The following is a 1,107,504-nucleotide window of genomic DNA, read 5'->3' on the forward strand; positions in this document are numbered from 1 at the left end:
CCCCTCGGTTCCAGAATGGTCTGAGAGCGGTGGCAAGCTGGTTGAATGCCAACTCCCTCCAGCTCAACGCGAAGAAGACTGAGGTTATGGTGGTAGGGAGGGATAAGGAACTCTGGGGGGAGAGATGGTGGCCTCCGGAACTTGGGCCGTCTCCAACTCCGGTTACGGAGTTGCGAAATCTGGGAGTGTGGTTGGACTCCTCTTTGAGCTTCGCTGGGCATACCAAGAAAACTGCAGCCTGTTGCTTCGGGGTCCTTCGGGGTTTAAGACCTATCCTGAAGTTTTTTGACCCCCCTACCAGGCAGCTGGTGGTTCAGGCAACAGTTATATCTCGTCTGGACTATGCCACCGCGCTCCTGATTGGGACAAACCAGGCAGAAATCATCCGCCTTCAGCGAGTTCAAAATGCCGCAGCAAGAGCCGTAGTTGGCTTGCCTAGATCCTGCTCGGTCTCAAGCACTCTTCGATCGCTACACTGGTTGCCGGTCAAATCTAGAATCCAATTTAAAGTCTTATGCCTTGCATTTAAGATTATGAGGGGATTAGCCCCCCAGATCCTCTCGAGTCTTTTAACCTGTTATACTCCGACCCGTTCTTTAAGATCAATGGGCCAAGCGCTGGCTGTAGTTCCAAGATTTAAGCTCAGTCGAGTTGGTGGTCGAGCCTTTAGGGTAAAAGCAGCGGTGCTCTGGAACTCGCTCCCGCTTGAGATTCGTATGTTGGATGATCTCTTCCTGTTTCGGAAAGCTATAAAAACGCTCTTGTTTTAAATACCCCTTTTTCGGCTCTATCTCTACTTTCTGTTCAGTGTTAGTTGTGTTTTGCCGGTCATGCGACAGGACGCCCCTTAGCTGGGGCAGCTGTGCGCAATATAAAAGCTCCTAACATAACATATCATAACATAACATAACATAACATAACATAACATAACAATGCAACCATTTCAACACATATACACTTACATCACATGATTTTACAATGCATTCCATCACAACCCTTGAGAAGTACAATGCATGCTTTTACAACGCATTGGTAAGCATTGTATGGTAAGTGTTTGTTTTCCATTTTGATATTGAAATATTTAAATATTTGTATTAAAGTTATTAATACTTAGGTATTAATATTGTTATTAAATAGTTTATATTTATTATACTAATTATTTTATGGAATAGGTATATTTTTGGTAAATTAATACTCAGGCATGAATATTAATACAAAGGGGCCTATTATCATGGCAGGCAGATCGCCACCGCATAACCGGCAGTGGCGATCTGCCCGCCAAAACTCCATGCTGGACGGCCATTTACCCCCCGTCACATTAGCATGGCGGGGGTACCGCTGCGAACGGACAGACGGTCCACCGATTTTCCGCGGCAGGCAATCCTCACGATTGTCTGCTGGGCGTAAAAGGCCCATAATATGGTGGTGGTGCCTTGCAGGCACCACCATCCATATTATAATGTGTAGAGTGTGCATGCATTTCCATGGCAGAGACTCCGCCATGGAAAAGTATGCGGAGTTCACTTTCGGGGCCCGTGCGGGCCCCCGGGGAGTGGAGGGGTGGGAGGCTGCACTTGAGGGTGCCTATGGTACCCCCTACATTGGCATTCACAAGGTAGCCGGCACCGCACAGTGCCTGTCACGTTGTGATGCAATGTCAAGAATGCAGAATGCGCCCACCAGTGTGGCGGGCGCATCCTAATCTCCCCAACGAGACCGCCGCACTTATGGCGGGTGGTCCCTTTTTACGTCAGGATCCTAATGATGCCCTAAATGTTTATGATAATGATACTAATTATTTCATGGAATGGGTATATTTTTGGGTAAATTAATACTCAGGTATTAATATCAATTGTAAGTTGATATTTATTAGGTAAAATTTTATAGAAACTATTATTTTGATTTTTAAAATAATATGCAATACTCAGGTAATAATATTGATGTTACAATTTTTAATTCTTAAATGAAAAGTTTATATTTAATAATTTATATTTAATATTATTTTATATTTAATATGTAATGGAAATTGTTTGTTATTGTGTAATTAAATTTTTAAGTAAACACTTAATATTTGCTAATGTATGAGGTAATTATGTTATTTTTTAATTTTATACTCGGGTAATAATATTAATATTTACATATTAAAATTATTGCAAACATAAGTAAGTAGTAATAAAAAATAAGTATTGTGATGTTCAAATATTATGATGGTTAGGATTTTAATGGGGAAAAGTTATAAATATAATCTAATGTGAAGTACATGTAAATCAATAATTATTAATGTTTAAAATATAAATATTTAAATGTGCAAATTACCCAAAAAATATTGAACATTTATATATTTTGGGGACATAAATAAACATGTATAAACAAATACAAGACATGTAGGTGCCGATTCCGATCCTGTAAAACCCGGGTACAAATGGTCGTACGGAGCGTTTTCTCCGTCCGACTCGTACCCGGGAAAAACACCTTACAAACTCGCAAGTACGATTCGCACAGAAATACCATTTCCGTACGAGTCGTACAAAAGACCGACCGGCAAAAAAATACATACAAATCTGATTCTGGACGGCGCATACGCGACGTCCGGACGGAGTCAGGCAGCGTTTTACGGACCAGCAAGTATGATTCGTGCCTACGTCACTCCGCACGTAGCATTTTTTACGGGAGCCAAAAACTGCTGGGAATTGAGGACGACGCGAAGAAGGAACACTGGTACGCGACTGACAGCGATGTACCCCAACCTATGCGTCATCCCGGCCCTCATAGCCTACGACCTCGTGTTCAGAAACCGACGCAGATGCCGCAGAAGATCAGAACAACCCCCAGGGGCAAAGGGGGGGGTGCAAGGGGCATGAAACATAACCCACACCCCACAAAAAACTAATATATCCTGCACAATAATTACCTCCATGGTCTGGTCACTTCGGGGGGCGTGTCCACCAATCCCACGTCCCGCCACAACGGAAGTGGACGTGGATGCGTACCCGTCACCACCACAATGGTGGTGCGGGACGTACCCACGCCCCCCAGAGCGTGGGTACGGTCCGTACACGCATACCCCTACATCACCACTACAATGGTGGTACGGACCGTACCCACGCCCCCCAGAGCGTTGGTAAGGGTCGTACCACGCATACCCCTAAGTCACCGCCACAATGGTGGTACTGGCCATACCACGCGTACCCCTACGTCACCGCCACAATGGTGGTACGGCCCGTACCCACGCCCCCCAGAGCGTGGGTACGGGCCGTACCACGCGTACCCCTAAGTCACCGCCACAATGGTGGTACGGATTGTACCCACGCCCCCCAGAGCGTGGGTACGGGCCATACCACGCGTACCCCTACGTCACCGCCACTATGGTGGTACGGCCCGTACCCACGCCCCCAGAGCATGGGTACGTGCCGTACCACGCGTACCCCTACATCCCCATTACATGACCGATACAAGGCGTACACACGCCACAGATGTAGGTGTACGGCTTGGTGCAGCACATCAGCTGTAAATTGGGGGTGGTGTATGCCCAGGACAGCAGTGTACCACAGCAAGGGCGCAAGTGGGTGGGTGGGTGGGTGCAGAGGAATACCAGCAGTGGACAGGGACATGTGAGAGGTGGGTGCCCATCACTCCCAGCAGTGGACAGAGACATGGGGGTGGGTGCAGAGGACTCCCAGCAGTGGACAGAGACATGGGGTGGGTGCAGAGGAATACCAGCAGTGGACAGGGACATGTGAGGGGTGGGTGCCCATCACTCCCAGCAGTGGACAGAGACATGTGGGTGGGTGCAGAGGACTCCCAGCAGTGGACAGAGACATGGGGGTGGGTGCAGAGGAATACCAGCAGTGGACAGGGACATGTGAGGGGTGGGTGCCCATCACTCCCAGCAGTGGACAGAGACATGGGGGTGGGTGCAGAGGACTCCCAGCAGTGGACAGAGACGGGGGGTGGGTGCATATCAACTCCAGCAGTGGACAGAGACATGGGGGTGGGTGCAGAGGACTCCCAGCAGTGGACAGATACATGGGGGTGGGTGCAGAGGACTCCCAGCAGTGGACAGAGACATGGGGCTGGGTGCAGAGGAATACCAGCAGTGGACAGAGCCATGGGGGTGGGTGCAGAGGAATACCAGCAGTGGACAGGGACATGTGAGGGGTGGGTGCCCATCACTCCCAGCAGTGGACAGAGACATGGGGTGGGTGCAGAGGACTCCCAGCAGTGGACAGAGACATGGGGGTGGGTGCAGAGGAATACCAGCAGTGGACAGGGACATGTGAGGGGTGGGTGCCCATCACTCCCAGCAGTGGAAAGAGACATGGGGGTGGGTGCAGAGGACTCCCAGCAGTGGACAGAGACATGGGGGTGGGTGCATATCAACTCTAGCAGTGGACAGAGACATGGGGGTGGGTGCAGAGGACTCCCAGCAGTGGACAGAGACATGGGGGTGGGTGCAGAGGACTCCCAGCAGTGGACAGAGACATGGAGGTGGGTGCAGAGGAATACCAGCAGTGGACAGGGACATGTGAGGGGTGGGTGCCCATCACTCCCAGCAGTGGACAGAGACATTGGGGGGTGTACATCATTATCAGATGACCACAACTCCATGGGTGTATGTACGTATCCCTAACTTTGGACAATGATGATAGTGCCATAACAACACATCACTGACAGCAGTGTCCCACTCCCAGGAGGATGGATGTCTTTCCCCCACTGCATGACACACCACATGTGGGTGTGAGGACAAATAACACATGCATACCCACCCCTGGCAGATGCAGCACAATGCACACACTGAGATCATGCCACAACACTGTATAGTCATGTCACTGCCTAATAAACTAAGAGAGCCAAAGAGAACACACACTGCCACGCACATCCCAGGACTGATAGGAATGTTCAGGTGCTGGGCCAGTCACCAAGATGTTGTCTGTCATGAAAGGAATAGAGTGGAGTTCCCACAGATACAATGCCCACAATTGTGAGTCAGGTGTTCAAATACCCAGCAGAACAAGTACCATATGTGTACTAGGCTGGGATTACACACATGCATTGTGCGGAAAAGGGACAATTTATCCATGAAGGCATGGCAAAATACTCTATACACAAGTACAGTGAGTACCAAGGATGGCACAGACGATGCAGCCGGAGACATTGCTGAGCAGGCATGGCCAAAGTTGAAGGGATCCATCACCAACAAAGGAAATGTAGACACAGGGCAACACAACAATTGTGCAACCCTCTGCAGGGGAGATGTCAGGTGCCACAGAGGAAGGAACACTCCTAGGGACTTGGGGCCCGATTCACAGAACTAACTTAAGACAAAATCCTAAACTTACTACTTTTGGTATTCACAGAAGTTAGGATTTTGTCTTAAGTTTATCTTAAGACAAACTTAAGACAAACTTAAGACAAACTTAAGACAGACTTAAGACAGACTTAAGACAGACTTAAGACAAACTTAAGACAGACTTAAGACAGACTTAAGTTAGGATTTTGTCTTAAGTTTGTCTTAAGTTTGTCTTAAGTCTGTCTTAAGTTTGTCTTAAGTTTGTCTTAAGTCTGTCTTAAGTCTGTCTTAAGTCTGTCTTAAGTCTGTCTTAAGTTTGTCTTAAGTTTGTCTTAAGTTTGTCTTAAGTCTGTCTTAAGTTTGTCTTAAGTCAAACTTAGGACAAAATCCTAACTTCTGTGAATACCAAAAGTAGTAAGTTTAGGATTTTGTCTTAAGTTAGTTCTGTGAATCGGGCCCAATGTCTCCAAACACAAAGAGCAGACACGACCAAAGATTCTTTGCAGAGACCTTGTGAGGGCACGCAGATACCAGGTTCCACCCCATGAGATGCAGACTACAACATGTCCATGAAACATAACACATTCCCACAACCCCAACTCCTGGAGCCTCAGCATCAACATCAATACATGAAATGCAAGACTTTCAAAACGGAAACAAAATGCTTTATTCAGCATGAAAAAATAAGATGTAGTAAAGAACACTATGTACAAAGGCCAATGGCCAGTCCAGATATGAAGTCTTTGGGGGGGACACATGGCCACGTGTCTCCCCTAGCTTGCCTGCACATACTAAACCTCTGGTTCAGCGACTGGGAGGGGGGGCATCATGTGGGGAAGGACCAGGCACCGCAGGGACAGGAGGGGGAAGGGTAGGTGTGGTGGGTGCAGGGACGGATGACTCCACCACAGGGGGTGGGGCAGCGCCAAAGGTGGAGGCGAGCTCAGCGCTGCAGACTTCTGCCAGTTCTTCAAGCGTCTCCCCTGCACCCAGAGAAACAACAGGCCCCAAGGAGGGGGGGGGTCGGAGGGATGGGTTGCAGCGCTACTGGGGGAGGTGGTGGACAGGCTGGGGGACTTAACTCCCCTACCCGTGGAGTGCCTTGACCGTTTCCGGCCAGGTGGACTAGTGGGGCTGAGGCCCAGCCCAGCCCAGCAAAGTAGGCCTCCTTCTCCGAATCTGGGGCAGGGGAGCCAAGGGGAGTGACATCGGAGGGACTGGGGAGTGAGTCATGTGGACGAGGACTGTGGCTGCGTGCCTGCCTATGTGCCCCAGACCCAGTGGGTGTGCCTGCTTCCCCCTGAGTGTGCATGTCAGGAGGTGTGCACTTGCCCTTACGTGGTGGTGTGCTGCTTGTGTCTGTCAGTCAGTCAGTCAAAATACTCTTTATTCGATTTTTGTTAAAATCATAAAAGGCGTACAACAAACACAAATACAGTATTTAAAAACATCACTTAATCTCATTACAAAAAGGGTTTTCTGCGTAATGATTACATTTCATCAGATTATTGCATGCGAAAGTACAAGTCTATTTACAAATATTAAAAGTATTCCTTTAAAAACAAGTTTGAGTTAAAACAGGTCAATCTGGGGTAGTCTTTTCTTCCTAGATCTAAATGCAGCGGTTAGATAGCAAGCAACACTAAACATGGTGTAAGTATCTGCTAACGTTTGGAGGAAGATTAAGGCTGGCCTTATTTGAGTAAAGCCCGCCGCTTTCAAGACAGGGAATAGATATTTCCTCCTTTCACTGCTGTAAAAATCACAAAAAAATATAAAATGGAGGGTATCTTGAATTGAAAAATTATCACATCCGCATGGCGGCCCATCATCAGGTTTTGACCACACCGGAAAATTTCCTAAAGAATAATGGATTAAATTCATCCTGAATTTAGTCAGTAGGAGTCTATGAAGAGGGTTAGTCACAGTTTTTAGGTAGAGTTCCATGGTGGGCGAAGTAGTTAAAACGATATGTGCCCTCACCATGGGTTTCCTCAATTCCAAATCTTCTCTATCCATACGAACCCTCTCCAGAAACATCTGCTTAATCCATCTGACATCCTCCCTCCTGATGTTAGATGGGTCATTAAAAAGTTCCGGTCTCCCTAGCATTAGTAAAGTAGATTTAATAAATTTTAGCCAGGGAATTCTCATGGCGTTATCCCTTGCAATGACGTCCTTGAGGATGGCATGGTTTAGCGTCAGCTCGGGATTCAACCACGTTTTGACCCAAAAAAGGAGGGGAGCTAATTTTAATTTATCAGAGATGTATGCTAAGCCTATTTCCTCATGGATAGAGAAGGTGGGTGTGGAATCTGGGACAGATAAAATATTCCTGATGATACCGTTTTCTACCCTCTGTATTTTTGCCGTCTCTGCATAGCCCCAAATCGCAGATCCATACATAGCGATTGGAACGCACTTACTGTTGTATATTTTAATCACAGCCTCCATTGGTTTAGCTCCCAGTCTTTTTGTAAAGGCCAGCAAGGCTGATGAAGATCGTGCTAGGCTAAGACTTTTAGCTTTAACCTGGGAGACCCAGGACCCTCTTTGGTCAAAAAGGACTCCCAGGTAAGGAAAGACTGGGACCCTAGAAAGAATCTCCCCTTTGCAAATAAACGATTTTTTCTGTAACATATTTACTTTACGACCAATAATCATGGTGTGGGACTTGGAGACATTGATTTTCAAGTCTAGATTCTCCATAAAGGAACCAAAACGGTCCAGAAGAATCTGTAGGCTAATCCCTGTTCGTGCTATCAGGACGGCATCGTCCGCGTATAGGAGGGCTGGGATCTGAGCTCCGCCTACACGGGGAACATCTGCCAATCCTGTTTCTAGGTGTTTCCCCAGACCATTTATATAAATAGTAAAAAGAAGGGGGGCCAGGATACAACCCCGGCGCACCCCTTTTTCAGATTTAAAACTTTCCGTGCACCTTCCGTCCCTGGTGACTCTTATTTTTGCCTTGAGATCTTGATGTAACCTTGCCATAAAAGCCACCAAGGGCTCCTCTATGCCTAGCTCTAGTAGGATAGTCCATAGCTTACTTCTATTCACCAGATCGAAGGCCGAGGAGAGGTCCATGAAGGCCAGGTAAACTGTCCCCTCCCCGGCCACCGTATACCTGGAGACTAGAAGGTGGAGGTTAGAACATTGTTCCAATGTCCCCCTATTCTCACGAAAGCCGTATTGGATATTCGAGAGTCCCCCATTCAGTTCTATATTTTCCCTTAGTTGATTCAAAAGGACTCTACCTAAGATTTTGAAAGTAGAGTCGATGAGGGAAATTGGGCGATAGCACCCGGGGTCCTCCCGATTTCCCTTCTTAAAAATGGGGACTATTATGGATGTTGCCCAAGATTGAGGTAGGCATCCTTCGGCTGCTGCTCTGAATACTCTGGTCAAAACTTTACTCCAGAGTACTGGGCAATATTTAAAAAAGTCTGCCGGGACACCGTCCGGGCCTGGAGCCTTATTTATTGTGGTATCCCTAATGGCTTTAAGGACCTGCTCTTCCGTAAATACCACTGTGGCTGCACCATAAGCCACCTCAGTGGTACTTGGGCAGACTAATGGTTCGCCCCCATAAATCTTGCTAAAATGCTGTACCCATCTCTCATCGGGAATTACACAATCTGTATTCAGGTTGTTCTCCCCTGTAAAAAAGGAGTGGTTGATGATTTCCCAGAACTGTTTACTATTTTTTAAAACATCTACATTGAGAAGATCGGTCCAAGCATTGTTCTTAATTTCATTTTTCCTTGCCCTCGCATTGGCTTTATAGGCCCGTCTTAGATGAGAGATTAGTTCTTTATCCCTTTTCTTGGCCTTAAGAGCCAGTTTCAGTTCTCTATGTGCCCTTGAGCATTTGCTATCAAACCATTTGTGGGGCTTTGGGGGGTACTTAGATTTAGGTTTTGTAAGATCCCTGACGGTTTGTGCACAGATACAATTAAAAGCTGCGACAACCTGAAGGTTCGAGGCAGTGTGATCTAGACAAGTTTCTATCGGTCCCTCAATTTTGGGAAGTAGGGTTTCCATAAACCGTTCCTCCATGGCCATACCCCATCTAAGTCGTCTGCCTTGATCACTGGGCACCGTCAAGGCGCAAACCCGGGGCTGATCCACCTGCCTGCGCCATAAGTCACTCCAGTGTATTGCAGCTGACAGAGGGTTATGATCACTATGGTGTGAGACCGTAACTTTATAGTCACTTGTCTTTGAAATTAAGCCTACAGACATAAATATGTAATCAATTATCGTCCCCTTAGTTGTACCTTTGTACGTGGGGACCTTCTCATTAATAGCAGTTTTAAATGATTCATATAAATTAAAATTGGCACACAATAAGTCAAGTGACTCCCCCATTTTGGTGTGTTCAAAGTGAGGAATGCAGGCTCCGGCAGGAGAATCTGCATCTAATGATTGACAAGGCAATTGACATTTGTGGCTGTTAAAATCGCCCATTAAAAATATTTCGAAGGGAGTATGTGAATTTTGACTGTGTTTATTTATCAAGTTCGCCAAACAATGCACATGTTCGAATTCATTTGGTCCACCCCAGGCATTGTAAAAATTAATTACTAATATGATACAGCTTGGGGAGACTGTCCATTCTATAGCTAGAATGTTTGGGGAACCTGAATTCAGTAGGTTAAAAGTTCCTACTAGATCTAATGAAAAAAATGTAATAAGCCCCCCTTTTGCTCTCCCCGCGTTACTGGGACTAGCGGGTATTGTAAAACTTAGGAAACCATCTAAGTTAAAGGAAAGTGAAGTGTCCCACGTTTCTTGCAGAGCTATGACCTTATGTTTAGAAATGTATTGGGTCCAAGTAAGGTCTGATCTTTTAGCTCTTATTCCTGCAACGTTCCAGGTCATAAATGTACATGGTAGGGAATTTACCCTCTCAGGCATGGCTATTATAGGTGATGTTAGGCGTAAAGGTAGTCAATCGTTGGTGTTCAAATCACTTAAAGGATTAAAACGATTAACCAAATCCATAATAGGACCTGTGTTATGGTACGTTGGTGGGTTTCGGCTCACTTTCCTAATTACAGTTTGCCACCCATTCACTGGTGGGACCGTAATTGAGGGGGGCATCCTATGTGAGTTAAAATGGGGCTGTGGGGGATAAAAGAAGCCTAAAGGGACTGCCCTGAGGCTATCACTTTCCTTAATATCTGATCCATCCCAGAACAGAGTACTCGGGCAATGGTCGTTATTAAAGTTTATCACCACACAATCACCTTTCACATTTTTAGCCCGTTTTCCCACCCATCCTACCCTTCTTGAGGCTATGATGCTAGAGGATGTATTTGAATCACCACTGCTTAAATCATCACACCATTTTTTTGCTTTTCCAATAAGTGCGGAAGTTGACTCCTCCTCGCCTTCCCTTAGCGGGGTCACCCCTAGGAAAACAGCTACGTAGGGTACTACCGCAGGGGGCAGATTTAAATGAATCTTGCTTCCCAAGTAATTAGTTTCCCCTGCTGTTAAGGGGACCACCTGTTGGGTAATAGGTATGGGTGGTTGGGGAGCCTGTAAACCTACTATATCTGATTCCATGGGCTCGGAGGTGGCCTCAGGTAGTGGTAGAGGTAGGTGTTGTGCTCTGTGACAATCTACGACCTTTTTATCACCAAGATGCAAGCTATCAATTTTTTTTGCTATATCATCTATCAGGACACATTTTTTTAACAAGCCTTCGAGACATGTGTTCATAGTGTCTACTATGTCCTTTGCAATTCCCACTAAAAGGGGTTCAATCCGTTCCTCGAAAAGAGCCTCAATAAGGTCCTTTAGAGACTCCTCCATCCCATGAGTAGCTCGAGGGGGGGCCTCCCTCTTATTACGTTTTTTCGAGGATGATTTTAAAGTTCCCAAAGGGTCCGGATTTACAGTGGGAAGCAAAGTTTGGAATGCACAAGCTTGAGGTAGAGTGGAAACAGTGGCAGTTGTGGGTTTTGTTATGATGACGTCAGGCTCTAAAGGGATGGCTTGTGCTTCAGGTGATATAACTGAGGAGGGAGACTTAGCTATTAAACCCAGTTCTTGCTGTGCTGTAGCAATTTCTTTAGTTAAAGCCCCCACCGCAGAAGTAAGATAGGACAAAATGGAGTCAGATTGTTTTGCCACTTTAGCCTTTTTTCCACCATCGTCTGTGGTAGCACCGCTTTTCCGCTTACCCATATTTGCAGGAGATGTACGATAGGTGGCCCAGCCCTGCCTGGTCTTGCCGTGGACTGCCGTAGACTGTCCCGCCCTTGTCCCGGGCTTCTCCCGGCGCCGACCGCGCGCGTCCCGCGGTGCGTGGGGCCCCGCGGCAGAAGTAGGCAGCGGCTGGCGCTTGTAGCGCGTCACCCTCGGCGACCTCCCGGTGCTTCTGGGGGATGTAGTTTCCCCTGGCCGTTTCCCTCACGGCGGCGATGTTCTTCTGTTCCGTGTAGCCGTTTCCCTCACGGCCCCGAAACTGCCTGCAGCAATGCACCCCGTAACAGGAGTGCTCCCTTTAGCATCAAGGCTGCCCGCTCTGCAAGGGTGTCCCGCGGTGCGTGGGGCCCCGCGGCAGAAGTAGGCAGCGGCTGGCGCTTGTAGCGCGTCACCCTCGGCGACCTCCCGGTGCTTCTGGGGGATGTAGTTTCCCCTGGCCGTTTCCCTCACGGCGGCGATGTTCTTCTGTTCCGTGTAGCCGTTTCCCTCACGGCCCCGAAACTGCCTGCAGCAATGCACCCCGTAACAGGAGTGCTCCCTTTAGCATCAATGCTGCCCGCTCTGCAAGGGTGTCCCGCGGTGCGTGGGGCCCCGCGGCAGAAGTAGGCAGCGGCTGGCGCTTGTAGCGCGTCACCCTCGGCGACCTCCCGGTGCTTCTGGGGGATGTAGTTTCCCCTGGCCGTTTCCCTCACGGCGGCGATGTTCTTCTGTTCCGTGTAGCCGTTTCCCTCACGGCCCCGAAACTGCCTGCAGCAATGCACCCCGTAACAGGAGTGCTCCCTTTAGCATCAATGCTGCCCGCTCTGCAAGGGTGTCTGGTGGGGTGCGTGTGTGTGGATGTCTTGGTGTGCTTGGGACAGGCATGGGTGTGGGACTTGTGGATGGGGCAGGGGTAGGGGGGGGACGAAGCGCTGCAGGTGACTCACTACTGCCATCAGTGACGAGTCCAGGGACCTCAGCAACATCCGTTGGTCAGACATCGCTGATGGCATGCCCTCCATGTACGACACCATCTGGGTCAGCAGTCTAGTGTGGCCATGGAGGACAGTCAGGATCGATGTCTGCCCAACTTGCAACTGCTGCTGAATGTCCACAGACTCGGCAGTGAGGGCAGCAGGGGGGACAGGGGCAGGGGGTGCGGTACCTGGCACGAAGGAGACACGGTGTGGCCTAGCACGGACATAAGGGACCCGAGCAAGTGGGAGGGCGGTGATGGGAATGGAGGGGGCGGCGAGAGATGTACTGCTGCTTTCAGCTGTGGGAGCAGCCTCCGCCCCCTCTGGGAGCTCAGCCTCGGACCCGTCTGCCTCGTAGTCAGTGTTGGTACTGGGCAGGTCCTCCGCCTCACTCCCCTCGCCCTCCGTGCCACTAGATTCCACCGACTCCTCAGCAGTGGTGGCACCACTGCTCGATCCCTCCTCCACGTCCGTGCCGGTGTCTCCCTCGGTGTCCTCCGATGATGCTGTGGGCAAGGTGAAGAGACAGGAAAAAGCAGTCACCTGTATACATCTGACACATGAGTCCAAACAAAATAGGCAACAGTGCATATAAGGAAAGGCATCATGAGTAACATCTAGGATACTCCCCACATATGTAAGCCCTGCACTCCCCAGTTGGTTGACCCACCATGTCCCTTGGAAACAATGAAAATTAGGACACAACAGCAAATAACTTGAAATCACAAGATCATGATAAGCTAGTGTCTGGGATCAGTTGAGCACAGCAAGACTATGAAGGCATGCCACCTCTTTTTCACTGTGAACCAAACAGTATTGTCGCACCCAAGGCCAAATACCACATGCCAATGCAGAAGGTGTCCCCACACTCAGAGACCTGTGAGTACTTTTGACACCCCAAAGAAATACATTGTGACTCCTGGAGAATCACAACCCTTTACACAATGGACATGTCTAGCATGTGTGAATGTGGCACTCTGTGAACACAACACACATGTGTCTGTTTAGCAGAAGTCACACAAGGAGGTGCACACCAAACTACATGTACACAGTCATTGTCTGAGCTGCCAGACTCATTCAAATCAGCCACTGTTAGGCAGAAATGGCGTATCAGTAAGTACATATACATGGCACCACGGTGGTCTGGATGACTTGACACTCGTAAGTTCGTATCAGCAACAACCAAGGACTAACCCAAATGCTACCACACTGTGGGAACATGTATATGTATGAACTCCAAACAAGTTTTGTTCAAACTGTGCCTTACTTTAAAATGTGCCAGCGTGTCCCTGGAAAGTGTAAAGGTGGTGTCTCTAGTGCACTTCCTTGGGAGACATCTGTCATGCAGGCACATCATTGTCCTTCACAACAAAACAACAAGGTCAAGCATATGAAACATTGAGACATGTTGACAGGTGTAGTGAGTGCCAATGGACATTTTCTCTGGGTAACAACTTGAATAATGTCATTTGTCACATGGCTATCCGTCACCTCATCACACAGTTGGCTACACATATGACCTACTGACTGTCATCTGGAGTGGCACACATGTCCACACCCAGGACAATGCATAAGCTAATGGGCCTGCAATTGTTTAGCAAAAAATCCTAGCTGTACTGTGGGTTCCCCCTCATGGCAAGCCAGAATGTACCCACAGATGTCAGCACACAAAGTCACAACTGTATAGCATCTGAACCACACACAGGTGCCAAAAATGTACAAGCAGGATACAGGATTGTCAAAAACTGACACAGGCAATGAAGCACGAACATTAAGCACTGGCCAACATCACGGGGGCACTGCACGATGACTTTCTGTACTGCGAATCATCACACACAAGTCAGAACTGGCAATGAAACATCAGGGTTGAACATGTACGCCCCTCCTGCACACACCCACCCATACCTGAGTCAATGTGACTGATACCGATCAAGAAGTGACACCTGTTATTCAGGGTTACAATAACTGTGCTTGAAAACTAGCTTCATTAACACGACATCACCTTGTAGGGCTGCCAAAACATATTGGTCACAAACAAACATCAACAGATTGTTGTGAATAGCCACACAGGCACTGCCCAGTGTGAGTATGCACAAGCAAACTGGTGTATCCCTGTCCAGTGGGCACATGTATCACACAGGTGAAAAATACTACCTAGGCCAGGGAACAATGCCTCAGAGGCAGAGCCATGCTGAACCCACAGTGAATGTGCACAGTGTTGGATGACACACATGAGTAGGAGGGCAGGCTGTGTCAGGGGACTGTAGTGGGCACACTGCTCCATGGTCCTGGAATGAGCTGTCTGTTACAGAAGCAACCGTCCCGGCACTATGCATATATCCCACTCATGCACATCATGTCTGAGGCCACAACATTGGTAATGCATGCTGCAAGTCTGTTCATTTGAACCATCACACTCCTGTGTGGAGACTCAGCATCAGTGCCAACAATTATGCACCCCCAAATGACTGAACAGGACAGGGCACAGGCAGACCCCCCCCCACACATGATGCTGAAAGCAGGGTGCACCTTGATAAAATGGCAGCCTAGATGTCCATGTGCAATAGTGATAACACACAGACCAGGTAACACATGTCAAGGAGGGGAAGGGAGGAAGAACAGCACAGGTTGACTTGGGGGAACAGGATATGCACTGCACATATATAGCCTGGCAGTGTATCCAGGTAATGAGCAGCTACAAAAGCTGGCGACACACAACAAACACACATGTACCTACCCCCTTCCTGCTGCTGTAACTCCTGTATCCGCCTATCCAGGTCAGGGAAGACCACCGCCAGGACACGCTTCATCTGGTGGGTCAGGCGCCGGCGCCCGCCATGCTTGCGAGGAGCCTCCTCCTTCAGCATGACCCGGGCGATCCTCCGGGTCCAGCACCGGATGTCCTGCCATCTCTTCCTCACTTGTGGCAGGCGCCGACTGCGACCCTCCACCGATTGCATGGCCTTGATGGCATCCTTCCAGATCCTCCCCTTGTGGTAGGCGTTTACCTGTGTGGATGACAAAGTGGGACAACATCACTACACCTGCACCATGTCACAGAGACACACATTTGAACATCTTAGATTTGTTGAACAGGGCATAGTATGCTGGCAAGTAATAGCACCTTAGTCATAGGGACTTTTTCCACTGGGGACGCACTAATGCACTACATGGCATAGTAAGTACACAGGTGGCATGAGGGGTGCAAAACAATCCCTGATCATGGCACACACTGTGCATCCCAAGCAACACAAGGCTGATGGACAGCACCGCAAAGCAGTCACATGCCCCAGGCCACTGACGAAACTTTAGCAGAGTACACAGACACACACAGGCACACATCAATCACCTGCCATTGGCAACAGCGGATGCAAACCTCACTCTGCACATGTGCCACTTGCCGGGGGGGTCACAGGTGTGGGGCTAGCTCAGCAAGTCAGACACACAGCACGGCTTACTTCACACATCAGATGGATTGAGCAGTTGCCTCCTCCATGCAGCTGTGGTGCAACACTCCACATAGACACTCACCCACATGACAAGAAACATTCACACACATCAATGTCCAGGGGGCGTACACATCATTTGGACACTCTCACCACTCTCACCACAGCTCTACTCAACTCTCACACACATCTGTGGGTGCAGTCACCTGTCACACCGGGGTGACCACTGAATCACCGCAGGACAAGAGAACAAGAAGAGGATTAGGCTGGCTGAATGTGCCATGCACTATGCAGTGAATGTCACAGTAAGCACAATGCAAGTGAGGAGTGCACACATGAACTACATCAAGCCCTGCATGAGAGACATAAGCCATCCACCACCCCCTGGGACGCACTCCAACCAACATTGCATGTTTGTCACACGGCACGTACTCACGCATGTACGGGCCGTACATGCGTGAGTACGTACCGTATCAATCAGACCTACAGTAACACAAGTATAGTGATAGGCACGTACTCACGCATGTACGGCAGGTACTCACACGTGAGTACGGGCCGTACACACGCCCTCAGAGCGTGTGTACTGCGTTTCACAGCTTACACTGGTGATAGGAGGCGCACACGAAAGGAATGGAGGTGTCAGACTCGCACAAGGCTCTACATCAAGTCATTGTCAGTGCAGTCCTTCATGTGCAGGGCCTAGGTGTGTCAGGCAGTGATGTGGCACATGTCTCCTCATGTTGTGGCACAATAGATGTGTGATGAGCTGTTTACACATGTCATGTGTGATGGGGCACTACGTGGCACACTTCCCCTTCACACTTTGCACATGTGTGCATGTACGACACACGTGTCAAGCACTGCATCACTGGTATGGCACAGTCAGCAACACCCGCAACTGTCCCCTGATGCCAGGTACACGGATAATTACACCTGACATGTGACTCCCAGCGTGCCACGATGTGACTACGTCATGTGTGTGTCATGTGTTCCCATGAGCTTTCCGTTGGTGTTCCGTCAACTCCATCTGCTGTTGCAGCATCCAACATGTGTCTGTGTGCATATGTGCATGATACACATATACGCACATCATGCCACATGTGACTCACACGTTACATGTGTCATGATGGCTCGAAGATGACTTCCTGACATGAGGCAATATCTGCGTTCTCTCAATGTCTGTGTCATCAGTTTTTGACATGTACCCCTTCATAGAAATGTGTGTTATCTGTCCTTTTTCAGATGACATGTGACCTGTGCGTCTAGACTCCCGCCAGCTGTCTGTATGAGATGACATCCTTCAAATGCTGATATGTGGATGTCTGTCACTCATGTAATGTGTCTGGCTTGTCACTTACACTGGCCCACAGCTATTTTAACCCCTTGAGTGCCCCGCCCTTAACCCGCCCTGTGCCGGCCCTTTCATTAGCGGGCGGGGTTCATGACGAGATAGTCTCGTCATGGGCACAGCGCAACCGCGGCCCATGACGAGACCATCTCGTCATGGGCACTCAAGAGGTTAATGGCATGTCATGTCAACATTGCCATGCATTTATTGTGGCTGGCTCTTCGTAGGAGTATCACCTGGCTGCCTACGTGTCCTGGATGTATTGCACAGCACAGACTCTGTATTAAGCAGATGTGTATTAGCTGTTGAACATGTGCTCACCTCAGTGACATTGGTGTGGTAATGTACTCACTCTTCGTTATTCCTTCCAAATCTCTGCAGGGCACCGCCTCTCCCCAGATGAATGCCAGACCTGGATGCCATGCGTGAACATGACTGCATACGCAGATACCGCTTCTCGCAAGAGATGATAGAGGACTTGACCCGCCGGCTTGCACCACACCTCCAACCACAACACAGGTATCCTACAGCTCTGACCCCCAAGATGAAGGTGATGGCAGCCCTACATTTTTTTGCCACTGGCACGTTTCAATTGCCCATAGCTGATGTCGGTGGCATGTCCCAGACAATGTTCAGCCGTGTCCTGCATGATGTTTTAGAAGCCATGCTGATGCACCTGGATGAATTCATCCATTTTCCCACTCGTGAGCAGTTGACAGGTGTCAAGGGTGAGTTCTATGCCCTGGGAGGGATGCCTCATGTAATTGGGGCCATTGATGGGACACATGTGGCTTTGGTACCACCACAGGCACAGGAGGTAGCCTATAGAAACAGAAAACATTACCACTCCATTAATGCCCGTGTGGTGTGTCTTGCTAACATGCTGATTTCCCATGTCTGTTCCCATTTTCCAGGGTCCGCACACGATGCATACATCATGAGGCATAGCAGGGTGCCAGAAATGATGCTGCAGCTGCACGCGGAACGAGCATGTCTTGTTGGTGGGTATACTCTGTAGTTTAGCGCTATCTTTGTATCTTACGGCATCTCCTGACCCACTTCTTCACATGATGTTTCCATGTAGGGGACTCTGGCTATCCCAACATGCCATGGCTGATGACGCCTCTCCGCAACCCCAGAACAGCCGCAGAACACCGGTACAACGACACCCATGGGCAGACGAGGCGCGTGATTGAGAGGACGTTTGGACTCTTGAAGAGCAGATTCCGGTGCCTCCACAAGACCGGCGGCGCCATCCCATATGGCCCGGTGAAGGTCTGCAAAATCTTCATTGTGTGCTGCATGCTGCACAACATGGCAGTGGAGAAGGCCGTGCCACTCATCCTTGATCTGGATGAGCAGGATCATCCACCCGTGGAGGATGAAGGGCTCGGGCACGGGGCAAGTGAGGATGAGGATGAGGACATCCGGAGTCAGCTTATCCACAACTTCTTCTCATGATGGTGAGTCCCTGTGTCTGAGTGTGCACGCTTTGAGCCTTGTGTGGCATGTGTTGCAATGTGTGTGTCGAGCTGACTGTGTGCTAAGTGACTTGGAGGTGTGTTCTGATGTGTCATTCAAGTGATGATGTCATTCCACACATTTTAGCTGGGACACTAAATTTATTAAGGGCATGGTGACAACATCATTCCTGTAGAGTACATGTACATGTCTGCGGATTACTAGCTCTTCGCTGACTTGTTGTGTGTCTGGCCTCCCCAGGTTCTTGCGGCTGTCGTCTGCTCATGTCATCATTGCCCTTCTGCTATTCCTCATGAGTATTGCAACGTGTGCTGGATCAGAGTTACATGCACAGACATGGTGAAAAGTCATTTGGGTTAAGGAGTGCAGCAAGGCATTTTGTGGGTGGTACATGTTTGTGATATGTGGGGACTGCTCCTGTGAATGTTGTGTTACCATGCATACATGTCGACTCACCATGGGCCACATGACGTGTTGCATGGCTCCCATGAATTGATAGTCACCCTTCCTGACAGTCATCTGTAATGGTTTGTGGATTCTGATGAAGGCATCAATGTGTGTATAACGTTCCTCAGGAACATACGGGATGCTAATGGTGGACATAGTGTGGGACATCCCCATATGAGGCTCAATGGGGAATTGTAGACTCTCCGTGTGCAGCAAGGGGTGTTAGGCTCAACCCCTTCACTTGTGTGCCAGCTCAGTAGGATTTACCACATCTGTGTGTTGAAGGGGGTGTCCAGTGTAGGTCACACATGGTCAGCCAAATGACCTGTGAGTCTGTTCCAATTGATGCATTTCCCTTAGTGTGAGGCTGAGTAATAAAGGTGTTCCTCACACTCCAAGGTGCCTCATCTCTGTCAATGCAGGTCTCTTGCCACTTTGCATGCGGCATATCTGGCATAGTTGTGGAAGATTATGCATAGGAGTCCATGAGTAGTTTAGCAACATGCATGCAGTTGCTCATGGATTAGGCTCCCTATTCGGCATGAAGTACATGGTCGTGTATGTCTTTTGGCATGTTGGTCCACACAATGGGCCATTAACAGCTGCTGAGGGTGTGTCTCCTGTGCGCAGGTCGGCCTTCAGTTACCTGATCCGGTGTCATGCTTCTTTGGTGATTGTGCATGCATTGTCTCTGGGTGTGCCATGTGACACTGGACACTCCTTACTTTACACACGCGCCTGTTGCAGTTGTCCTTCTGACATCCTAGTCTTTGTGTGCGAATTCTGTCATTTTGCAAGGAGATGCCGCCTGCTGCTGCGGCCCCTGCAGCAAGGGCCCACAGAGTATCCAGATTTTGCAACACACACGCCTCCAAGATGCTCCTCACTTCCTCCCTCCACCCATTCATTTGGCTGTCCTCAGCTTGTCTTTGCCACTGTTGCCGCCACGCGGTGCCAAAGGCTGGACCATCAGCACATGCAAGGTGCACATTGCACCACCATCCTGTCCTTGCATAACCCACATCACACTACAGTCTGATGTAGCAGCCACACTCCGAGCTATGTCCATCCGCACATCTAACGCCTGCTGTCAGACATACCCTGGGCACACACACGACACCTTTGCATGCTGAGTGTGCAACTCCAACTGCCTACACTGCACTGCCCCGCCTTCCAGGCCCTGTCACACCAACCAGGTCACGTCCCTAATACTCCCCACCGGCTCTGTAGCCCAGCAAGGGCATGGGAGTGGGACTCAAGGCTTCAGCATGTAGTATGGTGTCATCGTCTGGGACATGGCACAGGTATCATCTCTCAGCATGTCAATCTACAGAGTGTCCAGGACCCCCCTCTCCACCATCACATGCGCACAGCACCTCATCATCAGCTCGTATGCCTTTGACAGCCAGGTGCTCCTCACCCTCAACAAAGACACAGACATTCGCAGTTCCATCATTCAAGTATGCATGAGATCCATTGATGAATGGCTGAACACGAGCCACCTGAGGCTGGACTTGTACAGGACTAAGGTGATCATCTGAGGATTGTCCCCTTCCAGCTGGGTCAAGTGCATGTGTCCCACCCGCAAGAGCCCTGCACAAGCACCCAGTGGCCACACACACAAGATGGTGTGCATCATGTTTGGCTCGCTCACATTTGCCATGCTAGTCCACAGCATCTGTACCTCATGCTGCAATGCCCTCTGCATTATGCACATGATCCACAGATAGATCCACTCCAAGAAAAGACAGACCATCCCCCAGGTCCATGACAACATCCGTGTCAAATACTGCCCTGCCCTCTACGGAGCAAGTACATCCAAACTCCCAGGAAACTTGTCCACATCCAGGGTGCATCTGCACACCTCAGCTTCAACACCCTGCGCCCCAGCCACCTCACCGTCCACCATAGATAGCTGCAATGGATCACTGTCTGCTGCAGGATGACCTCCACACTCCCCACCCACACTCAGGAGGCAGTCCACAACCCCGACCCCAAACCAACCTTGTACGTCTGTCATCCTAGATCCCGTTGGGCCATCTCCGTGCATCCAACCATGCCCTGGCCACCGTTCTTCACATCCACCGTACTCCAACATATAGGACATTGTTCTCCCACCTGGCCACACATACCTGGGACTCCCTCCCTGGGAACCTCCACATGAGCCATGACCTCTACGCCTTGATGATAATCTCCCAAATAGGTCTCTCCGCACAGTTTAGCAAGCACCCCCTCAGCAGCCAGAGGCCATCACAGGTGAGTGTTGTGCTCCATGCCTACATTGAATGATACCTTGTGACCCATGTGTGTCCTGTACCAGACTCTGATCCCAGGGTATGGATGGCTGGAGTTAGTTCAACACTCAGGCATAGTTTGACATTTCCACACGCTTATTTAGTTGAATAATGCAAAATGGCAGGAACGTCTCATGACCAAAGTAATATATTTATTTGCGGTGGGGTACGTGTTTTGGTAGATGAAATTAGGTGCTCTACCGGGGGAATAGAATCCAAAGTTCACAGGGGGAGATGGTATCCTTGGCATTGGAAGTCATCAGAGTCCAGGGCACAGTGTTGGTCATCATTGGTCAGACTGTGACCAGCAAGTCCATGTGGCAGAGAATGTACTTGGATGAGGTGCTGCTGTTGCGCCAGAGGGCCAGGTGCCAGGCCAGGTGACCTGGGAGATGTGGATGGTCCGCTGCTTCTCACGGTCTTTTCCATGGACGACCCACCTTCCTCCGGGGACCCTCAGATGCAGACCTTGATGATGTTTGGGACGCTCCGTCAGACAAATCCTTCTCCTCCCTCCCTGTGTCTGGTGCTGGTCTACGCCTGGTGGCACAGGGAGGGTTGCCCATGCTTTGGGAGATCTGACGGAGTGATTGGCTCATGTCCCTGTGCCCTGCCAGGAGCTCAGCCAGTCTTGCCTCCATCCGTCCTTGGTGTTGTTGATGACTGGCATGATGCTCGACCTGCAGGTTCTTTATCTCATCGAGGGTCCCCTGCATCTCTGAGAGTCTCGACACAACCTTGTTGATGCCTCTGGTGTCACGCCGATATGAGTCCAGGATGTTGCGTATGTGTGACATACCGGAGTCCTGAGCTGGCTGGTCAGGTTCGCGCCTCCTCCTGCCTCCACTCCCACCACCCCAGCCCACTTGAGCCTGGCCTGCCCTTGTGGGCACATCGGGTCTACGGGACCCCTAAGGGATGGGATTTGCAGGGTTGCCTGCCTCCTCCTGGGTGCCCGGAGCACCTTGTCCCTCCTGGTCAGACTGGCTCTGTTGTTCAGTGCGAGCAGGGCTCCTGGGTGTGTCCTGGGATGTGGCAGGAATGGGGGGGGTGGTTGGCACAGATGTACCTGACGCAGGTGCTGCAGGGGCTTGGACACCAGAGGGTCCAGGTTGGTCGGGGTCATCCACGGAGTGGTGAGAGTCGTCGCTGCCGGTGGGATCATCTTCACATGGAGCCTGGGACTGTGATTCTTCCCCCCCAGTGTTGGGGGGAGATCGACGACGTTGCCCTGTGTGTGAGAGAGAGACAATGTTAATGGTGTTTCATGCGACATCTATGTTTCATACATAATCAAGTTGACACAGTTCCTCCAGGAAGTTGGATGTGCGTAGCATTCCTCTCAATGTCCACTTGGGGATGGGTATGTTGCGGGGGACAGATTGGGATGTTCTCCTGAGTGTTTGACCTGTAGATTGTTGGCTATGATGCTTATTTGGCTATGGATTGGTCTTGTTGTGGCACATGTCCATTGTGGGAGTGAGTAAATCCGTTGCCTGCCCCGGGGGTGTGTGCTTGTGTTAGGGGGGTGGTGTTGTGACCGGGCCTGCTGCTGTGTGTAGTGTGAGTTGTCATTGGGTCTCCCAGGTGATGTGTCTGTCCCCTCATGGTGCATGCTGGCATGACAGTGAGTGTGAGTTCCTGTGCTAGATACCTGTACTTGTGGAGTTGGTGTTTGAGTGTACAGTGGTCCCAGGAGGGCCTTGTGCTGCATACAGCAGGGCCAAGTGTCAGCTACCTTGTCAGTACTTTGCCAGTCCCTGTGCATTGTGCATGGGTATGTACCTATGCCATATGGGCATTGGTGTCTGCCTCTCATTTTCACAATGTGTTGTGTGGGGCCCACCCTCCCAGCCTCCCGGACACCCAGTCTTGTGTTTGTTGTAGCCTTGGACATGGCCTTGCCTTGATTTGTGAAGGGTGCATGGAGACGTTAGTGGCATGAGCGTGGTTTTTGAGTGTGGTTGTGTGCGGTGTGTGCTTGGGGGAAGTTGCGTGCATTTGGTGTATATGTGGTGTGGACCCCATTGCCCCCATGTTACGTAAGTTGTTTGTGTACTCACCAGGCTCTGCGACTCCTTCGACTCCATGTACTCCTACCGGCGGTAGCAGGGCCATCACCTTCTCCTCCCAGGGATGGTAGTGTACGGGTCTGCGGGGCGGCCCACCTCCAGTGATGTTACTCTGGGCATATTCTTCGTTCATTTTCCTCTTGACCGCCCTGCGCAGATCGTACCACCTGGCTTGGCCTTCATGCCTGGTCCTTCGGATGGGCGCAACAGCATTCACCTTGTCGACAATCCTCTGCCACATGGCAGATTTTTCAGCTATGCTGGTCTGTCTGACCAATGTTCCAAACAGCTGTGGCTCGACTCTGATGACTTCGTTGACAAGGAAGTCCAGCTCTGCCGTTGTGAACTTTGGATTCTTGTCTGTGGGCATGGTGTGGGGTGTGGGTGTGGGTGTGGATGGTTGTGGGTGAGTGGGTGTGAATGTGACAGTGTGTCTGTGAATGTGAAGAGGGGGATGTTTGTGGAGGAGGTTGTGTGAAGGTGTGAGTGAAGGTGTAGTGAAGGTATGAGTAATGTGGAGTTGTTTCTCTGTGGGGTCTGGCAGCAGTGGGTCTGTTGCAAAGGATCATGGGTTGTGTGTGTGGGCCCTTTTTATTGGTCCATTTTTGGGTGTGGCTGTGTTTGAATTTTGGTGGGTGTGTTATAAGAGGTGGTTGTGATTTGGGGCCTCTGTTTGCCTGTTTGGATGTGCCAGGTCAGTCATTAAGATGTATTTTGTCATGTAGACGTGTTTTGTGGTGTTGTGCGAGTCAAATTGACCCTCCTTGTGCTGTTTTACAATGCCCTGGTTCTGTAAGAGTCTTTTTCGCGTAGGTACGATCCGTACATACACGATGCTGGGTGAAGGTGCTGGGGTACGGTGTTGGAGTGTGGCGCGTACATGCGGTGGGGGTACGGTGCGTACACGTGTGGCCCTGGAGTAGGGCGCGTACATGCGGAGGTACGGCGCGTACATGGGGGGGTAAGGCGCATACATGCGGTGGGGGTACGGTGCGTACACGTGCGGGCCTGGGGTACGGCGTGTACATGCGGAGGTACGGCACGTACATGGGGGTGTAAGGTGCGTACATGGGGGGGAGGGCGCGTACATGTGGTGGGGGTACAGTGCGTACATGTGCGGCCCTGGGGTACTGCGCGTACATGCGGAGGTACAGCGCGTACATGCGGGGGTAAGGCGCGTACATGGGGGTACGGCACGTACAGGTGCGGGGCTGGGGTACGGTGCAGACAGGGGGGGTAAGGCGCATACATGGGGGGGTACAGCACGTACATGGGGGAATACGGCGCGTACAGTTGCGAGGCTGGGGTACAGTGCGGACAGGGTGGTGTACGGTGCTGACATATTTGGGGGTGGGGGGCTGTACGGCTCGTACACGGGCATAAGTTTACCCGTGTACATGTGTGCTACTGCGTTGGCTCCGTACGGGCCATTTTACATGCAATTGTGTATTCGGACGGACGGTCGGGATCGTACTTGCGCGCTCGGACTTGTGTTTTACGATTTGCACGGAAAAATGTCCGGCTCACTCTCGTACACTTTTCCCGACGATATTCGGACGTAAAAACTTCCCGACGCACTCTCGTAGACTCTTCCCGACGCTATTCGTAGTTATTTTTCACGTACGAATCGTACTTGGCCGTTTGTACGGTACTTGTACGGCTCGTATGTAAAAAAATACGGATACGGGTCGCACGCAAATTATTTTTAACGGATCGGAATCGGCACCGTAATGTATTTATAACAATTTTCTATTAATAAATGTACACATTTTTAATTATTGAAATAAATCCAAAAAAATGAAAAAATAGTGTAGACATATACATATTTTATAAAAATATTTTTGCATTTTATTATTTACAGTAACATTTTTTAATACATTTTTGTAAAATTTTCTCACGCTTTGCCATTGTATTCAATGAGCGAAAATTTCCTTTTTTTATCTTTACAAAAAGAAATGACTTTCGACGCGTTACCGTAACTTCATCAGTATGAAGTTCGTCTCGGGAGAGAATAGAAGCAAGGAAGAGCTGCATTAAGGTAAGACAAATTTACATTATTAAAATACATGGGGGTCTATTACAATGGCGGGTGGACAAATTGCATCGTGTAATGGGACCGCCCGCTATGTGTGCGGCGGTCCCGCATACACAATTAGGATGCGCCCGCAACATCCCGCATTTTTTACATTGCGGCGGGCGGTGCTGTCAGCAGCACCCGCAGCAATGCAAAAAAGGCATTTGTGAATTTGCATGCACAACGTGGCAGGCACCATGCGGTGCCTGCCATGTTGTGCATGAAAAATGCAGGGGGGTACCATCGGTACCCCTGATGTGCCCCCTCCACCCGCCCCAACATCCTGGGGGCCCGCAACGGGCCCCCTACTGCAAAACCGCATGCCTTTCACGGAAAGGCTGCTTTCTGCATTCATAGTAATATGGATGGCGGTGTCTAGCAGACACCGCCACCATATTAAACCCTCTTCCGCCTGGTCGACTCATCGACCGGGCCGAAAAGCGGCGGACAGTCTTCACGTCTGCTGCGGTACCCCTGCCATCATAATGTGGTGGGGGGAAAATGGGAGGCAGGCGGGAGATCGGCCCGACATTATAATAGACCCCGTAGTGTAGTGGTAATGTTTACCGTAAGGTGAGACGAGGGAGGTAGATAGATGTAGCAAATGTGTTTTAGGTAATTTTGATGTGTGTTTACCAACTAATTTCCGCCATTGCATGCTGCAGTAGTACGCCCACTTCGGGTCTATTTTTTTCACAAACTATTTTTGTTTCATAAAGTGGTTAATGATATATATTTTAAACACTTTGGTGCCGATTCCAATCGGGTAAATAAATTCCCGTACGACTCGTATCCGTATATTTTTACGTACGAATCGTACAAGTCCCGTACAACCGGTGAAGTACGATTCGTACGTGAAAAATACATACGAATCGCTTCGGGAAAAGGTGTACCAGAGGGAGCCGGACAGTTTTACATACAAATGGTAAAACTGAAGTCCGAGCGCGCAAGTACGATCCGTACCGACCTTCCGAATACACAAGCGCATGGAAAACGCCCCGTACGGAACGAACGCAGTACCACCGTGCCCCACCATGTCCGCATTGTACCCCATCCCAATACGCGTATGCGCTGTACGCCACCACCGTAGCCCAGCCCCGTACTTGTACGCACCCTACCCCAACACCATACCCCAGCCCCGTACTTGGACGCACCGTACCCCAGCACCATACCCCAACAACATACCCCCGTGCCGTACTTGTACACACTGTACCCCAGCACGTACCCCAACACCGTACCCCAGCCCCGTACTTGGATGCACCGTACCCCAACACCATACCCCAGCCCCGTACATGTACGCACCGTACCCCAACACCGTACCCCAGCCCCATACATGCATGCACCGTACACCACCACCGTACCCCAGCCCCGTACTTGGACGCACCGTACCCCAGCCCCATACCCCAACACCATACCCCAGCCCCGTACTTGTATGCACCGTACCCCAGCCCCATACTTGTACGCACCATACCCCAGCGCCATACCCAAGCCCCGTACTTGTACGCACCGTACCCCAGCACCATACCCCAACACCGTACCCCAGCCCCGTACTTGGACGCACCATCCCCCAACACCGTACCCCAGCCCCGTACATGTACGCACCGTACACCACCACCGTACCCCAGCCCCGTACTTGGACACACCGTACCCCAGCACCGTACCCCAACACCGTACCCCAGCCCCGTACTTGTACGCACCGTACCCCAGCCCTGTACTTGTACGCACCGTACCCCAGCACCGTACCCCAGCCCCGTACTTGGACGCGCCGTCCCCCAACACCGTACCCCAGCCCCGTACATGTACGCACCGTACCCCACCACCGCCCCCAGCATCGCGTATGTACGAACCATACAACAACATTGCATAAGTGAGCACTGTACAACAACATCGCATATGTACGCACCTTACATACGTGAAAACGACTCGTACAGAACCAGGACACTGTCAAACAGCACAAGGAGGGTCAATTCGACTCGCACAACACCACAAAACACGTCTACAGTAGAAAATACGTCTAAATGACTGACCTGGCACATCCAAACAGGCAAACAGAGGCCCAAACTCACAACCACCTCTTATAACACACCCACCAAAATTTCAAACCCAGCCACACCCACAAATGGACCAATAAAAAGGGCCCACACAAACCATGAGCCTTTGCAACAGACCCACTGCTGAAAGACACCACACACAAACAACTGCACCCATACACCTTAACTTACACACCTTCACACAACCTCCTTCACACAGACCCCCTCTTCACATTCAGACCCACACCGTCACATTCACACCCACACACCCACAACCATCCACACCCACACCCCACACCATGCCCACAGACAAGAATCCAAAGTTCACAAGGGAGGAGCTGGACATCCTTGTCAACAAAGTCATCAGAGCCGAGCCACAGCTCTTTGGAACATTGGTCAGACAGACCAGCATAGCAGAAAAATCACGCATGTGGCAGAGGATCGTCGATAGGGTGAATGCTGTTGCGCCCATCAGAAGGACCAGGAATGAATTAAAAGCCAGGTGGTATGATCTGAGGAGGGCAGTCAAGCGCAAAATGAACAAGGACTACGCCCAGAGCAACATCACTGGAGGTGGGCTGCCCCGCAGCCCGGTACATTACCATCCCTGGGAGGAGACGGTGATGGCCCTGCTTCCACCGGTGGGAGTACACGGAGTCGAAGGAATGGCACAGCCTGGTGAGTACACAAACAACTTACATAACATGGGGTAATGGCATCAACACCCCAACTACACCAAATGCACGCAACTATCCCCAAGCCCTCACCGGACACAACCACACTAAAAAACAACGCTCATGCCACTAAAATGTCCATGCCCCATTCACAAAGCAAGGCCATGCCATGTCCCAGGCTACACGAACCACGAGACTGGATGTCCATTATGCTGGGAGGGTGGGGCTCACAAAACGCATTGTTCAACTCAGAAGCAGACACCATTGCCCTCAGCCCATATGGCCCAGGTACATAACCATGCACCATGCTCAATGCGCAGGGACTGTCTAGGTACTGACAATGTAGCTGACACTTGGCCCTGCTGTAGGCAGCACAAGGCTCTCCTGTGACCACTGTACACTCAAACACCAACACCACAAGCTCAGATATCTAGCACAGGAACTCACACTCACTGTCATGCCAGCATGCTCCATGAGGGGACAGACACATCACCTGGGAGACCCAATGCCAAATCACACTACACCCAACAGCAGGCCCTGTCACACACACCCCTTACACAAGCACACACCCCCGGGGCAGCCAATGGATTTACCCACTCTCACAATGGACATGTGACACAACAGGATCAATCCATAGCCAAATAAGCATCCAAGCCAAAAATCTACATGTCAAACACTCAGGAGAACAAATCAATCTGTCCCCCGCAACATACCCATCCACAAGTGAACATTGAGAGGAATGCTAGGCACATCCAACTACCTGGAGGAACTGTGCCAACTTGAATATGTATGAAACATGGATGTCGCATGAAACAGCATTAACATTGTCTCTATCTCACACACAGGGCAATGTCATGGATCTCCCCCCAACAATGGGGGGGAAGAATCACAGTCCCAGGCTCGGCGGGAAGCTGATCCCACCAGCAGCGATGACTCTCAACACTCCGTGGATGACCCCAACCCACCTGGACCCTCTGGTGCCCAAGCCCCTGCAGCACCTGCTTCAGGTACATCTGTGCCAACCACCACCCCCATTCCTGCCACATCCCAGGAGACACCCAGGAGCCCTGCCCGCACAGAACAACTGAGCCAGTCTGACTTGGAGGGACAAGGTTCTCCGGGCACCCAGGAGGAGGCAGACAACCCCGCAAATGTCATCCCTCAGGGGTCCCGTAGACCCGATGTGCCCACAACGGCAGGCCAGGCTCGTGTGGGCAGGGGTGGTGGGAGTGGAGGTAGGCGGAGGCGAGAACCTGACCAGCCAGCTGAAGGAACCGGTATGTCACACATACGCCACATCCTGGACACATACCGGCGTGACACCAGGGGCATCAGCCAGGTAGTGGAGACCCTCACAGAGATTAAGAACCAGCAGGCCAAGCAACACGCCAGTCAACAACACCAAGGACGGATGGAGGCAAAACTAGCTGAGCTCCTGGCGGTGCAAACGGACATAAGCCGTTCACTCCGTCGGATCACCGACAACATGGGCAACCCTCACTGTGCCCCCAGGCAAAGACCACCACCAGCCACAGGGAGGGAGGAGGAGGAGGATTCATCTGACGGAGCGTCACAAACATCGTCAAGGCCTGCATCTGAGGGTCCCCCGAGGAAGGTGGGTCGTCCACGGAAATGACCGTGAGAGGCAGCGGAGCATCCACATCTCCCAGGTCACCTGGCCTGGCACCTGGCCCTCATGCGCAACAGCAGCACCTCATCCAATTACATTCTCTGCCACATGAACTTGCTGGTCACAGTCTGACCAATGATGACAAACACTGTGGTCTGGACTCTGATGACTTCAAATGCCAAGGATCCCATCTCCCCCTGTGAACTTTGGATTCTATGCACACTGTATAGCAACTATTTGTCCACACTAAACACGCCCCTCACCGAGAATAAATATAAATTTCTTTAATTAGATGTTGCAGTCATTTTGCATGAGTACCCAACCTACGTGTGGGGAAATGTCAAACTATGCCTGAGTGTTGAACTAACTCCAGCCATCCATACCCTGGGATCTGAGTCTGGTACAGGACACACATGGGTCACAATGTATCATCCAATACAGACATGGAGCACAATACTCACCCGTGATGGCCTCAAGCTGCTGAGGGTGGGCTTGCAATACTGTGCGAACAGACCAATTTTGAAGAGTATCATTAAGGCGTAGAGGTCATGGCTCATGTGGATGTTCCCGGGGAGGGAGTACCAGGTATGTTTGGCCAGGTGGGAGAACTATGTCCTGCATGCTGGAGTACGGTGGATGTGTAGAATGGTGGCCAGGGCAAGGTTGGATGCATGGAGTTGGCCCAACGGGGTCTCGGATGACAGACGTCCAAGGTTGGTTTGAGGTCTGGGGTTGTGGACTGCCTCCTGAGTGTGGGTGAGGAGTCTGAAGGTCATCCTGCAGCAGACAGTGATCCATTGCAGCTATCTCTGGTGGACGTTGATGTGGCTGGGGCGCGGGATGTTGAAGCTGAGGTGTGCAGATGCACCCTGGATGTGGACAAGTTTCCTGTGAGTTTGGATGTACTTGCTCCGTAGAGGGCGGGGCAGTAGTTGACACTGCTGTTGTCCTGGACCTAGGGGATGGTCTGTCTTTCCTTGGAGTGGATCTATCTGTGGGTCATGTGCATCATGCAGAGGGTGTTGCAGCATGAGGTACAGATGCTGGTGATTTGCATAGCAAATGTGAGCGACAAATCCATGATGCACACCATCTTGTGTGCGTGGCCACTGGGTGCTTGTGCAGCGCCCTGGCGGGTGGGACACAAGGAGTTGACCCAGCTGTAAGGGGACAATCCTAAGATGATTACCTCAGTCCTGTACAGGTCCAGCCTCAGGTGGCTGATGTTCAGCCATTCATCAATGGACCTCATGCCTTCTTGAATGTTGGAACTGGCAATGGCTGCGTCTTTGGTGAGGGTGAGGAGCACCTGGCTGTCAACGGCATACGAGCTGATGATGAGGTTGTGTGTGCATGTGATGGTGGAGAGGGGGGTCCTGGACACATTGAAGATTGACACGCTGAGAGATGATCCCTGGGCCATGTGCCAGATGATGCCACTATACTACATGCTGAAGGCTTGAGTCCCACTCCCATGGCCTTGCTGGTGTACGGAGCTGGTGTGGAGTAGGAGGGACATGACCTGGTTGGTGTGACAGGGCAAGGAAGGTGGGGCAGTGCTGTGTAGGCAGTTGGAGTTGCACACTCAGCATGCAACGGTGTCATGTGTGCACTTAGGGTATGCCTGAGAGAAGGCAGTTGATTTTCGGATGGACATTGCTTGGAGGGTGGCTGCAACATCAAACTGTAGTGTAATGTGGGTCATGCAAGGACATGAGGTTCGTGCAATGTGCACGTTGCATGCGCTGACGGTCCTGCCTTTGGCACCGCGTGGCCGCAACAGTGGCACAGACAAGCTGATGACAGCCAAATGAATGGGTGGAGGGGGGAAGGGAGGAGCATCTTTGAGGCGTGTGTGTTGCCGAATCCGGCAACTCTGTGGGCCCTTGCTGCAGGGGCCGCAGCAGCAGGCAGCATGTCCTGGAAACTATGCCAAAAGTAGCGCACAAAGACAAGGATGTCAGAAAGGACAACTGCAACAGGCGAATGTAAAGGAAGGAGTGTCCGGTTACCCATGGCACACCCAAAGAAAATGGATGCACAATCACTGACTCAGGATCAGGAAACAGAAGGCCGAGCTGCGCACAGGAGACACACCCTCAGCAGGCGTTGACGGCCCGTTGTGGGGACCAACATGCCCCAATACATACACAACCATGGACTTCATGCACAATAGAGATTCTAATCCATGAAGAACTGCATGCATGTTGCAAAACTACACATAGACTCATATGCACAATCTTTGACAACTATGCCAGAGATGCCGCATGCAAAGTGGCAAGAGACCTGCATTGACAGAGATGAGGCACCTTGGAGGGTGAGGAACACCTTTATTACTCAGGCTCACACTAAGGGAAATGCATCAATATGAACAGACTCACTGGTCATTTGGCTGAACATGTGGGACCTGCACTGGACACCCCCTTCACAACACAGATGTTGTAAATCCAAATGAACTGGCACACAAGTTAAGGGGGTGAGCCAAAAACCCCCTGCTGCACACGGAGAGGCTGCAATTCCCCATTGAGCCTCTTAAGGGGATGTCCCACACTATGTCCACCCGTAGCATCCCGTATGTTTCAGAGAGAAGTTTTACACACATTGATGCCTTCATCAGAATCCACAAACCATTACAGATGACTGTCACAAAGGGTGACTATCAATTCATGGGAGTCATGCTACATGTCATGTGCCCCATGGTGAGTCGACATGTATGCATGGTAACACAACATGCACAGGAGCAGTCCCCACACATTCCAAACACGTACCACCCCCAAAATGCCTTGCTGCAATCCTTACCCAAAATGACTTTTCACCATGTCCGTGCATGGAACGCTGATTCAGCACACGTTGCAATACTCATGAGGAATAGCAGGAGGCCAACGATGACACGAGCAGACAATTTGCGCAAGAACCTGAGGATGACAGACACACAAGAAGTCAGCGAAAATATTGTTATCCGCATACATGGTCATTTACTCTACAGGAATAATGTTGTCACCATGCTAATTTAAAATTTTGTGTCTCAGCTAAAATGTGAGGGATGACATCATCACTCGAGTGACACATCAGAACACACCTCTAAGTCACTTAGCATACAGTCAGCTGGACACACACATTGCAACACATGCCACACAAGGCTCCAAGCGTGCACACTCAGACCCAGTGACTCACCATTATGAGAAGAAGTTGCGTATGAGCTGACTCTGGATGTCTTCCTCCTCCTCCTCCTCCTCCTCCTCACTTGCCTCGTGACCAAGCCCTTCATCCTCAACGGGTGGATGTTCCTGCTCATCCTGCTCCAGGATGAGTGGTACTGCCTTCTCCACTGCCATGTTGTGCAGCATGCAGCACACGAGGAAGATTTTGCAGACCTTCGCCGGTGCATATGAGAGGGACCCGCCTGTCTTGTGAAGGCACCGGAATCGGCTCTTCAGGAGGCCAAACGTCCTCTCAATCACTCGCCTGGTCTGCCCATGTACATTGTTGTAACGGTGATCTGCAGCTGATCTTGGGTTGCGGAAAGGCGTCATCAGCCATGGCATGTTGGGATAGCCAGAGTCCCCTACATGGAAACATCATGTAAATAAGTGGGTCAGGAGATGCTGTAAGATACAAAGATACCGCTAAACACAGGACAAACAGAGTATACCCACCAACAAGACATGCTTGTTTGTTGTGCAGCCGCAGCATCATTTGTGGCACCCTGCTACCCCTCATGATGTAGGCATCGTGTGCTGACCCTGGAAAACGTGCACAGACATGGGAAATCAGCATGTTAGCAAGACATGGTCTGGTCTGTGCAATACATCCAGGACACGTATGCCAGCGAGGTGATACTCCTACGAAAAGCCAGCTACACCTGTTGATTGGCAAGTCTACATGACATGCCCTGAAACGAGCTGTGGGCCAGTGTAAGTGAACAGCCAGAGACATCACAGGAGTGACATACATCCACATATCTGCATTTGAAGGATGTCATCTCATACAGACAGCCTGCGGCAAGCTAGACGCACAGGTCACATGGAATGTCAAATGTACAGATCACACACATTGCGATGAAGGGGTACACGTGAAAACGGAAAACACAGACATTGAGACGATGTAGATATGTCCTCATGTCAAAATATCATGTTCGATGCATACAGACACACGTTACGTGGGAATCCACATGTGGCATGGTGTGCGTAGATGTGTGCCATGCCCATCTACACACAGACACATGTTGGATGCAGCAACAGCAGATGCAGTTGTCGGAACACCAACAGCAAGCTCATGGGAACACATGACACACACATGACATAGTCACATCGGGGCACGCTGGTCGTTAAATGTCAGTTGTTAGTGTCCCTGTCCCTGGCATCAGGGGACAGTTGCGGGTGTTGGTGACTGTGCCATACCAGTGATGCTGTGCTCGACATGTTTGTACTACATGCACACATGTGCAAAGTGTGAAGGGGAAGTGTGCCACATAGTGCCCCAATCACACATGACATGTGTACACAGGTCATCACACATCAATTGTGCTAATACATGAGGAGACATATGCAATATCACTGCCTGACACACCTAGGCCCTGCACATGAAGGACTGCAATGGCAATGACTTGATGTACAGCCTTGTGCGAGTCGGAGACCTCCATTCCTTTCGTGTGCGCCTCCTATCACCAGTGTAAGCATGTGAAACGCACCGTACACACGCTCTGAGGGCGTGTGTACGGTCTGTATCACTATAGTTGTGTTGCCGTAGGAGTATGCGTGTGTGTACGGACCGTACACACGTGTGTACGGTCCGTACACACACGCGTACTCCTACGGCATCACTACTATAGTGATATGGACCATACACACGCCCTCAGAGCGTGTGTACGGTGCGTTTCACATGCTTACACTGGTGATAGGAGGCGCACACGAAAGGAATGGAGGTCTCTGAGGGCGTGTGTACGGGCCGTATCACTATAGTAGTGGTGCCGTATGAGCATGCGTGGTACGGACCATACACACGTACGTGTACAAGTACATGTACGCACTGGTAGTACACGTACGTGTACTAAGGTAGTCCACATACGTGTACTACCAGTGCGTACATGTACTTTTACACGTACATTAGTACACGTATGTGTACTACCAGTGCATACACGTACTTGTGCACGTACGTGTACTAAGGTAGTACACGTACGTGTACTACCAGTGCGTACACATACTTGTACACGTACGTGTACAAGTACGTGTACTAAGGTAGTACACGTATGTGTACAACTAGTGCGTACACGTACTTGTACACGTACGTGTACTACCTTAGTACACGTACGTGTTCTACCAGTGCATACACGTACTTGTACACATATGTGTACTAAGGTAGTACACGTACGTGTACAAGTACGTGTATGCACTAGTTGTACACGTACGTGTACAAGTACGTTTACTAATGTAGTACACGTACGTGTACAACTATTGCGTACACATACTTGTACACGTACGTGTACTAAGGTAGTACACTTATGTGTACTACCAGTGCATACACGTACTTGTACACATACGTGTACAAGTACGTGTACTAAGGTAGTACACATATGTGTACAACTAGTGCGTACACGTACTTGTACACATACGTGTACTACCTTAGTACATGTACGTGTACAAGTACGTGTACGCACTAGTTGTACACATACGTGTACTACCTTAGTACCCGTACGTGTACTACCAGTGCGTACACATACTTGTACACGTACTTGTACTACTTTCGTACACGTACGTGTACAAGTACGTGTACGCACTAGTTGTACACGTACGTGTACTACCTTAGTACACATACGTGTACTACCAGTGCGTACACGTACGTGTCAAACGCACTGTGCAACTGGTGCCGTAGGGGTACGTGTGAAACGCACCGTACCTGTGTGGGGATTTGAAAATTACATAGGGGACACATAAGGGACAAGTATTATGCCCTAAATGCATACTGGTTGTCATGGATACCGAGTTTTCAGCTCAAATTTTTCCATCAGGTGTCCTGGAAAAGTCAGTTGGCCACAAAATACAATGTTGCAAAGTGGTTGTTGACTTGACATGATGCTCAAAATTTGAACGATGCAAATGCTGTCACTGGTGTATGTTTAAAGGGATTGGAGGAAACGTAGGATGCAAATGAGTCTGACCAATCACTTTGTACTCCTGTAAATGAAAGACTCCAGCATGGCAGATATAAGTCAGCCAGAACCCATGAGAGGGCACTTGCCTGCACAATCTTCCTGTCGACAACACTGCTGCTGTTTGTGCTTCCTCTGGCACCATGTCAAGGTCTGTGGAGAGGGCCCAGCCATTCACCCAGGAGGAGAATGAGGCATTGCTGGATGTCATCCTCCCACAGTACCCCAGCCTGTATGGGAGACCAGGGGAGCAGGTGAGTGCTGACTCCACTACCTTTGACTGTGCACCTTTTTTGTGACTGTCACTTCTGGCATTGTGTCCAGGTGTGACAGACATGCAATGTTGTTTAGAGTGGGTCCCGGGGGGGGGGGGAATGGCTTATGTCTCTCATGCAGAGCATGATGTAGTTCATGTGTGCACTCCTCACTTGTATTGTGCTTACTGTGACATTCACTGCATAGTGCATGACACATTCAGCCTGGCTAATCCTTTGTGGCATTTTTGGTCTATAGTCCTGAGGTGATTCAGTGGTCCCCCCGGTGTGACAGGTGACTGTACCCACAGATGTGTGTGAGTTGAGTGGAGCTGTGGTGAGAGTGTCCAAGTGATGTGTACGCCCCCTGGACATTGATGTGTGTGAATGTTCCTTGTCATGTGGGTGAGTGTCTATGTGAAGTGTTGCACCACAGCTGCATGGAGGCGGCAACAGCTCTACCCATCTAATGTGAGAAGTAAGCCGTGCTGTGTGTCTTACTTGCTGAGCTAGCCCCACACCTGTGACACCCCACAGGCAAGTGGCACATGTGCAGAGTGAGGTTTGTATCCGCTGTTGCCAATGGCAGGTGTTGGACTTGGCCCTTCTGGCAGGTTCACCCCCGAGACTTTTTGCTTTTTATTGGTAACTTGGTGTAGTGATTTTGGGTTTTTGCGCACTTTACCGCTGTGTCCCAGGGTAAAGTGCGTGCGTGTTGTGAGGTTGGCCTGCCCTCCCATAGGAATGCATGGGGGAATGTATGTGTCCTGGTAGTTCCTGATGCGTGGGGGGTGCAGGCCCGAGTTTGGTATGTGCGGACTCGTGTGATTGAATGCTGCGCGATGATGTGTGCGGCGTGCATGTACCTAGTGTGGAAGTGCCACTTCTAGAAGTGGGCACTTCAGTGTGCAGTATGAAATGTGTGGCTTGTCTGGCGATTGGCTGGTGGAGGTCATGTGACGGGCTAGGGATTCCCCAGAGTCAGGAGGAGTCACCCAGTGGCAGGGGCGGTGGGTGAGATTTTCAATTGGTGGGGCGCAAACGAATTAGCATCCAGCACCGTAGCGAGCGAGCGCAGCGAGCGAGCCCGAACCCCAACAGGGGGGTTTGGTGGGATTTCCCCCCCCAAGAAAATTTTGAAAAAAAAGAAGAAAAATCGTGCATTTTCAAGCAAATTTGAGAAAGCAGGAAGGTTAATAAAGCAATTGTGAAAGTGCAGTTATTACATTAATAGATGGCATAACATAGGTAGCTGCTTATTCAGTATTACCACAGAGCTTCATACATTCTGTCCTATTATGCTCAGGTGCTGAATTCAGACTATAAGACTCATGGAAATCTCAGCTCTAAGAGTAAAATACGTTTGACACAAGGCCGCCAAATCCCTTAAGATGTCCATGAACCAAGCAACCATTCCCATTGTAAACCGTTGCTTAAGAGCAGTGTGGGCAGTCCCTAGATAAGACACCCCAGGTACCTGAACATTTGAGATATGTTGAGTGACCGAGGTGGCCTCCACTGCTCTCGCTATCTCAGCGCATCACCTTTACACCCAAATGAGCCGTCTCCAACTACACGCACAGTAGATCACATGCACGCGAACTTTGAACTGTCATGGACAAGGTTATTTCTCAGCACTCAGTGCGTCCCCGGCACGGCTGCCCCACCACTCGGAGGCCCATCCAGCTCACTCGCTGCTCCCCATGAAAATGATGCTTGTAACCGCTGCTCTGCATCAGGGCTGCCCAACTTAACACGCATCTGCATACAACGAACCTCAGTGGACTTGATCAACATGTTCATGGGTTATTCTGAAAAATCACGCTGAAACGTCCCTCCTGAAACCACTTTGGACACCCTTGCCTAGAACTCTAATCTCATCCTACTACTCGGTAGCGGCTTCCTATAAAGAATGAATATAAAAAAATAAACAGTACACACCCGTAAGACTACACTCTCTCTCCTGGGCCCAAATGTACTAAGGTTTTGCGTAGGCGTTCTTTGAAGAAAAGCAGTGCAAACGGGCGCTGTCGTCGACTATATGCTTTAAAGCCCTGTGGGCGCTCGTGCAAAACTATGCAAATGTGGGCCGTAGTGTCAACTCTTGGAGCTGCTGCAGGCCAACATCTGCCAACCTCTTTACCATTCCAGGAATGCAGAAAGTTGCATGCGTATGGGAAGCGCGGGGAACATTTTCATCTACAGCATTCCCCGTACAGTGTTTTTACCGACTCGTCTTTAACATACATGGAATAATATTGCTATCTATGGAGCACGCACGCTAGTTTTGAAAGACAATTTACTTCTTTAAAAAAAATCCGGAGATTACAGCGTAGAGCGGAGGGAATATAAGCAGCATTAAGGTGAGTGCTTTCAGTCGGGTGCGGTGAGGTGTCTGTTGGATTTCACCTGGGATTTTTTCATGCACACACTGACAAAAACACAACACACTCTCTCTCATCTATGTTTTGGAAGTCCTAAAAAATTTTGATTTTACAAAATATTATGTTTCTCTCACTTAGCACTCATACCAATCAGCAATCCTCTCCCTTTCCTCTGACCCATATCCCCATCTCATGCAGCCTGCTTGTCCTATAATGTATTTTAACATTATATGACAGCGTGATTGTCGGGAAATCTGAAGCTCCCCCCCTTCTTCCCTCCACACGCCCGAAACCCCCCATTTCTTACTGGCCAAGCTATGCCCTTGGTTGTGAGACATTGCTCAATCTATTATTTCGTATGTCAAGGCCTCATAGTGCATTATTTGAAACGTTAAACAATATACTTCCTGGTCTTTCTTGTCAAATTGATTTGGCAGGAATTTGGGGGACTTTCTCAAAAAGGCGCTGCTGCTAAATGGTCAGAAGCACAGTCAGCCACATGGCCAGTCCATGCTTCTAATAGGAGTGGGGGAGGGTTGACCTCATTATAAGGCTGCAACTGCAGGGGTGGTGAGTGGTGACTCTACCCCTGCCCTGCTGGCTTTACAGAGTTGTCATGTTATCTGATTCTACTTTAGGTCCTGCCAGAAACCACGTGTTATTTGGTCAGAAATACTATGACACTACAGGCGCGGCTTGAATGATAAAGGGGATTCTCGTCCATACACGTTACACGCTCAGCATCACATACTAATCACAGACCCTCTACTTCACCTGTATGTGGGGGGCGCTGACACCAATCAGTTACACACTTTCTCCCGTGTCACGCGTAGGATGTATGCCTGTTATTTTAAACTACGTGCATCCTTTCAATGTCGTCAAGGAAAATACGGTCATTCAGAAACACATGAGCGTGTAATGGAAATGTGTCCCGAATATGTGTATTTTCCGTAAACTTCATAAAGAGCGGCTCTGTGGCTCGGGAGCTCCCCGCTGGCCCCACACTCTGACGGCAGGTTATAGTGCCGTCAGTGTATGGGCCGCCTCGCACCAACGCTGCGGCCGCTCCTGTAAAAACCATCGTGAAAGGCCTACACTGTTCCCGCGCGATTGACTCTCACACCTCCTGCCACCATTTGGACAAGCCTCCCTTGGAAACTTTTAATTAAACAGTGTGTTAGTGACAGGCGGAGTGCAGTCACTGGCAAATGGTGTGCAGTGGAAGGGTGAGTGGAAGGGGGGCTAAGAAAAACTGTGCTGGGGGAAAGGTTGCTTCAGTAACTTGTCCTTTGCCAAAACCATAGCCATATAAATATTGACAGCAGATCTTCATGCGGTGGTGGATATACAACACTGTGCACTTTGGAATCAGACGTCGCAGTTGCGACTCGTGGGGTGTCGCGGGGGGGTGTATCGCGGAGGTGGGGGGGGGAGTTTTGAAATAAAATTTAAAAATCCTACCTGAGCAGGTCGGTCCGCTGCCTCGGGTGACGGGTCCGTTGGCGCAATGGTGCCTACACTCGGGAACAGCCACGCACACATCACTGACTGCCTGCAAGTGGGCGTGCAAAACCCTCTCAGCCAATCCTGCCGCTGCTGGCAGCGCCAGGATTGGCTGGGGGCACGTTTTACACTCCGCCCGCCTGCCCATTAGGAGACGGAGGTTTGAGCCTTTGCTCAACCCTCGCTCTCCTAATGGGCATGCGCCAGAACTGCAAACACAAGTGCGCATGACCAGGCACGGTGCGAAAATTTGTCCTCCGTCCCCACTCATGCGCACTTGTGCATTGTGCTGCTCCATGCCCCTGGTGACGATCTGACTGCTTGTCAGTCAACATGACGCCGGACCGCCCACGGGTGGTCTGACGTCATGCTGACTGACATAATTGTCAGTTGTTCTCAGCCGCGGGTCCAAGCTCTTGCTGCGCATTCACGACGATAGGGCTGGCTGGTGGGGCTACGCCCCTACGCCCCAATGGACGCACCGCGGCTGCTACAGGGACCAAGCTATAGACCGCCATGTTGTTGCACTTCAGCAGATACCAATCCTGATACCGTAGTAGGAAGAATATTAGGCAACAGAGTGTCAAAAGTCAATATCTGTCCAGAGATGTTGGAAAAGGCCTTGGGTCCCCCCAGGACAAAGCTGATTTCCTTGAAAATGTCAGAGCTCGACATGCATATCATGCACCACACCTTGCCTGCCATTAGAGATGAACTAAAGCCAAATCATGGGATAAAGGATGACATGCCCTGAATTGACCTGCAAGACCATGTTACATTTGACTTGCAAATAAAGCACAGCATGTAAAAGCATACAAAAAATGTAATGAGACATTTGCATATTGCCCCTCACACCCCCGTTTCTTTACAGCTCTATGATACCACGTACGCTGACTCCAACAGGCCCACCTTCTACTTGCACAATACTACCATCAATGCACACCCCAACAACACCAGTGCCCCTGCAGCACCACCTACCACCCACCCTACTCCAACATCCACAAGAGGATGTATCCCGAATATTAAATTACTGAGTGATAACACCTGTTGCTTACTGGGCTTGGAAATGGACGATATGGTATGAAGGGCCATACAAAAACGTTTTTAGTTAAAGCTATTTCGGAAAACATTTGAGAGCTCTAAAATGCTTCTGAAGTAATTGTGTCTTGTTTCACCTGTTTTGAGTTAATATTTATAAAGAGAAAAATACTGACTGTCCCTGCTCTACATAATCGTTTACCATGTTCAACATAAAAATACCGCTGGTTTAATAACCCTCCTACCCACCCACTTTGCCTGACCATAAGCTTTGAAGGGGGCAGCGACCTGAAAACACTTTACTTGGTTAGGGCCGACACAAAAAGGTTTCAAAATCTCTTCTCTAGATGCTGAGAGAGGAGGGAGGCCCGCTTTGAGTAAGTCTGGTGAATTCTATCTGCTTTCGGCCGGTGCCGTTTCCAATGAAGCCAATTGCAAAATGTAGGTCTCGGCTTTTGGGTAGGTAGAAGATGCCAGTGATACAGGTCATACGCTCAAGGCACCTCGCAGGTTGTGGACTCCAACCCGCAGCCCATCCTCAACCAACATGCAGTTGATCGAGGGAACTGTGCCCCAGATGTAAGATCAGCCAGATAGAGAATGATGGATGTATTGAATGGTAGATGGAAGTGTAGAAAATCATGTTTGCACAGGTGCAGCCACCCATCCGACGGAAAAAATCAACCCTGCTCAGCATCTGCCATGCTAAACATAGAATTTAAAAAGTACACAAATCTGTTTGTTCATATTTTTGTCTGGCTCTGCTAAATACAATATGGACACCTTTTCAGTAATGTATATCTCTCTCCTTCTCAATATCTGATTTTTAGGGCAGTCTCAGATGCCGGAGACTTATTAGCTCAGAGGGGGTCACGAAGAGTGAAAGGTGTTTGTGGCTGGAAAGGTTATCTCTGAACGCTGGGGGCCATAGGTGAAATTGGTTAACATAAGTGCCGGAAGAGACAGAGAAGAGGAAAGACAGGAGAAAGGAGGTAGTGGTACTAGAAAGAAAGTATGAAAAGACAGAGTAGGTGGTGATGTATTATAGACTGGCAGTCTTGGCAAAGAAAACGACTTTGAAACTGAAGAACAAACTTGTGTTCCTTCTGCACGGCGAAATGCAAACTGTGTCCCCCAAAGCTCACCCTGTGCTTGGGGACATGCGAGCAGCAAGGGCTCTAGTGAGGCGGATGCTGGGCAAAGTTCCTGCATTACGCCTCCCTGCCTTACTCCGCTGCCGCCCTCTTTTAGCCCTCCGCTCATGGAATTCGCCATCGCAATTATTGGGAATGCCAAGAAACCACACTTGGCAATCGTACATGTCTCTGAACTTCATGGACACGTCTCTGAACTTCACCTAACACGAGCCCACAAATGTGTGCCACAAGGCCCACCGGGCCGGCCCAGGCTGCTTCCACTCTCTCTCTACTCTGGGCCAGGGAAACTGCTGCACTGGCAGCGCTGAAAAAATCAACAAACGGGGTTTACTATCTATGATGAATGATACATAAATGATGTGTTTGTTTCAGTTGTGTAACGGTTAACCTAAACCAGTTTAGGTTAGCCATTACATGACTTCACTGAAACAGAAACACATCATTTATGTATCATCATTCACGCATTTACACTGCGAGTGCGGATCCTTACTTTTTTCACATGTAGACGTCTGAGTGAGTCTGGCGGCAGTGGCGGCAAACACGTGAGGGAGTCATCCACATCGAGTCGGCCTGCTGCTGCACTGCGAGCCTCAGCCTGAGCCTGGATGTGGCGTCACCACCCAAAAATGGCCAATCACTGCATGGCTTCACATGAAGTCACACAGTGATTGGCCATACATAAGTGCGGCTGCGGCAGCGCCACCACCCCGCGGCGCGGCACCCAATAAAAGGATTGCCTCATTTCTGCGTGGTGGACCAGCCAATCCTGGCGCTGCATGCAGCGCCAGGATTGGCTAGGGGGGCACAGTTACTCTTCGCCCATAATGAGACCCGGGGGCTGCGGCCCTGGCGCTGCTGTATGAAGCAGCACCCCCTTGGGTCCCTGACTCCTCTTCAGGGAAAAAAGATTGTTGCGCGCATGTACGGGCTCGTCCTAGCCCAAAAATGCACATGCACGCACTGTCTCTACTGCTGCAGGCAGCTGAGTCTGGACTGTCACTCAGGCTCAGCTGCTGCAGCCCAGCCCCTGCTGCCCCACCCCCTGGCTTCATCAGCGCATTGTTTTCAGTCTGGCCGCGGGCGTGTCCCAGTACTCATAGGTACCGGGACATGCGTATATTTATAATAATATTCTCAGCGAGAGCGAGATAATGATTGCGGGCAGCGGATCACATTGCGCTTGAGTGAAGGTGCGTCCATGTGGCTTAGTGGGGCTACGCCCCAACGCCCCAATGGACGCACCGCGCCTGCCCAGTGGTGAATGGGAGCTTAGCATACTGATGGCTGGGGAGGAGTACACCTGGGTCCTGAATAATACAGGGCTTTCCCCACACAATGCTGGCTCCGGCCCCTGTGGTGCGTCTAATGACCCTAGCCCTGCCAGTGAATAGGGAGAGGGGCTGAGCAAAACAAAGTGCTCAGGAACCTGTAGTAACTGGTTCGCCCCTTCCCTGCACCTTCAGACAAAGACTTTTACTGTATAAAAAGGGGCTGTGTCCCCTTACAATTTGCTCTCTTGCAGGATCATCTGGAGGGGGCCTGCTGCTGGGCGCCAGGAGAGACCGCCACTGGGGACTGCCTCCCTGCTGGAGGGCCCTGTGAGCTGGCCCCTGGGCCCAGTCTTTGCCCCCCTGCCTTTTGAAGACTTTTTGTTGCTGGACTTTTGCTGGCAGCGCCTGGGAGCGCTTGGATCTGCTGTATAGCGCTAGGAGTGCTTGATTTGGTGGCCTGGCACTTGTAGCGCGCTCCTGTGTATCCTCGGTGCAAACGAGGGAATCCCCGGCGTAGGGATTCCCCCCCTCGTGTGCCAGGTCAGGCGGGAGCCCACCCCTCATTGTGGTGTGCTGGCGGGTGCCCACCCCGCTTGATTGACTAGTTAGTTGGCGGGTGCCCACCCCGCTTATTTGTGGTATTTACGGAGGGAGCTCACCCCTCTTGTGACGGGGAGAATCACCGCTGCGGCCCGGTTCGTAACCGGAAGTCAGGCGGCCCGTGTTGGGACGTGGGCGGGACGTGACAAAGCAGGAAGCGGGCGGGAGCCTACCCCGCGCTCCTGCACTGAAGCCGGAAATCCTTGTTGACTGACGCGGGGCTCCCGTGAGGTCGAGGGAAGCCCCGCGCCGAGAAGAGGAAGCAGCGCCGTGACCGCCCCAGCCTCGCCGCGAGGGAAGTGCTGACGAGTGCGGCCGGACCCGGAACCGAGAGAACAGAGGCGACACGGGAGTCACCAAGCACCGGCCCGGTGAGTGAGGAAGGGCTGGGGTGGGACTCCGTGTGCACACTGGCTGGGAGCGCTAGTGCGCTCCAAAGACGAGGCCCGCATCCCTCCCTTGAAAGAGTCCCCCGTGTGGGACTCCGACATCCAGTGGGCATTTTCCTTTGTTTCTTGAGCCCCAGGAGGGCTCCACCGGCGGCGGGGGCATTCTGGTGGTTTCTGAGCGCGAGGCGCTCCAACGTGGTGGCAGTGTTTTGTCGAGCCCCGTGAGGCTCCCACGATTGTCCAAGTATTTGTTTAGAGCGCAGTGCACGCTCCAACAGACGGGGGCATTATTCTCTTCGAGCCCAGTGAGGCTCCAACGTTGCGGGGACTTGTTGTGCAGAGCCACAAAGGCTCGAGGGGGCATTTTGGGTGGACGGAGCCCAGAGAGGGCTCCAGAGGCACGCCGGTGCCTGAGTTCGTTCCACAGCTTCCCAGCACTTAGTGGGCAGCTGCCACGTTTAGGTTGTGGCACTCTGAGTTTTGGACTGTGCCTCCTGCGCAGTCTTGCCCCTGACTTTGCTGAACACAGGGCGTCCTAGCCCCTACCAGGCCAGTTGGCCCAGGGACTGCCACAGGTGGTGGCTCATGGGGAGTTTTGCGCTGTTGTTCCTTCCTTGCACCTCTGAATGTGTTTTTATACATCATGTGCCATTGCTTTACACCTCTGAATGTGTTTTTATGCATCATGTGTTTTCCTTCCCTACACCTCTGAATGTGATGCATCATGTGTAACGTTCTATTACCCCTACAGGTATTGTGATACTTAGGTGGTTGTTTGCTTTCTCCTAGTACAGGTGGTGCTAGTGAGATTCTAGTTCCCTGCGTGACATTCTCCTAAGGTGGTTAGGGTTGCGTAGGTGGTACTTACCTGATACCAGTAAGTACTGGTTGTGTGCTATACATGTTATTTTTGTGCTACAGTAACTTTATATTTTTGTGCTAAGTTCTAAAAGTGCTAATTCCTGACAGTGGTCCAGGTGGCCCTGTCTTGTACAGATCCCTTGTAAATTCTGCCTGTGCCTGTTGGCACATTGTAAAGTGTGTATTTTTATCTAATGTGTTGTGTATAATACAAAGGCTATTTTTATAGAATACCTTGTGTGGAGTTTCCTTTGTGGTGGGCCTTGGGTGTTGTTGCTGGGTGCGCGCTTACGCTTTACACATCGCCTCAGAGATAAGCCTGACTGCTCGTGCCAAGCTACCAAGGGGGTGAGCAGGGGTTGTCTTTGGAGTGTAACTTCCTTGCCCTGACTAGAGTGGTGGTTTCTGCCTGACTTTGGCGCAAGCCTTAGCCAACCAGAAATCGCCAGTTCTAACAGCAGGTGATTGATCTGTGCCTGTGTGTGTCTGTGTACTCGGCTGAGGTTGCGTCAGTGGCCTGGGGCATGTAACTGCTTTGAGGTGCTGCCCATCAGCCTGGTGTTGCTTGTGATGCACAGTGTGTGCCATGATCAGGGAGTGTGTCACACCCCTCATGCCACCTGTGTACTTTCAATGCCATGTAGTGCATTGGGGCTTCCACAGAGGCCAATGTCCATATGACAAAGATGCTATTCCTTGGCAGCATCCTATGCCCTGTTCAACATATCAAAGATGTTGAAATGTGTGTCTCTGTGACATGGAGCAGGTGTAGTGATGTTCTCTCACTTTGTCATCCTCACAGGTAACTGCCTACGAGAAGGGGGAGATCTGGAAGCGGGCTGTCAGGGCCGTGAGATCGGCGGAGGGTCGCAGTCGGCGCCTAGCCCAAGTCCGAAAACGGTGGCAGGACATCCGGTGCTGGACACAGAGGATTGCCCGGGTCCAGCTGGGGCTCTCACCTCCACGCCCCCATGGCAGGCGCCGATGCCTGACCCACCAGATGAGGCGTGTCCTGGCGGTGGTCTTCCCTGACATGGATAGGCAGTTCCAGGAGAGACAGCAGCAAGGAGGGGGTAGGTACATGTGTGTTTGTTGTGTGTCACCAGCTTATGGAAGTGCTCTGTCGCCTGGATACACTGCCAGGGTTTATATGTGCAGTGCATATCCTGTTCCCCAAAGTCAACTGGTGCTCTTATCCCTCCCTTCCCCTCCTTGACATGTGTTCCCTGGTCTGTGCGTAATCACTATTGCACATGGTCATCTAGGCTGCCAGTTAATCCAAGTGCACATTGCTTTCTGCATCATGTGTGGGGGGGTCTGTGACATGTGTTGGTACTTTGCCTGTGCCCTATCCTGTTCAGTCCTTTGGGGGGGGGGTCCATATTTGTTGGCACTGATGCTGAGTCTCAACATAGGAGTGTGAGGTTTCAAATGAACACACTTGCAGCATGCATGACCGATGTTGTGGCCTCAGACATGATGTGCATGAGTGGGAGATATGCATAGTGCCAGGACGGTTGCTCATGTTACAGTCAGATCATTCCAGGACCATGGAGCAGTGTGCCCACTACAGTCCCCTGAGATACCCTTGCCTCGTAATCATGTGTGTCATCCAACACTGTGCCCATTCTTTGTGTGTGCATCATAGGTTGGCCTCTGTGGCATTGTTCCCTCGCCTCATTTGTATTTATCTAAAGTGTGCTACATGTGTCCACTGGACAGGGAGACCCCATTTGGCTGTGCATACTCACACTGGGCAGTGCCTGTGTGTCTATTCACAACTATCTGTTGATGGTTGTTTGTCACAAATATGTGTTGGCAGCCTCACGAGGTGATGTGGAGTACATTTGGGAATTCTTGCTGCACATTTTGGTAAACCCTGATTAAGAGGTGTCACATCTTGATCTGTCTCAATCACATTGTCTCAGGTATGGGGGTTTGTGCGGGCAAGGCCTAAATGGCCAAACCTTATGTCTCCTTGCCAGGTCTGGCCTGTGTGTGATAATTGGCTGGACAGAGACTCAACATGCAGTGACCCAGTCATGTTGTGCAGGGTTTAATGTTTGTGCTTTGCAGCATGTGTCAATGGTTTAAATACATGATTCCTGCTCATACATTTTTGGCACCAGTGTGTGGTCCAGATGCTATGTAGTTTTGTCTTTGTGTGCTGACATCTGTGTGTACATTCTGGCTTGCCATGAGGGTGTCTCGTCAGTGCAGGTATGCCTTTTTCCAACACAATTGCAGGCCCATTAGCTTATGCATAGGCCTGTGTTTGGACATGTGTGCCACTCCACATGACAGGCAGTGGGTCAGATGTGTTGCCAACTGTATCATCATGGTACGGATGGCCATGTGACAAGTGCCATAATTCAAGTTGTTAGTCAAAAAGTATTGTACCTTGGCACTCACTACACTTGGCAACATGTCTTCATGTTTTCAATGCTTGAGTTTGATGTTTTGTTGTGCAGGACAAAAATGTGCCTGCATGACAGATGTCTCCCAAGGAAGTGCACAAGAAAGCACCTTTACACTTTCAGGGAACACGCTGGCACATTATAAGGAAAGGCACAGTTCGAATAAGACTGTTTTTCAGATTATACATATCCATGTTCCCACAGTGTGGTGGAATTTGGGTAAGTCCTTGGTTGTTGGTGATACCAACTTACGAGTGTCAAGTCATCCAGACCGCCGTGGTCCCATGTATATGTATAGGCTTTCCTGTTTTCAGTTTCTATTCTTGGGAAATTCTGGTGGGGTTTTTTCAGTGTTTTCAATACCTTAAAAAAACAGTGGTTATCAGTGGTTACACACTGTCGAGCAATTAAAAACAGAAACACTGTTTTTCCAGTGTTTATGGAATGTTTCACTTTTAATTATTGCTTGCTTTCTGCACTGAATATGCAGGTGTATAGACAGTGTGTGTACAGGGTATATAAGCTCCAAATACATGTTTTACAAATCAAACTTATTTTAGTACACCATACAATACTTCTTTAGTGAGTCTTTGGTCATGTACGCTTGCTCTGTCCTTCCGATGTGAACGTTTATCTGGGAAAATGCCCTCTCGACATTGGCACTTGATGCGGGCAATGCCAAAACAGCCAGTACACAATGACTTAGCTTTCCATGCCAATACTGGTACACTGAAGAATGTGATTCTCTAGGACATGTTCTGCAACATATGCATTGAATTGGGCGCATTTGCCCTCAGTTATTGAAGCAGTCAAAAATGAAGTAGTACTTTTCAAAGCCTGGAGAACATTCTGAAGGGATCTAGAACTTGTGCAGAGTACCCCAGTGACGCTTCATTACCTTCAAATGCCATGGTTGGTGAAGGGACATTTTTTTACATCATTGCAAACCATTTCCTATAGCCTGTAAAATACAATTTCCTGAATTGCACCTCAACATTTCTTTGCTAACCAAGTGGAAAGAATTCTAGCATGTTGCAGTGCCAAAGTCACTAAAAGTGTCGCCCAGCCTACTCTCAAGGAGATATTTCACATCTACATCATTTACCTTGAACACTTGGTAGACAAGGGTGTTTTCAGACTCTAGTATTTTGATTATGTCCACTACAGCAGTCATATTTTCTTGTAAAAACCTAAGCATGCAGTAGACTGTACCTTTTCACATCACTATTAATATGTGACCAAAGATCATCACATTTCTTGACTTTGGCATCATCACTAAGCAAAAATTCTGTAAACGCTTGCCACATGGATAATATTGCATTCACAGCCTCTAGGACTGAGAACCACAGGATAAATGACACAGTTAGAATGACTCACTCTTTGATGCCACACATAGCACAAAATGAGAAATATTAGCATTTTAGTTCCTGGACATTAAGAAATAGTGCACCAGAATGGACTACAAAGACAATAGTATTCTTCATTAACTCTGAAGATTGTAAAGCTGCTTTCAGCATACCAAGTGACAAGGATCTTTTACAGGGAAGCACTTCAGCTTAGGTATCGATTTTGACAGGTCATCATACAACTTTTTCATATAAGTAGCTGAATTACTGCAAATACAAACAATATAATTTCAATCTTTATTGAACTTGGTAGGAACGTTTTGCAGCTGCATTCCAAGTGACACTGCTTTCTATGTTTACCAAACATCTGGTGTCATGTTTTTACCACTATCTCAGATGCAGGGTGACAACACTCTTTTCACATATACCTTTCACTACGCCTTGCATTGAATGTTTAAAGCTTGGGATGTTTGGCAATTGACCTACAATCAATACTGACTCGCTAAAAAAGGGGGCGGATGTATCAAAGGATTACACCCATTCTCTGTCTGTGGGTAAATGTGATGGTACATATTGGGAGAGATTCTTATGAAACCAGCCATTTTACCGATCAGTGAAATCAAATGTAGACAAAATATCAAATATGATTTTGATATTTCCTGATTTTCAACAGTTTGTGAAATAATTAACAAGACCTAAAACATGCTTCTAAACACTGCATCTTTAGACCAAACACCAGAAAACTGAAAAAAGCAGAAGAAGAAACAATAATGTTGTGACATCCCTAAATAACAAAACTCAAGCAGAAAGGTAGCCATGTCTTTCTTGCTGCTGCCTTGTATAACAAAATTACATTGCATTGGCCTCTTCAGATAGAAATAAAAATGGTTCTTTCACTCACCTTTTTCTTTGTTTGAATATCACTTAGTTTGTGGTTGTGAAGGTGTTTTTTCAGTGTTTATATGTTTACACTGGTGATAGCTATTTTCCTTTCGGTAGGGTTTTATCAGTTATTATAGGTTTAAACCTAAAACCAGATAGCCTATATATGTACTTTCTGAAACACCATTTCTTTCTAACAGTGGCTTCTTTAAATAAGGCTGGCAGCTTATACAATGACTGGGTAAATGTAATTTTGTGTACACCTCCTTGTGAGACTTCTTTTATACAGGCACATGTGTGTTCTGTTCACAAAGTGGCACATTCACACATTCTAAACATGTCGATTGTGTAAAGTGGTGTGATTCCCAAGGGATCAAAATGTATTTCGTTTGGGTTTCCAAAGTACTTACAGGTCTCTGAGTGTGGGGACACCTTTAGCATTGAGGTCTGTTATTTTGCCTTGGGTGCACCAATACTGTTTCTTTCCCAGTAAACAAGAGGTGGCATGTATTCATAGTATTGCTGTGCTCAACTGTTCCCAGACACTAGCTTCTCAGTATATTTCTCATTCAAGTTTTTGGCTGGTGTGTCCTATTTTTCCTTGTTTCCAAGTGGCATGGTGGGTCAACAAACTGGGGAGTACAGGGTTTGCATATGTGCGGAGTAATCCAGATGTTACTCATGATGCATTGCCTGATATGCACTGTGACCTATTTTGTTTGGACTCATGTGTCAGATGTATACAGGTGACTGATTATTTTCTGTATCTTCACCTTGCCCACAGCATCATCGGAGGAAACCGAGGGAGACACCTGCACGGACCTGGAGGAGGGATCCAGCACCGGTGCCACCAGTGCTGGTGAGTCTGCGGGAGCAAGTGGCACGGAGGGCGAGGGGAGTCAGTCGGAGGACCTGTCTGGTGGCGAGACCAACTACGACGCTGACGGGTCCGAGGCTGACCTCATCGAGGGGGCGGAGGCTGCTACAACACCTGGCAGCAGCCCAACATCTGTCCCCGCCTCCTCCATTCCCATCACCGCCCTCCCAGTTGCTCCGGTCCCTTCTGTCCGTGCAGGGCACCACCATGTCTCCTTCGTGCCAGGCACTGCACCCCTTGCCCCTGTCACCCCTGCTGCCCTCACTGCAGAGTCTGTGGACATTCAGCGGCAGTTGCAGGTTGGGCAGACATCGATGCTGAATGTCCTCCATGGCCACACCAGACTGCTGAAACAGATGGTGTCATTCATGGAGGGCATGTCAGCAACGATGTCTGACCAACGGATGTTGCTGTGGTCCATAGACTCTTCACTGACGGCAGCAGTGAGTCTCCTGCAGCGCTTCGTCCCCCCCCTACCCTAGCCCCATCCACACTTCCCACTCCCATACCTATCCCATGCACACCCAGACATTCCCAAGCACGCACCCCACCAGACACAGGCAGCACACCACCAAGTAAGGGCAAGCACACACCTCCTGGCACGCACACTCAGGGGGATAAAGGCACACCCACTGGGTCTGGGGCACACAGACATACACGCAGCCACAGTCTGAGTCCGCATGCCTCACAACCCAGGCCCTCCAAAAGCATTCCCCTTGGCTCCCCTGCCACACAGTCAGACAAGGAAAGCTACATGTCTGTGCTGGCACTCAGCCCCACTGTGTCACCACCCCGCAAGCGGGTGAGGGACACCATGGGCAGGGGAGTTGAGTCCCCCCCATGTCCACACCCTCCCCCAGAAGCACTGCACCCCATCCCTCGGACCCCCCCTCCTTTGTGCCTGTGGCTTCTTCTGGTGCAGGGGATACTCTGGACAACCTGGCAGAAGTGTGCAGCACCGAGCTCGCCTCCACCTTTGGTGCTGCCCCACCCCCTGTGGTGGAGGCGTCCAGCCCTGCACCCACCATACCTACCCATACACCTCCTGTCCCTGCGGTGCCTGGTCCTTCCCCACATGATGCCCCCCCCCCGGTCGACCAACCTGAGGGTTCCACTGTGCAGGCAAGCTAGGGGAGACGCGTGCCCATGTGTCCCCCCAAGGACTTCTATTCTGGACTGGCCATTGGCCTTTGTATATAGCGTTCTTTCCAAAATGTTGTTTTATGTTGAATAAAGCATTTTCTTTTTACTTAGAACACTATTGCATTTCAGGTATTGATGTTGGTGCTGATGCTCCAGGAGTTTGGGTTGTGGTAATGTGTTATGTTTCTGGGAAATGTTCTAGTCTGATGGTCATGAGGTGGACCATGGTATCTGCGTGCCATCACAAGGTCTCTGCAAAGAATCTTTGGTCGTGTGTGTTATTTGTGTTTTGAGACATTGTACCAAGGAGTGTTCCTTCCTCTGGGGCACCTGACATCTTCCCTGCAGAGAGTTGCACAATTGTTGTGCTGACCTGTGTCTACATTTCCTTTGTTGGTGACGGATCCCTTCAACTATGGCCATGCCTGCTCAGCAATGTCTCCGGCTGCATCGTCTGTGCCATCCTTGCTAGTCACTGTACTTGTGTATTGAGTATGTTGAAATGCCTTCATGGCGAAATTCTCCCTTTTCAGAACTATGCATGTGTGTAATCCTAGCCTAGCACACATATGGTACTTGTTCGGCAGGGTATTCGGGCACCTGACTCACAATTGTGGGCATTGTATCTGTGGGAACTCCACCCTATTCCTTCCATGAGAGACAACATCTTGGTGGCTGTCCCAGCACCTGTACATTCCTATCAGTCCTGGGATGTGCGTGACAGTGTGTGTTCCCTTTGGCTCTCTTAGTTTAGTAGGCATTGAAATGACTATACAGTCTTGTGGCATGATCTCAGTGTGTGTATTGTGCTGCATCCGCCAGGGGTGGCTATGCATGTGTCATTTGTCCTCACACCGACATGTGGTGTGTCATGCAGTGGGGGAAAGACATCCATGCTCATGGGAGTGGGACATGGCACTATCAACACAGTCGAAAATTAGGGATGCGTACATACACCCATATAGTTGTGGTCATCTGATAATGATGTACACACCCCCATGTCTCTGTCCACTGCTGGTATTCCTCTGCACCCAACCCCATGTCTCTGTCCACTGCTGGGAGTGATAGGCACCCACCCCTCACATGACTCTGTCCACTGCTGGTATTCCTCTGCACCCACCCCTCACTTGTCTCTGTCCACTGCTGATATTCCTCTGCACCCAACCCCATGTCTCTGTCCACTGCTGGGAGTGATAGGCACCCACCCCTCACATGTCTCTGTCCACTGCTGGTATTCCTCTGCACCCAACCCCATGTCTCTGTCCACTGCTGGGAGTGATAGGCACCCACCCCCATGTCTCTGTCCACTGCTGGGAGTGATAGGCACCCACCCCTCATATGTCTCTGTCCACTGCTGGGAGTGATAGGCACCCACCCCTCACAAGTCTCTGTCCACTGCTGGTATTCCTCTGCACCCACCCCCATGTCTCTGTCCACTGCTGGGAGTGATAGGCACCCACCCCTCACAAGTCTCTGTCCACTGCTGGTATTCCTCTGCACCCACCCCCATGTCTCTGTCCACTGCTGGGAGTGATAGGCACCCACCCCTCACATGACTCTGTCCACTGCTGGTATTCCTCTGCACCCACCCCTCACATGTCTCTGTCCACTAAGGTATTCCTCTGCACCCAACCCCATGTCTCTGTCCACTGCTGTGAGTGATAAGCACCCACCCCTCACATGTCTCTGTCCACTGCTGGTATTCCTCTGCACCCAACCCCATAACTCTGTCCACTGCTGGGAGTGATAGGCACCCACCCCCATGTCTATGTCCACTGCTGGGAGTGATAGGCACCCACCCCCATGTCTCTGTCCACTGATGGGAGTGATAGGCACCCACCCCTCACAAGTCTCTGTCCACTGCTGGTATTCCTCTGCACCCACCCCCATGTCTCTGTCCACTGCTGGGAGTGATAGGCACCCACCCCTCACATGTCTCTGTCCACTGCTGGTATTCCTCTGCACCCACCCCTCACATGTCTGTCCACTGCTGGAAATCCTAGGCAGCCACCCACCCACCCACCCGCACCCTTGGTGCAGTACACTGCTGTCCTGGGCATACACACACCCCAATATACTGGTAATATGCTGCACCAGGTCGTAAGCCAACATTCGTGGCGTGTGTACGCCTTGTATCCAAATTGTACTGGTGCCGTAGGGGTACGCGTGGTACGGACCGTACCCACACCCTCAGAGCGTGGGTACGGTCCGTAGCACTATATTAGTGGTGACGTAGGGGTACGCGTGGTACGGACCGTACCCACGCCCTCAGATCGTGGGTACGGTCCGTAGCACTATATTAGTGGTGACGTAGGGGCACGCGTGGTACGGACTGTACCCACGCCCTCAAAGCGTGGGCACGGTCCGTAGCACTATATTAGTGGTGACTAGGGGTACGCGTGGTACGGACCGTACACATGCCCTCAGAGCGTTGGTACGGTCCGTAGCACTATATTAGTGGTGACGTAGGGGTACGCGTGGTACGGACCGTACACACACCCTCAGAGCGTGGGTACGGTCCGTACCACCATTGTAGTGGTGATGTAGGGGTACGCGTGGTACGGACCGTACCCACGCCCTCAGAGCGTGGGTACGGTCCATACCACGCGTACCCCCATGGCACCACTAATATAGTGCTACGGACTGTACCCACGCTATGTATGTGTGAGTACGGTGCGTATCACTATTGTAGTGTTGCCATAGGGGTATGCGTACACGTCCACTTCCATTGTTGCGGTGCAGGGATTGGTGAACATGCCCCCCGAAGTGACCAGACCCTGGAGGTAATGTATGTCCTCAATATTGTAGGTTTTAATTTGGGTAGGGGGTATGTTCCTGCCCCTCACCCCCCCTTGACCCCTGGGTGTTGTTCTTCTCACCTTCTGTGGCGTGTGCGTCGGGTTCGGTGCACCAGTTCATAGGCTAAGAGGGCCGGGATGACACGTAGGATGGGGTCCATGTCTGTCCATCGCGTACCCGGGCTCCTTTTATGTGTCGGACTCAGGTTTCCGGCTTTTTTTAGCTGCCGTAAAAAAACAGCTGTGCGGAATGACATAGGGACGAATCGTACTTGCTGGTACGTAAAACGCTGCCCGACTCCATGCGGACGTTGGGTACGCGCTGTCCAGGATCAGAATAGTAGGTATTTTTTAGCCGGTCGGTGTTTTTTACGATTCGTACGGAAATGGTATTTCTGTACGAATCGTACTTGCTTTTTTGTAAGGTGGATTTCCCGGGTACGAGTCGTACGGAGAATACGCTCCGTACGACCATTCATACCCGGGTTTTACAGGATTGGAATCGGCACCGTTATGAAACAAAAGTGTTTTGAAAGGTGTGCTTTTAAGGTCTCGCTGAGCCCAGCGCATGCGCTGGCTCGAAGAGACATTTTGTATGTGGGCATTTCAAAGTGCTGCTGGCTGGCCTAACGCTTGCGTTCACGCGATCGTGCACGCGCGCAGCCGGCCGCCAGCAGCACTTTGAAAACTCGTGCGTCATCGCGTTCGCGATCACTTTCACTTTCAGAGCGATCGCGATCACGATGACGCATGCGCACACACAATTCCCGCTTCTCCCCCTCCCCCACCACATATTGCGTCTCCAGCCGCTCGCGCCACGATTATACCCAAAGTTAATAAATATAATAAACATCTATTTTGTTAACTTTTGGTATAATCGCGGCACCCGCGCTTTACTTTTAACGTTATAAGTAAAGCGCGGGTGCCGCGGCTGCCTGGCGAGTGCTTGTTTCTCCTGGACCTTCATACTCGCTTCCATGGGAGTCTTTTCTCTCTTTCTCTTTTGTGCCCCTCTTTGGGACTTAGGATGAGCTTAAAACTGCGAAATAACTCCATACAAACAACAATCATGCAGCATCATGACATGAAACAAATCCGCGCATAAATCTGCTAGATGGGGGGTGTGGCAGCCTGGCAGGGAATTACCGACCCGCCTTACCTGAGTTCTCTGTTTTCTCAAAGACCGACATCCCTGCATTCCCCGCTCCGGCTGTTCTGCTCACTGCCTGCTGCCCCCCTACACCGGGTCACGGTGTTCTCCCTCGCACCGGCCGTGCAGGTACCGAGAGCGGACAGCGCTTCTCTCACTGATAACCAGTTTGACCCAGCGGGATCCCAGCTGTGGCTCTTCAAAGACCGCTCATCCGAGCACTTTCTGCAATTCCTGCCACCCCTTTACCAAACGATTCTCCTGCACCTTTACCGCTTCTTCTCTCCCTCCCTTCACGCTCCCTCCTATCCCCTTACTACCCCCCTTTCTCCACCCCATCTCATTCCCCTCCTCCTGGTCCCTACCTTGTACTGTCTATCCTCCTGTCTCCCCTATCCGACCTTTTCTGTCTTCACGCCCGAAGTCATTCACTCTCCCCCCTCCCCCCGCCCCACCGTTTTAAACAGAGAGCGTCCATGGGGCGTGCATGGCACTTCCTATATCACTTGTTATCCTTTGTCTGCCCTTACTAACAACCCTCCACATTTTTTTTGTAGCACTTTTATATAGTGTGCACTCGACCCGAAGTTTTCAGAGCGCTTGATATGAGCACCAGTTGAAATACAGACTGACACGTCCATTCTATCATTTTTATGCACAGGGAGATTATTAAGGGATTGCCCAGAATCTCAGGATGTTTGAGCCTCCCGCCAGACTCGAACCTGGCTCCCCAGCTTCAAATTCGGCCGCTCTGGCCTGACTAACAGCCCTCCTCTGCCCGTGAACTCCCCTGAACGCCCCAACACACCTGCTCTGTCCCTAAAGCCCCGTGTCATAAGGGTGACCCCCCCAACTTGTCTTCTCTTAGTCAGCAGTGAAAGGCGCGCAACAACCACTTTTCCAGTTATCTGTTTTGTCATTAAAATTTTGCCGTACAGCTGACTTGCGAGAACGATAGTTGGGTCCGAGTGCAGTGTGTAATAAACGTGTTGTCCAAGAGATGACGTTGCAACCACAAAACATCGAAAACTGTGCGTGAAGTCGAGTGACGGTCGTGCTGGCCTGGATGCGGCAGTAATCACAGAGTGGCCTCAAACGGCCTTGAGTTGTCTTTTTGCAAATTGGACGAGGCTGTAATCACTGAGTACGCCGAAGAAAAGCTGCTCACGTAATTGGTTTCGGACCAGATATCTTCTGATGCATGTTTGGCTGCAGTTTAACTTAATTATGGGAGGCCTAGATAGAGACGAGCCCATATAAGACCGTCCAGCAGTTAGATCCCAGCCGGCAGCCGAGCTGGGCCCAGCCGTTAACAAGTTGTGCGTTTCCTATCCAGAGCCAGCAGGTCTATAGTTACACTGCTCCTCAATGCACATAGTGCTCAATTTGCACAGTGGTGGGCCTTGGCGCTCATCATGGGGGACCAAAACTTATTTTTCAGCATAGGCTTTTGTTTGACCCAGAACAAGAGAGAGAGAAAAGCAGAAAGGGAGAATTAAGGAGGAAGGCAAACATAGGAACATTGATGCTGGAACAGTTTTCAGAGTGGGGGTGCTGCCATCGGTGTTATGTCACTGAATTCATAGGGATTGTGAAAATCCAAGCTTGGCCCAAAGAACAAGTGAGAGGATGTGGTCCGTCGGCTAGATTGCCAACTTTTGAGCTGGGAAACCAAGGTTCTGGGCAAATCACTTAATCTCCCCATGCCTACCAAAACAAGCATTGGCATAGCCAATAGGTCTCACCTTTGGGACCTTAGAAGTGTCTAGCCATGCAACAGTTAATGCTGTTGCAGTAAGGATATTGTGCTGCATAACTAAATACTTATAAGGTCCCAAAGGCGAGACCTATTGGCTATGCCAATGCTTGTTTAGTTTAGTGACACGCTTTAAAAAATATATATATACTTTGATCTTCATCGCGGTTAGATATATTTATAATGTCATTTGAAGTTATAGATTTTGGATGAGCTAATCTTTATTTTTAAACAGTATTTTTTGGCCAGATTGATTGAATACTTGGAAGTTGTAGCGTTTTTTGACATAATAATTTTTAATTTCGGGATTTTTTTCTTGAGTGTTTTCATTTCGGATTTCTACATATATCGACATGGCATTGTCTTTAGATCAGAATTGGATTGCAACATTGGAATTTGTTGCGTTTTTAACAATATCTTTTTGTTCGGGATTTTTTTATTGGGTGTGTTTTTTCAGATATGCACTGTCTTTAGTGTGCATATTAATATTTTTTTTATCAGTTTATGGATTTTTCAATTGGATTCCTTGTTATTTACTATGAATTTTACAAAAATTAAAGGACTCTTGGTGAAGTAATGGATGGAATGTAAGTCCAAGAGTTGAAGAAAGAAAACGTCTGAAGGTAAGGAGACCCGACTTTTATTATTAAGTTAAAAAAAATTGGGAAATAATCAATTGAATTAGTAGTAGTTGTTTTCGGGCAAAACAGACAAGTAAAAATATTGTGTGTGTTAGAAATGCAGGATGTGTGCAAGATTATCAAGGTAGTAAACTGTTGAATTACGCCCAATAGTCTTTCGGACATTTCCTTGGTTCTGGTAGAAATACGTGGGTTCAAACTACCTGTTAATGATTGCGACATTCTCATTTCTTGGAAACTTTGCTCCTTCCTAATATTCAAGAAATGATAGATACAATAGAAATTAAGATGAGGTTTGCCTATTGATTTGTTGAAGGAGTTGTGCCATCCCTCTATGGCATTGTTTGTTTTTGCTCCTCCCCCTAAGCAGGTCGAGTAACAATTCCACCACTCCACATGGAAACGTGTCTCCTCCTGTGGCCCGACCTGCTTAGATGGCCAATCCATGTGTCTTCAAAATAATTTAGTATAGGTGCCAATTTATCTTCATTTGTTGTAAAATATTCTGATTCTGTAATTGAAGTGTAGTACTCGTATACACTGTCAGGAGGAACAAAGCAAAGGGCAGTTAGGTTTTTTTAGTTCATGCTGGATCCAGCGGTACGCTTGGCCTGGGCTTGCCTTTGCCCCTCCAAACCCTGTTTACCAGGTGTACCCCCTACAGTGCCCTTATTTCCCTGCTTCACAGGGCTCTGGATGGGATTTGAGGTTGTGGGTGAATCCCCCTTGGAGCTCTTTTTATGTGTACTCTTAGCAAGCACCAGCTCTCAGCGGGCACGGCAACTGTCTGCTTGTCTTTGCGAGACACTTTTGTTACAGGAGAGTCCTTGGCTGGGGATGCCTCGGAGGCATGTGAGCCTGAGGCCTGCTTCTTGGCTTCATGGCACTGGGTGTCGCCTAAAGGGCTTTTTTCTTTGCGCTCTGGGGTGGCTTTAGTTTTCTGTGGGGATGGTGTCTGCGCACTGGACTGCTTGAGCTTCTGCTGTTCTGTGCTGCGTGTGCTGTATCTTGCCCTTGAGGTCCATAGAGTGTGGTCACTATTGTCAGATGTAGCCGCTGGCAGGGGGTAGCCAAAGGGACTGGAGTTGGACTCTGAGATTGTGCCAGTTGAATGGCTGCCGTCACTGCGGAGGACAAAGACTGGACAGTCCGGTGTAGCCCACCCACGTCTGAAGGAATGCCCTCCATGAAAGCAACTACCTATGCCAACTTTTTGTCGTGGTCTAGGAAGGCATTGATGAGAGTTGTTTGGCCCACACACAGCTGGCACAAAAGGTCCACAGACTCAGCACTGATGGCAGCAGGGGAGACAGGGCCACTGGCAGCGGTGCCTGGGGTGAAGGACACTCTTCCCTTCTTACTGGTGTGAACACGAGCAGCACTAGTGGAAGTAGGTGGGAGGGTGGTCACTGGACGCTGTGTGGTGGAAGAGGAGGCACGGTTCCAGCTCCCTGTGCCTGCCAACATAGATGCGTCACTGCTGGCATCAGATGACATTGAGGTTGGTGTCTCTGGCTGTGATTCCTCAAGCAGACTCCTGTCCCCTTCGGAGGCGTTGGTCACATCAGTGTCACTGTGCTCGTGTGTAGCAGTCGTGCTTGATGCCTCACCACTGGTGTCCTTCCCCTGTTCTTCCATGCCCACGGGAGATGCTGCAAGAGATAGAGACGTAGGGTCACTTCAGTGACATCAACACAACCATCATATGCAAGCAAAGCGCTAAACAAGATGATGATATCCCCATGTTGCACACCACCTTGTGAAGTAACATTGTGCATCCTCATTTCAAACCTCGAATTTTGCATGTCATCATTCAAACGTGGCATAAGTGAGCCATGTGATGATGACACAGCCAAATAGCCTGCGGTGGCTCAGTTTAACCAGACACACAAATCCCTCTGAGCACACCTAGGGCCCTGAGGGCGGCAAAGATGTGCCTTCAAAAATGTTGCCACTGTCACATCTGGAGAGAGCAGAAAGGGACAACACAGATACAGACTCCAACTTGACAGTCCACAATGGCCATGAGCTCATGCCATCCATCATGTCGTTCTTGGGTCACAACTACAGTTGCACATTGGTGTCAGATGTCTAGTCCTCACAATTCTAACGTCAGGCAATGCACACATTGATGAAAGCACACTCAGATGATGCACACTGTCATGGATGTCCCTGACTACCCCAATGCAGACAATGCCAGAAGGCCACAACTCTGAATGCAATGTCATGGGGCATTACTCCAATGACATGAGAAAGTACAGGTAGGGCAAATGCATGAAAGCTGCACACAACACAGAGGCCACTTACAAGCCACTGCAGCACACTTCCAACATCAAAGAGCCCAGCGCTGGCAAGGCTGTGAACACGTGCAGCCACTCACAAATAAAGTCACCCTTCCCAGAATACTCACCCCCAACTTGCTGCTGATGCTCCTTCAAACGTGTGTCACAGCTAAGATGCGGGCCATTAGTGGTGTCATGCTCCTGCGCGCCAACCTGCCAGTCCGAGGAAGCATCATCTCTGCCACGTTTTTGCTCAGCTGGCAGATGTCTTCCCACCTCTTGTGACAGTGTATGTGCCGTTGGTTGGAGACACCCAGAGCCTGCACCTTGCGTGCAATGGCCCTCCACACGACCTTACGCTAGTGGACTTTGAGCTGCTGGCATGGGAGACAAGAGGGGGAAAAAGTGACACAGTGTTATGTAACACTATCTCTCAGTACAGGGGCATGATACTATCTCAACCCATCTTCACTAATATGTCAAGCAGAGACAATTCTGCATCTCACATGGCACATTAGCATGGGAGAATCATACGAAAATGCATGCAGGTATGAGGGTGGACACAATACCTGCCCATCTCATACACATGCAGGTTGCCAGCACAGAAAGCTATGTGTAGGCTGCCCACATCTACTATACAGTTTGAGGGTGAGCAAGATATACATTTCATTTCAATATATGTTTAGGGGCAGACTCACTGTGTCCAACACTGCGCGGCCAACAATGTCCTTGCCCTGTGAATGGCTCACTGTATCATGGAGGTCACACCGAGGGACATGATCTTTCAATCCCACACCCTTATCACAAGGCCTGTCATGTGCAATCTACAGGGCTGAGATGGCCCTTTGATGGAGAGTTCAGCAAACCACACACATGTTACACCCTGTACATTCAGTGATGTGTCTTTTTCAGATTGGGCAGTGACTGTGCAGGCCAGGTGGGATCACACTGTGGTCCAACGTGGGGCATCAGAAATGACACATGAAGGGACAATTTGAGAGCAGAAAAAGTGCCCGCACATGCCAGTCAGTACACATGCTGGTGGAAATGGAAGAGGCTGTGAACAAAAGTACAACAATCTGCTGTGTCATAGGTGAATGATCACCAAGAGTGTCACCCTCTGGTATAGAAGTCCTGAGCATAGTGCTGAGCAATGGATGATGCAAATTTTGAGTCAGACACAATTCCATCACAACCCCCTGAACGTAAAACCTTGCTAAGGCTAAGGCTGACTCCTGCATTACCAACTTGCTGCGTCACTGTATGGCTGACAAAACAATACCTGTCCCTCCAATCTTGATGTGCAGGCAGGGAAACGTGTGAAAGAGGCTACACACCCCTTTTCCCTGAAGACAGAATGCTAGGCAGTGCATGACACAACTCTACACTCTAAAGGCACATACTGCAGCAGATCAACTTCATGTGTGCCCCCCCTGCACTCTCACTTCCACTCTGAAAGACTTACCACGACATTTGGAGCACCATATAGCCTCGCATACTGTGTGAGCACCTCATCCAGCAGGACCTCCAGCTCCCCGGTGGTGAAGGAATTGGCCCGGATCATCTCAGTCCTTGCCATCACTGTGTCCAGGAGACAGGAGCAGCAGCAGCTGGTGGTGAAGGGTGGCAGGCAGCAGGCCCTGGAGACAGTAGAAGCAGCAGTTGGTGGTGAGGGGTGGCAGGCAGCAGGCCCTGGAGACAGGAGCAGCAGCAGTTGGTGGTGAGGGGTGGCAGGCAGCAGGCCCTGGAGACAGGAGCAGCAGCAGTTGGTGGTAAGGGGTGGAAGGCAGCCGGCTCTGGAGTCAGGAGAAGCAGCAGTTGGCGGTGAGGGGTGGCAGGCAGCAGGCCCTGGAGATAGCAGAAGCAGCAGCTGGTGTTGAGGGGTAGCAGGCAGCAGGCCCTGGAGACAGCAGCAGAAGCAGTTGGTGGTGAGGGGTGGCAGGCAGCAGGCCATGGAGACAGCAGCAGTTGATGTTGAGGGGTGGCGGGCAGCAGGCTCTGTGAACTGTGGAAATGTGAGGCTCTCTCCCACACATATATAGCACCCTGGGCTAGTTTCAGTGGTTCTACGCTGCTGCAACTAGTGTTCCAGGTCAGCCTTTTACAAATGCATCCAATGACTTGCTCCGCGGTGGCGCAGCATGCCTACCGTGATTTTCCAAATTTCATTAGTCTACAGCGATTGCGGTTCCCATTGGCTGTAAGGGCATGGGCCATACAGTGACACACCACAGGGGCCAGGCGGTAGCTACCGCGATATGTGTGCCATACATTGCTATGAATGACCGTGATTTGGGTGGGGGAGCATACCAACTGCCATTTGACCATGTGTATATGCCTATCACTACTGCAATTGTATTTTGGACATTGGCGGTGACACACCGCAGGGGCCAGGCAGTAGTTACCGTGATATGTGTGCCATACATTGCTATGAATGATCATGATTTGGGTGGCATAGCATGCCAACCGCCATTTGACCATGTGTATATGCCTACCACTTCCGCTATTGCGTTTTGGGCATTGGTAGCGACACACCGCAGTGGCCAGGCTGTTGCTACCGCGATATGTGTGCCATACATTGCTATGAATGACCGTGATTTGGGTGGCAGATCACCTTAACAGCACCTATGGACACGTCATGCAGTGTGAATGGCCAATGGCCAGTTCGTTACAGTGCAATGTAGACACATGATTCATGGCACAAGATTGTGCACTCAATGCCAATTTAACCTTTACCCCACTTCTGACTACACATGCCATGTTGTTGTAAATGATTAGAAACAATGGCATGTACTCACTCACATGTCATTTGGGACTTAGCTGGGCATGTACGCAGAGCAGTGTTGTGATGAACTCTTCAATGGGTACACATGTCAATGTGTGAAAGGGCTATGCAACTCACAGTGATTAATGTATTATTACACAATGTGCAGATTTGACTGTCTACTTTTGTTGGCTCAGGCTCATTGTGTGGTTGATGTGTGCCCTGTGTGACTTACGCAAGAAGGTGTGGCAGGTACAGCAGCTAGGTAGGAGACAGTAGTGTACCAGTTTCACACGTATGCTGTTGGTACTACTCTTAGGGCTGCGCTTGCAAGATGTGGCCATATCCCTTTGGGCATTCACATAGTCGGATGTTGTTTGTGGGATGCTAGCTGTGTGAAAAGTAGACAGGTGTATGTATGGTGTAGCTGAAGATGTCCCTACAAGTAAGTTGTGTTGTAAGCTGGACAATGATGCTAGTCATGATTGCCGTTGTGTCAGTCAAAACGTAAAATTCCGGCCACATCTCCTGGTGGATTGCATTGATCTGTGTTCGCTTTCATCTCACCTAGGAGGAGACAAAATGTGCATCGTCCCTACACAGTGCTGGTAGACATGGAGGAAGTCATACGGAAATTCCGTCTGGATCGAGCCACCCTACAAGACCTATGTGCTATGTTGGATCCCCACCTGCAGCTTTGCAGAGCATATCTGACGGCTTCCATGCCAATGTCTAAGGTTATGGTGACCATGCATTTCTTTGCTACTGGATCTTTCCAGCACACGGTGTCCAGAGCAGTAGGGAAGTCTCAACCTATGTTCAGCATGGTGCTACGTGATGTCCTGTCTGCTAGGAGGGTCTACAAGGACAGATATATCCATTTCCACAGGACGCATGAATTGGCAGGTGTGAATGGAGATTTTTATGCCCTTGGACACATCCCCAATGTTGTTGGTGCCATTGACTGCACACATGTTGGCCTGTTTCCACACCAGGCACGTGAGCACATCTACAGGAACTTGAAGCATTTCCATTCCATCAATGTGCAAGTGGTGTACCAGGTGGATATGATCATCTCAGATGTCTGTGCCAAAGTCCCTGGCTCGGCCCATGACTCGTACATCATGCGTAACAGCATTGCACCACGACTGATGGATAATCTGCTTCTGGAGCATGCATGGTCTGTGGGTGAGTACGAAGAGTCCAGTAGCGTGCGGTGTGTATGCATGCTGTCCTTTGCCACAGTTACATTACAAGGTTTCTCTGTGTTTCTCACACCTAGGTGATTCAGCATATCCCAACCGTCCTTGGTTGCTGAGCCCACTGCAGAATCCCAGAACACCAGCTGAAGTCCGCTACAATGATGCCCATGGGAGGACACGTCGTGTGGTGGAGCGTACTTTCGGTCTCCTGAAGTCACGATTCCGTTGCCTGGACAAGACCGGAGGTGCACTGATGCACTCACCCAAGAAGGTGTGTCAGATTTTAGTTGCATAGTGCATGCTCCACAACCTGGCCTTGCGCAAGGAGATCCCACCGCTCCTGCATGCTGATGAGCAGCCAAGGCCCCGGCCTGCAAACCAACCCATGTCCAGTGACGAGGATAGTGGAGAGGAGGAAGGTGTTGACCTGCGTCAACAGCTCATCAACCGCTACTTCACTTGAAGGTGAGTGACAATGTACAACGGACCCATTGTCTGATGATGTCGCTGTTGTTCGCAAGGTGTATGTTAGCTTTGTGACTGCAGCCAGTTGTTGACTCAGTGATGGCTGCCGATGTTTCTGGGACAGGGTAGTTTGGCACATCTACAGGATGTTTATGTTGGCACTGTTGCTTGTTGTAATGTGTACAGATTGGAGTACCTTGATGACAAGTGTTGTGTGATGGCTGTGATTCCAACACCTGACTAGTGAATATTGTTCTGTTGTGTTTTCCTAGGTCCCGTCAGCCTCTCCTTGCCTACATGCATTCTATACTCCAGGAACATTGTAATCATGGTGAAGACTGCACTTCCTGGAATAAACACGGAGCAGACACAACGACGTGTGTGTAAGGAGTGTTTATTTACAATGGGGACATGTGAGGGGGTGAATATTTACAAGAAGGTGATTAGTGAAGCATTGAGTTGTCAGTTATGGTACATGAGACAATCGAGTAGTCACCACATTGACGTGGTGACCCAGTCCAACAGACAGATGCCATTCACAAGGCAGTGTGGGTAAGGATAGTCCAAAAAGTCAATGCAGTATTGAAGAGTGTTGCCATCATGGCTGGCTCCGTGACTGGTGTTTGGCAGGTGCTTTGCCACTCCCTTCGATTTCTTGGGATGGCCCCTTGGTCGTTTTGCGGGGTGAGCCTCTGCTGCAGGGCCAGTGGGGTCTGAGGACTCATCCCTCTCTGTGTCCGCAGGGGAGGATGGTGAACTGTCATCCTGCAGCCCACCAGAGGGAGGTGGAGGTGTTGGTCGTGGCGCATGCCTGTCCCTCAGTACAGCCACTAGCTGGCCCAAGAGGTCCACAATTAGGCCCATACGGGTGTCCAAGGACCTCATCAGCAGGAGGAGCTTGCATGAATATTCCTCAGCTCGGCCCCTTCTTCCCTGGGCCCGTTCCCCCAAGGACTCTGTTGATGTTGTCCAGGGCTTAGGGCCCAGTGTCTGGATGTCATTGACAGACCCTTGCCCTCCCTCCTGCTCTGCTGCCACGGACATGTTGCCTCACCACTGTTGGCACCCACATCCTTTCCCTGCCCTCCTCAGTTGTTGGTGTGGGGTGGTCATCCTCTGGGGCAGGGAGGTTGTAGCAGGCAGTACTGATGGTGGTGGTGATGAAGGACAGACAGGCTGTTACAGCAAGGGTCTGCGGAGAAGTTGGTGTTGCTGCAGATGTGGTGGGGGGACAATGGAGTCCATGTTCCGGGGGGGGGGGGTGAGACTGGCTCTGCAGGTTGCTGTTGTTGTACTCTGCAGTCAGTTTTTGGTCACCTGTGGGACAGAGGGGAAATGGTCATTGAAGTGCACCCCTCAAGCTTGGTGCTAGATGTATCTTATTGACAGGTTATACACCACAAAGTTTACTAGTTGTCACATTTTTTGTCTGCACTCTACTGTGCATCCTGACATGATGTTGCGGGATATGCATTACTTGTCCATGGCATGACATGTCAATACATACCATGGGCCACGTGCATATTTTGTGATTACAAGGAAATGTTGTCATCTAAAGACCAGCGCCAAGACGATTTTATGTGAAGCATCTTTGTTGATTACTCTGCCTGGTAGACGTTACATCTGAGCATGAACTAGCCATTGTTACCTCATGCATACCTTGGTCATGTCATGTGCAAATCTCAATTTGTACTACTGACCATGCTTGCTTTGTTTTCATTTGGTCCTTGATGCTCTGGCCCCATGACACTTACACATGGCATTCAGTGCTGTGCATGATTGTGCACAGACTTTCTTCAACATGTGAATTGGTGAGTCACACTTTGGTTGCTGTAACAGTTACATTTGCTTATCTGTCTGCACACTGTACGTGGCAATAGGATGTGTGTCAATGTTTGTGGGATGAGAGGGCTGGTGTTGTCATATGGCACCGTGCTTTTTGAGAGGAATGGCTGGGTGCATGTACTGTCTACTTACCTGTTCTTTTGTCATATTTGTTTGGAATCTGTGACACATCTCTCTGTGTGAGAGGTGGAAGGCTCCATCCTGCTCAATGTTGGGACAAGAGAGTAAAGATGGCTACCTACCTGTAAAGGTGTGCAATGCAATGGCTGCCACATGCATCTGGGTGTGGGGGAGTGCTCCATCCTGCTCAGGGGTAGGACAAGGGGGCCTGGCGGGAGATGTGGTGCAGGTCTCCCACCCTTAAACAGCCCTCCCCGGGAGGATGGCTGCCTACCTGCTAGTTTGAAGTGTACAATGTAATGGCTGACACATGCATCTGGGTGGGAGGGAGTGCTCCATCTTGATGAGCTGGGGAACAAGGGGGCATGGTGGGAGTAGTAGTTCAGGCTTCCCACACACAAACTGAACAACCTTGGAAAATGGCTGCCTACCTGTTAGTTTGAAGTGTACAATGCAATGGCTGACATATATATCTGGGTGGGAGGGAGTGCTCCATCTTGATGAGCTGGGAAACAAGGGGGCATGGTGGGAGTATTAGTGCAGGCCTCCCACACACAAACAGAACAACCTTGGTAAATGGATGCCTACCTGTTAGTTTGAAGTGTGCAATGCAATGGCTGACACATGCATCTGGGTGGGAGGGAGTGCTCCATCTTGATGAGCTGGGGAACAAGGGGGCATGATGGGAGTAGTGGTGCAGACCTCCCACCCACAAACAGAACAACCTTGGAAAATGGCTGTCCACCTGTAAGTTTGGTTGGTGTACTATGATGGCTGCCACATGCCTCATGGTGGGGGGTGAGTGCCACATCCTGCTCAGGTGTGTGACAGGGTTGCCTGGTGGGAGTTGTTGTGCAGGACTCCCTCCCCCAGACAGCCTTCCCTGGGAAGATGGCTACCTACCTGTTAGTTTGTTTTTAGTGATACAATGGCTGCCAACTGCTTCTGGGTGGGTGTGGAGTGCTACATCCTGCTCAGGGGTGGGACAGGGGGCCTGGTGTGAGTTGTTGTGCAGGCCTCCCACCCCCAAACAGCCCTCCCTGGGAAGATGGCTACCTACCTGTTAGGTGAGGGTTTACCATATAATAGCTGACACATGCTTCTGGGTGGAGGGGAGTGCTACATCCTGCTCAGGGGTGGGACAGGGGGCCTGGTGGGAGTTGTAGTGCTGGTTGCCTGGACACATACAACCCTATAAATGTTGGCTACCTTTGGGGTGATTCAGATGGAGTGAATGTTACATCTGTGAGACCTGTGTTGGGTATTGGGGTGCAGATGAATGTACTTGGGCCTCAGAGATGTAGCTTTGTAGTTGTGCAAGACAGTACATAGCAGTGTATTGGTATACATTTGTTGGTACTTACCAGCCTGAACTCCCCCGGCTATTCCTGTGAGACTCTCTGGATGCAGTATGGCAAGAACCTTCGCCTCCCATGCAGTGAATGTTCTTGGTGGAATGGGAGGGCCACAGCCAGTCCTCTGAGCCAGCTCATGGTTCTTGTTCCTCTTCTTTTTACTATCACTCTTCAGGTGATGTCACCGCTTCATGATTTCCGGTTTGATGTGCGGGATGGTCCCTACTGTGTTGACCTTGTCAACTATCCTTACCCACATTTGATTTCTGGTGGCTAATGGTGTCTGTTGGACCAGGTTACCAAACAATTGTGGTTCTACTGTGATTATATCATCTACCATGACTGACAACTAACTCTCTGTGAATTTGGGCATTTTCTGTGGTGCCATGGTGTGTGATGTGCTAATGTTTTGGGGTGCAGTTGTGAGGGTGGTGTAAGTGGTGTGTGAATGTGTTGTTGTGCTGGTGTGATGTGTGCAGGTTTGCCTTTCCTTTGTGCTCATGTTGGGCCCTTAAGTTGTGGAGTATTGCAAAGGATTCTGGTCAGGGAAGGGGTTGGTTTTATGCTCAGCTATGTGGGTGTGTCAAGATAGAGTATTGCTGTCAGGTGTGTTGTGTGGGTTGTCCTGGGATTGGTACTTTTTTAATTTGCCATGGGAGTGTGTCTTTGGGATGTGTTAGGTGTTTTTGGGGGCAGGGCTAGTTTGCTGTGTGCACTTGGTGGCCTTGTTGTGGTTTATTTTATTCGGCCGCCTTTTTTTTCACAGAGCGTCCGCAGCAATGGCTATGCTACAGCCCTTCCGCCAGATCCCCAATTCATCACTGTTTGCGACCGCGACGGAAACAGCGGAATTTACCGTGGTCACATCAGGGATATCCTAATTTTCTGTGCGGTGTCTCCACTGTCCTGGCGGCGGTTTGGTGTGTTCCTGCTGCGAATCCGACCGCCGCGGACGGATTTTTGCCTTCTCCGCCCCTACGGGTGGTCTTTGGTGGCCTCGTTCCGCCGCAGTTGGATTTTTTGGGCGGTTGATCCTAATCGGACCGCCGGTTTTGCCACGGTACCAGCGGGAGGTTGATTTCCGCTACCATGGCGGTCTTGGTGGTTTTCCGACCGCCATCCTATTAGACCCCTAAGTGATTTATGCAAATCTAAATGTTTAATAAATGTGATTATTCATAAAACTGACATAAATCATACGACTGATACGGACGATAAGATACAACCCCCAAAGAAAGTAGAAAAGCCTTCTGCAAACTGAACGTTGTAATGGTAAAGGGAAGTGTCATTAGTTTGCCACATAGCGGCAAAGAAAATGACCCTCAAGGAGGCCCCCCAAAAGGAAGCCCAGAAAGCCAACAGCCCCCTAGTGGATCTTCCTTCAATAAAAGATAGAAGAGGAGTGTGAGACAATCCATAGTTTAAGATTATGGTGGACTTAATCCATCTAAACAGTGTTGATGTGGACAGGGGCGTAACACAGGCCCCTGCAGCCCCCGCGGTGCGGGGGGGCCCCCACCTTCCAGGGGCCCCCTCACTCTCAGCGGAGGGAGATGGCTGCGCCTGCAAGCAAGCCTCTTCAGCCTCCCCAAGTTCCCATAAATTAAACTGTGCGCACACGCCACGGTGACGGCATCTAAGCCTCCGAGTCTTCCCTCTCTTTCTGACTCACTCCTCAGTTAGTTAAAACCGAGACTTCAAGAAACGGGTATTACCCTCTCTTTCCTCCTCTTGTTTATTTGCTCCCCTGTGAAATGGATCCAAAAAAGAATAACATTTTTGCTGGAAATGTTTTCTTTTTCTGACACAAGTGCAGCCTCGGGGTGGAGAGAAATAAAACATTCCAAATGTGAAAAATAAATAACTAATTAAAGCAAGACAGAGTGGTTGCAAGGTGTCCAGATTGATTTATTCACACCTAAACATATTAGCGCCACTTCACAGTGTTTGCCAGTGAAGTGATACTTTTGTTTTCTCCTCTCTCTTTGAACAACATTTTTTTCCCTGTGTGGGAAAGTGCACCTTGCCTGGAGGTACTGAAATACCTGCTTGATGGGTGAATTGGAAAACAAAATGTGTACAGCGACTGTGTGTTTACAAATGTGGTCTTTTTAAACCATACTGCCTATGTTTTGAAAGGATATAAGCAATGGGCACTGAAACGGGTCCCTTCCGGGGTCCTGTAGTCATGGCCTTACCTTTTCATGCAAAAGCACTCAATAATTTCTAAATAATGAGAGTAAAAAGAAAAAGGTAACCATGTTGTTCCTGCTTACATATCACATGCTTTACTTAATCTTGCATTCCCTATGAGTGTTTGCTTTTTCTATTATGTTGTTAATTTTGTTTAGGCAGTATATTGCTCTTGTCTAGTGCGTAATTAGAATTGAGTCACATCCAGGTGTTTATAGCGGGTCAGTGCAGTGCAAGTTTCTCTAAGTGTGGCAGTATGGTGTTCAGTGGGGGAGTGGATGTGGCGCTATGGTCTGAGCTGCTGAAGTGGAACTGGTGAACCAGGTTCAGCCTTAATGACCAGGCTCCCAGACCACTCTCCTGAGGGAGCACATTCCTGTGCTACACCTTAGAAGGCACCGCAAGATCTTAAAAGCCCTGGTGTCTTAGCACCAGCAGGTGGACCCTAGCGGTGGCAAGTGTGGATTAACCTTGAAGGCCTGTCCACCACTATCCATGAAGTTCACCTCCAGTCTTGGGGACAGACCTATGAAGCAGCACACCATAGAGTGGCAGTGACTGTCACTGAGGTCAAAGGACCCTTGAGCAGGGTGGTTCTAGGGCAGTGCGACCGCATCGGGCGCTAACTTCAGGTGGGGGCATCGTGTTTGTAAGTATATTATGGTTTTAAAAGCACTTGCTGCCTCCTTCCTGGCCTCCAACATTTTTGGGAAACAATAAAAATGTCTTGATAACTCCAGTGATTAATGTTCTTAGTAGAGAGAGATGGTGTTTTGTCTAGTGGAAGGTTTGACTCACGAAAAGGAATGGCAGAGGTGTAATGTGCATGCTGCTAAGAACATGTGCCATGCAGATAACAAAGTGCACATAATGTGAATAGGTCAGTGGGTTACTGCTTTTGTCAGAGAGACCCTATTGTTACTTGCAGTTAATAAGTTAAAATCCTAACATAGAACAGTGAGCTATTAACTGTCATGTAAGAGCTGCATGCAAACTCCAAGGTATAAATTAGTGCGTTATGTTTTCTTCCCCAGTCTTCGATTATCCTAATGTTGCAAAAAAGCGTTCACTTGGGTAGAAATCAATTCTGATTATTAAAGAGAACCCCTAACCATGGTATTATGTTTTTAATTCTGAGTTTGTGTTTCTGCAGACCAATGACTATTAAACTATGCTGCCTACTAGTATGGTTGTGATGTGACTCCTACACCTTGTAGTCCTTTGTCTTATGTAAAAGTTCCTACACAGTGATTTACACACATAAGAATGATTGTCTCTGTGTAATACGTGTGATGTAAAGCGCTCTGATACCCTACACTGGTATTAGTGGTGCTGTAAATTTTCTGATACTTTATTATTTTGAAATTTTTACACATGATAACAGTGTTTGCAAATATTTTTCCTTATTAGTACTAGTGGAACATATAACTGCAGCAATGAGAAAGGTGACCAGTCAACCTTTGCAAAGGGCCCTCCACTTCACGGCAGCACAAGTCACATTTTTTAGTAACTTTTGATGTGTTTGAGCTATAAACAATTTATTAGTTAAAATCGTCAGATTATGCAGCAGATGATGTATTATGTTGCAAATATGGCAAAGCCATAGTTATGTGGAAAACATTTGCAAACTAGGATATTTTGCCATTCATGTTTGAACTCTCTCTCTAGGCATCTTGAAGCTGGAAAACTCCTGCATCCATCCCAAACTGGGTTTCGCCCCTCTTAAGGGACTGAAACAGCCTTACTGGCAGTCGCGGAAGACTCTAGAAGGATTCTTGATGCAGGTGGTTCTCTAGCCGTGATATTGTTAGTTTATCACGTATCCTAATTCATAAAGTCAAAGATCTGGGTGTGACAGGAACAGCCCTGAATAGGCTGTGTTCTTTCCTCGAGATCCTTCTAGGTCTTCGAGGGCAAGGCCATTTCAAGCCCTAGACCCCTTTATTGTGGAGTGCCTCAGGGGACGTCCCTGAGTCCCACTCTCTTTAATGTTTACATGGCTTCTCTCGCGGACATTGTTCTACCCTTTGGGGTGCATATAATTACATATGCTGACGACACTCAATTAGTGGTGGCATTTAACTACAAAAGCAGTTCCCCTACTTGTCTTGGCCCATGCCTCGAGGAGGTGATGAGGTGGATGTGCCATTCCCATCTAAAACTGAACGGTGATAAGACCGAGCTTATGTTGCTCGGTAATCCCTCCCCCCTCGAGGTTTCCTCTATCTGGCCAGCATATATGGGCCCTGTGTCTGTCCCCAAATCCGAAATAAAGAGTTTAGGTTTCTGGCTTGATTCTGAGCTTACCTTTAAAACCCAAGTAAGGAAAGTTGTTGCCTCCTACTTCGGTATTTTAAGACTGCTGCGTAAAGTGTTGCCTTTGCTACCCCCTCAAGCAAGAAAGCTTGCGGTCCAGGCACTTGTCTTATCCCGCCTGGACTATGGCAACGCTCTTTATCTCGGTGCTCCCTGTGCGGTCTTTAAGAAACTTCAAATCATGCAAAATTGTGCCGCAAGGATTCTTGAGGGTACTCCAAGCCGCCAGTCAGCCAAAGCGGCACTTAGGTCTTTACATTGGCTTTCTATTCAAGAAAGAGTCCACTTTAAAGCCCTCTGCACCACCCATAAGATTCTAGGGGGTGTGGGACCGGCTATTAATTCTTCCTTTGTCCAGCCCTACCAAGCCAACAGGCGGTTATGTTCAAATGACCTCCACCTGGTGTCTGTTCCCAGAATCAAGAGGTCCAGAAGTGGCGGCCGGCTCTTCTCTTACAACGCCGCTAAACACTGGAACTCCTTGCCGCTTCAGCTACGTAAAGAGCCACACCACACCTTCTTCCGCAGGAGGCTCAAAACCTGGCTTTTCCTTCATTGATTGCCACAGCTTAGTGCGGTTTCTGCCCTAGCGCTGAGATGCCTTTGGGTAACCATGTGCTTTATAAATGCTATTTCATTCATTTAATTTCATTTCATTTCAACTGTTCTTGTGGAAAAAGGGAGGAGAAGTGCTGATGACAGAAACTCCATGGCTGGGAGACAAATGGCTTGTGATTCCACTTTTAAGGATATTTGGGACATTCCGTGATTGGAAATGTATCCCACTTTGTGAATGTATTTTAATGTTAATAACACATATTTAACCTTAAATAAACATGTGTATCTATTTGTTAAATTACATAATGTAATAAGCTGTAACCGGTTAGTGAAATGGGAAACGAATACTAAAAACTGGGATATTTTGCTCTTTCTGCCACACCTCTCACTCCGCCCACTGACCCAATCCATTGGTTATTCCCGCCCTCTGATGATCCTCCCACAGTTCCCCTACTTTTTTCCCCCACTTCAACCACTGCCTGGCACTAACATGCATTAGAGACAACTGTGGGCTTTTACCACTGAGTCTCTTTGAGAACGACACCTCAGGTCCATACACGGGGCTACACACAGCACATTTCTGGGTTCTCCGCATAACGTGTTTGCTATTTGACGCAAGACTTCTGCAGCTTGGTTTGAGGAAATTAAACATCCCCTTGTGCTTGTATAAAACATAGCTGCCAAGTGGCTTTGGCACCATGTCGTGTCCATTTGTAGCTTTTATCCAACAAAACTTTGCATGCTGGAATGTTTAACCCCTTACTTAGATGGTCACAGCACAACTCCCAGAATGCAAGGCGCTGTTGGCTTAAAATCCAGGCCTGGCTGGCGGTGTCACACGTGACGATAGAGCCATTTGGAGGCAATGGTGAATCTGTAATTTAGCAGGCGTGTCTATACTCTTAGTAAATTGTAAATACCGCCAGTGTTGACACACTGAGGTCTGAGGCCTCTGTTTGTTATGAAGTAAGGTCCAGTCTGGTGCTTCAGGTCAGTCCTTGTTAGGGAAGCTGTTGGACTTGTTTTTACCATGCACTTTGAAAGTATTTTCACCTTGATGCAAGAAGAAAGTTGGATTGCTTTACAAAACATGCTTGATTTGTGTATATTGCTTGACTGGTGATTGCTTTATTTTGCACTTTGAAAGTATTTGCACTTTTTCTTTTGCTTTACCAACTACAGTTTGTATAGATTGTCATTAGGTACTTGCTGATATGGTTTGTTTTTATTCTACATGCAGTGTTATTTATGGTGTTGCTTGCACTTGTCTGTAATACGTGGACCTTAAATCTTGTATTTAGCCTTGTTTACACTACAGAAATGATAAATTAAAACAGACAAACATCTGCATCAATGTTCTGAAGCATCCAAACAGTTTTCTTCCTCAACCTTGTTTGCCTGCCTGTTTTGCAATGCTTACTAATAAAGACATTATGATTGAAATTGCTTCCTCAGTTCACGTTATTATCATGCACAACCCTTGACAGTCGCTAGTGTGTGGCTGCAGATAATTCACCAGTCTATTTCTCTTGACTTTCGCAGGATACGGAGTTATAGCTTGTGTACTGCTCATGTATATTGTCAGTCGAGTTTTTATGGAATTGCAGGTTTGGGTTGGTCTTTCAAAGTTTCAAGGTATTGTCAATTCTATTTCAGACCCTTCATAGTTGTTCTTTGTTCTTCAGCCATAGGCAGTTCCTGAGACAATAGGACCGCTCTTTGGCATTGTTCTGATTGCTGCCTCAGTTAAATAATGTGCTTTTGACAGTATTGTTACAAATGGCATCGCTTGTATGTTAAGAGTGTTTCCCACTCTCTCATTAGAACTTTGAGAAAGACAATATAGAGGCATTTCATTTAAATGTTGGAGGTTTCAAATCAAAATATGCTAGATTACTGGGTGTAAGGGAAAGTGGTAGATGGTGGGCCGTGCCGCCGGGGGAGGAGGGGTCCCTCCATGTGCTTTGCACGGGGGACCTCTCAAGTTTCGTTATGCCACTGGATGTGGAAGGAAGAGAACCCTTATTTGGTAAACAAAAGATAACAAACAATGTATACACTTTCCGAAATGGGGCTGTCCTGACCCAATAGACAGATAGTCCCCTATGCTAGTCCAAATTATGAAGAGCCTCTTCCCCAGGGGATAATGGCTCAGGAAGAAACACAGGAAAAACTTCAGAACAATGAAAGGAGGATGGGACCATATGCATAAAAGAAGAGGTAGGATGCAGGACCACATTGTCTAGGAAAAAACTAATGAATGGGAAACTGAAATTAATGCACCCAAGTCTCTAAACTATCGTCCTAAAAATGGCCACCAAAAAAACCACATATAGGGGCCGATGGCCGATTCCGAAAGCCGGTCGGACAGCTGTCCGTAGCCGTACCGTGCGACCGACACGTACCCATAGCCGGTCCGTCCTGTAGAGTAACTACGATGCGCACAACTGCCAAAAACCCGACTGACACGTAGGCTGTGATTCAAGCTCCATTCTCCGTCTGAGCTGTAACCCCTAACGCTGAACCGAGTCGCCCGGAAGAAGAATCCATAGCAGTTTCCGGCATGACAAGTACGATGCGTACTTCCTACGCGCCGGACGGCTCTCCACGTACGGCACGTCACAGCATCCGGAAAACAAGCATATCAGCTACGATTCGCGCCACAACTCAATACACGGCTACGAGATGGACCAGCTTGCAGCGGGTACGAGACGGAGCAACAAGCAGCGTGTACAACACGAACACATCATGAATCCCATCGCGCAGGTCATACCAGTACTCTACATCTATGACCGGCTCAGAAACCGACGCCGACGGCGCAGGTGGTAAGTCAGACACCTACTACATAAACAAACGACACGTACCCGCAAAATGGCGCACACACACAGGGGATCCACATCCTGGCCACTAACAACAGCCCACCATAGGGGTTGCATGGCCAGCACCACTAACACCCCCACCCATAGGGCTGATGTTGCCCATCACCCCTGGCACCCCCACCCATAGGGCTTATGTTGCCCATCACTACTGCCACCCCCACTCAAAGGGGTCTTGTTGCCCATCACCCCTGCCACCCCCACTCACAGGGGACCTGTTGCCCATCACCCCTGCCACCCACAGCCATAGGGCTTATGTTGCCCATCACTACTGCCACCCCCACTCACAGGGGACCTTTTGCCCATCACCCCTGCCACCCCAGCCATAGGGCTGATGTTGCCCATCACCCCTGCCATCCCCTCTCACAGGGGACCTGTTGCCCATCACCCCTGCCATCCCCACTCACAAGGGACCTGTTGCCCATCACCCCGGCCACCCCACTCACAGGGGACCTGTTGCCCATCATCCCTGCCACCCCCACTCACAGGGGACCTGTTGCCCATCACCCCTGCCACCCCCAGCCATAGGGCTTATGTTGCCCATCACTACTGCCACCCCCACTCACAGGGGACCTGTTGCCCATCACCCCTGCCACCCCCAGCCATAGGGCTTATGTTGCCCATCACTACTGCCACCCCCACTCACAGGGGACCTTCTGCCCATCACCCCTGCCACCCCCAGCCATAGGGCTGATGTTGCCCATCACCCCTGCCACCCCCACCCATAGGGCTTATGTTGCCCATCACCCCTGCCACCCCCACTCACAGGGACCTGTTGCCCATCACCCCTGCCACCCCCACTCACAGGGTACCTGTTGCCCATCACCCCTGCCACCCCCAGCCATAGGGCTTATGTTTCCCATCACTACTGCCACCCCCACTCACAGGGGACCTGTTGCCCATCACCCCTGCCACCCCTACTCACAGTGGACGTGTTGCCCATCACCCCTGCCACCCTCAGCCATAGGGCTTATGTTGCCCATCACTACTGCCACCCCCACTCACAGGGGACCTGTTGCCCATCACCCCTGCCACCCCCAGCCATAGGGCTTATGTTTCCCATCACTACTGCCACCCCCACTCACAGGGGACCTGTTGCCCATCACCCCTGCCACCCCTACTCACAGTGGATGTGTTGCCCATCACCCCTGCCACCCCCAGCCATAGGGCTTATGTTGCCCATCACTACTGCCACCCCCACTCACAGGGGACCTTCTGACCATCACCCCTGCCACCCCCAGCCATAGGGCTGATGTTGCCCATCACCCCTGCCACCCCCACCCATAGGGCTTATGTTGCCCATCACCCCTGCCACCCCCACTCACAGGGGACCTGTTGCCCATCACCCCTGCCACCCCCACTCACAGGGGACCTGTTGCCCATCACCCCTGCCACCCCCACTCACAGGGTACCTGTTGCCCATCACCCCTGCCACCCCCAGCCATAGGGCTTATGTTTCCCATCACTACTGCCACCCCCACTCACAGGGGACCTGTTGCCCATCACCCCTGCCACCCCTACTCACAGTGGACGTGTTGCCCATCACCTCTGCCACCCCCACTCACAGGGGACCTGTTGCCCATCACCCCTGCCACCCCCAGCCATAGGGCTTATGTTGCTCATCACTACTGCCACCCCCACTCACTGGGGACCTGTTGCCCATCACCCCTGCCACCCCCACTCACAGGGGACATGTTGCCCACCACCCCTGCCACCCCCAGCCATAGGGATTATGTTGCCCATCACTACTGCCACCCCCACTTACAGGGGACCTGTTGCCCATCACCCCTGCCACCCCCACTCACAGGGGACCTGTTGCCCATCACCCCTGCCACCCTCAGCCATAGGGCTTATGTTGCCCATCTCTACTGCCACCATCACTCACAGGGAACCTGTTGCCCATCACCCCTGCCACCCCCACTCACAGGGGACCTTTTGCCCATCACCCCTGCCACCCCCACCCATAGGGCTTATGTTGCCCATCACCCCTGCCACCCCACTCACAGGGGACCTGTTGCCCATCACCCCTGCCACCCCCACTCACAGGGGACCTGTTGCCCATCACCCCAGCCACCTCCAGCCATAGGGCTTATGTTTCCCATCACTACTGCCACCCCCACTCACAGGGGACCTGTTGCCCATCACCCCTGCCACCCCCACTCACAGTGGACGTGTTGCCCATCACCCTTGCCACCCCCACTCACAGGGGACCTGTTGCCCATCACCCCTGCCACCCCCAGCCATAGGACTTATGTTGCCCATCACTACTGCCACCCCCACTCACAGGGGACCTGTTGCCCATCACCCCTGCCACCCCCATTCACAGGGGACCTGTTGCCCATCACCCCTGCCACCCCCAGCCATAGGGCTTATGTTGCTCATCACTACAGCCACCCCCACTCACTGGGGACCTGTTGCCCATCACCCCTGCCACCCCCACTCAAAGGGGACCTGTTGCCCACCACCCCTGCCACTCGCAGCCATAGGGATTATGTTGCCCATCACTACTGCCACCCCCACTCACAGGGGACCTGTTGCCTATCACCCCTGCCACCCCACTCACAGGGGACCTGTTGCCCATCACCCCTGCCACCCCCAGCCATAGGGCTTATGTTGCTCATCACTACTGCCACCCCCACTCCCTGGGGACCTGTTGCCCATCACCCCTGCCACCCCCACTCACAGGGGACCTGTTGCCCATCACCCCTGCCACCCCCATTCGCAGGGGACCTATTTCCCACCACCCCTGCCACCCTCAGCCATAGGGATTATGTTGCCCATCACTACTGCCACCCCCACTCACAGGGGACCTGTTGCCCATCACCCCTGCCACCCCCACTCACAGGGGACCTGTTGCCCATAACCCCTGCCACCCTCAGCCATAGGGCTTATGTTGCCCATCACTACTGCCACCATCCCTCACAGGGGACCTGTTGCCCATCACCCCTGCCACCCCCACTCACAGGGGACCTGTTGCCCATCGCCCCTGCCACCCCCAGCCATAGGGCTTATGTTGCCCATCACTACTGCCACCCCCACTCACAGGGGACCTTTTGCCCATCCCCCCTGCCACCCCCAACCATAGGGCTGATGTTGCCCATCACCCCTGCCACCCCAACCCATAGGGCTTATGTTGCCCATCACCCCTGCTGCCCCCACTTACAGGGGACCTGTTGCCCATCACCCCAGCCACCCCCACTCACAGGGGACCTGTTGCCCATCACCCCTGCCATCCCCAGCCATAGGGCTTATGTTTTCCATCATCCCTGCCACCCCCACTCACAGGTGACCTGTTGCCCATCACCTGTGCCACCCCTACTCACAGGGGACCTGTTGCCCATCACCCCTGCCACCCCCACTCACAGGGGACCTGTTGCCCATCACCCCTGCCACCCCCAGCCATAGGGCATATGTTGCCCATCACTACTGCCACCCCCACTCACAGGGGACCTATTGCCCATCACCCCTGCCACCCCCACTCACAGGGGACCTGTTGCCCATCACCCCTGCCACCCCCAGCCATAGGGCTTATGTTGCCCATCACTACTGCCACCCCCACTCACAGGGGACCTGTTGCCCATCACCCCTGCCACCCCCAGCCATAGGGCTTATGTTTCCCATCACTACTGCCACCCCCACTCACAGGGGACCTGTTGCCCATCACCCCTGCCACCCCTACTCACAGTGGACGTGTTGCCCATCACCTCTGCCACCCCCACTCACAGGGGACCTGTTGCCCATCACCCCTGCCACCCCCAGCCATAGGGCTTATGTTGCTCATCACTACTGCCACCCCCACTCACTGGGGACCTGTTGCCCATCACCCCTGCCACCCCCACTCACAGGGGACATGTTGCCCACCACCCCTGCCACCCCCAGCCATAGGGATTATGTTGCCCATCACTACTGCCACCCCCACTTACAGGGGACCTGTTGCCCATCACCCCTGCCACCCCCACTCACAGGGGACCTGTTGCCCATCACCCCTGCCACCCTCAGCCATAGGGCTTATGTTGCCCATCTCTACTGCCACCATCACTCACAGGGAACCTGTTGCCCATCACCCCTGCCACCCCCACTCACAGGGGACCTTTTGCCCATCACCCCTGCCACCCCCACCCATAGGGCTTATGTTGCCCATCACCCCTGCCACCCCACTCACAGGGGACCTGTTGCCCATCACCCCTGCCACCCCCACTCACAGGGGACCTGTTGCCCATCACCCCTGCCACCTCCAGCCATAGGGCTTATGTTTCCCATCACTACTGCCACCCCCACTCACAGGGGACCTGTTGCCCATCACCCCTGCCACCCCCACTCACAGTGGACGTGTTGCCCATCACCCTTGCCACCCCCACTCACAGGGGACCTGTTGCCCATCACCCCTGCCACCCCCAGCCATAGGACTTATGTTGCCCATCACTACTGCCACCCCCACTCACAGGGGACCTGTTGCCCATCACCCCTGCCACCCCCACTCACAGGGGACCTGTTGCCCATCACCCCTGCCACCCCCAGCCATAGGGCTTATGTTGCTCATCACTACAGCCACCCCCACTCACTGGGGACCTGTTGCCCATCACCCCTGCCACCCCCACTCAAAGGGGACCTGTTGCCCACCACCCCTGCCACTCGCAGCCATAGGGATTATGTTGCCCATCACTACTGCCACCCCCACTCACAGGGGACCTGTTGCCTATCACCCCTGCCACCCCACTCACAGGGGACCTGTTGCCCATCACCCCTGCCACCCCCAGCCATAGGGCTTATGTTGCTCATCACTACTGCCACCCCCACTCCCTGGGGACCTGTTGCCCATCACCCCTGCCACCCCCACTCACAGGGGACCTGTTGCCCATCACCCCTGCCACCCCCATTCGCAGGGGACCTATTTTCCACCACCCCTGCCACCCTCAGCCATAGGGATTATGTTGCCCATCACTACTGCCACCCCCACTCACAGGGGACCTGTTGCCCATCACCCCTGCCACCCCCACTCACAGGGGACCTGTTGCCCATAACCCCTGCCACCCTCAGCCATAGGGCTTATGTTGCCCATCACTACTGCCACCATCCCTCACAGGGGACCTGTTGCCCATCACCCCTGCCACCCCCACTCACAGGGGACCTGTTGCCCATCGCCCCTGCCACCCCCAGCCATAGGGCTTATGTTGCCCATCACTACTGCCACCCCCACTCACAGGGGACCTTTTGCCCATCACCCCTGCCACCCCCAACCATAGGGCTGATGTTGCCCATCACCCCTGCCACCCCAACCCATAGGGCTTATGTTGCCCATCACCCCTGCTGCCCCCACTTACAGGGGACCTGTTGCCCATCACCCCAGCCACCCCCACTCACAGGGGACCTGTTGCCCATCACCCCTGCCATCCCCAGCCATAGGGCTTATGTTTTCCATCATCCCTGCCACCCCCACTCACAGGTGACCTGTTGCCCATCACCTGTGCCACCCCTACTCACAGGGGACCTGTTGCCCATCACCCCTGCCACCCCCACTCACAGGGGACCTGTTGCCCATCACCCCTGCCACCCCCAGCCATAGGGCATATGTTGCCCATCACTACTGCCACCCCCACTCACAGGGGACCTATTGCCCATCACCCCTGCCACCCCCACTCACAGGGGACCTGTTGCCCATCACCCCTGCCACCCCCAGCCATAGGGCTTATGTTGCCCATCACTACTGCCACCCCCACTCACAGGGGACCTGTTGCCCATCACCCCTGCCGCCCCCAGCCATAGGATGGGTGTTGTGCAACACATCCAGCATGTTCCAACATCAGGTATGTCCGCAAAATGCATCCCCCATAACATCATGTCAACAGTGTGTAGTCTGTGACAAATGCCCACAACAGTGATTATGGCTACAAACATACAATGTAAGTAACAGCACATGTGTGACCAACACATGAGTGTGACATACACAAGGCAAGCATCACCATAGCACTGTGGCAATGTGAAAAGAACACCCCCTCACTGTGTAGAACAGAAGTTAAGTGTGGGCTTCCAAAATGCAGCAGATGTTGAGCATTGTGGTGATGGGGACTAAACCCCCCCTCATCACAGTGACCAAAAGGTAAGTGTCATCATGGTCAAAGCTGAAAATAAAAAACAGCATGTATGATCCCTGCTCCCAACACATTAAACACTACTGGGGCAAACTAGTGGTTGTGTCCCATACACACAGAGATGTGGTGAGGCTAACAGTGCTGTGAAAACATAACACACTCTCGGCCATGTGCAGAAAAGCACCACACATGGGGGCTAACAATGCATACAGTGTACATTGACACAAGAGCAGAAGTGACTATCACCAAGCATGCACACATCTCGAAAATATACACACCAATCAAAACAACATGTGGAGACTGTAGGTGTCAGCTCACAAACTCACATTCCATGCCAGCAATGGCACCTAACAACCAGGATGAATGTGCACAATGATGTGATATGACTCACAGGGACAGCATGCAAAATCACAGAAACAGCATCCAGACAAAGGCCCACATCAGCAATACCAATGCACTGGTGCAGATGCACAAACACAAACAGGCAAACTCACACTGCACATCTGACACAGCATGTGTGTGTGTGTGTGTCACAGTATCCCCAGGAAACTACACAACACATGAGGGGGGCTGAACCAAAGTGACACAGATGTGGACACAGTGCCATACAAAAGTAAACCATCACTGGGACACCCTCAGTGGGCAATCAGGCATTGGGAGATGAGAGGGAGCACAACAGACACATGTGACACAAGCTGGAATGAGCACCAACTAACACAGCAAGAGACTGACACACAACAGCACTACCCCCAGGGACCAGACATTGGGGTGACACAAGCAATCATGACACCTCCACTGTGATGACAAAGGCAGATGTCGTACAAACTGGGAAACCAAGACATGTGTCCTGTTCCACAAATGTACATTACACATACACAAACACAAATCACTCAGCATGGCCCCTCATCCATGGACAAACGGGAGCTAGGGGACCATCCTTGCAAACATTCACATCAGTCCACCCTCAACACCACACACCCTGAACTGCAACAATATGTATCTGTGAAGCCCACATGGACAGGTGACATTGCACATGCACCCATGACAAACACAGGAATGTTGGGAGGAACTAAGGTGCACAGACACATCACACAAGGACAGTTTACAACCCTGGGGAATGACAGACATACTGCACAGTAAGCGGTACATGGCCATGACCTCAAAGCTCACGTAACCTCCAGAATCCCTGCCACGGTCCCAGGACAATGCAGAAGCCAAGGAGAACCACAAGGCACACATGCTGACACCTGCCAGCATCGCAGACATGAACCCGACAAGTGGGAGCAGTCACACACACATACAAATGTCTCAATCACTGAAAACTACCACCTAGGGACAACTACATGATTTAGCAAATAAACAGGTGCCCTGAGGAACCCTGACTGTGTCTGACAGCATCATCACCACTCAGAACTGACAAATCTCAATGATGATACACCAATTAACAGTAGTGTGTCATGCACCCACACATCTGGTTGCCCATTGGAAAAGTAGTGGGATGAACCCAGTACCACTCAGCAAGCATCAACAACAGGAACATATCAAGGGAACACTGTCTGTGTCTGAACAGGGATGTGGACACACACACATGCTCATACAACACACACCATGGGCCCAGGCCATGTCACTGGACAACACGCTTACTTGAGGGGACCCAACTCCTGTGGAGGCCCAGCTGTGCCAAACATATTCACCGCAAGTCTCACTCATGTCTGCAGAACACTTGGTCAGTCAGCCATCAGTTACCACACAATAAAGGCTCTGGTCACAACAGCCTGGGTACGTGAGTCTCCCTTAAGTCATCTGCATATACCCAAAACATATGTCTAGCAAGTTGCACAGAGGACCCAGTTGCTCCTATTACAATGATGACCACACCTGTAGGTCCAGTGTTGATGAGCACAAAGTATGTTGAAGTGACAAATTGGACAATGGGAAGCACATCATATGTGCATGGGTGCAAGCCAGAGATGTGACCATATAAATGAAATGCTCATAGAGAGATATCCACAAATAGTTGATCCTGACACACCCAGGTAGCTGCAAAGGATGACATGGATACCCACCAGAATAGGATACATATCTCATGGACCACAGGGAGTACCTTACAGCAACACATCAGTATTCGACATTGTAAACAAAGCATCACAGGTGCAAGGGCATGTTAAAAATCATCAACATAATGTACAGCTAAATCTAGTTCACGGGGAGAAAGAAAAAAGCTTTATTCAGCATTTTAAAAGTTAAACGTCTGTGCAAACAAAAGGCCAATGGCCTGTCCATATCCAAATGCCAAGGAGTGAAGTAGAGGGACAACTGTCACATCTTGCTTGCATGCACTGCTAAGGACCGGGGTCATCCCCTCGGAGGGGCATACATGGGGGCAGGTCAGGCACCGCAGGGACAGGATCAGGGCACAGTAGAAGGAGGCAGTGAAGAGGTGGTGGAAAAACATGCCCCCGTGTTAGACCCGGGCTTGTGGCATGGCCATCCCTGACCCCTAGCCACACACCCTGACCCGTGCACCTCATTCAGCCCCCGAGTACACGGCCTAGCCGGTCCTTCCCGCCAGAACCCACACACACCCGACCCGGACTTCCCCGTCCGTGCCCTCCATCTTCCCAGCACCACAGGGCCCGCATGCCCACTTCATGCACCTACGATGGCCGCCCGGCTCCAGCGCAACCCAGGCCTAGAGGCGCCGCCCCGGCTGGAGGACATCGCGCTCTCACGGAGTGAGAGAGGGAGGAGCAGTTTCCATCGCACCTCTGACCTCCCCTTGGGAGATGGGTTTCGATCGGCCCTCCGGCCTCCCTGAGGGCTGGCTCCATGCCTGCTGTGTGTCTGGGACTCCTCCCTACCCGGCCCTGAAAGGATCAAAGGACGACATGGCAGGAAACTCCAAAAAGCGACCCCCAGGTGCTAAGACCCCTGCCTACACAGACTCCGGACATCAAAGAGGAGTTGACCTATAACAAGGGGTGCTCTGGGACTATCTGGCAGATTCGACTCTGGAACGACGAGAGCCCTGCTGATGTGGTCGCATCTCCCTTGCAACCTTGGAACACCTGAGCCCTGCTGAGTGACTCGCGGCTCCCCTGAAGATCGTAAGACCTCCGACCTTGTGCTTGAGCCCTGCTGAGTGACTCGCGGCTCCCCTGAAGATCGTAAGACCTCCGACCTTGTGCTTGAGCCCTGCTGAGTGACTCGCGGCTCCTAAAGACTCCCTCGGTCCGGCTGGACCCCAATGACCACAGCGTATCCCCCAGCTCGAGGATTGTGAGCTGTGCGCCGGGTACGTCCCTGCATTGATCCGGATCCCCAAAGACTGTCCCGCTACCCCCTATCCCTACCGAGACTCTTTGAGCCCGTGCTCTATTTGTACATATCCACCTTGTTGATCATAAAGATCCTATGAAGCTGATTAGATAAAGATCTGTTCCCAAGAACATACAGTGTGGTGTCTCTATGTCGTGTGGCGCAGTGTGTACGATCCTAGATACGAGACTCTTCCCCTGAGGAGTCTCCCGCCAGTGCCCGGCTACGATACCCCGAGGGTAGGTCTCAGGGTGCTCAGGTACCCCCCCTGTCTCCTCTGAGGTCGCCTTCTAACATTGGTGGCAAGCGACAGTGTTCGGGCCCATAATCTAGAGATCGTACCGTAAACGGCTGATGCACTACCGGCAAAGACGGCAGAAGAAAACTCCATGAGTCTCACAGAAACCGACGCGAGTACTGTGTTCCAGGCGGAACAACTGGAAGAGTACACGCACAAAGAACTGAAGCAATTCTGCAAAGAACTAAAAATTGCTACCACTGGTCTCAACACCAAAGAAGATATGCAGAAGGCACTGAAAGCTTGGGTGGAATCCGGAGCCCCCCGCCCAGAAGCAGCGGTGGAGCTCCACGACGAAGCTGGACTCTCCCAAAGAGAAAGCAGCAGCAACCAGGTACGAAGCTTCGTACCAGACGGGGGTCTATCCCCGGAAGAACTCGCAGACAGAGAGAGAAGTCGTAATCACGAACTCGAACTGGCCAAACTGAAAATCGAGGGCGAGTTGAAATTAGCTGAGAAGAAACTAGCAGTGGAACAGATGCGAGTACAAGGCGAACTAGAAGAGAAGAAACTCCAACGGGAGCACGAAGGAAGAAGACTTCAACTGGAGCACGAACGCAGCTTGAAAGAAATCGAGCTCAAAGCAAGGAGCGAAGAAGCTCGACCCCCGGAGAACCGAGAGGCGGCCCCCCCGGCGGAACAGAAGGTCCACATCCCCAAAGATGTGGTCAAGGAATATTACAAAAATGATGACATCCAACAATGGTTCAAGGCCTACGAGGTCGCCATGACCTCACACCGAGTCCCGCAGAAGGATTGGGGGGCCGGGTTGTGGGGCCGATTTTTGAGCGAGGGGAGAGACACCCTGCTCGACCTACCATCCTCCATGCAGACCTCCTACAGCCACATGAAGGAGGCCCTCCTCACAAGGTACGGCCTCACCCTGGAGATGTACGGCCAGCAGTTCCGGGACTGCACGAAGATCCCTGGCACCACGTGGGTGGAGTATGTGAACTTTTTCAGCTGTGCATTCGACGGGTGGATTAAGGGCAGCAAAGTAACCACCCTGGACGAACTAACCAACCTCATGTTATGGGAACACCTGGCCGCGAACTGCTTTGTGGAACTACGCCAGCATCTGCTCGACAGCAAGCTCACGGATCTGAGGAAGCTGGCTGTCGAGGCGGATCGCTGGACCAACACCCGGGTCTCCCGGGGGCCCTGTAGGAGAATACCCCCGAGCCAGTCAGGGACCACCCCGCCAGAGAGGGGGGGAACCAGGGAGGGCAGAAAGAATCCCAGTCCGGTCCTCCGAAAAACTAACCTCCGCACTTCCTGGCACCCCCACCAGCTGTATCCGGACCACCCGTGAGACGGGGGCACCGGGTGACCATCACTTGTTTCCGTTGCCAGAAGCCCGGGCATTACGCCAATGGACCCGAATGCCCCATGGCCCTGCGCATCCCCGCTACAGCCCCCCCAGCCAGACATATAGCCAATGTAGCCCTAGGGGAGGAGATTGAGGAGACCGTAGAGTGGGAACCCTGCCGCCATGGCCTTAGTATCATTAGGAGACAGAGAAATGGTCCCTGGGAGCCTCCTGCCCTCCAACACGAAGAAATACGGGCAGCTAGTGACGATCAATGGCCAACAGGTAGAGGCCCTTCGCGACACCGGGGCGAGCATCACCGGTGTCCTCAGCCACTTAGTCCACGAAGACCAGGTCCTCCCCAATATATTTTGCCCTGTAATTGCAGCTGACAACACTGAGAGCCTCTGTAAGGTAGCCCTGGTGCCTTTTGAATGGGGAGGAGTGGTCGGTAAATTGAAAGTAGCAGTAAGAACCTCCCAGCCGGTCGACTGTCTCCTGGGGAACGACCTGGAAAGTTCCCCCTGGAAGCAAGTCGAGCGCAAGACCCACCTAGGGATGATGGGTCTCCCCGAGTGGGTGTGCGCCACCACCCGATCCATGGCGGCCCGACTGCCACCCCTTGGGGAAGTCGAGGACGCACCTGCCAACGAGGACAGGATTGTCCCAGCTGAGGTCCCCCACATCTCCCCATGAGGAGAATCTGTCGCCAGCGACGAACCCCTACCTTCCGACCCCGCACAGATCACAGAGTTAGGCGATCTGCCCGAGTTGGCCCAGTGGCGCCACGAGGGGGGCCCCTGCTGAGAGGAGTTCTGCCAGGAACAAGCTACCTGTCCTTACCTGGTCGGACCCCGGCAGCAAGCAGAGGCCCAAGCCGCGGGCGACCAATCTGGAACACACCGGTTATATTGGGAAAATGGCCTTTTGTACAGCGAGCAGAAGTCGGTGGAGCTAGGATCAGCCCGGGTGCTGGTGGTACCCCTACGCTTCCGAGACTTCCTCCTGGGCTTGGCCCACGATGTCCCCCTCGCAGGCCACTTGGACCAAGACAAAACCTACAGTCGCCTAGTGACTCACTTTTACTGGCCTAAAATGAAAGCAGATGTAGAAACCCACTGCAAGTCCTGTCCCACGTGCCAGGCTAGTGGGAAAAGTGGAGGAAAGCGCAAGGCTCCCCTCCAACCCTTCCCTGTCATCAGTACCCCTTTTGAACGGGTCGGGATAGACATCGTGGGGCCCCTGGACCCCCCAACCTCACAAGGTCACCGCTTCATCCTCGTCCTAGTGGACCATGCCACCCGATTCCCTGAGGCCATTCTCCTACGCACCATCACAGCCCCCGTGGTGGGCCGGGCGTTGATGGGGATCTTTTCCCGTGTGGGTTTTCCCCACGAGGTCGTAAGCGATCGCGGGACGAACTTTATCTCCAAATACATGACGTCCCTGTGGCAACAATGTGGAGTGTCCTATAAGCTCACCACCCCGTACCATCCCCAAGGAAATGGCCTAGTAGAGCGGTTTAACCGGACTCTGAAGGGGATGATCGCGGGCCTGGAAGAGCCCCTCCGGCGCAAGTGGGACGTCCTGCTCCCCTGCCTTTTGTTCACCTACCGGGAAGTTCCCCAGAAATCCTTGGGGTTCAGCCCGTTTGAGTTACTCTACAGGCATCCCGTCCGGGGGCCCCTCAGCCTGGTCAAGGAAGGGTGGGAGGCGGCGCCCCGAGACCCCCCTGAGATATGTTCCGATACGTTCTGACCCTCCGAAACCAGACTAGGAAGTTTCGAGAACTGGCCGAGGCCAACATGGAGGCGAGCCAGGAAGAAATGAGGCGCTGGTACGACCAGAATGAAACTCTGGTCGAGTTCCAGCCGGGCCAGCAGGTATGGGTCATGGCCCCAGTGAAACCTTGCGCCCTCCAGGATAAATGGACTGGACCCTTCAAAGTCGTTGAGCGGAAGAGCCAGGTCACGTACTTGGTGGACGTCCAGTCTCCTCGGGACCCCCTTTGGGTCATTCACGTGAACCGCCTCAAGCCTCACTTCGTGCGGACGGAGCTGAGTCTACTACTGGCCACCGATGACGGGGCCGAAGAGGAGTCAGATCCCCTCCCTGACCTCCTGTGTACCAAGGAGAAGGATGGCTCCGTGGAAGGAGTGAACCTCTCTCCATCCCTCACTCCCCAGCAACGCGAGGACTGCCGCCAGCTCTTAGGGCAGTTCCCCGACTTATTCTCTCTTGTCCCCCAAGTCACCGACTGGTGTGTCCATGACGTGGACTCCGGAGACAGCCCGCCGGTGAAGCACCGAGCCTACCGAGTCCCTGATCGACCCTGGACGAACTAACCGACCTCATGTTATGGGAACACCTGGCCGCGAACTGCTTTGTGGAACTACGCCAGCATCTGCTCGACAGCAAGCTCACGGATCCGAGGAAGCTGGCTGTCGAGGCGGATCGCTGGACCAACACCCGGGTCTCCCGGGGGCCCTGTAGGAGAATACCCCCGAGCCAGTCAGGGACCACCCCGCCAGAGAGGGGGGGGAACCAGGGAGGGCAGAAAGAATCCCAGTCCGGTCCTCCGAAAAACCAACCTCCGCACTTCCCGGCACCCCCACCAGCTGTATCCGGTCCACCCGTGAGACGGGGGCACCGGGTGACCATCACTTGTTTCAGTTGCCAGAAGCCCGGGCATTACGCCAATGACCCCGAATGCCCCATGGCCCTGCGCATCCCCGCTACAGCCCCCCAGCCAGACAGATAGCCAATGTAGCCCTAGGGGAGGAGATTGAGGAGACCGTAGAGTGGGAACCCTGCCGCCATGGCCTTAGTATCATTAGGAGACAGAGAAATGGTCCCTGGGAGCCTCCTGCCCTCCAACACGAAGAAATACGGGCAGCTAGTGACGATCAATGGCCAACAGGTAGAGGCCCTTCGTGACACCGGGGCGAGCATCACCGGTGTCCTCAGCCACTTAGTCCACGAAGACCAGGTGCTCCCCAATATATTTTGCCCTGTAATTGCAGCTGACAACACTGAGAGCCTCTGTAAGGTAGCCCTGGTGCCTTTTGAATGGGGAGGAGTGGTCGGTAAATTGAAAGTAGCAGTAAGAACCTCCCAGCCGGTCGACTGTCTCTTGGGGAACGACCTGGAAAGTTCCCCCTGGAAGCAAGTCGAGCGCAAGACCCACCTAGGGATGATGGGTCTCCCCGAGTGGGTGTGCGCCACCACCCGATCCATGGCGGCCTGACTGCCACCCCTTGGGGAAGTCGAGGACGCACCTGCCAACGAGGACAGGATTGTCCCAGCCAAGGTCCCCCACATCTCCCCACGAGGAGAATCTGTCACCAGCGACGAACCCCTACCTTCCGACCCCGCACAGATCACAGAGTTAGGCGATCTGCCCGAGTTGGCCCAGTGGCGCCACGAGGGGGGCCCCTCCCGAGAGGAGTTCTGCCAGGAACAAGCTAACTGTCCTTACCTGGTCGGACCCCGGCAGCAAGCAGAGGCCCAAGCCGCAGGCGACCAATCTGGAACACACCGGTTATATTGGGAAAATGACCTTTTGTACAGCGAGCAGAAGTCGGTGGAGCTAGGATCAGCCCGGGTGCTGGTGGTACCCCTACGCTTCCGAGACTTCCTCCTGGGCTTGGCCCACGATGTCCCCCTCGCAGGCCACTTGGACCAAGACAAAACCTACAGTCGCCTAGTGACTCACTTTTACTGGCCTAAAATGAAAGCAGATGTAGAAACCCACTGCAAGTCCTGTCCCACGTGCCAGGCTAGTGGGAAAAGTGGAGGAAAGCGCAAGGCTCCCCTCCAACCCTTCCCTGTCGTCAGTACCCCTTTTGAACGGGTCGGGATAGACATCGTGGGGCCCCTGGACCCCCCAACCTCACAAGGTCACCGCTTCATCCTCGTCCTAGTGGACCATGCCACCCGATTCCCTTAGGCCATTCCCCTACGCACCATCACAGCCCCCGTGGTGGGCCGGACGTTGATGGGGATCTTTTCCCGTGTGGGTTTTCCCCACGAGGTCGTAAGCGATCGCGGGACAAACTTTATCTCCAAATACATGACGTCCCTGTGGCAACAATGTGGAGTGTCCTATAAGTTCACCACCCCGTACCATCCCCAAGGAAATGGCCTAGTAGAGCGGTTTAACCGAACTCTGAAGGGGATGATCGCGGGCCTGGAAGAGCCCCTCCGGCGCAAGTGGGACATCCTGCTCCCCTGCCTTTTGTTCACCTACCGGGAAGTTCCCCAGAAATCCTTGGGGTTCAGCCCGTTTGAGTTACTCTACAGGCATCCCGTCCGGGGGCCCCTCAGCCTGGTCAAGGAAGGGTGGGAGGCGGCGCCCCGAGACCCCCCTGAGATGTGTTCCGATACGTTCTGACCCTCCAAAACCAGACTAGGAAGTTTCGAGAACTGGCCGAGGCCAACATGGAGGCGAGCCAGGAAGAAATGAGGCGCTGGTACGACCAGAATGCCACTCTGGTCGAGTTCCAGCCGGGCCAGCAGGTATGGGTCATGGCCCCAGTGAAACCTTGCGCCCTCCAGGATAAATGGACTGGGCCCTTCAAAGTCGTTGAGCGGAAGAGCCAGGTCACGTACTTGGTGGACGTCCAGTCACCTCGGGACCCCCTTCGGGTCATTCACGTGAACCGCCTCAAGCCTCACTTCGTGCGGACGGAGCTGAGTCTACTACTGGCCACCGATGACGGGGCCGAAGAGGAGTCAGATCCCCTCCCTGACCTCCTGTGTACCAAGGAGAAGGATGGCTCCGTGGAAGGAGTGAACCTCTCTCCATCCCTCACTCCCCAGCAACGCGAGAACTGCCGCCAGCTCTTAGGGCAGTTCCCCGACTTATTCTCTCTTGTCACCCAAGTCACCGACTGGTGTGTCCATGACGTGGACACCGGAGACAGCCCGCCGGTGAAGCACCGAGCCTACGGAGTCCCTGATCGAGTCCGGTCCTGCATTCAGGCCGAGGTCTCGAAGATGTTGACCTTGGGGGTGATCGAACCCTCAGACAGCCCCTGGGCCATCCCCGTGGTACTGGTCCCGAAAGCAGCTGCCCCCGGTGTCGCCCCAGAACTCCGATTCTGTGTGGACTACCGGGGACTCAACGAAGTCCCCCGAGCCGACGCTCACCCCATTCCCCGAGCAGACGAGCTCATTGACCGTCTCGGGTCTGCTCATTTCCTCAGCACATTCGATCTAACCTGCGTGTACTGGCAAATTGCGCTCACCGAAGGAGCCAAGGAGCGGTCCGCCTTCTCCACCCCGGATGAGCACTATCGCTTTCGCGTGATGCCCTTTGGGATGAAAAATGCCCCGGCCACCTTCCAGCGACTGGTAAATAGAGTCCTGGCCGGGCTGGAAAAGTTCAGCGCCGCATATCTAGACGATATCGCGGTTTTCAGTTCCGAATGGAGTGAGCACCTCCAGCACCTCTGGAGGGTGCTAACGGCCCTGCGCCAGGCAGGCCTCACAGTAAAAGCCAGCAAGTGTCAGATTGGGCAAGGTTCGGTGGTCTACCTAGGGCACCGGGTCGGAAGCGGGCAGGTCGCCCCTCTGCAGCCTAATATCGACGCCATCCTAGCCTGGGAACCACCCACTACCCAAACGGAGGTCTGAGCCTTTCTGGGCCTCACCGGCTACTACCGGAGATTCATCCGGGGGTACAGAAGCCTTGTCGGTCCCCTCACGGAACTCACGTCCAAGAAACAGCCCAAGAAAGTGCAGTGGACCTCTGCCTGCCAGGAGGCATTCGATGCCCTGAAAGCGGCCATGTGTACTGCCCCCGTGCTCCAGGCCCCCGACTACTCCAAGGAGTTTGTGGTGCAAACTGATGCCTCCGAGCATGGCATTGGGGCAGTCCTGTCACAGGTGAATGACCAAGGCCTAGACCAGCCCGTAGCCTTCCTCAGCCGAAGGCTGTTACCCAGAGAACAGAAATGGAGCACCATTGAGCGCGAGGCGTTCGCCGTAGTCTGGGCCCTCAAGAAATTACGACCTTATCTGTTCGGCACCCATTTCAAAGTCCAAACCGACCATCGCCTACTGCGGTGGTCAATCTCCCTCCAGGGGATGGATTTCACCGTAGAGCATCGCCCTGGTACTGACCACGCCAACGCTGACGGCCTCTCCCGGTTCTTCCGCCTCAGCGAAGAGAGCCCCCAAGAGGATGGGTAGTTCTCTCCGGCTTTCATCTGGGGGGGACGTGTGTTAGACCCGGCCTTGTGGCATGGCCATCCCTGACCCCGAGCCACATACCCTGACCCGTGCACCTCATTCAGCCCCCGAGTACACGGCCTAGCCGGTCCTTCCCGCCAGAACCCACACACACCTGACCCAGACTTCCCCGTCCGTGCCCTCCATCTTCCCAGCACCACAGGGCCCGCGTGCCCACTTCATGCACCTACGATAGCCGCCCGGCTCCAGCGCAACCCAGGCCTAGAGGCGCCGCCCCGGCTGGAGGACATTGCGCTCCCAAGGAGTGAGAGAGGGAGGAGCAGTTTCCATCGCACCTCTGACCTGCCCTTGGGAGATGGGTTTTGATCGGCCCTACGGCCTCCCTGAGGGCTGGCTCCACGCCTGCTGTGTGTCTGGTACTCCTCCCGACCCGGCCCTGAAAGGATCAAAGGACGACATGGCAGGAAACTCCAACAAGCGACCCCCAGGTGCTAAGACCCCTGCCTACACAGACTCCGGACATCAAAGAGGAGTTGATCTATAACAAGGGGTGCTCTGGAACTATCTGGCAGATTCGACTCTGGAACGCCGAGAGCCCTGCTGACGTGGTCGCGGCTCCCTTGCAAGCTTGGAACACCTGAGCCTTGCTGAGTGACTCGCGGCTCCCCTGAAGATCGTAAGACCTCCGACCTTGTGCTTGAGCCCTGCTGAGTGACTCGCGGCTCCCCTGAAGATCGTAAGACCTCCGACCTTGTGCTTGAGCCCTGCTGAGTGACTTGCGGCTCCCCTGAAGATCGTAAGACCTCCGACCTTGTGCTTGAGCCCTGCTGAGTGACTCGCGGCTCCCCTGAAGATCGTAAGACCTCCGACCTTGTGCTTGAGCCCTGCTGAGTGACTCGCGGCTCCTAAAGACTCCCTCGGTCCGGCTGGACCCCAATGACCACAGCGTATCCCCCAGCTCGAGGATTGTGAGCTGTGCGCTGGGTACGTCCCTGCATTGATCCGGATCCCCAAAGACTGTCCCGCTACCCCCTATCCCTACCGAGACTCTTTGAGCCCGTGCTCTATTTGTACATATCCACCTTGTTGATCATAAAGATCCTACGAAGCTGATTAGATAAAGATCTGTTCCCAAGAACATACAGTGTGGTGTCTCTTTGTCGTGTGGCGCAGTGTGTACGATCCTAGATACGAGACTCTTCCCCTGAGGAGTCTCCCGCCAGTGCCCGGCTACGATACCCCGAGGGTAGGTCTCAGGGTGCTCAGGTACCCTCCCTGTCTCCTCTGAGGTCGCCTTCTAACACCCCTTATCGCTGCCCCCTTTGTAACGAGAGGCGGGCCTCGTTGGAGCGGCCCGCTGCCACGTGGGGCCGCTGGGGAATCAATACAGCCAGGAGCCACCCCGAGCCCTCTCCTTACTGGGCTCCCGGGTGCTCCTCGGGTCTCCTCTTCACCCGGTCTCTCTTCTGGGACCGGGGCTTTCACCAGCGCCGCACATCTCGCTCTTCCCCCGGGGCTTCCGAGGCTCCCAGCCGCTCAAGGGAGCCCCGCTGGGACGCGAGGCAACTTCCGGCTACCAGGTTAGCTTCACCCGGTCCATCACTGCCCTTCACCTGGGTCCTCTCCTAGGGCCCAGGACTTCTTCTTGCTTTGCCCGGTCCGCTCTCTCAGGACCGGGGCTTCTCCGTGGGTGGGCTCCGGATGTCTTCCTGCTTATGTCTGTGGAGCCCTGCCCACAGTCAGGCAGATGGGCCTACTTTCAGTTCGCGGCCCAGGGCCGCGGCAGTGATTTCTCAAGGGCAGAACGCGGGTGGGCACCCGCAGGCAAAAACAAAGTCAAGGTGGACAATGAGGGATAGGCTCCCTCCCTAATTAAAATATGTGGCGGGGTGAGCACCCACAAAGCTCTATGAAGGGAAGGCCCAGCCCCATTCAGGTCCCAGGTGCAACTCCTCCCTCCCATCTACATGCAGATCTCTCCATTCACCACAGGGCAGACTCACCCTGGCTCCTGGAATTCCCCAGCCCTCTCAGCTCCTGTCAATCACAAGCCAGACATGCAATTCACATCACACAGCACACAGAATGGCCAACTTCTAGAAGTGGCACTTCTCCACCAGTCACAATAAACTGCGCACACCATTGCGCAGCATTTATTCTCACAAGTTCGCACATACCAAACTTGCCCCTGCGCTCCTCTCACATCAGGAACTACCATGAACACACATATCCCCCATGCAATCCTATGGGAGGGCAGGCCAGTCTCACTAAATGTAACACAGAGCACACGCACTTTACACTGGGACAAAGTGCTAAAGTGCCTAGAGGCTTAAAACTACTAATACTACATAGGGAAAAAGGCCAAGATAAATGCAAAAAGTTTAGGGGTGAACCTTCCAAAAGGGCCAGGTCCAACACTCAGTAGCTGGGGTTTGGTGGCTGCTGACACCCGCCTCCACAAGGGAGTCATCCTCAAAGCTGCTGTGGCCCTCAGCTGGGGGTGATGGTGGTAACTACTCCTCTGTGTGGCTCCACTCACCTTCCGTGCCACTGGGTCCACCCGACTCCTCTCCTTCTGTCCCTGTCAGGCTCTGTGGCTCCTCCTGGTCCATGGAGCTGTCCCCTCCTGTGGCCGTGGATGTATCTGGATAGGAATAGGAAGTAATAGAGCAACATCAGTCACCTGCACCGACTGCACACACCACAGTGAGTACATCACATCACACGGCAAGCCCTGGCATCATCAGCTGAACACAGCTCAAAGTGCCAACACTATTTTGAATAAGACAATTGTCATTCTCAACATCAAACATGGCAAACATATCCCTCCTTGACTTTCTCACACATGTCCATTGGATGTTGGATGCTAACACCACAATGTGCCAACATGCACCACCCACACATTAGTTGTACATGCAAGTGAACATGTAGGAGTATGTCACTATACACACAGCACATCTCTTGCTACTGACTCAGTACAGGTGTCCGGATGAAGGGATGGGCATGTGATGCATGCCGGCAACACACACTATGATGTACCCATGTCCTGATGGGCAATGCCACAATGGGATGCATGGTGCACACTTGAACCTAATGCAGGATCACTCATAGCAAGTTTAATGCCATGGCACTGGGATGCCCTGAAATTCAGTCAACACTGTCTCCTGTCACAGGGGCAGGGCATCCAGACAACAACAATATGCACTGACTCAAACTCCCAGCTCAGGGGTAAAGCTAACTCTGCAGATGACCGGAGCACTTTCCCATCCCATGCAAACAACATATCCAGGACCCAGAAGACCCCATGCAATCTTGAACACAATGCAGGATCACTCATAGCAAGTTCAATGCCATGGCACTGGGATGCCCTGAAAGTCAGTCAACACTGTCTCCTGTAAGGGGCAGGGCATCCAGACAACAACAATATGCACTGACTCACAATCCTAGCTCAGGGGTAAAGCTAACTCTGCAGATGACCGGAGCACTTGCCCATCCCATGCAAACAACATATCCAGGACCCAGAAGACCTCACATCATGCAAATCATACATATGAGGACAATCCGTGAAAAACATGGCAGACGAAGCCAAAAAAACACAATAAGGCAAAAAAGTGCACACAGCAAACTAGCCATGCCCCCATACACAAAACACACCCCAATGACACAACCACATGGCAACAAGAAAAATACATCTCCCAGGACAACACACACACCACACCTGACAGCAATACCCCATTTGGACACACCCATATAGCTGATTACAAAACCAGCCCCTTCCCTGACCACAATCCTTTGCAATACTCCAGGACAGAAGGGACAACCCCCCCAGCTTAAAGGAGAGGCAAAGAACACAACATCACTAGCCACACCACATACAGCACCACCACCACTTCCACACCTGCACCACTAACCCCCCTGCACATCACACACCATACACATCACAACCACATCCACCACTCACACCCCTGCACCCACAACAACTTTGCACACCACACACCATGGCAACACAGAAAATGCCCAAATTCACTGAGAGTGAGTTGAAGGTTATGGTAAATGAGATAGTCAGAGTGGAACCACAACTGTTTGGTACCCTGCTCCAACAGATACCATTAGCCACAAGGGCACAAATGTGGGCAAGGATAGTCCAAAGGGTCAATGCAGTAGGGACCACCCCAAGATACAAAAAGGAGATCATGAAGCGGTGGGAAGATCTGAAGAGGGTTGTCAAAGAGAGGAGAAGCAAGAACCGTGAGCTGGCTCAGAGGACTGGCGGGGGCCTTCCCATTCCACCAAAACCATTCACACCATGGGAGGAGAAGGTGCTTGCCATACTGCATCCAGAGAGTCTCACAGGAGTAGCCGGGGGAGTGGAGGCTGGTAAGTACAAACAAATGACTATCACCACACTGATATGTATTGACTTGCACAACTACAAAGCTACACCACCTAGGACAAATCCCATCCACCTGCACCACACACTCACAAAAACATGTCTCACAGATCCAACAATCACCCACTCCCATTCACCCTAAACGTAGTTAACAACATTACCATGGGGGCATGTGTACAGGCAGACAGCACTACAACTCCCAACAGGCCCCCTTGTCCCACAGCATCAGTAAGTTGGAGCCCTCCCCCCAGAAGCAAGTGTCAGCCATTACATTACCCTCATCAAACTTACAGGTATGCAGCCATCTCCCCTGGGAGGGTGTTTGTGGGTGGGAGGCCTGTACCACTGCTGGAGCCGGTTTATTTTAGAAAATGTGTATACCCTCTCCATTTTGCATGTTTATATTAATAAGAATAATTAACTAATAGTAATTGTACTAATTGGTTTGCTGTGGAAACTCACCAACCTTACTAATATATTAAATACACGTGGGAATTACATTTGCATGGCCTAATTAATACGTAAACTAAAATGTGTACGCATATTAATCATGGATAATTAGAATTTGCATGTTATATGTTGCTTTTGTGACGTATTTGTGATTTGTGCTCTATAAAGTGAGTATAACCCGCAATGAGTGTTGCTTTTTGCTAGATAAATACACACACATATGGGTATTAGCGAGGGAATAACATTTTATTAGTCATTTCTATGTATTAATTACGTTTTGTGTTTCTTTTGCTTAAGTTGACCATTCGGGCCTTCTAAAAGATGGCCGCCTTCTTAATCAACGCATTCGACATCACTCCACGAGTTTCTGGGTGAAGTGCGCCTGCGCTAAGATGAGCAACAATGGCCTCATCCTGACCCCAGGCAAGCTGTACCCGTCAAGGTCGCACTGGGAAAAGTGCCAACCTTACAGACAAAAGACTTCCTTAAAAACCAGAACTGACAAGTATTATGACACCATGGACTAAAACCTTATGGGAACCAGGAAGGACGACCCCTGTTCGACCAATCAGAACTGTTTAAAACTCATTCTCGTTACAATTTGACATTGAATTTATTATAAAAACCAATAGAATAGAGAGGTTGTATGTCGTTTTCCAATTTCCGGACGTTATGCTGAAGGAGAGGACGGTGACACTGCAGGACAGCTGTTTCCCTGAATCTTTGACGGACTGATCAGATGCCCAATTTCCTGATGAACTGAATAATTGCTTCCCATGGGCATAGAGAGACTAATCGACTGAATTTGACTTAGAGGACGACATTTAGCCAGAATAGGTAAATATGATGGTCAGCTGCTTAATCGATTAATGAATTTGCTTGCATTATTTAGATACATTCCATTTGATTAATTACACAATTGTGTTGGGTTGTTTATTTCGAGAAAATGTATTGATGTAAAGTAATTATAGAATTAGAAATCACTCAAACCTGCAACTAGTTGATCCATGGCCTATCCATGGGAGGAATACTAAAGGTGATGTTCAGGTCTTAATGAGATAGAGAAGGTTAGGTGGATCTATCGCTCATTAGGGTCAAACGGGTATTTCCTTCCATTACAGTGAATGGAACAATCACCTCCTTAGAAATACAGACCAATAGTGAATGAATGTTGGTGTTATGGGCCCCACCAGTGAATGAAGTGATTGAGTGTGTCTGTGAAGATCTATGGTTTGTGACGAAGGGAGGGAGTTTGTATTCCACACTGCATCACCACTACTCCCACCATGCCCCCTGGCCCACACCTCAGCAGGAGAGAGTCCTCCCCTACCCCACCCAGAAGCAGTTGGAAGCCATTGAAGTACATCAAACAAACTTACAGGTAGGTAGCCATCTTCCCTGGGAGGATGTCTGTGGGTGGGAGGCCTGCACTACCACTCCCACCATGCCCTCTCTCCCAAACCTGAGAAGGATGGATCCCTCCCCCACCCCACCCAGAAGCATTTGGAAGCCATTGCAGTACACCAAACAAACTTACAGGTAGGTAGCCATCTTCACATTGAGGGTGTTTGAGGGTGAGAGGCCTGTACCACTACTCCCAACATGCCCCCTGGCCCACACCTCAGCATGAGGGAGCCCTCCCTCACCCCACCCAGAAGCAGTTGGGAGCCAATGCAGTACACCAAACAAACTTACAGGTAGGTAGCCATCTTCACAGTGAGGTGTGTCTGTGGGTGGGAGGCCTGCACTACCACTTTCACCATGCCCCCTGTCCCATACATGCGCAGGATGGAGCCCTCCCCCACCCCACCCAGAATAATTTGGAAGCCATTGTAGTACACCAAACAAACTTACAGGTAGGTAGCCATCTTCACATTGAGGGTGTTTGTGGGTGGGAGGCCTATACCACTACTCCCACCATGCCCCCTGGCCCACACCTCAGCAGGAGGGAGACCTGCCCCACCCCGAAGCTGTTGGAAGCCATTGCAGTACATCAAACAAACTTACAGTTAGGCAGCCATCTTTCTTGGGAGGGTGTCTGTGGGTGGGAGGCCTACACTACCACTCCCACCATGCCCCCTGTCCCACACCTGAGCAGGATGGAGCCTTCCCCCACCCCACCCAGAAGCATTTGGAAGCCATTGCAGTACACCAAACAAACTTACAGGTAGGTAGCCATCTTCACATTGAGGGTGTTTGTGTGTGGGAGGCCCATACCACTACTCCCACCATGCACCCTGTCCCACACCTCAGCAGGATGGAGCCCTCCCCCACCCCACCCAGAAGCAGTTGGAAGCCAATGCAGTACACCAAACAAACTTACAGGTAGGTAGCCATCTTCACATTGAGGGTGTTTGTGGGTGGGAGGCCTATACCACTGCTCCCACCATGCACCCTGGCCCACACCTCAGCAAGAGGGAGCCCTCCCCCACCCAAACCAGAAGCAGTTGGAAGCCATTGCAGTACATCAAACAAACTTACAGGTAGGTAGCCATCTTCCCTGGGAGGGTATCTGTGGGTGGGAGGCCTGCACTACCACTCCCACCATGCCCCTTCTCCCAAACCTGAGAAGGATGGATCCCTCCCCCACCCCACCCAGAAGCATTTGGAAGCCATTGCAGTACACCAAACAAACTTACAGGTAGGTAGCCATCTTCACATTGAGGGTGTTTGAGGGTGGGAGGCCTGTACCACTACTCCCAACATGCCCCCTGGCCCACACCTCAGCATGAGGGAGCCCTCCCCCACCCCACCCAGAAGCAGTTGGGAGCCAATGCAGTACACCAAACAAACTTACAGGTAGGTAGCCATCTTCACAGTGAGGGTGTCTGTGGGTGGGAGGCCTGCACTACCACTCCCACCATGCCCCCTGTCCCATACATGCGCAGGATGGAGCCCTCCCCCACCCCACCCAGAATAATTTGGAAGCCATTGTAGTACACCAAACAAACTTACAGGTAGGTAGCCATCTTCACATTGAGGGTGTTTGTGGGTGGGAGGCCTGTACCACTACTCTAACCATGCCCCCTGGCCCACACCTCAGCAGGAGGGAGCCCTCCATCACCTCAACCAGAAGCATTTGGAAGCCAATGCAGTACACCAAATAAACTTACAGGTAGGTAGCCATCTTCCCTGGGAGGGTGTATGTGGGTGGGAGGTCTGTACCAATACTCCCACCATGCCCCCTGGCCCACAGCCCAGCAGGAGGGAGCCCTCCCCCACCCCACCCAGAAGCATTTGGAAGCCAATGCAGTACACCAAACAAATTTACAGGTAGGTAGCCATCTTCACAGTGAGGGTATTTGTTTGTGGGAGGCCTGTACCACTACTCCCACCATGCCCCCTGGCCCACACCTCAGCAGGAGGGAGCCCTCCCCCACCCCACCCAGAAGCATTTGGAAGCCATTGCAGTACACCAAACAAACTTACAGGTAGGAAGACATTATTCTGTCTTGTGACCCCACTGAGCAGCACGTAAGCCTCCACCAAGCACACACAGATGTGTCACATAACAAAGCCAAATGTGCGCACATTACAGGTAAGTAGCCAGTACGTGCACCCACACATTTGTTACAAAATAAATGGTGCCATATGACAACACCAGCCCTCCCATTGCACAAATATGCACACCTACCCCATTGCCATGCACAGTGTGCACACAGGTAAGCTAAGGAAACTGTCATAGCTACCAAAGTGTGACACACTAATGCACATGTAGAATAAAGTCTGGGCACAATCATGCACAGCACCTATTGACACGTGCATCGCCATGGGGCAAGTGCAACAAGGACCGTTCGAAAAACACAAAAGCATGTGTGGTGGTACAAATCAAGATAAGCACATGACAGGACAAAGGTATGCAAGAGAAGACAATGGCCAGTCCATGGCCAGATGTGACGCCTGCCAGGTCAGACAAATCAACAAAGAGTCCTCAATGAAAAACATGTTTTGCCAGTCCCTAGATGGCAACAGGTCCCTGTAATCATGAATTATGCACGGCTCGCATGGTATGTCTTGACACCTCACACCATGGACAAGTAATGCATGTACCACTGCATCATGTCAGGAAGCACAGTTGTGCACATAGTAAACAATGTGATGATCAGTCAATTGTACAGTGTACAAATGTGAATGACACACAGCTAACACAAAGCTTGTGTGGTGCATTGCAATGACCATTTTCCCATCTGATCCACAGAAGACCAAGAACTCACTGTAGAGGACAACACTAGCAACCTGCAGAGCCAGTCTCCACCCCCAGGACATGGACTCTCGGATGTTGACTCCCAGGAGTCTCTGGACAATCAGCCCAAAGCCGGCCCATCTGGTGTGCCAGGGGGCCACAGGTCCAGGACCCCATCGTCCCCCCCACCACATCTGCGGCAATAACAACTTTGCTGCAGACCCCTGCTGTTACGGCCTGTGTGGCCAGCGCCACCACGACTATCACTACCACCAATGCTGCCTGCAACACCCTCCCTGTCCCAGAGGATGACCACCCCACACCACGGACCGTGGAGGGCAGGGAGAGGATGCGGGTGCCCACAGTGGTGAGGCAACAGGTCTGTGGAAGAAGGGCAGGTGGAATGGGCAGGGTCACTCACAGACACCAGGAGGCTGAGAACCAATCACTGGAACACATCACCAGAGTCCTTGGTGCATACAAACAGGCCCAGGGATGAACAGGCCAGTCTGATGAACTGTTGCACGAGCTCATCCTGCTGATGAGGTCCATCGACACCCGCATGGGACAAATTGTGGACCTCTTGGGCCAGCAAGTGGCGGCACTGAGGGACAGATCTGTGCCACAAACAACACCTCCACCTCCCTCTGGTGGGCCACAGGATGACAGTTCACCATCCTCCCCGCGCCCACAGAGAGGGTTGAGTCCTCAGGCCCCACTGGCCCTGCAGCAGGGCCCCCCCTGCCAAACAACAAAGGGGCCATCCTAAGAAGACCCTGGGAGTATCTGGAGGTCAAGCACCTGCCAGACACCAGTCACGGAGCCAGTCATAATGGCAACCCTGTTCACCACTGCATTGACTTTTTGGATTGTCCTTCCCCACACTGCCTTGTGAATGGCATTTGTCTGTTGGACTGGGTCACCACATCAATGTGGTGACTACTCGATTATCTCATTTACCATTACTGTCAACTCACTGCTCCACCATCACCTCAATGGAAATGTACACCCCCCTCACATGTCACCATTGAAAATAAAATATCCTTACACACATTTTGTTGTATCTGGATGCACAGCCTTCAACATGATCACAATGTACCAGGAGTATGGGCTGTATGTAGGCAAGGAGAAGTCGAAGGCACCTAGGGAAACACAACTGAACAACATTCACTGGTCTGGGTGTGGCATCACAGACATCACACAACACCTACCATGAGGATAACCCAACATGCACACGTCACAATGGGCAGCAAGTGTCAACATACACGTCCTGGAGATGTTCCCAAATGACCTGTCCCAGAAACATTGCCAACCACTGCTGAGTCTACAACTGGCTGCTGTTACAATTCTCACATACCCCTTCACGACAACAGCAATATCAGCAGACAATGGGTATGTTGTACAAGTCACCCACCGTCAAGTGAAGTAGCTGGTGATGAGCTGTTCATGCAGGTCAACTCCTTCCTCATCTCCACTGTCCTCATCACTGGACACGGGTTGGTTTGCAGGCTGGGGCCTTGGGTCCTCACCATCATCCTGGAGCAAGGGAATCTCCTTGCGAATGACTAGGTTGTGGAGCATGCAGCATGCCACTACAATCTGATACACCTTCCCGGATGAGTATGCCAGTGCACCTCCGGTCCTGTCTAGGCAGCGGAAACGTGACTTGAGCAGACCAAAAGTACACTCCACCACACGACGTGTCCTCCCATGTGACTCATTGTAGTGGACTTCAGCGGGGGTCCTGGGATTCCACAGTGGGCTCAGCAACCAGGGACGGTTGGGATATGCAGAGTCATCAAGGGATGACAAACACAACTACACATTGCAATGTCGCTGAGGCCGAGGGCAGCAGATCACACACCCAGCACGCCATACGACTAGGCATACTCACCCACAATCCATGCACTAGCCATCAGCTGGTGCACAATGCTGTTCCGCAGGATGTAGGAGTCATGGGCCGAGCCTGGGAATTTGGCACACACGTGGGAGATGATCATATCTGCCAGGCACACCACTTGCACATTTATGGAGTGGTAATGTTTGCGATTCCTGTAAATGTGCTCATTTGCCTGTGGTGGCACAAGACCGACATGGGTGCAATCAATGGCACCATCAACATTGGGGATGTGTCCAAGGGGATAGAAGTCTCCCTTCACAGCTTGCAATTCAGCATCCCTGGGGAAATGGATGTATCTGTCCTTGTATATCATCATGACGGACAGTACATCACGCAGCACCACGCTGAACATCGGTTGTGAAATCCCACCAGCGCTGGCCACTGTCTCCTGGAATGATCCAGTGGCAAACAAATGCAGGGCCACCATGACCTTGTAAGTAGGGGTGAAAGCTGTTGGATATGCCCTGCGAGGCTGCAGGTGGGGCTCCAACAGGTCACAAAGGGTTTTCAGGGGGACTCTATCCAGCCAGCACCGTCAAGTGACTAATCAGATTTGGCCTCCTCCTATTTGAGATGAAAGTGGACACATGTCAATGCAATACATCATGAGATGGCCACAGCATCTCACGTTCTCGATGACACAACGACAACAATGACTGCCATCAAAATTGAGTTACAGACCAGCTTACATGTAGGGACACCTTCAGCTACACAAAGGGCACACCTGTCAACTTACACACAGCAAGTAGCTCGAATAGCACCTTGGTCAATGTGAATGGACATAGGGATATGGCCACATTTCACATGGGTACGCCTGGAAGTATAGCATCCAGCACATGTGTAACAAATCAACCCCACTGTCTCCTACATAGCTGCTGTACCTGTCACACCTTCATGTGTCATCTCAACATGGCACACATCCACTACACAATGACCACAGTTGGCGCAGAAATGTCAAATGTGTGCATGAGCAGACAGAAGAGGCCATGCAAAAAGGATCATCATACATTGAGCCAAGCATTGCTGTGATTGTCAATGCACCTCAACACTTTGACATGTGTACACATTGTAGAGCCCAGGACAACACTGTCCTGCCTACCTGACCATTAAATCCATAAGTGACATGTGATGGAGTACAGGCCAATACACAAATGCACATACACAAACATGGCATGCGTAGTCACCAGTGGTGTAAATGGAACATTGGCATCGTGTGCACAATGATGAGCCATTGACCATGTGGGCACTGTGCACTGTTGATGTTTGTCAGATGGCCATTGCCATTGTAAGCCATCCATATCGTGGTAGCTACCGCCTGGCCCCGGCTGTGTGTCACCAGCACCCCCCATTCACACAAGCACAGTAGTGATAGGCTTGGAGACATGGGTAAATGGCGGGTGGCATGCTCCGCCATCCATATCGCAGTAGCTACCGCCTGGCCCCGGCGGTGTGTCACCGCCATGGAGCTTGCCCTAGAGCCAATGGGAACCTTGATAGCGGTGGCATGATGCAATTTTGAAGTTCGCGGTAGGCGTGCTCCGCCACCGCAGAGGCGGTCATTGGATGCATTTGAAAGATGCACCGTTGCTGTAGCGCACACCGGGCCGCAACGGTGTGTCACCACCATGGAGCTTGCCCTAGAGCCAATGGGAACTTTGATAGCGGTGGCATTATGCAATTTTAAAGATCGCGGTAGGCGTGCTCTGCCACTGCGGAGACGGCCATTGGATGCATTTGAAAGAGGCAGACTTGGACCACCAATTACTGTAGCTTGGCACCTTAGAAATGATCCCAGGGGGCTATATATGTGTGGGAGTGAGCCTCACATTTCCACTGCTCCCAGAGCCTGCTGCCAGAGACCCCTCACCTGCTGCTGCCTCCAGGGACTGCTGCCAGAGACCCCTCACATGCTGCTGCCTCCTGGGACTGCTGCCTGCGACCCCTCACCTGCTGCTGCCTCCTGGGACTGCTGCCAGAGACCCCTCACCAGCTGCTGCCTCCAGGGACTGCTGCCTGAGACCCCTCACCTGCTGCTGCTTCCTGGGACTGCTGCCTGAGACCCCTCACCTGCTGCTGCCACCTCCAGGGACTGCTGCCTGAGACACCTCACCTGCTGCTGCCTCCAGGGACTGCTGCCAGAGACCCCTCACCTGCTGATGCCTCCAGGGTCTGCTGCCAGAGACCCCTCACCACCCAATTCTGCCGCTGTTGTCTGATGTCCACAGTGATGGCAAGGACAGAGAAGATCCGTGCCAGTCCCTTTGCGAGCGAGGAGCTGGAGGTCCTGGTGGGTGAAGTGCTCACACAGTACCCAAGGCTATATGGTGCCCCAAATGTCATGGTAAGTCATCAACAGTGGGGGGTAGGGGGGGCATGCATGTAGTTGGACTGATGCAGTATGTGCCTGGGAGTGTGGGGTTGTGTCATGCACTGCCTGACATGCTGTCTCCAGGGAGAAGGTGTGTGTACCCAATGCCACAGGTTAGCCTGCCTGCACATGGATGTATGAGTGACCTGTGTTGTGTTGTCAGCCAATCTGAGACGCAAAGCACCACATCATCTGATGCCAGCAGGGATACATCCATGTTGGAGGGCACTGGGAACGGGGACTCTGCATCGTCTTCCACCACACAGCGGCCAGTGCCCACCCTCCCAGTCACTTCCTCTGGTGCTGCCCGTGTTCACCTCAGTAAGAGGGGAAGAGTGTCCTTCACCCCTGGCACCACTGCCCCTGTCTCCCCTGCTGCCATCAGTGCTGAGTCTGTGAACCCTTTGCGCCAGCTGTGTGTAGGCCAGACAGCTCTCCTCAATGCCTTCATTGACCACAACAAGAAATTGGCCCAGGTGGTTGCTTTCATGGAGGGCATACATTCAGACGTGGGTGGGCTGCACCGGACAGTCCAGGCTTTGTCATCAACAGTAACGTCTGTCCTTCAACAGGCACATACTCACAGTCTGTTGGACCTGGCCCTTTTTGAAGGGTCATCCCTAAACTTTTTGCCTTCCTCCTGTATTTTTTCTGACCTGGTGTTGGCTGATTTATGACTCTGGGCACCTTACCACTGCTGATCAGTGCTAAGGTGCATATGCTCTCCCTATGGTAAAATGTATACATTGATTGGTGTCCATGATTGGTTCATTTGGTTTACTGTCAGCCCCTAGTAAAGTGCACCAGGAGTGCCAGGGCTTGTAAATACAAATACCGCTGGTGGGCCTGCAGCACTGGTTGTGCCACCCACAGAAGCGGCCTAGTAAAATGTGTCTAGGATCTGCCACTGCAGAACCTGCGCGCGGTCTGGTACCGTCGCGCTGACTGCGCAAGTGCACCCACTTGCCAGTCCCTAAACCTTCCCTTAACTACATATTAGTCACCCCTCTGGTAGGCCCAAGGGCAGGGTGCATTGTAGGCATAAGTTAGGACATGCCCTGATGTGTGTGGCATGTCTTAATAGTGAATTACAGCCATTTTCGTTTTTCACTATTGAAGGCTACCTGCTCTCCATAGGACAGAATGGGCTGCTGGAGTCACTACACGCTGTGACCCCAGTGGACTCATAGAGCATGGTAGAAAGTTATATTTAGTATGCCTGAACTCAGAATAATAAAATACTTCTTTTAGTAAAGTTTATTTTAATATCCTGCATTTGTAAATACTACTTTTAGAAAGTTAGTATTTACTGACCTGGCCATTTCAGTCCGCCTCTGCGGTGTGTGTGTGTTCTGCCTAGCAACAGTAAGGAGCAGGGTTGGAGAATCCCCAGAGACAGGCTGGCTGCCAGGTGGTGGGTAGAGAGATTACACCAGGATGGGTGGGAGGAGTTCACCCTTGATTCTGAATAGACCTGTGCTCTGACAGCACAAAGCCGGCTCCGCCCCCTGTGGAGCGGCTGATGTCTCTGTCCTGCTGCTGAAAGGAAAGAGCAGAGTCACCACAACAAAGTGCTCAAAAACTGGACTGAGCCAGGCCCAGGCCCCCTGGCGCTAAAGAACAAAAGAATCGCACTATAAAAGTAGGAGCCTGGCTCCTAAGAAATCAGATCCTGTTTACGCAACGACGAACCTCTGCCTGAAGGAGAAGGACCTGGAGAAGCTGAAGGAGGAATACTGTCTCTCTGCCTGAGAGACTGGCCTGCAGTGGGTGCCTGTCTGCTGGAAGGAGAGGAAAAGACTGAAGGAAAAGACTTAGAATCAACTTGTGCTGAACAATCTCCAAGGGCTTGCTTGTGAACTTGCCCCCTGATCTGCGCCCCAGGAACAGTGGGTGCAACCTACCCCCAGAAGAGGAGAAGTAGCTGAACGCAATTCCGTGACGCTGATCCCCAGAGAACCTGTGTGCCTCTCCCCCTTTCTCTACACCGCGACATCTGCCACCTGGGACTACCACGAGCACCGCAAGGACCTGCCTACCTGGTCCAAGCACCGCAAGTACCAGTCCCTCCGAGCCGTAGCTCGCAACGCGGAGAAAGGCACCTGAAGGCCTGCGCGCCGAGCCCTGGCGACCCTGTGCCGTCAAGATCACCGCGAGGCCCTGTGCACACTTGTGATCCCCTGAAAAGCTGATCGCGCTACAACAGCGCTGTGGATTGCCCGGAGCTGCTTCCCCCTCCTCTGCCCTTGGTCGTGTGACTGAGACCTTCTTCGGGTGCCCCACGAAGCACCGCCGCCCTCTGACTGCGAGGGACGACACCGCGACGTGGGACACCGCTCCGTCGAAACCCGAGGCCGCCGGGACCATCCCCGTGCAGAACAAATGTATTTTGGACGATCGCGCTGAAATTACGGTCCATACGTGCCTTTGTACGGACCGTCCTTGTCCCCAAAGTGCCGTGGTCTGAATCGTACTACCTGTGAAAATAATCCTGTGCGCACCGTACTGCTTCGTACTGAATCGTACTGCCTGTGAAAATATTCTTGTGTGCACCGTACTGCTTCGTACTGAATCGTACTGCCTTGGAAAATAGTCTTGTGTGCACCGTACTGCTTCGTACTGAAGCGTACTACCTTTGAAGATATCCTTGTTCGCACTGTACTGCCTTTAACAATCATTGTGCCCTGGGCCTAGTTCGACCCGTACTGCCAGGACCGTAGTCCGACTCGCACCTGTTTTTATAATATTCTGGGTGACATTGTACGGCCCTTGTCCGAGTCGTACTGATTGCAATCCTTGCCGCTTTTGAAACGTACTGCCTGGCCTTGGTTCGAACCGTACTGATCTCGGTTTGAACCGTACTGGCCTCTGGAGCAGTGTAGTTCGAACCGTACCTGCTCCGGACCGTACCCGCATTGAAAACCATTGCCGGTGCTCACGCGAGAAGCGTGGTACTCGGCAAGCGTACTCCGGCTCACGCGGGAAGCGTGAGAAACGGCAAGGTCCTGTCAAAACCTTGCCCCGAGCACCCCAAAGGCGCTACGAAGTGCCCCGAAGACCTAAATATGCAACCTGCCTGAAAGAAAACCCTTTTATATAAAGACTTCTACTTTTGATAAATACAGCCTGTGTCTTTTGTGTGGTGGGGTGGTGATTATTGTGTGGGACAACTTGAACGCTTAACCTAATGCCCTCTGGAATCTAGCCTGACTGCTCGCGCCACGTTACCTACAGGGTGAGCAGGGGTTATTTTTAAAGAGGTGATCCTACGCCCTGACTTAGATGAAAAGGGTCCCTGCTTGTCGCAAGTGCATACCTGCGCCAACCAGAGACCCCGGATTCTAACACAGTCCACCTCCGGTCCCTTTGTCCACCCCCCTGGCAGTGGCCACGTCTGACGATAGTGACCACAGTCCACATACATCCAAGTCACGATACAGCACAAGAAGCACACAGCAGCAACAACCCAAGCGGTCCCGGGTGCAGACACCACCCCACAGAAGGCCAAAGCCACCCCAGAGCGCAGAGAGAAAAGCCCATCAGGTGACACCAGTGGACTAAAAGTAAAGCAGCAGACCTCAGGCACACATGCCTCAGAGGCGTCCCCAACCAAGGACTCTCCTGCCCCTAAAGCATCAGGCAAAGAGAAGCAAACAGTGTCTATGCCCACCAAGGAGGTGGTGCATGCCAAGGGTACACCTAGGAAGGGCTCCAAGGCAGATTCACCCACCACCTCGACTCCCATTCCAAGCCCTGTGAAGCAGGGGCCAGAGGGCATTGTAGGGGTGACACCTAGTAAACAGGGGAAGGGGGCAGAGGCGAAGCCAGGCAAAGCGTTCCGCTGGGTCCAGCACATTACCAGAGGGGGTGCCAGAGCCTGCACCTGATGCAGCTTTGGTGGTGAGTGTGCCTGTTGTGCCGACACCACTTCCCATTGATCCACAGTCAGGCAAGCCATTTAGAATTCCCAAGAAGTGGAAAGGTACCCCTCCAAAATATCCCAAACACACCGTGTCTCCAGTCTGCATGACTCCACCTCCACGTGCCACTACACCACCAGGTCCAAGGAGCCCTCTGGCTTGCCAAACCACTGATAGCTCTACCTCAGCTGTTCGCTCTCTCCCCGGTGCCCCGACAGTCCCTGAGACACAGCCAGCTCCCAGTCCGCCTGACAGCCAAGTCTGAGTGTTCGTCACCCTCACACACCTGTCTCTCACACAGGTGGGCCTGTACTGCACATTGTTGCCCCCTGACTGTGTTGCTGACCATGGAAAGGTACAGTCGCATACATTCCCTGTGTAGCCTCCCCTGGACATACTCTGCACTTCGATTTTGCCACTGGCCTTGTTGCTCTTTGCTGTGTTCAAGTATTCCCTGTGCAGCTTCCATGGACATACTCTGCACCCTGAACTGGCCACTGGCCTTGCTGTTTTGCCCTTGCCTGTACAGCTTCTCATGGACATACTCTGCACTTGCCCTGCCAACTGGCCTTGTCATACACTGCTGTGTGCCCCTTGCCTGTGCAGCTTTGCATGGACATACTCTGCACTTCGTTTTTGACACTGGCCTTGTTGCTCTTTGCTGTGTTCAAGTATTCCCTGTGCAGCTTCTCATGGACATACTCAGCACCCTGAACTGGCCACTGGCCTTGCTGTTTTACCCTTGCCTGTGCAGCTTCTCATGGACATACTCTGCACTTTGCCCTGCCAACTGGCCTTGTCATTCACTGCTGTGTGCCCCTTGCCTGTGCAGCTTCTCATGGACATAGTCTGCACTTTGTGCCTTGCTCTTCTCTTCTCATGGTGCCTATCTGTCCAATATGTGAATAAAGACAGTTGCTTAAATTGTCTATTTTGTCAGTGTCCTTACTGAATAATGTTATTTTGCTGAGCGTATATGGTTTACTGTGCCACATGGTCTGCGTGCCACTTCAACATAGTCAATGTTTGGGCTCACTTACTCTTTTTTTTCAGGGCTGGCAGGGTCTTCAGTTCTTCCTGACCCAGATACTTGTGGTGGCAATGGTGGCAATTTACAATGGTTAGCAGTAGTCATTTGCTTACTTAGTTCATGTTGGCTATATTGTACACATGTCAGGTTGGGGTGCACTGCCAGCACAGAGTGGGTTCCTGCACACAGTATCGCAGGCAGGCTGGCCAGGGTCATCATGTATGTGTGTTCTTCCTTTATGTGTGCCCATTGGTGTATGGTCATCTTGTGATGGCCAGTCATCCTAGTCCCATGGCTTACTTTCCATGTGTGCTCTTGGATGGTCAGGTAGTGTGCAGTGTGAAGGGGGTGAGTTCGTGGGGAGTGTTGATGTGTGCATGCCCCTGCATTGTCAACTACACACATGTGTCACCCAGGAGTTGTGTGCCTGTTTTGATTGTTCAGGATTGTGGATATGGTTGTATGCACGTGTGAGTTGTATGTTGTGCACTGTGCAGTATGTGTGTGTGTCCTTGCAGTTCTGTCTGACTCCTACTTGTTGTTTTTGTCACTTGTGAGTATGCAGAGTGTGTGACTGGCACGTCAGTGTTGTGTTTTGTTGCATATCCATGTGTCTTGTTGCTGTTTGTGGAGACTGTGCAGACCTGCTGTTCCACACTGCCATTGTGGTTGTGTTTTCTCATGCATTGCTGTCACATGTTGCCTTCTTGCCTCCAGTGTGACATGTTGTGTGTGTTGACATCCCATCCCCTAGCTGTGCTTCAGGTGCCTACCCATTGTGGGTCTGCACTCCCTCTCTTTGTGTATGGTACACTCCTGCCATGTCCCCTACTGACATTCAGTACACTTCACTTCGGAGTCAGCTGTCCCCTTGGTTTACATGTGTGTGTGCGCCTCCCCATCACTTCATTTGTGACACTGTGCTTTCTGGTACAGTTCGTTGGCCAAGGTCAATGTGTCACTCAGGGCATTTCACCAATGGGTTGTATGTGATGTCCTGATGCTGTTTGTCAGTCATGGTTGCTCCTATGCAGTTCAAATGTGTGTGCTGCCCAGTCCTCAGGTCAAGTTGATTCTACCTTTGTGTCCTAGACTTGTGCATCTGTTGGTGTTGTGTTGGATGTGTGTGTGTTGGCTGTGTTCATGCTTCACTTCCTGGGTGTGCTGTTGTCTTTGTGCTGTGCTGATTGGTGTTGTGTGGGTTGCTGTTCTGTCACTGATGTCTGTGTGTGGCTGGTAGGCTTGGTGTGCACACACTGCTTGTTGTGCATGCAGTGCTGTGTGTGTATGTTGGCTTGTCATTGCCTGGTGTGCATCCCCCTGATGTCCAGCTGTGTTTGCTATGTGATTTTTCTGCCTGTGCATCTGTTGTTTGTTTGATGTGGCTGTGTTCTTCTGTGATGGTGCACTTCTTGTGTGTGTTGTGATATGTTGTCTGTGCGTTGTTACTGAGTGATGAGGTTGTGCACTTCTGTTGTGTCTGTGCTCCCATTGTCTTTCCACAGTTTAGCTGCACAGGGCATGTCTGTTGTTGTTGTGGTTCTGAGTGTGTTTCTGTTGAGTTATGTGTTTGTGTGATGTTTTTGTGCAGACATTTGTTGTGGCATCCCTGTGTGTGTGTGTGTGTGATGTTTGTAGCTACCCTCCAGGGTGTGTGGATGTTTTTGTGTGTATTGACTGGCAAGTATTGCCAGCCTTCAGTGTGTTTGGCACTGATGTTGTGTGCTGCTGGTGTGAGGGGGGTATGTGTGTAGATTCCTACTGGTGTTTGTCAGTCATGGAGTGTGTCAATGGGCCCTGTGGGTAGTTCTGCTGGTGTACTCCTGTGAAGTAGTTGTATTGATGTGTGGCTGTTCACAGTTTGACTTCAGGGTCTTCCCTTCATCCTTGTGCCTATACGTGGTTTGCTTTGCTGTCTCCCTGGGTTGTTGCACTAAGCTGTCTGTGGTTTGGGTTCACTCACTGTGCCAGCCATGTGTGCTTTGATGGTGTGAGGGTGTTATTCTCTGTTCCTTGTCTTGCATGTGATGTACACATGCTTGTTGTGTGTCTCCATGGCCTTCCATTTGTGTGCAGCACACTTTGGTTTCCCTATTTGTTGTTCTCCATTGCTGCTGGCAGGTGGGGTGTGTATGTGTCTCTGTGTCAGTCTGTGGTATGTATGTGTGACTGTGCAGGCTGTGTGTCCATTTGGATGTTAATTCCTTGTATGTGTTCATTTGGTGCTTGTCCTCATGTTTGTTTCCCTGATTGTGGTGGTGTGGTGGTGTGTGTGATTCCCTGGCCCTGTGCTACTATGCTGTGTGTTCCTGTGCAGCCACTCCTGCAGTGCATGTCTCCATGATTGCTTGTTGGGTGGTGCAGGGTGTGTATTGACCTGGTTGTTGTTGTGCATGGGGTGCACAGGAGGGGGACATGGCATGTGCCTTCAGGGGTGTGCTAGTGTGTGGTGGGAGGGTGTGTGGCCCTATGGTCTTTGTGCCCTGTCCATTCCTGGCGCTGGCCCTGCCTTCTGCATTGTGCGCATGTGTTCCCTTGTGTTCGCCGCAGCTGTGACGTGACTGGGACATTGCTGCATGGTGGCGGTAGCTGTGTGCCCAGGATGCAGAGGGGTGACTTGGCAGCAGGTGGGTGATGTGTGGGTGCCCTTATGAATGTGTCCCTGTCCCCACCAGGGTGTCTGATGTGAATTTTGACCTTGTGTCTGCCCGTGTGTTGTGTGTTGTGTTATTGCGTACCTGTGGCGGTGTCCGCGGCGGTCCATTAGTTCCCGGTGATGTAGCAGGTACAGAACCCGAAATACGTGTAGAGCAGGATCCATGGTGGTCATGACCGGGTGGTGTGGACCAGGACTCTTGTTTCGCGCTCTGCTTTCATGCTTCTGCCGTCTCTGGTTGGGCGGTATCTCCGCTGCGGTGCGTCTGCTTGTTTGGGTCATCCTAATTTGTGGAGGGGGACGGACGTCATGCTACACGGTAGAGGGTCTCCATTGGCTCCCACCACCGCAGGGGCAGGCGCACTTTGATGGCGGTGTGCGTCGAGGCGGTCGGGAAATGGGCCAAGTTTGGCCATACTAATATGGCAGACGTGAGGACCGCTGCTCACGGGCAGAAAAAGGCATTTTTCTGCACTGCCAGCGCCGCGATGGTGCCACCGCCCGACATCCTAATGGACCCCATAATGTATTGGTAATGTTTATTGTAAGGAGAGACGAGGGAGATAGATAGATGTAGCAAATGCATTTTAGGTACTTTTGATGTGTGTTTACCAACTAATTTCTGCCGTTACATGTTGCAGTGGTAGGCCCACGTCGGGTCTCTTTTTTTCACAAACTATTTTGCTTCATAAAGTGGTTAATGATATATATATTAAACACTTTATAAATTAAAACATTTTTGAAAGGATAGTGTCATTTAAAGTTATAGATTTTGGAAGAGCTCATCATTATTTTTAAACAGTATTTTTGGGCCAGATGGATTGAATACTTGGAATTTGTAGCTTTTTTTTTACATTAAAAAAATTATTTTCAGGTTTTTTTTCTTGGGTGTTTTCATTTTGAATTTCTACAGATATCGACATGGCATTGTATTTTGATCAGAATTGGATTACAACATTGGAATTTGCTGCATTTTTTTATCAATATTTTTTTTTGTTGGGATTTTTGTATTTGGTGCGTTTTTTGAGATATGCTCTGTTTTTAGTGTGCATATTCATATTTTTTTATCAGTTTATGGATTTTTCAATTTGATTCTTTGTTATTTACTATGGATTTTACATAAAATAAAGGACTCTTGGTGAAGTAATGGATGGAATGTAAGTCCATGAGTTAAAGAAAGAAAACATTTGAAGGTAAGGAGACCCGACTTTTATTATTAATTTAAAAAGGTTTTGAAATAATCAATTGAATTAGTAGTAGTTGTTTTAGGCAAAACAGACAAGTAAAAATATTTGTGTGTGTTAGAAATGCAGGATGTATGCAAGATTATCAAGGTAGTCTGAAGCCACTGTCAACGTAAACTGTTGAATTACGCCCAATAGTCTTTCAGACATTTCGTTGGTTCTGGTAGAAATACATGGGTTCAAACTACCTGTTAATGATTGTGACATTCTCATTTCTTGGAAAATTTGCTCCTTCTTCAAAATTTCCAAGAAATGATAGAAATTAGGATGAGGTTTGCCTATTGATTTGGTGAAGGAGTTGTGCCATCCCTCTATGGCATTGTTTGTTTTTGCTCCTCCCTCTAAGAAGGTCGAGTAACAGTTCCACCACTCCACATAGAAACGAGGTCTCCTCCTGTGACCGAACCTGCTTAGATGGCCGATCCATGTGTCTTCAAAATAATTTAGTATAGGCGCCAATTGATCTTCATTTGTAGTAAAATATTTTGATTCTGTCATTGAAGTGTAGTACTCATCTACACTGTCAGGAGGCACAAAGCAAAGGGCAGGTAGTTTTTTTTTAGTTCAAACTGTAGTTTGCTATCTGATATATAATCCACAATTACGGATGTTTTTTGCAGTTTTCACCAATATGCCTGAGAAAAGTGAAAGAAACATCCTTGAATTTGGGTATCTGGGTATGCTTTGGTAATTGTATTAATCATAGTTAATTCAAAGTCAGTTATTACTTTTTTCGGACTTTTGTTGGATGTTTTAGATTTTATCACTGACAATTATTCAGAGTATTTTGAGGATTGTGTATCAGGGAGTAAACTGTAAACTAAGGAACTACTGTATTGTTAATGTATGCGTGAATACTGTATATTTGGGTGAATGGATGGGGTGTGCTTTTAAATGTTCCATCCATCTTCCAAATATCACTGTTTTCTAACCTTACTAGATTATGGGGTGTGCTAAAGATTAGTATTCTCTTTTGAAGGTTTTGGTTGTCATGCATAAGGAAAGGTTCATTAGAAACCGTAACAGAGAGTTCAGGTTGAATTATTATGTCAGAGTAGGTTTGGGGTGTTACTCTTTGTGGGTTACTTGTGTGTTTTTGACTTTGATAAATTCTTCAAAAATTAGGTATGGTGGGCATACTGCTTGCAACATGTGGGGGAATGTGTTGGGATACCTTACTTAAAACTGTACCACAGGGTTAATTGGAAGTGGATGCAATATCTTTAATTTCATTAATTCTTTCTCTAACTTCAATCTCCATTGCAGAGGCAGAGTGATTATGGTCTGTGGTTCTTAAAACAGTGTCACCAAAAGTAATTGCTCTGCCTGTGCATAGGGTTGAATAGTATTGCACACACCTCCAATGACACCTGGGCTCAGATAGTCTCTCTTTACAATAACCATACCCACTATGGTTCAGCAGTCTGTTCTCCCTTTTTGATGTGATGTATTTGGCTTCTTTGGAAGGGGTAGACAGTTTCTGTTCTGAAAAGAGAAAAAAGATGAGAAATAATGTTATTTTTCAAAATATTTGTACTCTATACCTGTTTAGATGGAAAATTATAGTATATTTTATGTAATCAATTTAGCAGTTTACAATTTATGCATTTTCAAGTTCTGTTTAATGTTTTTAAAGTGTTGTATTTCTATATTTGTTGGCTTTTTACAAAAACAAACATGCTTTATTGGGAGAAAAAAAAGTTATTTTGTTTTATTGAATAATATTTGAGTTTTTCTTACCTTTGAATTAGATGTTGCTTGATAATTTTTCTTTGGAAAATTGATTTATCCAAAGAAAAATTTATTTATGAGAGGCAAGATGGCGCCTGAGCAGTGGTAACCCGATACAGCTTCCCGGCCGGCCCTTACGTATTATAATGATTATTGCATCGCCGTAATCGCTATCTGGACTAAAAATACTTGCATGAAGATTCCTCCCCCTACCGCATGAATATTACTCTGAGCTCGAGGCAGCACCGGGATCGGTTTGGACGACGAGCGGCGTCGCGTCTGACACATGGAGCTGGAAATCCGGTAGCACCTGAATCCTCGCTTCACGCAGCCCTGCGGCTGCTCTCCACGGCGCGTTACACCACGCTATCGGCGATCTCGAAATTCCTGCTGACAGCCCTGGGAGAAGCGCAACGAGGAAGTCACCGCCCTATGATACAACAGTGGATACTTTGTCTCCAGCTAACTAGCAGCTCCAGAGGAAACCAAGTAAGGATGTCGGGGCGAGGAGGGAAGGCAGTGAAAGCAAAAAATAATCAAACATTGGTAACTAAATCCACACAGCCTCGTAAATTGTAAGGGCCACTGAGACACCCAGAAACACGGGGGCTAAAAAGTAGAGAGCAAAGTGAACAAAACTATCGAAATGAGCACTCATTAGTCGATGACAATGTTAAACAGAGCAAGAAACCGCAAACCAACCCAACAGAGCAAATGGGAACTGTACATATTTCACAACCATTGATTTCCAACATGTTTAGCCCATTAGAGGTGGGGAGACAGGGTAACAGAGATGTGGATGGGACGGCAGCTGGAGATCAGGTGGAGATAACTGTGTCAGGATCAGATGAAGCGGTAAATCAAAGTTATATTTGTTCCTCTTTAGAAACCTCTAACAGGGAGGGCGTACACCCTGCCTCATCTCCTACTAATATGGAAACGGCCAGAGAACCAGCAGATAATACTGGGAAAGTTCAACAGTCCGGTAATTGCTTGGTGGATGTGTCGCCCGTGGGTACATGAATTTTAGGTCTGGAGCTACATGCAAAGAATAACCTGCAAGGAAATACCGAACACCCTGAATCCCCTGACATTCAAGAAAAACTTTGTTTAATGACAGACGACTCAGAAATGTATGAAAACGGGATTTCAACATCTAGTGAAGAGGGAAACGAAGGAGGAAAACATGAATGGGGCGGAAGCCCAGACTCAGATTCCGAGTCGCTATGGCAAAAGGCTTCTTCGTTAAAAAAAAAAAAAAACAAGAAAAGAAAAGGGGAAAAAAATACGCAAAAATGATAAAACCGGCGACTCCACGGACCAGGGTAGCAACTCCGAACTTAGATGGGATTCCTCTTCCTCCCAATTCGCGACACCATCAGATTGCACTGTACGGACAGGTCATATTAATTCTGTATCTACAAATCCGAGTGGGAGCTCCAGAAATATGGAAGAACCTACCCTTACGGAAGTGCTACAGTCGATTAAGGGCTTCCAAAAAGAAGTCAAACAAGATCATCGCAAAAACCGGCAAGCCACGCAAAAACTCCAAGGCGCCATCAGAAAAGTGGGGCGAACTTGCACTGAAATTGCAGAAAGGATGACATCAATTGAAATTCGAGCTGAGAATCTAGAAAAGGACGTTTCTGTATTGAAAGAACAAGGGGATGCACATGATGCTATAGTGAAAGACCTAATGGGGAAGATCGAGGAAGAGGAAAATAGAATACGACGCAACAACTTACGCATTCTTGGGATACCGGAGGGGGTGGAAGGAAATTATCCCAGGGCGAATATAGTACCACTCTTCAAAGGCGCATTTCCTGAAATGTAATCTTGGGACTGGGAAAAGGAAATACAACAAGCACATCGATTCCCCTTGACACCCTCGAAACGACCCCCGTCACAAGAACAATATCCCCATGCCATTTTAGTGTATTTTGGAAATTTTCTTTTGCGTCAGGCTCTTTTCGACAGTGCTAGACCTACAAATAAAAAGCAATTCATAATCCATTTCTTCAAGATTATCAACACCTCTAATCTCTTAATTTGTTCAGAACTACAAGAAACCCCTGTTATAAACGTAATTGCAAATGCATGATCTCATGTGTAGATCACCAGAGCTGAACAGGAAGTACAGCCCACTCCAAGTCTACACAAGGGATTGTGTGTTCGACTACCGTAAGCGTCTTTCGAGATCGTAAAAAGATTATTGATTTATATATTCAATGGAACAAATCATGATAAATTTTCCTAATATAATCAACTTCTGTAATCTGTTACTTTGCTCACAATTACAGGAAAATACTGTTCTTAACTTATTCTCATATGTACAATCTCGTGAGAGGATCACAAGAGCTGACCAGGAAGTACATCGCCCTGGGAGTAAACAAAGGGGATTGTGCATTTGTTTTTGCACTGCTATTCACTATTTTGCCTTTCTGTCAACAATTGTATAGACATTGAACACTGCAGCCAAAAGGTGTTTCCCGCATATCTGTGGTATGAATATTAATTTGATCTATGCTACCTTAGTGTATGCTATAGGTGTAATGTTCTATATAATGCTTGTTTTCAACATCTAAGTGAGTTGTTTGTGTGGGGGCAGTAGTAATGGGTGATTTTCTCCTGAGCTATTTTGTACTTACTCACAAGCCTCTGTTATACTAATATGTACAGCAATGTGTGAAAGAGAAGTTTGGATGATGTCATCAGTGGTCATCAATGATGTCCTTTGAAATGTCATTAGTGATGTAATAAAATATGTCACAGACAATGTCATGAGTGATGTCACATGTGAAGTCACAAGCAGTGCATGGCGCAAGTTATAGTTAGTGCTACTATCACTGTTGAATTTCAGTGTTTTTGTTTAGTTCAAAATGGTAATGTTGTCAATGAGAAATCCTCCTAACCATACTGTTACTTTAACCTGAGTGATATTAGGGTTTCGAAGTGGGTGATGGCATGAGTATTTTTATGGTTTAGGGGGTGGGTAAGGGTATTGGGTGGTAAGGGTATTTTTAGGGTTTAGGGTTGGGTAGGGCTATTGGGTGGTAAAGGCATTTCTAGGGTTTAGGGGTGGGTAAGAGTATTGGGTGGTAAGGATATTTTTAGGGCTTGGGGTGGATAACGGTATTTAGTGGTATGTGTTTTTAAGGTTATGGGGAGGTATGGGTATAGGGTAGTATGGGTGTATTTAGGATTTAGGGGTTGGTAAGGATATTCAGTGGCAGGGGTGTTTTATGGTAAAGGGGTGGTACGGGTGTTTTGTATGGTTTAGGGGTGGGTAAAGGTATTGGGTAGTAAGTGTGGTCTTAGGTTTTTTGGGTGGGTTAGGGTATTGGGTGGTATGGGTATTTTATGGTTTAGGGGTGGGTAAGGGTATTGCTTGGTAAGGACATTTTTAGGGTTATGGGGTGGTTGGGACTATTGGGTGGTAGGGGTACTTTTTGGGTTATGGGGTGGGTAAGGGTATTGGATTGTAAGAGTATTTTTGGTGTTGGGGTGGATAAGGGTATTGGGTGGTATGAGTGTTTTTAGGGTTTTGGGTTGGGTAAAGGTATTGGGTAGTAAGGATGTTTTAAGGGTTTACAGGTGGATACGCGCATTGGTGGTGTCTACAAATTTAGGGTTAAGGAGGTGTTGAGTGTAGGGGTTGATAAGGAAATGTATATATATTTATATATTACCTACTGATGGTCACCAGTACGTAGCTATAGGTAGGATCATGGTACCATAAGAAAATAGTTTTTTGACTTTCTTATAACTTTGGCACAATTTGAAAAATCTTCATGAACAGTTCCCCAAAAAGTATTCCAATGTTTCTAGTTGTGCATGGAAAATTTTGGGGGTATTCATGAAGCGGAGGCTGGAAAAAAGGTGGTGGGGGTGTCTTTCCAATTTGAATTCCCATAGGGGTTTTGTACACGACTACAGTCTGAACTGCTGCACCACCTCCCTGGGACTTTATTTAAATATTTGATGGGAGGTCAGCCCAGGACCCACCACCTCCCTGGGCCATGTGAGTCCCCCCTAGGGGATTCGACATGCCCAGGGGACCACAACCTCCCTGGGGTAACATTGATTACAATGCTGGGGAACCCCTACACACTGGGGACCACCACCTCCCTGGGACAAATACAATGTTAGAAACAGAGACGTGGCCATTTTGCCCCTTCCCGGGCCATATACAGTACTTGGGACCACCCCCTACCCAGGGCAGGCCAGTTAAAGTGAAAGGAGGAGGGCCGCACAGTCAATGAAGGCCCTGGGGACGCCACCCCCGGAACATACCTGTTTTCTCTGACTTGGTGGGAGCTGTGGCAGCTCCCACCAAGGCACTATCAGGCACACAGGGAAGCATATGAAAGATTGCTCCTGCATGCAGGGAGCTGCATATTCAGCAGCTCCCTGCATGTGGGAACAATTCCAGCTCCCGCAGGACACGGGAAACCAGCTGGGATGGCAGGGGCCTCGAAGCTCCCCCTGCAGTCCCCATCATTGCATACTGCTTGCCCTGGGTGGGCTCTAGAGCACCCAGAGAGCTATGGCTGGGGAACCCAGGGCCGAAATTGGCCTGGGGAGAGGGCGTTGTGTGGCCTCCCTCCCCTAATAAGGTTTGCACTGGCCCCAGGAGATAGGGTCCTCGGGCCGTGATCATCCCAGGGGCAGGACCCTGCTCCATTCAATTGTGGCTGGGCCTCTTGTGATGGGGTCCAAGGGGCTGCTCTGGCCCAGATGCTCATTTCACAGAGATAAAATATCAACCACATTCACTTACAAATATAAACACAGCTGGTGCCCCAGGTGAAGCTCCATTTCTGTAAAGTACAAATGATCCTAACTCCTGACCTTGGCAAAGGCAAAGCAAGTGTGCTTTCTCAGCAGTTCAATATTGAGCAACGATTTGAAATGCTTTGTGGAGGTGAATGCATTGTTGATCTATTGGAGCGCAATCTGTAGTGACTGTGCAGTTGGTTCTTTCTTGTCCTTACATGGTGAGAGCAGAGTGCTTGGTTTTTCCTTTACTTTTGTAAGAGTTTTCAAATGTAGAAATCACTTGGAAGTTTTACCGCTTGGCCGCGCCCACCTTAGTAGTATGCTATGGTCTTCCCATCTTTTGCCAGGATGGTAAACAGCTTAACAAGCAGCCCCCACAGAGAGTTTCCTTCCGATTTTGGTGAGGCGTTGTTGATGCCGAGAAATATGAGAACATCTCCACCAAATAAAGTAGCACTTACTTCATATAGTTAAGTAGAAAGACCCTTGTTTGGTGGAGATTTACTACTTTGTAGTCTTGTTCTCTTCTCTATAGGAGGATTTATGTTATTGCATATTTCTGGATAAAGACGTACCAGGAACAATTAGATTTCCAAAGTGCACACAAAGTCACTGCTGACATTTCCTCATGCTCCATTACACAGCTGTAATGTTGAATATGTACCGGACATTTTCCCAAGGAGGTAGCACTTAGTAATTAACCAGTAGAAAGTACTCCACTTTGGTAGATATTTTGTGGAAAACTGTGGACTCTTGTTAGACAAAGGGGCAAGTGAGGTTCCTTTGTGGCCCAGTCATTCACACAGCTACTGACATACCCATAGACACTTAGACACTCACTCACACACTCAGGCTCTCACACACCCACTGACAGACCCACTCAGCCAACGATATGCCCAGTCACAGATCCACTCAGATACTCACAGACCCCCTCACACACCCACTCGCAGACCTACTCACACACTCTCACATGCACTCATACATCCATTCAGACACAAATGCACGCACTCACAGATACATTCAAACACTCACACAAACTTAAAATACTCTCAGGCACTCATGCGTCCACTCACAGAACCACTCAGACACACTCACGGCCATTCACAGACCCATTCAGATACTCATACACCCAATCACAGAACCACTGAGAGACTCCTCTGCAACTCACTGACCCACTCATGCACTCACTCACAGTCGGAGTCACACACTCATGGAGGCACTTTCAAACCCACTCAGACACTCACTCACTCACTCCAACACCAACTCACACACCCATCCACAGACCCACTCAGGCACAAACTCCCACACTCAGTGAGACAATATGCAGCCACTCCTATACCCACTCACACACCTACTGGCAGACCCTCCGAGACACGCCTGCACTCACTCACACACTCACTCTCAAAGGTTACATTTAAATAAATATACATATATATATTTTTTAAACCTTAGAAATTCACTTAATAAACTAAAGGTTATAGGGAGGTTGTAGTTAGGAAACAGAATTGTAAAAACTTTAGAAATTCACTGAAAAAACAAAGATTAAAAGGACGTTGTAGTCAGGCTCAGATTTCACTCATGCAAAACCATGAAATTCAGCAGTCATAGTGACCTGAGCAAACTATAACTTACGCTCTCGCAATGCACTGCTTATGAGCTCACATATTACATCACTCATGACATGGTCAGTGACATCACTTATGACCACTGATGACATCTAAAATGAAAATACTGATGACAACATCCACAGAACCACTCACAGGCCCATACAACATCGCATGCACCCACTCACACACCATCGCTCACAGACTACATGTATCTGCCGCAGCCACAGCGGAGGATGCTCATTCTCTCACCTCACCACCAAGGCATGGAACAACCTCCCTCTCTACCTGCTCCCCTTACCTTTGCTTGACATCTTCAGAAAGGGATCAAGACCTGGCTATTCGATTAACGCCTGCAGGAGAGTACCTGGATACCCCCCAGTGTGAAAAGCAGTGCTCTACAAATACTTGATTGATTGATTTACTCCCAAATAAGCATACAAACACTCACACACCCACTCACTGATCTATAGAGCCACCCACACATCCTCTGACCCATACAGCCACTCATACAACCAGTAACTCAGCCATACAACCACTCCTGCACCCACTCACTCACCAATACAGCAACTCGCACATCCAGATACATACACACCCACTCACTCACTGAGTCAGTCACCCGTACAGCTGCTCACACACCTACTCACTCACTCATACAGTCATTCAAAGAGCTACACACTCACCTATACATTTACTCACACACCCACTCACTTACTCATACATATATCAACACATATACTCACTCCCCTATACAGTCACTGACACACTCACTCACCCATAAAGCCACTTTCACACTTACTCACTCACCCATACAGTCAGTCACTCACCCACACAGACAGTCACTCACCCATACAGTCACTCAAACTCAAATATAGCCATTCACTCACCCGTACAACCACTCACACACCTCAGACACCTACTCACACATGAATACACACAGTCACACAGCCACTCACATGATGTGTGCTACAAATAGTATCACTCATTAGTAGTATACAAAGTTTACTAATTTAAAATTTCTAGTCCTTACTATGCATCTTTAACACTAAGAAACTTTTAGAAAACACTCACAATCAGTGGATGATGTGATCAGTGATGCCATTTGAGATGTTATCAGTGATGTCACTGACTATGTCATGAGTAATGGTATTTGTGAGGTCATAAGCAGTTCATTGCGGGGGCGTAAGTTATAGTTAGCTCAGGTAACTATAACTGCTAAGTAAGACTACAGCCACAACCGCTGGATGGAGTACAGCAAATTTGGAAGAAAGGTAGCTCTTGGTCCAGAAAGCAAACTATTTGTTATTTTGTGAAAATCCATTCAGTTGTTTTTGAGATATTTAAAGAAAAACATATTTGTATATCTAGAGGTGTGAATCCGCCCTGAATCCTTTGCGGTGCTTCGTGAATTCTCATGCCAATGGGAATGCAGTGATTGGGTGGTCAAAACCTGATTATAAAGTTGTGGCTGCCATTTTTTATGATGGGACACAGTCCTGGGGTGTTGAAAGCTGTAGAAGGAGTCAGGGTATAGGTGGGTGGAATATATAGGGGTCTCTGATGGACCCCTTATGTGGACAAAACACCCCAAATTATTTATTTCCATGTGCAGAAATTCATTAATCGATTGCGAGCCTCTGTGAGGCCCCCATGTAACTTCAAGGTGGATTTGCAAATTTAGTCAAAAAATGTTTAAATATCTATCTATCTATCTATCTATCTATCTATCTATCTATCTATCTATCTATCTATCTATCTATCTATCTATCTATCTATCTATCTATCTATCTATCTATCTATCTATCTATCTATCTATCTATCTATATATATATATATATATATATATATATATATATATATATATGTCACAAGGAATCGCCTCGACAATAGCACAACCTGTATGCGCAAGAGACGAACACGGACCCAGAGATAAGTGCTAGTGGTTTTTATTTAATCCAAAACCCAAATAGCCGCCATGACGCGTTTCGGCCTACCAGAGGCCTTGATCACATAATATATATATATCCACAGAAAAACCTCCGAGTAGGGAGCCACCAACCCTGCAGGGCGACCTCTTCAAGACAGGCACGGAGAAGCCCGACAATTCCATATAGCATGAAGAAACACACAAGAGGCCCACTTCAGTAAACAGAGAGCCTTTAATTCGAGATTACAGCACAGCGTTCCTGCAGTCCCAACTAGTTTCGGTAATTCAACCTTGTTCATGGGCAGGAAGTCTCACTTGGTGCATCTGTGCCCGCATATTTATAATGTCTCTAGTCACATGACTGATTATAGCATAAAATTCCCAGAGAGCATCTTTCCATACAGGTAATTGTTATTTGAAAAGTTCTCATTTTTGCTGTCAGTAGATAATACACTGCTCAGCTCCCTGATGCACTCGTTCTTAAAAAAATCCAAGTGGAAGTCACTCAGCTGACTCGTGATAGCGTAATGCTGGGTGTCACATCTTCTCAATTTGCAAGCTTCTGTCCACTGAACGATTGGAAGGGGAATCATCCCAGCCAAATCCCTTCCAGCACTGACGTTATTTTCACCGTAATGGCATCTCCTTAGTAGGTTTGGCGGCAGCGTGTGGCCATGCTCCCTTACTTAACATCCACAGAAAAACCTCCGAGTAGGGAGCCACCGACCCTGCAGGGCGGCCTCTTCAAGACGCGCACAGAGAAGCCTGACAATTCCATACAGCATGAAAAAACACACAAGAGGCCCGCTTCAGGAGACAGAGAGCCTTTAATTCGAGATTATATAGATATATATACACATATATATACATATATATACATGTCGTGATCAAGGTTCAAGCGAGCCAAAACGCGTAATGGCGACGTGTGAGGAATAAAAACTTTGCACCTATTCTTTGGGTCCGTGTCTGTCTTTTGGGAAATCCCTGTCAAGCAACGGAAGAAAACCCGTGATATTCATATATATGTATATATACTGCCTTTTTGCGAGGCAGTAATCAACTATCACAGTATTTTCAGCTGAACCCGACTGCAGTACTTACCAGAACAATGCATTATGGGATGTGAAGTTGTTCATTAAGCCTCTGTCCCGTGGGAGTGCCTGAGGATATTTAAAGGAGGGAGCAGGTAATAGCGAGAAATCAGCATCATCTGAGGAAGACGCGAGTCAAAATGCATTATGCAAATGCTGAATACCAGTGAATAAAAGCTTCCACAGAATCCCTGCTGTGTCCCTGGATTTCTTTGCACCAAGGAGGTCGTTTTCGTGATATATAAATATATATATACATTATCTACTGGCGGTCGCAGGTAGATAGTTATAGTTAGGATCGTGTTTCCATAGGAAATCCGCAACATTCTATTTGGAATAACTTTGGCGCCGATTGACGAATCCTCGCGAAATTTTCAAAATAGGTGGGGTGCTCCGCTCCGCTCCTTCCCTGAAAATCTCGGGGGGATTCGTCAAGCGGGGGCTGAGAAAAAGGGGGGGTCCCAAAACACGTTTTCCCCATGCATTTTTCCATAGGACCTTTAGTCCAAGCTACAGCCCGAACGGCTGAACAGAATTACTTGAAATTTGGCAGAGAGGTAGTCCTCAGGTCAGGGATGTGCCTTTTGCAGGTCTGGTGTAAATCTGTTCAGTATTTCCTGAGAAAATAGCATTTAAAAGCATATATATATCTATAAGCGCGAGCGTGATTCTGATTGGTTGTTAGATCTTAGTAAACATTCGAATCGGTCGAAACCAGGAAGTGTCAGCCGCCATTTTGTCTCTCGCAGTCTGAGGGGGTGAAAAACAAAGGTGGAGAACGTGAAAAGGGGGCAGGGTGGACAGTTCCTGACCCCCTAGCCTTAGTCAGGGGGTCCCAGAAGGACCCCCAAGGGCCAAAATTTCCTTTATTTTTTTTGCCAAAAATCGCGGAGTACGCGTAGCGTGCGCGTACGGTAGAAACGGAAAAGTTCCATGAACTGCGTAACGTGGGCGTGACCATGTCATGAGTGATGTAATATGTGACGTCATCAGCAGTGCATTGCGGGGGCGCGAGTTATAGTTAGCTGAACTAACTATAACAGGGGAATTTCTAGGGTTTTGTACGAGGGAAATGTCCAGCTAACTATAATGGCCCTGAAACCTATGGTTTTTTCAGTGAATTTCTAAGGTTTTTTAAATGCCAATTCCTAACTATAACTATAACGCCCCTGAAACCTTTGTTTTTTTCAGTGAATTTCAAAGGTTTTTTAAATGCTATTTTCTAACTATGCCTACAGAGATAGGACATGTGAAGAAAGAAGGAAAAACGCACAGAAAGAAAAAAAAGAAATGCAGAAAGAAGCAACAGAAGTCCTCAAAGATGAAGAAAAGTGCAGGAAGAAATATAACATGCAGAAAGAACAAACAGAAGAGCAGAAAGAAGCCTTGTTGCAAAATCATCCTGTACCCTCAACTTTTTCAGACGGATACTGGTGGTAACTGAGTCTGCCTAAGCAGTCCTAGAGCCAATGCTATGTTAAAAGGCACTCAGAATGCAGTGAAAACACCTACATACACTAGGGCACACTATGCGTTGGGGTCCCCCTGTGATTAGCATGACCTCCTCTGTAAGCCCCTGGTATATATTAGGGCAGGGGATTAAAACTACCTCTTAAAATGCACCACAGGGCGTGTTTGAACACGTCACCTCTTGCCCCGTCCCCTCCCTTCCCCACTGTGTAAACACACCCTGTAGCCATTTTAAGTTGGGAGATTAAGTCCCCTTGAATCCTGAGGGTCCCTAGGGTCCAACTAGACCACTAGGTACCTCCAGTAAGCGCCACAGAGCTGCGTTGCAGAGAGGTGTAAAAAGTGGCACGGCCTGCACCACCTCTCTGTAACGCAGAGCAGTGGTGCTTACTGGAAGCACCTGGTGGGCTAGTTTCAGGATTGAAAGGGAATTATTTCCCCAACTTAAAAACGTGCCACAGGGCGTGTTTGCACACGTCACCTCAGGCCCCGTCCCCTCCCTTCACCACTGTGTAAACGCGCCCTGTGGCCGTTCTGAGTTGAGAGATTAAGTCCCCTTGAATCCTAAGGGTCCCTAGGGTCAAACTAGCCCACTAGGTACCTCCAGTAAGCGCCACAGAGCTGCGTTGCATGGAGGTGTAAAAAGTGGCGTGGCCTCAGAACACCTGTCTGCAACGCAGCTCCCTGGCGCATACTGGAGATACCTGTTGGGCTAGTTGGCCCTCAGGGACCCTCAGTATTGAAGGGGAATTAATTCCTCAACTTACAACTGGCCAGGGGGCGCGTTTGCAGAGTGCTGCAAGAAGGGGGCATGGCCTCCGGCGCGATGCCGGTCTTTTATTTATTTATTTTTAAGAAGGAGGGCTGTGTGGCCCCCTTTCTTTTTCTAATTTATTAGCCCTGGGGACCCCATCCCCCAGGGCCTGCACCCTAATTTTTTTTGTTGAAAAAAATTTAGTTGGCCCTCCCAAGGCCTTAATCGGCCCCGGGGACCCCAACCCCCGGGTCATGGCCTTTTTTTTTATTTTTATTTTTTTATTCTTTAGGAGGGGGGCTGTGTTGCTGGACAAACCGTATGTACCTATCACCATGACGATTTGCGTGATATTCATTAAAAGGCGACTATGCATACAATGAATCCACATAGAATGTATTCACACCGCTAGTGAAGCTCTGACATGTCTGACACCCTACCGTGCCTAATCCCGGCGCCCCCGCTGGTGGGTACTCTCCAGGTAGACACCCTTGTCGTTTATTTATACAAACATGGGTAGCTATTGACGGGCACATTTAATACACATGCACACCAAGCCATTCAAAGGGGATTCGACAAAAATTCGACCAAACTATGCAAGAAACCCCCTCACGGTTAATAAAACACACATCCACCGCCGGATGTGTAATACCTTTTATTTTACTCTCTGGAAAGGAGACAAACCTCACTTGAGAGTCACAGCGTGCTCCTGGCTGAGCCCAATGCTGTGTTACACCCACCATTGCCTGCCGAGTGCCACACACCTGTGTGTTGTATTCCACCATCTAGTGCTTATGCTATGACACTCTCTAGCCCATGTGCACTGTAACACCACCCCGTGAATATGTCACGCCACACTTGCCTTCGCACGGGTTATATTGCCCATCTAACGTGCCTTCCTCGATGCCTATGTTATAAAGCACAGCGCTATGCCATACTTATTACAATCTGGGATCCATATCTTTGTCACAGTGCATATGCAATGTAACACTGCCCAGCACATATTTTATATTACAACTTTAGAGACTACTTAGGTTACACAACACTGCTCTGTGCATATTACACTCCAAGGCGCATATCACATAGCAAGCGCTAGTGCCTGTGCTATCTCGCGCTCTCCAATGAATCTGTCATTGCGCACAATGTATTGCATATTATATTTCACGCCCCGGTTCATCTTATATCACACTTTTTGGTGCATAGTTTATACCATATACTATATCTAGTTTTCATTTTCAATCGTGCTCTCAGGACTATGTTCAATATAACACTGCGTCCACCTACCCTTTTCACTGACATTACATTTTGCGATGGGGGGTGGAGGGTCAGGGGGTGTTTCTGCCAAGTGAGCCCGGAGTCACAGTCCCAAACGTCCTCTTCTTCCTGAATAAAAGTGAGATTATGCTGCATACTTGTTCATATTTTAAGTAGTTCGCACAGACACACATTTTAAAAACAATAAAGTTCCTAATACCCACCTTCTATGAACAGTTAGCTTGCTGCCCCATCCACCTCCTCCCTATCCTCTGTTGTCTGAATCCATGGACTAGCCTCCTCCCTCCTGCCATGCATGGTCTGATGTGCTGCCACTGCCCTCCATTTAGCATGATGTACCAGTCCACTCCTCCTGCCCTCCATTGCCCAATCCTATGGGCAATCATTGACCTCCTGCTTAGCCTCTGTGCTTAGCTTGCTGCCCCTATTCTCCTTCCCCCTGCCCTCCGATGTCTTTGTGCATGCCCCTGCTCCATCCTTTTGACCACCATGTTCCATGGACCTGCCACTCCTATCTACTCTGAGTGTTCTGTTGAGCTGCCACTCCCCTCCCACCTGCCTAGCATTGTCAGATGACTGTAACCTGTCCCTGCCACGTCCACCATGCCTGTCCACATGCCATGCCCCTATCCCCTTCCTCCTGTCCTTCATGGTCCATTTTACTGCCACACCCTTCTGCCCTCCCTGGTTTGTTGTGCTGCAACTGCTCCTCCTGCCTGCCCCGCGCGGTCTGTTGTGAGGCCCCTTCCCCTGAACTCTCTTGTCTATGGCCAGGTCCTGACCCTCCCTTCTATCCTCCATGGTCCTTTGTGCATGCCCCTGCACCCTCCTTCTTGCCCATCATAGCCATTATGCTGCCACTAACCCTCCTGCTTGCCATGCATGGTTTTCTGTGCTGCCATGGCCCCTCCCACCTTCCCTGTGTGGTCAGCTAGCTACTCCTGACCCCCTCCCACCTTCCCTCCATGGTCTGTGTGTATGCCATCAGTCTCACTGTTGCTCTCCATGGTGTGTCTTGTTTCTAGTGCCCATCCTGCCTGACCTCCATGGTCATCTTGCTGCTCCTGCCCTGCCCCCTTGCCCCCAGCCCTCTGTTTCCATGTGCAGACCTCTATTCCCTCCTTCCTGGCTTGTCGGTTCCATTGTAATGCCCCTGATCCGTCCCTCCTGCACTTTATAGTCTGTTATGCTGCAGCTTTCTCTCCTGTCTGTCCATTATGGTCAGCTAGTGTTGGACCCGGCCTCGTGGCGTGGTCCTTACCCCCGTGGATTGTGCCCGTTCCCCGCCCTGGCCTTCACGGGCCACCCTTCTGAACTGCACCGAGGCCCTTCATCCTGAGCTGCACGAGGTCGCATACCCCTCGTGGCTCCGCCATCTTGTTGGCACCCACGTGACTCTGTGCACCAGCCAGCGCGACCCCGCTCAACCCGGCCTCGACCCCAGCGAAGCCCCGACATCGAGGCACCACGAACTGGCCAGGGGGTGCCGCAGGAACCATTCATCGCCCCCGGCGGAGGACAGTATCGATGGGACCCCCAACTGTCCTCCCCTCTCGAGGTGTGATCGCCCTGCAACTCCCCTGGGCCTGGCGCCTCTCCTGCTGGGCGTCTGGCCACCTCCACCCGGCCTCTCCGCCCCCACCGGGCGCCTGGGTCCGGACATCAAAGGGCTCCAGACCTATATCTGGGGCAACCCCGCCACAGATCGGCAGTTGTATCCCGGAGTCGAGAGCCCTGCTGATTGAATCGCGGCTGACCCTACGGAGAAGAACTCTTGTCGGAACCGTCACGAGCCCTGCTGACTGCGTCGCGGCTCCTTCTTGTGAACACTTTGAAGCCACCTGGAACATCGGAGCCCTGCTGACGCTGTCGCGGCCCAACCTTGCTGAAACCTCCCTCGGAGCCCTGCTGACGACGTCGCGGCTCGAGCTGAGCAGAAACCATCTGGAGAGCCCTGCTGATTGGATCGCGGCTCTCCCCGAACTGTACGCCAGAGCCCTGCTGACGCCGTCGCGGCTCGACCCCTCCGTGATCCGGAGGTCCTCCAGCTTGAGGATAAGAACTGGGCCCCAGGTACCCTCGTACCGCACTCCTGCCAAAGACTGTCCCGCTACCCCTACCCTTCCAAAGAGACACTGAGACTTTTGGTGGATCCCTCGATCCCTTCGTGTAAATATTGACCTCGTAACCTTTTTATTGCTGATAAAGAATTGCTTGTCTTGAGACAACCGCCTTGAGTCCTGTGTGGTGGTGTTACTGTGCTAGTACGTGATAGGAGAAGGATCTCTCAGGAGACTTCTCGGCAGCGCTCGGCTACTTCGTACAGTGTGAGGGCCCCCCTTGGTGGTCTCGCCGACTCCTCGGGGTCCGCCTTCCAACATTTGGTGGCCAGCGACAGGATCCGAGCCGAACGCAGTACGTACCAGCCAGTACCCACTAGCTACCCATCCAAACGGACAGTAATCATGAGCAGCCAGGAAAACAACGCGACAATGGAGTTCCAGCCCGAACGGCTGGAAGAATATACGCACAAAGAGTTAAAACAGTTCTGCAAAGACAAAGGCATTGCAACCACCGGCCTAGGTACCAAAGAGGACATGCAGAAAGCTCTGAGGACATGGCTGGAGGCCGGGGCAGGCCCCTCCCAGGAGGAAGGTCCCTTGCCCCTGACTGAGACCACATCAACCGCACTGACTCCGGCAACCGGAGGAAGAAAGAGCCTAGAAACCGGCCTCTCCGAAGAAGAAATACGAGAACGGGAGAAGGTCCGGAACCACGAGCTAGAGCTCGCACGACTGCGGCTGGACGGCGAACTCCAGCTGGCGGAAAAGAAACTGGCCCTAGAGCAGCTACGACTTCAAGAGGAGATAGAGGAGAAGAGGCGACACCGGGAGTTGGAGGAAAAGAAACTGACCTTTGAGCACGAGCGCAGCCTCAAGGAGCTCGAAATCAAGGCCAAGAACGGAGGGACCAACGCCCCCAGTACTAGAGACACTCTACCGCCTGCCGAGACCAAGGTACATATCCCGAAAGAGGTCGTCAAGGAGTACTACAAGAATGACGACATCCAACAATGGTTCAAGGCCTACGAGGTGGCCATGACCTCTCATCGGGTGCCCCGAAAAGACTGGGGCGCGGGCCTGTGGGGGCGGTTCCTGAGTGAGGGTCGAGACACACTGCTCCAGCTGCCGGAGGAGGTGATGACCTCCTACGATCACATGAAGGAGGCTCTGCTCACCCGCTACGGGCTAACCGCAGAAATGTACCGCCAGCGGTTCAGAGACTGCAAGAAAATCCCGGGCACCACCTGGGTGGAATATGTGGACTTTTTCAGTCGGGCCCTAGAAGGGTGGATCAGAGGTAGCAAAGTAACCACCTACGGGCAGCTGGTCGACCTCATTGTGTGGGAACATCTCTCCAACAATTGCTTCGTGGAACTGAGACAGCACCTCCTCGACAGCAAAATGACCGACCCGCGAAAACTCGCCGTCGAGGCCGATCGATGGGTCAACTCCCGGGTCCCCCGGAACTCAATGGGGGAGTACCAGAGGAACCCCACCGGACCCCCCCGCCAACGCGGTAGAGGGGGAGGGCCGAACAGGAACCGAGACCCTCCCGCCGGGGCCCCCAGGAGCCCCCCTCGAGGGCCACCGCAGCAACAACTCTCCCCGAGCCTAGCCCGAAGGGGGGCACCCCCGGCCAGACCTGGACCACGGCCACCAGTAACGTGCTACGGCTGCCAACAAACCGGACACTATGCCAGCGATCCGGTCTGCCCCCTGAACCGAAGAAACGGGGCCGGCGGGCCCCCGCCCCGACAGCTGGCGGCCGCCGCCCTGGGAGAAGGAGAAGAGGAAGAGGAGACCCTCGACCGAGGGACCACTGAATGGGAGCCGGCAGCCATGTCCCTGGTCTGCCTGGGTAGCCGAGAAATGGTACCCTGCACCCCCATCCCAAGCAACACCCAGAAGTACCGGCAGCAGGTCACGGTCAATGGACAACGGGCCGAAGCCCTTCGTGACACCGGCGCTAGTGTCACCGCTGTCCGCTGCCACCTGGTGACCCCCGAACAGATCCTACCGAATGTGCTGTGTCCCGTCCGGACGGCCGACAACAGCGAAAGCCTGTGCCAGATGGCCCTGGTCCCCTTCGAGTGGGGAGGGGTGACGGGCCTGCTGAAGGTGACGGTACGCGACGACGCCCCCGTCGACTGCCTCCTGGGGAACGACTTGGAGAGTTCCCCCTGGGCTCAAGTACAGCGACGAGAGCACCTCCGAATGCTGGGACTATCTGACTGGGCCTGTGCCATCACCCGGTCCATGACCACCCGGGCTTCCCGCTCATCCTCGGCCTCCGGGACCGCCCAGCCCGAGGGGCTCGCACCACCTCCCGCCAGCAGCGAGGGGGAGGCGGACACCGACCCTGGACCTAGTGAATCCTCCCCCGAAGAGATGGCTTCCCCGTGCGCCCTACCGGAGCTGACACAATGGCGACATGAAGGGGGCCCCACCCGGGAACAGTTCCAACAAGAGCAGCAGTCCTGCCCCACTCTCGAAGGGGTCCGCCAACAAGCGTCCGCCCAAACCAACGGGGACCAGACCGGCACCCACTGGGTCTACTGGGCCGAGGGCCTGCTATACAGTGAGCAGAAAGTGGCAGAACTCGTGGCCAGCCGAGTGTTGGTGGTCCCCCTCCGCTTCCGGGAGTTCCTGCTCAACCTGGCACATGATGTGCCCCTCGCCGGACACTTGGGGCAAGACAAAACGTACAGCCGTCTGGTGACCCACTTCTACTGGCCCCGGATGCGGAGAGACGTGGACAACCACTGCCGGTCCTGCCAGACCTGCCAAGCCAGCGGGAAGACGGGGGGTCGGGTCAAGGCCCCCCTCCAACCCTTTCCAGCCGTCAGCACCCCGTTCGAACGGGTCGGAATCGATATCGTGGGGCCCCTGGACCCCCAGACCGCCCTGGGCCACCACTTCATCCTGGTCCTCGTGGATCACGCCACCAGGTACCCGGAGGCGGTCCCGCTAAGAACTATAACGGCCCCCGTGGTAGGCCGGGCCTTAATGGGGATCTTCTCCCGAGTGGGATTTCCCCGCGAAGTGGTGAGCGACAGAGGCACAAACTTTATTTCCAGATACATGCGGTCCCTGTGGCAGCAGTGCGGGGTCACATACAAGTTCACGACCCCCTATCACTCTCAGGGGAACGGACTGGTTGAGCGGTTCAACAGAACATTAAAGGGAATGATCCAGGGCCTAGAAGAGCCCCTCAGGCGGAGATGGGATGTCCTGCTGCCGTGCCTCCTGTTTGTCTATCGGGAGGTCCCGCAGAAGTCCCTGGGGTTCAGCCCGTTTGAACTATTGTACGGACACCCGGTCCGCGGACCGCTCAGCCTGGTCAAAGAGAGCTGGGAGACGAAGCTCCAAGGCGCCCCTCCTGACGTCTACCGATACCTCCTGACCCTCCGAAACCAGACCCGCAAGTTCCGAGCCATGGCCGAGGCCAATCTCGAGGCCAGCCAAGAGGACATGAAGCGGTGGTACGATCGAAACTCCTCTACCATAGAATTCGAGCCAGGTCAGAAGGTATGGGTCATGGCCCCGGTTGAACCCGGCGCCCTCCAGGACAAGTGGACCGGGCCCTTCAAGGTAGTGGAGAAGAAAAGTCCCGTCACCTACCTGGTCGACCTGGAGTCCCCCCGGAACCCCCTCCGGGTCCTACATGCTAACAGGCTAAAACCCCACTTTGCCCGGACCGAACTGAGCCTGCTACTGGCGACCGACGAGGGGGGCGAGGACGACTCCGAGCCCCTGCCCGACCTTTTGCAGTCCAACGTCCATGATGGAACCATCGAGGGTGTCCAACTCGCCTCTTCCCTGACTCCGGAACAGCGCAACGACTGCCAGCAACTGCTGCAGGACTACGCAGCCCTCTTCTCCCTCACCCCGGGGGTGACCCACTGGTGCGTCCACGACGTCGACACCGGGGAGAGCCCCCCCGTGCGACACAGAGCCTACCGGGTACCCGACCGAGTGCGGGCATGCATCCAGGCCGAAGTAACGAAGATGCTGGCCCTGGGGGTCATCGAACCCTCCGACAGCCCGTGGGCCAGGCCTGTCGTCCTGGTGCCAAAGGCCGCAGCTCCCGGCCACCCCCCGGAGTTGCGATTCTGCGTGGACTACCGAGCCCTGAATGCTGTGACCAAGACGGACGCCCACCCCATACCCAGGGCCGACGAACTCATCGACCGCTTAGGGGCCGCTCGCTACTTGAGCACGCTGGACCTCACCGCCGGGTACTGGCAGATCCAGCTCACCCCCGGCGCCCAAGAAAGATCCGCCTTTTCGACCCCGGATGGGCATTACCACTTTCGGGTGATGCCCTTCGGAATGAAGAACGCCCCGGCCACTTTTCAAAGACTGGTGAACAAGGTTTTGGCCGGGCTTGAGGCCTTCAGCGCGGCCTACCTAGATGACATTGCCGTGTACAGCAACCACTGGGCAGAGCACCTCCTTCACCTTAAAGCCGTCCTGGCCGCCCTCCAGCGGGCCGGGCTCACAATCAAGGCTAGCAAATGCCAGATCGGCCACGGATCCGTGACCTACCTGGGCCATCAAGTGGGGAGCGGGCAGGTGGCCCCTCTCCAACCGAAAATAAATGCCATCCAGGCCTGGGAACCCCCCACTACCCAGACCGCTGTCCGGGCCTTCCTGGGTCTCACTGGATACTACCGGCGGTTTATCCAGGACTATGGGAGCATTGTTGGCCCCCTCACAGAGCTAACGTCCAAAAAGCAGCCCAAGAAAGTGCACTGGACACCCCGCTGCCAAGCAGCCTTCGACACCCTAAAGACCGCAATGTGTACTGCCCCGGTGCTACAGGCCCCGGACTACAATAAGGAGTTCGTGGTGCAAACGGACGCCTCCGAGTATGGGATCGGGGCCGTCCTGTCCCAGGCCGATGAAAAGGGGCTCGACCGACCAGTGGCCTTCATCAGCCGACGGCTACTGCCCCGGGAGCAACGATGGAGCACCATCGAGCGTGAGGCCTTCGCTGTGGTGTGGGCCCTTAAGAAACTCCGGCCCTACCTCTTCGGTACCCACTTCCGGGTCCAGACCGACCACCGGCCCCTGCGGTGGTTAATGCAAATGCGGGGCGAGAACCCCAAGCTGCTGCGGTGGTCCATCTCGCTACAAGGGATGGACTTTGACATTGAACACCGGCCCGGCAATGACCACGCCAACGCCGACGGCCTGTCCCGCTTCTTCCGCCTTGATGAGGAGAATCCCCAAGGAGATGGGTGACTCTCCATGCCTTCGGCTGGGGGGGACGCCTGTTGGACCCGGCCTCGTGGCGTGGTCCTTACCCCCGTGGATTGTGCCCGTTCCCCGCCCCGGCCTTCACGGGCCACCCTTCTGAACTGCACCGAGGCCCTTCATCCTGAGCTGCACGAGGTCGCATACCCCTCGTGGCTCCGCCATCTTGTTGGCACCCACGTGACTCTGTGCACCAGCCAGCGCGACCCCGCTCAACCCGGCCTCGACCCCAGCGAAGCCCCGACATCGAGGCACCACGAACTGGCCAGGGGGTGCCGCAGGAACCATTCATCGCCCCCGGCGGAGGACAGTATCGATAGGACCCCCAACTGTCCTCCCCTCTCGAGGTGTGATCGCCCTGTAACTCCCCTGGGCCTGGCGCCTCTCCTGCTGGGCGTCTGGCCACCTCCACCCGGCCTCTCCACCCCCACCGGGTGCCTGGGTCCGGACATCAAAGGGCTCCAGACCTATATCTGGGGCAACCCCGCCACAGATCGGCAGTTGTATCCCGGAGTCGAGAGCCCTGCTGATTGAATCGCGGCTGACCCTACGGAGAAGAACTCTTGTCGGAACCGTCACGAGCCCTGCTGACTGCGTCGCGGCTCCTTCTTGTGAACACTTTGAAGCCACCTGGAACATCGGAGCCCTGCTGACGCTGTCGCGGCCCAACCTCGCTGAAACCTCCCTCGGAGCCCTGCTGACGACGTCGCGGCTCGAGCTGAGCAGAAACCATCTGGAGAGCCCTGCTGATTGGATCGCGGCTCTCCCCGAACTGTACGCCAGAGCCCTGCTGACGCCGTCGCGGCTCGACCCCTCCGAGATCCGGAGGTCCTCCAGCTTGAGGATAAGAACTGGGCCCCAGGTACCCTCGTACCGCACTCCTGCCAAAGACTGTCCCGCTACCCCTACCCTTCCAAAGAGACACTGAGACTTTTGGTGGATCCCTCGATCCCTTCGTGTAAATATTGACCTCGTAACCTTTTTATTGCTGATAAAGAATTGCTTGTCTTGAGACAACCGCCTTGAGTCCTGTGTGGTGGTGTTACTGTGCTAGTACGTGATAGGAGAAGGATCTCTCAGGAGACTTCTCGGCAGCGCTCGGCTACTTCGTACAGTGTGAGGGCCCCCCTTGGTGGTCTCGCCGACTCCTCGGGGTCCACCTTCCAACAGCTAGCTACTATTGCCTCTTTCCCCTCTGTTGTCTGTTGTCCATATGCATGGTACTGTCCCCTCCCTATTGCTTTCTATGGATTGTTGTGCTGCACTCCCGTCCCGCATGCCCTGTGTGGTGTATTGTGCTGCTGCAAACCCTGATGCCTGCCCTGTCGGGTCAGTTTGGTGCACCTCTCAATGTCCCTTCTGTCCTCTGTTATCCGAGTCCATGTCCCTACCCCAATTCATCCTGCCAACCATGATACAATGTACCATACTTGCGAACATTTTGAACTTGGTAAGAGGGAGATTTTGAAATAAATCTGGGGTATTGATTTTCCCCTTTGAGTTACATTGAAAAAGAGAAGATTGTAGACAGGAACCAGATCAAGTAAATCCCATTTGAGCTTAAAAACATTGGACGTTTCCTGGCTGAAACGGGTCTGTTGGCATGTATGGTTGTATGACCACTGCCTCTTCCTTCTGCCCACAATGGTCTATTACATCACCACAGCCTCTCTTGCCAGTCCTGTATTGTTGGTTTGTAGCCCCTGCCCCCCTTTCCACTGCCCGCCATAGTCTGTTGTGCTGCCACTGCCCTTCCTGCCTGCCTAGTGTGGTCAAATTGTTGCCTCTGTACTCTCCTACCTGCCTTCAATTTTCAGAGTCCGTGCCCCTGGCCTCTGCCTCTCAACAGTATCCCAATGAACAACTAGATTGCTAACATTCTATATTTATTACAAAAGTGTGGAACGCCTGACGTCATCTTGATGTAATCAAAACTGTAATGCCTAGAGCATTTCCTTTAGAAATTACATATATGAGATGGTCTTATTTGCATCAAAATTATTGTTAGTGCTCTAAAGAACTAAAATGAGGACATATTTTCTGAGTTTTCAAATAGCGACAAAGAACTTTAAAATTATTTGTAATCTTAGTTTTTTTATCCAGTTGACCACTTGATTAAATGTTGCATCCAAGGGGAGAGGGTGTGGTGTTACTTCCAGAGCTGCAGACTTTGCAACTGGGGAACCAGGTTGGAGTTTCTGCTTCAGCACAACATTCTGTGATTCTGGTCAAATCACTTAATCTCCCCATGTCTACAACCAAAATGAATTTGATCTTGTGTGATGTAACCAATGCTCATGTAAAGCACTCCAATACCTGACAAGTCTGCACTATATAAAACTGCAAATACTCAAAAAATAAGTGTTTTGCACACTTCTGTCATTGGGCTACATTTGGGCTACATTTGGGTGATATTTGGGCTACATTTGGGGTACATTTGGGCTCTTTTGTCTCTGGTGGCCATTTTAGGAGATTTATTTGTTATGAAGTTTCCTCATTTACTGCAGTCTCCTCAGTAGGAAATGCTTTCATTTTTTACTTTGATTCCATCAAGAAGGTATTCAGATATGTTACACATTTGCCATAAATTCTGAATGTTAGCACTCTAGTTGCTCATTAGATCACTGTAGTAAAGCTACTGCTCACCACGGAAGTCTGCTGCTAGTATTAGAAGTGCATGTTTCAGTCTGCATATCAGAATTTTTTAATGAAATAGAAGAGGATTTGAGAAGTCACTCAAAATATTCCCTAATTTTTCTTTCTTCAGCACTAATCATAATTTCTATGGCAAAATGAACCCCCTCATTGTGTTCCTTTTTAAATTAAATGTTTTAAGTGTAACCAGTTTATTCCAATCAAGATGGCTTCAGGTATGCCATACTTTTGTCATAAGTAAGACAGTAAGCGCTCTAGTTGATCTTAAGAACACTCTGGGACGTTCTGTCATTGGGCTACATTTGGGCTACATCTGGGTGATATTTGGGCTACATTTGGGCTCTTTTGTCTCTGGTGGCCATCTTGGGAGATTTATTTGTTCTGAAGTTTCCTCATTTACTGCAGTCTCCTCAGTAGGAAATACTTTCAGTTTTTTACTTTGATTCCATCAAGAATGCATTCAGATGTGTCACACATTTTCCATAAATTCTGAATGTTAGCACTCTAGTTGCTCATTAGATCACTGTAGTAAAGCTACTGCTCACCAGGCAAATCTGCTGCTGGTATTGAAAGTGCATGTTTCAGTCTGCATGTCAGAATTTTTTTATGAAATAAAAGAGGATTTCAGAAGTCAAAATGTGTTTTTCTTTCTGCAGCACTAATCATAATTTATATGGCAAAATGAACCCCCTCATTTTGTTCCTTTGTAAATTAAATGTTTTAAGTGTTACCACTTTATTCCAATCAAGATGGCTTCAGGTGTGCCATACTTTTGTCATAAGTAAGACTGTTAGCGCTCTAGTTGTTCTTTAGAACACTCTGGGAAGCTGCAGTAGAACACAAAGGAATCAACTGACAGTCTCTGCCCTTGTTGGATGTACATGTTTTACTGAGAATGTCAGACTTCATTCTTCCATGACTGAGAAAGATAATGTGAATTTACAGAAAATATGCTCTCAGTTTAGCTTATAGATCACCTTCCAAACCTCTGTGGGAAAAGCATGAGAAAATAGTTTTCTCTCAAACATGATTCATGATATCACAGCAGAAGGCTTTTTCACATGGTAAAATCACCTTAGAACACACCACAATTCCTTAAATGAGTATGGTACCATCAACAAATGATTTATAATGTAACTAAAGTCTTAAAACCTTCTATTAATTGCAATGCTTTTTAATGAGGTGCTATCATGTATATTGGTCCCAAGATGGCTGCCAACACTTCTTGGATGAAGTGCTGACAGCCAATCAGATCTCAGGATGAGATGTGTGGTTAGGCTCAGCCCAGATATATATATGATTTTACTTTTGATTTTCTCAGGAACTACTGAACAGATTGACTCCATATATGCAAAAGGCACATCCCTGAGCTGAGGACTACCTCTTTGCCAAATTTCAAGTAATTCTGTTCAGCCGTTCGGGCTGAACCTTGGACTAAAGGTCCCTATGGAAAATTGCATGGGGAAAACACGTTTTGGGACCCCCCTTTTTTCTCAGCCTCTGCTTGGCGAATCCCCCCAAGACTTTCAGGGTAGGAGCGGAGTGGAGCGCCCCACCTATTTTGAAAATTTCGCGAGGATTCGTCAACCGGCGCCAAAGTTATTCCAAATAGAATGTTGCGGATTTCCTATGGAAACACGGTCCTAACTATAACTATCTACTGGCGACCGCCAGTAGATAATATATATATATATATGTATCTATATATATAGATATATATATAGATACATATATATATATATATATCTCATCAGAAAAGATGGTTCCTCCTGGGATTGAGCCAGTAGTCAGGTGGTGCGCGGTGCCGGCAGAACCACAGCCGGACAATCGTATCCAAAGCAAAGTTCAATAGAGCGCACACTCAAACGATCTTCTGCTTGTGCAAATTAACTTTATGCCTCAGTTGCAACGCGTTTCGTCAGTAAACTGCCTTGCTCACACAGTTTTCTGCCGAAACGCGTTGCAAGTTGAACTTAGCTTTGGATATTTATATATATATTTATTTAAACTACGACTGTGAAGTGCACCACAATGAAAAGTTTCCACAATTACTTAACCCATTCTGTCAATATTGTGTCCAAAATATTCTTTAATCTTCATAGGAATATCATAAAAGCAGCCAACGCATTTCGTAAATCACCTGTGGACATCATCAGAGCTGTGAAATATACAAAAACATATAGTGCATAATACAACATACATGTAAAAATTACAATACAACATATATATAAAAAAATATATAAAGACAGCAAAAGCACAATTATAAAAACCCAAAAGGGACAGTATCAGTTTACCAACAAATTACAAATGGGGACAATATACATAAATCAAACTAACATGATGACAAAAGAAAAGTACAAAAGCAGAGAGGGTTATTAAATAAAAAAACAAAGGTATGAAAGGACCCACATTAAATTTGATAGACCTGAGAAGGCAGTAAAAAGAACCTATCTATTAGAACCAACAATTGATGTGTTTTCAATATCAGAGAGATCAAGGCTGTCACCTGATTAAGGGGCATATGCATCAACCAAACTAATACCGATTCCTTAATAGCGAAAAATAAGGAATCGCCATTAAGGAATCGGTAATTGGCATGCATCAACAGATTCGGTGAAATTTAGCGATTCCTTAAAAATCGCTAAATTTACCGATTCCTTAATAGCGGGGCACGCAAACGGCCCCACTAGCAAATAGCGAGTTCGGTAATACCGATTTGGCAAATAGCGAGTTCGGTAATACCGAATTAGCAATTACCGAATCGGTAATAGCGAAATCGCAAATTGCCGCGTCGCTCCGGGAACAGGCTGATGACATCACCAACCAGGAAATACTGCTGCCCCACCCACATAGCCTCGACAGAGGAGCAGACAGGAGCTGGAAAGAAGGACAGGCTGTGCAGAGTGAGGCCACACAGATTCTGCCATTCACAGCACACATCCATCATGTCGCAGGAAGTGCCATCCAGCGCTGAATCTGCACGCAAGCGCAAGAAGAAGTTCTCAGACAGGGAGCTGGAGTACCTCATCGAGGGAGTGTCCAGCAAACACGACCGCCTCTTTGGCAAGCTGTCCCTCAAGGTGCCTGAGACCGAGAAGCGGCGCATCTGGCAGCGCATCCGTGAGAGGGTCAATGCGGTTGGCGTCACTAGCCGCAGCATCGACGACCTTAAAAAAAGGTGGTATGACCTCCGGAAGCGCGCAAAAGAGAGGATTGCTGAGAGGCTCCGGGAGGCAAGAAGGACTGGAGGCGGAACAAGCACTGCACCATCCAACACAGCCCTGGAGGACCTTGTGGAAGGGACGATAGAGCGGGAAGCCGTCGTGGGGGTGATCCAGATGGACACGTCCGGCGCAGCCACAAGTGCCCAAGGTAAGATGCATGCCTGTGCCACACCCAGCATAGCGTAAATCCATACCCATGCCCCCAGCCCAATCTCACTGTGTCTGCAGCTCTGGCACAGACAGTTCCACACATGACACTACTGCATCTTGGGAGTTGTAGTCTAGTCAGCCCAGAGTGCAGGTACAGGCGTAAATCCTCACACAACACATATTTTGTACATGGCTGTAGACTGTTCATTTGTTGGACCACAGAGGGACATTGATGGGTACAACACTATGTAGGTGTAATCATCCCACTAATCATGCACTGTTTCACACACAGATGCATCACCTGGGGACTCTGACGACAGCGACCAGCTGATCATATCTGAGACACCCGTGGAGTCAGACCAGGAGACTGCGCAGGATGCGCACGCACCGCCAACACCTGCCACCCCACCAGCACCACCTCCACCAGCGCCACAATCAACGGCACCAGCACCTGTGCCACAAGCCAAGGCACCTGCGCCACAAGCCAAGGCACCACCACCTGCGCCACAAGCAACGGCACCAGCAAGCCAGCCTGCAGCCAGTACAGCCACAATACCGCAGAGGCACAGGCACCAAGTTGTGCCCTTGCAGGAGATGGCAACCCCCCCCCCGCAATTGGCACCCACGCAGCGCACATCCACACCACCTGCTGCACCACATGGAGGCTCAAGACACGCACGGCGTCACAGGGCCCGTCGCAGTTCCGTCTCCTCAGCTGACCAGGATGTCCCAACAACCTCTGCAATTGAGGAGAGGATGCTGCGCACACAGAACCTGCAGGGAAGACATGTGGCTAGCATCAGCTGCAACATCGTGCGCCTAGCGAGGGAGATGCGCGCCATGACTGCAGCAGTCACCGACATGGGCTCCGCGGTCAGGGACATGGGCACGGCGGTCAGGGACCAGACCACTGCGGTTGCTGATGGCAATGCTCAGCTCAGGGAGGAGGTACGTGAGCTCACCCGTGCCATCAGGGAGGGCCATGAGTCCCAGAGGAGGAGTAACCGGCAGCTAATGTTGCGTTCTGCCGCCGCTACCAAGGCCATACAACGGCACAGCAACTGCACCGCTGTGTTGGCACGCCGCACAGTCTCCCTGCAGGTGGACCTTGGGCACTTCTGCGGTGATGTTGCCAAGTCACTGGGACACATCACCACTGCTGTGGAACAACTTCAGAGCAGCACATGCAGTGCTGCAGCATTGGGAGGGGATGACACCAGTGAGGCTGCCTCCAGTGTCAGCAGCGTGTCACTGGCAGAGGCCAGCACCAGGCGCCGAAGTTCGCGTGCCTCCACGGGGACAGGCCGTGGTGAGGGTTTGGATGCACCTGAGCGGAGGCTTGGTGTACGTGGCAAGCGCCACTAGAAATTTGGACATGCTGCAGGTCCATGGTGGAGCAACCATGGCCATCCAATTATTCTGTTTGCACAGGCCTGACTTTAAGGAACCTTTTATTTACATTTATGCAATCGGAGCATGATTCACAATGCTAGTTCTGTTGCACAATCCTCCGTGCTACTGTGCATTAAACAGTTGCACCCAACACCAACTTGTAATGTCTCATTTTACCCAGGGTCAAAAATGATTTTGCGTTATGTCTGTCCGCCTCCTATGGCCCTCTGCTGTGTTTGGGATGTGTGCCGGTCGTCGTTGGGCGGGTGGTTGGTCAGCCTGGGGGTCGTCATCCCTGTCCACCTCCATGGGTATCCCCCTTCTGGTGGCAATGTTGTGCAGCATTGCACATACAGCAATTATTCGACAGCATGTGTCTGGTTGGTATAGCATTGCGCCGCCAGTCTTGTGGAGGATACGGAAGCGGCTCTTGAGAATCCCAAAAGTCCGCTCTATCACATTCCTCGTGCTGATGTGTGCAGCGTTGTAGCGATGTTCCTGCGGGGTTGCTGGATTTAGGTATGGGGTTAGTATGTATTCCCGCAGGGCGTAAGCACTGTCACCTAGAAGATAGAAGCATAGACTTAGCATTGGTGATGTACATACATGTGTGGTGTTGGTGTGGGGAAGCGTAGTTCTACTTACCTAACAGGAGTCCCTCTCCAAATTCGCCATTGAGTAGTCGCCTGTGCATTCCACTGTTGCGGAAGATGTATGAGTCGTGTGTGCTCCCTGGGAATTGTGCCACTAGGTCCGTTATGATGTTGTTGGCATCGCACACAACCTGCACGTTGATCGAGTGGTATGACTTGCGGTTCCTGAAAAGGTACTCATTTGCTGACGGAGGGCATATGGCGATATGCGTGCAGTCGATGCATCCAATCACATGTGGGAATTGTGCCACCTGGTAGAAAGCCTGTTTGGTGCGGTCCAACTGCTGTGGGGTTGTGGGGAAGCTGATGTGTGTGTGTAGCATTGTCAGCATGGCATCTAGATATTTTTTGAAGAAGCGTGACAGTGCGCTTTGCGACACACCTCCGGCAACCGCAATTACCCCCTGGAAACTCCCTGAGGCCAGTAGGTGCCGGCTGCATAGGACCTGAACGTGCGCAGGGATTGCATTGGTCCGGTGTGTCTGGTGCTGCAGTAATGGTTCCAGGTCTGCAATCAGGCGCATGATCATAGCGCGATTGAGGCGATATTTCTGGTACACCTCGTCCTCATTCTGGCCGAGCAGGGTTATGCGCAGTCTGAACACTCGCTCCTGGACCCTTCTCCTGCGCTGTCCTGCTGCATTTAGCCGCATCCTCCTTGCAAGCACGTAGAGGGCAGCCATTTTGTGGGAGCCAACAGGGTCTCCTGGGCCAAATTTAAGGGTTTAGTGATTGCCTCAATCATTTGCACATGTAGGATTTTTTTTTTTTTTTTTTTTTTTTTTTTTTTTGTGACTTTACCTCCAGGTTTTGATTCCCCTTATTTAGCTCTGGCAAAATAGCGATTTTTGGAATTTTCGTTATTAGCGAGTTTTGTTGCATTGGGGTGCGATTCGTTATTTGCTATTGGCAATTTCCGGGAGCTAATAGTGATTTCGGTAATTGCGAATTCGGTATTTAGCGAATCGGTAAATTAGCATTTTGGGTATTAGCGATTCGGTATGTTCGAGGTTATTTATTTAGCGATTCGTTATTTGCTCGGGTTTTGGGTTGATGCATTGGGATTGGGTATTTTTCACACATTACCGGGAGCTATTACCGAATCGGTATTTTACCGACTGGATTTTGGCTTGATGCATAAGGGTGTAAGTCCATAAAGCAGACCGTAATTATTTGTTGTTTACCACAATGTGACTAGAGTCATCAACTCCAACCCTGCACTATTCTAGTCGGTTGTGCTTCCATATATATTCCTAGTCCGTTATATTTCCAGGGCCAGCTAGGATAATTTATGCAAATATTTAGGTCAATGCAGCGATGGTGCCTGAAAGTAATGGAGATCTTAATATTAAAAGCTATGTTATTAGCCCACTATGCAATAATATTTTATCCTAGGGAAAATAATATAGAAACTAATGACATTAATACTAAAAACCAATCAAATATCACAACGGGAATATTTAATATAATTAATATTACTTGATGTGTTCATTTAAAAATAGGACGCGCACTACTATGAGTGAGGGTCACACGTTTCATTGTGAATCAGGTCACGGTCAGCTGGGAAGGACCCCTTATCCTAATGCATTGTACACAGTTTTATAAGATGTTAACTTCTGGCCTTATAAGTGCCTTTACAAATTATTATTTTGAACTTTTACACCAATTCTATCAGACCCACTCAGACACTCACGCACTCACTCATAGACCCATTTAGAAACTCATGCACCCACTCATTAATTCTCATTTGAGATGTCATCGTTGATGTAACTTACCATGTCATCAGTGATGTAATCTGTGAGGTCATAAGTAATGCATTGCGAGGGGTGTAAGTTATAGTTAGCTCAGGTGGTAACTATAACATGCTGAATAATGGCATGCCTGGTTCCGTGATACATCTTTGTGTGATTGCAGCTTGAGGGATATGCCTATGTGAGGACAGCATTGTGAATGTGTGGTCCCTGCATGTTATGTCATTGTGCCTGCGCTTTACAAGGGTCAAACCTTTTGGCTTTGGTAACACCTTTAAGGGTTATATCTTTGAGTATCAAAAATGCAGTGCACGGAGTTAAAATACAATAAATAGCATGTGCAGAAGAATGGTAGTGAGTTCTTATATGGCACATGCAGACTCAGTTGAAGGAGGTTGAGGAGTGCCACAGGCCGCTGACAGACTGAGATATAACTCTAGTGAGGGGACTCACTATGTTTGGTTCCACTAAAGCCCATGGCAACCTAGCTACGCCACTGGTATCATCCCCTGCCCAGGCACTCTAGCAAAGCTGCCTGCATGTCACACAGCGTTAAACCATGGTGCAGAATTTGAAGGTGTGCTGGTGCACATAGGATTTGTACCGGAGACGCATCCTTCAATACTACACACATTCCTATGCGTGCACAGTTCTGAAAGTTGCCATGCATTGGATGAGGGCCCAGTTCTATAGGGTGGGCCAGGCCCACCCGAGCAATACCCTGGCCCACCTAAGGCCGGTCAGAACTGAAAATCAAGCGTTTTTTGCCTTAATATTTCACAGGGTCATGCAGCCCTCTGGGCTCTCCCTTATCGTTTATTTTAATGATTAACACCATTAACATAGGCTATTTTCAAGTCTGGGAAGAGGTGTGAAGTCAGCAGAGTTCATTAGCTGGCATGATGCACAAATGACCAGCATAGATATCCTAAAAACTGAATTATGATTCTGGGCTTATTGCATTGTATTTTTAAACTTCAATGATTTGCAAAGTAAACAGCTGCCCAAAAAAATGTAAACATGAAAAACTGTTGCTGTATATGGCAGCAGACACATTTCTTCCAATGCAAATGGCCAGGAGCATGCTTCAGCCTTAAAGTTCTGCATCTTAAAGATTTGACAAGCAGCGTCCCTCCCCTTCTCCAAAGCCAGAAGCACATCAAAGAAAGGGAAGTATGTAGCTCTTCGGGTGCTGAATATTTTGTCAAAAATGTTAAACTCAGACAGATGCCAATACCTAAAATATCAGCTTGATTAAATACTTTGTTGTTTTGGCCAATACCCACTCACCTTCATTGCCCACCCAGTCTTCTTTACGGCCCAGCCAAAGAAAAAATTGTAGAGCCGGGACTGATTGGGTGAATGCTGAGTACTTTTGCACATGCACAATACTTCTTTTTAGGTCAAACCTGTAGCGGCAGCGAACATGCGCTGCTCGCTTTGCGAGGCATGCAGTTATCAAGTATGGAGTAGAAGCTGCATGAAAGCTCTGCCCACTCTCCGCCCATGTTTTTAATTGGCTTATGTCATTGTCTTTCGTAAATGCTGCCGTCTGATTGATTATGAGGCTTGTTAGTCCCTCCTTATTATGGCCATATCGTCATTTGTATCCTTCCATGGTAACTGGCTCCTTTACTTCGAGTGTTTCACAGTATGTGTTATTTCCATTGTGAGCACTACTTTGTACCTGCCTTCTTGCCCCCTTCTCCCCCTGCCATGGCCACACTCCCGTTGTTCGTGCTTCCACCCTCCCATTGTCCGTGATGCAATGCAATAGGTCTCGCGTAATTGCGAGTCCTATTGCATTGCAAATGCTTTTTTTCCCTGCAAGGTCCGGAAAGATTTTTCCCTATTTTTTAAAACAAACCACACAGGTCTGTCGGGGGCGTGAAGACCCTCCTTGCGCACGCCAGCCACAGGTCCCTGTTTTTAGGCGAGAGAAGGAGCAGAGCGCGAGGCTGCTGAAGCAAAACATGAGAGCATGCTCCAAGCCCAGCACTTGCACCAGGAGAGAGACGCCGTTCATGTGTGAGTCTACCCCTCTCACTTGCCTGAAGGGGAGCGGCTCGCAAGGATGAGGAATGCTGGCAGGCCCTCTCGAAGGGTGGTTTACCTCCTGCACCTTTCATCCCTCCTCCTGAGCAACTCAGTGGGTGCTAAACTGTGAAAACGTAGTGTCGATTTCAATGGAGAATCTGCGGCCTTTAAATGACAGGAAGCTGCCACACCAGGCTTTAGTAATGTATTTGACCAGCTGCTCTAAAATGCAACCCCAGCTGCCTACTACCCTCTTAGCACTCTCCTGTGAATGGACGTGATACTTGTTCTTTGTGTGACCCTCAGCTGTTTCAGAATCCCTGTTACTTTAGTGATGTAACACTGATAGCGGCGCCCTCAGTCTAATAATTGTTCCTGCACCACAGAGTATGCCGGAAGATCCTCCACAGTGCCCAAGGCCTTCCTGCTTTCCCCACATAGCTGGGGATTTTCCGTCACCGCCCAGCTAAGTCGGATCCATAATCTTGTATTGGACGGAGTTTGCCAGGTGAACTCTAGTCTGGCTTCGTTGGCCCTGCTAGCTTGGACCTACATTATTTGTGTGCCGTCCAAGCCATGAACCAAACCCACTCTCAGGGGAAGTCTGTGTTTAAAGGGACCGGAGGGTTTTAAAGGGCCTGGGGCATCTCTTCCGTTGAGAGCAGCGTGTAAACCTCCTCTTGCACCCGAGCAGTTGCGACCAGGCTGTGGCCTTAGAGACAAGGGGGGGGGGGCTCCTGGCCTCCTCAGGTGCTGCTCTGCTTTTATGCAAATCTTAATCTGTTAAAATTATTAACACAGGGGCCCAGAGCCATTCTCAGGAACCTGGCTCTGGTCAGTAGCGGCTCCTGGAGGGAGTGCTGCGGGCGGTGGGGTGGGGCGGGGCAGGGCGGTGGAGGAGCAGCATGGGGGTAGTAAACGACGCCATATGGCCGAACAGAGGATGCCATCTAAATCAGGACCCAGCTGCACCATAAGAACCACTGGGGAATGGTCAGATGGACCCCGTTGGAGCATCTCCACCACCCTCACCCTCCCGACTGCTCTTAAAGGCACAAAGAAATAATCAAGACGGGAGTTCGAGTCATGGGAGGGCAAATATTATGTGTAACCGAGTTCCGTTCCATGCAACCCCCACCAAACATCCACCCATCCCAATCCCGTTGCTAAGGAGTTCCGTTTTGTGCTGTGATGGACGGCGGCATAGCCCTCTGATCTCCATCTGTCAACAGCCAAGTCCATTACATCGTTCCATTCTCCCTCTATTATTGCCAACCCCTTCGGCATGTCAGCCCACATAGTCGTGAGGTGTTCGACCAAGGCCCATTGTAAAGGCGGGGTGCATACACACAACCCAACACTACCAGTTCCTCATATATGGTACACTCAATGAATACATATCCCCCCAGTGGATCCGTTCGTGTCTTAATATGTTTGTAAGGGATTCTGCTATGCAGCAAAATCACGACGCCTCGCAGACCCCCTGGTGAACCCAAAATTAAATACCTGGACGTAACCATAGGGGAGGAGGCACGGTGCTTTAGTACCCAGTAGAGGTGTCTCTTGGAGCATCAGAACATCCGCTCGGTATGGTTTGGCCTGGTGAAGTATAGCTCCTCTCTTGACCTTATCTAAGGCCCCTCTGACATTCCAGCTTACTATTCGAAGGTCTCCTGCACGGAGTCGCACACTATCCAAAAGATTCACCATCAAGGGGTCTCTGGGCCTTGAAGTGTGGGACAGCCTTAAGCCAGCACACAAATAAGAAGTGTGTGTCCCAAAAACATAGTGCAAACATAAAGGAAATATTCCCCAATGTCCCCCAACCCCACCGTTTTTTGCACAACATTTGAGATGACAAAGTAGTCCTTTCTTATTGTTTACACTTTCTGATGCACCATATGTATATGGTAGAAACAAATGTTTACTGAACCGTGAGAAAGGAGCGGCTCCTCCAAAACACGTCGGGTGTTGTTTGCCAGATAGAAAAATAAAACCACGCTTTCAAACAAATTTTGAGCTCGGCACAATCAGTGTATTTTCACGAAGGATTGGTGTGTGTATTGGAGGTTCGTAACCTTGCCGGTAGCCCGCCACCGTGGAACGGGAAGAGGTGTATATGAACTCTTGGGATATATATATATATTTGTTTTTTTCACACACTCAGTCAGACACTAATACACTCAATCACCGGCCATCTCAGAGACCCATGCACCTATTCACAGACACACTCAGACACTCATGCACCCACTCAGAGACTCACACACCCACTCACACACCCACTCACAGAGCCATTCTGATATTTACATACACACTCACAGGCCCACTCAGACACGCATGCACCCACTCACAGACCCAATCAGAGACTCATGCACCCACTCACTGATGTCATTTGAGATGTGATCAGTGATGTCACTGACCATGTCATCAGTGATGTAATATGTGAGGTCATAAGGAGTGCATTGCGGGGTTGTAAGTTATAGTTAGCTCAAGTAACTATAATTGCTGAATTTCTATGGTTTTGTATGAGTGAAATCTGACCCTAACTATAAGGTCCCTGTAACATTTGGTGTTTTAGTAAACTATATATATATATATACATATATATATATATCCTTTCACCTCTGGCCCGTTTTTTTTTACACCTGGGCGCTCTTGATGGTGCGTGTGCGATACGACGGAGCCAAGTCGTTTACAAATCCAAAAAAGCGTCTCCGATTAGAAACAGGTTCGCTCGCACTCAGAAATGATCACAGCCGAATGCTATGTTTCTCTTGGCAAGGTTGCAATTTAATTCAGCATTCCAGTAAACTTTCCTCTACGCGTTTCAATCTTAACAAAGATCTTGTTCACGAGGATCAGTTGTTACAATTCTGACATATTTTTTTCATTATTTAAACTCATTTCCTCATATGTCATTACATCACTTCCTGCTTTTTGCATTGCATTCTGGTTATTGTAGTTCCATCATTTTACTGTTACTCAGTTACTATATACATAATCACCCTGGTGTGTATTATTAACCAATCATTTTTCTTCCTTCTAATATAGGCATTTCATTCTATCGATTTATTTACGAGGGAAGTTTGTGTTTAGAATGGGCCACACATTGTCTATTGTTGCCATTCACCTAAGTTTCAATTTAAGGTATAGTCGCATGTCGTTGGAATTTTACATTTTCATGTAGGTTAATCCTTAAAGTTTATACCTTTACTACCCTCCAGTGGGTTAGCGATTGCGACCTGCTTTTTCTAAATATACAAATCAATTTAAGCCCGTTAAATCTTCTTTCCCATTGTTTGCTTTGTAGAATGCAATAGAAGTTCTCCTTAATTTTCCTTTTTCATATTTTACCCATGTACTTTTTACGACCCACTATTACACTACTACTCATAACCTCTCTATCTACTTGCATTAAAATCATCAAACAATTATTTACAAATTTACAACGGAGGCACAGAAAGATCTAGCAGATCATTGACTTTACAGGTGCGAGTGCATCTCTTCATCTTGATTCAATCCGTTCGGAGTCAGAGTTCGAAAGTTAAGGATGTGTCTTGATTCCTTCTGGCGAAGAATCTTTTCTCTATTGCCACCTCTTATATGTTTTGCTACTGCTTCCACTGCATAAAAGGATAGCTTCTTCCAATCTCCCCCATGTTTTTGTTCCATGTGCTTTGCTACTGCATCGCATCTGTCATTATTGACTGTCCCACGTACATGCTCTAAAATGCGTTTTTTTAGTTCACATTTGGTACTTCCAACAAATTTTAGTGGGCAGGGGCATTCAATAATGTAAATTACATATTGGCTCTTACAGTTGATGAGTTGTTGTATTTTCCATTTTTTATTATCGGCTGTTTTGATTTCTTTCATATTTTTTGCTATGGTGCATACTTTACAGTTTGTACATTTGAAGAACCCTTGTGGTTTCAGCCATGAATCTTGCTTTTTCATAGGTAAGAAATGACTGAGTCAGCTGGTCTTTGAGATTTATCGTCCTTCGATATGTAATGTTAGGATGGTCTCCTATTATGCTAGCCACTGTTGGGTCAAGTTGTAGAATGTGCCAGTTTTTCCTCATTATCTTTGTAATTTGTTTATTTTCAGTGGAATGCGTAGTTATTAGGCGAATCTCTTGATCTTTTTTTTATCCTTTTCTGACATTGGTGGGGTTTTTTCTTTCAAAAGTTCAGGTCTTGATATTTTTGTTGTTTTCTCAAGTGCTGATGCCACAATTTTGGGGTTGTATTTTCTTTTTTTGAATCTTTCCCCTGCTTTCTGACAGTTCACTTTCCATTCCTCCTCCTGTGAGCAGATTCTCTTAATTCTGAGAAATTCTCCGTATGGAATATTGTTGATCAGGCTTGTTTGGTGAAAGCTTTCAGCATGGAGAACAGCGTTAGTTACATCGAACATCGAAAAAGCACAGCAACTAACGCTGTTCTCCATGCTGAAAGCTTTCACCAAACAAGCCTGATTTCTCAGACTGAGATAAAACTCTAGTGAGGGGGCCCACTTTAATTTGGTTCCACTAAAGCCCATGGCAACCTAGCTACGCCACTGGTATCGTCCTCTGCCTTGGCGCTCTAGCAATGCTGCCTGTATGTCACACAGCCTTAAACCATGGTGCAGAATTTTAGCATGTGCTATTGCGCATAGAATTTGTAGTGGAGTCATACCTTTCAATGCTACACAAATTCCAGTGTAGACAGTTCTGAAGATTGCCGTGCACCGGGTGTTTGCTGAGCACTGTCACACATGCAGCACAATGCGTCTTTTTTCTTGAGATTACCACATTTCCCTTTCTTTGCGCCTGCTTCAAGTACTCATTGGTTTGTTATGCAATGCCAGGTCTGTCTATCTTAGTGGCATGGCTGTCAAGCATAAGCCATTGGTGTTTGAGTTGATCCTCCAATTGATGTAAAGTGACTCACAACCAGTGCTTAATTTGTGCCAGTGCTTTCGGGTGCTTAGCAGGTGCACGTAATTGATTTATACGGCACAGGGTTACTGTTAAACTCAAGTGTTTAACACCTACTTCTCATCCAGAGACACTGTCTGCCAATATGACTTCCTTCACTTCTTTAAGACACCCCACTCATTCTCAAGAGCCGAGGTTTGAATCCCCTGCTGCACAAAATCCCCTTCATGCGTCCTAAGGCACTTGCCAACCCTCTCTATGCGGCTGAGCGCCGGGGGCTGGTGGTTCAAAGAACAGGCCGGGGCAGACACTTGAGAAATAGAGGCACGCAAGGTGAGGGGTCTCTGGGAATGTAAGGAGTGGAACCATGTGGGAGGGGAGGGGTCGACCTCTGCGCCCTCCTCTTGACGCGGGAACATCTGGACCAAGAAGCATGCATTTTTTTTTTTTACGACAGAAAGGCACTTCATGAGAAATCATTAGTGGCAACTGGAACACGCATGCAAACATTAACCTGGACATGCATAACACACTCATACAGGCAGACCACACAGATACATAAATGCCCACACCCCAGACACAAATACTTCCATACACAGTCCTAAAAACTCCCACCCAAACTTAAATACTCGCGCACACACAAAGACACAACAGGCAGGCACGCACTCAAAGACATATAGATAGAACCACGCACACTTACAAACACGCAAAAAACATACACACACTCATACAGACCCACACATATGTGCACTTTATGCAAACACACGGAAACACACATTTGAGCACTGTCGTGCTCATACATGCACAAGCTCACACAGAACCAAGGCATGCAGACATACATAAAAATAGGCGGGCAGATATACAGTCATTGAAACAGGACACGCCAAACACAAAGATATGCCACGCACACAGATGTACAAACCCACGCAAGTACAGTCACACACCCCAAACACACAGACAAAAAGAGAGATGGATACACGCCCAGAGCAATGTTAAGTTCTCAATTATCAGATTCTTTCTGATCTCACGGACTGCTCACGGCTCGAATGTTGAAGCAGAGCAATGTCGCCGCCGGCCCAGTGGGCAGGACACTGAGTTGGGCAGGGCTGGATTTTGGTTCTCTGCGGGGGTTTTGGCAGTGCGCGGCAGCGTGCTTAGATTTTTTTAGATTGTGGATTGCGCACGCGTTCGCCTCATTGCCACGCCCCAGCATACCCGCCCCACGGCCGCTCCTAGTCATCATGGTTGAGGCTCGTTCAACGGCCGTTCACAGTACTCGCTGGCTCAATTAAGTACTGAGCGACGCGACCCGGCCGGAAGACTTTGGCCGGCGTTGAGCCTTGAGTTATCCAGTACTGTTCTGGCAACAGCTGCACCAGGTGAGACAGGGCCTCCTGGCAGGCCTAAGCCCTAATCAATCAGTTAATAAAGCTGTGCAGCAGCCTTCAGTGCACAGAGAGAGTCCCAGTTATGAGTCTCACGGCCACCCTTGTCCCACTCAACTGGTCTCCGTCACTGTCCCCGGCCGTCCTGTCCCATCCCCATGTCCACTCCCAGCACGAAGTTTGTTGCGGGCGCGCTCGTGAGCCTCAGCCTGACCTGTCCTGGCTGAGCCAAGAGGAGACAGAGATTCATGAATGATGAATGAATCTCCAGGCAGGCCTAATACTGCAATCAGTTAATAAAACTGCGCAACAGCCGGCAGTGCAGAGTCTCGAGTCCCATGGCCATGTGACACGCCCCACTCAATGTACTGCTCTGTCCCAGTCACTGCTGTCCCCTTCCCATCTCATCCAGTCCACTCCCAGTGCGAAGTGTGTTGCGGGCGAACCTGTAAGCCTCAGCCTGATCTGTCCTGGCTGAGCCAAGAGGATTCATGAACATGAATGATTATGAATGTCGTCAAATCTCAATATATTCTTTCATTTTTCTGACTGATATCTATGTTGATCATTGATGGCGTGGCGGGCCTTAGTTCGGTGTTGCCGGCCTGGGCTCAGGCTGGAAGGATTCTACAAATCGGTGTGGCCCGGAGGGGGTGGGGGGCTGGGTTGGGGCTGTGCGCGGCAGCGTGCGTGCGCTGATCTTTTCCAGATTGCGATTTCTCCACATTGCGTGTTGCCATTATGCAGGGACGTACCTCACCACCGAGTCATCGTGGTTCAAATGGCTGTTCAACGGTTGAAGAACCGAGAGTGCCTGCCCTCACTGCGACCCGGACTACTTTGCATTGATGAGTAGCCGCTGCCACACTGTACTAGTGGCATCACTGATGCAATGCAACAGTCAGCACCAGGTGACTTGAGGCAGGGCCTGGCAGGCCTAATCAGTTAAACTGCTGTGCAGCAGCCTAAGGCAGTGCAGTGCACTGAAGTGTATCCCGGCCACCGGCCCACCACGAAGGAACCAACCCAGGAACAGTAATTTAAGAAAACAAAACAGTACTGATTTTTTGAGGAAGTTAAATTAGTTAAGTAGCGTAGCCGCCATGCCCAGCACTGGTCATGCCAATCCATGCCACCATAATCTTGAATCTGCCACCCGTGCAGTGAGTGGCTTGCGTGGCCTGCCCATGCCAAACCAACCAATGCTGTTTTTTGTTTGGAAGCGAGGCGAGCGTGCCTCATCCATCAGACAAAACACATACCCTGAGCCTGACCAAACTCCTGTGTGAAGTGTGAACGTGGAATTGAATCTTATATGGGGGTTCCCGATGCAGCCAGGTCCGGACAAGATGCAGGCAGCTGCATTTCTCTGGGTTGCTTGCTTCATGTGACAGACTGGCTGGAATCAACGCGGTTACGTGCCCTTCAAGGTCACAAGAAGTAACTTCTCTCATAACAGAAGAGAAAACATTGTGTGTTGTTTATTTTAGAATGAAACAAAGCGAATTTAGGGGCATATCAACAAGCAGGCGATAAAAAATTATCGCCGCTTTTGCGGCCGTTTTCGAAAAGCGGCGATAATTTTATCGCCTAATCAGCATGGTCACGCTGACGCGTGAAACCTTGCTTTAGCGTCAGGATTCCTAACGCCCAGCTTTGCATCTCTAATGAGATGCAAAGTGGGCGTTCCTGACCTGGCATGACAGGAGAAATGTCGCTAAGCGACACTTCTCCTATCAGCAAGCCTAACGCTATGAAGCATAGCGTCAGGAAAAGTAGCGATAACCCCTGTTATCGCTACTTTCCTTACGCCTGCTTCAGGACTGACTTAGCCATGATATCCTATGGAAGGTGGATATCATGGCTAAGTTTGTGAGTCCCTATCAACTAGCTAACGTGAGATTATCGCTGGGTTTCCAGCGATAATCTCACGTTAGCCAGTTAGCGCCAGGATATTTATCGCTGATGAGATAAGCGTTGCTAATAGCACGCTATCTCAGCGATAAAAATCGTCGCTAGCCAGCGATAATTATCCTGGCGCTAAGTGCGCTCAGCGATAATTATCGCCGGTTGTTGTTGATATGCCCCTAAGTAACCTTTTGTGAAGGGAGGCATAATGTGCAGTGTGGTGGTGGCATGACGGTCGCAGCAGGTCACATCACCCGGTCGCCGTGTAGTAGCATGAATGGAATGATGTGCAGTACTGATGAGGAGATGCACTGACTGGTGGCTGACTAGTACTAGCAGCCGCCGGTCATACACAGCACACTGACTGTAGTACACACAGGTTTTTTACTGAAAACGAGCTGGAAGTGAAATCCCAGCTGGCAATGCGCTGAGAGAGACTGCTGCTACTGATGATAGCTGGCCCAGCTCGGGGTCTATACAGCCTGCCGCTATGAAGTTTGCTACACGAGATGAGGGTCATGGACATCTGCATGATCAAAACCTTACTATGAGGAAGGCAGAATACTTTGCACAAATTCATTTGACTTTTCACAGTGCCAGTTGACGATGTGGGTGGAGCTAATAGAGGAAGTGGGTGGAGCCAGTGGAGGAAGTGGGTGGAGCCAACAAACAGTAGGTGTCGCCTCCAACAATGATTTGAGCACCTGCGCTTCAAATTTTACAAATCAAGCACTGCTCACTGTAGTGTCGCTAGGTGGACCCTTCCACTGTCGTGGGGGTCCCTGGCTGAAGTGAAAGCATGCCCCCCTGTGAACGTGCCTCCGGTGGACGAGCCTGACGTCCAGGGAGGAGACACGTGGTGTGAAGTAATAAAGAGCCCGGAGCACCGGGCGTGGCAAGCAGTGTTCTAGCCACCAGTTGCAAACACGTGTGTTGTGCCCCCCTGATTTCTAGGCCCGAGGCCCCAACACTACACTGGCGACGAGGTGGTCTCGCCACCCCATCGCGTGCATCGCCGCGTTGCGCTCTTGCCCAAGGAACGGCTTTGATTTCCCCACCTCGTGAGGAGTTGTGCCCCCAGCGTGGCCCCCAGCTGCCTCCGGACCGCCTACCTGGTGCCCAGCCATGCTGCGCCCATCCTTTGCCCAGCCAGGCCCTCCGCTTCCCCCTCGGCCTCCAGCGCCTGCCTCCTGGCTGCCCGAGAAGCTTCTGGGCCCGCAGAGCCTGCACACGCGGAACACCGGACCCGCCTGCCGTTTCTAACGCATCTCGCGTGCACCGGGCGATCCAGCCTTGCCGTTTCTCACGCATCTCGCGTGAGATGCGTTTTTGCCCGTTCTGAAATCCAGAATTGCCCCTCCTGCCTCCCAGGACGCCCCTGGACACCGGGAAGGCCCCCGAGGATCAGTACACGACGCCTGGAAGACTAGTGAGCCGGCCCCGAAAGGGTGAAGGTGAGCCTACCCCCGCTGCTGCGCCTGCCCACGACAACCATGGCCAATGTAACCCCCTGGAGCCGTTTGCAGTCACTGGCACACCCCCGTCGCAGGCGGCACGGTGGAGGAAGTGGGTGGAACGGCTCTAGAACTACTTTGTGGCGGCGGAAATCGCGGCAGAGCGACGGCGCGCCATGCTGCTACACTTAGGAGGTGAAGCAATCCACGACATATCGAAGGACGTGACGGAGGCTGGCCCGCCCAGGACGTATGCCATGCTGCGCGACTCTATCACTGGATACTTTGAGCCCTTTGCGAGTGCCGACTATGAGCGATTCTTACTGCGCCAAACCCGCCAACTCCCGGAGGAGTCAGTGGACGTCTTTTACGCCAGACTAAAGAAGCTAGCCAGCACATGCACCCTCCCCGACGTGGACGACGAGATCCGCGACCAATTCATCCAAGGTTGCGCGTCATCAAAGTTGCGCGAGAGGGTGTTAGAAACAGACAACATGCCCATGCGGGACATCCTCGCGCTCGGGCGGTCAAAGGAGTTGTCTAAAGCACGTGCCGCGCACATGGAGCCAAAGCCGATGGTCGCAATCAAGACAGAGCCAGTGTGCGCCCTCAAGACCGATGCCGGCGAGAACAACTCAAAGCAGCTTCGGCGGAGAAACCCAAGACCGGCGCAAGCCCCCCCCGGCCGCGCTTGCGCGTGGTGCGGAGGAGCGACGCCCCACAGAGGAGCGTGCCCAGCACATGGCAAAGTATGCAGCGCATGCGGAAAAGCCAACCACTTTGCGAGTGTATGTCTGTCGGCACCCAGGAAGAAACAGAGTGGCCCGCCCAGGAGGGTAAAGCAGGTAGAGCCGCTACCTAGCACATCCACCAGCAGCGACATGGATGACGATGAAGCGGACGTGGCCTCCGTCCATGTCGTGAGAGTTCTACACACCCTGGTGGCATCTCCATCCGCAGAACCCATATGCACAGTAAACGTACGGGACCAAGCCGTGGCGGCACTGATCGACACAGGCGCATCAATCAACCTGATGTCTGCCAGCGTATACCGGACGTTAGAAAATGCCCCGGCGCTCCATCCCACGAGGGTACAAGTGTACGCCTACGGCACCAGTCGCCCACTCCGCCTGTGCGGGATGTTCCGGACGGACCTGTCCCACGACACCACTTGCTTACAAACCAAGATCTACGTGTCGCAAGAGGGATCAGGATTCCTACTTGGTTGTCGAACAGCCCAAGACCTCGGGCTGATCCATTTCGCACTCACCGTCCAAGCCAGAAGCCTCGACCACCTAGTTCAGAACCACACATCTCTATTCGAAGGGATAGGCTGCCTGAAAGGACCTGCTATTCACCTCCACATAGACAAGTCGGTCGCCCCGGTGGCCCTCCGGCACCGACGCATTGCATTCCACCTGCGACCCAAGGTGGAAGCAGAACTGAGAGTACTTGAGCGGGCTGGCATCATCGAGAGAGTAAGCGGGCCCACCCCGTGGGTGTCACCCATCGTGGTGGCAAAGAAGCCGAAGCAGCCGGACGCGGTGCGAATTTGCGTGGACATGCGCATTCCCAACCTCGCTATCAAGCGCGAACACCACCTGACGCCAACTATTGATGAAATAGTCGGGGAGCTGTCCGGCTCAAAGTGGTTCTCCAAGATGGACTTGAGGTCAGGATACCACCAGATTCCCCTGCACCCTGATTCGCGCCCGATCACCACCTTCTCCACGCATGCGGGCCTCTGGCGCTACACCCGGCTCAACTTTGGAATCTCGAGTGCCGCGGAGGTGTTTCAAAACATCATCCAGAACGTACAACAGGGACTCGAGGGAGTTCTGAATGTCAGTGATGACATTTTGGCCCACGCACCGACTTTGGACGAGCACATCCAACGCCTCCAGGCAGTGTTCACCCGACTCAAAGAGCAAGGGCTGACCCTCCACCGAGAGAAATGCGACTTCCTACGCAAGGACATCAGTTTCTTTGGCTACCGGTTCTCGGACCACGGAATTGGGCCGGACCCAGAAAAGGTCAAGGATATCCACGCTGCTCCAGCCCCCACGTCGGTGACCGCGGTCCGCAGTTTCCTGGGGATGGTCACCTACTGCGTGAGGTTTACCAAGGACCTGTCCGACCTCACCGGTCCCCTCCGGAAGGATGCCTCCTGAGAGGGCCCCGTCTGGTACTACCTAGCTGCCTCACCCAACAGGCAGCCCTTCTGGAGCACGGCGCGCACCAAGGCATCGTGAAATCGAAGAACCGCCTCCGGAGCAAGCTCTGGTTCCCCGGCCTCGACAGGGTGGTGGAGACAATAGTCCAGCGGTGTCCCGTGTGTCTAGCGACCAGCCTACCCAACCCTCCAGCACCTATAATCACTGAGGAAGGCCCAACGGCTCCATGGGAGCGAGCCAGCGCAGACTTCGGCAGCCTCCCCGGAGGGAAGTACATGCTGGTAGTGGTGGACGATTTCTCGCGATACCCCGAAGTGGAGCTCCTGACCTCGACAGCCGCTGCGGAAGTGGTTCCCAAGTTGGAAAAGATACTTGCCACCCATGGCCTCATCGGGGAGCTGCGCACGGACAATGGCCCCCCATTCAACGGTACCGAGCTGGCAGAGTACCTGCAGTCACACGGCATCAAACACCGACGCATAACCCCAAGGTGGCCGCAAGCTAATGGAGAAGTCGAGAGACTAATGAGAACTTTAAACAAGACAATTCAAATCGCACTGGCAGACGGCCAGAGCATAGAACTAGCCCTCTATCAATTTCTACGGGAATACCGAGTGACGCCCCACTGCACCACGGGGATTTCTCCAAGCCGCCTCTGTTTTGGCAGAACAGTCACCGACACTATTCCACACCATCCCCGGTGGGCGTCAGCACCAACCCCGCCCAACCGGTCCATGGAACACAGGACAAAAACTAATTGCGAAGCATCGCGGAAAAGGAGAGCGGCCGACCGCCCCATCCAAGTGGGTGACCGGGTGCTGGTGAAAGACCGCCACCCCGGGGGAAAGTTCCGCCTGCCCTTCGAGCTGGACCCTTGGACAGTCACGCGAATCAGCGGAACCCTGGTCACGGCGGTCAGGAATGGTGAAGAGGTCACAAGAAACGTATCGTTCTTCAAGAAGGTCCCGGACGGTGGAGAGGAAGAGTGTCCCGAGCAGGAAGATGACTGGCCAATGGCGCACCCGAGCCCCAGGAGGGCCACGGAACAAGAGACAGCGGCAGCAGGAGTGACTCCCCGCAGCGCCGAAGAAGAGGTGAGCGCCTCGACCGCCTCAGCCCAAGGAGGTCGGGAGTCGCAAGAGACACAGAACCACCCCCCACGGAGCAGGCGCAGACTGTTCGGAGGACATGCGTCTTACCCCTCCCGAAGGGCGCAGCCAGAGCAGGTACCACCTACGCCCATGCCCGCAGCCATCCCAGAGATACCGAGACTTTGTGGCCCGCTGTCATCTCCCGAAGCCGAAGTGAGCTGCGCCAAGACCAAGTAAGACTGTTCTTTGTTTATGTTGTGTCTGGAAACCTGCAGAGACTGTGCTAGAGACTCTAAAAGAAATGTGTGACCGTGGTCGCTATGGTTATTGTTGTTTTCAGGTTTTTGTATTTGTGGGTAAAGGAGGAATGTAGTGTCGCCAGGTGGACCCTTCCACTGTCGTGGGGGTCCCTGGCTGAAGTGAAAGCATGCCCCCCTGTGAACGTGCCTCCGGTGGACGAGCCTGACGTCCAGGGAGGAGACACGTGGTGTGAAGTAATAAAGAGTCCGGAGCACCGGGCGTGGCAAGCAGTGTTCTAGCCACCAGTTGCAAACACGTGTGTTGTGCCCCCCTGATTTCTAGGCCCGAGGCCCCAACACTACACTCACAACGGTTTTTGTGCTGAGAAAAGTTCTCCCTTCACACAAAAAAATCCCTTTTGCGCTGGATCATGAGTGACTGGCATGCGCCGCTTCGCGCCATTTTGCGTTTCACTGCGCCGAGAAAAAGCCGAAGTAGATCCGGCACGGTGACATAAAGGCATGCACAGGTGATACAATGGTCCTTAAACGCATTGACGTTACCGTTTACTTGAAACGCAGAAAGTCCTGTCATACGCATGAAGAACGGAAACAGCTGTAATACGCACCAATAGTGAACTCAGTTGCAGCGCGCGTTGCGTAAATTTGATGTTATCATTAACACCATTCCTTGCAGAGGGGGAATGAATCACACACATTTGCAACACGATTTCTCTTTTCGACATTTCCTTCCTTCCAAGAAACGTTCCTCCTATTGCGATGTTCTTTTTCTGGAGGCCCCTGCCCCCCTCCCCAGGGTGCGCGCTCACTTGCAAGATGAGAGGTATTTATTGTTTATCTGCATCAGACTTCCATCCCTTGACAACGCCGGGCTTCAGTGCGCTTCATCCTTCGACAAAGAGGCGCTAGATTCCCTCGGACGGACTGTACTTCGAGTTGGCTGATCAGGTACATGTCGCCATTTTAGAACTACCATCACTCGAGTGTGTTTATGTGATTCTGTCTCCTGAACGTCTCTTACTGAGAGGGAAGACGGTTTAACCAAGGCCAGGGCGCTCACAGCAACGCCCCTCACCCCGCTGATTATCGCGACGTTTCGCTGCAGAATCAAGGTGCGATGAGACCTTAGCTTTGGGTATGTTGTCGGTGATTTGGGAAGGGTGGTGTCAACTTCGGGGTCTGCAAACCCACGACCTGAGGATAGCATATGTTCCAGGTGTAAATAGTTTTTTAGACTCAGTTTCTAGAGGTGTAAAGTCCTATACAGATCCATAAAATGAAAAACAACAAGGCTTGAAGTGAACAACAAAGGAAACCTGTGCAAGTTAAATAGTAACAGTTTACACATTTTCAATAATTTACACTCTAGCCGTCTGGCACTGCTAAGGAAATCTGATACCACCTGGGATCATAGCTGGTATTCTAAGATACCGAGTAGAAAGTCACACTAAGGATGTCGTTTCACACTGACAAGATACTCAAAAACAGTCAAAAGGGCCATTTCCTTGTTTCCAGGGCCCCTGGGATCCTTGCTGCGCTTCTGCGTTCACACTGGGACCCCACAACCCTTGGAAGACACGTCTGGAAGAAGCTCACATTGCTGAGACCTCGAGTCCTAAGAAGGCGCTTCTCGGAGAGATGAGAAGCTCACACTGATGGGAGCTTCTAGTGATGAGAAGGTGCTGCAAGATGAAGCTGTCACTAGAGCATTCCTCACCGCAGCCATCTTTATTTTCACCCTCCAAGCTGCTTTAAACAGCTGTGAGCTATGTTACCTTCCTTCTGTGTCTGCCGTCTGTGTCGCTAGGGTCCTTGATTCTGCTAAATCCTGTCATGCCTTGGGGTGGTTGTGTGGACTTTGCAGAACACTTGGCGGTGCTTTCTGGTGCTGCTGGGCGTGCATGATTAAGGGTCTTCTCCCTCCTTGTTCTAGATGATAGCACCTCTGAGATCTGTTGTTGAGCCGGCTTGCGTCAGTGGAAGGTCACCAGGGTGTCTGTAGACCCGGCCACACAGGCTAAAGGCTGGTGACAAGCCCTGAAATGCAGGACATCTCCCTTGCCCAGGGCTTCACTGTCCTCTGCTCCCCTTCCACCTTTCTTAGGTGAGCATCAGGAGAGGAGTGGCGCAACGGCCAGGGCAGCTGACTTCCAAGCACAGGGCTCACTGCAGCTCAGCTCAGCACCATGTGACTCTGGGCAATAGCTTACTTAATTTCCACAAGGCTTCAGCGCCTTGAGACCCGTAAGGGTGAGTAGCTCGTGCTTTACAAATACGGATTTATTATTTATTTATTTAACATCAGGGCCTGGAAATGCTGGCTTAACCAGTCTGGATAAACTGTTGAGACGGGAATGGTTTTGTGTCCAGGGGTTTCTTTCTGACTGAGTCGCCCTCTAGTGACTGGGCGACGCCAGGACTCCATTCTGGGTATGTTAGTGGCATCTTTTAGCCACAGCGCCTAGAAGGTCCATGTCCGAGATGTGTGTCCTAAGTATCATTGATCTATTCTTCGCTGCACCCTGTAGCACTTGGAGCGATGGATCTACTCTTAGAACTCATATGAACACTGCTAGCCAATAGCAGCTGCAGGAGAGAGATCGGTTTTTAGGGGTACACAAACCCAAAAAGTCTTGTAGGCCTTTTGCCCCCTGCTTCTTCCTCTAAGGCTCCACTCTCGCCTATTAATGGACAAATGTACTCTGCCCAGTTAACAAACTCTCTCTTCGTCCTCGCTTTGAAACAGATTATTTGTTTCAAGGGCTGTAAAACCACACTTAGTTCACTATATCCGAAACGACGCCTTATATACCAGACAGTTGGAATTACTCTTAGTTTTCTTGAGAGGTCTTAATTTGCCGGCACATAAAGATCCTTTGATATAGTCCCGAATGTTTCTCCTTCGAGGGCTTTAATGCGCCACAGCCCTGCGAGCTCCTACAAAGGGCACTACAGCGCTATAGAAACCTCTGCTAACGTAACATAACAGGCGGACTTTGATAGTAGTGGTCTGTAAACTACCGCCACCGAATAGCACCATGCAAGCGAGCTCTTGGGGGTTGGGGAGTGACCCCAAATATGTAGTCACAAAGGAAATTGTACAATCCTGACCATTATGGTTCCCAGGAGTGTGTCAGGTTCGCCTGACTGAGGACGTTTTTGAAAGAATGGTGCCAGTAATGCAAGCTAAAAAACACCACAACCTCAATATAAAAAAGAAAACGCATTCATTAGATTTACAATGAAAACTGCATAAACATGCAGCCGGTCAACTCAGCTATCCATCCCTCTGAGGCCAGTATATTCAATACCATTACGTTAAGTAACAGGAACACCTGCAATTTTTAGTGCTCAGAAACTGCAGATTATGTAGTAATGCGCTATGTAAAAGCAATTTATTACTATTGTATAATGTATCATCTACCGACGCATAGGGGAGTGAAGAACTATGGAGATCATGGCAGTGCCTCAGTGCGATGTTATACATTTTCCTTGCGGAGCCCCAATCGCATACTGAATTGCTTCTAGGCGCTGTAACATTTTTGGCAGATAACTGAAGTGGGATAACAACAGGGCATAATTGGCCTAAGATTCTACAAACAGGGAAGTGAAGATTTCAAGCTCCTACAGTTGAGAAGTTTGCAATGTAGCGGGTAGAAGTTCGGTTTCCCCAAGAGACTTACTCAAGAATTGTTTAATGCCCACACTCAGCCTATCATGCTTGTTGCATAACTCGTGAACGTTTCTTAAATTAAGTTTTAGCTACAAGGAGTAAAGCCTGGCCTTTGTCTGTGTTCCGTCTCAATTTATAAAAATCTCACACAATACACAATTCCAAAACAGAGAAGTTTCAACATTTCTGAAACAATGTGTCTGTATTCTAAAAACACCCATTAGTCACCATACAGTTTAATGCAGGCTTCCCCAACGAGTAGCTCCTGTGCTTCCCGCAGCTCTCCTGCTACCTACAGAGATCTCTCCTGTGTGCAGCCCAGGCTGATAACAAATTGTGTGTGTATTCAAGATGAAAATCCAATCTGTATATTTTCAAATCTCGCCAGCCGATGTTAAGAGAAAGCCAAAATATGACTAAAGCTGATATGTGAGTGATAAATCATGTGGAGACTTATTACTAATAGTGTTACCTTAATGCCAGGGGCATTGCAGCTATGACTGTTATGTGTTACCCATGCAGAGCCATTGGAAACTCAAAAAGCCTTTTTACATTACGGTTGGAAGCATGGCTGATGCACTGGGTTGTTGGCCACTTGCAATCTGGCATATGGTGGTCGCTAAGGCAGTCTGGTCTGATGTGGCCACTATAATAACACTAGTAATATTAGTAGCTCCGAATGATTTTTATTAATCATAAGTAGCACATATTACAGGAAAGGTTGAAGAATCCCTGGTGTGATGAAATTGACCCAAATTTTTCAGGTGAAGTTCATTAAGGGGCAGATTTACGAGTTCTGGCGCATCTCTGCAAATCAGTAGGGATGCGACAGAAAAGATGTGACATGCAATTCCCTCCCTGCGTCACAACGAATGCGTCGCATTTACAATGCAGCGCACCGTGGCGCAAGGATAGAGCGATGCGTGTCGCATACTGTGGCTTAAGGGCGGTACATTGCTGGAGTCGTGTCGCAAGCGCAACACGGCTCCAGCAATGCTCAGGGGCGCCCTATGCCTAACATGCTGCGTCACTCCTTACTGCCTGCTTCAAGCAGGCGCAGGGTTTTGACGTAGCATGGACGTAAAAGTGACTCAGTGAAATCTTGCAGATTTCACTGCGTCACTTTTACGAGGTGTTCCTGCGCCGGAACGCCCACCCTGCGCCGGAACGCCCACATGAAACCTAACGCAGGTTTCATGTGGCGCAGGGCTTTACAATGTGATGCATCTCCCTAGATAGGTAAGTAGGTAGGTAATTTATTATGCCTGATTAATTAAAACCATTGCATACATTGAATACTCATTAAAAATAGGACTCCTTGCTCAAATACAATGAATTAAAATAATGTTAGGAGCATCCACGTTATTTTACACAAAAGTCAAGTTAAAAAAGCTTTTCACATAATTTTTTTTTCCGATCGAGCCACTTAGTGCATAACCAATTAAAACTTGCGTCCATGAACACTAAACAATTAGACTGTCATCCCTCCAGAAAGTTCTTTTCAAGCCTTCCTCGTGGGTATATTAATAGACTGGGATACCTGTCGGACTTGCTGTTTGCTGCTGGCTTTTCCTTGGACCCTCCACCACTCCTTGCGGAACCCGCTTCGCGGGTCCCGCTGCGGCGTGAGAGCCGCTTATGCAAAACCTGCGGACAGTTTCAGTGAGGGACTGGGCGAGTGTAGGGCTGCGAGCGGCGGGACAGGACTACGTCTCCCAGCAGTCCTGTTAACCCGCGTCTCCTGTCACCTGGCCGCTCTCCCTTCAAGCCCCGCCCCACTTACAGCTTAACTCTCCTCCTATAAATTCAAACAGCTACTCCCGCGTCGCGGGAGCGCGCGGGAGCGCCCGGGGATAAGCCCGGGACAAGGGCGGGACCGTCTGTGGCCGTCAGGGGCCGCAGGAGGCTGGGCTGGGCCCACTCTTTTTCACCTGCATTTCCTTGATCCTATGTGGTTTGTGAAATAGGTTCTGGCTATGCCATCATCGGCCCTAGGTGGAACACCAGCGAAGGAGGGGGGAGGCAACACCGGGACTCTGGACAATTACTTTAAATCGGTAAAGGGTGATGGGGGAAACGAAACCTCTCTGGAGATGCGTAGGGCAGAGCGTCGTCGCTCGATTGAACACATGAAAAATAGGCCCCTCAGTGACATAACTCCCTATCCTATCTCCCAAGAGGAAGGTTCCCTTAATGGCAGCCAGGATCTTTCATCCCAAGAAGACGTTCCCCTATTACTTCGGGATAGTTCTCCCATTCCTGGCCCACCTCCTAAACAAACTACGGACACCACTCCACTACTAGTTGCCAGTAGTTCGGTAGTTGACTTACTCACCCAAACACACACCAGAACTAAAATCAAGATTAACAAGCCAAAGCAAACTGTGGTGGCAGAGGTGCATGACCTACCACCAAATAAGCGCAGAAGGAAGATGAGGGGTGGTCAGGGGAAGACAAAGATCCCCCACTCTGATTTTGGAAAGTCACTCAAGTCCGTACCTATGTTGGATAGGCCTTTAGTTAATGTGCATAAGGCTACTCCCCCCAAGGGTACTAACATTATTACCACTGCTTCCATTAGCGACAAAGGGAAGAGCCCACTTAACATATTACTTTCCGGCAGCTCTTTGGGGAGCATTGAATCTCTAATTAGATCACTTTTGTTGCCCATTAGCGAGAGCTTGCAGAAAATAGAACTCAGGCTGACCACTCTGGAGGCAACCTTAACCACCCTGAAAATTTCGGACAACAAACAGAGTAGAACCACTGAGTCCAATCTACCAATAGGAACCTTCCCCAATATACAAAACCCACCGATCAACACGGGGCCTCCCTTGGGCACCACTGCCGCTCCCCTTTTACAGCCACTTATGGCTATCCCAGTTCCAATTCCACCTAGCAATCCTAACATCCTACCACCACAGACAGATGGCCCAGCTCTCCAACGTATAGTCACTAGCACAAATCTTCGGGTCCTACCTAATGCTGGTATTGCTCCCCTACTCCCTGGTAAGCCTGCCCCTAGACCACGGGGACCCGACTTACCACCAGAGGCTAACAGCCTCATGGTGGTTTTGGCTGGTGTTCCCTCTCTAGAATTGGGTGAAAATGAGAACTATCACTCACTCAAGAGGAAAACCATTAAATGGTTGAATTGGAACAGACCTCTTCCAGCCCACCTCAACAATGAGATCATTATGGTAAGAAGGGTACCATGGTTGGGGAAGTCGGGGAAATCAATAGCAGGGGACTGTATCATTGTGTCTTTTCGAGACCCTGGAACAGTACTATACATTTGTGCTGGGTCAAATAGATCACTGGATTCTACTATACAGACTTTGCCAGTTTCTTTCTTTTTCCCTCCCATTCGTATGCACCATGATTTGTCACAAGGTAACTGGACAAGGGTGGAACGAAGATCTAGATACAGGGGATATGCTCCACGTCCAGTTTATCGACCTTCGGAGACTCCCTTTTTGGACCACAATCGTTTTAACTGTCTGAACGGTCTGGATGGTGTGGACTGACTGCCCCCAAACCCGGACTCAAATCCTGTGACCTTGGATAACGGTCCCAGTAAACTTCCTGATCCGGCTGATCCCACCTCTGAAAATGACCCTGTTAGAGCAATTGGTGTAGTTTCTGGCTCTGGTACTGGCTCTTCCCCCCACTCCACCTCTGCAATCTGTTCTGTGGCTTCTCCAGCGCACATGAGACTAATTTGGTGGAATGTGGCTGGCTTAGCCAGCAAACTGGGCACCCAAGATTGGATAACTTACATTGAGTCCGGGGATGTTTGCATGTTCCAAGAGACTTGGGCAAGGGAAGATTACAACCATCAAGGTTACGAGTCATTTTCCATCCCGGCTAGGTGGGAGGGTAAGGGCCGCCCCTCTGGTGGACTCACAACTTGGGTGGCATCCCACTTAGGATGCCAGGCTTCACGCCTACCGGTGCCATCAGATGATATCCTAGTGGTTTTATTAGCCTGGCCGAACCTAGCGAAACTTGCCCTGATAAATATTTACTCCAGGCCAGTGGGAGCTTCGCGTGAATCTCCCACTATAGAGGAGCTTTCAGTATATTTAGCGGAAATGCCAAGAGATATCCCTTACATAGTGGGAGGGGATCTAAATTCCCATTTCGAGCCGCTGGTCGGCCTCGTAGAGGGATTTCCCATGGAAGAAGAGTTCAGGTGGTCAGTACCCTCTGTTGTAGCACCTTCCCCAAAGGCATGGACGCCTGTGGCATTGCAGATTACTGCCCTCACCCTAAAGCATGGAATTAGAGCCTGCAATGGACGTATTAAGTCTGATGTACCAAGCAAAACCACGGACAACAGAGTGGGAAGAGAGTCCCGCTTGGACTATGCCCTTGTACAGATAGTGAACTGGTCTTCTATCCTGGACTTTAGGGTTGTGGAGAGACTGGATAGTGACCATAACGCCCTTGAACTCGATCTTAGACATCCAGGGCCAAAGGCCTCCATAACAACCATGGAGGAGTTCAAACCTGAACTACTATTAGATAATAACAGGAGAAGAATCAGGTGGGATAAACTAGCTACGAGCCAAGTGAAACTTTCGAAGCTCTACGCAGGTTTAATCCCTATTTTGGAAAAAGTGGGAGAGCTAGCCAACGATGTGGGCAATATAGTCCACCATGAGAAATTATATCAGGCTCATGAGGACCTTATAAAGGGAGCGGCCTCTGAGCTTTTTACCAGGGTCCAGAATCAGAGGAGGATCCAGCAACATAAGTCCTTATGGTACAATGCAGCCTGCAGGAAGGCAAAGGGAGAACTCCTCAGAAGCATCAAGGAGGGAACAGGCAGAGAGAAGCTGAGAGAAAGTAGACGGGCTTATAAAAAACTGGTCATCCATGCTAAAACCGAATGGGAGGAGAACCAGTGGGAGGAGCTCACCACTTCCCTCGCAACAAGAGACCACCGAATGTTTTGGAGAGTAGTAAACAGGGGGTCGGGGAACCTCCATTCGGCAATAGAGCCTAATATTGCAGCAGGGGTGTGGCAGGCACACTTCCAGTCTCTCTACAGTTCTGAGCTGGGAGAAACTAAGATTGACTTCGGTACTGGACTGGCAGAGTATGGCGGGGATCTGATAACAGTGGGGGAGGTGAAGGTAGCATTAATGGGACTTAAAGGTGGAAAGGCGCCAGGACTGGATGGCCTGCCCGGGGACCTGTTCAAGCAGGAGCCCGGTGTTTGGGCCCCCTATCTGGCTGCTGTGTTTAATGGAGTTTTGTGTGGCATGGAAATTCCGAGTACTTGGCTGGGGGCAGAGGTGGTTCCTATATTTAAAAAGGGCTTGCCCCTGCTCCCAGCCAACTACAGACCAATCAGTTTAATTGACGTGTCACAGAAGCTGTTTGGCAGGATACTGCTGAATCGGCTTCAGGACTGGGTGGAGGAAACGGGCGCCCTCAGTCCGTACCAGGCGGGATTTAGAAAGGGAGTTTCTACAGTGGACCAGGTTTTTCGTCTGAACGTTATCTATTGGAGGGCAGCAATATTGGAAGGGGGTAGTTTATACACTATATTTGTGGACCTGAGGGCTGCGTTTGACCTCGTGCCCAGAGGGAAACTCTGGAGTGTTCTGGCTGAGATGGGGGTCCCCCCAGACATCCTGATAATTTTAAAGAGATTGCACCATAATAACTATGCCCGGGTCAGGTGCGGGAAACTTGGGGAATTAACGGACAGATTCCCCGTTGACAGGGGGGTTAGACAGGGCTGTGTACTGGCACCGACCCTGTTCTGCCTCTTCGTCAACGGGGTAATCGCCCATCTCAATGGAACTGAATACACTGATGCCCCAAAATTGAATGGCAGCAGGGTGCCTGCAATCATGTTTGCAGATGACACCCTGCTGCTGTCCAAAACCCCCATGGGGATACAGAGGATCCTTGATTCTTTTGTGGCTTTCTGCACAGATAGGGGGTTAGAAATCAATGCTAACAAAACCAAGTTTATGGTCCTGAACCCAACCCCAAGATCACGCCCGAACCCCTTACTGGGAGCATCACGTTTAGAGAGAGTCTCCACCTTTGAATATCTAGGTGTAACGTTGAATGAAACCATGTCTTGGGGAACTCACCAGACTAGGGTTAATCTCAAATTAGTGCAGACCACTGGCGGCATTGCTCGGTTGATGAAAAGCTCCACATATCGACCGCTGGGGCCGCTTATCCAGATATACAAGGCACAGGCTAGAGGAGCTCTGATGTATGGGCGGAATTGTGGGGTCACACAGCTTCCTGCAGCTTGTCTAGAACTGAGAACAACTTCATTAGACAGATAGTAGCACTCCCGTCCAGTACCCCGCTCCTCCCCCTGAGGATGGACCTGGGTCTGAGACCAATAGCAGACGAACTAGGTCTCAGACCCATAGTCTTCTGGCGAAGGCTATGGAGCAGCGAAGAACTTTCTTCTTATAGGGCAGAACTGAGGGAGTTTCTAACCCACCCCAAAGCTCTACAGATCCCGTGGATAAAATATATAAAAAAGTCCTGTATGGGATTGGGGCTTCCTGACCTGTGGTCGGATCCAGCTAACGCCTCACTAAGGATCCCACGAAGAGCTTTGGTCAGTGCTTACCACGAGCAGAAATTAGCTATGGCCCTAGACTGCAAGAATGAGGGGTCATTAACATTTCTATTCGCGCAAAGCAAGGACTCATACCGGCTGGAGAGGGTTCTGGACGCTATGTCTCCTGTGTTGGCCAGGAAGCTATTTCTCCAATGGAGATATGGCACATTGCCTCTGCGATCTTACACCTGCTCCTGGTCAACACTGCCATCTACCAAGCTATGTCCGACATGTGTGGGAGCAGAGGAAAGCGATCTGCATGTGGTCTTGTTTTGTCCAACTTACAAGGCCGCCAGGAAATATTGGCTCCTACCACTTATTAGAAACCTTGGTTTTAGGGAGTACCTCAAGGTGTATAGAATTTTAAAAACTGACGTTTCAGGTCCAATTGTGTTTGCACTAGCCAAATTTCTTACTAATGTCTGGTATATTCGTACCCGTATTCTAAAGTCGCAGACTCCCACCTAATTTTAAGTTCTAATTTTAATTGTATGGTCTTTTATCTGATGTGTTTCCTGATTATTTTTCTTTGACGGTTTTACATGTTCATATGTGTTTCTTGTGTATATCTTTTATGGCCAAATTGGCCGAAATAAAGATTAAAATAAAAAAAATAAAAATAAAAAAAAATAGACTGTGACCACACGGTTTATCCTTGACTACAATTAACATCTTCAGTACATGCCTGGTCTTAATGTCTTAGTGCCATCTTCAAAAGGACTAATTACATTTTACAAGACTGTTCAAATACTACTCTAGTTTTTTGTTTGAGGAGTGATTCCTATCCAAAGGAGAAATACATTTCAGTCTCTGTGCTGTAATATCGAGACATTTTATAAAACGGCAGTTTAACTGCACTAACGCTGGATCAAAGCACAGCATTACTGCCTGTCTGCGTGACCTGACTCCTTGCTGGTTAAAAAGAGGTTTTAATAGAGAACTCCTCGTATCCTAGATGCGTCACGTTGTAAATAAGGCACAACTTGGCACACTGTTTATGCCGCCGCTGCGTCAGAGAAGTGATGCAACGGCGGCGTAAATGTGGTGCATGGGGTTTGTTAATCTGCCCCTATGTTTTTTGTTGTTTCTCACATTCAGAACACCATCGAGCTATTGTTCACTAAAAGCTGCACTATTCTGATAATCGTTGGACACTAGGGGTGGGCGGAATTTGCGTAATTGCGTTACGCAAATCTCCGCGAAACGGTAAAAAATCTCCGCGAACACGCAGAAATTCCGCGAACACGCGGAATTGCTTGTTCGCGATGCTTTTTTCCTCTTCACAATTGCTGTTTGCGTGCTCGGGGAGAAATATCTCGCGAACACGCATTTTGAGAACGCGAACAAGCAAAAATTTCGTGAAATCGCGGAAAGCAGACTCTAGAGCAATTTCGCGTTCTCCGCGGAACGCGAAATTACGCAAATTCCGCAAATTCCGCGAGCGGAACGGAATTTACCGCCCAGGCCTATTGGACACACAAAAATGAAGTACCTTGCTTCTGTTTGCCCTGAGACACCTCTGAGCAACAATAGGCCTTCCAGAGGCAGGAGCCCAGACTTTCTTACTGTTATTGGCAATGGTAGCTGGCACAAAACTCAAGTGGGGATGATTAGCGAAATTTATAATAAAAACAAAAAACTACCTGTCCTTCCGCTGGCGCTGCCAGCCATCAGTGCTCCTTTTCTCTCCTGCTCCTGATGGTGTCCCAGCCATCCCTGGGACACCTACACAGACTCCCCACCCAATCCCGGCGCTGCTCTCAATAGCATGACAGCAACACCAGGATTGGTCTAAGCAGCCTAGTTTGCAGCTCAGACAGTGCCTTGAAGTCTGTGCTATTGCTCCAACCCAGCTGTGCAACACACCTGGGTTGGAGAAACCTAAGTGCGCATGTCTGTTTTGCCTGTTGAAGACGGACGTCCAAACACACATGCACACTTTACAGTGCAGTGCAACTACTACTTCTCCTTCCTGCCATGGCCCGGTCCCACCCAAGACTCCCTGGTTCAGACAGCGGAAGAAAAATGATAATAATATTTAATTCTCATTTTATTTTTCGCTGACTGACTCAGTAGGGCGATGCTCCTCTCCATTACGCAGGAGCTGCCCCTCATTACTGCACAGTGAAAAGGAAGAAACCAAATGATACCATGTTGGCTGCTTAGTACCTTGTCTGTTCCCAACTCTTTCCCTCCAAACATAAAAAGTTGCAGCAAAGAGTCATATTTATTCCACCCTCTCCCAATCCTATGCCCATGATTTTCTGCTGTGTTCATCAAACCAGTCCAGTTGGAAAGCCAGGACAACAACTCCTGAAAGGAGAGACATTCTTTAGCGGCTCGGTCCGCAGCGGTGAAACGCAGGGTGGGCTCCTGCTCTGTAACCAAAAAGTCGAAGCGGGGTGGGCACCCGCAATTACCACAGACATAAGCGGGGTGGGCACCCGTAACTCAGATAATCGCGGCATCCAAGCGGGGTAGGCTCCCGTAATTTAAATACGCAAAAGCAGGGTGGGCACCCGCGTTTCTGAACAATTCATAAGCGGGGTGGGCTCCCGCTTGATACATAAAGAATGCAGGGTGGGCTCCTGCCTCAGCCGCATCACGGGGGAAACCCTCACACCGGGATTCCCTTTATCTCCATGTGCAGCACCACGCTGCAACAGCCCACGCTCTCCTCTCCTTTCAAAATCAAATGCTCACAAGGCGCTTGAAGCAGGCAAAGGTCCTGCAGCACAAAGAATCAGCCCTTAGAGATGAAAAGGGCAGTGCAGAGCCCAGGGAGGCAAGCCCTCATGGTAGCACCCCCTGGGCCCCAGTAGCAGCACGCCCTGGAAGGAGCAGAACTGCAGAACTGAACCATTTTATGGGGACACAGCCCCTATATTTATACAACATTTTCCCATTGTGACACAGCACAGGGTTGGGGGAAAAACCAGATGCAACTGGTTTGGGGGAGCTTTGGAGCAGATGCAACTGGTTTGGGGGAGCTTTGGAGCAGGTGGGGGCTGAAACGGTGATTCCGGAGGCTCTGCTGAAGGACAGAGTGCAGCATGCCAGATCCAAACCTCGGATTGACAGTGATGCGTCGATCCCGATGTAGCGGCAGGTGATACGTCAGTGTCCAATCATCACAGAGATGTCGAAGTGCAGATTCCGGCATATCTAGCACTTTAAACTCACATCCAAGGGCCCTGGAATGGATTGGCACCACTTGGCAGAGCAAGACTCACAGCAAGTAAAGTCCAGGCGCTGGGATGAAGGTGAAATGTGAAGTCTTGGACAGCCCTGAGACTTCAGCAACAGGTGGCAAGCCAAAAAGTCCTTGGAGAAACTTAAGTCATTAGGATGTAGAAAGGAGGTCCAGTGCTTCTCACTTTCACGCAAGAAGCAGCAGGCAGCAGGCCAACACAGCAAATCAGGTAACAAAGTGACAGTCCCTCCTACAACACAGCAATCTGCAGGTAGCAGGCCAATACAGCAAAGGAGTTAGCATAGTTACAGTCCCTCCTACAGCCCAGCATCTCTTCTTCCTGGCAGAATGTCCTTAGTTCTAGCAGTGTTATGAGTACATGGTGTCAAAGGTCCAGTACTTGTGCCCATTTTAGCCTTTGAAGTAGGGAAACTTCAAAGAAAGGTCTTTATAGTATACAAGACCCTGCCCTAGCTCCAGACTCAGTACAGGAGGGAATGCAGCCTGACTAGACATAGCCCGTTCTGGTAAAAGTGACAACTTCTTCCCCTAACCCTGCTCAGGCAGACCCATCAACATGCACTTGACCACTCAGGAATACCTACCCTATGTGTGTGGCTGGCTAGAGGGAATGCAGGAAGCCAGCTACGACCCATCTCAGGTGTGTATTCCAGAGACAGGCAGAATGCACCAAACGATTTAAGTAAGAAAATGCCAACTTTCTAAAAGTAAAACCAAAGGGAATGATGGACAGAGTGTTGAACATTGCAAGCACTCACCCCCAATCAACTGATCTGGGTTTAATACATCATCATTCTTTAGTTCACTCCGCCACCCCAGTTCAGACATGGCCATATGCAAATCAGTCTGACCCTGTGCGTCATGGGAACAGTCCAGCCCAAACTGCCGAGCCATGTCTTCCCTGGACTGGAAACAATCATCCTGGGACCGGTTTCTGGCTAATCAGCCGTCATCAGCTAGGCTAGCTTGACTCCAGTGGCAAAGTGAGCAAGGAACCCACGTCTGGGCATACCCTGCCAACTTAGGGCGAACAAAGCAAAACCAAAGGGGATGATGGACGTAGTGTTGAACATTGCAAGCACTCACCCCCAGTCAACTGATCTGGGTTTAATCCATCATCATTCTTTAGCTCACTCCGCCACCCCAGTTCAGACATGGCCATATGCAAATCAGTCTGACCCTCTGCCTCATGGGAACAGTCCAGTCCAAATTTCCAAGCCATGTCTTCCCTGGACCGGAAACAAGCATCCTGGGACCGGTTTCTGGCTAATCAGCCATCATCAGGGTGAGTGCTTGCAATGTTCAACACTCCGTCCATCATCCTCTTTGGTTTTGCTTTGTTTGCCTTAAGTTGGCAGGGTATGCCCAGACATGGGTCCCTTGCTCACTTTGCCACTGGATTCAAGCTAGCCTGGCTGATGATGGCTGATTAATGGGCTACTTATGTGGTTAGCAGAATCTGTGCTGCTAGTCCACCAGTGTTGACCCTGGGCACATGTAGTGCACCGTACTAGGGATTTATGGGTAAATCAAATATGCAAATCAGGGATAAACCAATTGATTTTAGATACAGAGCACATGCACTTTAACAATGGTCAGCAGTGAAAATGTGCACAGAGTTCTACAAGCATAAACGAAGTTCAGCAAAACAGTCAAAAACAGGAGGTGAGAAGGCAAAAGGTTAGGGCAAACCACACCAAAGATCCCAGGTCATCTCATAGTCTTAGCCTCTATGCATCAGTACATTTCTTTATAGATTTAAAATTAGTGAAACCCTTTCAAACATTCAGCCCTTATTATCTAGAGCAGCAGTCCTCAACTAGGTGCTTGGCACATACTGGTAGCTCACCAGCACCCACGAAATAGCTCTCAGAGGTGAAGCCGAACCCAGTACCTCAATCAGGGAGTTTGTGTGTGTTAAAGAAGGCATCACTGTTCATCTTAAGACCCTTAGAGTGACAGACAGCAAAACCAATGGCTATTCACAGGTAACAATTAAACCCATGCTGTGTCAGCCTATGGGGTCTGCTATATGACCATCTGCCTCCACTCTAACTGTAGCTAAGCCACAAGAAAATTGGTCATGTTGAAGGCCCTTCTGTATCAATTGCATGATGTGGGAAGAATGGGCCAAGAAAGAAGAGTGCCAGCAATAACCTGAGCAGTAACCAGAGCTGATCACCAAAGTGTGGGTACCAAAGTGTGAGACTGTGGAAGGCAGAGTGAAAATGTGTTGAATGTGTGCATGATCAGCCCAAGAGCTGAGGGCAGCAGGATAGGGATCCAGAGCTAAAACAATGAACAATGTCATATGCATACATCTGCGAGTGTGTATGCATCTGGGTAGATTTATGCGTTTGTCTGTAAGTATGTGACATTGTGTCTCTCCCTAATAAATAGTGTAGCTTCCTGGAAGCTATGCCTGGTGTCAAGAACCACCAAAGAATATGCTACCCCCATCATATCGGATTATTCTCTGGCACACTTTTGTCTGCTCATGCCATAATAATGGCAATCATATACTAATGGTCATCTTCCAGTTTTTTAGTATTCGCATACAATAGTTATGGTTGACATACAGTAGGCACCCTAGGTGTTATGGTGTACAATCAAGGTGAATACTTATAATACCTGGACATTTGAAAGATAATCTGCCCATGTGAGGCACTGTACTTGTGAGAACTCAATAAAAATGAAAAGCTGATTTGTGGAGATTATATTTCCTTAAAAAGGAAAAGTAATTTTTTGAAGATAAAAATTATGTTTTTAGAGAAAATGATTTTCTTCTGGACAATTGAGTTTGTTCAAAATGGAAAGTAGTATTTGATTTAAAAAAAAGTGCATTTTCAGGCACTTCATATGTTAACAAAGACAAAAGACTGCAATTCCTAAACACATTTAAATTTGATTGTAGAATTATAATTTAATATGAGATGGAGTCCCCATTTCAGTGCATGCAGTGTAAAGTTGTTTTTAAGGGTCACAAAACGGATCACATATGAAGGGTGATAACAGATTTTAGTCAAAATATAAATCATTTGTTGGTGGTAACATACTAATGTTAAGAATTAATAAAAGTGATTTTACCCTGTGAAAAATGCTAGTCCTCTGCTGGGATTTGATATACCAAGTTTGAAACAAAACTGTTTCCTCTCATGAATTTTGCATATGGGTTATGATGGGGCTCTAGAAGATAAAATGAAACTACATTTTCTGTAAGTTCACACTGAATTTCTAAACCAAAAGAGAAAAAAGTCTGATATTTTGAGTAAAACATATACTTACAACAGTAGCAGCAGCCTCTCCGTTGATTCCCCAGTGTTCTACTGTAGATTCCCATATGGATTATGAACAACTAGAGCGCCAACATTGTGCATTTATGACAAAATTGTAGCATACAATTAGCCCTCTTGATGGAATCAAAGAAATGAGGGGGCTAATTTTTTCATGGAAATTATTGTAAGTGCTCTAAAAAGGTAAAATGAACTCCCCATGAGTTCTCAAATATCTTCTTCATACTCTTCAGTAAAACATTCTGGAATGCAGAGCCAGACATGTACTTCCAACACCAGCAGCAGTCTGTCCTGTAACTCCATAGTAATCAACTGAAGCGTCACCACAGAACTATAATTTAAAACTGGAGAACGTACATTTTGTGTTTAAGATAAAAGTGAGGCACTCCTGACTGCCATTTTGTTGAACTAGGAGTTGTTATATTGTAAGCCTTTCCTGAAGAGCAGATGAAGTAAATGAGCATTCGGATGTCGGGACCAACCGTCCAGATATTGTTGTCATTTTCAGGTCTTGGCGTAGTTCGTGGAGTTTTGCTATGCAAAACACTGCGAAGTGACAAAAAAGCTCTGCGGAGTTCCGCAAGTGCCGGAGAACAGTGCAAACTGCTGTTTGCAATAGTCTTCCTGCCGCTCGGGTAGGAATTCTACCTGAACGGCAGCTTGTGCTTGCGAACATACGGTTTGCGAGCGGGGAAAAAAAAAAACTGCTGCACTAGTGTGGAGTGGAGTTTTCTGCACTCCGTGAGCTCCGTGGTGTGCGAAGTGCAGAAAACTCTGCAAAGTCCGTGAATGGAGCTGAGTTTACCGCCCAGGCTTAGTAATTTAAATCCATTCATGACCACCCAAGCATCTCTTTAAAAGTTAATTTCTCGAAAATTGTTCTATGACTTTCTCCAAAATAATGAAAAACACGCTTTAAGAGTAAAGTTTGACGTTTCTGTCAAATGTGGTGTAATAACATCTAAAAACAATGTATTGGTACCAACCCCTTCTCTTGGTCCCTGCTTGATGAATCATCCTTGATGGACCAGCTTTCCAGGAATGAGCTGAGGGGGGTGAGATTTTTGGGGGAAGAGTAATCAAACAGCACCAAATTTATTAGGAAAACAAGAAAACGCTATTCTTATGTACGGGAATTCTGATCTAACAATAACTACACAGTGGTGACCGCCACTGTTTAATAGATAGTTATATGTTGTTAGACCTGTTAGCATTAGGGTGCTTTCCCCCAAGCTTTTTGCCTTCTCCCCTCCTGTTCTGTTGAATTTATTTTTGTTGGCATCAGGACTCTGTGCATTTTACCACTTCTAAGCAGGGCTAACGTGCCTGTGCTCACTCCCAAAACCATGGCAGAATTGGCTTACACCTGATTGATATATTTAATTTACTTAAAAGTCGCTAGTAAAGTGGTATACCTACACCTAGCGCTGGTAAATTAAATGCTATTAGTGGGCCTGCAGCACTTATAGTGCCACCCACTTAAGTAGCCCTTATAAACATGTTTCAGGCCTGTCTTTGCAGCCGGTGTGCAGTTTAAAACTGCCAATTCAACTTGGCACAATAAACCTTTTGCCAAACCTACAAAATCCCTCGTTGATACATATGTCACCCTTAGGGCAGGCCCTAAATGGCCCATAGGGCAGTCTGCATTGTATTTAAAAAGTTGGATATGTACTTTTAAGGTTTACATATCTTGGTAGTAAAAAAATCTCAAATTAGTTTTTCACTATTGCAAGACTTTCCTCTCCTATAGGATAACATTGGGTTACCTTATTCCTTCGAGTAGGAGCACAGTCATATGGATGTATAGCGGCCGGGTCTGGCCGCGACGGCACCTCACTGCCGATGGAGCAGGTCCGCTACGCCCGTGATTGGTAAGGCGCAGATGGAGCGGCGTAGTCCGTGGTGGCAGGTTTTGTAAATAGCAGGTTGTGGAACATTGTTCTTTGCTGCAAGCCCACTGTGGTTTTAAAGATCGACAAAGCAAAAGAAAAAAACTGAGGCATATTTAAAGTAAATGAACCCCAAGTACCAGAATGCACTGGCCCACAAGGGCAGGACTTATAAATACTTGCTGCGAGTGCGGCGTTACTGTGTGCTTCCTGTTTTGCCAAAAGCCAGTGATCAAGGGCTAGAGTGCCCGGAATGTGTGTGGTGGTAATTTGGTGAATTGTATGCCGCATTCCAATTGTTTGACACCCTGTGGTCTTGTTCAGTAAAAGGACAACTCTACGCCCAGGTGTGGTGCCTTCAAATGGGAGCACAGTCATATGGATGTATAGCGGCCGGGTCTGGCCGCAACGGCACCTCACTGCCGATGGAGCAGGTCCGCTACGCCCGTGATTGGTAAGGCGCAGATGGAGCGGCGTAGTCCGTGGTGGCAGGTTTTGTAAATAGCAGGTTGTGGAACATTGTTCTTTGCTGCAAGCCCACTGTGGTTTTAAAGATCGACAAAGCAAAAGAAAAAAACTGAGGCATATTTAAAGTAAATGAACCCCAAGTACCAAAATGCACTGGCCCACAAGGGCAGGACTTATAAATACTTGCCGCGAGTGCGGCGTTACTGTGTGCTTCCTGTTTTGCCAAAGCCAGTGATCAAGGGCTGGAGTGCCCACAACGTGTGTGGTGATAATTTGGTGAATTGCATGCCGCATTGCAATATCTCAATAAAAGGACGACTCTACGCCCGGGTGTGGTGCCTTCAAGTGGGAGCACAGTCCTATGTGTGTATATATATATATATATATATTACCTACTGGCGGTCGCCAGTAGGTAGTTATAGTTAGGACCACGTTTCCATAGGAAAACCTCAACATTCTATTTTGAATAACTTTGGCGCCGGTCGACGAATCCTCGCGAATTTCTCAAAATAGGTGGGGCGCTACGCTCCGCTCCTACCCTGAAAGTCTCGGGGGGATCCGTCAAGCGGGGGCTGAGATAAAAGGGGGGTCCCAAAACGCGTTTTTCCCATGCATTTTTCCATAGGACCTTTAGAACGAGCTACAGCCCGAACGGCTGAACAGAATTACTCAAAATTTGGCAGAGAGGTAGTCCCTAGGTCAAGGAAGTGCCTTTTGTAGGTTTGGTGTAAATCTGTTCAGTAGATTCTGAGAAAATAGCCTTTAAATCAATATATATATCTGAGCCCGCTTACGGTACGCTTACCGTACGCTTACGGTAAGCGTACGGTGGCGTGCGCGAGCGCGATTCTGATTGGCTCTTAGATCTTAGTAAACATTTGAATCGGCCGAAACCAGGAAGCGGCGGCCGCCATTTTGTGTATTTCACTCTGAAAAAAAAGAGTGAAAACAAGGAAAGGGGGCAATGAGGAGAGTTACAGACCCCCTAACATTTGTGAGGGGGTCAAAGAAGGACTGTAAAGTACAAAGAAAACATTTATTGATTTTAAAAAAAATCACGGGGTACGCGTACGGTAAGCTTACGGTAAGCGTACGGTAGAAAAAAAAAAAAAAAAAATGAAAAGCAGATTTAAGAGTTTAGATATTAGGGAGCTCTAAAAAGAGCCGTTGTGTTTATGAAATGATTTTTTAGTGGTACCTACAAGTAAGTACCGATGCAGAGTCTAAGGTTCAAGAGGAAGACTCTGTTCCCTTCATCATTGAAGTGCACACCATCTCCTCTATAAATGTCTTGCATGTCATAACGCAAGTTGTTGTGGTAAATGGCACCCATACCATAGTCACGGAGGAAAGCAGAAACAGATTTGTTGACGTGCTTTCTTGCTTTGTCATCGCACCGCGTGCCCACCGTGCGTGCACGGCACTAACTGCGTAAAGTGGGCGCACGGTGCGCGAAGCGCACCGCGTGCTCACTGTGCGCGCACCGTGCGCGCACGGAACGCGCACGGAACGAACTGCGTTAAGTGGGCGCGCACGCCACGAATGGCGTAAAGTAACTTAGCATTTAAAAAACCGTACAAATTCACTGAAAAAACCATAGGTTTCACACACGTTATAGTTAGGAATTAGCATTTAAAAAACCTTGCAAATTCACTGAAAAAACCATAGGTTTCACACATGTTATAGTTAGCGGAAATTTTACTGATAAAAAACCAATGAAATTCCCCCGTTATAATTAGTGCAGGCAAGTATAACTCACGCGACCGCAATCTTCTGCTGATGACATATGTGTCTTTATGAAAAAAAAATATTTGTAATATATGTATAGCTAAAAATGTATGGAAGAAGACATGGGCAAATAAGTGTCTAAATACAGTATTAGCATCAGCAGAGGATTGCGGTCGCGTGAGTTATAGTTGCCTGCACTAACTATAACGGGGGAATTTCATTGGTTTTTTATCAGTAAAATTTCCGCTAACTATAACATGTGTGAAACCTATGGTTTTTTCAGTGAATTTATATATATATATATATATATATATATATATATAATATATATATATATATAATATATACTATAATAGGTCCTATACTATAATACCTATTGGCGGTCGCCAGTAGGTAGTTATAGTTAGGACCTAGTTACTATAGGAAAATGGCAACATTCTATTCACAATAACCTTTGCGCCGATTGATGAATCTTCATGAAATTTTCAAAACTAATTCTTTGTTGAGATCAGCTCCTATGTCGAAAGTTTGGGGGTGATTTGTCAAGGGGGGGCAGAGAAAAAAGGGGGGTCCCAAAAACGTATTTTTTTCAATGTTAATAGGAAACTTTAGACAAGGCTACAGGTCGAACGGGTGAACGGAATTACCCCAAATTTGGCTAGGAGAAGGGTCTTGGTCTAGAAAGCACGCTTTTGTTTATTTGGTGTAAATCTGTTTAGTTGTTTTTGAGAAGTATCGAAATTTACAGATATCGATATTTTGGAATTCTGCCATCTGATTGGCTGAGGCATTACGAGCACGGGCTTGCTGCTGATTGGCTGCGAGCGCTGTGAGCGTTTGCAACTAGGAAGTGTTGGCTGCCATTTTGTGATTCCGTTGAAGCGAGTAAGGGGGAAAAAGGGCAAAAAATGTGGGAAAGAGGAGGGTAGGAGCACTGTAACCTTTGTGGGGTGTTTAGGGTGTGCTATAGAGGGGGTGCGAAGTGAACTAATCATACCTACTGGTGTGAAAGTTCTAGGCTATTAAAATTAAGTGAGGTATTGGCTAGTGTGTGAAGTTTCTAAGGTGAGCTTGTGCGCGACTCGAGGATTAAAGCGTGAGCCCACCCTGTGTGTCTTATGCTGTGAAGTCATGTGCCCTGACCGCTGCAGTACAGTTGTGGAAGTAGTGTCAGTATGTGTTCATACCTACTAAGATGAACTACTGACCCGTAGTGGTGTGAAAGTCCTGGGTACGGAAAATATGTGAGGTATTGTCTAGAGTCTCATGGAAGGAGGAAGTGTTGGTCGCCATTTTGTTATTTCGTTGAAGCGAGTAAGGGGAAAAAAGGGTGAAAAAAGTGGGAAATAGGAGGGTAGGAGCACTGTATCTTCTGTGGGGTCTTTAGGGTGTACTATAGAGGGGATGCGATGTGAACTAATCATACCTACCGCTGTGAAAGTGCTAGGCTACGAAAATTAAGTGAGGTATTGCCTAGAGTGTGATGCTGCTAAGGTGAGGTGGTGCGGGACTCAGGGATTAGAGCGTGAGTCTAAATTGTGTGTCTTATGCTGTGAAGTCATGTGCCGTGGTCGCTGCAGTACAGCTGTGGAAGTAGTATCAGCGTGTGTTTATAACTACTAGGACGAACTACTGACCCGTATTGGTCTGAAAGTTCTGGGGTACGGAAAATATGTGAGGTAGTTTGTAGAGTCTCATGCTGCTAAGCTGAGCTGCTGCCGTACTCGGGATGAAAGCGTGAGCCCAAACTGTGTGTCATACCTGGGAAGTCATGTGCTCTGGCTGCTGTGCTACATCTGTGCAAGTAGTGTCAGCATGTAGTTATAGCTACTTGGAAGAATTTTTGTTTCGAACATTGTAACTTGTGTATGGTGCTTAGGGGGTGTTATATAGGGAGTGCAAAGGTAAATTTGTGTGTATGAAATGAATTTGGTATTTGGAAATTGGAAAGCACTGACTCCTATGGGTCTGATGGCACTGGGGCGTAAGGTGAGGTGCTGCTGGAATTGGGAATAAAGCTGATGAACTACTGACCCCTATTGTGAACTCTTAACGTGCATGTGCCATTGAATGTTCGATAAAATGTTGCAAAAGTATATTGTTGGGTTAAAAAAAAATGATGAACTTTTAACCTGCAGGTGTCGTAGAAGGTTCCAGAAAGTGTAATGATAAAATAGGTTGAAATTGTGACCTGTATGTGGCGCGGAATAATAAGTAGCTTTTCGGAAGTAATATTCAAAATTAACCAATGGAGGTAAGTTTTGGAATGTCGTTGAAGGAATGAAGTATTCTGATTTGTTCTTTTCATGTATTTATGTGTGGAGCGACAGAGAAATTGTGCCATTATTGGTTTCATTCTTGATGAAGTCGGAGCTTTACATGTACTGTGTGAGAAAGAGAGAATTGTATGCGTGTGTCATTTGAAATCTGGATAACAACTACAAAGGTGAGTTAGAAATGAACAAGGTGTGTTATGTGTTTTATAGTATTGATTAAGTATTTGAGGTGATGTTTGTAATTTTGAAAGTATTTTTTATTTCAAAGTAATATAGTGTTAGTAAAGTGTGGGTGGTGTTTGATATTGGTTATGAAATGTGCAGAAAATTTGAGCTGTTATATAAGTATTTTATATATGTTTAGGAATTTTTCACAGAGAAGAAGTATAGTTTGTCATCTTTATAGGACTGTATTGTTTTGAAAATGAGGTACATCGTTAATTTGAGTTTGTAATGTATTTGGGGAGATAGAGAAAATGTCGCACGTTTGCAACTGATACTTTTTGTGGAAATAGTGGGGTGGTGGTGGTAGGAGACGTATGTGTTACTAAGTTAAAAGCGAGAAAACGAAATGCAGAAATGTTATGTGGGCAGGTTGTGGTCTTATTTTTGACACTGAAAGGTAGGTTTGAATGTAAGTCAGGGTAGGTTGTTGTACAGTGGGGCCGTGTACAGTGTTTGGAGATTACATGGAGAGGAGATGGAGATAGGAAAAGTGATACGTTCCTTTTATATGTACGCATAGTTTGAATCATGTGATCCTAAGTTGAGATAAAATAAGAATATGGTTTCTGGTTTGCATTTGGGTATAGTTAATAGTTTTTGTAGTTTCTGACTTGTGAATAATAAAAAGGTAGATATACTAAAATATATGGTAGTAAACGTATTAATTTTTGTCTGTTCGTATGGAATAGAAGTAGTTGGGGAGTGCTTCTTTAGAAGAGATGTTTTATAAATGTGTGAGAGATAAAAAAAGTATGACTTTGCTGACATTAGAGAACTACATGTGATTATAAGTGATACTATTTGTCAGGTTGTGTCGCTGTGGCAGATATATGTAGGTGTTGAAGTGGTTCGTGTTTTACTGATGGTGAGCTTCACTATCCCTTTTGAGACACTCATCAATTTATTCATTCCATTTAATGTCTTTAACATAAATACAGTAAAGGGACTGTATATCAAAAGTTTGGGAATTAGAACTTTGTTTACTCTCCCCATGCCCTGCTATACACTCTACAGAGTGTTTAAACGACTTTCGTAACATATAGATGTCTAGCTAATAAAGGTGGTGTAGTTCGACTGGGCCCATTTATAAACCGTGCTATGGGATGGTTTATGTTTTACCAGCCAATTTGTATGTTTGAATACTTTTTGTTGAAAAGTGTTCCGGCAGACACTTGTTAAAATTAAGCCTGTGTATTGGTATAGTGGCGCTACTAGGAATGGGGGTTTCTGTTTGATTTCGTACTGTTAACCAAGGGCAAGGGTGGGTGTGGGTGAGGTAAATATGTTGCTGTTTGAAATACAGAATATAGTAATGTGGAGATGTGGAGCTACCAAAGGTGATGTAGTACCACTGGGAGCACTTATAAAGCGCCCTATGGCATGGTATATGTTTTACCCGCAGATTTGCATGTTTTATTACGGTTTGCTGATGAGCTTTCCAGGAGACACCTGTTGAAGTTAAGACTGTGTATGGCTATAGTAGCGCTTCTACGTTTGCTTGGGCTCTTTCTGTTATTGCGTAAAGTTAAGGAAGGGTGGGTGTTGAGGTGGTGTAGTGGTACTGTAACTATTTATAAACCGTCTTATGGTATGGTGTATGTTTGAGTTGCAAAATTGTAAGTTTCAATAGCTTTTGCTGATGAGCGTTCCGGCAGACACCTGTTGACATTAAGTCTATCTATGGCTATAGTGGCGGTAACGGGAGTGCAGGGGCTCGTTGTTTGATTTCGTAAGGTTAAGCATGGTATGGGTAGGGGTGGGGGATGTGCGTATGTTGCTAATTATAAGACAGACATTTGTAACGTGGGCATGTTTTGTTAGTAAAGGTAATTCAGTTTCACTGGACCCATTTATTAACCGTGCTATGGTATTGTTTATGTTTTTCCCACAAATTTGCATGTTTGAATACTTTTTGTTGATAAGTGTTCCGGCACACACCTGTTAAAATGAAGCCTGTGTATGGGTATAGTGGCGCTACTAGGAATGGTGGGGGTTTCCTTTTTATTTTGTACAGTTAAGGAAGGGCGTGGGTGGTATTGGGTGTGGGGAGGTGGGTATGTTTCTGATTAAAACACAGAATATATTAACGTGCAGATGTCGAGCTAATAAAGGTGATGTAGTAGCACTGGGAGCACTTATAAAGTGCCCTATGGCCTGGTATATGTTTACTCGCAAATTTGCATGTTTTAATACGCTTTCCTTATGCCCGTTTCAGAATGTGGGGGTGCTCTAAAAGGGGGCGGCAAAGCTCTTAAACGGGTGTGGGCTATAGAAGTTGGGCCGTGGTCTAAATCAAGATAAGTATCATTGTGTGCTTCAGAAAATCCACTCCAATTATCCTACGTTTGGAAAAAAACATTCTTTAAAGGATTTCCCTTCCTTCTACAATGTGGTTAACGTAGCGTGATGTCTCCAGTTCTCCGTAGTGAGCAAAATAAGCATGCGTACATCGATGTGCATGCTCTCACTGGAGTGCAATAAAAAAAAAAATTGACTATGTTTTCGAGGCCGAAAATAAAATTGACTACGTTTGCAAGGGCTGAAAATAGAGCCTGATAGAGACCCTTTTGGAGGCTCCTTGAAAATAAGGGCTGGTCCTCATACCCGGCCCAATTAAAGCCCAGCATTCATCTATCCTAAGCACTGCGTCATCCAACCATCTTTTAATTGATGCATACATTCCTACTTATATACATACATACATCTGTTCCTGTCCCATAACCAATCCTAAGCATCTATCAGTCCACCAGTCTATCGTAAGTACTGGTCCCTGTATTCATTTATCCTTCCATTCATACATTGATACATCCATCTATGTATATATGCATTGATGCATCTGGCTATGCATCTACTCGCCTTTTATTCAACTATATGTTCTTATTTTCGAGCATTGTCCGCCCCGATCCTAAATAGGACGTATTATACTCATCCATCCAGCCTGTTAACGGGTCGAAAAGATTTACGAAAAGCATTGACAGGCAGATCATTTTATAAAAAATAACAAAGCTTTGAGTTGCTCTTTGTGGAGCATACTTCACCATCCTTCTCTGGTGATGTTTTAAAGAAAGGTACATATAGCGAAAGAAATGTAAAGGAGCTTTTAAGTGTAAGACGTTAATTTAGAAACATAACATTTTGTCGAGTTGTATATAGGTACACTGTTTAAATGTGGCCGTGACTGACAAATACTGAATACCTGTATTTCTTACATTTGAGAAAGTATACCAGAGAGGTAATTTGGAGTGGTGTGAACCTATATGATTTTTATATTTCCATGTGAAGTACAGTATAGGAATATAAGAATAAGTGGAAAGCTTTTATGTTCATATTAAAGAGGGGGTGTGAGAACTAAGTGAGGCAGGCAAAGTGTGTGTTTTCGTAGCCCTAAAACAAGAGAATGTGTAAGGTCAGAGCAGGTTCGTGCTGGAGTTGCTTGCTTGTGGTCGTTTCAAGAGGCGCAAGCAGAGCAAAATTACGGGGGAGCCTAATTTTTTCAGCAATAGGCAGAGTGGGGATGTAGGGGCTGTAAAAAGGGGTGAAAAAGAACAGAGTCTTCTTTACTAAAAAATGATCTTTTGAAAACCTGTGAAGTACTCGAGTGCAGCTGTGTGTGTGCGCTCGGGAAGCTGTTTGAGAGAGTCCGGGGCAATGGGCGATGCGCGCCTGGTGGTGTGTTTGCTAATTACCCCACGATGATGTTGCTCCTGTGTTGCAAAATGAGAAGGGAAATTCTGAGAGAAAAAGTGTCTTTTTTAAGGATTTCCCTTCTCCTACAGTGCGAGTCACCTGGTATGATGTCTGCACTTCTAAGTAGTGAGTAATGTGCATGCTCTCACAGTCTCACTGCAGTGCAATAAAGAAAAAAAAAAGGGATGAGGTTTACGAGGCCCGAAAGTAGACCCCCATAAAGACCTGTTTCGAGGCCACCTAAAATAAAGTGCTGTTGCTCAGACACCCCCCAGCTCTTAAAACCGGGGGGGGGGGGAGTGTTATGTTTGGAAAGTAGTACATAAAATTGTAGGCTAATAATGGTAATTTTTGTGTGTGCTTTTTGGTTGATAATATCATCTTAAGTACATAGATTACATTTTTTTTTAAATACTATCTATAAAGTTGTCTGTGGTGGGTTGCAGAGAGAGTGGTGTGGGGTGGTGGGGTGCGGCGGAGAGGTGAAAAGTACGAGGTAGTGCAGTTACATATAAATTGTAATGGTGTTTGTAAATAATTAAATCAATACTTGCTGTATGTTCTATGGCACTACTTGTCATGTTAGTGCTGCTCTGTTGTGTTCAATCACGTTGCAGCACTGGGTGTGGAAGTCGTTAGTGGAAGTTTTGTAATTGTATGTTATAATTTTAACATAGTGAACAAATGTGAAAAATAATTGAATCTATTTTTTTGTTCAGAAAAATATTTTATTTGGATTAAAATTTGGAAAGGCCAAGAAGAAGTAAAAAAAAAAAAAAGAAAAGAGAAGAAAAATATATATTTGTGCAAAAGGCAAAAGTTTGTATTTGGAAAAAATGGGAGTAGTACAGAAAATCTTTGTTCTACTATAAGTACAAGATGAAAAAAGGATCACACAAGAGGAAAAATAGGAATTTTTCAAGTAAGGTGAAGCAGAGTTCAATTTCAAATACCAGGAAAAGGAAAGATGATAAAGAAATAGTATCTGTTACTCGGAGACAAAAGGAGTTTCATGAAAATCGTCAGAGACTTTTTTGATCTAGAGTGATTCAGAATTCAATGAAAGAATGCTTCAAATATAAAAGGAATGTTTTTGAATTGAAAGAGAAACAGCGTATTGAAAGTATAATGGATAGTGCTTTCAATTTAAAACAGAAGTTATTCATTGTGATTTTGAAGAGAAAGTATTAAACAGAACGTTAAGTTGTTACAAGGACTAGATCTCTGTCACGTAAGAAAATATACTGAGAAGTATGGGCATTCTCTGGCTTGTCTTTGAAGAAAAGTTTGTAAAAGTGTTTTTTATCAGTTGAAGATGTTAGCAGTATGTTATTCAGAAATGCGGAAGTTTGTGAGGAAAGTGTACTAATGTAAAAAGTTCTGCATTATTTTCAAATGAACTGAGTACAAGTCTTTTATATGCTTCTTTATTAGTTGTTCAAAAAAGGTGTGATGAGATTGAAATGCGATATTTTGGTTCAGAGGAGCAGTTCATAGAGCGTGAAAGTTTGACAATTACAGATGTTGGAGGAGATGGGAAAGTGATTAGCACTGATCAGTTTGAAGAAGAAATTGGAAAGTTTAATGTAGTGTGGTGTGAAATACGGGACTATGTTTGTGTTTGTTCTCGACGTACTGATTATAAAAGTCAAAGTAAGAATGTTGATTTGTATTTGAAAAGTGAAAAGGAGAACAATGGTAAGTGGGTAGAATTTCCAATTTACTTGTTGGTGGAAAGTCAATTTGAGTTAGGTAGTGATAAACGCATATGTGAATATTGTTATAACAAATTAGAAGAGAACAAAATGCCTTTTAGAGCAGTACATAATAACTTAAAATTAGTAGCTATTCTGGAGGAATTGGCAGAATTGAATAGATATGAGTCTGTTCTAATTCAATGTGTTAATTCTTTTCAAACTATAATTCGGATGGAGCCTAAAACATGTAAACTGTCACCAACAGACTTGTAAAGAGGTTTGAAGGAAGAGTGGTGTACTTACCTTTGGATTTTAAGAAAAATATTGAAACTATTGCTGGAGTGAAAGAGGAAAATTAGGCAGTAGTCATTCTAGTAAATGTTGTAGTAACAAAAAGACGGAAAATATGGAAAGATTTTGTGGGTGTTAATAAAGTTGAAAAGGCTACCTTATATCTTATAGAGAACAACATTTATTGCAAAACTGTAAATGTGGGTGAACAGGTAATAAGTTTAGAAGATGCATCTTGTTGATCGATATTCTGAAGCTGCAATCGATACAGGTGGATCATTATACCGTCCACCTTCTCCTGTAGGAAACGGCTGTGGAAAATAATGACCTTTCAAGGTTTTCTCCCATACACTTATTGGAGTTCCCTGTGCTTTTTTCATTTCAAATAACTCAATGCTGCTTCCTATTACTTCTTTTGAATGCAAAGGACATATTGTGTAATGTTCATAAATATCTTCAGTACTTGACTTGTCCACTTTCTTCATTTGACCACTTGAAATTTCAGATTATTTTCTGAAGATCCTAGATTTCGACAGTGCATTGTATACATATTTCACCTTTTTGTTTGAAGTGAGCTGTCTTCTTTGTCGTATGCAGTGAACCCCATACTTAAAACTAAAGTTCATCAATAAGATTCTTCGAAAGAATTTGTGGAGAAACTTCAAGAAAGAGATGAAAATTTAGAAGGACACTTAATTAGGGGTGGGCGACAATTTCCGTTCCGCTCCCGGAAATTGCGACAATTCGACATTTCCGCGTTCCGACCGGAACGCGGAAATGCCGAATTGTCGCAATTTCCGGGAGGGAACGGAAATTGTTGCCTGCCAACCACAACAGGAAGCACTTACAGATATAAATAAAGCAGGGGCCCGAGTGGAAGCTCAAATTCAGTAACGTGGCGACTCCTTACCTGATGTGCAGCCATGACTTTCTCGAGCGCAATCCCCGTGTAGTTCCTGACACCAGGAGGTTCTGTCTCCTCGTCTGCTGCTCTGATCGGTCTCTGGCCCGCGGCATGTGAACTGCATGGAAGCCCCGCCCCACACACCAGCGGTGGGCAACGTCTTCCGCCCTTTCCCCCACTACGATGGACAGCTGACTCGAGGGACCCCAGGGACGTCGGCGCCGTGGCAAGTACGCACACAAACTGTAGCGGGCGGCAGCGGCAGGCCAGAAGCACCAATTTCCGGGATCACGGAAATATCGCGTGATCGCGGAAATTGCGTGCATTCTCGCGAGAATTGGCGGAAGTGCCTTCCGCCAATTCCGCCCACCCCTACACTTAATCAATTTGATGGCATGTCAACGTGGAACAAATGAGTATTGGTATTGTCGTCATGAAGAACTCAAGTGTATGTTACGGAACGTAGGTACAAGAACATGGTTTGTCTCACTAAGGCTGTGCAGAGTATGCATGGGAAGATTTGCTTGACTTTCTAAGAGAAGCGAATTCCAATATAAAAAATGTTGAAATTATGACTTGTGGTGAACTGTGTTCATTGGATCCTGTATATGTGTGCAGATATTGTAATGATAGGTTTCAACCTATAATGTATTTTATCTGCAATAAAAAGAATACAGCTCTTGGAGAGGTTACCGATTTCTTTTGGAGAAAGGAGTATCAAGCAAGAGGTGCACCTCATATACATATAATACTATGGGTCAAGGATGAACCTAAATTTGGAAATGATTCTGATGAAACAGTATTGTCTTTCATTGAATAGTATGTGACATGTGAGATACCAAGAGAAGAAGGAGATAGAAGCTTGAGATAGCAAGTTTTACGTTTCCAAAGTCACAGTTGTTGAAAGTATTGCAGAAGAAACTACAACTTTAAAGGAAAATTTTACACCAGATGTCGGTTTGGTTTCTCCTGTCCAGTCATTTGTAAAGTAAGAGTAAATTATTTTTTTTCTTCTGTAAGGCACACAATAACTCAGAAATCTCAAAAGAATAACCACAAGTTAAAAAGAAGAGAAGTGTCAAAGTATATCAATGATTACAATCCAGACATTTTAAAAATGTGGAATGCGAACATGGACATTCAGTATGTTGCAGTTAACTCAATTGCTGTTGCATGTTACGTTACATCGTACATAACAAGATCAGAAAAAATAGAGATGAAAGAACTGTAGGAAGAAATTACACAAGAGAAAAACCTTAGAAAAGAATTGTACAGCTTTACTTTGAAAATGCTTTCCCACCGAGTAATTGGATTGTATAGATGTTCAGACTGATTGTGCTCTTCAAGTTTAAATTCAAAGTCACGAGGAATCATTTGGGTAAGTTTAGGTCTTGCCTGCAAACGAGATGGAGTCTTCAAATGATTTGAAGAAATTGAATAATTAGCAGTAAATGAAGCAGACAGTACAGACAACCTTAAAACTAATATGTTGGACACGTACTAACCGAAATGAAGTCAACATCTGGAACAGCTATGTCTGTATGAAGTACTTCAACATTACAGCTTGAAATGTTAAAGAGAATGTAAAAGAAGGAAAATATGCAGTAGTTGGATGTCATGGTTGTTTAGTAAAACATGCAAAGAGTAATCTCATAAACCACAAGAAAGTTAGTTGTGAAAGTTTAGATAAGGGAGAATTTTACTATTTAGCACTTCTGCAACTGTTTAATTCATGGTGAGGTGAAAGTGAATTATTTGGATACTTTGACTGTTACGAAGATTCTTGTAATGCATGTAAAAGTAGTGTTGCATGTACAATATTTGCTATATATTTAAAAATGTTGAATGATGAAGTTGAACAGAAAAAGACTATTACAGCTGAAATTAGTAATGAAAGTTCTCAAGATAGTGAAACTAGTGGTCCATGTAGTCACGATCTTCATGGACGAGCAGTACTGGAAAATGAAGAAGCCATTGCTATGCATGAAGTTGAAATTGCAATGCGGTACAGCAGGTCCGAACAGTGAAACGGGGTCTTGATTCTATGATTGAGGATGTCAGAAGTTAAAGTCTGTGATAATTTCTGTGTACCCCCTCTAACCAGATGCAATCAGCTCTAGGTCCCAACAGTGGAATGGCGTATTGATCCCACAATGGATGATGTTACAACTGCATCTGAGAGTGGAGATGAAGGTACTCCCTTCGACCAGGTGCAACTGACTCTAGGTCCCAACAGTGGAACGGTGTCTTGATTCCACCATGGATGATGTCCGATATTACCTGCTGCTTGTTTTGCGCAGAACTCACTCTGTTGAGGTGCATCAGACTCTGTGCTTCCGTAGCTAACTGCTGTACAGGATTATTGGGGTTGGTTGAGTGTAGTCACTGGAGTACACAGCGGTACAGCAGGTCCAAATACTGAAACGGGGTCTTGATTCTATTATTGAGGATGTCAGAAGTTAAAGTCTGTGTTTATTTCTGTGTACCACCTTCGACCAGGTGCAACCAGCTCCAGGTCCTCATAGTGAAACGGTGTCTTGATCCCAGAATGGAAGATGCCTAATATTACTTGTTGCTTGGTTTTCATAGAACTTCCTCCGTTGAGGTGCATCAGACACTGTGCTTCCGTAGTTAACTGTTGCACATGCTTATTGTGCTTCGTTGACACCAGTCAGTGGAGTACACCGTGGTGCAGCAGGTCCGAACTGTGAAACAGGATCTTGATTCTGTGATTAAGGATGTGAGAAGTTAAAGTGTGTGATGATTTTGTGTACCCCCTCTGATCAGGTGCAATGAACTGTAGGTTCCAACAGTGGAATGGTCTTTTGATCTCACAATGGAGGATGTTAGAACTGCATCTCAGAGTGGAGATGAAGGTACTCTGTTCGACCAGGTGCAACCACCTCTAGGTCCCAATAGTGGAATGGTGTCTTCATCCTAGAATGGACGATGTCCAATATAACGTGCAGGTGAATTTTCAGAGGTCCTTGTGTTGAGGTGCATCAGACTTTGTGCTTCCGTAGTTAACTGCTGCACATGATTAATGGCCTTGGTTGACTGTAGTTGGTGGAGTACACCACGGTGCAGCAGGTCCGAACAGTGGAACGGGGTCTTGATTTTATGATTGAGGATGTCAGAAGTTACAGTTTGTGATGATTTGTGGTACCCCCTCCGATGAGGTGCATCAAACTCTAGGTCCCAACAGTGGAACGGTGTCTTGATCTGACAATGGAGGATGTTAGAACTTCATCTGAGAGTGGAGATGAAGGTACTCCCTTTGACCAGGTGCAAGTAACTGTAGGTCCCAACAGTGGAATGGTGTCTTGATTCCACAATGGAAGATGTCCGATATTACTTGTTGCTTGGTTTTCATAGGACTCCCTCCTTTGAGGTGCATCAAACTCGGTGTTTCCGTAGCTAACTGTTGCACATTATTATTGTGCTTGGTTGACACTAGTAGGTGGAGTATATTGTGGTACAGCAGGTCTGAACAGTGAAATGGGGTCTTGATTGTATGATTGAGGATGTCAGAAGTTGAAGTTTGATATTATTTCTGTGTACCCCTTCTGATCTGCTGCAAGCAAGTCCATGCTTTCGAATTGAACGGTACATGGCTGTCAGGTGTTAATGAATAGTGAGTCAGACCTACAATGCAGACAGAAGTAATCACAATTCAGATCGAGTGCTGATTGTTTCATTATAGAATCCAGTAGTCAAGTAACTACAACGTCTATTGAAATATACATATTATGTTTTTGGTGTACTTCTTTGAAGACATTTTTTGAAATGACTTATAGGTTTAGTACAATGACCAAATTTAATTTGCAATTGCAAAGGAATACTGAATAGTCTACACTGTAGACAGAAGAAATGGTATTTGAATTGTTTTGTTTTATTTATTGCAGATTTTTCTGCAATTGATGTTGTTGTCTTTTGTTAAGAGGAAGTGACAGAAAGTATTCATGAATGTCTGTGTGAATACTGTTTACAATTAATACTGCAGATAGCAGTGTTCACAATTCGGATCAAGTTGGTCTTGTAGATGATGCAGTTCTGTAGGAAAAGACATTGCTCCAGTGCGCTCTGCCTACACCATAAATACATATTATTACAGGCTCCAGACACGCTTTTGTTGCTTCACGTATGACAAACTGTGTAGCTGAATTCCACCTTACGTCGCTGTGGGCCATTGCTGACCGCTCTCTCTGGCCTACACTGTAGACAGCAGTGTTCACAATTTAGATTGAGTGGCTATTGCTGATGATGTTCTGTTGATGGCAACAGATATTACTCCAAGTACGGCTTGCCCGTCTACAGCCCACATCATTGCTGGTTGTTGACATGCTGAATGATTTTGATGTGGCTTTCTGAGTGCACTAAAACTGATGGAACCTTTATGATAAAATCTTTTTGTGTATTATTTCTGATCTATTAATTGTGTCTCAGTAGACCATAAGTTGTGTTTCTTTTACGATAGAATATTTTTCTGTATTACTTCACATCTACTGTCCCTACCTTACTGCAGTACAAACTATTGATTCTTTTATTATTGAATGTCTGTGTGTGATCCAATGATTACTGTTGTAGTGGATGATAGCAGCAACTATTCCTTGAGGAATGGTTTATGCTGACTCCACACGCATCCACCACAGACGTTACTGGATATGTGACCCTGGTAATAAAAAGGTGTCGAGCGCATGTGCTCATACCCACTCCAACTATCTATCTGTGTCCGTGTGTTCATTATCTATGGCATGATAGTGCCCCTGGGTCGTATGATATTACATTTGCTGTGGGCAGTGTATGTTACTACGTTACCTCTGGTAGTGGGGAAAACTTTGGTTATGTAACTTGTAGGTGTATGGCTATCACAGGTGGAAGGCTACTTTACAGACCATGAATATTGATGAAGATGATGGTTGCATGTTGTGTGTAGTGTAAGATATGTGTACATTGCAAAAAGTTTAGAAAAAAGCTCTCTAAGCAGAAGAGGTGTGTCTCATCAAATGCAGTACAGAGATTGACTAAAATGTTTGGCGCTTTCCAACTGTTACAATGGGAAATGTTATGAACTAATGAAGTGATTTTTTTTATGGTCACATGGCAATCGCGCACCTAGTGTGCAAGGAGACCGCACTCGATGTGATTTTGCGAAAATATAATTGCTAAAATATAAGTTTATTACAGTTAGAAATATATAAATGTTTAAAATATGTTAGATTATCGCTTGCTCTCATATACACTTTAAAGTTATTTTGAGACAAAAATAAAATGAGGGAATGGCGTACTCGGCGCAACACCGTACGTTTATGATGTAACACAGGGTGTGGCAGCGTGCACTCGTCGCATTCGCAATGCACAGTGAGCATGACCCCATACGTACATGTCGTAATGCATGGCTTGGTAGTACGTACCTGTGCCATGCTAAAGTAGCAGCTGGCGCGACCTCATACATACATGGTGTTATGTGGGACGTGGTGTCACAAACCTGTCGGATACAAAATGCGCATCATTTAAATGTGGTGGATAGGATTCGCGTGCTGATCGAGGTTGATAGAGTACCGGTACGGGACTGTAGTTTTCTTTAAAAAACAAAAAGTTAGATATGCATATTTTTTGGGGAAGATATAAAACCTTACATAATTTTTAAAGTTAAAAAAAAGGATAATAGAGCTGCCGAATATTAAAAAACAATTAGAAACAATATAGGTTTTAATAATATTAAAATATGAAATTAACATTTAAAAAACCTTTGAAATTCACGGAAAAAAACATAGGTTTTACAGACATTATAGTTAGGAATTTGCATTTAAAAAACCTTAGAAATTCACTGAAAAAACCATAGGTTTCAGGGACGTTATAGTTAGTTGGACATTTGACTCATATAAAACCAGAGAAATTCGCCAGTTATAGTTAGTTGAGCTAACTGTAACTCACGCGCCCACAATGCACTGCTGATGACGTCACATATTACATCACTCATACCATGGTCAGTGACATCACTCATGACATCCCTGATGACATCTCAAATGACATCACTGATGACATCACCCACATGACAATCATGCACATACTGATGCTCTAATATAAACTTTGATACACCCATTGTAAAATGCTGACTACTATTTTTGAAACCATATACAGAAGAATGCCATATACTACATAGCACACACTATTTCCTAGGTGTACACACACATCCAGTCACTTATTCATGTAGTTACTCATCAATAGAGGACTATAATATGCACTCATACATCTATACATGCCGTCACACGCTGCCAATCATCCATAGAGTTACTCACACGCCTAGTCAGTAATGCAAAGAATGAATCACATACCCATTTAATCATGTATACAGTTATACACACCAACTTTGTTATTTTTAGACATACCATATCACTTATTTATACAGCTACTAACACATATTTACTGTCTTATACAATCACTGATAGAAGCAGACACTTATTTATACAACCACTCTTGAAATAACTTAGTCTCACGTATACTCATTTATATACTCCAACACTCACATAGTGGCTTAAAACATATGTAGTTAGTCACAGTTATACCACTGAGACAATTATTCACTCACCAACACACCCATAGACACACTAAGTCACCCATACAGCCCTTTCCAGATGCACCTTTTAATCCATACAACCACTGAATCACCCACTCAGACATCTATGCACCCACCCACCCACACAGACACTCAGGGACCCATACAGATACTCAGACAACAAAATCAATAACCTATATAGACACTCATGTGGGTATTCAGCAACCCATGCAGTTGCTTACACACCAATGGAGAGACCAATACAGACTTTTGCACAGTTTAGTCACTAACCCATGCATTCAGTAAGACACGTTCAATCACTCACTAATACAGTCAGTCACACTCACACGAAATAATTCCTTTTGGCACTTGTAAATGCATTCATTCTTCAATACACTTTGGCATATATATATAAAACCTATTTACATTTTATAGAAACACACATTCACTGGATGATGTCATGAGTGATGTCATCAGTGATGTCATTTGAGATGTCATCAGTGTTGTCATCAGTGATGTCACTGACCATGTCATGAGTGATGTAATATGTGGCGTCATCAGCAGTGCATTGCGGGCGCAAGAGTTATAGTTAGCTCAACCAACTATAACTGGCGAATTTCTCTGGTTTTATATGAGTCAAATGTCCAACTAACTATAACGTCCCTGAAACCTATGGTTTTTTCAGTGAATTTCTAAGGTTTTTTAAATGCTAATTCCTTCCTAACTATAATGTCTGTAAAACCTATGGTTTTTTTCAGTGAATATATATATATATATATATATATATATATATATATATATATATATATATATATATATATATATATATGTATATATCTAAACAACAAGTTCCCAAAGGAGACTAGAACACACACCACAGCAGCTGCTCTGAAGAACCTTTATTCGGAGGATAAAACAACTTGCGGGCACAGTACTTTCACGCCGACCGGTTTCGGAGCCACTCGCTCCTTCTTCACGGGTTTTTACTGAAGCTCTGCAGTTTCCAAGCATCACTCGGCATGCCTTTAAACCTTTCGCTTGATGAGGAATTCCTAATAGGTGTTACTTGACTCTCTCTGGTGGGTTGCATGCTGGGTTTTGTAGTGTGCTTACTATTTTTGCCCTCTGGTGGGTGCTGCATTGTTCCTGGAATTATGATACTAATAAAAACCCTCTGGTGGGCTCAGTGTCCGCAATGTTGAGTTTAGTTTCAATGCTGTTGTGCTGCTTGCAGGCTGACAATCCACTGCCTAGCAGTCTCATCGTTTTTGGACGGCGGTGAAGTTCCTCGCGGCTTTGGGGGCCGCAATAATTATAAACAACAAGTTCCCAAAGGAGACTAGAACGCACACCAGAGCAGCTGCTCTGAAGAACCTTTATTCGGAGGATAAAACAACTTGCGGGCACAGAACTTTCACGCCGACCGGTTTCGGAGCCTTCTGCTCTTTCTTCACGGGTGTTTACTGAAGCTCTGCAGTTTCCAAGCATCACTCGGCATGCCTTTAAACCTTTCGCCTGATTGGGCATTCCTAATAAGTATTACTTGACTCTCTCTGGTGGGTTGCATGCTGGGTTTTGTAGTGTGCATATTATTTTTAACCTCTAGTAGGTGCTGCATTGTTCCAGCAATTATGATACCAATAAAAACCCTCTGGTGGGCTCCGTGCCCGCAATGTTGAGTTTAGTTTCAATGCTGTTGTGCTGCTCGCGGGCTGACAATCCATGCCCTAGCAGTCTTGTTGTATCTATAGATACACCAAATAAAATATAGTGCCTTAAACATACTACAAATTCTAATAGTGTTGAGATCTGTAATTATAATGTGTTTAAAGAAACACACCATCATAGTTCTAGGTAATTTAAATAAAAATGAACCTTCACATTAATCACTACACTTCACTCAGGAACTAAAAGGGACAATCTAGCCTGTGTTTAAGAAATAAATATCAGTCAGACAGAATTAAACATTCATTTTCAACATGTACCTGTTACTCAGGTGAGTTATAGAGCTGGCTGTACAGGGACAGGACCTCTGTTCACAATGTGAGCAAATAGTTCATATATCCATAACAGTTGTCATACATTTTAGACAATCTTTAAAGCAAGTGATTGTATCATCTATGCTACTTATTGGTGTGGCTCACTAAGAAAAGAAAAGACAAGTATTTTTCATACGAGGTGAGACAAGAAAACTATCTATATGTCTAAAAACTTGTGTTTCCAACACCCAAACGTGGTGAAAAAAGTGTGAGAGGGAGTGTTGGTGCCTCACGGTAGCAACACCACGGAGGATTAAGCAGGATGGTACTCGCCTGCTACCTCAAGATCTCATCATCAGCTACCAACACTCCAAAAACAGGGAATATGTGTGGGAAGAAATGAATAACTGTTGACCCAAAACAAAACAAGTGCTAGGGTGTGTGGTAAAAGAGGAAAGAACTGTGCAGTGATATGTGCACCACGTTAAGCCCACAATGATACACAGATTTGAGCTAAATCACACTGGCTTGCGTTTTTTATTCTATGCTGTGTGATTGCTCATATTTAAAATGCCGACATGTTTCATTGCCTTCTGGGTAAACTCACGGCAACTTCTTCAGGGCGTGGGGTATTTTCATTCCACCCTGCACCACTATTTTGTCAATTAAAAACAATTCTGTTGGAGACAAAGAATAGACAAAACAACACAGGACAAACTTGGTTGGCAACCGGTTTACAAAGGGACTAATACCCTATGTGTTGCATTCCGAATCACACCATATTTACCGGGATATTGCCCACCATGGGCATACCTTTACCCTCGAGTCCTTGTGGCTGTGTATACGCATTCAAGGCTCAGCTATTCAACTCCTGTCGTGAGTCTGTAATACACAATAAGAGTCGTGAGACTGCCAGTATCAGATACCTGCCCCTGGTTGTATCATAGATAATTATTACTCATGTGTCTCAGTCCTATTGGGTGTCTACCCTTCAATTGTGTACTTCCTTAAATCTTCCTCGTGCTCTGCATCAGGTTAGGTAAGCTCTGTCCCCTTACAATGGCATACCTTTTATCGAGTTCGTACATACCCAATTAGCATTGAAACCTAGCTTCCCGCTCAAGTTAAGCTGGCCCGGGTTCCTATCTATTTTTTGCCGAGTGCCCTAAGTCAAACTTCATAGATCGGGACTCATCGTAGAAGCGTCTGTAACTGGCGTTAACTCAGCCCAGCAACAACGCGGCTGTTGTGTTTCGTGGTTAAGAACGTGATCACGTTCACCACGTGACCGGACTTCAATGGTCCCACCCTCCTCAGGGAATTCGCGGGTCTCGTAGTGTAAAAGAGGCTGCCATGTTGGAATGGTGAGCTCCTTACTATACTCCACGGTGATTGAAATTGCCCCGCACATATGGGTATATCCACCAAGTGGCTACCGAAGGTACATTACAACATGTGTTTTATACAACCATCTGGTGGATTTTGTCGCATGTGCTGGTAAATCGACCCATTTGTAACATTTGGAGCCAGCACATAGGTCTTTCAACAAGTACCCCTTCAAATGCGTTTCAATTTATTATTTTTTCCCCGAAAGTAGCAAAGTGGTTGATGAAAATATGCTGCCATACACAGTCCCTTCTACAAAAGTAAAGGTTGTTACATTAGCTCTCATATTCTCAAAAGATGTCAATGAGGAGTGAGACATGTTATAATACACTCTCTAGGTTATCTACTTGCTAAATGTATGGACCTATTTGATGTAGAGTTCCCAACTTTTTTACTGTCTATGATCTTTAATAACATGTGTGCTGATAAACCTATATCGGTGTAAGCACTAGGATGAATGATTTATGTGTTAACCTCATTCCACTCAATAAAGTCGTTCAATCCATTTTGATCTGCACCCTCCTGGTAAATCCAACGTGCTTCCCTACTGCTCAATCTGGATTCTATGTTGAACTGATCGCCTGTCACCCTTTCCAAAACTACCCAGCACAAATCTTTAGAGGTGTGTTTATGAGTCTGGAAATGTTGCACCAATTTAGTGCTCAATTTACCTGCGCGTAGCGTACTAAGATGTTCTTGTATCCTTATTTTTACCTTCCTGGTGGTGAGGCCGATATAGTGGAGCTCACAGGGGCACGTCAATCTATAGATGACATTAGACGTGTTGCAGTTACTAAATTTATTTAGAAACCACATTTTTTTATTTACAAGGGTGACACTTTTAGTAGGTGATGTAAATGCACACACAGAGCAGCTCCCGCATGGGTAATGCCCCGGAGGGATGTTGGTCTCTCGTGGATCCGTTTTGGGTCTGGTATGAACTAGCCGATCACGGATGTTCGCCGATCGTTTAAATGCAAAACGGGGTGGGGACATTTGCATGTTGGTAGTGCTAAGCAAATGCCAATGTCTGCGGATGATCTGCCTGATTTTGGTAGAGAGTGGACCAAAAGTAGTAACCACTGGAATGCATTCTCCTTTTTTCTTGGAGGTTTTTTCCAAAAGGGCCGCACGGGGCGTGTTGTAGGCTCGTTTTTTTGCCTGTCTTATTACCTTTTTGGGGTATGCTCGATTTTCTAACTTAGTGGCCAATACATTAGATTGTTCAGAGTATTCTTGTAAGGTGGAACAGTTACGGCGATATCTTAAAAACTGTCCCACAGGCAAGTTGTCCCGGAGAGCTCTAGGATGGTATGATCTGTAATGCAGTAGGGAATTTTTATCGGTTGATTTGTGATGCACCCTAGTCACAAGCTTGTCATCTTCAGCCTGAATGTCAAGGTCTAGATATACTGCAGATGTTCTACTCATCGCCCAGGTGAACTTTAAACAGCTATCTAGGCCATTCAGCCAAGTTAGAAAATCACTGAGTCTCTCTTCCGTGCCTTCCCATATGCACAGTACATCGTCTATATATCTCTTCCAGAGGACGATATTCCTCTGGAAGAGATTGGTGTCAGAATGGATGTGATACGCTTCGAACTGGCCTACATAAATGCAGGCCAGACTTGGGGCAAAGGTAGCCCCCATCGAAGTACCAGACACCTGGAGGTATATCTGATCCTTGCATGAGAAGAAGTTTTGGGTCAATGCGATCTCTATGCATTGTAAGACAAAGGTTTGCGGACAGTCATAGAACCATTCAGAATCCCTCAGGGTACGTGCTGCTGCCACCAGCGTCGCCTCCTGAGGGATACTGGTGTACAATGATTCTATGTCTATAGTGACTAGAAATTGGTTGGCAGGATTGTATGGTACATTCTCCAGTATTCTCAAAACATCGGTGGTGTCCTGGACGTATGAGGGTTGGGTGATGACACATTCCCTTAGAAAAAAGTCCGCAAACTGTGACAGTGGTTCTAATAGTGATTGAATGCCCGAGACTATTGGACGTCCCGGGGGAGGTTGTTGTTTCTTATGAATTTTGGGTACGATATAGAACGCCGGAATTCTCGGTTTCATGTTAATCAAAAATTCGGCTTCTCTGTATGTTACCCATTTCTTTTCTTTAGCCTCCGTCACCAGTTGGATGATGGTCGCCTGTAATTCGTTAGTGGGGTCCCGCGCCAAAGGTCTGTAATTGCAGCGGTTGCCCAAAAGCCTGGCCACTTTGGTGTCGTAATCGAGGGTATCCATCACTACCACCGCCCCGCCCTTATCGGCTGGCTTGATGGTGATAGTTTGGTTATTTTTTAGACTTTTCAATGCCTGCCAATCTCTAGAGCTCATATTGCTATGGCCCACAGTGTGCATATTATGTTCTATCTGGCTGATATCCTGTAAGACCTTCTGTTCAAAGACCACAGTTTCAGAACCTACTGCATTCACGGGAGGACAGAACTGGGAAGGACAACGTAAGTTTGTAGAGAAATTTGATACATTCTCCTGTTCCTTCCCTTCAAAAAACTTTTTAAGTTTGATCTTCCTCATGAGACCGTAGAGTTCAGCCCGGAGTTGGAACCCATCATGCCGGGGGGTGGGGACAAACCCTAACCCTTTATTGAGTACTTCAATTTCCATATCCATAAGTCGATGTTTTGAGAGGTTGACCACTATGTTGTTGTCATTTGCAGTTATAGGGGTGTTCTGCCTCTGCTGCGTGTGATCCTCGGGGAGAAGGATTGCCAAGTTGAGTTCGGATTCTGACGAGCCCGACCCCTTCCCCGGCCTCTGTAATTGGTCCCCCTTTGATCTGCAGTGCTGTGAGTCTGTTGGCCTAAAAAAACCCTAAACATTGCTCCCAAATCCTCGTTGGTTCTGTCCTGGGGATTGAATCTAACCTTTTGGTTAGAAGTAGATGCTTGGGCAGTAGTCTCATCATCTTCACTGCTTGTATTATCAAATGTCCAATTGTTGGGTGTCCTTCTACTCTGTCGACGGCCTCCTCTCCCACCAGGTGGAAACATTGGTTGTGGTTGAGACTGCTGATAGTACTGGTCTTCAACATAGGGAAAAGCCCATTCATGGCTAAATCTATCTAAATTACGCCTGAGCCCTTTTATCTTTTGATTGACCATATATGCTTGATATTCACTAAGGTCATCTTGAATTCTGGCTAGTTGTTCTTTCGTGTCAGTGATGGTGGTGTCTGCCTTAAGAGTTTCCTCTATCTCCAGAATTTCTTTTAGGAGTTCATCACTGAGCCTCTTAGCTGTATTAATTATCAAGACAAGCCAATCCCGGGTGCACTTGTTCGCAATGTAGCTCCAGTCCACCCGGAATCTCTTGTCTTCCAAAAAGATCTTGGGCTCAATGCGTACTAGGAGACTGGCAGGCGCCGCGCCTGCCCTGAGGTATTCAGTCATGAGCGCTCCATGGAGTGCAATTCTTACTTGTCGTTTCCTAGTATTAGACAGTTTTTCCCATTCATCACGGGCTGAAGGTGTCCCGTTGAGAGGAGCATTGGGTAGGAGGGAGGGGCCTGATAGTATTGATGCTATGTGTTCGTCAGTAAAGGCTAAACAGAACTTGTCCATCCTCCCACCGTTATGATCCAGGCTGATGGTGTTATGAGCACCCAACGATATAGGAAGTATATGGAAAAATGAGTGTATTCTAACATGCAATGAAAATCTTCCAACCGGTAAACCAACCAAGTGGGAATGCTCTGTGTTGTACCTCGTATTAAAATGAAAATCTAAAAAAGCTCTCACGGCTAAGCTGCCATTCTCAAGACCAATCTACAATAAGGAGCTGAAGGGGCAGAGAACAGGTCATCCCCCACTCAATGAACTGTGTACAAAAAGGACCTGTTCACAATGTGAGCAAATAATTCATATATCCATAACGGTTGTCATACATTTTAGACAATCTTTAAAGCAAGTGATTGTATCATCTATGCTACTTATTGGTGTGGCTCACTAAGAAAAGAAAAGATTTTCATTTTAATACGAGGTACAACACAGAGCATTCCCACTTGGTTGGTTTACCGGTTGGAAGATTTTCATTGCATGTTAGAATACACTCATTTTTCCATATACTTCCTATATCGTTGGGTGCTCATAACACCATCAGCCTGGATCATAACGGTGGGAGGATGGACAAGTTCTGTTTAGCCTTTACTGACGAACACATAGCATCAATACTATAAGGCCCCTCCCTCCTACCCAATGCTCCTCTCAACGGGACACCTTCAGCCCGTGATGAATGGGAAAAACTGTCTAATACTAGGAAACGACAAGTAAGAATTGCACTCCATGGAGCGCTCATGACTGAATACCTCAGGGCAGGCGCGGCGCCTGCCAGTCTCCTAGTACGCATTGAGCCCAAGATCTTTTTGGACGACAAGAGATTCCGGGTGGACTGGAGCTACATTGCGAACAAGTGCACCCGGGATTGGCTTGTCTTGATAATTAATACAGCTAAGAGGCTCAGTGATGAACTCCTAAAAGAAATTCTGGAGATAGAGGAAACTCTTAAGGCAGACACCACCATCACTGACACGAAAGAACAACTAGCCAGAATTCAAGATGACCTTAGTGAACATCAAGCATATATGGTCAATCAAAAGATAAAAGGGCTCAGGCGTAATTTAGATAGATTTAGCCATGAATGGGCTTTTCCCTATGTTGAAGACCAGTACTATCAGCAGTCTCAACCACAACCAATGTTTCCACCTGGTGGGAGAGGAGGCCGTCGACAGGGTAGAAGGACACCCAACAATTGGACATTTGATAATACAAGCAGTGAAGATGATGAGACTACTGCCCAAGCATCTACTTCTAACCAAAAGGTTAGATTCAATCCCCAGGACAGAACCAACGAGGATTTGGGAGCAATGTTTAGGGTTTTTTTAGGCCAACAGACTCACAGCACTGCAGATCAAAGGGGGACCAATCACAGAGGCCGGGGAAGGGGTCGGGCTCGTCAGAATCCGAACTCAACTTGGCAATCCTTCTCCCCGAGGATCACACGCAGCAGAGGCAGAACACCCCTATAACTGCAAATGACAACAACATAGTGGTCAACCTCTCAAAACATCGACTTACGGATATGGAAATTGAAGTACTTAATAAAGGGTTAGGGTTTGTCCCCACCACCCGGCATGATGGGTTCCAACTCCGGGCTGAACTCTACGGTCTCATGAGGAAGATCAAACTTAAAAAGTTTTTTGAAGGGATTTTGTCGCATGTGCTGGTAAATCGACCCATTTGTAACATTTGGAGCCAGCACATAGGTCTTTCCACAAGTACCCCTTCAAATGCTGTTGGCCTAAAAAAACCCTAAACATTGCTCCCAAATCCTCGTTGGTTCTGTCCTGGGGATTGAATCTAACCTTTTGGTTAGAAGTAGATGCTTGGGCAGTAGTCTCATCATCTTCACTGCTTGTATTATCAAATGTCCAATTGTTGGGTGTCCTTCTACTCTGTCGACGGCCTCCTCTCCCACCAGGTGGAAACATTGGTTGTGGTTGAGACTGCTGATAGTACTGGTCTTCAACATAGGGAAAAGCCCATTCATGGCTAAATCTATCTAAATTACGCCTGAGCCCTTTTATCTTTTGATTGACCATATATGCTTGATATTCACTAAGGTCATCTTGAATTCTGGCTAGTTGTTCTTTCGTGTCAGTGATGGTGGTGTCTGCCTTAAGAGTTTCCTCTATCTCCAGAATTTCTTTTAGGAGTTCATCACTGAGCCTCTTAGCTGTATTAATTATCAAGACAAGCCAATCCCGGGTGCACTTGTTCGCAATGTAGCTCCAGTCCACCCGGAATCTCTTGTCTTCCAAAAAGATCTTGGGCTCAATGCGTACTAGGAGACTGGCAGGCGCCGCGCCTGCCCTGAGGTATTCAGTCATGAGCGCTCCATGGAGTGCAATTCTTACTTGTCGTTTCCTAGTATTAGACAGTTTTTCCCATTCATCACGGGCTGAAGGTGTCCCGTTGAGAGGAGCATTGGGTAGGAGGGAGGGGCCTGATAGTATTGATGCTATGTGTTCGTCAGTAAAGGCTAAACAGAACTTGTCCATCCTCCCACCGTTATGATCCAGGCTGATGGTGTTATGAGCACCCAACGATATAGGAAGTATATGGAAAAATGAGTGTATTCTAACATGCAATGAAAATCTTCCAACCGGTAAACCAACCAAGTGGGAATGCTCTGTGTTGTACCTCGTATTAAAATGAAAATCTAAAAAAGCTCTCACGGCTAAGCTGCCATTCTCAAGACCAATCTACAATAAGGAGCTGAAGGGGCAGAGAACAGGTCATCCCCCACTCAATGAACTGTGTACAAAAAGGACCTGTTCACAATGTGAGCAAATAATTCATATATCCATAACGGTTGTCATACATTTTAGACAATCTTTAAAGCAAGTGATTGTATCATCTATGCTACTTATTGGTGTGGCTCACTAAGAAAAGAAAAGATTTTCATTTTAATACGAGGTACAACACAGAGCATTCCCACTTGGTTGGTTTACCGGTTGGAAGATTTTCATTGCATGTTAGAATACACTCATTTTTCCATATACTTCCTATATCGTTGGGTGCTCATAACACCATCAGCCTGGATCATAACGGTGGGAGGATGGACAAGTTCTGTTTAGCCTTTACTGACGAACACATAGCATCAATACTATAAGGCCCCTCCCTCCTACCCAATGCTCCTCTCAACGGGACACCTTCAGCCCGTGATGAATGGGAAAAACTGTCTAATACTAGGAAACGACAAGTAAGAATTGCACTCCATGGAGCGCTCATGACTGAATACCTCAGGGCAGGCGCGGCGCCTGCCAGTCTCCTAGTACGCATTGAGCCCAAGATCTTTTTGGACGACAAGAGATTCCGGGTGGACTGGAGCTACATTGCGAACAAGTGCACCCGGGATTGGCTTGTCTTGATAATTAATACAGCTAAGAGGCTCAGTGATGAACTCCTAAAAGAAATTCTGGAGATAGAGGAAACTCTTAAGGCAGACACCACCATCACTGACACGAAAGAACAACTAGCCAGAATTCAAGATGACCTTAGTGAACATCAAGCATATATGGTCAATCAAAAGATAAAAGGGCTCAGGCGTAATTTAGATAGATTTAGCCATGAATGGGCTTTTCCCTATGTTGAAGACCAGTACTATCAGCAGTCTCAACCACAACCAATGTTTCCACCTGGTGGGAGAGGAGGCCGTCGACAGGGTAGAAGGACACCCAACAATTGGACATTTGATAATACAAGCAGTGAAGATGATGAGACTACTGCCCAAGCATCTACTTCTAACCAAAAGGTTAGATTCAATCCCCAGGACAGAACCAACGAGGATTTGGGAGCAATGTTTAGGGTTTTTTTAGGCCAACAGACTCACAGCACTGCAGATCAAAGGGGGACCAATCACAGAGGCCGGGGAAGGGGTCGGGCTCGTCAGAATCCGAACTCAACTTGGCAATCCTTCTCCCCGAGGATCACACGCAGCAGAGGCAGAACACCCCTATAACTGCAAATGACAACAACATAGTGGTCAACCTCTCAAAACATCGACTTACGGATATGGAAATTGAAGTACTTAATAAAGGGTTAGGGTTTGTCCCCACCACCCGGCATGATGGGTTCCAACTCCGGGCTGAACTCTACGGTCTCATGAGGAAGATCAAACTTAAAAAGTTTTTTGAAGGGAAGGAACAGGCGAATGTATCAAATTTCTCTACAAACTTACGTTGTCCTTCCCAGTTCTGTCCTCCCGTGAATGCAGTAGGCCCTGAAACTGTGGTCTTTGAACAGAAGGTCTTACAGGATATCAGCCAGATAGAACATAATATGCACACTGTGGGCCATAGCAATATGAGCTCTAGAGATTGGCAGGCATTGAAAAGTCTACAAAATAACCAAACTATCACTATCAAGCCAGCCGATAAGGGCGGGGCGGTGGTAGTGATGGATACCCTCGATTACGACACCGAAGTGGCCAGGCTTTTGGGCAACCGCTGCAATTACAGACCTTTGGCGCGGGACCCCACTAGCGAATTACAGGCGACCAACATCCAACTGGTGACGGAGGCTAAAGAAAAGAAATGGGTAATATACAGAGAAGCCGAATTTTTGATTAACATGAAACCGAGAATTCCGGCGTTCTATATCGTACCCACAATTCATAAGAAACAACAACCTCCCCCGGGACGTCCAATAGTCTCGGGTATTCAATCACTATTAGAACCACTGTCACAGTTTGCGGACTTTTTTCTAAAGGAATGTGTCATCACCCAACCCTCATACGTCCAGGACACCACCGATGTTTTGAGAATACTGGAGAATGTACCATACAATCCTGCCAACCAATTTCTAGTCACTATAGACATAGAATCATTGTACACCAGTATCCCTCAGGAGGCGACGCTGGTGGCAGCAGCACGTACCCTGAGGGATTCTGAATGGTTCTATGACTGTCCGCAAACCTTTGTCTTACAATGCATAGAGATCGCATTGACCCAAAACTTCTTCTCATGCAAGGATCAGATATACCTCCAGGTGTCTGGTACTTCGATGGGGGCTACCTTTGCCCCAAGTCTGGCCTGCATTTATGTAGGCCAGTTCGAAGCGTACCACATCCATTCTGACACCAATCTCTTCCAGAGGAATATCGTCCTCTGGAAGAGATATATAGACGATGTACTGTGCATGTGGGAAGGCACGGAAGAGAGACTCAGTGATTTTCTAACTTGGCTGAATGGCCTAGATAGCTGTTTAAAGTTCACCTGGGCGATGAGTAGAACATCTGCAGTATATCTAGACCTTGACATTCAGGCTGAAGATGACAAGCTTGTGACTAGGGTGCATCACAAATCAACCGATAAAAATTCCCTACTGCATTACAGATCATACCATCCTAGAGCTCTCCGGGACAACTTGCCTGTGGGACAGTTTTTAAGATATCGCCGTAACTGTTCCACCTTACAAGAATACTCTGAACAATCTAATGTATTGGCCACTAAGTTAGAAAATCGAGCATACCCCAAAAAGGTGATAAGACAGGCAAAAAAACGAGCCTACAACACGCCCCGTGCGGCCCTTTTGGAAAAAACCTCCAAGAAAAAAGGAGAATGCATTCCAGTGGTTACTACTTTTGGTCCACTCTCTACCAAAATCAGGCAGATCATCCGCAGACATTGGCATTTGCTTAGCACTACCAACATGCAAATGCCCCCACCCCGTTTTGCATTTAAACGATCGGCGAACATCTGTGATCGGCTAGTTCATACTAAACCCAAAACGGATCCACGAGAGACCAACATCCCTCCGGGGCATTACCCATGCGGGAGCTGCTCTGTGTGTGCATTTACATCACCTACTAAAAGTGTCACCCTTGTAAATAAAAAAATGTGGTTTCTAAATAAATTTAGTAACTGCAACACGTCTAATGTCATCTATAGATTGACGTGCCCCTGTGAGCTCCACTATATCGGCCTCACCACCAGGAAGGTAAAAATAAGGATACAAGAACATCTTAGTACACTACGCGCAGGTAAATTGAGCACTAAATTGGTGCAACATTTCCAGACTCATAAACACACCTCTAAAGATTTGCGCTGGGTAGTTTTGGAAAGGGTGACAGGCGATCAGTTCAACATAGAATCCAGATTGAGCAGTAGGGAAGCACGTTGGATTTACCAGGAGGGTGCAGATCAAAATGGATTGAACGACTTTATTGAGTGGAATAAGGTTAACACATAAATCATTCATCCTAGTGCTTACACCGATATAGGTTTATCAGCACACATGTTATTAAAGATCATAGACAGTAAAAAAGTTGGGAACTCTACATCAAATAGGTCCATACATTTAGCAAGTAGATAACCTAGAGAGTGTATTATAACATGTCTCACTCCTCATTGACATCGTTTGAGAATATGAGAGCTAATGTAACAACCTTTACTTTTGTAGAAGGGACTGTGTATGGCAGCATATTTTCATCAACCACTTTGCTACTTTCGGGGAAAAAATAATAAATTGAAACGCATTTGAAGGGGTACTTGTGGAAAGACCTATGTGCTGGCTCCAAATGTTACAAATGGGTCGATTTACCAGCACATGCGACAAAATCCACCAGATGGTTGTATAAAACACATGTTGTAATGTACCTTCGGTAGCCACTTGGTGGATATACCCATATGTGCGGGGCAATTTCAATCACCGTGGAGTATAGTAAGGAGCTCACCATTCCAACATGGCAGCCTCTTTTACACTACGAGACCCGCGAATTTCCTGAGGAGGGCGGGACCATTGAAGTCCGGTCACGTGGTGAACATGATCACGTTCTTAACCACGAAACACAACAGCCGCGTTGTTGCTGGGCTGAGTTAACGCCAGTTACAGACGCTTCTACGGTGAGTCCCGATCTATGAAGTTTGACTTAGGGCACTCGGCAAAAAATAGATAGGAACCCGGGCCAGCTTAACTTGAGCGGGAAGCTAGGTTTCAATGCTAATTGGGTATGTACGAACTCGATAAAAGGTATGCCATTGTAAGGGGACAGAGCTTACCTAACCTGATGCAGAGCACGAGCAAGATTTAAGGAAGTACACAATTGAAGGGTAGACACCCAATAGGACGAGACACATGAGTAATAATTATCTATGATACAACCAGGGGCAGGTATCTGATACTGGCAGTCTCACGACTCTTATTGTGTATTACAGACTCACGACAGGAGTTGAATAGCTGAGCCTTGAATGCGTATACACAGCCACAAGGACTCGAGGGTAAAGGTATGCCCATGTTGGGCAATATCCCGGTAAATATGGTGTGATTCGGAATGCAACACATAGGGTATTAGTCCCTTTGTAAACCGGTTGCCAACCAAGTTTGTCCTGTGTTGTTTTGTCTATTCTTTGTCTCCAACAGAATTGTTTTTAATTGACAAAATAGTGGTGCAGGGTGGAATGAAAATACCCCACACCCTGAAGAAGTTGCCGTGAGTTTACCCAGAAGGCAATGAAACATGTCGGCATTTTAAATATGAGCAATCACACAGCATAGAATAAAAAACGCAAGCCAGTGTGATTTAGCTCAAATCTGTGTATCATTGTGGGGCTTAACGTGGTGCACATATCACTGCACAGTTCTTTCCTCTTTTACCACACACCCTAGCACTTGTTTTGTTTTGGGTCAACAGTTATTCATTTCTTCCTACACATATTCCCTGTTTTTGGAGTGTTGGTAGCTGATGATGAGATCTTGAGGTAGCAGGCGAGTACCATCCTGCTTAATCCTCCGTGGTGTTGCTACCGTGAGGCACCAACACTCCCTCTCACACTTTTTTCACCACGTTTGGGTGTTGGAAACACAAATTTTTAGACATATAGATAGTTTTCTTGTCTCACCTCGTATGAAAAATACTTGTCTTTTCTTTTCTTAGTGAGCCACACCAATAAGTAGCATAGATGATACAATCACTTGCTTTAAAGATTGTCTAAAATGTATGACAACCGTTATAGATATATGAACTATTTGCTCACATTGTGAACAGGTCCTTTTTGTACACAGTTCATTGAGTGGGGGATGACCTGTTCTCTGCCGCTTCAGCTCCTTATTGTAGACAGGACCTCTGTTGCCAGCAACTCCAGCTCCTCCAGTGAGAAGGTTAGAGCCCTGTCATCTACTTTACCGGCATCATGGCTCCCACAGGTCACAAACCGCAGCAAAAGTTGAGGAGTTCTCGCTGTCTGCAGTGTTAGGAGACAAGTGAGCTTTTTTGGAAATGTTGCATATATGTACATGATGTACACGATCATCAACAAGGACAGGAACCGCCATTGGCTTTTGTACGTTGATATCACACAGAGCCTATGGATGTGTCCATTGTGAAGTATGACATCCACTACCCGGTCAACTTCTGTTGCAGCTGTCTGATAGCAAATGTTGTGCTGACAAGGTCAGGTGCCCACCATTTCAGATTGTTTAAATGTGTGTTTGTGTAGATAAGGTGCGTCAACCCCACTTAAAATAGTGGGTAGTTTGTTTACAAATGTAACATGCTAATGTAACTCATTATTTAAAAACAAATCAGTATTATGTAGTGCGTTACTGTGGTAAAATTTGATAGTTGTGCACTTTTGTTTATACTGATGTTGACTTTTTTTAGATAAAAACAAATGTGTACATTTAAAATGTATTATTTACACATTTAAATGTATTATTCACACATTTCCTGACAAAAACAATATTTTCACAAAAAAAAGTAAGACATTTTGTGTACAGATATATTAAGTATTCAGTTACTTTTTAAATATACATGACATTTGTGTTAGATCTAGAAAAAGTGTTTGTAAAATATATTTAATTATTAATTTCTTTTTTAATGCAGACATATGAATTCAGGAAGAAAGGTCAGATGACAACCTCAAGTTTTTAGACTATTTTCAGACCTTGCCAATATGAAGGGATGGTATCTGATCAAAAAGTTCAGATTGAAGGGGCAAACAATTATTGATATGTGTCATCAGCTGGAGTCAGATCTTCTGCCTCACAATAGGATTCTCACAGTTATAACACTTTAGTCATAATCGTGGCAGTACTTCATTTTGTGGCCACAGGATCATTCCAATACACTGTGGTAGGATTTTTTCAATGTGAAGGGAGAATTTTATGCTTTTGATGAACTACTACATGTGGTTGAAGCTACTGATGGCACACATATTGCCTTAGTTTCACCACACGCCAGGGAAAAACCGCTGCAATTAGAAGAACTTCCATTCAATCAATGTGAAAGTTGTCTGCTTACCTTTTTTATACAGCACAAGCGTGTGAGCCCTTTTTCCAGGATCAACATATGATTCCTTTTTACTACAGAACAGCAGCATACCCCTGCAAATGACACAAATTGAACCTGAGAGGGCCTGGCTTGTTGCAAGTGCAATCTGTCAATATATTGTTTGGTTAATTTCAAGTTTCATGATCTATAATAGTAATACATTGTTTGGCTCTTTTTTTGTCATATAGGAGACTAAGCTTATCCTCACTGACCATGGTTGTCTCTGAGAATTCTAGCAATGCCGGGGAAGTTTCTCTTCAATTAGGCTCAGGTAACAATACGGAGACCAGTGGAGCAGGCTTCTTTACTCTTGAAGGCCAAATGTTGCTGTCTGTATAGGACCAGTGGAACACTCCTCTACTCACCCAATAAGGTTTGCCAAATCCCCATGGCCTGCTGCATGTTGCACAATATAGCCGTGTAATGGAACATCCCATACATCGCACAGGATGGAGACCATGAAGAGCCACCGGGTGAGTATGTTGAAATGCCAAAAGAAGATGACAGTGGTGGAGAGGAAGGACTAGACATACGTCAAGATGTTATTGACAACTTCTTCACATGAGTGTAAGTATATATATACATATTACAAGTCACAAGGCTGTGCAGGAATTTTTTTTGGACAGGGCAAGTTAAGGAAGATTCAGGGCAAAGATGTTTGTTGATTAAAGTTTTGACACATTGACTACTGTGTACATCTACATTGTTAATCTTTGATTGTTCTTAGGGAACGTGTCCTCAAAAGTATTCATTGTAATGTGGCTATTCTGTAATGTTATTAAAACATGTATTTTCTTTTAATCAGTTTTAGGTTCCTTCACCATGCCATCGTCATTTGAAAGTTGTGAAATTTTCTGTTACGTGCTGCTCTTGCAAAGGACAAAGGGAACATGGGTTGAGCCTGTGAAACATACACACAGACTTGGGTGTGCATATCGTATACAAAGTCAACTTGCACAGTGATTGAATTGGAGTTTTTAAGATTTTATGAGAGTTGTTTTCTGTTGTATGTTGCCACCAAGTCAATATTTGCTGCTTAAATTGCTCTATGCAAGTGTGGTAGTGGAGCCAAAGCATAGTAATCTCACTTCACTTTAGCAAAAATCACATTTTATGGTAGATTCATGAAGCTGTTTATTCATCTCATCATTGTAGTAAGAACCTCTTGCAGTACACCACTTCAAGTTGTTTGTGATATTGCTTCAGATACTGCAACAGAGTACTGGAATGATCCTGTGGCCACAAAAAAGAGTGCTGCCATTATTTTGACTATTGGTGTTATTGATGTAGGATTCCTATTTCGAGGCAAAAGATCTTGCTTCAGATGAGGACATAAATCAATATTAGTTTGCCTATTGAATATAATGTTCTGCTATATAAACCATTCTTCCTTGGTGGCAAGGTCTGTAGCTGTTAATGTAATAATGGCAATGGGTATTTGGGTTGTAATTGTTTAAAAAATCCATTACTAACACATCTTTATAATTATTTATTAGATTACAAGTTGTTTATTTGTGGGATTTGTTATATTTTGTCATTACAGACATATGTGAGACACATTACCAACATAGAATGTATTTATGTATGGACAATCATTTTCATTACTAATGTTTTGAAATGTATGATGAAATGAAAACTAATAAACACATTGAACAAATAAACACAGAACCAGTGTTTTACTTTGTTAGTTTTGCTTTTTGTCAGCAAAAATAAAATTTACTTAAATGAATGCAAACAAAGATTTTTTTGGGGGGGTGAATTAAAGTATTATTGAAAAGCCAACATTGTTTGAAGTCCAATGTCCAAAATTCAGCTAGCATCAGAAAATAATGTGACCAGAAAATAGTCCAAAGAGTGAATGTTATAGCCGCACAGTAGGACATTATATTTGACGTTTCTTGCTGGGGATGATGGAGGTCTTGCCATCCTCTAATGGTATTCTGGATGAACGTCCACTCCTGAGGCGGGGTGGGGGGATCCACAGTTGCTGGGACTACGGTGGGTGCAGCTGGTTCCTCTTGTGACAGGGCCTCCCTCTCTGCGACTGAGGCAGATGTGCTAGGCCAGATGTTGTAGGGCCACAGAAAGGCATATATGGTGCTGGAAAATGTCTTCCAGAACCCTAGTCCGGGAGCCCAAACAGGAGTTCAGATTCTCGATCTGCATATTGTGTTCCTTCTGCAATGGCTTTATTTCCCAGGACCTGGCTCATCATGACTTGGGACTGATGGAGGGAACCCAAGACTTGGTCAATGGTAGCATGGGTGACAGTGAACACAGTGTCCTCACTTTGCTGGCTCACAGATTCCCTCCCACAAACCCTACCACCACAACCTGTTCCCTTCACCTAGTGTGCCCTATCCCACTGGTTCCTAGTCTGAACTGGATGTGGTGGTGTATAAACAGCAGCCAGGACTAGGGGCCACAAGACTGGGGTGATGTTGGTTTGGACACATGAAGTGGAGCTATCGATAGGCTGGCATGTGGTTACAGCTGGGGTGGGAGGTGTTGGTGTGGGCCGAGTGAGGCTCACTGGAACCATCTGCCCAGGTAAACCAGATCGACCAGGCAGCTCCTTTTTATCCCAAGTCTCAGGAGGGGAGTCCTCCCTGAAGCCTTGATCCTGGTCTGGAGTGGAGGTCTCCTCAGTGGTTGATGGGTGGCCACATGCTCTGGATGTTGGATCTATGATGAATTGCGTGAAATAAAAATTGTAAAAGTGTGGATTCTACATCAAATTATTTTGATGCTAAAAAAGAATCAACCGTAACGGAAGAAGGACACGAATTCAATGACCATACCTTTCTGTGGTGTTATAATGGAATAAACAAACAGTTTCAATTACACACAAACCTACTGCAATAAAGCAGGTAAGAAGATGTCCTGACCTGAAAATAAATAATTAGGAACTATATATGTAAAACTCCAAACAACCTACACAACACAGCAGAGATGAGAAATGTGAAATGAACAATTCCAAGGCCTAGCAGACTATAAATATTACAAATACAGAATTTAGAAGGATGTTTAGCATTAGTTATCATGTAAACATTGCAAAGTTAGGTTTTATACAAAACAGTTATATTCAGCATATAAAATTACAAAACCTGAAACATTTTAGGTCAACAAACTTTGTAAAACGCATAACATTAATTCTATTACTATAAAAGTAAAGAACAACATGCAAAATTAAACAGCAAAAGAATTTCTGTAGAGAGCATTACATGAAGATTGACAAATACATGACACTTTAACATGTGTGAAAATCTGAGAGAAAATAGAGAATTAGCAAAATGACAGAGCAATATTTTGTTCTCAAAACAGAAACAAAGCATCATGGTAGTTCCAGTCATTTCAATAAAAAATGTACAGACTTGTAAATGTATAAGTTGAACATACCTAGTGAAGATGTGCTGAAAAAAGAATTGACATTTACAATATGAAAAACACACATGTGAAATATGTTTTTGGTGTACAAACACTTACAAGCACCATTACATCATGTGAAATGTAATGGAGTTTGAAACCTGTCATATTAGATACTACAAAATACTTCCACACAAACAAGGCAAAAAATATTTATCAAACATATATATATGATCCTATGTTTTAAAATAGATGTAAAACATACTGCCAACAGCTACATTAAATGCGAACACAACATGTAGATTTAGTGAGACATTCAAAACTGTAACTTACCAGTCTCCACTCCACAAGGAATTCCTGTGACTTCAGGATGTAGGATCGGCAAGACCTTCACCTCAGTGGGTAAAAGTTGTATGGGGGCTGTTAGAACCACCACCAGTCCTCTGGACCTCCGGGTGATGCTTGGTGGCCAGGGAACACTTTCTCCCCCGCAGGCCATTGTACCTCTTCTGATTTCCTCCTCTGTGCGTAGGTTGTTTGCTACAGCACTAACTCTGATAACTATTCTGCTCCACATTTGCCTTTTCTGTGCTATGGCTGCATTCTGTACTTGAGCTCCAAATAATTGTGGCTCTACTCTAATAATTTCATCCACCATGACTGACAACTCTCCCTCAGTAAAACGTGAATTTCTCCTCCATGCCATTATTAACTAATTAACTTAAAGAAATTTGCAAATCCAAAAGATAAAAAAAGCACACAAAAAACAAATTTGATAAGAAACGGAGAGAGCAAAAAAATATAACCTGACTTCACTGACAGATCTCTCAGAGACAATGTGGTGCTGCAGTGGAATGGCAAAGGATCATGGTCTGCAATGGAGTGTGTTTTATAGTGTGGTATGCAGGTGTACACAATTGTCATAAACACATCAGGTGTGAGATGCTAGCAACCATCAAATGACCACAGGAATGGTACATTGTTGAATGCGTCCCGCGACGGAATTCCTCTCATCTGCCGCTGTGGGCAACACCAGCACAACTATAAAATCTAAATAGGCTCTGTGCAATCCCACCACCCTAATGGCAACGGAGTTGTCTTTGCCAGCAGAAGAGTCTGTTGCATCGGCAGTGGTGATCCACGTACAAGATGGTAAACACTCTGTTGACGCGGATGAAGATTCAGCCAGCACCCATCTAAATATCCCGAGCGGAATTCCAAAGCATTGATGGAGTACTTGTTTACTCCGCCCCAGAGGGACGACAGGAATACCGCTAAGATATATATCTGGCTCTAAGTCAAAAACATACAAATCTTTACCAGTACTTCACCTAGCAGCTCCCTAACAACGACATCTCCTCTTTGGACACCACAGGCTGCCTTGCTCCTCTGAACTTTACTTCTTAGGATATTTGTTTATAAAATTTCTTACAAGTCGAAAGGTAAGGAGAAACCAGGCCCCATCTACTTCTTGTATTTAAACCGTGCTCCATCACGATCAGACATAGGTTTCGACTCAGCACCAGGTTCATGCGTCTAGATGTCTGTGGTTGGCTCATTGATCTTTGGAGCGCTGGTTTGTCTTAAAAACTTTAAAAATTATAAATCTGGTTCTACTGATTGGATTTCTATCATTGTAGTGTCAAATCATTTATTAAATTGTTTGGGAATTTTTCTTCTGTTGTGTTTTTACTTTATTACTGTGTGAGCGCTGCAAAAGTACATTGCCTCCAAGTTAAGCCTGACTGCTTTTCTTCCAAACTACCAGACAGAGGGGTGAGCACAGGCTAATTTTGTGCCTTTTGTTGTTCACACAGTTCAACATTATTGCTGTTGCTTAAGAAGGGCTCACACACCCTCAACCAACAACCATATTTCTCACATTGCTGTTCAGTGGTGGGATTCAGTACTTTTATTTGTGCAGTGCTACTCAGTGATTTTGTGTAACACTAAAATCCCATTATACATAGTTTGATACCAGATTCAACCTCCTCTTAAATTCTACTTGGTTTGGTTGGCTGTTTCTGCTTTTTTCACATTCACTCCCATTCTACCTGACTCCATGTGCCTGTGACTCTATCTGTAAGTACAGAGTTTGAGTTCAACAATCTGGAGAGCTATACCGTAGCTGAGCTGAAAGCATTCTGGCAGGAGAGGGGGCTTCCGGAAAGAGCTGCTCCAAGAAGATGGTGCTCTAGAAGGACCTCAAGGCCTCGGAGTATTCCCACCAATTACATGGCTCAGCATAGGCCAAGGAGAAGCAGAAGGAGGACCTGGGCATGGATCCTAAGCTTCTGCCCTCAGAGGAGAAGGAGGACATCTCATCCTCAGGTGTGGAGTCCCTTGTCAGGGCAGTAAACAGGGTGCAGCGTGTCTTCCCGCAGACTGTCCCCAGAGGATCTCAAGGATAGAAAAGCTGAGAGGAAGTTCAAGCTGCAGCTAGACACACTAAGATTGGAGGCTGCAAAGGAGAAGACTCCTGCCTAGAAGGCAGAAGAGGAGGCCACCCAAGTCCTTGAGGAAAAAATGCTGGACATGGAAGAAAAGAGAATGGCTTATCAGATGAGTCTTGAGGAACTGGACAACCGAGCCAAGCAAGTAGAGTCCAGCAGCAATGGTGGCAAAGTACATTTAACATCCTCTAGAGAGGTTAGAGTCTACATACCACAAGATACATGCCAATGGGGTAGCCCTTAGAATGCACAATGTATCGGATGAGGATTGGGAAGCAAGCTTGTGGAAAAAACATACCCCCAGTGGATACGGACACCCTTCTGACACTATAGATGGGGAATGCGATAAATCATGTTCCCATGGAAGCCATTTTACTTGCCAAGTTTCGGCTGACCCCTAGGAAGTACCCCATTAGGTTCAGGGAGAGCCAGAAACGGTCATACCAATCTTGGGTGGATTTCTTAGACTATTCCAGCAAAGTACTGAGTCGTTGGGTGAGGGTCAGCAGGATGAATGATTTTACTGGGCTGTACAACCTGATTTTGAGACAGCATATGCTCTGTACCTGTTTTACAGAGCTGCACCAACACCTGATAGATAGTAAGCTCACTTATCCCCCAGGGGCCTTACAAACCAGGCAGACCTTTGGGTCAGCACCCAGAAAAAAGGGGTGGTGCGAGTAACATAAAAACAAAGATCTCTCAATGACCAAAAATTGTTCTTAGGAGGAGACCCATCCTCAATCTGACCTAAAGAAAAATGGCTTCTTTGGTAAGTCAGTTAAGTTTGTCCCCAAGAGCCAGGAGTGCTACAGGTATTGCCACATGAAGGTGGATGCCAAGTGTCTCAAGAGGGTGCAGCCCCCTACTGGTGGGCAGGCCCAGGGGTTAGTCAGTGTAGCACTTGGGGAGAAGATTGCTTCCATTAATGTGAAAGAGATAGCAGAGGTTACCATAGAGTCCTTAGGTAACAAAAAGATAGTGCCCAAACCCCACATGCTTTACCATACCTCCAGATACAGGCAGTGGGTCACCATCAATGAGCAGAGGCAGGAGGCTCTGAGGGACACGGGAGCCAGTATCAATACTGTAAAGTGTCATCTGGTTACTCAGAGCAAGTAATTCCCAATACATTCTACAAGGTTGTAGTGGCAAACAATGGGGAAAGTCACACTGGATCCCTTTAGGAATGGAGGGGGTGGTCTCAGGTTCTCTAACAGTTGTAAAGTAGCTGCCATGTGTGAAGAGTGTCTGTTAGTCAATTGTTAGGCGCGTCAGCATTAGGGTGGTCTTCCCTCAAACATTTTACCTTACTCCTCTTGTTTTTACTGATTTAAAATCTTGTTGGCTTTAGGATTCTGTACACTTTGCCACTGATAACCAGTGCTACGCTACAGTGCTTGTGCTTTCTCCTTTAAACATGGTGAAATTGGCTTACACCTGATTGGCTCATTTATTTTGCTTGTAAGTCTCTAATAAGGTGGTACACAGGCCCTGTTTATTAAAGGCCACCATTGGGGCTGCAGCACTGAATGTGCCACCCACTTACCTTTCAAAATATCTCAGGCTTTTTATTGCAATGTGTGTGTGCAGTTTTACACTGCAATTTCGACCTGACACAAAAAAACTTTTGCCTGGCTTAAAACTTCCTCTAGGGTAGGCCCTAAACAACCCATAGGGCATGGTGCATTGTATTAAAAAAGTTGGCCATGTACTTTTAAGTTTCACATGTCCTGGTAGTGAAAAACACTCACATTTGTGTTTCAGTATTGTAAGGCCTACCTCTCCCAAAGGCTAACACTGGGTTACCTTATCACATTTACCAAGTGATAAAATGTGATCTGAGGAATTGTGATTTAAAACCCTCTTTTATGGTGAAGTTGGATTTTCAGTCACATTTCTAAAAATGCATTTAGAAAGTTGCCATTTTCTTCTGCTAACCACTGGTCTACAGCTTGTTCCTGGGGCACATGACAAGGTGCATTACGGACGCTAGGCATGGGCAGAGTGGGCAGCTGCCTAGGGCCTCATCTTGTGCCACTTGCAAGGAGACGCATTTTGTCGTGCATTTAGGCCTCCTGCCTACCTGCACATTGAGAGACACTGCAGAACACCCATTGTCAGCACTTTACTGTCTCTCAAGCTATTCTCACACCTTCATCCCAATATGAGCTGTGAAAGAGGTGCTTGTAGGTGACAGAGAGGGGAGATGCGGCCCAGGAGGAGTTTGCACAAAGCAGCTTCCAGGAGCTCTGTAGGTGTCACTTATGTAAATTAGAGGGGCCTCGCACATTCCCCTTCGACCGGGGCCCCAAAAATCTGGGACCGGCCCTGACCAGGTGTAGTTGGCAGTTGACCTTTGTGTATGCCTCCCAGACAGCATCATAATAGTGGGTTTGGGTGTTGACGCGATAGGCCATACTGGTACAATGAGTAGATGGAGCTGTCACCTACTACACTTCCACTTCACAGGGAATCTGGCCAAGCACACTCACAAAGGACCACACACTAGTCTACTGTGCTCCCAGACAGACTGAGACCAGGGCAGGGAGGCAGGAAATTCCAGAGACATTGAAAGGTGGCAACTCCAAATGCTTCTCCAGCTTCGAAGTGGGCACCAAATATAACAAGCATTTGCAATGCAAAAGGTCTCGCATCTGGTGGAGTTGGAGCTATTGGCATTGTAAATAGCAATGTGTTTTATTTTTTTGTTTGTAATAAAGTGATTATTTATAGAGAAAAAAAGTGCACAAGTCTGCCTCACCACCCCAAGGGCAATTACCAGAACAAAGGGTGAAACACATCAGATGCAATACAAAGGAACTACTCAAATATATCTAAAAAGTAGTCACCTAGGGGCATATGTATCAAACGATTTTTTAATCGCAAACGCTGCGATTCGCAAAATAACAGCGTTTGCGATTAAAAAATCGGTAATCGGGATGTATGAGGCAAATTCCATCGCAAAATTAAGGAATTGCTAATTTAGCGATTTCTTAATTTTGCGTAAGCATTTAAGAAATCGCAAATTGCGATTTCTTAAATGATATGTAAAAAGCACCCAAGTTGTGCGAATTATCCTTAAGAAATCGCAAATTACCACCAACTTCCAGTTGGTGGTAATTTGCGATTTCCTTTCAAAAAGCACTTATTTGAATTTTACAAAGTGCCACGTGGCGCTCATACATGCCCTTAGGGCATGTATGTGCGCCATATGCACACACATGCTAATTTCAGGGGTGCATCAGGGTGTCATCATGACACCCTTGCACCTTTGAAATTATTCTCAAATTGCGATTAGCAAATTGCGATTCGCTATTTGAGAATTACTTCCCAATCATTCCTATGGGTCTCCTGGCCCATAGAAATGAATGGGCAGGTATTCCTTAATTGCGATTTCGCAATTTGCTAATCGCAATTAAGGAATTTTAAGAAATCGCAAAAAGTTTGCAATATTTTAAATACATCCCGTTTTGCAATTCTCAAATAGCGATTCTTTAAAAATCGCTATTTGAGAATCGCAAATGGTGATGTTGATACATATGCCCCCTAGTCAAATCCTTTTCCATTTGTGCCAAGACCCCTGTGTGAGGACAGAAATATCTTCATTAAAACAACCCACGATGGAGCAATCGCTGCAGCATTCCTTTTGTTTTAAAGCCTCATTTTACTGCATATCCATTTAAATTTAGTGTTTCTGGCAGGCGTTTGTTTCACTGTGTCTTCTTCTAATCAACACAGCTATGGAACATTTAAGAAGCACCTGAAATCACTGCAGGGGAGTTAGGAAAAAACACAGAGGCACACCACAAACTGATTAATCTTAAAATGACTGGGTTTTGTGCTTCCTTTTTACCGTTGCGAAATAAACAAGCCTTAAAAAGAGGAAATCAACTTGTTTATTAATTGCCTTGTGAACATGTGGAGAGTCCCTGAGTGGAGCTCGCCAGGAATATGCAATAGGTTTGCTCCTCACCAAGAACAAGAGCATCATCTTTCCTGGACAGGGCTTGGATAACCTTTGGTAGTTTTTCTATTGGCAGCTCGCAACATATGCCGACATGCAGTACAATTGAAAACAAAACGTGTCTGTTTAAACAATTTACAACCTTAACAGGCCAGAAGATCCAATAACCATCTGCTCTGCATTCATATGTAAATCTCGCTCTCCTGCACCCTGGAAAGATGAGGCAAAAGAAAAACAGACGGGGAATTTAATCTGCGGCAAGATCGAAATCAGACATCACTTTAGCATGAAAGACTTATACAAAGTACTTAATTTGTGTCAATGGTTTCTGGTGGATCTGGTGAGCTCGGAGTACCTGCACTTTAAGTTATGCAAACTCTGGAGCTGAGGCAATAAATAATTCAAGCAGTCACTGTGCAAACAACAGAGAAAAAAAACATGAGGCAGGAAACAATTAAAATAGATTCTAAAAAGCAGGCACCCTGCTAAAATATAAAGTGTGGTTCCTGTGCACATTTAAAGTATGTGCATGGCAGCCAGCGAAGAGGGTGCCATGGTGATGAAAAAAAAACATGAAAACGAGCCACAATATAAAATAAATGATGTGACAAAACTGTAGTTGGTTGGTGCTTCTTGCAATACAACGTAAGTGATGTATCAGGAGCACCAACTAATAAAGAAGTAAAGAAGACTGATGCAGGAGTTAGCCTATGGTAAGCAGCAAGTGGGATTACACACCGTATACTGACTACAACAGGTCTTGCAGGCAGCACATGCGCGCTTATGCTTGACCTAAAAATGGGATCCTGTGACCCATTATCCAGATTACTTTTAGACCTATAGGAGACTCGGATGAAATACAGCTCTGCTGCCCTGCTGCTCTGCTTCAAGAAGGATGGCCAGTTGCTCTGCTGCCTGTCTGCTCTGCCTGCCTGAAAGACTGCCCTGCTGGTCTACTAACCTGAGCTAGAGGGACACAACATAGTCTCCTCTGCACTGATGCACATCAATGCAGGACTGTGCATCACAGCTTATTTTCAGTGGCTTGGCAAGAACTGTGTTGTACTTTACTTTCTGGGACTGCGTAGGGGACAGGGCCCTACCCCTGTCTATCTTGGTATTAGCGAACCGCAAATGGTAAATGCGGCATGTACGAGTGCTTTACTTATCGTTCTAGCTATGAATGCACTGTGTACACGTTATTCTGCTCCTCTACGCGGGTTCCATTTTGGAAGCAGTGGCCATCTTGTCATTGCCCTCACATAGGCTATAATGGAGCAAATACGGGCCTCACAGTACATGGGCTTCCCTTCTGACTTCTCTGTGACCTGGGCAGCTGGCCCTGCTGCCCCGGGTCAAACTGGTCTCACGAGCTCCCCTTCCTCCGTCCACCTGTGATTAGCATCAGGGCTTGACCCATCATAAAACCCTTTTTCATCCTACACAAGCCCCTGGCTAATCTCTTTCGCACCTGGCTGTTCCTGCTTTATGACTTGTTTCCCAAAACAGGAGATGCTCATGTTTATTGGGGGGTCTGTTTACATCTGATGTGGGATCTGAACCTTACTGTGTAAATCATTGTGGGCTGGCCGAACTGGAATGTGGGATGGTCATCATGACTCTGCCTTTTCTTTGTAATGTACACTCATATATGGCCGTATCATAAAACCCAGGAATGTATGCTTGAGGCCAGAAAAGGCCTATTTAAAGTGAAGTCCGTTTCCATGATTTTCAGCAGTCTCCTGAGAACATACACGCTGTTGTACTTCTAGGATACCTGTAATTGGTCTGCAGCCAATAAACGATTCTTTGACTTCACCCAGAAGACTCTGTGTTTCTGTAGGTCCGGAACAGGGTGAAACCCAGAAGTCATAGGGTGTGTGCCCCTGCACCGCTGGGTCTAAAATACCCAGTACTTCAACTGACCCAGAACAATGCATCTGGATTCTGATAACTGGCCCCACTTGACGCATCTCAACTCAGTGTGATTCATCTCGACACACATTTTCATAGCACCAGTGGCTTCAGCAATGCAGCACATGCAGCTAAGCACAATGCACCGCAACACCTACATCGCAAATCCTGATCAATGACTTCATCAGCACCAATGCAGCGTGATGCATCTCGATGCAGGACCTTGCACTGCAAGCTCCTGTCATCGGCTCCTCGACATCCGTACAGGGCAAGCCAACGTTAGAACTACCCATCTCGACAGTGGACTGAAATCGGTCCTGTATCTGTCCTGCTCTCGATCTTTGTGTCTTGGACCCAGTCCACCATGGCACAATAACCACAATTGCCACTTCCTGCTTCTAAGCACTAGGTTTCTTCAAAAATTCCATAGCTCTGTTTCTACTGATTAGATATTTGTCATTTTGGACTTAAATCTTTTATTAAAGTTGATCTATTTTTTGAGGGAATGGTGCAGGATTTTTCTTGTGCTGTGTTTTCACTTTATTACTGTTTGAAGCGTCGCATACATACTTTACAAATTGCCTCTAAATTAAGCCTGACCTCTTTTGGGCCAAGCTACCAGAGGGCCAAGGTTAATTTAGTGACTTTTTGTGGTTCCCACTGACAATCATTAAGGTTGTTGCTTGACTAGGGTTTCCACCCCCTCAATTAACAACCTGATTTCTCACCACATTGGTGGCAGCGGTGGGATTCTGTACCTGTGTTTGTGCTGTGTCAACAGTGATTTTGTGTAACAATAAAGTCCCAGATAAGTAACTTGAAACCATTCTGCCTGACTCTTTGTGCTAGTCACCATACCTGAAAGAAGAGAATTTGGTCTCATCAATCTGGAGAGCTACTCAGTGGCTCAGCTCAAGGAGTTCTGTAAGGATATGCGGTTTTCCACGAAGAGCATGAGAAATATTGGAGCTCCAGAAGGCTTCAAGGTCCTGAGTGTAGGCTCACCAGTTGCTGGCAACAACAGAGGACCTGGATGAGAAGGAGAGTATAGAAGGGCAAGAGGAGGGCCTGGGCACATGTTCCACACTGCAGAGGAGAAGGACAACTTGTATCTTGGAGTGGAGCTCAGGGCCGCAGGGCATTGTGTGCTCTCAAGGCCTGTCCCTAGAGGACCTGACATATAGGAAGGTGGAGAGGGAATTTTCGTTGCAGATAGCCAAACTTAAAATGGAGGAAAAGAATCTGCCATGGAGGCAGAGGAGAGAAAAATAGCTATTGAAAGGAGCCTTGGAGAGCTGAATATCAGAGTCAGGCAAACAGAGTCCAACAACAATGGTGGCAGCGATACCACAGTGTCCTATAGGGACAAAAAGATACACATACCTAAAGACCAGGAGCTTAGCTATTTTGTGGGGGATGATGTCTTGAAATGGTTCTCAGGTCAAGAGGTAGCCCTGAAGATGGAAAGGGCCTCAGAGGAGATTGGCTGCCGAGTGTCTGGAATCATATGCCTACAATGAAGTGGGAAGCCTTGCTTACAAGAAGTAGTGGACCAGATGAGGCATGCCCCTATGAAAGCCATTTTTGTTCCTAAATTTGGGCTCACCCAGAGAAGTACCACATGATATTTAGAAACAGTCAGGAATTGCCAAACCAGCCTTCGGTGGATTTTCCTGATTACTCCAGCAAGGCCCTTAGACTGTGCTTGTTTTTGTCTCTTTCATTTTTGCAGTGGATTTACAGATCCACCTGCAATTTCACAGCAAAATTAAAAACAAAATGTTTTTAACCCTGGCAGGATCCCTGTGGGACCCCACCACTGGACCTAGAGTTAGGGTACTCCTTCCCTGCCCCCTTTTCTTTATTTTGAATGTTTTTTGGGGTGACTTGGCTGAATCCGAGCACCAATATGGCTGCCAATGCTTACTGGTTGAAGTGTTTGCAGCCAATCATATATCAGCATGGAGACTGTCAGATCCGTGGAGGAGTCAGGGAACCTAGAAATACAAATTTGTTTTTCAGTTAATATTTTGAAAATTTACACCAAATCACAAAAGACACACTTTCTGGACCAAGACCTAGCTTTCTGGAAAAGGTGATGTGATTCCGTCCAGCGCATCGGGCTGTAGTCATGTTAAACATTTCTCTGGGAATTAACATGGGGAAAAAATGTTTTGGGCCCCCCTTTTTCTCAGCCCTTGCTTGACGGATCAACCCCAAACTTTCAACTCTACAGCTGAACTGTGCGTCATATTGTTTTTGAGAATTTTGCAAATATACCTCAAACGGCACCAAAAATATTGGCAAAACAAAGAAAGTTCTTCCTATGATAAGTAGGTCCTCACTATAACCACCTACTGTCGACTGCCAGTAGGTAATTATCTATCTATCTATCTATCTATCTATCTATCTATCTATCTATCTATCTATCTATCTATCTATCTATCTATCTATCTATCTATCTATCTATCCATGTGTGTGTGTATACAATATGCACACACACATACATATATATTATAATGTGTATGGAGGTTACCCCGTGTAATGTGTAAAGGCACACTGTATGACATGCGTTGCAAAGGCATGTGTGTAGTGGCATAGCAAGGGAGGTTGGAGGTATTGGTCTGCCCAGAGCAGCATGAGATTTCAAGGCAGCGGCCTCCAGATTCCCCCTTGCTATTTCATGTGGCTGCTGGGTGGCAAAAGCAGTGACTGCCACAGGCAGCAAAAGGGCTAGCTACGCCACTGCATGTGTGCTAACGACTGATATTTAATGATGTTATCAGATGGTCACGAACCTCTGTACAAGTGGTGATTTAAGTGGTTTAAGTGGTGATTGGACCTTCATGTTGCTTTGAAAGGAGTCACTTCACTATCCAGCATGCTAGCCCAATGTGCCGAGTATCAGGGTGTACAAGAACGTGGCCATTACATAATATACTGATATTTCTACTCCACAATGTACAAATCATACAATTTGGCAATCCATTTTGCTTCACCATGTAACCGAATGTTGGAAGAGTGAGCATTCATATAAACAAGCAGTATGCAAACACCAAAAAGCACATGCCAAAGGAATTTATAAGGCCTCTCATAGTGCATACCTTGCATTTGTCTTATTAAATGTATATCCTGTATCCAATTTTGCTCCAGGAGGGCTAGCCCATGCCATCTTTTCAGAGTATAAGCCAGGTATTAATGTATGTGCAGTCTAAGTAAATGTGGTTATCCTTAAATTGTGGAATCAGCATGGTATAAATGGACCAATATTGGACACCCCTGATTTATATTTTTATGGAGAAATGGTTGAGTCAAACAATTAGTGAAGTGTCTGATCTAAAGTGCATCTCATTTTCTATGGTCTATTTGTTGTTTTATTTACTTTTTGTTATCTTTTAGAGCTGTCCAGCAAAATGATGGGCCTTTAACTTAAGTATTCGTCAGACAAGTATTTCCAGAAGAACTTTATTGAACAGCTACGCATTTTATTAATCAAAATGGACTACAAGCAGGGAGCATTCTTGTCCACACTTCTACAAGGTACCTAATTATCACACTTCAGCAGATTTTGAGATTTCCATTTCTATGCAGTGAACAACAGATATGATCTAATGTTTAGATCTTGCCTACTTTTAGCTGTTTCTGTGCAGCAAACAACTGATATGAACTTATGTTTAGATCTTGCCTACTACTAGCTGTTAGCTGTCGGTTGTTGTAAGAACAATGCCAATATTTACATTGAGCTGTGGGCGACCTCTTTGCTTAGCGGTGAGTGGCACGCCATGGGAGTGCGTGCATTTTCTTGCTCTCTTCCATCTGTGCTGTTTCCTACCTCAAACACCCACCCCATATGCTCCGTGTTGCTCCTCCCACCCCCTCCCCACCTCTCCATCCCCCTCCCACCTCTCCATCCCCCCACTCGTCCAGTGCTTCTCCAATCCCTTCTGCCGTTTTTTTGGCTCCGATATTTTTATTCTCCTGGCTCACGTTCCTTTGTTGTTTTCCCAGCCCACATTCTCCATTACTACCCCATGTGTACTTATCTCTCCACATGGCCCTCTATTGCTCCTATGCCTCTCCAGGTGTAATCTGTTTTTTTTTTGGAAGGTCCTGGTGGCTGCAATTTGCTGCCAGTTTGCTCCTTTTATAAAATGTGTTTCTGTTCAAACTTAAGTCATTTTTTTAGGTCGAGCCAAGGCAGCAGTCATGCACTGTCCGTAAGACCTGCTGTATTCGATAAAGGATTTTGCTCCCACCTGATAACATCTCATTGGTTTATTGCAGTGTTGCTCTTCTTTGCAGCTTTCTAACTGGTTCCCGCAGTGGCATGGCACTTCCATTTTTTCACCAAGGAGCACTGCCTAAGTTCCGTTTTCTTCCACTTTCATTGTTTATCCGTTCTTTCTGGTGACTCTTTTTTCAATATTGTTGTAGCAATGTTAAAATATTGCAGCCGCGTGGCAGAGCACCAAGCAAGAGCCAAGTTGCTCAGTTTACTTTCTACTTCTACACCTTTATGTGTATCAAAAACTAAGCGTTTACATGTTTAACTATAAAAATGTTGCTCTGTAAAAGAGGGCTTTACAGAGTGTAAACTGGGACTCAGGGGAAGGGCATCTATGTCATCGTGAGGTAGTGCCGCCTGCAGCAAGCACAAGCATTCATGTTAAAACGTGCATTTTATTTCCAGGGAGAATGCACCTCTGGACAAAGGCCGTTGTTCAGAGCTATGTTTGCTTTGTGTATTTTTGTCTTTCTCCTTCAGCTCTCTCGCCTCCAGGGACATGCTTTTGGACGTTATCACCCATGTTATTGTGGATGCTGCAGCTGAAGAGATGTGCGGGGCAGGGTGAAGCCCACAACATTAATAATCCTCCACTTCTTCATCTGGGTTCTGGACCCGGTGCTTCCATTGGCCAACTAATTAATGAGCATGAGTTCCTTTTTCGTGAACTTCAAGTACATTCAACTCAGTGTCCCTCCGTGCAAGGAGTACTGGCATAGGGGATAGCTCCTGACGCTCGCTTACTCCTATGAACGGGAGCCTGGCTACCAGGCTCCCCCAGCTGAGACACTGTACTTGCGCATTGCACCTACACAGAAGAGGGCTATGGCATCTGCCAAGCTACCATCAGCCCCTGCAACAAGAGGTGCAGCAGCCACCGCCACCCCCACCATTACTACAGCAGAGCCACTTCCTGCCTGCCGGGAAGTAGCAGCAACCCCTGCCACAGCCCATACAGCAGCACTGTGAGCACCTGCTGCCCTAGGAACCCCCCTCTACCCTGCCTAACCTGACCCTGCTACCGAAGTGCAAGGGCAAGGAGTGTGGTGTTGTGGGTCCCCGGCACACATGCTAGATAAATAACACACACAGAGGCATGCTTAGTGTGTTGGTAACTAGCCACGAGCACGTGCACCCGGGCCCTTTTATTGACAGGCTCACGTCACTTGTGACGCCTGTGAGGGATGCATGTGGGGGATGCGCCTGAAGTCTCTATTAGGCTGTCTTGCGGTGTCCGGTGACCTGTCGCTGTCGGGTGGGCAATGTCTCTTCCCGCTCTCCCGCCTTGGTAGGCCCTTCATCGGGCTTGCCACGGGACTGCTAGTAGGCTGCAATGGGGCTGCGTGTGTGCCGGGCCGCTGTACTTCACCAATCCGGCCGATGCCTCTGGCTAGCCAGGTGAGAGCCAGTAAGGCAGGGGGTTCTCAGCAGGCTGTACCACGCCCTGCTCCGAAGTAGCAGGATGACACTGCCTGTCGCCCGACAGCGAGGGTCGTAGGGCTTCTCGATTGTGGCATTACCTGCCTTGTTTGCATAGCAGGGGCGCTCTCGCTCTCACCGAAGTCGATCGTTGCTGCGCTATGGTTGGTGCCTTATGGGGAGTGCATCTCCCCTCCTATTTCTGCCAGAACCGAAGGGCAGCACGGTGGAGGATGTCGCATCATCTTGTTTATTTCCTCCCCTAAGGGACGATGGAGTACCTTGCAGTGGGCATGCGGGGTCAGACCCGCCTCATCACCATTGTGGTGTTGTGGGCCCCCGGCGCACATGCTAGATAAATAACACACACAGAGGCATGCTTAGTGTGTTGGTAACTAGCCACGAGCACGTGCACCTGGGCCCTTTTATTGACAGGCTCACGTCACTTGTGATGCCTGTGAGGGATGCGTGTGGGGGATGCGCCTGGAGTCTCTATTAGGCTGTCTTGCGGTGTCCGGTGACCTGTCGCTGTCGGGTGGGCAATGTCTCTTCCCGCTCTCCCGCCTTGGGAGGCCCTTCATCGGGCTTGCCACGGGACTGCTGGTAGGCTGCAATGGGGCTGCGTGTGTGCCGGGCCGCTGTACTTCACCAATCCGGCCGATGCCTCTGGCTAGCCAGGTGAGAGCCAGTAATTCAGGGGGTTCTCAGCAGGCTGTACCACGCCCTGCTCCAAAGTAGCAGGATGACACTGCCTGTCGCCCGACAGCGAGGGTCGTAGGGCTTCTCGATTGTGGCATTACCTACCTTGTTGGCATAGCAGGGGCGCTCTCGCTCTCACCGAAGTCGATCATTGCTGCGCTATGGTTGGTGCTTTATGGGGAGTGCATCTCCCCTCCTATTTCTGCCAGAACCGAAGGGCAGCACGGTGGAGGATGTCGCATCATCTTGTTTATTTCCTCCCCTAAGGGACGATGGAGTACCTTGCAGTGGGCATGCGGGGTCAGACCCGCCTCATCACCATTGTGGTGTTGTGGGCCCCCGGCGCACATGCTCGATAAATAACACACACAGAGGCATGCTCAGTGTGTTGGTAACTAGCCACGAGCACGTGCACCTGGGCCTTTTTATTGACAGGCTCACGTCACTCGTGATGCCTGTGAGGGATGCGTGTGGGGGTGCAAGTGTGCCCACTCCCATAGGGGAGTGGCTCTAAACTCTTTGCCTGTCGAGACACTAGAACGTGTCTCGCAGGACATAACAAAGGAGCAGGCAGTGGTGTACCGGTGCAAGAACAAAATGCATGTTCACACAGGTAAGTGAGCCCCTCTGCTGGACCAATGTGATCCCTGCCGGGAAGCTAAACCCCCGACCTAGCCCACCCTGTGCCCAAACCCACTACACCCTAACTTCCTGGGTGTGTTCTACTAAAACATTGCGTTTTATACCTACTACTGGAAAACTTTAACCTTCAAAGGCATGCCAGTGGTAGGAAGTGGTTAAAAACCATGATGCTATTGAAACAAGCACTGAGAGGCAGCTCGGTTAACCTGGCTTCCTCATAGTACCCCCAGGGGCAACCCGCTGTCCCCCCTACCCCATAATAGGTTACCCAAATGACACACACAAGACAGTTGGTGTTGGGTAACACAATGCTGAAGGTTTATTACATAATTCCAGTATATGTAATGGGTGGGTTATCTTACGGGCGATCCAAGGGCAGGCAACCAACTGGGTCGCCTGCCCGCCTGATGAGCCGGGCAGCGCGGGAGCGTTGCCCGCCGTTGCTGCCCCCCGGGTGATTCTTTCTACGATCACGTGCCGTTGGTAATTCTACTCACGCCCCCCCTCTCGGGGCGGAGCGTCGCATAGCAAACCCCCTGTTGTTCAGGCCCACAACCGCCCGCAGGACTAGCGGGGCGCCGACACGGCTTCCGGGACCTCCCTTGAGGCTCCTCGGTTTTGGCTCAGGCACCCCCTATGGTGCCGCGCAGAGGTACCCTTTGTACCGGCCTGCTTCCAGATCGCCCTGTAACTCCGCCTGCAACGAAAAAAGAAAACATTACAACACTCAGAAAACCCCCCCCACCCAACGCCTACGCCGGGTAAGCGGTAGGGAGGGAAAAGGCGAAGCGGGCGACAAAGAGGTCGCCAGGAAGTGGGGTAAGGCTAAATAGCCTCCCCCTCACCCCAGGGCCAGGAAGTGACACGCCTTGCGCGTCACTTCCGGCCATCCCAAGGAGGGGGGCTCCGGACTGCGACCCCGCCCCCCCCGGTGAGGAGGGGAGGGGTGACCGGTGCCCCGGGGGCACTAAGGAGCCGACCGCCGATTGGCCCCCTGCGGGGGCCGCGGTCAGCGGCATAGTACCCCCAGGGGCAACCCGCTGTCCCCCCTCCCCCATAATAGGTTACCCAAATGACACACACAAGACAGTTGGTGTTGGGTAACACAATGCTGCAGGTTTATTACATAATTCCAGTATATGTAATGGGTGGGTTATCTTACGGGCGATCCAAGGGCAGGCAACCAACTGGGTCGCCTGCCCGCCTGATGAGCCGGGCAGCGCGGGAGCGTTGCCCGCCGTTGCTGCCCCCCAGGTGATTCTTTCTACGATCACGTGCCGTTGGTAATTCTACTCACGCCCCCCCTCTCGGGGCGGAGCGTCGCATAGCAAACCCCCGGTTGTTCAGGCCCACAACCGCCCGCAGGACTAGCGGGGCGCCGACACGGCTTCCGGGACCTCCCTTGAGGCTCCTCGGTTTTGGCTCAGGCACCCCCTATGGTGCCGCGCAGAGGTATCCTTTGTACCGGCCTGCTTCCAGATCGCCCTGTAACTCCGCCACAGCCCTGGAGGCGGCTAACCGTCGCAGCCAGGGCCCCCCACCAACCCGCTATAGTCTTACCTGCAACCTCTCCTATCTGGGGAAGAGGAGTTTGAAATTTTGCCACCTTATGACACTTTGACAGCGTTTGCGGGACTCGAACCCTTGTCCTGTGAGACCCTTTACAACCGTAGGCACAAGACTTACCATTGAGCTATAGCTCCTGGTCATGACAGTGTGACCGCGCTAGGGACCCAAACCCTGTGAGATCCCCTATATCCACAGGCCCAAAGCCCAAGACGCCATCCCAATCGGATAGGGTCTGCTGAAATAAAGGACCCGATGGGCCTGCGAGGATGTGCCAAGAACTATTCGCCCTCCCAGCGGAAAGTTACACCTCTTAACAATTCTGGGCCTGCCCTCTTTGGCTATTAAGGCGAGAAGGGTTTTACTTAATCTTCGGCCAATCCCCCCCGATTGCTAAACCTGAGTGCTCCTAGCTGCCCGCGCGTGACCATGGGCAAGGGGTGACTCTTGCCCCTGCCCACCATCCCTTATGGGAGTTACGCCCCTACAGATCCCTCAGTGATGAAACCCCCCTAGGCCTACCAGCTTCGGGAATCTGTCTGACCTAAGCATTGTGCGCTGTCTGTAAAGTTCAGGCATTGAGGGATGACTACGTCCTACTTCGCCCCTCCATCATGCTTCCTAGTACTAGGGTGGCAGGGGGGGGGGGTGCCCCCCCACAAACCCAGAGTATCCTCAGCGGTGCCAAATTCCTGCTCCGTTGAAGTAGAGATTGAATGCACCCTGGGCGTGGCAAGTGTTCTATTGACATAATGTCCCCTTGTGTTTGCCCCGCTGACACCCCAGTTATTGGGACAGCAGCACCATATGTAGGTTGGCAGCACTCCCCGAGCGCGGTAAAGTGTCCGTAAACCAGGATCCCAGTCTCCTGCAGCTGCAGTACGCGACCAGTGATTCCGTTGGGGGATACCCCCAACTGCAATGGTCCTCTAGACACGAAGAAACCCCCTTTTTCCTGGGCCTATCTCTAATGATGGCGGTTTCACCCATCTATGGAACCTCTTTACTTGATTTGCTACTCGGCCCCCCTATGGGTGGGCCTCAGAGTTAGGGCAACGCGCGTGCTCCCAGGGCACGGTGCTGCTGGAGAGCAGATGTCTGTTACCTACACGCTGATACTTCATCTGTTGCTAAATGCCCTACCGCTGGAAGTTACCCGTGATTTAGGCCCTAGTGATGCGCTATGTGGTGACCACTTATTCTTTTGCCGCTATGTCAGTGCGACCCCGTATTCAATGTGATTGGGGCACTGAGCTGCACCCATATCTACACCCATCTAGTGGCTCACTCCAGACTTCCTTTAGCATTAGATAATAACTACCATTCTATCCCGGTTGCGTAGCCCTGTCCGACTGGCACCCCCCGGGTGTCTAGGTTACAGTTAGATATGTGAGATTTCCCCATATCAGTGACCGTTGAAGGCGGCCCACATAAGCATGTTGGCGGGGCCGAGTTGCGGGCTTAAGCATACCTCTTCTAGACTGTCGGCAGCGACCCGTGTTTAACTGTTACTAACATGGCAATGACCGTTCTACGTTGGGATTATCCCCACACTGGTCCGCCCTGCCCAAGGACTGATGCACTTGGGAGCACGAGGACGTAAGCAATGGGAGTGGGTGTCAGGACAACGACAACAATGACAAACGACCCAAGCCCCCTTCCAGCAAAAGGTCGGAGACGAGCGACACGTGGTCACGTGTGGTCAGGATCGGACTACGCCGTATTTACATTACCTCTTCACGCAGGGGGTGCTTACGACAATCTTACCATATTACCTGCTCCCCAAGCCGGATCGCGCGAGTATCGCACGAGATTCCCCATTGAGGTGCGGGGGGTTTATTAATGCCCGTAATCGCGTATGTGAAAATTGCATGCACTTGTATCATTTATCTGCCTTATAGGAAGCCAGCAATACATGTTGCATAATTATATAGCGCGATCTGAAGGTGTTGGAGCGCTTTACCTGAGCACCTTATTTACATTACACATTCAAGCACGGGGAGCTTACAAGATTCGTACCATACTAAACGATCCCCATGCCAGGTCCATTGCGCCTGCCGCACGCAGCCCACTGCATGCCCCCCCCCCTCAACGGCAGCGTAGCTGACGGGAGGGGGGCGATAACCTTTACCAGGGAGCGCCACAGGTGATGCACCGTCCGCGATCAGCGGGGACCCACGCAGCTCCCAGCCTTGCAGTGCTGGTGTATTGGGGCCGTGAACCCACGCTAGTCTCCTCCTGGCTCCCACGGCACAGGGTATGCGGCTTCTTAGCCGGCCGCACCCCCTTTTAATTTACTTTGCTCGCGAGGCCCACCGCCATTGCGAAGTATGACCTGCGGGCGAAAAGCCGACGGACACGCGATCACTAACATGTGTGCTCTGCCGGACCCAACGAAAGGTACGCCCACCGATACAGAATCAATGTAACTTGAACCTGCGACCTTGCGTCCCAGGGCCGAGGACCCACGCACGCTCATGTCCGGTCCCACCGTGCGCCGGGTGCACGGCTTATTGGCCGGCCGCTCCCATACCAACTAACGTGCGCGAGGTCAACCGCCCTCAAGCAATACACCCCAGGACCTTAATGGAGCTTTCAAGAATCAATGGGACTTAAGGGATGGCCCCGGCTGGCAAGGGTTCCATTCCCTCATTCAAAACCGGGGATAAAACACATATCACAGGCGACATCGGGAGAGCACGCCTAGGGTTCCCGCATCGCTCCAACCCGTGAAGATACATAGTTCAGGTCCTGCCCTTCCCTGTGACACGCTAACAGAAGTGTTCTAATTGTGCATGTTTCAACAGCGCAAAGGTATAGGTAATTTGCCCCCTGCGCCACTTACACCCTTGTCCAGTGACAAGCGGGTCCCGTCGGACAACCGGACACCAAGCACGATCTAGGAGAGCGAAAGGAGAGGTGAGTATAATTTTTTTTTTTTTTAAATTAATAATTGAATAGATGCGCCACCCGGGCGCAATTGAAACAAGGTATAGGAAGCGCTCGACCTGGTTCTCTGGCAAGCATGTCCAGATGGCCGTGCAACATACTCTCAGTACCCCCTCTTGCCTGCCCATGTATTGTGGCGCCGTCAGGGTCCCGAGGCGGAAGGCAGGTGACGTAATGTCCCGGGGACCTAATACGCCTTGTACGACAATGGCTACCTGAGAGAAGAGTTTGTACTTTTAGGCAACATATGACACTTCGACACCATACAAGTTCGAACCATGCATCCCCAACTTGCAGGAATTGGCGGCACTCTCATGGGCCCATACGATTTATGCAATGCGCATTCGTCAGGAAACAATCGCTATAGATTTTGCCCGTCAGAGATGACCTTGCCTCCACTGCTGGGGATTGAACCCTTGCCTCTTAGGGACCTGCAACACCAAAGGCTGACAACAGTGCCTCTGAGCTACGGCTCCTGCTTTTCCTTAACGCGTCACGCAATGACTGGGGAATTGGAACGCTTTATGCGTTCCATTAAAATTCTGTGTGTATCATAGCATGCGGGACCCGACGTTATTGGAGCACCTGCCATAACACCGTATTTACATTACACATTCAGGCCCGGTGAAGTTAATTGATTTGCCCTGAATCACAGCATGTGGACACGACCACGAGGCTTGAACCTTTAGACCGAAGATTTATATAGCGCGGGTATTAGAGCGCTTTACATGAGCACCGATACCAATCATGCCCGGGGAGATTAAGTGATTCTACCCGAAACCCATGATGTGGAGTCGATCCCGAGGCTCGAACCCTGGTTTCCTGCACCAAATTTGGCCGTCAGACCACAATCGCTCCCCCACGAGTAGAACGAGTGGTTGGCCTATCACCGCGCGATGTGGAAGCGGTCCCGCGACTCGAAAAGACCGCACCCGGATTGCCTATACTCTTTATGTTGCGAGAAAGGACCGAAAGGTATTATAGCGCGTAGTACCGTATTTATATGAATATTTTATGCGCGGGGAGATTAAGTGATTTGCCCCGACTCACCAAATGCGGACGCGGCCCCGAGACTCGAAAACACCCACCAGCTTTTGGTTGAGGACCTGCGTCTCGACCCATGCATATGATTTCCTCTGTATGCCTAAATGGTTCCTCCATCGGGAACTCGACTCGAAGGTATTGGGGCGCGCAGCACCGTAATTACAAAGCTCTTTAGGCACGGGGGATCAAGTGGTTTGCCCCGAGATCATACTGCGGACTCGGCCCCGGGACTCGCAAACATCAACCAGTTTGCGATTGAGGCCCCACGCCTCGGTCCTTGCATATGGTTACCTCTTTATGGTTATCTGCTTATGTAGCGGGAGCGCGACCCGAAGGTATAGGAGCGCACAGCATCCGTATGTACAAAACTATTTAGGCACGGGGAGATCCAGTGGTTTGCCCCGAAACCATAATGCGTATGCAAACAGATTGCGATTGAGGACCTGAGCCTCGGTCCTAGCATATCATGTCCTCTTTATGCCTCTATGCTTATGTATCGGGGGCGCGACCCGAAGGTATAGGAGCGCGCAGCATCTGTATTTACAATAAAATTTAAGCACGTGGAATGCGGAAGCGACCCCGAGACTATAAAATCCCAACCCGATTGAGTGAGGACCTGAGCCTCGGTCCTTGCCTCTGATTTGCTCTTTGTGCCGATATGCTTTGTCTAGCGGGAAATGGACCCACACTCCCCCGCGCACCCAGGGCCAGGATCTACTCTGGTACCGGTAATGGTGCACATGCACCGTTGCGCTCGCCTTTCTACATAGCGTTAGACCCACTTAATTACATCATTCACTCCCGTGTGACGTATGTAGCCTCGCTGTGGGAGGAAGGGGGGGAAGGTGGTGGCGCCCAACCACGGCTCTAGCGCAGGCCCCTGGGACCGGGAGGTTACATGTATTTACATGCGATCGGTGTGCCTGGCTCGCGTGAGCACGCACGCAACCTACCCCATCCTTCCGCATAACTGGGACCGGCTGACCAAACACGGGGGGGGCCTACCTCCCCCTGTGATAACCCGTGCTCGTGCCCGCCGCCCATCCCTTGTGGTGATCTGTATCGATGTCGGGGGCAAGCGCCATTCAAATGTCATTTATTTAATGTAAATTATATCGCGCGGGTATTAGACCGCTTTACCTGAGCACCGATGACATTCAGGCACGTTACCTGGGCATCGTATTCACCGTACAAAAGGGCGCAGTGCGAGCGCCTTCATTAGCATCGCATTTTCATTTCCCAAGCCCCTGGAAGCCCCCGGGGCAGGTTGTTCGATTCTTTGTGCCTATTCATATAACATGTACTCGCCCCGAAGGTTATTGGGACTCTTCTGACCCTGTGTTTAAACCCATACAGGCACGGGGAGATTAAGTGATTTGCCCAGGACACAAGATGTGGCACGACCTCAAAGCTCGATTAAATACACGCGAACCGGGTATGAACCAGCGACCCGGGATATATATATATATATATATATATATATATATATATATATATATATTATTTTTTTTTTAAATGAGCGAGCGCGAACTCGCCGCAAAGGTGTCGGAGCGTTGTACTTGAGCACCTGTTGCGCACAAACTGCCATTCATTAAGTGAGGCACAAGGTCCGACACCCAGGTTGTGGCCACGGCCGCGAGGCTCAACCCCCCCGCCTGGCCGCACCCGCGTGGCCGACGGACCCCATTCGCACTGTGCCTCGAAGCCCTGCCGTCCCTCACACTTGGGTGCTGCATTAGTGCAGGTCGCGCTGTCCTTGTGCAGTGTTTTTAAAAGTACCAGTTTTGTATTTTCGTTTTTTTCTTGGATTCCCCCTGTTTTTACTGTTCTTCTGCCTGGGTACTCGTCCCCTCACTTGCATTTAAAATCTGGAAAGCGCACCGCCGTTTGGCGGGTCCGGGTCCCGGGGTTGGACTCTTGTGGGCGCCATTTTGGCTTGGGTTGGTGGAGATTTAGGCGGGCGCCATCTTGGAGCGTCCCCACGCTCGAGCTCTTTATTGCGACGCCTACTTAAGGCGGACTCGCTGGTCTTTCATTTAGATTGGGTGCTGCATTAGTGCAGGTCGCGCTGTCATTGTGCAGTGTTTTTAAAAGTACCAGTTTTGTATTTTTGTTTTTTTCTTGGATTCCCCCTGTTTTTACTGTTCTTCTGCCTGGGTACTCGTCCCCTCACTTGCATTTAAAATCTGGAAAGCGCACCGCCGTTTGGCGGGTCCGGGTCCCGGGGTTGGACTCTTGTGGGCGCCATTTTGGCTTGGGTTGGTGGAGATTTAGGCGGGCGCCGTCTTGGAGCGTCCCCACGCTCGAGCTCTTTATTGCGACGCCTACTTAAGGCGGACTCGCTGGTCTTTCATTTAGATTGGGTGCTGCATTAGTGCAGGTCGCGCTGTCATTGTGCAGTGTTTTTAAAAGTACCAGTTTTGTATTTTCGTTTTTTTCTTGGATTCCCCCTGTTTTTACTGTTCTTCTGCCTGGGTACTCGTCCCCTCACTTGCATTTAAAATCTGGAAAGCGCACCGCCGTTTGGCGGGTCCGGGTCCCGGGGTTGGACTCTTGTGGGCGCCATTTTGGCTTGGGTTGGTGGAGATTTAGGCGGGCGCCATCTTGGAGCGTCCCCACACTCGAGCTCTTTATTGCGACGCCTACTTAAAGTCGTCCTCTCCCGCGCAGCGGTACCGCGCAGTGGGACGCCGTCGCTTAGCCGGAGTCGTGCCAGAGTCCTGCCCGTCTGCGCTCGTCCGAGTCGAGGAAGCGTGAGCGGGGCCTGGACTCTGGCAGTTAGTCATCGTACCATTGTAGCATCATGCAGAATACCTTGACGCTCAGGTACAATTGTGCCGCTTTGCTTTCTATTAGAGAGAGACTTACGGTGTGTGCTCAAGACTCTGTGCACCCGTTGTAGGGTCCCTATGACTGTGCCTGTGGCAGTTTGTCACTTGATACCTCGTCTGGGGTGCGCGCTGTAGAAAGGAATGCCCCTAATACACGTACTAATATCTCTGAGCGTGTACTTCGCATCTGGAGTCTGAACGTGAGATCGTTGGTCAAGCACCATCAGTGCTTACGTGACATCATCGAAAAGGACTCTCCTGACCTTATCTTTCTCACTGAGACTTGGCTTCAGGATGCGGATACTGCAATAATCAATCTGGCATTCCCTTCTAATTATACAGTGTTCACTCTTAATCGCACTTCTAGAGGGGGTGGCATAGCTATGGTGATAAAATCCTGCTTCCCGGCTGAATGGAAAGCTCTTGATTTACCAGCGTGTGAGAGCGCTTCTTTTAAGGTAGCTTTCAGTCATCAGTTTACACTTAGTGGTATGCTTATATATCGTCCGCCAGGGAATGACACTGTCTTCAAGGCCGCTCTTACTGACGTGGTCAGCTCTTTAGCTCCGAGATGTGCCAATTTTAACATCGTAGGTGACCTCAATATCCATTTTGATCAGAGGTCATCAACACCTATTAATACCTTGCTAGCGGACCTTGAAGCCATGCAAATGACCCAGCTAGTTACCTCCCCTACCCACATTGGAGGTCATATCCTTGACTCCTTCTTTACCACACTGGAGCGGGTTAGGTTCTCTGACCCGATGGTGGTAGGTTGGTCGGACCATCTGCTGGTTAAAGTTTCATGCCCTATAGATGACCCTCAATTTATACCTGTGGATAGACTGATCCTTAAAAGAAATTGGCACAAGCTCAAACTGGAGGAGTTTTATAAGATCTTGGAGGCGCAGCCCCTGGGCAATCTGCTGAACGTGGAACAAGGATACGAGCAGTTTTGTAACTGGGTCCTAGCCGCCCTTGACTCTCTTATACCGATGCGCTGGTCGAAATGCCATGCTAAAGTTCCCAGCCCATGGTAAAATGATACTCTTGCCGAGCTTAAGAGAACGTGCCGGCAAGCTGAGAGGGCGTGGCGGAAATCCTTTGATCCCACCCTGAAATCTTCGTATTTTGCCCAGCTTAAGATTTATCATAGGGCAATCTGTCAAACCCGGGCCGCATACTATGCTTTTGAGTTTCAGAATAGCCCCAACCCGTCTAAATTAATTTTTAAGGTTCTTAAAGACCTTATGGGGAAACGGGCCACCTCGGTGGAAATCTGCACCGACTCTCACTGTGAAAGTTTGGCATCCTTTTTCGTGGAGAAAGTCCAGGCGATCTACCGAGGATTTACGTCATCTGTGCCCGGTGCTGAGCAAACTGGTGTGATGGCTACGGTTCACGAAACCTTGTCCTTCCTGCCAGTAATGTCTGATGAGGTTTTCGACACTCTGAGCCTCAAAATTAAATCCGGTTCTCCATTAGATCCGCTGAAGCCAGAGCTATTCAGACTTCTTCCTCCTCTATGTCGTGAGCCTTTACTGGATTTGATCAATCTATCGCTCACATCGGGCGTGGTCCCTTCTTACTGGAAGCAGGCAGTGGTCAGCCCTATTTTAAAGAAGCCTAACCTTGACCCCCTATTGCCAGAAAACTACCGTCCCATCTCCCTCCTGCCCTGGACCGCCAAGGTTACTGAGGCACACGTGAACTCCATCTTGTCTGCCCACCTTTCTCGAAATAACATTCTTGACCAGAGCCAGAATGGTTTTCGTGCACAACACAGCACCGAAACTGCACTGCTCTTTATGACCGAGCACTTGCGAACGGTGCTGGATGCTGGGCAGACAGCGGCGAACCTCCTGTTAGATCTGAGCGCCGCGTTTGACACGGTGTCTCACGGCATTCTGATCCGGCGTTTGGAGGGAGTGGGAATTGAGGGGACTGCTCTCCAATGGTTTCGCTCTTTCCTTTCGGACTGGTTTTTTAAAGTGGCTATTCCACCTTGTCAGTCCTCTTTCCATCCACTGGGGCTGGGGGTTCCGCAGGGCTCTGCATTGAGCCCCACTTTATTCAACCTATATGTGAAACCGCTGGCTGCTGTCGTCAGACAATGTGGCCTAACCATGACATCGTATGCTGACGACACGCAGCTGGCGGTGACACTCAGCGGTGCCCCCGAGGTGAACGCTCCCAGATTTCGTGCAGGACTTATAGCCGTGGCAAATTGGATGCGAACCAACTGTTTGCAGTTAAATGCCAAAAAAAACGAGGTCCTGATCTTAGGTAAGCAGGCGGAGCTCTGGGGAGACCAGTGGTGGCCTCCAGAATTGGGGGTGACTCCCATCCCAGCTGCCGAAGTTAAGAACTTGGGGGTTTGGCTGGATCCTACACTCTCTTTTACCAGCCACACGAAGAAGGTTGCAGCTACCTGTTATGGTATTCTGCGAGGACTGAGACCGGTCCTCAAATTCTTCGACCCCCCTACTCGGCAACTGGTGGTCCAAGCCTCCATTCTTTCTCGGCTGGACTATGGGAGTGCGCTGCTGCTCGGAGTGAATCAGGCGGAGGCTACTAGATTGCAAAGGGTGCAGAATGCCGCGGCGCGTGCCATTGTTGGCCTCCCTAGACAGTGCTCTGTCTCTGCAGTTTTGACCTCCCTTCACTGGCTGCCGGTCAGACAGAGAATTAAATTTAAGGCTCTTTGCCTGACATTTAAAATCTTGAAGCTTTCCTCTCCTCCAGCCCTCGCTAAGCTTGTTTCCTCCTATGTTCCTACGCGGTCTCTTAGATCGGAATTTCTCCATCTGGCGGTCAATACACGGTTTAGACTGAGTAGGATGGGAGGGCGCTCCTTTCGAGTATTAGCAGCAGGATTATGGAATTCTCTTCCTGTCCATATACGAGCCCTGAACAGTCTTATTTCCTTTAGGTGCACCATAAAAACTTTTTTGTTCCCAATCGCTGACTGATTCCCTCCTTTTCCCTTACTAGTATCGATTTGTTGTGTTGTGGTACCTGATCAGGCGCCGGGACGCCCCTTGGCTGGGGCAGCTGTGACACCCTGGCACCCTTGAAGTTGCATGAGCAATTTGCGATTCGCTAATTGAGAATCGCAAATTGAGAATGTCTTCCCATTCATTCCTATGGGCCTCTAGGCCCATAGGAATGAATGGGGAGGTATTCCTTAATTGCGACTCGCAATTTGCGAGTCGCAATTAAGGAATGTTTAGAAATCGCTATTTTGTAAGCGATTTCTACATGCATAGCCTTTTGCTATTCCTTATTAGCGAATACTTATTTTTCGCTAATAAGGAATCGCAAATGGCATTGTTGATGCATGTGCCAGATAGTGCTTATAACACTAAAATAACAGGTATTGTGTAAGAATGAAGTAAAGGGGCCAGTAACCATGGGAGGATACAAATGACTACATGGCCGTACTAAGGAGGGACTAATAAGCCTATTGAGGAATCAGATGCCAGCATTTACGAAGGACAAGGACACAAGCCAATGAAAAATATGGGCGGGGCTTTTCCTTCTTACTCTACACACAACAGATCACCAGAGCAGCACTTGAACGCTGGCTCAGGCTCAAGCCAAAAAATGGTGTCTTGCTGCACGTGGTGCATGTGTAGTAATGCATACACATGCATAGCTGAGCTGCAGTAGTTTCAAGATGCATATGTATGCAGGAGCGATGCATATGCATGCATGCGTGATGATGTCTGCCTACGTACTTGTCACTGCGCTGTTTTTTCTTTTTTCCTAATACTGCACAGTATTGGTAAAAAGTAAAATAGCAAAGCCAACCAGTCTGCACTGGTAACAAAATAGCAAGACTCGTGCAGGTTATCGTTCATTGTTACTTTGTATTTTGTTTTACACAATTACAATTGGGGCAGGGGAGCATCTCTTAATTGATTTTGCCGTTGTCTCCAGTTCTTCCTTTCATACCGTGTTGGTAGAAGTTGTAAACGTTTTTTGTCACTCCCTCATTTGTCAGCAGAGCACTTCAATAAATACACATGTACTGCGTAGTCAGTCAGTCAATGTAGTTTATTTAGGATAAAAATCGACCATATAGACAAATATTTATAGGCTTGATACAATAATATGAACCATCATAAAACAACAACCAATCCCAATAAATTCATCAAAAAACGTACATAACATTCACCAATATCAGCCCTAATCTTGACAGCAAGATGCAAAAAACATCCCACAACATAGGTGGGGGACAATAGTAGCTGCAAGTATACGAAATCAGATCTACAACTTGTGAAGCCACAGCTTCTCAACTATGGTACAAAGTGCACATGTTCTGCGAGTTTGGACACTTCTAAAGTCACTTAGAAAAAAGCTCAAGGTTTCATGAAGTGCAAAGCTTTTTGAAAACAACAACTTATAAAGAGAAATGCTTGTTCGAAACCTAGTTAGTAAACAATGCTCATAAGTATCAAATACCAGGCACAGATAAGAATCCATTCACTCAGTACATTTCAGGATCAGATAGGATCTCCCTTTGGGTAGGTCAACTTGGTAGAATAGATAATAAACACAGTTGATGAAAAACATTTTCTCTATACCCATTTTCTCTCTTTTTTCCCATTAACCCAATGAGTCTTAAACAATTCTGGCCTCCCCAATTCAAAGCAATTATCAATGACATATTGGACGACTGCGACATCTAAACTCCATTTCATAGCACCGGCTTGGTAAGGTCATCTCAGGCTTTTCCTCTAACCATCATCTTGTGGTTTTCAACTTATTTTGTTGTTGTCTCAGAGTTTATTGTAGGATTCTGTTAGTTAAGGAACAAGAATGGTTTATTTTAAATTAGGGGATTTAGGAGTGAAATTCTCATTACAAATATTTATAATGAATAGCCGAACATAATTTCTAAATGCAAGAACATGTGTATGGCTGTCTGATGATCTGTATCTATGATGCTGATGCTACTCTACAAAGGGTGGGCCTCCTGAATATCGAAGATGCAATATCGAGATATAGGCATACCAAGGACAAATGCGTACCCCAAGGGGGGACTGGGCAGGGACCCTTTGAATGGTTTTGTAGAATCCATGGGGTTGACTGATATGGTGCGAGAATAATCCCACACAGTGGCAATATACATACTATTCCTCCTCCCACAACACTTATGTAAGACTGGATTATATTTTTACATTATAAGCACACGCAGGTCTCTTCTGCTCGGTTACCCATCGAGGTACGGATGCAGGAGCCTCGGCGGGACAACAAGCTCCCCCTGAAATTAGATGCATGGGAATTCAAGGACACAAACTTCATGCAGAAGGTGTGGGAGCAATACCTTAGAGAAAATAAAGGGTCAGTTACATTGGCTGACACGCTGTCGGAAGCATATAAGGCAGTAATACGGGGGCAGGTGCAGGGAATGATAGGTGGGAAACGGAAAGAGAGGCAGTTAAAATACGAAGAGCTCGAGAAAGAAATTGCAGAACTAGAAGCCCAGGCATTGACTAACAGCGTTGAAGCAGCAATCTATGTTCACCGGGCATGGGTTAAGCAGAAATAGCTGAGAGACCTGGTGGAGAATAGTGCCAGGGCCCGGGCTCTGACTATTCAGAGGAAACTCTATGATGTGGGGACAAGGCCAGCAAAATGTAAGCGTGGCTTGTGCGGAGGTACCAGGGAGAAACTGTGTGCAGGAAGTGAGAACGTCAGATGGAACACTATACAGGCAGGGATGGAAATAGTGGGAGCCTTCGCAGACTACTATGAACAACTGTATGCTCCAGTCTCAACGCGGATCGCAGAGGTCTGTGTGGAGCTCCTGCGAGAAATAACACTTCCGGCACTGTCCGGAGAGAACAAACAGATGCTAGAGCAGGACCTAACTGAGGGGGAGAGAGTAGGGGCTACATAGGACCTACAGACCCCAAGCCGGAATGGCTTGCCAATCGAACTCTGTAAAGGAGTGGCAAGCATAGTGGTGAAGTATATGCTCAAAATGTTTCTAGCGGCTAAAGACAAGAGGTATTTGGCAGAGGATCAGCGTGCTGCTTCAATAATAACTATTCCCAAGCAGGGGGAACCCCCGGAGCTATGTAGCTCGTATCGGCCTATTTCCCTACTCAATCTGGAGGTAAAAGTTCTGGCAAAGGTCCTGGCATCTAGGCTGTTCGCAGTGATTTAATCGGTGGTACATCCAGACCAGTCAGGCTTTATACCACAGAGAAGCACCAAATTAAACCTCAGGCACTTATATGGTGTCCTACATATGACCAACGATAGACGCTGTCCTAATATCGTTAGACACCAGAATGGCACCTGACAGCATTGAATGGCCATATCTATTTGCAGTACTTGATCAGTTGGGATTTGGGCAGGGGTTCATCAGTTGGGCCAGACTACAGACTCAAAGGCGAGAGTTTGTGTAAATGGAGTGGTGTCCAGAACCTTCACATCAAGACGGTGCCTGATATCCCTGATGCGCTAGCGCTGCAACCGCTAGCAGCATGGGTGATGGCGGATCACATGGTGAGAAGCATGGGCGGCATAGGGGGGTGGGAAGAATGAATCTCGCTATATGCAGATGATATTCTTTTATTTGCCACCAGACCATACAGCACGGTGGCCAGACTTCTCCATATATTTTGGTTTTTTGACAGCTACTCCAGCTACCAGTAACTGGGAAAAATCCCTCTTGCTCCCTCCCTAGGTTGGCTAGACATATGCCCCTATGAGTGTGGACTAGCTTTAAGTAACTTGGTATACAGATCACCAGGGACTCACAGGATTTTCTAAAAGATAATCTTCTTCCATTGATTGAGAGGCTCGGGACAGACATGACACACTGGAGAGGCCTCCTACTGTCCCTGATGGGTAGACAGGCCCTCTTTAAAATAATGGCCCTACCCCGCTTTCTCAACGTTCTGCAAAATACCCCTGGTAGAGTTCCTCCTGTACTCTTTCAGAAGATAGACAGAGTGTTACGCGGCCTCCTCTGGAGTGGGGGTAGCTCTAGATTTGCCCTTACCAAACTACAGGGGGGATTTACAAAGGGGGGCTAGCAGTCCTGGATATCGATAAGTTTGGGCAGCGCAGTTGAGTACGAATAACGCATGGATGTATGTGGATAGGGAAGAACCAGCATATAGAATAGACCGACAAGCACAGAAAAAGGGATTGAGACAACTTCTGTTGCGCACCCAGACAGTGACCCAAGTGTGGCACAAGGTAAATAAATACCTGAAATGTGCAACTACCCTGACAGAAAGAACTCCTCTATGGGATAGCAATTTGCTAAGGAAAGTAGGTAGACTGGAAGAATTGCACAAACGAAAGCTATTGGGGATAGAATCACTGGGGGATGTGTGGAGGGGCAAAGTGTTGATCACAGTTCAGGAACTGCAAGAAGAATATAGTATGGCAAGTATGGAAGGGTTTCACTATCTGCAACTGGAGCATGCAATTAGGACAAACATTCAGAAAGGAGATAGCATACACGCCCCTGGAAGATAGACTCCTGTTGGACCCTATGCAGTTCAAGGCAGTCTCGCTGATATATAGGACAATTCTTAACAACTCTCCCGGACCTGTTGGTCCAGCTGCGGGAGGCATGGGAAGAGGAAGTGGGTAACTTAGAGGACAATGATTGGGCTATGCGCTACAAGGACCAAGGGACGAGACCATACGATCGCGATTCAGATTAGTACAGCTACGGATACTACATAGATCATATTTCTCTAGCTATAGGCTGGGAAGAACGGAATCAGACAAGTGTAGCAGAGGTTGTGGGGAAGTGGGATCGCATTTCCATATTTTATGGGAATGCCAAAGTATCCGGGGCTACTGGACAGAGGTCACAAAAATGATGTCAAAAGTGCTGGATAAGACGGTCCCCCTGGAACCGAGGGGGGTTATATGATGTGTTTCAGGGGAGGAGCCATGGCCCAAATACCAGAAAGTGTGGCTTATTATGGCGGCAGCAGTGGTCAAGAGAAATGTGGTAAGGGAATGGGGCTCCCCCCGAGGCAGGAGGCATGGGAACTAGATTTAGACTGGTGAAGTCAGGCCGAAAAGGTCATCTATCAAAGCAGGGGCTGCCAGGGGAACTGGAAGAAGGTCTGGGGTGGGTAGAAAAGATACAGAGGACACAGTAGAGACACACCACCATCCTCAGCAGGATGAGTGAAATGATATAGGGCTCAAAAAGATGGACCACTGGAGCAGTGTCAGACATCAGTGGTCCATTCCTATTCGAAGGGCATGGTGAGGAAAGAAAGAATGAGGGAATAATACCTGTGTTTATCAGATTGTATAAAATAAGTGTATTGTATTTGAGTAACTGGTTAATAAACATTTTTTTTTTTTTAAATAAAAAATTGGATAGGATTAGAACCTTGCAATTCCACCGCCAATCCATATATGTGCAGATTATTGCTCCTGTTACAATTTTCAAGATTTTCTTTTATTTATTTTTTTATTATGCACATATCCAGGAAAATACAAATACAAACAGATACATTACATCAAGCAGATGACAGTTTACAGAGGAAAAAAAAAAAGTATTTCCAAAATTATCAATTATAATGCATACCGAAGCACAACTAATTCATCCTCGCATCTCTACACCAATCGGTGATATACGCCCAGATCTTCCTGCCCCCAATTTTTGCCTGTCTGCCTCTACAGGCATATATAGAAATCTCTTGTTTATATATCTCAAGGAGCCTAGCGAGCCACATATGAAAGGTTAGTGAGTCCTGATCTTTCCATCTTGTGGCCAATAATAACCTGTAGACTGCTGCCCCAAGGAACATACCATATTTTTGTTCGGTATTAAGACCCAGCGTACTGTCATGGCCAAGAATCAGCAAGGTCGGAGTTAATTTTGGTCTAAAACCAAACGATAATTCCCAGAAACCCGACAAGCCTTCTTTAAGTAGGGCTAGTTTGTCGCAACTATAAAACATATGTACCAAGGTGGCGGGTCCAGCCCCACATCTAGGACATTTGTCGTTAGCCCTCATCCCCCATTGATAAAGTTTAGCAGGGGTAAAGTATAAATTAAATATCGTTTTATATATTTGAGCTTTTAAATTCGATTTTAAAAAAATGTCAGCTGTTAAGGAAAGGCTCATGTAGATATCCACATTGGAGTTACTAAGATTAGATGTCCAAGTTGCTTCAGTTTTTTCCAGGTCATCAGGGCTTTTATCGATGAGTATTTTATAAAAATCCCTGAGTCTACTCATTTCCCTGGTTACCATTTCTAATAGCGGAATCTCCTCCAATTTAATCTTTGGCTTCCATGTAATAAGGACGTTCTTAATCTGGAGAAATTTTAAATATTGGTTATCAAGAACACCAAACACCCGCTGTATTCTAGGGAATTGAGCCTCTTGGACCTCTTGGACCCCCCCACAGAAGTCACCTATTGTGCGTATCCCATATGTTTCCCACTTTTTCCCCATATCATCGTTCGCCAAGTGGGCAGCAGTGATGAACGCCATAGAGGGGTGTATCTAGAGAATCTTGGAATACCCATAGCCTTAGAGACCTGCTTCCAAATTTTCCATGAGCCAAAAATTACTTTGAACCGCACCTTTTTAAAATAGCTAGGTTCCTGTTGTCTCAATAACAACCCGGAGGCTTCCTTCCCCATCGAGAGTTCATAAAATGTAGGTATATTTGGGCCCTGTGCTGATTCCTTATTGTTATTCACCGATAAGAGAGTGGTCATCTGGAATAAAAGGGATGCCCAATAATAGTTCATAATATTAGGAAGTGCTAGGCCTCCCCTTTCCTGGGGCAGTGTTAAATATTTGAGGCTTCTTCTAATCTTCCCGTATTGCCATATGAACTTAGAGAAAGTTGTTTCCAATGTCTTCAATAAGTTATCGTAAACTGCCAGTGGTATAGAACGAAACAGATACAATATTTTCTGCAATATAGTCATTTTTAAATAGTTCCCCCTCCCAATGATAGATAGGTGCAGCCCGTTAACCCTCCTTAAGTCATTCTCGATATTTGTAATCAAAGGTATAAAATTGATTTTTCTAATTTCATCTACCTTGGCGCTTATTTGAACTCCAAGGTAGACTGCTGAAGTTGCTCTCCTGAAGTCGATAAAATCGAGGTTGTCTGTACATACTACTATTGTTTTCCCAGAATTTAAGGCGTGGCCAGAAAATCGTCCAAAGGCCTCAGCAATCTCCCCAATTACCTCAATCGCCTCAACAGGATCGGGAGTGAGGACCGCAATGTCGTCGGCGTATGCCAAAACTTTTGTCTCGAATCCACCTGTAATTATTGGTGCAATAAGTCTGGACTGCAGCAATTTATCAACTAATGGGTTGATATATAGGGCAAATAAAATTGGGGAACAGGGACAACCCTTTCTAGTCCCTCTTGATATTTTGATATTGCCTGATACCCCCCCCCAGTAGTTGTAATTGAGCTATTGGCTGGTGATACATTGCCTTAATAGCCTTTACTAGGTGCGGACCAATACCGTTCTGTTCTAGCATCAACCATAAGAACTCCCACGACACCCGATCGAAGGTCTTTTCGCCATCAAGAAGGATCATAGCCATCTGGCCCCCCATCCCGGACATAATGTCGAAAAGAGAAACAACTCTACGAGTGTGGTCCGTTGTTCCTTTGCCAGGGATAAACCCATACTGCCATGGGGAGACCAGATGTTCTATGACCCTCCCTAGCCTAATGGCCAAGATTTTTGAATAGATTTTAATATCTGAGTTTATCAACGAGATCGGGCGGTAGGATGATGGATTATCCAACGGTTTCCCTTTCTTAGGAAAGATGACAATAGTGGTCTCTTTCCAAGACTCGGGGGGGCTCCACTATATTGTACCCCCTTAAACAGGTCTAAAAGCAGAGGTGTAATGGATGATCCCAAGATTTTATAAACCTCAAGGGGTATACAATCGGGGCCTGCCGTCTTTCCTGATGCCAGCGTTGACAATGCACGTTGAACTTCTTTAACTGTAATTTCCGCCTCTAGCTCCACTCGCATGGGTCCGGCCATCCTTTCGCCAAGAATGGTGCCTGGGAACAACCCTGCCATACCTTGGGAGACCTCTTCTCGAGTTTTTTAAACAATCCAGCTCGCTTAAAAGTGATTTTTGATGGCCAAACAAGGTTTTTTATGTCTGAAATAAAGGCCAAAGAGTACCTGGATGGACTACCCAGCTAAAGATCGTAGATAAAATTAATGGGAAAAAGTAATCTACAATTGTAGTCTCAGTTTGTAGTATTTGTTTGGGAGCACTATGGCGAGGGATTAAAGAGCTGGGAATTTTGGCTGAAGCAGCGTTTATCTACAGTTTCTAGAATAAGGGCCCTAGAACTCAGCCGTGCAGCATATCCATCACGCTCAGACTCAGGATTGAGTCTGTTTGCCCTAATTGGGGAGGAGGGGGAGCTGGGGGGGGAACTAAATGGGGGGGAGAAGGTGGAGGGGTAAAAGGGGGGGAAGCATATCCAAAAATCATTATAAAACATGGGGACAAATAAGAGGGATAATTCACTGGTGTAAGGGGATGCAAGTGCTTAATAATGGAATGAGGTTGAGAAGGTTTTGCAGAGAACTTCAGGATCATGGCTCTAATCTAAGATGGGGAAGATAACTATCTGTTCATGGAATATTGCAGGGTTGAACGACCGGGCTAAGAGGGCAAGATATGCTGAACTTATTAGACTGAACCCTACTGATATAATATGTTTACAGGAGACACACATTCCGTGGGGGAAAAGAGAAGTTCTAAGAATAACAGGATATAATCTGTTGGCATGTACTACCCAGACATCTAATATACGGGAGGTGGCTATTCTAGCAAAAACTACTATGGGAATGGCTAAACGGAAATTAGTGGATACACTGGGTAGATGGGCAATTATTGAACTAGCTATGGGCGGCATGCTCTGTGCAGTCTATGGCTCTAACCAGGATGATCCTCATATATTTGAGGAGCTAGAAGTGGAGCTTGCTACCTGGCCAACTTCTTGTGAACAGTGAATATATCACTCATATGAAAAAGTGGGCACAGGAATTTTTTGATATAAATAGGTTTAGTGCTAGTAGGGGGGTGGTATGGGACACCTTTAATGCTGCCCTTTGTGGCGAGACCATCTCTTTCGCTACTAGGTCTAGAAAGCTGCAGGAATTAAAAAAACAACAAATGATGCAAGACCTAGCTAGGGCTGAAGAAGAGCACACTACGCAGATAGCACAGGGACTGGAGGGAGATCTAACTCAGTATCGAATTATCGCACTGAAAGCAGAGGTTACCAATTGGCTAAATCAGAAATTAGCTGAGGAATATCAGTTGCACCGTCATAACGTTAACGAAACCGGAGAACAGGTCGGTCGGAGGTTAGCGCTACACACTAGGCAGAAGACAGCATTAAGTGCCATATCGTTGATTAAAATCGAGGGTCAAGCCTATACTGATCCGGAAGACATAATTAGGGAGTTTCAAAAATACTATCAGGCTCTCTATCAAGATGACATTAATTATCAAGATTTTCAATTTGTTTTTTAAGTTGAGAGCTTTTCATTTGCATAGAGGGAACTTTGACTCACCATAGCTTGAAAGGAGTCTACACGGTGTTCCATTTTTACAACTTTTTTCTCAATACTGTACCATTTGTCATCAAGAATTTGAAGACATGTATCTATTTCCTCCATGTATGGTCTAAGAACCTGGATCTCCTCATGGAGTGACTCTATGGAAATTGGTGGAGGAGATATAGTAGGAGATCGTGGGTCTGTTTTTGAATATGTTTGCCAGATGAAAGTGTAGGGGAAGCAACCAATTTAAATGCATGTTTAGTGGTTGGGAGCGAAATATTTGATGAGCATGCTGGTGCTCCCAAAATAGGAGGTAATGCACCATGTTCTGAGTCCTCCATGTCGTAATGAAGAATAGCGACAAATAGATTTCATTTTCCGCGTAAAACCAAATCAACAAAGTCTCATATGTTGAGGGAAATACAGCCATAAATGAGAATTATTCAAGAAATAATTTTATAATAGGCAACTCCCAAAAAACAAAAAAGAGAACCAATGAGGAGCAGGGACAATAGAATAGCTCCAAACCACTCAATATCATTGAGTAAGGACAAGGTGATTGAGAGGCAAAATTGATGCTCCAATAAAACAGGGATAAATAAACCCAAGGCTTAAATATAATATGCCTGTACTAACATGGGAGCCAAAAATAAGAAAAATATGCTGCCATTCAAGAAAATAAGTGGCACAAATTAGTTAACCCCTTCAGTGCCACGCCCTTTCCCCCTCCTGTGCCGGGCGTTTTATTAGTGGGTGGGGTTCATGACGAGATAGTCTCGTCATGGGCACAGCGCAACCGTGCTCCATGACGAGACTATCTCGTCATGGGCACTGAAGAGGTTAAAAACAGGCATTTGCAATGCAGTAGGTCTCGCATTTATCAGAGTTTGAGCTATTGGCATTGTAAATGACAATGCCTTTTATTTATGTGTTGTTTTTATAACAGATAAATAAAGGGCATTGTCATTTACAATACCAATAGCTTAAACTCTTGCAAATGCGAGACCTATTGCATTGCAAATGCGTTCTGCGCCCATGCTATAACATTTTTTTTTAAAGTGTTAGGAGAGAGCATGTCCTGCCTGCAACAGCAGGCAGGAGAAAACTATTTCAGAAAATGGTGATCAGAGGCTGTAATTAAAGCCTACCGAGTAACAACACACGTAACAGAGGGTGTCGCCATGAGAGGTTACAAAATGAGACAAGGTAGTACTAAGGTGGCGACTTCTAAACCTATTGACCAATGAACAGTTACAATTTACACTGAACAATAACACAAGCCAATGAAAATTATCCATGGATTATGGATGTATGAATACAGCAGGCCTTACAGAGCAGTGCAAGCGCTGCCCAGGCTCACCATAACAAGGCTTCAGCACCCCAAATCCAACAAGGTGGGGAGTGAGCCCAATTGAGGTACATTCGAAGGGCCAAAACTTGGGGTCACAGAGAGCAAAACAGATTACTGCTGGTGGTACAATACTGTCTTCTAGGGGTACCCTAGAGTGACTGCAGTGTAGCCCCCAAGTAAACAAGCATGGGCTAACAGCACTATTGCAATTAAAAGAGAAGCGTCCATGTCCAGATGCCTTTCTTATCCAGTGTTAAAGGCAGGCATTCAAACTCAAACCATGGGGTTGAGGACACAACCATTAGGATAATTTACACCATTTTATTCTAAAGATTTTGTTTTGTATCTTGGTTTCAGTCCTCGTAGCTGAGGAGTGATCAGTGTGTTGGTTGCTATTTAGTCCAGACCACTGGAAATAACGCCTGTCTGTAGCTGCAAGGTTTCTGGCATAATTGTCACCACACGTTTCACATGATTCAACATCTGCTACATAATTTGCAATTTCATCAGTAAAATGTTTAGTGCAAAGAGGTAAAAAAAACTAGTAAAACAAATATAGCAATGCATGTGGTACTGTGCAGTGTTTGATCTATGCAAAAATTAACTGGTCAAATATTAGATGCCGACTACTGTATACATGAAAAAACTAAGCACTACTTTGAGGTACTTTAGTGGATGCTGTATTGTCCGTGAGATGTGCTATCTCGTCAAAAGACATGGTAGGTGCAAAAATATAGCTGTGTGGGGCTGAAAGTAACTGAAAAAGTGGAAAGACCACAGCTGGAATGCACTCAGTTTGATTATGGGAATCTGACAACAAATTTTAAACAATAAACTCACGTTAATGGAATTTAGTGTGCACCTGAAGAGGAGGTCCAACCCACCCCCTACTTGAAAAGTGAAAAAACTAAGACGATTGTCATAGTCTTCAAGTGCACTACTTTGAGGTACTCCGAAGGAGTATATTGCATATTGCTCTAAGGATAAACAGATATCTCCAGTAAACACAAGTATAAGAGCATGAATACTAAACCAAAATTTCAACAATGAACAGAATTAAAATACAACAAAGATAGTTGATGGCTCAACAAAAATCTTCTTCTTGTATTTCCATAGTTGATTCCTCCATAGCCGCATAATTGCAGTGGTGGTGCTGTAAATTGCCATTTATCATTATTTTAAGGGGTTCCATTTACTGTCAGCTACTTTGGATTTCTGCTGGTTCATTTTACTGGATTGTTAACACCATTCCACAACCTTTGAGGTGTTATATCCAATCTTCTGTATCACAAGAGCTAAAAGACTCATTTGGGCAGAACAATGCCTAGCTCCTGATAGAAGTTATTTTTGTCTAAACAAGAAAGCCATATATTTGCTCAAATCAGCAGACTGAGCAAAAATTATATTATGTGGCAAACCTCCAATTTGGTCTGTTACCCATGGTGGTGCGTAGTTCCAGGAGCCAGGCAACACGTAAACCATCACCATTGTTGTGTGGTGAGAGGGGTGTGGGGCAGGCCTAAGGATGCGGGTGCAAATAACCATACACACACACAATACCATGTTTGGTGGACTAATGACCACAAGTGGTCATACCCTGCTTTACTTATACGCCTGGCCCGAGGGTGCGGGTGTGACACTTCCGGCCTCACGCTGGGAGAACATCAGGACTGCTAACCTGTCACATCCCATCTCAACTCAGTCTCTTTTCCTTATCTTAGGACAGTGTCTCATGGTGTGGCATGCAAAATCTCTCAGCTGAGAGCTTGGGTGGGGATTTTCTTGCAGGCGGTACCTGGGATGCTGCCCTCGGCTGTCTCTGCCCTCTGCTGCCTCAGGGTCCCTCATTCCCGGCATTGGGGTAGCCTCAACCAATGTGGGGATTGACCACCTACCTGTTCATCTCGCCGGCTGCTTTCATCAACCCCTGGTTCTCCTTTACTCATTGTTGTGTCATCTTATCTAGCTGGAGTCAACAGCTCTCCTTCCACTTCTTTGAACCAGGGGACATTCCTGGTCACCGTTTCTCCATCTTTTTCCGCTGTCACCATGGTCCAGTTTTCATCTCTCACAGTCCAGTGACCGGGTTTGTTTGGAGTTCAGAATTTCCCCCCGGCCTCCTGTCCTTGATGATCACTCGATACCCTGGCTGCAATCTGCAGTGTCTGGCTCTTCTCTTGTGGCTGGCTGCCCGATTGTGCCAATCTCGCTGCTCTTGGGCTTCCCCTTTGTTATACATTGGGGGTGTCCAGCTTGGGCACATGGGGATGGTATCCCTCCGTGAACATGAGCATCCAGGGCATCTGTTTTGTGGTGCTGTGCCGCGTGTTTCGGTAATCCCGCAGAAGCAGCTGTATTTGGTGATCAGGGTCTGTGCATTCAGCGACTGCAATCTGCAGTATCTTATTGAGTGTCCGCATGAACCTTTCCATTTCTCCATTTGCTTGCGGCCACTGGGGGGTTAAACTTTTGAACCTCCCCTCCTTGAAAAGGGGGGTCCATTGTCGCTCTTGACTTCATCCGGGCATCCGAACATTGCAAACACCTTTTACAACATAGGGCTACTCGGGTGAATGCAGTGGAGCTGATGACTTCAACCACAGTGTATTTTGAATAACTGTCACTTAAAGCTATCATTGTCCTGCCATCCGGAAAGCTCCCAAAATCTATGCTTATTTTCTCACATGGAGTTTTCACAGGCTCTTCTGTCTGGATGAGTGCCGGGCGTTCTGGAGCGCTGGTCAGTTGGCATGCTGGACACGTCTCACCATCTCTTCCACTTGTTCCTCCGGTCCGGGGAGCCAACCCTTTTTCTCTCATATTGGCTTTTATCCTCATGGCCCCTTGGTGTCCTCTGTGAGCCAGTTGGGTGGCGTGATAATGTAGGGTTGCTGAGACTACAATGCGTGAACCCCACAGTAGGATTCCCTCCTGAGTTACACTTAGCTCATTCCGTATCCTCCACATCTTGATGAGCTGTTCTTTCTCCTGTCCTGACCAGTCATTAGCATCCCTTAGGAAGTGTTGCCACTCTCCCCCTTGGACAGGGTTGCACACCTTGTTGATACTGGGTCAGCTTCTACTGCTTGTACAATATCTGCTGTGGTTAGGGCTTTCGGGCATGCAGCCGCAGAGACCATGTTGATGTGTGCCTCCATTGCTTTGATTTCCAGTAGCCCTTCTGGGTCCTCCTGGGGCGCTGGGTGTCGGGAGAGGAAGTCTGCCGGGTTCTTAGCACCTGGTCGATAGATCACTTCCATCTGGACCTGCTGTAGACCGATGGCCCATTGTTCGAATCGAGGGGGTGGATGAGGTGCTGATCCTCTGAAGAGGGGTACCAGCATCTGGTGGTCGGTGATGGCCTTGAAGGGTTGTCCGCAGATATAAAGGTGGAAGTGCCTACACGCCTACTTTATGGCTAGAGCTTCCCTCTCTATCTAGGTGTAGAGTGCTTCGGTGAGTGCGAGAGACTTGCTGGTAAACGCCAGGGCGGCTGTTGTCGAGGTTTCTTTGCGATGACCATGGAGGACACCCAGGGGGTCGGCCCCAACACTTTTTTGATTACTCCTTGGTCTTCAAGCTTCTGTAATTCCTGCTCCACCAGTGGCTGGATGTAGAACGGGACTCATCTGTGGTGGAGCGCTGTCGGTGCCACCGAGGGGTCAATATGTAGCTTTACCAGAGGTCGTTTGATGCACCCTGGGCCCTTTAAGGGGCTTGCAAATTGTTTTGTTAGCTCATCTGTTTGGTCAACTTGCACCCTTCTTGCGAACATTGCCAGACCTAGGTCTTCTGCTGCATGACTGCTGAGTGTAGTGTGTCAGCCTACTGGTTGATAACATGGATGGTTGCGACAATCTTGTGGTCTTCTGACTGGATCGGTACAGTCATCTGCCCTCACATGGGCAGAGGTGATTGACTGCCATAGGCAAAGACTTTTCTCTTGGAGGGTACTAGCATGGGTCTGGGGTATAGTCTGTTGTATTGATGGACCGCCATGACGTTTATGGAAGTCCCTATGTCGATGACAGCCTTCACGTCTGACACCGCTATCTTCACCGTGCACGTGGGCTGGGGCCTTCTCCGCTCCTTCAGCCCCTGGGTGAAGGAGACCAGGAATGTTTCACCTTTGTCTTTGTCCTCTGTCGATGTGTCTTCGACTCTATATAAGGCCTGTATGTTTCCCTACGCATTGCTCGCTGGCGTGAGCGTGTTGTTTGACAGGTGGCGCACCATTTACCTCATGGGCTTGTCACTTCCATTGTCTTTCCTTTGATTCTTCTTTTGGACACTGATGCGAAATGGTTTGGGATCACAGTGGGCGCATGTGCAGCCTTGTGCTTGAGACTCTTTGATGGGGTGTTCTTCTCTCCCGCAATACCCACACCTCCTTTTCGTGCCTTGAGCTGGACAGCCTCTCTGTACGCTTTCTTGGTCTCGTGTCCACACAGCGTCTGCCCGCTCCGTCTTGATGGCCACGCTGTTCTCTAGTGCTCGTGTCAGGGCTAAGTCCATCTCATCTACCCTTGATGTAGAGAGGTCATGTGTCCCGGCTATGGCCAGTATTTCATCCAGGGCTCTGTTCGGTTGGCTCAGAATCAGCCCCCGTAGTGTCTTGCTATGGCACCCCTGTATTATGTGGACACGAATTTCTTCTTTGGCTCTTTCATCGGTTGCATATGTGCACTCTCAGTCGCATGTAAAATGCATCAAATCACTCTCCTTGTCTCTGTCGGGCCTGTTGTGGTTTGAATCTCTCGAAATCCGGGTTCAGCTGTGGATCGAAGTGTGCGTAGAGTGCTGCTATGGATATCATAATCAGTGGGTGCTCCTGTGTTTGGGAGATGTTTGAACAGGAGGTACACTTCTTCTCCAGCATAGTGGAGGAGACCGCTCCTTCCGTCTCCCTTGTCGCTATGAAGTAATTCTCAAGGCGTTCTAACCACGTCTTCCACCGTGGTGACGCTGTGGTGGCGTCAGCAAGCTCACTAAATGGGTGTAGTATACAAGTAAGGGCATGCTGCATTACGATGAGGCTGGGTTGCAGGGCTGCATTGTCTTCCTCCCCCATGTCATTGGAGTGTGGACCTTTGTGGGCGGTAGCACCCTCCCTTGAAGTTTGTGTGCATTATTTATTTGTTCCGTTCTGTCCCCTGCCTTTGAATGCTTTTCTCATGATTTTGCAAGATTTTTACTTTTTTTTTCAAGCCTTTGGGGGCTTATGCACACCCTTCTCCTTTCACCCCTTTAGGCTTTTTCCTTGTGTTTTTGTTTTTGTTTTGTTCATTTGGTGGAATCTCTGCACTTGCACTGTCCAATGCTTGCTTGTTCTTTCTTTTTTTCTCTTTTGTCAGTGTAGGCCACTTCTGCCTCTTACAAGCGCTGGGCCTCTTCTCTACACGAGGCCTGGGAATATAGGACTTACAATGCAAACAATTACAACGCACGCTTTTACAATGCAGTTTTTACATGGCAACTACCATTACATCGCATGATTTTACAACGCATTTTTAAAAACTACCATTACAATGCATTCCATTGCAACGCATCCCATTACAACGCATCCCATAACAACTCATAATACTTTTAGGAAAACAGTAGGGTAAGTGTTGGATAGTCTAGGGGTAAAAGTTTCTATTGCCACTCCAGTGAGTGCAACAGTAGGGAAAGTGTTGGATAGTGTAGGGGTAAAAATTACTATTCCCATCTACCCCAAAACCCATATCCACCCTGAAACTAAAAAAGCTCTATTACTTACCTTATAATGCGTTGTAATGGCATGCATTGTAATGGTATGCGTTGTAATGGCATGCGTTGTATTGACATGCGTTGTAATGCCATGCGTTATAATGGCATGCGATGTAAAGGCAGTTGTGTTGTCACAGCTGTGTTGTAAAAGCAGTGCGATGTAATGACTGCATTGTCATGGATGTTTCTCGGGCCTGGCAGCGCCTCTTATTCAGCCGCGTATGGGGGGCGTGGCACTCTGCCAGGTGTCTCGGCTCGTGCTAGGCTAGTAATAGGGCCGGATTCTTGTCTAACTACTTATCTTCAAGAACCCTTTCAGGTCGCCAGGATCTTTTTATTTGCCGGATAGCGTAGGGGGAATAAACACAATTATCAAATCATATGTACCGCGACTGGACATCGTAAATAAATGGAAGACTCAGAATCTAAGGGTTTGACCTTTTATTACCAACAAAAACATCTGAATATATAGGCACCTCAATACAAGGCACAAAAGATATATGGGCACTAACATAAAAGCTAGCCTACGAAGAATCCGCATTCGACTAAAAATAAAGAGAATTACAGCTTCTAAAAGCATCAGGTAAAGAATTTCTATAGTAACATCAAATTTCGAATTCATTAATTAAAGCATTTCTGTCCCTACCCTATTCTAGAGTGGCATCCCAACTTAACGTTCCCTTCCAACCGAGAAAAGCATATAGAGGTATCAGAAGTGAAACTTCCTGAGAAGTCTTCACTCAGTGACCGCTTGATCTATGATGCTCCTTCTAACTTCCCGCCTAAGTCTCGTCTGCTCCACCCTCGGGGCACTGTCCCTAATACAAACCCCAAAATTGTCAAACACGCCCTTCGGCACACCTCTTCAGCCAGGTCTTCCTTCTGTAAATTTCCATCCATCGCTTTCCATCTTCCTTCGTCCGTTAGCTTGACCTTGGGTCCCAGACACCATTCGTACTAGGAGTTACAATTTCACATTCCAATTCACTCCCTCCAGTCTGCTCCTCATATCTCAACTCCTACAACAAAGACTTATTCTAACTAATGAGCTAAATGCAATCCGTGCAACTGATGACACTGCGGAACACGGGCTACCATGCCCCCTGGGTGATATATATTGCGGTGAGGACAATTTAAATATACCCTGCTCTGCAGATCGCCCGATTATTTATATATCAACAGACTATGACTAGGGGTGGGCGTAATTCGCGTAATTGCGTTACGCAAATCTCCGCCAAATGGTAAAAAATCTCCGCGAACACGCAGAAATTCCGCGAACACGCGGAATTGCTTGTTTGCGATGCTTTTTTCCTGTTCACAATTGCTGTTTGCGTGCTCGGGGAGAAATATCTCGCGAACACGCATTTTGAGAACGCGAACAAGCAAAAATTTCACGAAATCGCGGAAAGCAGACTTTTGAGCAATTTCGCGTTCTCCGCGGAACGCGAAATTCCGCAAATTCCGCAAATTCCGCGAGCGGAACGGATTTTACCGCCCAGGCCTAATGACTATGGACCACCACGATATTTTGATAAAAATCATCGATATCTGAAGCCCTGAAGAAGTCTCTATGTAGGAGACGAAACGCGTTGGCTATTATTCAGCACGAGGAAATATGAAATAAAGAAAATAATTTTTCTTAAAAGAATTTCTCATTTAAGTCTTGGATATTTGTTTACAATTTTTAACTACTTTGTGAATGGTGCTGAACCCATTTGTGTTGTATTTAATGAGCTAAATGTCTGTTTACCTGCAACAGAAACATGGGAACGGAAAAACCCACTTCACATCGTGAGGTTTTACATTTCTCTACAATTTAAGCCTTATTAAGAAATCCCTGTCAGCCTAAAATACAGCTAATATAAGAAATGAACAGGCCTCCTTCTCCTACATATGCACTTTAGGCCTTGCAAAATTAAACACACTACAATTATATTCTATGCATTAATTCGACCTAATCATCTTATAGCTAAGCATGAATAACCTTCATTTCTAACTCTTAACATTGCCTATGATTTAACTAATGCCATAACATGTACGAAACTACTTCATTAAACTTATTACAAATACATTTCACAATAACTAATGGCGTTAATTTCTCTTAAGACATTAATATATTTCTAACACTTCTTCATTAAATGAATTCAGCCAATGCATTTCCATGACACTTCTAAACATACATTGATTATATGCGGGTGCTGTCTAACAGTGAATATGGTGCACCCCTACAAATCTCAAAACATGTAACGCTCTATCAGTTCCCCCCTTTGATGACAATTGTCATCACCATCACAACCTCCTTTCCATCCAAGAAAGAACCAACCTAAACAGTGGTGGTAGCCATTCTGCCCTGTCGGAAGCCCTCCATCCTTTTAAGATTCTGATATTGACTATCCTGCATTTTCGCCATTCGTCTCTCGTTTGCTCTGAGGGTTCTCTCAATCCTATTTCCCCTGTACCACGTGAAGGCTCTTATGATTCCCCACAGACAGATCACGCAGACCACCACAATGATTAATGGCTTCAACACAAATCCGAGGAACCCTTTTCCCAAGTCTGCAAACCAAGTCCCCATTCGACCAAATCCCTTGCCAATCTTTTCCCACACATTCTCTTCCGTCAAATCTGCAATCTCTTGATGAATCGTGGTAATGTTGGCTATATACTTCTCCAGATCCTTGCTATTGTCTGGAATGTACGTGCAGCATTCCTGAACTCTCAACAATTTACAGACTCCGCCCTCTTTTGCCAATAATTCATCTAATTCAAGAAGATTTTGCAAAACCATAGTTCTTATCGATAACATCTCTCCATCAACCAACAACAATGACTTTGTCGTATTCATTGACAATTCATCAACCACAGTCACCAACCTTCTTATTTTCACGTCATTCAAAACCACTCCCAAACTGGGTATCATTGCTCCAAAGATATCACCAATCACCGCTCCTGCACTCACAGATCTTCGCACTTTAGAGTGACGTCCGGTCTCTAGCAAGTTCAAATCTTCTGCGTGGTAAATCTTCGGAAAAATGATAGCCAAGTAGCATGTACCATACCAATTCGCAGGCAATCTCACTTAGGCATTCTTTCCGCATACATAATACACCGTTGGAATCACTTGTATAGTACCTTGTAAAAAGTTCTTAGCAGAATCTTCCATGGTAAAGGTATGGTCACACGGAGACCTTGTCCTTATCGGTCTGTGGACGTCCCATACACAAATTTCCCCTCTGTACTTGATCTAATGCTATAGGTCCATAACTTCCCTTTGATTTGTGTAATTTCTCCTCATCAGTCCAATCTACTGAACTGCCTCCTGCATCTCGTTTCTGGGTTAGTTTTCTATACCTATCCTCAATTTGACCAATAAACTTCTTTTCAGTTTCTGACAATAAACATGTCAAATTATGTCTATGCGCATAAGCTGTATCTAGACTTGTAGTCGGTATGAAATAAGTCCGAAGTCTATCTTCTGACTTATAATAATCATACTTATTCAAATGCTTAAATGCAGGAACTTCATGAAGCACCGTATCATAATTAGAAAAAAAATACTCGAAATGTTTCCTTTCATAAAACAGACTAAGCAATAAGCTGCAAGAAATCCCATATGTTATTGGAAGGTGATGATATCTAATACCCTCATCCACTGAAGCAGGCAACTGCATACACACATAGCAATCCTTCGCATCCATCGCATCAACATACTCATACAGCAGCTTCGCATAAGCATTAAGTTTGAAGTCACCCCTTGATAAATCTATATGAAACATACGACTTTCTTCAGGTGTCAAAACTCCTCGAGCTCCTATAGTAACCCCTTTTTGTCTGGAAGTGGTAGGTGTAGGTGTCCCTTGAACCTCCCCCTCCTGCTCGTGTGACACTATATATGAGGCTACAACTGTCGCAAATATAGCAACTATCACTACCCCTAGCAGTGTACCTATCACTAATTTTGCTCTACGGTTAGTATTTCCAGCTTCCGCCTTCTTCACACGGTGCTCGAAATTCAGTTCAATGGCAATCGGTAAAAGTCTCTTTCTCATGCAGAGTTTCTTATCAACTCAGTTCAATCGCCCTCTTGAAGCTGGGAAACCCCTAGCGAAGTTCAGTTCCTTATTTACATTGTCCAGAAAAGACTTCCCTAGCCCTTTTCGTTTTCCTAAACAGAAAGGTCCCTAATTTTATTCTTCTTCCACTCAGGCCTAGGTTATCTTCTTTTCAGACTTACATACAATAAAGTTCACCATTAGTCCAGATTAACAGCCGGTCCCAACAGTTCTAGGACCCCCTGCAAGATTTCAATTTTGAGGTTTTTCAACTCTGGGGAGCTGGTATGACAGCAAAAGTCGGGAAACTAGGGTGTCCAAGATCAATCCACGGATGTTACTCAGAAGCGGTGGACTCTGGGTGTTGATGGTCAATATCCCCTCGATCTCCAGTCCTGGAATCTTCAGCAGCACTTCCACCTTTGGATTCGGAGAACTGCTGACCAGTGTCAACGATTTCAGCCTCCCCGTACTCAGTAAACCTGGCATCAGTCACAGCATATGTCCACTCTGGTGAGGCGTACTTTTGACACGGCACTCTTGCTCTCCTTGACCTTCTCAGGCCTCCTTGAGCTTGTTCTTTGTCACTCTGCTCCGAGTCAGATGCTTCGGATACTGGTGCAAGATCTCTTCTCGGTGCCAATCGCAAGTTTATCCGTCTCTGACTCACGGGCCAAACCCTTTCCGCTTCCGTGGCACCTCTGCTCTCCCTTCTGGTCCCCTGAGCACTGCCTTCTTCTTCGGCAAAATTTGGCTCTATGCCGCCCACAGCAACTCTTCCTTCTTCGAAGTCTAATTCTGGGCTACTCTCACTTCCCCTTTCAGCTCGGTCCAGTGCACAACCAGCTGCATCAGCAACCCCTACAGCTTGACTTGCCCTCTCAGATAGCTCTGCCACCTCAGCTGGGTTTTCATTCTCGAGAGGGGCTGTATCTTCCAAGGGTGCTGGGACTCTACGGGTATGGTAGGCATGCACCCAGTTCGGCAATCCCCCACACTTCACTGCTGTATTCGTAACCAGGATGATCTGGTACGGCCCACGCCAGCGAGCATCCAGGCAACTCTTCCTCACGTGTTTGTGCACAAGTACCCAATCCCCTGGGCACAAGTCGTGGCACAGGTCACTTGCGGCTGGAACAGCTGCTGCCTGCACCTGCTGGGATACAGAACGGACCACTTCAGCCAGGCCTTTACAGTAGTCGAGAATCAAATCATCAGTGATGTTAATCAAAGCAGTGGCAGGTATCGCGGGCAAACGCATCGCTCTCCCCATGAGGATCTCATGGGGTGACAATCCAGTCCTCCTATCAGGCACACTACGAAGACTCATGAGAACCAAGGGCAATGCGTCTGGCCATTTCAAAGATGTTAAAGAGCACACTTTTGCCATTCGGGCTTTCAATGTCCCATTAACTTGTTCCACAATCCCAGAAGCCTCTGGTCGGTAACTGCAGTGCAACCTTTGGTCTACATTCAAGGCAGAACAAAGAAATTTCATGATCTCACTATGGAAATGCAATCCTCTGTCTGATTCAAAAGAGGTCGGAAAACCGAACCTCGGGATGAGCTCTCTCAGTAGCAACTTGGCTACGGTGAGTGTGTCACATCTACGTGTTGGGTAAGCCTCCACCCATTTAGAAAAGACACATACTACAACTAATATGTACCTCAACCCATTGCACTTTGGCATCTCAATGAAATCTAACTGCATTCTGTTCAAAGGCCAACCTGACCTCCCTATATGACTCAACATCACAGCTGTCCTCTTCCCTACATTCATTTGTTGGCACGTGACACATCTCTGGCACACCGCTTCGGCCACTGCCCGAAACTTTGGATTGTACCAGGTTTGCCGAAACACTCGCACCATCGAATCTCTGCCAAGATGCACAGCACCATGTATCAGTCTCGCCATTGGGTTCAACAAACATTCTGGTAATACAGCTCTTCCATCATTTGAACCCCACACATCCACATCTCCCTTTTCACATCCAGCTCGCACCCAACTATCCCGTTCTTGGTTGGAACCTTCGTCCTGTAACTGTTTCAGTTCTTCCCATGTATCAGCCATGGCTAGCATCACGCTGAAATCGGTTCTCTCTTGGCTTCCATCAACATGTCTTTCAGTAAAGTTACATCCCTGTTCTGCACAAAATCTAGCAACTTCATCAGCATAATTATTACCTAATGACACAAAATCACTTCCCTTGGTGTGTGCAGAACACTTTACAACTGCAATTTCATCTGGGCATTGCAATGCTTCCAACAATTGCCTCACATAATCCCCATTCCTGATGGGCGAACCAGAAGATGTCATAAACCCTCTCTGTGACCATAGCTGTCCGAAGTCATGAACGACACCAAACCCATACTGACTATCCGTATAAATCGTTATACGGATCTTATCAGCTGCCAAACAGGCGCGAGTCAAAGCAATAAGCTCAGCCACCTGTGCGGAGTATACTCCTTCTAAACAAGCGGCTTCAACCGCTCCTGTGATTGTACATACAGCAAACGCTGCTTTCAATCGACCTACACCGTCTCTTAAACATGAACCATCCACAAAGAAGATTTCATCTGACTCTGGAAGCGGTTCATCGACAATGTCAGGTCTCGGTTTGGTGCACAATTCAGTCACATCGAGACAATCATGATCCTCACAGTCTGCATCGTCTACATTCGGGATAGGCAACAGCGTGGCAGGATTTAAAACAGAACACCTCTTCAACGTCATGTTATCTGCAGCAAGGATGACTTGTTCATAACGTGTCAACCTATTGTTCGTGAGGTGCTGTGTTTTAGTCCTGGTCATCGACAGTTCAACAGAATGTGGTACATGCACAGTAAGCGGATGACCCATTACAATGCTCTCACATCTTTCGATACTGACACCTGGTACAGCAACAGATCTGAGACATCCGGGCAACGCAGAAGCTACTGGATCTAAAGAAGCTGAAAAGTAGGCAACTGGTCTACGGACATTCCCATGAATCTGAATTAAGACTGCCAATGCACAACCTTCCCTTTCACAGCAAAATAGTGCGAATGCCTTGTTATAGTCAGGCATCCCCTGAGCTGGAGCGCAACACAAGGCCTCTCTCAGTATCAGAAATGACCTTAGACAGTCTTCATCCCATGGTATCGAATCACTCACATCCTTGCGCGTCAGCCGCTGTAAAGGCTTCGCTTCAAAGGAAAAGTTTGGGATCCATTGGTGACAGTAACCAACCATTCCCAAAAACATCCGAACTGCTCTCTGGGTAGTTGGAACAGGCATTTTCAGAATAGCCTCAATGCGATCTGGTAACACCTTCCTTCTACCCTTCTCAATCCGATGACCCAAATACTGTACTTCACTAAGACAGTACTGTAGCTTGTTCGGGGACACCTTATGCCCATTCTCCGCTAGGTAATTCAACTGCGCTACAGTATCGATCCTGCAGGCGTCTTCAGTTTTTGACGCCACATGCAGATCGTCAATGTACTGCACAAGGACAGAGTCCTGTGGCAGCACAAGACCTTCGAGGTTTTTCTTCAAGATCTGATTGAAAATAGACAGGCTCTCTGTATATCCCTGTGGGATACGACACCACGTTAACACACGGTTTTCCAGCCGAAAAGCAAAAAGAAATTGGCTCTCCTCGTGCAGAGGGATCGAGAAAAAAGCTTGACACAAGTCAACCACTGTGAACCATTCAGCTTCACATGGGATCTGGAACAAGATCACAGAAGGATTCGGTACCAGGGGACAACATGGAACTACTATCTCATTAACTTTTCGCAGGTCTTGTACGATCCAGAATTTCCCACTCGGTTTCTGTAGTCCCATAAAAGGCGAATTGCATGGGCTACCCATGATCTCCCTCAGAATTCCTTGTTTAATCATAGACTCAATTACAGGTTTAATCCCTACAATAGTTTTGGGTGATAACTTATACTGGGGCGTCCTCGGGTACTCTACATTTGGTTTAATCTGGATTTTCACTGGATCTACTCCCTTGACTAGTCCGATCTCCTCTCCACTGAGATCCCATACATCAATTGACATGGAATCCCTCAAATCAAGCGGGAGTTCATCCACTGTCAGTGCTGGGTAAATTTCCACACAAAAACGCTAGTTTGCAACCTTAAATGTTGCATCGTCATCACTCGTCTGCACTTCCACTCCCTTTGGGGTACAGTAGATGGTGCAGTTAAGCTTGCACAAAGAGATCTCTTCCTAGCAAGCAAACTGGACTAGAATCACACACCACAAACTGGTGTCGATCGCTGAAATTTCCTATCCTAATAGGTATTGGCTCAGTCAGCGGGCTAGTCAATTTCTTATTTGCCACGCCAATGACTTGGATCGATTGTCCCGAAAGGGGTAGGTCCGGGACCACTGCAGATCTCACAGTCGATCGCGTAGCACCCGTATCAACTAAAAAGGTCGTAGGGTGACCGTCAATGTCTGCTTCCACAAAGGGTCCCCTCTGATCTACCGCTAGGACCGCTCCAAGCGCACAATCATTTTCTCTCCTTGAGCAGGGTCGTGCCACTGAGTCTGAATCATCTTCTCCACTTACTTCAAACAAAGGCATCTGCAAATATGTCCGAGCTCCCTGCTGTATATTCGGTGTGAGAAGTTGGCCTGATATGTAGTGCTCACTATTCTAGTGATCACTGTGTCTCATTCCAAACGACCCTTATTGATGATTGGTTGTAAGTCAACCTTTTAGACCAGCTATCCTAGTAGCGTGGATACGAGCAGTCTTAGGCTAAACTCTAGAGGGCGTGTTAAGCCAGCTGTTTACCATCACATATACCCCTTGAACACCAAGTGAAAGGACACCACACAAGTTGTTATGAAAATAAAAGGGTATTTATTTATAACAAGACTACCCTGGCTCTTTATGAGTCAGGGAGCTAAGCACACTACAAAACTCTTAGGAAAATACTTCAGTTGCACAATTTACACAAATGCCCGAGGGGCACGAGAAACCATCTACACTAACAGTGAAATGCGAATGGTTAAAGTCTGGAGGTACTGATTCCGGAGTGTTCCGATCAGTGGGACTAAACGAAAAAGGAACTGGACACTTGTAGAGCGAACCTGCGATGGAGCACCGAGATGCTCGATTTACCTAGCCCGGAGGCTGCGGCTGCGTGAAGTTCGTCAAGATGTCGGGAGTCCTCGTGTAGTCTCAGGAGCCTGAAAGAAGAAGTTGCTGGCAGGCGACCAGTGACGATGTTCAGAGCGATCCTAAGCCTGGATCGGTGATGAAGGAAAACCTGAAAGCAGAGGGGACTCAGTTCTCAACCGCTAGCCAGCGATCGTGTGGGTACCAGGAGGGTACCGGCTGAAGTCACCTCGACCAGGTGAGTGGGTGACGCCGGACTCGGCTGTTCCTCGGACCAGGAGGCGCGGCGGCGACCAGGATGGAGGGCGAGCTGTCCCACGAAGGTGTCTGCTGTTGATGATGCTGGGCCCAGGAAGGGGCAGCGGATCTTGGCAGTGGCCACCCAAGCGGGGGAGTCAAGATGGCGTCGGGAGTGGACCAGGAGGGTCCGGGGTACTCCTCTGTTGAAGGGGAGCAAGTGCCAGTCTGGAGCAACCAGACTAGTGAAAAAATAATCTTGGAGCGTCGTGAAGAGGGCCACAAGCCGGTCGGCAAGTGGTCGGACAACGCGGTGAACAGCAAGGAGCGGAAGGGCCCCCACGCAGATCTCGTGGATGCTGGGGAGGCAGACTTCGGTGCTGGAGCTGCTCAGGGTTAGGGCTTCTCAAACCCTAGGTGCACTCACTCGAGGGTCCCTCGGTGGGCGTGCTAGATAAGCGTCGTGCAGGTTCTGAAGATAGCCGGTCCCGCAGGTCTCGTCACACCTACGACTCTCAGCTGAGCTGATGAGGGAGGTAAAAGGTCAGAGATGGCAGGGAACTCGGGTCTCGTCGAGCTGGGCAGTCTGGATCCGTAGGAGAGACTTACAGCAAACCGCAAGCGCTTAGTTGGTGCCTGCTGGTGCAGGGTGGCTACTCCTTAGCCACAAGGGAGAGTCTTCAGAAATAGTCAAGAGTTCCTTTCGTGGAAAGTGGTTCGTGATTCGGAGGTATCCGATTATCTGATTATCCAATTTGGGAAGGGGACTCGCTCCCACCTTTATTCTAAGAAAAAGGGGTTGGCCCGTGACTAGGTTCTACCTATGGGTGGAGCCAGGAGGGGGTGGTTACACCCCTATCCTTTGTCCGGCTTCGCGCCAGCTCAGGGGCTGGTGTGCCCCCGAAACTGGTTTGAGCCGGGCTATGCACAGTGAGCACCGGGGTGCCACTGGCAATCACCTTCCTTTCAGCCCTGCCTACCTGGGATACACAAACCCTGTCTGGGACGGTGGTAACACCGCCCTCGACAGGAAACCCTTTGTCCAAACTCCCTTCGCTGGAAGGTCCCCCAGCAGCAGGAGGTCAGACTTGTGTCTGGTGGCAGCATCCATTTTGTGATGCTGAGGCTTGAGTCAACTTTAACCGGGGTTCAGGGTTGCTTCCATGTCGTGCCCCTCTAGAAGGGGGGAATGCTAACCCCGTCGCCAGAACTAGCGAGGGGTTCGTATTCCAATTCGTATGACACCTTACTCGACATGTGTAGGTGATGCGATGCCAAAGTTAGCAAATAGTTGGCCCGCGTCACCATGGAACGGCTATTAGGACTTGGTTCCGCAAGCCGTCGACGGGCTCGGCTCGTGCCAGAGCACCATCCCACATGACTCCCCGCACTCTGCCTTCAGGATTGATAAGGCCTGCCATAGGAGTGACTGATAGGAATCCATGTGTCCATTTTAGGGTTAGGTGTAGGAATACTACACCTACAGCAACGGGTGATTACACCACGTGGCCCCAGCTGTCGTGCAGCCAGTTGTGTCAGATTTGGGCGGCCATTCCAGGGGTGGCATAATACATGCTGCAGCCCCTGGTAGGCCCTGGGTACACCGATGCCCTGGATACCTGTGGTATGCTGAGACAGGGACTGACAAGGCGGCCCAGTTCCAATTAGTGGATGCACCTAATGTACATGTGTGTTAATTTCGAGAGAGAACAGCTAGGCTGTGGGTCTGATTGGCAGGCCCACAGCCGGAGAAAGTCGTAAACCAATGAAGCAAAAGCAAAAAATCTGGGTGATCATAGGATTGCAGACCCTACTCTCCTACATGACCCCCCCCCAAACTTTGGGACAATAAGCTAACCTTGACCAGGTGAGTCTTCTTGCTCTAAGTGGAAATACCTGGAGAGCCCATCTGCATTGCCATGATCAGTGCCAGGTCTATGCTCCACTGTGAAGTCCATCCCCTGTAGGGAAATGGACCACCTAAGTAGTTTGGGGTTTTCACCCTTCATTTGATTTAGCCACAAGAGGGGCTTATGGTCGGTCTGAATCTTGAAGTGAGTGCCAAACAAGTATGGCCTCAACTTCTTCAGGGCCCAAACCACAGCAAAGGCCTCCCTCTCAATAGCTGACCAATTCTTCTCTCTGGGGGTCAGCCTCCTGCGAATAAAAGCTATGGGCTGGTCATGACCATCAAAATTCAGTTGCGATAGAACAGCTCCCACACCCAGCTCCGAAGCGTCTGTTTGGACAATGAATGGTTTGGAGTAGTCTGGACTCTTTAGGATAGGTGCTGTGCACATGGCCTGCTTTAGGTCATCGAATGCCTTCTGACAGCTTGCTGTCCACTGAACTTTTTTTGGCATCTTTTTACTTGTCAGGTCGTTTAGCGGGGTCACAATGGATCCATAATTTCTGACAAATTTCCGGTAATAACCAGTCAGGCCCAAGAAAGCTCGAACCTGAGTCTGGGTGGTTGGAGGAGCCCAGTCCTGTATGGCCTGTATTTTGCTCTCCAACGGTTGAACCTGACCCCCTCCTACAAGGTGGCCCAGGTATACAACCTGTGTCTGCCCTATCTGGCACTTGGTGGCCTTGATAGTGAGGCCTGCCTTCTGCAGGGCCTCTAACACTTTCCTCAGGTGGACCAGGTGATCCTCCCAGGTGGAGCTAAAGACAGCGATATCGTCCAGATACGCCGCACAGAAGTCGTCCAACCCAGTGAGAACTTGATTCACCAGCCGTTGGAAGGTGGCAGGTGCATTTTTCAAACCAAAGGGCATTACCACGAACTGATAATGCCCACCCGGGGTAGAAAATGCTGTTTTGGGCTTGGCCTCCTCAGCTAACCTGATTTGCCAATACCCCGCTGTCAGGTCAAACGTACTTAAGTAGTTGGCCGAGGCCAACCGGTCGATAAGTTCGTCTGCTCTTGGTATCGGGTGGGCGTCAGTCTTAGTGACTGCATTGAGACCTCTGTAGTCCACGCAGAACCTCATCTCTTTCTTACCGCCCTGGGTGTGAGGTTTCGGCACGAGCACTACGGGACTAGCCCAGGGGCTGTCCGAGGGTTCAATGACTCCCAGCTCCAACATTTTCTGCACCTCTGTCTTGATGCAGTCTCGGACGTGATCAGGTTGCCGATAGATTTTACTCTTTACGGGTAGACTGTCCCCAGTGTCGACCTCGTGGGTACACCAATTGGTCTGACTGGGTGTCAGAGAGAACATATGTCGAAAGGATTGAAGAACCTGTTTACAATCCTTTTGTTGATGCCCAGAGAGGCTGCCACAAAAGACAACACCATCTACTGATCCATCGTCAGGGTTCTGAGAGAGCAGGTCCGGGAGAGGGTCACTCTCCTCCTCCTGTCCCTCATCTGTGGCCATGAGCAAGCCCATGCCCTCCCTGTCGACATATGCCTTGAGCCTGTTTACATGGAGCACCCTGTGGGGGCTCCGGGGAGTTCCCAGGTCTACCAGGTAGGTGACCTCTCCCTTTTGCTCAATGATCGTGTGGGGCCCAGACCATTTGTCTTTGAGTGCTGCTGGGGCCACTGGCTCCAGCACCCACACCTTCTGTCCAGGCTGGTACACAGTCAGGACAGCCTTTTGGTCGTGCCAATCTTTCTGTAATTCTTGGCTCGCCTCAAGGTTTTTAGACGCCTTTTCCATGTACTCCGCCATCCGCGAGCGGAGACCGAGCACATAGTCCACAATGTTTGATGCCGGCTTTCTGAGAGGTCTCTCCCATCCTTCCTTTACCAAACAAAGGGGTCCCCTTACAGGATGTCCGAACAGAAGCTCGAAAGGGCTGTAGCCAACCCCCTTCTGCGGGACCTCTCTGTAGGCGAACAAGAGGCAGGGTATCAGGACATCCCATCTCCGCCGAAGCTTTTCAGGTAGTCCGTGAATCATCCCTTTTAGGGTCCGGTTGAATCTCTCAACCAGCCCATTGCATTGTGGGTGATAGGGGGTGGTGAACTTGTAGTTGACACCACATTCCTTCCACATAGCAGTCAGATATCCCGACATGAAGTTTGCACCTCTGTCTGAGACGACCTCCTTAGGGAAGCCCACTCTGGAGAACACTCCAAGTAGGGCCCGTGCCACCACAGGTGCTGTAGTGGTCCTAAGGGGAATAGCTTCAGGATACCTGGTGGCGTGGTCCACCACCACCAGTATAAACTTGTGCCCTGATGCTGTCTGGGGTTCCATTGGTCCGACAATGTCGATCCCCACTCGCTCAAAGGGTACCCCCACCACTGGTAGTGGTATGAGGGGGGCTTTTGTCGTGCCACCTGACTTACCACTGGCTTGGCAAGTGACACAGGAGCGGCAAAACTCCTTCGTATCCTCGGACATGTGGGGCCAGTGAAAGTGTGGAACAATTCTGTCCCAAGTCTTATTCTGGCCTAAGTGACCTGCAAGGGGAATCTCGTGGGCCAAGGTGAGAAGGAAACCTCTCAGAGACAAGGGGATGACCAGCCTCCTGGTCGCACCAGGTTTGGGGTCTCTTGCCTCAGAGTACAGGAGTCCATCGTCCCAGTACACTTTGTGGGTACCTGCGGCGTTCCCTGCAGCCTCAGCAGCAGCCTGCTGTCTGAGGGGTTCAAGTGAGGGGCAGTCTAACTGTGCCTTCCCCAGGTCTTCCCTGGAGGGTCCCCCTGAGCCCAGAAACTCAACCTGACCAGGTTCAAGCTCTTGCGGCTCAGTTTCCCTCAGTTCCTTAAGGTCAGCCTCCTCGGAGACTTGATCCACAACCTGGGGCAAGGGGGAAGGCGAAGCCTTACCCTTACTGCTCCTTTTCTTGGAAGGTGTCTGGTCCGTTCTTCCAGGATCCAGCACCTGTTCAGTGGGGCATCTTTTGGCCTGTGACCTGGTCACAGCAAGGACATGTGCTGGCAAGCCTAACATCTCCATGTGAGTCCTCTGCTCCACTTCTGACCATTGTGACGTTTCCAAATCATTGCCCAACAGACATTCTACGGGGAGGTCTGAACTAACCACAACCTTTTTCGGGCCACTTACCCCTCCCCAGGAGAAATCAACAACTGCCATACTGTGATTGGTAGTGACGTTGCTGGCATTGGTCACTAGGTAACTGGTACCTAGCATGATCTGTCCAGGGTCCACGAAGTTAGGCGTCACCATGGTGACACTGGCACACGTGTCCCTGTAGGCCTGAGCCACTTTTCCATTGATCAAAGGTGTCTGTCTGTATTTGCCCAAAGTATTGGGACTGGCATCAGGGGACATATCCATATCCCCTGTACAGACAAGGACGGCCTGAGTGAGCGTGCCGACTAAGTCGTCACTCCCCTCGGTTCCCAAGGTTAACCCAACTAATGCCTTGGGAGGCGCACTACCACTGCTGACTGTGCTAGGGGGCGCAGGTGCCTTAGGGGCTGCAGTGGTAGGAGTTTGCCCTCCTTTCTTGGTGCACTCACTAAACCAGTGAGTCTTACTTTTACAGTACTGGCACCACCTTTTTGACTGGCCTTCTTGAGTCTTCTTCTTCTGTGAAGCCTGACCCCCACCCTCTTTGGTTTGTTGGGGACCTGTCGAAGACTTCTGGTCATTTTGTTCGTTCTTGTTACCCTTTTGGTCTGCTTTCTTCTGACCACCCTGGTTCTGATTCTGGTTCTGCTTGACCCTTGTTCTGACCCATCTGTCTGCCTTCTTTCCCAATTCTTGGGGAGAGGTCAGATCCGAGTCGACAAGGTGCTGATGCAACAATTGGTTCTGACAGTTGTTTAAAATCTGTTCTCGCATGATAAGATTGTACAATCCTGTGTAATCAGTAACCTTGCTACCCAGCAACCAGCCTTCCAAAGCCTTAGTGGCACAATCGACAAAGTCAGTCCAATCCTGAGACTGAATTTTCTGGGTGTCCCGGAACAGCACCCGGTATTGTTCCGTGGTTAAGCCGAACCCATCAATCAGTGTGTTCTTCAGGACTTGGTAGTTGTTAGCATCCTCAGCTCTAGTAGTGAGGAGCTTGTCCCTTCCTTTACCTTCAAAGGAAAGCCACAGTATAGCTGCCCACTGACTTGGGGGGACGCACTGGACAGTGCAGGCCCTCTCCAAAGCAGTTATCCACTTGTGGATGTCGTCCCCTTGTTTAAAGGGGGGCACTATTTTACTCAGGTGTCTAGTGTCTATACCCCTGTCTTTCTCTCTATTGAGACTGCTGCCACCAGTGGGATCTAACCCACTTAATTTCTGCTCTCGGGCCAGGGCAAGTCTTTCTTTGGCGAGGGCAAGTTCTTCCCGCTCGATCCTCAGATTGACTTCCCGCATCTTTGCTTCATGCTCCCTCCTCTGAGGGGAAGTCATTCCTCTCTGAGAGGATGCCTGAGAGACATGTGTATGAACCGATCTGCCGGAGCCTCTGGAGAGAGACCTAGCTCGTCCGTTCCCAAGGTTAAGCCTGCTTGAGCGTGGGCCCGGGGCTCCCCCAGTTCCATTCTCATGCCTGCTTAAGTTGGTCCTTGTAAGCCTGCCGACTACCGCTGGACCTTTGTCTGCCTCGTCTCCCGATAACTCGTCCTCGTCCTCCTCCTCTGTGTGGAGGTCGAGGTCGGGGTCACCGAGGGTTCCCTCTAAGGGAGGCATGTTCCCATCTGCACTGGGGGGACCTGTGTTAGAGGACCTCCTAGCATCGTACGCCTCTAAGAGACCTATCAGAATTGCGATGGTAGGGTTAGAACCCTGGTTTAGCTTCCTGGAGGCACATAGTTGTCGCATCTCCTTGAAGCTAAGGGTTGCATATCGTGACACGACCTGTGGAGGGTCACTGACCACTAAGGGAGTCTGCGAGGACTCTCCGTGGACCGACATGCTTGTCTAGTGCGGTGTAAGTGTTGCACCTACCTACACTATGTGTTTACCTACTGATCCCTTGCTAGGAGTTGTAGTCAGGGTGTGCTAAGCCCTGTTACACTACAACAGCCGGTTCAGTAGAACTCGGAGTATTCTAAGTTAAGTTATATGTACCTGGGTACTTATGTGATCTTTCACTGCGATATTCTTAGGATACGTGTGTGGTAAAACAACAGCAAGCTCAAATCCCAACCGCTGCTCACCAATGTGAGAAGTTGGCCTGATATGTAGTGCTCACTATTCTAGTGATCACTGTGTCTCATTCCAAACGACCCTTATTGATGATTGGTTGTAAGTCAACCTTTTAGACCAGCTATCCTAGTAGCGTGGATACGAGCAGTCTTAGGCTAAACTCTAGAGGGCGTGTTAAGCCAGCTGTTTACCATCACATATACCCCTTGAACACCAAGTGAAAGGACACCACACAAGTTGTTATGAAAATAAAAGGGTATTTATTTATAACAAGACTACCCTGGCTCTTTATGAGTCAGGGAGCTAAGCACACTACAAAACTCTTAGGAAAATACTTCAGTTGCACAATTTACACAAATGCCCGAGGGGCACGAGAAACCATCTACACTAACAGTGAAATGCGAATGGTTAAAGTCTGGAGGTACTGATTCCGGAGTGTTCCGATCAGTGGGACTAAACGAAAAAGGAACTGGACACTTGTAGAGCGAACCTGCGATGGAGCACCGAGATGCTCGATTTACCTAGCCCGGAGGCTGCGGCTGCGTGAAGTTCGTCAAGATGTCGGGAGTCCTCGTGTAGTCTCAGGAGCCTGAAAGAAGAAGTTGCTGGCAGGCGACCAGTGACGATGTTCAGAGCGATCCTAAGCCTGGATCGGTGATGAAGGAAAACCTGAAAGCAGAGGGGACTCAGTTCTCAACCGCTAGCCAGCGATCGTGTGGGTACCAGGAGGGTACCGGCTGAAGTCACCTCGACCAGGTGAGTGGGTGACGCCGGACTCGGCTGTTCCTCGGACCAGGAGGCGCGGCGGCGACCAGGATGGAGGGCGAGCTGTCCCACGAAGGTGTCTGCTGTTGATGATGCTGGGCCCAGGAAGGGGCAGCGGATCTTGGCAGTGGCCACCCAAGCGGGGGAGTCAAGATGGCGTCGGGAGTGGACCAGGAGGGTCCGGGGTACTCCTCTGTTGAAGGGGAGCAAGTGCCAGTCTGGAGCAACCAGACTAGTGAAAAAATAATCTTGGAGCGTCGTGAAGAGGGCCACAAGCCGGTCGGCAAGTGGTCGGACAACGCGGTGAACAGCAAGGAGCGGAAGGGCCCCCACGCAGATCTCGTGGATGCTGGGGAGGCAGACTTCGGTGCTGGAGCTGCTCAGGGTTAGGGCTTCTCAAACCCTAGGTGCACTCACTCGAGGGTCCCTCGGTGGGCGTGCTAGATAAGCGTCGTGCAGGTTCTGAAGATAGCCGGTCCCGCAGGTCTCGTCACACCTACGACTCTCAGCTGAGCTGATGAGGGAGGTAAAAGGTCAGAGATGGCAGGGAACTCGGGTCTCGTCGAGCTGGGCAGTCTGGATCCGTAGGAGAGACTTACAGCAAACCGCAAGCGCTTAGTTGGTGCCTGCTGGTGCAGGGTGGCTACTCCTTAGCCACAAGGGAGAGTCTTCAGAAATAGTCAAGAGTTCCTTTCGTGGAAAGTGGTTCGTGATTCGGAGGTATCCGATTATCTGATTATCCAATTTGGGAAGGGGACTCGCTCCCACCTTTATTCTAAGAAAAAGGGGTTGGCCCGTGACTAGGTTCTACCTATGGGTGGAGCCAGGAGGGGGTGGTTACACCCCTATCCTTTGTCCGGCTTCGCGCCAGCTCAGGGGCTGGTGTGCCCCCGAAACTGGTTTGAGCCGGGCTATGCACAGTGAGCACCGGGGTGCCACTGGCAATCACCTTCCTTTCAGCCCTGCCTACCTGGGATACACAAACCCTGTCTGGGACGGTGCTAACACCGCCCTCGACAGGAAACCCTTTGTCCAAACTCCCTTCGCTGGAAGGTCCCCCAGCAGCAGGAGGTCAGACTTGTGTCTGGTGGCAGCATCCATTTTGTGATGCTGAGGCTTGAGTCAACTTTAACCGGGGTTCAGGGTTGCTTCCATGTCGTGCCCCTCTAGAAGGGGGGAATGCTAACCCCGTCGCCAGAACTAGCGAGGGGTTCGTATTCCAATTCGTATGACACCTTACTCGACATGTGTAGGTGATGCGATGCCAAAGTTAGCAAATAGTTGGCCCGCGTCACCATGGAACGGCTATTAGGACTTGGTTCCGCAAGCCGTCGACGGGCTCGGCTCGTGCCAGAGCACCATCCCACATGACTCCCCGCACTCTGCCTTCAGGATTGATAAGGCCTGCCATAGGAGTGACTGATAGGAATCCATGTGTCCATTTTAGGGTTAGGTGTAGGAATACTACACCTACAGCAACGGGTGATTACACCACGTGGCCCCAGCTGTCGTGCAGCCAGTTGTGTCAGATTTGGGCGGCCATTCCAGGGGTGGCATAATACATGCTGCAGCCCCTGGTAGGCCCTGGGTACACCGATGCCCTGGATACCTGTGGTATGCTGAGACAGGGACTGACAAGGCGGCCCAGTTCCAATTAGTGGATGCACCTAATGTACATGTGTGTTAATTTCGAGAGAGAACAGCTAGGCTGTGGGTCTGATTGGCAGGCCCACAGCCGGAGAAAGTCGTAAACCAATGAAGCAAAAGCAAAAAATCTGGGTGATCATAGGATTGCAGACCCTACTCTCCTACATTCGGTATCTTGGGTGGTTGTGGAACCTGCATCTGCGGAACACCTTTCCCCCCTTTGACCATTCGAGGTCTAGTCACTGTAGGGACCGTGTCCGCCACAGGAACCTGCACTATCTCTCCTTCCTGCTGCATTTGGTTCAACGGGTTCAAAGGACACTCGCGTCTCCAGTGCCCAATCTGGTGACAAAGATAACATGCTGTAGTCTTTTTCAATGTCGCCACATCCATTCCTGTCTTAGTGTCTATTCCCATTGGCCCTTCCTGACCCTGAGTATTCGGTTTTCCTCCTTGATTATTACCCTGTCTCCTTCCCAATGTTCCTCCATTAGGCTGTCCCTGAGCTGTTTGCATCTGCACCAGCAGCAAATTATCTTTCAACTTCCTGTGCTTGGATTCTATCTCATCACTACAGTATCTAGCGTACCGTAGAATTTCATCCACGGGCTTGTTCTGCCAACAAATCAGATGCTGTTGAATCATGAGACTAACCTCTGGCCTCAATCCCAACACAAACTTAGAAACAAACTGTCCCATGTCTTTGGTGTACAACACATCTAGGCCACTGTACTGTTTAAAAGCCTGCAAAAGACTCGTAAAACTCGTGCACTGTCTCCTTAGGCTCTTGCACTGTTCTATCTATCTTCACCCAATCAATGTCCTGCGGTGATATTTTCGACTTCAACCACGTAATCACCTGCTCAAACATTTTCATCACTATCGGCGATGGACCATTTGAGATCGGGTTCCCGTCAGGCTCCGAAGCCGGCCACTCAACAGCAATTTTACATTGCGACCACAAGTCGCTCGGGACCACAATGTCAAACAAGGTGTTCAGATCGATACACAATACTTTTGAAATATTGACAAAGCGGTCAACTTGCTTATACCACTCCACAGGCTTCTCCCTCAGGCGGGGGAAGTCATTTGTGAAGGCAGCCGAATCACCCCTACTCCAAGGTACATGCACGTATCCTCCATTCTGCACTTCCCATAAAGGGTAGTTCCCTATCTCCGTTGTCCCTCCACCCGGGGGTGGCGTCTCTCCTATTACTCTCCTGGAGCTTTTCTTCTTCGATCATCTTTCCTCCCACTGATCAAGCATAATCCATGCACGCATTGCTATGATTAAATCTTTGATATGGGTTCTCAATCCCATGACTCTTTTCTCCTCTAATTCCTGGTCACTGTACTGCAACCTATGACTTCCTTGCAATGCTTTGGTTTTAGACAAATCCACCTCATATCTCTTGGCTAGATCGGACAACTTCTCATGCGCAGTTCGTGCCTTGCGAGTCACATCCTTTGCTACAAACAGTAGTTCATCCTGTTCGTATATCAACATTCTCTCAAGAGGTAAATATCCACTTATTATCTCATCTACCTCTGCCTTTAATCTTACAACATCTAACATTCTCCCTCTCAGGGCTCCCTTCAGTACTTCTCGGCAACCTGCACCATCCTTTTCATTGTACTCACATTCTCGTTCCTGTGACCTACTCTCTTCTGACATACTCGTAGGAATGGAACGGTTCATTATTGTGCCTCGTGGACTCTCTGCTGTTATCACGCTCTGGCTCTGGTTTCTCGCTGGTGGTGTCCACATTCGCAAGTCTGATTTCGACTCCACCAAAGACCTCGGTCTCACTAACCTCGACTCTCCCTGTCCCCTTGAGGAGTCTGCTGTGGCTGACAATGGTGTACTCCATTCCACAGGCTTCGGAGTCTGCTCCATTCCACCCACTGACTCACCTCTCTCGACCACGCTCCTCACCCCTACCTCTGACTGCACTGAACTTCCTTCCTTCTCTTGATCTGTGTCATACACTGAAACAATAGGTCCAATAGTGACCGGTATTTTCAGCGCATCCGGTAACCTCACACCTCTCCCAACGTTTACGCTAGCCCCAGGATGATTCTTCGTACCCTCAGCTCCTGTCGAGATTTTTCCTTCTACTCTCACATCTGGTTGAGTTAGTGCTCCCCTAGTCTCTTCTATCTGAGCTGAATTCTCTTCCGGGGCATCTGGGTTGTATGGAGGTGGTCTCTCGGATAATAACCTCTCTAATAGGCTATCATCAGTGTCACTGTTATCCTCCTCATCTGCTGCCTTTTCTTTTGTTCCATCAGTCTCATCTGCTGCCTTTTCTTTTGTTCCATCAGTCTTTACCAATAAGGGATACAGTCTATGTCCTTCTGTTGCCTGTACTCTCCAACTTTTCTCCTCTGAATCCCATCCGGCATCCTGAAAAGCTGTGATCGACTTTTTCATCCTTTCCTGATTTCTATCTCTTGTCCTATCATGCGCTGCTCTAATCCACGCATGCAGTGCTTCAAATTGTGTTGGCCTTGGCAAAGGTCGTAAAGCCGCCATCACAGACTTCAACTGGTACAACACTTCTAGCCTGAATGAACCATATCTTGGGAAGGCTAATTCTCCTTCACCTTGGGTCAATTTATGCCAATTCTCAAGCCAAATAATAGTATGCAACCCCACATTTCTTGCCATGTAATGTGCTGGGGTATCCTCGGAAGGGGCTTATTCTCCCCCACGAGTAACCACATGTTTGTCACCTCTACACAATTCTCTGAAAACTTTAAAGCATTTCATAATGACCAAATTTATGAGCACACACAATATTTTTGTTTACTTCCTAGTATCAATCCACCAATGACAGCGCGACCCACACCAACCGACCTATCAAAGCGCGACTCCCTCTGACGTCACTTTTCTCCACTCGCAGCAGTTCCCCTCCTTCACAACTCACATATTACCCTTGCATTCGTCCCATTCATACGCTGAAATAACCGTTTGTCCCAAACAAGTTACTTCTCTGACTGTCCGTCCACAGTCTCTCGAAGTTGTCGACCTCGGTTGGCAACTGTCTGTCTCCGTCCGGCCAGACAAATCGCCTCTGATAGGTTACAAATACTCGAATTCACATACAACAACCCACGGCCAGCGTCGGTTTACATGCACTCACTCAATCGCTCCCCCTGTCTCGGTCCAGGTGATCGATGGCGCCTCACGATCCCCTTCGGGTGGTCAACAAAATCTACCGCGGGTGTATTCTACACCCAATCGCTTAAGCTACTCGTCGAGCCTAAGACTTTGCCGGGCTGTGCGCGCTCACAGCCTGATCTCACAATCACTCAACACTCACTCCAACTCCGCAAGACTTCACACAACACATCAACACCGCAATCTACAACATCTCACCCTATTCATACTCACTCCTCGGACTGTTGCTTTCTGCTGCACTGATACTCGCCGTCAATGTCCATCAACCGTCATCGTCTGCTCTGCGCCTTCTGATGATTCACCATCACTTAACGTTTATGGGCCTCAAGGATCACTTATCCTAGTCTAAATCTTCCCTCGCTATCGGAAATAACCATCCATCTGTGCTACCAACTGATAGGGCCGGATTCTTGTCTAACTACTTCAAGAACCCTTTCAGGTCGCCAGGATCTTTTTATTTGCCGGATAGCGGAGGGGGAATAAACACAATTATCAAATCATATGTACCGCGACTGGACATCGTAAATAAATGGAAGACTCAGAATCTAAGGGTTTGACCTTTTATTACCAACAAAAACATCTGAATATATAGGCACCTCAATACAAGGCACAAAAGATAGATGGGCACTAACATAAAAGCTAGCCTACGAAGAATCCGCATTTGACTAAAAAAAAAGAGAATTACAGCTTCTAAAAGCATCAGGTAAAGAATTGCTATAGTAACATCAAATTTCGAATTCATTAATTAAAGCATTTCTGTCCCTACTCTATTCTAGAGGGGCACCCCAACCGAGAAAAGCATATAGAGGTGTCAGAAGTGAAACTTCCTGAGAAGTCTTCACTCAGTGAGAGCTCGATCTATGATGCTCCTTCTAACTTCCCACCTAAGTCTCGTCTGCTCCACCCTCGGGGCACTGTCCCTAATACAAACCCCAAAATTGTCAAACACGCCCTTCGGCACACCTGTTCAGCCAGGTCTTCCTTCTGTAAATTTCCATCCATCGCTTTCCATCTTCCTTCGTCCGTTAGGTTGACCTTGGGTCCCAGACACCATCCATACTAGGAGTTACAATTTCACATTCCAATTCACTCCCTCCAGTCTGCTCCTCATATCTCAACTCCTACAACAAAGATTTATTCTAACTAACGAGCTAAATGTCCTTGCACCTGCAACAGAAACATGGGAACGGCAAGAGCTATGGGCCCTTACAGAACATCACACCTGTGAAACAACACATACCATAAACTACCCACATCACTGTGGCTGGGGAACGAAATACAGAGTAGAATTCTGCTGGAGAAACCACAAATGCAGGTCGAGGTCTTTAGAGTGCAACCACAGGCAAAGTCTCGGCCACTTCTTCACCCTTTTTTAAAAAACTTTCTTAAGCTGGGCAAACAAATATTTCCATGTGGCACCCGAGACGAAGACGACCTCGCCCCTGCCCTGAACCCCAAAAAACATTACATAAACGCCACGTTTACTGGCAACGCATGCGGCAGAGTAAGAAGCATACATTCCCATTAGAGTTTATTTTAGTCCACTGCAGGCAATACTTGGTTATTTTAAGACAACGTGCGTATCTTAACCACATTAACTCTGAAATAGGATTAGTGAGCTCTAACAGAGGCCAGATGCTGACTCATCTGTTAGTCAGCCGGCTACCCGAGACCGGGATTCTGATATCATTGGAATACTGCTTCCCTCACTCAGTCTTTACTCTGGGCTCTCCACCAATATAGCATTTATGTGCAGGGGTTCGAAGTCTGTCTGGCCCACAAAAGGGCGGTGGGCAGGAGTTTTCACTCCGCCAATCATAGATGAATGCTGGGTCTCGACGTAATCACTATTTTGTATGCCAGGAAGCTATAATGCAACGCAGACACATTTCCTACGCAGTGCACTACAACACCCCCTCAATGAATAAAACTAAGCAATGGTACAATAATTCAAATAGCCTGCATACACTTCGAATAGCATTTCAAGCGCTCCATATGTTAATCGAATCAGGAGCAGTTCAATTGCAAACGGAATACATAATTACAAAGCAGTGGTATCTCACTTCGAGCTCAAGCACCGGAAGCTCGCTTTAAGGCTCACAGCTGCAGTTAACATGTTATCGATCACCAATAAGAGGCCTGGTATTTATAAAGCATGGTGGGGCAGGCGTCCACGCACCACCTGCGCGCTGAATTTAAACAAAGCACGTTGTCGTGCCTCAGGTAGGACAAACTCAATAAAGAATATAGTGCTTACCGTGTAAGAACCGAAGTAAAGGGGACAGTAACCATGGGAGGATACAAATGATGACATGGCCGTACTAAGGAGGGACTAACAAGCCTATTAAGGAATCAGACGCCAGCATTTACAAAGGACAAAGTCACAAGCCAATGAAAAATATGGGCGGGTAGTGGGCAGGGCTTCTCCTCTGTACTCTACCTACAACAGATCGCCAGAGCAGCGCTTGCACACTGGCTCAGGTGCGACCTAAAAAGAAGATGGGCACCATTTGCTGCAATAGCATACTATGTGCTGTTGAGAGGAGAATCTGAGCAGCGATAAAACAAAAGGTGGGCGCGAATCCCGTGAGGGATACGCACCCGCAAAAGCAAGCTCAGACATTTTGCTCACCAGCACTAAACCAACGCCATATTTGGAGTTAGGAGTCCCTCATAAAGGAAAGTACTCTGCTCCCGAAGGTGTAGAGGTGCTGTGTCAGCAAGGAGGGAGAGGACCCTCCCGAGCTGCCACGGAGCTCTGTTAGAAGGCAGCCAACTTCACTGGCATCACACAACGCCATCACCTTGGCACTATTCCTAAACAGCACTAATGTGCACCCAGTTATGCTGAGATGCTGTTTTATATCAGCCTGTAGTGAACCTCCCGGACACTCTAGGCAGCCCGGTGACCCAGATATATAGAAGGCATGATGATAAGGTCCGGGTCAGGGAGGCGAAGCCGGACTCAATAGAGGCCCGGGCTAAACGCTGTCCGGAGGCGGGAGGCCCGCCCCCATTCCCCACATTAGCATGCTGGCTAGTCCGGCGGGGACTAGGATTGGCCCCCTGAAACAAAGGGAAGCCCCTCCAATCAGGGGGCGGCCAGTCAAGCGAAGGGGGGGGGATAAAAGGGGGCAGAAGGCCCCAAGAATTCACACTCATCCCCCCCACTCGGAGGTGAAAGAAGAATTGGCGAAACTGACCTGGATCGGGAGGACAGCAGCCGGTTTCACGACATTTTCACAGCCAGATCGAAGCACAGGAGCGGGATCGACAACCGGAGCCTTGCCCTCACCGGCTACCAGGACGAAACACTAACGCCCTAATCAGGACGGCCTGGGTCCAACAGTAAGCGCTGTGGAAGACGATCAGAGGCTCCACTGAGAAAGGGGCGGGGCGACCGACTGAACCGCGGCGAGGAGGGCGCTGGTCCGTTGTTCACAATCCGGTCCATCCAGATTGGCAGCAGCGTGTACAAGCCGCCATCCCACCCGCGCAGCGATCATCACCCGGGGGAATACGGCAACAATTTCCGGGCAGCAGATTTGTCCTCGCAGCGTGGGGAGCGAAGGAAGAAGCGTTGCGGACACCAGCACACACCCGGGTGCCGCGGCGGAAAAACGGGGGGCAGTGTATGCAAGAGCCGCCAACCCGCCGTCCATCCCCAAGCCCGGGCACCGCCGCACAGGAAGCACGGTAAGAGCGTACAAAGGGGCGGGGCGCTCCCAACTACGGTGGCGCGCACGGCATAAGTGCTGCCCGAACAGACTCACGCACCATAGTACCACCGCTGCGGGGGTTTCACGGAGCACTGCCTCGCTCCTCTCTGGGCCCAAAATAGGCAGCACCACTGCTGTGCATGCCAGTTGTTGTGAGCCACTCGCTCCTTAAAGGCGCAGGAGCACAAATAACAAAGGCTCTCCTTAAAGGCACAGGCACGTGAGACAGCGGGGAGCAGCACTCTGGGCAGAGAAACAAATAACATAGGGAATGAGCCTCAACAACTGCTTGGATTGACAACGTGGGAGAGTTTCCCTTTGCAGCCAGGGCAACGGAGGCTGCACAGGACACAGACAGCACCTGAGGGAACACAGATAACACAAAGATGGCCAGCAAGAAGGGGGCAACCGGAAGAAAAAATCAGCTCCCGGCCAGGTTCAGAGAACCACAGGAGGCACCATAGCACCAACGATGGGAAGGAAAAGGTACAGCGAGGGTTCAGGCCCAGACCTGGACGAAGACCTCCAGGTCATGCTGGAACAAGCCAGGGCCCTGGTAGAGCTGAAAGGGTGCAGCTGGATGGAGCAACAACTCAAGGAGGGGGCAAAAAAGAGTAGCAAAAGACAGTGCTGAGCATCACCAACACAACAGCCGACTACGAAGACAGCAAAGGAGAGGTACTGCAGCCAAAACGGCGGCCCCACCTAAGAGCAGAGCGGAGCCAGTCAAGAAGAAGTCTGGCAAGAAGAAGGCCAAAGACAAAGTCACAGCGGCACCAGTGCAGGTGGCCAGCTCCGAGTCGGAAGTCAGCAGCGACGATGAGGGGTCTGTGGCCGGCTCGGCGGCCCCTCAAGAGAGACAAAGGGACAAAGCTCATGGTAAGCATAATGCGCCTAACAGAGGGCGGGGGCGCACGAAGGGGCAGGGGGCCCATGACAAGCCGGGGCAGAACGTTAGCGTAAGGACCCCAATAGAGGGAAACAATTTGGCAGTACAAGGGGCATGGCCCATGCACCCTACGTGGCAAACAGGAGTAGGGCACGGGAGGTCAGATTTCCGAGGGGAAGCCTGGTTAGAGGGACCCATACAACCACCACCATGGATGCCCTGGTGGCAATGGCCAGGGAAGGGGGCCCAGTTCCAAGGACACGCACCATGGGGCACAGGGGGCCAGGGGCACAACACGGCAGAAGGAAAAACGTCAGAAGCAGGGGCGCCAGCGGGAAAGGCAACGAACAAAGAGCCTAGCCGGGCAAGCCAGGCAGGGCAAAGCGCGACAGCAGACAGCGATCCAGCCACACAAGAGAACAGTCGAGATACCAAACACAGCCAGAGCGGATGAGGGGCAAGGCATTAATGGGACGCCAGAGAGCGAGTACTTGCGCCCCTCCCCAAGTGAGTCTCCCACAACAACCAAGATGCTGGGGCTGGCCAATCTTATCCTACTCACGATGAAGGAGAGGATTTGGAGGAAGGAGTTTGTAAACATTTTCTCACTGCTTGAGGTGAGACAGGCAGGTCTAGACCTCACAACACAGGATAAGAAAGATGAGGACAGGAGGGCCCCGAGGAAACCCAGGGTGGAGAGATCTATAGAGAACTGGCTAAAAGCTTTCAGGACACTGGCATGTGTTTTCATTGAGAAATTCCCACAGAGCGCAGCGGTACTAATCCTTTACAAGCAAAAAGTGCATGAGGCGCGGCAGCAGTATCAAGGGGAGGCATGGCTGCACTATGACGAAGGCTTTAGGGAAAAAATGCAAGTATGGCCTTCAATAGGATGGGACTGTCAAGACATGGAGGGATATTCTAGACACATGGTGGCAGCCAGGGAAGGAGTTAGCGCAAAGGAAAGTAATTTTCGCCCCTGCGGGAGTAAGGGCAAGTTCGAGGGGCAAGGAAAAGATTTCAAAGGGAAAGGCCAAACAGGTAGAAAATCAAGCAAAGCATGCTAGAAATTTGACAAAGACGAGTGTAAGTGGGGAGCATCATGCAAGTTCAAACACGCTTGTGGGTCATGCGAGGGACACCACCCTACCATACGTTGCAGGCGAGCCGCAGGGCCAGGGACAGACATACCAAAGACAGGCCCCAAGAAATGAAGTGGCGACCCCAGTAGCCAGGGTCAGGGGGAGAGGTGGTGGTGGACAGACGCTACCAACACCCATAAAAACAGGCAGGCTACTGCAGTTGCTAGAAAACTACCACAGACCAACAGACCGTCAGCTGCTAGTGGAGGGATTTACACAAGGGTTTCTAATCCCCTAAAAGGGCCCCAGGAACGCACAAGAGAGCAAGAACCTAAAATCAGTCATAGACAACCCTGAGGTAGCATTACAAAAAGTGTGAAAGGAGGTATCACTGGGCCGGGTGGCAGGCCCCTACCCCATCCCCGTTGAGGGACTTAATAGTATCACCGCTTGGCATTGTGCCCAAAAAAGAGCTGGGAAAATTCAGACTGATACACCATCTCTCATACCCTGAGGGAGGGTCGGTCAACGATTGGCTGGAGCAGGGGGCATGCACGGTGGCCTACGCGTTAGTTGACGATGCGGTGGACCTCATTAGGCAGGAAGGCAAAGGGGCATTGATGGCCAAATCGGACATAGAATCAGCATTCAGACTGTTACCAGTACACCCAAACAGCTACTATTACGACAAGTGCCTGCCAATGGGGTGCACGATATCATGCGCACACTTCGAAGCGTTCAGTAGTTTTCTAGAATGGGAAATAGGAAAACGCACACCGAGGGGGGGGGGGGTGAGTACACTACCTAGATGACTTCCTGTTCATTGGAAGAGCAGGGAAGGAAGACTGCAGCAATCTCCTAAGCAAGTTCATAGCAATGACACAGGAGCTGGGCATCCCATTAGCCAAAAAGAAAAAAGAAGGTCCCACAACGAAGCTGACGTTCCTGGGAATAGATTGGACTTAATGGCCGGTACATGCAGGTTGCCACCAAGAAAAGTTGCCAACCTGCTGAGCGAGGTAAAGAGACTAGGGCGGCAGAAGAAAGCCACGCTGGGGGAAATACAACAGCTGCTAGGAAAACTGAACTTTGACACTCGAGTAATCCCCACAGGGCGCACCTTCGCCAAACGTCAGCATGGCTAACAATTGGCATGTCACTGAAGCATCACACAAGGGGTGAAGGAGGACCTGGGACAATGGGAGAGCTTTTTAACGGATTTTAACGGCACCCTGATATGGCGGGAACCCTGGGTTCAGGCAAGCGAGCTAGAGCTCTACCCCGACGCGGCAGGGGGGTATGGCTTTGGCACAATACTAGGGACCGCATGGTCAGCAGGGGAGTGGCCGGTGGCAAAGCACAATTCCGGGCTGACCTCAAACATATCATTGGTGGAGTTGTTCCCCATAGTATTAGCATTCCACATCTGGGCTCCACAGCTAGCGAACAGACAAATCACGCTGTAGTCTGACAATCACGCGGTTGTACAGGCGATTAACACGGGAGCTGCGCATTGCCCAGCGGTATCGACCCTGCTGCGGAAGCTGGTGGGATGCCAATTAAAAGGCAACATCGCACTTAGGGCAAGACACATACCGGGAGTAGAGAATTTAGTCGCGGATTCCATTTCTTGTTTCCAGTGGGAGAAATTCAGGCAACTGGCGCCAGATGCAAACAGAACGATGACCACAATGCCAGAGGAGGCTTGGGCATGGGTGGATCCAGGTTGAGGGTATTACTGGACAACGCATTGGCCCCAAAGACGAACACCCACTACAGTAAGTGCTGGGAAACATTCAAGGCCAGGACAGGGGTGACGGGACGCCATGGGGTCACGCAGAGGGAGGTCCTAGAGTTCATTGAAGGGGCATTCTTGGAGGGTAAGCTAAAGTCATGGGCCCAAGCACACCTAAGCTCAGTTGTGTATGAAACTGGCAAGACAAGAAGACTCAACAAAAGCATTTGAATGTAGAATGGCCATGAAAGGATGGGGCAGGATCCAGGGGGCAAGAGAGGACACAAGGCACCCGATCCACTTCGACATACTGCAAGGGATGCTGGGAGCACTGGCAGGGATCTGCTCTTCCAGACACAAATTAACCTTGTTCAGTGCTGCATTCGCAATGGCATTCTTTGGGGCATACAGGATCAGTGAACTAGTGGCCCCAGCAGTGGTAGACCCAGGAACAGCGTGCATACACAGGGGAGATGTAAAAGTACAAAAGGGCTACATAGACATACGGCTACGAAGGTCCAAGACAGACCAGGCAGGCAAGGGAATATGGACTAGGTTACACTGGACCAAGGATGCGAATCACTGCCCGGTGTGCCTGCTGAAGGAACACCTGGGGCACGGGCAGGGATCGACAGGGCCACTTTTCAAGCACAAGGACGGGTCATTTCTCAGCCGCTTTCAGCTCATAGCGGTGATGCGAAGAACTTTAACAGCAATGGGGCTCCCCGCGCGCGAATATGGGTCACCACGGCGGCAGGGCTTGGGCTGGACAATGGGGCGATCAAGGGGATGGGGCGATCAAGAGGATAGAGCACTGGGCGTCTGGCGCATTCAGGCGCTACATATGCCAGAAGTTGTACTAAGCCAGCCTTCTCCCTCCTCCTCCCCTGACCCCCCCCCCTTCCAGGTCCGAACTCCTCGCCGAAGAAGGTGTGGATCATGGGGCACTCCTATGTTGCGCGGGCCCAAAGATGGGCTGCAGCCAGACACAACTTCGGCAGAATCTGGTTGCAGAGGTTGAGCATAGAATGTCGGGGTCGCTCGGGAATGAGATGGGAACACCTGCTACCCGCAGTGCAAGAAGCTCTGCAACAAGGTGACAGACCAGATGCGGTAGTGGTACATCTGGGTGGCAATGACTTGGCAGCAATGGGGCGGGGAGCACTCCTGGTAGAAATGCAGAAAGGCCTCACGGCAGTGGCTGGCCTAATACGCCCCGCGGAAGTTATTTTTTTGAAATTATAGTGAGGAAAGCCTGGCGGGGAGCAAGGGACCCGGGGGCGGTCGAAAAATCCAGAAGAAAACTTAACATTACCATGGCCAAGGTTTGCAGGGCCAATGGCTGGGGGTTCGTGAGGCATGGTTTCATAAACCTCAGATCCCCGGGGTACCACCTGGACGACGGGGTACACCTCACGGGGTGGGAATGGACATGTTCCTGCTAAATATCGTGGGGGTACTAGAACAGAGGGGCTTCCAGTAACGGTAGGACATAGCAAAGGGGCAGTAAGGGGGGAGCTCCCTCCGATCGGGAAACCGTAGGTAGCGTGGCAGAGCAAACTCAGTAAAATTAGCAATAAAGAGAAGAACTCACTAGACGGTAGATAGAAGGCTCTCATAGTGTCCTTGGGATGCCACACGGCAGGGGCACTGAGGGAGCCAAAGGGCGACATACCGCCATAAAAGATTAGAAGTAATGCTCCCACAGGACCCTTGGGATGCCTCACGGCAGGGGTTTCGGAGGGAGCAAGGACCCAGCTGCAAGAAAGTAGGGTAGAGGCTCAAGAAAGGTCCTTGGGATGCCACCCGGCAGGGACCTCTGGGAGAAGGGAAGGCCCACGAAAGGTTTCAGGGCGAGCGGGATGGCACTTGCGACCCGGACTGGTCCAAACGGACACCATCCACTTTGGTAGCAAGTTGAAGCCTAGACCCAAAAATCGGAAGACAAATAGGGTCCCTCCACTCCTGGGTCAGTGAGAAGGCTGGGTCCATAATGCAGAATGCTGAAGAAGGAAATGTATGTAAAATCATGAACATGTGAAATGTATATATTGAGAGTTGACGAATAAAAACTGCGACCTTTTCAGGCACCCAAGAACAACGTTGTCATTGGTGATTTAAGGCGAAAGCGCGCAGTTGGCGTCAAAGGGCAGGGAGGGAGCGGGGACGAGAAACTCGCCACCTGGAAAGGGTTATCATCCAGGAAAGGGGAAGAGACAATCAGCCGAAATATATAATGGTTTGAGAAGGTGGAAAAACCTCGCCAGCCGAGTCAGGAAGAAGAGTCCCCAGAGGGTGGAGTCCATCAGTGGCAGAAGACCCCTAGGATCAGCCACAGAGTAGTGGAATATAGAGGAAACAATCAACAGTAGAAGAGAGGCAAGGTGAGTCTCAAGACGTTGGCAACTGAGAAAGAGGCTCAGACCCAACACTAGTTATATGATCTGCGTCCACACCCCAAGCCGAATCTAAGAATTCAAGGACTTTGATGAGTACCATTCCTCATTAAAGTTCAGCACCAAGTGGGGGAGGGATGTAGCGAGCCACCCGGATACTCCAGGGGCAGCCCACTGAACTGTATATGTACACCATACATCTTATAACCGGCGCGGCCAGAGGCTATAAACAAAAGGGGCTCAGACTGCACGTGGTCTTTTGCCCGCACTTTCAGCCAGGTGTCCGGTGCATTATTTACAGTGAGGTTTCTGCCGTGAAGGCCTCACCTGCTGAAGGCCTTGCACACCTTCACACAGCCTATCAATTTTATCTGCACAAGTAATATTCTGAATTATGCTCTCCCAGCCAAGTTCTCTTAGTTAACGCATTACAGTTCTAGATTCCTCTGTTCAGCTCCGACTCTTACCTTGGCCTTAAAGGCAGTTTGATCTGCGGTTCTCACTGCATTCCATGTCGCTGCACAGGGTACATTACTACCACGTCCTTCGCAGTCCCTGCCCAATCTCTGTAGGAAGAACAGTTCAATGCTTTCCCATTTATCCCTTGCCCAAACTCTCTAGCAAGGGCAGTTCTACACTGTTCAGTTCCTTTTCTTTGGGCATAGACTGCTGTCCTCATGTTGTTATTTTAGAAGACACCACTTCCTTTTGCAGAACCACACAAATAGCACTGATTTGAAAAAAACACCATTTACTTTCTTTTAGAATTCGCCGTCTCCTTTTACAGAACCAGGTTTACTCTTGAAATTGTTGCATAAAATATGCTTCTTTTGGTGAAATATGTAAGTTAAACAATATGACTAATTGGATACAGATGGCAGAGAGTTATTGGCATAGTCCATGCTTTCAGGCAGCTGGGAGTGGAAAGCGGCCAGAAAGTGCCACGAGAAAAGCAGCTCCACCCACCTACCATTGCACACCAAATACTACCACCAGCACCGCCCCAAACACACATGCATTCCCACAGCTGGCTTGGCCACACTGATGGTCCAACACGAAGTCTGCCCACAATTTCCTCTGTTCCCAGGACTCGAAAGTTCAACAAACAGGAGATGCAGGAAGAGCTATTTTCTAAAGTCAGAAACAACCTCCCACTCTCTCCCCTACTGCCCAGTAAGTACCGGATATGCCAGCATGCTCCTGATTTCTTTAATAAAGTCATACAGGCGGGATGGGGGTCTCATAAATCACTATTTGTGTGGTTGGGGTTCACTCTGAACGACATCTGAACAGGCCCGGCTGCCATCTGGAGCTTCACCTGCCTTCATTCAAAGGGCCATATTTACAACAGAATGGAGAACAGTAGCGTTAAGAAAACATAGCTAATGCCATGCTTCACCATACTGAAAACACAGGGATGTGCTGTATTCACAAGAATGGGGTGCACCTCAGCATTTCCCCTAGGGTTGGCGCTGAGTTCAGCTGCTTAGTGCCAATGCAGGTGTCTGCATTGGAGGAAATGATTGTTTATGTGCAGGAAGGTCTACCTTCCTGCACATAAGCAATCATTCTTGGTGTTTTGAAACTTCTCCTTGTGCTGCTTAATGCAGCACACATAGAAGTTGCAAAACATCTTATTTGTTTTTGATTGGTTATGTGCAGGAAGGATCACCTTTATGGACATAAACAATTGTAGGTAATTTGCTGTTTTTATGTGTGCTGTACAAGGCATCACAGATGGAATCAGCAAAAACGAGGAGAAATAAAGCATCTCTGCTCGTTTCGCCTGTTTAATAAGAAATTTTCACTGGTCTTAATTTTGGTGCTGCCTCCTATTTACACCTCCCTTGTAAATAGAGGCAGCACCAAAATCAATGGGTGCTGCGATGGAACACCCACCGCAACACCCATTCCCCTTCCCTTTCACGCTAAGGGGTCGAATCCGATCCGAGTCGGACAGCTCTCTGAGAGCTGTTTGTAGCCTTACCTTGCGACCGACACGTTCTGGGAGCCGATGCGTCCGGGCAATGAAGTATGATGCGCATAACTGACACAATTCCGACCGACACGTAGGCTGCGATTCAAGCTGCATTTCCTGTACGAGCCGTACCTCCGATCGCCGATTCGAGTCGCCCGGAAGCAGTTCCCATAGCAGTATCCGGCCGGACAAGTACGATGCGCAAATCATACGCGCCGGACGAGTCGCCATGTACAGCAGGTAACAGAATCAGGGAAAGCAGCATATCAGGTACGATTCGCACCAGAACACAATCCACGGCTATGAGACGGACCAGCTAGCAACGGGTATGAGATGGAGCAACAAGCAGCGTGTACGAGACGTACACATCATGAATCCCATCCCTCAGGCCATACCAGTACTGTACATCTATAACCGGATCAGGAACAGACGCGGACGGCGCAGACGGTAAGTCAGAAACCTACCACACAAACAACACATACCCGCCAAATGTCACACACACCCAGGGGATCCATATCCTGTCTACTAGCAACATGCCACCATAGGGGTTGCACAGCTATCACTACTGCCACCCCCACTCATAGGGAACTTGTTGCCTATCGCTACTGCCACCTCCACTCATAGGGGGTATGTTGCCTATCACTACTGCCACCCCCACTCATAGGGGACTTGTAGCCTATCACTACTGCCACCCCACTCATAGGAGACTTGTAGCCTATCACTACTGCCACCCCCACTCATAGGGGACCTGTTGCCCATCACTACTGCCACCTCCACTCATAGGGGGTATGTTGCCTATCACTACCGCCACCTCCACTCATAGGGGACCTGTTTCCCATGAATTCTGCCACCTCCACCCATACGGGGTATGTTGTCCATCACTACTGCCACCCCCACTCATAGGGGACCTGTTGCCTATCACTACTGCCACCCCACTCATAGGAGACTTGTAGCCTATCACTACTGCCACCCCCACTCATAGGGGACCTGTTGCCCATCACTACTGCCACCCCACTCATAGGGGACCTCTTGCCCATGAATACTGCCACCTCCACCCATAGGGGGTATGTTGCCCATCACTACTGTCACCTCTACTCATAGGGGGTATGTTGCCTATCACTACTGCCACCCCCACTCATAGGGGACCTGTTGCCCATCACTACTGCCATCCCCACTCATAGGGGACTTGTTGCCCATCACTACTGCCACCCCCACTCATAGGGGGTATGTTCGCTATCACTACTGCCACCCCCACTCATAGGGGACCTGTTGCCCATCACAACTGCCACCCCCACTCATAGGGGACTTGTTGCCCATCACTACTGCCACCCCCACTCATAGGGTGCTGTGTGACTATCAATATCAACACCCACACCCATACGATGGGAGATGCGCCACACATCCATCATACACCAACATTAGGTATGTCAGAAAAATACATCCCCCCTAACATCATGACAACAGTGTGTAGTCTGTGACAAATGCCCACAACAGTGAATATGACTTCGAACATACAATGTAACTCCCATCACATGTGTGACCAAAAACTGAGTGTGGCCTACACAAGTCAAGCATCACAATAGCACTGTGTCAATCAGCACTAACCCCCCTCACTGTGAAGAACAAAAGTTAAGTGTGGGGTTCCAAACTGCAGCAAATGTTGAGCATTGTGATAATGGAGTCTAAATCTACCATCATCACAGTGACCAAAAGGTAAATGTCATCATGGTAAAAGCTGCAAATGCCAAACAGCATGTATGATCCTGGTCCCAACACATGAAACACCCTTTGTTTCAAAGTAGTGGTTGTGTCCCATACCCACAGAAATGTGGTGTGGCAAACAGTGCTGTGAAAATCTAACATACTCTCGGCCATGTTCAGACAAGCACCACCCATGGGGGCTGACACTGCATACAGTGTACAATGACACAAAAGCAGAAGTGACCATCATAATGCATACTCACATCTTGAAAATAGACACACAAATCAAAACATCCTGTGTAGACTGTAGGTTTCAGGTCACAAACTCCCATTCCATGGCAGCAATGGAACCTAACAACCAGGATGAATGTGCAGAATGATGTGATAGGACTCACAGGGACAGCATGCAAAATCACCCAAACAACATTCAGCCAATGGCCCATAACAGCAATACCAATGCACTGGTGCAGATGCACAAACACAAAAAGGCAACCTCACACTGCACATCTGACACAACATGTGTGTGTGTGTCTCAGTATCCCCAGGCAACTACACAACACATGAGGGGGGCTGAACCGCAATGACACAGATGTGGACACAGTACCATACAAAAGTAACTCATCAATTGGGCACCCCTTAGTGGGCAATCGGGCATTGTGAGATGATTGGGATCCCAACAGACACATGTGACACAAGCTGGAATGAACAGCAACTAAAACAGCAAGACACTGACACACAACAGCACTACCCCCAGGGACCATACATTGGGGTGACACAAGCATGCATGATACGTCCACTGTGATGACAAAGGTAGATGTCGTACAAACTGTAAAACTCAGACATGTGTCCTGTGCCACAAACGTACATCACACCTACACAAACACAAATCACTCAGCATGGCCCGTCATCCAGGGACAAACGTGAGGTAGGCGCCGAGACATGCAAACATTCACCTCTGTCTACCCTCAACACCACACACCCTGAACTGCACCAATGTGCATCAGTGAAGCCCACATGGACATGTGACATTGCACATGCACACATGACAAACACAGTAATGTTGGGAGGATCTAGGGTGCACAGACTCATCACACAAGGACAGTCTACAACCCTGGTCAATGACAGACATACTGCACAGTATGCGATACATGGCCATGACGTCAAAGCCCCCGTAACCTTCGGAGTCCCTGCCACAGTCCCAGGACAATGCAGAAGCCAAGGAGAACCACAAGGCACACATGCTGACACCTGCCAACATTGCAGCTCTGAACTTGATGAGTGGGAGCAGTCACACACATATACACATGTCTCAATCACCGCAAGGTACCACCTAGGGACAACTACATGATATTGCAAACAAACAAGTGCCATGGGGACCCCTGACTGTGTCCCATCTGCGTCTGACCACATCATCACCACTCAGAAATGACAAATCCCAATGATGACACACCAATGAACAGTAGTGTGTAATGCACCCACATATCTGGCAGTCCAGGACAAAGATGTGGGATGAACACAGGACAACTCAGCAAGCATCAACAACAGGAACATATCAAGGGAACACAACATGTGTAGAAAAAGGGATGTGGACACAAACATACATGCTCACACAACACACAACATGGGCCCAGGCAATGTCACGGAACAACATACTTACTTGAGGAGACTCAACTCCTGTGGAAGCTCAGCTGTGCCAAACATAGTCCCAGCAGGTCTCAGTTATGTCAGCAGAACACTTGGTCAGTCAGCTATCAGTTACCACCCAATGAAGGCTCTGGTCACATCAGCCTCGGTACAGGAGTGTCCCTTAAGTCATCTGCACATACTCAATACATATGTCTAGCAAGTTGCACAGAGGACCCAGTTGCTCCTACACCAATGAGGCCCACACCTGCATGTCCAGTGGAGATGGGCCCACAGTCAGGGAAATAGACAAATTGGACAATGGGAAGCCCATCATATGTGCATGGGTGCAAGCCACAGATGTGTCCATGCAAATGAAATGTTTACAGAAATGTTCACAAATTGTTTATCATGACACACCCAGTTTGCTGCAAAGGATGACATGGATACCAACCAGAATAGGATACATATATCATGGACCACATGGAGTACATCACATCAACACCTCAGTATTCAACATTGAAAATCCAGCATTATAACAGCAAGGTCATGGTAAACATCATCAACATAATGTACAGCTAAATCAAATTCACAAGGATAACTACAAATGCTTTATTCAGCAAATTTGAAATGCAAATTCAAAGTCCTTTCAAAACAAAGGCCAATGGCCAGTCCATATCTGTTAGACCTGGCATCTTTGGCGTGGTTTCCCCTGACTTTTTGCCTCTACCTCCTGTATTTTTGACCCTATGCTGCATTTCGTGTTTGCAGGTTTAGATGCTTTGGGCACTTTGCCACTGCTGATCAGTGTCAAAGTGCAAGTGCTCCCTAGGTATATTGTTATATTGATTGGTTATCCATGATTGGTATATTTGTTTCACCTGTCAGCCCCTAGTAAAGTGCACTGAGTGTGCCAGGGCTGGTGATTCAAATGCTACTAGTGGGCTGCAGCACTGATTGTGCCACCCACAGGAGTAGCTCTAAAATGATGTCTTAGGCCTGCTTGCAGTGCCTATGTGCAGTCCAGGACTCCCATGTCGACCTGGCCAGTGCAACCACTGACCAGGCCTTATCCGTCCCTTTCTGTACATGTCAGGCATCCCTATGGTGGCCCTAGGTACCCCCCTGGGCTGGGTGCAGTGTATCTGAAAGGTAGGGCATGTACTGAGGTGTGTAACATGCCCTTGTAGTGAATTACAGCCATTTTCGTTTTTCACTGCTGAGAGGCTATTTTGCCCATAGGACAGAATGGGGGAGGCTGTTTACATGCCTATCTTCCCCTAAAGGCAAGATAGAAAATCCAAGTTTGGTATCTTTGTGTTCAGAATTTAATCATACATCTTTTTAGCAAGATGGGTTTTAAATTCACTGTGTGAGAATAGCACTTTTTAGAAAGTAGCTATTCTCCTGTTTAACCTTCCTGTGTGCCTGTGTGCAGATTGGCTGACTGGTGTCATGTGATGGGCCAGGTGGCTCCAGGAGTCTGGATGAGTCAGCAGCAGGGTGAATAGGGAGATCTGCTCTAGATGAGTGGGAGGAGTAGCCCCTGGGCTGCCTCTGCCAGCACAATGCTGGCTCCACCCCCTGCTGGCCAGGCTGAGGACTCTGCCTCTGCCAGCACAAAGAAGGCTCCACCTCCTGCTGAGCGTCTAACGACCCTACCCCTCACTCTGAAAGGAACCAGGTGCTCCAGGGCAGAGCACACCCAGGAACCGGTTTGAGCAGGGGAATCCCCCCACTGAAACAAAGAGAGACAAAGACTTGGAGGGGTATAAGAAGAGGACCCCAGACACCTAAACTTTAGATCACTGTGGAACTAAGAAGGAACCTCTGCCAAGGAGAAAGCTGGAAGGAACTGAAGAGGAGAAGACTGCCTGCTTGCTGTTTTGCTTTGCTGCCAAGGAGAGGCGAAGGACTTTGCTGTGTCCCCTTCATTTGATTCTGATCTCCAAGGGCCTGAGGAGAGCTGGCTCCCTGTTAAGAAGTCCCAGGAACAAAAGGACTTCACCACCAGCTCCCCTGGAACTCTGCTGAGGGAGTTCTGACCTGCCTTGGAGTGCTTGCCTAGTCTTGGGGCCTCAGGAGGTCGTTTTGCTGTGTTTGGGAGCTAGAAAGCAGAAGCGTGAAAAAGAGTAACTGGTGCCCAACGCATCATCCGATTGCGAGTCGCAAGAACGAGAGTGCGAGGAGAATTTCATTGTGGCGTCATCGCAGCACCCGGAGTCCCCACATCGCCGAGTGCGTCGAGCATCGTTCCGGTGCATGAAGATTCCTGACGCTGCGAGGGTCGTCGCAGAACCAGTTTGCGGGCCGCACCACTGCCGGTGCATGAATGTATCCAGTTGCTGCGTGTGTCGATGCAGAGTCCCGTGACGCATCGAAGGTTGCGGCGCCAGAAGTCAACGACGCGCCCCACACCACGACGCATCGAGGGTTGCAGCGCCAGAAGTCAGTGCTGCGCCGCGCATCGCGCCGCATCGAAGATCGTCACATCGTACCTGTGCGTGAAGCTTCCCCCTGAGAAACCTACGCAATGAAAGCCAAAGTCATCGCATCCTCCCCCTACAGATCGGAGCCGGCGCATCCACCTCTGCTGCGTGAAGCAGGACTGCTGCAAAGCCTCCCCAAGATCTCAGGAGTATCGCATCGCCTTTGCCATCTTCCTTGTTATAGCTTTTGGGAACCTTAACGCAACTACAGGTACTGTTGGGCACGAGAGTGTCGCATTTTGTGCATTGAGAGTCGCATTGTGCAGGACACTGATTTTTACATCCTGGAATACTTTCTGCAAACTCTTGAACTATCTTTAAAGTAACCTTTTTAATTGTATGTTGGTTTTTCTGTAGTATTTGGTCTTGTGAAGTTTTTAGTAAAGATACCTTATTTTTCTAAAACTGGTGTGGAGTAAATCTGTGGTGTTTTCACTGTGTTACTGTGAGTGTTGGTACAAATACTTTACACATTGCCTTTGATAGCCTAGACTGCTCAGGCCAAGCTACCTAGAGGGTGAGCAGGGGTTATCTTAACAGTGTATCCCCCTTTCCCTGACTAGAAGCAAGGGTCCCTACTTGGACAGTGGTACCTACCCTGCCAACTAGAGAACCCCAGATTTAACATTGGTGGTCAGCGGTGAGGGTTGAACTTGTATTTGTACTTGACCCACAGTAATTGGTGTACATCACTAGTTTAAGTGCAGACCACTTCACAACCCCATACTGTATTTTTCGTTCTTTTTTTGAGTAACTCTTCAAGAGCATCATGTCTCAGGTGGCAACAAGTGAGAAGGCAGAATTGGAGTTTTCCATTGCAGATCTGTATTCGTACAAAGTTGAGGAGCTCAAGCAATTCTGCAAAGACCTTGGTTGCCCTGTGAAAAGCGGGTCTAGAAAGGATGTGCTACAAAGAGTCTTGAAGGCCTGGTGGGAGGCCCAAGAGGAAGATGATGCAGATGAAGAGAATGGTTTTGTTCCCCAAGATCTGCCCGTGGGCAGACCAGTCTCAAGGGCTGACAGCTCCCATTCCAGTAGGGGTCTCACTCCAGAGGAGTTGGAGGAGAATCAAAGGGTAAGAAACCATGAATTGGAAATAATGAGAATGAAAATGAGGCAATTAGAAGTAGAGCAAGAAAAGGTGGTGGAGGAGAAGAAATTGCTTCTGGCTCATGAGTTGAGCATGAGAGAACTGGATATCAAGGCCAAGCAGGCAGGGTCCGGTTCCAATGGTGGCAGCGCACAGCCAGTGCAGGGGGGTAAAGTATATATCCCCAAGGATTTGGTACAGAATTATAATAGGAGTGAGGATATCTATGCCTGGTTTACCTCGTATGAAATTGCGTTGAGAATGAATGGTGTGCCTGAACAGCATTGGGGCGCGGGCCTGTGGAAACATTTTGAGGCTTCTGGGAGGAGTGCTCTAGAGCCCTTGGAATTAGCAGGTACCATGACCTATCCAAATATGAAGGAGGCCCTATGTCTCAGGTATGGACTTACTCCAGAACAGTATAGACTGCAGTTTAGGAACTCCAAGAAGAAAGAGTCTGAGACTTGGATGGAGTGTGTGAATCTGTACTCGCGGGCACTGGAAGGTTGGATGAAGGGCAGCAAAGTAACTGATTATAAGGGGTTGTTACATTTAATTAGTTGGGAGCACTTGAGTAGTCTATGTGTTCCAGAGCTGCGCCAGCATCTTTTAGATAGCAAGCTGACGGACCCCATTGAGCTTGCTAAGGAGGCGGACCGCTGGACCAGTACCAGGGTCCACAGAGGAATTGTGGGTACCATAGCCAAAGGTGGGCAGGGTCCCCAGCAAAAGAGTGGGGGGGACAAGGGTAACCAAAAGGAGTTCTCTCAAGGGCCCTAAAACAGTTCCCAGGGAACAGAGTCCCAACTCCCCAAGCCCAAACCGACCTGGCCCCCTAGGAGCAGGCGGGATCCCAGGGGCCCACCTACCTGCTGTCACTGCAATGAGGTGGGACACATCACCCCTAAGTACCCCAAGAAACCTCCAGCACCCACTGGTGCTCCTAAACCGGGTTTAGTGAGTGTAGCTTTGGGGGAGGATTACATTTCTAGTGAAGGGGCAGAACCAACAGTTATGACCCTTGTCTCTTTAGGAGACCAAGAGATGGTCCAGGAAACCTACCTGCCCGATAACACTAAGAAATAAGGGCAGTGGGTGACCATCAATGGGAGGAGGGTGGAGGCTCTGAGAGACACAGGAGCCAGCGTGACATCCGTGAGGTGTCAGTGGGTGTCTGAAGAGCAGGTCATTCCCAATGTGCTTCACCCAGTAGTTGCAGCTGACAACTCAGTGCGCCTCTGTAAGGTGGCACAAGTTCCCTTTGAGTGGAGGGGGGTCTCAGGTCTCTTGAAGGTTGTTGTGAGTCCATCCATGCCTGTAGACTGTCTGCTAGGTAATGACCTGGAGAGTTCCCCATGGAAGGAGGTGGAACGCCAGGCTCACATGGAGATGTTGGGTTTGCCTGAGTGGATCTGTGTGACCACTCGGTCTATGGCAGCCAGTAGGGGTGATTCAGCAGACCTGGAGCCTGAAACAGTGGCCCAGGAACCTGCCCAGAGAGGAAGGAGCAGAGGGCGTGGGAAACCAGCACCCACCGTTCCAACGGTCCAGGAAGGAGCAGAACCTGAGGGGGATGCCCTGGAACCTACAGGGGAGCAGGTGGCCGAACTGGGGGAGCTACCTGAGCTGACCCATTGGCAGCAAGAGGGTGGACCCTCCAGGGAGGAGTTTTGCAAGGCGCAGAAGGAATGCCCTTTTCTCATTGGTATGCGGCAGCAGGCTGCAGACCGGGCAGCAGGTGGAGAGTCCAAGGATCATCTAATTTACTGGGAGGATGAGTTGCTTTATAGTGAGCCTGAGGTTGCTGAGCCCGGTGCAGCCCGTGTGCTGGTGGTACCCGAGCGCTTCAGGACCTTCCTAATGGGTCTGGCTCATGACGTGCCTCTCGCAGGACATCTGGGGCAAGACAAGACCTTCCAAAGGCTTGTCACCCACTTCTTCTGGCCCCAGATGAGGAAGCACGTTGGTACATTCTGCAGGACTTGCCACACTTGTCAGGCAAGTGGTAAGAGCGGAGGAAAGTGCAAGGCACCCCTCCAACCCTTTCCTGTGGTGAGCACCCCTTTCGAGCGGGTGGGCATCGACATTGTGGGGCCACTGGACCCCAAGACAGCCTTAGGCAACAGGTTCATCCTGGTCTTGGTGGACCATGCCACCCGGTACCCGGAAGCTGTCCCTCTCAGGACAATCACAGCACCCGTGGTGGGCCGTGCATTGATGGGGATCTTTTCCCATGTGGGGTTCCCCAGAGAGGTGGTCTCCGACCGGGGTACCAACTTCATCTCTAGGTACATGAAGTCTCTGTGGGAGGAGTGTGGGGTAACTTATAAGTTCACCAGTCCTTACCACCCTCAAGGAAACGGGTTGGTTGAAAGGTTCAACCGAACTCTGAAAGGCATGATTATGGGCCTAGCGGAGCCCATGAGATGAAAGTGGGACGTCTTTTTACCATGCCTGTTGTTTGCCTACAGGGAGGTGCCTCAGAAGTCCTTAGGGTTCAGTCCCTTTGAGCTCCTGTATAGCCACCCTGTTAGAGGACCTCTCGCTCTGGTGAAGGAGGGGTGGGAGAAATCCCCCGGGAAAACCCCCCAGGATGTGTTCAGCTATATGCTGGCCTTCCGCAACCAAACACTGCTCTTCAGGAAGCTCACCCAAGAGAACCTTGAAACCAGCCAGGAAGAAATGAAAAGATGGTACGACCAGAATACCACTCTGGTCGAATTTCAACCTGGGCAGAAAGTGTGGGTGATGGCGCCAGTGGAGCCTTGTGCGCTCCAAGACAAGTGGACTGGGCCATATGAGGGGGTGGAGTGCAAGAGCGAAGTAACCTACCTGATTAACATGCAGACTCCCAGGCAGCCCCTGAGGGTCTTGCATGTGAACCGCCTCAAACCCCACTTCGAGAGGTCTGATGTAACCATGCTCCTGGCTACAGATGCTGGAATGGAAGAGGACAGTGACCCTCTTCCTGACCTCCTGGCAGCCAAGGAGCAAGACGGGTCAGTGGATGGTGTGGTCCTCTCGCCCACCCTGACCCTAGAGCAGCAGAGGGACTGTCGCCAGGTGTTGGGGCAGTTTTCCTCCCTGTTCTCCCTGACCCCAGGTGTCACCAACTGGTGCGTCCATGATGTGGACATTGGAGATAGTCTACCTGTAAAGCAGAAATTCTACAGGGTAGCTGACAAGGTCAGGGTCAGCATCAAGGAAGAGGTTTCCAAGATGTTGGCGCTAGGGGTAATTGAGCCCTCCAGCAGCCCCTGGGCTAGCCCAGTGGTCTTAGTTCCAAAAGCTGCTGCGCCCGGTGCCACCCCAGAACTCCGGTTTTGTGTGGACTACCGCGGGCTCAATGCGGTCACCAAGACTGACGCACACCCCATCCCCAGAGCTGATGAGCTCGTGGATCGGTTGGGAGCTGCCCAGTACCTCAGTATGTTTGATTTAACATCTGGGTACTGGCAGATTGCCCTAACTGAGGGGGCCAAAGAGAGGTCTGCGTTTTCAACACCAGAGGGGCATTTCCAGTTCCGAGTTATGCCCTTTGGGTTGTAGAACGCCCCTGCCACATTCCAGAGACTGGTCAACCAGGTACTGTCTGGGCTGGAGGAATTCAGCGCCACATACCTGGATGACATTGCTGTGTTCAGCTCCACGTGGGAGGAACACTTGCAGCACCTCTGTGAAGTGTTGAAGGTGCTGCAAAGGGCAGGCCTCACTATCAAGGCCAGTAAGTGCCAGATAGGGCAGGGTTCTGTGGTGTACTTGGGACACCAGGTAGGGAGCGCCAGGTGGCGCCCCTCCAAGTGAAGATTGATACCATCCTGGCTTGGGAGCCCCCCAAGACCCAGAGAGCATTCCTAGGACTCACCGGGTATTATCACCGATTTGTCAAGGGATATGGCACCATTGTTGCCCCCTTGACGGAGCTGACTTCAAGGAAGCAGCCCAGGAGAGTGAATTGGACCGATGCCTGTCAAACTGCTTTTGATGCCCAGAAAATTGCCATGTGCACGGCACCGGTGCTCAAGGCGCCTGATTTCTCCAGTGAGTTTGTAGTGCAGACAGATGCTTCAGAGCATGGTGTGGGAGCAGTACTCTCACAGATCAACGACGAGGGCTTGGACCAACCTGTAGCTTTCATTAGTAGGAGGCCACTTCCCAGGGAACAGAGGTGGAGTGCGATTGAAAGGGAGGCTTTTGCTGTGGTCTGGGCTCTGAAGAAGCTGAGGCCCTACTTGTTTGGGACTCACTTCCGGGTTCAGACAGACCACAGGCCCCTCAGATGGTTAATGCAGATGAGGGGTGAAAACCCAAAACTGTTGAGGTGGTCCATCTCCCTACAGGGAATGGACTTTACGGTGGAACACCGTCCCGGTACAGAACACGCCAACGCTGATGGTCTGTCCAGGTTTTTCTGCCTTAGCGAGGAGAACTCCCAAGAGGGTGGGAAGTTCTCCCCACTTTCAGCTGGAGGGGACACGTGTTAGACCTGGCATCTTTGGCATGGTTTCCCCTGACTTTTTGCCTCTACCTCCTGTATTTTTGACGCTATGCTGCATTTCGTTTTTGCTGGTTTAGATGCTTTGGGCACTTTGCCACTGCTGATCAGTGTCAAAGTGCAAGTGCTCCCTAGGTAAATTGTTATATTGATTGGTTATCCATGATTGGTATATTTGTTTCACCTGTCAGCCCCTAGTAAAGTGCACTGAGTGTGCCAGGGCTGGTGATTCAAATGCTACTAGTGGGCTGCAGCACTGATTGTGCCACCCACAGGAGTAGCTCTAAAATGATGTCTTAGGCCTGCTTGCAGTGCCTATGTGCAGTCCAGGACTGCCATGTCGACCTGGCCAGTGCAACCACTGACCAGGCCTTATCCTTCCCTTTCTGTACATGTCAGGCATCCCTATGGTGGCCCTAGGTACCCCCCTGGGCTGGGTGCAGTGTATCTGAAAGGTAGGGCATATACTGAGGTGTGTAACAAGGCCTGGTAGTGAATTACAGCCATTTTCGTTTTTCACTGCGGAGAGGCTATCTTGCCCATAGGACAGAATGGGGGAGGCTGTTTACATGCCTATCTTCCCCTAAAGGCAAGATAGAAAATTCAAGTTTGGTATCTTTGTGTTCAGAATTTAATTATACATCTTTTTAGCAAGATGGTTTTAAAATTCACTGTGTGAGAATAGCACTTTTTAGAAAGTAGCTATTCTCCTGTTTAACCTTCCTGTGTGCCTGTGTGCAGATTGGCTGACTGGTGTCATGTGATGGGCCAGGTGGCTCCAGGAGTCTGGATGAGTCAGCAGCAGGGTGAATAGGGAGATCTGCTCTAGATGGGTGGGAGGAGTAGCCCCTGGGTTTGAGTAGGGCTGCCTCTGCCAGCACAATGCTGGCTCCACCCCCTGCTGGCCAGGCTGAGGACTCTGCCTCTGTCAGCACAAAGAAGGCTCCACCTCCTGCTGAGCGTCTAACGACCCTGCCCCTCACTCTGAAAGGAACCAGGTGCTCCAGGGCAGAGCACACCCAGGAACCGGTTTGAGAAGGGTAATCCCCCACTGAAACAAAGAGAGACAAAGACTTGGAGGGGTATAAGAAGTGGACCCCAGACACCTAAACTTTAGATCACTGTGGAACTAAGAAGGAACCTCTGCCAAGGAGAAAGCTGGAAGGAACTGAAGAGGAGAAGCCTGCCTGCTTGCTGTTTTGCTTTGCTGCCAAGGAGAGGGGAAGGACTTTGCTGTGTCCCCTTCTTTTGATTCTGATCTCCAAGGGCCTGAGGAGAGCTGGCTCCCTGTTAAGAAGTCCCAGGAACAAAAGGACTTCACCACCAGCTCCCCTGGAACTCCGCTGAGGGAGTTCTGACCTGCCTTGGAGTGCTTGCCTAGTCTTGGGGCCACAGGAGGTCGTTTTGCTGTGTTTGGGAGCTGGAAAGCAGAAGCGTGAAAAAGATTAACTGGTACCCAACGCATCATCCGATTGCGAGTCGCAAGAACGAGAGTGCGAGGAGAATTTCATTGCGGCGTCATCGCAGCACCCGGAGTTCCCGCATCGCCGAGTGCGTCGAGCATCGTTCCGGTGCGTGAAGATTCCTGACGCTGCGAGGGTCGTCTCAGAACCAGTTTGCGGGCCGCACCACTGCCGGTGCGTGAAAGTATCCAGTCGCTGCGTGTGTCGACGCAGAGTCCCGTCCCATGACGCATCGAAGGTTGCGGCGCCAGAAGTCAACGACGCGCCGCGCACCGCGACGCATCGAGGGTTGCAGCGCCAGAAGTCAGCGCTGCGCCGCGCATCGCGCCGCATTGAAGATCGTCGCATCATACCTGTGCGTGAAGCTTCCCCCTGAGAAACCTACGCAACGAAAGCCAAAGTCATCGCATCCTCCCCCTACAGATCGGAGCCGGCACATCCACCTCTGCTGCGTGAAGCAGGGCTGCTGCAAAGCCTCCCCAAGATCTCAGGAGTATCGCATCGTCTTTGTCATCTTCCTTGTTATAGCTTATGGGAACCTTAACGCAACTACAGGTACTGTTGGGCACGAGAGTGTCGCATTTTGTGCATTGAGAGTCGCATTGTGCAGGACACTGATTTTTACATCCTGGAGTACTTTCTGTAAACTCTTGAACTATCTTTAAAGTAACCTTTTTAATTGTATGTTGGTTTTCCTGTAGTATTTGGTCTTGTGAAGTTTTTAGTAAAGATACCTTATTTTTCTAAAACTGGTGTGGAGTAAATCTGTGGTGTTTTCACTGTGTTACTGTGAGTGTTGGTACAAATACTTTACACATTGCCTTTGATAGCCTAGACTGCTCAGGCCAAGCTACCTAGAGAGTGACCAGGGGTTATCTGAACAGTGTATCCCCCTTTCCCTGACTAGAAGCAAGGGTCCCTACTTGGACAGTGGTACCTACCCTGCCAACTAGAGACTCCAAGATCTAACAATATCCAAAGTCAAAATAGGGTGTGAGTGACAGCTGTCACAAGTTGCTTGCCTGCACTGCTAAGGACAGGGGACATCCACTCAGAGGGGCATACATGGGGGCAGGCCAGGCACCGCTGGGACAGGATCGGGGCTCAGCAGAAGGAGGCAGTGAAGGGGTGGTGGGTGCAGGAGAGTCACTGGCAACTGCAGTGGAGGTGTCTGACATAGTGGGTGCAGTTACAACTGTGGGGAACAAGTCAGATGGAGTGGGTGCCGGCACAACTGCAGTGGGCAGGTAAGATGGAGTGGACTGGGTCCCCACTGCAGTGCCCAAGTCAGACGGGGTGGTCGTGTACTCCACTGCAGTGCCCAACTCCATGGGAGCAGAATGGGGTTCAGGTGAGGTTGGCAGGACAGAGGGGGGCACGGTCCCCACACCAGTGGCACAAACAGTCTGACGGGTGTGGGGGTGGAAGAGCAAGTGGTAGGGAGTAGGGCCTGAGCATTTTGGGGATGGTGTATCTGTGGGTGAGGGGACCTCGGGCAGGGTGTGGCGGGGGAACCAGTGGAGTGGTGGCCTGGGGGATGGAGGACGGAGAGTGTGTCGTGGAGCTGTGGGGCGGGGTTGGGGTCTTGCTCTTCTGGGTCTGGGGGGACTTGCGGGTGGGGTTCTCAGTTTGACTGTGCCTGGGGGAGGGTGCCCGGGTGTGAGGGGCACTCCCCTCTGTGTGTGGGGACTTCCTCTTCCCCTTGTACGCTGGATCTGCTGGATCGGTGGGGAAGAAGCCAAGGTCACAGCGGAGGAGCTTCTTGGGAGATGGGGTTGCAGGTGAGGCAAGGGAAGGGGTCTTGAAGGGAGAGGTATCAGAGGACTGCGGAGTGGTTGTGGATGCCTGTGTGTGTGTTTGCAAACCATCCCCTGTGAGTGTGGTATCAGTCCCCTGAGGTTGCTTGCGTGCACGTATAGTCCTTGGTTTGGGTGTTTGTGTGCTGCCTGTGTCTGTGGATTTGGGTGAATGTGTTGGTGTGTGTGTGTGCTTGGGACAGATAGGGTGCTAGGAATTGTGGATGAGGCAGGGGTAGGAGGGGTGAGGGACTGTTGGAGGAGGGACACTGCTGCCGTCAGGGAGAAGGCCATGGACTGATTGGACCTCTGTAGGGCAGACATGCCCGATGACATGCCCTCCATGAACGACACCAGTTGTGTCAACAGACTGGTGTGTGCATGGAGGACACTCAGCATTGAAGTCTGCCCTACATGGATCTGTCGAAGCAAGTCCACAGACTCCACACTCAGGGCAGCAGGGGATACAGGGGCAAGGGGTGCGGTGTCTGGCACAAAGGAGACATGCTCCCGAACACGGGAGCCTGCATGGACCTCTGGGATGGGAGCCGATGGGAGGGTGGTGATGGTCGTGATGGTGGCGGGGACAGCCTCACTAGCTGGGGTTTGTTGGCTGCCGACACCCGCCTCCACAAGGGAGTCATCCTCCGAGCTGCTGTGGTCCTAAGCTGGGGTGGATGGTGCTGAGGACTCCTCAGGGTGGCTCCACTCGCCCTCTGTGCCACTGGGTCCCTCCAACTCCTCGCTTTCTGTACCAGTCTGGCTCTGCGGCTCCTCCTAGTCCGTGGCGCTGTCCCCTCCTGTGGCTGTGGATGTATCTGAATAGAATTAGGAAAAACAGAACATCATCAGTCACCTGCACTGACCGCACACACCACAGTGAGTACAGCACATCACAGGGCAAGCCCTGGCATCATCATCTGAACACTTCTCAAAGTGCTCACACTGTTTAGAATAAGCCAATTGTCAGTCTGACCATCAACCATGGCACTCATATCCCTCATGGACTTGCACCCATATGTCTGTTGCATGTTGGATGCTAATACCCCAATGTGCAGACATGTACCACCTAAACAGTTGTTGGACATGCAAGTGAACATGTAGAAGTTTGTCACTATACACACATCACATCTCTTGCCACTGACTCAGTACAGGTGTCAGGATGAAGGGATGGACAGAGTCTCATTTCACATGCTTGTGATGCATGCCAGCAACACACACTATGATGTCCTCATATCCTGATAGTCAATTCCACAATGGGGTGCATGGAGCGCATTTGACTCCAATGCAGGATCCTTCATAGCAAGTCAAATGTCATGGCACAGGCATGCCTGGAAAGTCAGTCATCACTGTCTCCTTTCACAGGAGCAGGGCATCCAGACAACAACAGTATGTACTGTGTCATAATCATAGGTCATGGGTAAAGCAAACTCTGCAGCTGACAAGTGCACTTGTCCATCCCCTGCAAACAACATATCCTGGACTCAGATGACCCCACATCATACAAATCAGACATATGAGTGACTGCGAACACAACTCCCTGAACATGAGCACTCACAGTCTGCTGTGCATTAAACACAGCTGCCTGAACTTCACAGTTGCATACACTATTGTGCACTGTCAAGTGATCACACACCTATATGTCACACAGTTCTTGTCTCCTATGGTCACATCTCAGATGTCCTGCTGACCCTCAAACTCATGAAAACCCCAGATGTCCTGAAACTTAAGCCACACCACAATGACCCAGAGGCAAACACCTGAAGGCACATGTCACTAAGCACAATCTGTAAGTTGATACACAGGAGTGGGAGTACAGAGTGTTTTTAAATGCCCTGGAGTAGGCATGACTGCCCAGGTCTACGTGAAACAGTATATAGCCCTGGACAGTAGGCAGATGGCTAAGCAAGTGTGACACACTTGATATACATACTCCTGAGGCCCAAAATGTGGAGTCACCTGCTGCATGGGTGTGTTTGAAATACCCCAGGCACATGTGGCGCATCAGACCAGCAATTGGAACACATATCAAGGGCACACACAGATCACATATCAGATCTCAGGCATTGTGTAAACAATTGACCCACCCACGAAACACACAACAGAGTCCCTGTAACAGATGCTGTCCGGAACCTTAAGCATAGCTGACTGCAGGGACACAGTGCCCTAGTTTAACAAGCCCCAGACTGTAGGGGCCACACCTGTGGATCAGATGAGGAGGGTGCATTACACAATTGAGGGACATGAGTCCTGGACTACAAGACCGACGTAATGTGGACATGTAACCAGGCCTAAAGACTGCAAATAACATGTCATACATAGTTCACAGATTAGGCATTGACTTACCCCCTCCTTGCTGCTGTCTGGCCTTCAGCTGACCATCCAGGTCCGGGAAGACCACCGCCAGAATCCTGAGCATGTGGGAGGTCGGGGTCCAGTGTCCGTCCCTCCTGCGAGGAGGCAACAGCTTCAGCTGGACCCTTGCGATCCTCCAGGTCCAGCCCCCAAGGTCCTGCCACCTCTTCTGGCAGTTGCGGATCCGGCGCTTGTAGACCCCCACTGATCTAACCGCCCGGGCGATAGTCAGCCAGATCTAGTGCTTCTGGTGGGCATCAAACTGTGAGGATGACAAAGTGAAAAGGCCATTACCACACATGCCACATATTTGTGCTGCACACAGTTGGATATACATGTAGTCATCACAAAGGTAAATGAGGTACACAGGTAGTGCACCCATGGAAATGGACAATTGCCCTGTATGTCTGACATGTTAATATTGCCTGGGAAGTTAAAGCTTGCACAAATGCACTTTTGCTGCAGAACACCTGTTCATCACATGTACCTACACATGTTGGGGGTTAGAAGTACTCAGTGAGTACGCTTGCCACTGGTATACACGCTGTTAGTACTGCTAGTCAGACAACATGCACAATTAGGAAGGTAGTGGACTGCACACTCACCTGCTCCCCTGGATTCCCATACAGCTTGCAGTACTGTGGAAGAAGCCCGTCCAGCAGGGCCTGGTTCTACTCCTCAGTGAAGGCTGGGGCTCTCTCCAGAGTATGTGCCATAGTAGTAGCCAGAGGATGCAGAGACAGCAGCAGTGGTAGCAGAGATGTGGTCCAGTAGCATGTAGTGCAGGCAAGTGAGCTCCCTGGGGGCCAGCCAGCCTTATATCTGTGCTGCAGAGGCAGAATCTGTGCCATGTGTCCTAAGTGATAGGTCCAACACAGTTGCATCCTATGAATCTGGCCAATCCATGGAATTGTACGACTAGTACACATCTTCCGCATCGTTTAAATTTTCACCTTCATGACACCCTAGAAATTGCAACATTGTTGTAGGCAGGCAACTGAATTTCGAGAGCACGACTTGTGAGACCGGCCTCGTGGCGTGGGCCCTCCCGACCAGAAAGTTACCCTGCAACCACGCCGAACCTCGTTGATACAGCCTTCCGGCTCCCGTGGGCCAACATCCCGAGGGCCGACCAGATCCCCAAAACGCATGCCCGGCCGAGGGAGAGCGAAATTCCCCCAAACCAGACCGAGAGGCGCCGATCCTGTCACACCTCTGGTCTCTCCCCCGAGGGAGGTTTCGATCGACCCCCAGGCCCCCGGGGAGCAGGCGCCTCGGCCGCTGGGTGTCTGGAGTCCCTCCTGGACCCACCTGAACAGATCAAAGGGCCGAGCGAAAGGAAACCCCGACACACCGCCCCCCAGGCACCAGACCCCTCTCCGCGAGGACTCCGGACTTCAAAGAGGAGGGGGAGTATAACAAGGGGTGCTGAAGGGACGAGAGCAGAGAAGACCTGGACTGACGAGAGCCTGCTGACCTGGTCGCGGCTCGATCGCTCCCCGAACCGAAGAACGCTACCCGAACTCTGAACCATCTGAGCCCTGCTGACGCTGTCGCGGCTCCCCGAACTCTGAACCATCTGAGCCCTGCTGACGCTGTCGCGGCTCCCCGAACTCTGAACCATCTGAGCCCTGCGGACGCTGTCGCGGCTCCCCGAACTCTGAACCATCTGAGCCCTGCTGACGCCGTCGCGGCTCCCCGAACTACGAACCTCCGGTGCCTGCTGAGTGACTCGCGGCCCGCTCGTCCAAGAGAAACGGCAGAAATTGCCGAGAGAAGCAACATCCCCTCAGCTCGAGGATTGAGAGCTGTGCGCCGGATACCTCGCAGAGACACTGATTCAAAGACTGTCCCGCTACCCCTTTTCCCTCATCCCGAGATCGCTGCCGCTTGTGGCATTAATTCAGCACCTGCCTGCCGGATCATAAAGATCCCTAACAACTACCGATAAAAGCATATTGTCTTACAACGAATTACTGTGTGGTGTCCCTCTATCCGAAGAGAGAGTAAGCGCAGCGTATGCGATCCTAGGTACGAGACCCTTCCAGGAAGGGCCTCCCCGCTCTTGCTCGGCCTAACTCTGGGAAAGGTGGGCCTCCGGGTGGTCGGGAACGCATTCCGTAGCCTCCCCGGGGAACGCCTTCCAACACGACTCTTACAAGTTTTGAATCCGCGTCTGTCTCCATGACAGTCCATAGCCAATGAGTGCGCACAGCTCGGTCAACTAACTGTACAACGCGTAGTTTGAAAATCCACACGCACCCGTCTCCATACGATTCAATGGCCAAGGCCTGCGCACGGCTTGGTCCATGCCTGCACGACGCGCATGCATAAAAGTCACCAGCATCAGTTCACATTGCAGTCAATGGCCAAGACGTGCGCATGGCTCGGTCCATGCCTGCACGACGCGTATGCATAATAGTCACCCACATCGGTTCTCATTGCAGTCAATGGCCAAGGCGTGTGCACGGCTTGGTCCATGCCTGCATGACGCGTATGCATAATAGTCACCCGTATCGGTTCACATTGCAGTCAATGGCCAAGGCGTGCGCACGGCTCAGTCCATGCCTGCACGATGTGTATGCATAAAAGTTACCTGCATCAGTTCACATTGCAGTCAATGGCCAAGGCGTGCGCATGGCTCGGTCCAGAACTGTGCAATGCGTCTCTGTAGGAGTCACCCACGTCGGTTGACATTGGTGTGACTTCTTAACAGATTCCACACAAATTACTTGCCAGGGACTCAGGTGCACACCTACCACACCACAGAATGTGCAACACTGTATCCCATGACACGTAAGGCTGCATTACCTGTGTGTGCAGGGGGGCAACATTTGGTTTGTTGTGTGGAACTTTGGTGCAGCCACTCCCAGGCTGTGCATGGGTTCATGGGGACAGAATCCTTTGTGTGTTGTGCACATTACCACTGTGATGTGCAACTGTACAGTTATGGGCATGAGTCATGGACACAGTTGCAGGTTGGATATGTTTAGGACATATCACATACACCCTGAGTCCTGGGTGGGATGGTATGTACGTCACAGTGAGACCCATAGCCACAATTCTGATGTACACCCACAGTCTGTGTGCATGTTGTGTCTCAGATGTGTCTGATCCCATGTGCCCAATGGGAGACAGTCTCCACATCCATGTGGTTTGTGCATCAACATTGATGTTGTGTATGTGTCTCAGAGACGTCCATGTATGGCCTACAGAGACAACAGGGGCCACTACCTGTGGGACTCATGGTTGTTTTGTGGTGTGTACATGATACGCCATGTCATGCCAGTGTCCACATGGCAATACAGGGATCCTGGGTATCTGCCTGTCAAAGATCTGTGATGCCTGGGAGACATCAGTCCTCACTTGTCACTGTGGTGTGTGTTTGGAACGTGACAGCAGTACATAGGTACTGTGACACAGCCTAATGATTGGCCATTGCACTACATGTAACTAATTGTAGACATGTGGACTTGAGATCTGAGATGATGGGCATTTAGGTGACATAGGTGTCCATACCCAACAGCACACACCTCAGCACATTGTGTGTTGTCATGATGTATCATGTGATATTTTGCTTGGTCAAAGCCACATGGGTGGATGAATCGACAATCTTCCTTTGTTCACCTCTGTACTGCAGGGCACCAGCTGTCCATAGACCGTTCCCAGACCTTGAAACCATGCAGGAACGCGACTGCATCCGATGGTACCGCTTCACCAGGCCACTGATTGAGGAGTTGGCGGAGCAGTTGGCGCCACATCTGCTACCTGGCCAGACATATCCAACAGCACTGACCCCAGAGGTGAAGGTGATGGCAGCCCTGAACTTCTTTGCTACCGGTACCTTCCAGTACACTGAGGCTACTGCTGGTGGTATGTCGCAAACTATGTTCAGCCGTGTGCTATGTGATGTCTTGGAGGGGATGTTGCATTTCCTTGACCTATACATCAAGTTTCCTAGCCCAGGTCAACTCACTGACATAAAGGCTGCTTTTTATACACTGGGGAGGATGCCGAACGTCATCGGATCTATTGATGGTACACATGTGGCCCTGGTACCACCACGGGCACATGAGCAGACATACCGGAAAAGGAAACATTTCCACTCCATCAATGCTCTGGTGGTATGTCTAGCGGACATGTGTATCACACATGTGTGTGCATGTTTTCCCGGTTCTTCGCACAATGCCTACATCATGAGGAGTAGTCGCATTGCAACGATAATTTCACAGATGCCAAACCAGCGTGCCTGGCTTGTCGTGTGTACTGAATGTTTACCATTCGGTGTGTTTGGCAATGTTGTATTCCACCCTCTTTCAAAACTCAGCTAATTGTTCAATTGTTTGTATGTAGGTGACTCCGGATACCCCAACATGCCATGGTTGCTGACACCCCTCAGGAACCCTGTGACACCAGCCAAGATGCGCTACAATGAGGCACATGGTCGGACCAGGAGGGTGATTGAGCAGATTTTTGGTCTCCTGAAAAGCCGCTTCCGCTGCCTGGACAAGACCGGAGAGGCCCTCCAATATGACCCAGCAAAGGTGTGCAAAATTATCCTTGTATGCTGCATGCTACACAACATGGCAGTGCGGAAGAAGTTGCCTCTCATCCAGGATGACGATGACCTACATCCGCCACCTGTGGAGGATCCAGGTCTGAGCCACGAAGCCAGTGATGATGATGATGAGGGTGATGTCTGCACAAAGCTCATCAACAACTTCTTCACCAGAATGTGAGTTTACAGGGTTGTTATGTCAATGTATTGAGTTAGCCTGAAATGTGTTGGGGCTGCTCTGTTGCTGTTTGAGCAGTCATCTGCTACATTAGACCAACATAAACCCTCCATGTCATGTTGGCGAGTTGGGTTATATACGACAAGGTGAACGGTTTGCACAAATAGAACATTTTCCAGAACAGGTTTTGTGTCCCTGGGGGATGTGCATGGCCATCTGTGTCTGTCTTGTCCTTCTTCGTACGACCCCTCTTCTTCTTCGGGGGAGATCCTCAGGTGCAGGCGTCTGAAGTGCAGAGGACTCTCCACCAGAGTCATCCTCCCTCCCTGTGGCATTAGCCGATCTAGCGGCAACAGATGTTGTGGGCACACAGGGAGGTGTGGACATGTTGGTGCTTATCTAGTGTAGGCATGTCAGTATGTCCCTATGCACCGGAGTAAGTGCATCCCACTTGGACTCCATGCGAGCATGATGGGCAGCTTGCTCCTGTTTAATGTACTTGAGGATCCCCACTACCTGGCTGAATCCTCCGGTGCAATCCTGGTACGCATCTACGATGCGTGCCAGTTGGGGGTCATCATGCAGTCGAGACCCCTCTGCAAGCCGTGACCTCTGCCTACCACCCCTCCCACCGCCCCTAGCCACACGGCAGGACCTGTGGTGGCATGCAGAGGTGACCCTGGGCCCCCTTGGGTGTTGTTACTGGTGGTGTTGTCCGTAGCTTCCTGGGTGACCTGTGTTCCTGTGCTGTCGGAATTCTGTATCGTTAGTCTCTTCGTGTTGGTGGGGGTGTTCTGTCTGTTGCCAGATGTTGAAGGCGTGGGTGCAGGGGGTGCAGATGTTTGTGCTGCTGGTGCTGCATGATGACTCACACCAGAGGTGCCAGGTAGTTCTTCATCATCCAAAGAGGACAGAGACTGTTCCACACCAGAGAGCTGAGGGTCCACTGGAGTCTGGGACAGGGACTCCTCTTCATTTGCTGCTGTGTGTCCCCAGCACCACATGTGTTTGGAAGACACACAAAATGTAAGTTATGTTTCTACAGGCATCAATGGTTCACATACATGATATTTGCAACTGTACGTCAGGATGCGTGCTGGTACACTGCATTGTCCAACGTTGTCACGGACAGAGATTGATATTGTTGTAGCACATTGTCCAGCCAACATGAAGCATTTCAATGTGCATGGCGAAGTGTCTGCATGACCAGCTCATGTATAGATTTGACTGTACATGGCCATTGCTACTCAAGAGCCATCACGTGGCTGACACAGGTGTGTCATCCCTGTCCACATTTGACCTTTAACGAGCACATATGTGCAATTCCACTTAGGGTATATTGTAAGATTGGGGCATGTGTGGTAGCAGTTTTTGCTAATCTTTGTGCATCACATTGGTGTGTTGGTACCACATGGTCACAGTCCGGTATGCCTGTGATTTCTTGGGAGAAAGTGCTTTTTTCCTGTGTTCCTAGTTCCTATCTGATTTCATACAAGTGATGATGTCACCGTAGCTAATGAGTCTGGTGCTTTTGTACATGCATATGTGATTTGACTTGTCAATGTTCTCCATGGTGATATGGATTGGGCAAGGCAGCTCTCTGGCTTTTCCATGCTCATGACAGTGATAGCCAGTGTTGTGTGTGTTGCAGTTTTGATGCTGTGAGTAGCATGTCTCCTCCAATGCAGTCCAGGTTAGACCTTGTGTCTACAGTGTCTATTACAGTGAGTGGTGTGTTGTGTGAAAGATGCATATGTTTTAGAATGATGTAGGAGTGGAATTCAGCTCACAACAGCACCTAGTGTGAATGAGACCATTCTACGGTGTCAGTTATATTGGTGTGTCGATTCCATTCACTGTCAGATGTCCCCTGTCAATGATGTATTTGTGAGTTCCTGGGTGTTTTGTGCAATGTACTATATATGGATCTCCACACTTGTCATCTGCAAGACACACCTCACCAGCCAGGCCAGGGTGCACCCCTGGACACTGCATCCCCATACAGTGAGTTTGAACATACGGTTGCAATGGCTGTGTGTGCGAACGTGTTTGGGTTGGCCAGTGCATGTGTGTGATTTGCAGCCACATCATTTATCAGGCCCATGTGTCAGCCATCTTGCCCGGGCATTTACTCTGTGAGTGACTGGTACCACGTGTGCAATGTGTTTTAGCAGAGAAGGTGTGTGTATGGCCAGCATCGGTGTTATTTGTTTTCAAGTCAGGACCTCCTTCTCCCCCAGGCCCGTTATCTCATCATGAAGTGTGCTACCATTGCAGTGGGTGCAGGTTAACTTTCAGGATATCAGTCAGTGCAGTCCTGTTGTTTGTTGGTGCCCACTTCCCAGCATGGCCTTGTGCTCCCCACAACAGAGCCCAGTGTCAGACATCTTGTCAGTCCATTTCAACTCCCTGTGAGGTGAGCATGGTGCAGTGTGAGCTTACTGGGCCATGTAGGTGGGTGGGGATTGTCTGTGACTGCAACTCCCATCATGCTCTTGGCTACACCCCCCTTCCCAGCATGCCCATACTTCCTTCCTTTTGACTCTGCTTCCCTGTGAGGGAGTGTGACAGCAATGGCACGATGGCTGACTGTGCAGTCCTGGTGTTTGTTGGTGCCCAGTTCCCAACAGGGCCTTGTGCTCCCCAAAACAGAGCCCAGTGTCAGTCATCTTGTCAGTCCATTTCAACTCCCTGTGAGGGGAGCATGGTTCAGTGTGAGCTTGCTGGGCCATGTAGGTGGGTGGGGATTGTCTGTGACTGCAACTCCCATCATGCTCTTGGGTACACCCCTTCCCAGAATGCCCATACTTCCTTCGTTTTGACTCTGCTTCCCTGTGAGGGAGTGTGACAGCAATGGCAAGATGGCTGACTGTTCAGTCCTGGTGTTTGTTTGGCTACAAGTCCAAAGAGGCCCCTGTACTTCACACAGCAGAACCCAGAGTGGTGTATCTTTGGGTGATATTTCACTACAGTGTGAGTCAATGCATTATCCCAGGTGAGTTGTGTGGAGTTTGTGTTGAGGGGTGTGTGTGTTGAAACATGCTGGTAAGTATGGTCAGAGCTGTCAGTCCTCCTTCCCACCCAGTCAGACATCCCACCATGAAACGTGCTTACGTTGCAGGGCATGCAAGTTGGCTTTCAGGGTGTCAGGCAGTGGTGTCCTGCTTCTGATTTGAGCACAACCCCTACCAGGGCCTTGTGCTCCCCACAGCAGGAACCAGTGTCAGCCATCTTGTCAGTTATTTTCCACTCCCTGTGATGTGAGCATGGTTCAGAGAGGTCTTGATGGGCCAATTGGGAGGGGAGCATTATCTGTGACTACAACCCCATCATGCTTTTGGATACACTCACTTCACCAGCATACCCACTATTCCTTCCTGTCAGTCAGCTGCACTGTGAGGTAGTGTGTTTGTGGTGGCAAAATGTCTGACAGTGTTTATTTAAATTTATGCCACTGCCTTGCTCTATTTGTTGGTAGGTTTGTACATGTCATGACACAGTTACAAGTCACTATGAGATGGCAGGTATTGTGTTTGTCTGACTAGCATACACATCTTGGGATGATTATCTATTGTTTACTGTGGCTTTGCTAACGGTGCATGGTTTCACTGTCCCCTTGACAGTGATGTGTGTGTATTGCCACACAATATTGAGTATATTGGTAGTGTACTCACCAGGCTCTGGTATGTCTGATAGACCATGGACGCTCTCTGGTGGTAGGATGTCCCGCACCTTCTCCTCCCAGGACCTGAAGTATACTGGTTTAGAAGGAGGGCCACCACCAGTGCGCTGACTCAAGGCGTGATCCATCTCGATGAGCTTCTTGACCCTCCTGCGCACATCATACCACCTGTTCTGGATGTCATCCTTTGTGCGCAACACGGGTGCTTGTGGTTTCACCTTGTCCACAATCCTCGCCCACATCTTTGTTTTCTGTGACATGGGTGTCTTTTGGACCAATGTACCAAACAAATGTGGCTCTAATCTGATGATTTCATCTACCAGGACTTCTAACTCACTATTTGTGAACTTTGGATTCTTCTTTGGGGGCATGGTGATGGGTGGTGGTGGTGGTGAGTGATGTGTGTGTGAGGGTGCAAGTGAGGGTGGGTGAGTGTCAGTTTTGCTAGGTGTATGTGTGAGTGCTTTTGGAGAGGTGCTAATGGTGTGAAGGTTGTGTGATGGGTGAGTTGTGAGTGTGTCTGTGGTTGCTGTCTGATGGTGTTCTCTGCTGGCTGTTCTCTTGAATTTGCAAAGGATCATGGTAGTGATTTGTGGCCTTTATATAGGTGGAGTTGTGGGTGCGTCTTTGTTCCAAGTTTTTTTTTTATATTTATTGACTTTGTCATTGCTTGTTTGATCCTTTTTTTGGTATTTTTTCCTTTGGGTTTTTTAGGCATGAAGGAGAAGTTCTTCTGACCGAGACGGACGCTGATGTTGGCTCGTGCGGGCTTCTCCGGGTCTTTCACACTGACTTTCTTCTGTGTTTCATACGCGTCGGTCGCGGAGATCTCTATTGCTTCAGGTCCCTGTTTTTTGTGCGTGTCGGTCATGCGGCTTGGACTCCGTGCGAGTCGGTCTGGTTTTACACGCATTGCATTGTACTGCGCGGGTCGGACATCGCGGGTATGTGTTGGTCGGGTTCATTCCTGGTGCGTGTCGGTCAGTGCGAATCGGCCGAATCACTGGTTTCCCTACAGCTCGGTCGTACGGCTTGTATTCCGTATGTGTCAGTTGTAATTCACATGCATTGCATCGTATTGCACAGGTCGTACGGCGCCGGTCCGTGTCAGTTGGTACGTTTTATGGCCGCATTCGGAATTGGCCCCTAAGTGTAGTGTGAAAGGGGGCCTTATTTACAAGGCAGTGTTAAGCACATTAAGTCGCTTAACCCTGCCTTGTAACTAAGGCAAAGCCCATATTGCCAACACAACGTCACTAAAAGTGACGTTGTGTTTGCGATAAGGCCTTGTAACTATGCCCCAAAGTTTATTGTGACCACTTCAGTTAAGGGGGAAAAGGTCTCTTGTAAGTACATTTTCAGGGCTGGGCGCTGTCAGCTCTCTGTTTCAGTCTGTAATACGTGTAAAAGTTTGTACACGTTATGTCACGATGCTGAGGTGAGGTTACTTCTCTGGTAATTGTTGGGGCCGGGGACCACGTTTGTGTGCAGTGTTTCTGCTCAGCACTAGCAGGGCGGAACTGGGAATCCAAAGCTGCCCTGGAAATTTCCTCAGACGAGCCCCTGGGTAAGCATTTTCTGGCCCCAGGAGGATGGAAATGCTAGCTTGCTGCTTGTGTTACTGGGGACCAATAATTCAGTACTGCTGCAAAACTGACCCCTACCTCTAGAAAACCACCCCTACCCTTCCAGCCTCCCAGAGAAACGCCTGATTCCCGTTACTGCCTGTCCAATCCTGATTAACAGCCTTTAGGGTGAGGTGATGACCCATGAGCTTGGCTCTTCTTTCTCTGGGTGGCTACTACATGCACCCTGACTGACAGAACACTTTCAAAGCATCTTGGGTGGCTCAGTGAGTTTAAGCTTGCTGCTGACTACTAAAGGGACCTTAAGGTCACAAGTTCCCTGGAGACGTTTTTGATTGTGGTCCCTCTGGATTTCAGTGGAGCTTCACTGCTGTCATCGCCATCTTCTGGTGTAGTCACTCCCCATTTGTTTTGTATCTGTAGGTATGTTTTTCATTCAACTTTTGTATGACTTGTACTGTCTCTTTGTTCTTTACCTTCTTCCTTTTCTTTTTGTTTTCTCCGACATGTTTACTTTTTTTACTTTTCTTATCCACCTCTTTCATCGCTCGTGTCCTTTTTTCTACAACAATTACCCTTTCCTTTCCTTCTTCCTTTCTTACATATTTTCTATAAATTTTAATTTCTGTTTCTGTAAGCATAATGCCTGTTCATACTTGTCTTATTAAGTTACATTTAAGGTCACTAACTGGAATATTAAAGGATTAAACAATCCTATTAAAAGGCAACGGGTGCTTTCTCACCTAGCTAAACTAAAAACAGATATTGCTTTACTCCAAGAATCTCATATTACTGAAGATGAAGCATCAAAACTGAAGAGATGTTGGGTGGGACATGTGTATAATTCTCTGGCAATGGGTAAGAAAAACGGAGTCTTGATTTTATGTCACAAAAAACTGATGTTTCCATTGTTCAACAAGAAGCTGATACTGAGGGTCGCTGGGTTATTGTTAAACTTCTTATAGATAAGAATATGCCCCTATTTTGGGCGATAAGGTTTTTTGGACTAATGTATCTGAGAAATTAATTACCTATGATGATGATTACATTATATTTGGTGGTGATTGTAATTAAGTTTTTTATCCTATTTTAGATAGACATTCCAGAATTAAGTTCCTTCCCTCTAAAATGCACTCACAATTTACTTCACATTTCGCCGTACAGTGTTGGTGGACATTTGGAGACTATGTCACCCTGACCTTAGAGAGTAAAGCTTTTATTCGGACCCATATCACTCACAATCCCGTATTGATTATCTTTTCCTGAGTAGATCCCTAGCTCAACATGCCATTCAATCTCAAATTGGTTCTATCTTAATCTCAGACCATGCCCCTGTACTCGTAGATATTGACCTACGTCCTTTTTCTCCTCATCCAGGAAGATGGCGTTTTAATAATTCCCAACTCCTTGATCCTATTTTTTGTCAAAGATTCAATTCCTTTGCCTCTGAGCTTTTTACTATCAACAATACCCCAGATTCTCCCTTTGTTATGGTATGGGATTCCTTTAAGTCTGCTGCCAGAGTTTTTATCATAAATTTTGTTTCACAAAAGAAAAAATCTGAAGAAACCCAATCTATTCAATTACTTAATAAAATTAAACAATTAGAATGTACTTATTATCATTCGAACAATGAGTCCTCTTTGACAAATCTCATTCACACTAAACTTACCTTTAATAAACTATCTACTGATGCTGCTTCTAATTACTCATTGAAAAGTAGTTCTCACTATTACGGGGGTCAAAACAAAATGGGGAAATAACTGGCCAATAATTTAAAAGTGAGAAAAGAAAGAACAAAAATAGAGTCTCTACAAGGTCCTGCTATCTTCAAAGATAAAGACATTTTAAATGAATTTGTATCATTTTATAAGGACTTATGCACTCCTGAAACACCAACAGAACAGTCTGTTTTTCTTTCCTATTTTCAATCCATTCCCTCTCCTCCATCAAGTCACATTGATTTTGGGTCTTTGGAAACTGATGTTACTTTAGCAGACATTTGTCATTCTGTTTCGGTATTGTGTCGGGGGGGAAGCACCTGGCCCTGATGGCTTCACCATTGAATTTCACAATCGATTTGCGAAAATCCTATTACCAAATCTTTTACTTCATTTTCAATCTTTTTCTGTGAATGGTTATTCCCGGGGCACCTTTCAGGAGGCATTGATTTGCTTAATTCCTAAGGACGATAAGGATCATTCTCTTTGTAAGAACTATCGGCCATTTTCTTTGGTCAACACAGATTATATGATTTTTGCAAAGATTCTAGCACTTTGTATTGATCCTATTCTACCCGATCTCATTGTCCCTGAGCAATCAGGTTTCGTTAAAGTGAGACTTGCATCTGACAACTCACAAGTTCTTTTTAATGTTTTAAGCAAAGCTTCTTCCTTGGAACACCCTATTGCTGCGATTACCTTAGATGCTGACAAGGCCTTTGATAGGATTCGTTGGGATTTTATGTTTCATGCTTTAAAATGGGCTGGTTTTCCTTCTTAATTAATTGCTTTTAATTTCTATATTATACTAAGGTCTCCAAGCTTCAATATTTGTCAACGGTATGACTTCTGTCTATTTCTCACTGCATAGAGGAGTGTGACAGGGTTGTCCCTTATCTCCTTTATTATTTGTTATAGCTTTGGAACCCTTTTTAACTAAAATCAGACAGGATGATCGTATTGCTGGTTTTCATTTTGGTTCCCACCAGGTTAAAATGTCATTTTATGCTGACGATATTCTTTTATACTGTTCTAATCCCGAATCCTCTCTTACTCCTTTTTTTCAACAGGTAACTGTTTTCTCTAAGGTCTCTGGTTATCACCTTAACGCTGACAAATGCGAAATTCTACACTTAAATGGCCTATGTCAAAAGCCTCTTTTTGAGCATACCGGTTTCTCTTGGCAACCACATAAAATCAAATATCTGGGTTTATGGTTCACTCCTTTATTATCTGATATGTTAAAACTAAATTTTGATTATATTATAAAAAAATTGAATGACTCTATTACTCGCTGGCACCCCCTCTTTTTATCGTGGTAGGGGCGTCTCAACTCAATTAAGATGATGCTCTCTCCTCACGTATTATAGATCATTTCCATGATTCCTATTCGAATCCCTGAATATTACTTTAAGAAAATTGATTCTACTTTAATAAAATTCTTATGGAAGGGTAAATCTTCTTGTATAGCCTTGTCCTCTTTAAAAAAGGATAGACCTAATGGAGGTCGTAGGTTTCCTGACTTTAAAACATACCATACCACTTTTTCTTTAAAACAAGCTACTCGATGGATTTCTGCAGATCTTCCTTTATATCCACCACTTTGGTTAAAAATTGAGAACTCCTTTATTGCTCCTTTTGACTTTCAGGAGATATTAACTTTCACTTCCAACATTGCTTCTCTCAGTTCTCCCATCATTTCCCATTCTCGTAAACTTTTGGTCCCTATACTATCTTCATCATACTCCTCTAATAGTTCTCTTCATAAACAACCTATTTGGCATAATAAATCATTACGAATTCTTAATCGTTCTATATACTGGAAATCTTGGCATTCTAGAGGTTTACGTTGGATTTCCCAGCTTATATCCGATAACCAACCCCTTACTTTTTCTGATCTCCAAGCTTAATTTTCCCTACCTCCATCTTCTAGATCACAATACACTCTCCTATATCCTTCTCTCATTCAATATCTCAAAAATCTACCTAGCACTAAAAATCTTCCTATTTTCTATAGAAACTTATTCTCAATATTGGACAATTCTCCCTCAGCATCTACTATATATAAATCTTTGCGCCTTCCCCCAGACAGACACAAAACAATGGTTCAACTGGCATGGCAAAAGGATTTTTCACAAGAATGGCCATTTACTACTTGGGATAAAGTATGGTCTAAAATTCATAAAACCTCTCGGGCTGCAAACACCATTAGAACCCTTTTTTTCATTTATCGTCGAGTACTATTTTCCCCAATGTCTTTGGCATCTTTCTCATCAGAAACACCCCCTATTTGCTGATCCTGCCTGTATCCGACTGCTGATTTAAAACATATGTTGTTTGAATGTCCTCCAATTCAACAATTTTGGAAACTAGTTTGGTCCAAAATTCAAATACTTTTTAGAGTCCAAATCCCTTTATCTTACATGCATATTTTCCTTGGTACTCTCTCCTCCCAATGACCTTAATCACCACTGAGTTTTAAGCTTTTAGATTTACTGCTAGCTATTGCATTTAATTTAATAATTGGAAACAAGTTGATAATGTCACTTTCAGATCTTGGTGGAATGAAGTCTGTTTTCACAATCCTCTGGATACTAATTATGTCTCCCCCATATCTCTAGCAATTAAAGGGGAACTTCTATGGCTCCCTCTGACAACTTATTTATCCCTTACTGTCTCTTTAAATGTTACGTCTAAGAACAGATCAGATGAAAACACCTTCATTTCTCCCTTTACCTCCTCATTTTCAGATGATTAGTTAGTCTCTCATTATTGAATGCTTATTATTCGTTTTTCCTATTTTTATCTCATCTATTGTTATGCTTACAACCCTACTTATTTATATAGAATGCCTGTTATCTTCAATGGTTCTACAGTAATTGCATTTTGCCTTATCTCCCCTTTTCCTCTTTTCCCCTTTTCTTTATATGATGCATTTTATTTTTTGTTTACAGTGTGAGAATTGTACTATCATATATTTCTACTTTATCTATTCAGTTCCGTAAAATAGGTTTCGTTATATCATAATATTGCTGTTTCTTCCTTTTTGTGTTTCTTCTTTAATAAAATCAAACTTAAAAAAGTTCCCTGGAGAGAGCACTTGGCATTCTTTCCTCTTGAGCTAGGCAAACTAAGTAGAATAAATTGGGTAATGCGCAGAATGTGTTATTTTTAGCTCTGATAATCCTAGAAGTACAGCATTAGGCACCATATACAAAAAGTTATTAGAAGCAGACACGTTTAACAGAGGAGGTTGTGCATGTCTGTGAGCTTGATTTATATATCTGGGTGTCTGCTTCGTGGGCTACATTAACTCTTGGTGTCCCTGCGTTCTGTCTGTGGGTTCATACTATTTGTTAGTCTCTGCTTTTCCTCTCCGTTGGCTTACATAGTTCATGCGTGTGTGTTTGTGCTTTATTCCCATGGTCAACGCACACTATTTGTGGATGCTTTTTCCTAACTGTGTGCTCACACGGTCTGTGGGGGTTGGTTTTTCCTGCCAGTTGCTCATACAATCTGTGGGTAAAAAAACATTGACTAAGCCAATACATCTTGCATGGGCGACACCAATTGGCTTTGCCAATGCTTGTTTGAACTGAAAGCTGATGCCAACAGTGAGCAGTCTCATTGCACATGTGTGTGAGTGTTGTAGTATAATATGGTGAGCTAACCACAGCTACATTCTCTCTTCTTCCTTTTGTAGTGATTTTTTGCCAGCTGGTCCACATGCAGTGGTCATTCTCTGTGCCAGGTGAGATCACAGCGCTCGAGGGCTCCTGCGTGGTGATCCCCTGCACGTTCACCGGTTCAATTCTTAGATTGGATAGACCTCTGGCATTCACCTGGTCTCGGTACGACTATGGCTGGTACCACGTGGTTCACAACGAGGATCCAACAAACATTTTACCTGAGTATAAAGGACGCGCTCTTCTCGTTGGTGATTTGGAAGATCATAACTGCACCCTACAGATAAACAACATGACTAAAAAAGATGGTGATCACTATTACCCAATAATTGAAAGGAGGTACAAGAAGTACGTTTCCATTCAAGTCTCAGGTAAGTGTTCTGCAGCCGGCAAGAGTGAAAACTGGAATGTTTGAAACAGAAATTTTGCAGGACTTGATCCCTAGCTCAGATCATGGAAATTATTCACAAAAAGGTGTAGATTTACACACTTACACAGTAGCGTACCTAGGATGGTGTGTGTCCTGCTGCAAGCAAGTAAAACAGGCCCTCATTCACTACTTGGGTAGGAAAAAGAAGCCTTAATTGGGGTTTACTGGGACCCTAAAGCCTCTGGCCCTGGTGCCACATGACCTGCTGAACAAGTAATAGCTACGATTCTGCCCATACACATCCTTTTATTGATTTATTTTATTTATATATAATTTGTGAAGCGCAACTAATGCCGTTAGGTGTCTTGGCGCTATAGGAACTGAAAAAGTTGCTGTATTAGATGACCTCATCAAGTTTAGCTTGGGCCGGGTATGAATACCAGGCAGATGTAAATGGAACTTTATCACCCGTAAACAGATTTAAGTCCTACATAGCTTTATGAATTGGGCAACTTGCTGCTGCCTTCTAGTATGAGTGGTGCTATGACACAAGCAACCATCTACAGAAAGAATTGCTAATTAAGAGAGCTTGAGAACAAACAAGAGCCAGAAACTAAGTTATGGTGTGTGATATGCATCAGGCAGGGAGTTGGCATATCTGATCTCATGTAGAAATCTATTTTACTAGCAGCCAAAACTGTACAATTTCGAAAGCACAAATTCGTGTAGGGTCCATGCAACTGATTTAGGGATGTTTGTGTTGAATCAGAAAAAATATGTATTGTGGTGGAAATATTCCTTGCATGGCTGAAAGGGGTGTGTAGATTGTGTCTCTTCACAGACTAGAATCATGCATGTCTGCTGAGGGCCTTTGACAATGGACCGAAATCCAGAACATAACTTTGTGGTCTGAAGGGGCATATCAAGTGCCCTCCTCTTTTCATTGGTACTGACTAAGGTCCTTTCACACAACTAGGAAATACTGGCAGTGGTGGCAGCAGGTCGCTATAATAGCAGGTGTAGAAAGGCTCTTTTTGCAGAATCACCCCCCATTATTTACTGCCCCACTTTTTGCTGGGTGTAGTGCTGGTTTACTGACTCTGAATACTTCTGCGATGACGTACAGCACCCAGTGAATGTTTTCTCACCCCTAATGTATCTGTGCATTTGACTACTACCTGATTGCCACATTTAAGTTACCTGAAAGTCCATAGTATATACTACTCTGTGTATTCAGGGCCGGTAAGTTAAATCTACTAGTTGAATGAAGCACTGATTGTACCACCACTACAGTGACCAAGTGAAAACCTGCCAGTGCAGCCTAGAAAGTCATTTTAAAACTACCTATTCGACCTGCCAAACTAACCCCTTTAATCGGCCTAAACCTGTAGTGTCTTGACAGTTAGAGTTGACGGGACCCTTTTGGTTCCTGACCGGCTCCGTAGAACAGCAAAGTAAGTGCCTCGGATTGGTTGATAGAATTCATGATGTAGAAGGTTCAGTCAACAGTTACACGCTGAGGACTAAAGACGTATAATACCAAGCTTTGTGTGAGGTGTAATCTTTTGCATACTCCGAGGCTGGGGAGGACGCTACAACTGGCGATCCCGAAGAATCAACAGTGCTCTCCCAGAGAGTTTGCCGCGGTCCAGTAAACGACTAGTGCATGCCACACACGCCTCAGTCGAAGTGAAGATTGATGGTAGGTGTATGTAGAGTCAAAGCGCTACTCCAGCCAGTGCCAAGCTTTCGAAGAAGACGAAGGCTTACATAGAAAATTGTGTATTATCAGCCAGAAACCTGCTAGTAAGGCCGTGAAAGAGGGTCTATGTCACAACACAGCACAGAGCCATAAGCCATATGGAACGATAATACTAAAGGCAGGGGCAACCAGGTACAGAGAAACTCTAATGGCAGCGACAACCAGGTACAGAAAAGCTCTAAAAGCAGTGATAGCCAGGTGCAAAGAAGTGCTAACAGAGAGAATAGTCAAATACAGAGTACAATTTTACTTACCTGAACCTGGATAAAGAGAGCCATATAACCTCAGCAGCAGGCCAAGTGACCCAAGTGATAGCAGTGGGGTTGTGCTTACAGAGCCGTTGGTCCTTAAAGCGACACCACAGAAGGCACTGGGTGCGTTCCGCACAATTCAAAGGTCATCAAGAAGCGAAAAGGCTCCAGTGGCTGCACAAAATCAGATCAGCCACGACGACTCAAATGTCATCACACAGTGAACAGACATAATATCGAGTTGGAAATATCGAGTAGCAGTAATATCGAGTCATTGTCAAGAATATCAAGTTGAAGGTAAGTAATATCATTTTTCAAAATATCGAAGTAATTAATATCGTTGTTAAAAAAATCGTTGTTAAAAATATCGTTGTTTGATTTAGTGTTATGTATTTTAGTGTGCATTTTACATGTATGTGTTACATTTTTAGAAGTTATTAATAATTTTTAAGTACATTTTTTGCGTTTTAGTTCCTTATTGGGTTGTGGGTTTATAGGGGAATAGGGTGGGAAGTAATTTAATTTTAATACATTTAATAATAATTTTTAGAAGTTATTAATTTATTTTAATTACATTTTGCGTTTTTGTTCCATAGCGGCTTGGGGGTTTATAGGGGAATAGGGTGGGAAGTAATTTAATTATAATTAATTAATTTGATTAAATATTATTTATGTATTTAATATTTAATATTGTCAATTGTGGTAATTAAATAGTTATTAATTAGTTATTAATTTGTTGTTAATTATTAATAATTATTTGGTAAATATCTTAATTGTGTTATTTTTTTAGGAATGGGTTGTGGGTATATAAGAGAATAGGGTGGGAAGTATTTCAATTATAATGAATTAATTAATATTTTTTATCAATTAATATCTATGTATTTAATATTTTATATTATTAATTGTGGTAATACATTTATTATTAATTAGTTAGTAATTGGTTGTTGATTATTAATAATTAATTGGTAAATATCTTAATTGTGTTATATTTTTAGGAGCGGGTTTTGGGTTTATAGGGGAATAGGGTGGGAAGTAATTTAATTATAGTTAATTAATTTATATTCTTAACCCCTTCCATGCGGGGCGGATTCCCCCGCTGTGCTGAGCGCTGCTTGCGCGGGCGTGGTCATGACGGAACGGTTCCGTCATGAGCACAGCTCAACCGACGCTCATGACGGAACCGTTCAGTCATGAGCGCCGAAGGGGTTAATTATTTGATATTTATGTATTTAAATGTTATACTGTTAATTGTGATACATTCTGTATTGTTTATTATTTATTAATTGGTTATTAATAATTATTAATTAATTATTCATTATGTTATTTGTGTCATTTTTTAGGAGTGGGTTGTGGGTTGATAGGGGAGTAGGCTGGGAAGTAATTTACTTTTAATATATTTTTTTAAATGTTTTATTAATTAATAATGTTAATAGTGTTATGTTTTAAAATATTGGTTGTGTCATTTATTGGGGAATATGGTAGGAGGTAAAAAAAAAGAAAAATTGTTTGTTAATTAATTTTAAATATTTTGCTTGAGTGGGAATAGTAAATGATTCCCCTATGCAATCCAATACTTTCCCTACTGTTGCACTCACTGGAGTGTGAATAGTAAATTATTCCTCTCCATTATCAACAAACTTTCCCTACTGTTGCACTTGCTGTAGTGGGAATAGGAATTTTATCCCCTCCGCTATCCAACACTTTCATTACTGTTGTACTCGCTTGTGAGGGAATAGTAAATTATTCTGCCTTCACTATCCAAAACTTTCCCTACTGTTGCACTCCCTGGAGTGGGAATAGTTAATTATTCCCCTCCGCTATTCTTCACTTTCCTTACTGTTGTACTCCCTGGAGTGGGAATAGTAAATTATTCCCCTTTGCTATCCGACACTTTCCCTACTGTAGCATTTGCTGGAGTTGGAATAGTAATTTTATCCACTCCGCTATATAACACTTTCACTACTGTTGCACTCTCTGGAGTGCGAACAGTACATTTTATCCCCTCTGCTATCCAAGACTTTCCCTACTGTTGCACTACCTGCAGTGGGAATAGTAAATTATTCCCCTCCGCTATCCAACACTTTCCCTACTGTTCTACCTGCTGCAGTGAGAATAGTAAATTATTCCCTTCCGCTATCCAACACTTTCTTTACTGTTGTACTCGCTGGAGTGGAAATAGTAAGTTATTCCCCTCTGCTATCCAAAACTTTCCCTACTGTTGCACTTGCTGGAGTGGGAATATTAATTGTTACCCCTCCACTATTCATCACTTTCCCTACTGTGGCACTCTTTGGAGTGGGAATAGCAAATTATTCCACTCCGCTATCCAACACTTTCCCTACAGTTCTACCTGCTGCAGTGAGAATAGTAAATTATTCCCTTCCGCTATCCAACACTTTCTTTACTGTTGTACTCGCTGGAGTGGAAATAGTAAGTTATTCCCCTCTGCTATCCAACACTTTCCCTACTGTTGCACTCGCTGGAGTGGGAATAGTAATTTTATCCACTCCGCTATCCAACACTTCCCCACTGTTGCACTCTCTGGAGTGGGAATAGTAATTTGTACCCCTATGCTATCCAACACTTTCCCTACTATTGCTATCCCTGGAGTGGAAATATTAATATTTACCCCTACGCTAGCCACCACTTTCCTTAATGTTGCACTCCCTGAAGTGGGAATAGTAAATTATTCCCCTACGCTATTCAACACGTTCCGTACTATTGTACTTGCTGGAGTGGAAATAGTAAACTATTCCCCTCTGCTATCCAACACTTTCCCTACTGTTGCACTCCCTGGAGTGGGAATAGAAATTTTACCTCCCAGCTATCCAACATTTTCTCTACTGTTGCTTGTTAATGTATTGTCAAATGTAATTGTAAAAGATTAAAAATATTTTAATATTTTAAGTTATTATATATATATTTTATTTTTATTTTAACTGGTATATGTATATATATATTTACGAGCAGCCAACACTCCTAAACAAGCTACACTGCTGTTAAAGCCATATTAGTCAGCAAGTTTGGGTTGACTAATGAAAAGTATAGGCAAAGGTTCAGGGCCAGCTACAAACTCTCCACACAGACATGGGTGGAATTATTGGATTATGCCAATAAGGCACTGAAGGAGTGGGTGAGGAGCAGCAAAGTTGATGATTATCTAAGGCTGTGCAACTTGTTTCTAAAGGAGCATATGATTGATATTTGTATTCCATTGCTACCCCAACAACTGGTTGATAGTAAGCTTTCTGACCCAGTCAGCTTGCCAAGAAGGCGGACATCTGGGTCAGCACCAACGTGTCCAAGAAAGTATATGGGGCGGTCTCCCAAAAGGGTGGTCAGGGTTCCCACTAGAAGAAGGAGAGGAGGAGATAAAAAGACAGGGTTCTCTAAAGGCCCCAAAACAACTCTCAGGGGACAGGGTCTGGTTCTTAATCCCAACCTGACCACCAGAAGAAAAGCTACCCAGACACGACTCAGCAGCCCAAGCCCATCAAGGGCTAAGAGTATGGACACTACAAGGGGGATGCCCAGGGTCCAAAAGCACACCTCCCCCTGGAGGAAAGGTTCCAGGAGTGTAGTGGTGAGGGTGGAGTTTGTCCCAGTTAATGGGGGTTTGGGGAGTTTAGTGAGGTTACCCTTGTGTCCCTGGGTACCAGGAGATACTTCCTAAAATCCATGTGCCACCAAATAGTATACTGCAAATTATAGGCAATGGGCTACCATCAATGGTCACGGTGTTGAGGATCTGAGGGGTACAGTTGTGGAATGACTATAGTAAGGAGTCAGCTGATGTCCCCAGAGCAGGTGATTCCCAATACATTTCACCAGGTTGTGGTGACTGACAACATAGAGGTTCACTATCAAGTGGTCCTTGTTCTAGTTGAGCGGGGTGTTCTGGTCTTCTGAAAGTTGCATTAAACCCTGCCATGCCTGTGGACTGTTTGCTTGCTAATGGCCCTGAGCACACTACATGGAGCAATTGGAGCTCAAGGCTCATGTGGAGATGTTGGGGTTTCCTGATTAGATATGTGCAATGACAAGGTCCATGGCAGCTCAGGATAGGAGTAAAAAAACGGTGGAGTCTGGAAAAATGGCCCAAACAGCTGCTAAGAACGGGAAAAGAAGAGGGCATGGGAAGCCAGTCCTGAGTGTTTTCCCAGTTATGCGCATGTGGCCCTTGCTTTGGCAACCTGAAGCCTAGTGAGGAGGACATTGCTCCCTTTGTTGACCTGTCAGAGCTTGCAGATGGCATGTGGAAGGAGGTCCCACCAAGGAAGAGTTCTGTATGGCACAGAAGGAATGTCCCACCCTTGAGGACATGAGGTTTAGCCTGGTCTTGGTAGATCATGCCACGAGGTACCCAGAGGGAATCCCTTGGAGGACAATGACTTAATCCGCAGTGTCAAAGGCTCTGATGGGGATTTTTACTTCAGTGGGTTTCCTCAAGAATGTTGTGTCTGACAGGGGCACAAACTGCATGTCTGCTTACAATTACATGCAATCAGTGTAGAAGGAGTGTGGGGAAACCAACAAATTCCCCACTCCCTACCATCCACAATCAAATGGGCTTGTTGAGACATTCAAAAAGACCCTGAAAGGCATGTTCAGAGCCCTACCTGAGGCCTTCAGGAATAAGTGGGATATCCTCTTTCCATTCCTTCTCTTTGCATACAGAGAGAAGCTAAAGAAGGGAATGAGATTCAGCCCCTTTTAACTTCTGCTTGGACACCCAGTCAGAGAACCTCTGGGTTTGGTCAAGTAGTGGTGGGAGCAAGCTGCCAGGATGGTTCCCCAGGATGTATTGAGCTACATGCTGGCCTTCAGGAACCAAATGGCTAATTTGTAGGAGCAAGCTTCAGACAACTTATAAGCCAGCCCAGCTGTAATGAAAGAGTCGTATGACCAAAACCCTACCACTGTGGACATTCAGCCTGGGCAGAAAGTATGGGCTATGGATCCTATGGAACCCAGGGCCCTCCAGGACCGTTGGACTGGGCCTTATGAGGTGATTTAGAGAAAGGGTGAGGCTACGTTCCTGGTGGACCTCAAGACCCCTATGTAAACCCACAGGGTGATGCATGTCAATCGCCTCAAACCCCACTTTGAGAGATCTGAGCTTACCATGCTGTTGGTGACAGACAGAGAAGAGACAGATGGAGAAGAGGGAGAGGAGATGGCACTTCTCCCTGACCTCTTAGACTCCGAGGAGAAGGATGGATTTGTGGAGGGAGTGATTCTCTCCTCCAGTCTGACTCCTGAACAGCAGAGGGGCTTCCATCAAGTGTTGGGACAGTATTCTTCTCTATTTTACCTTATCTCTGAGACTACCCACCTGTGCACCTATGATGTGGACACAGGAGACAACCTCTCTGTCAGGAATTATTCTTATTGGTTGTCTGATATGGTGAGGACCACCATTAAGGAACACATTTCCAAAATGCTGGAATTGGGCATGATAGAACCCTCCAGTAGGCCCTGGCCCAGTCCGTAGTACTGGTACCAAAAGCTGCCCCAACGGGTACCATACCTGAACTCAGGTTCGGTGTGGATTACAGAGAGCTAAACTCAGTAACAAAGACAGATTATCATACATCCCCCTGGCTGAGCTATTAACAGATTAAGGACTGCCTAGCACTTAAGTAACTTTGATCTTACATCAGGGGGCTGGCAGATCGCCATAACAGAAGGAGCAAAGGAGAGGTCAGCCTTCTCCACTCTAGAGGGCCACTATCAGTTTAGAGTGATGGCCTTTGGACTAAAAAATGCCAATGCTACCTTCCAAAGGCTGGTGAACCAGGTACGTTCTGGTATGGAGGCCTCCAGTGCTGCCTAGCTGGATGACATAGCTGTCTTCAGTAGCAGCTGAAGGACCACTTTTTCACCACCAGGAAGTGCTTCAGGCTTTGCAACAAGCAGGACTAACTACCAAGGCCAGTAGGTGCTGGATAGGGAAAGGGTCAGTGGAGTACTTGGAACACCTGGTAGGCAGGGGTAAGATGCAAAATGGAAACTATCATGGCGTGGGAGACCCCCAAATAACAGACTGAGATCAGAGCATTCTTGAGCCTCTCTGGGTACTACAGGAGGTTTGTCAAGGGGATATGGCACAATTGTTGCCCCTAGACAGAGCTGACTTCAAAGAAGTAGCCCAGAAATGTGAGTTGGACAGAGGCATGCCAAACTGCATATGACTCCTTAAAGCAAGCCACGTGCACAGCGCCTGTGCTCAAGCCCCCTGACTTCTCCCAGGATTTTATCATTCAAACAGGTGCCTAAGAACATGGAAAAGGGGCAGTACTTTCACAACTTAATGAAGAGGGCCTAGGCCAACCTGTAGGCTTGATCTCCAGAAGATTCCCTCCCCCCTGAATACTGATGGAGTGCTATAGAAAGAGAAACTTTTGCTGTGGTCGGGGTACTGAAGAAGTTGAGGCCATACCTGTGGAGCACTCACTTCCTGATTCAGACTGACCACTGGCCCCTCAGTATGCTCATGTAAATGAGGGTGAGAATCCAAAACCTTTGAGGTGTTCCATTTCCCTACAGGATATGGACTTCAGGGTGATCAGTGAATAGGGGTAGACCACGCCAATGCTGATGGTCTACTTAGGTTTTTCTGCATTAGTGATGAGAACTCCCTAGAGGTTGGTTAGATCTCCCTACATTCAGCTGTGGGGAACAATGTTAGACCTAGCATCCTTAGGGTGGCCTTGCCTAAACTTTTCCTTTCACCTCCTCCGTTTTGCTGAAGCTTTTTGTTGGCCTTATGACTCTGAACACTTTACCACTGCTAACCAGTGCTAAGGGGCATGTGCTTTTCCTCTAAACATGGTAACACTGGTGTATACTGAATTCACATATTTAGTTTACTTGTAAATCCATTAGAAAGTGGTATACCATATAACCAGGGTCCGTAAATTGAATGCTACTCAGGGACCTGCAACACTGACTGTGCCACCTACACAAGTAGCCTTTCAAACCTGTCTCAGGCCTGCCACTGCAGAGCCTGTGTGCCCAGTTTCACTGCCCCTTTGACATGGTATTTAAACCCCTTTTAAAGCCTTAAATTCCCCTTTTATTACACACAAGACACCTTTAAGGTAGACCCTAGGTAACCCAAAGAGCAGGGTGCTGTGTAAATAAAAGGTAGGACATGTACTTTTATGTTTTTCATGTCCTCCCAAACTTGTTGTTGACTACTGTAAAGCCTACTCCTCTTATAGGTTAACATTGAGAATTCTTTAATAAACGTTTAAGCTGTAATTCCTGATTAGAAAGAAAGGAGTAGCTTTTTTTATGTTTCATATCTTTGGAATGGTAATGATAAATCCTCTTTGGGAGTAAAGTCAAACCTACTCTTATTATTTTAGAAATGCCACTTTTAGAAAGTGGACATTTCTCTGCACTTACAGCTCTGTGTGCCTGCAGGAAGGCTAAGTGTGTCTCAGATGCATTCTGATAGCTCTTCCTGAGCAGGAACGGAGGGAGGGGCACACACTTGTACCTGAATAGGTGGTGCCCTGCCGCCACAAAAAGAGCTGATTTACCCCCCACAGATATTCTACAGCCAGGACAGGGAAGAAAGGGCTTCCGTGAATTTCAAAGACCCTTCTTTAATGTCCCCTCCACTTCAAAGGCACAACTGGCTATATGAATTGTGTCTCTGACCCCCTCAAATCACATTGACGCAGCACTAAGACTGCCGCTTCTCTGCCACTGCAGTTTGCAGTGATCGGTGCATCGTTTTGACTGCGTGGAGAAACCCAGCGCATTGGCTTCAGCATCAACACATAGCAGCTTCAATGTTTGCCTTTGGAAAACCAATTCACCGCCAGCAACGAGTGAGTGAAATCAATGCATCCTCTTGACTGCGATGCATCAACTCTCACATCCTGTGTTTGCGACCAGGATGAAGTAACTCTGTTCACTGGTCCTGCATGGCTCCTCTACCCCACCCGCGCTTCATCAAGGTCAGCTCAAACTGTTGACTTTGCCCTGGTCCATTGCAACCTCAAGTATCCCCGGTCCCTCTAGTTCTACACTTATTCATTAAAAACCCATATCTCAACTTGTTTTGTTTAGAATATAAAATCTATTTTTCTAAGCCTGTGTGGAGTCTTTTTGTGTTTTTGTTACTGTCCCAAGTGTGTTATCTGAGTTACCCTGACTCGGACTGTGGTTCCTGCTTGTACAGGGTGCATACTCTTACAACCAGAAAACCAATTTCTAACAGTAGCATGTTCTCTTACATGTATTTGCATTGCTTGATGAAATCCCAAATTTCATGCATTGAATGAAATTAAAATGATCAACTAATTAATATTTTGGTCATGTGTATTTATTTATTTAAAAAATGTATAAAGCGCACTGTGACAATACTGGTATCCTGCACTAGTAGAGACTTACCGGGCACAAGGGAAGGGATGGAATGAAAAGAAAAGATTTAACATTTTCAGGACATTTCCAAATTACAGAAGATCCACCAAGGATCTGATCAGGGCAGGAAGCTGATTCCAGATTTGGACTTCTCTAACCATAACAACACGTCCACCATGAATGGTCTTCCTGAAATTTGGAATGCAACCAAGGTTGGCAGTGGCAGGGTAAAGACACCTCCCATGGGAGTATCCAATTAGAGTGTTTTGTTGGGGTAACCCTACAAAACAACCCAGAAGGGCTTTAAGACAATAGAAAGTGATTTAAAAATTTACGCTGTTGCAGTCAGTGCAGATCTTTCAAAATAGAAACTATCATGGCCTGGGAATCCCTCAAAACCTAGAGTGTAGTCAGAGCATTCAGGGCCTCACTAGGTACTACAGGTTTGTCAAGGGATGTGGCACCATTGTTACCCCCTTGGCAGAGTTGACTTTAAAGAGGAAGCCCAGAAATGTGATTTGTACAGAGACATGCCAAACTACATTTGACTACTTGAAGTAAACCATGTGCACAGCTCCTGTGCTCAATTCCCCTGACTTCTCCCAGGAGTTTATCAATCAAGCAGAGGATATTCTGGGTCTATTTAAAGCCAATGTATATATAATGTAAACATTAAACTAAAGTAATTACTGAATGTGTTGCATGCAAGGTCTTCTGATTTTTAAAATATGATTGTAGTGGTCTATCCTCCCATGTTATATGGACCCACCCCTTCCATCTTCGGACTAAGCATACCACTTATTAGCAAGGTTTCCTCAGAATGGTTTCTTTTCCTTCCACAAAAGACTTTTTTTATATCAGATTGAGGCATATGGTGAAGGCCTATCTCTTTAAAAAGGGCCACATCTTTGATATGACTAAGAAAGGAACGCTCTCAAACACTTAGGGAGGTATTCAAAAGTTGGTTTTTACTCCTTCCTTTCACATCTTACTTGAACATGCTAAGGATGGAACGATTCCTTGGGCCCCACAAGTACGTAACACTCCTGTAATTTTCATTAAGGGCCCGATTTATCACAAAGATTATAGCTGCATTGGCATTAAATGCAGCCGTGATTTAATGGTCTTTTCGAAAGAGACTGCTCAGAGAAATTGCAAAAAAAGAACTAGAAGAAATTTTAAGATTAGAGATTGAGAAGAGAAAAGTAAATGCTGGGTGAAAGCAAGGTCATTCTTTAGAAAATTGATAAAGAACTTGATGACTTTAAAGAATTCACTGTGAATCAGAAACTGATCAAATTTGATAAGGATTAAAAGAACTTAAATTTAGAGACAGTGTACCCATAATTAAAGAACGATATCTATTCTCCCCCAGAAGCTTGGTGGGACTTTCCACAATACTAAGGAAGATCCAAACAATGGTTCATCAAGTTTTTTGACTCTTCATCTGCTAGGTCTGGGAGGGAGCAAGACATAGGTGAAAGGACTTCAAATCTACAGTTTCCATCATATCGATATTAAAAGTCTTTTTTAGGAAGAGGCCAACGCAGAAGCTGATTCAAGTAGTCCAACAAGCCTTGGGAAATGTGTACGAGATGACAAACTTACAGGGGCCCATAGGATCCCCCATTATCAATTTGTTAGATGTTGTTTTAACTAAATAACAGATTAATGTGCTTGAAAGGAGACTTTCTTTTGTGGCATCTTCTAAAACTGATCTTGTTAGGCTGAAAAGCGAGGCTGTTCAATTCTTTAGAATGATTGGACTGCATATCTTTTTTGCCAACATAGAATTGTAAATAAATAGTGAAACATCTGGCCTTCGCAAAAAATCTAATTTTTGCTCCCCTCTAATAATAATATGCCTGTGGAGGTGGTTACTTTTGAACAACTGGTACTTTCAGCTATTACTCAACTTAAAGACAAACATAGGCAATTTTAAAAAGTAACTTTTCACATGCTCATATGCAGGCACTAAATGATCTAAGAAGCAAAACTCAATAATTATGAGACAGGCTGGCAAAGGCAGGACTATAGTTGTTTGGGCCACAAATCTGGACAGACCAGAGAAACTGGATCAAAAACACAATCAAAAACGAACCATACTGCGAGATCTAATTTCCGGTAATTGAAGCATGGTGACTTCTACACCCATGACCGGTATTATACTCTTACTTAATTTCTGCATAACATCAATACTCTGAGTGATTATTTTTTAACAAGCCCCAATGTCAATCAATCAATCAATCAGGGGAATTGTAAGCGCACAACTCACCCATGAGGGTCTCAAGGCGCTGGAGGGGGAGGGTAGCAGCTCAGTTCAGTCGAAGAGCCAGGTCTTGAGTGTCCTCTTGACGATGTTCAGGGAAGAAGTGCGTCTGATGTCGAGCGAGAGCTTGTTCCAGGTCTTGGCTGTGATGTAAGAGAAGACTCTTCCACCTGTTTTGGTTCTGCGGAAGCGCAGTGTTTCGGCGAGGGAGAGGTCGGCCAATCAGAGGTTTCTTTTGGGTTGGTGGAAGGAGATTCTTTCGTTGAGGTATTGGGTTCAGTGTTGTGGAGGCATTTGTAGGCATGGGTGAGTATCTTGAAGGTGACTCTCTCCTCGACAGGGAGCCAGTGGAGGTTTCATAGGTGATGGGTGATATGTTTGTGTCGGGGGATGCCGAGTACAAGTTGGCTGAGGTGTTCTGTACGGTCTGAAGCTTGCAGAGCAGAGACTTTTTGATCCTGGCATGGAGGGTGTTGCTTTTGTTGAGTCTACTGTTTATGAGTGCGTGGGTGACAGGGGGATCCATTCGAAGGTCTTTCGGAGGATGCAGAGGGTGTTGAAACGGATGGAATGTTATATTTCATATTGGTACCCTAATATAGGTCCAGGGAACATCGTACACTTTCCCTACATCAGTTCCCGTTATTTCCTATGAACTATCCTTATATGAACATAACTTCAAATAAGGACAGAATGCCTTATAGGGACATCACGCTTTATTAGGACTGCAGACTTTTATGGACTAAACCTTTCACCTAGTTCCATGCCGAGGGTGGGTTTTTCCCAATCGATATTGCTAAGACGTCATCCTTAGCACATATGAATAATTTATGAGTACACTCTCCAGAGGGTATACTTCACTTCTCCCATCGAAACACAAGGTTTAATCCCCAACGTCATCCTCATACTGAACAATGGGTAACACACGTACATAGACTGTATAAATACAGCACCTCTTGCTATCAGAAAGCAGGAGGGAACCGAGACTTCAAGACCGACACACTGACCAGAGATGTTGCAGCTCCGGCATGCCATCGCTCCAGCTGACAGTGGTCTGACGATCCCTTGCGGGGTGTCCAGCTCAAGTCCAGGACGAAGTCACACACTCTCACTATTTAGGTATGGGGTTCCGAGTTCCGACTAAAGCCTAGTGGGATTCTTGGCTCTTAGGCTCTTAGGCTTAGGCTCTGTAGCACCTACTCACATGCTAGGTACACTTAGATACATCTAGTCAGCCATCTTAGGAATATGCACTTTATTTTATTTCTCTGCTACTGTGTTACAGTTGTAACAGCGCACTTACTTTACATTAGAAGAACTACGGTACAATAAATTCTTATTGTAAAAATATTCGACTGTTTCTTCTCTGTATCCCTCTGAGGACAAAAACAAGCATGCACAAGTGACTGGGTGAAAAGTAGTATATTGTTTTCACGAGTCTGAGGTTATTGTGTTCTAAGGTTGCCAAAAACTAATCTCTCTGATAACAGGAGATTCTAGTGGCACTGCGAGCTAGCTAATGCAAACCATAGGTTAACATATGCGGCGGGATGTACGGAGAAAGTCTGCCACCAGACCCACAGTATATGTTATCCGTAAACAGCATAGGTCCTGCATGACAGGGTACTATTAGGACTATACCACAGGTACAGGAGAAGACTGAGTTAACCTGTTGGGTCATGGAGTGGGAGGAGTCGAGAATGATGCAGATGTTCTGGGCATGATCGGTGGGGGTGGGCAGACTGCTGAGGGTAGTGGGACACAAGGTGTTGTCCCTTGCAGTGGGGGAGGGTCTGAGGACTAGGGCCTCTATCTTCTCCAAGTTGAGCTTCAGGCAGCTGTTGCTAATCCAGGATGCTACATCCTTCATTCCTTCCTGGAAGTTGAGTCTGGTGGTAGTGGAGCCCTTGGTGAGGGAGAGGGTGAGCTGAGTGACGTCAGCATAGGATACTATGCTGAGTCCGTGCTGCCTGACGATGGCAGTGAGGGGGGCCATGTAGATATTGAAGAGCGTGGGGCTGAGCGATGATCCTTGGGGTACTCCTTAGTTGATTTCCGTGGGTTTGGAGAGGAAGGAAGGTAGTCTGATTCTTTGGATTCTTCTGGTGAGGAATGAGCGGATCCAGTCGAGGGCTGTACCTTGTATGCCGACGTCGTGGAGTCTGGTGATGAGTAAGTGGTGGGATACCGTGTTGAATGCTGCCGAGAGGTCGAGTAGTATCAGGGCTGCAGTGTGTCCTTGGTTGAGTAGGTTGCGGATGTCATCTGTGGCGGCGAGTAGAGTGGCCTCAGTGCTGTGGTTGCTGCAGAATCCCAATTGGGAGGGATCTCGGATGAAATTTTCTTTGATGAATTTGGTTAGTTAAGCGTTGACAGTCTTCTCTGTGACTTGGGTTGCAATGGGAGGAGAGAGATGGGGCGGTAGTTCTTGAGGTCCGTTGAGGGCTTCTTGGCAGAGGTCTGACTTCTGTGCATTTCCAGTCGTCGGTAAAGATGCCTGTCTTGAAGTTTGCATTGATGGTGCATCGTAGATTTGAAGAGATGGTGGTGATGGCTCTGTGAAAGGTGTGTGGTGGGCAGGTGTTCAGGGGAGCCCCTGAGTGGATGCCTTTCATGGTTGAAGCGGTGTCTTTGGTGGTGACTGGGGTCCAGGAAGAGATGGTGGTCTGCCTGGCGTTGCTGGAAGGGGTAGTGGATTCTGAGTTGAGTGTCTGGTCCTTGAAATCATCACAGATGTACCCCTATGCTATCCAACACTTTCCATACTATTGCTATCCCTGGAGTGGGAATAGTAATATTTACCCCTACGCTATCCACCACTTTCCTTAATGTTGCACTCCCTGAAGTGGGAATAGTAAATGATTCCCCTACGCTATCCAACACTTTCCGTACTATTGTACTTGCTGGAGTGGAAATACTAAACTATTCCCCTCTGCTATCCAACACTTTCCTTACTGTTGCACTCCCTGGTGTAGAAATAGTAAATTATTCCCCTCCGCTATCCAACACTTTCCCTACTGTTGCACTCCCTGGAGTGGGAATAGAAATTTTACCTCCCAGCTATCCAACATTTTCTCTACTGTTGCTTGTTAATGTATTGTCAAATGTAATTGTAAAAGATTAAAAATATTTTAAGTTATTATATATATATATTATTTTTATTTTAACTGGTATATGTATATATATATTTACGAGCAGCCAACACTCCTAAACAAGCTACTTTGCTGTTAAAGCCATATTAGTCAGCAAGTTTGGGTTGACTAATGAAAAGTATAGGCAAAGGTTCAGGGCCAGCTACAAACTCTCCACACAGACATGGGTGGATTTATTGGATTATGCCAATAAGGCACTGAAGGAGTGGGTGAGGAGCAGCAAAGTTGATGATTATCTAAGGCTGTGCAACTTTTTTCTAAAGGAGCATATGATTGATATTTGTATTCCATTGCTACCCCAACAACTGGTTGATAGTAAGCTTTCTGACCCATTCAGCTTGCTAAGAAGGCGGACATCTGGGTCAGCACCAACGTGTCCAAGAAAGTATATGGGGCGGTCTCCCAAAAGGGTGGTCAGGGTTCCCACTAGAAGAAGGAGAGGAGGAGATAAAAAGACAGGGTTCTCTAAAGGCCCCAAAACAACTCTCAGGGGACAGGGTCTGGTTCTTAATCCCAACCTGACCACCAGAAGAAAAGCTACCCAGACACGACTCAGCAGTCCAAGCCCATCAAGGGCTAAGAGTATGGACACTACAAGGGGGATGCCCAGTGTCCAAAAGCACACCTCCCCCTGGAGGAAAGGTTCCAGGAGTGTAGTGCTGAGGGTGGAGTTTGTCCCAGTTAATGGGGGTTTGGGGAGTTTAGTGAGGTTACCCTTGTGTCCCTGGGTACCAGGAGATACTTCCTAAAATCCATGTGCCACCAAATAGTATACTGCAAATTATAGGCAATGGGCTACCATCAATGGTCACGGTGTTGAGGATCTGAGGGGTACAGGTGTGGAATGACTATAGTAAGGAGTCAGCTGATGTCCCCAGAGCAGGTGATTCCCAATACATTTCACCAGGTTGTGTTGACTGACAACATAGAGGTTCACTATCAAGTGGTCCTTGTTCTAGTTGAGCGGGGTGTTCTGGTCTTCTGAAAGTTGCATTAAGCCCTGCCATGCCTGTGGACTGTTTGCTTGCTAATGGCCCTGAGCACACTACATGGAGCAATTGGAGCTCAAGGCTCATGTGGAGATGTTGGGGTTACTTGATTAGATATGTGCAATGATAAGGTCCATGGCAGCTCAAGATAGGAGTAAAAAAACGGTGGAGTCTGGAAAAATGGCCCAAACAGCTGCTAAGAACGGGAAAAGAAGAGGGCATGGGAAGCCAGCCCTGAGTGTTTTCCCAGTGATGCGCATGTGGCCCTTGCTTTGGCAACCTGAAGCCTAGTGAGGAGGACATTGCTCCCTTTGTTGACCTGTCAGAGCTTGCAGATGGCATGTGGAAGGAGGTCCCACCAAGGAAGAGTTCTGTATGGCACAGAAGGAATGTCCCACCCTTGAGGACATGAGGTTTAGCCTGGTCTTGGTAGATCATGCCACTAGGTACCCAGAGGGAATCCCTTAGAGGACCATGACTTAATCCGCAGTGTCAAAGGCTCTGATGGAGATTTTTACTTCAGTGGGTTTCCTCAAGAACGTTGTGTCTGACAGGGGCACAAACTTCATCTCTGCTTACAATGACATGCAATCCGTGTGGAAGGAGTGTGGGGAAACCAACAAATTCTCCACTCCCTACTATCCACAATCAAATGGGCTTGTTGAGAGATTCAACAAGACCCTGAAAGGCATGTTCAGAGCCCTACCTGAGGCCTTGAGGAATAAGTGGGATATCATCTTTACATTCCTTCTGTTTGCATACAGAGAGAAGCCAAAGAAGGGAATGAGATTCAGCCCCTTTTAACTTCTGCTTGGACACCCAGTCAGAGAACCTCTGGGTTTGGTCAAGTAGTGGTGGGAGCTAGCTGCCAGGATGATTCCCCGGGATGTATTGAGCTACATGCTGGCCTTCAGGAACCAAATGGCTAATTTGTAGGAGCAAGCTTCAGACAAGTTATAAGCCAACTCAGCTGTAATGAAAGAGTCGTATGACCAAAACCCTACCACTGTGGACATTAAGCCTGGGCAGAAAGTATGGGCTATGGATCCTATGGAACCCAGGGCCCTCCAGGACCGTTGGACTGGGCCTTATGAGGTGATTTAGAGAAAGGGTGAGGCTACGTTCCTAGTGGACCTCAAGACCCCTATGTAACCCCACAGGGTGATGCATGTCAATCGCCTCAAACCCCACTTTGAGAGATCTGAGCTTACCATGCTGTTGGTGACAGACAGAGAAGAGACAGATGGAGAAGAGGGAGAGGAGATGGCACTTCTCCCTGACCTCTTAGACTCCGAGGAGAAGGATGGATTTGTGGAGGGAGTGATTCTCTCCTCCAGTCTGACTCCTGAACAGCAGAGGGGCTTCCATCAAGTGTTGGGACAGTATTCTTCTCTATTTTACCTTATCTCTGGGACTACCCACCTGTGCACCTATGATGTGGACACAGGAGACAATCTCCCTGTCAGGAATTATTCTTATTGGTTGTCTGATATGGTGAGGACCACCATTAAGGAACACGTTTCCAAAATGCTGGAATTGGGCATGATAGAACCCTCCAGTAGGCCCTGGCCCAGTCCGTAGTACTGGTACCAAAAGCTGCCCCAACGGGTACCATACCTGAACTCAGGTTCTGTGTGGATTACAGAGAGCTAAACTCAGTAACAAAGACAGATTATCATACATCCCCCTGCCTGAGCTATTAACAGATTAAGGACTGCCTAGTACTTAAGTAACTTTGATCTTACATCAGGAGGCTGGCAGATCGCCCTAACAGAAGGAGCAAAGGAGAGGTCAGCCTTCTCCACTCTAGAGGGCCACTATCAGTTTAGAGTGATGGCCTTTGGACTCAAAAATGCCAATGCTACCTTCCAAAGGCTGGTGAACCAGGTACGTTCTGGTATGGAGGCCTCCAGTGCTGCCTAGCTGGATGACATAGCTGTCTTCAGTAGCAGCTGAAGGACCACTTTTTCACCACCAGGAAGTGCTTCAGGCTTTGCAACAAGCAGGACTGACTACCATGGCCAGTAGGTGCTGGATAGGGAAAGGGTCAGTGGAGTACTTGGAACACCTGGTAGGCAGGGGTAAGATGCAAAATGGAAACTATCATGGCGTGGGAGACCCCCAAATAACAGACTGAGATCAGAGCATTATTGAGCCTCTCTGGGTACTACAGGAGGTTTGTCAAAGGGATATGGCACAATTGTTGCCCCTAGACAGAGCTGACTTCAAAGAAGTAGCCCAGAAATGTGAGTTGGACAGAGGCATGCCAAACTGCATATGACTCCTTAAAGCAAGCCACGTGCACAGCTCCTGTGCTCAAGTCCCCTGACTTCTCCCAGGATTTTATCATTCAAACAGGTGGCTAAGAACATGGAAAAGGGGCAGTACTTTCACAACTTAATGAAGAGGGCCTAGGCCAACCTGTAGGCTTGATCTCCAGAAGATTCCCTCCCCCCTGAACACTGATGGAGTGCTGTAGAAAGAGAAACTTTTGCTGTGGTCGGGGTACTGAAGAAGTTGAGGCCATACCTGTGGAGCACTCACTTCCTGATTCAGACTGACCACAGGCCCCTCAGTATGCTCATGTAAATGAGGGTGAGAATCCAAAACCTTTGAGGTGTTCCATTTCCCTACAGGATATGGACTTCAGGGTGAACAGGGAATAGGGGTAGACCACACCAATGCTGATGGTCTACTTAGGTTTTTCTGCCTTAGTGATGAGAACTCCCTAGAGGTTGGTTAGATCTCCCTATATTCAGCTGGGGGAACAATGTTAGACCTAGCATCCTTAGGGTGGCCTTGCCTAAACTTTTCCTTTCACATCCTCCGTTTTGCTGAAGCTTTTTGTTGGCCTTATGACTCTGAACACTTTACCACTGCTAACCAGTGCTAAGGGGCATGTGCTTTTCCTCTAAACATGGTAACACTGGTGTATACTGAATTCACATATTTAGTTTACTTGTAAATCCATTAGAAAGTGGTATACCATATAACCAGGGTCCGTAAATTGAATGCTACTCAGGGGCCTGCAACACTGATTGTGCCACCTACACAAGTAGCCTTTCAAACCTGTCTCAGGCCTGCCACTGCAGAGCCTGTGTGCCCAGTTTCACTGCTCCTTTGACATGGTATTTAAACCCCTTTTTCAAGCCTTAAAATCCCCTTTTCTTACACACAAGACACCTTTAAGGTAGACCCTAGGTAACCCAAAGAGCAGGGTGCTCTGTAAATAAAAGGTAGGACATGTACTTTTATGTTTTTCATGTCCTCCCAAACTTGTTTTTGACTACTGTAAAGCCTACACCTCTTATAGGTTAACATTGAGAATTCTTTAATAAACGTTTAAACTGTTATTCCTGATTAGAAAGAAAGGAGCAGCTTTTTTTATGTTTCATATCTTTGGAAAGGTAATGATAAAACCTCTTTGGGAGTAAAGTCAAACCTACTCTTATTACTTTAGAAATGCCACTTTTAGAAAGTGGACATTTCTCTGCTCTTACAGCTCTGTGTGCCTGCAGGAAGGCTAAGTGTGTCTGAGATGCATTCTGATAGCTCTTCCTGAGCAGGAACGGAGGGAGGGGCACACACTTGTACCTGAATAGGTGGTACCCTGCCCCCACAAAAAGAGCTGATTTAGCCCCCACAAATATTCTACAGCCAGGACAGGGAAGAAAGGGCTTCCGTGAATTTCAAAGACCCTTCTTTAATGTCCCCTCCACTTCAAAGGCACAACTGGCTATATGAATTGTGTCTCTGACCCCCTCAAATCACATTGACGCAGCACTAAAGACTGCCGCTTCTCTGACACTGCAGTCTGCGGTGATCGGTACATCCTTTCAACTGCGTGGAGAAACCCAGCGCATTGGCTTCAGCATCAACACATAGCAGCTTCAATGTTTGCCTTTGGAAAACCAATTCACCGCCAGCAATGAGTGAGTGAAATCAATGCATCCTCTTGACTGCGATGCATCAACTCTCACATCCCGTGTTTGCGACCAGGATGAAGTAACTCTGTTCACTGGTCCTGCATGGCTCCTCTACCCCACCCGCGCTTCATCAAGGTCAGCTCAAGCTGTTGACTTTGCCCTGGTCCATTGCAACCTCAAGTATCCCCGGTCCCTCACGACAGAAAGTAACCCCGTAAGCGATATTTGCTTCTAAGCACTAGTTCTACACTTATTCATTAAAAACCCATATCTCAACTTGTTTTGTTTAGAATATAAAATCTATTTTTCTAAGCCTGTGTGGAGTCTTTTTGTGTTTTTGTTACTGTCCCAAGTGTGTTATCTGAGTTACCCTGACTCGGACTGTGGTTCCTGCTTGTACAGGGTGCATACTCTTACAACCAGAAAACCAATTTCTAACAGTAGCATGTTCTCTTACATGTATTTGCATTGCTTGATGAAATCCCGAATTTCATGCATTGAATGAACTTAAAATGATCAACTAATTAATATTTTGGTCATGTGTATTTATTTATTTAAAAAATGTATAAAGCGCACTGTGACAATACTGGTATCCTGCACTAGTAGAGACTTAACGGGCACAAGGGAAGGGATGGAATGAAAAGAAAAGAAAAAAAAATTTCAGGACATTTCCAAATTACAGAAGATCCACCAAGGATCTGATGAGGGCAGGAAGCTGATTCCAGATTTGGACTTCTCTAACCATAAAAACACGTCCACCATGAATGGTCTTCCTGAAATTTGGAATGCAACCAAGGTTGGCAGTGGCAGGGTAAAGACACCTCCCATGGGAGTATCCAATTAGTGTGTTTTGTTGGGGCAACCCTACAAAACAACCCAAAAGGGCTTTAAAACAATAGAAAGTGATTTAAAAATGTACGCTGTTGCAGTCAGTGCAGATCTTTCAAGATAGAAACTATCATGGCCTGGGAATCCCTCAAAACCTAGAGTGTGGTCAGAGCATTCAGGGCCTCACTAGGTACTACAGGTTTGTCAAGGGATGTGGCACCATTGTTACCCCCTTGGCAGAGTTGACTTTAAAGAGGAAGCCCAGAAATTTGATTTGTACAGAGACATGCCAAACTACATTTGACTACTTAAAGTAAACCATGTGCACAGCTCCTGTGCTCAATTCCCCTGACTTCTCCCAGGAGTTTATCAATCAAACAGAGGATTTTCTGGGTCTATTTAAAACCAATGTATATATAATGTATGTGTATCTATAGTAATTAAACATTAAACTAAAGTAATTACTGAATGTGTTGCATGCAAGGTCTTCTGATTTTTAAAATATGATTGTAGTGGTCTATCCTCCCATGTAATATGGACACACCCCTTCCATCTTCGGACTAAGCATACCACTTATTAGCAAGGTTTCCTCAGAATGGTTTCTTTTCCTTCCACAAAATACTTTTTTTATATCTGATTGAGGCATATGGTGAAGGCCTATCTCTTTAAAAAGGGCCACATCTTTGATATGACTAAGAAAGGCACGCTCTCAAACACCTAGGGAGGTTTTCAAAAGTTGGTTTTTACTCCTTCCTTTCATATCTTAATTGAACATTCTAAGGATGGAACGATCCCTTGGGCCTCACAAGTACGTAACACTCCTGTAATTTTCATTAAGGGCCCGATTTATCACAAAGATTATAGCTGCATTGGCATTAAATGCAGCCGTGATTTAATGGTCTTTTCGAAAGAGACTGCTCAGAGAAATTGCAAAAAAAGAACTAGAAGAAATTTTAAGATTAGAGATTGAGAAGAGAAAAGTAAATGCTGGGTGAAAGCAAGGTCATTCTTTAGAAAATTGATAAAGAACTTGATGACTTTAAAGAATTCACTGTGAATCAGAAACTGATCAATTTTGATAAGGATTAAAAGAACTTAAATCTACAGACAGTGTACCCATAATTAAAGAACGATATCTATTCTCCCCCAGAAGCTCGGTGGGACTTTCCACAATACTAAGGAAGATCCAAACAATGGTTCATCAAATTTTTTGACTCTTCATCTGCTAGGTCTGGGAGGGAGCAATACATAGGTGAAAGGACTTCAAATCTACAGTTTCCATCATATCGATATTAAAAGTCTTTTTTAGGAAGAGGCCAACGCAGAAGCTGATTCAAGTAGTCCAACAAGCCATGGGAAATGTGTACGAGATGACAGACTTACAGGAGCCCATAGGATCCCACATTATCAATTTGTTAGATGTTGTTTTAACTAAGTAACAGATTAATGTGCTTGAAAGGAGACTTTCTTTTGTGGCATCTTCTAAAACTGATTTTGTTAGGCTGAAAAGCGAGGCTGTTCAATTCTTTAGAATGATTGGACTGCACATCTTTTTTGCCAACAAAGAATTGTAAATAAATATTGAAACATCTGGCCTTCGCAAAAAATCTAATTTTTGCTTCCCTCTAATAATAATATGCCTGTGGAGGTGGTTACTTTTGAACAACTGGTACTTTCAGCTATTAATCAACTTAAAGACAAACATAAGCAATTATAAAAAGTAACTTTTCACATGCTCATATGCAGGCACTAAATGATCTGAGAAGCAAAACTCAATAATTATGAGACAGGCTGGTAAAGGCAGGACTATAGTTGTTTGGGACACAAATCTGGACAGACCAGAGAAACTGGATCAAAAACACAATCAAAAACGAACCATACTGCGAGATCTAATTTACGGTAATGCCTTGATTGAAGCATGGTGACTTCTACACCCATGACCGGTATTATACTTTTACTTAATACTCTGAGTGATTATTTTGTAACAAGCCCCAACGTCAATCAATCAATCAATCAGGGGAATTGTAAGCGCACAACTCACCCATGAGGGTCTCAAGGCGCTGGAGGGGGAGGGTAGCAGCTCAGTTCAGTCGAAGAGCCAGGTATTGAGTGTCCTCTTGACTATGTTCAGGGAAGGGGTGCGTCTGATGTCGAGCGAGAGCTCGTTCCAGGTCTTGGCTGTGATGTAAGAGAAGACTCTTCCACCTGTTCTGGTTCTGCGGAACCGCAGGGTTTCGGCGAGGGAGAGGTCGGCCAATCAGAGGTTTCTTTTGGGTTGGTGGAAGGAGATTCTTTCGTTGAGGTATTGGGTTCAGTGTTGTGGAGGCATTTGTAGGCATGGGTGAGTATCTTGAAGGTGACTCTCTCCTCGACAGGGAGCCAGTGGAGGTTTCATAGGTGATGGGTGATGTGTTTGTGTCGGGGGATGCCGAGTACAAGTTGGCTGAGGTGTTCTGTACGGTCTGAAGCTCGCAGAGCAGAGACTTTTTGATCCTGGTGTAGAGAGTGTTGCTTTTGTTGAGTCTACCGGTTATGAGTGCGTGGGTGACAGGGGGATCCATTCGAAGGTCTTTCGGAGGATGCAAAGGGTGTTGAAACGGATGGAATGTTATATTTCATATTGGTACCCTAATATAGGTCCAGGGAACATCGTACACTTTCCCTACATCAGTTCCCATTATTTCCTATGAACTATCCTTATATGAACATAACTTCAAATAAGGACAGAATGCCTTATAGGGACATCACGCTTTATTAGGACTGCAGACTTTTATGGACTAAACTTTTCACCTAGTTCCATGCCGAGGGTGGGTTTTTCCCAATCGATATTGCTAAAACGTCATCCTTAGCACATATGAATAATTTATGAGTACACTCTCCAGGGGGTATACTTCACTTCTCCCATCGAAACACAAGGTTTAATCCCCAACGTCATCCTCATACTGAACAATGGGTAACACACGTACATAGACTGTATAAATACAGCACCTCTTGCTATCAGAAAGCAGGAGGGAACCGAGACTTCAAGACCGACACACTGACCAGAGATGTTGCAGCTCCGGTATGCCATCGCTCCAGCTGACAGTGGTCTGACGATCCCTTGCGGGGTGTCCAGCTCAAGTCCAGGATGAAGTCACACACTCTCAAAATTCAGGTATGGGGTTCCAACTAAAGCCTAGTGGGATTCTTGGCTCTTAGGCTCTTAGTCTTAGGCTCTGTAGCACCTACTCACATGCTAGGTACACTTAGATACATCTAGTCAGCCATCTTAGGAATATGCACTTTATTTTATTTCTCTGCTACTGTGTTACAGTTGTAACAGCGCACTTACTTTACATTAGAAGAACTACGGTACAATAAATTCTTATTGTAAAAATATTCGACTGTTTCTTCTCTGTATCCCTCTGAGGACAAAAACAAGCATGCACAAGTGACTGGGTGAAAAGTAGTATATTGTTTTCACGAGTCTGAGGTTATTGTGTTCTAAGATTGCCAAAAACTTATCTCTCTGATAACAGGAGATTCTAGTGGCACTGCGAGCTAGCTAATGCAAACCATAGGTTAACATATGCGGCGGGATGTACGGAGTCAGTCTGCCACCAGACCCACAGTATATGTTATCCGTAAACAGCATAGGTCCTGCATGACAGGGTACTATTAGGACTATACCACAGGTACAGGAGAAGACTGAGTTAACCTGTTGGGTCATGGAGTGGGAAGAGTCGAGAATGATGCAGATGTTCTGGGCATGATCGGTGGGGGTGGGCAGACTGCTGAGGGCAGTGGGACACCAGGTGTTGTCCCATGCAGTGGGGGAGGGTCTGAGGACTAGGGCCTCTATCTTCTCCAAGTTGAGCTTCAGGCAGCTGTTGCTAATCCAGGATGCTACGTCCTTCATTCCTTCCTGGAAGTTGAGTCTGGTGGTAGTGGAGCCCTTGGTGAGCGAGAGGATGAGCTGAGTGTCGTCAGCATAGGATACTATGCTGAGTCCGTGCTGTCTGACGATGGCAGTGAGGGGGGCCATGTAGATATTGAAGAGCGTGGGGCTGAGCGATGATCCTTGGGGTACTCCTCAGTTGATTTCCGTGGGTTTGGAGAGGAAGGAAGGTAGTCTGATTCTTTGGATTCTTCTGGTGAGGAATGAGCGGATCCAGTCGAGGGCTGTACCTTGTATGCCGACGTCATGGAGTCTGGTGATGAGTGAGTGGTGGGATACCGAGTTGAATGCTGCCGAGAGGTCGAGTAGTAGTATCAGGGCTGCAGTGTGTCCTTGGTTGAGTAAGTTGCGGATGTCATCTGTGGCGGCGAGTAGAGTGGCCTCAGTGCTGTGGTTGCTGCAGAACCCCAATTGGGAGGGATCTCGGATAGAATATTCTTTGATGAATTTGGTTAGTTAAGCGTTGACAGTCTTCTCTGTGACTTGGGTTGCAATGGGAGGAGGGAGATGGGGCGGTAGTTCTTGAGGTCCGTTGAGGGCTTCTTGGCAGAGGTCTGACTTCTGTGCATTTCCAGTCGTCGGTAAAGATGCCTGTCTTAAAGTTTGCATTGATGGTGCATCGTAGATTTGAAGAGATGGTGGTGATGGCTCTGTGGAAGATGTGTGGTGGGCAGTGTTAGTTCTTTGTTTGTAAGATCGTTTTCAAGATTAATATGGCTAGTTTCAAATGATATATTATCGTGTGGAGGCACGTTGAGACTAGTTTTGAGCTAAATATTTGGTTGAGAAGTATATAACATGATGACAGTACTTACTTTGAGCTCAATACTTATTTGAGATATACACACATGAGGATAAGGATTATCTGATTGTGATGCGTTAACACTGCTGACGCTGTAAATAGGTCTAGGTCTAGACTACTGCAGACATGAAGTTGCCTTATCGGGTTGTAGGCTTTGTGGTCTTTCAGAGGCAACGTGATCGCCTCGTCTCAGTAAGATTCATGTGGCGCCTTAGTTACTTATGGCAGATGTGGTTGATTATAGTCTTACTTTACCACTCCTTTGTTCTACCACGTTATTTGCCAGGCCACATTGAAGGCTGTTTCTACTGTGGCAGTTTTTAAGAACAAGATGCCATTATTCATTTTCATTTTTATAACTTTAAGTTGGCCGTGCTGTCAGAGGCACGTGTAGTGTACATAGACTGATTACAATTGATTAGGGTAGTAGACTTCTCTTGAGCACATAATGTAACTTTAAATCACGCCTAGTGCTCACTTAGTGAGAATTCATTTATGTAGTTTTCTCACTTCTGTTTCAGAGCGGTGCCTCATGTCCTGAGCTGTTGCCAGGTGAGGTGTTACTTTTTCTACACAGGTTGACTTATACACATGAACCATCTCCTCGTGATCTAGTGTGGTATAGGTTGTATTGTTCCACTTAAATTTGGTTACATTCATTTTCTTTTGAGCACACGCAGTAGCAATTTACATCGAGGTCCTGAAGAAAGCTAGACACTGTTAGGGTCATGATAGCTGAAACATGTAGACCACATTTGCGGTTATATTGTTAAAACTGCTATTTTGCACTGTTTTTAGTCCTGTCATCATGAGACAATTATTAAATGGCTTTGTGTCAGTTTTAATTCACATTAGCACATTTATTGCCCCCTTTTTTTGCACTGCGCGCATCACTCACTTTGCGTTACAACAGCTTCTCAATTCTGGGCATTAGGAACCCATAGGATAGTGATACACATTTTAAAACATCCCTGTGCTCCTCCTTCTTAGTGAACGGGTTGTAGCCCTCAGCTGTACTAGGTTTTACAGCTGAGAGGAGGACCCAGATGATGAAGCATGTCACCTCGGTGAGTGATGGGTTTCCGTCCTTAAAGATAGGACTTCCTGTGTAGGTTTAGTTCCATACTGTACGTACTGACACTTAGGCCACCATCGTTTTTAGGTGTCTTTTTCAGACCATTGGACGTGTTTGTGTTGTAATAGTAGATTGGGGATTTAGTCTAAGTTGGTCTTTAAATATTTTCCCTTTGGCCCTTCCCACCCTTTGGTATATCATCATCAGGAAATTTGTTGACGTTACAGAAAGTAAAGACACACAACCTTTAACATGAAATACAACATGCTTAGGGCCTTATTTATGAGGCCCCTATGCCGGTATTCCATCCCTTTTGTGTGATGCTGCGGCAGCATAAAAGATTTGCAAGATTTTACAGTGAAGCCAAAAATAAATGAAAGGTTGCCTTCAAGGGATTTTGTTTTAAAGCTTACTTTAAAGGTTATTTCTAGAAAATTACTTTTATGTGCAACCCTGATTAGTGATGAACTAATGATTATTCAAACATTGAAAAAGAAATTACATTTTAAGACACACAGTTGTCCACAAAGCATAGATTGAATAGCACGGGGTAGACTTTTCTTCAAAAGAACATATATTTAATATATTCACAAGTAAGAGCAGTGGAAAGAACATTGGAATCAACCAAACATAGTTCAAGAGGTGTCACCAGTAAACCTGCAAATAAATTATGAAAAAATCCATACCTAAGACTAACTAAGGAAAACGATATGACAAATCAAACAGTGATTCCTTTAGGTCAACAAATGCGTAAGGAAATGGACGTTGCAGTCGACGTTTTGGTCTCTGTTGGCGATGAGACCGTCAGACCATCTTCAGGACAGTAGGTTGATTTTAAAACCAAAGAATATATATCCCTGTATACACAATATACAAAAATATTTAAACATTGTCAGCGGAAAGTATTAATTCAATATGCAAGAAAGAAAAAGACGCACCAGTGTAGAAAAAGTGTAAGGCCATTCTGTATATAAGGCCAAGCAACAATCAAAGATCAACCTAAAACACCAGCTGTGAATAGGGAAAGAACAAAAGTCACCATTTAAAAAGTAACAATTATTTTGTGAATAAGAGAAAGAAGAACAATGGCTTCTATCATACAGTCGAGATTCGTGTATGCAACATTGCTTACTTGTGTAATTTCTTTGTAAGGAAAATGATTCTGGAATACCAAAATACTTAAACTCGTGCACCATCCGATTTAGAGGGTATCTAGTAGAAAAAGGGTAGGTATAGTATTTAATTGATATTGAAGATAGACTCATCAATGATGGAATTGCACAATTGGCAGTGAATTAATGAAAATAATATAATACTCAAGGGCTGTTTTCACTTTTACTTCACCATAGCAAAATAGAAATCCCTTATCTTACCAGGTTGAGGCATGCTATTTATAAAGTGCAGGTTTACACTCACCCATAAATTTGCTGAAAAAATCAATATTTTATGTGCACTCGCCTTATTTTCCAACCGAAAGGGCTGACTATTATAATTGTCCATGAATGTCATGAAATAACTCTCTATTTTGGATATGCAATCAATATCTAATCAATTAAATGTATGGGTCGTAATATTTACAACATGACTCACACTATGGAAGAAATAACTGTAAAATGACTCGAAATTGCAAGACATTTTCTAATGTGGTAGAAACTAATGTTTAAAGCATACGGCGACTGAGAAATGGAAAGCCTGAAAAGGACATAGATTCAAAAATGCGAGGCAAACCATCATGCGTATAACATTACGTATCTCAAACAGAATAATAAACACCGGGCGAGATGTTATAAAACATCTTGTGTTAAAGGGAAACTAGCGAATGAAACATGTTAGCGTCAAGCTTACCAACATTCAATTTAAGTAGGGTGACCAACCGTCCGTAAATTTCACGGACAGTCCGTCATTTCGGCCGTCTGTCCGTTGTCCGTGAAGGATTCTTTAACGGACGCCATTTGTCCGTAATTTTAACCGGGCACCGGTCGCACCACCCTAAAGCCGGCACAGCTTCCACCCACCTCCCTTCTTGACTCCGATGCTGCACCAAAGCTCCGATACCAGCAGCATCGGAGAGGCACAGCGGATGGCAACCCTCACACCTTCAGCCCTTGATGAGCTGTTAAGAGGTTTTGAAGGTGACCGAGAGGGAGGGGCTGCAACTTCAGGCGCAGGGGCATCTATTCAGATGCAACCAGCCCTGAATGCTTCATGTTTCTGCAATTTAGAGGGGCCTCACACATTCCCTTTCTGCCCAGGGCCCCAAACATCCTAGAACCGGCCCTGATTACACTGAGCCAGCACGTGGTTCTCTTCACAGAGCTTAATTACTGTCACTAAATTGTAAGCAAACCTCGGTTCTTCAAACATGCAGTCTATAATGTAATAAAATAAAGAAATGGCACAATCGCACCCACACTGATTAACAAAGTATGGAGGACAATTCGTTAAATCATTTCTCTTGGAGTATCTCCTGTAAGTACTGTACATCAGTGTGGGGGATGGCAAAACGAACATTTTAGAAAGAGAGCCCGTCTTCTCGTTGTCTTGTCCAGGAGGGAACCCTACCCCCACCCTGGAAGGGCCAAGATGATACCTGAATACTGCATGCCCGCCCCTGTGCCCACCCTGGTGGATCCTATTCCCCCCCCAGTGATGGCTCCTGTCCTCCCATGTGGTGGCTCCTGTCCCCCCCCCCCCCGCCCCTCCCTGTCTGTGAAGGCTCCTGTCCCCCTGTGGTGGATCCGGTCTCCGCCCTGGGTGGCTTCTGCCCCAGTCCTGGAATGGCTCCTGCAGTGAGGGTGAAGTTCTTGATGGGCCTCTTCTCAAAAAGGATCAGCTCAAAATTAATATGGAAAGGTGGGCGAGTGAGTAAGTGAAGGGATGGGTGGATGGCTGGATGAATTAGTGAAAGGGTGAATGGGTGAATTAAAGATTGAATAGATGGAGAATGAGAGAGGATGGATGGATGGATTGATGAGTGAGTGGAAGGATGGATGAAAGAAAAGGTAAATAGCTGGATGTATGGGTTGAAGGGTAGCTGGATGGGTAAAAGGTGGATGGATGAGTGAAAGGATGGATGAGTGAAAGGATGGATGAGTGAAAAGGTGGATGATGAGTGAGTGGATGGATGAGTGAAATGATGGCTGGATTGATGAATTGATAAGTGCAAGGGTGAATGGATGGACGGATGAGTGAAAGGGTGGATGTAAGGATGGATGAGTGAGTGAAAGGGAGGGTAGATGGACAAAAGGATGAATAGATGAGTGAAGGAGTGAAAGGATAGATGGATGAGAGAAAGGATGGATGAGTGATAGGGTCAATGGATGGATTCATGAGTGGATGAGTAGATGGATGGGTGGGTGGATGTATGGAAGGAAGGAAGAAAGGATGGCTAAGTGAAAGGGTCGATGGAGAGAGAAAGGGAGGATGGATGGATGACTGAAAGGGTGGATGGGTGGGTGGAAGGATGAGTGACTGGGTGACTGGATGAGTAAGTGAAAGGATGGCTGGATGGGTAAAAGGCTGGATGGATGAGTGAATGGATGGATGGGTAGAAGAGTGGATGGATGAGTGTACAGATGGATAGGGTGGATGGATGATGGATGGATGAGTGAGTGAAAGGATGGATGGATGAGTGAAATGATAGATGGAAGGATACATGATGGATAGGTTTGCAAATGGTTGAATATGTGGTCTTACTTATATACTATTGCGCGACCTCCTCTGATGTGTCTGTGAAACTTATCTATCGTCCTGAAGATTTGTCCTGAATTTTGACCTCCTGTCCTGAATTTGTGTCCTGAATTTTGACCCTTTGTCCTGAATTTTTACACTCACCGTCCTGAATTTGCACCAATGCCAGTTGGTCACCCTAAATTTAAGTGTACTTGGTTCATGGGTCCATGTGAGCGGCAGCTAACGTCTAAGGCGGCTTTGATCAGTGTGATTGAAACTCCTAAACGTCATGAAAAAATGTATCAACATAAATATAGGATAGAGGACGAGTGGGGGCATTTAAAATATGAGCTCTCTAAAGTGCATTGTCCGTCAGGCACTCATACTCAGAATCCTGTGCTGGCGTGCAAAATGCAGTCCCCATCAGTGTGGAGCTGGAAGTGTATAAACTGCCATTAGTCGAGTATTTCAAGGCTCGTCACTCCCAAGATGCAATAATTAGACGATGGACTCGAATAAATGAGTCATGATGTTTAAATGAAAAAACGTCGGCCATCTTTAAATGTAGTATAGTGAAGCCTGTCAAATGAAACTAATTGCAGTAGCTCATTTTAAGTAATTTTTAATAAAATAATAGTCAATGCAGGCAACTGATTTTTTTTTTTAAATTGCCACAATATATCTTTATAGATTGGACTAGAGTGAATCATGGCGCTTTGAAGAGTCGTGACACTTTGGTGAAAAAGTGTCGGACATTTTTTAAAGCATCCTATTGAAATCTGTCGATTGATGCAGTATGCAGTAACTTCTTTGAGTACTTTTGTTAAAATAAAAGAATTAATAATAAATACAGGCAAATAAATTCTTTGAATTGCCACAATATATCTTTACAGATTGGACTAGAGTGAATCATGGCGCTTTGAAGAGCCGTGACACTTTGGTGAAAAAGTGTCGGGCATTTTTGAATGCATCCTATTGAAATCTGTTTATTGATGCAGTATGCAGTAACTCCTATGAGTACTTTTGTTAAAATGAAATAATTAATAATAAATACAGGCAACTAAATTCTTTGAATTGCCACAATATATCTTAACAGTGTTGACCTAGTATCAGGACTAACATCAATTTATAAACTATATATAGACAAGTAGTTGTATAAATGAATCAGAAAAAAGAATAGAACCCAACATACATATACAAGTGATGAAAAATAAAAATAAATCAAAGTGATTGGTGAAAAATCCACTGGTATGAGATTAAATTGACATCCATAAATATGGGGAGCATGTATATATACACAAACATTATCATGGTGTTACAATGCTTATAAGGGAAAATGCGTTAATTGTAAACATTAAAAAATTCTTACAAAAAGAACTGATGAAAAGATGGTTGCATCGTTTAACATGTAACTTTTGAGGTATTATTCACTACTGAATATAGATTAACAGTATTTCAAATACAAATATGTACAATTGTGTTAACTCATGAAATATGAGCTAAATGGTGATTCAAACAAAGATACATTTTACACGCCATGTAGAATAAACAACTAATACAACAGTTTCCTAAATCTGGAACTGAGCCATCTTTGAAAGAAAACCACATTAACTGATGAATATATCACTACATGGAAGAGTGTCCATGTAGTCTATTCAACAGAAACATTCATTGATGTTATATTCAGATAAAGATACCCACATATTCATTCGGCACCTTCGAAATGTTGCCACATGGAGATATTAAACCAAAGCAGGCAAGATGATATTCAGTACATATTTTGTGTCAAATTACCAAACAGAATTTCCAGCCAGTTGGTTTGATCGTAGAGAGGCATGGAAAAGAGCAGATTGTGATCATCATAAACAAGCTAAAGTATGCCACTCACTGGCCAAATTGAGACCCTTATTGATACTGTCAGTACGACAGATCCACTAGTTCTCCTTCAAAGTCAACAAATGATCAACATTAGCATGCCTAATTGTAGGTTTAACCACTGTGATGACCCACCAATGCATATCTTTCTCTGAGTGTTTGGGCTGGCTAAAGTGGTCAACCATAGGGGCATTTTCAACTTTACACCGAATCCGAGACTGGTGTTGAAGGATTCTTTTTTTGATCATTTGTGTGAGCAGAAAAAGCTCATAGAAGTGTTGCAGTGAAATCTATGATATTTCACTGCAACACTTCTACGACCTCACTGTGCCAAATCCTTATCCATAAGGGGTGACACAGGCCTTTTCACATGGGGATTACCCCATGTGAAATGACAAATTGCTGGAGGTGCGTCTGTTTCAAGATACACTCCAGCACGGCAGCATTTTTGTGCAGACAGAAAAATCCTGACGTATCTGTCAATCCTTGCGACATGGAACACCATACAGTAAACACGGCGCATCCATGGTGTCGCAAGGAGGGCGCACTGAAAAGTGTTGCATTCCTGTTTTACCACAGCGATGTAACACTGTTCATAAATGAGGCCTTAAGTTTCCAAAGAAATGATAATAACATCAAAATAACTTTAAAATGTTTAACATAACCCTAAAACATCTCATGGTTTACAAAGAAGACAGCGCAGCTCTCTGGTGTGTTCAAAGCAGCACCCGTGTTACTTGAACAGGTCTGTAGGAGAACTTCACCATGGATAGCATTATTTCCTGTTGCCTCCATCGCTCACAGGAACTGTTCTACATACCAAATCTCTGAACAGAACATTTAAAGTTCACGTTCTAGCTCTCCTCTTCAGGTGAGAGGCTGTTATGAGTGAGAAGTCGACCAAAACCTCAAACACGGGAGTCTCACTCGCAATGAGTGAGACATGAGGGCTCTGCTGTCCTGCATTGTCTCCAAAATTGAATGACTCAACTAGCCACCTCTCTTCTAATGTCTCATCTCTCCCAGTGTAATGGTGACACTGCAGTCCACATTCTCCCAGCCTTATCCCAAACCCCACAGACGCCTGCCACTAAGGGTATAGAGTACCAGCTTAACTCTTTTTCTCCAGTTTGCAGGGCAGTCTAACATGAGAGACGATGTGGCCTTACGCGCCGAGCTGCAGACTTTAGAACGGGGTAACCAAGCTCTAATCCTGGCGTCTGCTCAATGTCGTGTGATTCTGGGCAAGTCACGTCATCTCCCTGTGCCTTAAAAAAATGTAACTAGTACTTATGTAAAGCGCTCCAAAACCCAATTGTTGAGCTGCAAAATTAAAATAGACTTCACATCCAAAAGCATCGCAGGCCTTGGACATTCCCACATACTGGGTGACCAAGCTTCAGCAAGCATCTCCGTCCATGAGAAAATTAGCAAAAATGAGGCTCCCACATAGCAGTTAGAGACAGTCATTCATGCCTAGATAAGCACATTTCTTCTATATCCTTATTTAATACTCAAGAGTCTTACTTTAATTTTAAAAAGAAACCCTTTGTATATGCTAACAGGATGGTGCTCCAAGTCCAGGGAAGTCTGCAAACGTCTAAAAAGCTTCTAAAGAGCATGAATGGATGTGGAATATGACTGACTCTTCAGGGTTGACCTGTTTACTCAGTTCACCATTCTTTGAGGCCAGATGATGCCTGGTGATTGTGGAGAACGTCTTCCATGTGGAAGGAGAGGGTGGAGGCACAACAGTCCCAGAGAGACACAAGGCGCTCTTTTCCTAAAGAAACAAACGCTAAAATGATCAATTCTTACGCAAACTATATTTTAAGTACAAAGACAACATGCAAATACTTTTCTTTGCTATAAATCTAATTCAAACTAGCATTGGTACTAGTTTGTCCTGTGAAAAGTTTGGTTGATGTCCAATCCCAGTTCGTAGATCCGGTTAGTACTGGTGCATGATGAAATTGTCATACGCCAAGGAAAAATCTTTTTTGCAATGCTTCTGACTCTGGAACCAAGATCTCTTGCATGAGACCCAATCAGCTTTTTGCCCTCAGTATAGCATGGAATACAAGAGTCTCTTAGGATCATTGTTGATGGGGATAATACCGCTGGGTTGATAATGATGAACCTGAGTGAAGCATTCCACACTGTATCCCATGGGCTTCTGCTTGAACGGCTTTCATCTTACGGTGTCGGTGACTTAGCTCTGAGATGGCTGGCTTCCTTTCTTCAGAATCTCATCTTTTAGTTAGTCCAACAGCTGTTCTTATTTAAGGTCTTTTGCTGCAGCAGGGGGTGCCGCAGGGCTCAGCACTGAGCCAGAGGCTATTTAATCTCAACACGCGCCCCCCAGCTGATATCTTTGAGTGTTATGGCTTCAAAACCGTATCATACGCCGATGACACACAGCTCATTACCTTGATGCAGGATGAAAGAGTTTTTGCGGCCTGTTTCATATCTTGCCTGGTTGGATTAGAAGAATGGATGCGTGTTAGACCTAGCATTCCTTGGCGTGATTACCCCTGACTTATTGCCTCGAGCACCTCTATTTTTAATGCCGTGGTGGATTTTGTTTTACTGGCTTAGATGCTTCGGGCACTTTGCCACTGCTGATCAGTGTCAAAGTGCAAGTACTCCCTGTATAAAGTATAATGGTAATTGGCTGTCCATGATTGGTATGTTTGCCTTACTAGTAAAGTCCCTAGTAAAGTACACTATGTGTGCCAGGGCTGGTAATGCAACTGCTACTAGTGGGCCTGCAGCACTAATTGTGCCACCCACACAAGTAGCATTAAAGAGGGAACTCAGGCCTGCCATTGCAGTGCTTGCGCATATTTTGTTAAACTGCTATGTTGTTCTGACCAGTGGACCCACTTGCCAGACCTTACCCTTCCCTTTATATGCACATCAGACCCCCCTATGGTAGGTCCAAGGTACCCCCTGGGCAGGGTGCAGTGTATGTTAAAGGTAGGACATGTACTAAGCTGTGTACCATGTCCTGACAGTGAAATGATCTCCATTTCATTTTTCACTGTTGAAAGGCCGTCTTGCCCATAGGATAGAATGGGGAGGCTGTGTAATATGCTTTCCAGCCTATCTTCCTAAAGGCTTAAGATGGAGAGGTGAAGTTTAGTGTGCCTGAACTCAAAATGTAATAACATATCTTTTTATAAGGGTTGTTTTTGCATTGTGTGTTTAGAAGCCACTCTTTTAGAAGTGGCTGGATTTTTGTGCTCTAACATTTCTGTGTGTCTCTGCCTGGTTGTAAATTGACTGTCTGGATTTGAAAGTGATAGGATCTGGGGAATGTCTTGACCCAGGGGTCGAGGTGAAACATCAATAGGCTACCCTTCATCTGGAGTGTAGGGGGAGGAGTATCCCTTAGAGGTGAAGAGGCTTGGGTTGCTGTCATCAAACAATGGTCCCATCTCCTGCTGAGTGTTGGAGAATCCAGACCCCCACGAATCAAAGGAAGAAGGTGTCACTGGCAGAGAGGCACCCAGAACTGGTTTGAACAGGGGTCAGTGCCCCCCTGAACACAAAGACTTCAAAGACATTTAGGGGTATAACTATGAGAGCTGAAGCCCCTGAACGAAATGGATTGATCAAGTTTGAACAAGACTGAAGATACTTTGTGGTCAAGAGGAACCTTTGCCAAGGAAGAAACAACTGAAGAGACTGAAGGAAAGGACTGACCCTTGCTGTGTGTTCCGGGGCTGGCCTGCAGTTTGCTGCTTTAACTAAGGAAAGGCTAAAGGGACTTTGCTGTGTGCTGTGCCCGGAAATAACTTATCCCCAAGGGCCTGAGGTGAGCTGGCTCCCTGTTGCGGAAACTCAGGAACACAAAAGTTTCCGGGAGAGTCTCAGCAATGCTGTGTGCGTGTGCTTTTTGCAGCCTGAGACCCTCGTAAGAAGTGCCCTGAGATCGGGGCACCTGGAGTCCAAGCGAGTCTCAGTGATGCTGTGTGCGTGTGCTTTTTGCAGCCTGACCCCTTCGTGAGGATTGTCCTGTTATCGTGTGCACCGTAATCCAAGTGAGTCTCAGCGGCGCTGTGTGCGTGTGCTTTGTGCAGCCTGTGACCTTCGTGAGAATTGCCTTGTTATCATGCACCTGAAGTTCAAGTGAGTCTCAGCAACACTGTGTGCGTGTGCTTCGTGCAGCATTATTGCGTTACGCATTGCATTATGGTGACATTGCAAAGTGCCTGATTCTAGCATTACGCACTGCCTTAGTTTTACATTGTAAAGTGCCTGATTCTAGCATTACGAACTGCATAGTATTGCAGTAGGTCTGCAGTGGAACATTTAGAAGTGCTCATTAATATCGCCAGAACGTACAAGGGCAGGCTGGCCTAACAACCGGCCAGGAGGAATATTACAAATACGCATATGTTGGATTTATATTGTGTGGTCTTATCCGATGTCTTTTTTATATAAATTTATACTTGTTTTTATAAAACTCGTGTGGAGTCCATTTATGGTGTCATCATTGCAGGGGCGGCTCTAGGCTCATGGTGGCCCTGTGCAGGGAGCGCAGGTAGGGGGCCCCGGAAGAGGGGATCCGGGCGGAGCTCAGGAAGGTGTTTTAATAAAACGTCCAGAAAAGGCGTTAGATGACCAGTAACATGGTAACAGAAAAACGATGTTTACTTTTTGAGTGCTCATCACTTGGATACTTTGTTTTAGAATCTGGGTCTCTGGAGGGACCCCTTTCAACAAGAAAAACACATTGCACGTCCGTAAGAGAGTTTGGCCACAAAGTAGGATCCCTCCAATCACATAAATCATATTCAGAACACAGGTCTGTAACATGGTCTTGCTCTTTGGCTTCCTTTTCAATACCAGCATCATCCGTCTGTATACTCTGAACCTCCTTCAGAATGCCAGATGTTGATGGACCGATGAATGATGTTTCAGGTTCTCCGTCTGAGGGTCTTTTGTAATAATCCTTATCCTGAGTTGGTAATTGCTGCATGTTTGTATCAATTTCAGAGTCACCTTGTTCATTTTCATTGGTCTGCTCATGAGTATCATTCTGCTCATGGATATCATCATTTTTTTGTTCTTCTTTATGGTCGTCAACGCCTGTTTTACCTAGTGCATCAGCAGTACTCTGGCCAGAGGATTCTCCATCTTTAGGTTTCCCTTGGGTGATAAAGTTCAGGATTGCTCCTTCCTGTGACACTACGAAAGCCTGCTGAGCCACCTTTCTCTTTCGTTTCGAATAACCAGATTTGTGTACTCGAATTCTCTTCATTTTGCTTGCAATGCAGCGGGCGAGGCTAGCAGTGGGTAGGGAAAAAAAGAAGACAATTAGCAGTGGCAGCTGCTGAAAGATTTTGATGTGGCATTTTTATTTTCTTGCAAAGACAACAGTTGATGGACAGAATGCAGAACAATGTCATACAGTCACCCCAGTACAGAGATCTGGGCCTAAATCCATCGTTTTTTTGTTTGCTCACCACACCACCCCAGTTCAGACATGGCCATATGCAAATCAGCCTTGACCCTGTGCCTCATGGGAACAGTCCAGCCCGAACTGCCAAGCCATGCCTTCCCTGGACTACACAATGAAGGACCAGCATACCTTAATGAACGAGTGAATTTCCACCAACCTACCAGGAAAATATGTTCCAGAACCATCTCCCTAGCAGCCACCCAATGCAGCCGCTGATAGTGGAGAAACCTGGCAGTGAAGACCTGAAAACCCTCCCCCTGCACCTCAGAGCCTCACCATCGCTCCAGCAGTTCAGGAAGGACCACAAGACCTCGCTGTTCAACCAACAAGCAGCATAATCCAGCAGCATGAATCCCACACCGCCTCGAGACCCTTATGTGTGAAGCAGCTGAGCTTTACAAACCCTGACTGATTGATAGTAATTACCCTTCCCACTTGGGAAGTGACCTTAGCAGGAAGAGAGTGAGCTACCTTGAAATCATGGCACACAGAGACCTGTCTCAGTACGTCACTAACTGATCCTGAAGACAGCCTACAGGTAACCAAAGACTCGTCCACTTTACCACATTGTCAAAAGACAAAATACAATATATTTCATTAAGGTTTCTTGTATAGTGCCATATTCCAGCAACCAGTTCTGCTCGCTTTCAGAGCACCTATTAAACAAGGATTAATTACAGTGAGTCCTAAGGCTATGAAAAGGCACTAGAGGTTCACTGAAGCAAAATTAATGTGCAAGGAACATCCAGTCAGGAGACAACTTTCAAGCAGACGTACGAATCACTAGCACAGCGTACCAACGACCCCATGGGCAGTGGCATAAGCAAGGAAAATGGCCCCTTTGGCTGCTGCTCAGGAAGTAAAATATAGCAATTATCAGAGTTCAATGGGCCCCTGAGGGTTTTGGGTCTCAGTACCACTGTACTTGCTGAACCAATGGTAACTATGCCCCTAGTATGGACAGAGAAGGCTGCTTCACCAATTGCAAATGGAGGACTAGTTAAACTAGTTTTCTCTGCTAGTCACATGACAAGCACTGGAATGTAATTAAAGAAATGACCAAGAAGCCAGTCTCCTACCAAGGTCTCTGCAAAAGGGCATTAGATTGAGTTAACATGTGTAGGCACTGCCATCCTATTCCAGGCGTCCATCCATAGGTGCTTGCATTTCATGTCTGCCTCAACACCATATAAACAGACATAACCAAATGCCAAGTACATTCGAACACTCGATGTTTTAAAAGATTTGTGCAGGCAGATCCACTCATTAGATCACAAGTATCAGCTTCATACTCTGTTTTCATGATTGTTGATAAGTAATTGTAATCATTTTAATGAATCCTTAACATTACGTCTAACACCTCGTACCCTGCTCTCCTCTTCCCCCAATACGACTGTGCCTCCCAAGTTACACCTCCAAAAGTCACCATGCCTCCCCTCAGCCACAAGTAAACACCGCCCCTGCACTCCTGACTCACTCTTCCCTCAACATACAGCGCCGATCTGTACCACTCCCTACCCCTGGCGCACGGTGACCACCTCTCCGACCCGCGCCCTCTCAGAGATGAATCGTGAGAGAGAGGCTCTCTCTCACGATTCATCATGCCCTCCCTTCCCATGACCACCAGAATACCTCCAGCTCGCCACTTCACATGGCTTACCTCCACCCAGACCCAAAGCACACACCATCTACAATAACATCCTCACCCAACCTTCCCCGTGCCCCAGGCTCCACACCCCCACGGGCTGGGAAACATTCCTACGCCTGATCTGCCCTCCTCCCCAGGGCTCCCCACACCCTCGTCCAATGGCTCACCTTCCCTCGGGTTCACTCTGCAGTGGCACACGCTGACCTCCTCACTCCCCCTCCCCATGCCCTGACCCTCAGGCTGCTCACCTCGCAGCTGGCACCAAAGGTTGCACACTGGCATGCTATCCTCTGCAAGGTGGCCTTTCTTGCCCAGGGTCTCTAGGCGCGCCGGTGCATGGCCTCGGTCGGTCTCGGTGCTGCTCGCTGCACGCCGGGCACGGGTGCTGCCACCCCTCCTGCCGCCAGTGATGCGTGGTGCTTCTGTAACCCCTTCGCTGCAGGACTCGCGGGCACTGAGCATGCGCGCGCATGCGAGCCTCCGGAGGTGCCAGATCTGGACTATTAAAACAAGCTCGATTCTCCTGGAAAAAAAGTTCTAAACAAGCACAAGACCTACCAGAAGAGCCCGAAACAAGGCCGACCCCACACAAAGACGAGACTGGGTTAGAAAGGAAAAGAGTATAAGAACAACCATTCAGCGTGCATCACATTGGATTTAGCACGCCTCAGTCGTTCATGCGACAAATCCCTGCCAGGGGCCGCCACGAATATGTATTGTATCCGATTCCTCGTGGTGGCCCCTGGGGTTTGGTGGCCCTGTGCAGGTGCACAGCTTGCACATGCCTAAGGCCGCCCCTCATTGTGTTGCTGTGAGCGTGGTTGCAAATACTTTACACTGATCCACTACTTGGTGGCCTGATTCTCTAGGATTTGTACTGATTCCAAAGCAGAAACTTAAGGACCTCGGTATCTGGTTTGACACTAATCTTACATTTGATAGTCAGGTAACCAGTCTTGCCAGGATTTGTTTTCTTTTTTAAAAATGCTGCACAAGATATTGGGTCTCTTCCCAAAAGCCACCAGGACAACAGTAGTCTAGGCTCTGGTCACTTCCATACTGGACTACTATAATGTGCTATATCTTGGTGCCTCTCAAAGTAGATTGAGGATGCCTCTAAGGTTGCAGAACGCTGCAGCATATTTGCCATTGATCATCCCTGGCAGCTGTACTATGGGTCCAGCTCTTGCTAAACTTCAGTGGCTCCCAATAAGAGAGTGTCTTTCAACTTTCAATGCCTTATGCTTTTGTCCCAAAATCTTGGATGATAAAGGCCCCCGCTATCTACACTCACTGATCAAGCATTATCGACTTAGCAGATGCCTTAGATCTGCAGAAGCAGAGCTCACAGTGGTCCCGAGGGTGGAATGAGCATGCATGGGAGGTTGCTCCTTTAGCTTCCTGGCCTCTAAACTGTGGAATACCCTTGATTTGAGACATGAATGTTCAGAACTAGTCTTCCGAAAGAAATTCAAGACATGGCTATGCAGAAAAGCCAAGATTAGGTCTTCTTCCTGTGAATTGGGCTCTTGTGGTGTCTGATTCCTAGAGTGGGGATACTCCAGATGGAGTAACTAGGCGCTCTATAAATTCTTTATTATTATTATTATTATTTATAAAGAACTTTCATAAACCTTCCAAAACCCATATTTCCACAGTACTTTGATCTTGGTAAGGATGTGTGTAGCTTGTCACGTGGGAATACGATACAAGAGACTCCCTAAGGTTGTATATTCTGTTGAATACATCAGAAATCAATACTTCTATCCAAGGAATAGGCCCAGTCAGTACTCCAATAGAGATACAGGTTGCAGGATGTGGTCAAAAGCTATGTCATCATAGTTCATCACTTGCAGGGCACATCCATAAGTTCTGGGTACTAAGGCCATGCTCTCTGTACAAGGTGCCATTGATGTGCTCTGCAACAGCTCCTGGGGGACACAGGGTTTGTCTAGCTGGCACTGAGATCAGGGCACAGGGCCTGGAAGGAAAGATATTCTTTGCTCCAAGTACCAATTCAGCATGGCTGAAGAATGTGCAGAGTGAGATCTCGGGTGGGGCTTTGAGGTTGAGTCCTTCTCAGAGTATTGGGGGATGCTGTGAGCAGGGCATCATTGAAGACCACTCCTTAGAGCATGGCCAAAGGACTTGTTAATCAAGTACGAATTACAGGAGTATAGGCACATGTTGTGGCTCAATGCCATGGCCCATGTCCACTGACCTCAAAGGGATGTTCCTTGCAGGTATTGGTGATGAGTCGAATGATCATATCCACCGAATGTGCCCTGCACAAAAAAGTAGTAGAGTATTGTGCACATGTATGTTGGGAGCATGTCATAGATGATGGCCTCCAATTGTGTCAAGAAACTTATGAGCAGGGGAGAAGGTTGTGCTCTTTTCATTATAAGACCCAGTAGGTAAATATTCATGAGGAACGATTGTACATAGACATTGTTAATTATGCACACCATGCAAGTTACCCTAATCAGTGTTCAGTGCAAAAAATGTGGAGCTCAAACATCCAAGCAATAAAATATTCATGCTGTCTGTGAAGTCATCTCAAATAATCTTTGCCCTTATTGACAAAATACTTGGGTGCCCTGATATAACGCCCTCCCACCCATCATATGGAGCTCAAACACAGCTTGAGAGAGAGCTCCTTCATTAAGATGGCCAAATGTGTTTGTTTGTGTTTTTTGCAGCTACCCCAGCGCAGCCAACAGTGACCGACCTTCTAACAATGACTGATGGGGTCCCAGAAAAGATCACCTGCTCTGTGGAGCACACCTGCCCCTCCCACCCACCTACCCTGGCATGGGACAAGATTAAGGGCAATGTCAGCGTTTACCATGAAGAACTCTTGAACGGAATATGGAGGACTGTCTTAGTGTTGAATTACACCCCCGCCGCAGAGCATCATATGGAGAAGTTTGTGTGTTCAGCTACTTACCCCGGTGGCAAATCAGCGTCTCAATCCATTACATTGTCCATTCGATGTAAGTCATTTAGCTTTAATTATTTGAGATAAATGTGGATATTACAGAGAAATTGAAATAATATTGTGTTAAAATCTATAATCATCTGGATTAGAAGTGTGAGAGCTGCACAGCCAATCAGAAAGCTGGTAACCACTGGTATAGATGCACTTAGGAAGCATTCAGTGGCTGTGAGTTTATTTTTTTGCTAGTGTCCTGGTTTGCTGTTCTGGGCTTGTGTTTGTTTCTTTTAAACCTCAGTTTTCCTCAGCCCATGAGTGAAGAGAGCGGTGGATCTTGTTATTGTAATTCCAACTGCATTTGTATACGGCTTTGTGTCCCACAGCCAGAAGCTTAAACGCATCATAGTTCAGAGTGAGGTCTTATTCTGCCTTGAATCACACAGCTTAACAGTATGATGAAGGGGAGACGAGTCAGAGATCGAGTGCACGGACTTATCAAGAGACAGCAACTTTGAGTTAAGCTTTAGGTCACATGTTAAGGTTTTCGGACTACTGACTATTCAACACTGGTCCTACGTGGTTATAGTAATTAAAACATCTAGGTGTACATACCATTGTGTTTGCGATTACCTAATAGCAATATTCGCTATATGGTAAGAGCAAACAGTGATGCACTAAAGTATGTTTTACACTGTTTATGAGTCCCAGTGGGTCGTAAATAGATCTACCTCATTAATATTCATGAGGTAGGTTGCAATTTGCAACTCATTGGGAATTGCTAGAATCACAGGGATGGTGGCCTGCTGGGGTCTGCAAACCAGCATGTCTTGGGTTGCTTTCAAATAAAGCCATGTGATTTTTTTTGTAATGCAGCCCGTTTTTCTCAAAGGAATACGGGATGTGTTTCAAAAATAAAAATGAAAAGATTTATTTTCAGTTTTTAAGAGTAGGCAGTAGTCCGTAGGACCACTACCTGCTCTTAAAAATGTTTTTCTATACATTGACAAAGGGGAAGGGGCCCCCTTCCTGTTTCAAATGGATTACCTCTTACTTGAAGTATGTGGCAAATTGAGAACGTTTTGAGACTGCATTTCAGTGGCAAAACATTCACACATACCACTGAAAGTCGCTAGTAGGAAGGGACGCTCTTAACACACCTCTTCCTAATACGGAATCGCTAACCCATTTTGTGATTCGATAATAGGTTAGCAAATCACAAAATAGGGTCCTGTTCATGTAAAAATGCATTTTTGCGGTCGCAAACAGCCTGATTCTGACAATAAAAATGAGCTCAAAAAAGCAACGTACATCTGGCCCTCTGTTATTGGTTAGAAAGGAGAGGGAGGACAGAGATAGTCTGCATTACTGTCATTCCATATGGAAATTAGTGACCGAGAAAAAGGGTATACCATACTTTAAAGTGTTCAGAGCTAAAGGTGGTGAGATAGGAACGTGGGACCTACAGGGTTGCACTATACCAGGGTCATGTGTTGGATTTTATATCCAACACCTTCCCTGCTGATGCGCAAACGGGTGTAGGAATAGTAATAGTAATTAACAGTATTCCTAAGTCCAGCGCGCCCCCTACAGCAAGTCGTTGGAACGACTTGCGATGTAATGGCATGCGTAACAACACGGTTGGTTTAATACCCGTGTTGTGAAGCCATGCGTTGAGAATGTATACGATGTAACGTCAGACATTCCTCAGGGTCAGCTCCTGCTATGTCCTGGGATGCTCACCTCTGGGGCATAGCTGTTTGCTATGGCTTGGCAGGAGCTTTACTGATCCCGCAAAGCCATAGTAAACTGTGCTCTGCTTTGAGCAAGCATTTTGCTCTCGCTTGCTCAAAGCAGAGCACAATTGCTTTGTACGAGGGCATGTTCAGCAGCTCCCTCTGTGTCAAAGTAATATCGGCTCCCGAAGTAGGTGGTAAACTGATAGGAACCGTGGGGTATTTGAGGCTCCCCAACGGTCCCTAACATTGAAACAAGTGGGTGCCCCATGTGGGACCAGGGCACCCACACTAGAGGGATGGGGTCCACGGGATGAAATCAGCCGAAGAGGGGGGTATCTAGCCCCCCTCCCTTTATTGTAATTAAAAAATTTTTTTAAAAGGCCGTACTCAGGGTGATGGATTTCGAGGGAAATCTGAACCTAACTATACGGTTACAGGAAGGTTATAGTAAGGAAATTTGAGAATCCTTAAAAATTCACTGAAAAAAACAAAGGTTAATAGGACGTTATAGTTAGAAAATAGAATTTTAAAAAACATACATATTCACTGACAAAAACAAAAGGTTACAGGGATGTTATAGTAAGGATCACATTTAAGTTGTACAAAGCAAGAGAAATTAATAATTTACCCCTGCAATGCACTGCTTATGACCTCACATGTTACATAACTGATGACATGGTCAGTGATATCACTCATGACATCTGAAATTATATCTGAAATGACATCACTAATGACATCATCCAATGATTCATAGTGTTTTCTAAAAGTTTCTGAGTATTAAACGTATATACTATATACTAAGGTAGGTAGCTGTGGGAGTGCCTGGATAGGTGAGTTACTGGGTGTGTAAGTGGTGAACAGAAGAGTTAGTGGGTATGTGAGAGACTGTATACATGAATGAGTGGCTGGATGAGTTTTTGTATGGGTGAGTGTGTGTGTGTGTCAGAGGCTATAAATGGTGAACGAGAGGGTGCATGAGTAGTTGAATGGGTGACTGAGCATGTACATAAGTGTCTGTATGGGTAGGTAACAGGGTAAATGAGTGAATATATGGAGCACGAGTGGGAGTGTAAGTGGCTCTGTGGGTGAGTAAGTGGGTGAGTGGTTGTATGGGTGAGTGAATGGGTGTATGAGAGACTTTATAGGTAAGTGAGTGAGAAAGAGGTTGTATGGGGGAGTATTTTCTTGTTTCAGTGACTGTATTGGTGAGTGAATACATGTGTCAATATATCCATGAGTAAGTGTGTAGAGGAGTGAATAACTGTATGGGTGAGTGAGTGACTGTGTGAGTGACTGCATGGGTGAGTGAGTAGGTATGTGAGTATCTGTATGGGTGACTGATTTCATATTCGAATGGCTGTATGGGTGTATGAGTGGGCATAAAAGTGGCGGTATGTCTGTATGAGTGGATGTGTGAGTGGCTGTATTGGTCAGGGAGTAGGTCCAAGAATGACTTTGTATGTGAGTTATTGGTTGTGTGAGTGACAGTATGGTTGAGTTGATGTGTCAGTGGCTCTATGGATCAGTGAGTATGTGTGTCACTGTTTGTATGGGTCTGTGAATGGAAATATGAGTGGTTGTGTGGGAGGGAGTGTATGAGAAGTTGTATGGGGATATAACTGGGTGTGTGACTGGTCCTGTGGATGATGTCCTCATTGATGTCATTTCAGATATCATCAGTAATGTCATGAGTGGTGTCACTGACCATGTCATGAGTGATGTAAAATGTGTGGTCATAAGCAGTGCATTGTGGTGGTGTAACGAGGAAGTATTGGCAGCCAATCAGTGCTCTGCATTTCCCTGCACTTTTTGCCAAGTCATCACAGCTAAAGACTATATTTTCTAAATATTTTCAACAACTACTGAACGAATTTACACCAAATGACGAAAAGCATAATCTGCATAACCAAGTGTACCTTTCTGGCAAATGTGATGTAATACTGTCCAGCAGTTGGGGCTGCATGTGTGTTCGTAGGTCCTATGCGAAATAACAACGGAAAACACACTTTTTTTACACCCCTTTTTCTCAGTACCCGCTTGACGGCCAACCCCAAAACTTTCCATGTAAAATAAAACCTAATTTAGATACTTTTTAAGGACAATTTTGTGAAGATTCGTCAACAGGCAATAAAGTTCTAGCCAAATCAAAAAAAAAATCCTATGGAAACATGGTCCTAACTATAACAACCTAGTGGTGACCACCAGTAGGTACTATATATATTCAGCAGTTATACTTAGCTGAGCTAACTATAAGTCAAGTCCCTGCAATGCACTGATTATGACCTCACAAATTACATGATTCATAACATGGTCACTGAGGACATCTTACATGTCATATGTGTAAGTGTGTGGCCCAATGGCTGCAAAACCTTGTATTAAATAAATAAATTAATTATTTGTATGTGCACATGAGTCACCCATCATGACCACAGCACTCGTCTTTACAATGTTCGGCTGCTTTGGTGGAACCCTTCAAACGCATGTATTTAAGCAGCCAGAACCACCGCAGCAGAAGTTTTTGGGCACATATACTGTTGACTTTAAATCAGGGATTATTTAATCCAAGGTTGTACAGCCATTAGGCCACATCCCTCCATTAAAAAAAAGAATTCAGTGGGATTCACGGACCCTATGCAATACCCGCCATAAATTAAAAAAAAAACTTTTTGAAACAGGCCTAGGGGGTCAGGGTGTTTCTACCCTCCCCCTTTCCTTTTTTTAACCTTTTGTCAACCGGATCAAAATATGGCTGCGAACACTTCCTGGTTTGAAGTGTTCACAGCCAATCGGATCTCAGGCTCGAGATCAGGAGGGTTCACGGATCCTTTGCATCCCCAGGTGAATATCTGAGAATTCTTTAAATTTCTCAGGAACTACTGAGCGGATTTACACCATTTAACAAAAAGAACACTTCCTGAACCAAGAGCTACGTTTTGCCAAATTTGGTGTAATTCCGTTGAGCAGTTCAGGCTGTAGCCTTGTCTAAATTTTCCTATGGAAATTAACATAGAGAAAATGCATTTTGGGAACCCCCTTTTTTCTTGGTCCCCTTTTTTTTCTCGGACCTCGCTTGATGAAGCACCCCAAAACTTTCAACACAGAAGCTGAAGTGAGCTGGCCATTAGTTTTGTAAATTTGGCAAAGATTCGTCAAACGACACCAAAGATATTGGCAAATCAAAAAACGCTTTTCCTATGGAAACTAGGTCATAACTATAACCACCTACTGGCGACCACCAGTAGGTTATATATAAAAGTGTTACTAAGGATCTGAAATTACTATATAGTAATTTAGCAGAACAAAAGAAGAAAGTAGATCCCAAGAAAGTAGGAATACAGCAAACAGTGGAGAAATTAATTAAAGAAGATGGAGTATTGGTGAAACCTTCGGACAAAGGGGGCAATGTTGTGTTATGGGGACGAGAATTGTATAAAAATGAGGCCCTCACTCAATTAAATAACACTGAATGTTACAAGAGGATTGATATGCGAGAGTTTATTTTGGTAAAAGAACAAATTCATGCTAGATTAGATGTATGGAAGGAAGAGGATTTATTAAACTGGGATGAGTATAAATTTATCAAACAAAATAATCCTACTCTCCCAGTTTTTATATGCTCCCAAAAGTCCACAAAAATGCTACGTCACCTCCAGGGAGACCCATTATTTCTTCATGCGGAAGTCTCTTTGAGAACACTTCAAAGTATATAGGTTATTTTTTAAACCCTATAGTGAAGACCTTAACCTCTTATATCAAAGATTTTACAGATTTTTTAAAATGTATATTTGATATTAGATGGGATGAGAATAGTATGTTTTTAGTAACACTTGATATTACTACTCTCTATACAAGCATACAACATACTGATGGTTTAAAGGCGACTGAATTTTTTCTGAATAGAAGATCCTTGAGATTTTTTAAACACAACGAAATGATTTTAGAGATGATGCGATGGTGTTTAACCAAAAACATGTTTTTGTTTGGAGAGGATATGTTCCAACAAGAACAGGGGCCAGCGATGGGCACCGTCTTCGCCCCCAGTTATGCTAGCTTACATCTTGGCTGATGGGAGGAGCAGGTGCTCAGGGGCCCGTCATTGGAACATTGGAATGACAATATACTTTTATGGGTACGATTTATTGATGATGTTTTCGTGCTGTGGTAGGGCACGGAAGCATCAATTGAATCTTTCATTAACGAGATAAATTTTAATATGCTTAATCTGAGATTCACTGGACAATATAGCAAATCCTGTATAGACATTTTAGATATAAGAGTAAAAGTAGTTAATGGAAAACTAGAAACAACTGTTTTTAGGAAACCTACTTCAGGGAATACGATCTTACATGCTGGGAGTGCCCATCCTGCCCCTCTTATCAGGAGTATTCCCTTTGATGAATTTCACAGAGCTAGGAGGACATGTAGTAGCTTTGAAGAATATTTAAAAGTAGAAGAGGAAATGAGCCAAATATTCTTACAAAGAGGTTACTCACAGGATGTGATAAAGGGGGCAGCTTTAAAAGCAAGAAAACTCGACAGAAAGAAAGTTTTATTCGAACCCTCAAGGTCAGAACAAAGGAAAAAGAAAAACTTCAAACAAGGGCCATGCGATGGCAGGTTTATTACAACGTACAATAAAAATCATAGAGAAGTTAGAACCATTTTAAATAAACACTGGCATTTGGTAAAAAATGATGCAGTACTTGGCCCAAAAATGAAGAAACATCCTGAGATCAGTTTTCGCAAATCAAAATCATTGAAGGATCGTATTGTGAACAGTGAATTCATTGAAAGTAAGAAATCAGGACCACCCACATGGTTAACACGGAAGATGGGTTTTAAAAAGTGTTTTAAATGCAAGGCATGCCAGCATGGAGTGAATCGGACGCATTTTAAGACATTTTTTATTAAAACCATCAATATTAGAGGCTTTTTAACGTGTAGATCTAGTTTTGTGATCTACGCTCTACAATGCCCCTGCCAAAAAATGTACATAGGGAGTACCACCTTACCAGTGTTCAAACGAGTTTTGCAACATAGAAGAACGATTGTGAACAAGGATAGAACATATCCAATCACAAGACACTTTGAAACATTCCATCAAACTGATCCCACAGGTTTACAATACAGTTGTATTGCAGAGATCCCTAAGAAAAGACGGGGAGGGGATAGAGAAAGAGAACTCCGTAAATTAGAAACCTATTATATCTTGGAGTTTGATTGTAAGGAACCACAAGGTTTGAATGTGGATGAGGATCTACATACTTGTTTGTACTAAGGAATGTTTAGATTGATAAAGAAAATAGAATTTAGAAGTGTAAAAAGTCAAAGTAACTGAAAGAAGGAGGAAAAGGGAAATAGAGGATAATAACAAATAGAAATCTTCTAATATTTCCCTATTGTGCTGAAATAGAAAAATGTCGTACATTAATGGACTATCTGTTTAAAGAGGAAATTAAATTGTTTTAAAGTGTAAAGAGGGACTCAAATGCTTTTTGGTTTTAGGGTTAGGAGCATATATATATATTTTTAATTTGTAGGTTTACAGAATATAGCTTTCTCATAAAATAATGTTTCAAAGTGATTTTTCATTTGAAAAAATAGAACCCCCTTTTTTTTTTAAATAAGTATATACTTTACGTGGTATACACTTTGAAGCACTAAGCATTTTAATGTAAATGTTATGTAGTACTATAGAAAGGAAAAAAAAGTTAATATTAATGTGGTAATTGTTCATATTGATTTACTTGAAGCACTAGTACTTTATTGAGAGAAACCTGAACCTGGAGTATATGTTTATATTAATAAGCACTAGCACTTTGTGAACAAATGAATATTAAAAAGAAAAAGGTATATATATGCACCTAAATGAAATAGTATTGTTCCTAACCAAGAGTAGAAGGATGGGAGAGGAAAAACAAGGAATGTAATATAGGCACTAGCCGATTAATACTGAACATGAACTACCTTGTAAATACGAGGAAAGGTTTAAATTTACCAATGTTTGTTTTTTCTGCCAAGCTATATGTGAACATTATGTAATTCCCTGCAAAGACACTTATGATGAAATAACATGTGTTTATGATATTGAAAAGCTCTGCGTTAAAGCATTTTTTCAGAATGGCAGTGGAGAAAACAGGCAAAAAAGTAATGTAACGAAAACCACTTCAAAATGGTGACGGCGTTTCCCTACCTTTTACTGTTTTGCTGAAAACTTGGTAGTCCCTCATTTATGTTGTTTGTGATAAGTGTTTTTTAAAAAATCAGAAACGAATAGTTGCTCACTATCGTGAACAAGGTGGCGAGAGGCCATCGAAACGCGTTGATGTGAAGTAACTCATCAATAAAAGAAGCCGTGAAAGAAAACCCCTTGGATTGCAGCATGGTTACTGTAAAGCTGTTCGGAACCCTATGCGTCCACCCATTGGTCAATCACAATTTCATAGACATAGAAGAAATTCTCTTGAAAGCAACCGGTATTCTTGTTTGTTATGGACCTTGTAAATATACATTGCTTTTGTTATTTGGCCATGTGGAGATACATGAAATATATATTGTTTTTGATCTGCATAATGCTTTGAACATAAATAGAGACATTTGAAAAATAAAAATACCTATATGAATATATATATATATGTTTCTTCAGAATGAACAGCTAAAACCTTCATGATAATAAAATGCATATCAATAAATATATATGACCTTAAAATAATTGTGCAAAAATTCGCTTTTTGTGCAAATATGCCAAAAAAAGGAATGATTAATCACTTTTATCTTATAAACAGTGTCGTTTGTTTTAGCAATGGCATAGATAACCTATCTGCATAAATGCGATTTGCCATTGTCAATATGCCTCTAATTCTTCACCTATATCCAACCAAAATGTGAATATCGCATCTGTTTCTGTAATGTCCTAACTATACCTGAGGTTGTAATCTGGATATTATTATTCCTGTTATTCCAGTCTTCTATAGAGTATGTGATATCTACAAAGTGCTTTTGTGCTTACTAAAAAAATAATTTTTTGTATATTTTCACCGAAAACATACTGTGTTTATCCTATGACCCATGGATCTGAGGAAACCTAATCTGATAGACCTCTTCATATTGATAAGAATAACGACAAAAAATAATGCTAAAAACACCCTTAAAAAGTACTTCCATAAATACATAAAATTATATATATAAAGATATATAAAATTACATAAAAATATATCAAAAAGTAGTCCAACAAACAAATCATCCATTGTTAATAAACACCTGATATAAAATATCAGATAAAAACCCCGATAAAAAATATCCGACAAAAAATATATATATAAATATATAAATATATAAATATATATGGTCCCTTAATTCTGTTCTCATCTAATATACCCAATAACAGACCTTGCAAAATACCATTGACATATAACTATATTAAAAAATTATAAAAATATAGTTAAAAATTGATTGTTGTTTATAAAATATTATGCATGTCTTCTGTGGTGTTCAGACCATGGGGTGCCTTACTGTCTAGATCTAAGATAATACGTGTTTCCAATCTTCTTAATAGTTTTTCCCTATTGCCCCCTCTCCTTAGTGGTGCAATGGCATTGATCACGTAATATGTAAGCAGTTTAAATCATTGTTGTGTATGGCCTTGAAATGTCTGGCAACAGGATATGTACTATCGTTGTTAACAATTGCCCTGAGATGCTGTAAAATCCTGACATGCACCTGTAGCTTAGTACTTCCCACATAACGTAAGCCACAGGTGCACGTCAAGACATACACAGTATACTCTGTTCTACACCCAAAGCTGCCTTTAATGGCTAACTTGGTATCAGAAAAAGGAACCGCATAATGTGTCATGTTGATGCCAAATTTACATGCACGACATGATGAGTATTTATGGAAACCCTGCCTTGGTTTAAGCCATGTACCTGATGTGCTTAATTTTGGGCTCATTTTAACAAGTTCACTCCTCATAGATTTTGATTTTCTATAAGTTATAACAGGTAATTCAGGTAGTTTGTTTCCTAATACTCCATCAGTGCAAATAATAGGCCAGTTTTTCCTAATAATCGACTTGATCTTTCTTTCTTGTTTGTTATATGTCATTATTAGGCGAGGAGCGTCATCCTCTTTGTTTGTATCATCTAGTGTGTCTTTTGATAAAAGCAATGTTTTCCTTGGTCTTTCTTGTGCTTTTCTTAATGCATTGCTAAGTACTTTTTCACTGTAGCCTCTGATACGCATTCTATTCAATGCATCATGTGTGCATTTTTCCAATTCATGAGGTGTGCTGCAAATGCGTTTTAGTCTTAGTAGCTCACCATAGGGTATGCTATCAATTAGGTGTTTTGGGTGTCCACTGCTTGCATGTAATGTGCTATTTCCTGCTGTTGATTTCCTAAATAGTGATGTCTCCAACTTATTGTTGATAACCATGAGTTGTACATCTAAAAACTCGATTGTTGTACTACTTATTTTGGAGGTGAAGTTGAGATTGCTAGAGTTGACATTTAGAGTTGTTATGAACTCTTGAGCTTCTTCCTTATTACCATTCCAAACAATGAAGACATCATCTATAAAACTTAGCCACTGCCGCACATGATGCATATTGTGGACCCTTTGCAGGACCTGTTCCTCCCACCAGCCTACATGTAAACAGGCATAGCTGGGGGAGAATCAGGATCCCATCGCTACACCTCTGACCTGTTTTAGGGCTTCTTTGCCAAACAAAAAATAGTTGTTATTTAAACACCATGAAATCAAGTCTAATATCATCTTGTTGTGTCCATAGTATTCAACAGGTCTCTTATCTAAAAAGAATTTCACAGCATTGAGTCCATTCACATGATTAATACTTGTATATATTGACTCAATGTCCAAAGTTATTAGAATCAGGCCTTCTTCCCACTTTATGTCATTAATCTTATTCAAAAAATCTCCTGTATCTTTGAAATAACTTGGTAAATTCTTTACAAAATCCTGTAGATAAAAGTCTACAAATTGAGAGATATTTTCACTGACACTGTTGATAGCAGAAATGATAGGTCTACCTGCTGTTGGCGAGACCATTTTATGCACTTTAGGGATTAAATACATCACGGGAATAACCGGACTTTCAACATGTAGAAAATTGAATTCGGTTGATGACACCAAACCTTCACGTTTATACTGTAATAATCGTTTTTTAAGGTCCTCTTTAGCCTTATTATATTCTTTTATGTTAGTCCGCATATAGCATTTTTTTGTCTCATTGCTTCCGTGATGTACTCTTTTTTGGGCCATAAGACGATATTTCCACCTTTATCTGACTTGTTTATGATTATTTCTTGGTTGTCCCCCAACTTTTTCATTACTCTCGCATACTGTATTTCTCTGTGGTTTTTCTTGAAGTGATTTTTCTTCTTTGTCGCATGACACAATCGCTTCAAATCCTCTACCACACATTCATGGAAAATATCTATTGCGTCTTTCGGCATCATGGGTATAAAAGTACTTTTTAATTTGAATGGACTTTCACCTGCACCTTTTTGTATAATGTCAATTGCCTGCAGTCTTGATTGAGTACTTACATCAGTTGTCTCATTTGGTTGTTGAATGGGATCTCTATCAGTGTTAAGTTCATGAAGAAGGAGAAGAGTAGAAGCATCTGATGCCAATAATGGTTGCACATTGTCTTTGCTGGTATTTGGAGTTGTTGTTGTAGCTTGAACTCCAGCTTTAATAGTAAAGAATTTTTTTAGCTTGAGTTTTCTTATAAAGCAAAATATGTCAATGCGTGTACTAACGTAATTAAATGTACTTTCAGGACAATAGTTAAGTCCTAATGTTAGAAGCTGCTTCTCTGCTTCATTCAGAGTAATGTCCGATAAATTGATAATAGTCTGATCATTTAGCGCTGTTTCTTGAACCAATGTTGTTTTTTCTTTGGCTGTTGGTTTTTGTTTTTTGCACCTGGCTCTTCTCCTTGCGTTTCTCTTTTTTCTTGTTGTGGGTTCCGATTTCTCGGACGGAGAGTCTGGCGTCGTTCCTCCACTAAAAAATCTGTCTCTTCACCCAGGCTTAATACAGTTGTAGTGTTCTGGCCTCCCATATTGCTGTATTCTGAGCCTGACGTACTTATGAGTGAATCTGTATCTCCATCAGATATTTCCTCTACGTGGTTTTGTTGTGGTGGAACTGCAGGGTTTCTATTTGTGCGCTTCTCGTCATATTTCAATTTCTTTACATGATCAAATTTTCTTGAAAAGGTATAAATTCGCCCCTGTTCGTAATCATCTTGATCTCTTGCAAATGTATGTGCTTTGCGAACCTTTATTCTATCTTCATGTTTGCGTAACCTTACGATCATTTCTTCACGGGATTTTGTTATGAATTCTTTTAACTCCGATTTGTTTAACTCTTCATTTATTTTTTCCATTTCAGCTACTAATTTCTGATGATCTATCGCTGCATATTTAATCAAAATTTTTACCAAGTTCATGGAGGCTACCAAATTGCTCTCTCCCCATTCTTTAAGCATTTCGGGGTTGGGTTCCTTGAAACTAGGAGCCAACATAATCCTAAGACCCCGAGGCACTCTCCCCACTTCTTCGTATTTGGTGAGTGAACGGTGTTCCCACCATTTAGTTATTTCGTTTTTGGACTTCTTTTCTAAAATGTTCATCAGTTGTTTAACATCTTGGTTTGCAATATTTTGAATTCCTTGCGAGCCTTCTACACTCAAAATAAATTTAGGCGGATTGTTAAACAATTCATTCGCTGCCGCTTCTCGTTCTTTTACTGTGTCTGCAGACATCTTTTCTCAGAGCGAGTAAAGTTTTTAACGGAAAACCGGCATCCGCCGACCTCCTGAATCTGCACTTTCACTGTCTCCTCCCCGCCTACACCGCAAGCCGTATTACTCACCGCCGGGTACCGCCTTCAACGGGTCCTCCGACCGAGCTGTTGTCGATCGCCGACTGGCTCCGAAATATCAGGCTTTTGTAGGGGGCAAACCGCAAAATACTCCTCTTCGGAGTTCACTTTGATGCGTGGCTGCATGCGGTTGCCTAATTGTGGGAAGGGGGTCCCGTCACCGGAAAGCAACCAGGTTCCGTGTAATTTGTTCCAAAACTCCTCGTACTATATATGTTTTTTTTTCCTCACTCCTTTCTCCAATCAGTTCCCCGTTTTTCCATGAAAAAGGCATGAACTCCACTTTATCATAGCACTTATTTAAATAGCATCCAAGTTGATTTCATTGGAGCACCACTGAGACATAGCCAGCAACAAAGGACTTGCAAAATACTTGGTCTAAATACCAGGTTCACTGGCTGCCATGTGAGCGTGTTTTTCTTACTTTAACCTTAATGCTAATTTTTTTAAATAAGTGCTATGTTTTATGCCACGAGGAAAAGCACTGAAGAAGGCTGTGTGCCGAAATGCATTTGCTTATCTAATAAATTCTATCAACTGTCCCGTGAGTGCTCCGCACCTGGTAGCCTTGATTTTTAACGTGATTTCGCCCCTCACGCTGGCGGAAAAAAGCACCCGTCCAGGAATACTGCAGTCTGGGTGATACTTGGAAGCGTTGATATATATAGATATATATATATATATATATATATATATATATATTACCTACTGGCGGTCGCCAGTAGGTAGTTATAGTTAGGACCCTGTTTCCATAGGAAATCCGCAACATTCTATTTGGAATAACTTTGGCGCCGGTCGACGAATCCTTGTGAAATTTTCAAAATAGGTGGGGCGCTACACTCCGCTCCTACCCTGAAAGTCTCGGGGGGATTCCTCAAGCGGGGGCTGAGATAAAAGGGGGGTCCCAAAACGCGTTTTTCCCATGCATTTTTCCATAGGACCTTTAGACACAGCTACAGCCCGAACGGCTGAACAGAGTTACTTGAAATTTGGCAGAGAGGTAGTCCTCAGGTCAAGGAAGTGCCTTTTGTAGGTCTGGTGTAAATCTGTTCAGTAGTTCCTGAGAAAATAGCATTTAAATCAATATATCTGAGCCAGCTTACGTTGCGCTTACGGTAAGCTTACCGTACGCGTACGGTGACGTGCATGAGCGCGATTCTGATTGGTTGTTAGATCTTAGTAAACATTCGAATCGTTCGAAACCAGGAAGCGGCGGCCGCCATTTTCTCTCTCGCACTCTTAAGGGAAGAAGAATAATAAAGGCAAAAAACATGTAATGGGACTGTTTAGACAGCTCCTAACCACCTAGCCATGATTAATGGGTCCCCAAAGTTCCCCCAAGGTCAAAAATTCATTTTTATTTTTTTATGGTAAATCGCCGATTACGCTTACCGTACGCGTATGGTAAAAAAAAAAAAAAAAAAAAAAATTAACCACACTCTCCCCACCCCGTGTGCAAATGGTGCCCGAAGTGCACCATTTGTGCATGGCATATCTGTTCACTAGAAAATGTAAAAGCTTACCTTTCACAACGAAGCGCATAATATGTCCTCCATGTGCGCACGGTGCACGAAGCGCATCGTGCGTACATGGCCCATCCACGGCACTAACTGCGTAAAGTGGGCGCGCGGTGCGCGGATGAAACGAACTGCGTTAAGTGGGCGCGCACGCCACGATTGGCGTAAAGTAACTTAGCATTTAAAAAACCGTACAAATTCACTGAAAAAACCATAGGTTTCACACACGTTATAGTTAGGAATTAGCATTTAAAAAACCTTGCAAATTCACTGAAAAAATCATAGGTTTCACACATGTTATAGTTAGCTGGACATTTTACTGATAAAAAACCAATGAAATTCCCCCGTTATAGTTAGTGCAGGCAACTATAACTCACGCGACCGCAATCCTCTGCTGATGACATATGTGTCTTTATGAAAAAAAAATATTTGTAATATATGTTTAGCTAAAATTTAATGGAAGAAGACATGGGCAAATAAGTGTCCAAATACAGTATTAGCATCAGCAGAGGATTGCGGTCACGTGAGTTATAGTTGCCTGCACTAACTATAACGGGGGAATTTCATTGGTTTTTTATCAGTAAAATGTCCAGCTAACTATAACATGTGTGAAACCTATGATTTTTTCAGTGAATATATATATATTCACTTAAAAAACGATAGGTTTCACACATGTTATAGTTAGGTGGACATTTCACTCGTAAAAAACCAATGAAATTCCCCCGTTATAGTTAGTTCAGATAACTATAACTCGCGCGCCCGCAATCCACTGCTCATGACGTCACATGTTACATCACTCATGACATGGTCAGTGGCATCACTCATGACATCACTGATGACATCATCCTTGTGATAGAGTGGCGGTCGCGCGAGTTATAGTTATCTGAACTAACTATAACCGGGGAATTTCATTGGTTTTTTACGAGTGAAATGTCCACCTAACTATAACATGTGTGAAACCTATGGTTTTTTAAGTGAATTTGCAAGGTTTTTTAAATGCTAATTCCTAACTATAACGTGTGTGAAACCTATGGTTTTTTAAGTGAATTTGTACGTTTTTTTAAATGCTAAGTAATGTATGTATTATTATATTGTTTATATATTTATTTTACAATAAACTACGTATTAAATTTGTTTTACATTTTTTTTTTATAGTTTTTCACCATGCACGCTCCCGCGAAATTTTAAAAAAAAGAATTAAAATGTTTTTTTTCAGCCTTCGGGGTCCTTCAGGGACCCCCTGACAAAGGATAGGGGGCCAGGAACTCTCTACCCTGCCCCCTTTTCACATTCGCCACCTTCCTTTTTCCCTCTCGCACTCAAAACAAACAAAATGGCGGCCGACACTTCCTGATTTCGACCGATTCGAACATTGACTGACATGTAACCACCAATCAGAATTAACATGGTGCGCGGCTATAGATATTTATGTACTTTTAACTGACCTGAGGACTACCTCTTTGCCAAATTTCAAGTAATTCTGTTCAGCCGTTCGGGCTGTACCTTCGACTAAAGGTCCTATGGGAAAATGCATGGGGAAAACGCGTTTTGGGACCCCCCTTTTTTCTCAGCCCCCGCTTGACGAATCCCCCCGAGACTTTCAGGTTAGGAGCTGAGCGGAGCGCCCCATTAGTTTTGAAAATTTCGCGAGGATTCGTCAACCGGCGCCAAAGTTATTCAAAATAGAATTTTGAGATTTCCTATGGCGACCGCCAGTAGATAATATATATATATATATATATTCACTTAAAAAACCATAGGTTTCACACATGTTATAGTTAGCTGGACATTTCACTGGTAAAAAAACAATGAAATTCCCCCGTTATAATTAGTGCAGGCAACTATAACTCACGCGACCGCAATCCTCTGCTGATGACGTCAGATATTACATCACTGTATTTAGACACTTATTTACCCATGTCTTCTTCCATTAATCTTTAGCTATACATATATTACAAATATTTATTTTTCATAAAGACACATATGTACTCTCTACTGAATGGGACACTCCTGAGGCGAGAAGCCGGGAGCCGCGCTTTTTAAAAACTGTATTTTAGCTGTGTATACTGTGTTTTTAGACACTCCTGCACTATCGCACCCTCCCCTGGCACTTACCTAACTCCCCGCAGAGCAGCAGATTAAATCGCCATCTCCGGCCCAAACGCTCACTTCTGCCGCCATTACCTGGTCGAGGGAGCCACGCCCACCTCTGCTGGACACGCCCCCCCCTCTCAGGTATAAATAGAGCGCGCTGACTACTAGCGCTGCACTACTGAATGAGACACTCCTGAGGCGAGAAGCCGGGAGCCGCGCTTTTTAAAAACTGTATTTTAGCTGTGTATACTGTGTTTTTAGACACTCCTGCACTATCGCACCCTCCCCTGGCACTTACCTAACTCCCCGCAGAGCAGCAGATTAAATCGCCATCTCCGACCCAAACGCTCGCTTCTGCCGCCATTACCTGGTCGAGGGAGCCACGCCCACCTCTGCTGGACACGCCCCCCCCCCCCTGACGCCCAGAACACTCACTACAAAGCATGATCCCCTGCCGGAAGCGCAGCGGACGAGCGCAGCGGGCGCGACGATGGCGCGCCGAAGGCGCGCTTAAGGCAAGCTTGTCTGCGCTCGTCCGCGCACGACCGGGCCTAGGGCCAGAACCCTTACCGGACAAAGCTGCCCCCAAGGTAAGCTATTCACGGCGGGAGCTTCTAAGTCTCAGACCTCCCACCGCCTCCTCCTGTGAATATGCTCATGACCCAAATGGACATTTCATCCGCTGTTCCCTCTGCCAGCCAGTCCAGCTCAAACTACCTTCAAGCCCCCACAAGCCCGCAGCCCTCAATCTGGCATCGTTGAATTGTCGCTCACTCCCCAAACATGCGACGCTGATCAACCATCTCATAGAAGATCAGGAGTTAGACATCCTCTTCCTCACGGAAACTTGGCTCGCCCCACATTCGGAGTCAGACATGGTGTTAGCTACCCCGCCAGGCTTCCTCATTCAGTCCCTACCCCGCCCCTTAGGCAGAGGTGGTGGTGTTGCTATTATTCACCGGGACTACCTTCACTGCAAATCTAGTGAAGTGCACATCCCTGACTCTGAAAGCCTACAGTTTACAATCAAGCTAGACCCGACTAACTCACTGACAGGAGTCCTGGTATACCGCCCCCCGGCTATCCTGGCCCTTTCGCTAGCTCTCTCCTGGACACTGTTACGACACAGGCCCACTCTATCACAAACTTCATGATAGTAGGAGATCTGAATATCCATTTCGAGGACCCTGCAGACTCGGTAGCCGCCGACCTGATCACCGATCTGGCGGCCCTTGACATCCGCCTCCTAAACTCTGGAGCCACACACACCAAGGGTAATTTGCTGGATCCTGTGTTCACAAGCACCCCCTCGATGCTAGCGAGGGAGTCCCTGCCCCTCCCCTGGACAGATCACTTTTTAGTCTCCTTCCAACTACCAGGAACCTTTAGGAAACCCCAAAAACCGCCCACTTATATCAGAGACAGGACCTGGTCCAAACTTCCCACCGAAGAATGGGCTAGGAACTTAAAGTCTACCACCCCTAAATACGCAGAAGACCCGGCGGTTGCCGATAGTAAATTTAGAGAGTGGATTACTACCTCCCTGGACTCCACTCAGAACTAAGGAGGACAAAAACGGGAAACCTGGCTCCACCCCGTGGTACACCCCGGAACTCCGACTACTACGTAAAAACTGTAAAAGAGCCGAACGGATATGGAGGAAAGACTGGCAGCACGCCAACAAGGAAGCATACCAAAACACAGTTAGACTCTACAAAGCTGCCATTAGGCATGCTAAAACGTCCCACTACGACACCCGGATAAAAGAATCTTCCAATTCTGCCAGGGAGTCCTTCCTAATTGTAAAAGAGCTGCTGAAAGTACCTAACTCCCTTTCCTCCACTTCCCCCCCAGTGGACCGAAGTAATGAACTAGCCACCTATTTCAACGACAAAATTGCCCGCATTTTAGCTTCCCTCCCTCCCCTCGGCCCCACTAGCCACATGGACAGCTATCCACCTCCTAGCCAGACTGAAAGCAGCATACGCCCCCAACTTGCGACATTCAGGCCAGTTACCTGCAACGAGGTGGAACTAACCTTGGCTAAAAGGAAAAGCGGATCACCTCTGGATCCGGCACTCATCAGATTCCTCAAAACCGTGGCCCCCGTCATCGTCCCTACGCTCATGGAGCTTATCAACAGCTCACTGGCCCAGGGATCTGTTCCTGCTAGCTGGAAGAGCGCGGTGGTAAAAGCACTCCTTAAAAAACCCCAGTTCGACCCAGCCGATATGGCAAACTACCGGCCTATATCACTACTTCCTGGGATTAGCAAGGTAGCCGAGAAATTGGTCAACGGACAATTATCTCAGTTCTTCGAGACAAATAACATTCTGCGGCAATCCCAAACTGGATTTCGCCCGGGTCACGGCACAGATACCGCCCTCCTTGCCGTCATCGAGGAGGCGAGGCGCATTCTGGATTCAGGAGGGTCAGTGGCAGTGATCCTCCTGGACCTCAGTGCAGCCTTCGACACAGTCAACCATCGTGTCCTTCTCCATCGACTCGCGGCAGCAGGACTCACCGGGACGGCACTCAGTTGGATAGAATCCTTCCTCACCGGGCGCACGTTCCAGGTTTGGGATGGCAATCACCACTCGTCCACCCTCCCTCTCACGAGCGGGGTCCCTCAGGGATCTTCCTTGAGCCCGACGCTTTTTAATGCATATATGGCCCCTCTTGAAGACGTAGTGACACCATTCGGTATAAAGATAGTAAGCTACGCTGATGACACACAACTGGTCGTCTCCCTATCCCAACTAGACGACCACCCAGACAACCTGGCTAACTGCCTCACGGAAATCCACGGTTGGATGTGTGACTCATCATTAAAACTAAATGGGTCAAAGACCGAAGTGATGCTCCTGGGAAAGCAATGGGTGACCATCCCCCCAGCGGTCTGGCCAGACGTGTTTGGGGAAATTCCTACCCCAAAGCGCGAAATTAAGACCCTCGGAGTGTGGCTTGAACCCGAGCTATCCATGAAGACGCAAGCCGCCAAAACTACAGGCACCTGTTTTGGGCTCATGCGCACTACCCGCAAGATTCTTCCTTTACTACCACCCACATCCAGGAAACTACTCATCCAGGGGCTAGTACTGTCTCGGCTGGATTATAGTAACATGGTCTACCTGGGAGCCCCTGAGGCCACCTTGACGAGACTGCAACGGAAACAGAATGCAGCAGCACGCATGCTCATGAACCTTCCATCTAGAGTGTCAGCCAAACCCGCCCTCAAGGCTTTGCACTGGCTCCCTGTGCGCCAAAGGGTGGAATTCAAAGCCATGTGCACGGCTTACAAACTGATCAACGGATCTGGCCCTGCGATCCTCAGTAACATGGTCACCCCCTACAAAGCACCCAGATCCCTACGATCCGAGAATGAGCACCTAGCCAATATTCCCAAATTCAAAAGGACACGCACAGGAGGCCGACGATTTTCTGTACAAGCGGCTACTGGATGGAACTCCCTCCCACGTACCCTTAGACTGGAACCCAGTTATTTGGTTTTTCGTAAAAAACTGAAGACACTCCTATTCCCCAAATAAGGTCTCCCCTCTTCCTTGCCCTCATCTGGAGAACAATTCTTTACAGCGCGGGGATGCCCTTGGGTCACCAGGCGCTTTACAAATTGCTAAAAAATAAATAAATAAATATGTCATCAGTGATGTAATATCTGACGTCATCAGCATAGGATTGCGGTTGTGTGAGTTATAGTTGCCTGCACTAACTATAACGGGGGAATTTCATAGTTTTTTTACGAGTGAAATGTCCAGCTAACTATAACATGTGTGAAACCTATGGTTTTTGAAGTGAATTTGCAAGGTTTTTTAAATGCTAATTCGTAACTATAACGTGTGTGAAACCTATGGTTTTTTCAGTGAATTTGTACGTTTTTTTAAATGCTAAGTTATGTATTTAATAATTTTTTTTTTCAGGTTTTTCACCGTGTGCGCACCGTGCGCGCGCTGTGGGCTTCGCGCACCGAGCACCCACGGTTCGCAGTGCGTGCCGTGCGCGCGCAGTGCGCGCACCTCGCGATTTTTAAAAAAAAACAATAAATTGTTTTTTTCTCCCTTGGGGGTCCTTCTGTGACCCCCTGACCAAGGCTAGGGGGTCAGGAACTGTCCACTCTGCCCCCTTTTCACGTTCTCCACCTTTTTTTTTCACCCCCTCAGACTGCGAGAGACAAAATGGCGGCCGACACTTCCTGGTTTCGACCGATTCGAATGTTTACCGACATCTAACAACCAATCAGAATTGCGCTCGCGCACGGCAGGGTGTGCGCACGGTGCGCGCACGGTGCGCGCGTATAGATATTGATATGCTTTTAAATGCTATTTTCTCAGGAAATACTGAACAGATTTACACCAGACCTGCAAAAGGCACTTCCTTCACCTTATGGCTACCTCTCTGCCAAATTTCACGTAATTCTGTTCAGCCGTTCGGGCTGTAGCTGCGACTAAAGGTCCTATGGAAAAATGCATGGGGAAAACGCGTTTTGGGACCCCCCTTTTTCTCGGCCCCCGCTTGATGAATCACCCCGAGACTTTCAGGGAAGGAACTGAACGGAGCCCCCCATTTGTTTTGAAAATTTCGCGAGGATTCGTCAACCGGCGCCAAAGTTATTCAAAATAGAATTTTGAGATTTCCTATGGAAACTAGGTTGTAACTATAACTATCTACTGGCGACCACTAGAAGATAATATATATATATATATATATATATATATATATATATATATATATATATATATATATATATATATATATATATATATAATTCTCTGAAAAAAACATAGGTTTCACACATGTTATAGTTAGTTGGACATTTCACTCGTAAAAAACCATTGGAATTCCCCCGTTATAGTTAGTTCAGCTGAATATAACTCGCGCGACCGCAATCCACTGCTGATGACGTCATATATTACATCACTCATGACATGGTCAGTGACATCACTCACGACATCACTCATGACATATCAAATGACATCACTGATTACATCTCTGATGACATCATCCAGTGAATATGTGTCTTTCTGAAAAATACATATTTTTTATACATGTATATCTAAAGGTTAATGGAAGAATACATGGGTAAATAAGTGTCTAAATGGATGGGTTTTTTTGTAAAATTAATTGTATAACTGACTTATTAACAGTATCTTAGTGAATACAGTGATGTAATATGTGACATCATCAGCAGTGGATTGCGGTCGCGCGAGTTATATTTAGCTGAACTAACTATAACGGGGGAATTTCAATGGTTTTTTACGAGTGAAATGTCCAGCTAACTATAACATGTGTGAAACCTATGTTTTTTTCAGTGAATTTGCAAGGTTTTTAAAATGCTAATTCCTAACTATAACGTATGTGAAACCTATGGTTTTTTAAGTGAATTTGCAAGGTTTTTTAAATGCTAATTTCTAACTATAACGTGTGTGAAACCTATTTTTTTTTAGTGAATTTGTAAGGTTTTCTAAATGCTAATTTATGTATGTATTATTATATTTTTTATATATTTATTTTAAATAAACTACCTATGTATATAGTTATAGATTGACTGTATCCTGTAATATGGAATGGCTCGTTTAAAAGTTTTATTTATTTTTTAAGGGTTTTTCACCGTGCGCGCACGGTGAGCGCACAGTGCGCGCACCCCGCAATGTTTTTACCCTTCAGGGTCCTTCAGGGACCTCCTGACAAAGGCTAGGGGGTCAGGAACTCTCTACCCTGCCCCCTTTTCACGTTCTCAACCTTTGCTTTTCACTGCCACACACAAAATGGCGTCCAACACTTCCTGATTTCGACCGATTTGAATGTTGACTGACATCTAACCACCTATCAGAATTACGCACGGTGCGCCCATATAGATATTTATGTACTTTGAACTGCAATTTTCTTAGAAACTACTGAACAGATTGACACCATATATGCAAAAGGCACATCCCTGACCTGAGGACTACCTCTTTGCCAAATTTCAAGTAATTCTGTTCAGCCGTCCGAGCTGTACCCTCGACTAAAGGTCCTACGGGAAAATGCATGGGAAAAACACATTTTGGGACCCCCCTTTTTTCTCAGCCCCCGCTTGACGAATCCCCCCGAGACTTTCAGGATAGGAGCTGAGCGAAGCGCCCCATTTGTTTTGAAAATTTCGCGAGGATTCGTCAACCGGCGCCAAAGTTATTCAAAATAGAATTTTCAGATTTCCTATGGGAACTCGTTCGCCAGTAGATTATATATATATATATATATATATATATATATATATATATATATATATATATATATATATATATATATATATATATATATATATATATATATTTTTTTTTTTACAAGATTGACAAAGGCTTTCAGCAAGCCAAAACGCGTCTCTTTTTTAAATTTGGGATTGAGGCTGATCTGATCAAATGGTGAGCATCCAAAATATCGAAACTAAAATATCTACCTACACAAATATCGAGTTTTAAATATCGAAGGGACGGAATATCGATGTCAATAATATCTATGGACAGAATATCGATCCTAAGGTAAGTATTTTAATATCGATGTTAGTAATATCGAAGTTAGTAATATCGACATCGAATATATCGATTTTACTAATATTGATGTTACTAATATCGATATTTATATTATTGTTATGTATTTTATTATGTATTTAATATGTATGTGTTATATGTGTTTAGTTAAGTGTTCTACTGGTTTTAACATATATGTATACAATTTTTATATGTTAATAATGGTTTTTTAAGTCAATTTTGTGTTTTAGTACCGTAGCGGGTTGTGGGTTTATAGGGGAATAGGGTGGGAAGTAATTTAATTATATGGAATTAATTATACATTTTTAGGAATTATAAATTGATTTTAATACATTTTTGCATTTAAGTTCCGTAGCGGGTTGTGGGTTTATAGGGGAATAGGGTGGGAAGTAATTTAATTGTAATTAATTAATAATTTATTATCATTTATTGGTATTGATAATTATACTATTGTTAATTAAGTATTAATTGGTAATTAATTTTTATTAATTGGCAATTAGTTTTAATTAGTTGATTAATTGATAATTATGTTAAGTGTATTATTTTATTAGTGGAGTGTGTCGTGCGTTTATAGGGGAATAGTGATGGAAGTAATTGAAATCTAATTAAGTAATTATTAAATTAGTTGTTGGGTATTGATAATTAATTAATTGGACAATAATTATTAATTGGTAAATATTTTAAATTATAATATTTTGGTTATGAACAATAATTAATTGTTGATTAATCATTAATTGTGAATTAAATATAATTAAATATTTTGCATTGATGTTTCTAATTAATATATTAATAAGTAATTATTAATTGGTAATTAATGTGTAATATTTATTATTTTGGCATATGAAAAATATTTAATAGTTCAATATTTTTTAATTGGTAATTAATGTTTCATAATTATTATTTTGCGGTATATATTTTTTTAAATGGTTAAATATATTTAAATTGGTATTTACTTTTTAATAATTCATATGTTTTTGGTTATGAAAAATATTTTATCGTTTAATATGTATTATTTGGTAATTAATATTTATTAATTATTATTTATTGGTATTTATTATTAATGTATTGTTAATTAATTATTCTTTGGTAGTTATGTTTGTAATAATTATTTATTGGTATTTGTAAATAATTTTGAGTTGTTTAATAATTAAATCACTAATTATTTTAAATAAATATTTTATTTATAACTATGTTATTTTTAACTTCTACGCTATCCAACACTTTCCCTACTGTTGCACCCTCTGGAGTTGGAATAGTAAATGTTATCCCTACGCTATCCAACACTTTCCGTACTGTTGCATTCTCTGGAGTTGGAATAGTAATTTGTACCCCTACGCTATCCAACACTTTCCCTACTGTTGCACTATCTGGAGTTGGAATAGTAATTTTTACCCCTTCGCTATCCAACACTTTCCCTACTGTTGCACTCTGTGGAGTTGGAATAGTAATTTTTACCCCTACACTATCCAACACTTTCCCTACTGTTGCACTCTCTGGAGTGGGAATAGTAATTTTTACCCCTACGCTATCCAACACTTTCCCTACTGTTGCACTCTCTGGAGTTGGAATAGTAATTTTTACCCTTACGCTATCCAACACTTTCCCTCCTGTTGCACTCTCTGGAGTTGGAATATTAATTTGTACCCCTACGCTATCCAACACTTTCCCTACTGTTGCACTCTCTGGAGTGGGAATAGTAATTTTTTCCCCTTCGCTATCCAACATTTTCCCTACTGTTGCACACTCTGGAGTTGGAATAGTAATTTTTACCCCTACACTATCCAACACTTTCCCTACTGTTGCACTCTCTGGAGTGGGAACAGTAATTTTTACCCCTACGCTATCCAACACTTTCCCTACTGTTGCACTCTGTGGAGTTGGAATAGTAATTTGTACCCCTACGCTATCCAACACTTTCCCTACTGTTGCACTCTCTGGAGTGGGAATAGTAATTTTTACCCCTACGCTATCCAACACTTTCCCTACTGTTGCACTCTGTGGAGTTGGAATAGTAATTTTTACCCCTACGCTATCCAACACTTTCCCTACTGTTGCACTCTCTGGAGTGGGAATAGTAATTTTTACCCCTACGCTATCCAACACTTTCCCTATTGTTACACTCCCTGGAGTGGAAATAGTAATTTTTAGCTCTACGCTATCCAACATTTTCTTTACTGTTTTTTTTTGGAGCTGGAGTAGTAGTTTTATTGTCGGTGCTATTTAATATTTTTTGTATTATTTTAGCTAATGCAATATATAATTAATTTTAACAATATTCAAATTAAATGTGATTTTTTTAATGTGTTATATATAATTATTTACTTTTTATTCATGGTATTGTTTTATGTGTATGATGTATTTGTAATTTATAATAATTTTTAACAAGTTATAAGTTATTAAAACAATTATTAAAATGTATTATTAAGTAAGTATATATATTATATATTATATGTATATGTTTAATTAATGTTTTATTACATTATATATATTAATTATTAATGTTAAACATTATAACATATATTTAATTATGTTTATTTTATTTATAAGTATTATTTGGTTTATTTTACATATTTTTTTTAACAAAAAAATACTTTATATTTTAAATAACGATATTTTTGACATTCTATATTTTATTATCGATATTTTTGTACTTACCATGTTGTAGATAGGATCTCGATATTCTTGTCATCGATATTTTTGTGTCGATATTTTTGTAGGTGGATTTTCAGTCCGTCGATATTCTGTCAGACATTCGATCAAATAAACCAGATGCCGTATATTACCTGCCTCGAGTCTGTGTCTTCTTCCTTGAATCACTCTGTGGAAGTTGGTTGTTTGTGTGTATATATATATATATATGGAAAAGCGATAGTATCCCTGCACCTCCACAACAATGGCGAACAGAGACGCGGACCCAGCGAAATTAGGTTAGATGGAGTTTATTGTTCTTAAACCTCGAACCTGACGCGTTTCGGGCTACGAAAGCCCTTGCTCACAAGTCAGTTTGAAGCATGCTCCTCATTATTTTTAAATACTTCACCGTGATTAGAGTGCTGACATCATATGACATGTAAACATAGAAGACACACTGCAAAACGTAACTGTTGTTATTAGTCTGTTTTCTAACATGGACTGCTTCAATGCTTGAATGCTGATTCTGGAGTCAATTCATTATATAACACAATTGTACAATACTAATAATGTATATAAATAGTTCTAAAACCTATAAATAATATTAATAAATAGAGTTTTTATAAAATGTCTATATAAAAACACCTTTAGTAACAATTGTATATAACGTGATTTAAAACCAAGAGATTTGTTAAAACAATGCAACAATTTCAATTGGTTAGAACTAAGTTTCAAATTTGAAAATATCCTCATGACGCCATGTTTTATATAACTGCTTAAATGCTGCATATTTGTTGCCCATTTAGTTTATCTGTCAACAGACCAATCGTAGCAGTGTCACTTATACGGATAAAAAATGCTTATAAACTGATCCAAAATGGATCGTCATAAAGTGCTAGTGCAAAAATAGGAATGTACCAAATACATAGTCAATAATATGTGTAAGCAACCTTAAAAAACATCAAGGTAAAAGACAGTTAAAACCCATATTTAACAAAGTTAAAAACCAGGCTAAAATCTGACTAAAACCAGTTGATGCTTTCAATAATATATACGAAGTGGAAAAAACAAACGATCACGTTTGGCTATATTGAAAGAACTGTACATTGTCTAAAAAAGAAGATGAATATCGACATTGTACCTACTTTGATAACTCAGTCCTTAAATAGATGAATAAATAAATAAGAGACTGAACAACTCACTGTGTGCTTAAAATCAATTGTCAAGACACGTGTAGCTATCGTAAGACCCAATGTTAGTTACAGAAAGTGATACATTTCATCTGTATTATTTAATCCATTGGGAGTCTTGCTGTCAAATTCTATAATCATTTTAGATTCTAGTTGTCTTAGTCTCTTCTCTCTATTGCCTCCCCGTCGCAATTTGGGTACATTCGCCACTACAAAATATTTTAGACAGTTTAAATCATTGTTGTGCACCAACTTAAAATGCTTAGCCACTGGGTAAGATGAATCGTTGTTGACTATGGCACGTAGGTGTTGTAGGATTCTGACGTGCACCTGCAGCTTCGTACTTCCCACATATCTGAGACCACAGGTGCACGTCAGAACATACACTGCAAACTCTGTCTTGCAGTTGAATCTACCCAAAATTTTAGTAGTGTGGGGGCTAAAAGGAGTAGAGTATGAGTCGGTATTCACTCCAAATCTACATGCTCTACACGAAGAACACTTAACAAACCCTTGCTTGGGTTGTAACCAGTGCTTTGCAACCGCAAGTTCTGGAAATGGTTTCGCGATCTGAGTTTTCATGGAAGGGCCCTTCCTATGAGTGATCGTAGGTCGTGAAGATAACATGGGGGCTAGAACCCCATCAGTCAGAACGATTTGCCAGTTTCATTTGACAATTGACCTGATCTGCCTTTCTTGTCTGTTATACGTTGTAATCAGTCTTGGAGCGTTATTTACGGTGTCAAGAGCCACCAGTTGGTCTTTAGGGGATAGAAGTGTTGTTCTAGGTATTATTTCTACTTTACCAACTGCTTCATTGAGGATTTTATCATTATATCCTCTCATGCGGAATCTGCTTAATGCTTCCTGTTTACATGTTTCGTAGTCTTCAGGAGTGCTACAGATACGTTTAAGGCGTGTAAGCTCCCCTAGGGGTATGCTTTTGATGGTGTGGTGTGGATGTGCGCTGCTGGCGTGTAAAGTGGTGTTCCCTGCTGTTGTTTTTCTATGAAGGGAGGTGGCCAGCTGGTTATTTTTATGTTTAAAACGTTTTTATTGAGACAAAACAAACCATGGGGGAGGGGGATAGGAGGGCAGGATACATGGAATACAGTAAAAAAAAAAAGGGTGCAACTCCAGAGGGTTGGCAATAGGTAGCGCGGTGGGTCAGGGGGAAAAACACAGTAAATGAAAGCTAGAAATACAAGCTGTGGAATCCCCGCACGCGTATCCGACACCCCAAATCTAAGCAATAAAAACCCCCCCATCAACACCTCAACAGAACACAATCCCCCCCCTCCCATCCCCCATCCTCCCAGTAACGAAACAACAACACTCCCCCCCCCCCGTCCTATGGTCCCGCATCAGAGTAATCCTAACCAGGAAGCCCCGCACCCCCCCCCCCTCCCCGGGGGGTCCCCGTCTCACATGTAAGCTAGTCCGCCGGGGTCACCGGCGGCGTCAGCCTGAGAAGCCTAAGATACCTCGGGCAGGTAAGCTCCCGGAATTCCGTGGACAGCAGCGCTAGAAAGGGTTGCCATAGCTCTTCAAATTGGTCTATCTCCCCCGCAACCGTAAGCGACAGCTTCTCCATCCCCAGCACATGCCAGAGCCTATGCAACCAACCGGTGATGGAGGGGACGGTGGTTGTGCGCCAGTGGATTAGAATGTTCTGAACCGCAGACCCCAGCGCGATTGCGATCTGCCTACCCCTACGGGACTTCAGTGGGTACATTAGGTCATTGGGGAGGCCCAACAGGACATACGCCGGGAGTCGCGGCAGCTCTATCCCAAAGTGCTTATCCACCTCGTCCAAGACTTCCTTCCAGTAGGCGGTCAGCACTGGGCAATCCCAAAGAATGTGTGTAAGGGTACCTTCCTGCCCGCAGCTCCGCCAGCACCCCCTGTCAGTGTGTTTATGCATTTCATACAGTCTCTCCGGGGTGTAGTACCAGTATGTGGACACCTTAGTAAAGGTCTCCGTAAGGCCCGTGTGATATGCAGAGTGCCGCGCCCGATACGCAATTTTGTCCCATTCCTTGTGGCTGAGTGTCCTACCCAATTCCCTGTGCCAACGCTCCCTCCCCGGGTTGTAGTAGTGAAACGGCGGGGGTTGTAGGTATTTGTACAGGTCGGTGATCAGTTTAGCGTCGGAGGTCCGAGTAGCCAACCACCTCTCATACGGTGTAATTGGACGGGCGGCGGTGGCACGCACCTGGGGCTGGAGGGCCCAATGCCGAACTTGCATGTAGCGCAATCTGTCCAGCTCCGACAGGCCGAACTCCTGGCGGAGTTGCTGAAAAGGAACCACTCCTTCCGGGCCATAGATCTGGAAGAGTGCCCTGCAGCCCGCCTGCACCCAGTGGGAGAAAACCCCCGGCTCCATCCCTGGGGAGAAGTCCGGGTTGCCCGCAATGGGAGTGAGCGGCGAAGGGAAGGTGGTAAGGCCCCGGGCCTCACAGACCGCGTCCCACACACGCAGGGGGACCCGCGTAACAAAGGAAGCGTAAAGATTAGGGGGGCGATGCGCGCGGCGCAGGAATGGAACCTCTTGTAAGGTGCGGCCCGCCACTGCCTGGTCTTGGAAGAGCCAATGTTTGTCGGACTCCCACCTGCTCCACTCCACCAGATAGCGGAGCTGTGCCGCCTGAAAATACTTACGGAGGTCCGGAATGCTGAGCCCCCCCGCTTCCGGAGCAAGCGTGGAGAGGACCCTCTTCATGCGTGGCCTGCGGCCCTGCCAGACAAAGCGGGAGATGTCAGCCTGCATTTGTCGTATCCAGCCCACCGGGGGTTGGAGCGGAAGGGCCCGGAAAAGATATAGTATCTGGGGCAACACCGTCATCTTGACCGCCGCGATTCGCCCCAGCCAGGACAGCAGGCCTTTGTTCCAGCGGCCAAGCTCGTCCTTGATCTTCCAGCTGAGGGAGGCATAATTGGCCGTAACCATCTCCGGTAATGTAGGCGCCAGCAGAATCCCCAGATACGGCACCGTGGACGAGGACCACTGCATGGGGAAGAGCCGCTGAAGATCCCTCCTGGTTTCCGCAGCCAGGGACACGTCTAATGCCATCGACTTGCTCATATTCATTTTGAAGCCGGCCACCCCCGCAAAGGCGTCCAGCTCTCGGAGGCAAGCAGGCAGCGACCTCCTAGGGTCGTCCAAAGTCAGCAGGACATCATCCGCGTAGAGACTGACGGTGTGAACGTACTGGCCCATCCGGACCCCGAAAGCCTCCGGATTATTACGAATCCTCTGAGCAAACGGCTCCATGTAGAGGGCAAACAAGAGCGGCGAAAGAGGGCAGCCCTGCCGCGTGCCGCGCTCGATGGCAAAGCCACCGGAACTACACCCGTTGACCCGCACCGACGCTGAAGGATGCTTATAGCAGTTAAAGACCATGGTGCGGAACTTATCGCCGATTCCCAGTTTCTTGAGGACCAGCTCAAGATACGGCCAGTGAACTCTGTCGAAGGCCTTCTCCGCATCAACGGACAGCAACATCCGCTCCCCCGAGATCCTTGAGGCCTTCCCCAGAACATGCGTCACCCTCTTGGTGTTGTCAACCGTCTGTCTGCCGGGCACAAAACCAGCCTGGTCCGCCTCCACCAGGTCGGGGAGGTGTGGACTCAGCCTGGACGCGAGAATCCCCGTGTACAACTTGAGGTCGACATTTAAAAGCGAGATGGGTCGGTACGAGCCGCAGAGGGCCCAGTCCTTCCCAGGTTTCGGGATTACCGCGACCGTCGCCCTCAGGAGGTCCGGGGGGATGGCTCCCGGTTCGGAGAAAGAGTTAAATAGCCGAGTAAGGACAGGGGCCACGGTCGTGCAAAAAGTCTTGTAAAATAGCGACGTGTACCCGTCCGGGCCCGGGGCCTTGCCATGTTTCAGCCGCGCGATAGCTGAAATCACTTCCTCAACATGGATGTCCCGCTCCAAGTGGTCAGCCTGAGCCGGATCCAGTACCGGGAGGGTCACCGACTCCAAATAGCCGTCGGCATCCCGTGGCGAGGAGGGCTCCTCAGCATACAGCGCCTCGTAGAAGCCGCGGAAAGACTCCGCTACCTCCGCGTCCCCGGAGACAACCCCCCCGTCCGCGCCTACCAATTCTTTCACAACGCTGCGCTGTTGCGCGACCCGGAGCCGGTGTGCTAGGAGCTTGCCACATCTGTCCCCCCCAGTGTAGTAGGCATGTTTCAAGCGTAGGGCAGCGCACTCCGCCCTGTCAAGATCCAGAGCCGACAGGAGCTTCCTCGCTGCCTTCAACTGCCTCCACACCCTCGGCACCCCCGTGCGGCGGTGGACCTGCTCAAGCTCCCGGACTTGAGCTGTCAGCTCATCCCTCTTCAGTTGCCGCTCCTTATTCTCAGCTGCAGAGATAGAGACGAATTCCCCCCGGAGGACGGCCTTCAATGCCGCCCACTGTGTCGCCTGCGAGGTGTCAGTGTTGCTATTGTGGGTGAGATAGTCCTGTATGACCTCCCCGATGCGTTGCACCACCGACCTTTTGTGTAGAAGCGTATCCCGGAGGCGCCACACCCCCCGAGAGGGGGAGGCCGCCGGCCACCGGAAAACGCTGGTGACTGGGGAGTGGTCAGACAGGGTCAGGACCCCGATGTCCGCCGCCGTGGCAGCGGCACGCATCGGTCCACTCACCAGGAGATAGTCCAGCCGTGAGTAGGTTCGGTGTGCGTGCGAGAAGTAAGAGTAGTCCCTATCCGTGGGGTGCATGGAGCGCCAGAGGTCGTGCAAATCCATTTCCGCAATCCGGGCCCTCCCAGCCTGGGACAGTTCCCCCGTCTGCGGGAAGCGCTGCGCCGATCTGTCCATCACAGAGTCAAAGACAATGTTGAGGTCACCCCCCAAGATAATATGGCGGTCGGGGGAAGCAGTGACATCCACCAGCGCGGAATCTAGGAAGCGCTCTTGGTGATCGTTCGGGCTATAAACGGAGCCGACCGTAAATGCTATGCCTCCCAGGTGCATGCGATACGCAAGGAGCCTCCCCTTCTGTTCAGCACACTTATGCAACACCTCCCCCCTAAAGGAGCTCGCTAGGAGAATGGCTACCCCCGCCGTCTTGTTCGCTGCCGAGGAAAAGAACTGGGTAGGGAACTTAGCAGAACGCATCCTATGGCAATCTCGGGGCAATAAGTGTGTCTCCTGCAGAAGGCAAATGTCCGCCTGCGTCCCCTCCAGCAACGACAGGATCGCTCTGCGCTTCACCGGGTTGTTCAGACCCTGAACATTAAGGGTCACTACCTTTAGGCCCGGCATTCCTCGCGGGGGTCGGGAGCGCCATGCAATGGGCAGGGAATCAGCGGGTGGGGCGCGCGGGGCCGCAGCGCAGGACAAGCCAAAACAAAGCGGGCATAGACAACATCGGACGGGACCTTCCCAACCCCAAAACAACCCCCTCCCCCACCCAAAACACAACCCCGGCAACTAGCCACCCACAAACTCAAACACCCCATAGTCTCAGTCAAGCCCCAAAACGGGCAAGTCCGTAGAAAAGAGCGAAGTGGACGTCCAGCCACTCACCTCCAACCGCTCCCCCCCAACCCCCCCGCCCCGTACCAAGCATGTAAAGAAGCTAAAGACATCTCCCCCCGGAGTGTGTGTTAGGCCGTCAAGGCCACGCTAGAGGAGCCGGTCGAGTCCCCGGCCGCCGCCCTCAGGGCGTCGGCCATGTCCGCTCTGATGGTAGGGGAGTCCGGGCGCCCCACACTGGTCGCTGAGCGCCGCCTCGTTGACCTCCGCCGGTCCCGTCTCTCCGAGGACCTCCACGACGGCGTAGCTCCCTCCTCCTCCGCCGCCGTGAGCCCCAGGACACCACAAATGTCTTGCAAGGAGCGTAGCTGATGTAACACTCCGTTCCACCGAAAAATCAGGCGGAAGGGGTGACCCCAAGAGTACGGCGTCTCATGCTCGCGCAAGAAGTCAGTGGCAATCCTGAAGGACCTGCGTTTCTGCAGAGTGATGGCGGAGAGGTCCTGGTAAAGCGCCACCGGCCGATCCCGGAAAGTCAGGGGCTGTTTCCTGCGGGCTTCAGCCATGATGCGTTCCTTTAGTGGAAAGTCGGGCAGGAAGGCCAGAATGTCCGGTGGAGGTGCCGATGACTGGCGCTGCCGGCCAACCCTATGCGCCCTGTCAATGCTGATGGGAAAGTCCGCAGCCTCCCCCAGGATCTCTCGGAACAGGGCCCGCAGGTAGCTCCCCAGATCGGACCCCTCGTCCGCGGTCGGCACGCCACGCACTCGGATGTTGTTCCTCCGAGATCTGTTCTCAAGGTCCTCAGAGTGGGCCTGAAAGCTGGTTATTTTTGACATAAATTTTTACATCTAAGAAATCAATTTGCGTCTTGCTCAAATGTGATGTAAACTTAAGATTATAGCTGTTACAATTAATTTTGTCAATAAAATCCTTTGCACTTTTTTCATCCCCTTTCCAAATGATAAAAACATCATCAATATACCGCCACCACTGAATCACATGGGTACGGTATTCATCTTGGAATAAGCATTTGAGGACCTGCTCTTCCCACCAACCTACATGCAAACATGCATAGCTGGGGGAAAAACAGGCCCCCATAGCTACGCCTCTCTTCTGTATAAACACTTCATTACCAAATACAAAAAAGTTGTTAAACAAACACCATGAAGCAAGGTCTACCAACATTTTGTTGTGATTATACATTTCTAATGGTCTTTTTCCCAAAAAGTGTGCTAGGGCGTTTAGGCCTATTGTGTGTTCAATACTGGTATAGAGCGACTCTATATCCAATGAAATGAGCAATAGATCTTCTGCCCATTGGATGTTAGTTAGCTTATTTAATAGATCCCCAGTGTCTCTAATGTACGTTGGAAGTTCTTTAACTAGATCTTGAAGGAAGAAATCCACATACTGCGTGATGTGTTCTCCCATACTCCCAATAGCTGCAATAATAGGTCTTCCTGGCACTGGTTTAGTAAGTTTGTGAACTTTGGGAATACAGTATAATCTTGGTAGAATTGGGTGTTCCACAAACAGAAAATCAAATTCATCCGCAGAGATGCATCCATCTCTTTTCCATTGTAGCAATTTACTTTTTAACCCATTCCTTGCTGTGTTATATGTTTTGATATCAGCTTTTCCATAGCATGTATCATCATCCAGATGTCTTTGCGCTTCTATTTTATAGTCCTTTTGTGGCCAAAGCACAACGTTGCCTCCTTTGTCCGATTTCGTAACCAATATCTCATGATTAGATTCAAGTTTTTTCACCAACTCACAGTACTTAATTTCCTGGTAACTTTTATGTCGTTTTTTATGTTTAGTACGGTAGTGTAATTTTTTAATGTCCTCCACTACCACTTCGTGAAAGATGTCGATAGCGTCTTTCGGCATCATTGGGATAAATCTTGATTTTGGTGTGAAGGGGCTTATACCTGCACCACTTTGCCTGATATTTGCAGCAGATAGGCGCTCCTGTGTATTCGACAGATCTGTGGTTTCCTGGGTCATATCTGACCTATTCTCAAACAAATGATGTAACGTAAGCAAAGCTGGGGCATCTTTAGCCTGTAATCCCTTGTGTTCTCTGTGAGTACTGTCCTCTGTTGGAGTCTCTTTCAAGCCTTCTTTGATGGCAAAAAACTTTTTCAATTTTAATTTCCGAATGAAGCAGAATAAATCAATCCTTGTACGTGTATAGTTGAAGTCACTAAGCGGACAGAATGAGAGTCCCAGTGATAACAGTTGTTTTTCGGCTTGAGTAAGGGTGAAGGTGGACAGATTGATAATCGTTTTGTCATCTGCCTCTATTGTTTGCGCCAATAGGTTTTTTTCGGCTTTTTTGTTGTGGCTTTTCCGCCTCTCCCTCCTTCGAATGTTGTTGTTTTTTCGCCTTCTCTCCTTATTGGCTGTCATGGTCGTAGTGTTTGACGTCTTTCCAACGCTAAAAAATCTACCTCTTCTCCCAAATTGAGCACTCTGCTTTGTGCTTCCTCCTCCATGTTGCTTCCTCGTTCAGAAGAGTTTTCGCTAGTAAGGGACTCATCATCTGTTAGTATTATCTGTTCATTGGAGATAGCGTGGGAGCTGGAGCTAGCATTATGTTCTGGCAATTTGGTTCCTTTATTACTGATCTTATTACGAATATATATATTCAATGAAAAAACCATAGGTTTCAGGAACGTTATAGTTAGTTGGACATTTCACTCGTACAAAACCATAGAAATTCCGGCGTTATAGTTCGTTCAGCTAACTATAACTCGCACCCCTGCAATGCACTGCTGATGATGTCACATATTACATAATTCATGACATGGTCAGTGACATCACTGATGACATCTCAAATGACATCACTGATGACATTATCCAGTGACTGTGTGTTTCTGTAAAGTTTAAATTTGTTTTATCTATATGCCAAGCTGTATTGAAGAATGAGTGGGTGTATAAGTGTCTGTATGGAGGATTTAGTAGGTACGTGACTAACTATATAAGTGAGTTATTAAATGTGCCTTACTGAATGCCTGGGTTAGTGACTAAACTGTGTGAAAGTCTGTATCAGTCCGTCTGTTGTTGTGTAAGCTGCTGCATGGGTTGGTGAGTAGCTGCATGAGTGTCTATATGGGTTATTGATTGCTTGCCTGAGTATTTGTATGGCTGCCTGAGTGTGTGTGTGGGTGGGTGGGAGATGTGTGACTCTGTGCATAGATGTGTGAGTGGTTGATTAACTGGGTGTCTGGGTTCAAGAGTGAATTTGGAAACAGCTGTATGGGTGGGTGAGTGTATGTATGGGTGTGTTGGTGAGTGAATGGATGTCTCAGTGGTACATGTGCAAGTAACTACATATGTAAAAGGCAGTATAAGTGAGTGATGGTGTATTTAAATAACTATATGTGAGAGTCAGTAATTGTGAGAGTGGCTGCATGGATGAGTGTGTATTTGTATCAGTGATTCTGCAAGAGAGTAATTATGTGTTAGTATCTGTATGAATAAGTGAGGTGGTGTCTGTATAACTGTATAGGTGAACAAATGGAAGTATGATTGATTCTTTGCCTGACTGACTAGGTGTGTGAGTAACTCTGGATATGTGGCAGTGTGTGAGTGTCTGTATAGGTGTATGAGTTCATATGATAGTGTTGTATTGATGAGTTACTACATGTATGAGTGACTGTATGGGTGAATGAGTGGATGTGTGTGTAGACCTAGGAATCAGTCAGTGCATATTTAGTAACTTGTATTGATGTATCTAATTTTTCAAAAATGGTAGTCTGTATTTTAGAGTGGGTGTACCAAAGTTATATTTCGGTGTTTGAAGGTGCATCAGATTTTCACATGGATGATGCCATCAGTGATGTCATCAGTGATGTCATTTGAGATGTCATCAGTGATGTCATCAGCGATGTCACTGACCATGTCATGAATTATGTAATATTTAATGTCATCAACAGTGCATTTCGGGGGCGCGAGTTATAGTTAGCTGAACTAACTATAACGCCGGAATTTCTATGGTTTTGTGCGAGTGAAATGTTCAACTAACTATAACGTTCCTGAAACCTATGGTTTTTTCAGTGAATTTGTATGGTTTTTTAAACGCTTATTTCTAATTATAACGTGCCTGAAACCTATGTTTTTTTCAGTGAATTTGTATGGTTTTTTAAATGCTAATTTCTAACTATAACGTGCCTGAAACCTATGGTTTTTTTCAGTGAATTTCAAAGGTTTGAAATGAATGTACCTCAATCCTATGTTTTTTAAAATTTTATACATCTATATATATATATATATATATATATTACCTACTGGCAGTCGCCAGTAGGTAGGTATAGTTAGGACCTATTTTCCATAGGAAATCCACAACATTCTATCTGGAATAACGTTGGCGCCGATTGACGAATCTTCGCGAAATTTTCTAAACTTTTGGCCAACTCCGGTCCGCTCCTATCCTAAAAATTTCACGGTGATTAGTCAAACGGGGACCGAGAAAAAAGGGGGGTCCCAAAATGCGTTTTCCCCATGCATTTTCCCATAGTACCTGTTGACGCAGTTGCAGCCCTAACTGCTGAACGGAATCACACCAAATTTGGCAAAGAGGTAGTCCTCAGTTCAGACTCGTGCCTTTTGCTTAAATGGTGTAAATCCGTTCAGTAGTTTCAGAAAATTAGAGTTAAAAAGATAGATATATCTGGGCGGAGCCTAACCACACATATCATCGTGAGATCTGATTGGCTGTCAGTACTTCATCCAAGAAGTGTTGGCAGCCATCTTGGGACCAATATACATGATAGCACCTCATTAAAAAGCATTGCAGTTAATAGAAGCTTTTAATACTTTAGTTACATTATAAATCATTTGTTGATGGTACCATACTCATTTTAGGAATTGTGGTGTGTTCTAAGGTGATTTTACCATGTGAAAAAGCCTTCTGCTGTGATATCATGAATCATGTTTGAGAGAAAACTATTTTCTCACACTTTTCCCACAGAGGTTTGGAAGGTGATCTATAAGCTAAACTGAGAGCATATTTTCTGTAAATTCACATTATCTTTCTCAGTCATGTGAGAATGAAGTCTGACATTCTCAGTAAAACATGTACATCCAACAAGGGCAGAGACTGTCAGTTGATTCCTTTGTGTTCTACTGCAGCTTCCCAGAGTATTCTAAAGAGCAACTAGAGCGCTAACAGTCCTACTTATGACAAACGTATTGCACACCTGAAGCCATCTTGATTGGAATAAAGTGGTAACTCTTAAAACATTTAATTTAAAACGGAACAAAATGAGGGGGTTCATTTTGCCATAGAAAGTATGATTAGTGCTGCAGAAAGAAAAATTAGGGCACATTTTGAATGACTTCTCAAATCCTCTTCTATTTCATTAAAAAATTCTGACATGCAGACTGAAACATGCACTTTGAATACCAGCAGCAGACTTCCCTGGTGAGCAGTCGCTTTACTACAGTGATCTAATGAGCAAATAGAGTGCTAACATTCAGAATTTATGGCAAATGTGTGACACATCTGAATGTCTTCTTGATGGAACCAAAGTAAAAAACTGAAAGTATTTCCTACTGAGGAGACTGCAGTAAATGAGGAAATTAGAAAACTTCATAAAAAATAAATCTCCCAAGATGGCCACCAGAGAAAAAAGAGCCCAAATACAGCACAAATATCACCCAGATGTAGCTCACATGTAGCCCAATGACAGAAGTGTGCAAAACACTTATTTGTGGTGTATTTGAAGTTTTATATAGTGCAGACTTGTCAGGTATTGGAGTGCTTTACATGAGCATTGGTTACATCACACAAGATCAAATTAATTTTGGTTGTAGACATGGGGAAATTAAGTGATTTGACCAGAATCACAGAATGTTGAGCTGAAGCAGAAACTCCAACCTGGTTCCCCAGTTGCAAAGTCTGCAGCTCTGGAAGTAACACCACATCCTCTCCCCTAAGTGCAACATTTAATCAAGTGGTCAACTGGATAAAAAAACATAAAGATTACAAATAATTTAAAAGTTATTTGTCGCTATTTGAAAACACAGAAAATATGTCCTCATTTTAGTTTTTTAGAGCACTAACCATAATTGTCATGCAAATAAGACCCTCTCATATATGTAATTTCTAAAGGAAATGCTCTAGGTATTACAGTTTTGATTACATCAAGATGACGTCAGGCGTTCCACACTTTTGTAATAAATATAGAATGTTAGAAATCTAGTTGTTCACTGGGATACTGTTGAGAGGCAGAGGCCAGGGGCATGGTCTCTGAAAATGGAGGGCAGGTAGAAGAGTGCAGAGGCAACAGTTTGACCACACTGGGCAGGCAGGAAGAGCAGTGGCAGCACAACAGACTATGGAGGGCAGTGGAAAGGGGGCAGGGGCAACAAACCAACAATACAGGACTGGCAAGAGAGGCTGTGGCAATATAATAGACCATTGTGGGCAGAAGGAAGAGGTAGTGGTAGTACAACCATACAGGCCAACAGACCCGATTCAGCCAGGAAACGTCCAATGTTTTTAAGCTCAAATGGACTTTATTTGATCTGTCTCCTGTCTACAATCTCCTCTTTTTCAATGTAACTCAAAGGGGAAAATCAATACCCCAGTTTTTTAAAAAAATCTCCCTCTTACCAAGTTCAAAATGTTCGCAAGTATGGTACATTGGATCATGGAAGGCAGGAGGAATTTGGGTAGGAACATGGACTTGGACAACAGAGGACAGGAGGGACATGGAGAGGTGCACCAAACTGAACCTGCTGGGCAGGCATTAGGGTTTGCAGCAGCACAATACACCACACAGGGCATGCGGGACGGAAGTGCAGCACAACAATCCATAGAAAGCAATAGGAAGGAGACAGGACCATGCACATGGACAACAGAGAACAGAGGGGAAAGAGGCAATGGTAGCTAGCTGACCGTAATGGACAGACAGGAGAGAAAGCTGCAGCATAACAGACCATAAAGGGCAGGAGGGACGGATCAGGGGCATTACAATGGAACAGACAAGCCAGGAGGAAGGGAATAGGGGTCTGCACATGGAAACAGAGGGCTGGGGGCAAGGGGGCAGGGCAGGAGCAGCAAGATGACCATGGAGGTCAGGCAGGATGGGCCCTAGAAGCAAGACACACCATGGAGAGCAACAGTGAGACTATGATGGCATACACACAGACCATGGAGGGAAAGTGGGAGGGGGTCAGGGGCAGCTAGCTGACCACACAGGGAAGGTAGGAGTGGCCGTAGCAGCACAGAAGACCATGCATGGCAAGCGGGAGGGTTAGTGGCAGCACAATGGCTATGATGGGGAAGAAGGAGGGTGCAGGTGCATGCACAAAGGACCATGGAGGATAGAAGGGAGGGTCAGGACCTGGGCACAGACAAGAGAGCTCAGGGGAAGGGGCCTCACATCAGACCGCATGGGGCAGGCAGGAGGAGCAGTTGCAGCACAACAGACAAGGGAGGGCAGAAGGGTGTGGCAGTAAAATGGACCATGGAGGACAGGAGGAAGGGGATAAGGGCATGGCATGTGGACAGGCAGGGTGGAGGTGGCAGGGACAGGTTACAGTCATCTGACAATGCTAGGCAGGTGGGAGGGGAGTGGCAGCTCAACAGAACACTCAGAGTAGATAGGAGTGGCAGGTCCATGGAACATGGTGGGCAAAAAGGATGGAGCAGGGGCATGCACAAAGACATATGAGGGCAGGGGGACGGAGAATAGGGCAGCAAGCTAAGCACAGAGGCTAATCAGGAGGTCAATGATGGGCCATAGAATTGGGCAATGGAGGGCAGGAGAAGTGAACTGGTACATCATTCTAAATGGAGGGAAGTGGCAGCACATCAGACCATGCATGGCAGGAGGGAGGAGGCTAGTCCATGGATTCAGACAACAGAGGATAGGGAGGAGGGGGATGGGGCAGCAAGTTAACTGTTGAGAGAAGGTGGGTATTAGGAACGTTATTGTTTTTAAAAATGTGTGTCTGTGCGAACTACTTAAAATATGAACAAGTATGCAGCATAATCTCACTTTTATTCAGGAAGAAGAGGACATTTGTGACTGTGACTCCGGGCTCACTTGGCAGAAACACCCCCTGACCCTCCACCCCCCCATCACAAAATGTAATGCCCGTGAAAAGGGTAGGTGAACGCAGTGTTATATAGAACATAGTCCTGAGAGCACGATTGAAAATGAAAACTAGATATAATGTATGGTATAAACTATGCTCCAAAAAGTGTGATATAAGATGAACCAGGCATGAAATATAATATGCAATACATTGTGTGCAATGACAGATTCATTGGCGAGCGCGAGATAGCACAGGCATTAGCGCGCGCTATGCGATATGCACCTTGGAGTGTAATATGCACTGGGCAGTGTTGTGTAACCTAACTAGTCTCTAAAGTTGTAATATAAAATATGTGCTGGGGAGTGTAACGTTGCATATGCACTGTGACAAAGATATGGATCCCAGATTGTAATATGTATAGCATAGCGCTGTGCGTTATAACATAGGCATCGAGGAGCGCGCTGTGACTCTCAAGTGAGGTTTGTCTCCTTTCCAGATAGTAAAATAAAACGTATTACACATCCGGCGGTGGATGTGTGTTTTATTAGCTGTGAGGGGGTTTTCTTGCATAGTTTTGGTCGAATTTTTGTCGAATCCCCTTTGAATGGCTTTGTGTGTGTGTGTATTAAATGTGCCCGTCAATAGCTACCCACGTTTGTATAAATAAACGACAAGGGTGTCTACTTGGAGAGTACCCATCGGCGGGGGCAGCGGGATTAGGCACAGTAGGGCGTCAGACACGTCAGAGCTTCACTAGCAGTGTAAATACATTCCACGTGGATTCATTGTATGCATAGTCGCCTTTTAATGAATATCACGCAAATCGTCATGGTGATAGGTACGTACGGTTTGTCCAGCATGTCCTAAGTGTTTCTATAAATATATATATATTTTTAAAATAATAAAAAACAATGGCTGGCCCCGGGGGATGGGGTCCCCGGTGCCATAAGTGGCCTGAGGAGGGGGGCAACACAGCCCCCCTCCTAAAGAATATAAAAAACAAAAGGCCATACCCCAGGGGTTGGGGTACTGGGGCCGATTAAGGCCTTAGGAGGGGGGCCACGCGGCCCCCTTCCAAATTTAAAAAATAAAAATAAAAAAATAGGAGGCAGTCCCTGAGGGATGGGGTCCCCAGGGCCAATAAATAAGAAAAAGAAGGGGGGCCACACAGCCCCCTTTCTTAAAAAAAAAAATAATAAATAAAAGACCGGCATCATGCCGGAGGCCACGCCCCCTCCTTGCAGCACTCTGCAAACGCTCCCCCTCGCGAGTTGTAAGTTGGGGAATTAATTCCCCTTCAATACTGAGGGTCCCTGAGGGCCATCTAGCCCAATAGGTATTTCCAGTATGCGCTAGGGAGCTGCTTTGCAGACAGGTGTTCTGAGGCCACGCCCCTTTTTACACCTCCCTGCAACGCAGCTCTGTGGTGCTTACTGGAGGTACCTAGTGGGCTAGTTTGACCCTGAGGACCCTTAGGATTCAAGGGGACTTAATCTCTCAACTTGGAACGGCCACAGGGCGCGTTTACACATTGGTGATGGGAGGGGATGGGCCTGAGGTGACGTGTGCAAACACGCCCTGTAGTGCGTTTTAAGTTGGGAAAATAATTGCCTTTCAATCCTGAGGGACCCTGGGGGCCAACTGGCCCACCAGGTGCTTCCAGTAAGCACCACTGCGCTGCGTTGCAGAGAGGTGGTGCAGGCCGTGCCCCTTTTTACACCTCTCTGCAATGGCGCTTACTGGACCTACCTAGTGGGCTATTTTGCCTCTAGGGACCCTCAGGATTGAAGGGGACTTAATCTCCCAAATTAAAACGGCCACAGGGCGTGTTTACACAGTGGGGAGGGAGGGGACGGGGCCTGAGGTGACGTGTGCAAACACGCCCTGTGGCGCGTTTTAAGAGGTAGTTTTAATCCCCCTGCCCTATTATATACTAGGGGCTTACAGAGGAGGTCATGCTAATCACAGGGGGACCCCAACGCATAGTGTTCCCTATTGTATGTAGGTGTTTTCACTGTATTCTAAGTGTCTTTTAACATAGCACTGGCTCTAGGACTGGTTAGTCAGACTCAGTTACCACCAGTATCCGTCTGAATAAGTTTAGGGTGCTGGATGATTTTGCAACAAGGCTTCTTTCTGCTCTTCTGTTTGTTCTTTCTGCACGTTATCCTTCTTCCTGCACTTTTCTTCGTCTTTGAGGACTTCTGTTGCTTCTTTCTGCATTTCTTTTTTTTCTTTCTGTGCATTTTTTTTTCTTTCTTCATATTTCCTATCTCTTTATGTATAGTTAGAAATTAGCGTTTAAAAAACCTTTGAAATTCACTGAAAAAACCATAGGTTTCAGGCACGTTATAGTTAGGAATTAGCATTTAAAAAACCTTAGAAATTCACTAATAAAAACATAGGTTTAAGGGGTGTTATAGTTAGCTGGACTTTTCACTCGTACAAAACCATTGAAATTCCCCAGTTATAGTTAGTTCAGCTAACTATAACTCGCGTGCCCGCAATGCACTGCTGATGACGTCACATATTACATCACTCATGACATGGTCAGTGACATCACTCATGACATCACTGATGACATCTCAAATGACATCACTGATGACATCACTGATAACATCATCCTTGTGATAGAGTGGCAGACCTCCTCTCCCCCTAATATTACCTTTGATACCAACATTCAAAAATAGAAACTAAAATTTTCAAAACAATGGACATACCAATACCAGTTACAACAACCTATTCAGTAATTCTAAGATCCACATACACATCCACTCATTCACCAACAGTCCTATACAGTCACTCATACATGTACTCACTCATCATATGTACTCATACACCTATATATCCTGTTTCACAACACCACTCATCCATAGAGTTACTCACACACATAGTCACTCATGCTAATAAAGACTCAAACATCCATTTACTTGCATATACAGTTATACACACACCACCACACTTACTTCTACAGAAACTTACACATACTTAGTCTTTTAAACAATCACTTATAGAAACACATACTTATTCATACAGGAACTCTTCCAATCTCTCACTCTCACATATACTCACTTATATACACCAATAGTCACATATACTAGTTTAAAACATATGTAGTTACTCATAAAGACACGATTGAGACAGTCGTTCACTCACTAACACACCCATACACACACTCATCCACCCATACAGTCCTGCACACATGCTGTCTTCAATACATACAAACAGTGAGTCACTCATTCATGCACCTATGCACTGCGTTATACTCCCCCACCGAACCATACAGACACTCAAACACTGATACTGATACTCAAAAAAACAACTAATAACCTATATAGACACTCATGTAGCTGCTCACCAACCCATGCAGCCACTTATACACAAAGTGAGAGACTGATACAGATATCTACATATTTAAATATTACTCACTAAGGGCCATATGTAGGAAGCCAAATACCGGTCGGTAACGGCCGATTTTCGGTAAATATCCCGTTACCGACCGGTATTTAGGCTTTTGCTATGTAGGGGGCATATTGCAGGATTCGGTAATTTACCGAATCGGTAAAATTACCGAATCGGTAATTTTACCGATTCGGTAAATACCGAATCCTGAAATGATATGTAGGGGGAGTGTATCGTCGGTGTGTGGATTCGTTCTTTACCACCAACTAAAAGTTGATGGTAAATGACGAATACCTTTAAAAAAGCATTATTGTGCTATTTGAAAAGTGCAATGTGGCAGACATACATGCCCTTAGGGGATGTATGTGCGCCACATGTGCACACATGCACGAATCAGGGGTGCAACAGGGTGTCAATGTGACACCCTGCCACCCATGATGATGCCTCCCCTATTACCGATTCGGTATTTACCGAATTGGTAATGGCAACTGGCTTCCCATTCATTCCTATGGGCCACCAGGCCCATAGGTATGAATGGGAAGCCAGTTGCCATTACCGATTCGGTAAATACCGATTCTTAAATACCGATATTTTCCGTATCGGTAATAATTTACCTACATTACATTTACCGATTCATAAATACCGAATCGGTAAAATTTGGTATTTAAGAATCGGTAAATATAATTTACCTACATATGGCCCTAAGCCATGTATTCACTGAGATACACTTAATCAGTCAGTTATACAATACATTTTTCAGAAACAAATCATCCATTTAGACACTTATATAACCATTTATTCTTCCATCGACCTTGAGATATACATACATAACACACATTTAATTTTTAGGAAAACACACATTCACTGGATGATGTCATCAGTGATGTCATCAATGATGTCATTTGAGATGTCATCAGTGATGTCATGAGTGATGTCGCTGACCATGTCATGAGTGATGTAATATGTGACGTCATCAGCAGTGCATTGCGGGCGCGCGAGATATAGTTAGCTGAACTAACTATAATGGGGGAATTTCAATGGTTTTGTACGAGTGAAAAGTCCAGCTAACTATAACGCCCCTGAAACCTATGTTTTTCAGTGAATTTCTAAGGTATTTTAAATGCTAATTCCTAACTATAACGTGCCTGAAACCTATGGTTTTTTCAGTGAATATATATTTATTTAGTATACTATGTATACATGTGAAAATGTGACGGTCCACCTGTTTGCCTCGGTGGCACGGAAAAAATGGGTGTAACTGACGTCAGCACGCCAACGAGGTCCTCTTATGGCTCCGATGACATCATACGGTGTCACGAGTGGAGCCATGCTATTATGACATCCTCGTCGACTTGGGAGAGATAGGAAAGAATTTCCACAGAATGCTGGCACAGGGGATTTTCACCTAAGTATTCAGGCTAGTCCTTTGGGAGCAACAGTTTATGTTGCCACTCCAGAAACCGAAACCAGTGATCTGAGGGCAGAGGCCCTGCAGATGGCACATGAGGTGGGGAGCCCAGTCGTGTGTACCTGTGGGGCAGCAAAGTGAAAAGCACCACTACCCAAAAAAAGGTAACAAGGGCACTGAAAAACACAGGATCTTCTCGTTGTATCTGGCAGGAACACCGAGGTTAAAATGCCTTAGTTCCAAAATGTAGAATTAGTGCTACAACGGTCTTCAAGAGGACCTGCAATGAATGCCTCTTCTGCCTCCCGTACCATGGAGGTGGCACATTGGTCACGTGATACGGTCATACTGCGGTGGGACACACACTCGTTGACCTCCCATGGCACTGCTCCACTCTATGGGGAGGAAGCTTTCCATTAGCTGTGTTTTCTGATGATGTGTTGCGCCAGCCGCGTCCAACAACAGAACTCCTTTAGATCCAAACAGACTCTTCCACTCTCTCACCAGAAGTGAAACCAGGCCATGCGGACACTTTCACAATACAACAGCTGGGAATGCATTTTTTGGGGAAAAAACACATTCCTTCCTCCTAATTTATCAAATAAACGACTCCCGGATGAACAGGGGCCAGCTTTGATCGATAAACAGCCGTTACAAACACCTTTTTACTTCGCAATACCATTACAACGCATGCATCACCACGCATGCGTTGTACATCGGGGTCATTAATACGCATTTTTTTAGAAGGAATAGTCATTTAGCACGCATCCCTTTGCAAACAAATTTCATTGTAAAGGTATGTATGGTAAATGACCATGCATTCTAAAAAAATGTAGACGATCCACGTCGTTGTAAGGAAACAGAGGCTGTTCCGTTTCCTCACAATGACGTGCACCGCCCCTCAGAGATGATGTGAAGCAGGAACCATGAGGAGAGACCACTAGGAGTGAGAGGTAAGGGGGACTGGGCATGGGGTGGGGGTTATTTTTCTAGGGTTTAGGGTAGTGCAGTGGTGTTTGGGTAGTGTAGGGAGTCGTGCTGGGGGTAGTGTTTTAGGGTTCAGGGTAGTGAAGTGGTGTTTGGGTAGTGCGGGGGTCCTGCTGGGGGTAGTGTTTTAGGGTTTAGGGTAGTGCAGTGGTGTTTTGGTAGTGTAGTGGGTCGTGCTGGGGATAGTGTTTTAGGGTTTAGGTAGTGCAGTGGTGTTCGGTAGTGCAGGGGGTCATGCTGGGGGTAGTCTTTTAGGGTTTAGGGTAGCGCAGTGGTGTTCGAGTAGTATAGGGGTCATGCTGGGGGTAGTGTTTTAGGGTTTAGGGTAGCGCAGTGGTGTTCAGGTAGTGTAGGGGGTCGCGCTTGGGGTAGTGTTTTAGGGATAAGGATAGCACAGTGGTGTTTGTGAAGTGTAGGGGCTCGTGCTGGGGGTAGTGTTTTAGGGTTTAGGGTAGCACAGTCGTGTTCGGGTAGTGTAGGGGGTCATGCTGGGGGTAGTGTTTTAGGATTTAGGGTAGCACAGTGGTGATCTGATAGTGTAGGGGGTCGTGCTGGGGATAGTGTTTTAGGGTTTAGGGTAGCCCAGAGGTACATGTGTAGTGTAGGGTGTAGTGTTTTAGCGTTTAGGGTAGTGCAGTGTGTTTGGGTAGTGTAGGGGGTCCTGCTGGGGGTTAGTGTTTTAAGGTTTAGGGTAGTGCAGTGGTGTTCGGCTAGTGTAGGGGGTTGTGCTGGGGGCAGTGTTTTAGGGTTTAAGGTAGTGCAGTGGTGGCCTGGAAGCGTAGGGGGTCAAGCTGGAAGTAGTGTTTTAGGGTTTGGGTAGCGCAGTGATGTTCGTGTAGTATGGGGGGTCATGCTGGGGGTAGTGTTTTAGGGGTTAGGGTAGCCCAGTGGTGTTCGGGTAGTGCAAGGGGTCATGCTGAGGTAGTGTTTTAGGGTTTATGTTAGCGCAGTGGTGTTCAGGTAGTGTAGGGGGGCATGCTGGGGGTAGTGTTTTAAGGTTTACGCTAGCGCAGTGGTGTTTGTGTAATGTAGGGGGTAGTGTTTTAGGGTTTAGGTTAGTAAAGTGGTGTTTGTGTAGTGTAGGGGGTCATGCTGGTGGTAGTGTTTTTAGGTTTAGGCTAGCGCAGTGGTGTTTGGGTAGTGTAGGGGGTCCTGCTGGGGGGTAGTGTTTTAAGGTTTCGGGTAGTGCAGTGGTGTTAGGATAGTGTAGGGGGACGTGCTGGGTGTAGGGTTTAGGGTTTTAGGGTTGCGCAGGGGTGTTCTGGAAGTGTAGGGGTCGTGCTCGGGGTTTATTTAGGGTTTAGGGTAGCACAGTGATGTTCGTGTAGTGTAGGGGGTCATGCTGAGGTAGTGATTCAGGGTTTAGGGTAGTGCAGTGGTGTACGGATAGTGTAGGGGGTTGTGCTGGGGGTAGTGTTTTAGGGTTTAGCGAAGCGCAGTGCTGTTCGGGTAGTGTAGGGGGTCGTGCTAGGGGTAGTGTTTTAGGGTTTAGGGTAGCGCAGTGGTGTTCGAGTAGTGATGGGGACGTGGGGGGGTAGTATTTGAGAGTTTACGGTAGTGCAGTAGTGTTTGTGAAGTGTAAGGTGTCGGGTTTTAGGGTTTAGGGTATTGCAGTGGGTTTGGGTACTGTAGGGGGTTGTGCTGGGGGTAGTGTTTTAGGGTTTAGGGTAGTGCAGTGGAATTTGTGTAGTGTAGGGGGTCGTGCTGGGGGTAGTGTTTTAGGGTTTAGGGTAGTGCAGTGTTGTTTGTGTAGTGTAGCGGGCGTGTTTTAGGGTAGTGCAGTGGTGTTTGTGTAGTTTAGTCAGCCGTGCTTGGGCAGTGTTTTAGGGTTTAGGGTAGAGCAGTGGTGTTTGGGAAGTGTAGGGGGTCATGCCCGGTGTAGTGTTTTGGGGTTTAGGGTAGTGCAGTGGTGTTTGTGTGGTGTAGGCGTTCGTGCTGGGCGTAGTGTGTTAGGGTTTAGGGTAGTGCAGAATTGTTGGTGTAATGTAGGGGGTCGTGCTGGGGGTAGATTTAGAGTTTAGGGCAGTGCAGTGGTGTTTGGGTATTGTAGGGGGTCGTGCTGGGGGTAGTGTTTTATGGTTTTGGGTAGCCCAGTGGTGTTTGGGTAGTGCAAGGGGTCGTGCTGGGGGTAGTGTTTTAGGGTAGCACAGTGGTGTTCGGGTAGTGTAGGGGGTTGTGCTGGGGGTAGTGTTTTAGGGTTTAGGTAGTGCAGTGATGTTTGTGTAGTGTAGGGGGTCGTGTTCTAGGGTTCAGGGTAGTGCATTGGTGTTTGGGTAGCGTAGGGGAACGTGCTGAGGGTAGTGTTTAAGGGTTTAGGGTAGTGCAGTGGTGTTTGGGTAGTGTAGGGGGTCATGATGGGGATAGTGCTTTAGGGTTTAGGGTAGCACAGTGGTGTTCAGGTAGTGTAGGGGGTCTTGCTGGGGGTAGTGTTTTAGAGTTTAGGGTAGCACAGTTATGTTCAGGTAGTGTAGGGGGTCGTGCTGGGGGTAGTGTTTAGGGTTTAGGGTAGCACAGTGATGTTTGTGTAGTGTAGGGGGTAGTGTTTTAGGGTTTAGGGTAGTGCAGTGGTGTTTGTGTAGTGTAGGGAGTCGTGATGGGGTAGTGTTTTCCGGTTTAGGGCAGTGCAGGGATGTTCGGGTAGTGTAGGGGGTCATGCTGGGGCTAGGGCTTTAGGGATTAGGGTAGCGCAGTGGTGTTCGCGTATTGTATGTGGTCACTGTGGGGGTAATGTTTTAGGGTTTAGGGTAGCGCAGTGGTCTTCTGGAAGTGTAGTGGTCATGCTGGGGGTAGATTTAGGGTTTAGGGTAGCGCATTGATGTTCGTGTAGTGCAGGGAGTCGTGCTGGGGGTAGTGTTTTAGGGTTTAGGATAGCGAAGTGGTTTTTCGGGTAGTGCAGGGGGTCATGCTGGGAGTAGGGTTTTAGGGTTTAGGGTAGCGCAGTGGTGTTCGAGTAGTGCAGGGGGTTGTGCTGGGGGTAGTGTTTTAGAGTTTAGGGTAGCACAGTAGTGTTCGGATAGTGCAAGGGGTCGTGCTGGGGGTAGTGTTTTAGAATTTACGGTAGCGCAGTGGTGTTCGGGTAGTGCAGGGGGTCGTACTAGGGGTAGTGTTTTAGGGTTTATGTTAGCGCAGTGGTGTTCAGGTAGTGTAGTGGGGCATGCTGGGTGTAGTGTTTTAGGGTTTACGCTAGCGCAGTGGTGTTTGTGTAATGTAGGGGGTAGTGTTTTAGGGTTTAGGTTAGTAAAGTGGTGTTTGGGTAGTGTAGGGGGTCGTGCTGGTGGTAGTGTTTTTAGGTTTAGGCTAGCGCAGTGGTGTTTGGGTAGTGTAGGGGGTTCTGCTGGGGGGTAGTGTTTTAAGGTTTCGGGTAGTGCAGTGGTGTTAGGATAGTGTAGGGGGACGTGCTGGGGGTAGGGTTTAGGGTTTTAGGGTTGCACAGGGGTGTTCTGGAAGTGTAGGGGTCGTGCTGGGGGTTTATTTAGGGTTTAGGGTAGCACAGTGATGTTCGTGTAGTGTAGGGGGTCATGCTGAGGTAGTGATTCAGGGTTTAGGGTAGCGCAGTGGTGCACGGATAGTGTAGGGGGTTGTGCTGGGGGTAGTGTTTTAGGGTTTAGCGTAGCGCAGTGCTGTTCGGGTAGTGTAGGGGGTCGTTCTAGGGGTAGTGTTTTAGGGTTTAGGGTAGCGCAGTGGTGTTCGAGTAGTGATGGGGACGTGGGGGGGGTAGTATTTGAGAGTTTACGGTAGTGCAGTGGTGTTTGTGAAGTGTAGGGTGTCGGGTTTTAGGGTTTAGGGTATTGCAGTGGGTTTGGGTACTGTAGGGGGTTGTGCTGGGGGTAGTGTTTTAGGGTTTAGGGTAGTGCAGTGGAATTTGTGTAGTGTAGGGGGTCATGCTGGGGGTAGTGTTTTAGGGTTTAGGGTAGTGCAGTGTTGTTTGTGCAGTGTAGCGGGCGTGTTTTAGGGTAGTGCAGTGGTGTTTGTGTAGTTTAGTCAGCCGTGCTTGGGCAGTGTTTTAGGGTTTAGGGTAGAGCAGTGGTGTTTGGGAAGTGTAGGGGGTCATGCCCGGTGTAGTGTTTTGGGGTTTAGGGTAGTGCAGTGGTGTTTGTGTGGTGTAGGCGTTCGTGCTGGGCGTAGTGTGTTAGGGTTTAGGGTAGTGCAGAATTGTTTGTGTAATGTAGGGGGTTGTGCTGGGGTAGATTTAGGGTTTAGGGCAGTGCAGTGGTGTTTGGGTATTGTAGGGGGTCGTGCTGGGGGTAGTGGTTTATGGTTTTGGGTAGTGCAGTGGTGTTTGGGTAGTGTAGGGGTCGTGCTGGGATAGTGTTTTAGGGTTGAGGGCAGTGCAGTAGTGTTTTGGTTGTGTATGAGTCGTGGAGGGGGGCAGTGTTTTAGGGTTTAGGTTAGTGCAGTGGTGTTTGGGTGGCATAGGGTGTACTGCTGTGAGTAGCGCTTTAGGGATTAGGGTAGTGTAGTGGAGTTTGGGTAGTTTAGGGGGTCGTGCTGGGGGTAGCATTTTAGAGTTTAGGGTAGTGCAGTGGTGTTTGGGTAGTGAAGGGGGTCATGCTGGGGGTAACATTTTAGGGTTTAGGGCAGCGCGGGGGTGTTCGGGTAGTGTAGGGGGTCGTGCTGGGGGTAGTGTTTTAGGGTTTAGGGCAGAGCGGTGGTGTTCGCGTAGAGTAGGGGGTCATGCTGGGTGTAGCGTTTTGGAGTTTAGGGTAGCGCGGTGGTGTTCGGGTAGTGTAGGGGGTCATGCTGGGGGTAGCTTTTTAAAGTTTAGGGAAGAGCGGTGGTGTTCGGTATTGTGTAGGAGGTCGTGCTGGGGGTAGCGTTTTAGGGTTTAGGGCAGCGGGGTGGTGTTCAGGTACTGTAGGGGTCGTGCTGGGGGTAGTGTTTTAGGGTTTAGGGCAGCACGGTGGTGTTCAGGTAGTGTAGAGTGTCGTGCTGGGGTAGCGTTTTAGGTTTTAGGGCAGCGCAGTGGTGTTCGGGTAGTGTAGGGGTCATGCTGGGGGTAGTGTTTTAGGGTTTAGGGCAGCGCAGTGGTGTTCGGGTTGTGTAGGGGGTCGTGCTGGGGATAATATTTTAGTGTTTAGGGTAGGGCAGTGGTGTTCGGGTAGTGTAGGGGGTCGTGCTGGGGGTAGTGTTTTAGGGTTTAGGGTAGCGCAGTGGTGTTCGGGTGGTGTAGGGGGTCATGCTGGGGGTAGTGTTTTAGGGTTTAGGGCAGAGCAGTGGTGTTCGCGTAGAGTAGGGGGTCATGCTGGGGGTAGCGTTTTGGAGTTTAGGGTAGCGCGGTGGTGTTCGGGTAGTGTAGGGGGTCATGCTGGGGGTAGCTTTTTAAAGTTTAGGGAAGAGCGGTGGTGTTCGGTATTGTGTAGGAGGTCATGCTGGGGGTAGCGTTTTAGGGTTTAGGGCAGCGGGGTGGTGTTCAGGTAATGTAGGGGTCGTGCTGGGGGTAGTGTTTTAGGGTTTAGGGCAGCACGGTGGTGTTCAGGTAGTGTAGGGTGTCGTGCTGGGGTAGCGTTTTAGGTTTTAGGGCAGCGCAGTGGTGTTCGGGTAGTGTAGGGGTCATGATTGGGGTAGTGTTTTAGGGTTTAGGGCAGCGCAGTGGTGTTCGGGTTGTGTAGGGGGTCGTGCTGGGGGTAATATTTTAGGGTTTAGGGTAGGGCAGTGGTGTTCGGGTAGTGTAGGGGGTCGTGCTGGGGGTAGTGTTTTAGGGTTTAGGGTAGCGCAGTGGTGTTCGGGTGGTGTAGGGGGTCATGCTGGGGGTAGTGTTTTAGGGTTTAGGGCAGCGCAGTGGTGTTTGTGTAGTGTAGGGGGTCGTGCTGGAGGTAGTGTGTTAGGGTTTAGGGTAGTGCAGAATTGTTGGTGTAATGTAGGGGGTCGTGCTGGGTGTAGATTTAGAGTTTAGGGCAGTGCAGTGGTGTTTGGGTATTGTAGGGGGTCGTGCTGGGGGTAGTGTTTTATGGTTTTGGGCAGTGCAGTGGTGTTTGGGTAGTGCAGGGGTTGTGCTGTGGGTAGTGTTTTAGGGTTTAGGGCAATGACGTGGTGTTTGGGCAGTGTAGGGGTCGTGCTGGGTTAGTGTATTAGGGTTGAGGGCAGTGCAGTAGTTTTTGGGTTGTGTATGAGTCGTGCAGCGGGTAGTGTTTTAATGTTTAGGTTAGTGCAGTGGTGTTTGGGTGGCGTAGGGTGTACTGCTGGGAGTAGCGCTTTAGGGATTAGGGTAGTGTAGTGGTGTTTTGGTAGTTTAGGGGGTCGTGCTGGGGGTAGCATTTTAGGGTTTAGGGTAGTGCAGTGGTGTTTGGGTAGTGAAGGGGCTCATGCTGGGGGTAACATTTTAGGGTTTAGGGCAGCGCGGGGGTGTTCGGGTAGTGTAGGGGTCGTGCTGGGGTAGTGTTTAGGGTTTAGGGCAGAGCGGTGGTGTTCTCGTAGAGTAGGGGGTCATGCTGGGGGTAGCGTTTTGGAGTTTAGGGTAGCGCGGTGGTGTTCGGGTAGTGTAGGGGGTCATGCTGGGGGTAGCTTTTTAAAGTTTAGGGAAGAGCGGTGGTGTTCGGTATTGTGTAGGAGGTCGTGCTGGGGGTAGCGTTTTAGGGTATAGGGCAGCGGGGTGGTGTTCAGGTACTGTAGGGGTCGTGCTGGGGGTAGCGTTTTAGGTTTTAGGGCAGCGCAGTGGTGTTCGGGTAGTGTAGGGGTCATGCTGGGGGTAGTGTTTCAGGGATTAGGGCAGCGCAGTGGTGTTTGGGTTGTGTAGGGGGTCATGCTGGGGGTAATATTTTAGGGTTTAGGGTAGGGCAGTGGTGTTCGGGTAGTGTAGGGGGTCATGCTGGGGGTAGTGTTTTAGGGTTTAGGGTAGCGCAGTGGTGTTCGGGTGGTTTAGGGGGTCGTGCTGGGGGTAGTGTTTTACTGTTTAGGGCAGCGCAGTGGTATTTGTGTAGTGTAGGGGGTCGTACTGGGGATAGTGTTTTGGGGTTGATGGCAGTGATGTGTTGTTTGGGGTGTGTAGGGGTCGTGCTGGGGGTAGTGTTTTTGGGTTAAGGTAAGTGCAGTGGTGTTTTGGTCGTGTAGGGGGTACTGCTGGGGGTAGCGGTTTAGGGTTTAGGATAGTGCAGTGGTGTTTGGGTAGAGTAGGTGGTACTGCTTGGGGTGGCACTTTAGGGTTTAGGGTAGTGCAGTGGTGTTTGGGTAGTGAAGGGGGTCGTGCTGAGGGTAGAGTTTTAGGTTTTAGTGTAGTGCAGTGGTGTTTGAGTATTGTAGGGGGTACTGCTGGGGGTAGCATTTTAGGGTTTAGGGTAGTGCAGTGATGTTTGGGTAGTGTAGGGGGTCATGCTGAGTGTAGCGTTTTAGGGTTTAGGGTAGGGCTGTGGTGTTTGGGTAGTGAAGGTGGTCGTGCTGGGGGTAGCGTTTTAGTGTTTAGGGTTGTGCAGTGGTGTTTGGGTAGTCTAGGGGGTACTGCTGGGGGTAGCATTTCAGGGTTTAGGGTAGTGCAGTGTGTTTTGGTAGTGTAGTGGTCGTGCAGGGGTAGAGTTTAGGGTTTAGGGTAGCGCAGTGGTGTTTGGGTAGTGTAGGGGGTTGTGCTGGGGGTAGCGTTTTAGGGTATAGGGTTGCGCAGTGGTGTACGTGTAGTGTAGGACGTCGTGCTGTGGGTAGATTAAGGGTTTAGGGCAGCGCAGTGTTGTTTGGGTAGTAAAAGTTGTCATGCTAGGGGTAGTGTTTTAGGGTGTAGGATAGCACGGTGGTGTTCGGGTAGTTTAGGGGCTTGTGCTGGGGGTAGATTTAGGGTTTAGGTCAGCGCAGTGGTGTTTACTGTTTATGTCATATAGGGGTTTGTGCTGGGGGTACCATTTTAGGGTTTAGGACAGCGTGGAGGTGTTTGGGTATTGTAGGGGGTCATGATGGGGTAGCGTTTAAGGTTTAGGTAGCGCAGTGGTGTTCGGGTAGAGTAGGGGGTCTTGCTGGGGGTAGCATTTTAGGGTTTAGGGCAGCACTGTGGTGTTCGGGTAGTATAGAGGGAAATGCTGGGGGTAGCTTTTTAGGGTGTAGGGCAGAGCGGTGGTGTTTGTGTAGTGTAGGAGGTCATGCTGAGGGTAGCATTTTAGGGTTTAGGGCAGCGCGGTGTTGTTCAGGTAGTGCAGGGGGTCGTGCTGGGGGTAGCGTCTAGGGTTTAGGGCAGTGCAGTGGTGTTCGGTAGTGTAGGGGGTCGTGCTGGGTGTAGTTTTAGGTTTTAGGGCAGCGCAGTTGTGTTCGGGTAGTGTATTGAGTCGTGCTGGGGTAATGTTTTAGGGTTTAGGGCAGCACAGTGGTGTTCAGGTAGTGTAGGGGGTCGTGCTGGGGTAGTGTTTTAGAGTTTAGGGCAGTGCATTGGTGTTCGGGTAGTGTAGGGGGTATTGCTGGGGGTAGTGGTTTAGGATTTAGGGCAGTGCAGTGGTGTTCTTTCAGTGTAGGGGGGCTGCTGGGGGTAGTGTTTAAGGTTTAGAGCAGCGCAGTGGTGTTCGGGTAGTGTATGGGTTGGTGCTGGGGCTAGTGTTTTAGGGTTTAAGGCTGCGCAGTGGTGTTCAGGTAGTGTTGGGACGGTGCTGGGGGTAGTGTACCCGGGTTTATATTAGCGCAGTGTTGTTTGGGTAGTGTGGGTGTGGTGCCAGGGGTAGTGTTTTAGGGTTTAGGACAGCGCAGTGGTGTTCGTGTAGTGTAGGGGGTCGTGCTGGGGTTAGAGTTTTAGAGTTTAGGGTAGTGCTGTGGTCTTTGTGTAGAGAAGGGAGTCGTGTTTTAGGGTTTAGGGTAGTGCAGTGGTGTTTGAATAGTGTAGGGGTTCCTGCTGGGGAGTAGTGTTTTAATGTTTAGGGTAGTGCAGTGGTGTTCGGGTAGTGTAGGGGGTCGTGCTGGGGGTAGTGTTTTAGGGTTTAGGGTAGTGCAGTGGTGTTCTGGTAGTGTAGGGTGTTGTGATGTGGTAGTGTTTTCAGGTTTAGGGCAGTGCAGTGGTGTTCGGGTAGTGTAGGGGTAGTGTTTTAGGGTTAATTGTAGTGCAGTGGTGTTTGTGTAGTGTAGGGAGTTGTGATGGGGTAGTGTTTTCAGGTTTAGGGCAGTGCAGTGGTGTTTGGGTAGTGTAGGGGGTCATGCTGCGGGTAGGGTTTTAGGGATTAGGGTAGTGCAGTGGTGTTTGAGTAGTGTAGGGGGTCACTGTGGGGGTAGTGTTTTAGGGTTTAGGGTAGCGCATTGGTCTTCTGGAAGTGTAGTGGTCATGCTGGGGGTAGATTATGGTTTAGAGTAGCGCAGTGATGTTTTTGTAGTGCAGAGAGTCGTGCTGGGGGTAGTGTTTTAGGGTTTAGGGTTGCGCAGTGGTGTTCGGTTAGTGCAGGGGGCGTGCTGGGGGTAGTGTTTTAGAATTTAGGGTAGCGCAGTGGTGTTCGGGTAAAGTAGGGGGTCATGCTGGGCGTAGTGTTTTAGGGTTTAGTGTAGCACAGTGGTGTTCGTGAAGTGTAGGGGCTCGTGCTGGGGTCGTGTTTTAGGGTTTAGGGTAGTGCAGTGGTGTATGTGTAGAGTAGGGGGTAGTGTTTTAGGGTTTAGGGTAGTGCAGTGGTGTTTGTGTAGTGTAGAGGGTTGTGTTGGGGGTAGTGTTTTAGCGTTTAGGATAGTGCAGTGTGTTTGGGTAGTGTAGGGGGTCCTGCTGGGCGTTAGTGTTTTAAGGTTTAGGGTAGTGCAGTGGTGTTCGGCTAGTGTAGGGGGTCGTGCTGGGGGCAGTGTTTTAGGGTTTAAGGTAGTGCAGTGGTGTTCTGGTAGTGTAGGGGGTCGAGCTGGAAGTAGTGTTTTAGGGTTTATGGTAGCACAGTGGTGTTTGGGAAGTGTAGGGGGTCATGCTGGGGGTACATTTAGGGATTAGGGTAGCGCAGTGATGTTCGTGTAGTGTGGGGGGTCATGCTGGGGATAGTGTTTTGGGGTTTAGGGTAGCCCAGTGGTGTTCGGGTAGTATAGGGGGTCATGTTGGGGGTAGTGTTTAGGGTTTAGGGTAGCGCAGTGGTGTTCAGGTAGTGTAGGGGGTTGTGCTGGGGGTAGTGTTTAGGGTTTGGGTTAGCGCAGTGGTGTTCGGGAAGTGTAGGGGGTCGTGCTGGGGTTAGTGTTTTAGGGTTTAGGGTAGCACAGTGGGGTTCAGGTAGTGTAGGGGTCATGCGGGGTAGTATTTTAGGGATTAGTGTAGCGCAGTGGTCTTCAGGTAGTGTAGGAGGTCGTGCTGGGGGTAGTGTTTTAGGGTTTAGGGTAGCACAGTGGTGTTCAGGTAGTGTAGGGGATAGTGTTTTAGGGTTTAGGGTAGCACAGTGGTGTTCGGGAAGTGTAGGGGGTCATGCTGGGGGTAGATTTAGGGATTAGGGTAGCGCAGTGATGTTCGTGTAGTGTGGGGTGGTCATGCTGGGGATAGTGTTTTGGGGTTTAGGGTAGCCCAGTGGTGTTCGGGTAGTATAGGGGGTCATGTTGGGGGTAGTGTTTAGGGTTTAGGGTAGCGCAGTGGTGTTCAGGTAGTGTAGGGGGTTGTGCTGGGGGTAGTGTTTAGGGTTTGGGTTAGCGCAGTGGTGTTCGGGAAGTGTAGGGGGTCATGCTGGGGTTAGTGTTTTAGGGTTTAGGGTAGCACCGTGGGGTTCAGGTAGTGTAGGGGTCATGCGGGGGTAGTATTTTAGGGATTAGTGTAGCGCAGTGGTCTTCAGGTAGTGTAGGAGGTCGTGTTGGGGGTAGTGTTTTAGGGTTTAGGGTAGCACAGTGGTGTTCAGGTAGTGTAGGGGATAGTGTTTTAGGGTTTAGGGTAGTGCAGTGGTGCTTGTGTAGTGTAGGGGGTTGTGCTGGGGGTAGTATTTTAAGGTTTAGTGTAGTGCAGTGGTGTTCGGATAGCAGAGGGGGTCGTGCTGGGGATAGTGTTTTAGGGTTTAGGGAAGCACAGTGGTGTTCTGGAAGTGTAGGGGTCGTGCTTGGGGTAGATTTAGGGATCAGGTTAGCGCAGTGATGTTCTTGTAGTGTGGGGGTCATGCTGTGGGTAGTGTTTTAGGGTTTAGGGTAGCGCAGTGGTGTTCGGGTAGTGTAGGGGGTCATGCTGGGGTAATGTTTTAGGGTTTAGGGTATCGCAGTGGTGTTCGGGTAGTGTAGGGGGTCATTGTGGGGTTAGTGTTTTAGAGTTTAGGGTAGTGCAGTGATTGTGTAGTGTAGGGGGTCGTGTTCTAGGGTTCAGGGTAGTGCATTGGTGTTTGGATAGCGTAGGGGAACGTGCTGAGGGTAGTGTTTAAGGGTTTAGGGTAGTGCAGAGGTGTTTGGGTAGTGTAGGGGGTCATGATGGGGGTAATGCTTTAGTGTTTAGGGTACCGCAGTGGTGTTCGGATAGTGTAGAGGGTCATTTAGGGGTAATGTTTTAGGGTTTGAGGCAGCGCAGTGGTGTTTGGCTAGTGTAGGGGGTCGTGCTGGGGGTAGTGTTTTAGGGTTTAGGGTACCGCAGTAGTGTCCAGGTAGTGTAGGGGTCATGCTGGGGGTAGTGTTTTAGTGTTTAGGGTAGCGCAGTGGTGTTCGGGTAGTGTAGGGGGTCATGCTGGGGTTAGTGTTTTTAGAGTTTAGGGTAGTGCAGTGGTGTTTGTGTAGTGTAGGGGGTCGTGTTCCAGGGCCCGATTCACAGAACTAACGTAAGGCTAAATCCTAAACTTACTACTTTTGGTATTCACAGAAGATAGGATTTTGTCTTAAGTTTGTCTTAAGACAGACTTAAGACAGACTTAAGACAAACTTAAGACAGACTTAAGACAGACTTAAGACAGACTTAAGACAGACTTAAGACAAACTTAAGACAGACTTAAGACAGACTTAAGTTAGGATTTTGTCTTAAGTTTATCTTAAGTTTGTCTTAAGTCTGTCTTAAGTCTGTCTTAAGTCTGTCTTAAGTGTGTCTTAAGTCTGTCTTAAGTCTGTCTTAAGTCTGTCTTAAGACAAACTTAAGACAAAATCCTAACTTCTGTGAATACCAAAAGTAGTAAGTTTAGGATTTTGTCTTAAGTTAGTTCTGTGAATCGGCCCCTTAGGGTTTAGCGTAGTGCAGTGATGTTTGAATAGTGTAGGGGGTTCTGCTCAGGGGGTAGTGTTTTAAGGTTTATGGTAGTGCAGTGGTGTTCGTTTAGTGTAGAGGGTCGTGCTGGGGGTAGTGTTTTAAGGTTTAGGGTAGTGCAGTGGTGTTCTGGTAGTGTAGTAGGTCGAGCTGGGGTAGTGTTTTAGGGTTTAGGGTTGTGCAGTGGTGTCGGGAAGTGTAGGGGTCGGGCTGGGGGTTGATTTAGGGTTTAGTGTAGCGCATTGATGTTCGTGTAGTATGGGGGTCATGCTGGAGGCAGTGATTTAGGGTTTAAGGTAGAGCAGTGGTGTTCGGGTAGTGAAGGGGGTCGTGCTGGGGTAGTGTTTTACGGTTTAGGGTAGGGCAGTGGTGTTCGGATAGTTCAGGGGTTCGTGCTGGGGGTAGTGTTTTAGGGTTTAGGGTAGCGTAGTGGTGTTCAGGTAGTGTAGGGGGTCATGCTGGGGGTATTGTTTTCAGATTTAGGGTAGTGCAGTGGTGTTCAGGTAGTGTAGGGGGTCGTGCTGTGGTAGTGTTTTAGGGTTTAGGGTAGCGCAGTGGTGTTCTGGTAGTGTAGGGGGTCGTGCTGGGGGTAGTGTTTAGGGTTTAGGGTAGCACAGTGATGTTTGTGTAGTGTAGGGGGTAGTGTTTTAGGGTTTAGGGTAGTGCAGTGGTGTTTGTGTAGTGTAGGGAGTCGTGATGGGGTAATGTTTTCAGGTTTAGGGAAGTGCAGTGATTTTTGGGTAGTGTAGGGGGTAGTGCTGGGGGTAGGGCTTTAGGGATTAGGGTAGCGCAGTGGTGTTCGCGTATTGTATGGGGTCACTGTGGGGGTAGTGTTTTAGGGTTTAGGGTAGCGCAGTGGTCTTCTGGAAGTGTACTGGTCATGCTGGGGGTAGTTTTAGGGTTTAGGGTAGCGCATTGATGTTCGTGTAGTGCAGGGAGTCGTGCTGGGGGTAGTGTTTTAGGGTTTAGGATAGCGAAGTGGTTTTTCGGGTAGTGCAGGGGGTCATGCTGGGAGTAGTGTTTTAGGGTTTAGGGTAGCGCAGTGGTGTTCGAGTAGTGCAGGGGGTTGTGCTGGGGGTAGTGTTTTAGGGTTTAGGGTAGCACAGTGGTGTTCGGATAGTGCAGGGGGTCGTGCTGGCGGTAGTGTTTTAGAATTTAGGGTAGCGCAGTGGTGTTCGGGTAGTGCAGGGGGTCGTACTGGGGGTAGTGTTTTAGGGTTTATGTTAGCGCAGTGGTGTTCAGGTAGTGTAGGGGGCGTGCTGGGGGTAGTGTTTTAGGATTTAGGGTAGTGCAGTGGTGTTCGGGTAGGGCAGGGGGTCGTGCTGGGGGTAGTGTTTTAGGGTTTACGCTAGCGCAGTGGTGTTCAGGAAGTGTAGGGGTCATGCTGGGGGTTGTGTTTTAGGGTATAGGGCAGCTCAGTGGTTTTCAGGTAGTGTAGGGTTCGTGCTGGGGGTAGTGTTTTAGGGTTCAGGGTAGCACAGTGGTGTTTGTGTAATGTAGGGATAGTGTTTTAGGGATTAGGTTAGTAAAGTGGTGTTAGTGTAGTGTAGGGGGTCGTGCTGGTGGTAGTGTTTTTAGGTTTAGGCTAGCGCAGTGGTGTTTGGGTAGTGTAGGGGGTCCTGCTGGGGGGGTAGTGTTTTAAGGTTTAGGGTAGTGCAGTGGTCTTAGGGTAATGTAGGGGGATGTGCTGGGGGTAGGGTTTAGGGTAGTGCAGTGATGTTCGTGTAGTGTGGGGGGTCATGCTGAGGTAGTGTTTTAGCGTTTAGGGTAGCGCAGTGGTGTACGGATAGTGTAGGGGGTTGTGCTGGGGGTAGTGTTTTAGGGTTTAGCATAGCGCAGTGGTGTTCGGGTAGTGTAGGGGGTCATGCTAGGGGTAGTGTTTTAGGGTTTAGGGTAGCGCAGTGGTGTTCGAGTAGTGATGGGGACGTGCTGGGGTAGTATTTGAGAGTTTAGGGTAGTGCAGTGGTGTTTGTGTAGTGTAGGTTGTCAGGTTTTAGGGTTTAGGGTAGTGCAGTGTGTTTGGGTACTGTAGGGGGTTGTGCTGGGGGTAGTGTTTTAGGGTTTAGGGTAGTGCAGTCATGTTTGGGTAGTGTAGGGTGTCGTGCTGGGAGTAGTCTTTTAGGGTTTAGGGTAGTGCAGTGGTATTTGTGTAGTGTAGGGGGTTGTGCTGGGGGTAGTGTTTTAGGGTTTAGGGTAGAGCAGTGGTGTTCGGGAAGTGTAGGGGGTCATGCCGGTGTAGTGTTTTAGGGTTTAGGGTAGTGCAGTGGTGTTTGTGTAGTTTAGTCAGCCGTTCTGGGGGCAGTGTTTTAGGGTTTAGGGTAGAGCAGTGGTGTTCGGGAAGTGTAGGCGGTCATGCCCGGTGTAGTGTTTTAGGGTTTAGGGTAGTGCAGTGGTGTTTGTGTAGTGTAGGTGTTCGTCCTCTGGGTAGTGTGTTAGGGTTTAGGGTAGTGCAGAATTGTTTGTGTAATGTAGGGGGTCGTGCTGGGGGTAGATTTAGGGTTTAGGGCAGTGCAGTTGTGTTTGGGTATTGTAGGGGGTCGTACTGGGAGTAGTGTTTTATGGTTTTGGGCAGTGCAGTGGTGTTTGGGCAGTGCAGGGGGTTGTGCTGTGGGTAGTGTTTTAGGGTTTAGGGCAGTGACGTGGTGTTTGGGTAGTGTAGGGGTCGTGCTGGGTTAGTGTTTTAGGGTTGAGGGCAGTGCAGTAGTGTTTGAGTTGTGTATGAGTCATGCTGGGGGTAGTGTTTTAGGGTTTAGGTTAGTGCAGTGGTGTTTGGGTGGCGTAGGGTGTACTGCTGGGAGTAGCTCTTTAGGGATTAGGGTAGTGTAGTGGTGTTTGGGTAGTTTAGGGGTCGTGCTGGGGGTAGCATTTTAGGGTTTAGGGTAGTGCAGTGGTGTTTGGGTAGTGAAGGGGGTCATGCTGGGGGTAGTTTTTTAAGGATTAGGGAAGAGCGGTGGTGTTCGGTATTGTGTAGGAGGTCGTGCTGGGGGTAGCATTTTAGGGTTTAGGGCAGCGGGGTGGTGTTCAGGCACTGTAGGGGATCATGCTGGGTAGTGTTTTAGGGTGTAGGGCAGCACGGTGGTGTTCAGGTAGTGTAGGGTGTCGTGCTGGGGGTAGCGTTTTAGGTTTTAGGGCAGCGCAGTGGTGTTCGGGTAGTGTAGGGGTCATGCTGGGGGTAGTGTTTTAGGGTTTAGGGCAGCGCAGTGGTGTTCGGGTTGTGTAGGGGGTCGTGCTGGGGGTAATATTTTAGGGTTTAGGGTAGGGCAGTGGTGTTCGGGTAGTGTAGGGGGTCGTGCTGGGGGTAGTGTTTTAGGGTTTAGGGTAGCGCAGTGGTGTTCTGGTAGTGTAGGGGGTCTTGCTGGGGGTAGTGTTTTAGAGTTTAGGGTAGCACAGTTCTGTTTAGGTAGTGTAGGGGGTCGTGCTGGGGGTAGTGTTTAGGGTTTAGGGTAGCACAGTGATGTTTGTGTAGTGTAGGGGGTAGTGTTTTAGGGTTTAGGGTAGTGCAGTGGTGTTTTTGTAGTGTAGGGAGTCGTGATGGGTAATGTTTTCAGGTTTAGGGCAGTGCAGTGATGTTCGGGTAGTGTAGGGAGTCGTGCTGGGGGTAGGGCTTTAGGGATTAGGGTAGCACAGTGTTGTTCGCGTATTGTATGGGGTCACTGTGGGGGTAGTGTTTTAGGGTTTAGGTACCGCAGTGGTCTTCTGGAAGTGTACTGGTCATGCTGGGGGTAGTTTTAGGGTTTAGGGTAGCGCATTGATGTTCGTGTAGTGCAGAGAGTCGTGCTGGGGGTAGTGTTTTAGGGTTTAGGATAGCGAAGTGGTTTTTCGGGTAGTGCAGGTGGTCATGCTGGGAGTAATGTTTTAGGGTTTAGGGTAGCGCAGTGGTGTTCGAGTAGTGCAGGGGGTTGTGCTGGGGGTAGTGTTTTAGGGTTTAGAGTAGCACAGTGGTGTTTGGATAGTGCAGGGGGTCGTGCTGGCGGTAGTGTTTTAGAATTTAGAGTAGCGCAGTGGTGTTCGGGTAGTGCAGGGGGTCGTACTGGGGGTAGTGTTTTAGGGTTTATGTTAGCGCAGTGGTGTTCAGGTAGTGTAGGGGGCGTGCTGGGGGTAGTGTTTTAGGATTTAGGGTAGCGCAGTGATGTTCGGGTAGGGCAGGGGGTCGTGCTGGGGGTAGTGTTTTAGGGTTTACGCTAGCGCAGTGGTGTTCAGGAAGTGTAGGGGGTCATGCTGGGGGTTGTGTTTTAGGGTATAGGGTAGCTCAGTGGTGTTCAGGTAGTGTAGGGATCGTGCTGGGGGTAGTGTTTTAGGGTTCAGGGTAGCACAGTGGTGTTTGTGTAATGTAGGGGGTAGTGTTTTAGGGATTAGGTTAGTAAAGTGGTGTTTGTGTAGTGTAGGGGGTCGTGCTGGTGGTAGTGTTTTTAGGTTTAGGCTAGCGCAGTGGTGTTGGGGTAGTGTAGGGGGTCCTGCTGGGGGGTAGTGTTTTAAGGTTTAGGGTAGTGCAGTGGTCTTAGGGTAGTGTAGGGGGACGTGCTGAGGGTAGGGTTTAGGGTAGCGCAGTGGTGTTCGCGTAGTGTAGGGGGTTGCCCTGGGGGTATTGTTTTGGGTTTTAGGGTAGCGCAGTGATGTTCGTGTAGTGTGGGGGTCATGCTGAGGTAGTGTTTTAGCGTTTAGGGTAGCGCAGTGGTGTACGGATAGTGTAGGGGGTTGTGCTGGGGGTAGTGTTTTAGGGTTTAGCATAGCGCAGTGGTGTTTGGGTAGTGTAGGGGGTCGTGCTAGGGGTAGTGTTTTAGGGTTTAGGGTAGCGCAGTGGTGTTCGAGTAGTAATGGGGACATGCTGGGGGTAGTATTTGAGAGTTTAGGGTAGTGCAGTGGTGTTTGTGTAGTGGAGGGGGTCGGGTTTTATGGTTTAGGGTAGTGCAGTGGGTTTGGGTACTGTAGGGGGTTGTGCTGAGGGTAGTGTTTTAGGGTTTAGGGTAGTGCAGTCGTGTTTGGGTAGTGTAGGGTGTCGTGCTGGGGGTAGTCTTTTAGGGTTTAGGGTAGTGCAGTGGTATTTGTGTAGTGTAGGGGGTCGTGCTGGGGGTAGTGTTTTAGGGTTTAGGGTAGTGCAGTGTTGTTTGTGTAGTGTAGCGGGCGTGTTTTAGGGTAGTGCAGTGGTGTTTGTGTAGTTTAGTCAGCCGTGCTGGGGGCAGTGTTTTAGGGTTTAGGGTAGAGCAGTGGTGTTCGGGAAGTGTAGGGGGTCATGCCTGGTGTAGTGTTTTAGGGTATAGGGTAGTGCAGTGGTGTTTGTGTAGTGTAGGCGTTCGTGCTCGGGGTAGTGCGTTAGGGTTTAGGGTAGTGCAGAATTGTTTGTGTAGTGTAGGGGGTCGTGCTGGGGGTAGATTTAGGGTTTAGGGCAGTGCAGTGGTGTTTGGGTATTGTAGGGGGTCGTACTGGGGGTAGTGTTTTATGGTTTTGGGCAGTGCAGTGGTGTTTGGGTAGTGCAGGGGGTTGTCCTGTGGGTAGTGTTTTAGGGTTAAGGGCAGTGACGTGGTGTTTGGGTAGTGTAGGGGTCGTGCTGGGTTAGTGTTTTAGGGTTGAGGGCAGTGCAGTAGTGTTTGGGTTGTGTATGAGTCATGCAGGGGGTAGTGTTTTAGGGTTTAGGTTAGTGCAGTGGTGTTTGGGCGGCGTAGGGTGTACTGCTGGGAGTAGCTCTTTAGGGATTAGGGTAGTGTAGTGGTGTTTGGGTAGTTTAGGGGTCGTGCTGGGGGTAGCATTTTAGGGTTTAGGGTAGTGCAGTGGTGTTTGGGTAGTGAAGGGGGTCATGCTGGGGGTAACATTTTAGGGTTTAGGGCAGCGTGGGGGTGTTCGGATAGTGTACGGGGTTGTGCTGGGGGTAGTGTTATAGGGTTTAGGGCAGAGCGGTGGTGTTCGCATAGAGTAGGGGGTCATGCTGGGGGTAGCGTTTTAGAGTTTAGGGCAGCGCGGTGGTGTTCGGGTAGTGTATGGGGTCATGCTGGGGGTAGCTTTTTAAAGTTTAGGGAAGAGCGGTGGTGTTCGGTATTGTGTAGGAGGTCGTGCTGGGGGTAGCGTTTTAGGGTTTAGGGCAGCAGGGTGGTGTTCAGGTACTGTAGGGGGTAGTGCTGGGGGTAGCGTTTTAGGGTTTAGGGCAGCATGGTGGTGTTCAGGTAGTGTAGGGTGTCGTTCTGGGGGTAGCGTTTTAGGTTTTAGGGCAGCACAGTGGTGTTCGGGTAGTGTAGGGGTCATGCTGCGGGTAGTGTTTTAGGGTTTAGGGCAGCGCATTGGTGGTCGGGTTGTGTAGGGGGTCGTGCTGGGGGTAATATTTTAGGGTTTAGGGTAGGGCAGTGGTGTTCGGGTAGTGTAGGGGGTCGTGCTGGGGGTTGTGTTTTAGGGTTTAGGGTAGTGAAGTGGTGTTCGGGTGGTGTAGGGGGTCGTGCTGGGGGTAGTGTTTTAGGGTTTAGGGCAGCGCAGTGGTGTTTGTGTAGTGTAGGGGGTCATGCTGGGGATAGTGTTTTGGGGTTTATGGCAGTGCAGTGTTGTTTGGGTTGTGTAGGGGTCGTGCTGGGGTAGTGTTTTTGGGTTAAGGTTAGTGCAGTGGTGTTTGGGTCGTGTAGGGGGTACTGCTGGGGGTAGCGGTTTAGGGTTTAGGATAGTGCAGTGGTGTTTGGGTAGTGTAGGTTGTACTGCTTGGGGTGGCACTTTAGGGTTCAGGGTAGTGCAGTGGTGTTTGTTTAGTATGGGGGTCGTGCTGGGGGTGGCGTTTTAGGGTTTAGGGTTTAGGGTAGTGCAGTGGTGTTTGGGTAGTGAAGGGGGTCGTGCTAAGGGTAGAGTTTTAGGTTTTAGTGTAGTGCAGTGGTGTTTGGGTAGTGCAGGGGGTAATGCTGGGGGTAGCATTTTAGGATTTAGGGAAGTGCAGTGGTGTTCGGGTAGTGTAGGGGGTCATGCTAGGGGTAGTGTTTTAGGGTTTAGGGTAGCGCACTGGTGTTCGAGTAGTGATGGGGACGTGCTGGGGTAGTATTTGAGAGTTTAGGGTAGTGCAGTGGTGTTTGTGTAGTGTAGGGGGTCAGGTTTTAGGGTTTAGGCTAGTGCAGTGTGTTTGGGTACTGTAGGGGGTTGTGCTGGGGGTAGTGTTTTAGGGTTTAGGGTAGTGCAGTCGTGTTTGGGTAGTGTAGGGTGTCGTGCAGGGGGTAGACTTTTAGGGTTTAGGGTAGTGCAGTGGTATTTGTGTAGTGTAGGGGGTCGTGCTGGGGGTAGTGTTTTAGGGTTTAGGGTAGAGCAGTGGTGTTCGGGAAGTGTAGGGGGTCATGCCCTGTGTAGTGTTTTAGGGTTTAGGGTAGTGCAGTGGTGTTTGTGTAGTTTAGTCAGCCGTGCTGGGGGCAGTGTTTTAGGGTTTAGGGTAGAGCAGTGGTGTTCGGGAAGTGTAGGCGGTCATGCCCGGTGTAGTGTTTTAGGGTTTAGGGTAGTGCAGTGGTGTTTGTGTAGTGTAGGTGTTCGTCCTCTGGGTAGTGTGTTAGGGTTTAGGGTAGTGCAGAATTGTTTGTGAATGTAGGGGGTCGTGCTGGGGGTAGATTTAGGGTTTAGGGCAGTGCAGTGGTGTTTGGGTATTGTAGGGGGTCGTACTGGGGGTAGTGTTTTATGGTTTTGGGCAGTGCAGTGGTGTTTGGGCAGTGCAGGGGGTTGTGCTGTGGGTAGTGTTTTAGGGTTTAGGGCAGTGACGTGGTGTTTGGGTAGTGTAGGGGTCGTGCTGGGTTAGTGTTTTAGGGTTGAGGGCAGTGCAGTAGTGTTTGAGTTGTGTATGAGTCATGCTGGGGGTAGTGTTTTAGGGTTTAGGTTAGTGCAGTGGTGTTTGGGTGGCGTAGGGTGTACTGCTGGGAGTAGCTCTTTAGGGATTAGGGTAGTGTAGTGGTGTTTGGGTAGTTTAGGGGTCGTGCTGGGGGTAGCATTTTAGGGTTTAGGGTAGTGCAGTGGTGTTTGGGTAGTGAAGGGGGTCATGCTGGGGGTATCATTTTAGGGTTTAGAGCAGCATGGGGGTGTTCGGATAGTGTAGGGGGTCGTGCTGGGGGTAGTGTTTTAGGGTTTAGGGCAGAGCGGTGGTGTTCGCATAGAGTAGGGGGTCATGCTGGGGGTAGCGTTTTAGAGTTTAGGGCAGCACGGTGGTGTTTGGGTAGTGTAGGGGGTCATGCTGGGGGTAGTTTTTTAAGGATTAGGGAAGAGCGGTGGTGTTCGGTATTGTGTAGGAGGTCGTGCTGGGGGTAGCATTTTAGGGTTTAGGGCAGCGGGGTGGTGTTCAGGCACTGTAGGGGATCATGCTGGGGTAGTGTTTTAGGGTGTAGGGCAGCACGGTGGTGTTCAGGTAGTGTAGGGTGTCGTGCTGGGGGTAGCGTTTTTGGTTTTAGGGCAGCGCAGTGGTGTTCGGGTATTGTAGGGGTCATGCTGGGGGTAGTGATTTAGGGTTTAGGGCAGCGCAGTGGTGTTCGGGTTGTGTAGGGGGTCGTGCTGGGGGTAATATTTTAGGGTTTAGGTTAGGGCAGTGGTGTTCGGGTAGTGTAGGGGGTCGTGCTGGGGGTAGTGTTTTAGGGTTTAGGGTAGCGCAGTGGTGTTCTGGTAGTGTAGGGGGTCTTGCTGGGGGTAGTGTTTAGGGTTTAGGGTAGCACAGTGATGTTTGTGTAGTGTAGGGGGTAGTGTTTTAGGGTTTAGGGTAGTGCAGTGGTGTTTGTGTAGTGTAGGGAGTCGTGATGGGGTAATGTTTTCAGGTTTAGGGCAGTGCAGTGATGTTCGGGTAGTGTAGGGAGTCGTGCTGGGGGTAGGGCTTTAGGGATTAGGGTAGCACAGTGTTGTTCGCGTATTGTATGGGGTCACTGTGGGGGTAGTGTTTTAGGGTTTAGGGCACCGCAGTGGTCTTCTGGAAGTGTACTGGTCATACTGGGGGTAGTTTTAGGGTTTAGGGTAGCGCATTGATGTTCGTGTAGTGCAGAGAGTCGTGCTGGGGGTAGTGTTTTGGGGTTTAGGATAGCGAAGTGGTTTTTCGGGTAGTGCAGGTGGTCATGCTGGGAGTAATGTTTTAGGGTTTAGGGTAGCGCAGTGGTGTTCGAGTAGTGCAGGGGGTTGTGCTGGGGGTAGTGTTTTAGGGTTTAGAGTAGCACAGTGGTGTTTGGATAGTGCAGGGGGTCGTGCTGGCGGTAGTGTTTTAGAATTTAGGGTAGCGCAATGGTGTTCGGGTAGTGCAGGGGGTCGTACTGGGGGTAGTGTTTTAGGGTTTATGTTAGCGCAGTGGTGTTCAGGTAGTGTAGGGGGCGTGCTGGGGGTAGTGTTTTAGGATTTAGGGTAGCGCAGTGATGTTCGGGTAGGGCAGGGGGTCGTGCTGGGGGTAGTGTTTTAGGGTTTACGCTAGCGCAGTGGTGTTCAGGAAGTGTAGGGGGTCATGCTGGGGGTTGTGTTTTAGGGTATAGGGTAGCTCAGTGGTGTTCAGGTAGTGTAGGGATCGTGCTGGGGGTAGTGTTTTAGGGTTCAGGGTAGCACAGTGGTGTTTGTGTAATGTAGGGGGTAGTGTTTTAGGGATTAGGTTAGTAAAGTGGTGTTTGTGTAGTGTAGGGGGTCGTGCTGGTGGTAGTGTTTTTAGGTTTAGGCTAGCGCAGTGGTATTGGGGTAGTGTAGGGGGTCCTGCTGGGGGGTAGTGTTTTAAGGTTTAGGGTAGTGCAGTGGTCTTAGGGTAGTGTAGGGGGACGTGCTGAGGGTAGGGTGTAGGGTAGTGCAGTGGTGTTCGCGTAGTGTAGGGGGTTGCCCTGGGGGTATTGTTTTGGGTTTTAGGGTAGCGCAGTGATGTTCGTGTAGTGTGGGCGTCATGCTGAGGTAGTGTTTTAGCGTTTAGGGTAGCGCAGTGGTGTACGGATAGTGTAGGGGGTTGTGCTGGGGGTAGTGTTTTAGGGTTTAGCATAGCGCAGTGGTGTTCGGGTAGTGTAGGGGGTCGTGCTAGGGGTAGTGTTTTAGGGTTTAGGGTAGCGCAGTGGTGTTCGAGTAGTAATGGGGACGTGCTGGGGGTAGTATTTGAGAGTTTAGGGTAGTGCAGTGGTGTTTGTGTAGTGGAGGGGGTCGGGTTTTATGGTTTAGGGTAGTGCAGTGGGTTTGGGTACTGTAGGGGGTTGTGCTGGGGGTAGTGTTTTAGGGTTTAGGGTAGTGCAGTCGTGTTTGGGTAGTGTAGGGTGTCGTGCTGGGGGTAGTCTTTTAGGGTTTAGGGTAGTGCAGTGGTATTTGTGTAGTGTAGGGGGTCGTGCTGGGGGTAGTGTTTTAGGGTTTAGGGTAGTGCAGTGTTGTTTGTGTAGTGTAGCGGGCGTGTTTTAGGGTAGTGCAGTGGTGTTTGTGTAGTTTAGTCAGCCGTGCTGGGGGCAGTGTTTTAGGGTTTAGGGTAGAGCAGTGGTGTTCGGGAAGTGTAGGGGGTCATGCCCGGTGTAGTGTTTTAGGGTATAGGGTAGTGCAGTGGTGTTTGTGTAGTGTAGGCGTTCGTGCTCGGGGTAGTGCGTTAGGGTTTAGGGTAGTGCAGAATTGTTTGTGTAGTGTAGGGGGTCGTGCTGGGGGTAGATTTAGGGTTTAGGGCAGAGCAGTGGTGTTTGGGTATTGTAGGGGGTCGTACTGGGGGTAGTGTTTTATGGTTTTGGGCAGTGCAGTGGTGTTTGGGTAGTGCAGGGGGTTGTGCTGTGGGTAGTGTTTTAGGGTTAAGGGCAGTGACGTGGTGTTTGGGTAGTGTAGGGGTCGTGCTGGGTTAGTGTTTTAGGGTTGAGGGCAGTGCAGTAGTGTTTGGGTTGTGTATGAGTCATGCAGGGGGTAGTGTTTTAGGGTTTAGGTTAGTGCAGTGGGGTTTGGGCGGCGTAGGGTGTACTGCTGGGAGTAGCTCTTTAGGGATTAGGGTAGTGTAGTGGTGTTTGGGTAGTTTAGGGGTCGTGCTGGGGGTAGCATTTTAGGGTTTAGGGTAGTGCAGTGGTGTTTGGGTAGTGAAGGGGGTCATGCTGGGGGTAACATTTTAGGGTTTAGGGCAGCGTGGCGGTGTTCGGATAGTGTAGGGGGTTGTGCTGGGGGTAGTGTTATAGGGTTTAGGGCAGAGCGGGTGTGTTCGCATAGAGTTGGGGGTCATGACGGGGGTAGCGTTTTAGAGTTTAGGGCAGCGCGGTGGTGTTCGGGTAGTGTATGGGGTCATGCTGGGGGTAGCTTTTTAAAGTTTAGGGAAGAGCGGTGGTGTTCGGTATTGTGTAGGAGGTCGTGCTGGGGGTAGCGTTTTAGGGTTTAGGGCAGCAGGGTGGTGTTCAGGTACTGTAGGGGGTAGTGCTGGGGGTAGCGTTTTAGGGTTTAGGGCAGCACGGTGGTGTTCAGGTAGTGTAGGGTGTCGTGCTGGGGGTAGCGTTTTAGGTTTTAGGGCAGCACAGTGGTGTTCGGGTAGTGTAGGGGGTCATGCTGCGGGTAGTGTTTTAGGGTTTAGGGCAGCGCATTGGTGGTCGGGTTGTGTAGGGGGTCGTGCTGGGGGTAATATTTTAGGGTTTAGGGTAGGGCAGTGGTGTTCGGGTAGTGTAGGGGGTCGTGCTGGGGGTTGTGTTTTAGGGTTTAGGGTAGTGCAGTGGTGTTCGGGTGGTGTAGGGGGTCGTGCTTTGGGTAGTGTTTTAGGGTTTAGGGCAGCGCAGTGGTGTTTGTGTAGTGTAGGGGGTCATGCTGGGGATAGTGTTTTGGGGTTTATGGCAGTGCAGTGTTGTTTGGGTTGTGTAGGGGTCGTGCTGGGGGTAGTGTTTTTGGGTTAAGGTTAGTGCAGTGGTGTTTGGGTCGTGTAGGGGGTACTGCTGGGGGTAGCGGTTTAGGGTTTAGGATAGTGCAGTGGTGTTTGGGTAGTGTAGGTTGTACTGCTTGGGGTGGCACTTTAGGGTTCAGGGTAGTGCAGTGGTGTTTGTTTAGTATGGGGGTCGTGCTGGGGGTGGCGTTTTAGGGTTTAGGGTTTAGGGTAGTGCAGTGGTGTTTGGGTAGTGAAGGGGGTCGTGCTAAGGGTAGAGTTTTAGGTTTTAGTGTAGTGCAGTGGTGTTTGGGTAGTGTAGGGGGTACTGCTGGGGGTAGCATTTTAGGGTTTAGGGAAGTGCAGTGGTGTTTGGGTAGTGTAGGGGGTACTGCTGGGGGTAGCATTTTAGGGTTTAGGGTAGTGCAGTGGTGTTTTGGTAGTGTAGGGGTCGTGCAGGAGTAGAGTTTAGGGTTTAGGGTAGCGCAGTGGTGTTTGGGTAGTGTAGGGGGTTGTGCTGGGGGTAGCGTTTTAGGGTACAGGGTTGCGCAGTGGTGTTCGTGTAGTGTAGGGCATCGTGCTGTGGGTAGATTTAGGGTTTAGGGCAGTGCAGTGTTGTTTGGGTAGTGTAAGGGGTCGTGCTGAGTGTAGCGTTTTAGGGTTTATGGTAGGGCTGTGGTGTTTGGGTAGTGAAGGGGGTCGTGCTGGGGGTAGCGTTTTAGTGTTTAGGGTAGTGCAGTGGTGTTTGGGTAGTGTAGGGGGTACTGCTGGGGGTAGCATTTTAGGATTTAGGGTAGTGCAGTGGTGTTTTGGTAGTGTAGGGGTCGTGCAGGGGTAGAGTTTAGGGTTTCGGGTAGCGCAGTGGTGTTTGGGTAGTGTAGGGGGTTGTGCTGGGGGTAGCGTTTTAGGGTATAGGGTTGCGCAGTGGTGTTCGTGTAGTGTAGGGCGTCGTGCTGTGGGTAGATTTAGGGTTTAGGGCAGTGCAGTGTTGTTTGGGTAGTGTAAGGGGTCGTGCTAGGGGTAGTGTTTTAGGGTTTAGGATAGCACGGTGGTGTTCGGGTAGTTTAGGGGCTTGTGCTGGGGGTAGATTTAAGGTTTAGGTCAGCGCAGTGGTGTTTATGTCATATAGGGGGTCGTGCTGGGGGTAACGTTTTAGGGTTTAGGGCAGCGTGGAGGTGTTTGGGTATTGTAGGGGGTCGTGATGGGGTAGCGTTTAAGGTTTAGGTAGTGCAGTGGTGTTCGGGTAGAGTAGGGGGTCTTGCTGGGGGTAGCTTTTTAGGGTGTAGGGCAGAGCGGTGGTGTTCGTGTAGTGTAGGGGGTCATGCTGAGGGTAGCATTTTAGGGTTTAGGGCAGCGCGGTGGTGTTCAGGTAGTGTAGGGGGTCATGCTGGGGGTAGCGTTTTAGGGTTTAGGGCAGTGCAGTGGTGTTCGGGTAGTGTAGGGGGTCGTGCTGGGGGTAGATTTAGGTTTTAGGGCAGCGCAGTTGTGTTCGGGTAGTGTATTGAGTCGTGCTGGGATAGTGTTTTAGGGTTTAGGGCAGCACAGTGGTGTTCAGGTAGTATAGGGGGTCGTGCTGGGGTAGTGTTTTAGAGTTTAGGGCAGTGTAGTGTTGTTCGGGTAATGTAGGGGGTAGTGCTGGGGGTAGTGGTTTAGGATTTAGGGCAGTGCAGTGGTGTTCGGGTAGTGTAGGGGTTGGTGCTGGGGCTAGTGTTTTAGGGTTTAGGGCTGCACAGTGGTGTTCGGGTAGTGTTGGGGACGGTGCTGGGGGAAGTGTACCCGGGTTTATGTTAGCGCAGTGTTGTTTGGGTAGTGTGGGTGTGGTGCCAGGGGTAGTGTTTTAGGTTTTAGGACAGTGCAGCGGTGTTTGTGTAGTGTAGGGGGTCGTGCTGGGGTTAGAGTTTTAGAGTTTAGGGTAGTGCAGTGGTCTTTGTGTAGAGAAGGGAGTTGTGTTTTAGGGTTTAGGGTAGTGCAGTGGTGTTTGAATAGTGTAGGGGTTCCTGCTGGGGAGTAGTGTTTTAATGTTTAGGGTAGTGCAGTGGTGTTTGAATAGTGTAGGGGGTCCTGCTGGGGGGTAGTGTTTTAATGTTTAGGGTAGTGCAGTGGTGTTCGGGTAGTGTAAGGGGTCGTGCTGGGGGTAGTGTTTTAGGGTTTAGGGCAGTGCAGTGGTGTTCTGGTAGTGTAGGTTGTCGACCTGGGGTTAGTGTTTTAGAGTTTAGGGTAGAGGAGTGGTGTTTGGGAAGTGTAGGGGTCATGCTGGGGGTTGATTTAGGGTTTAGTTTAGCGCAGTAATGTTCATGTGGTGTGGGGGGTCATGCTGGGGATAGTGATTGAAGGTTTAGGGTAGGGCAGTGGTGTTCGGATAGTGCAGGGGGTCGTGCTGGGGGAAGTCTTTGAGGGTTTAGGGTAGCGCAGTGGTGTTCGGGTAGTGAAGGAGATCATCCTGCGGTATTGTTTTCGGGTTTAAGGTAGCGCAGTGGGGTTCAGGTAGTGTAGGGGGTGGTACTGGGGCAGTGTTTTAGGGTTTAGGGTAGCGCAGTGGTGTTCAGGTAGTGTAGGGGTCGTGCTGGGGGTAGCGTTTTAGGGTTTAGGGTAGCGCAGTGATGTGTGTGTAGTGTAGAGGGTAGTGTTTTAGGCTTTAGGGTAGTGCAGTGGTGTTTGTGTAGTGTAGGGAGTCGTGATGGGGTAGTGTTTTCAGGTTTAGGGTAGTGCAGTGGTGTTCGGGTAGTGTAGGGAGTCGTGCTGGGGGTAGGGTTTTATGGTTTAAGGTAGCACAGTGATGTTCGCGTAGTGTAGGGGGTCACGTTGGGGGTAGTGTTTTAGGGTTTAGGGAAGCGCAGTGGTCTTCTGGAAGTGTAGGGGTCATGCTGAGGTAGATGTAGGGTTTAGGGTAGCGCAGTGATGTTCGCGTAGTGTGGAGCGTCGTGCTTGGGGTAGTGTTTTAGGGTTTAGGGTAGCGCAGTGGTTTTCGGGTAGTGCAGGGGGTCGTTCTGGGGGTAGCGTTTTAGGGTTTAGGGCAGCAGGGTGGTGTTCAGGTACTGTAGGGGGTAGTGCTGGGGGTAGCGTTTTAGGGTTTAGGGCAGCACGGTGGTGTTCAGGTAGTGTAGGGTGTCGTGCTGGGGGTAGCGTTTTAGGTTTTAGGGCAGCACAGTGGTGTTCGGGTAGTGTAGGGGTCATGCTGCGGGTAGTGTTTTAGGGTTTAGGGCAGCGCATTGGTGGTCGGGTTGTGTAGGGGGTCTTGCTGGGGGTAATATTTTAGGGATTAGGGTAGGGCAGTGGTGTTCGGGTAGTGTAGGGGGTCGTGCTGGGGGTTGTGTTTTAGGGTTTAGGGTAGTGCAGTGGTGTTCGGGTGGTGTAGGGGGTCGTGCTGGGGGTAGTGTTTTAGGGTTTAGGGCAGCGCAGTGGTGTTTGTGTAGTGTAGGGGGTCATGCTGGGGATAGTGTTTTGGGGTTCATGGCAGTGCAGTGTTGTTTGGGTTGTGTAGGGGTCGTGCTGGGGGTAGTGTTTTTGGGTTAAGGTTAGTGCAGTGGTGTTTGGGTCGTGTAGGGGGTACTGCTGGGGGTAGCGGTTTAGGGTTTAGGATAGTGCAGTGGTGTTTGGGTAGTGTAGGTGGTACTGCTTGGGGTGGCACTTTAGGGTTCAGGGTAGTGCAGTGGTGTTTGTTTAGTATGGGGGTCGTGCTGGGGGTGGCGTTTTAGGGTTTAGGGTTTAGGGTAGTGCAGTGGTGTTTGGGTAGTGAAGGGGGTCGTGCTAAGGGTAGAGCTTTAGGTTTTAGTGTAGTGCAGTGGTGTTTGGGTAGTGTAGGGGGTACTGCTGGGGGTAGCATTTTAGGGTTTAGGGAAGTGCAGTGGTGTTTGGGTAGTGTAGGGGGTACTGCTGGGGGTAGCATTTTAGGGTTTAGGGTAGTGCAGTGGTGTTTTGGTAGTGTAGGGGTCGTGCAGGGGTAGAGTTTAGGGTTTAGGGTAGCGCAGTGGTGTTTGGGTAGTGTAGGGGGTTGTGCTGGGGGTAGCGTTTTAGGGTACAGGGTTGCGCAGTGGTGTTCGTGTAGTGTAGGGCGTCGTGCTGTGGGTAGATTTAGGGTTTAGGGCAGTGCAGTGTTGTTTGGGTAGTGTAAGGGGTCGTGCTGAGTGTAGCGTTTTAGGGTTTATGGTAGGGCTGTGGTGTTTGGGTAGTGAAGGGGGTCGTGCTGGGGGTAGCGTTTTAGTGTTTAGGGTAGTGCAGTGGTGTTTGGGTAGTGTAGGGGGTACTGCTGGGGGTAGCATTTTAGGATTTAGGGTAGTGCAGTGGTGTTTTGGTAGTGTAGGGGTCGTGCAGGGGTAGAGTTTAGGGTTTCGGGTAGCGCAGTGGTGTTTGGGTAGTGTAGGGGGTTGTGCTGGGGGTAGCGTTTTAGGGTATAGGGTTGCGCAGTGGTGTTTGTGTAGTGTAGGGCGTCGTGCTGTGGGTAGATTTAGGGTTTAGGGCAGTGCAGTGTTGTTTGGGTAGTGTAAGGGGTCGTGCTAGGGGTAGTGTTTTAGGGTTTAGGATAGCACGGTGGTGTTCGGGTAGTTTAGGGGCTTGTGCTGGGGGTAGATTTAAGGTTTAGGTCAGCGCAGTGGTGTTTATGTCATATAGGGGGTCGTGCTGGGGGTAACGTTTTAGGGTTTAGGGCAGCGTGGAGGTGTTTGGGTATTGTAGGGGGTCGTGATGGGGTAGCGTTTAAGGTTTAGGTAGTGCAGTGGTGTTCGGGTAGAGTAGGGGGTCTTGCTGGGGGTAGCTTTTTAGGGTGTAGGCCAGAGCGGTGGTGTTCGTGTAGTGTAGGAGGTCATGCTGAGGGTAGCATTTTAGGGTTTAGGGCAGCGCGGTGGTGTTCAGGTAGTGTAGGGGGTCATGCTGGGGGTAGCGTTTTAGGGTTTAGGGCAGTGCAGTGGTGTTCGGGTAGTGTAGGGGTTGTGCTGGGGGTAGATTTAGGTTTTAGGGCAGCGCAGTTGTGTTCGGGTAGTGTATTGAGTCGTGCTGGGATAGTGTTTTAGGGTTTAGGGCAGCACAGTGGTGTTCAGGTAGTATAGGGGGTCGTGCTGGGGTAGTGTTTTAGAGTTTAGGGCAGTGCAGTGTTGTTCGGGTAATGTAGGGGGTAGTGCTGGGGGTAGTGGTTTAGGATTTAGGGCAGTGCAGTGGTGTTCGGGTAGTGTAGGGGTTGGTGCTGGGGCTAGTGTTTTAGGGTTTCGGGCTGCACAGTGGTGTTCGGGTAGTGTTGGGGACGGTGCTGGGGGAAGTGTACCCGGGTTTATGTTAGCGCAGTGTTGTTTGGGTAGTGTGGGTGTGGTGCCAGGGGTAGTGTTTTAGGGTTTAGGACAGCGCAGCGGTGTTTGTGTAGTGTAGGGGGTCGTGCTGGGGTTAGAGTTTTAGAGTTTAGGGTAGTGCAGTGGTCTTTGTGTAGAGAAGGGAGTTGTGTTTTAGGGTTTAGGGTAGTGCAGTGGTGTTTGAATAGTGTAGGGGTTCCTGCTGGGGAGTAGTGTTTTAATGTTTAGGGTAGTGCAGTGGTGTTTGAATAGTGTAGGGGGTCCTGCTGGGGGGTAGTGTTTTAATGTTTAGGGTAGTGCAGTGGTGTTCGGGTAGTGTAAGGGGTCGTGCTGGGGGTAGTGTTTTAGGGTTTAGGGCAGTGCAGTGGTGTTCTGGTAGTGTAGGTTGTCGACCTGGGGTTAGTGTTTTAGAGTTTAGGGTAGAGGAGTGGTGTTTGGGAAGTGTAGGGGTCATGCTGGGGGTTGATTTAGGGTTTAGTTTAGCGCAGTAATGTTCATGTAGTGTGGGGGGTCATGCTGGGGATAGTGATTGAGGGTTTAGGGTAGGGCAGTGGTGTTCGGATAGTGCAGGGGGTCGTGCTGGGGGAAGTCTTTGAGGGTTTAGGGTAGCGCAGTGGTGTTCTGGTAGTGAAGGAGATCATCCTGCGGTATTGTTTTCGGGTTTAAGGTAGCACAGTGGGGTTCAGGTAGTGTAGGGGGTGGTACTGGGGCAGTGTTTTAGGGTTTAGGGTAGCGCAGTGGTGTTCAGGTAGCGTAGGGGTCGTGCTGGGGGTAGCGTTTTAGGGTTTAGGGTAGCGCAGTGATGTGTGTGTAGTGTAGAGGGTAGTGTTTTAGGCTTTAGGGTAGTGCAGTTGTGTTTGTGTAGTGTAGGGAGTCGTGATGGGGTAGTGTTTTCAGGTTTAGGGTAGTGCAGTGGTGTTCGGGTAGTGTAGGGAGTCGTGCTGGGGGTAGGGTTTTATGGTTTAAGGTAGCACAGTGATGTTCGCGTAGTGTACGGAGTCACGTTGGGGGTAGTGTTTTAGGGTTTAGGGAAGCGCAGTGGTCTTCTGGAAGTGTAGGGGTCATGCTGAGGTAGATGTAGGGTTTAGGGTAGCGCAGTGATGTTCGCGTAGTGTGGAGCGTCGTGCTTGGGGTAGTGTTTTAGGGTTTAGGGTAGCGAAGTGGTTTTCGGGTATTGCAGGGGGTCGTTCTGGGGGTAGTGTTTTAGGGTTGCGCAGTGATGTTCGGGTAGTGCAGGGGGTCATGCTGGGGGTAGTGTTTTAGGGTTTAGGGTAGCGCAGTGGCTTTCGGGTAGTGCAGGGGGTCGTGCTGGGAATAGTGTTTTAGGGTTTAGGGTAGCGCAGTTGTGTTCGGGTAGTGCAGGGGATCGTGCTGGGGGTAGTGTTTTAGGGTTTAGGGCAGTGCAGTGGTGTTCTTGCAGTGTAGGGGGTTCTGCTGGGGGTAGTGTTTTAGGGTTTAGGGCAGTGCAGTGGTGTTCGGGTAGTGTAGGGGGTCAATCTGGGGATAGTGTTCCTGGGTATAGGGCATTGGAGTGGTGTTTGGGTAGTGTAGGGGATGGTGCTGGGGTAGTGTTTTAGGGTTAATGGCATTGCAGTCGTGTTCAGGTAGTGTAGGGGGTGGTGCTGGGGTAGAGTTTTAGTGTTTAGGGTAGCGCAGTGGTGTTCGGGTAGTGCAGGGGGTCATCCTGGGGGTAGTGTTTTAGGGTTTAGTGTAGCGCAGTGATGTTCGGGTAGTGCATGGAGTCGTGCTGGGGGTAGTGTTTTAGGGTTTAGGGTAGCGCAGTGGTGTTCGGGTAGTGCAGGGGGTCGTGCTGGGGGTAGTGTTTTAGGGTTTAGGGAAGCACAGTGGTGTTCGGGTAGTGTAGGGGGTGGTGCTGGGGCTAGTGTTTTAGGGTTTCGGGCTGCGCAGTGGTGTTCGGGTAGTGTTGGGTGTGGTGCTGGGGGTAGTGTACTAGGGATAGAGTAGCGCAGTGATGTTTGGGTAGTGTGGGTGTGGTGCCAGGGGTAGTGTTTTAGGGCTTAGGATAGCGCAGTGGTATTCGGGTAGTGTAGGGGGTGGTGCCGGGGTAGTGTTTTAGGGTTTAGGGAAGCGCAGTGGTGTTCAGCTGGTGTAGGGGGTGAGCCTGGGGGTAGTGTTTTAGGGTTTAGGGCAGCGCAGTGGCATTCGGGGAGTGTAGGGGGTGGGGCTGGGGTAGTGTTTCTAGGGTTTAGGGCAGCGCAGTGTTCCGGTAGTGTAGGGGGTGGTGCTGGGGTAGTGTTTTAGGGTTTAGGGTAGTGCAGTGGTGTTTCGGTAGTGTAGGAGGTCACGCTGGGGGTAGTGTTTTAGGGTTTAGAGCAGTGCAGTAGTTTGAGTAGTGTAGGGGTTCATGCTGGGGTAGTGTTTTAGGGTTTAGGGCAGTGTAGAGATGTTCGGATAGTGTTGGGGGTCGTTCTGGGGATAGTGTTCTAGGGTCTAGGGCAGGGTAGTGGTGTTTGGGTAATGTAGGGGATGGGGCTGGGGTAGTGTTTTATGGTTTAGGGCATTGCAGTGGTGTTCAGGTAGTGTAGGGGGTGGTGCTGGGGGTAGTGTTTTAGGGTTTAGGGCAGTGCAGTGGTGTTCGGTTAGTGTGGGGGTGGTTCTGGGGTTAGTGTTAGGGTTTAGTGCAGTGGTGTTCGGGTAGTAGGGGTTCATGCTGTGGGTAATGTTTTAGGGTTTAGGGTAGCGCAGTGGTGTTTGGGTAGTGTAGGAGGTCATGCTGGGGGTAGTGTTTTAGGGTTTAGGGTAGCACAGTGGTGTTCGGGTAGTGTAGGGGGTCATGCTGGGGTTAGTGTTTTAGAGTTTAGGGTAGTGCATTGGTGTTTGTGTAGTGAAGGGGGTCGTGCTTTAGGGTTTAGGGTAGTGCAGTGTTGTTTGAATAGTGTAGGGGGTCCTGCTGGGGGGTAGTGTTTTAAGGTTTAGGGTAGTGCAGTGGTGTTCAGGTAGTGTAGGGGGTCATGCTGGGGGTAGTGTTTTAGGGTTTAGGGTAGTGCAGTGTTGTTCTGGTAGTGTAGGGGGTCGAGCTGGGGATAGTGTTTTAGGGTTTAGGGTAGTGCAGTGGTGTTCGGTAAGTGTAGGGGATCATGCTGGGGGTTGATTTAGGGTTTAGTGTAGCGCAGTGATGTTCATGTAGTCTGGGGGGGTTGTGCTGGGGGTAGTGATTTAGGGTTTAGGGTAGCGCAGTGGTGTTCGGGTAGTGTAGGGGGTCGTGCTGGGGGTAGTGTTTTAGGGTTTAGGGTAGAGCTGTGGTGTTCGGGTAGTGCAGGGGGTCATGCTGGGGGTTGTGATTTAGGGTTTAGGGTAGCACAGCGGTGTTCGGGTAGAGTAGGGGATTGTGCTGGGGTATTGTTTTCGGGTTTAGGGTAGTTCAGTGGTGTTCAGGTAGTGTAGGGGGATGTGCTGGGTTAGTGTTTTAGGGTTTAGCGCAGCGCAGTGGTGTTCAGCTAGTGTAGGGGGTGGTGCTGGGGTAGTGTTTTATGGTTTAGGGTAACGCAGTGGTGTTCTGGTAGTGTATAGGGTTGTGCTGGGCGTAGTATTTTAGGGTTTAGGGTAGCGCAGTGATGTTTGTGTAGTGTAGGGGGTAGTGTTTTAGGCTTATGGGTAGTGCAGTGGTGTTTGTGTAGTGTAGGGAGTCGTGATGGGGTAGTGTTTTCAGGTTTAGGGTAGTGCAGTGGTGTTCGCGTAGTGTAGGGGGTCACGTTGGGGGTAGTGTTTTAGGGTTTAGGATAGCGCAGTGGTCTTCTGGAAGTGTAGGGGTCATGCTGGGGTAGATGTAGGGTTTAGGGTAGCGCAGTGATGTTCGTGTAGTGTGGAGCGTTGTGCTGGGGGTAGTGTTTTAGGGTTTAGGGTAGCGCAGTGGTGTTTGGGTAGTGTAGGGGGTCGTGCTGGGGGTAGTGTTTTAGGGTTTAGGGTAGCGTACTGATGTTCGGGTAGTTCAGGGGGTCGTGCTCGGGGTAGTGTTTTAGGGTTTAGGGTAGCGCAGTGGTTTTCGGGTAGTGCAGGGGGTCGTGCTGGGAATAGTGTTTTAGGGTTTAGGGTAGCGCATTTGTGCTCAGGTAGTGCAGGGGATCGTGCTGGGGGTAGTGTTTTAGGGTTTAGGGCAGTGCAGTGCTGTTCTGGCAGTGTAGGGGGTGCTGCTGGGGGTAGTGTTTTAGGGTTTTTTTTTTTTTTTTTTTTTAAATCCTCATCTCACCACTGACGAATGCAACTTTTCTCCTGTGTCTCAACCTTATCCTGGGTGGCACGGGCCAGAGTTCTTGCTATCGCCTGGGGCCAACCTGGCCTGCCTTTTTATACCAAGGCATGGTGTTAATCATTGGACCATGTATTATTACAACCTCATTGCAGTTCGCCATTCAAAAAAAGGTTCCCAAATAGTGCTATTCCTTCTGTGGATTAAAAGTGTTTCTAAGCGTGCAATTCTCAGTGTGGCTCTCAACCAGTTATCATATGACGGGGGGTTAGGATCCTTCCACATCTTACAAACTTCTCTACGAGCGATCAAAATGAAACAAAAAAATAATGCAACGTGTGATTCTCCAAATTCAGCAATAAGTTCTACTTCCAGCCCAAACATGACTCTAGCTATATTCAAACAGAGTTTTGATTTGAAAATACTCTCTATAGCCCGTTCCACTCTACTCCAAAAGGGGCCTATTATCAAGCATTCATAAAATATATGGATATCATCTGCTTTTATCAGCCCACATCTTGGACAGGAAGGGGGTGGATTTATAAACCTCACAAGTTTTTTTGGTGTGTAATATAATCTATTTAGAGTAAAAAAATGATTCTTTTTTAGAGATACAGTTCTCACATGTTTATATAGTATTTTTAAAGAATAATCATATAGAGTGGCTGAGTCTACCTCAAGTTTCGTTGAGTTCCAGACCCTATTTGGTGCAGAAGAGTGCATTTCCTCTACTTCCAGCATCTTCCTATACCAGAACCCAACTTCTCTCTTCCTGGGCCCTGGAAATAAAAGAGTACTCTCAATTTCCAGTTTCCTCCGATGTTCTCTTCCTCGGCCTTAAACCAGGAGCAAAGTTGGATGTATTTAAACTTAGAGAGGGAGTCCCCAATCCTGGACTTCAGTACCTCCCACGGGAGAACTCCATCCGAAGTTATCAGATCTGACCAAATATTTATTCCTGCTCTCCTAATAGGGAGGGACAAACTGTCCCTTAAACATAGAGGTTGGCCTGGGGATTCCCAAATTGGGGCGAACTCAGAGTAATACTTAATCCCCCATCTATCTTTAGCTTTGATCCAGACTCTAAGGGCCGATTTTAATACCTTTAAACGTACTTTTTTGTAAAATTTGACCGCTCCAAATTTGTACAAGAACCCAAACTCTCCACCCTCCAGATCTACCATTAAGTTCAAGATTCTCCCCCAATTAGAATCATCAGGGCAGGACAGTAAGCACCTGAAATCTTTTAGCTGGAAGGATAGAGCGTACCAATTTATGTCTGGGAGTGCTAGCCCGCCTTTTAATAATCTTCTTTTTAACTTTTTCCATGATAACCTGGATTTTTTTCTCGCCCATATAAAGCTACCAATCTTCCCCTGAATGTTTGCTAGAGTTTTATCAGAAAATGAAAGGGGGATTGAATTAAACAAATAAGTCAACTTAGGCAAAATAACCATTTTGACCAAATTAACTCTACCATAAATTGTGAGGGGAAGGTTCTGCCATCTGGAGAAAAGCTGATCAATATCCTTACTTACTTTCTTAATATTGACTTGAACTAAATTGTTGATATCTGGAGTAATGATAATTCCTAGATATCTAAACTGACTACTGCAAGGACCTACCCAATTATCAGTCCCCCAACACATGATTTCTGTTTTTGAATTATTTATTTGATAGCCCGAGTAGTGGCCAAAATCCACCATTATCGCCTCTACCCTAGGGAGTACTTCAGCCGGATTTCTTGTATAGATCAATAGATCGTCGGCATATAAGGCGAGCTTATAGCTGTAGTCCTTATAATTGAAGTGTGTAATTGTCTCATCGATCCTTAGTGCTTGTGCCAACGGCTCAATATAAATATCAAAAAGGAGAGGGGGAAATAGGGCACCCCTGCCTAGTGCCCCTCCCTATCTTGAAGCTAGATGTTAATCGGCCGTTCAGAAGGATTTCCGCCGAGGCTCCTTCATAGCACCCTCTCATAGTTTGAACAAAAGTCTCACCAAAACCCATTACCCCAAGTGTATTCCACAGAAATCCCCAGTTGACACAATCGAAGGCCTTTGCCGCATCATATGCAGCCACTGCCAGGGGCTCCGACCGTGTCACTGCTAAATCTATACTACCAATCAACTGTAGGTTCAGCTCATGGATATATCTACCAGGCACAAAACCTTTCTGATCAACATTGATTAGTTGTGGGACTAACTTGGCCAATCTCCCTGCCAAAACACTAGTAAAGATTTTATAGTCAGCATTTAGCAGGGAGATTGGTCTGTATGAATCTGCACTAAGGGGGTCTTTTCCTGGCTTTAAAATGAGCACAATAATAGACCTCCTCCATGATGCTGGTATCCTACCCTTTCTGCAATATATATAGTTAAATAATTCACACAGTCTGGGGGCCAGATTCTCCTCAAAAATTTTATATACTTCGCCCGGGAGGGCATCAGGCCCCGCTGCTTTATTATTTTTCAATTTTTTAATATGCTCCCTAACCTCTTCCTCAGTGAAAGGACTATTAAGAATGGTTCTACCATCATCAGTCAAGGTAGGGAGGGCCTTACTCGTCAACCATCCCATGGAGTTCTCCCGTGTCGTTTCTTCCTCATACAGTTTAGAGAACATAGAAAGCAAATGATCTTCCATATCCTTCTGTTTACAGGATATGTTCCCCTGGTCGTCGAGCCTTAACCTATCTATATTATTCCGGACCCTATCCATTCTGATCTTCCTTGCCAAAACTGCACCAGCTCTCTCACCATATTCATAGTTATCCATAGCATGAGCATCCCATTGTGCCTTAATTTTTTTATCTAGTGGACCTCTATAGTCTAATCTAAGGAGTTCCAGCTCTTCAGATACTTGAATTAAATTTGATTGTTGCTTTCCCAATAGAATATTCTCTAGCGAGATTATTTTATTCTCTAAAGTTTTAAACTTCCTAGCCTCCTCCTTATTTTCAGAGCATATTAGGCTATGGATATTACCCCTAATATTTGCTTTCCAAGCGTCCCATACGTAATCAGGAAAAGCTGAACCATCATTGTCAGTGAAATAATTGTCTATAGATGATCTAATAGAGGTGACTATGTTTTGATTGGATAATGCAGACCTTTTTAACGTCCATCTAGGACGTGCCATTTTTGAATTCCCATTTACGGCTATCGAAAACATAATAGGAGCATGATCTGATATAATAATAGGTAAAACTCTCACATCTTCCAGAATCTCTAGCACTGCCTGTCTACTAAGATATAGCCCAGTCTCGATGCATGGCCATGTTTTTTACTAAAATAAGTGTATCCAGGAGCTGCCCCCCCTTTAACCTTCCACACATCGATAAGCCCAATCTCATTCATCATATTGACCATGACACGCCTGGACCGAATTGCAGTGGCATGCTGAGAGTGATTAGAGCGATCCTGTCTTGGATCCAGAAGGATATTAAAATCCCCCCCCATGATAATAGGTGAACTGACCTCAACCAAATTAAGTTGCACTTTGAGTAGGTGGGTAGGATCATCTGTGTTTGGCCCATAATATGAGACAATATTATGCTTTTCCCCATTAAGATCTACCTCAGCCATAATCCATCTTCCCGTATGATCTGTTGTTGTCGATCTAATAATACCACCTACACCGAACTTTATCAAAATTGCTACCCCCTTACTTGCAACTGACTGCCCAGAACAACAAAACGCCTCAACCCATCCAAGTTTGCGAAATAACTCATTGCCCTCACTGAAACTTAGATGGGTTTTTTGAAGAAGAAATATTTTAGCTTGAGACTGCTCTATATACTTCAACACTAGCCTTCTTCTTCGCGGGCAGCGTAACCCGTTGACGTTCCAGGAGATAAATAGAACCTTACAACTAGTCATAAAATAGGTCCCTTACCCAGTATCCATACCCCCCTATAACTGTTAAATAATTCCGCCATAGGAGAACATGGTAAATATGATGAGGATTCAAACTTTTATTTTTACCCCTCCCAACCCTCCCACCCCCCCCGTCAATCTACACCCCCCAAACCCCACATACTCCACTTTCTTCCCTGGAGGACCCTCCCAATCTTCCTGGGCATAAGCCCTTAAACGGGCCCCCCCCCCCCACTCCTGCAGGGTGATGAAAAAATACCGAAAAAGAAAGAAACTGAGTTAAATCCTCACTAGTGAATGTGCTCTAAACTAAATACTATTAATTATGTAGTAAGATATGCTAATATATATTTTCCAACCATATGTTGATAACAGCCTTAGCATACTTCCCGACTACTTCCGATACTCTAAATTTCCTCTACTTTCTTCCCTCGCTGCCAGCCCTTATGCTATCAATCAGGATATCTGCATCCTCCACCTGGCGTATAATATGCATGTGGTTACTCCACATCACACGGAGTGAAGCAGGAAACTTCAGCTGAGCGCGAGCCCCCAATGAGTTGAATATTGCCATTCGCTTGCCCAATTCCCATTGTCTAACAGCTGTTATAGATGATACATCTGAGCGTATCGTAAATGAGAATGGACTAGCGAAAGAAGATGATCTTAAGTGGCCTGCTTTAAGAGCCAGTGTTAGTATCTTTTCTTTGACGGCATATGTTAAAAAGTTAACCAATATCTTTCTAGGATTATCTTTGCACGGTCTCCTCCTATAAGGATCACGATGGACCCGCTGAATGTCTGCTGATAGATCCAAATCTGCTTCCGAAGGTTCATTTAGCACCGTTGTTTTGAGAAGGGTTATTATAAATGTCTTGATATCGCTACCTTCAATATCCTCAGGTACATTCATAATTTTTAAGTTATTCCTTCTCGTGTAATTTTCTAATCTCTCAATATCATCTCGCATCTCCCGATTCTGCTGAGAGAGTTTATCATAGGCCGCTGTTGTGGTTCCTAATGCCTCCCTGATTCTTGGCAACTCCAATTCTAATGCATCCGTCCTTGATGCAACCTCCTCCACCTTCCGGGTGAGCGTCTCACATGAAGCCTGAATCGCATTTTGATTTGCCTCCGAAATAGAGAATCGCTTAGCAAGATCCTCTTTTAACCCTAAGAGTAAATCCGCCAATGTACCAGGGGCGTGCATTACATCTGAGTTTATAAAGGTATTGTCTATATGAAACGGTACAGACGCGCCCTCTTTAGACATTACAATAGCCGTGCTTAACTCCCCTTTACCTACAATATCCTCCCCACTTACTCGACAGTCCTGCTCAGCCTCATCATTCTGATCCTCATCTTGAATGGCCAATGCTGAAAAGCTGTTAGACAGCACTATTGTTGGATGGACTATATCCTGTATAGGGGAGGATGTAGGATGGGGTAGCGGATTTATAAGGTCTGTTGAATCAGAAATACCTTGAACAAGAGGCAAAGAGGGTGAACAAGCAGTAATTGGATTCTCCTTAGTCGCACCGCTGATCGTTGTTGTAGTGCTTGTAGTATTTCTTGCACTGATGAAAATATTATTTCTACCAGATTTGCTAACAGTGCCCACCGCGCCTATGGAGGTTACAGCGCTGATATTATTTGCAGTACCAGCAGTCGCCATCTCTTTCCCTCGATCTACACCGCTAATAGATAGCACTTTGTAATATGATTTCAGTGATGGTGTGACCTTAGGGAGGCCAGATATCCTTCCAGACACACCGGCTCTCACCTTCTTGATCTTCCCCTTTCCTGGAGGGGTGGTCTCTTCACCAAGATTAATCTTGCCTTTCCTAGCTCTCACCTTCGGCAATATCACTGGCGGAGAGATTGTCGTTGCTGTCGCCGTGGCAGTGGCGGTGCTCGCGCCCCTATTTCGCAATGTATATCGAGTTGGCCCAGCCTGAAAGGGAAGGGTGCCAAAATTGCAACTGCGATTGACCCAGCAGCTCCTTGATCGTAAACCGATAGAAGCAGTAGCTGTATCTTGTTCGCCGTGTTCCCCCTCCTCCATACAGAGAGCCTGATCCAAATAGCTATGATATAAATATGTTGCCTGCTCGCCCTGGATGAAGTTGATTGTTGAGCACGTACAATTACTGTTGCTTAAAGTAATATTCAAATCGGTAGCCTTACCAGGAGCTTTGAACACCTGATATCCTTCACATCCTTCACATCCAGTGCATGTCCCTCCAGACCTTAAAGATAATCTCCCAAAAGTTTGCCGCCAGAATCTAGCAGCGCCTAATTCCTTGCACCATATCGGTGGAGATGTCCTGGCAAAGACCATCCGTTCCACTAATTACGCCTCTCTAGGCTAATGCAGATATAAGAAAAAAGAAAAAAAAAGAGGGGGCACTGACACAGTCCTGGGCTCCAGTTTATAAGAAACCACACATCACTCAGAGTCACTCAATTACTCAGAAACCGCTGCTGGGTTGACCCCTCTTATCGGGTCTAGCAGATTGTCTGATATCTGTAACCTTACCGGGGAGAGATGCAGCGTTCAACAACGAACATTCGGCATTCGTATTAACACGCTGAATAAACTATCCTCTCACCAGTTACTCTTCTCCTTAGCGATTTCTGGTCCGCAGTCAAATTATTCACGAAACCTCACCAGAAAGAGAATACGAAGGGGGAACAGGCAGCGTGTCGTCTCAGCGTTCTGCATTCAGCGTTGAGCCATACACGGGGGGAGGAGCTCCGTCACGGCCGTTAGCTTCCGGCCGTCATGTCCTCCGCAATCGAGTGTTTTAGGGTTTAGGGCAGTGCAGTGGTGTTTGGGTAGTGTGGGGGTGGTGCTGGGGGTAGTGTTTTAGGGTTTAGGGCTGCGCAGTGGTGTTCGGCTAATGTTAGGGTTGGTACTGGTGGTAGTGTATCAAGGTTTAGGTTAGCGCAGTGGTGTTTGGGTAGTGTGGGTGTGGTGCCATGGGTAGTGTTTTAGGGTTTAGGACAGCGCAGTGGTGTTCGGGTAGTGAAGGGGTTCGTGCCGGGGTAGTGTTTTAGGGTTTAGAGCAGCGCAGTGGTGTTCGGGTAGTGTAGGGGGTCAATCTGGGGATAGTGTTCCTGGGTATAGGGCATTGTAGTGGTGTTTGGGTAGTGTAGGGGATGGTGCTGGGGTAGTGTTTTAGGGTTAAGGGCATTGCAGTCGTGTTCAGGTAGTGTAGGGGGTGGTGCTGGGGGTAGTGTTTTAGTGTTTAGGGTAGCGCAGTGGTGTTCGGGTAGTGCAGGGGGTCATGCTGGGGTTAGTGTTTTAGGGTTTAGGGTAGCGCAGTGATGTTCGGGTAGTGCAGGGAGTCGTGCTGTGGGAAGTCTCATAGGGTTTAGGGTAGCGCAGTGGTTTTCGGGTAGTGCAGAGGGTCGTCCTGGGAATAGTTTTTTAGGGTTTAGGGTAGCGCAGAGGTGTTCGGGTAGTGCAGGGGGTGGTGCTGGGGGTAGTGTTTTAGGGTTTAGGGCAGCACAGTGGTGTTCGGGTAGTGTAGCGGGTGGTGCTGGGGGTAGTGTTTTAGGGTTTTGGGCTGCGCAGTGGTGTTCAGGTAGTGTTGGGTGCGGTGCTGGGGGTAGTGTACTAGGGTTTAGGTTAGCGCAGTGGTGTTTGGGTAGTGTGGGTGTGGTGCCAGGGGTACTGTTTTAGGGTTTAGGACAGCGCAGTGGTGTTCCGGTAGTGTAGGGGGTGGTGCCGGGGTAGTGTTTTAGGGTTTAGGGCAGCGCAGTGGTGTTCAGCGGGTGTAGGGGGTGAGGCTGGGGGTAGTGTTTTAGGGTTTAGGGCAGGGCAGAGGCATTTGGGTAGTGTAGGGGGTGGTGCTGGGATAGTGTTTCTAGGGTTTAGGGCAGCGCATTGGTGTTCCGGTAGTGTAGGGGTAGTGCTGGGGTAGTGTTTTAGGGTTTAGGGCAGTGTAGAGGTGTTTGGGTAGTGTAGGGGGTCATTCTGGGGATAGTGTTCTAGGGTCTAGGGCAGTGTAGTGGTGTTCAGGTAGTGTAGGGGGTGGTGCTGGGGGTAGTGTTTTAGGGTTTAGGGCAGTGCAGTGGTGTTCGGTTAGTGTAGGGGGTCGTTTTGCAGGGGTGTTGATTTAGGGTTTAGTGTAGCGCAGTGATGTTCATGTAGTGTGGGGGTCGTGCTGGGGGTAGTGATTTATGGTTTAGGGTAGCGCAGTGGTGTTCGGGTAGTGTAGGGAGTCGTGCTGGGGGTAGTTGTTTAGGGTAGGGCAGTGGTGTTCGGGTAGTGTAGGGGGTCATGCTGGGGGTAGTGTTTTAGGGTTTAGGGTAGCACAGTGATGTTCGGGTAGAGTAGGGGATGGTGCTGGGGGTATTGTTTTCGGGTTTAGGGTAGCACAGTGGTGTTCAGGTAGTGTAGGGGGATGTGCTGGGGTAGTGTTTTAGGGTTTAGCTCAGTGCAGTGGTGTTCTGGTAATGTAGGGGGTCGTGCTGGGGGTAGTGTTTTAAGGTTTAGGGTAACGCAGTGGTGTTCAGGTAGTGTAGGGGTCGTGCTGGAGGTAGTGTTTTAGGGTATAGGGTAGCGCAGTGATGTTTGTGTAGTGTAGGGGGGTAGTGTTTTAGGGCTTAGGGTACTGCAGTGGTGTTTATATAGTGTAGGGAGTCGTGATGGGGTAGTGTTTTCAGGTTTAGGGTAGTGCAGTGGTGTTTGGGTAGTGTAGGGAGTCCTGCTGGGGGTAGTGTTTTAGGGTTTAGGGTAGTGCAGTGGTGTTCGGGTAGTGTAGGGGGTCATGCTGGGGGTAGGGTTTTAGGGCTTAGGGTAGTGCAGTGATGTTCGTTTAGTGTGGAGGGTCGTGCTGGGATAGTGTTTTAGGGTTTAGGGTAGCGCAGTGGTGTTTGGGTAGTGCAGGGGGTCATGCTGGGGGTAGTGTTTTAGGGCTTAGGGCAGCGCAGTGATGTTCGGGTAGTACAGGGGGTCATGCTGGGGGTAGTGCTTTAGGGTATAGGGTAGCGCAGTGGTTTTTGGGTAGTGTTGGGGGTCGTGCTTGGAATAGCGTTTTAGGGTTTAGGGTAGCGCAGTGCTGTTCGGGTAGTGCAGGGGGTCGTGCTGGGGGTAGTGTTTTAGGGTTTAGGGTTGCGCAGTGGTGTTCGGGTAGTGTAGGGGGTTCTTGCTGGGGGTAGTGTTTTAGGGTTTAGGGTAGAGCTGTGGTGTTCCGGAAGTGCAGGGGGTCATGCGGGGGGTTGTGATTTAGGGTTTAGGGTAGCACAGCGGTGTTCGGGTAGAGTAGGGGATGGTGCTGGGGTATTGTTTTCGGGTTTAGGGTAGTGCAGTGGTGTTCAGGTAGTGTAGGGGGATGTGCTGGGGTAGTGTTTTAGGGTTTAGCGCAGCGCAGTGGTGTTCAGCTAGTGTAGGGGGTGGTGCTGGGATAGTGTTTTATGGTTTAGGGTAGCGCAGTGGTGTTCTGGTAGTGTATAGGGTTGTGCTGGGCGTAGTATTTTAGGGTTTAGGGTAGCGCAGTGATGTTTGTGTAGTGTAGGGGGTAGTGTTTTAGGCTTATGGGTAGTGCAGTGGTGTTTGTGTAGTGTAGGGAGTCGTGATGGGGTAGTGTTTTCAGGTTTAGGGTAGTGCAGTGGTGTTCGCGTAGTGTAGGGGGTCACGTTGGGGGTAGTGTTTTAGGGTTTAGGGTAGCGCAGTGGTCTTCTGGAAGTGTAGGGGTCATGCTGGGGTAGATGTAGGGTTTAGGGTAGCGCAGTGATGTTCGTGTAGTGTGGAGCGTTGTGCTGGGGGTAGTGTTTTAGGGTTTAGGGTAGCGCAGTGATGTTCGTGTAGTGTGGAGCGTTGTGCTGGGGGTAGTGTTTTCAGGTTTAGGGTAGTGCAGTGGTGTTCGCGTAGTGTAGGGGGTCACGTTGGGGGTAGTGTTTTAGGGTTTAGGGTAGCACAGTGGTCTTCTGGAAGTGTAGGGGTCATGCTGGGGTAGATGTAGGGTTTAGGGTAGCGCAGTGATGTTCGTGTAGTGTGGAGCGTTGTGCTGGGGGTAGTGTTTTAGGGTTTAGGGTAGCGCAGTGGTGTTTGGGTAGTGCAGGGGGTCGTGCTGGGGGTAGTGTTTTAGGGTTTAGGGTTGCGCAGTGGTGTTCGGGTAGTGCAGGGGGTCATGCTGGGGGTAGTGTTTTAGGGTTTAGGGTTGCGCTGTGGTTTTCGGGTAGTGCACGGGGTCATGCTTGGGGTAGTGTTTTAGGGTTTAAGGTAGTGCAGTGGTGTTCAGGTAGTGTAGGGGGTCGTGCTGGGGGTAGTGTTTTAGGGTATTGGGTAGCGCAGTGGTGTTCAGGTAGTATAGGGGGTTGTGCTGGGGGTAGTGTTTTAGGGTTTAGGGTAGCGCAGTGGTGTTTGTGTAATGTAGGGGATAGTGTTTTAGGGTTTAGGTTAGTGCAGTGGTGTTTGTGTAGTGTAGGGGGTCCTGCTGGGGGGGTAGTGTTTTAAGGTTTAGGGTAGTGCAGTGGTGTTCGGGTACTGTAGGGGGCCGTTCTGGGGGTAGGGTTTAGGGTAGTGCAGTGGTGTTCGAGTAGTGTAAGGGATTGGGCTGGGGGTAGTGTTTTAGGGTTCAGGGTAGCACAGTGGTGTTCGGGTAGTGTAGGGGTCATGCTGGGGGTAGTATTTTAGGGTTTAGGGTAGCGCAGTGGTGTTTGGGTAGCTTAGGGGGTCATTCTGGGGATAGTGTTGAGAGTTTAGGGTAGTGCTGTGGTATTTGTGTAATTTAAGGGGTCGTGTTTTATGGTTTAGGGTAGTGCAGTGGTGTTTGGGTACTGTTGGGGGTTTTGCTGGGGGTAGTGTTTTATGGTTTGATGTAGTGCAGTGGTGTTTGGGTAGTGTAGGGGGTTGTGCTGCGGGTAGATTTAGGGTTTAGTGTATTACAGTGGTGTTTGGTTAGTGTAGGGGGTTGTGCTGGGGTAGTGTTTTAGGGTTTAGGGTAGTGCAGTGTTGTTTTCTTAGTGTAGGGGGTAGTGTTTTAGGGTTTAGGTTATTGCAGTGGTATTTGTGTAGTGTAGTCTGCCGTGCTGGGGGTAGTGTATTAGGGTTTAGGGTAGAGCAGTGGTGTTCGGGAAGTGTAGGGGGTCATGCCCGGGATAGTGTTTTAGGGTTTATGGTAGTGCAGAATTGTTTGTGTAATGTAGGGGGTCGTGCTGGGGGTAGATTTAGTTATATAAAGGGAAACAACAATTCCTGTGGACTCATAAAAAATTATTCAAGCAATATAATTTGCACAATCGCAATAAAAAGAGGGTAGAATAATGTCAGAGGGCAAGGAACCACCAACACATTGGTACAATTATGACTTGTTTTATAAACACAACAGACTTATTATATACATTGTTTAAATTTACAATAGAACAGATATTTGTGCACTGTGTCCCAAAGTGGAAAATGAAACCTAATTGTAAGTGACAGGGTGTATATTTATATACAAGGTTTCCATAAATCTTAAAAGGCGACCATTCTTGTATAATTTCTTTTTAAACAGCAACTGTATATAATAATACGCGCTGGGCAATGGTTCGCTCTTACAGCTTGTCGACGGCGTTTCGACCCTCTATCAGTACGGGGTCTCCTCAGGACTAGTGATGCAGGGACATCTATAATGAAATAATAAGAGCATAGGGCCCATGTACTGGCACAAATGCGAGAAATAAAAAAGAGGGACATGGAGTGTGAATTACCTGGATTGCTTAATGTGCAGCATTGTGAACTAGTGATGTGCCACAAGTGAGAAGTGAAAGGGTATTACTCACAAGAGGACCCGTCCGGGTACTGCCGGGGGTAAATGGGAGAGAAGGAGAGTATGGTTAAGGGAAAGCGGTGAGACAGGGCAGGATATGTGATGCACTTTGATTCAAATGGTGCTCTTACCTCAGTGTGAGGCAAGGCTGGCAATCAGTGGTACGGTTTGGCCGACCGGCTCTTTACATCAATTCGCTATAGCCATAGCGGTATGGTTAATCCCTGGTAAGTTCTGTGTTGGTCTATGGATTTAATAAAAGGGGAGATTGGTTTCTAGCGAAGGCTGTGAGCGTATCGTATTGTGCTCTTCAGTTATAGTTATTCTTGCCTGGATGATATTCTGTGCGTGAAGAATCACAGCATCTGTATTCCCAAGCTGCGTGAGTTAGCTTCAAGGATGGTACAATGACAGTGATCGCTTTGGAAGACTGCTCCTTTATGCAGTGTTTCCCGCCTTCCTGCATTGAGAACCGGCAGGCCTTGCTAGGGATAGTGAAAACACCGTTCAATCCGGTACTCGGTATCCGTGAAGGATAGAAAGTAAAGAAAGACCTCCGTGTTCTTGTGGCACAAGTGTAAATGCTGCGCTGCTGTTAAATGCAAGTGATATTGTGAGGCATGTAATATTGTGAGGCATTAACTAAATTCTTATGCAAAGGGAACAGATACAGGAATTTTGATCATGATCAAGGACAGTATCATAATTATTAGTCATCATTTACAAAAATCATATTTTTGAGAGAACTTCATATTACATTACATATGATTTGGAATAAGTAAACCATTTGTTAGGAATAGTGTGAGAGATAAAATTAAACATTGAACATTAAAATACTTCATATTTCATACCAAAATGGCATTTCACCTTTGGTCTTGGATTAGTACATGAATAATCAATATTAAGTTCTTATTTGAAGGTGGTGACATACCCCCTCCATTCCTCAGCAGAGTTAAGATCATCATCTATTGAGTTGACCCTGTCAATCCAACGACACTCATTGCGTTGTAGTATGTGTGTAATGTCACCTCCCCTCTCTGGTAGAGTAGCGACATCAATTACTTGCCATCTTAGTTCGTCTGCAGTGTGATTTTTCTCATTGTAGTGCGACACCAGAGGGGCATTGGGAACCGATCTACGTATGCGACTACGGTGTTGACTAATACGTGCTTTGACCGGTTGTTGCGTTTGTCCAATGTATGGGAGTCCACAGGGACACCAAATACAGTACACTACATTTCGTGTGTTACAGTTGGAAAAGCTTAATAGATCATGCTTCACATTGCCATGTTCAAATGTGGCAGTGTTAAGCGTGAGATCACAGGAGACACAATTGCCGCATTTGTGATGCCATTTGATTTTGGGAAGGCCCCAAGAGCTGATAAGTGTATTGGTATTGTTAATCTTGATATCTGTGGCAGATCTGACAAGATGATCTTTGATATTTTTCCCTCTCTTGTATGCAAATAGTGGCGTCTCTATTGTGGGGCCAACACTTTGGATTATGTTCCAATTTTTTGTGATCAGCTTGCGCACTTGATTGGTGTGAGTGCCAAAGGTCGTAACGCATACAATCTTTTCAAGATTTGGTTTTGTTTTTGTTTTTAGCAGTTCCTCTCTAGGGCAATGCCAAGCCCGTGTAAGTGACTTCTTTACTAGTCTATTTGGATAGCCTCTCTTGACTAGTTTCATTCTTAATATTTCAGCTTCTCGCATATAGTCAGTTTTATATGTGCAGTTACGCCGCACCCTCAAAAACTGGCCAAATGGTAAGCCATCTCTTAAGGCACGGGGGTGTTGGCTGCGATAAGATAGAAGGGTGTTTCTTTTAGTAGTCTTTCTGTGGAGGGAGGTGTAAAGTGTGCCACTGCCATGGTTGATATTTAAGTCTAGAAATGCTATACTGGATTCATGTACCGTGGACGTGAATGAAAGATGAGTTTGGATAGTGTTGGGTTATGTGACAAAGTTATTAAAATCAGTTTCACTGCCTGCCCAGATCAGAAAGATATCGTCTATGTACCGCTTCCAACATTTAATGATGGAGCAGTACACATTGTTGTCATTTAGGGCAAATTTGTGCTCAACATGGTCCATATAGATATTCGTCAGATTGGGAGCAAAAATTGCTCCCATACTGGTACCAGAGCACTGTTGATAATAGGTGCCACCTGATATGAAGTAATTGCTCTGTAAAGCAATGCGCAATAGACCGATAATGAAACTGGTGGGTACCTGGGTAGGTCTAGGTCTGCTGTCTAAGAGTTTTTCTATGATCTCAATACTTTAATTCTGGGGTATGTTAGTGTATAAAGAGCTTATGTCTAGGGTAGCTAGCAAGTCAGTCCCAAAGTTAAAGGGCATACCGTCTACTAAATTGACCATGTACATAGTGTCTCTGACGTATGTGTCTTGTAACGGGACAAAGTCCTTGATAAAATTGTCAATGTACTTGACGATAGGTTCTAAAATAGACCCACATCCTGACAGTATAGGACAACCAGGAGGTAGATTTAGGGTTTAGGGCAGTGCAGTGGTGTTTGGGTAGTGTAGGGGGTCGTGCTGGGGGTAGTGTTTTAGAGTTGTGGGCAGTGCAGTAGTGTTTGGGTTGTGTAGGAGTCGTGCTGGGGGTAGTGTTTTACGGTTTAGGTTAGTGCAGTGGAGTTCGGGTAGTGTAGGGGGTACTGCTGGGGGTAGCGTTTTAGGGTTTAGGATAGTGCAGTGGTGTTTGGGTAGTGTAGGTTGTACTGCTGGGAGTAGCGCCTTAGGGTTTAGGGTAGTGCAGTGGTGTTTTGTAGTATAGGGGGTTATGCTGGAGGTAGCGTTTTAGGGTTTAGGGCAGCCTGGTGGTGTTCAGGTAGTGTAGGGTGTCATGCTGGGGGTAGCGTTTTAGGGTTTAGGGCAGCGCAGTGGTGTTTGGGTTGTGTAGGGGGTCATGCTGGGGTAGTGTTTTAGGGTTTAGAGAAGCACAGTCGTGTTCAGGTAGTGTAGGGGGTCGTGCTGGGGGTAATATTTTAGGATTTAGGGTAGCGCAGTGGTGTTCGGGTAGTGTAGGGGGTCGCGCTGGGTGTAGTGTTTTAGGGTTTAGAGTAGCGCAGTGGTGTTCGTGTAGTGTAGGGGGTCATGCTGGGGATAGTGTTTTATAGTTTAGGGCAGCACAGTGGTGTTCAGGTAGTGTAGGGGGCCGTGCTGGGGTAGTGTTTTAGTGTTTAGGGCAACACAGTGGTGTTTGTGTAGTGTAGGGGGTCGTGCTGAGGGTAGTGTTTTGGGGTTTAGGGCAGTGCAGTGGTGTTTGGGTTTTGTAGGGGTCGTGCTGGGGGTAGTGTTTTTGGGTTTAGGTTAGTGCAGTGGTGTTTGGGTAGTGTAGGGGGTACTGCTAGGGGTAGCGTTTTAGGGTTTAGGATAGTGCAGTGGTGTTTCGGTAGTGTAGGGGGTACTGCTGGGGGTAGCACTTTAGGGTTTAGGGTAGTGCAGTGGTGTTTGTGTAGTATAGGGGGTCATGCTTGGAGTAGCATTTTAGGGTTTAGGGTAGTGCAGTGGTGTTTGGGTAGTGAAGGGGGTCGTGCTGAGTGTAGAGTTTTAGGTTTTAGTGTAGTGCAGTGGTGTTTGGGTAGTGTGGGGGTACTGCTGGTGGTAGCATTTTAGGGTTTAGGATAGTGCAGGGAAGTGTAGGGGGTCGTACTGGGGGTAGCGTTTTAAGGTTTAGGGTAGTGCAGTGGTGTTTGGGTAGTGTAGGGGGTCATGCTGGGGGTAGCATTTTAGGGTTTAGGGTAGTGCTGTGGTCTTTGGGTAGTGAAAGGGGTCATGCTAGGGGTAGCGTTTTAGTGTTTAAGGTGTTGCAGTGGTCTTTGGGTAGTGTAGGGGGTACTGCTGGGGTAGCATTTTAGGGTTAGGGTCGTGCAGTGGTGTTTGGGTAGTGTAGTGGGTCATGCAGGGGGTAGAGCTGAGGGTTTAGGGTAGCGCAGTGGTGTTTGGGTAGTGTAGGGGGTTGTGCTGGGGGTAGTGTTTTAGGGTTTAGGGTTGCACAGTGGTGTTCGTATAGTGTAGGGCGTCATGCTGGGGGTAGATTTAGGGTTTAGGGCAGCGGAGATTTGTTTGGGTAGCGTAAGGGGTCGTGCTGGGGGTAGTGGTTTAGGGTAGCGCAGTGGTGTTCGGGTAGTTAAGGGAGTCGTGCTGGGGTAGATTTAGGGTTTAGGTCAGCGCAGTGGTGTTTGTGTCATATAGGGGGTCATGCTGGGGCTAGCATTTTAGGGTTTAGGGCAGCACTGTGGTGTTTGGGTAGTGTAGGGGGTTGTGCTGGTGGTAGCTTTTTAGGGTTTAAGGCAGAGCGGTGGTGTTCGTGTAGTGTAGAAAGTTATGCTGGGGTAGCGTTTTAGGGTTTAGGGCAGCGCGGTGGTGTTCAGGTAGTGTAGTTGTCGTGCTGGGGGTAGTGTTTTAGCATTTAGGGCAGCGCCGTGGTGTTCTGGTAGTGCAGGGTGTCGTGCTGGGCGTAGTGTTTTAGGGTTTAGGGCAGCGCAGTGTGTTCAGGGTAGTGTAGGGGGTCGTGCTGGAGGTAGAATTTAGGTTTTAGGGCAGTGCAGTGATGTTCGGGTAGTGTATTGAGTCATGCTGGGGGTAGTGTTTTAGGGTTTAGGGCAGCGCAGTGGTGTTCAGGTAGTGTAGGGGGGCGTGCTAGGGTAGTGTTTTAGGGTTTAGGGCAGTGTAGTGGTGTTCGGGTAGTGTAAGGGGTGGTGCTGCGGGTAGTGTTTTAGGGTTTAGGGCAGTGCAGTGGTGTTCGGGTAGTGCAGGGTGTCGTGCTGGGCGTAGTGTTTTAGGGTTTAGGGCAGCGCGGTGGTGTTCAGGTTGTGTAGGGGGTCGTGCTGGGGGTAGCATTTTAGTGTTTAGGGCAGCGCGGTGGTGTTCTGGTAGTGCAGGGTGTCATGCTGGGGTTAGTGTTTTAGGGTTTAGGGCAGCACAGTGTGTTCGGGTGGTGTAGGGGGTCGTGCTGGGGGTAGAATTTAGGTTTTAGGGCAGCGCAGTGGTGTTCGGGTAGTGTATTGAGTCATGCTGGGGGTAGTGTTTTAGGGTTTAGGGCAGCGCAGTGGTGTTCAGGTAGTGTAGGGGGTCGTGCTGGGGGTAGTGTTTTAGGGTTTAGGGCAGTGAAGTGGTGTTTGGGAAGTGTAGGGGGTGGTGCTGCGGGTAGTGTTTTAGGGTTTAGGGCAGCGCAGTGGTGTTTGGGTAGTGTGAGGGTGGTGCCAGGTGTAGTGTTTTAGGGTTTAGGACAGCGCAGTGTTGTTCGGGTAATGTAGGGGGTGGTGCCGTTGTAGTGTTTTAGGGTTTAGGGCAGCGCAAAGGTGTTCGGGTAGTGTAGGAGGTGGGAATGGGGGTACTGTTTTTGGGTTTAGGGCAGTGCAGTTGCATTCGGATACCTTAGAGGGTGGTGCTGGGGGTACCTTTTAGGGTTTAGGACAGCGCAGTGGTGTTCTGGTAGTGTAGGGGATGGTGCTGAGGGTAGTGTTTTAGGGTTTAGGGATTTGCAGTTGTGTTTGTGTAGTGTAGGGGTAGTGATTTAGGGTTTAGGGTAGTGCAGTGGTGTTTGGGTAGTGTAGGAGGTCGTGCTGGGGTACTGTTTTAGCATTTGGGGCAGTGCAGTAGTTTGAGTAGTGTAGGGGTGGTGCTGGAGGTAATGTTTTAGGGGTTAGGGCAGTGCAGTGGTGTTTGGGTAGTGTGTGGGTGGTTCTGGGGGTAGTGTTTTAGGGTTTAGTTCAGTGGTGTTCAGGTAGTGTAGGGGGTCATGCTGGGGGTAGTGTTTTAGGGTTTAGGGTAGTGCACTGGTGTTTTTGTAGTGTAGGGGGTCATGCTTGGGGTAGTGTTTTAGGGTTAAGGGTAGTGCAGTGGTGTTTGTGTAGTGTAGGGTGTCATGGTTTAGGGTTTAGGGTCCCCCTTTGGAACAAAAATCGACAATAATAGATCTCGCCAAACCGCAGTGCATGCGCTGCGTCGCTTGGCGGGACCTAAAAAGCATTGCACCAAGATGGCTGCCAACACTTCCTGGATTGAAGTGTTGGCAGCCAATTAGAGCCAAACTCGTGCTTGTATAGGTAGGGCCCGCCCAGATATATAAAGATTTTTTTCCTTTAATATATCAAAAACTACTGAACAAATTTACACCATTTGAAAAAAAGTTCTCTTTCTGAACCAAGGGCTACCTTTTTGCCAAATTTGATGTAATGCCGTTCGGTGATTCGGGCTGTAGCCGTGTCTAAAGTTTCCTAAGGAAAATTACATTGAGAAAACACTTTTTGGGACCCTCCTTTTTTTCTCTTTCCGTGCTTTTCGAATCACCCCGAAATTTTCAAGATACAAGCTGGCCGGAACGGGGCACTAGTTTTGAAAATTTCTCAAAGATTCGTAAATCGGCGCCAAAGTTTTTGGGAAAACAAAAAACGCTTTTCCTATGAAAACTAGGTCCTAACTATAACTACCTACTGGCGACTGCCAGTAGGTAATATATATATATATATTCACTGAAAAAGCCATAGGTTTTAGGAAAATTTATAGTTAGTTGGACATTTCACTCGTATATATATATATTCACTGAAAAAACCATAGGTTTCAGGGGTGTTATAGTTAGCTGGACTTTTCACTTGTAAAAAACCATTGAAATTCCCCCGTTATAGTTAGTTCAGCTATGCCACAGTTAAAAAACTCACAGGAGCTGATACTGTCCCCGCACTGCCGGCTTTAGATGCCACACAATGTAATGCCATTGCAGACTTTTTTGTATCTAAGGTTGAGGGCATCCATCAATCTCTTGCTTCCCTTCCCTCTCCAACTGATTCCTCTCTACACGGTCCGTATTGTAATACCTCGACCCCCCCCACTGAGTTTATTTTCAACTGGACACCATTTGACGACTCTTCTTTCCTATCCTGCTTAAAAAGCATCAGGTCTGGATCTCCGCGGGACCCAGTCCCCATGAAGATACTCAAACAACTTGACCTTGAACCACGAAGATTCCTAATGAGGCTATTAAACGTCTCGCTTACCGAATCTCGAGTGGAACAGGACTGGAAACATGCCATGGTCGTCCCCCTGCTTAAAAAATCTGGTGCTGACATCACAAATCTTGCCAACTTCAGGCCTATATCCCTGCTGCCAGCCTGTTCTAAAATCCTAGAACGCCATGTTAACACCCAGCTTAATGAGTTTGTTGAAAACATGGGATATCTCCATCCGTCCCAATCAGGCTTTCGCGCTAATTACTCCACCGAATCCGCACTCCTAGGGGTAACTGAGCGACTCCGACACGGTATCGATGGCGGTGAGACCTTTGCGCTGATTCTTCTTGACTTAAGCGCTGCTTTCGATACCGTGTCCCACTCCATCCTATTGGAGTCTCTCGGTTCCCTCGGTGTTGCTGGATCTGCGCTCGCCTGGGTGTCCTCATTTCTTAATGAGCGCACCTTTCAGGTTTTCTCAAACAAAGCTGAATCTGCGATTCATTCCTCTGCCTACGGCGTCCCCCAAGGGTCTATATTGAGCCCTCTGTTGTTCAATATTTACATCAGACCACTTGCTTCCATCGTAGAGGACGCCGGTCTGTCTATATACTCATACGCAGACGACACGCAGATTGTGTTCTCTTTGTCTAGCAGCAGGGCTCAGGACACCTCTGCCCTCAAAATCGGCCTCTCTCGCGTTGCAGCTTGGATGCAAATGCATCTGTTAAAGCTCAACGGAGACAAGACCGAGGTGATCATACTAGGCAAACAAAAAGATCTCTGGGGTCCACGACATTGGCCCAGTGACATGGGTCCTCTGCCTACCCCCGTGCCTGTTGCTCGCAACCTCGGTGTCCTAATCGACGACAAACTCTCGATGAGGCAGCAGGCAACTAAGGTCGCTGCGATCTGCTTTAACACCCTTCGCTGGTTGCAAAAGATCATATGGATGCTGCCTGAGTCCACTCGTAGAACTGTCGTACAGGCCCTTGTGATGTCCCATATCGACTATGGCAATGTGCTTTATCTAGGAGCAGATAAAGCTACAATCAATAAACTCCAGGTTGTACAGAACTCAGCCGCCCGCCTGCTGCGTAATGTCCCAAGGAGAATGTCCGCAATGCAGGCTCTACGTGACCTCCATTGGTTAAAAATCTCGGATCGAGTGGCCTTCAAAACTTTGTGCATCCTCTTCAAAATTCGCCAAGGCTCCGCTCCGGCCTACTTGCACAATCTTGCGCAGCCATATCAGCCTGGCCGCCTTTTGAGGTCATCCAATAGTGGCAATCTTGTGATTCCCAGAATCCGACTGGCAAAAATGGGAGGCCGTTCATTCGCATATCTGGGCCCCAAGATGTGGAATGCTCTCCCAATGGCGCTTAAAACAGAAACCAGTCTTCTGGCTTTCCGCAAAAAACTGAAGACCCTCCTGTTCTAGTTCCAGATTCCTCCGGTCTAGTGTCTCCCTCTTGCAATTACTTGTTTTCCGATTTCTCCTCCAGTCTATCCCTGGCGCCGGGAAACCCACTGCGGGTAGCTGCGCGCAATATAAGTTCAATAAAATAAAATAAAAATAAATAACTATAACTCGCGCGCCCGCAATGCACTGCTGATGACGTCACATATTACATCACTCATGACATGGTCAGTGACATCACTCATGACATCACTGATGACATCTCAAATGACATCACTGATGACATCACTGATGACATCATCCAGTGAATGTGTGTTTTTCTGAAAATTAAATATGTTTTATATATGTATATCTCAAGGTCGATGGAAGAATAAATGGGTATATAAGTGTCTAAATGGATGATTTGTTTTTGAAAAATTGATTGTGTAACTGACTGATTAAGTGTATCTTAGTGAATACATGGCTTAGTGAGTAATGTTTAAATATGTAAATATCTGTATCAGTCTCTCACTTTGTGTATAAGTGGCTGTATGGGTTGGTGAGTAGCTACATGGGTGTCTATATAGGTTATTAGTTGGTTTTTTGAGTATCAGTCTGAGTGTCTGCATGGTTCGGTGGGGGGTATTACGTAGTGCATAGGTGCATGAATGAGTGACTCACTGTTTGTATGTGTTGAACACAGCATGTGTGCAGGACTGTATGGGTGGATGAGTGTGTGTATGGGTGTGTTAGTGAGTGAATGACTGTCTCAATAGTGTCTTTATGAGTAACTACATATGTTTTAAACTAGTATATGTGACTATTGGTGTATATATGTGAGTATATGTGAGAGTGAGAGATTGAAAGAGTTCCTGTATGAATAAGTATGTGTTTCTATAAGTGATTGTTTAAAAGACTAAGTATGTGTAAGTTTCCGTAGAAGTAAGTATGGTGGTGTGTGTATAACTGTATATGCAAGTAAATGTATGTTTGATTCTTTATTAGCATGAGTGACTATGTGTGTGAGTAACTCTATGGATGAGTGGCATTGTGTAACAGGATGTATAGGTGTATGAGTACATATGATGAGTGAGTACATGTATGAGTGACTGTATAGGACTGTTGGTGAATGAGTGGATGTGTATGTGGATCTTAGAATTACTGAAGAGGTTGTTGTAACTGGTATTGGTATGTCCATTGTTTTGAAAATTTTAGTCTCTATTTTTGAATGTGTGTATCAAAGGTTATATTAGGGTGAGAGGAGGTCTGCCACTCTATCACAAGGATGATGTCATCAGTGATGTCATCAGTGATGTCATTTGAGATGTCATCAGTGATGTCATGAGTGATGTCACTGACCATGTCATGAGTGATGTAATATGTGACGTCATCAGCAGTGCATTGCGCGCGCGAGAGTTATAGTTAGCTGAACTAACTATAACGGGGGAATTTCAATGGTTTTTTACAAGTGAAAAGTCCAGCTAACTATAACACCCCTGAAACCTATGGTTTTTTCAGTGAATTTCTGAGGTTTTTTAAATGCTAATTCCTAACTATAACGTGCCTGAAACCTATGGTTTTTTCTGTGAATTTCAAAGGTTTTTTAAATGCTAATTTCTAACTATGCCTACAGAGATAGGACATGTGAAGAAAGAAGAAAAAATGCACAGAAAGAAACAAAAGAAGTGCAGAAAGAAGCAACAGAAGTCCTCAAATACGAAGATAAGTGCAGGAAGAAGGATAACGTGCAGAAAGAACAAAAAGAAGAGCAGAAAGAAGCCTTGTTGCAAAATCATCCTGTACCCTCAACTTTTTCAGACGGATACTGCTGGTAACTGAGTCTGACTAACCAGTCCTAGAGCCAGTGCTATGTTAAAAGACACTTAGCATACAGTGAAAACACCTACATACACTAGGGAACATTATGCGTTGGGGTCCCCCTGTGATTAGCATGACCTCCTCTGTAAGCCCCTAGTATATAATAGGGCATGGAGATTAAAACTACCTCTTAAAACAGGCCACAGGGCGTTTTTGCACACGTTAACTCAGGCCCCGTCCCCTCCATTCACCACTGTGTAAACACGCCCTGTGTCCATTTTTAGTTGGGAGATTAAGTTCATTTGAATCCTGAGGGTCCCTAGGGTCCAACTAGCCCACTAGGTACCTCCAGTAAGTGCCACAGAGCTGCGTTGCAGAGAGGTGTAAAAAGTGGCAGGGCCTGGACCACCTCTCTGCAATGCAGCTCAGTGGCGCTTACTGGAAGCACTTGGTGGGCTAGTTAGCCCCCAGGGGCCCTCAGTATTGAAGGGAAATTATATCCCCAATTTAAAACGTGCCATAGTGCGTGTTTGCACACGTCACCTCAGGCCCCGTCCCCTCCCTTCACCACTGTGTAAACGTGCCCTGTGGCTGTTCTAAGTTGAGAGATTAAGTCCCCTTGAATCCTAAGGGTCCCTAGGGTCAAACTAGACCACTAGGTACCTCCAGTAAGCGCCACAGAGCTGCGTTGCAGAGAGGTGTAAAAAGGGGCTTGGCCTCAGAACACCTGGCTGCAGCGCAGCTCCCTGGCGCATACTGGAGATGCCTGTTGGGGGCGCGTTTGCAGAGTGCTGCACGGAGGGGGCATGGCCCCCGGCACGATGCCAGTCTTTTATTTATTTTAGTTTTTTAAGAAGGGGGGCTGTTTGGTTCCCCTTCTTATTCTAATTTATTGGCCCTGATGACCCCATCCCCCAGGGCCAGTCTCCTAATTATATTTTTTTGACCCCAATCCCCAGGGCCGGCCACTGTTTTTTATTATTTTTAAAAAATATATATTTATAGACACACCTAGGACATGCTGGACAAACCGTATGTACCTATCACCATGACGATTTGCGTGATATTCATTAAAAGGCGACTATGCGTGCAATGAATCCACGTGGAATGTATTTACACCACTAGTGAAGTTCTGACATGTCTGATGCCCTACCGTGCCTAATCCTGGTAGACACCCTTGTCGTTTATTTATACAAACATGGGTAGCTATTGACGGGCACATTTAATACACATGCACACCAAGCCATTCAAAGGGGATTCGACAAAAATTCGACCAAAACTATGCAAGAAACCCCCCTCACGGTTAATAAAACACACATCCACTGCCGGATGTGTAATACTTTTTATTTTACTCTCTGGAAAGGGGACGAACATCACTTGAGAGTCACAGCGTGCTCCTGACAGAGCCCAATGCTGTGTTACACCCACCATTGCCTGCCGAGTGCCACACACCTCTGTGTTGTATTCCACTAGCTAGTGCATATGCTATGACACTCTCTAGCCCATGTGCACTGTAACACCACCCCGTGAATATGTCATGCCACACTTGTCTTCGCACGGGTTATATTGCCCCATCTAACGTGCCTTTCTCGATGCCTATGTTATAACGCACAGTGCTATGCCATACATATTACAATCTGGGATCCATATCTTTGTCACAGTGCATATGCAACGTTACACTCCCCAGCACATATTTTATATTACAACTTTAGAGACTAGTTAGGTTACACAACACTGCCCTGTGCATATTACACTCCAAGGCGCATATCGCATAGCACGCGCTAGTGCCTGTGCTATCTCGCGCTCTCCAATGAATCTGTCATTGCGCACAATGTATTGCATATTATATTTCACGCCCGGTTCATCTTATATCACACTTTTTGGTGCATAGTTTATACCATACACTATATCTAGTTTTCATTTTCAATCGTGCTCTCAGGACTATGTTCTATATAACACTGTGTTCACCTACCCTTTTCACGGGCATTACATTTTGCGATAGGGGGTGGAGGGTCAGGGGGTGTTTCTGCCAAGTGAGCCCGGAGTCACAGTCACAAACGTCCTCTTCTTCCTGAATAAAAGTGAGATTATGCTGCATACTTGTTCATATTTTAAGTAGTTCGCACAGACACAATGTTTTAAAAACAATAAAGTTCCTAATACCCACCTTATCTGAACAGTTAGCTTGCTGCCCCATCCCCTTCCTCCCTATCCTCTGTTGTGTGAATCCATGGACTAGCCTCCTCCCTCCTGCCATGCATGGTCTGATGTGCTGCCACTGCCCTCAATTTAGTATGATGTACCAGTCCACTCCTCCTGCCCTCCATTGCCCAATTCTATGCCCCATCATTGACCTCCTGCTTAAACTTTGTGCTTAGCTTGCTGCCCCTATTCTCCTTCCCCCTGCCCTCCGATGTCTTTGTGCATGCCCCTGCTCCATCCTTTTTGCCCACCATGTCCCATGGACCTGCCACTCCTATCTACTCTGAGTGTTCTGTTGAGCTGCCACTCCCCTCCCACCTGCCTAGCATTGTCAGATGACTGTAACCTGTCCCTGCCACCTCCACCCTGCCTGTCCACATGCCATGCCCCTATCCTCTTCCTCCTGTCCTACATGGTCCATTGTACTGCCACACCCTTCTGCCCTCCCTGGTCTGTTGTGCTGCAACTGCTCCTCCTGCCTGCCCTGTGTGGTCTGTTGTGAGGTCCCTTCCCCTGAACTTTCTTGTCTGTGCACAGGTCCTGACCCTCCTTTCTATCCTCCATCGTCCTTTGTGCATGCCCCTCCATCCTCCTTCTTGCCCATCATAGCCATTGTGCTGCCACTAACCCTCCCACTTGCCATGCATGGTCTTCTGTGCTGCCATGGCCCCTCCCACCTTCCCTGTGTGGTCAGTTAGCTGCCCCTGACCCCCTCCCACCTTCCCACCTTCCCTCCATGGTCTGTGTGTATGCCATCACAGTCTCACTGTTGCTCTTCATGGTGTGTCTTGCTTCTAGTGCCAATCCTGCCTGACCTCCATGGCTATCTTGCTGCTCCTGCCCTGCCCCCTTGCCCCCAGGCCTACTCCCTCCCTCCTGGCTTGTCTGTTCCATTGTAATGCCCCTGATCCGTCCCTCCTGCCCTTTATGGTCTGTTATGCTGCAGCTTTCTCTCCTGTCTGTCCATTATGGTCAGCTAGCTTCCATTGCCTCTTGCCCCTCTGTTCTCTGTTGTCCATGTGCATGGTCCTGTCCCCTCCCTCTTGCTTTCTATGGATTGTTGTGCTGCACTCCCGTCCTGCATGCCCTGTGTGGTGTATTGTGCTGCTGCAAACCCTGATGCCTGCCCTGCAGGGTCAGTTTGGTGCACCTCTCCATGTCCCTCCTGTCCTCTGTTATCCAAGTCCATGTCCCTATCCCATTTCCTTCCATGATCCAATGTACCATACTTGCGAACATTTTGAACTTGGTAAGAGGGAGATTTTGAAAAAAAACTGGGGTATTGATTTTCCCCTTTGAGTTACATTGAAAAAGAGGATATTGTAGACAGGAGACAGATCAAATAAAGCCCATTTGAGCTTAAAAACATTGGACGTTTCCTGGCTGAATCGGGTCTGTTGGCATGTATGGTTGTACTACCATTGCCTCTTCCTTCTGCCCACAATGGTCTATTACATTGCCACAGCCTTGAAGGAGGGTAGATTTTGTATCACAGGGGGCCCCTGGCCCGTTCTGTCCACACCTGAAGTATGAGACCCTTGTCCTTGCCCTGCCAGCTGCATTTGTAGGCCATATTAAATTGACCAGCGGGTCCTGTGTTGCTATATAATTATCCTGAGACATCCTTACCACTCAGCCAGCATAAAACCCCTGTGTAGGCCCTTCTGTTCAATATGTAGGCCTCTTTGTTAAATTGACCATAGCTCTGCAATTTTAGTGTATAGCAGTCTGAAGGCAGGTCTGCGAGGCCTTCTGATCCAAACTAGTAGCCCCCACCCTACCCGAGTGCTCCGTGCTCGGTATCAAAGTTCAACATCCCCCTGAAGCTGTCGACATACAGTAGGCTGCATCCTGGACTGGTACTTGCTTCCTGGGCAGGTTTCCCGCTTTTAAGGAAGTGGCAACCGCAGAGCGTCAAGTTAGGAGAACTGAGGAGATTTTATACATGAATATATTGAATTCCCGTACAATACCCATTATTTTCTGCTTGCTCTATGGAACTTACGATAAGCGATTGGCCTGAGAGACTGACCTTTTCACCCAGTCCATTGTCAGCATTAAGTGGGTAAATGACGAAATGTCTGGTAAAATCTGCAGACGAAGCTTTTGGGTAGCATACGTAGGTAGATGTAGCGTGCAAAGGAGCCCACAAAATGATATAAAAAGGGAGCACCCACAGATATCGACGGACTACCTCGCGGTCTGTAGGTAGGTTAACAGGCAGTGCAGGTTTTCCGCAAGAGCTGGGAGCTCTTGTCTTCCTTTGCTTAAAATGTCTTGCTCTGCTTTGCTTGAAGTATCTTATTCTATTTTACCTATATGAAATGTCATGTTATGTTTAACCATTGTTCTCTTTACTTTTGCATTTAAAAGATTTTGTTTTGTAATTGCAGGAATGCTTGCTCTAAGAGTAAACGTGAGTGTTCCAAGGTAACATTTTCCTTGGTGTAACTTGTTTCCCATGATGCATTTATAGATGTGTTTTCTCTCTCTCTCTGTCAGTACATTAATTGAGATACAGAGAATATTATGACAGCTGTATGATTATCTGGATTCTGTATTTTGTACTTTATGTCTCTATTCTGCGGTTTCTTTGAAGTTGCATCTTCTCATTAAACTGCCATTGTATTCTGCCTCCAATTCCATGTCTCATATGTCTGTTTTCTTCATTTTTGGAGCAAGCGTTCCTAGGCACCCCGGCTCAAATTAAGGTGCCCCTTTTGTCCCTGACTCACTCTCCTGCTCAGTTCTGTGGTGGCTCCCGGGGATCTGGGGACCGCCCCTAGCTTCCTTGACCCGTAATAGATCTTCCCTCCAACAGCCTCTCTTGCAAGTCCTGTATTGTTGGTTTGTTGCCCCTGCCCCCCTTTCCACTGCCCTCCATAGTCTGTTGTGCTTCCACGGCCCTTCCTGCCTGCTCAGTGTGGTTAAATTGTTGCCTTTGCACCCTCCTACCTGCCTTCAATTTTCAGAGTCCGTGCCCCTGGCCTCTGCCTCTCAACAGTATCCTAATGAACAACTAGATTGCTAACATTCTATATTTATTACAAAAGTGTGGAATGCCTGACATCATCTTGATGTAATCAAAACTGTAATACCTAGAGCATTTCCTTTAGAAATTACATATATGAGAGGGTCTTATTGGCATCAAAATTATGGTCAGTGCTCTAAAAGACTAAAATAAGGACATATTTTCTGAGTTTTCAAATAGCGACAAAGCACTTTTAAATTATTTGTTATCTTTATGTTTTTTTATGCAGTTGACCACTTGATTAAATGTTGCACTTAGGAGAGAGGATGTGGTGTTACTTCCAGAACTGCAGACTTTGCAACTGGGGAACCAGGTTGAAGTTTCTGCTTCAGCTCGACATTCTGTGATTCTGGTCAAATCACTTAGTCTCCCCATGTCTACAACCAAAATGAATTTGTTCTTGTGTGATGTAACCAATGCTCATGTAAAGCACTCCAATACCTGACAAGTCTGCACTATATAACACTGCAAAAACACAAAATAATAAGTGTTTTGCACACTTCTGTCATTGGGCTATATTTGGGCTACATCTGGGTGATTTTGGGCTACATTTGGGCTCTTTTGTCTCCGGTGGCCATCTTGGGAGATTTATTTGTTATGAAGTTTCCTAATTTCCTCATGTACTGCAGTCTCCTCAGTAGGAAATGCTTTCAGTTTTTTACTTTGATTCCATCATGAAGGTATTCAGATATGTCACACATTTGCCATAAATTCTGAATGTTAGCACTCTATTTGCTCATTAGATCACTGTAGTAAAACTACTGCACCATGGAAGTCTGCTCCTGGTATTAAAAGTGCATGTTTCAGTCTGCATGTCAGAATTTTTTAATGAAATAGAAGAGGATTTGAGAAGTCACTCAAAATGTGCCCTCATTTTCTTTCTTCAGCATTAACCATAATTTCTATGGCAAAATGAACCTCCTCATTGTGTTCCTTTTTAAATTAAATGTTTTAAGTGTTACCAGTTTATTCCAATCAAGATGGCTTCAGGTGTGCCATACTTTTGTCATAATGAAGACAGTAAGCGCTCTAGTTGTTTTTAAGAACATTCTGGGACATTCTGTCATTGGGCTATACTTGGGCTACATCTGGGTGATATTTGGGCTACATTTGGGCTCTTTTGTCTCTGGTGGCCATCTTGAGAGACTTATTTGTTATGAAGTTTCCTAATTTCCTCATTTACTGCAGTCTCCTCAGTAGGAAATACTTTCAGTTTTTTACTTTGATTCCATCAAGAAGGCATTCAGATGTGTCACACATTTGCCATAAATTCAGAATGTTAGCACTCTTTTTGCTCATTAGATCACTGTAGTAAAGCTACTGCTCACCAGGGAAAACTGCTGCTGGTATTGAAAGTGCATGTTTCAGTCTGCATGTCAGAATTTTTTAATGAAATAGAAGAGGATTTGAGAAGTCACTCAAAATGTGCCCTAATTTTTCTTTCTGCACAAAATAAGCTCTCAGTTTAGCCTATAGATCACCTTCCAAACCTCTGTGGTAAAAGCATGAGAAAATATTTTTCTCTCAATCATGATATCCCAGCAGAAGGCTTTTTCACATGGTGAAATCACCTTAGAACATACCACAATTCCTAAAATGAGTATGGTACCATCAACAAATGATTTATAATGTAACTAAAGTCTTAAAACCTTCTATTAACTGCAATGCTTTTTAATGAGGTGCTATCATGTATATTGGTCCCAAGATGGCTGCCAACACTTCTTGGATGAAGTGCTGACAGCCAATCAGATCTCAGGATGAGATGTGTGGTTAGGCTCCGCCCACATATATATATGCTTTTAAATGCTATTTTCTCAGGAAATACTGAACAGATTTACACCAGACCTGCAAAAGGCACTTCCTTGACCTTATGGCTACCTCTCTGCCAAATTTCAAGTAATTCTGTTCAGCCGTTCGGGCTGTAGCTGTGTCTAAAGGTCCTATGGAAAAATGCATGGGGAAAACGCATTTTGGGACCCCCCTTTTTTCTCGGCCCCTGCTTGACGAATCCCCCCGAGACTTTCAGGGTAGGAGCGGAGCGTAGCGCCCCACCTATTTTGAAAATTTCGCGAGGATTCGTCGACCGGCGCCAAAGTTATTCCAAATAGAATGTTGCGGATTTCCTATGGAAACAGGGTCCTAACTATAACTACCTACTGGCGACCGCCAGTAGGTAATATGCACTGAAAAAACCATAGGTTTCAGGCACGTTATAGTTAGAAATTAGCATTTAAAAACCTTAGAAATTCACTGAAAAAACCATAGGCTTCATGGATGTTATAGTTAGTTGGAGATTTCACTCGTATAAAACCATATAAATTCAGCCGTTATAGTTAGTAGACCTAACTATAACTCACGCCCCCGCAATGCAGTGCTGATGATGTCACACATTACATCACTGATGCCATGCTCAGTGACATCACTGATGACATCACTGATGACATCTCAAATGACATCACTGATGACATCACTGATGACATCATCCAGTGAATGTGTGTTTCTATAAAGTATAAAAATATGTTATATAAATATATATATATATATATATCACTCGCAGGAAGCTCCGTGAACGTTGATTTCAAGCATGCCCTTTATTTACATTGTGTGATTGAGTGATAACATGACCTTTGATAAAGAGCTGTTTACCTTGAAACGCGTCAGGTCGAAAGCGCAAATCCTGAACAGAGAAGCAAGTTAGCTTATAAAAGAACCGGATGGTACGAGTTGCTGTTGTGTGCGCCCCCAAAGCTTTGGCAATTTGTTGGGATACATTAATTCACGGCTGGCCTTGACCGTGGGGGGCAGCACCATCCTGTGACTAATGACGGAGGCTGCGGATTGCAACTGTTCCTCCCCGCAATGCAGCACAGCAACTCAAGTTGATTATGACTTGCGGAATGTTTGGGACATACTGTGAACATAGAAAATGCTTTTAAAACTATGGTTGCACTCGCGGACCTACTTAAGGAACATTAAAATGCTCCGTAGGGACTACAGTACCCAGCATGCAATAGACAAAATTTAAATAAAGGGCATGCTTGAAATCAACGTTCACGGAGCTTCCTGCGAGTGAAAACATGACCTTTGATAAAGAGGTGTTTACCTTGAAACGTGTCAGGTCGAAAGCGCAAATCCTGAACAGAGAAGCAAGTTAACTTATAAAAGAACCGGATGGTATGAGTTGCTGTTGTGTGCGCCCCCAAAGCTTTGGCAATTTGTTGTGATATATATATATATATCTATATAAATGCCAAGGTGTATTGAAGTATAAGTGGGTGTATGATTGCCTGAATGGATGATTTACTAGGTGTGTGACTGACTGTATACGTGAGTGATTAAATGTGTCTTACTGAATGCATAGGTTAGAGACTAAACTCTGTGACTGTCTTTATTAGTCTGTTAGTTAGTGTGTAACCGGCTGCATGGCTTGTTGAGTAGCTACATGAGTGTCTATATAGGCTATTTATTGGTTGGTTGAGTATCTGTATGGGTGCCTGAGTGTCTTTGTGGGTGGGTGGGGGAGTTTGACTCTGTGCATAGATATGTGAGTCATTGTTTCACTGGGTTTATAGGTTCAAGAGTGCATATGGAAACACCTATATGGGTGGGTGAGTGAGCGTATGGGTGTGTTGGTGAGTAAATGGATGTCTCAGTGGTGCATGTGTAGCTACATATGTTTTAAAGCAGCATATGTTAGTGTTGGCGTATATAAATAACTATGTGAGAGTGAGTGATTGCAAGAATATCTGTATGGATGAGAATGTGTTTCTATGAGTGATTGTTTATGAGAGTAAGTATGTGTTAGTATCTCTATAAATAAGTGTGGGGGTGTGGGTATGACTGTATAATCAAGAAAATGGGTGTGTGATAGTTTTTTGCGTGACTGACCAGGTGTATAAGCAACTCTTTGGGTGAGTGGCACTGTGTGATTGTCTATATGGGTTTATGAGTGGATATATCAGTGGCTGTATAGATGAATGACTGTATGAGTGACTGGATGGGTTAGTATTTGGATGTGTGTGTAGATGTATGAATCAATGAGCAGGTACGTACTAACTGCTATTGGTCTGTCTATGGTTTCGATATTGGTGGTCTATATTTTAGAGTGGGTAGAAGAAAGGTTTTATTAGGGTATGAGGAGGTGCATCAGATGATCATGTGGATGATGTCATCAGTGATGTCATTTGAGATGTCATCAGTGATGTCATCAGTCATGTCACTGAGCATGTCATGAGTGATGTAATAAGTGACGTCATCAGCAGTGCATTGCGGGGGCGCGCGTTATAGTGAAATCTCCAACTAAATATAACGTCCCTGAAACCTATGTTTTATTCAGTGAATTTCTAAGGTTTTTTAAAAGCTAATTTCAAACTATAAAGTGTCTGAAACCTATGGTTTTTTCAGTGAATTTCAAAGGTTTTTTTAAATGCTAATTTCTAACTATGCCTACAAAGGAAGGACATGTGAAGAAAGAGGAAGAAAAGCGCAGAAGGAAGCAAGACAAATGCAGAAAGAGGCAACAGAAGTGTAAAGTAGGAGGTCACGCTGGGGGTAGCGTTTTAGGGTTTAGGGTAGCACAGTGGTGTTCGGGTAGTGTAGGGGGTCGTGCTGGGGTAGTGTTTTAGGGTTTAGGGTAGCGCAGTGGTGTTCGGGTAGTGTAAGGGGTCATACTGGGGGTAGTGTTTGAGAGTTTAGGGTAGTGCAGTGGTGTTTTTGTAGTGTAGGGGGTCATGTTTTAGGGTTTAGGGTAGTGCAGTAGTGTTTGGGTAGTGTAGGGGGTCGTGCTGGGGGTAGTGTTTTAGGATTTACTGTAGTGCAGTGGTGTTGGGGTAGTGTAGGGGGTTGTGCTGGAGGTATTGTTTTAGGGTGTAGGGTAGAGCAGTGGTATTTGTGTAGTGTAGGGGGTCGTGCTGGGGGTAGTGTTTAAGGGTTTAGGGTAGTGCAGTGTTGTTTGTGTAGTGTACGGGTTAGTGTTTTAGGGTTTATGGTAGTGCAGTGGTGTTTGTGTAGTGTAGTCGGCCGTACTGGTGTAGTGTTTTAGGGTTTAGGTTTTAGGGTAGCGCAGTGGTGCTCGGGAAGTATAGGGGGTCATGCCCGGTTAGTGTTTTAGGGTTTAGGATAGTACAGTGGTGTTTGTGTAGTGTAGGGGGCCGTGCTGTGGGTAGTGTATTAGGGTTTAGGGTAGGGCAGAACTGTTTGTGTAGTGTAGGGGGTCGTGCTGGGGTAGATTTAGGGTTTAGAGCAGTGCAGTGGTATTTGGGTAGCATAGGGGGTCATGCTGGGGGTAGTGTTTTATGGTTTAGGGCAGTGCAGTAGTGTTTGGGTAGTGCAGGGGGTAGTGCTGGGGTAGTGTTTTAGGGTTTAGGGCAGTGCAGTGGTGTTTGGGTAGTGTAGGAGTCGTGCTGGGGGTAGTGTTTTAGGGTTTAGGTTAGTGCAATGGTGTTTGGGTAGTGTAGGGGGTACTGCTGGGGGTAGCATTTTAGGGTTTAGGATAGTGCAGTGGTATTTGGGCAGTGTAGGGTGTACTGCTGGGGGTAGTGCTTTAGGGTAGTGCAGTGGTGTTTGGGTAGTATAGGGGGTCGTGTTGGGGGTAGCGATTTAGGGTTTAGGGTAGTGAAGTGGTGTTTGAGTAGTGAAGGGGGTTGTGCTGGGGGTAGCATTTTAAGGTTCAGGGCAGCACGGTGGTGTTCGGGTAGAGGAGGGGGTCGTGCTGGGGGTAGCGTTTTAGAGTTTAGGGCAGCACAGTGGTGTTCTGGTAGTGTAGGGGGTCAGGCTGGGGGTAGCTTTTTAGGGTTTAGGGCAGTGCGATGGTGTTTGGGTAGTGTAGGAGGTCGTGCTGGGGGTAGCATTTTAGGGTTTAGGGCAGCGCAGTGGTGTTCAGGTAGTGTAGGGGGTCATGCTGGGGGTAGCGTTTTAGGGTTTAGGGCAGCGCGGTGGTGTTCAGGTAGTGTACGGTGTCGTGCTTGAGGTCGCATTTTAGGGTTTAGGGCAGCGTGGTGATGTTTGGGTAGTGTAGGGGGTAGTGTTTTAGTGTTTCAGACAGCGCAGTGGTGTTCGGGTAGTGTAGGGGGTCGTGCTGGGGGTAATGTTTTAGGGTTTAGGGCAGCGCAGTGGTGTTTGGGTAGTCTAGTGGGTCGTGCTGGGGAACTGTTTTAGGGGTTAGGGTAGCGCGGTGGTGTTCGGGTAGTGTAGGGAGTAGTGTTTTAGTGTTTAGGGCAGCGCAGTTGTGTTCGGGTAGTGTTCGGTGTCGTGCTTAGGGTCGCGTTTTAGGGTTTAGAGCAGCGCGGTGGTGTTTGGGTAGTGTAGGGGGTAGTGTTTTAGTGTTTAGGGCAGCGCAGTGGTGTTCGGGTAGTGTAGGGGGTCGTGCTGGGGGTAATGTTTTAGGGTTTAGGGCAGTGCAGTGGTGTTCGGGTAGTGTAGGGGGTCGTGCTGGGGGTAGTGTTTTAGTGTTTAGAGCAGCGCAGTGGTGTTCGAGTAGTGTAGGGGTTCATGCTGGGGGTAGTGTTTTAGGTTTTGGGGTAGCGCAGTGGTGTTTGGGTAGTGCTGGGATAGTGTTTTAGGGTTTAGGGCAGTGCAGTGGTGTTTGTGTAGTGTAGGGGGTCGTGTTGGGGGTAGTGTTTTAGGGTTTAGGGCAGTGCAGTAGTGTTTGGGTTATGAAGGAGTCGTGCTGGGGGTAGTGTTTTAGGGTTTAGGTTACTGCAATGGTGTTTGGGTACTGTAGGGGGTACTGCTGGGGGTAGCGTTTTAGGGTTTAGGATAGTGCAGTGGTGCTTGGGTAGTGTAGGGTGTACTGTTGGGTGTAGCGCTTTAGGGTAGTTCAGTTGTGTTTGGGTAGTATAGGGGGTCATGCTGGGGGTAGCGTTTTAGGTTTTAGGGTAGTGCAGTGGTGTTTGGGTAGTGAAGGGGGTTGTGCTGGTGGCAGCATTTTAGGGTTTAGGGCAGCGAAGTGGTGTTCGGGTAGAGTAGGGGGTCGTGCTGTGGGTAGCGTTTTAGGGTTTAGGGCAGCGCGGTGGTGTTCGGGTAGCGTAGGGGGTCATGCTGGGGATTGCTTTTTAGGGTTTAGGGCAGAGTGATGGTGTTCGGGTAGTGTAGGAGGTCGTGCTGGTTGTAGCATTTTAGGGTAGCGCAGTGGTGTTCAGGTAGTGTAGGGGGTCATGCTGGGGGTAGCATTTTAGGGTTTAGGGCAGCGCGGTGGTGTTCACGTAGTGTACGGTGTCGTACTGGGGTAGCGTTTTAGGGTTTAGGGCAGCGCGGTGGAGTTCGGGTAGGGGGTCTTGCTGGGGTAGTGTTTTAGTGTTTAGGGCAGCGCAGTGGTGTTCGGGTTGTGTAGGGGGTCATGCTGGGGGTAATGTTTTAGGGTTGAGGGCAGCGCAGTGGTGTTTGGGTAGTGTAGGGGGTCATGCTGAGGAACTGTTTTAGGGGTTAGTGTAGCGCGGTGGTGTTCGGGTAGAGTAGGGGGTAGTGTTTTAGTGTTTAGGGCAGCGCAGTTGTGTTCGGGTAGTGTAGGGGGTCATGCTGAGGAACTGTTTTAGGGATTAGGGTAGCGCGGTGGTGTTTGGGTAGTGTAGGGGGTAGTGTTTTAGTGTTTAGGGCAGCGCAGTGGTGTTCGGGGAGTGTAGGGGGTCGTGCTGGGGGTAATGTTTTAGGGTTTAGGGCAGCGCAGTGGTGTTCGGGTAGTGTAGGGGGTCGTGCTGGGGGTAGTGTTTTAGGGTTTAGAGCAGCACAGTGGTGTTCGAGTAGTGTAGGGGTTCATGCTGGGGGTAGTGTTTTAGGTTTTAGGGTAGCGCAGTGGTGTTTGGGTAGTGCTGGGATAGTGTTTTAGGGTTTAGGGCAGTGCAGTGGTGTTTGTGTAGTGTAGGGGGTCGTGTTGGGGTAGTGTTTTAGGGTTTAGGGCAGTGCAGTGGTGTTTGGGTTATGAAGGAGTCGTGCTGGGGGTAGTGTTTTAGGGTTTAGGTTACTGCAATGGTGTTTGGGTACTGTAGGGGGTACTGCTGGGGGTAGCGTTTTAGGGTTTAGGATAGTGCATTGGTGCTTGGGTAGTGTAGGGTGTACTGTTGGGTGTAGCGCTTTAGGGTAGTGCAGTGGTGTTTGGGTAGTATAGTGAGTCATGCTGGGGGTAGCGTTTTAGGATTATGGGTAGTGCAGTGGTGTTTGGGTAGTGAAGGGGGTTGTGCTGGTGGCAGCATTTTAGGGTTTAGGGCAGCGAAGTGGTGTTCGGGTAGAGTAGGGGGTCGTGCTGTGGGTAGCGTTTTAGGGTTTAGGGCAGCGCGGTGGTGTTCGGGTAGCGTAGGGGTCATGCTGGGGATTGCTTTTTAGGGTTTAGGGCAGAGCGATGGTGTTCGGGTAGTTTAGGAGGTCGTGCTGGTTGTAGCATTATAGGGTAGCGCAGTGGTGTTCAGGTAGTGTAGGGGGTCATGCTGGCGGTAGCGTTTTAGGGTTTAGGGCAGCGCGGTGGTGTTCACGTAGTGTACGGTGTCGTACTGGGGTAGCGTTTTAGGGTTTAGGGCAGTGCGGTGGTGTTCGGGTAGTGTAGGGGGTCGTGCTGGGGGTAATGTTTTAGGGTTTAGGGCAGCGCAGTGATGTTCGGGTAGTGTTGGGGTCGTGCTGAGGTAGTGTTTTAGGGTTTAGGGTAGCGCAGAGGTGTTCTGGTAGTGTAGGGGGTCGTGCTGGGGGTAGTGTTTTAGGGTTTAGAGCAGTGCAGTGGTGTTCGGGTAGTGTAGGGGGTTGTGCTGGGGGTAGTGTTTTAGGTTTTAGGTTAGCGCAGTGGTGCTCAGGTAGTGTAGGGGGTCAGGCTGGGGGTAGCTTTTTAGGGTTTAGGGCAGTGCGATGGTGTTCGGGTAGTGTAGGAGGTCGTGCTGGGGGTAGCATTTTAGGGTTTAGGGCAGCGCATTGGTGTTCAGGTAGTGTAGGGGGTCATGTTGGGGGTAGCGTTTTAGGGTTTAGGGCAGTGCGGTGGTGTTCAGGTAGTGTACGGTGTCGTGCTTGAGGTCGCATTTTAGGGTTTAGGGCAGCGCGGTGGTGTTTGGGTAGTGTAGGGGGTAGAGTTTTAGTGTTTAGGACAGCGCAGTGGTGTTCGGGTAGTGTAGTGGGTCGTGCTTGGGGTCGCGTTTTAGGGTTTAGGGCAGCGCGGTGGTGTTTGGGTAGTGTAGGGGGTAGTGTTTTAGTGTTTAGGGCAGCGCAGTGGTGTTCGGGTAGTGTAGGGGGTCATGCTGGGGGTAATGTTTTAGGGTTTAGGGCAGCGCGGTGGTGTTCGGGTAGTGTAGGGGGTCATGCTGGGGGTAATGTTTTAGGGTTTAGAGCAGCGCAGTGGTGTTCGAATAGTGTAGGGGTTCAAGCTGGGGGTAGTGTTTTAGGTTTTAGGGTAGCGCAGTGGTGTTTGGGTAGTGCTGGGATAGTGTTTTAGGGTTTAGGGCAGTGCAGTGGTGTTTGTGTAGTGTAGGGGGTCATGTTGGGGGTAGTGTTTTAGGGTTTAGGGCAGTGCATTGGTGTTTGGGTTATGAAGGAGTCGTGCTGGGGGTAGTGTTTTAGGGTTTAGGTTACTGCAATGGTGTTTGGGTACTGTAGGGGGTACTGCTTGGGGTAGCGTTTTAGGGTTTAGGATAGTACAGTGGTGCTTGGGTAGTGTAGGGTGTACTGTTGGGTGTAGCGCTTTAGGGTAGTGCAGTGGTGCTGGGTAGTGTAGGGGGTCGTACTGGGGGTAGCGTTTTAAGGTTTAGGTTAGTGCAGTGAAGTTTGGATAGTGTAGGGGGTCGTGCTGGGGGTAGCGTTTTAGGGTTTAGGGTAGTGCAGTGGTGTGTGGATAGTAAAGGGGTCGTGCTGGGGTAGCGTTTTAGGGTTTAGGGTAGTGCAGTGGTGTTTGAGTAGTGTAAGGGGTCGTGCTGGGGGTAGCGTTTTAGGGTTTAGGGTAGTGCAGTGGTGTTTGAGTAGTGTAGGGGGTACTGCTGTGGGTAGCATTTTAGGGTTTAGGGTAGTACAGTGGTGTTTGGTTAGTGTAGGGGGTCGTGCTGGGGATAGAGTTTAGGGTTTAGGGTAGCGCAGTGGAGTTCGGGTAGTGTAGGGGTTGTGCTGGGGGTAGTGTTTTAGGGTTTAGGGTTCCGTAGTGGTGTTCGTGTTGTGTAGGGCTTCGTGCTGGTGGTAGATTTAGGGTTTAGGGCAGTGCAGTGTTGTTTGGTTAGTGTAAGGGGTCGTGCTGGGGGTAGCGTTATAGGGTTTAGGGTAGCGTGGTGGTGTTCGGGTAGTTTAGGGGGTCGTGCTGGGGGTAGATTTAGGGTTTAGGTCAGCGCAGTGGTGTTTGTGCCATATAGGGGGTCGTGCTGGGTGTAGCATTTTAGGGTTTAGGGCAGCGCGAGGGTGTTCAGGCAGTGTAGGGGCTCATGCTGGGGGTAGCGTTTTAGGGTTTAGGGTAGTGTGGTGGTGTTCGGGTAGAGTAGGGGGTCTTGCTGGGGGTAGCGTTTTAGGGTTTAGGGCAGCGCGGTGGTGTTCGGGTAGTGTAGGGGGTCATGCTGGGGTAGGTTTTTAGGGTTTAGGGCAGCGCAGTGGTGTTTGTGTAGTGTAGGAGGTCATGCTGGGGGTAGCGTTTTAGGGTTTAGGGCAGCTCGGTGTTGTTCAGGTAGTGTAGGGGGTCATGCTGGGGGTAGCCTTTTAGGGTTTAGGGTCGCACAGTGGTGTTCCGGTAGTGTAGGGTGTCGTGCTGGGGGTAGTGTTTTAGGGTTTAGGGCAGCGCAGTGGTGTTCGGGTACTGTAGGGGTTGTGCTGGGGGTAGTGTTTTAGGGTTTAGGGTTCCGCAGTGGTGTTCGTGTTGTGTAGGGCGTCGTGCTGGGGTTAGATTTAGGGTTTAGGGCAGTGCAGTGTTGTTTGGGTAGTGTAAGGGGTCGTGCTGGGGGTAGCGTTTTAGGGTTTAGGGTAGCACGGTGGTGTTCGGGTAGTTTTGGGGGTCGTGCTGGGGGTAGATTTAGGGTTTAGGTCAGCGCAGTGGTGTTTGTGTCATATAGGGGGTCGTGCTGGGGGTAGCATTTTTGGGTTTAGGGCAGCGCGAGGGTGTTCGGGTATTGTAGGGGGTCTTGCTGGGGGTAGCGTTTTAGGGTTTAGGGCAGCGCGGTAGTGTTCAGGTAGTGTAGGGGGTCATACTGGGGTAGCCTTTTAGGGTTTAGGGCCGCACAGTGGTGTTCCGGTAGTGTTGGGTGTCGTGGTGGGGGTAGTGTTTTAGGGTTTAGGGGAGCGCAGTGGTGTTCGGGTACTGTAGGGGGTCATGCTGGGGGTAATGTTTTAGGGTTTAGGGCAGCGCAGTGGTGTTTTGGTAGTGTAGGGGGTCGTGCTGAGGAACTGTTTTAGGGGTTAGGGTAGCGCGGTGGTGTTCGGGTAGAGTAGGGGGTAGTGTTTTAGTGTTTAGGGCAGCGCAGTTGTGTTCGGGTAGTGTAGGGGGTCATGCTGAGGAACTGTTTTAGGGGTTAGGGTAGCGCGGTGGTGTTTGGGTAGTGTAGGGGGTAGTGTTTTAGTGTTTAGGGCAGCGCAGTGGTGTTCGGGGAGTGTAGGGGGTCGTGCTGGGGGTAATGTTTTAGGGTTTAGGGCAGCGCAGTGGTGTTTGGGTAGTGTAGGGGGTCGTGCTGGGGGTAGTGTTTTAGGGTTTAGAGCAGCACAGTGGTGTTCGAGTAGTGTAGGGGTTCATGCTGGGGGTAGTGTTTTAGGTTTTAGGGTAGCGCAGTGGTGTTTGGGTAGTGCTGGGATAGTGTTTTAGGGTTTAGGGCAGTGCAGTGGTGTTTGTGTAGTGTAGGGGGTCGTGTTGGGGTTGTGTTTTAGGGTTTAGGGCAGTGCAGTGGTGTTTGGGTTATGAAGGAGTCGTGCTGGGGGTAGTGTTTTAGGGTTTAGGTTACTGCAATGGTGTTTGGGTACTGTAGGGGGTACTGCTGGGGGTAGCGTTTTAGGGTTTAGGATAGTGCATTGGTGCTTGGGTAGTGTAGGGTGTACTGTTGGGTGTAGCGCTTTAGGGTAGTGCAGTGGTGTTTGGGTAGTATAGTGGGTCATGCTGGGGGTAGCGTTTTAGGTTTATGGGTAGTGCAGTGGTGTTTGGGTAGTGAAGGGGGTTGTGCTGGTGGCAGCATTTTAGGGTTTAGGGCAGCGAAGTGGTGTTCGGGTAGAGTAGGAGGTCGTGCTGTGGGTAGCGTTTTAGGGTTTAGGGCAGCGCGGTGGTGTTCGGGTAGCGTAGGGGTCATGCTGGGGATTGCTTTTTAGGGTTTAGGGCAGAGCGATGGTGTTCGGGTAGTTTAGGAGGTCGTGCTGGTTGAAGCATTTTAGGGTAGCGCAGTGGTGTTCAGGTAGTGTAGGGGGTCATGCTGGCGGTAGCGTTTTAGGGTTTAGGGCAGCGCGGTGGTGTTCACGTAGTGTACGGTGTCGTACTGGGGTAGCGTTTTAGGGTTTAGGGCAGTGCGGTGGTGTTCGGGTAGTGTAGGGGGTCGTGCTGGGGGTAATGTTTTAGGGTTTAGGGCAGCGCAGTGATGTTTGGGTAGTGTTGGGGTCGTGCTGAGGTAGTGTTTTAGGGTTTAGGGTAGCGCAGAGGTGTTCTGGTAGTGTAGGGGGTCGTGCTGGGGGTAGTGTTTTAGGGTTTAGAGCAGTGCAGTGGTGTTCGGGTAGTGTAGGGGGTTGTGCTGGGGGTAGTGTTTTAGGTTTTAGGTTGGCGCAGTGGTGCTCAGGTAGTGTAGGGGGTCAGGCTGGGGGTAGTTTTTTAGGGTTTAGGGCAGTGCGATGGTGTTCGGGTAGTGTAGGAGGTCGTGCTGGGGGTAGCATTTTAGGGTTTAGGGCAGCGCATTGGTGTTCAGGTAGTGTAGGGGGTCATGTTGGGGGTAGCGTTTTAGGGTTTAGGGCAGCGCGGTGGTGTTCAGGTAGTGTACGGTGTCGTGCTTGAGGTCGCATTTTAGGGTTTAGGGCAGCGCGGTGGTGTTTGGGTAGTGTAGGGGGTAGTGTTTTAGTGTTTAGGACAGCACAGTGGTGTTCGGGTAGTGTAGGGGTTCGTGCTGGGGGTAATGTTTTAGGGTTTAGGGCAGCGCAGTGGTGTTCGGGTAGTGTAGTGGGTCGTGCTTGGGGTCGCGTTTTAGGGTTTAGGGCAGCGCGGTGGTGTTTGGGTAGTGTAGGGGGTAGTGTTTTAGTGTTTAGGGCAGCGCAGTGGTGTTCGGGTAGTGTAGGGGGTCATGCTGGGGGTAATGTTTTAGGGTTTAGGGCAGCGCGGTGGTGTTCGGGTAGTGTAGGGGGTCATGCTGGGGGTAATGTTTTAGGGTTTAGAGCAGCGCAGTGGTGTTCGAATAGTGTAGGGGTTCAAGCTGGGGGTAGTGTTTTAGGTTTTAGGGTAGCGCAGTGGTGTTTGGGTAGTGCTGGGATAGTGTTTTAGGGTTTAGGGCAGTGCAGTGGTGTTTGTGTAGTGTAGGGGGTCATGTTGGGGGTAGTGTTTTAGGGTTTAGGGCAGTGCATTGGTGTTTGGGTTATGAAGGAGTCGTGCTGGGGGTAGTGTTTTAGGGTTTAGGTTACTGCAATGGTGTTTGGGTACTGTAGGGGGTACTGCTTGGGGTAGCGTTTTAGGGTTTAGGATAGTACAGTGGTGCTTGGGTAGTGTAGGGTGTACTGTTGGGTGTAGCGCTTTAGGGTAGTGCAGTGGTGCTGGGTAGTGTAGGGGGTCGTACTGGGGGTAGCGTTTTAAGGTTTAGGTTAGTGCAGTGAAGTTTGGATAGTGTAGGGGGTCGTGCTGGGGGTAGCGTTTTAGGGTTTAGGGTAGTGCAGTGGTGTGTGGATAGTAAAGGGGTCGTGCTGGGGTAGCGTTTTAGGGTTTAGGGTAGTGCAGTGGTGTTTGAGTAGTGTAAGGGGTCGTGCTGGGGGTAGCGTTTTAGGGTTTAGGGTAGTGCAGTGGTGTTTGAGTAGTGTAGGGGGTACTGCTGTGGGTAGCATTTTAGGGTTTAGGGTAGTACAGTGGTGTTTGGTTAGTGTAGGGGGTCGTGCTGGGGATAGAGTTTAGGGTTTAGGGTAGCGCAGTGGAGTTCGGGTAGTGTAGGGGTTGTGCTGGGGGTAGTGTTTTAGGGTTTAGGGTTCCGTAGTGGTGTTCGTGTTGTGTAGGGCTTCGTGCTGGTGGTAGATTTAGGGTTTAGGGCAGCGCAGTGTTGTTTGGTTAGTGTAAGGGGTCGTGCTGGGGGTAGCGTTATAGGGTTTAGGGTAGCGTGGTGGTGTTCGGGTAGTTTAGGGGGTCGTGCTGGGGGTAGATTTAGGGTTTAGGTCAGCGCAGTGGTGTTTGTGCCATATAGGGGGTCGTGCTGGGTGTAGCATTTTAGGGTTTAGGGCAGCGCGAGGGTGTTCAGGCAGTGTAGGGGCTCATGCTGGGGGTAGCGTTTTAGGGTTTAGGGTAGTGTGGTGGTGTTCGGGTAGAGTAGGGGGTCTTGCTGGGGGTAGCGTTTTAGGGTTTAGGGCAGCGCGGTGGTGTTCGGGTAGTGTAGGGGGTCATGCTGGGGTAGGTTTTTAGGGTTTAGGGCAGCGCGGTGGTGTTTGTGTAGTGTAGGAGGTCATGCTGGGGGTAGCGTTTTAGGGTTTAGGGCAGCTCGGTGTTGTTCAGGTAGTGTAGGGGGTCATGCTGGGGGTAGCCTTTTAGGGTTTAGGGCAGCGCAGTGGTGTTCGGGTACTGTAGGGGTTGTGCTGGGGGTAGTGTTTTAGGGTTTAGGGTTCCGCAGTGGTGTTCGTGTTGTGTAGGGCGTCGTGCTGGGGTTAGATTTAGGGTTTAGGGCAGTGCAGTGTTGTTTGGGTAGTGTAAGGGGTCGTGCTGGGGGTAGCGTTTTAGGGTTTAGGGTAGCACGGTGGTGTTCGGGTAGTTTTGGGGGTCGTGCTGGGGGTAGATTTAGGGTTTAGGTCAGCGCAGTGGTGTTTGTGTCATATAGGGGGTCGTGCTAGGGGTAGCATTTTTGGGTTTAGTGCAGCGCGAGGGTGTTCGGGTATTGTAGGGGGTCTTGCTGGGGGTAGCGTTTTAGGGTTTAGGGCAGCGCGGTAGTGTTCAGGTAGTGTAGGGGGTCATACTGGGGTAGCCTTTTAGGGTTTAGGGCCGCACAGTGGTGTTCCGGTAGTGTTGGGTGTCGTGGTGGGGGTAGTGTTTTAGGGTTTAGGGGAGCGCAGTGGTGTTCGGGTACTGTAGGGGGTCATGCTGGGGGTAATGTTTTAGGGTTTAGGGCAGCGCAGTGGTGTTTGGGTAGTGTAGGGGGTCGTGCTGAGGAACTGTTTTAGGGCTTAGGGTAGCGCGGTGGTGTTCGGGTAGAGTAGGGGGTAGTGTTTTAGTGTTTAGGGCAGCGCAGTTGTGTTCGGGTAGTGTAGGGGGTCATGCTGAGGAACTGTTTTAGGGGTTAGGGTAGCGCGGTGGTGTTTGGGTAGTGTAGGGGGTAGTGTTTTAGTGTTTAGGGCAGCGCAGTGGTGTTCGGGGAGTGTAGGGGGTCGTGCTGGGGGTAATGTTTTAGGGTTTAGGGCAGCGCAGTGGTGTTTGGGTAGTGTAGGGGGTCGTGCTGGGGGTAGTGTTTTAGGGTTTAGAGCAGCACAGTGGTGTTCGAGTAGTGTAGGGGTTCATGCTGGGGGTAGTGTTTTAGGTTTTAGGGTAGCGCAGTGGTGTTTGGGTAGTGCTGGGATAGTGTTTTAGGGTTTAGGGCAGTGCAGTGGTGTTTGTGTAGTGTAGGAGGTCATGCTGGGGGTAGCGTTTTAGGGTTTAGGGCAGCTCGGTGTTGTTCAGGTAGTGTAGGGGGTCATGCTGGGGGTAGCCTTTTAGGGTCGCACAGTGGTGTTCCGGTAGTGTAGGGGGTCATGCTGGGGTAGGTTTTTAGGGTTTAGGGCAGCACGGTGGTGTTTGTGTAGTGTAGGAGGTCATGCTGGGGGTAGCGTTTTAGGGTTTAGGGCAGCTCGGTGTTGTTCAGGTAGTGTAGGGGGTCATGCTGGGGGTAGCCTTTTAGGGTCGCACAGTGGTGTTCCGGTAGTGTAGGGTGTCGTGCTGGGGGTAGTGTTTTAGGGTTTAGGGCAGCGCAGTGGTGTTCGGGTACTGTAGGGGTTGTGCTGGGGGTAGTGTTTTAGGGTTTAGGGTTCCGCAGTGGTGTTCGTGTTGTGTAGGGCGTCGTGCTGGGGTTAGATTTAGGGTTTAGGGCAGTGCAGTGTTGTTTGGGTAGTGTAAGGGGTCGTGCTGGGGGTAGCGTTTTAGGGTTTAGGGTAGCGTGGTGGTGTTCGGGTAGTTTAGGGGGTCGTGCTGGGGGTAGATTTAGGGTTTAGGTCAGCGCAGTGGTGTTTGTGCCATATAGGGGGTCGTGCTGGGTGTAGCATTTTAGGGTTTAGGGCAGCGCGAGGGTGTTCAGGCAGTGTAGGGGCTCATGCTGGGGGTAGCGTTTTAGGGTTTAGGGTAGTTTGGTGGTGTTCGGGTAGAGTAGGGGGTCTTGCTGGGGGTAGCGTTTTAGGGTTTAGGGCAGCGCGGTGGTGTTCGGGTAGTGTAGGGGGTCATGCTGGGGTAGGTTTTTAGGGTTTAGGGCAGCGCGGTGGTGTTTGTGTAGTGTAGGAGGTCATGCTGGGGGTAGCGTTTTAGGGTTTAGGGCAGCTCGGTGTTGTTCAGGTAGTGTAGGGGGTCATGCTGGGGGTAGCCTTTTAGGGTTTAGGGTCGCACAGTGGTGTTCCGGTAGTGTAGGGTGTCGTGCTGGGGGTAGTGTTTTAGGGTTTAGGGCAGCGCAGTGGTGTTCGGGTACTGTAGGGGTTGTGCTGGGGGTAGTGTTTTAGGGTTTAGGGTTCCGCAGTGGTGTTCGTGTTGTGTAGGGCGTCGTGCTGGGGTTAGATTTAGGGTTTAGGGCAGTGCAGTGTTGTTTGGGTAGTGTAAGGGGTCGTGCTGGGGGTAGCGTTTTAGGGTTTAGGGTAGCACGGTGGTGTTCGGGTAGTTTTGGGGGTCGTGCTGGGGGTAGATTTAGGGTTTAGGTCAGCGCAGTGGTGTTTGTGTCATATAGGGGGTCGTGCTAGGGGTAGCATTTTTGGGTTTAGGGCAGCGCGAGGGTGTTCGGGTATTGTAGGGGGTCTTGCTGGGGGTAGCGTTTTAGGGTTTAGGGCAGCGCGGTAGTGTTCAGGTAGTGTAGGGGGTCATACTGGGGTAGCCTTTTAGGGTTTAGGGCCGCACAGTGGTGTTCCGGTAGTGTTGGGTGTCGTGGTGGGGGTAGTGTTTTAGGGTTTTGGGGAGCGCAGTGGTGTTCGGGTACTGTAGGGGGTCATGCTGGGGGTAATGTTTTAGGGTTTAGGGCAGCGCAGTGGTGTTTGGGTAGTGTAGGGGGTCGTGCTGAGGAACTGTTTTAGGGGTTAGGGTAGCGCGGTGGTGTTCGGGTAGAGGAGGGGGTAGTGTTTTAGTGTTTAGGGCAGCGCAGTGGTGTTCGGGGAGTGTAGGGGGTCGTGCTGGGGGTAATGTTTTAGGGTTTAGGGCAGCGCAGTGGTGTTTGGGTAGTGTAGGGGGTCGTGCTGGGGGTAGTGTTTTAGGGTTTAGAGCAGCACAGTGGTGTTCGAGTAGTGTAGGGGTTCATGCTGGGGGTAGTGTTTTAGGTTTTAGGGTAGCGCAGTGGTGTTTGGGTAGTGCTGGGATAGTGTTTTAGGGTTTAGGGCAGTGCAGTGGTGTTTGTGTAGTGTAGGGGGTCGTGTTGGGGTAGTGTTTTAGGGTTTAGGGCAGTGCAGTGGTGTTTGGGTTATGAAGGAGTCGTGCTGGGGGTAGTGTTTTAGGGTTTAGGTTACTGCAATGGTGTTTGGGTACTGTAGGGGGTACTGCTGGGGGTAGCGTTTTAGGGTTTAGGATAGTGCATTGGTGCTTGGGTAGTGTAGGGTGTACTGTTGGGTGTAGCGCTTTAGGGTAGTGCAGTGGTGTTTGGGTAGTATAGTGGGTCATGCTGGGGGTAGCGTTTTAGGTTTATGGGTAGTGCAGTGGTGTTTGGGTAGTGAAGGGGGTTGTGCTGGTGGCAGCATTTTAGGGTTTAGGGCAGCGAAGTGGTGTTCGGGTAGAGTAGGGGGTCGTGCTGTGCGTAGCGTTTTAGGGTTTAGGGCAGCACGGTGGTGTTCGGGTAGCGTAGGGGTCATGCTGGGGATTGCTTTTTAGGGTTTAGGGCAGAGCGATGGTGTTCGGGTAGTTTAGGAGGTCGTGCTGGTTGAAGCATTTTAGGGTAGCGCAGTGGTGTTCAGGTAGTGTAGGGGGTCATGCTGGCGGTAGCGTTTTAGGGTTTAGGGCAGCGCGGTGGTGTTCACGTAGTGTACGGTGTCGTACTGGGGTAGCGTTTTAGGGTTTAGGGCAGTGCGGTGGTGTTCGGGTAGTGTAGGGGGTCGTGCTGGGGGTAATGTTTTAGGGTTTAGGGCAGCGCAGTGATGTTTGGGTAGTGTTGGGGTCGTGCTGAGGTAGTGTTTTAGGGTTTAGGGTAGCGCAGAGGTGTTCTGGTAGTGTAGGGGGTCGTGCTGGGGGTAGTGTTTTAGGGTTTAGAGCAGTGCAGTGGTGTTCGGGTAGTGTAGGGGGTTGTGCTGGGGGTAGTGTTTTAGGTTTTAGGTTGGCGCAGTGGTGCTCAGGTAGTGTAGGGGGTCAGGCTGGGGGTAGCTTTTTAGGGTTTAGGGCAGTGCGATGGTGTTCGGGTAGTGTAGGAGGTCGTGCTGGGGGTAGCATTTTAGGGTTTAGGGCAGCGCATTGGTGTTCAGGTAGTGTAGGGGGTCATGTTGGGGGTAGCGTTTTAGGGTTTAGGGCAGCGCGGTGGTGTTCAGGTAGTGTACGGTGTCGTGCTTGAGGTCGCATTTTAGGGTTTAGGGCAGCGCGGTGGTGTTTGGGTAGTGTAGGGGGTAGTGTTTTAGTGTTTAGGACAGCGCAGTGGTGTTCGGGTAGTGTAGGGGTTCGTGCTGGGGGTAATGTTTTAGGGTTTAGGGCAGCGCAGTGGTGTTCGGGTAGTGTAGTGGGTCGTGCTTGGGGTCGCGTTTTAGGGTTTAGGGCAGCGCGGTGGTGTTTGGGTGGTATAGGGGGTAGTGTTTTAGTGTTTAGGGCAGCGCAGTGGTGTTCGGGTAGTGTAGGGGGTCATGCTGGGGGTAATGTTTTAGGGTTTAGGGCAGCGCGGTGGTGTTCGGGTAGTGTAGGGGGTCATGCTGGGGGTAGTGTTTTAGGGTTTAGAGCAGCGCAGTGGTGTTCGAGTAGTGTAGGGGTTCATGCTGGGGGTAGTGTTTTAGGTTTTAGGGTAGCGCAGTGGTGTTTGGGTAGTGCTGGGATAGTGTTTTAGGGTTTAGGGCAGTGCAGTGGTGTTTGTGTAGTGTAGGGGGTCGTGTTGGGGGTAGTGTTTTAGGGTTTAGGGCAGTGCATTGGTGTTTGAGTTATGAAGGAGTCGTGCTGGGGGTAGTGTTTTAGGGTTTAGGTTACTGCAATGGTGTTTGGGTACTGTAGGGGGTACTGCTTTGGGTAGCGTTTTAGGGTTTAGGATAGTACAGTTGTGCTTGGGTAGTGTAGGGTGTACTGTTGGGTGTAGCGCTTTAGGGTAGTGCAGTGGTGCTGGGTAGTGTAGGGGGTCGTACTGGGGGTAGCGTTTTAAGGTTTAGGTTAGTGCAGTGAAGTTTGGATAGTGTAGGGGTCGTGCTGGGGGTAGCGTTTTAGGGTTTAGGGTAGTGCAGTGGTGTGTGGATAGTGAAGGGGTCGTGCTGGGGGTAGCGTTTTAGGGTTTAGGGTAGTGCAGTGGTGTTTGAGTAGTGTAGGGGGTACTGCTGTGGGTAGCATTTTAGGGTTTAGGGTAGTGCAGTGGTGTTTGGTTAGTGTAGGGGGTCGTGCTGGGGATAGAGTTTAGGGTTTAGGGTAGCGCAGTGGAGTTCGGGTAGTGTAGGGGTTGTGCTGGGGGTAGTGTGTTAGGGTTTAGGGTTCCGTAGTGGTGTTCGTGTTGTGTAGGGCGTCGTGCTGGTGGTAGATTTAGGGTTTAGGGCAGCGCAGTGTTGTTTGGGTAGTGTAAGGGGTCGTGCTGGGGGTAGCGTTATAGGGTTTAGGGTAGCGCGGTGGTGTTCGGGTAGTTTAGGGGGTCGTGCTGGGGGTAGATTTAGGGTTTAGGTCAGCGCAGTGGTGTTTGTGCCATATAGGGGGTCGTGCTGGGTGTAGCATTTTAGGGTTTAGGGCAGCGCGAGGGTGTTCAGGCAGTGTAGGGGCTCATGCTGGGGGTAGCGTTTTAGGGTTTAGGGTAGTGTGGTGGTGTTCGGGTAGAGTAGGGGGTCTTGCTGGGGGTAGCGTTTTAGGGTTTAGGGCAGCGCGGTGGTGTTCGGGTAGTGTAGGGGGTCATGCTGGGGTAGGTTTTTAGGGTTTAGGGCAGCACGGTGGTGTTTGTGTAGTGTAGGAGGTCATGCTGGGGGTAGCGTTTTAGGGTTTAGGGCAGCTCGGTGTTGTTCAGGTAGTGTAGGGGGTCATGCTGGGGGTAGCCTTTTAGGGTCGCACAGTGGTGTTCCGGTAGTGTAGGGTGTCGTGCTGGGGGTAGTGTTTTAGGGTTTAGGGCAGCGCAGTTGTGTTCGGGTACTGTAGGGGTTGTGCTGGGGGTAGTGTTTTAGGGTTTAGGGTTCCGCAGTGGTGTTCGTGTTGTGTAGGGCGTCGTGCTGGGGTTAGATTTAGGGTTTAGGGCAGTGCAGTGTTGTTTGGGTAGTGTAAGGGGTCGTGCTGGGGGTAGCGTTTTAGGGTTTAGGGTAGCACGGTGGTGTTCGGGTAGTTTTGGAGGTCATGCTGGGGGTAGATTTAGGGTTTAGGTCAGCGCAGTGGTGTTTGTGTCATATAGGGGGTCGTGCTGGGGGTAGCATTTTTGGGTTTAGGGCAGCGCGAGGGTGTTCGGGTATTGTAGGGGGTCTTGCTGGGGGTAGCGTTTTAGGGTTTAGGGCAGCACGGTAGTGTTCAGGTAGTGTAGGGGGTCATACTGGGGTAGCCTTTTAGGGTTTAGGGCCGCACAGTGGTGTTCCGGTAGTGTTGGGTGTCGTGGTGGGGGTAGTGTTTTAGGGTTTAGGGGAGCGCAGTGGTGTTCGGGTACTGTAGGGGGTCATGCTGGGGGTAATGTTTTAGGGTTTAGGGCAGCGCAGTGGTGTTTGGGTAGTGTAGGGGGTCGTGCTGAGGAACTGTTTTAGGGGTTAGGGTAGCGCGGTGGTGTTCGGGTAGAGTAGGGGGTAGTGTTTTAGTGTTTAGGGCAGCGCAGTTGTGTTCGGGTAGTGTAGGGGGTCATGCTGAGGAACTGTTTTAGGGGTTAGGGTAGCGCGGTGGTGTTTGGGTAGTGTAGGGGGTAGTGTTTTAGTGTTTAGGGCAGCGCAGTGGTGTTCGGGGAGTGTAGGGGGTCGTGCTGGGGGTAATGTTTTAGGGTTTAGGGCAGCGCAGTGGTGTTCGGGTAGTGTAGGGGGTCGTGCTGGGGGTAGTGTTTTAGGGTTTAGAGCAGCACAGTGGTGTTCGAGTAGTGTAGGGGTTCATGCTGGGGGTAGTGTTTTAGGTTTTAGGGTAGCGCAGTGGTGTTTGGGTAGTGCTGGGATAGTGTTTTAGGGTTTAGGGCAGTGCAGTGGTGTTTGTGTAGTGTAGGGGGTCGTGTTGGGGTAGTGTTTTAGGGTTTAGGGCAGTGCAGTGGTGTTTGGGTTATGAAGGAGTCGTGCTGGGGGTAGTGTTTTAGGGTTTAGGTTACTGCAATGGTGTTTGGGTACTGTAGGGGGTACTGCTGGGGGTAGCGTTTTAGGGTTTAGGATAGTGCATTGGTGCTTGGGTAGTGTAGGGTGTACTGTTGGGTGTAGCGCTTTAGGGTAGTGCAGTGGTGTTTGGGTAGTATAGTGGGTCATGCTGGGGGTAGCGTTTTAGGTTTATGGGTAGTGCAGTGGTGTTTGGGTAGTGAAGGGGGTTGTGCTGGTGGCAGCATTTTAGGGTTTAGGGCAGCGAAGTGGTGTTCGGGTAGAGTAGGGGGTCGTGCTGTGGGTAGCGTTTTAGGGTTTAGGGCAGCGCGGTGGTGTTCGGGTAGCGTAGGGGTCATGCTGGGGATTGCTTTTTAGGGTTTAGGGCAGAGCGATGGTGTTCGGGTAGTTTAGGAGGTCGTGCTGGTTGAAGCATTTTAGGGTAGCGCAGTGGTGTTCAGGTAGTGTAGGGGGTCATGCTGGCGGTAGCGTTTTAGGGTTTAGGGCAGCGCGGTGGTGTTCACGTAGTGTACGGTGTCGTACTGGGGTAGCGTTTTAGGGTTTAGGGCAGTGCGGTGGTGTTCGGGTAGTGTAGGGGGTCGTGCTGGGGGTAATGTTTTAGGGTTTAGGGCAGCGCAGTGATGTTCGGGTAGTGTTGGGGTCGTGCTGAGGTAGTGTTTTAGGGTTTAGGGTAGCGCAGAGGTGTTCTGGTAGTGTAGGGGGTCGTGCTGGGGGTAGTGTTTTAGGGTTTAGAGCAGTGCAGTGGTGTTCGGGTAGTGTAGGGGGTTGTGCTGGGGGTAGTGTTTTAGGTTTTAGGTTAGCGCAGTGGTGCTCAGGTAGTGTAGGGGGTCAGGCTGGGGGTAGCTTTTTAGGGTTTAGGGCAGTGCGATGGTGTTCGGGTAGTGTAGGAGGTCGTGCTGGGGGTAGCATTTTAGGGTTTAGGGCAGCGCATTGGTGTTCAGGTAGTGTAGGGGGTCATGTTGGGGGTAGCGTTTTAGGGTTTAGGGCAGCGCGGTGGTGTTCAGGTAGTGTACGGTGTCGTGCTTGAGGTCGCATTTTAGGGTTTAGGGCAGCGCGGTGGTGTTTGGGTAGTGTAGGGGGTAGTGTTTTAGTGTTTAGGACAGCGCAGTGGTGTTCGGGTAGTGTAGGGGTTCGTGCTGGGGGTAATGTTTTAGGGTTTAGGGCAGCGCAGTGGTGTTCGGGTAGTGTAGTGGGTCGTGCTTGGGGACGCGTTTTAGGGTTTAGGGCAGCGCGGTGGTGTTTGGGTAGTGTAGGGGGTAGTGTTTTAGTGTTTAGGGCAGCGCAGTGGTGTTCGGGTAGTGTAGGGGGTCATGCTGGGGGTAATGTTTTAGGGTTTAGGGCAGCGCGGTGGTGTTCGGGTAGTGTAGGGGGTCATGCTGGGGGTAGTGTTTTAGGGTTTAGAGCAGCGCAGTGGTGTTCGAGTAGTGTAGGGGTTCATGCTGGGGGTAGTGTTTTAGGTTTTAGGGTAGCGCAGTGGTGTTTGGGTAGTGCTGGGATAGTGTTTTAGGGTTTAGGGCAGTGCAGTGGTGTTTGTGTAGTGTAGGGGGTCGTGTTGGGGGTAGTGTTTTAGGGTTTAGGGCAGTGCATTGGTGTTTGAGTTATGAAGGAGTCGTGCTGGGGGTAGTGTTTTAGGGTTTAGGTTACTGCAATGGTGTTTGGGTACTGTAGGGGGTACTGCTTGGTGTAGCGTTTTAGGGTTTAGGATAGTACAGTGGTGCTTGGGTAGTGTAGGGTGCACTGTTGGGTGTAGCGCTTTAGGGTAGTGCAGTGGTGCTGGGTAGTGTAGAGGGTCGTACTGGGGGTAGCGTTTTAAGGTTTAGGTTAGTGCAGTGAAGTTTGGATAGTGTAGGGGGTCGTGCTGGGGGTAGCGTTTTAGGGTTTAGGGTAGTGCAGTGGTGTGTGGATAGTGAAGGGGTTGTGCTGGGGTAGCGTTTTAGGGTTTAGGGTAGTGCAGTGGTGTTTGAGTAGTGTAAGGGGTCGTGCTGGGGGTAGCGTTTTAGGGTTTAGGGTAGTGCAGTGGTGTTTGAGTAGTGTAGGGGGTACTGCTGTGGGTAGCATTTTAGGATTTAGGGTAGTGCAGTGGTGTTTGGTTAGTGTAGGGGGTCGTGCTGGGGATAGAGTTTAGGGTTTAGGGTAGCGCAGTGGAGTTCGGGTAGTGTAGGGGTTGTGCTGGGGGTAGTGTGTTAGGGTTTAGGGTTCCGTAGTGGTGTTCGTGTTGTGTAGGGCGTCGTGCTGGTGGTAGATTTAGGGTTTCGGGCAGCGCAGTGTTGTTTGGGTAGTGTAAGGGGTCGTGCTGGGGGTAGCGTTATAGGGTTTAGGGTAGCGCGGTGGTGTTCGGGTAGTTTAGGGGGTCGTGCTGGGGGTAGATTTAGGGTTTAGGTCAGCGCAGTGGTGTTTGTGCCATATAGGGGGTCGTGCTGGGTGTAGCATTTTAGGGTTTAGGGCAGCGCGAGGGTGTTCAGGCAGTGTAGGGGCTCATGCTGGGGGTAGCGTTTTAGGGTTTAGGGTAGTGTGGTGGTATTCGGGTAGAGTAGGGGGTCTTGCTGGGGGTAGCGTTTTAGGGTTTAGGGCAGCGCGGTGGTGTTCGGGTAGTGTAGGGGGTCATGCTGGGGTAGGTTTTTAGGGTTTAGGGCAGCACGGTGGTGTTTGTGTAGTGTAGGAGGTCATGCTGGGGGTAGCGTTTTAGGGTTTAGGGCAGCTCGGTGTTGTTCAGGTAGTGTAGGGGGTCATGCTGGGGGTAGCCTTTTAGGGTCGCACAGTGGTGTTCCGGTAGTGTAGGGTGTCGTGCTGGGGGTAGTGTTTTAGGGTTTAGGGCAGCGCAGTGGTGTTCGGGTACTGTAGGGGTTGTGCTGGGGGTAGTGTTTTAGGGTTTAGGGTTCCGCAGTGGTGTTCGTGTTGTGTAGGGCGTCGTGCTGGGGTTAGATTTAGGGTTTAGGGCAGTGCAGTGTTGTTTGGGTAGTGTAAGGGGTCGTGCTGGGGGTAGCGTTTTAGGGTTTAGGGTAGCACGGTGGTGTTCGGGTAGTTTTGGGGGTCGTGCTGGGGGTAGATTTAGGGTTTAGGTCAGCGCAGTGGTGTTTGTGTCATATCGGGGGTCGTGCTGGGGGTAGCATTTTTGGGTTTAGGGCAGCGCGAGGGTGTTCGGGTATTGTAGGGGGTCTTGCTGGGGGTAGCGTTTTAGGGTTTAGGGCAGCGCGGTAGTGTTCAGGTAGTGTAGGGGGTCATACTGGGGTAGCCTTTTAGGGTTTAGGGCCGCACAGTGGTGTTCCGGTAGTGTTGGGTGTCGTGGTGGGGGTAGTGTTTTAGGGTTTAGGGGAGCGCAGTGGTGTTCGGGTACTGTAGGGGGCCGTGCTGGGGGTAGTGTTTTAGGGCTTAGGGCAGCACAGTGGTTTTCAGGTTGTGTAGGGGGTCGTGCTGGGGGTAGTGGTTTAGGGCAGTGCAGTGGTGTTCGGGTCGTGTAGGGGGTGGTACTGAGGTAGTGTTTTAGGGTTTAGGGCAGTGCGGTGGTGTATGGGTAGTGTAGGGGGTGCTGATGGGGTAGTGTTTTAGGGTTTAGGGCAGCGCAGTGGTGTTCGGGTAGTGTTGGGGATGGTGCTGGGGGTAGTGTACTAGGGTTTAGGTTAGCACAGTGGTGTTTGGGTAGTGTGGGGGTGGTGCCAGGGTTTGTGTTTTAGGGTTTAGTACAGCACAGTGGTGGTCAGGTAGTGCAGGGGGGGCCGGAGTAGTGTTTTAGGGTTTAGGGCAGTGCAGTGGTGGTCGGGTAGTGTAGGGTGTGGGACTGGGGGTACTGTTTTAGTGTTTACGGCAGTGCAGTGGCATTCGGGTAGTGTAGGGGGTGGTGCTGGGGGTAGTGTTTTAGGGTTTAGGGCAGCGCAGTGTTGTTTGGGTAGTGTAGGGGTTTGTGCTGGGGGTAGTGTTTTAGGGTTTAGGGCAGTGCAGAGGTATTCGTGTAGTGTAGGGGGTCATGCTGGGGATAGTGTTTTAGGGTCTAGGGCAGTGTAGTGGTGTTTGGGTAGTGTGGGGGATAGTGCTGATGCTGGGGGTAGTGTTTTAGGGTTTAGGGTAGTGCAGTGGTGTTTGGCTAGTGTAGGGGTTGGTGTGGGGGGTAGTGTTTTAGGGTTTAGTGCAGTGCAGTGGTGTTCAGGTACTGTAGGGGGTGGTGCTGGGGGTATTGTTTTAGGGTTTAGGGCAGTGCAGTGGTGTTTGGGTAGTGTAGAGGTGGTGCTGGGGGTAGTGTTTTAGGGTTTAGGGTAGTGCAGTGGTGTTCGGCTAGTGTGGGGGTGGTTCTGGGGTAGTGTGTTTAGGGTTTAGTGCAGTGGTGTTCGGATAGTGTAGGGGGTCTTGGTGGGGGTAATGTTTTAGGGTTTAGGGTAGTGCAGTGGTGTTTGTGTACTGTAGGGGGCGTGCTGGGGGTAGTGTTTTGGGGTTTAGGGTAGTGCAGTGGTGTTTGTGTAGTGTAAGGTGTCATGGGTTAGGTTTTAGGGTCCCACTTTGGAAGAAAAATCAACAATAATAGATCTCGCCAAGGGGCAGCGCATGCGCTGCGTCGCTAGGCGAGACCTAAAAAGCATTGCACCAAGATGGCTGCCAACACTTCCTGGATTGAAGTGTTGGAAGCCAATTAGAGCCAAACTCGTGCTTGTGTAGTTAGGTCCCGCACAGATGTATAAAGATGTTATTCCTTTAATATGTCAAAAACTACTGAACATATTTACACCATTTGAAAAAAAGTTCTCTTACTGAACCAAGGGCTACTTTTTTGCCTAATTTGATGTAATGCCATTCAGTGGTTCGGGCTGTAGCCGTGTCTAAAGTTTCCTATGGAAAATAACACGGGGAAAACACTTTTGGTACCATTCTTTTTTCCTGTCCCCGGCTTGTCGAATCACCCCTAAACTTTCAAGACAGCTGACCAGAGCGGGGCACTTGTTTTGAAAATTTCGCAAAAATTCATCAACCGGCGCCAAAGTTTTTGGGAAAACAAAAAACTATTTTCCTATGGAAACTAGGTCCTAACTATAACTACCTACTGGCGTCTGCCAGTAGGTAATATATATATATATATATATATATTACCTACTGGCGGTCGCCAGTAGGTAGTTATAGTTAGGACCACGTTTCCATAGGAAAACCTCAACATTCTATTTTGAATAACTTTGGCGCCGGTCGACGAATCCTCGCGAATTTCTCAAAATAGGTGGGGCGCTACGCTCCGCTCCTACCCTGAAAGTCTCGGGGGGATTCGTCAAGCGGGGGCTGAGATAAAAGGGGGGTCCCAAAACGCGTTTTTCCCATGCATTTTTCCATAGGACCTTTAGAACGAGCTACAGCCCGAACGGCTGAACAGAATTACTAGAAATTTGGCAGAGAGGTAGTCCCTAGGTCAAGGAAGTGCCTTTTGTAGGTTTGGTGTAAATCTGTTCAGTAGATTCTGAGAAAATAGCCTTTAAATCAATATATATATCTGAGCCCGCTTACGGTACGCTTACCGTACGCTTACCGTAAGCGTACGGTGGCGTGCGCGAGCGCGATTCTGATTGGCTCTTAGATCTTAGTAAACATTCGAATCGGCCGAAACCAGGAAGCGGCGTCCGCCATTTTGTCTCCCGCACTGAGTGTTGTTTATTAAACCTGATGGCCAAAAACATGTTAAGGGGCTGTTTTGACAACTCCCTCCCACATAGTCTTGTTGAGGGAGCCCCCAAACATCCCCCAAGAGCAAAAAAGGTTTTATTTTTTTTTAGGCAATTTCGCTGATTACGCTTACCGTACGCTTACCGTAAGCGTACGGTTAAAAATTAAAAAAAATAAAAAATCCACACTTTCTCCACCCCGTGTGCAAATGGTGGCCGCAGGCCACCATTTGTGCATTGCTTATTAGAGCACAGAAATTCCCCAAAAAAATTCAACAGATTACCGATCACAAGGAAGCGCATAATATGTCCTCCATGTGCGCACGGTGCGCGAAGTGCATCGTGCGTACATGGCCCATCTAGCGTAACGTGGGCACGGCACTAACTGCGTAAAGTGGGTGCGCGGTGCGCGAAGCGCACCGCGTGCTCAATGTGCGCGCACGGTGCGCGAAGCGCACCGTGCGCGCACGGAACGAACTGCGTTAAGTGGGCGCGCACGCCACGAATGGCGTAAAGTAACTTAGCATTTAAAAAACCGTACAAATTCACTGAAAAAACCATAGGTTTCACACACGTTATAGTTAGGAATTAGCATTTAAAAAACCTTGCAAATTCACTGAAAAAACCATAGGTTACACACATGTTATAGTTAGCGGAAATTTTACTGATAAAAAACCAATGAAATTGCCCCGTTATAGTTAGTGCTGGCAACTATAACTCACGCGACCGCAATCTTCTGCTGATGACATATGTGTCTTTATGAAAAAAAACATATTTGTAATATATGTATAGCTAAAAATGTATGGAAGAAGACATGGGCAAATAAGTGTCTAAATACAGTATTAGCATCAGCAGAAGATTGCGGTCGCGTGAGTTATAGTTGCCAGCACTAACTATAACGGGGCAATTTCATTGGTTTTTTATCAGTAAAATTTCCGCTAACTATAACATGTGTGTAACCTATGGTTTTTTCAGTGAATATATATATATATATATATATATATATATATATATATATATATATATATATATATATATATATATTCACTGAAAAAACCATAGGTTTCAGGGGTGTTATAGTTAGCTGGACTTTTCACTTGTACAAAACCATTGAAATTCCCCCGTTATAGTTAGTTCAGCTAACTATAACTCGCGCGCCCGCAATGCACTGCTGATGACGTCACATATTACATCACTCATGACATGGTCAGTGACATAACTCATGACATCACTGATGACATCTCAAATGACATCACTGATGACATCACTGATGACATCATCCAGTGAATGTGTGTTTTTCTGAAAATGAAATATGTTTTATATATGTATATCTCAAGGTCGATGGAAGAATAAATGGGTATATAAGTGTCTAAATGGATGATTTGTTTTTGAAAAATTGATTGTGTAACTGACTGATTAAGTGTATCATAGTGAATACATGGCTTAGTGAGTAATGTTTAAATATGTAAATATCTGTATCAGTCTCTCACTTTGTGTATAAGTGGCTGCATGGGTTGGTGAGTAGCTACATGGGTGTCTATATAGGTTATTAGTTGGTTTTTTGAGTATCAGTCTGAGTGTCTGCATGGTTCGGTGGGGGGTATTACGTAGTGCATAGGTGCATGAATGAGTGACTCACTGTTTGTATGTGTTGAACACAGCATGTGTGCAGGACTGTATGGGTGGATGAGTGTGTGTATGGGTGTGTTAGTGAGTGAATGACTGTCTCAATAGTGTCTTTATGAGTAACTACATATGTTTTAAACTAGTATATGTGACTATTGGTGTATATATGTGAGTATATGTGAGAGTGAGAGATTGAAAGAGTTCCTGTATGAATAAGTATGTGTTTCTATAAGTGATTGTTTAAAAGACTAAGTATGTGTAAGTTTCCGTAGAAGTAAGCATGGTGGTGTGTGTATAACTGTATATGCAAGTAAATGTATGTTTGATTCTTTATTAGCATGAGTGACTATGTGTGTGAGTAACTCTATGGATGAGTGGCATTGTGTAACAGGATGTATAGGTGTATGAGTACATATGATGAGTGAGTACATGTATGAGTGACTGTATAGGACTGTTGGTGAATGAGTGGATGTGTATGTGGATCTTAGAATTACTGAAGAGGTTGTTGTAACTGGTATTGGTATGTCCATTGTTTTGAAAATTTTAGTCTCTATTTTTGAATGTGTGTATCAAAGGTTATATTAGGGTGAGAGGAGGTCTGCCACTCTATCACAAGCATGATGTCATCAGTGATGTCATCAGTGATGTCATTTGAGATGTCATCAGTGATGTCATGAGTGATGTCACTGACCATGTCATGAGTGATGTAATATGTGACGTCATCAGCAGTGCATTGCGGGCGCGCGAGTTATAGTTAGCTGAACTAACTATAACGGGGGAATTTCAATGGTTTTGTACAAGTGAAAAGTCCAGCTAACTATAACACCCCTGAAACCTATGGTTTTTTCAGTGAATTTCTGAGGTTTTTTAAATGCTAATTCCTAACTATAACGTGCCTGAAACCTATGGTTTTTTCTGTGAATTTCAAAGGTTTTTTAAATGCTAATTTCTAACTATGCCTACAGAGATAGGACATGTGAAGAAAGAAGAAAAAATGCACAGAAAGAAACAAAAGAAGTGCAGAAAGAAGCAACAGAAGTCCTCAAATACGAAGATAAGTGCAGGAAGAAGGATAACGTGCAGAAAGAACAAAAAGAAGAGCAGAAAGAAGCCTTGTTGCAAAATCATCCTGTACCCTCAACTTTTTCAGACGGATACTGGTGGTAACTGAGTCTGACTAACCAGTCCTAGAGCCAGTGCTATGTTAAAAGACACTTAGAATACAGTGAAAACACCTACATACACTAGGGAACATTATGCGTTGGGGTCCCCCTGTGATTAGCATGACCTCCTCTGTAAGCCCCTAGTGTATAATAGGGCATGGGGATTAAAACTACCTCTTAAAACAGGCCACAGGGCGTTTTTGCACACGTTAACTCAGGCCCCGTCCCCTCCCTTCACCACTGTGTAAACACGCCCTGTGTCCATTTTTAGTTGGGAGATTAAGTTCATTTGAATCCTGAGGGTCCCTAGGGTCCAACTAGCCCACTAGGTACCTCCAGTAAGTGCCACAGAGCTGCGTTGCAGAGAGGTGTAAAAAGTGGCACGGCCTGGACCACCTCTCTGCAATGCAGCTCAGTGGCGCTTACTGGAAGCACTTGGTGGGCTAGTTAGCCCCCAGGGGCCCTCAGTATTGAAGGGAAATTATATCCCCAATTTAAAACGTGCCATAGTGCGTGTTTGCACACGTCACCTCAGGCCCCGTCCCCTCCCTTCACCACTGTGTAAACGCGCCCTGTGGCTGTTCTAAGTTGAGAGATTAAGTCCCCCTGAATCCTAAGGGTCCCTAGGGTCAAACTAGACCACTAGGTACCTCCAGTAAGCACCACAGAGCTGCGTTGCAGAGAGGTGTAAAAAGGGGCTTGGCCTCAGAACACCTGGCTGCAGCGCAGCTCCCTGGCGCATACTGGAGATGCCTGTTGGGGGCGCGTTTGCAGAGTGCTGCACGGAGGGGGCATGGCCTCCGGCACGATGCCAGTCTTTTATTTATTTTAGTTTTTTAAGAAGGGGGGCTGTTTGGTTCCCCTTCTTATTCTAATTTATTGGCCCTGATGACCCCATCCCCCAGGGCCAGTCTCCTAATTATATTTTTTTTTACCCCAATCCCCAGGGCCGGCCACTGTTTTTTATTATTTTTAAAAAATATATATTTATAGACACACCTAGGACATGCTGGACAAACCGTACGTACCTATCACCATGACGATTTGCGTGATATTCATTAAAAGGCGACTATGCATGCAATGAATCCACGTGGAATGTATTTACACCACTAGTGAAGCTCTGACATGTCTGATGCCCTACCGTGCCTAATCCTGGTAGACACCCTTGTCGTTTATTTATACAAACATGGGTAGCTATTGACGGGCACATTTAATACACATGCACACCAAGCCATTCAAAGGGGATTCGACAAAAATTCGACCAAAACTATGCAAGAAACCCCCCTCACGGTTAATAAAACACACATCCACTGCCGGATGTGTAATACTTTTTATTTTACTCTCTGGAAAGGGGACGAACATCACTTGAGAGTCACAGCGTGCTCCTGACAGAGCCCAATGCTGTGTTACACCCACCATTGCCTGCCGAGTGCCACACACCTCTGTGTTGTATTCCACCAGCTAGTGCATATGCTATGACACTCTCTAGCTCATGTGCACTGTAACACCACCCCATGAATATGTCATGCCACACTTGTCTTCGCACGGGTTATATTGCCCCATCTAACGTGCCTTTCTCGATGCCTATGTTATAACGCACAGTGCTATGCCATACATATTACAATCTGGGATCCATATCTTTGTCACAGTGCATATGCAACGTTACACTCCCCAGCACATATTTTATATTACAACTTTAGAGACTAGTTAGGTTACACAACACTGCCCTGTGCATATTACACTCCAAGGCGCATATCGCATAGCACGCGCTAGTGCCTGTGCTATCTTGCGCTCTCCAATGAATCTGTAATTGCGCACAATGTATTGCATATTATATTTCACGCCCGGTTCATCTTATATCACACTTTTTGGTGCATAGTTTATACCATACACTATATCTAGTTTTCATTTTCAATCGTGCTCTCAGGACTATGTTCTATATAACACTGTGTTCACCTACCCTTTTCACGGGCATTACATTTTGCGATAGGGGGTGGAGGGTCAGGGGGTGTTTCTGCCAAGTGAGCCCGGAGTCACAGTCACAAACGTCCTCTTCTTCCTGAATAAAAGTGAGATTATGCTGCATACTTGTTCATATTTTAAGTAGTTCGCACAGACACAATGTTTTAAAAACAATAAAGTTCCTAATACCCGCCTTCTCTGAACAGTTAGCTTGCTGCCCCATCCCCTTCCTCCCTATCCTCTGTTGTGTGAATCCATGGACTAGCCTCCTCCCTCCTGCCATGCATGGTCTGATGTGCTGCCACTGCCCTCAATTTAGTATGATGTACCAGTCCACTCCTCCTGCCCTCCATTGCCCAATTCTATGCCCCATCATTGACCTCCTGCTTAAACTCTGTGCTTAGCTTGCTGCCCCTATTCTCCATCCCCCTGCCCTCCGATGTCTTTGTGCATGCCCCTGCTCCATCCTTTTTGCCCACCATGTCCCATTGACCTGCCACTCCTATCTACTCTGAGTGTTCTGTTGAGCTGCCACTCCCCTCCCACCTGCCTAGCATTGTCAGATGACTGTAACCTGTCCCTGCCACCTCCACCCTGCCTGTCCACATGCCATGCCCCTATCCTCTTCCTCCTGTCCTACATGGTCCATTGTACTGCCACACCCTTCTGCCCTCCCTGGTCTGTTGTGCTGCAACTGCTCCTCCTGCCTGCCCCGTGTGGTCTGTTGTGAGGTCCCTTCCCCTGAACTTTCTTGTCTGTGCACAGGTCCTGACCCTTCCTTCTATCCTCCATCGTCCTTTGTGCATGCCCCTCCACCCTCCTTCTTGCCCATCATAGCCATTGTGCTGCCACTAACCCTCCCACTTGCCATGCATGGTCTTCTGTGCTGCCATGGCCCCTCCCACCTTCCCTGTGTGGTCAGTTAGCTGCCCCTGACCCCCTCCCACCTTCCCTCCATGGTCTGTGTGTATGCCATCACAGTCTCACTGTTGCTCTTCATGGTGTGTCTTGCTTCTAGTGCCCATCCTGCCTGACCTCCATGGCTATCTTGCTGCTCCTGCCCTGCCCCCTTGCCCCCAGCCCTACTCCCTCCCTCCTGGCTTGTCTGTTCCATTGTAATGCCCCTGATCCGTCCCTCCTGCCCTTTATGGTCTGTTATACTGCAGCTTTCTCTCCTGTCTGTCCATTATGGTCAGCTAGCTACCATTGCCTCTTGCCCCTCTGTTCTCTGTTGTCCATGTGCATGGTCCTGTCCCCTCCCTCTTGCTTTCTATGGATTGTTGTGCTGCACTCCCGTCCTGCATGCCCTGTGTGGTGTATTGTGCTGCTGCAAACCCTGATGCCTGCCCTGCAGGGTCAGTTTGGTGCACCTCTCCATGTCCCTCCTGTCCTCTGTTATCCAAGTCCATGTCCCTATCCCATTTCCTTCCATGATCCAATGTACCATACTTGCGAACATTTTGAACTTGGTAAGAGGGAGATTTTGAAAAAAAACTGGGGTATTGATTTTCCCCTTTGAGTTACATTGAAAAAGAGGATATTGTAGACAGGAGACAGATCAAATAAAGCCCATTTGAGCTTAAAAACATTGGACGTTTCCTGGCTGAATCGGGTCTGTTGGCATGTATGGTTGTACTACCATTGCCTCTTCCTTCTGCCCACAATGGTCTATTACATTGCCACAGCCTTGAAGGAGGGTAGATTTTGTATCACAGGGGGCCCCTGGCCCGTTCTGTCCACACCTGAAGTATGAGACCCTTGTCCTTGCCCTGCCAGCTGCATTTGTAGGCCGTATTAAATTGACCAGCGGGTCCTGTGTTGCTATATAATTATCCTGAGACATCCTTACCACTCAGCCAGCATAAAACCCCTGTGTAGGCCCTTCTGTTCAATATGTAGGCCTCTTTGTTAAATTGACCATAGCTCTGCAATTTTAGTGTATAGCAGTCTGAAGGCAGGTCTGCGAGGCCTTCTGATCCAAACTAGTAGCCCCCACCCTACCCGAGTGCTCCGTGCTCGGTATCAAAGTTCAACATCCCCCTGAAGCTGTCGACATACAGTAGGCTGCATCCTGGACTGGTACTTGCTTCCTGGGCAGGTTTCCCACTTTTAAGGAAGTGGCAACCGCAGAGCGTCAAGTTAGGAGAACTGAGGAGATTTTATACATGAATATATTGAATTCCCGTACAATACCCATTATTTTCTGCTTGCTCTATGGAACTTACGATAAGCGATTGGCCTGAGAGACTGACCTTTTCACCCAGTCCATTGTCAGCATTAAGTGGGTAAATGACGAAATGTCTGGTAAAATCTGCAGACGAAGCTTTTGGGTAGCATACGTAGGTAGATGTAGCGTGCAAAGGAGCCCACAAAATGATATAAAAAGGGAGCACCCACAGATATCGACGGACTACCTCGCCGTCTGTATGTAGGTTAACAGGCAGTGCAGGTTTTCCCCAAGAGCTGGGAGCTCTTGTCTTCCTTTGCTTAAAATGTCTTGCTCTGCTTTGCTTGAAGTATCTTATTCTATTTTACCTATATGAAATGTCATGTTATGTTTAACCATTGTTCTCTTTACTTTTGCATTTAAAAGATTTTGTATTGTAATTGCAGGAATGCTTGCTCTAAGAGTAAACGTGAGTGTTCCTAGGTAACATTTTCCTTGGTGTAACTTGTTTCTCATGATGCATTTATAGATGTGTTTTCTCTCTCTCTCTGTCAGTACATTAATTGAGATACAGAGAATATTATGACAGCTGTATGATTATCTGGATTCTGTATTTTGTACTTTATGTCTCTATTCTGCGGTTTCTTTGAAGTTGCATCTTCTCATTAAACTGCCATTGTATTCTGCCTCCAATTCCATGTCTCATATGTCTGTTTTCTTCATTTTTGGAGCAAGCGTTCCTAGGCACCCCGGCTCAAATTAAGGTGCCCCTTTTGTCCCTGACTCACTCTCCTGCTCAGTTCTGTGGTGGCTCCCGGGGATCTGGGGACCGCCCCTAGCTTCCTTGACCCGTAATAGATCTTCCCTCCAACAGCCTCTCTTGCAAGTCCTGTATTGTTGGTTTGTTGCCCCTGCCCCCCTTTCCACTGCCCTCCATAGTCGGTTGTGCTTCCACGGCCCTTCCTGCCTGCTCAGTGTGGTTAAATTGTTGCCTTTGCACCCTCCTACCTGCCTTCAATTTTCAGAGTCCGTGCCCCTGGCCTCTGCCTCTCAACAGTATCCTAATGAACAACTAGATTGCTAACATTCTATATTTATTACAAAAGTGTGGAACGCCTGACATCATCTTGATGTAATCAAAACTGTAATACCTAGAGCATTTCCTTTAGAAATTACATATATGAGAGGGTCTTATTGGCATCAAAATTATGGTTAGTGCTCTAAAAGACTAAAATAAGGACATATTTTCTGAGTTTTCAAATAGCGACAAAGCACTTTTAAATTATTTGTTATCTTTATGTTTTTTTATCCAGTTGACCACTTGATTAAATGTTGCACTTAGGGGAGAGGATGTGGTGTTACTTCCAGAACTGCAGACTTTGCAACTGGGGAACCAGGTTGAAGTTTCTGCTTCAGGTCGACATTCTGTGATTCTGGTCAAATCACTTAGTCTCCCCATGTCTACAACCAAAATGAATTTGTTCTTGTGTGATGTAACCAATGCTCATGTAAAGCACTCCAATACCTGACAAGTCTGCACTATATAACACTGCAAAAACACAAAATAATAAGTGTTTTGCACACTTCTGTCATTGGGCTATATTTGGGCTACATCTGGGTGATTTTGGGCTACATTTGGGCTCTTTTGTCTCCGGTGGCCATCTTGGGAGATTTATTTGTTATGAAGTTTCCTAATTTCCTCATGTACTGCAGTCTCCTCAGTAGGAAATGCTTTCAGTTTTTTACTTTGATTCCATCATGAAGGTATTCAGATATGTCACACATTTGCCATAAATTCTGAATGTTAGCACTCTAGTTGCTCATTAGATCACTGTAGTAAAACTACTGCACCATGGAAGTCTGCTCCTGGTATTAAAAGTGCATGTTTCAGTCTGCATGTCAGAATTTTTTAATGAAATAGAAGAGGATTTGAGAAGTCACTCAAAATGTGCCCTCATTTTCTTTCTTCAGCATTAATCATAATTTCTATGGCAAAATGAACCTCCTCATTGTGTTCCTTTTTAAATTAAATGTTTTAAGTGTTACCAGTTTATTCCAATCAAGATGGCTTCAGGTGTGCCTTACTTTTGTCATAATGAAGACAGTAAGCGCTCTAGTTGTTTTTAAGAACATTCTGGGACATTCTGTCATTGGGCTATACTTGGGCTACATCTGGGTGATATTTGGGCTACATTTGGGCTCTTTTGTCTCTGGTGGCCATCTTGGGAGACTTATTTGTTATGAAGTTTCCTAATTTCCTCATTTACTGCAGTCTCCTCAGTAGGAAATACTTTCAGTTTTTTACTTTGATTCCATCAAGAAGGCATTCAGATGTGTCACACATTTGCCATAAATTCAGAATGTTAGCACTCTTTTTGCTCATTAGATCACTGTAGTAAAGCTACTGCTCACCAGGGAAAACTGCTGCTGGTATTGAAAGTGCATGTTTCAGTCTGCATGTCAGAATTTTTTAATGAAATAGAAGAGGATTTGAGAAGTCACTCAAAATGTGCCCTAATTTTTCTTTCTGCAGCACTAATCATACTTTTTATGGAAAAATGAACCCCCTCATTTTGTTCCTTTTTAAATTAAATGTTTTAAGAGTTACCACTTTAATCCAAGCAAGATGGCTTCAGGTGTGCCATACGTTTATCATAAGTAGGACTGTTAGCGCTCTAGTAGTTCTTTGGAACACTCTGGGAAGCTGCAGTAGAACACAAAGGAATCAACTGACAGTCTCTGCCCTTGTTGGATGTACATGTTTTACTGAGAATGTCAGACTTCATTCTCACATGACTGAGAAAGATAATGTGAATTTAGAGAAAATAAGCTCTCAGTTTAGCCTATAGATCACCTTCCAAACCTCTGTGGTAAAAGCATGAGAAAATATTTTTCTCTCAATCATGATATCCCAGCAGAAGGCTTTTTCACATGGTGAAATCACCTTAGAACATACCACAATTCCTAAAATGAGTATGGTACCATCAACAAATGATTTATAATGTAACTAAAGTCTTAAAACCTTCTATTAACTGCAATGCTTTTTAATGAGGTGCTATCATGTATATTGGTCCCAAGATGGCTGCCAACACTTCTTGGATAAAGTGCTGACAGCCAATCAGATCTCAGGATGAGATGTGTGGTTAGGCTCCGCCCACATATATATATGCTTTTAAATGCTATTTTCTCAGGAAATACTGAACAGATTTACACCAGACCTGCAAAAGGCACTTCCTTGACCTTATGGCTACCTCTCTGCCAAATTTCAAGTAATTCTGTTCAGCCGTTCGGGCTGTAGCTGTGTCTAAAGGTCCTATGGAAAAATGCATGGGGAAAACGCGTTTTGGGACCCCCCTTTTTTCTCGGCCCCTGCTTGACGAATCCCCCCGAGACTTTCAGGGTAGGAGCGGAGCGTAGCGCCCCACCTATTTTGAAAATTTCGCGAGGATTCGTCGACCGGCGCCAAAGTTATTCCAAATAGAATGTTGCGGATTTCCTATGGAAACAGGGTCCTAACTATAACTACCTACTGGCGACCGCCAGTAGGTAATATATATATATATATATATTCACTGAAAAAACCATAGCTTTCAGGCACGTTATAGTTAGAAATTAGCATTTAAAAAACCTTAGAAATTCACTGAAAAAACCATAGGTTTCATGGATGTTATAGTTAGTTGGAGATTTCACTCGTATAAAACCATATTAACTCGGCCGTTATAGTTAGTAGACGTAACTATAACTCGTGCCCCCTCAATGCACTGCTGATGACGTCACATATTACATCACTGATGACATGCTCAGTGACATCACTGATGACATCACTGATGATATCTCAAATGACATCACTGATGATATCACTGATAACATCATCCAGTGAATGTGTGTTTCTATAAAGTATAAAAATATGTTATATATATATATATATATGCCAAGGTGTATTGAAGTATGAGTGGGTGTATGAGTGTCTGAATGGATGATTTAGTAGGTGTGTGACTGACTGTGTAAGTGAGTGATTAAATGTGTCTTACTGAATGCATGGGGTAGAGACTAAACTCTCTGAATGTCTTTATTAGTCTGTTAGTTAGTGTGTAACCGGCTGCATGGCTTGGTGAGTAGCAACATGAGTGTCTATATAGGTTATTTTTTGGTTGGCTGAGTATCTGTATGGGTGCCTGAGTGTCTTTGTGGGTGTGACTCTGTGCATAGATATGTGAGTCATTGTTTCACTGGGTGTATAGGTTCAAGAGTGCATATGGAAACACCTGTATTGGTGGGTGAGTGTGTGTATGGGTGTGTTGGTGCGTAAATGGATGTCTCAGTGGTGCATGTGTGAGCAACTACATATGATTTAAAGTAGTATATGTGAGTGTTGAAGTATATAAATAACTATGTGAGATTGAGTGATTGCAAGAATATCTGTATGGATTAGTGTGTGTTTCTATGAGTGATTGTTTACGAGAGTAAGTATGTGTTAGTATCTCTATAAATAAGTGTGGTGGTGTGTGTATGACTGTATAATCAAGGAAATGGGTGTGTGATAGTTTCTTTGCATGACTGACCAGGTGTATAAGTAACTCTTTGGGTGAGTGGCAGTGTGTGAGTGTCTATATGGGTTTATGAGTGGATATATCAGTGGCTGTATAGATGAATGACTGTATGAGTGACTGTATGGGTTAGTGTTTGGATGTGTGTGTAGATATATGAATCACTGAGCAGGTACATACTAACTGCTATTGGTCTGTATATGGTTTCGATATTGGTGGTCTATATTTTAGAGTGGGTGTATGAAAGGTTTTATTAGGGTATGAGGAGGTGCATCAGATGATCATGTGGATGATGTCATCAGTGATGTCATTTGAGATGTCATCAGTGATGTCATCAGTCATGTCACTGAGCATGTCATGAGTGATGTAATAAGTGATGTCATCAGCAGTGCATTACGGGACGCGTGTTATAGTTAGGTCTACTAACTATAACAGCCGAATTTCTATGGTTTTATACGAGTGAAATCTCCAACTAACTATAACATCCCTGAAACCTATGGTTTTTTCAGTGAAAAGTGCAGGAAGAAGAAGAGATGTGCAGAAAGAACCAAGAGAGGAGCATAAAGAGGCCTTGTTGCAAAATCATCCTGTGCCCAAAACTTGTTCAGACGGGTACTGGTGGTAACTGACTCTGACTAACCAGGCCTAGAGCCACTGCAATGCTAAAAGACACTAAGAATACAGTAAAAACACCTACATACACTAGGGAACCATATGCGTTGGGGTACCCCTGTGATTATCATGACCTCCTCTGTAAGGCCCTAGTACATAATAGGGCAGGGGGATTAAAACCACCTCTAAGTCATAGGTGCAGAAATATGCTACTTTAACTAGTAGTCGCATTTGCAGAGTGGTGGAGAAAGGGTGCTGGGAGTCCAACCAATGCTCAGGAATTCCGCTGCGTCTGACTTATAGGAGATACCAGCAGGAATTCTTTGCCCCCAAACTCCCTCAGGACTAAATTGGACTTCATCCCCCATCCCGTAGTCTGCCACGAGGCAAGTTTGTAGAGTGGTAGAGAAAGGGGGCTATGACCTCCGAAGACGTCTTAGCAATCCCACTGTGTGGGACTTACTGGAGCTAACAAGCGGGGTATACAAACGTGCTCCCTGGCACGCTCTTGGATGGGGAATGAAGTCCCCTTCACTGCTGGGGGTCCTTTAGGGGCCAGCTAGCCTACCTTTTTCCTCCAGTAAGCCCCACACAGTCGGATTGGTGAGATGTAGACAAAGGCCATGCCCCCTTTCTCCACCACTCTGCAAACATGCCCCCTGGCACATTGTAAGTTGGGGGATTCAGTCCCCTTGAATCCTGAGGGTCCCTGGGGTCCAACTAGCCCACTAGCTACCTCCAGTAAGCGCCAAAGAGCTGCATTGCAGAGAGGTGTAAAAAGGGCTGTGGCCTGAACCACCTCTCTGCAACGCAGGCCTGTGGCACTTACTGGAGGGCACCTGGTGGGCCAGTTGGCCCCCAGGGGCCCTCAGGATTGAAGGGGGATAAATTCCCTAACTTAAAACGCGCCAGAGGGCATGCTTGCACGTATGTCACCTCAGGCCCCGCCCCCTCCCTTCACCACTGTGCAAACGCACCCGTGGCGCGTTTTAAGTTGGGGGATTAAGTCCCCTTGAATCCTGAGGGTCCCTGGGGTCCAACTAGACCACCAGGTACCTCCAGTAAGTGCCACAGAGCTGCGTTGCAGAGAGGTGTAAAAAGGGGCGTGGCCTGGACTAATTCTCTGCAATGCAGGCTGGTTGCGCTTACTGGAGGTACCTGGTGGGCTAGTTGGCCCCCAGGGGCCCTCAGGATTGAAGGAGAATTAATTCCCCAACTTAAAACGCGCCACAGGGCATGTTTGCACATATTACTATTGGGGAAATCAACCTGCCTATATATACGATATATAGTACCCAACTAGGGTCAGACAATATAAGACAACACTGGGCTAACAGTCAAATAATCACAATAATTCACAAGATAACATAGTTACAACATTTCCATTATTTTATTGTCATTATTATCATCATGGTTCATTAAATTTTATCAAGATTCACAAGCAGAACAACAAAAATAGATGAATAATACATAATAGACATATATATATTTGGTCCCACACAGTAAACTGCAACACACAACTCACAACCAAAGTTGCAAAGTTGCATACACACTCATTCATTACTCTCAGTTCAAAGCATTCTAACAATCATATATATTATGAAAACAGTCAGAAATTATATACAGCCGAATGTTGTAAAAATCGAAGGCTCTCGTTTATTCTCCCAATAATAAATAGAAACTGGATCCAAATACACGAGTTTATTTAGCGCCAACGCGCATTTCGGTGTCAGGCCCAGGGGGGGGGGGCTACACCTTCATCAGGGCGGTAAATATATGAAGAGTGTGGGACACACAGGAAACAACCTATTGGGATAAGAATACAGGGAAATAAATGGCAAATAGTCAATGTACATATCGTCAACGGTTTAGAGTATCTCGATGCTATAAAGATAACAATAAGCATACAATATAATTAATAATATGATCGAATTATTTTTTTCTAGGCCAAAATGTCCAACGTTAAAATGTATGTTAGCCATAGCGATGTCAGAAATTTATCGTAGAATAAATAGGAATGATAAGTTTTGAAATTAAAGACAATGGAGGAGAGTGCACCAAGATAAAAGGAGAGACCAAGTATCGTGCATTGAAGGACACTAAGTCAAACATCACCGTAGATTTATGTGAAAATGCACAGAAGCATATACAGTGAGAACCTTATCCCAAAAATGGAAAATATACATGCATATTGACCAGTGAGTCACAAGGTAAAAGGATATATATATATATACCTTTACTAACCCAAACAAAGAAACGGTTCAATTTCTGTACCCTAAGGTGCAGGTCGCACCTCTCCTGACCAATCTCTCACCTGCCCCCCTGAATATTATATGAAAAAAGAAAAGAAAAGCTGTTTAGCTAACACGGTGTGCAACCTTACAACCCCCACCGTTTCCCGGGGGTGATCCACTTGATCCAAAACTTTTAGGCCCACTGTAGGTCGCACCACTTTGAAAAGTCCAAATAAAGGTGTCCATCCAGTGATGTTTATATTTTCAAATCTTGCTCTTTATTCTTCTTACAATGTGATAGTTCATAAACAGCCAACGCGTTTCGTTCTTGCAAAAGAACTTCGTCAGGGCTGAAAAAAACATTTTAAAAATACATATGTAATACAAACTTCGATAAAATTGTAAAATTAGCATGATACAGTTAAATTGTGAATCAATCACAAAGACCTGTTGACAGAAGTTACGATTAGCATCCAACTAGCAAATTCCACATGTCCAATGATAGTACGTAACAATTTGTATGAAAATTCAATTGATAGATTAATAATCCTTTCTATTTCGTGTCCACATTCCTGATAGGGCAAGTCACATGGAGAACGTCTTAATATATGATGTTAATACAACACTGCAAAAACACTCATTAAAGGTTCATAGTCAAATTAACTCAACATGGCTTTTACTGAACGCAAGGATTCCATATCATTTTTGAAATCATTTTTTAAAAAGTTTTTGTTAGATGCACCTACCAATTGTTTCTTTGGCCTTTGGACAGCATTCATTATACACTGTGCAGGACGAAACCATTGTTTTTCTGGTCATTTCATATTTGTTGGGTTTGCTGATCCTTCATTATTATAATTATTCATCAATTTTGCCGTTTATTTCAGACTTCGGTGTTATAAGTCATAGGTCTGAAATCCCAACGAGTATCACTGGGCTAATGTGCCTGTAATGTAATAACACCATATCGATAATAATCATAAGTAACCATGGTCTTGTGTTATGACCTCCCATTGCTACCCCAACGCTAATTGTTACCTTGCTGCATATATTAGATAAAACAGCCACAATTTAACTAGCCCTACACATCTTATAACTATAGAATTCACGTCCTTGTATAAGGCTCACTTGATTATAAAGCATAATCATAATTGAAAACGTTTGTTAAGCCTCTCGTTCCTCCGGTATAGAGTGCACATCCTTATATAAGGCACACTTGATTATAAAGCAGTGCATCATCATAAATAAAAGCATTTGTTAAGCCTCTCGCTCCTCCAGTATAGACAAATACTAGTTTTTCAATCCTCCAATGTTTAGCTAAACGCCACGCTATGCATATCGAATAGCAGAGCCTCAATTTAACAGACCCTACACACCTTAAAACTGAAATTGCGCGTCCTTGTGTGTAAAGGACTTGATTTTAAGCCAATACCTCATTTGTATAGCATTGTTTAAACCCTCGCTACTCCAATACGGAGTAACAAAATACCGATAAACCAACGGTTCATTTTTAATTTACGAGCCTAAACGTACGCGACTATTCGTATTGCCACATTCGGACAGCCACGTGCAACTTCCAACCCCACGTATGTCCGTGATTGATGGCTCCCAATACAAATACGCCAACTGGTGAGAAGTCTAAACAATAAAATTACAAATTAGCGAAAGCTTTGTGATTCCCAACACAACAATTTACCGTCCCTACATGCCAACAAGCTCAAAGTCAGACATATGGCGAATTTTCCAAAATGCATTCATATGCAAGACAACGAAAGCCCCATGCTCTACAAAAGGACACTCCATAGTCCGAGTTTATCCGAAAAGCCATTATCTACTCCCTCTCACCTCTAAGCCATATACGCTGTCGGTCAACTGGATGTTTCTGTCGGGTCTCCAACAAAGGCGCGCGAGCGTCTTTCCGTATTTTAAGTAAGGAGCCACGCAGGTCACATGGCCCTACGTTCGTTTAGCAATTTTGCTAGGGACCATCTCAAAATACCAGAAACCAAATGAGTTCAGGAAAAGCCATGTTAAAGAGAGATACTGTTGTTATGGCGAACCTGATTATGCCACACTTGTTACAAGGGTTACTATATTTTACCCGTTTTATAAAGTTATGAGAGTTCGTCTTTGGGTCACGTATGTCGCTTTAAATGTTATATAAATACAGCGACTTAGACCCCAGATCATTATTTATATTTTCAGTTTACCAAAGTCAATCTCAGGAATCCCGGGTGCCAGAATCCATGTACCTATTGCATTTTGAATAATAGTACTTTATGAACAATATGAGTACAGACACTTGTTAATAGTTGTCCAAAGGCCCCAAGCGTATACCCCTGGCATAAATTGCCTCCTAATTTCAAAGTATAATCAGCCTACAGCTGATAATCTAATGTTATTACAGTCACATCATCCAGATAGCATAATTATTTCATCCAAATTTAATATCTGATATTCTTGATCTTGCAAAAAGATTCCAAGAGGGGAGGGAAAATACCTCCACACATACCTGATTGACACGGTATATTTCAGTTTGTTATTTTAATTCAATGGGGTCCCAGATTGTTTTTATAAAGAAAAATGTACTTCCTAATCCTGCTGGGCAGCTCCTAAATTACGGAGAACCCCCACTGCAGAGTGTATGTTATCACAATATCATCAATGTCAGGGATCCTACATTCTAAGTCCTAGAAGCGCTTACCCCCTGGTGTTTATGGGTTATGACCAGCCGAACCGTCAGTGATCAACTACTATTGTGTTCACAAAAGCCAGATATCATGATCATTGCATTCAGGTGGAATATTTAATATTCCTATTCTTACAGGATCATTCAATTTAGAGAATATATTATCAAAATGCCTGTTGATTCAATGGGATCACAGCTTGATTTCATAAGAAATAGTGTAGTTCATCATCACTGTTATGTCCCTTGTCAGTTTTTTTTTTTTTTTCATTGCAATTCTGGAACTAAGGAGTCTAATACTGTGAGTAAGGCACCCATGGAGTATACGGTGGGGGATGTGGAGAGTATACATTTAATTATGTCACTAAATGAGGAAAACAACATTTCTATAGAAGATCTTGTCAATCAGGTATGTGTGGAGGTATTTTCCCTCCCCTCTTGGAATCCTTTTGCAAGATCAAGAATATCAGATATTAAATTTGGATGAAATAATTATGCTATCTGGATGATGTGACTGTAATAACATTAGATTATCAGCTGTAAACTGATTATACTTTGAAATTAGGAGGCAATTTATGCCAGGGGTATACGCTTGGGGCCTTTGGACAACTATTAACAAGTGTCTGTACTCATATTGTTCATAAAGTACTATTATTCAAAATGCAATAGGTACATGGATTCTGGCGCCCGGGATTCCTGAGATTGACTTTGGTAAACTGAAAATATAAATAATGATCTGGGGTCTAAGTCGCTGTATTTATATAACATTTAAAGCGACATACGTGACCCAAAGACGAACTCTCATAACTTTATAAAACGGGTAAAATATAGTAACCCTTGTAACAAGTGTGGCATAATCAGGTTCGCCATAACAACAGTATCTCTCTTTAACATGGCTTTTCCTGAACTCATTTAGTTTCTGGTATTTTGAGATGGTCCCTAGCAAAATTGCTAAACGAACGTAGGGCCATGTGACCTGCGTGGCTCCTTACTTAAAATACGGAAAGACGCTCGCGCGCCTTTGTTGGAGACCCGACAGAAACATCCAGTTGACCGACAGCGTATATGGCTTAGAGGTGAGAGGGAGGAGATAATGGCTTTTCGGATAAACTCGGACTATGGAGTGTCCTGTTGTAGAGCATGGGGCTTTCGTTGTCTTGCATATGAATGCATTTTGGAAAATTCGCCATATGTCTGACTTTGAGCTTGTTGGCATGTAGGGACGGTAAATTGTTGTGTTGGGAATCACAAAGCTTTCGCTAATTTGTAATTTTATTGTTTAGACTTCTCACCAGTTGGCGTATTTGTATTGGGAGCCATCAATCACGGACATACGTGGGGTTGGAAGTTGCACGTGGCTGTCCGAATGTGGCAATACGAATAGTCGCGTACGTTTAGGCTCGTAAATTAAAAATGAACCGTTGGTTTATCGGTATTTTGTTACTCCGTATTGGAGTAGCGAGGGTTTAAACAACGCTATACAAATGAGGTATTGGCTTAAAATCAAGTCCTTGACACACAAGGACGCGCAATTTCAGTTTTAATGTGTGTAGGGTCTGTTAAATTGAGGCTCTGCTATTCGATATGCATAGCGTGGCGTTTAGCTAAACATTGGAGGATTGAAAAACTAGTATTTGTCTATACTGGAGGAGCGAGAGGCTTAACAAATGCTTTTATTTATGATGATGCACTGATTTATAATCAAGTGTGCCTTATATAAGGACGTGCACTCTATACCGGAGGAACGAGAGGCTTAACAAACGTTTTCAATTATGATTATGCTTTATAATCAAGTGAGCCTTATACAAGGACGTGAATTCTATAGTTATAAGATGTGTAGGGCTAGTTAAATTGTGGCTGTTTTATCTAATATATGCAGCAAGGTAACAATTAGCGTTGGGGTAGCAATGGGAGGTCATAACACAAGACCATGGTTACTTATGATTATTATCGATATGGTGTTATTACATTACAGGCACATTAGCCCAGTGATACTCGTTGGGATTTCAGACCTATGACTTATAACACCGAAGTCTGAAATAAACGGCAAAATTGATGAATAATTACAATAATGAAGGATCAGCACACCCAACAAATATGAAATGACCAGAAAAACAATGGTTTTGTCCTGAACAGTGTATAATTAATGCTGTCCAAAGGCCAAAGAAACAATTGGTAGGTGCATCTAACAAAAACTTTTTAAAAAATGATTTAAAAAATGATATGGAATCCTTACGTTCAGTAAAAGCCATGTTGAGTTAATTTGACTATGAACCTTTAATGAGTGTTTTTGCAGTGTTGTATTACCATCATATATTAAGACGTTCTCCATGTGACTTGCCCTATCAGGAATGTGGACACGAAATAGAAAGGATTATTAATCTATCAATTGAATTTTCATACAAATTGTTACGTACTATCATTGGACATGTGGAATTTGCTAGTTGGATGCTAATCGTAACTTCTGTCAACAGGTCTTTGTGATTGATTCACAATTTAACTGTATCATGCTAATTTTACAATTTTATCGAAGTTTGTATTATATATGTATTTTTAAAATGTTTTTTTCAGCCCTGACGAAGTTCTTTTGCAAGAACGAAACGCGTTGGCTGTTTATGAACTATCACATTGTAAGAAGAATAAAGAGCAAGATTTGAAAATATAAACATCACTGGATGGACACTTTTATTTGGACTTTTCAAAGTGGTGCGACCTACAGTGGGCCTAAAAATATATATACCTTTATATCAATCGTCTACTTAAGATTTAGGAAAAATATATACTATTGAGACCCGCTCAACATGATGATATCTGTAAGGGTGAAGATAATTTTTGGACATCAGGAAAGTTTGTGTTAAGGAGGTTAATAGATACATTCCAATGATAATACTCCATCAGGACATCTTACCCAGGGGAATGGGTTCCAGAAATATCATAAGGTATTAACAATAGGAACGAAGCAGATGAGTAGCACAGTCGTCGCTCTTTAACAATTTTATGTTATCGCTTGAGCTGATCCAATTGGTTTCAACAATCCCTGGGGGACAAAGAAGAAAAATTAAAAAGTGCAGGGAGTTATGAGCCCTAAATATCGGGGCAGATTTGTAATTCCCCAAAAATGTGGGGGACCTCTTAGTCAGACAAGATTAACGAATATAGAGAAACTTTAACACCTTCGCTGCTAGGCCTTTTCCCCTCCCTGTGCTAAGCCTTTTTTTGGCTATTTGAGGTAGTGCGCGCCTAGGCCCCTGTAACTTTTTGACCACATAAGGTATCCACGCCAAATTTGCATCCTTTTCTTCCAACATCATGGGGATAGTAAAGGGACCCAAGGTTTGTGGATTCCCCTGGAGGAGTCCCAGAAATTAGCCAAAATACAGCTACATTTTGGGATTTTGGGGTAAAATTGGAAAAAGGGATGCAAATGAAAGCGTCTGGGTTTTTCCCTGCAAATGGTATCAAAAAAAGGTTTGTGGGGCTGAAATCACCATTTTCCCAGATTTTAGGGAATGACAGACTTTTGTCAGAAAACCAACATTTTTTACACATTTTTCTGGCATTATTCTGGGACATAGCCTATTTTTGCTATTTTTTGTGATTTCAACCTCCTTCCAGTTAATGGGAGAAATGGGTATGAAAGCCATAATGGATGCTGGACAGCTATACATTTTAGAAAGTAGACAAAATTCTGAATTCAGCAAGGGGTCATTTGTGTAGATGCATCAAGGTTTCTTTATAGAAACTAACAGTTAAATATGGGAAAAATTGAAAATTAGTTGAAAAAAACAGCTTTTTGTGTCAACGTTTTCACTTGTAACATCTTCTAAATATGACAGCTCTTTGAAAGCAATATACCGTTACATCCGCTGGACCATTCTGGTTGTGGGGATATATAGGACTTGTGGGTTCACCAAGAACCCGACGAACCCAGAGTCAAAAACTGAGCAGCAATTTGCAATGGCTTTTTATTATGTACCGGGTATATAGCAATTATGGTGGGAAAATGTATACATGGAACAATCGGTATGAAAAACACCTATGTATTTCTGAAATGGGAACAAATTATAGAGTTGTGAAACAGTAGATATTTGCACATTTTCGAAATTGTGATTACTCATACTAGCATGAGAATTATCGGTCATTTTTCAAAATGACTTCTTTTTTAAACAATGTCTTTCATTTGGAAGGCAGATATGCATCGAAAGTCAATAGGTAATAACAGTTGCTTTACAAATCTGAATTACCCTATGTCTCCCGATACAAATGGTATCCCACTTGTGTGGGTCAGCCTAGTGCCCGTGACAGGAAACGGCACAAAACAAAAACGCAACGTGGCCACACCTGAATTTCGCTGTGAAAAATGACCCTTTTTTGGCAAAGTGCCAAGCTGTAGTTTTTTAACCATAGCTCTGCCGGCACCTAGGGAAAGCTAGCAAACCTATACATTTTTGAAAACTAGACGCCCAGGGTAATCCAGGATGGGGTGATTTGACTGCCTCCCACCAGGTTCTGTTACCCAGAATCCCTTGCAAACCTAAAAAATTGGCAAAACAAAGCACATTTTCTCCACATTTCTGTGGTGGAAAGTTCTGGAATCCGCGTGGATCCACATATTTCCACCCACCCCGCGTTCCCCAAAGTCTTCCGAGAAAAATGGTACCTCACTTGTGTGGGCCGGCCTAGTGCCCGTGACAGGAAACGGCGCAAACCGCAACGTGGACACACCTCAGTTTCGCAGTGAAAAATGACCCTTTTTTGGCTAAGTGCCTAGCTGTAGTTTTTTAACCATAGCTCTGCCGGCACCTAGGGAAACCTAGAAAACCTATACTTTTTTGAAAACTACACAACCAGGGGAATCCAGGATGGGGTGACTTGACTGCCTCTCACCAGGTTCTGTTTCCCAGAAACCCTTGAAAACCTAAAGAATTGTAAAAAAAAAAACACATTTTCCCCACATTTCTGTGGTGGAAAGTTCTGGAATCTGCGTGGATCCACAAATTTCCACCCACCCCGTGTTCCCCAAAGTCTTCCGAGAAAAATGGTACCTCACTTGTGTGGGTCGGCAGAGTGCCCGCGACAGGAAACGGCGCAAAACGCAAAGTGGACACACCTCAGTTTCGCAGTGAAAAATGACTCTTTTTTGGCAAAGTGCCTAGCTGTAGTTTTTGAACCATAGCTCTGCCAGCACCTAGGGAAACACAGCAAACCTATACATGTTTGAAAACTAGACACCCAGGGGAATCCAGGATGGGGTGACTTGACTGCCTCTCGCCAGGTTCTGTTACCCAGAATCCATTGCAAACCTAAAGAATTGTCAAAAAAACAAATTTTTCCCACATTTCTGTGGTGGAAAGTTATGGAATCTGCATGGATCCACAAATTTCCACCCACACCGCGTTCCCCAAAGTCTTCCAAGAAAAATGGTATCTCACTTGTGTGGGTCGGCCTAGTGCCCGTGACAGGAAACGGCACAAAACCCAACGTGGACACAGCTCAATTTCGCAGTGAAAAATGACCCTTTTTTGGCGAAGTGCCTAGCTGTAGTTTTTTAACCCTAGCTCTGCCGGCACCTTGGGAAACCTACCAAACCCACACGTTTCTGAAAATTAGACACCCGGGGGATTCCAGGGAGGTATGGCGTGCGTGGATCCCCCAAAGTTTCCTTACCCAGAATCCCCTGCAATCCTTAATTTTAGCCGAAAAAATCACTTTTTTCACACATTTTTGTGTGGGAATGTAGTGGCATCACCGGGCTGACACAAATTTCCTACCATCCAGCGTTCCCCCAGGTCTCCCGATAAAAACGGTGCCTCACACATGTGGGAGGCACAGGTACCCGCAACAAACAAGGGCCCAAAATGTAGTGAGGCGAAATCAAATTTGCCTATCACAAAACGACCTGGTTTTGCAAAGGGGGTACCCTAGGTTTTTGGCCCGGTGCTCGGCGGCCACCAATGGAAACCTACCAAACCCACACATTTTTGTAAACTAGACACCCGGGGGATTCCAGGGAGGCATGGCTTGCATGGATCCCCCAACGTTTCCTTACCCAGATTCCCCTGCAATCCTTAATTTGAGCTGAAAAAATCACTTTTTTCACACATTTTTGTGTGGGAAAGTAGTGGCATCACCAGGCTGACACAAATTTACTACCATCCAGCGTTCGCCCAGGTCTCCCGATACAAAACTGTGCCTCACACGTGTGGGAGGCACAAGTACCCGCGACAGGCAAGGGCCCAAAACGTATTGAGGTGACATCAAAATTGCCTATCTCGAAACGACCTGGTTTTGTAAGGGGGTCCCCTGGGTTTTTGGCCCGGTGCTCGGCGGCCACCTAGGGAAACCTCCCACCGGGCTGATACAAATTTCCTACCACACAGCGTTCCCTGGGTCTCCCGATAAAAATGGTGCTGGACACGTGTGGGAGGCACAAGTACCCACGACAGGCAAGGGCCCAAAATGTAGTGAGGCGACATCAAATTTGCCTATCACAAAACAACCTGGTTTTGCAAAGGGGGTACCCTGGGGATTTTGCCCGGTGCTCGGCGGCCACCTAGGGAAACCTACCAAACCCACACATTTCTGAAAAATAGACACCCGGGGAATTCCAGGGAGGTATGGCTTGCGTGAATCCCCCAACGTTTCCTTACCCAGAATCCACTGCAAACCTCAATTTTTGCTTAAAAAATCACTTTTTCCACACATTTTTGTGTGGGAAAGTTGTGGCATCACCAGGCTGACACAAATTACCTACCACTCAGTGTTCCCCCGGGTCTCCCGATAAAAACGGTGCCTCACACGTGTGGGAGGCCCAAGTACCCGTGACAGGCAAGGGCCCAAAACGTATTGAGGCGACATCAAAATTGCCTATCTCGAAACGACCTGGTTTTGCAAGGGGGGACCCCTGGGTTTTTGGCCTGGTGCTCGGCGGCCACCTAGGGAAACCTACCAAACCCACACATTTCTGAAAACTATACACCCGGGGGATTCCAGGGTGTGGCTTGTGTGGAACCCCCAACTGTTCCATACCCAGAATCCCCTGCAAACCTCAATTTTAGCTGAAAAAATCACCTTTTTCACACATTTTTGTGTGGGAAAGTTGTGGCATCACCAGACTGACACAAATTTCCTACCACCCAGCGTTCCCCCAGGTCTCCCAATAAAAACGGTGCCTCACTCATGTGGGAGGCCCAAGTACCCGCGACAGGCAAGGGCACAAAATGTAGTGAGGCGACATCAAATTTGCCTATCACAAAACGACCTGGTTTTGCAAAGGGGGTACCCTGGGTTTTTGGCCCGGTGCTCGGCGGCCACCTAGGGAAACCTACCAAACCCACGCATTTCTGAAAACTAGACACCCAGGGGATTCCAGGGAGGTATGGCTTGCATGGAGCCCCCAACGTTTCCCTACCCAGAATCCCCTGCAAACCTCAATTTTAGCTGGAAAAAATCACTTTTTTCACACATTTCTGTGGGGTAAAGTTGTGGCATCACCGGGCTGACACAAATTTCCTACCACCCAGCGTTCCCCTGGGTCTCCTGATAAAAATGGTGCCTCACTCGTGTGGGAGGCCCAAGTACCCACGACAGGCAAGGGCACAAAATGTAGTGAGTCGAAATCAAATTTGCCTATCACAAAACGAACTGGTTTTGTAAAGTGGGTACCCTGGGTTTTTGACCCGCTGCTTGGCGGCCATCTAGGGAAACCTACCAAACCCACACATTTCTGAAAACTAAACACCTGGGGAATTCAAGGGAGGTATGGCTTGCGTGGATCCCCCTACGTTTCCTTACCTAGAATCCCCTGCAAACCTCAATTTTAGCTGAAAAAAATCACTTTTCCCACATATTTTTGTGTGGGAATGATGTGGCATCACTGGGCTGCCACAAATTTCCTACCACCCAGTGTTCCCCCGGGTCTCCCGATAAAAACGGTGCCTCCCACGTGTGGGAGGCACAAGTACCCGCGACAGGCAAGGGCCTAAAACGTATTTAGGCGACATCAAAATTGTCTATCTCAAAACAACCTTGTTTTGCAAAGGGGGTCCCCTGGGTTTTTGGTCCGGTGCTCTGTGGCCACCTAGTGAAACCTACCAAACCCACACATTTTGGAAAACTAGACACGTGGGGGCTTCCAGGGAGGTATGGCTTACGTGGATACCCCAAAGTTTCCTTACCCAGAATGCCCTGCAAACCTCAAATTTAGCAGAAAAAATCACTTTTTTCACACATTTTTGTGTGGGAAAGCTGTGGCATCACTGGGCTGACACAAATTTCCTACCACCCAGCGTTTCCCCAGGTCTCCTATTAAAAACGGTGCCTCACTTGTGTGGGAGGCCCAAGTACCCGCAACAGGCAAGGGCCCAAAACATATTAAGCTGACATCATTTTGATGTCGCCTCACTACATGTTGTGCCCTTGCCTGTCGTGGGTACTTGGGCCTCCCACATGTGTGAGGCACCGTTTTATATTGGGAGACCTGGGGGAACGCTGGGTGGTAGGATATTTATGTCATGCCGGTGATGCCACAACTTTCCCACACAAAAATGTGTGAAAAAAGTGATTTCTTCAGCTAAAATTCAGGTTTGCAGGGGATTCTGGGTAAGGAAACGTTGGGGGATCCAAGCAAGCCATACCTCCCTTGATTCCCCCAGGTGTCTAGTTTTCATAAAGGTGTGGGTTTGGTAGGTTTCCCTAGGTGGCCACCGAGCACCAGGCCAAAAACTCAGGGTACCCCCTTTGCAAAACCAGGTCGTTTTGTGATAGGCAATTTTGATGTCGCCTCACTACGTTTTGGGCCCTTGCCTGTCGCGGGTACTTGGGCCACACACATGAGTGAGGAACCATTTTTATCGGGAGACCCGGGGAATGCTGGGTGGTAGGAAATTTGTGTCAGCCCGGTGATGCCACAAGTTTCCCACACAAAAATGTGTGAAAAAAGTGATTTGTTCAGATAAATTTGAGGTTTGCAGGGGATTTTGGGTAAGGAAACGTTGGGGGATCCACGCAAGCCATACCTCCCTGGACTCCCCCGGGTGTCTAGTTTTCAAAAATGTCTCCTCAATAGGTTTTGTGCCCTTGCCTGTCGTGGGTACTAGGTCTACCCATGTAAGTGAGGTACCATTTTTCTCGGAAGACTTTGGGGAACGCGGGGTGGGTGGAATTTTGTGGACCCACGCAGATTCCAGAACTTTCAACCACAGAAATGTGAGGAAAAAGTGTTTTTTTTTACACATTTTTAGGTTTGCAAGGGATTCTGGGTAACAGAACCTGGTGAGAGCCAGTCAAGTCACCCTATCCTGTATTTCCCTCGGTGTCTAGTTTTCAAAAATGTATAGGTTTGCTAGGTTTCCCTAGGTGCCGGCAGAGCTAAGGTTCAAAATCTACAGGTAGACACATTGCTATAAAAAAGTCTGAGCCTAGTGGGCTTTCTGCCGCCATGGGGGGGAATCGGGGGAGGGGGGTTCATCCCAATATGCCCCCAAAGGGAGCAGAAATATTGTGGCTATTTTTGTGGGGGTGGGGGCATTTGTATGGCCATTTTGGGCAGCCCCCATGCATAAAAAATGCCTGCGAACTCGCTGGCGCCTAGTGGGCTGTCTGCCCCCCAGGGGGGAGATCAGGGGCCACTGACACCATCTGCCCTCCCGGAGGGCAGAAACACTGGAATTTCTCTGGGGGTGGGGTGGGGTTATTGTCATGCCCATTTTGGGCAGCCCCTACCCCTATACTCATAAAAGCAAAAAAAAAAAAATGGTTTCTTGTGCGCTTTCTGCGCCTCCTGGGGGACCAGATTGGGAGCTACAGCTCCCATCTGCCTCCCGGAGGGCAGAGATACTGTCATTTAGGGGGGGAATTGGCGTGCCCGTTTCGGGTAGCCCACACCCTAAAAACAATTGCGCAAAAAAACATCCCTGGTGGATAGTGGTTGTAATGGTGGTAGGGGTGGGGGCATTGGGAAGCCCCCACCCTCCTAAAAAAAATTGTGCAAACTAAAATCCCTGGCATTTAGTGGGTTTACTGCCCCAAAGGCTGTAATGGTGATGGGGTGTGGGGGCATTGGCGTACCCATTTCGGGCAGCCACCACCCTAAATAAAATTGCGTGAAAAAAATCCCGGGGGGGCAGAAAGGCTGTAATGGTGGCATGCCCCCACCCTTTTTTTTATCTCAAAATTTTTCCCTGGTGTTTAGTGGGCTTTCTGACCCCCGAAGGGGCAGATTAGGGGCCAATGCCCCATCTGCCCCCAGAGGGGGCAGAAAGACTTCAGTGATTGCGGGAGTGGTGGGGGCATGGGCATGCCCGTATTGGGCAGCTCCCACCCTTGTTTTTATTTCCCAAAAATTCCCTGGTGTCTAGTGGGATTTTTGCCCCCCCCGGGGGGGCAGATTGGGGCCTACTACCCCTATCTGCCCCCCATGGGGGGCAAAAAGACTAAATGATGCCAAAAATTTTTGGGGGAGGAAAGGCCCTTGCCCAAGGGGCTGCTCCCCCTCCCTGGAGTCTAGTGGTTGGATCCCTGCTTGGGGATCGCCCTCCTGTGGCGATCCCCAAGCAGGGATCCAACCAGGGGAGGGGTACCACTGGAAAGGGGAGATTCTCCCCTTCCCAACAATACCTCTCCCATCTTTCTACGTGCTCAGGGGGCTGAGATAGCCCCCTGAGAACGTAGAAAGGGAAACTGAAATGAGCCTCTTGGCTAGTTTCAGTTTCGGTTTCACTGAAATTACGTCAGCGCGAAGTGCGCTCCAATCGTCATTTCAGGGAGGGGGCCTCGGGAGCTGGGGAAGCTCTTCCCCAGCTCCCGAGGCTCTTTTTGCAAGAAAGGCAATCCCTCTGGTGCCAGCACTAGAGGGATTTCCATTGCATGTTTCATGACGAGCTGGACTCGTCATGAGCACACGAGCACTGTGTGCCATGACGAGCCCAGCTCATCATGAGCATGCAAGGGGTTAAAGAAAACGGCAACGGGCTCACGGCAAGGCGAGGCGCAAGATAAACACAAGATTCCAAATAGTTAAGATGCAATCCCGCAAGCGGTAGCCCACAGAATGAAAAAACATATTCATAGGCGGGACCGGGGGACAAAAAACATATTGTTGGGTAGTAAGTTGACAAATAAGGAAACTCTATTTATACAGACGTTACCCCAGTATGAAGGATAAATAAAGGGGGCCCAAGATATACACCCGTAATAACTGTTTATAGGATAGAGATGGACATCCCCAGCGGCCGTACATTTCAGAGAATGTTCAACATGGAGCGGGGGGGGTTTTAACGAAAATTGGCTTACCTGAATAAGATCCTAACGGGCCGCACATGGGGGTCCTGTGGAGGCAAACTGGGCGATAAACTCCACGAGTATCATCTGTGGCGCACGGGCATTGCAAGCAGTATTTAAGGGCTTCAGAGGTGAAATACGCCAAACGTGCAAGGCAGGACTACGGGTAGTGGTAATAAAAAGGGGACTACTACAGACATGTTCTCAGGAATGGATTGGAAGCGGCCATGTTTGAACGGGGAAGCTGAAGGTATCGATGTTAGCAAAGTCACTCACAGGATGTGACAATAGCCAGTAAGTTAAGGAAGATAACAGACAACGCAGAAGTAAACTAAATAGAGGGCATAAAGTGAGTTTGTACATGAAAAAGCAAGAACTCACAATAAAACAGATAATACACGGAGCCAACTAACGAGTATTACTACAGAGATAGAATAAAAATAAACGATCAGTCTGAATAAAAAGAAAAAGAGAGGAAAAAGAAAAGAGGATTAGGGTCTAAACCGATCTACCGATCTCATCAGAAAATCAACAGGTATAGAAAGGTGCGTTCATCATACATGAAATAGGTTTAGTTGTGAATATCAACCTATAGGGGCTAAAGATTACAGGATGGCACTTTCCCAAGGAAAAAGTTTGTTGAGTCCTTTGTCAACAGTATTCAGGAAGTAGATCCAAAAGACCTCTCTTTTTCTTCTTATAGCTGTAGGTTCCTTTCCCATTGGGACTTGTATTTTTTCCAAAATAGACTACTTAAGGTCTGTATCAGTATGGCCACACTCCAGCCAATGATTGACCAAGGGGGCAGAGGATTTCTTGGTTCTGATGTTCGATTTATGCTCTCCAATCCTTGTCCTGCATTCTCTGCCTGATTCTCCGATATACGCCAGATGACATGGATAGAGAATGACATATATGATGTTGGAAGTACAGCAGTTGGTCATTTCACGTAGAGAAAACATGTGTTCATTACTTTTAATGGTGTCGCCCACAATAGCATTAGGACATGCCTGACATGTACCACAGCAATGATTCCCCTTGATGGGAGGGAGGCCAGTGATGGATTTTTGGTTTATAGAAGAACGATCCGGAATTTTGCACATATGTCACCTCAGGCCCCACCCCCTCCCTTCATCACTGTGCAAACGCGTCCTGTGGTGCGTTTTAAGTTGGGGGATTAAGTCCCCTTGAATCCTGAGGGTCCGTGGGTTCCAATTAGCCCACCAGGTACCTCCAAAAGTGCCACAGTGCTGCGTTGCAGAGAGGGGTAAAAAGGGGCGTGGCCTGGACCACCTCTCTGCAACGCAGTCCTGTGGCGCTTACTGGAGGTACCTGGTGGGCTAGTTGCCCCCAGGTACCCCCAGTATTAAAGGGAAATTAATTCCCCAATTTAAAACGTGCCACAGGGTGCGTTTGCAGTGTTGCTGGGAGGGGGCGGGGCCTCCAGCACAATTGTGGTCTTTTTATTTTTTTACTTTTTAAGAAGGGAGGCTGTGTGGCCCTCTTCTTTTCCCTATTTTTTGGCCCATGCCAATTCCAGCCCTGGGGGCCCCATCCCCCAGAGCATGGCCACATTTTTTTTTATGTGGAGGGGGTCTGCGTGGCCCCCCTCCTGAGGCCTCTATTGGCCCTGCAACCCCATCCCAGGGGCCAGCCTTTATTTTGTAAACATTTTTTAATTTTGGGGAGTGGGGCCATGTGCCCCCCTACCAGGCCACTTCTAGCCCTGGGGGCCCCATCCCCCGAGGCAGGCCCTATCCGTTGGGGACCATGGGGGGAGCCCCAATGCCCCCACGGTCCCGCCAGCTCCCCACATCCTGCAGGAGCCTGCATTGTTTTTCCACCTGGGGAGCTGCTGACATGCAGCTCCCCATGTGGAAAAGCAATCTAATTTGCTTCATTGAAGTGAGAGCAGGTTTCCCTGCTCTCGCTTCAATGAAGCAAAGCAGTTTACAATGACAGGGTGAGAGCCGCACCGCTCCCGCCCTGTCATTGCAAACAGCAGTGTCCCGGGGGTGGGCACCCCGGGACAATACAGGAGCCGGCCCTGGGGGGTGGTGGTTCCCAGGGCCATCAAGGGCTCCTGGAGGGGGGCTGTGTGGCCCCCTTCCCAACATTGGCAAAGCCCCGGGGAGGTGGTGGTCCCCGGGGCTTTGGGGTCCATAACGGACCCACAAATTTACATAGTTAGTGCCCCGGGGAGGTGGCAGTCCCTGGGGTGTGTGGGGGGGGCTCGAGCCCTCCACACAGGTTCTTTATTAAAAAAGCAAGCCCCGTGGGGTGGCAGTCTCTGGGGCTGCGTGGGGGCCATGTGCGCCCCACAAATATTTAAGAAAAGTCCCAGGGGGTGGAGGTCCCCAGGGCTTGGGGGGGACCTAGGAGGACCCCACCCATTTTAAAAACAAGCCCCGGGGTGGCGGTCCCGGGGCTGCAGGGGGGCCATGTGCCCTCCGCAAATATTTAAGGAAAGCCCTGTGAGGTGGCGGTCTCTGGGGCTACGGGGGCCCCCCTGAGCCCCCGCAATCACAATATAACATGCCCCCGGGACTTGGCCCACCCGGGGGCTAAATAATAACGAAGCACGGGAGCCCGTGCTTCGTTTTTTTTATTTTCACAGCAGGATCCGCGGATCCTTCGTGACTTTTGCCGATTTTAAAAAAAAGCTTTTTTTGGCCCTGGTGGTCCTTGTGGGACCCCCTAAGCAGGCCTAGGGGGTCAGGGTGTTTCTACCCTGCCCCCTTTTCTTGTTTTACGCATTTGTTTTTCTGTTTTCTTGTGACTCGTTCTACCAAGTCACAAGATGGCTGCCAACACTTCCTGGTTTGGAGTGTTGACAACCAATTAGAATAAAGCTCGTGGTCGGGAGGGTCCACGGATCCACCGCACCTCTAGATATCAAATCTTTTATTTTTTTATTTTCTCAGCAACTACTGAGCAGATTTACACCATTTTTAAAAAAGGTCTCTTTCTGAACCAAGGGCTACCCTTTTGCCAAATTTGGTGTAATTCCGTTCAGCAGTTCGAGCTGTAGCCGTGTCTAAAGTTTAATATGGGAAATTGATTTTCTGACCTCTTTTTTTTTTTAATTTCTCAGGAACTACTGAACGGATTTACACCATTTAACAAAAAATTCTCTTTTTGAACCAAGGGCTACTTTTTTGCCAAATTTGGTGTAATTCTGTTCAGCAGTTCGAGCTGTAGCCGTGTCTAAAGTTTCCTATAGAAAATAACATGGAGAAAACACGTTTTGGGACCCCATTTTTTCTCGGTCCCCGCTTGACAAATCACCCTGAAACTTTCCAGAGAGGAGCTGACCAGAGCACCCCACGAGCTTTGAAAATTTCGGAAAGATTTGTCATCCGGCGCCAAAGTTATTGGGAAAACAAAAAAACGCTTTTCCTATGGAAACTAGGTCCTAACTATAACTACCTACTGGCCTCTTGGTTCCCAAGTCAAAACCTTGTACACTTTGAAGGATGTGTGAATAAGTGTGAAGACTTTTTATCTGCAAATAAATGAAAAAAAATCTTTATAGGATGAATATGTGCATTTCATCAACATGATTATGTTTTACTAAATGAATTATAATACATAGATGATAAAAGAAATACGAAAAAAGAGTAAGGAAACATGTCTTCCATATCTATGATATGCTGCACCTTTAAAAAGATATGGGCCAATGGCTACTGTAACTTTTAAAAAGGCTGGGATCAGCCGAAAGGCGTCGGGGACCTGTAATGCTGTAATTAGTAAGTGAATTTATTCGTACCTTACCTGGAGTGCCAACTCTTTATCATGTATCGAGAGATGTGAAATGGATGTGTAGTGTGGAGCAATTCCAGCCGTGGTGCATCCGCATGAAGGTGGATGTGATCGCAGTACAGAGTTTGGAAGAAGAGAATTGATTTGTGGTTGAAAGCGATCCCCGCCGCCGCAACCACAATCGTGAAGTTGGGATTTTAAATGCTCTGATGCAGGTGGGAATGTAACTGCATTTGAATGGGGCAAAGTGCGGGCTGATCAATTGCAATTATTCCAGCATCCAGCTTGTGGAAACAGAAGTACGAGTGGAGATTTCTGCAGAAGTAATGGCGATTGTGTCTCAAGTTGGATAGACGCTCTTGAGACAGCAAGACGAGGAAAGATGATGACACAACAGTCAGCATTTTCCTTGAAAGATTTTGACCGGGAACGTCTAGAGGCGGCCAAACAAGTCTTTGATGATACGGAGGAGCCTGCTGATAGAAGCATTGGAGGTGCCACTGCTAATACTGCAGGTACATTAATGATGACGCAAATATTGTTTAAATTTGAAAAACTGCCTAAGAAAGAAATTAGCAAGTGGCGGGAGCTAACTTCATTAAGAAGATATTTGGAGGTTACCAGAGTGCCGAGAGGACTGAGGATCTTTACAGTCCCTACCTGCGTGGTCCAATTCCTGGGATTGTTAGAAGAATGAGCAGATTTCACGGCTAAATCAAATGCAGGCATGATTGTAATACTAGTAAAATATGCAGAATTAGATCTGGCCAAAATACAGGAAGAATTAAGGAATGTGCAGGTGGAAATTGAGAATATTGACAACCCGAAAGCTGTGAAAGAATTCCAAGATAAAATGATGGAAAGTTTGTGAACAATGTGCCAACCAGAAATTATTTCACAAGGCAATTTGAACAAACAGAATTGATCAAAAGGAGAGTTGGAAAAAAGGGAGACCCAAAGAAATTCATAGAAAAGCACAGGTTCTTATTTGCAAGTAGTTATTACAGCACTACAGTACATTGTATATATAAGTAACCATAAGTGGGTTGTGCACTGAACTTGCTTGTGAGAGTGAACGGCGCAGTGACACAATAAAGCAAGAGAACAGCGTGAACAGTGCAAAAATACAACAAAATTTGTGGTCAATAACAATTTTAAATAGTTTTTACCCGCATTTCTTATGCGTCATATTTTATTCCAATGTACAATTGTCCTCATTGTTGTACAGAGCACTAATACTTGTCACGATCTCGGAAGCCTTTTTCAGCTCTTTCATTCTCTATCCCGTCCCCCTGGTGCACCACATAATGTTCTCTAGCTCTCGGGCTAGTTCCGCATTCATGGGGGCACCAAGTAATGTTCTCTAGCTCTCGGGCTAGTTCCGCATTCAACACGTAACCCGTCTCCCTCCCTTGTTAGTGTATCCTCTCTCCGGCCCCCTCGTTGCTCCATTCACCTTTGGGCATCTTGAAGGGTCGTTTCTCTTCGCCAGCCATCCTCCAAGCATTGATAGCTCCTCGCTGTAACGTCTTTATACTTTCTGCGGATTACCACATTGTTCCCATTCAGCACACCAGAGATCTGAGTGACCTGTTGTTGCGGCGCCTCCATGCCCGCACCCATCGACCCACATTCATTGAATTACCTTTTGAGGATTGTCGCTGCAATTACCACCTCGTTTGTGTTCTACCAGGAATGTGATGTTCCTTCCCTCAATTCGGCTCAACAGCTTCTACTGACAGCCTGTTTCTTCAATTAACTCGGCCCCCCTCCCTCCCTTCTTGTATCCCACAGCCGCTGTTCCTTCACACGCCTCATCTCTGCGCTTAACTCTTACCATTGCCTGCCTGCAGAATTTTATGCACTACGAAGGAAGAGTCATCCTTCCTACATTACACTACCTGCTCAATTCACCTGCAGGTATGGTTCAGGGCCTTTGCCTACAATACTTGCCTTTCCTTATGCCCTGGTACACATCTATAATCAACCCTTCTCCCCCTAGATTTCCTTTGGACAGCCCTTTCTCCATTCATACCGAGTTTGGGACTCCCTCTCCTACCATTCACATGTTTTCCCCACTTCACTCTATCTATGTCATTTCTACATGACCGTTTGGTCACCCTTGGGCCTTACTCCTGTTTCTCTTTGCTTAACAATTCAAGTAACCTGGTTGTGATGACGACCTGAAGTCTGGTAGGTCGAAATGCCTTCGACCACCCAGCGTTACCTTTGGCTCCAATGTAGTCAATAATTTTTTTAAACTTTTAAATATTGATATTGACCACAAATGTTTTTTGTTTTTTGCGCCGTTCATGCAGTTCTCTCACCTTATTGTGTCACTGCGCTGTTCACTGTCACAAGCAGGTTCAGTGCACAACCCACTTAAGGTTACGTATACATACAATGTACTGTAGTGCTGTTATAACTACTTGCAAATAAGAACTTTTGCTTTTCTACGAATTTCTTTAGGTCTCCCTTTTTTCCAACTCTCCTTTTGATTAATTCTGTTTGTTCAAATTGCCAAGTGAAATAATTTCCGATTAAGACATTGTTTTTTGTATGCATACTTCACCTGGGTCTTAACTGGTATACTCCTGTTTCTTTGTGTATAGGAAAGTTTGTGAAAGCATGAAAGTGAAGAGAAACTTAAAAAACAACAAAAATTACAAAGGGATTAACCCCTTCGCTGCTAGGCCTTTTCCCCTCCTGTGCTAAGCCTTTTTTGGGCTATTTGAGGTAGTGCGCGCTTAGGCCCCTGTAACTTTTTGACCACATTAGGTATCCACGCCAAATTTGCGTCCTTTTCTTCCAACATCTTGGGGATTCTAAAGGTACCCAGGGTTTGTGGATTCTCCTAGAGGGTTCCCAGAAATTAGTCAAAATACAGCAATTTTTTTTTTTTTGTGAAAAATGTGAAAAACGGGCTGCAAATGAAAGCTTCTGGGTTTTTCTCTGCAAATGGTATCAAAAAAGGGTTTGTGGGGCTGAAATCACAATTTCTCCAGCTTTTAGGGAATGACAGAATTTTGTTAGAAAACCAACATTTTTTACACAGTTTTGGCATTTTTCTGGGACATACCCTATTTTTGCTATTTTTTGTGCTTTCAACCTCCTTCCAGTTAACGGTAGAAATGGGTACAAAAACAATAATGGATCCTGGAAAGCTATACATTTTTGAAAAGTAGACAAAATTCTGAATTCAGCAAGGGGTCATTTGTGTAGAACATAAACAAAGGGATCCACCCACGAGTACAAGAGATCACTCGATTACTCAATGTGTATCCCACGGTCGTGGAGAATACACATTATTTGTTTAAATACCCCTCACACACCAAAAGTTTTTTTACAGATCACCATACTCACGGAATGGATTGAGTTACTTCCTACTTAATTAATTCGCCTTTTATTTCCTCTAGGTTAATAGGACTATGTAAGACCTATTAAGGCATTTATTCCGTGGAGGTTATTTACTTCCTTTTACATATCATTTAATTTTTTACACATTGAGTAATCGAGTGATCTCTTGTACTCGTGGGTGGATCCCTTTGTTTATGTACTATTGACCGGGAGGAAGTATCCACCTCCACCACTCGCTGAGTGGTACCTCTCTACTCCCCTCTTTGTTTTCCTTTATATGATAGACAGCGTACAGCTGTGGGAGTTCTTTTGGGTTTTTTTGGTATCTCTAGGATTGTCTGGCATCAGTACTACTATTAGTAGCACTTAGATACATTCTTTCTACGTGAGGCTATTTACCCCCGTAGACTAGGGGCTATCTACCCCTTTTTGACATAATAAGTGCACATTAGACCACCACTTTTTTATGACACTGGACACATAGCAGCTCTGGACAGACACACACACACCTCTTTCCTCCACACCACAATCATATTCCAAGAGAGACCAAGATGGCAGACAATATGGGATTAACCTTCGCAGATGACGAAGTTGAAAGAATTCTGGCCGCCATTAACCCCTTTGAGGGGCTGAGCAACACTGACCCAGGGCCCAACAGTGCTGATTGGGATGAACTGGCCAACCTGAGGAGAGAACAGATCAGAACTGCCTTACATGGATTATTAATGACTGAATACCTACGGGCCAATGCAGCCCCCCAGGGTTTGATAGTTCGTAACGAACCATTTATCTTTCAACAAGATAAAACCTTTAAACGTGATTGGTCACTAATTTCATGGCACTGTACCAGAGATTGGTTAGTGCTAATTATAAAAACAGCCACCAGACTAACACAGGAACTGAAGGTTGAGATTCTAAACCTAGAAGTCCGTTTGAAGGCTTATATATCCCCGAGTGTCCTTAAAAAACGCCTGGAGGAACTCAACCAGGAGATAACTGATTTTGAGATGACATTGAAGCAGAGTAAATATAACAAACTCAAGAAGGATACTGCACGGTTCAGCCACGAACGTGTATATCCTTACACACGAGAAGACTATGTCCCAAAGAATCAGAATCAGAATTATGATGATGACTCCTCTGACACTGGCTCAGATAACTCTAATTCTAGTAGGGGTAGTGGCAAACGGTTCAATAGAGGGAGGGGCAATTACAACCAACGCCCTTTCTATCAAAGGGGTGGTGGCTGGAACGGTTATCAAGGACCCCCGACCTACCCTCCATTTGCATATGGTCCACCTATGATGGGCGGACCTTTCCCTCAGTGGATACCTCCACCACAAGAATTTGAGTATAATTACACCCCACAGCCTTTTTTAGGGGCTCGCCAAGGGCCACGAAGAGCACGGAACAGAGGGGGATACAATGTCCATTGGTCAACACCAGAGACCCAGACCCCACGGGTCTCAACCAGGAGCATGACCAGCAACATACCCCCCCAACCATCAACGAGTCGAAAGTGAACCTAGTGGTCAATCTCACTGATCTGACCCTAACACCCACACAAAGCAGGGTCCTTGAGAGGGGACTCGGTTTCGTGCCCACCAATCGATACGATAAATTCAAGACCCTGACAGAGATCAATGAATTCATCCGTAAATTAAAGTTGAGAGTGTTTTTCAGTGATCTACCTACTACGGAAATAATGAGAAAGGACACAGGTCTCCGTAATAAATCCACTTTTGTACCCCCCAATTCTGCACTACCGGTGGAGATCCTTGCTTTTGAGAAGGCAGTGATGGGTGAGATACAGGAGATTCCAACTGAGAACAGTCAAACCTTTCATAACACCACAAGGGAAGAAAAGGAGGCCATACGTGAATTGTCCATGAACCATGACATTATCATCAAACCAGCGGACAAGGGGGGAGCAATTGTGTTACAGACCACAGTCAATTATGACATTGAATGCAGGAAACTACTAGATGATCGTAGGAACTATGGCATTCTACAGATAGATCCTACCGAATCAATCAGGATTAGAATCGTCACGATGGTGGAGGAAGCTTTGGCAAATGACTGGATTACTAAGAAGGAGGCGGAGTTCCTGGTCAATGCCAACCCCAGGATCCCGTACTTCTACACGATACCCAAAATCCATAAGAATTTGTTTTCCCCCCCCGGTAGACCTATCGTCTCTGGCGTAAATTCTATTTTGGAACCACTGTCCAGGTTCGCGGACGCGTTCCTTCGACCATTGGTTCAAGGTACCAGCACCTACCTTCGTGATACTAAGAATGTCCTGCAAATACTACAGGACATTGAATTTGACCCCACTAAGAACTTACTCATAGGACTTGATGTGGAAAGCCTGTACACCAGCCTCCCCCATGATGAAACATTACTCATTATTGAGGAGGTACTCTTTTCTGCCCCGTGGGAATACCAAACACCACGCAATCTGGTGATGGAATGCGTATCATTAGCACTTACCCGTAATTTCTTCATGTATGGTGATGACATCTATGAGCAACGACACGGTACCAGCATGGGGAGTACCTTCGCTCCTAGTCTAGCGGGTCTTTATGTACACCATCTCGAGACAAGTAGAATCTTACACACAATGAACCCCTTCCTGCCGCACATCAGAGTCTGGAAAAGATACATAGACGATGTTCTGGTCGTGTGGGAAGGTGATATAAATTCTACTGACGCTTTCATGTTGTGGCTCAATCAACAGAACAGGTTCTTGAAATTCACACACACTGTATCAGCTCAAAATCTGGTGTTTCTGGACCTCAATATCTACCCGGAGCAGGGCAGATTGAAAACCACCACTCATTTTAAGGCAACAGCCAAGAACTGTTTACTTCTGTTTGACAGTTTTCATCCTCGCCATCTGAGGATAAATCTACCCTATGGTCAATTCCTCCGTCTTCGGAGAAACTGCACAGAGGTCAAAGAGTTCAGAAAACAAGCATCCGAACTACGCCTGAAACTGATCGAGCGTAACTACCCCGAGCAGATCATTGACAAAGCCCTCAAGAGAGCGAGAAACAATAATAGAGAAGCACTCTTGGAAGACAAAGTGGTCACTCAGACTGATGAAAGGCCCATCTGTGTGACCACCTTTAACACACACTCCAACAGGATCACTAAGATAGTGAATAAACACTGGCGTCTGCTCAACAGTTGTGGCTTGCACATCACGAAACCCATGTTTGCACACAAGAGGGGTCGCAACCTTAAGGACATGCTTGTCCACACCAGACCCAAGAATACATCCCAGCCAAGAATTGAGGGTCTGCTACCTCCAGTACAGGGTCATCATCCCTGTGGCAATTGTAATACTTGCCCACTCACTAAGAAAAGCAGACATATTCAATTCCGCAATGGCGAGAAATGGGACCAGAGGAATTTTACCAATTGCAATAGTAAAAACGTTGTTTACTTAATCACCTGCCCGTGCGGTCTTGAATATGTGGGTATGACCACGAGACCCATCAAGACACGCATTGGAGAACACCGGAGCAATGTCAGGTGTGGGCGCAGTACTACCAAAATGTCCACCCACTATATCTCTAGTGGACATGGCGTTAATGATCTACTATGGACAGTGATTGAACAGATGGGCAGCGAGCATGGCCTTCTGGAAAAAGAACAACGTTGGGTTTTTCGTTTGGGTACTCACATCCATGGATTAAATGACGATATACCATGGAACCAGTTCCATCTTTAATAATTCCCATTGCTGATTGAATGGCTCACTTTCTGGAGCTCTAACACCTCACTGGAGCTCCTGTGTATCTGGGGCGATAATTTCACAGCTGTAACTATCAGATACCTCTCCGTCTCCAGTGGGAGTGTTCCTCCCTCCTAATGTTATGAATGTGGATTCCATCTATTTATTCTGGGAATCAATCCATATAACTGTGCTTTTTTGCCACTCTGTCAGATCGTCACTAATGATATGGGGCTATGTAATCTATCACTATTGTGAACCCTTTCTTTTCCATGTGAGGTTATACCACTCCCTCCATACACATAGACTGAGTGCAAGTTTATACTCCTCTTGCCCTCTATTATTACGCTCTCTCAAAATCCCTTTGGTCACTTAAACTGCCAATCTTTCGACCCTTTATGTGCATTGATATAGAATTCATGCGGGCACTTAGTTTGGACACCTATGTCCCTAAGGTCCATCTCCTGTAATTCCAGGCTCGATATGGGTCGTCTGGGGGGCCATTTTGATCACTAGTCCCAGTAAACTACAAACAACTTCCTCGACTTTCCCTGTGGGAGCCTAGACGGGTAAATAACTATGGCATTTACTCTGTTTCAGCTCTTTTGCAAAATAAGTTTTTTTGCCTATTTATGAGTCAGGCATTGTATTTGGACACCCCGGTCCATCTCCTTGGGTCCTTCCATCTTCAGTCATGGCCCAGTCAATCAGTAGGAATGACCCGGACGGTCCACTTCCGTTTCCGGGTCCTTACGTGCAGAATCAGCGCGCATTGGGCATTCACTTTTTTCGCGCTTTTTCCCTAATTGATGCAGCTATTTAAACATAGCACCCTCCGATTCAGTTCCATCGACGGAGCCGACCGGGGTGGTTGATCTGGCGGGACACTGATCCCTGGAGTCGTAAGTACGGCGGTTTCAGTGGAAATTGATAATTCGTTTTGACAACGCTAATATTTTTAATCATTGGCCAACTTTGTCCTCTTTGGTTCCTCTCTTCATGCAGGTGGCCTATTTGGCACGCCCACCACTCGGTTTACGAGCTCATGAGGTTACTTATCTTCTGCTAGCAAGTATGTCCATACCTTTGTGGGGATCTTTACTGTGACATGGATATACATTGAACTATTTTTTTCAAATAGAGTGTGTGCTTTCTGTTGTGTGCGTGTGTTATGTTTTATGTTGTATGTCCATTTATCACACAGTGACTTCACCACAGATCACGTGATAACGTTATCGATAGCGTTAAAGAGACCAGCACCCTTCACTTTTTTTACAGATCACCATACTCACGGAATGGATTGAGTTACTTCCTACTTAATTAATTCGCCTTTTATTTCCTCTAGGTTAATAGGACTATGTAAGACCTATTAAGGCATTTATTCCGTGGAGGTTATTTACTTCCTTTTACATATCATTTAATTTTTTCATCTTTTTTATAAACACAACACAGTTAGTGACAGGAAGGGATCCTTAAGGTCCTGACGAAGAAGCTTGGGGAAGCTTCGAAACATGTCGACACCACTGGGAGTTATAGCTCATTGAGGCTTATACCCTCCTCACCCCACCTTTTAATAATACCAGCTCGACCGGCAGAATAAATTTTCCTAGACCTGAGAGCCAGGTATTTTTTAACTCACTCTTTATCCACTCCTGACCCTTCCTCTCACACCCCCGCATCACACATAGCTGTCTCATTAACAACAGTGCTCCCGCGTATTCGTAGGTCGTAGCACGCCCTGTCCCGTAGAGGGGCAGGAAGACCCCTATGATGAAGCATGACACCAAGGGCCCTTTTGGTGTGTGAGGGGTATTTAAACAAATAATGTGTATTCTCCACGACCGTGGGATACACATTGAGTAATCGAGTGATCTCTTGTACTCGTGGGTGGATCCCTTTGTTTATGTACTATTGACCGGGAGGAAGTATCCACCTCCACCACTCGCTGAGTGGTACCTCTCTACTCCCCTCTTTGTTTTCCGTCATTTGTGTAGATCCATCAAGGTTTCTTTATAGAAATTTACAGGCAAATATAGGAAAAATTAAAAATTTGTTGAAAAAAGGAGCCTTTTGAGTCAACGTTTTTACCTGTAACTTCTTCGAATTATGACATCTCTTTGAGAGCAATGTACCGTTACATCCGGTAGACCTTCCTGGTTGTGGGGACATATAGGACTTGTAGGTTCACCAAGAGCCCAACGAACCCAGAGTAGAAAAATGAGCAGCATTTTGTAATGTTTTTTTTTTTTGGTCCGGGTATATAGCAATTATTGTGGGAAAATGTATACATGGAAAAATCGGTATGAAAGTCACCTATGTATTTCTGAAATGGGAACAAATTACAGAGTTCAGAAGCAGTGCATATTTGCACATTTTCGAAATTGGGAATACTCATATTTGCATGACAATTATTGGTCATTTTTCAAAATGACTTTTTTTTTACACAATGTCTTTCATTTGGAAGGGAGAAATGCATCAAAAATCAATAGGTAAGAACAGTTGCTTTACAAATTTGAACTACCCTATGTCTCCCGATAAAAATGGTACCTCACTTGTGTGGGTAGGCATAGTGCCCACGACAGGAAGTGGCTCAAAACCTAAGGTGAACACACCACATTTTCACACTGAAAATTTACACTTTTTTTGCAAAGAGTCTAGCTGTAGTTTTTGAACCCTAGCCCTGCCAGCACCTAGGGAAACCTAGCAAACCTATACATTTTTGAAAACTAGACACCCAGGGGAATCCAGGATGGGGTGACTTGACTGCCTCCCACCATGGTCTGTTACCCAGAATCCCTTGCAAACATAAAAAATTGACAAAAAAAACACATTTTCCCCACATTTCTGTGATGGAAAGTTCTGGAATCTGCGTGGATCCACAAATTTCCACCCACCCCGCGTTCCCCAAAGTCCTACGAGAAAAATGGTACCTCACTTGTGCGGGTCGGCCTAGTGCCTGCGACAGGAAACGGCGCAAAACGCAACGTGGTTTTGCAGTGAAAAATGACCCTTTTTTTGGCAAAGTGACTAGCTGTAGATTTTGAACCCTAGCCCTGCAAGCACCTAGGGAAAACTAGCAAACCTATACATTTTTGAAAACTAGACACCCAGGGGAATCCAGGATGGGGTGACTTGACTGCCTCCCACCATGGTCTGTAACCCAGAATCCCTTGCAAACGTAAAAAATTGACAAAAAAAACAAATTTTCCCCACATTTCTGTGATGGAAAGTTCTGGAATCTGCTTGGATCCACAAATTTCCACCCACCCCGCGTTCCCCAAAGTCCTACGAGAAAAACGGTACCTCACTTGTGCGGGTCGGCATAGTGCCCGCGACAGGAAACGGTGCAAAACGCAACGTGGTTTTGCAGTGCAAAATGACCCTTTTTTTGGCAAAGTGACTAGCTGTAGATTTTGAACCCTAGCCCTGCCGGCACCTAGGGAAACCTAGCAAACCTATACATTTTTGAAAACTAGACACCCAGGGGAATCCAGGATGGGGTGGCTTGACTGCCTCCCACCATGGTCTGTTACCCAGAATCCCTTGCAAACGTAAAAAATTGACAAAAAAAACACATTTTCCCCACATTTCTGTGATGGAAAGTTCTGGAATCTGCGTGGATCCACAAATTTCCACCCACCCCACGTTCCCCAAAGTCCTACGAGAAAAATGGTACCTCACTTGTGCGGGTCGGCCTAGTGCCCGCGACAGGAAACGGCGCAAAACGCAACGTGGTTTTGCAGTGAAAAATGACCCTTTTTTTGGCAAAGTGACTAGCTGTAGATTTTGAACCCTAGCCCTGCAAGCACCTAGGGAAAACTAGCATACCTATACATTTTTGAAAACTAGACACCCAGGGGAATCCAGGATGGGGTGACTTGACTGCCTCCCACCATGGTCTGTTACCCAGAATCCCTTGCAAACGTAAAAAATTGACAAAAAAAACACATTTTCCCCACATTTCTGTGATGGAAAGTTCTGGAATCTGCGTGGATCCACAAATTTCCACCCACCCCGCGTTCCCCAAAGTCCTACGAGAAAAATGGTACCTCACTTGTGCGGGTCAGCATAGTGCCCGCGACAGGAAACGGTGCAAAACGCAACGTGGTTTTGCAGTGCAAAATGACCCTTTTTTTGGCAAAGTGACTAGCTGTAGATTTTGAACCCTAGCCCTGCAAGCACCTAGGGAAAACTAGCAAACCTATACATTTTTTAAAACTAGACACCCAGGGGAATCCAGGATGGGGTGACTTGACTGCCTCCCACCATGGTCTGTTACCCAGAATCCCTTGCAAACGTAAAAAATTGACAAAAAAAACACATTTTCCCCACATTTCTGTGATGGAAAGTTCTGGAATCTGCGTGGATCCACAAATTTCCACCCACCCTGCGTTCCCCAAAGTCCTACGAGAAAAATGGTACCTCACTTGTGCGGGTCGGCATAGTGCCCGCGACAGGAAACGGTGCAAAACGCAACGTGGTTTTGCAGTGCAAAATGACCCTTTTTTTGGCAAAGTGACTAGCTGTAGATTTTGAACCCTAGCCCTGCCGGCACCTAGGGAAACCTAGCAAACCTATACATTTTTGAAAACTAGACACCCAGGGAAATCCAGGATGGGGTGGCTTGACTGCCTCCCACCATGGTCTGTTACCCAGAATCCCTTGCAAACGTAAAAAATTGACAAAAAAAACACATTTTCCCCACATTTCTGTGATGGAAAGTTCTGGAATCTGCGTGGATCCACAAATTTCCACCCACCCCGCGTTCCCCAAAGTCCTACGAGAAAAATGGTACCTCACTTGTGCGGGTCGGCCTAGTGCCCGCGACAGGAAACGGCGCAAAACGCAACGTGGTTTTGCAGTGAAAAATGACCCTTTTTTTGGCAAAGTGACTAGCTGTAGATTTTGTACCCTAGCCCTGCCGGCACCTAGGGAAACCTAGCAAACCTATACATTTTTCTAAACTAGACACCCAGGGGAATCCAGGATGGGGTGACTTGACTGCCTCCCACCATGGTCTGTTACCCAGAATCCCTTGCAAACGTAAAAAATTGACAAAAAAAACACATTTTCCCCACATTTCTGTGATGGAAAGTTCTGGAATCTGCGTGGATCCACAAATTTCCACCCACCCCGCGTTCCCCAAAGTCCTACGAGAAAAATGGTACCTCACTTGTGCGGGTCGGCCTAGTGCCCGCGACAGGAAACGGCGCAAAACGCAACGTGGTTTTGCAGTGAAAAATGACCCTTTTTTTGGCAAAGTGACTAGCTGTAGATTTTGTACCCTAGCCCTGCCGGCACCTAGAGAAACCTAGCAAACCTATACATTTTTGAAAACTAGACACCCAGGGGAATCCAGGATGGGGTGACTTGACTGCCTCCCACCATGGTCTGTTACCCAGAATCCCTTGCAAACGTAAAAAATTGACAAAAAAACACATTTTCCCCACATTTCTGTGATGGAAAGTTCTGGAATCTGCGTGGATCCATAAATTTCCACCCACCCCGCGTTCCCCAAAGTCCTACAAGAAAAATGGTACCTCACTTGTGCGGGTCGGCCTAGTGCCCGCGACAGGAAACGGCGCAAAACGCAACGTGGTTTTGCAGTGAAAAATGACCCTTTTTTTGGCAAAGTGACTAGCTGTAGATTTTGTACCCTAGCCCTGCCGGCACCTAGGGAAACCTAGCAAACCTATACATTTTTGAAAACTAGACACCCAGGGGAATCCAGGATGGGGTGACTTGACTGCCTCCCACCATGGACTGTTACCCAGAATCCCTTGCAAACATAAAAAATTGACAAAAAAAAACACATTTTCCCCACATTTCTGTGATGGAAAGTTCTGGAATCTGCGTGGATCCACAAATTTCCACCCACCCCGCGTTCCCCAAAGTCCTACGAGAAAAATGGTACCTCACTTGTGCGGGTCGGCATAGTGCCCGCAACAGGAAACGGTGCAAAACGCAACGTGGTTTTGCAGTGCAAAATGACCCTTTTTTTGGCAAAGTGACTAGCTGTAGATTTTGAACCCTAGCCCTGCCGGCACCTAGGGAAACCTAGCAAACCTATACATTTTTGAAAACTAGACACCCAGGGGAATCCAGGATGGGGTGGCTTGACTGCCTCCCACCATGGTCTGTTACCCAGAATCCCTTGCAAACGTAAAAAATTGACAAACAAAACACATTTTCCCCACATTTCTGTGATGGAAAGTTCTGGAATCTGCGTGGATCCACAAATTTCCACCCACCCCGCGTTCCCCAAAGTCCTACGAGAAAAATGGTACCTCACTTGTGCGGGTCAGCCTAGTGCCCGCGACAGGAAACGGCGCAAAACGCAACGTGGTTTTGCAGTGAAAAATGACCCTTTTTTTGGCAAAGTGACTAGCTTTAGATTTTGTACCCTAGCCCTGCCGGCACCTAGGGAAACCTAGCAAACCTATACATTTTTGAAAACTAGACACCCAGGGGAATCCAGGATGGGGTGACTTGACTGCCTCCCACCATGGTCTGTTACCCAGAATCCCTTGCAAACGTAAAAAATTGACAAAAAAAACACATTTTCCCCACATTTCTGTGATGGAAAGTTCTGGAATCTGCGTGGATCTACAAATTTCCACCCACCCCGCGTTCCCCAAAGTCCTACGAGAAAAATGGTACCTCACTTGTGCGGGTCGGCCTAGTGCCTGCGACAGGAAACGGCGCAAAACGCAACGTGGTTTTGCAGTGAAAAATGACCCTTTTTTTGGCAAAGTGACTAGCTGTAGATTTTGAACCCTAGCCCTGCAAGCACCTAGGGAAAACTAGCAAACCTATACATTTTTGAAGACTAGACACCCAGGGGAATCCAGGATGGGGTGACTTGACTGCCTCCCACCATGGTCTGTTACCCAGAATCCCTTGCAAACGTAAAAAATTGACAAAAAAAACACATTTTCCCCACATTTCTGTGATGGAAAGTTCTGGAATCTGCGTGGATCCACAAATTTCCACCCACCCCGCGTTCCCCAAAGTCCTACGAGAAAAATGGTACCTCACTTGTGCGGGTCGGCCTAGTGCCCGCGACAGGAAACGGCGCAAAACGCAACGTGGTTTTGCAGTGAAAATTGACCCTTTTTTTGGCAAAGTGACTAGCTGTAGATTTTGTACCCTAGCCCTGCAGGCACCTAGGGAAACCTAGCAAACCTATACATTTTTCAAAACTAGACACGCAGGGGAATCCAGGATGGGGTGACTTGACTGCCTCCCACCATGGTCTGTTACCCAGAATTCCTTGCAAACGTAAAAAATTGACAAAAAAAACACATTTTCCCCACATTTCTGTGATGGAAAGTTCTGGAATCTGCGTGGATCAAGAAATTTCCACACACCCCGCGTTCCCCAAAGCCCTACGAGAAAAATGGTACCTCACTTGTGCGGGTCGGCCTAGTGCCCGCGACAGGAAACGGCGCAAAACGCAACGTGGTTTTGCAGTGAAAAATGACCCTTTTTTTGGCAAAGTGACTAGCTGTAGATTTTGTACCCTAGCCCTGCCGGCACCTAGGGAAACCTAGCAAACCTATACATTTTTGAAAACTAGACACCCAGGGGAATCCAGGATGGGGTGACTTGACTGCCTCCCACCATGGTCTGTTACCCAGAATCCCTTGCAAACGTAAAAAATTGACAAAAAAAACACATTTTCCCCACATTTCTGTGATGGAAAGTTCTGGAATCTGCGTGGATCCACAAATTTCCACCCACCCCGCGTTCCCCAACGTCCTACGAGAAAAATGGTACCTCACTTGTGCGGGTCGGCCTAGTGCCCGCGACAGGAAACGGCGCAAAACGCAACGTGGTTTTGTAGCGAAAAATGGCCCTTTTTTTGGCAAAGTGACTAGCTGTAGATTTTGAACCCTAGCCCTGCCGGCACCTAGGGAAACCTAGCAAACCCATGCATTTCTGAAAACTAGACACCCGGCGGCTTCCAGGGAGGTATGGCTTGCGTGGATCCCCCAACGTTTCCTTACCCAGAATCCCCTGCAAACCTCAATGTTTGCTCAAAAAATCACTTTTTTCACACATTTTGGGGTGGGAAAGTAGTGGCATCACCGGGCTCACACAAATTTACCACCACCCAGCGTTCCCCCAGGTCTCCCAGTAAAAATGGTGCCTCACTTGTGTGGGAGGCCCAAGTACCCGCGGCAGGCAAGGGCCCCAAACGTAGTGAGGCGACATCAAAATGGCCTATCGCCAAACCACCTGGTTTTGCAAGGGGGGTCACTTTGGTTTTTGGCCCGGTGTGAAGGACTGGGTTATTCTTAAGACCCAGCGGTGCCAGGGAACAACACCTGAAACCTTCGTGGGTTACCTGTTCTGGCGTACTAAACACAGAGACACGGGACACTTCCAGCGACGTCAGAGATCAGCGTTTATTTACTGCAGGGATACAGAGGTCACAAGAAGTACACAACGTGTAGGTTCTCGGAGACTGCTTCAAATTTGTAGAAGTGGATCGGTCCTTTTATACAAGTTTTTGCCATAGCACAGTATGGCGAACAAAGGTTACAACTCAGTTCCCACAATAAACTTCAAAAGGGTCGCGTTCATGTTTCAGGAGGCCGGAATACAATTACAACAGTCTTGCCGGTTCCCAACTGTAAAAACATATCTCCTCTGCAATAAACACATTTCATCCTAACCGTAAACACATTAAGAGGAAGGACGAAAAGCAGATGCAAGGAAAGAACAAGGACGCACAACAGGTTAGGAAAGAATGTTAGGAGCAATAAAGGAAACTTGATAGAGGGGTCAAAGACCTCGTGTCTAATGTATGCATGGCTGAAACAATAGACCGGCGCGGCAAGATGAGCCTCAAGCGGGGCCATCTGCCTTAGTCATGTCATTTCCCTCATCGTAAAAGTCACCTCAAAGAAACACGTGTCTCTCGTGTAAGCTTGGGAGTCCCAGGGTCACGAGGCGGACAAAGTCCGTTTGCTGGCTACTTGAGGGCAAGAAACAAAATGGATGCTGTATCTAAAATGGAACCCGAGGGTTCGGATGAACAAACCCAAAAATAAGACGAACCATACGTGGTTGCATAGCGAAACTGCGTACACCCACTATACTCGTCATTTGCGGTTCGTAGATACCAAACTCATCCATATTCGTCACCACTCGAAAGTGCCGTCCCGTCTCACACGGAACCTCAGACGCTCCTTTTGCCCTCATGTATGCAAGCACTAGTCAAGATCGGAGTCTATGTCAATATTCATCAGATCGTTCAGCTGCTGCTGGAACATCATTCTATTCATCAACGTCTCCTTGGTAACAGATGGCTGCCTCATACACGTTGTAGCACATAGGCCACATAAGGCAGGACCACACTGTACACAAAGACAACACGTGAACAGAAACGTTACAACAACCCCTACGATCATTAGAATCTTCCAACCCCATGTTGACATCAGGCCCCAAAACCATCCTAGGAGCGTCCAATTACCTTCGTCCACGTGTATGGACTCGGAAATCTTGTGCAACTTCGAGATGGCTTGGTAAACAGTTGGAGCATTGTCAGGAATAAAAATGCAACAACTCGAATGGATAACTTTACACACACCACCTCTATCTGCAAGAACAACGTCTAGAACCATACGGTTCTGCAACGTCATGAGTCTATCCGCCTGTAGTTCAGCTGTTAAGTTACCAAGGGCATTTGCAGTAATATTAGCAGTCGACTCAACTACATGGGTCAACTGCCTTAGGTTCCTACTGTTAACCATAGGTCCCCAAAACGGCAAGAAACCCTTAAAGAAGTCTCCTGCTTCTTGACCAGCAGTATCCTCTTTGCTAATAACGCCTCTCACGACTCTAGTTTTGTGGTAGTCTGAAGCAACCGTGAAAGTCGGTGGTAAAAGATTCGCAATATAACAGGTACCTGAAAAATCGCGGGGTAACCATGTATATGCGCGTTCATAACATACAAAATAAGTGCCCTTAGCAGTCAGAAAAACAGGGGAGGAGAGCATCGGTAGAACATACGTATCAGTGCAAGCACTGTTCCCAAGTTGTGCTCTCGGATTTCGACCCAGACCTTTCAAGCAGAAATTACCAAGGTGTGGTACAATCCATATTGGGGACGAGCTCTTAAGCTGTCTATCACCCACTGACTTACTATACTCAGCCTCGCTCAGATCCTTATAGGCCTGCACTTCTTCACCTGGAATGAGTGATGCATCAAAAACATCTCTATCCAGATCCGCTATTGCTATCGCCAAAGGCTTATGATACGGCCCAGGACCAAAATTGACAGACCGTGGCTCTCGACTGGGGTAGGAATCTAGTGCACTACGGAACATAGTTTGGAATGCTCGAGCTGAACCCTGGGAGCTGTAAGGAAGGACCAAATACGGGATACCCCTATCCATGGTATGTGGCATTAACCCACATACCCAACAATTGGTAGTGTTCACCACCAACTGATGCTGGTGTAGGAGTTGAACAAAGGAATTATTCATGAATTCCGCACGTCTAACCTGCTCATGTTGAGGCAAAGGATGAAAGGAATGTGGGGAGACAGTGGTGAGGGAACTTGGTTTAGGAGAGAAGGTAGGTGAAACAGAAGGTAATAACAGCGGTACTCCAAAATACACTCCACCCACCAATAACATAGATACGGTCAAGAACAGTAGAAACACCTGAAACAGAAAACATTTTGTTCGTACAACCCTCCATAGCTCTAATCTCTGCGTCGACATCCTTTCTACTTCCAACAGCTTAGAGAATGCCATCCTCTACAAACCGTCCGTGACGTACTTGACGCACTTCGTTCTGAGTAGCGATTATCAATCCCCAGGAGTTCCCAGGAATCGACAAAAGTAACCGACCTAACGTCAGAAACCTGCTAAACAGAAAGGAGTACGCGCACGGCCCTACGGTAACCCGGATGGAGAGGTTTCCTCGAAACGTTCAGTTTTATTACAAATCTCTTAGCAGTGGAAAAGCACATAAGAACTCAAAAAGAAAGGATATAATTGTCCATAATATTCGAAATATCAAAAAGAACAAAATATACTACTAATTTTTATTAGTCCTTGAACGAAGAAAGTATCGACTTCTTCCAGGTCGAGTTTGCTCTACAAACAATTGTTCAGCTGGCGCAACAGTGTTCGATGAAGTGGACAACGAGTCAGACCTTGGGTTCTCTGCTACTGATGACTCCACATGTGGGTTTGGCAGTGACAAATCCTCCCCCACAAGCTGAGCGTCGCTAAACGGCACAAAGTGCAAAGGAGTCTCAGTTTCTGTGGCCGAAATCCCAGTCCTCACCCAACCGTCCGTTGGTAAGGGGATCGGTACCTTCTTTGTGTGGCTGGCATGAACCCAGTTCTTCCGGCCCTCCAGTCGAACCGCTGTCCTCGTTGTCAACAAAACTTGAAAGGGTCCGACGAATCTTGGCTCCAAGTTACGTTTCCGACCGAAATTTCGGGTAACAACCCAGTCCCCTGGACGGAGCTGGTGTCCAGGACCCTCTGTCTGCGCCGGTAGAGCTTCAAAGACCTGTTGATGGATTAACCGTAGTTTAGTGGTCAAATCATGCAGGTAATCAATCAACATTGGATACTCAAGACTATCAAAAGCCCTCGGCCTCGGGACTCCCCAAATATTCGCAGGGCGGCCGAACACAATCTCATATGGGCTAAGCCCTACTCGTGAGTGTACGGTCGCTCTGGTCGATAGGAGTGCCAGAGGCAAGGCATCAGGCCATGATAGACCAGTCGTAGCTTGAATCTTTGCGAGTTTTAGTTTCAGGGTACCATTGTACCCTTCAACTAAACCCGCTGCCTGAGGATGATTAGCACTATGGAACTTTTGGCGTATTCCCAGGCCCTTACACACACTCTGCATCACACTTCCCACAAACTCGCTTCCATTATCCGACCACACGATCCGTGGCATTCCGTACCTAGGAAAGTACTCCTTCAGCAGGATTTTTGCTGTGGACAGGGCAGTATTATCTTTAAGAGGATAGGCCTCAATCCATCTGGAGAACGCGCAAACCACAACCAAAACATACTTCAGGTTATTGCATCTCTCCATATGGATAAAGTCCAGCTGGATAACCTCAAAGGGACAAGCAGGAGGAGCGAAATGACCAGGTGGAGTGGGGGTGCCCCTTCCGGGATTGTGCATCAAACACACCATACAATTCTTAACCACTCTTTCGGCACACTTAGCAATACCCTCATTCCTCCATACAGGGGACAAGAACTTACATATTCCTTTCGCACTAATATGTGACAACCCATGAGCCATCGTCACAACAGCTAATACATACGCATCTGGTAACATCCACCTCTGACATTCCGTCAGGTCAACCCAACATCCATGCGTATCCAATCTTCCTGTACTCTCTCTCCACTTGGTCTTTTCAGCTTTAGTAGCTTCGTTCTGAATTGCCTTCACACTCTCAACGGTATTTTCACACATACCAGTCTCCGTCGGCCACCTCACTGAACTCGCGACATACATTCGAGTCGCAAGATTCTTAGCCGTTTCCTTAGCGATCTCATCCGCAAACGCATTACCACGACCAACATCATCCGTCACTTTCCGATGTGCACTACATTTAACAATCGCCACTTGTTTAGGCAATGTAAGTGCATCCAAAAGATCATTCACGAGCTGCCCGTGTTGGATCTTCGTACCATGCGATGTCATAAATCCTCTTTCTCTCCACAATCTTCCAAAATTATGCGCAACACCAAATGCGTACTGACTGTCGGTAAACACATTCACTCGCTTTCCCTTAGACAAAACACATGCTCTTGTCAATGCAATTAACTCTGCCGCTTGTGCTGAATTCTGGTTCAATCTCGCAGTTTCCACAACTGTGTTCAACGTCACTACAGCGTACGCAGTCGTCACATCGCCATTCGGCAATTTGAAACACGAGCCATCCACATACAAGGTACCATCGGGATCTGCCAAGGGAGTGTTTTTCAGGTCCACACGACCTTTTGTTTCTTCCTCAGTCCGTAAATAACAATCATGCGACAGCACATCATCTGATTCCATATTAATCGGCAACAATGTCGCCGGATTCAGTACATTACAACGCTTGATCTGTATATGACTTGCCAAAAGGGTCAGCTCGTACCCAGACAACCTTGCACTCGTCAGATGTTGAGTCTTTGTCCGATTCAAGAGCGTATCAACTGCATGCGGAACCATCACTATGAGCATATTATCCATGACCAGACCTGCGGACTGCCGAATAGACGCCGCCGCTGCCGCGGTCGCCCTCAAGCAACTCGGCAACGCTCTAGCTACCGGGTCTAAGGTCGAGGAAAAATATGCACACGGACGCTGCTTACCACCAAATTGTTGCGTTAAAACACTCAACGCACAACCTTCCCTCTCGTGGACGTATAATGTGAAAGGCTTGCTGTAATCAGGAGTACCTAACACAGGAGCCGAACACAGTGCATCACGTAGTTCAGAAAAACTTTTCTGACATTCCTCCGTCCATGGCAAAGGAGTCGAAACGTCCTTGCACGTGAGAGCTACCGATGGCTTCGCTAACAGTGAAAAGTTCGGGATCCACTGTCTGCAGTATGACGTGATACCTAGAAAGGCACGCACGTCTCTCTGAGTTGTTGGCACAGTCATTCGAGCAATTGCTGCAATTCTTTCAGGGGTCAACCTTCTTCCCGCCTTTGACAATAAGTGACCTAGATAGGTTACTTCTTGACAACAATATTGCAGTTTGGAAGGTGACACTTTATGATGTAAGTCACAAAGATGCTGTAACAGTGACACTGTAGCAGCTCTACAAAGCTGTTCAGTGTCAGCAGCTACCAACAGATCATCAACGTACTGAATCAAGGCCGCACCAGCCGGTAACACAAACGTATCAAGTTGACTCTTAAGAGCTTGGCTGTAGATTGATGGACTCTCACAGTAGCCCTGAGGTGCGCGTTTGAACCTGAAGCTACGACCACCTAATGAGAAACCGAACAAGTCTCTGCTTTCCTCAGCAATCGGAATGCTAAAGAACGCATTCTTCAGATCGATTACCGAGAACTATGATGCAGTGGCTGGAATCAAAGTCAGTAAAGCTGTAATGTCTGGCACCACAGGAAACTGTGGAACAACAATTTTATTCACTTCCCGTAAGTCGATAACTAGACGGTACACGGGAGGCTTGGAGGGATCCGTTCGTTTCAGAATAGGCAACACGGGACTATTGCACACATTACCCCGTGTCTCCTCAATAACATCTTTACCGATCAGATCGTAAATGATCGCTAATAGTGCCCGTTCACCATCAAGGGAAATACGATACTGGGGTATGCGTGGCAAGCGCGCACCAACTTTCAATTGAACAACATAAGGTGGTATATCCAGCAGGCCCACATCATTGGGACCTGTCGCCCACAAGGAGGCCGGAAGAGAACTCAATTCCGGCGGGAGCTTATCGATCGATAAATACATAGGGGAAATCACGCTCTTACCCAATGTAAGCTCCACGCCCGTAGGAGAACAGTACAAAGTCGCATGTAACCTTTTCAACAAATCCAAACCCAAAAGATTCTCACCACAACCAGTAGTCAAAATCAAAGGAGCTTCTAGCTCATGAGACCCAATTGTAAGGGGCAAGGGGCTAGAAACTGGATTGCTAACGGGGGCGCCAGAAAATCCAACGGAAACATTCGTTAAGCCAGACAAAGGCGCGCCAGGGAGTTTCGAATGCATGATGGAACTTTTTGCTGCACCAGTGTCCAACAGAAAAGGCTCAACGACGCCCAAAGTGGCTACTGCAACATAAGGCCCTCTCTGATCAACCGGAACTGATACTTCTCCCTTCCTTTGTCTATGGCTGTCCTAGTAGATACCGTCCGTATCAACATCACACTCAACGTAACAATCATCCACATGATACTGTGCAGACCGACCGGACGATGGTTCGCGCCGATCGAAACAATTTTGCGAGTCCGAAGACGTGGCAAAGCGTTCAGCCTGATTCTGGGTAACTCCACGACCTCTACCACGGGAAGCCTGTTGAGGGCCACTACGTCCTCCTCGAGCCGACACACCATTGTTCCTATCACGGAGAACCGGACAATCAAACTTCAGATGGCCCTCCCCACGACAATATGCGCATTGATTATATCCCAACACAAAGCGAGGTGCGGGAGAGGCATTTCGCGTCTGTGATCTGGAGAACTGTGATTGTGATCGATTTAGCTGCTGTGTATCACTGAAATTCGAACGCGGAGGATAGGCTTGCTGCAACAGGACCTTGGTTTTAAGATCCTTCGTTTTCTTATCTGCACGCTCACTTTCCTCCTTTTCTCTATTCTCGTAATATTGGGCCGTAGCCAATATTTGAGCAGTGGTAGAAACAGCCCACGAACTCTCAGAATTCTTCAACTTGTTGCTAAGGTCGGGCAACAAGTTCGATACAAACTTATCGACGAACAGCCGCTGACCACCCTCGGAACCCATGTCCTGACCACTATGATCAACAAACGCTTCCTCAAATCTCGTAAAGAAATCAGAAACGCTTTCATCCCTCTTTTGCTTGCATGCTGATAATTTGTCCCAATTGACGCGCATCGCTGGCATAAGCGTTTTCATGAGAGTAATTATCCTCTGAGGCAAAGCCACAATAAGCTGTTCGGGCTTAGCCCCACCGACCTGCTGGGCATCTGCCGCCGTAAGGGCAGCCCAGTCACCGCCTAACTCGGCTACATGATTTTCGTGACGAATTTTCGCCCAAATCGGCTGAGGCACCACATTGCCAAACAACATGTCGATATCTGCAAGGTTCATAACGGTAGCATCCACCAATTGGGACAGCTCCTTATAATAACCTGCAGGATTTTTACGGGGATCAGGCAAGGATTGCTTCACTTGTAAAACTTCCGATCGTTTCCAAGGGAGGTGTATCCACACTCTCTGGAAACGGCCTGGGACAGCAGGGTTAGCATTAGGATCACCTGGCATCCACACTGGGGGAACTTCCCGCATAGGATATTGACCAGGTTGTGCCATCCATTCTGCAGTCTCTTCCTTAAACAACGCACGAGGTTGCACTGTACATCGAAAAGATAACAAGCGTTCTAGAGCCTCTCGAACTTTGTCACCTACAATTACACCCGTGGCGAACCGATGCTGGAGCTCAGAAACCTCAGACGGTAAATTATCAGCCACATCATCATCCCACTCCTCCTTCAACGATTTACACAATTCCTCAAACACGAATCGTTGCGTAGGCACATTAAACTGAGAAAACGTTTCAAACACTATACGTGAGGTGTACTTAACAGGATTACGAATCCATCTACGTGCCATCTTCACCAACGATTCACGTTCCCTACCATCAGGAAGCTGGCTGCGCCTTTGAGCAACATCTGAAAGAGTCGAGCCGAGTATTGGCCCAAAAAGTGGAGAATAAAGAGTCGCAACAGCAGTCAGAAGACGACTACGAACAGAAGGAGAAGAGGAAGAAGATGCAGGCGCAGCAACAATAGGGGTGGAAACAGTAGAAGTAGACGCGGCAGCAGGAGTAGCGGGAACGACAGGCTGAGGAGGGACTTGGAAAGGCGCAGTAGGGAGAGAAACCGGAACAAGAGGATGTACGATCTGTGGCACAAGGGGATTTGGGAGAGCGGGAGGAACGGCGGGCTGACCAGCAGCCGCCAAAACAGCGGGTTGAGGAAGGGGTGGATGCACGGGACCCATAACATCGGGAGCATAGGGAGGTGGTGATTTCAACAGATAAGACAAGAGCGAATCCTCCATCGCTTCTTCTCCCGCCTTATCGATATTAGGAGGTAGCACCGGATAACATTTATCCACCGCCATATGACGAAGCCGATCACTAACTTCCTGCTCCTTCTCATCTTTGTCTAACTGATACTGTTCTGCATTTCGCATCACCGTAATAACACCTTCTCTTTTATTTTTCTTACTCCGTTTGATTTCTTTCTGCTTGGCTCTTTCCGCCATAACCGGAAGGAATCAAACATGGCCGGCCTAGCTTTCTTTTTAAACAATTTAGCTTCCAAATTATCTAAAACGGCAGTTTCGAAACTACCATGAGATGGCCAACTAAGGACGCCATCATTTTTAGTGTAGCGGACCCAATATTCATTATATACGATAGGACCCACGCCATTCCAACTATAGAGCTCGTAAATTGGAGTTCCAACCGGAGGTATCGGACATGGATCCTCCAGTCGGGAATCCATGCTGCAACATTTGAAAAACCCAAACAAAGTACTACGGCCAGGCATCGTGCACACTAGCCGAGTATACAAACTTCAAGGGCTATCGGATCACGATGTCCTCGCAAAAATGCAAGACCCTCGGTTTTTGGCAATTGCAATCGTCAAATAAAACCCAACAACTAAGAACCACGAATGCTATGGAACCATGCAAACAACAAAGCAACACTGGGAGCGACCCACAAATACTTAACTGAGAGAACAATGGCGTCACCAGGAAGGCCCGTTGATCGTCTCGCCGTACAAAGGACTACGCCAGGCGCCAAAACAGGTCGACAGTCAGGGCATCGGTCCGTCGCAGCCGTCAGGAGGCGGGGATCTTCGCGGGAAAAGACGTCGGGCCACTTATTTCGACAACTGGATCGATGAAGCGGGGTGCACCTTCCCTCGGAGATTTCACACGAAGTTCCTCACGATCGTCGGGCTTTGGACCGGTACCGTTGATGTCGCCCCACGTTGGGCGCCAACTGAAGGACTGGGTTATTCTTAAGACCCAGCGGTGCCAGGGAACAACACCTGAAACCTTCGTGGGTTACCTGTTCTGGCGTACTAAACACAGAGACACGGGACACTTCCAGCGACGTCAGAGATCAGCGTTTATTTACTGCAGGGATACAGAGGTCACAAGAAGTACACAACGTGTAGGTTCTCGGAGACTGCTTCAAATTTGTAGAAGTGGATCGGTCCTTTTATACAAGTTTTTGCCATAGCACAGTATGGCGAACAAAGGTTACAACTCAGTTCCCACAATAAACTTCAAAAGGGTCGCGTTCATGTTTCAGGAGGCCGGAACACAATTACAACAGTCTTGCCGGTTCCCAACTGTAAAAACATATCTCCTCTGCAATAAACACATTTCATCCTAACCGTAAACACATTAAGAGGAAGGACGAAAAGCAGATGCAAGGAAAGAACAAGGACGCACAACAGGTTAGGAAAGAATGTTAGGAGCAATAAAGGAAACTTGATAGAGGGGTCAAAGACCTCGTGTCTAATGTATGCATGGCTGAAACAATAGACCGGCGCGGCAAGATGAGCCTCAAGCGGGGCCATCTGCCTTAGTCATGTCATTTCCCTCATCGTAAAAGTCACCTCAAAGAAACACGTGTCTCTCGTGTAAGCTTGGGAGTCCCAGGGTCACGAGGCGGACAAAGTCCGTTTGCTGGCTACTTGAGGGCAAGAAACAAAATGGATGCTGTATCTAAAATGGAACCCGAGGGTTCGGATGAACAAACCCAAAAATAAGACGAACCATACGTGGTTGCATAGCGAAACTGCGTACACCCACTATACTCGTCATTTGCGGTTCGTAGATACCAAACTCATCCATATTCGTCACCACTCGAAAGTGCCGTCCCGTCTCACACGGAACCTCAGGTGCGCGGCGGCCATCTAGGGAAACCTACCAAACCCAGGCATTTCTGAAAACTAGACACCCAGCGGCTTCCAGGGAGGTATGGCTTGCGTGGATCCCCCAACGTTTCCTTACCCAGAATCCCCTGCAAACCTCATTTTTTGCTCAAAAAATCACTTTTTTCACACATTTTGGGGTGGGAAAGTAGTGGCATCACCGGGCTCACACAAATTTACCACCACCCAGCGTTCCCCCAGGTCTCCCGGTAAAAATGGTGCCTCACTTGTGTGGGAGGCCCAAGTACCCGCGGCAGGCAAGGGCCCCAAACGTAGTGAGGCGACATCAAAATGGCCTATCGCCAAACCACCTGGTTTTGCAAGGGGGGTCACTTTGGTTTTTGGCCCGGTGCGCGGCGGCCATCTAGGGAAACCTACCAAACCCAGGCATTTTTGAAAACTAGACACCCGGCGGCTTCCAGGGAGGTATGGCTTGCGTGGATCCCCCAACGTTTCCTTACCCAGAATCCCCTGCAAACCTCATTTTTTGCTCAAAAAATCACTTTTTTCACACATTTTGGGGTGGGAAAGTAGTGGCATCACCGGGCTCACACAAATTTACCACCACCCAGCGTTCCCCCAGGTCTCCCGGTAAAAATGGTGCCTCACTTGTGTGGGAGGCCCAAGTACCCGCAGCAGGCAAGGGCCCCAAACGTAGTGAGGCGACATCAAAATGGCCTATCGCCAAACCACCTGGTTTTGCAAGGGGGGTCACTTTGGTTTTTGGCCCGGTGCGCGGCGGCCATCTAGGGAAACCTACCAAACCCAGGCATTTTTGAAAACTAGACACCCGGCGGCTTCCAGGGTGGTATGGCTTGCGTGGATCCCCCAACGTTTCCTTACCCAGAATCCCCTGCAAACCTCATTTTTTGCTCAAAAAATCACTTTTTTCACACATTTTGGGTTGGGAAAGTAGTGGCATCACCGGGCTCACACAAATTTACCACCACCCAGCGTTCCCCCAGGTCTCCCGGTAAAAATGGTGCCTCACTTGTGTGGGAGGCCCAAGTACCCGCGGCAGGCAAGGGCCCCAAACGTAGTGAGGCGACATCAAAATGGCCTATCGCCAAACCACCTGGTTTTGCAAGGGGGGTCACTTTGGTTTTTGGCCCGGTGCGCGGCGGCCATCTAGGGAAACCTACCAAACCCAGGCATTTTTGAAAACTAGACACCCGGCGGCTTCCAGGGAGGTATGGCTTGCGTGGATCCCCCAACGTTTCCTTACCCAGAATCCCCTGCAAACCTCATTTTTTGCTCAAAAAATCACTTTTTTCACACATTTTGGGGTGGGAAAGTAGTGGCATCACCGGGCTCACACAAATTTACCACCACCCAGCGTTCCCCCAGGTCTCCCGGTAAAAATGGTGCCTCACTTGTGTGGGAGGCCCAAGTACCCGCAGCAGGCAAGGGCCCCAAACGTAGTGAGGCGACATCAAGATGGCCTATCGCCAAACCACCTGGTTTTGCAAGGGGGGTCACTTTGGTTTTTGGCCCGGTGCGCGGCGGCCATCTAGGGAAACCTACCAAACCCAGGCATTTTTGAAAACTAGACACCCGGCGGCTTCCAGGGAGGTATGGCTTGCGTGGATCCCCCAACGTTTCCTTACCCAGAATCCCCTGCAAACCTCAATGTTTGCTCAAAAAATCACTTTTTTCACACATTTTGGGGTGGGAAAGTAGTGGCATCACCGGGCTCACACAAATTTACCACCACCCAGCGTTCCCCCAGGTCTCCCGGTAAAAATGGTGCCTCACTTGTGTGGGAGGCCCAAGTACCCGCGGCAGGCAAGGGCCCCAAACGTAGTGAGGCGACATCAAAATGGCCTATCGCAAAACCACCTGGTTTTGCAAGGGGGGTCACTTTGGTTTTTGGCCCGGTGCGCAGCGGCCATCTAGGGAAACCAACCAAACCCAGGCATTTTTGAAAACTAGACACCCGGCGGCTTTCAGGGAGGTATGGCTTGCGTGGATCCCCCAACGTTTCCTTACCCAGAATCCCCTGCAAACCTCATTTTTTGCTCAAAAAATCACTTTTTTCACACATTTTGGGGTGGGAAAGTAGTGGCATCACCGGGCTCACACAAATTTACCACCACCCAGCGTTCCCCCAGGTCTCCCGGTAAAAATGGTGCCTCACTTGTGTGGGAGGCCCAAGTACCCGCGGCAGGCTAGGACAACAAACGTAGTGAGGCGACATTTGGGATAGGCAATGTTGATGTCGCCTCACTACGTTTGTTGTCCTTGCCTGCCGCGGGTACTTGGGCCTCCCACACAAGTGAGGCACCATTTTTACCGGGAGACCTGGGGGAACGCTGGGTGGTGGTAAATTTGTGTGAGCCCGGTGATGCCACTACTTTCCCACCCCAAAATGTGTGAAAAAAGTGATTTTTTGAGCAAAAAATGAGGTTTGCAGGGGATTCTGGGTAAGGAAACGTTGGGGGATCCACGCAAGCCATACCTCCCTGGAAGCCGCCGGGTGTCTAGTTTTCAAAAATGCCTGGGTTTGGTAGGTTTCCATAGATGGCCGCCGCGCACCGGGCAAAAACCAAAGTGACCCCCCTTGCAAAACCAGGTGGTTTGGCGATAGGCCATCTTGATGTCGCCTCACTACGTTTGGGGCCCTTGCCTGCCGCGGGTACTTGGGCCTCCCACACAAGTGAGGCACCATTTTTACCGGGAGACCTGGGGGAACGCTGGGTGGTGGTAAATTTGTGTGAGCCCGGTGATGCCACTACTTTCCCACCCCAAAATGTGTGAAAAAAGTGATTTTTTGAGCAAAAAATGAGGTTTGCAGGGGATTCTGGGTAAGGAAACGTTGGGGGATCCACGCAAGCCATACCTCCCTGGAAGCCGCCGGGTGTCTAGTTTTCAAAAATGCCTGGGTTTGGTAGGTTTCCCTAGATGGCCGCCGCGCACCGGGCCAAAAACCAAAGTGACCCCCCTTGCAAAACCAGGTGGCTTGGCGATAGGCCATCTTGATGTCGCCTCAGTACGTTTGGGGCCCTTGCCTGCCGCGGGTACTTGGGCCTCCCACACAAGTGAGGCACCATTTTTACCGGGAGACCTGGGGGAACGCTGGGTGGTGGTAAATTTGTGTGAGCCCGGTGATGCCACTACTTTCCCACCCCAAAATGTGTGAAAAAAGTGATTTTTTGAGCAAAAAATGAGGTTTGCAGGGGATTCTGGGTAAGGAAACGTTGGGGGATCCACGCAAGCCATACCTCCCTGGAAGCCGCCGGGTGTCTAGTTTTAAAAAATGCCTGGGTTTGGTAGGTTTCCCTAGATGGCCGCCGCGCACCGGGCCAAAAACCAAAGTGACCCCCCTTGCAAAACCAGGTGGTTTGCCGATAGGCCATTTTGATGTCGCCTCACTAGGTTTGGGGCCCTTGCCTGCCGCGGGTACTTGGGCCTCCCACACAAGTGAGGCACCATTTTTACCGGGAGACCTGGGGGAACGCTGGGTGGTGGTAAATTTGTGTGAGCCCGGTGATGCCACTACTTTCCCACCCCAAAATATGTGAAAAAAGTGATTTTTTGAGCAAAAAATGAGGTTTGCAGGGGATTCTGGGTAAGGAAACGTTGGGGGATCCACGCAAGCCATACCTCCCTGGAAGCCGCCGGGTGTCTAGTTTTCAAAAATGCCTGGGTTTGGTAGGTTTCCCTAGATGGCCGCCGCGCACCGGGCCAAAAACCAAAGTGACCCCCCCTTGCAAAACCAGGTGGTTTGGCGATAGGCCATTTTGATGTCGCCTCACTACGTTTGGGGCCCTTGCCTGCCGCGGGTACTTGGGCCTCCCACACAAGTGAGGCACCATTTTTACCGGGAGACCTGGGGGAACGCTGGGTGGTGGTAAATTTGTGTGAGCCCGGTGATGCCACTACTTTCCCACCCCAAAATGTGTGAAAAAAGTGATTTTTTGAGCAAAAAATGAGGTTTGCAGGGGATTCTGGGTAAGGAAACGTTGGGGGATCCACGCAAGCCATACCTCCCTGGAAGCCGCCGGGTGTCTAGTTTTCAAAAATGCCTGGGTTTAGTAGGTTTCCCTAGATGGCCGCCGCGCACCGGGCCAAAAACCAAAGTGACCCCCCTTGCAAAACCAGGTGGTTTGCCGATAGGCCATTTTGATGTCGCCTCACTAGGTTTGGGGCCCTTGCCTGCCGCGGGTACTTGGGCCTCCCACACAAGTGAGGCACCATTTTTACCGGGAGACCTGGGGGAACGCTGGGTGGTGGTAAATTTGTGTGAGCCCGGTGATGCCACTACTTTCCCACCCCAAAATGTGTGAAAAAAGTGATTTTTTGAGCAAACATTGAGGTTTGCAGGGGATTCTGGGTAAGGAAACGTTGGGGGATCCACGCAAGCCATACCTCCCTGGAAGCCGCCGGGTGTCTAGTTTTCAAAAATGCCTGGGTTTGGTAGGTTTCCCTAGATGGCCGCCGCGCACCGGGCCAAAAACCAAAGTGACCCCCCTTGCAAAACCAGGTGGTTTGGCGATAGGCCATTTTGATGTCGCCTCACTACGTTTGGGGCCCTTGCCTGCCGCGGGTACTTGGCCCTCCCACACAAGTGAGGCACCATTTTTACCGGGAGACCTGGGGGAATGCTGGGTGGTGGTAAATTTGTGTGAGCCCGGTGATGCCACTACTTTCCCACCCCAAAATGTGTGAAAAAAGTGATTTTTTGAGCAAAAAATGAGGTTTGCAGGGGATTCTGGGTAAGGAAACGTTGGGGGATCCACGCAAGCCATACCTCCCTGGAAGCCGCCGGGTGTCTAGTTTTCAAAAATGCCTGGGTTTGGTAGGTTTCCCTAGATGGCCGCCGCGCACCGGGCCAAAAACCAAAGTGACCCCCCTTGCAAAACCAGGTGGTTTGGCGATAGGCCATTTTGATGTCGCCTCACTACGTTTGGGGCCCTTGCCTGCCGCGGGTACTTGGGCCTCCCACACAAGTGAGGCACCATTTTTACCGGGAGACCTGGGGGAACGCTGGGTGGTGGTAAATTTGTGTGAGCCCGGTGATGCCACTACTTTCCCACCCCAAAATGTGTAAAAAAAGTGATTTTTTGAGCAAAAAATGAGGTTTGCAGGGGATTCTGGGTAAGGAAACGTTGGGGGATCCACGCAAGCCATACCTCCCTGGAAGCCGCCGGGTGTCTAGTTTTCAAAAATGCCTGGGTTTGGTAGGTTTCCCTAGATGGCCGCCGCGCACCGGGCCAAAAACCAAAGTGACCCCCCTTGCAAAACCAGGTGGTTTGGCGATAGGCCATTTTGATGTCGCCTCACTACGTTTGGGGCCCTTGCCTGCCGCGGGTACTTGGCCCTCCCACACAAGTGAGGCACCATTTTTACCGGGAGACCTGGGGGAACGCTGGGTGGTGGTAAATTTGTGTGAGCCCGGTGATGCCACTACTTTCCCACCCCAAAATGTGTGAAAAAAGTGATTTTTTGAGCAAAAAATGAGGTTTGCAGGGGATTCTGGGTAAGGAAACGTTGGGGGATCCACGCAAGCCATACCTCCCTGGAAGCCGCCGGGTGTCTAGTTTTCAGAAATGCATGGGTTTGAAAGGTTTCCCTAGATGGCCGCCGAGCCCTGGGCAAAAAACCAAAGTAACCCCCCTTGCAAAACCAGATTAACTATTGTTACTACAGCGTGAGAATTTAGGAATAATACTGCAAAGAAAATGTGGCAGACAGTTTGAGGTTTACAGGACAATGGGGATAAAAAATATTTTTCAAATCACTAGAGAGACATCACCATGAACTCCCAAGGGTTTTCGACAATATCTACAGTTGGTGGGTTATTCTTACATGGAAAGTGTACCTTGGCAGAGAAACTAAAGACAAAGATTCCTGCACAACCATCTATTCCTCAAACACACACACATACTGGTTGGATTTGGCACGAGGGCGAGTCATGGTTCAGTGTATTAAATTTTATTAACAAGAGATTTCACAAAAATGAAATGCACTGTCAATAATTAAATTCACAAAAAACCAAACCAATGACTTGCAGCTCGTGAGCTGTAAAGCCACGTCAAGGCACCAACCACTTTACAGGCCATTCACACACCTTTCATACGTGATACAAACAAGACCATTCACACCACCAGGTACAAAAGCAACACAGTACAAAAATCACTAAAAAGGGACAAGGTACACCCTGCTTCAGAAAGACGAATATTACTGCACAGCCATCTAACCCGCAAGCACACACACATACTGGTTGGATTTGGCACGAGGGTGAGTGATGGTTCAGTAGATAAAATTGTATTACCAAGAGATTTCACAAAACATGAAATGCACTGGTAATAATTGAAAGGGCAAGAAACTGAACCATTGACTCACAGCTCGTGAGCTGTAAAGCCACGACAAGGCACCAACCTCTTTACAGGCCATTCATACACCTTTCATACGTGTGAGACATACAAAACCATTCACACCGCCAGCCGCGGGCCCATCACATAACAAAACTCACACCAGCACACAGCGCCATTCAAGGGCCCATCACTTTCACACGCCCACAATCCAGACACAGCAACTACACAGGCTGAAGGATTGCGTGGAGTGGCACTCAGCTAGCAGTGTGTGTAGTGACCAGCAGAAAGTCACTACTCACACACAGCCAGCGCACCAGTCGACACACACCACTAGCCAAACGCCAGTCCATGCACACCGCTAGCCAAGCGCCAGTCCAGGCACACCGCCATCCAATCGCCAGTCCAGGCCCACCGGCAGCCAATCGCCAATCCACCTACACCGCCAGCCAAGCTCCAGTCCACGGACACCACCAGACAAGCACCAGTCCGCACACACCACCAGTCCACGCACACCGCCAGCCAAGTACCCGTCCACGCACACCGCCAGCCAAGCACCATTCCACGCACACCGCCAGCCAAGCTCCAGTCCACACACACCACCAGACAAGCTCCAGTCCACGGACACCACCAGCCAAGCTCCAGTCCACGGACACCACCAGCCAAACACCAGTCCGCACACACCACCAGTCCACACACACCGCCAGCCAAGTACCAGTCCACGCACACCGCCAGCCAAGCACCATTCCATGCACACCGCCAGCCAAGCACCATTCCACGCACACCGCCAGCCAAGCACCATTCCACGCACACCACCAGCCACGCACCAGTCCACGCACACCGCCAGTCCATGCACACCGCCAGTCCACGCACACCATCAGCCAAGCACCATTCCACGCACACCACCAACCAAGTGCCAGTCCACACACACCAACAGCCAAGCGCAAGCCTACACACACCGCCATCACATTTTGGATTTTTTTAGAAAAAAATAAAAACACAAACAAATTGCAAATAGATACAAATCTTCTAACAGAAAATCAGCAACTAAATACATTGCACTAACACAAACCTTGAAACAGAATCATATTTTCCAAAGAATACAGACCAGGCAGTTCACTTTACCACTCATGAATCTTCCCAGAAATTTTTACGCGTGTGGTACGCTCGGAAACAAGCACAGAGACACAGTGCAGGATGAGAGGGACAATCGGGGCAGTACATACGACTCTCCTTCCGCAAACCTCTTCGCCAACAGACTCTACATCTCCTACTGGGAAAATCTTTTGCGGGTGTGGGAGGAATGTGATCTGGAAAGTGGCGTTCTTTCAATCTAGCAACATCCTCCACCAGTCCAACTCTAGGAACACTTGCCTGTTCCACTACAACAAGGCTGCCTATTACAGACTCCTGAAACTTAGCAAAAGTCATCTTTGACTCAGGGCAAGAATCCTGGAACACAACAAAAGCATTAAACATTGCCAAGTGGAAAAGATGGATAGCCAACTTCTTGTACCAAATGTAAGCCTTACGAAGAGCAGTGTAAGGTTCCAACCTCTGATCTACTCTGTCAACACCACCCATGTGCCTATTATAGTCTAAAATGCATACAGGTTTGCGCGCTTCAGCGACCTGACCCCAAACAGTCACAGGTGCAGTGCTTTCATCATGGATGGAAGTTAGCATGTAGACATCTCTCCTGTCTGTAAACTTCACAGCAAGAAGCTCCTGGCAACGCAACGCACTGCACTGTCCCCGCACAAGCTTTTGACAAACAAGTTCTTTCGGAAAACCTTTACGGTTACAGCGGATTGTGCCACAAGCAAAAGTGTCCACTTTGGCCAATTCCCTGAACAACCGCACACCAGTGTAGAAGTTATCTACATATAAATGGTGGCCTTTGTTAAAAAATCCTCTACCAAGTTCCCAAACAATTTTCTCAGTCACTCCAAAAGTGGACGGACAACCAGGGAGGTTAAACCTAGATTCCTTACCGGTGTACACCCTGAAATTAGAGACATATCCAGTCCTACTGTCACACAGCGTATACAGCTTTATTCCATAGCGTGCCCTCTTACTAGGAATGTATTGCCTAAAAACCAAGCGGCCCTTGAACAACACCAAAGACTCATCCACTGCAATTTCTCTACCAGGGGCATAAATCTCAGAAAATCGATCAACAAAGTGATCAAGGACAGGCCTAATCTTAAAAAGACGGTCACAATCAGGGTGATCTCGTGGCAACGCTAAACCATTATCAACAAAGTGCATCATCCGAAGCAGAAGCAAATACCTGTCACGACTCATGACTGCCGGAAAAATAGATGTTGCCATCAAGGGACTGCTAGACCAATATGAAGCCAATGATGGCTTCCTTAGCAAGCCCATCAAAAAAGTTAAACCCAAGAACTTCTTCATCTCTTCAACATTTGTGGGAGTCCACCGGGTAGCTCTAGAGTGTGGCTTAAGACTGGCACTGTTGTCCCTCAAAAACTGTTCGGCATACAAATTAGTCTGCTCAACAATCTCTGCCAAAAACACATCGTCCATAAACAACTGAAAAAAATTTACAGGCAAAAAGTTCTCAGTATTCACTCTAGACCCTGGAACACCAGTAAACTCTGGAAATTCCGGCTGCACCATGCCAGGGGCAACCCAGAGGTCATCACTTTCAACGGGAAGCCTTGCAGCCCCAGCCTGCAGCCCAGATGCCTCTTGCCGCACTACACCAACGGGAAGCCTTGCAGCCCCAGCCTGCAGCCCAGATGCCTCTTGCCGCACTACACCAACGGGAAGCCTTGCAGCCCCAGCCTGCAGCCCAGATGTCTCTTGCCGCACTACACCAACGGGAAGCCTTGCAGCCGCAGGCTGCAGCCCAGATGCCTCTTGCCGCACTATCGGCACATCAGTCTCCTCCTCTAACACAGGCACTTCATCCGCACTAAGAGTATCTTCATCATCCGATGACCCCATACGGAGAGAAAACTCACTGCCAGAATCGTCCCCTGCCTCCTCTCCCTCAGAAGCAGAGTCAGTCTCTGACCCAATATCAGAGGAAGACTCAAACAGCAAACCAACAACTTGCTGAGCAGTCATCCTGCGGCTAGCCATTATACTTACTAAGATAGAAGACTGCACAAACAAGTCAACAACAACCAACAATGTGCAAACCAAGTAAGTAAAGAAATGTGTACCTTTTATCACAAAGATCAATGTACTCAAAAACTATACAATCCAATTACAAGAGACAGCTGCACTCACCAGAAACAAACTCTGCAGTGACACAGCAAAGACCAACGATATCAAACTAGAAAGAAGAAAAAAAAACAAAATTACTCACAAGACAACAAAATACACATCGAGCACCAATGCAAAAAGTTTTTGACACTCAAAAACCCAACATACTGCTATTATTACACCATTTGCAAAAAAAAACAGGCAGAGAAATCAAACACATTTGCATTGTACAAAAAAACAGTCTCTTACCAAACTACACAAACAGCAGAACCACCAGTACCAAAAGGTCAACGTGAAAAGAAGAAAAGCCTTCACCTAGAACAAAAAAGTAAACAAAAAAAAACATTACAATTGGAAATCACAAAAAATATAACAATAAACATTATAACATGCCATGTCACTACCCAAATGGTCAATCGGGTTGTGTGCCAGGTGGGGCAGAAAACAGCAGGAAAAAAAGGCTACTCAGTCCCAGGGCGGGTGAGCCAAATACATATAACAAATTGCACCCTGGAAGCGAGGGGTCACTTCTATTTCTAATTGAACTAATTCCCTGGTGTCTAGTGGGCTTTTCTGCCCCCAATGGGAGCAGAAACGGCAAAAAAATAAAACCGATCTGCCAGAGGGGGCAGAAAAGTCTTCAAAAAATTTAGGGGCCCAAGGAAGCGACCCTTGCCCAAGGGGTCGCTTCCTACAATAATATTTATATCCCTGGTGTCTAGTGGGCTTTTCTGCCCCCCCCTAGGAGCAGAAACGGACAGAAAGACAACCAATCTGCCCCCAGGGGGGGCAGAAAAGTCTTCAAAATAATTAGGCCGCAAAGGAAGCGACCCTTGCCCAAGGGGTCGCTTCCTACATAAAGAAAAAGACATCCCTGGTGTCTAGTGGGCTTTTCTGCCCCCCCCCGGGGGCTGAAACGGGCAGAAAGACGACCGATCTGCCCCCAGGGGAGGCAGAAAAGACTTCGAAAAATTTTGCCCCCCAGGAAGCGACCCTTGCCGAAGGGGTCGCTTCCCAAATTCAAATAAACAAATCCCTGGTGTCTAGTGGGCTTTTCTGCCCCCCCTGCGCGTTTCTGCCCCCCCTGGGGGCAGAAACACGCAGAAAGCGGACCGATCTGCCCCCAGGGGGGGCAGAAAAGACTTCGAAAAATTTTGCCCCCCAGGAAGCGACCCTTGCCTAAGGGGTCGCTTCCCAAATCCAAATAAACAAATCCCTGGTGTCTAGTGGGGCATCCCTACTCCACGATCGCGACGCTGTGCGCGATCGTGGAGCAGGAATGCCCTGTATTGAGACATCGGGGGAGAGGAAATACTCTTTCCTCTCCCCCGATGCCTCAACACAAAAGAAATCACCCCCGCGGCCCCCACCGGACAACGGAACCTACCTCTTGCTGCCTTGGACACGCTGGAAGAAATGGATTCCAGCGCGTCCAACGCTTCCTGATGACGCCGGCGCGCGCTGTGCGCGCTGACGTCATCAGAAAGCGTGGGGGGACTCGGGGGGGGTTGGGGGTGGCAGCGGAAGCTCTTCCGCTGCCACCCCCGTAAAGGGGGGCAAGATCGAGGCACAAGGGGGGGAGCGCCAGCGCTTCCCCCAGGGGCTGTCCTCATGACGGAACGGTTCCGTCATGAGCACAGCCCAACCGATGCTCATGACGGAACCGTTCCGTCATGAGCATCGAAGGGGTTAAAGAGACTATATGGAAGGGCGCAACCTGACATTTGCATGATAAGATAGGTTATATAGGAAGTAACTGCTCCAAGAAGACTCGCGGAGGAGGCAGAATTAGATTTCCTCTGGATCAAGCATGGATGTCAGTACAGAGAATGATGAAGGGAATAACCCAAAGTACAAAACAATATTCACAAGGAACTCATTTATAAGCAATGATCTATCGTTTGCGACTTCAGTCGTCGCTCTGAATTAATCACAATCATATATTTCAAATATGACCTTGTAAAGAACGCAGTATCAATCATATAATAGCATTCATAATAAGCCCACACAGAAACTTTTTCCTTCCGGAATATACCTAACCTCAGCCGAGGTAGGAATTTTTTAATCTACAATTGTCTATATCACAGACTTCTTATCCAAAATACATGTACAAAAGGATTCATTTGTTCTTGACATTTATAGTGATTTTGTGACCCCAAGTGAAAAAACCATAACCTATTATAATAATATTATGTGACAAGGTGACAAAGACTTAAAAGGTTATTGGAAAATTATACAAGGACAGACTTAATACAATTTACAATGATTTAGTCGAAGCTGTCTCTTTTATATGTTGTCGACGGCGTTTCGACCTGCTCTAGATAAAGGGGTCAATTCAGGACTGTATTTCTGGGGACTAAACAGAATAAGGAAGTGTAACTATACAATAATGAACCTTAATAATGTAGTATTAATGAAAGGAATCGGGCTTAAAGGGCAAGGATCGTAGCTTACCCGTATAACACATACATATGTCCATGTAGGATCCAGTATGTGGTTGGTAGGCTGAATGAAAGGAATATATCCAGACCTGTAATCAGGGAGTACAGTATTTCAGTTCTTAAACTAAATTCAATTATTAGAAGTGATCACCCAGGTGAATTAAAGGGTCACACTTACTATAATTTTCTTTATCAGAGTCTATCTGATTGATATTTGTATCTTATTATGATAGGAATCTTCCACAATATAGATTCCCTGAGAAATAAATCACTCAAGCGCTGGACCTCTGTAATAAATTAAATGGCGATTAGCGCATGTCCTCTGTATTTCATTGTTATGAGGCACACCATTCAAGAATATTCATTAAGAGCTAGACTTACTTAATCTCACTCGCCTGTCCTCTTGTTAAAATGGAGGGGATCTTCTTACATTAAGTTTCCTTCGGTGAATAATCACTTTAAGGCGCTGACCCACTGAAATTGATTAAACGGGAGGTTAGCGCGAGATCTCCAACATCCAATATTATAAAGTACAAGATCTCAGTAAACATATTAGGCACCAAACTTACTTAATTGCAGTCGCCCGTCTCACAATCGAGATGCTTCTGTGATGAATCCGGCTAAGAACCTTTGCTTTTCTACGAATTTCTTTAGGTCTCCCTTTTTTCCAACTCTCCTTTTGATTAATTCTGTTTGTTCAAATTGCCAAGTGAAATAATTTCCGATTAAGACATTGTTTTTTGTATGCATACTTCACCTGGGTCTCAACTTGTATACTCCTGTTTCTTTGTGTATAGGAAAGTTTGTGAAAACATGAAAGTGAAGAGAAACTTAAAAAGCAACAAAAATTACAAAGGGATTAAAGAGACTATATGGAAGGGCGCAACCTGACATTTGCATGAAAATATAGGTTATATAGGAAGTAACTGCTCCAAGAAGACTCACGGAGGAGGCAGAATAAGATTTCCACTGGATCAAGCATGGATGTCAGTACAGAGAATGATGAAGGGAATAACCCGGCGGGAAGATTGGGTGTACCTGGTTTTCACAGCAAGTACCGTTTACTAAGACAGGCCGAAAGACCAAAGAAAGACAGACACACCTGAGGAAGCGAAAATGGAAGAGACTAAGCTGCCAACAAAGATGCAGGATCCGACGAGGGAGTAGGAGAATCAATGCACGACAAGCAGAATTTGTGCCAGAAGAAGAAAGTTTAGAAGATCAAGAAGAGAAACTAACTGTTCTAAATTTATCCAGACAAAATCTTAATTAAAGAAGGGACGTCATTATTGGAATTAGGACTTTCATTTTATCCCACCTCGGGATTTGATTATGCACAGGTCAGGATTGACCTTTTCCTGTTTATTAGAAAATTTAAATTGACAAAAGTACAAAAAACTAAAAGCAATCCTGTATTCCTATATAAAATGTACCATCTTGTGATTTGTTGATTAGGGAAGCAGAGGGATTGCATTCTCTAGAAACTTTGTACCATGAAAGTGAGGGAGGGGACACCCATATTGACATGGAACATCTGATTGAAAATTAGGGGATTGATATTAGATCAGCCAGTGTGAGTGGTCTTAAAATAAATTCACGCTCCATTCCCCTAACTGCCTATGACAATTTGGATGTGTTTCACGAAATGTTCAAATCAAAGATCTGATAAGGCTTAGAAAATTTGGTGGGGCCTTTACCGATAATCTCACAGCAGAATATAGGAAAGGGTTGCACTCCCTGAAAGATGATACTTCCATCATTATCAAGAAAAGTGTTGAAGGAGGTAAAGTGGTTATTATGGATACAGATTTATATCACCAGGAAGCTATAAGACAATTGGGAGATGTTAATTGTTATAAGTGGTTATTATGGATACAGATTGATATCACCAGGAAGCTATAAGACAATTGGGAGATGTTAATTGTTATGAGGATTATGTTTATGTTTATTGAGTTGTATGTAGCGCTGGCTAGACCCGGCGGTATCAGAGCGCTTTACATAAGGTTCAATAAAGGTACAAAATTACATCAGTTACAAGTTACATCAGTTACTTGAAAAACATTTCAATAGCGTAGAAGACAAGATAAATGGAGCTTAGAAGGGAAAGGGGGTAGGGTAAAGGGGTAGGAGGGAAATAGGATGGAGAGACGAAGGAGAGCCTGCCCAAAGTCTGGATGGGTAGGTGACGGCCAAGGGGAAAGTCCACAGCCCATCTTCTCTATAGCTATCAGGTAGCTCCACTGGGCATCGGCCAAATAGCTAGGTGATTTCTATGGATGAGTACAAGACTAGTGTAGATAACTATCAGGTACAACTTAGAAGATGGTATGATGAAATGATCTTGGAACAAGATGAATATATTTTTTTTACATCTGAATATCCAAGAATCCCCTCATTCTATTTATTACCTAAGAAGGATTGCAGAATCCACCAGGGAGAACCATTGTCTCATCCAATGAGAGCTTTCTGGAAGATACTGCCATCTATATCAATTCTTTCCTGTTTCCATTCCTGAAAACACTTCCTTCGTATTGCAAGGACAGCGGTGACTTCCTCACAAAGATTAACAATCTTGTCTGGGCAGATTCATACATTATGAATACACGAGATGTAACAGCCCTATACACATCCATTGACCATGACTTTGGGGTACAGGCCTGCAAATATTTTCTTTTAAACAGGAAGGCTTGCTTCTTGGCACATAATCATATGCTCTTAAAGATAATTAGCATCTGCTTAAAGAATAACATCTTTATACATGATGGGACCCTGTATAGGCAAAATATGGGGACTGCTATGGGGACTTGCTTCGCCCCCAGTTTCACCAATTTGGTGATGGGCTCGTGGGAATAGCAGGAAGCCTGGGCGGATGCTAACTCTGAATATGTTCCTAATACCTTGATCTGTACCCCTTACATCAACAATTTATTTTTATTATGGAATGAGTTCAGGTCAAAGGCTAAGGAGTATATAAGGGTTCTCAATGATAATACCTTCAATCTGCACTTTACATCACATATGAGTTCAAGTGAGATTACGTTTTTAGACATTTTGCTGCAAGTGAAGGATGGGAGTATCAACACCACAGTCTATTGTAAAATGACCGCAGGAAATATTGTTTGAAAACATTGAATATTGCAATATCTAAATCAAGCAATATAACTAGAAATCAGGTGCAATATCTAAATCAAGCAATATAACTAGAAATCAGGTACTTGAGAGATTTTAGGATTTCAGTGGGAGCACGGAGTCTTTATGAGTGGCAGATGGGTTTTACTATTCATTCTCTTTGAGTGGTGAGCGATTTTAGGATTTCAAAGGGGTATGTTGTTTTTATGAGTAGCTGAGGGATTTTAGGATTTCACAATGTCTTCTGAGTGTTTCTGTTGAGACCTGAACAAAGCCTCTGAGATCCACAACTGATGAAAGAGAGAGATAGAGAGAGGGAGGGAGAGAGAGAGAGAGAGAGAGAGAGAGAGTAAATCTCATTGGTATGCTTGGTGTCTAAAATTAAAAGCTATGACTAATGGGGAGAAAAGTGATTCTAAAAATATCTAATACAAATAACAAGATACAATGGATCGTTGAAAACAGTTACGTTTGTTACACAGTTTCTCATACGTTTTTACATCAAAGGTTTGTCCTCGCTTTTGTTCTTAAATTGGTTCATAAAATCACAGCCTATTCATGATGAAAGCCAACAGGGGTTCTGCTGAACACTTCTGCTTTATTAAGGACCAAAGGTTTAAGGAGAATCTAACAAGGTTTTTAAGAGTGTGTCTTATCTTTTAACAATTGTTGTCTAACATGGTGGAACACAGCCATGTGCAGCAGGCAGCACAGTGGAATGAGGGCTCATCTAAATGTACAATAGACAGAACATGCCTGTGTGCACTTTGTTGTGTGTAACACCTTCAGACATGCATAGATTTTCTTCCAGCAACATTTTGCATATGGGATTTTTAAGTCTGCGCATTTAATGCTAAAATACATCTACAAGTTCCAAAATGCAAATTTCCGTTAGCTAAAAAGTCAAACCACAATACAGATGTATGAAAGAATAGAAGGTTAAAAAAAACGTATACTTTACCATTACAATGCTGACAAATAGACTCATTTTTGCTAGTTTATTGGTGTTTCAGCGTCTGAACAAAATAGGTTTTAAGTAGCAGTTCCATGGACTCCGTTACCAGTTGCCCTCTTAGGTATGCCAGAGGCTAGGGGTAAAGCTCTGGGCCACTGCGTCCTTCCAGGTGTCTCCAGGCCCACAAAGATCGAGTCTACAATATCCAGATTGATAATTCCAAACCTGAAGAAGTTGGGCCTTAACTTGATAGGGTATCTGCAGGGGACATGGGCAGGTGCTACGCCCGGCCTATACCCGAACACAGGAGCAGCACCCCTACTGAAGTGAGAACAACGACCCCCCGCCTGCTCCAGGGCCCCACACTGCCCTGAAGACAGTTATCACCTGCTTGAAGCAGGAGTTGAATGCAGACTTTGGCAAGGTATTTCAGAATAACAAATGCAGAAATGAACCCGATCCCAGGTGTGTGAATTGCAATGGGTTGTGTGAAACATACGAATCTCACTGAACAACGTCACCATCAGGAAATGCACTGCCTTACTCTGATGATGTCTGTGAAGATTGGATTTCTTTCTAAGACGGCACTGGTGATGAACACCCTCAGGTTCAACATAGGATGGCGAAAGAACAAAACTGCATTCCTGAGGCATGATTCAGAAATACATCTGCCCAACAACTAGTCACAAAGGCAGGAGTTGCTCAGAGTGCACTGGACCTCTATTTAAATTAAATAACAAAATGCACTATTCTATTACCATAACAGTTTTTAGGTCTCGCCTGACCCAGCGCATGCGCTGGTATGGCGAGACTTATTGAGAGGGCTCCAAAAAGTGCTACCAGGCCAGCCTAGAGCTACAGTGCATGTGCGCGGGCGCGCGCGCCACGCTTTACCGCGATTACTTTCACTTTCGCGGCCGCTTTGATGTTGGATCGCGATTACTTTCACTTTCGCGATCGCTTGTTTTATTTTCCCTTCTTAACTGCTTATCTTGCACTTTTGCTTCGTCTCCAACTTTCCCGCTATAGCACTTATGGAATAAATTTACTTTTTGCCACCTTTTGATTGTATCTTGAGTGTAAAAAAATGTTATGTTCTGCTAATACCCAAAAACAATTTTCTTATTTGCAGCTCCTACGATTTTGCACTTCCGTCTCCAACATTCCGATAAAGTCTGTCCGGTTGTGGATGATGAAGCACAGGAGTGCGTGCGCGCCCATTAACCTCCAGAAGCTGTCTCGCCAACAGTCCCTTCCTGTCCCCATCAATACGTCAATGCTGCCTCCGAAGAGGCCACCTCGCATCCGGGACTTTGACTAACTTGGCGGTCGTCAGCTCTTTATAACAAGGGGGATGGGTTTGGGGGAACACGGCTTCCATTTCGAGGCCGCTATTGATTGGCATCTGGCAGTGTTTATGGCGTTACGTTACCCACCACCTCCCGCTTGTCAGGAAGCGCAGAGCTGCCCCCTGATTAGCTGCTAGTGATTTGACATGTACAGTCAGAAACAGTGTCGGTGGTACTTCATGTCACCTCAGCCACCTTGATGGTTTTGCTTTTCGGTTGGCTAAGCTCACTGCTTTGCTTAAGTTCAGAAGAGCGAAGCGTCGGTGGACTTGTGCTGTCCCCCATAATGACGGGTAAGGCTGTGCCTGAGTATACGCTTCCTCACTTTACTTTCGCACAAGAAGGGTTAAACTCAAACAGTCCTTGGTTTTAGGTTGTCACTTGCAGTAGCTGCGCTGCTTGGTGTTTCAGTGGAGAGGAATTGATCGTGCATCTTTAGGAATAGACACACACTCCGTCTCTCGGCATTAAGAGTGCATGTCCCGGAGCAGACGAGTACTACTTTCCTGGTACTTATGTCCTGTACCCATGATCAACTATCCAGCAGTGTGCAGCTATGGGATGCACAGAGGGGCACTTATTCCCAACAGATTACTTATGTAAAATGAAGGGCGACGCAGTGTTCCTGGCCCTAATCCGTTTCCAGGCCCAAAAGAGCCCAAGCAGGCAATGCCCTTACCCTGTCGCTCTGTGTCCAAGCTGGACACAGGAGGAACGAGAGTGAGGAGAGGAAACAAACCCTCATGAGTCATTGCTTTTTAACACACGCGATTGTCCTTGCTGCTTTTTCCAGAAGGAGAGGACGGAAACTTCTTGACAGGGTGAAGATTTTTTTGAATATGTCCGCATTATGAGCACCTATCGCAACAAGGCAGGATATTTTAGACCATGTGTGCCAGCACTTGGTTCCTTTTTAACTTAGAGTACCCCTCCCACCGCAGCATGGTGAAGTGCCTTTATTTACATCGCTGGTGCTTTCAGATCCCTCCCGCCTCACAACACACCATGACAAGGCGCCTTTATTTATTTAATATCACCGGTGCTTTCAGGCCCCTCCCACCTCCCAACACAGCCTGGGAAAGCGCCTTCATTTATTTAGCATCACGGGCGCTTTCAGATCCCTCCCGCCTCCCAACACGGCACGGCTAAGCGCCTTTATTTATTTAATATCGCCGTCGCTTTCACTTTGGGCTCGTCTTCTGAGAGAGGCTAGATGTTAAGTCTGAGTCTAAGGTAAAATTCAGAAAGATGGTGGGGAAAATACACGTGTTTGGTGTGGGTTATGTAATGGCAGGCTATTATGTTCAACTGTTTGGACTGTACTGAGGTCTTGTGGAGGGCTACTCGATTATTTTGGGCTAGAGGGAGGGAAAAGTCTTTGACTTATTTCAAACCATAAGCTGTCCACTTTTGTTCATTTGATTTGTGCTCTTCTTGATGTATTCTACTGTAATAATCAAAATAACTATTCTTATATAGCTTTTTATTTTGAGCTTCTGTTTCTGTGTGCTGCAAATATGTGATTTATATTACCCAATTTTGTACTCCATTTTCCCGACCTCTTACGGACATAAGGCTAAACCTGGCTCTAGACTGAAATATCATACTAATTGCCCCCTATCTGGGAAACAGCTGAAATCCACACACTGAAGAACCTCCAGCTATTAATGTCTGCTAAGCCTCCTGGACTTCTGTTGTCTCTGCCATGCTAGTTCCAGTAAGATAGCTCAGTGGGTTAATATGCCTACTGCAAATCTGCGCCAGCCAAACTACAGTTTATTAGGTAAGTAATAATCCTAGTTTTATTGAAGCACAGTAAATAAATAGCAATCGTGTGATTAAGTCATCCTGCATCTCTGATATAAATTACTTTCAGGTCTTTACAAGTGTGTTAATGCCTTATGTATTACAACCAAACAGTGCACTTGCGTGGAAAATGATGCAAGGCACTGACCAACATCTTCGCTCAAAAAGTGTTATTTTGTGAAATGTATTTCGAATTTCTTGAAAAATATTAAGCAGTTTCGCACACTCCTAGGGAATTGTAAAAAAACATGTTTTCACTTTAACCCTGGCAAGTTTTGCCCATAGTTCATAAAACTGCAGATACTCAGCTGGATTGTATAGGGGCTTGCAAAAGTGAAGTGTGTGACCAGTAGTCATATTTTCAAGGTCTTTAATTCACAATGTTTGAGGTCCTGGTCCAAGCTCAGGAACCTCTGTTAAATATTTAAAGCCTGCTGCAAACAGATCAGTTGAGTTCCACCTGCATCTAGAACCAAGTGGTTTCTTATTTAATGTACAATCTCACTACATAAAAAACACTGGTTTCCCCTATTACCACTCACGTTTCCAATATGCCCACTGTCATGATAAGTGCGGCCAGGACATGTATTTTTTTTCTGGGACTATTGTTTTTTTAACTTTTCATGCTATTAGTGTGGCCCGAAAATACCAGCATGTGCTCTTGGCATAGCTCTTCAATTCCTGGGGCACAGGACCCAGGATAATGTGCTGCATGGCTAAACACTTATAAGGTCCCCAAAGGCGAGACCTATTGGCTATGCCAATGCTTGTTTTTGCTTCCAATGGCACAAGCGGCATTCCTAAACTAAAGCTAAAAAGAAGAAAGAAAGCACAGAGAAAAAAACAAATAGAACACAGGCGCAAAATGAAGTAAACAAGAATAAAAGCTTGAGTGGGTGTTTATGGTGAAACAAAGGGTGAGTGAAAAAAAGGAGAGAGATATAGGGAGAGGAAAAACATGGATGGCAATATGTAATGGGAACGAGAAAACTAAAAGAAGAGAGAAAAATTAATGAAAAGAAAGTCTTGCTTTTTAGGACTCGCATAGTGCAGCGCATGCGCTGCCTCTACAAGGCATTAAGTAATTATTATTAAGAGTGAAACTCCACCCATTGCGTTCTTTTTGTTTTGTCCCTTGCCATTGGTTTAAATCTGGCATTGCTGTTTTAAACTCTCTCATTATTGGCTGGTGGGCCGGTGCGTCACTTTCATTTTCGGAGGAAGCAGCATCGACCGACTACAGTTCCCTGACGCTGCAGGGCAGTTTCTTTCAATTGTAGGGACTACTTTGTTGTTGCCTGGTGCCTCCTCTCATGCCAGGATCAGGATGCACTTGTTTTAATACATTTCAGAAGGATCACTTTCTACAATTCTCTGCGCACTTCCATACAGGAAACACAAGCGGGGCATTCAACTCGCATAAGGGCAGTGCCGCGGTCCCCCGCCTTGGTATCCGCAAACAAACATGCCCGCATCCGGTCTTCTCAACTCGCAAGGGTTTCACATATTTTTAGCTCTCTGTTTTCTTCCCCAATACTATCGAACCCGTAATGTAAACAAGTCTACCCCCACCCCCTCCCGACATAAACACGCATGACACCTTTAGGAACAGTTTGGGTACAGAAGTAAATCATACTTGGCAAAGAAAGGGTGCTCCACCCCCCGCAAGAATGGGCTTGTGTCAGAATCATAATTCAGGCCCCTCTCCCCGGCTTTGGGTCCTGGTGCCACTGCACCTGCTGTCCCACTGAAAGCTATGCCTCTGCAAGGTGCATGAGACGAGGAATATGTCACAGCAATTTAATTCTCGTGGGACTCAGAACGAGCGCCTCGGGGTTTTGAAACAAGACGGGTGATCATTACTCAACTTAATGACAGCCCTCTTATTGGCAGCAATACAATGAAAGGTTGGGATGTCCTACAGCGAATACATATTTCTACAGACAGCACGCAACCCACTATAGCAATGGCAGAAATCCTGCAGTGTATCATCACAAGGGGAGGTATAACTGGAGCTACCAAGGGCCAAAACAGTAGCTTATGTTCGAAATGAGTGACTTCAATCAACAACATGCTCTTCACCTGGGATTCCAAGGTCCCATTGCAGCCTGCGGGCATACACTGTTCCTAGTTAATATATTGCGCTGCTAACCATTCAAGCTTTCCTTAAAATAAAGGCTGAGAGCACCACCATATGGCGTCCTCTCATAAACAAGTGGCAGTGTTTAAAAAAATAAGTGCCGAGCACCTGAACACTTGAAAACACCGGCACAAATTAAGCACTGCTCTACACTCTTTTTGTTGTTGTTGTCCTTCTCCCTATTTTTGTCTCTTCTGCTAAGCACGAAAACTTGCTGTTTACCCAATTCACCACCATCTAAATGTTGCCATTTCTATTTTTCCATTTGGCTGTTTCCGAATCTTTTGCCTATCTCCGGATCACTCACTTTTGCCCTCTCCCTCGCTCGTCTTTCTTCACTGGTTGGCAGTTACTTGTCCTTTCTCGACAATCCTGTGCTTTAGTTTTCTGCCTCTTAACTGCATATTTAATTTGCCTAATATTGTACCTTTTTATTCTCAATGCCTCTTTTCCACTTTGCTTCCTGTTCTCTGTCTCCGTAACCCTGCCCCTTTCACCCTTCCATATGATAATTTTTCGACGCATTGTCACCTATCTCCCTTTATCTCCTCCGCTTTCTCCATTACTATTTTTCCATCTCTTCAGTTTTCTCCATCTCTTTTGCTCTTACTAGCCTCCTCCCTTCCCAGTCTTCCTACTGTTTTAGCACTTCTCAGTCACTTAGCTTCTCTCTATTTCCCCCTCCTCTCCCATCCGACCCATCTTCACCTTCCATGTTCTCTTGCCATTATCCCCCTGTTTCCTCACTACCCTTAAAAGATGAGAACCAGGATAAAAGTATAGTAGTTAGGCACCCCAGTGCTCACAGTGCTACCCCTTATGTCTCTCAACTGAAACTAACTCTACCCCCCACAGATCTGGGGACATAGACAGAGCTCCGTCAAGGCACCTCAGTTTTTACAGCCCTACTGCTTCTGTCGCTCAAAATGGAAACTCCTCTCCAACTCTAGGGTACAGACACAGCTCCGTAGAGGCACCTCCGTTCTTACAGCACTACCCTTATGTCTCCGAACTAGAACCACCCCCCACACACACACATGGTTCAGCCAATGCCCTTCAATCCTGAGATTAAGCACCCCCACCCCTTATATTTCAATAGGAAGAGTCTCACACGGGGAGGGGGGCATTTAGCTGTGTTCACCTTCCAATGGATAAAACCACTTTTGATTTAGAGACCTTAATGAGGGAAACCACTCTCCTACGAGTGTTGCCAACTTTGAGTGAGTGAGACCACCTTCTAACGAAATGACCTCCATTCGAGTTGTATATGTTATGCTGAATGATATCTCCTTCCAGCGAGTGAGACCACATCCAGGGGGTGACACTACCTTCACGGTGTTGGACAAGTGTAGTGGGTAAGTAAGCCCACCATCCAGTGAGTGCGACCACATTGCAGCGACCTACTTCAAGTAAGTGAGACCTTTCATTGAGTGACGCCCTTTCTAGCGAGTGAGACTACTTTGTAATGAATGACACCTCTTCCATTGGTTGAGGCCGTCCACCTCTGATGAGTGAAATAACTAGGCTGAGAGCCCTACCCTCTCCCCCTCATCATCCATGAGTGACTCAGGGTGCCGGCCTTAGTCCCTCTCGATGGATGGATGCATGGGTGGATGGATCCCGACGCCCTCCCTCTCTCCCCTGGACAGAAATAGCTCTCCTTTCAAACAATAGAGACTGTTTTTGCTGACAAATGCCTTTCCTAGCAGCCCGGAGCGGTTTCACTCTCTCATCCGGGAGACTCCCCACTGCTCCCACCAGAATTAAGGAAGACCCCTCCCCCTCCCAGCAGAGGGCGATGAGCTCATCCGTTGGTGAAGCAGCTCTCTGTGGGGCTGCTTGTAATTAGGGGGGGTAGGGAGGAGCTGAAGGGGGTTGTACTCTGGAGAGGAGACAGAGAGAAAAATTAAATGTGATAGCCACAGAGCGAGGGGCTGAGCTCAAAACTGGGGGCAGTGTGACTGATATTAGTGCAGGGGGCACGTGGGATCTGAGAAGCCCAAGTGCCCCCACTAAGAGCAGTGAAGGGGTTAGCACACCCCGATGCCAAGCCTTTGGGTCGGAAGAGAGACCCTTTATTTATTGATTCAATTAATTGTATATAGCGCAGATATTGCCCAAAGGCGCTAGAGCGCTTTACAACTGAGATAGATCATTACATTAGGTGAAAACGTACATTATCCTGGGATGTAGGCACATTTAAAGCCACGGAAATTAGTTGCAGCACTCAGAAGAATCAACTTTAAGACGAGGCAGTGAGAAGAACATGGGGCCTTTTCTCACGGTGGTTTTGGCACGGGGGGTTGGGGGGGTGCTAGTGTCGAGATGTGGGGTGCCATGAAAGAAGTGAATGTACTGGCTGCGCTGTCTTGGTGCCCAACGGGTACATTCTTGACCTCGGGCTAGGGCAGGAATGTCGGGGGCACACGGTCTGTCTTTGAGGGTACAGTGAACCTCGGTGCACACAAAGAACTCCAACCCTGCTTCTGTGTAGAAGGGGGAGGTCATTCATTGGAGGGGGCTGTTTAGCTTCCCACATTTCCAGGGGCCACTCTGAGGTCCATTCTCTGAGGCACGTGCCCTGGTGGTTTTCAGCCTCCGGAGTCACTGGCGGGGTTTGTAAATATAATACAAACACACACCCTGGATGAGAGGAATTAAAACTCACAATGTGATGATGTGCTGGGGGGAGGGGGCGGCTGGAGGTGGCGGAGGGGGGAGACTACTGTAACAACACTGCCAGCAGGGGTTCCACTGAGACACTGATGACGGAGGCCCCAATTCATTGGTCACAGAAAGAGCAAAGTTCACTTCACGTGCACAAGAAGGGAGGGCGGGTCCTGAGTTTAATATTAAAAAGACACGCACTCGGGTAAACACACTCTACAGAAACACTACCCACCATCATCTTTTAACCCCTTCGCTGCGGCAGGAATTCCGCCGCGGCGCTGGGGGGGTTTGGGGGCAGTTGCGGGTCCGCTGTGCTCGTGACGGAACCACTCCGTCACGAGTCACGGTTGAGCTGTGCTCATGACGGAGTGGTTCCGTCACGTCTCCGCCCAGTGCGCTAATCGCCCGCACAGGCGGGGAATTAGCGCCGCGTGGGCGGAGCGGCCGCCAACGGCCGCAGCATGATGGAACCACTCCGTCATGAGCACAGCGCAACCGTGGCTCATGATGGAGTGGTTCCGTCATGAGCGGGGAAGGGGTTAAAGTGTACTCGACGACATCCTCAGCCTGCTGCTGAGAAGGGTCCAGAGAATAAAACCCTGCTCTGCTCCCTGTGACAAAATACTCCTGGTGCAAGGTGAGGGCATTAGACCCTCACCTTTTCCTGCCCATTATGTGAAAATCCAGCAAACGTCGGCTTCATCCCTTCCCCAGTCAGTAGAAGAGCGGGTTTCTATGCCAGCAGTAGGGAGCCCTTGGGAATGGTTAGCATGAGGGGGTGTCATGGCCTCGCACTCTTACGGGGCTGTCCATGGAGTCCCCATTGGCTTGGGTTACCAGATGCCTTCATGTCAAATCTGTTCAGTTTAACTGAAGCAGGAATACAACTCCCAGAATGCACTACTTCATTGCCTGCCACACAGGCTCAACATGGTTTATCGCGGTAACATAGATGCCGTTGTCCACATCCTGGTGTCATGGAAACCAAATATGCACCGTGACCGGTTCCAGCAGGTGAGACCCCGCTGCAGCCGGAGGTGTTCTGGGAAGACCGCTAGACAACAGAACAAGCACTTTGCTGCAATAAATGCTGCTTCTGTTTTTTCAGATAATTCAGAGCAATACGTAAACTAACCCGCTCTTTTGGAAAGTTGTCAGTCAGCCTTGAGTCAAAGCTCCCTCTGTCGGGCAGCCGGAAGGCTACAGTTGGCACCAGCTACAGCGTAGGTATCATTTGTGCAGCAGGTGCAATGGCCACCGGGTGACAGGGGACCACTGCACACGAATAATTACTGCTAGCTGAAGTTACAGTATAAACGCGCAAAATGACTACAAAACAAATAAAATAATAAAAAGTGGAAAAAAGCACTGTCTGCATCAAGTATTATCTGACTAGTAATGGGAGTGCACTACTTGTTAGGCTGATGTGCACAGGCGATGAGGTTAAATGCTGTCACTGACAGAAAAAGACGGGCCCATACTCCAAGGCTGTGGTGGGCGGTACCAACATGTGAAAGACAGTTGCACATACTAATTAAGGAAGGCGGCCGACGCATTCCACTCAACTGATGTTTGTAAATATGAATTTTTTTTTATTTTTTATTGCATGACGACAGCAAAAACTAAAGGTATCTCTGGGCCAGGCCTAAAAGGGAGGCGAGACGGGCCAGAGAGGTGAAGGAGAGATGCAAGACAGCAGATTCCACGCCTGCCCTGGTGCTGAATGCCACTGACTCACCCTAGCAAGGCTTACCTGCTGACGAGAAGGGAATGACATGCCTTCTATTCCAAGGACGGTGTTATGTTGCGCCTGTGACGCAACAGGCGCACCACGCAAGGTCATGTGACCTAACCTTAATAAAGGGGTCACACACGTACGTACACCAGTAAGGCTACGACGGCGAGGCCAGCAAAGTCACCATTTGGCTCCCGAGTATTATTTGCAGTACCGTGAGGCCTACCAGTAACTGACCCCCTCTGTGTGTCATCGCCAGTCGCGTCCCACGCCCGGCTTCCGACATAACATCTGCCGACGAGGGTGGTCCTGCACTCGCTGCACTCGGCACATCGGTGAGGCGTCCGTGAGCTCTGATGCCTCGGCTGCCAGCGGGGCCTCGTCCCCATCATGGTTCACCCTCAACAAGGCTAATCCCGGAAGGGGAGCGCCCCCTGCAGGGCGGGAAGAGGCTCCAGCACAGCGCGTGGGGGGTGAAGTGGAAAGGCCCACATTGTAAGCCTGGCTGAGAGGGCCCATTGCAGGCCTAGGGGAGGAAAACCAACACGTGGAGCCCCCAGAAAGGAAGAGGACTACTGCTTCCCACACAAGGGGAAAGGCCCATTTAGCAGCCAGTCGGTAAGCTGCAGATTTCAGCAGTGGGTGGAGATAACAAGCATTTCTAAAAGGCATACATTCACCTAATGCACAGCTCTAGTCAGCAGCCCGTCTGTAAGCTGTAGTTCTCAGCTGCAAGTAAAGACAACAAGCACTGCTAAAGGCACACAGTCATCCAAAGCACAGCTGCGACCCAAGGGGGACAGCGAGCACGTGGGGACCCGGTGGAAGGACACACACACACATCAGTCAAAGCTCTGACCATGTCCACCATACCTCCCATAGAGCCCTTTGTAGTGGAGGGATAGCCCTCGTCACTGGCACCCAAGTGGAAAGACTGGGTGGACCGCCTACTCATATTTTTTGAAGCTACCAAGGTCCACAAGGACCAGAAAAGACCCATGCTATTGCATCTTGGGGGCAAGGGCATACACAACATCGCCAAAACGCTCGTAAAGGCCATGGCCAAAAGTCACCACACCCTGATAAACGCACTCAGCGGACATTTTGAGCCAATGGCCAATCAAGATTACGAAAGGTTTATATTTAGACAAGCCAGTCAACCTCCTGAAGATTCACTGGACACATATCACGCCAGACTCAAAAACCTAGCCTCCACGTGCGGATTCCCCGACGAGACGGAGGAAATTAGGGAGCAAGTGATCCAGGGCTGTGCGTCCACCAAGCTCCGGGAACGGATACTGGAGGAGTCAGGGAAGTCCCTTGCTGACATTCTGACCTTGGGACATACGAAGGAGCTGTCAAAGGCATGGGCGGTGCACATGGAAGCTGCCCTCCAGGCACCGGTGAAGTCAGAACAAGTGAACGCGGTGGTGACCAAACCCGAGGCGAGGTGGGTCAAGAAAGGACCAGGAACATCGGCCTCCGGACCCAACAAGACCTGTGGGTACTGCGGAAGACCACCACATCAGGCGACTGAGTGCCCCACCAGAGGCAAGCGATGCTCGGGCTGTGGACGGTTTAACCACTTTGAGAAAGTTTGCAGATCCAAGAGATACCGAAAACCCCACCAAGTAGTGAATGCCCTGCCGGAAGGAGAGAGAGGACCGAGTGACATGGATGACGATGAGGAGGAAGAGCGGGTAGTGCAAAAGTACACATGATCGGCACCATGACCCGGAAAGCGCGACATCTCCCACAGTGCAGCATTCGCGTAGGCTCCCAAGAGGTCACGGCAGTAGTTGACACCGGAGCCACCATCAACATCATGGCTTCAGCCCTTCACCGGACCATGAATCCAATGCCGGTTCTCCACTCTTCGGCAATCACAGTGTTCGCATATGGCCAAGACAGATCCCCTGAAAATACAAGGCCGGTTTCGAACATCAATTCCACATGGGGCCCAGTCCATAACCACCAACGTCTATGTCACGGAAGACGGGCAAGGTATGTTGCTGGGGTGCCGAGCGGCTGAAGACTTAGGCGTGGTGACGTTTGCCTTTGGGGTACACCAGGAGTCTGTCCAACATCTCCTAACCGAGTTTGCAGAAGTCTTCAAAGGTATCGGAAGGTTCAAAGGAAAAGAGGTCCACTTACACATTGACCCGACCATCCAACCGGTGGCTCTGCAACATCGACGAATAGCGTTTCACCTGCGGCCACTGGTGGAGGAAGAGCTCAAGAAGCTGGAATCCGCAGGTATAATCGAGAAAGTGACCAGTCCCACTCCCTGGGTCTCTCCCATTGTGGTTACCCGAAAGCCTACACAGCCTGGTGCGGTGAGGATCTGTGTAGATATGAGGCTTCCCAATGCCGTCATCAAGAGGGAGTGCCATATCACACCCACCATAGACGACCTCATAGGGGAGATGGCTGGGGCCTGCTGGTTTTCCAAGCTAGATCTGAGGTCCAACTACCATCAGCTGGTGTTAGATGAAGAGTCACGTAACATCACGACCTTCTCGACCCACGTCGGCCTCCGGAGATATACCCGCCTGAGCTTCGGGGTGTCCAGCGCGGCTGAAGTCTTTCAAAACGTAATACAGGAGTTAATCACCGATATCCCTGGTGTCATCAATGTCAGTGACGACATCATGATACATGCAAAGACCATCCCGGAACACAACGTTCGCCTCACTCAGGTACTCCGTCGGCTGCGAGATGCAAGACTCACCCTCCACAGGGAGAAATGTGAATTCCTAAAAAGGAAGCTACAGTTTTTCGGCTACACTTTGTCCACAGAAGGAGTAAACCCAGACCCGGAAAATGTCAAAGACATAAAAGATGCCGTCGCTCCTGCAAATTTCACAGAGGTTCTCAGCTTCCTCGGTATGGTAAACTATTGCGGGAGGTTCATCTGAGATCTAGCCGACCTGACCTTACCCCTGAGGGAGCTCACCAAAGACTTCACCCCGTGGAAATGGGGCCCCGATCAAGCCAAAGCATTCAAAGATATCAAGGAAGCCCTTTCAGAAGCCACTACACTTTCCTTCTTCGACCCCAGGAAGCTGACACTAGTTGCGGTGGATGCCGGGCCCGTGGGGCTGGGAGCGGTGCTATTGCAAAGGCAACACCAGGTTGAAGACTGGGCTCCAGTGGCCTTCACCAGCCGATCTCTCAGGGAAACGGAGCAACGGTACTCCCAAATCGAGAAAGAAGCCATTGCCATTCACTGGGGGTGCCACCACTTTCACCTGTACGTCTACGGTAAGCCCTTCGTTGTGGCAACCGATCACAAACCTCTTGTAGCCTTGTTCACAGGAACGTCCACCAAGCCACCACCTCGAATCGAGAAGTGGATGCTGCAGCTCCAAAATTACAACTGCAAGGTGGAGTATCAGCCTGGATCCCGGAACCCTGCCGACTACCTGTCTCGACATCCCCGTGCAGCCACGATCCAGGAGATGGAAGATGCAGCTGATACTGAAGAGTACATCCAGTGCGTCACTGCTCGCTCATGCCCCCTTCCCCTCTCCATGGAGAGGCACAGAGAAGCCACAAGCGGGGACGGCTGTGTCCAATGGGCCATGGCGGCTCTACGGAGTGGCAACTGGCACAAGGCCAAGGAGGAATGGAAGATCTTAACGACGGATGCACAGCGCATCATGGACAGTCTATATCATGTGAGAGATGAGCTCACTGAGGATGCCACGGAATATTTGCTACAGGGTCACCGGCTGATGATTCCGACATCGTTGACCACCCAGGTCATCCAGCTTGCACACATCGGACATCAAGGCATGGTCAAGACTAAGTCACGCCTCCGGACCAAAGTGTGGTTCCCACTGATGGATGAACTCGTGGAAGCCACCGTCAGGTCATGCCTCGCCTGCCAAGTGACCGGGGAAACACCCCGGCCTGCACCGATCCAGGTGGAACCAAGGCCGAAAACTTCATGGTCCTGTGTCAGTTTGGACTTCGGAAGCCTTCCTGATGGTCGACACATGTTTGTGGCCATTGATGACCATTCCAAATACCCAGAAGTAGAAATCAGCTCCCAATGCTACGGAAGTGATCCCAAAACTGGAAGAAATCATGGCCATGGTCTGATACAAGAACTGAGGACTGACAATGGGCCTCCTTTCCAAGGGCAGGACCTAGCCAATTATCTGAGCTCCCTTGGTATCCGTCATCGAAGAATCACTCCTAGGTGGCCCAGCGAACGGCGAAGTGGAGAGATTCATGCGGACTTTAAATAAAGTAATCAGTAATCAGATTTGCTCATGACAAGGGACAGTCCACATAACTGGCCATCTTTACGTTCCTACGGAGCTACTGCCAAACACCCCACACCACGACAGGCGTAGCCCCCGTCCATCTTCTCATGGGACGAGTAGTCACAGACTGGATTCCTGACCACCCTCAATGGCGGCCGGAGACGCCTGATGACAATCACATTGATGCCAGACGTCGCAAAACCTATGTCCAAGTCAGTCACCGACGCAGAGCCAGAAGTCCGCAGCTGGTCCGAGGGGACATGGTATTGCTCAAGAATCGCATTACCAAAGGGAAGTTTAGGTTGCCATACGAAAAGGGACCCTGGACTGTGGTCATTGTTAAAGGGACCCGGATTATTGCCACCTGAGGCCAGGAAACAGTAACCCGAAATGCATCTCATTTCAAGAAATACCAGTTGGAAGGAGTAGGACCCTCATCCACTGGGTCCGAGAGCAGACCGGACTGTACGTCCTCGGGAGACGCCAACCCAAGCGAGGTGGTAGACACATCAGCCCCTGAAGATAGTCGAGAATCACCTGGCCCCGTGTTGCAGCGAGGAGTCCCCACCAGTGAAGCGCTGGAGAGTCGATGCGATCATCCAGAGGCCCGGTCCTGCGACATCACACCTGAAGTTGAAGCCCGGGGCACCCAGAGCCGGAGCGTGTCCCAACATCAACTGCGGAGTAATCCAGCGCCCTCCTGCCGATTAAAAGACTACTTCACGTAAGACTGTTCCTAGCTGTGTTTATTAAATCCTTGCACTAATTAGTTTGATAAAGTATGAGCCAAGCAGGAAGGTTACCTGCTACTGTTGGGTTTTGTTGTTGATGGGGAGGAATGTTATTTTGCTCCTGTGACGCAATAGGTGCACCACGCAATGTCATGTGACCTAACCTTAATAAAGGGGTCGCGCACGTACGTACGCCAGTAAGGCTACGACAGCGAGGCCAGCAAAGTCACCATTTGGCTCCCGAGTATTATTTGCAGTACCGTGAGGCCTACCAGTTATTTACCCCCTCTGTGTGTCATCGGCGGTCGCGTCCCACGCCCGGCTTCCAACATAACAGACGGTTCATCTCTGCCCACTTCCCCACACCACCCCTCCTCGCCCCCTCTTCCTTGGAGGCTCTCCCTCTGTCTGGAGTCCCTGTCTGTGGCTAATTAATATGAGCCAGCGCCGCTCCTCCTACAAACCACTGTCAGAGGACCTCTCCCCCCCCCCAGGCTAGAACCCCAGACAGAAGGCCCAAGGAGACGAAGGGTCGAGATGGGAGGGGCACCAGAACAAACAAAGCAGCGCTTAGCCAAAGGCACTAGGCGCTATAAAAATAAAGGGCAGCGAAGCAACAAAAAAAAAGCATTTGCAATGCAATAAGTCTTGCTTTTACCATTGTAAATGACTGCCTTTAATTTATGTTTTAAAAACGAAAACAAAAATAAAAGGCATTGTTATTTGCAATGTCAATAGCTCAAACTCGCATAAATGCGAGACCTATTGCATTGCAAATGCTTGTTGATTTCTGCTATTGTTGGCTTTGTTTCTCTTAGTCTTAATTTTTCGTCTTTGGCTGAATGTTGCTCACCCCCTGCCTTCCGGTGCTAGTTTCGTCCTGATACTGCTTAGTCACTGTGTGATGTCGGAACGAAATAAATAGAGAAAAAAGAAAAATGAAGAGAGAAAAAAACAGGTAAAGCCAGCGGTGTAGCGGGGGTTGCCAGGGCCCAGGGCAAGGCAAGTATTGCGCGCCGCTTCCAATTTGCACCCCCTAACCCGTGTGCGGTTAGCACTTCCAGAGTCCCTTTCACCAGTCCAGTATTGAGACCCTCCATAAACAAGCACATATATTAGATTTGAAGAAAAATGCTGATGTTATTGAAGTAAAATGCATTTGATGCTAATATTCTCAAATATATTCAAAATCCCCTGGTTTTAGTTTGTGCGAATTCTTCATACCAGCATTGAAATCTACATTGAAATCTCTCTCAGTTGACAGTATTGAGATTGTAACCGATAGCACTGTGCTTTAACATGGCTGGCGAGCATGGGCCAACTGGGACCCGGGGCACTTCACATGCTGCACCAGACCATGCCCATTTGCCAGGGCTTCTCTCCCTCTCTGGATAGCCTGTGTAGCGAGCCCCGGCACGGGAAGCCAAAAACAGATGCACTTACTGGCATTCACTCTTCCTCGTCCTTCCCTACCTACCTTGACTAATTACCTCTCAGCAGCGGGTGGTGATTCCAGCGTCCAGTTTACGACTCTACCTCTCACCTCCAGGGTATTCCTCCTTGGCCCCTTCTTTTTAGGTCGAGCATTCGAGACCGCTTGTATATACTTTAGTATATACTTATGTGTGTATGTATTTTGTGGGCTCTGGAGGTCAGCCCTAGGACTTGTCTGCTACTGCTTAGGGACTTTTTTCCTGCTCAGCGGCCTCTATTTAACTGTCTTGATAGAAAACAACCAGCTGAGGTCAGTAAAGCACCAGAATTGCTTTCTGCTGAGGGACTTTCTTTTTTTTAATTTTTCTGGTAACTGCCTCTGTTTAACTTTCTTGATAAACGACCAGCAGAGATCAGTGAAATACCAGAATCACTTTAGCATTCTCTAGGTTCCAGTCCATAGACATTGCCTTTCACAAGCACGCGCAGGCAATATTTTTTTCAAATCTTGTAATTTCGGTGATATGACCCCCGAAGGCCCTGATTTTATATTAAAAACAATACAATTTCCCGCTGGAAGGCAACAGTTCTCTCCATGTGTTCCCATCCCTGGCGTGTCACGCAGTTTGGTGCTTACTTTCCCTCCATGTTAACGAGCAGTAGATGTTTCAGCACCCATGCTAATGTGCTGCATAGCCAAATACATGTAAGGTCCCAAAGGCCAGACTGATTGCATTGCAAATGATTGTTTTTGTTTAGATTTCTTTATTAATTTCAAGATAAACATACAACGTACAGAGTTAAAAGGCATTCTATTCTCATTACTGTACCCCCCAACTATGGAGTGGCTAAGATAAATAAGGAGACAAAAGATCCCAAAACACAAGAACAACCCCCCCCCACCCTGTCCCTCCCAAACCCTTCCTCTAAAAACCTAATGCGTGTACAGTAGGTGTTCTTGGGCGCACCCGTTAGCCTATCCCTCTGTAGTCTGAGGCATCTTGTCTTCTCGTGGTGTAATGTGCAATGGGTCTGCTAGTCATAGTTATCTTAAATATTGAGGACAAATGAGTTCCTTGAATTCCGAAGTTAGCAGCGATAAGAAGGGCTCCCAAAGGTCCTGGAAGGAGGGGATTGGAGAGTGAAAGGGAGATGTTTTCCATCCCCAGGATCCCCCACAGTCTGTGGAGCCATCCAACGTAGGTAGGTGGTGTTGCTTTCCCGCAGTGAGATAGGATATTTTGTACGGCTGCCAGCAGCGCTAGTGCCATCTGCCTGCCCTTCCGTGATTTAAGTGGGAAGGTGAGAAGCCCCAGAGTGTGTAGCCTGGAAAGCGAGGAATTTGGGTTTTAAAGTGAGTGTCAATGTTGTCTAGTACATGTTCCCAATAGCTTGATATTTGGGGGCATTCCCACAGTAGGTGAGTCTGATTACCCAGTCAGCCGCAGTCTCTCCAGCATAGTGGGCTACGTGTTGGATTGTCTCTGTGGAGACGCTGAGGTGTCAAATATCAATAGGTTGCTGTTTTTGTTGCGGTTTCAACATTAGCAACGCTACGTGCTGTATGTCTGGCCCTATAGTAAACGTTCATCCATTCCTTCTGCAAGAGTGTCCTGCCAGCTCCCTTTCACACCTCAACTGTACAGGGGTTGTCAAGGGTGCGTCGGTGTGTCTTGTGAGTAACCATTTTTCCAATGGCGAAAATGGTCTCTCCGCCCCCCCCTCGTTCCTCTAGCCGCATTACCCAGAGTTGGATCTGCTGGTATTGGGAGCGCTCCTTCTCCGGGATGTTAAGCTGCGCATGAAAGTCATTGAAAAACACGAGCCCCTCCACGTCAAAGAAATGCCCTTTTGAGCGGCAGCTTTCTTTGGACCATTGTGCAAACGCTTTCGTGTCAAGCCCTGGGGTAAAGTCAGGGTTGCAGACTATAGGTGTGATTGGGGATGGGAATGTTGTGAGTCCTTGTGAGGTGATGACCCTGTACCAAGCTGATAAAGTAGAATGCGTTACTTTTGAGAGGTAGAGATTGTACGGTCTAGTTGCTTTCGTGACAAAGGGGACTCGCCATAGTGGTTGCCTGGTTAGGACCCTATCCATGAACAGCCAGTGTTTCTCCGATTCCGGTCGGGACCACTCAACCAGGGCCCTCAGCTGCACCACCCAGTAGTATTTCTGCAGGTTTGGGATCGCTAACCCCCCCTTTAGTTGGGGCCCACTAGCCTAGTTCTCCATGCATTCTGGGATGTTGGTCTCGCCAAGCAAAGCACTCCAGAGGACTTTGTAGTGAGTGTGGTCTCCATCTGCGGAGGCAATCGCGATTGTGTCGCAGCAGCGTCGTGTAATTCAGTAAAGTAGTGCTTTGTATACTGGCTGTGAGTTGTAGGCCTAGGTAGGGAATTGTATTCCATGTCCATTGGAGGTGGTGTGTCCGCTGAAGCGTCTCTAGTGTTGCCGGACTGAGGCTCAAACTAAGGGCCTGCAATTTGTTAACATTAACCTTAAATCCTGATGCCTGTGCAAAGCAATCTAACTCCGCCAGTAGGGCGGGTAAAGATTCCTCAGGCCGCTCCAAGGTGACTACCACATCATCAGCGTAGAGGCTAATTTTATGATCTTCTACCTGAACTTTACCTTTAGATTAAGGGATCGTCGCACACTCTTTGGGCCATGGGCTCCATGTATAGGGCGAACAGGAGTGTCGAGAGTGGGCATCCCTGCCTTGTTCCTTGTTGAATAGGGAAGGGGTGTGAGACCAAACCATTCACCCTGACTGAGGGGGCGCAGTCGGTATAACTACCGAGCACCCAGTTGACAAAATGCTCTGGCAGTCCGAAGTGACCCAGTGTCACTTTGAGATAGGGCCAGTGCACCCTGTCAAACGCCTTCTCGACATCTACAGAGAATATCATGCGCTCAACTTCAAAGCGTTCAAATTTATCTATTATATTTAGTAGACGTTTAGTATTGTCGGAGCACTGGCGGCCCAGTACAAAGCCTGATTGGTCTGGGTCAATCAGCCTGGGAAGACAGGGAGAGAGCCTCTGCGCCAAGATCCCAGTAAATATTTTTAGGTCCACATCGAGGAGGGAAATAGGACGGTACAACGCGCAATATCGTTTGTCCTTCCCTGGTTTGGGTATAACTGTAAATAATGTTTCCAGCATCGTGGGTGGTATGGGAGAGGACAACCCAATCAAGTTATATACCCTCACCAGCAGTGGGGCCAGCGTGGCGCAGAAGGTTTTATAAAAAATGGAGGAAAATCCGTCCGGGCCCGGAGATTTAAGCGGTTTTTGCTTAGATATGGCGGGGTTAACTTTCTCCAGCCAAATCGGAGATTCAAGGTCTTTCACTTAGGTTGGAACCAGCCTGGAAGCCCTCACACCTTGTAAGTACTGGGTGGGGGCATCGTCAGGGAGCTTCTGCGTTCCGTACAGGGATGCATAGTATTGCCTGAAGGTGTCTACAATACCCCGGTCAGTGGTCTGCTCTTTCCCAGTGTGATCAATTACCAAGGAAATGTTAGAGGACTGCCGCTGAGTCCGTAATCTAGTAGCCAGTAGTTTCCCCCTTCTATCCCCCTTAGAATAGAATGCGTGCTGAAGCCGCAGGGCAGCATGCTCGTCTCTATCGATTTCTATGCCCGCCAGTTGAGCTCCCTCTGCTGCAAGTTGATTCCAGACCCTGGGAGCACCAGTTCTTTGGTGAATGCGCTCTAACTCTGTCACTTCACTGGAAAGTTGTTCCCTCTTTTCTCTCTGAACTTTAATATCGTACGCGGATATAGCTAGGAACTCTCCCCTAATTACCACTTTCAGTGCGTCCCATGGTATAGGGATGTCTGATGTGTCATTGGTGGCAAGGTAGTCAGCTATAGCTTTCGTGACGCACTGAACTACCATGGGGTGTTGTAGCATTGTCTCCCTCAGCCTCCAGAGCCAACAGGCTGGGCGTGAGCAAGATAGGGCTAGAGATATACGTACTGCCGAGTGATCCGACAGAGTGCAAGGAAGCATCTCGATTTGCTGCGTCTGCTGGGACAACGTGTTGGTGGTCAGTATGTAGTCAATTCTAGCATATGTCTTGTGGAAGTGCGAGTAAAATGTATACTCTCTAGACGACGGGTTATGGGACCTCCATATATCCGTCAGCCCTTCCTCCGTTAGAAGCTGTCTCCCTTTTTAGTAAGGGTCCTGGTCTGTCTGTAGCGTTGATTAGATCTGTCCAGTTCGCTATTAAGGACGAGATTGAGATCTCCCATTGATCAGTGATCTGTCAGGGGATTCAGATATCTCTGTTACCGCCTCCTGGAGAAGCTCTTTCTGCCTGGCATTCGGGCGTAGACTGTGGCGATGGTGAGCGTATGCTGACCTAGGGTGAATGTGTGCACCAGCAGCCTTGATTTTGGCACGCTTAGGGCCTAATTTACCATGGAACTTAGCAGAAACTAAAATGGCAACTCCTTGGGGTGAAAATAGTTGGTGAGGGAAGGCCCTGGCGTTCAATCTGAGGGCATCCTCCTTGGACAGCAAGTGTGTCTCTTGGAGAAGACATATGTGTGTCTAAGTTTTCCAAGAATGACAGGACGGTCCATCTCCTATTTGGGCTATTGAGGCCTTTTACATTGAGCTATATTATCTTCAGGGCCGCTGCTATAGGTATAGGTTCGTTAGAGCTCTATATGTGTCTGTAAGGCCGTAGTATCCACAAGGACCGGCCTCGTTCGTAAATGTGTAGGTGGTATGCATCCAGAGCCTAACCCCTGCTAAGCCCTTGGGAAGCTTACGTGTGAGGGAGAAGGGAACCCAATTAACCCCAAAACAATACATTTAAGAATAAACATGAAATTACAAACCTCATAATTTCCCTGGGAGATCAACCCCATGGAAAGGAGTGAGATGTCAGCAGGACCTGTTTTGCCTCCCCGCCCAAACCCCAGAAAGTGGTAGCCGGGAAGCATCAAGTGTATGCATCTATACCCGCCACCACCTCCCAATCAACATGACAAACAGGGCTCAGTCCGTATAAGCCGAGTCCACCTCCATGGAGGCGATGACCTCTTGACTTTCTTTAACCATAGTTTCAGGGTCAGGTCAAAGGTGAAGTGGATATCGGCAAACTATCTTCCAGCTCTCTGTTCCATGGGATCTTCTCCTAGTTCCTTCCTGTGCTTGAGTGCTCAGCTCTTCGTCGGAGAGGCCAGAGAGCCGCTTGGCCTCTTGCAGGGAGTGAATCTGGAGTAATTTACCGTCCCATTTAACGATTAGCCTGAACGGCTGTCCCCAGGAGTATGAAATTTATTTTGAGTGCAGGTGAGAAGTAATCAGTATGAACTCCCTTCTCTTTTGCAGAGTAGATGCTGCTAAGTCCTGGTACAGGAGGGGCCTACTGGAACAAAATTCAACAGGATGTTTGTCTCAGGCTGCTCGGAGGATCCTCTCTTTAAGCTAAAAGTCATGGATGCAGGTGAGGATATCTGACGGAGGGGCCTTTGCTGCTTTCTTAGGGCCCACCTGTCCTGTCCAGCTTGATCCGTTGTTACGGCGGAGATCCAGGATGAAGCGAAAAAGTTCTTCAACAGAAGCTTCGATATCTTGCCCCTCAGCCCCCTATGGGACCGCCCGGATCCTGATGTTGTTCCGCGGGGAACGGTTTTGAAGGTCCTCCGCATGCGCCTGGAGGTCCATTTGCTGGTCTTGCAGGCGGATTATCTCCTGTTGGACTGGTCTATCTCCTTGTCCCATGTTGTAGCCTGCTTCTTTAACATGTCATCCCTGTCGCCCATTGAGTCCAGTTCCCTCCACACTTCACGCAGTTCCTGGGTTATCTCCTTTTTCATGGTTTGAAGGTCATCCTTCAGGGAGGCGAATAAGGTCTCTAAGAATGTGAGTGTGACTGGGCCTTCCACGTCGCCCTGCTCTATGTCTGCGGGTTAGCCAGTCGGGGAAGGTGCCGCCCCGGAGCCCCCAGCACCAGTCTTGAGGAGGAGGTCCTTAATCAAGTGTTCTTTCTTGATTTTATTGGATGCCATTTCTGAAATGTACTCCGAGGGCCGGTGCAGCGGAGACTCAGCCTCTGTAGCCCGCCGTCAGGTCTAGTCAATATAGGTACTACAATCTCTGTCCCCCTGGCTCTGGCCCTAGGTCAGGTAGCGTCTCAATCTCCTATCCATTGCTTTTCGTGTTGCCATTCAATGTCTGGCCCTTGGGGGGGGGTGAGTGCCTCACAAAACAAATTGAAAACACTCAGTCTGGAAGGGGCAGAATGTCCCCCCAGAGCCATCGGGAACTGGGCCCAAGGAAGCAGATTGGGTCCTGGTGGCGTTGGTGCCACGTGTCTCAGAGAAAGTTCTCGCTCTGGACCCGACATCCCCCTCTCCTGAGTCACTAACCTTCTCTTTCAGGGACACTTAGGGAGGGGAGGGGTGCTCTCTGAACTGCTCCTTGCTCTCGTATCACACCAAGCCTCCCTCGGCTCCCTGGTCGTGTTGCTCTTCCCACAGGGCCCAGACAGCAGAGGTCACCTTCTCCAGTCAGGCAGCCTGGCGGCGCTGTCTTGAACAGACTGTAATTTGGAGACTACTGTTGTGGGGGCACCCAGATATAGTGCATTACCATAGTCCAGTCTGAAAGTATAAGTGATTGGACCAGTACTTTTTTAGCTTGAAAGGGGAGGAGGGGGAGGACTTTGCGGGCCATTCAAAGCAGGCCATAGCAGATAGCTGCTGTCTTCCTGGCCTGTACACTAAAGTTCAAATCTTGGTCCAACCAGATGCCCAAGCTCTTGATTTCTGACTTAGGGACCGAGGGAGGACCCATGCCAGCTGGCCACATGGAACTGGATTTAAAACTAAGGGGGTTGACCAATATCATGAGCTCAGTTTTTCCGCCATTAAGCTTGCTACTCCTCCCCCCACCTTCACCTGAGGGCGGTTAGCTTGAAGGATATAGAAGTCACTAGGTAGTGCAGCTAGGATGTCAGGGGAGGAATCCTGTGATAACCAGGTTTCTGTTAACAAAAGAATGTCAGGTTGTTCAGACACCAATAATAGGTGTATGAATGAATGAATGAATGATTGTAGTTTTATATAGCGCAACGTTCACTCTAAGGAGTACCTTGGCTCTTTAGCAGAGGAAGAACATCTGAAAGGAGATGAATAAAAATTAACTAAAATGGCAGAGTTTAGATAAGAGACCACGCAGTTTTATCTGGAATACCGAAGATCCAGGCTTTAAGGACTTCCTAAAAATGGGTTCCGTTTGTGTGTGTCTAAGTTGTGGTGGCAAGGAGTTCCAGGCTTTGGTCCCTAGGACCGCAATTGTCTTTCCACCTCTAGTTTTAAGTTTAAAATTGGGGACTGTTAAAAGATTCTCTGAAGATGGCAGTAGAGTACGTTGCATGGTATATGGCTTGTGTTGGACTTGGCCCTTTTTGTAGGGTCATTCCTGAACTTTTTCCTTCCTCCTGTATTTTTTCTGACCTGTTGTTAGCTGTTTTATGACTCTGGGCACTTTACCACTGCTGATCAGTGCTAAAGTGTATATGCTCTCTATTGTAAATTGATGTATGGACTAGTGACTCCATGATTGGATTATTTGATTTACTGGTCAGGCCATAGTACAGTGCACCATGGGTGCCCAGGGCCTGTAAATCAAATGCTGCTAGTGGGCTTGCAGCACTGGTTGTGCCACCCACCAAAGCAGCCTGTAGAGTGTGTCTCAGGCCTGCCATTGCAGAGCCTATGTGCAGTTTGGTACTGCCATGTTGACTGGTCAAGTGCACCCTCCCGCCAGTCCCTAAACCTTCCCTTCTCTTCATATCGGACACCCCTAAGGTAAGCCCAAGAGCAGGGTGCATTGTAAGAAAAAGGTAGGACATGCCCTGATGTGTGTGGCATGTCCTAATAGTGAATTAGAGCCGTTTTCGTGTTTTACTATCGCAAGGCTACCTATTCCCCATATGCCAGAATGGGCAGTTTGATTATAACAAACATTCTGTGTTTGAAAATACCACTTTTAGAAAGTAGGTATTTTCTTGACTAACTGTCCAAGCCTGCCTCTGCTAGGTTGTGTATTCCTTGTCTGGATTTTGAGTGACAGGGGCTGAGGGATTCCAGGAGACAGGGCGAGTCAGCACAGGGCTGAATAGAGAGATCTGCATGTAGATGGGTGGGAGGAGTTGCACCTGGGACCTGAATAGGGCTGTGCCTTCCCTCCACAATGCTGGCTCCACCTCCTATGGTGCGTCTGATGTCCCTGGCCTACACTGTGAAAGTGCTCCAGGACTGACCAGAACTGGTTTGGAGTAGGCAAAGGTCTCTCCGCTTTCAGAGAACAAAGAGAAACTGTGTATAAAAAGGGGGGCCCAGACCCCAGAACTTTAAATCACTTTTTGGAAACAAGAAGAAACCTTTGCTGAGGAGAGGAACCAGAGAGACTATCCCTAAGCTGAGTGCTGTTTGGGGGATTTGCCTGCAGTGGTTGCCTGACTGCCAAAGAAAGGAGAGAGGAACTTTGTGTGTACTTTCATCAACTTGTGAAGGATCTCCAAGGGCTTGAGATAGAGCTTGCCTCCTGCTGAAGTGTCATGGACAACAGACTTCACCCACCAGCTCCCCAAGAGTTCTTTGGAAGTGCCTGCAGCCTGCAGTTGTGTTGGGCTTTCTGAGGGACTGCGTGTCGCAAGGAGCTGGAAGCGTGGACGCACGAAGAAGAAGCATGTCGCCTCGCAGTACCGGAGAAGAGGATCGCCGTAGCGCCAGATGCCGCCGCCTCATCGGAGAAGCGTGTCACAGCCACAGCCGCTGTCGTCGCATCGCTGGGAAAGCGTGTCGCTGCTGCAGTTGTCACATCTTTGCCGAAGTGCCTCGCATGTCCGGAGAAGAGGATCGACGTCGCATCAGATGCCGCCGCAACACCGGGATGCGTGTCGCAGGGCCTGTTGTGGCTCAGAAGAATCGTTGAGTCGCCGCACGGCCATCGGGCATGCACGCATTGTGTCGCATCAAGAAGACGTCTTCTTTGTCGCATTGCACCGGATCTTCATCGCATCACGGTGTTGCTGGTCGCATCGCCACGGAAGCGCATTAAGAAACCGACACATCACCTCCCCATGCCGAGAAGAACCGACGCATCCCCTACGCATAAGTAGGGAACCGACTCATCACCGTTCTTGCGTGTAAGGAACCGACACATCACATTCCCTGCAACACTTTCGCTGTATAGCGTTACGCATCCTAAGGTACATTGAACTCAATGTGTCGCATTTTACATCTTAAGTGAACTAAGCTATTTCTACCATTTTTTTAAGTACAGTATTGTGGTTTTTTGTTGTTTGTGGACTTGTGTTAAGTCTATATAAAAGATACTTATTTATATACTACAACTTGTGTGGTGTCCATCTGTAGTGTTGTCACTGGGTTACTGTATGTGTTCACAAACGCTTTACACACTGCCTCTGAGATAAGCCTGTCTGCTCGTGCCAAGCTACCAAGGGGGTGAGCAGGGGTTAGTTTAGGATTGTACCCCCTTACCCTGACTAGAAGCAAGGATCCCTATTTGGTCAACGGTACCTACCTCTGCCAACTAGAGACCCCCAGTTCTAACAGCTTGGTTCTGGAATTTAAGTTTTCTGGTCCAGTTTTTTTTTGTGGTTTTATAGATGATGGTCAGAACTTTGAAAATAATCCTCTTATGAACAGGCAGCCAGTTGAGGGTTTTTAGTGCTGTTGCTGAGGAGGAGTCTCTGGGCAGTTTGAGTGCCAACCTCGCTGCAGCATTCTGGACTACCTGTAGTCTTCTCAGAACCATTTTTTTGGTTCCTGCATAAAGACTATCACAGTAGTCCAGGCGAGATAAAATTAAAGCGGCCACCACCCTCTTCTTAGCAGGTACCGGGAGTAGATCAAAGAATTTTCTGAGAATTTTTATTATTTATAAACAAGTACCTGCCACAGCAAGAGCTTGCTTGTGGAAGGATAATGTGTGATCAAATTTTATTCCCAGATTTCTCATAGTGTCTACTGTGTTAGGAGGTGGAGCCGAATTTAATGGCCACCACTGGTTAGGCCTGAATACATTGGACATGCCAAACAGCATAATCTCTGTTTTAGAGCTGTTACATTTAAGATGATTCAGTTTCATCCAATTCATCACTGCTGTTAGACAGTGGTGAAAATATTCTTCTGCCACTATATAGTTTTTATAAAGGGTGATGATCAGTTGAGTGTCATCTGCATAGGCAATGGATTCAACATCATAAGTGTCATCAGAAAGAGAAGTGGTGCCATATAAAGGTTAAAAAGGGTTGGGCTCAAGGACGAGCCCTTAGGAACCCCTGATGCCAGCCATTTTTCTCCCGATTTGTAACTTCCCATTGTTACAACCTGATGCCTGTTTTCTAAAAAAATATGTGATCCAAGCCAATGCATTATTCGTGATTCCACTGTGTGCAAGTCGGTCTCTCAGGATAACATGAGAGACCGTGTCAAAGGCAGCTGACAAATCCAACAGAACCAGTACCGCATCTTTACCCTGATCCAGGGCAAGTCTTAAGGTCTCGGTGGTATGGAGTAGTACTGATTCTGTTGAGTGGCTGGGTCTGAAACCAGATTGCTTGGGATGTAGGATGCTAGCTTCTTGCATGAAATCATTAAGTTGGATGTTAACTAGTTTCTCTGAGATAGGCCTAAGATTGGAAAGGGTAGTGGGATCCGAAAGTTTCTTTTTTGAAGTGACTTCACGATGGCGGTTTTCCAGATGTCAGGGATTTTAGCTAGCCTAAAAGTGGTGCTAATGATCTGATTGATAATGGGATTTATAGTGTCCACCAGCGTAGGTAGGATTTTTGGGGGACATGGATCGAAAGGCGAGCCTGATTTACAGGAGAGGATAGCTTGCCTAGATTGTTCTAAGTTAATCTCCTTAAAACATGTACGTTCTTTCTTGTCCCTAAGGTCTGGACCTTTTTAGGTTGGGGGAGTGTTTTCATAAAGTCTTTCTTTAAATCGAGAATGTTGTTGTCAAAGAAACCAGTGATTCAATCACAACGGTCCTGTGATGGAGGGATTTCCTGTTCTAGGCTTTTTGGGTTATTAAAAATGGTCTTCTGGTTATCTGCTTTATTTATTAAATTGGAATAGTGTGTCTTTTGATCTATTTTGATTTGCTGGTGGTAAGATCTAAGTGCTGAATTAAAAAGCTCCAGGTCTTCTGTTTTGTAGTTTTTCCGCCATTGCTTCTCTAATTTTCTGCATTGTCCCTGTAAGGCTTTTAAACTAGGGGTAAACCAGGGAGCTGACCTTTTTTTATAATGTTTTTCTTTAGTGGAGCTAAAGTGTTGGCCAGTGACAACATCCAGTCATTAAAAAGATTGTTGTCAATTTCAGGATCCCTTGTAAGAATGGGTTTTTCGGCTTCTGCTATGCTCTGCAGATTGGGATTACAGAGCAAGTTATTCCACCTCCGTGTGAAGCCTGATTGCGCAGGATTTGTTCGCTAATTGGACGTTATTAAAGTCAAACTTGAAAGGGATTAGCTTATGATCTGACCAAGTTATCATGACTAGAGGGCGGTGGTTAAGTTGTACATATCCCATCCAGGGTGTGTCTCGCATGATGTGTAGACCCCTATGTCAGCTGTTTTAGCCCCAGTGTATTTATGATTTCTGTGAAGGTGTTTGTATTAAGAGTATCTGTTGCTTCAAGATGGAGATTAAAATCACCTAAAAGAGTAAAATTTGAGTATCTGACCCCTATAGAGCTTATGCTTTCGCCCAAGGTATCTAAAAACTTGAGAGCAGAACCCGGGGGCCTGTAAATCAGGGCCCCCGCAAACGTAGTGCAGCTGTCTAATTTAAAACTGAAACAAGCTTTCTGCTTCCTTTAGTTCCGTAATTTTGGAGATGGAGCACTTCAAGTGGTCCTTATATAGTATGGCTATACCACCTCCTTTTTGCCCGTTTCTATCTAATCTGGAAATAGTATAGCCAAAGGGAAGGGCTTGTGTTATATCGGGGTCAGAACATTCCGCTGGCCATGTTTCTGTGACAAAGAAGCATTTAAAATTCCAATCAAAATTCCAATCACAGAGCATATCTTGAATATGCAAGGCATTTTTCGCTAGAGATCTAGCGTTTATAAGGCCACAGCATAGCTGTTTGGTTTGAATTTTTGACCAGCGCAATCTTTCCAGCCACATGACTGCAGGTATATTTACATGCAAGGCAGGAAAAAGGGCCTTTGATGCTTTCTGTAGACGTGGGGGGTTGGCAGATATTGGCTATTGGCTTGAGTGCTATAAGTTCTTTTCAAGTGTAAAGACAACGATCTGGTCCGACACTGGCAGCATTTCTGGCCCTGGCTACGTATCTGGCACAGATGGGCTTGCCTTTGGCATGCTGCCGAGCAGGGCATCCTGTTTTTATGTAGGGGGGAAAGTGACCATGTGTATGTTCAATTGTGTTTTACCATGGAGCGGGTATTAAGGTAAATGACAGATAACGCCTGACATTTGTTTCTGTCCTGAGTTTGGGTGTGTCCTGCAGGGTGGCCAGGGTGTGAGAGTTCAGGAAAAGAGGTTCTAATTTCCATCATCCCATTCTTGACCAGACCAGTACCTGCATGAGGATTAAGTACAAATTTCCCTGAGTGGAGCAGTGTCAGTTCAGCTGATGAAAAGGTTCTGAATTGGGCAAAGTGACTGGCCCCGTACAGCAGTAGACGGGCGCAGACGTTCTTGCCTTTGGTGCGCCACTGTCGCGCCCTCTGTGCGTGTCCACTGCGCTCTCGTGCTGCTACCAGCATTTAATGGCTGTAGTCAGACATGGCTCCTCGCCCTCCTCAGTGATTGGCGCCCCGAGTGGGACTAGCACCAGGAAGTGAGCAGGGCCGATTCAAGGGTGAAATATGCAGCTAACGCTGCGAGTTTCCTATCACACAAATTCAATACAGTACAGTTTTTAAAAGGCAAACATCTAAAACATATTTAAAAAAAGAGGACGCAGATTCAATCCGCCGGGCAGCGGCACATAGAAAGCAGAGTCTCCGCCAGGCAGGGTGGCCCGGAGCAGGTCCCGGACCGCTAGGTCTCACACAGCAGGCTGCCACGGCAACAATCTCTGCCGCTCTCGGGGACGGTGCTCGCTCTCGGGCATATCCCGTATCTCACCTCCGCATCCCTTTTCCACCCCAATTGACACTGCGATATCGTCTGGGGAGGGGCTGACGATTCTACGCCAATTTCCGGCAAGCTATTCGCTGCTAATATGGCGGGGCCTAGGCAGCAGAATGGAGCTGCGAGTTGGCACGTCCGACTCAGCCGCCATTTTTGCCACGCCCCCGGCACCTTCTGAGAGATGGCTACTGTGGGGCCTTGGTGCCGGCCTAGCTGTGGAGAAATGGTACAAGGCCTCGGTCACGGTGTAGCATATAGTTACCGGTACAAGGACGGACAGATGCAAGGAGCATGAAAGTGGTGATAGTTTGTGAGCACACGGATAGAAGTTTTAAGGGCACTAGGGGGCCAGACAGAGAGGCAAATGTAAAGTGCACACTTATTGCTACCCACATGCCTTCCTTTCCAAGTTCATCCTAGGCATGCGCTTTCGAAGCCGGAACCCTTCCTTGCTCCAGCCCAGCCGCGAGCCAGCCACTACCTATAATTATCCAATGGGAAGGCAAAGCAGGTCGCAGGCACAGTCAGTGGCGTAACGAAACTTTAGGGGGCCCCCCTGCAAAGCACATGGAGGGGCCCCCCCCCGGCGGCGCGGCCCATCATCTACCACTTTGCCCTACCACCCAGAAATCGGGCATTTTTTATTTGAAACCTCCAACATTTAAATGAAATGCCTCCATATTGTCTTTCTCTAAGTTCTAACGAGAAAGTGGGAAACACTCTTTGCATACAAGCTACGCCATTTGTAACAATACTGTCAAAAGCAGATTATTTAACTGAGGCAGTAATCAGAACAATGCCAAGGAGCGATCCTATTATCTCAGGAAATGACTATGGCTGAAGAACAAAGAACAACTATGAAGGGTCTCAAATAGAATTGACAATACCTTGAAACTTTGAAAGACCAACCTAAACATGAAATTCCATAAAAACTCAAGTGACAATATACATGAGAAGTACACAAGCAATAACTCAGTATACTGCGAAAGTCAAGAGAAGTAGACTGGTGAATTATCTGCAGCCACACACTAGCAACTGTCAAGGGTTGTGAATGATAATAACGTGAACTGAGGAAGCAATTTCAATCATAATGACTTTATTAGTAAGCACTGCAAAACAGGCAGGCACACAATGCTGAGGAAGAAAACTGATTGGATGCTTCAGAACATTGATGCAGATGTTTGTCTGTTTTGATTTATCATTTCTGTAGTGTAAACAATGCTCAATACAAGATTTAAGGTAGACGTATTACAGACAAGTGCAAGCAACACCATAAATAACACTGCATGTAGAATAAAAACAAACCCTATCAGCAATTACCTAATGACAATCTATATACAAACTGTAGTTGGTAAAGCAAAAGAAAAAGTGCAAATACTTTCAAAGTGCACAATAAAGCAATCACCAGTCCAGCAATATACAAAAATCAAGCATGTTTTGTAAAACAATCCAACTTTCTTCTTGCATCAAGGTGAAAATATGTTCAATGTGCATGGTAAAAACAAGTCTAGCAATATGCAAAAATGAAGCCAGGTTAGTTAAACAATTCCCTGTTTGGTGTGTGCATAAAGGCACACATATTTCAAAGTGACTGATAACTACAGCACCATCCAACAATCAAACCAGTTTAAACTAACAATTCCCTTTTTGAATGCTCAAATATTTCAAAGTGACTAGTAAAACAGTAACAAGTACAGCAGATAGCAGCATACATAAATTAAACCTATTTAGTCAGACTAATTCCCCTTTTGTTTGTGCATGAAGGCATAAATATTTCAAAGTGCCTGGTAAAGTAATAACAACTTAGCAGCATACATATCTTACAGATTGAGCAGTGAGGGGGACAGTGAGGTTCTGGACTTTTAAGAGTCCAGAGGTGTCAGGGAAACAACACCCGAAGACCCCTGAGTTCCTTCCTGTCTCGGTGCACAAATAAACAGAGACGCGGGTTTCTCGATGGTGGCGTCAGAGACCAAGATTTATTCACTGCAGGGACACAGAAGTCATAGGAACCACACAGAGGCAGAATCTACGAGACTGTTCAAATTGCATTAAGTGGGTTGTTCCTTAAATACACGAAAAATGTCTTTAGGCAACATTACACGAATATTTCTCATGCCCAACCCGGTATCCCAAACAAACAGTAAATAGATATCAAACAATAACTAATCGTAGGTTTTCGGTATTCGATCAGGTCCCCTCGTCAGTTTTCCATTCTTTGCCCGATCCTCCCCATCATAAAAATCGTAACCTCCCCATTGTAAAAGCCCAGAAGGAGAGGAGCAGAGCCAGGTGCAAAGGATTGAAAAGTAGGATAAGAGGTGTTTATGGATCATAAACGGGCATGGCTACCGTCTTCGGCCTTTCAGTCAGGACAACGGACACGAGAACCAGTATAGCAGGACTGGCCTCAGGCAAGGGAGGCAGCTTGATTCTGCCTAGTCATGCAGCGTCAGCCTTTCTCGGGGCTCGAGCTTACGTATCCTTAACAAGGTGATTCTGCCGGGGTCATCGCCCGTTCATTGACTATGTGAGGGCAAGAAACAAAATGAATGCCGTAACTAAAATGGATACCATGACTTAACAACAGAATGCCCTATTTCTCAGTGAATTCATGCTAGTTGCGCAGCGAAAACACTGTCATGCATATAATGGATCATTTACGGTTCATTGGTACCAAAATCGTGTCAGTACTACGATACCGAATACACGGGTTCGGATCGCTACAGAACCTCAGACCGTCCTTTTGCCCTTACATAGGCAATAACTTACTCTATGTCAGAGTCCATTTCTATGTTCATCAGGTCACTGATATGTTGCTGAAGCATTACTCTATCCCGTGGCGTATCTCTAAAAACAGGTGGTCTTCTTACGCATGTCGAAACACAAAGGCTACATAAGGCAGGACCACACTGAACAATGAGACAGCACGAAAATAAAAATACCAACGCAACACCAGTGACTATCAGAACCTTCCATCCCCACGCAGATAACAGACTCCAGAACCATCCCATTAATGACCAGTCACCTTCCTCTACATGAATAGAGTCAGAGATTTTGTGTAACTTAGAGATGGCCTTATACACCGTTGGCGCATTATCTGGGATAAAAACACAGCAACTCGACTGGATCATCTTACATACCCCACCTCGATCTGCAAGTAACACATCAAGGACCATACGGTTCTGTAACGTCATGAGGCGATCCGCTTGAAGCTCAGCTGTCAGGTTACTAAGGGCACCCGCAGTTTCGGTGATAGTGGATTCAACTACCCGTGTTAGTTGACGTAGGTTTCTACTGTTGGCCATAGGCCCCCAGAATGGAAGGAAACCTTTGAAGAAGTCTCCTGCTTCTTGGCCTGCAGTATCTTCTTTACTGAAAACACCTCTCACAACTCTAGTTTTGTGATAGTCCGGTGCAGCAGTATATAGGAGGTAACAGTTGAGCGATATAATATGAGCCTGAGAAGTCAGCAGGCAGCCATGTGTATGCTCTGTCTTTGCAAACAAAATAGGTGCCCTTAGCAGCTAAAAATGCAGAGGAAGACTGTGACGGGAAAACGTATGTTTCGATACAGTCACTCTTCCCTAGTCGAGCTTTGGGATTCCTCCCATTTCCTTGCAAACAGACCTGACCTTGGTGGGGTACGACCCAGATCGGAGTCGAGCTTTTACGTTTGTTCTCACCCAAAGTAATGCAATATTCCGTAACATTCCAACCCATGTAAACTCGCAATTCATCCTTGGGAATGAACGGAGTGTTATTGACGTCTCTAACCATGTCAGTGATTCCTTTTACCAAGGCTCTATTAGCGGAGTTATACCTAGTGGAACGCGGAGGTCGTGGAGGATAGGTCTCTAGGGCATAAGCGAACATGGTCTGAAATGCCCAGAATGATCCATTATAACTAAAGGGCAGAACCAGATAAGGGATGCCCTTGTCCATGGTATGTGGTATCAAGCCACACACCCAGCAGTTCGTTGTGTTAACCACTAGTTGATGTTGGTGCAAGAGTTGAATGAAAGTGTTATTTATAAACTCAGAGCGTCGAGCTTGCTCGTGGGCAGGAAAAGGATGGAAAGAATGAAGAGAAACAACAGTCGGAGAAACGGGAACACGGGGAGATACTGTAGATGTGACAGGTGTAAAGATCAACTGAATACCAAAAATAATTCCGCCTACCAAAGTTATTAAAACAATCAGAAGTGTCAGAGCACATTGCATTAGAAAACATTTGCTATACAATATGTCATATAGTTTTGTCTTGTGCACATTTATGACGTTAACCCGTCGCAGTTCAGGAAGCTCCATCCTCTACAACCGTTCGCAACGGATGGTTTGTACCTGTTAAAAAATTGCCTCTGTCTACCCTGGGAGTTCCCAAAGTAAACAGAAGGAACCAACCTTGTGTCTGGTTCCCTGCAAATTAAAACAAGGCACACGTTACGACCCTACGGTAACCCAGACGGCAAGGTAAGAGAACAATAAAAACAAAAAAGATAAAAATTTAGAGCAAACTTCCTGACTGAATGGAATGCAATAAGATCAAAACAGTTTTCAAACAGAAAGGTAACTATGCAATGTCATTAGTTCATAGCATGAGAACGTAGATTATATCTGTGCTTCCCGGGTCTTCTCTGATCTTGGAATAGCTGGTCTACAGGTGCAGAAATGTTCGACTCCACAGGTGACAAATGTTCACTTTGTGCAACACTCTGTCCAGGGTTCAAAGGAGCAGTTCCTGCTGAGGTGTCAAAGTTCTGCGTTTCAGTTCGTGGGTCCGTTATGTACTCTGCATCACTGAAAGGGATGAGCCTAGGAACAGGTTCTGTCTCGGATACACCAAATCCCTGTCTAACCCAGTTGTCATAAGGGAGTGGGAGAGGGACACGCTTCGTATGGCTAGCGTGCACCCAATTCTTCCTTCCAGCTAGGCGTACAGCAGTTCTCGTTGTTAGGAGTACCTGGAACGGACCCACAAATCTTGGCTGGAGGTTACGGGTTCGTTCAAAATTCCGTACCACCACTTGGTCTCCTGGTTTCAGCGTGTGGCCTGGACTCTCTGGCAGTTTAGGCAAGGATTCAAATACCTGTTGATGAATAAGGCTTAGTTTAGCCGTCAAGTCATAAAGATAATCAATCAACATTGGATATTCGATCTGTTTGAATTCCTTTGGCCTAGGGACTCCCCAAACATTAGCAGGACGACCGAACACAATCTCATATGGGCTAAGCCCTACTCGAGAGTGTACAGTCTCTCTGGTGGACAGTAGAGCTAAAGGCAGTGCATCTGGCCAATATAGACCAGTGGAAGCTTGAATTTTAGCAAGTTTCAGCTTCAGGGTACCATTGTACCCTTCAACCAAACCTGCTGACTGTGGGTGATTCGCACTGTGGAATTTCTGGGTGATACCCAGACCCGTACACACACTCTTCATGACTTTCCCTACAAACTCGCTTCCATTGTCCGACCAAACAATCCGTGGCATACCATACCTGGGGAAGTATTCTTTGAGGAGGATTTTGGCAGTGGACATAGCAGTGTTATCCTTTAATGGATATGCCTCAATCCATCTTGAAAAGGCACAGACTACCACTAGGACATATTTAAGATTGTTACACCTGTCCATGTGGATAAAATCCAACTGAATCACTTCAAAGGGACAAGAAGGGGGAGCAAAATGACCAGTTGGGGTTGGGGTTCCCTTGCCAGGATTATGCATCAGGCATATCATGCAGTTTTTCACCACTCTCTTCGCACACTTAGTAATTCCATCATTCTTCCATACTGGAGCTAACATTTTACAGATCCCTTTCGAACTGATGTGTGCCGCTCCATGCGCCATCGTGACTACTGCGAGCACATACGCATCAGGTAACATCCAACGCTGCTGTTCAGACAAATCAAACCAACATCCACTTGAATCCATTTTACCCGTTTTCTCCTTCCATTCATTCTTCTCATTTTCAGTTGCTTCATTCTGGATTGCCTTTACACTTTCAATCGTATTCTCACACATCCCTGATTCAGCAATCCATCTTGCAGACGTTGCAACGTACATTCGGCTCGTCATGTTCTTGGCCGTTTCTTTGGCGACCTCATCAGCGAACGCATTCCCACGGCCAACATCATCCGTAATCTTTCGATGTGCACTGCACTTCACAATCGCAACTTCATTCGGTCGGGTCAGAGATTCCAATAGATCGCTGACTAACTGTCCATGTTGGATCTTAGTCCCATGGGACGTGAGAAAACCTCTTTCTTTCCACAGACGTCCAAAGCTATGTGCTACGCCGAAGGCGTATTGGCTATCAGTAAACACATTCACTCTCTTTCCCTCAGCTAAAACACACGCTCTTGTTAATGCAAATAATTCTGCAGCTTGAGCAGAATTCTGACTTACTCTTGCGGTTTCAACAATCGTATTCAAAGTCGTAACTGCATACGCGGCCGTCACATCACCATTCTGTAGTTTAAAACACGACCCATCGACGTATAAAGTGCCGTCTGGATCTAGTAACGGAGTATCTTTTAAATCAATCCTACCTTTTGTCTCTTCCTCAGTTCTGAAACAACAATCATGGGGCTCTGAATCACTCGACTCCTGAGTAGTCGGCAACAGCGTTGCTGGATTCAATATGTTGCATCGCTTGATCTGAATGTGACTTGCCAAAAGCGTCAGCTCATAGCCTGATAGTCTAGCACTGGTGAGGTACTGAGTTTTCGTTCGATTCATGAGTGTATCCACAGCATGTGGAACCATGACTACCAACATGTTGTTCATGACTAGTCCAGCAGACTGTCGAATAGACACTGCAGCTGCCGCTGTAGCTCTCAAACAACTTGGCAATGCTCTGGCTACCGGATCTAATGTGGATGAGAAATATGCACAAGGTCGCTGTTTGTCACCAAATTGTTGCGTTAATACACTCAACGCACAACCTTCTCTTTCATGGACATATAAAGTAAACGGCTTACTGTAGTCAGGAGTACCCAACACAGGAGCTGAACACAGCGCATCTCGTAAGTCGGAGAAGCTCTGTTGACATTCATCAGACCATGGCAAAGGGCTCGGAACACCTTTTCCAGTCAGGGCCACCAATGGTTTCGCCATGAGAGAAAAATTTGGGATCCATTGCCTGCAGTATGACGTAATACCCAAAAACGCACGTACTTCTCTTGTCACGTGGTTTTAGGCCACTCCCTATTTACAGTGCTAAGTTAGCTAAATCATGTTAGCTGTTGGAAAGCCATCTTGTTGCTTTTGCTGCCTTTGCACCCGAGACTGTTGTTACATGTTATTCATTTGAGAAATGCAGACTCGCTCTTGTCTCAAGTGAATGTTATTTATACATCCTTAACAGTTACTAGTGCCCTTGGTCTGTACATCGAGTAAAGAACTGTTCTAGGACACTAGACGGTGCCGGCTGATTGTGTTCAGGGTGATCGTACCACTGTTTAGTCATAACATGCACGCAGCTGACAATACCAGAAAGTCGTGGGCTTTAATATTACAGCGCAGCATATTGTTTGGCATTCGATAGAAGAGCTGTTGCAGAGAACACTGAGCTGATCCTGTGATGTGATACACCTAAGCTGATCTATACGGTATGGGGTCCCCTATGCAAGCCTATGAGACCTTCTAATAGTCTAATAATATTTTATTAGTTGCTAGAGAAAGGAGGGTGGTTGTTTTCCACTGTCATTATTAATATGATCGCTCCTTTCATTTTCTATGGAATTGTAACAATGCTAATGGTAATGATCTTAACCATTTTTCTGCTTATGTTAGCCAAAGTACTGTATAACAGGACTCGAGGTTTATGAATAAATTCTTTAAACTTTACTGTGTCTTAGTTATTCTGTTGTGGACTGATATATATGTGCAAACGGGTATTTCGGGTTCCCACCATTCCTGAGAATAACTAAGTCGCATGTTCTGGGTTGTCTATACATTGGGACCGCCGAGCTAAATCTCGGATAACGAATGTGACACTAAGCTAGTCGGATAAGGGGTTCTTAGTTCTGAGGGGAGTTTCTGGTACACCACAATTCTCTAAGGTTCTGGTTTCCTGCGCATAGTTCTGTGCATACGCAGAATCCCTACAACATGGCGCACCTAACGTTTGGTCTTAATATCTGAGATGCCTTAGTAGTGCTTTTTATTAGTCCACAACGCCCTCACTCTGGTTTCCGGATAACGGGAGTGACGGTTTAACCTACCTAGGTTTTAGGCTATAGGTTCTTTCAAGCTTGATAATAAAAAAGGTTACACTAATCTAAGCCCAAGTGCTACTAAAGATCTCGTTGTATCTTCTTTTTAGTCCTAATGGCGGTAGAAATTCCCGCTCATAGTAGGGTGTCTCTACGTGCTCATTTGAGGACGTATGGGGTGCCTGATGACGGGATGGCAGTGGTGTTTGTCGTAAGTGCAAGTGCCACTTACCCTTATGAGTTGTTTTACTCTTGGGTTACCTTTGAGGCTGTGGAAGATGTCGATAAAACATTCCACAAATACACTGCCACGCCGGTGCCTCTACATTATACCCCATATATGGCTTTAGAAATCCCTATTTCAACCTGGCAGCACACTATTTGGTTTAATGGCGCCCTCCCCCACACGGTCACCCCGGCGAGACTGGGTCCTTTGTCTATTGAAGGAGCTACTTGGCCGATGCTGGCCGGACATACACCTCATCCACGCTACCTGACGGTAGGAGTGGATAGCTTACGTATACTACACACTACCCTGATTACGGTCCATAGGGCGTTAGTGCAGTATGTGTCGCGCACTGTACAGGTGGGGGCACCTGCAGTTGCGGGACACGGGGCTGATCACCATCATGCGGTTGTGATCAGTCCTGTAATGGTAAACGCGGTTGTTGGCAAGCGCCCCCAGAATAAGGATGAGTATCCTTATTGGCTTGCAGAGAAATTCGATCAACTAGAAGCCGTGTTTCCTAACACTAGTCCTGTGGATAAACACAGGATACTCACTATTACTTTGCCGAAAGAACTAGTCCCAGACATTGTCGATTGTGACAATTGGGGCAAGGTCTTTGCCGCGACCTATTCGAAGTGCTTCGGCACTACGTCTATGTCGGTACTACCTTCCGTTATCAAGAAAGTCCAGGAGGACCATGGGGCGGAAGCAGCTATTGAATTGGGAATGCGGCTTATCGACAGCTTCGATATAGTATGTTCCATGGTTATGGGAAATCTCAAAGGAGATGCCATGCAGTTTCAAGTGGGAAACATGATGGCACTTATTGCGGATGAAGATAAGCCGAGGGAGTTTGCAAAAGTTATTGCGAAAGCCTATAGGATGGTTGGGCGTAGTGCCCTAGGCGTGAAACCCGTCATCAAAATTCCTGATGTAGTACAGCACACTAAAGTGAGTTCGTCTACAAAAGACGATAAACCCAACTTTCCAAAACAAAATTGGCGAGCTAAAAAACAAGAAAAACAGCAACAGAAACAGGAGACTCGTCCAGCGTCCCCAGTTCAGGCATATGTTGAACGCACTTATGATTTGCGTGATCGTTCTCGTATTAAGTCACCTGATAGGTTTCAGGTTCCTGACCAGCGCTCTCCTCGTTCTTCACAGGAATCAGCGGCTTCACACTTTGGTGGCGGAGACCGTGGGAGAGGCCGGGGTGCTCAAGGACGAGACCAGCCCCGACAGGCGGACGGAAAAGGCAAGCAGGAGGATTCTGCACGTCCGCGTCCTCCGTTTCAGAAAAAGAAAGTTGCTGCTATCTCAGCGAAGTATGCCTCAGATGGTACGGACACAGCTTCTGAACATGAAATGGGCGCTGACGCTGCTAGACAGCGCGGCGGAAGTTACAGTAGTGCGGGGAGCACTGCGTCCATTTCTGGAGGCGACAGCAACTAAAATCTATGTAACAGTAGAAACTGCTGATACTCGCGTAGCCCCCCCTGAGAGATTATTTGACGTAGTCCTCAATATTGAGGGTGACATACAACGCAAAATTAACGCGGTATTTTGGGATAATCTAACGACCACCTATGATATACTATTGGCGGAAAAAGATTGGCCCCCGGCTTTCGTTCTAAACGCTCCAAGGGGGGAAGAAGTCATTCTTCCTTCTTTTGGACACGTAGTGCCCAAGGAGGAGTCTAAGAAGTTGGCCGAGGAGTGGGCGCGGGTGCTTGCACCTGCGTTGTATCGTAATCAGGTGGGGTGGGATAAAAGTTCTACCCTCCACGAATTTCCATTGCGGTCCGACCCCCAGCCTCAACCCCAATACCCTATGCGTCGTGAGGCTAGGTCTCACGTCGCGGCTATCCTTGAACAATTGGAATATCAGGGAGTAATTGAAACGTGTGTGTCATCCATGAATAATCCTTTATTCACTGTAACGAAGCCTGACGGATCGTACCGCCTAGTTTTGGATTACCGGCACTTAAACTCGCACTGCCGGAATTGTGCGGTGCAAAATACCCATAGTTCAGCTCTCGTCGATAGTCTTGTGAGAAAAAGGTTCAAAACCACACTCGACTTATCCAATGGTTTTTATTGCCATAACATATCCCCTCATAGTTATGAGTGGACCGCTTTTACATCGGGTGGTAAACAAAAAGTGTTCAAAAGGCTACCAATGGGCTATAAAAATAGTCCTGGGGTATTTGCTGCTCGTGTGGTCTCTCTCTTAGAGATGGTAGACCCGGAGGCGTACTCGTACGTTGATGACATCTACTTAACAGACGACGAGTTGCTTCCACACCTTGCTCGCGTGGACAACATAATTACTATGTTTGCGGACTTTGGTTACAAGTTTAACTTTAAGAAGTCCCACATTGCCGAGTACACAGTTTTATTCCTGGGGTACGAACTCAACAATGAGGGCCGAGGCTTGGCTCCGCAGTTCCTTGAGAAATGCGCACGCCTTCGTATCCCTACGACACTGAAACAACTACAATCATTGCTGGGCTTTCTGAATTTCGGTCGTACCTACATTCCTGAATATGCCCAGCGTATCAAGACATTATATGCCTTGGTGCAACCTACTTTTACCAAATCTTGCTGGCTGCCAGAACATTCGGCTGCATTACACTCTTTGCAGTCTGACCTTCTTACTGCGAAATATTTACAAACTCGTGATAACCACACAAACCTGGTCATAAGAATTGTACCGGGTGTGGAGGGGTTCACATACTTAACATACAATGAAGGCGACACTGTCCCCATTGCTTACAAATCTCATTTATATACTTCGGCTGAAATGCGTTTCTCCACTGTCGAAAAGGTTTTGACAGCGGTTCAGATGGCAATCCTGAAAGAACGAGCGCTATCGCAGGGGAAACGCATGATGGTGGTGACACCGTTTCCTGCCCTAGAGGCAGTCACTAAAGCAAGTGTGCCGAATTCTAAAGCTTTGCATCCAAGGTGGATACAATGGGCTACCTCCTTAGCCTCGCCTGATGTCGAATACATCTTTGACGCAGGGCTACAGACTCAGGAGAGTTTGGAGTATGAATTAGTTCATCCGGCTCCACTTACATTGCGCCCTTTGGAGGAGTTCCATTGTGTCATATACACTGATGGGTCCGCGCAGCCCGCAACTGGATCAAGGCACGCTTATTCAGCGGCTTGCGCAATTGTTGTTGGTACTTTCGTGAATGGAGAATTCGTTCAGGATGCGGTGCATACGCAGACTTTGGGTGATTGTACCGCACAATTGGCGGAGCTTAGAGCTCTGGTGCTTGCACTGGAGTTTGCTGATTACAGAGTCACAACTCTTATAGTGAGTGATTCTTACTATTGTGTTCAATCTTACAACGACCATCTGATGTTTTGGATCACGAATGGTTTTCGTGATTCAAAAGGTAGCACAGTGAAGCATAAAACGCTTTGGGCTAGGGTGGCTGAACTAAAAGGCAGTCGACCCCTTGTGAGTGTTATTCACACTCTTGGTCACCAACGAGTTGGTGTCCATGCTGTCGGTAACAGTTTGGCTGACGAGGCAGCTAAAACAGCAGTGGCAACATACTTAGTAGCAGCGGTTACAAGATCCAAAAGTAAGATCGATGATGACATCTTGGCAGCTATTGCTGCATCAGAGACTGGGACAGACTTCCCTAGAGGTTTCCCTTCTCGATACCATTATCACTTAAGTCCTGATAACGTCCCGTTAGTGAGGATTAATGATGTTGGGGATAGGGTTATTCCCAATTCGGACTGCAGGCCTGCATGGGTACAAGCTGCGCACGAGGGTGTTGCGTCAGCGCACGCCAGAGTGTCCGCAACTGTGTCACTGTTGCAACCGCGTTATTGGTGGTACGGTTTGTACAAACATACGCAGACTTATGTCCTCAATTGTGGTATTTGCCAACAAATAAAGCCATCTACGGTGGTGCGACCACCACAAACGCAGCTGCATATATCTAATCAACCACTAGCGTGTGTTTATTTAGATCACTGCGGTCCTTTTTCCTCAGACACTGCGTACAAGTATATCTTGGTTGCAGTAGATTCGTGCACACGTTTTCTTTGGGTGTGGCCACACAGGAGTGCTGATGCCAGGACTGTCATCAAAGCATTGCGTGTCTTTATAGGGAGTTTTGCATGTGGCACCCTTCACTCTGATAAGGGCCCTGCGTTCGCCTCTAAGGCTTACAAAGAAGCTATGAGAAGTTTGGGGGTCCAAGTCAAATTTTCGTCTCCATACCGGCCTGAGGGCAATAGTGTTGTGGAACGAATGAACCGTGACCTAAAGCAATCATTGACAGCCAGGGTGTTAGGTACTGGCAAAAACTGGCTAGCCCATTTGTATGACGTCCAAAGTGTACTTAATAATCTCCCTAGAAGGTCTCTGGGTGGGAGGACCCCGTACATGATGCTCTTCGGAGTTCGAATGTTTGTCCCTGACCTTGAGGGTCTCGACATGGCGGCGGCAGCCGCGCCTTTTGACTTAGATGACCACCGTACTGTCTTACAGAATCTTCAAGAAACAAGAGACACTCTAGCAAAAGAGCACATATCCTCTGCGACCGAAGCTGGACTTCAGATTCCGGTAGTCGGCTGGCTACCCAGAGTTGGTGATCTGGTCCGTGAGAAGGTGGAAAAGAAGGAGGAGTTTGGCCCCTCTTATCGTGCACCAGTGCCGGTGCTTGGAGTTGAGGGTACCCGCACAATTGTTTTGCCTCCACTTCCTGGTCACAGAGACAACAGGTACATTTCAGTTGACAATGTCAAGCTACACAGGGTGGCCGATACTCCTTGGTCTGACACCTTCAGTTTCTTGCCCTTCGATGATGCGCAGTTCTGTTGTGGTTCCACCATCTGACATCGTGCCTGAGGTTGTCATTGAAATGCAAGTACTTTCTGATTCTGCTGTTTTACCTGCGGATGGTGCTTAGCCTGATGATGCTGAGTATTCTTATCCTGCTGATGTTCCTTTGCCCCTTTTGCATTCAACTGACATTGTCCAGTCTAATTCTTCCTTTGGAACTGAATCATTGACTTCCACTGCCCCTTCCAAATTTTCAATATTTTTTGCCTGGTTCAAGAGACAATTTTTGGTTCCCCCCTGGATTTACATTTGGCTGGTGCTCATTTGCATTTTTTTGTTCATGTCCATTGGTTTTGTGGTGGTGTTTTTTAGGCTTATAAATGGACACTACCTGAATGAACGTTCTACAATTAGATTAATTAATGGAACTTTGGCCCCACATTCATCGTCACACATCATGAAGAGGGACCAGACTTTTGTGAACATCACCGCCTGGCCTGTCCGTGATGGAATAGCATGGGATGCAGTTAAATTTCAAATTCATGGGCCCACGGAAGTAATTAATGTACCATCTGTGTATCGTGTTTCTATGGGTGATGTGGTTAAACAGAACATTCGGTCTGATGATTGGGATGTAAAAACTATAGAGACACTGTTTTCTGATTTGAAATACTATGCCGCATTTGATGCTGAGGATTTGTATTTGAATACTGAAAACTATGCAGAGCAGTTTTGTTATCAACATTATGGTACTCATTTTCTTCATAGGGCTAACACATTTTGTAGTTTAGTCAACTTTACTCAGTGGGAACATTGCCCTGCCCCGATGATTGGTAGTTCAAAAACATTGGTCGACAAATTTTCATATTTTTCGGATTTCAGTGTATCAAATAATGCATCCTTTTATTTTAAACTTAGGGATGAACCTATTTCAAAGGTGCGTTTGACACACACTAAATTGTTGTTTTCCAAGTCCTTTATGGACGATTTGGCAATTGGAGGGTATGACGTTTGGAAAGATGCTATTGATCTCAAATCGGTTTGGGGAACTAAGTCTTGGCAAGTACAAGGCACAGAGGCTTTACATCGTGCCTGCCTCATCCCAAACCACATGTTATTTTTAATTTCCACAATTTTTCAGACAACCTGTTTTGGATTGGCTATTTCTAAAAAATTAAATTCCCCCTCAATCCCGGATCTGGGTGCTTATCCTGGTTGGGAGAATCACACAGATCTGTCCCTTACTATGTTGCAGTCTTTTATTTCCAATTCCACCTTTAATATTAGTGCATTGGACCCTAAAGGTTGGTTGGTATGGCAGAAAAGTTTGGATACCTGTCAACGTAGATTTTTGGGGTTGATTCCCGGGTACATACAGGATAGAGTAGACCCTCGTTTTTTGTCCTCACACACTGTCACTACCTATTCGGTGGGTAAATTGTGTCAGTCATGGTTGCAACATTCCACATTAGATTCAGTTAAATTTCACTTGTCACGTTTGCATGACAAAATTGATTTGAATGATTTTGTTAAAGGTCCCGCATTGGGAAGATCCAAAAGATGGGTGTATGCTGTTTACAACGAGGTTTGGAAGTTGTCACAGATTGAGGCTGCTTCCAGGCTCCGTGCTATTGACCAGGCCAATATGGAAAAAGTATTGGCAGTAATAGATAATAGTATTAATACCTTATCTTCCAGAATATATACATTGGATAACATTATTTCATCTGTTGTAGATATTGTCCAGGAAGATGTGTCTGTGTTGTATCATGGTCAAAATCAATTACGTTCGATTATGCAATTTGCCTGGACTTTGCAGACGTGAAAGGCGGGGAAAGTACCTTGGGATTACATGAATATTTCTTCTTTATTCCGCCCATTTAATCTGACGGCAAAGCAGCAATTCATGTCCATGAAAGATGCTACGTATTCACTACTGCATATAGAAAAGTTAGAACCTTTGCCTTTTTCTGTTGCTGAGTCTGATTATGCTGTGTGGCTTATCCATGGGATGGTCACTCTACCGATTTCTATGTATAGGTTTAGTTTGTGCATGAAACATTATGCCTTAGGCAGATATGAAAGACTGGGTTCGGCATTCTTGCATGAGGTCTGGTCTCTCCCATTTACATATCGATGTGAGAGAGACGGCAAAGAAGTTTATTTGAAGGGTGAGGAGTGTACGACTGCTCCTGATCATTCCGTAGTGTGTAGACATATCCAATTACATGGATCGTGTAATATGAATGCCCCTAATTTAGCTTGCTTATTGAAGGGCATTCCTGTGCCAGATATAACGCCGTCATTTACGCTGCTTGCTAATGGTAGTTATCTGCTTCTAAATAGTGAGGCTTGCTGTGGGATGTTAGCTGGAATTCCCTATATTGTTTCAGTTTCACGAAGGGTAATTTGCTGTAATAACGTGCTTTTCCCACCCCCGCAAGGCCGACTGGATAAATCCGTCTGGCCGACGATTCCGACCTTGAAAGCAGAGTTCAATAGGATGAGCAGAATAAGGGCTCTTTTGTCTCAAAAGGAGGTTGCGTTGACTTCGTCACGTGAAACATTTCTCCTTCAGGTGGCGAACACTCGCACGGAAGTTCAAGCTCTGTTGAATACTGACCTCCCCCTACATTTTGGCACATTAATACACACTATCTTCAATGCTTCTTCTACGACTGGTCTGGTCCATTTTTTTAAAATTGTAGGCTCTGGCCTTGTGACGTCTTTCCAGTCTATCTTTGGTATAATACCGACTATTTTCCATTCTATTTTTTCTGGGGTTTTCGGAGGGTTTCCTCTGATTCTCGCATTAATTGCTGGCATACTCCTGTTGGTCTGCGCTCTACGCTATGGATGCACGACTTGCGCTATTCGACCACGGATTCAGTCTGTTCCATCTGCGTAGCCGGATGTGGGAATCCTATGGGACTTTACCACTGGCTACCTTGAGTGTCGCTTATGGATTATCCTTCCGGTTCCCGTTTTTCACTTGTGTACAGCCTGTCTTTCACTGTCTCGAATGTCCGTTCCAATGGGCTCTGGATATGTGTCTGTCAAACTTGGTGTCACCTGACCTGGATTTTGATCGACTGATGTATCCCTTAGTGGTTCATGAGTTTGACTGTTCTGGAGTCGGGTTTATGGCCTTGGGTGCGGCGCATGGAGTCCTTGGATTATGGGATATCGAGAAAGCAGCAGTTGACTTCCTGGCAAGAAGTTACATCGAGATGCCTGCTTCTTGTCCACGTGGAGTGCTTGATGCTCATTTCCCTGTGGTACACGTGTGTTCTTTTTCTTTGCTGAATTGGATGACAGCCAATTTTGCGGATGACTCCAATGATTTTCTACTGGAAGCTGCGGCTGCATATGCTGCTTATAGTTTCCTAAATTGACTGCCTGATGGCGAGTTCAATGGAGTGAATTTTTTTCTTTCTTCTCACAAACGATCGTTAGCCTCTATGGACGATGGATTGTGTTTTTAATTTTTTTTTTCTCTCTCTCTCTTTTTATTCTTCGAAATTTTTTTTTCCTTTTTTTTTTTTTTTTTCTGAACTCACATTTCAAGCTCTTTAGTCTGCATCATTGATCTTGAACTCTGCGTTCTGCTAAAATATTCTCCCCTGGTTGTACAGTGGTTCGATCAAAGGGGGATGTCACGTGGTTTTAGGCCACTCCCTATTTACAGTGCTAAGTTAGCTAAATCATGTTAGCTGTTGGAAAGCCATCTTGTTGCTTTTGCTGCCTTTGCACCCGACACTGTTGTCACATGTTATTCATTTGAGAAATGCAGACTCGCTCTTGTCTCAAGTGAATGTTATTTATACATCCTTAACAGTTGCTAGTGCCCTTGGTCTGTACATCGAGTAAAGAACTGTTCTAGGACACTAGACGGTGCCGGCTGATTGTGTTCAGGGTGATCGTACCACTGTTTAGTCATAACATGCACGCAGCTGCAAATACCAGAAAGTCGTGGGCTTTAATATTACAGCGCAGCATATTGTTTGGCATTCGATAGAAGAGCTGTTGCAGAGAACACTGAGCTGATCCTGTGATGTGATACACCTAAGCTGATCTATACGGTATGGGGTCCCCTATGCAAGCCTATGAGACCTTCTAATAGTCTAATAATATTTTATTAGTTGCTAGAGAAAGGAGGGTGGTTGTTTTCCACTGTCATTATTAATATGATCGCTCCTTTCATTTTCTATGGAATTGTAACAATGCTAATGGTAATGATCTTAACCATTTGTCTGCTTATGTTAGCCAAAGTACTGTATAACAGGACTCGAGGTTTATGAATAAATTCTTTAAACTTTACTGTGTCTTAGTTATTCTGTTGTGGACTGATATATATGTGCAAACGGGTATTTCGGGTTCCCACCATTCCTGAGAATAACTAAGTCGCATGTTCTGGGTTGTCTATACATTGGGACCGCCGAGCTAAATCTCGGATAACGAATGTGACACTAAGCTAGTCGGATAAGGGGTTCTTAGTTCTGAGGGGAGTTTCTGGTACACCACAATTCTCTAAGGTTCTGGTTTCCTGCGCATAGTTCTGTGCATACGCAGAATCCCTACAACACTCTCTGTGTGCTTGGTACAGTCATCTGTGAAATTGCTTTGATTCTCTCTGGGGTCAACCTTCTTCCCTCCTTTGACAAAAGATGACCTAAGTAGGTCACTTCTTGGCAACAATATTGCAGTTTAGAAGGTGAAACCTTGTGATGTAAGTCTGACAAATGACGTAATAAAGAAATTGTAGCTATTTTGCAAGTTTCCTCGTCATCAGCAGCCAGTAAAAGATCATCTACATATTGGATCAGAGCAACACCAGGAGGAAGTACAAGAGCATCTAATTGACTCTTCAATGCTTGGTTGTAAATTGAAGGGCTCTCACAATAACCTTGTGGAGCGCGTTTGAATCTGAAGCTGCGACCTCCTAAGGAGAAACCAAAAATGTCTCTTCTTTCCTCGGCTATCGGAATGCTGAAGAAGGCATTCTTCAAGTCGATCACTGTAAACCATGAGGCTGAGGCAGGAATCAACGTCAATAATGCAGTGATATCTGGTACCACAGGAAACTGCGGAATCACTATTTTGTTAACTTCTCTCACAAATCTGTAGATTGGAGGTTTAGACGGGTCAGTGCGTTTTAAAATCGGCAGAACATGACTATTGCAGACATTTCCTCTAGTTTCCTCTATCACATCTTTCTGTATTAAGTCTTTCACAATCAGCAAGAGTGCACGTTCACCTTCATTCGAAATCCGATACTGTGGGATTCGTGGGAATCTAACATTCGCTTTCAGACTTACCACATAAGGGGGAATTTCCAAGAGGCCTACATCGTTAGGACCAGTCGCCCAAAGAGTATCAGGGAGAGAACGCAGCTCCGGTGGGAGCTTATCCATCGACATATACATTGGAGAGATGACTCTTTTGCCTAATGTGAGCTGTACTCCTGAAGGAGAACAGTACAGTGTCGCATGCAGGCGTTTCAACAGATCTAAACCAAGCAGATTCTCATTACAACCGGTTGTTAGGATAAGGGGTGCTTCTAGTTCGCATGGCCCAACAGAAATTGATAAAGGACTAGAAACAGGATTGTGAACAGGGGCGCCTGAGAAACCTACTGAAGTGTTCGTTAAGCCAGACAAAGGTGCGCCAGGGAGTTTCGCATGCATAATTGAACTTTTTGCCGCACCAGTATCCAACAGAAACGGTTCGACCACGCCTGATGTAACTACTGCGACATAAGGTCCACTCTGATCAACTGGAACTGATACTACTCCCTCTCTTTGCCTGTGGCTGTCCTAGTACTCGCTTCTCTGAATCTCTTCATTATGATCATAGTAATCTTCAACATGATACTGTGGAGATCTACCTAGTTGCGCAGGTTGTACATTTCGCTGATCGAAATAATTTGATGGGCGATCGGCCTGTGGTGTCATTGTACCACGTCCTCTACCTCTAGGAGCTTGCATAAGCCCAACATTACCTCTCTGAGCTGGGACACCACTAGTCTGTGCGTGCAGTACCGGACACTCATTCTTATAATGACCCTCCTTTTTACAATAGGCACACTGATTCCATGCTAACTGTTGTCGGGAAAACCCATAATTAAATCTTTGGGACGTCCCTTGCTGGAATTGTGGCTGTTGCTGAAACTGGGGTCGCTGCTGTGAATCTGACTGATTCGAGCGAGGCGGATACGCCTGTTGCAATAGTACTTTAGTCTTCAAATCTTTTGTCTTCTTTTCTGACTTTTCCTTCTCTTCTTTCTCTCTATTCTCGTAATACTGAGCAGTTGCAAGTATCTGTGCTGTCGTCGACACTGCCCATGCACTTTCAGAATCCTTTAACTTGTTACTAAGCTCAGGTAGTAAATTAAACACAAACTTGTCGACAAACAACCTCTGGCCTCCCTCAGTACTCATATCTTGCCCACTGTGGTCTACGAAGGTCTCTTCAAATCTAGTGAAAAAGTCAGAGACGCTTTCGTCCTTCTTTTGCTTGCATGCCGATAGTTTATCCCAATTAACTCGTAACGCTGGCATCAGCGTTTTCATCAGATTAATTATTCTGCCATTTAAGGCAGCAATCAGAGGTTCAGGTTTAGCACCGCCAACTTGTTGCGCATCTGCTGCTACAATAGCTGGCCAATCACCTCCTAGGGCGACCGGGTGGTTCTCTTGCCGAATCTTGGCCCATATAGGCTGTGGCACTACATTGCCAAATAGCATTTCAATGTCTGCCAAATTCATGACACACGCTTGAACTGTCTGTGTTAACTCTTTATAATAACCAGCAGGGTTTTTACGCGGGTCCGGCAGCGCTTGTTTTACTGCTAATACTTCGGCCCGCTTCCAAGGGATGTGTATCCACACTCTCTGGAATTGTGCCGGAGCAGCTAAAATACCCTGAGCCGCATCAGCTTGAACTGCATCACGCCATATCGGTGGAACTTCCCTCATCGGATATTGACCTCGTCTTTTCCTAGTAATCGGTGAACCATCAGGGTCTCTTGGCGCTCGAAGAGGGAAATCATCCCTATAATCTAAAATCAGTTCTACCGCTTCCCTTACTTCTGAACCTATCACCATTCCTGTGGCAAATTTCTTCTGAACATTTATCAGAGGGGACGGAATCTAAGTCATCATCTTCCCATTCCTCACGCACAAGAGAACACATCACGTCAAAAACGTAACGTTGAGTTGGTTCATTCCATTGCATAAAGGTATCTAACACTCTTCGTGCATCATACTTCGCAGCTTTCGACATCCACCTAAGAGCTGTCGAATCTAACATTTCTCGTTCCTGGGGACCAGGAAGCTGGCTACGTCTCTGTATAGAGTCAGAAACGGGGGTCCCAATAAAAGACCTGTAGAGAGGAGTTAAGATATTAGTTACAGAGTCGGTTATTTTCCGACGAACGGAAAGCGGAGTCAGAATGTCCACAGGGTTCGGGGACAGGGCAGCTGGAGCAGATGAAATAGTAAGGGTGGGAGTAGTAGGTAAAGCAGTTTGCGAAACGACAGGCAAAGGCAGAACAGGCGACCCAGGAAGAGGGGGTGCCGAAGGAACATTAACCACGGGAAGGACAGGAGCTGGAATCAAAGGAAGTGGGGCAACTATTCCAGGCTGACCAGCAGCTGGCTGTACAACAGGTAGTAACTGTGGTACTGTAATACCCTGTGCATACGGTGGAGGTGAATTCAACAGGTAAGACAACAGAGGATCCTTTTCATGGTCCTCTATCGGCTTAGTAGGACAAGATGGCAATACAGGGTAACATTTATCAATTGCCAAATTATATTTTCTATTCGCCATCTCCATTGCTTTCTCAGTGTCGTTGATATGCAGCTGCCTAGCAGACTCCATTAAAGTCAACCCTTTCTCTTTCTGTTCTTTCTTCGTCTTCCTAATTTCTCTCTGTACGCCATACGCAAAAAGAATCAAACATTGCCGGCCGGGCTTTTCTTTTAAACAACTTCATTTCTAGATTGTCTAGAATTTCGCTTTCGAAGCTACCATGCGGTGGCCAACTAAGGACACCATCTTTTCTGGTATAACGGACCCATACTTCATTATACGCAATAGGACCTACACCGTGTTTATAATAGAGCTCATATGTAGGAGTTCCAATCGGAGGAACCGAACACGAATCCTCCAACCGGGAATCCCCGTTGCAACGTAACCAGGACAGGAAACAATTACTACTGTTAGTCATGATAAACAAAGACAAATTCCAACCAAAATGCGCAGGGAACTTAGGCCTACCAAAATGAACCAATACCAAAACAAAGATTATCTAAACAAGAGCAACCAATGATAATCTACGAATTAAACCAGAGCAACAAAGAACGACCAAACTGAGCGCAACCCACTTAATACTTAACTGAAATGTGGAAGACGTCACCAAGGAGAACCCGTCTACGTCTCGCCGTACTAAGGTCTGCACCTCGGGTCCAAGACAGGGCGACAGTCAAGGCAGCGGTCCTCTGTAGCCGTCTGGGAACGGGAACCCTCGTGGAAGAGATCGTCGGGCCACTTTTACGACATGCAGGGATCGATGAAGCGGGGTACCTCCCTCCGGAATCTTCACACGAAACTCCTCGAACTTTTCAGGCTTTGGACCGGTACCGGATGACGTCGCCCCACGTTGGGCGCCAATTTGAGGTTCTGGACTTTTAAGAGTCCAGAGGTGTCAGGGAAACAACACCCGAAGACCCCTGAGTTCCTTCCTGTCTCGGTGCACAAATAAACAGAGACGCGGGTTTCTCGATGGTGGCGTCAGAGACCAAGATTTATTCACTGCAGGGACACAGAAGTCATAGCAACCACACAGAGGCAGAATCAACGAGACTGTTCAAATTGCATTAAGTGGGTTGTTCCTTAAATACACGAAAAATGTCTTTAGGCAACATTACACGAATATTTCTCATGCCCAACCCGGTATCCCAAACAAACAGTAAATAGATATCAAACAATAACTAATCGTAGGTTTTCGGTATTCGATCAGGTCCCCTTGTCAGTTTTCCATTCTTTGCCCGATCCTCCCCATCATAAAAATCGTAACCTCCCCATTGTAAAAGCCCAGAAGGAGAGGAGCAGAGCCAGGTGCAAAGGATTGAAAAGTAGGATAAGAGGTGTTTATGGATCATAAACGGGCATGGCTACCGTCTTCGGCCTTTCAGTCAGGACAACGGACACGAGAACCAGTATAGCAGGACTGGCCTCAGGCAAGGGAGGCAGCTTGATTCTGCCTAGTCATGCAGCGTCAACCTTTCTCGGGGCTCGAGCTTACGTATCCTTAACAAGGTGATTCTGCCGGGGTCATCGCCCGTTCATTGACTATGTGAGGGCAAGAAACAAAATGGATGCCGTAACTAAAATGGATGCCATGACTTAACAACAGAATGCCCTATTTCTCAGTGAATTCATGCTAGTTGCGCAGCTAAAACACTGTCATGCATATAATGGATCATTTACGGTTCATTGGTACCAAAATCGTGTCAGTACTACGATACCGAATACACGGGTTCGGATCGCTACAGAACCTCAACAGGTGAGTGAAGTGTGACATGAGTGCAGGGTGAGTAGTGTGCTTGTGTGACTGCAGGGTGAGGTACAGGGTGAACAGCGCAAGTGCATTGCGAGTGCAGAGTAATGACTGAGTGCAGGGTAAGTGGGTGAATGGTGTGAGTGCATGGTGGCCAGTGTGAGTGCATTGTGATTACTGTGAGTGCAGGTGAGCGTAAAAATGAAGGGCGAAAATGAGGAGTGAGTTGTCTGAATGCAGGGTTCATTCCCGGACACTTGAAGTAACTCAGCATGTTATTGACGGCAGCGTAAGGTTTCAGGTACAAGTTAAACTATTGTTATTCTGGCACTGATAGGGATCGAGGGTGAAGGAAATAATGTGCTGATCCTGCAACAAACTTCCAGTCTACTCCTATGGTTAGGGTTGCCTGTTCATTATTTTGATGCCCCACACAGGACAAAAATAAGCAGTCACCTAAAGCTGTATTTTCAGCACCTATCTGGACATACTTCGAACAGCAAATATAAAATAAAAAACACTTTTAATTGTGTTCTAGGGCTGCCTGAATGATCCATGACTGCTAATTAAAGGGAACAAATACAGAAAAGTCAATTTCAAATGAATACATACATTTTTATCGATAACCCTATTTACTGTCAAGACGAGGTCTTTGAGTGTCTTTAAACAACACATGGCTGGCATTTGTCTTTGGGAACCCTACTTTATATTCCTTTTCATGAAAAGCAATTCCACACTTCTACAGCACTAAAGGCAAGTTTCAAATGTAAGGATTAGGCAGAGTGGGGGCCTCTTTTTTTGGTCACAGCATGCCTAGGCTTACGGGTGTCATCATGCCTCAGGCCCATGGTTTGTGCTGCTTGCATTCTCTAATTCTATTGGTTAGGGGTATACCCATCAATAACCCTCCTATTTACCTGGGTATCTGAAACGCAATTTATAAACAATTGGTAAGGAGGAAAGGATACATAAATATTTTTGAACACGGATACCTTTAATTATCCTGTCATCTGCGTCTGAATTCGCATTTTCTTATTTGACCATTTAGTCATTGAGCATATACAATAAACATATATTTACAATTAACACCTCTAAAACACAAACAAACTATGGCTACTGTCCGCCAGAGAATATTTCTTGTTGTGGAGCCACCTTTAAATAGTGTGGACTACCCAGAAGGTTCACACATTGCATATAGGGACATCACTTTCCGAGTTATTCATAAGAGGCAATGTGAGATTGTAACATCTATAAACAATTCAATAAATTTGTAGTCCTTCTGTTAAACAACTGTCGACGCGGTCGCGTTTCAGCCGGTCTATTTCTTATGGCTTCTTCAGGACAAGAGCAACAGCAGCATTCTACATAAAGAAATAATAAACTCCAATAACATATACAGTACCAATGTGGCTTAACGATTATCCTTGCCGGTTTATATACAGGTCTATTTCCCTGTGAAAACGTGCAGAAAAGTCCACCACCACAATGAAAACACCAAATCATAAGTGAAGCCCATTTCCAGAAACGTGAGAATTCAAATATCTCAGCTTATGCAGGCATCTGTGTGTGCCCATATAACACATTCTACACCCATGTGTCTAATCCCCAACACAGTCTCTATATGACTGTATTAAATAAGCATGATCTCTCGTTCTACACTCAGGTTGGTGGAGCACAAACCTTTGCTATTTTCCTTAGCAGTACACATTTTGTATAGAAAAACCTAGCTGATAGGCAATGCGGAAATAATGGGGATGAAATCTATCGTTTAGCCAATTAAAACCGGGGGAAGGGAAAACAGACTGGAATGAGCCTGACTTACAACAGTAAGGTAAATCAATTCCAACGGAGGATTACCTTATCGCCCATAAGGGTCAGACAAATATGCCTAGGCTGGGAGGTGTTAGCACTCAGCTAACGTCATGTCAGCTGGAAGGGGCTTGCATCTATCGCGATGTGGACGCTACAGGAAAGAGAAGCATACAACTAGAAGAGCGTAGCTCGATAATAAATTGCGGAGTCAGTGCTGAATCTAATGCGTACGCGTCTAAATGTCGGCTGATCGTACCTTCTACGTTTTTTCTTTAGTCTTTAATGGTCTAGGTACCGTTTCTCCAAGTGTCGAGGTACTAATGCAACACGAGGTGCACAGGCGTGAAACTCATTCGGCTACCATCGTGTCAATAATGTGGAATTTCTTCCACTGCGGTGTGAAAGCTACAATAAAGAACAGTGCACAACTTAGTACGCGAGTGCAAATGGATAGCAATCTTATCAAAATCTAGGTAACGCGCGCCTCAATACCGGCTCCTCTTACCTTCTCAGGATTTTTGTTTCTCTACAGTCCAAATCCCGTCCTTCCGACTACACTGTCCTACTTCAGCGCCGAGTACACAGGAGTGTACCCGGGACCTTATTTAAAAACGATCAAAAGAGACAAGGGACTACCACAATCTCCCTCTATGGCATAGAATGCGTCGGCCATTTTGTAGTGGACTGGGGAAGTGGACCCACTGATTATATATAGAGCTTCCATCCCAGTAGGGGGAGGCTCTATTGGTCGGGGTAGGGCAATATTAAATACGTCAATCATTAGTGACAAATACTACAGTGCAAAAGTGAAATTTAAATGAAGGCACCAAATGCTTTGAAGTAACAACGGTCTTAACTCGAACGAAAGATCGTTAATTCGGAGAGTTACTCGTTTGCAACGGCAAGCATACTAAAGTTGAAAAGAGTATACTCTGAATCGTGTCAATTAATAGTGAATAATACAACAAAGAAAAAATCTAACAAAGAAAAAATCATATCGACTAACCACCACCATTACACCCTATATGTGTAAAGAACAAATTTAGAGAACTTGTAGACATCGCGGCTCACATTCTTAATGAAACATGTAATTAAAATCAGTTTACACAATTACCTATTTACATACTGACTGCCCACATATAGGCTGACTAAATTGAATCACCCTGCCAGGTCTAGTCTGAACAATTCTCCAACTTATCAGATATTATTGTATCAAGGCCCATATTTCGTCTTTATCGTTTAGGCCATCACTAGCTGTGCGATACTTCTCAATTAGACGTGCTTCCAGGCGGTTGAGGGTATTTTGTAACAAGACTTTATTCATAGGTCGCATGACCGTTAGAACGATCCACCTCAATTCATCTTCTTGGTGTCCCTGTTCCAAAAAATGCTGGACCAATGGAGCACTGAGAGTTTTGCACCTTATCCGTGATTTGTGTTGCTGGATTCGTAATTTAACTGCTTGAGTTGTTTGACCAATATACGTTTTTTTGCATGGACATACAATTGAGTAAATCACGTTCCTTAAGTTGCAATTTGAGAAAGACTGTTGCACATGCTTTTTGTCTCCAATGATTGTGAATTTAGAGTCACTTGTCTGTGGGCATACAACGCAGCTCCGACATCTAAAATGTCCCTGTATTGGTGGTAGACCCATCATAGCTCTTACATCTTTAGATGCTGATGGTCTAGACGCTTTGACTAGGTGTTCCCTAAGATTCTTTCCTTTCTGGAAAGCGAATAGAGGTGTGCCAAGGCCCAAGTGCTCAACCAATCGGCAATTTCTCTGGATGATTTGTCTCACTTTATTGGCTTTCGGATTGTATGTTAGCACACAAGTGAGCAGATCTTCCTTGACTTTATTTTTTGGTACCAGTAACGTTTCTCGAGGTGTGAACCACGCTCGTTTGAGGGAATTCCTGACTAATTTCTTCGGATATCCCCTATTACAAAGCTTAGTCTTCAGAATGGCAGCATTGTCAAAGAAATCACTTTTATTTGAACAATTGCGGCAAATTCTAAGGAATTGCCCGTAGGGCAAATTATCCTTAAGATGTCTGGGGTGTCCTGAGCTGTATGCCAATAGTGTGTTTCTATCGGTGGGTTTGGTAAAGAGACTCATTTGTAGAACACCTTCATCATTTCTTATCCACACATCCAGAAAGTTGACTTGGCTGTCACTTACATTTTTGGTGAATTTTAGATCTTGTGTCCGTGTATTCAACCAGTTATGGAATGCTTCCAGCTCTTCTGCATCTCCATTCCATATCAGGAATATATAGTCGATAAATCTCACCCATCTTCCTAGGTGGGCGAAGTATGGGCCAGATTAATCGAAGATAAACCGGGTCTCAAAGTGATCCATGACCAAATTCGCTATCTCAGGGGCGAAGCTGCAACCCATTGCTACGCCTTTTACTTGTAGGAATAGATCTTCTTTAAAGTTGAAAAAATTATTTTTGAGACATATTTTGGCTAAGGAGATTAAGAAATCAGTCGGGACTTGGTGTGGTCTGGGTCTGTTATTTAAAACCACCGTCATGATCAAGAGCGCCTCATCTTGGGGAATATTAGTGTAAAGGCTTTCGATGTCGAGGGTAACCAAAAGACTTTGGCTACCGTCAAACATCGAACCCTCAACCTTCGCGATAAAATCCATTGTGTCGCGTATATATGCTTTTGTCTCTAGGACCATTGGTTTTAATGTAGAATGTGTTATATGGGCACACACAGATGCCTGCATAAGCTGAGATATTTGAATTCTCACGTTGCTGGAAATGGGCTTCACTTATGATTTGGTGTTTTCATTGTGGTGGTGGACTTTTCTGCACATTTTCACAGGGAAATAGACCTGTATATAAACCGGCAAGGATAATCGTTAAGCCACATTGGTACTGTATATGTTATTGGAGTTTATTATTTCTTTATGTAGAATGCTGCTGTTGCTCTTGTCCTGAAGAAGCCATAAGAAATAGACCGGCTGAAACGCGACCGCGTCGACAGTTGTTTAACAGAAGGACTACAAATTTATTGAATTGTTTGTAGATGTTACAATCTCACATTGCCTCTTATGAATAACTCGGAAAGTGATGTCCCTATATGCAATGTGTGAGCCTTCTGGGTAGTCCACACTATTTAAAGGTGGCTCCACAACAAGAAATATTCTCTGGCGGACAGTAGCCATAGTTTGTTTGTGTTTTAGAGGTGTTAATTGTAAATATATGTTTATTGTATATGCTCAACGACTAAATGGTCAAATAAGAAAATGCGAATTCAGACGCAGATGACAGGATAATTAAAGGTGTTCAAAAATATTTATGTATCCTTTCCTCCTTACCAATTGTTTATAAATTGCTTGCATTCTCTAGTCATGCCTTGCCTATGCTGTCCTATTCCCACCTACCTACACTTGTTGGGGGCTATCCTGGTTGTACAGATACTGTATCTTTCATGTTCGTCCACGCCATTACCCTATATATGTCCCAGAAATCAACATGTCTATTCTCTCTCTCTCTCTTCCCCCTCTCTCTCACCCCTCCTCTCTCTCTCCCCATCTCTCTCTCTCTCTTGCCACCCCCCTCTCTCTCTGCTATTATGGTATCACCTTGCCTGTGTTACCCCATCTTACTCTGGATTCCTCGCTGGCCTGAATGTCTGCATGCAGAGGTCCCCTGTTCTCACCACATTAAATGCCCCAATTCATCAAGGGCTGGCCTGTCAGACTTATGCAGAATGTGTATAGGAAGGGAAAGTGGCCAAACTCTTGCTGAAATCTCGGGAGCCTGAAGGAACAGACACAAATGCCAGAGTCCATCAAGCACGCCCTAGCAGCAGCAAACTGGGCTCGGAATTTTACAAGCTGCCCTGAGTGACTGTAAATACACGTCTACCTCCATTTCTGAGCGCTCTGTGACGTGAACTAAGGCGGCTGTTCAGGTTGGAACAAGAGGATTTAATGCCAGGCAGGACAACAGTTGAAACAACAACAAAAAATGTAAACAGTCACTTCTTCAGCAAGCCAGAGCGTCTTGCATGGGGACACTGATTACTGCTGAACAAGTATGCCCCATGAAGGAGGAAGAGAAGTGGAAAGCAGTCAAGGCAGGCGAGCTTGGCAGAAGCTGCACAAACTTTAAAAGGACTAGATTTCACCTACTCTTGGTAGGCCAAAGTAATCCTAAATTTGAGCAGCGGCTCATGCCGCAAGACCACCTCCATGGCTCTCAAATGAGACCGAGCCCTGGCCAGCTAGTCGCTCAGATCCGACCCAGACTGGTACCCTGCACATGACAGCGGGAGAGACAAAGCCTTAGTAGGTTCCTGCCCTGACAACGCACAAGCGAATCGGCTTGCCTCATCTCACCCTTCCATCCTCACCCCGGCTCCATCCAGGCCACCCAAAATGTTTCATAGATCTCAGAGACGAGACCCCAGCTCTTTCTAGCATCCTCCTGGCCTTCTGGAATCTCCTCTCAGAACAACTCCCACTTTCATTATTAGTAACAAATGACATTTCAGGGTAAGAAAGAGGCTTACCCGGCATTGACTGTTTCGGCTAGGCCAGCAGCATGGCACAGATTTGTTAGGACAGCAGCATGGCACAGATTTGGTTGGACAGCGACATGGCACAGATCTGGTAGGACAGCAGCATGGCACAGATCTGGTAGGAGAGCAGCATGGCACAGATCTGGTAGGACAGCAGCATGGCACAGATTTGGTAGGACAGCAGCATGGCACAGATTTGGTAGGGCAGCAGCATGGCACAGATTTGGTAGGGCAGTAGCATGGCACAGATTTGGTAGGGCAGCAGCATGGCACAGATTTGGTTGGACAGCGACATGGCACAGATCTGGTAGGACAGCAGCATGGCACAGATCTGGTAGGACAACAGCATGGCACAGATCTGGTAGGACAGCAGCATGGCACAGATCTGGTAGGACAGCAGCATGGCACAGATTTGGTAGGACAGCAGCATGGCACAGATTTGGTAGGGCAGCAGCATGGCACAGATTTGGTAGGACAGTAGCATGGCACATAATTGGTAGTTCTCAGTTTGTTAAGCCCTCTGAATGTAAGCTTCACCAGCTGAGTGAGTTGATGGAGTCTATTGTATCCGCCTTTATCAGCATTAGAAGATGAAAACATTCTGAGACCTGCCAGCCAAGAAAAATCTAACTACCTTCACCACATTAAGGGTGGCTACAATGTCTGAGGCTATCCTTGCTGACTCCTGGGTGGGCCCCATCCTGCTGACCCCTGGCATTGTGGCGACAGGACCTGCTATCTGCCTTTATCAGCCTTAGGAGATGAAGCCATGCTGAGCCCTACCAGCCAGGAAAAAACTGGCGATACCATGTGAAAGAAAGTTTGTGGCAGGAACTGTACTTCAAGCACTCGGAAAGGGGAGTAGGTCAGGACATGGGGAATAAATTACAATTAACCTCCTAATGAGAGGAGCATTGCGCCACATTTGGTGCTTATCCCAATTACCACAAAGCAGGCCTGCTTCCTGCCTTCCTGGAAGGGTGCCCCCTCGCTGCCCCCACTGCCAGGGTGCTGCAGGCGCCGAGTGACCTCTCCGAAGAATGCCCACTTGGGCTATGAACAGCACGGTAAAAAGGCTCTTGGCAAACTTTTCCTTGAAGGGCTGCTTGCTGTTGGGACTGCATTATAAGCCAGCGGTTCCTGGGCCCTGACCCGGATGAGAAAGGTCATAACTTGTCTGGGCCAGGGTCTAAATCGGACTACATTAACTGTGCATGTATTCTAAAAATCTAGCAGCAGGCCCAGCCCTTATGGTCCCGTCCTACAACAGGGTAGACTGGACCTAATACAGCAGCTTCGTAATCCTTGGAACCATGTTACCTTACACTTAATTTATTTATTTAACATAGTTTTGCATCTTGACCAATTGCAGGATTTCGCGCACTTTTCGGTGCAAATCTGACATGAGATGAGGGGTCAGGGGTGAGTGTGTGTAAGTAAGACGTCTTTCCCAGGGGGTGTCCATAGACAAGCCTGTTAGCCAATGTAAAACGAAGCATTGGGCGGGCAGCTCTTCACCAACTAGTCTCTATGATTTAACATCTCATTAGCTCAGCCAAAGAGAATTCCCAGATCTGTGAGGGCGGCGCTATCAGCCATCTTGGCGCGTCACTTTCCCAGTAATTTTCAGCAGGTGATGAAAGGTGGAGAAGGTTAACTGCTTGCCCAATGCCCAGGATAACACAATGTGGTCAACTGTGCGAAGGTTGGGATTTGAACCCTGGTTCTCCGTTCATGCTGCCTTCTTTTTCTATGTTAATGATGCCTTGCTGTTGTTTCACCCCTTTTAAGAGCCCCTGCAGCTCCACTCTGCCTATTGCTTAAAGATTCAGCCCCCCCCCCCGAAATCAGCTCCACAGCCTCCACTCTGCCTATTGCTTAAAGATTCAGGCCCCCCCCGGAAACTTTAGCGCCCTTTGATGGGAAGAGGAGGTTTCTAAGGTGGGAGTATGAGGCAAGTGACACTACTCAGGCTCCCTCTGTGCGAGCCTTCAGGCAGAAACCCTCTTCATCTACACCTGACCCCTGATTCTGCAGCACGCTCCCTTACAGGCTTGATTATCCACTTTTCTACCACCCCTCTCCATTGCACCTTATCTCACAGCTGACCTTGGGCCCCAGCCCAATATCAGCCACCATCCAGTTCCACTTTCATTATTCCCAGTAGAAAATAATAATAAAATCATCTTCAAACTTAAAAAATTGAATACAGCAGTGAATGTAATTAGCACGCACTTTAAAGTATGCTCCAAAGTTGTCCTAATCACCTGACTGTTAATTAAATAAACGAAAACAGAAAGGCCATGACAGGGCCGGCTTTAGTGCTCTTTTTTGGCTCACCACCAATGACCTCTTTATCTGTAGATAACTTAACTACCACCCTCCAACATTGCCCTTCATCTCTCTGTAGCCCCTCCCCCTCATGGCCTCCTCCTCGGCTTCCCTCACTGCCATTCTCCACCAGTGCCCCTCATCTCTCTGTAGTCCCCCCACACCCCCCCAGATGCCCTCACTGCCACCTTCCACCAGCACCCCTCATCTCTCCATAGCTCCCCCCACCCACCCCATGACCTCCTTCTCGGATTCCCTCACTGCAACCCTCCTCTAGTGCCCTCATCACTCTGTAGTTTCCCCATGACATCCTCCTCTGCTTCCCTCACTGTCACCCTCCACCAGTGCCCCTCATCTCTCCATTGCCCCTCTCTCATATCCATTTCATTTGTTGTATAGCGCTACTCATATCAGTATAGGGTGTCGCAGTACTTTACATAACAGCACACATTATACAGAGACAATAAATCAGTCTACTGGGAATGTTTTATAAGCCAATGAGGATTACAGGGTGTAGGAATCGCATGTCATCCATACTGGTGGGCAATATATTTCACGAGGGTTTGGTCTGGAGAAGCACAAACACAAACTAAAGAGTACTCCAGTGGTTGGGGGTTGGCTTTACTGATAAAAATGTATAACTGCCCAAACAAACTCCTTTTAGTAACATTAAAATGATGAAAGACTGGAGAACTTCTAACTATATCACAACACAAAAAAGCCAAGTTTGTATGCAGCTCTTTGATGACAGTTTATTGGTCACTGTCCTATGTTAGGATTGTAACTTCTGAACTGCAAGTAACACGAGGATCTCTGTGACAAAGGCAGTAACCCACTGAGCTATTCTCATAAAATTCAGTTTATCAGCATTTAAAAACTACCAACAGACACATGGTTGCTCTGCAGCAGGATCGTAAATCTCAAGTTATCTGAATTTGTTTTATTGTTGTGCATCGTTGGCAGATTCACTGCGAGGGGCAAGGCTCATGTTTGGGTGGGCGGCGGGGCCAGGCTCATTTTGGGTGAGCCTGGCCCACCCGGCCCACACTCTAGAACCGGGCCTGCTGTACGACCTTCAATTAAGCATGATTGACAGATTGAGCATAGGAGGAAAGCGCAACCTAGCGCAAATGTATAACTAACAGAAAGTGAAACAGAATAAATCTGCAGTGGAGTGGCAGGGCCCCATGCCCCCTGCCACTCCACTGCAGATTTATTCTGTTTCACTTTCTGTTGTTAATGTAGGGGACTTGACATCATCTAAAGAATGCTCGAAATTTAAAACCGACAAATTATTAAATCAATGATATGGAGCCAATAGCTGTTTTTTCCAGTCGAGTACTAAAGTTCGAAAATCTATAGCGATTTTGAAGATATCATATACGTTGTATAAGCCATGTTTCTTACAACAGTGTTGCCACCGTACATAATAGCGCACAAACAATCTGTACAGTGTAAGGGTTATATTCTTAGCTCGATAATTTTCCTTTGAATACAGCAGATATCAGGCCATTACGGCCCATCTAATTTGACAATTTCAAGCTGTCCTCATTGCTTTTAAGGATGCAAGTGTGGTATAGAAACGTACATGATGCTTTTCGACTTCAAAAGCCAATTAGCATTTTAGTCTATAAATTGCCCATTTGTTTTCTCAATAGTACAGAATGTAATGTCAGACAATCTGGCCGCATATTCAATTTCTCACCTCCTTAGGCCTGGCTGGCCTGCAGTGCAGCTTCGGAGGAGGCGAGCGGGGCGGACAGCAGAAGACACAGGGCGACTTCACTTGGCGTCGGCGAGAGAGTCCAGTGACTAGCCACCAGGCAGGGGGGGCTAGTAGTACTACTGTACTACTACTAGTAGTACTCGTCTATTCTTTCTATAAATTAATTCCTCTAGGCTCTGACCTGGCACCTCGGCGGCCGCACCCAAAGTTACGCGCACTTTAAAATTACAATGCGCATGACAATGGCACAAGCCCCGCCCCCACCCTGAAAATCGCGGTACCGCGCACGGCGCGCAGACGTATTAACAACAACTTCTGCGTGCCGCCAGTGAGTCTGACAGCCCAGAGTGAGGGGTTGGGGGCCCCTGGAGCGTGGGGGCGGGGCCACGAGGAGGCTGACCGTGCGTGCCATGCGCTCAGTTTTGCCCGTCTCCGAGAGTGAGGGGGCCCCTGAATGGAGCGTGGTGGGGGCCCCGAGGAGGCAGACCGTGCGTGCGGCAAGCGCGCAGTTTTGAGCACTAAGTCCAAGCACCATAAATTATTATAATAACCATTTATTTCCGATTCCCGAAGACGGTGACCCAGTGACAGTGAGGGGGCCCCTGGAGCGTGGGGCCCCCCCGCACCGCGGGGACTGCGGGGGCCTGTGTTACGCCCCTGGGCACAGTGACAAATGGGAAGGAATAGCAGGAGCTCGGAAGCTGATGTTTTGCAATATACAGCTGCCAGGCCAATTGCATTTATTTTTTAAAAAATATCTGCACCTATGCTACCAGCATGAAAGAAATCTATAGTACAAGCCCTGCAATTAGAGTTTGGTACCCAGATGGATAAAAATGAAATTAAAAAAAACAGAAACAATTAAATAATACCCCAATGAAGAATAAATAATCTGAATGTTGAAATCAGAGAAAGGTACTAGTACGATTTATTTATTTTTTTCAAATTTTGCGCTCTTAAGAATTTTGAGCCTGGGGCAACCGCTTCTGCAGCCCCACACACACTATGCCACTGGGTAAAGCTGCACAAGGGAAAGAGGCTGGTAGCAAAGTACAATCCTAATGGAAGGGAGGTAAAAAGAGGAGAAACAAGATTGACGCTAGGATAAGAGAAACGATGTAAAAGGGAAAGAAGTTATGATTAAATAAGCAAACTCGAAAGAGAGACACAAGCGAGGGGAACAGCAGCTTATAAAACAGGGTTGTGAAATAAAAGGCGGAAGAGAGAATGGAAAGAGGGTTAGAGACAGGGTCAGAAGGGGAGACAGAAGCAATTAGAGTTAGCCATAGAATAAAACAAGCATCGGATATGCAATAGATCTCGCAATTGTTTGAGTTAGAGCTATTGCCATTGTAAATGGCAATGTCTTTTATGTGTGTGATATGGAGTGTATGTATGTGGTGTGTAGTGGAGTTATGTGGGTTGGGTTGGATTAGTTGTGGAATTGTGTGAAGTGGATTTGTGGAGTGGAATTATGTGTCATAGTGTGCAATGGAATCATGTGGATAGTAATTATGTGGTATTGGGTGTAGTGGAACTATGTGGAGTGGTATTGTGTGTTGTGTATTTATGTGGAATGGTATTTTGTGTTGTGGAGTGTTATGTAGTGGGGTTTAATTATAGGGTGTGCTGTGGAATTTATTGATATGATGTTGAATTATATGTTGGGATTTGGATATATGTGGTACCCTAATGGATGCTGATTACCTAAAAGTATGGCAATACCCAGTGGCATACCTAAAGTTTAAGGGCCCCCCTGCAATGTACACAGAGAGGCTCTGCTCCAGATTTAATCCGGAGCGCTGAGGCCTGAGTACTGTGCTGAGGGGCCCCCTGCAGCTCGGGGGCGCTCGCGCACCGCGGGGGATGCGGGGGCCTGTGTTACACCCCTGGTAATAACGATAGAGGGTGAATGCATAGCTCTAAAAACAAATGTCACATGAGAAAGCTAGTAGGAGCTGGCCTCAGCAGAAAGTGATAACACAAAGCAAACAGTATAATAAACACAGATATCTCTTCCTAAAAAAAACTCATTGTGTTCCCACACGAATGCAAACGAATGGAGAGATGCCATCAAACGTGTGCAGTTCTGTAAGTGTCTAGGTCACACAATTAAGGGGATCTGTTAAGGTGCACCTCTTAAGTTATCAGAAAGTGATTTACCTTCAAATTGAAAATAGATTTTGTAGAAGAGGCAAGCAACTAACCAAACAAAGATACAAGGTAAGGGCCATCGAGTTAACATGCTAATAAAGATGACAAAGCAGATTTCTATCCTCGCTTGTTAACATAAAAGAGAATTTAGGCAAGCAAGTTACACACCCATGTGTTGTGGGCTGGCATATTCTGTATACTGGGCATCTTGACACTTTAATACCACCGCGTGAAACAGTGTGTCTAATAGTGCCATTAAATGGCAAATTACTCCGGCAATTGAGAGTGAGAAAGAGACTGCCAAGAGTCAAACAAAGGGTACATTGCTTAGTTGCTGATGAGAATGAATGGGCAAATACATGCATGAAGTGACTGCAGGTAAGTGAACCTTCTCTAGACTCTGAACATTAATATTTAAGGCTCAGATTCAATGAGGTGGTCTGAATGAAACAAATATTTTAAAGACACCCACAGGGATTATGGACAAGGTGAAGGGACTGGTGCAGTTTTGCCCTGCACATACCCTGCGGATTCCTGTCCCAACATAGCAGTCACAAACGTCTACATGCTGCCACAGCACTGTGCCTCCTCCTCTACTGCACTTGAGAGATGGTCTTTCTCCAGCTAGCCCCTTCCCAACTACTGATGCGCCCATTTCTGCCATTATCCAGAAGGATGTGCCGAATTATGCCTTGTCATTAGGTTCTTAAGTGGAATGCAGAATCCCCAAAAATATCACCATACACCCGAAGGAATTCAAGTGGCTGGATCTCACTTGTCCTGGGGCCTGACAGCGATGCTCGTGTTGATACAGCTGTGTGCTACTAATAAAAATGTGTATTTTTAGTAAATAAAAAAATCAAATGAAAAAACTGTCATTTAATTCTCGTGCAAGTGCAAATATTAGGCTCAGATTTGGCAGCATTTAAAAACAAATCAATAGCACAACAAAAACATAATTATCTACTTCAAGACACTTCACCATGATGGGCAAAATCCCAGATTTTATCAAATCCTCAATGGGCGGATTGCGGCTACTAAATAATAACTTTCTTGCAGCCTGAACGGCACTCAACTGGATGACGGTGTTATCACTAGTAGCATTCTGTAGTATAGCTTCTAGTGTAATATTTTGAGTGTTGAAATATGCATCAGCATCTGAGTATTCTAAAATTTATTCTTGGGGACATTTCTTTTCTTCAGTAGGTGCACATCTCCTTTGTTCATTCTCAGTTCCACAGTAACTTTATTTATGTGTCTTCTCATGGTGTCCACATTGCACCCTTATTCTTGAAACTCTTAATGAGGTGATTCTCGAGGCCAGTGCTCTCCGCCATGGTGCTGCTTGTGGCTGAGGCTCAGGATCCTGAGGAGCTGCTGCTGCTACTGTGTGTCCAGTCCGCCAGGAGTGGCCGAGCCTACCCTACCACGACCCTGAGCTTCGGCGAGCACAGGCCATGACATCAGAAACAAAGATAGTAAGACACTGGTCAGACATGTTGGGTGTGGGAGATCGAATAATAAAAAGTGGGCACCTGCTAATATACTAAGCGCAGTGCCCATGTTAAAGTTAAATTGCAGCGGTTGGATGGGGATAAGGGTCTTTAAGTTGCAGTCCCCATTGCTGAATGTGTGCACCTGTGTACAATAAGAGAAAGGCACAAGGGCACCATGTTAAAGATAAAGCGTGATGTAGCGCCTTACAGAATTTTTTTTTTTAATATAGACGACGGCCCCTCATGTCACATACCGCTTCTTCTGAGCAGTGAAACATAAGTTGTGCGGGGCTGGTTAAAAAAAATGTTGCTCAAGAGCAGGAGAAAGCCATTAAAGAAAATAGCGCTCCTTGGCTGAAATTAAAAGGTACTGAGTAATAACACATGTAACAAGGGGTGTCCTCATGCGAGGTGACAAGAAGGGAAAAGGCAGTACTAAGGAGGGATTACTAAGCCTATTGACCAATGAAAAGCCACCATTTACAAAGAACAATGACAGGCACCAAATAAAAAGATTGGCAGAAAGTGGGCGGGCTTTATGCCTATATCTTGAATACAGCATGTCTGGAAGAAACAGCACTAGCTCTGGCTAAGCGAGACCTAAAACTGAAAGACAAAAAGAGGACCTAAGAGCAGGCCCTGATGGACTGAGATAGAAGTAAAAAGGAAGGCTGGCAGATAGAGCATGGTGACACAGAGAGAGAGAAAGTAAGAATGAAAGGGAGACCGAGAGGTACAGAGACACATCAAAATAGTGAGACAAAGCAGGAGTGAATGCGAAATTGTGTGTACGAGAAAGAATGTTTTGTTATTATGAGAAGATAACGAGAGAAGCTTACAAATGTGGGAGAGTGGAAAGAAGAAAACAGTAAAAAGGAAGCCTTGGAATCAATAATGAGGTTACCTCAGTGGGGGATCTCGTTGAAGTGAAATGGTGGGGAAAGTGGCGTTTGAATGTGGATCACAAATGTGTGAGAGGTGAACTGAGTCCTCTACGAGCACTTACTTGAAGTGAGATTACAGTGACCTGATTCTACCAGGCACAGCAGAACAAGGACCTCCTTTTCAGCCCACTCAGTAGAAGGCTTCATTCCTGGGTCTCAAGCGTTGTAACCTTTACACAGATCACCCCTACATATCACTCATCACAGGTAGGACTGATCATTCTTAGTGTTTTAATGCTGTATTTTTGTTACACAGATGCCCCCAAGAACACCACCGCTGCTGAATTTTATCCTCATCAAAGCATTACAGAAGGAGACAATGTGACTTTGTGGTGTTCTAGTCGAGGAAATCCTTCATTGAGAACCTATCGCTGGTTCGAGGGGTCACACGAGACACCCATTCTGGGCTACGTATCACTGCTCACCTTGAGGAACATCAGCTGGGACAGCGGGCCCTACGTCTGCACCGCAACCAATGATTTGGGGACGGGAGAGTCACCACCACTGCATCTAAACATTCAACGTGAGTTACACAAGTACTAAACACAACACTGCAGAAAAGGTCTGTTTACATGTTTTTAAGTACAGAAAAAGCCACAAACCTTATCAAATCATAAGTCTTAAAGTATACAATTGTTCCGGGATTTCATTTTGTTTAGGTTATAACTTCCAGCTTTGGTATCTGAGAGTCAACATTATATTAATACCATCTCCTTTTAGTCCACTTACTGGTCCAGTGTTTAATCTTACAAATCCTATTTAATGCTCTGTTTTCATTCCTATCTGACAGAATTGGAGAAAAAAAATGTAAAGCTCCCATTTTTGCAGTCTTTGTAAAACATTGATGTAGTTTCTCTGACAATACTAGAAATTGACTTGCATAATTTTAGGCATGAAATGTTATGAGTTCTCTCTAAGAGATGACTCAGTAGCACCTAAACAGATATTTGAGAATGACCACGGGGGTGTACGGGCACCCTCCAGGCCCAGAGTGATTATCCATGCCATAATTATGCAAAATGAGATTCTCAGATAATCACAGGAGAAGAACAATGGTTGGTTTAACCCTGAGTTTACATTGTGTTTCAAAATAGACCTGATCTGCATCCTTCTTCGTAACATTAAGATGTTTGTCTCTACCTTTGCTAGGAAGGACTATCCTGCCCAGGTTCCTAGCATCAAAAGTTTGCTCCCTGACCCTAGGGACACTAGTGCTGCCACCATGGGACTATAGTCTCAAATTCTTCCTCGCCCTCTGTACTTCCAAGGTTTCCCTTTCAAGGGTCAGCTGCAGTTACACTACTTTACACTCTCTCTTAGTGTAGCACATAGAAGTAGGTTTTAGGGTAATAGGTTTTAGATGACATTTTAACCATGTTTGAAATGTTCATTTTATGCTTGTTGTTCACAACGTGTTTTCTTGCTGGTTTTTATGATATACTGTGTAGTTATTTTAGATGTGCTAGGAAACAGGGTCACCTTGTTGCAATAAATGCTTTTAGTTAAAAGTGTTCTTAGTGCATTGTGTGTGTGTGGTATTGTGATTAACGAAATAGCTTTGCTTCTGTTATCATGGTGCCCCTGATCCCTTTGCAGGTATTGTTAGTAACCCGAAAAACAAAAACTTTACTTCAACATTGTATTGGGTGGTTTTCTGCGGGGCTACAATAACATTCAGAGTTGGTGGTTTGTCCGAGTTCGCCTGTGTCACCCATGGGTGGGAAACCAGACCTTGTAGAAGTATGCCAAAGTCATAGTTAATGCAACAATTAAGGCCTAACATTGCACCCGTATCTTACAGTTATGCCTTGAGTAGCTTTTCTAATATTCACACACACATAAACCATTATTACATCACTAGAGAGATGCCCTTAGTAATCATGGATATCTCTGACTGGAGATGAGGGAATACTTATTTCTGTAGGTTTGTCAAGCTTGAATTTAAAAAGTTTATTCCCCATTCTGGGAGTTTTCTAATTGTTATGTTTTAATTTCAGTTGAATCCGTTCACCATGGCAGCACCTACTGTGAAAGGGGCCAATTGCAAGGAAGCGGTCACTCTGCATCTCAAAGCTTAAGGTGTCCTTGACAAATGTGGGGGGCAGTTACTTTTGTAATAGCTGCATACATGCCGTATGACTTTGAAACATTTTACTCATGGTTGGAGTTTGAGCCTATAGATAGTATACAGCCTCACGGACCTTCCATGCCTACACCGTGATAGACCCACGGCACACTCTGAGGCTTACCAAGATCTGGTAATCCCTTTGACTTACCAGGAACACCAGAATTGATTTGCTGGCCATTTGCCACACACAGAAATGTCTGTTTGAGGCCTCTGAGCAACGAAGTGGCTAGGTGGTTGATCTTGCCGGGCTACATGATCTTTCTTCACCCTGATAATCTAACACCCACTGAAGTGATAGATGTTTTAAACTATACCGTTGCCTTATACAGGATAGTTGAGCAGTTTGGTCACCGTACTTTGGGCTCCAAGCCTGCTCTAACAGAGAGACCTGCTGCTCCTACACAGGAAGAAACACTTAGTCCACAGAATATTAACGCTATCATGGGAAAAGCGCCCACAAATTGTGACAAAAATCCTTTTGAATTACTCGCAAGACCAACCAGTTGGAAGCAGTGTACCCATACACTACACCCCAAGACAAATGGAGAATACTGACTTTGTGTCTTCTTCCTCGGATTGTGCCACCCATAAAGGAGTGTAAGACCTGGGGAAGTATTTTTGCATGCATTTGCATTAGCATGTATGGTGCGCCTTCATTGGTAGTTCTCCCTGATGTTGGCACAGAATGAGCAGGGAGCAGCACCAGCACTGGATGAAGGGACAAAGTCAATGGGAATCTGTTCTACAGTATCTTCTAGCATCCTAAGCAATATTGAGGGGGAAGCTTTGGTTCTGGCTATAAGTCAACACTGGAAGCAGTTACAGTTCAGGATCATGAACAGGAAGTACTGTAAATAATTGTGGAAGTGTATACCTATGTGGGTCGAGATACCTTGGGTATGTGACTCATTTAAGGATATTTAAATCCTAAAAGTGATGTTGAGGGTTCTGTTAAAGAGAAATTTGCAACACAAGGGAAAAAGAAACTGGATCACCCTCATTTCGGGACTCTGTTAGGGATCGCCATAACTTAAGAAACCGCTAGAACATTCACAATCTTGAACAATGTTAGTAATCTGATAGCTGCTCTTCATGTTCTTTTCAGGACACTGGCAGTAAATGAACAGAGAAGGGGAGTTGATCTGGGTACAGAAGAAAAAGGAGTATAGTAGGAAAAGTGAAGCAGCACCAGAGATTGATGTCAATTTAAAGAGGGAGGTGAAAGGATTGGGCTCTAAAACGCCATTAAAAAAGAAGAAAGTAGGAGGCCTCTCTAAGAAACATGCTTATAAAGCTATGAGTCCCCCTACAAAACAGGACTTGGGTGAGAGGGCCTCTAGACAGCACAACAGAAGTGACAATAGTCCAACAGATGCTTCAGAGGGTTATAGATGCATATCCGACTAAAGACTCTATACAAGTTGAGACTCCTGATAAACACTTACACCCTTATAGGGTTTATATTTTAAACATACTAATTGAAGGGGATATACCATGTGTTGTATTCTGGTCTTCTCCTTCTCCCTGCTGCTCAGCCTGTGTGTGTGATGTCATTGGAATGTTCATGGATGCATGGTTTGAAGTGTGGTCAGTTTGAGTGAGATGGGCTGAGCAGCTGGATGCTGCTCCCGGTGGGGCCTTCGTTACCATCTAACTTACAATGAATAAACTTACTTAACTACACTTATGACTCCTGGATTACATCACCTGCCAGAGTACTTTCATCAATGTAACAGTGGCGACGATTGGAAGCAAAGAACCACGCAAAAAGCCTAAGGAATTGAAGAAACTGAAGGAACTGATGAAACTGATGTAACTGATGTAACTGAAGCAAGCTGAGCCTGGAGACTAAACTAATCCACGCCTTGGATGCCCCACCGGTATCTTTTATAACAGACAGCCTACCAAGGTATGTTTCTGGCGTTGGAAGTTGTGTGGCTCAAGCAATTTGTAACCTGTTGACATTTCCTTCCTCAAAAAAAAAAATAATAATTAAATACAAGATGTGTTTTAAAGAGTGCGACCTTAAATCTTAAACCCACCAACATTGGACTTTTAGCTACCCACTGACTGTCTATTTTGAATATTTTGGTCATTGTGGCTACAACCCAGCTTCAGTAATGGTGTTGATATTTACAACTGTCAGCACTCCTGTTGTTAAACCTTCTCTGAACTCGAGCTTCACTAGTCAAGATGCTCTGTGGAATGATGCTTGCTGTCATCTGCTTCTTGTTTTGAGTTATTTAATGGAATAAATGCTATGTTCGGGGGCAAGTATCGAGCCTCGGTGTGCAGTGATCTGGAAATAAACGTGACACGTGAAAGAGCGTCTGGGGCCAGTGCAACATTAACAGCTAACCTCGGTGTTTTCATGTCGATACTCGGAAGAGTGTTAAAAACCCTGCCGTTTCTATGCTGGCTGAAAATTAGTATGATGCTGTGATATGTTGAGAAATCGAAGTGCGAAGTAGCGGTACGAGTAGGGGTTTGCCTACACAAGAGGTGCAACTAAGACACTGTGAGCTATGTGAGATTCACATTTTGGGAGACCTTGTGGAAAAAAAAAAAACATCGTATTTTGATGCCGTTTGCTTGTGATGCTGTTCGACTTTGTACAGTCGGCATTGTCTTGCCTTTTATTCTTGAAACTGATAAATGGTAGTCCTGCAAGCCATTGCAACCTTCTGGCAGTTCAACCGTTGTTTTTATTTTTGAAGGGACAACACACGGTGTTAAAGCGCGAGGTCTTACCTTGTCGCGACGGTCCTTGTTTCGTTCTTCCCTCCGGAGCACCTCCAACGTCACCCGTTTCTTTGTGACGTCCATTTTCTCGTGTAAACATTGGATGCAGAGATAATGCATGCTTGTATGTGCCGTAAGCCACCCGGCGGGCGTCAAATCGGCGTGCTGCCATCCTGCGTTTCATCAGTGAAACATGGAGTTAAGCGTCGAGAATCATCAATGAACAAGTAGCGTTGCATTAAATATGTCAGGTAGTTCATCATTATTTAAATAGAAATGGAAAACTGCATCGTATGGAAACAAGTACTAGAATGTCATCGGGGGAAAGTTGACATGATTAGCACCACTTGAGCGTGCTAAACGATCCTTTGTACCTCAGCCTCAAGGTTTTGCTGCAATGGGATTTGATGCAATGTCGTATTTTTTTTTTAAAACAACACTGCCACCTTGTGGATCTTCATGCATCTTAATGTGTTTGGTTTCAACTTGTCCTTTGGTGACATTTAATTCCAGCAACTTTTTTTTTCGGAGACGACAACGGTGACTACATTTATTATGTTAATTTATTATATTGCCATGTCTGGTTTATTAAATTGGTCTGCATGCATTTTGAATCTTTAAAGTTAGTGGTGGTTTAGTCTAGGCGTGCGTTCCAGGGTGTCATGTATCCTGGTACGCTGGGGAGTCATGTACCCCTTTAAAGTGGTTTGCCTAGGTGTGTGTTTCAGGGGTCTAATACCCTTTAAAGTGTATTTAGTTTTGTCTAGGTGTGCGTTCAGGGTGTCATGTATCCTGGTACGCTGGGGAGTCATGTACCCCTTTAAAGTGGTTTGCCTAGGTGTGTGTTTCAGGGGTCAAATACCCTTTAAAGTGTATTAAGTGTTGTCTAGGTGTGCGTTCAGGAAGTCATGTATCCGCTGAGCGCTGGGGAGTCATGTACCCCTTTAAAGTGGTGTGGCCTAGGCATTGGTTTTGAGGGTCAAATATCCTTTTTAAAGTGTGTAATGTGTTGTCTAGGTGTGCGTTCCAGGAGTCATTGTCTTGTGAACGTAGGGGAGTCATGTACCCCTTAAAGTGTGTGTTGCCTTAGTGTGCGTTTCAGGGAGTCGCGAACCCTGAGCGCAGGTGGTCATGTACCCTTTAAAGTTGTGTTGTGCTTTGGCATTTGTATGAATGGTAACTTTAACTTACATGTTAACCCCATGCTGTGTGTGTTTGGTTTAGGAATTCTGCGTTCCTGTCCTGGTTATTCTGAGGGGCGTTATTCTTTCAGTTCGGGCTTCCTATTTATCACTTTTTGTGCTGGTCTGGCCAACTGGCATGATTTGTGATATTTAAGGTATTTTTGGTTTGGTTGAGGGATGGTGGTTAGGTGATGTTAGTGAGTCAGTTGAATGGTTGATTTGTATGGTCTTATGTGGTTTTACTTTGGTTATTGTCGGATGTGTGGTCGTGTGAGGTTTTACATTAAAGTGTTGTCCTATTCTTTCTTTTGAATTTAAGGTGAGTGGTGTTGTGTTATGTGGTGTGACACAATTAATTATACCATATTAAAATACTCTCCATGGGTTGTGTTCTTATAATGTGCTGTAAGGTTATCTCAAAATTTTATGTAAATTTATTCATACATTCTCGTCATTGGTTATTGGTAATCTTGACCTTGTCATCGTCAGGACTTACTGTGTTATTTTCTTTTGTACCTTTTGTTTTTGTTGTTTAAAGGAGGGAGATGTGTTGTATTCTGGTCTTCTCCTTCTCCCTGCTGCTCAGCCTGTGTGTGTGATGTCATTGGAATGTTCATGGATGCATGGTTTGAAGTGTGGTCAGTTTGAGTGAGATGGGCTGAGCAGCTGGATGCTGCTCCCGGTGGGGCCTTCTTTACGATCTAACTTACAATGAATAAACTTACTTAACTACACTTATGACTCCTGGATTACATCACCTACCAGAGCACTTTCTTCAATGTAACACCATGTACCAATAAAGCAGTCTTCTGGTCACAATTGTCAGAGGATTATGTCATAATCGAAGCAGAAGAGGGCAGACCTCCAGTCTTTATTAGGGTAGCACCCTGGGAGGAGAAAGTCATAAGGGTAGTTTTAACTCTTATAAGTACCTGAGCACACCAGTGAATGTGCTGTAAGACAGGCTCTGGACTTGTACAGAAATCAAGTGGGTTGTAACAAACAAACAAATCCACATGTCATTATCATAGGCAGCTAAAGCACGGGCACAATATCCTACAAAGCCAGAAGCAACATCTGGTATAAAAGCAATATTAGGTCAATTGCAATACCAGAGCATAATAGCACCTTGTCTGTTAACAATGAACACTCCCCTTTTTTCCCATCTCCAAACCAGACTGTTCCTATAGATTACTTATAGACTATAAGAATCTGAATTCGCATAGGTTAACATATGCAGTGTAAAATGCACACAGCACAGATTTAATAACCAATCTGGTACAGAAAATATGTAAAATGGCCCTGGATATTTCCAATCGGGTTTTTTTATTTAAAACATAGTGCCTAAAAGTGAATATCTAACTGATTTTAGTTTCGAAAGAGTGCATTTCCCATTTTGGCACTTGCCTATGGTCTATAAGAACAATCCTGGCTTAATTTCAGCATGCATCATGACGATGGTACAACCACTTCCTGAGATATTGTCTTATATTGATGAGAAATATCTTACAGATGATGATTTATATCTGCACCTAGCTAAAGTGAATAGAGTGGGGACCTTATTAATATCACATCGTTTCAAAATAAATTTTAAGAAATCAAAGATTGCCTACTTGACAGTGACCTTTTTAGGATAAGAGTTATCGATTGACGGAAACGAACGACCTCTGGACTTCCTTCAGAAATGTGCTACCTTGCAGCCTCCCAAAAACTTGCAATCCCTGTTGGGGTTTCTTAACTTTGGATGTACCTACTTACCTCACTATGCTGAGTGAGGTAAGACCTTGTATGACCTGATTTCTCCCATGTTTTCAGCCAAACAGTGGACAAGTCGACACACTGATATCTTGCATGCTCTATCAACAGACAAGCTTGAGGCTAAATATTTACAGACAAGGGATATTAAAGCCAAACTAGTCATCAGAGCCATACCTAGTCACAATGGTTATACCTATGTGACCTACAAAGTAAGACAGATCTTTCCGATTGCTTACGAGTCCCATCTGTACTCTTCCATTTAAAAAATCCTTGCATCTGTGCTAACAGATATTTTGAAGGAGCGCCCTCTGGCAAACAGAAAACGTATTGTTGTTTCTCCCATACTAGCACTAGAAGCAGCCACCAAAGCAAGCATTCCCAAAGCTTGTGCCATACACCCAAGTTTGGTGCAGTGGGCCTCTTCCTTAAGTGCAGTGAATGTAAAGATTCAATATGATCTTACTGTTCACACTCAATATGAACAACACATTGCCCCAATTCCAGTCACTTCCGCCATTGAGTCTTATCAGAGCGTATTCTATACGAATAGCTCTGCCCAACCGGTGATAGGAACACAACACAAGTACTACGCAATCAATTCCTTGTGCACGGTGTAGTGAAAGATAGTGAATTCTATTTGTAGCGCACCACATCCACACTAAAATCTTAGGTGAGAGTACTGCACAGCATGCTGTACTACATGCCCTCTAACTTGCATTATAAATGGCTGACTTGTGTGCTCTCACATTAATTGTGTCTGACTCATCCTTCGGTGTGCGAGGTTAGAATGTTGACTTGCAGCATTGGCATTTGAATAGATTAGAGGATTCAAAAGGAAAACCTATATAAATAAGCAGCTTTGGGGAAAGGTAGCTGTCTTACAAGATAGGCTTTCCGGTCCATGTGAGGCCCACCCCCTTGCTAACTTCCCTTACAATTTTTAACATCCCCTTTTGGGTGATTTATTTGGATCACATTGGTCCGCTTAACTCAGCCAGCCGTTATAAGTACATATAGTTGCTAATTGATTCTTATAGGTGTGGCCACAGAGAAATGCAAGTGCTTCAACTGTAGTAAAAGATTTGCAATGTCTGGTAGCGATTGGGAAATTTCAATAATATCATCCAGATAACGGTCCTGTATTCACCTCCAAGGCTTACAGGGATTCAATGTCTGCTCTGGGAGTTTGTCTGCATTTATCAACCTGTTTAAAGCTGAATCAGACAGTGTTGTTGAATGTGCTAATGGCATGATTAAACAAGCCTTAACTGCTAGCACACTAAGCTCACGTCTTCGTAGGTACCATATTCTGTGTGGACTCCAGAGAGCATTAAATATATGGCCTAGATGAGTGTTGGGAGGAAGCACTCCGGACGAGGTTCTCTTCGGAGTTTCTATGTATGTGCCTGGCTTAGATAATCCTGGATATGTGGCAGATGAAGAAATGTTTGACTTGTAGAAACGTTTTGAATGTTCTGCAAAGTGTCCAAGAGGTCAGAGACAAGTTGTCTAACGTGAATCAATCTGACGCCATCACCTGTGAAGAGAATGTTATGCCTGCTGCCGACTGGTGGGTTCCTAAAGTTGTGGAAATAGTTTGTGAAAAGAATTCTTCGTAACAGACACCATACAGCAGACAGTGGGATTGGTGTGCTACATTTCTCAGTCAACCTTTATCAAAATACTCTGAAAAGTGAGCAGCATATAAATTTTCCCTTGCGTATCCACACAGATAATGCCAGTAAAGCAAACAGCTGTGCAGTAGCTAGGTTTCCTGATATCCTACAGTCAATGTCTGCACTCGTGTACATGTGGTGAGCTCAGGTACACAAGAATAGGTGTACTGAAACCATAAGATAAAAAAAAACACTATTTATGTGCAGATGCTGTATTATGTGGATCTGTGTACACTGAACTGATGTATTCAGGCTCTGTAGGGAACTACAATGTTATGATGCTGACAAGAAGCAACATTAGCAATGCTGTCATAAAACATCATCCTAAAGGTACTGGAAGGTAATCTAACCCTTTATCATCAAGATTACAGTGCTATCTGTATACATGTTCAAAAACAACAATTAATGGACAGAATGCAGAATAATGTCATACATTCACCCCAGTACAAAGATCTGGGCCTAAATCCATCATTTGTTTTTGCTCACCATGCCATTCCAGTTTGGACCCAGCCATTTGCATATCAGTCTTGACCCTGCGCCCAATGGGAAGAGTCCAGCCCAAACTGCCAGGCCAGGTCCTCTCTGAACTAGAAACAAGCATCCTAGGACTGGTTTCGGGCTTTCAGCCCTCATCAGCCAGGATAGCTTGACTCCAGTGGCATGGAGAGCATGGGACCCACGTGTGGACATACCCGTCCCACTCGGGGTGACCAATGCAAAAACAACAATTGATGGACAGAATGAAGAACAATGTCATATATTCACCCCAGTACAAAGATCTGGGCTTAAATCTATCTTTTTTTCCCTAACCATGCCATTCCAGTTTGGACCCAGCCATATGCAAATCAGTCTTGACCCTGCGCGCAATGGGAACAGTCCAGCCGGAACTGCCAGGACAGGTCTTCCCTGGATTGGAAACAAGCATCCTAGGACCGGTTTCGGGCTTTCAGCCCTCATCAGCCAGGATAGCTTGACTCCAGTGGCATGGAGAGCAAGGGACCCACATCTGGGCATACCTGTCCCACTCGGGGTGACAAACGCAAACACAGCAATTGATGGACAGAATGCAGAACAATGTCATTCATTTACCCTAGTACAAAGATCTGGGCCTAAATCCATTGTTTTTTTGTTCACCATGCCATTCCAGTTTGGACCCAGCCATAAGCAAATCAGTCTTGACCCTGCTTCCAATCGGACCAGTCCAGCCCGAACTGCCAGGCCAGGTCCTCCCTGGACTGGAAACAATCATCTTAGGACCGGTTACAGGCTTTCAGATCTCATCAGCCAGGATAGTTGACTCCAGTGGTATGGAGAGCACGGGACCCACATCTGGGCATACCCGTCCCATTCAGGGTGACAAATGCAAAAACAACAATTGATGGACAGAATGCAGAACAATGTCATACATTCACCCCAGTACAAAAATATAGGCCTAAGTCCATTGTTATTTTGCTCACCTTCCCATTCCAGTTAGGACCCAGCCATGTGCAAATCAGTCTTGACCCTGTGCCTATTGGGAACAGTCCAGCCCAAACTGCCAGGCCAGGTCCTCCCTGAACTGGAAACAAGCATCCTAGGACCGGTTTTGGGCTTTCAGCCCTCATCAGCCAGGATAGCTTGACTCCAGTGGCATGGAGAGCACGGGACCCACGTCTGGGCATACCCGTCCCACTTGGGGTGTGTTAGAAATGGGCTTTCTGGCTGGCTAAGGGGCATGCGCCAAAGCCAGGCAGAAACCACCACTCTAGTCAGGACAAGGAAGTTACACGTCAAAGATAACCCCTGCTCACGCCCTTGGTAGCTTGGCACGAGCAGTCAGGCTTATCCCGGAGGCAATGTGTAAAGCATTTGCGCACGCACCCAGCAACAACATCCTAGGCCCACCACAAAAGAAACTCCACACAAGGTTATATATTAAAATAGCCTTTGTATTATCATAACACCTTAGAATAGTACGCACATATTATACACTGTGCCACCTGGCACTGGGTATAATTTACAAGGGATTATTTACACCTGACAGGGCCCACTGGACCACTGTCAGTACCATCACAAAGTGAACTTAGTAAATGTAGAATTTAGCATAAACATAGAACACTACCAGTACTACTGGTAATCACTGCACTTAGCATCAGCCTGTAACATAAACCACATTATGCACAGTATCACATTAGGCACCAAACGCATTGTACGCCAACCTCATCAGCATAAACACATTATGCACTTTTCTCACAAGTCTAAACACATTAGACCCTAACCTCCTAGGCATAACTACCTTAGGGAATAACTCTCACTAGCATAAACCATCACATGCGAACCAACCTCATAATCATTAATCACATTTAGAGGTATCAACACAGGTGTGTAAATCATTCTACAGAAATCACATTTCCTAGCACCCAAAATCACAGTAGGGCCTGGCGCCCTATAAACCTAACAATCCCAACAGCCCCCCTGGCCAACTGGCCATCGCAAAGGAGGGGCTCAAATGCCCTATGTCCCAAAGAGTCAGGGCGCGCTGCCAATGCAGCGAAAGTCAAGCGAGCGCACTTTGCGCAGGCCTAAACGTAGCAGCTGGCACTAAGTGCTGCGCAGCTGTGAAAGGATGGGGCAAAGGACTGCATCTCACTCCTAACTACCAACATGCCCCTGAAGAAAAGAAGACCTAAATGATGCAGCTGGCACTAAGTGCTGCGCAGCTGTGCAGGCAAAGGTGGGGGCGAAGGAGTGCGTCTCCCTCCTGGCTTAACCTTGTCCCCTAAAAGAAAACAAGACCTAAACGGTGCAGCTGCCCACTACCTGCTGGGCAGCTGTAAACATTCCAATGAGGCCTGGCACCACTGTGCCGCTTCTGTCCCCCCCAGGGACTCTCTTAATACTGCAAAAACGTGGGCACCACTGGGCCACACCACGGGGAAAAACACGGGCCCCTCTGGGCCCTCTAGGAAATATTTATGCCAATCGTTGGAGCCCGCAGGCTCAGAAACAAAACATGGCACACGTTGGAGCGGCCCGCAACGGCGGGTCCGCTCAGGAAATACGCACCGGCAGGGTGCCCCTCAGGAAGCTCCTCTCTGGGGGCTTCCCAAATGCATATGCCACAGGTAGGGGCGGCCCGCTCTCTCGCGGGACTGCCTTGACGACCCCGGACTGCCCCGGTGCCTCGCAGGCACCACAACAAAGAACAGAGGACAGCCTAGGCCCCACTCACCGGGATACGTAGGCTCCTCTCGGTTGTCTTCTGGTGCCACCTCGTCTTCCCTCACTTCACCCGGTCCCTCTCCTGGGACCGGGACTTCTCCGGACACAGCAGGCGGCAGCGGCAGGCGGGGCTTTCTCTTGCTCATGAGAGCCTTGCCGATGATCCGGCTGCACCATTCTTCACCCGGCCCCCCTCCTAGGACCTGGGACTCCTCAGGGGTGTTTCTCCTTGCTGGCTTGTGCCCGCGAGGCTCTCCCTCACTCACGGGAGCCCTGCACGGGCAGGCGCCGTCAGCCATTACATCCTGCTTTGTCCCTCCCGGGGTCAGGCGGATTCTGCCTGGCTTCCGCGTCGGGAATGCCGATCGGGCCGCGTCGGTGCTCTTCAAAAGGCGGAGAACGTGGGGTGGGCACCCACTGTCAATAATAATCATAACGTGGGTTGGGCACCCGCAAAGGCTCACAAAGAATGCGGGGTGGGCACCCGCAACAGAGATAACCACGAAAACGGCAATGAGGGGTAGGCTCCCTCCCAATTAAAAGTATAAAGCGGGGTAGGCACCCGCTTCGAGCGGCATCACGGGGGAATCCCTACGATGGGGATTCCCTCTTAAAGGGCCTGCAGCTCGGTGCTGCGCAGCCCCTAGGCTCTCTCTCTCTCCTGGGGAAAATCAAGAAATAAAGCAAAGCGCTCACAGGGCGCTAGGGCAGCCTACAATCATAAGACTAGTAAAAGGAAGCAAAAAGGTCCAAGAAGTCCTGGAGACACTAGGGGGGCAATGCAGGGCCCAGGGGCCAGCACACAGGGCCCTCCAGCAAGGAGGCAGCCCCCATGGTGGTCCCTCCTGGGCCCCACCAGCAGCAAGCCCCCCTCTGTCAGGATCCAAAAGAGAGAACATTTTCAGGGGGTCACGGCCCCTTCTTTCATACCACATTTCCCTTTGATCTAACAGTGTAGGGCATGGAAGAACCAGATACAACTGGTTCAGGGGAGCTCCTGAGCACTTTGTTTTGCTCAGCTCCTCTCTCCCTTTCACAGGACAGGCTAGGTGCTCAGACGCACCACAGGGGGCGGAGCCAGCATTGTGGAGGGAAGGCACAGCCCTATTCAGGTCCCAGGTGCAACTCCTCCCTCCCATCTACATGCAGATCTCTCCATTCACCACCGGGCAGACTCACACTGGCTCCTGGAATTCCCCAGCCCTGTCACTCAAACTCCAGACAGGCAATTCACATCATACAGCACACAGACATGCCAACCTCTAGAAGTGGCACTTCTCCTATAGTTATACAAAATCCACGCACATCGTTGCGCAGCATTTATTCTTGCAAGTTTGCACATACCAAACTTGACCCTGCACTCCTCACATCAGGAACTACCATGGACACACATATCCCCCATGCATTCCTATGGGAGGGCAGGCCTGTCTCACCACATGCACTCAGAGAGCGCACGCACTTTACACTGGGCCACAGTGCTAAAGTGCGCAGAGGCCAAAAATCACTACCAATATGTCAGAGCTTAAGGCAAAAAGTTCAGGGGTGAACCTGCCAGAAGGGCCAAGTCCAACAGGCCGACAAATGCAAAAACAACAATTGATTGATGGACATAATGCAGAACAATGTTATACATTCACCCCAGTACAAAGATCTGGGCCTAAATCCATCGTTTTTTTGCTCAACATTCCATACCAGTTTGGACCCAGCCAAATGCAAATCAGTCTTGACCCTGCGCCCAATGGGAAGAGTCCAGCCCAAACTGACAGGCCAGGTCCTCCCTGGACTGGAAACAAGCTTCCTAGGACCGGTTTCGGGCTTTCAGCCCTCATCAGCCAGGATAGCTTGGCTCCAGTGGCATGGAGAGCATGAGACCCACCTCTGGAGATACCCGTCCCACTCGGGGTGACAAATGCAAAAACAACAATTGATGGACAGAATGCAGAACAATGTCATACATTCACCCCAGTACAAAGATCTGGGCCTAAATCCATCATTGTTTTGCTCACCATGCCATTCCAGTTTGGACCCAGCCATATGCAAATCAGTCTTGTCCCTGCGCCCACTGGGAACAGTCCAGCCCGAACTGCCAGGCCAGGTCCTCCCTGAACTGGAAACATGCATCCTAGGACCAGTTTTGGGATTTCAGCCCTCATCAGTCAGGATAGCTTGACTCCAGTGGCATGGCGAGCACGGGACCCACGTCTGGGCATACCCGTCCCACTCGGGGTGACAAATGCAAAAACAACAATTGATGGACAGAATGCAGAACAATGTCATACATTCACCCCAGGACAAAGATCTGGGCCTAAATCCATCATTGTTTTGCTCACCATGCCATTCCAGTTTGGACCTGGCCATATACAAATCAGTCTTGACCCTGCGCCCAATGAGAACGGTCCAGCCAGAACGGGGCATACCCTCCCCACTCGGGGTTACAAATGAAAAACAATGGATTTAGGCCAACATCTCTGTACTGGGGTGAATTGTTGTTTTTGCAGCTGTATACATGTCATCAATACCATTAGAGAGTTGTTAGCTCCTATGACATATGCATGGATCACTGTGAATATTTGGAACAAATTACATCGGCCACTCTTCACAACGATGATGATTCTCAGCCAAGTCAACTTTTTAACAACCACACGTACTTCAATTATGAGTTTCAAAACAGCTAACTTGGACTCCTCTGACCTTGAGCCCTTCCTTCATGTCTTTCACACCAGAGATGTTGAGGATGGTCATAATTGGTTATTCCTAAAGCTTGAGGTGGAGAACTACCACGAGGTGCTATGCTTTATTGCTTGTGCTTGACAACTTGTTTAAGTACCTTGAATTGAAAGGTTTAGAACCTGTTTTTAATGTACTCAACATCATGTGGATATGTTGATTCAACACCACCTTCGAGACCGGCTCCTTCCCTGATGTCTGGAAATGGGCAGATGTCACGCCCCTGCTCAAGAAGCACTCAGTGGACCCGACGGACCACAAGAACTGAAGACCCATTTTGTTCCTCCCTCTTGCAAAGAAAGTCACTGAGAAGAATGTCAACTCAGAACTGACACGGCTCATAGAAGACAATGCCATCCTTGACCCTCACAATCCAGCTTCCGTAGCAACCACAGCACCGAGACCGCCCTACTCGCAGCCACCGATGACATCCGCACTCTCCTCGACCAAGGCCACACCGCAGCCCTGATACTACTCGACCTGTCAGCAGCGTTCAACACCGTCTCCCACAGCACACTTGCAGCCAGACTACAAGACACTGGCATACTTGGCACAGCCCTCGACTAGATCCGATCTTTCCTCACCAGTAGAAGCCAAAGGACCAGACTGGAATCCACTCCCAGCCCATGGAAATAAACTGCGGAGTCCCACAGGGATCACTCAGCACCACCCTCTTCAACATCTACATAGCTCCCCTCATCGCCATCGTCCGACAGCACGGCCTCAGCATAGTCTCCTAGGCCGACGACACCCAGCTCATCCTCTCCCTCCCCAAGGTCCCCACCACCATCAGACTCAACTTCCAGGAAGGAATGCAGGACGTCACAGCCTGGATGAGCAACAGCAGCCTGAAACTCAACTCAGAAAAGACAGAAGTCCTTGTCCGCAGAACCAGCTTATCGGCATGGAACGGCACATGGTGGCCCACTGCCTTCGGCACCGACCCAAACCCTACGAACCACTCCTGAAACCTCAACGCGGTCACCTCAAGCTGTTTCAACACCCTCCGCATCCCCCCTGGTAAGGATGACAGTCACCCATGCACTCATCACCAGCAGGCTGGATTACGGAAACACCCTCAACACCGGCATCAACAAGTCTCTACTCTGCAAGCTCCAAATGATACAGAACACCCCCACCAGACTCGTTCTTGGTATCCCTCGACACGAACACATCAGCAAACATCTGCACAAGCTCCACTGGCTCCCCGTCGAGAAAAGTGTCACCTTCAAGATACCCCATCCACTCCTACAAATGCCTACACAACACCAGACCCCAATACCTCAACGACAGAATCACCCTCCACGTACCCAAAACAAACCTCCGTTCTTCCAACCTCATCCTCGCTGAAACCCCGTGCATACGCAGAGCCAGAACAGGAAGAAGATCATTCTCCCACATTGGGGCCAAGACCTGGAACGAGCTCCCCACCGACATCAGAGGCACCCCTTCCCTGAACATCTTCAGGAAGGCTCTGAAGACCTGGCTCTTCGACTGATACGGAACTGCTGACCCCCTCACCCCCAGCGCCTTGAGACCCTCACGGGTGAGTAGTGCGCTAATAATTCCCCTGATTGATCGATTGACTGAGTTTGATCACTGTCTCCTTCAGCAAGCATATTTTTCTATGTTTTTGTTAGAATAGTCAGCATAAGATGGCATTTTAGACGGTCATGGTGTCTTATCACCTCTTTGGCCAGGACCTTCTTCTCGGGATCTGTAAACTTGTTCTTCTTTTCCCTGCCAGGGATCATGATGAAAAAATATGGCAGGTTTCTACTTGTAATTACTGAGTGAGATCGGAGGATGACAGTGGATTCTGTTTGTCTTGTTTCAGGTTCTTTGCCCGCACAAAATAAATGTCTGTACACTCCCACAAAGTAAGCAGCTGTTGTCATATTTTTGGGGTGTCCTAAGGTCCCTTTGAGTGTTGCTCTGGCTATTTCTGTTCTTGAGGGATTAATTTCCACACTCCAGGAACTTCCATTGCCTGAAAATGGCCAGATCCTTATGTTTTGTGGTTGTGGTATTCATCGGGTGGGTTATTTATCACATGTGCTAAATAACATAATCGGTATTTACCACATGCGTGAAATAGCACACATTCTGAATTTAACACGTGCTATATAGCGATTTTGTGGTGAATAGTAAGAGCTCATAATCAGTGTTATTTGACACGTTATTTACTGAACCCCTGGTATTGATATTTACCCTATGAGCAAGTTTGCTGATATTTACCACCAAACTGGTAAAAAAGTTTATTGAAGTATGACCGTTATAACATAACATAACATAACATAACATAACATAACATAACATTTTAACAACCTTCAAAATATTCTCATCCACAAACTCTGCAGCACTTACTCAAAACAGTTGTGAAATGTGTTGCAAATTCTGTGACCAATAGAGCGCTGGGAGAACACATCTTTACTCCATCTGTGTTTTGTTATTTTCCTAACAAGCAGGTATGGCTTGACCTGTTCAACAAACTTCAGAATTGCTCACAATAATTCAAATAAACTGCCAAAATGGCAATTCAAATGTGATGAATACAGCCCACACCTCATTGGTGTAGAAGCAGGTGGTGTTCTCTCCCCCTGAAACTGCAGGAATCAGCCATCTTCTACCAGCAGTGACACTCACTCCAAGAAGGGGTGGGATCAATGAAATATGTGAAGAATGTTTCCAATATTTGAAACAAGAACACAGATAGTATATAATGTTTCAAAAATTCCACCCAAGCTGTCAAGTAGCTACTTTGCTACTCTCATGTAAAGGTAAAAAAAGAAGAATAGAAATAAAATCCAGTTGTTCAGTAAAGCATTTTATAAAATATTACCTCTTTAGTTTCTATGATAGAGAAAAATGGAGCGGCCATAACGAGGACTCTTTTTTACCTGAGCTTCATTTGACATAGAAATAAAAAGAGGACTGAATACATCAAGGAAGCCTCCAGTAAAGACAGTGTTTCATTTCTAAGCAAGCCTTGTCGACACTAACCACCGGTAAGGAAGGGTGGGTGGAGGAAATTAGATGAGAGACACAGGAAAAAGAAAAAGGAATGGGATGGATGCAGAAGAGGATGAGGTGACTTAGACGAATGAAGAGGACATTAAAGAAAAAATGCAAGAGGGTGTAAAGAATGAGAGGGGTGGTGGCTGGGTTAACAAGGAACACTCAAGTGAAAGATAGATGGGCATGGGGAAGGAACTCCAGGGGCAGCAGGTGGTGGCAGCAAACAGCACAGATGGGGCTGAGAAAAGGGAATGAAAGAAGAGTGGTGTGTTGGTAAAATAGACGAGTCAGAGAAACAGGTTAGTGAGAGGGCAGGTAAGAGACAGCAGTGGTGGGCTCAAGAGGTGAAAGTGGAAGGGGAAAGAACGGTCTTTGAGGAGGTGAAAAAGAGGTCTATTGTGGTAAAATAGTCTCTCATGCAATTCAATGCAAACACTGCTTATGAGGCCGATAAACACCCCCTAACGCCCAAGAGCATATTCTAAGTATATTAAAAATACGAAGACTGCTTGGCAGGTGCTCTTGTTAAAACCCAGACCTAAAAAATAAACAACCACCAGCATCCTCATCTCTCTCTCTCTCTCTCTCTCTCTCTCTCACACACTCTCTCTCTCTCCCTCTCTCTCTCTCTCTCTGGTTCTCTCTCTTTCTGTAAGCTTCAAACTAATAGTTTGAGAAGCTACATTCATTTAGCATCTTACAAGCTCTCATATTTGGAAATTTCTCATGACTGAAGCTGTATCAATGAAATCACGGGAACTGATTGAAAATATTTGTGGGTGAGGTCAAGGAGCAGATGCGTTCCACCCAGATTAATGCCTTTTGCCTTGTACTGAATATGTACATTCGTTGTTAGTAATTTAGGAGTAGTTACTTGAGTATGATCGTAGAAATCAATGTACAGAAGTACTTTAAATTTAATTTACCAGTGAAATCAGCACATAATGTGATGGCAGTGATGCTCGGTATCAGTCAGTGGTGGTAGGCGAGAGTAGCATCCAGTGAAAACATGTTCATTAAAATTTGAACGAACATTGATCCAAGCAAGTGTGTCAGAGTGCAGAATCTCATAATAACTTATGTCATTTATAGGATTAAAAATCCTAGACACAGCAGACATATGGGGCCAGGGTTTTCCCTTAAAGATGTTTGACAGATCCAGCACATGTTTAACATCCCCATACACAAGTCATCAATGGAAAGGCAACTGGCTTACAGCTATGTGATACAGATTTTTGAACCTGCACCCCAAGTTAGGGATACTATCTGGTATATCTGAAAAGTCTTTCATGACTGATACCCCACATTCCTTCTGAGGTGCTGATTCCGATCCGGGTCGGAAGGGCACCAAGCGCGATCCGGCCGGAAAAACTACGAGCTAGCCAGTACGATGCGAGCTACATGAAATTCACCGACCGAGTCGTTTCCGGGTCCGAACCTCTCTGTACATCTCGGTCGTAAGCTAACCGTGGCGTGCAATGGATGCGATTTATGACTGAGCCAGTACGATGCACGCGTCGGGCAGCCTGTGCGAGCCGGAGGGTCCGGCTCGCAAAAGCTCGGGGAGTCAGACTTCGGGGGTCTGCGTTGGACCCGCCGACACCCGCAGCTGTACGACTCGCACACAGGGGGAGACCCATGGGTCTACCCCACACAGCCATGTACGGTGCGGATGGCACTGACATGTACCCACTGTAGGGGGCGCACCTGTTCGAGACGTACCCATTCAGTCAATGGGAGAGCATGTACGCGTCGTACAACTGGCTCCCATTGGCTTCTATGGGAGTCTGACCGAACCGAGTCCGACAGCATACGTGCGCATCGTACTCGCTCGTTCGGACTGTAGGGGTCCAGCTCGGTCAGAAAACACTCTGGATCCAACTCGGTCGGAGTGCTTTCCGACCTGGATCGGAATTGGCCCCTCTGTGTGAGAGGTATTAAAATAGAATGCTTAATATGGACTGGGGTATCAATGCCTTTTATATTGAGAGTTGGAGACTACCATGTAGGACAATCTGCAGTTTTTTTAGGCCTGGTTCTAGATAAGACCTTTTGACATACTCATATTGAGGGGTCTACAGTACACACCTTTAAGCCATTGGTTGCTTTGGTTCAGCCCCTTTCTACGACTGCTTAAGGATATGTCATTCACGGTTCACTGACCCAACATTGATGTTAAAAATATCGAGTAAAAAATATAAACAACAAAAATATCGACTCCTACACTTAAACAGGTAAGTACAAAAATATTGACTGAAAACTATCGATGTAAAAAATATAGATGGATAAAATATCGACTTTTATATAAATATAAAATAAAATAATATATATTAAAAACACATTAAATATAATTTCAACAAAATAAAATGAATGTAATATACATTGTAATAAAATATAACTAAAAACTTAATAAAATGGACACACAAACATAATCATTTATACATATATATTTACTTTAAAACAATGAATAAAATATATTTTTAATTTATGTCACAGGCTTGAAATATTATAAAAAATAAAAATATAATAATGATTTAAAATATAAAGAAACAAAAATCTATAACAAATTTAAACATTAAACTATTAAAAAATATTTCAACTTAAATTTCACATACAATCCGTGCAACAGTAGAGAAAGTGTTGAATAGCAAAGGGTTAAAAATAACAATTCCCACTCCAGTGAGTGCAACAGTAGGATAAGTGTTGGATAGCGGAGGGGTAAAGTTTACTATTCCCACTCCACTGAGTGCAACAGTAGGGAAAGTGTTGGATAAGAAATGGATTAAAATTACTATTCCCACTCCAATGAGTGCAACAGTAGGGAAAGTGCTAGATAGCAGAGGGCCAAAAATTACTATTCCAACTCCAGTGAGTGCAACAGTACAGAAAGTGTTGGCTAGTGGAGGGGTAAAATTAACTATTCCCACTCCAGAGAGTGCAACAGTAGGGAAAGTGCTTAATAGCGGAGGGGTAAAAATTACTATTCCAACTCTATTGAGTTCAAGAGTAGGGGAAAGTTTTGGGGAGCGGAGAGATAAAAAGTACTAGTCTCACTCCAGTGAGTGCAACATTAAGGAAAGTGTTGGATAGTGGAGAAACAAAAATTAGAATTCACACTCAAACAGTTAAATTAAAAAAAAGATATATATTTTTAAATCATAAAAATAACTGCAATATTTAAAAAAATGAAAATTCGAATATATTAAATATATAAAAAGAAAACATATTATAATATTAATTACATATACCAAAAGCCTACAAATATTATATAAAATATAATAATAAATACATTTAAAAAAATGTAAACTTCAAATGGGGGTAACCCAACTTGCAAAGAACCTCATCGCTTCGTTTCTTGCCAACCGAACTCAAACGGTTAAGATGGGTAATTTTTACTCACCCACTTTTGTTCTTCCTTGCGGGGTTCCTCAGGGATCCTCGCTAAGTCCCACTTTATTTAATATATATGTGGCAGATTTGGCGAAGGTTATAAAAACTCATAAGCTGCGGTTAACCACTTATGCCGACGACACCCAATTGGTGCTGTCTATTCAAAAAGACGGTCCTGCAGTCGCCGCCCAATTTCAGGAAGGGATGTTGGCCATTAGCTCATGGATGGCGGATAATAGTTTAAAATTGAATTCGGAAAAGACCGAGGTGCTGACCTTTGGTAGGCTCTCCCCTGAGTGGTCTGCGATTTGGTGGCCCAGTGATATGGGTCCCCCTCCCACTCCTGTAACCAAGGTCAGGAATCTCGGTATCATGTTCGATGACAAACTGTCTTTCAAGTATCATGCCAACGCTGTGGCGGCATCTTCCTTTTATATGCTTAGAAAGATTAAGAAGTTGCTGCCATACCTTCCTTCAATGGAGGGAAAAACTTTAATTACTACACTTGTCTTTTCAAAAATGGATTATAGTAATGGCCTTTTTCTTAACGCTCGGGAGCAAGTTCTAGCTAAGCTGCAATCTGTACAGAATGCGGCAGCTAGATTAATGCTTAATGTTCCATTCCGTCACCCCACATCTGCGGCTATTCATCAGTTGCACTGGCTGAGAGTAAAGAGTCGGATAAAATTTAAGGCTCTATGTATCGCTTATAAAGCCATTCATGATTCGGGACCTAAGTTCCTGAAGGATGCTTTTCGGATTTATGCTCCCAATAGAACTTTACGATCAGCCTCTACTCATCTTCTCCCAGTGCCACGCACTAGAACCTCCACATGGGGAGACAGACGTTTTTTGGTAGCTACTCCTAAGCTGTGGAACTCCCTTCCCTTTGCTATAAAAACTGCCCCTACCCTTATCATGTTTCGTAAACTCCTGAAGACTTGGTTATTTAACCAATAGTTTCTTCAGATGTCTTTGTCAGGAGGATGTTCTGTATGCGCCGAGACACCTTAGGGTAGTCGTGCGCAATAAAAGTTGAGAAAACATAAACATAAACAAAATATTTACAAACAAAAAATTAATTAATACATAAATGTATTCATTTTATTTCCTACCCTATAACACCACACCAAAAACAAAATACTTCATCATTTTTAAATTAAATTTACTTCCATAATTAATAATCAATAAAAAAATTATTATTAATAAGAAACTAAAAAGCATTAATTGACTACATACATTTTAACACTATACTATCCACAACACACACCTAAATTAAACTATAAAATAATAAAAAACAACTAAAACGTATTTTTAAATTAAAAACTACTACTATTAACAACTATTAATAAAGTAATTAAAATGTATTTAATACCCACCCTTTACCCCTTTAAAAGTAAAAACAACACACACAAAAATAAACAATTACCCAAAATAAATATCAAATAATTAATGAATGAGATGTCATTTATAAAGCGCGATGGCTACCCGGAGGCCTCCTAGCGCTGCGGGCGAGTACAGGAGACAGAACAGTAGGAGATGAATACGAATCTAAAACAGCCACGTTTTTAAGAGCTTTCGGAATGAGAGGAGATTGGACTCTTTCCGCAATTGAAGTGGAAGGGCATTCCAACCAATGGCACCATTATATGAGAAGGAGCGCCCACCACATCTGGGTTGAAGGGCGAGAAAAGAGGCAGATGACCGAAGGTCTCTCTTCGGTTGATAGGGAGTGATCAGAGATTGGAGAATGGGCGGGCCGTTCTTCCAAAAGGCTTTGTGGGCCAAGCACATAGCCCTAAACTGAATCCTTTCCCTGATCGGCAGCCACTGCAAGCTCTTTGGAGCTTGTTTAACGGACTGCCGACGAGGAATCAGAAGGAGTCTGTGGGTGGCACAGTTCTGAATAATTTGAAGCTTATTGATGGTGTACTGCGGGGCTCCCAAATATAAGGAATTCCCATAATCCAAGCGGGAGAGGATCAAAGCTTGGGCCATGATCCTTCTAGAGTGGAAAGGGAGAAGGGGAAGCACCTTTCGAAGCATCCTTAGTAGGCTGAAGCAGGTCGCTGAACGCTTCACTGCCTGATGGTTAAAAATAAGGGAACAGTCAAGTCAGATACCAAGGCTCTTAATCTGGTCTTTAGGGGCCGGCCGGGCCTAGCCAATCTGGCCAAAGAGAAGCCGGATTGAAGGAGGGGGAGTTGCCCAGGAGCATAAGCTCCGTCTTGTTCCCATTAAGTTTAAGGCATGAGAGTTCCATCCATTTGGCAACCTCCTCTAGGCAGCAGCCCAGGGTGCTAGATGACCCCTCGGGGTGGTTGAGCGCCACCACGAGCTGCGTGTCATCTGCATAGGTGATAATTTTTATGCCAAATGGATGGACAATCTCTGTCAAGGGTCTGATATATACATTAAACAGTGTGGGGCTCAGGGCAGAGCCCTGGGGAACCCCCCTGCTGAGAGGCAGCTGATTGGAGACAACATCTCCCTCAAAGACCTTAGAGGAACTTTCACTAAGAAATTACTGCAGCCACGCTATTGCCGATCCGGATACTCCCAACTTCTTGAGTCTGAGGATCAGAGTATTATGGTTAACAGTGTCAAATGCGGCACTGAGATCAAGAAGGATAATAGCCGCAGTGCCCCCTTGGTCTAGAATCCTTCTTGATTCCTCTGTCACTGCAAGGAGGGCAGTCTCCGTGTCAAGCTGGGGACGAAATCCAGTCTGGGAGGGGTGAAGTAGATTATTAGATTCCAGAAAGGCTACAAGAGTAGTATTTACATGTCTCTTTAGAATCTTACTCACCCAGGGCAGGAGGGAGATGGGACGGTAGTTAGCCAGATTGGCCTGATCAAGATTGGGGGGATATTACCAATAAATTGCGATAATTATCGCAAAGCGCGCTTAGCGCTGTTTTTTATCGCCGGCTATCGCTGGATTCCATTGCGGAGATACCGCGTTATTATCAACGCTTATCTCCAAGGCGATAGAAAATCCAGCGATAGCGGCGAAACCCAGCAATAGCACGAGAAATCCAGCGATAAATTCAACGCGCTAATGAATAGCTTGCTAATAGGCAGGTGAGAACTTAACCTTACAATCCACCTCCCATTGACTATAATGGTTAAGTCAGGTTTTTAGCAGGTGTTAGATTCCAGCAATAGTCGCGGTTAGCGCAATTTTTTTTATCGCTTTGCGGGCATTGCTAATAGGGGGAAGCTGTGTTTGCGACTGTTTACAGTCGCTTTAAGTTGGGAACGCCTACTTTGCATGCCATTAGCGATATATAGCGCTGACATGCAAAGCGGCATCAAAACGGCCGCTTTCGCCATAAAGCTGTTGCTAACAGCTGTTAGCGACAGCTTGCTAATAGGGCAATAGGAATATCGCCGCTTTAGTGGCAAAAAGTGCAGCTAAAGCGGCGATAAGGCCCTTGCTAATATCCCCCTAGGTTTTTTAAGAAGGGCTTTAACCATTGCACATTTCCAGGCCAATGGCACTACACCTGTAGAAATAGAGGAGTTCACCAGGTCAAGAATCGCAGGGTGGATAGTATGTGCGACCAGGGTAAGGGCCTGAGGGGGGGAGCAGGATCTATGGGAGAGCCCGATTTTATGTTTGCCATAATTAAGTCCCGCGAAGTAGGTTCTAGGAGGGGAAATTGTAATAGTTGAGTTTGAGTTCCTACGATCGTGTCAGAAGGGGGAATCGCGGAATTGTTGGTCTGAGAAGATGGAAAAAAGCCAGATGAATATTTTGAATTTTCTGTTGAAAGAACTCTGCCAGATTAATACAGTGTGTAAATACATCATCCAGCATAGGAGGTTTCTGAGGCAATTTGATAAGGGTCTTAGCAATTTAAAAAAAATATTTAGGAGAGTTCGCCGCTGGCTTAATTTTCTGTTTGTGAAAGGCAGCTTGGGTAGCTTTAATTTCAGATTTGTAGGCTCTAATAGATTCCCTATATTCTATTTTGCTGAGATCTGAGTAATTCAATCTCCATTTCCTTTCAAGCCTTCTGCAGCGTTGTTTGAGTTCCCTCAATTTAGGGGTGAACCACGGCGCATTTTTCAGCCTGTTAGTTATATGAGAGGGTTTCTTAGGGAGTACTATATCCAAGAAACCTTGGATCCAAGAATTACATTTCTCATTAGCATTGGCCAGATTAAGGTTTAAATCACGAGTCGGTCTACTAGTTTCCACAACCGAGTTCCACTGATCGATAGAAAGCCTTGACCAAATCCGGTCACGGACTGGAATTATATTAGGGGGCAAACGTGTCTGGAAATTTCCCAGGTTAAAGGGATCAAGAAGTGATCAGTCCAGGGAAGAGGGACGGGGAGTCCAACAGTAAGTTCGCTACAATTGGTGAAGAGTGGATCCAATAAGTGACCTTTGCTCTAAGTAGGTTTCAACACTTTCTCCGTGAGCTGGAGTGATGAAAAATTCTCAATCAGTGTTTTAACCAGATTTTTAGGGGAATCGTCTAAGTGTACATTAAGGTCAACCAGTACAGTGAAGTTGGCTGGTCCCAGGGCTAAATCGGAAACTGCAGTGGGGAGTGCATCAAAGAAATGTCTAGAGCTGCCTGGGGGTGGTAGACTAGGAGGCCGGAAAAGGTGCTGGTCGAAGAGACCGCTAAAGAAAAAGCCAAGCTTTCACAATCTAGTAAGGGTTCTGCAATGATGCGTATATTTTTTTAAATAATGGCTAAAAGAGGGCGTCGGGTTTTAAATCTTCCAATAACATTGCAAGTTCCGTGGAGTGTTTAGAGAAAGATCTACAGTTAAGGGAGAACATCTTTAGAGTGGGTGGGGTATCAGAGCATTCTCAAACTTTAGTAGGAGACAAGAAAGCAAAGTCACAGTACATTAATTAACAACTATATTAATTAATTGAACGCTTGGGGGCCAATTAGGATGTGCCCGCCACCCTAGCAGTGCAGGGACCGGCCACCAGTGGTGCGGTGGTCCCGCACCTGCAATTAGGATGCCACCACCACCGTGGCGGTGGCATCCTCTATTCCCAGCATTGTGGTGGGCGGTGCTCACAGCACCACCCGCCACAATGCTGGGAATGCACTGTGTGCATTGTCATGCACAAGGTGACAGGCACCGCGTGGTGCCTACCACCTTGTCCATGACAATGTAGCACCCCCCACCCCTCAATACCCTGGGGGCCTGCAACAGGCCCCCGACAGCAAAGTTTGCATGCCTTTCCGCGGCTTGGCTTCCCGCACCCATGCTAATATGGATAGCGGTGTCTAGCAGACACCACCACCATATCTAGCCCCTTTTCTGCCCGGTCATCTATGTGACCGGCGGAAAACCGGAGGACGATCTTTCCGTCCAGTAGGTTCCCCCGCCATACTAATATGGCGGGGCGAAAAGGATGGCGGGCGGAGGGAAATGTAGGGCGGATCGCCACCGCCATGCGGGCGATGGCGATCCGCCCTGCATCGTAATCAGCCCCCAAGTACTTTTCAACCTTTACTCCTATGAACACCATGACACACACCTAAAATTAATTACACAAGTACCATAATAACATTTTAAATAATTCAATAATATCAATTAACAAAATAATAATAAACAATAAATAAACTACTTAACAACCTTTACCCCAATAAACCACAAAACACACACCTAAAACTAATTACACAAATACCATAATTAATTACCAATTATTTAAAATTAATTAACAACCAATTATTAATTTATCAATTAAAAATAAATTACTTCCCACCCTTTACATCTATAAACACACACCTAAAAATATTTACACAATTACCATATGTAATTACCACTGAATTAATTAAAAATAATTAACAGCCAATTAATTAATTATTAATAAATTACTTTATACATTTAAAATAAAAAAATCTCAATTAAACAAATATTAATAAATAAAAAATAATCAATAAATGTAAGATAATTAATTTACTTCCCACCGTAGTCCCCTATAAACTCACAGCTCGCTCAAGAACTAAAAACGCAAAATTACAATTAATAAAAACTAATAACTACTAAAAAAGTAATACATATACTAAAAATACAAACAATTCTTATACAAAAAACATACATCACATACATTTAAAATATACACTAAAATACGTAACAATTTAAAAATGATATGTTTAATAACTATATTTTTGCAAATGAAATTAAACACTTTGATATTTTTAAAATCGATATTACTTACCTTAAGTCGATATTCTTGACCACAATATTCTTGTTGTCGTTATTTGTGAACCACAATATTTATTACTCAATATTTGTGCAACTAGAATTTTTTTACTCTATATTCTGTCTGCACACTGTCTTTCACATCTTGGCAAAAATGTGTTTTTATGTCTTACTGTCATGGTATCTGCTATCGGGTGTATTGTTCTTCTTCAAACGGTGGTATTCTATTGCAGAACATGAGGTGTTTTGTTCATACCAGTCAGCATGTGGCTTGATGGAGGAAACTCCTTGACAAAGACTGTAGACATGGCCGCAGCTTCCACCTGCCCTTCACCCAGCCACCTCATATAAAATTTGTTTTTATCTCTACTGATGACAGATGAAATTCAGAAACACGTGTCTAGAGATGTACAGCACTAGCCTGCACCAACTTTGGTGGAACACTCCAGTAAAATTTCACTTAAGGAAGTACTAAGAACTGCAATTACCATAATGCTAAGGGGCGAACTGTGCTGGGAGGTGAAGCAGTGTGCTCCCACCCCTTCCTGTTTTGAAAAGGCTCCCTTGAGCCATTGAGCTGACGAGCTTGTGGAGATGCACCTGTGCGCCTGTGAGAGGTACAGAGACCTGTAAACATTGTGGCAGCCTGCTCAGCAACCCCATATAATTTGTTTTTTTATATCTACTGATGACGGATGAAATCCAGAAACACGTGTCTGGAGATGTACAGCACTAACCTGCACCAACTTTGGTGGAACACTCCAGTAAAATCTCAAGTAAGCATGTATTAAGAATTGCATTTACCATAATGCTAAGGGGCGAACTGTGCTGGGAGGTGAAGCAGTGTGCTCCCACACCTTCCTCTTTTGAAAAGGCTAACTTGAGCCATTGAGCTGATGAGCTTGTGGAGGTGCACCTGTGCGCCTGTGAGAGGCACTGAGACCTGTAAGGATTGTGGCAGCCTGCTCAGCAACCCTATATAAAATTTGGTTTTATCTCTACTGATGACGGATGAATCCAGAAACACGTGTCTAGAGATGTACAGCACTAACCTGCACCAACTTTGGTGGAACACTCCAGTAAAATCTCAAGTAAGCATGTACTAAGAACTGCATTTACCATAATGCTAAGGGGTGAACTGTGCTAGGAGGTGAAGCAGTGTGCTCCCACCCCTTCCTGTTTTGAAAAGGCTCCCTTGAGCCATTGAGCTGACGAGCTAGTGGAGATGCACCTGTGCACCTGTGAGAGGTACTGAGACCTGTAAGGATTGTGACCCTTGAGCCATTGAGCTGAAGAGCTTGTGGAGATGTACCTGTGTGCCTGTTAGAAGTACTGAGACCTGTAAGGATTGTGGCAGCCTGCTCAGTAACCCCATATAAAATGCATTTTTATCTTGACTGATGACGGATGAAATCCAGAAACACGTGTCTAGAGATGTACAGCACTAACCTGCACCAACTTTGGTGGAACACTCCAGTAAAATCTCAAGTAAGCATGTACTAAGAACTGCATTTACCATAATGCTAAGGCACAAACTGTGCTGGGAAGTGAAGCAGTGTTCTCCCACCCGTTCCTGTTTTGAAAAGGCTCCCTTGAGCCATTGAGCTGACAAGCTTGTGGAGATGCACATGTGCACCTGTGAGAGGTACTGAGACCTGTAAGGATAGTGACAGCCTGCTCAGCAACCCCATATAAAATTAGTTTTAATCTCTACTGATGACGGATGAAATCCAGAAACATATGTCTAGGGATGTACAGCACTAACCTGCACCAACTTTGGTGGAACACTCCAGTAAAATCTCAAGTAAGCATGTACTAAGAATTGCATTTACCATAATGCTTTGAAGCGAACTGTGATGGGAGGTGAAGCAGTGTGATCCCACCCCTTCCTGTTATGAAAAGGCTCCCTTGAGCCATTGAGCTGACAAGCTTGTGGAGATGCACCTGTGCGCCTGTGAGAGGTACTGAGACCTATAAGGATTGTGGCACGCTGCTTAGCAACCCCATATAAAATGTACTTTTATCTCTACTGATGATGGATGAAATCCAGAAACATGTGTCTAGAGATGTACAGCACTAACCTGCACCAACTTTGGTGGAACACTCCAGTAAAATCTCAAGTAAGCATGCACTAAGAACTGCATTTACCATAATGCTAAGGGATGAACTGTGCTGGGAGGTGAAGCAGTGTGCTTCCACCCCTTCCTGTTATGAAAAGGCTCCCTTGAGCCATTGAGCTAACAAGCTTGTGGAGATGCACGTGTGCGCCTGTGAGAGGTACTGAGACCTGTAAGGATTGTGGTAGCCTGCTCAGAAACCCCATATGAAATTTGTTTTTATCTTTACTGATGACGGATGAAAGCCAGAAACACGTGTCTAGAGATGTACAGCACTAACCTGCACCAGCTTTGGTGGAACACTCCAGTAAAATCTCAAGTAAGCATGTACTAAGAACTGCATTTACCATAATGCTAAGGGGAGAACTGTGCTGGGAGGTGAAGCAGTGTGCTCCCACCCCTTCCTGTGCCCCTCACCTATTTCCTGTGGCAAGCTTGGGCAAGCGAGAGAGACATCCCAGGCAAATATAATAGCTCACTGAAGGATTATCTAGGAGAGGTATGTAGTGATGTTACCAACATGGCTAAATGTGCACAGTGCGGGATGGCATATCCACTAATTGCTGAGAAATGGGCTAGATCAAGGTTAGGTGTTGAATCACGCAGTAACAATCTCAAATTATAATGATTATATCAGAGCTGATAGATACATCTTTATAATTTGCGTAAGAAGTAGGTGGGTCATGTGAAATTCGAGACGGCACCCTTTCAGAGTGAGTGAAAATATCTCTGGCAGTCTGAAGACATTTTATTTGCGTGGGCATTGCAGTGTACCCTCTTTAATATGAATATCTGCATTATACCAAAGAGAGGTGGAATTCAATATCATTTGGTCAAACATAAGTTCCTAATGTCAGACTTCCAATTAAATAACATAGGACCATATACCATGGGTGGTAGGGACCTGAGTGTATATGTTAGGGACAGTTCAATTGCACTCTTCAATGGAATGAGTTCAACTAAAACCCGTAGTCATGGTGGTTCAGGGCATGCAGTATAGGAAGGTGATGGGCTGAATAGTAGGATTTCATATGTTGGAGGTATAGGCCACAAGATGTGGTTGGTGCATAGAGTTTAAGTGGTTTCGGCCTAAAGTCTTTCCCTTTCCAAACAAGCAAATTAAATAGCCTGTTAATCCAGACCAGTCTGGATCTGTATATAAAAAAGCAGAAGGCTGATTAGGTAATTCTTTCAGGAATCAGCTATAATTTTTACTACTTTTACTCTTCCTCATAGTGAGAGAGTTGAAGGTGACCATCTTGCACTATTGCATCGTTATTGGTTGGTCTATCAAGGGATCCAAGTTGTCTTCTATCATCATTTACAAGGCCCTATTAACAAGAACCTCAAGTTTTTTAAACCCTCTCTAAACCCATCTCATATTGAGAGAGTGAGAGACGCCTTGGCCAAAGTAAGAGACATGGGCAGACATTTGCACTTTCCCCAGTTCACTTTAAGACCTGAAAAGCATGAGAAGAGATTTATTAGGGACATCAAAGCAGGGAGAGATGGATTGAAGTTATAAAGGGTAAGTAAGATATAGTCAACATGTAAAAATAAGGTGTGTGTACAAACTTTCGAGTTACAAATATCGGGAGACAGATATATCGAAATTACATATCGTGATGCACAAATATCGTTACTAGAATACTTTTTCTTGAGGTATGCAATATTTTTTAAAATAAAATTGATGTTTTTAACCTCATTTTCAATATTATAGTGGTTAAAATAGCATTTCTTAAATATTTGAGTGTGTTTTAGTTGCTATAATAATGTTTTCCAATTGTTTATATACATTGTATTATTTTGTTTAAATATTGCTTGTAATATTAAGTGATTTCACATTTTTATTTAATTTTTAATATTCATTTATAGTGTTGTAGAGGGTTGTTGGGTTTGTAGGCGGATAGGGTGGGAAGTTAGGGGGTGATTATGATGGTGGATGGATTTAAGTCCGTCCGCCATCATCGTGGGAATCGGGACTACCCGCCCATATGGGCGGGTGGTCCCGTGCATGCAATTATAATGTGACCGCCACTGTGCTGGCTGCAGCATCCGGCGCAATGGCAAAAATCCATGTTGTGGCTTTCCCTGCTCTACGTGGCAGGCACCATGTGGTGCCTGCCACCTGGTGCAGGGAACTGTAGGGGAGCACCATAGGTGCCCCCCAAGTGCACAATTCCCATGCCCCTTCACAAGGGCAGCCCACAATGGGCCCCCAAAGTACATCTCCGCCAGCCTTTGAATGGCGGTTGAATCTCCATCGAAATGCTGGCTTGATGCAGCATCCTAATGTGGCGGACAGTGCCTGCTAGCCACTGCCACCATTCTAGGTATGCTGGCTGGGTCCAACAGGCAATCGTAACGATTGCCTGCGTTGGACCCGTGGCGGACGGGCTTTCCGTCCACCAGCACACTGCCCGCCATCCTAATATGGCAGGTGGGGATGGCCACAGGATGGCGGTGAACCCACCACCGGCAGGCTTCCGGTGGTGGGTTCATCGCCATCATAATAACCCCCTGAATTAGGTAATAATTGTGATTTAATAAATGGTATTTAATTAATGATATGATTGATATTTATTATGTAAATTATGTAATACTGATATATTTTTGCGATATGTAATTTGTGGGCTGTTTGTAGGTGTATAGGTTGGGAAGTTAAGTAATAATTAACAATTCTATATTATGTAAGTATGGAATACTGATTTATTTCACTAATATTTAAGTTTTGAGATGCTAGGTTTGTAGAGGTATAGAGTGGGAAGTTAATTAAGTAACAAATAATTATTATTTGTAAATTAATTATTAAATTGAATTTTAAATATGTAAGATATTGAAAATGTATTTTTATTAATTACATTTTAGTCACGGGCTGCTAGGTTTGTAGGGGTACTAGACTGGGAAGTTAAGTGATAATTATTTGTTAATTGTTGATTATTTAATTGATTTGAAATAAGTAAATTATGAAATACTTATTCTCTTAGTCTTAGTGCAGACCGCTAGGATTATAGGGGCATTGGGTGGGAAGTTACTTAATTAATAATTGAATGACAATTATCAATTCATTGATAATTATTTTATTGAATAGTAATTGTGTAAATTGAGTAATTGTTTCCAGGTTTGCAATATACATGTATACATATATATAGGGTAATAAACACTCTGACCTGGACTACGTTGTTGCTGTGCCTTTACTACTGAGAGCATACGAACACTTTTTGGAGTTTTCTTGGAATATTGGATTTACCGGTGTGCTTCGCCGGCATGTATGCCACCCTCCATGGGTCCCGGCACCCCAGAAGAAGCGCTGTCTAATTTTGGTATATGTATATATATATATATATATATATATATATATATATATATATATATATATATTCACTTAAAAAACCATAGGTTTCACACATGTTATAGTTAGGTGGATATTTCACTCGTAAAAAAACAATGAAATTCCCCCGTTATAGTTAGTTCAGATAACTATAACTCACGCGCCCGCAATCCTGCTCATGACGTCACATATTACATCACTCATGACATGGTCAGTGGCATCACTCATGACATCACTGATGACATCATCCTTGTGATAGAGTGGCGGTCGCGCGAGTTATAGTTATCTGAACTAACTATAACTGGGGAATTTCATTGTTTTTTTACAAGTGAAATATCCACCTAACTATAACATGTGAGAAACCTATGGTTTTTTAAGTGAATTTGCAAGGTTTTTTAAATGCTAATTCCTAACTATAACGTGTGTGAAACCTATGGTTTTTTCAGTGAATTTGTACGTTTTTTTAAATGATAAGTTATATATGTATTATTATTTTTTTTATATATTTATTTTACAATAAACCACGTATGAAAACATTTTTTTGGTTTATCACTGTGCGCGCACGGTGCGCGCACCCCGGCGTTTAAAAAAAAAAAAATTTAAATGTTTTTTTCTGCCTTTGGGGTCCTTCAGGGACCCCCTGACAAAGGCTAGGGGGTCAGCAACTCTCTACCCTGCCCCCTTTTCATGTTCGCCACCTTCCTTTTTCACTCTCGCACTGAAAACAAACAACATGGCGGCCGACACTTCCTGATTTCGACCGATTCGAACGTTGACTAACATGTAACCACCAATCAGAATTACGCTCGCGCACGTTAGGGTGCCCGCACGGTGCGCGCACGGAGCGCGCACGGTGCACAGCTATAGATATGTATGTGCTTTTAACTGCAATTTTCTCAGGAACTACTGAACAGATTGACTCCATATATGCAAAAGGCACATCCCTGACCTGAGGACTACCTCTCTGCCAAATTTCAAGTAATTCTGTTCAGCCGTTCGGGCTGTACCTTCGACTAAAGGTCCTATGGGAAAATGCAAGGGGAAAACGCGTTTTGGGACCCCCCTTTTTCCTCGGCCCCCGCTTGACGAATTCCCCCGAGACTTTCAGGGTAGAAGCTGAGCGGAGCGCCCCATTAGTTTTGAAAAATTCGCGAAGATTCGTCAACCGGCGCCAAAGTTATTCAAAATAGAATTTTCAGATTTCCTATGGAAACACGGTCCTAACTATAACTATCTACTGGCGACCGCCAGTAGATAATATATATATATATATATATATAAATATATACATATATAAATATTTTTTTATGTTAATTGATAATAATTTTTTAAAGAGTTTTATATTTTTTCTACGTACATGATGACACTTAAATATATGATGTGTTTGAAATGAACTACTTTCCCTACTCTTATTTAGACTGCAGTAGGAATAACAAAAAGACAGTCTCTGTAGTTCAATACTTTCCCTGTTGTTGTGCTGTTTGGAGTGGTTATAGTAAATGTCACCCCTCCAAAATCCAACGCTTTCCATACTGTTGTCCCGTTTAAAGTGAGAATAGTAAATTTAACCCCTCTGAAGTCCAACACTTTCTCCAATGTTGTGTTGTTTGGAGTGGAAATAGGAAATAGTCCAACGCTTTCCCTACTGTTGCACAGATTGCAGTGGGAATAGTACATTTTACCCTTAAGAAGTCCAAGACGTTCCCTACGGTTGCACAGATTGCAGTGGGAATAGAAAGTTTAACACCTCTCAAAATATATTGCGTTTCCTGTTGTTGCACAGACTGGAGTGGGAATAGTACATTTTACCCCTTTGAAGCCCAACACTTTCCCAAATGTTGCGCTGATTGGAGTGTGAATAGCAAATTTTAACCCTCAGCAACCCAACTCATAACCTTCTGTTCCGCCATTTGAAGTCCAACACTTTTCCTACTGTTCTTTAGCCTGGAGTGGGAATAGTAAATATTACCCCTCTGAAGACTAACACTTCCCTACTGTTAAACTGTGTGGCGTAGAAATAGTAAATTTGACCCCTCCGAAGTGCAACACTTTCTCTACTGTTCTTTAAACAGAAGTGGAAAAAGGTAGTTTACTCCTTAGCAGTCCGGCACTTTCTCTACTGTTTCTCTGTTTGGAGTGGGAAAAGTAATTTTTTCCCCTAAGATATCAAATGCTTTCCCTTCTGTTGCACTGACAGGGGTAGGAATATTACATCTAACGTGTCTGTAGTTGAACACTTTCCCTCTTATTGCGGTGACTGAAGTAGGAATAGCAAATCTAACCTCTACAAAGTCAACCACTTTCCCTACTGTTGCATAAACTAGAGTGGGAATAGTATATTATCCTTAGACTCCAACATTTTGAAAAAATTGGTTAAATAGATTTTATAGCATTAATTGTTTGCTTTCATATTTTATACGAATTGTTTTTATTTTTAAATTCATTTTAATGTTTATAGCATTTTTAGCAAATTTGTATTTGAGGTGTTATTATTTTTTTTATATTTTATTTATTATCTAATTTAATAAATATTTTGAATTATTGATTTTGTTTAATGGTTTTGTTTTGTATGCATCTTATTTACATATTTATATTTATATATGCGTGTGTGTATTTTATCTATCTATCTATCTATCTATCTATCTATCTATCTATCTATCTATCTATCTATCTATCTATCTATCTATCTATCTATCTATCTATCTATCTATCTATCTATCTATCTATCTATCTATCTATCTATCTATCTATCTATCTATCTATATCCAAGCTCCAAGTACCCAATGTATAAGGAGCACTCGAGCAGCAATATGCTCCTAAAGAGCCTTTATGGTATACAGTCCACCAGTACAAAGAAAACGGACGCGTTTCGAAGTGTCCCCACTTCTCTTCAGAGGCTTTGGCAATTGAAGGCTCATAGGACACCGCCCTCATAATTTAAATGCTCCAATGCATGCCCTGAATGGGACGCGCTGCCGTGACTCGCAGAGCATTATGGGCCTTGTAGCAGCAACATCGCTCGCTCCATTTGGAGATGAAGGACACTACAAGGCCCATAATGCTCTGCAAGTCACGGCAGAGCGTCCCATTCAGGGCATGCATTGGAGAATTTAAAGAAAGAGGGCGGTGTCCTATGCGCCTTCAATTGCCAAAGCCTCTGAAGGGAAGTGGGGACACTTTGAAACGTGTCAGGCATCCATGGCACATTGAACTGCTTAAAGTTATCGCTGTACTGGTGGACTATATACCATAAAGGATCTTTAGGAGCATTTTGCTGCTCGAGTGCTCCTTGTACGTTGGGTACTTGGAGCTTGGATAAATACACGGCACACCCTGCCGCCAAGGAACACCACCCCAGGATGCGGGGGCCATGTAGTCTGCTATCGAGCAGGCCGATTTTGTGGGGCAGCAACGGATTTAGCATATCCACCGGCACACCGAGGCCCATCTGGGGGCATTAAATGTCACAGCAGCAACATTGCGCGCTCAATTTGGAGGTAGAGGACACTAGAAGGCCCATGATGCTCTGCAAGTGGGTACTTGGAGGTTGGAGATATATATATATTTATATATAGATAGATAGATAGATAGTTAGATAGATAGATAGATAGATAGATAGATAGATAGATAGATAGATAGATAGATAGATAGATAGATAGATAGATAGATAGATAGATAGATAGATAGATAGATAGATATAGATATAGATATAGATAGAGATAGAGATAGAGATAGAGATATAGATAGAGATATATAAATACATATGTATATACATGTGTATATATATATATATATTCACTGAAAAAACCATAGGTTTCAGGGGCGTTATAGTTAGCTGGACTTTTCACTCGTACAAAACCATTGAAATTCCCCTGTTATAGTTAGTTCAGCTAACTATAACTCGCGCGCCCGCAATGCACTGCTGATGACGTCACATATTACATCACTCATGACATGGTCAGTGACATCACTCATGACATCACTGATGACATCTCAAATGACATCACTGATGACATCATCCAGTGAATGTGTGTTTTTCTGAAAATTACATATGTTTTATATATGTATATCTCAAGGTCGATGGAAGAATAAATGGGTATATAAGTGTCTAAATGGATGAATTGTTTTTGAAAAATTGATTGTATAACTGACTGATTAAGTGTATCTTAGTGAATACATGGCTTAGTGAGTAATGTTTAAATGTGTAAATATCTGTATCAGTCTCTCACTTTGTGTATAAGTGGCTGCATGGGTTGGTGAGTAGCTACATGAGTGTCTATATAGGTTATTAGTTGGTTTTTTGAGTATCAGTATGAGTGTCTGAGTGTCTGTATGGTTCGGTGGGGGGTATTACGTAGTGCATAGGTGCATGAATGAGTGACTCACTGTTTGTATGTGTTGAAGACAGCATGTGTGCAGGACTGTATGGGTGGATGAGTGTGTGCATGGGTGTGTTAGTGAGTGATAGACTGTCTCAATAGTGTCTTTATGAGTAACTACATATGTTTTAAACTAGTATATGTGACTATTGGTGTATATAAGTGAGTATATGTGAGAGTGAGAGATTGAAAGAGTTCCTGTATGAATAAATATGTGTTTCTATAAGTGATTGTTTAAAAGACTAAGTATGTGTAAGTTTCTGTAGAAGTAAGTGTGGTGGTGTGTGTATAACTGTATATGCAAGTAAATGGATGTTTGATTCTTTATGAGCATGAGTGACTGTGTGTGAGTAACTCTATGGATGAGTGGCATTGTGTAACAGGATGTATAGGTGTGTGAGTACATATGATGAGTGAGTACATGTATGAGTGACTGTATAGGACTGTTGGTGAATGAGTCGATGTGTATGTGGATCTTAGAATTACTGAATAGGTTGTTGTAACTGGTATTGGTATGTCCATTGTTTTGAACATTGTAGTTTCTATTTTTGAATGTGTGCATCAAAGGTTATATTAGGGGAAGAGGAGGTCTGCCACTCTATCACAAGGATGATGTCATCAGTGATGTCATGAGTGATGTCACTGACCATGTCATGAATGATGTAATATGTGACGTCATCAGCAGTGCATTACGGGCGTGTGAGTTATAGTGAAAAGTGAAAAGTCCAGCTAACTATAACGCCCCTGAAACCTATGGTTTTTTCAGTGAATTTCAAAGGTTTTTTAAATGCTAATTTCTAACTATGCCTACAGAGATAGGACATGTGAAGAAAGAAGAAAAAACGCACAGAAAGAAAAAAAAGAAATGCAGAAAGAAGCAACAGAAGTCCTCAAAGACGAAGAAAAGTGCAGGAAGAAGGATAACGTGCAGAAAGAACAAACAGAAGAGCAGAAAGAAGCCTTGTTGCAAAATCATCCTGTACCCTCAACTTTTTCAGACGGATACTGGTGGTAACTGAGTCTGACTAACCAGTCCTAGAGCCAGTGCTATGTTAAAAGACACTCAGAATACAGTGAAAAAACCTACATACACTAGGGAACACTATGCGTTGGGGTCCCCCTGTGATCAGCATGACCTCCTCTGTAAGCCCCTAGTATATAATAGGGCAGGGGATTAAAACTACCTCTTAAAACGCGCCACAGGGCGTGTTTGCACACGTCACCTCAGGGCCCGTCCCCTCACTTCCCCACTGTGTAAACACACCCTGTGGCCGTTTTAAGTTGGGAGATTAAGTCCCCTTGAATCCTGAGGGTCCCTAGGGTCCAACTAGACCACTAGGTACCTCCAGTAAGTGCCACAGAGCTGCGTTGCAGAGAGATATAAAAAGGGGCACGGCCTAGACCACCTCTCTGCAACGCAGCGGAGTGGTGCTTACTGGAAGCACCTGGTGGGCTAGTTGGCCCCCAGGGTCCCTCAGGATTGAAGGGGAATTATTTCCCCAACTTAAAACGCGCCACAGGGCTTGTTTGCACACGTGAACTCAGGCCCCGTCCCCTCCCTTCACCACTGTGTAAACACACCCTGTGGCCGTTTTTAGTTGGGAGATTAAGTTCATTTGAATCCTGAGGGTCCCTAGGGTCCAACTAGCCCACTAGGTACCTCCAGTATGCGCCACAGAGCTGCGTTGCAGAGAGGTGTAGAAAGTGGCACGGCCTGGACCACCTCTTTGCAACGCAGCTCAGTGGCGCTTACTGGAAGCACCTGGTGGGCTAGTTAGCCCCCAGGGGCCCTCAGGATTGAAGGGGAATTATTTCCCCAACTTAAAACGCGCCACAGGGCTTGTTTGCACACGTTAACTCAGGCCCCGTCCCCTCCCTTCACCACTGTGTAAACACGCCCTGTGGCCGTTTTTAGTTGGGAGATTAAGTTAATTTGAATCCTGAGGGTCCCTAGGGTCCAACTAGCCCACTAGGTACCTCCAGTATGCGCCACAGAGCTGCGTTGCAGAGAGGTGTAAAAAGTGTCACGGCCTGGACCACCTCTCTGCAACGCAGCTCAGTGGCGCTTACTGGAAGCACCTGGTGGGCTAGTTAGCCCCCAGGGGCCCTCAGGATTGAAGGGGAATTATTTCCCCAACTTAAAACGCGCCATAGGGCGTGTTTGCACACGTCACCTCAGGCCCCGTCCCCTTTCTTCCCCACTGTGTAAACATGCCCTGTGGCCGTTTTTTAAGTTGGGAGATTAAGTCCCCTTGAATCCTGAGGATCCCTCGGGGCAAAATAGCCCACTAGGTACGTCCAGTAAGTGCCATTGCAGAGAGGTGTAAAAAGGGGCACGGCCTGCACCACCTCTCTGCAACGCAGAGCAGTGGCACCTACTGGAAGCAGCTGATGGGTTAGTTGGCCCCCAGGGTCCCTCAGGATTGAAAGGGAAATATTTCCCCAACTTAAAACGCGCCACAGGGCGTGTTTGCACACGTCACCTCAGGCCCCGTCCCCTCCCTTCACCACTGTGTAAACGCGCCCTGTGGCCGTTCTAAGTTGAGAGATTAAGTCCCCTTGAATCCTAAGGGTCCCTAGGGTCATACTAGCCCACTAGGTACCTCCAGTAAGCGCCACAGAGCTGCGTTGCATAGAGGTGTAAAAAGGGGCGTGGCCTCAGAACACCTGTCTGCAACGCAGCTCCCTGGCACACACTGAAGATACCTGTTGGGCTAGTTGGCCCTCAGGGACCCTCAGTATTGAAGGGGAATTAATTCCCCAACTTACAACTGGCCAGGGGGCGCGTTTGCAGAGTGCTGCAAGGAGGGGGCGTGGCCTCCAGCGCGATGCCGGTCTTTTATTTATTTTATTTTTTTAAGATGGAGGGCTGTGTGGCCCCCTTCTTTTTCTAATTTACTGGCCCTGGGGACCCCATCCCCCAGGGCCTGCACCCTAATTATTTTTGTTGTAAAAAATAAATTTGGACCTCCCAAGGTCTTAATCGGCCCCGGGGACCCCAACCCCCGGGTCATGGCCTTTTTTTAATTTAAATTCTTTAGGAGGGGGCTGCGTTGCCCTCCTCCTCAGGCCACTTATGGCTCCGGGGACCCCATCCCCCGGGGCCGGCCTTTGTTTTTTATTATTTTAAAAATATATATATTTATAGAAACACCTAGGACATGCTGGACAAACCGTATGTACCTATCACCATGACGATTTGCGTGATATTCATTAAAAGGCCACTATGCATGGAATGAATCCACATGGAATGTATTTACACCGCAAGTGAAGCTCTGACGTCTCTGACGCCCTACCGTGCCTAATCAAGGCGCCCCCGCCAGTGGGTACTCTCCAAGTAGACACCCTTGTTGTTTATTTATACAAACATGGGTAGCTATTGATGGGCACATTTAATATACACGCACACCAAGCTATTCAAAGGGGATTCGACAAAAATTTGACCAAACTATGCAAGAAACCCCCCTAACGGTTAATAAAAAACACATCCACCGCCGGATGTGTAATACTTTTTATTTTACTCTCTGGAAAGGAGACAAACCTCACTTGAGAGTCACAGCGTGCTCCTGGCTGAGCCCAATGCTGTGTTACACCCACCAGTGCCCGCCGATTGCCTCACAGCTCTTTGTTGTATTCCACCAGCTAGTGCGTATGCTATGACACTCTCTAGCCCATGTGCACTGTAACACCACCCCGTGAATATGTCATGCCACACTTGCCTTCGCACGGGTTATATTGCCCGATCTAACGTGCCTTCCTCGATGTGTATGTTATAACGCACAGCGCTATGCCATACATATTACAATCTGGGATCCATATCTTTTTCACAGTGCATATGCAACGTTACACTCCCCAGCACATATTTTATATTACAACTTTAGAGACTAGTTATGTTACACAACACTGCCCTGTGCATATTACACTTCAAGGCGCATATCGCATAGCACGCGCTAGTGGCTGTGCTATCTCGCGCTCTCCAATGAATCTGTCATTGCGCACAATGTATTGCATATTATATTTCACGCCCCGTTTCATCTTATATCACACTTTTTGGTGCATAGTTTATACCATATACTACATCTAGTTTTCATTTTCAATCGTGCTCTCAGGACTATGTTCTATATAACACTGCGTCCACCTACCCTTTTCACGGGCATTACATTTTGCGATGGGGTGGAGGGTCAGGGGGTGTTTCTGCCAAGTGAGCCCGGAGTCACAGTCACAAACGTCCTCTTCTTCCTGAATAAAAGTGAGATTATGCTGCATACTTGTTCATATTTTAAGTAGTTCGCACAGACACACATTTTAAAAACAATAAAGTTCCTAATATCTGAACAGTTAGCTTGCTGCCCCATCCACCTCCTCCCTATCCTCTGTTGTCTGAATCCATGGACTAGCCTCCTCCCTCCTGCCATGCATGGTCTGATGTGCTGTCACTGCCCTCCATTTAGCATGATGTACCAGTCCACTCCTCCTGCCTTCCATTGCCCAATTCTATGGCCCATCATTGACCTCCTGCATAGCCTCTGTGCTTAGCTTGCTGCCCTTATTCTCCTTCCCCCTGCCGTCCGATGTCTTTGTGCATGCCCCTGCTCCATCCTTTTTGCCCACTATGTTCCATGCACCTGCCACTCCTATCTACTCTGAGTGTTCTGTTGAGCTGCAACTCCCCTCCCACCTGCCAAGCATTGTCAGATGACTGTAACCTGTCCCTGCCACTTCCACCCTGCCTGTCCACATGCCATGCCCCTATCCCCTTCCTCCTGTCCTCCATGTTTCATTTTACTGCCACACCCTTCTGCCCTCCCTGATCTGTTGTGCTGCAACTGCTCCTCCTGCCTGCCCGCGCGGTCTGTTGTGAGGCCCCTTCCCCTGAACTCTCTTGTCTGTGCCCAGGTCCTGACCATCCCTTCTATCCTCCATGGTCCTTTGTGCATGTCCCTGCACCCTCCTTCTTGCCCATCATAGCCATTGTGCTGCCACTAACCCTCCCGCTTGCCATGCATGGTCTTCTGTGCTGCCATGACCCCTCCCACCTTCCCTGTGTGGTCAGCTAGCTGCCCCTGACCCCCTCCCACCTTCCCTCCATGGTCTGTGTGTATGCCACCATAGTCTCATTGTTGCTCTCCATGGTGTGTCTTGTTTCTAGTGCCCATCCTGCCTGACCTCCATGGTCATCTTGCTGCTCTTGCCCTGCCACCTTGCCCCCAGCCCTCTGTTTCCATGTGCAGACCCCCTATTCCCTCCCTCCTGGCTTGTCTGTTCCATTGTAATGCCCCTGATCCGTCCCTCCTGCCCTTTAAGGTCTGTTATGCTGCAGCTTTCTCTCCTGTCTGTCCATTATGGTCAGCTAGCTACCATTGCCTCTTTCCCATCTGTTGTGCATGGTCCTGTCCCCTCCCTATTGCTTTCTATGGATTGTTGTGCTGCACTCCCGTCCCGCATGCGCTGTGTGGTGTTTTGTGCTGCTGCAAACCCTGATGCCTGCTCTGTAGGGTCAGTTTGGTGCACCTCTCCATGTCCCTCCTGTCCTCTGTTATCCGAGTCCATGTCCCTACCCCAATTCCTCCTGCCTACCATGATTCAATGTACCATACTTGCGAACATTTTGAACTTGGTAAGAGGGAGATTTTGAAAAATAACTGGGGTATTGATTTTCCCCTTTGAGTTACATTGAAAAAGAGGAGATTGTAGACAGGAGACAGATCAAATAAAGCCCATTTGAGCTTAAAAACATTGGACGGTTGTTGGCATGTATGGTTGTACTACCACTGCCTCTTCCTTCTGCCCACAATGGTCTATTATATTGCCACAGCCTCTCTTGCCAGTCCTGTATTGTTGGTTTGTTGCCCCTGCCCCCCTTTCCACTGCCCTCCATAGTCTGTTGTGCTGCCACTGCCCTTCCTGCCTGCCCAGTGTGGTCAAATTGTTGCCTCTGCAGTCTCCTACCTGCCTTCAATTTTCAGAGTCCGTGCCCCTGGCCTCTGCCTCTCAACAGTATCCCAATGAACAACTAGATTGCTAACATTCTATATTTATTACAAAAGTGTGGAACGCCTGACGTCATCTTGATGTAATCAAAACTGTAATACCTAGAGTATTTCCTTTAGAAATTACATATATGAGAGGGTCTTATTTGCATCAAAATTATGGTTAGTGCTCTAAAAAACTAAAATGAGGACATATTTTCTGAGTGTTCAAATAGCGACAAAGAACTTTTAAATTATTTGTAATCTTTATGTCTTTTTATCCAGTTGACCACTTGATTAAATGTTGCACCTTGGCGAGAGGATGTGGTGTTACTTCCAGAGCTGCAGACTTTGCAACTGGGGAACCAGGTTGGAGTTTCTGCTTCAGCTCAACATTCTGTGATTGTGGTCAAATCACTTAATCTCCCCATGTCTACAACCAAAATGAATTTGATCTTGTGTGATGTAACCAATGCTCATGTAAAGCATTCCAATACCTGACAAGTCTGCACTATATGAAACTGCAAATACACAAAAAATAAGTCTTTTGCACACTTCTGTCATTGGGCTACATGTGGGCTACATCTGGGTGATATTTGTGCTGCATTTAGGGTCTTTTGTGTCTGGTGGCCATCTTGGGAGATTTATATGTTATGAAGTTTCCTAATTTCCTCATTTACTGCAGTCTCCTCAGTAGGAAATGCTTTCAGTTTTTTACTTTGATTCCATCAAGAAGGTATCCAAATATGTCACACATTTGCCATAAATTCTGAATGTTAGCACTCTAGTTGCTCATTAGATCACTGTAGTAAAGCTACTGCTCACCACGGAAGTCTGCTGCTGGTATTAAAAGTGCATGTTTCAATCTGCATATCAGAATTTTTTAATGAAATAGAAGAGGATTTGAGAAGTCACTCAAAATGTGCCCTAATTTTTCTTTCTTCAGCACTAATCATAATTTCTATGGCAAAATGAACCCCCTCATTGTGTTCCTTTTTAAATTAAATGTTTTTAAGTGTTACCAGTTTATTCCAATCAAGATGGCTTCAGGTGTGCCATACTTTTGTCATAAGTAAGACAATAAGCGCTCTAGTTGTTCTTAAGAACACTCTGGGACATTCTGTCATTAGGCTATACTTTGGCTACATCTGGGTGATATTTGGGCTACATTTGGGCTCTTTTGTCTCTGGTGGCCATCTTGGGAGATTTATTTGTTATGAAGTTTCCTAATTTCCTCATTTACTGCAGTCTCCTCAGTGGGAATACTTTCAGTTTTTTATTTTGGTTCCATCAAGAAGGCATTCAGATGTGTCACACATTTGCCATAAATTCTGAATGTTAGCACTCTAGTTGCTCATTAGATCACTGTAGTAAAACTACTGCTCACCAGGGAAGTCTTCTGTTGGTATTCAAAGTGCATGTTTCAGTCTGCATGTCAGAATTTGTTTATGAAATAAAAGAGGATTTGAGAAGTCAAAATGTGCCCTAATTTTCCTTTCTGCAGCACTAATCATAATTTCTATGGCAAAAGGAATCCCCTCATTGTGTTCCTTTCTAAATTAAATGTTTTAAGTGTTACCACTTTATTCCATTCAAGATGGCTTCAGGTGTGCCATACTTTTGTCATACGTAAGACTGTTTGCGCTCTAGTTGTTCGTTAGAACACTCTGGGACATTCTGTCATTGGGCTATACTTGGGCTACATCTGGATGATATTTGGGCTACATTTGGGCTCTTTTGTCTCTGGTGGCCATTTTGGGAGCCTTATTTGTTATGATGTTTCCTAATTTCCTCATTTACTACGGTCTCCTCAGTAGGAAATACTTTCAGTTTTTTACTTTGATTCCATCAAGAAGGCATTCAGATGTGTCACAAATTTGCCATAAATTCAGAATGTTAGCACTCTAGTTGCATATTAGATCACTGTAGTAAAGCTACTGCTCACCAGGGAAGTCTGCTGCTGGTATTGAAAGTGCATGTTTCAGTCTGCATGTCAGAATTTTTTAACGAAATAGAAGAAGGTTTGAGAAGTCACTCAAAATGTGCCCTAATTTTTCTTTCTGCAGCACTAATCATACTTTCTATGGCAAAATGAACCCCCTCATTTTGTTCCTTTTTAAATTAAATGTTTTAAGAATTACCACTTTATTCCAACCAAGATGGCTTCAGGTGTGCCATACGTTTGTCATAAGTAGGACTGTTAGCGCTCTAGTCGTTCTTTAGAACACTCTGGGTAGCTGCAGTAGAACACAAAGGGATCAACTGACAGTCTCTGCCCTTGTTGGATGTACATGTTTTACTGAGAATGTCAGACTTCATTCTCACATGACTGAGAAAGATAATGTGAATTTACAGAAAATATGCTCTCAGTTAGCTTATAGATCACCTTCCAAACCTCTGTGGGAAAATCATGAGAAAATAGTTTTCTCTCAAACATGATTCATGATATCACAACAGAAGGCTTTTTCACATGGTAAAATCACCTTAGAACTCACCACAATTCCTAAAATGAGTATGGTACCATCAACAAATGATTCATAATGTAACTAAAGTCTTAAAACCTTCTATTAACTGCAATGCTTTTTAATGAGGTGCTATCATGTATATTGGTCCCAAGATGGCTGCCAACACTTCTTGGATGAAGTGCTGGCAGCCAATCAGATCTCACGATGAGATGTGTGGTTAGGCTCCGCCCAGATATATATGTGATTTTACTTTTGATTTTCTCAGGAGCTACTGAACGGATTTACACCATTTAAGTAAAAGGCACATGCCTGACCTGAGGACTACCTCTTTGCCAAATTTCAAGTAATTCTGTTCAGCCGTTCGGGCTGTACCTTCGACTAAAGATCCTATGGGAAAATGCATGGGGAAAACGTGTTTTGGGACCCCCCTTTTTTCTCAGTCCCCGCTTGACGAATCACCCCGAGACTTTCAGGGTAGGAGCTGAGCGGAGCGCCCCATTAGTTTTGAAAATTTCACGAAGATAAGTCAACCGTCGCCAAAGTTATTCAAAATAGAATTTTCAGATTTCCTATGGGAACTCGGTCCTAACTATAACTATCTACTGGCGACCGCCAGTAGATAAAAAATACACACACATATATAAATATAAATATATATATATATATACATAGATAGATAGATAGATAGATAGATAGATAGATAGATAGATAGATAGATAGATAGAGAGATAGAGAGATAGAGAGATAGATATATATATATATATACACTCATCTTGGTGGCCCTGAGTGTATTGGACAAAATTGGCATGCTACTATGGAGACGGTGCAGCTCACACGACAGGACCATCGTGTAACATTTTCTCTAGATTGGTACTTTTCATAATACAACATGAGCTACACTCTTGAGTGGAGGTAATCTTGTTCTTTATTTTTCTCTATAAAAGGAATTAAGCACATACTGAAACCCATTATATTTGGGTCCCTCTGGACCGTGATCACAGGTCCAGAGCATCCGTGATCAAGAACAGGATTACCTCAGTTTGAGAGTGCAACTCGCTTTGTGTTAGGGAAAGTAACAATCTGGAGAGAATATATATATTACAGAGTGGCAGTAGCCAATCTGTAGTTATAGTTAGGGTGACCAGAGATAGGGATTTGTGAGATATATGTCCCTTTCAGGCCCGGACTGGCCATAGCGGGCACCGGGCAATTCCCCGGTGCGCCGCATGGGTGGGGGCCGGTTTTGGCCCCTTGGGGCCGTATTTGTTACAGGGCCGTTTTGCAAAATAGCTGCAAAATCGGCCCTGTAACAAAATCGGCCGAAAACCACCCCTGGCAAAGCGCTCGGTGGCACCCCCAAACCCCAGGGGGGGCCGGCCGAGCACTTTGCCAGGGCCAGTTTTGGTTCTCAGTCCTGCCCTGGTCCCTTTATAGCATTGCACTTGTGTGAAGAATGTGCGTGAAGCTTAGAAGACCTGTTGCCCCTGTTTCATTTTTGGAGGACTGAAAGTTTTGCAGTGTTTGGCCAAGGGATTGCAAAGAAAATAGGGGGATCCCAAAAAGGGCTTCAAATCCAATGCATTTTCCATCGACCATAGCGTAAAAACCACATGCTGGATTTTTTTTTAATTTGGCATTATTACTTCCTGGGGGAGCAGATGATTTTGTGGGGGTATTGCAGTAAAGTAGTGTAAATAAATGTTAAGTTATAAGGTTTTTCAACCTAGCGATATCTTGTAGCACAATGCTACTAAAAGTAGAAAGAAAGCTAAAAAAAATAAACTAGGCTGCATATGTAAAGTTTCAGATGTACTACATAAACAACCAAAAGACCAATATATGGTCACATGGTGATGGAAACCTATGAAAAGTATAATGGAATACATCTTAATCTACATAAATCTTCTTTGCATGCTTCCTGACTCACAGAATAAAAGTGACCCAACAAGTCAAACAAAAAACATATTTCTCATGCTGTGCAATAAAATGAAAAAATGGCCTAGCAGTGACCCACAAAAACTACTGTTTGGAGGGCAGGATAACTGGTCACCTGGAAAAAAACAATAATCTCATTTTTTATAACAATAATAATGATTACCTTTCATTCACTTTGGCCTTTATATGTAGAACAACTCTACTAAAAGTAGAAAGGAAACTCAAAGATTGAACTAGACTGTATATGCAAAGCTTCAGGTTTACAACATAAACAACTGAAAGAACCATTTATGGCCACATGCTAATGGGAATCTATAAACAAATACATAAAAAATAAACAATATCGTACTCTACATAGGTTTTCTTTGCATGCACGTCAAAGAAAAACATCTTCCTCATATACTTCTGTGCAATAAAATGGAAACATAACCAATCCTGAGCTACATAAACTAGTATATGGAGGAATTGATAATTACCTACAATGAAAAAAATAATAATCTTAATTTTTATAACAACAATGATGGCCTTTATTCACATCAGGTTTTATATGTGGCATAATCCTATCAACATAGCAAGGAAGCCCAGAAGATAAACTAGATTGCTTATGTAAGGTTTCAGAATTATTACATAAACTACCAAAAACACATTTATGGACATATAATTATGTAAAGTTATAAAAAAGCATAACAAATACAATAGATAAAAAGAAAGAAACCACATTAAATCTGATTGACACTCTATATTTATAGTTAGTATTCCCAAAGATAGGAATTCCTTGGATTGTAGCTCCCTAATAACTTTCCACCCATTTAACAAATCACCACAGCACTTTTCAGACCTATAGCATTTTCTACACTTTGAGATGATGTACATTTATGTTGTGATTCGCTCATGGGTGCGAAGATAAAAGGGGTTACCAAATGCATTTTTCCACCAATGAATTTTCCATAGACTATTGTATTTGACGTGGCGCAAAAACAGCTGAATGGATCTACATGAAATTTGGCAGTATTATACAATATAGTGCCGAGATTATGCTTTTTGGGTACTGCAGTTAAGTATGATACGTATTTTTTAAGTTATAAGGCATTTAAACCTAGTGATATCTATTACCGCAGTACTCTTGTGAAATTCTACAAAATCTTGTGATACTACTGCGGTACATAAACGCAAACTTTGTAAAAATATATTTAAAAAACATATAAATACACTTCCCTACCTACTACCACTTTATTAAACTTATTAAAGTGGAGGTAATCCTGGTAAGTAGCAGGTTTTACCACTTTATTAAAGTGGCAATAGGTAGGAACCTAGGGGCAGATTTACAAGAAGGTGCCGCAGCGCGGCACTGCAAGCCCTTTGGCTGTGCCACGCTGCAGCACTTTCAGAGCACAGGAATGTGACATATTTACAATGATTTGCCACATTCCTGTGCTCTCCCATGTGCTGGCTCACAAACAGCTACCATGCTCCGGTGCAGGCACCCTTTCACCATGGTGCATGGATGTCTGCGTCATATGGAGATTGTTTTTGTGCAGTAAAGAGAACCATCCTGCACAAAACAATCACTACAGGCATTTTCATCTATCAATGCGTGCTGTAAAATGCAGCACACATTGATAGAGGAAAGAAACGAGGAGAAATGAAAACATTTCTCCTCATTGAGCCTCGCTACGCCACCCATACTGACACATTTCCAGGTTCACGATTCCTCGTAAATCTGGAAATGTGTCTGGTTCCATGGGTGTTGCGTGGGAACACCCACAGCAACACCCATGGAACTCCCCTTTCACGCAAAGTTCTGCATGTAAAGGGGCCGTATTTACAAGGACAGGAAAAGCCATGTACGGTGGCTTTTCCTGTCCTTGTAAATATGGGGCAGAGAAATGAGCTGCCGGTGCGACACAACAAGTGACGTACTGGCAAGTCAAGGGGCTTGTAAATCTACCCCTACTACTTAACTATATCTGAGGCCCTAACACTGAACACAGTCAAAGTGTAGTACAAACAATATGGCTGCCTTTTCAATCTCTAAAAACAGAAAAACAGCCATTACCTAATTATAGTACATTGATACTACCAGAGCACTACACAGGTATTTCTTCATGGTCTGCCAGTGTAGCAGGTCCATAACCATCCAAAGTTCAGTAGTGTCAAAAGATGAAACAGCTGACATGTTTTGTCTTAGACGACTTTCTCACGGCCGTGGTATCAATTAAAAAAAGTGACCCAGCACGGTACGTGCCTTGAGCTTGGTCCCGTTGCCACTGTACTACACTGTTTGACACTCAACAACACCCCACCCAACTTCTTTTTGCGATATGCCACTTCACTAAATGAGACGGAACTCCACTCTATGACACTCTCCTTCTCTGTACTCTATGACACTCCACTTGAAGATACTCCACTCTATGACACTCTACTTCACCCTACTCCACTCTAAAAGTTTACGACACTCTAATCTACTCTTCCACAGGCCATTCCACTATACAACCCGCAGCTCCAGTCTATCATACTTGACTCCCCTATATGAGACACAATGCCACTATGCTATATAACACTTTACTATACCGTATGATATGCTACTCCACTCAATTACAATCCACAATACTCCAGTCTGTGACAATAGACTTTACAACACTTTCCTGCACTGTACTGTATGACACTCCACATACCAGCTCTCCACATGCGACACTGGACTCAAACATATTTTTCTTAAAATGTAAAAAAAAAAAATTATTCAAAGAAAAAAACCTCATGTTACAGCTTTGTTATAGTTAGGAACACATATTTTCCCTATACAATTTAAGTTGAAGTACACAAACTTTAGGAATTCTAAAGTTATACTTATAACTTTAATTCACAATGTATCCACCACCTACAAATTATTATAAGTAGCGAACTTCGTTACACACGCTTTTCAGCTCACTATTCAGACAACACTAATTATAACCCGCCACTCAACTATGCACTGTTTTCTCACAAATAATGATGCTACTCTGTTCAACTCTACACTGTGCGATACTCTCCACCACTCTACTGCATGATACTGCACTCAACAACATTAAACTATACGACACTCTACTCCACTGAAATCCACTGTATGCCACTACACTCGACAACACTCTACTGCACTCTGTGACACTCTTCTCAATGACACTCCACTCCACCATACTCCGTTAAATGACTCTCCAGTTGACGAAACTCCACTGTGCAACACACAGCTCTACTGTTCGATACACCAGCACACTGTAGAACACAATGCTTCACTCGAAAATACTCCACTTCACGAGACGACACTTCACTGTATAGCACTTTACACTGGTGTATGCTACGTCACTCCACTCTACTTGATTCCACTGTATTCCACGCTACAATATTCCACTCCACGACACAAGACTATGACACACTCCTTCACTATACTGTACTACACTCCACTTTAAGACACTCCAATCAATAAGACTCCACACTGCAATTTGAAACACATTTTTATTAAAAAATACAAACCACTAACAAACAATGAAAAAAAAGATTGAGGACAATTCATACTTAGCAATATATTATCAAGTATTTCTTTACAAACCTAAATGAATATACACAAACATTAAAACTGTAAAGTTATTATTCTAACTTCAAATTATAACTTATGTACCACCTTCAAATTACGGTAAGTCACGCACCTCCGAACACAGTCTTGTCACCTCACTCGCCACACTACATTAACTATAACTCATGCCTTTTCCATGCACTGTTTATACCGTTGCATAATATAACATTTATAGCATGTAAAATCATATAATTCATGACAAAACATATACATTTTCCAATTAGGTTATTTGTCACAACACAGTGCATGGTAGAATGGTGAGTTATAGTTAGTGTTGTCTGGTTAGCGAGCTGAAAAGAGGGTGTAACGAGGTCCGCTACTTATAATAATTTGAAGGTGTTGTAGTTGTAACTATAGCTTTAGAATTTTTAAAGTTTATGTAGTTTAAACTTAGATTGTATAGGGAAACTACATTTTCCTAACTATTAAAAAGCTTTAACGTTTGTTTTTTTCATTGAATTTCAATTTTTTGTAAATATTTTAATAAAAATGTGTTTCCAAGCATAAAGTCCAGGGTCACAAGTGAAGAGTTGTTATATGGAGTGTCATACAGTACAGTGGAAGAGAGTGTTGTAAAATCTATTGTCACAAACTGGAGAATTGTAGATTGGATTCAAATGGAGAAGAGAAGAGTGTAGTAGCATATTGTATACTGTATTAAAGTGTTATATCGTGTAGTGGCATTGTGTCTCATACAGTGGAGTCAAATATTGTAGAGCAGCGAGTTGTACAGTGGAATGGCCATCCTCCTGCCCATGTAGAAGGTGAGCATAGTATCATGTTTACTTTGTGCAGCTGGATAAAAGAACAGATTTTTGGTCTTTGCATTTGTAAATTCATTCACATTGGGGAACAGGACCATGATCTGCTATTTGTTATGTTATGTGTATTTTCATAGTGGACAACTCCCCTTTGACAGTATCTTGGCCCTGAAGCAGGAGCTGTATGGGCCAAGGCAGGGTCGGGACTAGGTGAAGAGCCAGGTCTTGAGTTTCTTGCAGAATTCAAGAACTGAGGAGGAGGCTCTGATGTGCCAGGTTTTAGGAGCAAGGTAGACAAAGGAATAACCACTAGGTCTGATACTGCATACGCGAATGTGTGAGTGTGAGTAGGAGTCTAACTGAGTGGAGGTGTCTGCTAGGTTTGTGGCAGTTGATGTGGTTGTTAAGGTATGTGCAGACAATGTTTTGAATGGCTTTGTATGGGTGTGTTAGAAGTTAGAATAGTGCTCATTTATAGATTGGGAGTCAACAGAGCACTTTGAGGTCTTGGGTGATGTGAATGCAGGGTGGGAGTTTCAGGTTGAGCCTGACCACTGAGTTTTGTATGGTGTGGACCCTTCTGGTCAGTTGAGCGTTGATTGCAACAGAGTGCATTGCAGTAGTTCAAATTGGTGGTGATGAGGGCTTGGGTGACAGTTCTGCAAGTTTTGGTGGGAAGCCATTTGAATATCTTCTTGAGCAATTTGAGTTTGTCAAAGCAGGGCATTGAGTCGGCATAACTTGGCTGGTGCTGGTGAATTGGTTGTCGATTACTATTCTAAGATTGTTTGTCTGGGTTGCCAGTACGGCTGTGGGTTCGAGTTTGGTAGGTCAATAGGTGGAGTCCCAGAACGAGGTGTCTTTGCGTTAAGATTAATACTTCTGTCTTGTGTGTGTTATGCTTGAGGCAGTTGGTTTTTATCCAGCTGATGACTCCGGTTATACAGGTGGAGATACGTTTGGCATCTTGTTGGAGAGGGAGAGTATGAGCAGGGTGTCATCAGCACAGGATATGATGTTGATTCCTTGGGTGCGGATGCTGATGGTGTATAGGGTCACATAGATGTTGAACAGAGTGAGGCTGAGTAAGGATCCTTGTGGGACTCTGCAGATGAGGTTACGATATCCGAGGTGAACGGGCCAGGCTGACTGACTTGGTGAGGCCTTTAAGGAACGAGCAAATCCAGAAAAGTTTGGGACCTTAGATGCAGGCTTCATGCAGTCATTGGATGAGCATGGGGTGGGAGACAGTTTTGAGTAATGTGAAAAGATCCATTAGGAAGAGGGCCACGGTGTCACCTCTAGCCATGATCTTCCAGATGCTATCTGTGTCAGTGATCAGTGTGGTCTCTGTACTGTGTATGGGCCTGAATCTGGACTGAGTGGTGTCAAGGAGGTGGTTTGTCTGTGTAGTGGGTGCGAGGCATTTGACTATATTCTTTTCCATGACTTTTGCCAGGGAGAGCAGCATGGAGGGTAGGCCAGTAGGTGGCTAGCATCTTCGTGTCTCATGAGGGTTTCTTGAAGAGATGGAGCCCTGTGACATGTTTCCAGGCATTCGGGATGGTGGCTGAGATGATTGAGTCATTCATAATGGGGAGGAAAGCTGCGCTAATGGGGAACAGTCTTTTGATGAAGATGTGATGAGAAAAGGGTTCTGAGGGTGCTCCGGAATGTATGGACAGCATGGTTGTTGGAATTTCATCAGTAGCACAGCTGTTTTGCATGGGCCTATGACACTGTTTGGCCAATTGGCTGAAATGCTACCCTATTTGACCAACCGGGAGACATGGTACCAGCCTATAGTAACCAAATGATTGTCTAACAGAAATATCCTAAATGTTATTTACAAAAATATCACCCCTGGTAATAATAGAATATCTACATCCAATATTTTTGTACACAATATATAGGGCCCATATTTATCAGACAATATTTTTGTTAAAAGCAATCTGACATACTACTGAATATGGCTGAAACACTGAGTGAAAGCAACATATAAATGTAAGTGATAAAATTGTGCAGGCCCACCAAAGATTCCTGCAGACAAAAGCTCATGCCAAATAGATTCTGTGAGGCTCTGGCTGTATTATATGATAAGTGGGTGAAACCTTTTTATTCAATACACTTGCAAAACCTTGGTTCCAGGCTTGTGTGAAAACCTGAAGCTCAACCCTGTGTAGCTGTGGCTCCTAGCAGCAAGGCTCAGCACCAAAAAACAGAATAAGAACGTCGCACAACAAGAAAGAGACACAACAACAATTGAAAAATAAAGAAATAGAGCATATTATTATGAGTTTTTAGAGTCCTTGATGTCTAAAATTTGTAAAGCATTTTATAACTTTGACATCAACACTAAAGAAGCATTGGCAAGGCAAAACATTGTAATCTTTTGAAAAGTTTGTAACACTGAGTTTGGTGACTCCGACCCAGGTTGGCAAACCAAGTGAAACAGGATAGAAGTCTAAGAGTGCTAAAAGGAATCTATGGGCAGTAACATGGCCACCAGAGCCTTTTTAGAGTGAGTTCCAAACTTTACAGGAAAACCACCACAGACTTTTATGGAGTGGTCCTGATGCTGAGGGATGCTGGCTTAAAGATGCTCAATGGATGCTTCTGATGCTGTGTAAGGTGAAGTCTGGTCGAGTCCTTTTACCATATGATAGGGGCAGATTTGGAGTGCCGGACTTTTATTTATACTACTTAGTGGCACAGTGTAGTTACGCCTTTGCTTGGTACCACCCAGACACAAGGATCCCATTTCTGTGCCCAGAGGCCGATTTTGTCCTCCATGAGCGACTGGTGGCTGTTTTACCCAAGGGCGAACCCAGGAGTCCAGTCGACATACAAACGGTTTTGACCAGCAGCTGGGCTTGGAGCAGGCTCCACCGCTACACTGGCACTTCAGTTTTATACTCATCGGCCCTTCCGCTTCCGAATGCCCGTTGGCTCCCCATAACAGGTGAGAAAATTGTGCAACGCACATTGACTAAGTTTGACATTATAACGATAGGTGATTTGTACCCGGGCGGGCATATCTTTTTGGCCACTGAGGACGCTTGTTTCCAAGAGGCCACGTTCATGGACTAATTTGTTCTCAAGAGACTATACTCAGCATTAAGAGCCACGATCGTTGGCTTTCGTTGGAGCCTGATTCATTTGCACCACTGTCTCGCCTCATTGAGAATAAGAGTGGAACACACATAATTTCCAAATTTTATAAACTATGCATAGCACATGTCCCTATCATAGACAGGCTCCGAGCGGAGTGGGAGGCTGATCTGGGGCGACCAATTAAGGACGACCAGTGGACCGTCTGCTGTAAAGCCACAAAGGTCATTTAATTGAACAGTCACCATAAATTATTACACTATAAGTTTCTCCGAAGAATTTACATGACACCGGCAGAACTGCATAAAAGTGACCCCAATAGGCCACACACAAGCTGGAAATGCGGCGCTCAGCACGCTGATTTTGCCCATCTGACCTGTGCTTGCCACCGCATACACCCATACTGGGAGGGGTGCACAAAACATTAGGGAACATTATTGGGCTCACACTGGTTACTATTCTGGAAGTGGCACTGTTGGGCTACACGGTTAACTTTCCTAAAACAGTCCAGAAACCAGAATCCCTTGGCCTTCTCTTGGTAAAAAAGAGAGATATTGATACACTGGGGCAGCAAAGTTTCTCCCACGTCGCAAAGCTTGTTAAATAGTTTAGCGCACTGCAGTACAAATAGTGAGATCTACTCTAGCCTGTTACCCAGCACAGCCCGCCCCAAAGATATCTGGGGCCCATAGAAGGTATATATTGACACCCAATGCAACTTCTCCGCTTCCCAGTCCAGCTCAGGGATAGTACCCACTGGTATAGGATAGGTCATTTGGATTCCACACTGATAAGTCATATAAGGCTCTATATTGCACTGCTGTATTTAACACCACCTTACTCTCACCAAGTCAGCACCTTCTGTTATTCTAGGATAAAGACGACAGCGGATTGATGGCCAGGGTCTGCTGCTTCGACAGACATGGAAGGGACATTTAGACATTTGATCGGTCTGTTGAAAATTGTATGAAATGTATTGTATTTATTACAGTATTGCGCTAATGACATTGTAAGGTGCCTTCATTCATTACAATGTGAGATTTGCATGATAACAGTGTATATATGATGTAATTACCAAAGACAACTGTAACGGATGAAACATATGTCTCTGTTATTTGATAATCAATTAAAATAAAGTTTTTAAAAAAGTCTGGTCTAGTCCTCAGTCCACAGGTGAGTGGGCGTGACTCCAGCCATGGGTCTTGGGGGTCCACAACGTCCTTTTTGTAGGGGTCAAAGGGCTGCCAATTTGCTCTTGCAACACAACAGTGAAGGTGCAAACCTTGGGTGAGGGCTAGTGTCTCTTGGAGTGGACGAATCTGGTCACAACCAACATCCACAAGTCCAGCAGATTTGGGTGCAGCGTTTGGCTATCTCCAAACTGTTTGTTAAAGTGTCTGGCATCCAGTTGTGGCAAAACAGATGCTGTGACTACCAGACTACAGATTGGCTTTTCCAGCTTTAACGTCCTCAGTGCCGTTCTAGCAGGCCAACCAACTGACCCTTGGAGTCTCTGCTTTGGATCGGGGCTAGGAATCAAAATTTCCCTGAGCCAGGCATGCAGAACAATGTCCAAACTCTGTAAGCCCATGGTGCAGCAGGGGCAGTTGCACCAACGTCGCATCCTCTTCTTGTGTGCTTCCAACAGGTGCAAAGTGTTCGTCTTCCCGACCTTGTTCCAAATCCAGTGAGTACCAAGGGTGCCCATTATATGCCAGTAAAGTGCCCCATAGGGGACAACGAGGTCACTAGCCTATGGGCTAGTATGTTCCATCCTATCTGGTGACACAGTTCTGGTGTTGTGTGGCATCTGGCTATCCCAGAGTTCAGCTCGCATGTGACAAATAATATGGCTGAAGTCTTCCTCGAGTGTGAGGAAATTGGTAGCCAGTTCCCAGAGGTGTGGCTACAATGGTCTATACGACCAAAGAAAACTAGTTCTGAAACCGGTTTTCGCTTCCTTGGCACTGGCTCTACCTTGTCTAGGGGAACAAAAGGCTTCCTGATTGGAGTGTTAGCACAGCTGCCCTTCAAAGACGGCATTATCTTTGATGCCTGCCTTTTGGGCTAACACCCTTTGCAGCTCATCCTGTGGGGAGGAGGTCACACTTGCAGTATGGCAATAGTCTTAGATCCTAGCCTGGGAGTCATTCACACATCTCTCTAGGCGGGCAGAACCCTGACTTTGTGAATGCATCTGTTAAGTTACTGGAGGGCTGGCTGAAAGGTTGATTCTTCTGAGGGCTTGTACAATTTCATTGTGAAAGAACACATTGTGACAAATTGTTATGTTATTATGTTATTAAATCATTTATTAAGCGCGCTAACACTGATTAGTTTCTTGGCGCTAACTTGACAGTAACACAATCAATGGCGGAAGAACTGGATTAAAAAGCTTGTCTAAAGAGCCATGTCTTCAGCGTTTTCCGGAAGAGTAAGAGATTTTGGCAGAACCGGATTTCCAGGGGAAAGGTGTTCCATAGGCAGGAGGCCAGTGTAGCAAATCTACGTCCACCAGAGCGTTTGAGTTTAAAGGGAGGGATTTGAAGAAGGCCTAAGTGGAGTGAGCGAAGATTACGAGAGGGAACATATCTGGAGATTAGTTGATTAATAAATTTAGGGCTTTTACCGTGTAGTGACTTAAAGATCATACAACCTGCTTTGAAGAAACAGCGTTGCATGACCGGAAGCCAGTGCAGCTTAATAAGAAGAGGAGTAGCCGCCTGCCACCTAGGCTGCTTCAGGATCAGCCTAGCAGCATGGTTCTGCACCATCTGGAGACGCTTGAGTAAATAGTTTGGGAGACCCAAGTAGATGGCATTCGCGTAATCCAGATGGGACAGAACAGTGGCGATCACAACCTGGGTAATAGCTTCTGGCGTTAAAAATCGCCTGACCTTCCTAATTTTTTTTAGCTGATAAAAGCACTTGGAGACCACTTGTCCTACTTGTGCTTTTAGTGAAAGGTCGCTGTCCACAATGACTCCAAGCGTTTTGGCCGATGGTGAGGGTTGCGGAGCTTGACCCAGGTCTAAAGGCCAATAGTGAGGGCCCCAGTACTTGGCACTGTCCCCAGTCAGTACCAATTCGGTTTTACCTGGATTTAGTTTCAGTTGATTTTGATCCATCCAGGATTTAATAAACCTCATGGTTGACTGGAAATGACTTACGGATTCTTCAGAGTTGTCAATGGTAAAGAGAAGTTGCAGGTCGTCTGCATAATTAAAGACTCTCACCTGTTTGTCCCTCAAGGTTTGTATGAGGGGGAGTGTGTATATGTTAAAAAGATGGGGTGACAGGGAAGAACCCTGTGGCACTCCACATGAGATGGACTGTTTAACACCAGTCAAGTCCCCCAGACGCACGGCTTGGGAGCGATCCTCCAGAAAAGACCTCACCCAGCAGGCCGCCACGCCCTGTATGCCGGCCTGTCTGACACGCTCGACCAAAATGTTATGGTCGACCGTGTCAAAGGCGGCCGACAAGTCCAAAAGCACCAGGGCCTGGGGAGAGTGTCTGTCTGCGCAGTCTCGAAGTGTGTCCAGAACTGCAGTGACCACTGCCTCCGTAGAGTGTGCAATTGTGACAAATTGTTCCTCAGATAAGTTATGCCAGCATCTGGTAGTATCATGTAGTTCCTAGGAATCCCTAGGAACTGAATGTTTTGGATGACCTAAACTGAAGGCTTTGTGTCCAAACCACTTCCCTACATCCCCACAGGATACGTCAGCGGTTAGACCAGCTAGCTCTACAGAGTCACTACCGCCCCCCTGTATCTTACAGCGGTGTAAGTAGTTTCTGGCAATCACTGAACATGACAACCCTGATTCCTCAGGGATCATGGAAAACAGTATAGTACTTTATGCTCAGTTACTTGTGCTAACTTATTCTCAGAAAAATACACAGTATGATGGTTAGGCAGTTTCAATAAGTATTTATTGGTCCAGCGTGAGTATTGTGTAAAACATATTTGCAGCAACAATCAGGAGACAGAAGCATAAGAAATAAATTGCAAGTACCAATATAGTAAACAGTGGATACATTTCTACCATAGTGCTAAGAAGATGAACATATACAGTTCAGATAAGAGTGCGTGTGTGTGTGTGTGCGTGTTTGTTTGTGTGTGTTGCATGTTTTGAAAACAATCATAATGTTTTTCCAGACAAATGTGATCATGCACAGCGGGCCTGTTGGCTAAGTATGAAAAAAGTGGTGACCCTTATACAGAATAAATATGCAGTGCCTGAGAACATGTTTATCTGTGTCAGGTACCGAGATTGTGGTAAACTACTAAGAGCCTGATGTCGAAGAGACAGGAACAAGCTACTAGGTAAAAGGTCACCTGTTGATTATCAGGAGGTTTGGCACTACAGAGGGGACCCAGATTGCCCCAAGAAAAAGGCAACCACTGGAGTTGTCAGTGTAGCCTTAGAGGATTATTTCTCAGATAAAGACTTCCTAGTTGTTTTTAACTGAGAAAAGGGTAGAGAGAGTGAGTTGATGGTTCCTTAGTGTAGTAAAAACTTTCACTCCATTAAGGTGAATGGAACCCCAGTCACTGCCCTGGGAGATACCTGTGCCAGTCACACCATTATGCATGACAGGCTGGTATCTCCAGAAAAGTATTTGCCAGGAGAGACTGAAAGAGTAAGGGTTGTCCCAGGTGAAGTTGCTGTTAGGCCTGTGGCTTTAGTAACTTTAGAGGTAGAGGGTTCACTTAGCTGGCATTGTGTGGTAGTCAGTTCAGACCTCTCCCTAGATTGTCTCCTTGGTAATGACCTCCCAGAGGTTTATCTGAGCTCAAAGAGTTCAGTTGCCAAGGGCAAGGCCTCATATAAAGATTCTGGAGGTGCTGTTCCTGTAGTCAGGAAAAGTAGGTCCCAGAAGAAATGACAATTCAACAAATGCATTGATGAGAATGAAATATCGTCTTTATTAAGAAAACTGCCAATTGTGAACTCCACATCAACCTCGACTCACAATATGTAGTTAGGCAGGCCCTGAGACTTAGGCCCGGGGATTGGTAATTGATAGATCAAAGGTGGGAGAGTGTGTAGCTGACAGGCTAAAGCTCAGGCAGGAAACTCTTGATCAGTCCTACAGATAGGTGCAGTGACATTACAAAGGGCCGAGGGAGATTACAACCACAAGTGCACATGGCTGGTGGGGGTCTGCACATTCCTAAAAACACTACAAAGTCAGATGCCGCATGAGTTAGGAGCCCATTGACAATCAGGGCCTAGCACACATAGTTATGACACGCTCCTCATGCTGGACCTCAGTACACGTATTCACTGGCCAACGTTGTGTCCAGGCAAGGTAGAGACCCACTTGTGTAACCATCAGACAATTCATTTATGATTCCAAAAGCAACAACCAACATTCCTCACCATATATTATATGCCTCAACTTTTACAACCTGCTAAATTTTGAATACAGGAAGGATACCAACAGTATGTAAATTGAGACAGTCCTCAGACCCTGTGCCTTCAACTGTTCTCTCAGCCGCAACGTTTAACTAAACAACTGTTTCTGTTTTGCCAAACACCTCTTGTCTTCTGTTTTTAAAGGGATTTCAAATTCGAGCAATAGAAAGGTAGCGAAGGGAGGTAACTTTTGGAAAATCTTCTAGTGAGTGCAGGGGCTTCTTTCCCGGTATAGGAGGAGTCCAAAGTTGGCAGTGTTAAGCCCTTCGCTATTCCCCAAGAAGTCCTGGAAGGTCAGGTCACTGTTTGATTTTTGAAATGTCTATGCAGACATATCAAAAATGTATTTCTATCTTAACAATATACAGCTCCTTGCCTTAGGGATTCATATTCTTGCCCTAGAGGAGGCTTATATTTATAGTTAAGGGACTTGTGTACTTTTTACTAGTGGTAGTGGCAAAGTCGTGTGTGCAGTGCATGCACAGCCTTTTCAGTCTGTAATGGCAGCTGAAAGTTGTGTTTTCACTTTGTGGGTGGCACAATCAGTGCTGCAGCTCATGTGTGGACAGCCAGCCCTACATACCCTGAGTACATGGGCACCATATACTAGGAACTTAGAAGTAAGTCAGCACATGCTGATTGGGGTCATCCAATCAAGCATACCATTTTGAAGGTGAAAGAACACTGTCACTGAGGTCTGGACAGCAGGCCTTACTAATAATCCACATTATAATAATAATCCACATTTGTAAAGCGCGAACAATCACCCATAAGGGTCTCTAGGCGCTGGGGGCCGTTGGGAAGATTAAGCAAGCTTTTGCCCAGAGTCACATGGTGCTGGGCTAATCTGCCACCAGGGATCGAACCGTGATCCCCAGTTACCGGAGTCAGTCCCCCTGGCCGTGGCGCCACACCTCTTCCACTGCACACTTAAAGATAAAAACCAGCAGATAGTAGTCCAAAATTAGACAAAACGTTGTGGTAAACCTGCAAAAGCCTATTTTCTTATAGATTCCCATATTGGTTACTCCTTGAAAGTGTAAATGCAAAGGAAAGCCAGTAATATAATCCTAGTAGTGAGTTGACACTGTCAATCATTTGAGATTATTGAGCACTTACAGACAGCAATATAACTATTTATTTTCCCATTGACCACAGATGCTCCGAAAGGTGTAGATGCTGTTCTATTAGAGGACTCAGAGGAAGGAAAACCAATGGAATTGTTATGTGTGACGAAGAGCAGTAACCCAACAGAGACTTATTTCACTTGGTATAAGAACGGGAAAGTGACACAGGAAGGTAAAACACTGAAAATTGAAAGTACAGTCATGGATGATGCCGGGGTCTACCACTGCGTAGCCCAAAATGCGTTAGGCAACACCTCTTCTACACCTGTTTTTGTCAACATAAAACGTGAGTATCGTTTCATCTATACCTTTTAATACTGAAAATATTTTAAAACTTAGCAGAAATGTGTGTGAAGTGGTGGGATAGGGTGTAATACATGTGAATGTTTTCCAAGTTATAGTATGATGTGGTAGGATATTTAGTGGGATGAAATGGTGGGATCTTGAGATGTGTAGTGTAGATGTTGGGTGTATGTAACATTTGTAGTGATGTTCGATGATGTGGTGTAAAGTTGGTGTGATATTTTATCATGCTGTCTGATTGATGTTTTGTCACACTGGATTGTGTAGTGTTCTGTATAATTTCATTTTGTCAGGAGCTTTTTATCAGGATGTCATCAGATGTTATGTGTCTTGGTTTGCTGTATGTTATGCATTGTGCGATGTAGTGCAGTGTGAAGAGAGATAGTGTAGTGTGTGTAGCCTGGTATTGTACCAGGAGACGTAGTGTATCCTGTTAAATTATGAAATGTGAATAGTGTGCTTTTTGTTATGCTGTGTGGAATATTAAGTGGTTGGAATCTGTGCTACGGTGAGTCATGAAGTGATGTTTGATGGTGATGAAAAAGTGTTTTGGGTATGTTGTAAAGTGGTGAGATAAACTGTTGTATATTTTGTTATGAATGTGAAGTTAATATACTATCATTTTGTAAATTTGTGATATGATGTGGAGTAGAATGTGTTGGATGCTGTGTAACTGCTTCCTCTATTATGGGCTTGTGAATTGTGGGTTTATGTGGTGTAATGTAATGTAGTGTTGATGGCGCAATATGTTGTGGTGTCATATGTTGAACATCGGAAATGGTGAGTTATGTGTGGTGTACTGAGATCTGGTGTGGAGTGGCAAGTTATACTATGTTGCAGACTGGTATGCTTAGTTGTGAGTCTAGTGGATGTGGATGCTGAGCTAGTGAGGAATGGACTGAATCTTTTTGTTCCAATTTGTGAGACACACAAAAGGTGTTGAGAGGAATGTATTCAATTTGTCTAACCACTGCTAATTGCTCTATGTTGCCTCCAAACTCACTGTTCCTTTCCTGACCAAGCCATCTCAGTAAAGACTCAGACATATGCAAATCAGTCTTAAACCTGCCCAAACTGCCGTTCCAGGTTCTCCCTGAACCAGAACACAATCAAACCAAAACCGGTTTTGCCCTAGTTATAGGATCATCAGCCTGGTATAGCTTGGTTCCAATAACCCAATGAGCATGGGACCCATGTCTGGGCATACCCATGCCACTTAGGACAGTACATGAAAGACTCAAAAGGTGATGGGAAGAATGCTTGCAATATGTCTAACCATTGGCAACTGCTTGGGGTAGCATCCTAACCCATCGTTCTTTAGTTCACCATGCCACCTCAGTTTGTACCCAGCCATATGCAAATCAGTCTTTACCCTTCGGCTCATGGGACCAAACCAGCAGAAACTGCCAGGTGAGGTCCTCCCTGAACTGGTTTCACTCAAGTTATGGGCTCATCAGTCAGGTACAGTCTGGTTTTAGTGACACAGTTAGCATGAGACCCACGTCTGGGTGTACCCATGCCACTTAGGGTGGTACATGATACACACAAAAGGTGATGGGAAGAATGCTTCCAATTTGTCTAACCAGTGTCAATCACTTGTGGTAGCATCCCAAAGACCGTTCTTTTATTCATCATGCCGCCACCCCAGTCTTCCCCTGAAGAGTAGGGCCAAGACTGATTTGCATATGGCTGTGTCTAAACTGAGATGGCATGGGGAACAAAAGTACAATGGTTTGGGATGCTCCCCTGAGATCTTGCCAGCGGTTAGACAAATTGAAAGCATTCCTCCCATCACCTTTTGTGTTTTTCATGTGCACCCTAGATAGCATAGGCATGTCCAGACTTAAGTCCCATGCTCACTGTGTCACTGGAACAAAGCTGTACCCGGCTGATGAGCCAATAACTAGGGCAAAACAGGTTCTGGTTTGCTGTGCTCCGGTCAGGGACGACCTGGCCTGGCAGCTCAGGCTCAACTGTTCCCATAAGGAGCAGGGTTAAGACTGATTTGCATATGTCTGGGTCTAAATTGAGATGGCGGGGTGAACAAAAGCATAATGGTTTGGGATGCCCCCCTGAGTGCTTGCCAGTGGTTATACAAATTGCAAGCATTTCTCCCATCACCGTTTGTGTTTTCCACTTTGTGATAACCATCAGATCTCTGATATTATTTTATATATTTGTGTAGAGCACAACATACACTAGATGGAATGTATTGGTGGTAATGGAATACAGTAAATGTTATGAGGCAGTGGCTGGAACCAGAAGATCAGACAAATGGCAGATAAAATCAGCCGAACAGGAAGATCTTCAAAGATTCACTAAAAGAGAGATCTTTGTGAAAAGAGTGTATATAGATCAGCTTGTCATTTCACAGTGTAGTGCACAGAGTCATATTTTGGGAAAACACTGAGGGAGACACTGGAGGATGTATTTACTAAAGCCTCCCGCAAGGTAATGCAGCAACCAAAGTTGCTGTGCTGCATTGCATGAAAGGGAGGAAGCAGAAAAGCGCTCATGCACAATCAGGCTGCCGAGTGCCATGCATACACCTTTGCACCATAATGCAAATGTGCCTGCATTATGTCTAGCATAGGTTTTTTACTGGAAGGGGACCCTTTCAATACAAAATACTATGCAGAGACAAACTTTAAAAAATTTGCATATTAGGATGTGTGCTGTAGAATCGAGCACACATGCAATGTTAGAAAGGTTTGGAGAAATCGAAGCATTCCTCTATAGGGGTTGCGTCAAACCCTATGGGTGGTTACATGGGAATTCGTAACGACTCAAGGAATTTTACCTTACCAGAACTTTTCCAGAAAGTAATTTATCTGCCCTCCCATTTCCTTTTTGTCTTTGAAACTTATCTTTACCCTTCTCATAGGGTCACTCAAGAACAATAGTAGCATGAGCACAGCATAAACACACTGGGCTATTTATAAAAGGTAACTTACACCTGTGGTTAAATTACATATTAAAGTTTACTCCTACACATTTGAGTAGCTTTCAAACTTTTGGCTTTTCACCATTAACAAGTTTAAAGTTACTCAAAATTGTAGACGTACATGTCTCTACCCCCGAAACAAAAGGTGGACCCAATTTATGAGTGCAAGGTACTACTGTTAAAAAGGAGTAGCAGTAAGTTCCGAACCACACATGGCCAGCCATTTATCCTGCATTACCCTCCCATACGAAATAATGGAGGCAGATAATTAAAATAGAGCTCAATAGGAGGAAAAAGACAATAAAAGTAACTTATTATGACATTTTAAATATATATATATATATACACATACACATAGGGCCTAATTACAATGTGGTTTGGAAAGCCTCCGACCGCTGGTTGGAGGCTTTCCGACCGACATGGTAGGTTTAAACTCCGGCAGCTGCATTAGGATGAGGGTGGTTGAAGTTTAAACAATGAGGGGAATGCGACGAGTTCAAGGAGCTTGTCCATCAGTCGGTACTGCACCATAATCCTTAAGGATGGCGTTTCCGCCGTAGGGATTATGATGTTGGTTTCCGACAGCCAATCCATGTCGGCCTTTACGACATGGATTGGCTGTCGGAAACCAACTTTGGAGGGCCCTGCCCCTGGCCCTCTGCATTTGGGCCTGGAGGCCATGTGGCAGGCACCTCATGGTACCTGCCACATGGTACAGGGATCTGTGCAAACTTCCATTTCTCAATGGGAGCTTGCGCTGGGGGCCATTTCAGCCCGCCGCACAAGCTCCCATTGTAAAATTTAAGTTTGCGACCGCACCATGTGCGGTCGCATCCCAATGGGGTTGTTGGAACCGTCGTCCTACGGTCAGGCAGTTCCTTCCCCAAAATAATGTCGGTCGGATGCAACTCCGACCGACATCGTAATTAGGCTCATAATATTAAAAAATAATTTCGTAATTAGGCTCATAATGTTAAAAAATTATTTTAAATGAAAGAAAATATTTAATGATAAAATATTTCAGTTATCTTTTTTAAATAAAAATACAGGTAACTAGCTTTTTTTAAGCAAATAATTAAATTATTTTAAATGTATTCCATTCCATTCCAAAGGACTTTATTTCGGTCAACTGGGACCATAAAAATGCATACAAGAAAATGTCTTTCACGTAACACCATCTAAAATGAGAACAATCATTGGTGGCTACACAAATGTTTATGGTTTTAACAGCGTTAAAGTGCATTGCAGAGGTCATAAAATGGTGGATCCGGGTAAATTGTGTCACAAACCCCTTCCCAACCAACTATCATAAATCTTTCCCCTTAAAAGAAGGGCCACCTCAAGGATAAAAAGTTGCTCATACAAATAAAGAGAAAAAAAACGTATTTCATCATCAGATTTGGATTTTGAGACATTAGAGGATTAAAAATGTAAGTAAAACTATTAGCAGATGGTTACAGTGTGTGCGTTTAAGACTGTGAAAACAGATTTAAAAAGGTCCAGCGCATGCGCCACATTGAAATTAAAGCTCATGATACAGCAAAAATAATGGGCTTGCGAGTATCAAACTTCAGGACTCTAAATGCCTCCTCACAGTGCACAAATTCTAAATTCCTGCACAGCTGGATCAGCCAGCGCTGCCTTGCTGGTTTGTAACCTGGGCAAAAAAAGAAGACATTGGCCTCTGCCTCTTCCTCACAATTGCAGGCAGGACAACCTCGTAAGGCAGTTTTTGACCATTTGCAGTAAAAGGCATGGAGCGGCAGATTACCAAATCTAAACTGGATGTTTAATTTCCTTGCTAGGGTTGGTTGGATATCATCCAGGAAGGGATCTATTATATACTCATCTTTCATTGTTAGGAATTCGGCTGTCAAGTGTCCTAAGGGCGAACTCCCTTGGATGGCTGCAAGTTTATTCATTCTATAAGTTTTTACCAATTCTAAGCGTGAGGTTGCAAGACACGCTTCCTCTGGATTAATCTAGAGACTTGGTTTTCCCAACCTACTGCATTTATACTTTACGTATGCAAACCAAGGGATTTTTTCTACACCCAGGCAACTCAATAGCTTTTCTAATTCTGACCGATAAACTGCCAGTTCTGGGGTCACCCACAATCTGCGCCAAAAAGTTGAGGGTCTAAGACCGATCTCATCCCCAATTGGTCTAATTCCTAAATCCAGCTGCAATAGGATTAGGGGGGTACTGGAGGGTAGACCCAAAATCTGCCTCATAAAACTATTCTCTACATTGCTCACGTAGCTAGAACAACAGTGACCCCACAATTCAGCCCCGTATGTTGGCGCGCCCTTATAAATCTCTGTTATCAGCCCTGTTGGTTTGTGGGAGAAATTTCTATATAATTTTACAATTCCCCCGGTAGTCTGGGCAAGCTTGAGCCTGGTTTCAGCTACTTGTTGCCCCCACTCCATGTTTTCTGTCAGGGTGACACCTAAATATTCTAATACCGACACCCTCTCCAGCATCATGCCATCTAGACAAGGGTTAGGGCGGGATGTATTGGCTGGGTTGAAGACCATGAACTTGGTCTTCTGGGTGTTAATCTCCAGCCGCCTGTTGTTACAGAAGATATCAAAGCTATCAAGAACCCTCTGGATGCCCATGGGCGAACTTGACATTAAAAGCGTGCCATCTGCAAACATCATTGCTGGTACCTTTCTGCTTGCTAGCTTCGGGGAGTCATTGTCCTTTACTTCAGTGAGTTGAGCAACCAATGCGTTGACAAAGAGGCAAAACATGGTGGGTGCAAGCATACACCCCTACCTTACTCCTCTGTCAACAGAGAATCGGGAAGTTAGTTCACCTCCTTTCCCACACCTTACTTGGGCGAAGTTACCTTAGTGCAATCTCATGAGCATACTCAGGAGGTAGGGAAGATCCCCAGGTCTCTAATTACCCCCTATAATTTTACTTGGGGCACCAAATCAAAGGCTGTCTTCAGATCCACAAAGATTAAATAGAGGCTGCCACCCTTTATTCTCACTGTTTTCCAGAATAAGAGTTGAAGTCTATATATTTGGTCGACGGTGGAAGTTTTCTTTCTGAATCCGGCTTGATATGGGCTCAATATTTCGTGTTCCACCATCCACCCCTGGAGACAATCAAGAAGTACACGTGCAAACAGTTTTTGCATGACATTGATCAAACTGATTGGTCTGTAGTTTTCAGGCAGAAGTCCTTTGTAAAAAGGGGGACGATTTCTGCCCCTGCCCAGGTTTCAGGGATCAGCATACCTTTCATGATAACATTAAATAAAACCCATAAGTAGGGTCCCCATATTTTTGGTTCTTCCCGGAAGAGGTCCCCCGGTAGCTTATCTAATCCCAATGCTTTGCCGGAGGGAAGCTAATTTATTATATTCAAAACTTCATGCAAGGTGATCTCGGGGGCTTTTTCATAATTGGCCCTTGGCAGCATTGTGGGTATATCGTCATTCAGGCCAGGTGCTTCCTTCGTAATATATAAAACCTGGAAGTGTATTTTCATGCTTCTGCTGATATGTTTGGTCCTATTGCTGACTTTCCTTTGTTACTACCTATGCTAACAACAACCCTCTCCCCCCAGCCATGTTTTCATACCCTAAATTAAGCTAAGAACAGGCGGGTTCCCTTTTACAGAACATTAAGTCAGGGTCCTCTTTAGACCTTGCACCACCCTACATTCTTGCTCAAGGGGGAATTGTGTTTTGACGCAACTGACCAACCTCATCTCTCTATCTCTTGAAAAAGGGATAGTACCTAAGGAGTGGAAGCATGCCATCGTAAAACCACTATTAAAAAACCTCAACTTGACCCCGCGGTTATGGCAAACTATCGCACGATCTCATTACTGCCAATTTTGGGAAAGATCGCGGAGAAGTATGTGAAGAGTGCTATTTCACAGTTTCTGGAAGAAAATGGCATTCTACACCAGACCCAGATGGGCTGTCGGCCGGAGCATAGTACAGAGTCAGCTCTACTTATGGTCATCGAAAAACTAAAAAGCATATTAGATCAGGAAAGGGCCGCAGCTATTGTGTTATTAGATCTAAGTGCGGCCTTTGACGTGGTAGACCACAAAATTCTTGTCAATAGGCTCAAAAACATTGGGATTAGAGGTATAGCCAACCGATGGGTGGCCTCATTTATGAATAACAGATCTTTTCAGTGTATGGAGGCCGGCATCTTGTCAGACACTTTCTCAGCCCCTTGGGGAGCGCCTCATGGATCTTCTCTGAGCCCGACCCTTTTTAATGTCTATATAAGAGCCCATTGGTCCATATAGTGCAGGAGTTTGGACTCTCCATTGTGTCATATGCTGATGACACCCAACTAGTGGTGTCAATAGCTGACTCTAATAATTCCAAATATAAGCAACTAATTACGTGTCTGGAAAAAATAGGAATTTGGATGGCTGATTGTAGTCTCAAGCTGAACAGGGATAAAACCAAGCTCATGATCCTGGGCAGCAATTTCAGCCCTCGCTTAGAGATCCCCTGGCCAGCAAACTGGGGTCCTCCCCCCAACTCTGAAATGCTCCATAAAAAATCTGGGTATGTGGCGCGATCAGAATCTAACTATGGAGACGCAATCCAAAAAATTGGCGGGTTTATGTTTTGATATCCTCCCAATGATCAGGAAAATTCTGAGCCTAATCCCAGAGAACTCAAGAAGTACAGTGGTACAAGCCTTGGTGGTCTCGAGACTCGATTATGGCAACTTGCTATACCTTGGGTCAATTAAATACGTCACCAATAGGCTACAGGTTGTTCAGAATGCGACAGCTAGACTGCTTCTCAAGATACCTAGGAACCAGTCAGTCTGAGCACTCTTGAGAGAGCTGCACTGGCTCCACGTACAGACCAGGATCAAATTTAAGTCCCTCTGCCTGGCACACAGAGCCATGCATGGTAGATGCCCAGTTATGCTACAAACTTTGATCTCCCCCTATTCACCCCGCCGCTGTCTCAGATCAGGGTCGATTTTTTTGATGTGCACTACCAGAATTAAGAGATCAAGGTTGGGTGGCAGATCATTCTCTCACATAGTGCGACTGATCGGAAACGAACAATCTTTTAAAAAGAAACTTAAGACCTGGCTGTTTCCCTAACTCACTTTAGATAGCTGCCCTACCTGTTATAACGCTGGGATGCCTGCGGGTAGACATGCGCTCTATAAATCCCGTAAACCTAAACCGTAAACCTAAACCTAACTATGGACCAGAATTCCTTCATATCTTTGTGGGATAGGGTAGTTTTTAGGGAGTCCCATCTGTTCAGTTCCCAGGTCTGCTTTGCTTGCCGGGTACTCCCTTTATACAGCACCGCATGTGTTAAGTTAGAGACTTATCCTTAGCTTTAATAGCCTATAAGAGAGCCCGTTTAGTCTTTTGACAGTTATCATTAAACCAGGGTCGAGTAACCCGTGTTTTCACCTTAGAGTGAATCTTTGGGTAGAATATTTCAGCCAGTTTAGATGCCAGACCTGCGTGAAAATCTGCAAATCTGTCAATGGATAATGAATTACCTGCCACTGTAACAGCTTCTCCAAATTCGAGTAGACCTGGAACAATTGCTGTGGATAATGCGGTCAGCTTTTCAGGTGACTGCTGGATTGCCTCCCATTTTATTCTTCTCCTATTGTTGAAGAGTATAAATCTATTATCTGGGAGGGGTACTGCTGGCCAAGGCAATTCCAATGTCCGGCATCTTCAATTCCATGGACAAAGCGTTGTGATCGCTATCGTGCCGCGGAAGGACAGCGAGATCGAAAACCCTGCGCCATAACCTATTCTCCACTAGAATATAATCCAGGAATGGCCTATTCTGTTAAATGTTCGGTTCCCCGGAGTGTCCGATACTGTGCGACCATTGCACGCCCTCAGGAGTGGATCAATGTGATTGCATTGATCTGAAGTGCCAGCAGGGACCAAGCCGTAATTGGTGACATTTGTGGATCATGGATTAACCATTGCTAATCCTCCTCACAAGAGGTAGTGTCAGTGATCACGGCAAGGGGCTTGAATTGACAATTAACATCTTCCCCAACAATCAACCACATATTTGGGGGGACAGTAGGGATAAAGAGATTTAGTTGGTCGAAAGTCGGGGTTTCCTTGTTCAGATTTACGGGCCGGGAATAGATGTTAATGAAAGCCAATTTCAGCTTGTTGGAAAAACTGAGTGCTACACATTGAATGTCATTAGACGAGTTCAGCTGGCTAACTTTACAGCCCAGGTGTGAGCCAACCCAGATACCTAGGCCCGTGCGGTGTAAGAATTTTTTCTTCCAGTGGTTTTAAAAAAACCTCTAGAAAGACTAATGTTCATTTAACTTAATATATCTAAACTACTGAATATTTATTTCAAATTAAGTTTTTAGTTTTCCCTATAAATTACCACAGGGAAATCCCTTCCACAGTGGGAGAAATCTGTCCATCGTAAAGTATAGAAAAAAGTAAAAGAGTTTATTAAATTTGAAAAAATATTAGTAAAACGATTTCTTTTTTAAACGTTAATGTAAATCAATGTATTTACTTTAAATGTAGAACAGAATACAAAAAGCTACAGCACTATTAATGTAATGCAATTTAAAATTTAAATAATTTTAAAATATTAAATTAAATTGAAAATATTTTTCTAAACTTTACATGTAAAAAAATCCCCAACGAAATCAAAAAACATTCTCATATTAAACATTATACACAGAAATAATAAATCTTAATTTTATTAGATTTTATTAAAAGTAATGTTACATTAATTTTTAAATTCAAAGTTGTTGGCTATGTGTGATACTGGATTTCCTTCAGCTCTGAGATAGAAAACTGTTGGCATCCCAGGACTCTGGTCCAGGTCTACAAGGTTTGGCTTCCTCAACCACAGGTGCCTGGACTGAGTTCAGTGTACCATCGCTTGAACTGGAATTCCAGGTTATTGTAGCCCCAAACAACCCTCCCTGAGTATACCTGCTGGTGTGGTGTCCATGCTTCTGGGTTACTAACAGTCCTGTAAATGGCCCAGGGATGCAATTGGTAATTCAAACCCAATGCTGTTCTTTAGAATGGAAAACTCTAGCACTGCACTAAGAAAAGACATTATATACTTTGAGCTGTGATTTATTTAATCATACTCATCCTATTGCTAGGAACATGAATATTAGGCACACACAATATAATTGAAACAACACTTATGCATGTTACTAGCAGCGAGAATAGAATGAACAGTTCTTACATATTTAGAATGTTCCTAGCAGCCTAGCACATTAAGGACTGCTTCTATGTGCTACACTATGAGTGCATGCAGTAACTAAGTTGTCTCTAGAGTTTCTTGAGGCCCAGTGCACTGCATACCTGTTGACAGCGGATCAGCTGTGATTACCAGGCTTGAGCTTGGGGACAGTATTCTTTTAGAAGGAAGACACAAATCAGCTGGGCTCAGCTCGTCTTCTCTCTGCATCGATTCCCAGCATAAGAGTGAATGCTACGACAGGACCTCTTGTGATAATATGGTGCAAAGGCCTCTCTGCCTCATTAATCAATATATGATGCATACATGGTTGACCACTGACTTAGCCTACATTGGGAGACTGTTCATGAATCCGAGAAATAACCAGTATGAACCGTGATGAAAATACATCAATTTGGACTACATTTTGATTTTACACATCCATTGTCAGACCTTGAAACTTAGATATCTTGTAGAGTGTAGCAGACTTGTATCACCTTATGTATTAAATAAGTCATTGTTTAGATGCATTTTCACTTTCACTGTTTTTGCAAAAGATAATGACATGATGAATGGGGATCAAAGGCAAACAGTTCTCAAAATGGAGTATGGCTTTGGGAGTTTATGACAGGACATTCAATACTGTGTTGGGTCCTTTTTGGTAGTAGTAAACTTTATACGTGCAATTTGTGAATAGCAGTGGGCTTACTCTTTTGTGGGGTGGTATCTGCCCTTGCCCTAGCACCCTCTTGACCCATCCTTACTCCTCCCTAAACCCCATCTATTTTTTAGTAATTATGTCTAATTTCTCAACAACTCCCCAGGTCCCTCCCGCATTTACTACTAAATATTAAGTTTATATGTATGAGGATCTCCAAAAAGAAAACATAGGAGAGGTGGTAGTGGAGACCTACACTCATTGTTTTGCAGACAGCATTTTGAAGTACTTTAGTAGTAGTATTGAAGACCTACTAAAGTGCTACAGAATGCAGTTTGCGAATAGAGCCCAAGGTTTCCACCCCACCATAGCACAAATCTCATCGTGAAATTCCTCTGTGATGTGCAGATAGAAGATGTGGAAACACAGCAGAAAGACACTGAACTGAAAAGGAATGGTTCTGAAGTCTTGGGGGCATATTATCAAGAACGATGTTAAAATTATCGCCGCTTTAGTGGCAGGAGACTGCCACTAAAGAGGCGATAATGGGCTTAATATTATGCTCTTGAGAATTCCAATTGAAGCCCAGGTTCTGGTGTGAAGGACCACAAACCTGGGCTTCTATTGGAATTCTCAAGGGGATAGTATCAAGCCCATTATCGCCGCTTTAGCGGCAGTTTCTTGCCACTAAAGCGGCGATAATTTTAACGCCGTTCTTGATAATATAGCCCAAGAACGTTTTGGAGTAAAAAAAATATTGTTCCACAGAGAACCCACTCCACCATGAGAAGAGGTCAATACATGATTGGGGAGGGCTAAAGTGATAACACCCATAGTCAAAAGGAATTCTTTCCGAACTTTACTAGCACGGCTGTCAGGATATCCTAGTATCATTGTGTATAGTTTGGCATGGCACAGACGATCTCACTCATTTAGGCATCTCATCTCCAGCCTTCCTGATTTGTATGTAATTCATCAGTTTGATTTCTACCTGCATTACATTTCTTTTCCTTCTTTTCAGCCGCCGAGTCGAACACAAACTTGGTTGTTCTTGGAGGTGTTGCAGCTGCCATTTTCCTAATTCTATTTCTACTCCTGATTTTATTTATAGTAAGGTACAGTACTCCCAAAACTCCTGGAACCACGAAGCTGGTTTCTTTAACATCATCATCTCAATGTCTGTGTCTTCCTTCAACAGGGGCAGAAAAAAAAGGGTGTCACTGCTGGCAAAAGACAACACCCAACCTGCAGATACCGAGTATGACAGAGTGAGTAGAGTCCTTGTATAGTAACATCATTGATGAGGTCAAATGAAACTACAGGCCCCAATTTCATGTAGTACTTGCCAATTAGTGGCACACATGCCTATTTTTAAGGGAGACGTAGCTTTAATGTACAGAGGCAACATTTAGGTGCCGATTACGATCCGGTAAAAACCGGGTACGAACCGTCGGTCGGAGAGTTTTTTCCGTCCGACTCGTACCCGGTCGGAAAACTTTACAAACATGGAATTACGATTCGCACGGAAACACCATTTCCGTACGAATCGTAAAAAACACCGACCGACGAAAATATACATACGAATGTGATCCGGGACTGCTGCGACGTGACGTCGGGACGCTTTCAGGCAGCGTTCCACGACCCAGGAAGTACGATTCGAACCGACAGCAGTCCGGACGGCGATATTTTCACGGCACCCAAAAAGTGCCGGAAAAGCGAAGTACGGCGCGAAACGACCAGAGTAGGTGGCCCGGTATGCGCCGTACCCCCCCCAGCCCCCGTATGTACGCGCTGACCCCCCCAGCCCCCGTATGTACGCGCCGACCCCCCCCAGCCCCCGTATGTATGCGCCGACCCCCCCAGCCCCCGTACGTATGCGCCGACCCCCCCAGCCCCCGTACGTGCGTGTCGAACCCCCGTGTATGTACACCCCTCTACGTTCGAGTCGTACGACACGTACAGGGGTGTACATACACGGGGGTTCGACACGTACAGGGGTGTACATACACGGGGGGTTCGACACGTACGTACGGGGCTGGGGGGGTCGGCGCGTACGTACGGGGGCTGGGGGGGTCGGCGCATACATACGGGGGCTGGGGGGGTCGGCGCGTACATACGGGGGCTGGGGGGGGGTCGGCGCGTTTGCGGGCACATGTCTCCATGGTTGCTATGGGAGTTCGGTGCGGACGGTGTTTTTTCCATACGGTTGTAACATCGGACGCACGGGATGGATCGTGATTCCGCAGTCGGACTTCACTTTTCACATTTGTACGGTAAATCGTCCGAGGACGTGTCGGACACATTTTCCGACCCGAGGACGTGTGGGGAATAATTCCCAATGCGATTCGTATGGAGTTTTTCCCATGCGAATCGTAGTTGGGAGTTTGTACGGCACTTGTACGATTCGTACGGGGAATTTTTTTAACGGATCGTAATCGGCACCTTAATGTGTGGGATTTCCTGTGTGACTCCTTACACACTCCCAATCATGTATCCTTCATTTTCATGTAGAATGGAATATGGGGAAGTATTGTTCTGGAGCTACAGTCTATTAGCAGTAATTAGACACTCAACATGAAATGTCGTTTTGTTAGGTGTCGGCTACACACAGCTTTGGACAGACTTGTAGGTTTTAATATACACATAGTGGCTTTCAGGACAGCCCCTTGCTCGTGAATAGATGGCTTTGGAGTCCAGCTCATTTGGTTTTCTTAATGCGATGACTTTCGTCCCACTTCTTGTGTTTGTTTGAACCAGAGCATTTCAGTCTCATGGTTTTCTGAATATTTTACTTGCACCCTTTACCTTCTGGCATTTCTTTAATTATGGGAGCAACCTCCTTCATTTCCCTTATGCACTCCATAGTATGAGTTTTCTTGCTCTGTCCCTCGTGTTCTACTCTTCCCTTCTCTTTGCCCCTGCTGCCCCTTGCTCTCTGTATTGTTTCCTCTCTTTACACTCAGCTGGGCCATTTCCAAGCATAGGCTTGAAGTCAATGTTTGTGTTACTTTGCATGGAATTTTATCCCTACAGTTTCACAATGAATCGCATAGCATTGCCTTATGGTACTTTCCACCAGGTAGGTGTTACATTAGTGGGGTATAGGCCTTCCCATGCATCCACCCATGTATTGCGACGTAAACCCATATTTACTTAAGTCAGTAAACAGGGGGTTGCGCCAAACTGGTGTAATTACCTGAGGCTGGAGTAGCGAGGATGAATATCTCTATTTCTCCTTGTTACTTCCTCTTTGCAGGTGTGCTGCATTCAAAGGATAGTTTTGGTGCAGGAAGTTACCCCTTCCTGCACAGAAATTATCCTGACCTTAATGTAGACACCCTTGTTCTATTGGGCAAAGATGCCTGCGTTTGGCACTAGGCAGCTCAAAGTGTGCCAGCTCAAGGAGACAGCTGAACTGCCCCAATTCTTTTCTCTGTAAATCTTTCACAGTTCTTATCGCTCTGCATTGCATGAAATCTTAGTAAATCCAGGAATTAGCACTTAAGGTGGACATCAACACTTAGTGAAAAGTAACTTTAATAAACCACATGATGTTACTGAACTCTTTCGGCTGCATTTCTGAATTGCAACTAATGTTGTTATCATTTCCAACACATATTATTTAGACATGCACAACAGATACAAATTATGAGTGGTAGAAGCACGTTTCATGTAGTCTTGTAACTTTACCTATTGGTGATCATGACTGTGTACAAAAGGATTAAGGTACATTGCTCTCAAGGATAGGTCTTCGCTCTACCAAACAGTTGCTAAAATACCAATCAAGTACCCCTTAATGGAATAATAGTTATATCTCTTACATAAAGTCCACAGAAATAGCAGAAGTCAGAATACTATGCAATATTTAAATCAATCAATCAATCATTTGTATAGCGTACTAATCACCCATGAGGGTCTCAAGGCGCTGAGGGGAGAAAGGGGTACAGCTACTGCTCAAACAGCCAGGTCTTGAGATGTCTTCTGAAGGTCAGCAGGTCCTCAGTCTGTCACAGGTGGGTGGGGAGGGTGTTCCATGTCTTGGTTGCGAGGTAGGAGAATGATCTGCCGCTGGTGGTCGTCCTGTGGATGCGTGGAACGTAGGCGAGGGCGAGGTCAGCGGAGAGGAGCTGGCGGTTTGGGGTGTAGAAGGTGAGTCGTTTGTTGAGGTATGCTGGACCGGTGTTGTGGAGAGCTTTGTGAGCATGGATGAGGAGCTTGAAGGTGATCATATTGTTGACTCGGAGCTAGTGCAGGTCTCTCAGGTGAGCTGTGATGTGGGTGCGGCAGGGACGTCGAGGATGAGGCGTGCGGAGGCGTTCTGTATGCGTTGTAGTCTTTTCTGGAGTTTACCCGTGGTTCCCGCGTAGAGGGCGTTGCCGTAGTCCAGTCTGCTGCTGACGAGGGCCTGGCTGACCATCCTTCTGGTTCCGGTGGGGATCCATCTGTAGATCTTGCGAAGCATTGGGAGGGTGTTGAAGCAGGAGGAGGAGATGGTGTTGACTTACTGGGTAATTGAGAGCGATGAGTCCAGGCTGAATCCCAGGTTGTGTGCGTGGTCAGTGGGTGTCGGTGCAGCTCCCAGTGCAGTCGACCACCAAGAGTCATCCCTGGCAGAGGGGGTGGAGCCGAGGATGAGGGCCTCTGTCTTGTCTGAGTTTAGTTTCAGTTAACTGCACTTTCATCCATTCGGCGATGTCCTTCATTTCTTTGTGGAGGTTGGTTTTGGGGGTGGCGGGGTCCTTGGTGAGAGAAAGGATCAGCTGGGTGTTGTCTGTGTGAGAGACAAATTTGAGGTTGTGTGATCAGACGATGTTGGCGAGAGGTGCCATGTAGATGTTGAAGAGGGTTGGGCTGAGGGATGATCCTTGGGGTATGCCACAGGTGATCTTGGTGGCTTCAGAACGGAATGGAGGGAGGCGGACCTTCTGGGTTCTGTCGGTGAGGAAGGAGGTGATCCAGTCCAGGGCTTTATTGCAGATTCCTGCGTCGTGGCGGTGTGTGCGAAAGGTGTGGTGGCGGACGGTGTCAAAGGCGGACAAGAGGTCCAGGAGGATGAGGGCCGCGGTTTTGTCGTTATCCAGCAGGGTCCTGTTGTCGTCGGTGGCAGCGATGATGGTGGTTTCGGTGCTGTGGTTGCTGCGGAAACCAGATTGGGACGGGTCCAGGGTGTTGTTCTCCTCGAGGAAGTTGGTCAGTTGTCTGTTGACAATCTTCTCGATGACTTTAGCCGGGAACGGGAGCAGGGAGATGGTCCGGAATTTATTGAGGTCCTTTGGGTCCGTCTTGGGGTTCTTGAGTAGGGCGTTGATCTCGGCAAGCTTCCAGCTTTCCAGGAAGGTGGCAGTCTCGAAGGAGCTGTTGATGGTCTTCCGGAGTTGGGGGGCGATGATGGGGCTCGCTTTTTTGAAGATGTGATGAGGACAGGGGTCGTATGGTGAACCAGAGTGGATGGTGTTCATGATTTTGACGGTGTCGGCGTCGTTGATGAGGGTCCAGGAGAGCAGGAGGTGGGTATGGCTGGGGGGCAGTGAGTCTGCGGAGTCAGTGGCTGTTGGGAGGGTCTGGGTGTTGAAGCTGTCATGGATGTCTGCGTTCTTGCGGTGAAAGAAGGTGACTAGGGATTCGCATAGGTCTTGCGACGGCTGGATGTCGTTGGAGCAGGAGCTGGGGTTGGAGAGTTCCTTCACGATGTTGAAGAGCTCTTTGCTGTTGTGCGCGTTGTTGTCGATGCGTTCCTTGAAGGATGTCTTTTTGGTGGTGATTGCGGCTGGCATTCTTGTAGGCTGTGTGGTTGTCCTGTGTCTGTTCTGGGCGCCACTTTTTTTCGAGTCTTCGGCAAGTCCGCTTAGATTCCTGGAGGTCGGTGGTGAACCAGCTGGCCTTTCTGTCGGTGTGTCTGTTTGAGGGTTTCTTGATCGGGGCGAGAGTGTCGGCGCAGTCCTTGATCAATTGCCTGAGGTTACAGTTGGCTGCGTCGGTGTTGGTGGTGTTGGTTGGTGGGTCTCGGGTCAGGGTGGTGATAAGCTGGTTCCAGCTGCGGTGTGGGATCCGTTGCGGGTTGTGGTGCACGGTGGGTTTCTTGAAGGTGAAGTGGATGCAACGGTGGTCGGTCCTGTGGAGTTTGGTGTTGTGGCTGAAGGTGACGTGATTGCTGGCGGAAAAGATGGGGTCGAGCGTGTGTCCAACAGAGTGGGTGGGAGTCATGACGAGCTGTTTGAGGCCGTGGTTGGAGAGGTTTTTGAGCAGGGTGGTGGAGTTGCTGTTGTTGGCGTTCTCGAGGTGGAAGTTCAGGTCTCCGAGGAGGATGTAGTCTGTGGAAGGAAGGGCGTGCGTGCTGACAATGTCGGAGATGGAGTCGCAGAACTGTGTCTAGGGTCCGGGGGGTCTGTAGACGAGGGTTCCTCTGAGGGTGGTGTTGGGGTCGGTGTGCATCTGGAAGTGCAGGTGTTTGGGGGCGCTGGAGATGTCTTCGGTGCTGGTAGAGATTCTGAGGGTATTCCTGTGGACAATGGCGATACCTCCTCCTGGTCTGTTGGTGCGGTCCCTTTGGGTTATCTTATAGCCGACCGGGATGGCTATGGCAATGTCGGGCGCTGAGGAGGTGTTCATCCAGGTCTCTGTCAGAAAGGCGACATCTGGGGAGTCAAGTAGGTTCCAGAGTTCGATAGCATGCTTGTGGACAGAGCGGGTGTTGAGTAGTATCCATCTGAGATGGTTGCATCCTGCCCTGGTGGGTGGGGCAGGGCATGCAGGTGTTCGGAGGCTGGTAAAGCTGCAGCTTCGGCAGGAGAAGGGTCCGTGGGTGAGCTTCGGGGAGGCCTGGAAACAGTTGGATGATCAGACTGCATTGAGATCATGGAGGAAGTTGGCGTCGTAGCGGCGTCGGGTGTTGTGGCTCCCGCGGGGGCCAGGGGGTCTGGCGCTGGGCACGGTTCAGGCGCAGACAGGCGCATACGGACTTGCCTTAGGTGAACCTTCACCGTGCCAGCGGCGTGACCGCACAGCGGTCGCCACATGCATTTAATAAAGTTATTTCACTTTCATGAGGATAGGTAAAAACAAATCTGTATACTTGTCATAAATGCCAAGGTGTTTTGCCTGACATGATGAGAAATTCAGACATTTTGAATTCTGCAAAGTCTTTCATAATGGGAATGCAAATTTTGATATGCCTATATGTTTTATAAGCAGTGATTCTGTCTAATAGGAAGCACTGGCTAGTATAATGTTATTTAAAACATGGAATTCACAGGCACAGTGAGGCACAGGCCTTTTACAGATCTGATCACTGTGATCAATGACGGTGTCACTGCTGCACAACTACAACCATCAAACATTAAAATGCATATGTAAGTCTATCCCCATCCTGCAGTGATGCGTCCTTCTCACGTTGCATGCCACTAATGGACACAACGGCAGCATTTGATCAGAGGAAGACAGAAAAGGTGAGGAGAAGGAAGGCTGGCTGTAGGGGCTCCCCACAAAGGAGTAATCCACTCACAAAATGGCATCGCCTATACATAGGGCCCGAGTTACTACGGTTCTGATCACAAAAGGCGGGTGAAATTTGCAACCAGTCTTTTTATGACCAGTAACCAATTTTGTGAACTGGCCTATATCCATATAGGTCAGTTAACAAAAATAAAGATTTAGGTTCAGTCACAATCTGACCTCTTAAAATATTATTCATTAAATAGGTCAAAAATTGTGACTCAGTTTGATTGGTCGCAATCACAGCACTGGTGGCCTGTCAGTAGACTCATATGCCTGTGATTGGTTTTTTTTTTAAAGCAGGCCAAATACATTAGAGGGAACGGGTTTAAAAAAAAAACTTTCATTGGTCCCCTAAACTACTGCTATTCTCCATGAAACTTTGATCCAAATTCATGAAGAGGAAGTGATCCAAAGGAGACCCCTTGCCTTCTGTAAATAGGTTACCAACCCAACTTCTAAGTCAGCAACTTTTCAATGGTTTGCGACTGGAATTCCAGCTCCAGGGCACTGATTTGGAATTTGCAAAGGATGTCCACAACCCGCCCTTTCCAAATTGTGTATCAGTATACAGTCAGAAACCCATTTTTGGAATTGGTAATAGTTTACTGACTTCTACAATGGAAATACATATTTTGTGGTTGCAACCATTCTAACTTTGGAATCAGAGTGTTTGCATTCGGAACATAGGTTACTACATCTGCTTAATAAAGTGGACTTTGAGTCAGCCACTTGCTCATTACTGGATGTCTTTGTTATCTCTCTCAGTTTATTTGAAGGCTTTCTTTCCTATTCATGTGTTTGTCCTTCTTAGGAGCATTTCAGTTTCACAGTGTGTCCATAGCATGAGCTGTATCCTTACACAGACTACTTGAGGCGACTCTTATTCTTTATACTATTCAGGACTCAACAGGAGTGCACTTCTTCCCTTGCTGTCACACCTTTTTCCTCTTAGTCCCCCTCCCGCACCACTATATCTTGCCTTCTTGTCCCAATTGCTTCCCATCTTGATCCCCGCCGTGCTACTTGAGTTTAAATTTGTTACTTGTATTTACTTTTTTGGGAGTCAGGTAGCAGCAAAAGTCTTCTGGACCAATTGCTTTGTTTTACATGCTTCAAGCCCACTTTCTAATTTTTCACATTTTATTTTACAATCCTAACATAGCTGCTCACCAAATTTCAATAGTATATTAAAAATGACTGCCATGCGTCATGGGCATGCGTCACAGCATATTTGTGTGCATCGGCCACTACGGTGGAATAGGTTTACTTTAATTGGTTTGTATGCCATTATCAACTAATATTGGCAAAGCCAATACCTCAGAATATAAATATGATACCTCTTAGTTTTTGCCAATGATTGTATGCTCACCTTTACCAAAGATTCTTGCAGTCTATACCTTCGAACTATTTGCTTGATGATTCAAAGTTGAATGTGTGCACTATGTCACAACCATTTACGTTTATAAATTCTAGTTTTTCGACATCTCAGTCTAATAGGGTGAAAGAGGAAGTGTTCGTGAAGGAGTATTCAGAATTTATCAATTATCAAGTGCTGTGGTATTGTTTATGTAAGAGATATCAAGACAAGCTGTGATAGCCATTTTAATATCTTGTAGTACATGTACACACATGCTTCTAGAACAACTTGCATATTATGTAATACATAATCATATAGTTAAAGAACATGACCTCAATATTGCATGGTAATAGAGGCTTCGTGACTTACGCATGTGATAACATGCACCAATAATATTCCATAATACTCGACAAAGATATTATTTGTGATGAACAGGTGAATAACACACAATGGCATCCACACCCTTTAACATATACTCCTTTAAATAACTTGCAACAACACTATAATAAGATACTGTAAATCCAGTAGTACAGGCAAATAATACAGAAAAGATCTGCAAACAGCAACCATCATTCAATGGGTAAAGGCAAGTCAGTCTTAAGCAAAGGTAAAGCAACACGAGGTATGTAATGTAGTATAGAAATATGGTGTAGGTGCAAATTTCGTGGTTTAAAGGGTGCTTAGCTCAGTAGGAGTTATACATAATGTGGCAGAAATTGGCATAAACCAGGCTGTGTATGGATGGGAAACATGATGATGGAAAGAAGCCAGGAAAGTACAAAGTTGGTTAGGAGAACTCTGGAGAAGATGGAGCTAATTCACAAGGTCTAACTTAGAAACAGGAGACAGAGTATAAAGGGGCCAAATGCCAGTGCTATGAACAGTGTATACGTTAAGCAAAGAGTTGGTGCTGTTATATTCCCGCGTTAGGCCCATGTAGCAAAGCAACGTATTTCTTACATTGTCCTTATGAATAACATTTTCAAGCTGTGACCTTTTGCATACATTTGCACGATCGACAGTGTTGGATTAGTTTCTCTGAAACTAAACTTGTTTTACATCTAGCTTCGCACAACATTATCACAACACCCTGAACATCATGTAAAAGGTCTTGTTTCTTACTATGTACAAATGTCATCACTATCTTCATCAGTGGGGTGACAGGGCTATCTACATATCCACAACATCAAGAATCTATGCGTTCATCGCAAGGCTGTTTTGTATTATAAAAGATGAGCATCCCAATAGATAAGTAGAGGAGGTCCTTGCATGCTGAGAAATCACCATGCAGCGGTCTGACATTTCGTGAGGGGTGTCCAGTTCATGACCAAGATGGGGTCCTTCACTCTATCCCATCAGGTAATGGCGTTGGATCATCCTATTAGGGAATTCTTGGCTCTACACCCACACACACTCTAAATGCCCTTAGAGTAGGGTCTGCATCGTAGGAATACACCTGATTACTGCCTTGTTTTATATGCCTGCATAATTGCTTTAGCACCATGGTAGAACACTACCTACTAGTTACGCTTTTGGTGCTTTTAATCATGTTTGTAAGCTTCTGTCTCCTAATCAGTCAGTCAAAATCACTTTATTTGATTATTCAAAATCATAAAAGCATGTGAAAATAGCCAACACAAACAAAACATATAACACTCAAAATCCATTATTAATAAAATACAACTCTAAAAATTCAGCAGTGACATATAAAGTACATAATATAAAAGGGAGAAACCATTATACAGAGAAATGAGCAATTACGATTTAATTTCTTTTTCTCCTTGCTCTAACTGCTGCAACTATAAAACTAGCAATATAAAAATTTTCCCGAGGGCTATTCAACATCTGTAGGTATGTTAAGGGTGGTCTAACCTGCACAAAGCCTTTATCTTTTAAAATGGAAAAAATAAAACGCTTCAGAATCCGCAAGTAGTGGTCACAGAACATTACGAAATGCAGAATATCTTGCCTCGAAAAACTTTCACAAGAACAGGGTCCCAGATCCTCTGACTTGTTCCAGCCCAAGAGTTCGGCCAATAAAAAGTGTAAAAAGTTAAACCTAATCCTCGTCAGGAAAAAGCGATGACGAAACTTAGTGACTATGTCCAGTTAAGGCTCCTAATCATTGCAGCACACGCATCTTATGCAAGAATAATGTTGGTTCAGTAAATATTATTGAAAACGTCCCAGTGTGTATTCTCTGTATATTTGAGCAATTGAGCACGAGCGACTGAGCTAAAGGTTCTGTACTGTTTCCTTGAGGGGACAGGGTTGACATGTTCAGTGGTTGCCAGAAACCATTTGCTCCTTATTAGGTTAGGGGGCTTATGGTGGCACTGTGAGCTAGCTGGTCTATAGGCCAACATATCCTGCGGGGTGTCTGGCGTCAGCCCTTAGTTTATGTTGTCTGAACAATGCGTTGGTCCTACAGATTGGTACGAACTACACAACAGTGCAAATAGAACTTAATTCAGATACTCCATAAATAATTTTGTCAAAAGATTAGGTCAACAAGGAGCTCTTCAGCAAACAAGCAATCCTCATGCTTTTGACAAGAAATGTTGAGTTTAAGGTCCGCCCTAGGTGTTTGTTTGAAGGGATCAAAGAAAGATGCATCTAAATCCGACTTCATGTTTAGAGGATCAAGTTGTATCGATGAGTAATGGAGAAGATATTTATGTAGTTATATGTTTTTCCAAAAGTGATTAGTAATAGTTTAATGTTGATGAAGAGTTTTCTTACAAAATGCATCTTAAGTCTTCTGCCATGCGTGAGAGACCCAAGGCTCCTGGGATTTCATAGAGGAAGTTAAATCATATGTTGACTTGGCATCCAAAAATGAAAGAAGCTTAGGTATGTGTTTTAACTCGAGAGCATGCATTTGACACTCCAAGTGCATACACATCATTTACCTAATAGTAAGAATATGGAAGAAGAATTTTGGTTTTCTCCTCCAATATGAAAGCGACTCACATCGACCAACCAAAGATGTAAATTTATTGGGTACATGGACTGATTCACATTGCATCATGACTTCCCGTACAGACCATGTGGCTTTTAAAGCCCAAGTCTTTCTGTTCGTCATTAAAACACTGTGGGACAGATGTACGACCATTGGATTTAACGCCTCGCAATTTGCGACAAATGGCGGGTCGCAAATTGCAAGGCGCTTAATCCAATGTGCAACACTGTCAGAGATGCTGTTAGCGATTCCTAATGGGGTCGCAAAATGTGAGGTTCATCAATATTCATGAGCCACTCGCAATTTGCGACCCCATTGGGAATGGCCAGGCTCACAGGGATGGTGGCCTGCTGGGGTCAGCAGACCACCGTCTGTGACTGCTTTTCAATAAAGCAGTTTTCTTTTTTAAATGCAGCCCATTTTCCTTAAAGGAAAATGGGCTGCATTTAAAAAAAGAAAACATGAAACGTTTTCGGACCACTACCTGCCCTTAAAAATTATTTTCCCCTGCATTCACAAAGGGGAAGGGTTCCCTGGGGACCCCTTCCCGTTTGCGAGTGCTTTACCACCCTTCTGAGACGGGTGGTAAACTGCAACTGTTTTGCGACTGCAATTGGGGTCGCAAAAGAGTCATGCATATCTGGAGGACTCGCTATTAGGAAGGGACGCCCTCGGAACGCCCCTTCCTAATAGCGACATGCTATTCCTATTTGCGACTCCCAAAATTGGAATAGTTCATGGCCAACTCGTTTTTTGCGGTCACAAATGGGTCTGAAACCCCTCTGCGACCGCAAAAAATGGTCGTACATCCGGCCCTGAAACCGTTTCTCCACCACAGTGGTGTTAAACAGATGGTGAGATCCAAAGTAAACTAGGACTGCTCAGTCCTGCTGGTCTACCTGTCCACCTCTTGATCCCAATCAATGCTGTCAAACTATTCTCAGGCTCTAAAACATACAAATATAAATACTTAGTGCTCAGACACCTACACCGGCTTTCCGTTAAGGACAGCATTAAATTCAAAATGCCTTGTATAAAACCTAGCTTTCTACTACTTAACAAACCAGGTTATTTGAGTTTCACAAATGATATTCAGAAATCTTAACTTAAGAAGCTAACGCATTCTTCTCAAAACCAGAAAATGCAACAGCTGAACAAGTGCCACGCAGTCCATTTCAAGAGTTTCCGATTAAACCTCAACAGTCTGATTCGCTATCCTAAAGGATTAAAAACATTTCTCTTTTGAAAGTCAACTAAACTAATCATCCCCACCAGTGCTTAATTTCTAATAAAATATGTGCCAGGGTCCTCGCCAGTAGGCCCCTGCAGCTTTAACCACCTATTGCTTTCCCAGCACGGCCAACACAATACCTATGCAACTACCAACCATAGCACCGCAAAAAGTGTGATTATTTGGACAATTTCAGGCCCCCAAAGCTATAACAATGGCTTGGGTGTTAGGACTTAATCGTTTTTTATGTATATTGCATTAATAAACAGGTGTTGTTCAGCTCATTTTAAATTACACAGACAGTGCCACCGTGTGGCAAACTGTCATAGTGCCAGGATTCATAATTAAGTGCAGTTGCCGAGCACCGTAAACCACCGGGTCAAATTAAGCACTAATCCTCACTCACTAAGACACCAGAGAACCTCCACATAACTTTCCGTCCATGAGTCAAAACTTTGCTTTGATTCTTTTTCCTTTTTTCTCTTACTTCCAATAACATTGATTTGCATACTTCTTTACCTATCACTTACAATATATCCTGAGCTCTCCATACCGTTCTACGCATTCCTGGTTCCCACTTTCAACCTGATATTTTTACTTTACATCTTCTTCCCGTGTCCATATGTAAACCGACCCTTTCTCAACATCTTGACTCACTCTTTGCCCCATCAGAATCAATCTAACTCTGATAAATGTTTGCATCTCTTGAATTTGTCTTAAACAATAGCTGTACAATGAAGAATGACCCCCGTTGTTACATGAACAGAGCACTCATGCCCCAGAGTAGACCTCACTATTTGAGAATGTATAAATAACTAAATGAATAAAATATTACATCTGCATTAGTGTTTGGATCACATTATTTACAATCAAGCAATGCTTTTTTCAAGTCCTACAAACATAGCTTACCTGGCATAACACACTCCCTGTAATGTGACGTATGATGTTTGTCAGGACATGATAAAGGCAGTCAATTACTTTGAAGATAAAGAGCCTGATTTAGAGTTTGTCAGGCAGGTACACTGTCACAGATCTGATTGATATCCCATCGACTGTATTGTATGTGAAAAAGGATATTATGCACTTACAAAAAGGAGGACTGGACAACTGCCAAGTTTGTGATGGAGCACCCCGTAGGCCAAACTGTAAATAAGACCCAAAGGTTTCATCATTAGCACACAGGGAGGTAAGGAGCAAAGTGCGTGGCAGGTCACAGGCTCCCAGGCTTCCATTTAAAGTTGGAGCAGTTCCTTTTTTTTTTAATTGGAGGCGGCAGAAGAAACTGACATCAATGTCATGTCAGTCTCATGGCAGAAGCCCTCAGCGACACCCCTAGATCTTATATCTATCTAAGCTTTTTGTTGCTTGTTGAAGAACGATGCAGACTATTGTGAGGAGATAAGCAGCAGCAACCTTGTGAAGGAAGGTATCGATGGGAGTTACCTTGAAGCTGTTCAATAACAGGCAAAAATATGAGGTTACAGTGGGTGTAAGCGACAATCCACTGAGAGAAGTGCTCCTTCAGATGATAAGGTGTATGGAATGGAGTGTGTCCTTTGAATCTGAAGCATGTCACAGATTTAATAGTACTTTTCTGCAACTGAGTGAAAGCTGCTAATGGGTGTCTTAGAGATATATCTGTATCATTTTCTTCAGAGAGAACCAAGTCTTATCATAAACCCCTTCTATATTTCTTTCAACCTGAGGATTGCTGGTAGACGACTAAGGACACAGTAACCTGGTTCAACACTAAACTGCATGACTGCAATTTGGAGGTTGTGTGTGTGCACGGAAAGAAGAACTTTACAGATAATTTTCTTTCAAATTTGCCTTCCAAATGTATTTTTATGATAATGGTAAAATAATTTTGTGATGGTGCTTTTTTATTCATATAATTATTAGGAGAACCTGCAACAGCTGAAATTTTACAATAAATACTTTATATCATATGATAACATTTTGATTGCTGGTCTATGGCATTTTTGTCTAGGATGGGCATGCTGTTTGGTTGCATTAACTTGATATAACTTCACAGTGCTATATATTAATCACCCACACGGTCATTTGGTATACTTTGCTGTCATGATAGTATGTGATTGAATTTACAGCTTCTTGTCTTGTGTAAACACTTATGACTTTCTTGAAGCTGACTCTAAGCCAAATGTTTTCCCTATGCAATATTGTTCTGTCTATGCTGTTAAATTCACCATTTATACTGCAAGCTTCATCTTCTGAATTTTCTTTGAGGGTACTCCTCAGCAAAGAGACCATACTCCAAACTTCCAAACTGTTGTAGCCTTATCTACATCCTCATTATGGGATTTTCGTTATAGGACAGCTGGAGGAAACATACACAGATACACCCAAGTATTTCCATGCAGATTCCCTAACAGAAAGCCAGGCCTACAGCTTTGACACAGAGTAATCCTAGCTGTTGTGAAAGTAGTGTTCTGTGAACCGTATATGTAATCAAAAATGCTTTCTTTATTTATCGGGACAATTTTGCCTTAATGGTTGATTACATTTTAGGTTTTGTTCCAACGTTTCATGACTCTGTTGCAATGTATTGTTTATAAATTACCACACTCTTATAGGATAGGATAGGATGAATATTTATAAAGCCCACTAAAACCACCGGTATCAAGGCGCTGGGCGGGACTAGCCCCGACCAGGTAAGAGGCAAAGAGCCAGGTCTTTAAGATCGTCCTATAGGACTCAAGTAAGTTTGCCCCGGTGATAAAGGGAGGCGGAAATTTTAGCGTCAGCCACAGAAAATGAGCGGCCACCCCACTTGGACCTATGAAATCTGCTTTATATCATGCATGTCCTCTTGCCTAAAAAGTTTGTGTGTTTTGTTTGGCAGCATGTTGGAAATAATGAAGAGGTGCCGATGAAGGAGCATCTCTACGGAAACATAGATGACTACATCCATGTGAGAGGCGAGAATCAGAGGAGATCCTTGCAAGAGTGAGTATCCGTGCATCGTATGCACTTGTGCACTGGTGTAACTCTGTGTTCGCTTTCGTGCATTTAGCTACTTCCTCAGGGAGAGGCTGGCTCCACCCGGTATTGGTCTTTGCAAAGATGCCGAGCTCCAATGGTGACATAAAAAGGAGGATGAATTGCCAAATTCAAATGGGGCGCAACTGTCAGCAGCCATAAGCTATATGAAAAGACTAAAAAATCAAAATCCAACCTGACCTTCTGTTGACATGAAACAGTTAAGAGATGTTTGCATACATGGTTAAAAGATGCTCAAACTTTCGAAAGTCAGGCTGAAGATTCAATAAAGAGACTGACCGCACTGTGCCTCCTAAATGTACCTGTTTTGACCTCTTCTAGTTTGCTGCCATCTAAATCAGTTTATCACTCTGTCTTGCAGCGCCTTTCATGTTTATCTATTGGTGTCATAGACGTTATGATCGCTAGAAGACTTACATTTGAATGTTTTACATGTTCCCAGAAGTTGTGTACCAGGGTGAACCAGCTCAATCTATGCAAACATGCGTCGGGTGCTTTATGGAGGCAACAGCTCAGCGCTTAAATGTTTTTGCTTGTTTGTCTATTGCAGGTATCCAGAGCTCACCGACCCTGATTGCAGTGTAGATGAAGGTTACAGCCAGCTTCCAGGAAGAGAACAGGAAGAACAGGTGAGGAGCATGGCTTAAAGGGCGGTATGGGGGTACATTTCTCTTCTTTGGGGATCTCTGGCAGCAGACATATTGACCTAACAGGGTACCTGAGGTAGAAAGGACTAGAGGCAGCAAATTCACCTATGCCGCATACCTGTACATTCAGGAGCACATTCAGTGATCTCCAGTAGGATGTGGACATCTTAAATAATAAAAGTTAGGGTTTTCTCCACATATAGGAATCACTTTCATTGGCTGCGGGTTAAGGTTTGTCTCATCATGATTTGCAGTTTATGGCTCACCCCACTTGTACATAAAAAGAGATACTAGACCCGCATCATTTTTTCGGAAAACCACATTTTCCACACAATTTTGGCATTTTACTGGGAAATAGTCTATTTTTCCTATTTTTTGTGCTTTCAACCTCCTTCCAGTTATTGGTAGAAATGGGTGTGAAAGCAATAATGGATCCCAGAAAACTATTTAAGGGCCTGAATATTATGGCGGTCGGACGAGCGTCCGACCTCCATCCTATCGGAAATGGGACCGGCTGACAGGGAGTCTGCAGGTCCTGCCGTGGAATTTACGATCCGACCGCTGTGGAGACAGTCGGAAACATGCCTCTCAGCATTGAGGCTTGTGCTGTAGCCTGAAAAAGCACAAGCATCAATGCTAAGAGGCATGTTTGTAAACATCCCTGCACCGTGTGGTTACGGTGCAGGGATGTTTAGGGGGGCAACATAGGTGCCCCCAGACCACATACTGGAGGGGTCACTGTCAGCCTGCCTTTTTATGGCGGGTTAATCACCATGAAACAGCTGTTGGAAAGGGACATTGTAATCCCTTCGGCAGTGCCTGAGCAGGCACCCCCACTATTGTAGGGATTGCAGTCCCTTCGACGGGCTCCTTGTGTGACGGTCAGTCTCTCCACCCCCCCTCCATCCGCCTGCCATCATAATGCAGCATGCGGTCCTCCAGGGTCTGATTGCAGTGGAATGGCCACTGATGGCCTGACGGTGGCGGTCCCTCAGCCATCGTAATCAGGCCCCAAACTGTTGAAATAAAAAAAATTGAAATTGAGTTGAAAAAAACTGCCAATTGTGCCAACATTTTCATCTGTAACTTCTTGTAAGTATGGCAGATTTTTTAAAGCGATATACCGTTGTGTCTGCTGGATATGTCTGGTTGTAGGCATATATAGGTCTTGTAGGTTCAACAAAAGCCAGAGTTACCCAGCGCCAATAACTGAGCTGCGCCTTGCAATGTTTTTTCATTGTGTACCGGGTATGTAGCAATTCATTTGGTAAAATATAGAGTGTAAAATTGGTATCAAGGAAATCTATGAATTTCCTAAATGAGAACAAAATATAGAGTTTAGAAGCGGTGGGCATTTGCACATCTCCAAAATTATGGGTACCCGTACTAGCATGTGAATTAGAGGACATTTTTCAAAATGGCTTTTTTTTAAACATTGTCTTATGTTTGGAAGGCAGAAATGCATAGAAAGTCAATTGCTAATAACTCTTTTTCTACTACTCTGTGTTTCTCCAAGTCTCCCAATACAAATGGTACCTTAGTTGTGGGGGTAGGCCTAGTGCCCGTGATAGAATGTGGCCCAAACTACAAAAGGGACCCATCATAATTTTACAGTGAAAACTGACACTTTGTTTGCAATATGGCTAGCTTGGAATTTTGGATCCTAGCTCTGCCGGCAACTTGAGAAACGGAGCAAACCTGTACATATTTTAAAACTAGACACCCTCGGTAATTCAGGATGGGGTAACTTGTGTGTCTCTCTCTAGGTACTGCTACCCAAAATCCCTTACAATCTTCAAACTTTGGGAAAAAGCCACATTTTCCTCAAATTTCGGTGATGGAAAGTTATGGAATCTGTGGGGATCCACAAACTTTCACTTGTGGGGGTAGGCCAAGCCCGGGACGAAAAACGCAGGTGAATCCCACGCAAAACCAGGTAGCTTTGCGGTCAATAATTTTGAAGTATCAACGGTACGTTTTGGGCCATTTCCTGCTGCGGGCACTAGGTCTACACACACAATTGAGGTACCATTTTTATCGGCAGACCTGGGGGAATGCTGGGGTTAGAAAATGTGTAGGTGCCCGGTGATCCCACAACTTTTCCACTCAGAGAAGTGGGGAAAACATGATTTATTTGAGCTAAATTTGAGGTTTGCATGGGATTCTGGTTAGGAAAATGTTGGGAGATCCATTCAAGCTTCACCTCCACGGACTCCCCCGGGTGTCTAGTTTTCAGGATTGTCTGGGTTTGATAGGTTTCTCTAGATATCCGCCGATCCCGGGACCAAAATTCCAGGTGACCTCTTTGTAAAACTAAGTAGTTTTATGCTAGATAGCGGGGCACCTGTGTTTTTGGCCCTAGGCTTGGTAGCCATGTAAGGAAACTTACCAAACCCAGACATTTCTGAAAACTAGACACCTGGGGAAGACCAGGGAGGTCTGGCTTGCATTGATCCACTTACATCATCTTACCCAGAATCCCCTGCCAGCCTCAAATTTAGGTAAAAAGTCACATTTTCCTCACATTTTTGTGTGCGAAAGTTATGGGATCACTGCAAAAGCACTCATTTCCTACCACTCAGTGTTCCCCTTGGTCTCCCAATAAAAGTAATACCTCACTTGTGTGGATGGGCCAACAGGGATGGCCCTAAAACCTGTAGAGAATGAGGGCAACTAAAGTGGGTCCAAAAGGGAGTTTCTTTATAAGTTTTCAGGCTGATGCTACTATGGCCAACTACAGAAGTGATGTATCATTTTCATCGATATGCCGAGGGGAATGCTGGGTGTTAGGAAATTTTTACTGGTGCGGTGATCCGACAACTTTCCCACACAGAAAGGTCAGGAAAATATTAGCTTTCAGCTAAATTTGAGGTTTGCAAGGGATTCTGGGTGAAAAAACCACTGGGAGATCCACACAATCCACACCGCCAGTCCCAGCACACCCAGACGCGACCAGTGTGCTGGATGAGCAACAGGGTGGGCAGGGCTAGTAGGGGAGGTGGGGCGGGCATCGGTAGTACGGGTGGGAAAAATAAAGACATTTTAAAAGTAATTTACCTGCTGCAGGCCATGTTGCACTCTAGCAGCTCCGCTGCTAGGTTGGCAACAGTTTTCACTGCACATGATGGTTTGGTAACCGGCCAAACCATCATATTCAGTAAAGGGAGTGCATCTACCACTCCCCTCAGTCACCCCCCTCTGGCCCGCTCCCAAGACTGGGCAAGAAAGGAAACATGAACTAAGTGTTATGTCCATGCCTTGCAGGAACTGTGGGTACATGCACACAGGGGGGCACATGTTGTGCCACCCTGCATGCATCCCAGGAAGCAGAGGCAAAAGGGGGCCAGTTTCCTCTCCACCACAGATTTCATGAAGGAGAACTGCCATGTAAACCGTGGCAGAGAGGAAACTCATAATATGCTTGGCCAGACCGTGGCCTCCTGACCGCCGCAACACCGCCAGGGAAGTGTGGTTCCCTGGCAGCTGCACCAGGGCACTGGTGATCCGACTGCCCTAATTGTAATTGGGCAGCCGGAAGGCCACCAGCGGTGAGCCCCCTTGAGGCTGGCGGTCTGTGACCTGCCAGACTCATAATAGAGCCCTTAGACACCTTCCCCAAAATTGTATAGTTTGGAGTGGGTTTAGTAAACGTAACCTCTTCAGTGTCCTTTAGTTTCCCCAGAATGGTTTACACTGAAGTGTCTGAAACTTTCCCTATAATAGGTTATGGTTGAGTAGGGATAGGCAGTGTGATCCCTTTAGTGCTTAACATATTCCCCAAAATGGTTTAGGTTGTAGTGGTAATAGTAGAAGTAAAATTTTTAGTGTCCAATACTTTTGTTAAAATGCTTTAGTACACAGTCGGAGTAGTTAATGTAATTTCGTAGTATCCCAGATGTCCAGAAAGATTATTTACAAAGGAGTTGGTTGTGCACTTGTTATATAACATAATTATATTTATATTTCTTTATTACAATACAGATACATAACATAGTTTGTATTTTTTTATTCTCTCATTTCTATGTAATGTACATTTACATTTTTAACGTACTGAAGTGTACATATTTTTACATAACTTGTTTAGTATATATTAAATGATTATATATTTTTAAATACTTAGATGTAATTTATACTTGACATTTTTCACATATTTTTACAAATGTTGTTTTTTAAAGAATGTTACACTTTTTTTAACCATTTTCAAGAATCTTTCCTTATATTTCCATTGTTTTCCATTGGGGGTCATCTTTTTTTAGTTTTATTACACAGCCATTTTTACCGCTACCTTCTATTTGTCTCATTTTTAGTCTATTTTCCTAAAAAGGCATCGCTGGAAGATGCTGCTCTTCATCGGAACAGGTGAGACCTTTTTAAAGCTTTTGTTAATAGTTTTAAGGGCAATGGATATGAAGGAGAGAGTTGCAGACTTAAGTTATAGGGGCCGATTACGGTCTCGTCTGGAAAGCCTTTCTACCAAATCGGTCCCGGAATGCTTTCCAGATGACTCGGATCGGGTGAGTCTGACTGAGTGATTTGGATGTATCCGAATGCTTCCGCATATGATTCGGTTGGACTCACATTGACATCAATGGGAGCCTGTGTTCCGAACGAGAACACAGGCTCCTATTGAAGAAAGGTGTGGCTGGGGAAAACCTTGTACCCTGTGGAAGGCACCCGATTGTGCCTTCCTTACTGTGCATGGTTAGAAAGGGGGGGTCCCTTGGGTACCCCCATATGCCCGATTTGGTGGGCCCCGGGTGAAGGGGTCCTGCTACGGGTCCCCAAAGACAGATTCCACCAGCCGATTCATTACAGAGAAACTAAATCGCAACGGCTGTCCGAATCAGTCATCGTAATTGCTCACGTGGAAACCGAGTCTAAAGAGCTGTACGATTCGGCTCCAAAAGACGCAACCTGTCCGAATGCCTTTCAGAACCGATTCAGACAGCCCTACCGGTTTACAGGCATCGTAACCGGTTGTTGGGAACAGAGTACGATTCATTCGCAAACTAGGGTTCCGAATAGGATTCAGCAAACCCAAATCCGATTCTGAACCCTTCCGAACGCCATCGTAACCAACCCCACTGTGTTATTTATTGTAGTGTTGTTTACTAGTGTGTTGGATTAGGTTTAGGTAGAGTTTGTTAGTAATGTATCGTTATGGTATGTTTTGTGCTTTCTGATGATTAAGTGTGATGTATATGATATTTTTTAGGCTACTATTTTTTGTGGGTGGGTATTGTGATTAACTTTGGAGGTTTTTGATTGCCAATGTCTTTTATGGACATTTGGAGTTGGTGTTTTTTTTTTGTTTTTAAAGGAAATAGTTTCAAATAAAACAATATTTTTTACTGTGATTTCCTTTCTTTTTTTGGTTTTCAAGGACTGTTTCTTTTTTTTAAATACTTTTAAAGGTTTTTTTATAGTTTATTGAGACTTTGGACTGCTGCAATGGAACTCTACTGGACTAGTTTATTTTCACATTTTTGGGGGCTTTTAGGGGTTTCTATATTTCATATATGGTAGAAAATAATTTTTTATTACATGGATACGGTGGAGAATTTGCAGTTACAGAACAGTAGGTAATATTTAAGGGCATCGTAATCGACCCCATAGTGTTGCTTATTGTAGTGTTGTTCACTAGTGTGTTGGACTAGGTTTAGCTAGAGTTTGTTAGTAATGTATCGTTATGATATGTTTTGTGTTTTTTGATGATTAAGCATGATGTATATGATATTTTTTATTTAAGCTACTGATTTTTGTGGGTGGTGATTGTGATTAACTTTGAAGGTTTTCGATGTCTTTTGTGGACATTTGGAGTTAGCGTCTTTTTGTTTTTTTAAAGCAAATTAATTTTAGTTTCTAGTAAAACAATATTTTCTAGTAAAACAATATTTTTTACTGTGATTTCCTTTCTTTTTATGGTTTTCAAGGAGTTTTTCTTTTATGAAATACTTTTTTAGGTTTTTTTATGGTTCATTAAGACTTTGGACTGCTGCGATGGAGCTCTACTGGACTTGTTTATTTTCGCATTTTTGGGGGCTTTTGGAGTTTCTTAGGTTTCATATTTGGTAGATAATACTTTTTTATTACATGGATACGGTGAAGAATTTGCAGTTACAGAACAGTAAGTAATATTTAAGGGTCACATCGCAATGCCGGTGTAACTGCCACCGACAGACCCTCGGTGACGTTCCCACCGACAGATAGCCATTTTAGCCGATCACCGCATTAGGATGCCCCCACCATGCAAGGAAGTTTGAAAAAATCCTTTTTCTACCGTGGCTTTTGCTGCAGCCCTTTTCTGGACCGCAGCTCAAGCTGCAGTGGAAAAAGGCATTTTAAATCAGCCTACACTGCGGTCTGATCAAAATATGGTGGGTGAGACCACCGACTCCTTGTTGGCCAGTCTCAATCCCACTTCGATGGTGGTGGGACCCTCGCACGACCGCCATTGTAATGAACCCCTAAGTTATTTGTTCTAGATGGGAAATGGTATATTTTGTGAATTATATCAGTTTTATGTTATTGATATTTGTTAAAATATATTTTATATGTAATCATTTTCAAAAAACATTTTATGGTGTGATTTGCGGTTTGTGGTTGGTGAGATTCAAATTTTTTATATAAATAGTATACATAATATTTTTATTCATCAGTCATTTGAAATTTTATCTTCATTTATTTTTTCGATGATGTAAAAATAATATGTCTAATAATTATTTTAAAATAATATTATTATGCTGGTTTGGATTAAGTTTTTCATTGTGTAGGTCTTTGGTAGGTTATTATTTATTTTATAATACGGTTTTAGCTAATGATTGCAAATAGTGTACTTCTTTGTTGTTTATAAAGAGTTTTACTTTACATTATGGCATGTTGTACATTCTATTTATTTATTTGCTTTTTGGGGGTTAATTTAGGTTACTGTTTGTTTCATTTGTAGTAGTTGGTAACTTTGTTTTTTTGTAGAGCTTCTATAAGTGTATAGAGTGTAGGTTGGGTTCTGTCTAGTGTTGATTGTAAGAAATTGTGCCAACAACTATGAGGCGCAAAGAAAAAGACCCTAACTCTCAGACTAGAAGCCAGTCCCAACCACGGCAAAGAACTCTTCATCATCATCAAGGAGTTCTCCAACCCCGCAGCTGCCAACAACAACATCATCCAATCTCAAGCACTCAACAATTACCTCTCAAACTTCTTCGAACACATTCGACCCACAGCATACATATACGAACTCCCAGCAGGACACCTCACTCAGTGCCAAACAGCAGCAAAGCAGCTGGATCCCCTCTCAAATTACACCACCACCCTGATGAATACCATCCACTCAGGAGTCCCCTCAAACTCATTACCCTACTTCATGTACAACCTTGGAAGAATCATCATCTCCCTAATGCTCACCCCGATCATCAATACCTCCATACACACTGCCATCTTCCTGTCTTGCTGGAAAAATGCAGAAGTCATCAACCTATGAAGAAACCAAGAGTGGACCAAAACACCCTCAGTAGAAAAGGACCGATCTAACTTGTGACTTTTCCACCTAAAGTCATGGAGAAAGCATTTAACACCCAATTTGCAGATCACCTTGAACTCCATTCTAGAAAGCTCTCAATCTGACTTTTGCACCAATCACAGCACAGAAACAGCCCTCATTGAGCAGAAATGGCCACACTCATCCTCCTGGACATCTCAGAGCTTTCAAAACAGGCTTCCACCACTCACTCATCTGAAGGCTTCAGCATTTGGGTATCTGTGGAATAGCCTTCAAGTGGATATCCTCCTTCCTCGCAGAGAGAACTCAATGAGTCAGACTTCTCCCCTACACCTTAGAACTCAATAATTCATCTGCAGAGTCCCTCAAAGATGGTCACTCAGCCCAACACTCTTCAACGCCTACATGACGCCCCTTGCAGACATTGTCAGAGCCCACGGCATCAACATATTATCCTATGCTGATGACACACAGTTCATCCTCTCCCTTACTGACTCAACCAAAACCAACAAAGCAAACTTCAGCAACTGCATGAGCAATGTCGATGCTTGGATGAAAAACAACTGCCTCAAGCTCAACACAGACAAAACCAAAGTCCTAATCTTCAGCAACAGCCATTCCCCCTGGGACGCCTCTTGGTGGGTCTCTGAACTTGGCCCCCTACCGACCCCTATGGACCATGTCAAGAACCTAAAGGATCATCTTGGACATCAATGTCTCCATGAGCAGACAGATCAATGCCACTGCCTCATCATGCTTCAACATCCTGCACATGCTGCACAAGATTTTCAAGTGGATCCCACTTAACACCAGACAAACAGTCACCCAGGCTCTTATCACAAGTAGGCTTGACTACGGAAATGCCCTGTACATCGGGATCCCAACCTATGTCCTACGCTGACTCCAAACCACCCAAAAATGCCACTGGCAGACTCATCCTGAGCTTCCCATGAAATAACCACATCTCTCCACACCTCAACAATCTGCACTGGCCCCCAGTCCAGGAAAGATGTAAGTTCAAGCTACTCACCCACTCCTATGAAGCGCTCTACAACACCGGTTCAGCTCATCTCAACCACCTCCTCAACTTCTACCAACCCACCAGACACCTTTGATCTGTGTCCCAAGCAAGAGCACACCTCCTTCGCATCCAGAAGCAGAGGATGCTCCTTCTCATACCTCACAGCCAAGACCTGGAACTACTTTTCACAACACCTCAGAACCTCCCCCTACCTTATGGACTTCCAAAGGAACCCCAAGACAAGGCTGTTCCAGATAAAACAAGAATTATCTCCTCCTCTCCTACTCAGTGCCTGGATACCCTCACAGTTGATCAGCTGCGCTCCACAAATCCACATAACATAACATCATTGTACTTTCTTGTTTGTGAGTGTAGCCCATGTCAGATAATAATTGCTTTCTTTTCTGTGATATATCTTCCTCTTTCTGTCAACCACAGGTTTGGCGGTACAGGAGCGGGTGGTCCAACTCCCGCACCGCCAAACTCATAATAAGACCCTAAGTATTATGTGTGGTAATTACAAACTCATGTTTTAGACCTCTAGGGCGTGAAAGGCTGAAGTGGTCCTGTCTGAATTAAAACAAGTAATGAGCTTATTGAAAGGACTCACTGGTTTCCTGTGAAGACACATTTATTGTCTCTCTGTACCTCTCATTTTAATGTCACAGTTACTAGTTCTTAGCCAAGTATTCACTGGACAAGGCTTTCCTCCAGACTCACTGCATTGTCCATAAAATTACTCTACCTTATTGATATTTTTATATCAGACTGAATGAGTTCCCCTACGGGCCATATTACTTTTTATAACTACTTGAATCGTACTGGTGCTATGAGGTGATACAGACAGGGGCCTGGCTATCAATAATTTCACAAGGATGCAAGGAATGATCCCGCCCTCATTGAAATGATTTTTGATGTTTTCATGAGTGTTCTGTGCATCATATGACAAATATGAATTAAATTATAAATAAAAGACTGGTGGGTTGTTTCACACATCATCAACTCAAACCTCAAACAAAAAATGTAGATCCACAATATTGTTGGACACTTGCTGCTGAGATATGCAGTAATCTGTAACTCACAAGTTCAAATCCAGGCAATGCTGACTCAGACTTCCGTCCTTCCAGGAAAATAAATTCAGTACCCTTACAATTGGTATCAGACACAACTATCATTTAGAATACTTAGGAAAGCAGAATATTAGAGTACTATCTAATAGCAAGTTATTAGTGCCCACTGCCATAATAGTGTGACTATAAAATGAACAGTTATGCTCTCTGTAAGTAAATAATCTGAGTTTCCTATGACAGCAGACAATATTGGATCAGCTGGTTAGCCCTTAGCTCAATCAATCAACCAATCAGGATTTTTAAAGTGCTCCTAATCACCCGATAGGGTCTCCAGGGTCTTGCAGGCCCCAGAGGCTTATTTGAACAGCCAGGTCTTGAGGGCCATTTGGAATTCCGGTGGTGAGGTGATGGTCTGGAGGTGCGTGAGGCAGCTAATCCAGGTCTTTGCTGTGATGTGGGAGAATGAGCATCCTCTACTTCTGCTTCGTTAGGTGCACAGTGTACGGGCAAGTGAAAGGGTGGCATTGCATAGTCTTCTTGATGGTTGGTGGAAGTTCAGGCAGTGGTTAATATAGGTGGGTCCCTGGTTGTGGAGAGGCTTGTGTGCGTGGGGCAGCAGCTTACCTTGGCATCTCGTCTTTACGGGGAGCCAGTGGAATTTCCTGAGGTGGGGTGTGATGTGGATTCAGCGGGAAAGGCGAGGATGAGTCTTGCTGGGACATTCTGTATAGTCTGAAGTCTCTGCAAAGATGTGTGGTGACTCCTACATGGAGGGCATTGAAGTAGTCTAATCGGCTAGTGATGAGAGTGTGTGTCACGGTGCTTCTCTTGTGTAGGAGTAGCCACTTGAAGATCTTAGGTAGCATGCGCAGAGTGAGGAAGTAGGTGGAGGAGACAGTGTTGCTCTGTGATTTCATGGTGAGCTTGTTGTCAATGATGAGTCAGAGGTTTCTGGTGTGGTTGGAGGGAGTAGATGGGGGTCCTAGGTCTGATGGCCACCAGGAGTCACTCCATGTGTTGTTGCTTTTGCCAAAGATCAGTACTTCCATCTTATCTGTATTCAGCTGCAGGCAATTGTTATTCATCCAGTTGGCAACGTTTGTCATGCATCTGTGGAAGCTGGATTTGGTGGTTGTGAGGTAGTTGGTGAGTGAGAAGATGAGTTGAGTGTCATCTACATAGGAAATTATGGAACCTTGGAATCTGTCGATGTTGACCAGTAGGATCATATATCTGTTGAACAGCGTGGGGCTGAGGGATGAGCCCTAAGAGACACCGCAGGTGATCTTCTTGGATTCAGAAGTGAAAGGTGGGAGGTGGATCCTCTGAGTTCTTCCTGTGAGGAAAGAGGTTATCCATCTGAGCGCGTCCTCATGAATGCGATGTGGTGAAGTCTTTCGATCAGTGTGTGGTGGGTTATGGTGTTGAAGGCTGCTGAGAGGTCAAGAAGGATCAAACCTGCGAAGGGTTCGGATGTCATTGGTGGCTGTGATTAGGGCAGTTTTGGTGCTGTGAATGCTGCAGAAGCCGAATTGGGAGGCGTTGAGTAGCTGATTCTGTCCAGCTGTGTCATGAGTTGCTTGCCGATGATCTTTTCCAGTAACTTCACTGGGAATGAGAGCAGGGAGATTGGCAGGTAGTTTTTGAGTTCACTGGGGTAGGCGGCAGTCACTGCCTCATGGGCAATGCTCGTACTGTATCAGGTTTGTTAAAAGCAAAATTATTGCATTCATAGTGCCCAAAAGCACAGCTGACGTGCAGAACCAGAATGGTTCAGAAAGATAACAGTTTTAAAAACAAAACTACATATTGATCATCTGTATCAGAACGGAAATCCAGAAAATGTGATATATGTGTAAGTATCAATCATACACATGATGATGACTATGGAATGAGGCACAAGCAGCAGAATGAAGCAAGCTTAAATCATAAGCAGTGTACGCCGGTAGATATGGGATTAATATTTATGCTAACCCATGCAGACAGCATTTGTGCATATTTGTATTTGCATTAGTCAGCACTTTATAGCACATTATTACAGACATGTTGGCCTTGCCAACGCTTGTTTATATTTTGCTTAGATAATAGAAATTAGATATTGGATAATAGACATGAGATATAAGCTAGTATTAAGTGTCTAGCAAAAAAGATCAGCCAGCAATATTTGCACTCCGCTTTTAATGAGAACAAGTGTTAAATGGTTGCTTACTTTTTCACTTATGCATTGTTTGAAAGGATTCTTTAAGTGTCCTAGGTATTTTAATCTCTCTTTCAGAATTCAAAAGCTATAAATGTAAGAAGTCAGAGTGTCCAACACAGCTTTAATATTTTGAGAAACAAGGGTTAGCGATAAGTTCAAAGCCAAGCCAACTCCTGAATATACATGGGACAGAATATCTTTACAACAAAATCGAGGGACAAAATGTCAAAAGATCAGCTTCTCTACATATTGTATACCTTACACAATATATATACATATTCACTGAAAAAAAATAAAGGTTACAGGGACGTTATAGTTAGGCTCAGGTCTCACTCGTACAAAACCTGTGAAATTCAGTCTTCATATAGTTAGTGAGCTAACTATAACTCCCGCCCCAGCAATGATGCAATGCACTGCTTATAACCTCACATATTATATCACTCATAACATGGTCTTATGACTGGAGACATCATCCTGTGACTGTGAGTGTTTTAAAAAAAAGTTTATGACTGTTGAATATTTATACCAAGGTGTATTAGTGAATCGGTAGCTGCATGAGTGCTTGTAGGGATGATTCAGTGGGTGCATGACTGACTGTATGAGTGAGTGATTAGGTGTCTCAGTGAATTTATGGGTGAGTGACTGGTTGTGTGAATGTCTGTCCAAGTCTGTCTGTTGGTGTCTAAGTGCTTGTATGGGTGTGTGAGTGGGTACCTGAGTTTCTGTATGGGTCAGTGATTGGTTGTATGAGTACCTCTATAGGTTTCTGAGTGGGTGGGTGAGGGGGTATATGACTGTCTCTATGGATGAGCAAGTGGGTGAGTCAGTGCATGTGTGAGGGGTTGTGAGTGTGTGTTGGTGAGTGATTGCATGTGTCAATGGGATATGGGTAAGTAACTGGGTATGTGAAAGGCAGTATAGGTGAGTGATGGGGTATGTGAGTGTCTGTATGGGTGAGTGAGTGAATGTGAGAGTAGGCATATGGGTGTGTACTTGTGTCAGTGACTGTGTGGATGAGTATGCGTTATTATCTGTATGAGTAAGTGAGTGTGTGTGTGTGTAACTGTATGGGTGAGGAAATAGCTCTATGGGTGACAGACTCACTCTGTGAGTGGCTGTATAGGTGTATGAGTAAATATGTCAGTTGCTGCGTTAGTGAGTGACTGGGTGTGTGAATGGGTTTGAGAATGGTAGTGTGGAAGTTGCAGTGGGTGTATGAAAGGTTATATAGAGGTGAGTGGGTGCATCGGAGATTCTGTGAATGATGTCATCAGTGTTGTCATCAGTGATGTCATCAGTCATGTCATGACTGATGTTACTGACCATTCATGCGTTATGTAATATGTTTTTAAAAAAATCCTTTTTTGCCCTGCTGGGTCCCTGTGGGAACCCCACCCCAAGAGGCCTATGGGGTCAGGGTGTTTCTACCCTGCCCCCTTTTTTTAAATGTTCTTTTTCAATGACTTAGTTTAACCGAATCACAAGATGGCTGCCACCACTTCCTGGTTTGAAGTGTTAGCAGCCAATCAGAGCTCAGCACAACATTTTGGGTGGAGTCGCAGATCCTCCGTGTCTCCAATTGTATATCCTAAAAATCGTTACATTTCGCAAAAACTACTAAATAGATTTATAACATTTAACAAAAAGGGTGTGTCCTGGAACAACAGCTACCTTTCTGCCAAATTTGGTGTAAATTCCTTCAGCGTGTAGCCGTGTCTAAAGTTTCCTATGGAAATTAACATGGGAAAAAATTGTTTTGGGACCCCCCTTTTTCTCAGCCTCACTTGATGGATCACCCCAAAATTTTCAAGACAACAGCTGAATTGACTGACAAACTTGTCTTGAAAATTTCATGAGGATTCGTCAAAAAACTGCAAAGGTATTGACAAATGTAAAAACACTCTTCCTATGGAAACTATGTCCTAACCATCACTACATACTGGCTTATACATATATATATTACCTACTTGCAGTCGGTAGTTAGGACCATGTTTCTATAGAAAAAGCATTTTTTGACTTGTCCATATCTTTGACTTCGTTTGACGAATCTTCACAAAATTTTCCAAAAAAGTTTTTAGTGAGTTTGTTGTGCATGGAAAGATTTGGGGTGATCCATCAAGCAGGGGATGAGAAAAAGGAGGAGTCAAAAAAAGTGCCTTTCCCATTTTAATTCCCATAGACTCTTTAGGCACAACTGCAGCCTGAACGGCAGAACGGAATAAGAACGAATTTGGCAGAAAGGTAGCTTTTAGTTCACAGATCATGCTTTCAGCTATTTGGTGTAAATCCGTTCAGTAGTTATTCGGAAATTTAGGGAAATCCAAATTTGTTTATCTGCGATCGTGGTTAATTTTCGAATAATAATGAGCTCTGATTGGCTACCAACACTTCAACCAGGAAATGTTGGCAGCCCTCTTGGGACTCTGCTTCAGCCAAGTCCCAAACAATATGTGAAAGAAAAGAAAAGGGGGCAAACTAGGAATACTCTGAACCCCAAGCCTTGGTCTTTGGGTCCTGGAGGGACCCCGGCAGGGCAAACAATGTATGAAATTCAAAGCACACTGCAAAAGCTTTTTTTTAAAAATATGCTTGTTTTCAAACGGTCCCTTGGGTGGGCCAGGGGCATTTTAATAAAAAAAGTAGGGGGACCACCACCTCATTGGAGATTTATATGTACAAACAGAGGGGGGTGCATGGGGTCCCCCCCTCATGAGGCTTTATAAGCCCTGGGACCACCACCTCTCTGGGGCTAAAGAAACATTGATGGTGGGGCCAGGCGGACCCTCCTGAGCCCCAGTGACTGCCACCACCCAGGGGCTAAATCCACATAATAGGGGTCTCCAGACCTTTCCGGGCCCCTGGGACCACCACCTGCCCAGGGCCAAATATTTTTTAAAGCACGGGAGAGAGGCCACATGGCACCCCCTACCAGGCCACGTAGTGCTCTGAGGACCGCCATCCCCAAGGGCTGGCTGCTGCAATGTCCAGGGGTGCCCACCCTAGGACAAGCTGTTTGCATCTAGCAAAAACAAACACTCTGGTTCCAGTGGATGGGAGCTGTCAAAGTGCTCTTGACTGCTGAAAGTGGAGGTTTCATCTCTTTCCCTGCCAGCAGACATGGGGGCAGTGATAGAGATGAAACCTTTGCTCCTCCACACAGGAATCTGCATTTGGATCTGGGGAGCAGGCTGGGGCAGTGGGGCCTTGAGACTCCCCCACTGTCCCCATGCTGCATCCTGGATGAGATCCAGGGTACCCAGGACACATGGCTGGGCCCTGGGGATGTGGTCCTTAAGCTGAAATTGACCAGAGGAGGAGGGCCGCATGGCCCCCTCCCCATTTCTTTGTTTGCCAGACCCAGGGGGTTGGGGTCCCCAAGGACAAAATTTGCCCAGGTAGGGGCCAATGCAGCTCCCTCCCTTTTACATCATCGGTATATTAAGGCCAGGCCCTGGGAGATAGGTCCCTGGGGGCAACATCGGCCTGGGAGGGAGTCTATGTGGCTCCCCTTCCCTATTCATTGAAGTCCGGGACTCAGACTCATCCACCCACTCACAAACCTACTCAGAGACTGAGACTCATGCACTTACTCACAGAGCCACTCAGACACTCACTTACCCACTCACAGATCCAGTCAGAGACTTATGCACCCACTCATAGACCCACTCAGAGACTAACACACCCACTAACAGACCCACTGAGACACTCATTCACTCACTCACAAACCTTAACCAGAGACCCATGCACTCACTCACAGACCCAGTCAGACACTCACATACCCACTCACTGACAGAGTTAGGCACTCACACACACACTCATAGACCAACTCAGAGACTCGCTCACACACTCAACGACTCATGCATCCACTCGCACAATCATTCACAAATCCACTCAGAGACTCATGCACACACAGACCCACTCAGAGACTCATGCCCTGACTCACAGACCCACTCAAAGACTCATGCACTCACTCTCTCACAGACCCACTCAGACACTCATGTACTCACTCACAGACCCATTTACAGACTCACACACCCACTCACACACCCACTCAGACACTCACACACCCATACAGACACTCCGGCACCCACTTCGACAGCCACTCATTCACCCACTGAAAGACCCACCAACTCACACCCACTCACAGACCTACTGAGACACTCATCCACTCACTCACATAGTCACTGTCACAGATTACTGGTAACAGTTAGTAAATAAAATGTTAAAAAAGTTAGAAATTCACTTAAAAAACCAAAGGTTACAGGGACGTTATAGTTAGGAAACAATATTAAACAAACTGTAGAAATTCATAGAAAGAAAACAAAGGTTACAGGGATGTAATAGTTAGACTCAGATTTCACTCGTACAAACCAGTGAAATTCAGCAGTTATAGTGCAATGCTTATTACCTCATATATTACATCACTCATGACATGGTCAATGACATCACTGATGACATCTTAAATGGCATCACTGATGACATCCCTGATGATGATCATCCAAAGAACCACTCACACACCCACTCATACCACTATACAACCTCTCAAACACACACTCAGATACACACTCACAGACTCATATAAGTACTGAGATAACAACTCACTCATCCATAAAGTCACTCACATACCTACTCACGCACATATGCATTCACACACCCATGTTTCCATACAGCTACTCCTACAACCAGTCTCTCACCCATACAGCCACTCATACAGCTACACATTCACCCATAGAGCTACTCACACTCTCACTTATTTAAATATACAGTTACACACCCACTCACTCACCCATACAGCATCTCAACACAGTCACTTTCTCACCCATAAAAGCACTCACACACCCATATAACCACTTATATTCCCATTCACAAATCCATACAAGCACTCACACATCTGCTCACTCACCCACACAGCCTTTGACACAGACACTCACTCTCTAATACAGCAACTCACACATCAACTCACTTAACCAAACACCTACTCACTCACCCATACAGTTGCTTAAGACACCCAGCCACTCACTCATACAACCATTCAGACACCAACTCACTCACCCATAGTTACTCACACTACCACTTAGTTACTCACTCACTCATACTGCCACTGACACATACCATCACTCACCAATACAGCCACTCACACAGCAAATCACTCAGCTACACAGCCACTCATACACCCATCTATACACCCATACAGCCACTGAGACATCCACTCAAACACTGATACATACAGTAACACAGCCACTAAGATAATATATGTTAGAAGTAGTATCGCTCATTAGTAGTGCACCTAGTATACTGATTTAACTTTTGCAGTAGGTTAGTATATATGTATACCAATCATAAACTCTTAGAAAATACACTCACTAGATGACGTCATCAGGGATGTCATCAGTGATATCATTTGAGATGTCAACAGTGATGTCACTGACCATGTCACGAGTGATGTAATATGTAAGCTCACAAGCAGTGCATTGCGGGAGCTTACGTTATAGTTAGCAAAGGTAACTACTATAATTGCTGAAGTTCACTGGTTTTGTACGAGTTAAATCTGAGTCTAACTATAACATCCCTGCAACCTTTGTTTTTTCAGTGAAATAAAATAAAAATTAAAAATAAAAAAATAAAAATATATATATTCACTGAAAAAACCATGGGTTTCACACACGTTATAGTTAGGAATTAGCATTTTAAAAACCTTGCAAATTCACTGAAAAAACCATAGGTTTCACACATGTTATAGTTAGCTGGACATTTCACTCGTAAAAAACCAATGAAATTCCCCCGTTATAGTTAGTGCAGGCAACTATAACTCACGCGACCGCAATCCTCTGCTGATGATGTCAAATATTACATCATTGATGACATATGTGTCTTTATGAAAAATAAATATTTGTAATATATGTATAGCTAAAGATACAGTATTAGCATCAACAGAGGATCGCGGTCGCGTGAGTTATAGTTGCCTGCACTAACTATAACGGGGGAATTTCATTGGTTTTTTACGAGTGAAATGTCCAGCTAACTATAACATGTGTGAAACCTATGGTTTTTTCAGTGAATTTGCAAGGTTTTTAAAATGCTAATTCCTAACTATAACGTGTGTGAAACCCATGTTTTTTTCAGTGAATTTGTACGGTTTTTTAAATGCTAATTTTTTTTTTGATTTTTGGTAAACCTATGTATAAAATAATATATGTACTATATCCTGCATTATGGAATGGTTAATTTTTTTTTTTATGCATTTTTTTCCGTGCGCGTACGGTAAGCTGACGCTACACGCTCCGTATGTCATAAGTACGGTGCGCTTACGTGCTATGATGCGCGTACGGTAAGCTGACGCTACGCGCTCCGGACGTCATAAGTACAGTGCGCTTACGTGATACGTACGTGACGTACGTGTACACGCATGCGCGTTGCACGGAAGCAACGTCGCGGTTACGCAGGGGCGTGTAATGCGCATGCGTGAGTGCGTCTTACGTACGCGCTCCGTAAGCGTCACGTTTGCGCATGCGTACTTGTTTACGAGCGCGTACCGTAAGCTTACGGAGCGCGCACGGTAGGTCATGTGATCCACAAAGAACACTTTTCATTGGTTGAAACTACTTTCAGTTCCAGAAACTTCCCACACCACACCCATTCCCCTCATTACTGCTTGAGATCCCCTAGGAGAAGGAGCTGAATTGACATTGAGATACAATGGCAGAGCAGCAGACCTCTTCTGAGAGTGAGCCTAGCAGCACCATCATCAGACAGAGAAGGAGGAAACAAAAGGATTCTTTTGTGTGGGAGTATTTTACTTTTCCAGAGGGGCAGAAAAAGGTCAATGCTCCATTGGTCACTTGCACACTTTGTGACCGTGTTTTATCTAGAGGAGATCCAAGGAAGAAGTATTCCTTTGGAAATCACTCTATGAAGAGACACCTTAGGGATAAACATCCCAGGACCTTTGCTCGACATACTGAAGAAAACTCTTCAGTAAGTCATCGGAGCCCAACCTCAGAAGCTCAGCCGAGTACATCATCGGCAGCTCAGCTGAGCCCTTCCTCTGAGGTGGGAGCATCACCTTCTTCTGCTCCTCTGGACATTAACCCTCGATTTCGGAGGGTTTCAATGAGGTGTACAACATGTTGTGGTCTTATTGTTTTTGGGGAGACCAGTGTTTCCCTTATTAACAATAAGATAGACCAGCACGTTTGTAGACACTCATAATATTCCCATTCTTTCTTTCCTCCATCCCTGTATTAACCCAACGGCTCTTTTAAGAGCCAACCTTACCTCACAATTTTTTTATTTTTCTTTAAGCTTTCCTTTTTGAAAATTTTTTTTAGCCGTGCGCGTACGGTACGCGTAATCGCGGAATAGTTACGCGAAGTTCGCGGAATTTCTCCTCGCGGAATTTCTCTGTTTACTCCGTGCGCGTACGCTACGCACATTCGGCGATTTTTTGAAAAAAAATTTACATTAATTTTTGCCCTTCTGGGACCCCCTGACAAAGGCTAGGGGGTCAGGAACTGTCCACCCTGCCCCCTTTTCACGTTCTCCACCTTTGTTTTTCACCCCCTCAGACTGCGAGAGACAAAATGGCGGCTGACACTTCCTGGTTTCGACCGATTCGAATGTTTACTAAGATCTAACAACCAATCAGAATCGCGCTCGTGCACGGCAGCGTGCGCGTACGGTAAGCTTACGGTACGCGCTCGGAGCGCGCCCATAGATATATATATTGATTTAAATGCTATTTTCTCAGGAAATTCTGAACAGATTTACACGAGACCTTCAAAAGGCACATCCCTGACCTGAGGGCTACCTCTCTGCCAAATTTCAAGTAATTCTGTTCAGCCTTTCGGGCTGTAGCTCGGACTAAAGGTCCTATGGAAAAATGCATGGGGAAAACGCGTTTTGGACCCCCCTTTTTCTCAGCCCCCGCTTGACGAATCCCCCAGAGACTTTCAGGGTAGGAGCGGAGCGGAGCGCCCCACCTATTTTGAGAATTTCGCGAGGATTCGTCAATCGGCGCCAAAGTTATTCCAAATAGAATGTTGCGGATTTCCTATGGAAACACGGTCCTAACTATAACTAACTACTGGCGACCGCCAGTAGATAATATATACATATGTATATTTATATATTCGAAGGTACTTCTTTGTGGAGTTAAGAATAGTAAATCAATTCTTACCTTTCGGCATTTTTTCCCTCAATATTGTGGTCACACTATTGTCACTGTCGATATTTGAGATATGATTTCACAATCATACAAAATGTTGCACAGAATGCTATTTTCTATATAAAATCTCATATCGAAGTAGCAGTTTGAAAACACCATAGAATACACATTAATTACAAAAATAGTAGTCATATTATATTCTAACTCAAAAAGGTGCTGCTAAATTTCTCTGTGGCTCTTCCCGCTGAACCAACCAGTACAACCATTAATTTTCAAAAATCTTTTTCATTCAGCAAGTATCAATTTAACTCAAATCGTTAAACATTCTGTCTTGTGGGCAAATAATTCAACATTTAAAAATGCTTAATTTTGGCAATCACTGATTCTAGGCTTCTCAGCATTGTTTTGTTGGTGAAAAGTTTAGAAATGTTAATAAAATATTCAGCCAGTGGCAAATTTGTTTCCATATGCTATCCATTACCCATAAAATGTAACCCATATAAAATTATGTAGGTAGGTGATGAACTGTAGTAAGGCATACTGTTTCTAATTCTGTGTTACACCTTTTGTTTTTTTTGTCACAAGGTCTCAGAGGAGCTCAATTACGCCACAATCCGTCACTTTGAGAGGCCAGAAACCTCTCCGAATGACTCTCGTGGAGAGGAGATAGTGGAATATGCAACCGTGAGACGCTAGTCCCTCCTGTCGACGAACCATATTTGATGATCTGTTGTGGAATTATCACTCTACCAGGGGTGACACAGACTGCATTTGCGTAGACAATCAGAGCTGAGGGAGACTACACACAAAATAAAAAATACAAGTACATCACAGAAAGATCACAGGAGAAATGAGGAGGAAAATATGAAGTCTTGGCTTTTCACAGTTTGTAACAATGCACACTAACATATTGTGATATGCAACTCAAGCACACCAAGGGGCAGATTTATTAACAAACATTGGTAAATGCATTAGGTTTCGACATTGTGATTAATAATAAGCTGTATTTTGTGGCTATCTGCTCAAGCCTGAAAATGTGACAATTGCTTGTAATGCTGGCTAGAATGTCTGCATGTAATCATCTTGAATACAAACGTTTGAAACAGTGGAACAAATCCCCCACAACATACAGAATAAATTCCTGTAATTAACACCTAACAAACTGAAAAAAATGTCAGAGAAACAAAAAGAAATACATTTGAAATCACGTGGCTGCATGGACACACGGAAATACATAGATAAGAAATGAAACATCTTTTAATATATCACTTAAAAGAGATTTACTATTTTACTACTAAAGCACAGGTGTTACTATCATCCACTTCTATAGTATTCAATGTATCAACCGCGTAGGGATAAAAGGCTGAGTTGGCCCGGTAGGATGTTGAATTTGTGGCCTGGATCAACAGATAGCATGAGTCTTTAACTCACTCTGCAATATTGACTGAGTAGCATCTAAACTTACCAACATCTCAGGTCAACCCCTTCTCCATTCTGACCTACATGATGGGAATCACCCAACTCTAAAAGTGAGTCCCTCAAACATATTACAGCCAACCCGTCAATGGAGAGCTCACCTCATTCCATTCCATGAAATAATTGAGCTGTCCTGAACTAGGCAACTGCAGCAGGTGAGAACTGTAAACCAAGGTCATCATTCAAAGCTTCTACAGTGAGAACGCAAACAGAAGAGAGGTACAATAATTATATAGGCCAATCATAATTCATCAACATTAAATGGGCCACTATGTAAACTCCCTTTGTAATGTACAAGAGAGGTACGAGCCACACAAGAATGCTTGAATCCTGCTGCTGGCGAGTGTGACGCCTGATGAAAAAGGAAGCACATCCTTACTAGTTTTGTGGAAATAAATGATGGATACCAAATTATAGGTTAGATGCGATAACACCACTCTTGCTGCCAATACTGCTAATTGTGGGGTGCGGATCTGTGAATTCTTGCATCTGTGATAAATGGCACCAGCACGTGGAGCCTCGGATGCCGTTAGCATGACTAGCTAGCATCTCTCCTAAAAAGCATTGCCCGAACTCAAAAGTACACTGAAACAGCACATGGAAGAAAAACACTCCAAGCTGACACCTGCCGGAGGACGCAGTGCAACCGAAGCACATGGAAGAAAAACACCCCAAGCTGACACCTGCCGGAGGACGCAGTGCAACCAAAGCACGTGGAAGAAAAGCACCCCAAGCTGACACCTGCCGGAGGACGCAGTGCAACCAAAGCACGTGGAAGAAAAACACCCCAAGCTGACACGTGCCGGAGGACGCAGTGCAACCGAAGCACGTGGAAGAAAAACACCCCAAGCTGACACCTGCCGGAGGACGCAGTGCAACCGAAGCACGTGGGCGGCATCTACAGCAGCACATTCCAAGCTCACCCCTCTTGGAATAAAGCAGCACACCTTCACCTCTTAATACTCATCCCTTTGAGCAGAAGTAACTACCCCACAGTAAAGGAACCAGGTAAAGTGAAAGCATGGCCATTGACGGACTCTGTGTCTTGTGCTAGTGGGCAGCAGGAGGAAGCAGAAACCGATCGCGTCAGCATGCGAGGCACGGGCAGTCCCGAGTATGGACCTCTGGTGATACGGACCAGTCCATATAGCGGCTAGGGGAGAGCTGGTGATGTGGAACGAGAAAGGATCCCTACACGGCATGTAACAGACAGTCAAGAGCTGTTCATGCGGATGCAGTGTAGGAGAAAGGAGTGGCGGGGATGGGATTTGTGTCCAGGGCTGGACTGGCCGTAGCGGGCAACGGGCAATCCCCGGGTGCGCCGCACGGGTGGGGGACGGTTTTGGGCCCCTGGGGGCCGTTTTTGTTATAGGGCCGTTTTTGCAGCATAGCTGCAAAATCGGCCCTGTAACAAAATCGGCCGAAAACCGGCCCTGGGAAAGAGCTCGGCGACACCCCCAACCAGAGACGTTTTAAGGCATGGGCAAAGTGGGCTCTGGCCCAGGGCCCCAGCCTTTCAGGGGGCCCCCTGCCAGCTCTGTTCTGCAGAGAGTCTTACCCTGATGACCTTGAATAGTTCCTAATTGTTTTAAATACCATTTTACTTTGATTTATTTTTAATGTGGGAGTGTATTACCGACATTTTGAAGAGAAATGTGTTTAGGTAAAAGTGCAACATCCATAAAAAAAATCTTCCTTTAAATCAAAAGAGGACCTCACACATGAGTAATGGGAGGGTGTCTCAGAGATTATTTGCAATAATTTGAGTGAGCTGCTGCTGTGTTACAACATTGAAAGCACACCTCTCTATCCCTATTGGACCTAAAATCATTTAGAATTTGGAGCAGTGTGTCTGTACACTGTCATTGACCTGGCCAAAGAGGGCAAGAAAGAGGTGAAACTGTATCATAAATTCAAAGCTGGTCTGAACAGGGGTCCCCAAAATACGTTTGGCCCAGGGCCCCCAAAATCTTTAAAATGTCCCTGCCCCCAACCCCGCGGAGGGGTGGAGGGGGCGGCCGAGCACTTTGCCAGGGGCGGTTTTGGTTCCCAGTCCGGCCCTGTTTATGTCACAGGTGTCAACATGTTAGAGGCGGGAGGAGAAGGCTGGTACCGGGCTGTGAGCTGCGACGTGTAGCACATTCATCACACAACACCAAAGTTCTTTAAAAATCAACTTTAAAGCACGATTTGGCAGTAATATTTTCTACATTGGGTAAATCTTCATTACATTGCATTGACTGGACATTGGTTTCGCAGTTGAACTAAGGGAGTAGTACAGGGCCGGACTGGCCGCAGCGGGCACCGGGCAATTCCCCGGTGGGCCACATGGGCGGGGGACGGTTTTGGGCCCCTGGGGGCCGTTTTGGTTACAGGGCTGTAGTTAGATCTGGGGGCCTCTATTTGGCAGGGTAGGTACCACTGTCCAAGTAGGGACCCTTGCTTCTAGTCAGGGAAAGGGGGATACACTGTTAAGATAACACCTGCTCACCCTCTAGGTAGCTTGGCCTGAGCAGTCTAGGCTATCAAAGGCAATGTGTAAAGTATTTGTACCAACACTCACAGTAACACAGTGAAAACACCACAGATTTACTCCTCACCAGTTTTAGAAAAATAAGGTATCTTTACTAAAAACTTCACAAGACCAAATACTACAGAAAAACCAACATACAATTAATAAGGTTACTTTAAAGATAGTTCAAGAGTTTGCAGAAAGTACTCCAGGATGTAAAAATCAGTGTCCTGCACAATGCGACTCTCAATGCACAAAAAGCGACACTCTCTTGCCCAACAGTACCTGTAGTTGCGTTAAGGTTTCCAAAAGCTATAACAATGAAGATGGCAAAGGCGATGCGATACTCCTGAGACTTTGGGGAGGCTTTGCAGCAGCCCTGCTTCACGCAGCAGAGGTGGATGCGCCGGCTCCGATCTGTAGGGGGAGGATGCGATGACTATGACTTTCGTTGCGTAGGTTTCTTAGGGGGAAGCTTCACGCACAGGTACGATGCGACAATCTTCGGTGCGGCACAATGTGCGGCGCAGCGCTGACTTCTGGCGCCGCAACGCTCGATGCGTCACGGGACAGGACTCTGCATCGACACACGCAGCGACTGGATACCGGCAGTGGTGCAGCCCGCAAACTGGTTCTGCGACGACCCTCGCAGCGTCAGGAATCTTCACGCACCGGGACGAAGCTCGACGCACTCGGCGATGCGGGGACTCCGGGTGCTGCGATGACGCCACGATGAAATTCTCCTCGCACTCTCGCTCTTGCGACTCGCAACCGGATGCTGCGTCCCTCAAATGGATGATGCGATGGGTACCAGTTACTCTTGTTCACGCTTCTGCTTTCCAGCTCCCAAACACAGCAAAACGACCTCCTGAGGCCCCAAGACTAGGCAAGCACTCCAAGGCGGGTCAGAACTCCCTCAGCAGAGTTCCAGGGGAGCTGGTGGTGAAGTCCTTTTGTTCCTGGGACTTCTTAACAGGGAGCCAGCTCTCCTTAGGCCCTTGGAGATCAGAATCAAAAGAAGGGGACACAGCAAAGTCCTTCCCCTCTCCTTGGCAGCACAGCAAAATAGCAGGCAGGCAGTCTTCTCCTCTTCAGTTACTTCCAGCTTTCTCCTTGTCAGAGGTTCCTTCTTAGTTCCACAGTGATCTAAAGTTTAGGTGTCTGGGGTCCTCTTCTTATACCCCTCCAAGTCTTTGTTTCTCTTTGTTTCAGTGGGGGGATTGCCCTGCTCAAACCGGTTCCTGGGTGTGCTCTGCCCTGGAGCACCTGGTTCCTTTCAGAGTGAGGGGCAGGGTCGTTAGACGCTCAGCAGGAGGTGGAGCCTTCTTTGTGCTGGCAGAGGCAGAGTCCTCAGCCTGGCCAGCAGGGGGTGGAGCCAGCATTGTGCTGCCAGAGGCAGCCCTACTCAAACCCAGGGGCTACTCCTCCCACCCATCTAGAGCAGATCTCCCTATTCACCCTGCTGCTGACTCATCCAGACTCCTGGAGCCACCTAGCCCATCACATGACACCAGTCAGCCAATCTGCACACAGGCACACAGGAAGGTTAAACAGGAGAATAGCTACTTTCTAAAAAGTGCTATTCTCACACAGTGAATTTAAAAACCATCTTGCTAAAAAGATGTATAATTAAATTCTGAACACAAAGATACCAAACTTGGATTTTCTATCTTGCCTTTAGGGGAAGATAGGCATGTAAACAGCCTCCCCCATTCTGTCCTATGGGCAAGATAGCCTATCAGCAGTGAAAAACGAAATTGGCTGTAATTCACTACCAGGGCATGTTACACACCTCAGTACATGCCCTACCTTTCAGAAACACTGCACCCAGCCGTGGAGGGTACCTAGGGCAACCATAGGGATGCCTGACATGTACAGAAAGGGAAGGATAAGGCCTGGTCAGTGGTTGCACTGGCCAGGTCGACATGGCAGTCCTGGACTGCACATAGGCACTGCAAGCAGGCCTAAGACATCATTTTAGGGCTACTCCTGTGGGTAGCAAAATCAGTGTTGCAGGCCCACTAGTAGCATTTGAATCACCAGCCCTGGCACAGTCAGTGCACTTTACTAGGGGCTGACAGGTGAAACAAATATGTCAATCATGGATAACCAATTACAATATAACAGTTTACCTAGGGAGCACTTGCACTTTGACACTGATCAGCAGTGGCAAAGTGCCCAAAGCATCTAAACCAGCAAAAACGAAATCCAGCATAGCGTCAAAAATACAGGAGGTAGAGGCAAAAAGTCAGGGGAAACCACGCCATAGATGCCAGGTCTAACAGCCGTTTTCGCAGCATGGCTGCAAAATCTGCCCTGTAGCAAGATCGGCCGAAAACCGGCCCTGGCAAAGAGCTCGGCGGCACCCCCAAACCCCGGAGGGGGTGGGGGGCGGCCGGGCACTTTGCCAGGGCCGGTTTTGGTTCCCAGTCCAGCCCTGGAGTAGTATTGTGTCGATATTCTGTACTTAAGCAATCGGTATCTGGGGGCAGGGCTGAAAGCGAGGCTTGCAAAAAGATGCATTCCAAGCCTCGTGGTGGAAATGTAAGTTGCAGCATCAAGAGAGCAGCCTCAGAAAAAAGTTTGGCAGATGAAGAGGAGTACTTTGGCATCTGGAAACTGATAAGACCAGACTCACGAGATCAATAGGAAATAGTTTGCTACAAACAATGAAAATGGAGAAAAAGTAAGTGGCAAGCACAGGAAGCAATGAAAAGCAAGGTGACGGGCTGTTAGCCCTTTTAAGATTTACATTGAATACAGTAGATTTCACAAGTAGAAGCGCAGGCGCGCTGCAGGTCAAACCTAAAAGTGAGCGCAGTAGCCAAAGTTGCTGCCCTACAATGTGCTTGAGGGAGTGAGCATTGCTCATCTATACTTATTAGGTAACTGCTCTACTGCTCTGACACTGATGCACAAACAGACTGCCTAGCAAGATGCAGGGGTTTATAGCGGGTGTGCGTAGTCTAGCATGGTTGTTGTACTGAAAGGGTACCCTTCCAGTACAAAATACTATGACTAGACTAACTTTGAAACTCAACACACAATTGATGTGTGCTGCACAGTGCATCAGACATGCAAAGTGAGAATAGATTGGAGCAATAATTGCCTTCACTTTTTCCACTTGCTTCTGAAATAACCCATAAGACTGTTAAAGTTTGAATCAGAAAAGTGTGATTTAATATCAAGCTCATGTATTTTAGCATAATACTATTTAATTTTATTATCAAGATTCCGTTTTACAATGCGTATATTTTGTATTGACTTTTGTCATGATGAAACCACTTTTTCCTTTTCTCTGATGTGCAAATGTAAAACGCTATTTAAATTCTATGGAGTTGGGCACTTTCACAGAGAAAACAAACATCGGCAAAGCAAATCAGGCCTTGCCTGGGGCTACGAATGTTTAGTTGGGATTGGTGATAAACTTGTTACTTTCAGGAGCTCTTCTGGTATTTATTCTGCTGAAGGATTCTGCTCTCTGCATACTTACTGTTGCTTAGAACATAAGGGAAGTCCATTGCAATGTTTGTATTCCCTTTGTTTACTGGCGCCTTAGAGAATAACATCAGCACCCATAATTTTTGAAATGTTTGTAATATTCAATTTGAGGGGTCCCATTTTGCTGTTAAAAGCACAGGCAGAAATACCTCTGCTTTTATATAAATTTACCTAAAGGATCCGTGCAAGGTGAATTGCCAGTCTTACAATGTACACATAAATGATAAGTAAATTATTGTACAATAAATTCTTGAAGAAATAAAATTCTACGCATTGGAAGGTTTGTGTGTGTGTACGTGGTGTGCATCACGTGTGGCATAGAGTACACCTGTATGCAGCATTCTGCATAGAGAATTAATGTAGCTGCTTCAACCATACATTTTATAATTACTAAAACATTATATAAAAGAGGCCAGCCGATTTCCACTCTTTCTCTCACAATACACTGCAAACAAGATGGCAGATTATACCAGTGCTAAGCCACACATTAAAGTAATGAAGCGGTCATGCAAACCATCATTATAATAAACATATATTCCTGTACTAGATGCATTAGTCCACTTAACCACAAGACCTGGATGCTTGGGGGCTGGTGTGGGGGAGTGGCATGACGCCAATGGAGTGAGCAGCAACTAGAGGAGGTCTCAGTGGAGCACTACCATCTGGAAACAAATTTTGCCCCCAATGCCCCCAGAACAGTGTGGGTTAGTGTGCCTGTTGGAAAATGGCCCTCTATGAAGGGCCACCCTAAACATTTTGCCTTCCTCCTCTTCCTTCTCTGACCTTCTTTTTGTTGACTTTAGGACTCTGCACAATTGAACACTGCTAACCAGTGCTAAAGTGCATGTGCTCTCTTCCCAAGACATTGTATAATTTGTTTACACCTGTTTGGCATGTTTGTTTTACTTGTAAGTCCCTTGTAAAATGGAATACAATATATCCAGGGCCTGTAAATTAAATGCTACTAGTGGGCTTGCAGCACTGATTGTGCCACCCACAGATGTAGCCTTTCAAACCTGTCTGTGGCCTGCCACTGCAGGGCCTTTGTGTGCAGCTTACTGCCACTTCATTTGAATTGGCAGTGCCTGTCCCCACACAAACAACTGATAACTTCCCACAGACAGCCTGGCAGAAGGACTGGGTTGAAAGGGATACTTGTGCATGTCAGCAGGCTGCTTTGAAGACACCCCCCATATCAGAGGCACTTTTGGTTATGAGTACTGGGTCTCTGACCCCCTAAAATTAGACACTTCTGGATCTTCAACTGAACCTCTGTCAGAAGGACTGCTCTGCTCGTTAAACAACTCATCTTTGGACTGTAGACTTGGAAGGTTACTTTTCTCTTGTGTTTCTCTGATGCCCGTTGCTCTCTGGCTCTGCTGAATGAGAGGTGGACTCTGCCTTCACTCCAGGTGATCTCCAAGGGCTTTTTGGCTTGCCTCCTGTTGCTTGAGACTCAGGGATATCAAAGTCTCTTCCCATGCTCCTGTGCCTGGCTACTCGCTTCTACCCGCTTTACTGAATTTATTCCTTTAAAATTCAATTTCTCAACTTCTATATATTGGATTTTTTGCTATTTTGGTCTTGTTTTGTTTTTAATATAATTACCTATTTTTTAAACCTGTGTGGACTCTTTTAGTGGAGTATTCATTGTGTTACTCTGTGTGTGCAACCACAGGGTAAGAGATCCGCAACTGCCCAGCATCAGAACCAAATACTTCTAAGAGCCCACTGCCGAGACAGGCCTACTGGAAGGAACTTTCCTACAAAAGCTCAGTCACAATAGGACAGATTGGTGAAGTGGCTGCAGCAGCAAATCTGAACACCTCCAACTCAGAAGGACTTGCGGATGGCAGTAAGAACTCTGATCCTGATTTGGACTCTATACTGGACTCTAGCTCTGGACTAAACTTTAGAAACCACTGTATACCACTCGGCGGGCTTACATACACTGCAGTGATTAAAAGTCAGTTTTAATCACTGCAGAGTATGCAAGGGGGCTGAGTGTGCAATTTTGTTACCTCAATTTTCATCCTCGCATCCGTTTATGGACGCAAAGGTGCATTTCGGGCTACAATAAGTTGGTCGTCCGACCAGTATTCATTGTTGTCGTTCAGTTAGTAACTAACCGCCAGCCTAGGATCTAACCGATGCAATCGGTTCTCCTCATTCACAGGATGTGGTGGAGTGTAGAAGATCAGAATAATAATGGATTGGGCAAGGAGGAAGGGAGTGCCCATCTTAGAGAGGAAAGCAACCCTGTGAGCAACACCAACTTGTCTGGAAATAAGGTAGTGAAAGGTGGAGGACAACTAAGGGCTTGCAACTCACTGAGCCATCTAGCAAATGTGATTTCAACCAAAAACACAGTTTTGAGGGTCAGCATAGAGAGGCTACAACTGTTTATGGGCTCAAACTGAGTCCCCATAAAACACGCGAGAACCAGGTTTAAGTCCCATTGAGGAACCACAAAGGAAGTGGGCGGAAAGTGATTAGTCAGGCCCTTAAGAAAACACATGACAACAGGGGAATTAAAAAGGGATGGCTGATCTGGACAGAGAAAAGCAGACAAAACCGCTAAATGACCCTTCACTGTGCCAATGGCTCATCCCGTCTGAGATAGGGAAAGTGCAAATCGCAGCACTTGTAGTTTGTCCTGCAAGGGACTCATAGCATTGTCTGCACACCATGCAACAAAGTTGCTCCATCTGCCGGACACGCAGACTTGGATAAGATGATGCCTACCACCTCCAGTGACTGCTGAAAGGAGCTTACTTGGTCCCACTCAATCTCCAAGCCTGCAGGTGGAGGTCTCGGAGGTTGGGGTGCGGAACCAGTCTCCCCAACTGTGATGTGCAGAAGGTCCGTGTACCACACCCTTTCTGTCCAATCCGGGACAATGAAAATGACTTGGGCCCAGTCATAGTGAATCTTCCTCAGACCGAAGGAATCATGTGTATGGGGAAAATGGGTAATGCCCCTGAAAGTTCCACCTCAACTGAAATGTGCCCCACAAATCTTCCCTCAGTATATGGTGGAAGGCACAGAACTGCTGGCACTGAGCTTTTTCCTAAAAGGTGAATACGTCCACTAGAGGAGTACCCCACTGGGCAAGATGTCTTGGACTTCCTCCGTCAGGAGACGTTATTAATGAGTCGTGATCGGCAAAATAATGCCGGCTTAGGCTGTCAGCTCTGGCATGTGATAGGCAATGAGGCAAATCCCTTAGTGGTGTACCCAAGACCACAGTCGCAGTGCTTTCAGGCAAAGGAGGTGAGACCCAATCCCCTTGCTTGTTCACGTACCACATTGTATTTGTATTGTCCATCAAGATTTTGATGAAGTGACCTACAATGGAGGAGAGGAAGGCCATGAGCACCACCTGAACTGCATACAGTTCGATCAGGTTGATGTGAAGTACCTGCTCTTCTAGAGACCAGAGGTTCCTGATCTCTGATACTCTAGATGCGCTCCCGTTCCTAGGGTGGAGACATCCGTCACTACCATAGTCATGGTCGGAGGGGAATGAAGGCCATCCCATGAATTAGGTCTGCCTCATTCCCCCACCAACCCACTTTTACTGCAGTGCAGGAGGATATCACGATGGAGACCGACATTTCTCCCTAGTACTGAAGAACTCTCTGCAAAGGCAACACTGCAGGGTCCTCATGTACCAAAGTACATACATGACTAGGAAAATTCAGGATGCCAGCAGACCTAAGAATCACGCCTTACTAGAAGGATGGAACTATCATGTGTTCACTGCATGGCCCATTGTAGTTTTTCCTATGTTAGCCAAACTGTGCACGATACAGGCTGCATTTGCTTTGTGCACATTATTATAAAAACATGCTTATTTTGGTGCCACATTGTACTTTCACACAGAACTTGCAGATGTTTTCACATTCTGCTCTTTCCTAGAATTTGGTCTGAACACAGCAGACAAGGTCCAACAACAATGTCCCTTGTTATTTATTTCTGGTCATACACTAGCACCTAGACACAAAACGTGAATGTAGCTGTTGTTGGTGAGCATATGAGCCTTGTCATATAGGTATTGTTAGAAATGGGGGTCTCTAGTTGGCAGAGGTAGGTACCTTTGACCAAATAGAGATCCTTGCTTCTATTCAGGGTAAGGGTGATACACTCCTAAAATAACCCTTGCTCACCCCTTGGTAGCTTGGCATGAGCAGACAGGCTTATCTCAGAGGCAGTGTGTAAAGCATTTGTGAACACATACAGTAATACTGTGAAAACACTACAAATGGACACCACACCAGTTAAAAAAAATAAGTAATCTTTATCCAAACCAAAACAAGACCAAACAACAAACATCCACAATACAGTATTCAAAATAAGGCTTCCAAATGGTAGAAATAGTTCAGTTCAATGCAAGTTATAAATGCAACACTTTTCCCACAAAGTACCTTGGATGCGTCAAGCAAAACAAAAAAAATGACCACAGGGAAGGTGATGCATCTGTTCTAAATGCAGTTCAAGGGAGGTGATGTGTCTGTTTCTTACTGTGTACCCCAATGATGTGACAAACTTGGCACCTCGATGCGATGATCTAGTACGATGCTTGAACTCTTGCAGCCACACTGCAGGCCTTGCGTCGAAATTGGTGCATCGGTCTGGGACTTTGGAGATCGGCGCACTCAATGCGGCGTGCGGCAATTTCTCGAATCGCAGCAGGTGCTGTGACGGTTTCTTCGGTGATGCGTCCGAAACTGGTGCAGATGCGTCTTGCTTTTTCCTTGTTGCGTCGATTTTCCAGCTCCCTGCGGAAAACAGTTCTCTAGAGGCCAAAATACTTTGTTCTCTTAAGGCAGAGAGTGTCTGTACCTGGCCAAAACTAGTTCTGCCCTCACTGGTGCAGCTTCCTGGCAGGAGGTGGAGACATCATTGTTGAAAGTAGACCAGGTCCATTCAGGTGAAAATTGAATCTCCGTCCCCTACTATAAATGCAACCCAGGTCTATTCAGCCCAGCCCTGGCTCATCAGACTTCTGGAGCCACTGCCCCTCTCCAGCTCCTGTCATCCAAAAGCCAGACATGCAATACACAAACCTAGCAGGGGCACAATGGATGGTTAGGCAAGAAAATACCTACTTTCTAAAAGTGGTATTTTCAAACACAGAATGTAAAAATCACCCTCACTAAAACATGCATTTTAACATTCTGAGTTCAGGCATATTAAACTTTATTTTTCTACCTTGTTCCTTGGGTCAGTTATGTGTATAAGATGTTATATACAAACTCCCCAATCTGTCCTATGGGAACAGGTAGCCTTGCAATAGTGAAAAACGAAATTGAAAGTATTTGTTTTTACTATCAGGACATGCCACACAAATCAGGGCATGTCCTACCTTTCACATACAATGAACCCTGCCCACAGGGGTGCTTTAGCCCTAACTTAGGGGTAACTAATATATAGAAAAGGTAAGCTTTAGGGACTGGCAAGTGTGTGCATTTGCCAAGTCACCATAGCAGTCCCAGACTGCACACAGGCTCTGCAATGGCAGGCCAGAGTCAATATTTACAGGCTGCTTCTGTGGGTGGCACAATCAGTGCTGCATCCCACTAGCAGCATTTGATTTACAGGCCCTGGGCACACACAGTGCACTCTACTAGGGTCTGACAAGTAAATCAAATATGCCAATCATGGAATCATTAATCCATAACAACAATTTACAAAGGGAGTACTTGCACTGTGGCACTGAACAGCAGTGGCAAAGCATCTAGACCAGAACAACGGAGTCCAACACACAGCAAAAACACAGGAGGCAACAGCAAAAAATGGAAGGGAGACCCACGCCAATGGTGCCAGTTCTAACAGGTATGCACAGTAATCGAGCATACATAGAGAGAGAGACTTTCTGAGAAAAGATCACAGCTGTACCTGAGATGTAGAACGTCCACCTGTGTATGATTGGTATGAGGACCACTACTAATCCCAGAGATCTTTGTTATATAATCATTCCACTTCTGTAGAACGGAAGAGGGGTTAGGCTGATCTGTCTTATAATATGACAGGGTGTTTTAGATCATATGTTTTATTGACTATCCTGACTGTACTTTCATCAGACATCCATTCTCTAATTGTGGCACCATTACTACATACTAGAGCACGATCGTTTAAATAAACATTTTAAACTTACTTTGTGTCTCTTTCATATCTTATTGTGGGTGAGTGTGAGAGCGAGAGGGGGTGTCCTGTTACCGCGATTCATGAGAGAGTCAGGAGCTTTGTGTTCTGGGGTGACAATTCACTTTTCTCTCTGGATATGGTTAGGAAGGCAAGTGAGACACTATATCTAGTTGGACTCGGGCTCATGGGTATTGAGGTGGTATGGTGACTCAGTCTCTACCTACTGATGTTCTATGGTCCCAAGCATACTTCTGTTCCTGAGCAGAATCCCTGAAATAGAACCATTTCCTGGGTGTCTTGGATTCTCTGTGGAGGAAGAAAGGTATGGAGACAGGTGGTGTACAGTACTGACCTTATGAAATGGAGTTGTTGAGTGCCACAGGTGGGATTTGGGTTAGCTTATCAAAATGCCCAGGTTGGACAGCAGAGAAGCCATTCACTGCAGATGCATGATACCATACCATTCCCGGTGAGTTGGCTTTTAGGAGGTAGTCATCCAGCTAAAAAACAATTGGGTATGTACAACCGTCTGCAATGGGCTGCAACCATACCATTACAAAAATGAAGACTTGAGATGCCTATATCAAACCAGAGGGAAGTACTGGTATTTGGTAGTACATAGAACCCACCATAAATTGCAAGTACTTCCGATGGGACCGCGGGATAGGGATGTGGAAGTACGCATCTTGCAGGTCCAAGGACGCCATCCACTTTACACCACCAGTAGCACTTGAGCTAGGGTCAGCATCTTGAACTTTTCCTTTTTGAGGAAGAAGTTCAGACTCCTGTTGTCTAGAATGGGATACAAACTGCTGTCCTTCTTGGGCACCAGAAAGGAGCGTGCATGACAACCTTAGCCCATTTCCTTGTCTGGCACTAACTTCACCACTCATTTCCGAAGGAGAGCTGTCATCTCCAGCTGTAGAAAAGTCAAATGATCGGGGCGGCACGGATAGAGCAAGCAAGATGAAGGGTGGAACCTGAAGGCAGAGAAGGGTGAATCACTTTTCTATAATTTGAAGGACCCACTGGTCTGTAGTAGTGGCCTTTCAGGACAGAAGAAAAAGGGACACCCTCACTCCCACAAGCTTGATGTGAGATTGGGGAAATGAAGTAGGCCTGCTTGCCTGAAGGCGCTGGGAGGAGGAAGAGTAGTAGGGTCGCAAGGTGGATCTACAGCCCTTTCCCCGACTGTGGCTCCTGTATTGACGGTTGAGAGGATCAGCATGCTGCTGGAGAGGTTGATCTTGCCGGGGTAGAAAGGAAAAGCCTCCTACAATGCTAAGAAAACAGAGAAGGATCGAAAGTCTTTAGCTGGTAGCAGGAGCCGAAGACCCAGTGACCTGGCTGTGGCTTTTGAGGCCTTAAACCCCTCCAGTGTTGAGTCTGCTTTATCGCTGAAGAGACATACCCCATCAAAAGGGAGAGCCATAAGATTTGCTAGGATGTCTGATGAAAAATTGAATATTCAAAGTCAATTTTAATGTTAAACTGAATGGAAGTGTCTGTGGCATGGGCGGTGGAGTCCGCAGTGTTGAGGTCGACTTTATGATGTGTCTAGATGCATTTAGATCCATCCGCTGGACAGCTTGAAAGTGATCCTTAGTTTCAACGGGTATGTGCAGCAGCATCATTTGGCCCATGTCCCACAAGGCAGGGGTACAGCGGCTATGAGCCAATTGGCATACTTCCAGCTGCAAAGGCCTTCTTTCACCCAGCTTCTAGACGTTTAGACTGCCTGTCTGAGGGGGACAGTAGGGAAGGCACCACCCAATAGGGTTCGTGAACAAGAAGCTTGGATGAACAGGCTTTCTGGTGAAGTATGTGGGGAGAGGAATGGTGGTCAACTGGTGCTAAATGGTAATGACAGTCTACAAGTCTATCCACGGTTGGCATAGATGATGGCTTCTCTCAAGCTGCCAGGACAAGTGCCAGTGACGCCTCTTTGAAGAGAAACAAGGGTTCTGAAGTAGCTGTCGAGGGCAAGAGAACCTCACTGAAAACATTGGTTTTAGTCTCCATTGAGGGTAGGTGTAAATCCAAGTTCTCTGTGGCTTTCAGAATAATTTTATGAAGAAACACTACCTCAGGTGTAAGTGGACCAGTGGGCAATTTCATACCTAATTCTGGAGAAGTATCAAGGTCACTTGCTGAAGACAGGTCTTGAAAGTCCTTAAGAGGGTCCTTGTCTGGCTCACCATAGGGAAGATATTCCACAGGGTCTGAAACTGTGCCAAATATTTTGTGAAGGTGTATTCTGTAAGGCTCCTCTTTAAATACCTTCTGGCAGGAATGGACAATTGGCTCGATGGTCAATCAATCAATATTTGTAAAGCTCGGTGCTGTCACACCTAGGGGTATATGGATGCTGCATCTGCATTGAACAGCCAGGTCTTGAGTCTCTTTCTGAACCCCACGAGGGAGAGGGCCGTACGGAGGTGGAGGGGAGGTCGTTCTAGGCTTTGGTGGCAGTGTAGGAGAAGGAGCGGCCCCTGCAGAGGGTGCAAAGAACGCGGGGAGGTGTGTAAGGGCTAGTGAGGAAGAGTGCAGGTGTCTCGAGGGAAGATGGAAGTTCAGCGAGTAATTGATGTAGGATGGTCCTTGGTCATGGAGTGCTTTGTAGGCATGCGTGAGAGTCTTCAACAGGCATCTTTTCTATATGGGGATCCAGTGGAGGTGACTGCATTGATATCGTTTCATGTTGAGTTAGCTGTCGAGAATGATGCTGAAGTTGTGTGTGTTGTCAGTGGGAGTGTGGTCAGAGTTCTTTCTGCCACCAGCTGTGGTCCCATGCCGAGGTGTTTCTTTAGAAGATCAGTAACTCTGATTAGTTGGAGTTGAGTTTGAGGCAGTTGTCTCTCATCCAGCTGGTTACGTCGGTCATTGTGTTAGGCAAATTGGTTCTGGTGCTGGAGAGGTCCTTGGTGAGTGAGAGGACGAGTTGGGTGTCATCAGCGTAGGAGATGATGTTGAGTCTGTGGTTGATCTGTGGCATTGGCAACGCCGTATCTGGAGCCGAAGATTAAGACAGTGGAGGTGGCACCGGCCATGAAGTCGGTTTTGGTGCCAAAAAGTGGAGCGCTGGATCAAAAAAGGGAATCATAGGCACTGCATCTGATGGTGAGGCACCAAATAGCATCGGCTGAAATTACAGGAACATTGAAAGACATAGAGTCGCTAGACCCACAGGAGTGCCATGTGACATTGATGCCCATACGAAGACTTTGTATATGGCGTTAAGGAACGCTACTGGATACAAAACCAGAACCAGAAATTAGGGGAATGTCATTGCTGTCACTGGAGGCTTGGGTGAAGGTTCTGGCACTGAAGGCTCCTGGCATGGTGGAGTCTGTTCGGAGCTGGTCCTAATGGAGGATCAGGGTTGCGTGGAGGATCCTCAGGTGGTGAGTCAACCAGCTCTGATTCTGGGGACCAAAATCCTGTGGAAGATGGAGAGCTTCTAGTGCAGTTACTTTTAGAGTGTATCTTACTTTCTTTATGATGCTTTCTCCGATTATTAGATGAGAAAGATGGAGAGCGGGAACGATGTCAGCAGCACTTCCGATATCGGTGGTTGTCCTTCACCCTGGTCATGAAGAGCTTGACCTCCCACTACTTGATTGCCTTGCAGTGCAGGATGAGGCATGAGGAGTAGGCCTGCAAGTCGTGGTTGGACCCTAAGTACCATAAACATAGCAAGTGGAGGTCTATGATGAATATAGGTCCCTCACATTCCCTACAGGATTTAAGACCTGATTTCTTTGGTGGCAATAATTTGGATCTGCTTTGATAAAATTTATTTGAGGAAGTTCTTCAGAGAAAGAGAACCTATCGATCTGCGTCAAAGGTATGGAAAAAACAGATCTGACGTTGATACACCGGGACGAGCCCTTTATGGCCTTATTGGCGTTGCCTCATGTTGCTTCCTGCGCGGATTGAGTCCAGCAACTTCTATCAGCGAGATTGTTCCCTTGAAGTTTTATGGATCCAGTCTGATGCATAGGGATTGTTCATCAGGTGAAGAATCTGCAGGTAGAAGTAGCCATCAGGAAAGAGAGGGTGAGGTATGCAGGATACATCTGCTTGCTGGCATGGCCCAGGCGGATGGTATGTTGCAGAACTGGGGCCCCACCACAAAGTGCAAGCACCAACCCTCTTACATTGACCGTGTGTTTTTACATGGGAGCCTAATGTTGTTCTGTTTAGTTTGGATGGGGGCAGGATGCCTTTCTGTCTTTGAGGTGGTGTTATTTGTCATAGCCCACATGGTTGATGATATGATACACAATGCTACTGACCATTTGAGGGAGTGGGGTGGAGGGGCTGGACCAGCATCAGAACCTGAGTCATACGCCTTTTTTGGATGATAGGAGAACACACTACTGTCTATGAGATTGGAATATCTGGGGGTTCAATTAGATGACCAAACGATACAAGATGAAAGCTCATTAAAAAAGGAGGGGGGGGGGGGTTCATATTGCTCTGCTCCAAGAAACCCATCTGGGACTGCTTCTGAAGGCCTGACCCTATATAAACTCTGCAAAAAGAACTATTGATGGACGGAATGCAGAACAAATCAAAACATTCACCACCAGTCAAGAGATCTGGGTTAAATCCATCATTCTTTTACTCACCATGCCACCCCAGTTTAGACCTGGCCATATGCAAATCAGTCTTGACCCTGTGCCTCATGGGAACAGTCCAGCCCTAACTGCCAAGCCAGGTCCTCCCTGGACCAGAAACAAGCATCCTAGGACCGGTTTCGGGGTTTCATCCCTCTTCAGCCAGGATAGCTTGATTCCAGTGGCATGGAGAGCACGGGACTCGCGTTTGAGCATACCCGTCCCACTCGGGGTGACAAATGCAAAACGAACTATTGATGGGTGGAACGCATCGAGCTATCCTGGCTGAAGAGGGGTGAAACCCCGAAACCGGTCCTAGGATGCTTGTTTCCAGTCCAGGGAGGACCTGGCCTGGCAGTTCGGGCTGGACTGTTCCTATTGGGCACAGGGTCAAGACTGATTTGCATATGGCTGGGACCAGACTGGAATGGCATGGTGAGCAAAAAAACGATGGATTTAGGCCCAGATCTCTGTACTGGGGTGAATGTATGACATTGTTCTGCATTCTGTCCATCAACAGTTCTTTTTGCATTTGTCACCCGAGTGGAACGGGTATGCTCAGACGTGAGTCCCGTGCTGTCCATGCCACTGGAATCAAGCTATCCTGACTGAAGAGGGGTGAAACCCCGAAACCGGTTCTAGGATGCTTGTTTCCAGTCCAGGGAGGACCTGGCCTGGCAGTTCGGGCTGGACTGTTCCCATGGGGCACAGGGTCAAGACTGATTTGCATATCGCTGGGTCCAAACTGGAATGGCACGGTGAGCAAAAAAACGATGGATTTAGGCTCAGATCCCTGTTACTGGGGTGAATGTATGACATTGTTCTGCATTTTGTCCATCAACAGTTCTTTTTGCATTTCTCACCCCGGGTGGGACGGGTATGATCAGACGTGAGTCCCGTGCTTTCCATGCCACTGGAATCAAGCTATCCTGGCTGAAGAGGGGTGAAACCCCGAAACCGGTTCTAGGATGCTTGTTTCCAGTGCAGGGAGGACCTGGCCTGGCAGTTCGGGCTGGACTGTTCCCATGGGGCACAGGGTCAAAACTGATTTGCATATGGCTGGGTCCAAACTGGAATGGCATGGTGAGCAAAAAACGATGGATTTAGCTCCAGATCTCTGTACTGGGGTGAATGAATGACATTGTTCTACATTCTGTCCATCAACAGTTCTTTTTGCATTTGTCACCCCGAGTGGGACGGGTATGCCCAGACGTGGGTCCCGTGCTCTCCATGCCACTGGAATCAAGCTATCCTGGCTGAAGAGGGGTGAAACCCCGAAACCAGTCCTAGGATGCTTGTTTCAAGTCCAGGGAGGACCTGGCCTGGCAGTTTGGGCTGGACTGTTCCCATGGGGCACATGGTCAAGGCTGATTTGCATATGGCTGGGTCCAAACTGGAATGGCATGGTGAGCAAAAAAACGATGGATTTAGGCCCAGATCTCTGTACTGGGGTGAATGTATGACATTGTTCTGCATTCTGTCCATCAACAGTTCTTTTTACTTATGTAAACTCTGGCAGGTGCAAACATATTACACGGAATACTCCGCCTTTGCAAGAGGAGTTCTCATTTGGGTGCGACCCGAGGTCCCATTCCATGCCCTGGAGGAGAGAAAAGACAAGATGGAACAATTTGTTGTGATTGGAGGCGAATGGGGGCAGGGATAAACTGATTATTGATGTATATGCTCCCATGACCGATGCATGACACTCCCATTATGTGTTAAACAAAGCATTCTTGAAAGTGCAAAGATCAGTGGGGGGGGTCACAGACACTTGGAAGGTGACCCTCCCAGGAAACCATAACTTTTCACTTTTCTCTGCGTTGCATGATTTATGTGTCCACCTTGATGCTTTCTAGTGCACACCAGATCTCCATGCAGCAATAACAGATTCTGAATACGTGGCTAGAATAATATCAGATCATATCCCTACTATTGTATCACTGCCATGGGTTAAAGCCTGTACCTGCATTCCGAGTTGAGGTTTGAAAGCTGAGAATCTATAGGCGAAGGGAGTAGGAACTACTTTTTGGAAAATGAAGGCCCTGCCTCATTCATAATTTTGAGTAGGATGCCTTTAAAACAGTAATTAGGGGGCAGTGCATTGTGTGAACACTGGAGTTAACCAGACACTAGTTGAGACAGTTAAGGCCCAAGATTCACTCATTCAAGAAACATAGAAAAAGAAAGACTCGAGGGCCCTTTCCTGCAAAAAACACTATTAGGAGCAAAAGAGAGGCATATTGAATGGCTCCGCTGCTTCGACTACCAGGAATATATGATGAGGGTCCATGCAGAAAAGGATGAATCAAGGACACTGCTGGTGTAGTGAGCCAACCCTGCTAAGACCGGTTCACAAATACTGGAACTTGAGAACGAGCACATTTCGAGGGTTCATACACTTGTGGACATAATGTTTTTCGATGATACTATGCTACCCTGGGCGCTGGCAAGTGTCAAGATACGCTGGCCGACATACACGTCTTTCTAGGAACCCTGCCTCTGCCAATCCTCACATCTGATGAGGTGGGACACTGGGTAAACTAATAATGGTAGAAAGGGTTAAGATTGTGGTCAAGTGGATAAACCTGAGGGAAAGTAACGGGAAACAACCTTTACAACGCAACCATTACATCGCACTACATTTACAATGCAGTCATTACATTGCAACATCCTTTACAACGCATGTCACTACAACGCATCCATTACATTGTATGTTACTACAACGCATGACACTACATCGCATGTCACTACAACGCAGGCATGACATTGCATGTCATTACAACGCATACCATTACAATGCATAGAACCCCTACACTATCCGACACTTACCCTACTGTTGCTCCCCCTCGAGTTAGAATAGTAATTTTAACCCTACACTATCCGACACTAACCCTACTGTTGCAACCCCTGGAGTTAGAATAGTAATTTTTACCCCTACACTATCCAACACCTACCCTACTGTTGCACCCCCTGGAGTTAGAATAGTAATTTTTACCCCTACACTATCCAACACTTACCTTAAATGCAAAGTAATGGTATACGTTGTAATGGTATGCGTTGTAAAGGTTTAATGCAATATAATGGAATGCGTTGTAAATGTAGTTTAAAAAAAATTGTTGTAGTGGTATGCGATGTAAATATATGCGTTGTGAAGGATGTTGCGATGTAAAAACTGCGTTGTAAAGGCATGCGTTGTAAATGTATGCGTTGTAACTTCATACATTCAAAGTAACTGGATCCAACACGCGCGGGAGGGAGTTTTATGCTGCCTATCTGGACCACTTTGGGCTCATGGAGGTATACAGAGAGGAAAGTGAGGGTCGTTCATCGACCACGGAAGCGTGAGCAGTTCCCCTACTTAAAACTGGGCAGGCTCAACTCGATACGACAGCCTACAGAACTTTGTTGATGTTGAATGTTGACTATAAATACTTAATAGGGTGTTGGCTTCTTGACTATTGCCATATATGCAGTGACTCATACATCCGTTTTCATATTCTAATGTTAAGAAATCTGGAAATCCTAACTACCTCTTTATGCCTCATATTATTGGTGTGACTTGTAAAATATGCTTCTATATGTACTGTAAGTACAGACATGGCACTGAGTAATGTGTGCAATGCGACTTAATCTGTCATTTGGGCCTTAATATGACTTGTTGAAGCAAACAGGAAGACTGAAGGCCGTTGCTCTGGTCCTTTGTGTTGCCAGGTGTTCTTGTCCATTGCCAAAGGGTTCGTCCAAGCTGTGTGGCTCAGTGTTTGATCCTCACCAATATGTCTGCCTTTGAAATTGAGTTTATTGTCTCCTGACAGTACAGCACTTCTGCCTAAATGGAATGCTAGCTACTAACTAGTTCCACTGCAGGAAGGCGTCGAGAAAAACTGGTTTAACTCTGCCAGACTTCCAGGCGGCACTAAGCGTAATTTTTAAAAGTACTTTCCCACTAGCACCACTGACCTAGATTTTTGATAATTCATTATAATTAAGTTTTATGCAACTGTCTATAATTTTCTCATGCTAAATTGTAATGAACAGCTTTTATTGACAATCAGACTCTCTCATAGGAACCTGCAATTGTTCCTACAGAGTGACAAACAGATTTTAGTTCATTTTCAGTGTGTCATGCTATCATTTAATACAGTTAATGCCCGATGGGTATACAACAAGAAGGCAATCCTACTGGATTACAGAGTAGACTTATGTGTGACAAAGATAGTACATAAAAGTAGCTTTTTCTACATGAGAATACAATTTTGTCTGATATGTGTTATTGCACTGGCTTTAAATTGCAGTGTTATGAATTATGATGCACTAACCTTGGGCTCAGAATGCAATGGGAGAGATGAACTCCTCCTTCTATGGGCACCTCCACCAATGACCACACATTTGATTATATCGGCCAGTGGTAGAAACTGGGAAAGAAGAATGGGATAAGATAGAAAACAGAGACTATGTACTCCACCGCTCTGACTTGTTACCTCTGCTGGTCAGTGATATCTGAAGCCGTCATGGGTACGGGTCACCATCTAATGCATTGGTTTGCAGCATTCCTACGCACCCACACAGCACAACCACCACCGGGAGACAGACGTGGGACACCCCTGTACTGATAAAGAACGGGCTTCCATACCAGAGTACCCATTGCTCATCCCACAAAATGCTCCCGTCCGCCTGCTCCAATTCTACATAACGCACGAGGCTCATTTTACTCCAGACAAAATAAACATGTACTATTCTCGAACTGATGCTGTTTGTCCCCGCTGCGCCCTCCTCAACGCAAATTGTCTCGCCTGTCTCTGCCACTACTGGTAGGGTGTGACCACATACTTATCGTCATGTACAGGGCAAACCACACTATACTGCAGTGCTTAATTTGTGCCAGAGCTTTCCGGTGCTTAGCACCGACACTTACTTATAAGGGCCGGGTCTACACGCATCTGCACATCACATATAGCATGATGATATAATTACCTCACTGGCTCGGCGCAGAGTGTTGTTCTCGTCTCCAAAGTCACAATGAGTGTTGCAGCTGTGAGACCCTGAGCCAAGATTCATTCATATGATATGATTGTGGCCCTTAGTTTATTGTTTCCGGTGGGCAGGACACTGATAAGGCAGGATTTGGTTCTGTGGGAGTAGGGGCTGTGCAGCAGACAGTGTGCGCAGATTTTTGTCAGATTGCCATGTCCCGGCACTCCCGCAACGCACGAGTCATCGGCTGATGACATTGATGGCAGGCAGCTGGCAGCAGCGGCACCAGGCAGGCCCACATCAGTTAATAAAGGCAGAGCCCTGCCGCCCGGCCCACCATGAGTAACTGTAAGCACTTAGTCGCCATGTCATGCCCATTGCCAAACCAACTGTTTTTAGGTCTCGCGAGCCAAAGGCTCGAAGAGACATTTTATATGTGGGATTTTCAAAGTGCTACCCACAGTCTTTTGGCTGGCCTAAACCTTGAGTGCACGAGATCACATGCACGTGCACAGCTGCTCCTCTGCTCATTGCATTCCCCCCTCCCTTCTCACCCAGCCCTTTGATGCTCTGCTTGATTACTTTCACTTTCGCCCGCTTTGACCCTTGCATTCCCCCCTCCCTTCTCACCCAGCCCTTTGATGCTCTGCTCCCATCTCCCTCCTCCCTGGGCGTGAAGGGAGACAGAGCCATCCTGCTTGATTAATGGCTTTTTTATTTTACTGCTTCAACAGAACCAGCAGGCCACCAGTCACCCACTTCAGCTCTGTCAGTGCCCCACGGACTTTCGGTTTATGCTGCTGAAAGAGCATACAGTGAAAAGACTATGTGCCAGCTGATACGTTAAGAGCGTCTCACTCTGGGGCTCTGTTCAGTAATGATGTAGCTTTAAATTAATGTCTGCCTCAATGAGTACTTAATAATGAGGAAATACAAGTCAGATAAAAAAACTTCCGCATTTCGGTAGCAACATTATCTAAGAACACAGAAGATCGTATGGCCTGTGGAACAAAGAGTTGTTTTTGTGCGACTTCCTTGTTTAAAGCACATAGTCATGGGCTCTCAATCACATGCATGATCAAACAGGGACATGCAGCTGAAATGTGATAAAAAGTTCCACACAAATTTCACAAAAGAAAACCACAAGGCTTGCGTGCAGATCAAAGACAGTTTATATGCAGCCAAAAAGGATAGTGCTGATCTCAAGGCATATGACTAACTAATTGACTCACTCTCACTGACTCACTCTCTCTCTCATGACTCACTCTCACTGACTCACTCTCACTAATTGACTCACTCTCACAGACTCACTAATTGACTCACTCTCACAAACTCACTAATTGACTCACTCTCACTGACTCACTCTCTCTCTCTCACTAATTGACTCACTCTCACTGGCTCACTTGCTCACAAATTGACTCACTCTCACTGAGTCACTCTCTCACTAATTGACTCACTCTCACTGACTCTCTCTCTCATGACTCACTCTCACTGACTCTCTCTCTCTCATAACTCACTCTCACTGACTCAATCTCACTAATTAACTCGCTCTCACTGACTCACTCACTAATTGACTCACTCTCAATGACTCACTAATTGACTCACTCTCACTGACTCACTCACTCTCTCACTAATTGACTCACTCACTGGCTCACTCTCACTGACTTACTCTCACGGACTCACTAATTGACTCACTGAGTCACTCTCTCACTAATTGACTCACTCTCACTAATTGACTCACTCTCTCACTAATTGACCCACTCTCACTAATTGACTCACTCTCACTGACTTACTCTCACGGACTCACTAATTGACTCACTCTCACTGACACACTCACTAATTGACTCACTCTCACTGACACACTCACTAATTGACTCACTCTCAACGACTCACTAATTGACTCACTCTCACTGACACTCTCACTAATTGACTCACTCTCACTGACTCACTCACTAATTGACTCACTCACTAATTGACTCACTCTCACTGACTCACTCTCTCACTAATTGACTCACTCTCACTGGCTCACTAATTTACTCACTCTCACTGAGTCACTCTCTCACTAATTGACTCACTCTCACTGACTCACTCTCTCTCTCATAACTCACTCTCACTGACTCACTCTCACTAATTGACTCACTCTCACTGACTCACTCGCTGATTGACTCACTCACTGAGTCACTCTCTCACTAATTGACTCACTCACACTGACTCACTCTCTCTCTCATGACTCACTCTCACTGACTCACTCACTAATTGACTCACTCACTGAGTCACTCTCTCACTAATTGACTCACTCTCTCACTAATTTCCACACTCTCACAGACTCACTCACACACTCACTCATTGGCTCACTCTCACTGGCTCACTCTCACTGGCTCACTAATTGACTCACTCACACTGACTCACTCTCTCATAACTCACTCTCACTGACTCACTATCACTAATTGACTCACTCTCACTGACTCACTCACTGAGTCACTCTCTCACTAATTGACTCACTCTCTCACTAATTTCCACACTCTCACAGACTCACTCTCACAGACTCACTCACTCACTCATTGGCTCACTCTCACTGGCTCACTCTCACTGGCTCACTAATTGACTCACTCTCACTGGCTCACTCTCACTAATTGACTCAGTCTCACTGACTCACTCACTAATTGACTCACTCTCAATGACTCACTAATTGACTCACTGTCACTGAGTCACTCTCTCTTATGACTCACTCTCACTGACTCACTCTCACTAATTGACTTAGTCTCACTGACTCACTCACTAATTGACTCACTGTCAATGACTCACTAATTGACTCACTCACTGAGTCACTCTCTCTCACTAATTGACTCACTCTCACTGGCTCACTTGCTCACTAATTGACTCACTCTCACTGAGTCACTCTCTCACTAATTGACTCACTCTCACTGACTCACTCTCACTAATTGACTCACTCTCACTGAGTCACTCTCTCACTAATTGACTCACTCTCACTGACTCACTCTCACTAATTGACTCACTCTCACTGAGTCACTCTCTCACTAATTGACTCACTCTCACTGACTCACTCACTAATTGACTCACTCTTACTGATTGACTCACTCTTACTGATTGACTCACTCACTAATTGACTCACTCTCACTGACTCACTCTCTCACTCATTGACTCACTCTCACTGACTCACTCTCACTCACTCATTGACTCACTCTCACTGGCTCACCATACCACAGGAATGTTCCACAGGCAAATATAAACTTTCTTTACTGTATTCTTGTTGCATCCTTTTGTAGTGTGATCGAAGTATACTACAGTTACACATATAAAGGAATCAAGGCCTAAAGCAAGTACATTAAAATGAAGTAAATATTGCCTACTTGACACTAGAGATGTGGGAAATAGTAACTGTGGTTAATTTATATACTCTATTCACATTAAGTGGCGATTAATGGTTACTTTAGTTACTCTTTTCCCTTGCTCCGTGCCATAAGCAGTGACTTGAAAAAAGACCACTTATGCCATAGGTTGACTCACTCACACTGACTCACTATCAATGACTCACTATCACTAATTGACTCACTCACTGACTCACTCACTAATTGACTCACTCAGTCACTCTCTCACTAATTGACTCACTCTCTCTAATTGCCACACTCTCACTGACTCACTCTCACAGACTCACTAATTGACTCACTCACTAATTGACTCACTCACTAATTGACTCACTCACAGACTCACTAATTGACTCACTCACTAATTGACTCACTCACTAATTGACTCACTCACTAATTGACTCACTCTCAATGACTCACTAATTGCCTCACTCTCACTGACACTCACTAATTGACTCACTCTCACTGACTCACTCACTAATTGACTCACTAATTGACTCACTCTCACTGACTCACTCACTAATTGACTCACTCTCACTGACTCACTCTCACTAATTGACTCACTCTCACTGACCCACTCTCACTAATTGACTCACTCTCACTGACTCACTCGCTGATTGACTCACTCACTGAGACACTCTCTCACTAATTTCCACACTCTCACAGACTCACTCTCACAGACTCACTCTCACTCACTCATTGGCTCACTCTCACTGGCTCACTCTCACTGGCTCACTAATTGACTCACTCACACTGACTCACTCTCTCTCATGACTCACTCTCACTGACTCACTATCACTAATTGACTCGCTCTCACTGACTCACTCACTAATTGACTCACTCACTGAGTCACTCTCTCACTAATTGACTCACTCTCTCACTAATTTCCACACTCTCACAGACTCACTCTCACAGACTCACTCTCACTCACTCATTGGCTCACTCTCACTGGCTCACTCTCACTGGTTCACTAATTGACTCACTCTCACTGGCTCACTCTCACTAATTGACTCAGTCTCACTGACTCACTCACTAATTGACTCACTCTCAATGACTCACTAATTGACTCACTCACTGAGTCACTCTCTCTCACTAATTGACTCACTCTCACTGGCTCACTTGCTCACTAATTAACTCACTCTCACTGAGTCACTCTCTCACTAATTAACTCACTCTCACTGAGTCACTCTCTCACTAATTGACTCACTCTCACTGACTCACTCTCACTAATTGACTCACTCTCACTGACTCACTCTCACTGACTCACTCTCACTAATTGACTCACTCTCACTGACTCACTCTCACTGACTCACTCTCACTGACTCACTAATTGACTCACTCTCACTGACTCACTCACTAATTGACTCACTAATTGACTCTCTCACTGACTCACTCTCACTAATTGACTCACTCTCACTGAGTCGCTCTCTCACTAATTGACTCACTCTCACTGACTCACTCTCTCTCTCATAACTCACTCTCACTGACTCACTCTCACTAATTGACTCACTCTCACTGACTCACTCGCTGATTGACTCACTCACTGAGTCACTCTCTCACTAATTGACTCACTCACACTGACTCACTCTCTCTCTCATGACTCACTCTCACTGACTCACTCACTAATTGACTCACTCACTGAGTCACTCTCTCACTAATTGACTCACTCTCTCACTAATTTCCACACTCTCACAGACTCACTCTCACTCACTCATTGGCTCACTCTCACTGGCTCACTCTCACTGGCTCACTAATTGACTCACTCTCACTGGCTCACTCTCACTAATTGACTCAGTCTCACTGACTCACTCACTAATTGACTCACTCTCAATGACTCACTAATTGACTCACTGTCACTGAGTCACTCTCTCTCTTATGACTCACTCTCACTGACTCACTCTCACTAATTGACTTAGTCTCACTGACTCACTCACTAATTGACTCACTGTCAATGACTCACTAATTGACTCACTCACCGAGTCACTCTCTCTCACTAATTGACTCACTCTCACTGGCTCACTTGCTCACTAATTAACTCACTCTCACTGAGTCACTCTCTCACTAATTGACTCACTCTCACTGACTCACTCTCACTAATTGACTCCCTCTCACTGAGTCACTCTCTCACTAATTGACTCACTCTCACTGAATCACTCTCACTAATTGACTCACTCTCACTGAGTCACTCTCTCACTAATTGAATCACTCTCACTGACTCACTCACTAATTGACTCACTCTTACTGATTGACTCACTCTTACTGATTGACTCACTCACTAATTGACTCACTCACTAATTGACTCACTCTCACTGACTCACTCTCTCACTCATTGACTCACTCTCACTGACTCACTCTCACTCACTCATTGACTCACTCTCACTGGCTCACCATACCACAGGAATGTTCCACAGGCAAATATAAACTTTCTTTACAGTATTCTTGTTGCATCCTTTTGTAGTGTGATCGAAGTATACTACAGTTACACATATAAAGGAATCAAGGCCGAAAGCAAGTACATTAAAATGAAGTAAATATTGCCTACTTGACACTAGAGATGTGGGAAATAGTAACTGTGGTTCATTTATATAATCTATTCACATTAAGTGGCGATTAATGGTTACTTTAGTTACTCTTTTCCCTTGCTCCGTGCCATAAGCGGTGACTTGAAAAAAAGACCACTTATGCCATAGGTTGGCTCACTCACACTGACTCACTATCACTGACTCACTATCACTAATTGACTCACTCACTGACTCACTCACACTGACTCACTATCACTGACTCACTATCACTAATTGACTCACTCACTGACTCACTCACTAATTGACTCACTCAGTCACTCTCTCACTAATTGACTCACTCTCTCACTAATTGACTCACTCTCACAGACTAACTCTCAAAGACTCACTCTCACAGACTCACTCTCACAGACTCACTCTCACAGACTCACTCACTAATTGACTCACTAATTGACTCTCTCACTGACTCACTCTCACTAATTGACTCACTCTCACTGAGTCACTCTCTCACTAATTGACTCACTCTCACTGACCCACTCACTCTCACTGACTCACTCTCACTAATTGACTCACTCTCACTGACTCACTCGCTGATTGACTCACTCACTGAGTCACTCTCTCACTAATTGACTCACTCACACTGACTCACTCTCTCTCTCATGACTCACTCTCACTGACTCACTCACTAATTGACTCACTCACTGAGTCACTCTCTCACTAATTGACTCACTCTCTCACTAATTTCCACACTCTCACAGACTCACTCTCACTCACTCATTGGCTCACTCTCACTGGCTCACTAATTGACTCACTCTCACTGGCTCACTCTCACTAATTGACTCAGTCTCACTGACTCACTCACTAATTGATTCACTCTCAATGACTCACTAATTGACTCACTGTCACTGAGTCACTCTCTCTCTTATGACTCACTCTCACTGACTCACTCTCACTAATTGACTTAGTCTCACTGACTCACTCACTAATTGACTCACTGTCAATGACTCACTAATTGACTCACTCACCGAGTCACTCTCTCTCACTAATTGACTCACTCTCACTGGCTCACTTGCTCACTAATTAACTCACTCTCACTGAGTCACTCTCTCACTAATTGACTCACTCTCACTGACTCACTCTCACTAATTGACTCCCTCTCACTGAGTCACTCTCTCACTAATTGACTCACTCTCACTGACTCACTCACTAATTGACTCACTCTCACTGAGTCACTCTCTCACTAATTGACTCACTCTCACTGACTCACTCACTAATTGACTCACTCTCACTGACTCACTCTCTCACTCATTGACTCACTCTCACTGACTCACTCTCACTCACTCATTGACTCACTCTCACTGGCTCACCATACCACAGGAATGTTCCACAGGCAAATATAAACTTTCTTTACAGTATTCTTGTTGCATCCTTTTGTAGTGTGATCGAAGTATACTACAGTTACACATATAAAGGAATCAAGGCCGAAAGCAAGTACATTAAAATGAAGCAAATATTGCCTACTTGACACTAGAGATGTGGGAAATAGTAACTATGGTTAATTTATATAATCTATTCACATTAAGTGGCGATTAATGGTTACTTTAGTTACTCTTTTCCCTTGCTCCGTGCCATAAGCAGTGACTTGAAAAAAAGACCACTTATGCCATAGGTTGACTCACTCACTATCACTAATTGACTCACTCACTGACTCACTCACACTGACTCACTATCACTGACTCACTATCACTAATTGACTCACTATCACTGACTCACTATCACTAATTGACTCACTCACTGACTCACTATCACTAATTGACTCACTCACTGACTCTCTCACTAATTGACTCACTCAGTCACTCTCTCACTAATTGACTCACTCAGTCACTCTCTCACTAATTGACTCACTCAGTCACTCTCTCACTAATTGACTCACTCTCTCACTAATTGACTCACTCTCTCACTAATTGACTCACTCTCACAGACTCACTCTCACAGACTCACTCTCACAGACTCACTCTCACTGGCTCACTCTCACTGGCTCACTCTCACAGACTCACTCTCACAGACTCACTCTCACAGACTCACTCTCACTGGCTCACTCTCACAGACTCACTCTCACTGGCTCACTCTCACAGACTCACTCTCACAGACTCACTCTCACAGACTCACTCTCACAGACTCACTCTCACAGACTCACTAATTGACTCACTCTCACTGACTCACTCTCACTAATTGACTCACTGACTCACTCACTAATTGACTCACTCTCAATGACTCACTAATTGACTCACTCTCAATGACTCACTCTCTCTCATGACTCACTCTCACACTAATTGACCCACTCTCACAGACTCACTGATTGACTCACTCACTAATTGACTCACTCACTAATTGACTCACTCTCACAGACTCACTAATTGACTCACTCTCACTGACTCACTCACTAATTGACTCTCTCACTGACTCACTCTCACTAATTGGCTCACTCTCACTGACTCACTCTCACTGACTCACTAATTGACTCACTCTCACTGACTCACTCACTAATTGACTCACTAATTGACTCACTCTCACTGACTCACTCTCACTAATTGACTCACTCTTACTGACTCACTCACTAATTGACTCACTCTCACTGACTCACTCTCACTAATTGACTCACTCTCACTGACTCACTCACTAATTGACTCACTTTTACTGACTCACTCACTAATTGACTCACTCTCACTGACTCACTCACTAATTGACTCACTCTCACTGACTCACTCACTAATTGACTCACTCTCACAGACTCACTCTCACAGGCTCACTCTCACAGGCTCACTCTCACAGGCTCACTCTCACAGGCTCACTCTCACAGGCTCACTCACAGACTCACTCACAGACTCACTCACAGACTCACTCTCACAGACTCACTAATTGACTCACTCTCACTGACTCACTCTCACTAATTGACTCACTAACTCACTCACTAATTGACTCACTCTCAATGACTCACTAATTGACTCACTCTGACTCACTCTCTCTCATGACTCACTCTCACTGACTCTCTCACTAATTGACTCACTCACACAGACTCACTAATTGACTCACTCTCAATGACTCACTAATTGACTCACTCTCACTGACTCACTCTCTCTCACTAATTGACTCACTCTCACTGGCTCACTAATTTACTCACTCTCACTGAGTCACTCTTACTAATTGACTCACTCACACTGACTCACTCTCTCTCTCTCATAACTCACTAACTGACTCACTCTCACTAATTGACTCACTCTCACTGACTCACTCACTAAGTGACTCGCTCTCAATGACTCAAAAATGGACTCACTCTCACTGACACACTCTCTCACTAATTGACTCACTCACTAGCTCACTGACTTACTCTCACGGACTCACTAATTGACTTACTCTCACGGACTCACTAATTGACTCACTCTCACTGACACACTCACTAATTGACTCACTCTCACTGACACACTCACTAAGTGACTCACTCTCAATGACTCACTAATTGACTCACTCTCACTGACTCACTCTCTCTCATGACTCACTTTCACTGACTCACTATCACTAATTGACTCACTCACTGAGTCACTCTCTCACTAATTGACTCACTCTCTCCCTAATTGCCACTCTCACTGACACACTCACTGACACACTCTCACTGACACACTCTCACTGACACTCTCACTAATTGACTCACTCTCACTAATTGACTCACTCTCACTGACTCACTAATTGACTCACTCACTGACTCTCTCTCTCAATCTCACTAATTGACTCGCTCTCACTGACTCACTCACTAATTGACTCACTCTCAATGACTCACTCTCTCATGACTCACTCTCACTAATTGACTCAGTCTCACTGACTCACACTAATTGACTCTCTCAATGACTCACTAATTGACTCACTCTCACTGACTCACTCTCTCTCACTAATTGACTCACTCTCACTGGCTCACTAATTTACTCACTCTCACTGAGTCACTCTTACTAATTGACTCACTCACACTGACTCACTCTCTCTCTCTCATAACTCACTAACTGACTCACTCTCACTAATTGACTCACTCTCACTGACTCACTCGCTGATTGACTCACTCACTGAGTCCCTCTCTCACTAATTGACTCACTCACACTGACTCACTCTCTCTCTCATGACTCACTCTCACTGACTCACTATCACTAATTGACTCACTCTCACTGACACACTCACTAATTGACTCACTCACTGAGTCACTCTCTCACTAATTGACTCACTCTCTCACTAATTTCCACACTCACAGACTCACTCTCACAAACTCACTCTCACTCCCTGACTCATTGGCTCACTCTCACTGGCACACTCTCACTGGCTTACTCTCACTGACTCACTAATTGACTCACTCTCACTGGCTCACTCTCACTAATTGACTCAGTCTCACTGACTCACTCACTAATTGACTCACTCAATGACTCACTAATTGACTCACTGTCAGAGTCCCTATCTCTCTTATGACTCACTCTCACTGACTCACTCTCACTAATTGACTTAGTCTCACTGACTCACTCACTAATTGACTCACTGTCAATGACTCACTAATTGACTCACTAAATGACTCACTGTCACTGAGTCACTCTCTCTCTTATGACTCACTCTCACTAATTGACTCACTCTCACAGACACTTACTAATTGACTCACTCTCAATGACTCACTAATTGACTCACACTCTCTCTCACTAATTGACTCACTCTCACTGGCTCACTTGCTCACTAAACTCACTCTCACTGACTCACTCTCACTAATTGACTCACTCACTGACTCACTCACTAATTGACTCACTCTCAATGACTCACTAATTGACTCACTCTGACTTACTGTCTCATGACTCACTCTCACTGACTCTCTCACTAATTGACTCACTCACACAGACTCTCTCACTAATTGACTCGCTCACACAGACTCACTTACTAATTGACTCACTCTCAATGACTCACTAATTGACTCACTCTCACTGATTCACTCTCTCCCTCTCACTAATTGACTCACTCTCACTGGCTCACTTGCTCACAAATTTACTCACTCTCACTGAGTCACTCGCTCACTAATTGACTCACTCTCACTGACTCACTCTCTCTCTCATGACTCACTCTCACTGACTCAATCTCACTAATTAACTCGCTCTCACTGACTCACTCACTAATTGACTCACTCTCAATGACTCAAAAATGGACTCACTCTCACTGACACACTCACTCTCTCACTAATTGACTCACTCACTAGCTCACTGACTTACTCTCACGGACTCACTAATTGACTCACTCACTGACACTCTCACTAATTGACACTCACTGACACACTCTCACTAAGTGACTCACTCTCAATGACTCACTAATTGACTCACTCTCACAGACTCACTCTCTCTCATGACTCACTTTCACTGACTCACTATCACTAATTGACTCACTTTCACTGACTCACTATCACTAATTGACTCACTCTCACTGACTCACTCACTAATTGACTCACTCATTGAGTCACTCTCTCACTAATTCACTCACTCTCTCCCTAATTGCCACTCTCACTGACACACTCTCACTGACACACTCTCACTGACACACTCTCACTGACACACTCTCACTAATTGACTCACTCTCGCTGACACACTCACTAATTGACTCATTCTCAATGACTCACTAATTGACTCACTCTCACTGACTCTCTCAATCTCACTAATTGACTCACTCTCAATGACTCACTCTCTCATGACTCACTCTCACTAATTGACTCAGTCTCACTGACTCACACTAATTGACACACTCTCAATGACTCACTAATTGACTCACTCTCACTGACTCACTCAATCGCGCTAATCGACTCACTCTCACTGGCTCACTAATTTACTCACTCTCACTGAGTCACTCTCTTACTAATTGACTCACTCACACTGACTCACTCTCTCTCTCTCATAACTCACTAACTGACTCACTCTCACTAATTGACTCACTCTCACTGAATCACTCTCTCTCTCATGACTCACTCTCACTGACTCACTATCACTAATTGACTCACTCTCACTGACACACTCACTAATTGACTCACTGAGTCACTCTCTCACTAATTGACTCACTCTCTCACTAATTTCCACACTCTCACAGACTCACTCTCACTCCCTGACTCATTGGCTCACTCTCACTGGCACACTCTCACTGGCTTACTCTCACTGACTCACTAATTGACTCACTCTCACTGGCTTACTCTCACTAATTGACTCAGTCTCACTGACTCACTCACTAATTGACTCACTCAATGACTCACTAATTGACTCACTGTCACTGAGTCAATCTCTCTCTTATGACTCACTCTCACTGACTCACTCTCACTAATTGACTTAGTCTCACTGACTCACTCACTAATTGACTCACTGTCAATGACTCACTAATTGACTCACTAAATGACTCACTGTCACTGAGTCACTCTCTCTCTTATGACTCACTCTCACTGACTCACTCTCACTAATTGACTCACTCTCACAGACTCACTTACTAATTGACTCACTCTCAATGACTCACTAATTGACTCACACTCTCTCTCACTAATTGACTCACTCTCACTTGCTCACTAATTAACTCACTCTCACTGAGTCACTCTCACTAATTGACTCACTCTCACTGACTCACTCTCACTAATTGACTCACTCTCACTGATTGACTCACTCTCACTGATTGACTCACTCACTAATTGACTCACTCACTAATTGACTCACTCACTAATTGACTCACTCTCACTGACTCACTCTCACTCACTCATTGACTCACTCTCACTGGCTCACCATACCACAGGAATGTTCCACAGGCAAATATAAACTTTCTTTACAGTATCCTTGTTGCATCCTTTTGTAGTGTGATCGAAGTATACTACAGTTATACATATAAAGGAATCAAGGCCGAAAGCAAGTACATTAAAATGAAGTAAATATTGCCTTCTTGACACTAGAGATATGGGAAATAGTAACTGTGGTTCAAGCATGCAGACAGCGGGCTTCTTTGCAATTACATTAGAAATGCTAAATTAACAAGTGTCAGCAGGAAACAGACCAGAGGCGCCACTAGGGCAGAAGCCAGACAGAACCATTTGATTGCTGTTTCCCCTCAGCGGTGTCCGTGCTGCATATACTTAAGGAGCCTGCGAGGTTAATAAGGTCACATTTAAAATTCTGCTTTGGCTTACAGCGCTTCATATTTCACTGCTCCCACACGCAGGGGGCCAGAAGCAACGGATATGGTGTGATACATAGAAGTAAGAGGGAACAACTGTCAAAATTGAAATGACAAAAAAAGGTTTTAATAAAGGCGCGTTGTTAGAAACCTGCATGCCACTGTACAACATAAACGTTACATAAATATACTAAGAAATATACAATTTTCTTTGTACAATATTTCTATAGTGGATTAAAAACTTTAAAGTTTGGTGAATGGGAGCCCCACCGTAAATCAGTGTGACTCTGGCCACACCTAACACATGGCTACCCTGCCTCGTCTAACATATAGGAAAACATCTACAAAAAATGCTTTCATTTATTCCAAATTATAAACACTTAATTCTGATAACAGAAATCTACACATTTTTTTCATACGGTACCATACGAAAATGCACCTCCTTATAAACCTTCCGTTTTCCTTCTGCCTACATGGAATGGTCTTTTCCCTGCTCCTATGTGACAGAACAGCAACTTCTCAAGGAGATAGCAATCTTAAGTGCCAGGCCACATGTCTTTTATTATGCTGCCACAGGCTAAACAATTGGAACTTTTGACACCACGCCAGACTTCTTGGGGCAGGGAGGAACTGATAACAGTCAACAGTTGTACACTGGCTCAGTTACTGCTCACACATTAAGCCACGGGTCACGACAAAGGAAAATGCAGCTTTGTTATACCCTACATCCTTATATCCCAACTTTTAAGTGTCCTGCCGCAGTCTCTAACAGAAGTACATTTAAGAAACAATTGCAACATTTCACACCACGCCACACTGCTTGGCACATCTTTCTTTCTTGAAGCACAAGGTGTGAATACATTTAAAACAGACTGAACTGATAGAATAGCCTAAAGGCAGCATTACGTTTTTAGCCAATTACAACGCAGCTTTCTAAAACAAGCATTTGCAAAGCAATATGTATCGCATTTGAGAGAGTTTAAGCTTTTAGCATTGTAAATGGCAATGCTTTTATTTATGTTTTAAATACCAAAAATAAATAAGAGGCATTTTCATATACAATGCCAAGAGCTCAAACTTGCGTAAGTGCGAGACCTATTGCATTGCAAATGCTTGTTTGTTTTGGGAGCACGGTGGCAGGTCGGGCACCATGGTAGCTCTGGCTCCACAGGATTTGATGATTCACTGTGCCTGGCCTAGTAGCGGCCGACGTACATATTATATATAGGGCCGGCAGGCCAGGGTTAAGACGGAGAATCTTTGAAGGACTACCTTCCGGACCTGAGCCCTACCATTCACCGCCAGCCTTCTCTGTTCTGTAGCACATTGATATTCCCACTGTGAGCTGTCTACCCAAACTCAATATCTCTTAGATTGGAAGAACAGCTTTACTTACACCAGGGCTCCCACTTCCTACAGCTACTTCATGACAGACTGATCATCAGAAGTCGTGTGTTGTTTTAGTGCTGAGTTTTATGTGACAGCTGTTTGCATTCTGGGTGTTATACCCCTATTTTACTTGCATTGATCTAATTTAATCAATAAACCTAATAGCAGTTATCCTTAAATGAAGAGTCCTTCCAGTAGTGACAAACTGAGATGGCCAACCACCTGCAGATATACATTAACATACGAAAAAAAGAATAATTTGTGTAGTTGTCAAAAAAGGCCCCTGGCACACAACAACTTGAAACGCTTGGACATGACTGTCATGTGTCTCTGTCATCTGACACCTATAGCCACACACTGCCTTTTTTGGCAATTGCTGTTTGCATGTTGTGATACTTGAACACATATAGTGGTGAAAGTGAGAATACTAACTCCAGGTTGTAATGTGATGTTGGATGAAATGCCAGGACTTTGCTACACAATAGATGGGGTCAAACAGCGTTATGTTGGTATTCATGAGTGGATTGTCCTTTGTGGGCCTCAAAGGGGTAGGGACTCTGTGACAGTAGTAATAATAGCTGATATTGGGTATACACAGGGCTTAATTTGAGCTTGTGGTTTCCGGTGCTTTGCACAGCACCTAATTGTCAGTACCTGGGCTTATGCCAGTCTGCCACATGGTGGCGAGTCTGACCAATTTAGGTGTGAGCACAACAGCCGATTATTACGTCAATTACAATTTTCAATGACTAATACCTGCCTCCCAAGCCGTTCTTAAAGCTTTGGGGGGCTGGAATAGGATGAATCGTCACACTGGTTAGGAGTGTGAGGGAGCGGGTTATTAGCTATGTTTGTACTGTCATTGGCAGCTGGCAGGGGCAATGTGTGGTGCAAGCTGCAGTGCCTCCCGACTGAAGGATGTAGTGGAGATCCAAAGGCAAAGAGATTTTTTTTGTAACTTGTGATGAAGTTTATGTGCTAAAGTGTAACAATGAATGGATATATGTTGGCAATATCTTTGTGTAAACAATCAAGAGGGGAATGGGTCACTTGTACCTGTAACACCAGGGTCAGATTTTGGTAACCAGCTTAAAAACCCTCAGTCACGTACAGGAGCGTAGGAGCGGCATATCTTTGTTCTCCGCTTCTCTTCAAACACGTGAAAGCATAATCATTGGGTCTTTTCTGAGAGTACGCTTTCCTCCACCTGGAGGTTTGACAAACTGGTTTTAGCAGTAGTGATCAGAAATACGTTGAAAGATGTGAAAAAAGTGCAAAAAATGTTACAACTGCTTAGCTGTCCTTTCCAAACAAACTTTATTCAGTAGGAGAGGTGGCAAGATTAAAAAATAGTGGTGAGGGTAGGTAAATAACTCACCCTTCTTCACTGCAATAGGTCAATAGTACCTATAGCTTGATTCTGCCGTTATAAAGGCCTCCTCTGGGGACCGGTGAGTATAGTCACCTGATACTGCAGGCTGTCTGCGACGATCTCACTCCAGTAACGGTGCCCCGGCCCCCCGAGGAGGCCTTTATAACGGCAGAATCAAGCTATAGGTACTATTGACCTATTGCTGTGAAGAAGGGTGACTTATTTACCTACCCTCACAGGTTGCTCACAACGGAGCACCCTAATACTTGAAGTAGGTCCTGAAGAAGGCCCCCCGACCTTTTAGGCATTTCCGTGGGGCTGAAACATGTCGACCTTTTGCATCAACGACCAGGTGCTATAGAATAGTAGTACATCTATACACACACCACACTATTTTTTATTCTTGCCACCTCTTCTACTGAATAAAGTTTGTTTGGAATGGAGAGATAAGCAATTTTAACATTTTGTGCACTTTTTTCACATCTTTCAACGTATTTCTGATCGCTACTGTTAAAACCAGTTGGTCACAACTCCATGTGGAGGAAAGCATACTATCAGAAAAGACCCAATGATTATGCTTTCATGTTTTTAAGAGAAGTGGAGAATCATGATATATCGCTCCTACGCTCCTGTACGTGACTGGGGGTTTTAAGTTGGTTACCAAAATCTGACCCTGGTGTTACAGGTACAAATGATCCGTTCCCCTCTTGATTGTTTACCTTCCATAGGAAGCTGAATGAATCACAGCTTCTTTCTCCCTCTACTGAGTACATATTAATATCTTTGTGTAACCATCCCTGCACTTTGATGTGGAACTTGTATTTCCTCAAACTCAAGCTTCTTCATTATGCACTCTGTGGAAGATGGGTTATAGTTTCTACTTGACTCTTGCAGCCCTTTTGCTTTGACATTCATACATAAAATGAGCAATAGGTTCCTTGCTTAAGAATTCTTCATGTCCCGTCACAGGATAACTCGTAAGTGAAATGTAAAACACCCACAGTCCTTGAAATGTTCAAATATTTATATTAGACATATCAGCCTTAGTGTGGTCTTCTCCCAAACCTTTTGCCTGCTTGCCTTGCTTTGCTGATCTTGGTTTTGTTGGCATTAGGACTCTGGGCACTTTACCACTGCTAACCAGTGGTCACGTGTGTGTTCTCTCTCCCTAAACATGGTTTGAGTGGCTTACCCACAAATGGCATATTTAATTTACCATAAGATCCTAGTAAAGTGCACTACATGTGCTCTGGGCCTGTACATTTAATGATACTGGTAAGTCTGCAGCACTGGTTGTGCCACCCACTTAAGAAGCCCTTTAAAACGTGTCTCAGGCCTGCCACTGCAGAGCCTGTATGTGAAGTTTATACTGCCATGTCGACATTGCATCTAACACCCCTTGCGCAGCCTTAAACTCCAGTTTTATTACATATAAGTCACCCTTAAGGCAGATCCTAGGAAGCCCAGAGAGCCAGGTAATATATAAATAAAAGGTAGGATGTGTACTTTTAAATTTTACATGTACAGGTAGTGAGAAACGCCCAAATTTGTTTTTCACTACTGTGAGGCTTACCCCTCTCATAGGTTAGCATTGGGACTCGTTGTTGCCTCTAATAAGCTGAAATTCCTCCATAAGAGAAGTTAGAGCTGACACATTTAGTAACTATGTAATCGTAATGATGAATCCTCTTTAATGGTAAAGTCAAATTTATCACTACAATTTTTAGAATGGTACTTTTAGGAGGCATTTTTCTGCTCATAGCCGTGTGCTTGCAGCCTGTCTCCAATACATGTCTGGGGTTGGTGATGAGCTGGGCTTTGTGCATTCCCTCTAGACAGCTAGACACAAAGGAAGCTTAGGTGTGACTTGATGGTCCATCCACATCCTGATGTGTCCTGAGCAGGGTGGAAGGGAGGAGCCACACACTTACGCCTGAATAGGCTATGTCCTGTCCCTACACAAAGGACTACTTAACCCCATGTACTGAGTCCTGAGCCAGGGCAGGAAGGGCAGACCTTTATGCACTTCAAAGGCACCACTGGGTATAAGAACTGGACTACTGTCCCACCAATTTAGTACGGTAAATAACGTTTATGACAAAACTTTTTTCCCGCATGGAATCACAACGCGGTTGTTACAACGACCGCGTTGTGATTCCTCATACCATTACTCCGCAAGTCGGAACAACGACTTGCGGAGGGGGGGGGGGAGGTGTTGGATTTAAAATCCAACACCTTCCCTAGTGTCCGCACAGACTGGAGTTGGAATAGTAAATTATACTATTTCAACATCCAGCGCCCCCCCTCCGCAAGTCGTTGTTCCGACTTGCGGAGTAATGGTATGCAGAATCACAACGCGGTCGTTGTAACGACCGCGTTGTGATTCCATGCGGGAAAAAAGACTGCGGGACAAAGACCTGTATTCATTCAGTACACTTCTGGACCTGTGAATACTATGCCAGGAAGAAGGACTGTGGTGCTGCCGATGGACTGCCACCCTGCTACACCGCTGCTCTGGAAGAACTGCTTTCTTGCTGTGCTGACCGTCTGCCTGCTGCCCTCCTTGCCTGGGTGAGACGGACTGGACCCACATCACTTGAACCCACAACCACGGTGACTCCAAGGGCTTCTTAGCTTGCCTCCTGATTGAAATCTCAGGGACATAAAAGACTTCCAACTAACCTGCGTCAGCACTGGGACATTGCCTTCTGTGAGTCTGTCCTGTCAAGTGGTGCCAATCAAGTCCTGGGCCCTTGGAAGTGGGTTAAAAGTGCATCCATGCACCATAGTCAATGCAAAGGACTCAGAACCAGTGCATCTCCTGGACTGCGGATGCATTGTCACTGTTATGAGGATCGAGTCTGATGCATCGCTGACTGTGCGGCGCTTCAACTTCATTCTCGATGCATCATCACTGTTGCATGGCTTGGAATCGACGCACTGCCTACCTGTGTGTATCAAAGAAGACTCATCGCCTCCTCTGCACCCCGCATCTCTTCTTAGACGATGCAACTGAGGAATTTTGCAGTGGGTCAAGGCTGGTTCATGCTACTTCATGGTCCGCCTGAACTTTTGGATTTGTCATGGTCTAGCATGACCATATAGCCCAGGTTGACTCCTTTTGCTTTTAAGCACTGCAGTTCAGTTTATTCTTTAAAATTTCATAACTCCGATTCTACATATTGTATTTTTTTGTCGTTTTGGTCTTGTATTGGTCACTAAATTAAGGTCTAGTTTTTTAACCAGGTGAGGCATAATTTTGTGTGGTGTTTTCACTGTTTTACTTTTTGAAGTGTTGCACAAATATTTTACACATTGCCTTTTAACTTAAGGCTGACTGCTCTGTGCAAAGCTACCAGGGGTGAGCACAGGTTAATATAGGGTTGGCTTGTGACTTACTCTGACTTGGATTGTGGTTCCTGCTTGGACAATGTGCATAACTCTGCCAACCAGACACAAATTTCTAACAATTTCCAGTGTTTCTTTTCACCAAAAAAGACAACTTTCAGAAATACTTCTCTGTTTTTCCAAAATTCTGTAATACAAATCCAAAACAAAGCAAGTGATCATTTTGAAAAGGAATACATAGATCCAGGAAAGTCAAAGCAGTAGCAATGCTGTATCACAATTGCCAAGCAAAGATGCTATGGTTAATGAGGGAAGATATACCCATATATACCAGATGGCTGCTACTTTTTCAAACTATGTGAGAGTTCATAGCATGCTGGGAAAAGTAGTTTGTTGTTAGGATGTTGTTGTGTAGTGCATTGTCCGTGCTTGTGAACATTCATTATAGAAAGATATCATATGTTGCAGGGATCACTAGTGTTTCCTTCCCTCCAAAAGACACAGGGCCTGATTTTGAGTTTGCCTGGTGGGTCATTACGTCACAAACATGACTGATATCCTGTCCACCTTACTACAAGTGCTTTATATACTCCGGCACTATTTAAAAGGTGGACAGTATATCCAACATTTGTGATGTAGAACCCGTGAGAAAGTGCCATCTTTCTTGCATGGTATGCCCCCACTTTTTGCTAAATTGCTGAATGTACTTTGACTGAGTGTACCCTGGACTCCTGCCAATCAGGTGCCCAGGGCCTATGTTCCTTCCTTAAAAACACCTACTCCAAATTGGCAAACCCTGGCCACTTGTCAGCCCCTAGTAAATGGTACCCTAGGTACCCAGGGCCTTGTGACCAGGGAAGGCCCCTAAGGGCTGCAGCACTCATTGTGCCACCCTTAGGGGCCCTGTACCCTTACACACACACACTGCCTTTGCAGGCTGAGTGTCTGGGTGCAGGACAAAATGAAGAGTCGACATGGCACACATCTCTGTGTGCCATGCCCAACACCCACATTGCCAAGGCATATATCAGCCACCCCTCTGGCTGGGTGCCTTATGCCCATGGTGTGGGCACAGGAGCAGGAGCCCTGTGCCCCTACAGTACCCAGGTCTATTCCTGGGCACTGTAAGTGCAGTGCTGCCATTTAAGATTACATGGTGCTGAGAGCTCGTCAAACACGAGCTCCACAGCACCATAATGGCAACACTAAAGACTGGGAAGTTTGGTATCAAACTTCTCAGCACATTAAACCCACACTGATGCCAGTGTGAGATTTAATGTACCAAGCACCCCAGAGGGCATCTTAGAGATGCCCCCTTACAACTAACCTACAATCCACGTCTGCTCTGAGGCTGCCCAGGCTGCCACACAGCAGACACGTTGCTGGACCCCTGGGTGGGAGAGCCCCTGCTCTCCCGGGCCTGCAACAATGCACATCCTGGGTGAGGTGATAAATCTCCTCCCCAGGATGAGCAAAGGGAAGCTTCAAAGGCCTGCTGCCTCTAGGAGTTTCCCCAGGCCACTGCAACCCCCCACTCTGGCGGGAAGCTTGGCCGGAAACCCCATACAAGGACAGGGGATGTGCCAGCCTGCCCACCCCACCCCTCAGGTGGGGGAGGCGTGGTGAAGCACATCTCCGGGCTCTCGCCATCTTGAAGATGGGAGGCCCTACCCTATCAGGATTAGGCTACTGCCCCCCTCCCACAGGAGAGGGGCAGGATAGGGGGTGTACCTACCCCAGGACAAGGACCCATTGGTCCCTGACCTTCACCTACCTGTAACGCCCCTAAATCTAGTATTTAGGGGCACCCTGAACCTTCCTTCCCCAGATCCCAGATTTGAAACTACAAGAAGAGCAAGAAGAACAAAGACCTGCCCTGCAGCTGCTAAAAAGAGGAAGACACCAACTGCTTTGGCCCCAGCCCTACCGGCCTGTCAACCCTCGAACCTGCTCCTTCTCCAGCGCGGCATCTCTTGTGGCCAGAAACCTCAGAAACCCCGGAGGACCTGGCTACCTTTGAACTCTGATTCCCTGGGACTCCCATGAGTAGAGGCTCTACTCAGAAACCTATTTCTAACCCCTGGCAGCAGCCCGGAACCGCGAACCCAGCACACTCTGCACCAGCCAAGCCTGGCCAGTGCAGGAGTGGACAAAGACCCTGAGGACGACCCCACAGCGACTGTGACCCCGAGTCCGGCACCCAAGGACCCCCCTCGACATTCCGGAAGAAGCCTGCAGCCTCGGAACAAGGTGCCCCCCCCAACCGCGATCATCAGAGGGTAAGATTCCCGACACCAAAAGGCACCCCTGCACGCGGCGCCCTGCGGCCCCCTGTGCCCAATCCTGGGGTACCCACCTAACCTACAACTACCCAACTTACCTCTCGAAGCGGTGGTGGCACCTGAAGCATCCTCGTCCCCGAGCTTGCAGCCTTTTTCCTAACCGGAACATTCCCATTGATTTCCATTGAGCGCCCGACGGCTCAAAAGCACCCTGCACCCAGCCGCCCGAGTGGCCCTGGCAGTGCAATCTCTACACTAGCCTACTTCCCCACTTGCCCTGAGTGAGTGACCAGGAGCCCAGCTCCCACAGCCGCGTGGCCCGCTAGTCAGCAGCCGCCAAACCAGGCCCCCCTATTCCTCATAGGGTAACATTGGGCCTAACTCTCTCTGCACCCGGCTGCCCTAGAGCCGCTGAGGGTGAACTAACTGTGCCTATCGGACCTTGGGGGACCCCTGAGTCTATGCCCAGAACCCCACCTTTGCCAGTCGAGAACTTACCTGAAAACCGCTAACTCTATTTTCTACATAGGGTAACATTGACTGGCTTTTTCTTGAAATTTCGTCTAAGTGTGGACTTTTCAAATCTTCAAATATTCACTAAAAATCAGCCGAGCGACAAAAACGCAAAAACTCACCTGTTCTCAGGTGGGCTCACAGTGCTGGATCTTGGTGCCCAGCACTAGCTTGGAAGAATACTCGCATCTATACTTACCAGTAACCCAATTTTCTCCCATCGGAAACCATTGACTGCTTTTCTGTGAAATTTCTTCTAAGTGTTGATTTCTGCAATCTTGAAATATTCTTTTAAGATCGTTCCATTTCTGCAAACATAATTACTTACCTGTTTCTGATAAAGACCCCAGTGCTGAGTCTAGGTACCCAGACCTGGATTACAAAAGTAACGATAAAGTACTCTACCTGCAACTTGAATTTCTTGCCATAGAGATCCATTGAATGTTTTCTTTGAAATATTTTCTAAGTGTCAACTTTTGAAATAGCTAAATATTATTTAAAAATCAGTACAGTAATTAAGTCGACTTTCACCACTTGATTCTGAATATTGTCCCAGGGCTGGATCTAGGAACCAGACCTGGAATTCCAAAAGTAATCTGAAAAGTAATTTATTACAAATAACCTGAATTTACCATTGAGCTCAATGCATTGTTATGTTTAGGAAATAGGATTGTTTATTGCAACCAACTGTGACTATTTACAAAAATCCATTGCTTATTGCAAAAGTATTTATATTCAACCTCTCATTCTGAGAAAGTATATTTTTATTCCCTTTGTGGTTCTAAAAATAAAACAAGCATATATTTTATATATATAAACCATTGGCCTAGAGTTCAGTTATTGAGTGTGTGAGACCATTTGCTGACTGAGTGTGTACAACAAATGCTTTACACTGTCCTCTGGTACTGCCTTACTGCTCGACCAAGCTACCACTTTAGAGAGTAAGGTCATACCTAACTTTAACCTCTATCAGCCCCTGGGGGACTGTGGACTCTGTACACCCTGTACCTATTAGGGAACAGTATATACAGAGCCACTTTCTCACAGAACCCATCTTACAAACTCTACATCAGGTGTAGTGTGAGCGCGTATTGAGTGTTGCTCCCCGGCACTCATCAAATTCCAAGCAGTAACCAATACCTTCACTACAGATTTCTGGCTGCTAGGACACAATGCTTTTCCATGGAGCCACATATTTTAGTCAAATGTTAATATGGATATTGAAGCATTTGTTGACAAAAATGGACTACCGTCCTTAATACGAGAATCCCTCATCCCGAACTCCACATCTACCTCGACACGCAAATATGTAGTCAGGCAGACCCTGCAACCTAGGCCCGGGATCACTGATTGATAGGTAGGAGGGTGCGTAGCTGGCAGGCAAACATGCAGGCAGGAAACTCTTGACCAATCCCACAGATAGGAGCAGTGAAATCCCAATGGTCAGGGGAGATTACCCCAATAAAGCACACATGTCCCAAAGGGGCATGTGTGCTTCTAAAAATACCATAAAGTCAGATGCCACATGATTTAGGAACAGATAGCCAATCAGGACCTAGCAGACATAGTGATCATGCACTCCCCATGACGGACATCTAGACACATTCATCACTGGCAACACTGTGTCCACACAAAGTCGAGACCCACCTGTAGTAACATTTGACCATTAGTTTATGACTCTAAGGCAGCATCACCATATATGGGATTCCAGATGCGTTTTTGCATTGATGAGAAAATGTATAAAAGACTAACATGAACCCAATGTAAATTGAGACAGTCCTCAGACCTCATGCCTGTAACTGTTCTCCCAGTTGAATTGTTTAATTAAACAAAACTGTTCCTGTTTTGCCAAGCGCCTCTTGCCTTCTGTTTTTACTAAGGTATTCGAACCGATCAACACATATGTCTTTGGTATATTATACACTGCATCCCAAATATGACATCTAACTGAATGGCAATGTCACGGCATTGAGAGTCCTAATACTGGCAAAAACAATTCTTAAAAAGGCAAAACGCCTGTACGGACCTCACAGTAAATGTGACGTTCTACCAGCAGGTAGAGTGGAGTCAAAGTGGAGGTCAGAGAGAGACAGGATTCTGACAAGAGCTTCCATAATGCGACTGGACTTGCAAGGTCACCTTCTTCCATTTGTGCATGCAGCACCGGGCTCAAACTCTAGGAGATCTAGAGGATCCCTTGAAGGGTGCCCAAACATCCTGACCTAAGAAGATCGGTTATGTGGAGAGGCTCTGGTGAGCAGGAGGACTAAAAAGCGTAGCCCACTATGACTCTTCACAGCAGCCATTTTACACACATCACCCTATCATATGGTCTATCCTCAGATCTAGTGGAAAGTGTGACTTTGACTGAAGGTGCCTGTCTGTGCAGAATAGAGGGTTTTTTGTGCCAGGAAAAAGGCTCCAAAATTGGCAGCAGTGGGGACTGTTTTATCTAAAAATTCTTCTCACAAGTGAAGAGAACTTGAACTAAAAAGGAAGGGAAGATGACGAAAGGTGAAAAGATTTTGATGGAATCTGTTAGACCTGGCATCATTGGCATGAGTCTCTCCTCCATTTTTTTCTGTTTGCCTCCTCTGTTTACGATGTTTTTGCTGGATTATTGCTTTGGGCACTGTGCCACTGCTGATCAGTGCCACAGTGCAAGTGCTCCCTATGTTAAATTGTTACATTGATTGGTGTTACCATGATTGGCTTGGTTGACTTACTGTTCAGACCCTAGTCTAGTGCACTGCGTGTGCCAAGGGCGTGGAAGTTAACTGCTGCTGGTGGGCTTGCAGCACTGGTTGTGCCACCCACAGAAGCAGCGTGTAAAATGTGTCTCAGGCCTGCCACCGCAGCGCCTGCGTGCAGTCCCTGACTGCCATGTCGACTTGGTAAGGAAACCTACTTACCAGTCTCTAAACCTTCACTTTGCCACATTTCAGACACCTCTATGGTAGGCCCTAGGGCAGGGTGCATTGTTGGTAAAAGGTAGGTCATGCCCTGATGTGTGTGGCATGACCTAATAGTGAATTACAGCCATTTTCGTGGTTCACTATTGAAGGGCTACCTGCCTCCAATAGGCCAGACTGGGCAGACTGATTATTAACTCCATTATAATCTATCTGACTCAGGGAGCATGGTAGCAAGTCGAGTTTAGTATCCCTGAACTCAGAATTTAATAACACACCCTTTAGGATGGATGGTTTTTAAATTCTATGTTTGAAAATAGCACTTTTAGAAAGTGGCTATTTTCTTGTCCAACTATCTACCGGTCTCTGCTGGTTTGGTGTGTGTGTCAGGGGCTGGGGGGCTCCAGAGGTCTGAGTGAGTCAGTGTGGGGTGAATGGGGCGTTTACACATAGAGTGAGGGAAGAGTAGCCTGCCCTGCCTGACACAATACTGGCTCCGCCTCCTGCTGGGCGACTGATAGCCCTGCTCCTGCCAGTGACAATACTGGCTCCGCCTCCTGCTGGGCGGCTGAGGACTCTGCCCTGCTCAGTGAATAGGCCAGGTGCCTCTGCCTGGCAACACCCACAACAAACCTGAGCTGGTGGGAATCTCCCTGCTTGGACAAAGGGAACAAAGGGAAAAAGGGGTATAAGAGAAGGACCCCTGAACCAAGAACTCGGATCACTTCTGACAAGGAAACCTGTACCAAGGACAAGAAGCCTGCTGATCTAAGGACTTGCCTCCCCTTTCTGCCAGAGTGCTGTTTTGCTGTGGAGGAACCTGAAAGCTGCTTCTTTATTTTTGCCAAGGAACAAGGAGAGAGGAACTTGGTGTGTACTCTCTGAACACTTGCTAGGAAATCTCCAAGGACTGGAAGAGTGCCAGTCTCCTGTTGAAGTCACAGGGCCAAAGGACTTCACCATCTACTGAATTGCTGAATTGCTGGAAAGTGTTGTTTCCAGTACACAAGGGAAAATCTGCAGTCTCGACGCCAGCAGCAACGCCAGTGAGCAGTGGGTATCGGCCCCGGCTCCAAGTGACCCCGTCTCGACGCCGGTATCGACGCCAGTGAGGAGTGAGTATCGGCTCTACCTCCAAGCGACCCCGTCCCGACGCCGCTGCTGATCGCATCGACTCGACGCCCTTCTCGACGCCGTGAGCGCTGCTCCGGCCCGACATCCCTCGGCACCGCTGCGGATTGACCCGACTCCGAGGCACGATCGACGCCGACCTCGACGCCGACATCTCGACGCCGTGGATCCTCGTTTTCTTCGTTTCTCAAGGTACTGTACTTGTGGGGTCTGTTGCGACTCCAGGCTCGACGTAGCGCTCCTCGCGGTCAACGCCGAACCTTGGGAATCTTGTAGACTCGACGTCGTGTGACTCCTGTGGGGGTTACATTGTTGCCAAAGAACTGTGCTCAGAAGAATACTTTGCTAAAGAACTATTTGCCAAGAAGAAACCTTACTTGAACTATTATTTTTCCTTCCAAAGAGTATTTATTAAGACTGTGGTATATTTTTGTCGTTATTTGGTCTTGTGCTAAGCCTTATATAAAAATACTATTTTTATAATAACTTCTGTGTCGTGTCCATCTGTAGTGTATTCACTTTATTACTGTATGTGGTCATAAATGCTTAACACACTGCCTCTGAGATAAGCCTGTCTGCTCTGCCAAGCTACCAAGGGGGTAGCAGGGGTTATCTGAGTGTGTAATCCCCTTTCCCTGACTAGAGTTGGTAGGTCCCTATTTGTCAGAAGTGTATACCTCTGCCAACTAGAGACCACCGGTTCTAACATTGGTGGTCAGCGGTGAGGATTGAACTTTGCATTTATGACTCATGTGCAGTGATCAGTGTACGCTACATAGTGAAAGCAGACCATAACGCAGCCACAGTCTGTTTGGTAGGATATCCTATTTTTGTTCTCCGCTTTCCTGGAGCTTATTTTTTTAAACACTGCCAGTTTTGACCATGGAGAATGCCGGAGCTGCTACACCTGTGGAGAATGTTGTGGGGGAATTTGATAAGGAGAAGATAGATTCCTACACGCTAAAAGATCTAAAAGGATTTTGCAAGCAGTTTAAAGTTCCTACCACAGGTGTCTCAAAGAAAGAGGGCTTCCTCAAAGCGCTGAAGGCCTGGTTAGAGGCCAGAAATCCCTCTGATCCGGTGGTGGTACCGGAAGAGGAAGAAGAAGAGGAAGAGGAAGAGCCCACAGGTGGGCCAGTGTCATCTCCAGGCAGTAGTGCGTCCTCTAGGAGCCTTTCCCCCGAAGAATTAGAAGATAGGGAGAAGGAGAGGGGGTACAAGTTAGAAATGGCAAAACTTAAATTAGGAGGGCAGTTGGAATTAATGCAAGAAGCAAGAGAGAAGCTGAAATGGAGAGCAAAAGATTAGATTTTGAGAGAGAGAAATTAGCGTTTGAACGTGAGAAGATGGTGAGGGAGATGGAGCTTAAAACTAAGAGTTTAGAGTTGAATCCCTCTGGTGGCAGCACTTCATCTGTGCCTGCAGAAAGTAGGTTTTATTTTCCTAAAGATGTGATCAAAGATTACAGTAAGAATGAAGATATTAGCCAATGGTTTAAAGCGTATGAGTTAGCATTGTTGGCCCACCGGGTCCCTGAGAAGGATTGGGGAACCGGGTTGTGGAGCCGCTTTACAAACGAGGGGAGAGATACCTTGTTGAGCCTTCCTGCTGAGGATAGGATGTCTTATACTCATATGAAAGATGCTTTAATGCTGAGATATGGCTTAACTCCAGAAAAGTACAGACAAACCTTTAGAGAATGTAAGAAGTTGCCTGGTACTACGTGGGTTGAATATGTGTCTTTTTTCTGCAGAACCATGGATGGTTGGATAAAGGGTAGCAAGGTTGATAGTTATGATGCTCTTTATGATTTGTTTGCTTGGGAGCACTTGTCTAATAACTGTTTTCCAGAGCTACGCCAGCACCTTGTTGATAGCAAGCTATCTAACCCTAGAAAACTTGCTGAGGAGGCGGACCGCTGGGTCAGTACCAGGGTCCACAAGGGTCCAGTGGGAGACTCAGCCAAAGGTGGGCAGGGTCCCCAGCAGAAGAGTGGGGGGGACAGGGGTAAACAGAGGGAGTTTCAGAAAGGGCCCCAAAGTAGTCCCCAAGGGAACCAAGGGAAGGGTTCCCAGCCTCCCCCTGTAAAGAAGCCAGAGGCCCCGACAGGTAAACCTGTTCACAGGGGCCCCATGACCTGCTATGCCTGTAAGCAGGTGGGACACCGTTATTATGATCCCCAGTGTCCCATGAAGGATTCGAATGCACCGCCGCGTGCACCCCCTCGTCAGGTAGCGAGTGTAGCCCTGGGAGGGGATGAGATGGGTGCCCCCGGTGGGTGGGGTCCCGCAGAAATGTCCCTGGTCTCTTTAGGAGATGTGGAAATGGTCCCTCCAACCCCTCTGCCTAGTAACACTAAGAAATATAGGCAGTGGGTGACCATTAATGGCCATAGGGTGGAAGCTCTCAGAGACACCGGAGCGAGTGTGACAGCTGTCAAGTGTCACTTGGTGTCCAGAGAGCAGGTGGTCCCTCATGCATTCTACCCCGTTGTAGCTGCTGACAACTCACAGAGTCAGTGTGAGGTAGCTCAAGTTCCCTTTGAGTGTGGGGGGGTCTCAGGTACTCTTCAGGTTGCTGTGAGGCCCGCCATGCCTGTTGATTGTCTCCTGGGCAATGATTTGGAGGACTCCCCTTGGGCTAAGGTGGAGAGAAAAGCGCATCTGGAAATGTTGGGTCTGCCTGAGTGGGTGTGTGCGACCACCCGGTCCATGTCAGTTAGTAAGGGTGTTGATGGGGGCCCGGAGCCTGAAAGTATGGCCCAGGTCCCAACCGTGAAGAGAAGAGGCAGGGGGCGCGGGAAACCGTCCCCCATCGTTCCCGCGGTCCAGGAGGGAGCAGACTCTGAGGGGGATGCCCGGGAACCGACAGGAGAACAAGTGGCCGAACTGGGAGACCTGCCCGAGCTGACCCATTGGCAGCAGGATGGTGGTCCCTCCAGGGAGGAATTTTGTGCTGAACAGAAAGTGTGCCCTTCTCTTGTGGGTATGAGGCAGCAGGCCTCAGCCCAAACGACAGGTGATCAGTCAGGATCACATTGGGTCTACTGGGAGAACGACCTCCTGTATAGCGAGCCTAAAGCTGCTGAGCCTGGGTCAGCCCGTGTGCTGGTGGTACCCCAGCACTTCAGAGCCTTCCTACTGGGGTTGGCTCATGACGTTCCGTTAGCTGGACATCTGGGGCAGGACAAGACCTATGACAGGCTTGTCACCCATTTTTATTGGCCCCAGATGAGAAGGGATTCAGATATCCATTGTAGGACCTATCAAACTTGCCAGGCAAGTGGGAAAAGTGGGCGGAAGCAGAAGGCTCCCCTCCAACCTTTTCCCGTCGTCAGTACCCCCTTTGAGCGAGTGGGAATTGACATTGTGGGGCCACTGGACCCCAAGACAGCCATGGGCAACAGGTTTATCCTGGTCTTGGTGGACCATGCCACCCGGTACCCGGAAGCCATCCCTCTCTGAACAGTGACGGCCCCCGTGGTGGGACGGGCACTGATGGGTGTTTTCTCCCGCATGGGGTTCCCCAGAGAGGTGGTGTCAGACCGGGGCACCAACTTCATTTCGAATTATATGAAGTCTCTGTGGAAGGAGTGTGGGGTAACCTACAAGTTTACCACTACTTACCACCCTCAAGGTAATGGGCCGGTTGAGAGATTCAACCGGACCCTAAAAGGCATGATCATGGGTCTTGAAGAACCAATGAGGCGTAAATGGGACGTCCTCTTGCCATGCCTGCTGTTTGCTTACCGTGAGGTGCCACAGAAGTCACTAGGGTTCAGCCCCTTTGAGCTTTTGTATGGTCACCCGGTAAGAGGACCTTTGAGTCTGGTCAAAGAAGGCTGGGAGCAATCTCCCAGGAAACCTCCCTAGGATGTATATAGTTACATGCTGGCCTTTAGGAACCAGACTCGGCGCTTCAGGGATCTTGCTCAGGCAAATCTGGAGGCCAGCCAGGAAGAGATGAAGCGGTGGTACGATCAGAATGCCACTCTGGTTGAGCTTCAACCTGGTCAGAAAGTTTGGGTCATGGCCCCTGTGGAACCTTGTGCGCTCAAGGACAGGTGGACCGGACCATTTGAGTTGTGGAGAAAAAGAGCGATGTCACCTACTTGGTGGACTTGAAGTCTCCCAGGAACCCCTTAAGGGTCCTGCATGTCAACCGGTTAAAGCCCCACTTAGAAAGGTCCGAAGTGGGCATGCTCCTTGCCACAGATGCTGGGATGGAGGAGGAGAGTGAGCCTCTTCCTGACCTCCTGTGTGCAAAAGAAAAAGATGGGTCAGTGGATGGTGTTGTCCTCTCTGACACACTGACCCCTGAGCAGCAGCAAGATTGTCGCCATCTGTTGGTACAATTCCCTGATCTGTTCTCCTTGATCCCTGGTGTCACTCAGTGGTGTGTCCATGATGTGGACACTGGGGACAGCACTCCTGTGAGGCACAAGGCCTACAGGGTGACTGAAAAGGTCAGAGCATATATCAAGGAGGAGGTCTCCAAGATGTTTGCCTTAGGGGTGGTTGAGTCCTCTAGCAGTCCTTGGGCCAGCCCAGTGGTCTTGGTCCCAAAGGCTGCGGCGCCTGGTGCTTCACCAGAACTTCGGTTCTGTGTGGATTACCGAGGACTCAATTCGGTCACCAAGACTGACGCGCACCCCATCCCCAGAGCTGATGAGCTCATCGATCGGTTGGGGGCTGCCCGGTACCTTAGTACGTTTGATCTAACGTCTGGGTACTGGCAGATCGCCTTGACTGATGGGGCAAAAGAGAGGTCTGCATTCTCCACACCAGATGGGCACTACCAGTTCCGTGTGATGCCCTTTGGGATGAAGAATGCCCCTGCCACATTCCAGAGGTTGGTTAACCAGGTATTGGCCGGGCTGGAAGATTTCAGCGCCGCCTACCTGGACGACATAGCAGTGTTCAGCGCCAGCTGGGAGGAACACTTGCGCCACCTCCAGGAAGTGTTGTTGGCCCTGCGCAGAGCAGGCCTCACAATCAAGGCTAGTAAGTGCCAGATTGGGCAGGGTTCAGTGGTGTACTTGGGGCACCAAGTAGGGAGTGGCAAGGTGGCCCCCCTGCAACCCAAGATAGATACTATCCTGGCTTGGGAACCGCCCAAAACCCAGACTCAGGTGAGAGCCTTCTTGGGTCTCACGGGTTACTACAGGAGGTTTGTCAAGGGGTATGGCAACATTGTGCACCCCTTGACCTCGCTGACTTCCAGGAAGCAGCCGAGACTTGTGATCTGGACTGACGCCTGTCAGAACGCCTTTGACACCCTGAAAACTGCAATGTGTACAGCACCGGTCCTCCAGGCACCCGACTTTTCAAAAGAATTCATTGTCCAGACAGACGCTTCAGAGCATGGTGTGGGGGCTGTTCTAGCACAGATGAATGAGGAGGGCCGAGACTTACCTGTAGCCTTCATCAGCCGGAGGTTACTTCCCAGGGAACAAAGGTGGAGTGCGATAGAGCGTGAGGCATTTGCTGTGGTCTGGGCGCTGAAGAAGCTAAGACCCTACCTGTTTGGGACTCACTTCCGGGTTCAGACAGACCACAGGCCCCTCAGATGGTTAATGCAGATGAGGGGTGAGAACCCAAAACTGTTGAGGTGGTCCATTTCCCTACAGGGGATGGACTTTACGGTGGAACACCGCCCTGGTACAGATCACGCCAATGCTGATGGTCTGTCCAGATTTTTCCGCCTTAGTGATGAGGACTCCCTGGGTGAAGGGTAGTTCTCCCCACATTTCAGCTGGAGGGGACACGTGTTAGACCTGGCATCATTGGCATGAGTCTCTCCTCCATTTTTTTCTGTTTGCCTCCTCTGTTTACGATGTTTTTGCTGGATTATTGCTTTGGGCACTGTGCCACTGCTGATCAGTGCCACAGTGCAAGTGCTCCCTATGTTAAATTGTTACATTGATTGGTGTTACCATGATTGGCTTGGTTGACTTACTGTTCAGACCCTAGTCTAGTGCACTGCGTGTGCCAAGGGCGTGGAAGTTAACTGCTGCTGGTGGGCTTGCAGCACTGGTTGTGCCACCCACAGAAGCAGCGTGTAAAATGTGTCTCAGGCCTGCCACCGCAGCGCCTGCGTGCAGTCCCTGACTGCCATGTCGACTTGGTAAGGAAACCTACTTACCAGTCTCTAAACCTTCACTTTGCCACATTTCAGACACCTCTATGGTAGGCCCTAGGGCAGGGTGCATTGTTGGTAAAAGGTAGGTCATGCCCTGATGTGTGTGGCATGACCTAATAGTGAATTACAGCCATTTTCGTGGTTCACTATTGAAGGGCTACCTGCCTCCAATAGGCCAGACTGGGCAGACTGATTATTAACTCCATTATAATCTATCTGACTCAGGGAGCATGGTAGCAAGTCGAGTTTAGTATCCCTGAACTCAGAATTTAATAACACACCCTTTAGGATGGATGGTTTTTAAATTCTATGTTTGAAAATAGCACTTTTAGAAAGTGGCTATTTTCTTGTCCAACTATCTACCGGTCTCTGCTGGTTTGGTGTGTGTGTCAGGGGCTGGGGGGCTCCAGAGGTCTGAGTGAGTCAGTGTGGGGTGAATGGGGCGTTTACACATAGAGTGAGGGAAGAGTAGCCTGCCCTGCCTGACACAATACTGGCTCCGCCTCCTGCTGGGCGACTGATAGCCCTGCTCCTGCCAGTGACAATACTGGCTCCGCCTCCTGCTGGGCGGCTGAGGACTCTGCCCTGCTCAGTGAATAGGCCAGGTGCCTCTGCCTGGCAACACCCACAACAAACCTGAGCTGGTGGGAATCTCCCTGCTTGGACAAAGGGAACAAAGGGAAAAAGGGGTATAAGAGAAGGACCCCTGAACCAAGAACTCGGATCACTTCTGACAAGGAAACCTGTACCAAGGACAAGAAGCCTGCTGATCTAAGGACTTGCCTCCCCTTTCTGCCAGAGTGCTGTTTTGCTGTGGAGGAACCTGAAAGCTGCTTCTTTATTTTTGCCAAGGAACAAGGAGAGAGGAACTTGGTGTGTACTCTCTGAACACTTGCTAGGAAATCTCCAAGGACTGGAAGAGTGCCAGTCTCCTGTTGAAGTCACAGGGCCAAAGGACTTCACCATCTACTGAATTGCTGAATTGCTGGAAAGTGTTGTTTCCAGTACACAAGGGAAAATCTGCAGTCTCGACGCCAGCAGCAACGCCAGTGAGCAGTGGGTATCGGCCCCGGCTCCAAGTGACCCCGTCTCGACGCCGGTATCGACGCCAGTGAGGAGTGAGTATCGGCTCTACCTCCAAGCGACCCCGTCCCGACGCCGCTGCTGATCGCATCGACTCGACGCCCTTCTCGATGCCGTGAGCGCTGCTCCGGCCCGACATCCCTCGGCACCGCTGCGGATTGACCCGACTCCGAGGCACGATCGACGCCGACCTCGACGCCGACATCTCGACGCCGTGGATCCTCGTTTTCTTCGTTTCTCAAGGTACTGTACTTGTGGGGTCTGTTGCGACTCCAGGCTCGACGTAGCGCTCCTCGCGGTCAACGCCGAACCTTGGGAAACTTGTAGACTCGATGTCGTGTGACTCCTGTGGGGGTTACATTGTTGCCAAAGAACTGTGCTCAGAAGAATACTTTGCTAAAGAACTATTTGCCAAGAAGAAACCTTACTTGAACTATTATTTTTCCTTCCAAAGAGTATTTATTAAGACTGTGGTATATTTTTGTCGTTATTTGGTCTTGTGCTAAGCCTTATATAAAAATACTATTTTTATAATAACTTCTGGGTCGTGTCCATCTGTAGTGTATTCACTTTATTACTGTATGTGGTCATAAATGCTTAACACACTGCCTCTGAGATAAGCCTGTCTGCTCTGCCAAGCTACCAAGGGGGTAGCAGGGGTTATCTGAGTGTGTAATCCCCTTTCCCTGACTAGAGTTGGTAGGTCCCTATTTGTCAGAAGTGTATACCTCTGCCAACTAGAGACCGCCGGTTCTAACAGAATCTATGAAAGCTCAAAACATTCCCCTTGAATCTAAAATTGGGGCTATTGAATAGACAATCAGGGAGGTGGAACTGGAACTAAAATCCTGTCAGGAGTGACTGAGGGAATTGGCAGAAGTTAGCAGCGTCCACCGAGGTATGTGAGAGGACATGGGAACAACGTCAGAATACTACAGAAATTGACATAGAGGATGAAGTCTAAGTTATGAGTTCTGAGCCTGCAAATATTGTGAGAATGAGCAGGCTCGTGTAGGGCTGCACAACTGCAAATCCTGGATGTACCCTAAGATGCCTTGGTCAAGAAGCTAGGCAAGGCAGTGGAGAAAGCATTCCTCAACATTTGGGAGAATGAAATGGCTGGTGTTCCCCCATAGTTAAAGTTTAGCTAGCAGATCCCTGGGACTTGGCCTTATGGGGGAAGGAGTGTCCTCAGGCTAGGGGTGAAGGGTTGAAGGTGGAGGGAAAGTGCTAATTGTGTTAGGAATTGCAGGGCAGCGAGGTGAAATACTCTGGTTGGTCACACGTGGAAAAGAGGCACACAATAGTGAAGGCTGCCTCATGCTGTTGCTATACGTCAGCCCCGAACCCGTGATGCACATGAAAACCCTTCCAGAGATTAAAAGAGAACTGAACAATTTGAAAATAACTGAAGTGTTGGGTAATATTCCGGCCCTCAAAGTGGAACACAGGGGCAACAAGTGCTCATTCTCTCAAACAGATGCTGCTAAGAGCTTTGTGTTGAATATTGTTGTAATCTAGGAAGTTTATAATGCATCTACTCTCTGTTGCTGTCTTTGCCTTGCTGCTCAGTCTGTGTGATGTCATCGGAATGTTGAGTGGGTTTGAGTGGAAGCAAAGATCAGTTGGAGATGGGCTGAGCAGCAGGGAGGCTGCTCCTGGTGGGGCATCAATGGATATTAATCAAGGCCTAATCTGAACTTGTTGTGGATCCTATCTATAGTGTCTATGGTTGTGTTAGTGTATGTTTTGTTAACCTTGCCATGTGCGAGGTGTTGGTCTGTGTGTTTGAGTACGCACGTCAGAAGATTCTTAATGTGAGTCTTCTCAGACTTACCTGTCTGGTTTTACCATTTGTTAGTGGTTACCTCGAGTGAGGTCTCGGTCTGTGTGTTATGGGTGCGCACGTAAGAAGACCTTTGTTTTAAGTCTTCTCAGACTTGCCTGTCTGGTATTACCCATGAGTTGGTGGTTGCCTCGTGTGAGGTGTCGGTCTGTGTGTTATGGGTGCGCACGTAAGAAGATCCTTACTAAGGCTTCTCGGATTTACCTGTCTGGTTTTACCCATGAGTGCTGGTTACTTGTGTGAAGTGATGGCCTGTGCGTGGTGGATGCGCACATTAGAAGACCTTTGTCAAGGCTTCTCAGACTTTACTGTCTGGTTTTACCTTTGGGTTAGTGGTACCTCGTGTGAGGTGTTGGCCTGCGTGTTATCAGTATGCACGTTAGAAGACTCCTAATGTGAGCCTTCTCAGACATATGTCTGGTTGTACCCTTAATAGGTTACAAGGTGTGAATGGTTGGTCTGTGCGTCATTGGAGCGCACGCGTAGATATTGTTTATCTTTTTATCATCTTGATTTGTTTGTCAGCAATGTTAATCTTTTCAAGTTTTTACTTGAAGATCATTGGTTTTTGGGATGTGTGTTTTTCTATCTTCGCACAGTTTATTTATTTGGCCTTGTTGCATAATGTACTTTGTTTTTGCATTTTACTATCTTCACAATTTGCACAAAAGTACATTGTTTTTGCATGTTCATATTTTCACTAATTTGATGAGGGGGGGATGTGTTGTAATCTAGGAAGTTTATAATGCATCTACTCTCTGTTGCTGTCTTTGCCTTGCTGCTCAGTCTGTGTGATGTAATCGGAATGTTGAGTGGGTTTGAGTGGAAGCAAAGATCAGTTGGAGATGGGCTGAGCAGCAGGGAGGCTGCTCCTGGTGGGGCATCAATGGATATTAATCAAGGCCTAATCTGAACTTGTTGTGGATCCTATCTAAAGAATAAAGCTAAGATCTTGGACCACATCTTATGGACTACCTGGCTTTCTTTAATTGCAACAAATATCAAGCACTCAAAGAAGTGGAAGATGTAGTTCTTGTGATGATGGTGGTGAGATTGTAGGTCACTTATTCTGGGACCTTCCTGTAATGCAGCTGATTCTCCAGAGGAAGGACAGAAGAGTTGGTACAGTCAGCTGGCTTCCCTAGTGCTACAGAAAAGCGCATTATGATGTTCTTTTCTCACTCCTCCTGTCACTCCCCCTTTTCGAAACATCCGTTGCCTACAGTAATTTCTTTTCTTCTAGTTACTAAAGTGTGTAACTTATACCGAACACTTTCTTACATTTGTAATTTGGTCCAGTTTTTATTGTTGGCTGTAACCCAAACCCTTAAGCCTTTTACGGTATTTTGTTCAGAGAACATTTTAACATAAGAGTATTTTTGAAAATATATGTTTTGTACAGTTTTATAGTGTTCGCTTACACATGGTAAACATAGAAGGTCCATAAACAGCAGCATGTATGTGTCAATCAGTAAAACATGACTGGTAGAAACAATGGATGCAAAGTACAAAAATATTTATGTCACAAAAGAAATGGTGCCTACATTATTTGATTCATTTGTTCCAGGAAAACATCTGAATCATTAAATACTGTGCCTGGTAATACAAGGTACATCACTTCTCTGGGCTTGAGATAGGCAGATAGACTATTTCTGTTGAAACTCTAATACAAGTTTGAAACAGAAAGTGGGCCTCAAGCAAACTGCCTTGACTGTGTAGAAGTCTGTGAGCACCCAAGCCATAACTCAAGGGAGGTGTGTGGTGCGAGCCGAGGTCCAGTACAACATAGTTACTACAGGTTCAGGTAAATATGACTGGCCAATTGTAATAGCCCACCACTTCACCAATATCTCTCTCTTTCTTTATATTCATCTACATACCTATATCTCTGTTGATAAAATAAACATTGGTGCCATCATCATAATGACACAGCCACCTCCAGAGCTTTACCATTACCAGGGCTACTGGGTTATGTAGCAAGGAGGACACATTTATGAGGCAATTTCATCTAATTTTGCAGCAAAAAAAAAGCAAAATATGCAGAATATTCTCTGGAATCATTATTTTAGTTTATTGGTGCAGGAAACATTTGTGTTGAAATCTGCAACTTATGAGTCATAACAAGTAATCCATAATTATACGGTGAACACTTCAGCCACAGAATCACATATATCCACTGGACTTTTTGGTACTGTAAAATTTGGAACCGTGTAGGTGGCGTGGTCCCACCATGCCAATTTTGGTATCAGTGAACCGCAAATGAATAACGCGGTATGTATGAGTGTTTTCGTCATGTTTCACTGATGAATTCACCATGCATACGATACCACATATTGAATCCTTTGGGTTCCATTTTAGAACAGTAGCCATTTTGTGGTTGCCCTCACATAGGCTGCGCACTAAGGCCCTGCCTAGGCCTAAAAGGACACGTACACCTTCTTTGACTTCTCTCTGACCTGTGCAAACTGACTCCGCTGCCCTAGGTCAATCCTGTCCGGCTGGTTCCTTTCCCGCGGCCTAATGTGATTAGCATCAGGGCTCGACCCATCATAAAGTCCTTGTTCGCACACGATCTCTGACTAAGCTATTTCACACCTGACTCTGTTTCCTACTTTATGGCTTGTTTTACGAGCGGGAGGTGCCCGTTTTATTGGGGTCCGCTGTTATCTGATGAGGGTTCTGAGCCTTGCTGGGTACAATGACTGTATGCTTAACGAACTGAAATGTGGGATTGTCATTATGACTCTGCTGTTTCTTTGAAACTAAAATATGTGAATGACCACTTGTAAAACAAGGGCGGTGTTGCCCCCAAAGCGTAATTTTGTGTATATAAGTAAAGACTGGTTTTTGGTTCGGGAGCAGTCTCCTGAGAACATACATCGTGGTGTACTTCTCGGATACCTGTGATTGGTCTGCAGCCAATAAAATGCGTTCTTTGATTTCACCTAGAAGACTCTGGTGCCAATTACGATCCGGTAAAAAATATCCCCGTACGACTCGTATCCGGTCTTTTTACCGTACGAATCGTACAAGTGCCGTACAAACTGGCAATCACGATTCGCATGGTAAAAAGTCCATACGAACCGCATTGGGAATCATTCCCCACACGTCCTCGGGTCAGAAAATGTGTCCGACACGTCCTCGGACGATTTACCGTACAAATGTGAAAAGTGAAGTCCGACCGAGGAATCACGATCCAACCCGTGCGTCCGATCTCACAACCGTATGGTAAAAACACCGTCCGCACCGAACTCCCATTGCAACCATGGAGACATGTGCCCGCATACGCGCCCAACACTCCCCCCAGCACCCATACGTTCGAGTCGTACTCCCCGTGAATGTACATCCCCCCCTGTATGTACACCCGTGTACGTGTCGAACCCCCACCCGTGTATGTACACCCCTGTACATTCGAGTCGTACCCCCACCCCTGTACGTGTCGTACCCCCGTGTACCTACACCCGTGTACGTCAGAGTCGTACCCCCACCCGTGTACATGTCGTACCACCGTGTATGTACACCCCTGTACGTTCGAGTCGTACCCCCACCCCTGTACGTGTCGTACCCCCGTGTATGTACACCCCTGTACGTTCGAGTCCTACCCCCACCCCTGTACGTGTCGTACCACCGTGTATGTACACCCCAGTACGTTCGAGTCCCACCCCCACCCGTGTACATGTCGTACCACCGTGTATGTACACCCCTGTACGTTTGAGTCATACCCCCACCCCTGTACGTGTCGTACCCCCGTGTACCTACACCCGTGTACGTCAGAGTCGTACCCCCACCCCTGTACGTGTCGTACCCCCGTGTACCTACACCCATGTACGTCAGAGTCGTACCCCCACCCCTGTACGTGTCGTACCCCCGTGTACCTACACCCGTGTACGGCAGAGTCGTACCCCCACCCCTGTACGTGTCGTACCCCCGTGTACCTACACCCGTGTACGTCAGAGTCGTACCCCCACCCCTGTACGTGTCGTACCCCCGTGTACCTACACCCGTGTACGTCAGAGTCGTACCCCCACCCCTGTACGTGTCGTACCACCGTGTATGTACACCCCTGTACGTTCGAGTCCTACCCCCACCCCTGTACGTGTCGTACCCCCGTGTACCTACACCCGTGTACGTCAGAGTCGTACCCCCACCCGTGTACATGTCGTACCACCGTGTATGTACACCCCTGTACGTTCGAGTCGTACCCCCACCCCTGTACGTGTCGTACCCCCGTGTATGTACACCCCTGTACGTTCGAGTCCTACCCCCACCCCTGTACGTGTCGTACCACCGTGTATGTACACCCCAGGAGGTTTGAGTCCCACCCCCACCCGTGTACATGTCGTACCACCGTGTATGTACACCCCTGTACGTGCGAGTCGTACCCCCACCCCTGTACGTGTCGTACCCCCGTGTACCTACACCCGTGTACGTCAGAGTCGTACCCCCACCCCTGTACGTGTCGTACCCCCGTGTACCTACACCCGTGTACGTCAGAGTCGTACCCCCACCCCTGTACGTGTCGTACCACCGTGTATGTACACCCCTGTACGTTCGAGTCATACCCCCACCCCTGTACGTGTCGTACCCCCGTGTACCTACACCCCAGTACGTTCGAGTCCTACCCCCACCCGCGTATGCATGGAGCGTACCCACACCACAACATCCTAAGGACGGCGCGCACCCCAGGCCCCAACATCACAAACGATAGTACGACTCGTACCAAGCCACACACAAGGACAGCACTGTACAACAAAAAGGCCCATGTACACACCGTATACACGCCAAAAAACGCACGTACACAACCAGGACAAACCAAAACGACACAAGAATACACCATTCGAATGGCACAAAGCCACAAAACATGTCCAACAACTACCAAAACAACACATTCACTGACCTGCTATAGCCAAAAACAAACAGAGGCCCAAAACACCACCACTCCTTATAACACACCCACCCAAACTTCAAACACAGCCACACCCACCAATGCACCTATAAAAAGGGCCCACACACACAAACCATGAGCCTTTGCAACAGACTCACTGCTGCCAGACCCCACAGACAACCTACAGCACCAACCTAGAAGCTTCACCACACCTTACACTTGCACAACTTCACACAACCACCTTCTCAAACACACCCTCATCACATTCACACCCACACCTGCACAACCACACACACACACCCACAACCATCCACACACCCCCCCCACCATCCACACCCACACCCCTCACCATGCCCACTAACAAGAATCCAAAGTTCAGTAACCGAGAGTTGGAGGTCCTTGTCGATGAAATCCTCAGAGTCGAGCCACAGCTCTTTGAACCTTGGTCAGACAGACCAGCATGTCAGAAAAAACATCCATGTGGCAGACCATCGTCGATGCTGTGAATGCTGTTGCGGACACCAGAAGGAACAAGCAGGAATGCCAAGCCAGGTGGTACGATCTGCGGAGGAGGGTCCGAGCCAAGATGCTGGATGAACACAACCAGGCCAACGCCACTGGAGGAGGGCCGTCCCGCAGACCCGTACACTACCATCCCTGGGAGGAGAGGGTGATGGCCATACTGCCGGTGGAGGCAGTCGAAGGATTAGGAGGACTCCGAGACCCGGGTGAGTACACAAACAACGCACCTCACATGAGGGGAACGTCATCCACAACCAAAATCACAAACAGGCACGCAACCACCCCAAGCTATCGCATGACTCAACCACACTCCATGAACACGCACATGCCACTGGCGCCACCATGCCCCATGCACCCAGCTGGACAATGTCAAGTCACAGGCCACAGAAGACACCAACACATGACACGGTAACCCGGATGGCGGGAGGGTGGGCCCCAAAATTCACATAGTGCAACTCAGAAGCAGACAACAATGCCCTCTGCCCATATGGCCTAGGTCACAGCCAGACAAACAGTGTGTCCCCACACAGGAAAGACTTGCCAGCAAATGGCGGACGCCTTGCATTAACACATGGGGGTGAAGGCACGTTTTGGAACATGACAGCAGCTAATGAACAGCCAACACTGTGAAAGAGTGGCAGCACACACCACCACAGCAGCAGCGCAGAGACACACACTACACCCAATGGGTGCCTGGAGATCAGAAACAAACTCACATCAACAAGCCAAGGGCCATTCAAAGATCTGCTAACAGTGTGTGCCCAGGAAGCTGGGCTGAGGTGACAGAGGCTGACACACAGAGGGAGGGAAAGGGGGACAGAGAAGGAGGGAGAGGGGGACAGAGAGGGAGGTAGACACAGGGAGACGGACAGAGGGAGGAGGCTGACACACAGAGGGAGGGAGAGGGGGACAGAGAGGGAGGGAGAGGGGGACAGAGAGGGAGGGAGAGGGGGACAGAGAGGGAGGGAGACACAGGGAGACGGACAGAGGGAGGAGGCTGACACACAGAGGGAGGGACAGGGGGACACAGAGGGAGGGAGACACAGGGAGAGCAAATCAGTCCTTTGGTGTGTGGGAATGTCTGCTCGGCAGCAGGTGGACTGCGTGCATGTAGACAAGGGTGGCCAGTGCCAGCACCCCCCCTCTCCTCCATGGCTAAACACAGGGCCATGTCACAACCTGTGCACGAGCACAACGACAGCTACCTGCATCATTGAAGTGTGTGTAACTACTTCATGTGCCCACGTACAGTGCAACACGGAAGGCGCCAATGCACGGCTCGCCACACCTGCCCACTCCACTGCTGACTGCAGTCACACTTGACGCAGCAAGTAAGACTGTGCCACACATAGTTAAAGGCGCCAAACCTGTGCCCAAGGGACACACCCATGCACAAGTGCACTGTGAGTGGAATGCCAGACAGATCCAAATTCCCAGAGGAAAAGTTCCAACTTTGAAACTGATGAAACATGGATGTTGCATGGAACAAAATTAAAATTGTCTCTCTCACACACAGGTCAACCTCGTGGTTCACCCCCCAACACTGGGGGGGAAGACTCACAGGACCCGGCTCTGCAGGAGGCCGATCCCACCGGCAGCGACGACTCTCACCACTCTGTGGACGACCCCGACCAACCTGGCCCCTCTGGTGTCCAACGACCTGCAGCACCTGCGTCAGGTACAACGGGGCCAACCACCACCCCCACTCCTGCCACATCCCAGGAGACACCCAATATCCCTGCCCCACCACCACAAAGCAGCCAGGCTGGCCAGGAGGGACACGGTGTCCCGGGCACCCAGGAGGAGGCAGGCGACAACGCCAATGCCACCCCTCAGGGGTCCCGGAAACCCGATGTGCCCACAAGGGCAGGCCAGGTGCAAGTGGGCAGGTGTGGTGGGAGTGGAGGACAGCGGAGGCGCCAGCCTGACCAGTTGGCTGGGGACCCAGTATTTTCCCATGTCCGAAACATCCTGGACACATACCGGCAGGACACCACGGGCCTGGCCCAGGTTGTGTCCGTCCTCGAGGGGATCAAGACCCAGCAGGCCCAGCAACATGCGGAGCTACATGCCTGTCTACTGCAACACCAACGGAGGATGGAGGACGGACAGGCTGAGCTCGTGACGGCGTACACGGGAATTCACGATACACTCCGTCGGATGGCCGACAACATGGGCAACCCTCCCTGTGCCAGAAGGCGGAGAACATCACCACCCACAGGGAGGGATCAGGAGGAGGAGGAAACATCCGATGGAGCATCTCAGACGTCGTCACGGCCTGCTTCTGAGGGTCCCCACAGGAGGGCGGGTCGTCCACGGAAAAGACCGTGAGGGTCGGCGCTACATCACCATCTCCCAGGACACCTGGCCTGGTACCTGGCCCACTGGAGCAACAGCATCACAGCATCAAAAGACATTCTCTGCCACATGGCCTTGCTGGTCACTGTCTGACCAATGTTGACAAAGACTGTGGCATGGACTCTGAGGATTTCCAATGGCAAGGACACCAACTCCCCTACTGAACTTTGGATTCCAAACACCCGGAAAGCCCCTCATGTCATACCCCCCCCCCCCCCACTAAAATAAAAAGTCACACCATGATGAGAAGATGCCTGCTGGTTGCATTATTACCTTACATGTGTCTTGTAAAGTCTAACCATGCCTGAGTTCTCTATTGACTTCAACCATCCACACCCTGGGGCATGAGTCTGGCACAGGACACACGGGTCACAGAGTATTAGGCAAGACAGACATGGAGCACCATACACACCCGTGATGGGCCCAACCAGCTGAGGGGGTGGCCGCACAACCGTGCTGACAGACATATTGAGTACAGCAACAGTCATGCGCAGAGGTCAGGGATCATGTGGAGTGTCCTGGGGGGCACCCAGGTATGTGTAGACAGGTGGCAGAACCATGTCCTGCAAGCTTGAGTCAGGTGGATGCACCTAATGGGGGCCTGGCCAACGTTGGATGCATGGGGATGGCACATGTCACAATACCCACACAGTCATGGACATCATGCACGATACACAGTCACATCCCACACACACAGCTTGCATCTTGCTACTCGACACATAGACACATAGCCACTATCAGGGAAAACCATGCCAGACATGCTGGATGCACCGTGGCAACACACCAGCATTGACTGAGAAGAGGCACCTTGGAGGCCTAGGGACACCTTTATTAGTCATGTTTTCGGGATTGCAGAGGCAACTTGAAGTACACATGAACACTTCATGTGGAGTAACATGTGGGTCCAAAACTGGCACCCCCCTTCTGCAGCACAAATGGGTGCTAGCCATGGAACTGGCACACAAGCGTCGGCTAACAGCTAAACACCCCCAGCTGCTCACGGAGAGTCTGCCATACACCATTGATCAGCTGATGTGGAAGTCCCACAGCATGTCAACCCAATGCAAACCGTATGTGTCCGAGGGCAGTGTTACACACATTGATGCCATCATCACAATCCACCATCCCATCACTGATGACTGTCAACAAGTCTGACCATCTATTCAGGTGTACCCAGCTGCATGTCATGTGCACCATGGTGATGCGACATGTCTGCAGAGGAACCAAACATCAACAGGGGCAGTGTGCATACATCGTGAACAACTGCCACACCCAATACACCCCTGATGCATCCCTTACCCTAAGGAGACTTCCAAACTTGTCCGTGCCTGTAACGCTGAGTCAGCACACGATGACGTGTCCATGAGGAATAGCAGTGCCACAACAATGCAACCAGCAGACGGCATGCGCAAGTACCTGGGGAAGAGAGACACACAAGCAGTCAGACACAAGAAGCACAGCCACTTGCATGTGCATTTACTCGACACATGTATGGATGACAACATGCTAGGTCACAATTATGACTGGGGAAATACAACCATCACTGGCACTGTTAGAAAGGATAGACGGACTGGGAGGGTCGGCCGGGGTCAGGAGGAGAGGTCTCCGGGGAGAGCCGTCTCCAGCGATCGTACAGATAAGTAACTTCCCCCCCCACAGACAGATACCACACACGGATAAGGTTCAGTGTTCTTTATAAGCACTTCTTAAGGTACGGTTGAATGGTACAAGGAGGTCTGGACTCAGGGGTCCCCTCGATTCAAGTCTCTCAAAGCAGGGTAAGGGGTAGCGGGACAGTCTGTCTACCAGTCAGGTAGTTTGGATGAGATGATGATTAGCTCACAATCCTCGAGCTTAGTTGGTGCGGGCCGCGGCAGCGCCAGCAGGTCCCGAAAAGATGGTCGATGCACGGTCCGCGGCAGCGCCAGCAGGTCCCGGTGAGGATGGTCGTTACAACGGGCCGCGGCAGCGCCAGCAGGTCCCGGAAAGATGGTCGATGTACGGTCCGCGGCAGCGCCAGCAGGTCCCGGTGAGGATGGTCGTTACAACGGGCCGCGGCAGCGCCAGCAGGTCCCGACGAGGATGGATGTTGTAGAAGGCCGCGGCAGCGCCAGCAGGCAGGGCGATGGTTCACAAGAGCGGGCTACGGCAGCGCCAGTAGTCCGTCAAGGCTGAGTTCTCTCGGTGTCTCTCGACTCCAGGATACAACTGCCTTCCTGCTCCGGAGTTGCCCCAGTTATAGGGCAGGCGCTCTTTGATGTCCGGACCCTCGCACTTGGAGGTCGGAGGGCCCGGGATGAAGGTGTCCAGACACCCAGCAGGGGGTGGAGCCAGCGCCTGGGGGAGCTGGGGGCGATCGGCACCTGGCGGGGGAAGAGCTCTTGACACTTCGTCCTCCCATTGACCTGCCAAGTGGTCCGCTCACCTCCTGGGTGGATGGTGGTGCCGGGATGTCGGGGCCGGTCAGGCCCGGGGTTAGGGTCGGCCCGAGGCCACGCGGCCTCGTGGTGCAGGGCCCAAGATGGCGGCTTGAACCGGCCGGGGGGGCCGGTAGGGCTGGGCCCCGTGATGAGTAGAGGTCCGAGGGCAAAAGGTCCGTCGGGAGACGGGGTACGGGTGCTTTTCGTGGGTTATGCCTGGTGGGCCGGAGCTCGGGCCCTGTCGTGCGGGGAGGGAGCAAGCCCTTCGTGTGGCCTGTCCAACATGCGTCCCCCCCAGCTGAAGGCGGGGAGAGTCACCCATCTCCTTGGGGACTCTCTTCGTCGAGGCGGAAAAAGCGGGACAGGCCGTCCGCGTTGGCGTGGTCTTGGCCTGGTCGGTGCTCCACAGTGAAGTCCATTCCCTGCAGGGAAATGGACCAGCGCAAGAGTTTTGGGTTCTCCCCCCGCATCTGCATCAGCCACTGCAGGGGTCGATGGTCGGTTTGTACCCGGAAGTGGGTACCGAAGAGATAGGGCCGGAGCTTTTTGAGGGCCCACACCACTGCGAAGGCCTCCCTCTCGATGGTGCTCCAGCGCTGCTCTCGGGCCAGGAGACGTCGACTGATGAAGGCCACCGGCTGGTCATGACCTTCGGGGTTTAACTGAGAAAGGACGGCCCCGATGCCGTGGTCGGAGGCGTCGGTCTGTACCATGAATTCCCGACTGTAATCGGGGGCCTGGAGCACAGGGGCGGTGCATAGAGCGGCCTTCAGCTTCTCGAAGGCCGCTTGACAATCGGGTGTCCAGTTAATCCGCTTCGGCTGGTTCTTGGACGTGAGACCCGTGAGGGGCCCCACGATGCTGCCGTAGTCCTTCACGAACCGCCGGTAGTAGCCGGTGAGCCCCAAGAAGGCTCGGACCTCGGTCTGGGTGACGGGGGGCTGTCAGGACTGGATGGCAGCAATCTTAAGTTGTAGCGGGGCCACCAGCCCGCTTCCCACTTGGTGCCCCAGGTAGGTCACAGACCCTTGGCCAATTTGGCACTTGCCAGCCTTAATTGTGAGGCCGGCCCGCTGGAGGGCCTGTAGGACCTCTTGGAGGTGACGGAGGTGGTCGGGCCAGTGGTGGCTGTATACAGCGATATCGTCCAGGTAGGCAGCGCTGAACTCTTCGAGCCCCGCCAAGACCTGGTTCACGAGGCGTTGAAACGTGGCGGGGGCATTCTTCATGCCGAAGGGCATGACCTTGAATTGGTAGTGGCCATCGGGGGTAGAGAAGGCTGACCGTTCCTGAGCCCTGGGTGTGAGGCCGATCTGCCAGTAGCCCGCTGTTAGGTCGAAGATACTGAGGTAGCGGGCAGCCCCCAGCCGGTCGATCAGCTCGTCTGCTCAGGGGATCGGATGAGCGTCGGTCCGGGTGACAGCGTTCAAGCCCCGGTAGTCGACGCAGAATCTAAGTTCAGGTGCGGTGCCGGGGGCAGCGGCTTTGGGGACCAATACCACCGGACTGGCCCAGGGACTGTCCGAGGGCTCGATGACCCCGATTGTGAGCATCTTGGCCACCTCCTCCTGTATGCAGGCCCGTACCCGATCTGGTACGCGGTAGGCCCGGTGTCGGACAGGGGGACTGTCCCCGGTGTCCACGTCGTGCAAACACCAAGGGGTGACCCCGGGGGTGAGGGAGAACAGGGTAGCGAACTGCAGCAGGACGTTCCGGCAGCCCTGGCGTTGCTCCGAAGTGAGGGTGTCAGAGAGCCGGACCCCGTCCACGGAGCCGTCATTCTCCTGAGTCTTCAGAAGATCCGGGAGGGGTTCGGAGTCTTCCTCTGCCCCGCTGTCCGTAGCCATCAGGAGGCTGAGTTCTGAGCGCACAAAGTGTGGTTTGAGTCGGTTGGTGTGGAGGACCCGAAGGGGGTTCCGGGAGGTCCCCAGGTCGATGAGGTAAGTGACGGGGCTTTTGCGCTCGACCACTTTGAAGGGCCCCGTCCACTTATCCTGCAAGGCACATGGTTCGGTGGGGGACATCACCCATACTTGTTGTCCAGGCTCGAACTCAACGGAGGAGGCATTGTGATCATACCACCTCTTCATGTCCTCCTGGCTGGCCTCGAGGTTCGCCTTGGCCATCTCTCTGAAGCGCCGGGTCTGATTGCGTAGGGCCAGGAGGTATTTGAAGACGTCTGGAGGGGTCTTTAGGGGGGCCATCTCCCAACCTTCTTTTACTAGGCTGAGGGGCCCTCGCACAGGGTGCCCGTACAGGAGTTGGAAAGGGCTAAAACCGAGGGACTTCTGGGGAACTTCGCGGTAGGCGAAGAGGAGGCACGGGAGTAGTACATCCCACTGGCGACGGAGGGGCTCTTCCAATCCCCCAATCATCCCCTTGAGGGTGCGGTTAAAACGCTCCACTAGTCCGTTCCCTTGGGGGTGATAGGGGGTCGTGAATCTGTAGGTGACCCCGCATTGTTGCCAGAGGGACTTCATGTATTTGGATATAAAGTTCGTGCCTCGGTCGCTGACGACTTCTCGGGGGAAGCCTACCCGGGAGAAGATCCCCATTAGGGCCCGGCCAACCACCGGAGCGGTCACGGTCCGTAGGGGCACCGCCTCGGGGTAGCGGGTGGCATGGTCCACCAGTACTAAGATGAACCGGTGTCCTTGTGCCGTGCGGGGGTCCAGAGGCCCCACGATGTCTATCCCCACCCTCTCGAACGGGGTGGTGACCACAGGGAAGGGCTGCAGAGGGGCTTTCAGCTTCCGCCCACTCTTCCCGCTGGCTTGGCATGTGGGGCAAGATCGGCAGTGGTTCAGGACGTCATTCCTCATCTTTGGCCAGAAAAAGTGGGTCACTAGGCGGCTGTACGTTTTATCTTGGCCCAGGTGTCCAGCCAGGGGGACATCGTGGGCCAGTTTGAGCAGAAAGTCTCTGAAGCGGAGAGGTACCACCAGCACTCGACCAGCCCCCAGCTCGGCGATTCTTTGCTCGCTGTATAGCAGGTCGTTATCCCAGTAGACCCAGTGAGTTCCGGTGGAGTCCCCTGCGTTCTGGGCGCTGGCTTGTTGGCGGAGTCCCTCGAGGGAGGGACAGGTCTTTTGTTCCTGGCGGAACTGTGCTTGGGTGGGCCCCCCCTCTTGACGCCACTGAGCCAGGTCAGGAAGGTCCTGGGGTTGCGCGTCCCCTTCGGCCGTCGGGTCCGGGAGGCTGGCCTCGTCGTTGTCTTCTACTGGGGCGACTGGGGGCGGAGGTGCTGGCTATTCGGGTTCTTCCGATCGAGGGACGGCACGGGCGGCCATGGACCGGGTGGTTATGCAGGCCCAGTCCGGGAGGCCCAGCATCCCCAGGTGCTCTCTTCTCTCAACGGTGGCCCACGGGGAACTCTCGAGGTCATTCCCCAGGAGGCAGTCCACGGGGGCATCGTCCCGGACCGTCACCTTCAACAGGCCGGAGACCCCTCCCCATTCGAATGGAACGCAGGCCATTTGACACATACTTTCAGAGTTGTCTGCCGAGCGGACGGGGCAGAGAATGTTCGGCAGGATCTGATCGGGCTTCACCAGGTGACAGCGGACGGCCGTCACACTGGCGCCTGTGTCACGCAAGGCCTCGGCTCGCTGTCCATTAATGGTCACCCACTGACCGTATTTCCTGGTGTTAGCGGGTAGGGGAGCCCGCGGGACCATGTCTCTTCCCCCTAAGCACGCCAGGACCATGGCGGCCGGTTCCCACTCTTGCTGGGCCGGCTCATACTCCTCTGGTTCCTCCAATGATCGCTCTTCCCCCAGGGCGGCGGCAGCTACCTGGCGGGGCTTGGGTGTTTGGTTCTGCGGGCAGCTCGGGTCATTGGCGTAGTGGCCGACTCGCTGGCATCGGTGGCACGTGACGTTGGCTCGGACCCCAGGACGCCACGGGGGGTTGCCCCGACCGGCCGGAGCCGGGGTGCTGGCCACGGGTGTTGCGGGCAAGGTGTCTCTCCCTCGCCCCTGGCCCCCTCCTCCTCCCCGAGGACGGTGCTGGCCTTGGTTGTTTCTGTTCTGTTCGTGTGGCCCCCTCCGGCCCACTCGGGTGCTTTCCCATCGGTCAGCTTCGGCGGCGAGCTGCCGGGGGTCAGTCAGCTTACTGTCGAGGAGGTGCTGCCTGAGCTCGACGAAGCAGTTGTTCGACAGGTGCTCCCATACCATCAGGTTAAAGAGTTGTTCGTAGGTGGTGACCTGGCTCCCCTTTATCCAACCCTCGAAGGCACGGCTGAAATAGTTCACGTATTCTACCCAAGTTGTACCTGGGATCCGGGTGCAATCTCTGAACCTCTGGCGGTACATCTCGGGTGTGAGGCCGTAGCGGGTGAGGAGGGCAGCCTTCATGTGGTCGTAGGACGACATTTGGTGATCTGGGAGCTGCAGTAGGGCATCGCGCCCCTCGTTGATAAACCTCCCCCAGAGTCCGGCTCCCCAATCACTCCGGTCGATCCGGTGGGAGGTCATGGCGATCTCGTAGGCTTTAAACCATTGTTGTATGTCGTCTTCTCGGACATACTCGCGGACAACATCCTTGGGGATGTGGACTTTTTTTTCTATTGGCCCCGGGGTGTGTGGTCGCTCAGGCACCCCCAGTTCTTTATTCTGTTTCCGAAGTTCTATTTCCGCCAGTTTGCGCTCGTGCTCGAGCGTTATTTTTTTCTCCTCCAGCTCTCTCTGTCTCTGCTTCTCTTCTCGTTCATCTCGGAGCCGCATGTGCTCGAGGTTGAGTTTCTGTTCAGCTAACTTGAGCTCCCCATCCATCTTGAGTCGTGCCATTTCCAACTCGTGCAGTCTGGTTCTTTCTCTTTCTCGGATCTCCTCCTGCGAGAGGCCCGTTCCCCGCTCCTCGGGAGCCGTGGCGTTCCCCTCTGGTGTGATGCTGCTTTGGTCGGAGGGTCCGGCGACCCCAGTTTCTGCCCACGACTCTAGGGCGTGCTTTAGATCCTCTTTGGTACTCAGGCCGGTGGTAGCAATGCCAAGTTCTATGCAGAATTGTCTCAGTTCGCGGTGGTTGTATTCTTCTAATTTATCCATTTGGAATTTCTCGGTGGAGTTGCTATCTTTGGCTGACATCGTGTTGTTGTCGTGGGGTGAGCTACTCTCTGTACGATTACGCGTTGATTCGGATCGCGCCGCTGGCCACCAATGTTAGAAAGGATAGACGGACCGGGAGGGACGGCCGGGGTCAGGAGGAGAGGTCTCCGGGGAGAGCCGTCTCCAGCGATCGTACAGATAAGTAACTTCCCCCCCACAGACAGATACCACACACGGATAAGGTTCAGTGTTCTTTATAAGCACTTCTTAAGGTACGGTTGAATGGTACAAGGAGGTCTGGACTCAGGGGTCCCCTCGATTCAAGTCTCTCAAAGCAGGGTAAGGGGTAGCGGGACAGTCTGTCTACCAGTCAGGTAGTTTGGATGAGATGATGATTAGCTCACAATCCTCGAGCTTAGTTGGTGCGGGCCGCGGCAGCGCCAGCAGGTCCCGAAAAGATGGTCGATGCACGGTCCGCGGCAGCGCCAGCAGGTCCCGGTGAGGATGGTCGTTACAACGGGCCGCGGCAGCGCCAGCAGGTCCCGGAAAGATGGTCGATGTACGGTCCGCGGCAGCACCAGCAGGTCCCGGTGAGGATGGTCGTTACAACGGGCCGCGGCAGCGCCAGCAGGTCCCGACGAGGATGGATGTTGTAGAAGGCCGCGGCAGCGCCAGCAGGCAGGGCGATGGTTCACAAGAGCGGGCTACGGCAGCGCCAGTAGTCCGTCAAGGCTGAGTTCTCTCGGTGTCTCTCGACTCCAGGATACAACTGCCTTCCTGCTCCGGAGTTGCCCCAGTTATAGGGCAGGCGCTCTTTGATGTCCGGACCCTCGCACTTGGAGGTCGGAGGGCCCGGGATGAAGGTGTCCAGACACCCAGCAGGGGGTGGAGCCAGCGCCTGGGGGAGCTGGGGGCGATCGGCACCTGGCGGGGGAAGAGCTCTTGACACTTCGTCCTCCCATTGACCTGCCAAGTGGTCCGCTCACCTCCTGGGTGGATGGTGGTGCCGGGATGTCGGGGCCGGTCAGGCCCGGGGTTAGGGTCGGCCCGAGGCCACGCGGCCTCGTGGTGCAGGGCCCAAGATGGCGGCTTGAACCGGCCGGGGGGGCCGGTAGGGCTGGGCCCCGTGATGAGTAGAGGTCCGAGGGCAAAAGGTCCGTCGGGAGACGGGGTACGGGTGCTTTTCGTGGGTTATGCCTGGTGGGCCGGAGCTCGGGCCCTGTCGTGCGGGGAGGGAGCAAGCCCTTCGTGTGGCCTGTCCAACAGGCACCATCACTCCAGTAACACACCCACACACACCTCTGACTCCCGTGCCATACATGCAGCTGGAGATACACATCACAACACATGCCACACGGGGACCAATGCGTGCACACTCAGACACTGGTACTCACCACTAAGCAAAGAAGTCGCGTATGAGCCGAGTCCGGATGTCCTCTTGCGGCTCCACATCCTCCACATCACTAGCCCCATTGCCAAGCCCTTCGTCCTCCACGGGTGGATGGTCCTCGTCATCTTGATCCAGGATGAGTGGCACAGCTTTCTCAACTGCCATGTTGTGCAGCATGCAGCAGACCATGAAGATTTTGCAGACCTTCGCCGGGGCATATGGGAGGGCGCCGCCGGTCTTGTGGAGGCACCTGAATCGGCTCTTCAGCAGGCCAAACGTCCTCTCTATCACTCGCCTTGTCCGGCCATGGGCGGTGTTGTAGCGGAGCTGGGCCGGCGTGATGGGGTTGCGGAGAGGTGTGATCAGCCATGGCATGTTGGGATAGCCAGCGTCCCCTACATGGGAAGCACATGGACATCGTTAGAACAGGAGAAGCGGTCGTGCTGGAAGTCAACGCTAAATACAGGACAGACAGAGTGTACCCACCAACAACACATGCTCGTTCGTTGCGCAGCTGCGTCATCATTTCAGGCATCCTGCTACGTCTCATGATGTAGGCATCGTGTGCTGATCCTGGGAAACGAGCACAGACATGTGAAATCACCATGTTGGACAGACACACCACAAGGGCATTGATGGAGTGGTAGTGCTTGCGATTGCGGAACGCTACCTCCTGTGCGTGTGGTGGTACCAAAGCTACATGTGTCCCATCTATGGACCCAATGACATGGGGCATCCCTCCCAGGGCATAGAATCCACGCTTGACCACAGTCAACATTTCAGGGGTTGGGAAATGGATAAACTCATCCAGGTGAATCAACATGGCCTCTAAGAAATCATGCAGCACACGGCAGAACATGCTCTGGGACATGCCACCAACATGAGCTATGGTATTTTGAAAGGTATCCGTGGCTAGAAATTGTAGGGCTGCCATTACCTTCAGCTTGGGTGTCAATGCCGTAGGATACCTGTGCAGCGGTTGCAGGTGTGGTGCCAGTCTCGCCGTCAAATCCAGAATCAACCGTTGGGGGAAGCGGTAGCACCGGATACAATCATTCTCCCGCATGGCAGCCAGGTCCGGAATTGCTCGGGGAAGAGGCGGCGCTCTGCAGGAAATTGGAAATGACAACAAATAATTTGCCCTGAGCACATGTTAATCTGTCTATACACATATACTACATACGGAGTGAGGTATGTGCCACATGCCCTGGACACGTATGGCTGGCAGGTGACACTCCTCCCAAGACCCAGCGACACACGCAGATTGAGAACCTCCACATGCCATGGTATGGGATTAGCTGTGTCCCAGTGCAAGTGAACAGCCAGACGCAAGACAGGAGTGACATACACCCACACATCAGCAGAAGTAGGATGTCGATTGCAGAGACTGGTAGCGGAACACTAGAGCCACAGGTCACATGACATTACACTAGGACAGCCCACACACCTTGCCATGAAGGTGCACATGTGATGACTCACCACACATTCATAGAGAGGATGCAGACATGTCCTTGTTACGCTTCTCCGTGTCCCATGCATACATACGCACCTCACATCCGATACCACATGTGGCCTGGTGTGCGTAACAGTGTGCCATGGCCATCTACACACAGACACATGTTGGTTGCTGCAACGGCTGCAGCTTTTGAGGGAGCTCAAACATCTACCTAATGTGAACCCCCCACACATACATGACATAGTCACATCGTGCACCGTGGGTAGTGACATGTCAGGTGTGGTAACCCCTGTACCGGGCCTCAGGGGACACTTCCGTGAGTTGGTGTCCGTGCCATGCCAGTGACGCTCATGCCAAGTGTGCAGTACAACATGCACACATGTCAAAGGAGTCAAGGGCATGCCTGGCACACATTGTACCGTCACACATTACATATGTACACATCTCATCATACATCTGGTGCCTTCTCCACTCAGGAGTATTGTGCCACATCACAGCCTTTCACACCTGTGCCCCACACATGTAGTACTGCCCAGACAATGCCTTGATGTCCATCCATGGACAAGTATGTCAGCCCTATCCCTTCCTGTGTGCTGCCTGTCACGACTGTGATGTGTGAAAAACACCGTACTACTGCTAAGAGGGCCTGTGTACCTTCCCGTATCACTATGGGAGTGCAGCCGTATGTGTACCCATCGTGATGGTGAGCGTACAGGCGTGTGTACGGTCCGGTCCGTACCACTACGAGTACGCATACGCGAGGACACCCATAGTGATAGGGAGCGTACAGGCGTGTGTACGAGCCGTACCACTACGAGTACGCATACGCGAGGACACCCATAGTGGTACGGCTCGTACACACGCCTGTACGGTCCCCATCACTATGGGTGTCCAAGCGTATGCGTACTCGTAGTGGTACGGACCGTACACACGCCTGTACGCTCACTATCACTATGGGTGTCCTCGCGTATGCGTACTCGTAGTGGTACGGCTCGCACACACGCCTGTACGCTCCCTATCACTATGGGTGTCCTCGCGTATGCGTACTCGTAGTGGTACGGCTCGTACACACGCCTGTACGCTCACTATCACTATGGGTACGCATACGCGAGAACACCCATAGTGATAGGGAGCGTACAGGCGTGTGTACGGGCCGTTGCTATGCATTTGGGGTGCCCTAGGGCCCCGGAACGCACCGTACCTGTGTGTGAAGCTCCAAATTGCATAGGGGACACATGGGGGACAAGTATTAAGGCCTACATGCATGCTGGTTGTCATGGAGACCAAGTTTTGAGTTTGAATTTGTTCTGGAAGGTGCACAGCAGAAGTCAGTTGGAATGAATCTACATTGTTGCAATGTGTTTGTGGGGTTGACATCATGCTGACGAAAAAAACAGAATAAGAACCCACTGACTGCTAGGTTTGAAGGGATTGGATGAAACATAGGATGCAAATGTGAGTGACCAATCACTCTGCACTCCTGTGAATGAAATGGGCAAGCAAGGCAGATATAAGGCAGCCAGGTCCCATGAGGGAGCACTTGCCTGCACATCTCTGTATTCCACGACCCAGCTGCTGCTACTGATTCCCTGGAACCATGTCAAGGGCTGTGGAGAGGTCACAGCCATTCACCCTGGAGGAGAACATGGCTTTGGTGGATGTGATCCTCCCACAGTACCCCATGCTGTATGGGCGACCAGGTTATCAGGTGAGTGCAGTGTCCACTGGCACAGACTGTGCCCCTTTTTCGTGACTGTGACTTCTGGCATTGTGTCCAGGTGTGATCCACATGCTATGTACTGTAGGGGGGGTCCCAGGGGTGGGAATGCCTGATGTCTCCCAGCAGTGCCCAGAGACAGGAGGGGTGTGTGCAGAGGCCTCCCAGCAGTGCCCAGAGACAGGAGGCGTGTGTGCAGAGTGCTGGGGTGTGTGCAGAGTCCTCCCAGCAGTGCCCAGAGACAGGAGGGGTGTGTGCAGAGTCCTCCCAGCAGTGCCCAGAGTCAGGAGGGGTGTGTGCAGAGTCCTCCCAGCAGTGCCCAGAGACAGGAGGGGTGTGTGCCTATCACTCCCAGCAGTGCCCAGAGTCAGGAGGGGTGGGTGTGATGCACAGTGTGAGCCTTGATAATTGATTGTGTCTTTGCCCTCATTCCACCTGTGTACTTTCACTGGCACGTACTGCTTTTGCCCTTCCCCAGAGGAGTATGTCCCTATGGCAAATGTGCAATGCGTTGGCTGCATGACATGCCTTGTTGTAACCAGCTAATTTGTTCCTATATGTGTCTCTGTGACATGTTGCAGGTGTATTGATGTAGTGTCACTTTTTCATCCTCACAGGTAGGAGCCACTGCCAAGGAGCAGATCTGGCTGACCGCCGTCAGTGCCGTGAGGGGTGCGGATGGTCGGAGGCGGAGCCTGTCCCAGGTGAGGAAACGCTGGCAGGATATCCGGTGCTGGGCGCGGAGGATCGCACGGGTCCTGCTGGGGGACTCACCTGAGAGCCGTAAGAACTGCGGGCGCCGCCGTCTCTCCCACATCCACAAGCGTGTGCTGGCGGTGGTCTTTCCCGACTTGGACAGGAGCCTACAGGAGATGCAGCAGCAGCAAGGGGGTAGGTACATGTGTGTTTGTTGTGTTTCACCAGCATTTGTACGTGCATTGTTCCATGGGTACACTGCCAGGGTTTTATGGTGCTGTGCGGATCCTGTTACCCACAGTGTTGCAGTGCTTTCCTGCCTCCCTTCCCCTCCTTGCAATGTGTTCCCTGGTCTGTGTGTAGTCACTCGGTCACAAGGTTATGTAGCCTGGCACCTTCTCAAAGTGTACTATGCCTGCAGCATCATGTGTGGGGGTGGTGTGTAACAGGTATTGGGACCTTGCCTGTGCCCTGTCCCGTTCTGGACTTGTGGGTTCCATGTCAGTTGGCACTAATGCTGAGTCCAGACATGGGAGTTAATCTCTCAAGTGCGAGGCCTTCCAGCACGCATGTCCTATGTGGTGGCCTGTGACATGATGTGCATGAGTGTGCGGTACGCATAGTGCAGGGATGTTAGCGTGTGTTGCAGTCATTCCCATTCAGGAGCATGGAGTTGTGTGGCCACTACTGTCCCCAGGGGCATATTTTCCTAGGTCTCATGTGTGTAATCCGAAAATGTCGACAATCTCTGTGTCTACAGCATAGGTTGTGCTCTGTGCCAGTGTCCCCTGGCACCATGTATATTGACGTGAAATGTAGTACAAGTGTCCACTGTCCAGCCTGACCTGATTTTCCCAGTACATACTCACGGTGGCCATTGCCTGTGTGTCTTGTTACAATCATCTCAAGATGCCCATTTGTACATGCTTATTTGGACAGGCGCACCTTGGGTATTTTGTGTGCAATGTACGTGCTTCCTGTGTCTCCATAGATTTGTCTCATGTAGGGGGTGGGTGGTGCGGGCATGGCCGACATGTCAAGACCTGAAATCTCCTTGCTAGGACTGGCCAGTGTGTGATGTTTGCCTGGACATACACTCAAGGTGCAGTGTGCCAGTCAGGGTGGGCATGTTAACAGTATTACCTATGCTGCATGTGCCTCTAGTACCTGCCTATGGTCCCTGCTCAACCCTATTTCCTGCCACGCTGTGTGGTGCAGATGCAGTGCTGGATTGTCCCCAGGGCCTTGCTCCTCAGTCAAAATTCCATGTCATCTCATTTGCTATTGTGTCATGCTCTCCATAGTTTTTCGGTGGCATGGTGGGTCAAACAACTGTGTCTTGCAGGGCATACATATGTACCTTGTTTAGTAGTTGTAACTCTTCTTTTGTTTCAGGCTATGCACTGTAACCTAAGTAGATTGGACTCATGTGACATATGTATACAGGTGTATGATTAATTTCTGTCTCTTCACCCTGCCCACAGCATCGTCGGGGGACACGGAGGGAGACATGGACACAGACGGCGCAGAGGGACCGCGCACCAGTGCCAGCGGTGAAATCGCGGCTGGCACATCGAGTGGGCCTGAGGCGGAGGAGAGTGAACCCGGGGACCTGTCGACTGGCACAACAGAGTATGAAGCTGACGGGTCCGAGGATGATCTCTGAGTGGGCTGTGGCTGCACCACCATCTGACAGCAGCCCTACATCTCGCACCGCCCCCTCCATTGGCATCAGCGTTTCATGGGCACTGCTGTGAGTGTTAGGCACCCACCCCTCCTATGTCTGGGCACTGCTGGGGGGACTCTGCACACACCCCTCCTGTGTCTGGGCACTGCTGGGAGGACTCTGCACACACCCCTCCTGTCTCTGGGCACTGATGGGAGGACTCTGCACACACTCTTCCTGTCTCTGGGCACTGCTGGGAGTGATAGGCACACACCCCTCCTGACTCTGGGCTCTGCTGGGAGGACTCTGCACACACCCCTCCTGTGTCTGGGCACTGCTGGGAGGACTCTGCACACACCCCTCCTGTCTCTGGGCACTGCTGGGAGTGATAGGCACACACCCCTCCTGACTCTGGGCTCTGCTGGGAGGACTCTGCACACACCCCTCCTGTGTCTGGGCACTGCTGGGAGGACTCTGCACACACCCCTCCTGTCTCTGGGCACTGATGGGAGGACTCTGCACACACCCCTCCTGTCTCTGGGCACTGCTGGGAGTGATAGGCACACACCCCTCCTGATTCTGGGCTCTGCTGGGAGGACTCTGCACACACCCCTCCTGTGTCTGGGCACTGCTGGGAGGACTCTGCACACACCCCTCCTGTCTCTGGGCACTGATGGGAGGACTCTGCACACACCCCTCCTGTCTCTGGGCACTGCTGGGAGTGATAGGCACACACCCCTCCTGACTCTGGGCTCTGCTGGGAGGACTCTGCACACACCCCTCCTGTGTCAGGGCACTGCTGGGAGGACTCTGCACACACCCCTCCTATTTAACAATCTGTACGCTTAGTACATACACGTGTGTGGGTTCGCTCCATGGGGGTACGGTTCGTACTTACACTGTTGGGGTGGGAGTCTGCTCCATACGTACGTGGGTGGGGTACGGGTTGTACTTACACTGTTGGGGTGGGAGTACGCTCCATACGTACGCGGGTGGGGTACGGGTCGTACTTACACTGTTGGGGTGGGAGTACGCTCCATACGTACGCGGGTGGGGTACGGGTCGTACTTACACTGTTGGGGTGGTGGTACGGTACGTACATGCACTGTTGGGGTTGGGGTACCCTCCATGCATACGAGGTGGGGGTACGGGTCATACTTACACTGTTGGGGAGGGACTTATATGTATGCGGGTGAGGGTACGGGTCGTACTTACACTGTTGGGGTGGGGGTACGCTCCATACGTACGCGGGTGGGGGGACGTGTTGTACTAACACTGTTGGCATGGGGGGTACGCTCCATGCATACGAGGTGGGGGTACGTGTCGTACATAAACGGTTGGGGTGGGGGTACGCTCCATGCGTCCGCGTGTGAGGGTACGGGTCGTACTTACACTGTTGGGGTGGGGGTTCGCTCCATACGTCCGCGGGTGAGGGTACGGGTCGTACTTACACTGTTGGCATGGGGGGTACGCTCCTTGTATACGCGGGTGGAGGTACGTGTCGTACTTACACTGTTGGCATGGGGGGTACGCTCCATGCATACGCGGGTGGAGGTACGTGTCGTACTTACACTGTTGGGGTGGGAGTCGGCTCCATACGTACACGGGTGGGGTACGGGTCGTAGTTAGACTGTTGGCATGGGGGGTACGCACCATGCATACGCGGGTGGAGGTACGTGTCATACTTACACTGTTGGCATGGGGGGTACGCTCCTTGCATACGCGGGTGGGGGTACGTGTCGTACTTACACTGTTGGCATGGGGGGTACGCTCCTTGCATACGTGAGTGGGGGTACGTGTCGTACTCACACTGTTGGGGTTGGGGGTACGCTCCATGCATACGGGGTGGGGGTACGGTCCGTACATATCCGTCCCCACGCTATGTGATGCTTGTGCGGCCCGTACCCAGGCCTTTGCCACGTGGGTATGAGCCGTCCCGCCATTGTTGGGGTGACGTAGGTGTGGGCGTGGTACGACTCGTACCCATGCTCTTAAGGCGTGGGTACGGGTCGTACCTGTCTGGTTGTGTTGCCGGTTCGTGTCGTCATGAACTTCTGTTGTGGCGGTCGCTGGCTTAGCTGGACACGCCCCCACCCCCTCGTAGTGACCAGGGCCTGAGGGTCAGGTATGTCCAGGGCATGTGTGCTGTGTGACTATGGTGGGGGTTTTGTGGCCTGCCCCTGGTCCTGCCCCCCCCTTTCCCCTCTCCCTTTGTTGTTCTGACCTTCTGCGGCGTCTGCGTCGTAACCTGTAGAGGAGGTGGACTGCTATGAGGGCCGGGATGACACGTAGGTTCGGGTCCATGTCTGTCTGTCGCGTACGGGTACTCCTTGTTCGCGTCATCCTGTCTGTCCGTCGCGTACTGGTACTCCTTGTTCGCGTCGTCCTGATTTCCCGGCAGTTTTTGGCTGCCGGAAAATATTCACCGTGCGGGATGACATCGGTGCGAATCGTAATTCCTGGTTCGTGAATGGCAGGCTGCGAGCGTCCCGACGTCAGCTCGGCGCTTTCCCGGATTGCATTTGTATGTTTATTTTGGTCGGTCGGGGTTTTGTACGATTCGTACGGAAATGGTGTTTCCGTGCGAATCGTAATTCCATGTTGGTAGATTTTGACGACCGGGTACGCGTCGGACGGAGAATATGCTCCGTCCGACGGTTCGTACCCGGTTTTTACAGGATCGTAATTGGCACCTCTGTGTTTCTGTGGGTCTGAAACAGGAAGAGTCCGAAGTCTTAGGGTGTGTTCCCCTGCACCGCTGGGTTCTAAAAGGTGAGCAGTCTAAATATCGAAACTTTAATTTCGACCTACAATAATATCGAGTTGAGAATATCGAAGGGACAGAATATCGATGTCAAGAATATCGATGGACAGAATATCGACCCTAAGGTAAGTAATATCGATTTTGTTTATATCGATGTTAGTAATATCGAAATTAGTAATATCAATATGAAATATATCGATGTTACTAATATCCATGTCACTAATATCTATATTTATAATATTACTATGTGTTTTATTATGTATTTAATATGTATGTGTTAATTATTTTTTGTTAAGTGTTCTACTGGTTTAAAAATACATGTATACTATTTATATATGTTAATAATTTTTTTTGTTAAGTTAATTTTGTGTTTTAGTACTGTAGCGGGTTGTGGGTTTATAGGGGAATAGGGTGGGAAGTAATTTAATTATATGAATTTAATTATAAATTTTTGGGAATTATAAATTAATTAGAAATAATTTTAGCGTTTAAATTCTGTAGCGGGTTGTGGTTTATAGGGGAACAGGGTGGGAAGTAATTTAATTATATGAAATTAATTATAAATTATTAGGAATTATAAAATATTTTAAAATAATGTTTGCGGTTAAATTCTGTAGCGGGTTGTGGGTTTATAGGGGAATAGGGTGGGAAGTAATTTAATTGTAATTAAGTAATATTTTTATTTATTTATTGGTATTGATAATTATATTATTGTTAATTAAGTATTAATTGGTAATTAATTATTATTAATTGGTAATTAGTTTTTATTAATTGATTAATTGATAATTATGTTAACTGTATTATTTTATTATTTGAGTGTTTTGTGTGTTTATAGGGGAATAGTGTTGGAAGTAATTGAAATCTAATTAAGTAATTCTTAAATTAGTTGTTGGGTATTGATAATTAATTAATTGGAGATTAATTATTAATTGGTAAATATTTTAAATTATAATAATTTGGTTATGAAAAATAATTTATTGTTGATTAATAATCAATTGGTCATTTTGGTATAAAAAATGTAATTGTTCAATATTTTTTAATTGGTAATTAATTTTCATTAATTATTATTTATTGGTATTTATTAATAATTTTTGGCAAATTAATTATTTATTGGTAGTTATGTTTTTAATAAATATCTATTGGTATGTGTAAGTAATTTTGTGTTATTTATTAATTAAATTATTAATTATTTTAAAGAATTATTTTATTTATAAGTATGATATTTATAACTTCTAAGCTATCCAACACTTGCCCTACTGTTGCACTCCCTGGAGTTAGAATAGTAATTTTTACCCCTACACAATCCAACACTTTCCCTGCTGTTGCACTCTCTGGAGTTGGAATAGTAATTTTTACCCCTACGCTATCCAACACTTTCCCTACAGTTGCACTCTCTGGAGTTGGAATAGTCATTTTTACCCCTACGCTATCCAACACTTTCCCTGCTGTTGCACTCTCTGGAGTTTGAATAGTAATTTTTACCCTTACGCTATCCAACACTTTCCCTACTGTTGCACTCTCTGTATTTGGAATAGTCATTTTTACCCCTACGCTATCCAACACTTTCCCTGCTGTTGCACTCTCTGGAGTTGGAATAGTAATTTTTACCCCTACGCTATCCAACACTTTCCCTACTGTTGCACTCTCTGGAGTTGGAATAGTAATTTTTACCCCTACGCTATCCAACACTTTCCTTACTGTTGCACTCTCTGGAGTTGGAATAGTAATTTTTACCTCTACGCTATCCAACACTTTCCCTACTGTTGCACTCTCTGGAGTTGGAATAGTAACTTTTACCCCTACGCTATCCAACACTTTCCCTACTGTTGCACTCTCTGGAGTTGGAATAGTAATTTTTACCCCTACGCTATCCAACACTTTCCTTACTGTTGCACTCTCTGGAGTTGGAATAGTAATTTTTACCTCTACGCTATCCAACACTTTCCCTATTGTTGCACTCTCTGGAGTTGGAATAGTAATTTTTACCCCTACGCTATCCAACACTTTCCTTACTGTTGCACTCTCTGGAGTTGGAATAGTAATTTTTACCCCTACGCTATCCAACACTTTCCCTACTGTTGCACTCTCTGGAGTTAGAATAGTAATTTTTACCCCTACGCAATCCAACACTTTCCCTGCTGTTGCACTCTCTGAAGTTGGAATAGTAATTTTTACCCCTACGCTATCCAACACTTTCCCTGCTGTTGCACTCTCTGGAGTTGGAATAGTAATTTTTACCCCTACGCTATCCAACACTTTCCCTGCTGTTGCACTCTCTGGATTTGGAATAGTCATTTTTACCCCTACGCTATCCAACACTTTCCCTGCTGTTGCACTCTCTGGAGTTGGAATAGTAATTTTTACCCCTACGCTATCCAACACTTTCCCTACTGTTGCACTCTCTGGAGTTGGAATAGTAATTTTTACCCCTACGCTATCCAACACTTTCCTTAGTGTTGCACTCTCTGGAGTTGGAATAGTAATTTTTACCCCTACGCTATCCAACACTTTCCCTACTGTTGCACTCTCTGGAGTTGGAATAGTAATTTTTACCCCTACGCAATCCAACACTTTCCCTGCTTTTGCATTCTCTGGAGTTGGAATAGTAATTTTTACCCCTACGCTATCCAACACTTTCCCTGCTGTTGCACTCTCTGGAGTGGGAATAGTAATTTTTACCCTTACGCTATCCAACATTTTCCTTTCTGTTGTTTTTTTTGGAGCTGGAGTAGTAGTTTTATTGTCTCTGCTATTTAATATTTTTTTAATTATTTTAGCTAATGTAGTATATAATTAATTTTAACAATATTAAAATTAAATGTAAATGTAATAGTTTTAATTTGTTATACATAATTGTTATACATATTGTTTTATGTGTGTAATGTATTTGCAATTGTTAACATTTTTAAATAATGTATAATTTATTAAAATAATTATTAAAACTTTATTAAGTAAGTATATATATTATATATTGTATGTCTATGTTTAATTAATTTTTTATTAAATTATATTTATTAATTATTAATTTTTAACATTGTGAAATATATTTAATTATGTTTATTTTATTTATAAGTATTATTATGTTTATTTTACATATTTTTTATAACCAAAAAAACCCCGATATTTTTAAAAACAATATTTTTGACATCTATATTTTATTTTCGATATTTTTGTACTTACCATGTTGTAGATAGGATGTCGATATTCTTGACATCGGTATTAGTGTTGCGATATTTTTGTAGGTCGAATTTCTGACTTTCGAAATTTTGTCAGTGAACCGTTCTAAAAACCCGGTACTTCAGTTTCACCACTGTCCATTGTTTTATCAACAATTGAATCATGAACAGAAAACAAGTCATGTCAAGTCAAGTTTATTCAAATATTCGGTCTTTTAAAACCATTACACCGTATAATGTCATTTACATTACTTGAAGCGTCCTATGAAAAACATTAGTAAAAAGTATAAAAATCTTTGTTCATTGTTCTACACTTAATAAAATCAAAACCAGATCATATTGTCTATTAAGTGCTGCAACCTTAACAATCGTCCTCATCATAAAATCCATCATCATCATAAAAACTGTGTATTAGATTGTTTGATTTTCTTCTGGCACTCGACCCAATGCCTTTAGATACATATTTATAAATGTTACCCACATAACCAGGTGTTTACAGCTTCTCTGCATGTTAGTATGCTCATATTAATGAATATTTATTTTCAAAATATATTTCTTTCTTTTCATAACTTTGGACATGCACAGAGCATATGTGATAGGGATTTGTGTTTGTAGTTGCACAATCTGCAGACTTGATTTTGGTGCTTGACTTTCCAGGAGGGAATGAGATCCTTTGTTTCCCACATACCAAAGCGTAAATTCATTAATTGATTTTTTTTAAATGGTTGAGAAATGAGCTGATAAATAGTCCTTGGGCTTCCTGGTACCATATGGCTTAATCACCATCCAGGCATCACGTCTTTGTAATACGCTGTTTTCATCTGTAATGTTAGACAGAAGTTTTCTTGACAGGTTAATTGCTTTGTTGAGGGCCAGTTTCCCAATGCCTGAGTTCCAAATTTCTTGAGCAGAAAGATCCTCTATAACCTGTACTAAATAGCAGCCCCAGGAACCTTGTATTTTATTCTCTCTTTGAGCTTCTATTTCTTTCCAGCACAGGTGCTCAATAGAGTCAGTTGTGGATGCTCCGAGCCTCCCACATAGTTTAATAAAAGCACTTTTACTCTGGAATATTTAATTGGTCAAACCAAACTTGAGTCGGACTTGAGCCGGTAATGATGATTTCTGAATGACAAAGACGTTTTAATACACTTTTGTTTGGATGTAATTTATAATTGAGATTTCGTGACCCCTCATAATTTCGGAACCATAGGTGACAGAATGCATTAACTGTACCGACATGACAGATAGTAGGTGACTGTAGGATGGACATCTAAATTTCCTTTTTAATAATTTTAATCCATATATGAGATTTTGGGCTTTAGCCCTCATTGCTAGGAGCTGGTGTGTATAACTTAGTTTTCTCTTGATTTTAATTCCCAAATATTTTTATGAGGCGACTGCCTAAACTTTTTTCCCATCCAGAAACCACATGTGTTTTTTGTATTTGGCATCCACTAACCGCACTACCTTTGTTTTAGATAAATGTAATTCTAACCCGTGCCGATCCATGTACTTAGCTAATGTGCTCATGCTGCGTTAAAGCCCAATTGGGGATTGGCTAAGAGGCACTATGTCATCAGCATACTGCAGGCACCTGATTTTCTCTTTGGCTAACATTGGTGGATGTGCATTAGCTTCACTGAGTGCTTCTTCAAGATCAGATAAATATAAATTAAAGAGGCTTGGTGCTAGCACACACCCCGGTTTTACTCCATTGTGGGTGTCTATTTTCTTTGCTACACAACTGCCATCACATATTTTAACCTGGATCCAGGTACCTGATGGAGCAAGGACTCGTAGAAAAGAGACTTGCTCGTATGCAATCTGCTCCTTTAACTTACTACCCACTTATTAAGTTTGTTTTGTGTAAAACTAATGCGCACCACATAGACCCGAGGGTTAGCAAAGCTTGCCTATGTGTTTACTAAAGTTAACAGAATGAACGAAGGACTAAAATGCTCTAAATGGGAAATCTTTATTGCGCATGCGTCAACTGCATCTATGTAGTATGACGTTTTAATGCTTGGAGGGAAATTCGTGCATATGAGTAGAAGGCACTAATATGGCGGCTTGAAGGCTCACGTGCATGGCATCTGCTTTGCTAAAAAGAAAACAAGTTATTATACTAACGTTAATGCGGGAAGATTAATATTAAGTAAAAGGGAATAGAGTAGAGGTGGGTGGTATACAGTGTGACCATTTTATTCTTGAGACTAATATTTGTCTTTTGACTTTATCACTAGTGCACATTTGGGCCTCTCGAGTATGTCTGAAGAGAGCTGAGTCACGTGGGTTTTGCGCATGACAACTGAAAGTCGACCTGGAAGAATGACAGGCGGGTTGAGAGAGTACAAGGTCGCAGTGTGCTTGATCCTGAGAACCGGCAGAGAAGAATCTAAGTGAATGAGTTCACAGGTTCAAAATTAAAACATTTGTTACAAATGAAAAGTGAATGCGGGTGGGTAAATAAAGTTTGAATAAAGAATTAAGGGGATGGGTTTTGCGAACAATAGTTAATAGAAATTGATGTCATGTAAGCATTGTGTGATGATCATCTTCCCCTTGCCTGACCAATTAGATTTCGAATTTTTGCGATATTGAAACTTTAGTGGGTGGTACATGAATACCAAAAGGTATAACTGAGGTAGCGTTAGTTAGTTGATTAGCAGAGCTTGGGATGCTGTCAGAGGAGACATTAATGCTGGGATGCTGTGAGCCGTGGGTGTTGTCGGAGTAGCGAGAGATGCTGATGAAGAATCGGAATGCAGAGATCTCCATCCTAATTTAATTAGGTTAGAAGAAGATTGCGGAAGAATCTCGAGGAGGAAGAGAGTGTCAGAGAGGGGTGCGGCGCAATTGACTGTGTTAGAGAGGTAACTATCTTATCCTCAAACCTGTTCTGAAGTCTTTGTCACCTGAACAATCCCGGGGAACCCTTACCAGCCCTTTGGCCAGGGGGTTGGTCTTCACACCATTCTTGGCAATCTTATTTTTCATGATATTTGCAGATGATCTTTTCTCTCTGTCTTCTCCCTTTCTGAGCACAAGTCATTGCAAGTGTTCAAAGTATGTGTTGATGATTAATTAAACTTTCTCTCCTAACGAATGAGGCTGTCTGTGTTGTATTTTTGAAGTGGTTCACATGCTCAATGTTTAGATAATATTTTAAAACGTTAGAGGAGTCTGTGGTTATTTCAATTTAAAGTATTAATAAGTTAGCTTTATGTCATTATCACCATCAATTAGTTCAACTAATGGTCCATCGACCAGAGGAAAGAAACTTTTGATCTGTGAAGGATTAGTGAAGGTATTCTAGACTAATCCAGAACATCGGTAAAAACGTATAAACTTGACAACCCAGCGGTTTTACTCAATTGTGTGTTGGATGGGCCCAGGTTAGTTTATGGTAGTAGAGTATCTGTTGTTGGTAAACCGCTGGATCAGTTTTCTGGTAGCAGAGGATGGTTATTATTGACTAGTTTTGTGAGACTGATTATTGATTAATGACTTATGTTTAACAAAAGAGTTAGCGTCTTGTTTTATGTTGTCGAGAATTCCCGGGAAATTGAATAGCGGGTGGCGACAGAAACCACACTGCAGTGAGGTTACTCGTCTGTTGGAATAACACTGAGAAGCTAGGTAGGGCTCGCAGTGTTAAACTAGGGACTATATTGTGTAAAAGTAGAGTGCGGTTGATAGCAGAGAGTTCAATGGTGAAACTTTGGTCTTATATCTCCTAATAAGGGTAACACTGAAGGAGTAACAGGTTCTTCAAAACTTGGATGAAGGGTAAACACAGGTTTTTACTCGCAGTAAAAGAGGAGTAATTCTGAAACTCCAGAATAAGTTGAAATCTATCCTTTGTTTAGTGGAACAGGCGGAGTAGCAAATGTTTTTATGTTGTTATTTGATTTGATTTTTTGATTTGATTTGGGTTTTATAGAGCGCGTAGCTACCCTCGGGCGTCCCGGCGCTATAGTGTCGGCCTGAAAGTACTCCTGGTATAGGATTATTGGGGGAAGAGCCAAGTTTTCAGTAATCTGCAAAATGAGAGCAGATTGTTTTCTGTGCGAATGCTAAGGGGGAGGCTGTTCCAGAGCTTGGGGGCGTTGTATACAAAGCGGCGCCCACCCGTGCGTGCTCTTCATATTCTGGGGACGCTAGCAAGAAAAAGGGAGTCCGACCTGAGCTGTCTGGTAGATTTATGGGGTTTGATGAGTGGTTTTAGTATAGGTGGGCCTTTACCTTGTAAGATTTTATGAGAGATACATAAGGTTTTAAACGCGATGCGCTCCTGGATGGGGAGCCAGTGGAGAGCCTTGAGAGAGGGTTTAGCCGAGCACCTTGATTTCGTCCCCGTGAGCAGTCTTGCTGCGGCATTCTGGGCGTGCTGAAGTTTTTTAATGACAGCAACTGGAGCGCCTAGGTACAGGGCGTTTCCATAATCCAGTCTAGATAAAATAAGGCCCTGAAAAAGAATTTTTCTAGACTGGGAAGGGATAAGAGGGAGGATCTTCCGGGCTGCTCGCATGAGCCCAAAGCAAGTGCCGGCTGTCTTTCTCGCTTGGGCTCTGAAGCTGAGGTCCTGGTCGAGCCAAAAGCCTAGGCTCTTGATTTCGTTTTTTGGTGTGGGGGGGGGTACCCATGCTGGGTGGCCAGGCAAGGGTTTTGGGGAGTGTGTTTGGGTCGCCTAGGAGCATAATCTCAGATTTTTCGCCGTTGAGCTTTAATCTGGAGTCGCCCATCCATTTGGATATGTTATGCAGGCAGGTGGCTAGATTTTCCATGGATTGATCAGCCTGGTTGATGCAGACGACTATTTGGGTGTCGTCGGCGTACATGACCACCTTTATGCCGAATGGGGAGGCTATATCGTCTAAGGGGGCCATGTAAATGTTAAAAAGGGTGGGGCTCAGGGAGGATCCCTGGGGAACCCCACAGTTAAGAGGAAGAGCTTTGGAGTGACCGTAACTGTCGGCCACTTGGAAGGTCCTGTGTTCCAGGAATGATTTTAACCAGGCCAGGGCAGTCCCTGTGATGCCAGTTTTTTGGAGGCGGTGGAGGAGGATGGTGTGGTCCACCGTGTCGAAGGCGGCACTCAGGTCCAGGAGGATCACTGCCACTGATCCCCCTGCGTCCAAGATGGATCTTGTCTCCTCTGTAAAGGCCAGGAGGGCGGTGTCAGTCCCCTGTCCTGGTCTGAACCCTGTCTGAGAGTGGCGAAGGAGGTTGTTGGTCTCTAGAAATATTGAGAGCTGTTCGTTTACAATTTTTTCTGCAACTTTGCTGATGCCTGGGAGGAGGGAGATGGGTCTGAAGTTTGAGGGATCCAAGGGGTCTAGGTGGGGTTTTTTGATGAGTGCCCGTACTATCGCACTTTTCCAGTTGGTGGGGACTATCCCCCGGGAGGAGGCATTTATCAGCCTGGTGAGGAGGGGGGATATTGTAGTGGCTACTAATTTCAGTTTACTCATGGGAGCTGGGTCGTCCGGGGATCCGCTCTTCACAAGATTGAGGGTGGCCACCAACCTCTCGGTGGAGATGGGGAGGAAGGCATTCAGGAGGGGGCGTCTTTGTCGATAGGCCAATCTGGAGGGTCTGTTGGAGGGTGGGGCTGGGGGAAAGTCTTTAGGATCTTGAGGATTTTGGAAGAGAAGAACTCGGCGAGTTGGGTGCATCTGGCTCCGGTGGGATCAGCAGCCAGCTGAGGTTCGGGGATTTTCATAAGTGATTTTACTATGCGGTAGGTCTCCTTGGAGGAGTTGGAAGCAGCTAGGATTTTCTCTTCGAAATAGATCGCTTGCGTATTTTTTATAAGGGTTTTGTATTGTTTCATGGATGATTTGTAAGTTTCTTTGCTGTTTAAGGTCCAATCTTTCCTCCAGAGACGTTCGAGTCTTTTGCATTTTTTGCGTAGTTCACGCAGTTCCGGAGTAAACCAGGGTGACTTAAATGATCCCCTTTTACTGGGGAGGTGTTTGACGGGGAAGACCGCGTCTAGGGATGTTTTAATCCAGGATCGAATTTGGGTGTCTGCTAGTGAGGGGTCCGGGTCCAAGGTGGGGGTGGAGGCTATCAGCTGGCTGGTCCAAGCATCCGTGTTTAGTTTGTGCCACGGGCGAGAGGGTTCTTGGGGTGGGAGGCTATGGGTGAGTTCGGTAGAGATTGGAAGTTTGAGGAGGATCAAATGGTGATCTGTCCAGGGGATGGGTAGGGGTGAGGATGTGGTGAGTTCCGGGATGTTAGAAAAGATGGGGTCCAAGAGATGGCCCTTGTTATGGGTGGGGTGAGGATTTTTCAAGGGGAGGCTGAGTGCGGCTAGGTCTTCTTTGAGGTCTCCAGCTATTTTGTTCCTTGGGTCATCGAAGTGAATGTTAAGATCTCCTAGCACTGTGAAGTTGGAAGATAGACAGGCTATAGAGGTGGCTGTCTCCACCAGCGAGTTAGGGAACTGTCCAGGTGGGCCCGGGGGTCGGTAGATTAGAAGTCCCGACAGTGTTTTCTCCGGGGAGAGATGTAGGGAGAAGTGAGTGTTTTCGCAATCGATGACTGGGCTGTCCTTGAGTTGGCAGAAGAGGTGAGCTTTGGTGATAATTGCTATGCCGCCTCCTTGTCCTTGAGGTCTATCTAAATGTTTAATTATGTAGCCCGGGGGTAGGGCTTGAACTATGTCTGGGTCAGATGCTGAGTTGATCCAGGTTTCCGTGAGGAACAGCACTTCGATATCGTTGTTCAGTATTAGAAGATTAATCTCTGTGCTGTGTTTGGGGAGGGATCTGCAGTTGAGCAGGGCCATTTTGAATGTCCTAACTTTGGGGGAGGAGTGGGGGGTGAGTCTGTATGGACAGTGGTTGCATTTGTTTTGATGCTCATCGGGAGAGATTGAATGGAGGCAGAGGTCATGGGTACTCATGGCGAGTAGCCGAAGTGTGCTTGCGGAGTAACTGATGGGTGACGAGCTCAGAGGAGCAGGGGGACTGGGCCCTGGGCCCGTCCTGGCACGGACGGGCGCAGATGGGCTTAGCTTTGGCGCGCCTTCGGTGCGCTGGCGGCGCACCCACAGCGCGCGTCCGCTGCGCGTCCGGCAGAGGCACATCCTTTTGGGGGGAGGAAGGGGGGCGTGGCCTCAGGGCAGTGGGCGTGGCCTCACTTCCCTCGCTGATGGCGGCAAATTGTTGACTGACCCGCGGCAGCGTTTAGGTCGGCTGCGCGGTGTGTGCGAGCGACTCTAAGGAGGGGGGAGTGCTCAGGGAGATGTGCAACAACAGGTAAAACAGCGATTTTTAGTATTTAAATGCTTTAAAAAATGGCGATCGTTCCTCCCGGCTTCCGCCTCAGGAGGTGTCTGTTCAGGCTAATGCGGGCTTGGAGATTAGCGCGTCTTATAGAGTAGCCAGGGGGGGCGTGGCCTCAGGGCGGTGGGCGTGGCCTCACTTCCCTCGCTGATGGCGGCAAATTGTTGACTGACCCGCGGCAGCGTTTAGATCGGCTGCGCGGTGTGTGCGAGCGACTCTAAGGAGGGGGGAGGGCTCAGGGAGATGTGCAACAACAGGTAAAACAGCGATTTTTAGTATTTAAATGCTTTAAAAAATGGCGATCGTTCCTCCCGGCTTCCTCCTAAGGAGGTGTCTGTTCAGGCTAATGCGGGCTTGGAGATTAGCGCGTCTTATATAGTAGACAGGGGGCGTGGCCTCAGGGCAGTGGGCGTGGCCTCACTTCCCTCGCTGATGGCGGCAAATTGTTGACTGACCTGCGGCAGCGTTTAAATCGGCTGCGCGGTGTGTGCGAACGACTCTAAGAAGGGGGGAGTGCTCAGGGAGATGTGCAACAACAGGTAAAATAGCGATTTTTAGTATTTAAATGCTTTAAAAAAATGGCGATCGTTCCTCCCAGCTTCCGCCTCAGGAGGTGTCTGTTCAGGCTAATGAGGGCTTGGATTTTAGCGCGTCTTACATAGTAGCCAGGGGGTCGTGGCCTCAGGGCGGTGGGCGTGGACTCACTTCCCTTGCTGATGGCCACGCCCCCTTCAGAGGCCACGCCCCCCGCCGCCGCCCTATAAAGAGACACTGAATACAAGCGCCTGTCATTAAGACTGAACCGAGCTCTTGAGTCGGAAGCCGAGAGCGTTTTTACTTCTTTTAAAAAAAATTACGAATCATTTGATTGTCACTTTAACTTGTTGCACGTGTCACTTACTCTGCTCCGGTTGTGCTCCGCGCAGTGGATATAGCGCTGCCGAGGCCCCCAGAGCAAACAATCTCTTCCTGCCGCCATCTCGGCGAGGCCACAGGCCACTCCCCCTTCAGAGGCCACGCCCCCCGCCGCTGCCCTATAAAGAGACGCTGAATACAAGCGCCTGTCATTAAGACTGAACCGAGCTCTTGAGGCGGAAGCCGAGAGCGTTTTTACTTCTATTTAAAAAATTTACGAATAATTTGATTGTCACTTTAACTTGTTGCACGTGTCACTTACTCTGCTCCGGTTGTGCTCTGCGCAGTGGATCTAGCGCTGCCGAGGCCCCCAGAGCAAACAATCTCTTCCTGCCGCCATCTCGGCGAGGCCGCAGGCCACACCCCCTTCAGAGGCCACGCCCCCCCCTGCCGCCGCCCTATAAAGAGACGCTGAATACAAGCGCCTGTCATTAAGACTAAACCGAGCTCTTGAGGCGGAAGCCGAGAGCGTTTTTACTTCGTTTTAAAAAATTTACGAATAATTTGATTGTCACTTTAACTTGTTGCACGTGTCACTTACTCTGCTCCGGTTGTGCTCCGCGCAGTGGATCTAGCGCTGCCGAGGCCCCCAGAGCAAACAATCTCTTCCTGCCGCCATCTCGGCGAGGCTGCAGGCCACGCCCCCTTCAGAGGCCACGCCCCCCGCCACCGCCCTTCCAGACCTATAAATCATGTGCATCTTTCGGACGTGCAGCGGACGAGCGCAGCGGGCGCGCCGCTTGCGCGCTGAAGGCGCGCCAAAGGAAAGCCCGTCTGCGCCCGTCCGCGCCATGCCGGGCCCTAGGGCAAACCATGCTGGCCGTCCCATCTCATACTCAGCACAAGCTCTCAAAGACCTACAGCATTTTGCCCCCCCCGGTGTCTCCTAATTCCCACAGCTGTATACACACAGCCGGCCTTATGCGCCCTGCTCTACTCTCTCCATGTGGACGCACTCCTACAGTTAAACCGACCAGGAACGCCACTTCCATCAGGGTGTCATATCTGAGCACCCGCTCTTTAGTAAAACACCACGAGGACATTGACATCCTGTTGTCTAATAACAACCCTGACATACTCCTGCTAACGGAAACTTGGTTAACATCAGAATCCCTCCCAGATATTCTGGCGGCCCTCCCCCCTGACTACTACATCCTCCACGCCGATCGCCCCGGTGACCGGCCCGGGGGTGGGGTGGCAGCAATATCTAAGCGCCTGAACTCTACTTCTTCTTACTCCCTCCCCCTTCCAGAGGTGGACAACTTGCTGGTTAGCTTGGAAACTGACACCGGTGCCCTCACCTTCCTCCTCTTATACCGGCCTCCACATCCTATGCCATCCTTCTCTACCATCATGAGCGAACAGCTATCCAATCTACTAACGCAACACTCCAGTTTCGCCCTCTTCGGCGACCTGAACTACTGGTTCAACGATACCAACGCCGGCCCCCATGCTATTAAGCTCTTTGAGTCTCTCAACAGCTTAAACCTTATCCAACAGGTCACCCGACCCACTCATATCAAGGGCCATATCCTAGACCAGATCTGGACCTGCAATCTGGCTCTGTCTCAGCCAGCAATTTCCCCTTGCGTCTGGTCAGACCATCATTTAGTTGACACTTCCATCACTGTCGTCGGCCGGATTCCTGCTCCTCTGATGGCTGGTGGCTCCTCACGGAAATGGAGCACATATGATTCCCAGGGCTTTCTCACTACCCTGGCCGACACCCGCCCAGTCTTTAATCCCACTGACAACATCGACGTTATAGAAAATGACATCGGTTCCTGGCTGAGGTCAGCCAGCGACCAGTTTGCCCCCCTTACCAAATTCCCCCGCACTAGGCATCATAACTCCCATAGGTGGTTCTCTGATGACCTCAAGCATCACAAATTAAAAACGCGCCAGCTGGAACGAATCTGGAGACGCGATTATTCTAACTCAGCCAGGTTGTCTTACATGGCTGCACGCAAAGAATACAAAACTGCCATTACCCTAGCAAAATCGGAACATTTTTCCAATAGGATCTCGTCTGCGGTTAATAAATCAAAGGAGGTGTTCAAAGTCATGAATGAACTCACCACAGACGACAGTACCCTCCCAGCCCAGACCCCCACTCAAGAAACATGTGACACTCTCAACCTCTTCTTTGTGGAAAAAATCATAAAAATTAAAAACTCTATCCCTTCCCCATCCCAGCCACACTCTTCGGACACCTCCTCCAACAACCCCCTGACTCTTACCACCTTCCCGGCTCTGAACCCTATCTCATTAGCGGAACTCGCTACTCGTGTCAAATCTGGCTCCCCTAACGACTGCTGTCCACCATTTGTCTTACAGAATATCTGCCTCAATCTACCTGATTGTATCCTAACCCTGCTGAATGGCTCACTCAGCAGCGGCATCGTTCCTAGCTCTCTCAAGGAGGCCATCCTAGTGCCCCTCCTCAAAAAACCTGGCGCTGACCCCGCGGAACCATCCAATTATCGTCCCATCTCCCTCCTTCCCTACTTTTCCAAATTAATGGAGGCCCACGTCACCCAACGCCTGTCTAATTTTATTGAATCTTCTTGCCACCTTGAGCCCAACCAAGCTGGCTTCAGACCTGCCCACTCTACTGAGGCCGTCATTCTGGCAGTCTTGGACACTCTTAGGAGTAATGCGGACGCAGGGATCCCCCAAGCCCTTGTACTCCTGGACCTGTCGGCCGCGCTCGACACGGTGGACCATAACATCCTTCTCCACCGTGTCGGACAGGCAGGCATCCAAGGTACCGCCCTTAAGTGGGTCGAGTCCTTCCTGACCGGAAAAACACAGGCTGTCCGCCTGGGCCCCTATACCGCAACAAAAACCCCCACGACCTGTGGAGTCCCTCAGGGCTCCTCCCTTTCACCACTCCTGTTCAACCTATACCTCCGGCCCTTGAGCCACTCACTTCAGAAATGGGACATTACTGTTTACAACTATGCCGATGATTTACAGATTGTCCTCCCTCTAAACTCACCTCATGCCATCAATATATTTCAAACTGTTATGATCCATATCCAACATTGGATGAACTTGAATCAGCTAAAACTGAACCCCGGGAAAACCGAGCTCCTTCTCCCTGGACTCAGCCATGCTCACTGGGGTTCGCAGTTCTGGCCCCCTGAGCTAGGTACCCCCCAGTCCCGGTCAAATCAGTGAGGAGCTTGGGTGTGATTATCGACACCGAACTTTCTCTCAAAGCTCAAGTGGGTGCGGTCATCTCATCTTGTATGTACCAGCTCCGGAAGATCCGCAAAGTTCGCCACCTACTTCCGCCTGCCGCACTCACCCAGGTCGTCATGTCACTAGTACTTTCTCGTCTGGACTTTTCCAACTCCCTCTACCACGGTCTCCCACAATCTTTGCTGCACCGCCTTCAGGTTGTCCAGAACCAAGCGGCCCGCCTCATTCGTAAAACTCCTAGATGGCAATCGGCAAAACCTCTACTTCACAGCCTGCACTGGCTACCAATAAGCCAAAGGGCAGCTTTCAAGGTGGCCTGCCTCACATTCAAGGCCCTCCACTGCACCGGCCCCGCATTTCTCAAATCCCTAATCACTCCCCATCGACCAACGCGTAACCTTCGATCAGCCCACCTTCATCTGCTAGTCACCCCCAAAGCCAAAACCAAGAAATTCGGTGGTCGTCGCTTCTCCCACCTAGCTCCCGGATTTTGGAATCCTCTCCCTCTTTCCATCAAATCCAGCCCTTCCCTCCTTAATTTCAGAAAATCACTCAAAACTCACCTCTTCCCACCCCTTGGTTAAAAACATTGTCACTCACGCTTCCCTCTCACTCACTCTGTCTTAAAGCGCCATGAAGCCTTTTGGTGTTAGCGCGCTCTATAAATTGCACTTAACATAACATAACATAACATGGCGGCAAATTGTTGACTGACCCGCGGCAGCGTTTAGATCGGCTGCGCGGTGTGTGCGAGCGACTCTAAGGAGGGGGGAGTGCTCAGGGAGATGTGCAACAACAGGTAAAACAGCGATTTTTAGTATTTAAATGCTTTAAAAAATGGCGATCGTTCCTCCCGGCTTCCGCCTCAGGAGGTGTCTGTTCAGGCTAATGCGGGCTTGGAGATTAGCGCGTCTTATATAGTAGCCAGGGGGGGGCGTGGCCTCAGGGAGGTGGGCGTGGCCTCACTTCCCTCGCTGATGGCGGCAAATTGATGACTGACCCGTGGCAGCGTTTAGATCGGCTGCGCGGTGTGTGCGAGCGACTCTAAGGAGGGGGGAGTGCTCAGGGAGATGTGCAACAACAGGTAAAACAGCGATTTTTAGTATTTAAATGCTTTAAAAAATGGCGATCGTTCCTCCCGGCTTCCGCCTCAGGAGGTGTCTGTTCAGGCTAATGCGGGCTTGGAGATTAGCGCGTCTTATATAGTAGCCAGGGGGGGCGTGGCCTCAGGGCGGTGGGCGTGGGCTCACTTCCCTCGCTGATGGCGGCAAATTGTTGACTGACCCGCGGCAGCGTTTAGATCGGCTGCGCGGTGTGTGCGAGCGACTCTAAGGAGGGGGGAGTGCTCAGGGAGATGTGCAACAACAGGTAAAACAGCGATTTTTAGTATTTAAATGCTTTAAAAAAATGGTGATCGTTCCTCCCGGCTTCCGCCTCAGGAGGTGTCTGTTATTAACAAAGAATTTAATGAAAAAGCATTAAGAAATAAATTATCGTATTAACTTGTGAAGGGAGGGTCAGTTGCCGGAGTTGCACTGACATCACAGAGGGCCTCGCTGGTATTGGTTGAAACTGCGGGGGTGTGACAGAAGCAGCCTTGTAAAGGAGGGGTCAGTAGTAAGGACTAATACTGACATCACAAAAGGCTGCGCTATGATTGGTTAAACGAAAAGTGTGAGCCTGAGTCTGATTGGTTTAGAAGCCGCGCTAGGATTGGTCGAATGAGAAATTGTATCTTGGATTCTGATTTGACTGCTGGAGTGAGATGCGCAGATAGAAGATTTTCAGGGTTTGCGGAATACAACTTTATATATCGTTCATCCAGAATGTAGGCGAAAAGAGAAAAATGTTGTTGATAAAGAGAATTAAGAATTTCTTTAGGGAAGATAAGCCAGTGTTGATTAGAGAGGGAATTCCTATCCCGTCACTGAAAACACCTGCTTTCTTTATGATGATTGAAAGAGGATATCATACTTGTATTTGGTCCAGGTACCTGTGTACAGTTATTTGATGGCATTCAGACAGATGTTTGGGATGGCCCACATTGCCAGTTTTTTCCATAAGTGTTTTCAGGGCACACGATCAAAAGCTGACTTTAGGTCTGGTGTTTGACATTTTCAGTTAGTAGCGTTAGAGCTGAAAGATTAGTTAGTGTGCCTGCCCCTACACTGAACCCAGTTTGGGACCGAGGTATCCGTTGATTGTCATCTGAAAGGAAAACTAAACCTGAATAACTTAATTCCAATTAGTGCCCATAGACAGCTGGACTTTCAAATGTAACATAAAAATACATAACCAGTACCACCACACGTCTCGTCTCTGAAAAGAAATACGCCGACTCCCAGTTGCAGGGGTTTCAAGTGCTTTATTCATCTAGGAGATATGCTACAGATGGCTCATTATCACCAATGACCACCAACCCCTCGGCCTGGGACGACTCCTGGTGGCCGACCACTCTGAGGACAGCACCGACACCCACCGACCACGCACGCAATCTAGGATTCATCCTCGACTCCTCCCCCTCCATGTCCAAACAGGTCAACGCCGTCTCCTCCTCCTGCTACAACACCCTCCGCATGCTTCGCAGGATCTACAAGTGGATCCCGACCGAAACAAGAAGAACGGTGACTCAGGCCCTCGTCAGCAGCAGGATGGACTACGGCAACGCACTCTACGCCGGAATCCCAGCCAAACACCTACGACTACTACAGCGCATCCAAAATGCCTCCGCCCGACTGATCGTCAACGTCCCCCACCGCAGCCACATCACCCCCCACCTGACAAACCTACACTGGCTCCCCGTCGACAAGAGGATCACCGTCAAACTCCTCACCCACGCACACAAAGCACTCCACGACACCGGACCAGCCTACCTGAACAGCAGACTCAGCTTCCACACCCCCACCCGCCAGCTCCCCTCCACCAGCCTCGCACTCGCCGCCGTCCCCCGCATCCAACGAACAACCTCCAGCGGCAGATCCTTCTCCTACCTCGCCGCCAAGACCTGAAACACCCTACATACCCACCTACGGCAGACCAAAGACCTACTCGCCTTCAGAAGACTCCTCAAGACCTGACTCTTCGAGCAGTAGTGACACTCCCCCCCCCCCTCTCAGCGCCTTGAGACCCTCACAGGTGAGTAGCGCGCTTTACAAATACTATGATTGATTGAACACGTTTCTGCTCAACAAGAGCCTTGATCACGGGTGTCTTTCTCTGTATTCAAATGATCACGTGTTTTAAAGACGCTGGTCTTATTCTTCATCAGAGTGCACATAGGAAAAACATTTTCATTTGTATTTCCGTTTGCCCACCTGCCATACTTGCTTCTACTTCTCCAGTTATGCTTTCCACGAGTGCAGCCTGCAAGTGGAAATCTTCCATCTCTCTTCCCTTGTTCACTATCACTCTGATGTTTATTAGGAAAATCCTATTGTTGTTCGGTGAAGGCAGGTGGGTCAGGCTCCAATAATTAAATAGCAGTTCCAGTTATGAATAATCCATGCAGGTCCCACGCAGCCCACTGTGTCTTCTGAAGCATTCACCTTAGCATGAATTTCTGAAAGGCATTTATAATTCAGCGTTATCTTGAAGGATGCAAGTTTATTTTTAATTTAACTTTTTTATTGCCGCAAGCAGAACAGTCTGAACGCTTCTTTACGTCCATGGAAAAGCCATCCGCCAGGGCAAAGATGACACGCTTGAAGGTTATTACTACTTAAGTCCCTAAAGGTTAAAAAACATTGTTAAAACATTTCCAGGCCCATATTTTAAGCCCACTTTTGATTTTTGTTCTCAACACAGAATGTTATCATAATAATAATAATAATAATGTTTTTAATTAGAAGCACTTGGCTAATAGCAATAACCAACATTAAGAACACTAGCTTAACCACCAACCTTGGGTTGCACAGTAGCGTGCTACTCACCGTAAAGCGCTTTAATGCCTCTTTTTATGGGGAAGTATGAGCTATATAAATGCAGTTATGATTACAATATTTAAGCTCTCATTGCCAGTAGCCTGGTTTCCAGTCTTTGGAACTTATTGGATGTGAAAATTACCGCCTAAGACAAGTTTCCGTGCAAAATGGGGCATAACATGCGGATGATGGCGCTTACCACACCAAACTATGCACATCCTGGTATTTTACAAGATTTTTTTTTAAGGGGCTGAAATGTATCTGCGGATAAGACATTTATCACACTCTGTACAGTATGATATGAGGGTATTGGTCTCATTTGTACAGCACCCATTCTGCCGTTACTATGACCTTGCGGCGCTAATATGACAAAGGATAATGCAGTAGGTCGAACAGTCAAATCCAACATCTGCATTGCTTCATAACTGGAGCTCCAGACCCTGGCAGGGAGTCTCAGCATCACAGTAACAAAGCCTCCCGTGCATCTCCTGGTGGAACACTCTAATGTTCGCACAGCTTGCAGCAAATCTGCAATAAGAGAAATATGGGGAAAAATTCAGGACAGTGTTGTACTAAAAATACAGTGGAAGTTGTTAAAACATGGCAAAGCTTCTCAAAGCTCGTTTTGAGCTGGAACAAAATAAATGTTCCCTCCAAAACAGGTTAGGTTCTATGCCTTTGAATGTTTAAGGTTTGTGAAATCAAAACGAGAACAAAACGAGGTAAACACCAATACAATTAAAAAATATCAGCGTTTGTTTGCGTTCTGGGAACCAGGAAGGAATACTGGCCTCAAGTGCAGGGTAAACAACGGAGGGCAACAGTCATGAGGATGACTGGCAGACCGGGGCTGGCTCACCGAACACTGCAATGTTTGAATGAAGAAGAAACAATTAAACATAGTGCAGTGAGGAGGTACAGACAGAAATGCTGAGTCATGGTTCGCATCACCGACCCAAGCGTTCAGGCCTCAGTCTCCGGTGTGGTGTGAGGAGCTCAGTGGGATTAGTCAAACATCTGCAGTTGTCATGTCTGAATTATGGACATTACACCCATGATCTAGAACACAAGGATGGAGCTACTGCAAGACATTGAGCATATTCTCGATGTTTGTGGGTGTTGAGTGCATGCACCCTGCTATCTGCCAATGCTTGTTTTGTCACAGCTTGCCATGCGCTAATTCATTAGAAATTCAAGGTCACATGCAAAGACTGACTTCTTGTGTCTTCACAACTTGCTTCCTTTAGTTATTTTCTTTTTTAGGTCGAGAATTCGAGACCTGTTGTAATTTCTCATGTTGGCTTAAAGCCATCCCCCTGCTTTTGATTTGCTTGTTTCGGTGTCCTTTAGAAATCCCTACTTGCTAGTGGTCAGCCCTGCCTCTTTATTCCTCCTTTTCCCCTTCTGTTCCTCCCATGCAGCAGGGACCAAGTACTGTCTCATTCCGCTATGGCTCTTTATGTGTTCTTGGGGGACTATTTTTTTTCTTTGTTTTCTGGTCTGTTACAGTTTGCCTGTATTCAGCTTTGAAGGCAAAGCTGCTTACATGTAAATATATCATTCCTCCCTCCCATCTCCTCTTAATGCCACACGTGGGACAGTACTGCTTTCCTCTCTGTTCCACTCGCTCAGCCTTTTTCAACTTTTAAATGTGTATGGCAGTTGGGCTTGTTTTTGGCAGGATATTTGGCTAGTTTTTGGCTTCCTTTTATGGGGATTGGGCTTGTTGAAGTCTTGTTTGTTAAAAAAGGTATGAGTCATTGCAGCACCTCAACCAGCTCCATGTGCTACGTCCCATCGCATTCAGAGGGTTCCTTGCAGCATGGGGAAGGCAACAGCTTCAGCCTCGTTTTAAAATCTGTATATCACGGCACCCCGGCAGGAATAGTGGTGGTTGCACCTTTCTTATGGTTAGTTGCATTGGCAACACAGGTGCATGCTTTTCTTTCTCTTTTTTGGGGGGGGGTTTCTATTTGCCGCACTCGCGCTTTAACTGTAAACATCCTAAGGTAAAGCGCGGTGCCACGATTGCTTCAAAAGTAAAGAAATAGACAAAAACGTTTATTTTCAATTTCTTTACTTTTGAACTATTTGCGGTGCCCCCTTTACTTAAGATATTTACAGTTAAAGCGCGAGTGCGGCGATTGTAACTAAAGTAAATAAAGAGAAAAAAAACGTGCGTCTGACATTTTTTCCCTTTATTTACTTTGGTTTCAATCGCAGAAACTCGCGCTTTGGCTGTAAACATCTCAAGATAAAGCGTGGGTGCCTTAATTACTTCAAAAGTAAAGACATAGGGGCATATCAGCAACGAGGCGATATAAAATTATCCCCGCTTTTGCGTCCGTTTGCGGGCGAAAAGTGCCGATAATTTTATTGCCTAATTAGCAAGGTCACGCTATCGCGTGAAACCTTGCATTAGCGCCCAGATTCTTAACGCCCAGCTTTGCATCTCTAATGAGATGCAAAGTGGGCGTTCCTGACCTGACATGACTGGAGAAATGTCGCTAAGCGACATTTCTCCTATCATCAAGCCCCACGCTATGAAGCATAGCGGCAGGAAAAGTAGCGATAACCCCTGTTATCGCTACTTTCCTTACGCCTGCTTCAGGACTGACTTAGCCATGATATCCTATGGAAGGTGGATATCATGGCTAAGTATGTGAGGCCCTATCATCAAGCTAACGCCAAACTTCGTGAGGTTATCGCTGGGTTACCAGCGTTTGGCAGTTAGTGCTAGGATTTTTATCGCTTTTGAGATAAGCGTTGCTATTAGCACGCTATCTCAGCGATAAAAATCCACGCTAGCCGGCGATAATTATCCTAGCGCTAAGTGCGCTTAGCGATAATTATCGCCGGCTGGTGCTGATATGCCCCATAGAAAGTGTCGCAAATGCTTGTTTGTTTTACATCACTCTTCCTCGAGTAGTGCTTGACCTAAATGTACGATGTATATAGTAAATTAGCAGATTATTAAAAAAACAGGAATGTTGCCTAACAAGCGTGGTTTCTGTTAATTGGATCAAGAGGGAATATTTTTACATTTTTGAAAAGCTGTGTTCCGGGACCTTGCAGGCACACACAAAGACAATCTACCTTCCGGATGATAACAGAGGGAATCCCTGGTGAAGAAGTCACTGCCCCGTTAGTTTTTCTCCTCTGTGATTCTATCTCCCTATTCAAAGCTTTGCAGGGATAACTTGCGTCTTTGGTTCTACGATGTGGTAAACCTAGATGCTGTTGCGCTTTCTGACATATTTCCCCAGTGCAAACCGCTCCTGGTAATATTTGAAAGAATTTCAATAAGGAAAATGTCAGATCCACACTACATTCCAAATGTCAGATTGCAAACACTGTGCAAGATTTGAGAAATGCATACCTTGAGAGAATGAGGTTGTAAGTGATAAATTGCTCATTCAGACTCTGATCTCGCTTGGTAGGGTTCACGAGCATATCTTTTTCCTACCTGCCATCCTGCCCCTGGGTTCCTGACGCTGTGTGTCTCCCCTGCAGCCGCTTCCTGACATCGCGCGGCCATCGCAGGGGGAGACTACAGCTCCCAGAGGGCATAGCGCTCACCAGCTGAATCGGATCTTCGCGCCCGGAGGCGCTTAAGTGAAAGAGGCTCCCTCCACATCGCGGGACGCGCGCGGGCGGCGCCGGGCTAAGCCCGGGCAAAGGGCGGGCCCTCTGTGGCCCTCAGAGGCCAGAGGAGTCCGGGCTGGGCCACGGACCTTGTATTTATTCGCTGTGGAGCTTGTTCATTCACTATATTGTGAGTTTTATTGTGTGTAACTGTATGTGTCACTAGAAGTTAGCCGCTCGTTTCATTCACCGGTAACCTGTACTGTTTCAAGGTTTACTGTTACGTTTGATAATATGGCTAAGGTTAAGACTAATAAACCCATAATGGGGGCTGGTTCCATGGACAACTATCTTGTTCAAAAGGTTAACCAAATCAACAATACTCGCAGAGCTTCTCTAGGGCGAGGTAACGATTCTGTCTTTTCTGCAGAGTTGCCCTCTCCTTTGGTGATTGTAGCTAGCACAGATAGACAGGAAGTGGGCAGTGGGGCTGTCGTAACTACTGAAGTACAGGTACATGTAGATCAGATTGTAGATCACCCAGAAATAGTACCTGACTTATCAGAGGAAGAGACACCACTCTTATCACCCCACCATAGACCAGTAAGATTGTGCAGGAAGGTACAAGTTAAGCGTGGGGGCAAGAACTGTAAACCTAGAACAGGAAAGAGTAGCAGAGCTCCTAATAGTGGGGTAGTGCTAAAGGACCCAGAGGATGGTAGTGGCATGGGTGGAACCAGTTCTAATATTGATCTGGAACCATTTACTCTTCTAATTCATTCTCTGGAAGAAAAAATAGAGGCAAATATGTCTGAGTTGATGCAACCTTTGTTATCTAAATTAGATATAATGGCTCTGGAAGTGGAAAGATTAGGTGGGTTGATAAAATCGCATTTGGCTGTAGCATCAGGAAACTCAGATGTAGAAAATAATAAATTAATTGTGGAGGGTATGGGAACAGGCAGAGGCAATTTATTAAATAATTTACCAAATAATAGGGAGAACACTTTAGTTGCTGCTGAGTCTGCCCTATCTGATCCCAACACACCAATTATGCAGAACACCAGGGTTACTGGAATTCCTGAGGACATGCTAGCTCACAGTCATGTAAAGAAAATCCGCCATGTCAATCTCCCACCTGATTGTGCACCTTATGTGGTTGTACTTACAAATGTCAAAGAAAACAGTCTTTCTCCGCGATAGCGGACGCGTTTTAGCGGACGCGCCTCGTCTTCGCCGGAGTCCAGCCAGAGTCAGCCCGTCTGTGCCCGTCCGGGCCAGGCCGGGACATAGGGCAAAAAACTCTGCCCCTTCACTATACGGTATGTTAACAGGTGCCACACTTAGGGCGTTACGCCCCAATAACCATGATAACTGCATAACCCTGAATCCGTTATTAGCTGGCTTACAAACATGCCCTGAATGTACCCTTTCTTTGACTAACTACCAGCCCTATTCTGAAACCCCTCAGGGTACGGTTATCAAACCTCACCAGCAGGGAGAGAGTCCTAACAATTTCATATTCTACTTGGTTAACTGTCGTTCACTACCACAACACAAATTAGACATTTTTCATCTTTGAATGGAAAAAAAGCCTATCGCCATATTCTTAACCGAGACTTGGCTTCATGACGGATCAGGTCCAGATGTTGCTACTGCCCTCCCCCCGAGCTATGCTATTGTAAGGAGGGATCGGGTAGGCCAAACAGGAGGGGGTATCGCCATTATTTACAGTAGAGATTTTGTGTGCAACTTTGAACCTGCAGACATTCCTAACTGCGAAGCGGCATCATTTAAAATCACCCTCAGTCCAAATTTTACCTTCTCTGGCGTACTGATCTATCGACCGCCAGTAAATAATCCCTCTTGGTCAGATAATTTGGTAAACTTTATCCTACCCCAATATCTAAATGCTCAAAACTGTACTGTACTTGGAGATCTAAATCTTCATTTAGAAGATGACAACAACAAGACCTGCAAAAACTTTATAGACGACTTTATGGTTTTAGATATGACTTTACGTAATAGGGGTCCAACTCATAAAGCTGGACACTTGTTAGATCCTATCATATCAAACATGAAAGAACTCTCATGGCTTAACACTACTCCTGTTCTCTGGTCAGATCATTTCCTATTACGTTTCGCTATTTCACTTAAACCTACAAAATGCCCTGTTATGACTCCTTCAGAATCTTTTAGGAGAAATTGGAAATCTCTAAACTTGGAGGACCTCAACAATGCCTTGAGGAAAGATCACCCATGCTTAGATGGAGATATGGAAAGCATAGCAGAAGCTACACAAATATGGTTAAATGGTGCAGCGGATTCCTGCTTGCCCCTATCCCGTTGCAAAGGAAAAACACATCGCCCTCCCGCCCCCTGGTACACAGAAGCTCTTAAGAAAGAAAAATCCACATGTAAGACCCTGGAGAGGCAGTGGCGCAAAAACTATGAACTCCATCAAAAAGAAGTCTATCGAAAGGCCAGAAATAGCTATCATTCAGCATGCATGAAAGTTAAAGCATGCTATGTTACTACCAGCATTAACATGGCCGTAAATAAATCCCAGACTCTCTTCAATACTGTAAAAGAGCTGGCTGGTGAAAATTCAAGAGCGGAACCTACCCCTCTAAATACCCAGCAGTGTCAGGACTTGGCTTCGTTTTTTACCGATAAGATTGAGAACATTGTTTCTAATATCAAAAGGGACAGCACGACCACGCATAAACAATATAACATCCCTCAAGTTCTCAGAGGAAATTGTCATCTTGATGCCTGGCCTCCCATTAATCTGGATACACTGAAGGAATTATTAAAATCGATCAAATCGGGTTCCCCACGTGACACTATTCCTATCAGTATCTTAAGTAAATTAGAGGACTCTGTTATGATCTCCATAGCTGAGATATTGAACGCCTCCATTGAGCAGGCCACAGTTCCTGCTCTATGGAAACATGCTATGGTCAGTCCTCTACTTAAAAAGCCGGCCGCAGACCCTATGATATTGGCCAATTACCGTCCAATCTCATTACTGCCTGCCTTTTCAAAAATTCTGGAGAGGCACATTCACAAGGCACTCTCAATCTATGTGGAAAATAACGAGCTTCTTCATTCGTCCCAATCTGGGTTTAGGAGTGGTTATTCCACCGAGACGGCCCTACTCGGGGTTACAGAAAAAATCAGGGAGCTCATGGATGACGGCCAAACGGTAGCATTGGTCTTGTTGGACTTAAGTGCGGCCTTCGACACCATTTCTCACTCCATACTACTTGACAGGTTGGGGGAGAATGGTGTCGAAGGCAAAGCACTGGAGTGGATTAGATCATACTTATCCCTCCGCACTTTCCAGATCTCCTCCTCGGAGGCATGCTCTGAGATATTCCACTCTCCTCATGGTGTGCCACAGGGATCGATCCTGAGCCCTTTGTTTTTTAATTTGTACCTACGACCATTAGCCACTCTTGCAGAAAATTTTGGTCTCATTTTAATGACTTATGCAGATGATTCACAAATCCTGTTTTCACTTTCCAAATCTGACTCATCTGCTCCATCTGCTATGAAAATAGGCCTTCAGGAAATATTTAATTGGATGTCAGCTAATCAACTTAAATTAAATGGGGAGAAAACAGAGGTCCTCCTCTTAGGTAATAGTAAAGATCTCTGGAGTGATCCCCATTGGCCATCATCATTTGGTAAACTTCCACCTCCAGCTTCTCAGGTTAGAAACCTTGGGGTCATCATAGATGACAGTCTATCTATGACTCAGCAAGCCAACAAAGTGGCAGGCATATGTTTTGCCATTCTTAAATGGCTTCGCAAAATTGCCTGGATGTTACCTCCTACTACCCAGAAGACCGTAGTCAATGCCTTAGTGACATCTCGGCTTGATTACGGCAACATCTTGTACCTGGGCTCAAACAAAGCAGTAATAAGACGTCTGCAATTGGTGCAAAACGCTGCTGCCAGACTGCTTTGCAGAATCCCTAGATCCGTTAGGATCACCAAACATCTTAGGGACCTGCATTGGCTCAGGGTTGAAAACCGGATCCGTTTCAAAACCCTGACCTACCTATTTAAAATCAAAGCTGGTACTGCCCCCAAATATCTACAGGACCTTGCTAAGCCCTACCTCCCCAATCGCAGTCTTCGCTCTTGCACTGCTGCGAACTTTGTGGTACCAAGGTTCAAACGGGCTAGAATAGGCGGGAGATCATTTTCCTATTTGGGCCCAACTCTGTGGAACACTTTACCCATGCATATATGCAAGGAGGAAAACTATATGATATTTAGAAAAAGTGTAAAAACCTGGTTGTTCGACAAATAAGTGCTTTAATTGCTCTCTATCCAGTTGTGTTTTGTGATTCGCTGGTCCGGCGCCGGGAAACCCTTTGTGGGTAGCTGTGCGCCTTACAAGTGCTATAAAATAAATACATGAATAAATAAATGTCCCTCCCATTGAGTCTCATGCATATCAGGCCCATGAGGAAACTCATGACTCTTTAAAGAATAGGACGGTCTTTTGGCTTAATAAGAACTGTGGGTTTCCTGTTAAATTTGCCGACCAAATAATAACAACAAGAAGGGTGAATTGGATCGGACCATCTAGTAAGGCTACAAATGGTGATTTTATTATCGTCAATTTTAGGCATCCCCAACATGCTGCCATAGTCTTACTAAGAGCCGCTGCATTGGCTCACATTCCTAATAGTATTTGTATACGCCCTCTGGGGTATTTTTATTCCCACCTGATTAGAAACCCACCGACCCCTGGTCCTCTTAGATCATGTATACCCTCACAGTCATTGCCTCCCAATGGAGCATACGTATACAATGTTGGTAGCCAGAGAGGGAATGGTTTCAATATTGTAACTCATAATAGATTTGATGCCCTCTCGGGATTAGAGTCATGTGACTGACATGAGGTATCTGCTGGCCAGGTAATTCGGAGATCAGAGGATCTGGGATGCAAGGAGAGCACCTTGGCTGTTATAAATTCAAACAACATAATTTCTTGGAACATTGCGGGTTTAGGTACAAAAATGATGGACTGCAATTGGATTGAGTACATTAAGAAGTACCAAGTTATCTGTTTGCAGGAAACCCGGTCAACTGATTGCAATCATTTCCTGGAAGGGTACAAGGCCTACTATGTCCCGGCAGTAGCGACTACTAGGGGCAGACCCAAAGGGGGATTGGTTGTGTTTATTTCTACAGCACTCTGTTGTAAGGTTCGGAGAATCACAACAAATCATACTGGTATTATTGGGTTCGTTTTAATAGGGGACAACTGCAGGGCCGGCCTGGTCAATTTTTATAATGCTATTAATTTAAGTACTAACTCTAGCCAGATAGTAACACTGAATACCTTTATTAGTAACTCTATGAAGGATTGTATTCACAATCTCATGGTGGTGGGGGATTTCAATGTGCATCCCTGTGGTGACCCTCTTTTTAAAAAGATTACTGAACTTAATTGCTCGCACTGTGAGAATTTCCATTTCGAGCATTCAACTGAGGGGGAATACCTTAACGACATGCTTAATGAGTTGGACCTAACACCTATGATGGCTTTGATGGCCCCTAATAAGTGCTTTGATACCCCGACATTTAAGGGGAACGGTAGGGCAACCTTTATAGACTTTATTCTGTTAACACCTGTAATGCAGTCTTTTGTGGGATCCTTCTCTATTGAAGCTAATGAACTCAGTGACCATAATCCCCTCACTGCACTTATGAGGGGTCCACTGATAGTTAAAGAAAGAGAAGACTCCCTTATTGGCAGGGTGAATACCACGGATGGCAGACGCCGGCTGAGATGGTCTATGGTTACCCCCGATTTGTTGTACAATGAAATCAAAGTTACATGTGCAGACGAAATTATGGTATTAGGGTGCACTCCCAAATATTGTCCTAAATGCTTTCCATTGTCTAACGGTTAAGGTGTCTCAGCTATTATCAGTACCTGTAAAAAAGTCGAATCTCAAAAAAAGACCTAGGTGGTTTAATCAGGATTCTTCAAAAGCCGCCAGAAATCTAAGAGCAGCACTGGCGTCAAAACCTAGGATTAAAGCTGATGTCCAGTTGTGTAGAAAGACCTATAAAAATATTATCGCTAGACATAAGGAATCTCTTAGGGAAGAGGCGTTGTTAGAGATTTTAGATCCTGCCACCCTTCGAAGTAGTACTGGATTTTGGGCCCTGATGAGGAAACCGTTTTTGGCTCAGGATCCGGGAGACGGCCTAGAAAGTCACATATCCAAGGAAGAGTGGGAAGCGCACTTTAAGAAGTTATATTGTTGTACAGGGGACACGAATATGACTTCTGCCTGTAGTAATACTGGTGTACAAATTGTTTTTAACAGAGGCGAAGTTTTTGAGGGCATTTTGGGGCTTACAGGTGGGAAAGCTCCCGGCCCTGATGGGATTCCCCCTGATTTATTTAAATCCGATCCTAATTTCTGGGCACCCATTTTAGAGTCTGTTTTTAATGCTGCTGCAAAAGAAGGATGTCCACGATCATGGGGTGTTTCCACAATTGTCCCGGTTTTCAAAAAGGGTGACAAGGGTAGCCCACACTGCTATCGACCCATTTCTCTGATAGACTCTATGGTTAAGATTGTAGGAAGAATCGTATTGCAAAGACTTTCAGACTGGGTGGAGGAAAAGAATATTATGTCTCCCTCGCAGTATGGTTTTTGCAAAGACCGCTCGACAATAAGTCAATGCCTCAATCTCTTCTTGATATTAAGTAAATATACCATAATACAAAAAGGCACCATTCATCTTGCCTTTATGGACTTGTCCTCCGCTTTCGACTGTGTAAATCGGGGAAAGCTGTGGCAGTCCATGAGGTCGAAAGGGGTTGATAGCGGTCTGGTTGATTTTCTGGTTGACCTACACTGTAATACCAGAGCCAACGTGAGATACTCCCAAGATCTGAGAGTATCAAATAATTTTAGCATTGGAAAGGGTGTCCGACAGGGCTGTATTTTGGCCCCTTTTCTTTTTAATTTTTATATCAATGAGTTAGATGGTGTGTTACAGGATGTTTGTGCTGACTGCCCAAGAGTAGGCAGGCGTGGAATTCCAATACTTCTTTACGCAGATGATGCAGTTTTAATTTCTAGAACAGAGAAGGGACTTCAATCTTTGCTAACTGTTTTTAATTAGTTTATGAGAGATAGAGACCTTCTGGTAAATAACACAAAATCATTTGTTTTACAAATTGGTAAGCAACCAAAAAGACCCTTCTTATTTAGGATTGGTGAAGAAATAATCCCCTCAACTAAAACATTCTCCTATCTAGGAGTTCTCCTTGATACAAAATTAAACTGGGAACCTCATCTTGCAAAAAAAATAAGGACAAATGGTGAGGGTTAATGCTTCTATTTTTAATTTTGCTGCTAAATTGGGGAAAAAACCCATTTGCGCTATGCTGAAATTGTATAATGCTAAGTCCGTGGCAACTGCATCTTATGGCAGCGAAATCTGGGGGTATGTTGGTGGAGAGCAATTACAGATTGTAGAAAACTCATTTATGAAGCGCCTACTGTGTGTCCCCATTGGTACGTCTAACCTCGTTGTACATGAGGAGTTGGGGTCGCAATAGTTATGTGATTTGCTTTCCCTACGCCCCTTGATTTTTTGGCTCAAATTATGGCTAAATGAGGATATACCCCTAACACATTTAATTGTGAAGGACTTTATGACCCTGGACAAGGCAATGTGCTCCCCCTGGTTAAGCTATTTAAAATCAAACTTCGCTAAACTTGGTCGTTCTGAACTTTTTACCAATCCACGTCTAATTTCAAAGGGAGACCTGGAGCTCATTAAACAAGCATTTTTGCTGGATAGGGGGACCGTGAGAGAAGAAGTGGAGCTTCAAAAACCTAGTGTGAGGAAGTTTGTTATGTTAAAGACTACCGTGGCTATCGAGCCATATTTGGAAGGGTCTTTGACCTCACATGAGAAATTTTTACTGACCCGATTTAGGTTTAACCTGTTCCATCACCTGCTTATTAGACCTAAGTGTGTTATTTTTAACAAATCGGCAGCGCCTTGCGGCTGCGACTGAAAGTCTCCGCAGGACATGCTGCATTTTATTTTTTTATGTAAATTTTATGAATTCCCACGCAAACAATATTTAGCAACTCTTTTAAAAAAACTTGGTTTTAAACAAATCAGGCCGGCACTTTTGTACTTGCAGCTTTTGCACAGTGACAGTATCCTCCAACTCAAGGAGTTTTTAAAATTATCCATTAGACTGAGAAAATGCTTGGACCAGTGAAACTCTGTCCTTTCTTTGTGCCTATATTGTTAATGTATTCCTTCCCTTGCATTTGTACCTGGTGAATTGTTTGGCTTTCTGTGATAATGTACTGTATATTTTATTTGTCTTTTATGGTTTGCAAATAACCGAAATAAAGTATTATGATGATGATGATAAAATGCCACTGTATTTTGTGTTAAAATGTACGGGATTGATGGGCATATTATCAAGACAGGCAATAAAATTATCGCCGCTTTAGCGGCAGAAAACTGCCCCTAAAACGGCGATAATGGGCTTTATAATATGCTCTATGGAATTCCAATTGAAGCTCAGGTTAGATGTCCTTCACATATAACATGGGCTTCATTTGCAATTGTATCGCCTGTCTTGATAATATGCCCCTGAGTACGTTAGGCGTTATATAAATGTGGCTACAATACAATACATTGGAAGCCTCCTATGTTTAATGACTATGCAGAATAAACGCGGACATTAGCGTGCGGTTACGCACTACGGAGGCGCAGACCGCTATCTATACAATTTAAGGGTTCTGAAATAGAGTTACATCCTAAAAGCGTGCCTCATGCAATCTGGTTATCAGCAGGAAATCATGGTGCGAACCCTGATAACTGGCAGATGCCGAGGACCGCGGAGAGTGCGCTGTTTGCGCACGGCCTATCCATCCACTCACAGTAGGAGCGATGCAATCTCTAAAACAAGAAAGGAAAGAAGCCCCTACGAGCCCCTCTTTCTGGAGCTGGGCCAACGGACTGGCATGGAAATATCTTCCGCCAAGCTCATGACGACCGTGAAGCCTCAAGACCGAGGGAAGAAATGGTCCAAGCTGGATTCTGTGCGATACTCACGTGCACACACACCATACCCCTAAACTGAAATCCCTGCGCCTCCTTCGCTGGGAGCCTTCAGGGACACCTAAGACTGCACAGCATGTGCCTGCACTAACAATACTGAACACAGTGTGAACACCCATGAGGGCAGAGGCCTGGTAACAGATGGATAATAGTTTACCAACGACAACCGTGCCCAGCGAGCACTCTGTATTGTGTACAATAACGGGAGTTCACAGAGCCATTTCTGCAAAGACGTCACATGTGTTCATGGAACCAATTTTCAGACTGACCGCTGCTGACTCAGGGCATCGGATCCCATGGTGCTGGTAGGGTGTATTCCATAGGGAGCTGTTATTTTTACTGTGATTTTGTCCTTTCAGGTGTGCTCTCAAAGACACGGACCAAGGCTCTCAACACCCTGTGAGCATGCAGGCAGCAGGAGCGCAGATGCAAACCACGGACCATAGCTGGGCTCGGGTCCCTGAACCAGTGTTAGTCTTCATTGTCTTATGAAAATGTGTCATAAATTCAAGCGCTAAACACGAGGCTGCTTACAGATTCCTTCGTGTAGACCAGCAGCAGTAACGGGGCTTCTAACGCACTGCACTTGCGAAGCCTTGTGTGCAGCTCGTCAATCGGAAAAATAACTGCAGAACATAATAGTAAATCTGACAAAAACTGAAAAGAGACTTCGAAGAACGTATCTGCTGCTGCGAACCCCGAAGAAACACGTGCAGTGTTTACAGGCATCATGTAGGGGTCAAGAGGGGTATGCATTAAAGGTCACATTTCATCAGTTGTGCTAAATAAATATCAGACCCTTCTCTGGGTCGCCCGACTCACCCATAAGAAGGGTTTTAGCGGTTAAGGGATACATTTAAACCCTTTGTCACAGCATGGTAGGAGCTTGGAGGGGGCTGGCTGGTTACCCCAAAGGGTGTTCTAATAAATCTAGATGAAAGCAGTCCATTAACCAGTGGCGGCTGGTGACATTTGAAAGTGGTGCGGCGTAAAACAATTGTTGTACTTTATTGCAGCCAGCGAGAGTAGCGAGCGAGCCTGAACCACCTACGGAGGGCTGGGGGGGGGGGAGGGGGTTTCCCCCGTGAAAACTTTGAAAAAATAGTGGGCAAATGGTGCATTTTCAAGCAAATTTGAGAAAGCAGGAAGGTGTCAACCACTTTGAGGTCTGATGACAGACAAGGCACCAGAGCCAGACAGCAGGCAAAGCACTTCAAGCTCAACAAACAGTGCGTGTCCTTGACCAAACCAACTTAAACAGGCAGCCGAACATGATGTCACCCACTTTGTGGCACAATACTGCATCACTGCTAGAGAGACTCGGCAAGAGATGCCGTGGAGAAAGTACCTGTGGCAGACACACACCACGCATGGCCAGTGCACTACGACATAAATGCTGCCTGGGCGCGCACGCATAAGCGTATGGCTTCACTTTCATCACCACCCCCACCCCCACGGTAGACTCCGCTTCCGACACAGTGTGAAGGCAGCTGTATGGTTCGGCCCTGACAGATTGCTCAGACGAATACAACAATAATAGCGTTCGATAAGCCCTAGATATTGCATTGAGGAGATATTGTTTATTTCTTCTCGCCTTTGATGCCTAGGGCCGCAGGTGAGGGGCGATGGAAAGGCCAGGGAAGCCACGAAAAGGCAGCTGGTTCAAGGCCCCGATTAGGGTTAGAGGGGTGAAGTGTGTCGCCTTTATTTCTCAAACAGCAGGTGCACTCCTGTTCCAAAAGGAGGTACAACCAGTGGCGGTGCGTCCATTGGGGGCGTTGGGGCGTTGCCCCACCGCCCGCGCCCGCAGCTTCCTCGGCGTCTCTGAACTTAAGTAAACTCTCAGTTTACTTAAGTTCAGAGACGCTGAGGGAGAACTGTCAGTCAGTATGACGTTGGACCGCCCACCCCCTTCAGAGTCTGAAGGGGGTGGGCGGTCTGGAGTCATGTTGACTGACAGGCATTGTCTGTGGCAACAGGCAGCAGCACACAAGTGCGCATGAGTGGGGACGGAGGGCGATTTTTGCACCGTGCCCAGTCATGCACACTAGTGTTTACAAAGGCTGGCGCATGCCCATTAGGAGAGCGAGGGTTGAGCCAAGGCTCAAACTCGGTCTCCTAATGGGTAGGCGAGCGGAGCGTAAGCCTGCTCTAAGCCAATCCTGGTGCTGCTCCAGCACCAGGATTGGCTGAGAGGGGTCTTGCCAGCAGTGATGGGCTGTTCCAGTCAGTGTAGGCGCCAGAACAGACCCGAGGCGGCGCGGACCCGGACCTGCTCGGGTAGGATTTTATTTAAACCCCCCCCCCCCGCGCAACCCCTCCCCTCCCCCCTTGGGTGCATATGTGTATGTAATATTTATATTAGTGTCCAGTGTCATCTTTATCCGGGGGTCCCGCAAGGAGACAGAAGCGTTTATAAAGTCGATATTATCTCTGAGGTGCGATTTTTTGACTGCCTAAATATATATTACATGTATATCAACGCGTAGAAGTTCCCGCGTGTCACCTCTTTCCCTGAAACAAAATAGATGTAAACTTCGCGAACATCTTTGAAGAGGCTATCGACTTTTTAAAATGATGCTTTAAATCATCAAATACTAAAAATTCCAAATAGTTTCTGTTGACACTTGTAAGACGACTTCTTCTTTAATTTGTTACAGAAAACGCTTTTGTCAACCTGTTGTTTGGTGTATTAATTTCACAGAACGGGGACTGCTATTGTGATGTGGAACCATATAGACGACTGGCGGTGCTGTGCGATATTTAAAACACAACTGTCACCCAGGCACACACACCTCAGGCTAGGAGAGTGGCCTTTTTAGGTTTTTCTATAAAAGATAATGTTTTATTAAATAACAAATAAGTGACTGTAAGTTGGAAGAACATGGAAGTTCGTTGTGACGGATTCTGGGGTACAGTAAAAATTGCAACATACCAAAATATAGGCAAATTTATGAAGGTCTTGCGATAAACGTGTTAGGGAAATATGAGGTATATAATAGAAAAGACCAGGGCAGAAACGGGACGTGTTTATGGCCCTGGGGTTTAATGATATAAGTTGAATGAAACGGAAAGCAGGTTGAATGAAAGGGCCGAGCATGGGATTGCGGGATGGAAGATGATAAAAAGCGGGTGGTGTAGAGACCCGGGAGGAAGAAGTCACCAGGGACGAGGGAAGGAGTGAGGCCTAAAGAACTAGAGACAAGAGCAAGGGAGAAAGGAAAGGGAGCGCCGCACACTACAGCAAGCAGAAAACACTGCAAAGATGGCGTGATTCAGAAATGCACACATCTTCTTTCAAATGCAAATGCCAGGCCCTTCTCCTGTCCGGAGCGGGAACAGGGATCAATGCTGATTGCGTTCCGGGTCCCCCGGCGTAATGCCCCCCATGTTAGGTTGGGGAGTGTGCGAAGTGGGGCGAGGCTTACCAACCCCCGGACGGAGCCCAGAGTGGGCCGTGCGCGGGTGAAAGCCGCTCTCCTCCCAGCTCCCGTACCCGTGATGCATATTCCACGCAGATGCGTGGAATACATTACAGCGATTACATTAAAAACAGTAATTATATGGAAAGTGGAATTGGTTTGGGGGGGAGAGGGCTCCGCCACTCAGATCAATAAATTCGAATTACTATTCCTAATTCATCACAGTCAAGGAAATCGATTTCCTTCTCGGTGTCTTCAATTATTGCTTGAATTCCATCTCCAGAGCAAACCTATATACCCTTTTTGTAAATGACCAGAACTGATATGATATTGTAAAATATTGTCATGTGTGGCGTATGCGGCATCATCCTGGGTAAAACCCCCCTCGGCCACCGTCCGGCGCGCTAAACGCGAGTCTGGAAGAGAAGGGGCTCTGGCGAAGGATCGGTGAGGAGGACAAAGGCGAAACAAGAGGGCGAGGGGGAAAAGGACAGGAGTGAGGGAGAGAAGAAAGGGACGCAAAGGAAGAAGGCAGAAGAAGGAAAGGAAAGGATCAGAGGCAAAAGGAGAAAAGAGGGACACGGTGAAAGAATAGCAATGGAAGAGGGATGTTATTGAGGGAGGGCGGGGGATGTAGGAAGGAAATAGGCGAGGAAGGAAAGAGGGTAGGGATCGGGATGAGAGAAGAAGCAAGGGGCCCAGGGACAGAGCGCCAAGATTCAGAAGGTGAAAATGTTGCTTTTCATCTACCAGGCCGCGAATGCTGATATGTTGCACCTCCTTTTGGAACAGGAGTGCACCTGCTGTTAGAGAAATAAAGGCGACACACTTCACCCCTCTAACCCCAATCGGGGACTTGAACCAGTTGCCTTTTCGTGGCTTCCCTGGCCTCTCCATCGCCCTTCACCTGCGGCCCTAGGCATTAAAGCAGAGAAGAAATAAACAATATCTCTGTTCTGGAGCCTACACTCACTGGAACAGCTCATCACTGCTGGCAAGACCCCTCTCAGCCAATCCTGGTGCTGGAGCAGCACCAGGATTGGCTTAGAGCAGGCTTACGCTCCGCCCGCCTACCCATTAGGAGACCGAGGTTTGAGCCTTGGCTCAACCCTCGCTCTCCTAATGGGCATGCGCCAGCCTTTGGAAACGCTAGTGCGCATGACTGGGCACGGTGCAAAAACCACCCTCCGTCCCCACTCATGCGCACTTGTGTGCTGCTGCCTGTTGCCACAGACAATGCCTGTCAGTCAACATGACTCCAGACCGCCCACCCCCTTCAGACTCTGAAGGGGGTGGGCGGTCCAACGTCATACTGACTGACAGTTCTCCCTCAGCGTCTCTGAACTTAAGTAAACTGAGAGTTTACTTAAGTTCAGAGACGCCGAGGAAGCTGCGGGCGCGGGCGGTGGGGCAACGCCCCAACGCCCCCAATGGACGCACCGCCACTGGTTGTACCTCCTTTTGGAACAGGAGTGCACCTGCTGTTTGAGAAATAAAGGCGACACACTTCACCCCTCTAACCCTAATCGGGGCCTTGAACCAGCTGCCTTTTCGCGGCTTCCCTGGCCTCTCCATCGCCCTTCACCTGCGGCCCTAGGCATCAAAGGCGAGAAGAAATAAACAATATCTCCTCAATGCAATATCTAGGGCTTATCGAACGCTATTATTGTTCTATTCGTCTGAGCAATCTGTCAGGGCCGATCCATACAGCTGCCTTCACACTGTGTCGGAAGCGGAGTCTACCTTGGGGGTGGGGGTGGTGATGAAAGTGAAGTCATACGCTTATGCGTGCGCCCCCAGGCAGCGTTTATGTCGTAGTGCACTGGCCATGCGTGGTGTGTGTCTGTCACAGGTACTTTCTCCACGGCATGTCTTGCCGAGTCTCTCTAGCAGTGATGCAGTATTGTGCCACAAAGTGGGTGACATCATGCTCGAGCTGCCTGTTTAAGTTGGTTTGGTCAAGGACACGCACTGTTTGTTGAGCTTGCAGTGCTTTGCCTGCTGTCTGGCTCTGGTGCCTTGTCTGTCATCAGACCTCAAAGTGGTTGACACCTTCCTGCTTTCTCAAATTTGCTTGAAAATGCACCATTTGCCCACTATTTTTTCAAAGTTTTCACGGGGGAAACCCCCTCCCCCCGAGCCCTCCGTAGGTGGTTCAGGCTCGCTCGCTACTCTCACTGGCCGCAATAAAGTACAACAATTGTTTTACGCCGTACCACTTTCAAATGTCACCAGCCGCCACTGGGTACAACATTTCAGCATTCGCGGCCTGGTAGATGTAAAGCAACATTTTCACCTTCTGAATCTTTGCGCTCTGTCCCTGGGCCCCTTGCTTCTTCTCTCATCCCGATCCCTACCCTCTTTCCTTCCTCGCCTGTTTCCTTCCTTCATCCCCCGCCCTCCCTCAATAACATCCCTCTTCCATTGCTATTCTTTCACCGTGTCCATCTTTTCTCCTTTTGCCTCTGATCCTTTCCTTTCCTTCTTCTGCCTTCTTCCTTTGCGTCCCTTTCTTCTCTCCCTCACTCCCGTCCTTTTCCCCCTCGCCCTCTTGTTTCGCCTTTGTCCTCCTCACCGATCCTTCGCCAGAGCCCCTTCTCTTCCAGACTCGCGTTTAGCGCGCCGGACGGTGGCCGAGGGGGGTTTTACCCAGGATCATGCCGCATACGCCACACATGACAATATTTTACAATATCATATCAGTTCTGGTCATTTACAAAAAGGGTATATAGGTTTGCTCTGGAGATGGAATTCAAGCAATAATTGAAGACACTGAGAAGGAAATCGATTGCCTTGACTGTGATGAATTAGGAATAGTAATTCGAATTTATTGATCTGAGTGGCGGAGCCCTCTCCACCCCCAAACCAATTCCACTTTCCATATAATTACTGTTTTTAATGTAATCGCTGTAATGTATTCCATGCATCTGCGTGGAATATGCATCCGGGGTACGGGAGCTGGGAGGAGAGCGGCGTTCACCCGCGCACGGCCCACTCTGGGCTCCGTCTGGGGGTTGGTAAGCCTCGCCCCGCTTCGCACACTCCCCAACCTAACATGGGGGGCATCACGCCGGGGACCCGGAACGCAATCAGCATTGATCCCTGTTCCCGCTCCGGACAGGAGAAGGGCCTGGCATTTGCATTTGAAAGAATATGTTTGCATTTCTGAATCGCGCCATCTTTGCGGTGTTTTCTGCTGGCTGTAGTGTGCGGCGCTCCCTTTCCTTTCTCCCTTGCTCTTGTCTCTAGTTTTTTAGGCCTCGCTCCTTCCCTCGTCCCTGGTGACTTCTTCCTCCCGGGTCTCTACACCACCCGCTTTTTATCATCTTCCATCCCGCAATCCCATGCTCGGCCCTTTCATTCAACCTGCTTTCCGTTTCATTCAACTTATGTCATTAAACCCCAGGGCCATAAACACGTCCCGTTTCTGCCCTGGTCTTTTCTATTATATACCTCATATTTCCCTAACACGTTTATCGCGAGACCTTCATATATTTGCCTATATTTTGGTATGTTGCAATTTTTACTGTACCCCAGAATCCGTCAAAACGAACTTCCATGTTCTTCCAACTTACAGTCACTTATTTGTTATTTAAGAAAACATTATCTTTTATAGAAAAACCTAAAAAGGTCACTCTCCTAGCCTGAGGTGTGTGTGCCTGGGTGACAGTTGTGTTTTAAATATCGCACAGCACCGCCAGTCGTCGATATGGTTCCACATCACAATAGCAGTCACCGTTCTGTGAAATTAATACACCAAACAACAGGTTGACAAAAGCGTTTTCTGTAACAAATTAAAGAAGAAGTCGTCTTACAAGTGTCAACAGAAACTATTTGGAATTTTTAGTATTTGATGTTTTAATGCATCATTTTAAAAAGTCGATAGCCTCTTCAAAGATGTTCGCGAAGTTTACATCTATTTTGTTTCAGGGAAAGAGGTGACACGGGAACTTCTACGCATTGATATACATGTAATATATATTTAGGCAGTCAAAAAATCGTACCTCAGAGAGAATATCGACTTTATAAACGCTTCCGTCTCCTTGCGGGACCCCCGGATAAAGATGACACTGGACACTTGTAGGAGAGTAGGGTCTGCTATCCTATGGTCACCCCAAATTTTTGCTTTTTGCTTCACTGGTTTTTGACATATTGAGGCTGTGGGCCTGCCAATCAGACCCCCAGCCTGCTGTTCTCTCTACTAAATTAAAACTATGCACCCTAGGTGCATAACCAATTGGAAGTGGATCACCCTGTCAGCCCCTGTACCAGTGTACACTAGGTACCCAGGGCATTGGTGTACCCAAGGCCTGCCAGGGGCTGAAGCATGTATTATGCCACCCCAGGCTTGGCCTAACAATTTGACACAACTGGCTGATCACTCAGCTGGGGTAAGTTGGTGTAATCACCTCTTACTTAGGTGTAGTATACCTATACCTAACCTTAAATGGGACACCTGGTAACCTATAAGTCACTCCTATGGCAGGCCTTAACAATCCTGAAGGCAGAGTGCTTGGTTCCATGTGAGATGGTGCTCTGGCATGAGCTGAGCCTGTCTGCAGTGGTCGGAACAACTTCCTTCTACTGTTTCCAGATATCGTCATACCATATACTCTTAAGTGCATTATGAACCTCGCGGTTAAATGCTATCTTTGGTTTGGCTTTATCGAAACATGTCGAGTAAGGTGTCATACGAATTGGAATACTAACCCCTCGCCAATTCTGGCAACGGGGTTAGCATTCCACCCTTCTAGAGGGACACGACATGTACAGTACCTGAAACCCGGGTAAAATCCGACATAGCCTCAGCTCCACAAAATGGATGCTGCCACCACAGACACAAGTCTGCCCTCCTGCTGCTGGGAGTCCTTCCAGCTTGGGAGGTGTGGACAAAGGGTTTCCTGCCAGGGGAGGTGCGTGCACCACCCCAGACAGGATTTTGTGTATTGGTCAGGTAGGGCTTGAAAGAAACCAGACATGCCTGTGGCTCACAAGGAGCCTCGGTGCATATGCCAGTTCAAACCGGTCCTGGGGCACACCAGTCCCGGGCCTGGGGCGAGCTGGACAAAGGATTGGGGGTGTAACCACCCCCCTTCCTGGTCCCACCCATAGGGAGGGACCTAGCAGGTAGTCCGGCCCCTAGGATCCGCTTAAAGGTAGGAGCTGTGTCCCAAGACTTCAGACATCCTGGAATCAACTTAACACTAAGAAGAAGACGGGAACTTCGACGCTCTGCTGCACAGAGGACTGAAGCCAATCTCCCCTGTGGTCAGGGAGTGACCACCTTGCTAACGCAAGCACCATCCAGCGAATCAACGTCTGCTTTGCCGCCGCCTCCCGCCAGAGCCCGAGCCCAGAGACTGACAAGACCTGGACCTCCAGACCTCTCACCGCCCGATCCACAGTCCCTGAAAAGAAGAGACCCGTGGAGGCACCGAGACACGTGGAGCCAGCCATCTTGGAACGACTACGACAAGCTGACAAGTGCAACAACCAAGGCTCCCTCCAAGTAGTGCTTTGGGATCTGAGAAGCCCAACACCCGAGCAGCATCTGCACCAAAGGTGAGCCCTCCAGCATCTCCACGATCTGCGTGGGGCCCTTCTGCATTTTGCCACTCGACGCGCCTAACCGGTTGCTGGCCCGCTGGCTAGTAGCCATCTTGGTGACGAACTCTACAAAATACACCATGGGTCTGGTTGCTCCAGGCTGGCCCTTGCTCCCCTCCAAAGGAGCAGTCCCTCTGACCTTGCTGGTCAGAACCATCAGCTCATTTCATCTCCTACAACAATTGCTTTTGCCAAGGCTTGTTTGCTTCGATCAAGTCGCCGACACCGCCGACAGCGAGAACCTGCGTGGGCAGCTCGTGAACCGACTCCTGGACGTCGTCGACCTCCAGGGACCACGTGGCTGCAGAGACAAGCTACACCTTTCTTCCTGTTTGCACCCGACATTGCCTGGTACCCACCTGGTGCCACGCTGGTCACTGGCTAGTGACTGTGAACACTGTCCCCTCTGCTTACAGGTCTTCAACATCTCCGATCCACTCTTGGATCCACTGCATCTCTCCCGGACCGACCGCCTGCAGCATCTTTGTCTTCGGGCTCCACGGAACAGATAGAAGAAACCCGACGCACTTCGAGGCCTATGCACCCGCTTCCTGTGGGTGAGGTAAAGCTGGCACACCTGTGCCCAAGTGTAGTATTACATCTCTAGTGCCTGTGTTCCAAATCTTGAGTTCCTAGTCCATCCGGAAGATCCTCATTGCAGTAACTTTGTACTTTTTACGCACCCATTGAAACCTATGGGAGCACGCGTGTGACTATTTGCTCTGCACACGCCACCCGTGGACCTCCTGGTCACTAACTGAAGTTAGCTCCTTGTAGGCCCAGCGATTCTAGAGGCCCTAGGCCTTTTCCCTTTTCTGTTCGTGGTACTTATACCACTATTTTAGTATATGGTTTGAGCGGCCACCAGGGCCTATCCATATAAAGTGCAACTTCTGTGTATTCTACTGTAATCTTGTTTGACGATTTGTGCTCCTGTGCTCATAAAGAGACTAGGGGTTACTTTGAGAAATAAATACATATATATTTTGAATATATATCTGTGTGGTGTCCTTTCATTGGTATAAAAGGGGGTTGCATTTGGTAAAACAGCTGGCTTAACACGCTTCACGAGTTTAGCCTCAAAGACTGCTTAGCCTACGCTACCACTAGGGCAGCTAGTCCGAAAAGGTTGACTTACAACCACACCATAAGGGTTGCTTGGCATGGTACAAGGTGATCACTTTGACTAGTGAGCATCATATACCAGGCCAACTTCTCACATTGGTGAGCAGCGGTTGGATTTGAGCTTGCTGTGTTTTACCATTGTAATCTCTTGGTTACCAATTGAAAGATCACATAGGTACCTGTAGGTACATATAAAACAAGATTAGATATACATAAGTTCTACTGAACTTAGTTGTTGTAGAGCAAAGGGAGTAGCACACCCTGACTACAACTACTAGATAGGTTTAGTAGGTAAACCCAAGTGTAGGTAGATTGCAACACATCCACCCACACTTAAGAGCAATGGCCGGGGCAGAGGGGTCCACTGTACCCATCTCTGTTGAGAGTGACCCCCAGAGGGCACCATCCAGCTTTGCTACCCTTAACCAGAATGAGCTCAGGCATTTGGCAACTCTTAGAGGCCTTAAACAGCCCAAGAACCCTACCTCTGCTGAGCTCAGAGAACTCTTACAAAATGATGAGAATCAGAGAGAACTCAGGAAAGCTTCCCAGTTAGCCCCCTTAGGGTCAGGAACAGGAGGCCCCCCTTCTGAAGATGCTACAGAGGTACCCAGTTCCAATAGCCATCCCTTAGATGAGAATCATACTACAGGGGAGGAAAGTGGTGAGGATACAGAAAGTAGTGATGATGAAGGGAGAACTAGCCCAGTGCCAAGTGTTATACTTGGCCCAGCTAAACTAAGGCTATTGGGGATTGACAGTGGGTTTACCCCATTGGATCTCCCCAGTGGACTTAACACAGGGCTTGGGAGGCAAAGGAATCGCTCAGGTGACTCCAATGCTTCCCATGGCTCTAGAGGCTCTCAAGGTCACTCCAGGAAAAGGATGACCACCCCTCAGAGGAGGGAACATGAGGCCAGAATGCAGGAAGCCCAGCTGAGGATCAGGAAGCAGGAGCTAGAGGTAGCCCTGATGGAAGAAAAACTGAACAAGGCTAGGCAACCTAGAGAGAGTGGGTCTATACCCACTGGTGGCAGCATTGTCCCTAAGGACAAAGATAGGGTCTTTGATAATAGGAACCTGTCTAAGGTTGTGCCCCCCTACAAAAGTGGGGATGACATCCACAAATGGATAACTGCTCTTGAGAGAGCCTGCAAAGTACAGCAGGTTCCTGAAGACCAGTGGGCAGCAATCCCCTGGCTCTCCTTTGAGGGAAGAGGCAGAGACAGACTCCTCACTGTTAGAGAAGAGGATGTCAGAAATTACAGAGTCCTGAAGAGTGTTCTGGTAGATGGGTTAGGCTTAACCACTGAACAGTACAGGTTAATGTTCAGAGACACCCAAAAGACACAGACTCAGGACTGGTCTGAATATGTTGAATGTGCCACTAAGGCTTTGGAGGGTTGGTTGCTGGGAAGTAAGGTATCTGATTTTACAGGATTGTATAATTTGATGATGAGAGAACAGATTTTAAATAACTGTCAAAACCAGCAACTGCATCAACACTTGGTTGACTCTGATCTGACCTCTCCCCAAGAATTGGGAAAGAAGGCAGACAAATGGGTCAGAACCAGGGTTAAGCAAAAGAACCAGAACCAGGGCCAAGGGGGTGATCAGAAGAAAACAGACCAAAAGGGTGGAGATCAGAAATCTAAAGACCAGAAGTCTTCAACAGGGCCCCAAACTACTGCTAAGGAGGGTGGGTCCCAACAACAGTCCAAAAAGAAGAAAGAAGGTCAAAAGAAACCCTGGTGCAATCATTGCAAAAATACAACTCACTGGACTAGTGATTGCAAAAAGGGTGGAGCCCCCAACACTGTTGCCCCTAAGGCACCTGCTCCCAGTACTACTGTTAGCAGTGTTGGTCCCCAGACAAAGGGTGTAGTGGGAATCACTATGGGAACTGAAGGAGATTCTGACTTAGACAGAACCCTGACACAGGCAGTCTTGATCTGTGATGGGGACATTGATTTGTCCCTGACTGTGAGCCCCAGTAACCTGGGCAAGTACAGACAGACTCCTTTAATTAATGACAAAGTGGCTCAAGCCTACAGGGACACATGTGCCAGTGTCACTATGGTGACACCAGTCTTTGTGGACCCTGGACAGTACATACCAGGTGAGAACTACCTGGTGACCAATGCCAGCAATGCCACTACTTCACATAGTGTGGCAGTTGTTAACTTCTCATGGGGAGGGGTAACTGGCCTCAAAAGGGTTGTGGTTAGTGCAGACCTCCCAGTAGAATGTTTGTTGGGCAATGACCTAGAGAGTTCTCTATGGTCAGAAGTGGAGTACAGGACTCATGCAGAGATGTTAGGTATATCATCACATGTCCTTGCTGTGACCAGGTCACAGGCCAAAAAGTGCCTCACTGAACCTCAGGTCTTGGATCCTGGAACAATGGACCAAGTACCTACCAAGAAGAAGAACAGGAGGGTCAAGGCTGTGCCTTCCCCCCTGCCTCAGAGTGATGATCAGCCTTCCCAGGAAGCTGATCTAGAGGACCCTGAAGGAACTGTCCCTGAAGAGCTTGAACCTGATCAGGTTGAGTTTCTGGGGAGAGGGGGACCTTCAAGGGCTGACTTGAGGCAGGCACAGTTATCCTGTCCCTCTCTTGAACCCCTCAGACAGCTGGCTGCTGCTGAGGCTGATGGGAATGCTCAAGGTACCCATAAAGTGTATTGGGATGAAGGGCTCCTTTATTCAGAGGCTAGAGACCCCAAGCCTGGTGCTACCAGGAGGTTGGTTATACCTCTGCAATTTAGGGGCTTCCTTCTTACCTTGGCCCATGATATTCCTTTAGCAGGACACTTAGGCCAGAATAAGACTTGGGACAGGCGTGTCCCTCACTTTCACTGGCCTCATATGAATGAAGATACAAAGGAGTTTTGTCGCTCCTGTGTGACCTGCCAAGCCCGTGGCAAATCAGGTGGCACAACAAAGGCCCCCCTAATACCACTACCTGTGGTGGGGGTCCCCTTTGAAAGAGTGGGAATAGACATAGTGGGTCCCATGGATCCTCCCACTGCATCTGGGCACAGATTTATACTGGTGGTAGTGGATCATGCCACCAGGTATCCAGAGGCAATTCCCCTTAGGACCACTACAGCACCTGTTGTGGCCAGGGCCCTGCTGGGAGTATTCTCCAGAGTGGGGTTTCCTAAGGAGGTAGTATCTGACAGAGGTACCAACTTTATGTCAGGATACTTGACAGCTATGTGGAAGGAATGTGGTGTCAACTACAAGTTCACCACCCCTTATCACCCACAATGCAATGGGCTTGTTGAGAGATTCAACAAGACCCTAAAGGGTATGATCAAAGGATTACCTGAAAAGCTCAGGCGAAGATGGGACATCCTTCTACCCTGCCTTCTGTTTGCTTACAGAGAGGTCCCACAAAAAGGAGTTGGCTACAGCCCCTTTGAATTGTTGTTTGGGCACCCTGTAAGAGGCCCACTGTGTTTGGTGAAGGAAGGATGGGAGTTACCTCTCAAAAAGCCTAAGCTAGACATAGTGGACTATGTACTTGGTCTCCGCTCCAGGATGGCTGAGTATATGGAGAAGGCATCCAAAAACCTTGAGGCAAGCCAGGCCTTACAGAAAGCTTGGCATGACCAAAAGGCTGTCTTGGTTGAGTTTCAGCCAGGACAGAAGGTGTGGGTGTTGGAGCCAGTGGCCCCAGCAGCACTCCAAGACAAATGGTCTGGACCCCATACAATCCTGGAAAAGAGGGGAGAGGTCACCTACTTGGTCGACCTAGGAACTCCCAGGAGTCCCCACAGGGTGCTCCATGTTAACAGGCTTAAAGCATATGTTGACAGGGCAGACATGGGCTTGCTCATGGCTACAGATGAGGGACAGGAGGAAGAGAGTGACCCTCTCCCAGACCTGTTGTCTCAGAACCCTGAAGATGGCTCAGTTGAAGGAGTGACCCTTGGAGGCAACCTCACTGCCCATCAGCAGACTGAATGTAGACAGGTTCTACAATCATTTTCACATATGTTTTCCTTGATACCTAGTCAAACTGACTGGTGTACCCATGTGGTGGACACTGGTGACAGTCTGCCTGTAAAGAACAAGCTTTACAGACAACCTGACCACGTCAGGGACTGTATAAAGGCTGAGGTACATAAAATGCTGGAATTAGGTGTCATTGAACCCTCAGAGAGCCCCTGGGCTAGCCCAGTGGTTCTGGTCCCCAAACCTCACACCAAAGATGGCAAGAGAGAGATGAGGTTCTGTGTGGACTACAGGGGTCTCAATGCTGTCACCAGGACAGATGCACACCCTATTCCAAGGGCAGATGAGCTCATAGACAAACTAGCTTCTGCAAAGTTTTTGAGCACATTTGACTTAACAGCTGGCTATTGGCAAATCAGATTAGCTGAGGAGTCTAAGGCCAAAACAGCATTCTCAACCCCAGGTGGGCACTACCAGTTTGTGGTGATGCCCTTTGGTCTGAAGAATGCACCTGCCACCTTCCAAAGGCTGGTGAACCAACTCCTTACTGGGTTGGATGACTTTTGCGCAGCATATCTTGATGACATTGCTATCTTTAGCTCCACCTGGGAGGATCACCTGATCCACCTGAAGAAGGCTCTTGAGGCTCTGCAAAGGGCAGGCCTCACTATCAAGGCTCCTAAGTGCCAGATAGGGCAGAGTAAGGTTGTATATTTGGGCCACCTTGTAGGTGGAGGCCAAGTTCAACCACTGGAGAGTAAGATACAATCCATCAAGGACTGGTCCCCTCCAACCACCCAGACTCAAGTTCGAGCTTTCTTGGGCTTGACTGGGTACTACAGGAAGTTTGTTAAGAACTATGGGTCCATTGTGACTCCTCTTAATGATCTGACATCCAAGAAGATGCCCAAAAAGGTTCAGTGGACAGTAAGCTGTCAAAAGGCATTTGATGACATGAAGGAGGCCATGTGCTCTGCACCTATCCTGAAAAGTCCTGACTACTCCAAAGAGTTTATTGTCCAAACAGATGCTTCTGAGTTGGGTGTGGGAGCTGTGCTGTCACAACTTAATGTAGATGGTCAAGACCAACCCATTGCTTTTATTAGCAGAAGGTTGACCCCCAGAGAGAAGAATTGGTCAGCTATTGAGAGGGAGGCCTTTGCTGTGGTGTGGGCCCTGAAGAAGCTGAGGCCATACTTGTTTGGCACTCACTTCAAGATTCAGACCGACCATAAGCCCCTCTTGTGGCTAAATCAGATGAAGGGTGAAAACCCCAAACTGCTCAGGTGGTCCATTTTCCTACAGGGGATGGACTTTACAGTGGAGCACCGGCCAGGTACTGACCATGGGAATGCAGATGGTCTCTCCAGGTACTTCCACTTAGGACATGAAGACGAGACTGGTCAAGGCTAGTTTAATGTCCCAGCGTTTGGGGGGGGGTTGTGTAGGAGAGTAGGGTCTGCTATCCTATGGTCACCCCAAATTTTTGCTTTTTGCTTCACTGGTTTTTGACATATTGAGGCTGTGGGCCTGCCAATCAGACCCCCAGCCTGCTGTTCTCTCTACTAAATTAAAACTATGCACCCTAGGTGCATAACCAATTGGAAGTGGATCACCCTGTCAGCCCCTGTACCAGTGTACACTAGGTACCCAGGGCATTGGTGTACCCAAGGCCTGCCAGGGGCTGAAGCATGTATTATGCCACCCCAGGCTTGGCCTAACAATTTGACACAACTGGCTGATCACTCAGCTGGGGTAAGTTGGTGTAATCACCTCTTACTTAGGTGTAGTATACCTATACCTAACCTTAAATGGGACACCTGGTAACCTATAGGTCACTCCTATGGCAGGCCTTAACAATCCTGAAGGCAGAGTGCTTGGTTCCATGTGAGATGGTGCTCTGGCATGAGCTGAGCCTGTCTGCAGTGGTCGGAACAACTTCCTTCTACTGTTTCCAGATATCGTCATACCATATACTCTTAAGTGCATTATGAACCTCGCGGTTAAATGCTATCTTTGGTTTGGCTTTATCGAAACATGTCGAGTAAGGTGTCATACGAATTGGAATACTAACCCCTCGCCAATTCTGGCGACGGGGTTAGCATTCCACCCTTCTAGAGGGACACGACATGTACAGTACCTGAAACCCGGGTAAAATCCGACATAGCCTCAGCTCCACAAAATGGATGCTGCCACCACAGACACAAGTCTGCCCTCCTGCTGCTGGGAGTCCTTCCAGCTTGGGAGGTGTGGACAAAGGGTTTCCTGCCAGGGGAGGTGCGTGCACCACCCCAGACAGGATTTTGTGTATTGGTCAGGTAGGGCTTGAAAGAAACCAGACATGCCTGTGGCTCACAAGGAGCCTCGGTGCATATGCCAGTTCAAACCGGTCCTGGGGCACACCAGTCCCGGGCCTGGGGCGAGCTGGACAAAGGATTGGGGGTGTAACCACCCCCCTTCCTGGTCCCACCCATAGGGAGGGACCTAGCAGGTAGTCCGGCCCCTAGAATCCGCTTAAAGGTAGGAGCTGTGTCCTAAGACTTCAGACATCCTGGAATCAACTTAACACTAAGAAGAAGACGGGAACTTCGACGCTCTGCTGCACAGAGGACTGAAGCCAATCTCCCCCGTGGTCAGGGAGTGACCACCTTGCTAACGCAAGCACCATCCAGCGAATCAACGTCTGCTTTGCCGCCGCCTCCCGCCGGAGCCCGAGCCCAGAGACTGACAAGACCTGGACCTCCAGACCTCTCACCGCCCGATCCACAGTCCCTGAAAAGAAGAGACCCGTGGAGGCACCGAGACACGTGGAGCCAGCCATCTTGGAACGACTACGACAAGCTGACAAGTGCAACAACCGAGGCTCCCTCCAAGTTGTGCTTTGGGATCTGAGAAGCCCAACACCCGAGCAGCATCTGCACCAAAGATGAGCCCTCCAGCCTCTCCACGATCTGCGTGGGGCCCTTCTGCATTTTGCCACTCGACGCGCCTAACCGGTTGCTGGCCCGCTGGCTAGTAGCCATCTTGGCGAAGAACTCTACGAAATACACCGCTGGTCTGGTTGCTCCAGGCTGGCCCTTGCTCCCCTCCAAAGGAGCAGTCCCTCTGACCTTGCTGGTCAGAACCATCAGCTCATTTCATCTCCTACAACAATTGCTTTTGCCAAGGCTTGTTTGCTTCGATCAAGTCGCCGACACCGCCGACAGCGAGAGCCTACGTGGGACAGCTCGTGAACCGACTCCTGGACGTCGTTGACCTCCAGGGACCACGTGGCTGCAGAGACAAGCTACACCTTTCTTCCTGTTTGCACCCGACATTGCCTGGTACCCACCTGGTGCCACGCTGGTCACTGGCTAGTGACTGTGAACACTGTCCCCTCTGCTTACAGGTCTTCAACATCTCCGATCCACTCTTGGATCCACTGCATCTCTCCCGGCCTGACCGCCTGCAGCATCTTTGTCTTCAGGCTCCACGGAACAGATAGAAGAAACCCGACGCACTTCGAGGCCTATGCACCCGCTTCCTGTGGGTGAGGTAAAGCTGGCACACCTGTGCCCAAGTGTAGTATTACATCTCTAGTGCCTGTGTTCCAAATCTTGAGTTCCTAGTCCATCTGGAAGATCCTCATTGCAGTAACTTTGTACTTTTTACGCACCCATTGAAACCTATGGGAGCACGCGTGTGACTATTTGCTCTGCACACGCCACCCGTGGACCTCCTGGTCACTAACTGAAGTTAGCTCCTTGTAGGCCCAGCGATTCTAGAGGCCCTAGGCCTTTTCCCTTTTCTGTTCGTGGTACTTATACCACTATTTTAGTATATGGTTTGAGCGGCCACCAGGGCCTATCCATATAAAGTGCAACTTCTGTGTATTCTACTGTAATCTTGTTTGACGATTTGTGCTCCTGTGCTCATAAAGAGACTAGGGGTTACTTTGAGAAATAAATACATATATATTTTGAATATATATCTGTGTGGTGTCCTTTCATTGGTATAAAAGGGGGTTGCATTTGGTAAAACAGCTGGCTTAACACGCTTCACGAGTTTAGCCTCAAAGACTGCTTAGCCTACGCTACCACTAGGGCAGCTAGTCCGAAAAGGTTGACTTACAACCACACCATAAGGGTTGCTTGGCATGGTACAAGGTGATCACTTTGACTAGTGAGCATCATATACCAGGCCAACTTCTCACAACACTAATAAAAATATTACATACACATATGCACCCAAGGGGGGGGGTGTCGCGTGGGGTGGGGTTTTTTAAATAAAATCCTACCTGAGCAGGTCCGGGTCCGCTCCGCCTCGGGTCCGTTCTGGCGCCTACACTCACTGGAACAGCCCATCACTGCTTGCAAGACCCCTCTCAGCCAATCCTGGTGCTGGAGCAGCACCAGGATTGGCTTAGAGCAGGCTTACGCTCCGCCCGCCTACCCATTAGGAGACTGAGGTTTGAGCCTTGGTTCAACCCTCGCTCTCCTAATGGGCCTGCGCCAGCCTTTGGAAACACTAGTGCGAATGACTGGGCACGGTGCAAAAATCGCACTCCGTCCCCACTCATGCGCACTTGTGTGCTGCTGCCTGTTGCCACAGACAATGCCTGTGAGTCAACATGACGCCAGACCGCCCACCCCTTTCAGACTCTGAAGGGGGTGGGGGGTCCAACATCATACTGACTGACAGTTCTCCCTCAGCATCTCTGAACTTAAGTAAACTGAGAGTTTACTTAAGTTCAGAGACGCCGAGGAAGCTACGGGCGCGGGGCGCGGGCGGGGGGGGCAACGCTCCAACGCCCCCAATGGACTCACCGCCACTGCCATTAACATTGGCCAAAATATCCTAGGATATAAAAAAACACTTTACAGGAGGGGGTATATTTTGGGAAGAACCATAGAAAATAGTGCATTTTATTACACAATATTCTGAAATCTTCATAAACGAGCATTTGCAATGCAATAGGTTTCGCAATTGCGACCGTTTAAGGTATTGGCATTGTGATTAATAACAGTGCTTTTTAGGTCTCGCCTGACCAGCGCTTTAGCGCTGCTCTGGCGAGACTTATAGTAAGCGCGTTTTGGAAGTGCAAACAGTGGCTTTGCAGGCCTCCAACTACAGTGCATGTGACCCGTCCGGGCGCGCGCACCATTTGGAGTCCTGCAACCACTTGTTTGCTTTCACTTTAGCCGTGATTCATCGCACCATTTGGCAGCCTGCGTGCCCGCCCCCACTCCCCCTCCCATCCGTCAGCTTCACACCCCTCCCACCTCCCAAACAGCATCGAGCAGCGATCGCGATCGCCGTGGCCCCCCTCCCACCTCCCAAACAGCAATAAGCAGCAATCGCCGTGGCACTCTATTTATTTATTTATTAGAACACCCGTAATGCTTGCCTGAAAAGAACACCCCTCCCACCTCCCAAACAGCATCGAGCAGCGATCGCGATCGCCGTGGCCCCCCTCCCACCTCCCAAACAGCAATAAGCAGCAATCGCCGTGGCACTCTATTTATTTATTTATTAGAACACCCGTAATGCTTGCCTGAAAAGAACACCCCTCCCACCTCCCAAACAGCATCGAGCAGCGATCGCGATCGCCGTGGCCCCCCTCCCACCTCCCAAACAGCAATAAGCAGCAATCGCCGTGGCACTCTATTTATTTATTTAATAGAACGCCCGTAATGCTTGCCTGAAAAGAACACCCCTCCCACCTCCCAAACAGCATCGAGCAGCGATCGCGATCGCCGTGGCCCCCCTTCCACCTCCCAAACAGCAATAAGCAGCAATCGCCGTGGCACTCTATTTATTTAAGCGAGGTTCCCCATTTTCCCAACCACCTCTGATTTCCTCATTCCAAACTCACTCTTCCCTCCATGAAAGAGCAGCCCTGATCACTGTACAGGAATGCAGTTTAACTCCTTGGACGGCAGACCTGGGCGTTTCCTCCGTGTAATCGTATAATTACCGTGTCAACATGTCCGCTAATGTTTTTATTCTTGTGAAAGACTGAACACAACATTTCTGTACATCAATGTTATAGTGAACCTTCTCAAAAATCACCACCACGCCCGGACCGCTCAGATACACTCACAGGTGACAGGATAGTTTTCAGGTAAGTAGTTGCTTACATATCAGCGCAATTCTAGGAACACAGTGAGAGGAGGTTGGTGCTTCAGAAAAGCCCCTGTTGCTTTAAACACATCAACATAGAAAGTGGCTTTGGAAAACAGACCAAATGCAATGAGCTTTGTTCTCTTGAACCTATCGCGCACTTAATTCATTATCTTTCATGGGCGCCAGTGTTCAGGCGCATAGATTCGATGCTGCTCAGCAATCAAGGCACAAAGCACTGCATATTACTACGGTTTATTGGGATATTTTAGGACAACATTAATAGGTCACAGTCTTAGATAAAAATATGAAAACATGACACCGATACCTTCTTAGTGTAATCTGTGTGCATTATTAAAAATTCAAAACCTTGGTCAACTGCAAACCTATAGAACATAACTGCGAAAATCTGATACAGCTAAGAAAATATTGGTTAACAAAAAGGTAAAAAAAAGCAAAATCGCCTCTGGGTTGTTAGCAGAGCAATCAGCCTACAGGGTTCTGGAAAACACTCTAATCTCCAGCGCCTGCAGCTAAAAATAGCTAGCACCCCAAACCCCACGGACTGCCTTCCACCACTTCCTCCCTCCTCTCGCCCTTCTCTGCTTCCCCCTTCCTGTTCCCGGCTCTTGTTTTTCCCTCCCACTGCGAAAAAACATAGCTTCCTTTGCCTGGAGAAGTACGTTTCACTGTAAACCCTTCGTTTAAAGGCCTGAAAAACTAGAAGTATTAAACACCTGAAAATTGTCTTTCTAATTAGTAAAATTCTTATTTGAAACAAGCATTTGCAATGAAATAGGTCTCGTTTTAGCATGCCACTCGCATGCCAGACTTTGCTCCCCCTTTCTCACCCGCACCTCCAACTCCCTTACTGCACAGGAGACTAACGTGAGAGAACAGACAACAGGCGCCATTCGCAAGTGTTACAAATACAGTAAACACCGGCGCCAGCACAGAAACTATACCAGACATCCTTACGAATTCAAGTTGCAAAACCGGTTCTGGTTCTGCTTTTAAACACACATTAGAGTCGCAGATTGGATTGGAAGGTTTTAAAAACGAAATACATGCAGAGAACAATTTAGGGACTTAAAAACACGCACTAATAACTTTGTAGTAACTTTGTCTTGGGACACTCCAGACAGTCCTCGTGTTTTACGTTTACATGCTCCATCCTCCAGCTCTATTTATTTTATGCCGTTTTAGCAAGCATGAACACTACCTGGGGCTATTATTAGAGGGCTTTATATGAACAACACTTACTTTACACAAGAAGGAGCTTTGGGAACGTGCATCATGAAGTGAGACATTGTAATCGGGGCTGGAGATGCTAATTAGTAATCTGCTTTGAAGATTGTGTTTCAGTTATAGCATTAAACATAAAGGAGCACTGGCAACGCTGATAAAATGGATTTCATTGTGAATACTGACTACAAGTTTTAAAAAAACTGCAGTACTGAAACAAGCATTTGCAATGCAATAGTTCTCGCTTTTGCAAAATTTTAAGATAATGCCATTGCTCATGACAATGCCTTTTTAATATATTTTATAAAACAAACACATAGTCATGCCATTATCATTTACAATGCCAATAGATACTATTGCATTATTAATAGCAATGCCAACTGCTCACACTTTCCTAATGCGAGACCTATTGCATTGCAAATGCTTGTTATATATCTGTTTTGAAATCCAACACATAAATAAAAGGTATGGTCATTTACAATGCCAATAGCTCAAACTCTCGGAAAAGCTTGTTTGGCATTCTATCTATGTTTCCTTCTGGTGGCGATAAGTGTTTTTAGATCTCGCCTACGCAGCGCACATGCGCTGCGTAGGAAGAGACCTTTAGATATCGGACCGGTTTTGCAGGCAAAAACGTGCACGCGTTGCATTGCTTTGAATGGCAATGCGTGCTCGTTTGGCGATTTTCTTGCTGGAGCGAGCGACGCAATCTGGTAGCAATTATCGCGCTTGCTCCCGCAAGGAAAACGCTGCCTGCTCTCGACCGCACTCCCCCCACCCCCTACTTGCGTGAGGCACGCACGCTTGTTATTTCTCCAATTGTACCGTTTTACCTCATACTCAAAGGGGGAATGTAATCTTGCTGACTGTTTACAGCTAGAGCCGAAATTAATCAGCATTAAGAAACACCCCTTCTGTGGCTTGAACAGTTGCCGTGTGCTAGCTCTGAAAATACCTACGATACAGCAACATAGTTCTGTGACACTTCACACGCTCTTATTTCTCAAAACAAACTTTCTTTCTTATAATTCAGATAATAATCGAGATGGACAACAATGTTTTCATTTTATGTCGCTTGAACAAACAGGCTGCCTCCACGAAGAACCATATAAGGCGAGGAATGCCATTTTACTGTATCCTGGACAACTTTCCAATTGGTCACTGAACACGCTGGAATGGCATGTACTTCTGTGTCTGGGTCTTGAGGAGTCAGAAGACTCCTCAAGACCTGGCTCTTCGAGCAGTAGCGGCACCCGCCCCCCACCATCCCCACCCCTCAGCGCCTTGAGACCCTCACGGGTATGTAGCGTGCTTTACAAGTACCCTGATTGATTGATTGATTAATTTATTGATTGATTGGGGCCATCCCACAGAGTGAATAACACGTGCACGGAGCAGCGAGGCTTCTCCACTCAGAACAGATGGGCTTGAGGCTGGGACACAATTGAAACTGGCCCAAACTCTCTCATATAAATATTGTTATAGTTGGATTTATACAGCGCTTCATACTCCTGATGAAGTGCTGAAGTGTATTGAGACAGAAGAAATGTAGTCATTGCAGATGCTACATTCAGGTTTCTGAACAACGCTCTCCCCGTTCTTCACAGGAAACATCGACTTCGCACTCAGGTGGTGGAGAGCGTGGAAGAGGAAGGGGCACTCAAGGTCGAGACCAGCCCCGCCAGACTGACGGTAAAGGCAAGCAGGAAGACGCTGCCGGACCACGTCCACCGTTTCAGAAAAAGAAAGTTGCTGCTATCTCAGCGAGATATGCCTCAGATGGTCAGGACACAGCTTCGGAACCTGACATGGGCACTAACGCTGCTAGACAGCGCGGCGGAAGTTACAGTAGTGCGGGAAGCATTGCGTCCATTTCTGGAGGCGACAGCAACTGACATATATGTGACAGTTGAAACTGCTGATACTCGCGTAGCCCCCCCAGAAAGATTATTTGAAATAGTCCTTAATATTGAGGGTGACATACAACGCAAAATTAAAGGGGTTTTTTGGGATAATCTTACCACCACATATGATATTCTTTTGGCAGAGAAAGATTGGCCTCTGGCTTTCATTTTGGACGCCCCTAGGGGCGAGGAAGTTATACTTCCTTCCTTTGGGCACGCAGTGCCCACGGAGGAGTCTACTAGGTTGGCCGGGGAGTGGGCACAGGTGCTTGCACCTGCGTTATATCGTAATCAGGTTGGCTGGGATAAATGTTCTCCCAATCACGAGATTCCATTGCGATCCGATCCCCAGCCTCAACCCCAATATCCCATGCGTCGCGAGGCTAGACCTCACGTTGCATCAATCCTTGAACAATTGGAATATGAGGGAGTAATTGAGACATGTGTGTCACCCATGAATAATCCTTTATTCACTGTAACGAAGCCTGACGGGTCGTACCGCCTAGTTTTGGATTACCGGCATTTAAACTCACATTGCCGGACGTGTGCGGTACAAAATACTCATAGTTCGGCTCTCGTAGATAGTCTTGTGAGAAAACGTTTCAAAACTACGCTCGACTTATCCAATGGCTTTTATTGCCATAATCTGGCCCCTCTTAGTTATGAGTGGACAGCATTTACCTCGGGTGGTAAACAAAAATTGTTCAAGAGGCTCCCGATGGGCTAGAGGAACAGCCCTGGAGTTTTTGCCGTTCGCGTGGTCTCTCTCTTAGAGATGGTAGACCCAGAGGCGTACTCGTATGTCGATGACATCTATCTGACAGACGACAAGTTGCTTCCACACCTTGCTCGTGTGGATAACATAGTGACTATGTTTGCAGACTTCGGTTACAAGTTTAACTTTAAGAAGTCGCACATTGCTGAATTTACAGTGTTGTTCTTGGGGTACGAACTCAATAATGAGGGTCGAGGCTTGGCACCGCAGTTCCTTGAGAAATGCGTGAACCTTCGTATCCCTACGACACTGAAAAAACTACAATCCTTGCTGGGTTTTCTGAATTTCGGTCGATCCTACATTCCTGATTATGCCCAGCGTATCAAGACACTTTATGCCTTGATACAACCAACTTATACCAGATCTTGCTGGCTGCCAGAGCACACGTTGGCATTGTATACTTTGCAAACTGATCTTCTTACAGCTAAATTTCTAAAAACTCGTGACAACCACACCAACCTGGTCATTAGAATTGTTCCAGGTGCGGAAGGTTTCACGTACTTAACGTTCAATGAGGGTGACACAGTCCCCATTGCTTACAAATCTCATCTGTACACTTCGGCTGAGCTGCGATTTTCCACTGTTGAAAAAGTTTTGACAGCAGTTCAGATGGCGATCCTGAAAGAACAAGCGCTATCACAAGGAAAGCGCATGCTGGTGGTAACACCGTTTCCTGCTCTTGAAGCAGTCACTAAAGCTAGTGTACCAAATTCTAAGGCTTTGCATCCAAGGTGGATACAATGGGCGACCTCCTTAGCTTCGCCTGACGTCGAATACATCTTTGACGCAGCGTTGCAGACTCAAGAGAGTTTGGAGTATGAATTCGTTCATCCAGCTCCACAGTCATTGCGCCCTATCGAGGAATACCATTGTGTCATATACACTGACGGGTCGGCGCAACCCGCAACTGGATCAAGGCACGCTTATTCAGCGGCTTGCGCAATTGTAGTCGGTACTTTCGTGAATGGAGAGTTCAAATCTGATGCAGTGCATACGCAGTCATTGGGTGATTGTACCGCGCAACTGGCGGAGCTTCGTGCTCTAGTGCTTGCACTTGAGTTTGCTGATCACAGAGTCACTACTCTTATAGTGAGTGACTCTTACTACTGTGTTCAATCATACAACGACAATATACTTTTTTGGATTATGAATGGCTTTCGTGACTCCAAAGGTTGCTCAGTAAAGCATAAAACAATATGGGCTCGAGTGTCAGAACTCAAAGGGAGTTTGCCACTTGTGGATGTAATTCACACTCTTGGTCACCAACGAGTTGGTGTCCAAGCTGTCGGTAACAGTTTGGCTGACGAGGCAGCTAAAACAGCAGTGGTGACAAATCTAGTAGCAGCGGTTACAAGATCAAAATCTAAGATAGATGCAGACATCTTAGCAGCTATTGCGGCATCAGAGACAGGGACAAACTTCCCTAGAGGTTTCCCTTCTCGATACCATTATCATTTAAGTCCTGATAACGTCCCATTAGTGAGAATTAACGACGTTGGTGATAGATTGATTCCCAACGCGGACTGCAGACCAAATTTGATAACAGCAGCCCACGAAGGTGTTGCGTCTGCGCATGCTGGAGTGTCAGCAACTGTGTCTCTTTTGCAGCAACGTTACTGGCGGTACGGTTTGTATAAACAAGCGCGGGCTTATGTACTTAATTGTGACATTTGCCAGCAGATCAAACCTTCTTCTGTTGCGCGTCTACCTCCAACGCAGCTGCATATATCTAATCAACCACTAGCGTGTGTTTATTTAGATCACTGCGGTCCTTTTACCTCTGATACTGCGTACAAGTACATCTTGGTTGCAGTGGATTCGTGCACACGTTTTCTGTGGGTGTGGCCACAAAGGAGTGCTGATGCCAGGACTGTCATCAAAGCATTGCGTGTCTTTATAGGGAGTTTTGCGTGTGGTACCCTTCACTCTGATCAGGGCACGGCGTTCGCCTCTAAGGCTTACAAAGAGGCAATGAGAAGTTTGGGGGTCCAAGTCAAATTTTCGTCTCCATACCGGCCTGAGGGCAATAGTGTTGTGGAGCGGATGAACCGTGACCTAAAGCAATCATTGACAGCCAAGGTGTTAGGTACAGGCCGGAACTGGCTTGCCCACTTGTATGACGTCCAACGTGCACTTAATAATCTCCCTAGAAGGTCTCTGGGTGGGAGGACCCCTTACATGATGCTCTTTGGAGTGAGAATGTTTGTTCCGGACCTTGATGGTCTAGACATGGCGGCGGCTGCCGCCCCTTTTGACCTCGATGACCACTGTGCTGTATTGCAGAATCTACAAGAAGCAAGAGACACTCTGGCAAAGGAACACGTGCCCTCTACATCTGATGAAGCGCTCCTGATTCCGGTGGTCGGCTGGCTGCCTCGAGTTGGTGATCTGGTCCGTGAGAAGGTGGAGAACAAGAAGGAGTTTGGCCCCTCTTATCGTGCACCAGTCCCGGTGCTTGGAGTATTGGGTACACGTACAGTTGTTTTACCACCACTTTCTGGTCGCAAAGAAAAAAGGTACATTTCAATTGAAAATGTCAAGCTACACAGGGTGGCCGATTCTCCATAGTATGACACCTTCGGTTTCCTGCCCTTCGATGCTGAGAAACTCTGTTGTGGTGCCACCCTCTATCATCGTGCCTGAGGTTTCCGTTGAGATGATCACAGTTAATGATCCGCCACCTACTGCTGGTGGTTTGCCCGCTGATCCTGAGTATGCTTATCCTACAGAAATCGCTTTGCCCCTTTTAAATACAACAACACTTGCCCAGTCCCAGTCTTCATTTGAAACTGAATCATTGACTTCCACTGTCCCTTCCAAAATCTCTATATTTTTTGCCTGGTTCAAGAGACATTTTTTGGTTGCACCTTGGACTTACATCTGGATGGTGCTGATTTGTATTTTTTTATTCATGACAATTGGCTTTGTGGTAGTGTTTTTTAGACTTATCAATGGACACTACCTGAATGAGCGTTCTACAATACAATTAATTGATGGAACTTTGGCCCCCCATTCCTCATCACACATCATGAAAAGAGACCAGACGTTTGTGAACATCACCGCCTGGCCTGTACGTGATGGGATTGCTTGGGATGCGGTGAACTTTCAAATTCATGGTCCCACCGAAGTTATTAATGTGCCAACTGTTTTTCGTGTTTCTATGGGTGATGTAGTTAAACAAAACATCCGCTCAGATGATTGGGATGTACAAGCAATAGAAGCACTGTTTTCTGATTTAAAATATTATGCTGCATTTGATGCTGAAGATCTATATTTAAATACTGCGAACTATGATGAGCAGTTTTGTTTTCAACATTATGGCACACATTTCCTACACAGAGCAAATACTTTCAGAAATTTTGTTAATTTCACACAATGGGAACATTGTCCTGTCCCTATGCCTGGCAGCTCTGCCACTTTATTGAAAAAATTCACATACTTTTCGGATTTTAGTGTGTCAACCCCTGAATCCTTTTACTTTAAGGTAGCGGAAGAACCCTCTTCTAAAGTCAGACTGACACACACAAAATTATTATATTCCAAAGCCTTTATGGAGGAATTGGCTATTGGAGGTTATGACGTATGGAAAGCTACTATCGATCTTAAATCGGTTTGGGGAACTAAACCGTGGCAGGTACAAGGAACAGAGGCTTTGCATCGTGCCTGTCTTATCCCTAACCATATTTTATTTTTAAATTCATCTATTTTTCAGACCACCTGTTTTGGATTGGCTATATCTAAAAAATTAATTTCTCCCTCGATCCCTGATTTGGGTGCTTATCCTGGTTGGGAAAATCCCTCAGATCTATCCCTTACTAGGTTGCAGTCGCTTGTTTCCAATGGCACCTTCAATATTTCAACATTGAATCCTGAGGGTTGGTTGGTATGGCAAACAAGCTCAGACTCCTGTCAACGTCGATTTCTGGATTTGACTCCGGGGTATACACAACTTAGGGTTGACCCTCGTTTCACATCTTCACACACGGTGACTACCTACTCTGTAGGTAAGTTATGTCAGTCATGGCTGCAACATTCCACCTTAACTTCAGTTAAACTTCATTTGTCACGTTTAAATGAAAAAATAGATTTGTATGATTTCATTAAGGGTCCTGTTAATGGTAGATCTAAACGATGGGCTTCTGCTATTTACAATGAAGTTTGGAAGTTGTCACAAATTGAGGCTGCTTCTAGACTACGTGCTATTGACCAAGCCAATATGGAAAAAGTATTGGCAGTGATAGATAATAGTATTAATACGTTGTCATCTAGAATTTATACATTAGATAATATTGTTTCTTCTGTCGTAGACATTGTGCAAGATGATGTATCTGTGTTGTATCATGGTCAAAATCAGTTGCGTTCAATTATGCAGTTTGCGTGGACATTGCAAACGTTAAAAGCAGGGAAAGTCCCTTGGGATTACATGAATATTTCATCGTTGTTCCTTCCGTTTAATTTGACTGACAAACAGCAGTTCATGTCCATGAAAGATGCTACTTATGCATTGCTGCACATTGAAAAATTAGAACCTTTACCTTTTTCTGTAGCTGAGTTAAATTCAGCCGTGTGGTTAGTTCACGGATTAGTAACTTTACCGTTTAGTTTGTTCAAGTTTAGTTCGTGCATGAAACATTATGCTATCGGCAGATACGAACAACTTGGTGATGCGTTTCTGCATGAAGTTTGGTCACTTCCGTTCAATTACAGATGCGTGAGGGATGGCAAGGAAGTTTACTTAAAAGGTGAAGCATGCAATTCCGCTCCTGATCACTCTGTTGTTTGCAGACATATACAATTACATGGCGCTTGCAATATATACGCTCCTAATTTAGCTTGTGTCCTAAAGGGGATTCCAATGCCAGTTATAACGTCTTCTTTTAAGCTGCTTGCCAACGGTAGTTATTTGCTTTTAATTAGAGAAGCTTGCTGTGGGATGCTAGTGGGTATTCCGTACATAGTGACTGTTTCACAAAAAGTGGTTTGCTGTAATAACGTCCTTTTCCCGCCCCCGCAAGGCCGACTCGAAATATCCATCTGGCCAGCGATTCCAACCTTGAATGCAGAGTTCAATAGGATGAGCAGAATAAGGGCTCTTTTGTCTAAAAAAGAAGTTGCGTTAACTTCATCCCGTGAAACATTTCTTCTTAATGTTGCAAACACACGCACTAAGGTACAAGCTCTTTTAAATACCGACCTCCCCCTCCATTTTGGAACCTTGATTCAAACTATCTTTAATGCTTCGTCTACGACTGGCCTTGTTCATTTTTTTAAAATTGTGGGCTCCGGCCTCGTGACATCTTTCCAGACTGTTTTTGGTGTGATCCCCGCATTTTTACATTCTATTTTTTCAAGTGTCTTCGGAGGGTTCCCCTTGCTCCTCGCTTTGGTGGCTGGGATCCTCTTGTTGATTTGCGCTCTTCGCTATGGCTGCACACCGGGAGTTACAAGACAGAATGCTGTGCTTGCTCCATCTTCGTAGCCGGATGCTTGATTTCTACGGCACCTTACCACTGGCGGTTTTAAGCTTTCAAGTATGGATTGTCGTTCCGGTTTCCCTTTTTTACGTGTGTGCACCCTGTTTTTCATTGCCTAGATTGTCCCTTCCAATGGGCTCTGGACTTGTGCCTGTCAAACTTGGCGTCGCCTGACCCGGATTTTGATGAACTAATGTGTCCCTTAGTGGCTCATGAATTCAACTGTTCTGGTGTCGCGTTTATGGCTTTGGGTGCGGCACACGGAGTCCGTGGAAACTGGGATATCGGAGAGGCGGCTATTGATTTCCTTGAAAGGAGTTATATTGAGGAGACTGACAGTTGTCCTATCATGGTGCTGGATGCTCCGATAATTGACGAACATGTATGTTCCTTTCACTTGCTCAACTGGATGGCTGATACTTTTGCGGGACGCTCCAATGATTTCCTCTTGAGAGCAGTCGCAACTTACGGTGCATATACCTTCATGGATTGACTGATTGACATTGTCAATGCAGCTTGCATCCAGAAATGTTAAAATTCTACGAAAATTTTGCTTACCTAATATCACACCATTTTTTCATTTTTTAAACGAACATTTTTTTTATTCTCGGACTTTACACTTACCTTATATGCCCTTGAGTCCGTTCTAAATCACTTGAACTCTGCGTTCTTGATTAATGTATCCCTATTGGTTAGTGCTCCGATCATGGGGGGGTGTGAGATGGACTAAGCCACGCCCTATTTACAACACTAAGTTAGCATAACCGAGATCATAGTTAACAAGCAAGCTTGTCGCTTCTGCTGCGCTGCACACGACACTGTTGTTATGTGTTATTCATTTTGTAAAATGCTGACTCGACTTTGCCTTACAGGATAACAAACGGTTGTTATACATTCTTAACCGTGAAATGTGCCCTTGGTCTGTACATCATGCAAAGAACGCGTCTGGGTCACTAGAAGGTACAGAGTGTTGTGTTTAGATTGATCGTAGACACTTGTTAGACATATCATGCATACAGCTGCCAATGTTTGAAGGACAAGCGTCTTTAATATTGCAGAACAGTTTGGTTTTACATTCATTCGAACAAGAAGAGCTGATGCATGCTGTGAGAGCTGATCCTCTGATGTGATTCTACTAAGCTGATCTATATGGTATGGGGTCCCCCCTGTTAGCCTAAGAGACCTTCTAATAGTCTAATAATAAAAATGTATTAGATTATAGTGAAAGGAGTGTGGCCGTATACCACTGTCATTAATAGTATGATTGCTCCTTTCATTCTATATGGTATTATAATAATGCTCATGATTCTGATCTGTATTGTTAGTCTGCTAGTGTTAGCCAAAGTACTGCATCTATCTATCCCTTATACCAGTCAGAATCGTTTTTGGTGAAGCACAGAGCATGTGCATTGTATTCAGTGCTCCCTGAGCAAAAAGGATCGTTTTTTGTGATTTTTAATTAATTTTAAAACTGTGTGATTTTCATGTTGTAAATGCACTCAGCATACCTCTGATACACTTGCACGCATTTTCGCCCATCTATCACGGCGCTAGCTGCCGTTAGAGCTTCAAACCGGGCTCAGGCTTCTCTGCACTCGGCGGCCATCTTGAGTGGGGGCTAGAGTGGTGGGAGCGCTCTAGTGTACCACATATTAGGAAACAGTGTTCCACCGCGCTAGCGGTCGCGTTTGCGGGGGCGCCGTCGCTGCGCCGGAGTCTCGCCTGAGTCAGCCCGTCAGCGTCCCAGAAGCGCTCGGGAACGTTTTCTGGTGGGTTCCTTTTAGCTCTTGGCTCGATGTACACTAGAGATGATCTTCTGTCTTACAATGTACACACTGCTCCATGTCAGCGAGCTATCCCCTACTCTGCTGGGGATATTACTAAGTGCCCCACGTGTGGGTGGATGCCGGACCCCACAATTCCCTGTCCTGGCAAGCTCCCTCTTTTAGGTACGAACTGCGCCTTGTTAAATACTAGGTCTCTTCCTCAGCACGCTCTCGACATATATAATCTCTTAACACAAGATGACATAGATTGTCTCTTTCTTACAGAAACATGGCTCGGTGAGGGCTCGGAACCTGATCTGGCTATTGCCATCCCTCCCTCATATGCTATTTTCCGTCGAGACAGATGCAAGGGAAGGGGAGGCGGAGTGGCACTTATCATTAAAAGGCACATTCCTTGTACCATCTTGTCGACGGATGATTTACCTGACTGTGAAATCCTTGCCTTCTCCCTGGCCCTATCCCCCCATCAATCCTGCCTGGGGCTTTTGCTTTATAGACCACCTGGCCCTCTTGGCTCTTTTACTGAGGATTTGCTATCGATCATTTCCACACTGAGTCTTAGAACAAAACACTGCCTAATACTCGGGGACTTTAACATCCACATGGATAAGGGCGAGGATCCTGAAGTGCAAAAATTTCTGGATATGACATCGTCGGTGGGACTGCATATGTATTTACAGTCCCCTACACATGAGAAGGGGCATATTTTAGATCAAATTTTTTCGACCGTTCCGGTGGTCCTTTCCTCCCTTGCCCCAGTTCTTTGGTCGGACCATTTCCTAGCGGATTTCACGCTAGGACATCAGCCTGTGGCCGCCCGCATTTCGCAGCGGCTCGCTGCTCGTAGTTCTAGAGCCTTCCACAAAGTCACCCCGGCCATGATCACCCAGGCTTTAGATACCCATCCTTGTGTTTTTACGGGCAGTCTGGAGGATGATGTGGTGTGTTTTCAGAATTGGCTCACTGCACGTTTGGAAGCCTTGGCACCATCTCGCCAGGTTAGATCTGAACTGGCACGAGCATCAGCCCCGTGGTTCTCTGCTGCCTTGGCGGCCAAGAGAAGGCACTGCAAGAGGCTGGAGAGAATTTGGAGGAGGCACTATGATACATCGGCTAAGCAGTCTTACAGAGCAGCAGTGAAAGAATATCACAGGGAGCTCGTTGCAGAGAAAAAATCCTATTTGGCCAGAAGGATCGAGGAAGCAGATAGCTCCTGCAAAGAGATCTTTAAGATTGTTAAAGAATTCATCTCTCCCTCCTGCTGCACTTCTGCATCTGCTTTCTCGGAACCTTGGATCATGGAGCTTGCAGTATTTTTTACTAATAAAATACGTACTATCCAGTCAGCGTTGCAAGGAACCCAGATCATCTTGAGCAAAGGTTCAGAGGTCGATGGCCTTTCCAACCCCTGGTTATGCCCACCAGCTATGCATATGGATTCTGTGGGCCCTACCCTGCACTGTTTTCCCTCTTTAGAGCCTCAGGCCTCGCTTGACCTTTTGTCTAGCCTGAAATCTGGCTCTCCTCTGGACCCTTGCCCCGCCAAGTGTCTTGCGACCCTGGCACCTGCCCTTAATCCGATCATCAACCCTCTCATTAATGCATCTTTGAAGTCGGGCAAAGTCCCCTCCTCCTGGAAACAGGCCTTAGTTCTTCCCCTCATTAAAAAACCAAGTGCAGATGCTAAACTGCATTCTAATTATAGGCCAATCTCGCTGCTTCCTGCCCTGGCCAAGATCACTGAAAAGTGTGTTCATACCACCCTTACCAACTTTGTAGAGGGCAACTCCCTTTTACATCAGTCACAGTCTGGATTTAGATCTAACCTGAGCACCGAGACCGCTCTTCTTGAGGTTACTGAGATTGTGAAGGAGACCCTCGATAGGGGTGGAAAGGCCCTGCTTATCATGCTTGATTTGTCGGCGGCCTTCGACACCGTCCCCCACGACCTCCTCCTAATTAGACTCTGGGAGATTGGGCTGCGGGGTACGGTGTTCGCATGGTTTCAGTCTTTTTTGGCCGATCGGACACAAACGATCTGGGCTCCCCCTTTCTCCGCCCGGATGCCGCAGCTTAAGGTAGGGGTCCCGCAGGGCTCCATACTGAGTCCTTCCCTCTTTAATATCTTCCTTACACCTCTTGCGGCACGGGTGGAGGAGCTAGGGGCCCAGATCATATCCTATGCGGATGACACACAGCTCCTGTTCACTTGTGACAGGGGCTGTGACTTCGATGGAGCAGCCATTCGGAAGTGTTTGGAGTTTGTGTTTGACTGGTTTGGGAAAAATGGCCTCAAATGCAACTCCGACAAATCCGAGATATTGTTCTTTGGCTGTCCTGCAGACCCACGTTGGAAGCTATGGTGGCCTTCGGCCATGTCTCCCCCTGCCAGCGATTCAGTTACAGCGAAGAACCTGGGTATGATGGTCGATAACACTCTTTCCTTTAAAACCCAGGTTGCCAGCTTGACTGGGAAGTGCTTTGCCATCTTAAGGATGTTGCGCAAGTTTCTGCCCTATTTATCTTTGGAGCATAAGAAAATTACGGTGCAAGCATTAATTGGCTCGCGCCTAGACTACGCCAACATCCTTTACTTAGGTCTTCCTGAGTATCTGCTGACTCGTCTGCAGATAGTTCAAAATTCTGCAGCCAGGGCAATCTTCGGTTTAACTAGAAGATCTAGGGCCAGCAATCTCCTTGTCTCTCTGCATTGGTTGCCGATTCGTAAGCGTATCTTCTTCAAGACCCTAACTACAGCTTTTAGGGCGCTTCATAATTTCGGCGCTGAATATCTGCAGAGAAGGGTCAATTTCTATCTTCCATCTAGACCTCTGAGATCTGCTGCCCAGGCCAAGGCTATTGTTCCAACAGTGAAGCGTGCTCGCTGTGGAGGTCGCTCCTTTAGTTACCTTGCACCCCGCCTCTGGAACACATTGCCCTTGACGTTGCGGGTGTGCACCAATCTCTCGGTTTTTAGGAAAGGACTTAAAACCTATCTGTTTGCTTTGTAATGCTGTTATGGTTAATTCTGGTTATGTTTTCTGTTATGGCTGTTTGTTTGCTGCTGGTATTTGGTGTGATGATCTTTAGCGCCGGGACGCTCTTTGGAGCAGCTGAGCGCTCTACAAAACAAACAGTAACATAACATAACATCTTAGGACGCAAGGTTTATAAAATAAACTCTTTAAACTTTACTGTGTCTGTATTATTCCATTGTGGACTAATAAATAAGTACAAACAGGTATTTCAGATTCCCACCACTCCTGAGAAATATCTAAGTCGCTTGTTCTGGTTTGTCTATACATTGGGACCACCTAGCTAGATCTAGGTTAACAAATGGGATACTAAGCTAGTCGGATAAGGGGTTCTTGGTTCTGAGGGGAGTTTTCCGGTACACCACAATTCTCTGAGGTCCTGGTCTCCTACGCATAGTTCTGTGCAAAAGCAGAATCCCTGCAACAGGGTTAGTTCTTGATTGGAAAGTAGTTGAATTGATGTATGGCTCATGCAATGCTTATTTTTTTATTTTCTTTTTTAAAGTGCAGGAGCCCAAACTGCTTTTTAGCAGGCGTATCCCGCAAGCGTTGCGCACTTCTCCCAGTGACACCACCTGGCCCAACTCCGCTGCTGGCTCCACCCACTGCCAACACTAGCCCTGCCCACTGCCTGCATGCACACTGTCCTCCGGTAAAGCGCAGCAAGCAAGCGAAGCAAATGAGTATTCTGGAGGAGGGATTCTTTCCTTGAGAAAATGTTTTAACATTTAGGTAAAATAGTGCATTTACTGCCCTCAAGGTCAGTAATGAAGACCTAATAAGCAAAACATGGGTATGATTTGAACCCACCGCAAGGGGCTGGGAGGTATCCTCATAGAGGCGGGGCAAGCCACTAAATGCTAGAGCCAGTTCTGAATCACACTTGAGCCTTGAATCTGGCTCTGGCTAAACCAAAAGTACTCTTGGACCCACAAACCATAAATGAACCAAGCCTTCATGTGGTTTTTGCTGCCCATGCTCTTACCTCATTTACCAAGTCCTACCCCTTTCCTATGTTAATTCTACAGATGCCCTCATAAGGAAGACCCTGCAGCCTGCTGTGTAAGTGTGCAGAGAGGAATGTTATCCTAATGATTATACAAACAGTTTGTTGAGAAGGTGGCAACCAGGAAAAACACATCAAAGCCAATGTTTGAAGGTGGCTGACGCAAAGTTACTATGGTGTACTATTTCTTTTATGCACTCTTTTTCTATTGTTAACAAGGTTTCCCTTTGCAAGCCAGACCTATTAGCTTTTGAAATGCTTGTTTTGTTACAAATGAAGCACTGACTACCAACCAAGAGCAAAATAATACTGTGAATTGGAAAAAGAGACACTATTCTTTGGTTACTAATGATGCACAGAGCAACTGCAACTGTTTTCCCTTCTCGTTTAAATGTTTAAATTTGGGGAACCCAGCTACATCAAGCCACCTCACATCCAACAACTCTTAGTGTGAGTTCTCTATGTCACAAGACCGTTTCCTTATGTCAAAAACATTTTATATGTAAAAACAATCTTTTAGGGGCATTTTCACAGCACCTTACAAGGTCTTGAATGTACTGCCCATGCCTCAGGGGGTATTGAAAAATACTAAAAGCCCGCACAGTGTGGGGTCCATATAAGTCTGCCTGTACCTTACATGGGTCATGTGTCATCAGTAAAGGTTTTATAGTCCTTCTGAAATCTCTTATAATAATTATCTTAAGTCAGGGGGAGCGTGTGATATCAACATTAACAGGGCACCCTTAACATTGTTATTATTTCTATATAGATTTCTTGGTTCACCTACACTTAAAATGTAATAGATTTATTTATGTACCAGCGTGATGATGCCAGTCCTCAAAAACAAAATGCACTCCGCTTGGATGTAAAATGGGACACAGAAAGAGATCTCCATCTAGTGGCTGAGAAGCACAACAAGCATTGGCATAGCCCATAGGTCTCGCTTTTGGGACCTTATAAGTATTTAGTTATGCAGCACAATATCCTTGGTGCAACAACATCAACTGTTGCATAGCTAAACACTTATAAGGTCCCAAAGGCGAGACCTATTGGCTATGCCAATGCTTGTTTTTTCTTTCTTCAGGTCTGAATTCTTACTGCAGTATTGTAGAGGTGCCACTAGAGTGCTCCACTGCACCGAAGATATGCAACACAATTAGGGCGAATTACTTTACGTGTTGTGTTATGTGGTGGCCCACTGGAATTATGCGGCAGGAATGTGGGTGGTCCTGGTTCAGAATGAGCAGAGAGTGGTGTTGGTTAGAGCAGAGCGCCATCCACTGAGCTCTGTACTAACTCAGAGTTATGCCCACTCATGCCTGTGTTTGTTGTGCTAAAAAGTTTATTTTCTGCAACAACTGCTGACACTACAAAGCAACACACTGATGCTGGTCTGCTATAAATAGAACAACAAGCATTGGCATAGCCAATAGGTCTCGCCTTTGGGACCTTATAAGTATTTAGTTATGCAGCACAACATCATTGGTACAACAGCATCAACTGTTGCATGGCTAAACACTTATAAGGTCCCAAAGGCGAGACCTATTGGCTATGCCTGGCAAGAATTCACCGACAGCGCCCACCCTTCCCAAAAAGAGGACATCACAATTATAATGAACCTACATATGAACCGTGATTTTGGTGACGATTCAGTGTAATAATCATTTTGATTTTATGATTGTTACAAAAAATAGGAATTTTGAGTTGATGCAGTCTCTAATTGCGTGCTCTGATGGTTAAAACTACTTTACAACCTTTAGCTAATGACAAAACTTGAAAAGAAAACTCAAGCACATTTAATTGGCTTGAGATATAATCTATGTATAGATGTATTTTACTTTCAACATTACAGAAGCCATGGGTTGTGACCTGCATCATAAAGAGATATTCTGCTCCTTCACTGCATGGCTATGAGTATAAAGCCTTTCACTCCCACGACACCTTGCATTAAGGTACGGTACTCTGTGAACTTGTGGATAATGTTAATGAACTGCAAAGCCCAAGCGTGTAAACCTTATTAATGCTACGTCTCGGTACAATGAAGTGATGTGGACCATGATACTGAGCCAGGGCTGTGTGGCTTAGAGGACCAGCATAGGGATATGGTTCAGGTTCCCTTAAGGGCAGGGTGATAATCCTTATTTGCAGACACATGCATACAGAGACAAAGGGGCATATTATCAAGTACGGCGTTAAAACTATCGAGTGTTTAGCGACAGAAAACTGCTGCTAAAGCGGCGATAATGGGCTTGATAATATGCCCTGGAGAATTCCAATAGAAGCCCATGTTGACACCAGAACATGGGCTTCTATGGGAATTCACAAGGGCATATTATCAAGCCCAAAACTGCCGCTAAAGCGGCGATAATTTTTAACACCATCCTTGATAATATGCCTCTTTGTCTCTAGGGCTGGGTGGGCTTACAGTATGGTGAAGGAAGCATTGTAGTCCAAGGTTTGAGTCTTCTCCAAAACATGTGTTCACTAAGTGAATTTAATTACAGTCAGTATATAAACCCACTGAACTGCTCCCGAGTGCCTGCTTTGTCACAGCTTGAAAACGCTTGCCGTTATAAAAGTGTTTCTGTGCCTTCAATCTCTCAACAGAGCAAAGCAATGTTTGCATCCCTTTTGGATAAGATTGTTTGGGACACCAGTTGGATTAACGAGGTGATAAAACTACTTTGTTAAGGAGCATCTAACAGTCTTCCGTAAAAAGAATCAAATGTGACTGGACAGGGATGCCTGCCAACATAATGTAATTAACTTTGATTATTGTTCCATAAATTATAACATTTAATGCACATCACACAGCATTAGAATATGCAACGGAGCAATGCAATTAAAACCTCATGATAAATGTGTAAGACGCTACAACAAAAGGATTCTCTTGCAAATGTCACCCACTGTGCATGAAAAATGAGGCTGAAGGCCATCATAACTATTATACAGTGCATACATCTCAACGTGCAGCATAAAAACACACAATGCGGCCCCCAGGGGAAGTGAGGTCGACAGACCAGTCTTCCCCTGGGGAATTCGCGCGATAGTAGGGCAGGGGGTTTAGTTAGGGTCAAGGGGTGGGGTCCTAGGTTAGGTTACAAAAGGGGTCAGGAGAGGAAGTTCTTCCTCTTCCTGTCCCCAGCGCCTCAGCGAAGGGCTTGTTAAGAAAATTGTTGTTGCGGCCTGGTCTGTCGGCCGGGTTCGCGAGCTGAGCTACTGGTGTCCCGGTGAGCGTTGGCCGCCTCATAGGAGCGAACAGGACCTCGGAGGAGGTGTGGGCTTCCACGGTGCTAGCGACGGTATCGGGATGGACGAGCCTGACGCGGCGGCCGTGCACACCGCTCTGCTGGTGCTCGGCCGGGCCGGGAGGTCCGACCTCCTGCGGCCCGGCGTATTGGATGAGGCCTGGGTGGGCATGGTCTGGACGCCGCACTCGGCATCTGCGGGTGTTGCTGCGGCGGTGGTGGCGTGCCAGGACGAGCCACCACCGCCCGGTGCAGGCATGGCGGCACGGGGGCGGGGCAAACGGCGGGAGCAGTCTAAACACGGGGGAAGGCGTCTGAGCCTCCCTGCGCGTGGTAGTCATGAGGTGACTGTGAGGGCGGTGGTGCTGGGGAGGAGGGGGGGGGTTGCAGGGCAGAAGCAATGCATGGCAGAGGAGGTTGGGGGCAACAGTGCACAAGTGACTGTGATGGCTCCGGGTGCTGGGGTTTCTGGGCCAGGGGTGCAGCAGGACTTTTTTAGTGAGGGCAGTGATTTGGAGGGGGCAGGGGAGACAGAAGTCCTGGGTGGGGATGACTTCGCCCTTGTTTTGTCTGGTCGTGATTCAGCAGGGGGGGAGGATGGGACCTGGGGGAGCAGCCCATTGATTTGTTTGGGGGGAGGAAGGGAGTGGGCGGGGGTGGGGGGGCCCAGGGAAGGCTCCAGAGAAAGCGGCGGTTGCGCAGAGGTCGAAGCAATTGAGCGGTGTTTTGCAGGCGCCCAAGGCCAGCAGCAGTGGGACCCAGATGGAGAGAGCGAAGTCGACAGTGCTCAGTGGACAGGAGAGTGTGGTGCCAGTGAAGCTTTCAGGTGAGGGTGCTTGGTTGGAAGCGTGGGGGGCGAAGGGTAGAGGTGGGCGGAAGAAGGCCTGCCGGTCGGTGGGGGTTGGGGATGGATCAGTGAGGGAGGTGGGAGAGCCGGCCAAAGTAGCAGAATTGGCAGGGGGGGACAAGAAGTTGGTGTTGGCCAGGGTGCAGACCAATAAACCGGGGAGTCGGAGGGGAAGGAGGATGCGGGGGACAAGCATCGCAAGAAGTTGCCATATATGGGCATGGCTATGCCGTTAGGGTCACATTTATCAGAGAAGACAAGGTCTAGGATCTGGAAGCACGAGTATGTGGATGTTTTCAAACTGCTGCACAGGGAGATTCAGGCCAAGGAGGGGTCGAAAGAGGAGGAGTGGGAGTTGACTAGGTGGCCGAGGGTACCAGTGAACATGGAGAATTGGACGTCGGCGTTTTTGATTTACGCTAGCATCTATTGCGAGAAGCATCTGGATAGGGCCATAGCATTATTGAAATATATGGATATCATACGCAAAGCGCAGATGCACTTTGGCAGTTTCGCATGGCTCAGTTACGATGAGGAGTTTAGGGCCAGGATCAGCGTCAATCCGGACAAGCCATGGGGAGAGGTAGACCAAGAACTTTGGGTTCAATGGATGTCTTCCACTCAGTTGGCAACGTCTACGCACACGGCCAGCGGGCTTCCGGTTGCGTACCGGTCCTTTCAGTCGCGTCCCGCCCAGTCTGGGGCGGGGGGGCAGAGCATTGCTGGGGGGGCGGGAGGGCAGCACCTTCCCACAGGAGCAGCAGGACAGTCACCTAAGCCCGGGGGTGCCACCACGGGGGCCTGCTGGAATTTTAATAAAGGTTTCTGCACGCGACACCCCTGCAAATTCAAGCACGAATGCACTAAGTGCGGCAGACGCCACCTGGTCACGTAGTGTTTCACGCTGGCCACTCCCTCTGAGCAGTGGCGGATTACTAAAGGGAGGGGGCAGGCTGGACCATAGGGCTCCTACACCGTTGATGTGGAGGCCATGGGTCCATGGCTCTCTCGGTACCCTGATCGGGAGGCAGCGCTGAAGATTTACTGGGGGTTTACGGAAGGTTTTTGTGTGGGGTATCAGGGTCTGAGGGAACGGAGATGGGCTGAGAATTTGAAGTCCGCAAAAGAATTGCCGGGAGTGGTAGAAACAAAGTTGAAGAAGGAGGTGGGGGAAGGTAGGATTGTGGGTCCTTTCGCAGCATGGCCGATGCCGGAGCTCATTATCTCACCGCTGGGGGGGGTGCCCAAGAAGGAGCAAGGGGAATTTCGCTTGATTCATCATCTGTCTTGGCCGGAGGGGGTGTCGGTAAACGATTTCACTGCGGTGGAGGATTCCAGGGTGTTGTATGCGTCAGTGGACGATGCGATAGGCTTGGTGCGGGCGTGCGGCCCGGGGGGCGGAATTGGCTAAGTGCGACATCATATCGGCGTTTCACCTCCTTTCCATATACCCTGCTAATTTCGCTCTTTTGGGGATGCAGTTCGGGGGCGATTTTTGTGGATAAGGTCTTGCCCATGGGCTGTGCGGTTTGAAACATTCAGTTCCTTTTTGCAGTGGGCCTTCACGGACAGAAGTGGACACCGGCTGGTGTCACACTATTTGGATGATTTCTTGTTCGTGGGGAGAGGGCAGATGGGAGAGTGCGGGTGGCTCTTGGGCAGTTTCAGTGGCTGGCCAGTGAATTTGGGGTCCCTTTGGCGACGGAGAAGACGGCCGGGCCCAGTTGCTGTTTGACATTTCTTGGTATTGAGCTGGACTCCGCGGCGTGGTTGGCGAGATTGCCTGAGCGCAAGGTGCAGGAGATGTAGGAATTTTTGGTGCACGTAGTGGGGGAGCGGAGGATTGACTTGAGGTCGGGCCTGCTGAACTTTGCATGCAGAGTAGTGCGGGTGGGCAGGACTTTTTGCAGACGCCTAGGCATGGCCATGTCAGGGGCAGTGCTCCCGGATCACAGGGTCAGGATTTCGATGGGGGTGCGGGCGGATTTGCGGATTTGGCATGGTTTTTTGGCAGACTTCAATGGTGTGTCCTTGGATTTTGTGGATGACAGGATGGTGTGGCAGGTGAAGATTTTTTCGGACGCGGCGGGTGCTTCAGTGTTTGGCGTTTTTTGGGACGGGCGGTGGAGTGCGGAACGGTGGCCGGAGCACTGGTTGAGACAGGGCAGGAGCATTGCGTTTCTGGAATTCTTTCCGTTACTGGTCGCACTGGAGATATGGGGCCGGGAGTTTCAGAAAAGATCGGTCTTATTTCATGTGGATAACAGGACGGTGGTGGACTTGGTTAACAATCAAAAGGCAAGGGATCTGCGAGTGCTGCGCTTATTGTGAAGTTTCATGCTGCTCTGTCTGCGCTTCAATGTGCTGTTTTGCGTGCGACATGTCCCAGGCGCCAGCAATGACATTGTGGATGCATTGTCTCGTTCGCAGTGGCAGCGCTTCAGGAGGCTGGCGCCGAGAGCAGAGGCTTGCAAGACCAAGGTGCCGGAAGGTATCTGGGCCTGCGGGGAATGAGAGTGATGGGCTTGGTTGAGAAGTCTATTGCTGACTCCACAAGGCGGGCGTACCGCTTGTCATGGTTTGAATTCGGCTCTTTTTTGGGATGGACTAGTGTGCCGTGGCGTATGTCCCGGGGCAGCTGCGAGCAGGGTGTGATACAGTTTGTGCTGGAATGTATGGACAAGGGGCTGTCGCAGACCACAATTGTTGGAAAATTGGCTGGGATTTCTTTTTACAGCATGATGTATTTGGGGTTTGACCCGGCGAAAAGTGAGTTGCTGGGCAGGATATTGAAAGGCTGGGGTAGGGAGAGGAGGGATGTAAGGTAAGGGATCCTGCGGGAGGCAATCACGTTTGACTTATTGTTGGAATTGTTGGCAGAGTTGCTATGATGTTTCAGAGTTGGCTTTGTTTAGTTTATGTATGATATGGATGTTTTTTGGGGCGTTTCAGGTGTCAGAGTTGTTGGGGGCTAGAGGAGGTGAGATTGGATGGGCAGCGTTTGGGTATTTGGTTGGGGCACTCCAAAACAGATCAGGTGGGCAGAGGCAAATGGGTATGGTTGTGTGCGAATGGTGGGGCAGGGGCGTGCCCGGTTCAGGAGTGGATGGCGTTTTGTCGGCTGACACGACCGCTGGTGGGTGAGATATTTGCCATGCCTCTACCAAGCGAGTGACGGCATTTCAGTTGCTGGCGGTGTTGCGGATGGCTTTGAGACGAGTGGGCAAGGACAGGGCGCTTTATGGGACGCATTCGTTTCGCATTGGCGCGGCGACGGCGGCAGCCCGGCTGGGGTGGTCGTGGGAGCAGATTAGGCGGATTGGCAGATGGAGGTCTCGGTGTTGTGAGAGGTATGTGCGTAAGTGATGGGAGGCGCGTGGACCAGGGGGAGCGCTAGGACTGCTGGCGGTGGCGGTTGTTTCATGGCACTAATCTCTTTTTCCTTCGTAGGTTGCTTTGGGGGTCCGGGAGCCAAGACGGTTACCTGGATTGTTGGACACTCTTTTGTTCATTGGGCATCAAAATATGCGGACAGGCAGGTGTACGGTCGTAGCCTGGGCCTGCGGAGCAGTCATCACGAGGTACACTTGTGGGGCAAGAGTAGGATGCGCTTGGGAGCCTTGCTGCCCTGGCTGACAAAAAAGGTATTGTAATTGGGCTGCCCGGACATGCTTGTTATCCACTTGGAGGAAAATGACTTGGTGAAACAATCCGGGGTATCTCTCCTGCATCTGATGCAACGGGACTTGGAAGCTATACGACGCAATCTGGCTGGCGCCTGTATTGTATGGACTGAATTCGTACCACGCCGGATCTGGCGAGGGGCAGTGAAGCCCGCAGCGGTTGAAAGAGCACAGAGGAAGTTGAATAGGGCAATGCGGATTTCTTGTGGAAACAGCGGGATCAAATTAATTGCTCACACAGATCTACGGCTCGAGGAGCCCCTCCTCTTTAAGGATGACGGGGTGCACCTATCGTACATGGGCAATTCGTATTACATGATGGAGTTGAGGGATGTCATCAGTGCATTGTGGAATGAGTCTATATGGTGTCGGCGGGCTTGAGAACGAAAGGTGCACTTGTGAGGGGTGGGGCAGGTAACCGCCCTCCGGGGGTTTCCTGGTTGGCGATACTTGGGAGGGGGGGGAGTCCATGACGGGCATACTCACCCTTCCGGGGAGGGGAATACAGGTGCAAGGTGGGGGTGCGTCATGCGGGAGTGCGATGGCTGGAGATGATGGAGGAGGTGAAAAGGGAATTGAGGAAGCGAATGGGATAAGTGAAGAGGTCACTGGTTGATGTGGGAGTGAGTGATTGGAGTGTGGGAGTGAATGGAGGTATGAGAGACATGATGTTGGGGGATTGTTGGGGGGTTTATGGAGGTTGTCATATGTTGTTCAAGCCTGTCCTAACAAATGGCCTTTTACGCTAACTAACAGCGTGGAGTGGTTATTGCGCGAAGATAACTGAGGCAAAAATTTGCATGTACGTTACTTTTATTACCCAAGAAAAAGAAAATGACCGCCACGTCACACTGCAGCTTCATGAGGCCTCAAGGCACACAGCACCGCTGTCAGCCTAATTCCGCCATTTGGCTTTCGCTCAACTCCACAACTTTTGAGAAAGCCACAGGCTCAATCAAAGTCAACACTAGCCTCTCCCGTCCCAGCATGCACCTTTCAGTAGGAGCTGAGGCTGTAGGGTTTTATACAAGAGAAACCTAGGAAGAGTAGAGCGTCATACAGCATTTACAGGCTGAATATCACCACGTGGACTGTAATGCCTCTCACCTTCCTGTAACCTGCTGGTCGGTACTCTATGCTGTGGTAAATGTGTTGCACAATTAAAGCTGAACTATTGCCCTGTCTGATTTGCAAACCCTCCAAAAATTAAATCAAGAAAACGTTCATTTGTTTTCAAAAGGGGCGGGTGTTTCACGGGTGCCAGCCACTTTCTCTTGCTCCAAATACTGAATATTAATTGTCAACTCTTAATAGTGCTGCACGGGGACACTCCATTTGCAGAACAGACATATATATGTAATCTACTTTACGTATATTAGAAAGAAAGCTCGACAGAAAATATAGACATGGTGGCTCACACTTAGCATTTAAGGATATTTAGCGCCATCTTCTGGAAGCCAAATTAAATAGTTTTCTCAGCAGATATGTATTTTAAGATTTCACAAAAAGGTAAAAACAAACCACGCATTTGAAAAAGAAGTAAAATTAACAACCTATAAAGGATAGTCAGTATATCAGGCCTACCGGCAAGGGCGGTCGTCCTCGAATCTGGGTAACCGGGTTCGAGTCTCGGCAATAACTCTGAACATCCTGTGATTGCAAATCACTTAATCTCCCCGTGCCTAACAAAAACAAGCATTTGCAATGCAATTGGTCTCGGCTTTGGGATCTTATATGTATTTAGCTATGCAGCACATTAGCCTGGGTGCTGAAACATATATTCAGGCTTCGCAAAAGTGCACTGCTCAGAGTATTGTCATCCTCACTTATTAGGTGCATCATACTTAAACCTTATTTAAAATGTAGAAAAATTATTTTTAAAAGAACATGTAATTTATTTGACTGTTTACTGGAGTAAATGGGAGAGGCAGGAGAAGAGAGACTGCGCGGATGATAATCTCTCTCACACAAAATTAATAGAGACATGGCAGTCTAGGTCCCTATGCCGTTAAATCTGCAATGATTGTATCCACGTTATGCACCCAGGTGACAACTTATAAGTGCGGGTAGGGTGAAGGAAACCCCTAAATACAAAATTGCACCTAAGACTGGACTCCTATGTGCATAGCAGATTACTGATAAACTACCCTGCATGCGAGTACTTCGATGTGAATGATCCCACCACTTGAGTATGAACAAGATAACCCTGAGTCAGAAACAATTCCCAAAACAGGTATATCATATACACCCAAGACATTATTACATGCACATGTTTAACTTATGGTGCAATTTCCCCAATGTCAAGGTTAACCAGGGTATACGAATCAAGAGAAGGGCGACTGTCATATCCGGTCTATATAAGTTGTAACTGACGACAGACAGTAACTAACTTGTAAAATTAGTAGCTCAAGACTGAAAATCCCCCAAAATGTAAGTGACGGTAAAACAGATGCTTTACCAGTGATGTAAGTGACTGATGCAGGTGTACCCCATGTAACAGGGGACCTCTCAGTGGCAAAAGCACCCAATGATATGTGACCTCAACAAGAGCGGTGTAACCCAATGACAGCCAGCCAGTATATTAAAAGTGTTTCGAGACAGTGTGGACCTATAATCTCCGTGATCGCAACGACGTAATTAGTGGCGGGGGTGGGGGGGGTCGCTATGAAGTGATATGCAGGGATAGTCCCCAAAAAATGGGGAAAGGGATCCAGATTTATTTCCTGATCGGAAGTATTTCTGCTAGATAGTTTGGGCTGAGGCAGTCTAAGTCACATGTCAGCCCCTACATTCAGAGGTGCCAGATATATTTGGAAACCTTGATATACAAGCAGAGAAAAGACTTTCTAGAAAGAACTGACTAGGATTTGTGAAGAGGAGATATGTCTTTAAAGGTGCAGGTTGCATGTCACGTTTTCTATTTAACATCAGACTACGGATAACATCGCTTTAACATAGGATAATTTCTAGCGCTGTTCGAGAAACTGATGCATGATCATTGTACAGAATTTAGTATAATACACATTTTTAAGTGGGTATAGTGTTATGTCATGTGCTAAATACTTTTCAGGTAGTGTAGCATAGCATAAACACCATAACACAGCAACGCATAACATACCAAAGCATGACCAAAAATATAGCGTAGTGTAACATGGAAAAACAGGATAATACAGCAAAGGAGAACCCAACAACATAATACAGCATACCAGAGTACAAGGAGGCAGAACATATTGTAGGATAATTAACATAACAGCAAAACACAACACAGTACAGTTTTTAAGATAACATGACAAAGCATAACAATTTAGCGTGGCATGATTATAATACTTTATACCAGTTTATTCACGTGCATTAGAGCATAGTTAAAAACAACGTAACCCAGCAAATCAAAACATGGCTCGCACACTATAGTACAAGACAACAGAAGGGAGTAGATGGATTTAGCAGTCCCAACTGTTCCTGGTAAATATGCGTTCACTTTCCTGCCTTTAAAATGGGTGCACTTGGAAGCGTGAACGTGAAACGTGTGCCCAGAAGCGTTTACATAAATGCATTTGTGTTTTGGGGAGTTGATGAGATAAACTGACTGGGACCACAAAGGAAACATTTGACTTGGAGAACAGCATTAGGGTGATTCAAGAAACGGGCTCTCTTTTATACTCCAGTTCTAGCGCTTTGATGATTTTGTCACCGGTATAGTGCTTCCGTGAGGGGTGATAAATGGACATCTTTTCACTTTCAAGACACCTTGTGGAAGCGAGAGACCTCCTCGGGGAAAGGCGCCTATGAAAACAATAGGAGAAACCCGGAAGGGCTATAACTGCTGGCATTTAAAGCCAATAAATCACGCGTTTCTTGTGCGGACAGCCCCGAGCACCTTTGCGCAGTTACTATATTGTGCAGTAACATATTTTACACGAAGGCATTCATGTGGGAATTGTGTGCCTTCTTATAAATTGAAAAACGTGGCTAGTAAATTACATTTCTGAACATTTCTGGCTGAACCCAGATGTTTCCTAATCGGTCAGCGCTGGACAGCGGCTAAATTGCATCAAAATGCCCCACTAAATTGCGACCTTTGTGTGCAGGCCTCTTCTCCTCGTATTGAAAAGTTGATGACATTCTTCTCATACGTGAATTTGAGCTATTGTTATTGTAAATAACAATGCCTTTTATTTTTGTTTTGGATTTTAAAACATGAATAAAAGACATTGCCGTTTACAATGCCAATAGCTTAAACTTGCGTAAACCCGAGACCTATTGCATTGTAAACGCTTGCTTAGGCATGCTGAAGTGGATGCCTGCTTGTGCCCCGGGGGGACCGCAAAGTGCATTCTGATAGAGAAGCACTCTAGTAGGTCCCTACTTTTGCCCCAGGGGCACTATAGTGCACGCAATGCTGAGATAAACCCCTTTAAGGGGGCTTGGTTTGAAGCGTCCAGCGGTGGCGTAACATGTAAAGCTGCCGACGTTGGAGTTGGAGAGTAGAGTTCGATCCTCGGCTTGGGCTGTATAATGATAAATCATTAAAAGAAGGTTCGCGGTGTGGGCTGTATTAATCCTAAATAATTAAACAGAGATCTCAGATAAAACAAGCTTTGTGGGGAGAGAAAAATAAAACAAGCATTGGCAGAGACACATAAAAGACACATAAACAAGCATTGGCAGGGACAAATAAAACAAGCATTGGCAATGCAATAGTATGGGGGTGTGAGAAGGCATTGGAAGAAAGTAGTCTGTGCAGTAAAGGGGACAATAGCCGTGGAAGGACACAAATGAATAAATGTCCATCATAAGGAGGGACTAACAAGCGTGCAACCAATCGGAAGGCACTATCTAGGACACCAGCCAATGAAAATGATGGGTGGAGAGTGGGTGGAGCTTATATACACTAAAGTGTATACTGCATGTCTCAACGAGACAGCGCAAGCGCTGCCTAGGCGAGACCTAATGAATGTGTGTCCTCATGTAACGTAACTGGTGCTATATGTAAAGCGCTCTGATACCCGATTCGGGTCAAGTTCGCGCTATATAAAACTCTGCAAACAAAAAAAAGGACTCTAGCTTACTATTTGACACACTGCTCTATCTGAGTTATTGTCTGAATTTTATGCTTTGAAGAAAATTCTGCAAACATTCAAGTACACTACATAATTTCTCGGATTACAAGACCGATGCTGATTAACACGTGATTAAAAAATGCATCAAAGTTCCCATCTGATGCTTCAAAGCACTGAGGATAGTAGCTCATTTAAGATTAAATATGATCTGGTTGGAGGGCATAACGAAAAGAAATAAAGGGAGGATAATCTATATTGTTCCCTATGGCATTAAATGAAATGATTAGATGTAGAGGGTATGGCATGGTAATATTCAGAGGGTACTAAATAAAGGGGTGTGAAGAGTTGTTTTCACTATTCTAAATGGAGGCATCTGAAAGTCATGCGCCAGGGATTTATTATACATTGTATAAAGGGACACAGAGCCTGAAAAATTGGCTGTGCGCTTCACACGGACCTCTTACAGTCAAAATACATAATAAAATAAAAAGCTTAGCACGACATAACATGGAGCAATAAAGACAAAGAAAGTTGCTGCTTCTTTTTATCCACAATTCGCAAGAAATAATTTATCAGATATATGCAGAGGTAGACCCAAGTAAACAAATTACTAAATTGGGAGGTTAATCAGGGTAAAGCAAATATGAATTTGAGTGGTGTAATCACAATTCTGCGGGGTCAGCAATCCCACAGGTTGTGTATTGAAGCACTGCTTACTTGGAGATGGAGAAGAAGCAGGTAAACTAGTAAAACAAGTAGGGGGGTGGGGGGAGTGCGGCCGAGAGCAGGCAGCGTTTACCTTCGGGAGTGAGCACGATAATTGCTACCAGATGGCGGCGCTCGTTCCCGCAAGGTAATCGGCAAACGTGCACGCGTTGCCGTTCAAAGCAATGCAACGCGTACACCTTTTTGCCTCAAAAAGGGAATTGACGGCTAAAGGTCTCTTTCCTATGCAACGCATGCGCGCTGCCTAGGTGAGACCTAAAAATAACTCTGAGTGTGATGCAAAGTTGCTCAAGGTGCAGTGCTAATCTTCCTGCCTAATCTCCCCTCATTTCCATCACAGGGGGAGAGGCGGGTTCCCCACTGAGTCCTCAATTACCTCATGCATAATAATTATGGAGTTCCCACAATGCTCTCAATCCTTAATTCGTCCAGCTCACCCGCTCTACTTCCCCGTGATATATCGGAAAGATAATTCAATTGAACTATATTTGAAAATATATTGTAAATTCCTGCAGAATCTATAGGGGACAGGCTTAATGAAAACCAGTAGAAGGAGGATGTGTCTGGTCCTGTGGCAGCCACTCGCAGAGGGTTTCAAACAGGCAGAGTGCAGGAAGGAGGGGGTGGGGGCTCTCCGTGCCAGCCTGCTGGGTTGCTCTGCTATCTATGACAGTGCTAACCTTCTGAGCTGCAACTCTGGTAACCTTTTCTTCTATCCCTGTACAACCTGCTGAGCTATCTCCCTGCCATCCGACTCTTCTACCTCTGTGTCAACCTGCCTGTCTCTCTCTTAACCTTCTCTGCTATCCTTGTGCCAACCTGTGGGGCTGTCTCTTCACTTTCTCTGCTGTCCATGTGCCATCCTGCTGGGCTGTCATTCTGGTCACTTTATCTGCCTATCCCTCTGCCAACGTGTTGGGCTGCCTGTTCACCTGTTCGGCTATGTCTGTGCCAGCCTGTTGAGATGCATCTCTGTTAACCTCCTTTCCTCTCCCTGTGACAGCCTGCTAAGTGATGTATGGGCCAAACAGCAAAGCATCTACAATGTGCTATTCTGCCTCTGTGCAAGCTATGCAGTGTCAAAACAAATGCAAACTGTCTACTTTACTATTCCTGTGCCATCCAACTGTGCTGCACCTGTGCTGTACGAGTCTGTGCCAACCAGGCAAATTCATCTATAGCCTATTGTGCCAAACCTGTGACAACTTATTCTGCTAAACTGGTGCCGACATATTTATTTACATCTAGATTTCATAGAGTGCTGCAAACAAGCTATTGTCTGTCAGAGTGCACTGCAGTGGTTGGGACAGCGAGGGTGTTGGGTTGCCGGTAGTCTGCATCATTGCAGTCAGTAGCAGGCTGCACAAAGCTGAGTTCAGCGCCAGTCAGTGAGGCTGGACCAGGGTCCTCGCTGGGGCCTCTCACATGTTTCAATCCGTGTGTTGTGCTGCTCATGTTTCTTTGCCCACCGTTCAGAAGTTTCAATACATGGCATTCTCCTTTCAATATATGGGGCATTTGCGTTTCAGTACATGCCTTTCATAGGTTCAATATATGGCATTCAGGTGTTTCTTTCATTCTCTGTCATTCGCTCGCCACTGTATGTCAACCACGTGTTTAGTGCATATCATTAACATGAGGCGAATGGATGTCATGTTCATGTTTCAGTCCAGCCAATCTTGAAAGTCAAAGTTGTCAGAAAATAGGGGGTAAGGGGTCCCGATCCTTAGCAATCCTGCGATATTAGAGCCTAATGATTATGGTTCTCTTGTTCATGGCAATGGGAGACCCCTCCCCCATTATTAGTACTGAGGTTAACGATGTGCCAGAACAAGTCAGAATCGTCACGCTTTTTTCAGGAAAAAATTCCAATTTAATGCTTTCTTGGGAGATGTTTATGATGCTTGACTCTTTCCAGAATTCCGAGTCATGCACAGCAGCCGTGGGTCATAGAGCCATAAAACAAAGAGTTTTTTAGATTAGCTCATGTGAGCTCATGCCGACCGATCCAAACCACACGTCAGTGACCGGACGTTCCTTCTCTCCAATTTACATTCTCGTAGCGCCTAAGAAAGGATTTCATCAAACTATTACTAGATATTACGCCCTGAGGAAGCTGATGTAAGGGGGCGAAACACATGTTGGCTGTTAAAAGCTTGCAGAAAAGAGCAGGGGTCGTGCCTCCATTAGTGCGTAGGGGCGTGGACCCACTTATATTTTGGCCCCTAAATTAAATGTGACGTGACGCAAGAACTAAAACTGCTGAGGATGGAGAATCCAGTGCGGCCCTGAGGGGGTGGGGCTTATTAACAATCATATTGAGCTTGACTGTGATACCGTCAGAGGGGCCAAGTGTGCATGTTGGGTTGGACGGCTGCCACTCTCCGGCCAACCCAACATGCGCACCAGAGGCCATTCAGAGTTTCTTCCCTCTAAGCATACTGAAGCCCAGGGTGACTCGTAGCCGCAGACCCTGGGCTCAGTAATGAGCGTTGAGGGTGCCTGTCCCAGCCAATGCAGGCGCTGCTGTAACAGCAGGAGCAGCGTCTGGATTGGTTGAGAGAGACTTAGTTACCTGAACACTGTGGTGCAGTGTATGTGAGGCAACGTGGGGTGGGAGGAGACATTGATTCCTTTTCGAGCGGCACTGCGTGCAGTGTTGAAATAATTCACCTCACTGCTTTCGATTTCCGCCGCCGTCTTCAGATTCTCCAGCACCATGTGACGGTGAGATTCATGCTAATTTTGTCCGTTCGTTGCCCCTGATAATTTCTTCTAGTGGCAGCACTCCCAGTCAGAGGCAGCTTTCGTCCGCTGACCCGCTTTCTGACTGTTCCACTCCAGCCCCAGACTAGCAGGACGCCCCCACAGCAGTGCCCCTTTTAACTGCTGAACTCATGCTCCCTGGTGACCCCCACCCGACTCCCAGCCAGCAGGACGGGGGCAGAACGACATGTGAGAAAAAAAAAAACATGTCCTGCTCAACACAGAGCCAGAGGGCCCATTTACCGCAGCACATGCGGCAGGGTTAAAACAAGCATTGGCATAGCCAATCGGTCTCGCCTTTGGGACCTTTTAAGTGTTTAGCCATGCAACAGTTATTGTTGCACCAAGAATATTGTGCTGCATAACTAAATACTTAGAAGGTCCCAAGAGCGAGACCTATTGGCTATGCCAATGCTTGTTTTATTTTGGTTAACACTGCATACCATTTACTATTTGCATTTTATCTTTCCCTCTAAACAGCTAATATTGCTACATTTGACTAGTAAACAGGCAGTTACAAGGGACGTGGCCAAGTGGGCAACTGGAGCAGATGCTTGGTGACAAGATCCGTCCTTGCCCGGTCCCAAAATACTGAAAAATACAGGGAAGAGGCTATTTCTGCATCTGATCGCAGGTGATTCCTTATCGGAACTGAATTCCTGCTTGGCGGGAGGGCACCGACCCCCAAAAAGACCTCAGGAGGGGTGAGCAGGGTCTGCTGCGTGGGAGCCCGCTGGAGCCCAACTTCTGTGATCGGGGACCGAGAGGTATGCAAGGGTGGTGATACAGGCAAGACAGAGAGGTGACCAGGTGATGAGATGTCGAGGACGGCGGATGTGCTTCTGGAATGAAAGAACCATGTACCCTCTCGGAGCGACTAAATGAAATAACGGTGCCTGTGAAGCGGCCGAGCGTTTGAGCACAAAGGGTTTCTGAATGATGCTAGCAGCCGCATTACAGAGCCGCAGACCGGTACGAGCTGAAAAGCGAGAGCGGCAGCCGCCACTATGTCATTTGCAAAGCGATGGCCGAAACCTAGTCTCAATTAAAATACAAAACGATGTGACCGGAGCAGAACCTCGGCAAAAACGCAGAAACCACCTCCCCGGTGAGCCCTGGCCATTGCCTTGATGGCCCGCAGACGGAGGGGGGGACCCCTGATGAAAGGATCTCCACAGAAGCGGTGAGATGAGGAGCGCTGCTCAGAGGTGTGAGTCCTGGGCCCAGCTGATGATAGTGGTGCACTTGGACGCTGGAGACCGTTCACCGGGGACCTGTACAGCAGAGGATTGCTGGGAAACCCTGGAAGATATTAATGACCTGGAAGCGCGTGGTCAATGGTGCCTGGAGCAGCAAGCGCGAAGGAGCAGGGACATAATCCGCAATAGAACAAGCGCACGCGCCTTGAGCTGCAAATTACGAACGGGAGTTGTGTGCGGGCACGCGCATGCGCGAAAGTGAAAGAGATCAGCAACAGAACATTGGAGAGGCAGAGCGAGGCAGGCGCGCTTGCCCGCGTTACAGTAAGCTGGTGGCCGCCTTTGGTAGCACTTTAAAAACCCGCTTACTAAATGTTTTGCCAGACCAGCACATGCGCTGGCTCTAGCGAGACCTAAAAAACCACGCTGTCCCTGGGAAAGCGAGAGTCAAGACTCCTCCCCGAAGAAATGGAAGGTGGTGACTGCAGCAACGCTCGAGGACACAAGCATCGTGCTACCAGGCCCGGGGTTTCCTCTCACTGACACGTTCATTGAAATAAAAAAAGACTACAACTCCCACAGTACAGTTTAAACCTAGGACTGTAGACATGGCGTCAGCTGGCATGGACCCATAAGGTCAACGTGAAGGTTCGTTCTGACCAAGCCCTTAAGGAATCCCACAATTCAATAATTCACTCTTTCATTCATTCAGTCAGTCATGCATGCATCTCTTCAATACATTACCGAGTTATCGATCAAGTGCTTTAAGTCCAAAGTTAATCGTGCACGCTCTTATTCATATATAAACTTTCAGCCATTAACAGCCATTAATAAAACAATAAAGCCCTTAATGCCACCTATTCGTCTAATTGTTCATAAATTCCTCATTTATGCTTCCAGTCATTGTAGGAAGGTGGAATCTGACTATATGGTTGCCCCCACTTTTTTCCTGGTGTTTTGCTGGTTTATGACTTAGTTGGACTGGGATCCTGCTATTCAGGGCCCCAGTCTGTCTGCTTTCTCTGTAAAATGAATTCCATGTACATTAGGTACATATCTAATTGGATTCTGGAGTGCCTTATAAGCCCCTAGTATATGGTATACTATGTACCTAGGGCATAGGTACCTCAGAGGCCTACCAGGGGCTGCAGCATATATAATGCCACCCCTGGGAAGCACTCCAAAATGGCACCACAGGTCTGCTACTGCAGCCTGGGTAAGGGTGTGCTTGCACCCCTTACTGTGGTATAGGCTACCTATATCACTACCCTATACAGACACATATAAACCTATAAGCCACTCCTATGGCAGGCCTTGACAATCCTGAAGGCAGAGTGCTTGGGTTTGTGTGAGAGGGTGCCCAAGCATGAGCTGAGCCCCTTTGCAGCTTTCGGAAATACTTCCTTACGGCTGTTCTGTGATACACCCATACCATATACTCTTAAGTGCATTATAACCTCGCGGTAAATGCTACGTTTGGGATAGCTGCATCAAAACATGTCGTGTTTGGTGTCAAACGCTTTGTAATACTACCCCCCGCCAATTCTGGCGGCGGGGGTAGCATTCCACCCTTCTAGAGAGAGAGACATGTTCACACTGGCTAAACCCGGTAGGACTTTCCTGAGCCCTGGCATCACAAAATGGATGCCTCTGCCACAGACACGGGTCTGGCCTCCTGCTGCTGACCAAAACTCTGGCAGGGGAGGCCTGGACAATAGGTTTCCTGTCGATGGGAGGTGTCCCCACCTCCCCAGACAGGCTGATGTGTATTGAGGATGGGCGGGAGCACTCTCTGGTGCTTTGAAGTCCTGCACTGGGGGCACGTTTGGTGTCCCTGTGCATAGCCCAGTTCAAACCGGTTGCAGGAGCTACCTGCCCCTTCTCTGGCGCGAAACTGGACAAAGGAAATGGGTGTAACCACCCCTCTTTCCTGGCCCACCCATAGGTGGGGCCTTAGAGTTAGTCCATCCCCTAAACTTACTATAAGTATAGGAATCCAGTCCCTAGGACTTTAGATTACCCTGGACGAAACTCTGCAACATATATCCTGGACCTTCGACGTTCTACTTTAACTAGAAGACTGAAGAAATCTCCCTTGGGGTCAAGGAGTGACTCCCCCGCTTGGCAGGCACCAAAGAAGCAGCTGACCCGTCTGCAATTCTGAAGCTCCCACTAGACGCTGAAGTCTCTGCATCCCCAGAGGTGGATTTCCAGACTTCCCCGAGGCTACCCTGAGTCCACAGCAAACCTGAGGCCCATGGCTATCGTGGGTGACTTGGAACTGTGACCCCTGGACACCGTGAACTTCTGCAGCAACACTATCTTCCTGGTCCTCCTTGAAGTTGTGCTTTGAGCTCCGAGTAGCCCCAGCCTTGAGCACCTCCTGCACCGAAGATTGTTGGCCTCCACTCCACAAGTGACCCATGGGCCAGCTTCAAGTGCGACCGCTCGAGGCTCCTTCGCGATCATTAGCCCGTTGGCTAGCAGGTACCCACGAAGGCGACTCCTTTTCTGATTGGGCTTACCTGGTTGCTCCAGACGTGCCCCGACTTACCCTTGCTGGTTGAGTCCCTCAGACCTTGCTGGTCTGCACCGCAGTCCTTTCTCTGAATTCCAGTGACTTGCCATTGCCAAGGCTTGTTGGCTCCTTTCTGGTCGCCGACACTGCAGCACTCGACAGACTTCAAGGGACAGCTCGAATCCAGCTCGTGGACTTCGTCGACACCTCCTGGATCTCGTGGCTGAAGAGTCAAGACACCCATCAACTCACCTGCAGCTCCCAACATCTGTGGGCATTGGTCCATCCTGCCCTAGGTCACTGGCAAGTGACCTAGACTCTGTCCCCTCTGTTTTCAGGTTCCTTCCATCCCTGATCCAGGCTTGGATCTCTGCGGACACTTCTCTTTTTCACGGCAGAAGCAGTTTTTTGCAGGCTTCCATTACAATCAACGACGCGACCCGACACCAAAAGACACCTGTGCACCCGGCTTCCCTGGGTGAGGTAACTCGAGTACTCCGGTGCTCTCATGGGTACTAGCCCTAGAACTTCTTAAGTCCAAAAGGGTTTGGTCCAGACTTGATTAGAAGCGTCCCTAATCTTTAAATTTCCAACCGCGACATTGCCCATAGAAGATAATAGGAACCCGCGGTTGTGTTTACATACTGCATACAGTCCCCGTGGGTCCCCTGTGTCACTACCTTGGGTGGTTCCTTGGGGTCCCAGCGATCCTAGAGGCAATCGGCCTAGTGCCTGTTCCAGTCATGGTTCTTATACCACTTTTTTGGTATATGGTTTGGTACGCCCCTAGGGCCCAAACGTGTATTTGTGCTTCTACTGATGATTGCTATCGTGTAACTTAAGTACTTCAAACTCCAGTCTCATAAAGAGACTAGAGGGGTGTGTGTTAACCTAAATACATATATTTTAAATATACCCGGTGTGGTTGTCCTTTCATTTGATCATTCAAGAGATTATAGACTGGTAAAACAAGCTGCTTTACATCCCTTCAAGACTTAGCCTGAAGGCTGCTCTCCATAGCTACCACTAGTATAGCTTTCAGATAAGGTTGTCTTTAACCATTCACCATAAGGGGTTGTTTGGAATGATACAAGGTGCCCACTAGAACTAGAGGACAGCATATATCAGGCCACCTTCTCACAGTCATTCATTCACATATGCATGCACCCAGGTACTGAGTGATCAATACATTCATTGTTGCAAGCAACCAGGATTTATCATCCATCCTCCCATGCATCCATTTAGCCGAGTGTGTGTAGCGTGAGAGAGTGACCCCTCTCATGATTAAACCAACCGTCTGCAAGGTGCCTGTCTCTGTTTGCACACAGTTGACCTTTGCACAGAGCTGAGCAAAGTTTCAGATGGAAGGGCTGCCTGAATACACAGATAAAAAGACACACTCCAGGTTCACCGAGACATAAATCTGAGGTGAGCAGATAGCTCACCACTTGTTTCCAAAAACAAACCGATTAATAGCGTTGAATAGCAGCTGTCAGCGCGTATTCCTCATGAACAATAAATATAAAAAAGTAAAGATTGATTTCTTATAGATTTAGCCTATTCCGACAGGGCAGTGCCTGGGACTGGGCACGTTAGTTCAAGTCAAGTCAAATTAACTTTATTCGGCACACAGCCACAAAAGTTTCGACAAACAAACAATACAAATTTAAAGAAATTAAAAAAAAATATATTAAAAAGATAAAAGTTCCTTTATAAGATAAAATCATACGTATACATAGATGTCATTATGGCCGTAAAATTTTGAACCAATTTGACATAAAAACAAAGAATACAGATCATTTCATCTTCCCACCCAATTATTTCACTTCATAGTGTTTATTAATGCCCTTTGCTGTTTTAATAATATTTAAAACAGCAGTGCAAATAATAGGATTGATCAGTGATTGCAGATATCTGTACCCCTCAATATATGTACATGGGCGAATATTCAATAGTAATGGTACCAAAAATCTACTCCTTGGTTCTTTATAAAGTGCACGAAAAAGAGTAAAGTGCAAGGTGCTCTGGGGTGTTCTATTGTCGCATGGGCAAGAAATAAGGTAGTCCATCCACCCAGATTGTTTGGGGAACGCTACCAAAAAGTGCAAAGTGCTAAGGTGTATTCTTGTTAAAAGAAAACGCATCTGGCTGTTCATTGTAAAGGATATGTAATATTGCTGTTTGGGCATGAAAGGGCAGCTAGGGCCGGGTACCTCCAATTGTAAATGACGTGAATTTGCCCAGACCCTATACTCCTCTTTAATTATACCCTTTGCATTTGAGGGGATACTCGACGGGGTGTCAAAATACTCACCCAACTCAATCTCGGATAACCTATTCCTCACAAACCAAAGCCAGGGAATCTTAACAGACTTATCCAAATTAATACAGTCTTCGATTATCTCCTTGGAAAACTGTAACTCTTCTGAGACCCACATTTTGACCCACAAGAGCAAAGGGGCAGCCGCAATACGATCTTCTATGTATTCCATCCCCACTTCTCAATGAGGAAATGAGGTGGCAGAGCTGCTTAGAATCATCAACAGTAGCCATTACAAAAATAGGGTAACCCATGGTTAAAGGACCTGGGTATAATCTCGATACCAAAAACAATGGTCCTTGACCACTTATTGATACATATGAGCCGTATGCTTCGCTTAGTTAAATAATTTTCTGATCCTGAGCTCGAAAACAGCAATCCTTTAAAGAACGGAGCTCACAATATTCAATATGCAATTCAAACTAACAAAGAACAACATCCAATTCATTGTAAATTACTATACATACGTTTATTATTTTGCCAAATTGAAATATTGATAAGGCAGTACGAGGTTGCTCCAAAGGGAACGTGCATCAAAAGAAAGTGATTAAAGGGTGAGTGAGTGAGACAAGGAATGGAAATTACATAGTTATAAGGACATTCAATCGAGTTACACAATGGGGATCGGTTATAGTTCACCGTCCAAATTCCAAAGAGCCTGGTCACATTTGTCAATTTCAGAGTTATATTGTTATGCTTCAAAAAACGACCCAGTCAGTGGTCTAGCACGAAGAACTGTTATGTGTCCCAGGTAATAGAGAGTGGGCGTCGTCGTTTCGACCCGTCTTGATGGCCTTAGGAATTTTTAAGCCTTGGCCTTGCGGGTCTTCATCAGGACCAAAGAGGGGCAACCTGACTGGAAGGTGGTCTTAATCAAACACCTGAAACATTAAAACAAAGGGGTGTAAGGATGTTGTCCTAATTAAAACAAGGATTAAAAACGGAGGTCCGTTTTAAGAATCATATACCTGATCAGATTCAAAGGACTTAAATCAAAGGAGGTATCCCGACTTCCAATGGATGCAGGGCTAGTTGTCACAGATTATTCAGGCTGTAATAGGAGAACAATAATAAAATAATTCAAGGTATCGGCGATGGAGTCTCAAGGTACTTAACTAAAGTCAGAGAATAAGTTATATCGCCGGGTACACCACGAAGGGTGTCACACGATGCAAGGGGTTGTAGGGATCTAGATCGAACTGAACATTAATTCGAGCTATGTCGAACTGAGTTTGTGGCGTTACATTAATGCGGGCAGGTTAACTGAGGCAATGAGTAAAATAATTGTGGCCGAGCAGCTTACCGCGTCATCCGCCAGTGTGTGATCCGTCTGCGTTGGATCGGCCGCTAAATGGATGAGTACACCAAGATATATGATTCAGTCGGGCTAAAAACCAGAAGGGACATTATGAATTCCGGATGAGACTGGGAACCGGAATCAAGTGTACGATTTATGAACTAAGTGCGGGGGTTATCTTACCAAAAGGCACAATGTATGTGCTCAGTCACGGCGTGTCCGTCTCCGTTGAGGCTCCAGCTATGTGTGAGCTCAACCGCGTATACGTGCGATTACCGGGGCAACCGTCTACGTATTAATGACGGTTGCCGGAGTATAAACAGAGTTAACAGACTAAAGTGGACCGAAGAGGTCCCAATGGGCCTAAAGAGTGCGTTCCATTGACAGATTCAATCATGATGTCAAACAATAATAACAATTTAAACAGGACAATACAACAAATGTGACATACTTAATAAGGGGAACAAAAAAGGGATTACATACCAAAATTACGTACAAACAATAAAATAATTTGAACAAAACCATGTTGCCATGTACATCGACATAATACAAAAACACAATTTTACATTGATGAAATTCACATTTTACAGGAGCAGTCCAAGTATGAGGAGGCTAAGCTCTGAGGCAATATATAGTACTAAAACGAAACGAGACCGTCTAACTGCGCACTGCTATAATATGTGAGTGAGGGCTGCCACAGGTGATATTGTGGCTCAATCAGCACCTCATGATGGAAACTTGTTTGCTAATCTCCTCCAGTTCGTTCAGGCCTCTCGTGACAGTGTCTAAAGAATGGATCCATCTACATTCTCGCTTGTTCAATATATCAGTAAAGTCACCTCCTCTAGGATTAGGTTATACCTTTTCCACAACCCACCACCTCAAGCTATCTGCTTTGTGTTCGAAACTGGTGAAATGTTCCACCAAGGGGGCACCGGGTGTCTTGCAGCGGATACGGCTGCAATGTTGCAGTATCCGGCACTTCACTTTCTGGATGGTTTGACCCACATATAGGAATTCACATGGGCAGGCGATCACATACACAACCCCAGATGTATTACAGTTACTGTGTTCCTTTAGTGTGTAGGTATGGTTGTTGTGTGTGAAATCGTTGATAGTTCTAGTCAGAGCACACGCTTTACACGAGCCACATTTGTGGTGCCCCATAATAGGGGTACCCCACAGGGTTGTCTGTCCTGACGTCTGACTAATAGGTAGTAGAGATTTGATCAAATGATCTCTAATGTTTTTACCTTTTCTAAAGGCATGTAATGGAGTTGGTATATTACCTAGTTCGTCAGCCACTAAGTGCCAGTGCTGGTTAATGGCCTTCCTGATGACATTACTCTTAGTGTTGAACGTGGTCACACATACCAACCGTTCCTCGTTGTTCTTTTCTTTCGATTTGGGGGTTAACAGGAATTCCCTATGATTATGCCAAGCACGTTTTCGTGCTTTCTTCAGAAGCCTGATAGGGTAACCTCGATCTAACAGTCTAGACAGTAAACCTGCTGATTCATCAAAAAAATCTTCTTTTTTTGAACAGTTCCTCCGGATCCGCAGAAACTGTCCAAAGGGCAAGTTATCCTTTAGGTTCCGGGGGTGGTGGCTTGAGTAACGTAGTAATGTGTTTCTTTCGCTACTTTTCCTGAACAGTGTGGTGTATAATTTGCTTGATTCAGAGTCTGATTTAATCATGATGTCCAGGAAATCAATGCTTTCTGTACTGTAGTTCATAGTGAATTGTATGTCTGTTGAGCATGTGTTCAACCAAAGATGGAATTTTTTGAGATCCTCTTCTTCACCTCGCCAAACAAACACAACATCGTCGATATATCGACGCCACAGTTCTATACATTCACCGTATGGATTCAATTGATTAAGGACATATTGATGTTCAAATTCACTCATGTAGATGATAGCCAAGTTTGGAGCAAAGCTGGCCCCCATCACCACGCCTTTCGTTTGTACGAAAAATTGACCCAAAAAGGTGAAATAATTTTGAGTCATTGCAATTTTGAGTAGAGCCACAATGAATTCCGTGGGGACTAGATGTGGTGCAGGTCTGACATTAAGTACTGATTCAATACACTGGAGGGCTGCCAGTTGTGGAATATTTGTATAAAGGGCAGTTATGTCCATGGTCACTAGTAGATGGATGTTAGGATCATAGGGATATCCATCCATCAGTTGTATGGTTTGCATGGTATCCCTTAAGTAAGTGGAAGTTTGTTCTGCAATGGGTTTTAAAAACACATCAATGTACTTACATAATGGTTCTAAGACTGAACCACAGCCAGACACAATTGGCCTCCCTGGAGGATTTTGCATCCGTTTATGTATTTTAGGGAGGGTATAGATTGTGGGTAGTCTGGGGTGTTTATTATTCAAGTAGTCATGTTCCAACTTATTTACATAACCATTTTCTAGAGCAACTCTAGCAAGGCTACTTATAGCCTTACTTATATCTTGCGTGGGGTCTTTACGTAATTTAACATCCTTACACCCCTTTGTTTTAATGTTTCAGGTGTTTGATTAAGACCACCTTCCAGTCAGGTTGCCCCTCTTTGGTCCTGATGAAGACCCGCAAGGCCAAGGCTTAAAAATTCCTAAGGCCATCAAGACGGGTCGAAACGACGACGCCCACTCTCTATTACCTGGGACCCATAACAGTTCTTCGTGCTAGACCACTGACTGGGTCGTTTTTTGAAGCATAACAATATAACTCTGAAATTGACAAATGTGACCAGGCTCTTTGGAATTTGGACGGTGAACTATAACCGATCCCCATTGTGTAACTCGATTGAATGTCCTTATAACTATGTAATTTCCATTCCTTGTCTCACTCACTCACCCTTTAATCACTTTCTTTTGATGCACGTTCCCTATGGAGCAACCTCGTACTGCCTTATCAATATTTCAATTTGGCAAAATAATAAACGTATGTATAGTAATTTACAATGAATTGGATGTTGTTCTTTGTTAGTTTGAATTGCATATTGAATATTGTGAGCTCCGTTGTTTAAAGGATTGCTGTTTTCGAGCTCAGGATCAGGAAATTATTTAACTAAGCGAAGCAGACGGCTCATATGTATCAATAAGTAGAATCATCAACAGGCATATTATAAACTTTTTCTCCACTACTTGTAGCAAGCGACTTCTTTGATAGCCCCATACGCCCGCCCCATACGATGAAACCGACAAGCATTTTGCATTGTATAAGGTAACCAGCTCAGGCACTGGCTTGTGGCCTAACTTACAGGTGAACCTAAAGAGCCCCTCCGCTACTCTACTTGTCTGCTGTGCCCTAGCCGTAATCAGGGAGTCCCATTTCAAATTCTTACTAAACATGTTCCCCAGGTATGTAAACTGTTCCACCCTTTCAATGGACTTACCCCTTACATTGAAACCTCTGGTTTTAACCTTTTTTGGGACGCATACCATTATGTAAGACTTTGAGAAATAAACCCTCAAGCCTAACGCCACCATCAAATTTGTAAAGGCGTCCAGGGAGGTTTGGAGGCTATTGGCCGTCAAGGCCATGGGTACGGTATCGTCCGCATACGAGAGCAGCGGAACTGGCTGACCTCTAATGCAGGGAAAATCGATTTTCTTGCCTAGTAAAAACGCTTTCAGACCATTTGTATAACTCAAAAAAAGAAAAGGAGCTAAAATGCAGCCCTGCCGAACTCCTTCGGTTGAGGCAATAGGCTTTGTCCTTTCCCCGTGTCATCCAAATCTTATGGAAACAGATGTATTAGTATGTAGCCTTTTTAGGAGCAGGATTAGTGCACTCTCAAAACCCATTTCTGTAATTAGTGCCCACAATTTCCCCCTGTTCACAGTATCAAATGCACAGGACAAGTCCATGAAGGCAAGGTGGATAGAACCACTCTTTGCCCTCATGTACTTGCCCATGATCAGGGACAAATTTAGGCACTGCTCTGTTGCTCCCATTCCCCTCCGGAAGCCATACTGTGTCTTTGAGATGATCCCCTTACTAGTTGCCCATGATTCTAGTCGGGCAAGACTTACTCTACCCAGTACTTTAGTGGTAGAGTCAATAAGGGAAATAGGCCTATAACAGCCAGGATCATTTATGTTCCCTTTTTTAAACACAGGTACGACTATGGCCCCTTTCCAAGATACTAGAATTGGACCAAACACCGCCGATTTAAAAACTTGTGTTAGGAGGGGTGCCCAAAGATTTATATTCAACTTAAAAAGATCTAGGGGAACTCCGTCTGGGCCTGGAGCTTTACTACTTTTCCCTTTGCGAGTGCTTCCTCCACCTCAGTCACCGTAAGTGAGTCACTAAGCTCCTCATTAAGCATCGACAGCTCCCTACCATTTGGGTTAAAGATTGGCGCAAAATGTAGTTCCCAGGTATCACCCATGATCAATGACACAATTTCCCCACTTCCTCAGTGAATTGGGGTCGATTGGTTATGGCCCAAAAGCTTTTACTATCTCTAAGAGCACCAGATCTCTCCAGATCATCCCATGCTATTCGCCTAAGCTCCTCTTTTCTTTCACTGATGGTGGTTTTATATAGGCGTCTCCCGCATTTTATTTGTTCTCTGTTACGTGGGTAAGTCTGGAGGACGGTTTTTAAGATCTTGTGGGCTCTAGAGCATTCGTCAATAAACCAGCGGCTCTCGCGGTGCTGCTTGGGCCTAGCTGGGCATGTTAATCTATTAGCTACATTAATGCAGAGCCGTTCAAAGTTCTGTACGATCGTGGATGAGGAAGAATCCTGCTCCAAACAATGCATGATCAGCTCGAAATTAGATCTAACTATTTCCTCTCCAAAAAGTGTTGGATATATATTTCCCCAGTTTACTCGTACACCTTTATTACGATTATAATCAGTCAAGCGACCATCCCCCCCTGTAGTTCTAGCTATTCCTTTAAATGAAACAATTAGTGGGTTGTGGTCACTCGCTATTTCTGGGTCCACATGAAAATCGCACACCAGTGAGGAGCACTCCCTGGAAATAAACATAAAGTCAATAGAACTCTCCCTAGCCTCGCCAATAAAGGCATTGCACTGGACTGAAAAACTATTAGTCAGACTGTCCAAATTGTTCTCCATGATAATGGTATTCAGTGCCTCTCCCTCCGGGGTATGAATAAAATGCGCCAAAGGCTGATCATCTGTGTCCAAGAAACCACAAACTGTATTCACAGGATGTACAGTTAAAATCCCCCACCCATAAAACACATAAAGGTTGCCACTTCCTTAGAAACATTAGCGATTTCCATTTGCAATTTCCATTTCCATTTGCAAGGCTTCTATAACATGACAATTCTTTGGGTCAAAAATATTACAGTACCAATTTGCAAGCAGGACTCTCACCTGGAGCATGTTAACAAACTATAATCAATTGAAACCACTGAGAGGATCCTATACAAAAAACTTTTATGGAACCAAATCTGACTGAAAATAAGGTTACCAATCCTCCCTTCGCCCCCGCCGACGTCGATGCTATGGCAGGCACATCAAAGGCCTGATAACCATCCATCTCTATACTTTCTTTAGCCCACGTCACCAGTAGACAGATTACATCGAAACCCCTGATGTATTCTAGCCAAACCACATCTGTTAGTTTTGAGCGAATACCTGCTATATTCCAAGAGATTAACTTAACTGGGGGTGGGCCAAGTCCGTGTCCGGTGATGTGAATAGTGAGACCAGTGGACTGCCCACGGGTGCTTGTAGCAACCCCTCCCCTGGACACCTATTTTCAGGGCTTGCATTTGCAGCCACCGAACAAAATGTTGCGTTATTCATGTTCTCCTTTCCCGAGAGACCAGCAAAATTTATAATATGGTCTTTGTGGGGCTTTATGTTGCCATATGCCTCATTGGTCCCAACTCCCCCTACCTCACCGTATTGGTGGCCTTTTATGTTGTTATCTATATACCCACCAGATTGTATAGTTAGTTAGTCAATCTTGGTTAGGTCTGAGAGTGCCTCATATCTATTAGGTTGAAAGGAGGAGGGGCGCATAGGGGCATCAATGATTTGTCTAGGCCGAGTTGGCCGCATGCTGGGGGGTAAAATCTGACTGGGGGGGTAAAAGAAACCCAAAGGTCGAGCCTTTATCTGTTCAGTGGGTGAGTCTTTCAACTGGTTTAGTGCATCATAGACACACTTTGCATCGCTAAAGTTAAGCACGACACAGTCCCCTCCAATGCTTTTCTTAGTGCCACCAATCCAGCACACCTGTCTAGCCATGATAATATATTCAAACCAATTAAAATGAGGTGGGTTTTTTTTAGAGCACTAGTGAGCCGCTTTATTTATAAGACTCTGGCAACTTTCTTTTTGATTGGGGGATAACCTCGGGACCCCCGTTAAAATCAAGGTATAGGGGGTACTTTCTGGGGGCAGGTGTAACCGGTCTACAATCCGTACCCGCCTGGGGTCCATGTATGCGACTATGAGACTTTATGTCTCTAAAGAGGGATCTACCCCCATCCCTTAAATTAGAAGTTTTGGGGGACAGGACGCCCTGACCCAGATGTTGGATCTGCGGGAGGGAGTTTTCATGGGGAATAGGATTCTCTGTTAGCTCCACCAGTGCACTAGTGTTTGTGGTCTCTTGTATACAGCCAAAGCTTGGGGGGATAACACTAAGGATAAGTGGTACCTTCCTAGGGGCCGCCCCGTTATATATAACCTCTGACCATTTGCCTCCATTCCCTCTGGCTATACCCCTTGCCGATAAGCCTCTCTCAGTTTAGATATGTGGTGAAGTAAATTCTACTGGTACTAGGGCTTTACAATCAACAGTTAGGTGGTCCTCAATTTTAGTTAGTCTCACCAAAATTGGTGCTAGAGCCTCCTGGATTAAGTTACTCATTCTTCCAGTAAAAATATCAAATTCATCCTGCCCACTGTTATCTATCCCTCCAATAGATGACTTAACAACTTTTCCTGCAGTGTGATTTTGTTTGGATCTTTTAGTTTTGGGCGACTGATTGTTCGTCTTACGGGCAGAACCCGCACTCTCTGTTCGCTTCCTCTTTCCTCCTATCGCAGATAATTTGCCAGGCTCCGTCGATGTTATGCAAGGGCTTTCTTCATCATCCTGTGGCCCTCGAGTCTCACCCTGTGATAAAACAATTACAGTGGGAACAATAGGGACTTGTGGCCTGTCCTCAACGATACTTTCTACTGCACCAGTATGAGAGTTATTATTTGGAGACTCTAGCCGGTTAACAGGCGGTAGTTCAGATGGTGGAGCCTGGGAAAGTCTACGTTCTGCGCGCTCAATCTCTTTATTATTAGCTCCCACCGCCTTTTGCAGGAAGCCGTCGAGAGTGGTATTGGTGGTTTTTTGGGCTGGAGTGGGCTTTTGCTTCCCCATGTTGTATTGAACCAACGCCTTCAAGTAGCTAGCAATTAAGAGCTAGTGCAATAACGTTACTTTATGTAGACCTTTGTGATCTAAATGAGGTATAACACCACAAGTCCGCTTGCAAGTAGCCAGTGTTGCAGGACCAAGAGAGTAGCCCCAGCCCAGCCTCCTCCGGGCTCACTGGCGTAGCTAGGGGGGGGCGAGGGGGGCGGTCCGCCCCAGGCGGCACAATTTAGGGGGTGCCCGCGCGGCACTGATCGCCCGTTGCGGCCGCCTTTATAATTTATTTGGGTACACTGTGTCCCCAAATAAATTATAACGGCGGCCGCGGCCCAGTTTGAAAGTGTGCGCTGAGTGCACTTAGCACTCACCAGCCTGCCTCCAGGGCCGTCAATCACTCTTGTAGCGCGAGCGCTACCAATGACGGCCCTGGGCAACATAAAAAAAACATGAATTTAATTTGGCCAGCCCTGCCCTCGCGATGAGAACGACGTAGGACGTAGCAGTGATGCGTCACGCGCTTCACGCTACGCGCTCTCGCGCTCATTCTGGCCTGGGGCGGCATCAAGAGCTTTCTTTTCTATTCGCAAACAAAACACATCTGCTTCTGCTAATGAGCCTGCCTGCCTCTACTCACTGAAAACAAGGCTTGCCTCTCAGCACGGGGGCTGTCACTCACGCTGCCTATCGAGTGGAGTTACAGGCAATGCATGTTTCTGTTGGCTCAGACGACAGATCCAATATTACTGCGCTGATGTAGTTTCCACATCATCTTGCTGCTGCAATTCAAGGTAAATGAGCCACTTTCTCAGTTAAATTGCATAGCGTCCTTACCTAACAGGGAAAAACTGCACCTGTGAAACATGGCCTGACACTGCTCCAGCTTTCTTATAGCTACTTACGATCTCATTGTGCGCTCTAGATATTTTTTTTGTCCTCAGCCAGAATAATGAGCAATAAAATAAAGATTCATAAATATACTAAGCTGCCAGTAGTTTGATTAATGTGTGGGCGCTGGGAGAGAGCCTAGAATAGACTTGAGAAAGGGATCAGGAAGGAGGACAGTGGCTTAAGGAAACATCATATCTGAGAGTATGGTTTTTTTAATCTGGTTCTTTCAGTAAAAAGAAATACAAATGTTTTGCAGGACCAATCATTTTGTGCATGAATGCTGGTAGAATTAGGAGCTTTATAGATAACACAGGTCTTCCAGAGGGAGGGAGACAGGGAATAGTTGATTGTAGGTTGAGCAGTTAACCAGGGAGAATGACAATGAGGGTATTCAGGCACAGAAGAGCAGGGCAGAGCTGGGGCCTAGGTGAAGAGCCATGGCTTCACAGTGGATGAAGCTCTAATATGTAGGGTCAGGTCATTTCAGTCTTTCGGAGTGAGGTAGGAGAAGGCACAACTGCTGGCTCTTGTTCTGAGTTTTCAGGGTATCAGTGCAAGCAGGAGTTTGGCTGTGTCTGGTTGGTGTGTGGAAGTTGATGCGTCCAGTGAGGAAGGTAGTGCCAAGGGTGTGCAGGGCTTTGTATGTGTGTAAGAGAAATTTGAAGAATGAATGTTTGCGGATGGGAGTCAGTGTTGGGTGATGTGAGTGAGGGAAGGGACCCTGAGTGTGAGTCTTGCTTCTGTGTTTATGGCATGAAGTCTTCTGGTCAGTTGGGCGGTGATGCCGCCATTTCTGTAATCCAGTTTTCAGGTGATGAAGGCCAGGGTGACTGTTCTGCATGTGTTGACCAGGAGGCATTTGAAGTTTTCCTTGAAAATTTTAAGGGTGTAGAAGCAGGAGGCAGAAACTGCATTGACTTGGCAGGTCATTGTGAGTTGCTTGTCCTCCACTATTCAACAGTTCTTGGCTGGGGTGTCAGACCGGGTGTGAATCTGAGATGTGCTGTCCACTTGGTGAAGTTCCACAGTAAGGTATCTCTGCTGAAGAGTACCACATCTGTTTTATCTGTGTTGAGTTTTAGACAGTTGATCTTCAACCCCATGGTGTTTTTGGACATGCAGGAGGAGATGTTGGTCTGGGTGCTCAGTGAGAGGATAAGTTGGATGTTGCTGGTGTATGAAATTATGTTGATTCTGTGAATTTGGATGGTGTTTGCGGGTGGGACCCTGTAGGTGCTGAAGGGTGTGGGGCTGAGAGATGATCCCTGGGGTATTCCGCAGATGAGGTTGGTGGTGGACGAGGTGTGGTGAGAGAGGCTAACTGACTTGGTGCAGTCTGCGAGGAAGGAGCAAATCCAGCAGAGTGCAGGCCCTTGTATGCTGGCTTTAAAGAGACATTCAATGAGGATAGGGTGGTTTATAGTGTTGAAAGCTGCAAATAGAAGGATGAGGACTGCAGTGCCTTCTCTGTCCATGATCAGTCGTATGTATTCTGTGGTGGTGATGAGGGTGGTCTCAGTGCTGTGGTTGGGCCTAAATCTGCATTGAGTGGGGTCAAGGAGGTGGTTGTCATTGAAGAGGGTCGTTATTCACTTGTTGATGATGTTCTCCAGGACTATGGCCGGGGAGAGTAGTGGGGATATCAGGCAATAGTTGTAGAGCATCCGCTGAGGGATTTTTAGGAAGGGGAGTATCGTGGCATACTTCCAGGCATCTGGTAAGGTTGCTACGTGGATGGTGCTGTTCAGTACTGGGGTTAGGGCTGAGCTGATGGGGTTCAGTCCTTTGGTGAAGATGTGGTGAGGGCAGGTGTCCAAATGTTCTCAAGGATGCATTGATGGTATGGTTGTTGCAGTTCCTGTGTGGTGATGGTGGGCCAAGAGGTCATGGTCCATTTCAGGGGGTTTTGTCCCGATGGGTATGAGGGCTGCAAGGGTGGATGGGTCTTGCTGGGGCAGGAAGATGCACATGTTGCTGATCTTATGCCTGAAAAAAGGGAGAGCTAGGTGCAGAGGTCCTGTGATGACATGATGCTAGAGGAGCTAGCAGCAGGAGTGTCAAAATACTTCATGATGGTGAAGATTTCCTTAGCATCCTTTGTGCTGTTGTCAGTGCATTGGTTGAGAGCTGAACATTTGGTGGGTCTACTTTGTTAATTATACAATCTTAGGACTCACCTGTAGGTGCTTTTTTCGGTGTCGTTGTGGTTCTGCCTCAATCTGCATTTGAGCTACTTGCAGTGGCGTTTTGTGAGTCTGACTTATTTTGTATACCACGTTGCTAGTAGGCTAGCCGTAGTGACCAGTGGCATAGCTAGGGTGGGGCGGTGGGGGCGGTCCGCCCCAGGCGGCACTATTTTGGGGGAGCACAAGGCATTCAGATAAGGCTTGGTTTGCTTTCGTGGACGCTCGGGGACGGGCCGAGAAGGAATAGGACTCGGGCAATGTCCTCTTCTTTTTTGTGCTGGCAGCTCTCCCCCCCCTCTCTTCCTATTATTCCCTCTCTTTCTGTCTCCCTCCTCACTTAGTAAAAACCGTGACTTGAAGAAACGGTTCACAACCTCTTTCCTTCTTTCATTTAGTTGCTTCCCTGTGAAATGGATCCAAAAAAGAAAAACACTCTTGCGAGAAATGCCCTTTTTCTGACATTTTTCTATTCCTAAGTGCAGCGGGATGGAGAGAAATAGAAGGTTTTAAATATGAAAAATAATAAATACATAACTAAATAAAGCAATACAGAGTGGTTGCAAAGTGGCCAGATTGGTTTTATTTACATCCAAATACATCACCATCACTTTACAGAGTTTGCCAGTGAAGCGCTACTTTTGTTTTCTCGTCTTTCTTTGAACAGCATTGTTGTTCCCAAAGTGTACCATTCCTGGAGGTACTGCAATACCTGGTTGATGGGTGGATTGGAAAACAAAATGTGTACCATGGCTCTGTGTTTATGGATGTGGTCTTTTTAAACCATACTGCTTACGTTTTGTAAGGATATAAGCAATGGACATTGAAACGGTTCCCTTCAGGGCCCTCTAGTCATGTCCTTAACTTTTCAGGTAAAACCACTCGCTGATTTCTGAATAGTGAGTGAGAGATCGTTAAGGTAACCATGTTGTTTCTGCTTACATTTCACATGCTTTACTTAATCTTGCATTCACTAAGAGTGGTTGCTTTTACATTTTTTTTAGGCAGCATATTACTCTTATCAAGTGCATAATTTGAATTGAGCCACATCCAAGTGTTTATAGCGGACACAATTAGGTTATAGCTGAAGACAGTGCAAGTTTCTCTTTTTTAGGAAGCATGGTGTTCAGTGGGGGAGAGGATGTGGCACTATGGCCAGAGCTGTCGAATTTGGATCTGGGGAACCGGGTTCAGCCTTCATGACCAGTCCACCAGACCACTCTACTGAGGGAGCACATTCCCATGCTAGACCTTAGAAGGCCCCACTAGACCTTAGAAGGCTTGATGTCTTAGCACAAGCAGGTGTACCCTAGTGGTGTCAATTGTGGGTTAACCTTGAAGGCCTGTCCACCACAATCCATACTGAAGTTCATCTCCAGTCTTGCGGGCAGGCCTACACAGCAGCACACCCTAGAGCAACAGTGATCTAGTCGCTGTGACTCTGTCACTGAGGTCACATGAACCTTGAGCAGGTTAGGGTGATGCGAACGGTGTGACCGCACTGGGTACCTATTTCGGGTGGGTGCGTAGTGTTTGCAAGTATATTATGGTTTAAAAAAAACTTGCTGCCTCCTTCCTGGCCTCCAGCAATTTTCAGAAACAATAAAAATGTCATGATAACTTCGGTGATTAATGTTCTTCCTAGAGAGAGATCGGAGTTTTGTCTAGTGGAAGGGTTGACTCCTGGAAAGGTAGCACAGAGGGTTAATGTGCCTCCTGCAAAGAACATGAACCATGCAGATCACAAAGAGCACAGCTGTAATGGGGGAACCATGATGAATGGTCATTTAATGTCCGCTGTAGATGATGGATCCCTGAACAGTGTCGTGTGTGCATGTTTGCATTGTGCTGAGGGGATTACCAGGTAATTATTCACGCAGCTCTCTGATGGATGTCACGTGCGTTTTTTTCTGAGTCCCCAGATAGATCATGCAGTCTGTGTGTTCTCTTTTGTACTGCCAGTCACTGGTGTATTCAACTGTGTAGCCTTGGACCGTGTCATGTATGTGCATGTAACTTGCATGATCGAGGTAACTATTAGCGGCGATACTACGTGTCTCTCGGTCCTCTTTCAAGTGCTCGCCGTCCTTTTACCCAGCAACCCCCCCTCCCCAGGGGCGGCAATCTGAGGGATAGCCCCGGGCGCCACAAGCTCTAGCTACGCCTCTGTCCGGGCTTTGACGGTGCAGACGGGCCTGCCCTTAGCCCGGGCGCAGCCTGGGCACGCCCGCACACGTCCTGCGCTGTGGGAGCCTGGGACCGTTTTTTAAGCACCTCCTGGTGCTGCTTGATGATGCTGGTGGCCGGACGCCGTAAGGGAACAAAGCAGGCTGGACGTTGTGGTCCCCCCCCCGGACCAAGGATTGAGGCAGCAAGTGAACACGGGTACCGCACTGCGGGAGCCCGCAACTGGTTTAAAAGCGCCTCCTAGCGCTGCTTGATGATGCTGGCGGCTGGGCGCTGCAAGTGAGCAAAGTAGGCTGGACGTTGTGGTCCCCTCTGGACCAAAGATTGAGGCAGCAAGTGAACGCGGGTCCAGTTAGTTCTAATGGGATGGCGTTTGAGTTCTAACACATTTCCAGCACAAGATTCGGCACTTGCATGGAAGTGCGCTTGAAAATCGCAGGTAAACATTAACAGATGTATTTACCTTCTCTACTGTGCGTTGCTGGCCAACGCTGCCTCCCCCGAGATCAGTCTCACTCTCAACACAACATTTTTTAATTATGCAGTTCTTCATTTCTACATTTATTTGTTTGTGTGACTTATGGATTTAAGAATGCAGTAATGCCTATCAATAGTGATTTAATTATTATGTATTACATATTGCAATAATATCTATTTGTGTTAATAATTAAATTATGTAATTAGTATTACATAGTTCACTACTATGTATTTATTTGTTATTTTTTTAATTGTGACTTCGCGTACAGGTCAGATGCCAGGGTTTAGAAGATCCCTTAAAACATTCCATAACCCACCTCTTCAGTGAGGCATACTGACATGGCTTAACAAAAGACTTCTTTGGTTGTTCCTACTTTCTGTAGCACCCCTTACACCAGGAGTCTTTAATTTACAGTCTACATCAATAACTTAATACACTACTACACATACATTCATAAAATGTTCTGTTAGTGAGACAAGGTTTAAGACCAGTGTAACAAGTGATCAGGAACGCCGTTTTTCTGTAATTTGGACAATGTAGGGTGACAGCGAATTATGTGGCTGGATTTCGACCTCCGGTGCTCAGAGTGTGTGAGGTTGGGCTCGCTTACAGGGGGGGACCCAGGGGGTGCAGGGCGCGAGCCAGGTCTCCCCCTGGGTGGCTTCGCACAATGGAGCGGCCACCCAGGTGTAGGTTAGGGGATTTAATTAGGTGGGCGCACGGCGCGGGGAAAGTGATAAGTAGAGGGAGGCAAGGGCGGGAAAATCACTGGGCCCTCGGGAGCGGGGAGGAGGGGCTGGTTTGCACTTTTTGTCCCATCTAGCTTTCCGTAGTTTGTGCGCAGGCGTCATGGCGTCACCGGAGGCGGTACGGGAGGCGGTACGGGTGCTGTACGAAGCTGGCAGAAGTGACCTGTTGAAGCCCGGCGTTGCCGGCCAGGCATGGGTGGGCCTTGACCTCACACCTCGTAAGGCCAGGAGGGGCGTCGCTCGAGCGGTGGCGGCCTGCTTATCTCCGGGGCCCGAAGCGGTGGAGGAGGTCGCGGTGTCCGGTAGTGGAGCCGGAACCGGCCCGGTTCGTGGACCATGAGGCACACGCAGGCCCGTCGGAGGAGGCGGCCGAAGTGGCGCAGGTATGTGCTCCTGCCCGTCTGGTGGTGGGCGCTAGGTGTGCTAAGGTGGGGGGAAGGAGGGGGTGGTCCCTCTCAAAGGCCGGTCTTCGTGGGAGGAGAGCCGGTTGCAGGGCTAGTTGTCAGGCTGGGCGTGCCAGGAGTGAGGGACGTGGGAGGAGTATGGAGGTGTTGCAGGTCCCCGGGCCCGTTCAGGGGCCAGCCCCTACCCCAGTTCCAGGGTCTGTTGAGTTGTCTTGGCAGAGCAGCCCTCAGCTGGTGCAGTTGAACGGGCAGACGTTTCTTTTGAGCCCCGCGACGCCATTGCCTGGTGTTTTTCCCCCGGAGGTGCCTAAGGAATGCCCCTTAATGAGGAATTCAGTGGTTGTGCCACCCAGGAGGGTGTCGGGGGCCCTGGGGACGGGTCCAGTTCACGTGGGAGGAGGCGCTTTGGGGTGGCAGAGTGCGAAGGAGGGGGCGGTTTTTCCGTCATTGACTGCCAGTCCCCCTGAACTAATTGGCGCTTCCCCCCTTGTTCCTCATGGAGAATCTACTGGCCAGGCAGCTTTTCAGGGCACGAGCTCCACGTTGGGACACGCGGCACAGGTTTCCGACTTGGAGGGGTTTTCCACTAAGGGGTTCCAGGCGCCACGGGAGGGACAGTGGATCTGGGTGCACGGTGAAGATGCCTCGGGCGTTGGGAGGGGTGGCAGTTTGGAGGGTCAGGGGTTTGCGACACTTGAGAAGGAACGTATTGGTTTGAGCGGCTTCCAGGAAGATATGCCGGTTTTAGCCACACGGTTTGCGGCAGGCAAGTGCACACGGCGGATGGAGCACGCTGCGGCTCTGTCTGGGGGGCCTACTGAGGGGGGGGCGATCTGGAGCGGATTGCCTTTCCCAGCTGGGTCACCCCTCCACTAGGGGGACTGCTCAGCGGCGTTTGGGGTTCGGGAGGGGGGGTTTATTGGATGGGATGGGGGACAATGGGGCACCTGTTGGTGATCTTGGTGTTTTGGGGCGATTGGATTTGGACAGTGATGAATTGGAAGAGGGGGAATTGAGGGGGAGGGGGTTTTTGGGGCAACCAAATGTGCTTAGTTTTTTGCAGACGTCTAGTGCGGACAATGCAACGGACCAGGCTCTGGAAGCTACCAGTCGCAAGCAAGCAGCACGGCCCGTCAGCACTCTTCGACCAGCTCCTTTGCCTACAGGTACTACGGGGTGGTGGTCGGTTTGGCAACAAGGGGGTCAACCGCCAAAAGCGATCAGGTCTATTGGCATTGGGGGAGATACTTTGGGGGACAAGGCATTGGCTGAGCAGCAAGGTTCCTCTTTGGGTGTGGGGAGGGGGGGGGTTGACCCCGTTCCTGGGTCTCAGCCTCTACTGGGTCAGGGTAAAGGGGCCCCGGAGGTAGTGGAGGAAGATAAAAATATACACAAAAAGTTGCCTTATATGGGGATTGCTATGCCGTTGGGCTCACATTTATCAGACAAGACAAAAAGCAGGATTTGGCGTCATGAGTTTGTGGATGTTTTTAAATTGTTGCACCGTGACATTCAGGCAAAGGAGGGCTCCAAGGAGGAAGAGTGGGTGCTGGCGAGGCGTCCTAGGGTACCTAAGACTATTGAGAACTGTTTTTCTGCTTTCCTGATATATGCCAGTGTATATTGTGAAAAATACCCAGATAGGGCGGTAGCGATTTTCAAATACATGGATATTATTCGGAAGGCTCAGAGTTACTTTGGGGGTTTTGCGTGGCTGTCATATGACGAGGAGTTTAGAGCTCGTCTGAGTGTGTCTCAGGACAGACCTTGGGGCGATGTGGATTCCGAGCTGTGGCTTCAATGGATGGCGTCTTCTCAGCCGCCTGCTACTACGCACACGGCTAGTGGTTTACCTATATCTTATCGGCCCTTTCCCGCTCGCCCCGCCCAGACTGGGGCGGGGTTTGGGGGCAGAGGTCAGTCCCCTATTTTTGGAGCCTGTTGGAATTTCAACAGGGGTTTCTGCAATAGGCAGTTTTGCAGATATAAGCATGAGTGTTCCCAGTGTGGTGGAAGACATCCCCTCACACAATGCTTCGCTGGCCAGCGGTTCGGTGACATGGGCAGGGGGCAGAGGGGAAGAGGCAATGCTTTCCAGTTTGCAGGAAAGGGGTCCTACTCCGGTTAAGTTGGAGATTTTGGGGCTATGGTTGCAGGAGTATCCGGATGTTGAGGCCGCCAGCAGACTTTTTTGGGGTTTCAAGGACGGCTTCAAAATAGGTTACCAGGGGCCGAGACTGGGCAGGTGGTCTGATAATTTGAAGTCCGCTAAGGAGTTGCCACAGGTGGGTCAGCTGAAGTTGCAGGATGAAGTGGAGGCAGGAAGAGTTGTGGGTCGTTTTTTCAGCTGTCCTATGCCCAATGTGATTGTCTCTCCACTGGGGGTGGTCCCCAAAAAGAAAGCAGGGGAGTTTCGTATGATACATCACCTGTCATGGCCTGAGGGCTCCTCCATTAATGATTTCATATCGCCTGACGATGCATGTGTGTCCTACGCTTCCGTGGATGATGCCCTGCGTTTGGTTAGATCGGCAGGGAAGGAGGCTCAATTGGCCAAGAGTGACATCCAATCTGCTTTTAGGCTGTTACCCATTCATCCTTCTGACTTTGAACTTCTGGGAATGCAGATGCAGGGGGCTTTTTATGTAGATCGGATGCTTCCTATGGGCTGCTCTATCTCTTGTGCCCTCTTTGAACTGTTCAGCCCGTTTTTGCAGTGGTGTTTCACTCAGGTTACTGGTCATGCCCTCATTTGTCATTATTTGGATGATTTTCTTTTCATTGGAGTTCAGGGCACAGGTCAGTGCCAGGAGGCGTTGCTGGCTTTTCAGAAATTGGCGCGAGAGCTGGGTGTGCCATTGGCCCCGGATAAGACAGAGGGTCCGAGTACGACGATGGTGTTTTTGGGTATTGAAATAGACACCGTTGCTATGGTAGCGAGGTTACCGGTTGTGAAAGTTCAGGAAATCACTGCCTTTCTGTCCTCTGTGATTGAAGAGCGCAAGTTGGAGTTCAGGAAGGTGCAGAAGCTTTTGGGCTATCTTAACTTTGCATGCAGGGTGGTCCGTGCTGGGAGAACGTTTTGCAGGAGATTGGGAATGGCCATGTCTGGGGCTTTTCTTCCTCACCACAGAGTGCGTATTTCAGCGGCTACACGGGCTGATTTGGCGATATGGTTGACTTTTCTAGCAGATTTTAATGGTGTGTCTTTGTTTTTTGCGGATGAAGACATGATTTGGCAAGTGCAGATCTACTCGGATGCATCTGGTGCGCACGGCTTTGGCGTCTTTTGGGAAGGCCGTTGGTGCGCGGAAAGTTGGCCACGTCATTGGCTGTTGCAAGGTCGCAGTATCGCTTTTCTAGAGTTTTTTCCACTTTTGGTTGCCCTGTATATTTGGGGCGATGAGTTTCAGAATCGTTCAGTGCTTTTCCACGTTGACAATTTAACGGTGGTACAGTTGATTAACAAACAGCAAGCCAGGGATTTGAGAGTATTACGCTTACTGCGCGCTTTTATGCTAAAATGTTTACAGCTCAATGTTGTGTTTAAGGCGCGGCATATCCCGGGAGTGCATAACAGTATAGCTGACTCTCTGTCTCGTTTACAGTGGGCGAGATTTCGCAGGCTGGCCCCTGGGGCGGAACACACCAAGACTCCAATCCCGCAGTGTGTCTGGGAGTGGGGGGATTGAGACTTGTCGCTTTCGTGGAGAACTCCATAGCGGCTTCTACAAGACGGAGCTATCAGCAAGCGTGGAGAGAGTTCTTGAGCTATGGTAAACTGTGTGCCGAGAATAGGGGGAGTTTGACCGATGCTCACATGGTCCTAGGTTTTGTGTTACACTTGATTGACAAAGGTCTCACACATACTACGATTTCTGGCAAGTTGGCGGGGATTTCCTTTTACGGGCAGTTGTGGTGGGGGAGGGATCTGGTTCAGGGGGTTTTGGTGAAAAGGGTCCTCAAGGGTTTAAGCAGGGTGCAGGCGGGGACGAAACAGTTACGCAGGGCGGTGACTTATGATTTGCTGCAAAGAATGCTGCGGCAGATACCTTTGGTATGTTATGATGAGTCTGAGTGCAGGCTGTTTAGATTATGTTTCTTATGGTTGTTTTTTGGGGCTTTCAGAGCTTCGGAACTGCTTGGGCTGCGACATAGGCCAGGTATCCGCAGTGATGAGGTATTTCTTGAGGGGCACAGGTTGAGCCTTTGGTTGAGAATTTCAAAGACGGATCAGCTGGGCAGGGGTAAATGGGTTTTCTTAAACAGAAGTGAGGATGGTTTATGCTGTCCTGTCGGGGAATGGGAAAGTTTCAAGGCTTCTAGTGGTTTTGCTCTGGGACTTGTATTTTGCCACGCCTCGGGGCAACCTATTTCCGTGGCCCAGTTGCTGGCAGTGATGAGAAAGGTACTTCTTCTTTTGGGGGAAAACCCTTTATGTTTTGGAACACACTCTTTTCGGATCGGGGCAGCCACAGAGGCGGCCAGGTTGGGGTGGTCCTGGGCAGACATACGCCGTATTGGGAGATGGAAGTCCAAATGTTGTGAGAAATATTTTCGGAAAGTCTCTGCATAGCTCCTCGTTTTCTTTGGTTAATCATTGTTTTTCTGTCTAGGTATGGCACCGGGGCCCGTAAGTTCGAAAAAATCAACATGGATAGTAGGACACTCCTTCGTTAAATGGGCTGCAGTCTATGCCGAACAACAGATGTGTGGGCGTTCCCTTGGACTGCGCAGTGCCAGCCACGAGGTGGTATGGAAAGGCAAAGGGGGAATGCGTTGGGAGGGTTTGTTTCCGGTGCTGGCCACGATGTGCTCTGGAATGGGACCGCCGCATTTGCTAATTATTCATTTGGGTGAAAATGACCTGTTTGATTTGTCAGGGCTGTCGCTAATAAAGTTGATGAAACATGATCTGGAGGTCCTCCAGGCTATCTGGGAGAGCACCCAGTTGATCTGGACAGAGTTCATTACAAGGTTGCACTGGAGAGGAGCACGTCATCATGCAGCTATGGAAAAAGCGAGACGGAAGGTTAACCGTACTATGAGACACTTTTGTGAGGGTCATGGGGTGCGGGTCCTCGCTCATTCCAGGGGAAAATGCACACAGGGGTCAGTATTCTGTTTAGGGGTGGGGTTTTTACATTGGGGGTAGGTTTTGGGGAGATTTGAAGACAAACTTTGGAAAGTTATTGCATTGCAGAAAATTATGATTTGGCACCTGTCTTAATAAAGTGGCCTTTTTTGCTAACAAGTAAGTGGTGGTTGGTGATTTATTGTGCGAGGGGGGACCCAGGGGGTGCAGGGCGCGAGCCAGGTCTCCCCCTGGGTGGCTTCGCACAATGGAGCGGCCACCCAGGTGTAGGTTAGGGGATTTAATTAGGTGGGCGCGCGGCGGGGGGAAAGTGATAAGTAGAGGGAGGCAAGGGCGGGAAAATCACTGGGCCCTCGGGAGCGGGGAGGAGGGGCTGGTTTGCACTTTTTGTCCCACCCACCCACCCTCTTTTCATAGCCATTGTTTTTCTTCCCCCCTTTTTCTTGGTGTTGGCATTAAGCCGATGTTCTTTTTCCTTTTGCCACGATAAGACAGGTTTTTTCTTGTGTTTTGTTTTTCAGGCCTGATAGTGTCCTGGGTAGGCGGGGTTTTGCTGGGGGGGTGGGCAGCCTTGAGCGGGTTAGCCTATCCTCCAACGGGGGAGGGGGGGAGCAGTCACGTGAACAGGAAATGAGAAGTAGGGGAAAATGCACACAGGGGTCAGTATTCTGTTTAGGGGTGGGTTTTTACATTGGGGGTAGGTTTTGGGGAGATTTGAAGACAAACTTTGGAAAGTTATTGCATTGCAGAAAATTATGATTTGGCACCTGTCTTAATAAAGTGGCCTTTTTTGCTAACAAGTAAGTGGTGGTTGGTGATTTATTGTGTGATGCTCACTTGCCATGGGCACTTTGAACTTTTACGCCTCACCACTTCCAAATGTCACCATCCAGCACTGAATAAGAGAAAAACGGAAAAATGCAGGACTGTGTTGTACTGAAAATACAGTGAAAACGGTAAAAATGTGGGCAAGGTTCTCGAAGCTCGTTATGAGCAGGAACAAAAAAAGCTTCGCGACAAAACAGGTGAAGTCCTTTAAATGGTTAAGATTTGCGAACATCTAAACCAGAACAAAACGAGGGAAACATCAAGACAACTGAACAACATCAGAGTTTGTGTGCGTTCCGAGAACAAGAAAGGAACATTGCCCTCAGGTGCAGGATAAACAACGGAGGGCAAGACCATGGGGGATGTAGTGACGGAGCCACCCGGCCCGTTCAGTCTCACTGAACATACACCCATGCACACCGAGGGCGCGCTCGCCCAAGGGTATAATTAAAAGGGCTCAGGACCGCTCGGGGTCTTGGCCCAAAGATAGTAATTGAGTGTGTGTGCCGTCTTCATTGCCATGGGCGTCCGCAGGGGGGGGCAAGGAGGGGCGCTTGCCCCCCCCCCCTGGAGTGCCCCTCTTTGCCCCCCCCTGCAGATGCCCTTGCTTTTACAGACGCTGTTTGTCTGTAATTCTGGGCCCTGCAGGGAGCAGAGCTGTTCCCTGCCAGAGGCCTCGCACTCCTCCTCGCAGCCCCTCCCGCCCATTGTCATTCTGTCTGTGGCTCATTATCACATACAGAATGACAATGGCCAGTCTGGGCTGCTAAGGCATACTTCCCACCCTGGAACCTCTATAGCCCTTAGCTTAAAACAGAGGTATTCAAACGGTGGGGCGCGCCCCCCTGGGAGTCCATGGCTGCATTTCCAGGGGGGCGCGAATGCGTCTTCAACTAGTTGTTATTTTTCACAAAGTGTGTGGAGCGCTTTGCTTGGGAGAACCTGATTTCAAGTTAGCACGACAGAGTGTCCCCCCCCCTATAAACGTAATGGCAGTGTGTGTGTCCTTCAGTGCGCCCCCCAGTCAGGGGAGCCACAGCGTGCAACAGCCCTAGAGTTGAGTGACACTTGGAGGCACCATCCCTCTGTATGCAAAATTGCCATCACCACTAAAGAACCCCCCCTTGCAAGGCCGCGCCTAAATGAAGCTGCCTTGCTAACAACCTGCTCTAGGTCTAAGTGTGTGGCCGATCGTGGCGAGGCTTGAAAGCTCGCACCCCTGCACGCACAATACTGGTGTTTGAGCGCCGAAACTCGGGCCATGAAGGAGGAGCAGCGCTATCTCCACTGCCGTCCTGCAACCTCGGAAGGCTGCATTACAATTCCACAGTCGAGCCCCAGAGTCCCTGAGAAACACTGCCAATCTCATCTCCAAGGTACCGGGAGTGGTATGGGCCCAGAGGGTGATTGTGGCACGTTCAATACAGCTGAAGCCCTTGATTTTATGAGACGCAACACGAGCGGTCTTCACTGTATTGTGCAGCGCCTCATGTTCTGTGCTCTGTTCACCTGGATTGGGATTGGAAAGGTGAGCAGTAGGGGATGTGAAAGAACAGTAGTGTGCACGTGTGCGCTGTCCGCGGGGTTTCCCACCCTTCACACCACCAACTATGAAAGATAGATCAGTAAAAGGATGGATTGATGAGTGAAAGGGTGGGTGATGGGCGAGTGAATGGGTGGATGGATGAGAGAAATGATGGATGTATTGATGAATTAATAAGTGAAAGGGTAAATGGTTGGATGGATGAGAGTGAATGGATGGATTGGTGGAAGAGTGGATGGATGAGTGAAAGGATGGATTCGGTGAAAGGGTGGATGGATGATGGATGGATTGGGTGAAAGGGTAGATGGATGAGTGAAATGATGGATGGACAAATAGACGTTGGATAGGTTTGCAAATGGTTGAAAAGGTTTGGATATGGATGGGAACACAGTTGGAAGAACAGAATGAATGGTGAAAGACTGAATGGTAGATGAAAACACTAATAGATAACAGAAAGTACATTTGAAATGGTAGCTGTCAGGGGTTTGATGGAAGGATGAATGACTAGATCCCTGGACAATATACCCCTTCTGGGGAGGGTTATGATGACTTACTTTGCTTTCTTGGTGCCATAAGAGCTTTAGTTCAAAGTGGGAGGTATTTCAATTTTCTGGCTACTCCCTTGCCTATGTATTACTATTCTGTATTTGATACATCATATACAACATTTTGAGTGACACCCAACTACTACTTGAATGTTACACTAGTAATTGTAAATGTTTGCATGCTTTGTCTTGGGTGTAAGGTTTTAGGGAGAGCCTCATAGTGCCATAAGCTGTGCTTGAGATGTATATTGTGTTTGTAACAATAGGCAAGGTGTCAAAAATAAACTATGTAAAAGTGTATTGACAGTGCTTTCTTTAAGAAAGCTGCAGGGAAAAGCACCATTGTGACTTCCGTCAGCTAGTGCAACTCTCTGCGAAGCCCCCATAAGCAAAGACAGATTCCATATTTTAAGTTCCACTTGCTGAAACACCCATAATGCGTTCCCTACAGTGGGGTCATCACAGCAATCCTCCCTTTAAATCACCTATGCTTGCCGCTTTTACATCTCACAATGGCATTCAGATATGAGATGCTGGTAACAAAGTCTATCCGAGCAGATCTTCCTGAGCACTTCTCGCACCATACATGTCTGCTCAAGACCATGAGTTGTAAACAAAACATCAGACTGGCTAACCCAGTGCAGTAACCATATAAATAGATTATTATCATATGAAATACCTCAAAAAGACCTGCACAGTTGCTCAAAGCTGTGCGCATACCAAAAAACCGTGAAGTGCACGATTGCCTCAACTTGATATAAACTTATTTTGACTTGTATTTAAGTGGTTGTCTATTTACTTACTTTTATACTATCGCGCAACTTCCTCTGATGTTTCTGTAAAACGTACCTTTTGTCCTGAATTTTCGTCCTGAATTTTGACCCTTTGTCCTGAATTTTTACACTTACCATCCTGAATTTGCAGCCAGGGAGTAATTTTAGGGTTCAGGGTGGGTTAGGGATTGGGGTGCCAGGGGGTAATTTTAGGGTTCCGGGTGGGTATGGGTTTTGGGGTGCCAGGGGGTAATTTTAGGGTTCCAGGCGGGTATGGGTGTTGGTGTGCCAGGGGGTAATTTTAGGGTGCAGTGCGGGTATGGGTTTTGGGGTGCCAGGGGATAATTTTAGGGTTCAGGGTTGGTATGGGTTTTGGGGTACCAGGGGGGTGATTTTAGGGTTCAGGGCGGGTATGGGTTTTAAGGGGCAAGGGGGGTAATTTTAGGGTTCAGGACGGGTATGGGTTTTGAGGGGCAGGGGTAATTTTTAGGTTCAGGGTGGGTATGGGTTTTGGGGTACCAGGGGGATAATGTTAGGGTTCATGGGGGGTATGGGTTTTGGGGTACCAGGGGGTCATTTTAGGGTCCTGGTGGGTATGGGTTTTGGTGTGCCGGGGGTAATTTTAGGGTTCAGGGCAGGTATGGGTTTTGGAGTGCCAGGGGGGGTAATTTTAGGGTTCAGGGTGGGTATGGGTTTTGGGGTGCAAGGGGGGGACATTTTAGGGTTCAGGGCGGGTATGGGTTTTGGGGTGCCAGGGGGACAATTTTAGGGGTGAGGGCGGGTATGGGTTATGGGTTTTGGGGTGCCAGGGGGACAAGTTTAGGGATCAGGGAATGTATGAGTTTTAAGAGGCCAGGGGGTAATTTTAGGGTTCATGTGTGCTCTAATTGTTGTCCAGTTTCAAATGCAGAATTCACTACTTTTTTTTCTCAGCTTGGCCTGAGCATTACCCGATCCTGATTGTCTGCCATTTTAGCCCCGCCCCTATTGATTAACATTAGCCACGCCCCTTCATTTGCCAGGTTAGCCCCCCCCTGGAAAAATTTCTGCGGATGCCCATGTTCATTGCAGAGGTAGCCCTGCGGCCTGTGTAACCCGCTGTCCTGGTCCTGCCGTACCCGCGACACGACTGGGACCAGTCACAAGGATGACTGGCCGACCAGGGGCTGGCTAACCGCACACTGCAATGTTTAAATGAAGAAGAAACAATTAAACATGGTTAAGTGATGAGTGGCAGATCGCAATACTGAGTCATCGTTCGCATCACCGACCCAAGCTTTCAGGTCACAGTCTCCGGTGTGGTGTGACCAGCTCAGTGGGATTTGTCAAACATCTGCAGTTCTCTTGTCCGAATTATGGACATTACACCCCTGATTTAGAGGATAAGGAAGGAGCTGCTGCAAGACTTTGAGCAGATTCTCGATTTTCGTGGGCGGCTGAGTGCATCCTTCTATCTGCCAATGCGAGTTTTGTCACAGCTTGCCATTGGCCATGTGTTAATTTATTTGCTATTCGAGGTCACATGCAAAGACTGACTTTTCGTCTCCTCATATCTTGCACCCTTTAGTTATTTTCTTTTTGGGGCATTCCATGTTTTCTTATTGTGGCGATAAGTGGTTTTGTACGATTCTGTCCCTCTCGTTCTTCCGGTCGGACTTCCTACTGCAGTTCCGTAGAGGCGCCAGTAGAGTGCACCACTGCATGGAAGATGTGCAACACAATTAGGGCGAATTACTTTACCTGCTGTGTAATGTGCAGGGCCACTGGAATGATGAGGCTAGAAAATGCAAATCGGGTATCGTAGTACGGCATATAATGTGAGGGGATTGCTTCATTATTTTGTGTTATTCAGACGTGGCAACACATTCTGGGTAAGGATTGTATCTCAAAAGAAGGCCAACTGTGGCAATTCAAGAAAATCACGTTGCCAAGTGTTGTTGAAGCAGAAAGTAACAGGCAGGCAGTTGTAGATTGAAGATCCTTTATGAACAGAAGATCCCAGCCATCCATCAGCAGGGCAGCTCCCAACTGACCAGTACATTCAAGTAATGACATTCCATTCCCATGGTAACCTACAGCACATGACATCATAGTGGCAATCACATCTAGTGCCAGAACAGGGCCCAGCTGTGATTGCCAATAAACACACTGTAAGGGATACCACATCAACCAACCTTTGTGAATGTCCTTCCACTGCACGGAACACGTGTAGCCACGTTTTAGTAATATTTGAGCTAGAAACAGCATTTTTTGTAGTTAAAATCTGCAGCTACCTGAAGCAGATGCTAGATTAGACAGCAAATGCAGCAAGTCCATTACTATACAGAAAATGTCCGCGCTAAGTGTGTGCTATGTGCATCGTTTGCTATACTGGATGTTGAATTGCCGTGGGATAGTGGACTTCTCCTCTACTCTCCTGCCCTGCCTCAAGCTTCACACGGACTCTCACAGAGGCACAATCAGAATCAAACATCAGGACGGGGCCACACTTCAAAGAATGGGATGGAGCCATCAGAACCTGAGTCAACATGTCTTGTTGGGGCTCACTTCACTGGTGTGATATGCTGCATAATACGGAGAGCCCCTTTTTGACCATATGTTAATGTTAGTTGCATTTGTAGTGAGCAAACTGTTACCCAAAGGTATCCTGGTGATGGAGCGTGGGACACCAGCTCGGGTTACACACACACACATACCTAATACTTACCTGGGCCCAAAACATTCACACAAATAAGCTAGTAAATCCCGCTGTTATCAGTATTGAGTTTTACCTATATTTTGATATTTCACCTTTACCCAGTCTTACCAATTTGATCTCCTTATTAAATCCTTTACTCAATGAATGAGGCTGCTGAGATCGTTCAAGATAGAAAATGACATTTAACTTTGAACTTGAAATAACCACAAACTCAAAAAGTTTTAAAATCTTTATCTAAATCAATCATTTTGTGAGTCAGAATCAAACTACAGTTTAACACCTTCTCTCAAGAGGCAGGATAAATGTCACATATAGAAAGTCATAATAATGATCAATGAAGACGGTACCTGGAAAAAGAGGGAGAGATAGAAACAGGTACAAAGGCAGGTTCACAGATTTATATTTACCTAGGTGATAGATGAACCCAACTCCTTAAAGATGGGCCAGATAGAATCTCCCAGGACAGGATGGAGACAGAGGATCGGGCAGATTCGGATCTGGGAAAGTGATCTCTTCTAAATGCAATGCCAGCGTCGCACCCCTCTCTAGCACTACTCTCCTCGAATGTCCCTCTTCCGAAATCCCCTTCTAGAATATTAGATAATCGATCAGTATCTGTTTTTCTCGAGCAGAGTTTCTGGCAGCAGCAGGGTCTGAGACAGCGTCTCGGACAGAATCTTTAGTAGCATACGTGTTGGGTCAGTGACGAGTCAGCATGACGGATCTGACAAGTCTGACAATGTCTCTAGCTAACTTATCTTAATTATACTATTCTGTATTCGTATACCACTCCCAAAGTTGCAATATTCGTGTTTTCCCCTATTCTGATCATCACACCATATTAAAAGTAATACTTTTACTGTGGGCTTTTGTTCTATGTTTCTGCCCCTTAATTTCTTTCTTTCTTTCAAATCTTTATTTCGACTCGAAGAGTCATAAAAGAAATACCATACAAATACAAACAAAAATGCAAAAATTACAGGAATAAAAACAACTATGTTTTAGAATGGATACATCATTTACAAAGGTATTTGCAGCATAAAAGAACCACATATAATACAATTTAAAATTTAGTTCAACAAAAGAGTTCTTCTAATGTTCCATACAGCTGCTAAATACTTGCTGATAGCAAATACAGTAGGAGGGGATAAATCAGATTTCAATAATCTATAGGCATGTAAATGATGCCTAATACCCCAATTTCTGCAAATGGGAATTATCCACTTTTTCCTTAATTTTGTATAGAAAGGACAAAATAGCATTAAATGAATTTCGTCCTCTTGCTCGTTGGGACAAGCAGGACAATTTTTCAGTGTAGGCGGGTGCCATTGGCTGGTGAGGGCTCTAATGGGAAGTGCATTATATCTCCATTGCAAGAATAATTTCCTGAGGCGAATGGGATTAATATCATCCAGCACTGTTTCTGGATTGTAGTAATCCTTGATTGCTAAAAAAGTATTAGTCATTGACCCCAGGGTAACACTTGCAAGAGAAGCAGTGAGATTACGGTTGTGATATAATTCAACCAAATTTTTACGAGATATAGTAGCACAAGCCTCAAGAGGTTTGGTCCACAGGGTCGAAAGACCCAACCTCATAAATTCATCCTTGACGTACTTTAGCCATGGAATATTACATAGAGCTGGGTGTTGGTAAAGTTCCGTGAGTTCGGAACGGTAGCTTATAAGTTCAGGGGTTATCCAGAGTCGTCTCCAGAAGGTTAAAGGCTTCACACCTAGTTCCTCCTTTATTGGTCTCAAACCCATATCAAGCCTGAGGGGGAGAAGCGGCGTGCTCGGTGGAAGAGCAGCCAGGTTCCGTAAGAACTTATTTTCCGTGACGGCAATTTCCGGTGCTCAATTATTGCCCCAGAGTTCACCCCCGTATGTTAAAGCCCCGCGAGCCTGCATTCTGTAAATTTCCAAAGGCGGGCCAATAGGATGAGTCATTGATTGATTCCATAGTTTCAAAATGCCCGCGACCTTTTGAGTTAACTTTAAATTTGATTTTGTCTGATGATGGGACCACGTCATTTTTTCATTCAGAGTTAGTCCCAAATACTCAAAAGTATGGACTCTCTCTAGGCTAATACCATTAATGGTCGGATTGGGGCGCAGAGACCTAGGGGGGTTGAAGATCATACATTTTGTCTTAGCCGTATTGATCTCCAGCCCCCGATCAATGCAAAAAGAGACAAAACCATCAAGGACTCGTTGAAGCCCCATAGGGGTCTTAGCCAAAAGAAGAGTGTCATCAGCGAACATAATAGCTGAAATGCCTATGCCCGCAAGTCGTGGAGCGTCTCTATTTGGAACGTCGTTTAGATGGGAAATGAGGCCATTTACGTAGAGACAGAACAGGGTGGGAGCCAGGACACACCCCTGCCTTACCCCTCTTTGGACAGGGAAACTAGCTGATAAGCCACCATCTCTTCCACATCTAACTTTCGCATAATTATTAGTGTGGAGACGAACTAGGATTTGCAGAAGAGGACCCGGGAGGCCAAGATCCTGTAGCACAGTCCACAGTTTCGTGCGTGGGACTAAATCAAAGGCCGCACGCAGATCAACGAAGACTGTGTAAAGGGAACCCCCCTCCACCTTTACTGTCTTCCAGAAGAGCATGCATAATCTAAAAATCTGATCAGTTGTTGAAACGCTCTTTCTGAAGCCAGCCTGATAGTCGCTCAGAATCCCGAAGGTCTCTATCCAGTCCGTGATACGGTCTAGAATCAACCTCGAGAAAAGTTTCTGAGCAACATCTATCAGGCTGATTGGTCTATAATTGGCGGGAAGTAAGGGGGACCCTTTTTTAAAAATAGGCACAACTTCTGTACCTAGCCAAGTAAGAGGGACGGGCAAGCCCTCCAGGATTGCATTAAATAATAGTGTGAGGTATGGTACCCAGACTCTAGGTTCATGCTTATACAAGTCACCGGGTACCCCGTCCAATCCAGGAGCTTTACCTGGAGGGAGCATGGAGATTGCAAGCTCAATCTCTCTCATTGTAAAGTTTACTTGATTCTCACCCTGTGCAGCATATAATTGGGTCTCCGATACTAGGGAAGGGCCCTTATACAGAGAACTAAAATGTTTTTCCCAAACTTCTGGAGCAATATTTGTTTTCACAGTTGCAACAGATTCGAGTGTGCCGGTGGACACAATCAACCAAAATCTCCGTGAGTCTCTAGAACTTAAGGCAGATGTTAACCTATCCCAATTTTCAGAAGCCCACTCCAATTTGGCGTGGTGTATTAAAAGTCTGTAAGTCTGTCTTTTGTTTTGAATAGCAACCTTGCAAGCTTTCTTTTTTATTGCATCCAATAAGTCACTCTTGGCCGATTTACATGTCTTGTTGTACCAGTGAGGCCGGCTTGTAGATCTTTTTTTGCAAGGGACGATTGGATTAAATAAGCCAGATAATTTATAGAATAAATCCTCATTTGCCCTAGCCAATTTTTCATGATAATTAATAAAGGAATGCTGCTCTAAAATTTCTACTATATTATTTAATGATGAAATCACCATCTCATAGACATGGGGTAATTCGTGATGGTTACCAACCATTTTATCCCATTTAATTCTGCGTTTGTTATTTGTCAGAGTAGCTCGGCTTAATGCCTCCATATCAGCTAGTGGTAGTGAATCTACAGGGCACAAACCCAATAAGGAAACATCCAAAATCAAGGGGTTGTGATCACTCTCCCCTCTAGAGACCACCTGAAAATCAGATACTCTATTCCATTCCTTGCACTGTACGAAAATATAATCGAGTCTAGCCTCCCTATTCGGCTTGTTAAATGTGGGTCTGGGGGGATTGTCTGAAATAGTTCGGCCGTTACAAGCCCTGATCGAATGGACCATTGTCAGGGAGGTAATTTGGACGGCCAATGGGGCCCAAGACTTAGCCGTTTGGCCCGTGACCTGGGGAATGTTCCAAAGTTCATCCTCCTCTTGATTTATTTGATCCACCAGGCCCTCAAGTGGTTCGAAATGAGAGTTAAAATCACCAACTATAAGAAGCATTGTGCGTTCTGGGATTCTAGTTAAAACATCAGACAGGGCATCGATCACCCGAGATTCCGCACAAGGGTTCACGGGCCTGGCGTACACATTAATCACCGCCAGCTTAGTATCTGAGGCCCAATCCAATATCAGACATAAAATATCATCAGACCCAGTTTCAAAGATCGTAACAGTGCATCCCAGATGAGTAGCAACCCAAATAGTTAATCCTCCAGAGGGACGACCTCGACCAACCCACACAGCCGGAATTGAAAAGGAAGCAAAGCCCGCTCGATGGTATTCCTGTCTAGCCCAAGTTTCTTGGAAACAACATATCTGATGGAGATCTATAAAAGAGCCCCATATTGGGCAGTCAAGTTTACTAGCTAAGCCAGCTATGTTCCATGATAGAACTTTGTGTATAGCTGAACAATTTATTGGAACAGGAGGGTTTGTACACACTAATGAATCGAGCAGGTTCTGCGGAGTAGTAATAATAGGTGGGGGAGGTAAAGGTACAGAATAGGAAGACTGCTGTGTGAAAAGTAGGGAGACTTCAGAAATAGGAATAGGTTTTGGAACCACCCGTCCCAGTCAGTCCACCTCTTCAAGGCACGCGTACCTATTATTAGATAGGTAGTCACCACATAGGGGCTCGCCAAAATTGGTATACCTCTGTCTACCTCTCCATGATTTAGAACCAACTATAGTCCAGTTTCCATCCCTCTCAACCTGAGAAACAATGTCAACTGGAGGATAGAAAAAGGAGAGTGGTAAAGGTTTAATAAAAGAGGTACCAGTATTGCCAGTCCAGTTGGAAATATAGGATGCAGTTAGCGAATTACTAACATTCACCAAAATACAATCTCCCTTAATATTCTTTGTGATGCTTCCCAACCAGGGAACCCTCCTAACCATTAGAACCTCCGACCTTATATTTGGGGGAAGGGGCCTATGCGTATTGAGCCAACTAATCACTTTGTTTTTTAGGGAGGCATAAATTTCAGACTCAGGATTAGTAAATTCGGGAACACCAGTTAAAATTATAACGTAGGGTGAAGCTTCTGGAGGGAGATCGATTATATTTTTCCAATTAGCATGGGGCATTTTTAAATGGGTATGGTCGCCTAGATCCCCAGGAATTCGTCCCACATTTGAATGATTTGGTTTAGCTACCCCAGTAATATTCACAGTTGTGGTTTGTGATTGAGATTGAACAGATGCAGAAGTTGAGATTGGGAGAATAGAGGATATAGGTGGAGGAAGATTAGATATGGGTACTGGAATTCTGGGTGGAAGAGAGGCCTTTATAGGAAGGGAATTTGTCATACCTGAAGATGTGGGAAGAGAAAGGGGTTGTGAATCAATTTTGCTCAACTCTTGTGCCTCATGTGTTTGACCTCTGGTGTCTAATGACTTCGCAGGGGCTGTTAAAGCCTTTTCTATTTCTTGAAGCCTTAGATCAATAGCATCAAACCTATCCAGCAATGGGGTAAAAAATCCCTTGAGGGCGCTATTTATAGTGTGGGCAAGGCGATCATACCCCTCATCAGGTCCGTGGTCTCGGTCAGAGATAAGTATATGAGTCTCAGGTTGCAATGGAGTACGGACCAGTGGTGTTTTATCAGTAATGCTGGTGACTTGTACAGACCTAGTGCGAGTTGGGGTAAGAGTATTAGCGGTGCTGATATGGGATTTATCAAGTCTGGGTTTCTTTCCTCTCTTACAATTCCCCTCGCGTTTCCTTTTGGGGACTGCACCCTGCTGGGAGAGGCGGGGACAAGTCAGAGTTGGGTCGGGTGATAGTGAGTGCGTGGAATGGGATGTACACTCAGGGATGGATTGGAGTGTGTCTCTACATGAGGAGGAACTAGATCTAAGATCTTGTAAGACAGTTTCAATTGTCTGATCAATGCTATCCATTAGAGCTACCTGTGAATCATCCAGGTTCGAAGGGGACCCCACAGATGCTAATAAACCCAATGAGGACCTCCTTGTACTAGTAATTCCATCAGATAAACGCCTTTCAAGCATATTCAATTCACCGAGAACTACAGAATTAGCCCTAATAATAAAATTGTCCAAAGTACCAGATACAATAGGTTGTGATCTTGTTGGTTTACTTCGGGTATCCATGATTGCAGACTTCCTCAGGGGCAGGGATGGCGGTATTGCAGCGCAAAGGGACAGGGCCCGGTCCGGTCTTGTCCGTGCTTGAACGGGCTTAAACGGGCCCGCCCTTAGCCCGGGCTTCGCCCCGGTCTGCGTCCCGCTCGCGTCCCGCTCACGCGATAATGGGCGTGAGTTATGTAGCGGGAGAAGGAGGGGCCAGGAAGAGTGACCAGGTGCGCTAGGCGATTTCGCGGCAGGGCACCCTGGGCCTCGCAGTCCCGGCAGCAGTATCAGGCTCCAATGACCATAGCGCTGTGGAAAATGTCCCAGGAACTCCTCGATGCAAGGTAGGTAAATGAATTTAAAAGGCAATGTCCGCGCCTACGAGCGGCTCCCGCGAAGCGGGAGCCGCGAGGTGTTTTATGGGCGAGGTAATTGGGGGAGGGGCCAGGAAGAGTGACCAGGTGCGCTAGGCGATTTCGCGGCAGGGCACCCTGGGCCTCGCAGTCCCGGCAGCAGTATCAGGCTCCAATGACCATAGCGCTGTGGAAAATGTCCCAGGAATTCCTCGATGCAAGGTAGGTAAATAAATTTAAAAGGCAATGTCCGCGCCTACGAGCGGCTCCCGCGAAGCGGGGGCCGCGAGGCGTTTTATGGGCGAGGTAATTGGGGGAGGGGCCAGGAAGAGTGACCAGGTGCGCTAGGCGATTTCGCGGCAGGGCACCCTGGGCCTCGCAGTCCCGGCAGCAGTATCAGGCTCCAATGACCATAGCGCTGTGGAAAATGTCCCAGGAACTCCTCGATGCAAGGTAGGTAAATGAATTTAAAAGGCAATGTCCGCGCCTACGAGCGGCTCCCGCGAAGAGGGGGCCGCGAGGCGTTTTATGGGCGAGGTAATTGGGGGAGGGGCCAGGAAGAGTGACCAGGTGCGCTAGGCGATTTCGCGGCAGGGCACCCTGGGCCTCGCAGTCCCGGCAGTAGTATCAGGCTCCAATGACCATAGCGCTGTGGAAAATGTCCCAGGAACTCCTCGATGCAAGGTAGGTAAATGAATTTAAAAGGCATTGTCCGCGCCTACGAGCGGCACTCGCGAAGCGGGGGCCGCGAGGCGTTTTATGGGCGAGGTAATTGGGGAGGGGCCAGGAAGAGTGACCAGGTGCGCTAGGCGATTTCGCGGCAGGGCACCCTGGGCCTCGCAGTCCCGGCAGCAGTATCAGGCTCCAATGACCATAGCGCTGTGGAAAATGTCCCAGGAACTCCTCGATGCAAGGTAGGTAAATGAATTTAAAAGGCAATGTCCGCACCTACGAGCCATTGCTTTATTCCCACCTGCATTTCACATTATGATCAATACAAGTTTATACATTTAATTCAAAATTGTTGCTTGTTCGGGTCAATAGTTTTCCTTGCCAGGCGTCTTCGCCCGATGTGGCCTTGGCTGTGTTTCAAGTATCCAAAGGAAATTTGGATCGTGCACAAACCTCAAGGTGATAACACTTTTCAGGCAGTGTCCTATTATATTTTGTTAAATGGCGAAACCCCTCATTGCAGCATTTAGTTATATGTATATATGCTTTTGTTGTTTAGATACCCCTGATGAAGGGCCAGACGGGCCCGAAATGCATTGGGATCTTGTTTAACATTTGAGATGAAGCTTTTACAGCGATGTTCATGTCATGGAAAAGTCTTCATGATACGACTATACGTATTACCTATTGAGTTCCGCCAATACATTTTGGAATCAAGCATCAACCTTTGTTTTTGTTTCAACGTCTTATAACAAACTTCTCATTCGCTCCTAGCGAAACTTCATACGCCGCACCCAGAGGGACGTTGGCTGTTGTCAGCAAACGCATGAGAGTTTCTTGTGTTTCAAGTATGCCATCAGGGTTTCTATGCGCCTGCGCGCGGATCAAGTGGGGTAGGGATTTCAGTCACCCTCTGAGGCCCAAATATGAACTAATAATAAAGTCAGAAAAAGACACGTTAGAATACGATAATATATGATTTCACTGTATATCACTTATCTCTACTCTATCTCCATTTACTTATTTTAATCTTTTCGCATTAGAGCTTAGTAGAACTTATAGGTTTAGTTTAAGCGATAGCATGTGCATTACCATGTGAGTTTCAAGCGGCCATTTTAAAAGCTATTGCGCAGCTGCAAACTTTTCCCACCAAGTGACAGAAGGCTCATACTATGTAGATGTAGTAAACGCATGCGCAGAGACTTTCCCGCGTTTTCGGTGGCCATTTTAGACACTCGGGTTATTTGTTAGTAATACACATAGGCAAGCGTCCCCTAGATACAGTATGTTTGTATGTAATGTAATATTAGTATTACAAGACTTGTTGGTTACGTAGTTACATGTTATTTGAGAGGATTTCATACAAACAAGCTTCTTGAATACGAAACCTTGCTCCATCCATCCTCTCTCTGATGGAATTTAATACCATCAATAATTTCTACTAAATTAGATGCCAGCTTTTAGCACATCTCAATTTCTTCTTCAACCCTTTCATTTCTTTCTTTCTCCTTCTTACACTGTAATCTTCTCATTCTTTTGTAAAAGTCTCCTTTTAATTCTTCTAGTTGTATTTCTTCGAATTTTTTTTTCTTACCTCTTTCATTCATTTCATTTTTTTTTTTCCCTTTGCAACATTTGTGCCAAACATTATTGCTAATACTAATAGGGTTATTCCCATTATGGGCAATATTATATGACCTAAAATACCATTACCTATGTTGGAAAACCAGCTACCTAAGTTAGCAATACTATTTGTCAACTTCTTCCATACACTTTCAACTTCCAGTGATTTCAACTCTTCTTCCAATTTCGTAATATTTTTAATGTACCTTCCAATTTCAACACTTTTATCTGGAATAACGTGCAACAATTTTGCATTTTCAATAATTTACAGACTCCACCCTCTTTTGCCAATAGTATGTCAAGACTAGAGCAAGTCGATTTTGCATAACCATAGATCTGACCGCAACTAATTCCGTGTTGATCATCAAGAATCCCCCAGCAGTGTCAGTAGATAAGTAATCAACTACTGTAGACAACTTACACATTTTTCGTGAATTTAGAAGAACTCCCACTGAAGGTATCAATGCACCAAAAATGTCACCTACTATTTCTGAAAAACGAGCTCTTTTTACACGTTTTAGTTCATTATTGTTTTCATTGTTTCCAGTGATTCTCTTTACATGATAAACTTTAGGGAATACTATTCCAAAATAGAAACTCCCATACTAATGGTCTGGCAACCTAAAATAGGCTTTTTTGCCACACACATAATAGACTCCAGGAAAGACTGGATCTGTTCCTCCCTTTAGTCCCCATTCCCCAATTACTAAGAAATTATGTTCACTTTTACTGGAACCAATAAACACATTGTTATATTCAGTCTTTAACCAAAAAGACAGCTTTTTCCCTTCTTTTCAAAATCCAAGGACATAGCAGCATGAGTCTTGTCATTTGCATAATGCTCTTCCTCCTCAGCCCATTTAGGTATCTGAGCTCTAGTTTCAGCAGCTCTCCTTTGAAAATCCTGTCTCCTTGTCTCAACTAAATTCAAAAATATTTTCTCTTCTTCATGCAATTTACCAGTTAAATTGTGCTTATGTGCTTCAGCTATATGTATTGCTTTCATTGTTAGGAAATATTCACCCATAAATTGTGAGTCTCTCGTACTAAGGACAGGGTTCATGCTCTTTCACATAGGAACCTCAGAAAAGATCACATCTACATCAGAATAATAATACTGCAATTTCCCTGTTCTATAAAAGAAGCTTGCTAAAACACTACACGACATGCCATATGTCAAAGTTAAATGATGATATGTTACTCCTTCTGCTACTGATGCAGGTAATTTCATGCATACATAGCAATCACTAATATCCATGGTCTCTACATATTGTACTAACAGATTTGTTAAAACATTTAAGTCTGTATCATTTTTTTTCACCGTGTGATCCAAATCTAACTCTTCTGGTGCTTCTAATTCTACTTTGTCTCCTTTGATGGTATCTACCTTTTCATGTGTATTAGTGCTATTTTGTACATTTGTAACCATCAATAAAGCAATGGCCACGGTTAGTACGAACCATATTATGAGTACTAAAAATATACTACCTATACATATTCTACAACATTTCTTTACACAATTTGGTTTTCCAGCAGCTTTATTGTCAGCCATTTATTAAATGGGATAAGAAGATTTCTCTTCTTTACTTTAGTATTTTACCTTCGTGACAGAATATAAAGGAAAAATTATTTTCAAGTTGGTCTCACTTCTTCATCAATTTGCTCTGCATTTAAGCTCTCATCATCTTCTCCAATTATTTCCAAATTCTCGAAATCTTCAAGAATAATGTATGCCCATTCAGGACCCTTGAATTTATTATTTACTAATTTCAATCTTGGACTTCGTTTTGGTATTTCACTTGATGGTCCAGATCGGCTGGATACTTCGTTTACTTGCTCTGATTCTTCCGTTATGGGTTTAAACCGGTATTTTATTCTTTTGATAACACTAGGCCAATTATCACCTCTTCTGAGTCTTTTAGCTTGCACTGCACTTTCACTTTCTTCAAGTGTTCTTTTCTTTTCACTGTGTTGTGGCATAACTTGATTATTTTCGTTTTCTGAATTCCTCTCTACTTGACATTGTCCAGGGCTTATTATTTTGATGTCAACTGCCTGGATGCGTTCTTCTTCCCTAATCTGACCCTGTTCAAGTTCAGTTTTGATAGGCTTTTCTTCTTCCTTTACCTGAACTTGTTTGACTTTTCCTGTCTGATCCTGCTCAGGTCTTTCTGTTTCTTGATTTTCTTCTGCCTGAATGTGTTTTCTAAAACTTATCTGTTCCTCCTTAGACTCTGGGGCTGTGACTTCAACTTAGTCTGTCTGAGTAAATTGCTCTTTCCTTATCTGGTCCTGCTCAGGTTCACTAACAATCGTGTTTTCACTTACCTGAGTGCCTTCTTCTGTTCTTTTCCTGACTAACTAATCTAGTTTGGCTCCTTGTTCTTACAATTTCTTCAGGTATCTCAACTATTGGGATCCAATCATCCTGACTGGTGCTTGGTTTTCTTGATCAACTACTTCAGGATTTGTTATTCGAGATCCTTCAGCTGTACAATCTTCAGCCCCTTCATCTGCTTGAGTCTGTTGGGGTTCTTCTTCGTCTGGTGCTGGTACTCTTTTAGTATGGCTTGCATGAATCCAATTAGGCAAACCTGCACATTTTACTGCTGTTGTTGTAACCAATATGTGGTTTATCCCACCTTAGTGCTAGGCATGATTCTTGAGTATGATTCTTCACTACAACCCAGTCACCGGGATTCAGATCATGCGCTTGGTTCGGCTGCCTGGGGACAGCGTCTTCTCCAACCTGGTGAGATATAGAACGCACTTGGTCAGCCAACTCTTTGCAATACTCCAGTACCAAATCATCAGTTATATTTAACAGCTTATGTCCTGGAATACATGCCTGCCTTATTTTTCTTGCCATGATTATTTCATGGGGACTCAATCCGGTATTCTTGTCTGGAATACTTCCAAGTCCCATCAGAACAAGAGGTAAAGCATCAGGCTAATCCAGTGGAGTGGATGCACACACCTTTCTCAGCCTTGACATAATTGTGCCATTCAATTGTTCTACCACTCCAGATGTCTCTGGGCAGTATGCACAGTGCAGCTTGTGTTCAATTTTGAATGTTTCACAAATAAATGGAATTATTTCATTATTAAAATGAGACCCTCAGTCTGATTCAATAGTTACTGGAAAACCGAACCGCGGTATAAGCTCTCTTAATAGGAGTTTGGCCACTGTTAAGCTGTCATTTGTTCTGGTGGGGTATGCCGCCACCCACCTTGAAAATAAACAAATGATGACAAGTACATATTTCAATCCTCGACAAACAGGTAACTGAATGAAATCAATTTGATGTCTTAAAAAGGGACCTTCAGCTTTCCCAATTTTCACCTGTGCAAACTATTGTTTTCTTGCCGGTATTCATTTGTTGGCATGTCAAGCATCTTTGGCAAACACTCTCTGCAATGTTCCTGAACCTTGGATTAAACCAATCTCGTCTGAAGAGTCTAATCATTGCATCTCTACCTATATGGGTGTCTCCCTGATACATCCTAGCCATGGGTGCAAGCTTACAATCTGGCAATACAGGTCTGTCATCTAAATAAACCCATACACCATCTTCTGCCCTTCTTTGACAACCAATCTTCTCCCACTCTTCTCTTTCCTTTGTCTCTGTTTCATCTTGGAGTTCTCTTACTTCTCTCCATGTTTGTAATGCTGACAACAGCATAAGTTGGCAGCTGATTCCACAATTTTCAACTTTCCTATTTACTGCCATTTGAAATTTTGCGCAGTGTTGGGCAACCTGGTCAGCAATCATATCAATTACCTGCGGTCACATGATCATTTCCTGACTTGTGTGTGGCACATTTGACCACTGCCACTTCTTTCGGTAATTGTATTGCTTCAAGCAACTCTTTCACAAAATTTCCGTTTTGAATGGGAGACCCTGATGAAGTCAGGAAGTCTCGCTACATTCAGAGCTGGCCAAAGTCATGCACAACCCCGTAACCACACTGACAATCAGTGTAAATGGTTACTTTCCAATTTTTCCCATTTTTGCATGCTTTAATTAAAGCTCTCAAATCGGCTACTTGTGCAGTCTTAACTCCTTGTACATAAATGCTTCGACTATTCCAGCTAATGTACACACAGCTAACGCAGCACTTAATCCTCCCTCCTCGCGGCGCATACATGAGCCATCTACAAACAGCTCGTGCTCAGTATCTTTTAAAGGCTCATCCTGTATGTCTGGATGAGGTTTAGTACTGAGTTCTGTTACATCAAGACATTCGTGTTCAGCTTCATCTTTCACTTTCTCATTGTATGGATCTGGCAACAAGGTAACTGGGTTAAGAACAGTACATCTAACTATGGTCACATTTTCTGCTCCTAATCTGATCCTCTCATATTTTGTCAATCTGCTCGGAGTGAGATACTGAGTTCGAGTTCTTGTTAAAAGAATCTCAACTGCATGAGGAACGTATACCTTAACAGGGAGTCACAATTGACTTACTTTGTTCTATACTTGCACACGTTGCAGCCACAGCTTTTAGGCATCCTGGCAATGCAGATCCTACAGGATCTAAGGTAGAAGAAAAATATGCCACAGGACGTTGCATTAAACCAAGTTTCTGGGTTAAGACTGAGAGGGCACAGTTATCTCTCTCACAACAAAATAATGTGAATACTTTCGAATAATCTGGCATATCTAGAGTAGGTGCTTCACATAAACAATTTCACAATTTTAGAAAGGATTGCATGCTCAGATCATCCCACTCTACTGGGTTTTTTGCTAGTTTCTTTGTCATTTGTATCAGGGGTTTTGCCAGTAGGGAAAACCCTGCAATCCTTTCCCTGCAATATCCCACAACACCAAGAAACATTCTTATTTCCTTTTGTGACTGTGGTAGTTTCATTTGCTTTATTATTTTTATTCTCTCAGTGGTCACTCTTCTTTATCCTCGTTCTATTTGGTATCCTATGTACTTTACTTCGTTTCTGCAGAATTGTAATTTTTCAGGGGACACTTTATGTCCACCTTTTGCTAAATGGTTCAATACGGCGATGGAATCAGATACACAGTCACTCCTGGTTTTAGATGCGACCAATAGGTCATCAATATATTGTACCAGGACTGACTCTCGAGGTAGTACCAATGACTCAAGACATTTTTTCAAAATTAGGTTAAAGATCAATGGATTTTCTGAGGAACGCGATTCCAAACATAAATACGATCCTCAAATTTAAAAGAAAATAGAAACTGGCTATCAGGATGCAGAGGGATGGAGAAAAAAGCATGACCTGAATCAATTACAGTAAACCATCTGGCATTCCATGGTATTTGGTACAAAATCACTGCAGGGTTGGGTACTATAGGGCAACATGGCACAACAATCTTGTTTATCATTCTTAAATCTTGAACTACCCTATATTTTCCGTTTGGTTTCTTAATGCCAATTATATGCGAATTACAGGGACTACTCATGATTTCTTTTAAAATACCCGGTCTCTGCTGCAATACCAGCCTTTACTTGGGGACTCACCTTGTATTGTCGAGTATTTGGATAGACTGCACTTTCTTTCACAGTCACCTTAACAGGGTCTACATCTGTCATCAACCCTGTGAGAAGTTGGCCTGGTATATGCTATCCACTAATTATAGTGGGCACCTTGCACCAGTCCAAGCAACCCCTTATTGATGAAAGGTTAAAGACAACGTTTATTGAAAGCTATCCTAGTGGTAGCTATGGAGAGCAGCCTTCAGGCTAAGTCTTAAAGGAATGTAAAGCAGCTTGTTTTGCCAGTCTATAATCTACTGAATGACCAAATGAAAGGGAACCACACCAGCTATATATATAAAATATATGTATTTATTACAAAACACACCCCTCTAGTCTCTTTATGAGGCTAGAAGTAAAAGCACATAAGTTACACTTCAAATATTACAGTAAAATAGCACAAATGCACGCCAGGTCCTAGGTGCGAGCCAAACCATACACTAAAATAGTGGTATAAGAACCACGACTTAATGAGACACAAGGTCTAGAGCCTGTAGAATCGCTGGGACCCCAAGGAACCACCCAAGGTAGTGACACAGCGGACCCACGGGGGCCGTGTGCAGTGTGAGAACACAGCCGCAATCTACCGTTAGCTCATATGGGGAAAGTCGTAGTTAGATTTTTAAAGATTAGGGAGACTTAGATATGAGCTAGGACCAAACCCTTCTGGACTTAGGAAGTTCTAGGGTCAACACCCACGGGAGCACCGGACTACAAGAGTTACCTCACCCAGGTAAGCCGGGTGCATAGGTGTCAAACGGTGTCAGGTCGCGTTGTCGTTTTCAATGGGAGCTGGCAAAGAAGTGCTGCTGCCAGGAAGGTGCGAAGTCTCCGAAGAGATCGAAGCCTGGATCAAGGATGAGAAGAACCTGAAAGCAGAGGGGACAGAGTCTGTGTCACTTGCCAGTGACCAGGGGCACGACAGACGAATGCCCACCGATGTCGGGTGTTTCAGGTGAAGAAGGTGAGGCTTGACTCTTCAGCAACGAGGACCAGGAGGTGCTGAGGATGACCAGGAGCTGGATTCGAGCTGTCCCATGAAGGATGTCGAGTGCTGCAGCGTCAGTGCCTGGATTGGACGCAACAAGCCTTGGCAACAGCAACCCACGCAGAAAGGAGAAAGATGCTTCGGTGCAGACCAGCAAGGTCTGAGGGACTCACCACGCGGTGGGGAGTCAGGGCACGTCTGGAGCGGCCAGGGGAGCCCAAGAAAAATCAGAGTTGCCTTCACAGGTACCCACCAGTCAATGGACCAGGGATCTCAAAGGGACCTCGAAAGGAATCACAAAATGGCGGCCCACGGGTCACTCGGGTTGACTAGGCCGACAATCTTCAGTGAATTTTCTGCTCGGGTGGGAGCTACAAGTAACCCAATCCACAGCCTCAGGGGACATCGAGAAGCTGATGCACTTGCAATTGTGCACGGTGACCAGGAGTTCTGGTTCCACGTTACTCACGAGGGCTGCGGGTCTCAGCTTTGCTGGGGATTCGGGTCGGCCTCTGCGAGGTCTGGAAATCCTCTTCCTGGGCTGCAGACACTTCGGAGTCCGGCGGGAGCTTCAGAGATGCAGACCGGCAATTGCTTCGTTGGTCCCTGCCAAGCAGGGGATTCACTCCTTAACCCCAAGGGAGATTTCTTCAGTCCTCTAATCTTGAGTAGAGCGTCGAAATTCCAGGATTCAGTTGCAGAGTTTCGTCCAGGGATACCTAAAGTCCTGTTGCCAGGGGTTCCTTACTTATACCTAAGAAAGGGGTTGGACTAACTCTGGGGACCCAGCTATGAGAGGATTTGGGAAGAGGGGGGGCTACACTCATTTCCTTTGTCCAGTTTCACACCAGAGCAGGGGCTGGTAGCCCCTGCAACCGGTTTGAGCTGGACTATGCACAGGAACACCAAATGTGCCCCCATTGCAGACTTCAAAGCACTCTTGGAGTGCTCCCACCCAGCCCCAATACACTAAAGCCTTTCTGGGAGGTGGCTACACCTCCCTGTGACAGGAAACCTATTGTCCAGGCCTCCCCTCCTGGAGTTTTGGTAAGCAGCAGGAGGCCAGACTCGTGTCAGTGGCTGCAGGATCCATTTTGTGATGCCAGGGCTCTTTTAAGTTGGTACCGGGTATACCGGTGCTGTCATGTCTCTCCCTCTAGAAGGGTGGGTTCATACTCCCACACCAGTTACTGGTGTGAGGGTATGATTCCAAGGTGTTTGACACCAAACATGACATGTTTCCGTGCAGCCAGTCCAAAGTTAGCATTTACCGTTTAGTTATAATGCACTTAAGAGTATATCGTCAGGCTGCACTTCTGACAACCCCGGAGGATAGGTTCTGAAGGCTGCAGAGGGGCTCAGCTCATGCCTGGGCACCCTCTCACATATAACCAAGCACCCTGCCTTCAGGATTGATAAGGCCTGCCATAGGGGTGACTGATAGGTTTCTATGTTCAGTGATAGATGAGATATAGTGAACCTATATCTCTGTAAGGGGTGCATGCCCTGGGTACATAGTATACCATATACTAGAGACTGAATATGCTACTTACCAGTATGCATCTGTTCTTGGCATGTAGGGCTGCTGACATTCATATCTGTGCATAGATCGCCGCCTAGTGTTGGGTCCGGATGTTTGCACGTTGTTGTCCTGGAAGAGTCTTCGAAGTATCACGAGATAGGTGACTCCTCCCCTGGACCACAGTGCGCATGGGCATCCTCTCCATCCCCAGATTGTTTTTCGCCATTGTGGCAGTGATGGAGTAGATACAGTAAGTGATGACCATGCTATACAGTAATTCTGAGAGCTGCAGCTGCGACAGGCGCCGGGGAGGAGGGTGGGCGATATGAATGTCAGCAGCCCTACATGCCAAGAACAGATGCATACTGGTAAGTAGCATATTCAGTTCGAGGCATGTGGGCTGCTGAATTCATATCTGTGCATAGAATACATAGCAGTACCTCCTATTAGCGGTGGCTACCAGTGCCAGCTGCAGCAGTCTGAAAGAGAGTTTTGAGAACAGCCTGTCCTACAGCTGCCTGCTGTTTTGAGTGTACATCTACACAGTAGTGTTTGGTAAATGTATGTATAGTGGACCATGTGGCTGCTCTACATATTGCCTGTAAAGGAATTTTTCCCAGGAAAGCCATGGACGCCCCTAACTTTCGTGTTGAGTGGGCTCGTGGGGGAATCGTTAGTGTGCGTTTAGCTTTTTGATAGCAAATTTGAATACATTTAACGATCCATCTGGCTATACCTGCTTTGGAAATGGCGTTGCCCTTGTGTTGTGGAGAAAAGGCAACGAAGAGTTGGTTTGTCTTCCTAAAGTCTTTAGTTCTGTCTATATAGTACATGAGGGCCCTTTTTACATCTAGTGTATGGAGCATTCTCTCTGCGACATTTTGTGGATTTTGAAAGAAAACAGGCAGTTGAATGGTTTGATTCATGTGGAACTGCGATATTACTTTAGGCATGAATTTGGGGTTGGTACGTAGTACGACCCTGTTTGCGTGAACCTGTATGAATGGCTCTTGAATGGTTAGTGCCTGGAGTTCACCAACTCGTCTTAACGAAGTGATTGCGATTAGGAAAGCTACTTTCCAGGTGAGGAATTGAATCTCACATGAGTGGAGAGGCTCGAAGGGTGGACCCATGAGTCTGGTGAGGACCAAGTTGAGGTTCCACACCGGTGCTGGTGGGTGTCTTGGGGGAATCACTTGTTTAAGTCCTTCCAAGAAGGCTTTGATGGCAGGCACTCTGAATAAAGAGAGGTGCTGCCTGTTTTGGAGATAGGCTGCTATTGCGGTTAAATGGATACGAATTGAGGTGTATGCCAGATTGCATCGGTATAGGTGTAATAGGTAACAGATTATGTTTTGAATGGATGCGTCTAGCGGGTTAATGTTATTGTTGGTGCAGTAAATGACAAACCTCTTCCATTTAGCTGCTTAGCAAGCTCTGGTAGTGGGTCTCCTGGCCTCCTTGATGATCTCCATACAGTCAGGTGGCAGGTTTAGGTAGCCAAACTCTAAGACTTCAGGAGCCAGATTGCCAGGTTCAGCTGTTGCGGATCTGGGTGCTGAATTTCGCCATGGCTCTGCGTTAAAAGTGCAGGTTTTATCTGCAGCCTTTGATGCGGCACCACGGAAAGTTCCATAAAGGTGGTGTACCATGGCTGGCGCGCCCACGTTGGAGCAACTAGGATAAGTGTCAGTGAGTGCTGTCGCAGTTTGCGTGCCACCAGCGGTATTAATGGCGCTGGGGGAAAAGCGTACGCAAATCTGCCGGACCAGTTCATCCATATCGCATTGCCCTGTGACTGTGGATGTGGGAACCTGGCGGCAAAGCTTTGGCATTTTGCGTTTTCATTTGTGGCGAATAGGTCTATCTCTGGATGACCCCACTGTTGGAAGTACGGTCGGAGTACTGATGTGTGCAGCTCCCACTCGTGCATCTGGTGGCTGTGTCTGCTGAGCAGATCCGCCATCTGGTTGTCCTTGCCCGGGAGGTGTTCCGCCATGAGGAATATGTTCCTCTGAATGGCCCACTTCCACATCCTCTGAGCCAGATGAGACAACTGTGGAGAGTGTGTTCCTCCCTGCTTCTGTATGTAGTACATGGCAGTCATGTTGTCCGTCCGGATCAACACGACTTTGTTGCACAAGTGTACTTTGAATGCCTTCATGGCTAGGAAGATTGCCATCAGTTCCAGAACGTTGATGTGCATCTTCTTTTGTTGTGTCGTCCATAGTCCCTGCACTGTGTAGCTGAGCACATGAGCTCCCCATCCCTGGAGAGAGGCGAACGCTGTCAGTATTATTTGTGGAACAGGCTCTTGGAACGGTCGGCCCTTGCAAAGGTTTTGTGGATTCCACCAATGCAGAGAGTTGTATGCCCGACCGCTCACCAACACTAGGTCTTTTAATTGCCCGTGAGCCTGATTCCATTGACGTGCTAAGCACTCCTGAAGCGGGCATATATGTAGTCTCGCGTGCGGGACTATGAAGATGCAGGAGGCCATCATGCCTATCAACTGCATGAACATTCGCGCTGGAAGGGAGTGTTGAGGTTTGAACTTTGAGATCAGCAGTTGCATGCTGTTGATCCTCACTAAATTTGGCTGAGCTGTGGCTGCCAGAGTGTTTATGGTCGCGCCCAGGTACTGTTGTACGTGTGCGGGTTGGAGATGAGATTTTGGGTAATTTAGTGAGAATCCAGACTGTGAAGAAGGTGGATGGTGAGGGACATGTGGCTGGCGCATTGCTGGGCTGACTTTGCTTGAACAAGCCAGTCGTCCAGGTAAGGGTAGATGTGAATGTGTTGTCTCCGCAGATGTGCAGCCACTGTAGCTAGGCACTTGGTGAAAACCCTGGGTGCTGTTGTCACGCCGAAGGGGAGGACTTTGAATTGATAGTGCTGTCCCTGAATAGTGAACCTGAGATATTTCCTGTGTGATGGGTGTATGGGTATGTGGAAGTACACATCTTTGAGGTCCAGTGTGGCTAGGAAGTCTCCCTGGCTGAGCAGCGGGAGAACCTTCTGTAGGGTGAGCATATGGAAATGCTCCGACAGAATGTAGTGGTTGAGGGGACTGAGGTCTAGTATAGGTCTGAGCGACCCGTCCTTTTTTGGGATGAGGAAGTACAGAGAGTACACCCCTGTCCCCTGCTGGTTGATGGGCACGACCTCTATTGCACCCTTTTGCACCATACTTAGCACTTCCTGCTGCAATAAGGCTAAGTGCTCTACGGACATAGGACGGTACTTTGGCGGTATGTTGGGTGGAGTGGAGGTTAATTCGAGACAGTAACCATGCTGGATAATGTCTCTGACCCACCTGTCTGTGGTGATGGTTTTCCACGTGGACAGGAACCGCTGGAGTCTCCCCCCGACAGGTGTTATGTGGTCGGGGGGAAGGGAGAGGGCGTCACTGTATGTTTTTGGGTGAGGACCTGGTGTTGCCGTAACCACGTCCTCTGCCCTTGGTGCTGGATCCACGATATCCACCTCTGTTGGTCTTATCGTAGGTACTCTGTGTGCCCCCTTTAGTGTATTGCTGCTGTGACCCCTGTCCTCTAGCTGCTCCTCTATTCCCGGGGCGACGAAAGGAGCCACTACGAAATTGCTGCGTTTGCAGAGCCCCCATTGACTTCGCAGTGTCAGTGTCTTTCTTTATTTTTTCTAAGGTGGTGTCAACTTCTGGGCCGAATAAGTAGTCGGGGTTGACTGGCTGATTCAGGATGTTGTTTTGAATCTCTGGTTTGAATCCGGAGATTCTTAACCAAGCGTGTCGGCGTAACATGACGCTGGTGTTAATTGCCCTAGCTGCAGTGTCGGCAGCATCCAGTGTGCACTTAATAGATGCGTTGGTAAGGAGTTGTCCCTCTCTGACGAGGAGCTCCGCTGCCTCTTTGTATTCATCTGGCAGATGCTGGAGTAGTCATTCTAGCGTGTCGTAGTGTGAACGATCATAGCGGGCCAGGAGGGCCTGTGTATTGGCAATGCGCCAGATGTTTGCTGCTTGAGCTGCAATTCTTTTGCCTGAGGTCTCCAGCACCTTAGACTCCTTGTCTGGGGGAGGAGCATCACCTGTTGTTTGCGAGTGGGCTCGTTTGCGAGCGTTAGCAACCACCATGGAGACCAGAGGAAACTGACCTCTAATGTACATAGGGTCTCCGGGTGCAGGTTTGTATTTTTTTTCAATCCTGAGGTTTAGCACCCGTGCCCTGGTTGTGTCCTTGAAAATGTCCTTCGCAGGTTTGAGAACACCTTTCAACATGGGCAAAGTTTTGACAGTCCTCTCGGAGGAGGCGAAAGTGTCCACTAGGAAGTCTTCCTCGACTGTGTCAGAGTGGAGTTGTACTCCATGATTGGCGGCAGCACGTTCTATGAGGGCATTGAAGGCAGAAGTGTCCTCTGTGGGAGATGTTTTGGCGCCGTAAAGCTGCGTGTCCTGGGTATCTGTCGCAGTACCCTGGTCTGTAGGGTCATCCCATGCTTGATCTGGGTCCTGCTGCTCCTCAGGATCGATATCCCTAGGGTAGGTGGTATCATCACCCATGTAGTCCTCCATTGCGTCCGTTTCGGAGGGTGTAGGAGAAAAGGACTAGGGATCCTGATAAGAGGTGTGCAAGCGTTCATACAGAACCGGTTCCGACTCTGATTGCAATTTATGCTTCAGAGGTATTCTGTAGGAGTCCAAGGCTCTCTCTGGAGTGAGCTTCCGTTTGCAGAGCATCAGTCTGCCAGTGTCGGCGTCGATGAATGGTGGCTGTGAAGGCTCAGAAGGTGAGTGTCCAGTAGATGGGGACTGTGTCTGGCGGACACGTGTTCGGATCTCGAACATATTCAGCGCCGTGGATGGCGGCAAACCAAAAGTGATGCTGGTTGGTGCTGAGGGTGCCTTTGGAGCCTTGTTCGTATCGGGGCCCGACGTGGATCGGAGGGCAGCCCGTTCTCTGATGCGTTGCAACGATGCCGCGACTTGTCGCACCGAGAACGCCGAAGGTTTTTTGGTGCTGGTCGGTACCGTGGAGGTAGGCGCCGACTGCTTTGGAGCCACAGGGTCATCGATCCGAAGAGAGGTATCAGCGGTCGTCGGAGTCGATGACTTGGCGTGTGCCGCCGTTTTGGAAGTGGACTCAGATTGAGCGGCCATTTTGACTTTGGTGGGCGGGGCCGACTGTTTCGGTGCCAGGGGCCGAGGCACTTTAGTGGGACCGAGGGCCTTCCTTTTCGGGTCGGTACCGATATCCGCTGCAGCGAGTTCGGCGCCGAAATCCTTCTTAGTGCGTTCGGAGCCGATAGTCGGTGTTGGCGTCGAAGGAGTGGAGGTCTTCGAGGGCTTCGAGCCGACGATGGCCAGTTTCACTTTCGGTTTCGGTGGAACTGGTGCGACGATCGGTTTCGGTTTCGTTGAAGGGAAACCAGTCGTCTTTGGCAATAATGGCTTGGGTTGGATGTTCGAGGCCGGGCCCGAAGGCGGGGCTGAAGAACTTTGGGATTGATCTCGGGTAAGGCCCGGAGGCGATCCCTTGACCGGAGCCGTAGAATGACGCACTTTGACGGCCTCCGAATCGACGGGTAGGCATGGCTCTTCGCTAGAGCTATCTTCTTCGGCCCCAAAGGCCTCATCGTAGTCTCCTACCTCGTCGACGGCTTCTTCCCTGTGAAAAAGCACTTCATCAGCGTCTTCCGATCGGGAATCTTGGTCGGAAGCGGGGCTGGAGTTAACTTCCTCCACGCTCTCAACATCCTCGTCCTCGGTGCTGAAGATGTTGGCCGGGGCAGGCGCCGATTGCTGCGCTTCTAATCTCGCTGCCCGCCGGTTCCGGAGAGCCTTCTTCGATCGGAATCGGGCACAGGCCATACATTTCGATTCGTCGTGATCCGGTGAGAGACATTTGTTGCATACCGGGTGGACGTCGATGTGTGGGTATTTGGCGTGGCATAGTGGACACCGTTTGAATGGGGTCCTCGATTCCATTGTCGATGTAAGGTCGATGTTCGGACCTGGAAGAAGTTGTATAAACTAATTAAGAAAGCAGTCGATACCGAACGGAAACAGTACCGACGCAAACTAAAGGCCTTTTGGCCTTAAACTAAATTTTCCTAACTTGAGCTAAGATAAGCACATCCGAACCCAATGGCGGGAAAAAACAATCTGGGGATGGAGAGGATGCCCATGCACACTGTGGTCCAGGGGAGGAGTCACCTATCTCGTGATACTTCGAAGACTCTTCCAGGACAACAACGTGCAAACATCCGGACCCAACACTAGGCGGCGATCTATGCACAGATATGAATTCAGCAGCCCACATGCCTCGAACTTATAAGGGCACCTCAGAATCCAATCTGTGGTGTACCTAAGGTACATGGAATCAATTTAGAGAGGAAGCAGCTAGGCTGGGGTCCTGAATAGCAGGGCCCCAGCCAGACTAAGGTCGAAAAACAGTGAAGCATCAGCAAAGAGTGGGGGTAACCATAAGAGGCAGATCCTACTCTCCTACAAACCCTACCTCTTTTCCTGTAAAATCCCACACTTCAGGATTCACTGTCATTTTGACCTCATCAGGTAAGTCATCTTGAGTCATTACTGAATATAACTTATCTACTTATGTTCCTTGTTTGGCTAACATGATTTTATATATTCCATCTTCATCAGGGGTCTGAATGGCAACACCGTCCGGTGTGCAAAATATGGTGCAATTCATTTTGCACAAGTCCCTTCCCAATAAATTTACAGGACTAGAATTGCACACTACAAACTTGTGCATTTCTTTGAAATTTCCGATGCACACTTCCATTGGCTTTGTATTAGGGGTCCTAATTTGTTTATTAGAAATGCCCACTACTTGGATCGCTTCTCCTGAGAGGGGTATATTTGGGATGTCTGCTGTTCTCACAGTAGAACGGGTAGCACCAGTGTCCAATAAAAAGGTAGTTTCATTTCCTTCTACCTTTCCATCAATGTACGGACCTGACTGATCTACCGGTAAGGATGCGCCAAGTACGCATTGCTTTTCCTCCCCTCTCAGGCACCGTCATTGATCTTGATCTCCAAAATACGTATCCTGCAAAAAAAACTGCGATGTTACATAATTTTTCTTACCACTTCCTTCTTGGAATCCGGTGTCCGCACTGTACTTGGCTTGAATCACAAAATTTGGTAAAGGGGCCGGTGTCAATTGATTCTGTAGGTTTACAACCTGCTGTGGTTGATTCAATAGCACCTCATTCTGCGTCTGTGGATTTAAATTTTGATTTGGGCCATTATTATTCTGTATGCTTTTACACTTGTTTTTCCAATGCTCCAACTTTCCGCACCCATAACAAGGAAACTTTTTCTTGGCCTCTTCTCTGCTCATCCGTCCTTTCGGTTTACCCCCATTATTTTCACTTTGACCTTGCCCCCTTCCTGTATTTCCTGCCTGATTTTGTAACTGAAGGTCTTGCTGGTCCGCTAATTTCACTTAAGCCCACATCACTTTATCTTCTAAATTCCTTCGTCTATTGTCAATTTCATCTCCACAATATTTTTCATATTTTAAAATCTCCTCTATTGGCTTTGCTTGCCAGCACAAATTATGCTGCTTAATCATTTCAGATATTTCTTTTCGTAACCCTGACACAAACCGATACACAAAATGCGTCATGTCCTTATCCCCAATACTCTCAAATCCACTACACTGTTTGAACACCTGTAGGAGGCGCTCATAATACGCATGTACAGACTCATCTTTTTCCTGGATTGTTCTATCTGTTTCCTTTGGGGGAATTTTTCCTTTTAAGAAAGATTACTTCGTTATATTTCTTCCTAACCTCCTCTGATGGAGCTCCTGTTTTCTCATTTCTCGGGTACTCATCTTTAGGCCAATCAACTGTAATTTTACATTCAGTCCACAAATCAGCAGGCACCACTATATCAAAAAGACCATCTAGATTAGGCCTGGGCGAAAATTTCGTTCCGTTCGCGGAAATTGCGATAATTTGACATTTTCGCGTTCCGCGGAGAGCGCGAAAATGTCAAAAATTCCGGTTTCCGCAGCTTGGCGATAATTTGTTTCTTGCTCGCGCTGTAAAATAATACATTCTCGCGCGCGCGCGATCGCCTTACCTGAATCCCTGCGTTCGCCGACAAGTTTTCTTGATCCGGTCGCGTTCTCCATGAGATGTTGTATTGTTTTTAGCCATTTGCGCTGTCTCGCGACAGTTCGCGCCCGCAGTGACATCAAGCGTCGCGCGATCACGTCTTTCTTCTCGCGATCATGCACCGCGAGAACAACTCAAAACAAGATGGCCGCGCCCGCAAGCAACCACATGGGTAAGTTGGCGACCCGCAACCATGCAGAAAATCTCGCGAACATGCCGGAAACAAACTTCCGCATCTTCGCGATATTTCCGCTTGTTTGCGATAATTTTAAACATTTTCGCGATAATTTGCGAAAGTTAATTTCGCAAATTCCGCCCACCCCTAATCTAGATCCTTCAACAAAACTTTCGGTACTTTAACAAACCTTTCAGCTTGCCTGTACCATTCCACTGGTTTATCTCTCAACCTAGGGAAATCATTTGTAAATGATAAAATATCCTGATGGGTCCATGGGACATGTACATTACCCTCTCCTGGAACTTCTCTCATTGGGTATAACTTTTCTGTCGTATCTGTTTCTATCATTAAATATTCAGATGTCACTCTATTTGCCTGGACTCCTCCTTTTTCTTTGACCAGGACCACCGAACTTTCCACCTGTCTAAGTCTCCCCATTTCTGCAATATTTTCATTAATTCTTTAACCTGTAATTTTTTTCCTGATACGTTCGTGTTTTCCAAATCCTTATCAGAAAACTCTGATCTATAAGGTTTTTACTATACTTTAGATCGCCCTATTTCTATTCCCATTTCAGAGGCTAAATTTACCAATTTTTTATGGAATGCTTTTGTGTTTCGTGTTATGCTTCTGCAAATAAACAATAATTCTTTCTCACTATAGGTGTTTAACCTATCTAATCCTACATTTCCAGCTATCATTTCTTCTAATTCAACTCTTAATTTAAATATGTCTAATATTTTTGGTGGTGAATTTGGTTTCTCTATTTCCTGTGCCCATCTTTCTATTTCTTCTGCGGTTACAGGCACTTTTCAATCCGGTGGATGTCTTGATTCGTACCTCTTTTGAGCAACTTGGTATAATTCTTCTGGGTGTGCCCATTAATGAAATTACAGACTTGCAATCACTAGCTTGGTTATCAACTACTAGCTTCTCTTTTCTTGGCTCAATAATGGGTGTGGTCATGACAGGTGCTTTAGTAACATTTGTTTTATCCCCTTACAATGGGACGACAGGTCCTATAGTCACTGGTATAGTCAAAGCTTCGGTATGTGTATTTAACTGTGTTATCTTCTATATTCTATATTAATTTATTTATTGCTTCTTTTTCTTTTTCTTGAAGTACCCTTTCCATTGTTCTCTCATGTACTATTTGTGGTACTAAGGGTGTATCTAGAATCGGAGCACTCGGGGTAGTTCTATTAGGTCTTTCTTGATAAGTCGGAGGATTTTTCATTAAGATATCTTCTAAATATTCATCTTCTGAGTCTCTGCAACCTATTAATGTTAAATGCTTTTTCTTTTCTGTGCATTTTTCTCCTGTCTGTTCCTCAGCCATCAATAAGGATATAACTCTTCAGTTAACATGGCCTGTCTCCACTTTTTCATCTGCTTATCTCGGGAAATTTTGGATAATATCTACTCAAATTCCTGTCACTTCTGGGTCTCTCTTGCTCAAATGCCTCAGTCTCTCATTCTTCTAGTGCTTCATACTGATTTAATCTGGGTCTTGGTTCTAACTCATTCATTCTAGTGCGTAAATTATGTAAAATTCTTCCAGTAAATGTTCCGTACTCTGGGAACGCCAGTATTCCATCATCCTTTGTATATTCTACCCAATTCGCTAACCATACGCAAGTATGATAGCCTATTTCTACCATCATATAAGATGCGGGAGTTTTCGGAGGAGGAATGAGAATTCCCTCTCTAGTTTTAATGGGTTTATTCTTTTTAAAATAATTCTTGATTTTCTGCATAAATGACATTTTTCTTTTCTCTCCGTACATTTTGCGTGATCTCCCCTTCATGTACTGTTCATGAGCAAAGCCTAAATATCTTCTGTCTGGGTGAGTCCCTATTAATGTTGGATCGTACATACAAAAATCCACTATCTATTTTTGTTCTTGGGATTTTCTATGTTTACAGCTATTTAAATGTCCGCTTTCTCCTAATTCACTGCTCCCATAATATAGCGTCTTCTAGTTTTGCCACCAATCAGGGTTTGTTTTTCACTGGGCATTTAGCCAATACTAGCGCGTCAAATGACGTCAGTATCACTCCTCACTACTGATGATGGAGCACGGCTATTAAAACGCTTTCCCTTATGACATCAACCCAGAAAAACGCCTACACCTATTTACTCATATAAACCTACATCGGTGGGGCCCATGACACCGAATACACAAATTTTCTCAGTTTTCTAGATTAATGATAGTTAGACGAGCTGCAGGACAAAGGGGGTACCTTATTAAAATGACCAAATGTACACTATACACATTCTATACATTTATCTTATAAACTGTTGCTTCTAAACATCAAGGTACTCCGCTGTTCGGTCAATGGACCAACTAGTAGAATCAGTTGATGGCGATTAAGTCCAGCTCAATCACAATAAAACCTTTAACATTTATCAATCATTTTAATCTAAGAACCACAGACTCGACTCAATTTAGAGTTAGCATATGATTTTATCTGAATTCATTGAATGGAAGCAAATAAGTAAAATGTTATTAAGCAAATACATTTAATATTATCAGTAAGCATTTAAGTAAAGATCAAAATAGAAACAGAAAATACTCATTACCCTTGGCCATAGGGTGTTGATGAGAAAGGTTCACCAGAAAGAAGAATGAACCTCAGATCAAAGGATAGATCTCCCAACACTGACTGACTGTCCCTTTAACCTTCTAGGACACAATCTCCTCCCGGGGCAACTCCCACAACAGTCTAGTTCCTACTCCCCATCAAAGTTGGAAGTCCAAATTGACAGAGTCTCGTGCAGTCTCAGGAAAGGTAAATGAAGGAATATCCACACGTAACGTAAGCGCAGACTCATTTTATACCCTTTACTCTAACTTGCTACACTCAAAATTAAAATCTTTAAGGGCTGTATTCATTCTAATTGGTCCATTCGAGGGGTGGTGCTGGTCAACTCATCGCCCTCCTTGTTCGAACCGGTTTGCAAACAATAAATGCATACAGTAGTTCTCGTGATCCACAATGTCCAAAGTAAATTTAACTTGTTAAGGAATTTGTAACAAACTCCGATGGTCATCTTCTGTAGCTCTATTCTCCCATTCGTTCCCATGCATACATGCTGAACTATTGGCACGACTCTCATTTCAGGGCAGGCTGGCCTTGACATCTCTCACTCCGGGCATAGGCCGGATACACGTGACTGAAGCATCAACTCTGCTCATGCGCAGGGCCATCTTATTCAGCGTACGTAATCTCGTTCCTCTCCGGCAGCCATTTTTCAGGCATGGCCTACTAGGCCCGAACGAAACTAATATAAGAACAAACACAACAGGATTTAGACATTGAAAATAAGCCTTTCTGTTTACCACCCGTCATTCTAATGTCCCGTGTTATATGTTACCTAGCAAGAGCGACATTCAAAAACATTTTTACATACCATCTGCATTCTTTGCCACAATACAATTTTACTACACAACAAAATCCATGCAATCTTACTCTATTTATTATGCAAATCGCACAAAACCTATATTATTTAATCCACACTTGTAAGTAAATTAGATTTTTGCAAAGCCAATTAGTTTTCCCACATGTAGTGTCTAATATAGGTGCATTTGTTGATTAGTACAGGCGTTCAAACAATTAGTATTCATTAAAGTTATGAGGTCATTCATTTTAAAGGGGTATACAAATATTTTGCTTCCCCTGCTCCATCACTGACCCCTCCTTTAAAATTCTTGCGTCAGTCACACACCCGCTGTTTCAACCAATCCCACCGCGGCCCTTTGTGACGTCAGTGCAGCACCCGCATCTGACCCCTCCTTTGCAAGATAATATGAAAACTTATTTTCTCACAACTTTAAATGCAATTTTTCATTAATCAACAGCATAAAAACATTCGCTACTGTGTCTAATCCTCTAAATTCGAAGAATAGTATCACCTTTTACTGCGAGCAAACCTTTTCCGCTTACTCTTCACACACTACGAGTAAAACCCTACCGCTTATTCTCCACAAAAGCATCAGAGAACCTGCTACTCCTTTAGTATTACCCTTTTTATGTGATATAAGACCAAAGTTTCACCAGCGATCTCCTTCGCTACCAATTACTCTCACTTTCACACGAAAGAAAAATAGTCCCTAAATCAGTGGTTCTAGTCCTGCGTAACTTTTACCACTTTCCTGATCCAGACAAGTAACCTCACTGCAGTATGATTTCCATTCACCACCCACTATTCAATATTCCCGGGAATTTCCAGACAACATAAAACAATATATACCAATTGACGAATAGCGGTTGTTAGTGCATAAATCAAATCATTAAATCCACAATATTTTCTACCTAACTAACTAGAACCTAACCTGCTACCAAGAAAATATTGATGGTGCGCGGGTCACCAGCTCGGGTTACACACACACATACCTAATACTTCCCTGGGCCCAAAACATTCACACAAATAAGCTTGTAAATCCCGCTGTCATCAGTATTGAGTTTTACCTATATTTTGATATTTCACCTTTACCAAGTCTTACCAATTTGTTCTCCTTATTAAATCCTTTACTCACTGAATCAGGTTGCTGAGATAGTTCAAGGTAGAACAAGACATTTTACTTTGAACTTGAAATAACCACAAACTCATTTTTAAAAAGAATCTTTATCTAAATCAATCATTTTGTGATTCAGCATCAAAATACAGTTTAGCACCTTCTTTCAAGAGGCAATATAAATGTCACCTATAGAAAAGTCATAATAATGATCAATGAAGACGGTACCTAGAAAAAGAGGGAAAGAAAGAAACCAGGTACAAAGACAGGTTCACAGATTCATATTTACCTAGGTGATAGATGAACCCAACTCCTTAAAGATGGGCCAGATAGAATCTCCCAGGACAGGATGGAGACAAAGGATCAGGCAGATTCGGATCTGGGAAGGTGATCTCTTCTAAGTGCAATGCCAGCGTCGCACCCCTCTCTGGCACTACTCTCCTCAAATGTCCCTCTTCTGAAATCCCCTTCTACATTATTAGATCGACCAGTATCTCTTTTTCTTGAGCAGAGTTTCTGGCAGCAGCAGGGTCTGAAACAGTGTCTCGGACAGAATCTGGAGCAGCATACGTGATGGGTCGGTGACGAGTCGGAATGACGGATCTGACAAGTCTGACAATGTCTCTAGCTAACTTACTTAATTATACTATTCTGTATTCGTTTACCACACCCAAAGTTGCAATATTCGTGTTTTCCCCATTCAGATTGGTCAGAGCGAGGAGGTGAGTTCATCACACCATATTAAAAGTAATACTTTTTCTTTGCGTTATTGTTCTATGTTTCCGCCCCTTTATTTACTTTCCCATTGCTTTATTTCCACCCGCATTTCACATTATGATCAACACAAGTTTATACATTTAATTCAAAATTGTTGCTTGTTCGGGTCAATAGTTTTCCTTCCCAGGTGTTTTCGCCCAATGTGACCTTGGCTGTGTTTCAAGTATGCCATCAGGGTTTTCGGCAAGTTTCTATGCGCCTGCGCGCGGATCAAGTGGGATGGGGATTTCAGTCACCCTCTGAGGCCCAAATATGAACTAATAATAAATTCAGAAAAAGACACGTTAGAATACGATAATATATGATTTCACTGTATACCACTTATCTTTACTCTATCCCCCATTTACTTATTTTATTCTTTTCGCATTAGTGGTTAGTAGAACTTATAGGTTTAGTTTAAGCGATAGCATGTGCATTGCCATGTGAGTCTCAAGCGGCCATTTTAAAAGCTATTGCGCAGCTGCAAAGTTTTCCCACCAAGCGACAGAACGCGTCATACTACGTAGATGCACTAGACGCATGCGCAGAGACTTTCACGCGTTTTCGGTGGCTATTTTAGACACTCGGGTTATTTGTTAGTAATACACATAGGCAAGCATCCCCTGGATACAGTATGTTTGTATGTAATGTAATATTAGTATTACACGACTTGCTGGTTACGTAGTTACATGTTATTTGAGAGTATTGTATACAAGCAAGTTTCTTGAATACGAAACCTTGCTCCCTCACTGGCATTATGTGAAGACCTGCTGGGGGATCAAGCAATGTGGGTATTGACCAGCCTAGTTTGGTTAATGGTGCATTCTAAAACACATTGAGCCAATAATGCTATTCTCAATGTAATATTTTTCCAGCATTTTACAGAAATCAAGGAATTTTAGCAGAAAGTATATATTTTCATCCACATTGGACCAGGAAACCAAGTAGGGCATGGAACTTTGGGTTTGATTTCAGGAACAATCAGTGGCAAACAGCGCAGTCCAAAATGCACTGTCAAGTTATAGTACTCTCCACATATTAGGCCTTCAAAAAACATTTTACAAGATATTTACCAATTCCTCTCTAAAGGGCATTTTGCAAAATTGGTAGAAATGGTGCAGGTAATGCATTTTTTAGTTTAGTCATTGTTCTTGTCATTTCACGTTTGTCAGCACACACCAGGTGTAGGTTAGTTAAGAACGCAAGCAAATTAAATGTGTCAGCTCTCTTGCTGCCCAGTAGATGGTGGCCCCATGCCAGGAAACTACAGCACAAAAAATGCTTGTTAGACCTGGCATTTCTTGGCATGATTATTCCTGAGTTTTTGCCTCTACCTCCTCTATTTTTGACTGACTTAGATGCTTTGGGCACTTTCCTACTGCTGATCAGTGTCAAGGTGCAAGTGCTCCCTGTATAAAGTGTAATGGTGATTGGCTGTCCATGATTGGTAAGTTTGCCTTACAAGTAAAGTCCCTAGTAAAGTGCACTATGTGTGCCAGGGCTAGTAATGCAAATACTACTAGTGGTCCTGCAGCACTAATTGTGCACAAGTAGCCTTAAAGTGGGAACTCAGGCCTGCCATTGCAGTGCCTGCGCACAGTTTGTTAAACTGCCATGTTGTTCTGGCAAGTGCACCCACTTACCAGACCTTACCCTACCCTGACTATGCACATCAGACACTGGAATTACCCCTATGGTAGGTCCAGGGTACCCCCTGGGCAGGGTGCAGTGCATGTGAAAGGAAGGACATGTACTAAGGTATGTACCAAGTCCTGACAGTGAAATAATCTCCATTTCGTTTTTCACTGTGGAAAGGCCATCTTGCCTATAAGATAGAATGGGGAGGCTGTGTAATATGTTTTCCAGCCTATCTTCCCAAAGGCTTAAGATGGAGAGATGACGTTTAGTGTGCCTGAATTCACCATGTAATAACACATCTTTTTATGAAGGTGATTTTTGCATTATGTGTTTAGAAGCCACTCTTTTAGAAGTGGCTGGGTTTTGTGCTATAACATTTCTGTGTGGTTGTGTATTGACTGTCTGGATTTGAAAGTGATAGGATCTGGGGAATGTCTTGATCCAGGGGAGGAGGTGAGACAGCAATAGACTGACCTGCATCTGGATTGTAGGGGGAGGAGTAGCCCTTAGAGGGGAAGAGGCCTGGGTTGCTGCCATAAAACAATTGTCCCATCTCCTCCTGAGTGATTGAGAATCCAGACCCCCACTAATCAAAGGACGAAAGTGTCACTGGCAGGAAGGCACCCAGAACTTGTTTGAACAGGTGTCAGTGCCCCTCTGAACACAAAGACTTCAAAGCCATTTAGGGGTATAACTATGAGAGATGAAGCCCCTGAACTTTGGAGAATGGCTTGATCAAGATTGAACATGACTGGAGCTACTTCCTGGCCAAGAGGAACCTTTGCCAAGGAAGAAACAACTGAAGAGACTGAAGGAAAGGACTGACGCCTGCTGTGTGTTCTGGGGCTGGCCTGCAGTTTGCTGTTTTAACCAAGGAAAGGCTCAAGGTACTTTGCTGTGTGCTGTGTCCCCCTGCTTGAAAGGACTTTGCTGTGCTGTGTCCTGACGTAACTTATCCCCAAGGGCCCGAGGTGAGCTGGCTCCCTGTTGCGGAAACTCAGGAACACAAAAGTTTCCAGGAGAGTCTCAGTGACGCTGTGTAAGTGTGCGTTTTGCAGCCTGAGACCCTTGTAAGGAGTGCCCTGTGGCAGCCTGAGATTTTCATAGCAGTAGCAGCCCGGACCGTCAGCCCCAGAGGAGCTGAGCCACCGGCCCGAGTCCGCCGTTGCCAGAGCGGGACCTCGAGCCAACCTCAATGAGGGTGGGCCCGAGTCCCACTGCCCGGAACTCACAAAGATTGCATCGGAGGCCCAAGTCACTAGAAGAGGAGAGGACAGTGAGTTCCCACCCCTCAGGTAATGTGTGTCGAATCCTTGGTCCCGGTACGGGTTCGGAGGGAGACGCTCTTGGCCTCTCTCTCATTCCGGCAGCGCGAGGCTCTGCTTCGGCTCGTATCGCTGCCCGTACTTGCCAAGGGAGTGGCAGTACCGGGGCCGGAGCGCAGAGATCTGTGCTGGAGAGTATTACGCATTACCTTATTTCTGCATAACGAACTACCTGATTATCGTATTACGCATTGCATTATTCCTGCAAAACAAACTACCTGATTAGTGTATTATGCATTGCATTATTTCTGCATAATGACGTACCTGGTTGTTGCTTACGTATTGCATTAATTTTACATTGCAAAGTGCTTGATTGTTACGTTACGCATTGCATTACTTTCCCACTGCAAAGTGCCTGATTCTAGCATTACGAACTGCATAACATTTTATTAGGACTACAGTAGATCGTTTAGAAGTGCTCATTGATATCGCCAGAACTTACAAGGGCTGGCTGGCCTAACAACCGGCCAGGAGGAATATTACAAATACACATATGTTGGATTCATATTGTGTGGTCTTATCGTATATCTTTTTATTTAAAATTTATACTCGTTTTTATAAAACTCGTGTGGAGTCCATTTGCGGTGTCATCATTGGGTTGCTGTGAGCGCGGTTGCAAATACTTTACACCTTTGCCTTGAAGATAAGCCTGGTTGCTCGTGCCAAGCTACCCAGGGGGTAAGCGGGGGCTATCTCAGAAGGTGTCCTTCCTTTTCCTGACGTGGAAACGAGGGTCCCCATTAGGCCTAAGGTACCTACCTCAGCCAACCAGGGATCTTGGGTTTAACATTTGGTGGTCAGCGGTTGGGATTTGAATGTGTATTTGCAAATTCACTTACAGTGATTGGTGTACATCACAAGTTTAGCGCAGACCACGACGCAAGCACATATTGTGTGCTTGATTTGTTGGCTCTATTTTTGAGCGACCTTTATGCCAAACATCATGTCTCAGAGGAGTCAAGTAGCCAGTGAGGCTGCAGAATTAGAGTTCGGCATTGCTTACCTACAAAGTTGATCAATTGAGGCAATTCTGCAGAACTTTGGGATGTCCCATGAAAAGTAGCGCCAAGAAAGAGGAGCTGCAAATGGCCTTGAGGGCCTGGTTGGAAGCCAAAGGGGCTAATGAGTAGGCGGTTAATACCGTTCCGCTTGTGGAATTTTCGGAATTTGGGCTATTCCGCGTTCTGCGGAATTGCCAAAAATTCAGCGATCTGCAGCGTCGTGGAATTTTTCCCTTGTTTGCGCTTTCAAAATGCGTGTTTGCGTGCGGGAGCGACTTACCAAGATCCCTGAATTCACCGATGAGTTTTCCTATCCGTTTGCGTGCACCACGAGATTTTGTCCAGCTGCGTGATCCTGCGAGACTGTGCGATCGCGAACACGTCATTCGGACGCGCCCACGTTCACGAACAGGAAACACGCATTGCGAGCGAGCGGGACAAGTGAAAGAAGATTGGCGTGCCAATTGGCAACCGCATTGGCAAGTACGTGAGATATTTCCCCCCGAGCAAGCAAACAGTGTTCGCGAACAGGAAAAACGCATCGCGAACAGGCCGAACAAGCAATTAAGAGTCTTCGCGGAACTCTGCGTGCTCGCTGAGATTTTTTACCGTTTCGCGGAGCTTTGCGTAGCACGACTATGCAAGTTCCGCCTACCCTTACTCAGGAGGCTGGTGATGTTTAGGTGGATGAGGATGACCCAGGAAATGGATTTGTTCCACAGGATTTGCCAGTGGAGGGACCAGCCTCAGGGGCTGGTTGTATCCATTCAGGGAGGAGTTTTTCACCAGAGGAGCTGGAGGAAAACCAAAGCGTCAGAGAGCATGAGTTGAAGGTTTTAAAACTTAAAACTCAAGCAGAAGAGAAGAAGCTGCTCATTGAAAGTGAAAAGCGAGCAGAGGAGAGTAGGAACGCTCTCGCCTTGGAAGAGAAAGAAATTCTCTTAGCTCATGAGTTAAGCATGAGGGAACTGGAAATTAAGGTTAAACAGGCCGAGTCCAGTTCACCTGGTGGCAGCGCACAACCAGTGCCAGTGAGAAAGGTGTACATTCCCAAAGACTTCATGCGAGATTACCAGAGGGGTGATGATATATATGCGTGGTTCACGGCATATGAGATCGCACTGAGGATGAATGAGGTGCCTGAGAAGGATTGGGGGGCGGGCCTATGGAAACACTTTGAGGCTTCTGAGAGATATGTTTTACCCCCTTTAGAGAGGGCGGAAATCCTGACCTACACCAACATGGAGGCTTTATGCCGCAGGTATGGGCTCACTCCTGAACAGTACAGGCAGAAATTCAGGAAATTCAAGAAACTGGAATCCAGTACTTGGGTTGAGTGTGTGAATGCATACACCCGTGCACTGGATGGTTGGATGAAGGGCAGCAAGGCAACTGATTTTAAGAGCTTATGCGATTTAATTAGTTGGGAGCACTTGAGTAGCCTGTGTGTTCCAGAGCTGTGTCAGCATCTTTTGGACAGTAAGCTGACTGGTCCCAGTAAGCTTGCTGAAAAGGCGGACCGCTGGACTTGTACCCGGGTCCACAAGGGGATTGGAGGTACCACTACCAAAAGCGTACAGGGTTCCCTGCAGAAGGTAGGGGAAGGCAAGGGTAACACAAGGGGTTCACTAAAGGGCCCCAAAGTAGTTCCCAGGTGAAAGGGTCCCAATTCCCAAAGGCTAAGAGGTCCTGGCCCCATAAGGGCAAGCGGAACAACCAAGGTCCTCCTCCTTGTTGCTTCTGTAAAGAGGTGGGTCATATTTCCCCTAAATGCCCCAAGAAGTCATCAACACCAGGATTAGTGAGTGTAGCATTGGGGAGGAATTGAGTCCTCGGAATGGGGAAGAGCAAGCAGTTATGACCCTGGTCTCTATAGGAGATCGAGAGATGGTCCAGGAAATATCTCTGCCTGAGAATACTAAGAAATAAAAGCAGTGGGTAACCATCAATGGAAGGAGGGTGGAGGCTCTGAAAGACACTGGAGCCAGTTTGACATCTGTCAGGTGTCAGTGGGTGTCTGAAGAGCAGGTAATTCCCAATGTGATTCACCCTGTAGTTGCAGCAGACATCTCAGTGCGCCTCTGCAAGGTGGCGATCGTTCCCTTTGAGTGGGGGGGTCTTAGGTTCCTTGAAGGTCGTTGTAAGTCCGTCCATGCCTGTAGACTATCTGCTAGGAAATGACCTGGAGAGATCCCCCTGTAAGGAGGTGGAGCGCCAGGCGCATTTGGAGATGCTGAGTCTGCCTGAGTGGGCTTGTGAGACCACTCGGACTATGGCAGCCAGTAAATGTGTTCAAGAGGACCTGGAGCCTGAAACAGTGGCCCAGGAGCCTGCCATAAAAAGAAGAGGCAGGGGGCATGGGAAACCGGCACCCATAGTTCCCATGGTCCAGGAGGAGGCACCCTTTGTGGGGGATGCCCTGGAGCATATGGGGGAGCAAGTGGCTGAACTGGGGGACCTACCGGGGCTGACCGAATGGCAGCAGGAAGAAGGGCCCTCCAGGGAGGAATTCTGTGAGGAGCAGAAGTGCCCTTCTCTTGTAGCTTTGCGGCAACAGGCAGCAAATCAGGCAGTGGGTGATCAGTCTGGATCACACTTGATTTACTGGGAGAATGATCTCCTATATAGTGAGCCTAAGGTTGCTGAGCCTGGGTGAGCCTGTGCGCTCGTGGTACCCCAGCGCTTCAGAGTCTTCCTACTGGGGATGGCTCAAGATGTACCTTTAGCAGGACCTTTGGGGTAGGAAAAGACCTTTGAGAGGCTTGTCACCCACTTCTACAGGCCTCAAATGCGCAAGAGTTCTGATACTCATTGAAGGACTTGTCAGACTTGTCAGGCAAGTGGTAAGAGTGGAAGGAAGCACAAGGCTCCCCTCCAACCTTTCCCTGTGGTCAGTACCCCCTTTGAGAGGGTGGACATTGACATCGTGGGGCCTCTGGATCCCAAGACGGCCATGGGCAACACGTTCATCCTGGTCTTGGTGGACCATGCCACCCAGTACCCGGAAGCCATCCCTCTCCAGACGGTGACAGCCCCTGTGGTGGGTGTGCACTGATGGGGATTTTCTCCCACGTGGGGTTCCCCAGAGAGGTGGTGTCCGACTGGGGTACTAATTTCATATCTAGGTATATAAAATCTCTATGGAAGGGTAATGGTCTGGTTGTGAGGTTTAACCGGACCTTAAAGGGCATGATTATGAGTCTTGAGGAACCCATGAGGTGTAAGTGGGATGTCCTCTTACCATTCTTGCTGTTTGCTTACAGCGAGGTTACACAGAGGTCCTTAGTGTTCAGTCCCTTTGAGCTCCTGTATGGGCTTCCTGTAAGAGGACCCTTGAGTTTGGTGAAGGATGGCTGGCAGAAGGCTCCTAGTAAACCCCCCCAGGAAGTATACAGCTACATGCTGGCCTTCAGGAACCAAACTAGGCATGTCAAGCAACTCGCTCAGGCAAACCTGGAAGTCAGCCAGGAAGACATGAAATGGTGGTACGACCAGAATGCCACTCTGGTCGAGTTTCAACCTGGGCAAAAAGTGTGGGTGATGGTGCCAGTGTAGCCTTGCGCGCTCTAGGACAAGTGGACTGGGCCTTATGAGGTGGTGGAGCGCAGTAGTGAAGTGAACTACTTGGTTGACTTACGTCTCCTAGGAACCCTTTGAGGGTCCTCCATGTGAACCGCCTCAAATCCTACTTCGAGAGGTCTGAGGTGACCATGCACTTGGATACAGATGATGGGGAGGAAGAGGAGAGTAAACCTCTTCCTGACCTCCTGTCAGCCAAGGAGAATGATGGGTCAGTGGATGGGGTGAACCTCTCGCCTACCCTGACCCCGGAACAGCAGAGAGACTGTCGCCAGGTATTGGGTCAGTTTGTCTCCCTGACCCCAGTAGTCACCCCTTGGTGCGTCTATGATGTGGACACTGGAGACAGTCTGCCTGTAAAACAAAATTCTTACAGGGTAGCTGATAAGGTCAGGACCAGCATCAAGGAGAAAGTTTCCAAGATGCTGGCGCTGGGGGGTGATTGAGCCATCCAGCAGCCCCTGGGCTAGCCCAGAGGTCCTTGTGCCAAAAGCTGCTGCACCTGGTGCCACCCCAGAACTTTGGTTCTGTGTGGATTACTGTGGGCTCAATACGGTCACTAAGACTGATGCTCACCCCATCCCCAGAGCTGATGAGCTCGTGGATAGGCTGGGAGCTGACCGGAACCTCAGTACATTTGACTTGACGTTGGGGTACTGGCAGATTGCTTTGACCGAGGGGGCCAAGGAGAGGTCAGCATTCTCAATGCCAGAGGGGCACTACCAGTTCAGGGTTATGCCCTTTGGGTTAAAGAACACCCCTGCCACCTTCCAGAGACTGGTGAACCAGGTGCAGAGTGGGCTGGAGGAATTCAGCGCCACCTACCTGGACGATATTGCTGTGTTCAGCTCCAGTTGGGAGGAACATTTGCGACACCTCTGTGAAGTGTTGAAGGCCTTGCAGAAGGTGGGCCTAACTATCAGGGCAAGTAAGTGCCAGATAGGGCAGGATTCTGTGGTGCACTTAGGACACCAGGTAGGGAGCGGTCAGGTGGCGCCCCTACAGGCAAAGATTGATACCATTCTGGCTTGGGAACCCCCCAAGGCCCAGACAGGAGTGAGGGTCTTTCTCGTACTTACTGTGTATAACAGCCATTTTGTGAAGGGGTATGGCACCATTGTTGCCCCCTTGACAGAACTGATGTCAAAGAAACAGCCCAAGAAGGTGATCTGGACTGATGCCTGCCAGACAGCTTTTAATGCCCTGAAAACTGCCATGTGTACGGCGCCCGTGTTCAAGGTGCCTGATTTCTCCAAGGAATTTGTAGTGCAGACAGATGCTTCAGAGCATGGTGTGGGAGCGGTACTCTCACAATTGAATGACAAGGGCTTGGACCAACAAGTAGCTTTCATTAGCCGGAGGCTATTTCCCAGGGAACAGAGGTGGAGTGCAATTAAAAGGGAAGCTTTTGCTGTGGTTTGTTGCTGTAGAAGCTGAGGACCTACTTGTTTGGGACTCACTTCCTGGTTCAGACCGACCAGAGGCCCCTGAGATGGTTGATGCTGATGAGGGGTGAGAACCCAAAACTGTTGAGGTGGTCCATCTCCCTACAGGCAATGGACTTCACGGTAGAACACCGACCTGGAACAGAACACGCCAATGCTGATGGTCTGTCCAGATTTTTCCGCCTTAGTGATGAAAACTCCCATGAGGGAGGGTAGTTCCCCCCACTTTTCAGCTGGGGGGTACATGTGTTAGACCTGGCATTTCTTGGCGTGATTACCCCTGCTTTGGGCACTTTGCCACTGCTGATCAGTGTCAAGGTACATGTGCTCCCTGTATAAAGTGTAATGGTAATTGGTTGTCCATGATTGGTATGTTTGCCTTACTAGTAAAGTCCCTAGTAAAGTGCACTAAGAGTGCCAGGGCTAGTAATGCAAATACTACTAGTGGGCCTGCAGCACCAATTGTGCCACCCACACAAGTAGCCTTAAAGAGGGAACTCAGGCCTGCCATTGCAGTGCCTGCGCACAGGTTGTTAAACTGCCATGTTGTTCTGACAAGTAAACCCACTTGCCAGACCTTACCCTCCCCTGTCTATGCACATCAGGCACCCCTATGGTAGGTCCAGGGTACCACCTGGGCAGGGTGCAGTGCATGTGAAAGGTAGGACATGTACTAATGTGTGTACCATGTCCTGATAGTGATATAATCTCGATTTCGTTTTTCACTGTGGAAAGGCCATCTTGCCCATAGGACAGAATGGAGAGGCTGTGTAATTTGTTTTCCAGCCTATCTTCCAAAAGGCTTAAGATAGAGAGGTGAAGATTAGTCTGCCTGAACTCACCATGTAATAACACATCTTTTTATGAAGGTGGTTTTTGCATTATGTGTTTAGAAGCCACTCTTTTAGAAGTGGCTGGGTTTTTGTGCTCTAACATATCTGTGTGTCTCTGCCAGGTTGTGGATTACCTGTCTGGATTTGAAAGTGATAGGATCTGGGTAATGTCTTGACCCAGGGGAGGAGGTGAGACAGCAACAGGCTTGAGTGTAGGGGGAGGAGTAGCCCTTAGAGGGGAAGAGGCCTGGGTTGCTGCCCTAAAACAATTGTCCCATCTCCTGCTGAGTGATTGAGAATCCATACCCCCACTAATCAAAGGAAGAAGGTGTCACTGGCAGGGAGGCACCCAGAACTGGTTTGAACATTGGTCAGTGCCCCCCTGAACTCAAAGACTTCAAAGCCATTTAGGGGTATAACGATGAGAGCTGAAGCCCCTGAACTTTGGAGAATGGCTTGATCAAGAATGAACAAGACAAGAGGACCCTTTGCCAAGGAAGACACAACTGAAGAGACTGAAGGAAAGGACTGACCCTTGCTGTGTGTTTTGGGGCTGGCCTGCAGTTTGCTGTTTTAGCCAAAGAAAGGCTCAAGGGTCCGAGGTGAGCTGGCTCCCTATTGCAGACACTCAGGAACACAAAAGTTTCCAGGAGAGTCTCAGCGATGCTGTGGGCGTGTGCTTTTTGCAGCCTGAAACCCTCGTAAGGAGTGCCCTGTGATCATGGGCACCTGGAGTCCAAGTGAGTCTCAGCGACGCTGTGTGCATGTGCTTTGTGCAGCCTCAGACCTTCATGAGGATTGCCTTGTTAACGTGCACACCTGGAATCCAAGTGAGTCTCAGCGGCGCTGTGTGCGTGTGCTTTGTGCAGCCTCAGACCTTCATGAGGATTGCCTTGTTAACGTGCACCACCCGGAATCCAAGTGAGTCTCAGCAACACTGTGTGCGTGTGCTTTGTGCAGCCTGAGATCTTCTCAAGGATTGCCTTGTTAACGTGCACCTGGAGTCCAAGTGAGTCTCAGCGACGCTGTGTGCGTGTTCTTTGTGCAGCCTGAGACCTTTGTGAGGATTGCCTCGTTATTGTGCACCCTGAGTTCAAGTGAGTCTCAGCGACACTTTGTGCATGTGCTTCGTGCAGCCTGAGACCTTCGTGAGAAGTGCCCTATTTGGCCTAAGGTACCTACCTCAGCCAACCAGGGATCTTGGGTCTAACAATGCTGAAGCTATATATATATACTACAAGGCAATCCTGTGTTCCAGCCACCATCCTGTATTTATTGTTTTCATATGATTGGCTAATACCATAGCCTAAAATGCACGCACTTGGAAAGATGGTGTTACAGCACATTAAGCGGAGAAACTGAGCATAAAGTGTGATCACTCATGATGCTTCAACACCATACAAATTAGATGTAATAAGAGCTATCAACTGGTGCATCTAGCAGGCTATTTGCTAACCATGGAAACTGTCCCTCTTGCTTATTTTGTGGTTCATCAATGCAGCGGTAGGATCCAAAATTAAATCTAGCTCAGAATATCTGCTTTCTTTCTTTAGGTCACTCACACTTCTTTGCTTCCAGCTATACTCTGAAGCGTCAATGGGAGGTTGTTGAGGGACTCAAGGCAGTTAAAGGGTCAACTGTGTATGGACTTTCGTGGCCAAAGAGTGTGTGATGTCACATTCAATTTGTTATTTTAGTCATTTGAAGTCCATCGCCGCACAAAACCAACACCCAAGCATGCATCACGTACATGAATATTAGTAGCAGGAGAGTTTGGAGAGTAATTCTTTCTGTAAATGTTTAGCTACAGTGCATGGAGAATATATGCTACAACTTAAAGCTGGAATTTCTACATAGTATTTTACAGATGGCACGGTCCGTGTATGTACTTGGAATCCATGGCAAAAGGTGTGGCAAAAGGATCAGAACCAAATATTCAAAAAGTCATAAAAAAGACATATGTTCAATCCCTGCTGGTAAAAATTCTTCCGATTAATTATTCCAGTTAAGTCTTACTCAATGATAAACCAAACATGCCGTAATATAGAGCGCTAAGATGCTTCAGTAATAGCACAGATCATAAATCATGAAATAAAGGTTTTGAGGTAATGCTCAGTAGAAACATTAAAATGTGCTTCTTTACAATGGAAGACTGGCTTCTAACAACCATGATGGGTGTTAATAAGAATAATTGAGGAACTGCTCTTGGATGAGCAGGAAAAATACACACTGCTCCTCCTGCCCACCTAACCCTTCCACACTCACCCCTTAAGCAACTGTAAAAAGATCTAAAGTTCCTAACATTTCTGACCTTTGCTCTCCCTTCAGCAGTGGCACAAAGTGATACTATTAGGAGGAGGTCCGTGAGTGGTCAGGCTTTAGATATGGTGGAGCAACGGAGCAGTATACCATGATACCATGATTTGCAAAGCGCTGTCATCATTGGATTCTTCTCACTGTCACCACAAAAAACCTCCTTCCCCCTCCCGGTCCCTTCTGTCACCCATTGTTTCTCCTTTTCTCCACTCCCTACCTGTTGTCAGATGCTTAAGGCTGGTTACCCAAAAGCACTGCTGCCTATCGGGTGAGATACCAATGTCTTGGGCAATATTCAATTTATTCAAAAGGCTCCTTTCTCATTATCTCTGCCCCTGTGTTCCCTTTCTCTCTCTTTGCCCATACTTTCTCTCCCCCACTCCTTCTGTTTGAGATGATGTCATCATGATGGCTTTAAAAGGCAAACAAATAAAAATAACATATTAGAATAACCAGAGACAATATCATCTCAAGACAACCAGCGACAGCAACAGAAGTCCCTTTTCACTAGAATTCTAAGTTAACAACTTCTCCCTCTCAATGCTCTCAGTGGGCCCCAGCAGTCATTGGGGAGTCTACGCACTCATGGTGGAGGCCCCTGCAGTCGTGTTGGAGTCTCCGCACTCGTGCAGTGGCCCCTGCATTCGTGGTGGAGCCTCCACACTCGTGGCAGAGGCCCTGCAGTCATGGAGGAGTCTCCGCACTCATGGTGGAGTCTCCACACTCGTGGCAGAGGCCCTGCAGTCATGGAGGAGCCTCTGCACTCGTGGTGGGGGCCCCTGCAGTCTTGGTGGAGTCTCCACACTCGTGGCGGAGGCCCTGCAATCATGGGGAAGTCTCCGCACTCGTGGTGGAGGCCCCTGCAGTCGTGGTGGAGTCTCCACACTCGTGGCGGAGGCCCTGCAGTCATGGGGGAGTCTCCGCACTCGTGGTGGAGGCCCCTGCAGTCATGGAGGAGTCTCTGCACTCGTGGCAGATGTCCCTGCAGTCGTGGTGGAGTCTCCACACACGTGGTGGAGGCCCCTGCAGTCATGGAGGAGTCTCTGCACTCGTGGCAGAGGCCCTTGAAGTCGTGGTAGAGTCTCCACACTCGTGGCGGAGGCCCTGCAGTCATGGGGGAGTTTCCGCACTCATTGGTGGAGGCCCATGCAGTAGTGGTGGAGTCTCCACACTCGTGGCGGAGGCCCCTGCAGTAGTGGTGGAGTCTCCACACTCGTGGCGGAGGCCCTGCAGTCATGGGGGAGTCTCCGCACTCGTGGTGGAGACCCTGCAGTCATGGTTGAGTCTCCGCACTCGCAGCGGAACCTTCCAATGAGAACCGCAATGTGGAGCCTCCGCCACGACTGCGGAGGCTCTTTGTGAATCAGGCCCTGAGTATCGCTCTCTAATGGTCTGTGCAGTGCATCAGTTAGGAAAACTGAAGAATCATTCAGGAGATTCGGAACATGAATATGCAATTTCTACTGCCTTTTACTATTGTTCTCTATCAAACAGCCCCAACTCTCTGCCCCAAAGTGCATCATCCCCTTGTCCTACACCAACACTCTCTTCTTCACCCCGTAACCCTTTTCTGAGTCCCTCCTCTGCTCATCATCCTCCAACCACGCAGCACTTTCTCTCCCCTCATCTAGCTCCTTTTAGCCATTGGCCTACTCATTCCTTCTTTAGACTAACTACAGAGTATTTCCTCCACTTTGTCCAACTAGCGCAACTCATCCCTTTGCTGTCAATGTCCTTCCCCCTTCAACACTTTTTTATATTCCGCCAAAGTCCCTTGACTTGCTCCCCTTTCCTTCACCCTTCTCTCCCCATCTCAAAATTTTTTTGTTCTCTTCATCAATCTCCAATTTGCACTCCACCACGAGCCCTACCAAGGGCTGCTACAAAAATATCCTGGGAGAGGGGCTCTCTCAGGTAAGTGCCAATTGCTTTTTGCATCAGGCACAGATCACACCAAGTAAAAAATGTGACCGACAAACTGAAGGGTATGCTTGTTACTAGATGGTCACCATGTTCCCTTCCAGAATCCCATTCATGCTCCAAAACAATCTGTTATAGAATGTTTTTAAAGTAGCCAATGGTACATATTTAATGCAGTTGTCTTCAAACTTTAAATGTTACTTCAAAGGCAGCAGCAGCACTACAGACTGCCTATACACACAGACTCTCTCTCTGAACAGTGTATGTAGCATATATGCATATTCTTCTCACACATAAACATAATTGGCAACATCATAACATGCTTATCTCACAAACAGAACAGCTATAGCATGGGCTGCAGAAAGCTGAACCCTGGGGCTCCCTTACCCCAATAGTGTATGCAGGTTGGCGTAAGGGGTAGGCTTTTGCTGTGATTGAAGTGAATGAAGTTATAGAAACGTATGTTCTGCGATAGTGTAAGTGCAGACGTCTGCTCTGAGGTCCCCACAATGTGTGAAAAAAGAGGAGTGAGGATAGACACCAGCTTGGATTGGCCAATGACCTCCTGTTTATACCCAAGTCATCGCCCCCAACTCATCTGTATTCCCTCAATGCTGATGTGAAAGACAATGTATTTCTTCTCACATGCAGAAGACCATCAGCCAGCTGTAAAGAAAGGTCCAGGTCCCCTTTTACAGATTGTTTGCTGGCTTACAGAGGTCATGAATTGGTCCTTGCATTACATTATATCCCAGCGTTCATAGATGCTCTTCTGGCCCTGAGACACTAAACTATTGCTAATAGATCCCAAGCTAGTCTTCATCCAAATCTAAGTTAGTTCACAGTCGCCCTTAGAGATCCAATGCTGGTCCTAAGACACCTCATCTAGCCCTTGGACCAACAAATCTACCATTACAAGCCCTTATCTGGTATTCAATCTTCCATGGCCCTTAGCCACCCTCGTCTGACCCTCAGGCTGACTCTGTCAGTGCTCAGGCACTTTGTCGGAGTTCAGTTTATCATAGCTCTTTGTACTTGGTAGGCACCATCTCTTAGACAGCCCTCAAGAGACTCTTACCTAACCTTTCTCTTCCTTTTTAGGTCACGCTGAGCCCAGCGCATGCGCTGGCTTGGAGAGACGTATTGTATGTGAGTTTTCAAAGTGCCGCTGGCTGGCCTAGCGCTTGCGTTCACGTGACCGTGCACGCGCGAACCGCTAGCCTTCAGCAGCATTATGAAAACTCGTGCGCGATCGCGATCACTTTCGCTTTCAGAGCGATCGCGATGACGCACGCTTTCAATGCTTGTTTACTTGAATTATGCAGCTAAGCTGAATGACGATTTGAAGATATGCAAAGTCTTCAAATCCTTGTCAGGGGATAGTAAGCGCTGTATAAATACAATTTACACTTACAATGGTGATTATTTACACAACAACGAATTTAAAAAAAAGTTACGCCCAGGACATTTTAAAGTAGAAAGACTCCACCGTATCATAGCATCTGTGCGCGTCAAGGACACTTGTTCCCCTTCCAGACAGTCCTTACATCCGCCAACCAGTTTTTCTGTCATCTATTACGTCCATCAGGTAGATTTGTGATACAGGTGTCCTAAGCTGTATTTACACAGCCTGCTTCAAAGCGCTCCACACCGCTATGCCGATGCGGAACATCACTTTATTTTCACTGTTTTCAAGGCGTGACAAACTCCCTCGCTTTTAGGCGCTGCAGCAAAGAACGCAAAACTCCACCCTAGCAATATTTCTCTCTAACGCTAGTTTTTGCAACAATAAACCCCTGAGTCACAGTTTGCTGTAACTTCTGCTCCAGATGTTCAGAATATTGCCACTTTGGCATGTTAGAAATCTCGTTCTCCCTTTGGTTGCCTCTTGGCATGCTCTGGTGTACATGCGGTGTTTCTTACCTGCTCCGCGGTGCCCTGGAGGTCCCGACGGCAATGGCAGCCTCGCTGTATTCAGGCCGCAGCAGCAGCTGAGGCTCCGGGCTCCGACAGCACCACCCCTACCGGCGCGTAGTGCAGTACTGTGCTGCCAGCCGCCAGCGCCCGCACACGCTGCACTGCACCGCTTCTCCCCTAGGGGGAGACGGAGGCCACTTAAGCACTCGGCCACAAGACTACTGGAAAAACTCTTGACCCTGCCCACAGGAGACTTGGCCTTTCATCCCGGCACTTTATCGACACATTGTGTGATCCCAGGCGCACCACTTTACCGACTGCGTTTTATGGAACTATAAATATGTGTAATGTAAGACTGTAAAAATAACTGTACAGCGACCGGTCCCAATCACCTCCCTCCGACTCACCGCCACATCCCGTTCCTGTAACAGCAGAAACCACAGATCACCCGAACTCCGAGTGCGTGAGGGCTGTGGTCTATTGCGCCTTGCCAATGCATGTGCCTGCTCGAAGCGCTGGTCACGGCAGACCTGAGAGGTTGCTGTACTGTCAAGTGTCTCATGTCCAAGACGCAATACCATTGCAATGCTTGCTATCCGGGGCCCATATAATCAAAGGAGGTGCGATCTATTAAAACGGGAGCAGACTTGGTCAGAATGTCCGTTTTCCCACTCATCTAAAATGTCTGAGAAGGAGAAAAGCTTAATACAAGCATTGGCATAGCTAATAGGTCTCGCATTTGGGACCTTATAAGTATTTAGTTATGCAGCACAATCTCCTTGGTGCAACAACAACTGTTGCATGGCTAAACACTTATAAGGTCCCAAAGGCGAGGGATGTATGACGTTACAACGCATGCTATTACAACGCATACCTTTACAACGCATTTTTTACAACGCAAGTACTACTACAACGCATTACTTTACAACGAAGACTTTTACAACGCAAAACCTATTAAAATACTGAAAAGTGCTGTTACAACGAAATCTTTTACAACGCATACCATTACAACGCGATTTTTTTTTTTTTTAAATTAAAAGTACAATAAAATCTGGCACGGGATGCAGGGAAATTAGGGGTTTTAGGGTGGGGAAGTGTATTAAAATGTGGAGAAAAACTGAGCGTAAATCTACTGAAATGCATTACCAAATTAATGCTCGAGTATTAAAATTAATACTCGAGTATTAAAATTAATACTCAAAATCCCCCATAAAATTCCGTTTTCACACATTTCAAAGTTTTACAAAAAGAACTAAAATTTTAAAAACAGTACATACACATTTTTATCATGATTAGATCGGAAAGTAAGTAAACAAAGTAAAACATAAGACACATACACATAGGCGCCATTTTAACCATCTCACTTGTAAAACTTGTCCTACAACAGTTTCTATGAAAACAATACCAAAAGACATGTTCCAAAATGGATGCCAAAACGGAGCAAATGAATGAAAACAATACATTTTTAAAAGCATTTTTAAATTATCATTTTCCACAGTAAAACAAAGTATTTAAAAAAACACAACGAACGCAGTTTTTAAAAAAATTAATAGTGACACAGAGTAAAACTTATAAATACCAGGAAGACACCATTTTGCAATCAGTTGATTATCAACTACCAGAGAGACCAGACGTCAAAAGCTGACCCTCTGTCACCTCCACTGCGACCTCCTCAGAGAGAGCACTGAATTCGTTCGGAAAAGCATTATAAGACAGCAACTACTAGTAAGTCATTACAATATTTTTAAACCTTGGTTTTGCGTAAAATATGTTTACTTAACAAAATAAATTTATTTATAAAATTTTTAATAATAACTTTTCAAATGTACTGTTTCTAATTTCTTATCACTAAAAATATACACCAACTTAAAACAAGTATTTTCTTTTCCAAAAACAGAAACTTGCAATATATTGAGAATCAACAATTGGTGTACCTAATTTAGCAACACCACCACGTAATCGACTCACCTTTACTATTGTGAAGGTAAATGTAATTTATTTTTAATTGTTTTACTTTTAAAATATATTTTTAAAATTAGCTAAAGTGATGTATGGCAAAGGTGATTTTTTTTTTACCTCATTCTCACTACATCATAAACGAAAATATACCATGATGCAGGAGTAACAATTACTAATAAGACTTCAGTTGGGTACTACATCTGAAAAAGCGATTCATGTTACTGGGGTAACTATTACTATTCTAAGTCCTAGAATGTTCAGCATTACAGTAATTGAGTGATAGTATCGGTGTAACCAATATTTTATTTTTGTAAAAATGCATTCAATGTGTATTATGTTTTCCTTAACCAATTGTTACTCATACTCATTTGTCAAATATCATATTGTTTAAAAATTGTTTTTTTTTTTTTAACCAACGTTGGCTAAGGAACATTAATTTATTAAACATTTATTTATTTCCAGAGTACATCTGTTACAAAAAAATAACTTTATCCTGCTGCAAGCATTACCTTAAAGGCACGAGAACAAACAACAACTGAAAAAGGTATTTTACATTATCAGTGTTATTTTTTCATCAAATTTTTAATCATTCCTTTTGCAATTATTACTCCTCTAAAGTGCCGAATTTGGATAAGTGATGGATAGTGTAGAGTTGCAATTTACTATTCCTACTCCAGGAAGGTGCAGCAGTAGGGAGAGTTTTGTATGGTGTAGGGGTACATTTCTCTATTTCAACTCCAGGAAGGTGCAGTGGTTAGTAAAGTGTTATGTAGTATTAGTTATATTGTATGTCATTATTTTTTTAAAGTTAATCAGATTTTACATTTCAAACCAACGTTAAGTTATTTTATTTCCTCTTTTTTTTCAAAAGACAACAGTTTGTTTCGTTGCTGAAAGATTCTTTCCATCACATACGTTAAATCTCGAGCCAACAGGCCAAATCAACTTTAGAAGCCTCACCAAGAAAAGCAATTTCAAAAAAACAAGGTATTGATATTCAGCATGGTTTCTTAACCTTCAATATATTAGACTAACCATTTCATTGTTAATGTAAAAAAAATCCCAATATAATTATAGAAAGAGTTGCAGAATTAAGAATTTTATTTCATGACTAAAGGTTGGTGCAGCATTAGGGAAAGTGTTATGTACTATAAGTTAAAATGATTATAATTTTTTCAAAAAATTATTGTAAATTCGCATTTCTCTACATCGTTCATTTTTCTCTTTTTTTCCTTTTTTCACTTTTCCAGACATTTGTTTTTCTATTTCAAATCCAATCAACACATAAGTATGTACTCCAGCCTACACGCCATTCCCACTTAAGAAGAGTCACCAAGAAAACCAATTTCGAAAAAACAAGGTATTTTTATCCAACATTATAAGGTGCAGCAGTAGTAAAAATGTAGCATGGTGTAGGGGTGCAATTTACTATTCCAAGTCCAGGAAGGTGCAGCAGTAGGGAAAGTGTTGGATGGTGTAGGGGTGCAATTTACTATTCCTACTCCAAGAAGGTGCTGCAGTAGGGAAAGTGATGGATGGTGTAGGGGTGCAATTTACTATTCCAACTCCAGGAAGGTGCATCATTAGGGAAAGTGTTGGATGGTGTAGGGGTGCAATTTACTATTCCTACTCCAGGAAGGTGTTGCAGTAGGGAAAGTGTTGGATGGTGTAGGGGTACAATTTACTATTCCAACTCCAGGATGGTGCAGCAGCAGGGAAAGTGTTGGATGGTGTAGGGGTAACAATTACTATTCTAACTCCAGGAAGGTGCAACAGTAGGGAAAGTGTTGGATGGTGTAGGGGTGCAATTTACTAATCTAACTCCAGGAAGGTGCAGCAGTAGGGAAAGTGTTGGATGGTGTAGGGGTAACAATTACTATTCTAACTCCTAGAAGGTGCAGCAGTAGGGAAAGTGTTGGATGGTGTAGGGGTGCAATTTACTATTCTAACTCCAGGAAGGTGCAGCAGTAGGGAAAGTGTTGGATGGTGTAGGGGTAACAATTACTATTCTAACTCCAGGAAGGTGCAGCAGTAGGGAAAGTGATGGATGGTGTAGGGGTGCAATTTACTATTCTAACTCCAGGAAGGTGCAGCAGTAGGGAAAGTGTTGGATGGTGTAGGGGTAACAATTACTATTCTAACTCCAGGAAGGTGCAGCAGTAGGGAAAGTGTTATGTACTATAAGTTCAAATGATTATAATTTTTTTAAAAAATTATTGTAAATTCGCATTTCTCTACAACGTTCAGTTTTCTCTTTTTTTCCTTTTTTCACTTTTCCAGACATTTGTTTTTCTTTTTCAAATCCAATCAACACATAAGTGTCTACTCCAGCCTACACGCCATTCCCACTTAAGAAGAGTCATCAAGAAAACCAATTTCGATAAAACAAGGTATTTTTAACCAACATTAAAAGGTGCAGCAGTAGGAAAAATGTAGGATGGTGTAGGGGTGCAATTTACTATTCCAACTCCAGGAAGGTGCTGCAGTAGGGAAAGTGTTGGATGGTGTAGAGGTGCAATTTACTATTCCAACTCCAGGAAGGTGTTGCAGTAGGGAAAGTGTTGGATGGTGTAGGGGTAAAATTTACTATTCCAACTCCAGGAAGGTGCAGCAGCAGGGAAAGTGTTGGATGGTGTAGGGGTGCAATTTACTATTCTAACTCCAGGAAGGTGCAGCAGTAGGGAAAGTGTTGGATGGTGTAGAGGTGCAATTTACTATTCCAACTCCAGGAAGGTGTTGCAGTAGGGAAAGTGATGGATAGTGTAGGGGTGCAATTTACTATTCTAACTCCTAGAAGGTGCAGCAGTAGGGAAAGTGTTGGATGGTGTAGGGGTGCAATTTACTATTCTAACTCCAGGAAGGTGCAGCAGTAGGGAAAGTGTTGGATGGTGTAGGGGTAACAATTACTATTCTAACTCCAGGAAGGTGCAGCAGTAGGGAAAGTGATGGATGGTGTAGGGGTGCAATTTACTATTCTAACTCCAGGAAGGTGCAGCAGCAGGGAAAGTGTTGGATGGTGTAGGGGTGCAATTTACTATTCTAACTCCAGGAAGGTGCAGCAGTAGGGAAAGTGATGGATGGTGTAGGGGTGCAATTTACTATTCTAACTCCAGGAAGGTGCAGCAGTAGGGAAAGTGTTGGATGGTGTAGGGGTAACAATTACTATTCTAACTCCAGGAAGGTGCAGCAGTAGGGAAAGTGATGGATGGTGTAGGGGTGCAATTTACTATTCTAACTCCTGGAAGGTGCAGCAGTAGGGAAAGTTTTGGATAGTGTAAATGTTATGTTTTAGGTATTTCATTTAATTTTTCAGGCTAATTTTTTTTTCTTCTCTTCTCTTTTCAGATAATGTCTAGTCTGGAAGCTGCAAAGTTTATTAAATCCAGGAAGGGCAAAAATGTATTAAACCATGGTGGATACATATATAGTAAGGAAAGAATAAGTTTAACTAGAAATCATTGGAGGTGTGTGCAATACTACACTACCCATTGCAGTGGCAGAGCGGTTACTGTTGATAATTTAGTTGTGAAAACCACAGAACATAACCACTCTGCCTCTGCAATGGAGGTAGAAATTAGAGAAACAATAAACGAAATGAAAGCTATTGCAAGCACCTCCAATGATTCTACAGGATCCATTTTAAGAGAGGTTGCACAGCATGTCCCCAGTCATGTTGCTAGTAACATGCCTATAATTCCTAATTTGAGAAGAATTATTCAGAGACAAAAGCAGGCAAGTAACATTCAATTATCTACACCACATTCTTTCTCTGACATTAGAATTCCACATGATCTTTCTATTTCATTTTCTGATGAACCTTTCCTTCTGCATGACAACGAAAACCCTCAGAAACGAATTCTCATTTTTAGTACCCCACGTAACCTTGCTAAGTTAGAAAGTAGTGAAATTTGGATGATGGATGGGACGTTTAAAAGTACACCCCATCCTTTCACTCAAATTTACACTATACATGCTAAAATTAACAATAGTGTAATTCCCTTAGTTTATAGTTTGCTACCTGATAAGACTTCTGCAACATACACTGAACTTTTATCAGTGATTAAAAGTAAAACATCTTCAAGTCCTCGAAAAATAATTATTGATTTTGAATTGAGCATGATCAATGTGATCACTAAAACGTACACGGATACCCAAATTCAGGGATGTTTTTTTCATTTTTCGCAGGCATTTTGGCGTAAATTACAGAAAACATCCCTAGTTGCAGAATATTCTTGGGATAGCAAACTACAATTTGAACTAAAAAAATTAACTGCACTTTGTTTTGTTCCTCCCGATAGTGTGGACGAGTACTACACTGCAATTATAGAATCTGTTTATTATACGAGTAACGAAGAAAAATTGGCACCCATTCTAAATTATTTTGAGGACACATGGATTGGACACCTAAGCAGATCGAGTCGCAGGAGGAAGCCACGATTCCATGTGGAGTGGTGGAACTGCTACACGAGTTGTTTAGAGGGAGAAGCAAAAACAAACAATGCCATTGAGGGATGGCATAACTCCTTCAACCACACAATTGGCAAACCACATCCAAACTTCTACTCTTTTTTGGAAACTTTGAAGAAGGAGCAAAGTTTTCAAGAAATGAGAATAGCACAAACACTCGCAGGTAGTCTAAACCCACGAGTAACAGTCAAAACAAGGGAAATGTCTGAGAGACTATTGGCAATTCTACAACAATTTTCGTTGTGTGTGGCTATAGACTACCTGGAAAATCTTTCTAACATTCTTTCTTTCTAAAATTATTTTTTAACTTACTTTCCTGCTTTGCTTCAAAATTTAATATTTTTCAAATTACAATTGGCATACAATGTTTTTTTCAAAAAATGTTTTCAAACAAACTAGTCGGGTCCTTTTTTTTTTTTTACTAATCTTCATTTCTAGCAAAAACTACCAATGTCTACAAATTTACTGTCCCATAGTATTCGAACAATTTTTCAACATCGGAACTCCATTAATATAATTACCGATAACTTCCATTTTAATTTCCGTCCTAAGAAATCACCAAAACTCAAACATATCTAAATTCTACAAGTCAAGCCATAATCCAAAAGGCACATTGCTGCTTAATCACCAATTTTTAATCAATCTTTAATTTCCAAAATTTACAAGTGCGCTACTTTTTTTCACTTAGAAATGAAGATCGACATTACTTTTGTTACTTCCTAAGTAAAGAAATAAACTTTCTGAACAGTAACTTTAAATTTTTTAACAGATACATACTTTTTTTAAATAAAAAAATAACTTTTCGCGACCCGACATAGGCATACATTAATGACATTATTGTGGACATGTTTAAAAACATTTAAGACATCAATTAGTTTTCCCGCAACCTCTCCTTATTCTTTCCTCACTATATATGTATCCCTTTTAAAGGTTTAATCTATAATTTCAACTGAAAATATTTCCTACCTGGACGCAGATCAGCTTCCTGCTGCTTCCTCCTCCGATGCTCTGCAAAATGGAGCATTACGTCGACGCTCACGTCATTACGTCATCGCGTGCATCAAAATTTATAACGGACTACTTTATTTAACTAATCTGTAAATAAATGTTTATAAATGTAATTTAAATATTTATATGTTTTATAAAAAATTTTACTTACATTGCAAAATTAAATAAAAATATGGTTTATTTTATAATGATTTTTCTAAAAATAAATATTTTGAAAACATTAATTGTTTACTGTTATTATTTTTTAAAAAGTAATTTAAACTTTAAAATTGTAACTATTTAAATGTAAATTTACTAAATGTGTTCCTTACCTCGACTCTATTGTCTTTTCCCTTCAAAACTTCCTCTTTCTTCTCTTTCTGATCCTTCTTTTCTTGTTCCGCGGGTTGTATATTCTGAAGCTGCCAAAATAAATGAAGGACAAATAAGCTCAGACTTCAATGCAAAAGCGTGGGAATTTTTTTTTTAAAAGTAAGTACTTTTTTTCCTTCTCTTTTTTTTTAGCTATTATTATTTTTAAAATGCATTTCTTATTACTCTTTTAATATTTAAATTATTTTTATATTTTTAAATTTGTTTAAAAAATTTCTCTTATTTTTTTTTAAAATAGTCAAAAAGTACTCTTCCTTTTTTTGGAAAAAAATTATACTTTATTTTAGAAACTTAAAAATACTCTAGTATTAATCTTTCTTAATACTTATATTTTTTACAATACTCAAGTATTAATATTTTTATAAAGTACTCACAATTTTTTTTTAATTAAATTAAAAATATACTCTTTGTTTTTTTAAAAATACTCAAGTACTAAATTAATTTAAAAAATACACTTTTAAATTTTAAAAATACTCAAGTATTAATATTTAGTTACTCACTCTTATTTTTTTTAATTTAAATATTAAATACTCTTTCTATTTAGAATAATTCTCAAGTATTAATTTAACTTTAAAAATACTCACTATTCACTCTAATATGTTTAAAATTAAATTTAAAAATACTCTTTCTATTTAGAGAAATACTCAAGTATTAATTTAACTATCAAAAAAAACATTTCTATTAGACAAAATACTCAAGTATTAATATTTTGATAAACTACTCACTTTTTAAAATTTATATTTTATTTAAAAAAAATTAATTATACGATATATATTTATTTAAATTAAAATACCAAAATTAAAAAATGCGTTGTAATAGTATATGCGTTGTAAAAGTACTTACCATATAACATCATGCGTTGTAAATGCATGCGTTGTAAAGGCATTTTCAAAGAATGCGTTGTAAAGGTATATGCGTTGTAAAAGTACTTACCATATAATAGCATGCGTTGTAAAAGCATGCGTTGTAAAAGTTTTTGCGTTGTAAAAAATGCGTTGTAATAGCATAGCGTTGTAAAAGTTGCGTTGTAAAGGTAGTTCCCCAAAGGCGAGACCTATTGGCTATGCCAATGCTTGTTCCCATTGGCCTCTTGTCTCTCTGTTTCTCTTCCTCTCCTCCGCTTTCGCTCATTTTGTAATCATACTTTCTCTCTTGTTTATCCTATGCACATTTATATTTATTATGTTACTGCGCTTAAAATAGAGCTTTTGTCCAAGCACTTTTCCGAAACATTACACACAGGCAGAACATTAGAAATGAGTGCCAAAGTAATTGATAAAACGTGAAAATCAAGAAAAAGAAATACAAAATGCAGGAGAAATAATGCATGAAGCCATAAGGACACATATAATGAACATGATGAACCGGTTCTCTATAAACATATATGCATAATTTGGAAATAATCAAATCACAAGAAGGTGTGCCTCCATCTCTAATCCCCAAATGAAACGTGGTATGGCAAATCCCAAACTCCGAAAACAAAGGGAATCTATCAGATGGTACATACTCAAGGAAGTAAGGACAGTCAAGACATGAAGGTTGCAGGCCTCAGAGAAAGCAACATGGTACGAGGTAAAACACAGAGGCAATTGCAAATGGTAAGAAAGCTACAATCAACACATTATTCCAGACACCAATAATATTCTAGACCATTATTTATTTTGCCCACCATACTACCGCAGACACAAACATGGTCTATGAGGCTCCAACAGTAACAGTTCAGCCCAAACTACCAGGCCAAGACCACTATGAATGGGAACACAAGCAACTCTAGCCCCGTTTTGGCCTACTTAGGCCTAGTCAGTAGGGTGCAGCTTGAGCTTTATGGCACAGTGAGCACAGAACCCAGGTGTGGGTATACCCATCACTCTCTTTGGCATCACACTTAATAAACCAAAATAATGATGGGTGGAAAGCTTCAATTATTCAGCCACTGATAATTACTTGGAGGGGCTTTCGTGTCAACAGTTGTTTTGCCCTCCATGCAACCTCAAACAGGAAAACACAATATGCAAACCAGTCTTGGCCCTACTCTAATATTGCATGACTGTAAATAATCACTGTGAAACACCTCTACTGGAATTCAAAATCTCTGCAGGTTGTGCATACGAATCTGCATACGGTTCAATAATGGTACCTTTTAGTACCTATAGCTAGTTAAGTATTATGTGCATTAGAAAGAATGATCAATGAAATACAAAGTTTTCCTTTACATCAAAATGCAATGTTTCTTTTGTGCAAATTATTTGCACAAACCAACGCAGACTCACTCGAGTCGCCCATTTGAGGGCTCATATTTTTAAGTGGGAGGTGTGGCCTCTATGCCAAAATGACTGTCGAGCCTCTGAAGAGTGCAATGAGCATGAAACACTTCAGGCGTGAATCGACAGGCATCTTGTAAACTGGATCCGCCCGCCGATCTGGCTTTTACCTCATGAAGGTTGCTGCAGTGGATGTCAGAGTGTGTCTCCACAGGTGGGAACCTTGGAGCTTAGTGGAAGTTCAACTGTCACTTTATTCAAGTCATCTGCTCTCTGACATGAGCAGGTTGTCAACATTCTAAGGAGAGCTTCGGGAGATACCAAGGTAAGAGGGATGGAGGGGGTGGACGGAAGGTACCAAGGAGGGGAGGAAAAGGGGAAGATACAACACATCTCCTTACCCAACATAACCGATGAACATGGAGGGAGCAATTACCTAGCTACTCTATCTCCACTCCAAACTTGACCATCCTCCAATTCCACCACATTCTTCCCCCTCCCTTTGACGTTCTGAGAAGGGAAAAATTTACTCTGTCCCACTTTAACCCTAGTGGGTTTCTTTATCAGCACAGCATCATTGGCCAAAGGTTCCAACTCCTTCACCCCATGTTTCTTATCGTACCAGCCTTTGTAGCGGGATTGATGTTGCTGCACCTTAATCTGACTTTCAGACCTGTCATAGACAACCTTCTTACCCCCTTCTAGCCAGAGAGGGTTTAACTTGGTGCCTGGTTCTCTCCCTCTTAACATTACAAAGGGAGAGATTCCTGTTACAAGGTTGGGTGCAGTGTGGTAGGCCCACAAACAGTCTTTAAGCGAATCATTTACGTTGAATCCGTTAGACGTTGCCAGTTGTATATGTTCCTTAATCATACGGTTCATCCTTTCTACTAAGCCATTGGCCTTAGGGCAGTAGAGGGCCGTTTTCTCATGCTTGATGTTGTGTTCCTTTAGGAAGGTCACCATTTCATCTGATGTAAACTGCACCCCATTGTCAGTTACTAAAGTAGATGGAATACCTTCAAATGAGAATACAGATTCCAAAAATGCCACAAGGTTCTTGGTAGTGGTGGAAGGGGTGAACTTGACATTGACCCAATGGGAGGTGTAGTCCACCAACACAAACATGAACCTTCTCAGTGGACCTAGTGCATCCATGGGGCCAATAATGTCCATGGCCAACTTGGTCCATGGAACAACAGGTACCTCCACCGGCGAAAGGGGAACCTTACGTAAGGACTTGGATTTATCACTCTTAGCACAGCTAAAACAGTCTTTTACCTTTAACTCCACCCTAGAGTCCATCCTTGGGAACCAAAAGTTGTTCCTTACTTTGCTTTTGGTGATACTTCTTCCCAAATGGCCTTCATGGGCAAGGTCTACTATTCTGTCTCTCAAGGTCTCGGGTGGCACAACCTTAGCATTGCGGTAGATTCTGTCCTCCTGAATGGTAAGCTCATTCCTGACTTCCCAGAATTCCTTCAACTCTTCTGCCACATCCCCACATTTATCTGGCCACCCCTTTATGATTAAATTCTTTAGTGCCTCCATTATAGGATCTTTGCTCATTTCGTTATTCCATTCTTCTTTTGAAAAGGAAGGCAGATGAATCGCGAGAATGGGGGAATCCAAAAGGTCTTCCTCGGTGTTTGTTTCTACCGGGGACCTGGATAAATAGTCTGCTAGGACATTGTCCTTCCCCGGCAAGTATTCAATTCTGAAACTGAATTTCTCCAGCCCCAAGACCCATTTTGCTATCCTGGGTGATTCACAGAGGGATTTCTTGGCTGAAAAAATGTGTGTTAGGGGTTTGTGGTCCGTGCGGACTGTAAATTTACTGCCCCACAAGAAAAACTTGAAATGGTTGATGGCCCAGTAGCAGGCCAACGCCTCCCTCTCAATTACGGAGTAGTTCCGTTCAGGTGGACTCAAAGTACGGGAGGCGAAGGCAATGATGGTCTCCTCACCTTCCCCTTTTTGAGATAGGGTGGCTCCAAGCCCTTTGTTGGATGCATCCGTGCATAGGATGGTTCTCTTCCTATGGTCAAACGGTCCCAATGCACGTGAACCCACAATCTCCTTTTTTAGGGCATTTACAGAGTGAGAATGTATCTCTTTCCATATGAATTCACTCTTTTTCTTTAATAGTTCTCGTAGGGGCTCGCATTTTTCTGAAAACTTTGGTATGAACTTGGCCATATACTCCACCAACCCTAAAAAGGATTTGAGCTCCTCCTTGTTAGAGGGAAGAGGAGCGTTTTCCACTGCTTGAACTAAGCTCATCTTGGGTTTTATCCCTTCAAAGGAAAGATTGTGTCCCAGATAGTCTACCTCCATGACTTTGATCCTGCATTTTTCCTTTTTAACCGATAAGCCTGCATTAGATAACCTGGAACATACTTTTCTGAAAATGAGGTCATGCTCCTCCCCATCGGCACCATAGACTAGAACATCGTCTTGAAAACACATGCAGTTAGGGATGTCCTCCAATACCTTTTGCATCATTTTTTGGAAGACGGCAGCCGCCGATGCCAGGCCAAAAGGCATCCTTAGGAACATATAGGTGCCAAATGGTGTTGCAAATGCAGTAAGAGGTCTAGACTCAGGGTGAAGGTCTACTTGGTAATATGCCATTGAAAGGTCTATGACTGAAAAGAACTTGGCCTTCCCCATGGTACTCAACATTTCATTGATGTTGGGAAGCGGGAACCGTTCGACCCAGATGTTTTCGTTGAGACTGCGTAAGTCGATGCAAAGGCGAATGCCCTGACCATTGGCCTTAGATGCTATCACAATTGGGGATACCCACTCTGAAGCGTCAATGGGTATAATGACTCCAAGTTGGCAGAGTTTATCGAGTTCTTCTTTGAGAGGCTGTCTTAACAGTAAGGGAACTTGGCGAGTCTTATGTACCACAGGTTTCGCCCCCTGTCTGATCTTTATTTTATGCTGAAAATGTTTCAAAATCCCCAGCTCATTGGAGAATAGGTGGGGGAATTCGTCACATAGGGGTGATTCCCCCGTGGCGCCATTGACTACGTTGACTTGTTCCTTACCATTAGGATCTAGGATTACCCCCAGTTCTCTCTGGTGACGCCACCCAAGGAGGTTGGAACCCGAGCTGACCAGGTAGATCTTGCCTACCGTGGATCTCCCTTTGAAATTTATTTCAGTCTCCACCATGCCTACCAATGGAATGGGGTCTTTGGTGTACCCCTGGGGTGTGATGTCAGGTTTAGAGATTTGCATACCTGAATCCCCTTTGATTTTCCTGTAATCTTCCATGTTTAATAGGGTGAATGGAGAGCATGAGTCTGCGAACATTTCAATACATGTATCGTTGATTGTAATGCTGCATTTTGGGTATTCAAAGGGAATACTGCCACACGTACTTTTTACTTGGAATGTAAATCTTGGCTGCTCAATGTTGGTTTCATTGACGGCTTTAACTTGGGTGCTGTCACTGTCCCTGCACACTCTGGCTAAATGTCCTCTTCTATTACATTTCTTACAGTGGGCATTGCGAGCTGTGCAAATGGAATTGTTGGCCAACTGATTGCTGCTCCCACATCTGTAGCATTTGAGGTCCAAGTGATCTTTTTGAGACTTACTGTATGACTCACCCTTACTCCTGACTTTGGAGATATTCTTATTGGAAGGTTCTGCCTGAACTGCCGCAACCACATCTTCTGATACCTTTATTTCTCTCATGCACTTTGCCGTATGTTCAATAGACTGGGCAATAGACACCGCTTCCTCCAACGACGGGTTTTTGGATAACAACTTCTCTTGGATTTTACTGTTGCTTGTGCACCTGACTAACTGGTCACGTATCAAGGAGTCATTGAGCTCCCCAAAATCACACCTTTGGGTAAGACCTCTCAAATTGGCAATGTAGTTTTTTACCGATTCGTTCTTCCCTTGTAATCTACTGAAAAACTTATGACGTTCCAGAACTACATTTATTTTGTCCCCAAAATGATTACCTAATTTTAGCATGGTAACCTCATACACATCAAGGTCCTCTTCTTCCTCCAACTCCGGTTCTGGGAGAGTCTCATATACCTTGCGACCATGTACCCCCATGTTGTGAAGGAGAATATGCTGTTTCCGTAATGCAGAAAATCTCTCCCCCCCAATAGCTATCAAATATGACTCAAACAGCTTTGTCCATTCCTTCCAATGGATGTCAGGGTCGCCACATTCATTGAGAAATGAGGGTGGTTGACATATTCCCGGGGTACCCATAATGAAGAGAGTATTAGCCCCCCCCCCAACGCAAAAGGAGGTGAACTAAGGGAGAGAATCTGGTAAGGTGCCTGGGAGGTTGGTAGTCCCCAAAAGTTCAATTCAGCTTACTAGGACCAGGAACCTCTATAACGTAGAAAGGCTGTAACCTTGAAATCCTGGGTATACGCAAGCACTCCGCCCCAAGTACAGTTCCCACGAAGCACAGTAATGCCCTACAAGGCTGGAGCACCTACAGGGCAGACGCAAAGTACTGTAAGAATGACGCCGAGTACAACACCAATTGGCCCATGAGGAAGAAGTCACAGTATGCCCTAATTGAGCAGGGGTTAACGTGAGGTAAAAGTCAACCAGGTGGCCACTGTCCCTGATAGCTGCCTCTACTTGGCTGGATTTAACCCCAAAAACGAACTCGCTGGAACCACCACTTGACGTACATCAGTGATCCAGTCGTTTGATGTTGCTGTCGATCATGCCTTCCCCAGAAGCGAGCTCAGCGCCTGCAGCTTGATGGAACCTGACGAAAACAGCCAGGAGCGACAGGACCCAGCGGAACCTACTGCTTCCCGCCCTCTTGTGGGCGTGAGGAGGCGCGTCACTTTCAACCCCCCCCGTCAGCTGAGGGAGCGCAGGAGACTTCAAGGAGCTGACGCGGAGGAATTTCCAAGAATCCTGACGAAATGGCAAGGGGCGGCAGGACCCAGCAGAGCACTTCTGCTTCCCGCCTACTTGTGGGCGTGATGAGGCGCGTCGACCACCAGTCCCTCGTCAGCTGAGGGAGCGCTGGAATCCACCAAGAACAGCTGCGTGATGTGGCCAAAAGAGGTGCCCCACAGAAGGCTTGTGCCGCTGGAGTGCCGGGATCGCCTTCTGCCAGCCACGAGGAACTTCACTTACACCACAAACCTCGCTGAGGAGGACGTCCAACAACCGGCACTCGCGCCGAGCCCCCGGAACACCAGCGCAACGCCTAAGTTCCGACTGCCAGTAAACGAGGAACTCCAATTCCACACAGACCTAGATGAAGAGAATCCAACCAACCGGCTCGCTCCGAGCCCCCGGAACACCAGCGATGCGCCTCCGATGATCGGTAGAGACGAGGACACGCTGAGGGAAGCCCTTCACAGGCGCCAAACAGCTGCAGCCGTCGTGGTACGAGGAGTACCTCCACAGAAAGGAGTCGTCATGCAGCCACAGACCTCGCTGGAGAGGAGTCCTGACAACCAGCTCACTTTGCGCAGAGCCCCCGGAACACCAGCGGTGCACCTCAGATGGCGGTAGAGGCGATGACACTCGCGTCACTGACGAGGGAACCCTTCACAGGCGCCAACCGACTACAGTCTTAGTAGGTACGAGGAGTATCTTCTCACACAGATAGTCGGAACAGCCACAGCAACTCGCCAGAGCCGCTGACACAGCAACGCCAGCACGTAGGCTGTCTTCCTTGAACCCTAGAATATGCGGAGTCCAGGAGGTCACACGCAGTTTGAGAGCGTAATCAAAAAGGGGAAATGACTTGTCCTGCCCCCCTCGCAGGATCGTCGCCAGTGTAATAAAGAAAGTGACGAGACCAGTGGAAGTTCAACTGTCACTTTATTCAAGTCATCTGCTCTCTGACATGAGCAGGTTGTCAACATTCTAAGGAAAGCTTCGGGAGATACCAAGGTAAGAGGGATGGAGGGGGTGGACGGAAGGTACCAAGGAGGGGAGGAAAAGGGGAAGATACAACACATATATATAAATATATATATATATATATATTTATATTCACTGAAAAAACCATAGGTTTCACACACGTTATAGTTAGGAATTAGCATTTAAAAAACCTTAGAAATTCATTGAAAAAACCATAGGTTTCACACATGTTATAGTTAGCTGGACATTTTACTCGTAAAAAACCAATGAAATTGCCCCGTTATAGTTAGTTCAGCTAACTATAACTCACGCGCCCGCAATGCACTGCTGATGACGTCACATATTACATCACTCATGACATGGTCAGTGACATCACACATGACATCACTGATGACATCTCAAATGACATCACTGATGACCTCACTGATGACATCATCCAGTGAATGTGTGTTTTTCTGAAAATTAAATATGTTTTATATATGTATATCTCAAGGTCGATGGAAGAATAAATGGGTATATAAGTGTCTAAATGGATGATTCGTTTTTAAAAAATTGATTGTGTAACTGACTGATTAAGTGTATCTCTCACTTTGTGTATAAGTGGCTGCATGGGTTGGTGAGTAGCTACATGGGTGTCTATATAGGTTAGTAGTTGTTTTTTTGAGAATCAGTCTGAGTGTCTGTATGGTTCGGTGGGGGGTATTACGTAGTGCATAGGTGCATGAATGAGTGACTCACTGTTCGTATGTGTTGAAGACAGCATGTGTGCAGGACTGTATGGGTGGATGAGTGTGTGTATGGGTGTGTTAGTGAGTGAATGACTGTCCCAAAAGTGTCTTCAGGAGTAACTACATATGTTTTAAACTAGTATATGTGACTATTGGTGTATATATGTGAGTATATGTGAGAGGGAGAGATTGAAAGAGTTCCTGTATGAATAAGTATGTGTTTCTATAAGTGATTGTTTAAAAGACTAAGTATGTGTAAGTTTCCGTAGAAGTAAGTGTGGTGGTGTGTGTATAACTGTATATGCAGGTGAATGTATGTTTGATTCTTTATTAGCATGAGTGACTATGTGTGTGAGTAACTCTATGGATGAGTGGCATTATGTAACAGGATGTATAGGTGTATGAGTACATATGATGAGTGAGTACATGTATGAGTGACTGTATAGGACTGTTGGTGAATGAGTGGATGTGTATGTGGATCTTAGAATTACTGAAGAGGTTGTTGTAACTGGTATTGGTATGTCCATTGTTTTGAAAATTTTAGTCTCTATTTTTGAATGTGTGTATCAAAGCTTATATTAAGGTGAGAGGAGGTCTGCCACTCTATCACAAGGATGATGTCATCAGTGATGTCATCAGTGATGTCATTTGAGATGTCATCAGTGATGTCATGAGTGATGTCACTGACCATGTCATGAGTGATGTAATATGTGACGTCATCAGCAGTGCATTGCGGGCGCGTGAGTTATAGTTAGCTGAACTAACTATAACGGGGCAATTTCATTGGTTTTTTACGAGTAAAATGTCCAGCTAACTATAACATGTGTGAAACCTATGGTTTTTTCAATGAATTTCTAAGGTTTTTTAAATGCTAATTCCTAACTATAACGTGTGTGAAACCTATGGTTTTTTCAGTGAATTTCTAAGGTTTTTTAAATGCTAATTCCTAACTATAACGTGTGTGAAAGCCATGGTTTTTTCAGTGAATTTGCAAGGTTTTTTAAATGCTAATTCCTAACTATAACGTGTGTGTAACCCATGGTTTTTTCAGTGAATTTGCAAGGTTTTTTAAATGCTAATTTTTTTTTTTATTCTTCATTTTTTTCAAACATATTTTTAATTTAATTTTCTTTCATTTTATAAAGACTATGCTTAAATTTTTAAAATCCTTAAATATTTTTTTTTAATATATTTTTTAAAATAAACATGTAAAATTTATTACCAGATTTTTTTTTTTTTTTTTTTTATAGTACGCGTACCGTAAGCTCACGGTAAGCGTACGGTTTACGCAACGTCCGTAATCTATCTACGCTGCTTGCGTATAGTTACGCACTTTGTGTAGCCGCACGTACTGCGCGTGGGACGCGTGCGCGCTTACGCCACACGCGCACGTTACGCGGAAGTGCCGGGAAATGACTGTTATGCGCATGCGCGCAAGCGCGTGTCTTTTTTACGCGCACACGTACTTTTTGCCGTAAGCGTACCGTAAGCGTACCGTAAGCGTACGGTAGGTCATGTGATCTTGAAACACAACTTTTGATTGGTTGAAACTACTTTCAGTTCTAGAACTCTCCTACACCACACCCATTCCCCTCATTTCTGCTTGTGATCCCTTGGGAGAAGGAGCTGGTTTGTCTTTGGGATACGATGGCAGAACAGCAGAGCTCTTCTGAGAGTGAGGCTAGCACCAGCAGCACTGTCTTGAGGCAGAGATCGAGGAAACAAAAGCCTTCTTATGTTTGGGATTATTTTACTTTTCCAGAAGGCCAGCAAAAGGTGAATGCACCCTTAGTTACTTGCAAGCTGTGTAAGCGTGTACTTTCTAGAGGTAATCCTAACAGGAAGTATTCCTTTGGGAATCACACCATGAAGAGACACCTCCAGGATGTACACAGAAGGACACATGGTCATCTTTTTGGAGGTAACTCTTCAGAAAGACGAGCCAGTACATCCACAGCAGCTCAGCCTGGACCATCATCTGCAGGGCTGACTCCTTCTTCTGCAGGTCAGGTGAGCCCTTCATCTGTGGGGGGAGAATCTCCTTTTGCTGGCCCTCTGGAAATGAACCTTCGATTTCGGAAGGTTGATATTCATTGCACATTTTGTAAAGGTCTAATTTGTCATAGGGAGACCAGTGTTTCCCTAGTGAACAACAAAATAGATCAGCACATTTGTAGCTTTGAATGATTTTCCCATGCTTCCTTTCCTTTGTCCCTGCATGAACACAACGGTTCTTTTAAGAGCCAACCTTATCTTTCATCTTTTTTTTACATATGTTTTTTAAAACCTTTTTTTTTTTTTTTTTACCGTACGCGTACGGTGCGCGTACCTTTTTTTTATTTTTTAAAAAAAACACTAAAAATCAATTATCATATTACAAGGTCCTTGAGAGACTACAATTATTATTATTGACTTACCATACTCACTCAAAAAAATATTTATTCATTTGTTTTTTTAAAAAATAGTTTTAAAAATGGTTGTAGTTTTCGAAAATTTTCTATATCGATCTGAAAAAAAAGAAAAAAGTATTAATATTTTTTTAACAATTTATAATACAGTATACATATTTACATTTTTTTCAAAAAAATATTTTTGCCTTATTTTTGCTGTTTTCAGAATATATTGCATTTCACTATAAATTGTGAAAGCAATTGCATTCATCATTTTACAGCGGGCAAAAAAAAATAACAATCTCAAAGATTGTATTAAAAAAGCCCAGAATCTCTTCTCACTTAAACTTATCATTACAGAAATGCATATTATTCTAAAAAAATATCATCTAAAAACAATACTTATTTCTTTAAAATACCGTCTGATATGTTTGTTTCAGAAGTATAATCACAATATTATATCTCAAATAACTCCAAAATACATCTGATTTCATTTCCTTTAGGCCAAATAGTATTTTTTTTTTTTTTTTTGGAATAAATTTCCAAGGGAAATCCATTAAAATTCTAAAGTTTAATCTGTCCAGATCTCACCGATTCTCTGTAACATTTTGGTTCACGAAAATTTTTTGAATAATTTATTTAGTCCACAATAGAATTGCTTACTTTTCCACATGGCCAAATAGTAATTTTTTAAATCATTTTTGAAAAAATTTCCAATGGCAGTCCAATAGCATTCCAAAATTTAAAATGTGCAGAAGTTACCGATTATCTATAAATTATTGGTTTTTCAAAATTGCATTAAAAATTAAAAAAGTCCACATTACAATTGGTTATCTTTCCTTTAGGCCAAATGATAATTTTAAAAATATTTTTTTTTACAAAATTGCAATGGTAATCCAGTAAAATGGTAAAAAAATTGTGTCCAGATCTTGCCAAGTCTCTCTAAAATTTAGGTTTCAGGAAGATTAGATAGGAATTTGCTAAATCAAAAGGCAAACGTTGTTTGAAAATCAATTGGGAATCATTACACAGTGTCCAGCCTTTTTCACATTTTAGATAAACTGTGTAATGTCCAGAAGTAACAGTAGGTCCATCATGGAAAATTATTGCAACAGTTACAAAAGTTTTTCCTGAAATTGATAATTGCTGTCCTGTAAACTTCTTTATTAAAGTATCCAATTTTGATCCATCAGCTCTACATCGTTGCATCATTAAAATTACATACTGTCCGTATTCCCTTAAAATTAATGTTGAAAACATGTCAGAATTACACTCACCACATTTCATGCTATGATTAGCATCTTTAACTAATTTTGCAAAAGTGACTGTTTTACTCTCTGGCAATGTCAAATAAATAAACCTTTCATTATCAACAATAGAGCCACATATATTATAACAATTATCACAACTATGTTCCCATTTATAAGAGAGACCAAAAAAAATGTCAATGGGAACTCCTTCTTCTTCCACTACCTGAAGAAAATACATCAAAAATTCGTGTGCATCTTGCTGTTTTGAGAAAACTGTGTTCGTCCTGAACATACATCTAAAAGTTTTCTAATATCAGTAGCACTTTCTATTTGAGTTTTATCTTTACTCAGCTTTTGAAAAAGGAGACTCAGCTCTGAACAGAATCTTTTTCCCTGATTTACTATTATCTGCTCTTGCAAACTTTCCAGATAAAATGCAACATTCAGCACTACATTAGCGTAGCAGTTGACACCAGAGCTATTTTCAAAATGACATCCTACAACCTGTTCTTCATTGTCCTTTTTCTTTTTGCTTGCAATTACATCACTCCTCTTTTTTTTCCTCCTCTCTACATCTTCATTACAGATATTCTCATTTCTCCTTTTACGAGAAACTACACGTTTCTCCAACACAGGATACTGACCTAAATGAGGAGCATAGCTTCTTCTTAATCTATTATACTCCTTTACACAGTTTGTATCAGCACTAACTTTTGAGTCATCAAAGTCTATCATGAATAAACCTGATAATGTTTTGACTCGTGACAAAGCTACATATGCCATACCTTCTTTGAACACAGTTGAACCAATGTTCACAAATGCACAATCTACAGTCAATCCTTGAGACTTGTGGATAGTTACAGCATATGCTAGAGAAAACGGAAACTGCTTCCTACGTACATATAAGTCTTTCACAAGCATAAAACGAACTGTACAACGACAAATATCTTTAACTTCATCTATCTGATCAAATTTTATCTGTAAACATTCAATTCCTTCTTTTTTCTGATAATTAATAAAACCCACAATTCTTCCCATCGCTCCATTCACTAAGCCTTTCTCAACATCCAAATTTCTCCTTAAAAATACTCTACAGTTCATGCAAACATATAGATTTTTTTCTAATCCTGCTGTTTTGGAGATGTTCTTCTCTAGTGAGTCCAATTTATTTTTCAGTTTGCCTGTTACTGTGACAGTAATTCTTCCATCCTCAATTTTGTCCACTGCTTCCAATTTCCTGATCTCTTCCTTTTCCAATTTCAAAAGCTCCTCATTAAATATTGAGCATTCACGTAGAGTTGGCATTAAGCAGATGACACTTTTGTTTTCTGCAATATTCTTGTATATTTTCTCTGCAACTATTTCTTCCTTTGGAAATAAATTATGTAGCAGCCGACTCTGTAATGCTTTTTTCCCAACTTCTGTGAGTAGTCCAATTCTGATATCTTTCAGAATACTTCCATATTCTTCATCGTTTGCTTGCCTCATATTAGTTGTAAGTTCCTTGTACTCAAAGAAGGACCAAATATTTGTATTTCCAATGCTTCCCAATGACTTCTTCGTGTCTTCATGTGTCACAGTATTAAACACTGGTTGTCCTTTAACTGGAGTAAGTTGCAAAAGATCCCCAAAAACTATGACGTGTTTTCCACCAAATAACACGTCATAGTCTGTCTTCAAAATTTGCTGCATTCTTAAATGCACAAAGGCAAGCATTAAGTTTGATACCATGCTCACCTCATCAATAATGAGAACTTGCATCTTCTTCAATACTCTTGAAACTTCCAAGGATGCTTCTCCAGTTAGCTTGTTGAATTGTATTTTGTTCTCATGCTCCACTGGTAACATTAGCAAACGATGTAAGGTGATTCCTTTTATGTTATATGCTGCTAACCCAGTTGGAGCAGTAACCACACAAGACAAAGTAGAATCCGTTTTTTGCTTTAGGTAGCTTCTGATGACTTTAATTAGGAAACTTTTTCCAGTGCCAGCTTGTCCGCTTACATACATCCTGATTGGATGAAATGATGTGCATGAGCACTCTTTTTTTATATGTAGAAATCCGTGATCAATTTTGTTTTTGATCTCTTCATAAATGTGTTGCTGCTCTTGATTCAGTTGTCTTTCCAAATTTTGTAAGTCTATAAATTCTTCTTGAGCTTGATTCATAGCCGTTTCCACTTCATTCATGGCTATTGATGCTTCATTTTCAACGATTGGTTGTCCTAGGGGATCTTGACTGTATGTTCCTGAACTTTGGCTGTCCTGAGAACTGTCTCTAGCTATTTCTGCTGCAATTGTAGTTTCCTGTTCAATTTCTTCATTTAACATTTGCAGATAAGTTGAGAATGTACTGCATTGTATGCTGTCTTTGCAAGCATTAAAAGAATCTTCATAGCTCTGGAATTCTCCCAGTAGTTCATCCTCTGTACGCCATGGTTTAAACAACTGTAAAAGAGCCAAGTAGTAAATTTCTTTCTTGTCGGTTGTGTCGCAACTCAGCTTCCGGTGATTTATCAAACTTCCTTTGGTTTGCTTCACCAAACATCCTTCTTCACCAACAACTTTATATTTTCCACTGTTGATGTCTTCTGCAGCTTTCCGTGAATAAATGTAGTTCTGCAGCACTTCATAGAGACACATGTTCTCCAGATGATGACTTCTCTTGGGATAATATGTGTCCAACATGTTTGTTTTCAATATATCTGTACTTTCTGGGTCATTCTCGGCCAAATATTCAATTTCTCCAACAGATTTCAGTACCCGATTTCTCATTGCTGCAAGGCCTAAACTTGCCCAAATTATTCTTCTTGACTTCGAGTAGAGACTTGCAGAAGATAACCTATCTGAACATTCGTAGGATCCAATTTCTCGATGCGATAACATCTTCAAACTGAAACTGTACAGCTTCTTACTGACAGTCTTCTCGTGAGAAATCTCTTCCCACATTTCCTTCAATTCTGTTTTTTCTGATTTCGTAATGTAAGACGTTACATATCGTGCAACAGCAATGGAATTGTCAGCTACATACTGTATATCCATGTTAGCGTTCCACATGGATAAAATGACTGGGTTGTAGTCATTTATATTTTTTGATTCTTCTTTTCTTTTAAGGTTGTAGGTATTCTTAGGTGATTTTCTTGTGATAGTATGTCTCACAGCTGACATAAAACTGTTGACTCTTCCATTTGAAAGAACAGGTCTAGGAAATCCAAATCGACATTTAGTGTAGTATTTTTCTTTGCTCTTGTATTTCCGTCGACAGTATTTTCCACACCGATGACTTTGGAAACGTAGAACTTGCTCCTTTAACTTGTTCTCTTCTTTGCTTTTTGGTATACCACATGTTGCATATTCTTCAATGTAAGATAACACTGCTTCATCAGTATCTGTTCCAAACTTTGGGGCATCCTTGATCCACAGCAGCATATGAATATGAGGAGCACCTCTTGCCTGGTACTCTTTTCTCCAAAAGAAATCCACTACTTCTCCAAGGGGTGGATTTTTTTTATTGCAGATGAAGGACATCATAGCCTCAAATCTATGATTGAAATATCTGCAAACATTAACCGGATCCAATGAGCACAGTTCTCCTGCTGTCTTGTATTCGATGTTTTTAATGTTTGAATTGGCCTCTCGTAGAAAATCCAGTAAATCATCCCAAGCGTACTCGGCACAGCTTAGGGTAAGGAACCATGTTGGTGTTCCTAAATTGCGTAACATGCATTTTAGTTCACCATGGCGTCGGTACCAATATTCATTTGTCCCACGCTGACAAGCCATCAGATTGATCAGTTGTGTTTCCAAATGATCATCTCGGTGCTGCACTTTCTCCATAAAATCCTTAGCAGACACATTTTGTAAATGTACTCCACTTTTTAAAATGTGATTTACTGCATAAGACAGTGCAGACAAGTCGCTTTCAAATAAAAGATGGAACAAATAAGGAATACTTTGTCGAAATCTGGGATCTTCAGCATATAGTCTTGTAGTCCGATACTCTGAAGCTGGAATCTGTTCTGGACGTTCATCGTATCGTCCTCCTTTTCCTTTAGGAAACAGCTGGGGAAAACATCGAGCTTCCAAGCTCTCCTCCCATACACTCACGGGATTTCCTTTTGCTTTCTTCATCTGAAAGAGATCAATATTGTCTCCCATAACTTCTTTCGAATGGAGAGGATGTATGCTAAAATGTTCATAAATTTCTTCTTCCTTTGACTTGTCCACTTTTTCAATTTGTCCAGTTGGTGTTTCTGTGTGTTCTTGAAAATCTTCTTCTTCTTCTTCTTCTTCTATATAAATTGATTCATACCATTTGTTATTTTTTTTCAAATACAAATTTGCTCTTTGTACTTTCCGCACATCTACCAGCTCCTGCCAAATCTTCTTATTCTTTGTAGGTACACCATTAACCAGAATAATTAATGGTTCAGTTTCCAAAGTATCCGCATCAATAGTTTCCATATTTTTTTTCAAATCCAAGGGCAAATACACCACTCTACCTTTTAAACCTCTCAGTAAATCTGAAGGAGGTAATTTACCAGTTTTGGGCTCCATACGTACTATGGTCTGGAACGGATGAACACATTGAATGAGTATAGACTCATATGTATTTAATTCAGAAAGTTCAGCAGGAATAGCATCCAATTCTAAATTATTATGTACAGCTCTGGTCGGCATTCTATTTTCCTCTAACTTGTTGTAACAGTATTTACAAATACGCTGATCTTCACCCAATTCAAAACAATTTTCAAGAAATATATATGTGGCAAAATCCATCCACTTATAATTATCTTCATTTTCACTCTTTCTGTAGAGATCAACATTCCTAGTTTGTTTTCTATAATGAGTTCTGCGGCAACAAATACAAGTAACATTTGGTCTTTCATTACAGACTATTGCAAATTTTGTTATGTGATCATTAAATGTGTTACTTACAGAGGGTTCTACATTCTCTTCCACTTCTGCCTCATTTACTGTGTCCTTCTCTGCACTGTTTTGTTCAGGACCAAAGTAACAAAACTGAATTTCATCAACAACCTTCTCTACATCTGATACCGTTCCTCGGAACAGAGCCCTATTCAATTCATTTAACTTTATTGCTGGACTTTTGGCAAAATACAACCGTCTCACAAACTTTCTCATTTCAGTATGATGAACAGCCAGCATCCTAAAATGATGGAAAACACTATTGCACACTTTTCTAGATAGACAAGCAAGAGAATGACCCTGCAAACCAGTATTCTCTCTCACTCTGCATGGATCCAGACTTTGAAGCACCTTAATCTTTTGTTTTACACTTTTTTTACTATATTCTCTTAGAAACTCTCGAAATCTGTCAATAGATTCCTGACGCACAGTGCAAATACTACTACAATTCCAAGTGTACACTGGGGCTTTAGGACGTCTCCCCATTGCCTCATCTGCCATCACTTGTACCTCATCTCTTGGAACCATTATCTCCTTCTCCATTATGCAACCATTTTTTACTTCGTATGAACGACCTCTGGTGTCAACTGCATGCAGCAAACTATTACTTTGAAAATAGCTCTCTTCATTAAAAAAAGGTTCACTACTTGAACTATGCATCCACTTTCCTAAAAACACTTTACAAAAGTTTGTTCTGTTCACTACTCTTTTGCTTTTGCTTTGTGATTTCAGTACATTAACCATTTTATCTAATGTACGCATCCTATTCAAAATTAATATGAATAGTTTCCTTTTTAATTCTAATGCTTTTGCTGCAATGGCTTCAATTTCTTTTTTTCTCTTGTAATATTTTGCCGTTTGCTTATATTTCTTTACATCCTTTATCAAATTGGACATAACTCTTCTCTGAAACATTTTTCTACGTATCTCTTTAAACGCTGTTTTTGTGTTTATGTTAAACTTTTCAATTGCAGAAGGTATATTTGCATTAACTAAATTCTCAATTTTTTGCTGTTCTCTATGTTTTGTTACATTTTTCCGAGGACAGACATTTTGTACATTTTTCTTTGTTTTGAATATTTTGTTAAGAAATTGTTTTTTCTGCTTACCAGAAGATTTTTTCTTTTTCCCAACATGAGCATCTTCTACTAACTTTGGTCCTCCAGTTGTCTTCAAATATAGTTTTTTTTTTAGCGTTTTTTGAGCTCGAGATTTTGTAGGCATCTTAAATTTTGTTCACTGTTCTTCAGCAATACCTGAAAAAAACTAAAAAAAAAATCCTTTATTGTATTTAAATATATTACTACATTTGTTTTCACAATAGTCATAAAACAAAATTTCTTTGCCAATTTGAATGCACACAAATTGCTCTTTTTTTTGGGCAAGTGAAAATCTCTTTTACAAACTGTCACATTATGAAACCACTTTTCAGATTTTTTAAAAAGCCCATGTCCACAGTGCTACACTCCAGCAAGGGCAACCAGCCTTAGTGAAGCTCAATGTATTTGCATTACAGACTGAAACCTGAAAACCCCACTCGCTTGTAAATACTTTGCATGACTATATACGGCAAGCACATGGGTGTGTGCTAAGACTCTGCTTCTTCCCACAAAAATTCGCTCCCCCTTTCCATCTAATGCAACTGTGAAATCACCAGACCAAGACGCAATAAATCTCTGCCTATAATTCCTCTATGCACACAGAGTCATGTTTTCACATTAGTCCCAAAACGAAATTTCTTTGCCATTTTGAAAGCACACTTACTGCTCTTTTTTTTTCGGGCCGAGTGAAAATCACTTTTACAGACTGACACATTATGAAACCTTTTTTAAACATTTATTTAATTGCACATGTCCAAGCTGTTTTTTTTTCAGACCACCACCATGTGTATTCTCTGTGTCTGCCTACACTCCAGCAAGGGCAACCAGCCTTAGTGATGCTGAATGTATTTGCATTACAGACTTAAACCTGAAAACCTCACTGGCTTCTAAATACTGTGCATGACTATACATGGCAAGCACATGGGTGTGTGCTAAGCCTCTGCTTCTTCCCCAAAAAATTCGCTCCCCCTTTCCATCTAATGCAACTGTGAAATCACCAGAGCAAGACGCAATAAATCTCTGCCTATAATTCCTCTATGCACACAGAGTCATGTTTTCACATTAGTCCCAAAACGAAATTTCTTTGCCATTTTGAAAGCACACTTACTGCTCTTTTTTTTTCGGGCCGAGTGAAAATCACTTTTACAGACTGACACATTATGAAACCTTTTTTAAAAATGTATTTAATTGCACATGTCCAAGCTGTTTTTTGTTTCAGACCACCACCATGTGTATTCTCTGTGTCTGCCTACACTCCAGCAAGGGCAACCAGCCTTAGTGATGCTGAATGTATTTGCATTACAGACTTAAACCTGAAAACCCCACTGGCTTCTAAATACTGTGCATGACTATACACGGCAAGCACATGGGTGTGTGCTAAGCCTCTGCTTCTTCCCCCAAAAATTCGCTCCCCCTTTCCATCTAATGCAACTGTGAAATCACCAGAGCAAGACGCAATAAATCTCTGCCTATAATTCCTCTATGCACACAGAGTCATGTTTTCACATTAGTCCTAAAACGAAATTTCTTTGCCAATTTGAAAGCACACTTACTGCTCTTTTTTTTTAGGGCCAAGTGAAAATCTCTTTTTACAATTTGAAATCACTTTTACAGACTGACACATTATGAAACCACTATTTTTGATTTATTTAATTGCACGTGTACAAACTGTTTTTTTTTCAGACCACCACCATGTGCATTCTCTGTGACTGCCTACACTCCACCAAGGGCAACCAGCCTTAGTGATGCTGAATGTATTTGCATTACAGACTTAAACCTGAAAACCCTACTGGCTTCTAAATACTGTGCATGACTATACATGGCAAGCACATGGGTGTGTGCTAAGCCTCTGCTTCTTCCCCCAAAAATTCGCTCCCCCTTTCCATCTAATGCAACTGTGAAATCACCAGAGCAAGACGCAATAAATCTCTGCCTATAATTCCTCTATGCACACAGAGTCATGTTTTCACATTAGTCCTAAAACGAAATTTCTTTGCCAATTTGAAAGCACACTTACTGCTCTTTTTTTTTAGGGCCAAGTGAAAATCTCTTTTTACAATTTGAAATCACTTTTACAGACTGACACATTATGAAACCACTATTTTTGATTTATTTAATTGCACGTGTCCAAGCTGTTTTTTTTTCAGACCAACACCATGTGCATTCTCTGTGTCTGCCTACACTCCAGCAAGGGCAACCAGTCTTAGTGATGCTGAATGTATTTGCATTACAGACTTAAACCTGAAAACCCCACTGGCTTCTAAATACTGTGCATGACTATACATGGCAAGCACATGGGTGTGTGCTAAGCCTCTGCTTCTTCCCCAAAAAATTCGCTCCCCCTTTCCATCTAATGCAACTGTGAAATCACCAGAGCAAGACGCAATAAATCTCTGCCTATAATTCCTCTATGCACACAGAGTCATGTTTTCACATTAGTCCTAAAACGAAATTTCTTTGCCAATTTGAAAGCACACTTACTGCTCTTTTTTTTTAGGGCCAAGTGAAAATCTCTTTTTACAATTTGAAATCACTTTTACAGACTGACACATTATGAAACCACTATTTTTGATTTATTTAATTGCACGTGTCCAAGCTGTTTTTTTTTCAGACCAACACCATGTGTATTCTCTGTGTCTGCCTACACTCCAGCAAGGGCAACCAGTCTTAGTGATGCTGAATGTATTTGCATTACAGACTTAAACCTGAAAACCCCACTGGCTTCTAAATACTGTGCATGACTATACATGGCAAGCACATGGGTGTGTGCTAAGCCTCTGCTTCTTCCCCAAAAAATTCGCTCCCCCTTTCCATCTAATGCAACTGTGAAATCACCAGAGCAAGACGCAATAAATCTCTGCCTATAATTCCTCTATGCACACAGAGTCATGTTTTCACATTAGTCCTAAAACGAAATTTCTTTGCCAATTTGAAAGCACACTTACTGCTCTTTTTTTTTAGGGCCAAGTGAAAATCTCTTTTTACAATTTGAAATCACTTTTACAGACTGACACATTATGAAACCACTATTTTTGATTTATTTAATTGCACGTGTCCAAGCTGTTTTTTTTTCAGACCAACACCATGTGTATTCTCTGTGTCTGCCTACACTCCAGCAAGGGCAACCAGTCTTAGTGATGCTGAATGTATTTGCATTACAGACTTAAACCTGAAAACCCCAGTGGCTTCTAATACTGTGCATGACTATACATGGCAAGCACATGGGTGTGTGCTAAGCCTCTGCTTCTTCCCCAAAAAATTCGCTCCCCCTTTCCATCTAATGCAACTGTGAAATCACCAGAGCAAGACGCAATAAATCTCTGCCTATAATTCCTCTATGCACACAGAGTCATGTTTTCACATTAGTCCCAAAACGAAATTTCTTTGTCATTTTGAAAGCACACTTACTGCTCTTTTTTTTTCGGGCCGAGTGAAAATCACTTTTACAGACTGACACATTATGAAACCTTTTTTAAAAATTTATTTAATTGCACATGTCCAAGCTGTTTTTTTTTCAGACCACCACCATGTGTATTCTCTGTGTCTGCCTACACTCCAGCAAGGGCAACCAGCCTTAGTGATGCTGAATGTATTTGCATTACAGACTTAAACCTGAAAACCTCACTGGCTTCTAAATACTGTGCATGACTATACATGGCAAGCACATGGGTGTGTGCTAAGCCTCTGCTTCTTCCCCAAAAAATTCGCTCCCCCTTTCCATCTAATGCAACTGTGAAATCACCAGAGCAAGACGCAATAAATCTCTGCCTATAATTCCTCTATGCACACAGAGTCATGTTTTCACATTAGTCCCAAAACGAAATTTCTTTGCCATTTTGAAAGCACACTTACTGCTCTTTTTTTTTCGGGCCGAGTGAAAATCACTTTTACAGACTGACACATTATGAAACCTTTTTTAAAAATTTATTTAATTGCACATGTCCAAGCTGTTTTTTTTTCAGACCACCACCATGTGTATTCTCTGTGTCTGCCTACACTCCAGCAAGGGCAACCAGCCTTAGTGATGCTGAATGTATTTGCATTACAGACTTAAACCTGAAAACCTCACTGGCTTCTAAATACTGTGCATGACTATACATGGCAAGCACATGGGTGTGTGCTAAGCCTCTGCTTCTTCCCCCAAAAATTCGCTCCCCCTTTCCATCTAATGCAACTGTGAAATCACCAGAGCAAGACGCAATAAATCTCTGCCTATAATTCCTCTATGCACACAGAGTCATGTTTTCACATTAGTCCCAAAACGAAATTTCTTTGCCATTTTGAAAGCACACTTACTGCTCTTTTTTTTTCGGGCCGAGTGAAAATCACTTTTACAGACTGACACATTATGAAACCTTTTTTAAAAATTTATTTAATTGCACATGTCCAAGCTGTTTTTTTTTCAGACCACCACCATGTGTATTCTCTGTGTCTGCCTACACTCCAGCAAGGGCAACCAGCCTTAGTGATGCTGAATGTATTTGCATTACAGACTTAAACCTGAAAACCACACTGGCTTCTAAATACTGTGCATGACTATACACGGCAAGCACATGGGTGTGTGCTAAGCCTCTGCTTCTTCCCCCAAAAATTCGCTCCCCCTTTCCATCTAATGCAACTGTGAAATCACCAGAGCAAGACGCAATAAATCTCTGCCTATAATTCCTCTATGCACACAGAGTCATGTTTTCACATTAGTCCTAAAACGAAATTTCTTTGCCAATTTGAAAGCACACTTACTGCTCTTTTTTTTTCGGGCCAAGTGAAAATCTCTTTTTACAATTTGAAATCACTTTTACAGACTGACACATTATGAAACCACTTTTTTTTCTTTTATTTAAATGCACATGTCCAAGCTGTTTTTTCAGACCACCACCATGTGCATTCTCTGTGACTGCCTACACTCCACCAAGGGCAACCAGCCTTAGTGATGCTGAATGTATTTGCATTACAGACTTAAACCTGAAAACCCCACTGGCTTCTAAATACTGTGCATGACTATACATGGCAAGCACATGGGTGTGTGCTAAGCCTCTGCTTCTTCCCCAAACAATACGCTCCCCCTTTCCATCTAATGCAACTGTGAAATCACCAGAGCAAGACGCAATAAATCTCTGCCTATAATTCCTCTATGCACACAGAGTCATGTTTTCACATTAGTCCTAAAACGAAATTTCTTTGCCAATTTGAAAGCACACTTACTGCTCTTTTTTTTTCGGGCCAAGTGAAAATCACTTTTTACAATTGGAAATCACTTTTACAGACTGACACATTATGAAACCACTATTTTTGATTTATTTAATTGCACGTGTCCAAGCTGTTTTTTCAGACCAACACCATGTGTATTCTCTGTGTCTGCCTACACTCCAGCAAGGGCAACCAGCCTTAGTGATGCTGAATGTATTTGCATTACAGACTTAAACCTGAAAACCCCAGTGGCTTCTAAATACTGTGCATGACTATACATGGCAAGCACATGGGTGTGTGCTAAGCCTCTGCTTCTTCCCCAAAAAATTCGCTCCCCCTTTCCATCTAATGCAACTGTGAAATCACCAGAGCAAGACGCAATAAATCTCTGCCTATAATTCTTCTATGCACACAGAGTCATGTTTTCACATTAGTCCCAAAACGAAATTTCTTTGCCAATTTGAAAGCACACTTACTGCTCTTTTTTTTTCGGGCCAAGTGAAAATCTCTTTTTACAATTTGAAATCACTTTTACAGACTGACACATTATGAAACCACTATTTTTGATTTATTTAATTGCACGTGTCCAAGCTGTTTTTTTTTCAGACCACCACCATGTGCATTCTCTGTGACTGCCTACACTCCACCAAGGGCAACCAGCCTTAGTGATGCTGAATGTATTTGCATTACAGACTTAAACCTGAAAACCCCACTGGCTTCTAAATACTGTGCATGACTATACATGGCAAGCACATGGGTGTGTGCTAAGCCTCTGCTTCTTCCCCAAAAAATTCGCTCCCCCTTTCCATCTAATGCAACTGTGAAATCACCAGAGCAAGACACAATAAATCTCTGCCTATAATTCTTCTATGCACACAGAGTCATGTTTTCACATTAGTCCCAAAACGAAATTTCTTTGCCAATTTGAAAGCACACTTACTGCTCTTTTTTTTTTCGGGGCAAGTGTAAATCACTTTTACACACTGTCACATTATGAAACCACCATGTGTAACTACAACAAAAACAATTCCCATTTCTATTATTCATTTCTTAAGTTACCACATACATCCCCTCTCAAACTCTAAACTCACCTTTAAAATTAGTTAGTTGTGAAAGAAATGTGACACTCAAACAGCAGATTATCAGAGCCAGGATCTCTGTTGTGTTCACCTCTCTCCTCTCAGCAGAACCAGATAATGGCAAACTTTCCCTCTATTTTTCCACACATATACATGTAAGTTTCAAATCTCAGTGCTTCCCCCTTTTTTTCAAATGTAATCACACATTTCTATTGGTTGAAAACCAACCCTTTTCCAAAAGTACCCTGCCCCCAACTTGACTTCTGCCTAGTACCCTTCCCCCAACTTGACTTCTGCCTGCTACCATAGCAACAGCTCATGGAACACTGCTGTGTGCAGTTAGGTCAGAAGTTCGACACACAATGTTTCAATTCCACAGAGCAAGAGTGCTTGACTTTTCAAACCTTACAGCAAATCCATAGTACTGTTCTTTGGTTACACATTTTTTTGTACCAATACAAAACATGCTTTTATTAATTTTCACATACAGCCTAGTTTTTATTCTAGAATGGTATGAAACAGCCAATCAGTTCTTTTTGTTTTAAAAAAATATGTATGCCTCCATTTCCAAACTGTCTTTCTTTTCATATTGCCATTCTACTGAAAGACACCTCCTGAGTGCATCCAGTTCTCCTTTGAAGACGTTCACAGTGTGGATTGTAGGGCACAGCTATGTCTTCTGGAGTGAAAAGTTTGCAGAGAAAACAGATATGGTGAGAGACCTTGCTTTGCCAAATGTAGACATTAAATGGATTGGTCAGAGAGGGTTAAAGTGGCACCAATTGATGCCATTGGTGAAATCCTTCATTCAAATCCAACACCCTGACCTCATAATAGTGCACTGTGGTGGCAATGACCTAGGCACTTTGACTGGGGTAGGTCTGGAAATGCTTATGAAGGACACCTTTGCACAACTGTTTACACTTTTCCCTAAAACTGCCTTTGTGTTTTCCAACATATGCCAAAGGCAAAAATGGAACTGGTCCAATCATTTCTGTCCACAGATTGACAAAGCAAGAAAGCACGTCAACAAATCTGTTTCTGCTTTCCTCCGTGACTATGGTATGGGTGCCATTTACCACAACAACTTGCGTTATGACATGCAAGACATTTATAGAGGAGATGGTGTGCACTTCAATGATGAAGGGAACAGAGTCTTCCTCTTGAACCTTAGACTCTGCATCGGTACTTACTTGTAGGTACCACTAAAAAAATGACTTCATAAACACAACAGCTCTTTTTAGAGCTCCCTAATTTCTAAACTCTTAAATCTGCTTTTCATTTATCTATTTTTATTTTTTTACCGTACGCTTACCGTAAGCTTACCGTACGCGTACCCCATGATTTTTTTTAAAATCAATAAATGTTTTTTTTGTACTTTTCTGTCCTTCTTTGACCCCCTTACAAATGTTAGGGGGTCTGTAACTCTCCTCATTGCCCCCTTTCCTTGTTTTCACTCTTTTTTTTCAGAGTGAAATACACAAAATGGCGGCCGCCACTTCCTGGTTTCGGCCGATTAGAATGTTTACTAAGATCTAACAGCCAATCAGAATCGCGCTCGCGCACGCAGCCGTACGCTTACCGTAAGCGTACGGTAAGCGTACCGTAAGCGGGCTCAGATATATATATTGATTTAAAGGCTATTTTCTCAGAATCTACTGAACAGATTTACACCAAACCTACAAAAGGCACTTCCTTGACCTAGGGACTACCTCTCTGCCAAATTTTGAGTAATTCTGTTCAGCCGTTCGGGCTGTAGCTCGTTCTAAAGGTCCTATGGAAAAATGCATGGGAAAAATGCGTTTTGAGACCCCCCTTTTATCTCAGCCCCCGCTTGACGGATCCCCCCGAGACTTTCAGGGTAGGAGCGGAGCGTAGCGCCCCACCTATTTTGAGAAATTCGCGAGGATTCGTCGACCGGCGCCAAAGTTATTCAAAATAGAATGTTGAGGTTTTCCTATGGAAACGTGGTCCTAACTATAACTACCTACTGGCGACCGCCAGTAGGTAATATATATATATATATATATATATATTCACTGAAAAAACCATAGGTTTCACACATGTTATAGTTAGCGGAAAGTTTACTGATAAAAAACCAGTGAAATTCCCCCGTTATAGTTAGTGCTGGCAACTATAACTCACGCGACCGCAATCCTCTGCTGATGCTAATACTGTATTTAGACACTTATTTGCCCATGTCTTCTTCCATAAATTTTTAGCTATACATATATTACAAATATTTTTTTTTCATAAAGACACATATGTCATCAGCAGAAGATTGCGGTCGCGTGAGTTATAGTTGCCAGCACTAACTATAACGGGGGAATTTCACTGGTTTTTTATCAGTAAAATTTCCGCTAACTATAACATGTGTGAAACCTATGGTTTTTTCAGTGAATTTGCAAGGTTTTTTAAATGCTAATTCCTAATTATAACGTGTGTGAAACCTATGGTTTTTTCAGTGAATTTGTACGGTTTTTTAAATGCTAAGTTACTTTACGCCATTCGTGGCGTGCGCGCCCACTTAACGCAGTTCGTTCCGTGCACGATAATATTTTAATTTTTCGTAATTTTTATAAGCCATGCACAAATGGTGCCCTTCAGGCACCATTTGCACACGGGGTGGAGAGAGTGTGGATAATTTTTTCTTTTATTATTTTTGTTTAAAATATTTAGTTTTTGTCTCCTTTAATAAGCACTGTACATTTGGTGGCCAGCGGCCACCAAAAGCACGGGGGGTGTGATGAGTGTGGATAGTGTTTTTTTTATTTCCATTTTTTTACCGTACGCGTACGGTAAGCGTAATCGGCGAAATTAGCGAAAAAATAAAAATTGCATTTTTGCCCTTGGGGGGTCTTTGGGGACACCCTCAACATTGCTATGTGTGTGGGAGTTGTCTAAACAGCCCCTTTATATGATTTTTGACTTTATTTTACAATCTAACTCTCAGTGCGAGAGAGAAAATGGCGGCCGCCGCTTCCGGGTTTCGGCCGATTCGAATGTTTACTAAGATCGAAGAGCCAATCAGAATCGCGCTCGCGCACGCCACCGTACGCGTACGGTAAGCGTACCGTAAGCGCACCGTAAGCTGGCTCAGATATATATATTGATTTTAAAGGCTATTTTCTCAGAATCTACCAAACAGATTTACACCAAACCTACAAAAGGCACTTCCTTGACCTGAGGACTACCTCTCTGCCAAATTTCAAGTAAATCTGTTGAGCCGTTCGGGCTGTAGCCCTGTCTAAAGGTCCTATGGAAAAATGCATGGGAAAAACGCGTTTTGGGACCCCCCTTTTATCTCAGCCCCCGCTTGACGAATCCCCCCGAGACTTTCAGGGTAGGAGCGGAGCATAGCGCCCCACCTATTTTGAAAAATTCGCGAGGATTCGTCGACCGGCGCCAAAGTTATTCAAAATAGAATGCTGCGGATTTCCTATGGAAAAGGGGTCCTAACTATAACTACCTACTGGCGACCGCCAGTAGGTAATATATATATATATATATATATGTATGTATATATAAATATATATATATTCACTGAAAAAACCATAGGTGTCAGGGGCGTTATAGTTAGCTGGACTTTACATCACTCATGACATGGTCAGTGACATCACTGATGACATCACTCATGACATCTCAAATGACATCACTGATGACATCATCCTTGTGATAGAGTGGCAGACCTCCTCTCCCCCTAATATAACCTTTGATACACACATTCAAAAATAGAAACTAAAATTTTCAAAACAATGGACATACCAATATCAGTTACAACAACCTATTCAGTAATTCTAAGATCCACATACACATCCACTCATTCACCAACAGTCCTATACAGTCACTCATACATGTACTCACTCATAATATGTACTCATACACCTGTACATCCTGTTACACAACACCACTCATCCATAGAGTTACTCACACACATAGTCTCTCATGCTAATAAAGAATCAAACATCCATTTACTTGTATATACAGTTATACACACACCACCACACTTACTTCTACAGAAACTTACACATACTTAGTCTTTTAAACAATCACTTATAGAAACACATACTTATTCATACAGGAACTCTTCCAATCTCTCACTCTCACATATACTCACTTATATACACCAATAGTCACATATACTAGTTTAAAACATATGTAGTTACTCATAAAGACACTATTGAGACAGTCATTCACTCACTAACACACCCATGCACACACTCATCCACCCATACAGTCCTGCACACATGCTGTCTTCAACACATACAAACAGTGAGTCACTCATTCATGCACCTATGCACTATGTAATACCCCCCAATAACCATACAGACACTCAGACACTCATACTGATACTCAAAAAACCAACTAATAACCTATATAGACACTGATGTAGCTACTCACCAACCCATGCAGCCACTTATACACAAAGTGAGAGACTGATACAGATATTTACATATTTAAACATTACTCACTAAGCCATGTATTCACTAAGAAACACTTAATCAGTCAGTTAATCAATTTTTAAAACAAAAAAATCATCCATTTAGACACTTATATACCCATTTATTCTTCCATCGACCTTGAGATATACATATATAAAACATATGTAATTTTCAGAAAAACACACATTCACTTGATGATGTCATCAGTGATGTCATCAATGATGTCATTTGAGATGTCATCAGTGATGTCATGAGTGATGTCACTGACCATGTCATGAGTGATGTAATATGTGACGTCATCAGCAGTGCATTGAGTGCGTGTGAGTTATAGTTAGCTGAACTAACTATAACGGGGGAATTTCAATGGTTTTGTACGAGTGAAAAGTCCAGCTAGTACGCCCCTGAAACCTATGGTTATTTCAGTGAATTTCTAAGGTTTTTTAAATGCTAATTCCTAACTATAACGTGCCTGAAACCTATGGTTTTTTCAGTGAATTTCAAAGGTTTTTTAAATGCTAATTTCTAACTATGCCTACAGAGATGGGACATGTGAAGAAAGAAGAAAAAACGCACAGAAATAAAAAAAAGAAATGCAGAAAGAAGCAACAGAAGTCCTTAAAGACGAAGAAAAGTGCAGGAAGAAGGATAACGTGCAGAAAGAACAAACAGAAGAGCAGAAAGATGCCTTGTTGCAAAATCATCCTGTACCCTCAACTTTTTCAGACGGATACTGTTGGTAACTGAGTCTAACTAACCAGTCCTAGAGCCAGTGCTATGTTAAAAGACACTCAGAATACAGTGAAAACACCTACATACACTAGGGAACACTATGCGTTGGGGTTCCCCTGTGATCAGCATGACCTCCTCTGTAAGCCCCTAGTATATAATAGGGCAGGGGATTAAAACTACCTCTTAAAACGCGCCACAGGGCGTGTTTGCACACGTCACCTCAGGCCCTGTCCCCTCACTTCCCCACTGTGTAAACACGCCCTGTGGCTGTTTTAAGTTGGGAGATTAAGTCTCCTTGAATCCTGAGGGTCCCTAGGGTCCAACTAGACCACTAGGTACGTCCAGTAAGCGCCATTGAAGAGAGGTGTAAAAAGTGGCATGGCCTGCACCACCTTTCTGCAACGCAGAGCAGTGGCGCTTACTGGAAGCACCTGGTGGGCTGGTTGGCCCCCAGGGTCCCTCAGGATTGAAAGGGAATTTCCCCAACTTAAAACGCACCACAGGGTGTGTTTGCACACGTCACCTCAGGCCCCGTCCCCTCCCTTCACCACTGTGTAAACACACCCTGTGGCCGTTCTAAGTTGAGAGATTAAGTCCCCTTGAATCCTAAGGGTCCCTAGGGTAAAACTAGCCCACTAGGTACCTCCAGTAAGCGCCACAGAGCTGCGTTGCATAGAGGTGTAAAAAGGGGCGTGGCCTCAGAACACCTGTCTGCAACGCAGCTCCCTGGCGCATACTGGAGATACCTGTTGGGCTAGTTGGCCCTCAAGGACCCTCAGTATTGAAGGGGAATTAATTCCCCAACTTACAACTGGCCAGGGGGCGCGTTTGCAGAGTGCTGCACGGAGGGGGCGTGGCCTCCGGCACAATGCCGGTCTTTTATTTATTTAATTTTTTTAAGAAGGAGGGCTGTGTGGCCCCCCTTCTTTTTCTAATTTACTGGCCCTGGGGACCCCATCCCCCAGGGCCTGCACCCTAATTTTTTTTGTTGAAAAAAATTAATTTGGCCCTCCCAAGGCCTTAATCGGCCCCGGGGACCACAACCCCCGGGTCATGGCCTTTTTGTTTTTTATTCTTTAGGAGGGGGCTGGGTTGCCCCCCTCCTCAGGCCACTTATGGCCCCGGGGATCCCATCCCCCAGGGCCGGCCTTTGTTTTTTATAATTTTTTTTATAAATATATTTATAGAAAAACCTAGGACATGCTGGACAAACCGTATGTACCTATCACCATGACGATTCGCGTGATATTCATTAAAAGGCGACCATGCATAGAATAAATCCACATGGAATGTATTTACACCGCTAGTGAAGCTCTGACGTGTCTGACGCCCTACAGTGCCTAATCCCGGCACCCCCGCCGGTGGGTACTCTCCAAGTAGACACCCTTGTTGTTTATTTATACAAACATGGGTAGCTATTGACGGGCATATTTAATATACACGCACACCAAGCCATTCAAAGCGGATTCGACAAAAATTAGACCAAACTATGCAAGAAACCCCCCTCACGGGTAATAAAACACACATCCACCGCCGGATGTGTAATACTTTTTATTTTACTCTCTGGAAAGGAGACGAATCTCACTTGAGAGTCACAGTGTACTCCTGGCTGAGCCCAATGCTGTGTTACACCCACCAGTGCCCGCCGAGTGCCACATACCTCTGTGTTGTATTCCACCAGCTAGTGCGTATGCTATGACACTCTCTAGCCCATGTGCACTGTAACACCACCCCGTGAATATGTCATGCCACACTTGCCTTCGCACAGGTTATATTGCCCCATCTAACGTGCCTTCCTCGATGCCTATGTTATAACGCACAGCACAATGCCATAAGTATTACAATCTGGGATCCATATCTTTGTCACAGTGCATATGCAACGTTACACTCCCGAGCACATATTTTATATTACAACTTTAGAGACAAGTTAGGTTACACAACACTACCCTGTGCATATTACACTCCAAGGCCCATATCGCATAGCACGCGCTAGTGCCTGTGCTATCTCGCGCTCTCCAATGAATCTCTGATTGCTCACAATGTATTGCATATTATATTTCGCGCCCCGGTTCATCTTATATCACACTTTTTGGTGCATAGTTTATACCATACACTATATCTAGTTTTCATTTTCAATCGTGCTCTCAGGACTATGTTCTATCTAACACTGAGTCCACCTACCCTTTTCACGGGCATTACATTTTGCGATGGGGGGTGGAGGGTCAGGGGGTGTTTCTGCCACGTGAATCCGGAGTCACAGTCACAAACGTCCTCTTCTTCCTGAATAAAAGTGAGATTATGCTGCATACTTGTTTATATTTTAAGTAGTTCGCATAGAAACACATTTTAAAAACAATAAAGTTCCTAATACCCACCTTCTCTGAACAGTTAGCCTGCTGCCCCATCCACCTCCTCCCTATCCTCTGTTGTCTGAATCCATGGACTAGCCTCCTCCCTCCTGCCATGCATGGTCTGATGTGCTGCCACTGCCCTCCATTTAGCATGATGTACCAGTCCACTCCTCCTGCCCTCCATTGCCCAATTCTATGGCCCATCATTGACCTCCTGCTTAGCCTCTGTGCTTAGCTTGCTGCCCCTATTCTCCTTCCCCCTGCCCTCCGATGTCTTTGTACATGCCCCTGCTCCATCCTTTTTGCCCACCATGTTGCATGGACCTGCCACTCCTATCTACTCTGAGTGTTCTGTTGAGCTGCCACTCCCCTCCCACCTGCCTAGCATTGTCAGATGACTGTAACCTGTCCCTGCCACCTCCACACTGCCTGTCCACATGCCATGCCCCTATCCCCTTCCTCCTGTCCTCCATGATCCATTTTACTGCCACACCCTTCTGCCCTCCCTGGTCTATGTGCTGCAACTGCTCCTCCTGCCTGCCCCGCGCGGTCTGTTGTGAGGCCCCTTCCCCTGAACTCTCTTGTCTGTGCCCAGGTCCTGACCCTCCCTTCTATCCTCCATGGTTCTTTGTGCATGCCCTTGTACCCTCCTTCTTGCCCATCATAGCCATTGTGCTACCACTAACCCTCCCGCTTGCCATGCATGGTCTTCTGTGCTGCCATGGCCCCTCCCACCTTCTCTGTGTGGTCAGCTAGCTGCCCCTGACCCCCTCCCACCTTCCCTCCATGGTCTGTGTGTATGCCATCATAGTCTCATTGTTGCTCTCCATGGTGTGTCTTGTTTCTAGTGCCCATCCTGCCTGACCTCCATGGTCATCTTGCTGCTCCTGCCCTGCCCCCTTGCCCCAGCCCTCTTTTTCCATGTGCAGACCCCTATTCCCTCCCTCCTGGCTTGTCTGTTCCATTGTAATGCCCCTGATCCGTCCCTCCTGCCCTTAATGGTCTGTTACGCTGCAGCTTTCACTCCTGTCTGTCCATTATGGTCAGCTAGCTACCATTGCCTCTTTCCCCTCTGTTCTCTGTTGTCCATGTGCCTGGTCCTGTCCCCTCCCTATTGCTTTCTATGGATTGTTGTGCTGCACTCCCGTCCTGCATGCGCTGTGTGGTGTATTGTGCTGCTGCAAACCCTGATGCCTGCCCTTTAGGGTCAGTTTGGTGCACCTCTCCATGTCCCTCCAGTCCTCTGTTATCCGAGTCCATGTCCCTACCCCAATTCCTCCTGCCTTCCATGATCCAATGTACCATGCTTGCGAACATTTTGAACGTGGTAAGAGGGAGATTTTGAAAAAAAACTGGGTATTGATTTTCCCATCTGAGTTACATTGAAAAAGAGGAGATTGTAGATAGGAGACAGATCAAATAAAGCCCATTTGAGCGTAAAAACATTGGACGTTTCCTGGCTGAAACGGGTCTGTTGGCATGTATGGTTGTACTACCACTGCCTCTTCCTTCTGCCCACAATGGTCTATTATATTGCCACAGCCTCTCTTGCCAGTCCTGTATTGTTGGTTTGTTGCCCCTGCCCCCCTTTCCACTGCCCTCCATAGTCTATTGTGCTGCCACTGCCCTTCCTGCCTGCCCAGTGTGGTCAAATTGTTGCATCTGCACTCTCCTACCTGACTTCAATTTTCAGAGTCCGTGCCCCTGGCCTCTGCCTCTCAACAGTATCCCAATGAACAACTAGATTGCTAACATTCTATATTTATTACAAAAGTGTAGAACGCCTGACGTCATCTTGATGTAATCAAAACTGTAATACCTAGAGTATTTCCTTTAGAAATTACATATATGAGAGGGTCTTATTTGCATCAAAATTATGGTTAGTGCTTTAAAAAACTAAAATGAGGACATATTTTCTGAGTTTTCAAATAGCGACAAAGAACTTTTAAATTATTTGTAATCTTTATGTTTTTTTATGCAGTTGACCACTTGATTAAATGTTGCACCTAGGGGAGAGGATGTGGTGTTACTTCCAGAGCTGCAGACTTTGCAACTGGGGAACCAGGTTGGAGTTTCTGCTTCAGCTCAACATTCTGTGATTCTGGTAAAATCACTTAATCTCCCCATGTCTACAACCAAAATGAATTTGATCTTGTGTGATGTAACCAATGTTCATGTAAAGCACTCCAATACCTGACAAGTCTGCACTATATAAAACTGCAAATACACAACAAATAAGTGTTTTGCACACTTCTGTCATTGAGCTATACTTGGGCTACATCTGGGTGATATTTGGGCTGCATTTGGGCTCTTTTGTCTCTGGTGGCCATCTTGGGAGATGTATTGTTATGAAGTTTCCTAATGTCCTCATTTACTGCAGTCTCCTCAGTGGTAATACTTTCAGTTTTTTATTTTGGTTCTATCAAGAAGTCATTCAGATGTGTCATACATTTGCCATAAATTCTGAATGTTAGCACTCTAGTTGCTCATTAGATCACTGTAGTAAAACTACTGCTCACCAGGGAAGTCTGCTGCTGGTATTCAAAGTGCATGTTTCAGTCTGCATGTCAGAATTTTTTTATGAAATAGAAGAAGATTTGAGAAGTCAAAATGTGCCCTAATTTTTCTTTCTGCAGAACTAATCATAATTTCTATGGCAAAATGAACCCCCTCATTTTGTTCCTTTGTAAATTTAATGTTTTAAGTGTTACCACTTTATTCCAATCAAGATGGCTTCAGGTGTGCCATACTTTTGTCATAAGTAAGACTGTTAGCGCTCTAGTTGTTCGTTAGAACACTCTGGGACATTCTGTCATTGGGCTATACTTGGGCTACATCTGGGTGATATTTGGGCTACATTTGGGCTCTTTTGTCTCTGGTGGCCATTTTGGGAGACTTATTTGTTATGCTGTTTCCTAATTTCCTCATTTACTACAGTCTCCTCAGTAGGAAATACTTTCAGTTTTTTACTTTGATTCCATCAAGAAGGCATTCAGATGTGTCACACATTTGCCATAAATTCAGAATGTTAGCACTCTAGTTGCTTATTAGATCACTGTAGTAAAGCTACTGCTCACCAGGGAAGTCTGCTGCTGGTATTGAAAGTGCATGTTTCAGTCTGCATGTCAGAATTATTTTAATGAAATAGAAGAGGATTTGAGAAGTCACTCAAAATGTGCCCTAAATTTTCTTTCTGCAGCACTAATCCTACTTTCTATGGCAAAATGAACCCCCTCATTTTGTTCCTTTTTTAATTAAATGTTTTAAGAGTTACCACTTTATTCCAACCAAGATGGCTTCAGGTGTGCCATACGTTTGTCATAAGTAGGACTGTTAGCGCTCTAGTTGTTCTTTAGAACACTCTGGGAAGCTGCAGTAGAACATAAAGGAATCAACTGACAGTCTCTGCCCTTGTTGGATGTACATGTTTTACTGAGAATGTCAGACTTCATTCTCACATGACTGAGAAAGATAATGTGAATTTACAGAAAATATGCTCTCAGTTTAGCTTATAGATCACCTTCCAAACCTCTGTGGGAAAAGCATGAGAAAATAGTTTTCTCGCAAACATGATTCATGATATCACAGCAGAAGGCTTTTTCACATGGTAAAATCACTTAGAACACACCACAATTCCTAAAATGGGTATGGTACCATCAACAAATGATTTATAATGTAACTAAAGTCTTAAAACCTTCTATTAACCGCAATGCTTTTTAATGAGGTGCTATCATGTATATTGGTCCCAAGATGGCTGCCAACACTTCTTGGATGAAGTGCTGACAGCCAATCAGATCTCACGATGAGATGTGTGGTTAGGCTCCGCCCAGATATAGATGTGATTTTACTTTTGATTTTCTCAGGAACTACTGAACGGATTTACACCATTTAAGCAAATGGCACGAGTGTGAACCAAGGGCTACCTTTTTGCCAAATTTGGTGTCATTCAGTTCAGCCGTTCGTGCTGTACCTTCGACTAAATGTCCTATGGGAAAATGCATGGGGAAAACGCGTTTTGGGACCCCCCTTTTTTCTCAGCCCCCGCTTGACGAATCACCCTGAGACTTTCAGGGTAAGAGCTGAGCGGACCGCCCCATTAATTTTGAACATTTCACGAAGATAAGTCAACCGGCGCCAAAGTTATTCAAAATAGAATTTTCAGATTTCCTATGGGAACTCGGTCCTAACTATAACTATCTACTGGCGACCGCCAGTAGATAATATATATATATATATTCACTTAAAAAACCATAGGTTTCACACATGTTATAGTTAGGTGGATATTTCACTCGTAAAAAAACAATGAAATTCCCCCGTTATAGTTAGTTCAGATAAATATAACTTGCGCGCCCGCAATGCACTGCTGGTGACGTCACATATTACATCACTCATGACATGGTCAGTGACATCACTCATGATATCACTGATGACATCATCCTTGTGATAGAGTGGCGGTCGTGCGAGTTATAGTTATCTGAACTAACTATAACGGGGGAATTTCATTGGTGAAATATCCACCTAACTATAACATGTGTGAAACCTATGGTTTTTTAAGTGAATTTGCAAGGTTTTTTAAATGCTAATTTCTAACTATAATGTGTATGAAACCTATGGTTTTTTCAGTGAATTTGTAAGGTTTTTGAAATGCTAAGTTATGTATGTATTATTATTTTTTTTATATACGTATTAAAACATTTTTTTGGGGGGGGGTTTCACCGTGCGCGCACGGTGCGCGCACCCCCGCAATTTTTTTTAAAAAAAATATTATTTTTTTTCTGGCTTCGGGGTCCTCCAGGGACCCCCTGACAAAGGATAGGGGGTCAGGAACTCTCTACCCTGCCCCCTTTTCACATTCTCCACCTTCCTTTTTCACTCTCGCACTGAAAACAAACAAAATGGCGGCCGACACTTCCTGATTTCGACCGATTTGAACGTTGACTAACATGTAACTGCTGCAGATCGGCGCATATAAATTCTCCCTGCTTCCACGGACAGAGTAAATCTACAGTCACACACGCAGTCACACATCATACGCTAGGGCCCATATCACTAGATTCACGCTATTACTCTATCCACACTGAATATAGGAGAGAAAACCTTGACCAATCTGCATCTACAATGAGGTCAATTAATGACATTGCCTTGAGTCATGATTTTGAACATGAGAAATACATTTGAAATTCAATAAAAGACGACAAAGAATAATCACCCGACACTGTAATTCAAACAAATGCTTGTTTATCTAAAATTAATTCAAAAGAAAAGTCAATCATTAGCAAATCGTTATTCTCATAGTTACCTATTCTAGCTAAATGGAACAGGACAGGTCTCTCGGTAAAGTCTCTCAAGCTGCCGTCCTCAGCATGAAGTCCAAACACGATGACCGCAAGGAACGCGATGAATGTAAAGAGCGCAATGTACATGGACCCTCTCTGGTCTAACATTTTTATAGGAAAAATAACAAATCAAAGTAACAAATAAATGTTAAATATCCGTTGAGCCACTGAGCAGAGCGAGCAGGAAAGGAAGTCTTTAGATACATTTAGAAAATCTCTGCTCAGGAAAAATCACAAAAATAAAAAGACGGAATAAGGAAACTCGAGTTTACAAATGTTTCTTTCGAAAAAACTCTTCCTTGATATCTTAGCAGAGCCACCGCAGCATTGTCATTGTTCATTGTGACTTTATCCTTGTCCAAGGGCAGTTGGAAGCACGCCCAGAGCTGCGGTCCTCACGGAAACTTTTAATTCAGGCAGAGGCTGTGGTCAGGTGACTCTCGACGACCATGTTCAGTAAGGCCTCTCATCAAAATTCGATCACTCGAGCGCAGGCTGTAAAAGGCAGCCATCTTTATCTAGGCCAAAACGGACCATCTTAATTAAAAAAGACAAAAACAACGTTACCACATCATAATGATTGTACAGTGTTAAACCCCTCTAATACCCTTATATGTATGTACTTATCTAGCCCTCTGCAACGCATTAAAGCATTAGCACACGTTATTTTAAACGCACAAACACAAAACAAATAGCACTTATGAATAAAACCGCACGTTATTATTAAGCAACATATATGCATCCCACATGTAGTTTCTCTCATTAGTAAATATTGGTTAATCAAACAAAACAAACTATTAATTAGTAATTTCAAATTAGTAATATTATTCATAACATATAGACAAAACTGGAGCTTATAACTCGATAAATTTTCAACAGAAAACTCTGCTCCAGCAATCTCCCCTTTGGTGATATCTTATCACCACAAAAACCACCCAAAAAAGAAAATTTAGTCCCAATTTTAAGAGAAATTGAAAATGTCTTTATGTCACAACATTACACACCAGATTCTCTCACATCATCCCTCCTTGACTCCAAGTACACACTCTCCCTCAATTCTTCTAATTCTATTTCTCGTGGATTTCTCCTTGACCTCTTTTGTCTCTTTTCAGCATTGCTCCTAATTATTCTCTTTTTCCCTCCCCTGTTTTTACAACACAAACACCCCAATCTTAGTATCAATAAAGCAACAATTACACAGGTCAATGGAAATAATATTTTACCAATAATGGTACTACCTATCTTAGCAATAAAACTCTTAACAGCAACCATCTTATTAGCTATTTTAGTCCAGACACTTTCAGCTTCAAGTGGTACTAATTCTTCATGCAAATCAGTAATATTTTTAATATAGACCTTTAGGTCTCTGCTTTCGTCAGGAATGTAAGTACAACAATGTTGAACCTTCAGCATTCCACAAACTCCACCCTCCTTGGCCAAAAGAATATCAAGGGCAAGTCGATTTTGCATAGACATGGCACGTACGGCAATCATTTCCGTATTTACCAAAAGAAACCCTCCAGCGGTACTTGTCGATAAACGATCCACCACTGTTGACAGCTTCCGAATCCCATATGCATTCAAAGAAATCCCCACTGCTGGAATCAAAGCACCAAAAATATCACCCACTATCTCTGACCAAGTTTCTCTCTTAAAACGCGTTAGTAGATTAATGTGTTCCACATCTTCTATTCTATCTATATGAAAAATCTTTGGAAAAACCAGGCCCACATAACATGTGCCATACCAATGGCCAGGCAACTTGTAATAAGCCTTGTTCCCACAAACATAATACACTCCTGGGAAAACTGGATCTTCACCACCTTTAAAACCCCATCCTGTTGCAATGAAATATGTATCATGACACTCACTAGTCCCAACAAAATATGTATCATATTGGGATTTCTTTCTGGTAATGCATAGCTTACCCTTCTGTGGTGCATCTAAAGCCAAAGTCGGGCTGGCTCCATTTCTCAACTCTTTTCCCATCTCAATATCCCAAATTGTCTCACTCATTTTATATTTCTCTGCCTTCTCATGTATGCTCTTTCTCCTTTCCTCTACCATGTTTAGGAAAGCTTTCTCCTCTTCTTTCAGACTGCAAGTTAAATTGTTTCTAAAAATGTAATCTAAGGTTAATTCTTCTTTCTCAATAAAAATCTCACCAAAAATGTTAGCTTCTCTAGCTGGATTCAGCTTTTTATCCATAGGCAATTGCCCACAAATGTTATCTTTGTTAGACGTCTCATAATCTATTTTCCCTAACAAATAAAAAATACTACTTAGCACACTACATGAAATTCCATACGTAGCTGGTAAATGGTGATAAGTAACACCCTCTGAAACAGATGCAGGTAATTGCATACATACGTAGCAGTCCCTAACTTCCATTGTCTTTACGTATTCGTACAACAATTTTGAAAAAACATTACTAGAAAAATCATTAATTGACCTATCCTTATGCACATAAGTATTACTAATTCCAGTTGGAACTACTTTTTGTGAATTCTTCCCTACATTAGTCACATTCTCAGTATGTATTCCTAAAGCGTCTAATGTAACCCTAAAAGTAACTAATAAAGCTAAGACTCCCCATAATAGCATTAATAATCCAGTACAGCAGCAGCACATTTTACACCATCTTCTCAAGAAGGCACATCTACTTTGATTATTCTCTGTGTTAGCCATTTTACTACTTTGACAGTGTCTTTTGACTTAGCCTCTTCTACTCCACTATTGAGTTTTAGAGCTCTAGATTATTTCACACAACTAATTTCAGATCTTTTCTTTTCACTTTCCTCCAAGTGACTCTTTCAATTAACTCAGTTTGGATTTTCATCACTTTTCACTTCTTCTTCAGCAACATCAAATTGTATCAGATCATCAACAACATCCTGTGCATCCGACTCTTCTCCAATGTCAGTCAGGATAACTTTTAGAATTCCAACAATTTTCTCCTCAACCACTTCTCGTACGGTCCCCTCTGGATTTCCTTGACTTTCTGCCTCTTCACCTTCAGACAGTGCCACATACGTCCATTCCGGTGACCTATACTTCTGGTTAGGTTTTCTGATTCTCTTGATCTCCTCTGGTTCTTTTATAACTTTTTGTTTTTCACCTTTCGTTTGATTCTGACTCGACACCTCGTTCACCTGTTCAGCTTTCGATGAACTTGCTCGTGTCAGTCTGTATCGTAACCTCTTTACTCTGTTGGGCCAAAGATCTCCTCTTACAACCCTTTTTGGTCTCACCTCCTTGTTGTTTCTCTCTCCGATCCAAGTTCTCTTTCTTAGAACTCGACCCTCTGATTTCTCATTTTCACTCTCATCCGATTCTGTCTCATTTGCCTCTTGTTCTTCAACAATTTTCTTCTGCTCCACAGTCTTTGCCACTACCGATTGAGATTTCCCTAATTCTGTCCCTCCTCGGGTCTCCAACACGCAATCTTCTTGCTGTCTACTTGTCCCTTCACCTAGCTTATCAGGAATGTTCCCTACACCTCCTCGGGGGTCTTCCGCAATTTGTCCCTCTCTATCTTCTACTGACCCTACTTCTTCAGGTGTAATCTCAAGTGGATTTTCACCCTCTTCATCTGATTCAGGTGTAGTCTCTGTGGAATTGCTCCTTTCTCTTCTACTGCTTGTTGGAACTTCAGGCACTCTTACAGAATCCGATCTCTCCTCTGAGACTCTCAATGTTTCTCTCAAAGCCTCTCTTGGAAAAGGAAAAGAATCACTCAACTCTCTTTCACCTTCACCTCTTTCCTGATTTGCTCTCCTTCTCACTGGTTCAGCTTCTGCATCATCACTGGAATCTGACTCTTCAAAATACTCCTTACCAGTCCCATCCTTTGGATTTGGAACTCTCAGAGTATGACTCGCATGCACCCAGTTTTTCACACCGGCACACTTTACTGCAGTTGTCGTAGTCAGAATGACTTGTCTCGGCCTTCCCCACCTTGGAACCAAGCAATTTCTTCTCCTGTGCACCTTAATCCTCACCCAGTCCCCTGGACTCAGATCATGGGCTTGCTTCTTCTCAAGTGTGGTAGCGTCTCCTCCAACCTGGTGAAACACAGAATGAACTGCGTCAGCCAGGCCTTTACAGTAATCCAAAATCATGTCATCAGTTATTGTCATCAACTTGTTGACAGGCACAAATGCATGTCTCATCGCACGTCCCATCAAGATTTCGTGCGGACTCAAACCTGTGGTTCTATCTGGAGTAGACCTAATAGTCATCAGCACTAGAGGCAAGACATCAGGCCATTTCATTCCAGTGGCTAAACACATCTTACCAATTCGGTTTTTTATTGTGCCGTTCATCTGCTCCACAACGCCAGAAGCCTCTGGTCTGTATGCACAATGTAGCTTCTGCTGTATGCTCAATGCTTCACAAATTAAACCCATGAGCTCATTATAGAAGTGTCCACCTCTATCAGACTCAATGGTCACTGGGAACCCGTACCTAGGAATCAACTCTCTTAACAGTAACTTTGCAACTGTTATTCCATCATTTCTTCTAGTCGGATAGGCCTCCACCCATCTTGAGAACAAACAGACTACCACTAGAACATACCTCAATTTGTTCACTTGGGGCATTTCAATGAAATCTATTTGCATTCTGGTAAAAGGACCTCCTTCTCTGCCTATTGTTCCTAGACTCACCACTGTCTTTTTCCCAGTATTGAACTGCTGACAAATCAAACATCTCTGACAGATGCTTTCTGCAATTAACCTGAACTTTGCATTGTACCAGGTTTGCTTAAAAGACCTAATCATCGCATCCCTTCCCAAATGTCCCTGGCCATGATACATTCTTGCCATTGTCGACAACATTGAGTTAGGCATGACTGGTCTACCATCTCTGTAGATCCAAACATGATCTGTTTCTCTTGGGGCACAACCTGCCTTGATCCAATCTCTCATTTCCTCATCTCCTGCCTCATCCTGCAACTGTTTCACTTCATCCCACGTTTCTAGGACATTAGTAAACATCACAGAACAAAAAGACATTTCCCTCTCTCGTGCCCTATTAATCAAATGATTGTTTTTAGCACAATATTGTGCTATGTCATTGGCAAATCTATTACCAAGAGTAACAAAATCATCTCCTTGTCCATGAGCAGCACACTTCACAACTGCTAGCTGTTTAGGCAGCTGTATCGCCTTAAGCAATTTCCCAATCACTTCAGCATTCTTTATTGGAGTCCCACTCGACGTCAAGAAACCTCTCTGTAGCCAAAGCTGGCCAAAGTCATGAACGACTCCAAATCCATACTGACTATCAGTCATCACAGTCACTCTCAGATTCTTCCCAATCTTGCAAGCTTTTGTCAATGCCACCAATTCAGCCACCTGAGCAGATCTCACTCCTTTCAAAGGCGAAGCTTCCATAACTTCTGAAACCTTGCACACCGCATATGCTGCACTCAGCACACCATCATCAGTTCTCAGACATGATCCATCCACAAACAGCACATGATCACTCTCAGGTAATGGCAAATCTCTTATGTCTGGTCTTGGTTTTGTGCAGTAGTCAAGCACATCCAAACAATCATGATCAACATCATCTCCAACATTCACATTGTCAGCATCCGGTAACAACGTTGCTGGATTCACATTCACACATCTCTCAAGAGTCACATTTGATGCTCCCAGAATGATTTTCTCATATTTGGTCAACCGACTATGTGACATGTACTGAGTTCTGCTTCTTGTCAAAAGAATTGCCACATCATGAGGTACGAATACCCTTACAGGATATCCCATTATTATGCCCTCACTCTGTTCCAAGCTTCTGCATGTAGCAGCTACTGCTTTCAGGCAACCTGGCAAACCCACAGCTACAGGGTCAAGTGTCGATGAGAAGTACGCAATCGGCCTTCTCAGTTGTCCGTGCTTCTGAATTAACACTGAAAGTGCACACCCATTTCTCTCACTGCAGTACAATTCAAACTCTTTCTCATAGTCTGGCATTCCCAAAGCAGGGGCTTCACACATTCTGCTCTTTAACTCCACAAATGCTGCCATTTGTTCTCCATCCAGTTCCAATGGGTCTCTCACCTCACTTTTTGTCAGCTTAATCAGTGGCTTTGCTATCAGGGAGAAATTACTTATCCACTGACGACAATAACCCACCATCCCCAGAAACATCCTCACTTCTCTCTGGGTCATCGGGGCTCTCATTCCTCTGATAATTTTGATCCTGTCATCGGTCACCTTTCTCAGACCCTTTTCAATATTGTGTCCAAGATAATGCACCTCTTTCTTGCAAAATTGCAATTTGGCTGGAGATACCTTTAACCCTCCATCTGCCAGATGATTCAGCAAAGCTATGGTATCTACTTCACAAGCTTCACGTGTCTTCGATGCCACAAGTAAGTCATCAATATACTGCACTAGCACTGAGCTTTCAGGCATGATCAAACTCTCCAATGACTTTTTCAACAACTGATTGAATATCGAAGGACTCTCTGTATACCCCTGTGGGATACGACACCATGCTAAAATACGCTGGCCAAACCGGAATGCAAAAATCGGCTGGCTGTCATCATGCAATGGAATTGAAAAGAAAGCATGACACAAATCAATCACTGTATACCACTCAGCATCATGTGGAATCTGATACAAAATCACTGAAGGATTTGGCACAATGGGACAACATGCCACCACAATTTTGTTAACTTTTCTCAAATCCTGTACAATCCTGAACTTTCCATTAGGTTTCTTCAACCCCATTATCGGTGAATTACACGGGCTACTCAGTAACTCTCTTAAAACACCTTGTTGAATCATTTTGTCAATTATAGGAGTTATTCCCTCAATTATTTCTGGTGTCAGTCTGTACTGTGGGATATTAGGGTAAGTGATTCCCTCTTTCACTGAAATCTTCACTGGATCTACATTATTCATCAATCCCACATCTTCTCCAGTAAAATACCAAACTGCTGTTTTCACTGTATGCCTCAATTCCTGAGGCAAATCATCTGGATTAAACACAGCATATGTACCAACAATCTCACTTTCTCTATTATCTAGAGTCATCCGGTACAAAACATCCTCATCTGGAGTCTCAAAAGCTATTCCATCCGGAGTACAAAAAATTGCACAATAGGTCCCTACCTAACAAGTTCACTGGACTGGTATCACAGACAACAAATCTGTGCATGTCTGAAAATTTCCCTATTCTTACCCTTACTGGTTCGGTAAAACGAGTCTTAATCTGTGTATTGGCTACACCAACTACTTGGATTGCTTCGTCCGAGAGAGGAAGCTTTCTAATATCTGCTGACCTGACAGTTGATCTCGTCGCACCTGTGTCTACCAAAAAAGTAACACTCTCCCCATTTATTTTCCCATCTACAAATGGTCCTGCCTGGTCTATTTCTAGAGTTGCACCAAGTATGCACTCTTCCTCCTCTCTTCGGCACCGTCAATAATTCCCTTCAGACTCACTCCCCTCATTCTTTAACCAGTACTGCTGTACCAGGTTAGAACGCCTCGGTTTGTTTACCTGCTCATCATTGTAGAATCCTGAGTCCTGGTTATACTTTTGGGACCCTCTATTCTGCGGCAAGGGCGGTTTTGGCTCTTGACTCTGCTGTCTGACAACCTTCTGCTGTTGCTGCTGTTAATTACACCCCTCGTTCTGCACCTGTTGATTTAAGGGTTTACTTTCATTACTCACTAATGGTGGATTGGTACACTCGGATCTCCAATGCCCCAATTGTCCACAGTTGTGACAAGGGAATTTCTTCTTAGCCTCATCTAAATTCCCCTTTCCTTTTCCTGCATATCTGGGTCTAATTCCTGGATTATTTGCCTGTTCCATCAACTGTGCTTCTTGCCTTTCAGCAACTTTCACCTGAGCCCACATTGCTTTCTCTTTTAGCTTCCTCTGTTTTGCCTCAATCTCATCACTGAAGTACTTTGCATGTCTCAGGATTTCATCAATCTTTTTACACTGCCAGTCAACCGTATGCTCACGTATTCTTTCACTAATTTCAGGTCTCAGGCCATATACAAACCTGTAAACAAAATGACTCAAATCCTTATCACCCAGGTGTTCGTCTCCACTGAACTGTTTAAAAGGCAGTATCAGCCTTTCGTAAAAAGCATGAACTGATTCTTTTGCTTCCTGATGTGTTCGATCTATCTTAACCCAGTCTGTCTCTTTTGGGGGTACTTTATTTTTCAGGAATACAATTACCTGATCATATTTCTTCATGACCTCTGGATCTGGTGCTCCTGTTTTCGGATCTCTTGGATACTCCTTAGCTGGCAAATCTACAACTATTTTACACTCAGCCCACAAGTCTGCTGGAACAAATATATCAAACAGACTATTCAGGTCAATCCACAGCACTTTTGACAATTTCACAAACCTGTCTACCTGCCTATACCACTCGACGGGCTTTTCTCTCAGACGAGGGAAATCATTCGTAAATGATAGAATATCCTGTCTAGTCCATGGAACATGTACATATCCTCCTCCAGGAATCTCTCTCATAGGATAAGCATCCACTGTTTTCTCTTTTTCTCTCACAGGAAAAGCTGAATAAGTCCTGTCCATTGAATCTTCCCTTTTCTTGTACCACCTATCCTTCCACTTTTCTACATGACCCCATTTTCGCAATAAAGCAATCATTTCCTTAATCTGTCCTGTTCTTCCAGCACCATTTAGATTTTCAATATCTCTGTCTGTAAAATCCACTCTGTAAGGTTTCTGCAAAACTTTCACCTTATCCATGTCGACTCCCTGTTCACTTGCTATTGCTCTTAACCTTTCATGTGTATTCTTAGCTCTCCAGGTGATGCTCTTACACATAAATAACAATTCTCCATCATGATGGTTTTTGAGTATGTCTGTAGGAATTGTCCCTGCAATAAGCTCCTCCAATTCCATGCGCAACCTGGCTACATCAATTGCCTGTGAATCTTTATCCTTCTTTTGAAGAACTTTCAACCAATCATTCAAATCTTCGGCTGTTATTTCAGTAGACTTTTTTACTGCACCCACTTGTTCTGTCATCCTCTGTGGTTCCAAAATTGTTCCTCCCAAACAACCAGCATTCAATCCTGAATTAGGCTGCACATCTAATCCTCCACTACATGTGTCATGTCTCGACTGCCTTAAATCATTTCCTCCTGTTCTCACTCTTGACCCTGAAAGTCTCGGGGGATTCGTCAAGCGGGGGCTGAGAAAAAAGGGGGGTCCCAAAACGCGTTTTCCCCATGCAATTTTCCATAGAGACCTTTAGTCGAAGGTACAGCCCGAACGGCTGAACGGAATTACACCAAATTTGGCAAAAAGGTAGCCCTTGGTTCACACTTGTGCCTTTTGCTTAAATGGTGTAAATCTGTTCAGTAGTTCCTGAGAAAATCAAAAGTAAAATCATATTTATATGTGGGCGGAGCCAAACCACACATTTCATCCTGAGTTCTGATTGGCTGTCAGCACTTCATCCAAGAAGTGTTGGCAGCCATCTTGGGACCAATATACATGATAGCACCTCATTAAAAAGCATTGCAGTTAATAGAAGGTTTTAAGACTTTAGTTACATTATAAATCATTTGTTGATGGTACCATACTCATTTTAGGAATTGTGGTATGTTCTAAGGTGATTTCACCATGTGAAAAGCCTTCTGCTGGGATATCATGATTGAGAGAAAAATATTTTCTCATTCTTTTCCCACAGAGGTTTGGAAGGTGATCTATAAGCTAAACTGAGAGCTTATTTTCTGTAAATTCACATTATCTTTCTCAGTCATGTGAGAATGAAGTCTGACATTCTCAGTAAAACATGTACATCCAACAAGGGCAGAGACTGTCAGTTGATTCCTTTGTGTTCTACTGCAGCTTCCCAGAGTGTTCCAAAGAACAACTAGAGCTCTAACAGTCTTACTTATGATAAACGTATGGCACACCTGAAGCCATCTTGCTTGGATTAAAGTGGTAACTCTTAAAACATTTAATTTAAAAAGGGGTTCATTTTTCCATAAAAAGTATGATTAGTGCTGCAGAAAGAAAAATGAGGGCACATTTTGAGTGACTTCTCAAATCCTCTTCTATTTCATTAAAAAAATTCTGACATGCAGACTGAAACATGCACTTTCAATACCAGCAGCGGTTTTCCCTGGTGAGCAGTAGCTTTACTACAGTGATCTAATGAGCAAAAAGAGTGCTAACATTCTGAATTTATGGCAAATGTGTGACACATCTGAATGCCTTCTTGATGGAATCAAAGTAAAAAATTGAAAGTATTTCCTACTGAGGAGACTGCAGTAAATGAGGAAATTAGGAAACTTCATAACAAATAAGTCTCCCAAGATGGCCACCAGAGACAAAAGAGCCCAAATGTAGCCCAAATATCACCCAGATGTAGCCCAAGTATAGCCCAATGACAGAATGTCCCAGAGTGTTCTTAAAAACAACTTGAGCGCTTACTGTCTTCATTATGACAAAAGTATGGCACACCTGAAGCCATCTTGATTGGAATAAACTGGTAACACTTAAAACATTTAATTTAAAAAGGAACACAATGAGGGGGTTCATTTTGTCATAGAAATTATGATTAATGCTGAAGAAAGAAAATGAGGGCACATTTTGAGTGACTTCTCAAATCCTCTTCTATTTCATTAAAAAATTCTGACATGCAGACTGAAACATGCACTTTTAATACCAAGAGCAGACTTCCATGGTGAACAGTAGTTTTACTACAGTGATCTAATGAGCAACTAGAGTGCTAACATTCAGAATTTATGGCAAATGTGTGACATATCTGAATACCTTCATGATGGAATCAAAGTAAAAAACTGAAAGCATTTCCTACTGAGGAGACTGCAGTACATGAGGAAATTAGGAAACTTCATAACAAATAAATCTCCCAAGATGGCCACCGGAGACAAAAGAGCCCAAATGTAGCCCAAAATCACCCAGATGTAGCCCAAATATAGCCCAATGACAGAAGTGTGCAAAACACTTATTATTTTGTGTTCTTGCAGTGTTATATAGTGCAGACTTGTCAGGTATTGGAGTGCTTTACATGAGCATTGGTTACATCACACAAGAACAAATTCATTTTGGTTGTAGACATGGGGAGACTAAGTGATTTGACCAGAATCACAGAATGTCGAGCTGAAGCAGAAACTCCAACCTGGTTCCCCAGTTGCAAAGTCTGCAGTTCTGGAAGTAACACCACATCCTCTCCCCTAAGTGCAACATTTAATCAAGTGGTCAACTGGATAAAAAAACATAAAGATAACAAATAATTTAAAAGTGCTTTGTCGCTATTTGAAAACTCAGAAAATATGTCCTTATTTTAGTCTTGCCAATAATTTTGATGCCAATAAGACCCTCTCATATATGTAATTTCTAAAGGAAATGCTCTAGGTATTACAGTTTTGATTACATCAAGATGACGTCAGGCGTTCCACACTTTTGTAATAAATATAGAATCTTAGCAATCTAGTTGTTCATTAGGATACTGTTGAGAGTCAGAGGCCAGGGGCACGGACTCTGAAAATTGAAGGCAGGTAGGAGGGTGAAAAGGCAACAATTTAACCACACTGAGCAGGCAGGAAGGGCCGTGGCAGCACAACAGACTATGGGGGGCAGTGGAAAGGGGGGCAGGGGCAACAAACCAACAATACAGGACTTGCAAGAGAGGCTGTGGCAATGTAATAGACCATTGTGGGCAGAAGGAAGAGGCAATGGTAGTACAACCATACATGCCAACAGACCCGATTCAGCCAGGAAATGTCCAATGTTTTTAAGCTCAAATGGGCTTTATTTGATCTGTCTCCTGTCTACAATCTCCTCTTTTTCAATGTAACTCAAAGGGGAAAATCAATACCCCAGTTTTTTTTCAAAATCTCCCTCTTACCAAGTTCAAAATGTTCGCAAGTATGGTACATTGGATCATGGAAGGAAATGGGGTAGGGACATGGACTTGGATAACAGAGGACAGGAGGGACATGGAGAGGTGCACCAAACTGACCCTGCAGGGCAGGCATCAGGGTTTGCAGCAGCACAATACACTACACAGGGCATGCGGGACGGGAGTGCAGCACAACAATCCATAGAAAGCAAGAGGGAGGGGACAGGACCATGCACATGGACAACAGAGAACAGAGGGGCAAGAGGCAATGGTAGCTAGCTGACCATAATGGACAGACAGGAGAGAAAGCTGCAGCATAACAGACCATAAAGGGCAGGAGGGACGGATCAGGGGCATTACAATGGAACAGACAAGCCAGGAGGGAGGACGTAGGGGTCTGCACATGTAAACAGAGGGCTGGGGGCAAGGGGGCAGGGCAGGAGCAGCATGATAGCCATGGAGGTCAGGCAGGATGGGCACTAGAAGCAAGACACACCATGAAGAGCAACAGTGAGACTGTGATGGCATACACACAGACCATGGAGGGAAGGTGGGAGGGGGTCAGGGGCAGCTAACTGACCACACAGGGAAGGTGGGAGGGGCCATGGCAGCACAGAAGACCATGCATGGCAAGTGGGAGGGTTAGTGGCAGCCCAATGGCTATGAAGGGCAAGAAGGAGGGTGCAGGGGCATGCACAAAGGACGATGGAGGATAGAAGGGAGGGTCAGGACCTGTGCACAGACAAGAAAGTTCAGGGGAAGGGGCCTCACAACAGACCGCACGAGGCAGGCAGGAGGAGCAGTTGCAGCACAACAGACCAGGGAGGGCAGAAGGGTGTGGCAGTACAATGGACCATGTAGGACAGGAGGAAGAGGATAGGGGCATGGCATGTGGACAGGCAGGGTGGAGGTGGCAGGGACAGGTTACAGTCATCTGAAAATGCTAGGCAAGTGGGAGGGGAGTGGCAGCTCAACAGAACACTCAGAGTAGATAGGAGTGGCAGGTCCATGGAACATGGTGGGCAAAAAGGATGGAGCAGGGACATGCACAAAGACATCGGAGGGCAGGGGGAAGGAGAATAGGGGCAGCAAGCTAAGCACAGAGTTTAAGCAGGAGGTTAATGATGGGGCATAGAATTGGGCAATGGAGGGCAGGAGAGTGGACTGGTACATCATACTAAACTGAGGGCAGTGGCAGCACATCAGACCATGCATGGCAGGAGGGAGGAGACTAGTCCATGGATTCACACAACAGAGGATAGGGAGGAGGGGGATGGGGCAGCAAGCTAACTGTTCAGAGAAGGCGGGTATTAGGAACTTTATTGTTTTTAAAACGTGTGTCTGTGCGAACTACTTAAAATATGAACAAGTATGCAGCATAATCTCACTTTTATTCAGGAAGAAGAGGACGTTTGTGGCTGTGACTCCGGGCTCACTTGGCAGAAACACCCCCTGACCCTCCACCCCCTATCGCAAAATGTAATGCCCGTGAAAAGGGTAGGTGAACACAGTGTTATATAGAACATAGTCCTGAGAGCACGATTGAAAATGAAAACTAGATATAGTGTATGGTATAAACTATGCACCAAAAAGTGTGATATAAGATGAACCGGGCGTGAAATATAATATGCAATACATTGTGCGCAATGACAGATTCATTGGAGAGCGCGAGATAGCACAGGCACTAGCGCGTGCTATGCGATATGCGCCTTGGAGTGTAATATGCACAGGGCAGTTTTGTGTAACCTAACTAATCTCTAAAGTTGTAATATAAAATATGTGCTGGGGAGTGTAACGGTGCATATGCACTGTGATAAAGATATGGATCCCAGATTGTAATATGTATGGCATAGCACTGTGCGTTATAACATAGGCATCGAGGAAGGCACGTTAGATGGGGCAATATAACCCGTGTGAAGAGAAGTGTGGCATGACATATTCACGGGGTGGTGTTACAGTGCACATGGGCTAGAGAGTTTCATAGCATATGCACTAGCTAGTGGAATACAACACAGAGGTGTGTGGCACTCGGCAGGCAATGGTGGGTGTAACACAGCATTGGGCTCTGCCAGGAGTGCGCTGTGACTCTCAAGTGATGTTCGTCCCCTTTCCAGAGAGTAAAATAAAAAGTATTACACATCCGGCAGTGGATGTGTGTTTTATTAACCGTGAGGGGGGTTTCTTACATAGTTTTGGTCGAATTTTTGTCGAATCCCCTTTGAATGGTAGGTGTGCATGTGTATTAAATGTGCCCGTAAATAGCTACCCATGTTTGTATAAATAAACAACAAGGGTGTCTACCGGGATTAGGCACGGTAGGACATCAGACATGTCAGAGCTTCACTAGTGGTGTAAATACATTCCACATGGATTTATTGTATGCATAGTCGCCTTTTAATGAATATCACTCAAATCGTCATGGTGATCGGTACGTACAGTTTGTCCTGCATATCCTAGGTGTGTCTATAAATATATATTTTTAAAAAATAATAAAAAACAGTGGCCGGCCCTGGGGATTGGGGTCAAAAAAATATAATTAGGAGACAGGCCCTGGGGGATGGGGTCATCAGGGCCAATAAATTAGAATAAGAAGGGGAACCGCACAGCCCCCCTTCTAAAAAATTAAAATAAATAAAAGACTGGCATCGCGCCGGAGGCCACGCCCCCTCCTTGCAGCACTCTGTAAACGCGCCCCCTGGCGAGTTGTAAGTTGGGGAATTAATTCCTCTTCAATACTGAGGGTCGCTGAGGGCCAACTAGCCCAACAGGCATCTCCAGTATGCGCCAGGGAGCTGCGCTGCAGACAGGTGTTCTCTTCTGAGGCCAAGCCCCTTTTTACACCTCTCTGCAACGCAGCTCTGTGGCGCTTACTGGAGGTACCTAGTGGTCTAGTTTGACCCTAGGGACCCTTAGGATTCAAGGGGACTTAATCTCTCAACTTAGAACAGCCACAGGGCGCGTTTACACAGTGGTGAAGGGAGGGGACGGGGCCTGAGGTGACGTGTGCAAACACGCACTATGGCACGTTTTAAATTGGGGATATAATTTCCCTTCAATACTGAGGGCCCCTGGTGGCTAACTAGCCCACCAAGTGCTTCCAGTAAGTGCCACTGAGCTGCATTGCAGAGAGGTGGTCCAGGCCGTGCCACTTTTTACACCTCTCTGCAACGCAGCTCTGTGGCACTTACTGGAGGTACCTAGTGGGCTAGTTGGACCCTAGGGACCCTCAGGATTCAAATGAACTTAATCTCCCAAATAAAAACGGACACAGGGCGTGTTTACACAGTGGTGAAGGGAGGGGACGGGGCCTGAGTTAACGTGTGCAAAAACGCCCTGTGGCCTGTTTTAAGAGGTAGTTTTAATCCCCCTGCCCTATAATATACTAGGGGCTTACAGAGGAGGTCATGCTAATCACAGGGGGACCCCAACGCATAATGTTCCCTAGTGTATGTAGGTGTTTTCACTGTATTCTAAGTGTCTTTTAACATAGCACTGGCTCTAGGACTGCTTAGTCAGACTCAGTTACCACCAGTATCCGTCTGAAAAAGTTGAGGGTACAGGATGATTTTGCAACAAGGCTTCTTTCTGCTCTTCTTTTTGTTCTTTCTGCACGTTATCCTTCTTCCTGCACTTTTCTTCGTCTTTGGGGACTTCTGTTGCTTCTTTCTGCACTTCTTTTTTTTCTTTCTGTGCATTTTTTCTTCTTTCTTCACATGTCCTATCTCTGTAGGCATAGTTAGAAATTAGCATTTAACAAACCTTTGAAATTCACTGAAAAAACCATAGGTTTCAGGGGTGTTATAGTTAGCTGGACTTTTCACTTGTACAAAACCATTGAAATTCCCCCGTTATAGTTAGTTCAGCTAACTATAACTCGCGCGCCCGCAATGCACTGCTGATGACGTCACATATTATATCACTCATGACATGGTCAGTGACATCACTCATGACATCACTGATGACATCTCAAATGACATCACTGATGACATCATCCTTGTGATAGAGTGGCAGACCTCCTCTCACCCTAATATAAACTTTGATACACACATTCAAAAATAGAGACTAAAATTTTCAAAACAATGGACATACCAATACCAGTTACAACAACCTCTTCAGTAATTCTAAGATCCACATACACATCCACTCATTCACCAACAGTCCTATACAGTCACTCATACATGTACTCACTCATCATATGTACTCATACACCTATACATCCTGTTACACAATGCCACTCATCCATAGAGTTACTCACACACATAGTCACTCATGCTGATAAAGAATCAAACATACATTTACTTGCATATACAGTTATACACACACCACCACACTTACTTCTACGGAAACTTACACATACTTAGGTGCCGATCACGATCCGGTAAAAAATTCCCCCGTGCGACTCGTATCGGGTCTTTTTACCGTACGAATCGTCCAAGTGCCGTACGAACTGGCAATCACGATTCGCATGGTAAAAAGTCCATACGACCCGCACCGGGAATCAATCCCCACACGTCCTCGGGACGGAAAATGTGTCCGACACGTCCTCGGACGATTTACCTTACAAACGTAAAAATCCAAGTCCGACCGAGGAATCACGATCCATCCCGTGCGTCCGAGCCTACAACCGTATGGAAAAAACACCGTCCGCACCGAACACCAATAGCAACCATGGAGACATGTGCCCGCATACGCGCCCAACACTCCCCCCAGCCCCCGTACGTCCGACACGTACCCCCCGTATATGTATACCCCCACCCGTCCATGTACACCCCAGTACGTTCCAGTCGTACCCCCACCCCAGTACGTGTCGTACCACCGTCTATGTACACCCCCCCACCCCTGTACGTGTCGTACCACCGTCTATGTACACCCCCCCACCCCTGTACGTGTCGTACCACCGTCTATGAACACCCCAGTACGTTCCAGTCGTACCCCCACCCCAGTACGTGTCGTACCACCGTCAATGTACACCCCCCACCCCTGTACGTGTCGTACCACCGTCTATGTACACCCCCCCACCCCTGTACGTGTCGTACCACCGCCCATGTACACCCCAGTACGTTCCAGTCGTACCCCCACCCCAGTACGTGTCGTACCACCGTCAATGTACACCCCCCACCCCTGTACGTGTCGTACCACCGTCTATGTACACCCCCCCACCCCTGTACGTGTCGAACCACCGCCCATGTACACCCCAGTACGTTCCAGTCGTACCCCCACCCCAGTACGTGTCGTACCACCGTCTATGTACACCCCCCACCCCTGTACGTGTCGTACCACCGTCTATGTACACCCCCCCACCCCTGTACGTGTCGTACCACCGCCCATGTACACCCCAGTACGTTCCAGTCGTACCCCCACCCCAGTACGTGTCGTACCACCGTCTATGTACACCCCCCCACCCCTGTACGTGTCGTACCACCGTCTATGTACACCCCCCCACCCCTGTACGTGTCGTACCACCGTCTATGTACACCCCCCCACCCCTGTACGTGTCGTACCACCGTCTATGAACACCCCAGTACGTTCCAGTCGTACCCCCACCCCAGTACGTGTCGTACCACCGTCAATGTACACCCCCCACCCCTGTACGTGTCGTACCACCGTCTATGTACACCCCCCCACCCCTGTACGTGTCGTACCACCGCCCATGTACACCCCAGTACGTTCCAGTCGTACCCCCACCCCAGTACGTGTCGTACCACCGTCAATGTACACCCCCCACCCCTGTACGTGTCGTACCACCGTCTATGTACACCCCCCCACCCCTGTACGTGTCGTACCACCGTCTATGTACACCCCCCCACCCCTGTACGTGTCGTACCACCGTCTATGAACACCCCAGTACGTTCCAGTCGTACCCCCACCCCAGTACGTGTCGTACCACCGTCAATGTACACCCCCCACCCCTGTACGTGTCGTACCACCGTCTATGTACACCCCCCCACCCCTGTACGTGTCGTACCACCGCCCATGTACACCCCAGTACGTTCCAGTCGTACCCCCACCCCAGTACGTGTCGTACCACCGTCAATGTACACCCCCCACCCCTGTACGTGTCGTACCACCGTCTATGTACACCCCCCCACCCCTGTACGTGTCGAACCACCGCCCATGTACACCCCAGTACGTTCCAGTCGTACCCCCACCCCAGTACGTGTCGTACCACCGTCTATGTACACCCCCCACCCCTGTACGTGTCGTACCACCGTCTATGTACACCCCCCCACCCCTGTACGTGTCGTACCACCGCCCATGTACACCCCAGTACGTTCCAGTCGTACCCCCACCCCAGTACGTGTCGTACCACCGTCTATGTACACCCCCCCACCCCTGTACGTGTCGTACCACCGTCTATGTACACCCCCCCACCCCTGTACGTGTCGTACCACCGTCTATGTACACCCCCCCACCCCTGTACGTGTCGTACCACCGTCTATGAACACCCCAGTACGTTCCAGTCGTACCCCCACCCCAGTACGTGTCGTACCACCGTCAATGTACACCCCCCACCCCTGTACGTGTCGTACCACCGTCTATGTACACCCCCCCACCCCTGTACGTGTCGTACCACCGCCCATGTACACCCCAGTACGTTCCAGTCGTACCCCCACCCCAGTACGTGTCGTACCACCGTCAATGTACACCCCCCACCCCTGTACGTGTCGTACCACCGTCTATGTACACCCCCCCACCCCTGTACGTGTCGAACCACCGCCCATGTACACCCCAGTACGTTCCAGTCGTACCCCCACCCCAGTACGTGTCGTACCACCGTCTATGTACACCCCCCACCCCTGTACGTGTCGTACCACCGTCTATGAACACCCCAGTACGTTCCAGTCGTACCCCCAACCCAGTACGTGTCGTACCACCGTCAATGTACACCCCCCACCCCTGTACGTGTCGTACCACCGTCTATGTACACCCCCCCACCCCTGTACGTGTCGAACCACCGCCCATGTACACCCCAGTACGTTCCAGTCGTACCCCCACCCCAGTACGTGTCGTACCACCGTCTATGTACACCCCCCACCCCTGTACGTGTCGTACCACCGTCTATGAACACCCCAGTACGTTCCAGTCGTACCCCCACCCCAGTACGTGTCGTACCACCGTCTATGAACACCCCAGTACGTTCCAGTCGTACCCCCACCCCAGTACGTTCCTGGCGCACCCCCAACACAACCTTCTAAGTACGGAGCGCACCCCATGCCCCAACATCACAACCGCATGTACGAGTCGTACAAAGCCACACACAAGGACCAAATCGTACAACCAAATGGCCCATGTACACACCGTACACACGCTCAAAACGCACGTACACAACAAGGACAAAACAAAACAACTCAACAATACACCATTCGCAAGGCACACAGCCACTAAACATGGCCAACAACCACTAAAATAACACAATCACTGACCTGCAACTGTCAAAAACAAACAGAGGCCCAATACACCACCACTCCTTATAACACACCCACCCAAAATTCAAACACTGCCACACCCACCCATGGACCAATAAAAAGGGCCCACACACACAAACCATGAGCCTTTGCAACAGACCCACTGCTGCCAGACACCACAGAACCAGACTACAAGCGACACCACATCTTACACTTGCACACCTTCACACGACCACCCTCACAAACACCCTCTCATCACATTCACACACACACACAACCATCCACACCCCCCCCCAACATCCACACACCCCCCACACCCACACCATCCCCACCCACACCCCTCACCATGCCCACTACCAAGAATCCAAAGTTCAGTCACCGAGAGTTGGAGGTCCTTGTTGATCAAATCCTCAGAGTCGAGCCACAGATCTTTGGAACATTGGTCAGAAGCACCAGCCAGGCAGCCAAAACAGCCATGTGGCAGACCATCGTCGATGCTGTGAATGCTGTTGCGGACACCAGGAGGACCAAGCAGGATTGCCAGAACAGGTGGTACGATCTGCGGAGGAGGGTCAGAGCCAAGAGACAGGAGGAACACGACCAGGCCAACGCCACCGGAGGAGGGCCCTCCCGCAGACCCGTACAGTACCATCCCTGGGAGGAGAGGGTGATGGCCATACTGCCGGTGGAGGCAGTTGAAGGAGTAGAAGGACTCCGAGACCCGGGTGAGTACACAAACAACGCACCTCACATGGGGGGAACTGCAACCACAACCAAAATTAATAACAGGCACGCAAACACCACAAGCCATCGCATTACTCAACCACACTCCATGAGCAGGCACATGCCACTGCTGCCACCATGCCCCATGCACCCAGCTGGACAATGTCAAGTCACAGGCCACAGAAGACAACAACACATGACACGGTAACCCGGATGGCGGGAGGCTGGGCACCAAGAATCACATAGTGCGACTCCAAAGCAGACAACAATGCCCTCTGCCCATATGGCCTAGGTCACAGCCAGACAAACACTGTGTCCCAACACAGGAATGACTTGCCAGCAAATGGCGGATGCCTTGCATCAACACATGGGGGTGAAGGCACTGTTTTGCACATGCCAGCAGCTAATGAACAGCCAACAGTGTGAAAGAGTGGCAGCACACACCACCACAGCAGCAGCGCACAGACACACAGCAGACAAAATGGGTGCCTGGAGATCAGAAACAAACTCACATCAACAGGCCAAGGGCCACTCAAAGATCTGCTAACAGTGTGTGCCCAGGAAGCTGGGCCAAGGTGACAGAGGGTGACACACGGAGGGAGGGAGAGGGGGACACAGAGGGAGGGAGAGGGGGACAGAGAGGGAGGGAGACACAGGAAGATGGACAGAGGGAGGAGGCTGACACACAGAGGGAGGGAGAGGGGGACAGAGAGGGAGGGAGAGGGGGACACAGAGGGAGGGAGAGGGGGACACAGAGGGAGGGAGAGGGGGACAGAGAGGGAGGGAGAGGGGGACAGAGAAGGAGGGAGACACAGGGAGAGCAAATCAGTCCTTTGGTGTGTGGGAATGTCTGCTCGTCAGCAGGTGGACTGCGTGCATGTAGACAAGGGTGCCCAGTGCCAGAACCCCCCCTCTTCATCATGGCAAAACGCAGGGCCATGTCACAACCTGTACACGAGCACAAGGACAGCCACCTGCATCATATGAGTGTGTGGATCCACTCCATGTGCACATGTACAGTGCTACAAGGAAGGCGCAAACGCATAGCTCGGCACACATGCACACTCCACTGCTGACTGCAGTCACACTTGACGCAGCAAGTAAGACTGTGCCACACATAGTTAAAGGGGCCAAATTGGTGCCCAAGGGACACACACATGCACAAGTGCACTGTGAGTGGAATGCAAGACAGATCCTAATTCCAAGAGGAAATGTGCCAACTTTGTAACGGATGCAACATGGATGTTGCATGGATCCAAAGTAACATTGTCTCTCTCACACACAGGTCAACGTCGTGCTGCACCCCCCAACACTGGGGGGGAACACTCACAGGACCCGGATCTGCAGGAGACCGATCCCACCGGCAGCGACCACTCTCACCACTCTGCGGACGACCCCGACCGACCTGGCCCCTCTGGTGTCCAACCACCTGCAGCACCTGCGTCAGGTACAACCGTGCCAACCACCACCCCCACTCCTGCCACATCCCAGGAGACACCCAGGATCCCTGCCCCAACACCACAATGCAGCCAGGCTCGCCAGGAGGGACACGGTGTCCCGGGCACCCAGGAGGAGGCAGGCGACAACGCCAATGCCACCCCTCAGGGGTCCCGGAGACCCCATGTGCCCACAAGTGCAGGCCAGACGCAAGTGGGCAGGGGTGGTGGGAGTGGAGAGCGGCGGAGGCGCGAGCCTGACCAGTTGGCTGGGGATCCGGTATTTTCACATGTCCGTAACATCCTGGACTCATACCGGCAGGACACCACGGGCATGGCCCAGGTTGTGTCCGTCCTCGAGGGGATCAAGGTCCAGCAGGCCCAGCAACATGCGGAGCTAATAGCCTGTCTACAGCTACACCAACGGAGGATGGAGGACAGACAGGCTGAGCAAGTGACGGCGTCCCAGGGGATTCACGCTGAACTCCGTCGGATGGCCGACACCATGGCCGACCCTCCCTGTGCCAGAAGGCGGAGAACATCACCACCCACAGGGAGGGATCATGAGGAGGAGGAGGAAACATCCGACGGAGCATCCCAGACGTCGTCACGGCCTGCTGCTGAGGTTCCCCGCAGGAAGCCGGGTCGTCCACGGAAAGGACCGTGAGGGTGGCTGCTACATCACCATCTCCCAGGACACCTGGCCTGGCACCTGGCCCACTGGAGCAACAGCATCACAGCATCAAGAGACATTCTCTGCCACATGGCCCTGCTGGTCACTGGCTGACCAATGTTGACAAAGACTGTGGCATGGACTCTGAGGATTTCCAATGGCAAGGACACCAACTCCCCTACTGAACTTTGGATTCCCTAATCCCGGAAAGGCCCTCACTTGGCCCCCCCCCCAATAATAAATCACACTATTATGAGTTGATGCCTGCTGGTAGCATTATTACCTAACATGTGTCTTGTACAGTCTAAACATGCCTGAGTCATCTGTTCACTTCAACCATCCACACCCTGGGGCCTGAGTCTGGCACAGGACACATGGGTCACAGTTTTCTAGGCAAGACAGACATGGAGCACCATACACACCCGTGATGGTCAGAACCAGCTGAGGGGGTGGCCGAACAACCGTGCTGACAGACACATTGAGTACAGCAACAGTCATGCGCAGAGGTCAGGGATCCTGGCCCGTGTCCTGGGGGGCACCCAGGTACGTGTAGACAGGTGGCAGAACCATGTCCTGCAAGCTTGAGTCCGGTGGATGCAGAGAATGGGGTCATGGACAACGTTGGATGCATGGGGATGGCACATGTCACAATACCCACACAGTCATGGACATCATGCCCATTACACAGTCTCAGCACACACACACAGCTTGCATCTTGCCACTCGACACATTGACACATAGCCACAATCAGGGAATACCATGCCAGACATGCAGGATGCACCGTGCCAACACACCAGCATTGACTGAGAAGAGGCACCTTGGAGGCATAGGGACATCTTTAATAGTCATGTGTTTGGGATTGCAGAGGCAACTTGAAGTACACATGAACACATCATGTGGAGTAACATGTGGCTCCAACACTGGCACCCCACTCTGCAGCACAAATGCGTGATAGCCATGGAACTGGCACACAAGTGTCGGATAATAGCTAAATACCCACAGCTGCTCACGGAGAGCCTGCCATACACCATACATCCGCTGATGTGGAAGTCCCACGCCATGTCAAGACAATGTTAACCGTATGTGTCCGAGGGCAGTGTCACACACATTGATGCCTTCATCACAATCCACCATCCCATCACTGATGACTGACAACCAGGCAGCCCATCTATTCAGGTGTACCCAGCTGCATGTCGTGTCCCATGGGGATGCCACATGTCTGCAGAGGACCCAAACCCCGACCGGGGCAGTGTGCACACATCGTGAACAACTGCCACACCCAATACACCCCAGATGCATCCCTTACCCCATGGAGACTTCCAAACGTGTCCGTGCCTGTAACGCTGAGTCAGCCCACGATGCCATGTCCATGAGGAATAGCAGTGCCACAACAATGCAACCAGCAAACGGCATGCGCAGGTACCTGGGGAAGAGAGACACACAAGAAGTCAGCCACAAGAAGCACAGCCACTTGCATGTGCATGTACTCGACACATGTATGTATGACAACATGCTAGGTCACAATTATGTCTGGGGAAATACTACCATCACTGCCACCATCACTCCAGTGACACACCCACACACACCTCTGACCCACGTGCCATACATGCAGGTGGAGACACACATCACAACGCATGCCACACGTGGACCAATGCGTGCACACTCAGACCCTGGTACTCACCACTAAGCAAAGAAGTCGCGTATGAGCCGAGTCCGGATGTCCTCTTGAGGCTCCACATCCTCCACATCACTAGCCCCATTGCCAAGCCCTTCGTCCTCCACGGGTGGATGGTCCTCGTCATCTTGATCCAGGATGAGGGGCACAGCTCTTTCAACTGCCATGTTGTGCAGCATGCAGCAGACCATGAAGATCTTGCAGACCTTTGCCGGGGCATATGGGAGTGCGCCGCCGGTCTTGTGGAGGCACCGGAATCGGCTCTTCAGCATGCCAAACGTCCTCTCTATCACTCGCCTTGTCCGGCCATGGGCGGTGTTGTAGCGGAGCTGGGCCGGCGTGATGGGGTTGCGGAGAGGTGTCAGCAGCCAAGGCATGTTGGGATAGCCAGCGTCCCCTAAATGGAAAGCACATGGATATCGTTAGAACTGGCGAAGCGGTAGTGCTGCTCGGCCAAACAGAATACAGGACAGACAGACTGTACCCACCAACAACACATGCACGTTCGTTGCGCAGCTGCATCATCATATCAGGCATCCCGCTACGCCTCATGATGTAGGCATCGTGTGCTGATCCTGGAAAACGAGCACAGACATGTGAAATCACCATGTTGGACAGACACACCACAAGGGCATTGATGGAGTGGTAGTGCTTCCGATTGCGGTACGCCACCTCCCGTGCGTGTGGTGGTACCAAACCTACATGTGTCCCATCTATGGACCCAATGACATGGGGCATCCCTCCCAGGGCATAGAAACCACGTTTGACCTCAGTCATCTGTTCAGGGGTTGGGAACTTGATGAAGTCATCCAGGTGAATCAACATGGCCTCCAAGAAATCATGCAGCACACCGCTGAACATGCTCTGGGACATGCCACCAACATGGGCTATGGTATATTGGAAGGTACCCGTGGCAAGGAAATGTAGGGCAGCCATTACCTTCAGCTGGGGTGTCAGTGCCGTAGGATACCTGTGCTGCGGTTGCAGGTGTGGTGCCAGTCTCGCCGTCAGCTCCAGAATCAACGGTTGGGTGAAGCGGTAGAGCCGGATCCTGTCATTCTCCTGCATGGTGGCCAAGTCTGGAATTCTTCGGGCAACAGGAGGCGCTCTGCAGTAATTTGGAAGTGACAAGGAAGAGTGAGTGCACTACGAGAACAACTCATGTCTACTGAGCACATGTAAATCTGCCAATACACACATGCCACATAGGGAGTCAGGCATGTGCTACATGCCCAGGACACGTATGGATGCAAGGTGACACTCCTTCCAAGACCCAGCTACACACGGTGATTGAGAACCTCCCCATGCCACGCCATGGGAATAGCTGTGTCCCAGTGCAAGTGAACAGCCCGACGCAAGACAGAAGTGACATACACACACACATCAGCAGAAGTAGGATGCCGATTGTAGAGACTGGTAGCGGAACACCGGAGCCACAGGTCACATGACATTACACTAGGCCTGCCCACACACCTTGCCATGAAGGTGCACATGTCATGACTCACCACACATTCCTTGTGAGGATGCTGACATGGCCTTGTCACGCTACTCCGTGTCCCATGCATACATGTGCAGCTCACATCAGATACCACATGTGGCATGGTGTGCGGAACAGTGTGCAATGACAATCTACACACAGACACATGTTGGTTGCTGCAACGGCTGCAGCTTTTGAGGGTGCTACAACATCAACCTGATGTAAATCCCGGACACATAAATGACATAGTCACATTGTGCACTGTGGGTAGTGACAAGTCAGGTGTCATGACCCCTGTACCGGGCATCATGGGACACTTCCGTGTGTTGGTGTCCGTGCCATGCCAGTGACGCTCACCCCAAGTGCGCAGTACGACATGCACACATGTCAAAGGAGTCAAGGGCATGCCTGGCACACATTGCACCCTCACACAGTACACCTGTACACATCTCATCATACATCTGGTGCCTCCTCCACTCAGGAGGCATGTTCCACATCACAGCCTGTCACACCTGTGCCCCACACATGTAGTAATGCACAGACGATGCCTTGATGTCCATTCCTGGACAAGTATGTCCATCCATGGACAAGTATGTCCGCCCTATTCCTACCTGTGTGTCGACTATCACCACAGTGATGTGTACAAACCGGCGTACTGCTGCTAAGAGGGCCTGTGTATGTTCCCCAATCACTGTGGGAGTGCTGCCGTATGTGTACCCATCGTGATGGCGAGCGTACAGGCATTTGTACGGTCCGTACCACAACGAGTACGCATACGCGTGCAGACCCATAGTGATAGTGAGCGTACAGGCATTTGTACGGTCCGTACCACAACGAGTACGCATACGCGTGCAGACCCATAGTGATAGTGAGCGTACATGCGAGTGTACGGCCCTCTCACTATGGGTCTGCACGCGTATGCGTACTCGTTGTGGTACGGACCGTACAAATGCCTGGACGCTCACTATCACTATGGTTCTGCACGCGTATGCGTACTCGTTGTGGTACGGACCGTACACTCGCATCTACGCTCACTATCACTATGGGTCTGCACGCGTATGCGTACACGTAGTGGTACGGACCGTACAAATGCCTGTACGCTCACTATCACTATGGTTCTGCACGCGTATGCGTACACGTAGTGGTACGGACCGTACACTCGCATCTACGCTCACTATCACTATGGTTCTGCACGCGTATGCGTACTCGTTGTGGTACGGACCGTACACTCGCATCTACGCTCACTATCACTATGGGTCTGCACGCGTATGCGTACACGTAGTGGTACGGACCGTACAAATGCCTGTACGCTCACTATCACTATGGTTCTGCACGCGTATGCGTACACGTAGTGGTACGGACCGTACACTCGCATGTACGCTCACTATCACTATGGTTCTGCACGCGTATGCGTACTCGTTGTGGTACGGACCGTACACTCGCATGTACGCTCACTATCACTATGGGTCTGCACGCGTATGCGTACACGTAGTGGTACGGACCGTACAAATGCCTGTGCGCTCACTATCACTATGGGTCTGCACGCGTATGCGTACTCGTTGTGGTACGGACCGTACACTCGCATGTACGCTCACTATCACTACGGGTACACAGACCCATAGTGATAGTGAGCGTACAGGCATTTGTACGGTCCGTACCACGACGAGTACGCATACGCGTGCAGAACCATAGTGATAGTGAGCGTACAGGCATTTGTACGGTCCGTACCACTACGTGTACGCATACGCGTGCAGACCCATAGTGATAGTGAGCGTACATGCGTGTGTACGGTCCGTACCACTACGTGTACGCATACGCGTGCAGACCCATAGTGATTTTGAACGTCGGCATGCATGTACGGGCCGTTGCCATGCATTTGGGGTGCCCTAGGGCCCGGAAACGCACCGTACCTGTGTGTGATTCTCCTAATTACATAGGGGACAAGTATTAAGGCCTACATGCATGCTGGTTGTCATGGCGACCAGGTTCAAATTTCGATTTTGTTCTGGAAGGTGCACAGCAGAAGTCAGTTGGAATTCTTCTACTTTGTTGCAATGTGTTTGTGGGGCTGACATCATGCAGGAGAATGAAACCGATAGAGAACCCACAGACTGCTAGGTTTGAAGGGATTGGTGGAAACATAGGATGCAAATGTGAGTGACCAATCACTCTGTACTCCTGTGCATGAGACTGGGCAGAAGGCCACATATAAGGCAGCCAGGTCCCATGAGGGATTACTTGCCTGCACATCTTTGCATTTGTCGACCAAGCTGCTGCTACTGATTCCCTGGAACCATGTCAAGGGCTGTGGAGAGGACACAGCCATTCACCCTGGAGGAGAACATGGCTCTGCTGGATGTGATCCTCCCACAGTACCCCATGCTGTATGGGCGACCAGGGTATCAGGTGAGTGCATAGGCCACTGCCACAGACTGTCCCTATGTTGTGACTGTGTCTTCAGGCATTGTGACCCGGTGTGACACACATGCCATGTACTGTCGGGGGGGTACCAGGGGGGGGGTGCCTGATGTCTCCCAGCAGTGCCCTGAGACAGGAGGGGTGTGTGCAGAGTCCTCCCAGCAGTGCCCTGAGACAAGAGGGGTGGGTGTGATGCACAGTGTGAGCCTTGATCATTGATTGTGACATTGCCATCATTCCACCTGAGTACCCACTATGGCACGTACTGCCTTTTCCCTCACCAGAGGATGATGTCCCTATGACAGAGGTGCAATGCGTTGTCTGCATTACATGCCATGTAGTAACCAGCTATTATGTTCACATATGTCTCTCTGTGACATGTGGCTGGTGTATTGATGTGGTGTCACTTGTACTTCCTCACAGGTAGGCGCCTCTGCCAAGGAGCAGATCTGGCTGACCGCCGTCAGTGCCGTGAGGCGTGTGGATGGTCGGAGGCGGAGCCTGTCCCAGGTGAGGAAACGCTGGCAGGATATCCGGTGCTGGACGCGGAGGATTGCACGGCTCCTGCTGGGGGACTCACCTGAGAGCCACAAGAACCGCGGCCGCCGCCGTCTGACCCACCTCCACAGGCGTGTGCTGCCGGTGGTCTTTCCAGACCTGGAGAGGCGCTTACAGGCGATGCAGCAGGCGGAAGGGGGTAGGTACATGTGCGTTTGTTGTGTGTCACCGGCATTTGTAAGGGCACAGTGGCATTAATTCACTGGCAGGGTTTAAAGGTGCTGTGCCCATCCAGTTTGCCCAAGTGTAGCGCTGCGCCCCTGCCACCCTTCCCCTCCTTGCAATGTGTTCCCTGGTCTGTGTGTAGTCACTCCTTCACAAGGTAATGTAGGCTGGCGCTTTGTCCACGAGAACAATGACTGTAGCATCATGGGTGGTGGTGGTGGGTAACAGGTTGTGGGACCTTGCCTGTGAACTGTCAAGTTCACTGCATGTGGGTTCCATGTCAGTTGGCACTGATGCTGGCTCCAGACATGGGAGTTGGTCTCTCATGTGTCATGCCTTACAGCGCGCATGTCCTATGTAGTGGCCTGTGACATGATGTGCATGAGTGTGCGCTACGCATAGTGCAGGGATGGTGACGTGTGTAGCAGTCATTCCCATTCAGCCATTCTGTAGCATGTAGTTGCGTGCCCAATACTGTCCCCTGGGGCACCTTATCCTCAGTGTTGTTTGTGTCATCATCAACGTGGACACTCTCACTGTCTACAGCGTAGGTTGTGCTCTGTGCCATTGTCCCCTGTCACCATGTATATAGACGTGCTATTATGTACAGGTGTCCACTGTGCAGCCTGACCTGATTGTCCCTCTTCATACTCACAGTTGCCAGTGCCTGTGTGTCTTGTTATACTCATCTGAGGATGGGCACTGGTACCTCATTATTTGTACAGGCGCACCTTTGCTGTTTTGCGTCCAATCTAGCCTTTTGCCTGCCACTGTGTTTATCACCCAGACTATGAGATGTTGGTGCCACCTGTGTCTCAGCAATTAGCATCGTGTGGGGGTTGCTTGGGGCGGGCAATGCCTATGTGTCAAATCCTGATTCCTAATTGCTGGGTCTGGACAGTGTGTGATGTTACTGGACACACACGCAAGGTGCAGTGACCGAGTTATGTTGGGCATGTTTGCAGCATTACCTATGCAGCATGTGTCTCAAGTTCATGGATATTGTCCCTGGTCATAGGTATTTTCACAAACGCTGTGTGGTGCAGAGGCAGTGCAGGATTGTCCCCAGGGCCTGGGTGCTATGTCAGACTCCGTTTCCTGTCATCAGCTATTGTCTCATGCTCTCCATGGTATTTCAGTGGCATGGTGGCTCAACCAACTGTGTTTCATGCCCTACATCGGTACCTTGTTTTGCAGATGTTAGGGATCTGCCTCTTCAGGCTATGCAATGTTGACTATGTAGATTGGACTCATGTGACAGATGTGTACAGGTGTCTGATTAATTTCTGTCTCTCCACCCTGCCCACAGCATCGTCGGGGGACACAGAGGGAGACATGGACACGGACCAGGCGGAGGGACCGAGCACCAGTGGCAGCCGTGACATCGGGGCTGGCACATCGAGTGGGACAGAGGCGGAGGATAGTGTGGCCGAGGACCTGTCGACTGGCACATCAGACTACGAAGCTGACAGGTCCGAGGAGGATGTCTCAGGGTTGGCGGAGGCTGCACCAGCAGCTGACAGTGGAACAACACCTGCCACCGCCCCCTCAGTTCCCACCAACCGCCTCCCACTTGCTCGTGTCCCTTCCCAGCGTGCCCGGTCACCGCATGTCTCCTTCCTGCCAGGCACCGCACCCCCTGCCCCTGTCTCCACTGCTGCCGCCAATGCTGAGTCTATGGACATCCAGCGGCAAATGCAGGTTGGTCAGGCTGCGATCCTGAATGTCCTCCATTCCCACGGGAAAACCCTCACCAACATCGAGGCATTCTTGGAGGGCATTCATTCTTTGCAGGCTGACCAACGCAACTTGCTGAGGTCCCTAGACTCCACACTGACTGCAGCAGTGGGTCTCCTGCAGCGCGACCTCCCCCCACCTACCCCTGCCCCATCCACACTTCCCACTTCCATGCCTGTCCCACGTACACCCAGACGTCGGCATGCACCCACCACAACAGACACAGGCACCACACCAGCAGGGAAGGTCCACCGCACTCCTCCTGACACGCACACACAGGGTGAGATAGGCACACCCACTGGGTCGGGGGGCAAACGTGTGACACGCAGCCAGAGTGGGAGTCCGCATTCCACACAATCCACTCCCTCCAAATCCCCTCCCCTCAGCTCTCCTGGCCACATCTCCCCCAAGGACTCCTTCATGGCCGCTCTGTCCCTGAGCCCCACAGTGACGCCACCACGCAAGCGGTCAAGGAAGTCCTCGGTCAGGGTGGTTGAGTCTCCCCCCCTGTCTCCACCCTCCCCCGGTGGCGCTGCAACCCATCCCTCTGAACCCCCCCCCTCCTTGGGGCCTGAGGTCACTTCGGGTGCAGGGGACTCCCTGGAGGACCTTGCTAAGGTGTGTAGTGCCATCCTGGCCTCCGCCTTTGGCCATGACACACCCCCTGTGGTTGAGTCCTCCATCCCTGCACCCACAACGCCGCCCCTTTGCCCTGATGTCCCTGCGGTGCCTGTTGCTTCCCCCCCCCCTGATGCCCTCACCAGTATGGAAGACGATGGCATTTGACTGTGCAGGCAAGGTAGGGGACACACATCCCACTGTGTCCCCCATGCAGCTGGGAATAATTGACTGCCCTATGGCCTTTGTTGACTTTGAACTGCCGTTGATCCACGGACATTGTGCTCATGCTGATTAAAGCTTATTTTTTTTTCATTATCACACTCCTGCTATGGTGGTATTGGTGTTGGTGGGGCTGCTACATTGTTTTGGGTGGTGTTTAAGGCTTTGGGTGTGTGGGATTTGTAGTAGTGTTCTGCTCTTTGGGGCCACCCTAGGATCTGTGTGCCATCACAAGGTGTTGGCTAACTTTCTTTGTTCATGTAAGCAGTTACTGCATGGTGCACTTGTCCCAGGGTGTATTCCTTCCTCTGTGTACCCAGCTTTCTTCCCTGCAGGGTGATCCCAATGTTTAGCGCAGAGCTGTGTCTACATGAGCTGTGTGTGTGACGGAGCCCTTCTACTTTGGCCATGCTTGCATGGCCATGTCTCCACCTGCAACAATCGTGGCATCCTTGGTGATCACTGTACTTGTGTGTGGAGTCAGTTGACATGAGTTCATGGGGACATGTTCCCTTGTAGGCAGTATGGATGTGGGTAATTGTGGCATCACACACATGTGTTACACCCCTCCTGGGTGTGGACACTGCTGGGAGGACTCTGCACCCACCCCTCCTGGGTCTGGACACTGCTGGGAGGACTCTGCACACACCCCTCCTGTCTCTGGGCACTGCTGGGAGGTGTCTGCACCCACCCCTCCTGGGTCTGGACACTGCTGGGTGGACTCTGCACCCACCCCTCCTGTCTCTGGGCACTGCTGGGAGGACTCACCACCCACCCCTCCTGGGTCTGGACACTGCTGGGAGGACTCTGCACACACCCCTCCTGTCTCAGGGCACTGCTGGGAGGTCTCTGCACCCACCCCTCCTGTCTCTGGGCACTGCTGGGAGGACTCACCACCCACCCCTCCTGGGTCTGGACACTGCTGGGAGGACTCTGCACCCACCCCTCCTGTCTCAGGGCACTGCTGGGTGGACTCTGCACACACACCTCCGATTTCTGGATATGTGCGCTTGGCACATACACGGTGGGGTTACGCACACTGCATTAGAGGTGAGGGTACGTGTCTACTGACACTGGTGTGGTGGGGGTACGCTCCGTACGTCCGCGGGTGTGGGTACGGGTCGTACTTACACTGTTGGGCAGGGGGGTACGCTCCTTGCATTCGTGGGTGGGGGTTCGAGTCGTACTTACACTGTTGGCATGGGGGGTACGCTCCGTACGTCCGCGGGTGGGGGTACGGGTCGTACTTACACTGTTGGGCTGGGGGTACGCTCCGTACGTCCGCGGGTGTGGGTACGGGTCGTACTTACACTGTTGGGCAGGGGGGTACGCTCCTTGCATTCGTGGGTGGGGGTTCGAGTCGTACTTACACTGTTGGCATGGGGGGTACGCTCCATGCATACGCGGGTGGGGGTACGGGTCGTACTTACACTGTTGGGCAGGGGGGTACGCTCCTTGCATTCGCGGGTGGGGGTACGGGTCGTACTTACACTGTTGGGCAGGGGGGTCCGCTCCTTGCATTCGCGGGTGGGGGTACGGGTCGTACTTACACTGTTGGGCTGGGGGTACGCTCCGTACGTCCGCGGGTGGGGGTACGGGTCGTACTTACACTGTTGGGCTGGGGGTACGCTCCGTACGTCCGCGGGTGGGGGTACGGGTCGTACTTACACTGTTGGGCTGGGGGTACGCTCCGTACGTCCGCGGGTGGGGGTACGGGTCGTACTTACACTGTTGGGCTGGGGGTACGCTCCGTACGTCCGCGGGTGGGGGTACGGGTCGTACTTACACTGTTGGGCTGGGGGTACGCTCCGTACGTCCGCGGGTGGGGGTACGGGTCGTACTTACACTGTTGGGCTGGGGGTATGCTCCGTATGTCCGCGGGTGGGGGTACGGGTCGTACTTACACTGTTGGGCTGGGGGTACGCTCCGTACGTCCGCGGGTGGGGGTACGGGTCGTACTTACACTGTTGGGCTGGGGGTACGCTCCGTACGTCCGCGGGTGGGGGTACGGGTCGTACTTACACTGTTGGGCAGGGGGGTACGCTCCTTGCATTCGTGGGTGGGGGTTCGAGTCGTACTTACACTGTTGGCATGGGGGGTACGCTCCATGCATACGCGGGTGGGGGTACGGGTCGTACTTACACTGTTGGGCAGGGGGGTCCGCTCCTTGCATTCGCGGGTGGGGGTACGGGTCGTACTTACACTGTTGGGCTGGGGGTACGCTCCGTACGTCCGCGGGTGGGGGTACGGGTCGTACTTACACTGTTGGGCTGGGGGTACGCTCCGTACGTCCGCGGGTGGGGGTACGGGTCGTACTTACACTGTTGGGCTGGGGGTACGCTCCGTACGTCCGCGGGTGGGGGTACGGGTCGTACTTACACTGTTGGGCAGGGGGGTACGCTCCTTGCATTCGTGGGTGGGGGTTCGAGTCGTACTTACACTGTTGGCATGGGGGGTACGCTCCATGCATACGCGGGTGGGGGTACGGGTCGTACTTACACTGTTGGGCAGGGGGGTACGCTCCTTGCATACGGGGTGGGGGTAGGGTCCGTACATATCCGTCCCCACGCTATGTGATGTTTGTGCGGCCCGTACCCAGGCCTTTGCCACGTGGGTGCGATCCGTCCCGCCATTGTTGGGGTGACGTGTGTGGGCGTGGTCCGACTCGTACCCACGCTCTTCAGGCGTGGGTACGGGACGTACCTGTCTGGTTGTGTTGCCGGTTCGCGTGGTGACGGACTTCCGTTGTGGCGGTCGCTGGATTATCAGGACACGCCCCCACCCCCTCGTGGTGACCAGGGCATGGGAGTCAGGTATGTCCAGGCCATGTGTAGTGTGTCACTCATGTGGTTGTTTTGTGGCCTGCCCTGGTAGTGCCACCCCCACCCCACCCCACTTTCCCCCCTCCCTTAGTTATTCTGACCTTCTGCGGCGTCTGCGTCGTAACCTGTAGAGGAGGTGTACTGCTATGAGGGCAGGGATGACTCGTAGGTTCGGGTCCATGTCTGTCCGTCGCGTACTGGTACTCCTTGCTCGCGTCGTCCTGTCGCGTACGGGTCCTCCTTGATCGCGTCGTCCTGTCGCGTACGGGTCCTCCTTGGTGGCGTCGTCCTGTGTGTCCGTCACGTACTGGTCCTCCTTGTTCGCGTCGCCGTCTGTCCGTCGCGTACTGGTGGTCCTTGTTCGCGTCGTCCTGATTTCCCGGCAGTTTTTGGGTGCCGCAAAATATTCACCGTGCGGGGTGACGTCGGTGCGAATCGTGATTCCTGGGTCGTGAATGGCTGGCTGCGTGCGTCCCGACGTCAGGTCGGCGCTTTCCCGGATCGCATTGGTAGGTGTTTTTTGTTCGGTCGGTCTTTTTTACGATTCGTACGGTAATGGTGTACCCGTGCGAATCGTAATTCCATGTTTGTATATTTTGACGACCGGGTACGCGTCGGACGGAGAATATGCTCCGTCCGACGGTTCGTACCCGGTTTTTACCGGATTGTGATCGGCACCCTAGTCTTTTGAACAATCACTTATAGAAACACATACTTATTCATACAGGAACTCTTTCAATCTCTCACTCTCACATATACTCACTTATATACACCAATAGTCACATATACTAGTTTAAAACCTATGTAGTTACTCATAAAGACACTATTGAGACAGTCATTCACTCACTAACACACCCTTACACACACTCATCCACCCATACAGTCCTGCACACATGCTGTCTTCAACACATACAAACAGTGAGTCACTCATTCATGCACCTATGCACTACGTAATACCCCCACCGAACCATGCAGACACTCAGACTGATACTCAAAAAACCAACTAATAACCTATATAGACACCCATGTAGCTACTCACCAACCCATGCAGCCACTTACACACAAAGTGAGAGACTGATACAGATATTTACATATTTAAACATTACTCACTAAGCCATGTATTCACTATGATACACTTAATCAGTCAGTTACACAATCAATTTTTCCAAAACAAATCATCCATTTAGACACTTATATACACATTTATTCTTCCATCGACCTTGAGATATACATATATAAAACATATTTAATTTTCAGAAAAACACACATTCACTGGATGATGTCATCAGTGATGTCATTTGAGATGTCATCAGTGATGTCATGAGTGATGTCACTGACCATGTCATGAGTGATGTAATATGTGATGTCATCAGCAGTGCATTGCGGGCGCGCAAGTTATAGTTAGCTGAACTAACTATAACGGGGGAATTTCAATGGTTTTGTACAAGTGAAAAGTCCAGCTAACTATAACACCCCTGAAACCTATGGTTTTTTCAGTGAATATATATATATATTCAGTGAAGAAACCATAGGTTTCAGGCACGTTATAGTTAGGAATTAGCATTTAAAAAACCTTAGAAATTCACTGAAAAAACCGTAGGTTTCAGGGGCGTTATAGTTAGCTGGACTTTTCACTCGTACAAAACCATTGAAATTCCCCCGTTATAGTTAGTTCAGCTAACTATAACTCGCGCGCACGCAATGCACTGCTGATGACATCACATATTACATCACTCATGACATGGTCAGTGACATCACTCATGACATCACTGATAACATCACTGATGACATCATCCTTGTGATAGAGTGGCAGACCTCCTCTCCCCCTAATATAACCTTTGATACACACATTCAAAAATAGAAACTAAAATTTTCAAAACAATGGACATACCAATATCAGTTACAACAACCTTTTCTTTAATTCTAAGATCCACATACACATCCACTCATTCACCAACAGCCCTATACAGTCACTCATACATGTACTCACTCATCATATGTACTCATACACCTGTACATCCTGTTACACAACGCCACTCATCCATAGAGTTATTCACACACATAGTCTCTCATGCTAATAAAGAATCAAACATCCATTTACTTGCATATACAGTTATACACACACATTCACACTTACTTCTACAGAAACTTACACATACTTAGTCTTTTAAACAATCACTTATAGAAACACATACTTATTCATACAGGAACTCTTCCAATCTTTCACTCTCACATATACTCACTTATATACACCAATAGTCACATATACTAGTTTAAAACATATGTATTTACTCATAAAGACACTATTGAGACAGCCATTCACTCACTAACACACCCATGCACACACTCATCCACACATACAGTCCTGCACAGATGCTGTCTTCAACACATACAAACAGTGAGTCACTCATTCATGCACCTATGCACTACGTAATACCCCCTACCGAACCATACAGACACTCAGACACTCATACTGATACTCAAAAAACCAACTAATAACCTATATAGACACTCATGTAGCTACTCACCAACCCATGCAGCCACTTATACACAAAGTGAGAGACTGATACAGATATTTACATATTTAAATATTACTCACTAAGCCATGTATTCACTAAGATACACTTAATCAGTCAGTTATACAATCAATTTTTCAACAAAAAAATCATCCATTTAGACACTTATATACCCATTTATTCTTCCATCGACCTTGAGATATACATATATAAAACATGTGTAATTTTCAGAAAAACACACATTCACTTGATGATGTCATCAGTGATGTCATCAGTGATGTCATTTGAGATGTCATCAGTGATGTCATGAGTGATGTCACTGACCATGTCATGAGTGATGTAATATGTGACGTCATCAGCAGTGCATTGCGTGCGCGCGAGTTATACTTAGCTGAACTAACTATAACAGGGGAATTTCAATGGTTTTGTACGAGTGAAAAGTCCAGCTAACTGTAACGCCCCTGAAACCTATGGTTTTTTCAGTGAATTTCTAAGGTTTTTTAAATGCTAATTCCTAACTATAACGTGCCTGAAACCTATGGTTTTTTCAGTGAATTTCAAAGGTTTTTTAAATGCTAATTTCTAACTATGCCTACAGAGATAGGACATGTGAAGAAAGAAGAAAAAACGACAGAAATAAAAAAAAGAAATGCAGAAAGAAGCAACAGAAGTCCTCAAAGACGAAGAAAAGTGCAGGAAGAAGGATAACGTGCAGAAAGAACAAACAGAAGAGCAGAAAGAAGCCTTGTTGCAAAATCATCCTGTACCCTCAACTTTTTCAGACGGATACTGGTGGTAACTGAGTCTGACTAACCAGTCCTAGAGCCAGTGCTATGTTAAAAGACACTCAGAATACAGTGAAAACACCTACATACACTAGGGAACACTATGCGTTGGGGTCCCCCTGTGATCAGCATGACCTCCTCTGTAAGCCCATAGTATATAATAGGGAAGGGGATTAAAACTACCTCTTAAAACGCGCCACAGGGCGTGTTTGCACACGTCACCTCAGGCCCTGTCCCCTCACTTCCCTACGGTGTAAACACGCCCTGTGGCCGTTTTAAGTTGCTAGATTAAGTCTCCTTGCATCCTGAGGGTCCCTAGGGTCCAACTAGCCCACTAGGTACGTCCAGTAAGCGCCATTGAAGAGAGGTGTAAAAAGTGGCATGGCCTGCACCACCTCTCTGCAACGCAGAGCAGTGGCGCTTACTGGAAGCACCTGGTGGGCTGGTTGGCCCCCAGGGTCCCTCAGGATTGAAAGGGAATTTCCCCAACTTAAAACGCACCACAGGGCGTGTTTGCACACGTCACCTCAGGCCCCGTCCCCTCCCTTCACCACTGTGTAAACGCACCCTGTGGCCGTTCTAAGTTGAGAGATTAAGTCCCCTTGAATCCTAAGGGTCCCTAGGGTCAAACTAGCCCACTAGGTACCTCCAGTAAGCGCCACAGAGCTGCGTTGCATAGAGATGTAAAAAGGGGCGTGGCCTCAGAACACCTGTCTGCCACACAGCTCCCTGGCGCATACTGGAGATACCTGTTGGGCTAGTTGGCCCTCAAGGACCCTCATTATTGAAGGGGAATTAATTCCCAAACTTACAACTGGCCAGGGGGCGCGTTTGCAGAGTGCTGCACAGATGGGGCGTGGCCTCCGGCACGATGCCGGTCTTCAATTTATTTTATTTTTTTAAGAAGGAGGGCTGTGTGGCCCCCTTCTTTTTCTAATTTACTGGCCCTGGGGACCCCATCCCCCAGGGCCTGCACCCTAATTTTTTTGTTGAAAACAATTAATTTAGCACTGCCAAGGCCTTAATCGGCCCCAGAGACCACAACCCCCGGGTCATGGCCTTTTTTTTTTTATTCTTTAGGAGGGGGCTGCGTTGCCCCCCTCCTCAGGCAACTTATGGCCCCGGGGATCCCATCCCCCGGGGCCGGCCTTTGTTTTTTAATATTTTTTTTTATAAATTTATTTATAGAAAAACCTAGGACATGCTGGACAAACCGTATGTACCTATCACCATGACGATTTGCGTGATATTCATTAAAAGGTGACTATGCATAGCATGAATCCACATGGAATGTATTTACACCGCTAGTGAAGCTCTGACATGTCTGACGCCCTACCGTGCCTAATCCCGGCGCCCCCGCTGGTGGGTACTCTCCAAGTAGACACCCTTGACGTTTATTTATACAAACATGGGTAGCTATTGACGGGCACATTTAATATACACGCACACCAAGCCATTCAAAGCGGATTTGACAAAAATTCGACCAAACTATGCAAGAAACCCCCTCACGGTTAATAAAACACACATCCACCGCCGTATGTGTAATACTTTTTATTTTACTCTCTGGAAAAGAGACGAATCTCACTTGAGAGTCACAGCGTGCTCCTGGCTCAGCCCAATGCTGTGTTATACCCACCAGTGCCCGCCGAGTGCCTCACACCTCTGTGTGGTATTCCACCAGCTAGTGCGTATGCTATGACACTCTCTAGCCCATGTGCACTGTAACACCACCCCGTGAATATGTCATGCCACACTTGCCTTCGCACGGGTTATATTGCCCCATCTAACGTGCCTTCCTCGATGCCTATGTTATAACGCACAGCACAATGCCATACATATTACAATCTGGGATCCATATCTTTGTCACAGTGCATATGCAACGTTACACTCCCCAGCACATATTTTATATTACAACTTTAGAGACTAGTTAGGTTACACAACACTACCCTGTGCATATTACACTCAAAGGCGCATATCGCATAGCACGCGCTAGTGCCTGTGCTATCTCGCGCTCTCCAATGAATCTGTCATTGCGCACAATGTATTGCATATTATATTTCACGCCCCGGTTCATCTTATATCACACTTTTTGGTGCATAGTTTATACCATATACTATATCTAGTTGTGATTTTCAATCGTGCTCTCAGGACTATGTTCTATATAACACTGCGTCCACCTACCCTTTTCACGGGCATTACATTTTGCGATGGGGTGGAGGGTCAGGTGGTGTTTCTGCCAAGTGAATCCGGAGTCACAGTCACAAACGTCCTCTTCTTCCTGAATAAAAGTGAGATTATGCTGCATACTTGTTTATATTTTAAGTAGTTCGCACAGACACACATTTTAAAAACAATAAAGTTCCTAATACCCACCTTCTCTGAACAGTTAGCCTGCTGCCCCATCCACCTCCTCCCTATCCTCTGTTGTCTGAATCCATGGACTAGCCTTTTCCCTCCTGCCATGCATGATCTGATGTGCTGCCACTGCCCTCCATTTAGCATGATGTACCAGTCCACTCCTCCTGCCCTCCATTGCCGAATTCTATGACCCATCATTGACCACCTGCTTAGCCTCTGTGCTTAGCTTGCTGCCCCTATTCTCCTTCCCCCTGCCCTCCGATGTCTTTGTGCATGCCCCTGCTCCATCCTTTTTGCCCACCATGTTGATGGACGTGCCACTCCTATCTACTCTGAGTGTTCTGTTAAGCTGCCACTCCCCTCCCACCTGCCTAGCATTGTCAGATGACTGTAACCTGTCCCTGCCACCTCCACACTGCCTGTCCACATGCCATGCCCCTATCCCCTTCCTCCTGTCCTCCATGGTCCATTTTACTGCCACACCCTTCTGCCCTCCCTGGTCTATGTGCTGCAACTGCTCCTCCTGCCTGCCCCGCGCGGTCTGTTGTGAGGCCCCTTCCCCTGAACTCTCTTGTCTGTGCCCAGGTCCTGACCCTCCCTTCTATCCTCCATGATCCTTTGTGCATGCCCCTGCACCCTCCTTCTTGCCCATCATAGCCATTGTGCTGCCACTAACCCTCCCGCTTGCCATGCATGGTCTTCTGTGCTGCCATGGCCCCTCCCACCTTCCCTGTGTGGTCAGCTAGCTGCCCCTGACCCCCTCCCACCTTCCCTCCATGGTCTGTGTGTATGCCATCATAGTCTCATTGTTGCTCTCAATGGTGTGTCTGGTTTCTAGTGCCCATCCTGCCTGACCTCCATGGTCATCTTGCTGCTCCTGCCCTGCCCCCAGCCCTCGTTTTCCATGTGCAGACCCCTATTCCCTCCCTCCTGGCTTGTCTGTTCCATTGTAATGCCCCTGATCCGTCCCTCCTGCCCTTTATGGTCTGTTATGCTGCAGCTTTCACTCCTGTCTGTCCATTATGGTCAGCTAGCTACCATTGCCTCTTTCCCCTCTGTTCTCTGTTGTCCATGTGCATGGTCCTGTCCCCTCCCTATTGCTTTCTATGGATTGTTGTGCTGCACTCCCGTCCTGCATGTGCTGTGTGGTGTATTGTGCTGCTGCAAACCCTGATGCCTGCCCTGTAAGCTCAGTTTGGTGCACCTCTCCATGTCCCTCCTGTCCTCTGTTATCCGAGTCCATGTCCCTACCCTAATTCCTCCTGCCTACCATGATCCAATGTACCATGCTTGCGAACATTTTGAACTTGGTAAGAGGGAGATTTTGAAAAAAAACTGGGTATTGATTTTCCCCTTTAAGTTACATTGAAAAAGAGGAGATTGTAGATAGGAGACAGATCAAATAAAGCCCATTTGAGCTTAAAAATATTGGACGTTTCCTGGCTGAAACGGGTCTGTTGGCATGTATGGTTTTACTACCACTGCCTCTTCCTTCTGCCCACAATGGCCTATTATATTGCCTCAGCCTCTCTTGCCAGTCCTGTATTGTTGGTTTGTTGCCCCTGCCCCCCTTTCCACTGCCCTCCATAGTCTGTTGTGCTGCCACTGCCCTTCCTGCCTGCCCAGTGTGGTCAAATTGTTGCATCTGCACTCTCCTACCTGCCTTCAATTTTCAGAGTCCGTGCCCCTGGCCTCTGCCTCTCAACAGTATCCCAATGAACAACTAGATTGCTAACATTCTATATTTATTGCAAAAGTGTGGAACGCCTGACGTCATCTTGATGTAATCAAAACTGTAATACCTAGAGTATTTCCTTTAGAAATTACATATATGAGAGGGTCTTATTTGCATCAAAATTATGGTTAGTGCTCTAAAAAACTAAAATGAGGACATATTTTCTGAGTTTTCAAATAGCGACAAAGAACTTTTAAATTATTTGTAATCTTTATTTTTTTTATCCAGTTGACCACTTGATTAAATGTTGCACCTAGGGGAGAGGATGTGGTGTTACTTCCAGAGCTGCAGACTTTGAAACTGGGGAACCAGGTTGGAGTTTCTGCTTCAGCTCAACATTCTGTGATTCTGGTCAAATCACTTAATCTCCCCATGTCTACAACCAAAATGAATTTGATCTTGTGTGATGTAACCAATGCTCATGTAAAGCACTCCAATACCTGACAAGTCTGCACTATATAAAACTGCAAATACACAACAAATAAGTGTTTTGCACACTTCTGTCATTGGGCTATACTTGGGCTACATCTGGGTGATATTTGGGCTACATTTGGGCTCTTTTGTCTCTGGTGGCCATCTTGGGAGATTTATTGTTATGAAGTTTCCTAATTTCCTCATTTACTGCAGTCTCCTCAGTGGGAATACTTTCAGTTTTTTATTTTGGTTCCATCAAGAAGGCATTCAGATGTGTCACACATTTGCCATAAATTCTGAATGTTAGCACTCTAGTTGCTCATTAGATCACTGTAGTAAAACTACTGCCAACCAGGGAAGTCTGCTGCTGGTATTCAAAGTGCATGTTTCAGTCTGCATGTCAGAATTTTTTTATGAAATAGAAGAAGATTTGAGAAGTCAAAATGTGCCCTAATTTTACTTTCTGCAGAACTAATCATAATTTCTATGGCAAAATGAACCCCCTCATTTTGTTCCTTTGTAAATTAAATGTTTTAAGTGTTACCACTTTATTCCAATCAAGATGGCTTCAGGTGTGCCATACTTTTGTCATAAGTAAGACTGTTAGCGTTCTAGTTGTTCGTTAGAACACTCTGGGACATTTTGTCATTGGGCTATACTTGGGCTACATCTGGGTGATATTTGGGCTACATTCTGGCTCTTTTGTCTCTGGTGGCCATCTTGGGAGATTTATTTGTTATGAAGTTTCCTAATTTCCTCATTTACTGCAGTTTCCTCAGTAGAAAATACTTTCAGTTTTTTACTTTGGTTCCATCAAGAAAGCATTCAGATGTGTCACACATTTGCCATAAAATCGGAATGTTAGCACTCTAGTTGCTCATTAGATCACTGTAGTAAAGCTACTGCTCACCAGGGAAGTCTGCTGCTGGTATTCAAAGTGCATGTTTCAGTCTGCATGTCAGAATTTTTTTATGAAATAGAAGAGGATTTGAGAAGTCAAAATGTGCCCTAATTTTTCTTTCTGCAGCACTAATCATAATTTCTATCGCAAGATGAACCCCCTCATTTTGTTCCTTTGTAAATTAAATGTTTTAAGTGTTACCACTTTATTCCAATCAAGATGGCTTCAGGTGTGCCATACTTTTGTCATAAGTAAGACTGTTAGCGCTCTAGTTGTTCGTAAGAACACTCTGGGACATTCTGTCATTGGGCTATACTTGGGCTACATCTGGGTGATATTTGGGCTACATTTGGGCTCTTTTGTCTCTGGTGGCCATTTTGGGAGACTTATTTGTTATGATGTTTCCTAATTTCCTCATTTACTACAGTCTCCTCAGTAGGAAATATTTTCAGTTTTTTACTTTGATTCCATCAAGAAGGCATTCAGATGTGTCACACATTTGCCATAAATTCAGAATGTTAGCACTCTAGTTGCTTATTAGATCACTGTAGTAAAGCTACTGCTCACCAGGGAAGTCTGCTGCTGGTATTGAAAGTGCATGTTTCAGTCTGCATGTCAGAATTTTAATGAAATAGAAGAGGATTTGAGAAGTCACTCAAAATGTGCCCTAAATTTTCTTTCTGCAGCACTAATCCTACTTTCTATGGCAAAATGAACCCCCTCATTGTGTTCCTTTTTAAATTAAATGTTTTAAGAGTTACCACTTTATTCCAACCAAGATGGCTTCAGGTGTGACATACTTTTGTCATAAGTAGGACTGTTAGCGCTCTAGTTGTTCTTTAGAACACTCTGGGAAGCTGCAGTAGAACACAAAGGAATCAACTGACAGTCTCTGCCCTTGTTGCATGTACATGTTTTACTGAGAATGTCAGACTTCATTCTCACATGACTGAGAAAGATAATGTGAATTTACAGAAAATATGCTCTCAGTTTAGCTTATAGATCACCTTCCAAACCTCTGTGGGAAAAGCATGAGAAAATAGTTTTCTCACAAACATGATTCATGATATCACAGCAGAAGGCTTTTTCACATGGTAAAATCACTTAGAACACACCACAATTCCTAAAATGGGTATGGTACCATCAACAAATGATTTATAATGTAACTAAAGTCTTAAAACCTTCTATTAACCGCAATGCTTTTTAATGAGGTGCTATCATGTATATTGGTCCCACGATGGCTGCCAACACTTCTTGGATGAAGTGCTGACAGCCAATCAGAGCTCACGATGAGATGTGTGGTTATGCTCCGCCCAGATATATATGTGATTTTACTTTTGATTTTCTCAGGAACTACTGAACGGATTTACACCATTTAAGCAAAAGGCACAAGTGTGAACCAAGGGCTACCTTTTTGCCAAATTTGGTGTAATTCCGTTCAGCCGTTCGGGCTGTACCTTCGACTAAAGGTCTTATGGTAAAATGCATGGGGAAAACGCGTTTTGGAACACCCCTTTTTCTCAGCCCCTGCTTGACGAATCACCCCGAGACTTTCAAGGTAGGAGTTGAGCGGAGTGCCCCATTCGTTTTGAAAATTTCACGATGATAAGTCAACCGGCGCCAAAGTTATTCAAAATAGAATTTTCAGATTTCCTATGGGAACTCGGTCCTAACTATAACTATCTACTGGAGACTGCCACGAGATAATATATATATATATATATATATATATATATATATACACACACTATAAACCATAATAAATATGAACGATTCAATAACAAATGATATATTAGAAATGTAAAACCCTGGGAAAACATATTTAGTAAAAATACTACAAACATTAAAATAAATTAAACAATAAAACAAATAGTATAAAATATAAAAAACAAACAATTTAAAACAAACAATTCAGGCTATAAAGTCTTTTTAGCCAATCTTATGAAAACTATGAGTCTAATAATATTAAATTTACTATTCCAACTCCAGTGTAAACAACAGTAGCGAAAGAGTTGGACTTTGGAGGGGTAAAATTTACTATTCCCACTCCAAACAGCACAACAGTAGGGAAAGTGTTGGCAACAGTAGGGAAAGCGTTCAATTTCAGAGGGATCAAATTTACTATCCCCATTCCAAGCAACACAACTGAAGGGAAACTGTTGAACTATGGAGGTGTAAAATCTACTTTTCCCTCTCCAGTCTGTGCAACAGTAGGGAAAGCTTTGGATTTCAGAGGGGTGAAATTTAGCATTCTGGCTCCGAACCGCACAACAGTAGGGAAGGTGTTGAACTTCAAAGAGGTCACTTTTACTATTCCTACTGAAGTCTACGCAAAAGTAGGGAAAATACATTACTTCAAACACATTAGATATATGAGTATCCTCATAAATGTAGAAAAAGTATTAAACTCCTAATATAAACATTATCAATTAACATGAAATATAAATATATAGTAAATATATATATATTACCTACTGGCGGTCGCCAGTAGGTAGTTATAGTTAGGACCCCTTTTCCATAGGAAAACCTCAACATTCTATTTTGAATAACTTTGGCGCCGGTCGATGAATCCTCGCGAATTTCTCAAAATAGGTGGGGCGCTACGCTCCGCTCCTACCCTGAAAGTCTCGGGGGGATCCGTCAAGCGGGGGCTAAGATAAAAGGGGGGTCCCAAAACGCGTTTTCCCCATGCATTTTTCCATAGGACCTTTAGAACGAGCTACAGCCCGAACGGCTGAACAGAATTACTCAAAATTTGGCAGAGAGGTAGTCCCTAGGTCAAGGAAGTGCCTTTTGTAGGTTTGGTGTAAATCTGTTCAGTAGATTCTGAGAAAATAGCCTTTAAATCAATATATATATCTGAGCCCGCTTACGGTACGCTTACCGTACGCTTACGGTAAGCGTACGGTGGCGTGCGCGAGCGCGATTCTGATTGGCTCTTAGATCTTAGTAAACATTCGAATCGGCCGAAACCAGGAAGCGGCGGCCGCCATTTTGTGTATTTCACTCTGAAAAAAAAGAGTGAAAACAAGGAAAGGGGGCAATGAGGAGAGTTACAGACCCCCTAACATTTGTAAGGGGGTCAAAGAAGGACAGAAAAGTACAAAAAAAACATTTATTGATTTTAAAAAAAATCACGGGGTACGCGTACGGTAAGCTTACGGTAAGCGTACGGTAAAAAAAATAAAAAAAAAAATGAAAATCAGATTTAAGTGTTTAGAAATTAGGGAGCTCTAAAAAGAGCTGTTGTGTTTATGAAGTCATTTTTTTAGTGGTACCTACAAGTAAGTACCGATGCAGAGTCTAAGGTTCAAGAGGAAGACTCTGTTCCCTTCATCATTGAAGTGCACACCATCTCCTCTATAAATGTCATGCATGTCATAACGCAAGTTGTTGTGGTAAATGGCACCCATACCATAGTCACGGAGGAAAGCAGAAACAGATTTGTTGACGTGCTTTCTTGCTTTGTCATCGCACCGCGTGCCCACCGTGCGTGCACGGCACTAACTGCGTAAAGTGGGCGCGCGGTGCGCGAAGCGCACCGCGTGCTCACTGTGCGCGCACGGTGCGCGAAGCGCACCGTGCGTGCACGGAACGAACTGCGTTAAGTGGGCGCGCACGCCACGAATGGCGTAAAGTAACTTAGCATTTAAAAAACCGTACAAATTCACTGAAAAAACCATAGGTTTCACACACGTTATAGTTAGGAATTAGCATTTAAAAAACCTTGCAAATTCACTGAAAAAACCATAGGTTTCACACATGTTATAGTTAGCGGAAATTTTACTGATAAAAAACCAATGAAATTCCCCCGTTATAGTTAGTGCAGGCAACTATAACTCACGCGACCGCAATCTTCTGCTGATGACATATGTGTCTTTATGAAAAAAAAATATTTGTAATATATGTATAGCTAAAAATGTATGGAAGAAGACATGGGCAAATAAGTGTCTAAATACAGTATTAGCATCAGCAGAGGATTGCGGTCGCGTGAGTTATAGTTGCCTGCACTAACTATAACGGGGGAATTTCATTGGTTTTTTATCAGTAAAATTTCCGCTAACTATAACATGTGTGAAACCTATGGTTTTTTCAGTGAATATATATATGTATGTAGTCTCGACAATCCAGTTCAAACTGTATATGAAGAGGCGCTGACTCCGTGGGAGATTTCGTCAAAGAAAAATATTTATTCACAACAAAATGGCCAAACGCGTTTCGACGGACTCGCCGCCTTGGTCACTGAACACAGGTACAGCACAATTACCATGTTATTTAAATCTATCGTTGTCATGGTTACCCAACCAATTAGTAATAGAAATAGAAATAATCTCATTTTACCAAAAAGAAAGATACATAAATCAAATACTATTGAGTATATACTCACACATTTGAACTTAATATCATCACATTTCAACTTGCTGTCGACTACATAGAAAACAGCTATGTTAAATTTTTACCCCAGTGGGTAGTGATTGCATGTGGCTCCTAGAGGAAAATTTCTAGATATGTGTATATCTGTATATTTATCATAGAACCACTAGCGTTGGTTGGGAGACAACTTAAAATAAAACAAATATCTACATGCCTGAGGTGCTACCTGTGTAGGTGGAGTGGGTTAGGACTAACAAAAAAGAAATAGAACCCATTATTTCCTAAAATATCTTGAGTTGAAGTACAATACTTATTGCAGATGCACACTTAAAGCTTCATCAGCGTTCAATCCTCTAGGGATTTTACTGTCTAATAACATTATGTATCTGGATTCCAATTTTCGTAAAGACAATAATCTATTTCCTCCCCTGTTGTTCTTTGGGATGTTGTCTATTACAAAAAATGTAAGGTCTTCACTTCTGCCATTATGTGTGGTGTTTATGTGTCGAGCCACAGGGTATGTTGGATCATCCTTGTTAATGGCACGAAGGTGCTGCAGTATTCTTACGTGAACTTGGTGAATGGTACTACCTATGTAGAATTTGTTGCAGGTACACCGTAAGACATAAACCGCAAAATCGGTTTTACAAGTGTAGTTACTGCGGATTTCAAACGGAGTGTTCTTGAACGGTAGTGTAAGGCTGCGGGTGTTGATGCCGTACTTGCATGCCTTACATTTAGCGCACTTGAAAAATCCGTTTTGCGGTTTGAGCCATTCAGTTTTGGCACTCGGTCTAGGGGAGTTACAAACAAGTTCTTGGCGCATAGATTTTGCCCGTCTAAATGTAATTTGCGGGGGTTTCTTACATAACTCGCCTATTACTGGATCATTGCGTACTGATGGCCAATGTCTAAGCAGTATTTTTCTTAAATTATTGTGGTAGAGATTGTAGCCAGTGATGAGTCTAGGAGGTGTCTTTTTGTGATAATCTCCTGTCTCTTCTAACGTTTTCTTGTTGTCTGGTTTCAGTAGCTCTATTCTTTGGATTTTGACACTTTTGTTCTCTGCTTTAGTCAATGTTTGTTCGTTATACCCTCTATGACTGAGTCTTGTAAAGAGTTCTTTCTTGGCTTGATTAAAACTAGTGACAGAGCTGCAATTTCTTTTCATCCTCAAGCATTCCCCATACGGAATGTTGTCAATAAGTTTGTTTGGATGAAAACTACTTGCGTGTAGTATAGAATTCCCTGATGTTAGTTTTCTAAAAGTTTTTGTCTCTATCCTTTCATTCTCAGTGTATACTTCTAAGTCCAAAAAGTGAATCACCTCTTTGCTGGTAGTGCATGTGAATTTTAAATTTAGATCATTATTATTGAGATCCATAGCAAATTTCATAGCAGATTCTTCTGTGCCTTCCCACAAAATAAAAATATCATCAATGTATCTGGTGTATAATTTGATATTATTTGACATTTCTTGTGAGTATTGATGCCTGAGTACCTGCTCCTCCCACCAGCCCATATGCAAATTAGCATAACTGGGGGCGAAGCAGGTACCCATGGCTGTACCTTGAATTTGTTTATAATACAACCTATCAAACAAAAAGAAATTATTATTCAAACACCATTGTGTCATGTCCAATATCATGGCTGTATACATGCATATATATTATATATACATACAGTATATAATATATATATATATATATATAGATGTATGCATATATATTAAAAATCTAAAACCAGTTCATCAATTTGCAAGTTTACTATTCAGTAAAATAAATAATCAGTTAATAAATGATTGTTATTTGATTAATTAACTTCCCACCCTGTAACCCTACAAACCTAGCAGCCCACACCTAAAATATAACTAAAATGAAGTATCCCATAATTTATATATTTGAAATCAATTAAATAATTAATTTACAATTAATAATTAATTGCCAATTAATTAGTACTTTATTGACTTCCCACCCTAGACCCCTACAAACGTAGCAGCCCACAACTAAAATATGAGTGAAATGAATAAGTATTCCATAGCTTAAATAGTTATAATTCAAGTAAATAATTAATTTAAAAATATTAATTTAGTTAATTATTACTTAATTAGCTTCCCACCCTATACCCCTACAAAGCTAGCAACCCGCAACTAAAATATAAGTGAAATAAAGCAGTATTCCATAATTTATATAATTAATTTTAAAAAAATGTTTGATTTTCAATTATTTGTTAATTAATTGTTGCTTTGTTACCTTCCCACCCAAGACCCCTACAAACCTTGCATTCTGCAACCAAAATATAAGTAAAATAAATGAGTATTCTATATATTACATCATTAAAAATAAATTCAATATTTAATAAACAATTAATAAATAATTGTGAATTAATACTTAATTAACTTTCCACCCTATACCCCTACAAACTCAATAGTCTGCAAACAACATATAATGAAAATAAATCATTATTACATCATTTTCATAATAAATATCAATCATCTAGTTATATAAAATTGAATAAATAATTCATAATTATTACCTATTTTACTTCCCACCCTATCCCACTAAAAACCCAACAACCCACTACAACACCATAAATTGCTACTTAGGGTCCGATTCCGATGTCGGGCGGACTCAGGTACGTCTGACAACGGCAGCAGCCGTAACTGACCGACCTGCTGTCGTCGGATACGGCCCTGCTAGTACGATGCGACCGAACAGGGTTCGGTCGCACTCGTATACAACACAATGCAAGCATGCATTCTCAGCAGAATGCATGCCTGCATCGTGGCAAACAGGGGTGCAGCTCATCCCTGCACCCTGTGGGCGGCACCCCAAGGTGCCTTCCACTGGGCTCGGTCGGAAAGGAATCCGGCTGACATGATCCGAATCGGTCGGAGGGGCTCCAACTCATTTGTCTGCCTTGAAAATAATATTCCACACTAATATCAGTGCGTGTGCTTAATGGAAATTACCTACAAGGCTATCAACATCTGAGGACTTCCAGCTATTTACGAACTGGCACACTGCACTGTGGGATCTGTAGTAAAGCAAATACAGTCACGTGATCTAATCTTTTTAAGAGCACGCCCGAGCGCACCTGAGTGTTTGTTACTTCCATCTGTGAACAAGGCTAGTATGCCGAAACGTCGGAACATGGAAGCAGGCGCTGCTAAACTTTGAAATTAAACCTCTGTTGCAGTATTGGGCCTCACTTCTTTGCGTCTACAGGGGTTGTTTTGCTGGGCTGCTCCGTGCCCAGTGTGTGAGGCCGCCTTGAAGGGTCTTGGGCTCCAGAACAGGGACTGTTGTTTTGAAATATATATATATGTATGCATATATATTAAAAATCTAAAACCAGTTCATCAATTTGCAAGTTTACTATTCAGTAAAATAATTATCAGTTAATAAATGATTGTTATTTGATTAATTAACTTCCCACCCTGTAACCCTACAAACCTAGCAGCCCACACCTAAAATATAACTAAAATGAAGTATCCCATAATTTATATATTTGAAATCAATTAGATAATTAATTTACAATTAATAATTAATTGCCAATCAATTAGTACTTTATTAACTTCCCACCCTAGACCCCTACAAACGTAGTAGCCCACAACTAAAATATGAGTGAAATGAATAAGTATTCCATAGCTTAAATAGTTATAATTCAAGTAAATAATTAATTTAAAAATATTAATTTAGTTAATTATTACTTAATTAGCTTCCCACCCTATACCCCTACAAAGCTAGCAACCCGCAACTAAAATATAAGTGAAATAAAGCAGTATTCCATAATTTATATAATTAATTTTAAAAAAATGTTTGATTTTCAATTATTTGTTAATTAATTGTTGCTTTGTTACCTTCCCACCCAAGACCCCTACAAACCTTGCATTCTGCAACCAAAATATAAGTAAAATAAATGAGTATTCTATATATTACATCATTAAAAATAAATTCAATATTTAATAAACAATTAATAAATAATTGTTAATTAATACTTAATTAACTTTCCACCCTATACCCCTACAAACTCAATAGTCTGCAAACAACATATAATGAAAATAAATCATTATTACATCATTTTCATAATAAATATCAATCATCTAGTTATATAAAATTGAATAAATAATTCATAATTATTACCTATTTTACTTCCCACCCTATCCCACTAAAAACCCAACAACCCACTACAACACCATAAATTGCTACTTAGGGGCCGATTCCGATGTCGGGCGGACTCAGGTACGTCTGACAACGGCAGCAGCCGTAACTGACCGACCTGCTGTCGTCGGATACGGCCCTGCTAGTACGATGCGACCAAACAGGGTTCGGTCGCACTCGTATACAACACAATGCAAGCATGCATTCTCAGCAGAATGCATGCCTGCATCGTGGCAAACAGGGGTGCAGTTCATCCCTGCACCCTGTGGGCGGCACCCCAAGGTGCCTTCCACTGGGCTCGGTCGGAAAGGAATCCGGCTGACATGATCCGAATCGGTCGGAGCCCTTCTGACCGAAATTGGAATCGGACCCTAATAATTATATAAAAAATTCTAAAACACTTAAAATTACAAGCTATATTTTAAAAAAGTAATAACATTTCTATGTTTGTATTGAGTGCAAGAGATGTGCATGAGGTATGAGAAGAGGTGTGTATGAATTTGGGGGATGGTGAGTTTGTTTATTTCTGTTTTTCCATCGATTGTGACTATTTCTTTGTTGTATTTTATTGACAAGGAAAGGAAATTTTCCTTTTGAGTAATACTGTTGTATATATTCTGTCCTTTTAGGAAAAATATTTGTATCTACAAAAAAAACTGTATGTATTGGTTATGATGTTATATGTAATGATTGATAAATGTTTTAAATGATATAAATTGCAAAAAAAGAAATATCAGATGAATGTCACGAAAATGATACAAATAAAATAAAAATGTGAAAAAAAGAAAGAAATGGTTTTGTTTGCAGTTGAGTTTTTTCCTGCGCCCCATGTTTGAGGTTTTCACAAGCCATATGATAAAGAAATAGAGGTCTAGAGGGTTATTATTTATTTGCTATAAACGATTGTAGCACATAAAATTAATTATAAACAAAAATTATTTAAAACAGGGGAGGTTCGCCCATTAGGGCAGTAGAGTGTTGGTCTCCTGTAGGAAACCACCACGAGCAGCACATACACAATTTGAAAATTATCATTCCATTTGAAAATCTGCGTCCCCACCACAGCGCTGCGAGGCTTGAGTTCGACTAGGGCAGGTGGGACAAATTTGATTGAGTGGCAGCCGCAGGCCTCAGGGATGACTTTTATGATTTTAAATCAAGTGTGCATGTCGGGTTGGACAGGTATTTTGCTGTGCCCAGTCCGACATGCACGCTTCAGTCCCTTATAACCTGCAATCATTTGGGGAGCCGGAGGAAGCACAGCCACACTGTCTCCTATTAAGTTCCAGGTTGCTCTGCTCGAACCAATCCTTATGTTTCTCTCATGCTGTTTACTGCTAAACAGCATAGTAGCAACAAATGGATTGGTTTGGGTACTGGTGTTTGGCCTCTGCTTACAAGGCAGCATAGAGTTGGGAGAACTACAGAAGGTGGACAACAATTGTGTGGCCTTATTTCGAAGCCACAAAGTGATTGGCCATGTTTCTGTTCCCTGCGTTTGATGAAATGGTCTTCCCCTAGGGCACAGTACAAGTGACCGCACTGCGCAGAAGGGGTTTGGGAAGAGAGAAGTTACTTTTCCTTGTTTATTTCCAACCTGCATGCACATGTTTGTAGGCCCTGCCTAAGAGAGGCATACAAGGTCACTTTTTCTCCTGGACACTGAACACACTTAACGGCTTGTGGCAATAGTTGCTGGTACAAACGAAATTCGTTTTATCAAGTGCTTTGTTAGCCCATGTGTGTGCTGCCCCTTAATTTTGAAGTGGTGCGTGGGTTGTGGCTACCTTAGATTTGGTGGGTGAGTTACTTTTGGCCACACACAGCATCTCCTGTGGGCCATACTTTAAGCTTTATCCTCACTGCTTTCATCGGCCGCTTGTTTTGCAGCGCAGATTCCTAACCGGAAATCGAGCGTTAAGAAAAACAAGCATTTGCAATGCAATCGGTCTCGCCTTTGGGACCTTATACGTGTTTAGCCATGCATTATATTATCCCGCATTACTGCAATGGACTGTGTGGCAGTGATTATAAGTGTAGATTTGGCATTGAACGTGGTATTTGAGCTCTCAGAAGTGGTCTGAAGATAATTACATTAAATTATTGATAAACATCAATTACATTTATAAAATGTGGAGCCTACAAAGAGGTTTATATACGTTTGTGTAAATGAACAAGCATGCCCTGCAGTGTTTGAGGTGCACAGATGAAGAGAAAGGGCAGACATTGTTAGAGCAGTGGGCGTTGTCTGGGGGACAGGTGTGTAATAGGAGAGGGGAGGGGGTTAAAGACAGGAGGAGAAATACAAGAGAGAGTGGGGCAATTAAAATGAGAGAAAAGACAGCATATGATTGGGGAGAAGTGATGGTTCTTATTGTTGCAAGGGCAGCGCAGACTGCGAGATCGTTTAGTGCAAGGAACTCAGTGCGAGTACAGTGCAGCTAGGGCAATTCTCACTTTGATGTCACTGACATCAGGACCGGTCCCAGTGCAGCTCTCAGAGTGTTGGCAGTGTCTACTGTTGACCCCTGAGATAGCACAGAGAGCAGATAGGTAGGAGGCAGCGGGCCTAAAAACCTGTCTTACGACAATGAAATCTGAAATCAGTGGGCTATGACATCTTCTGGATTTTCTTTGGACCATCGTAGGTAAAAGATGATAGGAAAGGAAAGTTGTGGGGAAAGACGATACGATGTGCAAACTGCACCAGCAGCTAGGCTGGCGCGTCCGGTAACCGTTGCCCTCTACCTTTCTTTCAGTGCGACCTGGGACTCTAATGATTGCCATTATAGCATTTAATGTGAAGTTTTGCCCATTTACAGGCAGCTTTCAGCTCTATTACTGCTGTGGAATAATCCAAGATGTGATTGTCAATGTTTCAGACCAATGACTGAATGTTCATGAGTCAAAGAAGCCAATTGCTGGAGGAAGATGAACAAAACCCTCTTTGAAGATATATAAAATACACATGTAACATTCACAAAAATAAGCCATGGAAGGTAAATGCGATCCTCGTAAGTTCAAACAGAGTCAGCTCCATGGCAAGGACACATTTTGTCTGAATAAAGCAGGAATGGCCTTCATTCGCCTCCATTATCATTTTCTGCCACCACACAACAGCAAAAATACAGAAACAGCACAGCTGTTCCATAATGTTGCAAGTTTCGGGGTTCATGGATGAGCGAGTGCTTGGCAGTAGTTCTGTCCCTGACATGCATGGTTTCTCAGCTGGCCTGTACATTTATCAGACTCAACAGTGATAGTACAAATTCTAAAGCTCCAGTTTTGGGAGGGGGGGCTGATGAAAAGCCAGCCCTTGATCATGTAAGAAGCCACCTCTGAATTAAAAGCAGTCCGCCAGCTACAGTAAATGGTCAGATATGCAGTGCTGTTCTGGGGCTTTGTACTCCGTTATGAAGGCCAGGCAGTGTGGAACTGGCCAGATCTGACTGAGTGTGATGTGAGTTCCAAACATCCACTAAGCAACAAGGGAATTTCCTAGGGGTTCAAGGTCTACTTCCTAAAGAGGGGCACAGCCTTTTGAGACCGAGTCTTTTGAGGGAAATCACCTTTATGTACACAGGCATCTGACACTCAAACACAAAGCTTCTCGAAAGCAGGTGTTGTATCTCCGAGCAGGCTCAGGATTCGAGTTCTGTGGATGGGAAAGAAAGCATGATGTCAAACAGAATGCACAAGAAGGAAGCAGAAGGACATATTTCTCAGTGCCTCAAGGGTCTTGCAAACCAGCATCCACTAACTCCATGTCCAAAATTACAGTTCAGACCATAGTGCCGTCTATCAGACTTTCAGAAAGTCATGGACGTGACATGGCTTCAGATTTTATCCGACAACACATTACTCAAGACTTCATTGGAGGACAAAGTGATAAACATCTCAAGAAGTGGAATTCCTACACGAGGTAACGGATTGGTGTTTTAATTATGTGTGGCTATAGAGTACAAAAGGCGACTTTCCTGGTTAACACTCCTTCATCACGTCTCTATGTAAGTTTTGTAGATGTTAAAAAGGTGAGCAAATGTAGCATCATAACTGCAAACAGACCCGATTTCGGCGAGAGGCTCCCTATTTTTACGCCAAAAATGGCTTTATTTGGGCTGTCTCCCGCCTGTAATCGCCTCTGCTTTAGTAGATATCATCTGGGGAAATACATTCTCTCAACTTTTTTTTAATCACCCACTTTCCTCTTCCAAAATGATGCCATCCTGTGGCATTATGGCAAGAGCTGCCGACTTTGGAACTGAGTAACCAAGATCTAGTCTCGGCATCAACTCAACGTCCTGCTGATCCTGGTCAAATCACTTACCCCCCCCCCCCCCTACCTACGAAAATAAATGTGTCTTTGTGTAATGTAACTGGTGCACTTAAGAAAAGCAATCCAATACCTTTGGATCGAGTTCGCTCCATATAAACCTGAAAAAAGGTTGCAGATGTAAAAGTTGATGTGAAATCTGCAGCTTAATGTTGATAATGTCGCTTGTGATGTAAAGTCATATATTACTTAGAAGCATCGCTTTTCAATTCATGAGAAGAGTCCTTGAAGCCAAGCAGTGGCTGGCCGGTCAGCGCCTGCTCCAAGTCTGTTTGTTTGGAGCTCTTTGAGCACTCCTGTCTTTATGGAGATGGACTCGGTGCATTTGTAGGTAACGTGGGTCATCTGCTTTGATTTACTGTTGACATTTCACAATAGGACGCGTATGAAATATAAGTGAACCCGTCAAGCAGCCCTAAACGCAGAACACACAGTTCTAAAGGAACAAACAGCCTTCAAAATTCAACTCTAGTGTAGATCAAGGGGAAGATGTGGAATCTGCGCTCGACCAGTTCCTCGAAGCCTACAGGCAGATGCCACACAGCATGACCAAGTGTGCTCCCGCTCATCTGCTCTTCAAAAGGCCTCCGAGGGACAGCATCCCGACTGACCCAACAAGGAAACCCCCAGAACTTGACAACGAAGCAGTCCAAGTGAGAAAAACTGCAAGAAATCAAAAGGTGAGCGCAGCCCGCAGGGCAAAAGAACCGCAGCTGTTGGTGGGGGACCATGTTGTGGTCAAGGACAGGTACCCTGGCTAGAAATTCAGGACCCCCTACGAGCCAGAAAGGTGGACTGTTGTAAAAGTACAAGGGACTATGGTCACTGCCCACCGAGGATCACAATTTGTCACAAGAAATGTGTCCAGTTTCAGAAAGGCTCAAGAGTCAGACGCTGGCCACGAAGATTCGGAGGGACTGGAAGATACTCCACCTGGCTCGCCAGGGTTGCTGACTTCCCCACCGAGAAGAATGCCAACTGAGAGGCCGGCGACTGTCCCAGATGCAGGAAGGGCCCGCCAAAAGGCAGAGACTGTTTCATCACCGGATGCACAGACAGAGGCAGTGGTTAGTTCCAGCTCCCGGACCCAGAGGTATGGTCTCCGGCCCAACCCTGCCCCCAGCCAGAAACTGAAAGATTTTGGGGTCTATTAGGATGGCGGGTGGATTTAGCCTGCGCCGGTCGCAACCCTGAAAACCGCCGGTCCCATTAGTTTGGCAGTGACGACCACGGCGGAGAGAATCTCTGCCTGCCACTTTCCCGCCGGTATCCAGGCCGCACGCATGCCTAGCGGGCGGAACTGGACCGCTACAATTATGCCGGTGCAGGGCCAGGCTCTGCCGGCACGATTATGATGCTGGCGGTAGCCAGCCTTTCCGCGGCGGAGGAACCGCCATGGAAAGGCATGCCGCAAATATCTCTGGGGGCCCGTTGCGGGCCCCCAATGTGTTGGGAGGTGTGGGTGCACTTGGGGGTACATGTCCCTGTACCAGGTGGCAGGCACTGTACAGTGCCTGCCACGCAGTGCAGTGACATGCATGACATGCTCCTTTTCACCCCGCGGCGGTGCTGCTGGCAGCAGCAACCGCCGCAATGGTAATCGCCAGAATCCAACCGCCGCGGTCGGATTTCGACTGTGGAGCATCCTAATTGGACCGGTGCTTATGCTGCGGTCCTTGCGGGCGGTCTTGTCCCGCTACCATGGCGGTCGGGGAGATTCTCCGACCGCCATCCTAATAGGCCCCTTAGTGTGCACATCCCCGTGAACCTGGTGGCCTGTTACTAAAAGAAAGGAGGGATGTAGAGAGAGCCAGCCGGGCTCTCCACTACTTTGTTGCCACTTGCACACTTGCATACACCCCTCGGGGCGGGCTCGACCCGAGGGGATAAATAAACGGTGAGAGACCGCTTGGGGTCTTCCCACCAGACTATCACTTGTTGTGTGTGTAGCCCTTTATTTCATAGCGCCACTGCGGCCATTATACGTAGGCCCTGCCGCGCTACAGCTGTGAGGCAGCCATTTAACAATATCAATATTTTCTTGGTCTCTATCAGAGGCTGGTGATCGTTTAGCCAAATACTGAATTTTCAGCAAAACTTTCACACAAATGTGCATAAAAATACAACCAATTTTCAAAAGGCACAAAACAAACATCTTATAGCACAACAATGGGAGAAGAGAATGTGGCACCTCGGCCGGAGCCACCGACTTTGGAACAGGGAAACTATGTTCCTGTCTTGGTGTTGGCTTACCAGCTTGTGATTCTGGGAAAATCACTTACTCTCCCTGTGTTTTAAAGAAAATGAATGTGTCCTTGTGTAATGTAACTGGTGCTCATGTAAAGCACTCAAATACCTTCGGGTCGAGTTTGTGCAATATAAAGCTGGTAAAAAAAGAATGAAGCATTGCTAAAAGGATGTACTGTGTCACCATGCGACCCAGATTCCAATCAAATTGAGCTTGAGAAGGAGTAGGTGCCAGCTTGTCTCATCTACACTGTGACAATAGGGATAGGCAGGGCCAGCTTTAGCATTGGTAGCGCCCCATGCAACAATCTTTGTTGGAGGCTCCTCACAAACATTTCTTTTAGTCTTAGTTGTATGGTTTCTCAGCCATATTTAAAGATATACAGTATAAATTAAGAGTATATAAATGGTATACTCAAATACCATATAGACGCAATAAGGAATATATATGGGAAATGCAAGTGTTAACAAGTACTAACTGTGCTCATTTTGTGAAAGACATTTATTTTTTATAATTTAAAAAAAAAAAAGACAGTCCCTGTATTATATGTTAAAGAATTTCCCTTCCAGGACAGTTGATGCCGACCTTAAAATGCCTCCAACTGAAAGGGCAGGGTGGAGGGTCTCTTTTGAGGCCAAAACAGGACCAGAAAGCTTGAGAAAAAAAACAAGCCTGCTTGCCAAGGTTCCTGCTACCTGATGAAATGTAAATATGTGCAATAGCTTAATCAGCAAATCTAAAGGATGCTTGGGCGCCTGTAAAGGCTTTATTTATGGAGTCACTTGAAATTTATTCTGACAAAGTTATTTTTTTAGAGGTAATATGAGGGTGCTTCCAGCTGAGGTCTGGACTGTGTCCTTTTAATGGACACATAAAACAATATTTGTACCAGGTGCAGTCTAAGTGTGCATCCCCAAAATATAAATTTTGCAAGTACTCTTTTTGCCTTAAATATTTTTTAACATTTTGCAACAGTTTATCTTATGCTGTGGATAATACAACTGTAGAAAAATGACTTACATATTCCCACTGCTTTCTATCACAGAAAAGAACCTTGAAGCACCATACCTACATAATTGACTATCTCCCACTGTGCCAACCAGGATTCAGTTATGTGACTCTTTGGATACACTAAGTCTAGAATAAACTCCCTTTGGGGTATTCTTTCAGCATTCCAATCAGACACTCAAACTATAGGAGCCACTCTCATGTCACCGGATCAATACTACAAGTGCCAGAAAGTCAAATATTAAAAATACATTTATTAAGTTGGTTAGAAAATATTTTTATAGGTACATATGTTTCAATAGTCATTAAAATACATAAAACAAATTATGCACTAAACAATGCAACAGGTTAAAAAACATATACACAATGTCAATAAAACAATGATCAATACATAGCAATCAAGTTATAAACAAATACTATTACATCTCATGATTCTATACATGTATTACACATCAAGCTAAAGGTATGAAAAAAACGTATATCAAAAAGTAGGCCAAAAAGCGACGCGTTTTGGAGGAATACACAGGTCCAACCTCCTTCTTCAGGCTTCCTACTAATCTGTTCCGACACTTATCAAGATATAAATATGAGAGGTCTTGTCTTCTGATGCGCCAAGTAATCTTAATGAATCTCCGGCCGAAGCTAGGAAATGGCGTGGGGATACGTCTCCACTCTTTGGATATTCAAGATTGAGATGGCAGACGGTCCTGTCCGTAAATAGTTCTCAGTTTTCTTCGATTTGCACTCAATGCAGTAGGGTTATCTTGCCTTCAATAATGTGCACTAAACTCGCAGTCTTCTTATTTCCTTTCATTATGACTGTTTATCAATCAGCAATGTTCAAGTGCCCCGGATTAAAAAATCTCTCCAGCACGTATATTGCAACA

The 1,107,504-nt window shown here is 46.7% G+C and overlaps 1 protein-coding gene across 2 annotated transcripts; it reads left to right on the forward strand.

The window, feature by feature from the left end:
* The first annotated feature begins 163,706 nt into the window (after positions 1-163,706).
* LOC146809074 (B-cell receptor CD22-like) lies at positions 163,707-757,954 on the forward strand. Of its 2 annotated transcripts, XM_085615880.1 has the most exons (11): positions 163,751-163,865; positions 230,760-230,900; positions 328,795-329,148; positions 371,885-372,178; positions 646,998-647,264; positions 709,014-709,268; positions 721,131-721,224; positions 721,308-721,377; positions 736,017-736,120; positions 736,725-736,803; positions 757,360-757,954. In XM_085615880.1, exons 2-11 carry the CDS (start codon positions 230,858-230,860, stop codon positions 757,468-757,470), a joined length of 1,671 nt encoding a protein of 556 aa, XP_085472006.1. In that variant the 5' UTR covers positions 163,751-163,865; positions 230,760-230,857; the 3' UTR covers positions 757,471-757,954. The 2 variants fall into 2 exon arrangements, with proteins under 2 accessions (XP_085472007.1, XP_085472006.1); XM_085615881.1 differs by lacking the exon at positions 328,795-329,148 and having other exon boundaries at positions 163,707-163,865.
* Positions 757,955-1,107,504: the final 349,550 nt, after the last annotated feature.

Source organism: Triturus cristatus, chromosome 7 (assembly GCF_964204655.1).
Source record: "Triturus cristatus chromosome 7, aTriCri1.1, whole genome shotgun sequence".
Lineage (NCBI taxonomy): Eukaryota > Metazoa > Chordata > Amphibia > Caudata > Salamandridae > Triturus > Triturus cristatus.

Coding starts and splice junctions, on each gene's coding strand:
- LOC146809074 (XM_085615880.1), top strand. CDS start 230,858: ATGGACTACAAGCAGGGAGCATTCTTGTCCACACTTCTACAAG. Junction 329,149..371,884: donor CGTTTCCATTCAAGTCTCAG/GTAAGTGTTCTG, acceptor TGTTTTTTGCAG/CTACCCCAGCGCAGCCAACA. Junction 372,179..646,997: donor CATTACATTGTCCATTCGAT/GTAAGTCATTTA, acceptor TTTGTTACACAG/ATGCCCCCAAGAACACCACC.